At 40.9% G+C, this 949,503-nt stretch overlaps 3 protein-coding genes across 10 annotated transcripts; 1 reads left to right on the forward strand and 2 right to left on the reverse strand.

The window, feature by feature from the left end:
• The first annotated feature begins 1,378 nt into the window (after positions 1-1,378).
• LOC126483019 (ankyrin repeat domain-containing protein SOWAHA-like) lies at positions 1,379-26,529 on the forward strand. The gene is made up of 5 exons (XM_050106582.1): positions 1,379-1,472; positions 3,227-3,319; positions 9,585-9,611; positions 10,226-10,368; positions 25,623-26,529. The coding sequence occupies exons 1-5, from the start codon at positions 1,382-1,384 to the stop codon at positions 25,824-25,826; spliced, it is 558 nt and encodes a 185-aa protein (XP_049962539.1). The 5' UTR covers positions 1,379-1,381; the 3' UTR covers positions 25,827-26,529.
• Positions 26,530-98,183: 71,654 nt separating this feature from the next.
• LOC126483035 (diacylglycerol kinase theta) lies at positions 98,184-831,958 on the reverse strand. 8 transcript variants are annotated; one of them, XM_050106584.1, is made up of 21 exons: positions 831,598-831,958; positions 623,284-623,363; positions 540,475-540,577; positions 431,802-432,022; positions 424,176-424,332; positions 371,816-371,923; positions 341,452-341,559; positions 332,482-332,616; positions 312,984-313,116; positions 310,353-310,546; positions 309,922-310,134; positions 309,671-309,805; positions 298,435-298,609; positions 232,426-232,574; positions 215,993-216,175; positions 215,517-215,582; positions 195,954-196,083; positions 152,543-152,698; positions 142,247-142,403; positions 132,090-132,197; positions 98,184-100,963 (listed from the first exon to the last, which is right to left on the reverse strand). In XM_050106584.1, the coding sequence occupies exons 1-21, from the start codon at positions 831,731-831,733 to the stop codon at positions 100,832-100,834; spliced, it is 2,979 nt and encodes a 992-aa protein (XP_049962541.1). In that variant the 5' UTR covers positions 831,734-831,958; the 3' UTR covers positions 98,184-100,831. The 8 variants fall into 8 exon arrangements, with proteins under 8 accessions (XP_049962541.1, XP_049962540.1, XP_049962547.1 ...); XM_050106583.1 differs by having other exon boundaries at positions 424,161-424,332; XM_050106585.1 differs by having other exon boundaries at positions 100,824-101,643; positions 424,161-424,332.
• A 52,112-nt stretch (positions 831,959-884,070) lies between these two features.
• Positions 884,071-899,763, reverse strand: LOC126483122 (programmed cell death protein 2-like). Its single transcript, XM_050106592.1, has 4 exons — positions 899,640-899,763; positions 899,200-899,360; positions 894,006-894,806; positions 884,071-884,939 (listed from the first exon to the last, which is right to left on the reverse strand). Exons 1-4 carry the CDS (start codon positions 899,745-899,747, stop codon positions 884,657-884,659), a joined length of 1,353 nt encoding a protein of 450 aa, XP_049962549.1. The 5' UTR covers positions 899,748-899,763; the 3' UTR covers positions 884,071-884,656.
• Between the last annotated feature and the right edge of the window lie 49,740 nt (positions 899,764-949,503).

Below are 949,503 nucleotides of genomic sequence, written 5' to 3' on the forward strand. Positions count from 1 at the left end.
TGGTGTAAAATGTGTTCGTATCCTTCTGCACATGGTGTTTTCTAGTGCACAAAAAGGGGGGACCACGCTCTGACCAGGAAAATTACCTCCTCTGTACTTACGTTGGCATTCCACAGGATAGCAGGTAACGTTCTCCAGGCATCCGCAAAACCCTTTCATTCCATTGGATTTCCACAGGACAGAGAGAGACTCATCACTCCGAATCACTCATCTCCAGTCATTCACAGCTCAGTGGTGTCGCTCTCTACACCACCTAAAGTGTCTGAGGAGCTGCTCAACAATTGTAGCCCATTTTTTTAACTCCCTAAAGCACAATCACAGTACTAGCTGGACTGCTGGAAGCATCATGGAACTTATAAGTGATCTCTTCCTCTGATTTCTTGCAATATTTTACAACCACCGTTCACAGTGTTCAGTGATCTCTATGTGTCAGTACATGAGGTCTGCCTAGTCTGGTTTTAGCTGTGCTTGTTTCTCCTCATTTCCATTTCACTGTCAGACCACCAAAGTCGACTGGGGTAGCTTTATAAGGTTCTTACTGTGGTGAAATCCAACGATTATTCCATGTTCAGAGTCAGTGACCTCTCCTGACAGACCCTTCAGCTGTTGCTGCTTCTCTACTGTCAACATAATACTCCCCACCTCCTTGTATACTGGTAGATCTGCCTGTTGTGACATGTAGTGGTCAGTTCTGCATTACATATAGGTTTCTGTATACTTTCAATCAGATAGTGTATAAAAGTTAAGCGTAAAAAGTGTTTTATTAGGGAATTTGTGAAATTTGCAAGCCAAACCTTATCTAAACTCAAGGGAAGAATTAACACGCCACTTTGTAAGAGGTCGTTGAGCTACCATTGTGCAAAATAATCGTCGGGGATGAAGTGAGATCGTGCCATAATTGAGCTGTTTGATTTGTATTTCACAGGAGCAGCATTTAAACGTCCTACCCCCTCCCCTGAAAACTCTGAGTCTGCAATTTTCCTGAATCGCTTGAGACAAATTTTAGGTCACCCCCAGTTCCCTTGCCCTGCTTGTCTAACTACACTAGTGGCCCTTCAATGATGTAATGGAGGTTGACGACACATCAGACTCCAGCCTACCTACCTTTTGCATGCTGTGATGATGTGACATTGTTGACAGGTGCACAAACATAAACTAACGAATAATAGTCTAGTATCTAAATATTTTGTTAGTCTTTTCCTGTTGACATGCCTGAAAATTAATTTTAGTGCCTGATGATGTGCATATAGCGTAAGTGCACGATGAAAGTAGCACTTATCTTTTGGTAAACTGAGCATGAATTCCTTTTCAGTTAATAACTTATAAGGGTTTACGTTTTCTGTAACTTCTTTTAAGTAAATGTAATACAACTGAAATTTTGATGTGTTTGTACATGCAGGGCTACACTCCTCTACACCTAGCAACACAGTTTGGTTATGAAGAAATAGCAAACCTTCTGGTGAATGCTTATGGTAAGTTTGTGCTCTAGTAGTTAGCTTTTTGTGGGTTTTATTTTTGCACCAAAAAATTGTTTCATGTGCGGTTTTATAATTACTGTAGTTGAACTGAGAAAGTGTTAAATTTGACTCCAGTGTAACTGATTAGTGTCACTTGAGAAAAGGCCTGGGCAGAGAAGAAAATTGGGTCCAAATTTATTGCATATTTTTAGTTGCCTGCAATTAATAGTTTCACAGATGATCACTGTTAGTAATGTGACTGGTGTTCAGTTGAAGCAACTAAATGTCATAATACAGGCACACTATAAGCATTCATTCCTTTTCCAGCCAGTTCTGTTGTGCTGAAGTAGTCATTGTACCGTACTTGAGTTCCTACTCGTACAATGCTATTATACACTCTAAGGGAAAAAAAAAAGGCACCATGAAGAGACTATCCAAATGGGGCAGGCATCAGTAGATATTATGTGCATGTAAAGACAAACAAATCATTATAATTTCCGAAAATTGGGTGATTTATTCAAGAGAAAGAGCTTCACAAATTGAGCAGGTCAGTAATGCCACCGCTGTCTGGGCTGTTTCCAGACACATCTTCAGCCTGAAATCTCATTAACTGGAGAAGAATTGTCTTCAGTGATGAGTCCCTCTTTGGCATAAGGCTGCACAAAAAGTTTTACTGAAAGGCGATTCACTGGTAAACCAGTCTTGATGTTGTAGTGCATAGTTACATGTAACAACATAGACACGCATTACTAGCTTCTGGGCTGCCAGTCTCTTTCTATGTTAAGTACACTCTGTCACACGGCTACCCAACTACAGTAGCAGCTGCAACAGGTGAATGCTTTCCTGTGTCTTTGTGATTGTACAAGCTATTAATATGTCTGTTCTACCATGTGTGGCAATACGCTCCATGTCAGACTGCTACAAGTGAGTGGTTGTCTTTCCTCATTTTTATTTGATTTTTTTCATTCTGCATTTTCTGTTAGTGTGGCATCTTTTATGAGATGAAGAAAATCCACTTCATTGGAACAGTTTCAGTTGTACTGTTCCACTGCAGTTTGTATACTAATAATACTTACTTAAAAACTTGCACTAGTACATTAGTTATTATCTAAGAGCATTAATCATCTGCTTCTGCTTTTTTTGAAAGTACATTGGTACCTCTGAACCAGAACAATTCTATGCATTTCCTGAATCTACAGAACCAAGTATGATGCACTCATAGAAGGAATGGATAATACGCACTTTCATTTAACTTTTGAGTACACGAAGATTCCCAGTTTCTTAAGTCTGAGAGCATATTCCTTGAAGAATTTTGCTTCAAAACCACTGAGTTTAAAGTGAAGACACATCAGACTGATTTTCAGCTTTGATGAGTGTTCCATTAATATATTTGAGAATGAATGTATAAATTCTAAGCTCTTTGGAGAGACTTGTGCATAATGTTTGAGTCTCTACTTTAATCAAAATAATTGCTCGTTTCCTTAGCAGGAAAATACCTCTGGCAGTTGCCCCACAGAATCATTCCATGAAATGAATATTAATATTTATGCTCTAAAGAATTTATAGTTAATTATTGTTGTCATAAGTACATAATGAATGAATTGTGAATGCTGAAATAATGAAGCTAAATTCCATACGCAGTCACCCCACAAAGTTGTATAGAACAAGGTGTACAGAAACAACAAAAGCCACAGTTATATGATAAATATTGTCATGGTAGTATCTAGTGTGTAAATGACCAGATTTTTAATCTTGCACATATTACCCAGGTGCTGACCAGAATCTACGTGACTACAGTGGGCGAAAAGCTCGCCAGTATCAGGCAAGCCAGGACACAAGTGTGTCAGCTGACACATTCCGCAGTGAGTATTTGCCTCAGGCTCCTGGTAATGCGAACCCTGAAGAATCTGACCAGGGACTAGGACTCCGCTTTGCTTCCACAAGGCGTTCTCGGCTCTCACTCCAAACCACTCTTTTTAAGCGTAACTCTCCTGCTTATAGATCACACAGACTGCAATCATCTAACAAGTAACATCTGCATTTCTCAGCTGATAAGGCATGTGAGGACTGGTGTGATATTGGTCAGCTTGTTTTGCAAATCAGAAATAACGTTTCAACTTAACACAATTAACAACAATGTAAAAGCTTTTCATGTTTCTGCAGAGGAATACTGATGTAGTATATTTTAAAACTAGCTTCTTTTTAGTAAGCTTCCACATACTTTATCTTCAATATGTGCAGTAGTGTATCATTAATACTGTTTCTTCAGCTGTATTTCAGTTAATACTTCCTTTGTAGTTTTTTAACTAGTTTCTTTATAAAGCCTCATTTGTAGCAAAAAATTGATTGATTGTGCTTGGTTTTATCGAGAACAATGCTTAGAATGGATAGTTGCTGGTCTCGTGAAAAACCATCTGGTGAAAAATTGTTACATTACAGTAAATGTGTCCAGGGGAAATGGTGAAATGCATAAAGATTAAATGAACACCTTGGCACCTTCATTTTTCGACTTTTTTTCAGATCAAAAGCAGGACAGTTCCTTCAAGATACTCTTGCTAGTTCCTTGCAATATTCGTGTTAACTGATAAAGTACAAACTCTCTCTTGATCGTATTTCTGATGAGTTGTTAAAGGAAAAATAATGAAGTTGAAGAAAATAACATCATGTTCATACAGACTGCCTCTTAAAGTCATGTGCTGTTTGAAAATATGGGATTAAAGTGGTTTTTCATAGGTAAATAATAGGAAATCTCAATTTCATACAGAGTACTGCATAAAAAATCACTATTAGAACTTACATAAAACAATGAAAATTATTATATGTATATTTAAAGTGTGTATCTTTATAGCAAGATCAGACAGAGCAATAAGCATATTAGTCTCTTGCTGCCGAGTGCTTTTTACACTAATTGCAGTGTACGTAAATTCACCTAAACTGAAATTGGGCGTGGGGCAGATGGAATGGCGGATAAGGGCATAAAGGCCTGTTTTGTTCTTTCGCAGTAATAAATATGCCACCTCAGTCACATGCTTATGGTTTATTACTAACATACAATGACCAATAGTTAATTCTTACAGCAATTGAGGTGTTCTCTGGACCAACGACTTAACTGAAAGATCCTGAGATCAAGATACAGAGCACCAACAGTTTGAAATAGTTTCTTTATTCATTTCAAACTCTCAATTTGGACTAAATTCAAGTCAAGTGTAGATGAAATATTGTGTTTTAAAATATACGATATGATATGTTTAAAAGTTACTGACTGATTGATGTTAAGTGGTTGTTCCGGAGAATGCCTCAATTAGTGAATGGACAGTCAGTTGTTTTCTTCTTACATATAATTAAGTATGTTGTCAGATACTTTGTTCCTTGACAAAAAAGCCATATATTTACTTACAAGAGTAAATTATGTCCTGCTTCTGTAAAATCTTTGAGGAATTTTTACATTTACATTTTAGTTAAATGGAAAGCTACATACTAACTGCCTGAAACATTTGTAAATTTGTTATGTACATTGTTGATTAGATACTTTTCTATACAAGCAGTCTGATACTCTCGTAAAGTTACACACTTAGAAGATTTGTATGAGTGAATCTGGACCTGAGCAGTTGTTTCCTAGTTAAGCATGCTTCTATATGTTTCGCCTTTCCTGTAGGTGTTGACGATTCTTGATTTGAAATGTTAGTATATGACTCAGGTACAGGAAAATGGTGAAAAACACAATCCCAGCTTTGAGATCAGAGTCTTTAAAAAGTGTATATATATCACTTACAAAAGGCTGCTAGTCTATTTTAAGCATTGTTTTGGGGATACTTTGCATTATAAGGAAGTTTTGTAACCAATGAAATAGTTTTCAGTAGATGTAAAAACATCTAACTTTGATGTTTGTGGGATATTTTGTAAAACGGGTACTACATAGATGTAAACTATGTGATATCTTGTACAGTTAACAAATGTATGGTACTGTATGTTTTCAACTGAAGAGAGTGAATAGTGATTTTTCTGTATCTTTACTGTCGTTCATGTACAGCCCATATCTTATTACAAAATCTTAGAATTGAACATTTTTGATACAAAATAATTAGCACAGTTTGATTAACCCATTAAATTGTAATGGTAATGTGTAATTCATTGATCAGTCAGTGTTTTGTAATTGCTTTGGACGTAGTTTTGTGTAGTTTCAGGTGTTAACTATTCCAAGTTGCATTCCAATTAATGAGGTATTCTTAATGTTCATAGTTTCCTACAAATGTACATATCCTTAGCAGCATGGCTAAATTATATTTATAAGAAGTAGAATGATGCTTTCAGAATGAACTATTAGACGTACCACAAACCTGTGTAATAATGTTGAACTAATTTGACACAGATGTTTTATTTTATACACTAAGTAATGCAAGGTATACCTGCTTCAAAAGACTGTAACCTTCAATCTGCTTCCTTACTCCAAACACATTATTTCCATTTCTTGTTGTAGTGCTTTCTGTAGTTCAATAATGTTTACCTTGAAACAGTTTTATTTATGCTTCTTTCTCAATTTACTTGTAGTTCTTTTAATGTAATGAATTCTGATTAATACTTGCTTGACTCTGTTTTCGTTGGATCTGCATGATATATCACAACTCACTTTTCAAACATTATACACTTTTCTTTTGTTGTAGGAATCAAGGCTGCTGCTACAATGAGGCAAGTAGTTTGCTTGTCTTAAGGTTGTCGGTTCTTCTGTAAGTGTTTGTAGTGGGATTTTGTGCACAAAGGTCATGAATTATTATTCCATAATTCTCTAATGTTTATTTGTAAATATGGCATGTTTAACAAACCTTATTAATAATGTATTAGAGTGGTAAAGGGATAAAAATTGGTAACTATTTTAAATGTAGCTTTAGATCACATAAAGGAAAATATGTATGGTTGTTGAACACATGAAGTACTTTCTCAAAACCTGATGTCTTTTATGATCTTACACTGTTGCTTTCAACTGTATTTAAAAGTTCCAATTTGCAGTAACATTTAAGTTACACCAACTGCTGTTGGCTCATTGTATTCCAAGCTATGACAGACTTTTACATAGAGAGATATATATATGCAGTTTCAGGAATTTTCTCACGCTATAGTACTGTATATAATGTTCACCAGGCGTCTTGCAAAAAATAAAAAATAAATTTAAAAAAATCATAAAAAATCATTTATGAAACCATTCTGTATTTTTATTAAAATAATAGCTGTGTAGGTCTACATGTTGATATTCGTATGCAAGCATATGTATTGCATATAGCATATATAGTAACAGGCACTGGTATTATTTTAAACCCTCCCATTACTCTTTTTCCTATTTCATTCAAAGACACTGACCAGAAGAATGATTACCTTTATGCATATACATTTAGCTTAATTGCAACAAAAGAACATCACTTAAGATTATATGGTTGACATCAAACCACTGCCCTCCTAAAATTTACCAAAATTTATTCATTTTCACCCTAACCAACTTTGTCTTAGCCATAGCCACTTCACGTTTGTGTACCAAACCAACGTCTATGGAAGCGAGGATGGCTCCATCCTGTACCAGTCTCTTCATGTAATACATGAAACAGGCATTTCTCAGCATGCAGCAGTTTGGTCCTCTCGTACAGATTATTCAATAACATCTTTGTTGTCTGGTCTCATTACATTATATTATTACTTGTTCCATAGCTCATGAATACAACATTTCGTAATGGTGTGGAACATGTCAACTTAACAAAAGTTTTCTTTACATAATACATTTTTCCCCCTAGTTTATATCGAAATTATTATTATTATTATTATTACTATTATTTTAAATTACTCCTTCATATCAAAAAATTCATCTACTGAGTAGAAGGAGTTATCATTCAGAAATTTTTTATATTTATTTTTAAATGCTTGTTGACTAACTGTCAGACTTTTAGTTCTATTTGGTAGATGACCAAAGATTTTTGTGGCGGCGTAATTCACACCTTTTCGCGCCAAATTCAGATTTAACCCAGAATAATGAAGATCATCCTTTCTTGTAGTGTTGTAGCTATGCACTTTGCTGTTATTTTTGAATTCGGATGGGTTATTAATAACAGATTTTATAAGTGAATGTATGTATTGTGGAGGGTACTATGAATATCCTGAGTTCCTTAAATAAATGACCGCAGGATGACTTTGAGTGGGCTCCAGCTATTATTCTGATTACATGCTTTGATGCAATGAATACGTTTTCTCTTAATGATGAATTAGCCCAAATATAAAGATATATAAAAGCAGTGAATGAAAGTAGGCATAGTAGGCTAGTTTACTGATACGTTTATTATCAGAAATTGCTATAGCGCTAACAGCGTAAGTGGCTGAACCTAAATATTTCAGCAGATCATCAATGTGTTTCTTCCAATTCAATGTCTCACCAATGCACCCAGAAATTTTGAATATTCTGCCTTAGCAACATACTTCTGTTCAAAGTCAGTATATGTCAACGGTTTTATGCCATTTACTGTACATAACTGCATATACTGCATTTTCTCAAAATTTAGTGAGAATCCACTTGCAGAGAACCACTTAACAATTTTCTGAAAGACATTATTTACAATTTCCATAGCTAAATCATGTTTGCTGGGTGTGCTGACTATACTTGAATCATCAGCAAACAGAATTAACTTTGCATCTTTATGAGTATTGAGTGGAAAGTCATTAATATATATTGAGAACACTAAGGGACCCAGTACTGAACCCTGAGGGACGCCATTCTTGATACCACCTCCACAGTTAAAGGACTCTGCACATTTTTGCAGACTATCTGTAATCTTAATTTCAACCTTCTGCATTCTTCTAGCTAAATATAGGTTAAACTGTTTGTGCACTGTCCTACTCATACCACAATACTTAAGTTTATCTAGAACAATTTCATGATACATCCAGCCTTTGAGAGATCACAAAAAATCCTAATGGGTGATGTTCAGTTATTCAGAGCATTGAATATTTGATCAGTGAAAGCGTGTATAGCATTTTTTAAAACCAAATTGACATTTTGTTAGTTAGCTTCTCTTGAATACATTACTTTTTCAAGTATTATGGATAAAGCTGTCGGAAGTGAGATTGGGTGGTAGTTGTTAGCATCAGACCTATCCCCTTTTTTAAGCCATGGTTTAACAATAGCATATTTCAGTCTCTCTGTAAAAATGACCTGTTCAGTGAGCTACTGCATATGCGGCTGAGAATCCTCCTTATCTCTCTCATTTCTTAACATATGCATAGCTCATTACTTGACAGTCATAGACTTATTACTCAGAACTTCATATGATCACTGTGCCAGCCTTCAAAAGCTACGTCTTAAATGGTGCATTTTAATAACCATTTCTCCACTGTGTTCATTCATATGAGTAAGTTTGTCATTCACAAAATTCAACAGGATGGCAGCTGTATTGCTGGTAGTCTTGTTCACCATCAAACTATAAAAACATTTTTCAGCCTTTTGATGAAGCTCAGAATACTCTCTTTGTTGTTCATCTCTGGATCATGATGAAACTTAACTTGTTAGTTGAGGTTAGTTTTAATTTTTAAAAAGTTTTCTAAAGATGTAACAGTTGGAATTTGCTATAATTTTCTTCAACTATAAGGTTAACTTCTAATTTATTTTTAAACATAACATAAAAATGTATAGATTGAATTCGTAGGTTTTTAATTTTTTTTTAATTGGTACAAACATGCTTCATAATGAATCAGATTTAAAGGTTTGAAATAATATTTTTTTTAATCTATTCGAGGAAGCTAGCAGTAGTTAAAAGAATGCAGTATCCTTTGTGTTTTGCAGTCCCTCTGTTTTTATATTGTATGTTGGTGCATGCAGCATAAATATCAACTTTATATGAGCTGCAAAACTACTTTCTGCATGGGATTATAGAATGGAATTTCCAAATAAGTTCACTGGTGTGTTTATCTGTGTTTTAAATCTACTAACAGCAATTTTTGCACTTAAATAGGGCATGTTTGTTTGTAGTAGCTTGTGTGACCTAAGCATGGATGTCATGTTGTTTCTTGAGGTGGGTGGCATTTTCCATTTTGAATCAAATTTTAGCTAACCGTAATGTCCTAATTATGAAATAACTTTCTTTTTTCTTGTTGCAGAAATCAAAGCAAGGAAAAAACAGGCAGGTAGGTCTCTTTCATTTCATGTCTTTATCGGTGTTATGTTCATTTGCATTCTGCCTCTGATGATCTTGTTAACAACAGGAAATTTAACCATTATCTTCCTTCCATACCTTGCATGAAAGTGTTTGCACAAATTAGTTTTTCTTGCTTCATATTATCTTCCATAGCTAATGCCATTATGCCAGTAGAACATGGCCACATTTAATTGTGACTAGCAGAAGATGAATGATAAGGTGGTGACATATTTATATTTGGCAACATTATATAATAGTGAAACTGCCTGTTATTTTAAGTAAGTCATCCTGTAGAAATTGGATACAGCCATACTGGATAACTTGTTTTCTATGCTAATAAATGCAAAAAAATTATGTAAGAGTCCTAGTCAGTAGTGAAACTTGGAGAGGTGGGGGGAAAAGAAGATAGGGGGAGGGGTTATGTTTATGTGATTTGAAACTGCATCTTTTTCAGTGTTTCAGTTAATACTATTGACATAGTGGAAGGAAGGAAGGTAAAGGTTTAATTTTCAGTTGCTAACAAAATTGTTAGAGACGGAACTTAGTATAAAGTAGTCAGATTTCACAAATATTTCACTACAGATGTCTCTAAATTTATTGCAGAAAAGGACTTAGGATTCTTGAGAATTGGTTCACTGAATGTGAGAGTGAAGAAAACAACTGAAGCATTCAGCAACTTCTTAGGTGTAGGAATAAACAGTGACAAAATACATAAAACTTGGGGCTCAGCCGATAATATACAGCAGGTAAGAGAAATTTAGTATTGTATAATTGAGTGTACTAATTCTTCACATCAAACTGTAGAAACAGTAAAGGCAACCATTCATCTTATAACATAAACATAGAGAGAACATCACACATGTGTGCACACACTTGTACTTACATATGTACATTTGTACGTGTGTGTGTGTGTGTGTGTGTGTTTGTGTGTGTGTGTGTGTGTGTGAGAGAGAGAGAGAGAGAGAGAGAGAGAGAGAGAGAGAGAGAGAGAAATATATTAATATGGCTACATGCAAGCCATTTACAGGTATTGTGACTATATATCTTTGAGAGGACTATTCTTATTTCTATTACTTATTCCACGAACTCAGTGCTGGTTAGAAAAAGAGATTTATTTTTAATGACAAATTTCAGTAAGTAATAAATATATAGGAAACAGCCGTTAGTATCCCTAGTTCCCTAAACAGGCTTTTGCAGGATGTTCTTCAGTTCACACCATGAATAATTCTTGTTAGACATTTGTGGACACAGAAAACTTTAGCTTTCCTTGTTGAGTTAACCAAAAAAATAATCTCCTGTGATGTTATGAAATAAAAGTAAGTATGGCCAACTAGCTTTTTTATTTTTATATCACCTGTGTCTCACAACATTCGCATTGCAAATAGAGATCAGCGGTTCTGTGGTTTTCTCCTCCCATTTGAATTTATTGTTGTTGTTGTGGTCTTCATTCCAAAGACTGGTTTTGTTCAGCTCTACTCTATCCTATGCAAGCCTCTTCATCTCTCAGTAACTACTTACTTTATTCATCTGTTGGCTTCCCTTACGATTTTTATCCCACACACTTCCCTCCAGTACTAAATTGGTGACTTGTGATCCCTTGATGCCTCAGAATGTGTCCTACCAACCAATCCCTTCTGGTCAGGTTTTATCACAAATTTCTCTTCTCCCCAATTCTGTTTAGTACCTCCTCATTAGTTACTTGATCTACCCATCTAATCTTAAGCATTCTTCTGTAGCACCACATTTCAATAGCTTATATTCTCTTCTTGTCTGAACTGTTTATCATCCATGTTTCACTTCCATACATGGCTGCTCTCCATACAAATACTTTCAGGAAGGTCTTCCTGACACTTAAATCTATACTCAATGTTAACAAATTTCTCATATTCAGAAATGCTTTTCTTGCCATTGCCAGTCTACATTTTATATCGTCCCTACTTCAACCATCATCAGTTATTTTGCTTCCCAAATAGTAAATCTCATTTTGAATTTATTATCAAGCTGTAATCCCAAGAATTTAATTCTGTCAACTTCGTCTGTCTGTTAGTCATCATATTTTAGATATATGCAGATGAAAGACTTCTTACAAGCTCTAAATTTCTTGTAGTCAGTTTTTTTTCTTCGGGTTTTAATGATGAAGTATTGACTAGGAACAATTTATCTATGTCCATAAAAATTTCATTAACTGATCTTTCTAAGATTATACTTGATTTGCTATTTATTGAAATTTTTATGTCATCTGCAAACAAACTTTTAATAGTTCTCAGTTAGATGATGCCCGATAGATGAGTCCATGTCCTTTTTTAATAACACATTTTGTTTCCTGTCACAGATATAAGTTTGAACTATTTTACAGCATATCCTGTTACAGTATAATATTTTAATTTGTTATTTACACAGCCAGATGCCTTTGACAGATTGCAAAATACACAAGTAGCCTATTTATTGTCTAATGAATTAAGTACATTCTCACTGTATTTGTAGGTAACCTTCTCAATATCAGAATCCTTTAGATATCCAAACTGTGACATTTGCATCATTTATTTGATGTCATATAATAATGAATATTCCTGGTTGGAATAATATGTAAAATAATGGAAAGGCAACCACTCGGCTGTAGTGGGCTGATGCGTGGTTCATAGAAAAACATTACAGAAAACAGAAGTCACCCTAGTTTTCGAGTTCTTGCTCTTTTTCTAGTAAAAGTACACACATCACAAACACCACTACACAGACTCCAAAATGTACACCCCTACTGCTGCAGCAAGACTGATTATTGATTATCGATTATGGAAAGCAGTTGCCTGAAGCGATATAAGTCAGGAGGGGGTAGGGAATGACATGCGAGACAAGGAACTGGCATAGCATGAGGCAAATCTTTTGACAGATGATTCAGCAGCTACACGATGAGATGTGAGGAGTTCAGAGGGTAGAGCATAAAAGAGTTATGGTTGGGGGGGGGGGGGGGGGAGGGTGAGAGAGGGAGAAAAAATTATATCCACATCACCGAAATTAGTCTTCTGCCACTCATCCAACCTACAGCATATCATTGTTCATCCATATTGCAGCCCTACACCTCATGGCTCATTAACTTGTAGTCGATCCAGGTGCCAGACCTATTCCATACATTCACCCACTGCCTCCTATCACAGTTCAGTCATAGACATTTCCCCACAGTAAAAGGCAAGGCCAAGTGTGAAAGCAGATATGAACTAGGGTAGAGTTATTGCACGGCATTCTACGTGGGCTTGACAGTTAACCAACTGTCTACTTGCTTGAACGGTGACAGTCAAACTGTGGTAAACCATAGGCTTGACCATCCAGAGCAGATACAAACTGTACATTGGTACTTCTAAAAGCTGATACAGTCTTTACCAGGCCACACTTTATACTTTACCCACTACCGTGTTTACTCGAATCTAAGCCGCATCTGAAAAATGAGACTCGAAATCAAGGAAAAAAAATTCCCAAATCTAAGCCACACCTGAAATTTGAGACTCAAAATTCAAGGGGGAAGAAAAGTTTTAGGCCACACCTCCAGATCGAAACAAAGTTGGTCCATTGTAATATGAGACACAATTTAGGTCGAATGAATGACGATACAGCTACAGTAGTTTGGTTCGAGTTACAAGCATAACAGTTAAGCTTTACCAGGTAGCCATTGCTATGCGTCAGGTGCTCTGTCCGTATTTATATGGGTACCCTTCCTTTTCCACATGCTTTGATTTGATAAGTGCCATTCTCTTTGTTATAGGTGTTCACGTCACTCTAAGCTGAAAATGCGTTACTGTACTGTGTCATTAATTGTTTGTCACATTCTGATAATGAGTGTTTACGGCCTGTTGCTGCTCGTGGCATGGCTTGTTTTTGTGCACACTACCTCCGCTTACAATTTAAAAAAAAAGAAAGAGGAACCGTCTCATTAGTGAAACAATGGCCTTTACATATGTCTGCTTGTTTCTGTGTGTGTGTGTGTGTGTGTGTGTGTGTGTGTGTGTGTGTGTGTGTCTATAATGGAAGGAAACATTCCACGTGGGAAAAATTATATATAAAAACAAAGATGAGGTGACTTACCGAACAAAAGTGCTGGCAGGTCGATAGACACACAAACAAACACAAACATACACACAAAATTCAAGCTTTCGCAACAAACTGTTGCCTCATCAGGAAAGAGGGAAGGAGAGGGGAAGACGAAAGGAAGTGGGTTTTAAGGGAGAGGGTAAGGAGTCATTCCAATCCGGGAGCGGAAAGACTTACCTTAGGGGGAAAAAAGGACAGGTATACACTCGCACACACGCACATATCCATCCACACATACAGACACAAGCAGACATATTTAAATATGTTTGCTTGTGTCTGTATGTGTGGATGGATATGTGCGTGTGTGCGAGTGTATACCTGTCCTTTTTTCCCCCTAAGGTAAGTCTTTCCGCTCCCGGATTGGAATGACTCCTTACCCTCTCCCTTAAAACCCAATTCCTTTCGTCTTCCCCTCTCCTTCCCTCTTTCCTGATGAGGCAACAGTTTGTTGCGAAAGCTTGAATTTTGTGTGTATGTTTGTGTTTGTTTGTGTGTCTATCGACCTGCCAGCGCTTTTGTTCGGTAAGTCACCTCATCTTTGTTTTTTATATATATATATATATATATATATATATATATATATATATATATATATATATAGAGAGAGAGAGAGAGAGAGAGAGAGAGAGAGAGAGAAACATTCCACGTGGGAAAAATTATATATAAAAACATATATATAAAAAACATATATGACATATTTAAAGACCAAATGTCTGCTTGTGTCTGTATGTGTGGATGGATATGTGCGTGTGTGCGAGTGTATACCTGTCCTTTTTTCCCCCTAAGGTAAGTCTTTCCGCTCCCGGAATTGGAATGACTCCTTACCCTCTCCCTTAAAACTCACTTCCTTTCGTCTTCCCCTCTCCTTCCCTCTTTCCTGATGAGGCAACAGTTTGTTGCGAAAGCTTGAATTTTGTGTGTATGTTTGTGTTTGTTTGTATGTCTATCGACCTGCCAGCGCTTTCGTTCGGTAAGTCACCTCATCTTTGTTTATATATATATCTGTGTGTGTGTGTGTGTGTGTGTGTGTGTGTTTGTGTGTGTAGCTTGAAATTTGTGTGTGTGTTTGTGTGTTTTTTATTGTGTCTATCTACCAGCGCTTTCTCGTTTGGTAAGTCACAGCATCTTTTTCAGTATATTTTTCTCATGTGGAATGTTTCTTTCTATTATATTCAATATATAATGTTTGGAAGACAGCACAGTTAAATTTGAAAACAAACTGAAAAAGTTTCTCTTTGTCAACTCCTTCTATTCCATAGCAGAATTTCTAATTTTGTAATGTGTGTATTTACATATGAATGTGTGATGTGAATACAAAATAACTCATTTCACATCATTATGATTAAGCACACAAATGATCCACCAAACATGAAACTGACACAATAACATATATGGGTTAACAAGTATTTAACATATTGCCAGCACAGGCAGATGGCATGTCTCTGGGTGGTCCAGGTACACTATATGACAATGACTCGGAAAAAAATCGTTTTATACAATAGAATAATTCAAAATGTGCCCTAAAGAGGATCTTAAATATTAATGATGTTTCATGTATACATATTTGTGTGTGTGTGTAATGAATATATCTTGTGCTGTATGACAGACACTGACAGTTCTGTGTGGAAATCTAGAATAAATCATACTGGTCACAAGCTGCTGACTCATACTGGTTACAAGTTGCTGACATGAGGTGTAACTCATATTATGTAGTGAGATTAGAGCACATGTCTTGTGTAGTGATGACATCATAAAACACTTTTGCATAAGCAGCTACACATAAATGTAAAGATTTGCTGTGAGAACAAGTTAGGATCACTGTGGACATGATGTAATTTGCACTAGCTATAGTGTACCAAAGAGCCCTACTATTGTACCTTATCTACATGCCGTATAAAGTATATTATGCAATGTTTTCACACAGTGTGAATTGTCAGTGTCACCAGGAGCTAATTATGTGAACAAATCTGCTGTAAGCCAACCTACAACCATACTGTGACCATTTTAATTATAAATTTGTGTTGTAATAAAGTTGTTGGGGGTCTGACATTTTAACATTCAGTCTAATAAATTCTTTTTTTTTCCCCCCTCTTATGGATCTCCAAGAGGTGCTGAAGGAAGACAGGTCTGTCAATAAGTACGATTTTTCATAGCATGTTGTTCTTAGCAGTTTGTGCATGAGTAAATTTATTCCTACTTTTGCTGTTTGTGGCTGCTTAAAGATTATTGTTTCAGGAAAAATGGACTTTGAGATTGTTTAAACTAAAGAATGAGGCAAGTTAGTATTGTTTAGAATAAATAGTGGATGTGAACCATAATTAAGTTGAATGATTATCTATTACTGTTAGTATGATTAATATTACAGTAGCATTATGTTTTATTTTTTTGAGTGACTGGTGATTATTTATTATTGCTGGTGTGTTTAATATCAGTAGTGTGGTTCATTATTGTTCTCATATCTCTACATGCTGTGGGCTATTAGTGCTGTGCTTTTATTTAATAGATGTCACAATTAAAATTATGACATACGCATGTATAGTGTTGAAGTATTCTGTTGTTATCTTACTACATCTACATCTACATACATACTCCGCAATCCACCATACGGTGCGTGGCGGAGGGTACCTCGTACCACAACTAGCATCTTCTCTCCCTGTTCCACTCCCAAACAGAATGAGGCAAAAATGACTGCTTATATGCCTCTGTACGAGCCCTAATCTCTCTTATCTTATCTTTGTGGTCTTTCCACGAAATGTAAGTTGGCGGCAGTAAAATTGTACTGCAGTCAGCCTCAAATGCTGGTTCTCTAAATTTCCTCAGTAGTGATTCACGAAAAGAATGCCTCCTTTCCCCTAGAGAATCCCACCTGAGTTCCTGAAATATTCCCGTAACACTCACGTGATGATCAAACCTACCAGTAACAAATCTAGCAGCCCGCCTCTGAATTGCTTCTATGTCCTCCCTCAATCCGACCTGATAGGAATCCCAAACACTCGAGCAGTACTCAAGAATAGGCCGCACCAGCATTCCATAAGTGCTCTCCTTTACAGATGAACCACATCTTCCCAAAATTCTACCAATGAACCGAAGACGACCATCCGCCTTCCCCACAACTGCCATTACATGCTTATCCCTCTTCATATCGCTCTGCAATGTTATGTCCAAATATTTAATCGACGTGACTGTGTCAAGCGCTACACTAGTAATGGAGTATTCAAACATTACAGGATTTTTTTCCTATTCATCTGCATTAATTTACATTTATCTATATTTAGAGTTAGCTGCCATTCTTTACACCAATCACAAATCCTGTCCAAGTCATCTTGTATCCTCCTACAGTCACTCAATGGCAACACCTTCCCGTACACCACAGAATCATCAGTAAACAGCCACACATTGCTATCCACCCTATCCAAAAGATCATTTATGTAGATAGAAAACAAAAGAGGACCTACCACACTTCCCTGGGGCACTCCAGATGATACCCTCACCTCCGATGAACACTCACACCTACTTTATAGGAGCAGTCGGACAAAACATGGGGGAAAGATATAAGATTAAAAAGTGTTGTATTATTATTACTCTTTAAGCATTTCTTCAGTCCTGAAAGCAAATGGAACTGTATATGGACTGGCCGTAACTGTAATTAAATGAGCCAATACTTCACTACGGAAATAACAGAAAATAGTTTTAATACTGTTGACTGTGCACTGTCTGCTGTTATGAAAAATGATGTTGATGCCCTTCTTTAGAAAGATGTTTGTTGGCTCTGCTGACCTGCTGCAAGTATTCCAATGAATTCCTTGACACCTATGTTCATAAGAAAGCAATGGTGCATTTATGAAAAGGCATGTCGTTTGACTCTTCTTATCGTTTTTGAACTTGTATGATCATCTGCTTGTTGTCTTTTGAGACAATAGTAATGGTAAGTATTCTCAATGCCTTTGAGGATAATAACAAGATACTATCATCCATCAATTCGTAGCTATTATGTGCAGACTTACAGCTGACTTTACCAGCTATCCAGCTGTATCACACTACTCCATCAGTCCACCAGAAATTAAATACTTTGTTCTTGCAAATGCCTTCAAGCACGAGCAATAATGAAATTATAATAGCAAGATTCTGGTGATGAAAGCATTTAGACACTAAACATAATAGACAACTTCTTATTTAAAATATATATTTTAGTGTAGGGATAGTTCCAGCCATAAGAAACTGAAGATGAACCCCTTCACTTTTCTTTCCTGGGAGTTTTCATAGTACATTGTCACTTGTAAGAAAACTGTGTTCTATTATCATAACAGCTGGAATTTTTCGTTGATGTTGGAAGAATATTAAACTAGTTTGAACACCAAAATGCATTTAATCTTCCAACAATTTTGTAGATATATTTAATATCATTGGCTGATTTACATCTGGGTGACACAGAATAACGGGAATATTTGAAATGAGTAGTGGCAGCTATGGGCAGGTTGTAGCACTGCAGTTTCATGACAGTTAGTGAGTAAACTGTTCACAATTTCAGTAATCATGGATCTGTGTAACAGACAACAGCATGCATTAGCCACAAAAACATTTTATAAAAACAATGATAGTTTGGTAGCGGCACAGAGGGAGTTTCGATGTTTTAATTTAGGACATCATGATGCCATTCTGTCGAAACAGATGATAAAATGTTGGATTAAAAACTTTCAAGAGATTGGATCTACCCTCAAGAAGAAATGAACAGGACGAGCAAGAAATGTGCATTGTCCAGCGGACATTGATGTTGTATGTGGGTCAGTCTTATGGAACACATGGCATTCAATTCGTAAGCAAGCCGCAGTGGTTGGAATGTCCCGGGAGAGTGTTTGCAGAATTCATCTTGATTTAAAATTTCATCCATACAAACCACAGATGGTGCAGCAATTGAAGGTCAACAATTACCGGTTATGATTAGGATTCTGTCAACTAATGATAACAAAAATAAACAATGACGATGAATTTCTAAACAAGTTATGGATGTCAGATGAAGCACATTTTCATCTCACAGGTTATGTTAATAAACAGAACTACCATTACTGGTCAAACATAAATCATAACAAAGTTCATGAGTGCCCTTTACATGATAGTAAAGTGACAGTATGGTGTGGTGCTTCACCACATGGGATTATCAGACTGTATTTTTTCACCAGTGAACAGGGAAACACAATAACTGTCAATGCTGATCTTTACGTGGAGATGTTACAAACTTTCATTACACCTGCATGGAACAACTTTCCGAATGTTCAAGAAGCCTGATTTCAACAGGACGGAGCAACATCACACACTGCACGGCAGTCAATGACATACGCATGAGAATTGTTTGGCAACAGTGTGACCTCACGATTCAGTAACATTCCCTGGTCCCCTAGATCGCCATATTTATCCTTTTGTGATTTTTTCTTGTGGGGCCACCTCAAGAGCAAAGTATGTACGACTCAACCAAGAACCCTGGATGAGTTAGAACAGAGAATTTGGGACGTAAGTCATAGTATCCCAGCTGAGATGTTGCAGCAGTCAATGAGAAATTTTGACAGCAGATTTTACAAATTTATTCATACAGGAGAACACGATGTAAAGGACATAATTTTTTTTAAAAATGATAAATGTCATCAAGGTTTCGTAAATGGAAAAGTTGTATGTTTCAGTTACTATGAATGCAATTTCTTTACTTCACCACTTCTATTTTTCTATGTCACCCTGTATAATTTCCTCCCAAGCCCAGTGACCAATGCAAGACAAGCATTGGAGTATGTTGCATATTGACTTGACAATGCCTGATCATGGTTTTCTATTTCCATGCCAGTACTAGTCAATATAATATTGTTGTCTGTGAACTGGACCCAAGTGCCCAAGTTAATGAGACAGGAACTGCAATTGAGGTTAGCAAAGCAAAATCTGAAATGCTTTACTCCATTTTCAAATGTTCCTTTACAAAGGAAAGCACAGGAGTATTGCCCCAATTTAATCCTTGTACCAATGAAAAGATGAATGAAATGAGTATTAGTGTTAGTGGCGTTGAGAACCAGCTGAAATCATTAAAATTTAACAAAACTCCAAGGCTCAATGGATTCCCTATCAGATTCTATACTGGCTTTGCAGCTGAGTTAGCCCCTCTTCTAACTATATTCTACCACAGATACCTCAAACAAAAAGCCATGCCCAGTTCTCAGAAAAAACCACTGGTCACACCCATCTACAAGAAGGATAGTAGAAGTGATTAAGAAACTACCATCCAAAATCCTTGACTTTGATTTGTTTTACAATCTTGAGCTCAAACATAATGAGGTATCTTGAACAGAATGACCTCCTCAATGCCAACCATCATGGATTCCAAAAATATCAATCACGTGAAACTCAACTTGAACTTTTCTCACATGAGATATTAAAAGCTTTGGATCAAGGCAATCAGGTAGATGCAGTATTTCTTGATTTCTGAGAACCATTTGATTCAGTACCACACCTACACATCAAAAGTATGATCATATGTGGAATCTAGTGAAATTTTTGATTGGATTGAGGACTGTTTATTAGGGAGGAAGCAGCATGTTATCTTGGATGGAGAGTCATTATCAGCTGTAGAAATAACTTCAGGTGTGCCCCAGGGAAGCATGTTGAGACCCTTGCTGTTCATGTTATATGTGACAACCTTGCAGACAATGTTAATAAAAATCTCAGACTTTTTACAGATGATGCAATTATCTATAATGAAGTACTGTCAGAAAGAAGCTGCATAAATATTCAGTCAGATCTCGATAAGATTTCAAAGTGGTGCAAAGATTGGCAGCTTGCTGTAAATGTTCAGGAATGTAAAATTGTGTACTTCACAAAATGAAAAAAAAAAAAAACCATGGTATCCTATGCCTATAACATCAGTGAGTCACTGTTTAAATCAGCCAACTCATATAAATATCTGCGTGTAACACATTGTAGGGATATGAAGTGGAATGATCACATAGGCTCAGTTGTGGGTACAGGAGGTGGTAGACTTTTCAGGAAGTGCAATCGGTCTACAAAGGAGATTGCTTACAAATCTCTTGTGTGACTGGTTCTAGAATATTGTTCAAGTGTGTGGAACCTGTACCAAATATGACTAAAAGGGAATACTGAACGTATACAGACAAGGGCAGTTCGGATAGTCACAGGTTTGTTTGATCCATGGTAGAGCATCAGAGAGATACTGAAGAATTTGAACTGGCAGAGTCTTGAAGATAGATGTAAACTATCCTGATAAAGTCTATTAACAATGTTTCAAGAACCAGCTTTAAATGTTGATTCTGGGAATGTACTACACTCCCCTACCTATTGCTCACATAGGGATCGTGAGGATACGATTAGAATAACTGCTGCATGTACCGAGGCTTTCAAACAATCAGTTTTCTTGTGCGCCACATGTGATTGAAACAGGAAGAAACCCAAATAACTGGTACAGGGGGACGTAGCCTCAGCCATGCACCTCACTGTGGTTTGCAGAATATAGGTGTAGATGTAGAACTGTTTCTATGGTTTATATACATTAGTACTTGATCCTGTCAGACATATGTTTTGTAAATCTGCTTATGTATTACAATAAGAATTGTTTTACTTGAATCAGTTGGTGTGAATTGATAAAAGTCACATGTACTGAATATTAAATGATTGTGACTGGAAATATTCTTTTTCTAGCACATTGCAAACATCATTACAGAGCAGATTTATCAATCTTTGATATTAAATGCATTTTGGGTGTGAATTTTGCTGATGATTGTGTTACAGTATTGTCCACAAATAGAAGTAAATATCATCTTTTAGAGTGTATCATTCTTTTTGAGTCATAGATAGCACAGTATTGTTAAATTTGTAACAGATATTAGCAAAACAGAATCCGTATTGCTATTTGCCCATTGGGCCTTTTCATTAAAGATTGGATCAAAAATTACTTTTAAGAGGTTCCTCAGATTGGCATCATTATATAGCCAGGTTTTTTTGTGCCTATTTTATTAGTCGATAGCTTCTTATAGAACTAATAATGTTCAACACATATATGACTGCACTGCAGGGAATATTGCAGTATTTCTTGGAAGATGTTCTTATGAACATTTGACTGCTAGAGCATTTTCAACATGATACAGACATTTTTTTATTACATGTACAGTCCAAAATAATCAGGAGCAAAGTTGCAAAGGAAATATGTTGATGTGAATCAAATGTTCAGTCTCCAGATGATGTGGTTTGACACAACATAATCACTAGAATACTTGACTCCTCAAATAGGAATGTATGGTGAAACTATGAGAGCTTGATGAAGTCAAAGTAAGATCTGCTTTAAACAAATAACTGTAATGCTAGAAGTTATTCAGCAAGCACTTGTGAAGTTCTTTTGAGTACATGTATTAGATTATGACTTTCAGCTATATTCTTTGGAAATATTATGGTTGTCTGTACCCTCCAATGAGATCATTAATATACTATGAAACAATGCAGTAAGCAGCTGGAACAAGAATCAGAATTAAAGCAGTCCTCAAGTCTCACAAGTAGTGTCACAGGATACATGTGCACTTGGAATATTTAAACATCTGAGAAATGCAAAGAAACAAAAATATTTTTAAGAGAGAAAAAATATGTGTGATTTGTCAAAGAAATTTCCTCAAAATAGATGTGGCAGACAAAAGAGAAAAGTGAAGCTAATTATAAATGACAGAATGCACCAGAGACAAAAAGATATCCAATTGGTAAAGCAATTTATCAAGTCCCAGGTTTTTATGCTACAACTTATATTCTGCTACAAATTATTGTATTTTTTTAGAGCAAAATACCGATCATTGGTGATGCATGAAGTGTTATGCAGTGCATGGATGTTTCCTCCTATTTACAGCATGTAGCCAATCATGGTACTGTAACGCCACCCAAATGTGAAGAAATGGAATAGTGCAAGTGTTTCATAGGATGAAATGCAGGATATTTCAAAGATGAAATGCACATGACATTGAACAGGGCAGTTCAGTAATTTTTTTATTCACAGTGCAGTGGTTCTTGCTTTATGAATATGGACAAGACCATTATATTGCTGATAAAAAAAAAAAAAGGCTGTAAGGCATGCTATTGTGTAATATGTTTTCATTAACACCTGTACTTATTTAACCATTCATTAAAGCTACTGGTGTATTCTGTACAAGAAGAACAGATTCACACCATTAGCTACTGCCGCCTTGTTGCACTGCCAACATACACTCCCAGGTAAAAACAGTAACAACCGTATGAGTCCGTTCAAAAAATTCCAGAACTTTGTCCACAAAATTTTTCTGTGCTTACCTTTAACTTACTGTGCATGGTCTCCTTCAAAATACTCTCCTCCACAATTGATACACTTCTCCCAATGCCGTTTCCACTTGCAAAACCAGTCTTGGTACACCTCTTGTTGGATCATGTGAGGTGCCATCTGCAAATTTTCTTCTATCTTACCTGTCATTGTAAATCTTCATCCTTTCAATAGGGTTTTCAACTGTGGAAATTAAAAAAAAGTCCACAGGGGCCAATTTTGGAGAATATGGACGATGAGGCAGCACAATGATTACGTTTCTGTGCATTAGTCATGCACCAACAAAGATGAATGTGCAGGTGCGTTATTGTGATGCAGTAACCATGAACTGTCTCATCTCATTTCAGGCCATTCTCACATTTTCTCACAGTCGTTGCAACATATCCCGATAGTATCATTGATTAACAGTTTGTCCATGTGGCACGAAGTCATGATGAACTAATCCTTCAAAGTCAAACAAAACTATCAGCACGGCTTTGACATTTGACCTGACCTGATGAGCTTATTTTGGTCTTGGAGAGCCTTTCCCGAACCATTGTGGAGATTTAACCTTGGTCTCAATGTCATAACTGTTGACCCATGTGCCATCACCAGTTATGATTCTCTTAAGGAACATCATCCCATTTGCACGATCCAAAAACTCTTCACAGATTGCGAGGTGAAGATCTTTCTGGTCTTGACTCATGAGCTGTGGGGTGAACTTGGTGGCAACACAATACATTCCAGCTTGCTGTGTCAGGAATTCATGACATGATCCAACTGTAATGCTACATTTTTCTGCAACCCCTCGGACACCCAGTCTTCGATTGGCATGCACAATTTTGTTGACGTTTCTGACATGAGCATGATTGGTAGACATTGAAGGGCGTCCTGAATGAGGGTCATTTTTAACATCCATCTGGCCATATTTAAACTGTGTGAACCATTCAAAAGAGCAAGTACGGCTTAAGCACTCATCACTGTAGGCTTCCTGCATTATTTGGTGTGTCTCTGTAAAGGTTTTCTTGAGTTTCATGCAAAATTTAATGCAGACTTGTTGCTCCTGTAACTTTGTTGTCTCGAAATTTACAAACTGTGTGACACAATGTTCTACTCATTACAGCACTGAACAATAACTGATAGACATTAAACACAGAAGTGTGCAGAGATGCCAACCGCATTTTGCTCCAATATACCATTGGTGTGAAATTACAAGTATTCCGGAATTTTTTGAACATACCTCGCACACCACATTCAAACTTGTCCATCTGAATGTCACATTACAATAATGGAATTCTGGGCTGGAACAGTAGGTAAAATAGAGGAAAGGCAATCACTCACCTTTAGCGGACTGATGTGTGGCACACAGACACACTTAACAGTACATTATTAACTAGCTTTTGAGATCTGACTTTCCTTCTGGATGAAAGTACACTCATTCATGTACATAACTACAGATACCCAAATGCACACTACTGTCACTGCAGCAACACTGTTTTTTATTGCTGCTGTGGTTGTGTGCGTTTGGATGATTGTCAGCGTTTGGGTGTCTGCGTGGTTGTGTGTGTGAGAAAGTGTTTACTTTAAGCCAGAAGAAAAGCCAGAGGTCAAAAGCTAGTTAATACTATGTTCTGTTATGTTTGTCTGTGTGCCACATATCAGTCTGCTGAAGGTAAGTGAACTTCACATTATATACTAAGACTCATCACTGCAATAAAAATCCTATTCTGGTGCCATAGATTGCTGATGGCATTATTTACACCGTTCAAAGTAAATCTGCACATTCAGTCCAGTGAAAAAGTGGTTTCCGGGCAGCAGCCTAACCATGAAAATCTAATTTTATCACGGTTTCATGGACTGTTCTCTGTCTGACTTCTGTACTTGAGCTTCTGTGAAGTCCACTGGTAGCTGATAAAGATGTCTGCCAATTTGTTTGTGAATTGTGTTTCAGAGTGATCAATATCAGTTAATTTTTCTGGTCTAACAAGAAATGATTGGGTTTAGTATTTGCATGAGTTTTCCACTTCACGATAATATTCATAATAATGCACCTAGGTGGAGGTAACTCTGAGCATTCTCTCAGAAAGAGTTCACGACCTCATATTCCCTTCAGTTGTGTCCAGTTTGAGCTTAATCATTTTCCTTCTTTGATTTTTTTCTGTCAGAAAATGCATTATGGCATTATGTGATGTCACATGAATGTGGCATGTATGTAGCGTTCAGACACCATAGGTTGTTCCCCCCACCCTGTTGATTACACGTGGTACAAGTAGTCTACTAGTAATATAGAACATGTCAATTGAAGTAATACAGTGAATTGCTAAGAAGATGAATTATTACTTTTAAATAACTCATTGTGCTCTAGAATGCTGGTGGTGGTTGCATGATGATAGGACATACACATATTTTGTAGTATATTATGAGAAAATATATGGGTTCTTTTGCATTCCCTTCAGTTACAGATCATTAATCTATCTAAATTGTACAATTAAATAATTGACAAGAAATTTCCTTAGAAAAATAGCAATTAGTCCACCATAATGAAACACTGATATGTTGTTAGTTTAATAAAGTTTTTCGTATCATTGGTTACCCTCAACAAATTGCAACATTTTTCAGGTTGACCGTCGCCGAATGCCACCACCAAAGGCAGCACCATTGAAGAAACGTCGCTCTCGACACGGTACTGCTGACTTTACTGGTAGCTACAGCACACCAAGTACACCTCCAAGTCAGTCTCGCACTGCAAACAGTGAGCCAGGGCAGGATTCAGACTCTGACTCGGCATGTGGCTTTGGCAATAATTGGCAAGGTACTGTTTGATGAATGTGTTGTGAATTTCCTCCATGAGAGACTGACTAGTGTTGGCTTTCTTGCTTTAAAACATTTTAGTATTGTGAAACCAGTTTCTATAATATTAATGTAGTGGTGTTCAGTTTGATGTATTGCTTTCTTTCCTTTAAGTTTTTTTATATTTATTATAAAATTATGAGTATTATTTTCGTATTTTTACAGATATGTTGTATGTTCGATAAAAGCTGTTATCAACCTACAGTATTTTTACTTTTGTACAATAGTTTCTGTGTTATCAGTTTTGCTTCATCTCTTTGTAAAATTGTCCTAAATTTTGTCCTAAATTCAGCATTAAAGTCAATTTAATGTCAATGTAAATCATTTTACTGCAGTGCTATAATTTAGTCTTAGAAGTAATTGTCTCTACAAGTTGTTTTCTTTGTGATATATTGTCCTGAAGTAAACTTTTTCTCGTCAGCGTTCAATTCTAGTTTTTAGAAACATGTAGGAAAGATAGAAAAGGAAACAAACTGTTCAGTTCTTTTCGCATACATGGTAATTAATAATTAGGATTTATTTTTATGTGAGAAATGTTGTACATTACTCAATGATTTAGTTGATGGCAGTAAACACATGTGAATCTCAATAATTGTACTGTGTAGAGTATGACTGATGGTTTACTGTAGAAATTAATGTAACATTGTGAATCAAATAAAATAAGTTTTTTTAACAACTTACAGTTCAAAATTTTATTTTAATATACATATGTACTGAAATTTCAGTTAAATGACTAAAATGTTGTAATTTAATATTGCCTGAATCCATACTTTCCAACACACCTTGCGAATACTGAGAAGTCAAATAAAATGTGATAATCAAATCACTGACTGTGTGCTGTAACCTAAAATATAATAGGCCTAAGCCAATTATGGACTGCTCTCACTTGGGCAGACTATGTGCACTCACTCATGTAAAATGTGTACAGATGTCTATACATCATAAGTGCTGCAGATTTTTGGTTTCCCATACATGAGTACATGAATAGGTACCATGTTAAAAGGCCAGAGTGCAGATCAGAGGTATAGTAAGGGCATTTAATATCATTTTTCTAACCAAAAGAAGGTGTTAGGTTACATTGACTGCAGCTTCTTATTACTCAACCTTCACCACATTTTATCCCATTGAAGCATGGTCCTTTGCTTAAAGTCTGAGGATACTGCTTAGAGGTAGATAGTAAACAGTGTACCTGTAAGTGTTGTGGGTACCTGCTTGGCTACCGTATCTGCTAAATTCCTTTCCCCCGATTTCTACATACCCTGGTATCCACCACAGAATGATAAGAAAAGAGAATCGCAACTCCCATGTTAAAAAGAGGGAAATACAGACAGATAACAGCGCCTCCAGTGGTATGGAGTTGATCTGAAGAAGGATAAACATTGTGGGTGGCATCCCTCCTAGCTTACGTACATTGTAGGGTGTCTTTTTTTTTTCTTCTAATTTTCTTATCTCAGTTTTCTGGGCATGCTATGTAATTATTTTGACTAGCATCATGATAAAATAATTTAAACACAGCTATAGCAAATTGCAATACAAACCTATTATTCAGGAATATTTGTAGCTGCAACAATTTTATTTAACTTCAGTTATTTACACTACAAGCTTGTTTCAAGTGTTGTGTCTAGTTCTTGTGATGCACAAAACATCCTGGAACTTTTATATGTTTATAGAAATCAGTATAAGTGCGTCAGTTTACAAGTCTATTTTTGACATTTGCATCTGACAGTCACTGCTCCTACGGTGTTTTCTTGAGCAGCGACTGTCAGACGCAAATGTCAAAAATAGACTCGCAAGCTGACACACACATATTGATTTCTATCAATACATGAAAGCTCCAGGACATTTTGTGTCTCATAAGAACTAGACCCAACACTTGATATTGACAGTAAATCGAAACAAGCTCAGAGTGTAAATAATGTCACAAGCTAAATAAAAATTGTAGCAGCTAAATTGGACTAAAAATATTCCTGAATTATGTCATACTTTACATCGTACAGGCCATGGGGCCAATGGAGGAAAAAAAATTATTATTAAGAGAATAATCAGCAGTTAAAGAGGTTCAATTAAGAAATCTTTATGACATTGTTAATTAATGAAGAATTCTAAAATTTGTTACAACTATGTTTCTGGACTGTAATTTCTGAGTAACTGCCCAGCAAACTTGCACTACTGATTATTAATTTCTTAAAAAATGTTCCTGCACCTTTTGATTGTAAATGCTTCAACACAAAAAAGAAGACATCAGTATTAAGTACTAAAATTAGGAAAGGCAGATAAAAACAGCAAAATGAAAAAAAAACTTATTTTTTATTTCTCAAGCACACAATGAAAATTTTCTTTTAACTTTTATACAGCTTCAAATCTTTCACTAATTTTGTTTTTAATAACATTAAGTCTTTTATTTCCGATGGTGTGTTTCCAATCTCTCACATACTTGTGAATCAAAAGAGGTAAACATTTTCTTAAAATACACTGTTCAGAAAAATGGGCTTTGCAAAATGTTATTTCCACTGGAAACTTAAACAGTGAATAGAATGTATTCTCCAGTTTTTGCTGATGTCCACATTCATCTAAAAATGCATACAGCTGACTATGAACATTAGCTATAAAGGACATTAAGCTTTCACTAGCATACAATAATTGTGGGTTTAAAGCATCATATTCCTTGAAACTTGTAAATAAATGATGCTCTGTGGGTGTTGATGGGAACAGAGTTGTTTTACAGTCACTACAGTTGATTTCAGGTGTTACATCCATGTTCCGTAGAATGTAACCAGCTACATGTGCTAGTGCTTGTCTATCATTCATTACATCAGCCCTTCCATCACCGACACCACCAGCAGCAGCAGCTTCTTCATTATCAGCAAGGACACTGTATAAAGTACTTCGATCAACAATGGAATGGTCTGTTGTGGAGTCAAGAAAGCTGTCATCACCTGTTCCCAAAAATTGCCTTAAATTGCTTAATGGCATGCATCTGCCATCCTCGCTATTACCTAGTGAATTTATAGGTATGGACATGTTATTGACTACAACTGTTTTCAGTGCTGCTTTGAACTGAAAGCAAGTTGGGTTGGTGTTTGCAACACCTTGCTGCCTCACACAACAAAATACATTCTCCAGTGGGTCTTGATTGAAAGCCCTTATACTTAAATTTTTAATCTGTTCCAAAGGAACATCAGGGATGTTATTGTAGTCTGCCACCCACTTATGAAACTGAACATTTTTGTCTTATCTCTCCCTGTGTCTTGCTCCAACACTTTCCAATTTTCCATTTCCTTTAACAAACTGTACCACATTTCAATATGTGGGGACTCTCCAGAGGGGGGCACACTTGTAAGATTTGGTTTGCTTGTACATTTGACCTCCCTAAATGCCCTAAATCTTGAAACCATGAAAATTCTTGTTTGCTTGCATTATAATACAATCCTCTCCAAATACGTTTCATCAAACAACAAAGCACAATATTTATCACTGTTGTTGATTGCCTCAACTTCTGCTTTTATTACATTCATCACAGAAGTATTCAATCTTGGTTCAAAAGGTATAGAAGACAACAGAAATTTCAGATGCCTCACAGAAGAAAGATAAAAACGAATGCAAATATTTGTGTAGGTGGGGTCTTCGTTTGTATAAGGATAAAGCAAATACTTTGTCCTCAGATGTCCATTGCCTTGTATTTCCTGATTGATGAGGATTTGTTAATTGGCTGTTTATGAAATCTTTGGCAACTGAATTTAAATTAGTTTCTATGAAAGAGAAAGTATTGCTGTCCTATGAATCTTTGAGTGTTTTTAGTTCTGATTTTTCATGATGTAGCTTTGCTTTCAGTTTTGGCAGCCTTGTTAGAGTATTCCTATGGACCTTGTAAATTTTTGATTTTCTTGGAGTTAGGTCTGCTAAGCCCCATTTTCCTCATTGCAAAATGTTTCAGATAAGAATGTGTACTCACCATCTGCAGATACATTTAAGGGGAGATAAAAAGTTTAAGAGGGGCATGACCCAGAGAATGACTCTGCTCAGCACAGTTACACCAGTTTCACTTCTGTTATTGGCATCTTCTGGTATTTGCATCTGTATTTCATGCTTGTTAGGCCCAATTCACTATTAACACCAGTTTCATGTGATGCACTTCTGGTACTAACAGCTGCATGAGAATTACTTGTCACAGCCCAACTAAAGCTTTGTAGTTTATGAACACCAGTTTCACTTCTTTTTGCAGCTGTATAATGAACACTTGCCATAGCACCACTAGTGCTTGGTAGGCCTAGTTCACTATTAACAACTCTTTCACCTGATTCACTACTGGCATTAGCAGTTTCACAAGGAACACCTGCCACATGTTGTGGAAACACTCCCCTGTTTTGCCTATGCCTAGTTTTATCCATAAAATGTTCTTCAAAAAAATGATCTTCAGAAACAAAATATGTAGCACAGCTCACATCAGGTGACAGTTTACAAACACTTTTCCACTGCAGAAGCAACTCTTGATGTTGTTTTGGAAACCTGTAGAAATGCTTGTTGCTAACTTTCTCTGTTGAGCCCATGTCATATCCAGATGAACAGCTGGGGAATTTACAAGAGTATTTCAGTGCAGAGCAAGATGATAGAATATTAACAACCACCAATGGACAGCTCTCATTGGTCAATTCCAGCTTCGTTTGACCCCAGCGTTTGTCGTGGTCTAGAAGGAACTACATGGCTTGTTGCCTCTTCTCCCATATAGCTTTCACCCCAATGGTATCCACTAGAATATTGACTAATATGTATGTATATTGGATGGAATGGACATATTTTTCTGCTGGGTTCATATATTGAACAGCTTGTTGGCCACTGGAGCAGAAGGTGAATTTTGCTATGCTCTGCTCTTCTCCCCTCAGGACTGTACACACATCAATATTATAGAAAATAAATTCATTTAGTAAACATATCTTGAGTTCATGATCAGAGGGAACTATGAATCAGCCAATGTTTTTCTCTAGCTTTGACCCATAAGAGTAAAAAGCATAATATTGTAATGATCATACAAAATTACACTCTGTAAATAATGTCTGGAGTACTGTGTTCCTGTACCCAAGTAAATTTTAGCTAATTCTGAGCCTCATAGTTAATCAGCCTTGCAGCCAGCAAGCTCCTACATAGGGAATTACATTAGGGTGACACCAAGAGCCATTAGGTCACATTTTAGAAGAATCCCAGATGGCTTCATACTGTACAGTTGACTGGGAAAAGTAATTTTCATAACTGGACATTTAATCATGTAGAAAACGAGACTGCAGATCACATGAGAAACAGAAATGGTTGGTGCTCATGACTAGTTGCTGCCAGATGCCCACTGGCACAGACAGTGAGTATTGTGCTGGTCCTGCAAGCACATGTAGTCAGAGGTGTATAACTTCAATCATCAAACAGGAAGTGGGCATCCATGCTAGATGCTCATGGCAAGCATCCATGCTAGATGCTCATGGCAAGTGGCCAGCAGGTTGTGATTTTCTGCAGAGACCATGATGGGCAATTGTGAGAAATTTCAACAGAGCAAGGTAGATTGACTGATTTGGTGCAGGCAAATGTATTTTTGTATCATACATGCCATATCAATTACAATATTATGCCAAAAAAGGTGGAAGGAAATAGATAAAAGTGTAATTCAAACAGGTATTAATTTAATCCATTTGCATAATATCGTTGTGTAAAATATAGTTAAATTGATGTAATAGTATATTTGCCAACAAGTCATAATTATTCCCTTGCAGCAGCAAGGCCTGTAATAAGTAATAACGAAGTGTCATTCAATCATCTGAAACTCTGTCAGATGTTATTTTTTGAGTAGGTGGTTAACGGTACATAACTGGAATTAATCAAGACTTTTGATTCATTGAGCTTGTGTAATTATTCTGAACTGTACATGAGGCATATGAAAATACATGAAAAATTTCTGATTAAAGACAGTGAAATTCATCATAGATCTTTATTTATTATTATTTATCCACTTTCTGCTCTTTCCCCAAGTGAATGCAATTGAAAGAAACAGTTGTCAACTTCAGAAACTATTACTCATACATGCTACACAGCAGCCGACTCTCTCGCAAAGTGCACCATTCAACAGTTGGGTCACTGAGCATTGCCTGAAATCTGTTTGACTGCAGTGGGCAACAGTGCATTCAACCTATGCAGGTAGAATGTTTGACTGAGCCTTTATTCACTTTTGTCTAACAGAGCATCACTATTTCGACACCAGGAAAATTGTATAAATAGAAAGACGGGAGGATGCCCACAGAACCTGCATTTGTGGAGCTGTCCAAGAATATTATCCCTCTAAGTTGTAGATCTTTACAAGATCAAAGAATGAATTGCTACTTCTAGCAGTATTAATTTTCCAAAGGTGGAGCTTCCTACATTCTAGAACCCAAGAGAGATGACAGCTGACCATACACCCCTGGGTGTTTCCCACACAACCAGTGAGGGCAACACTATAATAGTTGCCGGTTAGTGTACGGTTCCTCGCAGGAGAAAGAGTACCACCCTCCAGAATTCAGGAAAGACTACAAATAGCCAGATTCTATCATTTTTGCCAAAATGATGTCTTTCACTTCATTTTCTTAGTGTTGCAATATGCCGTAAAATAAACTTTTTAGAGGTTTCCAATTCACTCAAGATTTATTGTTGCAACAGTGCATATGGACTTAATGAAATGATTACATTTACGTATCAGTAGCACAAGTGGCTCTGAGGTACCATATATCAATCCATGCTGAAACACCTATATTACTGCATGGTGTAGTCTCCACAGATTGCAATGTAGGTGCTGACTCTGGCATCCAGTCAATCCAACAGATGGTGAATACTGCCCTGGGTTACATTAAGCCATGCCTGCCCGACCTGTCACATAGTTCTGTACGAGTTGTTGATTGATGAGTCGCATGAGTCACTTCTTGTCCCATCATACCCCACACTTGCTTGATTGGAGATAAGTCCAGAGACTGTGCTGGGCAGGGAAGTTGCTGCACGTCTTGCAGAGCATGTCGAGTTCCATGGGCAGTGTGTGGGTGAGCATTATGCTGTTCAAACAACACACCATGTTCCTGTTGCAAGAACAGCAAAAGAACTGGTATAATAACATTCTGCACGTACTGAGCACTGGTTAGCATCCCCTTCAGAAACACCAAAGTTGAGTGAGAGTTGCAGCTTATCTAACCCCAGACCGTAAGCCCTAGGTGGAGCCAGTGTGTCTTGGACAAATACATGTGCAAATGACTATCATTTGTGCGTAGGCGGAATCTGCTTTCATCACTGAAGACCAAGGCATATCATTCCATCTTCCAAGTAATCTTCTAATGGCAACAGTTGAGCAGTACAGGTCAGTGCTGTGGTGCAAGTGGAACCCAGACTAGAGGTGTGTGTGCCTGTAGTCCCACTGCTAATAACTGGCTCCCAACAGTTCTTGTTGACACCTCTGGGCTCACAAGCCCTCTTATCTCTTCTGTGATAGCTGTCCAATCGGCCACTGCTGTCCTTACAATATGACGATCCTGGCGAGTGTCTGTGCTGGATGGATGTGCAGAACTTCATCTCTGAGTGTGAAATGTTCACGTGATCACTGATACCGGCATCATTGCACAACTGACACAAGACATCCAGTTTGTGTGGTAATTCTTCAAAAGGGCCATCCCGCTACTTCGAAGGCCACAGTTTGACCCCTTTCACTCAGTTGGTTGTAGGAAACATGAGTGTGCCTCTGTGGCTGTGAGCATTCTCTATTAAAGGATAGACACGGATGGAATTCTGGTAGCTATTCCACTAATCCCCGTTTTCAAGAAGGGACGTCGAACAGATGTGCAGAACTATAGACCTATATCTCTAACATCGATCAGTTGTAGAATTTTGGAACACGTATTATGTTCGAGTATAATGACTTTTCTGGAGACTAGAAATCTACTCTGTAGGAATCAGCATAGGTTTCGAAAAAGACAGTCATGTGAAACCCAGCTCGCGCTATTCGCCCACGAGACTCAGAGGGCCATAGACACGGGTTCACAGATAGACACCGTGTTTCTTGACTTCCACAAGGCGTTCGACACAGTTCCCCACAGTCATTTAATGAACAAAGTAAGAGCATATGGACTATCAGACCAATTGTGTGATTGGATTGAAGAGTTCCTAGATAACAGAATGCAGCATGTCATTCTCAATGGAGAGAAGTCTTCCGAAGTAAGAGTGATTTCAGGTGTGCCGCAGGGGAGTGTCATAGGACCGTTGCTATTCACAATATACATAAATGACCTTGTGGATGACATCGGAAGTTCACTGAGGCTTTTTGCAGACGATGCTGTGGTGTATCGAGAGTTTGTAACAATGGAAAATTGTACTGAAATGCAGGAGGATCTGCAGCGAATTGACGCATGGTGCAGGGAATGGCAATTGAATCTCAATGTAGACAAGTGTAATGTGCTGCAAATACATAGAAAGATAGTTCCCTTATCATTTAGCTACAAAATAGCAGGTCAGCAACTGGAAGCAGTTAATTCCATAAATTATGTGGGAGTACACATTAGGAGTGATTTAAAATGGAATGATCATATAAAGTTGATCGTCAGTAAAGCAGATGCCAGACTGAGATTCGTTGGAAGAATCCTAAGGAAATGCAATCCGAAAACAAAGGAAGTAGGTTACAGTACGCTTGTTCGCTCACTGCTTGAATACTGCTCAGCAGTGTGGGATCCGTACCAGATAGGGTTGATAGAAGAGATAGAGAAGATCCAACGGAGAGCAGCGCGCTTCGTTACAGGATCATTTAGTAATCGCGAAAGCGTTACGGAGATGATAGATAAACTCCAGTGGAAGACTCTGCAGGAGAGACGCTCAGTAGCTCGGTACGGGCTTTTGTTAAAGTTTCGAGAACATACCTTCACTGAAGAGTCAAGCAGTATATTGCTCCCTCCTACGTATATCTTGCGAAGAGACCATGAGGATAAAATCACAGAGATTAGAGCCCACACAGAAGCATACCGACAATCCTTCTTTCCACGAACAATACGAGACTGGAATAAAAGGGAGAACCGATAGAGGTACTCAGGGTACCCTCCGCCGCACACCGTCGGATGGCTTGCGGAGTATGGATGTAGATGTAGATGTAGAAGCTACCTATTAGTGGGCGACATTAACACCATTATCAATACATCTACTACCCCCAGGTGGCATATGCCATCATTGGATCAAAATAGATGTCATCTTTCCAGGTGTACTAAATTTTTTCTGGCAGTTTATTTGTTCAAATAGCAGAGTATTTGTGCAGTCAGCATCAAATATTCAGCTCTGAGAACAAATATATAGAGAGGAAATCATAGCTGTGAAGGATGGGAAAGACCAACTGTGCTTCAGTAGCTACAAAATAAAAGATGGCTAATCAAAGACTTAAGCCAAATTTTTGTTGACACACAAAAGCTGGACAAAGTCTAAATGAACATAAGAACACAATGCAAGAAGCTGTCAATGAATTCAAAACTAAAATTTTGTGAACTGATCTGTTTCTCTATGGTAGGTCATATAAGGGCAGGTTATTCAGGTCCTGGGACGAAAGTGGCCTACCTGTGGTAAGGACGAGAGTATGTACAGAGCTTTGACTAACATAGTCCTCACTCCAGATAGCTCTCACTTATACTGAGGTCTGAGTGGTTTGCCAGTCCTTTCTAACTTTCTGCAAGATACCCCCTCTCATCCCCAATGACGGAACTATTAATCCCAGAAGCTAGGTAGTGTGTCCCTGTTACTGTTATATTTGTCTATTGATGGTACTATATACTATACAATCAAAAGTATTCAGACACCTCTATGTGCCATCTTTGTGTTCTACAGTTTTGACTTGGATGCATATGACCCCTAGTTGTTTTTGTGCACTAAAGCAAAACAAAACCAAATCAAACACCTTTATGTTATAAGGAATTCCCCACTGTATGTCATGAGAGCAGACCTGTCAGTATAAAAGGAGGTTGGAAGTATTATTTTGTCGGTAGAGAAGTAGTAACAGCAGAAGTGGTCTAAACCAAGCCAAGGGCAGACTCCTGTACTGACGCATGGAGCACTGTGAAGGCGTGTTGTAAAATATCCCATGAAATCAGCAGAAGAAATCACTTGTGACATCCAAGCTGCTACCAGCAGTCCAGCTATCAAAATGACTGTGCATAGGCAATAAAAATAATAGGGTACAATGTTTCACCAGCTCCTCATAAACACAAATTTCTGTAGTCAATGGTAAATGACACTTCAGGTGCCATACAGAGAAATACCACTGAACAGTGGATGACTGGTAATGTGACCTGGAATGATGAATCACACTATACCCTGTGACAATTCAATGGGAGGGTTTGGTTTTGGCGAATGTTTGAAGAACATCACTTGCCACTAAGGTTAATGCTAACTGTGAAGTACGGAGGAGGTGATTTTATAGTATGGGGATGTTTTCATGGTTAGGGTGTGGTCCCCTTATTTCACTTAAGAAAACACTATATGCAGTAGGATATGAACACATTTTACAGCACTGCATACAGTAGAGAACAGTTCAGACATGATGATTTTATCAGCATGATAATGCACCCTATCATACAGCAGCATCTGTGAGGTAATGGTTCGTGGAAATAACAGTACTGAAATGGACTGGCCTGCTCATGACCCTACCTGAAAACCTTTGAGTTAAGTTATGAGGGGTACCTGGAAAGCCAGGTTACAAGATTTTTTACACAAACACAAATGCATATATTTCAATGAAACATACAGAAACGTTAGCATAGTAGATTTTACATCTTTTTCCATATTGCAGTGGCACCACCATTTAGGACAGGGAAAGTTAGTTTTGTGCGATATTCTGAGCACAAGTTACAGCTAGGCGTGGGCCGGATTGCAGTGAGTTACGCATACCAACAGTTGCAAAGTAGAATAGAGGCCACAGGGCTGTCAAATTGCTGAAAGAGTATATGTAGCAGTTTTGCATGTCGAAAATCACAGGCAGAAGGGGCCCACTGGCCAACCTAGCGTGTTAGGAGTATGTGACACGAAGTGGCGTGTATGGCAAAATAGAGGCGCATGGCTGATTATAAATAGGTGCGGGATTCTAATGAGATTCATTCAAATGTGGCAGCTCTCCTGGATGGTGGGGCGTGTCACACCACCAGCTACACGCAGCAGCAGATGGGGAGCCAGCATTCCAGTCCACTGCGGGTCGCTGGTTCGACCCTCTGAGGTCGGCACGGGGTCTGTAGCCAGCTAGCGGCGGGCCACTCCACGGCTCGCTACCACAGGCAGACATCCTGGCTTCCAACACATACTGGAGGCATCCTAAGTTGAAGGCCGCAGATTCAGATTCCGGATCGCATGGCGCTTGTTGCCGCGATCTCAGCCATGCTGGCAAGAAGCACGCAGTTAGCTGCCTGCAGCTCACACTGAGCGGTGCTGAGTCGGCAGGGACACAGACCGCTGAGTTGGCTGCCGGCATCCTGACGACGACGCAACTCCCCTGGTGCACAAGGCCGACACATAGCAGTGCATGCACGGGTCACTAAGGCAGCCATTCCGCGCCAAGCCGTTTCACAGACAGTGAAGTGGTGTCCTCAGCATTGGGGGTCCCAGTGACACAGACTGAGGGGAACATGACACTGTAGTTGGAAACAATAAATCACTTGGAAAGCTCAGACGAGTCTTAATATGGTGCCTTCTACCTCTTCCCGCTACATTTGGTCATCCTGATACATTTGGTGGAAGAAGCTGCCACTACATTTGGTGTCAGAATAGTGGACGTTGTCTGTACAGTATGACATTTGAGCTCACCACCCACATTACATTCACAAGATGTGGTGAGTTTTGACCAGTTTTCTTTTGAGTATTGGGCATTTTCTTGCCTTTTTCTGTTTTTGAGTATTGCTCATGGCATGCCATTGTAGATGTTTTGTGTAGGCATACTTTTTTTGTCAGAATAAGTCTTAGTGTATTTGGGGCAGTAAGATTTTTTTTTGTGGCATTTAATTACTTTTGTATTGGTTTTAGTATGATGTTACTGAGTATGATGATACTGAGGTGTAGGGAGTTGGGTTATTCTTGTACTTCAATGTTTTGTTTTGGAACTATCTGGGTATGATAGCAACACAATGGCAGAGACAGGGTTGTGAGATGTGTCGGAACCAGGAGTGATATGGATTTTGTTGGAAAAAGTAGCACAATTGACAGCAGACAATACGCAGTTGAGAAATGAATTAACATCTAGAAGTGAGCGGGAAAGCACATCTGATCAGTTGTTGTTGCAAGGGTGCAGGAGACTGATCCAGCTGCCGTGAGTTTTATTATTCCATTTTCTGGCAAGGCATCTGAGGATGTGCGTTCGTTTGTGGAGGACTTGGAAGACTTCAGCAGTGATGAATGGTTGGTCTGATGAGCAGTTGTTACATATAGCCAAGATTAGATTAATGGGTGAAGCAAAAACATATGTAAGGTGTTCTGAGGCATTAAGGAAGGCAGGACAGTTTAAGCAGTTAAAGGAGGGGCTTTTACAAAGGTACAAAAAACAGAATAGCTATCAGTACTTTAGAGAGAGGTTAAATACAATGTCAAAGAGACAGGGGGAGAAGATGGAGAAACTTGTGGACAGGAATTGAGTCAGAGAGATGAAGCAAATAGTGATCTGTTGCAGGAGGCCGAGCAAAGGGCACTTGATGTATGTCACGGAAAGTGCGTGAAGGGACTCCGAAAGATTTGTATTCAGCCATTCAGCTGGTAATTCAATGTGAGGAAATAGACGTGGCAACAGGGGTACGCGAGAGGCAAACAGTGTTTACAGTGGGTGTGAAATGTTTTAAGTGTGGTCGTATGAGACATGTGCAGAGGCAATGTTCCCAGTCACCGAGGAATAAAGGAAGGGGTGGAAATTGGCAGTGGGGAGGATGGAGAAGTGGAGATAGGAGAGGTGGGCAAGTGTTAAACAGCAGAGGGGGCCCAAGACCCACCCAAGGGAGCTCCTGTTTCATTTCAATGCTACGAATATGTATGCAGAGGTGGCATGTTCAGTGGTAGGATCCATAGGAACTAAAAAGTTTAAGATTTTGTTGGACACAGGGATGCAAGTGTAAGTGGCTACTAGGAATATAATGGGATGAAAGAAACTAGACCCACCACGTTATAGGCTGCATGGAGTGGGGGTCGGTGACAGTTGACTTTCGAATAGAGAAAGTCTGATTTAATGCATGCATGGAGGTAGTACCATGGGTAAGCAACGACTACGACATGATCCTAGGAGAAGATTTCTTGCATCAACATCATGCCAGAATTGACCTTGGACAGCGAACTATGGAACTTGGTGGAATGTTATTTCAGCTAGGGGAAACTGTTGTCAATGCAGAGCTGTCGCGAGGGGTGTTCAACGTAATGAACAAACCAATTGAACCGCATACATTAGCATTAAGGCTTAATTCACCTGAGTGTGTGTGTAGTGGCATCGGGAAGTCGCTTTGGGTAAGTGTGGAGTCAAATCTACCTGTGGGTACAGCATGTGTTATTGAGCCATTGGAGGATAATGAAGGTTTGGGTCCATTGCGTTGTTTTGTGAAACATAATGTTGTACACGTACAGGAGGGGAACGATGGGCGAGTAGTTCCCGTGAATGTGGATAATTTTAGTGCTGTAGATGCGAATTTGAGGAAAGGAGTTTTAGTATCAAATTTGGATGTGCCAGATGAAGAAGACTGGTGTTCAAGAGGTAGGTGAAGCAATCAACCACTAACTGCTGATAGAACTGCATTGGGTGACAAAATTAAGCATTTGAAAGGAGAAGAAAGAGAGCATATGGAAGAATTATTGTGGGAATTTAAGGATTTGTTTTTTCCACAAGGGCTGTTACCAGCAACTCCATTAGTTCAACATAGGATACCAACGGGGAATGAAGCACCTGTTTTCCATAAACCATACAGAATACTGAGGTATTTGCAGCTGATTGTGGAGGATTTCATTGATCGGCAGCTTGCGGACAGTATTATAGAGCATAGTAATAATTGCAGGGGAGCAGGCCTAAAAAATCTATAGATGGAACTAAGAAATACAGGTTCTGTTGTGACTACTGACACCTCAATAATAAGACAGTAATGGATGCATACCCCATTCCAAACATGTCGGAGACTTTGGGTCACTTAGGACAGTGCCAGCACTTTTCTACAATGGGTTTGACAAGTGGTTATCATCAGTTTAGAGGTGGCTCCAGAGGATCATACAAAAACTGCTTTCTCTACACCTGGAGGCCATTACCAGAACATTAGAATGCCATTTGATTAGAAAAGTGCTCCGGCAATGTATCTGAGGTTGCTAGACAGTGTCTTGAGGGGTTTGAAACCATGGCAGTGTCTGGTCTATTTGGATGACATTTCAAGTAGTATGGAGCAACATAGACAGCAGTTAAGGGAAGTCTTTATGGGGTTAAGAGCAGCTCGTTCAATGTTGAGCCTGGAGAAGTGTCATTTTGCATTAGAAAAAGTAAAATATTTGGGTCATATTATCAGTAAGGACAGAGTGCCAACAGATCCGAGGTAGGTACAGGCTGTAAGAGATTTTCGGGAACCGAAAACAGTTAAGGAAGTGCAGTCATTCATCAGAATTGCAATTTCTATCAAAAGTTTGTGAAGGGTTTTGCAGATTTAGCACAGCCGTTGACGCGATTGTTAAGGAAGGGTATGAAATTTGAGTGGACACAAGAGTGTCAGAAAGGGACTGACAAACTGAAAGAAGGGTTAACATCAAGTCCAGTTCTTGTGTTTCCAGATTTTGAAAAGGAGTTTATACTAGCATGTGATGCATCGAATCAAGTGTTAGGGTGTGTTCTTAGTTAGGAAATTGATGGGAAAGAACAACCTGTAGCCTATGCATCTAGGCAGTTGAATGCAGCAGAGAGGAATTACTCAACAACTGAGAGGGAGGTGCTTAGCATAATCTATGGAATCACATATTTTAAGCGTTAATTATATGGGAGAAGATGTCGGGTAGTGACAGATCATGCTGCATTGACGTGGTTGTTGGGGTTGAAGGATCCGTCCACTAGACTCGCTGGATGGGCTGTGAGGCTTAGTGAATTCAACTATGAGGTGGTGCACAAGCCTGGGCAGAATCACGGTAATACGGATGCACTAAGTAGAAAGGTGACAAAAGTAGAAATCATAGGTTATGACCTAGCAGTATGGCAAGAATTACAGAATGCGGACAACGATTGTAAACTGTATCGGACACAGCCACAATTTAATATGTAAGATGGTCGTCTGTGCAGGGAAACAAAGTTAGGGCCAGGGTAGTAGTGCCAGCGAAGCTGAGAGATGAGGTTTTAAAGGAAGCACATGATCACTTGTTATCTGGTCATGGCAGGTGTAGAGCGATGAATAGGAGAGTGGCAGAGAGGTATTGGTGGAAAGGTAGGAAAGTAGATGTGGATCAGTATGTCAAGAACTGTATACCATGTGCACAGAGAGCAGATTTGAGCCGAAAACAGATAGAGCTACAACAATTCCGGAAGTGATATGTTCATTCTTTATGCTGGAGATTGATGTCTTAGGACCTTTTGGGTGAACACCATCAGGGAACAAATTCGTTCTGAAAATAATAGACCATTTTTCAAGGTATGTGGAGATAGTGGCTATGCCAAAACAACAGGCAGCAATGGTTGTGCAAGCGTTAGTAAACAACTGGATTTTGAATTTGGTGTACCGGAGACAATAATTACTAACCAAGGGACCAACTTCATGTCGGATTTAATGAAGGAGCTGTGTAAATTGTTGAACATAAAGACGTTGAGGACGAGTAAGTTGTATGCACAAGCCAACGGAAGGACAGAACGGGTGCACAGAACAATTGGGAAGATGCTGAGTTTTTATGTGGATTCTCGTCACCATCAGTGGGACAAGTATTTGAAGCATATTGTATGCGCATACAATGCAAAATTCCATACAAATACCAGTTTGTCTCTATATGAGGTAGTGTATGGGCGAAAAATGCTGTCACCGTTTGATTTAGTGAGGCTACAGAAAGGAAGGACCTGTGAATCTGTACATCAATTCACAAGGACAATTTGGGATGTTTGGAAACGGATACAAAAGGCGAATACAAAGGCTTTGGAAAGGAAGGAAGATGCAGTAAAGTGGAAAGGAAGTTTACTGCAGTATAGAGTGGGGCAATGGGTAGTGCTGTCCAGCCCCTATATGCAAAAAGGACAAACAAAGAAGTTCCTCATGAGGTATCAAGGGCCATACCAAGTTGTTGAAACCACATGCCCCGTTAATATCATGTTTCAGCTGCCAACTAGAACAATGACAGTACACATTGGGTGATTATGGCCATTTAAGGGTTGCCCGGATGTGCTTCCAGGCATGTTACCGGAAGGAATGAGGAAGAAAGATAGAGTGAAGGGAGGTGCTAAGCACAGAGAAAACCAGGAAGATAGAGTACAGCATGAAGTACCGTATGCTTTGCGATCTAGAAAGTTGTAGAGTATTTGTAGTTTTTTTTGTTTTCCTGTCGTGTATCACAGGGTTTGCTTAGAGTAATGAGGCATTATATTTTCATATGTTGTATGTTTTTTTTAATATAGCCCACTGCGGACAGCAGTCCTTTTGAAGAGGGAGAAAGGGTGATGGTGATCCCTGTCCTCAGGTCACTGAAAGGGGGAGTGTTGTTGGTGATTCATCTCTTCACCACCAGGGTGGACACCTCACGGGTGCAGCACCTGGATGGGGGTGTGCTATACTCAAGGCAGGAAGATGTGGTGGTGTTGAGTCACCAGTGGGCATTAAGGTTAGTATAGAACATATGGGAAATGCGGAATGAAGTAAGGAGGCTTGAGGAAGTGTTCGAAGAGTTTAGGCAATGTGCAGAGGGCAAGGGAATGCTGAAGGAAGTTGCAGGGGAGTGTAAGAAATTGCATGAGGCTTATAAGACACTAAGGAAGCAGGTGGGCTGGATGGAGGAAGTGGTACCACGGGTAACACAGAAACGAGGATGGCTGAACGCAGGGGGGAAAATTTTAAAGACAATTTTTGGAACCGCAGACGAAAGCGATATAAAAGAACTGAACAATATGATGGAAGCAGTGACGCAACTTGCAGAGGAGAGTAGGGCAATGGAAGCTTTGCATGCAACTCAGATAGGGACATTGGAAGGGGAAGTCCTGAATAACATACGGTTGCTCCGCGCGTTAGCAGGGCAGGTAGTGGAATATGCTAAGGTGTCGGAAGACATAACAAATTGCAACCTGGGAACCCTACAGGGCATCTAGAAGTACTAGATAGCAGGGTGGTGTTAACCAGACTTTTGCAAGGAGTAGCTGACAGTGTGTGGGATGTACAGGGAGTAATAACGAATCTGAAAGAAGCGCTGTGTCACGTACTGCAATGCCGGATGAGTACTGATTTGTTACTGCCAGATCAATATTTACGCGGGTTGCACAAGGCACAGAAGGAACTACTGTTAGGGTTATATTTAATAATGGAGCCCAGCGAGCAAAATTTGCCATTTTTCTACCATGTTGCAACAGTATGGGTAACAACCGACTGCCCACGACTGTATATTTTGGTCCAATTCCTGGTTATAGGAAAGAACACGAGGTTTCAGTGTTACACGGTCCACCCATATCCAGTGAAGTGGGGAGCGTTGTGCAAGTTTGTGGAAGTAAAATTAAAGAGGTATTGCTGATCTCTGCAACTAGAAACTGTTACGCTGAGATGGCAAGGAAGGAATTACGAAGCTGCAATAGAGGGAAGGTAACGGTATGTCCAGCTGGGGTGGTAAGTACCAATCAGGACACATGCACGTTGCAGTTATTTTTAGCCAGGGGGAAAGGAATAGACTGTGCAAGGGACATTGCGGAGCCAAAATTGAGCTTGCCACGGGTCGGGATGCATTGGATCATCTCCACCTACGAGAAGTTGGTAGTAGTACCAAGTTGATTTGAGCAGGGAGTATTTGCAGAAGAGAAACATATAGAGCTCGAGGGGAGCAGAATTTTAATCAATGGAACTAAGTGTAACATAACAGGACCAACCTTCCACCTGCCAGTGTCAATTTCAGGAGTCACGCAATTGAATGTTATGCAGTCACAGCTGTACTGGCCGGAAGCCACTTTAGAGATTTTGCCAAGGTAGAATCTGACCTTGTTAAATCAAACTCTGGAGCCAGGTCTGTTGAGATCCGTAAACTAGTTCATTTTAGAGCAATAGAGGTGCATATCAGCTGAACAGCTTGTGCAACATGTCGCTCAGTATAGGGAAAGGCAACAGCAAATAACGATAATTTTTAGCACCTCTGTGCCAAGTGTCATCGCAGCCTTAACTTTGTTATGTGTTGTTTTCTTTCTGATCAGGCAGAGAGCTAATTCCAAGAGGGAACCAGGGGGAGTCCAAGTCCCAGTGGATTGGATACCGAGAGCATGAGATGAGTAGGTAAGGGGTTGATCGAGCAGTGGTTGCCCAGTAAGGAATTTTTACGTTTTGTTTCATGTCATGGGTTTAAGGGGCATTAGACCACATTTAAGTTTTCTAATAGTAAGAAAATATGCCATAGGTACCAATCCAAACAAGTTGAGAGCTAGTTAAGGATCGACCCGAGGACCGGATCTTTCCAAACAGGGGAATAATGTCAGGTTACCCTCCATTCAGAGGCTCTTGCACGCAGCAACTGTTATTTTGACTTGTATATAATAGATTTCAGCTATCAGCTGTCCTTTGGAATTTTTATTGGCAGATCTAGATTTCAGCTAGAAACTAGCCATTCTGAGTGCACATCTTTTGGTCAATGCATTCAATGAACTGTGGACAATGCCTGACCAACAGGCATTACAAGCATTGACCAAAAATGATGTGCATTGAGAATGGCTAGTTTCTAGCTGAAATCTAGATCTGCCAATAAAAATTCCAAAGGACAACTGATAGCTGAAATTTATTATTTACAAAGGGAATAATGTATCGGCACCACCATTTAGGATAGGGAAAGTTAGTTTTGTGCAATATTCTGAGCACAAGTTACGGCCAGGTGTGGGCCTGAATGCAGTGAGTTATGCATACCGACGGTTGTGAAGCAGAATAGAGGCCACAGGGCTGTCAAATTGCTGAAAGAGTATATGTACTGGTTTTGCATGTCGCAAATCACAGGCAGAAGGCGCCCACTGGCCAACCTAGCATGTTAGGAGTATGTGATGCAAAGTGGCGCGTATGGCAAAACAGAGGCAGACAGCCATTTACAAATAGGTGCAGGTTTCTAACGAGATTCATTCGAGTGTGGCAGCTCTGCTGGGAAGGCGGGGCATGTCACACCACCAGCTACACGCAGCAGCAGATGGGGCGCCAGCGTGCCAGTCCATGGCGGGTCACTGTTTCGACCCTCTGAGGCCGACGCGTGATCTGTAGCCAGCCAGTGGTGGGCACTCCACAGCTCGCTACCACAGGCAAGCGTCCTGGCTTCCAACACACACTGGAGGCATCCCGAGGTGAGGGCCACAGATTCAGATGCTGAATTGTGGGAGCTTGTTGTTGCCGCGATCTCAGCCATGCTGACGAGAAGCACACAGCTACAGCTGTGTCTCACACCGAGTACTCAAGTACTATTTGCAACATACCCAGTTTATGTTAGAAACTGACAACCATGCATTAAGATTGGTCCTGGGCAGACCACAGAAGATGGGCACAGTTGTCCAATTGGCAATTAAGATTTTGGTTCTAAGTCAGAAACATAAGGGGATCTAACAATCAGACAGTGGATAATCCGATCCACATGTTTAAGGAAGAAGAACAGAGAGAATAGGAGGATGACCTGCTGCAGGTTACCAGAAAAGTGGTGACCATCAGCTCAATATTAACAGATTTGTCCAAGCTGTTTATCAGGAGAAGGATGAGAAGAAGTTGGTGTTGATTAAGAAGAAAATTGAGGAGGGACAAGTTGTCAAACCATATGTGGTGAATACGATATTGCAGTGCCTGTGTTATTCTGATTATAATGCCAAGTTCCTGAATGCCATTATGAAATACATTAAATGAATTCACAATTGCGAATAAGGACTACCGTCAGCTGTTGAATGGAATGATGACAATGAAAATTTGTGCTGGACTGGGGCTCAAACCTGGATTCCCCATTTATCATGAGCAGTCACCTTACCATTTGGCTACCCATGCACGAGCGACGGCCAGATCCCAACTTCCACATGTCATCAACCATGCGTGTACGACCTGTACTCATACAGTCATTATGTATATTCCCGTATACGTCAGACATTGTACTTGAAAGTCACTTCCCCAATATTGGCAGATAAATACAATATTCAGTGTCCTTGTTATCCTGATTACGATGCAAAGTTCCTTTAGACATGCATGGGTTTCCCACTTATCACAAGCAGTCGCCTTACCATTTGGTTACCCTGCACAGCTCACGGCCATACCCAAACTTTCATGCGTAGATGCATGTTTGACAACACATGGAAGATAGACCTCTTTTGCACATTGTGGTAATGCTTGACACAGAGAACCTTCTCATGCCTCATGCACAGGGGTTCTTGCGTGCTCGAATTATCTGGATTTTATAGATGACTGGCACAGCTTTCTCATACGCAATCAAAGTATAACCTAACGTTGACATTTGTATGGGCCCCTTTAATGTTAATTAATTTTACAAAGAATCCCTCTCAGTTTTCCTCATTTTTGGTACCACCCGAAGATGGGCTTTACATTCTGAAACCTTGGTCATGTGTATGATTTTAGCCAAATACAGGATTTGTCAAGTACAGCTGGAGTGTATTTATACATCATGAAAAATAATTCACTTGTCCCTATGTACCTACATTTAGGGATGAGTTGCGGTTTTTTGTGACAGTTAGTGATCTAAAGTTCTCCTTGATAACCAACAAGGCTTACAATCATTACTGGTATGTAGGTTCCTTTTGTGAACTGAGTAGCCCTTTGTAACTGACAAAAGCTTCACACTTTACTGTGCATCTTGAATGATGGATGACTGGGGCTCATCTCATTGATGATATGACTACATTCTGTTAAAATGACCAATTTGAAGTACTGTGTCTGTCATTGATTCTTGAAATACATTCTCCTGTCTGCTGGACATATTTCCCATTTGCAACTTTCAGCATAATCACTTTCACACCATGGAACATAGTCTTCTTTAGCTGATGATGACATGCATCCGACATTCCATGAAAGAAAGCCCTGAGTTGACTAGCGCCCAAATGAGTTGGCCACTGATGATGACATCACTGAGATTGCCTGACATCTTCATGACTGTCATCTATGAAGGATTTTCATCTGTGGCAGCCTCACTTCTATGGATGGTCACCTCCATTAGTTTTCCTGAAGTCTGCAGTTAGGCAAGGTAGTGGTGTAGTGATTCGACAATTTCTGTGTAGATTCTAGAACCACTCAGCCTTCTACCGTCTCGAACACACAATATTCTGGATATGAGTGTGGGATGGTAGAATCCTACCTACCGCACGTCACGTGTTTGTGTGTGCAGGTTTAAAATCAGTCGCAGGAAGAAACTAGACGTGGTGGACTAACGGCACCAACAGGTACCTGTCGGGCAATCCATAAATGTTTTAGTGTGTGTGTAAGAAAGAACCATGGAGTTTATATGTAGCTCTGTGCTTATTGGGTCATTGATATTATTATTAAAACAAAGGCAGTTGAAAAAGAACTCTTGAAAATTCTTGACGTAACCTTGATATAGGCAAGACTTATTTTCTGATTTATGTTAAGAGAAGTTATGGTATTAAAGCCAACTATCTTTTAACTGTAATTTAATTTGTTTCTGACATTTGACTGTACAAGGAACTTACCAGAAGTTATATATTTATTTCGAAAGTGAGAGTTTTATTATGTATGAAAGTCAAATACATCGGTTTCCAGCAGCCGGTTATCCAGTAAAGAAGATTGACTGCAAATTCCAAGTAAATCACCTCGTGAAGAAGTGGGAGGTGGTTTGGGGGAATAAACCGAAATAACCCAGATTCACACTCACACTTTAGGTAAGAAACGTTAGAGTGGTACATCTGTACAGTGATGGGTAATGTGTATGGCATGTTTGGGAACAACATTACCCAGTGCAGCAATGGGCTCCATCCCACAGATCACCTATAATCGCAGTTGACTGTCATGAATAGAAATATTGTGATGGTTCACATCTAGTGACATAGTTGTTATATAAAAATGCTCTTTCTCTGCAGTAGCTTGCAATGTTACCATGGTGCCCACAGTGGAAACACACTGGTGTGTTTTCCTCTATAAAGGTCTGTTCTTCTACAGGGCATTATACTTGGTGTATGTGTTAATTCTACCTATGTTAGTTGGGTGCTGGGTTGTCATGTGATGGCTACAGTGTAAGTCTGATTTGGCAGAGTCCATTCTTCCTGAAGCATTCAGAGGGTGGCATAAATTGGTGTTGAAGATTGATACACCTGTTCAACATTCTCTATTACTTCCTGATGTATTGAGTTCAAATTTAGAGCTGCTGTCTCTTGCTTGCTCAGTCTGACAGTTCTGGTTGCCATAAAATACTTCTCTCTTCTCTCACTAATGTGTGAATGAAAGGGGCATGGTTGAGATGGTCTTCTCCACAGAAATCGCATTCTGGAGCTGGTCATACTGTTTTCATCCAAATCTTTTCTGCTGCGTTTCCTTTTTGTGCTGGCACCGCTTTATGAATTCTTCAGCTGTTGTGATATCCCTTACTGGAAGAGCTTGCTCTGTTTTTTCTGCAACTCTTTTCTTCAAGCATTAGATTTTATCAGCTTCTGTCATACTCGGCATAGGAACAAAATATTCTCTATGTATGACTGTCATTTCCCCATGATGTTGGGCCCTGTTCTTTAATTTTTCTTCCTCTACGCAGACTTCCTCTTGATTGCTGACAAATATTTTCTTCAGCTTGGCCTGAAATTTATCCCAGATATTGAGCTTCTCCTTGATATTCTCAAATTAATGCTGTGCTGTGTCATCCAAGTAAAAGTACATGCTAGCCAAAATTGTTTGAATCCTTTCAGCCATTTCTTCGGATCCTGAGCAACATTGCCACAGGATGCTGGTGGAGGCCTGATGTCCGGCTGACTTACTGCTAGCTTTGAATCCATTGGTCTCCTGGGTATACAGACTGTGGGAATAATGTACTGCTTGTATTCTGATCCCTATCTGTATAGGCAATGGCTTTTATATTGCCTAATTGGAGACATGATGATGCAGATTATTTGGAGTACCCAGCGCATCCATCAAACATTGTCACTTTGTAACCACACTCTAGATCAGATTTGAAAGCAGGGTCATCAATGACATACAACACTTAGCACTGAAGGCAGATATATTATGTACATCAATGTACAGCCACAAACGGAACTGAACTGCTGCACGAAGAGTACAGCTATTATACAAACATAAAATATTCCAGAATATACAAACATTACAAGCATAAGATATTTCAAGAACCTTCCAAAAATGATAATTACTAAATAACAAAAATAATTGCTGGTGGTCGGGTTTGAGCTGGTGAGCCACAGCATGTTAGCCGGCGATGCTAAACAGTATGCCACACTGCATGTGCCACAGCTTGTGGCAATATTTACATCCATGCACAGCGTTCATGAAATCCTGGTATTTGTTTTTAATTGCAAGTGTCGCATTTATGTGCAATAAATATAATTAAAATTAATTAAATAAATTACAGGAATGAGGCTGAGTATGTCCATAACAACTGCCAATATTTCATTCTAAAGGCACAAGTGCCTGTATCATCTGTTGAAACACTGGAATTTGTCATAGACATTTCCTGGCGACATTCCTGTTAAGTTATTTTTCAATATGCCAGGAGAAGCTTCATCTTCATAGCACGACCTTTGACAATTATCAACCACTACATCAAACGGGATTGATCTAATCGCACACTACACCTGCATATCTCTAATGTCATAGCTTCAGATTCAAGTTTCATGGTTCTAATGCTTCTTGTGTCCAAACTGTATCAGGTTTTTATGAACGGTTTCACTTCTATTATTCTGTATCACTGCACACAGTCACTGCATTATCAGATATGAGTCGTGCCATTACTAACACTTCCCTTCCACATATTTCTTTATATGAGGAAACGGTGAAAGTCTGAGGGTGCTAAATGTGGTGGATTTTCTAACAATTTGTACTTCAAATCCCTTAGTTTTCCCATTGACAAATCACCTTTGATGCTAGTGTATTGTTTGATGAAAATTTTTTTTTTTTTTGTTTCATGATCCAAGCTTATTTTTCATGTTCTTTCTCCACCCAGGAAGGAAGGAAGAAAGTTATAAGAACCTGTAATATAACTGGTGTGTTGAAGAGTAATGAACTGTCTGATACTGTCATATTACGAACCATCTCATACCCGTGAATGTGTGACTAAAACATTTCCTTTTTAAACTTATTGTAGGAAGGAAATGACCTGGGGGGGTCTCTGCAGACATCATGAGACTCTGGCATAAAATGGGGGTGATATGCGATTACAAGAACTCAGCAAGAGAGTTCTCACAGCCTCTGTCACCTCAATTCTCCAACTTCCTACCTACACGTGGTGCCCCTGTTAAGCCGAGCAACTCAGCGGAAGGTTGGGTAACCAACCCCAGCGGGAAACTGAGTCGGTGAGCAGATAGGAGTTGGAGGACAGTGGAAGGCAACGGGAAACCACCACTGAACTATCCCAAGAAAACCCCATGGCTTCGCTCAGCTCAAAATGTTCCGGAGTTTCAAGTTCCCCGATCGGATCTCCGGGGGGAACCAGGTTGAGAGGAGCTTCACGAAGAGTAAGATGGTGCAAAGAGAAGCACTGCATAGGAACATGGAATGTAAGATCCATGTATCAAGGAAAACTAGACATAGTGAAAAGAGAAATGGAGAAAATTAACATCGACATATTGGGAATAAGTGAAATGAGGTGGACTGGCATGGGAGAATTTGCTTCGGATGGCCATATGGTGTATTATTCTGGGCACGATAGCAACAGAAGTAATGGAGTAGCCTTCATAGTTAGTGATAAAGTGAGAAAAGCTGTGATGGGATGCAAATATAAAAATGATAGAATGATGTCCATCAGACTTCAAGGTCAGCCCCTCAACATCACAGTAATTCAAGTTTATGCACCAACAACCGATGCTGAAAAGGAAATTATTGACCAGTTCTATGGAGATTTACAAGAATTACTACTGTCAACACCAAAAAAGGATATCGTCTTCATAGTTGGAGATTGGAATGCAAAAGTGGGAAATGAAGCTGTAGAAGGTATAACAGGGAAATATGGTCTTGGTACAACAAATGAAGCTGGACAGAGACTCCTAGAATTCTGCCAAGAAAATTCATTGATAATTACTAATACACTGTTTCAACTACCAAAACGACGCCTATATACCTGGACTTCGCCAGATGGCCAACACCGGAACCAAATTGATTACATACTTTGTAATCAGAGGTGGAAGAGCGCGGTTCAGTCAGCTACAACAAGACCTGGTGCTGACTGCGGATCAGATCATGAGCTCCTGATTGCAAAATTTCGGATGAAACTTCAGAATGTACCAAAAAGTATCCCAACTTGCAGATACGACCTTAACTCTATACCCTCCGACTATGCTGCAGAGGTACAAAACAGATTTAATGTATTACAGCTGGAGGACAAAAGCTCGCAAGAGATGTGGACAGAAGTAGCTAATACTGTCAAGGAGGCAGCAGAGAAACACATTCCCAAGAAAAGGAACAGTAAGAAGGCTAGATGGCTATCAGTTGAGGCACTGCAAGTTGCAGAAGAACGAAGGAAAGCAAAAATCAAGGGAGATAGATCAGCTATGTTTGAATTAAATAAAGATTTTCAGAAATTAGCTAGAAGAGATAAAAATATATTCTTTAATGAACAGTGCAAGGAAGTTGAAGATAGTAATGTAATGGGGAAGACAAGAGATCTTTATAAGAAAATTAGAGAAATTAAAGGAAAATTCCAGGCAAAAATTGGAATGATAAAAGATAGAAATGGGAAAGATCTGAGTGAAGCGGAGGATGTTAAGGAAAGATGGGCAGAATATGTAGAAGACCTATACAAGAGAGAACTGCATCATGACAGGGCTCCTACTGCTGATGTTAATGTTAATTTAGAACTAGAGCCAGATATTTTGGAGAGCGAAATCCAGTGGGCCCTTGAAAATATGGCTGATAACAAAACTAGTGGACATGATGAAATACCAGCAGAATTGTTTAAAGTCACTGGAAAGGATGCAGTGAAAGTGCTGCACTCAATATGTCAAAAAATATGGATCACGCAGCAGTGGCCAGAAGACTGGAAAAGATCAGTATTCATCCCCATTCCAAAGAAGAAAAGTTCTAAAGAATGCTCAGATTATCGAACAATCGCACTTATTTCACATGCTAGCAAAGTTATGTTGAAAATCTTACAAAATAGACTTCGCCAATATCTAGATCGAGAGCTGCCAGAAGAACAAGCTGGATTTAGGAAAGGAAGAGGAACTAGAGATCAAATTGCTAACATTCGGTGGATTATGGAAAAAGCGAGAGAATTCCAGAAAGATGTGTACCTCTGCTTTATTGACTACGCCAAAGCCTTTGACTGCGTCGATCACAACAAATTATGGAACGTACTAAAAAACATGGGTGTACCAGATCACCTCATTCATCTGATACGGAGTTTATACCTTGACCAAGAAGCCACGGTGAGAACTATGTATGGAACAACGAAATGGATAAAGATTCAGAAAGGGGTCCGGCAAGGCTGCATACTGTCACCGTACTTATTCAATCTGTATGCAGAACATGTCATGAGGAATGCAAGGCTAGATGAAGGAGAAACAGGAATTAAAATAGCTGGAATAAATGTAAACAACCTCAGGTACGCGGATGATACGATCCTATTGGCAGAAAGTGAAGAAGATTTGAGAACACTCTTACTGAAGGTGAAAGACGAAAGTGAAAAGGCTGGTCTTATGCTGAATGTGAAGAAAACGAAAATTATGGCAACTACACCTACCAATTCGTGGGATATAGCAGGAGAAACCATGGAAGTAGTGACCACATTCAGTTATCTCGGTTCCCAGATCTCTGCTGACGGTGACTGCAGCCATGAAATCCGGAGACGCCTGTTGCTCGGTAGACAGGCGATGTCAAACCTTGACAAGGTTATAAGGTCCAGAGATATAACACTAGCAACAAAGATCCGTATTGTGAGGGCTATGGTCTTTCCAGTTGTGATGTATGGATGTGAGACCTGGACCATTAGAAAGGCTGAACGGCGAAGAATTGACTCCTTCGAATTGTGGTGTTGGAGGAAACTTCTTAGAGTTCCATGGAGTGCAAAGAGAACCAACAGATCAATTTTGGAGCAAATTAAACCAGATTTCTCCCTGGAAGGTCTAATCTTAAAACAAAAGCTGACCTACTTTGGACACACAATGCGAAGGCATGCCTCGCTGGAAAAAACATTAATGCTGGGGAAGATTGAAGGAACTAGAAGAAGAGGACGTCAGAGGATGAGATGGATCGATGGCATCACAGAAGCAATGTGTTCCAACCTGGAAGGTCTACGGGAGAAAGTGCAAGACAGGAAAAAGTGGCGTGATTTGGTTCATGGGGTCACGAAGAGTCGGAACCGACTAAACGAATAGAGAGAGAGAGAGAGGAAGTAAAGAGTAACATTATGCCAAAGAATAATAATTGCGTAACAGTTTATATGCATTCGAGATCTGAAAACATATTTTTATGTTGTATGTAATAAAAAAAGACACTCTAATATTGTATAAACCATTGCTTAATAATGTCAACTGATGTGTTTTACATGAAAAACAGACAAAGATTGTTAAAACAGACATATAAATAAATAAAATGTTTAAATAAATGTGGGAAACTGTTTGGGCCTAACAGCAATGCTGCTCCAGTGGGGCCCACCTCTTTTGTGGGTATGTGTGTGGCATACATGGGGCTCTGAGCCATTGCAGTTGTTCTTCTCTTCCAGACTGCATTCCCTGCCCCATATCCCCTCCTTCCCATCATAGCTCCTCTGCCTCCTGCCACCCACCTTGTACGATGTCCCCCTTTGTGATGATCCAACTATTCTCTTTGCTCCACTATTCCCTTTTTCTCTTTGTGTCTCATGTTTCCACTCTCCCCTTTTTTTTTTCAGCCGTCTCTGTTCCCTCTTGGAGTTTGACCTTCCTTCGTCAATTGTTACAAAAGTGTGAGCCATTTGGGAAAGAAATCCCTCCCAAGCATCTCTGGCATTGGTTCCTCTCCTCACCCTCCATTCCGCCTTCCTTCCCCACCACAGCCTACCCCTCTCACTATATCACCAGCACGTGTAGCCAGTCTGTGTAGTGAGGCTGTTATGTACCCATCTGGGTGGGCCCCCTGACAGCACAGGGATCGCATTGCTGGTAGTTGAGCTGTCACACCATCTGTGTATGCTGAGGAGTGGTTGCTCGTGTTTCTGGGGCATCGGAACTGCCAGTAATGACCACCGTCACAGGTGGCACTTGCTGTGGCTGGGTGGTGCCCACAGGGTGAACCCATGATTGGAGTGGATGGTACCAGGGTGGACACAATGCATTTGAAGCATGCTAATAGAGGATCTCCATACTTCTGGCTGATCTTCTGTGGCTGCAGCTATCTCTCTGCTTCTACTTTACTTCCTTGGCTTTCCCTCCCTAGTCACCCCTGGGTGGAATGCCAAGCCTGCTGGCTTGGAGAAAAATGCTTTCCCCATCACTTAATTTGTTCTAACACAGACGGGGAAACTTTCACCACTATCAAATCGCTGTTTTTTGTAGACCATATTGAAGATAAGTTTGGTGAATTTGACTCAGAAAGAGGCAGTCTAGTTCCATATTGACTAAAACCTCTTCTACCAGTCAGTCAGCTTTCTTTTGTGCTTAGGAGACATCATAGTGACCACCACTCCACACCAGTCATTACAAATGATGTAGGGCATTATCTTCCATAGGGACCTCCTTCTTCAAGCTGATAAGGAACTCAGGACTAATCTGGCATGGTGCAGCATACATTTCCTTCAGCCAGTCCAGAGAGGTCTGAGGAGAATCACATTGATACCGGCACTTTGATACTGGGTTTCGAGGGGATACCCTCCTGGAAAAAGTCAAAGTTATGCTTTACCGTTGCGAAGTCAAGCCTTGTAACATCTTATGTGCTGTTTTTGTTGTCTCCGTATTGGTCACATGTCTTTGTGATGTGAAGCAAATCTTGTTTGCGCCAGCTGCACCCACCCTCTCCATGTGGGGAGATCTTGCAACCCCCACCAAAATGCATGAACTGTTCCAGCCAACTTCCTACTCAGTTACCAGACTGCCTGATCTATGAAAAGGAAAGGAAGATTCAGGAATTTGAAAGTCTCAACTGTCTTTCCCATTCTTAAGCTTAACAGAAATTTGACCATGTACCTTTGCTTCTGTTGCATCCTTTCCTCCTGCTCCTCCTCCTCCTCCTTTCTCCTTACCTCTGTCCTGCCCCCCTTTACTTTCCTTTCCTCCCCCTGGTTCCTCATAGAACCACTCCTCCTTGTCTGGAGAAGAAACCCTCTTCCCTGGCACCCACTGGGGATCGGGCTACCTATATGAGCCCCCTCCCCGATAACTCCAGGACAAAAGCCTGTTACTTCAAGTCAGGTGACAGACACTCAGTGGGCCTCAAGGACACTTGTTCTCATTCGAATTCTGATATTGCTGCAACTCCTGACCACACCTACTCTCGCCCTCTGAAGGAAGAGAAGAAGAAGATGCGTACATCTCGGGATGAGGCCTCCTGACATCCCAGGAAGTGTTGCCCCCTCCCTCTCAATCAGCGTCTGATCTTACATTCATGGATGTCACTTTGTACTTACTGGTGATGGACAGAGACCCAGCAGTGACCCATTCTGGCCTGTTCGACACCCATCTAGACTCTTATACTACTGTCTTCCAATGGAACTGTTATTAAAGTCTCTTCTTTCTCTCTGCTCTGTAGCTTATGTTGTATTGCAGGAATCCTGTTTTCTGGATACTCATTCACTGGCTCCTTCTGGTTTCTGAGCCTTATGCCAGAATGATATCAGGCTTTGTGAATCTTTGGTGGAGTCTGTACGGTGGTCTGCATGGGCAATGTTAGTTCCCATGTCCTGCTTCATACTGTACTGGAAGTGGTGGTTGTTCAGGTCCATTTAGACTCTGCAGTAATGATTGCCATCTTTATCTGCCACCAGACTGGCCTCCTACATTCCTGCTCTTCCTGCCCTCCTTTGACAGCTGCCTCCCCCCTTCTTTCTCCTTGAGGATTTTAGCTTGATCCCTGCTTCTCGACACAGGAGTCCCCACACACTCTAGTGTGGCACACAGCACTTTCTCGGCGACTGATCTTTTCATCTGTAGCCCTCAGTTCCTCCCCTCCATTCAGTGTGGAGTTTGTGACAATTCGTGTGATGGTGATAATTTTCCTATTGTTTTATCATTTCTCCAGCATCACTCACCTGGAAGCCCTACAGGTGGGTCTTTACTAATATGGATTGGGATACCCTTTCCTCAGCTGCCATCACAACCCCTCCACCACATGACGACACTAATGACTCCATATGGAGTTTGGCCAACACCATCCTTTTGGCATCTGCTTTTGCAACTCCTTCTTCTTCCTATTATCTCCATCAGAAAACTTCCCTTGATAGAATCCCAAAATTGCTGCAGCTATTAATGACCACCATAGTGCTTTCCAACACTAGAAAAAAAACCATCTCTTGACCACAACCTCGCCTTTTAAATGGCTTCATGCCCAGGCTCGTTATCTTCTTAAACATCAGAAGCGGATTTGTTGGTAATGGTATGTCACAAGTATGGGCAAAGATCAGGCACATTTTTGGCTGCCATCATCCTTAAGGTGTCCCAGGAATTTCCCTGAGTGGTGTTATCCTCACCAGCCTGGACTCTTGTCGCTGACCGTTTTGCTCAGGTCCCAGCATCGGTACACTATCTGCCCATGTTCTGCCTTCTCAAACACTGTCTGGAATGACTCCCTTTATCTTTCATTTCCCATCACCTGGAGCCTTATAATGCTGCATTTAGTGACTGAGAATTTGCCAGCACCCTTGCTCTCTGCCCTGACATTGCTCCTGGACCAGGTCAGATGCACAACCAAATGATTCAACACTTATATCAGTGGCTAGCCTATATCATTCTCTGGAGCAACGCAGAATTCTCTTCTCTGTGGTGAGAAAATGTCTTTATTCCAGTTTTGAAAATGGGTAAACTGCTTTTTCAGATAGACAGCTGTCATTCAATCAGTTTAACCAATGTTCTCTGCAAGTTACTTGAATGTATGACATGTTGAAGACTGTACGGGCTCCTTGAATCCCGGGACCTTATGGCTTTGACCTAGGGTGGTTTCTGCCAAGGCTGCTCTACTGCAGATAATTCAATCCATCTGGAGTTTGCTGTCTGAACAGCTTTTGCCCAGCATCGACACCTTGTTACAGTCTTGTATGATCTGCATAAAGCCACATGGTGCCACCTCATCCTTGCCACCTTACACAAGTGTGGCCTCCACAGCTCCCATTTTTTATCCAGAACTTTCTTTCATGTCGCATTTTTCAGGTACAGGATGGTGCCTCCTGTAGCATCTCCCATCTGCAGGAGAATGGGGTTCTGCAGTGTTCTGTTCTGTTCTGAATGTTCCTTTCTTTTTAGGGTTATCAAAGGTGTGGTGGTGGCTGCAGGGCATACAGTGTCCCCCTCTTTGTATGCTGACAATTTATGCATTTATTTTCATTCATCCACGATGGGCATTGCTGAATGCAGTCTCCAGGGAGCAATACACCGAGAGCAATCTTGGGTTCTCACTTATGATATCCATTTTTCGGCTGCCAAGACCTGTGTTATGCATTTCTGTCACTGCCTTACAATTCATCCCCATCTGAACGTATGTGGTGGACTCTCATCGTTTTTTGCGACTATTCTTTGATGCCCAGTCAACATGGCTTCCCCATCTTCATCAACTTAAGTGGACCTGTTGGTTGCACCTCAATGCTCTTCAATGACTCACCAGTGCCAACTGGGGTGTAGATTGCTCTACTTTGGCATAGTTCTACAAAGCACTGGTCCAGTCCCACCTATATTATGAGAGTCTCACATACTTCTTGGCATCCCCTTCAACATTACAGATGCTGAGCCTGACACATCATTGTGTAGTATGATGGACAGCTTTTTGCCTTTTGGCCTACTCCCATGATCAGCCTCCTAACAGAGATAGGAGTTCCACCATTGCAGGTTCTGTGCAAACAACTGTTGATCACTTATGTGTTACACTTCCACTGGAGCACCCAAATCACTGTCTTCTCTTTCCAGATATGGAGATCCACCTCCTGCAATGGCAGACTGGATCTCAGATTATAGTCACCCTCTGCATCCAGTCCCTTTTTCTGAATTCCAGCTTTCCTTTCTACCACCTCTTCTCCGGGCCTGCCCATGGAGCATCCCTCATAATCTGTCTTGACCTGTCACAAGGTCTGAAAGATTCGGCTCATCCTGAGGCCATTCCCTACCAATTCTTCTGCATTCTTGGCACGTTTCGAGGTTCAGTAGTCTATACTCGTGGGTCAATGGTTGCTGGTCACACTGGCTTTGCTTACGTTCATGCAGGATGGAATGAATTCTAATCCTTGCCAGATGATGGCAGTGTTTTCACTGTGGAATTGGCAACTATCTCTTGTGCTCTTGAGCATATCTATTCCTGCACTGATGAGTCCTTCCTCATCTGCAGCAAGTCTTTGAGCAGTTAACAAGCTCTTGACCAGTGTTACCTTCGCCATTCCTTGGTCTTGACTATCCAGGATTTCCTTTCCATCCTTGAACAATGTGGATGCTCGGTGGAGTGTGATTGGACCCTTGGTCATGTTCAGATCCCAGGAAATGAACTCACTGGCAGGCTGTACAAATTGGCTTCCAGCAAGCTGCCTCTTGTGATCAGTATCTGAGAATCAGACCTTCAATTGGTAACATGTTCAAGTTCTATGGATTTGGAATATGTACAGGCACATTCTGACTTTGCTGAACAAACTACAGGTGATAAAGGAGACCATGAACTTATGGAGGTCCTCCATGTGGGTCTCTTGCAGGTCTCCATTATCTTTTGCTGGTTCTGGATTGGCCAAACTTAGCTGGCTCATGGCCATCTGTTCCATCATGAGGGTCCACCTCACTGTCCCCATGATGCCCATTTGCTGTTGGTCAACCTTTTGCTGGACTGAACTAAGCAAGATGCCCTGTGGCCGACTCTTAATCTTTGTGACTGTTGTTAGCGGCTGACCTGATTTTACAGTTTATTCATGAAGGAGGTTTTTATTATTCTCTCTAAGGAAGGGTGCCACAGCCTTGTTAGCCCATTGAGGGGTTGGCAGGATGCCCTGTTGCCTCCTCAGCACTGAACAGGTAGTGGCTGTCTGGGCTTGGTAGTCCACAGCCTTCTCTTTTGCTCTTATTCTCCCTTATTGTCTGTTCTGTTGACTTGGTGTTCTTCCTTTGGTTTCCTGTGCTTCTCTCACCGTGTCTGTGTTGCTAGTCTTTGCTGGGTGTTATTGGGTGGTGTGCCTCTGGTAAGTGGCACGGACGTATGTTCCCCATCACACATTCTGCCTTTGGTCCCTCCAGCTGTTCCTTGAATGGGGCATCCTGCATGCCTTTCTTCCTCTTCCCCCTTTTCTTCTTCTTTGTTCCTCTCTTTAGGCTTTGTTGACCTTTGAAAGGCCTTGGGGTTTCCTCTCCTTGGGTTTTGCACACTAGGCCCTCCCTTGCTGTGTAGTTTTGTTGTGCCTATTCCAGGTAGGCGGAACTGATGACCTCTTAGTATGGTCCCTTTAATGATTAAACCAATCAACCAACCCAATAACAATGCAAAAATTAATTATACAGAGCACTGATACTTAGTACAGTAAACACTTCAAATTACAATGTAGAGTGTACACTTTTTTTAGAATTATTAATGTATCATAAGCAAGAGGAAAAACTGAAAATATTATTAGATGAAAAACTTTGTAATATTACCATAATGTATTAAAGTTAATTGTAATTCAGTTTATGATACTGCAATGTTCTTATCTGATTTTTAAAATTTTATTTAATTGTACATAGCAGAGGGACTGTTTGGATTGCAATTTTGTAATATGTTGGACTGTGTTATGAGTTATTTGACTGTACAACAAACACTGTAATTATTTATAAAGAGTCTGATTTGGCTAAATCCAAATCTGTGGATCACTGTAGTAAATCACTTTGATAATTATCCAATAATTCTGCTGTTTTGATCAATATGTTGCAGAAAACATGGTGGAATGGATACACACTGGGATTCTAACTTCATAATTTATATCCTCAAAAGCATGCAATGTAACTAACATATCACATGCACAGTAATACATATGCACCTTGCAGTGAAGTTTTGTGTTGACTGTTTTGAAAATTGAAGTGTTTGCTATATTGATGAAAATAACCAGTTTCTGAAACCATGGTGTAATTGGATAGATAAAAGATCTACTCACCAAGTGGTGGCAGGAGAACACACACAACAGAGTTTAAGAAAATCTGCAAGCTTTTGGAGCCAGTGGCTCCTTCTTCTGGCAGAAGGGTTGAAGGAGAAGGGAAGATAATTGAGGAAAAAAGAACTGACGAGGTTTAGGAAATGAGGAGAGTTTCGAAAAGTCACCCAGAACCCATGTCAGGGGAGACTTACCAGACAGGATGAGAAGGAAAGAATATTTACTATGGACAGGAAGGTTAATATATTAAAAAATAGAGCACAAGCTTGGGGTATGACCAACATACAGAAAAAAATCCATGTCCTTTTCAAAGGAACCATTCCAGCACTCATTTTAATCAATTTAGAGAAACTGTAGGGAATCTAAATCTACAAGGCCAATCACGGAGTTTTTTGAGCCATATGGCCCAGAAGGCTTTCTTATTTGACACTTGTTCTACCATTTTCAAGATATTTGGTAAGTAAAAACACGTTTACACTTTGCAAAACACTGAGTTTCTGAAGGGAAATCAGCTTCACAATTTTTGGTACACAGCCACTGGCTTCCAGTCATCATTTGACTACTCATCCACAGCATCAGATTTTTGTGCAAAATCGGGTTAGATTCTTTTTAAAATGATCCAGGCATTGCTGAGAAATTACCTTTTTTATCTTCACCTTCATCTTTAGGGATATTGTGCAAAGCACTATGAAATGAATGGCAGGTTGTACCTCTTAGTGTAACTGCATATTAGGATTTCGTGTCTTTTCCTTAACATATGGAACTTTGGAATAATGACTGTTTAAATGCCTCTGTATGCACTGTATTTAAGACTAAATTTGTCTCCTTTGTCCCTGCAGGAGTTGTATATAGGAGACTATTGTATATCCCTTGATTCTTCACCTAATAGTAGCTCTTGAAACTTTACAAGTGGGCTTTCATAAGGTAGCTGACATCTATCTTCAGACATCTGACAGATCAGGTTTGTCAGCATTTTCAAGATACTGTCCTGTGAGTCGAACAAACCTGTGACCATTCATGCTGCCCTTCTTTGTATATGTCCAACATACCCCACACTGGTTCTGCTTCATATGGATCCCACAGACTTTGGCAGTAATCTAAGATGGGCCATGAAAGTGTTTTGTGGACAGTTCCATTTCATGTTTCCACAGATTGTTGTATCTCAGTGTCAAGTGCACAGTTTAATATTTCTGAATACTTAAAGCAAGCTGTCAATCTTTGAAATCTTATCGAGATCTGAATATTTGTGCAGCTTTTTCCAGACACTACTTCAGTGTAGATAATTGCATCATCTGCAAAAAGTCTGAGTTTATTATTAATATTGTGTGCCAGATCTTTAATATACAACATGAACAGCAAAAGACCCAGCACATCCTGAGGTCATGCCTCAGGTTACACCTACATTTGTTGATAATTCTCCACCCTAGATATAGTGATGAATCTTCCCTACTGAAAAGATCTCAGTGCAATTACAGATTTCCTTTGGTGCCTCTTATGGTCATACTTTTGTCAATGAACATTGGTGTTGTACTATAGAAAGACAAAAATACAGCATCCATTGCCTTGATCCTCAGCTTTCAGGACACCATGTAAGAAATTGAAAGTTGGTTTCTACATGACCAATCCGTCCTGATTGGCATGAATAATATGTCTGTTCAAGATAGCTAACAGCATAGCTGACTCCATACAAACTTTCACAAATGATTAAAAACTGAATAATTTTATGATGGCGTACAGACAAAAATACTAATTTAATAACTTTTATAAAAAAATTACTCTACAGAAAAATTTGGTACGACTTATGCAACAAAGACTGGATGGAGCAGTACATAAAAATTAAGAAAAGGCAATTACTCACCTTAGCAGGTTGAGGCATGGAACACAGGAACACACAACAAAAACCAGTTTCTGAAAACTGTCTCTTTTTTTGTACATACATTCACATCCACAACCACACAGACACACAAACATCCACTCCCATGGCCACAATTTCATCAGTATCAGTACCATATCTGTGGCCAGCTAAGAACTTTTCACCATATCCTTTTCTTCACAATTTTTTGATTAAGTGTTTGTATTCCTGTTTCATAACAACTAGCTATATACTAAAATTATGAGATCATAGCATATTCAAGACCCATGAATCAAACACTGATAAAAGCTATACTTAGCAGTTTCTCTTTGCTGACCAGTAAGTCAGCCTTTTTGATCTTGTCCTGTAAGTGCTCCATCAGTGGCCACGTTGGTGCTACAGCAAATTAGCTTTACCAGCAATATACAGTCTATATAAACAAAAATCTTAACAAGCTTGAAAAAAAATAGCTATGTGGTAACACTTACAGCAAAACATTTCTGGCTTTAGTAGTACAATGTGCAAAAATGAGTGGATTGATTTTATTACAAAGGAGCTCCTGTTCATCAATTATGAATATTCAGCTCACATTTTGTGCACATTTGTGAATAATACAAATATGCACTAGACATGACTATGAAGTATTATACAAAGATTTAGGTTTGAGTTACAACAGGAAATTATTCTGCTGTGTACATTGTGTTGGGAATAATAGCTGGGTGGATCTGTTGCTAGGGCCAGTCGAAGAACAGCAACTGTCAGATTTCTTGACCTCTTTAAGTGAAGGGAACATTAAGCCCTCAAAAACTTGTTTTGACTACTTTTTTATTTCAGTTGTTTGAAGTAGGCTATTTGGCTCAGATGACTGATATGTTCTCTACATCACTGTCAAATATTGGTCCTTGACAAGAAGTTTACTTCTCTACAAAATGGATCCTGATTAAATCTAGTATTAGTTAAGGGAAAATAAAATCTTTGAAAATAAAATGAAGGCTTTTACAAGCTTTTGTCTTAGCTGCTGGACATCTCAAAAGGTGCTCCTGGTACCATTGAGTCTTGAGTCAGCAAGACTGTGGTACGAGTAGCATCTCCAACGATGTCAAATGCAGCTCTAGACAAAAGTCAAGAATAATAAAATTGGAAAGTCCAGGATGGAATAATAAAGTTGCATAGATGGTGACCACACAACCCAGTGGATTCATGGGCAAATTTAACAGATAATCAAAGAAGTTTGAAACAAAATTCTGACAACTGAATAAATAGTATGGAAGCAATGGAGGAACTTCAGTATTTCGAAAACTAAATTTCACATGATAGCCAATACAAGGAAAAGTAATGTGTTCAGTACAAAATACTCCTTGTGTTGTCAACTGATATGGAACTGAGAAAGAAGTTTCAAGTGGAAAGCAACAAAAAAAAGAAAGGAAAACCAATCAAATGTGGCAGTATTGGAGGACCCTATACCGGTAACCCAAGACATAGAAAGACGCTGGTTTTAGTTTAACATTTCACTAAAATTAAAGTAAAATAAAGTCATATGGCATAAACGGCTGAGAGACCCTGAAGGGCAGATTCAGGTGTCTAATTGGAAAGGTTTTTTCTATCCTCTGCATCTGCAGGCATCTTTCCTTCACAAAGTATGAGAGCTGTCTGTGTAAGTGTATCTGTTAAGCATACATGAATGTACTGCCATGTACATAATGTAGTGTCGTATTCATGTTGCAGATGATGAGAGAAGGGAGAGCTGGCATGTAGCCTACTCCCCTCGAAGAGTACCAAGGGGTCTGCTGAGCTTAACATCCCCATCTGACAGACAGATCACTGCCAACAGTGTCACATGCCCTCACTTCATGAAACACTGCAGAGAGGTTTCGAATTTAATAGAGGATACTGAAGCAAAGACTGGTGATCAGGGACTTTACACCACCACCCATTGAACCGTTATGTACCACTTCATAAAAGTGATAAGTTACTACCTGCATCTGTTATAAATGAACTGTCGAAGATCATCATTTATGCATAGAAATCCCTGTAATATGTTGTGTGTTGTCTGCAAATTTGTTTATACATGCTTGAAATCAGGAGATTGGATACTGTGTTTCTACAAGCTGTTTACCACCATTCGTCACTTGTTGGGTAGGAGGTGGCCCCATGGAGGTGTGCCCTTTCTCAGAGACTGCAGCACTCCAGAGAATGCTGAAGCTCACAACGATAAGATGGATGACATCATGAGGGCAGCAGAAGTTTCATTCTGTCACTATTCCATGAAATGGAAAGACTGTTCAATTAATGTAACAGATGTTAATGTCTAACAACAGACATGTATTAAAAGAAGTATTCCCTGCTGTCTTATTTACTTAAAAAAGTTTAATGAAGAAGGTCTATTTTTCCTTTTGTGGATCCAAGAGGTAGTTCGGGCTTATGTTTCCAGCCTCAAGATTTCAGTCCATGGAGATGAAGTCAACAAGAGTAATTACGTAAACATGCAAAGCAAAAGGGATCTCAGGTGAATGTACTATGATTCCTGTACCCTTTCAGCTATCACTTTTAATCTAACTAGAATTAGCTGAGGTTGACCACAGGTAATACTTCACCCTTGTGTCTCTTCTGCTGTAAAGCCAAAGGGAAACTTGTCAGCAGCATGCTGCATACCTGAACAATCACCCGATATTCGAAACTTTGAGTAATTTTCAGATGGTTGAGGAAAGTTAGGTAATTTCCTGTGACCTTTCTGAGGAAGCCATCCCTGAATTCATAAGAAGTGATTGAAAGCAACTGCAAGAAATCTAAATAATACTGATTTTGAAAATGACTGTGCTTCAGCAACTGTGCATGCAAGAGCATCAGTGGATTGGACAAAATAGCCAACCAGTTGCAAAATACAGGTTTATTAAACCTTGACCATGGTTTTGATAGTATTAACACTGTCTTCTTCAGAAGGTATTGTACCTATTAAAAAAATTATGACAATGTGTGTATAACATATATGATATAATTACAACAAACAAAATTTCAGGAAATGTTTACAAATAATTTTAGTAAAGCATCCTCAAGTAGAAACACATATTGTCTGTATTCAGTGTGGGAGCTGTTGAATCTGTCTAGTACACGTGCATGTCATCCACTTAATCACCATTTAAAATACATGATGTAAAAGTAGTTGCTCTCGGCTGTAGAGCTTTGTCTTAAAACTTTTTGAAACACCACACATTTGACAATGGATCCCATAATGTGTGGTGTGCTACTTGAAAGACTTATGTGTATGTATGAGATTAAAATATAAAATGTGGCATCAGAGCCTACAGAGTGTAATTATGCCATGTACAGAGCTAGGGACATGTGCTGACTGTCGAAAAGTAGAGGCACTAACCTTAGGTCACCTCTGGTGGGTGGTGCTCCTGTTTGTCCTGTATGCAGTAGCTGCAATGGCCAGCATGTGCAATTTACAAGAACATTTTCATTAATACAATTAAGTATTAAAATAAAAAGTTAAAAGGACGTAGAGTGGAGCAGGGTAAGAAAGTGTGCCTTTAAAGTCATATGGCTTATAAAGAGCTCACAGGCTCAGGTAAACATAGTAAACTCTGTACAATATCACAAAAAGCAAAAGAAGGACTTGTGTGTGAATAAGGAACTATAACAAGCATGAGTGTGAAAGGAAAAATGCTTCAAGGAAATATACTGCCTGATCAAAATTATCCGGACACCTGGCTGAAAATGACTTACAAGTTTGTGGTGCCCTCCATTGGTAATGCTGGAATTCAATATGGTGTTGGCCCACCCTTAGCCTTGATGACAGCTTCCACACTCACAGGCATACGTTCAATCAGGTGCTGGAAGGTTTCTTGGGGAATAGCAGCCCGTTCTTCACAGAGTGCTGCACTGAGGAGAGGTATCGATGTCAGTCGGTGAGGCCTGGCATGAAGTTGGCATTCCAATACATCCCAAAAGTGTTCTATAGGCTTCAGGTCAGGACTCGGTGCAGACCAGTCCATTACAGGGATGTTATTGTTGTGTAACCACTCCTCCACAGGCCGTGCATTATGAACAGGTGCTCATGCAATCGCCATCCCCGAATTGCTCTTCAACAGTGGGAAGCAAGAAGGTGCTTTAAACATAATTGTAGGACTGTGCTGTGATAGGGCCATGCAAAACAACAAGGGGTGCAAGCCCCATCCATGAAAAACATGACCACACCATAACACCACTGCCTCCAAATTGTACTATTGGCACTACACACACTGGCAGATGATGTTCACCAGGCGTTTGCCATACCCACACCCTGCCTTCAGATTGCCACATTATGTACCGTGATTTGTCACTCCACACAACATTTTTTCACTGCTCATTCATTCATCGTTTATACTCCTTGCACCAAGCGAGGCGTTGTTTGGCATTTACCAGCATGGTGTGGCTTATGAGCAGCTGCTCGACCATGAAATCCAAGTTTTCTCACCTCCCGCCTAACTGTCATAGTACTTGCAGTGGATCCTGATGCAGTTTGGAATTCCTGTGTGATGGTCTGGATAGCTGTCTGCCTATTATACATTACGACCCCCTTCAACTGCCCGCAGTCTCTGTCAGTCAACAGACGAGGTCGGCCTGTACACTTTTGTGCTGTATGTGTCCCTTCACGTTTCCACTTCAATATCACATTGAAAACAGTGGATCTAGGGATGTTTAGGAGAGTGGAAATCTCGTGCACAGACTATGACAGAAGTGACACCCAGTCACCTGACCATGTTCGAAGTCCATGAGTTCCGCAGAGCACCCCATTCTGCTCTCTCACAATGTCTAATGACTACTGAGGTCGCTGATATGGAGTACCTGGCAGTAGCTGGCAGCATAATGCACCTAATATGAAAAACGTATATTTTTGGGGGTGTCTGGATACTTTTGATCACATAGTGTATACCAGTGTATAAAAGGCCCGATACTCACTGCATTAAGTTGACCCCTGACATGAAGGAATACTGTAAAAGGACACATTGTGATGGAGAAACAGCAAATATTATAATACAAATGTAATTTGGGAAAGGGAAGAATGGGGGGGGGAAATAGATCTTGGCTTGTGAAGCATCATGATAAAGGAAGTCGTCGCACTGATAATGCATGCTATATGAACAAATATAGTAGAAAGGGCAGCAGTGTTATCAAGTAACCAGTAAAATAACAAATAAAAGAAGCCACACCAAGCAGTGCATATATGCCTAGAAATCACGATGTTATAGCAGAATAAAACACACTAAAAATTAAAAAAAAGGGTGGAATACGTCTAAAGGGGTTCATTACTAAAATGTTGAACAGCCACTTAACTGTGGATGATAAAACATACAACGTAAAATGACAAAATAAAGGACATATTCTTACTGAACACAGAATTTTGAGGAAAACAAACAGCATATGGGGGCCAGCACCAAGCAGTTAACTTGTCTACTTGGCCAGAACTAGAGGTTCAAAACCTTCCAGAAAAGCCTACTTCCAAGTTTGAAGCTGATCACTTACAATGTACCCATTGTTTTAATCTGTATGTTTCAAAATTTTGAGCTGTTCACATAAACCTAATCTATCCCATTTTACTTCTTTGTTTCTGATAATGGAATCCTCTAAATCATTTGGAGTATGACCAGCAATACATAAATGTTCTGAAAAGGTGAAATTGAGTACATTACTCCCTTTCTTTCCCGATAGATATTCTTTATATCTCACCTTGATTGGCCTATTAGTTTGTCTAATATAGTGACTGGCACAATTGTTGCAGATCATTTTGTAAACGCCTGAATTTGAGAAAGGATTTTCAGCATTTCTGATGGTATGTAAAAGATGTTTCTTTAGGTTTTTTTAAATAAAAAGTTACCTAGATTTTATATTTATTCACCAAGAGGTGTTTAATCCTGTACAACACAATGCCTAAAAATCAGATGGTAATAAATCTGTTATTGTCCTCTTCACTGTATGTGGATCTGTTACCTTACAGAGATGAAAATTTTCTGGTAGTTTTGTTACTGAGTATGCTGCTTATATTCATTGTTGGTAGCAATGTATTTTATTACATTAATTTCATTTTGTAGTTTACAAGAAGAAGGGGCATTGTTATGACATGATTGACAGTGGAATGAAAAAATGTTAATTTGCATGCTTGTGGATGAACAGAACCATCTGGGATAATATTATCTGAATGAGTTGGCTTATGGAAAGCATTAAAGCTAATGCTGTTAGTTGCTGTAGATTAAGATCTACAAAGTTAAGTTCCACTTTTGAATTCTGGGATTCTATTGTAAAGCATATCTTCTTGTGAAAACAATTGATTGTGTTGAACAACTGTTCTACTTACTGGTCGTTGCCATCAAAAGCAATAATTATATCGTCTATATAATGAGCATAAAAGCATAGTTTTCTTTTTAATTCTGAGTTAGAATTAAAGACAGCACTTTCCAGAGAATTAATGAAGATGTCAGCTAGGATTGTCACTAGAAGGCTATCCATTGCTAGGCCCTGTGGTTGTACATAAAACTTACCATTGAGTGTGAGATAATTATGTTTAAGTACCACCTTTAACAAATTAATAAACTCAGCAATTTGTACCAGGTAATTTTTTATACTATAATAAATTCTTGATAATGTGTAGAGTAAAATCAGTAGGAATATTAGTGTAAAGACTTGCTATGTCAAATGAAACCAACCTAGTTTCCAATGTACATTTGAATGTTTTTATTTTGTTGTTTAACTCAGCACTATTTTTAACTGAAAATTTGTGTTTGATAATGTAAAAGTCTTTGATTTTGTAATAAAACCACCTAACTAAACTATTGCACTCCCCATTTCTTTGGCTAAAAGATGGATCGGATGTTTCTGTATATGTAGCTACAACTGACTTCTATGAACCGGCCTTTGTAGACCTGAAAAAGGCATCTGATAATGTTATCTGGCAAGAGACGTTCAGAGTGCTGAGGAAAAGTGGAATGAAGTACAAAGAAATCCGTGTGATACTCAGTTTCTATAAGAATGAGGTGCAGTGATTAGGAACTGTCACCGGGAACAAGAAGCAAATATTAGAAAAGGGATAAGACGAGGATGTACTTTCTCTCCTCTTATATTCAATGCTTACATCCAGGAAGCTATAGACCAAGTTCAAGAAACTGCTGAGGTGGGGATCAAAATGAGTGGGCAGAAGATAGACATCCTACATTATGCAGATAATATTGCTACAGTCACAGAGACAAAAGAAGATCCAGAGGAAGCCCTCAGAACAATGGAAAGGATTCTATGCAGTCAGTATGGAATGAAAATAAACAAGAAAAAAGACTAAAATGATGGTATGCAGTACGGAAACAGAATATGAACATCTGAGAAAGATAACTGGAAGAGAGGATGGAAGTGATAGAGGAATTTACCTACCTGGGAAGCAAAATCACAAAAGATGGCAGAACACAGAAAGAAATCTGACATCAATATAAAACATAGCAACAAAGTGCCATCCTTTAAGAAGAAATCAGTCCAGCAAGTCATATCTGACAGGACCATGGAACTCCGTAAGAAAAAAGGCAATTTAAATATAGAAGCCTATTTGTTATACATTTTTCTAACCAAAGCATTTAAAGAGCTGTCTAATTATCAAATTGATGCTATGTGGAATGGTATAAATGGATGGCTTTATTATCAGAAATCTAAAATTATGGCTACACATCATAAGAAATTGTCAACATTTAAAAGTAGGACACAGGTTAATAATAAATGGTTCAAACAGCTCTGAGCACTATGGGACTTAACATCTGAGGTCATCAGTCCCCTAGACGTAGAACTACTTAACCCCAACTAACATCAAGACATCACACACATCCATGCCTGAGGCAGGATTCGGACTTGTGACCATAGCAGCAGCACGGTTCAGGACTGAAGTGCCTAGAACCGCTTGGCCACAGCAGCTGGCCGGTTAATAATAGCATTACAATTACTGGAGATACTGTTAAAAAGCATCATTTTTGCGATGGAGTATTAAATAAGACTGAAATTATTATCATTCAAGGAAAAACGTAATTTCACATAAAGGTATCAAGTATAATGCTGCCCCAGACCTCAATGATTCATCTTTATTAACAATTTTGTAATTGATTTCAAAATTGGTGTAGACACCCTCAAATTTTTATAAGGTCAAACAGGCCAAGATTGCACACAACTGTAATAATATTATAGAAAAAGAAATGGTGTTAAACAAGAACTTTTGTATAAGAGAACAAAAACTGTTTAATCGTTTTATTCACAAATTTAAAGAAAATGATGCTCTAATAACTAAATCTGACAAAGGTCACTGCCTATGTAAAAGAATATGTAGATAAAACTGTAAAGTTTTTCGAGGTAAACGACATCATTGAGGTCACTATCATGCCAACCATTAACCTGCAAAAACAAATGCGGCAACGTTTAGCTAATACTGGTAGCTTATTCAAAAAGTTTCAAAAGAAATGGCTTGTCAATATGAATACAAAGCCTCCACTTCATGGAAGTCAGTTTAAGCTACATAAACAAAGCCACCCGATCTGTCCTCTAGCCAATAGCACAGGGAGTGCACAGCATAGTTTAGCAAGGCAGCTTCATTACAAAATCAAAGACTTGTTCGTTTTCGAATGCAAATTTTCAGTTAAAAATAGTGGTAACTCAATAAAAAAAATAAAAACAATAAAATGTACACTGGAAACTGGACTGGTGTCATTTGACATCATAAGTTCTTACACTAATGTGCCTACTGAAATGACGCTCAAAATTATCGAGAATTCATTACAATACAAAAAATTAACTGAAGTAAATGGTGAAGAAATTCCGGCAGGTTGGTAGGCTGCAGAGTGGAAGCCCTACTATCTGATTATACTTTCACAGCCCGCATAATGTGGCCACATGAATTTTCCCAATTACTACTAGTACCATATTTTATGCACAATAAGACACACTTTTTCTCAGAAAAATTGCCTCCAAAATTGAGGTGTATCTTATACTCTAAATTAATATGAAAATGTCCAGCATTTTATTTAAAATATCCATCAGTCTCAAAACTGGCCATATATTCAATGCTGTGGGGAACCTATATCTATCTGGCAACACTGGATTCAACTGGCAGCAGCAGTGCACCAATGCGACAAACATGAGTTGTGGGGATCCACAAGCTTGCTAACACTGTCTCCCTCCTGCCCTGACATCACAAACCCACAACACTGTGTAACCTACGATGCATCAGTGCTGTCTACTGTGCCAGTGAACTTGAATTGAAAGTGATTTGTATTATCAGTAACAGTACAGTATTTTCATTAGTAGGTACTTTTGTAATGGAAAAAAAGGTATTTATATGATGTGGGCAATAAATTGAGAGTAATAGCATATGCATAAGAACATGGAAACAGTGCAGCGGAGTGGGATTTCGGCCCTTCACCACAGAAAAAACCATTTGCGATTTCTACATAGATTGGTGGGCTAGTAAAGAAGAACTGAAGTAATTGAGGAAGACTAAATTTGCAGATAGAGGACTGAATGCAAAATTACCAAAACAAGAAGACGTATTGATATGGATTCAGGGACACCATCAAAATGGCATTTGAATTAGAACAAAAAATATTCAAATCAATGCTTGTAAACTTGTGCTGCAGTGGAACTTAACAGACTTTAAGGATGGAGTTCGTTGGTGCCTCAGTTTTATGAAGTGCCATGGACTTAGCATGTGGACCAAAACATCTCAGAAAATGCCTCAAGAGTATGAAGCAAAAATATTATCTTTCCATTACTTTATTATTCCACATAAAAAAAAAAAAAACAGTCCGGAACTAAGCCAAATAGCAAATATGGAAGAAACTCTTCTGCTTTTGATGTGCTCAGTAAAAGAATTGTTGCCATGAAAGGTGCTACAACTGAACTATAAAAACAAGTGGATATGAAAAAAGTGCACCACATTGTTGTCCTTTCATGCTGAGCTGCCAGTGCTACACTTAATCCAACAATCATTTTCAAGCACAAAACAATGCCAAAACATTATGAAATACCATACCATCAGGTGTTGCTGTTCATATAGATGACAAGCGTTGGATGGATGAGGCTGGTAAGAAATCATGGATTAACAGAGTGTAGGAGAGAAGGAAAGGTGCTTTACTTCTTGTGCTAGATCAGTTTAGCAGTCATTTAAAAAATTCTGTGAAGGAGAAATTGAGACAGGTTTTACTTCACAATTGCAACCTCTTGATGTCTCAATGAATAAACCTTTTGAAGTGTTTTTGAGAGAGAAATGGAACCAATAGATGATGGATGAACCGAAACATGAATTAACAGTGAAGGGAACTTTAAAACGACCTATGATCAAACAAGTGTGTCAGTGGATAAAATATTTGTGGACTAGAGTGAGTGAAAACATTATTGTTAAATCTTTCAAGAAGTGTGACATAAGTAACATCTTTGATGGCAGTGAAGACCATCTTAGATATGAAGAGGACAATGATAAAAATGAAAAGGAAGAAAAAGAATAAGAAAAAAGTTCAGATGATGATTTTCAGGGATTTTAAAGGTCAGTTCAATTTTATAAACTAAACATTTTTTTTAGCCTGGTTTTGCAATCTAAGAATAAAAATGGTAATTTTTTTTTAAAAACTGCTTAAAAGTTAAGATGCGTCTTATAGTCTGTAGCATCTTATAGTTCATAAAATATGCTACCCATAACAACCTTGGGTCAAGGTCAGACATACCGATAATGAACCTGGCAAAGAGAAAGGTTAAGAATAAATGGATTGCTAGTACAATTAAGGTAGCAACATGGAATTTCAGAGGTTTAACAAGCACAGAAGAAGAGTTTTTAATACTTTTAAAACAGGTCACAGTAGACAAGTGACAAATATGTAGGAGACTATTTGATGTTATATAGTGGAACATGAAAACAGAAGAGAGGTAGCAAAAGGGGTTGCCTTTTACATACATAAAATATGAGAAAAGTGAATTATAGGGTACAGTTATATAAATGAAAGAATTATAGTTGTAACAGTCACAAAAAGAGACAAAACGTGACTGTCATTGTAGTTTAAGCACCTGATGAATGGAAAAAGAGGAGTCTATGACAAACTGCAATTAGTTTTGGATAATTATAACAATAAGCATCAAATAATATTGTCAGAAGATTTAAATGTAAGGGCAGGGAATAAACCTATCCAATAGATTGTGGAAATGATGGGAGAAAACATCATAAATAACAACGGAAGATTGCTTAGAGATTTTGGTTCTTTTAACAAACTAAACTTACCCAATACATTCTTTCACAATAAAGATATACATATAATAGAGGGAAACATTCCACGTGGGAAAAATATATCTAAAAACACAGATGATGTGACTTACCGAACGAAAGTGCTGGCAGGTCGATAGACACACAAACAAACACAAACATACACATGAAATTCAAGCTTTCGCAACAAACTGTTGCCTCATCAGGAAAGATGGAAGGAGAGGGAAAGATGAAAGGATGTGGGTTTTAAGGGAGAGGGTAAGGAGTCATTCCAATCCCGGGAGCAGAAAGACTTACCTTAGGGGGAAGAAGGGGTATACACTAGCACACACACACATATCCATCCGCACATACACAGACACAAGCAGACATTTGTAAAGGCAAAGAGTTTGGGCAGAGATGTCAGTCGAGGCGGAAGTACAGAGGCAAAGATGTTGTTGAAAGACAGGTAAGGTATGAGCGGCGGCAAATTGAAATTAGCGGATATTGAGTCCTGGCGGGTAACGAGAAGAGAGGATATACTGAAGGGCAAGTTCCCATCTCCGGAGTTCTGACAGGTTGGTGTTAGTGGGAAGTATCCAGATAACCCGGACGGTGTAACACTGTGCCAAGATGTGCTGGCCGTGCACCAAGGCATGTTTAGCCACAGGGTGATCCTCATTACCAACAAACACTGTCTGCCTGTGTCCATTCATGCGAATGGACAGTTTGTTGCTGGTCATTCCCACATAGAAAGCTTCACAGTGTAGGCAGTTCAGTTGGTAAATCACGTGGGTGCTTTCACACGTGGCTCTGCCTTTGATCGTGTACACCTTCCGGGTTACGGGACTGGAGTAGGTGGTGGTGGGAGGGTGCATGGGACAGGTTTTACACCGGGGGCGGTTACAAGGGTAGGAGCCAGAGGGTAGGGAAGGTGGTTTGGTAATTTCATAGGCATGAACTAACCTCTTAGTGAAGCTTTCTATGTGGGAATGACCAGCAACAAACTGTCCATTCACATGAATGAACACAGGCAGACAGTGTTTGTTGGTAATGAGGATCACCCTGTGGCTAAACATGCTTTGGTGCACGGCCAGCACATCTTGGCACAGTGTTACACCGTCCGGGTAATCTGGATACTTCCCACTAACACCAACCTGTCAGAACTCCGGAGATGGGAACTTGCCCTTCAGTATATCCTCTCTTCTTGTTACCCGCCATGCCTCAATCTCCGCTAATTTCAATTTGCCGCCGCTCATACCTCACCTGTCTTTCAGCAATATCTTTGCCTCTGTACTTCCGTCTCGACTGACATCTCTGCCCAAACTCTTTGCCTTTACAAACGTCTGCTTGTGTCTGTGTATGAGCGGATGGATATGTGTGTGTGTGTGTGTGTGTGTGTGCGAGTGTATACCCCTTCTTTCCCCCTAAAGTAAGTCTTTCTCCTCCCGGGATTGGAATGACTCCTTACCCTCTCCCTTAAAACCCACATCCTTTTGTCTTTCCTTCTCCTTCCCTCTTTCCTGATGAGGCAACAGTTTGTTGCGAAAGCTTGAATTTCATGTGTATGTTTGTGTTTGTTTGTGTGTCTATCGACCTGCCAGCACTTTCGTTCGGTAAGTCACATCATCTGTGTTTTTAGATATAAAGATATACATAAATATACATGGTTAGTGCAAGGATTTAAGTCTCATTTTATTAATGAAAAATTAGACGGCACAGTAAGAGACACAAGAGAGTACAGGGATTACAAAGATTCTGACCATTTCTTAGCGATAACTCAAACAGATATGTAAACAAAATGGAGAAAGAACAAAAACCTGACAGAAGGAGAGATGAAGGAATAAATCTACAAGGTACATCTACTAAATGAACAAAGCCTACAGGATCTGTACCAGAAGACATCACCAAGAACTAGTGAAGAAAGAAGTAGCAGAAGAAATAGAGACGGAATGGGAAAATATAGAAACTGCAATTATGAGAGCTGCTGAAGAAGCCTTAGGAAAAAGGAAAAAGATAGGATGAGTTAAGAGAAGCCCTCAGTTTTTAAAAAAAAAAAAAAAAAAAAAAAACTAGGGGTATGGATGGTGTAAATTCTGAACTGCTAAAATATAAAAGAGATTACTACATTTATTTAATATGTACTGAAGAGGGGTGCTATTCCAAAAGCTTGGTCACAAGCAAAGATGATACCATTATTTAAAAAAGGAGACCGCAGGAAGGAGATTTTTTAATGAGGGAATTAAGATTAAAAGTAATTCTCACTTGAACTGCCCTTTATATGCAGATGATGCCACGCTGCTGGCAGATAATGAAAATGACCTGCAATGGGGAATACATTCATTAGGCAAGATTTGTGAAGAGTACCATTTTCAGACAAGAATAAAAAATCAGTGGCTTTCAAAAGAAAATATCCTGCACAGACAACAATTTTGATCAACAACAGAACAGTAGAATAAGTCAAATGTTTTAATTATTTAGGTTCTGATGTCACATATGAACATGACGAAGACATAAAGAAGAAATCAGCGAAGTTTGGGAATATACGTGGAACAATATGTAGACGTATAAAACATAAAATGCAGAAAGAGACAAGATTAACATTTTATAAGACAATGGCAGGTCCAATGTTTGTTTGTGGAAGTGAATCATGTGATACAAGTAAACATCAAGAAATTTGTGTACAAGCAATGGAGATGAGGTTTCTAAGAGCAGTAAAGGTATGCTGGATATACACTCCTGGAAATGGAAAAAAGAACACATTGACACCGGTGTGTCAGACCCACCATACTTGCTCCGGACACTGCGAGAGGGCTGTACAAGCAATGATCACACGCACGGCACAGCGGACACACCAGGAACTGCGGTGTTGGCCGTCGAATGGCGCTAGCTGCGCAGCATTTGTGCACCGCCGCCGTCAGTGTCAGCCAGTTTGCCATGGCATACGGAGCTCCATCGCAGTCTTTAACACTGGTAGCATGCCGCGACAGAGTGGACGTGAACCGTATGTGCAGTTGACGGACTTTGAGCGAGGGCGTATAGTGAGCATGCGGGAGGCCGGGTGGACGTACCGCCGAATTGCTCAACACGAGGGGCGTGAGGTCTCTACAGTACATCGATGTTGTCGCCAGTGGTCGGCGGAAGGTGCACGTGCCCGTCGACCTGGGACCGGACCGCAGCGACGCACGGATGCACGCCAAGACCGTAGGATCCTACGCAGTGCCGTAGGGGACCGCGCCGCCACTTCCCAGCAAATTAGGGACACTGTAGCTCCTGGGGTATCGGCGAGGACCATTCGCAACCGTCTCCATGAAGCTGGGCTACGGTCCCGCACACCGTTAGGCCATCTTCCGCTCACGCCCCAACATCGTGCAGCCTGCCTCCAGTGGTGTCACGACAGGCGTGAATGGAGGGACGAATGGAGACGTGTCGTCTTCAGTGATGAGAGTCGCTTCTGCCTTGGTGCCAATGATGGTCGTATGCGTGTTTGGCGCCGTGCAGGTGAGCGCCACAATCAGGACTGCATACGACCGAGGCACACAGGGCCAACACTCGGCATCATGGTGTGGGGAGCGATCTCCTACACTGGCCGTACACCACTGGTGATCGTCGAGGGGACACTGAATAGTGCACGGTACATCCAAACCGTCATCGAACCCATCGTTCTACCATTCCTAGACCGGCAAGGGAACTTGCTGTTCCAACAGGACAATGCACGTCCGCATGTATCCCGTGCCACCCAACGTGCTCTAGAAGGTGTAAGTCAACTACCCTGGCCAGCAAGATCTCCAGATCTGTCCCCCATTGAGCATGTTTGGGACTGGATGAAGCGTCGTCTCATGCGGTCTGCACGTCCAGCACGAACGCTGGTCCAACTGAGGCGCCAGGTGGAAATGGCATGGCAAGCCGTTCCACAGGACTACATCCAGCATCTCTACGATCGTCTCCATGGGAGAATAGCAGCCTGCATTGCTGCGAAAGGTGGATATACACTGTACTAGTGCCGACATTGTGCATGCTCTGTTGCCTGTGTCTATGTGCTTGTGGTTCTGTCAGTGTGATCATGTGATGTATCTGACCCCAGGAATGTGTCAATAAAGTTTCCCCTTCCTGGGACAATGAATTCACGGTGTTCTTATTTCAATTTCCAGGAGTGTATTTAACATCCTGAATAAAATACAAGAAAATATGAGGAACTGGAGTGAACATCTCAAAAGAATGAGTGGAGAAAGATTAACTCTTCAGATAAGAAGATTTAAGCCAGTTGGGAGGAGAAGTCAAGGAAGATCAAGGGAGCAATGGGTACTGTAGTAGGCAAAACAAAACAAGACGTAATGCTTGAAGCGAAGAAGAAGAAGATGATGATGATGGTTAAGTGAATGATATGGACATGCAACAGACAGAATGAATGGCTCCCACATCGAATATAGATAATATGTGATTCTTCATGAATATCTTCACTAAAATTATTTGTAAACATTTTCGGTAAATTTGTTTATTGTAATAATACCAAATTTGTTCAACACACAATGTCATAATACTTGTTAATAAGTGCAATACCTTTTGAAGAAGACAGCTTTAAAACTGTCAAAACAATGGTCACGGTTTAATAAACCCGTATTTTGCAACTGTTACTTCCAGACCGTTAAATAATAGTGACTAGCTAGATATCTGACTCTTCTTCCTCTAAACTGCAAGTCCAGTAACTTAGTGTCAGGTGATGTGGGACAAATATTTTAGACAGACATGATTAACAGCAAGACTGTACAAAATATCTTATCGAACAATTTTTGTCATTATTGTGAAGTTCAGAGAGAATAAAAATCTTACTAATGTAAGGCAGGAAACTGAGAAACACATAGATACATTTACAAAAAATTACAATCATGTTCTATTAGCCATTTCTTTATCATATAAAGTACCTGAGTATCTGAATTTTAATATAATAAATCCTTAATGTAATACATTACAACACTTGTAATGAAACAAGTTATCATACTTACAGTGCCGTAAAAACCAGTATATAATTTCAGAGACTTCCACAGATGAGAACTACACTCTAGTAGTTCAGCCATAACCAAAGAAGAATGGCAAGTTTCTTCAGAAATCCATTTAAGCAATAATGGAGGAATGAGCTGAACTTGAGCAGTATTACATAATCAGAGTTATCACTCATTTCTGTCATCATTTAAATTAGAAAAAAATGTATTTATTTTAAGTTACGTCATTTGTTCTAAGTTCTTAAGTCCAAAATGTGATCTTTAATTTGTCTCACATCTCTGAAGATTCCAAGTAGTCTGGCTGCAGCGGGGTTTGTGTGTGTGTCGTGGAAAAAAAAGGTGGGGAGGGCGGGGGGACACCTTAGGAACAGATGGCAAGGCACCATGTATTTGCGCCTTGATGAATACTGTGAAAAATCAGATCCTGAGCTATGATGTTCAGGACTTTATTTATATGCCTCTCCACCTCTCATAATCTTCTCTACATAATGACTCATTAACTGGCATTGTACCACTATTTATATATACACAGAGTGATTTTGCTAAATGGGGAAAAACTGCTGGAAACGATGCGTGGGAGGATAAGGAGCAAAAAATGTGGCCGAAAATGCTTCCCAAGGGAGATACACCCACTAGAAGTTGGAGATAAAAGCTCTTAGGCAGTCAGCTTGGTATGAGTACCAGGTAGGTTGCCCGCCAGCGTGGGGTAAGCCAGATGATCATCAAGAATATGCTCCATGACAACTGCCACTATCCCTATCACTTACAATCTTATTGCCTGCAGATTTTTGCCTCCGCCACAACAGTTTAGTTACTGGTTCATTAAACAGGCCACCAAAGAGCTGGAATTTGTGTCACTCATCCTAGTCACAGATGTGGCCACCTTTGCATGGGCGATATCGGCAACCTTCACAACACCCAGCTGCTGGATATGGAGAATTCTCACAGTATTGTATCAGTGAACCATCAACACTTGTTTTGCCCCAATGTGGGGGTGGAGATTATTGGCAACTGCCTCTTGGGACTAGTCATCCATTCATAATGCCTCATCACAGACAAGGTATATCTGCACTCTCTGTCAGTTTTCCCAGTGAATATGCTGCTTAAAAGTATCTCGGGCATGCAGCCAGATTGATTGATCATTGTGGAATGAATTTTTGAGAGCGTAACCTCCCATCATCAAGTTACTCCTTCTGACTGACAACCTGGATCAGTGGGTGCGATATATAAACTGGTGGTTGTATCCCCCTCAGTCTGCGCTCCGTCTTTGCTGTGCTCAGTATTCTGTTTCAAGTATGTTTGGAGAATTTTCAGTGCCAGAGTCAACACTTGTCTTTCACCTCTTGTTCTGCAACTCCAGATTCATTCTGTATATTAGCCATGTGAGATCTGGCTGCTGTCAATATTAGAGACTTTTCTATTTAATCATTAGAGCCCAGATTTTAATTACCTAAAAACAGCAAAACATACAAGCATTTACGAACTAAAACATATATAAATATGACCTTAAAAAATAAAAAATGTTATATAAGTTTATTCAAAACATTCTTGTTGATTTTTTTATATACCATGTAATACAAAATTCACTTCTGAACAAATAGCAGGTATTAGTACTTACTTTTTGCAGTGTTTGAAAGTAACTGGCACTTATTTTTGGAATGTCTGCATGTGTCCAGAAAAAACACATGTCAAAAAGTAGAGTGAAAACAATAACATCTAACCAAACTATAAAACTATGTTTTCATTAATGCATTCCACTTGTTTAAAGAAATCCAAATTAGCTAACATATCCTGTCAATCTTCAGTTTCTGCAGAGCTGCAGTGGATTCAATGTGCAATTTCAAGTTTTTAATTTTGTTGTCTTACAGTTGTTGCTGAGGATAGTTTTGTACCTGGAGAAGTTCCTTTCCATATCACTATATATATAAAAACAAAGATGATGTGACTTACCAAACGAAAGCGCTGGCAGGTCGATAGACACACAAACAAACACAAACATACACACAAAATTCAAGCTTTCACAACCAACGGTTGCTTCATCAGGAAAGAGGGAAGGAGAGGGAAAGACAAAAGGATGTGGGTTTTAAGGGAGAGGGTAAGGAGTCATTCCAATCCTGGGAGCGGAAAGACTTACCTTAGGGGGAAAAAAGGACAGGTATACACTCACGCGCGCGCACACACACACACACACACACACATACACACACATCCATCCGCACATACACAGACACAAGCAGACAATATATATATATATATATATATATATATATATATATATATATATATACACACACACACACACACACACACACACACACACACACACACTCCTGGAAATTGAAATAAGAACACCGTGAATTCATTGTCCCAGGAAGGGGAAACTTTATTGACACATTCCTGGGGTCAGATACATCACATGGTCACACTGACAGAACCACAGGCACATAGACACAGGCAACAGAGCATGCACAATGTCGGCACTAGTACAGTGTATATCCACCTTTCGCAGCAATGCAGGCTGCTATTCTCCCATGGAGACGATCGTAGAGATGCTGGATGTAGTCCTGTGGAACGGCTTGCCATGCCATTTCCACCTGGCACCTCAGTTGGACCAGCGTTCGTGCTGGACGTGCAGACCGCGTGAGACGCCGCTTCATCCAGTCCCAAACATGCTCAATGGGGGACAGATCCGGAGATCTTGCTGGCCAGGGTAGTTGACTTACACCTTCTAGAGCACGTTGGGTGGCACGGGATACATGCGGACGTGCATTGTCCTGTTGGAACAGCAAGTTCCCTTGCCGGTCTAGGAATGGTAGAACGATGGGTTCGATGACGGTTTGGATGTACCGTGCACTATTCAGTGTCCCCTCGACAATCACCAGTGGTGTACAGCCAGTGTAGGAGATCGCTCCCCACACCATGATGCCGGGTGTTGGCCCTGTGTGCCTCGGTCGTATGCAGTCCAGATTGTGGCGCTCACCTGCACGGCGCCAAACACGCATACGACCATCATTGGCACCAAGGCAGAAGCGACTCTCATCGCTGAAGACGACACGTCTCCATTCGTCCCTCCATTCACGCCTGTCGCGACACCACTGGAGGCGGGCTGCATGATGTTGGGGCGAGAGCGGAAGACGGCCTAACGGTATGCGGGACCGTAGCCCAGCTTCATGGAGACGGTTGCGAATGGTCCTCGCCGATACCCCAGGAGCAACAGTGTCCCTAATTTGCTGGGAAGTGACGGTGCGGTCCCCTACGGCACTGCGTAGGATCCTACGGTCTTGGCGTGCATCCGTGCGTCGCTGCGGTCCGGTCCCAGGTCGACGGGCACGTGCACCTTCCGCCGACCACTGGCGACAACATCGATGTACTGTGAAGACCTCACGCCCCACGTGTTGAGCAATTTGGCGGTACGTCCACCCGGCCTCCCGCATGCCCACTATATGCCCTCGCTCAAAGTCCGTCAACTGCACATACGGTTCACGTCCACGCTGTCGCGGCATGCTACCAGTGTTAAAGACTGCGATGGAGCTCCGTATGCCATGGCAAACTGGCTGACACTGATGGCGGCGGTGCACAAATGTTGCGCAGCTAGCGCCATTCGACGGCCAACACCGCAGTTCCTGGTGTGTCCGCTGTGCCGTGCATGTGATCATTGCTTGTATAGCCCTCTTGCAGTGTCCGGAGCAAGTATGGTGGGTCTGACACACCGGTGTCAATGTGTTCTTTTTTCCATTTCCAGGAGTGTATATATATATATATAGTTATAATAGAGGAAAACATTCCACGTAGGAAATATATATCTAAAAACAAAGATGATGTGACTTACCAAATGAAAGTGCTGGCAGGTCGACAGACACACAAACAAACACAAACATACACACAAAATTCAAGCTTTCGCAACAAACTGTTGCCTCATCAGAAAAGAGGGAAGGAGAGGGAAAGACGAAAGATGTGGGTTTTAAGGGAGAGGGTAAGGAGTCATTCCAATCCCGGGAGCGGAAAGACTTACCTTAGGGGGAAAAAAGGACGGGTATACACTCGCACACACACACATATCCATCCACACATATACAGACACAAGCAGACTTGTTCCCACCTGTTGGGTTCTCAGAAACTGGTGTCTGGGGGAAGAATCCAGATGGTGCATGTGGTGAAACAGGCACCGAGGTCACGATTGTCACGTTGTAGAGCATGCTCTGCAGCAGGATATTATGAGTTGCCAGTATACACCCTCTGTGTATGCCCATTCATCCTAATTGGTAATTTGGTGGTAGTCATGCTGATGTAGAAGGCTGAACAGTGTTTACATAACAACTGATACATGACATGTGCTGTTTCACAGGTGGCTCTCCATTTGATAGTATCTGTTTTACCAATTACAGGTCTGTTACAGGTGGTGGTAGATTTTATCTATCAAATTAAATAATTTTCTCAATAATTAAAAGCTTTCACATACATTTTCTTGCCACAGGAAATAAGCTTGTTCACATCTGGTTAATTTTATCACAGCTCTTTTACAATTCTCTGTAACGCATGTGCAAGGCAAGTGACATACACCATACTAGAGTAGACAATCTGAAACCCTTTTGCTGCTTTAGCCATGTATGAAGCACCATCTATTACTAGTTGCAAAACATTGTTTCTGTTCACACCATCTGGCCACAGTAGCTTCATATTGTTGTCAAACAAAATGGCAATTGTTAAGTTGGTTACTCTCTTGAGAGATTCACACATTAGGAGGAACTTTTAGAATGCCAGCAACAACATTTGCTACATAGCACTCACCCACATCAGTGGTCTCATCTGTGAGTACCAAAACCTTTTGTCAGCAACAATAATTTCTATTTTTTTCAAGCACCTCCTCATAGCACATGGGTAAATAGATCTTTCTCAATATAGATTCGTCTGGAAATGGATGTGGTGTGATCTTCTCCAAGAACTGTCCAACGCATGGATTCTTCAGCTTCTCCAATGGGATGTTGCAAGACACTATCATCTCACACAAGTCCTTTAAGAATGATTGCTTGGTTGAAGAATAACTTGTATTACCTCCTGTGATCAGGGATTCATTTACAGGCAACTTGCAACAAGTATGGAGTTCTCACTGTCTGTCCCCCTTACTCATTTTCTGTGAACAATTTTCTTTCAGAAATAATGAAATTTCCTGGATGGAGCAACACATAAAATAAGAGAAAGTCAATCAATGATGACGATCAATGCGTGGAACACACAAACACATTAACAGAAAACAGCATTCACACTAGCTTTTGAGCACTAGCTCCTGTTCTAACAATAGCACACATATACACACATAATCAAACAAACACCCAAATGTCCACACCCAGAGCCGAGGAAAGACTGATCATTGATACTCAGTTATTGAAAGCACTTGCCTGATCTGTTGGAGTTTGGGAGGGGGAAGGAAGAATGTAAGGAGGTGGTAGCAGGAAAGAAGCAGGTCTTTGGACAGTTGACTTCGCAGCCACACAACAAGGCAAAAAGAGTACAGAGGGTTCAACAAAGAAAGATGTAACAAGTGGGATGGTGGGGGAGGGGGGAGGGGAACTGACAGAGGGGAGTAGGGGTGGGGGAAAAGGAGAGAAAGGTAAAGATAAAGAGCATGAAAGAGAAGGGAGAGTGATTGAAAAGGATGGAGGAGAGGGAGTGAGAGGGAGAATGCCAACATGGTGAGGGGGGGGGGGGGGGGGTTCAAGGCAGTGCATGATCTAGACAGAGAAGGACTGGTGTGAACAGAGGGGAGCAGGGAAAGGGTAAGGTGAGGAAGTGGGAACAGATTAGTGGAGGTTTAGGCCAGGGGGATTGTGAGAGCTCAGGATATGTTGTACAGAAAATTCCCATCTATGTAGTGCAGAGAAATTTATGCTGGAAGAGAGTATCCTAATGGCCCACATAGTGGAGCAGCTGTTGAAGTAAACGGAGTGAAGCAAAGAGTAGTTACAGTGAAGACTCCTGAGACAGAAGAAATTAATGTAAATTAAGGATAGGTAGGTGGCAAGAACCAAGGTGTGTGTAGCCAAGGTGTTGTGGTGAGTAGCATGTTCAGCAACTTGAAGTTCAAGTTACTTGTCACATCCACATAGAATGTTGCACAGTGATCACAGTGTAGCAGGTATATAACATGGCTGCTTTCATATGTGACCCTGCCTTGTTAGGGTTACAAAACATCTGTGACTGGACTGCGGTAGGAGGTTGTGGATGGTTGTATGTGACTGTTCTTGCACCTCGGCTGGCCACAAGGGAATGATCCATGGGTTGCAGGGTTGTTGTCGTTAGTTCATCTGCTCTGCACATTTTAATTTGACTTCACAGTATGAATAATATTTGATGATTTATATCACATTTGTGACAGACAAAATATGGATGACGTTATGTGGTCCAAGTGCATTGCCATGTATGCTTCTTACAGTTATACAGGTGTGACAGGTGGGGCCAAAATATTTAACAAAGCATTCGCTGAACAAAGATAACTAGCAGCTCTCACTCCCAGGACATTTATACTGTTGGTCGAGGTCTTAGAAACTATACTACACATTAATTTAAAATTAATGTCTCTACCAACTGCTTTTCCAATATAAAGGTGTGCACTGCCTAATGCCACACTCCTGAAGACTTGCTTCGTGATGATATATACAGAACATGAAGAATGAATGAAAGGGTCATTTTTGCACTTGGTACACTGTGTACATCCATATATCAGTGCTTGAAGCAAACATGAAAGAGAAATTTAACATTATTCAAACAGACATTTGAGTGCACTGTTACATTTTGTAGTTCTGTAAAATTCAACCTCCTGATAGATAACTATTTGCCTTATACAAGATTTGGTGCATAGGGCATCCACAACTGAGAGGCATGATGATTAATTTAGAGAGATCCACTTCAGTTGTACTAATATTTATTTGAACCAAGAACTGTTTCAAGATTTTAAAATCCCAACTTCAGATGGATGGAACTGCAACATACAAAGGAGAGTAAGGAAGAAACATAATGCAAAATACATGTAAAAACCAAAAGAGCAGATTGGTGAAACACGGTGACTTACTTTTGTATATGGTAATATATAACATGTGGTTGGACCAGTCCGGGGGGGGGGGGGGGGGGGCAAAAATGAAACTGACCTAAAAATGTAACATCTGTGTGGATGGGATGAAGTAAACAGAAGGTGAGCATACAGTACTCACACTGTCTGTTTCTGGGCAGCCACTCATTAGGAACACCAACCACTACTGTGTGGAAGGCCACACTGGAGGTCTGTAAGCGTGGTGCCGCGCAAGTGCCAATCGTGTACAAGCAAGTAAACTGATATTGTCAGCAATGATACAGAAAATCTGGAATGACTGGCCCAAGCAATTTACAATACTTCATTAAGGATATAATAGAATGTGAACAAGCTGTAGTATACCAATATGCTAAATAAATCTCAAGCAAGTGACAATATGTAATGTTTTTAGGCAACAAGGCAATGGTACATAGGTAAAATGAATGAGCAAGGGATAAAACGAGTGATAAAAATTAATGGTAATATAACCATACTAAGTATATCACCATATGTTTGATACATTATGGACTCGAGTAACAAAAATGAAATGAAATACATAAAAAACCTTCACAAATCTAAAATGTGGATGTAATAATGTAGGCATTGAAACAACACACAAAGATGATTAGGTTGAGTAACATACATTATACAAAGGAATAACAATATGAAAAGATTGGTAAGAGGGGAAGCAACTAAACGAATGGGGAGAAGTAAGTCTGAACCTCACAGACTAGTAAAAATATGTGCCTTAATTGGCAACAAGGTAATAGTAGATAAGCTAAATGAGTGAAGAGGGGAGTATATAGTAAAATCCACGATAAAAACAATGACAAAATAAATTATACTAAGTGAATCATCATGTATGTAGGATACATGTATATAAAATGTATAAATATAAAAACTATCATGTTGTTGTTGTTGTGGTCTTCAGTCCTGAGACTGGTTTGATGCAGCTCTCCATGCTAATCTATCCTGTGCAAGCTCCATCTCCCAGTACCTACTGCAACCTACATCCTTCTGAATCTGCTTAGTGTATTTATCTCTTGGTCTCCCTCTACGATTTTTACCCTCCACGCTGCCCTCCAATGCTAAACTTGTCATCCCTTGATGCCTCAGGACATGTCCTACCAACCGATCCCTTCTTCTAGTCAAGTTGTGCCACAAACTTCTCTTCTCCCCAATCCTATTCAATACCTCCTCATTAGTTACGTGATCTACCCACCTAATCTTCATCATTCTTCTGTAGCACCACATTTCCAAGGCTTCTATTCTCTTCTTGTCCAAACTATTTATTGTCCATGTTTCACTTCCATACATGGCTACTCTCCATACAAATACTTTCAGAAACGACTTCCTGACACTTAAATCTATACTCGATGTTAACAAATTTCTCTTCTTCAGAAACGCTTTCCTTGCCATTGCCGGTCAACATTTTATATCCTCTCTACTTCGACCATCATCAGTTATTTTGCTCCCCAAATAGCAAAACTCCTTTACTACTTTAAGTGTCTCATTTCATAATCTAATTCCCTCAGCATCACCCGACTTAATTCGACTATCATAAAAATTCTAAAATGTAAGAGTAGCGATGCTACCAGCCAAATGGCAAATGAACACGGTCAGGCTGAGAACCCTTTATCTGATGATATAATACTAATGTGGAAGAAAATGAAGGCAAAACAATTAATATATGAATGGGAGTTTGGAGAAATAGGCCTGAACTTGTTACATATTATTTTTGAAACATGTTGATATTCAATAGAGCTGTGTGTTTGAATGTGTTTTGCTCATTTAGTGTATATAGTGGATTGTGGTTCAAACTGTGTAAAATTTCAATATCTTCAAATAAGTTAAGGATTTGACCTGTTGGTTGTGTATGGAGGATACTTAAGTTACTCACTATGTCAGGAAAAAGAGTGCTGTGTGCTTGTCGAACTGAATTGCAAAAGTACATCCTGTTTGTCCAACATAAAGGCATTGGTAGTCATTACAATTAATCTGATAGGCACCTGACAAGAGTTTGTGGTTTGTGGTTACATGTTTCGTGCCATCTAAACTGTAGGCCACTTGGTTTGTTACCTAAAAGGCAGGAGTTATACTAGCTTTAATTAACAATTCACTCACTTTGTCAGAAATAATTCCTATGTATGGTATTTTACAACATATGTTGCGTAACATGTCATTAACGATAGGTGTGAGAATGATACCATTATTATTATCTTTTTACTTCTTATGCTGTATCTCCTGGGTAAGCATGTCTACTGTTTGCATAAAATATTATGTAGTATGTGCTATGTGTCTAATAATTTTCAGTTCTTTTCATAATCTTGTGAGCTGAGCGGTACTTGGTTGCCTCATTGCAACATAGTCTCTAATGCTGCCATCTTATACTTGTGTGACTGGTTGGATGAACTGTGAATGATACTATTAGTAGTTGTTTCCTTCCTATATACACTGTACATAATTTTATTGTCTTGTAAGGTAACAAGGCTATCCAAACACAGAAAGGAGAAGTTGTTGTGGTGTTTGAGTGTAAATTGTACACTCATATGCATGTTATTTACATCCTGTTGGAATTGCCAGACATGTTCACTGGGACCATTGTACAAGAAGAGTACATTGTCAACATACTGTCAGTAACACACTACATTGTATGAATGATTTGGGTGGGACAAAAAGAACTAATGCTCAATATGGCTAATGAAAATATTGGCGATTATACTTGCTACTGGGTTGCCTATAACCAGACCCTCAGTTTACCTGTAAACTACATTATTAAACAGGGAATAATTATGACTCGGCAACAGCTTAAGAAAGGTTGTGAAGTCATCAGTAACTTGATGGTCAAGATTAGCATGCCATTCTAGTAGGGTATTCTCAATGATGGGGACCACTTTCTTATTTGGTATTTTGGTATACAGGTTAGTAATGTCTAGGCTAGCTAAATATGTGTCGCTTGTAACAGTAACCTCATCTTTTTGGCCTATTAACTCACCCCTGTTTTTTATGGTGTATGTACTAAGAAACAGGTAACGTTTATAGAGAAAACTATTCAATTCCTTAGCTAACCAATAATCTGAGGAATCAATGGTGTTCACTGTCGCTCTTAGAATTTGGTTTATGAATCTTAAGTGCACATCTCAAGGTTGGAGTTTTCAGATTCATTGATAGTAATGATATTTTTTAAAATGATGTCACAACTTTGTGTATCCTTCTGATTTTTTTTTTTCAGCTATAAAATGGATGTTAGGTCAAAGAGGCATGCTCACTCCTGGGCTTTCTGCATGTAACTGGTCTTGTAAATAATAACAGAAGTGTGGCCTTCATCTGCTGGTGTGATAATTGTCTGTTTGTCTTTGAGCTTCTTAGTGCTTTTCTGAAATGTCTGCTGGTCTCTTATGAGAGTGTGTGGTCTTTGTGTTCCCATAATACCACTAACCTGTTCATTATGTTTAGAAAATTCATAGTCACAGGCCTTGTTTAGTTTAAAGGTAATGTAACTTTTCTTCAAAGCATCGCATTTATATTTATTTATTGGCGACTCCATAGTGTCCTGTGCACTACGACCAGATAATGGGTATACTTGGAAGGAGAGACAGCATTGGTCGTATATTTTTGTTTATTATCGCAAAATCGATTTTCAGTCACTTAGTGACCATCTTCAGTGCTAGAAGTTAAAAATTTTTTCACATTACGATCAGAGTGTATAAAACAGAAAATCACAATTAAATCTGCATTTGAACATAACACTTGTTAGGAACATACCTGTAATATATAACTTAAATTAGTAAGCACTGGTGTCAATAAGCTTACGGCGATCACATAGATTGAGGTCGCTGTTTACATGCACTTGTTCAGCAGACCTCGGTGTGACAGGGCTTGACACACCCTCTATGTGACATGTGTCACGTGAAGACATAGTATTACTGGTTTTGCGAGGTATTAACACTAAATAACTCTTGTGCATTTGTGAATCGTGCAGTAATTCAAATTTAAAATGTACGTACAACACATAGCAGACGAAGGGGGAAGGAAATATCTAAAATACATTGGCGTATTGTTTTTTAAAAAAACAAACTTATAAAACATAAAACAGATCGATGATAAGTTGTCAGAGTACAGGACATATAAAAGAGCAAAAGATAATGAAAAAGAATAATAAATGAATAACATGAATGAGGTGTAACACAGGTTTTTTAAAAAAACATAATACCCACCATGTGGCGTGGGAAGTTAGAAGTACAACATTCGTGATTTACATAAAATGTTACGTTATGACTAAGGAGTCAAATATATAAAAAATAATAACAGTACGAAACTGCCATTACTTAATAATTAAAATGCCATGAAACACAATGTTCATTATAAAAATGTTTGTAGGTGTGGATAAACAATTTTGTTATCATATTTAACTGACATGCTGATGTATGTCCCGTTTGTCCCTTTGGGCAAGCTAGCAGTGTTATAACAGTGATTACTGGCTTCCGCATAAGCACTGGGTCAGAATCCATACATACATGACATCAAATATACATGGTTGCTTACTGTAAAACATAGCCCCATCATTTGGCGTGGGAGGTTAGAAGTACATCGTTCTTGATTTACGTAAATATTATGTTAAAACTGAGAAGTCAAATATATAAAATAGTAATAGTCCGAAAAGGCCACTAAGTAACAATTCATATGCCATTAAATAATATTAAAAAAAAGTTTTGAGGGTGTAGAGTATCAATTTTGTTATCATATTTAACGGTGTGATAATGTACATATCATTCGTCCCATCACTGGTTGTACGCTTCCGCATAAGCACTGGGTCAAAACCCATATGTACATTCACAGGTTGATAAAACAGTAATGAAGTTGCCAAGCAACCGGTTTTGAATATTAATAAACTACTACTACTACTACTATAAGTTATGTAAAATCAATTTAGTTTATTAATATTCAAAACCGGTTGCTTGGCAACTTCATTACTGTTTTATCAACCTGTGAATGTACATATGGGTTCTGACCCAGTGCTTATGCGGAAGCGTACAACCAGTGATGGGACGAATGATATGTACATTATCACGCCGTTAAATATGACAACAAAATTGATACTCTACACCCTCAAAACTTTTTTTTTTAATATTATTTAATTGCATATGAATTGTTACTTAGTGGCTTTTTCGGACTATTACTATTTTATATATTTGACTTCTCAGTTTTAACGTAATATTTACGTAAATCTAGAACGATGTACTTCTAACCTCTCACGCCAAATGATGGGGCTATGTTTTACAGTAAGCAACCGTGTATATTTGATGTCATGTATGTATGGGTTCTGACCCAGTGCTTATGCGGAAGCCTATAATCACTGTTATAACACTGCTAGCTTGCCCAAAGGGACAAACGAGACGTACATCAGCATGTCGGTTAAATATGATAACAAAATTGTTTATCCACACCTACAAACATTTTTGTAATGAACATTGTGTTTCACAGCATTTTAATTATTAAGTAATGGCAGTTTCGTACTGTTATTATTTTTTATATATTTGACTCCTTAGTCATAACGTAACATTTTACGTAAATCACGAACGTTGTACTTCTAACTTCCCACGCCACATGGTGGGTATTATGTTTTTTTAAAAAAACCTGTGTTACACCTCATTCATGTTATTCATTTATTATTCTTTTTCATTATCTTTTGCTCTTTTATATGTCCTGTACTCTGACAACTTATCATCGATCTGTTTTATGTTTTATAAGTTTGTTTTTTTAAAAAAACAATACGCCAATGTATTTTAGATATTTCCTTCCCCCTTCGTCTGCTATGTGTTGTACGTACATTTTAAATTTGAATTACTGCACGATTCACAAATGCGCAAGAGTTATTTAGTGTTAATACCTCGCAAAACCAGTAATACTATGTCTTCACGTGACACATATCACATAGAGGGTGTGTCAAGCCCCGTCACACCGATGTCTGCTGAACAAGTGCATGTAAACAGCGACCTCAGTCTATGTGATCGCCGTAAGCTTATTGACACCAGTGCTTACTAATTTAAGTTATATATTACAGGTATGTTCCTAACAAGTGTTATGTTCATATGCAGATGGAATTGTGATTTTCTGTTTTATACTCTCTGATCGTAATGTGAAAAAATTTTTAACTTCTAGCACTGAAGATGGTCACTAAGTGACCGAAAATCGATTTTGCGATAATAAACAAAAATATACAACCAATGCTGTCTCTCCTTCCAAGCATTTATATTTGTCAAGGGCAGCAGTAGTACAAGCCTCCAGAGTAGTTGCAGTTTCATAGTAATAAGTGGAGTGCATATTGTAAGATAGGCCCTTGTTCAGCAAGTCTGTTTCATCACAACTGAAATCAATGTTGGTATGGTTGTCCATCTCATTATGAAAATGGAAACTACATGTGTGCACATTGACCGATTCTGATCTGTCAATTCTCAGGCACAATTTACTAAACTTCCACACCTGGGTGCCCATTATTGTATGTTTTAAGACATCAATAATATGGACAATGTGTGTGTATGCATGGTCAAAATAAAAACAGTCAATCTTTGTAGCTAATAGTGAATGGGCACTTTATGTTTTCTTATTAACCATGTCCTTCTTTACATACAGTAGCCTAGTTTCTTCTATAATTGCTGTTTTCAATAACACATGGTGAGTGAGCATTATTCTTACTGATTAGCTGTTGAAAGAAGTTAGGAATGACATTATTTTCTACACAAATTTTACTGAATGTAATCCCAGCTGAGGTTCTAAGGGATTTTCTTCCACAAGTTGAGAAGATTTTTGAACACAGGACATCCACAATTGAGAGGCATGATAAATAATTTAGAGAGATCCACTTCAGTTGTACTAATGTTTGTTGAAACCACCACTGATTTCATGATTTTAAAATCCCATTTTCAGGTGTATGAAACTGTAACATACAAAGGAAAGGAAGAATGAAATATAATGCAAAATATGTGTAAAAACAAAAGAGAACAAACGAAAACCATGACTGCAAACCACATACATACTTCGGAAGACTGTGAGATTAATTGTAACGACTGTCAATGCCTTTATGTTGGACAAACAGGACTTACTTTTGCAATTCGGTTCAAAGAACCCCAAGACTCAAGTAATTTGATACCAGCCTTAACTAATCACATACAAGCACTCTATTCCTGACAGAGGTACTAACTTATGTATTCTCCATATAAAATGAAAGGTCAAATCCTTAACTTATTGGAAGAAATTGAAATTTTACACAGTTTGAACCACAATCCACTATATACCTAAAATGAGCAAACCACTTTGGAGCATATGGTTCTATTGAATACTGACAAGTTTCTAAAATAATATCACAAGTTCAAGCCTATTTCTCTAAAATCTCATCCATTTATTGTTTTGTCTTCATTATCCTTCCACATTAGTATTATTTCATCAGATAAAGGCTGCTCAGCCTCATCATGTTGATTTGCCGTTTGGCTCCGATCATTGCTACACTTACGTTTTGGAATTTTTATGATAGTTTTTATATTTATACATTTTATATACATCACTTGAGCCCATAATGTATCCTACTTATACTATGACTTACTTAGTATAATTTATTTTCCATTGTTTTTATCATGGCTTTTACTATATACTTCACTCATTTGGCTTACCTACTATTACCTTGTTGCCAATTAAGACACATATTTTTACTAGTCTGTGAGGTTCAGACTTATTTCTTCCCATTTGTTTAGTTGCTTCCCTTCTTAGCCATCTTTCCATATCATCATTCCTTTGTATAATGTATGGTGCTCAACCTAATCATCTTTGTGTGTCATTTTTAATGCCTACATCACTACATCCACATTTTAGACTTGTGATGGTTTCTTATATATTTCATTTTATTTTTGTCTCTCAAGTCTGTAATGTATCATACACATGATGATTTACTTAGTATGGTTTTACATTACCATTCATTTTTATCACTGTTGTCACTGGTTTTATCCCTTGTTCATTCATTTTACCTATGTACTTTTGCCTTGTTGCCTAAAAACATCTCATATTGTCATATGCTTGAGAGTTATTTAGTCTATTGGTGTACCACAGCTCATTCATATTCTCTTATGTCCTTAATGAAGTATTGTAAATGCTTGGATCAGTCATTCCAGATTTTCTGTATCATTGCTGACAGTGTCAGTTTACTTGCTTGTAGACCACTGGCATCTGCATCACACTGTACTTACAGGCCTCTGGCGTGGCCTTCCATGCAGTAGTTCCTACCCTGCAGCTACCAAGCGGTGGACAGTGTGAGAACTATAATTGTTCTCTTGTTCTGTTTACTTCTTCCCACCTGCATGGACATTACATTTTAGATCAGTTTCATTGTTGCCCCTCCCTCCCCTGTTTTTCTTTTCTCTAGTTCCACCATGAAAATGCAATGACAGGAACTCTTGCACTGACTGGTCCAACCACATGTTATGTATTACCAAATACTGTAAGTAAGTTGGCTTGTTTCAGCAGTCTGCTCTTTTGGTTTTTACACATACTTTGCATTATACTTCTTTCTTCCTCTCCTTTGTATGTTACGGTTTGACAGTTCCATACATCTGAACTTGTGATTTTAAACCTGGTTGTGGTTTTAATAAATATTAGTACATCTGAAGCAGATTTCTCTAATTAATTACTTAAAACCCAGTTCGGGGAATCCATGAAGATGCTCAACATGTTTTGATAACTGCAAAGGTTCAAGAAGCTGATGATGAGAACTGTTGTTTTTAACATGAGATTTCGTGCTAAAATGTGCAGCATTGATCAGAACTGAATTTTTCCTGTCTATTGTGTCCTGAAAAAATGAAACAACATTCATCTGAGAAAGTATGTTCAACAGCATAAAAAGTCATTGATGACTCGGCACACAATAATCTCCAGATAATACAGACACATTGTTTTCAAAACTGATATGTAATTAAGAAAAGGAACTGAAAACAATACGAGAGTCTAATACACTTCCCTCTCATACAACAAGGAAAATTTACTGGCTTCTCTGTTAGAACTGTTCCAAGTAATCTTACTGGTCCTCTCAAATTATGCTGAAAAATATTATTACAGTGTGATCATGCCTGTAGCCATTTCAGACATGTTACCAGATTGAATACTAAGGCCAGTTATTCCCTTGTGAGAACATATGAAGTCAACAGATTATGAGACTCAAGTGTACACAGAGGGAGAATGTGCAGCAAGAGCTGTGACAGCTAGGGTGTAAATCCAGAAGTAAATTTTTGGTTTCAAGACATGTGGAGTTGCTTAACTAAATCATGGACCTCTTTTTTGAACTGTAAATGAAAAATAAAATATGTTAGTTTACAGCTTTAGCATAAAATCAAAATGAAAATATTTTTATGAATAATTTCAGTTTTCATTTTGTAATGCGAAAGAGCCTATCTCAGGTTTTACATAAATTATACTAAACACAGTACCAACAAAGGTACTTCAACTTGTCTGTAAGATCTCTCTGTCATCTTCACACTGAAATTAAATTATGCTAGATTGGTCAAAGATTTATTCCTTCCCCTGATCCCTACAGGTGAAACACTTTTGCCACTGACCACTCTGTCCAAAAGATAACGTCGAACCATGCCTCACCAAGTTCATGCCATCATTCAACTGTAATCTTCTCCCACTTCCATTCTCTTCATTATCTTCCAGAACCTCCTACCTCAGGCCTGGTCTTACTCTTCTTTTCTAGACAGTTTCCCAAGAACACAAATCTCTTGGCAGAGGAAAGAGACAGCCTCCCCTCTCTTAAAAAATGCCTGATTTAATCATCCCCCTGTAAACGGAAGCTACGTCACTTGTTATGATGAACTACAATGTTTACCTGTCAGAAGATATCTGCCAACTATCTGATACTTTCATGTACAAGCTCTGCCACAGTGATTCCTTCCCAGAAGTCCAGAATAACCTTCTATGCCTACCCAATTGCCTAGGCCCTTATCAGAACTTTTTCCCCAAATCTCTCACCCCTCCTCTCCCCAACCAATTACATGCCAACTTTCCACATGCTACTCAAAATCCATAATCTATCCATTCTGGATGTCCATTTGTAATTGGTTAGTGTAGCCCCCATGAAAAGAATCTCTATTATAGCTGATCAACACCTCCATTGCCTGCAGCCTAATTTCCTATATAAAAAAACATGAAACACTTTGTCATCTGCACATCAATCATATTCCATCACCATCTAGACCCTTGTAGTGATTGCTGATACCACTCCCTATACAGTAATATTCCTCATGCTGCTAGCTTTGCAACAAGCAAATACTACTACTCCCAACATCTTATCAGCTTCAAACCACCATCTTGCCCAGTTACTGGGCAATTCAAAATGAACACAGCAAGTACAAATGGCTATAACTATTTCATGCACAGTGATAAACTGATGAGAATTACAGGGAATAAACAAGAAAGTTCAGTTTTTTTATAGTTTTTTAAAATATATATTATCAGTAATCTATACGAATCTCTTGGTCACATGAACAACATCCAAGTGATGATCCATTTCTCACCATACACTCTAAAGCATATGTGGAGTTATAAATATGTGTACATTGCAAGTGCATATTTTGAATCCTGGAATTGTTTTTGGCAAGGGAGGTGCACACATATGGTCTTTCACATGACCCCAATTAAGAGAAATCCATAGATGCCAGGTCCAGAGATCTATGTGGTCAAGGGAAAAACACAGTGCTGTCATGTCCAGTACAATTTCTTCAGTTATCTGGAACATGCTGATTTAAAAATATGCAAACTTCTTATTCCAATGTGGAGGTACTCCATCTTGCTGAAAGGTGCCCACAAACAGATCTTCTGCACCATATCCATACATGCCCCTAGTTCTCCAACTACCCCTGTGAACCACTTGCAGAGGAGAATCCCTCCATTAGGCAAAATCACCACTCCCCCTTTTCCCTCCTCCTGGTACAACTTACTAACATCCTTTGACTACCTTCCAGGGCATCTCCTTAAAAGAGGAACAGATACAGAAATAGTCGCCACTAAAATGTGACCAAAAACCCATCTGAATGCCACCCCCTTCCCACCAGTGGCTGAGCATGCTATGGAGCACCAAATGCTTGACTTAAACACTTACAATGTGTTATTTCAGTCTCTAATTGCCCTGCCCCACATCCATCTCCACTCTGGCCTCATGATCCTTGCTTCACTCCATTAATCTCCACCCACATAGTTCTCTCTGCATCTTCATCTTCCTTTGTTCTATCATGATGCCCCTCCCTCCATTTCACCATGTGTGTGTTACATGTTACTTTACCAGCTTGTACCAGGACAGACTTTCTGTTGTTACATTCCTATGATACCTTAGTGTGTGTGTGTGTGTGTTTGTTTCAGTTAGTTAGTTATGAGGAAATTCATTGTCTGATGGTTTAGTGTCGATTTCAGTCTCATTTATGTGTCTGTTCACCACTCATTGTCCCCAGTATATAGTGTGTGGTTACCTTAATAGTTTCCATTATTTGTGCATAAAAATGTAGTTTGAAGGATAATTGTTATTTGTTTATAATGTGCTCTTGTTTGGTTGCATTTATCCTTACATTTACATTGTACTTATCCTTGCATAATTTTTTTTGTACTTCTGTATATTGATTTCTGTTTATAGTGTCAACTGCAGATGTTCAGCCACATAGAACAAACCAGGAAATTCTTCCAACAGAGCCAAGAAAACAGAGTAGGGTACACACAATGAAGCGTGGATCTAAAACTGTGACTACTAGTACTGCAACTAAACTAACTGAATGTATGTCACAGTTCAAAAAAGCATAAAGCTTTAACCTGTTTTCCATTTTAACTTCAATCTCTTCACAGCATTTCTTACCTTTCTTTCAGATGTCAACTGTTCCTTTAACAGCAGACATGACTGCCATGTACACACATGTATCTACACATCAAAGCGTTTAATTTACACCATGAGTATATCTGCATTCATGCCTTAGTTTCAAAGCAAAATATACTCGAGACCTGTGTGAGAGAGGTGTGTTTCTACTGAAATATAAAATTCACCAAAACATACCTCAGTTCTTTCTCCTTCTGTCATATACGATAAAACTTATAATTCTATAACATATCACATGAACTTGTCATTTGATTACTTGTTAGGGCAGTAACAGATTCACTGAATGCAGTATACCAAGATTCACTTATTTGCAACTACTTACTATGTGTTAAGCATGCATGTAAGCCATGGTGAGAAAGGTGATTGTTTCTGATTGTTCAAGATATTTTTAAATATTGACAAAACAAACTCTTGCATTGCATATAAATATTATGAACATGATAATTCTTATGGTCTTCAAAATGAATAAAATGGATTATTTTTAGGGTTGTTATAAACAACTGTGTTTGAAATGCAGCACATTAAATTTTTGTGTAAGTCTTTGAATCTCAATTAATTAAGCAGAATGCATACATTCAGAAATCAGTGTTTCATATTAGGTGAGTCATTTTAAGCAATTATATTGCTATACTTCTTTGGAAAAAAATAGAAGCTAATAAAGTTACTGGTAGTTATGTAAGTAAATGGAATGTAAACATGGGAAAAGAAATAGGACCATGCGTTTGAAGTTACATTTAATACCTTTCTATATCCACAAGTTATAATATAATCTATATTATCATCTTCACATCATATACATATATATATTTATATATATATCGTATGTAGAGAGACTTTATTGCAAGAGACTCAATAAAATACATTCGATCTTTAAAGTGTTGAGCTGTTCCAGGGTTAAGTAACGTATTTAGACACCAATACTGCACAATTTTAATTGCGAAATATCCTGGAGCAGTCCAAAACACAGCCGATACGTTCACCAACTGTGTGAGCTAGCTGTTGACCCAGATTGTCAGATAATTTATCGAGTCTGTGCAATCTGCTGCCGAACTTGCAAGCTCAACAACTTGTTGGTTTTGGGTATAACGACAGGAGAACATAGCACATTGATCTTTAGTATAGATTGTACAGAGCATAATATAATATTAGCTATCAATATAATGCAACAGTGACGTGAGGCTTTTGTCGAATCATTAACATATATGTTCACAAATCAGCTAAATATGTTTATTGTTCACGAGATAAGCTCCGGAATAGCAACTCGTCAACAACTGAGCCCCATACATCTCTAGCTGATTAGGAACCAGGAGGCTTGACATCCGTTTCCGGAACGGACCAAGACACCCATAAAATTTAGAATTTTCATTATATTAGCATGTAAAATATGAAATGAATAAAGAACAGACAGACACGCACGGTTTGACATTGAGCTTTGAGGAGTCTACAGGGATGTGGGATATTGACTAGATTCTAGCGCGACCTACAAAGCGCCAATAGGGCACCAAGCTGAGTTACCAACTGGTGTTCCATCCAACCAGGTCCTGGCACATTGCTTGCGAAGGACGTCTCAAATACTCTTCACTTTCCTGCAGGCAATCTTCTTTCTCACAAGCAAAACTTCCAGTGTATTCGCTTTTCTTTAACTGTAACTTTATGTGCATATCTGTCAAGGAACCTTTATCTCACGAACTGGTATCTAAAATAGTCTTTCCTCATAGTGTGGAATGATACCAGTAAAGCCCTTTCATGTACCAAACACAGCTCATGAACCACGAACAATATTAATCCAACTACAGAACCTTCTTCAGAAAACCATACATCTTCAATCACAAAGTAACTTTCTTCTTCACACATCACACATGTCAACAATCTGTACAGATCACATGCCTTTCAGAACACACTGGAGAACAACAGATCAGTACGACATCATCTGGAACTACATATCTGTGTTTGTCCATTGGCAGCATATGCTCAGAGATTCTGGATGGATTCTAAAAATATTTTGTCAAATCTGGGGAGCCCCACTCTTGGGGTAATTAAGGTAAGCTCACGAGTATACCTTAAACTTAGGGATGAATGTGAGCCATCCTCTTCAACGTCATATCAAGTATGTGATAGTGTGAGGTAGTAACCAACCACACATTATTCTGTCTGTAATGTTGTACATGGAATGTATTGCAGAGAAATGTAGGAAGCATAACTGGCATACCTCTGGAAATGCTCTCAGAATATAATGGCCACTCTCATTTTCATTTTTGCAGGCAAATATTCAAAGTATGCATGTCTTCTCTCTGTACAGAAAAAATACAATCCATTACACACCAATTAACAAAGAGCATCATTTTTACAACCATCTTTATGCTTCCTTTCTCATCCTAGTTTATCGCCGTTGGTCTTCGGTTGACCTGACTAGAAATGTTTGCATGATTGTAAGTCTGAAGTGTTTTTAGCAGAAATTCAGCAATGTCCATGTTCTACTACAAAACTGCTAATTACTCCAAACTTACATATGCAATTATTATGCGTTAAAATTTACACTCTTTCTGTCACAAGTAGGATCTGATTCCCAGACCTACATTTTATGACTGACAGCAAAATACATTTACACACTGTAGTAATATAACTGTAACAACTGTTCCCAATGTCTTGTTGTGCTCTTACACTGTCCACAACAAATGTAACAGTATCATAACTGTCGCACTGTGCCAAGTCCACTGGTAAAATACCATACTTTAATGTAATATTTGTCATTACAGTATACAATACTAAGAACATAAATGCAAAAATTAAGCGTACATGCAGCCACACACAAGACACTTGTGTAAACCCATGCCCAGTTTTCTCTGCAGTTTTAAAAAGTAGTACACAACAAACACACATGTTTTATGACTAGTGGTAGTTTGCCCTGTGGACTGTTTAATATGCCCAAGTATTCATTTAATACTGAATGGAGAAGCAGTTAGCTTCTTTCTCTTAGTGGGAGTATGGGCAACTGACAATCTACCATAGGGCACATTATTAAATGATGGGGAAATGAGATCTATCTTAACCTATTTAGTGTCAACCACATGGGAAAAATAAATTACAGCAAAAATTATTTCTGAACATTAAAACCAATCTGCATTGGTTAACAGTTCTTTCACATTTACATTAAAAAATATGTCTTTCCATAGTTCACTGCGCCACTGCTTGTATGCTGTGATTCATGAGAACTATGGAATTTATTTAGGCTCCTTTAGCAATTGCTCACAACACATTCATTCAATGTGGAATGGGGTACATTTTTTCCTATACATTTTTATAAAAAAGGCTACAATTTAATGATATTCACAAAGTATAAAAGTTTAATTACAATGTCACACTCTTCATACAGCAGTGTTGTTGTGATTTGCTGATGAGTCCGCTGGCAGCACGAACTGTGACCCTGGAGACACCAGCATTAGTGGCTCTGTGTTGCGGCGTTTCATCTTTCCCTTCATCTTCTTCAACATTGTAGCCTAGCAGAGGATTTAGGAATGAAAGGAATGGGAGGAGCAAACAAAGCAGTGCAAAGGAAAGAGAAGAAACTGATGTCAATAATCAAAAGTGGACCACATTCTCACATAAACATTTTGTGAGTAATTATATTTTGATGCAAGACAAAAAAAGAAGCAGAATTAGATTAGTAAGCAAGAAAGCATAACATGAAAAAGAAAAAAAGTGAGAGGAGTCTGAATTACAACAGCAATTAACCCAGTGAAGTGTGAAAGTGTGTGAAGCTTGGAAGTTCCTCTCACATATTTGTAAGGAAAAAGGGGAGTACACATAGACCATAACTCGGAATGCAGTCTGAGAACTTTTAAAACTGAAACATGAATACAACACAGGCATTATTTCATGCATATCCATGACTTAACTCCATTCTCAAACTAGATTAACAGTGACTCATAATGGAACACATGCATACACAAATGGTAAATGTTATAAGAAAATGATTGATCGAAATATCTTTTAAGCAACATTAAAGAAAATATTTAGACAGGATGAGATACAGCTCCCAGACTGCATAGGTTTCTCTACTCTGAGGCTGCTGAGAATGGATTTATTCATCACTGCTCTTGCCCCCCTCCCCATTTGCTGGCAGGATAGAGGGTTCAGTGTTTCGCCGCTTGATCTTATTTTTCTTCAACATGGTTGCCTGCAGTCAAGAGGAACGTGGGTTTATTAGTCGAGGAGTGGGTTAAAAGCCAACTGTGAGATACTACATACAACATGCAAATCTTATTGAGAGATACAGACAGAAAATTTTTAAATGAATTACTAATCTATCAAAAATCGCCTTTCTAGTAATAGAGAGCTATAACATTTATACAGAAAATAAAGCTAAGACAGCAAGTTTTAAATAAAATTTAGATATAGATAACACTATTATGGATGTTAATAAGTGTTTGGCTTTTCTTCTCTCATGTATTTCGAAACTACCAATGAATTTTGTGTCACCTACATGTACTGACTGGTTTAATTGCAAACAGCTTTTGAAGTTATAACCTTTTCTGGAAGTCTCGCATGAACATGGCAAAATTCACTATAAACTTCACAATCATAACTTTTTTACAAGAGATGAAATTTGAAAATGTGTGGTGAAAGTGTGATTTCATTAAATTCACCATATTGCTACATGCAAGAAGACTTGATCTGGACAATACTGTGGTATACTAACACTAGTGACAAAAGGCACAAGAAATGAAAAGGATAGTAACACTGAAAATGTGGTCCTGAAGACCATTAATTTATAGCAGTAACCAAGCATGAAAAAAATTTCAGTACAAAGATATTGCCAAAAATTACCCCAATAATATTTAGAAGTGAGAAAGTGATACATACTTTGACATCCATTAAGTTGTAAGAATGTCTGATAAAATGTTTTTAAAATTTTTAATGTTTATGAATACACCGATGTGAACAAAAGAACTGACACAAGAAAATGGAATAAAAAGTTGTCAGCATAAATTTCTTCATTATAGTAGTTAAAAGGAAAAGAAGAAAACTGCAGAGGTGGTACACATTTCAGTGATATGGAAAGATCACCAATTCCACAATTACTGAAGAATATCTACTGGAGAGACTACACAAATGACTTCATGCTCCCCAATACACAACAGATCATCCAGTCAGCAATTGCTTAATCTATGACAATTACTTTTTCATACAGTCTGTAATTTTTTCACTACATTTCTGTAAATTCTCATTTTATCCTTCTTTCACTTCATTTTCATACCATTAGCTTAATAAAGCTCCCCACTCACACATTATCTGGACTGGATTTGCTCTGCAAGAAAACAGTAAGCGGTCTTCTGTTCTCTTCATTATCTTCTGCCTTTACAGTTAGCTACCTCCTCTTGCACTATTAATTATCAAGTAAACATTAATTTTCATTTCTATCTGTCAGTTGCATTCACTGCATCAAATTCATTACCTAGACCTTGTTTGTTAAGAGACCAGAAGAGAATTACGCCCCTATCCTTTGCAAACTGTTCCATCCTTCTACAGCTCCTTTTGTCTGTTTCTACTGTTTAGTTTTCAAAGCGCATTTGGTTTCAAAAACTCTGAATTCAACTTCTTTTTCTTTTCCCCCCTCCGATGCAATTTTTAAAGCATTACAACAGGCAATACATTTTATCAACATCATCACATTTCTTACTGATCAAAACCAAATAATGCGCAAATCCAAATTAAATCACGTGATGAAACAAATAAAACTTGACACAGTAGAGTGATTATTTGGAATGACACAATAAGAAAGAGAGTGGGAGAGGGGGGGATGACAATGGAAGATGACAACTATATAATCAATGGTATTCGCAAACTTATCAGAATGCCTGATGCCTACCTACAATATACCTATCTCCTTTGATTCAATAAATATCTTTTGGCCCTTCATTCTCAGTGGTGTAGATGTCTCTTTATTCATTATTTCCATTCCTCACCCAAAGAAAGAAACTTGAATGTCTTGATTAACGTTGTTTCTGGGTCAGTACTTGTTTTGAAAAATTGAGATCAGTTGTGAGCAGCTATAACTACACAGACAGAGAAAAAAAAATTGCAACACCAAGTAGGAGTTATGCACATAAGCAAAAGTTGGTAGGCATGTTTCTACATCTGAAAGATGATGTCTATTCTAATTTCACGGCAGTCGCATAAAAGTGGAGCTAGTAGCGTCACTATGAGAAAGCAAATCAGGTTTGCTTTAAATACATACTGTAATGGTGTTGAGCATTAGTTGCCTTTGCGATTGGACATGGTGAGCTGTTGTTACTCAAGAATGGCTTTAAGGTGACAAAGACCCCATTATCAACACGTCACTGAGTTTGAATAAGGTCATGCTACAGGACTATGAGAAGCTGGATGTACCTACTGCGATACAACAGAAAAACTTCGCAGGAATGTAGCCACTTCACATGACTGGCAGTAGTGGTCATGAGACTGGGCTGAAAGAAAACTGAACTCTGGATAGCCATGTGGCACTAATGGGAGAGAAGACGATCAAGGATAACTCCATGCCAGACGCCCTAGAGCATGCATTCCACTGACCCCAAATCACCCCCATTTGGGACTTCAGTGGTGTCAAGCAAGAGCTCACTGAAAGGCAGGGTGGAGGTCTGTTGTGTTTTCTGAAGAAAGCCACTTCTGCCTCGGTACCAGTGATGGCCATGTGTTGGTCAGAGGGAAGCCAGTTAAGGCCTGTAATTCAGAACGAATCCAGCTGAGGGCATGCAACCAACCTGTCTGCATCCTAGACGAACTGGACCTACACCTGGAGTTATGATCTGGGGTGAAATTTCATATGAAAGCAGAAGCACTCTCGTGGTTATCCCACACAGACTGACTACAAATTTGTTTGTCAATCTACTGATTCGACCTGTTGTGGTACCATTCATGAACAGCATTTTAGGGGGTGTTTTCCAACAGGATAACACTTGTCTATATATCACTGCTGTAACCCAAGATGCTCTACATAGTGTCGAAATGTTATCTTGGCATGCTCGATCACCAGATCTGTCTCCAGTTAAGCACAATCTCTTGGGTGAAAGGGAAAATTTTTAACATAAAACGTAGGGAATAATGTATAATGTATGTAACTACTTTGGTCCTTATTTTATGAGTTTTGCCCCAAATAAGTGACTTATTAGTAATCACCTTATACACAATCCTCTATAATCTCTGCAAATTTTGTTATTTTAATACTGTAATTAAATTTAAATATGTATGCCAGCTAGCTGTAAGTGTAGTGTTAGCTGCTGCAAACAGAAGTTGTGCTTTGCTGGTGCTCCACAATTTTCAAAACTTTGACTGTGGTAAATTGATGTTATGGTGCTCACCTTTGGCATCCTAGTGTAGAAGGTGTAACAAACTAACCTACTTAAAAAATTATCACTTATGGGAGACCAGGTGTGCCAGATATGTCAGGTTCTAAATTCTGGATGCTAACTAACATTCTACTGTCTGTGTGATTTTCACATAACCTTTCACTGATTGTGTCAATACTTGTGTATTTCATGATATATTCTGTTTTTTCAAACATTTAAGAGTCCAGAGAGCTCATACTTTATTGTCAGTTGTGAACTTAATTTGTGGTTTTTGGAAACTTTTGGCCATAGTATCCTTTGTCAAAACCAATTGTTCCCTAATTTCGTTAGAGTGGAACCTTGCATAGTGATCATAATTCGTCCCAGATTCTTACTCATAGTATGAAATACTAGTTAAGCAAAACAATTTATCCCACATAAATTAACTTAAAATATGATAATACATTCCATGCAGAAGAGGTACTAAAAGTTTTATCTTATTCACGCTATTTATTCAAAGAAAATTATACATACAGTATTATGTACTTTATTATTCATGATACATAACTAATTCTTTTCACAACAAAACTATATACAGTCATTTGTTTCTGTCAATGCTTCAACACTTGGCAAAACTGCAACACAGCATTATCCTCAAGTAAATTTGTAGTGCAAGTAGCCACTGCTTTATTGGGGTGATGATTTTCAATGTGTGATGCAACAGATTCCCATGTTTTCAGCATTTCTCTTATTGCCCCAGCAGATTTCTGCTTTGCTGTTGCCACTTCCTCCTCCTCCTCCTCCTCCTCTTCTCAAGAACTCCTCTCCAAAACTTCCTGCTGTGAAACATTCCGCAACTCCATAAGCTCTTTGGCGGTCATTTCTTGGATGTGATCTTCCACAAGCTCACATTGATATCTTTGTTATCCACTTCTAGTCCCATGCTCTTGGGGAGAGACACAGTCTCACTGACTACACACTTCACTGACTCAAATGGTTCAGAGCCACATTCGACAACACACTCTGAACAAAGCTTCTTCCAAGTAGAAGTGAGAGTTCTCTTGATAATCCCTTCCTATGCCTGGTCGATCATCTTGATGCAGGTAAGACAACGCACTCCGAACAAAGCTTCTTCCAAGCAGAAGTGAGAGTTCTCTTGGTAATCCCTTCCTATGCCTTGTCGATCATCTTGATGCGGGCAATGATGTTGAAGTTATATTTCCAAAACTTTCGAAGAGTGAGACTGGTAGCTTCAGTCAACTCAAAGCAATGCTCCAAGAGTGCTTTAGTACAGAGCTTCTTAAAGTTAGAATTAAACTGGTGGTCCATAGGCTGGAGCAACAGAGTGGTGTAGGGAGGCAGAAATTGGATCTTGATGAATTGAAATTTTTCAAGGAGGTGGTCTTATAGGCCTGGAGAATGGGCTGGAGCGTTGTCCAAACAAGCAAGACATTGACTGGCAGATTTATTTCAAGCAAATATATTTTTTACCTAAGGATCGAACACTTCAATGATCCAATCAAAAAGAAGAACACGTGTCACTCAAGCCTTGTTGTTGGACTTCCACATCACATTTAACCTGCTCTTCTGCACTTTACACTTCTTGGAGGCTCATGGAGTTTCCGAATGGTAAACAAGTAGCGGTTTGTGGTGACAAAGGTGGTCGGGTGGCTGGCAGCTGCAATCAGCTGACTGCATGCATATGTCAATGAGGTTCGCGTGCCGGCCGCAAGGAGTGCTGACATGTGCTTACTCCTTGCTGTGGCATGTGAGCGTTCCATGACATTTAAGCGATGTTCTAACTTATAATTGTTCCATTGTTGATTTCACCGAACATTTCTGGGGAGTTCTACCCAAGTTTGCTGTAACATTCCATTGGTTATTATTGTGTAATCACTGCCTATTTTATGTGTTCTTTCCTGAGTGATCTTCAATAAAAACATGATAAACATAGAAGACGTACTTCTTCCACAATAAGAACTTGATAGTTAGTTGTGAGCCTAACGCACAGTGCGAATGCGATATCTGTGGACCCCGATATAATTGTGGCTAAGAAGACGATTCATCAGGACCAAGAAAGTAACATTTGTTAGCAGAAACATTACAGATACACCAGTAACTCCTAAAATTTCAAGACTGGCAGTACAATTACCAACATTATGGCCTCACAACCTCGAATTATGCATTATAGTTCACACAAGTTGAGGCGAGTTTTCTTTGTGCAGGTGTGACGTCGGATTCCACCAACTTTGCACTGGTAGTGAGCCATTAAACCATCGATACACTGCTGAAGTACAGGATATTATATTTCTGCCACTCAATACAGAGGCCTACACGAAACTCAAGACCGAGTTAAATCGACGCGTATCAGCAGGCAGGTTCTAACACAGGAGGACATTGGAGACAAAAAATGATCACAGTACCTCCATCACCTGAGGAGCAAAGTCAATGCAGGCATGATCCCAGACACGCTACTTCATACATTATGGAGCAGTAGATTGCCGGCCCATGTGAAAGCCATAGTTGCGTCACAAACCGATATGCTGCTTGATGCCATAGCCGATCTTCCCGACCATATTCAAGACGCAATTGTGCCTGCTTCCTATTCTGATCCGTCGACGGCATGTTCCAGTGCTTCGATGGGAACTAAACCTGACTACAATAGTCTTGTGAATAAAGTGGAAACACTTAACAAACAGATGAACGAGAACTTATTAAGCAAGGTCGACGCCCCTCAGTAGACGAATGAACTGCTCACCAACCGGAACATTAAAGGACAGTTCCAACGGAGATCCTAAGCTGCTCTTCATCGCACGCGCACACCTCTGGTGACGCACCGCCTACTAACGTATGTTGGTATCACCAGCGATATGAAGAACATGCACACAAATGTAATCTGTCTTGTGCATATACCAGCAACAAACATCACACAAACGTAAATGCACTGGCCAGATCTTCTGTACGTCTGTTCGTAACTGACCACAAGACAGGCAGAAAGTTTTTGATGAACACCGGATCCGACTTCAGCATTCTACCATGCGATAAGCTACATAAATACCGTCTGGCCACCACATTTCAACTGTCGGCTAATAATTCTGCGATCACGACTTATGGAGTACAGCATTTGGAACTAGACCTTGGACTGAGACGTTCTTTGGTGTGGAACTTCACAGTCGCAGCTGTGATGAAGTCTATCATTGGTGCAGACCTCTTGGTGCATAACTGCCTGATGCCTGACGTTTCCAATGCTTGGTTGCTGGACACAGTCACCGGGCTGTCCACCCCTGCATTCCGGCGCCACACTGCAACTTACAACGCCACAGTAATCCAGGCTATGAACGACAGGTACTCTAAGCTGCTAGCATGGTTCCACGCTCTCACGAGGCCTTCAGAGGCCTCACAAAAGGTACGTCATGATACAGTACACTACATTAATACAACAGCTGGCCCCCGATTTCACGCAAACCCAGACGATTAGCTCCCGACCGGTATGCGATCGCTAAGGCAGAGTTTGACACTATGCTCGCCGAGGGCATTATCTGCCCATCTAGTGGGGCATGGTCATCACCCTTGCATTTGGTGCCTAAAAAGAGCAGCATATGGCGGCCGTGCGGTGACTAATGAGCCTTAACGCAATAACAATTCCAGATCACTATCCAGTGCCTCTGCTAAAAGACTACAATCATGCACTGTGTGGCAAACAGGTGTTTAGTGTGTTCGATTGTGCCAAAGCATATGCACAGATTCCGGTCGCTGAGAAAGATATCCCGAAGACAGCCATTACAACGCCTGTTGGCTTGTTTGAAAGCTTATTTATGATATTTGGCTTGAGAAACGCCCACAGACATGGCAACGATTCATGGATTCTGTATTATGAGGGTTACCATGTGGTTTTCCTTACCTAGACAACATACTCATCTTCTCAGTGATGCCAGAGGAACACGAACAGCATCTCATTGAAGTTTTTGAGTGCTTTGACGAGTACGGCATTGTTTTGAATGTCACTAAGTGTGTGTTCCGACAACCGGAGATAACGTTTTCGGGTCGCGTAATTCCTTCTGTGGGATTGCGCCCCTTGCCAGAGAAAGTTAAAGCCATTTTGATTCTCCTCACCCAGAGACAGCCAAAGAATTATGTAGGTCCTCGGAATCCTCAGTTTCTATCGCTACCCTCTGCCACATGCGGCAGAACTCCAAGAATCACTTAGAGCAGTGCTGGCCACTCCGAAAACAAAAGGCAAAGCAGCTGTGCAGAGCTCATAGACAATGATAGATGTTTTTGAAACCGCCAAGAAAAGCATAGCTGGGCAATGCTCCTTGCTCACCCTGCTTTAGACGTCCCTCTTGCACTCGTGGTCGATGCTAGCCATGTGGCCATCGGCGCAGGATTGCAGCAATATGTGGACTAAGCCTGGCAGCCCCTCACTTTTTTCTCTCGGAAATTATCATCCACTCAGCAACAATGGAGCGCTTATGACCAGGAATTGTTGGCCATCTACGCTTCCGTTAAGTACTTCCAAACACAGCTGGAGGCGAGAGTATTTACAATTTATACGGACCACAAACCTCTGCCATTCGCCTTCCGCCAGAATAATAACAAATGCTCACCGAGGCAGTTTAATCAGTTGGATTTTATTGCTCAGTTTTCCACCGACATTAAACACATCTCTGGCTTGAACAGTGCAGTGGTAGACCGTATGTCATGCGTCAATGCAGTTATGGAGACTATCGACCTCTCACGCCTGACCCAAGCACAACAATCAGATCAAGAACTTGAAAATTGATTGAACAATGACACAGCAGGCCTGCAGCTCAAGCTCATTGATGTACCAGGATCAGACACTAAGATATATTGTGAGACCTCCAATAACAAAGCGCACCCATCCGTCCCAGCAGACCTGTGTAAGCAAATATTTAATAACCTCCACGATTTATGACATCCAGGGTAAAGGCAATGACGCAGCTTATATCTGGTCATTACGTGTGGCCGGGTATACAAAAAGACTGCCATCACTGGGCTCGCGTGTGCATCAATTGTCAACGCTGCAAAATTTCACATCATGTTCGCGTGCCTGTAGGCAATTTCCCAGACACAACCGAGAGGTTTGCCCATGTCCACTTGGACGTCGTGGGACCTTTACTGCCCTCAGAGGGTCAATGCTATTCGCTAACCATCATTGATAGATTCGCTCGCTGGACAGAAGCTATTCCAATTGACAACATTTCTGCTGAAATGCTGGCTGCCGTATTTATGTCCAACTGGGTCGCTCGTTGCGACTGTCCATTACACGTAACAACTGACAGAGTCTGAATTGTTTACCCAGCTAAGCAAGTTTTGCAGACCATCACATCACTTACTCCTTGCCACGGCACACAAGCATTGCATGACTTTTAAATGATGTGCTACGTTATAACTGTTCCATTGTTGATTTCACAGAACGTTTCTGGGGAGTTCTACCAAGTCTGCTGTAACATTCCATTGGTTATTATTGTGTAATCACTGCCTGTGTTATGTGTTCTTTCCTGAGTGATCTTCAATAAAAACATGATAAACACAGAAGACATAGTTCTTCCACAATAAGAACACGATAGTTTGTCGCGAACCTAACGCACAGTGGGAACGCGATAGGTTAATTTTCAAATCACAGGTTGCATTGATACAGAATAGCAGTGTGAGACAGTCTTTCACTGGCTTGTGACCACACAATGCATTCTCCTCTGCCACTATAAAGGTACATTTCAGCATCTTTTACCAGAACAGACCCATCTCGTAACAATTAAAACACTGTTGTGGCAGATAACCCTCAGAATCTACAAGCATCTTGAAATTGCTGATAATGTTCTCTACTACCTTTGTGCCAGAGTTGTCTGCTTCACCATGCCTCACTATGCTGTGGATGCTGGGTCTTCTCTTAAACTTCTTAAGCATTGCACAGCTTCCCTTTAACAGTTCTCTGGCCTCTGATGATCCTAGCATCTTCTTAACGAGGTCGGTGAAAATCATTCTCACCTTCTCACAAATTATGTTCTCATTAACAGTGTCACCTTTAAATTGCTTTTCATTTATCCATATAAAGAACAACCTTTCGACATCATCCAGAATACGAAACGATTGTTTAGATACTCTTGTCACTCCCTTTGAAGAATCTATCTCCTCAATCTTGTCCTTGTTCTTGAGGATAGTGCACATAGTTGATATAGGCCAGTTTTATGTGGATGCTAAATCAGCAACACTCACACCACGTTTGTGTTTTTCAATGATTTTACATTCCATTTCTACGGTAAGTTTCTTTCTCTTATAGTTGTCTTCCTGTGGCTTTATTTTTGGGGAGATTTCTATGAAGATTATTAAAATTTGCACACAAAAACATTGTGCGAACACAAGTTCAGAAAAATGTGTTAGCAGAAGGGCACTAAACCCAGACAGCAGTACTAAAGACATTGTTCATGTGCCACTGCGGACAATGAAAGGTGCTCGTATTGTTGAACGTATATCCCACCTTGTGTGAATGACTGGTGACTTCACACTGAGTCGTCGTCACTTGTTATGTGAAATGTCACTCGTTAACGGTAATTTTTTTACAATTTGTTTTACTCATTATGCAAACTGTGTATTATGGGAGGAGTTTGTTAAGCAAGGTTCCAGTGTATATATTTATGCGAAATTTTGAAAATTGTGAGTATTGTGCATAACCTATTTCCTAGTACACCAGCGTTTATGATTTACAGTTACTGTAAATAACTAACGTATCATGTCACATTAGTTTTCTCTTTTAAATACAGGAGCATATATATTCTCTGAAATTATTGTAAATTAATGGTATTGTCAGATTTGTTAATGACTGTAAGCTGAAAAATGTTTCAAAGAAACAGTAAGGTTGGTTGGTTGGTTGGTTTGGGGGGGAGTAAAGGGACCAGACTGCTATGGTCATCGGTCCCAGTAAGTTTTGTACCAAGTTTTTCTGTTGTCATAATACATAATAATGGTTCCCCTTTATGGAAATGGCAGAAAGATACGGGAAAGAGCACCATGAGCTTGGAGGCCTCATTCAACATGTCGAAGAGGCAATTCTGGCAGGCACTGAGAGAACAGAGTGTAACCAACTGTATATTGTAGCATTTACAGGAACAAATGACACCTGTCATCTGGGCTCTGAGATCATACTTGGACCATTCCAGTGACCGGCAGTGACAGTTGCGAAGACCAGCCTTGCTCATGGGGTTTCAATGAGGCCCACAATCTGCAGCATTGTCCTCAGAAATAATTGTGGCCCCTGCTTTTGAGTCAAGTGGAAGGCTTGAACCACTGACAATGAAATGTTCTATGCAAGCTTGGCTATGTTCTGTGCAAGCTTGGCGATGCAGCTTGAGAACTGTAGGTCCTCCTAAATGATGCAGGTGTGCACTCCACACCAGAGACTGCTGCCCAGGTAATGCTGTCTGTGGGGTGCACACAAGAGCTCTTAGGTTAGGTGGTTCTCCATCCAGATAATGATAGCAGTAGGAGACCTGGAAATATCGATGTACTAGCCAAAGGAATGCCATCCACAGGCAGGAGTGATTAACTGCTGAAGTATTTACAATGAAGTGTCAGAGTTCAAAGTGCTCCTAAAAGCCAGGGAAGCTCACATAATACCAGATACAGAAAGATGATTAAAACATGAAGTTGACACCAGTGAGATATTTGTGGAAAATTTAAGCAGATATTGAAAGTATAGCTTACTTAGAAATGGAGGTGGTCTATTTGTATCAGTAGACAAGAAACTCATATCTACTGAGACAGAAATTGGAGCTGCCTGTGAAACTATTGGTGCAAAACTCAAGTTGGTATTAGATCTGGGCAGAAAATTCTAGTTGCTTCCTCCTATTGATCACTGGACTCACCACCTGATGTAACTGAAAACTATAGAGAAAACCTCAGTTCACTAGTTCCAGAATCACACTGTAATCACTGGAGAAACTTTAATCATCCAACAATCAATTAGGATAACAACATTTTGTTAGTGGTTGGTATGGCAAGACATACTGTGAAACACTGCTGATTGCCTTCTCTGAAAACTATCTAAAACAGATGGTTTGGAACCCCATTCATGATGAAAATATATTAAGATATAATAACATCAAATATACTTGACTTTATTGAGGATGTCCACATGAAAACTGGTATCAGTGACCATGAAGTAGTTGTAGCAACAATGAAAAGCAAAATACAAGGTGCAATTATAGCAAGTAGAAAGATCTATATGTTCAGTAAACTAGGTAAAGAAGCAGCTGTGTTGCATCTTAATGGGGAAATGGAAACTTTCAGTTCAAATAGGAGCATGTATAGGAACTATGGCTCAAGTTTAAAGGAACAGGCTACTTGATCGTGCTTTGGATAGATTTCTATCCAATAGAACAGTTTGTGATGGGAAGGAAACACAGATCATTATGTAATACATGTAAAACACAGCAGAGGGCTATACATAGAAAGATGTCAAATGAAAAACATGTGGTTGTCAACAGAGAAATGCAGGAAACCTTCACCTTCAAGGACTACCTTAGCAAAATATTGATGAAAGATCTTTCGCAAAACCCAAAGAAATTCTGGTCTTATGTAAAGGCTATTTAGTTCAGTCACTCATTGATTAGACAGGAACTGAACTGAGGGTAGCAAAGCAAAAGCAGAAATGCTTAACTTCATTTTCAAATGTTCCTTTAAAAAGGAAAAATCCATGAGTATTGCCCCAGTTTAATTCTTGTGCCACTGCAAAATGAGTGAAATAGATATTAGTGTCAGTGATGTTGAGAAACAGCTGAAATCATTAAAACTGAGCAAAGCTCCAGGGCCCAAAGGAATCCCTATCAGATTCTACACAGAATTTGTGGCTGAGATAGTCCCTCTTTTAACTATAATCTACTTTTGATCCCTCAAACAAAAACTGTGCCTCATACTTGGAAGAAAGTACAGGTTGCATTTACCTACAAGGAAGATAGCAGAAGTGATCCACAAAACTACTATGCAATATCCTTGACATTCGTTTGTTCTAGAATCTTAGAACATAATGAGATACACTCCTGGAAATGGAAAAAAGAACACACTGACACCGGTGTGTCAGACCCACCATACTTGCTCCGGACACTGCGAGAGGGCTGTACAAGCAATGATGACACGCACGGCACAGCGGACACACCAGGAACCGTGGTGTTGGCCGTCGAATGGCGCTAGCTGCGCAGCATTTGTGCACCGCCGCCGTCAGTGTCAGCCAGTTTGCCGTGGCATACAGAGCTCCATCGCAGTCTTTAACACTGGTAGCATGCCGCGACAGCGTGGACGTGAACCGTATGTGCAGTTGACGGACTTTGAGCGAGGGCGTATAGTGGGCATGCGGGAGGCCGGGTGGACGTACCGCCGAATTGCTCAACACGTGGGGCGTGAGGTCTCCACAGTACATCGATGTTGTCGCCAGTGGTCGGCGGAAGGTGCACGTGCCCGTCGACCTGGGACCGGACCGCAGCGACGCACGGATGCACGCCAAGACCGTAGGATCCTACGCAGTGCCGTAGGGGACCGCACCGCCACTTCCCAGCAAATTAGGGACACTGTTGCTCCTGGGGTATCGGCGAGGACCATTCGCAACCGTCTCCATGAAGCTGGGCTACGGTCCCGCACACCGTTAGGCCGTCTTCCGCTCACGCCCCAACATCGTGCAGCCCGCCTCCAGTGGTGTCGCGACAGGCGTGAATGGAGGGACGAATGGAGACGTGTCGTCTTCAGCGATGAGAGTCGCTTCTGCCTTGGTGCCAATGATGGTCGTATGCGTGTTTGGCGCCGTGCAGGTGAGCGCCACAATCAGGAATGCATACGACCGAGGCACACAGGGCCAACACCCGGCATCATGGTGTGGGGAGCGATCTCCTACACTGGCCGTACACCACTGGTGATCGTCGAGGGGACACTGAATAGTGCACGGTACATCCAAACCGTCATCGAACCCATCGTTCTACCATTCCTAGACCGGCAAGGGAACTTGCTGTTCCAACAGGACAATGCACGTCCGCATGTATCCCGTGCCACCCAACGTGCTCTAGAAGGTGTAAGTCAACTACCCTGGCCAGCAAGATCTCCGAATCTGTCCCCCATTGAGCATGTTTGGGACTGGATGAAGCGTCGTCTCACGCGGTCTGCACGTCCAGCACGAACGCTGGTCCAACTGAGGCGCCAGGTGGAAATGGCATGGCAAGCCGTTCCACAGGACTACATCCAGCATCTCTACGATCGTCTCCATGGGAGAATAGCAGCCTGCATTGCTGCGAAAGGTGGATATACACTGTACTAGTGCCGACATTGTGCATGCTCTGTTGCCTGTGTCTATGTGCCTGTGGTTCTGTCAGTGTGATCATGTGATGTATCTGACCCCAGGAATGTGTCAATAAAGTTTCCCCTTCCTGGGACAATGAATTCACGGTGTTCTTATTTCAATTTCCAGGAGTGTATCTTGAACAGAACGACCTCCTCCATGCCAACCAGCACAGATTCCAAAAACATAGCTCATGTTGGATCCAACTCGCACTTTTTTCAGATGACAGACTGAAAGCCCAAGAACAAGGCAGTGAGGTAGATGCAGTATTTCTCGATTTCTGATAAGTATTTAAGTCATTACCACACCTACACTTATTGTCAAAATTACAATTGTGTGGGGTATCAAGCAAAACCTGTGACTTCTAATCAAGCTGCGGGCCTATGGGGTATCGTCTCAGTTGTGCGACTGGATTCGTCATTTCCTGTCAGGAAGGTCGCAGTTCGTAGTAATAGATGGCAAATCATTGAGTAAAACTGAAGTGATATCAGGTGTTCCCCAGGGAAGTGTCCTGGGACCTCTGCTGTTCCTGATCTATATAAATGACCTGGGTGACAATCTGAGCAGTTCTCTTTACCATCTAGTAAGGTCATCCGAAGACCAGTATCAGTTGCAAAGCGATTTAGAAAAGATTGTTGTATGGTGTGGCAGGTGACAGTTGACGCTAAATAATGAAAAGTGTGAGGTGATCCACATGAGTTCCAAAAGAAATCCGTTGGAATTCGATTACTCGATAAATAGTACAATTCTCAAGGCTGTCAATTCAACTAAGTACCTGGGTGTAAAAATTACGAACAACTTCAGTTGGAAAGACTACATAGATAATATTGTGGGGAAGGTGAGCCAAAGGTTGTGTTTCATTGGCAGGACACTTAGAAGATGCAACAAGTCCACTAAAGAGACAGCTTACACTACACTTGTTCGTCCTCTGTTAGAATATTGTTGCGTGGTGTGGGATCCTTACCAGGTGGAATTGACGGAGGACATCGAAAGGGTGCAAAAAAGGGCAGCTCGTTTTGTATTATCATGTAATAGGAGAGAGAGTATGGCAGATATGATACGCGAGTTAGGATGGAAGTCATTAAAGCAAAGATGTTTTTCGTCGCGGCGAGATCTATTTACAAAATTTCGGTCACCAACTTTCTCTTCCGAATTCAAAAATATTTTGTTGAGCCCAACCTACATAGGTAGGAATGATCATCAAAATAAAATAAGAGAAATCAGAGCTCGAACAGAAAGGTTTAGGTGTTCGTTTTTCCCGCGCGCTGTTCGGGAGTGGAATGGTAGGGAGATAGTATGATTGTGGTTCGATGAACCCTCTGCCAAGCACTTAAATGTGAATTGCAGAGTAATCATGTAGATGTAGATGTATTCCTCCTGGTCCTTCACAGCATATTGAACTTATTCCAAAAATTTGAAAGTCAGACATCCAACTAATACTTCAGAATAACTGATAGGTGGAAGCAGGTCATTTTCCAATATTCACCAAGATTATGAAGCCATGTGTAAAGCAAAACAGGAACAGCATGCAAGCTACGCAATATTTCATCACATGTTCACCAATGAGTACCCTACCTCATTTTCTGTATCTAAAAAGGATTTATGTGACCTTTGTATTGGTTACATGACTGCTGACAATAAATAAAAGTGAAATCTGAAATCAAAGAATGATGACCATTTGGTTGAGATGAGACATAAAGATAATGCCAATGGTATAGTGAAATTATATGACCTTCAGGCTTTTGTACTCTTTCCAAAGAGTGATGTTTCCACATTTTCCTACAAATCAAAAGCAATTCTCAACTTCATTATGTATGAACTCAAGACTATTACATGTTACTGCTATGTGTAGGATGAGGTGAATGGGCATCAGGGGCTGAACGAATTGGCACTTATGTGTTAATGTAATTAAAGAAGGAAGATAACATTGTGCTTACCGCCCACCACAAGACTGAATGCCAGATGGTGAGATTGTGGGCATGTGGAATGTTACGGAAAGTGTGCAAATGGAGCAGAGACAAATGGGGAAATCCATAGATAAGTGACAAAGTGCATACTTTTTAGCCTGGCACCTGGGAACAAGCACCTTGGAAATGGCAAACCTGGTCAGTTGTTTATGTGTTACTGTCATGGGCATCTATGGAAAGTGGTTTATAGAGGGGGACACCATGAGTAGGAACAAAGTGTTGGACATCTACACTTCTTCACAGACAGTGGAGGTTGGGAGGCTTGCCCCTCTGTAAAGCAGGATAGTGGCAACCCGTGGCAGATCTGACACTAATGCATACATAAGCATTTTGGAGCACAGTGTTGAACACGCGGAATCTGAGTTGGACCCAGTGGAACATATCTAGGTATCTGGGATGCTATCAGGTGCCGCTTCCCAACCACAAACAGCAGACCCATAGTTTACAAGAACTGCGACCTGCACGTAGACAGATGGTGCACATGCCTCCAGAAACTACCAAGCATTTGTTGAATGCATGCTGTGCAGAACTGCTGCTATATTCTGTTCCAAAGTTGGATCAAAACACTATTAAACAATGGGTTATAATATTCTGGCTCATCAGCATGGCACATGGATGCATGCATCTGTACCTGCTCACATGTGTACGTCCATTTGAGCTATAAAGTAACATGGTGAACCTTATTATGTGCATGAACAATCTTCTAAGCATTTGTAACATGTGAAGTTTGTTGCACCTATTGTTATTCACTTAATAAACACAAAAAATTATGCATGTGAAACTAACCAAAATTCAGTGTGTGTGAATGTCAACTTGAAATGTCAATTTGCAGTGAGGTTTATTAGTTTCAAAATTCTGCTTGTATTTGCAGAACTTTCACTGTAAACTTCATTTTAGAAATTCATACAGTCTACCATGTTCCATATTGACTGTAATCAAGCTCATAACCAATATGATTGCCATCAATGTAGAGGGAATAAACAGATGTCAGATATGTTTATTTCCTCTACATTGATGACAATCATATTGGTTATGAGCTTGGTATGTTTAGGAGCTTTATTTGATCACCATTTTACATGGTAGTACATTCATTGTTTTGTATGATCACTCATTATGTGGAATATTTGTGCATGATTAGCACTGAGTTTGGTGACATAAAAAGAGAAGCAAATGGGAAAGGATTTTTCCCAGGCAGCTTTAATAACACTGACCATGGCACAGGGAGGCCTATCTCAATCTCATCGTTACTGATGGTCACAGGTACCAACAATATTGTGATTCCCAAAAGGAAAAATGGCAAAAACAGTTTGAAAATGACTGAATTATCCTGCATAAGAGGAGTGTGAAGGACATGTCTTTTTGAATCCCATGTAATGGTCAACCAACATTAAGTCTGCTTATAAGGACTGGGTACTGAAATCCATTACCTATCAGTGTCGAAGGACCTTGTGAATTCACATGACAAACACATTGTGAATTACTCTGTAATCTGCTTGGTATGTGTAACATTTAATGCACACTTCTATGATCCAACAGAGTTATCTACTATTTGAATACTGAATGTGTGACAGCTACCTACTGCCTTCTTATCATGCCTTGTTACCATTCCCTTTTGGAATTTATACCATGCTGCAAATCTACTCTGCAGAAGCTGCAAGAGTTTATAAAGGTAATTACTGAAAGTGAGTTACGCTGTTTTCTACAACAGAGACAGAGAAGTTTTGCAAATTTCTCCAATTATTTCAGGAAGACCATATATTTGCTTCGAGCTTGCAGCTTTTTTTTATCATTTTTTAAATTTCTTATATAGAAAAGGTTGGTGGTGAATTCTCATGTGGTATACACTCTCCTCTCTCTCATATAATTATATAAACTAAATGTGACATAACACTGCATTACTGAACAGCTAAACCAATTCTCGCTAATTTGACTTCTCATTCTTGATTTTAAATTGTGTGTCAATCATTACAGGATATTCACTTTTTCTTACGTATCATCACAACTATGGGTCTCATTGTGTAACAAAGTTGTTTTCTGGTTTCATTAGAGTCATGCTGCCATTTAATAACATTAATTATCTCCTTCATACATGATATATGGTGAAGTGGCTTTGTGCAAATCATCATGCCAGTGACATACAATGGTTTGTATTTATTTTAGCATACACAAAGCATATATAATCTGTTCAAAATGTTCTGTGTGAACAATGCAGAGATTCTCATATGTAGATGGCATGAAATATTCCAACTGATATTGCTTAAGTCACAACAAGTTTTTTCAGACATTGAAACCATGTGTAATTTATTTTGGTTTGTATTTGGCAAAACATTCTATATATTTATTTCAGTTACAGAGTCTAGAAACTATTTTGTCCAGAGACCATAATATTAAGAGAGTACATCTATGAAAAGAAAATAATATATTTTTTTTTTTTTTTTTTTTGGACAGAAATCCTACAATAATCATGAATGTCTGTACCTATCAGTCTGAATAATCAATACAGTCCAAAGATGGAAAATTATCATTAGTGTGCACACACTACAGTTTTTAGAGCGTATTTCCAAACAAGGTTTGACCCATTTTCAGAGCAACCAATGAGATATTTTGCTTTAGTTTGTTACCACAGGTGAATCATGAGTCTGCTACTACACCCCAGAGACAAAAAAGCAGTCAAAGCAATGGAATCATGTTGATTCACCACCACCAAAGAAAGCAAAGGCAACATGGTTTGTGAGAAAGGTCATGGCATCTGTTTTATGGTATGCTTAAGGTATTCTAGTGATAGATTATCTTCCCAATAATACTGCGCCATCCTAATGGACTACCTACAGCAAAAAGTACATGAAAAAAGGCCAGGTCTGGCAAGAAGAAAGTCATTTTCATCAAGACAATGCCCATCCACACACAAGTGTCTTGGCCATTGCAGAAAGACATGAACTAAGACATGGATTGTTGCCACATCCACCATACTTGCCTGTTTTGGCTTCATCACACTTCCTCTATTCCCCAGGCTCAAAAGTATCCTCTGCGTATGGAGATTCTCTTCAAACGAAGAACTGACAGTTGAAGTTCATGAATATTTTGTAAACCTGACAAATCAAACTTTCTAGATGGTGTTAAGCCATCGGACCATTGCTGGACCAGGTGTGTTAGACTACATTGAAAGATCAAGAAGTTTCACTGAAGTAAGTTATTTCTTTCTATACCATTCCCAGAACATTTCAAACTACCCTCGTATAGCAGACATCATCTATGAAAACTCAGGAATTGCAGCAAGTACTATTTTGTGAGTCAATAACATACAAGATGAACAGTACTGTTGTGACAGGGGTACACAAAACATGATCACTGCCACCTTTATGTTGTTAGATTAGAAAAAAAGTTTTGCACCTTGTGCATATCTATGAATGTAAGTGGGCATAGAATCATTGGGAAAAGGGAATGAAAGAATAAGCTTCATAGAACTAACAAAATATTTTAACTGTGGAACAAGACCCTAACCAAAATAAAGACAGTCTCTTAAAAAGTGCACATCTGTGATATCCAAAACTGCTGCTAGGTAACATACAATACAGGTTGCTCTGTCCTGTGCACTATACTGTGCATAGATACATCTTGGTATGTCATCCATAAAGTGTTTGAGACTATACTGCTCAAGCCATACCCATTCTTCTATGGCAGACCATCCCAAAGTCATTCAGTGTAAGAAAGGTTCCTATGATGATAACATACTGCAAGTTCCAATTGGGTCCATTGGGTCCATTGGGTCCATGTCAGCAAATTATTTTTTTTTTGGTTGATTCCTGTCTGCTGGAGGAAGGTATTTACTAGATGGACACAATTTGCTCATGTATTATTATCTTGAAAGATGAAACCACCATTGTTAACCAAGACAGTAGACTGAAGGCTCATGGCCCAATACGGCACATCTCTCAACAGAGATGTCTGGCATCCAATATCGGTATATAACATCAGCACAAAACATGATTGCACATCTCCCTGCTGAATCTATGAGAATACAAGTCTGAGACATGCATGCTGCCTTCACACTCTTCTTCAATGGCCACCATGTGTCACACAAAAGCTGCACGTGTCAATGAAGAGAACCAACCACCTCAGGTCAAAGTTTCATTCCAGGTGTTCCATGCCCAACATCTTTGTGCACCAAACTGTGGCCGTACTGATCGTATATGGATGGGGCATTTCCTATCTGAGTCAACACTGCCATCCCAAATGCCTCCAGCAAGGCAGCAAGCATTTCTGTTGCCTCCTCCTTGGGGTACTTACAAGCCACAATTTGTAGGTAGCTGACATCAGCTAATGTTGACTGTGGCTGATCACTATGACCCAGAGCTTTACTGTTATTTGTCTTGCAATAGCAGTTTAATGTTGAAACTTTGTTGTTGTTGTATATAACAACTGGGCAGTCAACTTCTTTTTGATGGTTATACTTCTGGCACAACAGAGAAAGGTGGGTCTACCTTACCTGATTCTTTTTCTGATTGCTTTTCATTAACAGTGGATATACCATATTGTCAAATTCTTATTCAAGGACTATTTCACAGAAATTCATTATTCACCATATAATTTACCAACTGCTGATGACAGTAGTGTATTTAGTTCATACAGAAATGTGGCTTTTAAGCAAATATTCATAATTTACAATACCTGCAAACCATGTGCACATCAAAACTCAATACTGCTAAAAATGGTTTGTTGTAAGATTAAACGATGGAAAATCCAAGATGGAATGTAACAATATTATGAAAAGGAAAGTTGCTTCTCACCATATACTGGAGATGCTGAGTCACAGATAGGCACAACAAAAAGGCTCTCTCATATAAAGCTTTTGGCCATTAAGGCCTTTGTCAACAATAGATGACAGACACACACACTTACACTCATGCAAACACAACTCACACACACGACTGCAGCCTTGGGCAACTGAAACGACACTGTGATAGGGTTTTTGTTGTGCCTAACTGCGACTCAGCAGCTCCGCTAAAAGGTGAGTACCAACTTTCCTTTTCATAATTTTGTTTTAAGACTGACATAGCTTATTTGAAAGCCCTCATTTTCCTCTTTTGAGAAAACATTTTACTTTTTCTGGGAACTTAGTAATTCAAAAGTTACTCCAATTTAAAATTTTCATGTCTACATTGTTCCTATCTATAAATGATGTATTTCCAGAACTGAGTATTATGGTTTTGTAGCTCTGATTTTTCTGTTTCCAAGAAAAGGAATACTGTTACTTAAATAACATCTTGGTTTATTAATTATTCCAATTCAACAAATTTCACTATGTAGAAAAGTCTTGGAAAACTATGGGAATCCCCGAGCACTTTAAAACTTCCCTGTAATAAAGTAGTAGCTATTATTTTATCATTTTGTAGTTATACATCTTTTAGTTAAACAAAGTTACTGACTGCCTATTGGCCTATTGTATCTTTCATTTTTCTGTATTTAATGCTTATATCCGAAATATAATAGCCCTATTTTTTAAAATTCTACAATTTTTGTAATACATGTGTCTATTAGTATGTGTCACCATCAAGGCCTGAGTTAGCTGTGTGTTCTTGTCAAAAGGTGAACATCAATGTCAGTCAGTGTCCATTATTCAAAATGTGTAAATCTACACCTGTTTGCAGTCAATGGCTGGTAATTAAAAGCTGAAGACCTATGTCAATTCTGTTTAAGAATTCTATGAAATCACTTGTAGGCAGTGTAATCTATCAATCTGTGCAGTGATATTATGAAAAGGATAGGTACTACTCACCATCTAGAGAAGATGCTGAGTCCCAGATAGGCACAAGAAGAAGACTGTCAGAAAGTAAGCTTTCAACCAACAAGTTCTTCATTGAAAAGACACACACACACACACACACACACACACACACACACACACACAAGGCCACAGTCTCTGGCTGCTGAGGCCTGGTCAGGCCTCAGCAGCCAGAGACTGTGGCAATATGTGTGTAAGTTGCATTTCCGTGTGTGTGTGTGTGTGTGTGTGTGTGTGTGTGTGTGTGTGTGTGTGTGTGTGTGCGGTGCGTGCGCACAGGGCGTGCGCGCATACCTGTATTTTGTCTATTTTCTATTAGTGCCTTGTTGGCTGAAAGCTCTCTTTCTGACAGTCTTTTGTTGTGCCTATCTGCGACCCAGCATCTCTGCTATATGATCACTAGCAACTAACCTTTTCATAATATTGTTACATTCTGCTTTGGTTTTCCCATTGTTTACTTTGTGTAGAGAAACCTAGAACAGAATAGTAATGAGCTGATCATCAGAGCTGTTTAGCAATAATAAATGATAATGAACTGGAAAAAGAAAAATCAACTGTTTTGTATTAGATAACTATTATTTGAATAACCTATTTATTGGAAGAAGATTAGACTAATGGACTTTCATAAAAATAAAGTGCCATATGAACCAGGTTGGTAAGGTTTCCTATGGTTCCTATTATACGAGGAACTGTTACTTACTGGCTGGCATTTCATAACATAATCAAAAACAACTCATGACTTTTAAGTTATACAGTGGCATTATGCTATTTTCAGACATTGTAAAATGTGTATATAAATAGTGGTAACATATTAGACAGGAATACACAGCCATTTGTGAAATATTAATTAATGAAGAACCAAAGGAAAAACTAATTTAGGAGTACCCCTGACTCTGTGTAGAGGCTGAGAGGTACTCTATGCCTTGGGTTCTTGTTGAGTTCTAGCAATTTCAATTACTTTTGACCACCACTAAGATTGACTGATAGATTACACATCCCTACAATATAATGGAAGATTAACGGAAACAACATCCCTTGTTTCTTATGTGAAGGAAACACTGAGGCCATGGTTCATGTCAATGTTCATTTTGTCTTTATACAAAAAACTGAAGTCTAGACATACAATTTGATGCCAATGGGGACTTTTACATTTGATGAAAATGTTTGGTTTTTGCCAGAGTCTCTGCAACAGGATTTTGTTATGTTAGTTATTGAATACTTCAGACATTGTCCTCCTGATAGCCAAATGCATTGGAATTAATGTCTGAATAGCTGTGGACTACTGATGTTCTTTATACTTATTAATCCTTTCACTGCTACGGGCAATAATATTTGCCTAAAGCAAATTATGTCATGGGAGCTATTGGAGCACTAATTCACTTATGTCATTTTTTTGTACCCAGTGCTATGCTCCAGACTATTTATTGGCACAGAATTGCATATACATGTGTAAGTATGATTAACTGTTCAGTGAATGCTGCCATCTACTGATGACTCTGTCTTGAAGGAGCTTCTGATTTCAACATGTTTTTATTTATTCATGTGGCATAGGACATGGTGCAAGCCTGCATGGGTGATGCCACCTCTGTGAATTATGTGTCAGAAGTCACAATTTCTAACTGCCCATACATATGACTCTTACAAGTGCCTTTATAATATGCTGCCTTATTTGTGTTGCTGTTGCTGATAATGGTGTATGAAAGGAAAGAGTGAACCTGGTGTTGGCACATGGCCTACTCCTCTTCAATAGCACAGACCAATCACTGAGCTTAACAACTTCATCCAATGAATGAATCACAGAGCTCTCTCTATGAGATACATGAGGTTTGGAATTTAACCCAGAGCATTAACGCAAAATTTAAATTCCTAATTTAAACCTCCACAAATGAGACAGATAACATTTCTTTTGAATTTCCAAAATGATTGGGGGAGGTGGCACCCAAGTGATTATTCGAATTATTGTTTAGAAACCATGAGACAGGAGACATACTATTGGAATTTCAGAAGAATAACATTTACCACCCAATAATGAAGACAGCAAAGGCATATAAATACAAGAACTATCACAGAATCAGCTTGACAATTCATACATCCAAGTTTCTAACAGAAATAATCTTATAACAATGTACGGAAAGTTCTGGTTGAGAACAACGAATTATTTAAGAATAAAGGAGATGACTCATCGAAAGGCAGAAGTGCTGCATCACCAATAGGTACACAAACAAAAGGTACAAAGCTTTGTTAGCTTTCAGAATGAACTACTTTTTCAAGCTTTTAGGAAAAACATGCGCACACACAAAAACACACACACACACACACACATGCACACACCTGTCTTCCTAGATTGTGCTTATTCAACTGCCAGCTCTTTCTTGGCCCATGGTGAGTGTAGTGGGGGGAGGTGGGAGTGCAGAACCTGTCCCCTGAATCCATCTCCCTACTCATCCCAAAAAACAGCCCACATACCAAAATCTAGAAATCTAACAATCCCGGGCACCCCATTGTGGCTCGTTACAGTGCCCCCACTGAAAAAAACTCAGCCCTTGTTGACCAACATCCTCATGCACCAATTGTCCAAAACCTAGCCTTCCACATTAATAACACCAACCACTTCTTGCACTGGCTCTCCACCATCCCCACACCCCTGCCTCCTGGGTCCCTACTCATCATTGTTGATACAACCTCCTTATACATCAAAATCCTTCATGCCCGTGGTTTTGCCACGACTGAACACTACCTCTCCCAAGACTCTGCAGATTCCAAACCCATCACTTCATTCCTCATACACCTAACCAACTACATCCTAATCCATAACTACTTCACCTTTGAAGGGAACATATACAAAAAAAATCATGGCACAGATTCATGGCCCCACAGAAACGGACACCCACAGGGCACCCTCCTATGTCAACCTCTCCATTGGTCACCTAGAGGAAACATTCCTAGCTTCCCAAAACTCCAAGGCCCTGGTGTGGTTCAGGGTTATTGATGACATATTTATAAACTGGACCCAAGGCTAGGACACCTTATCCTCATTCCTCCACAGTCTCAACACCTCTCCCATCCACATCATCTGCCCCTCTTCCACCCATCATCACCTTCCATGATATCGATCTCCTCCCCTCAGATGGCTTCATCCACACCTCGATACACATCAGACCCACCAATCACCAACAGTACCTGCACTTAGACAGCTGCCACCCATTCCACACCAAAAAATCACTCCCATACAGCCTGGCCACCTGTGGAAGATGCATCTGCAGTGATGAGAACTCCCTCACCCAATATGCTGAGGGAGTCACAAAGGCCTTCGCAGGCAGACAATACCCTTCAGATCTAATGCACAAACAGATCTCCAGTGCCATATCCTCACATATAAGGAGCATTCAAAAAGAAACGAGCCAGAGGTATAATTACAGAAACCAGTACCTGTATGTTAGAAGTATTGACCCTGGCTGTTGAGACACTTGTCCCACTGTGACACAAGGTGGTGAATGGCTGTCTCATAAAATTCCCAGGGCTGTGGTGTTAACCAGTTCCGCACGTACTTCTGGATGTCATTGTCTGAAGTGAATCATTTGTCCCTCAAAGCTGTTTTGAGAGGTTTTTAAGGGGTGTCGGCGGTCCTGGGTAATGAGTACATCCACCAGCTGGACGATGTCATCGGTAATGCAGTGTGATGCTCCAGACAGTGCATCATCAGCTAACAACACCCATCCTTCCCTGAAGTGCTTGTGCCACGCCTTGACCCTTGCAAGGGACATGCAGTGTTTGCTGTACACTTGTGACATTCATTGATGAATGTCCATTCCTCCTACTCCTTCTGCTGTCAGAAAATGAACAACACCTCTTTGCTCTTCTTTTGACACCTCCAATCTCACTGTTTGCAATGAAACTAGCAGCATTGGACGATTGATGCATGCTGCTGCTAGCTCTGCATAGTCACGTGACGTGCACATGTGCCCTCTAGCGATGGGATGTGAACTTCTGTGCTCTGGTTAGAACTACACCTCGTTACACATGCCACGATATTACCCTCCCGTCACTGGTTTGCGCATTCCAGACTCCAGCTTGTTTCTTTTTGAATGTCCCTTATACACTTGATCCTTACATTCATCCCAAGAACCAACAACAAAGAAGTGACCCCTTGTAACCAAATACCATCTGGGACTGGAACGACTGAACCACATTCTTTGTCAGGGCTTTGATTATCTATCATCATGCCCTGAAATGAGGGACATCCTACGTAAGATACTTCCATCCCTCCCAAAGTGGTGTTCTGTCACCCTCCCAACCTCCACAACAGCCTAGTTCATCCCTATGCCACTTGCACCCCCCAATCCGCTGCCATAGGAATCATACTCTTGGGGGAAGACCCATATGCAAGATCTGCCAAATCCACCACCCAGCACTATCCACTCCAGCCCTGTTATGGGTTTATCCTACCCCATCAGAGGCCAGCCACCTGTGGAAGCAGCCATGTTGTATACCAGCTCTGCTGCAATCGCAGCACACCATTTTACATTGCTTTTACAACCAACCAACTATCAATTAGAATGAATGGCCACTGTCAAACTGTTGCCAAAAGCAAGATGGACCACCCAGTGGCACAACATGCAGCAGAACACAATATGTGAGATTTCAATGGGTGTTTCACATGCTGCGCGCGCGCGCGCGCGCGTGTGTGTGTGTGTGTGTGTGTGTGTGTGTGTGTGTGTGTGTGTGTGTGTGTGTGTGTATACACCATCCCCTGTTTCAGTGCCCCCATCTAATTCATGGCAGCTAGTTGTGCGCTGCTGTCTCTTGTCCTAGTCAGTGAAATAGCGTGTCCAGCTGTCTGCCACCTGCCCCCTCTACCTGCACCCCTAGCTAGCCTCTAGATGGCTCCCCACTCTGCCAAGAGCCGCTTGTCCTCAACCCACTCCCTGCCTCTGACCTCTCTCCATACCTCAGCCCACCACAACTACACCACAACCTCACCTCTGTACACTCACTGTGGACCAGGAAAGGGCTGGCAGTCAACTGAGCACAATCTAGGGAGACAGGCATGTGCATATGAGTGAGAGTGTGTGTGTGTGTGTGTGTGTGTGTGTGTGTGTGTGTGTGTGCCAGCTTTCCCTACAAACTGGAATAGGTAAGTTCATTCTGAAAGCTAGCAAAGCTCTCTATCTTTTGTCTGTGTACTTATTGACAATGCAGCGCTTCTGCCTTCCTTTATTCTTAAATAATTCAAAACTGAGGATCTGTCAGATGATGATATGTTTGGCTTTAGGAATGGTAAAGGCATCAGAGAGACAATTATGATATTGCACTTGATAATTGGAATAAGACTAAAGAAGAATCAAGGCCCTTTCAAAAGACTTGTTGACCTAGATAAAGCAATCAAAAATGTACATTGGTGCAGAATGTCTGAAATTCTCAGAAACTCATGTATAAATTGCACGGAAAGATGGCTAACATACAATATGCACATGGACCAAGAGGGACAAAAAGAACAGAAGATCAAAACAGATGCATTCAGATTTAAAAGAGCATAAGAGAAGGATGTAGTCTTTCATCCCTATTGTTGAACCTGTACAATGAAGAAGCAATGACAGCAATAAAAGAAAGGTTCAGGAGAGGGATTGAAATTCAGGGTGATGGATACTGAGGTAATATTTGCTGCTGACACTGCTATCCTCAGTGAGACTGAGAAAGAATTACAGGACTTACAGAATGAAATGAACAGTGTCAGAGCACAGAGTATGGATTGAGAGTAAGCCAAAGAAAGACAAAAGTGATCAGGAATAGCAGAAATCGGGTTAATGATAAAATCAAACCATCAAAATTGTGGAAGGGGAGGAAATCTGCTCCTTGTAAACATAATAACACTTAATATATATAAAAAAAGGAGGCTGTAGGAACACATTCAAAGAGAGCATCCCTCATGAAAAAAAGTCTATTAGTATCATAAATAGACCATAACTCGTAGAAACAATTTTTGATAATGTACATGTGGAGCACAGAATTGTATGGAAGTGAATCATGAATTGTATGAAAAACCAGAAAAGAATAGAATGGAAGTGTCTGTGATGATGTATTTAAGAAAGAAGTCCTCGACAGCATTGGTGAAGAAAGTAGTACATGGAACACACTGACTACAAGAAGGTATAGGGTGACATGAAATGCATTAAGACATCAGAGAATAGCCTCCACGATGCCACAGGGACCTTTGGAGAGCAAAAGTTGAAGGGTGAAAACAAAAAAAACTGGAATATATCCAACAAATAATTGAGGGCTTTGTGTGTAAGTTGTATTCTGAGGTGAAAAAGCTGGCATAGGAGAGGACACCATGGAGTAGATTCTGATATAAGATTTCTTATAAATCTGTGACATTGCTCCACCAGTGAAACAGAAGATGCAGTAAGGCATTAGAATTAGGACATAGGTCATTAAATTACAGTGGTGTTTGAGCTTTCATCAAGTCACACAGTATCATTCCCTCTGATAAAAGATAAATAAATTAGAATGCCTGGCTAGAAATAACTGAGTCCATGAAAACTTAAGTAATTTTAAGTGCTCAGGAGATGGAGTAAAGTCTCTTCAGCTATGAGGTTCTGAACAGTAAATGGAAATGTGTTGCAAATATACTCAGCATTAATCCCTTCAAGCAATTAGGAAATAACAATGAAGCCATTAAAATTAATGTGCTGTGAACTTCTGATGAACAAAAGCATTCAGCTCTGGGATGTAGACAACTGCCAAGCGTATGCAACACTATGGTAACAATCACAGTGCTAAGCATGTGGCAGAAAAAGCATTAACATGTTTCCTGTTATTGTTTGTACACTAAGGGTGATCTCCATAATCTTTAATTATTTTCCTACATGCATTTTTGTTTTAATGCTTCGCCAACTATTTGAACTTGAGCCACATTTCTTTTGCATGTTCATTTTAAGAGGTTACTGACTGTAACCATTGGTTGAGAGATGAGGCAACCTCCTCCTTGTGTAATTTACTGAACATGTGTTATGATTATGGAAACTGAAGGGAAAAGACAACAGATAACAATGAAGGGAGACTACCACTCAGCTGTAGTGACACACACACACACACACACACACACACACACACACACACACACACACACACACACACACACGCGCGCGCGCGCGCACGCGCACATGCATGTGATCACTGCTGCTTATACAGTAGTAGTAGTCGAGTGTTTGTCATCAACAAATCTAATAGATTTTCATAATGATAAAATTTAGAAATGGTCTGTTCTAGGGAATTTCAAAGACCTATAGAATAGCTTTACAGGGAATTCTGTCTCATCTATTGCTTCTGAATCCGTTATTTTCTCAGTATATTGTGGAGTAACTGAAAGCTCCTTCAATTAATACAGATTGAAACAGACCATATGTACTAGTGAAATGAAAATTTCCTGGAAGTTTTCTGTTACTTTGGTGGTCATCCAAAGTCGCTGGTAGAAGAATTCAACTACAATTTGTTTTCTTATCAGTGATAGTTAATCTTGCCTGAATCATTTTGCATAAAGATTGTATTTCTACTTCATTTAAGTTTAATGACTCGTGTGACTATGTAACTGTCTTTACCTTACTCAGTATGATGAGAGGCACCTCAATATGATTAAAACAATAATGGCCTCTATGTCTTCCTTGGTAAATAAATTTAGTGATCTTTTTCATTACAGGCTCAAATAGGATAACTTAGATGGAATTAAATTCAATAGAAGTTAAAATTCAAAGTATTAATGAACACTGAGATTTGTACGCAAGTTACAATAGTTACTAAAAGTGCAAAATACCAACATAACCACATTCAGTTTCTCCTTCGGTTGCGTCTTACGTTTACAGTGCTGGTTTTCTAGGAGCTGAGTGAAACTGTGATACAAAATTGGTCTGGACTAATAGTATAGCCACTATGCTTTCAAATACAAAATTTCTTTTCCTGCACAACACTTCTCACTAATGTTGCTGGATGAAGATGAATCGGTAACACTAATCATGAACAGAAATATAAGACTGTATGTGAGAAAGTTAAAATATTGTGTGGTTAGCTAAGTAGGAAGTGCATGTATCTCACATGGCAGCAGTCCTCAAACAAACTTATCACTTGTAACAAATCAACCCGTGACACATTGTATTATGAAACTTGTCTTTTTTTGTGCAAGGCAAAGTCTGTTCCTTCTATCAATATTGTTTCAAATATGTGCCCCCTCAAGGATACTGTATGTTTTACACATCTTTTGGCATGTAATAGAACCTTTAGAAGAGCTCCAGTTGTTCACCAAACCTGTCTAAAGGCGATAGTAAAAGGTGAAAATTGGTGGAATATGAGTGACAGAGATACTTCGTTCTCACCATGATTGCATTCAAAACGGAGATTGTGTTCTTGACATAGAAAGCAACTGGTATAAAGTAAAAACACATTATTACTGGATTTTATGTAACTTCAAAAACCAAACAATTAAAACACATCCTTACTTACAGCATATATAGGATGTAACAAAACAATATCGAAAGACTTTCCATGCCTGGAAACATCATCCAAGGATACTAAAGAGTATTGAAGTTATCAAGGCTAGTGCCTGCCATTAGGCCACACTTTCATCAGCAAACATGTTTGTATGCTGATTGACTACAAGTAGAATTTATCAAAATAGGTCTGACATCATTCAGGTCATTAGATGATTTTGAGTGTATCCACACCTGACACAACACTGCATCAGTGTACAAATTCATGTCTGCTGTTGAAGAGGTGACCTGGGCAGACAAGGGGTCACTATGCACCCTTTGCTTCATTGGATAATAATAATATGCTGATGGATCACAAGTAGAATTTATCAAAATAGGTCTGACATCATTCAGGTCATTAGATGATGTTGAGTGTATCGACACCTGACACAACAACACTGGATCAGTATACAAACTTACGTCTGCTGCTGAAGAGGTGACCTGGGCAGACAAGGGGTCACTATGCTTCGGCACCCTTTGTTTCATTGGATAATTTTCCAGACATGGGTTTCTATCCATAATATGTTCATCAAGACATTGTCTATGAACCCCCAAAGTTTTCTGATACCATTTTATTGCACCCTCTATATCATAGGTACTATTATTACAGCCAGCTTACACATAGGAAAGAGTAAGTCAAGCATTAAGCAACTAATTATTTCCAAGAATTACTATCAGCACATGTAATTACCTTTAGAGCTGATTTAAGTACAACAACGTCACCAGGGCTTTGCACCCATGGTTCTCCATCAACCTGAACTGGAATATCTGAGTTCAGATGAATTTTGATGTGTCCTCCCTGAAACATGGAAAAACATTCATGAAAATCCTCCTATTGAATTAGAATCTTAGAACATATTCCAAGCTCAAACATAATGAAGAATCTTGAACATAATGACCTCCTCAATGCCAATCAACATGGATTTTGAAAATATCGATCACCTGAAACACAATTCGCACTTTTCCCACGTGACATATTAAAAGTTTTGGATCAAGGCAATCAGGTATATGCTGCATTACTTGATTTCCGAAAAGTATTTGACTCAGTACCACACCTATTCTTACTGACAAAAGTACGATCATATGGGGTATCAAGTGAAATTTGTGACTGGACTGAGAACATTTTGGTAGGGAGGGCACGACATGTTATCTTGGATGAAGAGTCATTGCCAGAGGTAGAAGCAACATCAGGTGTGCCCCAGGAAAATGTGTTGGGACCCTTTCTGTTCATGTTGCATATTAACGACTTTGCAGAAAATTTTAATAGTAACATCAGAGTCTTGTGCTGCTGCTGCTGCTGATGATGATGATGCAGTTATCTATAATGAAGTACTATCTGAAAGAAACTGTGTAAATATTCAGTCAGATCTTGATAAGATTTCAAAGTGGTGCAGACATTGGCAACTCACTTTATATGTTCTGAAATGTAAAATTTTGCACTTCAGAAAATGAAAAAAATGTAGTATCCTATGACTACAATATCAATGAGTCACTGTTGGAACTGGCCAACACGTACAAATACCTGAATGTAACACTTTGTAGGGATATGAAATGGAACCATCACATAGATTCAGTTGTGGGTAAAGCAGGTGATAGACTTCGGTTCATTGGCAGAATACTGGGGAAGTGCAATCAATCTACAAAAGAGATTGCTTACAAATCACTCATGTGGCCATTTCTAGAATATTGCTCAAGTGTGTGGGACCCATACCAGATAGGACCAAATGGGATATTGAACGTATACAGAGAAGGGCGGCATGAAGGTTAGTTTAATCCATGGGAGAATGTCACAGAGGTACTGAAGGACCTAAACTGGGAGATTCTTGAAGATAAATGTAAACTATACCAAGAAAGTCTAAACAAAGTTTCAAGGATGGGCTTTGAATGATTACTCTAGGAACATCATGAGTATAAGATTAGAATGTCTACTTGTGTCTGTGTATGTGCGGATGGATATGAGTGTGTGTGCGAGTGTATACCTGTCCTTTTTTCCCCCTAAGGTAAGTCTTTCCGCTCCCGGGATTGGAATGACTCCTTACCCTCTCCCTTAAAAACCACATCCTTTCGTCTTTTCCTCTCCTTCCCTCTTTCCTGATGAGGCAACAGTCTGTTGCGAAAGCTTGAATTTTGTGTGTATGTTTGTGTGTCTATCGACGTGCCAGCGCTTTCGTTTGGTAAGTCACATCATCTTTGTTTTTAGGTATATTTTTCCCATGTGGAATGTTTCCCTCTATTAATTCAGATTAGAATAATTACTGCACACACAGAGGCATTCAAACAACCATTCTTCCCATGTTCCAACATGAATGAAACATGAAGAAACCTTGAAAACTGGTACAGTGGGACATACCCTCTGTCATGCACCTCATGGTGGTTTGTAGAGTATAAATGTAGATGAAAATAATTAATTTCTTTTCTTTCACATTCTTGTGTTTTCTCATAAATGAAAACAAAAAAATATTAATAACATATGTATAATTGTTACATATCACAGGAATGAAACAATATTGTCGCAGAAGAAGATGAGTAGCACTGTGGTGTAATGGTTATGATACTAAACTGTTGCATGAAGGGTCATGAGTTCAAAACTCACCTGAACTGTACAATTTTAATTTCTATATTCGGTTCAAGTACATTCTAGAAGTATTCCCAAATGGCAAGAATCATTGTACTGGAATGTTCTGTAGCTGTATATATACTGTATGTGTTCTGGCTGGAGGCAGTTCGCTCCACAATCTTGTATGTGCAAGTGCTGAATAAACCTTCATTAAGTGAAGTTAGTGTTCATCATTCATCTAATTACACCTTCTTTTACATGACATTATTCTGGTGGAGATGCTGGATATTGGAACTTGTGATAGCACACATTATTGATGACACAGTGGCTCCCATCAGGCCACAACAGAGCTGCTATTTACGTGGCAAGAAACCTGAGTTCAAGCCATATTCAACAGATTGCAATCTACCAGAGACAGAAGAAGAGGGCGTTACGATGACAGCAACTGTGAGCCACCACATGAGACATCCTTCCAGGTTCCCTGGTAATGATGGCCAAGATCCAAACAAGTGGCTGAAGGTATATGAGTGTATAGCCAAATTTAACAAATGAAATGACACCATGTGTTTGGCTAACCTATTTTCCTATTTGGAGGGCACTGCCAAGCAATGGTATGAGAACAACGAGGAGAAATTCACAAGCTGGGAAGTATTCCAGGCACAACTGTGCAAGTATTTCGGCGACACACAATGACAGAAGTACAGGAATGAAGATAAATTAAAGTGCAGGGCACAGCATCCAGGAGAAATGACAGTATCCTACATTCAAGAGTCTTGGAGCTGTGTAAAATAGTAGATCCTAGAATGAAGGAGGAAGAGAAGGTTGCACATCTCATGAAGGATGTTGCTGAGGACATGTATCAAGCCCTATGGAGGAGGTTTCGACAGCAGACGACTGAAATGGTGCCAGTATATCGAGACAACACATCAAAAACAAATTACATGCAAGAGGTTTGAACGGCTTCCAAAAATCATATCGATGCCTGTGATGGCAGAAGCAACTGATTTCATAAGTGTTCTTCATCAGATAGTGAGAGAAGATGTTCAGAAGGCACTTGGATTGCACGGAGAGCAAAAAACTGAGATGCTTCAAGAGGTCAAAAGGAAGGAAGAGGAACAGACATTGAACCCAATCTCTCATCCTTCATTTCCCTTTAAAACGGTAAAAAAGTTGAGATCCAGGCACAGTTATGTTCCTACAATGACGCATGAGGAACCTGTTTGAGCACGAAGGAAGACTGACGTCGGGAGCACCCAGGATAACCAACCAGTACGTTTCCACTGCGAATGACCAAGACATGTGGTGTGCCATTGTTGAGAAAGGTGGCAGATATTTGATGATGCCCACGCCAGAAGACAGCAGACCAATCTTTGCCGACGCCAACTCTGGGAAGACGAAGATGAACAAGAAGAGGTGTGTGCAGGATGACATAGGACACCATTGCTGCAAGCTAGCCACTGAAGAGGACACTCCCCAACATGCCAATCAAGGTCTACATCACCATTTAGAAGCTCCGGCTGATCACCTAGCCACCACAACCTGGAAAACTAAAGGGTGCGACCTTCCTTGGAGGTGGGGCTGCCGAACAGAAAAGTCCTCTGCCATCAATCACTACAAAAATGATAGGAAACTATGTCAATATCCACATGGATGGCCAACCAGCCCAAGCTCTTGTGGACTCTGGAGCATCATATTCAGTGATTTCGGAGAAGTATGATCGCTAGTTGCAGAAAACCGTATTCGTCGACAACAAGACATCTCTGCTGAAGGTGGCTAATGGAAAATATGTAAAACCTACAGGAAGATGTACCATTGGTGTGGGTATAAGCAGCTATACACAGCTCTTAGAATTCATTGTCTTACAAGAATGTAGTCAAGAGGTCATTCTCGGATGGGAGTTTTTGAAAGCTTCTGAGGCAATTATAGATTGTGGTCGCTTGAAGATTATGCTAGACAAGATGAAATACTGTGGACAGGAAGGTGAGCATCCAAGTGTGTGGAGAATATATGTGCTGGATGAAGTGATCATTCCTGCAGTCAGCGCTAGAAAGGTAACTGTCACGTGTCATGCCATGCATCAACCCATGCATCTTGTAGCAGAATGTAAGAGAAGCATACCACTGAAGAATAACTTGGTCATCCCGGCCTCTGTCGTCTAGTTTAAGAATGGATTCGGTGAATTGTGGATAGTTAATTGTCACTGAGAACCGCAGATCCTTCCAAGATGCACGTGCGAAGCAAACACTGAGCTGTTGATTGAAGAACAGCTGAGTGTCATAGAAACCTCCCATGCTGAGTCTGTGGGTGAAATTAGTGCTACCACTATGAGAAAAGATCTTCTAGCTTGACTATCACCAGATCTCACTAAGGAACAACAGAAAAAGCTACTTGCCATTCTTCACAAGTTATCTGAATGCTTCAATTCACAGGTCAAGAGCAAATTAGACAAATTGACAGTGGAAGCAAGATATCTCAAATTATGCTTGCCTTAAATCGATAAGAGGGTTGGAAAGGACAATCTAAGGTAATTAATGGACTACTTTGCAAGAAAAACTTTGATCCGTTTGGAAAGAAGTGGCTACCAGTGATTCCTAAACACATGCGCTTAGATGTTCTACAGAAATTCCATGACACACCTGAGGCCATACTTTTAGGATTTATTAAGACCTACGATAGGATCCGCTAGAGATGTTTCTGGCCAGGTTTATTTAGAAGTGTCCGTCACTATGTGTCGCACTATCGAGAGTGCCAGAGGAGAAAGGCAGTTGCTCAGAAACCACCTGGCCGCCTCATATCAATTCCACCAGCCGAAATGCCTTTTCACCGTGTTGGGATTGACCTCCTTGGACAATTTCCAATGTCTGCTAAGCCATAAAAACAGCCAAAGCACCCGAGGAAGCCAAATTCATCGTGGAAGACATTGTATTAAAACACGATGCCCCAGGTCGTTAATTATGGATTGAAGGAAAGTTTTTCAATCGAATCTTGTGACAAGAGATAAAACATCAGTGCAACATCACTCATCACATGACGACTGCCTACCATCTGCAAACTAAAAGGCTTACTGAACGCCTTAATAAGACCTTGGTCGACATGCTATCAATGTTCGTTAATGTTGAGCAGAGCAACTGGGATGAGGTGCTACCTTTCATGACGTTTGCCTACAACACTGCCAAACATGACACCACATGATTTACTCCATTTTTCCTGGTACATGGGCGTGAGGCGACGACTGCGATGGACACTGTGTTTCTGTTACATCCTGATCACACGGATGATGACTACATTGGCTAGGTGTTAACCAGAGATGAGGAAGCTCAGCAGTTAGCTTGACTCTGCACGCTGTAGGCTCAAGAAAACAATCGCCAAAGGTATGATGTGAGCCACAGCCCTGTTGTCTACCAGCCTGGTGACCTCGTCTGGATCTTCACTCCTGTTCGAAAGGTTGGACTCTCTGAGAAGCTCCTCAGGCACTACTTTGGACCTTATAAGGTTGTAAGACAGTTGTCTGATGTTACTTATGAAGTTGAAGATTTCGATCCCGACGCAAGACAACGAAAGATCAGAGATATTGTCCACATCCTTCGAATGAAGTCCTATAAGGATCCTGCCACCAGGGTAAATTTGAAACTCCAGTGACAGCCAACAAACGGAAAGATGACGAAGAGCGTAACGGCAAAAGAAGTTCTAAGAAGATCACCGCCAGGGCGAGCATCAGTCATCGGGAGTCAGAGTACTACACAGGACCGATGACTCATTCCCGGATTAGGAGGACATAACACCGAGATGCTGTTCTCTTAAGAAGAGAGAAATGTCGCAGAAGCTGAGTAGCACCGTGGTGTAGTGGTTATGATACCAAACTGTTGCATCATGGGTTGTGAGTTCAAAACTCACCTGGGTGTTACAATTTTAATTTCTGTATTCGGTTCGAGTACATTCTACAAATATCTCCAAATGGCAAGAATCATTGTACTGGAATGTTCTGTAACTGTATATATACCGTAAGTGTTCTGGCTGGAGGCAGTTCGCTCCATGCTCTTGTATGTGCAAGTGCTGAATAAAGCTTCATTAAGTGAAGTTAGTGTTCGTCATTCATCTAATTACACCTTCTTCTACGTAACATTATAATGAAAATATCATTCAACAGTTATGTCATACCAATTCAACACCTTACTACAGTTAGTATTGTATGTGGTATTGATTATAATTTGTCGTAATGTTTTGTTCTAATCTGATTTTTATATAATTGATGAAACATTTTGTAAAGAAAATGAATCATGAAGGAGAGGCCTATGAGAACTCAGAGGAAAAATTCCCATGATTTAGTGAATCAAAAGTCAAAGACAGATTTGATAACTTTCTGAAAACAAGCAATTTGATGAAATGTTGCATGGTGATGAGAAGGCTGGCTGAGAAAGTTTTTAAAACATTTTTCTTTCAATTTCAACAATACAGTGGAGATGCTGAGACACAGATAGGCACAATGCAGATATCATTGTCAATTCCATCCTGGATTTTCAATTGTTTGATTTTTTTTTTTTTTCAATTACTTCAGAGATAAGAGATCAGAAATTACAAAGAGTCTGTCAGTGACTGTTGGAATATTATGAAATGATTGTCTATAATGTGTCTCTGAAATGCACTTCTTTCAAACCTATCACAACTTCTTCCCTGAAAATTGCAGAGCAGTTTCTGTGAGCGATTACATCAGGATACTGCAGTCATGGAGAAGAAGTACAAAGGGAAGTGGACTCCTGTTACTTTGGCAGACTACTGCTGGACTAATGCATGAAGTGCTCCAGATGTAGCTTATAAGCAACAATTCAAGTGGAAATGGGCAGCCGATATAGAGTTTGACCAAAAATTCTCCTTGATATCTGCAAACCAAGGACTAATGGCATGCTTCCAGGTATACAACTGAGTTTTTGTTTCCATTATATGCAGGTCATTAGGTGGCACTTAGTGTGTCCACACCTGTCACAATAACACTGCATCAGCACACAAACAGGAAACAACAACTGCAAAATGGTGTCAATTATCAACAAGGGCATTCATGACACAATAGCAAAATTCAGTAAAACAACTTCAAAATAATGTTCATTCAACCAGTGTTAGAGAACAAAAGATCATGTTCCAAACAATGTAAAATCCATGATGGAATTTAACAATATTGTGAAAAGGAAAGTTGCCACCCACTATATAGCAGAGATGCTGAGTTGCAGATAGGCACAACAAAAAGTTGTCACAAATATAGCCTTCGGCTAGTAAGGCCTTCATGAAAATTAGACAACAAACACACACATGCACACTCACGCAAACACAGCTCACACACACGTGACAGCAGTCTCAGGTGCAACTGGCAAGTGGCAACTTTCCTTTTCACAATATTGTTAAAAGGTCATGTTTTACACTTACAACTGTGACCGAAGTACAGAAGGTATATTAATATTAATAATATATTAATCATAAGTTTAAATTCTCCGTAACTCAGGGGATACTGCAGACTTCCAAAATTTAAGAGCAGTTCTGGAAATTTCCTTTAATAAGACATTTTGCACATTATTTTACAATTGTTTTATATTTAGTAAAAATTACATTTATTTTATTTTGCTAAGATGGCAGACCTATCTGGTAAAGGAACAGATGACACAGTTATTGTTGCTACCACATTAATATACATTATGATGAATTTAATATTCAAGGGACAAACTCATTTATGTAAAAACTAAGCTTACCTTCAGGCAGCTTAATTGTACTATAAAGTACATATTTATATTTCATTTTTGTGACCTCACATCCCTTAAAATAAAGGAGAGAGGCATGCACATAAATAGATTTTTAAGAAACACCAACAGGCAGTTCAGCATGAGTTAATAGTGAGGCAGATTGTCTGACTGATAATATATCCGTTTTTGAGATTGTGTACCACAGTTAGGTTGACATCACTGGAAAACTATGGCTGTTGTCTTTGATGTTGTGACTTCATTTGTCAACTGTATTTATTTTACAAATGTAATTACGAAGACACATTTTGACTTATTGCTTGGTACATGGAAAACAGTGCCAGCACAAGTGAACAATGGGCCGAACACCTACAATAGACTGCAGCTGGTGTAATTCAACATTGTAAGTTGACAAAATCCACAGAAAGTGTGCACTCAGAATTTAATTGATTATTGTCTTTAAGTATTAGGAAAAATTACAAAGGATTCACAATTATTAACAAATTTTCTGAACAAAACATTTCTAGTGTATATTGCTACTTGAATATGAATATGAATGGCATAAAACAGACATTCATTTCCGAAATTGGAGCTACTTCTCTCTTTTAATGGACATTTTTCATCATATAACATCTAAATAAATGTAGAAACCCTAAACAGAATTTTTGCATATTGTAAGTAATGCCTCTTGGAAGAATTAGTGTAAAATATTGGCTGAACTGACATGAAATAAGTAGCAACACATCTTGTGATGTTCCAGCGACAATTTTTGTAATTTTCCTCACCTTAAGAGTGAACAACAGGCACATTACTATGACATCAACAATGAAAACATCATCAGGTTTGGGTTGCTGAAACAGAAGGTGAACTTCTTCTGTGACGGATTTATGAAACTAGTTCACAATACCTAGTCATCTTGTTGAAAACTAAACATATCAAACAATGGGAAGTCCAGGTAGGAATACGAACAATATTATGGAAAGGATAGATTGCTACTTACCATAAAGATGACATGTTGAGTTGCACACAGGCATGACAAAAATGCTGTTACACTAAATGTCATGCCCGTCTGTCTTTACAATGAGTAGCAAGCTATCCTTTTCATAATGTTGTTGATAAAACTAAACATAAGTAATGTAAGCACTTGAAGACTTCGTAAGCAACATTTTTGTGTTTTATTTATTAAATTATTGTCACCCAGACACAATTACTGTGTTACTTATTAGTCAACCACATGCCTTAATCATTACTATCTTAGTTTTACACTATTCCAACCCCCCCCCCCCCCACCCCCCCACCCCCCCACATCCCCACCAAGTCTTACAATTCAGTCTTATTTATCTTCAGAAATTCGTGTTACCACTTTTGAACAGTTCCAACTAAATAATAGTAGAGTACATTCATGTTTTATGCAGTGTATGTGCAAAATGTCATTGAAAAAATGACACTACACTGATATGAAGTATTAGGAGCTCAGATTAAAATGTGGAGTATTTGCAGTCATCTCAGAAAATAGAGCTGATTAAAATTGTTAGTTGAGCCTGGAGGAAACAAAGATCTTTGACTGTGTTGCATAACAATATGAAAATGACACAACAGAACAGAATCAATGCAGTCTCCACAGTATACTCTCATTAACTTCAAACATGGAGGTTTAATGTACTGGTTTGGTTGGTTGGTTGGTTGGTTTGAGGATTAAAGGGACCAAACTGCAGAGGTCATCGGTCCCTTTGTACTGGTTTGATTGACTTCCTCTGAGAAAGTAAAACATGAGTAACTCACATATTCATCAGTCTAAACATCTTGGTAGCAGTCCACTGAACTTTGAAGGTGTGACTCTGCTTTCCAGTGTGTAATTAGCTCTCACCATCCACTTGAACTGAATTTACACTATTGTCTTCTATTTTTCGTATGCTTTCTGTGTACTAACTGTTCAACCACAGACAGACTGAACATAATCAGTTAGATCAGATCTTTACATAAGACAACAGTAAATGTAATGATAATTGTGTCTGATGAAATTAGCCCAGTCCAGTCTAAAACCACAAGGGGCATTCACTAACATATAGTGACAGCTGGACATCTCTGATACATGACACCTGTGATTAAACATGTAAAATAGAGCAAATACCAAGACAAAGTTTTTCTCACACAGCACATTGCTGGTGGGGAATTGTGGATCAACTACAACCTGATGGCTGAAAGTTTGGATATAAAGGAATAAAAAAAGAATGGCTGGATCCATTAGTATCTATTTTGATCTGTACTTCTTAAAATGTAAACTTCGTTTGTTGTTATATTATTCTACAGCACGCTACACCATGGTCATAATTCTGGAAGCCTTTAATTTAATAAATATCTCATTTTTCTGAACACCATACTTAATTTGTGTCATTTTGTAAAATGTTTAGTCTCAGTAGGAATGATGTTACCGACCAACCTATACACAAACCAGTTTTGTATGACAATGCCACAAAATCAAAAGATGAAATTAAAGTTGTTTTATTAACTTTTTTACAAAACTTTTTCATCACTGAAGTTGCATGCAAGCAAACGTATTGTGATTACCTGAGCAATCCTCATTGCAGACCGGAGGCCAGACTGAATCTGACCTAAGTGAACAACACCTGTGACACCTACAACTTCCAGCATTCCATCCCAATGATTTGGTTTGGAGAACTGATCTTCCTTCTCTGGTCCCCACGGATTTGCTCCTGAACCCCAACTAAAAAATAAAAGTCAATATATGTTAATGCAGTACTGAGAAAATACACTGTCACATGAACTAATAGGAATGCACAAATGCTGTTATTCTGAACAACTTGCTATTAAAAAACATCTTGTGCCAGGTGGGGAAAATTCCATCTAACTTAGAGTGAAGGCTGTAATGAAGGGTTGAAAAACCATTAACACCAGTATTGTAAAATCCTCTCATCTTCTATCATACAGTTGCATTAGATTTATTGCAGAAGAAGCTGTATACACCACCAACAAACATAACTACCAAACACAAATCCTAAGGATATTATAATTATCATTAGGTTGCTAGTCTTTTGACTGACATAATTTCTAGTAGAGTAAAAAAGTCTTGTACTGGTTTGATAGAGCCTTCCTAGCTACCTTTGTAACCAGTCTGTGACTCAAGGCATACTTGCTGACTGACTTATACAATATTTGGACCTGTTTATAAACATGGAGATAAGTGGAAGAAATAAAAAATCAAGAGAAAGTATTGCAGACAGAATGGAATGGAAAGGAAACTCAAATGAAAAATAAAATATAGTGTGCTCCTCTTAAAGGGTCTAATAACAGGAGGGAAAACTGTATTCTTTGTTAAGGTGAGATGAATGTGAGAGCCTTGAAGTTTTTTTCTCACATGCGCAGATACTGGAATGGGGATTTTAAAATTATCTCAGCTTCAAGATACATATCGATGTACTTGGTATCATATCTGGAGAATGTTCAGGGTTAAGATATCTGGTTTTATGTATCCAAATGATTTGCCTGTTGTAACTAATTTTTTCTGAATATTTATCCTTTGTCAGATCAATAAAGAAGCAAACTGATATGTTCACTGATGTATAAACAAGTGTGATCCCACAGATTGTGCTACCCTCATTGCAATGCTTGTCAGTGCGTGAACTAGTATAGTTGGCTCCTGGAGGGTGCATAGCTCAAATTTTATAATGTGGCTGTCACCATGCATAAGACCTTTGTGGGTAAAGGACATGTGTTTGATGGCACTACAAGGTGTGAAGAATATGAGAGCACTGAAAGCCCATTCAGGAAAGAATGAGAAGGATTTAAAAATGATAATAAAAAGTTTTGATCATGAATAACTAATTGTCTCTGCATCTATATTCACATGTATACTTCATAATTAAGTATGCAGTGCTTAGTCATAAGTGATTCACATAAATTGTTAGTAATGCCATTCCAAAATATTATGTATGTTATTCTTCAAATAAACGGAGAGGTGACCCACTGTAGAGTATTTAGTGGTCTCTAGACAGATTCCACCATACTGGAAGTGCAGCCCGGGGATTTCACAGATGAAGAAATTCAGATGATTTCCAGTTCCAGAACATTTGGTATCCCAGAAACTTTGATCAGAACTGAAATAGGATCAATTTTAGTTTATTGGTGAGTTTAAGCTTAACACATGAACATCACTCTCTCTCTCTCTCTCTCTCTGTGTGTGTGTGTGTGTGTGTGTGTGTGTGTGTGTATGTGTGTGTGTGCGCTCGCGCTAAAGAGAGAGAGAGAAGACCGGGAAGGGGGGGGGGGGGGGGGACGTGTAGTACACAGTCATCCACATTGATGTATTCCTTAGTTTCCCTAAATCAATTAAATTGAATGCTGGGATTATTGATTTGAAAATCACTCTTTCCACAAATTATCTGAATATTTATATTCACTAACTGCAAACTTGTGTCCATTGTAAAGCTGCATGAAAAGTAGTAATGTACTGTAAACTGGACTCTGCATGTACAGATGTGGGTAAATATTTTCTTCAAAAACTACCACTGTAACCAAGTAAGTATCTGCTAACAATAGCAGAGAAACAGCAGCTACCTAGCACATGTGAGAAAGCACCAGTTTCTTTCAAAGTAACAGCTTTCTTTCTAATTTACTTGATTAAATTTAGCTGGCACATATAAAAATAGTACTATATACACCAGACTCCTACCTAGTGACACAACCTTCAACAGACATTTAGTGCTGGTGGTCACAAGCCCACTATTAACACTACCCCAAGATTGCATTACAGACATCAATGCAACCTGCCAGGATGTTTTCAACTAATCCTCACGCAGCATCCACAGAATTGAGAGGCCCCAGCCTTGCTAATACATGTTGTCCAGATTGGAGAAAACAGTGTTACTGTTGTGGGTACCACTTTCTTACATAAAATCACATGTTCACCAAATACTATGCCAGTATCCATCCACTGGTGGGTATTTAGGCTATTGCCAGAACACTCTACAAGCAGTCCAAAATCTGGTTTCAATACTGGCTGCTTCTGCAGCCCATCAAACAGAATCCTCTTCACCTTCACCATGATTCCACTGCTGGATTTCTGTTCACTACCCTCGAGTACCTCACTGTGCAGGACCTGCATACCAGTCGCCCTCAAGTGCAACACATCACTGGACTTCTGTCAGCCACCCTCGAGTGTCATGCTGCACTGGACCTGCACCTCTGCTGCCTAAGCTCAACACTGTGCAGGACTTTGCTCTCAGCTATCCAAAACCCACAGCCTCACTGGACCCTACAGCTAATCATCAGTGAGCACCATGCTACTCATCATTGTGAGCATCTTCCATGCAATGTCAAAGATTTACTTTTCAGTTTGTATTCAAGTAGTGTGGGTACTCATCCCCAGAAACCGTGTATTGAGTTGATAAACAAATAATTATTACTGCTGCTTGTGCATTTCAGCTGTCACCTGTCACACTCCTTGGCCACAAATACTAAACTAGTGACAAAGGTGTCTCTTGCATGTTGATAGTTGCCAGATCGACTGTTTCTGGAATGTTGGCAACAATATTTGGAACAGGTCTACACCTACATCTACATCTTCGTGATTACTCTGCTATTCACAATAAAGTGCCTGGAAGTGGGTTCAATGAACCACCTTCAAGCTGTCTCTCTACTATTTCACTCTCAAACAGCGTGTGGGAAAAACGAGTGCTTAAATTTTTCTGTGTGAGTCCTGATTTCTCTTATGCAACACCAACTACAGCAGACCCCATTGTCACCAATGCCAGCCCTACTGTTGTCAACCATCTCATCATCAGCCCGGTTGACATTTGGCTTTTCCGTAGCCTGTCTTTTAATGACTGACCCTTTCGCGGCTGGCACTGTCTATGGTGATGCTGCTCCTCTCATTGTCGGCCCAATCAACACTGCCAACTGGCCAAGCTGCTTGCATCACTGTCACCACTTCTCAGGTTTCCATAGCTTATTTCCTATTGCCTTCTCTTCTTTGCCTCTTGAGTCCATTGTGCACACACCCACTCAGTGGTGATAATGCTGCTCTCTGCACTGACTCTGCTGACTGCTTGTTGTTTTCTGAGTCGTCTTTGCGTAATGAATGTAAGGGGGACTCCTTCTAATCCGTTTGCTCTGAGGATCAATCGTGTGCCGTGAATTATTTTTAAGTGTGCCTGCTAGTACTTGGAATGCCCCAATGGGCAGGAGGATCCTCGAATAATGCCCCTAAATAGTTCGATAGTCATGTGCAGTACAATGCATGGTGGTGGAACACCTCATGAGTCGTTGTCAGGTGGACCCACGAGTCCAGAGCATTTTCGGGAGCGGTTTGCAAAATGTAATACAGCACCACGCCCTTCAGCCAGTTGATGGCATTCATTTTGTAGTGGGAAAGTAAGTGGTATATGGGTGTAGGAGTCCTCTGGCATGACAGACTCTGGCTGTCGTCACAACAGGAGAGCCAGCATACATTGTACATGATCCCAGCATCTGCCTCTCCCAGCACATGTCAGGCGGTGTGCATCCAAATTGACGACGGCACAGTGCGGACACTAAGGGTCGTTGGTGAGATGGATGGAATGGAGGCACTGGTGTGTGGCTAATTTGCCATTCACCACCACATACTACAGGGAACGAGCGTACGTGGGCAGGTATGGGGTGTGAATGGCTCCCCACACCCTGGTCCAGCAGATGGTTGGTTGTTCGACATTTTTAAGGGGTTGTCATGCCTGATAGATGTGGTAGTAATCTCCCGTGCTCGGTGTCCTCATTGCTGGTAGATCCTCAGTCATGTAACTCAGTTCGATCAGAAAATCGTGGATGTGAGCAAGAGACGGAGCTATATAGCCCACGGCGACCCGTGGACGATGATCTCGTGGCGCAACGATCTGTGGCAGCGTCCCCATCAAACTGTCATTGGTCGCGGTCCATGTGAGCCGCATCGTCCATAGGTACAATGCCCACGCATGGTTGTGGATGTGAGTCAACCCCAGGCCCCCTGTCAGTGGAGGCCTTGTTAAAGTAGTGTAGTGAACTTTGAATATATGACCTGCACTCACAAATTGTCTGTACCCCGCCTGGAGAGTGCAGGCGATGGCGGCTGTTAGCGGTAAAATGTGCACAAAATAATTAAGTTTGGATGCTACGTAAGTGTTGACATAACACAGAGGGAGAATCATATCCATATTGTGGAATCTGCTATCACAGAGCAGCGCTTGTGTCCTGTCAGGTGTAGAAGGCATCTCCCAACATACATGTATGTCATCTTGCGCATTTTGATGACGCTGCCTGATACCGCGCCACAGTAGCACAACCACTGAAGCGTCGCTTGAATTTTGTCACTCGACTGCACCAAGAGCACCACATCGTCTGCGAAGGCAGCACATCGGAAGGTCACATTTCGAATGCTGGTGCCTTCCAGTCGTTGTCAAAGGCCGTGGGGTGCAGGTCCCAGGACCACCGTGAAGAAGACTTCTGATAAAGGACATCCCTGTCACACCGACCATCCAAGAGTGATGTGTTCAGTCTGATGTCCGTTGATCATAATCCGGGAGCACACTCCGTGGATTAAGCGGAATATCACACTTGCAGACACCTGCAAGATGCCCATGTGTTCGAGCACGGCGTGAAGGAAACTGTGGTCGATACAATCAAAGGCGTGACCAAAATCAACAGCAACAAGAGTGCCTCGGAGGCGGCAGGCCGCTGCCAGTGCCATGACGTCACAGTAGGCACCAAGCGCCCTGTGGATGTTGTTGCCTCCGCCTAAACATGTCTGGTGAGGATGGATCATGTGTCCTATGGTGGTCTGAAGACAAGTGTGGAAGATGCGGGCGAAAAGTTTATAATCCGCATTCAGTAGCATAAGAGGATGATAGTCGTGACATTGGTGAGAACCTCTCGGTTTGGGAACTGGTATCATGATGCCTTTGAGGAAATCTGAGGGGATGGTAAAATTGTCGCAGAGGAGGTCTTGAAATATCTGAATCCAATGAGCGCCCATCAGGGGATAGAAGGTGTGGTAGAATTCATTCGGTAAGCTGTCTGGGCCCGGTGACTTGTTGGGGGCCCCGGGTGCCAAAGCCGCTGTTAAGTCTTCAGCAGTTATGGGAGCTGTCCGGGGCCTCTACTCTGGGGCCAGACAGACCACACACGATGTCTTCGTACTCACGAACAGTCTGTGGGTTCTCAGACTAAAACGACTTGTAATGATGGAGGAAAGCCACAGCGATGGCACACTGCGAGTTGATGTGCCCACCCTCTACTGTCTCTACTGATGTTATTAGGTGGTGCTTGCCATGGCATCTCTCTCTGATAACGTGATATATGGATACCATTTTGGTGGGGATCGTATCCTGCACCCTTGCCCAGACTGGGGTTCCATCAAAATGTTCAGCAGTGAGACAGAATAGGTGAGCTTCGAGATGATTAACTGCTGTCTGCCATTCACGTAATGGCGGCTGGTTCATGAGTTCTCTCAGTGCAGTGTAATAAAATTCTGACATCGCCCGACGCCAGCATGCTCTGTCACGGCCATATCCCATGAGTGTCTGTCGGAGGGCCGGCTTGGCGTGGTGGAGCCACCAATGTAAGGTGGAAGGATGTGCATGCAAACTCTGGAGGCAGCGGTCCCACATAGCAGTGATCTCCTGCCAACATGCATCCTCATACAGATAGGAAATGTTCAGCGTCCATGGACCGCGGCTGTGGTATTTGAGCTGTCGGGGGAGTGTGACTGAACAGATGTATACCAAATGGTCAGTGAAGACTGTCAGCCACAGTTCTGCATCCCTTGTCATCACAAAGAGTCCTCATGAGACGTATATCTGGACGAGGCAGCTTGCAAAGGTCCCGAGTTCGAGTCTTGGCCCGGCACACAGTTTTAATCTGACAGGAAGTTTCATATCAGTGCACACTCCACTGCAGAGTGAAAATCTCATTCTGGAAACATCCCCCAGGCTGTGGCTAAGCCATGTCTCATAATATCCTTTCTTTCAGAAGTGCTAGTTCTGCAAGGTTCGCAGGAGAGCTTCTGCAAAGTTTGGAAGGTAGGATATGAGGTACTGGCAGAACTAAAGCTGTGAGGACAGGGCGTGAGTCGTGCTTGGGTAGCTCAGTTGCTAGAGCACTTGCCTGCGAAAGACAAAGGTCCCGAGTTCGAGTCTCGGCCCGGCACACAGTTTTAATGTGCCAGGATGTTCCCACCATGGCGGCAACACCTTATGCAGATGGCAGGTACGTAACTTCCGATGCCTCAATGCCATCGTGTAATAGGCTGGCAGTCCCGCCAGCACTGTTGCTTGATGGGATGCTGTAGGCTGTGTATCCATAAATATTCAGCTGCAGCTCTGGATGGACTTCTTGAAGGAGGGTGATATCCAGATCTGCCACCCGGAGCATATCATGGAACATGCGGGTTTTTATGACCAAGGATGTGCTGTTAACGTTGACTGTGCTCACATGGTAGGATTGGGACATCTAAATGCATAGTGAGTAGATGCAAATAGCAGCCTCTCGGTGATAATGGGGCCGTTTGGCTACTCTTTCTTTGCGGCATGTATCTTTAATGCGCTCCTTCTATGGGTGTTAGGCTCTCCCTGTGTGGTGCGCAGGTCCCGTGCAGTGAAGGAATGTCAAGGGTGTCTTGTGCGTCTTCTGCCTCCATTTCAGCAGCCCAGTCACCAAGCAGTGATGGAGTCAGTGACGGCGTGTCATCATGAGCGTTGTGCTCCACCACCTGGTCTTTTTTCTGAGTGGCTCCGGCATGGGAACGTCTGGGCTGGGTGAGGCCGCCGTCCTGTCTGTGGTGTCAGATGCCTGCCTTAGGGCAGTGCTGGTAGATTCCGTTGGCAACGACGTGTAAGAGATGACATCGGTAGGGTTCTCCCTGTCTCCGCCCTGTTGGTCATCTGCCGTTGAGAGGTGGCGTTTCTTATGACGCTTTGGCAACCATTGTTTCTGCGTCTGTATGTCTGTGTCCGTTGAAGGCCTGGGATCAGTACTGTAGGCCATAAGCCGGCATCCAGAACCGATGCCTCTGGTACGACGACGGTGACAGTGGTGGTGGTGGTGATGGTTGCAGGCATTTTGTCTTGCAAGGGTGTCTCGTCGTGCGGGTCAGCAGTCACGGTGGTTTCGGCGGCTAAGCTCGTGGGCACATTTGACTGCAGCAAGGGCGCAGCATCTGTGCCATTCCTCTTACAGATATCGGTAGCCCTGCCTCAGAGGGTAATGCATTTGGTATTCTCACCTTTCACTGTTGGCTGCTTCTCTGGGTCATTCCAATGGTGCTAGTGTGGTCAACAGTTCCGTGACATTACTTGCCTGCTCTTCCCATTGTTTGACTGTTCTTTTTCCCAAACTGGCATAACACGTACACTGGCATTGCCAGTGGACAAAGTGGTTCATTAGTCAGTCCTTGCCCTCCGCTTCTCCTTCCTGGTTGACTTTCCTGGGTGTGTCTCAGCTGCCCTCAAGCTCAACACTACATGAGACTTTCATCAAATCCGTCCACAAGCCCATGACCTCGATGCCATAGCTAATGGTCCATGAGTACCTTACATATTGCCACCAGCTATGGCTTTGTGGACCTGATCATTGTGAGCACTTCCCAGGCAAGGATTGACTTTCCAGTCTGTATTAAAATACTTGGACGCATGTTCCCAGAAACTGTGTATTTAGTTCTGTTTCTAAGTTAATAAACAAACAGCTGTTATCTATGCATTTGGACTGTCACCTGTCACATCCCTAGGCTACCGACACTAAAAATAGCTTTAAGTGATACAGTAATAGAATATTGTTAACACAGTAAACAGATTTAGTTCCTACAATTTCCCTGTCTTTTGTTAATATATACGTTGACTTGTTCCACATCCCTGAATATTTTCCTTCTTGATGGGATCCACAGAACATGGATGGATTAATTAATGAATGTATGTGACAGTGTACTGGTGAAGCACTTATGTAGTAGTTGATGTCAGTTCGTATTACAGTAGACATTTCAGAGCATTTCAAAATTATCTTAAGTGTGTTCTGTACTGAATCATTAATTAGCATGTAAGTTGCTTAAAATACTTCAGGCAGTCTTTTTTATATTCATATGTCTTCTGTATTTCTTGCTTCTGGAACACTCACAGACAGAATCAGGTGTCCAAAAATTCTGAGCACCATGTTGTTGGGCAGCTGTATTACATTAAGATAACAATGGAAAAGTAAGACAATCACCCTGATTTTTTCCCATTGCTGAATCATTTGGGGAACAAGATAAGACAATTTTAGTGAAGTCTGCATACCTACACTGAGTGTTCAGACATTCCCATTACAAATTTCTACGACTTGTAGAAGGGGGTGAGTACATAATATTTTGAATAGAAACCCATGTCTAGAAATGCCCATTTCCATTCTATGACAGCTTCAATTAAAATGTTTAATTAATCCACTTCTGCTTGAGGAAATGAATGAGGAGGGACGCAGTACTATTATTAGGTAACAATTCAAATAAGCATGTTTGTTTGAATTAACACTTAAACATTACGTGTGTACATTATTCCAAAACAAAAGAGAACCCAGCATACTGTACATACAGAACAGTACTGGTAGATTACAATAGTGGATTGGTGTGGCAACCACCAATGTGTTTACACACACTGTACCTATAAAGAATGATCTGGTACACACACTCTATCCCACCTGGTGTCTCTTCAATTTGTAGTGCAGCAGCCAGAACTTGCACCATCAGATCTTGTAGATTAAACTTTATATATGATTCCACAAGAAGCAGTTCACAGGAGTTAAATCTGGCAGTCACAGTGCCACACAGTCCAACATCGTTGGCCTACCCATCTTTCACATTATCATCTGTTAAGATGTCTCCAAACCACATATGGGAAGTGAGCTGGTGGACCATCATCCTGAAACCACATTTCTTGATGAATATTCAGTGGCACAGCTTCCAATAACGGGTCCAATATAATGGCTGGACCCATAGTGAGCAACTTTTATAAGTGGTACAGATGTAATGGCTGCTCACCCAAACTGTTCCAGATAATACTGTGACTAACACCCATTGCATGTGCAGTTGTTTGAGTACTCATTTCCTTGTTTGAGTACTCATTTCCTTCAACACGATGCAGTACATATTCTTCAAATTCAGGCATCCTGCCTCCTCACAATGGAGGTCCCTGTTGTTGGAGACCACTGTGCAACTTGGGCAAAATGTTTGTGCAATGGCATGCTACATTGCAGAAAACATTCATCAAACAGGCAACTAGCAGCTCTTCTGTTACCTTGAGAATTGTCATACACAAGGAGCATGTCTGTGTATTCCAAAGATGTGTGCTGAACCATGTTTACTGTATCGGAGCCACACAGGCCTCACAGCAAGGCAGACGTTAAGTGACATTGCGTGACCATCTGACATAGTACATGTCATCCTGTCTACCACACTGCATACTAGGACAAGCAACTCTGAGACTTTTCTCTTCTCCTCAGCAGACATGGACGCATTACACATCTGAACTGAAACCAGTACGTTTCCGGACATGAGTTCCTATCCCTTCTATAAGTCCTACAAGTTTGTAACAAGAGATTCCGAACACCATGAAGGTTCAGATCCGTTTTCTTGTGTGTAGGAGGGTGCACACATGTGTGCACACATAATCGAGAGCACCAGATGAAGCTGGCGTCATAGTGATGCTTTAGGGGTAGCTGGGGAAACCGGTCACACACTATAATTCAGATTGTACAGATTGTCACACTGACCTTTAATCTTCTAATGTATGTTACACTTTAACTGATGCATAATGAAATGATTCCTGTCTATGTCAGTTCAACAGCTTTTTATTTGTTTTAAAAAGTTTTCAAACTGACCTCAAAATGTTGAGAATTATGATGCCCTCAACTTGTGGCAGTTCCACATGCTTTCCATCAACCTCTAGACGAACTTCTTTGTGAAGGTCTTTGCACATTTTTCGTCCAACCATCTTACGAAGTCCCATTTTCACATAGACTCCTTTATTGTGTAACCTGTAACAAATGGTAAAAGATAAGTTGAAAACAGATGTATCCTAGGAATATTATTAACAAGGATCAAGTTTACAAAAACGTCATTGATCACACAGAAACCTCTGTGAAGATTCACTTAACAGTTCTGTTATGACCATTACATTTCTTTCATTCAGTTTTGGCATAGATAATGGCATTGCTGCTATTCTCTGCTTGCAAGTTCTGTACACAAACATGACATTATATGAGTGGTATAACTCCCTTCCCAGTACGCAAACTGAAATACACAATGAGAGACATGGAGTCCATACAATGGGTAATAAGTAACTCAACAGATGATATAGTAATAGTTTAAAGGGAAAATGGTTATAAGTACCATATAATTTTAACAAGGGAGACAGTTATAAGATGTATATTCCAGTCCACAAATTTTCTTTGAAATCAACTAACGACATGACACAAGACAAGAATATTTGCTGTAAAAGACACCTAATGGAACTGTGACACTTATGCAAGATATACCTCAAAGCCAGCCATAGAGAGACTTACTGTGTTTAGTATCTCTCTGCTGGTGGCAAACAGAATGCTAGTACTGCATGTGACAACCAGGCATGGAAATACGGGATGAACAATGAATTACCCATACTGTTGATCTGACTACCTACAGTACTTTTTGGTAATATCTTCCATTGTTAGACAAGCATCTTTTGGAGATCAGCATTGATAAATAGTGCTCATGTTTGGATGTTACATGCGTATTCAATCAAAATTAAATAGAGGAAGATGTGGCCACTATAAATAAATAATGTCCTCTTGTTACAGGTACTCATCCTCCAGGGCAACCACGTGTGTTCACATTAACATCCATTACATGGAACCTAGGTCTACATTAACCATGAAAAGTACATATGTACCACTGCAGGATTTCATCATTGCATTGACATACGTGCCTCTAACTGACACTGTCCCTAACAAGAACAATTGTCTCACAATGTTGGCTCCTTTGCACAATAACAACAGGAATTTGACATGCCCCAAGGTTATGGCTGAAGAACAGATGGAGAGAATCACTTTCCTCAATAAATTGCTACTTGTCTGTGAAAGGAGCACAGCCTCATACTTTCTGAGTCCACTGAAAGTGGCCAGAATCACGGTTGCCACACCTGAAACTCTTTTGTGTGTGGGGAATGCATCTTGTTGTGTCACTGAGAACATAGAGCATCTTCTAAAAACTAACATTATATCATCAAGTAGGAATTCTGTGGGCCAGGAACTGCTGTGAGGTCTCTCGCCAGTGCATCTGCTGTATTGAGTAACTTTTTTGAGCATTTAAGTCAAGATAACAATCCTGGTCATGGTACTATCATGTACTTGACTTTCACTTTAGTGCCACAGAATGTTTCTTTCTTCCCACAAACTTCTCACATTCATGAATTATGAAATTCAAGCGCAGGAGGACCACCTTTCTCCGACTTTGGCCACCCTCTAGTCTGGCAATGCTCCCACCATACATAATGTCGTCCATATGTGTTTCTTGTGCCTTTCTGCTTGCCTACAATTCTCTATGTGCAAAATGAACACAAGATGCAGACATCTGTGCATGCTGAGTGTTATAGCAATCTCATACTGCACTGTCATGTGTCTCACAGTTATCCATGTTGACCTGCCACAGTTCAGCACATGTAGTGTCTTCTAGATGTAACGACTTTTCTTGGATCTTGACGTTATTTTAACTTATGCACACCAGGTCATTTGAACTTGCCAAGATAAGCAAGCAATACCATAAAATGTTGATTGTATAACAGTTTTCCGAAAAATGAAATTGTCAACTCTATGACACACTGAGACTTTCATTTCTTTTTGTCTATTATACCGAGTGAATATCCAAAATCACATGAATATAGTAAAACAAAATTTAAAAAAAATAATACAAACAACATAACACCCTCCCCCCCCCTTCCCCCCCAGAGAGAGAGAGAGAGAGAGAGAGAGACAGAGAGAGAGAGAGAGAGAGAGAGAGGGAGGAGAAATTAAGGTCTAAAACATATTATAAGCCCCATCAGAACCACTGACAGCCTTGGGAGATCCAGCCAAGACGGAACTCTTCCATTTGGTGCAAGATATACGAGACAGGTGAAATAACTCCAGACTACAAGAAGAATGTGTTGTTGTGGTCTTCAGTCCTGAGACTGGTTTGATGCAGCTCTCCATGCTACTCTATCCTGTGCAAGCTTCTTCATCTCCCAGTACCTACTGCAACCTACATCCTTCTGTATCTGCTTAGTGTATTCATCTCTTGGTCTCCCTCTACGATTTTTACCCTCCACGCTGCCCTCCAATACTAAATTGGTGATCCCTCAATGTCTCAGAACATGTCCTACCAACCGATCCCTTCTTCTAGTCAAGTTGTGCCTTAAGCTCCTCATCTCCCCAATTCTATTCAATACCTCCTCATTAGTTACGTGATCTACCCACCTTATCTTCAGCATTCTTCTGTAGCACCACATTTCGAAAGCTTCTATTCTCTTCTTGTCCAAACTAGTTATCGTCCATGTTTCACTTCCATACATGGCTACACTCCATACAAATACTTTCAGAAACGACTTCCTGACACTTAAATATATACTCGATGTTAACAAATTTCTCTTCTTCAGAAACGATTTCCTTCCCATTGCCAGTCTACATTTTATATCCTCTCTACTTCGACCATCATCAGTTATTTTACTCCCCAAATAGCAAAACTCCTTTACTACTTTAAGTGTCTCATTTCCTAATCTAATTCCCTCAGCATCACCTGATTTAATTTGACTACATTCCATTATCCTCGTTTTGCTTTTGTTGATGTTCATCTTTTATCCTCCTTTCAAGACACTGTCCATTCCGTTCAACTGCTCTTCCAAGTCCTTTGCTGTCTCTGACAGAATTACAATGTCATCGGCGAACCTCAAAGTTTTTACTTCTTCTCCATGAATTTTAATACCTACTCTGAATTTTTCTTTTGTTTCCTTTACTGCTTGCTCAATATGCAGATTGAATAACATCGGGGAGAGGCTACAACCCTGTCTCACTCCTTTCCCAACCACTGCTTCCCTTTCATGTCCCTCGACTCTTATAACTGCCATCTGATTTCTGTACAAATTGTAAATAGCCTTTCGCTCCCTGTATTTTACCCCTGCCACCTTCAGAATTTGAAAGAGAGTATTCCAGTTAACATTGTCAAAAGCTTTCTCTAAGTCTACAAATGCTAGAAACGTAGGTTTGCCTTTTCTTAATCTTTCTTCTAAGATAAGTCGTAAGGTTAGTATTGCCTCACGTGTTCCAACATTTGTATGGAATCCAAACTGATCTTCCCCGAGGTCCGCATCTACCAGTTTTTCCATTCGACTGTAAAGAATTCGCGTTAGTATTTTGCAGCTGTGACTTATTAAACTGATAGTTCGGTAATTTTCACATCTGTCAACACCTGCTTTCTTTGGGATTGGAATTATTATATTCTTCTTGAAGTCTGAGGGTATTTCTCCTGTCTCATACATGTTGCTCACCAGATGGTAGAGTTCTGTCATGACTGGGTCTCCCAAGGCCATCAGTAGTTCTAATGGAATGTTGTCTACTCCCGGGGCCTTGTTTCGACTCGGGTCTTTCAGTGCTCTGTCAAACTCTTCACGCAGTATCTTATCTCCCATTTCGTCCTCATCCACATACTCTTCCATTTCCATAATATTGTCCTCAAGTACATCGCTCTTGTATAAACCCTCTATATACTCCGTCCACCTTTCTGCCTTCCCTTCTTTGCTTAGAACTGGGTTGCCATCTGAGCTCTTGATATTCATACAAGTGGTTCTCTTCTCTCCAAAGGTCTCTTTAATTTTCCTGTAGGCAGTATCTATCTTACCCCTAGTGAGACAAGCCTCTACATCCTTACATTTGCCCTCTAGCCGTCCCTGCTTAGCCATTTTGCACTTCCTGTCGATCTCATTTTTGAGACGTTTGTATTCCTTTTTGCCTGCTTCATTTACTGAATTTTTATATTTTCTCCTTTCATCAATTAAATTCAATATTTCTTCTGTTACCCAAGGATTTCTATTAGCCCTCGCCTTTTTACCTACTTGATCGTCTGCTGCCTTCACTACTTCATCTCTCAGAGCTACCCATTCTTCTTCTACTGTATTTCTTTCCCCCATTCCTGTTAATTGTTCCCTTATGCTCTCCCTGAAACTCTGTACAACCTCTGGTTTAGTCAGTTTATCCAGGTCCCATCTCCTTAGATTCCCACCTTTTTGCAGTTTCTTCAGTTTCAATCTGCAGTTCATAACCAATAGATTGTGGTCAGAATCCACATCTGTCCCTGGAAATGTCTTACAATTTAAAATCTGGTTCCTAAATCTCTGTCTTACCATTATATAATCTATCTGATACCTTTTAGTATCTCCAGGATTCTTCCAGGTATACAACCTTCTTTTATGATTCTTGAACCAAGTGTTAGCTATGATTAAGTTATGCTCTGTGCAAAATTCTACAAGGCGGCTTCCTCTTTCATTTCTTCCCTCCAACCCATATTCACCTACTATGTTTCCTTCTCTCCCTTTTCCTACTGACGAATTCCAGTCACCCATGACTATTAAATTTTCATCTCCCTTCACTACCTGAATAATTTCTTTTATCTCGTCATACATTTCATCAGTTTCTTCATCATCTGCATAGCTAGTTGGCATATAAACTAGTACTACTGTGGTAGGCATGGGCTTTGTGTCTATCTTGGCCACAATAATGCGTTCCCTATGCTGTTTGTAGTAGCTAACCTGCACTCCTATTTTTTTATTCATTATTAAACCTACTCCTGCATTACCCCTATTTGATTTTGTATTTATAACCCTGTAATCACCTGACCAAAAGTCTTGTTCCTCCTGCCACTGAACTTCACTAATTCCCACTATATCTAACTTTAACTTATCCATTTCCATTTTTAAATTTTCTAACCTACCTGCCCGATTAAGGGATCTGACATTCCACGCTCCGATCCGTAGAACGCCAGTTTTCTTTATCCTGATAACGACGTCCTCTTGAGTAGTCCCCGCCCGGAGATCCGAATGGGGGACTATTTTACCTCCAGAATATTTTACCCAAGAGGATGCCATCATCATTTAATCATACAGTAAAGCTGCATGTCCTCGGGAAAAATTACAGCTGTAGTTTCCTCTTGCTTTCAGCCGTTCGCAGTACCAGCACAGCAAGGCCGTTTTGGTTAATGTTACAAGGCCAGATCAGTCAATCATCCAGACTGTTGCCCCTGCAACTACTGAAAAGGCTGCTGCCCTTCTTCAGGAACCACATGTTTGTCTGGCCTCTCAACAGATACCCCTCCGTTATGGTTGCACCTACGGTACGGCCATCTGTATCACTGAGGCACGCAAGCCTCCCCACCAACGGCAAGGTCCATGGTTCATGGGGGGAAGAAGAATGTAGTAATCCAATTGTTGTGACAGTGCCACGACATTCAAAAGTGCCGCTACGTTAGTACGCGAACACGGCGATAGAGGCGCTCCGCAGCTCGGCCGAGCGCGGGAGCGCCACCTGGTTATGAACGGCACCGGCCGCATGTCATGGCCCGGCAGTCGAATGACAGATACGGAGTTAGTAACATGTAACCCGCTAGTGTTTCTACTTTTGTATCTCCACGCACTTTATTAGTGATTAAAGGTTATAACACTTTTTGGCGACGAGGTCGGATATTTTTTTTCCTGCGTTGTGGACGTGTGTGTTCGTGTCGGGGCAGACATAGAACAGCTTATGCAAGCGCTTATTGAACAACAAACACAGCTGACGGCTGCTATTCAGGCGTTGTCGACGTCGCTTACTCATCGTCTGTCTTCCTCTTCTCCGCCTCCGTTCCCTCCTTACGACGAGGCCGCTGAAGACTGGGAGGATTATGAGAAGCGTTTGCGGCAACACTTCTTGGCTTTCGGCGTTGTCGACGCTCCTATGTGTAAGTCGTTATTTCTATCTTGGATTTCCCCACGGATCTATCAGCTGCTATCTCAGTTAGCCCCTCTGCGGGAACCTGCCTCTCTGTCCTTCCAAGAAATGTGTGACTTATTGTCTAACTATTACCGAAAAAACACCCATGTCGTTGTCGCCCGCGTGGCTTTTTACCGGTGTCGTAAACAGCCCCATCAATCTTACCGGGCTTGGGCGGCGGAACTACACGGTCTGAGTCGGAAATGTCAGTTTGTCACGGACACTCATCATGAGTCTTACGCTGATTCAATGGTTCGGGACGCTATTTTACGGCTTGCTCCTGATAAAGAAGTTCGGCAACGTGCCTTACAATTGCCAAACCCATCGTTGTCGGAAGTTCTCAGCATCGCTCAATCGTTTGAAGTGTCTCACGCTGCTGGTGCACAAATAGACGCGTGGTGTGATGTAGGTGCTGTCCAGACCACTTTCGACGCAGACAATGTGCCTGTTTCACAGGGAAACGACGATGTGGCGGCGGTGCACTCGCGTCAACAACGTCGCGTTGGGCCGCCACGCTCGCAGCGAAAACAGCAACCACAGAAGCAGGTTCGTTCCGCCCTTCCTTCTTGTCCACGTTGTTTCGTACAGCATGACAGAGCCGCGTGTCCAAAACGTTGGGCCACGTGTAATTCCTGTAGGAAAAAAGGCCACATTGCTTCTGTGTGTCAGTCCCCTAAAGTTCCTGTCGACGAGGACGAGGCATCGGGCATGGATGTTAACTGTGTGCTTTCTCAAACGAATAAGTTGTTTGTTACTGTTCGTGTTCTGGATAAAGACATTCGCATGCAAGTGGACACTGGCTTGGCAGTAACTCTCATTAATTCTCGCACGTATTTGGAGTTGGGCTCCCCACCCTTGTCTCCCGTTACGCGAAATCTACGAACTTATAATAAGCAGAAAATTCCTATCGTTGGCCAGTTTGATGCTTCCACTGCCTACAAGTCTGTTGTTAGGCCCCTCACGTTTTATGTGGTGGATCATGCGGGCACTGAAAACCTGTTCGGTTATGATGCTTTCCAGTTGTTCGGGTTTTCCATTGATGATGATGTGCACCTCATATCTGAGGACATTCCGTATCCACAGCTGGATGGCTTGTGTTCTGAATTCTCGTCCGTGTTCTCTGCTGGTCTGGGTCGTGCCAAGGATTTTGAAGCCCACATTACTCTTAAACCTACGGCTCGCCCTAAGTTTTTCCGGGCACGCCCTATTCCGATGGCGTTGCGTGCGCCTGTCAAAGCTGAGATAGACAGGTTAACGGCTTTGGGGATTCTCCTTCCTGTTACCTCCAGCGAATGGGCATCGCCCATCGTGGTGGTTTCTAAACCAAACGGGGGTCTGCAATTGTGTGGTGATTTTAAAGCCACTGTCAACGCTCAAAGCCTCATTGACACTTATCCTCTTCCCCGTCCTGAGGAGTTATTTACCAAGCTCGCTGGGGGCCAGTTCTTTTCCAAACTTGACTTATCGGAGGCGTACCATCAGTTGCTGTTGGATGCATCTTCCAAGGAATTTCTCGTCATCAACACTCCTTGTGGGTTGTATCAGTACCAGCGGTTACCATTTGGCGTCGCTAGCGCGCCGGCCATTTTTCAGCGGTTTTTGGAACAGCTCACGGCTTCCGTTCCCGGCTGCATCAACTACCTGGATGACATTGTTGTCACGGGGGCCTCCACTGAGGAGCACCTTCGCAATTTGCATTCACTGTTTCGGGTTCTGCATTCAGCAGGGTTGAAGTGCAATCTGGACAAGTCTCAGTTCTTCCAACCCTCCATTGTGTATCTTGGGTTCCACTTGTCCCGTGAGGGTATACGCCCTCTACGACAGCACGTTGCGGCCATTACCACTCTACCCCAGCCGTCTACGGTCAAAGAACTTCAGGCGTTTCTAGGCAAGGTTGCTTATTAACACAAATTCATTCCCTCCGCGGTGGCGGTGGCTCATCCTCTGCATCAGCTGTTACGCAAAAACGTTCCTTTCTGTTGGTCCGCCGAGTGTGAGCAGGCTTTTGTCCGCCTGAAGGCTCATTTGCAGTCGGCGCCTTGTCTTGCCACATTCCGTCCGGGTCAGCACTTGGTTCTGGCGACTGACGCGTCACAGTATGGCCTAGGGGCTGTTCTCGCCCATCGGTATGAGGATGGGTCGGAACGACCCATCGCCTACGCTTCCAAGACCCTCAACGATGCCCAACGGCGTTACTCTCAAATAGAAAAGGAGGCGCTCGCTATCATTTATGCTCTGAAAAAGTTCAGCGTTTTTTTGTATGGTTCTAAGTTTCACCTCATCACCGACCACAAGCCGCTGGTCTCTCTGTTCAGCCCCTCGGTGTCGCTTCCGGATAAGGCAGCTCACCGCCTGCAACGTTGGGCCTTATACTTGTCTCGTTTTCACTATGAGATTCACTATCGCCCCACGGCCCAGCACGCCAACGCTGACGCGTTGTTGCGTTTGCCGATGGGCCCCGACCCGGTTTTCGATCACGATGAACTCCTCTGTTTCCACATTGATGAGGAAGAACGTCGTGCGGTCGAGGGTTTTCCACTTACAGGTTCGCAGGTCGTGTCGGCTACTGCGCGGGATCCGGTCCTGCGTCAGGTGATCGGTTTTGTTCAGCGGGGTTGGCCGGACAGGACCAAGGGCCGGGCGTCGGATCCCCTTCGCAACTACCATGCCTTGCGCCTTCGTCTGTCTGTTCGTGAGGGTGTTGTTCTTCTGGCCACGGATGGCGCATCTCCACGGGTTGTGGTGCCCGCCTCTCTTCGCAAAGCTGTTCTCAAACTATTGCATGAGGGCCATTGGGGGATTTCTCGGACTAAGTCCCTGGCCCGCAGGCACGTTTATTGACCTGGTATCGATTCGGACATCGCCCACATGGTCGCTGCGTGTGATCAGTGTGTTCAACAACTGGCTGCGCCTCGTACTCTGCCCTCTCCGTGGCCTGATCCGGCGCAGCCGTGGGAACGGGTGCACGCTGACTTTGCCGGCCCCTTCCTCGGCACTTATTGGCTACTGTTGATTGACGCCTTCTCGAAGTTTCCATTTGTTGTTCGCTGTCCGTCGCCCACCACTGCGGCGACGACGCTGGCTTTGTCAAAAATCTTTGCGCTAGAAGGTCTTCCATCAACGATTGTCACGGACAATGGCCCTCAGTTCTCTTCGCAGGCCTTCCGTGATTTTTGTACTGGACAAGGGATTCATCATGTTACAGCACCGCCCTTCCATCCGCAATCGAATGGGGAGGTCGAGTGCCTTGTCCGCACTTTCAAAAGCCAAATGAAAAAATTCCTTAGTGATTTTTCCACAGATGACGCTCTGTTGCAATTTCTGAGTTCTTATCGCTTCACGCCTCTGGGTGATCGCAGCCCTGCTGAACTCTTGCATGGCCGCCAACCGCGCACCCTACTGAACTCTGCTTCACCCTGTCAGGCCTTGTACTGTGTCCCCTAGTGCGGGAAAATACCCGGTGGGCGCCAACGTGTGGGCACGGGGGTATGGATCTCGCCCTAAATGGATTCCAGGGGTGGTCCAGGCTCTTCGCGGCCGCCGGCTTTGTGAAATACGTACGGACGACGGCATGGTTGTTCGCCATTATGACCAGATGCGCCCACGAGTGGTGGCCACACCGGTACCACCGCCCCTTTTTTCATCTCCACCAGCCCGAGAAGCCAGTCCTGTCACTGCTGCCGATCTTCCGGGCGTGTTGCTGCCGCCGCCGTCGCTACCGCTTCCGAGTACGCCGGAACCGGCCCCAGTCGCGACGCCGCCTTCTCCGGGACCCATCTCGCTGGAGCACACTCCCAGGTCCACGACACCTATGGATGCTGCTCCGGAGTTTTCACCCATCATCTCGTCCAGGAGGCACGTTCCACGCGCCAGCTTCCGTCCTGGACATTTTCGACCATACTCTCGTGTTTCTCCGCGGGATCTTCTCGGGACCTCCCAAGAGGCCATGGATGTCTCCGCACTGTCCGTGTCTCCACGAAAGTGAGCGTTTTTTTTTTCAAGGGGGGAAAAGTGTTGTGACAGTGCCACGACATTCAAAAGTGCCGCTACGTTAGTATGCGAACACGGCAATAGAGGCGCTCCGCAGCTCGGCCAAGCGTGGGAGCGCCACCTGGTTATGAACGGCGCCGGCCGCATGTCACGGCCCGGCAGTCGAATGACAGATACAGAGTTAGTAACATGTAACCCGCTAGTGTTTCTACTTTTGTATCTCCACGCACTTTATTAGTGATTAAAGGTTATAACACCAATTCCAAAGAAAGTAGTTGTTAACAGGTGCGAAAATTACTAACCTATGAGTTTGATAAGTCATAGTTGCAAAATAATAACATGAATTCTTTACAGAAGAATGGAAAAATGGTGGATACCAACTAGGATACAGCGAGCATTGGAGGTTCGCAGCTCTGCAGCCAGGCAACTAGTGTGAGTTTTTCTTGATGCAATAATTCACCAACAGCCATATGTATTGTAGAAATTTATTTTATGAACTTCTTATGTGCTACCAGTTTTGGCATTACACTGAAACTGGTAGCACATAAGAAGTTCATAAAATAAATTTCTACAATACATACAGCTGTTGGTAAATTATTGCATCAAGAAATACATGGCAGCTGTTGTCCCACAGTCCATAACGGATCAACAAAGATTAAAGCGTGAGTTTTGGTGCTCTTGTAAAGATAAGTCATTTTAGATTATAATAACATTTAGTTTAGTACTGATTACATGGTAAATAGGTGTATTAGTGTGCTTTTTAAGCATACCATTGAAGGTTTCATTTTTCTTTACATAATATAGCAGAAAACGTGAAAAGATCTTACAGTTGGGTTACAGTTGTATTTTCTGTTTACGTTTTGCCACAGCAAATCTATAATATTTCATTTAATTGTACTTTGCTCTCTACAGAAATTTAACTGTAGCGTACCTCTTCATTACTTAACTCACATTTCCGGAAAGTAGCGTCAAGTTTAAGTGGTTGTTTTAGAAACTTTGCACTGTTGTTTTTGTTTATATACAATTGATGAAAGGAGAAAATATAAAAATGCAGTAAATGAAGCAGGCAAAAAGGAATACAAACGTCTCAAAAATGAGATCGACAGGAAGTGCAAAATGGCTAAGCAGGCATGGCTAGAGGACAAATGTAAGGATGTAGAGGCTTATCTCACTAGGGGTAAGATAGATACTGCATATAGGAAAATTAAAGAGACCTTTGGAGAAAAGAGAACCACTTCTATGAATATCAAGAGCTCAGATGAAAACCCAGTTCTAAGCAAAGAAGGGAAAGCAGAAAGATGGAAGGAGTATATAGAGGGTCTATACAAGGGCGATGTACTTGAGGACAATGTTATGGAAATGGAAGAGGATGTAGATGAAGATGAAATGGGAGATATGATACTGCGTGAAGAGTTTGACAGAGCACTGAAAGACCTGAGTCGAAACAAGGCCCCCAGAGTAGACAACATTCCATTAGAACTACTGACAGCATTGGGAGAGCCAGTCCTGACAAAACTCTACCATCTGGTGAGCAACATGTATGAGACAGGAGAAATACCCTCAGACTTCAAGAAGAATATAATAATTCCAATCCCAAAGAAAGCAGGTGTTGACAGATGTGAAAATTACCGAACTATCAGTTTAATAAGTCACAGCTGCAAAATACTAACGTGAATTCTTTATAGACGAATGGAAAAACTGATAGAAGCCGACCTCGGGGAAGATCAGTTTGGATTCCGTAGAAATGTTGGAACACGTGAGGCAATACTGACCCTACGACGTATCTTAGAAGAAAGATTAAGGAAAGGCAAACCTACGTTTCTAGCATTTGTAGACTTAGAGAAAGCTTTTGACAATGTTGACTGGAATACTCTCTTTCAAATTCTGAAGGTGGCAGGGGTAAAATACAGGGAGCGAAAGGCTATTTACAATTTGTACAGAAAGCAGATGGCAGTTATAAGAGTCGAGGGATATGAAAGGGAAGCAGTGGTTGGGAAGGGAGTGAGACAGGGTTGTAGCCTATCCCCGATGTTATTCAATCTGTATATTGAGCAAGCAATAAAGGAAACAAAAGAAAAGTTCAGAGTAGGAATTAAAATGCATGGAGAAGAAACAAAAACTTTGAGGTTTGCCGATGACATTGTATTTCTGTCAGAGACAGCAAAGGACTTGGAAGAGCAATTGAACGGAATGGACAGTGTCTTGAAAGGAAGGTATAAGATGAACATCAACAAAAGCAAAACTAGGATAATGGAATGTAGTCTAATTAAGTCGGGTGATGCTGAGGGAATTAGATTAGGAAATGAGACACTTAAAGTAGTAAAGGAGTTTTGCTATTTGGGGAGTAAAATAACTGATGATGGTCGAAGTAGAGAGGATATAAAATGTAGACTGGCAATGGCAAGGAAAGGGTTTCTGAAGAAGAAAATTTTGTTAACATTGAGTGTAGATTTAAGTGTCAGGAAGTCGTTTCTGAAAGTATTTGTATGGAGTGTAGCCACGTATGGAAGTGAAACGTGGATGATAAATAGTTTAGACAAGAAGAGAATAAAAGCTTTCGAAATGTGCTACAGAAGAATGCTGAAGATTAGATGGGTAGATCACATAACTAATGAGGAGGTATTGAATAGGATTGGGGAGATGAGGAGCTTAAGGCACAACTTGACTAGAAGAAGGGATCGGTTGGTAGGACATGTTCTGAGACATTGAGGGATCACCAATTTAGTATTGGAGGGCAGCGTGGAGGGTAAAAATCGTAGAGGGAGACCAAGAGATGAATACACTAAGCAGATACAGAAGGATGTAGGTTGCAGTAGGTACTGGGAGATGAAGAAGCTTGCACAGGATAGAGTAGCATGGAGAGCTGCATCAAACCAGTCTCAGGACTGAAGACCACAACAACAACAAACAGTTGCGTATAGGCCAAATTTGTGGAATCATATTTTCCTGTTTATCTGTGATTTAACTGACTTATTCTTAATAAACTATTATGGTTACCATGAGTGAAAATAGCTTGACTTGCTGTAGAATTGTTAGGTCAGGGCTTTGGTGTTACGGGGTGCTGTAGTTTTTTCCATGTGGGTGACTGTACTGGTGTGGGAATAAGGGAAGCAAATGAGACTCATCAGTGGCTTTGCAGGATATGTAGTAGAGATAGGAAGATATTAGAACAGGAGGGGAAAATTGCCACCCTTCAGGCTGAGTTAGACAAGGCCAGGGGAGATCTTGACAGGTTAAGGAGGGAGAAGGGTAAAGAGAGGTGGGAGGTGGCAACAGGCAACAGGAGGAACAGGCCTAGAACTTTGTCTGACAGCTTCGTGGTGAATGTGGTAAATAGATTTGACCTGTTGCTTCAGTTAGAAGCTGGTTAGCCTCAAACAGTTGCAGCTGTAGACAGGGCACAACAAACTTTCAGCAGCAAATTGAAAAGTAAGAATGTAGGGAAATCAGTAAAGAGAAAGAAAGAATGTTGTTAGGTAGTCCCCATGGAAGAGATGTTGGTCAACTTTTGCAGGATGAACTAGGATCAGAATACCAGGTCACCAATTCTTTTAAACCTAGTGCTGCTCTGGAGCAGGTAACATAGGATTTAGGATCACTTTGCAAAGATATCACTAAGGAAGACACCATGGTTATAGTGGGTGGGCCAGGTAATAGTACTGACAGAGATCCTGGGTACACTATAGAGTGTGACCTGTCAAAGATTGTGTGAGATTGAAGCATACTAGTGTTGAGTTTGTATCTGTTCTTTGGCACCATGACTGACCTCATTTGAACTCTTCTGTCTAGAGAGTTAATTTGGAGTTGGAATGGCTGCTTATGTCGGGTGTAGGGTCACACATTGGTGTGGTTCCTGTTGATTCTCTCAATAGGTGGGATTATACTAGGCATGGCCTTCACCTCAACAGGAAAGGGAAGGGTGAACTGGCTGGGAAAATAGCAGGAAAGTTAAAGGGAGAGGCACTGTCATAAGTGATAAAATACCAGTGGTTATATGGTTCAGAAAAGACCTTTTTTTTTTTTTTTTTTTTTAAAAAAAAAGAGAGAGGTTAGGATTGAGACAAACCTTCAGTTTGAGAAAGAAACCAAGAAACATAATTCTAGGTTACTACATTAGCATAAACAGCTGTTGGTTAAGAATTTTTAACAATCAGCAGCAATTTCAAATCTACCCAATTTTAAATACACTCCTGGAAATGGAAAAAAGAACACATTGACACCGGTGTGTCAGACCCACCATACTTGCTCCGGACACTGCGAGAGGGCTGTACAAGCAATGATCACACGCACGGCACAGCGGACACACCAGGAACCGCGGTGTTGGCCGTCGAATGGCGCTAGCTGCTCAGAATTTGTGCACCGCCGCCGTCAGTGTCAGCCAGTTTGCCGTGGCATACGGAGCTCCATCGCAGTCTTTAACACTGGTAGCATGCCGCGACAGCGTGGACGTGAACCGTATGTGCAGTTGACGGACTTTGAGCGAGGGCGTATAGTGAGCATGCGGGAGGCCGGGTGGACGTACCGCCGAATTGCTCAACACGTGGGGCGTGAGGTCTCTACAGTACATCGATGTTGTCGCCAGTGGTCGGCGGAAGGTGCACGTGCCCGTCGACCTGGGACCGGACCGCAGCGATGCACGGATGCACGCCAAGACCGTAGGATCCTACGCAGTGCCGTAGGGGACCGCGCCGCCACTTCCCAGCAAATTAGGGACACTGTTGCTCCTGGGGTATCGGCGAGGACCATTCGCAACCGTCTCCATGAAGCTGGGCTACGGTCCCGCACACCGTTAGGCCGTCTTCCGCTCACGCCCCAACATCGTGCAGCCCGCCTCCAGTGGTGTCGCGACAGGCGTGAATGGAGGGACGAATGGAGACGTGTCGTCTTCAGCGATGAGAGTCGCTTCTGCCTTGGTGCCAATGATGGTCGTATGCGTGTTTGGCACCGTGCAGGTGAGCGCCACAATCAGGACTGCATACGACCGAGGCACACAGGGCCAACACTCGGCATCATGGTGTGGGGAGCGATCTCCTACACTGGCCGTACACCACTGGTGATCGTCGAGGGGACACTGAATAGTGCACGGTACATCCAAACCGTCATCGAACCCATCGTTCTACCATTCCTAGACTGGCAAGGGAACTTGCTGTTCCAACAGGACAATGCACGTCCGCATGTATCCCGTGCCACCCAACGTGCTCTAGAAGGTGTAAGTCAACTACACTGGCCAGCAAGATCTCCAGATCTGTCCCCCATTGAGCATGTTTGGGACTGGATGAAGCGTCGTCTCACGCGGTCTGCACGTCCAGCACGAACGCTGGTCCAACTGAGGCGCCAGGTGGAAATGGCATGGCAAGCCGTTCCACAGGACTACATCCAGCATCTCTACGATCGTCTCCATGGGAGAATAGCAGCCTGCATTGCTGCGAAAGGTGGATATACACTGTACTAGTGCCGACATTGTGCATGCTCTGTTGCCTGTGTCTATGTGCCTGTGGTTCTGTCAGTGTGATCATGTGATGTATCTGACCCCAGGAATGTGTCAATAAAGTTTCCCCTTCCTGGGACAATGAATTCATGGTGTTCTTATTTCAATTTCCAGGAGTGTAGGTCAATGTGAAATGTCAGCTATCTTTATTGCATCAAAATATTCGAGGACTGAGAAATAAAATTAATGAATTAATTATCTGCATAGATGAATGAAAGTCCTCAAACCCAGCTGACATAATCTGCCTCTCTGAACATCATGTGACCACTGGTATAGAACTTTTAAGTGTTACAGGATTTAGGTTAGCATCTCACTTTTGTAGAGCAGAAATGGAGAAAGAAAGAGTGCCACATTCATCAGGAACTGTCAAAAATTTAAGAACATACACATTCATAAATTTGGCCTAGAACAGCATATGGAAGCCTGTGCAACAGAAGTAGTATTTCACAAAAAATCCTTCATAATATTAAGTGCATATCGAGCACCTGCATGTAACTTTAATCTGTTCATAAACCACCTTGAAGCTGTACTGGCCCATTCAATAACCAAAAACAAAGAAATAGTGGTTGCTGGTGATTTCAGTGTAGATTTCTTTAAAGACTCTCCCAATAAGAACTTATTTGAGTTAGTAACATTATCATTCAACGTAATTCCCACTGTAAAGTTCCCCACTAGGGTAGCCAATAGCTCACAAACAGCCATTGATATCTTTATACAGAAGTCCAATGAACAAAATTATATTACAAAACCAATAGTCAATGGCCTATCAGACCATGACATGCAGCCCCTTCTGTTAAATGTTAATACTGAGCAGAATATAAAATCTATTAAATCTGAGCTCAAGAGGGTAATCAATAAGCCAAAAATTGATTATTTTAGGACACACCTCATAGAAATTCACTGGAGTGATGTTGACAGTGCTCATGGCATGAATGAAAAATATAACACTTTTGCTAACAAAGTGCTTACCTTATTTGAACACTCTTTTCCCCCAAAACTAACCACAGTTACAGAAAAGTCTACAAAGAAGCCATGGATTACTCAAGGAATAGAGGTAGCTCGTAAAACAAAAAGGAAACTGTATCTGTCAATCTGAAACAGTTCTGATGTCGATGCTATAGCATATTACAAGAAATACTGCAAAATATTAAAGAATGTAATATGGACATCAAAGCAAATATATTACAAGGAAAAGATAGCCATTCAGATAACGAAATAAAGAAAATATGGGATATAGTGAAGGAGGAGACCAGTAGAACCAGACATGAAGAGGGACAAATAGCATTAACAGTAAATGATACATTGGTGACAGATGTGTATAGTATTGCAGAACTTTTTAACAAACATTTTATAGCTGTTACTGAAAAGCTGGGGTTGTCAGGTTCTGTAGATGCTGCTATGGAATACCTCAGACCAGATACTTCAAGTAACTTCCATAATATGAATTTGACTCTCACCACCCCAGCAGAAGTAATGTCCATCATAAAATCTTTAAAATCAAAAACATCTAGTGGATATGATGAACTATCAACAAAGTTAATAAAAGAATATGATTCTCAGTTAAGTAACATATTAAGCTTTCTGTGTAACCAGTCATTTATCAGTGGAATATTTCTTGAATGGTTGAAATATGCTGAAGTTAAGCCACTGTTTAAGGGAGATAAAGAAATAGCATCAAATTTCTGTCCAATTTCACTTTTACCAGCATTCTCAAAAATTTTAGAAAAGGTAATGTACGATTGGCTTTATAACCATCTTATCACAAATAACATACTGTCAGAGTTGCAGTATGGATTTCTAAAGGGTTCTGATACTGAGGAGGTTATCTACACTTGCAGTGAAAATGTACTTAATTCATTAGACAAAAAATTGCAGGCAACTGTTTGTGGTCTGTCGAAGGCATTTGTCTGTGCAAATCACAATATCCTTTTAAGAAAATTAGAATATTGTGGTGTAACAGGAAATGCTGCAAAATGGTTCAAATCTTATATCTCTGGCAGGATACAAAGGGTGTTATTAGGAGAGAGACATGGATTAAGCTATCAGGCATCATCCAACAGGGAACTAATTACATGTAGGGTCCCACAAGGTTCCATCTTAGGGCCCTTACTTTTTCTTGTGTATATCAATGACCTTTCATCAGTAACATTATCAGATGCCAAGTTTGTTTTGTTTGCCAATGATACAAACATTGCAATAAATAACAAGTCAAGTGTAGTTTTAGAAAGATCAACTAATAGAATATTTGTGGACATTAATCACTGGTTCCTAGCCAATTCATTGTCACTAAACTTTGAAAAACTACACTAAATGCAATCCAGAACTTGTAAGGGGTGTCCCACGAGTATATACCTAACATACAATGACAAGCAGATAGAAGAAGTGGAAGTGTTCAATTCTTGGGATTATGGCTTGATAAGAAATTCAACTGGGAAGAGCACACCACAGAACTGCTGAAGCGCCTTAACAAATCTCTATTTCCAATGTGAATTGTGTCAGACATAGGTGATATAAAAATGAAAAAGATGGCATACTATGCTCACTTTCATTCCATAATGTCATATGGGATTATTTTTTGGGGTAATTCATCAAGCAAGCTAAAATTTTTCAGGCACAAAAACGTACAATAAGAGTTATATATGATGTGAACTCAATAACATCCTGCAGAAGCCTGTTTAGAGAACTAGGGATACTAACTACTGCTTCATAATATATTTATTCCTTAATGAAATTTGTCATTGTAAATATATCACTTTTTCAAACCAATAGCTCAATTCATGGAATCAATACTAGAAATAAGAATAATCTTCACAAGGATTTAAAGTCACTTACTCTCGTACAAAAAGGTGTGCATTATTCAGGAATGCACATTTTCAATAACTTGCCAGCAGCCATAAAAAGCTTAACAACCAATGAAATTCAGTTTAAGAGAAGCCTAAAGGATTTATGGTGGCCAACTCCTTCTACTCCATTAATGAATTTCTCAGTAGAACCAACTGAATTGTATATATATATGCTGCACCATTTCAGTGATGTGTTCATTGTAAATAAATATTGCAGTGGTTCTATTGTATGGTTATTACCTTACAAATAATTTTTTTAAATTTTAAATTCAGTGCATTAATGCGATCTTAGTAAATGAGTGTTTGTAAAATGATTGTTTGATATATATATTCTTTCATTATATATATATATATATATATATATATATATATATATATATATATATATATATATATATATATATATATATATAAAAATAACCGTCATTCCACCTGGGACCTGTGGAAGGTACATTAGTTTATTTCATTCAGTTGTAAATATTTGTCATGTATTATTGTTTTTCTGACATGTTCTACATCCTGGAGGACCTCCTCACTATGGATCAATTGGAATGAAAGTAAATCTAATCTAATCTAGGGAAGATCAGTTTGCATTCAGGAGAAATGTAGGAAAATGTAAGACAATACTGGTCCTACAACTTATCTTAGAAGATAGGTTAAGGAAAGGCCAGCCTATGTTGTAGCATTTGTAGACTTAGAGAAAGCCTTTGATAACACAGACTGCAATACTCTCTTTGAAATTCTAAAGGCAGTAGGGGTAAAATACAGGGAGTGAAAAGCTATTTACAACTAGTACAGAAACCAAACAGCTGTCATAAGAATTGAGGGACATGAAAGGAAAGCAGTGGTTGAGAAGGGAGTGAGACAGGGTTGTAGCCTATCCCCCATGTTATGCAATACATACATTGAACAAGCAGTAGAGGCAACCAAGGAAAATTTTGGAATCAGAATTAAAGTTCAGGGAGAAGAGACAAAAACTTTAAGGTTTGCCAGTAGCATTGTAATTCTGTCAGAGACAGAAAAGTACTTGGAAGAGCAGTTGAATGGAATGGACAGTGTCTTGAAAGGAGGATACAAGAATTATACTTGGAAATGGGACTATTTGGGCAGGAAAATAACTGATGATGGCCAAAGTAGTGGGTGTATAATATGTAGACTGGCAATGGCAAGAAAATCATTTCTAAAGTAGAGAAATTTGTTAACATCTAATATAGAGTTAAGTGTTCAGAAGTCTTTTCTGAAGGTATTTGTCTGGAGTGTAACAAAGAAAAGAATCATGGATGATAAACACTTTAGATAAAAAGAGAATAGACACTTTCAAAATGTGGCACTACAGAAGAATGCTGAAGATTAGATGGGTCTATCATTTAACTAACAATGAAATACTGAAAAGAGCTGGGGAGACAAGAAATTTGTGGTACAACTTGACAAAAACAAGGGACTGGTTGATTGGACATATTCTGAGACATAAAGGGATCACCCACTTAGAAGGGAAGTGTGGGGGTAAAAATCATAGAGGGAGACCAAGAGATGAGTACAGCAAGCAGATACAGTAAGATGTAGGCTGCAGTAGTTATTCGAAGATGAAAAGGATTGCACATAATAGAGTAGCATGGGGCTCTAAATCAAACCAATCTTCAGACTTAAGACCACAATGACAACATACACAGAAAGTGGTAGCGCACAACATATTCTAACCGTTCCTAAACAATTTATAATGATAATATTATGACATCTGCTTAGGACTGCGGCACATGTTCCTCATTTTGGGAGACCCAAAAGTAACTAGAATTTCTTTGCTGTAGCCTGAGGGATGTTTGTATGACAATTTCTCCTATTCAACTGCTACATGCTATTCTGAGTCATCAGACCATCTGTCAACTATGGTGAAGTATCAGATAAGTTCCAGTGCTTGTTTTCATAAATGCTGTTTCACATGTTGAGCAATTTTGTTTCATCTTTTAAGAGCTCGAAACATTTCCTTGTTTCTTTTCCTTTCAGGAAACTGGAAAAGTTGCAAGAGTTGTTGTGGAGAAGCAGCCAATCCTTCCAGCACCACAATGCAGACTATTTTTTCTGCAATGCCTCACACAGTCATTTTACCACTTTAAAAAGTAGTAATACTGGTTAACAGTGTTACAGTGGTGGACAAAATCATGGTGAACTATCCCCACCACATTGAAAAAACAAATCAGTATTATATTCACATTGATTTTTATAAGAAACTTTGAGCCTATGACAACATGATATTACTATTTATTACATTTAATGAAGAATGAATGACTCGCAAGAATGAAGCAGCTTATAAAATTTCAGCACTAGCACCCATCACAAGTCCTGTATTCTGGAACATGTAAGAAATGCTGATCAAATACTCAGTGAATAATAATGTTATTTGAAACATATTAACTGTGGGTGGATTTTTAATCTATTCATTAAGAACCTACAATTTGCTGTGGGATACTTGAGGCATTGGAAGGTTCCCACAGACAATGTGTTAATCCATACTGTATGTGTAGTCGTCTGAGTGCTCCTGAAATATAAATGCTGTATGTCTGGATGCTTCTGGAGTGAATTTCTTGTGTAATTTTCTTGTTTTAAGGATCAAATAATGAAAGTTGGTGTTAGCATATACTTCAGTCTAAATAACCCATCTTGTTAGCTTGAGTATCAGAATAATGTGTACTCTTCATTATATTTTTTACATTTCAGTTTATCAATTGGCATATCATGATGTCATTGTGTGTAACAACAGACTTACAAAAATAGTGGCTGTTTTGAAGCTCTGTTTCAAGTGCATATTCTCCAAGATATTTAGAAGCTTTGCATGAAGTTAACTTGTTGGGATGTCAACACTTCTATTAACAGAGTACTATTTATCACACAGTTCACTAACTTTAAAGTGCCAGCAATCTCCTTGAATGTAGAAGGATGACACTTCCTCAAAACAGACTGAAGATTTTGAACCCATACAAAGAATGGCAGCAGGAATGGAAGAGTGCCACAGAAATGCTGGAAAACCTAAAGAGGCGGATGGTTGAAGATAAGAAGTCAACCATCCCTCAAAATACTAGTTACAGAATTCTAAGACCTATAATTAAGTGAAGAATCTAGGAATACACAACAGATTCCTGCATTTCATCCCCTTAGGAATCACAAATACACATTTTAATTAGTTACAATATGTACAGAGGCATTTAAGTGGCAGTTCTTCCCATCATTAATAGACAAATAGAATTGGAATAAATCTTAATACATGCTACAGCACTTCACAGTGATTTGCAAAGTCTGGATCTAGTTGTGGAACTTTATATCTTTTCATGTTCAAAAGCACATTTCAACAATCTGTTTGTCTCTGATTCTGTTTCTTGCACACTGTTTTGCAGTTGATTTCTCAGCAGAATTGGTTACAAAAGCTTCTTTACTGGCTGGACAGAAGTTAAAGAACAGTGCAGAGGTTCATGTTCATCTCATAAGCAGTTGTGATAAAGGTAAATCAAGACAGAGCCCCATTTATCTACACATGAGTAATGCAAATGGGCTGTTACAGAATCAAACTGCTGACTAATGACCTCTTTTTCTACACAGCCATTTAGTTCAATGGAACACAGCTAACCTCGAGGTTGACCTGGTAGTCTGTTCACTGCTCTCCAAGATACACAACATCCCACTGTTCTGTTTAGCGGTGGTTGCTGAAACACATACAGAGCTTACAGTACTAAAGGATTGGCAATGCTGACAAGTCCCTAGGACTGAAACCCCAGGTTTGCCACACCCATACACAGCCATGACTGAATGGGTTCCCTGTGGTGTTCATCATTTAGAATGACCAGAACAGGAGAGTGTCCAAACTACCATGGCCCTGCTCTTATGGTGTGATAAATAATTGGTGTTCTATGATAAATATCAACGGCGTAATCTGGATATTAAGGTAGTAGTTTGAATTAAACAGCAGTTATGTCATTCCTATTAATTATACTCTGTTGAATTTAGCCTCAATTAAGCACAAATAGTGCAGTTAATTAGTATTTGCACATACCCCATATCATAGCTGCAACCACCTGATTTGATATGGAATGCATCAGTTTTAGAATTATACATCGTCTCCTCAATGGAAAATATGGCAACATGCTGACCATTTACATGATTTATTAAGTTCTTTAATTTTTTAATTACATTCATGTAGTGATTTACATCTATACACTGCAAGCCACATTGTGGTGTGGTGGAGGGTACTTCTGGTACTGCTATCTGTTACCCCTTTCCCTTTTCCGTTTGTGAATGGTACATGGGAAGCATCATTGTTGGTAAACCTCCATATTAGGTCTAATTCCTCAGCTTTTCTTTTAGTGCTCATTTCACAAAACATATATGGGAAGAATTAATATATTGCCCAACTGTTCCTGGAACATACTGTCTCAGAGCATCAATAGTAAATCTCATGATGATGCACAACACCTCTCCTGTGTTATCTGCCACTGGAGTTTGTCTCTCTCTTCCCCTACCTCAATTTAAAACGCATGGGATTGTTAGTGTTTGGCCGTAAAGAGAAATTTGGCAAGTCAACAATGTGTTGGTCCACCTCTGGCTCTTATTCAAGCAGTTATTCAGCTTGGTATTGATTGATAGCGTCTTGAATGGCCTCCTGAGGGATACCATGCCAAATTCTGTCTAACTAGTGCATTAGGTCATCAAAATCCCAAGGTGGTGGGAGGGCCCTGCCCATAATGCTTCAAATGATCTCAATAGGAGGGAGATCCAATGACCTTATTGGCCAACGTAGGGTTTGGTAAGCACAAAAACAAGCAATAAAAACTCTTGTTGTGTGCAGACAGGCATTATCTTGCTGTAATAAAAGCCTTGGCAACAAAACAGGGCATGGAATATCATTGACAAACTGTTGTGCTGTAAGGGTGCTGTGGATGACAACCAAAGGTATCCCCCTATGAAAAGAAATGACGCCCCAGACCATCACTCCTGATTTTTGGGCTGTATGGTGTGTGGCACTTAGGTAAGTAGCCTGCCACTGTCTGGGCATCTCCAGATACAGCTTCACTGGCCATAGGGACTCAATTCAAAGAGGGACAGTTTTACTCCAGTCAACGAGATTCCAGGCCGAAGACATGTTCCAAGATGCCCCGAATAGCACTGAGTTACCACCCTGTCTGTCGACCGCCACAGGGGGCGACAACCAGGAGTGTTGGACTGGGGTGCCTCTTCTTTTCATAGCAGGACCCCTTTTCTTATAAACTTCAGCACTCTTACAGCACAGTGGTATGTTGACGATATTCTATGCCCCATTTTGTTGCCCTTCGTGGAAAGCCATCTTGGACTTACATACAGCAAGATAATGCCTGTTGCACATGGCAGTAGTTTATGTTGCTTGTCTTTATGCTTACCAAACCCTACGCTGGCCAATAAAGTCATTGGATCTCTCCGGAATTGAGAATGTTTGGAGCATTATGGGCAGAGTCCTCCAACCAGTTTGGGATTTTGATAATATAAGGCACAAATTGGACAGAATTTGGCACAGTATCCCTCAGAAGGACATTCAAAAACTGTATCAATCAATGCCAAGCTGAATATGAGCCAGAGGCAAACCAACACATTGATGACTTGCTGAATTTGTCGAGTTCTTTCCCTGGAAATAAATAACCATCCCATTTTTCTGAAATTGTAATCGTTTATTTGTCTCTACATATACATCATATTACCAACTTCCATCCCATTTACAATTCCTTCACACAGCAAAACTGTTAAGCACATATCACAGGCAGAATTAAAAAAAAATAATCCTTTTGGTTAGTAATAAACTGTAACATAGGTAGGTGCAAGATGCAACAGCAATCTTAGAATAAAGCACAATGGAAAAATCATTGAAGAGGTGATGTAAATTTTACAACAGTCGACAAAAATTATACTACTTCAATGTGGGGAAAAAAAAACCATGTTCCTACACGCAGTAATGACTACAGAACTATAATATCCTATTTGTAAACTAATAAATAAAATATTTTGTGGATCTGATGGTCTACCAGAAACACTACTGAGACATAGCAGAAATGAATTTTATCTGTGGACATCGTAATGTAGGCAGTAGTACATGTTACAGAAGTCAGAACATAAAACAATGGGCACTTAAAGCTAAGTCTACGAAATCACAGTATATCATGTAAATTAATGTGATAGGCCTTTCTTCTAAGCTTGTAGCAGTAAGTAACTAATGATGTTATTTAGGACTGTGTATCAACAATCACTTGGGATTTGTTGATCATACTTTTATTTGTAAAACAGCTTGCAGTTGATGTTCAATATTTCACTTATAGCTGTAAGTTTCTTTGGAAGCATTATGAGATTTGTTTCCATGTTATTTGCAGTTATTTTAATTTTTACACCATGTGTTCTTACTATTGTGTTCACACTTATTATGTTTTTATAGGTGTTATTATCCAGGTTGTGTCAGCTATGGGTTTCACAGAAGCCTCATCCATGACTGATCTATAATGAGCCATGGAGCCCTTATGTATTACCACAAACATAAATCCTACACATGCAAAAAAACTTTTTGTATATGATGACCACCTGACCACAGACTGAAAAACTATCAGACTGTCTCCACCATGAATCACATCATACTTACTCAAATTGTATGGTTAGGCACCCACCAGCCAAATCAGGTATCACATTTCCCATCAGACCTAATACCACCTCTCTTCATCCAGACAAATAACTGCATTCACTCCCCATTGTGGAAGAAGGCACACGATGCCTGATCATTTAGTTATAACACCCTTTCATTAAAAAGGCTACACATTCTCCACTGAATCTTCCTTGCTGCTTCTTCTGTATTCTAGCTATCTACTGCTGCAACAAAGTCATTTTATTTTCTGCGCCTCTAAGCTTTATTTTAAGCATCCAGATCTCAATCCACCCCAAACAACTCCCCTAACTTTATATCATAGTACAAGAGCAGAACAACATCTTTTCCTACAATAGCTGCTCCCTATCAACAAACAATTTTTTTCTGAACATCCTCTTATTTCAGACACAGTCACACGCTATGACACAACAGAACCAGTTTTGGCTGGTTGGTATCTATGAGTGCCTGTGGAATGTTTGTCCTAGTTTTTCCATTCTCCATACTCTTCCAGTGTGTCAAATAGAGTCTGCCTGTCTATGGATTCATAAGCCTTTCTGAAATCCACAAATGTTGCTAAGTGTTATTCATCTGTCTGACCTTCTGGAACGTTCAAAGATTCCAAATCTGTTCAGCACAGGATCTCGCTTTTCTGAAGCCTGCTTGGTACTCACCTATCATTGTCAGGTTGTGATTTTGAACTGTTGAGTTATGCTCTGGGGGGATTCATGTAAGTGACTAGTAATAATGAGATACCTCTGTGATTATTAGGGTCTGACTTGTCATCCTTTTTGTGAACTGCTGTGGAATTTTCTCTGTAATCCATGTTTCTGTGAGAATTTTCTTTGTGAGGTTTTGGTCTTTGAGTTTCCAGATCTCAGCAATAATAGTATCTTCTCAAGGGCTCTGTTCTTTAAAATCTCCCCTACTTCTGTGATTGTTGATGATTTCAAATTTGGATTTGGTATTACTTTCTTGATGTGCAATTTTCTTTACTATTTGTTTCTATAGCTCTGTCTTCCTTTTGAAACAGGTACCTGGAAGCTGATAACTCTTTATATTTTCCCTAAACATTCTGTGGAAATTTTTCTTGTTATTTCTCTTGAAGTCTTTATTAGTTTCATTTAGTCTACTATTGTTGTATGTCCTTTTAACTCTTTTGGTAACTTTATTGCTAAACTTCTTCCATGCCATGATACTATATTGAATGACCTCATCACAAGTTGCATTCCACAATCTATATTTGTGTTTCCTGGTTGATAGACCCCAATGCACAGCTTGCTGAATCGTCTCACAAGGTCTGTCCACTTCTCTGTTGTATTTTAATTAATTTCTTCAATTATTTTGTCTGTTTTCATCTTCAAGTATTCTGGGTCTTGTCTTATAATTTTGTTCTGCATTGTCTTTCTGTTTTTTGGGATTGGCCTAATTTTTATTTGTAGTAAGTGATGGTCAGTCTCAAACAATTCTTTGCATGTTCCCATGTTCTGAATTTCTCTTTCATGGCATCCTGGATGAAACAATGTGTAAAATAAGGGAAAGGAAAGGCAACTACTCAACTATTTGGCTGGTGTGTGATGAGTAGAAACTCTTAACAGAAACAACATTAACACTAGCTCCCAAAATATTGCGAGCGCACACATGCGCACGCGCTTGTGCGCCCGCACACACACACACACACACACACACACACACACACACACACACACACACACACACACATACATACCTGCGGCCATGGCAAGACAGATTATTGAAAGCTTTTACCTGAACTGATGGAGGTGGAGAGGGTGTGGGGAAAAACACAAGAAGGGGGGTAGCGGGACAGAGGTAGGGCTTTTAACAGATGACTTAGCAGCTGCACAACAATATGAAATGAGTACAGAGGGTAGAGCATAAAAGAGATATAAAAAGACTGAGGGATAGAAGGGGAAAGAGATTGGGGGGGGGGGGATGGAGGAAGAGAATGCTCGCAATTGGGGGGATTGGAGTGGGGGAAAAGGCAGTACACGATCTGGACACGGAATGGATGGTTTGTGTTGTTGTTGTTGTTGTTGTTGCTGTTGTTGTATTTATTGGTCCTGTTGTCTACAAAGCAGCTTTCGCGTAAGACATTGGTCAAGTCAAATTATAAATATACAGCTGAAAGTCATTTCTAGGCATATGTATTTAAGGTTACAATAACACATTTTTACATAAGTATTTATATAACACACACTTCCTAAACTTAAATAATCTTCAATACAGTAAAAGCGGTGATGCTGTGAATATGACTAGAGATTTTCCAAAGATATTGACCTCAGTAAGAGCTTTTATGCTTTCAGAAAGTTTGTTATAAAGCTTAACTCCCAAGTGAAAAGTACCGTTTTGGCACAGAGCTGAACTGATTTGGGTTATATGTAAGTTTCTGTTTTATCTGGTAAAGTGATCATGTATATCACAGTTTTTTTGCATTCTTTAGTGGTTACCTATTACATTTATTTTAAAGAATAGAAGGATTTCCATAATGTATTCACACGGTGATGGAGGAACACCAGATTTATTAAACAGAGGTTTACAAGAGTCTCTAGGCTTGCACCCAAACAAGATTCTAATAGCCCTTTTTGGAGTTTAAAAGTACTATTAGCTATTTTAGAGTTTCCCCAGAAGGTGACCCCATATCTAAGACAAGAATGAAAGTAAGCATAATATGCATTCATTACTGTTTTCTCACTACAGCATAATTTTAGTGAGCAAAGAAGGTAACATGTTTTGCTCAGTTCTGCATTAAGATATTCAATATGCTTATTTCATTTGACATTGCTCTGCAGCCAAAGTCCTAAGAATTTGGTTTCAGTACAGTTACCAACTAGTTCATCACTGATAGAGACCAATGGGATAAACATGTCCTTGTAGGGGGCATTGTGGAATTTTAGTGCAATGGTTTTTTTACTGTTTATTACAAGCTTATTATTCTGTGCCCAGCTGCTAAGTTGTTTCATGACCACATTTACTGACTGCTGCAACTGTTGATTGCTGTCTCCTTTTGGTAGAATTGTCGTGTCATCTGCAAATATGATTGTTTTATCTGCATCAACATTTAAGTTTAGACAATTTATGTACAGAAGGATCAGAAGGGGTCCCAAGGGTACACCACATTTAATTTGTTTATAGTCAGGTAAGTGTCCAGACACAGTGTTTAGTTTGATATTTTTGTGCTTGGTGCACACTGTCTGCTTACGGTTATTCAGGTAGGAACTGATCCATTTGTTGGACAGACCTAGAATACCATATCTTGCATCTTTTTGATAGCAGAATTTTATGATCCATCATGTCAAAAGCTTTTGACAAATCAATATGTACTCCTATTGATTCCTATTTTTAGGATGGAACTGATGCAGTCATAAACAGCAGTTGTCGTTGGCCTCTTATTTCTGAATCTATGTTGTTCATTACATAGGATGCTGTTTTTATTTATAAATTTTGTAAGTTTGTCATATCTAACTTTTTCTAATACTTTAGAGATGCCGGAGGAAATTGTGATGGGTCTCTAGTTATTTGCATTATCTTTCTCACCTTTTCTATATATTGGAATAACTTCTGATGTTTTCAATACATCAGGGAAAGTGCCTGCCTGAAGTGAGCAGTCACATAAGTGTGTGAGTATTTCAATTAGGTTTGATGCACTCTTCTTTAATGTTGTTGTATGTATACCATCAATGTCTCCAGAGTTGGAATTTTTTAGGCCTTTGATTGCTTTAGCTACTTTATCTTTTGAAACAGAACTGATGTACATTGATCCTCTACATGCACTTGTTTTATATTCATTTGCTGGGTGCTCTTAAAGTTTGACTGCAACATATTATCAGCAACACCTATAAAAAAATCATTAAATGTGTTGGCTATTTCAATGAGGTTTGTTACTTTTTTTACTTTTTTGTGATAGTGCTATATTTGTGCAAAATTGTCTGTATTCTCCAGATTCTTTTTTTATGACACTCTAATACCTGAATTATACATGTGTTCATCATTATGCATTATTTTTGCTGCTTTTATTACTTCTTAATATTTTGGAGTATTCCTTTTAGTATGCATGTACTTCAGGTAAGGAATTTTTTTGAGTTATATATTTCTTCCGACATGAAACTGTTATTTCCCTTGTCATCCAGCTGTTTGTTCTAGAGTTCCCCGGTATGGTTACAGTTTTCAGTGGGAATGCAATTTGAAAGAAATAAGTATCAATGAAAGTATTGAATTTTTCCATTATATTGTTCATTTTTTACAATTCTGACCATTTTTCTTTCTATAATAAGCTGTTGAAGTAGTTTACATTATCCTGATTATAACTTCTACATGAGGTTCTTAAAGACATGTTGTTACTAATACTGCCTTTTATTTTTATGCTTAATATTTGAGCAAGATGGTCACTAAAATCTGGCTTGCTATTTTTCCTGCAGTAGTAAGAAGCCAAAATGAATTTGTTTATCTTTGTATTCTGGATTAATTCTGTGTTAAGCCAGTGTTCGGAAATGCACGAGATATCTTATAAGTTCATCTGTTAACAGTATGTTAATTTCATCAATCTTATTACACAGGGACTGCACATTACCACAATAAATTTTAGATTGATCATATTCACGATTTGATGATTGGGAGTCATATTTACAGCATCACATACCTTTAGTTTAAATTAGGATCGTCAGTGGTGTTGTATTTTCGTTCTTCTTTCTTGTTCATTTTGTTTTCCTTGCTGTTGTTGGAAGGATGTACAGGGAGCTGACAGATTGTTCTATTCCTTAGAAGTTTTTCTTTAATTATTTCACTAACACAGTCACAAACAAATCTTTTCCCTTCATAGTGCAAATGCATTCCATGCTTCGTGTGCAGATTTCGATGCAGCCTGATTATATCCAGTACATCGCACTTAGCGTACTGTGAACACAGTTTCCTTATTTTAATGTTTGTTTTCCAAATTTCTTTGTTCAGACATGAACTATAAATTAGATCATGCCTATGAGGCAGTATGACAACCACCATGTTTCTGCATCTGTTAGCTTGTAAAAAATTCAGTAGTGTTTTCACGCAAACATCTGCTTCATTTTTTGCCATATCGTTTGATCCCATTATACAGATGATAAAGTCATTTTCCTGCATTAATTTCATATGAGAGTTAGCGTCTACAACATTTTTACATCCCGCCACTGGTTTCACTACACTAGTCACCACTATGACGCGAACTTTCATGCTGGATAGATTTCTGCAGAGACTCTGTGTTAGCAATAGTACATTACCCTTTTTCCTTGATAATTTGTGTTTGTTGTTGACATTTTTTGCAAACCCACTATTCATTTTCAGCTCACTGATTTTTACTAGTTCATGATCATTTGGAGAGTCAATATCACAGTCACTTGTCTGCAAAGCATGATATTTGTTTTTATTGAAAAATTTAACAGTTTTAGCAGAGTTTGTTGCTCTTTTTGAAGTTGGAAAACTATCTTTATATGACACTTTTATCCACTTGGATGATTTAGTACTTTTGACTGGCATCACTTCACTTGGTGTTGGCTTTGATCGTAGATCCCAATTTTCTTTCTTGAGTGAACCAATATGCTTCTTAAAGCAATGACTATGAATTGTAAGTTTGCAATTCATTCTTTTAGCATTGTTATTTCAGTATTACAATTCTCAAAAACTCCCTTTTTAACCACCTAACTATAACTATTTCTCAAGTTACAATCACACATTTCTACACTCGCAGCCATCTTGTCAGTGTTGTGGACAGAAGAAAGATGGAAAAAGATAAGGTAATGCAGTGGGAAACAGGTTAGTGGAGGTTTAGATCGGAGGGATTGTGAGAGTATGGGATATGCTGGTGAGATTATAGGTATGTGGCCATACACATTATAAAAATGGATTTATGTATATGTGTATGTTCCAAATCTCCTCCCAAACTGCTGTACCAATTACAACCAAAGTTGGTACACATATTCCTTAACATCAGGTAACAATCGCTGAGGGGGTAACAACGACCTACCTATCATAGTTCAGGAGATATTACATCAGAAACAATAAGATGCGTGAAAAACTGCCACAACATGCATGACATTTAAATTTATTACTTCTGTGATACTATCTTTACTCGCAATAAATTTTCCAGTCGGAATCCACATATGCTGCTAAATGCACCTACAAAATTATGTCATGGTACCTCACTTCAGGAGATATGATACCACAAACAATGAGATGCATGGAAAACTGCTGCGTTGTGTATCACGTTTAAATTTATTACTTCTATGCTACTTGCTCTATTTGCAACATATTTTACAGACTGTAGCCACATATGTCAGTAAATGTACCTACACAAATATACCATTGTATGACACATATTTCAAGAGATATGACATCATAAACACTGAGATACATGAAAAATATGCCGCACCATGCATGAAGTTTTAATACTTTTATTCTTTGCTACTAAGACACTCTTAGTGTCAAATCAATTTAAGGAAATCCCTGACATCTGGCAGCACTTTTGGCAGCTTTCAACTGTGAAATGGAAATTATGTAGGTGAAAAGAACAGCCATGTATATAGCCATGGAGAGGTGTTGCCACAGAGACTTTACAGAATCACACTCTGTACTCGCAAAGCAGCTATGACCAGAGGACTAAAACTGTTTGATAATTTCAAAGGTGTTATCACAGACACATAGAAATGAGATTTTTTGATACTGCATTACAACCACAGTTCATTTTTTGTTTCCTAACAGGAAATAGCCAAAATGAATATCCGGGCAATGCTGGGTTTGTCAGCTAGTGTGAGCATGTGTAATAAGCTGTTGAAGTTTAGGACACCGTAGTAATATAAATAGAATACATATGATCTGTGTAGAAGAGGAAGTCATAGGGAGTACCTCCCCCCCCCCCCCCCCTCTCTCTCTCTCCAACAGCTTATCCCCTACAGTATTCTACAGTCCGATGAAAATTACTTTACGGTTGACACTTCACAAGCTGGAGCTAGTTTCCTCAAATCAAAGTGCTCAACATCACACCTGAATCTTTCACCTTTGCCAAACTGCCACAACAATTGGTCAGTTCATTACACACATTCATGCACAACACTAACCAAACACTGTTAGGTACTTCCATAAATGATGTGATTGAGCATCACTTACACAGTTATCATAATCACAGACACTGGCTTCCATTAGATAAGCTTTACACCTCACTGCGTAAAGCTGAATTTTTGATGGCTGCAATTCATCATTGCGACTGGGTCCCTACAATCCTAAATATAATTACTTAATCCAGTGTTCTGGTGCAGACAATGAGAAACATATAAAGCTGATTTGTAGAAAGTCATAGGTTCAAATCTCATCAAAGGTTGTGAATTTGTTTTACTTATAAATTTGATCAAAAGTGTTTTACTATTATTTTCATTCAATTAATTGGTTTAAATGTATTTTTTTTTATTTCTAAGTCTTTGCCGCATCATTTTCATCATTGAATTGATGTTTTTATTTGCTCTTACTTTTCTTCCTATCATTCAGTATTTTTTTTATTATTTTTTTAAATATGCCTGTGTTGTCTATAAGCTGCAGCCAAGTGTGTACCTGTAGCCAGTGTAACGACAGTTACAGGTAAAGAATGACAGTGAAGAACTGAAGTTTGCTTTTTGGTATTGAAATTGAATTTTTTCTGTCTTGAGTTTGCTCACAGAGGTTAGCTTTAATCACTGTGAACAAAGTGATCATGGTCTCAGTTCTGCTGCAGATTGTTGACTGCTGTTTCCTTGGATACAGTGCACATCATGAGGTTGTGGTCAGCTTAGGATGTGAGTTTATATTCAGGGCTACAAAATGTGTCGTACGCTGCAATTTAGTCATTGGTCAGTTGTTGACAGGGCATCTCAGATTTCCGACATACTGTGTGGCAGCCACTTCCATCATTCTTCTGCTTTAAACATTTAACAGCATTTGTGAAGTGACCCACCATGTTTGTGTTTGGGACAAATTTCCACCACTTCTGAACCAAGTGCTATGTGTCACCACACCAGCTGCAGTGAACACATTAACAAACATTTGTAATTTGGTATGAGAGCATGATACCAAATGTTCTGATGATTTACTGCTTCTTTCTGCAGACCTGCAAGTGAGGCAGGTACAATGAGGCACAGAAATGCCATGACTGTTGTCAAACTTGCACCAGTTTCAACACAGATTCCTCTTAGTACTGGAATGTCTTCCACTGCCTCACTGGAAAACACCCCAACTGCCTGTTATGTATTCTTGCACAATATTCACCCTTTGTCTGATAACTTAAGCAAAACTAACCACATTGCATCCTATCTATCTGACACTTGTGCATTCTCAGATGGCCCCGAGTTTGATTACACCTTATTCCTCGAACATTCTGGTCTAAGCTGCGGGAGATGATGGTCATGTGTGCATGAAATGTGCTTGCTTGTTTCAATGAATGCCTGTATGTTTCTCTTTGTTTTTCGGATGAAGACTGTGGCCGAATGCTAATCAGTAAGTGTCTTTTAATTGTGCTTGTCTCAAACTTAACATGCCATCTTGATGGTAAGTGGCAATCTATCTTTTCTCTACATTGTTGGCATTCCAACCTGGAGCTTCCATTGTTTAAAATACCTCTAACACTCAACCACATACTAAAACAGAAAGTTTATCTATTAACCAAACAACAGAGAGCTCATTACAATAGGTAATATATTGACTGCTGTTGTATATCAATGTAAAGCCAATTCTACTACATTAATCAACAGCTAATAAAGAATCTGAATCTGAACTAAATCTACCAAAACCACTAACCAACTGATCATGTGGACTGCATACCTCCACACCTCTAAAATCTATATATGACCTATCCCCTCCTATGCCAATACTCCCGGGATTTCTGTTCTACTAATTTTCTGTCACTCGCTTTGAAACCCATAAGACCTTGCACTCTGCTTCTGCTTCACAAATCCTGTGCCATCTTATTAATTTCTGCTACAATAAACTCCTTCAAATCTACAACACTTACCACAAGTTTGACACCAATAACCCAACTGTTTTATCGATCATACTCTGCTGCACTTACAACCATCACATCCCCAAAATGTACATTTCTTCATGTTCCATCCAAATGAAACAATAATCACCTCTCCTTATCTGTCCATCATATCTCCCATACCTTCTGGTTTTAACAAAATACATCTTTTGATCTTAATGTAAAGACTCCTAATCTTCATTTCCAACAGCTTCATTCCATTTCCTTTCCCAAATATGTTTCCACAAGAACATTCATCTACAGATTACTTCAACCTCAAAAGCAATAATCACACATCATGTTCACCCATAGACCCACAATACCAAGCACCACCAGACAATACCAAGCACCACTAGCATTATCAACAACGTCACAAAAATTGGCGGAATAAATAAATAATTGTATATGTACCACACTGTATTTACATTAAATTGTTACATCAAGCTGGGCTTTACAGATTTTATTGTTTTCATTTCTTTCTATTGTGGCTGTTATCCTTACGCACCTGTCAATTTCGGAAGACCAATACTGATCTTAAATGCAGAATAGACCGTTTATTTCAATTGAAAAGGCTGAGTGAAAATGGTTGTCCCTATTTGTGTCTACCTACATTAAATGTGCTCTGTAACTACATTCTCATTAGTATGCTTTCTCTATCTCCATTGGGGTGCATATTCATTTCATCAGGCTCCAATAAATAATGCAAACCCCTGCATCTGGCCTGAGATAAGATGGGTCATATTCATCAACAGTGTGTGTGATGGTGATAGTGATATAATGTAGTGTGATGTGTGATCACAGTATGCAGTGAATGTGTAGAAAAATGTAATAACATTCTATATGTAATTTACATTTCCATAAATTATGCACTTTTCACAAATTCTATCTGTGTGTACTAAATATTTATTAAATTTGGATATATTAGATTGCTGCATAAGTTTGTAGCAGTTTTGTTTTGCATGTTGGTATTATGGTTGCTATGGGTTTATTTATCAACTGTCATTTTTTTTTAGTTCACTGTTGCTATTTAAGTTTACATATTGTCATTTTGTCATTTGGAGATAATGGGTGGACCTGTGGACGTTAGAAAATGGAGTGCCAAGTGGAGAAATTAGAACATTTCCGACATATTCTTCTATTTGAGTTCAGCAGAGGCATGACAGCAGTGAAGGCCACCAGAAACATTTGCACCATGTATGGGGATAATGCCACTGGACAGAGCACAGTAAGAAAATAGTTTTCCGATTTTTTTGACATCATTGGTTCTCCACATTCAGGAAGATCTTCGAGATTTGATCAAGATCATTTAAATGCATTAATCCACAATGATCCATGTGAGTGTCCTTGAGAACTGGCAAATGTGATGAACTGTAATCATTCCACCATCATGCAACATTTGCATACAATGGGAAAGGTTCAAAAATTGAGTGTATGGGTACCGCATGCTCTAAGCCAAAATTTCAAAAATCAGCAGGTGGCCATATGTGCTTCTCTGCTTGCTCATCATCGATTAACTCACGAACAGCATCAACGATTCATATCATTTATCATTACTGATGAGAAGAAATGGTGTCTTTGCGCTAATATATGGAAAAGAAAGGAATGGTTGGGCCCGTACGAAGCAGCAACTCCCTGTAAAAGACCTGGACACATCCACAAAAGATAGTGTTATGTATCTGGTGGAACAACGACAGTGTAGCATACTACGAGTTGCTTCCCTGAGATGTAACCATCACTGCTGACATTTGTTGTCAACAACTGAGAGGTTTTGTGGATACAATCCAACAAAGTGACCAGGAAGATTGCATGAAGTGATACTACTCCATGATAATGCCCACCTGCTTTCTGCAAGACAGACAAATAGCACTATGCAGGAGTTGGGTTGGGAAGTAATTTCGCACCCATGTTATTCACCTGATCCTGCAGCCTCAGATTTCTGCCTTTTCTGCTCTCTATCAAACAACTTCTAGGAACTTCCTTTCAGGATGTAAATGTGCTCTGAACATGGCTGAAATAGTTCTTTGCCTTAAACCCAGCTATGGAATCAAAAAGTAACCCTAGCATTGAAACACTGCTGTGAATAGTGAAAATTTTTAAAGCATGTGGACGTGACACAGTAAAGAGTGCAGGATAGTTAAAGATCTGTTTTTAAAGACTTCACAGACATTAAACTACATACGAAAAAAAAAAAAATGTGCCAGGTACAAATGATATTTATCTGATGGCTAATTTTATAGGATGTCGAGAAACAATTTGTCCACAAGTGTAGGACAGAAAACAGCAACAAATGAAGGAATTTGAGAACAGCAACTAGGGGTCTCAGTTACATACTCTTGGCACTACATGAATGTAGTAGAAATTTGACATCTGGACATCTGCTCAAAATGAAAGTAATTCACAGAAAATGTATAAATAAACAAAATGTTTGTACTACAATGAGAACAAGAAAAACTTAAAGCATCATAAACATGTCTATCATACTTAGGTAACGTGCCATACAGCACTTTTTTCGAAATAAAAATAATCACGTGTCCATGTTTCGTGTTACAAGTACAAGAGCTTCATGTTTGTTTAGGAGCTTTAGAAACTGAGGGAGGAATAGACGTACTATGCCTGTCTGAACATCATATAGTCACAGATATGTAAAAGATAAATGTAGGTGGATATAGGCTTGCAGCACATGTAAATGTAGACACTATGGAGAGAGGAGGAGTTGCCATATGTGTTAAAATCTGTCATAGTGTGAAAAATTTTGAAACTAAAAAGTTTTGTGTAGACCAACATATAGAAGCATGTGCAAGTGAGGCCCATTGGGAAATTTTCAACTATTTTTGAAAAACTTGGATTCTTTGTCATGCTATCTATCAGACAGAGGGAAGCAAATTATTGTTTGTGGGGATTTCAATGTAGATTTTCTGAAAGAGTCTGATAGAAAGCCTGACATTAGTTTTTTCAATTTGATGTCAGTTATTAATTTTCCTATTTGGGTGGTAACAGGAAAGCAGGGCACTGATAGATAATGTTTTTATACACCATGATAAATTTAATCAAACAAAAAATTTTCCTGTTAAGAATGGTCTGTCTGTTCATGATGCACAGCTAGTTTCAGTACATGACAGCTCCACACAGTAATGCAAAACAGTCCTCCAAAATAGTGTGTTCAATTAACGATTTAACAACTGAAAATTTTAGGGAACGCTTGCGACAGTCAGACTGGGATGAGGTGTACAGGGAACCTGATGCTAATTTAAAATTTAACCTACTTCATCATACCTTTGTGACTATATTTGAAAACAGTTTCCCTAAGAAAACAGTGAAACATAATTGTATGAAACCACTAAAAAGCCGTGGCTTACTAAAGGGATAAAAATATCTCATAAACAGAAAAGAGAAATGTACCCTATAGCTAGGAGGAGTAATGATCGAGAAACAGGGGAACATTATAAAAACTACTGCATTGTATTAAGAAAAGTAATTAAAAAGTCCACAAATATGTGCATTATGTCTGAAATTAGCACATCTGATAGTAAAATTAACACAATTTGGAATATTGTTAAAAGGTAAACAGGACAACCGACAGCACAGAAGCACTGTATTTCTATCAAACTCAATGAAAAGTTTGTTAACAAAAAGTCAGAAGAAAACATTTTTTTAAGTGTTGTAGAGAAAATAGGATCCAACTATTCATTAGAAAATGAAAGGCAGTATATGCAAGAGGCAATTTGATGAAACAGAAATTCAACCGAAATTCAATCCACCTCTTTTACTGAAATTAGGAAAATAATAAATTCACACAAAGATAAAAGCTCACATGGAATTCATGGCATGTCCAACGGCATACTAGAAGCTTGTTCCCAAAAGATAAGTAGGATTCTCCACCACATGTGAAGTAGCTCACTGAAACAGGACATTTTTCCAGATAGATTGAAATATGCTATTGTTAAATCATTGCACAACAAAGAGGGTAGGTTGATGCTAACAACTACTGCCCAATCTCACTTCTGACAGCTTTATCCAAAACTCTTGAAAAAATAAAGTATTCAAGAGTAGCATCACTATTTGTAAAAATGAAGTATTAAAAAAATATCAATTTGGTTTTCAGAAAAGCTGTTCAACAGACATATACTTTCACTGATCAAATATCACTGATCAAATATTAAATGCTTTGAATAACCAAACATCACCCACCGGGATATTTTGTGATCTCTCAAAGGCTTTTCACTGTGTGAATCATGAAATTCTTCTAGATAAACTTAAGTATTGTGGTACCAGTGGTACAGCGCACAAATGGTTTAATTCGTATTTAAATGGAAGAATGCAGAAGTTGAAAATTATCAGCACAGATAGTCTGTAAAAATTATCAGAGTTCTCTAACTGGGGAGGCATCAAGAATGATGTACCACAGGCTTCAGTCTTGGGTCCCTTAATGTTCTTAATATATAGTAATCACACCCAACAAACAAGAATCAGCTGAAAAAATTGTAAATAATGACTTTGAGATTATTATTAAGTGGTTCTCTGCAAATGGACTCTCATTAAATATTGAGAAAATACAGTATGTACAATTCTGTACAGTAAATAGCATAACACCATTGATAAATATAAACATTGAACAGAAGTCTTTTGCTAAGACTGAATATTCAAAATTTATGGGTGTGTGCGCTGATGGGAAATTGAATTGGAAAAAACACATTGATGATCTGCTGAAATAGTTAGGTTCAGCTACTTACGCTATTACAGTTATTGCCTAATTTTGGTGATAAAACACATCAGTAATTTAGCCCATTATGTCTGTTTTCATTCAATGCTTTCGTATGACATCATATTTTGGGATAATTCATCATTAAGAGAAAAATTATTCATTGCACAAAAGCATGTAATCAGAATAACAGCTAGAGCCCACCCAAGATTACCCTGCAGACATTTATTTAAGGAACAGCTGATAACAGCTAGAGTCCACCCAAGATTACCCTGCAGACATTTATGTAAAGAACTGGGGATATTCACAGTACCTTCGCAACACATATATTCACTTATGAAATTTATTATTAATAACCCATCCCAATTTAAAAATAATAGTGAAGTGCATAGCTACAACACTAGAAGAAAGGATGATCTTCACTATTCAGGGTTAAATCTGACTTTGGCACAGAAAGGAGTGAATTATGCTGTCACAAAACTCTTTGGTCATTGGCCAAATAGCAGTAAAAGTCTGGCAGAGAGCCAACCAACATTTAAAAACCAATTAGAAGATTGTCTGAATGACAACTCCTTCTACTCAATAGATGGATTTTCAGATATGAAGTAACTGAAAAAAAGGTGTGTAAAGAAAACTTTTGTCAAACTGACACATTCCCCATCATTATGAAATGTTGTGTTCAAGATCTATAGAACAAGCATTAATGTAATGTGTAATGTAATGTAACAACATGTCCTAAAAAGGTCAAAGTAAATGAAAATCGAGTATGCTCCTGTACACAGACTTGCAACCACTTAATCATCATGAATGTGTCACAGTAAATATTCTAACTTACCACGTTTTCATGCTGGCATAGAATATAGCGACGATGCAGGGATTAGTGTGTTTTCTGAAATACATCATGAGTTGTCCCAATCACTTCTGCTGCTGCCATAATATGAGCCACGAAGTTCTGTTCATCCTCAACTGATTTTGCATACACATTGTCTCTCATGGTGCCCCACAGGAGAAAATCCAATGGGTGAACATGGAGGTCACCGCATCCAATCCATCTGTCAGCAAATTTCCTGTCTAGGTGACCTTGGACAGCATGTGGAAAATGTGGAGTTGTGTCATTATGTTACAACCAAATGTTCTGCATTCTGCCTATCTCCAAGTGGTACATCCTCCTCTAGTGCAAGCAATATTTGTTTCAAAAACATGGAAGCTGTGAGCATTCAACCTTTGACATATAACATAGGGGCCAATGTGTGAGTCATTCACAACTTCCGTCTATATAGTTACAGTGAATTGCTCTCAATGACAATGGATATATGTTGCATGAGGATTCTGTAGTGCCAAAATGTGGCTGTCAAGTGTATTGAAAATGCCTTCACAGGTAAAGCAAGCTTCATCCGTAAACAACACACGTTCAGGAAAATGTGACTGTCGTTTTACTTGTTGTATGTATCAGTCAACAAATTCCAGACGCATAAGAAAGTCATCCAGACCTACAGCTTCTACCTTTGGTCACTGGGAAGGATGTGGACCAATCTCATGAATGACGCTTCAGACACGATGCCAGACCACACCAAGTTCATGAGTGATTCAACTGGTACTTGTCACTGGTTCTTGATCTATGTGGTGTAACACAACTTAGTCAAACTCAACTGTAAACACTGTGTGACTCGTGCCTGTATCATTCTTATTATCCTATAAGGAATTTGTCTTCTCTCTCATGTGTCTGTCAACTGACACAAAAGTTTGTTGCTTTGAGGCATGGTGCTTCAGGAAGGCAAATCTGCAACTGTGAAGTAGTGAGTAAAATTTGATAAATTTTTATTTTATCCACCTCAGTTGCATGAAAATGAAATTATTTGCTGCAGTGTTTACTGGTTCCAGGCCGACTCACCCATTCTGAAACCACACATGTTGTTCTTCACCACAACTAGTCACACAAGATGATGCCAAAAGGCATGAACAGCTTTCTACAAGAAATTCAAGCTGTGAGTAACAAATATTCTCATTGATAAGACAGCCTATGTGTTTACTGTTATAGCCAAATGACACCTGGTACAGTTAAGAACAAAGTGTGTAGTTTGAGAATGTGTGAGTCAGCCTCAAACCAGTAACCACTGCAATAATTAACTGTACAGTCATGCAACTGAGATGGACAAAAGAAAAATTAACGAAGTTTTCCTTGACCCTAGATATTTTCCTGAGACAGCTTGCGATGTGGGTAAAGTACAGATAAATCCTATGAGCCATCATTCCATTGCCATGAGTAGCACCACATGCCAAGTGCATGTCACTATGCATATTCCACATGAAATTATACTCCATGCTGCTGCTTCACAACACTCACTCATTCATTGGTACCTACTCTGGTCAGACCACTGTACCTACTCAGTGTGATGAAATGATATTTAAAACAAATGATTTGCGTTGAAAATAAGTCCCACCTAGCAATAGTGAGGAGAGTGCTGTTTTTTTTTTTTTTTTTTTTTTTTTTTTTTTTTTTTTTTTTTTCCATCTGGAAAACACTAACAAGTTTCAGACATCAAGACCGTTACACAGCCAGAGTTGATATTGATACATGTAGCGCCATAAATATGCAACTGCAATACCTAATTCCTATACTCAAATTCCTTTATTTCTTGATGATGATGATTATGATGTTTGGTTTGTGGGGTGCTCAACTGCGGGGTCATTAGCCCCCGTACAAAGTCCCAATTTCTTACACAGTCCAATTTTTTACACAATCCTATCTATCCACTGTCACAAATGATAATGATGAAATGACGAGGACAACACAAACACCCAGTCCCCAGGCACAGAAAATCCCCAAGCCAGCCAGGAATTGAACCTGGTACCTCATGATCGAGAGGCACCAATGCTAGCCACTAGACCACAAGCCGCAGACCCTTCATTTGATGCTTTCTTTCTGCCCTATACTTTTAGTCAAATTCTGTTTCTACGCCATGTATAATTATTCCATCAAATACTTTCATGCAGTGCAAATGATGAAGAATAGTTTAGTTTATTGGTAGTTCTATACAAGATAGAGTTGATTTGTGGGTATTAGAAAATGCAATATAAATTTAGCATTCATGAAGATTTTAATCACGTACTTATCAAAAAGCATACAGGAGAACTGTGAAAATAAGTCTTTAAGCTGGAGCCTAACAACAGTACGTCTGGCAGTCAGTACCAACAATGGAAAATCCAGGATGGAATGTAACAATATTATGAGAAGGAAAGTTGCTACTCACCATATACCGGAGATGCTGAGTTGCAGATAGGCACAACAAAAATTGTGAGAGTCTTTTTGTTGTGCCTATCTGCGACTGAACATCTCCACTATATGGTGAGTAGAAACTTTCCTTCTCATAATATTGTTAGTCAGTACCAATACTTTGAGAAGTACCTAAATTGGGCTTTGGAATCATGACATGCTACATCAGATTTCTGCAAATTTTTAAACATATACTGTGTGCACAAAATTCATGTGTGTTGGGGCATAGCAAGGAAAAAGGGTGCAGAAATTGAAAAATGTATTATGTTCATTCCAAGCAGTCTGATGTAACCAGTAATAATGGAGCAAGCTTCAGTAGCAAACACACTTAAGAACAACTTTGATGCCTTCCTGCTAAGGATTCAAAATACTCGAGCAGAATTCAAGAATGGGTCGCACTAGTGCTCTAAATGCAGTAGCCTCTATAGATGAGCAATACTTTCCTAGAATTCTTCCAGGAGACAAAAGTTGACCATTCACCTTTCTTACTCGCAACCTTTATGTGATTGTTCCATTTCATATTGCTTTGCAACATAATACATACATACTTAACCAAAGTGATTGTGTCAAGAAGCTAAATACAAACATCACAGGACTTTTCTCCTATTCATCTGCACTAACTCACATTTTCAAACATTTAGAGCAAGATGCCATTCATTTACCTCACAGCAATGCTGCCTGAGTCATCCTATAGCCTCCTAATGTTAATCAACAAAGACACTTTCCCATATACTACAGCAAACAGTTGCAACTTGTTGTTCTCCCTAGCCATGAGACTGTTTATCTATATAAGAACAAGAGCTGTCCTATCACATTTCCCTGGGGTAATCCTGATGATGCCCTTGGCTCTGATGTCTCTTTTGTTTGTGCCTGAATATGCTGCAGTGCACTAATTTCAAAATAATCTTCTACCTTTATTTGACAGTGGTTTCACTTAGTTCTTTCTGGTTTCTTACAGACAGTGGATGACACCAACATAAGTTTTACAAAGTACTTCCTTCAGCCAACAATATAATAAGGAGAGGAATGAAGGAAAAACAACTATTTTACAACTAAGCAGTAGGATTTCCTGGGATCCCGGTCACAAGTTTTTCCTACTGTAATCTTGAATGGTATTGTTACCTCCAGTCCTCTCTCTCCTTTTGCCAGATGAACTAACACATGGCTTTTATGCCACTTCTCAAGCAACATCAAACTGATATACAAAAATTAACTATTATACAAAAAATTAACTATCACTAAGTAATTAAAAGAATTGTCCACATTAAACTTGACTTTTAACATAATCAGTTCTTTTATTACCTGCTGTTAAACTTATTGGGGTTCTCCTCTCGAGCATTGTGGAAATCAAGGCAGAGATCAGCATCAATTCCAATACCAAAATAGTTATTCATCACGAAAATTTGCGTGTTGTCTTCACTTGTGGATCCAGCTGCAAAGATCACCATAAAAAATTCATTACTGAAATAATAAAAAAATATGACATTGATTTACATATAAAAATAATATATAATATGTAAATATGTTTGCACAAAAAGTCCTTAATAATGAGAATTTCTTTGCAGAAGCAAGATACTAACAATTTTCAATTTTAACACTCATACAGTCTAAAGAGATTGATAAACAACCAACATTTGGCTTTCAATGGATAATAAATATTCAAACATAAAACACTGTTGGTAAATGTAAATTATGTGTAAAACTTCATTTTAACAAACAGAAAAACAACTACATCAATTTGTATTAGTATACACTCATGATTAAATGAATAATACATTGATGATGAGAGTCAAAATCAACTAACCAGTTTAATACTGGAAAACAACAATTTATCAGCGGTAGCCTGGCCATAGTGAAACACATCCTCACTATGGGGTATGAATGCAAGCACCCTCAATGGATACATCAGTCGCTGTTTGGGTACTTGCAACATGGCTGCCTGGAGTGATATGCACTGTAACTACAAGAGGTTTTACATTCTATTTGTAAATGGGGCATGTGGGGAATGTTTCCACTGAGTGATATAGAGGCCCTGATATATTTGCCAATATCTCTCACTGGCAACATTACAGAAACCTAATCTCCAATCAGGTGCACTCTTTAATTCATCAACAACCCACAAGTGGAACACCCCATGGACACAAGTGTGCTTCTGTGGTATGACAGATCACCAGCATCAGTCCTATTGAGTACATCTTGGATACCAATGAACAAGATGTGTGCACCTTCAATCCAGGTCTTGATCAATCTATATGAATCAGGATTATGACACAAATGCTTTGGTGGCTTGTGGAGTCCATGTCAAGATATGCCAATGTCATAACTGGGGCAAAAGTGAGTAGTACGTGCTACAAGGTAGATGTCTTTACTGCAATTTATCATGAGAACATCATTTGCATTCAAACAAACATGATATATTGCCCATTATGTCATATGTAGACATTGCCATTTTTAAAACTTTTAAAATACACTTATGTTCCCATTTTTAATTTCTTTGACACAGTATGAAGTTTTCATAATACTGCTATTAGCAAAATACGTTCTACAATGATAAAAAAACATGATAGCTCATAACATTTTTTCCAATTAGGTTTTGCTGAGACTTGCAAACAAAAACTCAACAAAGAAACTTTAAATTCTGAGGGTCATATTAGAAATTAAAGAGATTTGAGAATGCTTGTGAAGAAAGAGTTTTGATCACCTGTGTCAATTTCCTTTATTATTGTTTTCCAGTACCATTCTACACTGCTGGGATCTTTTGGGATATTTAATACTGAGGCTGTCATTGAGTTAACCCCATCATCCAAATTTGAAAGCTAATGTATCATTCCCAAGTTTTGTTTGTTCAACAATCAAAAGTTTCTGAACCTTCAAAAAATTAAATATGAACTTGGAGTGAAACTCCAGTTTTTGTTGGGAAAATAATTAGCATACATGCTTGAAAACAAAAGCAAATAAAGCCAAAACAGAAAAGTGGAAATCAAATGCCAATGATAGATGTAAATGTGTGCATGACTTCTAAAATGTTTCTCAAATTTAAAAATCAAAACTATTATGCCCGATACAATACTCAATATAATGCAAGAATTGAGTTTTACATTACAATTGTCACTAATATCTTCATAGCAAATAATTATATAAACAGACACACAGGTATTTTCATGCAAGATATAGTAGCATACCAGAACAAATCATATGTTTCTATCTGAATTTTGTTACATAGCATCACGTTCATTCAAGCTAAGAACATTTACAAAAAAAGCACAGAGGTCACAACAAATACACAATTAAATGATGACATCACACACACACACACACTCACACACACACACACACACACACACACACAATATACACCACAGGAAAGCTAGACACACTGCTCTCTTTCATGGTTACATTAGAAGAGGCATGCACACCTATTAACGATTTACTCTCAGAAATAAAATCAGTCTGAATAGTGTGATTGGAAACACAATAGATTTTTTTGTAATATTAAAAGCTTTATTGTGCTTTACAGGTAGCTTTCCATGAGGTTTGAATTCTCACTCACTTCCCAATATATTTACTTTGTACTGGTAATTTGCTGTTAATAATAAAAATGAGTGCCCATTGTGTTGTGAAAAATACAATGATGACTGAAGACAGTGACATAATTTTCATACTGACTTTGGCTCCTTGTGTAGAGTACAATGCTTTTGATGGTAACCATCATTCATACATGAACTAAACACACTAACAGCTTTCTGGACTGTCTGAAATCTGTCCGTATTCCACACCCATCACTTACGTCACTTATTATATTTAAAGTAACCTTCTCCTGCATATGCATGTAGTCATCTACTGTGAGCATTTCCTGGATTAGTCATATTTCCCCCAACATCTTAATTAATCTTATGCTCACTGATAATCACTACAGCTTTGTTGCAAAAACGTGCAAACAGCTTGCTGGAATTGGTCTGTTACCTCACAAAATTCATTTAAAAGCAAACAATGATGTTTCATTCACTCAAAAAATTACCAATTGAAAATAATACATTTGTTTACAAATCAATGTTACTGAAAATGTCCAAAAATATGAAGAGTGGCTTAACAAATGATAAGTTCTGATTTTAATTCAAGATGTGGAGGAGTTATTACAGGTTATGTCTCATACTGAGACAGGATAGTGATAAAATAATGACAAGGAAGGACAAGTATTTACCACGCCATGTCTGCACCAAAATCATTAATTTCATATCATAAGAGTGATTTCAAAATCACAAAAGAACATGAGAATATTTGAGAGATTGCTCACAAGAATATAATTTCCACTTTCAGTTCCAAAACCTTTTACACATTCTAGTAAAGTTACGGCAAATATTATTCAGTTTATTAAGATACACACAGATCTTTCATCAATTACAGCTTGGGATTCAAAAGGACTGCCTAACATAGCTACTATTAAAGACACAATATGCAGAAAGTTACACTACGATGTTTGAATAATACAGATTGGGATGCCACATCATTTTCAGGGGGAGAAATCAGAATGGGTGTTCCCCAGGCTTTGATATGGACCTAAACAGGGATGTCACATCATCTTCATGGGGATAAATCAAAGTGTGCATTCCACAAGATTTGATCATAGACTTATTATCGTTCTTTCTCTATGTTAATAGATAAATTCACTCAAATGTTATACTATAAATTATAAATTCTGAGGCTGAGTTAATACTTTTATTGATCTATAAACTGAGCAAAGAAACACCAACAAGAAAAATAGTAGATGATTGTTTGGATCAAAGTTATTACTTAGATTTGCACAAATACATTAGTTTTAAACACTGAAAAAGGACAGCTCGTTCAGCTTTGTATAATGAAACATACCTCACCAATTAATGTAGTGTATCAATAAACACACCTGCACACACATGCAAGCATGTATGTGCACATGCACCCACCCACCCACCGTCCCACACACACACACAAACACACACACACACACACACACACACACACACAAACACACACACACACACACACACACACACACACACAGTGTAAAAAGTTCCAAGTTTTTGGGTGTGCAACTGATCAACATTCAATTTGAGAAAGAAATGAAACAGCATAATTTTTGTATACTGCATCCATAAAAACAACTGTTAGTTGAAAATTTGTGACAATCATCAGAAATTTTATGTCCACTCATTTATATTTAATCAGTATAAAATGCCACCTGTTCTTACTGCTAAGGGTATTCAAGGAATGAAGAGTAAAATTAATGAACTACTTATTTGCAACAATGAATTAGAGACATCAAAACAGCTGACATAATCTGCCTGATCATCATGTGGCCACAGGTACATAATTGTTACGGAGGAGAAATGGAGAAAGACGAGTTGCCACATTCATCAAGAACTGTCATACAACTAAGAACTTAGACAACAACAAATTTTGCTTGGAGTAACATATGTAAGCATGGGCAACAGAAGAAGAATTTCGTAACTTTCTTTCTTTCTTTCTTTGGGCCTTGTCCCTCACCAATGCAGAGTCGGCCTTGTCATTACGCTACGGTCGCAGGTTCGAATCCTGCCTCGGGCATGGATGTGTGTGATGTCCTTAGGTTAGTTAGGTTTAATTAGTTCTAAGTTCTAGGTGACTGAGACCTCAGAAGTTAAGTCGCATAGTGCTCAGGGCCATTACGGATTTGGTAATGTTAGTTGCAGAGGGTGGTCGGATGCCCTTCCTGCTGCCACCCTGAATCACCCAGCTATCTGCGTTTAGTGTGAGTCATGAAATAGTGTGAATGTGTATAAATGTCTGTCAGTCATATAACTAAGGCGGAACGTGGGGACCAGCCCAATATTCACCAAGCAGGACATGGAAAACCGCCTAAAAACTACATCCAGGCTGTCTGGCATACCAGCCCTCATCATTAATCTGCCGGGCAGGTTTAATCTGGGGCCAGCCGAGTCCAGGAAGCAGCGCAGTAGCGTTCTCAGCTACCCTGGCAGATAAGAATTCCATGTTGGTGTTGTGGTCTTCAGTCCTGAGACTGGTTTGATGCAGCTATCCATGCTACTCTATCCTCTGCAAGCTTCTTCATCTCCGAGTGCCTACTGCAACCTACATCATTATGAATCTGCTTAGTGTATTCATCTTTTGGTCTCCCTCTATGATTTTTACCCTCCACACTGTCCTCCAATACTAAATTGGTGATCCCTTGATGCTTCAGAACATGACCTACCAACCGATCCCTTCTTCTAGTCAAGTTGTGCCACAAACTCCTCTTCTCCCCGATTCTATTCGATACCAACTCATTAGTTATGTGATCTACCCATCTAATCTTCGGCAGTCTTCTGTAGCAGCACATTTCGAAACTATTTATCGTCCATGTTTCACTTCAATACATGGCTATACTCCATACAAATACTTTCAGAAACGACTTCCTGACACTTAAATCCATATTCGATGTTAACAAATTTCTCTTCTTCTGAAACACTTTCCTTGCCATTGCCAGCCTATAGTTTATATCCTCTCTCCGTCGACCATCATCAGATATTTTGCTCCCCAAATAGAAAAACTCCTTTACTGCTTTAAGTGCCTCATTTCCTAATCTAATTCCCTCAGCATCACTTGACTTAATTCGACTACATTTCATTATCCTCGTTTAGTTTTTGTTGATGTTCATCTAATATCCTCATTTCAAGATGATGTCCATTCTGTTCAACTGCTCTTCCAAGTCCTTTGCTGTCTTTGGGATTGGAATTATTATATTCTTCTTGAAGTCTGAGGGTATTTTGCCTGTCTCATACATCTTGCTCACCAGATGGTAGAGTTTTGTCAAGACTGGCTCTCACAAGGCTATCAGTAGTTCTATTGGAATGTTGTCTACTCCTGGGACCTTCTTTCGACTTAGGTCTTTCAGTGCTCTGTCAAACACTTCACACAATGTCGTATCTCCCATTTCATCTTCATCTGCATCTTCATCCAATTCCATAATATTGTCCTCAAGTACAGTGGCCTTGTATAGATCCTCTACATACTCCTTCCACGTTTCTGCTTTCCCTTCTTTGCTTAGAACTGGGTTTCCATCTGAGCTCTTGATATTCATACAGGTGGTTCTCTTTTCTCCAAAGGTCTCTCTAATTTTCTTGTAGGCAGTATCTATCTTATCCCTAGTGAGATAAGCCTCTACATCCTTACATTTGCCCTCTAGCCGTCCCTGCTTAGCCATTTTGCACTTCCTGTCGATCTCATTTTTGAGACGCTTGTATTCCTTTTTGCCTGCTTCATTTACTGAATTTTTATATTTTCTCCTTTCATCAATTAAATTCAATATTTCTTCTGTTACCCAAGGATTTCTATTTGCCCTTGTGTTTTTACCTACTTGATCCTCTGCTGCCTTCACAACTTCATCCCTCAAAGCTACCCATTCTTCTTCTACTGTATTTCTTTCTCCCATTCCTGTCAATTGCTCCCTTATGCTCTCCCTGAAACTCTGTACAACCTCTGCTTAGTCAGTTTATCCAGGTCCCATCTCCTTAAATTCCCACCTTTTCGCAGTTTCTTCAGTTTTAATCTACAGTTCATAACCAATAGATTGTGGTCAGAATCCACACCTGCCCCTGGAAATGTGTTACAATTTAAAACCTGGTTCCTAAATCTCTGTCTTACCATTATATAATCTATCTGATACCTTCTAGTATCTCCAGGCTTCTTCCATGTTTACAACCTTCTTTCATGACTTGAACCAAGTGTTAGCTATGATTAAGTTATGCTCTGTGCAAAATTCTACCTGGCGGCTTCCTCTTTCATTTCTTTCCTCCAATCCATATTCACCTACTACGTTTCCTTCTCTTCCTTTTCCTGCTATCGAATTCCAGTCACCCATGACTATTAAATTTTCGTCTCCCTTCACTAACTGAACTAATTTCTTTTATCTCATCATTCATTTCATCAATTTCTTCGTCATCTGTAGAGCTAGTTGGCATATAAACTTGAACTATTGTAGTAGTCATGGGCTTCATGTCTATCTAGGCCACAATAATGCGTTCACTATGCTGTTTGTAGTAGCTTACCCGCACTCCTATTTTTTTATTCATTATTACACCTACTCCTGCATTATCCCTATTTGATTTTGTATTTATAACCCTGTATTCACCTGACCAAAAGTCTTGTTCCTCCCGCCACCGAACTTCACTAATTCCCACTATATCTAACTTAACCTATCCATTTCCCTTTTTAAATTTTCTAACCTACCTGCCCGATTAAGGGATCTGACATTCCATGCTCTGACCCGTAGAGCGCCAGTTTTCTTTCTCCCGATAACGACGTCCTCTTAAGTAGTCCCTGCCCGGAGATCCAAATGGGGGACTATTTTACCTCTGGAATATTTTACCCAAGAGGACACCATCATCATTTAACCATACAGTAAAGCTGAATGCCCTCGGGAAAAATTATGGCTGTAGTTTCCCCTTGCTTTCAGCCGTTTGCAATACCATCTCAGCAAGGCCATTGTGGTTAGTGTCACAAGGCCAGATCAGTCAACCATCCAGACTGTTGCCCCTGCAACTACTGAAAAGGCTGCTTCCCCTCTTCAGGAACCACACGTTTGTCTGGCCTCTCAACAAATACCCCTCCATTGTGGTTGCACCTACGGTACGGCTATCTGTATTGCTGAGGCACGCAAGCCTCCCCACCAACAGCCAGGTCCATGGTTCATAATCCTTTATAACAGTAAGTGCATAATGGGCACTTGTAGAAAATTTTAATCAGCTCATAAAATCACATTTAAGCTCTATTGGCATATTTGCAAGCAAAAAACTAAAAATAGTGGTTGTTAGTGGTTTGAATTTAGATCTTCTTAAAAAACTGTTCCAGTAAGAATTTATTCCACTCAGAAACATTCCCATTCAACTTATTTTCTACTGTAAGTTTTCCATCTAGGGCAGCTAATTACTCAAAAATATAAATCTTTATAGCAAGGTCTGACAAACAATATTATATTACAAAACCAACAGCCAATGAAGTCTAATAAGGCTTTGACAAGCAGTTCCTTATGTGTAATGTTGATATTGATCAGACTACAAAAGTTATTAAATCAGGGATCAGGAGAATAGTAAGTATGTCAAAAATGGAATATTTTTGGAAACTTCTCAAAGGCATAAACTACAACGATATATAAAGGGCTGATGACATGGATAAGAAATACAACATACTAATTAATGAAATACTTACCTTTTCTAAAATTGTTTTCCCATCCAAAAGTATCCCAGATCAGACCGAAGTCTATTAAACTGTCATGGATTACTCAAGGAAGAAACAAATCTTGTAAAGACAAAACAGGAACTGTATCTGTCCCTCAGCAGAAATAGCTCCAATGCTGATGTTCCAGCTCATTAAAGGAATATTGCCAAGTACTGAAGATAGCAATACTGAGATTGAAGCAAATGCATTACAAGAAAAAGGCAGCCACATCAGGCAAAAAAAAGGAAGGAAGTATTAAAATACAGAATATAGCAAAGGAGCAGACTGGCAGAGACAGAAATATGAAGGAGACGAGATAGGTTAAGAGTAAATGTTATGTTGCTGACAGGTGTGTGCAGTATGCAACACTTTTTAACAAGCATTTTAGAACTTTTAATGGAAAAATGTTACTGGCTGCCATGGATTCCCTAAGACCAAATATTACAAAAAAACTTCAGTAACACGAGAAGAAGCAGTGTTCTTCATAAATCTTTAAAACAAAAAATAATAATCTAGTGGCTATAATAAAATACCAAGTAAAATCAAACAATGGAAAATCCAAGAGTATTCTCCTGTGTTTAATAATATATTACAATATTTATGTAATCAGTAAATTATCACACCAACATTTCCCAATTGGCTGAAATATGCTGACATTACCTTCAGTATTAGAAAGGACAGAAAGAAATACCATGAAATGTCTATCAAATTTCTCCTTTCTCAGTATTTGCAAAAATTTTTGAAAAAGCTATGTACAAGAAGGTTCTTAAGCATCTGAATAGAAGTAATATAATTACTGGATTCCAAGACCTTCTATTATGCAAACAACTGTTTCTCATATATGCCCAAACATTTTTCAGCACCTTTGCGCCATCATCTGTAGGCACTTTTATTCAGTTCTTAATTTTTCAATCTCATTGGGTTTTGTAGGATTCTCTTTGCATTACTGTATACTGGTAGCTTGTCACAGTTTAACTATGACAGGCCACTGATGTGCAGTAATATTAAGAGGATCCTATGGAACCCAGCAAAGTAGAAAAAAATTAAGAAATGAATAAGAGATTAATTATGTCACAAAGGTACTGAAACAAGTTTGGGCACATAGTTGTTTCCATAATACGCAGACCTGAAATCCAGTAATTTTTGTCGCGCAAATACTACTAGAGCTTCAAAACCAAATAATGAATAACATATTATGTATTAACAAAAAAATAGTTCAGTTTTCTAAAGGGGTCTAATATAGAAAAGACTATTTAAGGAGGGTGCATTTAATTTTTTAGAGTATAAATTACTGGAAACTGGTACATTACATGGTCTGTCAAACGTGTTTGTATGAACCACAATGTCTTTTGAAGTAAATTCGAATGTAATGGAGTAAGAGGAAATGCCACAAAATGGGTCAAACCATATCTCTTTATCAGGAAACAAATGACGTCGATAGGAAATAGTCCTATGTTACACTATCAGTCATCATACAAGTTTTAATTAATTCATGTGGTGTCACATAAAGTTCTATCATAGGACCCTTACTTTTTCTTGTGCATATTAATGACCTTTCAACAGTGAAATTGCAAGATGCCTAGTGTGTTTAGAAATCATCATCATGTCCTCCTTGCGCGTCCGGTGACAGCGACTCCATCAGTCGTTTCGTCTGTATTGTGGTGGGCTCGGACATGGCTTGCAAAACCGAGCTTTGCTTTCAAGATCCGGTCGCATGAAGTGCAAAAGAGTTGCCCAGTGGAGTTATATGTATAGATATAATTAGGCTTGGGCTAGATTTGCGGAGCTTTCATTCATCGTCCAAGTTCTTTACGCGGATATGCTCGGATTGTTCTACACTCTTGTGTACAATTGAGTGCCACTCTGATCGGTGCAATGCAAGCTCCTCCCAACGTTTGCTCGTAATGCCACAGGCTGTGAGGTGTCGTTTGATGGTGTCTTTATATCGCAGGTGTTGGCCACCTTGCCGCCGCTTTCCACATGAGAGCTCTGAGTAGAACACCGCTTTGGGAAGGCTACTATTGTCCATGCATATGATATGGCACTCCATCTCAGTTGGTGTTTCATTAAGAGAGCTTCAATGCCAGGCAGTTTCACGCAACGCAAAATCTCCATGTTTGGAACACGGTCTTCCCATTTCATGTGGAGAATTAATCTCAGACAGTGAAGATGAAAGGTGTCTAGCCTCCTAATGTCAGCTTTATAACAGTACCAGGTTTCTGAGGCATAGAGTAAAGTTGGTAATATTATTGCTTTGTAGACTGTAATTTTAGTTTGTACTCTGAGATCATGTGACTTCCATACCTGGTGATACAGTTTGCAGAAAACTGAGGCTGCAGTGGCTATACGAGCTGCAACTTCTGTTGTCAGGCTGTGGTCGCTTCTAATTTGGCTACCTAGATATTTAAAGTGTGACACATTTTCCATCTGCTTGTTGTCCAACTTAATACTGCAGTCGTCTGTATTGGAACCCCTAAGTGGCTGTTGAAGGATTTGCGTCTTGGTGATGCTTATGACTAAACCAAATCTTCTGCAGGAGTCATTTAGCAGGTTCATGCATGTTTGGAGAGATTCAGGAGAATTAGCCATCATGCATACGTCATCTGTGTAAAGAATTTCTAAGATAGATATTTTATTTACACGACTTTTTGTTATGAGGCAAGAGACGTTGAAGATACTTTTGTCTGTTCTCGAGTCAACACCCTTTTGACAACTGCAGGCTTTGGTTGTATCTCTGATAACAGCTGCAAAATAAAGTGAGAAGAGTGTGGAAGCCAGTACACAGCCTTGTTTTATACTGCATGTCACAGGAAACTGGTCTGAAAGCTCGTTTTCATGGCGGATTTTTGCCATTATGTTTTCATGTAACTATCTAGTCAAGTTAATAATTTTGTCAGGGCAGCCAGTTTTGTTTAATATAATCCAGAGAGCTTCACGTGGAACTCGGTCAAATCCTTTTTCCAGGTCTACAAAGCACATGAACAGAGGCTGATGTTGCTCTAAGCTTTTCTTTTGCACCTGTTTGACAGCAAATATGGCAGCCACTGTGCCTCTGTTCAGGCAAAAGCCACACTGGGTCTCTGGTAGCACTTTTTCTGCAAGGCGTATTAGCCGGTTGTTGAGTATGTGTGCCACGACTTTCCCTGCTGCTGAGAGAAGAGAGATTCCCCTGTGAGAACTGCAATCACAAATGTCACCTTTGCCTTTGTAAATCTTGCAGATGCAGGCATCTTTCCAATCTTGTGGAATTATTTTGCACTCCCAAATCTTTGAAATTAGAACAAAAAGTGGGTTCATAATGTTTGGTCCAGCATATTTATAAAGTTCTGATGGTAAGTTGTCTAATCCTGCTGATCTGTTATTTTTCAACTTAGCCAATGCTGAAATGAATTCACTGAACAAAGGGGAATCAGCAAATTGTTCATCAAATGGCAGGCCTTCACGTGATTCTACGTATGGAATATCAGTCGTCTGATGGCTGGGATTAAGAACGTCATCAAAATGTTCTGCTCACCGAGCAAGGATATCACTCTGTTGTGCCAGCTGACAAGTTTTATCTTTGTCATAAACAGGTGCTACTTTCCCTGATTTTGGACCAAAGATAGTTTTAAGGCACTCGAAGAATCTGCCTGTTTGGTTTGTGTCAGCATATGATTGCATTTCACTGGCTTTATTCAGCCACCATTTGTGTTTGAGGGCATGCACCTTCACTTTCAGGTTGTAGTGTGCTACTTTACGCTTGTCAAGATCAGGACTGCGAAGAGATGCTCTGAAATCATTAACAAGCTTTTTGATCTCTGCATCTGAATCATCAAACCAATCTTGGCTCTTTTTCTGAGGTTTTCCCAAGAGCAATAAATAGCCAACCAAGTATTGTGTAAGAAAGATTAGTTAATATTATATTCATAGACACTGTTCCTACATGTCTTTTTGTCACTAAACTTTGAGAAGACACACAGCATGTAGTTCAGAACTTGTAAGAAGTTTTCTCCCAGTATATGTTTAAAATATGATAAGAAGGAAACAAAAGAAAATCCAGGATGGAACAGCTACAACATGAGAAGGATAAGTAGCTGCTCACCACATGCACTAATTTGGGCATTAGTGCCTGGAGTTGGTAGTGGCCATGTGTGTGTGTGTGTGTGTGTGTGTGTGTGTGTGTGTGTGCGTTTTCTTTTGCCTACTTCTGATGAGGGACTTTGTCCAATAGCTAATAAAATGTAGCAGCCTTTTCTTCCTTGTACCTTTCTGCCACTCAACATCACCTCTATGTGGCTAGTAGCAATCTATCCTTTTTATATTTGTGCTGTGTGATGATAAGCAGATGAGAATTTTAATTTCATGTGAAATCAATACCATCATCTATAGACCTGGCCCAGGAACTGGGGGGATATTAACTACTGCTTCCTAGTACATTTATTCCTTGATACAATTTTTCATAAATAACATGTCTCTTTTTCAAACTATGGGAACTCCAGGCTGGAATATCAACAATATTAGGAAAACGATAGCTTGCTATTCACCATAAAGATGACCCATTGAGTTGCAGATAGGCACTACAGAAAGACAGTAACACATTATAGCTTTCGGCCAAAGCCTTCTTCAGCAAAGAAAACACACACACATGTTCACATACACAAGTACACCTCATGCACACATGACCGCTACCATCAGCGACTTGTCACATGAAAAGCAATTTGGAGTGTGGCAGGGTAGCGGGAGGGATAGCAGAGTACAGGTGGGGGGAGAGAAGAGTACTGTCTGACAAGACTGCCAGGCACCATGTTGGAAGGTGGGATCTGAGGGAAAAAAAGGGGGAAAGGGAAAGGACGGGAGAGTGCATTGGCAGAGGGTGACACACAGTGAGAGTTTGGGGACTTGAAATGGGAAGAGATGACAGGGTGATAGGACAGAGGGGGCAGAAACTGTTGGGTGGAAGGTGTGGGATCATTAGGTTACCATAGGTTGAGGTTGGAATAATTTTGAGGGCAGAGAATGTGTAAGGATAACTCCAGTCTGTGCAGTTCATAAAATTGGTGGTGGAGGGGAAGGTCCAGGTGGCCAGGGTTGTGAAGCATCAATTGAAATTGAGATGTTATGTTCACTTGCATGTTGTGAGACAGGGTAGTCTATTCTGCTCTTGTCCACAGTTTAGCAGTGGCCTTTCATCTTGGTGCAGAGCTGGTTAGTAGTCAAACCAGTATAAAAAGCTGTCAGTGGTTGCAGCAGAACTAGTATATGATGTGGCTGCTTTCACAGGTGTCCTGTCCTGCAATGGGGTAGGATAAGACTGTGACAGAAATGGATCTGAAGTGCTGGGTGTATGGATTAGGTAGGTCTTGTATCAGGATCTTCCATCTTCCATAGGGATATGATTCTTGAGGCGAGTGGTTAAGATTGGGAGTGGCATATGAGTGGACTAAAATGTTGTGGAGGTTGGGTGAGTGCTGGAACACATCTTAAGGAGGAGTGGAAAGAATCTTGGGTAGACTGTCCCTCATTTCAGGGCATGACGATAGATAATCAAAGCCATGTGGTTCAGCTGTTCTGGTCCAGGTTATTAGGCAACTCTTTTGTACCTGGCTCTTGGGAGTGGTGGGAGGATTGGGGGTTTGAGGGGAAATGGCATGGGAAATCTGTTTACAAACTAGATCTGGAGGAAAGTGGCTGTCTGTGAAGGCCTTGGTGAAACTCACAGCGTACTGGGAAAGGAAGTTCTTGTCACTGTAGGTATGCCATCGCTGGGTGACCAGGCTGTGTGGGAGGGATCTTTTGGTGCAGAAGGGATAGCAGCTGTCTAAATGCAGGCACTGTTGGTGGTTGGTGGGTTTAATGTGGACAGAGGTGTGGATGGAGCTCACAGTGAGGAAGGCGTCAATGTCCAGGAAGGTGGCACACTAGTTTGATGAGGACCAGGCGAAGCAGATGGAAGAGAAGGTGTTGAGGTTGTGAATGAATGAGGATACGTTTTCTTGGCCCTGAGTCCAGGTCACGAAGATATCATCAATGATCCTGAACCAGATGAGGCGTTTGGTGTTTTTGGAGACTAGAAAGATTTGCTCTCTATATGGTAGTCATGTGTGAATTATGTGTGCCTTCATGTGTGAATGTGTGCCGTGGGTATGTTGCCTTTGCTGAAGAAAGCTTTGGCTAAAAGGTGTAATTTGTAACAGTCTTTTTGTTGCACCTGTCCACAACTCAACAGGTTGTCTTTATGGTGAACACTCATTTATCCTTTTTCTGATATTGTTGATATCTCTTTTTCAAACCAACAGATCAGGTCATAAGATAAATAATAAAGATAAGAATGACCTTCCCAAAGATTTGAAACCATTTCAAGGTATACATTATTAAAGAAGACACATTTCTAATAACTTGCCTGCTGCCATACCTCATAGTTTCGAAAAACAGGTGTAGCTTTTTTTTTCGCTTCTACATACATGAATAGTGATTTATACGTCTCATAACAAATACTTACTAATCATTTTATTAAGGTATAGGACACTTGTCATTAATTAGTTATACAATTCACTTACATAAAATTGTAGCTAATAAGATGGATTACAACTCAAAAGTTAAGAAGATTTTCAAAAGAACTGTAATACTGTCATTGATAAATGACACCCTGCTTAAATTATCAATTTGTTCTTTACAAACTCTTCAACTGAATGGTAACATTTCCATATCAGAGTTTCTTCTTTCAGTAGATGTAGCTTTCTATTTCAGAAAAGTTCTTGTCTTGCAGTCTGATGAAGATTTTCATTCCCTCATATTAGCGAGTCTTAAACTGAACAATAACAATAAGAAAAAGAAGACGAAGAAGAGGAAGCATAAAATTAGTTTTAATTTCTTGTGATATGAATGATGAAAATGATTTTTCATTAATAGTTTTAATTTTCTGTATAAAAAGATGATCATTAGATATGTGCATAAGGAGAGGGCTGTAGATTGCTCCAGGTTTTTAAATAATGGATGACATGATTCCCTTTGGTGTGCAGCACATGTTTCTTATGACTTTCTTTCTAGGTCTTCAATATCTATTAGATATTACTAGAGCCACTTCATAAAACAATGCCATACCTTATTACTGATTTGAAATAACTGTAGTGTGCAATTTTGCATTTGCCCACATTAGTGGGACAGAATTGTGTTTTCTTTGCAAATCCAAAATTTGTAAGTGCTCAGTGTGCATATTCCAGTTCAAATTCTTATCACTATTTAGTCCTACAAGTAAAACAATTGCCACTTCCTCAGTTTGCTACTTCATTTTAATTTGCTAACATTTTGACTGCTTGGGCCTGAGTTGTACCACGGATGTTCTTTCAGAAGCTCAGAGTCAACACATTTGGTTATTGAGTGTATTAATAATCTACATTTTTCTGCATTACAGTTACCAATTAATGTGGATGTATCATCTACAAATAGAACTGATGGACAGCTGACACTGATGGACAAATCATACATTCTCCACGCTGAAGGATAATTTGCTGCATATGTTGAGGTAATTATTACTTGTCTTTGGTTATACAGGTATGACATAGGTTGCTATAGTACCCCCCCCCCCCCCCCCCCCCCCCCCCCCCACAGTATCTCTTGTATCTCATTTGTGGATTAGCAAGGTGTGGTCTAATGAGTTGAGGCTCTCTGCAGGGTCACAAAATTCCTGTCAGTTTATTGTTCTTATCTAGTGATATTCTAAATTTGTCAACAAAGATAGTTACTGCATTTTTCCTTGCTGGAAACCAAACTGGTTGCTCAAAACAATATCACATCTTACAACAACTTTTTAGGAGAAAGGACAAAGAGAGATATGGCAATAATTTCCCATATGTTCCTCACATTTTTTCAGAGTTGTTTTATTTCTGAATTCTTTAATACATCTGGGAAACAAGTGTGTTCCAAAAACTGATTTACTGATGAAGTAAGTGTATGACTTACTATTCTGTCACCAATTTAATTAACCTTCTGGGTATCCCTTCCGAACATGTAGGATTTTTGTTTTGCAATGACAATATATTTTCTATGTCCATCATCAAAACATTTCTAAATTTTGATCAAACCTAAACAGCTATACTTTTTCTGGATATCTGCTACACTGACACTGATTTCACAACATTTATGAAGGCACTCTAGTATCTGTGCAGGATTTATATAGTGTCTTTTCAAACTTAATTTTAGATATTTTGTAGTTACAGACAACCAGTTCAGACCTATTGAATGTCAACAATGGCACTGATTTATTTTTATGTCTTAAGATTAACATACTGTTTCACATACATTTTGCTGCCTTCATAACATTCATAAATATAATTTTATGATGTTTACCATACTCAATAAAAACAATATCTCTGTTATATGGATCAAATGGCTCTGAGCACTATGGGACTCAACTGCTGAGGTCATTAGTCCCCTAGAACTTAGAACTAGTTAAACCTAACTAACCTAAAGACATCACAAACATCCATGCCCGAAGCAGGATTCGAACCTGCGACCGTAGCGGTCTTGCGGTTCTAGACTGCAGCGCCTTTAACCGCACGGCCACTTCGGCCGGCTATCTCTGTTATATTTTAGTTCTTTGTGTAGCTGTCTTTTCCTAACCATATAGATTTTTATGCCTTTTAGAGATCCATTTTAATTTTCTTGATACTTCACTACAGCAGATTTTATGTGAGCAGATGTAACACGGGTATTGGAATTTCATTTCCCAGAGTTAAACACTTGTCAGCCTTTGTGCCGCTCTGTAATTTTATATTTTTTATCAAGAAAAACTTTCATTGCTTCAGCTTCTATCTTTATCAGAGATAAAGTTAAGACTCTTATGTCTCCAGAAAAATGTAATTCCATCAGATCAAGTATATAGCTGTTTCCAGCTACTATAAATCATACCTATGATTGATTTATATGAAACCAAAAGAAAAAACTCTAATATATCTAGGACACATTCTTCAAGCAATGCAGAACTTCAGCATTTTCATTCCCTTAAAAAACCATGCAGGATAGTGAGGCCCAACCCACAAGTACCTCTTAGCAAAGTACGGCGCATGAGCCATAAATCTGATCAAATATTATACAGACCTCTTTCTGAACAACAAGCAATTTAAAAATTAGCTATATTACATTAAATTTCAGGCTATGGTAGCTAAGCTTTATCTTTGAAATATCCTTTCTTTCAGGAGTGCTTCCCACAAGGTATGCAGGAGAACTTCTGTGAAGTTTGGAAAGTAGGAGAAGAGATACTGGTAGAAGCAAAGCTGTGGGGGTGAGTTGTGCTTGGATAGCTCAGTTGGTACAGCACTTGACAGCGAAAGGCAAAGGTCCCAGATTCAATTCCCTGTCCAACACACAGTTATAATTAGCCAGGAAGTTTCATAACGGAATTTGAGTTTTGTTCATTTTTTCATTAAAATGCCATGTCTCACTGATATTAGTAATACTACACATTGACCATGTTTTATTGTTTCAGACACATCAGGAGCTTTATTTTGAAAACTCTGTATTTATTGTACTAAAACCATTACTAACGATTTTTAATCATCTGTTGATTATTTTCACTATTTGTTGAGTTGTTCAATTAATCTGTTCTAAATACAAAAACTCATCGACTTCTTCTCTAACTTAATGAGTAACATATAATACTTTATATTTGATGAGTTGATAGTAGTTTTATTTCTTTCTAGTTAATTATGAGGCTTACTTTCAAACTTTTTCTATCAACTTCTTCCACTGATTAATGAGATTGATCTGTACTAGAGGTAAATAGATGAATATTATGAGCTAAACAAAGGTAGTTTGGGTATGTTTGAATGAAATGTCTTACTTTTTTCAGTTTAGGGGTCTGAATACTTCCTCGCGACAGCTGAGAATAGTTTTCTTAAAATGGAATTTCCTTGCTTAGCCCATCTTTTAATTTTGAGTTTCCCACTACCCTCATTAAGTCTAATGGTAACAGTAGTATTAACATACACACAATCCATTATGCTAACAGAGGGTGATAACAGCTTTGTTTATCAAGGAGTTTAATTTTACTTTAATTGATAGAGGTTTGAAATTCTTTGTTTTATATCAGCTGGAAGCTGACTGACCACTGTATCAAAATTTAAGAGTTCTTTGTGAACTCTAGGGTGGTAAAGTTCATACAGATATTATTTTTATGTCTTGTATTGTGGTTCTGATACAATCCAACCATAATTAATTCTTTATTACTAATTCAACTGTCAATAAGGCTGGTAAGTGAGTGTAGGAATTCTTAGATCTATCAAGAGACCTCTGTAAAATGTAAAGTTCTCTGCATACATAGTATTCTTTCTCCTTGCTTTGACTGAAGGAATATTTTCTTTATTTTAACTGCATTGTTTACAGCTCACCTTTGCTGAATGAATATGTTCAGCATTTGCCCAGAATATAATTCTGTAAGACAACATAGAGCGAATGTTTTCAAAATAAGCCAGGATTCAGGTCTTCGAGAAAACATAATGAATGCTATGTTTAAGTGCAAACAAGCCACATTCAGTGTACTTATCAGTTTATGTATGCAAAGCCTTCATTGTATCTTGTTATCTGGCTGGATCCAAAGGAGTTGTACAAACACTGTTTAATTTAGTGTATTACCAGTAACGTAAAATTTCCCAGCTGGCATCTTATTTTTATTTATTTAATATTGCATGATATGAGCCTTTGTGAATATAATACTTAAATTGTTTGCTGTAAACCAGTAGTACAAATGGTTAGCCATCATGTGGCCTATGTTCAGAATGATTTACTCTATAGCCTTTTCTGCTATCAGCAGAAAAAATACAGTTTCTTTTATGTAGATTAAGAGCAGTCTCTCCCTCCCTATCTCTCCCCCCCCTTCCCCCCCCCCCCCCCCCCTCCTGCGTATTATCAAAAAACTTCAAACAAAATATAAATGTAAGATAATAAAGTTGATTAAAATAGCTTTCCTTCTCTCTTTCATCTTTGTCTATCCTTATCCTCCCTACATGGAGGTATCTCACATCTTGGTGTCTAAGTGACCTATTCTCACTATAAATAATATACCCCAACCTATGCCTCTCCTCTTCTCCCTGAGTAAGGAAGTAATAATTCTGAAAGCTAGGATTTGTCATCAATTTTATGTGTCCTGTAGGACTAACTACATATTTCGTCTCCTGAAAGTAATTACTGACTAGCAGACCTATCTCACACAAAGTGAATATATCTTTAAAATTTTAGTACAGCTATTCAACATCTTACAGTTTTTGTATTACTTCCTAATTTCCACGTTTTGCTAACTATTTAAAAGATTAAAATGCCATAGGGAAACACTGCACAACAAGCATTTACATGGCTTACAGCTCTACGCTGTAAAAAGCAAAGATAACAACTAAATATATTCATATTATGCATGCAGGTTTCATTCCACAACAAGAATACAACACCACAGTTGTAGGAGGAGGGCCTTGGAAACTCGTAAGAGTTAAACATTATTTGGATCACAGCAACAAAGAAATGAGTCAACAGAATTTCAGATTCTCTCTGCATCTACCATCACCACAAAGTGATTGTACCTTGAACAGGTTTTATTTTAGCCCATACAACAGACAAGCAAGGTGAATGAAGACACTGAAATACCACAGTTCAGTGATGTGGAATACATACCACACACCCCCCTCCTCCAACTGCCTCTAGCCGGAAAACCTTTAAGTCTGTCAGACTGAAGATGATCTGGAGAGAGACAATACCGACTTCAGTCACCAACATATAGCAAACTACCTTGTCTGAGGGATTGTATGTCTGTGCCCCATAATTACTACAATTTCTAAACTAGTAAGCTAAACTCTACAATAATGAATATGAGCACAAGGCTGATTATATCTTGAGACCAATGTAACATAACTAGCACTGAAATGCTTAAAGCAGATAGTAGGTTATACATTATACAATGCTTGCAGATAAAATGAAGCCATATTCCTGCAGAACATTTTGTGACATCAAAAATTACTTGTTTCTGTTATGCCTAATGAATATTAAAGCATTTTTGTTATCTTGAGTGGAAAAAATCTTAATTAAGTAGGTAAAAAAGGTGCTATAAATATATAAAAATAAATGAATGCTTTCTACATTTTGTCACTGACCTGTAGAATTACCGGTGCTTAATGGAGCACCTTTGTCTTCAGCTTTGTCCTCAGGGTGAAATACAACAGTCCACCTGTCCAATCTGATTTCTTCAGCATCAATTACGTCTCTAAGAAGGTTCAAAGGATCTTCACCACCAGTATATCCTGGGCCCCACCGCAACACACGAGCCAAATCATTTCCTAGAATCACAGAACATATTCACAAACAGTCCTTAAGCATATCTCCAATTACATGACTTCATATCATTCAGATTAACTGCTTATTAGTAAAGTAATATACTCTCACTGACATTGTGAGAAGTAATTTCCATTCTTTTTCCAATTCACCTTTAGACAAACATTTTAAAATTATTTTATTTTATTTTTTCACCACTGTCAACATTGTCATAATGAATAGCTTACTTAATTTTAATGAAATACATGATATACTTACAAACTAAGAACATAAATAACTTAGTTTAGAAAAATCAGATTTCATAAACAAATCCAGTTAAAATTTAATAAGAAATGTATGAAAGTAACAGCAAGTCTTGAATCAATACAGTGTGTGTGATCTCTCTGCAAATCTCTCTACTATGCTGCAATTTTCTTGGGGAGTTATAATCTAAGATGTTATTTAAGGCATGCTAAAGGCTGGAAACAATATAGTGTGTTTGAAATACATCCATTATACAACTGACAGACAGTTATATAAGGTATATTATTACACTACATTGTCTTGAAGAAAATTTCCTGCATTTTGAACTTTACATCATATTCCAATACAGTCTTAGCATATGTTAAATAAACTGAACTTACATTCAGCACATTTTTAACCCAAATACTAACTGTATTGTCCTGTCCAAACTAAGTTTATCAGCTTTGTGACACAGTATTTGTGAAGCCACATATCACGTAGCTCATGTCAATTAATATTTTATTGGAAGCTACTGATGATGCTGTAAGTTCAGTGAAGCATTTCTGGGAAAAAAGAAAAAAGAGAGAAAAAAAAAGTGTTTGCTCATGGCGGATCCCCTCCAAAAACAAATTTAATTGTAGTGTTTTATGTACTTTAATGAACAATGCTGAAAGACGCTGAAACAGGCTTGAGAGTTCATTTTGGATACATGCTACCTACTGACTATTGTAGAAGAAGCATTTCACATGGTAGGGTCTCAGTCTACATTAAAACTAATCTTGATTTATATTACTTAGTCACAGAACTTAGCAGTGTGTGCCTCAAAAGCACATTTGAAGTAGCTGGTATGTTAATGCACACAGAATAAATGTAATTGTCTCAGTTTATTGAATTCCAAGCTCTGGTGAGATTGTATTCATAGAAAAAATTAATACTGTAACACCGTAATTGTCCAAATGTAATTAACATAAAATTACAGTTGTATTACGAAAATGATATTTGCTGCTCACTGTATAGCTGAGATGCTGAGTTGCAGATGGGCACAATATAAAGAGTCAGAAAGTGAGCATTCAGCCAACAAGGCCTTCGTTGGAAATATACAAAAAACACACACAAATGTGCGTGCACAAACACAACTCACCCACACATGATCACAATCTCTAGCTGCTGAGGCTGTTGTGGTCTCAGCAGCCAGAGACTGTGGTCATGTGAGTGTGAGTTGTGTTTGTGTGAATGTGTGTGTATGTTGTCTGTTTCCAACAAAGGCCTTGTTGCACGAAAGCTCACTTTCCGACTCTTTTTTTTAGGCCTATCTGCGACTTAGCATCTCCACTACAGGGTGACATAACAAAATGGACAGATAAAAAAATTTACTCACCAAGTGGCAGCAGAGGAACAAGCACACAAAAGGATTTAACTTTCACAAGCCTTAGGAGTCTATGGCTCCTTCTTCTGGTGGAAGAGTTGAAAGGGAAGGAAGAAGGGTGAAGAAAAAGAATGGAGAGGTTTAGGGAAGACACTATATGGTGCACAGCAACTATCCTTTTCATAATATTGTTACTTTCCATCCTGGATTTTCCACAGTTTAAATTACAATTGTACTTGATACTGACATAGATATAACAGCAAGGAGAAAAAAATATGATTTACATGGTAACACACTGAAGTCATTGTACCATTACTGTCTCAATGAAAAGCCAACCAACCTGAATGCATGTATTTATAATTAATTAGTAATGTACAAGGACATCTCTTGAATGTAGTGTTGTAGAATTAGGAATATCCGCTCATGCAAGAGCTACGGTTTCAAACATAAAATTCAGCTATCATTACTACAGAAAGAGAAGGGATGTACAGAATTCTATGGGAATCCAATGCAAACAATATGATAAAGCAGTTAAAGGAAATAGCTTGGTTTCATAAGCACATCAGCAAAAGATTTTCATTGCCCCTTTCTTTTGAAATTCATAGCACGTAAAACAAAAACTGGCTCTGAGGCATACATATACACACACGTCAAAAAAAGTTTTGCATCACCTTGGTTCCGAGAGTTCTGGAACCTGTACAGAAAATTGGAATAGAGATCAACATAAACATCATTTCCACCCTTTTTATTACTCATGAAAACCACACATTGCATGTTGTACCACCACATAGCAACACCTTCAGAGGTGATGGTCTAGATTGCTGTACACACCGGTACCTCAAATACCCAGTAAGTCCTCTTGCATTGATGCATGCCTGTATTTGTTGTGGCATACAATCCACAAATTCATCAAGGTACTGTTGGTCCAGATTGTCCCACTCCTCAATGGTGATTCAGCATAGATACCTTAGAGTGGTTGGTGGGTCACGTTGACCATAAACAGCCCTTTTCAATCTATTCCAGGCATGTTTGATAGGGTTCATGTCTGGAGAACATGCTGGCCTCTCTAGTCGAGTGATGTCATTATCCTGAAGGAAGACATTCACAAGATGGGCATGATGGGGGTGTGAATTGTCATCCATGAAGACGAATGCCTCGCCAATATGCTGCTGATGTGGTTGCACTATTGGTCAGGAGATGGCATTCACATATCGTACAGCCATTATGGTGCCTTCCATGACCACAAGCAGTGTACATTGGCCACACATAATGCAACCAAAACAGCATGGATCCTTCACCCTGCTGCACTCACTGGACAGTGTGTCTAAGGCGTTCAGCCTGACGGGTTGCCTCCAAACACGTCTCCGACGATTGTCCGGTTGAAGGCATATGCAACACTCATTGGTGAAGAGAACATGATGCCAATCCTTAGCAGTCCATTTGGCATGTTGTTGGGCCCATCTGTACCATGCTGCACGGTGTCATGGTTGTGCAGATGGACTCACCATGGATGTCCGGAGTGAAGTTGCGCATCATACAGCCTATTGCGCACTGTTTGAGTCATAACGTGACATCCTGTGGCTGCACGAAATGCATTATTCAACATGGTGGCATTGCTGTCAGAGTTCCTCCGAGCCACAATCCGTAGGTAATGGTCATCCACTACAGTAGTAGCCCTTGGGTGGTCTGAGTGAGGCATGTCATCGACAGTTCCTGTCTCTCTGTATCTCCTCCATGTTCGAACAACATCGCTTTGGTTCACTCCAAGATGCCTGGACACTTCCCTTGTTGAGATCCCTTCCTAGCACACAGTAACAATGTGGACTTGATCGAACTCCGGTATTGACCGTCTAGGCTTGGTTGAACTACAGACAACACAAGCTGTGCACCTCCTTCCAGGTGCAATGACTGGAACTGATCAGCTACTGGACCCCTCTGTCTAATAGGTGCTGCTCATGCGTGGTTGTTTACATCATTGGGAGGGTTTAGTGACATCTCTGAACCGTCAAAGGGAATGTGTCTGTGATACAATATCCACAGTCAACGTCTATCTTCAGGATTTCTGGGAACTGGGGTGAAGCAAAATTTTTTTTATGTGTGTATATTTGTTTACAATGTTTACAGATCACCAAATAAAAGAAAATCATTTTGTGCCCTCCCCCCCTACAGTACTCTTCTGCAATTTCAATAGATAGTGGAACATCCCATTTCTCAGATGCAGGCTTTAATCCCTTGTGGCATACCATTCATGAAATCATCAAGCCAACCATGGTCCAAATTGTCCAGTTTTTCAATGTTGATTCAGCATGAGTTGCAGAGAGTACTTGGTCACTGTCATCATCCATAAACAGCACATTTCAATCAACCCCGTACCACCTTTGATTGGGTGCATGTCTGGGGAACCGGTTGGCCTCTTCACTCTGTGATCCAGCATGCTGAAGGAACATGTTCATGAGAACAGCACAATGAGCATGTGAGTTATCATCCATCAAGATGAAATTGTCATCAAAATGTTGCTGATATGGGCTCATTGTTGGCTGCATAATCTCGTCCCTGTATAAAAGAGCAGTGAGAGTGCCCTCAACAACCATGAGAGGTGTGCTGTGGCCCCATGTAATGCCAACCCAGAACATAACTCCACCATGACCTTATTTCACTTGTGGGACACAGTGTTGGAGGCATTCACTATAACTAGGATGTCTGTAAACACCTTCTCTGTGATTATCAGAGTACAAACAGTTCCAAGTTTCATCTGTAAACAACATCCGATGCCAATCCTGGGAAGTCATTTCCGCATTTTTTGCCTATCTGTGATGGAGACCATCATGCTGTGGTGTATGAAGTGCTGCTCACACTGGTCCATCAGGAATGGACATTTGAATCATGTAATCATTTTGTGACAGATTGATGTTATACATGATATCCTGCAGCCTCTTCAAATGCTGAGCTCAGTTCTGGAGCACTCAACCCATTGTTCATTGTCCCTTTGGCTCAAAAGCTGTAAATATTGATCATCCTGTGCACCTGTCCAACATGGATACCCTGTATGGTGTAAGTCTCTAACACTACCTATCAATTGGAACCATTTCCAGCTCAGCAGCTATTGTAGAACACTAGTAGACATAGTAAATTCATCATTTGATGGTGGTGTATTTCAAAAACAGACTAAAAACTGCAGAAATAACACCTCTGTATAAGAAGAGTGCCAAATGTTGAACTGTTAATTATAGGCCAATTTCATTTTTGTCAGGCAGTAGCAAAATTCAGGAAAAGAATGTTCCTTAGTAGTTCTGCAGCTTTCTTAAATAAAGAAATGCTGATAAATGACCCAACACATGAGTTCTGAGATGGAAAGTCAACCTTGTCAGCAATTCCCGCCTTTATAAATGAAGCACTAACAGCAATGGATGATATATGTGTATCTGGTATGTTTCTCGATCATGACAGTCTCCTGTGTAAGTTAAGTAATTATGGAATTACAGGCTATTCTGAACCGTAGTTCCAATTGTACCCCAATTATCACATGTTCCACACCAAGGAGGACCGCCTGTTTTGTGGGTTTATGGAATGAATAATTAATCTAATCTAATCTAAAATATTACCAAAATAAAATTCAAAGACAATTAAATTCAGTTAATATCTAATTATTACAGAAAATATATAAATTATATTTTAAAAATGAATTATGGAGACCCACAAAGGTCTGATCTGGGACCAGTCCTATTTCCACCGCATGTAAATGATTTGACCAATACAATAAACAACAGAACCATAGTGCTCTTTGCACATGAGATTTATGTTCTAATTACGTCACAGACTAAGGAAATTCTTTGGGAAACTGCAACACCAGTGATGAAGAGTTCAATGCTGAGATTCAGGACAATTTTTTTTAATGTTTCAAATGAGAGTAATGCAAAATTTTTAGGCATGCATTCAGGGGGATCTAACTAAATACAATTACATATATCTATATAATTGAGGAAAACATTCCACGTGGGAAAAATATATCTAAAAATAAAGAAGATGTGACTTACCAAACGAAAGCACTGGCAGGTTGATAGACACACAAACAAACACAAACATACACATAAAATTCTAGCTTTCGCAACCAACGGCTGCTTCATCAGGAAAGAGGGAAGGAGAGGGAAAGACGAAAGGATGTGGGTTTTGAGGGAGAGGGTAAGGAGTCATTCCAATCCTGGGAGCGGAAAGACTTACCTTTTTTGTGTGTATGTTTGTGTTTGTTTGTGTGTCTATCAACCTGCCAGTGCTTTCGTTTGGTAAGTCAAATCTTCTTTGTTTTTAGATATACAATTACATATATCATTAGAATTTGCACTCAGAACACAAGCTCATGAGTGGTGACAGTGTAGACCTCTTTTTAAAAGTTGGAAAATACTGCCTCTACCTTGTTTGTACAGTATGTATATGAAATAGTAATCTTTGCAAAAGCAGACATCTTAAAAAAAGAAAAGTATGTGTAAGTCAGTTTCAATGTTTGTTGGGTGGTGATTGTGTGCTATCAGGTGGTCAGCAAATGTTGAGTGTGAGCTATTGCTTTTCAGTGCTCTGAGGTGTTCTGTGTACCTGGTTCTGAAACTCCTGTATGTTTGGCCACATATACAGATTGACAGCAGTTGTAAGTAAGTTGGTATATACCGGGCTGGCTGTATTTGTCAGTGTTGGTGGTATTTCTTCCAAGTCTGCTTTGTATTGTGTTGTTGGTTCTGTATGCTATGCTGAGTCCTTGTTTCTTTAGTATATTACCCACCCTGTGTGTGACTTTGTTGTTTGTATGTCATCATGTGCCATTTGTTGCTTACTGTCTGCTGATTTGTTGTGTGTTATGTTGTGTTTGTTTTGTGTGTGTTTCATGGTGATTGTTGTTTGTTTTTGTATTTTGTGGTTTATTTCGTCTACTCTCTTGGCATCATATCCATTCTCCTGTGCAATTTGTTTTATTGTGTTCAGTTCTTGTGTGTAATCATGTTTGTTCATGGGTATTTTCTTCAGTCTGTGAAGTAAATATCTGAAGCTGGCTTCTTTATGAGTAATGGGGTAACTGGATTAGTTATGAATAATGGTGCTGGTGATTGTGAGTTTTCTGTTGATTGTGAATTCATGTTTGTTGTTTCTTTTGTGTATGGTGAGATCTAAGATGTTAAGTTTTTCATCTGTTTGTGTTTCAATGGTGAACTGTATTTGTGGGTGGATGGAGAATACATTGTCATGATCTTCTTTAATGCGAGGCTGTGGTTCATCAATTAAGCAAATAATGTCATCTACATATCTGTACCAATATATTATTTTGTACTGTTTTACTGTATGGTTAATTGATGATGGCGTCCTCTTGGGTAAAATATTCTGGAGGTAAAATAGTCCCCCATTCGGATCTCCAGGTGGGGACCACTCAGGAGGATGTCATTATCAGGAGAAAGAAAACTGGCGTTCTACAGATCGGAGCGTGGAATGTCAGATCTCTTAATTGGGCAGGTAGGTTAGAAAATTTAAAAAGGGGTATGGATAAGTTAAAGTTAGATATAGTGGGAATTAGTGAAGTTTGGTGGCGGGAGGAACAAGACTTTTGGTCAGGTGAATACAGGATTATAAATACAAACTCGAATAGGGGTAATGCAGGAGTAGGTTTAATAATGAATAAAAAAAATAGGAGTGCGGGTAAGCTACTACAAACAGTATAGTGAATGCATTACTGTGGCCAAGATAGACACGAAGCCCACGCCTACTACAGTAGTACAAGTTTGTATGCTAACTAGCTCTGCAGATGATGAAGAATTTGATGAAATGTATGATGAGATAAAAGAAATTATTCAGGTAGTGAAGGGAGACGAAAATTTAATAGTCATGGGTGATGGAATTCGATACCAGGAAAAGGAAGAGAAGGAAACATAGTAGGTGAATATGGATTGGAGGAAAGAAATGAAAGAGGAAGCCGCCAGGTAGAATTTTGCACAGAGCATAACTTAATCATAGCTAACACTTGGTTCAAGTCATGAAAGAAGGTTGTAAACATGGAAGAAACCTGGAGATACTAGAAGGTATCAGATAGATTATATAATGGTAAGACAGAGATTTAGGAACCAGGTTTTAAATTGTAACACATTTCCAGGGGCAGGTGTGGACTCTGACTACAATCTGTTGGTTATGAACTGTAGATTAAAACTGAAGAAACTGCGAAAACGTGGGAATTTAAGGTGATGGGACCTGGATAAACTGACTAAACCAGAGGTTGTACAGAGTTTCAGGGAGAGCATAAGGGAGGAATTGACAGGAATGGTAGAAAGAAATACAGTAGAAGAAGAATGGGTAGCTTTGAGGGATGAAGTAGTGACGGCAGCAGAAGCTCAAGCAGGTAAAAAGATGAGGGCTAGTAGAAATCCTTGGGTAACAGAAGAAATATTGAATTTAATTGATGAAAGGAGAAAATATAAAAATGCAGTAAATGAAGCAGGCAAAAAGGAATACAAATGTCTCAAAAATGAGATTGACAGGAAGTGCAAAATGGCTAAGCAGGGATGGCTAGAGGACAAATGTAAGGATGTAGAGGCTAAATGTAAGGATGTAGAGGCTTATCTCACTAGGGGCAAGATAGATATTGCCTACAGGAAAATTAAAGAGACCTTTGGAGAAAAGAGAACCACTTGTATGAATATCAAGAGCTCAGATGGAAACCCAGTTCTAAGCAAAGAAGGGAAAGCAGAAAGGTGGAAGGAGTATATAGAGGGTCTATACACGGGCGATGTACTTGAGGACAATATTATCGAAATGGAAGAGGATGTAGATGAAGATGAAATGGGAGATATGATACTGCGTGAAGAGATTGACAGAGCACTGAAAGACCTGAGTCGAAACAAGGCCCCGGGAGTAGACAACATTCCATTAGAACTACTGACGGCCTTGGGAGAGCCAGTCCTGACAAAACTCTACTATCTGGTGAGCAAGATGCATGAGACAGGTGAACACCCTCAGACTTCAAGAAGAATATAATAATTCCAATCCCAAAGAAAGCAGGTGTTGACAGATGTGAAAATTACTGAACTATCAGTTTAATAAGTGACAGCTGCAAAATACTAACGCGAATTCTTTACAGACGAATGGAAAAACTGGTAGAAGCCGACCTCAGGGAAGATCAGTTTGGATTCCGTAGAAATGTTGGGACACGTGAGGCAATACTGACCTTATGACTCATCTTAGAAGAAAGATTAAGGAAAGGCAAACCTACGTTTCTAGCATGTGTAGACTTAGAGAAAGCTTCTGACAATGTTGACTGGAATACTCTCTTTCAAATCCTAAGGGGGCAGGGGTAAAATACAGGGAGTGAAAAGCTATTTACAATTTGTACAGAAACCAGATGGCAGTTATAAGAGTCGATGGACATGAAAGGGAAGCAGTGGTTGGGAAAGGAGTGAGACAGGGTTGTAGCCTCTCCCCAATGTTATTCAATCTTTATATTGAGCAAGCAGTAAAGGAAACAAAAGAAAAATTCGGTGTAGGTATTAAAATCCATGGAGAAGAAATAAAAACTTTGAGGTTTGCTGATGACTTTGTCATTCTGTCAGAGACAGCAAAGGACTTGGAAGAGCAGTTGAATGGAATGGACAGTGTCTTGAAAGGTGGATATACGATGAACATCAACAAAAGCAAAACGAGGATAATGGAATGTAGTCAAATTAACTCGGGTGATGCTGAGGGAATTAGATTAGGAAATGAGACACTTAAAGTAGTAAAGGAGTTTTGCTATTTGGGGAGCAAAATAACTGATGATGGTCGAAGCAGAGAGGATATAAAATGTAGACTGGCAATGGCAAGGAAAGCGTTTTTGAAGAAGAGAAATTTGTTAACATCGAGTATAAATTTAAGTGTCACGAAGTCATTTCTGAAAGTATTTGTATAGAGTGTAGCCATGTATGGAAGTGAAACATTGACAATAAATAGTTTGGACAAGAAGAGAATAGAAGCCTTTGAAATGTGGTGCTACAGAAGAATGCTGAAGATTAGATGGGTAGATCACATAACTAATGTGGAGGTATTGAATAGAATTGGGGAGAAGAGGAGTTTGTGGCACAACTTGACAAGAAGAGGGGACCGGTTGGTAAGACATGTTCTGAGGCATCAGGGGATCACAAATTTAGCATTGGAGGACAGCGTGGATGGTAAAAATCGTAGAGGGAGACCAAGAGATGAATACACTAAGCAGATTCAGAAGGACGTAGGTTGCAGTAAGTACTGGGAGCTGAAGAAGCTTGCACAGGATAGAGTAGCATGGAGAGTTGCATCACACCAGTTTCAGGACTGAAGGCCGCAACAAGAACAACTGTTTTGGTATTAACATTTTGGAAAGATTTGTTTTTTTATGTGATTGAGGAAAATGTCACAAAATCACAGAGTTAAGAAGTGATCTAACAAACCGATTCCAAAGTAAGTTACAGAAAACCCTGTAAACATAGAAACAATTTTCACAGAAACACAGATTTAAAAAAAAAAAAATATACCAAAAGATCCCAAGGCCCCCATCCAAAAATCATTGCCTAAAGTTCACAAACCCAGAGTACCTATACATCCATTGATAAACTTTACCAAAGCACCAACATACGACTTAGCCAAACACACACACACTCTGCTACAGACAGTATACAAATACACTGAAAACAGAAGTCTTGAGAACTCAAGTAACTTAATAGAAAAAGTAAGAAATGAAAACATACCAAACACAGCAATACTGATTTCATTTGACATAATTTCCATTCACATACACATCCCAAATGAAGAAACCACGAACATCATACAAAAAAACCTCCAACTACAGGGAAACATACTCACAACAAACATACAAGAAATATCAGCCATCCTCAGGCTCATCACAGAGCAAAACTACTTCACATTCAACAACAGATTTTACTCCCAACAAGATGGGCTACCCATGGGATCCCCAATCAGTGGCCTCCTAGCTGACATTTTCCTCAAACAGATAGAAAAACAAATCTTTGACAAAGTAGTAATACCAAAACAGTATAAAATAATAATATCGGTAAGGCATAATTTGCTTAATTGATGAACCACAGCCTCGCATAAAAGAAGGTCATGACAACGTAAACTCCATCCACCCACAAATACAGTTCACCATTGAAACACAAACAGTTGAAAAACTTAATTTTTTAGATCTCACCATACACAAAAGAAACAACACCAGCACCATTATTCATAACCAATCCAATCACCCCATAACACACAAAGAAGCCAGCTTCAAATATTTACTACACAGACTGAAAAAATACCCATGAACAAACATGATTACACACAAGGACTGAACACAATAAAACAAACTGCACAGAAGAATGGATATGATGCAAAGAGTGTAGAGAAAAGAAACCACAAAATATCGAAACAAACAACACATAACCATGAAACACATACACACAAACAAACACAACACAACACACAACAAATCAGCAGACAGTAAGCAACAAATGGCACATGATGACATACAAACTAATACACTGTAGAAACAAGGACTCAACATAGCATACAGAACCAACAACACAATACAAAGCAGACTTGGGAGAAATACCACCAACACTAACAAATACAGCCAGTCCGGTACATACCAACTTACTTGCAACTGCTGTCAATCTGTATATGTGGGCCAAACATACAGGAATTACAGAACCAGGTACACAGAACACCTCAGAGCACTGAAAAGCAATAGCTCACACTCAACATTTGCAGACCACCTGATAGCACACAATCACCACCCAACAAACATTGAAACTGATTTACACATACTTAAAACTAATAGCAGCTAATACCAAAAATTAACAATAGAATAAAACTATCTCATCAAAAAACTATAGCCCAAGGAAAGAGAGTACTCAATGAATACATATCACTGGGCAATAAAACCCTCTTCGCCACAATAGCAGAACTATACAAATAACACCCACACCACCAAAACTACTCATGGGGGGGAATTCATTCTCCCTCCTTCCCTATCTCTCTCTCTGCCCCAGTCCTGAACACACACACACACACACACACTCACACGAACCAAACACCACAGTTGCCAAATACACTTGAAATTGAAACTCATGCCCCTCACCCAGCCAAACGCACTATGAAGCAAATGAATATTACACAGCTACAACAACATGTAATGGCAGTGAAAACTCTGCCTAAGTTTTCAAAAATTGGAGAAAGTGCAGTGTCAAGCGACCATAGGTCACGAAATCTGACTTGTTCACTTCAGCAACAACATATGAGAAAGCATCACAATATCAGAACCATGAGTTACTCATGAAAAACGTGATACGTACTCTTTTCTGTTTGTAAATGCATAGTAAACAGAAAAATGTAAATTATGTTTTGCTGTTTGCAGATGAGAAGTTGTAGATTGTGTAGCAGAATAGCTACCAAAATAAATGTCCAGTAGTATCATATAAGGTATGTAAACTAATGCATACATCCATTCTTTTTGCCAATTAGTGATAAACAGAACTTTGACATAATGCTATAAACAACACATAGTGCATAATATTTTACAACAATTATTCATTCACAATTATAAATATTATGTACCAAAAGTTTCATTAAATGTTAATGTGTAACAACAATTTCACAGTTAGAAAATAAAAATAATCCACTGAAGATAGCACTAAATGTGCTGAAACTTGTCTGGGTGAAACAAAACAGAAAAACAGTGTCTCGCATAAGGCAGAATTTCTCTTCCCATTTTGTAGCAAGCACGGACATAACAAAAGAACTGCAACACCACAAGATGGGTACGAGAAAGATTTGAACACGGCTTGCCCGCATGGCTTGAGCACCGTCACTACTTAACCACAACATAGTTGCTGATTTAGGATGCTCTATATTGCACTTCTTGTCCTTCGACCATTCACTGTTTCTACTGTGATTTTTTTCACAGCTTAGTACAACTTCTTAGATGCTTGATCTGTGTTCAGTTTTTGATGGGCCATCCACTCAGCCATCTTACCACTTCAGCTACTCAAAAATATCAAAGACAATGATGTTTCCAATAGATAAACAATGCCAAAAGAGTCTGACAAAAGAAAAAAATTATCAAAATTTTTCCAAAAGTTTTCTTAAGAAATAACAAATATTATGGTGTCAAGTCAAATGAAGAGGACTTCAGCACCGCGACTGAATGGCGACGCCCAGTTGAATAGTGCCTTCAAGACTAGTGACTTGGATAGAAGCGTCAACGCTTGTTACTTCACTTGTATGCTCTGTGTGACACAGACTTGGGAACTCTTATACTGAGGAGATTGCTTATTTTGTATGATGCCCTTTGCTTTTGACATTTCTGTGTAATTGTCAAAGTTAAGTATTGTCATTTACTTTTTTTGTAATAATACTCATTGTCTAGCGAGCAGGCTTCCTAAATCCCACATATTTGACAACGAGCATGGAGACATGATATTTGATGACAATGCTGGATGTAATAACAAACTGTTCATAAACCAAAAATACTGTAAAGATCAAAATATGTTACAACAGGAAATTCATACACTGCTACTGCACAACATACGAAAAAGCCTTAATACAACAGCTAAATTAAAAAACAACAGGACTTGCAGCAAGCCCTCTTAACTTAAATGTAATAAATACATTTAAGGAATAAGAAACAAATAAAATAAAATAAAAAGGGGAAAAGAAATCAAAAATTCAGTTTTATCAATGTACACCAAAGTGCCAACGAAACTGGTATAGGCATGCGTATTCAAATACAGAGATGTGTAAACAGGCAGAACACGGCGCTGTGGTCGGCAACACCTATATAAGACAACAAGTGTCTGGCGCAGTCCTTATATCGGTTACTGCTGCTACAATGGTGGGTTCTCAAGATTAAAGTGAGTTTGAACTTGTCGGTGTTATAGTCGGCACACAAGCGATGGGACAGGCATTTCCAAGGTAGCGATGAAGTGTTGATTTTCCTGTATGACCATTTCACGAGTATACCATGAATATCAGGAATCTGGTAAAACATCAAATCTCCAACATCGCTGCAGCCAGAAAAAGATCCTGCAAGATCAGGACCAACTCAACTGAAGAGAACTGTTCAACATGACAGAAGTGCAACCTAACTACAAATTGCTGCAGATTTTAATGCTGAGTCACCAACAATTGTCAGCGTGTGAATCATTCAATGAAACATAAAAGGCTTTCAGAGCAGAAGACCCACTCATGTACCCTTGATGGCTGCACAACACAAAGCTTTATGCCATGCCTGAGCCCATCAACACCAACATTGGACTGTTGATGACTGGGAACATGTTGCCTGGTCAGACAAGCCTCATTTCAAGTTGTATCAAGTGGATAGACGTGTACAGATATGGAGGCAATCTCTTGAATCCATGTACTCTTCATGTGAGCAGGGGACTGTTCAAGTTGATGGAAGCTCTGTAATGGTGTGGGGCATGTGCAGTTGGGGTGACATGGGACCCCCGATACGTATACATATGACTCTGACAGGTGACACGTATGTAAGCATCCTGTCTCATCACCTGCATCCAATCATGTCCGTTGTGCATTCTGATGGATTTGGGCAATTCCAGCAGGACAATGGGACACCCCACATGTCCAAAATTGTTACAGAGTGGCTCTGGAACACTCTTCTGAATTTAAACACTTCCACCGGCCACCAAACTCCTACGCATGAATATTATTGAGCATATCTGGGATGCCTTGCAACGTGCTGTTTAGAAGATATCTCTGCCCCCTTGTACTCGTATGGATTTATGGACAGTCCTGCAGGATTCATGGTGTCAATTCCCTCCAGCACTACTTCAGACATTAGTCGAGTCCATACCACGCCGTGTTGCAGCATTTCACCGTGCTCAGAGGGTTCTACACAATATTAGGCAGGTGTACCAGTTTCTTTGGTTCTTCAGTGTGTGTGTGTGTGTGTGTGTGTGTGTGTGTGTGTGTGTGTGTGTGTGCGCGTGCGCGCGCGCGCGCGCGCGCGTGTGCGCGAGCGCATACATTTTGTATGGTTTTACAAGTACACATAAGTATCTACTGTAAATGGAAATGTCCAAATTTGATAACTAGTCCACAGAAAATGCTCAAAGTGGGCACTCCTTAATAATGTGATCTATTGTTTGCACTTCTGCACCACAGTCAGGAGATGGATGGAAAGCACATTTCTTTACAGTGTAATCACATCTCCCTTGGCCCATCTTAATGTAGTCCAGCTTTACCCAGGTTAGGTGTGGTAGTTGGAGTGCCTCAACCTTCCTTGTTGGATTTTGTACCAGGTGAACATTATTGGGTGCATTTTCATTCCATCATTGTCACCACTCGGATGTCACATCGAAAGAACTGGTAATTTTTGAATTAATCTGGGGTGGTTTGCATGTTTTAAGATAAGTTGTTGGTTGATCTTGCAGGTCACCATACAAGGGAGATTTCTTATGAGACGTGACCTTGACCAAGTTTACCTTATCTGCTTTCCTCCTTAGGTCTTGCGGAAAAGTATTACTGAAGAACAGGTAATCACTTAATTGGAGTAGATCTAATGTTATCAGTGTAAACTCTCATGGCTTTATTAAGCTGCAAATGTATCTGTGTTGTGTGGGTGCTGTTTTCCCATACAGCAGGGCAATATTCATATGCAGAATAGACAAGAGTGAGTGCAGCAGAATGTAGAGTATTACATACACAACCCACCTGCTTCCACCACTCTTAGCATATCAAGTTTCTCACAAAGCTTGGTGGACTGTGGTTAGAATATCAGGGGCAAAGTAATTCCTTGATTATTGGATTGTAGTTAAGGGGTACAGCGGTTCCATCAAAAGTCACATGCAGTAAACTCAGTTTTATTTGGGTTAGTATAAAGTCTTCATTTATGAAAGTAATCACCCAAATTCATTAGATCATTTGTCAACAAATTTTTATAGCATATAATATTTTTACTCTGGAAGACTAATGGTAGGTCATTTACATACAGAATTTTGATAGAATGGATCAATTAGAGTCTTCTATCTGCTAGATTATCCATTCAGGAACACCTTAAAGCGCCTATCAGAGAGCATATTGTTCACTAAAAACGCTAGCTTTTGACACGAGAAGATTTCAATAAACTTCAAAACTTTGAGATCAATTCCTCCCTCTGCACAGTGTCATAAGCTGCACAAAATCTGAAGCTTACTTGAGACCTTATTGAAATCCAGCTTCTATTAGAGTTGTCACTGTTAAGACCTGGCCACAGCAGCTTTGATGTTTCCTAAAGCCACCTCTTTCAATGGCCTCTTGACTGTGATTTAGTACAAGCCTTTCTTACAGCTTTTAGTTCATGAGGAATGGCAATATCGGTCGGTAGCGAGAAGTAACTGTTTTTTCTCCACCTGGTTTCAGGATGGCAATTACATTACCCAGTTTGAAAAACTCTGGTAATTTTTCAGTCGTCTGAATCTCACTGGAACACAATTTTGTTTTAAGTCTAATGGTTTTAAGAATCTCCAGATGTATGCCATCAAAGCCAACAGCTTTATTTACCTTTAGTTTCATCAATGAAATGCAATAACAGTGTGCAAAATCAGACACTGGCAGAAACAGAAAGAATGACAAATAGTAGATATTTACTTTTCAAGATTTATTAGTCAATTATTTGTTCACCAACAAAAAACTCACCTGTACCCAGTGGCACAATAGCACATGCAGGGGATGAGCACTCACTATCCTGGCCAACATTGTCCAAACACTGTAGTACCCAGCCGATTGTCCCATCACCACCACAAACAAGAATTTTGTAGTCCTTGATATGACGGAACACATATAACCTGCAATTTAAATATTAATGAAATTATAAAAACATGTTTTTTTCATGGAGTTTAAATAACTTTTTCATTCCATAAAATGTGGTCTCTACAATGAAAATCTCTAAATTTTAAAACTGTATACAGACTGTGCAGTTATATACATTCTGAAAGATAGCCCTTAACAGGTTACAATTAAGGAATGGCTTGCTGATGATCCTAAGATCCAAACAACAGTAAATCAAAAATGAGGAAAAAATCTAACTGTGTTCCTATTAAAGTTTTGCTATGCGTGTAAAGCCTCTAATGTAATTCCTAAGGTCCTAAAGAAAGCCACCTTGTGGTTGTATGCCTCAAAAACTTGTAATCTAGTATGTTAAACTTAGACTTGCTTCAAATTCTTCCAAGTGAACAGGCCATCACTCAAAGTAATTGTAAGTACTGACCAGAAATTCAGATTCTTCTCAAACTAAACGCTCCAAAGCCTTTAAACAGGCATTATTCATTATACAAATATCGCAAGTTTTGATGTTAATAAGCTGTCTGCCTCAGGTCTCCTACACATAAATATTTAATTGCATAAAAAACTGTTTTACTTCTGTTAGGTCCATCTGATTCCAACATAAAGCATTTATTTATGGAAAACTCTCCACCTGAAATGTAATGGTGTCAATGAAACTCATCATGTAATGTGATGAAAATGCTTCTGCTCACATATTTTCCCTGACATATGGTGCCAGTCCATCATCATTAGGTATCTAATTTTCTTAACAAAAGTGAAAAATGTTCAGGAAGAGTATCAGGAAACATCTTCTTAAAAACATTACAGATATAATTTGAAAAATTCACAGAGCAACTGGAAATCACTGATTTTGTTGTCCAAATGAATTTAGCTGTGGTGGAACTAACATTGGTACTTAACATCTGTACTGTTGGCACATATACTAAACTTGAAACTCTGATCTCAAAGTTCTAAATGCAACTGATGTGATCTAAATGCAACTGATGCAATCCACATTTAATTTTGAAATTACACTTACATTTTGTTGAATGTGAGTGGTAAAAAATGGCCTGAAAAACATTTGTCTCAAAATTAATACAGCAACACACTCTGAAAAATAGTTCACTTTCACTAAATCTTTTCCCCCACACAGAGACTTTACTTTTCAAATTATCTGTCTTTTCAACCCAGCCACATCAAAATTTGTATTTTCCCATCTCAAAAAGTTTATTTTCAAAATTTAACAGAATAAACTACCCGAGAAATCAATTTCTTAGCCAAGCAAAGCTGAGATCACTATATATACTAAAAAGTCAGTACACAAAACTTTTTTTTAGACCTGATGTTCAAAGAGAAGGTTAGTTGAGAGTAAAATGATGTAGCTCAGTGAAATACTTATTCAGTACCTACACAATACAAGAAAATGAGCAATCCTTGAAACTTTGAGCTGCTTTGGCAGTGGCACAAGAATAATTAGTCTCTGTTGGTCCATCCTTAATTATTAGCTTTGCATTCTGTAGTTTGCAGTAGTAACTTTAGGTCTAGACCAGAAGAAAGTATTACAACCAAATCTTTCAAATCTGTGAAAAAATGAAGGAGACATTGCAAGTCTGATTGCCTCAGTATAGCTGTCTCTGAGAAGTTCCACGCCAATCTGATAGTACAGGGAATAAGGTGCAAGCTAAGTGTAATAAGAAAAGTTTTAAGAAGACCAATGTCTTATTGCTGGGTTTAGCCACAGGAGTCAAATGTCAGAAGTCATTCAGAACTCTTTGGGAACTGATTACTACATAGCTAGTGTTTTTAAGCTAAGTGCAGACTTCAGTGATGTCACCTGTGTTTCAGACTCTTTGTGGGCGGAACTTGGGAAGTACCATGTCATAATACTAGGGAGTGCAAGTAGCAGTTTGGACTGTAACTTTAATTATATAGATGCACTACTGCAAATGCTTCTCATATTAGTGTGAAGATCGTGCTGCTATCTGAACGGTATGACAAGCCCTGACTCAAAGTTTTATGGAATGTATTAATACAGAGCTCGGAAAATCACTCGCAGGAGAGAAATGCTCACACACAGATTTGATTTATGCACTGTCTGTCACTCAGTAGCACATACGTGGCGTGGTTTACATTTGAATGCATTTGGTCAGGAGCATCCAATCTGATCAAAGCAGTCAGTATACTTACTATCTCAGTGATTTCCAATGTGTTCACTAGAATTTTTAGGACAAATTCATTTCAAAGACAGAGCGTAAGAATAAATATACTCACAGCGAAAACAGCTCTATTACAACAAAATACTGCAACCTGAAGAAAGCCATTGACATTAAAGAAGAAGCATTTAGCCTCCTCCATCACAACATTAGAAGCGCAAAAAACAAAAAGTAGAAACTTCTCATAACTATTCAGGAAAACGAAAGTATAAATGAAATGTCAGTGATCTTATGCATATTAGAACATCATGTGGAAGTCACTGAAACTCAACAGATTCATCATGATGGATACAAGCTAATATCATATTACGCAGAACCAATAAGAAGCATGGGGGTAAAGCTATATATGTTTGAATGTTGTGCCACAAAAGTAGATGAGGAAACACGCGAGCTCGTAGTACTAACAGTATACAGGTTACCAACAGAAAGTACCTTACTATAAGGATTTAAGGATATGTTGTTGTTGCTGTGGTCTTCAGTCCAGAGACTGGTTTGATGATACTCTATCCAGTGCAAGCTTCTTCATCTCTGAATAACTACTGCAACTTAGATCTTCTGAATCTGCTTACCATATTCATGTCTTGGTCCCCCTTTATGATTTTTACCCTCCACAATTTTCTCCAATACTAAACTGGTGATCCCTTGATGTCTCAGAATGTGTCATATCAACTGATCCCTTCTTCTAGTCAAGTTGTGCCATAAATTCTTTACCCCTCCCCCCAGTTCTATCCAGTATCTCCTTATTAGTTACATGATCTATCCATCCAATCTTCAGCAGTCTTCTGTATCACCACATTTCAAAAGCTTCTATCCTCTTCTTATCTAAATTGTTTATCATCCATGTTTCACTTCCATTCATGGCTACATCTCATACAAATATTTTCAGAAAAGACTTCCTAACACTTAAATCTATATTCAATGTTAACACATTTCTCTTCTACAGAAATGATTTTCTTGCCACTGCCAGTCTACATTTTATATTCTCTCTACTTCAGCCATCATTCATTATTTTACTGCCCAAATAGCAAAACCCATCAACTACTTTCAGTTTCTCACTTCCTAATCTAATTCCTGCAGCTTCACTTGATTTGATTTGACTACATTCATTTTGATTTGACTACATTCCATTCCTCCCCCCCATGAGCCATGGACCTTGCCGTTGGTGGGGAGGCTTGCGTGCCTCAGCGATACAGATAGCCGTACCGTAGGTGCAACCACAACGGAGGGGTATCTGTTGAGAGGCCAGACAAACGTGTGGTTTCTGAAGAGGGGCAGCAGCCTTTTCAGTAGTTGCAAGGGCAACAGTCTGGATGATTGACTGATCTGGCCTTGTAACAATAACCAAAACGGCCTCGCTGTGCTGGTACTGCGAACGGCTGAAAGCAAGGGGAAACTACAGCCATAATTTTTCCCGAGGGCATGCAGCTTTACTGTACGATTAAATGATGATGGCGTCCTCTTGGGTAAAATATTCCGGAGATAAAATAGTCCCCCATTCGGATCTCCGGGCAGGGACTATTCAAGAGTATGTCGTTATCAGGAGAAAGAAAACTGGCGTTCTACGGATCGGAGCGTGGAATGTCAGATCCCTTAATCGGACAGGTAGGTTAGAAAATTTAAAAAGGGAAATGGATAGGTTAAAGTTAGATATAGTGGGAATCAGTGAAGTTAGGTGGCAGGAGGAACAAGACTTCTGGTCAGGTGACTACAGGGTTATAAACACAAAATCAAATAGGGGTAATGCAGGAGTAGGTTTAATAATGAATAGGAAAATAGGAATGCGGGTAGCTACTACAAACAGCATAGTGAACGCATTATTGTGGCCAAGATAGATACGAAGCCCACACCTACTACAGTAGTACAAGTTTATATGCCAACTAGCTCTGCAGATGACGAAGAAATTGAAGAAATGTATGATGAAATAAAAGAAATTATTCAGATAGTGAAGGGAGACGAAAATTTAATAGTCATGGGTGACTGGAATTCAAGTGTAGGAAAAGGGAGAGAAGGAAATGTAGTAGGTGAATATGGATTGGGGCTAAGAAATGAAAGAGGAAGCCGCCTGGTAGAATTTTGCACAGAGCACAACATAATCATAGCTAACACTTGGTTTAAGAACCATGAAAGAAGGTTGTATACATGGAAGAACCCTGGAGATACTAAAAGGTATCAGATAGATTATATAATGGTAAGACAGAGATTTAGGAACCAGGTTTTAAATTGTAAGACATTTCCAGGGGCAGATGTGGACTCTGACCACAATCTATTGGTTATGACCTGTAGATTAAAACTGAAGAAACTGCAAAAAGGTGGGAATTTAAGGAGATGGGACCTGGATAAACTGAAAGAACCAGAGGTTGTACAGAATTTCAGGGAGAGCATAAGGGAACAATTGACAGGAATGGGGGAAAGAAATACAGTAGAAGAAGAATGGGTAGCTTTGAGGGATGAAATAGTGAAGGCAGCAGAGTATCAAGTAGGTAAAAAGACGAGGACTAGTAGAAATCCTTGGGTAACAGAAGAAATATTGAATTTAATTGATGAAAGGAGAAAATATAAAAATGCAGTAAATGAAGCAGGCAAAAAGGAATACAAACGTCTCAAAAATCAGATCGACAGAAAGTGAAAATGGCTAAGCAGGGATGGCTAGCGGACAAATGTAAGGAGGTAGAGACTTATCTCACTACGGGTAAGATAGATACTGCCTACAAGAAAATTAAAGACACCTTTGGAGATAAGAGACCGACTTGTATGAATATCAAGAGCTCAGATGGAAACCCAGTTCTAAGCAAAGAAGGGAAAGCAGAAAGGTGGAAGGAGTATATAGAGGGTCTATACAAGGGTGATGTACTTGAGGACAATATTATGGAAATGGAAGAGTATGTAGATGAGGACGAAATGGGAGATAAGATACTGCGTGAAGAGTTTGACAGAGCTCTGAAAGACATGAGTCGAAACAAGGCCCCGGGAGTAGACAACATTCCATTGGAACTACTGACGGCCTTGGGAGAGCCAGTCCTGACAAAACTCTACCATCTGGTGAGCAAGATGTATGAAACAGGCGAAATACCCTCAGACTTCAAGAAGAATATAATAATTCCAATCCCAAAGAAAGCAGGTGTTGACAGATGTGAAAATTACCGAACAATTAGTTTAATAAACCACAGCTGCAAAATACTAACACGAATTCTTTACAGACGAATGGAAAAACTAGTAAAAGCCGACCTCGGGGAAGATCAGTTTGGGTTCTGTAGAAACACTGGAACACGCGAGGCAATACTGACCTTACGACTTATCTTAGAAGAAAGATTAAGGAAAGGCAAACCTACGTTTCTAGCATTTGTAGACTTAGAGAAAGCTTTTGACAATGTTGACTGGAATACTCTCTTTCAAACTCTAAAGGTGGCAGGGGCAAAATACAGGGAGCGGCAGGCTATTTACAATTTGTACAGAAACCAGATGGCAGTTATAAGAGTCGAGGGACATGAAATGGAAGCAGTTGTTGGGAAGGGAATAAGACAGGGTTGTAGTCTCTCCCCGACATTATTCAATCTGTATATTGAGCAAGCAGTAAAGGAAACAAAAGAAAAATTCGGAGTAGGTATTAAAATCCATGGAGAAGAAGTAAAAACTTTGAGGTTTGCCGATGACATTGTCATTCTGTCAGAGATGGGAGAGGACTTGGAAGAGCAGTTGAATGGAATGGACAGTGTCTTGAAAGGAGAATATAAGATGAACATCAACAAAAGCAAAACGAGGATAATGGAATGTAGTCGAATTAAGTCGGGTGATGCTGAGGGAATTAGATTAGGAAATGAGACACTTAAAGTAGTAAAGGAGTTTTGCTATTTGGGGAGCAAAATAACTGATGATGGTCGAAGTAGAGAGGATATAAAATGTAGACTGGCAATGGCAAGGAAAGCGTTTCTGAAGAAGAGAAATTTGTTAACATCGAGTATAGATTTAAAGTCAGGAAGTCATTTCTGAAAGTATTTGTATGGAGTGTAGCCATGTATGGAAGCGAAACATGGACGATAAATAGTTTGGACAAGAAGAGAATAGAAGCTTTCGAAATGTGGTGCTACAGAAGAATGCTGAAGATTAGATGGGTAGACCACATAACTAATGAGGGGGTATTGAATAGGATTGGGGAGAAGAGAAGTTTGTGGCACAACTTGACCAGAAGAAGGGATCGGTTGGTAGGACATGTTCTGAGGCATCAAGGGATCACCAATTTAGTATTGGAGGGCAGTGTGGAGGGTAAAAATCGTAGAGGGAGACCAAGGGATGAATACACTAAGCAGATTCAGAAGGATGTAGGTTGCAGTAGGTACTGGGAGATGAAGAGGCTTGCACAGGATAGAGTAGCATGGAGAGCTGCATCAAACCAGTCTCAGGACTGAAGACCACAACAACAACAATATTCCATTATCCTTGTTTGGCTTTTATTGATGTTCATCTTAAACCTTTCAAGACATTATCCATTCTGTTCACCTGCTCTTTCAAGTATTTTGCTGTCTCTGACAGAATTACAATGTCATCAGCAAACCTCAAATTTTTTATTTCTTCTCCCTGAACTTGAATTCCTTGCCTAACTTTTTCTTTGGTTTCCTTTACTGCTTGCTCAGTGTACAAATTGAATAACATCAGGATAGGCTACAACTCTGTCTCACTCCCTTCTCAACTATTGCTTCCTTTTTGTGCCCCTCAACCCTTATAACTGCCATCTGGTTTCTGAACAAGTTGTAAATAGCCTTTTGCTCTCTGTAATTTACCACTGCAACCTTCAGAATTTCAAAGAGAGTATTCCAGTCAACACTGTCAAAAGCTTTTCTAAGTCTACAAATGCTAGGAACGTAGGTTTGCCTTTCCGTAACCTGTCTTCTGAGATAAGTTGTAGGCTCAGTATTGCCTCTCGTTTTCCTACATTTCTCTAGAATCCAAAAATGATTTTCCCTGATGTTGGCTTCTACCAGTTTTTCCACTCTTCTGTAAAGATTTTGTGTAAGTATTTTGCTACCATGATTTATTAAACTGATAGTTCAGTAATATTCACACCTGTCAGCACCAGTGTTCTTTGGAACTGGAATCATTATATTCTTCTTGAAGTCTGAGGGTATTTCACCTACAGGTCTCATATATCTTGCACACCAGATGGAAGCAGATCGTTGTCTACTCCTGGGGCCTTGTTTCGACTTTGATCTTTCAGTGCTCTGTCAAATTCTTCTCGCAGTATCATGTCTCCCATTTCATCTTCATCTACACCCTCTTCCATTTATATAATATTGTCTGCATGTTCAACTCCTCTCTATAGACCCTCTATGTACTCCATCCACCTTTCAGCTTTCCCTTCTTTGGATAGGACTGGTTTTCCACCTGAGCTCTTGATATTCATACCACTGCTTCTCTTTTCTCCAAACAGCTCTTTAATTTCCCTATATATGGTATCTATCATTCCCCCAAGTGATACATGTGTCTAAATCCTTACATTTGTCCTCTAACCATTCTTGCTTAGCCATTTTGCACTTCCTGTCCACCTCATTATTCCCTCTCGCCTGCTTCATTTGCTCCTTTTTTATATTTTCTCCTTCCATCAATTAATTAAGGACACAGTGCAACAATTTGTTTTTAGACTCAACAACCTGCATTGATTTAACTGTAAAACCAATAATTAATGTTTTATCTGAGCATGATGGTCAAATGTTAACAATAAAATTTACTGGCCAATAAGGTACATAATATAGAAGGAAAGTATTGTATTGCAGAATCTTAGACAATGACAAGGTCACATTTTTTAGAGAGAACTTATCTGAAGAACGCTGGGGAGAAATTTATAAACCAGACAGTGTTGGTGGAAAAAATAACTCTTTCTTAAACATGTACCTACAGCATTTTGACCCAAAATCAAACAAACACGAAATTGAACAGACATGAGGAAAAGTGGTGGGTAACTCTTGGGATTAAAGTTCCTTGCCTGGAAGAGAGAGCTCAATGTACAAGCAATAGTTGAAACTTAAACTCTGAAACTGCAATATCGTAATATCCCCCAGTCTATCAGTAAAAAGCAAAACTCATGTGATGTGCTCAAAAACGAAAACACTCCGGAACAAGGGAAAAACTATTTGGAACATTATTAAATAAGAATCAAATAAAAGTTGTGATTAAGATTGAACAGAGCCCCTGAAATTAGGTCTGGCAGAAATTGTGATACTTTCAAATCATTGGTCACCAAATTCAATGATTACTTCCTCACAGTGGCAGCAAACACTGCACCCTGTAATAAACAACTAAATACTGATGCATCAGATTTACTTGTACAGGCACTGCAAGCACCACCAACAGACATTAGTTTCTAAACACAACCCCTAAGGAGATTAAAGACTTCATCATGTCACAAAAATGGAGTAATACATTCCTCTTTGAAGTGGTGAGGGGGGGGGGGGGGGGGGCAGGGAGGGAGGGCGGAGGGGAGGGAATTATTGTGTGCCTGTCTCATGTATTGTGCATACTAGGTGGAGGGATCTCAGATGTTATGGAGGAATGTCATCTGCTACAGGGCCTTGTTTCATCTTTGGTCTTTCAGTGCCCTATGAAACCCTTCTCACAGTATTGCATCCTCCATCTCGCCTTCATCTACTTCCTCATCACTTTCTATGAAATTGTGAACAAGTTTATTTTGCTTGTATAGCCCTTTTATATATTGCTTCCACGTGTAAACCTTCCCTCATTTGCTTAGTACTTGGCTTGCCATCTGAGCTCTTATTACATGTATAAGACATTCTCTTTTCTTCAAACATCTCTTTAATTTTCCTTTAGGTGGCATCTATCTTTCCCATAGTCATGAATGTTCCTATAGCACTGCATTTCTCCTCCAGCCATTCCAGCTGTGCAGTTTGCACATTCTGTCAATCTCATTTCTGTTTCAGTTGCAGCATTTTTATGTTTTACCTTTTTGTCAATTAAAGTGAACTAACCTGAGATTTCTACTGGCCCTTGTCTTTTTACCTCTGCTCCATTCACTTTTTCTTCTCTCAAAGCTACCCTTTCCCCAGTTTCAGTCGATCATTGCCTAATGTTCCCTTTGAAATTCTTGACAACCTCTGGTTATTTCTACTTATACAGGTCCCATCTCCTTCATTTCCTACTTCAGTGCAGTTTCTTACATTTTAATCTGCAGTGAATAACCAATAATTTATGGTTTGAGTTCACACCTGCCCCTGGAAATATTTTTGCAGTTTAAAATCTGGTTTTGAAATTTCTGTCTTACTATGAAACCTTCTGTGTAGTCAGGTCTCTTCCATGTATACAACCTTTGTTTATGCTTCTTAAACCAAATATTAAGCAGTGATCAAACTGTGCTCTGTGTAGAATTTTCCTCTGTCTTTTTTTGCCCTGGCTATATTCCCCTACTAGTTTTACTTCTTCTCCTTTTCTTGTTTTTGAACTCCTGTCCCCCATCACAATTACATTTTCTACTCCCTTAACTATGTAAATCATTTTTTTCTCCCCTCATGCATTCTTTCAATCTATCACCTGAGACATTAGTAGGCACACTATTTGTGATGTTATAAAGACTCATATTATGCAATCCAAAACAAATAAAAATGACTTCCAAGCAGGTATCAAAGATCACATACAGGATAAGGCTTCAGGTGTTAATTTTTGGGCTTCCAGATGAATAATAAACTGAAGTGACACCAGTATGTAATAAAAATGGTCACACAAATGAAGAAATTTAATCAAAAATTCTTTACACTTACATAATGAAAGTCTAAAAACAAACTGAAACAATTTCTGCTTGAGTACTCCTTCCGCTCCAAAGATGAATTTTTCACTAGACAGTAGTTATGTGGTTTGAAAATAATTATTATCGAAATATTGTTATCAGATGAAGATTTATAGAAAAGTCCAGTATGTAAATGGGCAGCAGTTAGCCATACTTTAACAAAGAAGATATATCTTATCTGTTAATGTAATGACATGCCATTAGCATAATCTGGAGCACAACAAGAAAGGTTAAAACAGTACACTGCTGGTCACTGCAACTGCAACAATAGAAAATATAGCAAATAACAAAATTTTATTTGCTGTATGCATACAGTATAGTAGGAAGAGTACAAGACTAAATTTTGTAGGTTTTTACTGTAGAGGGTGCAAAAATTTAGTACAGAGCTGCCATCTCTGGCAGCAATAATGGCTCTGACTCAGCTGGGTATCAGGCCAAACTGATCTTGAGCTTGGATGACTCCACTCCACACTTCTTTGGCTCTATGCTAGAGTTCATCACTCCATCTAACTGGCAAGTTGCGGTGCCTCACAGCAATTGATGGCCAGATATTTTCAGTGGGTGAGAAAGTGCAGGACAACACAACAGCTTAACAGCTTTTTTGTTGAGGCAGATCAGGATGGCATGCGCAATGTGCACTTTTACGTAATCTAGTTAAAGAGAATAAGATGCACACATAGAAGATATGTAAAGTCACTTGCCTTAGCACACGAGAAAAATATAATGACCGATGTGTAAATTACCAGCTTTGCGAACCACATATGGACATGTTATGTACCCCATTAGTATCCCTATGATCCCTATGATGGCGATGAATGCAATTTGGCAGCATTAACTATCCTTGGAAAATCTACACATGGATATGTCCATCTTGATAATGTATGCAAAGCTGGGACTGGCTGAATAGATGAAATAGATGACATGGTGCCACTCCCGTGTCTGAGATGTCACCCTGCTGCTGTGCCAAGAAAAGCCGTAACAATAATCACCGTGCTGACAATCTATGGTACCCAAGACATCATAACACTCTCCATATGGATCCTTTTCATGCTGCAGACTAGTTCATATCCTGACTTATGGAATGTGATGTGGCTGTATGATCCCACATGGCTGAGCAAACAATATATCTGTTCTCTCTAGGGCTAAGAATGTGAGGCCATTGAGATCCTGCATTCTGTTGAGTATGACCCTCCTGAACCCATCAATTCCATATTCACAGTCCGCAGCTCGTGGTCGTGCGGTAGCATTCTCGCTTCCCGCGCCCGGGTTCCCGGGTTCGATTCCCGGCGGGGTCAAGGATTTTCTCTGCCTCGTGATGACTGGGTGTTGTGTGATGTACTTAGGTTAGTTAGGTTTAAGTAGTTCTAAGTTCTAGGGGACTGATGACTATAGATGTTAAGTCCCATAGTGCTCAGAGCCAACCATATTCACATAACGGTCATGGGATCCCAACAGCAATATTATGGAACAATAAACTGCAGTCTCGCTAGGCCACAATCCTGCCACTGCCAAATTAGTGTGTGTGTGTGGGGGGGGGGGGGGGGGGCGGTTGTGATTTACGTGCTCAATGCCAAGGTTATTAGCACCTGTCAAATTAGGACATGTGCTGGTAGACATGTCTTCTTCTTACACAAGGCATAACACAATCTTCTCGCAAAATATCAATTCGCTGAATGACAAACCCTTGTATAATCTTGCAGTATTATAGAAAGGAAAATTGTCACTCACCATACAGTGGAGATTCTGAATCGCAGATAGGCACAACAAAAAGACTCTCACAATTAAAGCTTTCGACCATTAAGGCCTCCGTCAACAATTGATGACACACACACAAAAACACACACACACACAAATGCAACTCGCACACACGACTGTAGTCTCAGGCAACTGGAAGGAGAGGCTGGAGTGGGTAGGGGAGGGATAGTATGGTGGGAATGGCAGACAGTGAAGTGCTGCAGGTTAGGTGGTGGGCAGGGGAGAGGTGGGGAGATCAGGAGGGAGGGGGGGGGGGATGACAAGACGGGGTACTGAAAATCTGGGTATCAATTTTGGTCATACCACAATTCTTACTAATTGCCACCAATGATTGTCTCCAGCTTTAGTAAACTGCAAATTTAACATTGCTGAACGTGATCGGAAATTAATGACCTGACATATAGGCTGCCCTGCACAACAAGTCTGATGTGAGAGTAGTATCAGCCTGCTTTATCAACCTGTTCATCAGGAGCTATACATGTAAAAGGGGAGGAGTAGACAAACACAGAGAAGGGGAGGAGGAAGAAAGAGGGGGGACGAGGAGATGGACAGAACGGGGAAAGCGGGATATGGGAACATGGAAGGGGCAGGAAGATACAGTCAGGGACATGGGATGGTGGAGGTTGAGAAATGGAGGGGAATGAGAAAGTGAAGGGTCAGAGAGAGTAGGGAGGAAGAGATGGAAAGAGAGAGGAGGCAGGATCAGACAGCTGAGAGAGGAGGGGCATGGGGAGATGGGTAGAGATGGGACAGGAGGAGACAGGCATAAAGGTGGGAGGAAGATATAGGGATGTAGACAAGGGGCAAGGAGGAGATGGACAGAGGGAGGAGAAGGGCACTGACAGAGAGATGGGAGAAGGATGGAATGATCAAAGAGAGGGGGAGATGGAGATGAACAGAGTGGGGGGAAGAGAACATGCACCAATAATGGAAGGAAAAGGAGATGTGTGCAGCATATGTATCAAATATCTATGCATGCAAAGCCACAGGGAAAAACTAGTTCTCTTAAACATAAATAATCTGGTGAACAGGATGAGCAGCAGTCTGTGGGTGTTTGTTGACGCTTCAGTGTATGAGAAGGTGTTGCCACTGAGTGACTCTAGAGTCTAGATGATACAATATGATTTAAACAAAATTTCTAGTTAATGTGATGAATAACAGCTTGCTTTAAATTAGGAAAATGTAAGTTAATGCAGATGCGTAGGAAAACAATCCCACAATGCTTGAATATAACATTAGTAGTGTGATGCCTGACACAATCATGTCAATTAAATATCTTAGTGTAACATTGCAAAATGATAGGAAATGGAAGAAATATGCAAATTTGGTAGTGGGGATGGCAAATGGTTGACTTCAATTTACTGGCAGAATGGGGAAATGTAGCTCATCTATAAAGGAGACCACATACAGAACACTAGCATGTTTCATTCTTGGTTACTGTTTGAGTGTTTAGGATCCCCACCAGGTCCAATTAAAGAAAGACATCAAAGCAATTCATGAAGTGTGCTGCTAGTTTGGTTTCCAGTAGGTTCAATCAATATATGAATATTACAGAAATGTTTCATGAACTTGAAAGGGAATCCCTGGAGGGAAGTCAATGTTCTTTTCACAAAACACTATTGCAAAAATTTAGAGAACTGGCATTTGAAGCTTACTGCAGAACAATTGTAATGCCACTGACGTACATTTGGTGTAATAACCATGAAGATACAATAAAAGAAATTAGTGCTTGTATCAAAGCATACATATACTTGTTTTTCCCTTGCTCTATTTGCGAGTGGAACACAAAAGGAAACAACTAGTAGTGGTACCATACACCACACAGTTGCTTATACAGAAAAAATGGTAATTAAACAGAGTAGGTTGCCCAATGCATTTACTGTCCTGAGTAAAGTCTATGACATCAAAACACTGAGCATATATTGTAAAAATGCATTTGCATGGAAACATTCCAAAACAGAGAATACAGACAACATGATACCAAGTGTTTCTTGAATAGATGTGATGACTTTGCCTGAAAGACTGCTTGAAGTTCATCACAGTGACAGACTGTATTCTGAAATTAAATCAATCACTTATATGCCATCTTTGTCTAAACAGAGGACTTTCATTTGGAACATGCAACTAACAGAACAGAGATTCTGCTAAAAATGCAAACAGTCCATCTAATCCATATGTTTCACTGGAGAAGTTGCCACCACTTCAATACATAACATCTAAATCCAAACACTAAACTATACTCAGCTACAATTAATAATGTCTGTGTTTCAAGGGCGAGTAGTCTGTCTAAGCTGTGTGCACGCACTCGAATGCAACACCATGATGAAACAGAGACATTGTCTCATGAGTTTTCAACTACGAGGGGTGCCCACTAACGATTCAGCCAATATCAGCACCCCTGAAACCTCTAACAAATACTTATTCCACCTCACTATTCCCCACAATGTTTCTTCACTTATGAAATTGCAGTACTTATCACTAGATGATCCAAAATATGGCCTCCTGATCTTCCAATTAAACACTTGATTGCCAGAAATCTCAACTGAAAACTGATTAGAGTTGGAGATCACCCTCATAAGCACTTACAGTAACATATCAGGCTTGAATCAACATGGCATACACTGAACTAAATGACCTTATGGGTATTTGTGTAGTGAATTAAATAAGTACCACATAACTCAACATGCACAAGTATTCTGCAAGTCTTTATTGTAACTTAAACCTTAAATAACATAACATCCAAGGAATATCAACATGTGTCATAATGCTGCCAGTGTATTGGTGTTGGCCTCTTGTGTCTCTTGATCAGCCACAGTGTTGTTCAGTGCTGAAGATTTGTTGCAGGTTGGCAGAAAACTGACAGAACTGTGTTGCTGAGATTCCTCTCCATCGAGATAGTCAGGTTTTATTTGCTCTACTAAGATTGTTTCATGCTGCTGTTTTCACCAAATATGAAGGTGTTCATTCCTTTTGCCAGCACTTTGAAACCGCCACTACATGGTGAGTGTAACGGCAGTCGTAGAGTGTCATCTCTGTCTCTGGGTTAGATATGCAACACAGCAGACAAGGCTTTGTGAATGAGAGCTTTCCTTTCAACCTGCCCAACAGGTGGGTCAGTATGCAACTGCACTATCTCTGAGCTCAGCTGCCATGTAAAATCACTTGTTACTTCAGCCAAGGTTGGCTGAAGAGTTGCTGGTACAATAAATTCTCCCGATACTCATAACTGCTCACTGTGGACCAACTGAGCAGGTGAACATTGGTGATCCTCCTTTACAGCTGCTTGTATGCCCAGCAGTACGTCACAAAGCGTCTATAATGTTGACGAAGTAGCATGTAAGTGCTGCCTCTAGTGTGCAGTGTAGTGTCTCCACCATCCCATAACTTGTGGGGGTCATTGCAACAGCATAATGAAAGGAGATGGTACTTGATTTGACATTCACAATCAGTCGTAAAGCTGTGAGCAGTGCCAAACCTCGAACACTACATGAGCAACAGTGCCTGTGCCAGTGTCTCTGTGGAGATGACTGGTATCAGAATGGTTTCACACCACCTCTTGAAACGACTGATTGCCTTAAGTAAATAATGATGGCCACATCAAAATATGGTAATGGCTCAGAAATGTCAACCTGTATGTGTGCAATCCTCATTGTCAGTGTTGGGAACTGCACCACTGGTGGGAAGGCATGACCTCTGACTTTATTGCACTGATATTCCAGGCTGGACCACGCCCACTCTAAAGTCCATCTGTATTCCTGGCCACATCACCTTGCATGCTACTAGTTTAGCACTTGCCCTGACACTTGGACGAGCCATGTTACGTAACACATGCAACACTTTATACCAGTATTCTATGGGGATGTACGAGCATTTACCCATGGTAAAATATGTAACTGAAAGCCGTCTCAGTTGCAGAGCTGCTTACTCACACCAAAGCAAGTCATGTAATGTAGTGTCCTCTCATTGTTTTGCTGCTATTTTATCCAATGGCACTGCCCATAGACTGGTACAATTTCATGATAAGATTGCCAACAATGTGATGCACTTCAGTTGTAAATTGTGTAACATATTCCACCTGTCTACTTTGGTCTGGTGATCCACAATCTGTTGCACATTGGGAGAAACTAGTGAGCAGTTTGTGATCAATAAAGACTGCAAAATGTCTGGCTTCCACTAATGACCAAAAATGCTTGACTGCCTCATAAATCACCAGCAACTCATGATTGATAGCACTCCAGTTTCTTTTCCATAGAGTAAGGTTCTGTGAATAAAAAGAGAGCAGTTGTCAATGGCTGTCCACTTTCTGCTGCAGTGTTGCTCCAATAGCATTCTGACTCATGTCCACCATGAGAGACCAGTGATGAGTCAATGTGTGGGTGAGCCACCCATGCCACTTGTACTAAATACTGTTTGACTTTAAGGAATGCTTCTTCACTTGTCAAGGTCCAAGTAACCTTCCGGCTACCAGTGCATTAAGTCATTCCTGTTGAAGTGCCAGTCCAGGAATGTGTCACCAGTAGTAATTGATCATCCTTAAAAACCTGCGGAGCCCTTTGTAGGTTGCCGACAAAGGCATATCTTGCACAGCTGCAGTTCATCCCAGAAGTGATGTGAGGCCTGCTGCCAAGACCAAATATCCTAAAACTTGAACAATGGAAACTTTGGGTTGGAATAAAAACAATATAAGGACTAATTAAAAGTCACACACAAGAGGCAAAGGGTAACAATCAGGGATTGTACAGGTGTTAAGTGCCCTGTGAACCCCAAATAATAACCAGAATCTGTCTTTCTCACACAGCATGTGGAATGTGGATGCCCAAGAACTATTAGATCTGTTCACAATATCTGCTTTCAGCATTTCTTTGAAACCTGCTTGTGCTGCCAGGAGCTTGTAAGGTGGAAGCCTCCTGAACTGAGCAAACATGGGTTGTCCTGATGAAGTACAATTATGGTTCCCTGTCAATGGTGGCCTGACAGCTAAGGGATGTAAATTCCTGTAGCGGACAACTGAAAAGATCATCATCCTGAACCCCCCCCCCATGAACCATGGGCCTTGCCGTTGGTGGGGAGGCTTGCGTGCCTCAGCGATACAGATAGCCGTACCGTAGGTGCAACCACAACGGAGGGGTATCTGTTGAGAGGCCAGACAAACGTGTGGTTCCTGAAGAGGGGCAGCAGCCTTTTCAGTAGTTGCAAGGGCAACAGTCTGGATGATTGACTGATCTGGCCTTGTAACAATAACCAAAACGGCCTTGCTGTGCTGGTACTGCGAACGGCTGAAAGCAAGGGGAAACTACAGCCGTAATTTTTCCCGAGGGCATGCAGCTTTACTGTATGATTACATGATGATGGCGTCCTCTTGGGTAAAATATTCCGGAGGTAAAATAGTCCCCCATTCGGATCTCCGGGCGGGGACTACTCGAGAGGATGTCGTTATCAGGAGAAAGAAAACTGGCGTTCTACGGATCGGAGCGTGGAATGTCAGATCCCTTAATCGGACAGGTAGGTTAGAAAATTTAAAAAGGGAAATGGATAGGTTAAAGTTAGATATAGTGGGAATCAGTGAAGTTAGGTGGCAGGAGGAACAAGACTTCTGGTCAGGTGACTACAGGGTTATAAACACAAAATCAAATAGGGGTAATGCAGGAGTAGGTTTAATAATGAATAGGAAAATAGGAATGCGGGTAGCTACTACAAACAGCATAGTGAACGCATTATTGTGGCCAAGATAGATACGAAGCCCACACCTACTACAGTAGTACAAGTTTATATGCCAACTAGCTCTGCAGATGACGAAGAAATTGAAGAAATGTATGATGAAATAAAAGAAATTATTCAGATTGTGAAGGGAGACGAAAATTTAATAGTCATGGGTGACTGGAATTCGAGTGTAGGAAAAGGGAGAGAAGGAAACATAGTAGGTGAATATGGATTGGGGGACAGAAATGAAAGAGGAAGCTGCCTGGTAGAATTTTGCACAGAGCACAACATAATCATAACTAACACTTGGTTTAAGAATCATGAAAGAAGGTTGTATACATGGAAGAACCCTGGAGATACTAAAAGGTATCAGATAGATTATATAATGGTAAGACAGAGATTTAGGAACCAGGTTTTAAATTGTAAGACATTTCCAGGGGCAGATGTGGACTCTGACCACAATCTATTGGTTATGAACTGTAGATTAAAACTGAAGAAACTGCAAAAAGGTGGGAATTTAAGGAGATGGGACCTGGATAAACTAAAAGAACCAGAGGTTGTACAGAGATTCAGGGAGAGCATAAGGGAGCAATTGACAGGAATGGGGGAAATAAATACAGTAGAAGAAGAATGGGTAGCTTTGAGGGATGAAGTAGTGAAGGCAGCAGAGGATCAAGTAGGTAAAAAGACGAGGGCTAGTAGAAATCCTTGGGTAACAGAAGAAATATTGAATTTCATTGATGAAAGGAGAAAATATAAAAATGCAGTAAGTGAAACAGGCAAAAAGGAATACAAACGTCTCAAAAATGAGATCGACAGGAAGTGCAAAATGGCTAAGCAGGGATGGCTAGAGGACAAATGTAAGGATGTAGAGGCCTATCTCACTAGGGGTAAGATAGATACCGCCTACAGGAAAATTAAAGAGACCTTTGGAGATAAGAGAACGACTTGTATGAATATCAAGAGCTCAGATGGAAACCCAGTTCTAAGCAAAGAAGGGAAAGCAGAAAGGTGGAAGGAGTATATAGAGGGTCTATACAAGGGCGATGTACTTGAGGACAATATTATGGAAATGGAAGAGGATGTAGATGAAGATGAAATGGGAGATACGATACTGCGTGAAGAGTTTGACAGAGCACTGAAAGACATGAGTCGAAACAAGGCCCCCGGAGTAGACAATATTCCATTGGAACTACTGACGGCCGTGGGAGAGCCAGTCCTGACAAAACTCTACCATCTGGTGAGCAAGATGTATGAAACAGGCGAAATACCCTCAGACTTCAAGAAGAATATAATAATTCCAATCCCAAAGAAAGCAGGTGTTGACAGATGTGAAAATTACCGAACTATCAGCTTAATAAGTCACAGCTGCAAAATACTAACACGAATTCTTTACAGACGAATGGAAAAACTAGTAGAAGCCAACCTCGGGGAAGATCAGTTTGGATTCCGTAGAAACACTGGAACACGTGAGGCAATACTGACCGTACGACTTATCTTAGAAGAAAGATTAAGGAAAGGCAAACCTACGTTTCTAGCATTTGTAGACTTAGAGAAAGCTTTTGACAATGTTGACTGGAATACTCTCTTTCAAATTCTAAAGGTGGCAGGGGTAAAATAGAGGGAGTGAAAGGCTATTTACAATTTTTACAGAAATCAGATGGCAGTTATAAGAGTCGAGGGGTATGAAAGGGAAGCAGTGGTTGGGAAGGGAGTGAGACAGGGTTGTAGCCTATCCCCGATGTTATTCAATCTGTATATTGAACAATCAATAAAGGAAACAAAAGAAAAGTTCAGAGAAGGAATTAAAATGCATGGAGAAGAAACAAAAACTTTGAGGTTTGCCGATGACATTGTAATTCTGTCAGAGACAGCAAAGGACTTGGAAGAGCAATTGAACGGAATGGACAGTGTCTTGAAAGGAGGGTATAAGATGAACATCAACAAAAGCAAAACTAGGATAATGGAATGTAGTCTAATTAAGTCGGGTGATGCTGAGGGAATTAGATTAGGAAATGAGACACTTAAAGTAGTAAAGGAGTTTTGCTATTTGGGGAGCAAAATAACTGATGATGGTCGAAGTAGAGAGGATATAAAATGTAGACTGGCAATGGCAAGGAAAGGGTTTCTGAAGAAGAAAATTTTGTTAACATTGTGTGTAGATTTAAGTGTCAGGAAGTCGTTTCTGAAAGTATTTGTATGGAGTGTAGCCATGTATGGAAGTGAAACGTGGATGATAAGTAGTTTAGACAAGAAGAGAATAGAAGCTTTCGAAATGTGCTACAGAAGGATGCTGAAGATTAGATGGGTAGATCACATAACTAATGAGGAAGTATTGAATAGGATTGGGGAGAAGAGAAGTTTGTGGCACAACTTGACCAGAAGAAGGGATCGGTTGGTAGGACATGTTCTGAGGCATCAAGGGATCACCAATTTAGTATTGGAGGGCAGCGTGGAGGGTAAAAATCGTAGAGGGAGACCAAGAGATGAATACACTAAGCAGATTCAGAAGGATGTAGGTTGCAGTAGGCACTGGGAGATGAAAAGGCTTGCACAGGATAGAGTAGCATGGAGAGCTGCATCAAACCAGTCTCAGGACTGAAGACCACAACAACAACAACACCTGAACTACAGTGACCGTTTCTGTCGGCCAACAAATGTTCCTGTCCTGCCACGCCATTTCATTTGATTCTACCAGTTTTTTGATCATACAACGGTTTACCAGATACAGTGACAGACAAAAATGCAGGAAAAAATTTGTGTCATGTGTCAGCAACATTGGCAACAATAAATGTCCAAGTAACTTCATAAGGAAGTCCCAGCTAGAATGTCATTGTTCATTCACTGTAAAAGTGTCAAAGTGGAAGTCATTACCTGCAGTGAGCACACATTGTGTCAGTTTGTTCATAGCAGTGCACAGCCATTTATGGTAGACGCTCACTTATAATCCAGAATTAATGAGAAAATTTTGATCAGATATGTGATCATAGGCAAACAACCTCAGTGACCGGTGCAGTGCCGTCTGTGTTGCATTAGTGTGGCACCTCTCAACCGTGCTTTGTGGACGCATGACACACACACTGTTGGTAACAAATATCAGTGCCCTCTAATGTCTGTCTACAGCATTTGGGTAACCTCAGGGGGTGGTGCACAGTCAAGCTGCGTCTGAAAAATGCCTGTTGTACCACCACCAATGTGATGAAGTTGCATCAAATCTGCATCCATTGTCTCTCAACTGTCTTATCTGACTTTCAGAAGGACGCTCATAGTGACATCAGAATGTGTTCTGTTGTTCTAACAGCTTCAAATTTGGCTGTGTGACCTGATGTCCCAACAGGTCTAATCTTTGTCCTTGCACTGGCACATCTGTGCTCGTCATACGTGATTCTGCATTCATGTTGATGTTATCTGCTTCAGTACTTGCTACACAATTTCTATCGACCACACTTTCCATTTTAACACTTACTGGGATTTCAGACAGGGTAGCTGCTATTGGGGAGCTTTCTGTGCTAATTCCCACAATGGCAAATTTCAATGAGCTGCCACGACTGAGAGGATGTCAACCAGTACTTTGACTTTTCTGGTAGTATCTCAGGCCCAACTAAATCATTTCAAGCTCACAACACTTGAGGTGGCAATCTGTTGTCTAACTGCTCCCCATTGAAAGCTTTTAGTAGTCAAATCTTCATTGACAAAGTATAGTTCTGTACAAGCATCTCCTTTAGTGAAAAGTAGGAATGTTGCTCTGGTATATCTTTGATTTCCTCTATGGCTGTTCCTTCTAAATATGCCACAGTTATTATGTATTTGTTTTTGTCTGCATGCATTCCATGTTGCTACAAGGTACACTCTACACTGTCCATGGATGATTGTGCCAGAACAGCAGAACATTGATCTGACCCAGCCAGTTTGTGCTACATGTATCTTGCCAATTGCTATTGGCTACTGATCATTGTGGAAAAGTTGGAGATGTGGTGGCTGGCTCTGACTCAACTTCTGTTTCCACCAACCGCAGTGGCGCATCTGTTGTTATGGTTTATTAAGAAAATTCAGTTCCAAACCTCTTCTTTAGCAAATCACACTGGGGTCGCCACTACTGGCATTTACACAGCAAATGAAATAACTATCACATAACTCAGACAGACAAGTATTCTGCAAATCTTTATTGTAACTTAAATTGTACCTATCACAACATCCAAGGAATAACAACATAAATTCTAAATTGCTAATAAATACTCTTTGCTGAACCAAATATTCTTTCTCTGCCTCTTGCTCCACCTGTGATCACAGTAACTGATGTCATCATAACCTTAATGGAGGTTATTCAATTACTTCTTCCTAAATGGAGCATAAACTCTCCTTCATTGCACAAGGTATATCATTCTCAAGACTCACCTTTTCCAACGGAGACAAACACACTCAAGGTTCTTCGGAAAACTGATTGTGATACACTCAGCACTCCAAATGTGGATGCAGTGAAGGATATCTCACTTCAATCAGCAACTAAATGCCAAGTTCCTCAAGTCACTCCCCTCAAACTGTATTCACAAATTACTATCTGTGACAAATTGTTGTTACACAAGACTTGTATATGAGTTGTCACTTGGCAAGAAATTATTTACTTGAAGACATTGGAAAGAAATGATACTTATGATGTCCCATATTGAACTCATACACAAAATATGCACTCCTTGATGGTTGCATGTATCTGAGTTTCATTCTGACATTGGTTCTTGGTGTGCCTTTTGTGACAGGGCTATGGAGCTGCTGTCTACACACCAGTACTAACAAAGCCCCCATCTTTTGTCTGGGTTGCAGTAAGGTAAGACTTGCTACAATTGAAAAGGTAACTACTACATTTGGAACTCCTTGCAGCTCTTGTTCATACGAGACTCCTACAGTCCTAGAATGCTCTCAATTAATCTTTGAAAGACAACTCAGTGGATGCACTCAAACATTACCTTAGACTGGCTAAAAATAATCATAACAATGGAAATCTTTGTCTGTAACCATCTGATGGTAACCAACGACAGTACTTTGCCATATCAATAGATTTACTGCCCAAGTTATGACAACCTCAAAGGTCAATTTTCAGGAAGTTTATCTGCAAAAGACTTATCCTTCATACAGTGGTACAGACATCCTAGGCTGTCACATTCTTCAGATGCTTGGTCTCAGCAGACATTACCATGCTATGCACTTTCAGAAAACTGAAAGAGTCATTCATATATTTTCACTATACATACTACTGAATCCCCATCAGACATCACAAAGTTCATTTCTTACTGGAAGGTAATACACATTACTTTACTGTAAGGCTCCTATGTTCTTAACTGAATACATGATGCATAAATACTCTCATCTGTGATTTAGCATGTGAGGCATTACAATGCTCTCATGTTGTGTGGATCTGCCATGCACAACAAGAATATACTGGACTTAAAAAATGTAGGTTGCCCTATTGACTCAGTGACTGCCTGCTTTAATGGTTTCTTCAGGAAGAACTCATATCAGACTTGGAGAACCATCTCAGATTACTGATCATTTGGATAATTTACATTGTTGATTGCTACTCAATGGTCAACAACTACTTTATCGAACAGTTCGAATCTTGTAACCACATCATACAACCAAAACAGTATTGTATAAATATCTTGGGTGTAAGATGGCTAAGAATCAGCCTTATCAACAAACAAAGGAACCATTCCAGCTGATCGTTTATGGTTGTGAAAATCATTTGCTGCTTCAGGAAATGACTTGACCAGCCACCTGTTAATCAAAACTGAATAAAATATCAATAAATGTTACAGCTTAGTATTCTCAACCACTACAATGTGGGCCAGTTATTTGGAGCTATGATCTGATGTGCCTAAAGATATAATTTTATCAAATGCTGCGTGAGAAAAGCTCTTAGATGAGCTCAGATCATGCAAGAGTGTCCCATGACTATCTTACCACTGAGCCTGTAATTAACTCTGAACCCATTCCATGAAATTTAGCTTGACTGCCACTTGTTTGTAATATGCTGCCACAATATTTCGGCATAGACTCTTCTGGCTATCTTCAGGTGAATACTTGTGAAAATACAATGAGCTCCCATATTCAAGAACCCCACTAGCAGGCGCATCATGTACTAAGCTGTCATTGCAGATGCACTGCTTAAGCACGTGCACTACAAGTCAGTGTGCTGGACTGTGTGTCCTCCAGAGTGAATGATCGCCTCATCAGTCTCAGATTGACTGATTGTCTTCACATAGTAAAATCACAGAATTAACACTAGTTACACAAAGGATGAAGTTTTTCAATGACAGAATTCTATGCAGTATCTACATGGAAACTGCCAATGCAGTTCCTGTTGGTAAGAGATTCAGTCATATATCCATTGATTTATTGATGATGATGCTCCAGAAGTTTTATGTATGTTCCTCAATCTTTGTTTCATTATATTTCGTCGAATCAACAGCTAAAATACAGCATTTGTCAAGAGTGGACTTGCCGGCTTGGAGAAGGTAAGTCCACTGCTGGTGGATGCAATCCTGAACAGTGCCATATATAAAATTTTCTGCCCTCACACAGAATCTTGTAAACACCTGCCTTGTGCAGTTCAAAGTCATCTTTGATAGATCCCAAAAGAGCCAAGATTTTTGGTGGAGGATCAAAGATCACTTAGACCTTATGTCCTCTTAACCTTTTCATGGCTGTTGGGAGATGTATGTCCCACTAAATTAATACTCAGTTTCAAGCACTAGGACGTCTATGTCTCACATCTGTCTAGTGCTAGTATGTAGCAATATGCTTTCAGAACTTGAAGAAAAATACTACAGACCATGGGGTGGATATATAATACGCTGTTAGTGATCAAATGGGTTGGCACGTCTTTATTTTCACGAAAATTATAGTCAAGAGTGGACTTGCCGGCTTGGAGAAGGTAAGTCCACTGCTGGTGGATGCAATCCTGAACAGTGCCGTATATAAAATTTTCTGCAGTCACACAGAATCTTATTAACACCTGCCTTGTGCAGTTCAAAGTCATCTTTGATAGATCCCAAAAGAGCCAAGATTTTTGGTGGAGGATCAAAGATCACTTAAACCTTATGTCCTCTTAACCTTTTCATGGCTGTTGGGAGATGTATGTCCCACTAAAGTAATACTCAGTTTCAAGCACTAGGACACCTATGTCTCATATCTGTCTAGTGCTAGTATGTAGCAATATGCTTTCTGAACTTGGAGAAAAATACTACAGACCATGGGGTGGATACATAATACACTGTTAGTGAACAAATGGGGTGGCACATCTTTATTTTCACAAAAATCAGATCAAATCACCATCTTCTCCATTCCAAGAATGTCTGAAGTAACTACAGTAATTATATTTTCTTACACATCACTGACATTGTTTGAAACATTACTGCACAACTCAGTAATTCTACTGGTTTGTACATGATTTGTATGTAATGGTACATATATGCCCCAGAAAACTTCACCAAATGCAGAAAACATTAGTGTGTGCTATGTTAAAGCCATCTTCAAATGTTATGTTGAAACCGTGTATGTGATACATAATATTTTTCATCATCAGGGGAATAAATGTAAATGTGTTTTGGTACTGATTTGTTATACTTTTTTACATAATTGCCATGCAGATGAAAACATTATAAAACTAAAAATTTAACCCCGAAAATCCTAGGTTCACATGAAAACATGAATCTAGTTGGGTTTGGGAGGCATATGTGTCTCACTTCATCTATTTTCAAAATAGGCCAGCTCAAAAAATTTTTATGGTGAGAATGTATTATTTATCACAAAGGTTGGCTGTTTTTGACATTCTATTTTACCAAAAATGTGCAAAATAAATTTTAGCCACAAAAGGGTTAATACTCTAATAATTATAGTGGAAACATTTCAAATACATGGTAGATATGTTGTTGTTTTGAAGGCCTCTTCCTCTTTCTTCTTCTGCCACTTGTATGTCTATAGTACTATCCTTTTTTGCTGAGATGAATAGCCATTGTTCAGGAACACAGTTTGTAGGTGTCTCAGCTCTGCTTCTAGGTTATTGGCAGCTGAGATGGTATGGGCTTGGTGGATCAAGTTCTTCGGAGCACCTATTGTTTGCACCAATTGGTAGCAACTAGTAGCCTGAAAACACGAGTTTGAATGAATGGGCCTTCCAAATACTGAATGATGAAGTGTGCCACTGCTCTTATGTCATTCCACGATGAAAAAAAAACACCTCTTTTCTCTACCTACATAGTAACTTTTATTTTTTGGTATACACAACTCAGATTGCCCAAACCATGAGGGTGAACTATAAATGTATCATCAACATACTTCCAAAACATTGTAGATTTTAAAACTACTGAGTTGAGTAATCACTCCTCAAAATCCTCCATAAAAGGTTAGTAACCAGGAAGACAAATGACTCCCCATGTCGACACCATGAGAGTGTTTGAAAAACTTATTGTTAAATAAAAAGTACATCAACGAGAGAGTTTGCTCCAACAACACTGTAGTGCCAGCTGCAAATCTTTTGCTGATGGGATTTGGAGAGTCTACCAGAGGCATACACATTTGTAAAAACTGAAACGACCTCAAAACCGATCAACAAGTCATTGCTTTCGAGTTTAAGTGACTTAAGTCTGCCAATAAAATCAACAACATTTCTTATATGATGACAATTGCCTATAATGAGTTTGAGTATAGATGCCAAGTACTCAGCAAAAAATAGGTGGCAGTTCCAATATTGTTCACAATGGGTTTTAGAAGTCAAAAGTTCCACTATTTTTCTCATTAAACAAATCTTGATATATGTTCAGTCACATAATAAAATACTGATCGTATTAATATAACTCTTCTGTGGCATAAGTGTGGCATGGTTACCTTTATCCACTTTGAGTACAACTGTATCAGTGTCTATTCATAATTTACAGATGGCTGCCCTCTCCATACGTAAAATGTTGCTCTTTGGTGCTGTGGCTCTCAACAACATACAGGAAGATTCCCAAGAAATTTCGTCAGCTGCATGTGCTGCAAGCCGATATTATTCCAAACTTCTCTAAAATTATGTTTTTTGTTAATACTGCTGCTGAAAATCACACCAAACACAAAGCAAGTATGGAACTGTTAAGAGAAAAGATTCATTTTAGCCAGCATGAATTTGATTATGTGTCCAGCAGTATGCATTATCTGCATTTAGAAGTGGCTGCAAGACTGTCTTCATCATTGTGAGACTGGGTGGATGGGATGGCATGGACCAAGGCAAACTGCATCGACAATAAGGCTACGATGAGGCAGAGAGTGAAGTTTCACCAACTTTCAACACTGGTGCCATGGAAAGTCCCTACTGAATGATCTGTTCGCAACAAGATGGGGAAATCTACACATGATTAAGTGTGTCTGTGTTGGCAAGAGGACATAAATTAGTTCTGATGCTTGTTTCACGACTGCTAGTGAATTTTGTCAGCTCCACTGAAGAGTCTGTGTGCCATCTTGCAACAGACACAGCATAGAAAATTTGTTGGAGTAGCATTTCACGTATGGAAAGGGCAGCTCTCCATAACTTACAAACAGACATAGATATGGGAATCCTTTCCCCTAAGCAGCACAAACTTATACATTACTTTGCATAACAATGGCGCTAAACCATCATGTCGGGACAAAGTCAATATTCTAGCCATTAGAGGGTACTCAATCGGGAAACCAGGGAGATAAACTTTGGAAGAGGGAAATTTTGATATGCAAGATCAATCTACAGGGAGCATCATCTGGCATGTGGCCAGAGTTGTTGTGGGATGAGGCTGACATGAACTTTGGATTTTAAAAATTCACACGAATCACTAGCCTTGGAGTTACAAGCTGGGTGAAATGGGGTGAAGTCAGATGCTAGATACTGTTGTGAATGCAAAAATCTGCAAACACAAACAACACAAATTGCTGACTAGTCTTCCACATCTGCAAAACGCTTCCCTCTCAAGTCTCTTTTCATCCTCGGGAATAGGAAGAAGTCCGAGGGTGCTAAATCCGGCGAACAGGGCGCTTGGGTCAAGGTAGTCGCCTTCGGTGAGGTCAAAAATTGGCAAACGCTGAGAGCCGTGTGCGTGGGAGTGTTGTTGTGATGCAGGAACCACACGCTAGAATCCCACAAAGCCAGACGTTTTCGCGACAAACTTCTGCGAAGATGTTTCATAACCTCCAAATAGAGACAGGCTTGAACGTGGTGATCCCTTGATCTCCGGTCAAAAGCTTCGGCACGAATTTTGCTGCCACTCTTCACATCCCCAAATCAATGGTCAAGATGTGCTGAATTGAGCTCCAGGACAATCCAGACAAGTTCTTGAGTTGGTCGATTGTCCTGCGTCAATCTTCACTGATGCGTCAATCTTCACTGATGAGATCACGGATTTTGTCAATTTTGTCTTCGCTTCAAGCAATTGAAGGTCGACCGGAACGGGGCTGATCTTCAACCACCATTTCTCCCTTTTTAAACCGGGAAAACCATCATACACTTGCATTTTACTAAGAGCATGGTCTTTGTAGGCTGTCTGAATCATCGCAACAGTTTCTGCTGCGTTCTTGCCGAGCACGAAACAAAACTTCACTGTCGCCTGTTGTTCGTAAGAACTAGCCATTTCCTCATGTCACGTCTGCACTGTGCGCATACTGAAAGAACTGTCAAAGAAACCACACTTCTCACTGTCTGGTGATGCCACATGGCAAAAGGACTCAGCAGAGCTCCTACTACAACCCTCTGGCGGCGCAACCTGCTACTACAAGTACACGATGTGCAGCATTACGATTCCGGTTACTTTTCGGGTCCCCCCTCGCATGCCTTACATGGCAGTGCAGCAAGAACTGGCACTGGTAATTCTCCCACTTTCTTTAGACTCATGAAAACCAGTGAATGGTGTCAGTGGGTGACAGGGGAGCAGGCTGTGACCTATCTGTGTGAAGTACAATGAGTGGCACAAGAGAGTGCAGAAGGAAGAGAATGCCCTACAGTATGTGGGGATATCGAACGTGAACAGGCTCCTGGCATTGAAAAACCCTACCAGAGAACAGGAGAGTCCTATGGGAGTTTGCAACCAAAGTTGTAGGTAGTTGAGCCAAAGCTCTTGCCGCTTAGCACTGGGAAGTGTTCAGCGGCTTGTGCTTATCTGCTCTGAAGAGCATCCTCTGGCAGCTACGCCCATTTCAGCTTACTTGCGACCACTCTGTAGAGCTATCCTCTGGCAGCTACACCAAGTAGCAGAGAGTAGCGGTCTGCTCAGTTCGGCTACTCAACTGCGAATACTCTTGTGCAACTGGTTCGAAATTTTGTCTTTATTTGAAATCATCTGAAAGATTGCAATTGATTTTCCATCAGTGTATTTCTAACATTCTTTTTCACTGTGCCTGTCTGCAGCTCAATGCCTCGTGTATGTAGTGAGTAGCAGTCTGTCCTTTTCATATTATTGTTATTCCATCTGTGATTTTCCATTTGATTTTGAAGAAGAAATGTGTGTTTTATTACTTTAACAGTTTTGTATGTTCTGGTTTCACATTCTTAGGGAACTCTGTGAATTCACAAAAGAAAATATTTACCTAGAGAAAGACTGTAGAATAATGTGTAATGTCACTTTTCTGTTTCTTATAGGGGATTATTCAAATATTTAGAAATTGTATTCCTGCCATGCCAATACATGTACAGTGTGGCTAACAATACGAACGCATTGTGAAGCGACTACAGTATTCACTCAGTGAACACCAAATACAAAAACAATTTGTGCATGAAAATATTTCTGTGTATATATTGTCCAATAATGTGTGCACCGGCCCATTCTTAATAACATTTCAACAGAAATGTAAAATACTGAGATTTTTAAGTGAGTTGAAAGTCTTCCTTGTTGTACTTTCAATTATTTCTATCTAAAACCTCCCAAGTGTGGTTTAGGATCCTATCAGTGTATTATACAGTCAATATAACTTGACACTTTTAGTGGCTGTCTAATACATAGGCTGCTGAGGAAGGGAGGGGCAGTGTGAGAAGAACAAGTCCTCCTTCTCCTGCTAATAGGACAGATAGCACACTGGAATCAACATTGCTTTCACAATGCCCACTCCAGTGCTACATTGCTACAGAGCACTGTATTGTTTCTTAGCCAAGGTTGGCAAAGGGTGGAAACAATCTGTACCAACTAGAAGTCATCCAACTCCCACTTAATCCTCTGCTCCCAGAAAAGTGCCAAGTTACATCATGCATATAGTAATGCTGTACTAATATGCATGATCTGCTCCAAACTTTTGGCTTTTTAATTGATGTTCTGTAACCTAACACCTTCGATTCATTTAGTCCCAAGGAATTTGAGGGAATAAATAAAAACTGCAGTTTAGGTGTAAGGAGCTAAAGAATCATATTTCATTATATGATTCCTAAATCTGAGGTACTCTTCAAACAGCAGACAGTGCATTCCTCAGCTAAGATTCTTGATAAATATCTTCAATTACCATTCATTTTATACATGATTAAATCTTACCCTGGAATAGAGTTATTTAAATTTTATGTTGTCTTTTCATAATGCTCTTATGTCCTTTTATATTTATTTTGGTGCATGACCATTATGTCATATCATTTAGATTTTTTGTTTATCATTTCAGCACCCTTTTCAATTTATGCCTTAATCTGCGGTTGTGGGAGCCAAGACTTTTTCATCTACCACCAGGGGAAGAGAAGAGAGAAATTAGACAATAATAGGAGAACATAACAATTTCAACCAATTAGTAATTAACAGTATCAGGAACATCTTAAGGGAGGAGGACGGAAAACAAAATGGAAAGCAGCAAATCTGAGGTCAGCATTATGTGTTTTTGAAAAGATGATATAAACATATCCCAAAAGAATCTCAGCTGGCTGTACCTCTAGTTTGAGTGCAAGTGAGAAATGTGCAGTTTAGAAAAACTATGTACAGATGTGGATTATATATGCCTGCCGAAAGGAAACAACTGGAGAATGTGATAAAAATGCTGATAACTTCAGCATTGAGCAGCCATAAGCACCTCTTCTACAAGATAGTAAATGAGAAATGGTGTTGAAAACCATGCAGTTGTTAGCAATTGAAATTGAAGAAAATTTTGAAAAAATAATTGATTCACATACAATATTACATTTTTTCAGTTAACTATACATGTGAATACCAACAATCAGCCTTCTCAAGTATGTGATTTCAGGTTCAATTGTAAGCAAATCTAATGATTTTGTGAGCTCCTTCAGAAATAATCAACCAACTGCAGTAACTAACAGGTGGTCAGAGGCACCAAAACTTGGATCTCCTCCCACTATAAATGATTAGTTAACAGTGAAAATATTTCAGTATTTTATTGATGCAACTTTACAAAGGGAATTCTAAAATTGACAATCTTCAAGTTAATACAGCATCTATCAAGCATGCGTGCAAGAGATTTTTACATGGTATAAATAGCTCTTTTGCCTCATGCCCATTACTGGCCCATTTTTGAAGCTGAGGAGGGTTTTGTTCTTGTACACATGAAGTGGCATGCAAAGATGAGATAATGATGGAAGTGAATGGACTAAATAAAGCAATAATCTTTTAAAGCTTAAGACATATTAGAGAAATTTTTTCTTGTAACCCAGGTATAATTTCTTGAAGGGACTGTCTTTAAGACCTGAGATCATCAAATGAAGGAAACAGCAATCTGTATTATTTGTTAAAAATTTTAATAACCTTGATTGCAATAAATTGTAATTTTATTTTTGTTGTGATCAAGGCTATTGAAAGGACTGTTTTTAGAAGGCTATTTTCATTTTGGAGATGATGCTAAAATTTAAGAAGAATTAATTTCCAAATTTCTTACCTTGATGTTTAGAATTCTGCATTATCTGTGCAGACAAACTTGGTCACAGTCTGTGATCTGTATATACCAAGAAACTATCTATGAAATAATGTGTAAGGACTTAAACAGTGACTTACAGTCTTTTCAATTAATTTCTATAAATGAAGGTACAAATCAGAGAGGTATAAATTAGAGATCAACCTTTCAGTCTCCGTTTCCTCCTTGCTTTGACCCGTCTTGAGTTGGGTGAGTTGGTACCTGTCTGGAGTGCACACGACCGCAGTATGTATTTATCAATTGTGGCTTTGTGGTGAATCTTCAGCTCAGGCTCATTCCCAAAACTGGTATGATAAAACATCTTTTTTTTAGCAGAATTACATCACTGTCTCTCAGGATGGTATCACATATCATTGTTGAACATTGTAGAATCTCCAGACTGAGCACTTTCCTATTGGTTGTAAAACTCCTGTAAGAATTTCTGTCTATGCTGCTATTCCTTCTTTGAGTCTCTTGTTATTATAGGTTCTTTGTAATTGTAAGTTTTCCTCCAAGAAAGAAGTGAGCTGGAATTAAAACAATGTTTAACACCCTTCCAGTGGAGATGCATATGATCACAAATGAGCTGGTGTGGGTCTTGTGGCAAAGTAGTGGTGATAGCTATCACAGATGGTGCTTGTGGAGCATAGTATGGGCAACCCCACTGATCCAGGTGTATGCATGCCAGCAACAATAGATTGGGCAAGCTAGTTCTTATGCTGAGATTGACTAACATGGACCTTGCTTCTGCATTGTGCTGTGCTCTTGGTTCCGCATGCTAGTTGTCACGCCTGTGCAGTTACTTAAGTGGTAACGAAGGATGTTCTTACAATTGTGGCACTTTTTTTTAATTAATTTTTTTCATAGTATTAATTTATGGTCACCACTGACCCAGTATTTATGCATTGCTGGCAGGAACAGTTGTGCCTCCAGAAGCAACAACAATAGGTGTATCAGAAGCTACTCACAAAATGTGGAATTGATCCACTCTCATGCTGTGCTGGTGGTGGGCCAGAAGTGTGACACATGAAGACACACGAATAATACTGCATTCTCAATAAAAAAAGCAAAGCTTGTTGTTTTTCTACAGAATCAAAATTGTCAAACACCTCACAATCTATCCCAAATAAAGTATCCTTAATCAGGAAAGATGACCGATGCTTCATACATGTCCCCTCCAGTGACCCACAGCAACGCTGCAGCACAAGAGGTGGGAATGCCGGTTGTCCTCACCAGCATCTCCTTCCCACTCACCACATTCCAAGAGGCAGTTGCCTTGAAGGATTAGCAGGTCACTGAGCATCAAAAGCTGATCAATCTGCTTGTGCAGAGTGACTGCACACAAACACAAACACACGTATCTCTCACACAAGTGCCTGCCGCACATATAGGAGACATGTTTGCTCTACCACCTACGGTGGACTAGGCACTGACTGAGCCGGGGCCAGAGCTGACAGAGGACACAAACAATACATAAGACAGACCATGGTGGCAGGTTGGCTGACACCACAAACCCCACAAAGACATAGTGACAAGTCAGCCCACAAAATCAAGAGGCAACTGCTGAGTGTTGTTGCCAACTCTGACAACGTCAAATAGCAACATCAGCAATGGAAGGAACAACACAAACAACCCTGAGACTGCAGCACACCCAAGTACACAAGCAGCTACGCAGAATCCGAACACATCTTCAGCTGGCTTCCCACCAAACATCATATACAACAATGGAGAGCTTAGTCTCCTAAACAAAGAATTTAACAAGAAGCACAACCCCACAACATACTACTCTAAACCCACCAGGCCCCACATCACACTGTATGTGGCGAACAAGACCAATTACACAAATCTACTGGACTTTCTAAAAGAAAAGTAAGTGGAACACTTTACCTACAAAGTCTTCTTGGAAAAGACACAGCTATATGTGATCAAGAGGGTAGTTGCTCGAACACTGACTGAAACAGTACACAACAAACTCACTGCCTGAGGTTGAGAATGCATTCATGTAAATCGAATGACTGAGTTCAGCACAGCGAGACCATCACACAATTACATGTTTGAGCTGGCTGACATAACCAAATCCTGCGACTTGCTGAAGATGAAGTTCTTTCTTCACATGGTCCTAAATATACAGATATACAACACACTGCGAACCCCCCAACAATGCCACAACTGCCACAGCTTTGTGCATATGGGTATTCAATGTGGTCTCACTCCCCACTGCCGAAAATGCACTGGTGGTCACACAAACCAACATTGCAAACTCCCCCATACAGATCCACGCAAATGTTCTAACTGTGTTGGGGCACACCCGGCCACACCCCTTAAGGAGTGGAATATCCTTTGTTGGAGTGGTAGCTGGCACTCCCCAGCAGTGCAGGGCGGACAGAGGAAACTCAACTCAGAGCTGTGCACCCACAACAAACATCCCCAGCAACAGACACACACCACCACTCTATCCCCCCCCCCCCCCCCCCCCATCCAAGACCATGGATTGCAGCCCACTACAACCCACAGAAACTGCACCAACACAGGAACTGCCACAACACCAGAGAAGGTGGAGGAGGACAACAACCAGAACAGAGGGAACACAAAAACACCACAAAAAGTACACAAATGGGGCCCAACATGCATACACACAACTCGGACATCAAACCAATGACCCACACAACACATCGACTCTCCTCAGAGACTACACAGGTGCCCACAAATACTCCACAAACAGCTGACTCACAAGCCAGACCACACCAGACATCAACACAAGTACCAACGGCCGCCATCACAATCAATAACCCACAGGCTGACACTCCCATCAACTCAACACTCCGAAGAATAATGGAGACATCATTTCCTGGACTCACAACCACCATAGTAGTCATGACGATTATGGGGTGGGTCTCACAACTCTTACACAGGTCACGTTGGGCTCGCTCAACTGGGCTAACATACAAACTATTATCACACCACTGTTTATACCAATACATGAATAACATGCCACACCAGCCTTGAAACGCAAATGTCAACACAAACTCACAGATCATGTTTTGAAATGCCAAAAGGATCATAAACAAAAGAACCAAAACGGTTGCATTCATGGAGCAAAATGGTATCTGAAATGCCCTTGTGAATGAAACACTGATTATGCCTCACAAACAGCTAAACATCCCTGGTTATTGTATCTATTGTACCAACTGAGAGGACAGTAGGAAGGGGAGGGGGCCTGGGCAGGAAGGGGAGGAGTGCCACAGCCACCATCACACACATAGACATAGAACACACAAACATCGAGCTCCATGCAGAGGCTATGGCCATCAGGGTCCAGTTCAATGGAGCTAATACAGCACTGGTATCGCTATAGAACCCACCTAAAAACATAGTTACGTGCGATATCAGTTGAGTTCACATGGCACTGCAGGTAATTGCCCCTGGAGATTTAAACTCAAAACACCCAGCCTGGAATTCATGAATACATACCTTCAACAGCAAGAAACTATACAAATATGCATTAGGCTGAAACAATATTATACTTGGGCTGGATATTCCCACATATGTGCCCACACAGGCTAGACATGTTACACACAGTCCTCATCAAGGGCATCACATGCACACTCAATTTTACAGTTGAAAATGATCTGGACTCAGACCGCATGTCTGTATTACTCCACACAGAAGAAACACTGCAGGACACAGAACCATGCAGAATACTCAACTACAAGCACATAACTTGGACCCTATTCAAGGAAACACTTGATAGTCATATTCCAGACACTCACAAAATTAACAACATGGTATAAATTGATGAGGTGGTGGAGGCTCTCACTACTGCTGGCCGAGACGCAATGTCTGATGCCATTCCACATACAACACCACAACAACACCCTATGGCCCTGCCCCAAGAAATCCCGGGCCTTATCTCAATGAGGAACCAGCTCAGGAGATACTAGCATCATACCAGGTGCCTGTTCTACAAACTGCATGTTAACACACTCCAGGGAATAATATGGAAGAAAATGCAAAAAGTAAGAAATGAGCAATGGAGGCAGAAACTCACACCACTAGATACCACACATGCTGGTACATGCTGGCATGTGGAAGCTAGCAAGACACTTCACCAGGGAGAAACATTACATTCCCACTCAACAAGAATCAGATGGTCCTGCATACTCTGTAAAGGAAAAGGCAGAGCTTATGCCCACAACACTTGCAGCATCCTTCATGCTGAATCTGGCTCCTTCAGACCCAGTATCCACACTTGAAATGGACTAGGAGGTTCACGACTTGTAGCCCAGTGCTCATGGGACAAAATCACATGTACTAGTACAAATGAAATCACTTGAGCTATCAAGCATACCAATGTCAGGAAATCCCAATGGCATTCAAAACCATGCCCTCCAGGAGATCACGGATAGGGGCACAGAATACCTTGCACACATAAAGAATGGCATCTTAAAACACCAACACTTGCCTGACTTTTGGAAGGCAGCCAAGGTCCTGATATTCAAGAATTCAGGGAAGACCTCTCTGTCCCACAAAATTACTGACCTATCAGTCTGCTGTGCTCACACAGCAAGATTGTTGAGAAGGTAATACTAAAATGCCTTACTAGTCACTGCATCGCCAATGACACCCTAAAACTGGACCAATTTTGCTTTAGCAATCTCCACTCACAATGCAACTCCTCCATGTAGTTGAAAATGTAACACATGGCTACAATGTGAACAAAGCCACACAGGCTGTGTTCCTGTACATCAAAAAGCTAACAGCTTTTGCCCTTCTCTGGCACAACGGCCTTACACACAGACTAAGTATACTGGTTTCTCTGATGGACTCATACGTCTCATACATTCATATCTCATGAACAGATGTTTCAACATTGATGTGCAGGGCAAACAATCGAAACAACACAGTATCCAAGCTGAAGTATGCCAAGGAAGCATTCTGCGACCCATCTTGTTCAACATTAATGACTTTCCAGCAACACAAAAAACAACGTTAGCTATCTACACAGACGACATAGCCATCCCTGCACAAGACTGGAAACTGTCGAACATAAATTCACGATTACAGATGGCTCTAAGGACAGCCAAGACTTGGTTGGAATGGTGGCATATTAAAGTAATCATTAACAACTGTGGAACAGTTCTGTTCATATGCAGTCCATAGCCACTGCGTAAACATCAACACTGTAGAAAGGTAACACAACATGTACGCCCAATATGTTTCCGAGAGAAAGTCCGATACCTCCATGTCTGGCTGGACTGGAAACTTACATGGGGTGACCACATAGAATACATTGCCAACAGGGTGCACTTTAGGCTCAAACAACTCTAGTCTATGCTCAACAGGAAAGTACACTAAATAGGAGGATGTCAAGGTCCAAATGCATGACACTGATTACACCTTTGATGACGTATGCAGCTCCTGTCTGGGGATATGCAGCTCCTACACACCTTTGGCGCCTGCAGATCATACAGAAAAAAGTGCTATGCATCATTGGCAATGATCCATGCTACCCCCGCACTGTGGATCTTCACAATGAATACCGCCTTGAAACCCTCATTCAAGTGTTCAAAAAACTTGCCACACGACTATACAGGAACAATCCTTTCATCCTAACTCTGGGAAACTATGATCACAATCATATGTGGAAGCATAAGCGGCCAAAGACACAGCTAGCTGGGGTATAATCAGCTATGGTGAACTAACATACACTCAAGAGGAACAACACTGGCAAGCCCCTGCATGTCAGCAACTCTGACAGAACATGTCAAATGCTATCACAGCTCACCAACAGTCTACAGCAGGGAAGTTTGCACACTAACGCACAAACAAACCACCAACACTACCCTACACTGTGAATCCAAAATATGACCTATTGGACACTAGCCAATGATGAACCCAACTGTTACAGGTATACTGATGCTGACCGAGAAGCTAACACGGGTACTCATCTGCAGCTGCCAAGTAACATCGCTCCACATCAGAGGTATCTGCCTGCATTATACCCAGAAACACAACCTACCCTTGCATGACCTGTTGCAGGCAACAAGAAAACTGCTACTGCTCTTACAACCTGACCCAACTATCGTAGAGGTTTTCTTCTCTTGGCTCTTGCCTTGGCACTTTTTTTCCTCTGCCATTCAAACTGCTACCGTTCGTTCAACTTTCGACCCAATCTAGCTCCAGATGGGCACATATTAATGGTTAATTATAACCACACATACGCAAACATCAAAGTACCCACTTCCTACAAGACCTCACTTAGTGAAAACTAACCACTATACAGAGATGACAGTAGACCATTTATGTTGGCCATCATGCCGGTGTGGGCATGGAAAGAGGGGGAGAGAGAGAAAGTGGCACTGGTACTATAAGGATGCAAATCAGGTTTGCTTTAAATACACGCTGTAATGGTCATAAGCGAAAGTTACCTTTGACAATGGATGTGCTGACTTGATGTTAGTCAGAATGCCTTTAAGGCAACAAAGATCCTATTATTATTTAGTTTGAATAAGGTCATGTAATAGGGCTATGAGAAGCTGGATGTTCCTTCTGTGATACTGCAGAAAGACTAGCCAGGAATGAAGCCACTGTACATGATAGCTGGCAGCGCTGGTCATGAAAATGTACGGTCGCGAGAAGATTGGGCTCTGGATGGCCACATGCCACTACCGAGAAGAAACACTATTGTGTTCGGCAAATAGCTTGATACAGCATACTGCATTGGCAGTAGCAATTTGAGCAGCAACTGGCCACCACAGTGACACAATGAACTGTTAAAAATCGGTTACTTCAGAGGCAGCTCCGAGCCAGACACCCAGTAGTGTGCATTCCACTGACTCCAAACCTTCACCATTTGTGACTTCAGTGGTGTCAAGTAAGAGCTCATTGGGAAGCAGGGTGGAGATTCATTGTGTTTTCTGATGAAATCTGGTTCTGCCTCAGTGTCAGTGATGGCTGTGTGTTTGTTATGAGGTGGTCAATTGAGGTCCTGTGACCAACTTGTCTGCATGCCAGACACATTGGACCTACACCTGGAATTATGGTCTGAGGTGCGATTTTGTATGGTAACAGAAGCAGTCTCATTGTTATCTCACACACCCTGACTGCAAAATTGTATGTCAATCTGGTGATTCAACCTGTTGTGCTGCCACTCATCAACAGCTTTCCAGGAGTGTTTTCGAAAAGGATAATGCTAGCTCATATGCTGCTGTTGTGACCCAACATGCTCTACAGAATATCGACACATTGCCTTGGCCTGCTCAATCACCAGGTCTGTCTCCAATTGAGCACATGTGAGGCACCATCAGATGAAAACTCAAGTATCATCCACAAAAAGTGTTAACTGTCCCTGTATTGACTGACCAAGTGTAACAGACAAGGCACTCCATCCCACAAACTGACGTCTGGCACCTGTACAACACAATGTGTGCTTGTTTGCATTCAACATTCTGGCAGTTACACCAGATTTTAACGTACCAGCATTTCACAACTGCAATGGCTTATTCTGCACTTATATTAACCTGTGATCTTGAAATGTTGATCACTTACGAATGATACCTACGCAAATGTATTCCTGAAATTTCATTACTCTACATTGATTATTTTTTGGTAGAGTGATTTCTTTCCATGAGTGTATTTCAGCTTTTGAATACAGCTTTTCTTCAGAAGTAGAAAACTCACACGCATTCACACAAGAAGAATTCACACACACAAATAGCCACCATCTTCAGGAGCTAATATCAGACTGCAACTAAGTCTGACATGAGCAGGAATGTAGTTGGGGTGGGTAGTGGGGTAAATAAATGGTATGGGATGGACTCGCAGAGGGATGGAAGGGTAGAGGTGAAGGAAAAATGCTAGTGCTCCCTGTACTCCCTGTATGAGTATGCAAGAAGGACATGAAAGGTCTGCAGCATTGGTTGGCTGGACTGGGAAGGGGGAGGGAAGAAGGGGGGGGGGAGTAGAAGGAAAGGGACAGGAAAGAAATTTAAAAGACAAAAGGATTGTGTAGGTGCACTGAAAAGACCGAAGGTGTGTGTAGTACTGGAGTGGCAGGAGAGAGGGATAGGCAGGTTGAGGGCACCAACTAGTGAAGCTTGAGGCCAGGAGGGTTATAGAAACAGAGGATACGTTTAGGGACGGCTCCCACAGGCTCAGTTGATAAAAGCTGGTGTTGGTGAGAAGAATGAGATGGCACAGGCTGTTAAGCAATCATTAAAATGAAGCACATATGTTGGGCAGTATGTTCAGCAACTTGGTGGTCTAGCAGTCTGTTGGCCACAATTTGGCAGTGGCCATTCATGCTGACAGAAAGCTTTTAGCTACCACATCCACACAGAATGCAGCACAATGATTGCAGTAAAGTCGGTACATCATATGGCTGCTTTAACATGTGGCTTGCCTTCGATGGGGTAGGACACGCCAGTGACATGACTGGAGTAGGTGGCAGTGAGAGGATGTACATAAAAGGTCTTGCTACTGGACCTATTGCACCAATATGAGCCATGAGGCATGGGGATGGGAGCGGCGTGGAGTGGGGATGGACAAGGATATTGCGTATGTTGGTTGGGTAGCAGAGTATCGCAGGGGAGGGATGGGGAGGATAGTGGGGAGTATATTTCTCATTTTAGGGTAGCTGGAGAGAGAGCGGAACCCTTGACAGGGAATGTGATTCACTTGCTTCAGTCCTAGGTGATACTGACTCAAGAGATGAGTGCTCCACTGTGGCCAGACAGTGGGTTTGCGAAGGCTGACTGATGAAACAAGGCATAGGATGTCTGTTTGTGGATAAGAGTGGAAGGGTAATTTCAGTCTATGAAGACATCAGTGAGACATTTGGCATATTTGGAGTGGGCCTGCTCATCACTAAAGAAGTGACAATATGGGTGACCAGACTTTATGGAAGGGGCTTCTTCATGTGGGATGGGTGGTAGTTTTCAAAGTGGAGGTATTGTTAATGGTTGGTAAGTTTGATGTGTCCTTGAGGTAGAGGTTGACATCAAAGAAGGTGGCTAATTGGGCTGAGGAGGATCAGATGAAGCAAGTGGGGAGGTTGATATTCTTGAGGAATGTCCTCTCCCTCAGTCCAGATCATGAAGTGGGTGAAGAGCTGGGATTCTAGCTAGTTATGAAGGATATCCCTAGACAGCTCTTGAATAGGTTAGCCACACAGATGCCCCCTGCTGTATCACGGTTTTGTCTGTAGATGGTACCTTCAAAGCAGAAGTAATAATAGATGATGATATAGTTGGTTGTGGTGACCAGGAAGGAGGTTGTACGTTCAGAGTCAGTGGGCACTGGGGAAGGTAGTGTTCAATAACAGCAAAGTCATAGGCATTGGAGACTTTAGGGTACAAGAATGTGGCATCGACAGTAACAAGCAAGTCGTTGGGTGGTACAGGAATCCCAGCTCTTCACCCACTTCGTGATATGGACTGAGGGAGAGGACAGCCATCTACATTCCTCAAGAATATCAACTGTAGAGAGCTAGTGCAGTAAATGATTATTGTTGTTTATATGGGCGGATAGGTTACAGGAAATTGCTGCATATGTTGGTTCACTAGGGAAGAGATTCTCTCCATTGGGACATGGTACCCAGCCATAGTGGGGCATTCTGGGTGGTTGGGTCTACCAACTTTAGGAAGCATGTAGAAGGCAAGAGTGTGGAGAGTGGTGGGAGTGACAGAGAGACAGGCTTTGGGAAGATGTTCAGGATGGACCTAAGGATCTCAAAAGAGATTCGAGACTGCACTGATTCAAAGAGTGGTGTCACCTTGGCCTGTCTTGTAGGCAGACACATCTGTCATCTGTTGGAGCCCTTATGCCGGATAACGCCTTCGATTTATGACTACACTCATGGAGCCTCTGTCAGCAAGTATGATTATAAGGTCGGGATCGGGTTTTCAATTGCGGATTGTGATTCTTTCTCCAAATGTGAGATTGGTTTCCACGTTGAGGGATCTGGGGAATACTGTAGAAGAAATTCTGGAAATTTAACAGGTGATTCAGTGACAGTGTCAGTAGACAACAGTTGGATGGAGGATCAAACTGAGTGAGGCATGGTTATTAATGGGTTTGGAATGAGTCTGATTATAAGTTTTTGTAGCAAAACAATTGATCAATTGTAAGAATCAAGAGAAGGAGAGGATGTCATCAACAAGCCCAGCATGACTGAATTTGGTGGAGGGTCAAAGGGTAAGGTCTGCGGAAAGAACCAGCATTTCTGTGGGACTGAGACTTGTGGAGGACAAGCTCATGACAATGTTGTCGGTCTGTTTAGGATCTGGGTTCTGTAAGGTGGCAAGAGGGACTTGGGAGTGGTAAATGTAGTAGGTCTGCAAGACAGGGTTTGTCAACTAACCTAACCTCCTACATAAAAGAGATTCTTCCCTCCACCTTCTCTCCACAGTTCCTGTTCCTTTACATGGTGGCAGTCTGCTTGTCACTGTCAGTGCCAACTCCCTCCGCACTAACATCGCCAACACCCATAGTGTTAACCATATTGAACACCACCTATCCCAGTGCCCCACTGCCTCCAAACCTACAACCTCCTTCCTGGTCATCATGACGACCAACATCCTCACCCCTTATTAATTCACCTTTGAAGGCATCACCAACAACAAATCCATGGTACAGCAATGGGCATCCACAGCACACCATCCTAAACCAACACATTCTTGGGTTATCTAGAGAAATCCTTCATAACCACTCAGAATCACAAATGCCTCACCTGGTTGAGATTCACTGATGGCATCTTCATGATCTGGACCAAGGGGGAGGCCACCCTATTTCACATTCCTCAAAAACCTCAACACCTTCTCCTCCACTGCTCCTCCTCAGCCACCTTCCTCAATGTCGACCTTCACCTCAAGGATGGCAACACCTGTAACTCTGTGAACATCAAACCTACCAACTACCAATAATACCTCTACTTTGCCTTGACACTTGCCACACATTCCACACAAAGAAGTCCCTACAACACAGCCTAGCCACCCATTGTCGTCACATCTGTAGTAGCTAGCAGTCCCTCTACAAACATGCCATGTGTCTCACTAGGGCCTTAAAAGAACAAAATTACTCTCACAAACCTTTACAGAAACAGATCTCACATGCCTTGTCGCACCAATCAGCTACCATTCCCCACATATGCACTGTCCACCAAGTTTTGTCTCACCCATCAGCTACCAATCACCACATACCCACTGTCCCCCAACTTCTCAACTATCTCTCATCCTGCCCTGAAATAAATGAGAAATATCCTCCCCACACTTACCTCAGTGGTATTCCACCACCCAACCGAACTACACAATATCCTTGTCCATCTGTACTTTTCCCATGCTATGCCTCATAACTCATATTCGTGCAACAGACACACATGCAAGACCTGTCCCATACATCCTACCACTACCACCTACTCCAGTCCAGTGATTGGCATCTCCTACCCCATCAAAGGCAGGCCACATGTAAAAGGAGCCATGTGATCTACCAACTTAGCTGCAACCATTGTGACACATTCTATGTGGGCTTGACAACTAACAAGTTGTCTGTCCACATGAATAACCACTGCCAAATTGTAACCAATAGACAGCTGGTCCATCTAATTGATGAAATGCCACCCAACACAATGTGTTTCACTTCAGAGACTGTTCTACAGCTTGTGCCATCTGGATTCTACACAACAACAGCAGCTTTTGTTAACAGAACAGGTGGGAATTCTATCTACAACATCTCCATCATTCTCTTAAACCTTGCAATACCAAGAGGAGGGGGAGGGAGAGCAACTTTGTGCCCACCTCCTGAAAATATCGTAATCTAGTCAGGTACTTTATACCTTAAAATTTTGAAAATAATATTTATTGATTTTAATGAAGTCTTCTGCCAGATTCCAAGAATGTTTTAAATTTTGCAGTTAAATTTAACCCATAAGTTTCGGTCTCATTAGTAGATGTGATATTTCACACTGAACGTCATATTAAATATCTTCAGTTTCAGGACCCAACTAACACATCAGTATCTCTCTAAAAAGCGTGATAAGTACGGTGTTAGTATAAGTCTACAATAATTAAAATTTTCGTGGTGGTCACAAAATACATACTCTCTACCCCCTCCTTGGTAGTACACATTACTGAAAGTGTGTAGGTACTGCTAAAAGTGTGCTAAAAGATATTTTCAAATTTGGATCCCAAATACACATTAGTACTTCTTTAAAAAGTATATCTAAACCTACATCTACATCTGACATTACAATGTTAATATATGTCAACAACAACCCAATTTTTTTTTTTTTTTTTTTTGGGGGGGGGGGGGGGGTGCATAGACTAACCCCCACCCTGTGAATACACATTATTGGCAATACAAGGTTTAACCCCCTGCCCTCAACCTTCACTAGTCCCTGTCCTCCACCTGCCTGTCCTCTTCTTTGCCTCCACTCCAGTACTATGCATATCTTCTACCCTATCAATGCCCCTACACAGTCATTTCCTCTTCTCTCCTCACCATTTCCTCCTTCCCTTTCTCTCACCCTTCTTCTAGTACAAACTCCCGAGCAAAACTCCCCAATGCTGCGCCTAGTAGCTCTCTCCTGTCCCTACCATGTCTCTGTTTGCTCCCATGGTGAGCACTAACATCTTCCCTACCCCTATCCTGCTATCCTTTCCTCTCCCTGTCCCACACCTCCTCCTTATCTCTGCTACCCACCCCAGTCAGACTGCTACTCACATCTGATGCTGTCGCAGTTGCGCCTTGTTGCTTGGAGACACTGGTCATAAGTGTTTATGAGTTGTTGTTGTGTGTATGTGCGCGAGTTTTCTACCTTTGAAGGAGGACTTTGTCCAAGATCTGAAATATTACTAGTATATGTTTTCATTATGCCTCTCTGCAATTCAACACCTGCTCTATGTGGTGAGTAGCAATCTATCCTTTCCATATTGTTGTTATCCCATCCTGGACATATTGTTTGACTTTGGTTAATGGCCTCCTTCCATCCCACATTTCAGTGCTCTTTCCTTTGTTACTAACCCTGATTGCATTTTACTACTCAGTGTCCATCCTTTTCTGTCTCTACTTTGCAATATTATTGTCTTTCTTCCTGAACTGCACAGATTCCGACTTCCAAGCAACACTATACAATGTGGAATCCAAAATTTTTGGGACTGGTGCTGTCATTTGGAAAGTAGGAGTAGTAGATCTTTAACCACTAGGTGGTGAGAGCTGCGTATTTGATAAGTCAGTACGGAGTGGCATTCAGCTGGGAGGATGTGTTGCGTGTCCACAGTGATTTCCATAATATTCTACGTTTGGTGTGTGCCAATTTTACAATGGATCTGCAAACAGAACAGCGTGTGTATCAAATTCTGAGCATATCTCGGGAAAAGTGCTACGAAGACCCTTGCAATGATTCAACAAGTGTTTGGGGGACAGAGCATGAGCCGTACACGTGTGTTTGAGTGGCATGCTCGGTTCAGGGCCAGTCATACATACGTCGAAGATGATGCTCACACTGGAAGGCTCATTAGCTGCACAATGCCAGACATTGTTGCCAAACTTCAACAATTGGTTCGTGCGGGTCGACGTCGAACCATTCAAGACCTTGCAGATGAAGTGGGTATTGGTTATGGGACATGTCAACGAATGTTGACTGATTAATTGGGCATGCATCATGTCGCCGCAAAATTTGTGCCAAGGATCTTGACTGCCGATCAGAAGGCACAGCATGCTGAAGTGTGCATGGACCTTCATCAGACCACATCTGATGATCCAACCTTCTTGTCATGGGTTATCACCGGTCACGAGAGCTGGATTTACGGTTATGACCCAGAGCCAGAGCAACAATCATCCCAGTGGAAGAGCCCGGGCTCTCCAAGACCCAAAAATGTGAGACAGGTGAAGAGCAAAGCGAAGAGCATGATCATCGTTTTCTTTGATACTGACGGAATTGTGCACTAAGAATTCGTACCACCCAACCAAACACTGAATTCCGAGTACTACTGTGATGTTTACTAACGGCTCCGTGAAAATGTGCGGTGACGATGGCCTGAACTTTGGCATCAAGGGAACTGGCTGCTGCATCACAACAATGCACCCTGTCACACGTCCTTGCTCACCAGCACCTTTTTGGCAAAAAAAACAACATGGCGGTTGTACCCCACCCACCGTACTCACCAGATTTGGCACCTTGCAACTTTGTGTTATTCCCAAAACTGAAACTCAAGTTGAAAGACCATCAGTTTGACACTCTTGAGAGGATTCAAGAAGCATCACTGGTGGTGATAACCCCCTCAAAGAACAGGTCTTCCAGAAAACGTTTGACCAGCGGCAGAAGTGCTGGAACCAGTGTGTACATACGGATGGGAACTACTTCAAGGGTGATGGTGACCATTAGTCCAAAGGTAAGGTTTTCAACAGATGGCAGCAACAGTACTGAAAATTTTGGATAGCACCTCGTATGAATGATCATCCAGCTACAAGACATGGCTATGTGCTCCTGTAGTTTGTAGCCACAGCATCTTGTGTCCTACATTTCTCTTGCCAATATAATTAGTCCTACACCTCCAAACTGATCACACTATTCCACTTCACACTCACATATTTTTGGGTATTTTCCTGTGCCACATGCACTTCACTGTACCCTGCACAAGTCCCCTTCCTGCTCCTCCTCATTTCACTCATTCAGGCTCACATCGTAATGACCTCACTTAAACGAATTACACTATCTTTCCCACTATCCCCCTCTTTACATGTATCAAGCCACTGACCTACGCCCCACTCTATGATCATCTTTTTATTTCAAGTTGAGTAAATATACAGCAGTCAGTCGCTAATAATCTGCTTATTGCACATCTAGATTTCAACCACTGTGTGGATATTATCAGTGCAATAATATGTAAGTCAGATAAGATAAGATAAGATTAATACTAGTTCCATGGATCATGAATACGATATTTCGTAATGATGTGGAACGAGTCCAATTTTCCAATACATGACATAATTAGGTTAATTTAACAACATACTTAAGTTAATATAACAACTTTAATTTTTTTGTGTTTTTTGTTTTTCTTTATTTTTTATTTTATTTATTTTTTTTTAATTTTTTTATTTTTTTCTTAATTTATATCTAAAAATTCCTCTATGGAGTAGAAGGAGTTGTCATTCAGAAATTCTTTTAATTTCTTCTTAAATACTTGTTGGTTATCTGTCAGACTTTTGATACTATTTGGTAAGTGACCAAAGACTTTAGTGCCAGTATAATTCACCCCTTTCTGTGCCAAAGTTAGATTTAATCTTGAATAGTGAAGATCGTCCTTTCTCCTAGTATTGTAGTTATGCACACTGCTATTACTTTTGAATTGGGTTTGGTTGTTAATAACAAATTTCATAAGAGAGTATATATACTGAGAAGCTACTGTGAATATCCCTAGATCCTTAAATAAATGTCTGCAGGATGATCTTGGGTGGACTCCAGCTATTATTCTGATTACACGCTTTTGTGCAATAAATACTTTATTCCTCAGTGATGAATTACCCCAAAATATGATGCCATATGCAAGCAATGAGTGAAAATAGGCGTAGTAAGCTAATTTACTAAGATGTTTATCACCAAAATTTGCAATGACCCTTATTGCATAAGTAGCTGAACTCAAACGTTTCAGCAGATCATCAATGTGTTTCCTCCAATTTAATCTTTCATCAATGGACATACCTAAAAATTTGGTATATTCTACCTTAGCTATACGCTTCTGATTAAGGTCTATATTTATTAATGGCGTCATACCATTCACTGTACGGAACTGTATGTACTGTGTCTTATCAAAATTCAGTGAGAGTCCGTTTACAAGGAACCACTTAGTAATTTTCTGAAAGACAGTATTGACAATTTCATCAGTTAATTCTTGTTTCTCAGGTGTGATTACTATACTTGTATCATCAGCGAAGAGAACTAACTTTGCCTCTTCATGAATATAGAATGGCAAGTCATTAATATATAATAAGAACAACAAAGGACCCAAGACTGACCCTTGTGGAACCCCATTCTTGATAGTTCCCCAGTTTGAGGAATGTGCTGATCTTTGCATGTTACGAGAACTACTTATTTCAACTTTCTGCACTCTTCCAGTTAGGTATGAATTAAACCATCTGTGCACTGTCCCACTCATGCCACAATACTTGAGCTTGTCTAGCAGAATTTCATGATTTACACAATCAAAAGCCTTTGAGAGATCACAAAAAATCCCAATGGGTGGTGTTCGGTTATTCAGATCATTCAAAATTTGACTGGTGAAAGCATATATGGCATTTTCTGTTGAAAAACCTTTCTGGAAACCAAACTGACATTTTGTTAGTACTTCATTTTTACAGATATGTGAAGCTACTCTTGAATACATTACTTTCTCAAAAATTTTGGATAAAGCTGTTAGAAGGGAGATTGGACGGTAATTGTTGACATCAGATCTATCCCCCTTTTTATGCAAAGGTATAACAATAGCATATTTCAGTCTATCAGGGAAAATGCCCTGTTCCAGAGAGCTATTACACAGGTGGCTGAGAATCTTACTTATCTATTGAGAACAAGCTTTTAGTATTTTGCTGGAAATGCCATCAATTCCATGTGAGTTTTTGCTTTTAACCCTTTTAGTGCCAAATACGATCTGATCGTGATCCAGATTTAAGGCGAAAAATGCCAGTAACGATCTGATCGTGATGCCTTTCTCATTCGCTAGGAAATACTAACAACTTTGCCTTCAAGCGCGGAAAAAATGAATGAGAAAGGCATCATGATCAGATCGTTACTGGCATTTTTCGCCGAAAATCTGGATCACGATCAGATCATATTTGGCACTAAAAGGGTTAAGCAAGTTTATTATTTTCCTAATTTCAGAGGGAGAAGTGGGTGAGATTTCAATTGTATCAAATTGCATAGGTATGGCCTCTTCCATTAACAGCCTAGCATCTTCTAATGAACACCTGGATCCTACTATATCCACAACATTTACAAAATGATTATTAAAAATATTTTCAACTTCTGACTTTTTGTTCGTAAAGTTTTCATTCAATTTGATGGTAATACTGTCTTCCTCTGCTCTTGGTTGATCTGTTTCACTTTTAATAATATTCCAAATTGTTTTAATTTTATTATCAGAGTTGCTGATTTCAGACATGATACACATACTCCTGGATTTTTTAATAACTTTTCTTAATATAACACAGTAGTTTTTATCATTTTTGATAGTTTCTGGGTCACCACTCTTTCTTTCTGTCAGATACATTTCCCTTTTCCGGTTACAAGATATTTTTATACCCTTAGTAAGCCATGGTTTGTTACAAGGTTTCTTACGAGTATATTTAACTATTTTCTTGGGGAAGCAGTTTTCAAATGCATTTACAAAAATGTCATGAAATAAATTATATTTTAAATTGGCATCAGGTTCACGGTACACCTCATCCCAGTCTAACTGCTGTAGGCTTTCCCTGAAATTTGCAATTGTTAAATCGTTGACTGAACGTACTACTTTGGAGGACTGTTTAGTATTGCTGAATGGAGCTATGTCATATATTGTAACTAGCTGTGCACCATGATCAGAAAGACATTCTCAACAGGCTGAGCATTTATCTGGTTAAACTTATCTTGGTCTATAAAGAAGTTATCTATCAGTGAGCTGCTATCCTTTACCACCCGAGTAGGAAAATCAATAACGGGTGTCAAATTGAAAGAACCGAGTAATACTTCAAGGTCATTTTTCCTATTACCCTCTTTCAGAGAATCTACATTGAAGTCCCCACAAATAATAATTTGCTTCCCCCTGTCTGACAGATAGCACAACAAGGAGTCCAAATTTTTCAGAAATAGATGAAAATTTCCTGATGGGGACCTATATACAGTTACAATTATAAATGTGCCTTTATTTAATTTAAGCTCACAGGCACATGCTTCTATATGTTTCTCTACACAAAACTTTTTTGTTTCTATACTTTTTGCACAATGATAACTTTTGACATATATGGCAACTCCTCCTTTCTCCATATTTTCTCTCATTACATGTGCAGAGAGCTTATAACCACTTACATTTACCTTATCCATATCGGTAACAATGTGATGCTCAGACAGGCATAGTATATCTATTTCATTCTCAGCTTTTAAATCTTCTAAACAAACCAGAAGCTCATCTACTTTATTCTTTAAACTCCCAATATTTTGATGAAATATACTTACATTATTTTTAATTATACTTTTATGAGAACCTTTCCTTATTCTAACGTTTGCAGTACTCTCCTGTCTGAGTTTCTCATTGTGCTTAGGCCTAGTTCCTATACCAGTGGTCACATGGTGTTCAGAGAGGCAGATTATGTCAATTGGGTTGGGTGACTTTAATTCATCAATGCAATTACCTAGGACTGAGATACAACTTGGTGGAGATAAAATTTCTGGTGATTGGTGAAAATTTATAATTGATAGCTGTGATTGGTGATCCAATGTGCTAGAATTGTGCTGTTTAATTTCTTTCCTAAACTGAAGATTTGTTTCGATCCTGACCTCTCGTAGAACTTGACATCTTTCTGTCTTACCTATCCTAAAAAAGGTGCTGCTCCAACACCTGTAACCACTGGTATTTTACCATTCATGGCAGTGCCTCCCCCCCTTAAATTTCCTGCTATTGCCCCAGCCAGTTTCCCCTTCCCTTTCCTGTTGAGATGTAGGCCGTGCCTGGTATAGTCCCACCTACTGAGACAATCAACAGGAACCACACCAATATGAGCCCCTGCACCCGACCCAAGCAGCCGTTCCAACTCCAAATTAACTCTCCCAACAGAAGAGTTCAAATGAGGCCGGTCATGGCGTCTCAGGACAGATACAAATTCAACATTGGTGTGTCTCGATGCCGACGCAATCTTTACCAGGTCACACTCTATACTGTACCCAGGATCTCTGTCGATGCTGTTCCCTGGCCCTCCCACAATAACCACGGTGTCTTCCCTGGTAAATCCTTTACAGAGTGAACCTAAATCCTCTGTCACCTGATCCAGACTAGCACTTGGTTTGAAAAAATTTGTGACCTGGTATTCTGGTCCTAATTCCTCCTGCAGAAGTTGGCCTACACCTCCGGCATGAGAACTGCCTAACAACAAAACTTTCTTCCTTTTCGATGACTTTCCTACATTCTTTTTCAATTTCCTATTGAAAGTTTGTTGTGTCCTGTCTACACCTACCTCTGCTTGAGGCTCATCAGTTTCTAACTGAAGCAACAGGTCAAACTTATTTTTGACATTCACCACAAAACTGTCAGACTTAGTTCTAGGCCTGTTCCTTCTGCTACCTGCAGATCATCATTATTGCTTGTTTATACAAACAGCCCCTACTAGACTATCCATGTCAGCATTTCAGTTGATGGTGAACTGAAATACTGATAAGGATAGGCTGGTAGGGGCTATTTGCATAAACAACCAAAAATAACAATTTGACTTGCATCTTACCACACTGATGATATTCACACTAATGTTGAAATCTTGCTCTGCAATAAACAGGTTATTAGAGATAGATTGCTGTACATTTTCTCAACTTTAAATAACAACAGTCACTGACCACATCTATTCCATATGGAAGAGAACCTGATAAAATTCATTACTTATTTTATCACTTTGTTCATTGATTTTATTTTGTTTTTGCTTATCACTATAGGCCCACCTTATTCAGGTTTTATTTCTCACTATCATTCATCTGTATTGTCATTTTTGTGATTTTCCCACATATTTCTACACAATTTTATATATTTGGCTCTTTTTTTATCCTTGATTATGGCTCCTTCCCCCTTCAACTGGAGTTAATAGAGAGAAGTTTCCCAATCCCTATTCAGAACCCAATCCTTATACAGTTCTTGCATTGTTCACTAGCTCTTGGAACCCCCCCCCCCCCCCCCCCCCACACACACACACACACACACAAACACACACAAATGGCGTGACTATCAAATTACCCATCTCAGGCTGCAACTCTTCCTTTCATGACAACTCCTATCTGATCAAATTCCATCATCAACAGTTCTCACCAACCTAGACCTGCAGAACCATATCAATCAGGCCCAAGCCTCCTTACACTACTTGCTCTCCATCCATAAAATTCTCCTGCTTTGCTGTCCCAAATTCCTCCATCCCATCTCCCAGACTGAAACCCATGCCCTCCATGAACTTGATAAACATGCACAAAACCATTTTAAAAAACTGTTCAGGCTCTTTGCCTCAGACCCCCGCAATGGATTACCACTGTCTACCACCACTACAAGAACCTCCATGTAACCTCCCCTGCATCCCCTCATACTGCAAAACCCTGCCTTGGATACCTGCTACATTTATCACACCCTCAGAAACTCTCTCCTATGAGCCTACAGACCCTAGAGGCTAAACAGATCTGCACACACTCATGAACCTGTCCTCCATCATAAGTCTCAGTCCCAAGAAATATCAAAGGTCTTACCTTTTGCTCACTTTCAAATGCATTCGTGCTGGGCTCGTTAAAGACATTTTCTCCTTCTCTCAACCCCTACAACAGATCACTTTTTTTTTGTCACTAACCCTACTAATCAGACTCAATCCAAAACCAATACTGAACCCTGCCTCACTCAGTTTACTCCTTCATCCAACCACGATCCTCCCCTACTACCCCTAAATCCTCTCTGTTAACTTTCCAGAATGTCCCAACCTTGAACCTTGCCTCTAAAACATTCTCCACGTCCCTCAACCAAATGGAAACCAATCTCACATTTGCATCTAAAAACTGATTCTGCCTTATAATCATACCTGCTGACAGAGGCTCCACCACTGTGGTTATGAACTGCAGGGATGATTGGCAGAAGGACTCCACCAGCTGTGACATACATCCATGCACAAGCTCTGCCACAGTGATCCCAGCCCAGAAATCCTGCAGGACCTCCAGACCACATCAGAACCACTACCCTGAGTCTGTCTCTCCTTCAACCCTGCACTCATACCCTCTACATGCTTCCTAAAGTTTATAACTCCAACCACCCAGGATGCTCCACTGTGGCTGGTTACTGTGCACTCACACAGAGAATTTCTGCTGTTGTGGACCAACACCTCCAGCCTATTGTTTGTAACCTATCGTCCCATTTAAAACACACTTGCCATTTCTTTCACCAACACTTCAGAGTTTCTGTTCCTTTGTCATCTGATGCCTTGCTTGTTACTGCCGATGCCAGCTTCCTCCATACTAAAATCCTTTCCCCAATTGAACAATATTTACCCCAACATTTGTCTGACTCCAAACTTACAACCTCCTGCCTGGTCATCGTGACCAACCATATCCTCCCTCATAATTACTTTTCATTTGAAGGCATCACCCACAAACAAATCAGTGGTACAGCAATGGGCACTACATGGCACCATCTCATGCTAATTTATTCATGGACCATTTACAAGAATCCTTCTTAACCAGCCAGAATCCGAAACCTCTCACTTCGTCCAGATTCAATGATGCCTTCTTATTGACACTGATTGAGGGAGAAGACACCCTCTCCACATTCCTCCCTGGAACTCTCCCTATAACATATCTTTTGTTCCTGCATGCCCTCTGGTCTCAGTCTTTACTAGTTCCTATCCTCCATCTGCCTGTCCCCTTCCCTACTCCTACTCTACTGCTACACATGCCTCCCACTTTGTAAATGTCAGTATATAATTGTTTCCTCTTCACTAACCTCCCTTCCCCCACCCCCGTCCCTCCCCTTTCCCAGCACAGTTTTTCTATGCTGTACCTAGCAGCTTAATTCTCCAGTCCCCACCACTTCCCTACATGCATCCACAGCCAGCACTAGTATCTTCCCCCATCCCTACCCTCCTATCCCTCCCACTTCCCACCCCGTGCCTCTTCCTTATCCCCACTACCCACCCACTCAGGTTAGATGCAGCCACAGTAGGCCTAAGCACCCAAAGAGTGGGTATGTGTGTGTGTGAGATGTTCTGTGAGTGTATTTCCTACTTATGAAGAAGGATTTTCCCCAAAAGCTGAAATATTTCTAACATTCTTTTTCACAATGCCTGTCAGTGACTCATGCCTATTCTATGTGGTGAGTAACAACCTATCCTTTCAACATTGTTGTTATGCACTTTTTTCCCAATGTCAATGGCAGAGGATAATATTCTCAGATTTAATTTCACCTATTTTTAAATAAAACTGAGACAGCAAAATGTTGCTCTTGCAAGAGTAATGCCAGAAACAGCCGCACTGTGTTACGTTGAATAAAAATTTGTTACCTGCAGGCCACATGCTGAAGTTAGTGACCACCTCATTTCTTAAAAAATTACATTACATTACACAAATTTCACAATATCACTTGTATTTTTTGTTGAAGTCTATTTTTTTAATCATCTCTCACATTCGGCAGCAGATGATTGATAGATGTCGAAGTAATACACCAAGCACTTAACACTATACATCACTCTAATTATGTTCTACTTTCTTCCCCATTTACTGACACTGGAGAAGAACATTCTGCTTCCTGCTGTTTGTATATGAAATGAGTAACCTGTAACACTCCAGCTTATGCTTCACACAATCAAGTACTTTTAAAATCACAGAAGATATTTCCTGGCCTCAAACTTACACTTTTTCCAGTAAATGTCTCACACAAAAACACACCAATTGAAATCATGCAGATGGTCACTTCTTGAAGCAATAACAAAAACCTGAAAAAATATATATGTTGAGATGTGCACTAATTTCTAATACATGACCTCAAGAGTCTTCAAAACACCACCAGTAATAAGGAAATGTTACAAATGTGTACAATATCTGTCTCCCCTATTTTATAAAAGGGCATACCAATGACTATAGTAATCTGTCTGGAAATTGATAACACTTGAAAAGCACATTGCTCAGGCAACTTGGATTAATACTAATACAAAGTCTGGTCAAAAAATTCGGTAATATTAGTAATTTTGTGCCAATGGTACATTGGAGAGAAATGTGGCTGGCATCCTTGCACATGCCTGTGTATATTGTGTACTGCTGGAAGTTTCACTGATGTACATCTGCTATTTATTATTCCGTGCTGTATTGAGTACAATGTTGTCTCACATTTTGTGAATTTCGAGATGGCAGACTTAGAGGAGTAATGCGTCTGCATTAAATTTTGCGTAAAACTCAAGAAAACCTTCTCAGAGACACACCAGATGATGCAGGAAGCCTACAGTGATGAGTCCTTAAGCTGTACTCAATGTTATGAATGATTCACATGGTTTAAAAATAGCTGGACGAAAGTTAAACATTACCCTTGTTCACGATGCCCTCTGACGTCTACATCTACATGTACATCTACATACATACTCCGCAATCCACCATACGATGCGTGGCGGAGGGTATCTCGTACCACAACTAGCATCTTCTCTCCCTGTTCCACTCCCAAACAGAACGAGGGAAAAATGACTGCCTATATGCCTCTGTACGAGCCCTAATCTCTCTTATCTTATCTTTGTGGTCTTTCTGTGAAATATAAGTTGCCCTCAAATGCTGGTTCTCTAAATTTCCTCAGTAGCGATTCACGAAAAGAATGCCTCCTTTCCTCCAGAGAATCCCACCCGAGTTCCTGAAGCATTTCTGTAACACTCGCGTGATGATCAAAACTACCAGAAACAAATCTAGCAGCCTGCCTCTGAATTGCTTCTATGTCCTCCCTCAATCCGACCTGATAGGGAACCCAAATGCTCGAGCAGTACTCAAGAATATGTCATATTAGTATTTTATAAGCGGTCTCCTTTACAGATGAACCACATCTTCCCAAAATTCTACCAATGAACCGAAGACGACTATCAGCCTTCCCCACAACTGCCATTACATGCTTGTCCCACTTCATACTGTTCTGCAATGTTACGCCCAAATATTTAATCGACATGACTGTGTCAAGCGCTACGCTACTAGTGGAGTATTCAAACATTATGGGATTCTTTTCCTATTCTTTTACATTTATCTATATTTAGAGTTAGCTGCCACTCTTTACACCAATCGCAAATCCTGTCCCAGTCATCTTGTATCCTCCTACAGTCACTCAATGACGACACCTTCCTGTACACAACAGCATCATCAGCAAACAGCCGCACATTGCTATCCACCCTATCCAAAAGATCATTTATGTAGACAGAAAACAACAGCGGACCTACCACACTTCCCTGGGGCACCTCCGATGAACACTCACCATCGAGGACAATGTACTGGGTTCTATTACTTAAGAAGTCTTCGAGCCACTCACATACTTGGCAACCAATCCCATATGTTCATACCTTAGTTAGGAGTCTACAGTGGGGCACCGAGTCAAACACTTTCCGGAAGTCAAGGAATATAGCATCCGTCTGATACCCTTCATCCATGGTTCGCAAGACATCATGTGAAAAAAGGGCGAGTTGCATTTCACAGGACCGATGCTTTCTAAAGCCGTGCTGATGCATGGACAGTAACTTCTCTGTCTCAAGGAAATTCATTATATTCAAACTGAGAATATTTTCAAGAATCGTGCAACAAACCGATGTTAAGGATATTGGTCTGTAATTTTGAGGATCCGTCCTTCTACCCTTCTTATATACAGGCATCACCTGCGCTTTTTTCCAGTCGCTTGGGACTTTACGTTGGGCAAGAGATTTGCAATAAATGCAAGCTAAGTAAGGAGCCAATGCAGTAGAGCACTCTCTGTAAAACCGAATTGGAATCCCATCAGGACCTGGTGATTTATTATTTTCGACCCATTCAGCTGCTACACAACCCCAGGGATGTCTATCACTATGTGCTCCATACGGGAATCTGTTCGAGACTCAAACGGCGGTATGTTTGTACGATCCTCCTGAGATTTCTCACATGCTAAATTTAAAATTTCAGCTTTCGTTTTGCTGTCTTCCATTGCCAGGCCAGACTGATCAGTGAGTGACTGGATGGAAGTCTTCGACCCACTTACCGATTTTACGTAAGACCAGAATTTCCTTGGGTTTTCATCAAGATCTTTTGGTAAGGTATGACGGTGGTAGTGGTTGTATGCTTCACGCATCGCTCTTTTTACAGCAGCACAAATCTCTACTAACTTGGGCCTTCCTCATTCTCCCGATCTTTCTTGTACCGTGAGTGCAACTGTCTTTGCTTCCTGAGCATTCTCCGAATTGCGCTGTTAAACCACGGTGGGTCTTTTCCGTCCATACACCACTTTTTCGGCACATATTTCTCCAATGCGTGATTTACAATGTGTTTAAAATTTGCCCATAATTCTTCCACGTCCATCGTACCGGAAGTAAATGAAGTTGATTCATTTACTAAGTGGGATGCTAACAACTGCTTATCTGCTCTTTCTAGTAAGAATACTCTCCTAGCCTTCTTGACCAACTTTTTAACTTTTGTAACCATAGTCGTAATGACAACATCATGATCACTAATCCCTGTCTCAACACTGACACCATCAATGAGGTCTGGTCTGTTTGTGGCTACCAGATCTAAAATATTTCCATTACGCATTGGCTGTCGATTTAGGTGCTCAAGACAGTTTTCGGATAATGTGTTCAAAAGTAATTCACACGACGGCTTGTATGTACCACCTGTAATGAATCCATAGACATCCCAGTCTATACTAGGTAGGTTGAAGTCGCCTCCGACTAATAGAGTATGACCCGGGTACTTCTGCGATACAGAGTGTAGACTCCCTTTGAATGATTCTAGAACTGTCACAGTGAAACCTGGTGGTCGGTAATAACACCCAACAATTAACTTTATTTCTCCTAGCCCTGTTAAATGTGTCCAGATAACTTCACAATCACACTCTACTTCGACCTCAGTAGACACAATATTTTTGTCAACTGCAATGAAGACACCACTTCCTACGGTGTCTAATCTGATACACATTCCAACCCTCACTAAATATTTCAGAGCTTCCTATCTCAGGGTTCAGCCAGGTCTCAGTCCCGAGAATAATTTGCGTGCCACACGCTTCCTGAGGGCAGTAAATTCAGGAACTTTATTCTGAACACTCTGAAAATTTACTGCTAATATCTTGGTAGCTGAAGTGTCTTTACACTAAGTGCGTCCTGATTCCCTGCTTGCACGTCGACTGGTGAGTGTTCATCAGGACACCCCACACTACTGCCTAACCTAAAAAATCCCCATGTGCACGCCACAAGTACTCTGCTACCCGAGAAGCCGCTTCCTAACGACAATGCTCATGTCAGGAACATCAATGAAACTGTGCTTACCAATCGAAGACTGACTGTCCAAGAGACTGAAGAAGAATGCAACATTTCAGTCAGATCATGTCATCAAATTCTGACACAGCATCTTGGAATGCATTCTGTTGCTGCCAAGTTTGTTACACGGCTCATGAGTCAAGATCAGAAAGACCTTTGCCACGCAATCTGTGAAGAGTTTTTGGATCATGCAGATGAGAACAAGGTGTTCTGTAAGATAATCATATCTGGTGATTGGATCAAAGTTAAAACCCCATTGAAAGGATGAAGATTTGCAAAGACAGAGAAGATGAAAGAAAATTTGTGGACGGCACTTCGCATGATCCAGAACTTGTAACTGAAGGCTGAATTTCTTATTGTCTGATCCAGAAAGAGGCATACAGAGACTGCTTCGAAAGGGTAAATGACATTTGGAGTGGCATATTAGTTGCAGAGGAGATTATTTTGAAGGAGACGATGCACAATAAGTAAAAGGTACGCATAGAAAATTTTTGTGGGCAAAGTTTCACAATATTTTGAACGTATCTCATATATATTGAACTGTCCTCATAAGCCTGCTTGACTTTTCATCATATTCATTCAAGTCTTCATGGAAAATGATTTAAAACTGATTTAATTTGCTTTTTGTTTCTTTGTTGTAGCAGTGCATAACAAATTGTTTTGGAGAATTGGTTTCTATAAGTTATGCAGTCCCAGTCCTGCCAATAAAATTGTGATTTCCGTTACCACTACAGGCAGTTTAGTTAATTTTTCCATCTTTCTCACTTTCATCTGACTGCCCCTTACAGTTAATGAAATGTTTTGCACAAATTTGGCAGCTCACAACTATTTAATTTCCCTACTGTGGAGACGTAATACCTTTATTGGCCATGAATTACAGCCAACCTTCCCACTTGTTTCCTCCAGCTAATGTTTTATTCCAAAACCCTGTACTCAACATTTCCAATTTAAAATTAGCACTAACTTGTATTACTTATATTCTTCAACATTGTTCATTATCTTCCTCTTCTTTACCATTGCAAAATTTCATTGTGTGTGTCTGTATGTTAACTTCATTGTGTGTGTGTGTGTGTGTGTTTTTACAACAGCCTCTATGTTACTGTGTTCAACCAAACTTTTATTTTCTGAATTTTTTTGAGCATAACAACTAATGACACACTATTAAACATTAAAAATGTTTCTTCGTTAGCTCACCAACTTAATAAAGTACATCCAGTGGCTGCCATTATTTTTCATTTACGTATCTGGCAATAAGTGATCATTTAATGATAGGAATGTCACATATACAAAATTATTAATACATTACATTTACAAAACCACATTGGTACATCTCAAGTTTTTAATACTGCCAACTTAAATTCCTTACTCTAAATCAGGGAACAGGAGTTGACATCATCTGATGCCTCTTAGAAAATTCAGAGCACAATTTAAAAGTGTTATTTTCACAAATTAGTTACTCTTTCTCAAATTCACAGCATTATCAACTCTTCTACCACTATCTACCTATCTTTATGACCTAGTTCAATACCTTGCAGTGAAACATACGTATGAATATGGAATCCAACAGGCTGATAACATCAATATGTATTTACATGGGGAAGCAGGCAGGAATGAGAAAGTGGTCACTCTTATTTCCAGGTTCCTTCTAAGTACATGTTCTGTGTCTTAATCACGTACTATTTTTCTCAAGTTAAGACACACTCTCCTGCAGATACACATACACTTGCAATCCCCCCTCCCCCTCTCGCCTCACACACACCCACACAAACATAAGCAGAGTCAGAGAGTACAGCTTACAGCCAGCCTCAGCATTGTCTTCACTTCATGCTGTGGCGTCATCACTCTAGCACACAATAAAATTTCTTGTGCCATTTGAGTCAGTCTAAAACTTTGAAGAATCATCATAAAATACCAGTCTATGTTGCAAATCAGCATTACAGTTTCATTTGAAATCTATCCCTTAGCATGTCCTATCCAACAACTTAACTTACCTTAGCAACATCAAAAGAATGGTAGTAAAACATGCTCTGATTCCTTTCCCATTTGACACAGCAGCTTCTCATTACATGCAGCACCGTTATGTGGTCCTATGACACTGCTCAAAACATTTTCATGTCATTGACACTGTTGCTGCCTTCAATGTAAAACTTAATTGCACACCCTCCTGCAGTCTCTCAGAACTTCACTTCATTGTACTACTCTTTGGGTAGTACAATAAACCTTTAACAATGTACTCTGTGGAATATACCAACACCCCAATGGTGGGGTCCGATCTGACTTCAGGTGTTAACTGTGGCAGCTGAATGAAAGTTGGGCAGTTCACACCAAATCATATTAATTGGTCTGGTAGTGAAACTCAGCAAGAGAGACACTAGAGGGTAGCAGTTAACCTTTCTGTTTTCATCTGTCCACTTCCCTTTCCAAGAGAAAAATATCAATTACATTAGATTAAATTTACTTTCGTTCCAATTGTTCTGTAGTGAGGAGGTCCTCCAGGATGTAGAACATATCAGTTAAACAATAATACAGGACAAATATTTACAACCGAAACAAAGAAGCTAATGTACCGTCCACAGGTTCCAAGTGGAATTATCATCATTTTTTTTTAATGAACACTATATGAAAGAATCATTTTACAAACATTCATTTAGTAAGATCGCATTAATGCACTGAATTTAAAATAAAAAAAAATGTTTTTATTGATAAGGTACTAAAAATATAATAGAACTACTATAACACTTATTTACAATGAACACATTACTGCACTGAAATGGTGCATAAGTTAGATTGTACTTACACACACACACACACACACACACACACACACACACACACACACACAAATACTGTTGGTTCTACTGAGAAATTCATCAACTGAGTAGAAGGAGTTGGCCACCAATAAATCCTTTACGCTTCTCTTAAACTGAATTTCATTGATTGTTAAGCTTTTAATGGCTGCTGGCAAGTTACTGAAAATGTGTGTTCCTGAATAATGCACACCTTTTTGTACAAGGGTAAGTGACTTTAAATCCTTGTGAAGATTATTCTTTTTTCTAGTATTGATTCCATGAGTTGAGCTATTGGTTTGAAAAAGTGATATATTTTTAATGACAAATTTCACTAAGCAGTAAATATATTGGGAAGCAGTAGTTAGTATCCCTAGTTCCCTAAACAGGCTTCTGCAAGATGTTCTTGAGTTCACACCACATATAACTCTTATTGCACGATTTTGTGCCTGGAAAACTTTAGCTTGGCTTGATGAATTACCCCAAAAAATTATCCCTTATGGCACTATGGAATAAAAGTAAGCATAGTATGCCAGCTTTTTCATTTTTATGTCCCCTATGTCTGACACAATTCGTATTGCAAATAGAGATTTGTTAAGACGCTTCAGCAGCTCTGTGGTGTGCTCCTTGCAGTTGAATTTATTATCAAGCTGTAATCCCAAGAATTTAACACTTTCCACTTCTTCTATCTGCTTGTCATTGTACGTTAGGCATATACTCGTGGGACACCCCTTACAAGTTCTGAATTGCATTTAGTGTAGTTTTTCACAGTTTAGTGACAAAGAATTGGCTAGGAACCAGTGATTAATGTCCACAAATATTTTATTAGCTGATTTTTCTAAGACTACACTTGATTTGCTATTTATTGCCATGTTTCTATCATCAGCAAACAAAACAACCTTGGCGTCTGGTAGTGTAACTGGTGAAAAGTCATTGATATACACAAGAAAAAGTAAGGGCCCTAAGATGGAACCTTGTGGGACCCCCACATGTAATAAGTTCCCAGTTGGATGATGTCTGATAGCTTAATACATGTCAATCATATACTCAAGCTTGTTGTGACTTTTAATAGACTCATTGCCTTTACTGCGAGTTGATACCACAATATTGTTTTATTTGGTTTTAAGTAGTAACAACGGAGAATTTAGAAACAAGTAAATTTTTGAGAATGCTCGATGAACAGTTTGATAACTGTGGCTCTAAAAGAGATTTTGAGGCTCCAATATGAACCCAGATTTAGAAGATTCTGTAGATACAGGTACCTATAATTCTGTTATTTTTCTTGTGATGCTTATTCCATTCTCATTGCTAACAGCTGAAGATGATGACAACAATCAACTATCAGAGCCCTCAGCTTCAATATCTAAACCTCAGAAAGAATAGAAAATATCACACAAAAGCCTCTCAGACACTGAATGTAGATGGATTATGTTACATGTAGTGCTAAGATTTTTTTCTAAGAAGCTACTGGTGCAATTGCACTTCTTGAGATAAGATTTCAAATCAGCTGCTTATAACTGTTTTTGTCATTCATGACAGCTGAAATGAGCAGAATTACAAAAACTGAGACAAATCAATATGCAAGTGGGATGATCATACAAAAGTGAAGACAACACTCACCAATGTTCAATAATATCTGATACAAGTGGAACAATATGAAAACATATGAAATTAACTTGTTTTCCATAATTGTTATTTATTTGAGTGTTCTCAGAAAGCCTATACACAGCAACTACTGGTCAATGAATTTAGTTCTTCATACTCCTGGTAACAATTCAAATACTTCTTAAAGGAAGGTGAAATTTTTCTGCAAAGGCTGTATTACTGAAACTACTTCTTTATTCCACAATTAGTTTGTTTTATTAGCCATTACTGAGTGTTTAGCCAGATAAAAAGTGTAATAAACTAACTACTTAAAATGTGTATGTACTTTGACTACCTGAATTCAGGCTTCTCATCATTTTTTGGCATATGTTAAGCTCTTTACAGGTGATGGATTTTGAGGTCATGTAAAATTTTATATGTACCTAAAAAATAAGCCAGAGAAATACGAAATGAGGATATTTTCTCAGGTGTGTGATGCAGACATTGCCTATGTTCTGTGAAAGGAAATGTATACTATAAAGGAAACAAAAGAGCGTGGAGTTATGGCACTACTTAAGGTCCTCCTCAAGAATGATTTAGAAAAGGGCTTCACTGTATACAAGGACTAGTGTTACAGCATACATCCTGTCACAGAATTCATGTAGAATCAAAAGACAAAATGTGCTGGAACTTGTATGGTGAACAGGAAGTGGATTTCCACAAGCATACTGTTGTCAAACAGAAACTGAAAAACTGTAAATTTTTTCAGTTATAAGGAAGTGCCCTTTGTGCATGAAATGTATGAACTTAAAGAGACACACTGAAGAGGTCAACAATTCCACAACTGATGTAGTTGAGCTTTTGTTAACAGGATCTGTTATGAGGTCAGACAAAAAGTTGTGGTAGGCTACACACAATTTACAAACAAGAGTTATAAAGCACTGACTAAACAACAGTATACTATACAATTAAAATAATAATAATAATAATAATAATAATAATAATCACTGCATCTGATGTGGTGGAAAAAATAATGTTTTCATCTTTTAATCATCAGTGTCACAAATACTTTACCTACATTTTGGAGCTACAAACAAAGCTCAACAAAAAATATTCCAGTTAGCAGAATTCTTATAGAGTTACCAGACAGTTTTACTATGAAGGTGAGACAAACTTAGCAAGTAAGTTTCCCATAGGAACAATACTAACAGACTACAAGGAAGACTGATAAGATACCACCATTTGATAAGAAGACAGACCCACCATATATTTGTCTGAAGCCAGCAGAAGAGAGAAGAAAAGTCCAGCCGGAAGAAACTTGCAGGTGGCATCTTAACTGTGGCATGACTGTCTGTATGCCTATGCACACTAGTGTGTAAAACGTAAGCCTGAAAGTAACTTTCGAATGGTGTGTCACTGCCAAGTAACATAGCTTGATAAAACTTGAACCATACACAGAAAGAACTGCTACAGGAGAGTATAAGGAAATATGAGACAAATAGAAATGCCACTTTTATTCAGAGACAATAATTACATTGAGATCATCGCAATTCATGATGGGGTATGTGATTAACAGAGATAGCAATGCATGTTCTGCAACATGCTGCCATACTTGTTACAAGGTTGGTAAGAAGTTCTTGTGGTAGGTCATTCACTAGTGTAGATGTATTGTGATACATCTCCCCAATGTGTCCCAAATGTGCTTAATGGGATTTAACTGAGAGAAATGTGCAGGCCAGTCCATTCACTGAATATCCTTTTGTTCCAAGAGCTCCTGCAGTGCTCGATGTGGTAAAGCACTGCCGTCTATAAAAGTGCAGCCAGGGCCAAGTGCATACCTGAAAAGAAGCACATGAGGAAGAAGTACAGCATCGCAATAACACTGATGAGTGTACCATGCTCAATGATTTGGAGCTCAGTACACCACTGCAACATTTTGCCTCCCCACACCATAACACCTGTACCACCATAACTATCACATTCAACAATGTTCATTGGTACATTACAGGTTCCTACATATCACCACATGATAGCATGTCCAACAATAAAAGGAATTTTGTTCATGTGTGGGTCCACAGCTTCCAAGAATTTTGTGAAAGAAAAGACTGTCTGCAGTAGGCTGTACAGCTATTCTTTATTTAGTCCGAATGTGGATGTCGTGTGGTTTGCACATGAGATGAAGTGGTTATTTGCTCCTAATATGCTGTTTTCGACCTCAGAGCGCAATGCAGATGTCTACTGTGGACATTGTTTTCTTTCACAATACTGGAAATTTCTGGGTGGAGCAATATATGAAAGAAGGGAAAGGCAATCACTCACCTATCGCAAATCAATATGTGGAGCACACAAACATGTAACAGAAAGCATCATTCACTCTAGCTTTCGAGCATTAACTCTTCTTTTTTAGTCTAAGTATGCATATTCCTATGCACAACCATATAGAAGAGCATGTGATCGCATTCCTCATTTGTCCAGTCCCTATGCTCTTGGCACCATCACCATTGTAGGCAATGAAATTGTGTACCTTGCAGTCCTTTTAAATATGGTTGCAACTGCACTCACTGTTTGACAAGGGAAGATTTCTTTTGCATATGAGACCCAAACAAGGATTTCTATAAGAAATTCATTCGACCACAGCATAATACACTGGAATACTTTAGTAAGTATATCATTATTTGCCCTGAAAGCAATATTTTTTACATAGTAATGATTGTCTTACCATAAGTCTCAATGCAGGCATGTAGATATTAAGCTAAAATAAGAAATAACAACAGGAGATGTTGGTATTACTGGGAAGTAGTAGTTATTTTTCCTAAGTAGTGGCCTTCCTGTTCATTTTACAATGTTAAATTTAATTAGAGTAACCAAATATATTTCATAGCAGTTTAGTGGTAGTTGGTTATTGCAGTTACGAACACTCATTTCATTTTGTTAATACGGTGTTTTAAGTCATGCCACATCTACAAAGTTTCTCTTCCATAGTAGTAGTTATGATACGCGGATGGCTGTGTGAACAGGTAGAAATATTTAGTATAGAATGGGAATTATTCCAATCACATAAACTTACACTGATTTCTCTCAGTGTTTGCTGTTTATTTTTAAACAGGATTTACTATCCTCTTCCCTTCCTCTGTGTATAATTTACACCAAAGTCATTTTTGAGCATCATCTCAGCATTTAATCCTTCACATTTGCTGTTAAAATGCTTTTATTTTGCTTTTAAATTTTCAAAATCAGTCCTCCCTACCCCACACTTCTTTTAGAGCTTACTGTCGCAAAAATTATTGTGCATCTCCTCCTAGTACATTTAATCCCTTTCCCTTGGGCACTTCTTATCATATCAGTGAAATCTGTATGGTTTTCTACATCCTGTCTCTTCTTACCTGTGGCCTCTCTGACAGCTGCAACTTGCCATATTTTTAAGTCTCATCTGAAGTAGTTTATTAACGTTTTCACAAAGTAATAAAGTATAATTAATTGTTGGTGCTTGACAGAAGATGGCAAAATATTAAATATGTAATACTTTCCTGATGTTCTGCAATTTTTTACAGAACACCAAGAAAGTGTTTCCTTTTTAATGTTAATGAAACATATTTTAACAATATCACAAAAGAACACTTTCCTGGGTTTCTGTAAAGCATCAGGAATATTTTTCTTTCCCATGATTATTGTAATGTCTGACAAGCACCAACAGAAAAATCAGTCAAATATATCAGTTAATATCTAGAATAAAGTACCTGAGGTGTACATATACATCTTCTTCCCCTCACCCCTCAGAGTTATAAGTTCATGGACTGATGGCAACACCCAAATGTATATTTAATGTTACTCATTCGAAATACACACATTAAAAATTATGTACATGATGCACCTTTAGCATTTGAAGCACCCAACACATTTGTATTTATAGTTACACAAAATTAAACCACTTTTATCATACTGGCAACGTGTATATAAAAGAAAGACACAAATATATTATAAATACCCTGGGAGTGGTCCTCCATTATCAAGATCAAACACTTGATAGGGATTAAGCAGTTTGCGGAAACTTGAGATCAGCTCAAGACCCTGGCATCCACCAGATTTTACATTCACAAACACCAATAGGGGTTGCACGCCAGCAGGTACTGTGCTGGGCTCAATGTTTGGGAGCAGCATAACTGTAAAGTAATATTTCACTTTCTTACAAGCAGAAGATAATTCTTCTAGAAAGAGCAATACAATTCAGTGTTTATATAAATACTTCTGTGCTCTAAAAAATAAATGCTTTATATAAAAAATACACATAACACTACATCAAAATTCACTGTTTACTTGCTATGAGCTCCTAATTTTATTATTCAAGCACCAATGAAGCTCTTACACTGTTATTTTGATTTGTTTAATAATAGTTAACTGTGCACTATAATACAACAGTTAATATCTTATAAAAATCTACACAAAGTGCAACAATGTAGCATTATAGTACTACAGAACTCCATAAATTTTATAGGCAGTTTGCTCTGACTGGTAAATGACAACAATGACTGGAGGCCTGAGAGGTTTGTTGGCACCTGATCAACATGTAAACTGGTTGTGATGATCCCAACTCTGAGAACTGGAAGCACTCAGATCTTGGCTGAGACTGCTGTGAGCATAGTTCTGTAAAGGTTTAGCTCTTCTTCGGCTTCAGAAGGACTGAGTAGTCAGGGCTCCTAATCGACTATGATAGTTCTGGGGACATGGCTATTACAACCCAGATGAAAAAGTTAAGGCGTTGTGCACTGAGGGATCTATGGCAATGGTTGTAGACTGAGGAAACTCAGAAAATGGTGTCAGGCCATAGGGTGTGCCCAGCTACTTCTGTGCCCGCAACTTGTTACACAGTGTTTGGCTAAACAGATGGTACAATGAACCTTAGAAGCTCCATTGCTTCCACTATTTTTATTTTCGAAAAATAAATTGCAAAACTCTATGATACAGAGATACATTAGTAAAAATGGAGAGGAATTACTTAAGGTCAAATGCAATGCAATAAGGTTATTAGAATTGCAGAACAGAGCAGAGAGGAAAGTCTGGTGTAGGATTTAATGTAAACAAGAAAACTAAAAGCAAAATTACATATAATGGGGGAACTCAGGTAGAATACCAAGAATACTTTAATAACAAATTCCAGTGCACAGGAAACATTAAAGTTTCTCCACCAATGCGCTCATATTCTGACAATGAGATGGTGAATCCCTAATAAGAGTAATAGTAGGTGATAACAGCAAATTGCACTACAGTATGATAAAGAGGAGTTTTAATGTTAAACTAGAACACACTAAAGAATGATTCTTCAGTGAGAAACTTCAGATACAATGCCAGAAGTGACAGAGGTCATTTGTAAGTAAAATTTTCCACTAAGAACAAAATCTTCATCTTTAAGACTTTTGTCCAGGAGAAAACAAATACAAAGTGGACATGACCCAAGGACAATAACTACAAATGAGACTGACTACATTTTATCAAATAATAAAAAAATTGTACAAGTCGTGACAGTCCTAAAATACTTTCAAACTGTGAATGATCATACACTCCTACCACACACAGTAAAAATAGACTCCATGCTAGAAACACACAGACTCATTAGGTAGTAAGTCATAAACATAAATTTTGAGAATAGGGTGTGCCCAGCTACTTCTGTGCCCGCAATTTGCTACACAGTGTTTGGCTAAACGGATGGTACAATGAACCTTAGAAGCTCTACTGCTTCCATTATGTTTATTTTTGAAAAATAAAAATAGTAGGTGATAACAGCAAATTGTACTACAGTATGATAAAGAGGAATTTTAATGTTAAAATAGAATACACTAAAGAATGATTCTTCAGTGAGAAACTTCAGGTACAATGCCCGAAGTGACAGAGGTCATTTGTAAGTAAAATTTTTCACTAAAAACAAAATATTCATCTTTACGACTTTTGTCCACGAGAAAACAAATACAAAGTGGACATGACCCAAGATGTGTATGAGATTAAATTGTGCAAGATGTTTAGCTTCTTGGATAATCAAGATTACACAGGCAGACTTGAAAGGGATATTAACGCAATAAATATAATTATGGGGCCAGCAGAAGATACTGAAAGCATGATGAGAGCAAAAGAAGAAAATCTCAACTGTTACAGACAGGTATTAAAGAAAAGCAAGAATTTTGAGAAAATGGTAACAGAATAGAAGCATGATAGAATACAATCTTTTTCTTTCTCCTTTATATATTTATTGATTTTGGAAAAAAGAAAAAAGAAAGAAAGAAAGAAAGAAAAAAACATAAAAAGCTTTTGAGAGAATGGTAGAAAATACTATAAAAACAGAATATTACATTGAGTAGACACTAAATTTAATGATCAGATTATACGGTAGATGGAGCATTAACTAATAACAAACAGACAAATGAAAACACACTCCAAGACTACTACAATTGTGCAGTTCAAGAAGTCAGCTGGACTTGGATAGTGAATAAGGAAAACAACAACGCTCTTGAAGAAATACAAGGTAACGTATGTGTAAAGCCATTTGACATATGATGAAAGAAAGGGCAATTCATATGTGAGTTACAGCTGGAGACAAAATAATACAAAAGGAAAAAAAGAAAACTGTTTACAGAATGTCCTAGGATGAGGGCAATTCCTGAAAAATGGAATAATGATGTAATTGTCCTACTTCACAAAAAAGAAGGCACATTATATATTTTAAATAAAAACAATTTGCCTGTCAGTTCCCTTTTTATTTTGTAAAGACGGCCTCTGAAATTATCATTAACCACATAAAAAATAATTGGATTTTAATTAGGCAAAGTAACAAGTTGGCTTTAAAATCAGATATGACACAATGGACCATTACAAGTTATTAATGAAACTATACAACAGAGCAATCAGAATGAATTACCACTATGTTTGGGAGCTGTAAGTTCTAAGAAAGCTTTTGGCTCAGTTTCAGCAACTCATGAAAAGTAAGTCAATGATTCAGCCACTGTTAGTATACTAAAGAACACATTAACACATGAATTTCAATCAGATCTCATGAGGATGATGAGAAATTAACAATTAAAAGAGGAACCAGGGAAGGAAATTCCATCACACCAAAACTATTCTCAGTACCCCAGGAAAGTTTGCAGATTGTTAATCTGGACCTTTTAATTAAGTATGGTGAACTTGTTCTGTCTACAGTGAACTTGTTATCAACAGGTTCAATGGATATATCACTCCCCGGGATTCTGTGGCCAGTAGTTAATGAGACTGATGAGTTACAGGCCAGTTTATGATGTTATGCTGTTACTTAAAGCTGACTCCACTCTGTGGTACCTCTTATTAGTCATGTCAACATATTACTGGCCAGTTCTAACATTTGTCTCTTGAGTGTGGCAGTCTAATAGTGTGATTTGTGTGCCATTTTCTTTGCATTTAACAATGGCAACCTTTAGCAATGGCAAAAAGGATTTGTTTGTCAGATTTACAAAACGAAAAGCTGTTTTTACAAAGTGGTGAGAACTTTAGTGACAATTCAGAGAGTTGGTAAAACATGAATAGTGAGGAAAATGGAAATGACTTGAATTCAGATCCATCTGACAACAAATCAACATAACAACAGAGGCCACAGTATGCTTTCATGTGTGTAAGTTTAGCTCATAACCATTCTTGGCATTGCCGATATTAACTATTCTTCTCTTCTCTTTTTTATTCTTCTCTTCTGAACAGCAGTCTATCAAACACAACAAGCAGTGTGAAGCACCTAAGTGGTGCACAAAATAGGAAAAAGCTACTGAATGAAAAAGGGGAAGGTGTTAGTCAAACTGAAAAATTTGATGAATATTTTTCAAAGAGTGAATGTCGAATCCAAAACAAGACACCATGTAAATTGAGTTTTTCCTTCCTATGCCCCTATATGCTTTATCTTTTCACACCAGAAAAGTAACTGTAAGCAAAAAGATAACTTTTTTAGAGGGAAGTCCATGATATATGTCTTTTAAGTAATTTTGTTATTGATTTTAGTGATCTGAATCTTGATTTTGAATGGGAACATAAAAATGTTTGAAAACCAAAAAGTCAAAAGCCGAATGTAGGGGTGGTAGAGAGTGACGAAGTGAGTGGGTGGGGCAGGGGGCACTGAAAAATATCGCACCTACAACACTATCATCAAGAAATCTCACCCTGATCAAGGATGCACATAAACTTACAACTGAGTCCTTCCACTGATCACTGGTTCATCTTCAGATGTAACCGAAAAAGTCAGAGAAAACATCACCATGTTAGTAAATGTGTTTCCCAAATGCTGTAATCACTGGTGGCAACATAAACCATCTGACAGTGGATTGGAATAATTACAGTTTTCTAAGGTGTGAGTATGACAGTACATCCTATAAAATAATACTAAATGTTTTCTTTGAAAACTATTTTTGAACAGATAGTAAGGAAGCTCACTCATGATGGAAACATAATAGATCTAATTGTTACAAATAAAATTGACATCTTTGAACATGTCCACATTGAAATTGATCTCAGTGAACATGGCACAGTTGTAGCAACAATGATTACCAAAGCACAAAGGATCACTAAAGCATGTAGAAAGATTTATAGATCTCGATACACCAGAGACTACTTCAAGGATGAACTCATAACATTTAGCTCTGTGCCAGAGCATATAGACAAAAGGTGGCTCATCTTTAGAAGACTAACTGAGCAAGCACTTGATGGATATGCACTTAGCATAACACTGTAACACTTCACAGTGAGAGGGGGGAGGGGAGGAGGGAGGTGGGGGGGAGAGAGAGAAAGGGGGGGGGGGGGGAGCCTCCATGCTATACAGTCATTATAAAACAAATTCCAAAGAAAAAGCAACAAATTCATAACAGCCCACATGGTACACAGTCATTATAAACAAATTCCAAAGGAAAAGCAACAAATGCATAATAGAAATACAATGAGAAACATAGGACTCTGAGTAGTAAGAGGCTGTATGAACAGCATTTATTTGTGAAAAATGCAATGTGTGAAGCCTTCAATGACTACTGCAGCAGAATAATACAGAAATAGGTCTCACAAAACCTAGAGAAATACTAATCTAGCCTGTAAGTGGAACCAAAGTTAGCATTCACTTATGAACGACAGAGTAACCAAAATTAAGAGCAACAAAGCAAAAGTGGCAATGTTGAACACTTCTTCCAAATGCAGGGAGTGGACAAAAATATGGAAACACCACAAGCCCAACACATTACTATCCCTAATATGGTGCAGGAAAATTGTTGTCATTCAAATCATTCCTGGCAAGTTCAGATTATGATTAAGGAGCTGGATAGCAATCACACACTCTCCTCTTCAAAGTAGACCACAAACGCTCAATAATACTGAAATCTGGTGACTGTAGTGGTCAGGGTAGATGTAGCAATTTACCCTCATGTTCACAAAACTAGTCCTGGATGGTGTGAACTGTGTGAACAGGGGTCGTGTCATCTTGGGACTCAGGATCACCATTAAAAAACATACACTATGCTGTGGGCTGCATCTGATCATCCAAAATGGCCATATAATACTTGGCAGTAATGCAACCTTGCAGAGTAACCACGGAGCCCATGGAATACCATGGTACAGCTGCCCAAATCACCATTGAATACCTGCTTAGTTTCACTCTTGGGACCGAACCCCACTCTTGATATATAAGCTCAGCCAGAAATTGGATATGTGTGAAACAAGAATCATCCGACTAAATGACTTTCTTCTATTGATCCACAGCCCACTTTTTAAGGCTTTGGCTCAACATTTTCCTGTTACAAGCATTTGCATCATTGTTTGGTGCTGGAATTCCAGCTCACCCTGCAATTCTTTGCTTATGGAGCTTCCTTCAAGTTTTTTTGGTGCTGACAGGGTTCATGAATGTGACATTCAGTTCTCCAGTGGCTTTTGCAGCTGTCATTGCCTTTTTTTCTTCACAATCACCTTCACTGACTGTCCACCATGTTCACTCAATACATACTTTTGTCCATGTGACTTAGATGATGTTTCTCCACTTTCCCTGCAAGTGGTATAAACTTCAATACAGTGCCTCTTGAAACACCTTGGTTACAAAAGCATCCAATACATGAGCACCAACAATTTATGAACATTCCAGTTCATGTACCTCCTGTATGCCCGCCTTTCATGGTCAAATGCAAAAGTGAAGCCTGCAAGCTTGGCTAGCATCTGCATTTATGTTCAATTTTCAAGCATGTGTTTCTCATGGTGTTTCCATATTTTTTGTCCATTGGTTATATTTCTTTACAAAAGAAGATTCAGAAGTATCACTCCAGTTTAATTCTCACACAAATGCAAAGATGAATAATTTAGACTTTACTGTAAGTGATACTGAGAAACAGCGGAAACTGGACAAAGCCCAAGGGCTGATGGAATCCCTATCACATTCCTTACAGAATTTTTGGTGTTTATCCATAGTATACCTAGTACACCAACAAATATTTGCTCCCAGTTTGTGTTTTTTATTGATGAATGCTGGGTACAGTATGTACATGTATGGCTTACTACCTGGAAAAAGGAAAGTAGTGGGAGAAGGTGTATAGCACCAGTAGCAACCCTAAGATTGGGGGAGGAAGGGATTGTGAGAATGGGGCATGACAAATAAAAATAATCAATAACAATTGATATTAGAGTAAATCCCTAGTTTTGGGGCTGCAAAAATGATTGGTGACAATTTTGTTGACATCTAAGTCAACATTCAGTTGAATAACATGGAGAGAACTCTGGTACCAATTTCACTACAAATGGTGTACCTAGTTCTGTGTAATAGATTTGAGGTCATCATGTCACAGTCATGGCCAAATTGATGTTTGCTTGCTCAAGAATGGATTCACACAAGAATTTATTTGTTCTTGGTCCTGGCAGGAAAACTGAAAAAATTGTTTTGAATAAAGTATTGTGTTAATAATATAATGAGAATTTTTTATAATTTATATAGTGCACTTATATATTTAAAAACATCTAAACGTAATTTATTTCATCTTGCACAACAGACAGATTTGTTTCAATTTCTGTCAAATAGAAGACTGACTTTTGAACAATGAACTTTACTGGGTCATCAGTAATGTAAAGAATGATCATGTGTAATTCTTTTTCTTTCTTCATAGACACCTTAAATTAAAAACAGATTACAAATAACATAAATTTCTCATGTCTCTATCTGGGCAACTCTTCAAATTGGTGTGATATTTCAATAACTGTCACTCCCATAATCATCTGGAAAAGTGTTGAAATGGCATCTGGGATATCCTTATACAAGCAATGTCAGGGGTCAGTCCACCCCCTCCTAGTGCTACAGACAAATGTAGTCGGGTGAGAGAGCTGCAGCTCAGTTTTGCCATGGTCTGTCAGGCTCCACTGTTTGTGCTATCTGGATGTCTCTTGACTGGGGGCATTTGCAGAGTACTGTGGACAATAACATACACCTAACACAACCCAGTTGAGGGCCTCCTTCTCCATTTAAGAGGCAATCATTGGTCCTAATTTCAATGACTTACTGTAGTATGATGTCCCAAAATCTCTGATCCTGCAGAGCATTCTGGTCCATTTAACATAAAATATATGACCTTTGTCCAAGTTTGGCTGCCTCCTCCTCTGTTTTCATGAGTCTATCATTGGTCATAATTTCTATCACGTACTTTATAAAGATGTTCCAAAATCCACTGGCCTTGCACAGCATCCTGGTCCATTTAAAATAGAATACATGACCTTTGTCCAAGCTGAGTTCAAAGAATGTGAGTTTATTTTTCTGTACAAGGTGAACGTATATGGTATACTCCAAGAAGCACTGCTGAATGCAGCATCGTACACACCCGATCTACAGCCAGCATTCACACTGAATACAGTAGATACCAGGCATGCACATTACCAGTGTATCCTTGGCTCAGCCAACTAGATCTCTGTCTTCTATGGAGGTCAGCAATTTGTTTTAACAATATGTTTCTTCAGGTTCCTTGTGAGCTTTGCTGCTGGTAGTCTCAATATGGAGAAACTACATACAGTCTGCCTTGCCATCTTAAATTATCACTGTAGCCATTACTCCAGAGGTCTTTCCTCAGGTACTACAGCTCAAAAGGCAGACTTTCCTGGTCATTTACTGACAGAGCTCAGTGGGCAACAATTCTTAAAACCATACTATGTTGGATTAAGTGGCAGCATCTGGAGGCAAGTAAAGATCCATTTGTGCTGGTTCCCTGTATACGGATGGACATAACTTTTCATCTTACTTCTTCCGCATCCAGATATCAATGAATGGGAGTCAGCCATCTTTCTTTACCACTTCCATGGTCAATTTTATGTTTTAACCACCCCTCATCCTTAGCTGTATAAACACAACAAGGTGCTGTTTCACACTTGATTTCACTAGATGATGTTGGGATTGATACTGAAACAACACAAATTTTTGACAAACTCACTGGAAATATAAAAATTTTATATTAGTTCAACATGGCCAGAAAGAAAACAGGTTGACACTGATTATACATAACAGTCAAATGGCAATAAGATAAAAATGCAAAAGTACAGACACATTACATTAAAATCAATCTACACATAATTTACATTAGAGTCACACAACTTGAGAACAAATTATATATAAATGATACAAATCTACATTTCCTTAGATTAATACTGTATTTATTTGTTTTATTTTCTTACATGCATGTAAATAATTCAATGTCTGGTAGGATTCTGTCTGTGAAAAGCTTCAGCTGGTTTGCTCATCAGTTCTTTTATATTTTATTTGCTAAGTGGGAACCTGTTAAAAAATTTCTCCTTCATTCATAGGATTCTTATTAATTATGTTAAGTCTTTTACTGCAAATGTGATAATTATGTCTAGATTTGTTGTTACATTTATGATAGGTGGATCTGTCTAGTTTAACATAAAAAATGGAATCCTTACACTTATGTACAACAGAACAACAAATCCACAGCTAAATTAAGAATTCTTTAATTTTAATTTCACACAGATTCTGTGGTTTCAGTTTCCCTAGGCATCTGATGGCTTACTTCCATTATTTTAAAATTATCTTGATACACTTTTCCGCTGCACCGTTTTTAAAGCATTGTGCACCAAAAGAGTAAACTGTGTTTGTGACTACGATAATGATTTACAGAAAAAAATAATCAACAGTCACCCAAATTTTGATTGAGAAATAGTTACTTTAGAAATAACGAGACTCTGCACTTGATATCGTACATGAGGGGATCAAATATCAATGGAATTTTGTTCCTGAACATCAACAGTAGGTAGGACTGGCCCGACACTTCTGCTATGCTTAGGCGGGACTGTTACATGTGAGGAGAGTGTGCTGTTAGATATTTCCTGCCGTTTCATCAGCAACGCTCATGATGTCTGAGCAAGAGGTGTTCCCCTCCAGTGCACAACACATAATTATCAAATTTCTTGCTCATGAAGGAGTTACAGTGGTGGAAATTTACCAAGGATTGACTGCACAGTTTGGCGATAAAACATTATCAAGGACATGTGTGTTTGCTTGGCATAAAAAGGTCAAAGAAGGACAAGAACGTGTGGAAAATCAGCAACACGATCACCGTCCTCAGACCAGCGTTACAGACAAAAACATTTGTGCAGTTAAAGACACTATTGACAATGATCAATGGGTGAGAGTATCAGAAATTGCACAAAATGTCGGAATCAGTTATGTGATCTGTCAAGCAATCATCACAAATGTCCTACAGGTCCGTAAAATGTGTTCCAGATGGGTACCTAAACTTTTGACCAAAAATTTGAAGCTGAGACGTTTGGGGGTCTGTCACAGGCTTACAGCAAGGTATGTGAAGAAGGTGATGCATTTTTGAGTCGGATCGTCACCTGCAACGAAACATGGGTTCACCACTACACTCCAGAATCCAATAAAGCCATTAAGGAGTGGTGAAGGACAGGGGAGGCAGCACCAGTGAAAGCCAAGACTCGACTGACAGCTGGCAAGGTTCTTTCAATTGTTTTTTTTTTTTTTTTTCCGATCAGCAAGGCATTTTGCTGATTGATTTTTTGCATGGGTGATGCACAATCAATGCTGCTTACTACTGCAATCTGTTGAACAAGACATGAGTTACAGATCGCCGCAAAAGCGAGACCAATCGATTCCCGACAGGTCATCCTCCTCCATGACAATGCGCGACCCTATACTGCAGCTCTAAATGTCTCCAAGCTACAGGAAATGCACTGGACTACACTTGAACATCCTCCTTACAGCCCAGACTTATCACTCTGTGATTTCCATTTATTCAGACCGCTTAAAGAAGCTCTAAGAGGGCGACGACTTGAAGATGACGAGAGTATGGAAGACTTCATGTGCAACTGGCTGGTGACCAACCCAGTTCTTTTTATGATGAGGGCATCAAAAAGCTGCCCATATGCTGGGACAAATGCATTTCTAAAGCAGGAGACTATGTGGAAAAATAAATTATAACTGCCTTGAGTTTTTCAATAAATAAATTTAAATAAAAATAAAATGCCGTTTATATTTGAACCACCCCTGTATAAACATTGGTAAATTTTAAGAAAACATAATATCCACATGCAAAAGACTGTTGAATATAAGAACTAATCCTGTCACCATGATAAGTTACCAGCGAACATCAACGGCCTGTACAAGAACTTGAGGATCACACATAAGTACTGTAGGATTCTCATCAGTTGAAAACTGTCACAAGTTGGAAACGGTAATTTTTAACCTTATACTGGAGGGTGGAATAAAATCTTACACTGCATTTAAAGAGGGCGGATGGTTTGCATAAATATGTTGACAGAAAAACTAAAGCTCACATCTATGTAATGCAATTTACACTTAGAAGTTCTATTTCGAATGCAGTATTTCCATATAATGCCACTACTATCAAGCTGCATTTTCATAATATATTTTTTCTCTCTTATCCTCAATAACAGCCTTATAAAATTATTAACTCTAAATTGCAACCACATTATAGCTTTTCTGAGAATTGAACTTTTGAAATTCTCTGTTATCAAATAGCTTGCTGACCTAATCCCCAAAACTTCCCTTTTTGACCACTGGAGCTCTGTGAATTTCTCATCCAACATTTCATTATCATTATAACTTCAGAAAATGTAACAGAAATGAGTATTATGTGTCCACTGAGTAGTAATAAAAGAGATACTAACATAAGGTCAAGGAATAATATTAGCTATACAACTGAGATGTTAGGAGCACTTACCAAGAAGGTGTTTGTCTTCAAACTTTGATTCCCGAAGGATATATAAAGCACGAACTGCTTTGTCTGCATCTTCATAAGTAATAACCATGGAGCCATATTCATAATAAATTGGCCCAATTGAAGAAAATTTATTTTCTGAAATAGGTAAATGAATAAGAGGTTCATGAAGAAACATAGATAATTCTTTATTAGGAAATGATGAAGAAATAAATAAGTAAAAATTGATGATGAAATATCGTTTATGAGCCAACCTTTCCCAAGAAATTCAGTTAGCATATTCTCATAATTTCTCTGTGAAATATTTGGTGGTAAATTTCCAACAAACAGAGCAAGATTTGGACCATGTGGATCTTGCTTCAGCTGTAAGTAGAACCTCATGAGTTCCATTTGCCGGATAGAATCTTTACCCAACTGCTTCACTATTTCCCAGGGCTTATCATCTCTTGAAAGAACATGTTCCGTAACTGAAAAAGACAAGTATTAACAGGATTTGCCATAAGTAATTACTTCTTGGTTATGTAAGCTTTGCCACAATAAAAATACAAACACACACACACACACACACACACACACACACACACACACACACACACACACACACACAGAGAGAGAGAGAGAGAGAGAGAGAGAGCGAGAGAGAGAGAGAGAGAGAGAGAGAGAGAGAGAGAGAGAGATTTCCTACCTCCCCTGTCCAGCAGAATCTGGCTAAGACGATAATCTTCTGCTTTAGAATTATCAAGTCCAAAGCGACCAAGCGATTCACGGATGAGATCATCAATTGTAGTTTCTGCATTTACAGGAATAGTGCAATAGGCCTCTGAAACCTGCAGTTTCCCTGGATAAACTTTCACTTCACCACTGTCATTATCTCGGTCTCTGTAAATCAAATAAGATAAAGCACATAGAATTCAATTTCAGCTGTATGTTTTCTCATTTAAATGCATTATGAGGAGGAATTAACAAAATTTCCAAAACTCATCCAGAAAGCAGTCAAAGGTGCAGATTGGGCTTTATGGCCCACTGCAAGAATACAAGAATGCATGGAATTTCAACTCTAAGTTTTCAATGGCAAAATCAGTTTCCTGTAAATTGGTGAAAGAAAAATTGCTTGCGATTACAAGGAGAACTACTAAAGATTTCCTTCTGTTGACTTTGAATACACAAATATTATATTACTATGTCTAGGACCTACTTTTTTTGTCTGTATAAAAGAAGACTACCAATCAAGATCATAGAGCAGATAAAAATAAGGTAGACAAACAGATAAGGCAGTGCACTGAATACTGCAGATCAGCTATCATAGTGTACACATTCACGGTTTTATTAATTTTGTCCTATGTTTTTTCTTCTACTTTGTTTTAGCAAAACATCTACATTCAAATTTATGTTACCTAAATGAAACACAAAAGTGTATGTATCCGTAACAAGTGGAAATATACTTTCACTGTGACTGAAGCAATAATGGTACCATGGAACATAAGATTTAAGAATGCCCTACAGCAGAAGTCTAGGAGACAAATACATCTCGGAACAACAAAAAAAGTGAATTTCAAAGAACATAGTATTTTGCTGAGGTGTTTTTATAAAGGTCGACAAAAGCATTATTGCTGAAGGTCATAAATATGGCAGTAAGAGAAAGAAGAGCAAAAGTGTGTGAAAAGGGTGAGAGGTGAGTAAACTATATAGTCCTGGCATTCTGGTGCCATCCTCTAGAAAATATACACAAAAAGATAAAATTAGAATTGCTTGGGCTGGGATTAATAAAATCTAAATATTCTTCTCAAAAAATTAAAATTATGTGAAGGTTTTTGCGGTCAGTGTTCTTACTGACTGAGTTATTTGCTTTCACAGCTTCAGTTCTGCCAGTATCGCTCTCCCACTTTCTAAACTCATAAGCTTTCCTGTGCACCATTCTGGACTAGCATTCCTGAAAGAATGGAATACTGCTGGTCTAGAAAAGTATACAGAAGAGCTCCTGTGAAGGTGGGAATGTAGGAGAGAGGTACTGTCAGAACTGAAGTGAGGGTGTCTCTCAAGTCATGCCTGCATAGGTTCGAGATTAGAGTTCCAAACCAGAACACAGTTTTAATCTGTCATGAAGTTTCCAAACACCACACACATTCCACTGACAAGTGGAAGATTCATTATGGAATATCCAAAGAGCTTACAGATCTTCTCAAAACTCAGCTAAAACCAGAGATTGGCATGAAATATAGCTGGAGCATGTACAGAACAAGGTTAAAATATGGCATACAAAGACAGGAAAACTAAACTGAGAAATTCTGTCAATATCATTACAGTAGACCCAGAAATATTTATGAAAAGAATGATAAGATATGTATCCACATAGTCCTCATCTGTAAAATCAGTAAAGACAATAATTTTCCTAAGCAAAATACAAGAAAGAATTCAAAAAATTAGCAATCAGTGCCACTGGACATGGGCTGTATAAAACTATCACAGCTGACAGTAAATAACTGTTGCTTAACTGAAATTTATCATGTTTCAGAATATATGTGAAGTTATACATTCATCTTCAAAGTTTTATCAATGAGTAGTGACCAGCCTTCCACTTCTGCAAGCAATAAAAAATATTTAGGCTACTGTAAGGGGCAGTCAAATGAAAACAAGACATATGGAAAAAAGTAAGTTATCTGTTTATTATTTCAAAAGTAATCACCATAACTGATAATATGATTCCCTCTGTGAGACAAGACAGTCAACGCCTTCATGAAAATGTTTGTGGTGGTCCATGGAACCATGGTTGCACACAGGCACGCACCTCTGTGCCTCAAGCAAATCAATGGTCATGAATGTTCTTCTTCAGGGTTCCAAAAATAAGGAAATTGCATGGGCTGTTTGGAAGATGTGTAACGGCTTCCCAGTGAAACTTCTCCAGTGTACTCTAAAATAACCTTAGCAAAATTTGGATGGGCACTATCCTGCAACAGACTGATGCCATCCATCAACATTCCTGGGTACTTGGACTTGAATGCATGCTTCAGTTTTTGCAAAGTGCCACTGTGGATGCCTGGGTACAGCTGTGATTCTGTAGGCAACCACAAACATTTTTCCATGAAGGCATTTGGCCATCTTGTCTCACAGTGGGATAAATTTATTAACAGTTATAGTAATTACTTTTGAAATAATAAACAGTTTACTTACTTCTTTCCATCTGTCCCTCTTATATTTGTTGTCACTTATATGTAGTCATAGATGTCGTGTGTGGTTCTGGAGGAAAAAGAGCCATAAAAATGAATACAGGTATTGAGCAATGTATGTTAGCATTATGTAAACCTGAGAAATAAAGCACCTGAAACGTAAAAAAACAGCAGGGCGCTTTCCTTCTTTGCGGTGCAGATTTGTCACAGGATGAGAGTCTGACAGAGGAGTTTCAGCAAGTCTTGATTCTTCTGTAGCGTATATATCCGTCAGATAAAAATTTGCTGAAAAATAAAAAATGTATAAGTTTTGTTAGTAATGTAAACACAAAACAGATGGATTGACTCCAAAGGTATTATAGCTATGACTACACACAAATAACAAAAAAATATCAATAAATGTATTCCACATGTAGACTGTAGAGCTCAACCATTGTAAAGCTCAACCACTTCACATTGAAACAGATGGAAATAACTGACTCAAATAAAATAGACAAATATATATAATAACTGAGGATCTCTCAACCTTATGAATTTTGCAATGCATCAATGCATGTTGGATTCCAAATTGTTCAAAATTACTCTGGTGTGCAAAGCTTAAGGACAAAAGTAACTTTTGCATGATTTGTCACCGCCAAGTAACATAGTTCGATGAAACTTAGAGAATACATAGAAAGAACTGCTACAATACAGTACAGAAGCTAACTGAAGGAAATATGCAGTGAGATGAACAGAATGACCTTTTTATTCAAAGAAAATAATTATATTGAGGTCATCACATTTCATGATGGTCACCTGGACACTACAAAAGGTGGAACACTGTTCTTAATAATGTATCTGATCACCACAGACAGAATATTATGCTCTAAAACATGCTCCCACATTGGTCAGACGGTCGGTAAGTATTTATTGTGGTAGAGCATTCCATTCATCCACCAGGGCCATTGACAACTATTGGATGGTATTTAATGCTTGTGGATGTGCTGCAGTACATCTCCACAACACATCTTCCACATGCTAGATGGGATTTAAGTTGAGGGAACAGGAAGGTCAGTCCATTAGCCATATATTGTCTCATTCCAAGAGCTCCCCCACCTGCACTATACAATGCAGTTGCACAGTGTCATACGTAGAAATTAAGTCAGGGCCAAATGTATCCTGAAAAGATGTACATGGGGAAGGAGTACAGTTTCACAACAATGCTGATTGGCAAGTGTACTATGTTTAGTGATTTGGAGGTCAGTAAACCCATGCAACATTATGCTTCCCCACACCTTCAGACATGGACCACCAAAACGATTAAGTTTGACAATGTTCCAGGGAGCATTAAGTGTTCCCACATCTGGCCACATAAGGATAAATAATGTCCCCAGGAACACTATGAATCATGATGACTTCAGTGTGGCTATTGTCTTTGAATAATAGTGTAATTTCTGTTCATCTCATTGTGCATTTCTTTCCGTTACCTTGAGTACTATACTGGAGTTGTTCTATGTATGGTCCGTGTGTTATGGAGTCATTACCTGCCAGTGAAACACCATACAAAAGTTACTTTCAACCTTAAGTCTTACACACCAGTGTATAATCACCTACACCTACAGCATTCATATTTATACAGTATAGTCTGTAGTTTTGCATTTGTTTATAAGTGTACCTTTTGTAGCCTACTGAGATGACATGGAAAAATGGAAAGATGAAATAATGATGACAGTGTAACTCCTCATTTCTACCTTAAAGATTTTATTTTTATTTTAATAACTCACATAGCTGATTCAGCCTCTTGTGCAACAAAATTAAATTTTTTACTTCTGAGACACTATGATTAATATTCGACTATGATATCTGACTTGAGCTCTGCCACACAGAAACAAAATTTACGTGCAAGACAGGTAGAGCCCCAGCACAGCTCCCTTTAACAACAATACACATCACCTTAACACACCCACCCCATTACTGTATTGTATTAACCTCTCATACATACATTAAGAAATTACAATTTTACAGTCTCATTCTTTTGGATTATCTTTACATGAACAAAACTATTTACATAGGTATTTCTGTAACTTTATTTTTAAGTCTCTAAGTCCAAATGAAAGTAGACACAACACAAAGTAACTCATCATTTCCAACAGTTTGAAACACTATTATAAAAACAAAATGATCTTGCATCATTTTTTTAATCCTGTAGAACAGTAACAAACAGAAACACACAATGTAATAACTAAACTTCCATGAAATTGCCAAGCATAAAGATACTTTCATATATTAATTTCTATTGTCAACATTTTCAGTTCTTATTTCTGTTAACAGGTCACTACTTTTTACTGTCACTGTACTCAACAACAGTGAATACAATGTCATATGCACGGCACTATCTCTCATTATACCTAAAGATCATGTCATCTCACCACAGACAACACTATAAGCCAGGCATGGGCAACCTTTAATGACCCACAGGCCTAATTCACACACTTACCTAAGTTCATGTGCCACCTCGTCATGTGATATGACAGTAGTGCTCCTAGCATATAAAGTCACACATATAGCATCCATATCGTTAATATTTATGGAATAATGCACCAATATGAAATGCACCACCATGCCAACAAATTAAGTCTCAGAACAAGCATTTCTAAAGATACTTTTACTTTATGTTAACTGCATTTTCAGGTATTTACATTTATTTATACACTGTTTATTTTCTTACGATGTTTTACAATAGTTGTCTCAAAACCATCCATTGCAAAATTCTGCAATGCTGTTCGTAATGAAAGAATGTCCATGATAAGTAAATAATGTAAACATCTGAAGACAGGATGCCAGGCATTTTGAAATGTCATCATGGAAAAATAAATGCCTATAAAAGTAACTGGTTTTATTTAATTCATTGTAAATTATCTTCAATTTCAACAGCTGCAGTCTCCTATGTTCATAACAGAGAATAATATTTACCTACGTTAATACGAAAAAGCTAAGAAACACAAAGTATGTCAGTGAGATAGTTCAGCAATCTCAGTCGAACAAGCAATTAAGAGTAAGTTTGCAATTATTGGTCACATTAAGGTCAATCAAAAGTTTGAAATTTAGTGTGTTAATGTCCACAAATAATATCAGCAAGCATTTTTAAATATTTTTCCAAAAATACTTTCAATGACTAATTGCACAGGCAAAGGTTATTTCTGTAACACTAACTAAATTAAACCCTCATTTCTTTATCAATTAAAAAAGCTAGTAAGTTTCAATCACTTGCACTTAGCATATATCAGTTGTATTATACAGAAGCCAAACTTGAAAAATGTGAACATTAGAATGACAAACTGTCAAACTGATAATACTCGCCTTCACATGCTCAACACACTTTGGAAATACTAACGGTGGGTATTTTGATTGGCATCAATACTGTCCCTCAATATTTCTGATAGTGACAATATGATAGTATCCCCCTCAGATGGTCATTATATTGATGATAATACTGAATGTATGAGGGCTCCTTAACTTCCATGTGACATTTCTGCCACTGCAGATGATAGGCACAAATCACGTGTTGTTAGCAATGCGCAAAATGGCCAAACCTGCTCATATCTGTGATAGAGGCCAGAAAATGCATCCCAGAGAGACTAAAATGTTAGCAACTGCTCTCTCTCCCACAAATTTCTTTCAGAAGTCTGACTGAAAGCAAACGCAGGCCAAAACCGAGGTGTGAGCCGCCAGTTGCCCGTCCATGCTCTGAGCCAACCAAGTGTTACCTAATGTGATAGTAGACAGTGACTGGGAAGGGACAAAATTACACCAGTGAGATTCTTTATTTCTTCACATTGATGTTTATTGAGTATTCTAGCATCAAGATGGCTTCCCAACACCTTCTATGCCCATAGAATCATTGCCACAATGCACAATTTGTCACTGCTGTTAGCATGGTAGAAGCGTGTTGTGCCTGCTATTACACAGGTCTCCTTAATTTAATTATTCATCAGTGTCTGATTATCTAACCAAGATGATAATTCATAACAATAATGGAAATTCCTGGTTGAAGCAATATGTAAAACAAGGCAAAGGCAACCACTCATCTGTGGTGTGACTGCTGTTTTTGTTACATGTATCTGTTCTCCATGTATCGATTCACTTTAGTTAGTGTGAATCCTATTTTCTGTAATGCGTTTCTGTTCTCCACACATCAATCAACTACAGGTGAGTGGTTGCCTTTCCCTTATTTCATAAGATGATAATTCCAACTGTACCAACAGGACAGATTGCCATTCACCACTTGAAGGAGGTCATAGCACCCAGAAATAGTGGTCATGTGTGTGTGTGACTAATTCTTGTGTGAATGCATGCGAGTTTTTTGGTTCTGAAGGACATTGCCTGAAAGCTGAAATATTTCTAACGTCTTTTTCACTGTGCCTGTCCACAACTCATCAATTCCTCTATGAGTCGAGTAGCAACCTGTCCTTACCATATTATTGTTATTCAATCCTGGACTTTAGGGATGATAAATCCATTTTATGCATTATTTTACAAAACTTGATCTAATTGTCTCTGTCAGGTATTATGGCCAATGGTCTTACATCCAGCTGAAGTTCATGCAGCAAGCACATCCAGTACCTTGTTAACGGCACCTAATAAAGAAGACTACATCAATAGTTTTGAAATTTTGTGTAGAAAAATGGAATATCCTCCAGAATGAACACCCAGAAATATACCTCCTATGAACCATGAGGGCTTTTCTGCGACTACAACTTGGTATTCTTTACATTTATACAACATGCAGGTTAATAGCATGAATGTCATATAAAATGAAGAGAGGTCATAAATTTTACATTTAAAGAAATAAGTTTATCATAAGCAAAGATTTTTGCGACAGAACTACTCACTATATTTCTGTTGCATAATAGATTCCCATTTTTCAACATCAGTGGAATTATGTTTGTATATGGCACATTATACTTATCTCAAAGTTCATATTCATCCTATATCATGTTAATGTTTTAAAATCACCTATGTAGGTATTCATGTTATTTAAAAATTATCTGATATTCTTAAATGAGATGGTACTGATCAAAACTAGAAAAAGAAGTCTCACAAACATAAGGTCAGTAACATATACTTGTGTATATTCGTATCTGTATTCCATGAGTCACCTTGTGGTGTGTAGTGGAAGGTACTTCCGGTACGATTAACATTATCCCCAAGCCCGTTCCATTCAAGAATGATTCATGGAAAGAATGAAGTCTCTAAGTCTCTGTATGAGCTCTAATTCCTCTGATGTTCTCATCATGGTCATGTAGTGAAGTATATGTGCGGGGAAGTAATATGTTGCACTGCTATCCTCAGAACTTGGCCATTGGAGTTTGTTGGGCATGTTGACTGTTAAGGTACTCTGTAGTTTGTTGACTGTCACTCCTGCTAAGTAAAAATATTTTCTTATCTTCCTTAAAATTCCTTTAACATTTTTAATGATGGATGCTACAATGGTCATATGGTCACTGATTCCTTCCTCTACATTAACTATTTAGGAAAGTTTGGGTCTGTAAGTTACCAGAACGCCTCAAATTTTGCCCTCTAACTGCTTGAAGTATTTTTCAAAAATCATTCAGAACAGTATTACACAAATCCATATCTCTGGCACCAGTTTTCTATGTTCTCACATTATATAGTTGGCAAATCGAAGTTTCCCCCTATTATAAAAACATTATCAGGAAACAAACTTTTGATATTCTCAGAGTTTTCTCTGAAGAATTCTGCCACTACAGTTCCTGATGGTATAAAAGCGTCTGATTACCATGTTTGACCCACCTTTGATGCTTACCCCCACCCAGATTATTTCACATTTGGAATATATAATAGTCTCAAAAGATAATATTCAACTGTTTATGGTGACAGATACTTTGCCACCATTATGGTCCGGCCTATCCTTGTGATATATATTCACATCTAAATTCAGGATTTTACTGTTATCCATTTCCTGTTTCATCCAGCTTTTTATTCTAAGAACATTGTGGGCATTATTACCTTTAAAAAGTGAGACTGATTCTGGGACCCTATTACTTGGCAAACAAAACTAGTAATCTTGTCACAGTAGCAGCACCATCATATTTATACTCAAGAAGCACGGAGGAGAGGTAGTAACAGTGTATACTCCTGTAGTCTTACAAGTGGGCTTTCATTTTCTTCGTGTCTCTATAAGGCACTGAATGAAGTGGCCATTTAGAACACGAATAGAAACATGATGTACAGAATATCGCATCTGTGATGCTCGTGATGCTTTGCTGGCAGTATCCAAGGAACTACCTTCACCAGTGATGTCACTATTTTCCACAGCAGTGTCTGTTAATTCATCATCTGCTGTTTCAGTCATGAATTATATTGCTGACTCTTAATTAGAATCTATGCTGACTAATTTTATTATATTTTCAGTTTCCTTGCCCATCATAGTATCCCTCCTGCAATAGTCATCACACGCTTTTTTGGCATGATACATGGCCTTTCAAGTCTTCTAATGTCATGTCACAACAGTAAATGCTAATACCGCAGCAGCTAAAGCAAACTGACTGAGTGGTCTAGTGGCTAGGAGTTTAGGCTAGTGCCAACAATGTTCCAGTTTGATTCCCATTAATCATTTCAAATTTCTTTGTGGCAGAGAGTGCTGTAAGCGTATATGCAACACCTTGACATGCGCCGTGGCACAAGGCTGCCAGCACGATACACTTCAAATAGTCCACCGGCAGCAGCTGTGCAGGCTGGCCACCAGAGGTCACCTGCAGTGGGTCACAAGACTAGTGCACACTGCACGACATCTGTCATGTCACCTAACGTAATATAGGGTCATCATGTCACCTAAAGACAGCGCAGCCAGTGCCCCCACCCCCCCCACCCCAACCCCCCCACCCCTCGGATTTTGTTCTACTACTGATTGTACTGTTAACAAGGGTGGCTAACAGAACTTGAAAAAAAAAAAAAATCCCTGGTAATTCCATGCATGGGGAGCAAGATGGTGTCTTAAGAAGTGCCTGATAAATTAACATCAAGCAGGGAGTGAAAAGGGGGGGGGGGGGGGGGGGTAGCGGGACTGAGTCAGCTTCTCACAGTGACAACTTTTGTTTCCTCTCCGCTGAGATATAGCAGCCATAACCAGTAGTTGGACTGCAGTTTTTTAAACATCAATAATTTTTATGGAATAATGTTTATACAATTAACACACTTCAGTGTATTAATTATTTTAAAATTTGTGATTTATAAAACTCAATAAAATTAAATTCCAATGCTAGGTTAAACATAGAGAATTCCCTGAGATTTTATGAAATTCCTGAAATTCCCTCAGATTTCCCTGATTTTTCCAGGGAAACCTGAGGGAGTTTTAGGTAAAATGTAACTCCCTAAGAACTACAGGTATTTCAGAATAAGAGCCACCATGTGTTTCTATGTTTGTCGTTTACTTGAATGTGGATCAATAAACTTTTGTTCTTACTGGCCGCAATACTGGTTGTGCCTAGCATCATGACAAAAATATCTAGGAGGAGGCCTATTCAGCCTTTTGAGGGCAATTGAAAAGCCACTTGAATCAAGTCTCCGAAGTACTGTTATGTCAAAAAGCATTCACCAAGCAAGACATCACATGTTTACTTATTAGCAGCAAAGGCATCATCTGTTACTTTTTCAAGTAAAAAGAATGAGATGCTTGACATGTTACGACTACGACTTATTCCTTGCAAGAGTCCAGACCAGTTGTATAGGATTGAGGTCTAGATGGTATGCTGGCAATAGGTAGGGAACCATTTTCTCACAAAATTCTGTCAGTGGAAAAAAGAGGTGGAGTCTGATTTTCCTTAATTAATGCCAACAGTTTGGCTTTTCTTGCCTCTAATTATTTTTAACTTTTCTGTCCATTTCTTCAAGATGCTAGAGATCACAGAAATTGCTGTCTAGTAATACAGTTGGACTCGCAGGGTTGTGTGAACCTTTTTCCAAAACTGTCTACCACAAAAAATATTAAGTGGTCGTCAGGAGTTGAACCTGGGACATTGGCATTACTAAACAAAAGCGCTCTTCACTAGACCTTGAAGTCAGTTTATTTCAAGTGCTGTGTTATTAGCTTTTACTGTTGTGACGTTAGATTTGAAAGGGTGTGTATCATGACTACTGGAGGACAGATACCTTGGCAGACAAGAAAGTTGAAAATACACTGATGGAAAAATGTCACAATATCAAAATGTAAGTAATGCAGAGTAATGAAATTTCAGGAATACATTTATCTAGGTAACATATTTATTAAGTGATTAACACTGCAAGATCACAAATGAATGTGAATGTGAGATAAACCATTGCAAATGTGAAATGTTGGTAAATTAATAACCAGTGTAACCACCATAATGTTGAAGGCAAGCATGCAAACATGCAGGCATTGTGCTGTACAGGTGCTGGATGTCAGTTTGTGGGACAGAGTTCAATGCCTGTTGCACTTGGTCAGCCAATACAGAGACAGTCACATACATGCTCGACTGGAGACAGATCTGGTGATCGACAAGATCAAGGAACATGTCGACACTTTGTCGACATGTAGGGTTACAACAGTGGTATGTGGGTAAGTGTTATCCTGTTGGGGAAAAAAACCTGGAATGCTGTTCATGAATGGCAGCACAACAATTCAAATCACCAAACTGCCATAAAAACGAGAGTGCTGCTACTGTCATATAAAATTGAATCAAGACCATAACTTCAGGTATGGGTCCAGTGTGTCCAGTTTGTAGACAGGTTGGTTGTGGTCCTCAGCTGGCCTCCTTCTAAACAATGCATAGCCATCACTGGCACCGAGATGGAACTAACTTTCATCAAAAAACACCACAAACCTACACCCTGCCCTCCAATAAGCTCTTGTCTGGCACCACTGAAGTCACAAATGGCAGTTGTTTCGGGTCAGTGGGACACATGTTACAGGGCATCTGGCTCGGAGCTGTCCTTGAAGCAACTGATTTGTAACAGTTTCTTGTGTCACATGGTGCCAACTACTACTCAAACATCTGCTGCAGATGCAGCACGACGCACCAGAGCCATACTCCAAATGTAATAATGGTATTTCCTCTCAGCAGTGCCAAGTGGCCGTCCAGAGCCTGGTCTTCTTGTGATCATACATAATCGTGATCACTGCTGCCAGTAGTCAGGTACAGTGTCTATATTTCTGCCAAGTCTGTCTGTAGTATCAATTAGTTAGTTAGTTAGTTAGTTAGTTATGTGTTCCATTGATCAAAGCATGGAAAACCGTTATGATGTGGAACGTGTCAAATGCACAAGAAATGCGCACAGGAAACAAGTTTTTTTTACATTATAGTGTTATACCTAAATATTTCTATTATCTATCCCATTCCCTTAAATGGCAAAATGCATATATTATATCTCCACATACATTTATTCATATTGAAGAATTCATCTATGGTATAGAAGGCGTTGTCAAGGAGGTATGATTTCAATTTGTTTTTGAAACTATTACTGTTGTCTGTCAGACATCACACCAAAGGAACATCCATCTTCTTGCTGCTCAATTATATGACCTTGATCAAACTCACTGAGGTGCTGATAATAGGGTCTTTGTGGTCTTAAAGACACTCTTGACTAATATCAACTCACCATGTCCAACCTGAGGTAACTAATGCTCAAGTCCATTACATCACTTATTTAAAGCAAATCTGCTTTGCATCCTCATAGTGGTGCTACTAGTGCCATTTTTATGTGACTGGCACCAAATTTTAATAGACATCTTCTTTGAGATGTAAAAACATGCCCACCAACTTTCATTTATGTCGCACAATTCCTTCATGGTGTGGCGATTTTTTTTTTCTGTCAGTGTATAATAAAATTGGTTGGCATCATGTTCCTCCTTCAGTAATTTGCACACCATTGACTTATTAAGTTTTGCCTGCAAACAGTTACTTGCACCTTCGATTGCCCCTCTTTGCTGCTGTCACACCTATCTCACTCTCATTGGCAGTAAGCTTAATGATGTTAACAGAAAACTGCCATTTGCTTCCCATGAAGGTATTCATGGCAGCTTTTCATGATCATGTTTCATGCTCATACTGTGCGGTGCATGCTACCTTGAATTGGACTGTGGTCATGTGACTAAATTAGTTCCTGCCGAGGCCAGGTTACCACTGTGTCCTGCTGATAATATCATGAGTGATATTTACTAATACTACATTACAGTTTCTCATACTGATCTGAGAGGAAAAATGTTTCTCTAATGTGCTTCAGATTCTTTGAATTACAGCCAGTAATTCATCACTGACCTTATGAAGGGTTTCCTCTAGCGTAAAAGCCCCCTCATACATACCAGAGATATCCCACTACCCAAGTAGTAACTTCCTTCGTATAGTGCACATCTGACCTATCAAGGGAGCCCTTCAATCCTCCACTTATATCAGAGATTGAGAAATCAGCATCTAAAATCATCACACAATCATCTGAACTTTTGGTTCATATCTTAGACTTGGCTCCAAAGCAGAGGAACATGACCAATTCTGGGTACAATAATGCAAATAGTAAGCCTTGCTCCCAACCCACGTGCGATGCTAGTTGCCTTCTGCACTTGAGCAATCCACCTAAAGGAGCAACAATGGCCTCAGAACCCAGGTAGCAAGGATCAGTGATGCCATGGGAACATTTTGTATTATAATAGTCATCTGTTCGATGTAGTTATCACATCCTTGAGCTCTTCTTCTTAAAGAATCATGACTGCCCTCAGATTTGATCACATGAATGGGGCACATGCTCCTGTAGCATGCCGTGCACTGATTGTGAGTGTGGAATACATCAATGGTTTTAAATATCTCTAAACCCATAAATATAAGATACTAAGATCAGACATCGAGGGATCATCAATTTAGTATGGGAGGGCAGCGTGGAGGGTAAAAATTGTAGAGGGAGACCAAGAGATGAATACACTAAGCAGATTCAGAAGGATGTAGGCTGCAGTAGGTACTGGGAGATGAAGAAGCTTGCACAGGATAGAGTAGCATGGAGAGCTGCATCAAACCAGTCTCAGGACTGAAGACCACAACAACAACAACAAGATCAGAGCTTCTTGACAACTGAGCCATAATTCATTACACGTTTGTGTGAGATACCACTGTAAAAGGTACAGGAAAGGGAGTTGTGCACTGTCATTCATACGAAATGGAAATGAACGCACGGCATTGTGGGCCGGGAGTCCCCCATTGGGGGGCGTTCGGCCGCTGAGGGCAAGTGCTTATTGCATTCGACGCCACATTGGGCGACTTGCGCACCAGAGATGGGGATGAAATGATGATGAGGACAACACAACACTCAGTCCCTGAACGGAGAAAATCACCTGCCCCAGCCGGGAATCGAACCTGGGCCCCTTGGCGTGGTAGGCGGTAACGCTCCGCTACACTATGGAGGCGGACTGTCATTCATAATCTACACCTGATCTCTGTCTGTAGGGGTAATGAACTCTAATAATCTCAGTAATTTCTTATGCAAAAATTGGTGATAAAAAGTATCCATTAATTTGTCACTAATCTTGTTTAGATGCTATCCCAACCTCAAAATGGTACGTATGGAATGGCAGATGTAGGAGACAGCTGCAAGTGTTATCCATTACAGTCAGAGGATTAAGCACAGAGAGAGAAACACAGCCAATAAGAAATGTGTAATGAATGTCAACAGGGAGACAGTTTATACTACTCTGTACTGGTCCATACCACAACTAGTACATGTTTCTGGACACATGTTTATTAGAATTTTATTCATAAGTTTCGACCAGTACCATCTCCTGGAAAAATATGGAGTGCCTAAGGAATGAAACATTTTGCATATTGTCAATGTATAAGATAATTTATTTATTAATCCATTGATGGTCTCTGTATGTTTCTTGCAGTTTGATTTTATAAAGATACCACCTGACAATGAGCCATACTTGAAACAGATAGCAGAAAAATACATATAACAAAAACATGAGCTTGATGGAATTATTGTACTGTCAGTACTTGTAAAATACTTCTTATCTTTTATTCTGCCAAAGAAAGCAGGTGTTGACAGATGTGAAAATTACCGAACTATCAGTTTAATAAGTCACGGCTGCAAAATACTAACAGACTAATTCTTTACAGATGAATGGAAAAACTGGTAGAAGCCGACCTTGGGGAAGATCAGTTTGGGTTCCGTAGAAATACTGCAACACATGAGGCAATACTGACCCTATGGCTTATCTTAGAAGCTAGATTAAGGAAAGGCAAACCTATGTTTCTAGCATTTGTAGACTTAGAGAAAGCTTTTGACAATGTTGACTGGAATACTCTCTTTCAAATTCTGAAGGTGGCAGGGGTAAAATATAGGGAGCGAAAGGCTATTTACAATTTGTATAGAAACCAAATGGTAGTTATAAGAGTTGAGGGGCATGAAAGGGAAGCAGTGGTTGGGAATGGAGTGAGACAGGGTTGTAGCCTCTCCCCGATGTTACTCAATCTGTATATTGAGCAAGCAGTGAAGGAAACAAAAGAAAAATTTGGAGTAGGTATTAAAATCCATGGAGAAGAAATAAAAACTTTGAGGTTTGCCGATGACATTGTAATTCTGTCAGAGACAGCAAAGGACTTGGAAGAGCAGTTGAACGGAATGGATAGTGTCTTGAAGGGAGGATATTAGATGAATATCAACAAAAGCAAAACGAGGATAATGGAATGTAGTTGAATTATGTCGGGTGATGTTGAGGGTATTAGATTAGGAAATGAGAGACTTAAAGTAGTTAAGAAGTTTTGCTATTTGGGGAGCAAAATAACTGATGATGGTCGAAGTAGAGAGGATATAAAATGTAGACTGGCAATGGCAAGGAAAGCGTTTCTGAAGAAGAGAAATTTGTTAACATCGAGTATAGATTTAAGTGTCAGGAAGTTGTTTCTGAAAGTATTTGTATGGAGTGTAGCCATGCATGGAAGTGAAACATGGATGATAAATAGTTTAGACAAGAAGAGAATAGAAGCTTTCGAAATGCGGTGCTACAGAAGAATGCTGAAGATTAGATGGGTAGATCACATAACTAATGAGGAGGTGTTGAATAGGATTGGGGAGAAGAGAAGTTTGTGGCACAACTTGACTAGAAGAAGGGATCGGTTGGTAGGCATCAAGGGATCACCAATTTAGTATTGGAGGGCAGCGTGGAGGGTAAAAGTCGTAGAGGGAGACCAAGAGATGAATACACCAAGCAGATTCAGAAGGATGTAGGTTGCAGTAGGTACTGGGAGATGAAGAAGCTTGTGCAGGATAGAGTAGCATGGAGAGCTGCATCAAACCAGTCTCAGGACTGAAGACCACAACAACAACAACAACAACATTCTGCTGAAATAAAATACTGCTTCTTCAAGATGCAGTTAGCTACTTTAAATAATATTCTCACTATATGCTTTGATAAATGAAACTCTGAGTGTATGGTCTCGCAGTGACATGACTGAATAAAATCTCCTCAGGCTTCCAACCATGACAAACGGTTAAACATCATGAAAGTACACAAAATATGTTAGCATTCTTGTTTTCCAGTCAAAAGAATGAAAGAGACTGAACGTTTTCATCATACTGAGATTTTTGATTAGTTGATCAGTGTTTCAATTACCTTTTGGTATGTTATTCATTTGAATATCAAGTAATTTTACATTCAAGATTTCATTTAGTGTCCAATAATCCATTTCCAGTACTTGTCAATAATAGTTATTTGTTCGATACTGTATGATGTATGTTTCTGTTAGATTAAGATTTAAGTTGTTCACTGTTAACTGGCTAATCTGTTTAGCTGGCATTTAAGCTGTGTGTAATTTGGCTGTTTGGGCTCTTGATTAATATGCTTGTATCATCAAAAAGCACTACAGATGCAGACAGTCCTTTACAAGTTTATCAATGACTATCAAAGCAAAATGTCCGCCAAGACTTGAAAAACCAGACTATGTCATATTTTACATTCTCTCATAATAAGTCTAGTTTTACTTCTGTATGGAAATCTGTGAAAATAGCAGTCTGCTGTTTGTTGTGAATGTAAGATTATAGCCTCAATAGTATTCTACATACTGTTCACAGCCATCTCCACCAAGACAACATACATGGAAAACAGCAGTGGTAATTTGTGAAATTTATCCAGTATCACAGGAAAGAGTGTTTATGATGGATTGGAACAGTGGAAGTCAATTTACCTTAAAACAGGGTTTAACTTTCCCCTAAATTATGGCTCTTGATATGAATTAGCGAGAACTATAAATGCGATGGACCCATTCTTGTGTCCACAGGGTAATTTGGACTGATTCAGAACATTCATGAGCAGTCACACATGTATTCAGTCCTACAAAATCCTCAGGTCTGAACATAACTGAAAGTCACTGGGTCTTCCAGAGCCATTGCAACAAACATCAGCACTGGCATCCAACTAATTTGGGCAACCAGCACAATTGTTGTGTTAGAGGGGGTTGTACATTCATATTTCCTGCATCCTGAAATTTGTTCTAGCACATCTTGACAAATCACAAATGTTACCAAAGTTGTGAACATGTTCCCTGATGGTAGAATGAAGGTGACTAATTTCTTGGCCATTTATGCTACTGATATTTTGGTCAGAGGTAAGAAAGTAGATAATGACAATGTAAAAATGGCATTCTTAAGTTACCACAAAAACTCTGTAGGGATAAATTCAAAATACATTTGTCAAATGAATATGAAATTGTCTGTTGAAGGAAGCAACTGACACTCATATTTTACTGAAAAAAAAATGTATATATGTAAAATACGAAAGACAAAATATAAAAAATAGAGAAATTTTGCCTCTTTGTTTTATTAACAACTAACAGAGCAAGATGGAATGTAATAGCTTAATACATACATTATGTACCAAACAATACAGATCTTTGCCTTGAGGTTCTGAATGCTCCTATTTTACCAAAGATGAAGAAGAAATGTATAAAGAAATGAGATGGAAGAAAGGAATTCAAGGAAATGTCAATAAATAATACAAAGTTGAAAATGGTTGTCAGAGGTTCAAATTTATCATATGTAAACTATTAGCAATTTTTACACCATAATAGCAAATGAGGAATGAGAAAAATTCATTTATCACTAGTGTATATGATATGTTTTGTATGTGAACACCTGATAACTGGCCATTATTTTCAGACAGTTTCTTATTACTTACATAAATGCTGGACTAGTTCTGCGAGAAGGCTTCAGATACACCAGATTAAAACACATAAATACAATAGCAATGCAAAACCATTTTATACAGGTAGACCAGGCAGAGGACATGTCCAGTCTCACATTAAGGTGTGGTCACATTGAGCCGATACGATATGCAATACAATATGTTGCAATTAAGGTAGTGCAACATATGCTTATCGGTGCGCCATTTGGGATGAAATGCAATGCAGTATCGTGTGCAAAGTACCTGCATTATTACAAGCAGCAGGTCAGCACAAATCACATTTCTGTTTCATTTGCAATTATGAGCTTTTCTGAAGATGATGTTATTATGGCATAGCATTATTTAAAGTTCAAAAAACTGAAAGGAAAGGAAGTACTGGGAGCACCTGTACCGCAATATTAATAACAGACAGTTTGGCTGTGGTGTTTCACCAGCTCTAGTTCAGCTGTGTTTTTTTGTCAGCTCTCTCGACAATAACATGAATTCTACAGAACGAGTCCAAACAGTTTCCACTTTCTGGAGCCACTAGTATCAGCTATTCTGACAAGGAATGACACAAATTTTCAACTCACTATTTCTCCTGCTGAGAAGGTAGGTTGGTGAAAGTGTGTGAATATCATTAAAAATCCCACTATCAAAAGTTTATTTTTAGGAAGATTACTTAGTGTGGTACTTTAGTCAATGAAGTAAATACATAAATAATGGGCACAGGTTTAAAGGCTACAAGTGATTCAGCTTCAGATGTATTCACAAGGAATGTTGCCAGATTTGAAGTTAGATCAGTCACCATTGATGTTGTAGCAGTTGCTGGTGAATTACATGCAGGGATAGACAATGAAATTGAAATGGAGGAATCCTATGGACATGGAGGAAAATTCCAACATCTCCATCTTGTTTTTGTACAGCTTCTCATGCAAAAATAGTAGGCATTTTTCCTTTGCAACTCTTCTAAACCTGTCACTATGTTTCTTGAAATCAGACAGCATGATTGAAAACACATCCAGTCAGCATCATCAACTGATGAATTCTGGTGTCTTTTAGTTTCATTAAGTTTTCTCAGTTTCCAGCCAGTCAGAAAATGTTTCCCTAGCATCACTCTTGCTGGCTTCAGCATTTCTTTTGGAGAGAGGTCAACCACATTACTTGTTTCTTCTGACATCTAACAACTTTACACTTCCTGAGGGTCTGTGGCAGACAGCAGTGCATTAAAACTACCGTGCTGTCTTTATTTTCCTTAAGTGGTGGTACATGCCCAGAAGAGGGGAACACCTTCATGTATGGGCAACGAGATGAGAGGTGGGGGGCCCAAATAATGTGGTTTCTCGATTAGACAAGGGCTTTTTTCAATGAGCTGAATGAAAATGATCATCTTTGAACTGCCCTCCTGTGTAAACGACATGTTGACTATAACCAGCACAGAAAGAAATGCACAGGTCAAGACTTCTTTCCAATTTGACAGCACAAATGCGAGTGACTGGGTCATAGTGTCAAGTGTGGTGCATCTAGTTCATCGCAGTCAAACATAAAAATGTATATACTTGAGGATGGAAAGAGGTAGCGTTCTTCTTCCAGCACTAAAAACAGTTTCAATATGTTAGCCGCATTTCTTATGCAGCAATATGTGCCCTAAAATGCACCAACTGAAAACTGGTCAGTGACTTAAATTTTCACTGCAAACTTTTCAAAATATGCACAGTGTTATATTTTAATTTGAAGTACCACAATAATTTTGGGCAGTAGTGAAAAGAAAACCAGCTCTCTATTAAGCTGTGATATCAGCCTATAAGATGTGAAAAAATCAGTTCTTTTCCAAAGAGTTTTCTCAATACTGAATGGAAAATACTGTGATGTGGATAACATGTGTGAAACCCAGGACAGTGTTTTTAATTTTTTACAGGAAAAGTAAAAGTTTTCTGAGGTACTAACTACAGAGATGTACCTTTTTTTAGGTACATCAGATGACATGAAATTTCCCTCCCCATGTGTTGTACAATACCAGTTGCATGGAGTGACCAGTATGCCCTGTGGCACCAGGCAATGCAATAGAGATGCATATTGGTGTTGTATTGCTGTCATATCAAGTGTGAACCACATAAGCCACTTCTACTGTTTCAATGTGCTCTGACAATGCAGGTTGCTTCTGCGTCGTATTGCTTGTTGCACTGTGTATCATATCACATATTGTATTGCCTCAGTGCGAATTGAATCTAAGTCTTTGCTCGTTGCTTTCCCACTGATTGATTAAGTGTAAGCAATATGCATATGTAGAGCAGAAGGTTTAAATCCCTGAATTCTGCACTCATTCAACACACATGATAATATAATTCCATTAATTTAGTGTTCTATTTTCTTCTGTGCATACATTTTCCAGTATGTATCACGTGTCTTTCATACATGAGTAAATTGTACATGAGGAAAGCTGTTACTCTCCTACATAAATTAGCACATTCTCCTACATAAATTAGCACACATTTTCTATACAAAAACGTATGTTCCATTTCATGTTACATTTAACAAATATTTATGGAGATGTTGACTTTACTGATTTAGTCATAAGTCTTTATTATCCATTTAAACGGCCTTTAATTACAAAACTTTGGTCCATTATTACTTATATTATGATTCTTGAGTGTGACACTGCCAGAAAATTATGAATGACTGTCCTCACTCAATCCCCTGTGCCCTTTACAATGGTTCCCCCTTCACCTCATTCTTATATACCCATAGTATTCCATGCACCCTTCAGTTCCTGTTGGTGAGACTCCTCGCCCTGAAAGCTCAAAATCCACCATCTTCAGTGACTTTAACAAAATATTTTTAATCAGACTTACTGCATTACAGTAACATATGGAACATATGCACTATGTTATCAGAATTATCTGGACATCTGACTGAAAAGACTTACAAGTTTGTGGGGCCCTCCATTGGTGATGCTGGAATTCAATATGGTGTTGGCTCACCCTTAGCCTTGACGACAGCTTCCACTCTCGCAGGCATACGTTCAATCAGTTGAGGAAGGTTTCTTGGGGAATGGCAGCCCATTCTTCACGGAGTGCTGCACTGATGTGAGGTATTGATGTCAGTCAGTGAGGCCTGGCATGAAGTTAGCGTTCCAAAATATCCCAAAGGTGTTCTATAGGATTCAGGTCAGGGCTCTGTGCACGCCAGTCCATTACAAGGATTTTATTGTCATGTAACCAATCTGCCACAGGTCGTGCATTATGGACAGGTGCTCAATCATGTTGAAAGATGTGATTGTCCTCCCTGAATTGCTCTTCAACAGTGGGAAGCAAGAAGGTGTTTAAAATTCAATGTAGGCCTGTACTGTGATAGTGCCACACAGAAGAACAACCTACACCTTGCCATTGGATTTCCACATTGTGTACCATGATTCATCACTCCACACAACGTTTTTCCACTGTTCAATCAACAAATGTTTACACTCCTTACCCTAGGCGAGGCATCATTTGGCATTTACCGGCATTATGTGTGCCTTATGAGCAGCCACTAGACCATGAAATCCAAGTTTTCTCATGTCCCGCATGTCATAGTACTTGCAGTGGATCCTGATGCAGTTTGGCATTCCTGTGTGATGGTCTGGATAGATGTCTGCCTATTACACATTACAACCCTCTTCAACTGTCGGCAGTCTCTGCCAGTCAACAGATGAGGTCAGCCTGTACACTTTTGTGCTGTACATGCCCCTTCATGTTTCCACTTCACTATCACATCAGAAACAGTGGACCCAGGGATGTTTAGCAGTGTGGAAATCTTGCATACAGATGTATGACACAAGTGACACCCAATCACCTGACCACATTCGAAGTCCATGAGTTCTGCGGACCGCCCCATTCTGCTCTCTCACAATGTCTCTACCGAGGTCACCGATATAGAGTACCTGACAGCAAGTGGCAGCACAATGCACCTAATATGAAAAACTTATGTTTTTGGGGATGTACGGATACTTTTGATCCCATAGTGCATACAGTTGGCTGCAATTATTTGAGTCAGTACCACTGTGTATGTAGGAGAGAGCTTTCACTGACAAATATTATATATGATAAAGAATGTACCATTTGTGGTGGGGAAGCCACAAAAATTATGAGTTCTCCATATTAGACAATAAAAGAATGAATGCAGACACTTAATAACAGTACTTATAATAGAATGCTATTTTTGGTATCCATATGTGCTGTTATCCTCTGAAACTGCACACATTTAATTACACTAATATTATACGTAGTAGCTTCCTTTTAGAATTACAACTGCTAAACACAGAAAATATATGTTAAGAGCTTCACTATAAGATGGGCAATATATTGGTTAAACAGACATAAGTGTGCAACAATAGTGGGCCAGGCACTCTGCAGCAAAAGCAAGCAAGACAAAGCCCTTCTTGTGATAAATTGAAAATTTAAGCTGACAAATTAATTTAGTCTATGTCACCACAGTTCACATTGTGTTATTACCTGGATCCTTAGTTATATGGAATGCTCGAAGTGCTACAGTGAGGAATTGTTCTAATGAAGCCTGTCTTGGCACAGTGATGACACGGAATATGCGCCTTCGATATGAACTGTTACCATCATAGACTTTTACCATTTCTGTAATAAAAATTAAAATTCTGTTTGTAAAACTGTTTTATAAAAATCAGTAATTCAACACTCAGCATAATTTGACATTGCTGTTTATTAAAAAATGATTATAGGCATACTGAATACCATACAAACAACATACATTCCCTCAAGCACTTCCCATTTATATTCTCATTTCAATCATCTGAGTACCAAACAAACAACATGCATTCCCTCAAATACTTTCCATTTATATTCTCACTTCAATCATCAATTCATATCTGAGGCACTCATGCATCACATTCACCAGATACCATCAAGAAGAACCTTCAGAGATGTGGAATATGTCAAGTTGCACTTTAACAAAACAGAACCAAATCATATAAACTTAATTTGTACACTAAATTAACAACAAACTATTACTACATTAACAATGAACTATCACAATATCATTTACTGCTATTTGTGATTATACCAGTGAAATGTAACCCAACAAATTAGCAAGAAAGCCACTACTTTTGCAGAAGATGTGCTGTTTCCTCAGCTATTTTAAGTAGCTGCTACTAGTATTTTTCAAAGACAATGGAAGGCAATACCTCTCTAATAACAACTTACAATTCACCATCACATAATGATAAAAAGACAAGGCCTAGCAGAAATCCTTGGATATCAGAGGAGATATTGAATTTAACTGATGAAAAGAGAAAACATAAGAATGCAACAAATGAAGCAGGCAAAAGGGAATACAAACATCTACAAAATGAGATTGACAAGAAGTGCAAAATGGCTAAGCAGGAATAGCTAGAGGACAAATGTAAGGATTTAGAAGCATATTTCACTAGGGGAAAGATTTATACCACCTACAGGAAAATTAAAGAGGCATTTGTTGAAAAGAGAAGCTGCTGTACGAATATCAAGAGCTCAGATGGAAACCTAGTACTAAGCAAAGAAGAGAAAGCTGCAAGATTGAAGATGGAAGGAAGGTATATCAAGGGAGATTAACTTGAAGCAGTATTATAGAAAGAGAAGAGAATGTAGATGAAGATGAAATGGGAGATATGATATTGTGAGAACAACTTGACAGAACCCTGGAAAATGGCAGTTATAAGAGTCAAGGGGCATGAAAGAGAAGCAGTGGTTGAGAAGGGAATGAGACAAGGATTAACCTATCCCCAATGTTTTTCAATCTGTAATTGAGCAAGTAATTAAGAAAAGTTCAAGGAGAAGAAATAAAAACTTTGAGGTTTGCCGATGATTTTGTAATTCTTTCAGAGGCAGCAAAGGACTTGGAAGAGCTGTTGAATGAAAAGGACAGCATCTTGAAAGTAGGATATAAGATCAACATCAACAAAAGCAAAACAAGGGTAATGAAATGTAGTCAAATTAAATCAGGTGATGCTGACGAAATGAGGCACTAAAAGTAGTTGATGAGTTTTGCTATTTGGGCAATAAAAGTAGCTAATGATGGCCAAAGTAGAAAGAATATAAAATGTAGACTGGCAATGGCACAAAAAGCGTTTCTGAAGAAGAGAAATTTCCTAACATGGAATATGGATTTAAGTTTTAGTAAGCCTTTTCTGAAGATATTTGTATGGAGTGCAGCCACGTATGGAAGTGAAATGTCTACAATAAACAGTCTAGATAAGAAGAGAATAGAGGCTTTTCAAATGTGGTGCTACAGAATAATGCTGAAGATTAGATGTGTAGGTCATGTAACTAATACTGAATAGAATTGGGGAGACAAAAAGGAATTTGTGGTGCAACTTCACTAAACCAAGGAATTGGTTAATAAGACACATTCTTAGACATCATGGGTTCTCCAATGTAGTACTGGAAGGGAGTGTAGGGGGTAAAAATTCTATGAGGAGACCAGGGGATGAATACAATTAGTGGAAGGATATAGGTCACATCAGTTTTTTGAAGATGAAGAGGCTTGCACAGGATGGAGAAGCACGGACAGCTGCGTCACACAAGTCTTCGGACCACAACCACATAATGCCACTTTATGATAAGGCAGGTAACAGAAATGTTCAATCATTGAATCTAGATAAACAGATGACTAGATAAACATATAACTTGTAGGAGTAATCACGAATAAGTTATGCTTTTAATTTTCTTTTGAAGAAATGAGAATTCCCGATTTCTTACTTCACGTACAATGGGAGCCTTTTTGAGACATTTCCAGCAAAAGACATAGCTTAACTCTGAGATAAAGTCTACAAGAAAATTATTTTTGTATTTTGAATTACATTTCAAATTTCTGTGGTCAGCAACAAATATCATCAGGGAGTAAATATATTGGATATGAGACTAAAATGTACTTGGATGTGAGACTGTGGCATTGATATAAACATCAACCTGCAAATGAAGACTCTCTCTCTGCTCGCGAGTTCTTTGGACAAGAAGTTTGAGATGATTCAGTCTGTTTATGTGACTTGTGTACACACATGTAGATGCTTGTACTTAAATATACATTTGTATCGAAATATAAAGGGGAAGTGTTTGATTTCAGGATAGAAACCCATCACAGTCCCACAGTGATGACTCTGTTAGAAAGTTACGGTACATTCCGTGTCTCCCGTGGCGGTTCATTGTGCTACAAGTGATTGCTTACCACCTTGACGTCTCCGCACAACGCTTTCCTCGTGGACTTGGAAGCTCAAACCAACTTTCCGGATGTATTCATCAGGTCTCCCGCGAATAGATTTTCTCCTGCAGATTACAATCCACATACTACACCCATGTCACCTGAGGTGTTTGCCTCACCACAACTGTTTGCTACACCTCCGGCCAGAACAATGGACTCAGAATTTGTATTGCCAGATTGTGTTCGTCACTGTGAGCAGTTTAGCTCAGACAATATTCAGAACAGTGTTTACTGTGATCATAATCTGAATGCTCGTTAGGTTGCCTCTGCAGCTGAACATTCATTCACAGTGTGCTCCCGCAACCATTACTGCGGTGCCATGTGCAAAGTCGCCATTACTGCAACACGTAACATGTTTCAATCAGCTGTCCTCTGCACCTGTTATGACGCCCATGAATGCTAGCAAAGGACAAACCATCACTAACAGCGCACCACGGGCATTACCCATGGCTTCTTCGCAGCTAACTGACCATAATAGTGTGAGTTCAGTTTACAGGCCAGCACCTGGTGCTAGTGTTGTGCAGCCGATGGAGGCATACCCCCACCCCCATCTTGCGACCTACATCACTGCACAACAAACTTTGCCGCCGCCATCTGTTGTGGACTTCAATACATATTGCACACATTCACAATCTGGCCCCCCTCCCCCCCTCTACCACCCCCGCCCACACAGAGGGTTCCGGCTCCCGCCATAAATCCACTCGCTGTTGCCACAGCACTAGCTGTGCCTGCCACAATGGTCTTCCGCGTTTTCTCCGATGTTGGACATTTCAACATTATTGAGTGCTTCGCCTCTTCCCTCCAGGAGCTCATCCTAAAAATTTTGTGTGAAGACCACCTTGTTACCAGACACCATCACAACTCTGGCACTGCCTGGCTGGCGTATCAGTTTCGGGGATGCGGCTCCTACTGCCCGTCCGCCCATTCGTTACAGGGGTACTGACCATGACTGCCGCCAAGGCCCTCCGTGACACAACAGGTATGCTCAGTGATCACAGACATGGAAATTGTGACATATTGGACATATACCCCCCCCCCCCCTCCGCCTTTTTGCCCGTTTTCTCTGCGGGACCATCCACACCTGCTGCGTCGGACTACTGTGCTACCATTCCCTGGCCAGAAAGGGATTTCACGGCTCACAAAAACAATTCGACGTTTCCAGAGGTTCCTAATTCTCCACCATCTCCTCGCCCTGTCAGAAGACAACCCTGTGATATGGTTCACTTTGGTAGAGCACATTTTCAAGCTACACCACATTTCTGATAACACCTCCAGGTTTCTGTGCCTCATGACACACTTTCATGACCACTCAGATCTGATCCTCCCCCTGGACGCCTATCGAAGTTACTGCTGCAGTCAGAAGACAATCATGTGACGTAGTTCACTTTGGTAGAGCACATTTTTAAACTACACAACATTTCCGATGACAACTCCAGGTCCCTGTGCCTCATGACTCACCTTCATGAGCACACAGACCTGATCTGTGACCTGCTCCTCTCTCCGACACCGGCTCCAAAGTATGACTTTGCCAAGAAGACGATTATTGAGTGCTTCGCCTCTTCCCTCCAGGAGCTCATCCTAAAAATTTTGTGTGAAGACCACCTTGTTACCAGACACCATCACAACTCTGGCACTGCCTATGGTTGCAGGCCAACGAGCAAACTATGCCGGATATAACACTTTGGGCAGTGTGGTCTGCTAAGCTACCCACCGATCTCCCGATACACCTGCTACCACATTCCTTTGAGTCAATCGGATCGCAATGGTGATTCAATGCCAAACAAAAACAAGAGAGATTGGAAAGCAGGATACAAAAATTTGCAGGAAAATATTCGGATGAGGTATTCGTGAAGGAATTTGGATAAATAGTCTATCAAGGAAGATCTACAAACAGACAGAAACACTGACGGACACCTTTAGAAAAATAAGGACAAAATTCTATGGACATATCCACAGAATGAACAAGAACCAGCTCACAAAGTAAATCTCCAAATTAGTAAATCTACATCTACATCTACATTTATACTCCGCAAGCCACCCAACAGTGTGTCGTGGAGGGCACTTTACGTGCCACTGTCATTACCTCCCTTTCCTGTCCCAGTCGCGTATGGTTCACAGGAAGAACGACTGCCGGAAAGCCTCTGTGCGCGCTTGAATCTCTATAATTTTACATTTGTGGTCTCCTCAGAAGGTATAAGTAGGGGGAAGCAATATATTCGATACCTCATCCAGAAACGCATCCTCTCGAAACCTGGACAGCAAGCTACACTGCGATGCAGAGCGCCTCTCTTGTAGAGTCTGCCACTTGAGTTTGCTAAACATCTCCGTAATGCTATCACGCTTACCAAATAACCCCATGACAAAATACGCCGCTCTTCTTTGGATCTTCTCTACCTCCTCTGTCAACCCGACCTGGTACGGATCCCACACTGATGAGCAATACTCAAGTATAGGTTGAACGAGTGCTTTGTAAGCCACCTCCTTTGTTGATGGACTACATCTTCTAAGGACTCTCCCAATGAATCTCAACCTGGCACCCGCCTTAACAACAATTAATTTTATATGATCATTACACTTCAAATCGTTCTGCACGCATACTCCCAGATATTTTACAGAAGTAACTGCTACCACTGTTTGTTCCGCTATCATATAATCATACAATAAAGGATCCTTCTTTCTATGTATTCGCAATACATTACATTTATCTATGTTAAGGGTCAGTTGCCACTCCCTGCACCAAGTGCCTATCCACCACAGATCTTCCTTCATTTCACTGCAATTTTCTAATGCTGCAACTTCTCTGTATACTACAGCATCATCCGCAAAAAGCTGCATGGAACTTCCAACACTATCTACTAGGTCATTTATATATATTGTGAAAAGCAATGGTCCTATAACACTTCCCTGTGGCACGACAGAGGTTACTTTAATGTCTGTAGATGTCTCTCCATTGAGAACAACATGCTGTGTTCTGTTTGCTAAAAACTCTTCAATCCAGCCACACAGCTGGTCTGATATTCCGTAGGCTCTTACTTTGATTATCAGGCGACAGTGCGGAACTGTATTGAACGCCTTCCGGAAGTCAAGGGAAATCTACCTGGGAGCCTGTATCTAATATTTTCTGGGTCTCATGAACAAATAAAGCGAGTTGGGTCTCACACGATCGCTGTTTCCGGAATCCATGTTGATTCCTACAGAGTAGATTCTGGGTTTCCAGAAATTACATGATACGCGACCAAAAATATGTTCTAAAATTCTACAACAGATCGATGTCAGAGATATAGGTCTATAGTATTGCGCATCTGCTCAACGAACCTTCTTGAAGACTGGGACTACCTGTGCTCTTTTTCCAATCATTTGAAACCTTCCGTTCCTCTAGAGACTTGCGTTACACGGCTGTTAGAAGGGGGCAAGTTCTTTCGCGTACTCTGTGTAGAATCGAATTGGTATCCCATCAGGTCCAGTGGACTTTCCTCTGTTGAGTGATTTCAGTTGCTTTTCTACTCCTTGGATACTAGCAAAAACAAGACAAAATGGATGACCAAAGCAGAAGGAGATATTAAAGAAGTTGGAATCACACAAGATAGTATAAGCAATCAACAACAGTGCCCCCCACCCACCAGAAAAACACTTCAACAAAAACACACAGAAAAGAAAATGAAAAATAAATGGTCGGCAGAATGCAAGAGAGAAAAGAGCAAACTTATTACAAGGAAGATGCACTTACACAATTCACAAATATTTCAATGTGAAAATTATGTCATTGCCATCTAATGGCAAATAGCAGAACTCCTTTGAATCATGGTAGCCTACATGGTCTTGTAAAGCAGTTGGGTGGCCTTTTGCATACCTCTTATGTCCACAGACGACACCTGTGTTGTGAAAGAGGGTTCACTGTACGAATGTGGCACGGCAGAGGGTACATAGTATCAGTGTTACAGGGTGGCGACTGCTTCACACCACTGTTGCACAGCAGAAGGTGCTTCGTACCAATGTTACTTTGCAGGGGGTGCTTTGCACCAATTTTGCTTTGCAGAGGGTAGTCATACCAAGGTTACTTTGCAGAGAATGGTTTGTACCAAATTTACTTTGTAGAGAGTGGTTATAATACTTATAACAACACATAAATGTTAAATAAGGGGAGTAGTCATTTATCGAATTGTTACAACCAGTATATTCTTTTTTACTCAGTAGTTTATTTTCTATGATACCCATCCAGTCATCATATTTAGATGCCATATGTTAATACAAATGATCGGCTGATTTTATTATTTCATTGTTGATTATTATATTATCTTTTTGACTTGTCGGCTATGTATTATTTTAGTATTATTAGGATTAATTTTCAAGCAAACTTTCAAACTTGATCAACTGTTTCCTTTTGTTGTTGAAGCTAATATGGCAGAAGGTGCTTCATGTCATTCCAATGATGCATGATACAGGGTGCTTTGTACCATTGTTGTGTGGCAGAGGGTGCTTTGTACCAATGTTGTGTGGCAGAGGGTACTTTGTACCCAATGATGGGTGGCATATGATGCTCTGTAGCAATGTTACATTGGAGTTGGTGCTTCATGCCATTGTTGAGGGTGCTCGGTACTTATGTTACATGGCAGAAGGTGTTCCATAGCATTCTTGCAAGGCACATAGTGCTTCGCACCATTTGCACAGCAGAGGGTGCTCCATACCAACTGTGCATAGCAGAGGGTGCTTCGTGTCAGTGTTGTGTAAAGGGTGCTTTGTACTAATGCTCTGTACAAAGGGTACTTTGTGCTAATGCTGCATGCCACATGGTGCATCATACCAATGTTAGGAGCCAGGAAATGCTTCATACTGATGTTGTGTGGTAGAGGATGTTTCATACCAATGTTTTGTGGCAGAAAGTGCATCCTATGAATGTTGCTTGGTAGTATGAGCTCCATATCAATGTTGCATGACTGGGAGTGCTGTGTATCAATGTTGTATAGCAGAGGGTGCTTTGTACCACGTTTGGTGGCAGAGTGCTCCATAACTACTATGCACAGCAGAGAGTGCTTGGTACCATTGTTATGTGGTAGAAGTTTTATAACAGAGGGTGCTGCATACCAATTTCACATGACAGAGGGTGCTTTGTATAAGTGTTGCATGGCAGACAATGCTCTGTACCAATTTTGTGTGGCAGAGACTGCTTTGAACCAATGTCGCAAGGCAAAGGGTGCTTCATACTAATGTTGTGTGGCAGATGGTGTTTTGTATCAATGTTGTGTGGCAGTAGGTGCATTGTACTGATATTGTGTGGTAGATGATGAGTCATACCTGTATTTCATAGCAGATAGTGCATACTACTAATGTTACATGACAGAAAGTGTTTGTAGAAAAGTTTTGTTGGGAAACACAGGAAAAGATCACGCAGAAAAAATAGCTCATGCTGGACTGGCACGAGGGTCAGGCGACCAGCAAGTGGCCGTAACTCTCACCAAACTCTGTTGTGGTTGGGCAGACCACACCGTACTGGCACTGCAGTTGGGCGGCTGGCAAGATGTTGCTCATGCCGAACTGGCACTGCAGTCAGGTGGATAGGTGCCATAGCTGCTATTAGCTCCCATCAGTGCCACGAGGTATTACTCCAAATGCCAATTAAATATGGAACAGATAACATTCGTCCCTCCTGAGAACTTTTGTAGTGTGTACTGCTTAAATTGTTTAGGTTTCCCAGACTTTGGAGTTAATGTTCAGTTACCGAATGTTGTTCTCTATAATAATAATCATAATTCTATGCAGTGGCCTGTCAACAACTACTATTCCAGACAAGTTATCTGGCCGTAGCTACTTAGTGCTGTGCGTGCAAAGCCAGCACAAGCACATTTTTCCTGAATATGTTACTGATACAACAGATGATGATGTTGGTTTGTGGGGTTCTCAACATCATGGTCATTAGTGCCCGTACAAGTTCCAGTCTTTCCACTTCCAGTCTCGCCACTACCAGAATGATGATGAAATGATGAGGACAACATAAACACCCAGTCCCCGGGCGGAGAAAATCCCCGACCCCACCGGGAATTGAAAATGGTACCCCATGATCCAGCGGGAACAACGCTAGCCACTAAACCATGAGCTGTGGATGATACAGCAGAAAACAAATAAATATAATACACACACACACACACAAGTAATTCTATTTTTCTAAGAGGAAACATATTCAAACTTTATGCAACAGAGGACATAAAAAGCAGGTAACATACCTTCATCTCTGTCTTCCTTCTCTTTTCCTTTGTCACGTGCATGTGGTACGTCGTCATTATCACGGTAACGTGTATCACCACTGCTGAATTCTTCCGATATGCTTCGAGCTGCCAAACAACATAACAAATCACATTTTTCGTTGATTTTACAAACTATTACAAAATATAGTATTAATTAAAACAAATTTTATCCTTATGGTGGGAGAAAAATAAGAGAAATCAAGGACAGGATAATGTACAAGCAATATCAATGTAAGCAAATGTTTGAAACATGTGCTAAAAACATTGAACCATCTCATACAGAATAATAAAACGGCACCAGCAATCAACATCTTCAAAATAATAATTCTGTAGTACAATTAAACATTAGATGCTCTTAGATTATATAACCTTGAAGATTCTTAGTGTCCTGTCTTTCCATACAGTATTTGTTTCAGTGCCAGACTCAACTTACATGTACAATATGTTATTGTCACTACTGGACATTGTGTTTCCTCAGCTTTCCATGGCATGCAAAAAACTGTCAGTAAATGATGAGCATGGCAACTCAGGAACAAAAAGCATGACTAAGAAATGAATGTAAATGTGGTTTTGTAATATGGGAAGATTAAATTTCATAATGAAATGGCAGATAACAACTGTAAAGGCACTGAGCACCAGACAGACAATATAAAAAGACTATTACCAGCTAAACTTTTAGACAAAGCTATCTTCAGAGACCTAATCAACACGCAAGACTACCATGCACACAGCTAATATCTCTCCTGGTGTTTCAGACCAAATGGAGTGAGCAGTAATTTTGTCTAAAGTGAATGTTGGGGACTTGAATATAGCATGGGTGAGAAGGAGGGGTAAGGAATTAGGTAATAGTGTACAAATGTGCTACATATAGATACATACAAGGAAAGCAACTAGTAACTTCGCAAGAAAGCAGGGGGCACAGCAGAAGCCTGCTAATAGAAACACTGGGAAAATAATACAAGATAAGTTAGAAAACTGAAAGTGAAATACATTCAAAGTGAATTAAATACAAAAGTGAAGTAAATACAAAATAAAACTATGGTACATAAGAGGCTGGATTAAGTAGATAAGCACTGGAAAGAAAGCATATCTGGAATGGCAACAGAAAAGTGTAAGGAGATGGGAAAATGAGTGGGGGAGAGTCACTAAGAGGACAGGAACTGTGGAGACTGAGGTCATGGGATTGAATAATATATTGAAGGCAATATTCCCACCTGGAATATTCAGAAAAGAATAGTATCACTGGAGAGAGCCCAAATGATAGGGGAGATAAGTCATCCAATAAAGTAAATTAGACAGTGAAGTTTGTTAGCTCATTAGTGCTCTCTCTCTCTCTCTCTCTCTCTCTCTCTCTGTGTGTGTGTGTGTGTGTGTGTGTGTGTGTGTGTGTGTGTTTGCTATTATCAATTCTGTGAAGCAGGACTTTGTACACTCAACAGGGAATCATCATTTCTACAAGCCCGTCTGCAACTAGAAGTGTCTGCTATTCAGTGAATAGATCCCTTCTCATAGGTATATCCATACATTCCAGAATGAGATTTTCACTCTGCAGCAGAGTGTGCGCTGATATGAAACTTCCTGGCAGATTAAAACTGTGTGCCCGACCGAGACTCGAACTCGGGACCTTTGCCTTTCGCGGGCAAGTGCTCTACCAACTGAGCTACCGAAGCACGACTCACGCCCGGTACTCACAGCTTTACTTCTGCCAGTACCTCGTCTCCTACCTTCCAAACTTTACAGAAGCTCTCCTGCGAACCTTGCAGAACTAGCACTCCTGAAAGAAAGGATATTGCAGAGACATGGCTTAGCCACAGCCTGGGGGATGTTTCCAGCATTGAACGCCACCAGGATGCCTTACAGAAGACTACGTCGTCGTTCTAAGCAGACAATTTACAAAACAATTGAGAACATCGAATTCACAACATCTGCTGCAGACAAGAAGAAGATTACTGTGAAGAACACTGCTGCTACTGCACTTGTCGATGGACCATGTGTGTTCTGTGGATGCAGACTTAATTTTAGCATTGACATTAACGATTCTTTTACACATGGTAATGGTTGGCTTACTGTAGCTATTGTACGAGGTGGTACTGGAGTTCCTAACGTACCTGGCCTTGAAAGTTTTGTAGACAGAGACATTATTGCCTACCGTATCTATCATATTGGAGAACTTGCAAATAAAGATTTTGGTAAATCTGTATATATGTCACCTTCTCCATTGTCTTTGTATACCCGTAGTAAGAGAAAAATATCTGTAAACGAATCTGTATTCATTTGGATTAAAGGCAAAGGTGTATGTGAATATGTAAAATTTGTTGGAGACTGTACTTTGTATTTCCATAAATAAAGTGATCTGTAGCGTAGCTGAGAACCGGACAAGGGTACATCACGAACCGGGGGCTCAAGGAGGCAACAGCATGTTCCATGTTAAAGTTCTTATCGCTTGACCTTTGACCCCACCATTGCCGACTACAGGGTTACGCAACGTGGCGGCGCGCCAGCAGGAGAGCTTCTGTAAAGTTTGGAAGGTAGGAGACGAGGTACTGGCAGAAGTAAAGCTGTGAGTACCGGGCGTGAGTCGTGCTTCGGTAGCTCAGTTGGTAGAGCACTTGCCCGCGAAAGGCAAAGGTCCCGAGTTTGAGTCTCGATCGGGCACACAGTTTTAATCTGCCAGGAAGTTTCATATCCATACATTATTTAAAGTTTCATCATGGATTTCCAATCCTGTGTGTGTACTGACTAAGAATCACTTAATTCAGGCACAGAATCTATGAACTTATCCACAGTCAGAATAATTATTGCCACCTGTGCTAAAGGAAGGTAGGATGATTAGGATTTAACATCCCATCAATTATGTTGTCACCAGAGATGAAGAACAAGCTCAGATTGGGGGAAAATGGGGAAGGGGAATGATTGTTTCCTTTCCAAAGAGTCATCTAAGCATTTGACTTAAGTGATTCGGGAAAATCAAACAAAACCTAATTCTGGATGACCGGAAAGGGAATTCAACCACCATCTTCCTGAATTTGTGACCAATGTCTTACCACTGCACCATCTGTGGCGAAATCTATGGTTGCATAACTTTGTGAAATATATTTAGGTGAGCTACCAATAGTATTGAGTTTTAATTTATCATCTTGAAAAAATCAAGTTGCGACCATCATACTTGATTCTCTGTCAGGCCTTCTTTGTATATTCATTCTTCAATGCATTTTTACTAATGATGGATAATGTTTCAGAGCCATATCAGTGACTATGACAATCAGACTACAAAAAAATTTATGAAGGAATAAAATATACAATATCACCAATAAGCATGTAAGAAAGATTTATCCAACTGAATTATCACAAAAAAAAAACCACTATGACATAACTTCCACATTACTTGACTTGTAACTAGCTAGTAATGGAATATCTATAGTGGAAAGTAAATGAATCAAAATTTTCTGATATATCTTCAAATATTTTACACTTTTCTTCAGTCAGTTTTGTATTTGCTTGCTTGTTAATGGTGTTTTGGAAGTGCTACTTTTGTTGTTCACTTTATTATATATTAAGAAAAGAAATGTACTCAAATTTGACAATGCCTTCAGTGTAGTGTACTACCTGCAGATGTTTATTCTCATTTACTTTTGATCATAGATGTAATTTCAGTTCTAGCAATTATATTTTGAAAATTTTAATTACTTTTTACTTCATAAATCACACTTTCATACATAACTGCCAGGTCTCTTCCTGTATCCATCTTTTGTTTATAACTTTGCCCATATATCATCTCTGGACTGAAGCTGGCACAGTGCTTATCAACATACTATCTTTAACCTTCTACACTCTTGCCACCTCTCGCTTCACTTTGTTTCCCCTTACCATCACAACAAGTGGGTCCTTCCTCATACTGGTTTCTGACTGACCTGCTGTTTTTTCCTTATCTTCCCAACTCTATCCTTCCTCCTTGAGGAAGACACTAATAGCACCAAAGGCCAGGATGTGTTTTTATTTTTAAATGTGTCTATCAGCAACACTGCAATTTTGCTCCAGTTAAGTACTCACCAGTCATTCTGTCCCTTTGAAATTTTATTGCCTTCTCAATTGAATTTTTCTTTTCCCATAATACCAGCTGTGACTGCTATCCAATACGTCCCTTTACTTTTCTGTTCTCTTACCACCGAAGTTACAATAAAGAAGCTTTAATACATTTGCACAAGTAGTAGAGATTGTTCCTTTCAAACTTTTTTCTTATCAGGAAACAAATATGTATCCATGTCCAAATTAATAGTGCCCCCTCACCATTATTTATTTATTTTTTTTTTTTGCTTATGTTTCCAATTTTATTTTATTTTTGTATGGAAAATTATACATGCAACAAACACGTAACACACATTTCACAATTTAATGTACATTTAGCCTGATGCTAGAACCACATCAGGTACTGTTTACAATTACATAAGAACAAATATTTATTTTACCCACACTTCAATTTATTCTTTTTGAATTCTTCTTGGCCTGCACCATTATACCTTTGACTTGTAAAGACAGCGTACGTTCAGTAAGCCAAAATGATACTGTATGCCGAGACTTTTTATTACGACTTTATTTTTGGTGCTATAATCTAATTTGGCTCCATTGCCATTACAAAGCTATTTCCATAACATATTGTTAATGCTGCTGCTGTCCCATACTATGTACTACTGCATATCATTGGTATTGTAGATAAGTAATGTCTCAGCAGTGTCACAGGTTGCTGAGCAGTATTTGTTAACACATATTTAACATTTTTCATAAGATTGACAGCTTCATTTGCTCAAATGAAGTTGTAAAATTAGTGAAAAATATTGAGTACATGAAGCCATCAAACTTACAAAAAATATTAAATACCTCTTAACAAATATTTTTCAGCAATAAATTCCACTGCTGAGATATCACATATTTATAATTTTGTCTGTGCTACACCTACGTTACTCAGCAGTACAAGGTATTAGATAGCAATGCCGTTAATGATGTGTTATGGAAATAGCTTGATAATGGTCATGGAGTCAAAATAAGCTTATGTCACCAAAAAATAAGATCATAACAAAAAGTCTCCGAACATAGCAGTATTTTGGCTTACTAAACATATAATGTAAACTGTAGTTTGGAACATTAACAATATATGATATGAGACTGCAGTCGTGTGTGTGTGAGTTGTGTTTGCCTGAGTGTGTGTGCGTGTGTTGCCTATTTTTGACGAAGGCCTTATGGACCGAAAGCTTTATTTGTGGCAATCTTTTTGTTGTGCCTATCTGTGACTCAGCATCTCCACTATATGGTGAGTGGCAACTTTCCTTTTTATAATACTGTTACATTCCATCCTGGATTTTTCCATTGTTCAATAAATGAAAAAGATAAGATTGCTACTCACCACAAAGATGACACACTTGAGTTGCAGACAGACACAATGAAATGGCATTTACACATTAGATTTTGGCCAAAGGCTTCATCAGGAAAGGAAACACACAAACTTTCATTCACACAAGCAAGCAAACTTCACATGCACATGACCACCACCTCTGCAATCCGGACAGAATGGCATTGAGGTGCTAGCAACTGTAGGTGGTGGTCATGTGTGTGAGGTGTGCTTGCTTGTGTGAATGATCATGTGTTTCCTTTCCTGATAAAGGTTTTGGCCAAAAGCTAATGTGTAAGTATCTTTGCATTGTGCCCATCTGCAACTCTATGTGTCATCTTCATGGTGAGTAACGATCTACCTATTCCTTATATTGTTAAACATATAATGACCTTTAATTTATTTGTTTATTTTACCTGGCAAGTATATGGCCTTCACACCCTCACTTAAATATAATCATATATCTTCGCAAATTTTGTGTTTTGCATTTCTGGACAACTCACACTGACACTTATTTGCCCATAAGTATTCTTTTGAGCCAAACTATTATGATCTCAAACCTTCCACACCAATTGAGGCTGCAATAGCCTCTGCTTATGTCTCATGACATATGCCCAGAGACCATCTGGAAAATATGGGTCACATCTGACTCATTCTCAATTTTCTAAAATGCATCCACCACAAATAATGAGACACCAATATTTATTTTTTGCACCACTAGTAATAAAGTAGTTTAAATCATGAAAATTGTTAATTTAGAAATATATCAATTCCAGTCAGTCAGCAAATAAATTATATTTACTAATTAATATATCATACTGATGAAACACAAGCACAAAAAAATTATTTGATTTATTTACCCAGATTTTTCCAGTTATAATTTTTCAACATCCACACTCTGCACTGAAGTGCGTGGCAGAGGGTAAACCCCATTGTAATGGGGCTTTCTCCCATTCCATTTACACAGGAACAATAACTGCTCCAATGCCTCTGTGTGTTTTTTTCGCACTTGCTATAGGAGCGACACTTGGAGTTAAAGTTGGTTCTAGAAATTTTCTATGTACATTTTCATGGGATAGTTTGCATCTATCTGCAAGTGTCTGCCAGTTCAGTTCTTTCAGCATCTTCATGACTTGATAGTAAGGGTTGAAGAGACAACTGACCATTTGTACTGCCCTTATTTGTATCCATCCAATTTCGTCTGTTAGTACTACATGGTACGGATCCCACACACTTGAGCAATATTCTAGGATGGGTTGCACAAATGTTTTGTATGCAGTCTCCTAAGTAAACTGATTGCATTTGTCTAGTATTCTACCAATGAAATGCAGTCTACCACCTGCTTTACCTACAGTTGAGCCTATGTAATTGTTCCATTTCATATCCCTTCAAATTGTTGTACCCAGATACTTATATGAGTAGACTGATCCTACTATGACTCTGATATTACAACCACAGGAGACACATTTTTTCGTTTTGTGAAGTGCACAATTTTACATTTTTTAACATTTAAAGCAAGTTGTCAACTTTTGCATCACTTTTAAAACTTATCAAGATCTAACTAAATATTTGCACAGCTTCTTCCAGACAGTACTTTGTTACAGATAACTGCATCACCTGACAAAGTCCAAGGTGGCTATTAATATTATGCGCAAAGTCATGAACAGAAAGGGTCCTAACACACTTCCTGGGGAACACCCAAAGTTACTTCTAGACCTGTTGATCATGACTCTACATCCAAGGTAACTTTCTGCATCCACCCTACTAAAATAATCCACACTCCAGTCACAAATTTTGCTTGATACCCCAATACCACTGTGCTTTTGATAATAAGCACAGTTGTGGCAGTGAGTTAAATGCTATTTGGAAATCAATGAATACTGCATCTAACTGCTTTGATCCAGGGTTTTCAGTATGTCGAGTGAGGGAAGTGTGAGTAGGGTTTCACATTACCTATGTTATCAGAATCCATGTTGGTTGGCATGGACGAGGTTGTTCTGTTCAAGATACCTCATAATGTTTGAGCTCAGAATATGTTCTAAGATTCTACAACAAATGGATCACTTCTGCTACGCTTTTTGTGGAATAGTGTGACTGTGTTTTCTTCCAATTACTGGGTGCAGTTTTTTGTTTGAGGAATCTTCGGTAGTTTATATTAGGCTGGCGCTTCCCCAAGGTGTAACCATCACTGCTGAAATTTATTGTCAACAACTGAGACACCTTGCAGACACAATCCAAGAACAATGACCAGGAAGACAGTGTGAAGTGATGCTATTCCACAATAATGCCTGCCTCTTTCTGCTAGACTGACAAAAAACACTTAACAGGAGTTGGGCTGGGAAGTCATTCTACATCCACCTTAATCAGCTGATCTTTCCCTGTCAGATTTTCACCTTTTCCATTCCCTATCAAAGACTCTTCGAGGAATTTCTGTTCTGGATGAAAATTCGCTCCAAACATGGCTTGACAAATTCTTCGCCTCAAAACCACATGATTTCTACAGTCACAGGGACTGATGGCCTTTTGAAGTCTGGTCCCTTCAATCCCCACAAACCAACCAACCATCTACAGTCACAAAATTGAAAAGTTACCCCAGTGTTGGCAGACTGTTGTAAACAGTGAAGGAGAATATATTATTGATGACTAAAGTCTCTAATATATATATCTGTTGTGTTTATTAAATTTATGGAAAAACACTATGAACTCAGGCACTAAATAAATAAATAAAACAAATAACAGTGAATAGTGAAAAGAGGGGCTAACTCAGGCACAAATTCAGTATAGAATCTGATTAGGATTCCATCACACCCTGGAGCTTTAGCCAATTTTAACAATTTCATCTGCTTCTCATCACCACTGAGATTAATATCTACTTCACTCATATTTTCAGGCGCCATGTCACTGACTGCGCAGCCCCTCCCACCGGAGGTTCGAGTCCTCCCTCGGGCATGGGTGTGTGTGTTGTTCTCAGCATAAGTTAGCTTAAGTAGTGTGTAAGTCTAGGGACCGATGACCTCAGCAGTTTGGTCCCTTAGGAATTCACACACATTTGAACATTTTTTTCATATTTTCAATCATACAAGAAAAAGAAACATTTGAACCTGGAGTTAAGTATCGTTAATTTTAGTTCTTATCTTGTCCATGGGTGACTGTGCCACTAACAGCCTCTACACACAACCAGAATTTCCCTGGGTTCTCTGAAAGATCTTTTGGCAATACTCTGTTATGGTAGTCACTGAAAGCTTCATGCATTGCTCTCTTGTTACCCATACATGTTTCATTCAACACCTATCTATAGCCCTCTGCTTTCCTTTACACCTTTTATGCAGTAGTCTCTGTTTCTTAAGGAGTTTTTTCACACTGATTGTATGCGGTGGACAGTCCCTCACATCAGGAACTGTTCTAGTGGGTGCATATATCTACACAGTGCACGGTCAAACCATTCTTTTAAACTTGATGCATAGTTCCCTACATGCTACTGTCATGAGCTAGTAATTTCAAGTTCTGCAGTGAGATATGACACAGTTATTTCTTTATCTAGTTTACTGAACATGCAAATCTTTCTACTTGTTTTAGGTGCCCCTTATACATTGGTAACCATTGTTGCTACAACTACCTCACGATCAGTGTTACCAGTTTCGATGTCGATATCCTCTAGATTGTTCTTAGCGAATGCATATAGTAATGTTTCACAGGATCTCTTGCAACACTAAAAACTGTAACTATCCAGTTAGATTGTTGGATGACTGAAATCTCCTCTGATGATTACAATATGATTAGGGAACTTAATATACTAGTGAACTGAGATTTTCTCTACAGTTTTTGTAAGCTGACAGGAGCTTGATAGCATTTTATGAATGCAGTCTACAGCTATTACTGCTGATCTTTATAGATTCATTACAATTTCTTTTATCTGGCTTTGAGTACATTAAAGTACTAATTAATGTGTGGGATAAATAGCTTTTACACCATAACAAAGACACATTACAGCTAAATGTAAAATGTATAAAAAATGTTCACACTTGAGTTGATACTATAACATTCTATTGTGCCTGTGTTCAAGTTAGACAAATGGATTAGATGCACAATGTAAAACACATGAAGTTGTTAGTCTCCTTGTCTTTAACTCATTACCTTCAAGCACATGATTCTGTAGACAGTTACAGAAGGCTACAACAAATGTACATGATACAATTCATAGAAAAAATGTTGACTGCTGGTGCAAGTTTTAAAAGCCAGGTACAGTGGCAGGATACCATATTTTTTTTGAAGACTAAAAAATAAGGCTACTCACTAAGTTCTGAGTGAAATGTTGCATCAAACTCTCAAAAGAATTAGAATAAATTGAGCATTTCTTACCACAAGTACTATATCCTAATAAGTCTGAGTGTGGCACATTCAAGATGCTTGGGTGTTTGGCACATTAAAGCAGCAAAGCTTTGATTTTAAAGAATGAAGCAGTGCAGCATGCTGTAAACATCAACAGTATCAAATGACATGCAAAATAAATAAAAATATGAAATTATAGAGACTGGTTCACTGCAAAACATAAGTAAAATACATTCACAAAACTCATGATAGTAATACAGTTGATATTTCACTTTGTTGTACACAACCACTGTGAGCAAGCAACAAAACTGAAAACATTAGCTAGGAATATGGAATACAGGAGAAACAGACGTGACTCAAATGAATTTGCTTCCAAAATATGAATTTTATTTATGACCTGATCTCCATTAGTCTTGTGAGCTGCTATGCAATACAGGACTTTGAACTGTAGAACCTTGTGTTTCTACTTCGCTTTTTGTTTTGATTGTTAATTTCATAGGGAAAGCAATGTTTAGTACTGACTGTTGTAGTATCATATCACATAGTCAAACAGTGTGAAATAATAATTTAATCAAAGGTCAGTGCACAGTGTGATTAAGTGATTTGAACATAATGAAAAGCAACATAACAGTTGTAACTTTCAATTGAGTTTGTTCTCATGTCAGAACAATAATTGCTGTTATGTTAAATGAGTGAATTGAGAGGTGAAGGTAAAATGTACACCTGCATCCACTTGTCAACTTGAAGATATGAAATACAAAACCGAACCACAATCACCTGTGATAAAGGAATTATTCACAGTGATAAAAAAACTGAGCCCTGATACACTTATGGACAGTTCCCTGTTAAATGTGTAACAGGTGTAGTAATAGTACTAGAGATCTGAAATGAATGTCTTTTTTAATTATCTTGCAACAAAGATACTAATATTTGATACAAGTGCATCAAACTATTCTAATTTTCAACTATAAAGCTAGTATGAAGACAATAATGTTAAAAACTTTGTATAGATATAATTTGAGACAGAGTAAACAATATGTAAGAGTGACTAAATGAGGTATATTTTTAATTTTCTTTTGAATTTCTTGCTTTACATTCAGACGTGAACTTGCTGCATACCTTTGGACCAAAGTGCATAACTCCACCCCGAACACTAAACAATGAAGTAAAGGTCTGCCAGAAAATCATTTATGTCTCTCAGTCCTTCACTCTATTTGCAGATGAGGCAGTTTTCATTAGGAAACGAGAATTTATTGTACACAACTGTCACTAGTGAGCATATGAAAATGCACATTCCATTCAAGAGCATGGTCAACAGATAATTTAACTGCTAATTGCAACCTCCAACATAACAGTTACTAAATGAGACAAATTTCCATAAATGTACATATTTCTGCATGTTTTTTTGCCAACTGATCACCTTTTCATGGCCTTAACTTCACAATGGCACATTTCCAAAATATGACTGCTTGGAAAAGTTTGCTCCGTTCAATAACCTCTCTTCTACTTCTTGTTATTACCAAGTTTTGTTCCACACCCTTTGTTTGCACGTTACACCCTACATTAATATCTACAGCTCATGTTATCCAACAAGACTAGTTGATTTCTTTGGATAATTCTTGCTCCTCACTGCATATCAACCAATGTGTGTTAATTATTGACAGTAATTCTCTTAAGAAGGTGACCATGAATCCAGGTATACTGACTTCTAGTGCCAGTGCCCACATTATCAATCATTCAAATGCTTTGAATCCACAGTATTGCATCTCAAGCACCAAGAACAAAAACAGAATACAAGTGCTGAAAAAGTTATATGACGAAGATTACAGAGGAAGTACACACAGTATGTCACTGAAAACAAAAAATAGTAAATAGAACACCAGTATTAGGTGTTAAAATGATGGATGGGGTGGGTACATAACGACTGACAAGGAAGGCATGAAGATTTACATCAAGATGAATGGTAGTACGCTATTACACAGTACTTAGTCCCAAGTGTTATGTTTGTCATACATATAAAGAGACAATTAATTATTTAATGTGCATACTGCATTGCAATGAAAGAAGATATTCTGTCTGATTGATTTCAATTAATTAGACTAATGTTTACATAATAAATGAAGTAATTGTGTATTTACACACTGTAGTATTGTCAACGAACCTGCCTTTAAAAGCAATCATGCACATGATGCCCCTGCCCCCCGCCACCGCAAAATAAACAAATAAATAAAATAAAAACAAATAAATAAAAAACCTGCAGCATTAGTGATCATAAGGATATCAACAATGAAAAATGTACACTTACTTAGAGAAGTGTCTGTGAGAATAGCTTTCAGTACTTGAAACATAGCACAATTTTTTTTATTTGTGATAAGAACGACAGAAAATAGAATATCTTGTAAAACTCAGATACAGTCAACACAGTAGTATGATTATTGAATGTCTAGAGAAACGATTCAAAATTATGAACACAAGAGAAGAATTAATGAAACCACAGATGCTTTCTGTCTATGAACTTATTTGTTACAGTTCCAAGAGAGAAGGACTTGCATGATACATGTAAGCATTATTGTTTCAAAAATGTGTATCATCACATACTCTACCTAAAGCTATGGATATTTCCTAGAGGAGTCGTATCTGATGTGTAGTGATCAGCATCACATTCAATTTTCCTACCTTAGTATGAGGTTGCCTTTTAATTGTGTATGAAAACAATTCAAGAACAACATTTTTTGGTACCAACTAGTTGTTTCTCAAAAAAATCACCTCACATGAAGATGAATGGTAGTACGCTATTACAAAGTACTTAGTCCCAAGTGTTATGTTTGTCATACATACAAACATCAATGAATTAATTGTCTGAAATGTTGTTTGACGGATAACATGCTCATGATGAAGAACAATGTTACATATTCAGTTGCTTTTTCCTCATTTCATTGATGTCTTAAGGTAAACAAATTGTTGTACACCATTCTGCAGTAAATATTCTTTGATGCTCTGAAATACTGGCCACAATATGTCCAAATAACCAAGGAAACAGGCAATCATTTTCTTGCAAGAACTTTGTGAAAGAACCACTTTCGTTGGCAATGATTTGGTTTGGATAACCCAAATAGTTGACTGCTGCTTTATTTTCACCTCATAGCAATTAATCACAGTTTCATCTCATATTATGATATTGCATAGATATTTAGCATTTCCATGGTAGCATTTTTTTTTAGAATGTCTGACAAAATTCTGTGCACCATTTGTAAATAATCTTTTCTCAGTGTGATTGATTACCAAATTTTGAATGAGGTGATTCAAGGCATTGTTCTTGAGGTAGGTATTTACAAAAATCGTAATCATCTGATGACCAGTATCACATGCCATGCAACTTCCATATTTTTACAACAGTGTGTCTTTATATTCTAACTGTAGACATATATTCTCATTGTAACATACTATTTGGCTAATTTCTAAGCTTCTATTGTTTTAAAAATAACAACTGAAATTTATTCACACAACAGTAATGTCACATCTCAACAGCATGATCATTTGTTAAAGCTTAAAACGTGACCCTTGTATGTCTCATACAAGGCAGTGAGATACTGTGGTGTATGCAGGCCCAAATAACAGTTGCATCAATGTTTAATCTCTTTCTACAGGTACAGCATACGTGTAATATATAGGGGATTTATGCACTAGTGCTTCAAATATCAATGGAAGCAAGTACATGTCAGACTGTTATCTGCACATCTCTAGTATGCTTACAGCTGGTTCAATGTTTATGTTGTTTAGGAGTTTTCTGAGCAGCTGTTTAGGGCAATTTCTTCCTCCTTTGTCATCTACTTATTTCACTAATTCTTTTTTCTATTTCCTCACATCTTATGCTTTTAATACAGGAATTATTTCCCAAATGAGTTTATAAACCATCCCTGAGGTATGAGAAACAATAAATACATTCAATAAAGGCCAAAACACTTCTCAGTTCATTGATTCTGACAAGCAAGCAAATTATGACAAAACTGCCACATGCAGTTAGAAAGAAAATAATATTTCAGATAGAAATTTCAGCATGTAATGTTGCACTGCTTGGAAAGCTCTTAAGAATAGGCAGAAAAAAAACTTCACTATGTACCACGAATAAAACATGAGAGAGTGAGTACTTCAAACATGAAAAGATGGTGTAACAAATTTCTTTGCCATCTTATCGTAGTTAGAACCTCAGACCTAGAATTTCCATGTGTCCAAGTATTTTATGCATTCTCTTTTCCAGAAAAAAATTAAGTTGCCTTTTTCCTCCGCAAATTGAAGAATAACATTGCTGTTGAAGCCTCCACATAAATCAATTTTTGTTTCTCTGTTTGACAGCACCACAGTACAACCTTTGTGTATGTGATTAGAGGACAACAACAACAACAACAATAATAATTCCCCCCCCCCCCCCCCCCAACAACCTGTGCATAAGGGCGGAAACGCCCCAGCCAGTGCTATGGTGGGTGGAAGGAGGGAGACCCTGTGGCGTCGACAGCCAGCGGTGGGTTGGGAGGGCCATCCGTGGAATGTCACCAGAGGGCAGGGTATCGCACGTCACCTCCGATCCTTGTGGTTGCAGGAAGGCATACCGGGGTGCCTGCGGCCAATGGCCAACGGCGGGCAAGGCTGACTCGAAGGCCTCACGCACACCAGAAAGAAGCAAGGGGTTGGGGGATGTGAGGTGCCATGTAGGGGTACAAGGCCAAAGTTGGTTATGGTGGTGGCACTGTGTCTGTACTGAGGTCACACACCGCCGAAGGGTCATGTCCACCGTGACGGGAGTCCAAGCAGCCTTGCCACCATATGAATGGGCCCACACAACCGTGCCTGGGGTGTAGTGGCGAGAGGATCGGAAGCAGGGTTCAGAAGGTGACAGAACCAGCAGATGGAGCAGGGTCTGTTGTTTCCACCCATGGAGGACTATGACCATCCACTGGCGCAGTGTGATAAGTGCTCAGGAATAAGGGGAGGGCCGACGTAGTGCCAGAGGATTTGACCACTTTTGTCTGTCACTGCTTAAACGTCCTCACCAGTCATTCTGCTGTGCCATTGGAGGACGGAGTGTACATCCACAATGAGTAACCACATCAATCCCAAGGACAGACCCACAAAATCGAGATGGATACAGTCCCAGGGCTGACGAGGCATGGGCCAGAGGGTAAATGATGGGCAGTGGGCTGGCCTGGTGACACGCAGACACCGTGCACCCATGGACCAAGCATCCAAAGTAGCCACTGAAACCAGGCCAATACACATTCCGGCGAGCCAACACCTTCATACAGGACATCCCCCAGTGTCTGCAGTGCAGCAAGTGTAGGGTGTGGTGGTGCAAATTAGGTGGGATGATCGCCCAATGGGCATCAGCCTCCGCGGCCAACAGAAGGACACCCGCCACAACCGAGAGCCTGTGGGAGAGGTGCCGCCAGGGGCTGAATTCAGTTTTCAACCAGCGAGTCAGATAGCTGGGCCAACTATGGGTCATGTAGTGGGAAACCTGCGGCAGAATGGTGTACCGGTGTGTGACAGAGGCAACCTGTGCAGGCGTGATGGGAAATCTGTCCAGTGTATCTTGGCGGGCCATATCAATGTGAAAGCAGAGGACTTCCTTCTGGTCAAACTCGGAATCAGGGCTCAAGGGGAGATGTGATAAGGCATCAGTGTTGGAGTGTTGTGAGGTGGGCTTATATCAGGTACCATAAGCGTAATTGCGTAAGAACAGTGCCTAGCTCTGAAGACGTTGAGCAGTTCGCTCGGAGAGGTGTGTGTGTGGGCCAAAGACGATAACCAAAGGCTTGTGATTAGTGAAGAGAGTGAACTTCATCCCAAACAAGTAGATGTGAAACTTTTGAACGGCAAACACAATCGTCAGAGCCTGTTGCTCAGTCTGAGAATTGTTCCTCTGTGCTGGGATAGCGTCTTGGACGCATATGCATTGGGCTGTTCTGAGCCATCTGCATTGCTGTGAGCCAAGACTGTTCCAATACCATAGGCTGAAACACTGGCTGCCACAATGAAATAGTGGTCCGAGAGAAGTAGGTCAGGCAAGGTGTGGACCTGACCATAGTTTTCAAGTGGAGAAAAGCTTGATCACAGACAAGAGTCCGGTTGAACAGCACCCCTTTGCAATGCAAGTGATTGAGGGGCTGTGCTACATAAGCAGCTTGGGGTAAAAACTTTAAGTAGTAGTTAGCCTTGCCCAAAAAACTTGTAGGTCAGATAAATCTTGGGGTGGGGAAGGGCGTTGATGGACACGATGTTACGATACGACAGACGAATGCCTTCTTTGCTGACCCAGAGCCCCAGGTATTCGACTTCCAGGTGAAAGAAACTACACTTTTCCAGTCGACAGCACAAGCCTGTGGCCAGCAGAGCATGAAATAAGGTACTGAGGTATTGAAAATGCTTGTGGCGTGTACGGTTGGAGACCAAGATGTCATCAAGATAATTAACACAAGCTGGGATGGGCTGTGTGAGCTGCTCCAGGTACCTCTGGAAAATGGCCAGTGCCAACAAAGTACTAAATGGAAGGCGCTTGTATTTATATAATCTGAAAGCCGAGTTGATGACCACAAGGTTCTGGGATTCCTCATCTAATGGTAACAGATGGTAAGCCTCCACTAGGTCAATCTTAGAGAAGTATTTGCCATGCGCAAGTTTGGTGAGAAGGTGTTCCTGCCGGGGAATGAGATAAGTTTCAATCTGGGACTGTGCATTGATTGTAACTCTGAAATCCCCACATTGGTGAAGGGAGCCTTTGGGTTTCCTGATCAACACCAATGGGGTTATCCAAGCACTCACCTTCATGGGCTCTATAATACCAGCAGCCTGCAGTTGATAGAGCTCTTGCTTGATTGCTGGACATAAGGCCACAGGACTGTGTCGAGCCTGGAAAAACCATAGCTGAGCATCTGGCCACAGAGCAATGTGCGCCTGGAAGTCTGAAGCATACCCTAAGTCAGACTGAAACACAGAGGCATAGGCCGAGCACAGATTGTCGAGGTCCTGGAACAGGATGGCAGTAGAAACAACCTTAACTTCATCAGAAATCGAAAAGCCAAATAGCATGAAAGCATCGAATCCAAAAATGTTTGAAGCCAAGGCATGGTCAACCACCAAAGGGGTCAGGAGCCGGGGAATGTGTTTATAGGTGGCCAGGTCCGAGAACTGCCCACGGAAGGAGACAGAACCATCATCATACACGACCAATCACTGAGAGGTGGAAGACAGCTCCAGGGAACTCAGGCATGTATATGTCACCAGATTGAGCAAGGAGATGGTGGCCCCCATATCGACCTGGAGCTGAACGTCCACATTAAAAATGCGGAGTGTGAGGAACAATTGCGGCGGCAATGGTGTGTCCAGTGGGACGACTGACTGCAGCGTGTGCACAGTATCCTGATGCCCCATGGGTGAGGGGCGGGAGCAGGTGGAGCGGCTGTGACAGACAATCAGAGATGGCCGTCTTTCTAACAGAGCAAGAACGTCTTCCAACAATGGGCACAGACTGCACAAGAGTGGGCGGAAAAGCACTGTTGCGAAAGACGGAAGCGACCCACATGACCACCGCCGACGAGGGGCGACCGGCAGTCCGAAGCCACAGAGACGTCGGACAAGGAGGAGTCTCGATAGCGTTGCTCATTTGCTGCTTTTGTGATTTCAAAGGAGTGGGCTATGTGCAGAATGTCTTCCAGTCAGGAGTTATCGAGTTTCAATACTGTGCAAACCTCTGGATCAGGTGCCAGGTGAACAACTATATCGTGAATCAAGGGGTCTGCATAAGAAGCCTTGCAACACTGACTGGTGCAAGTGAAGTCACATTTGCGGCTGAGACCCTGCAAGTCCATGACCCGGAACGGTATGACTGACTGAGCTGTTAATGGTACTGGTGGAACTTTAGCCATGACACCACGACGTGGTAGTACTGGGAATAGGAGTTAGTCAGCAGCACTCATATCTCAGTAAAGGAGAGAGCCACAGGTAAGACAACAGTGCCAATTTGCGGAACAGAAAGAACGTGTCTGGTGATGCCCAGGACAAGAATAACGACTGCTGTAGGGAGTCATCCATGACCTGAAACGCTGTGAAATGTTGTTTCAGGTGATGCAAGGACGTTTCCCAGTCTTCCTTAGTGTCATCAAAGGGCGGAAGTGACAGTGGATGTGGGGAAGGGTTAGAAACTGGGACATCCAGGAGCTGTTGCAGGAGGGCGTCCCGTGACATGACTTTCTTCATCAGCAACTGCAAGGATTGCTGTAAGATGTAAGATGTCTAACTGGCACTGCTGCTGCTGCATGAGCTGCTCCAGCAGACAGACAAACTTAGCCTCCACGTCACCGAACCTTTTACCTCGTCGCCAATGTTATAACCTCGAGCGACTGGCGGGCGGTGCATGGCAGAGAATGGAGACGAGAAGCCGCCAGACAGGGGAGCCACTGGAGGTATTGTTAACTACAAACAGACTGGACAGACAAATAAGTAGGAGATGACAGACACTATGACTGACCAGGACACAACAAGCAAGCATGCAAGGACTGAGGGGATAACCACGGCGAGGCAACAACAACGCAGGAACACTCCAAACAATGACAGTAGGTATCTCAACACACAGAAATGGAATGCAATATGGCCAAGATGCACACACAAACTATTGCAAGTACCAGACTGCCGGGGTAGCGCCACGCAGCCACCTAAATACCTGACTGCGGGAAATGCAATTGTCCATGGACTTCACGTGGTATGGGGACTTCACATGGTGCGGAGTGTGGCGCACTCACACGGCGTGGCTCATCGTGCAGGCATACGCTGGAGCACAGATATCCCTAGTGGGTACCCAAGTCCATACCCTCTGGCACATATTCAACTCCGCATCTTCGAACACCAAAACTTTTGCCAAGCTTCTCATCAGTTACTGTTTTGTAAGAAAATAGCATACCTGTCACATAAGTTTTCCATGGTTAATAGATGATTAACCCTGGAAATCTTCTCTCACAGATATACTACTTTCTTACAAAACAATAACTGATGGGAAGCTTGATTAACAATCAGTGTTGAAGAAAGTACTGCTTGTCAACATTCAAATATTATTCAATTGATATATATTTTCCATTCTTACCAGTTCCTCTGTTGTCTGCAAATATTAATATATGGAAAATTTCAGAGTATCAGAAAAGAAAACTCCCCATTTTTGGAAGATAATAGAGAGACTGTCAAATGGTTGAATAGTAATGTCTCTCTTGCACGTTGTCTGTGCTCTGGTATTTCTAGCAATGTCCCACACTATTCTCCCTATTCTGCTCCATATTCACCTTTAAATTCCAAACTACTGTAGTTGTCTGTAGCTTTTGATGTGATTTTATTGTGTAGATCACTTAATGGAGCTACCCACGAACACACAGCTACCTATCCTCAGATGTTAGTCATTAATTAACATTGTACAATCTTTCAACTTTTCTTGAAGGAGACGATGTTACATACCCATGGCATTAAATTTCATTCATTCATTTAGTCATAATGGTCTCAGATCCCATCAAGAATGAGAACTTCCAGAAATGTGGAATGACACACAGTGTAACCTCTTGAGAGATTAAAACTCCATGCAGGACTGGACCTCTTACCAACAGACATGCAAAAATACCTTGTGAACTGCCCAATAGTTTCAATTTTGCCAGTATCTCTCAGCTACATTCCAGACTTTACAGAAGGTTGCCATATACTATGCTGGACTAGTAGTTCTGATAAAAAACATGTTGGGAAGAAATTGATTCATCACATCCTAGTACTTGAATGAATCTTTAATTTGAAAGTGGAGCATGTCCTGTTTTCAAACTTGTTGATAAACAGGAACAATTATGGCATGATATGAGTTATGCATGGATACCTCAGTTGGTAAGAACATTGACAGTGAACGGCAAAGGGTACATTAACAAAAGTGAAGAATCTCTTCAGAACTTAATCTGTATGGTACATTAATAGAAGTAAAGACTTCTTCATAACTTAATTTAACTGTAAAATGTAAACTTTCACAGCTGGAATTGTCACAATTAATAAAATATTTTGGGCTATTATGTCGTGTTCAAAGGGATTTCACTTTAAAATCCAACGTTTGGGCCACATGGTTTACCAAAAACCCACGCACACAGACCGTTACTTACACTGGGGTTCAAACCACCACCCACAACAAAAGCAAGACGTAACAAAAACTCTGTCGGATAGAGCAAGGAAAATCTGTGAACCAGATCTGCTTGACACAGAATTAAAACATCTCAACAATGCATTTCTCAAGAATAATTATTTGTTTACTGAGGTGAAAAGAGCATTAAGACCACTGCAAAGATATCATAGTGATTCTCAAGCACCAGTGAAATTGTAAGTTTTCCCACCTTTCATTAAGGACGTGACTGACTGCACTAGAAAAATCTTGAAAAAGCGAGACATCATGGTAATTTACACACACACACACACAGAAGGCAGAAGGTACAAGATCATGTAAAATCGGCCAAGGATGCTCGCCAACTGCTGGAAAAAGCTGGAATTTATAGGATTCTGTGTAGTTGTGGGGAGGTGTACGTGGGTATTACAAAAAGAACTGTCAAAAAATGACTCGAAGAACACAAGGGCAATTGCAGAAGAGGGGAGTTGCGGAACATGTTTTACAGCCAGGAGACCACCACATTCATTTTCATAGGACTCCAGTACTGGCAGCTACAAGTGGATACCATGAAAGGCTGTACAGAGTGGCCATAGAGATTGTGAAACACCTCAGGAATGTCAACAGGAAGGAGGGGGGCATGAAACTGAATGAAATTTGGATCCCAGTGCTGAAGAAGATGTGTACCAGTCTTCCACCGTGGGATGATAGTAGCAGCGGATGAAGGCAATTGATGATGGCCAATTGCGCTCACGTATTCAAAACATGTGATGTCATACCGATGCACATGAGCTCATGGAAGAGGAATTTTGCTAAGTCAGTAGCAAGCCAGGGTGCGAATCAGACATTCAACAAAGCTACAATCCCCCTTGGAAATGTCCTCCACAGATGGGGATGAAATGTCGGGTTTTAAAGTGAGATCCCTTCAACCAAGGCATAGTAGCACAGAATATTTGATTAATTGTGAGAATTTAACCAGTACACTGTATTAAAAACAAACACTATACTGCTCAATACTATTTGTGCTTATGCCACCTATATGTAACCTAATAAATTAGCACAAAATCTGCTACTTTGGAAAAATCTGCAGCTTATTCATTTATATTAAATAACTGTCATTTATCTCCTACTGGCAGCTTAGTATGTACTTAAACAGTTATTTTTAAACAAAAATATTGTAGTTACCTATATATGTAACAACAGATACTTGTTGCCAATACGACTGCTATTTGTTATGCAATTTTACAATGAACTGTGATTACTCTCTGTGAAATTTATTGCAAATAGAATTAGTAGCACATAAGTAATAAATTTAAATGCCATGCATGATGAAGCAGTTTTTCACACATCTCACTGCTTATTATGTCATATCTCCTGAACCCCCACAGCTATTGTTGCCCGACAGTGAGGAATATGTGTAGCAAGTCTGGTTGCAATCAGTCCAGTGGTTTACGAGGAGATGTGTAATGTACATACACACATTTTCATAAAATGTAAAGTGTTAGGCCAAAAGTTCACAGGAGCATGTGATACTCCATCGAACATACTTATCTCGTGGAGTTAAAATTAAAACAGGTTGTAGACAGGGTAAAGTTGACCACTTATCTTGTACATCCTTTCTCAGGGCAAACTCTCTCTCTCTCTCTCTCTCTCTCTCTTACACACACACACGCACACATACACACACACATGAGCACAAAGCTGGTCACATTCTCCCAACATATAATTCTGTCTAGTTGGACTGCATTGCAAGGACAATAATGTAATCACATGAGAGAATGAAGGAGTCTGTGAGCATGTGTGTGTTTTACTTATCTCTGAAGGAGGATATTGTCTGAAAACTCAGCAACATTTTTAGTCTTGTTTGTATGCCTACCGGCCACTTATTGCCTCAACTACTCATACATTGTGAGGGATATCTCTACTCCATTCATTATTCGTATTTCACAAAGAACTTTCCTGTGGCATATAAAATTGAAACATAATAGGCAGAATTATACACATGACTGTTCTACCTGTATATTTTTAATTTTATTGATTTATTTAACCTGATATGATTATGGCCACCACGCCCTCTCTTACATCAGACCATGGTTTCACACATACATCATTGCTACTACGAAGGAAGGAAGACTGGGCTTAATGTGCTGTTGACACTGAGGTAATTAGAGACAGAGCACAAGCTGAGATTGCATCAAGGATGAGGAAGGAAGTTGGTCATGCCCTTTCAAAAGAACCATCCCGGCATTTGCCTCCAACAATTTAGAGAAATCATGGAAAACCATAATCTGGATGGCCGGACACAGGTTTGAACCGTCGTCCTCCCAAATGCAGGTCTAATGTGCTGACCACTGTGCCACCTCAGTCAGTCCTACCTAAGAAATACAATTTTTAATATGACAATAGTATTAAAATTATCTGAGCAGCAGTATGAGTAAATAATACTGTCTATGAATTAATAAAGTTAATATTGGCAGTAACTGTACTACTGCAACTGCTGCCACTAATAGTGATATGACAATAATAATAATAATAATTATTATTATTATTATGACAATAATTATGGTCTGTGAATTAAAAAGGAAGGCAGATTAGCATCCTGGTGTGTGATACAATCATTGCATATCGCATGATGGCTAACAGAGTGTGACTGTACATGTCTGAGAAGGTAGCTAGACGAAAATGGCACAGGGGATTGAAAATAAGAGGTACAGAGTAGCTGGAGAGATAAGTTGGTGGGAATTATATACAGTAAGTTACCACTTGTGGTGTTATGAGGTAAAGACATTCAAGGAATGGAAATCATCTGCTTGGCACAACAGGTGCCATGACCACAGGTACTGGATTTTAAAACAAGTTATTTGATAAGGCATGTTTTTAAATACGTAGACTGCTTCAGCCACATTAATTTCATTAATAGCTTTCTGGATGTACTGCTCTGTGACTCGCAATGTAGGAGCTGAGACTGGATACTGTAGCTAACATCACCCTAAACCTTCAATTTTGGTGTTTGTCCTTTACACTGTACTATAATTAAGGCTACTATTGACTAGCAGATATCACAATAGCACTCATCCAAAAGAACACATTTTGCTGTTGAGTAATGGAATTCATGTGTTCATTGCAATGTGGTTAGCACGCTGGACTTGTACTCGTATTTGGGAAGATGGCAGTTCAGATCTACCTCTGATCATCCAGGTTTGAGCTTTCTGTGACTTCCCTAAATCACTCCACATAAATGCTGAGACAGTTCCTTTGAAAAGACACATTTGATTTCCTCGCTCACCCTCACACATTTTGGAGGCTCTTCATGGACTGAGCTCAACATAGCACTGACCTTCGTGATTACATAAGAGAGCACAGTGGGGCACCTATGTACACTATTTCTCTGCAACCTTCATCACTTATTACTGGTACATTGTTCCACATATGTTTTGGGACTGGATTAATTTAAGTCATTTTTCCTGGAACTTGCATCTTTTACAAATGTTAGTGTAGTTAGCACACCAACTAGTATAAGGAATGTACCTTGATACATGTAGTCCTATTCTGTCCTGGAATATATTAACCAACTTTTGCATTGGGGCTTAAAATTTAGTCATTTTCCTCACTATTTTCGCTTTATTTCACAACCTTCAAAAGAGCCTAGTCAAATTCTACATGAATTTTATTGTCCTTGGATTGATGTTCATGATACTATCTCTTCTATAAGACTTGTCCCATTATCCTCTTTACTCACCTATTGTTAATCTTTCAGTGTTAACATCAACTGCTGAGGAGATTGATCCTAAACTGAATTAATAACAAAATTATGTAACACATTCAAGTCGAACTAGCTGCTTTCTGAACAGAACAGAAAGAAATTTAATTGAAACAGGTTTTTAGAAGGCTTGAAAATGTCCATAGTATTAGTTGATTTTACGGCAGCTTACAATTCCTCTTGGAGGGAAGGACTCCTTCTGAAATTCCTAACAGTATTCCCCTGTAGAATTATAACACAGCTATTAAACAGCATCCTGTGTGATAGATATTTCCAATTTATTCTATGTGAAGAAACCAGTGAACGAAGAACTCTGAAAAATGAACTCCCAGAGGATTATATACTTGCACCAATTTTTTCAACCTTCTGCAGAAGTTCCTCATACTGATGGCAGGAAATTCAGTTAGAAAGGTGCCATAGCCATTGCTGTCCATGGATAGTCGTAGATGAAGCTGAAAGCAATTTGACATATGATTTCTCAGATTTCTCTTGGTCTTGTGGTAGCACGATCTTGGGTGATAACTCAAACCCAGCCCAAATAAAATAGAACAATAGTGTTTCTGCCTCAATAAGAGACAGGCCAATATTTAACTGGAAATGTATTTTAACTGAGATGCTATATAATACAGCTCTAGTCCAAAGCGTTCTGAGTCTCTCGCTTGCCAGGCATTTGACCTATCGACCACACTTGACCTAGACTTCAGCCAAAATCCCTACCAGGAATAATATCCTCCAAAAATGTGTGGTATTTCAAGGGGCTCAACAGTTGCAATGCTCCATTGCTATACATTGGGATTAGCATACAGAACAGCAGAATATTATGTTCCTGTATGACTAAACTGCAACCATACCAGCAGGCAGAACACCCAACTCTATACAACGATGTGTATGATCACCAACAGTCAAATCTATATTTTCCACCTGATCTAAGAAGGCAGGAAGCTTTGCTGCTTGAGTTTAATTCAATATTTGACAACGCCGAGGCCCCGTTCACGATTGTCTTCCAAGTGCTATATCTGACAGGCTATAATCCAAACAACCAACAATAACAGTGATGAAGGATTTGATATATGCCACAAATTGGAGCCGCTATCGGCCAAGCATGCACCACCAGGAATGCAAAATTACCTAAACACCTGCATTAATCAAACAGGCTTTGATTTCACTCAACATATGGATGGCATTTAATAGAATCTGCACAAACTATGGAATACACAATGACTTTCTTTTGAAATCGCGCAAAAGGGCCTGCCCATTTTGCAGCTGAGGTGAGGCATCCCAAGACCATTCTACACAATATGTAAGAGTATGCAAGGAGTGTGAGAAAAGTAATGAGAGTGATTTTTTTTATCTAGCACAACAATATTGTCCCCTTCAAAGTTGTTCCTTTAGGCAGGGCAGCTAAACACTTGCAGAGCTGTCATTGCCAGTGCTGGTAGCAGTGCTGAAATGCTTCAACTAGTGGAACCTTTATATGTCAGTCACATTCTGTTGAATGTTCTCGAGAGTTACAAAATGATGTTCTTTTTAAGACACTTTTCAATTTCAGGAAAAGAAAAAACTCAAAAAGACTCAGATCAGGTGAATAGAAGGATCTGGAACAACAGGAATGCCTTTTGATTTCAATGTCACATGAGACACTGTCATGTCTGCAATGTCTGGTTCATCAGTTCACCATCTTCCTGAGCTTTTCAAGAACACATTTGTAAAATACTTGGTTGACAGTTTGTTCTAGAAGAACAAATTCTTTATGCATGGTACCACTGCTGTCGCAAAACCAAAGCAGCATTGTTTTGATTTGGTTCTTTGAGAATTTTTGGTCAAGAAGATGTCTCAATGTGCCACTCCTCACTTTGCTGCTTTGTCTCAGGAGCATACTCAAAAATCCAGGATTCATCACCTGAGAGACACGACTGAACCATTCGTGGTCACTGGTAATCCTCTCAAGAAGATCAACACACATTTCCTCGATTGTCCTTCTGCTCAGTTGTGGGGATTTTCAGCACCATTTTGGCACAAACTTTCATCTTCAATGTGTTCTCGGCCCTCCAAAAATGATTTGTGCCAGTGAAACACTTGTGCTCTTTGTAGGGAATGTTCCTGTAGGCCTGTTTAAATTTTTCAAAGGTCACACTTGTGGAGTCCCAGGGCTTAACACAAAACCTGATGGCATAAAATTGCTCTAAATTCCACTGTTCCATTTTTGTAATAGACAACAAAATCCAATGAAGGCTATATGGAACTGAAACTTAGTCTGAGCATCTGGAAGGGACGAACACATCGATCTGCACAAGTAGAAGAACACAGCATTGCCATATTGATCACAGTGTTGTCAGTCTCATCATTTTCTCACGCACCTTGTACTATAGCACCATGTCCCACCAATGCAAAGGGTTTCCTGATGCTGTTCCCAGATGTGTTGATTGAACATGGAAATTAACTTTAATATTATAAGTATTTCTTACTAAACTATATAGCAAGTAAGTAAGGCATTTCCAAGCTATTCTTATCTTTTTTCATCAGTATCACTGTTTTGGTCTGTAACCAGATGTATAACAGAACCATGTATTCCACTATACACTAATTAAATGAATAATTCTTATAGCACCTACTTCATTACACACAAGTTGACATGTTTCACAGCAACCAACTTACTCCAAACATTTTATTTTAAATGGCAATATGACAATCCCTATGGGGTAAATTGACACAGATTCTCAAAATGTCAGTTACAGAACATGGACCATTTGGTTCATCCTTATAGCATCAGTACTTTGGAATTCCACTGGGGTCACTCTGCACAGAAAGTGCCTGGTTCCTGATACAAAAACAATCAGCAGTCCGGGGTTTGAGTGGGATGGATTTAAAAAATTGAAATAAGAATACTGATACAGATTGCATTAGTACTGGAATAAAGATTTCTAGACTTGATCATGGATTTTATAGTAGACACTGCAGAAAAAAATGGTTCCATGTGCAAATGAGTGCATCATAATAACATACATGAAATGTCTGTGGTAATGAAAGAGGAGGCACATACCAAAAGCTGAGGTATGGAAGCACAGCATTATATACACACACCTAGAGAGAATGGGTGGATATTTTCCAAGCACTAATCTATACCAGATGTATATTTTTTCATGTGTATGAAATATAAACTTGTTGCAACTGTGTTTACCCTAAAATGTTAATTTCAAAGCACTGCTGATTAATACTGTACTCTATATTTGTTTCAATTAACAATTTCATCTGCTCTATCTGTACATTCTGATTGAGGTTTTCCATAGTGTCCTTGACTTAAGTAATTGCCAGTATGGTTTGTTTAAGGTATACACCAAGATGGTTCCTTCAGTGAAGTCATGGCCAACCACCTGTCCTACCCTCTTAAAGCATAATTCTATATGCAGAGTGTATGCACATTTTTGAGATATTTATTTTCACTGTATTGTGATGACAAATCCTATATCGTTGTTAGATGATCCCAGGATGCATAAATCAATAAATAAATAAAATAAATAGCTTTTAAGGTTGAGTAACAAAATCCGCTGAACTTTGGGTGAAGTCCAATTTTAATATGCACCATCAAGAAATGGGTGGATCTACCTTCAGGTTTCAGTAGAATTGTCTTGTCACCTTATTAGTTTTTTCTCCCTCCATATGACCACATTTCAGGGATTTATTGGATACAGGCTGTTTAACTGAGAAATGAGGTAGGGTGAAATGATGTCAGTGAACAGTTATCCTCCAAGTCAATCAAAACATTTGATAATGACAAATGTAATTGAAACCAGTCCGTTTTAAACAGGGCATGTAAGTATACAATCATTACAGCTGAAATAAATAAGTAGATGGAAAAATATGATGTATTTATGGATAATATGAGAATGCACAACATTTTAAAATTTCACGTTGTCCACCTCTTGAATAAGAAAGAGAGTTTTAATTTTAATGACTATTACAATACAATTCATTCTACACCCTGGCAATTTTGTTTCAGCTTCCAAAGTGTACACTGTTATGTGCAATTATAATTTGGAATACGCATAAGAGGATACAAGGAACAATTACTGAGCTTAGATTGATTCAAAACAAAAATATGAATTCAACAGAACATCTTACATATAACTTGTTTTATTTGCTTTAAGATGCACCAGATAGTACAATCCATGAGGAAGAAACAATTCGTTAATGGCAGTCATTTGAAATGTAACACATCAGACATTACTCGTGCTGATGTGCATACGATAAACTTGTTTGAGAATGGGTTTAAATGATCCAATGTCCTGTATTTGAAACAAATGTATTATGAGTTCAACAGTGTAAGTCAACTGGAAGAAGGATCAGTAATAAGTTGTAATTATTATAGTGATATCAATTTCAAAACAAAGTTTTGAAATGTACTTCATTCAATAGCACAGCATAAAGTTCAGTCTTATTACAACACTAAAAGAGATCAAAAATACATTATTAACAAGTTTATGCCAACTCTGAAAATTAAAAAGACAGCTTAATAAACAAGACTCTAGAGAAGAATAATGAAGTCCTATCTTGGCATTGTAATGTGGTTCAGACCAGGATATCTTTACAAATTTTGGGCTTGCAGCCGGTCGTCGTTCAATACTTCGCACGATATTTCAACTGGGCACCTGCCAGTCATCTTCAGGTGAGCTGTCGCAGACTGGCGGAAACGTCCTCTGTTCCACAATATATACCGTACTGTAACTATTCTGCACATGCGTCGAAAACTTGATGGATGAACCACACTGCCCGCCGACAGCACCCTCGCTGGTGGAATAGCGGAACTCAGCCGTGATCTGTGTTGCTGTTTGCCACGGCCATCGACGCACTCTGTCGTCTTCGATTTGAGCAAATCGTGGAGATGATGGGATTCCATGCACTGTCCAGCTGGTAGCCGCTGTCATAGTTTAACAGATTTTCTGCCACTCGTATTTCTACGGATTCTTTAATAATGGAGTCCCAGAAAGACGTTGCTGTGGACAAAATCATTGTTTTCTCATACTACATTGAATGTCCAGTAGAAATACAATGTTCAGCAATAGCGGACTTGCTTGGCTGCAAAAGGCGGATACCACATTGGCACGGTGTCTTGTAAATTCCGGACTTTCGTAGTAACAGATTGTCCTTAACTGATCCCACAAGGTCCGCAATCTTCGATGGTGGGCGGAAAACCACTTTTACCTGAAATTTTCGGAGGATTCTTGCTATTTTAAACGAAGTGTTGCCAACGAAAGGAAGAAAAGCTAAAGATTGTTCCGCCATGTTGCCATCACCCATCGCAAACCATGAGTTTGCTGAAAACACTTGTTCATTTAGCTCATACTGTCTCAGATCTAGATAGCTTACCTCAAGAACTCGCCCATCTAAAGACAGTATTCAGCGAAAATGGGTATTCCATCCGGCAGATTAACAGGGCACTAACAGTTAAAACTAAGAAGCAGGAAGTGAATAAAGAGGACAACATACCCATTACCTATCTAATAGCATGCCACATCATACTGTGGCAGTAATTATTATACATACGTATTTGCACACTGTAATTCGTACATGACCTGTTCATTCTACAGCCAACATTATCCACATTAGTAAAGATATACCGTGTGAAATATTTTACAAATGATTAGCTATATGGTGACTTGTTTCCTTTAAACCTTATTTCTAAGACCTTCCAATGTCTATTCAGTATGGTGACTAAAATTGCCTAATTACTTTCATGACACACAGCACACAGTGTTATCATTCTTGTTCAGTTATCCTTGCTGCCTCTATAGATCATCATACACTGTCAGTGGCAGTTTCTTTTAGTATGGAAGCAACAAGACAAAGACATCTAGTGAACAACAATATTGTTAAGTGTTATGCAGTTTTTCAAGCCGCTATTTAGGACAAATATTTCACAGAGCATAAAACCTTATGTATTACTGATACAGAATATTATTAACAAAAGACCTCAAACACTAAATAAAGGGTCTGACTAAGAGCTAACACATTGGAGAAAATTTTCTACTTCACAATATGTTTTACCAATTTAAAATGTTTTTGGAGCATTTCTGTTTGTCTGCAGTTACTGACAGCTGAATTATTGTCATATGATACCTCAACACATTCTGTTTGAAACCAAATTTGCAAGTCTATTTTTCACGATGTTAATTATCTATGTGTTAAAGGACTTCAGATTACACAAAGAAGAAAAAAGAATTTGATGTAAAGGATGTAATTTAAGAAACCTCAGATCAGGTCAGAATTATTGGCAGCATATAAAATTAATAGTAAGCAGCCACTACTTTATCCTCTGAAATACATATAGAGGTCGTATTAACATTTTCTTGTGAAGTATAACTGAAGATGGAACGAACATGAAGCACCATCATGATGAGAATGATGCAAGAAGGAATTAAGATACTCAGTTAATGTTCAATCTAAACTTATTGAGGAGTCATCAGTAAGAAACTTAAATTTTGCCAGCAATAACTTTTCTTTCTTATACGAAAAGAAATGAATCTTAGTGCTGAGCAAAATTACAAGCCCACTCATTTATTTATTTCTATATGCACAAGCTTTCTGTGTTTAGTATAACAGCATCTATCATGCAGCAGTCACAGCAGTAATTTTTGGTTGAACTTAAAAACACAGAATTGTGACTTATCACAATATATGCAACAAGACAGGCCGTGAGGGATTTATGTACCTCTCATATAAGGAGGTGATGTGTGGCAACTGCCCTTGCAGCTGCGAGGCAAAACAAGTGATAGTCCCTTCATGACAGCTGAAACTCGGCTTCCACTATCATCATAGCCTGAAAATTGCAAAACTTGGCAAACATTATCAAGAAACCTAGACCTACAACTTGTGATGAAAAACAAACAATGTGAGACTCACAACACAGATGATGTCACAACTCATGCATGAAATTAATAGGTGGAAGAGGACAAAAATAAACAGGAGATATTTAAAAAGGTCAAGATGAATTATTCAGAGGTATTTTAGAAATGAGTTAAAGTGGCACAGATTATATATTATAATCTAAATTTTAGTTGCCACAGCAAGTAGTGGAACCCACGTGGAAACTATTATAATGGTAATTGCAATTATGCACTTATAGCAGTAAGACCTGTCATTAACATGCACTGAAGGAGAATGAAGCAGAGATACTAGATTATACAGGGTGTCCCAGAAATGTTGCAATAAATTTCAAGGTGTTGTATAAGGTGCCTTGACAAAGAAGTTGAGGATAGGAACCCATGTCCAGAAATGTTGTCCAATAATAAAACAGAACATTGAAGTTATAGGTGCTGGCACCTCCTACTAGGCCAGGCATTTGGCAGCAAATATAACTTTGGACACTGACAGACCATAGGTGGAATGTCTTGGTAATGTTGTTTGTTATTCAGTGATGGTGACTGTTTGCCATGATTGCCAGGGGAGAAGATGGTGCAAGCTGCTGAGTAGACAGGTCTTGTCTCCTATGAATGAAATGCTCTGTTGCCTTGGTGGATGGTGGTTTCAGACATAGGTTGCTGCCTTCAGTTTATTTTTCTCCTGTATAGTAAAAAAATGGAGATTTTAGAGGGCTCAAAGAAAAAAAAATTGCGAGTGGAAACCCGCGTCTGAAACTGGCATCCACCAAACCAACAGACTGAGTAAGTGACTTTGGTTTATTTCACATTATCTGTTTCTGTTTTGTCATTCTTGTTTTTCTTGTAACTTCAACATAACTGGAGTACATGAAAGACTGTATATGATAAAACTTTCTGGACACTGTACATTTATCCAACATAAATTCTGTATGTTCTGCTCAGGCAAGGCCTTTCTGCACAAGAGCCACCTCCATATTCTCCACTGGTGACCATGGCAATCAGTCACAATCACTGAATAACAAACAACATTACGAGACATCCCCCCTACAGTCTGTCAGCGTAAAAAGTCACATTTGCTGCCAAAGAGTTGGCTTCTGGTGCCTATAACTTCAATGCTCTGCGACATCGTTGGACGAATTTCCGGACACTGGTTCCTATCCTCGGTTTGTTTCTCAAGACACCCTATACAAACACTCAAGGTTTGTTGCAACATTTCTGGGAAACCCTGTATAACGTGTGGAAAAACATTTTTGTAAGACACAGCTATTCCTATGATAGGCCAGTCCTTCATGAAGCATTGTAAGCTAATGAGGTAGTGAGGAAGTTACTTTGCTTTACTTCACAGTATCTGTTTCTGTTTTGTCATTCTTGTTTTTCTTGTAACTGCAACCGCACCTTCAGTACATGAGAGACTGTATTTGGTAAAACTTTCCAGCCACTGTTAATCTATCCAACATAATTTCTGTGTGTTCTGCTTAGCCAAGAAATTGTAAGAGAATGTTGTACATTATAACAAAAAAATGTGTGACTTTGAGGATCATGTAATGTCACGCTATGTAGTGTTTCAGGATATTTGTAAACATCCCAACACACCATTGGAAAGCCGTTGACAAGAGATGCTCTTGAATAAACTGAATAAGAATAAATGTAGTGGGAAAGGGAAACTGTGTGTATTCCTTTCTTGTATGCAGTGAAGGTGGAGCAGGGGTGGAGCCGGCGAGAAGAGGACCAGTAAAACTGGTATTACAACCACTGGTCATCCAGGAGTCATTTGTGCCATGGTGCAGCAAGTGCCTGAATCCGAGAGCAATGGAGTACACGACACACCAACAAGAGCGTAATGAAAAATTGAACAGCAATAGTTGTTTATCTGGTTTGCTCTCTCAGGTCCTAAAGTACGCATGTACAGATGTTTTTGAATGTACTCAAGAGAGTGGTATTACCATAGCAATTGTTTATTGCATTGTTAAAAGAAATAGCGAAAATATTGGGCAAAATATACCCATTTGTGAGAAGTGTGGCTATTTATTTAGTAGCACAGTAGAGACAACTTGCGGAAGCATTCCAGGAATCTTCACCACAGTTGGATTAATAAGGAGGTGGCATGGAAGGATCTGGACCACCAAACAACTACTCTGAGAAGAGAAGATAAAGGTAATATTGCTTTCATCTGGCGGTGTGTTAGGGTCAGCAAAATATTGCCCAGTTATATTGGCCAGGGATGCAACTTCCCACTAGTGCCGATATAAGACCCACCACAAACCCTACAAAATATACATCAGCAGGAGAAGAGGGAAAAATACATCCCATGTGGCAATGCTGGAAAACATGAACGGAGAATGTACCAGATAGTAAGTGCATAAAATTGATCTGAGTCAGAATTACGACTCCAAAGAATAGAAGGCAGAGAAGTTGCTCCTGGCAACCAGCGGTCAACAACAGTGGCCTATAACACATGAAACAAGAAATCAAAAATAATTCAGAGCTTCTTTTGAACGAATTGTCTGAGAAAGATTAGTAAACACATAATGAATGAAAACTATAATTTACTCTCGGATATCTGAAACAGAAAAAAAAGAAGAAGACAGTGCACCCATATTATAAACAGTGAGTACACGGAATTAGTTCAAAACTTAACAAAATTGTTTCGATGGGATAACACATATGGCGGACATCGATCCTGCAGGAGTTATCAACGGAGAGAGGCGAGCAGTTAAGCGAGTACAGGGTGCTGTATTGTCCAGTCAGCAGCAGCACACAGCACGGGAGCAGACATCGGGTTCAACTTCAGTGCCGGCTTCAGCTGTTCTACAACCAGCCGTGAACATTTAAAAAAGTAGAGACATTTCTGTGAGTATAGGGTTTGATATTAACATTGTTGATTGGTAATAAATAGTGTATGCTGATCACAAGAAAGATGGCAATGCAAAACAAGGAATTAAGATCGATACTAGAAGGTATAATTAAGCAGAGAAGGATAAGGCGATACTAGAAGGTATAATTCAAGAACAAGCAGAGAAGGATAGGGAAGGACGGACAACGGAACTAGTAGAATTAGTTAAGTCCATTAAGGAACAAGTTACTGAATCAATCGATGACGTACTCAGCCATAAAATACAAGAGGTTAAAGCTAACTTAGAATCTAACTTCAATGCACAAATTAACGATCGAAACATTAAAATAATGGAAATAAATTCTAGAGTAAATTAATTATGAGAATCAGTGCCAATAGAGGTGCAACAAGTTGCTAAACAAGTGTTAACAGATCATTTACAGGAAACTGTACATAGATTAACAACCTGACAGTGGACGGGCTGTGTAGATAATGTGAATTCCTAATTCCAAATGGTATGAGCTAGTATTTCAGATAAAAACAAGCGTATCATGTCCATACAGGAAAATGCTGTAACAGGGACACCTGATGCTATAAAACATTTGGAAAAAACGTTTACAGTTATTCGTAGAAAAAGAAGTAAAAGACAAAACAGAAATAAATAATGACAAAATCACTTCTGGGGAAGGTACAATTAACAGTAAACAAGAACTTGATGGAATATGGAAAACAATAGATGATAATGAAAAGAAATTAAAAAATAGTAAACCTGAAACTATGACAGGAGTAACTAAAGATGTAATAGAGGGTTTATTGATAGGTAATGCATTTAACTTAGCAAAGCAATTCCCAAAGTATAAACCAGACAGTGATGTACACCCAATTTATTTTTTACGAGTGTTTGCCAGATCTTTACCTAAAAATTGGGGTCTTTGAAAGATTTTTAGGAAAGCTTTAAGAGGAAGTACTGGTCTTCAAGTACTCAGGAGAAATTAATCTTAAAGTTATTAGACCATACTCCACACAATAATTCGTTGGGCACATATAAAAAGTACATAGAATGGCATTTGACAAAATCGAAGTACTTAGATGATCCAATAGATGAAATGCACTTAGTAAAAGTACTCATTAGAAGTTTACCATACCACACTCAACAAGGAATATTGTACAGAGGGTAGAAAACTGTGAATGAGTTATTAACGTTTATTGAAGGTTTAGACACACTGAATACTGAAAGAAATGAAAATTATTCAGTGAATGACTGAAATATGGGGAATAGTAATAACAAATCCTTTCCTAATTCCTTACTGTGGATGAAGGACTCAAATTATTGTAGAGCAAGCAGTAATGAAACTGTTCACAGCAGGGATAATGGTCTAAATCACAATAACCCTAGAGGGGGAAGAATTCATACCGATAACATCAACTCGCAGGTGTTTACACCTCAAAACCAACAAATAAATATGCAACAAAATAATAACACAGGCAAGTCAGCGTATTGTTGAAGTAAGTTCCAACCGGTATCCGGTCATAGTGACGGAAAACGAGAACAATCCTGGGTCAACTGGGTCAAGGGCCAGAATCCAGGATGTCACAGAACAATACTCAGCCCATATATAAGTAAAATGATTGCTTATAGTAAAATATCACCTATTAACGATTGGTTATTAGCGGTAGAGGAAAATTTAGAAAAAGTGCAACACAAACCAATTGTAATCAGAAAAATAAGAAACAAAGAAGTGGAAATTTACACAGATTCAGGAAGCAAAGTATCAATAATTTCAGAGGAATGGCTATTATTAAGTGGAAGAATAAAGGAATTTCCTAAGTTACCGGTTATGGGAGTACATATTGTAGGTATTACAGGTACTAACGCAATGTAGTGAAATGGGAAATAAGGATTACATTTGAAATAAATCAACTGGTGTTTGAACAAACCATGTTAATAGTCCCTACAATAATATGCAAGTATTACTAGGAGTAGATTGGTTAATGAAATATGCAGTGGTAATAGACTTTCAGAGTGGTTCTTCTAAGTGCAATCTAGATAACTATAATAAAGAGATCTTGTTTAAGACAGATCGATGTCAAGCACTACATGGGAGTAATAATTTATGATTAATAGCGAATATGAGTTCAATGGAGAAAGATGTAAGTAATCCACAACAAACTGCAAATAAAGCTGATTTGTATGCAAAGGCTTACGAATCGGAACTGTTAAACCCTTAATCAAAAGGAAGAGCTATATGGAATATTATGCAGATATTCAGATTATTTTTAGACAAACCAGGGAATACAGGAGATTATGCGTGTAGTTTTAACATCAAAAGCAAGGAACCTTTTTTCTTTTAGACTTTACCACGTACCTATCAACGTAAAACAGGAAGTACAGGAAGAAATAGATAAAATGTTAGATAATAGTGTTATAGAAAAGAAGTACAAGCATATACAACAATCCACTGTTAGTTGTCAGAAAGGCAACAGGAGGTGTGCACTTAGTTCTAGACGTGAGAACCTTAAATCGTCACAATGAACCGGAGAGAGATCGTCCCATATGCATAGACGAACTACTTGCATGTTTTGCAAAAGCAAATTAATTTAGTTCCGTGGATCTGATGTATGGGTACTGGCAGGTGAAATTAACTAAAGAATCTAGACCTTACACTGCATTCCTATATGACGGAAAGGCACACCAATTTAAAGTTTTGCCATTTGGGTTAAACATATCAGTATTAGTGTTTATAACAGTGTTTGTTTCAGAAACCTGGGAGGAACATTGTGATTTACTTGCAAGAGCACTAGAGAAATTCTATACCAAGGGAATAACTATTAAGCTTGCTAATCACATTTTGGGCGAGAGAAACTAAAATTCTTGGGACATCTCTTAGGAATAAGAGGAATTAAGCCAGATCCAGAACGCATTAGAGCGATTAAAGACTGTCCACATCCTCAGAATGTGAAACAGTTACGTTTCCTTTTAGGATTAGTGGGATTTTATAGACAATATGTACAAAGACAAGTCATGAATAATAAACATCTACCATTGCTATTAAAGAGAAAGGCGAAATGGATATGGGATGAAAATTCAGAAAAGGCATTCCACGAAGTAAAGGATACCCTAGTCAATGCTCCTATTTTAAACCATCCGAGTCTTCATGAACCATTTGGCATCGCAACAGATGCATCAGAATATGGCATAGCATCAGAAGTCTTTCAAGGGAAATGGGACCCAGAAGAGGGAGAACATAAAACCATTGCTTTCGCTAGTCACAGCCTAGACAAACCTGAGCTGAATTATACAGCAACGGAGAAAGAATTACTTGCTGTGGTATGGAGCTTAAAGAAATTTGAAACACTGATTTGGGGTTCAGATATCATTATTTATACAGATCACCAAGCATTGATATTCTTAATGGAAAGTCATTTATTACATAGGAGGCTCATGACGTGGGTATTGTTTTTACAACAGTTTCAGATACAAATAGTATACATCAAGGGAACATAAATTGCATACCAGATGCTTCATCCTGACTGCCATTAGGAATGAGTAATTCTCAGAGAACTACTGGACCAGGAATGATTTTTAATATAAATTTTATGAAAATAAGCTATACAAAAAATGAAGTACATGTGTTAGCTAATAAAATCAGGCAAGGAATTAAAGACGAAGAAGAGTTAAATCTTAAAATGTTAAAGTATGAGAAAAATGAGTTACCACCCACAGAAGACAAACTTTGGACAGTGATTAATAAAGTGTTGTCTTGGAGAGAAAATACAAATACATCATATTGGAAATTACATGTACCTGAATGTGCACAGACTGATTTAATTTGGTATACATGTAAAGGTTATGGGCATTTTGGAATAAGAAAGTGTATAAAACATACGATAAAGTTTTACCATTTTAAACACCTAGGTAAGAAAGTTTTAAGATTACTACGAACCTGTCAAGTCTGTCAAAATGTGAAGGAATATAATAAAGGATCACATTATACAATGTATCCTCTAATATCTATAGCTTTAAATGATTTAACAGCTTCAGATTTTTATAGACCATTACCAACAAGTCAAGGAGGTGTCAGATATATTTACGTTCTATTAGAGTGTTGGTCTAAATATGTTACATTACATTCAATTAAACAAGCTAACACAGAGAGAGTTATAAACTGCTTGCGCAAATATTTTGTAGAGGTAAGAAAACCTAAGAGATTATTAACAGATAATGGTTCACAGTTTGTGAGTCAATCATTTAAAGAGTTTCTAGCTTGAGAGAACATAAGGCATGTCATGATTTCAAAATATAGTCCAAAATCGAATCCGTGTGAAAGAGTTATGAAGGAGATAGGACGTTTATGCAGAACTTACTGTTCACTCAGACATACAACTTGAGCAAAATTAGTGCCAGAATTTCAAATGGTTTTGAATGAACTACCCCATTTGTCTACGGGATTGTCTCCCGTAGAAATACTACGAAGAAAATTTATAGGGGAACCGCTATTAAAATTCTTCAAATGGCCAGAGGTACAACAAGAAGAAAGTGCTACGTAGACAAAATAGTAGAAAATCAATTGCATAGATCAGCTAATAAAAAATTACAAAATTATAATATGTCAGCAATAAACCCAACATTTGAAATAAACGATAGTGTGGTAAAAGAAGAACATTATAGTTCTAATCTTAAAAAAGAAATGCAGAATTTTTTTCCGAAATATGCAGGACCATTTAAGATCGTGGATAGTCCACACCCGAAAGCCTACTGTTAAATTGACCCACCTACTTGTCAGGAAAAAGGTTTATGTAATGACAACAAACTAAAGAAATATAATCAAACAGTTCACTAAATAAATATAAAAAAATTGTATATATAGTCACATCATAAATCAGGAAGGGAGAGAGGATAAGCAACCAAGTACTAAATAGTATTTGACATGATTATAATAATACGATGACAAATAGAAAGATAGGGTACAGGTACAGAAAATGGATTAATAGAAAATGGCAATAGAAACAGTAAGCTTTTGAATTGGTAATCTGGCTGGAGCTTGGGTTTTAAGAAAAGAGAGAACAAAAGAAAGAATAGAGTGCAATTAAGAATACTTAGACATGTAGTGTTGTCAATAGATGAGTTAAGATATGGAGAAGGTAGTAAGCAAAAGACTTAACACCTGAAATAGAGTACAGACAAAGAAATCAAAAGGTAACCTCAAAGTAACATGGGAGAAAGTAGAAGAAAAAGTAATGGAAGATATAAATATATCTGAAATGAGGAGTTTACTCTCTAAAAAGGAATGATGAATAAAAGGCAGACCTAAGAAAGGCTGACCTATACTGTGTGGGCAGGGGCACCACAAAGGGGATGACCTGTACCATAGTAGAATAGGAATTAATATGGGGCACTATCACACTGGATGAAATAGATATGTTTTACTGTACTAAGACACAGAAGTGTTCTTTGGTGGAGGGGGAATAAGTTTTGTTAAAAGGATAATTCATAGATTATTCTTAAAATTGGTAATAAATAACAAGAGGTTTTTCCAAATGGTTTATACACCTCCACATTATTGTGCACAAAGGCTTTGCAATGCAAGTCCATACTCTTGGAAGGTGGGATATTAAAGAAGTTAAGTTCTCTAAAACGAGAAGAGTTAGATGTCAATACAATGGAAATTCAGAAAGTTTATAATCAGTATAATAACATAAGATGAGCTATCTATGTAAAGAAGGTTAATATTGCTTTACCTATTTAAAGGTGAATAATATTATGATTGTCCACAGCTGCGGTAGCGTTCTCACTTCCCATGCACAGGGTCCCGGGTTTGATTCCCGGTGGGGTCAGGGATTTTTCCTGCCACGAGATGATTAGGTGTTGTTGTGTCATCTTTATAATCATCATTCATCCCCATTACAGTCGGAGGAAGGCAATGGCAAACCACCTCCACTAGGACCTTGCCTAGTACAGCGGTGTGGGTCTCCCGCATCGTCCCCGATGCTCCTCGGAGTATGGGACCTCATCACATCACAATATTATAATGTCTAAGTGTATCAGAATAAATGTCTCACAAGTACCCAGTAGATAGATCATAAAATTGTCTTCAACGAAAATGGTTAATTGGTTATGAGGTCTAGATGATCACTAATTAAAAGGAACGACATTAATGACACGTAATATGTTTGTATTACTATGCACGTTCCTCAGATACTTCGAGTGACCTAGAAAAGCTAGCCGTAGTATTAAAGAAGGTAATAAGATATGAGAAATAATATTAGAAGTATGAATAAAATGAATGAATCTGCCAAAACAGGAATAATATAGTTAAGTAATTAAGTGAATATAGTCATGAGTGATCATTAACTATTATAAAAAGTTATATTGGAGAGATCATGTAAAGGCAGCTTTAAGATGTAAGAGTAGGATAATAATAATAGAATTGTTAACAAAAATGTGTATGTAACTAGAGACTTAAGCACCAGATCTCTTGTCTGAGTGGCAGGATACGTAGTGTTTCAGGATATTTGTAAACGCCATTAGAAAGCCGTGGACAAGAGATGCTCGTGAATAAATTGAATAAGAATAAATTTAGTGGGAAAGGGAAACTGTGTGTATTCCTTTCTTGTTTGCAGTGAAGGTGGAGCAGGGGTGGAGCCGGCAAGAAGGGGACCAGTGAAAATGGTATTACGACCACTGGTCGTCTGGGAGTCATTTGTGCCATGGTGCAGCAAGTGCCTGAATCCAAGAGCCATGGAGTACACAACACACCAACAAGGGCATAATGAAAAATTGAACAGCAATAGTTGTTTATCTGGGTTGCTCTCTCATGTCCTAAGTACGCATGTAAGGATGTTTTTGAATGTACTCAAGAGAGTGGTATTAGAGTAGCAATTGTTTGTTGTATTGTTAAAAGAAATAGTGAAAATGCTGGGCAAAATATACCCGTTTGTGAGAAGCGTGGCTATTTATGTAGTAGCACAGTAGAGACAACTTGCAGAAACATTCCAGGAATCTTCACTGCAGTTGGATCGACAGGCAGGTGGCACGGAAGGATCCAGACCACCAAACAACTACTCTGAGAAGAGAGGATAGAGGTAATACTACTTTCATCTGGCAGTGTATTAGGGTTGGCAAAATATTGCCCAGTTATATCGGCCAGGGACACAACTTCCCACTAGTGCTGGTATAAGACCCACCACAAACCCTACAAAATATACATCAGCAGGAGAAGAGGGAAAAATACACCTCAGCTACAAATACAAATTTCCAGGATTCACACTGCTGTGAGGATTTCTACTATCTCTTGCAGTGTCTTGAACATAAGGCAATAATTTGTTAATGTGAAAAATGTCAAGTTTCAGCATAGTTCAGAGTCCAAACCCAATGTTAGGCCCTCCTATAACCGGCTTGGTAAGTCAGTTCAAGGGCTAGAGTAACGCATAGGCATACATACCACCTCCAATACAATCACGTTAACAGCTGATTTATTTATTGATATGAAACCAGCAGGCAAATTACACAAGGCAATAATGTGTGTGTGTGTGTGTGTGTGTGTGTGTGTGTGTGTAAGGATATTCAAGTGCCTGCATCATGGGAGGGTAACAAAGTTCAAATGATTTAATTTTGACAAGGACAATGTGTTCCATTCTTGTCATATAACTGTAATGTATTCAAGTGCAGTAAAATATGTGGATAATAAAACTCAAATAAAATCACTCAGGTACTTGTTACAGCATTCATTAGTTTCAATGAAGTCTACAAAATCAGATGTGCTTTCTTGAAGTCAGTGCACTTGGGAGATTTTATTTGAAATAGGGGGGGGGGGGGGGGGGGGGGGGGGGGGAAGGCCAGCAATGAACTATCATACCAGTTCAGTGACAAAACTGATTCCAAATATCAAAATTTGAGTACTGTGTAATTAAAATTGTGGTTTGTTGGACAACTTACTAAAAAAATACAAATATGACACACAGTTGATATAACTGGAGCAATCAATGTAAACACATCCTTCAGAATTACGAAATGCAGAGTGTCATGTTTTCAAAATTCAGAATTACAAAACTGACAGAGTGTCACACTCTATCATTCAGTGTCAAATTTAATATGTCATTAATTACATGCAGACTCTTTCTGGGATGTTTTGCCTTGTACTTCATGTTCGCCATGCCTGCCATCTTTTCTTTTTCCTTTTATGTTTCGTTGTCATTTATTCTAGACACTGAAAAAATCTCTTTATGCAGAAACTTCCAGTGAGAATAAGAACACTGAAAAATACCTGGCTAGTTTTTTTCAGTAATTGTCAGTTGTAACTGCCAAGAATCACACTGACAAAGACTGACTGTGTAAGAAGAAACTGTCACACATTGGTTCCTTGCCTCTCAGCAACCGATGCAGTATCTATCACCTAATCATGATAGCCTTCAAAGTAAAATCATGTTACAGAACATGTAGCCCATGATGCTCTCATCATGGAGTACTTGGTAGTTCAGCGGCAATAAATTTTCCAAGTAGTCCACAACAGATGAATAAATTAATTTATTCACTGACAAGCTCATAGCTCTCTCATCATTGTCATATTAATTTCCTCTTTATCCAGTATCAGGCCAGGTTGCAAAATTTATGATACTTTTCCACTTTCATTTGTCTTTCCACCATTCTTCTTTTATAAATGTTTTCTTCCAATCCACATTTCTTCTACTTAAATTTGTCCTTCCTGAGTCAATACATCTCACTCCAGGTCTCCCTCTTGTCCTCAAACTTGGTCATCTTCATTCATTTTGATATTCTTTCATCTTCATTTTCTTTACATGTCCAAGTATTTCCACCTGTTCTTCTCAATTCTGTCATTCAGCTTTTCTACTGCAATTTTGTTTCCAAAACCTTCATTTCTCACTGTGTCTCTTCTTTTCTCCCTAACATACTTCTTACAGATTTCATTTTAATAGTTTGGATTCTATTCTCCTCTTTTTTGTCACTGTCCACTCCATTGCCACCCTTCCCCTTCTGCAGACTCTCACACATTGGTAAAATGCTTTGCTCTGTTGCACCCTTTTGCTAATTTCTGTCTCCATTCTCTCATTTTCTATTACCACACTTCCTAGATATTTAAAGGTATCCCATCCTTTAATGCTAATGTGTACCTTGCCTTCTCTGACTCATCTGGTTACCACCATAGTCTACTTTTCTCCATACTGCACTTCATTCCACATCTCTTGATTTTTTTCATTCAAGATATCTATTTATTCTTGTGCTTCCCCACACCACACCATCATAATAAAATAGCAATAACTTCATCTCCATTACTCAATGGACTTCTTTTGCCTCTTTCACAATGTCATCCATCACCCCACACCACAACATCATCAGAAAATAGCAATAACTTCATCTAGATTACTCAATGGGCTTCTTTTGCCTCTTTCACAATGTCATCCATCACCATTAAAATAATAATAGTGACATAACACTCCTTGTCTCAACCCCTTACCATTCCTAAGCCAATCAGTTCTTCCAAATTGGGTCTTAAATTGTTTGTTTGTGAACTTCCTTTCTCTCCAAGATTACCAACACCTCTTCTCTGGGGACACTGATATAAGTCTTCCACTAAGTCAAGAAATGTCAGCACCATATGTTTCCCATACTCCCAGTGCTGTTCCATCAACTGTATCACACTAAGCAAGGTGCTGCAGGGTTTAGTATACTGGACTTGCATTTGGGACGATGACAGTTCAAACCCACATCTAGCCATCCATATTTAGGTTTTCCATACTTTCCCTAAATCACTCCAGGCATATGCTGGGATGGTTCCTTTGAAAGGGCACGGCAGATTTCCTCCCCCATCCTTGACACTATTCGAGCTTGTGCTCCGTCTCTAATGACCTCGATATTGACGGGACATCATATCCAATCTTCCTTCCTTCCTTCAACTGTATCACAACAAAGCTTGGCTCCAATGTTGATCTACCACGTCAGATGTATCTTATCAATCTATATAACCACTGTACCTCTGTAGGTCCAGCAGCCTTTATCATCTCCACTCTTATTTCATCTATCCTAGTCACCTTTCTGGTTTTCATTCTTCTCAGTGATAGTTCTACTTCTAACAATATAATGTCTTCCTCTTCTTCCAGGCCTGGTCCCTAAGCCATACTTTTATTCCCTTTTCGATGCTGTTTTTCACATTGACTAGTTTGTCAAAGTAGTCTTTCTGCCTTTCCTTATCTCTTCTGGTTGCTTTATTAGCTCTCCATTTCCCCTTTTCATCAGCTTTAGGTAACTGCTTTCCTTCCTTTTACTCATTATTCCATACAGATCCTTTTACCCCCAGTAATATCCTTTTCCAACTCATGTGCAAATTCCTCCCAGCATTTTCTCTTTTCTTCCACTACCGCTTTCTTACACTTCTTTTTACTTTCCTGAAATTTCCTATACTTTCTTCCTTTTTATCCCTGTTCCATTCTTCTTTTATTTTACTGTTTCCTTCACCTGCTCATTCCTCCATGGTGTCTCCTTATCCTTTGCCCTTCCAGACATTCTGCCACAGGTGTTCCCTGGAGAGCTTAGAATGCCTCTTTGAACTTACCCCATTACTCTTCCTCATTTCCACATTCAGTGCTTGGGATTTTTAGTGTGAGTAACTCCCTGAACTTTTTTTTGTATCTTCCCATCTTTTAGTTTCCACACTTTCATTTTCTTTTCCCTTCCTGTCTTTATTTATTCCATTCTACCCATCCTCATCTTTGCGACCACTACTCAATGGTCTCCATGAAAAGCTTCTACTGGGACTGCAGTTACATCCACCAACTATCTACGATTTTGCTTTCCCACCAGGAAGTAGTTAATATCTGGCTTCGTCCTTCTCTCTCCCAACTCATATGTTATTATCTTCTGGCTATTTTTCTTCCTGAATCATGTATTGCCCACAATCAAACCATTTCTTCCAGAAAAATCAATAAGTTTCTGTCGATCCTTATTTTTTTCCCCATTAGCCATACTGACCAATTATCTCTTCCTTCTCTGGTCTTTCCTTTCCCACCTGTTCCTTTAAGTCACCTCCTTCCTATTGCTTCCACATTTGCCATTTCATACTCATAATTTCTCTTGGAATTTCTTAATTCCTTGATGTTCTTCCCACAGCTCTCTATAACAGGTAATTACTATACCTACAATCCGAGAACAGCAGTTCTGACTCTGATGCTGACAAATGAATTTGATTATGTCAAAAGATTAACAACAGCAATGCTGCTCAAACATGTTTCCAGTCAAATCCAACGCATAGAAGCAATGAAGAACAGTAAGATATTTAATTTATTTCTAGTGATTGGATACAGAAGTGCAATTCCCCCATTACTTTTTATTGCACTTACAGATGTGATTATAAAGGAAATCAAGGAGATAGGTAATCAAGATCTCAGTGCTTTAATATTTGTTGATGGTGTATCAATTCGGCGAGAAACAGAATGATAGGACAGGGAAGAGAAGATGAATGGAAATCCAAGTATAAAGAGTATCAGCTGACTGTAAGCAAGAGCAAAACTGTAGCAATGGTTAGGAAAAGGATATCTGTCCAGGGCAACCTGATGCTAAGTGGAGAGAAAATTGGATGTGTGGAAGCTTTCAGTTACCTGGAAAGAGCAATATCAATAAAAGCAACTGCCAAGTACAGAAAAGAGTAAGAAAAGGATCTAAATTTTTTCACCAAGTGTGGAACCTTGTTTGAGACAAAGCAGTTCCTGTGAGAGCCAAACAGACCAAGCTTAAAATTTATGTCCTGTCAATTGGAGACTGTGCAGTTAACAAGGAAGATTTTAGCAAGTTATAAGCATGGAAAATGAAGTTTCTGTGTTTACCCTTGCAGAAGACTAAAGGAGATAAAATTCTGGATGAAGACATCAGAGGAGAGATGCAAGCAGATGTGACAGTGACTGAGAGTCTGAGTACTGCAAGGCTCAAGTGGTTTGGACATGTGAAGAGGATGAAGGACAACTGCCTGCAAAAACAATACTTGGATAGAAATGTGCAGGGAAAAGACCAACACGACGACCCAGAGAAAGATGACTGCATCAGATTAAGGAAGGTCTGAAGACTAGAGGAGAAAACTGGGAAACAATATAAAGACAAGAAGTAACTCAAGGTAGAGAAAAATGCAGTCAAACACCCTAACCAGTGCGTTGGAAGGGTACAAAGATGACGATGATGATGATTACTGGATACATCTCACTACTGCCTTCTGATTAGTGGCCAATGAGCATTTTACTTGCTTGCCTTGGACTATATGTATGCAATCAACATCTACAAAAAACATGTGTTTGATTTTCATAAACACTTGGGCATGATCATTCCACTAATTAAAGTAATTAGATACGCACAGTATATTACCAGGCTTCAGCAAAGTATGTCAGTACTGTCAGCATTAATGTAAGGCTCTCAAAAATGTGAGAGCTTAATTTTCCAGACAGTAGAATGAAATGTTTCTAAAGTTACCTGAGAAACAGACAATGGCATGTTGTCAATGGCAATAAAAAGTCATTGTTCGTCCTCATTTTTGTATATTGGTCACAAGACCCATAATTAACAAACACATACGAGTACACTGAAAGAACTGACAATTAACTGCTTATATACATGCATTTACTTTAATTTCCATGCCTGCAGATTTTGATGTTCCAGAGTAGTTTACTGCTTTTACATCTATATACCACTGTACCTCATATTAAGAGTTCTCATTCCATTCACATACGGAGTGTGGCACTGTAATTAGTTTAATCTTGTCTTCCTGATTTCACAGGAGAAATACCTAGGAAGATGTAGCGTATTTTGTATCACGGACACAAATAGAAGACATAAATACGGAGGTAGTTCTGAAGAAAGGTCACAACAACAGGCATGGCACCGCTGAGACAAGCTTACAGGCAGCAGACATAAACATGGAGCTGATTATGGTAGTTGTCAATGACAACATGGAGGTACCTCGAACTCGGTGTTAGTTCCTCCACTATTGGAACATGGCTGAGACGGTGTTCAGTCTTCACATGATCTACAAATCATGCCAGTGACACCATGTGACCTGGCTGTTTATAGTGGTGTAGTATGAATCAAGAACGATGACAGTCTGTGCAGGTCGTGGCACAGATGGGGGTTGCAGTGTTGGCAGTGCCAAGAATGCAGTAAGCACATACAAGGGCTTTGTGTATGAAGAAAGCATGTATCCTGCAAATTATGTCTCTCTCTTGCTTACCAACATCATCAGCAATGACAATGTGCAACAAGTGGAATAAATATTCACTAAATAACTTGCTATGATCATGTTAAACGCTCACACTGGCTACAATGTTCACACCAGAGCACTCAGAACACTACTGAACACTCAATAGCTGCCAGAGAATGTGTGATGTCAGGTGCTCAGAACAAGCCTAAACTCGATCACCGTCATTAATTACTCCAACTACAGCAGTATCAGCTGAAAGCGCTTTGTGTTTTATTCTTGCCATTCTCCATATGCTTCAAGTTTTTCACCCTGTTGTTGACATTGCTGTGACCTGGACTCTGTTTATGGATCAACCTTTTGACTAACGAGTGACTGCAATGCATCAGACCCTGCAGTGGATTGCCTTATGGACTCTGCTTATGGGCAGTGTAACTTCCAACTTATGAGGGAGTGCTGCCCTGGACTCCACTCCAGATCCTAGCTGGACTCGGTATGTGATTGTGCTGTGTATTGTGGTGAGTTTGTAATAAGTACTAGTTGAAATAGAAAACTGGCAATAGATGTAGCCTTCGGCTAAGCTATTAGAGCAATAATAGCTTCAAGTAGCTGAAGAGGAACAGCACCTCCAGCAGACAGATATGCTATGTCATCAGCTGGAGTAATCACCTCATGCTGGAAGGTAATGGTCCCATTGCAGTCACTGCCCCCCTGCTGTTTGCATCCAATGAAAAATCAAAAGAGAGCTGAGATGCATATCATTGCCGCTTCAGGCAAAATTTCACAGCACTTAAGGTGGTAGACAGTGATCTCCATTGAGCTTTTTTCTAGTCATGGGCTAAGCTCGAAGTGAAAGTTTCCCTTTTAATGGACCCGATCACCCCTGCCTTTTGCAGAGTTGCGTAACTTACTGGAACTTATTACAGTCAACGAAGCCATCTATTACTGGCCTGATTGCGGTTCAATAATTATCAAAGAAAAGGCAAAAACAATCATATGCAGCATCGGTTGTTGAGTTTCACAGCACGTGTGGCAAATGTCAATTTGCCTGTGAAAACCCAGCTTCTACGAAGTTGTGAGCCACCTCACTCTTTTGGGACATTGTAATTCAGTTCTCACCAGAGGAACAGGTCCGGCACTGAAACTTCAGGACCCCATACTGGAAGGTGTATTAAGTATCACTCAATCATTCATAGTTCTGCAAGCTGATGAGTTGCACATGTTGGCTTCCTCCAAAGTAACTCAGTTCAAGTCATGGCAACAATGCCAGTCCTGCCGCTCCTCACAGTCTTCCTCGCCATCAAATGGCATGAAAGTTTGACATAAATGCTAATTGTTCCCAGCATGTGAAGAGTTTCGAAAGGTACCAACAATTCAACTGCTCCCATTGTCCAGCAATCTATGCAAAGATCAGTGTGAAGGGCATCTTGCCATGGTGTGCCAAAGCAATCACACCCTTTTACACTCTTCAGGCCTCCATCAGCAATACTTGGATACAAACAGCATAAGGCTACAGACAGCAGAATCCTCTTAGACCATCAATACAAGCATTCATGGACCTAATTATAGGCTCTATGAATCAATGGAAAATGCAGAACTGTCACTGTAGCTATAGACTCTTTCAGGTTTGCACAGGCGTATCTACAATGCTACCCAATCTGAAAACCTTCCACAATCTGGGGTCCCCAGCACTGTTGCAACCTACAAGATAGCTAGATGGATATGGCAACCACCACATCCCACTCAAGGAAGCAGTTTCGAAAGATGACAGTAATACGAATGTCACTTGATGTCTGGACATCCTGGTAGTAGATAATCTGGTAGTTCTTGTGTTTACGATCACTGATACAGTGTATTTAGTAACAGATACCATTCCATTTCAGTTCCTTAAGGTATGTATAAAGCATTTCCTGACATATTTTCACTTAGACTGGGCTGTGCAACTGACCATAGAGCCGATACCACTTTAAAGCCATTGGCTGTCCCCAGTTCTTTCAGCCTCGGGCGATTCCATTCACATAAAAAGAGGCAATAAAGGCAGAATTGGACAGATTAGAGCAGCAGGGAATTCTCAAACAATTCGCTCAAATCAATGACAATGCCACTAGTGACCATGAAAAAATCAAAACAGAAAACAACACCTTTGCAGTGACTTCAAAGTAACAGTAAAATTTACAGTTATTGACATCTATCCAACTCAATGCCCAGATGGATCCCTAGCCACTGTCCAAACTAGTATTTCTCAAAGGCTGACCTTGCACTTGTACACCTAGATCCCATTTGATGAAAAGCATATAAAAGAAGATGTGATAAGTACATCATTCACTCTCTACCAGATTCAGTACCAGCCTTTTGGCATTGCTAGTGCACCAGCATTGTTCCAGTGATATTTAGAATAACTGATGAGAGGCATACTATAGTTAATAAACTATTCAGATGACATCATCATTATGGGAACTAACCAACAGTAACAACTATCAAATCTCACTCATCTTGTTCAAGAAACTGCAAGTAGCCATGTTACACTGTAACCTGAGGAAACTCACATTCCTTCAGACCAAAATGGAATACTGGGGCAAATAATAAACAAAAGCGGCATCCATCCTATGGAGTACAATTTAGAAAACATCAACAAACTGCCAACACCCAAAAATATAAAATTATTACAATCTCTCATAGGCAAAATAATTTAATGTGTGAAATTTATTGCCGGCTGGAGTGGCCAAGCGGAACTAGGCGCTGCAGTCTGGAACCGCACAACCAATGCAGTCGCAGGTTCGAATCCTACCTCAGGCGTGGATGTGTGTGATGACCTTAGGTTATTTAGGTTTAAGCAGTTCTAAGTTCTAGGAGACTGATGACCTCAGAAGTTAAGTCCCATAGTGCTCAGAGCCATTTGATCCACTTTTTGTGAAATTTATTCCACACACAGCTACCACTGCCCACCATCTTGACCACCCAACTAACTATGGAAGAGGTGGCATATTACAAGAAGCCAATAGTCTGTGACATGACATACAAAAACTGAAGGAACATCTCCAATCCATCCCATCCACAGTTTCATTCCAATCTGGTTAATTGTTGATCTTAGCAGTTGGCACAACACTGCATGGCACAGAGGTCATACTGTCTCAAAAAATGCTGAAGGGGTTGAATAGCATATGTTAAAAAATGATGACCCTTGCCCACAGGAGTTACCCCCAGAAGATAGAACGAGAGGCCTTAGCTTTCACGTATGGCATACAGTACCATGAAATTTCACACTTATCTGTATGCAGCATACTTCCACTGATCATAAGCCCTAACTATCAATATTCTGGCCCAGCAATATGTTACCAGAGCAGATACCACAACACCTGAAAATAAGGGCCTTGCCCCCAGTAACTGCAACTACATAATTCACTATAACTCTGCAACTTGAAATACTAATACCAATGCATTGTCCAGCCTGCCTCTGGGTACCAGCCAAGCATGGAGATATGATTCCAGACTGACTTGTTAGCCCAAGATACTATGCAAAACTTTCCTATAACATCCACCAAGATAACCTATGCCACAAGACAGGGCTTCCCACTCCAGCGCATCCTGAGCTGGTTTTTGTCATGGCTGGACTCCTAAGTTACTAGCCTCTGCAACTTCCACACTATGGACCGTCTTTCACTTTAAATATTGCCAGTCAGTTGTTGAAGTTGGAGTACTGGCACAGATCACAATGACTTCTGCGTGGGCATTCACTAATAATGGAGCTCCAAAGAGTCTTAGCTTCTACAATGGGGCCGCTGGGGAATGACCAGCATGAAGAATATGCTTGCTGACATGAATACAGGCCACAGATAGATCGAGACATTGAACATCTGCATCTTCTGTGTACCAGGTGCACTGAACATCACGCAACTCTGCCACAAAGCTACACACCATGGCCACCATTGTGACAACCATTGGAGAGGATACACTTGGATTTTGTGGGGCCTTTCCTGAATCCAATGTAGCTCACGGTGGTGAATACACTGCTGAACTACCCTTATGCAGTGAATATATGGTCCATCATCACAGAATTGATGTTTATTTCTGCTGACTGTGCACATGCCTCAGCAATGCTGTCTCTGCTGTTGTGGTCTGCCTCTGGAATTAGCTTCATATCTATGTCTGTTCTGGCTGGCTTTCGCAGAATACATTTACAACTACATACATGCTCCACAAGCCACCATACAGTGCAAAGTAAAGAGTACCTTGTACTGCTATTAGTCATTACCTTTCCAGTTCCACACAGAAATAGAGCAAGGGAAAAATGACTGTTGGTATGCCTCCATACAAGCCCTAATTTCTCTTGTCTAGTCTTCATGGTCTTGACACAAAACATACATTGCTGGCAGTAGAATCTTTCTGCAGTTAGCCGCAAATGCCCATTCTCTAAATTTTCTTAATAATGTTTTGCAAAATAACATTGTATTCCTCCAGGGATACCGACATGTGTTCATGAATCATCTCTGTAATACTCACATGGTGATTGATCCTGCTGGTAACAAATCAAGCCTCTGAACTGCTTTAATGTCTTCCTTTAAACCAAAATACATGCAAGCCAAACACTCTAAAAGCATTCAAAAATGAGTCACACCAGTGATCTGCCTAAGTTGTCCTGTGTCCTTTTACAACCACTCAACGATAACACTTTCCCATACACTACAGCATTATCAGCAACAGTCACACATCGCTGCTCACCTTACCTGTCATATTGTTTATATATATGGACCACAACACCAGACCTATCACACTTCCCTAAGGCACTTCTTACTCTCTGATGAACACTCACTGCCCAGGACAATGTAATGAATTTTATCACTTAAGAAGTCTTCAAGCTACTCACATATATCAGAACTTGACCATATGCTTAGATTTTTGTTAATAGTCCACATTGAGGCACTGTTCAAATGATTTCCAGAAATCTATAAATATTAAATCTTTCTGTCTCTCTTCATCCATGACTCACACAATACCGTGTGAGAAAAGGGCATGCTGAATTTTGCACAGTCAGAGCTTCCTAAACCTGTGCTGATTTGTGGACAGAATCTTTTAAGTCTCAAGGAAATTCAATATACACTGTATCCAAATTTAAAGCAACAAACCGTTCTGTGTCTAATTCACAATATAATCATACAAACTGTTGAGAGATGTCCATATGATTGTGTTCTGCATGGAAGATGCATTTTGGGCAACAGAAAACCACACCAGCAATCACATCAGGGCACCTATCAAGCAGAGTAGTGTTTGCTAGGTGGTCCCACATCCACAATTGCTGTATACACAGTCAAAGAAAATGTGGTATGGCACAAGAAGACACCTACCAGACTCTCTGTGGTGAAGGGCCGTAACTCATGTGGCCTGATGGCTTAATGTGAATCATTCTGTTGTTTCTTGGATGTGCCGACAGTTTATAGAGACCGAAACTGCATCACAAAGACCATGGCAGGGCCGACCATGCGTGACATCAGAAAGAGAGAACTGTTATTTGGCTGTAACGGCATGATAGTACCGTCTCAGTTATGTGCAACTACTGGCATCTGACTTTGCAGTATCCCCTGGATGTGTTGTATCGAGGCAAACGGTGTAGAGAAAGTTTCAACAGTGCGGCCTGCTGTATGTGTGCCTCTGATGTAGATTCACAGAAGGGAATGTCTACAGTGGAGTCATCAATATGCCACCTGGACAATCGAACAGTGGGCCAACGTTCTTTTCACAGATGACTCCCGATTTGGTCTGGAGAATGGTTTTCGATGGATTCTCATCTGCATGGAATGTGGAACACGATTTCAATACCCCAACATTGTGGAAAGAGACCAGTATCGAGGAGGATTGCTAATGGTGTGGGTAGGGATAATGTCGATCACTCGAACATCTCTTCATGAAACTGTATGGATGAACTGCAAAGGTTTAACTGATGTCAGGTATCATAACAAGGTCTTGGGACCTCATGTACAGTTGTTGCAAGGCGCTGTGCACCCAGACTCTGTACTGATGGACGATAATGCTCAACCTCTTAGAGCACGAGTGGTTGATGTTTTCTTGGAAAAGGAAGATACTGCACGTGTGGTGTGGCCTGCTCACTCTCCCAAATTGAACCCCACAGAGCATGTCTGGGATGCACTACGGACATCAGCAGCCACTAACCACTCTCCAAGACTTGGGAGTAGCTCTACAGGAAGAATGGGCATAATTGTTGCAACATGACATTGATGACATTTTTCACAGCATGCTCCATTGTTGTCAGGCCCGTACTACTGCCAGAGGTGGTGAAACCCCATAGTGAGCACATTAATCAGCTGTCGCAATATGCGTCAGGTTGGAAAAAAATAAGAACATTTTCATCTACTGTTATGAATGTTGCAGTTGTTTATTTTCTGTATTCTTTACATTGTTTTTACTTTTTTATCACATGTTTATACAGTTTTGTAGCAAAATAAACACAAACTCGCAAAATTTCCATTTGTTGCTTTAATTTTGGACACCAGTGCATTTTAATTTAGAATATGCTCAAGAATTCTGCAGCAAACCAATGTCAAGGATACTGGTCTGCAATTTTGTGGGTCTATTCTTTTACTCTTCTTATACACAGGAATCACCTCAGCTTTTTTCAGTCACTAGCTACTTTGTGCTAGGTGAGAGATTCAAGATAAAGGCAAGCTAAGTAAAGGGCTAATCCCAAGATGTATTTTCTGTAAAACTGCATTCTTTTTTGATGTGAGAGACAACATTCTCTGCTTCCTTAGCATTTCCTGAATTTTATATTTCGAGCATAATTTCATTGCAACAGGTTTCCTGGAGGGCCATAAATCAGGAACTTTGTTATGATTGCTTAAGTGATTTACTGTTAAAATTTTGATATTTGAAGTGCCGATGCTTTGAATGCATTTGATCTCACTCTCCAGCTATCTATTAGCCTAAAGAAAATCATGTGCCCTCCACAAGTACTCTGCTGCCCGAGTAGCTGGTTCCTTTGTGTAGTGCACCCCTCAGCTATCATGCACAACCTATAATTCCCCATCCCATAATGCAGGTCCAGAAATCTGAACCTAAGACTGTCAAAGAATCAAGATAGCATCTGGCTGAAACCTGTCATAACAACTTGCCAGTCACTATGTGGTGAACGTGGCTGCCTTGCGTCAGATATGCTTAAAGGTACCTGAGGTGCCCCCTGCAATGCAACAATTTCACTGCCACCTCCAAATCCTGAAACAGCAGTGTGCAGTTGGTTGACCACAGCCAACAGTGTCTTCAACCATTTGTGAACTGTGGCCAGCTTCTCCTGAGACCACACACAGCATATACACTACCATCCAGCCTACTACTAAAATTTTATTGAAAACAATAGGTAAGTAAAAAATATGAAAATGAACCTTGTTGTCTTAGACAAGGATCTGCACTACTACATTTGATAAGAACACAAACACAATATACTGGAAGACATCTGAACCTGTCACCATCACTAGTTCACTCCACACTGGTGGACATATACAATGTACTCTCCTGCTGGTTCTTGATGTTTATCTTCAAGTGCACAGAACCTCCGGTTTTTCACCATTTCTGGGATGCTCTTCCATGGGTTGGGCAAAGAAAGCTTCACACCATTCACGCTTTCTTTCTTTGAATGTGATGAACATCCTCTGTTAGTTATTTTTGGTATGGGTTCCACAAAACACTCATACAGCAATATTCTAGAATGTTCACAGAAGTGCCTTGTTAACAATCTCATTCAGATACTATCTGCATTCTTCCAGTATCCCGTTAAAGAAAAAAATTTCCCATGATATCATTCTACTTTACATCTTCACGAACTGTTGTATCTAGGTATTTGCATGGCTTTAAGATTTCACTTATGACTCATTGACATCGTAGCCACTCAAAACTAAGGTTTGCATTTTGTGAAATGCATTATATTAGATCCAGAACGTTTAAAGCAAGTTTTCAATCTTGACTCCACTTTCAAATCTAACCAAAATTTGACTAGGTGTTTGTGAAGCTTTTTTCAGACAGTATTTCATTACAACTAACTGTTATATGCAAAAAGTCTAAAGGTTACTATTAATCTTGTCTGCATGGTAGTTAATATACAACATGAGCAGAAAGGGTCCCAACACACTTCCCTGGAGGATACCTGAAGTCACTTCTAAATCTGTCAATGACTTTCCATCCGAGATAACAAGCAGCATTCTTTCCACCAAGAAATTCTCAATCTAGTGACCAGTTTTGTTTAATATGCGACATGAATTTTGATATATTAATAATGGATGATGTAGTACCTAGTCCAATAGTTTTTGGAGTTAGCCGGCATGTTGGAAAATTCACTCCATGGAGCACGAGTCACATTAAATATGTTACATGATTTGAGGTACATCCTTTAAAGTTTTACAAAAACAATAACTGAAAAATATTCTTTTGTTGTGAATTGTTTTGTTCCAAAATATTTATGCACCCCCATTTCTATCCAAACCAGTTCTGAAAACTTTTTTCTCCACTCTTGCAGTTGGTGTCTCAATAACATTGTTTTGGAAAGATTCAACAACTTCTTATTGTGATAGAAATTGCATTCTACAAATTTTTGGTTTGATTTAAGGTAGCAAAAAGAAGTTATTAGGTGATGACAATCTGAATATAATGAATGAGACATTGCTCATATGTTTTTGCTAGTCAAGTAATTAACTGTTTATCATGGTGTGTCACAGCTGGAATTGTCATGGGGAAAAATTATGTGACTTTTGTGGTTTTTCCAGATTTCATTGTTAACTTGTGGCAAATAATTTTTTATACACCAGTCAGCATAATTTTTGACAATATAATGTAATTGGATAGATAAACAATCTACCCACCAAGCAGCAGCAGACCAAACACATAAAAGATGGTTATAATTAGGGAAGCTTTCAGAGCCAGTGACTCCTTCTTCAGGCAGAAGGGTTGAAGGGGAAGGAAGAGGGGTGAAGGAAACAGACTGGAGAGGTCTAGGAAAAGGGGTAGATTTTGGAAAAGACACTCAGAACCGCAGGTCAGGGGAGACTTACCGGACTGGATGAGATCGAAAGATTGATTGATGGGGACTGCACCAGACAAGATTTGAAAACCTAAGAGCTTAAACATGGAAGACAGGGTAATATGCAAGACAGAGTTTACAGCTTAGACATCATGCACGAGTTAATAAAAAATGAGAACAAAAGTGCATCATACATAACAGAGGTGGGAGAGGGATGGGCAAAAAATAGATAGATACGAAAATGAAAGATGTAGAAAACTAAAACTGAGTGAAGAAAGGAGTAGTTACTCTGAACAAATGCTGAAAGGAAGAAATTAACGCAAATTAAGGCCAGGTGGGTGGCGAGAACCAAAGGCATGTTGTAGCACAGGTTCCCGCCTGCAGAGTTCTGAAAAACTGGTGTGTGGGGGATGAACCCAGATGGCACATGTGGTGAAATGGGCACCGAGATCACAAATGTCATACTGTAGAGCATGCTTTGCCTATGCCCATTAATTCTAATTTGGTGGTAATCATGCCAATTTAAAGACTGAACAGTGTTTATATAACAGCTGGTATATGATTTGTTGTTTCACAGATGGCTCACCGTTTGATAGTATATGTTTTGCCAGTTACAGGGCTGACGTAGGTGGTGGTAGAAGGGTACATAGGGCAAGCTCTCCAGCAGGGATGGTCACAAGGGCAGGAGCCATAGGGTAGGGAGATGGGTGCAGAAGGTGCATAGGGTCTGGCAAGAATATTGGGAGACTGGGAGGGTGACAAAAAGCTATTCTAGATGTGGTGGGCAAAATCCGAGACAGAATTGATCTCATTTCAGGAGCTGATTTTAGGAAGTCATGGCCTTGTCGAAGTAGCTGATTAATACAATCACACTCATAAATTAAGGATAATGCTGATACATGGTGAAACAACGATCTGGTGGGCAGTTTGCGGGTTTAAATCTTCTCGGGCTATGACCATGCAGTGCATTTGACCTGCGGTCGTCGCACAGTGGCGCTGGCAGCAGCCCACATATGCAGAGGAGTGTTGGTGCATGTCAGAGTACAGTGCAGCGAGTTAGTGTGCAAACATTTTCAGACGTGCTAATGGTGAGACTGTGTGTTGAAAATGGCTCAAAGAACACATATTGATAACATTATGAGGGGTAGAATACAAGGGCGAATGGAGGCTGGTCATACACAGCAGGTTATAGAATGGCCCCTCTGTGTGCCACAAAATGTGATCTCAAGATTATGGCAACAAATCCAGCATACAGGAAACGTGTCTAGGCGCTACAGTACAGGACGTCCGCAGTGTACAACACCACAAGAAGACTGATATCTCACCATCAGTGCCCGCAGAGGCCACGGAGTACTGCAGGTAGCCTTGCCTGGGACCTTACCGCAGGCACTGGAACAGTTGTCTCCAGACACACAGTCTAGAGACGACTGAACAGATATTGTTTATCTGCCCGGAGACCTGCAAGGCGCATTCCACTGACCCCTGGTCACAGGAGAGCCCGTAAAGCCTGGTGTCAAGAACACAGTACATGGTCATTAGAACAGTGGTCCCTGGTTATGTTGACGAACGAGTCCAGGTATAGTCTGAACAGTGATTCTCACCGGGTTTTCATCTGGCATGAACCACAAACCAGATACCAACCCCTTAATGTATGGAGGTCGTGGTTTGATGGTGTGGGGTGGGATTATGATTGGTGCATGTACACCCCTACATGTCATTTGACAGAGGAACTGTAACAGGTCAGGTGTGTTGGGACGTCATTTTGCACCAGTATCTCCACCTTTTCAGGGGTGCAGTGAGTCCCACCTCCCTCCTGATGGATGATAAACGCATGGCCCCACTGAGCTGCCATCGTGGAGGAGTATCTTGAAACAGAAGATATCAGGCGAAAGGAGTAGCCTGCTGTTTTCCAGCTGTAAACGCCATTGAGCATGTCTGGGATGCTCTCGGTCGACGTATCGCTGCACATCTTCAAACCCCTATGACACTTCAGGAGCTCTGACAGGCACTGGTGCAAGAATGAGAGGCTATACCCCAGCAGCTGCTTGACCACTTGATCCTGAGTATGCCAACCCATTGTGCGGCCTGTGTACGTGTGCTTGGTCATCATATCCCATACTGATGTCTGGGTACATGCATAGGAAACAGTGGCGTTTTGTAGCACACGTGTTTTGGAATGGTTTTCTCAACTTATCACCAATACCGTGGACTTATAGATCTGTGTCATGTGTGTTTCCTATATGTCTATGCTATTAGTGCCAGTTTTGTGCAGTGCCACGTTGTGTGGCACCACATTCTGCAATTATCATTAATTTATGGGAATGAGTGTATATTCCAGACCAGGATAATACTGAGTGACCAATAGTGTGCTCCAAACTTGTTTTTTTTTGGAGGGATCAGCAGTACCAAGATTTGGTGTGATGACCTGGGAAATCAGCTTTTGGAGTAGGCTGGTGGGGTCATTACTTCCAGTGTACGCTGAGGTAAGAATGTTGGTGTGCTGCTGTAAAGAGTCTGCATCCAAACAATTACATTTGTGTTGAGTGCCAAGGCTGTATCTTACTACTATCCCATCTGGTAACAGCTGAAAAGAACTGCGCTCTGCAATGGTTCAGATCTCAAACAGCCCACCCTTCTCTCAGGCTACAGAATGAGAAGTATTGACAAGAAACAAAATAGCTGCAGTGGGATAGAGAACGCTACCAAAGCCTTAGAAATGCAGATTCCTAATCTCAATGTACAAACAACTTTCATTACGGCTGCATTCTTTATTGCCCTATTCGCTGTGCGATAGGGAGTGTGGACATTTGAAGCGGAGCGTGTGGAGTCATTTATTGATGAACACACAGTCACCATATTACACTTCTTTGTAAGTGCAATTCCACAATTATTGAACACAACAAAGTTTAATAGCCATCTGCATTTCATCCCATTTGCAGTAGGGAAAACAAATCTTTATTGCGGGACCTGTAGCATGTATTATGTCACAGAAGGATATTATGTAGAGAAATGGAAAACTGTATGCTGCTTGATATTTTACTTTGGTATATAAGCTTATTTCGGATTTATTGTCTTTATCAGAACATGTCCTGACATTGTAGATGAACTTACGCTAACTTTGAGTGAATCATTATTGCTGTCTGTACTTGTTGGTTGTAATATTACTTTTTTAGCAACGTTTTAAAGCTGTTCAGAAATTTTCTGCTGTACATATATGATAATATGTTTATTACTATCTGACAGTTGTAAAAATAAAAATTCAAGGTTGACAGCTAGTTGTTTACTCAGAGTAAACAACAGCTCTAAAAGGTTGCTAAAAAATAATATTACAATCAACAATTACAGACAGCAATAATGGTTCACTCAAAGATGACGTATGTCCATCTACAAAGTCAGGGCAACTGATGAAGGCAACAAAGCCAGAATAAGCTTATATACCAAAGTAAAATATTAAGCAGCATAACTGTTTTCCAGTTCTCTACAAATCTTTCTCCTTACAAATCAATAAAGACGTTTACGAGTTCTCGATTTCTTCTAGAAACAATCTTCAACACACAACTCTAAAGACGCACGTAACAAACATATCGTGAGGCGAACATTTCTCCTGGTGTACACAGTGTTCAAATAACTTACGGAAATGTAGCCAGGAGATGTCTTCGACAATAGCTGATTCATTGCACAGCGCTTATATTTTGCAGCTGCAACCCATAGTAAAAAGACTTCCCTCCTATATCAAAAATACTAACCATTTCCAAGATTGTCTGAAATCTGTGCCCATCCCACTCCCACCACATACCCTTGTCACCATCGATACCACCTCCCTCTATACCAACATCCCCCATGTACATGGTCTGTCTGCTGCTGAACATTTCCTCAATCAGCTCCCACCTGATTCCAAACCTATGACATCCTTCCTACTCACCTTAAGTCAGCTTTATACTTACCAACAACTACTTCATCAGTGAGGGATAGACATAAAAACAGACCAGAGGTACAGCTGTGGGAACCAGGACAGCTTCTTCCTATGCCAGTCTCCTCATGGGTCATTTGGAAGGGGCTTTCCTGTGATCCATAAGCCTTCAGCCCCTGGTTTGGTTTAGATATGTTGATGACATCTTTAACATGTCGGGTCATGAAGAGGCTGATCAGTTAAAATTCCTGGAGTCTCTGAATACCTTCTCCCAATTAAATTTCACATGGTCCTATTCTGAACCCCGTGTCACTTTCCTTGATGTTGATCTCATCCTCACTGAAGGACAGCTACATACTTCTGTCCACATTAAACCTACTAACAAACAACAGTATTTACATTTTGACATTTGCATCCTTTCCATGTCAAACATTCCCTCCCATACAGCCTTGGCATTCGAGCCAAACATACTTGTTTGGATGCAGACTCTTTACAGCAATACACCAACATTCTTACCTCAGCTTACAGTGGAAGTAATGACCCCACCAGCCTACTTCAAAAGTTGATTTCCCAGGTCATCAGGCCCAATCTTGGTATTGCTGATCCCTCCAAAAAACAAGTTTGGAGTACACTACTGGTCACTCAGTGTTATCCTGGTCTCGAATATATTAATCACTCAGAGTTATCCTGGTCTCGAATATATTAATCAGCTACTTCAACAAGGTCACGACTTAATAAAATCATGTCCTGTAATGAGATCAGTTCTGTCTGGGATTTTGCTCACCACATCTAGAATAGCTTTTTGTTGCCATCCCAGTCTCCCAATATTCTTGTCAGACCCTATCCACCTTCTGCACCCATCTCCCTACCCTATGGCTCCTATCCCTGTGACCGTCCCTGCTGCAGGACTTGCCCTATGCACCATCCTATAACCACCTACACCAACCCTGTAACTGGCAAAACATTTTATCAAAGGGTGAGCCACCTGTGAAACAACAAGTTATTTACCAGCTGTTATATAAACATTGTTCAGCCTTTAAATTGGCATGACAACAACCAAATTATCAGTTAGGATGAATGGGCATAGGCAAAGGATGTATGCCAGCAACACACAATATCCTGTTGCACAGCATTCTCTACAATATGACAATTGTAACCTCGGTGCCTGTTTCACTGCATGAGCCATCTGGGTCTTATTCTGAGAAACCAGTTTCTCAGAATTCCGCAGGTGGGAACTAGCGCTAAACACATCCTTGGTTCTCGCCACCCACCTGGTCTTAATTTACATTAATTTCTTCCATTTCAGCATCTGTTCACAGTAACTACTCCTTTCTTCACTCAATTTTAGTTTTCTACATCTTTCATTTTCTTACCTATCTATTTTTCGCCATCCCCCTCCCACCTCTGCGATGTACAATGCACTTAGCTTCTCGCTCTTATTACTTCATACATGATTTTTAAGCAGTAACCTCTGTCTTGCATATTGCCCTCTTTTCCACGTTTAAGCTCTCAGGTTTTCAAGTCTTGTGTGATGCAGACCCCAACAATCTGTCTTTCCTTCTCGTCCCATCCAGTAAGTCTCACCTGAGCCACAGTTCTGAGTGACTTTTCCAAATCTACCTCTTTTCCTAGATCTCTCCAGTCCTTTTCCTTCGCCCCTCTTCCTTCCCCTTCAACCCTTCTGCCTGAAAAAGGAGCCACTGGCTCTGAAAGCTTGCCTAATTATAACCTTCTTTCATGTTTGTGTTCTGCTACCGCTTGGTGAGTAGATTTTTTATCTATCGAATTACATTATTCAGCATTATTTTTTGTTGTTGTTGATATAAATTACAGTAGGTGATCATATTCTGCATTTTCTCAGAGGAATTTTGTGAGCATTAACTAACATGAATTGACATGAGCGTCATTCGAATAGTGTGGAGTCCATCAGGAGCACATGTAGCTAAATGTTCCTGTTGTCTTAGGTATGCCTAACTCCATCTTAAGAGTAAGACAATTGCCAGTCCTCTTGAATTGCATCACGCACAGCACTGATATTTCTTGGAATGACAACTGATTTTAGTTAACCTTCACAAAATTCGTGATTGACAGAGGTGTGACAATGATGAAATTTTGCAAATCAACTGTGAGCAGTGTTTTCCAAATGTGATTGATTACTAACATTTGAAGAAAGTGATTTGAGATTATTGCTGACTTAAGTCTTCATGAAAATGATAACAAATTAAACGAAAAAACCTTCAAGTTAAATTTCAATTTTATTACAATACTCTTTCTTTAAATGCTCACTATAAACAAACCACATGGCCAATTTCTGAGCTACCATTGTGTTTTTAGCAACAACAAACAACAAATTTTAAAACAATAGCAATGTCATGTCTCAACTGCACCACTTTGTGGTCATTTGTAAAAACTTATAGCACTCAGTTTCCCATCTTTGTATAAACATATTTGTCTTATGCATACCAATATGTTATTTTAATTTATATTTTATGGCAGACGTAGAAATCTGAAGAATGTTTGCATCCTTAGACATGAAAGGTTACTTGAAAGAAAGATTCATGACTACCAGCATGTCAGATTACTTGCAGTCAAAGCAGACTGTAAGACAAAAGTAAACTTCACTCCACACGTCATACAGGTAGGAATATCAACAATAGTATGGAAAGGATAGATTACTGCTCACCGTAAAGATGACACACTGAACTGCAAACAGGCACAACAACAAAATTGTTACACACTTAGCTAACAGCCAGAGACTTCTTCAGAAAACAAAACGCACTCATTAACAGAAGCAAGCACACCTCATGCACACATGATTGCTATCTCTGGCTGCTCTGGCCAGAATGAAACGTTGTTCGTCAAACGTAGGCAATAATCTGGAGTGGGGTAGGGATAGAGAGTGATAGCAGAGTACAGATGGGTGGGAGAGGGAGAGAGGAGTCACTGCTACTTGACGGAGCATGCAGGGACTAAATGTTAGCAGACAAGGCTGCCAGGAACAGATTCGGGAGGCTGTGAGTGAGAGAGGGTGGTGATACAGGAAAGGAGAAGGGCAGAGAAAGGGAAAAATACTAGTGAGTGCACTGGCAGAGAGCAGTGCACCATGAGGGTGAGGGGATGTGAATTGGGAGGTGGTGTAGGACAGAGAGGGTAGAAACTGTCAGGTGGAGGTTGTAGGAACAGCAGGTCACCTTAGGTCAAGGCCTAGGTAATTTTGGGAGCACAGACTGTGTTGTAAAGGTAACTCCCATCTGTGTAGTTCAGAAGAGCTTGTGGTGGAGGTGAGGATCCAGATGACCCTTGGTTGTGAATCAGCACTGAAATCAAGCATGTAATGTTCAGCTGCCTGTTGTGCCACAGGATGGTCCACTTTACTCTTCACTACAGTTTGGTGCTGACCATTCATCTTGTTGGGCAGCTGGTTGGTAGTCATGCCACTATAAAAAAACTGTGCAATGATTGCAGCAGATCTGATGTATGACATGGCTGCTTTTACAGGTAGCCTGGCCTCTGATGAGGTAGTATGAGCCTGTGACAGGGCTGAAACAGGAAGTGTTGGATGGATGGATTGGGCTGGGCTTGCACCTGGGTCTTCCACAGGGACATGATCCCTGTGGCAGGGTGTTGGGTTTGGGAGGGCAAAAGAATGGACTAGGATGTTGTGGCGGTTGAGTGTGGGATGTAGCACTGTTTTAGGAGGAGTTGAATAGATCTTAGGTAGGAAGACCCTCATTTCAGGGCATAATAATAGATAATCAAAGCTCTGACAAGGATATGGTTCAGTTGTTCCAGTCTGCAGTGGTAGTGAGTGACAAAAGGGGGCACCCCTTTGTATCTGGTTCTTGGGGCTGGTGGGAGGATTGGGGATATGGCATGTGAAATCTGTTTGTGAACTAGTTCTGGGTATAATGCCTGTTTATGAAGGTCTTTTTGAGACCTTCAGCATATTGGGCAAGTAAGTTCTTGTCACCCTGGATACACTGTCCCCATATGACCAGTCTGTATGGGAAGGGATGGTAGCTGTCAAAATGCAGGTTCTGTGGGTGGTTGGAGGGTTCACTGTGGACAGGTGTGTGGATGGAGCTATCACAGAACTGGAGGTCAACATCCAGGAATGCGGTACACTTGGTTGAGGAGGACCAGTTGAAACAGATGGGAGAGAAGGTGTTAAGGTTGTGAAGGAATGAGGAAAGGGTGTCTTGTCTCTGAATCCAGGTCATGAAGATATCATCAATGAATGTTTCCTCTAGAAGGTCCATAAACAGGTTGGTTTAGGAGGGAGCACTGCAGGTGCCCATGGCTGTGCTGTGGGTTTCTTTGTATACCTTTCTTTCACAGGAGAAGTAGTTATGAGTTAGGATGAAGTTAGTAAGGTGTATGAGCAACGAAGTAGTGAGTTTGGAGTCTGGGAGAGGCAACATTCAATAGCGGCAAGACTGTGTGCATGAGGGACGTTAGTGTATAAGGAATTGCGTCAATAGTGATGAGTAGGGATCCAGAAGGTAAAGCGGTGGGGATGGTGGAGAGTCGGTAAAGGAAGTGGTTGGTATCTTTGATGTGGGAGGCTAGATGTCGGACAATAGGTTGGAGGTGTTGGTCAATAGGGGCAAAAATTCTTTCAGTGGGGTCAGAATAACCAGCTACAATAGGGTATCCAGGACTGTTGAGTTTTGGGGAGTATGTAGAAGATGGGTGTGTGGGATGTCATAGGGGTGAGGAGGGAAATGGATTGGGGAGAGTTTCTTGGAAGGGCCTAAGGCTTGAAGCAGGGATTGGAGTTTATGTTGGACTTCTGGAATGGGGTCACTCCGGCAGAGTCAGACAACTGGCAGAGGCCTCCCACCAGGTAGTCACTATGATTTATGACAGTGGTGGAACCTTTGTCTGCAGATAGGATGATTAGGTCAGGATCTGTTTTGAGGCTGTGTATGCTGTCCCTTCTTCTGCTGACAGGCTGGTATTATTAGGAAGGGACCTGGGGAAGGATGGTGAGGCCAAGTTTGATGTAAGTAATTCTTGGAAGGTGACCAGGGGATGGTTCATGGTGGGATAAATGGTTGGATGGCGATATGAGCTGCGAGAGCCAGGGTTCCATGGTGGGATTAGATTGGCTTTGGTTGGAGAGCTTTGTGGCAAAAAAAAGTGTTTCCATTGCAGGAACAGGGAGAGGGAGAGTAGTCTTTGACAAGTTCAACATATGGGTGTAGAGCTGAAGGTGAGGCCTTTGGATAAGACTGAAATTTCTGCAAGGCTGAGGATTTTGGTGGAAAAGTTAACACCGATGTTCTGGGATTGTTTAGGCTCTGGATTTAATGGATTTTTGGTTGGCAGTTTTGGTGGATGTGTTAAGATAAAAAGTAAACTAGGCAGAGTCTGGGTGCAAGAAGGGGTAGATGAGGAGGTAGGACAGGGGTTGGACAGTGATGTTCCAAAGCAGCAGTAGGAAGTCACCAGATTGGACACAACAACACTGCATTCCGGCCAGGGAGGCCAAAGATTGGGGTCATGTGTACATGAGGTGCGTGTGCTTGTGTGAATGTGGGTGTGTTTTCTTTTCTGAAGAAAGCTCTGGCTGAAAATTAAAAGTGTAACAATCTTTTCATTGTTCCTGTCTACAACTTAACGATGTCATCTTTACACTGAGTAGCAGTCGACCTTTTCCTCAATATTGTTATTATATTGTTTTATCTTAATTGTTCACAAAATATTTCGAAAAGATAAAGATATGTTGTCAAAACACACATAGTATCCTTCTTATTTTCAGCTCTACTATTACTGTACAATACCATGTGCCCCTTACTTATTATTAGGTACATAATTTTGTGAAATTTCAAGGAAATATTACAGAAAATTAGCTATAAATTTTGAAGGCAAGGGTCTCATAAGTGGCATTTCAAACTTGAAGATGAGAGGGGCCTTTTAAGAGTCTTGTGATAAATTTCCTTAGGCATCTGCCCTTTTTACTAGTGATCTTTAGCATCAATGCTTGTTGTTGTTGTTGTTGGCTTCAGCCTAATCAGTGGTTTGATGCCATCAATACTTACATTGGCTTTAATTTAATCATAGGTTAAATGAAGTTATTTTCCACTTTACACTGTAAAACAGATTCAGCCAAAAGCAGAAAATGATGTTTAAAGAACTTATAGAGGCCATGGACCACATTATAAGAAATTAATTTAACTGGTGTGAAGGAAAGTTGCTACTCACCATATAGTGAAGATGCTGATTGCGATAGGCACAGCAAAAAGATTCACACAATTATAGCTTTCGGCCATTAAGGCCTTTGTCAGCAGCAGACACACATACACACACGCACACAAACACTCACACAAATGCAACTTGCACACATGTCTGCAGTCATGTGTGTATGTGTGTCTACTGCTGACAAAGGCCTTAATGGCTGAAAGCTATAATTGTGTGAATCTTTTGTTGTGCCTATCGCGACTCAGCATCTCTACTATATGGTCAGTAGCAACTTTCCTTCTCTGGTATTGTAACTGCTGTGTTTGTGCTTTATTCCTTTTAGCCAGTTGTTTCAGTTTGTTTATGAAACAGGTGTTGTCCACATTCCACTAGAAGCAGTTTATATTCTTAGGGAATGACATAAGAAAAATTTTGGAGTGCAGCTTCCAGGAAATTGTTTACCGAACGACAACAGGAGATTTGTAGTGATGTAGGGATTGGTACAACTCTTGGAAGTTTAGATTAGTATTACAATTAGATCTTCAAATGTAAATATAGTCAATAACTTAGCACACAGCATTTAGGCTGAAACTAATGTAGCAACAATTAGGTGAACCCCTGATAAAAGCAGTGGGCAAAACATGGAGGAGTTGAAAACACTTAAGATGAAATTGAACAGACAGTTTTGCTATGCAGTCTTTATGTTGTTCCTGTTATTTAGACATGTAAGACAGTAACTGAATAACTTGTAATCAAACAGAGGATATCTAATTTCTTCAGCTGTAGATGTCTTATGTACCTGCAAAGCATTACAAAGTTGGTACAATGCAACATTCATGGCCTCAACTTCTGCTATAGCACCTGCCAAGGTTAAGGTAGAAGGAAAACAGTTGGCTAATACTTCAAACCTAAAGTTCTGCCTTTTCTATTAGAGAGTGATCTGTGTAAACATGGAGCCGGGCTTCTGATGGGTGCTAGCTTGTATTGTGCACATGGCACTAAATATAACAAAACTGACATTTTCATGTGAGGGTCACAGTTAAATTGACATTAACAGTAATTACAGAGTATGGAAGTGGAGAATGAAGTGGTATAAAGTTTTCTTTTCCTGCAGGTGGTGTAAATCATCTGTTATGTTACATATTTTTTGAAGAATCCCTTTTTGTATTTTCAGGTTCCTTATAAGTCTGGTCAGTGACTGTCCAAAAATAAACTCATTAGCTTGTCATATTGTAAAAGTGGTAGCCTTTCTGTGTCAGACATACAGAGCCATCAACCCCCCACCCCACAACAATCTCCAGGGCCAAAATCACTCCAACAATCACGTCTAATTCTCAACTGTGGACCTACTCCAATGAATATACATCAAATGATATTAGCAGAAAATATGTTTGTCTGTGGAGATAGGAATGTTATACCAAAAAGAGGAAATAGAGTAGACTCACCTACACCTACAATTGTACTCCACAAGCCACAGAATGGAGTGTGATGCAGAGCATGTATAATACCAGATTCGCTTTCTCCTTCCCATTCAGTTCATGGATGGTACGAAGAAAAACAGGCTGTTGACATAATTCTATATAAGCTCAAATTTCTCTAATTTTGCAATTGTGAGCACTGCATGAGATGTACGCTGGAGGAAGTAATATATTTCTTGACCTGCCATGGAACAGGGACTCTTAGAAAGTTCTGGGTAAAGCTCACTGCAAAATACAGTGCCTTTCTTGTAGCATCTCTCACCAGTTTATTTAGCTTTTCTGTAACCCTTTGACACTTCATGAAATTGTAAAAAAGCAGACAGCTTTTCTTTCAATCTTCTCTATCTAGTCTGTTAATCCAATTTCACAATAAAATTGGCCAAATGAGTATTTTGTAAGTGATCTCTACCATGTGCGAAATACACTTCCTTGGAACTCTTTTAAAAATAATAATAATAATAATTTGAATCTTGCATCTTCTTTCTCCAAAGCTAGAGGAGTGGACAAAAACACGGAAACACCACAAACACAATACATTTACCCAGCCTAATGCACGCACAAAAACCGTTGGCATTCAAAACAGCTTCTAGTCATCTCGGTATGGATAAATACAGGTCTTGTATGGTTTTCAAGGGCATCTTACACCACTCTTCCTCCGAGACCTGGTGACCATGTTTACCAGAGCAGATGTGATAATTAACCCTCATGCTTAAAAAACTAGCCCTGGACAATGGGAACTGCGTGAACAGGAGCCCTGACGTCTAGGAACACAATATCACCACTGAGGAACACATTCTTTACCATGGGATGGACTTGATAAGCCAAAATGATCACATAATCCTTGGCAGTAACACTAACTTGCAGAGCAATCTTGGGGCCTATGAATACCATGATATGGCTGCCCAAATCATCACTGAATCCCATGCATGTTTCACTCTTGGCAGCAAGCAGACTGCATCGCTGGCTTGGGATGGCGTACACCAGTTGTAACTCAGCCAGAAGTTGGGAACAGTGAGGAACAAGACTCATCTGACAAAATGAATATCTTCCATTGCTCCTCAGTCCAGGTTTTTATGGGTTTAGCACCACATTTTACTGTTATGGGCATTTGCAAGTGGTTCTGGAATTCCCGCTCACCCTGCAATTCCCTGCTTTTGGAGCTCCCTCCATGTTGTTTTGATGTTGACAGGGTTTGCAAGTGGAACATTCAGTATTGCAGTGACTTTTGTAGATGTCATCCTATTATTTTTATCACAATCCTCTGACCTTAGAATCCCAATCACTTTTACAAATTTTCTTTTTGAGATGATAAATTACAGAAATACCATGAATACCATGATATGGCTGCCCAAATCATCACTGAATCCCATCCATGTTTCACTCTTGGCAGCAAGCAGACTGCATCGCTGGCTTGGGATGGCGTACACCAGTCATAACTCAGCCAGAAGTTGGGAACAGTGAGGAACAAGACTCATCTGACAAAATGAATATCTTCCATTGCTCCTCAGTCCAGGTTTTTATGGGTTTAGCACCACATTTTACTGTTATGGGCATTTGCATCACTAACAAGTGGTTCTGGAATTCCCGCTCACCCTGCAATTCCCTGCTTTTGGAGCTCCCTCAATGTTGTTTTGATGTTGACAGGGTTTGCAAGTGGAACATTCAGTTTTGCAGTGACTTTTGTAGATGTCATCCTATTATTTTTATCACAATTCTCTGACCTTAGAATCCCAATCACTTTTACAAATTTTCTTTTTGAGATGATAAATTACAGAAATTTTAAGAAACAGAGAGTTATTCAAGTTGGACAAGAAGTTAATAAGATCATAGCAGGATGTGGAAGGGTACCAAGGAGCAATGAAAAAAATCAGGGGTTAGTTTTACTACACAGGAACACAGAAAAAAGGAAGTTAAAGTTTAGGTTTTATTCCAAATAAAATGACATGTAGCATGGTGGAAAGATCGAGTAGCCCTTTATCGCCCCAAACACAAATACTGAATTTTTTTCACTCATATTATCTCTATACACTATGGACATACAATTTCAAAATTATTTTACATGCTGTTTTATTCTGGTTCTTAGTATTGAAAGTACATTTTACAGTTACTTTATTACTATGATATAAAGTTACTGCTGAAATATTTTTAAACTGAAATATTCAAAAACCCTGTGTACTCAAAATTTCAACTCAATTGATATGTGTCTGTTACTGTATTAGTGTATCTCATTTTAAAGCCCTAATTTTTCTTGATAAAAAGAGAACTTTGTCTTCCTTCAAAGTATTGTGGTTTACAAAATACTACTATTTTAAAATATTGTTCGTGAAAAAAATATAATATTGCCCAGTTTTTATTTTATAAGCCTTAAAGAATCCAGTATTACCATTTGGTACCAATAAATTATTTGTTTCTAAAAATATAAATGAGTTTGGGGAACAGATTAGTCAATAAAATATTTCAGGTAAGCTTTTTCCTTTTCTTAAAACAAAATAAAAAACTCTTGGCAATCTTTAGTACAAAATTCAGGTGAAATTTTCACACCTAGAACTTCATCAAAAAAATCAGAGCCCACCATAAAAGCTGTTTACAACTTACCTATTCAATATTTAAACAATATAACTCAATTCATCTATTTGTCTACATCCACATGGATACTCTGCAAACCACACTTAAGTGCCTGGCAGGCGGTTCAATAAACCACCTTCACAACAATTCTCTACTATTCCAATCTCAAACAGCGCATGGAAAAACGAACACCTATATCCTTCCGTGCAAGCTCTGATTTCCCTTATTTTATTATGATGACCCTTTCTTGCTGTGCAGGTTGGAGTCAACAAATTATTTTCGTATTTGGAGGAGAAAGATGGTGATTGAAATTTTGTAAGAAGATTCCACCGCAATGAAAAAGCCTTTGTTTTAATTACGTCCACTCCAAATGCCATATCACACCAGTGTCACTGTCATCCCCATTACTCTTAACGTGGTGCTCTTCTTTGAACTCTCTCGATGTAGTCCATTAATCCTATCTGGTAAGGATACCACACCGAACAGCAGTAATCCAAAAGAGGACAGATAAGTGTAACGTAGGCAGTCTCTTTGGTAGATCTGTTACTTCTTCTAAGTGTTCTGCCAATAAAACGCTGTCTTTAGTTCACCTTCCCCATAACATTTTCAATGTGTTCTTCCCAATTTAATTTATCAGTAATTGTAGTTCCTAGGTATTTAGTTGAATTTACAGCCTTTAGATTTAACTAATTTATCATGTAACTGAAGTTTAATCGATTCCTTTTAGCATTCATGTGAATGACTTTTCATTATTTAGCATCAATTGCCAATTTTTGCACCATTCAGTTAGTTATCTTTTATAAATCATTTTGCAATTCGTTTTGATTTTCTGATGATTTTACCAGACAATAAATGGCAGCATTATCTGCAAACAAACTAAGATGGCTGCTCAGATTGTCTCCTAAGTCATTTATATAGGTAAGGAACAGCAGAGGGCTTATAACACTACCTTGGTGAAAACCAGATATCACATCTGTTTTACTAAATGACTTTCATCAGTTACTATGAACTGTGACCTCTCTGACAGGAAATCAAGAATCCAGTCATATAACTGAGACGATATTCCATAAGCATGCAAATTAACAACCAGCCACCTGTGAGGTAATATTTCAACTATTGTCTGAGAATTAACAGTATTCACATACAGACTGAATTTATTAACTGCAAGTGTGGGCTAAAACCATTGATGACCTAGATAAAAAGAAAGGGGAATAAGCTTAGTTTTATCATGAAGAAGCAGCACATTTATCATTTTAAATAGGGAGACGTGTAAATCATGGTGACGACTGAGTTGATAACAGGAGTATGATGTTTTGTTTTATATAAGACAGCAGACCGTAAAAATAGTTTATGAGGTTACAGGACTTGGTATATCCAAATATTTTAATGTAAATGTAGTAGTGCTGGATTTGTACTATTATGCTACATGCGAGGAGGAATCCCATGTTAGCCCTTTCGTTAAGTGGTGCTGCTTTATGGTGGTAGCAGACATAAGTATGAAGCACGCCACCGCACAATACTGAGCAAGTCAAGCCAGGAAGACAGCCCAGAGATTCTGCAAACCACTGATAACCTAGATAAACAGAAAGGAGAGTTTTACCATGAAGAAGCACAACACTTAAATAGTGTTAAATGTTGAAAGTGTGACTGTTAAATTTCTCCTGGCGTAATTCATGGAAAAGAAAAATCACAAGCACAGTATTCTGGCAAGTGATCACATTGCCATCATCACGTGTGCTGATGAGCTGACTGTCTAGGAGCTAGCAAGGCACTTTTATCTCCTCTCCCCCTCCCTCTGACCTGCTGCTCCACATGTAGTCCACTCTCTACAGTGGGCACGTGGTCAGCATCTCCTCCCCTCCCCTTCTCCTACCAGTTTGTTGCCCCATCCACAGTTTGCACACAGGAATGCATGCTGGCAGTATCTCCACCATTTCTCTGCCTGCCTCTGGAGTCAGTTCATTGTGGGATATCTCCTTCCTCTTTTTAATCAAACTAAGACTGGATTCACAAGCGTGTGGGTTCACAGGCTTTACTAAGGATGTAGCCACAATCATGATTGATCAACAGCTCCCTTACTTGAATCTCAGTAGATTCTTTAATGACACAGTTCTAGAACTTAAATACCTGTGTGAGCACCTTAGTATGGTCCATTCCATACAATTCTGACAGATAGTGTTTCATGACTCCCATTTTTTTAGACTACAGCAGTCTGGTATGCTGTTAGTGTTCACAGCAAAGGTCTTCAATAGTATGCACCGTCTTGACTTATGTATGTCATGCAGCACTGACAGGGGATCTGACAGACCCCAGACTTCTTAGTCCAGGGTCATCCCTGACACTACCAAACAGTGCTCCAAGTTTTAGCTGATGGTCACAAGACATTCTCACTTGGAGTTCTTGGGACATTCATCTTATCTTTCTGAATAATGCACCAAAAAGGAATAACACAATGGATGCATCCTCCTGAGGTCCCTCTTCTGTTGCCATCAGTTGTACAGTTGGTGTTAGACATAGGGCTCTCTAAATTTGTCACTCTACATAGCTGTTCTTCTGGAACACCATTCTCAGATATTCAAATTCTTTGTTGAGATTCTCATTGTCAGAGAGGGCTTGAGCCCTATGTACCAAAGTTTTGAGTACCCTTTTCCTTTGCACTGGATAGTGGCAGCTGTGTGTACATCTCCTTATGATACAAGCTGTGGCTCAACATACCATCACCTCTTCTTTTCAATAGCACATCTAAAAAGGGGAGCACTCTATCCACTTCAACTTCCATCATACAATTGATGCCTTGGTGTATAAAACTGAGACACATGAGGAAATTAAGGTGTTGTCAAAAAAGGTATCATTGGGAAAGACAGACTGGTGTCCACTGGGCTGATTCCAAGGACTTCCTTCTCAAAATATTCTATACACACACTGTTGTAAGTCGATATTCGAGATGTTCCTAAAAAGGTTGGTTATCTGTATGTCAAATTTCTCACCAGTTTCATGGATTGTTGTAAAAATACTCTGGTGAAAAGAGAAACAACATCGATGCTCTTGAGGTTGTTGGAACCCTTAAGCTTAAAGTTGTTAAAGTGTCCTACAGAATCCGTGGAGTTGCAAATGCAATGTGGATATTTCCTGACCTAAGAGCTCAGCATATACTTCAGGTTTTAGCAAGTGACTATGTTGGAGCACCAATGTTGCTAACAATGGGGTTTAGAGGCTTTGTGAACCTTTGGGAGTCCATGAGGTCTCAAAGGAACCAATACTCTTTGTCTTAGATTCTTAACAACTTTGTTTAGTGAGCCAGACTCTTTGAAAAATGCCACTGTCATCCTCTCCACTCTTGTGGTGGGGTCAGTATCAACTTTCCTATATGCACTGCCTTCCAGCAGGCCCTGTATCTTCTCAATGTAATCCTGATGAGATAGAACAACACACATTGCCTTAGTTGGCTGGTAGCACCACATCTGGATCTTGTCTTAGTTCCTTCAGGGCTGACAACTCCCTGCCAGAGATGTTCAGTTTCAAAATGTACTTTTTCAGCTGCTTCAGGTGGACGTCATACAGCTGCCTATTTCACTGTCCTCGTGACATCTGTGATAGATGCAGATTTAGGAGTTGGTGCAAAATTGAGTCCTCTCTTAAGAGCTGAAACCATTTCCTTATTCAGTTGCTTGGCCAAGAGATTGATGATAGTGTTGCAGCAAGCGTCAGAGGATTGTCTCACTGATATAAGGTCAGATTTTGATGTTTGTTGTCCAATGGCCTTCCTCTGTGAACAGTCTGCTGTGATGTCCAGGTGATGCCATCAGTTCACTCCCATGTTCAGGAAATGAAATGGTTCGCCAGCAGCAAATTTAATTCAAATATTTCTTTGTTAGCCAAGCAAGTCCAGGCAACAGCAATTAAATCACACTCCCTCCCATACCATAGCTAGGCTGGCTTGTTTCTTGATTCTTGTGGCTACCGCTGAGTCGATATGATGCATTACCTTGGTGAAGTTCAGCACCAAGTTCTTCACAGCATCTCATAAGGAATGCAAAGGCATTCACAAACAGAATCTCTGATGGCACAGCTTGTCACATCTTTTCATGCATCTCCTCCTTCTAGAGGTATGCAATTCTTCAACCACTCCTGGCATGATGAAATAGTTGAAGGGTGAATGCCCAGATATCAATGTCTAAAAGGCACAATGTTTTGGCAAGCAACAATGTTGCCATCAACAGGTGTGCTGATGAACTGGTTGCATAGGAGCTCCTCTCCAGGCAGTTTAATTTTTGCAGTGTGTGGTCTGAATACAAATAGTGCTTGTCAGTGTTTTATGCAATGCCCAGTCAAAATGGGAAATGTTGCTTCATTTCTCATACAAACAAATTTTAAGACAGGAATTTGATGAGATATGGTTACATGGTTTGTCACTGGTTTTGTATTCTTAATCAACACGCTTTGCTGTCACTTTTAATCAATATCATTAAAACAAATTTCACGAATGACTAATTTGGGAGTGCACTATCAAATGTACAAACATTTCTCATTGATGCCGGAGATTGCATAAAACATTGACAATGAGTATTAGTTTGAGTTGATTCATCTACACACTGCAAAAATTAAATTGTCAGTGCCTCCCAAAGACTAAAAACAAATCAGTAGAAGAGTGGTGGCAAGAGAAAAATCAAGGTGAGAAGAGGCCAGTGTAGGTATATCAAACACAGAGGAAAAAAGTTATAATTAATTAATAAAATATACCAGCTTACAAAACCAACAATGATTGGATATAACCAAAACTTGAATGAAAGATATATGTAAGGCAACTGAAAAAGATTTGGTCACAAAAAAAATTGGTGCTATATATAGTAAGCTTAAATGTAGTTTTGAGGACATAAAAGATGCAGATCAGATGTTTCTGATACGTCCAGAACACAGAATGGTTTGGTGTCAGGAGTCTATGAAAGCAGATGGTGTAAGATATTTGAAAATCTGAATAAAATGAGAATAGAGCACAAAGAAAGGCAATCTATAAAATAAAAAATGGTGGAGGTAAATCCGATAGAAAATAAATAATGATAAGCTCATGTAAACAAGACAGCAAAGCAGGACTGTAACTTATGACAACTGTGCCAGAGAATCAATCAAGGAAAATTTAAAATTTCAGAAAATATGTGTCCATGCTGAAGTATGCAGACAGCACAGACCTTCCATTAAAATGTACAATAAACACAGAAAAACTGGCTACTTAGTACACAAATGAAATTAATGATAAACAAAACATTGACAAAAGTGATTACAAGAAGTAGATAGGAGAATAACAATATGGTTATTCTTAAAATAGTTGCAGACATGATAAGAGTCAAAGTATTTCACTGCTTAGGAAAGAATGAAGAAGACAACAGAAGCAGATTGGCACAGGCAAAGTAAGTTCTCTTTAAAAGTTGTCTTCTGTTACGTAATCTTGACAAAAAACTGAGGAAGAAGTATCTGAAACTTTATATCTACTGCATGCATAGGATCAAAATAAAGTTAAGAGAAAATGTCACTAGCAACAATTTAAATTAATGAGGCAGATACATTTTGAATAGAAGAGGTACCAGTAAGAAGGAAGAAATTTATGTGAATCCTTGAGAAGCAACATTTTAGACAGATGATTAAGGTTTACAGGAGAAAATACAAATGACTGAGTTGCCACTTCATAAAACAATATTATATAAATTGAGTTATGGCAGCTGGTGAATTAAGAAAAAAATATGATAACTAGTGAGAAAATGGTGAGGATTGATCACAAATACAAGTCTTAGTGTTGACAGAGGAGAGGCAGTGCACACAAGAAGTTCTGAAATACTCAGTGGCAGTCTGTTTTGGAAAACGAGCAAGGAAGATTAGGATTTAATGTGCCAGTGACACTGAGTGCATTACAGGTGTAGCATACACTCTGATTGAGGAAGGATGGTGGAAGAAAATTACATGTCTTTTTCAAATGAACCACACTGGCATTTCCCTTAAGTGATTTAGGGAAATACGAGAGGTTTAAATCTGAAGTGGTGGAACACAAAATAGAACTTGTGTAGAGAAATTTCATACGACTGTCCATGGGAAGATAATTTGGCAAAGTATGAAAGGACCAGGAAGCTTCACAAAAGCATACACTCTGCTGCAGAGTGAAATACTCATTCTGGAAATGATTCACTAGGCCTAGGCCATAACCAAGCCATTTTTCTCCAATATTCTCTCTTCCAGTCGTCTTCTCTCCATGGATTTTTCTGTCAATAACTCCTCTATCTGAGTTTGAAATCAAGTCTCAACAATACTTGGCTGTGATATAAAACAACTGATGTAAGTAGGGCACATCGATGTTTATCAGTGCCCTTTAGTTATTTTTCTTAGGTTTTGTTTAGCTATAATTGTGTTTATTGCTTTCCTGAAGGTTTCAACTCAAATAATAACATCATAACAGTAGACTTGTGCATGTTATAGGTTTGCCAAACTAATAAACTACTACAATTACACCCCATTCAAATTCCCCAACTGCCTCCATTTTACAGAAAACGACAAGGGTGAGACATTATGCCTGCATTTATACAGAATTCACAGGAGGAATGGTCAATATTCAACATTCAGCAATATGACAGGAAGGTTCATTTGAAGCAAAAAACTATTCCGAAAGGTTTCTGGGAGCGAACATAATCAATATCACTTTTGTATGTTTTCCCTGAATAACTCAAAAACTGCGGCTCCTAGCAATAACATGTTGCAGCACAAAAGTAAAGTACATTGAATTTCCTACAAAAAAGTCACATTCATATTTTTCGCTGTATCAAATTGTCCAGCTCAATTTCCTCTACACTACAATGGTGCCTTGTAAACTATGACAATGAACTGAATAATACAGAAAATAAATAAAAATTTACATTAAATGTGGTCCATCTTGGAATTCATTCGGAACATGGCATATGTCCATATGTTTTTTGGTTCAAATGACCGTTCATGCCATATCCCCGAATACTGATCGTTCTTCCTGGGACACCCTGTATAACCCCAAATGCATCGCTCAAAATCACACAAAGTGAGATATACAGAGACTTTTGTCCACATAATGTATTATTAATAAGTGAAACTATTAACATTTAAAAGTAAGACAGATATTCAAGGTGGCAATAGCAGAAAGAATTTGAAGTGCATGAGAAAAGGAAAGGCAGAACTGGTCAATATATCATGAGAAAAAGGAAGACAGAACTGGTCAACATGTAATTTAACAAATGAATAATAAAATAAGGGAAGATGGACAAATGTAATACAAACAAATATGCCTCTCTTTTCCCACCTCTTTAAATGTGTCTGATTTACTTCAGTGCAGTAGTTGTGTCATTTTCTCTCTCTCTCTCTCTCTCTCTCTCTCTCTCTCTCTTTCTCTTCCTCACACACACATACACACACACACACACACTACTATAATTAATCTTCAGTTTCAAGAAACCCAGAAAATTGGGGAAAAAGAAAAAAAAGACTGCCACATTTGTAGGAGGCAGCCAGTTTAAGCTTTCAACTAAGAATGTCACATTAAAAAATTTATCTTACTACAACTGTGAACTGAGCATGAAGAGGGCTTCAGAAAATGACCAGGACCAACAGGTTTTCCCAGGTATCTGCCATGAAATCTATTTTGAAAAAAAATCTGACACAGCACAGATACCCAAAAAAGAATTCAGTATAATATTTAAGATATATGCATATAAGACAAACAACCGCATTCATGTGTATGACATGAAACAGGAAAGAGAAGTGTACACAATGAGGCTGTTTCCACATTTCTGAAGGTCACACTTCTGCAGGTTCTCCTTCATATTAGACTTTTTAAAAATATGTTTGATGTGCCTGTGTGTGTGTGTGTGTGTGTGTGTGTGTGTGTGTGTGTGTGTGTGTGTGTGTTGGGGGGGGGGGGAGGGGGGAGGGGGGAGGAAATGTTGAGTAGGGGAGGGGGAGCACTGAGGAAACATACAACATTTAAAACTTCAACTCACTTCATAAAACAGAGCACTCTTTGTTATAATCAGAGGAAACAGAGTGAGAGGGTAAATAATGGACATGAAAGACTAATATGTAACAAGTAGAAAGAAGCATAATATTGATTGTTTTCTGAACAACATGGTTGTGATACACAAATGGACATCGTGGTATTTCTTGATTAAGTGAACACAATGCATCAAACAGATAGGGATAATAATCAAAAAATCAAATTTTTAAGATGCCACACCTGAGATGATGATAATACAGAGGAAATAAAAGTATTCAGGAATTTTTATTGCCAATCAATTAACCGTGAATCATATAATATACTTCTGTTAAGCAGATAACTGTGTATTATTGTTCATTCTTTTGTATCTGGTACAACAAATTTGCTTAAGAAATGGAATTCTGTCCAAGTCACAGAAGAAATATTTATTTTTATTTAATAAAGCAGTTTTTTACAATAGTCTGAACACAAGGAGGCAACACAGCTAATTCAAGGAAGAACTGTTGCCTACAAAAATGGAATGAAATGAATGTGAATCATTTCTTTTGTACAGAAAAACAAGATTTAACATGCGGTAATCAGTCTAAATATGACAGGGAAAATAAACTGAAAAGATCAACTGTCGAAAATAAGAAGATGACTGAAAAAGCAATATTGCTTAAAAAAGCTTTCAAATATAATTTACCCTTAGCCAGCTAACATGAAGACTGTATGTAATACATAGTATTGTGTCCCTACTGAGCTATTCAGAGGTCATTGGTCTCATGAATAGAAAGGAACCATTTTTAAAGACAGGCAATAAAGAAAAATCTTGGGAGGTTAAATATCTATGAAACAGGAAATACTGTATCTGAAGATTAATGGTATTTCCATTTTTTACATTACAATCGAATAAGATTAGGTCAAATGCATGTTAGTACACCACACATGATGATTAAAAAAAAATCATGGCCTTCAAAGGGCTTGGAATACCAATAATTAAGCAGAGTACTAAGTGATGAGATCTTATACAGAACAGACAAACAATTTTTAAAAATGCCTTGTGTGGGTTTTAGCAGCCAGTGTGGCAGGCTAACTAACTGAACAAAATTTATCAGTGGTTCTGTGCTTGAATCTGAAGTAAAATCTGAAGTAAAATTGCGTATGTAGTTTTTTTGCATTAGTTTATTATGGTTATTTATGAGAAACCTCATTTAGTGCATTTTTAATAACATATTTACAATATAGTTGTTTCTTAGATCCAAAGAAAAGGTGGATGACAAGCAAATAGTACTGAAGAATACACACAATCCCGTGCATTGCAAAGTGGAAATGGCAGTGGCACAAACAAACATTCATGCTTTGCATGCAGAAGCAGTGATATAAAAAGACCATGAAGCTGATTTCAGTAAACATGTTTAAAAATTCCAACTGCAAATTAATAAAGAAGCCACCTATGAAAATGTATGCTAAAATTATGTCATATTTTTATGTTGTATTGTTCAAATAAAAGTATTATGCAAAACATGTTCCAAAATTATGTGCACAAACTACTTGTGGACACAAAATTGAACAATTTTGGACATGTCTCCTTACAAATGCTACTTGCAATATTTGAATACTACTGACTTTTTTTCCTTCTTCACGACTTTACAGAAAAGCAACTTTTGTTAAGGTGCAAAAAACTAAACTTAAACAAAATATACACACGCACTTTAAAAATAAAAAGTAACTGGTAATGTAAACTGTAAGAATTAAATTTCAATGAACATGGCATATTTGTCATACTTTCAATGAGCCACACTCAGAAAAGTAAATATAAAAATAAATTGTTGACACTCCACACAACTACACTACAAAAATATTACGTTAAAGTAAATGAACTCTACCACACAATTTGAAACAAAATCGTTATGCATTTCACAAAATGAATGCAAGACTACGACGGAAATAAGACATAAAGAAAAGGAGCTACAACAAAATTTAATTAATTCTTGGTAATGCTGTAATCAAAAGCTTACTAAATTCATTTACAGCATGGCTGTAATAGAATTTAAAATCTTGATTCAATAGAAGATTTTAAGTCCTTGCAGTTCTTTAATTTAGTGGGATGTATGATACAAAGTACCACAAGTTCCACATTTTGCACCGTGTGAAGCCTTTTTTTTTTTTATTTTTATTTAATTTTAAATTTCCAAGCATTAATTTGTTTCAGAGCTCATGGACAAAAAAACTATCTTGACATGAGATCTCTCTTCTGGTCCTGAATTATTGAATGATTTATTTCCTTTTTCTGGTCATGCCTGATACAGCTTTATTCTGTTCAGTATACAGCATTTTATACGATTCCTTACATCTTTATGGCACACCCTTCTTATATCTTTGCTTCTTTACATGTCTTTCCATTTCTTCCACTAATCTGAATACTGCCAATTATTTAGTTTTCATGCTTCAGCTAGCATACTGCCAGTGATAAAGATTTCCTGCAAAATATTTCTTAAACCACAATAAACACAAAGATTACCATTTAGTTTATAAACATTGGGTGCAATTACTATGAGACGTGCATAGGCCCACTAGTTATCAAATGACAGTATACAATACAGTACTATGAAGTCACTATAATTAGGAGAGAATTTATTGTCGGCGGTAATAATTTAATTCCTATGTTTAGAATTTAATTTTAATTGTTAATGATTAATCTTAATTTGACACTGTCCCATGCTCAGCACTGTATCCTTATTTGATGAAATCAAACAGTTCATATCTACTCTTATTCACAAATAAACACACAGTCAGAAAACAAAAAATGCAACACCCTCAAGGACTGTGTTCAGGGGCTCTTGGTGTAAACATGCATACTGAGGGATTACTGTGTTAGTGATCCATTTGTCATGGACATCGGCAATCAGTTGGCACTCACGAGGCCTGTCTGTGCCGCCGCCCCCCCCCCCCCCCCTTTTCTTGTCTCACGAAGCAGTAACCATGCAGGGTTTAGAGCTGAATAATATTTTTCAACATTAACTGTAGAGAGTACAACCATGACACACCAATGAGTATGTACTCGTGCTGAACAGTTTCAGCCGTTTGAACAGCATCACACTGTGGGCCTGCAGGAAACTGGATGAACTTATTGACAGACTGCTGCGCATATTGGAAACAATGTACACCAGTGTGTCGCTGAATTCATCAGTGGCCTGGGAAACATTCCCACACCTGTAGATTAGGTTCTGGATCTCCGCACAGTGCAGATACACATCAAGATTGATGCATTGTACAAGCAGGGATGGCTGACCAAACATCACCCAGAGACAAAATCCAGGCACATGTTGAACCAGCTGCGTTATTAGCACAATTGGAAACTGTCCACTTGCATTGGGATTAAGATCACATGTGCCTCTGACCAGGTCAGCACTGACACTGTGACAAAACCCAACATAGACACTCTGGTGTCATACAAGAGATGATTGGAGAGTGGAATGGCACTCTGTCATATTCAGTGATGAGTGTAGGTCCTGCGCGAAAGCGAGTGATGGACATACATGCACACGGCGTACCTGGTGCACTGCCTGTTCCAGAGTGCATTTGTCCACGACACACAGGTCCCAACCTAGGCTTCAAGGTGTGGGGCACCATCAGTTACAACACACAAGTCACATTTTGTGTTTCTGGAGGTAACGCAATCAGTGCCCGCAACATTGCACAGGCTGTTATCTCCATGATACTGCCATTTCTTTGACAGGAAGGTAATGTGCTATTTTAGCAGGACAATGAATGTCCGTATACAGCTGCTGTGACACAAAGTGCTCTATGTGTTATAAAACAGCTGCCCAGCCAGTGAGCTCACCAGGCCTCTCATCAAGTGAACACATATGGGACATAATGAAGAAGGAACTTACTTGTTCTTCAGAATCTGCAAGAACCACTGCCCAACTGCAACAAAAGATGCAAGATGCTTGGGACAATCTATTACAGGATGCCATTTGGCACCTTTACGATTGTTTGAATGTGAGATTGCCCCAGAGGGAGATACACAGTGTGTTGATGTGACTGGGCAACCTTTGCTGTGACATTTGTGTCATTTGGTCTGAGTTTATTACCATATACTGTTCGAGTGATGATTTGCCTATCACCTTACTTGTCAATAAAATGACCCTCTCCTTGAAGGTTTTGGATTTTCTTGGCCCTTTCCTTGAAGATGTTACATTTTCTTTTTTTGGCAGATTACATTCCATAGAGTGCAATGCGGATATTTTTTCCTACTTGATTTTTGGTAGTAACTATAACTGAAGGTTATGTTCGATAATACTTTTTCCTTTTCTTCACTTCAAATTTTGAATTAAATTTTTATATTTTTACTGATGAAGATATTAGAGCATAAATAAACATTATTTGGCACAATCACTTTTGTATCTTAAACATGAGACTGTTGGTAGGGCTACAAGTGATGACAATTATAGTCATTTATTAGATATTAATTAATGAAAATTACACCAAGTTATTTGAAGATAACATCTATGTTAATGAAGCGGTATTACAGTAAATGATTGTGCTAGCCATAAAAAGTTTTAGGCTATTTATGTTTGTATCCCAATATGAATATTATACACAACAGCACTTTATGTCACTCTTAAGAGTAGCTTCTATTAAACAGATGAATATGTTTCTATACGTACACTGATCATTTACTACAGTACCTTGCTAAATACTGCACACAACTTTAAATTTGCTTAGAACACATTCTGTTTCGAAGCATTATAATTTCACTGTTGAAGTAAATATTACTTTAGGGATTTAAAAACAAATTTCGAACACAACTTCAGAATAAAAGGTCATCATGCAAATGCTGTACAACTACGATAGAAACAAGTGGTAAAAACTGTACACAGCAAGAAAATGTAACAGAGATTTACAGGGTGTAAATAATAAAATGTTGCAAGCTACTACTGATCTATAGTATTGCTCATTACACAATGAAATTATGAAATGGAATGTTATGGTTTGATGAGGTAACACTTACGGCACGAATACTCACGGGACATGGTCTCTTTCCGTCGGACCTGCACCCCTATTATTGCCTCCATTGGCACCTCAGTGCGGGGAATGCTAACAGCATGTGGGGGCAGATATATGGGTTCCAGGTTTCCGAATGTACATTCAGGAGGAATGCTCTTACGGCACACAGCATGAGACTGCATCAGAAGTAAGTTACATTATTACACAGGTAATGTATACCAAATGAAGGAATTACACAGAAAATATAGAACATTATCCCATAGAAAGACTGTCTATCAACTGCTATGAATACATTGGTTTTTATTCTTATTCACAGCATCTAAACAAAGACAAGATATTTAAATGACAGGCAATTAGAGTACATCACCTGATTAGCTTTACAAACTGTGTGAATGAACAAATTATATATGTGCAAAAATGTTTGTTGTACCTCTTGCAGTGACTAGTGTACAAAGAATACTATGCTACTTTATTCAAGTTGGTATTTCTTCCATTTCCACTTCCTTGCCACAAGAGCTGTTCAGTAAAGGTGCTTCTGAACAAAATATGTTCAAAATTTCCCTTGAAATGTAGGACTCAAAATTATATGTTGTATCCAATGATCGTCCAAACCACCACAGTAGGTATTTGAATATCACGTTGCTAACAATGTAGGCTGCCAGTCATCTATAATGCCATTTCTGTAGGACAAATGGGAGTGAAATTCCTACAAATCCTACAGTCTGTCATTTACTGTACCACAATTCTGAAACTTCCTCGCAGATTAAAACTGTGTGCCGGGCCGAGACTCGAACTTCCCAAGTTCAAGTCTCGGCCCGGCACACAGTTTTAATCTGCCAGGAAGTTTCATATCAGCGCACACTCCGCTGCAGAGTGAATATCTCATTCTGTACCACAATTCTGTTCACATGGCCATTACAGTCTGAGCTGTTTGTGGTTTTCAGACAACGGAAGAAGATGCAATGGCATACGTGCCATCAGTATAGACAGCTTTGAACCATTAGCATACACTTCCTGGGATACACTAACATTGAGAGGGAAGTATTATGACCAAGGAGAGAAGTTGGCACTCAATCCACATTGTGTATCCTGTTACCCACGCAGTCCTATGAACAACGCTCAATTACTGATAGGTTTAATACAAACTTCACCGTTTTCTTTTTTAATCTTATTGTCCCATTCAGCTTCTCTCATATGTTGGTAGTGCACCTTTTGCTATTCATGAGCCATGCCAACATTTGCTTTTAACAATTCCACTTTTTATGACAGATTTATAGACATTCTGCTGATATGACATTCTACATATCCTCAAACTGTGCATTCATTTGAGCCATTCTTTCTTGGTACTGCAGTTTTCATGACTGTTTGTCTATTATTAACTATGTAATTATGGAGGAATGCATATTTGAAAAAAAAATTAAAAGGCTATTCTTTAGTACAATCCATAAACTAATTAAAAAAGAAACAACTGAAATTTAATCATCATGGAAGAATTAATAGAGATACAAAGATTTGTGCCTCCAAAAATTAGCTTAAATCAAGTATGGGTAACAGACACAATGACAAATAAACAATGACCCTCAAAGTTCCAGAATCATATTTTCCTTTCTGAGAGAAAGATATAAAGAGGAAGAGTGTGGCAAGGAGCAAAGGAGCAGAAGTTGGTCAAGGTAATGATGGGAACATACGGACAACAAAAGTATAATTAAAGGAAGGAGTGCAGGGCACTTATAGTTCACGCTAACGCCAAGATCATCACCTCTGAATAAAAACAGCAAGTAGAGAAAAGCATATTTTAATTTTCTAGTTAAATCAGCATTATTTTCACAGGAAAATGCTCCACCTCTGTTAAGAGACACTGTGATTGTGTGACTGAGTGTCTCCCATAGCTTTCAAACATCTCTGCTTATAAACCCACCGATATCTCATCCCATAAGGTCAATATGATTTCCAACTGTTCCTAAAAATATAAGGAATGTCCCAAAACCTATCACAGTAACCTCTCATCACAATGGCAATCCTCCACACATCCACCTTTCATCTGTTCCCAAAGTTCCACAAACCCAACTCTGCTCGACTGCCATCGTAGCAGGTTATTATATTCCCACAGAAAGCTTCTCTGATCAGCATCACTATCAAATTGTCCTTATTCACGCCATTTTGAGGATTACTCCTTACCACATAGCACTTCAAATTCTGCTCCTTCCTCTAGAACCTCAGTTCCCAAATCTACTCCACCTGATCCATCTCAACAAGCTACCCTTCTGGATGTTTATCTCCAACTATCAGCTAATTCTATAAAATCTTCTGGTACTTAAAACCTTTCAATCTCTATTCTGACACTTTGCCACTTGTGCCATTTCACAGCAGTGTTGGCACCTGTGGATGCATCTACAGTCGGAAGCAGCAGTTATGCAAATATGTTGCCAACCTTGCCACAGCCATAGACAAACAATATCCAGTACAGAAAGAGATTTTCCACATCTTCTATACCCGGGAAAGGAGCAAACCTACTGTTAAACAGCCACCAATCAATACTTCCCTTATCTCTCAGTATCAGTCAAGCCTTGAAAACTCAACCAAATCCTTTGCTGAACAGTTATTACCTACTACTGTTTCTAGTACGTGACAATTTTCTTGGTACAAGCTGTTCATCAAATCGTCTATTCTCATGGCCTGAGATGACAGTTATTCTAGCTAAAATTCTACCATCCCCTATATCAGCACTCTATATCACACCCAACTTATGCAGTACACTAACCCATGTCTCTGCCACCCTCACTTCCAAACCAGCACCCATTCGATCATTCCTTCAATGGGAGACACAAGTGCACAACCTATTCCATGCAGTTGTCAACTGCTTTCAATTTTGAAATGTTGTCCAGTAACATACATTTCCAATCCCTTTAAAGGAAGAACCATATGTGAAACCAACTATGTTATTTACTAGCTGTGCTGCAATTACAGTGTAGAGTGCTATGTCAGGGCAACATTTAATCATCTTTTACCCACTTAAATAGTTACGACAAATGCAGCTACCCAGTTTCTAAACTTGCTGCATACAACAATACAAGTGATTTCAACAGCTGCTTCAGTGCATGTTCCATGCATCCTACCCCCTCATCCACTTCTCCACCTCCCCCCTCCCCTCCCACAGTTCAGCACCAGCCACCAGCTATGTTGACAACACACGTGGGAACTATCCCACTCACATAGCTTCTCTCTGGCCCAAACCTACAATTGTACTCTTGCCTGCTATCCCAGTTTCACTTCTATGATGACACTCTTTCCTTTCCTGCACTTGTCCAATCCATTTCTTCCCTGTATTCCACTTTCCCACTCATCTCATCTCTCTCTCTCTCTCTCTCTCTCTCTCTCTCTCTCTTTTTCTCTCTTGCATGCACCATCACTCTCAGTTTTGTGACTGTTACATCATTCAGCCCTCATTTTGCTACTGCTGCTGAGAGCGATCTAGCTCCTGTCTCCCATCACCTCCTTAACCGCTTATTTCTATGCACAAGGTTGAAGTAGAAAGGATGTAAAATGTAGACTGGCTAATGGCAAGGAAAGCATTTCGGAAGATAAATCTGTTAACACTGAATACAAATTTAAGTGTTAGGAGGTCTTTTCTGAAATTATTTGTATGGAGTACGAGAAACGGTTAGGACAAGAAGAGAATAGAAGTTTTTGAAATATGGTGCTACAGAAGAATGCTGATGATTAGATGGGTAGATCATGTAACTAATCAGGCGGTACTGAATGGAATTGGAGAGAAAAGGAATCTGTGGCACAACCTAACTAGGAAAAGGGATCATTGATAGCACACATTCTGAGACATCAAGAGGTTGCCAATTTAGTATTGGAAGGAATTTGGGTAGGGGGTGGGGGGATTGTAGAGGGAAAATAAGAGATGACTACAGTTCGCAAATTCAGAAGGATGTAAGTTGCAGAAGTTATGTGGAGATGAAGACGCTTGCACAGGATACAGTAGCATGGAGAGCTGCAACAAATCAGTCTTCAGACTGAAGACCATGACAACAACATTACTCCCTTTTCCCTGATGCATTCCTTTAGTCACTTTCCCAGGCTGGCTGGAGTAGCCGAGCGGTTCTAGGCGCTACAGTCTGGAACCGCGCGACCGCTACAGTCACAGGTTCGAACCCTGCCTCGGGCATGGATGTGTGTTATGTCCTTAGGTTAGTTAGGTTTAGGTAGTTCTAAGTTCTAGGGGACTGATGACCTCAGAAGTTAAGTCCCATAGTGCTCAGAGCCATTTGAACCACTTTCCCACCCATCAAAGAGGACATTGTGGTTGTTGTGGTCGTCAGCCCAGAGACTGGTTTGATGCAGCCCTCCATACTACTCTATCCTGCGCAAGCATCTTTATCTCCAAGTAACTATTGCAACCTACATCCTTCTGAATCTGCTTCGTGTATTCATCTCTTGGTCTCCCTCTACAATTTTTACCTTCCACACTGCCCTCCAATACTAAATTGGTGATCCCTTGATGCCTCAGAATAAGTCCTGCCAACTGATCCCTTCTTCTAGTCAAGTTTTAGCACAAAGGACATAGTCTAATCAGTTGTATTATCATGGGTTTGGATGCGCTTGCACACTGATCTGTGAGTATGCGGTCATATATGAGAGAAAGACAGAGATGGAGGTTACTTAAACTGAGAAAAGATTGAAAGGTTTCCTGTGTTTGTGTATATCTATGTACCAAACATGAAACAGTTACAGATGAGTAGCTGCCAAATATCATTAGTGTTTTGTATAAAATACGCAGACAAAATAAGTAACATCCACAAAATACAAGAAGACTCCATACTTAAGGCTCTCAGCACTGAAGATCCCCACCACAGTGGTATGTTTTTAAAACTCACTGTCATTATAATACCTTTTGTTAACAAAATGTTTTTGAGAATACAAAGTCAGAAGCTGATAATTCATGACCACCTGCCATTTGTCATTAGATGGCACAGCTAATTCAACTGCAAACACAAACTGTAGACAAACATGGTGTCATGTCAGGCATTCAGAAGTGATGAAAAAATACACATTGTGGATTACTGGCCACAGATACGGTGGTTTTCTGTGTGGACAAAAGTTTTAATTGTTCATGGGTTTTGAAAGCCATTGTTATTCAACACCAAAGAAACTATCAGCACAGAGTGTGGCAAAGGTACACATTTGCATTGTCTTTATAGGTAGCACTGTGAACAACCTGAATGTTGATTTGGCCACCAGAATAATTTACTTGGGGTGGTTCATCGCGAATTGGTACAGCCTTGCCTTAATCACATCTCTGAACAGACTCGCCCATCCACGAATATGAGGACCTACATTTTAACGTGGTCTCCAGACTGTGATGAATTTGGCATTTTGCACATTAAGGAACACTACCAGAGGTCAAAAAAAATTTAGGACAGACTTTGATTTGAACCCCAGACCACTGGCACTGTAGTCCAGCAAGTAGCTACTGCGTCACAATTTTATTTTCACTCTGGCTAATGAACATTAGGTTCCTAATTGACTTACATGTGCTTACCATTTCTTTTCATCCCCATGCAAGCAATTTAATACAAATTTTGTCGTCACTACTATTCAATCCTAGAAAGCATTTGTGTAAAAGAGGCTCATGCTCAGTCATTATTGGCTGCAATCAAACTCTATATAGCTAACTGCTCATTTTAAATAGTTTTAATGTCCATTTCTCATTCAGGTGCTAAGTGACTTTAAAATGTTTTTAAACTTTTTCACTTTGTGTGTTGTCTCCTAAAATTCATATGACAACAATTATTATCTGCCCATTAACACATTACTCACACTGTTGATACTCTCCTTACCATACCATTTCAGACATAAAAATTTTTAAACTTAGCAGTTTAGCGGTATTAACAACAACTTGTTTATTACTTACTTCTTTTCAGCTTGTACTTGAGAAAAACAAATTCTGTTCTTCTGTAGTGCATTATGTTGTCTACTGATTATTATAACAGAATAAGGCTTGATCCATTAAATTTTGGTAGACAAAATTGATCCTAGTTCACAGTGCAATAACGTGAGATTAAAGTTTATCCAGTGCAGATTTCTGATTCAGCTTGATCAGAGTTCATTTTTTGTGCAAATCTAAGATCAAGTGCTTTTTTACAACTGGCCCTTTATGTCTCTAATTCTTAAAGCTGAGATCTCAAGATAAGTACAGTTTTTAGGCGCACGAGATAAAAAGTCTAGATGATTAAGAACTGTCATTAAAGTGAAAAGCAGGCAGGCAGCCTCAAGATATCAACTACAGAAGACAAAGTAACTGAAAATGATGACAGATCCTATCTCATTATCAGATGATCCCCAGATGACTAAATAAAATAAGTAAATATGTAAAATAAGGGTAAAGCTGTCACTCACCTATTGTGAACTGATGCAATGTTGTATTTATGAATATGTAATTTTGCTTGGAAAAGAGACAGAAATTGAAAGCCAATGAATACTCATTTCTGTTACAGGTGTCTGTGTGCAACACATCAGTTTTCTACAGGTGATTGGCTGCACTTCCTTTATTTTATGTCTTGTTCTCCCCCAGGATTCTCTACTACTGTTAAATAAGTAGATACGTTTTCAATCACTCATTTTGTTGCACTACCATGTTGTGAAACTAACATTATCACTGAGATGACTGGGAGGAGTTATTTAATGACAGTGCAAATAATGTAAACTTTAGACAAAGTCACTTATGTGATACTCGCTATTAAGGCTTTTTGAAATTACATCTGAATACTAAGAAGTTGCTTTCTACTACCGAGATATGACAGTTAGATTCTGTAATAGAGATGCTGACTGTGAAAGGAAAGGAAGATGCTGAAATAGAGATGATGTTCATCTATGACAGTAAAATGACCAATGTTGAACTGGTCTTTCGTGGGAAAAAGTTGTTAGATTTTATTCCCTCTTATACCTTCTGAAAACACTTCCCTTCCATGTCTATTAATTAGTTTAGCACTCTTACCCTTCTCTAGTACACAGTCTACTTTCTACACTGACATCATGGTCACTATTTTCTCTCACTTCAGGATTACTCTTTTTGTCATAAATCTAGCTGTCTTCCACTGTCTCTCCTCAACCCAAATTGACTGTCTGTACCATTTTTTCTTCCACCTCTCCATACAGTATGTAATCTTTCTTTGCTCAAACACTAAATTACGAAAATCTTCAAATGTTGTAAAGCAATTTTATTTGCCCTGTCGCTCCTTCAAGTTCTGGGATGGAGATTAATGCTAATATAATAATGCTAATATACTTTTGACTGCTTGTGTGCCACTCCTGCACCCTTAACATTTCTACCTCAAAATGATGATTATTTTTCTTACTGCATTTATTACATACTATGTTTCATCTATTAATACTTAACACAAGACAATGATAACAAGACTGAGGACACAAGCTAAAGAAATAAACAAGGATTCTCCGTAAAAAAGCAAGAGGTACAAAAAGAAGAGATAGCTAGTGAACATTTTCTCACAACCTGAAATTTAGTTATTATTTTTAGATGGACATGTCAGCCATAACTTTTAACTGGTATCTCTTTACAGCTATACAGAAAATAGGCTATAAAAACTAACAAAGATAAAAAGAGTTTATCATCACAAACCGTCATGCCACACCACTCGCATCGGTATCCTGACAGACATTCTGCTGACCAGCATGTCTTCTTGCATACAACACACTTCGAGTTGCTCGGCAGGTTACCCTCACGCCAGTGGTGTTCATGGTGTACCGATGACAGCTCCTTGCCAGGGAGATATGTTGCATTTTCTTTGCAGTCAGCCACTGCAAAGTCCTGGCATTCTATGTGTACAAAGTACTCGCAAACTGAAATTGAATGTTGAAATTTTACTTACTGTCAAGAATATGCTGAAACACTTCTATCATAAAAAGTATTAAAGGTTTCGTGCCTGAAAAACAGTGGAATTTGAATGAAAAGAAAGAAACGGATTGAAAGTGTTTGGCCTATATATAAGCAATGGGGACAGCTTCAAAAGGAAAGTTGAATGTAAATCACAATACAAATTTTATGAGATGGGAGAAACACTGTGTATAGACATAGAGCAACATTTCAAGTCTTTTTAACTTTGAAAATTAAATACTGACAAATTGCCATTTAAAATTTGCTTCCTATTGCTGCCCAGGTACATTACATTTTTACATATGCAGAAAAACAACAAATCATAGATAATATTTTTAAAACCACTGGCTTCACACTGACCAAATACTTGCTTATACAGGATGCCTCAAAGTATTTACATCAAGCTTCTGCGGATGACGGATCACGTCACGTTCATTGATGCTTCGCAATTACACTATGTGTCCTTCAGTATTAACAGGCCTTTGGATGATGAGATTGCACTTAACTAGCACAATGCAGGTGTGCTGCATACTACCTACCACTGTAAAATGGAACAAGAAAACCATAAGAATGAGTGTCTCTAAGTGGAAAAAGTGAATCAGGAACTTTAATTTTGTTCAGCCCAGCCCCTTTCACACAAAGCAGATGACTGATTACTGACAACACGCATCACATATGCACACACCAAATCACTATGCCCTTCTGCCACTCAGGTGCAAAGGGATACCTAGCATCACCGAGAAGCATCAGTGAACTTTTCTCTCTAACAAAATATTTTTCCCCAACCTACAATCCATCACCCCTACATGCTTGATGTAAGGTCTTTGAGACACCCTGCACAGTGAAATTCCTGAGTTAGAACAGAACTCCATTGAGACAGAGTTCTGCACTGCAGACATCATGCAAAATGAAAACAATGACACATAGCACCTATGTAAAATGGTCACAGAGATACATTTGTGGAAAGATAAAACTATGTGCCAAACTACAACTTGAGACCTGATCCCTGACTCTGAAATGCAGTCCACTACCAGTTCTGCTATCTGTGCACACTTTGCAAACCAAGTTAATGTTTAACTGTACAAGGCTGTCATTACATCAGACTCTCCAAGCCCTATATTCTTTCCCCAAGATGTGCTACTCCAGCAAAATGGCTGGTGAGTCTGTGTTGAGTTGGAAAAGTATGTAAGGAAATAAGTAATATGTTAAAACTATATCTGTCTGTAAAGTATGCACAGATCATGCAACTGATTGATGCATCGCAACAAAAGGCATGAACCTGGATTCGAGTCATGATCTAGTGCACAACTTTGGGTTGTGCAACTGTTTAATAGCCATAAAATTTATAAAAGAGGAAACGGTATGCACTATTTGTAGCTAAAATTGTAGAATGCAGTAAATTTCATCTTGTTACATTTAATCTTACTACCTAACATATTGCTATATTGAATATTTCATAAGAAAAGCTTATTTATAGAAGTGCAATATGAAACCCATACATACGAACCACACGGTGCTTAATTCAAAACATAGTTCATTGAAACTGTTGTGGTTATACATTCATATTAATACTGGTATAAATGTTGACATGCCTCAAAGTCTTTGCATCAAGCTTCTGCGGATGACGGATCACATCACGTTCATTGATGTTTCGCAATTACACTACGTGTCCTTCAGTATTAGCAGGCCTTTGGATGATGAGATTGCACTTAACTAGCACAGTGCAGGTGTGCTGCTTACTACCTACCACTGTAAAATGGAACAAGAAAACCATAAGAATGAGTGTCTCTAAAGTGGAAAAAGTGAATCAGGAATGATGTAATGACCTTCTGTAGGTCATCACTAGGCTTCCATGTTTTTGCCTCCAAATCATCTATACTGGATTCGCTGTTATTAACCAGATTACTATATTTGTCTTTTTGTACAAGCACCTACAAAACGGAAGGCAGAATGTGGATGTTGGTAACAAAGAGACAGGAGGCTAGGTGAGTATACTAGAATGCAGGAGTAGTCTGATATGTTTTTATTTGGCCTATATATAAGCAATGGAGACTTGCGGATGTTGTTCATGTGGTGTGGGGGTGGCTTGGGTTGTTACTTTCTAGACCTGAAATATTCAGACACTGTATATCTCAAAATTACATTTATATTCCTGATTTTTTTTAAAAAAAAACTCTTTTCCCACTGTGATCTGATATTTACAAGTTTTTATGTCAAAAGGCAACAAAAACAAGAACATTCACACTGAAACCTACTTTTCCTGTCGAGAACATGTTAGTTTGCTTCTTTTTTTGTTTTGCTATTGTTTACATGTTGCTAGTTGCATCATCCACTGGTTATTTCTTGAGGATTGTAGATATGCCATGTTAATGACATCATCAATTTATCAGCTTGGTATAGTGTAGTCTCATATTGTGTAATCAGCATTTGTCATTTTATAACCTTTTGTGAAAAATGTAACACATCCTTATACAGGATATCCCAGGAGGAATGGTCTGTATTCAGAAATATGACAGAAACAATTATTTGAAGCAAAAATGTCTAGTTAATGCAAAAATGTCTATTTAACATGGAGTCTAAAATTCATTCTGTAAGAGGTATGAGCACTTCTTTATCTTCAATACTGTGAAACAAATCTGTTCTACTGCTAGTTCTTTGCTTTCTATATTTTGAGACGGTAGTAGGGACCAAAAATAAATAAATAAATAAAAAGACCTGTGAACATGGGTTCTAAAGTGCATACCTTAAGAACTACGAACACCTATTCATCTTCGCTACTGTGAAACATGTATCTTCTACTGAAGAATTCTTAAGGTACGTATTTTAGGGCCCATGGTTACTGAACATTTTTTCTTGTTGGTCCATACTACCTTCTCGCATAATATGGAAAGCAAAGAGCTTGCAGTAGAAGAGATTTGTTTCGCAATATCGAAGATGAAAAAGTACTCACAACTCTTAAAGTTATGCATTTTAGAGCCCATGTTCACTAGACATTTTTGCTTCAAATGATCATTTCTGTCATATCCCTGAGTACCTTTCCTCCTGGGACACCCTGTGTACTTAAGCTCGCAAGACCCCTTAAAAAAAAACACTAGTCACTTTGACTTGATTAGCTTATTCCCATCTACTTTGTTCAGTCTAGGTACTGTGCCATCTCAAAATTAAGTACCGCAATCAAAATAACTATAAACAGAATAGTGACATCTGCTCTAATTCATCAGCACCCTTTGTCATCATTACTAAATAACATTTTGAGAAGTTCCACATTTTCTCTTGATGTCAGGCAGATTTGCTCAGTTTGGAGTTACCCATCAAGTTCATCTGATCCACACTGCTTTGAGCTACTACTAGCAATATGTTTGGCTTTTGTTTGTCATATAGGAATTACATTTTACAAACCACTGCTTTCCGCCCATTTAAAGTTACCCTTTCTAACTTTTAAATTAATCTACGTAAGATTAATTGCCGTTAGCTGGGAAAGAGAGTTACTCACAACTTGAAAATGCAGATGCATATGGTTTGAAAGTTAATAAAACGTTAGTTACAGGTAAGGACATGATACAATTAGATTTCTACATCTAAAGCGTATGTGTTGCCTGATCAGGGACTTCTGAAAAGTTTTGTTAGGCTTATATGTAGCGACTTTTCTGTGTTTGCACAGGAACATCACCTGCAAGGAAAAGATAATGAAAATTCCTTTTTTGTCTGGTAAATAGTTTCTCATTTATCAGAACAATGTCTGGAAACTGCCTGTGGCTGTAACAGACGTATTCAATAAATTGACGTAGCACAAGAACAGGAGTCGGTAAATAGGATCGAATGCTGCAAATTTTTGGGCGTACGTACTGATAAATTTCTGGATGCACATACTGATGAATGCATATCGATAAGCATATTGCTAAATTTGCAAAATAACTAAGTTCTGCTGCTTCTGCTCTTGGCATAATTTCTAGGCTTGGAAACAACCGAATTAACCTCCTCACATGCCTCCACACGACAACGTATTATAGAATAATATTCTGGGGCAGCTCACCACTTAAAGAAAGTTTTGATTGCACAAAAACGAGTAGGAGTATGTGGCATACATGTGCAATAGTCACATACATCCCTCTTCAACGAGCCTAGCATTTCATCTGCACCATTACAATACACATATTCGCTAAATGAATTCGTCATAAATGATCCATTACATTTTGAAAAGAATAGTCATGTCCACACCAACAATACTACGGGGAAAAATGATATTTATGGCTCATTGTTAAAGCTGTCAACGGTTCAGAAAAGATTTCATTATCCAGCAACAAAAAATTTTGATTATAACACTAATTACGTATACATATCCTGCAAACAGACTTTTGTTCCGCAACATTTCGATAAAACGAATCGTTCAAATGATCAATGTAACTAACTGTAATCCCTGCTTCACGAAGCACCAATACTAGGTTGACAGCGTGTAGGGCAAAAACTAGTTATAAGCAGCGAAACACGATAATACACAAGGTGACAGGGACCCATTTGCACGTCAAAAATGAACGTTAGTCCTTTCGTCCACTGGTGCAACGCAAATGCAATGAAATGCCGCTTGGGTGTCCAGCAGCAGTCGCTTGCGATTGTGACCAGTCATATACTCCATTCCAGTGGGTCCCAACCTGACGGTAATTACCCCCTGAGGGATAAAATGAAATTTTCTGAGGTGTAAAAACCAAACGATTCGATTGTCTTTCATAAAAAATATACTGTCCGTTGCAAGCTGTATTGTGCTTTTTTAAGCTCGTGCTACACTGAAGGCCAAAGAAACTTGTATAGGCATGCGCATTCAAATACAGATATGTAAACAGTGAGAATACGGCGCTGCGGTCGGCGACGCCTATATAAAACAGCAAGTGTCTGGCGCAGTTGTTCACCCTTGACCGTCGCCTCTCCTGGAACCCGCATCTTCGGACAATCCAAGCCAAGGCACGCTCCTGATTCCGGCTCCTCAAGCTTCTTTCTCACCGCACATGGGGTCTGGACCCCTCCACAACACTCCACACCTATAAATCCTGCATCCGCCCCATCCTCTGTTATGCGCATCACCCCTCGATCTCCGCCCCTCCTAACTTCTACAAGTCCCATCAAATCCTAGAACGCCATGCACTCCGCCTCGCCTATCGCATCCGCCTCCCATCCCCCACGCGGACCCTTTACGACTTATTCCTTTCCTACACTTCCTCCTCTTCCTTGAACGGATACGGATCCTTTACACCTCCCGTAAATTTGATCCCCCTAACCCGCTTGTCTCTCCCATCCTTTCCCACCCCCGTCCACTGCCGCGCCTGTACACCTGCTCTCCATCTTACCACACTCCATACCCTTGTGCCCTCCCTGATGACGCCCTCGTCCCCTCCATCTACCCCTCCTACCAGCTTTGATCCTCTCCTTCCTCCTCCTGTGTTTTTTCCCCCAGGGCAACCTCTTTTACCCTCTCTCCCTCCTCACTTCCTCCGCTCTCCTCTCTCCGCCCCCCCCCCCCTCCGAGGCTTCCACCCCTCCCATACCCTCTCCCCTACCCTTCCCTTCTTTTCTACCACTGACATCCTCCCCCCCCCCCTCCCTCCTCCCCTCCCCACTTCCCTGTGGCAGGCCCACGACTTTACGTGCAAACAGTATGTTTTAGTGCGCCGAAGTTCGTCGCAACTGTGCTAGTGTTTCTCTTCCCATCAGTTCATCAGTGTCTCTCTTTCAGTGCTTTTACATTCACGAGTGCAGCTTTGTGTCTCCGTTTGTGTATAGTGCTGAACTTTTTTATACAACAAGGACGTCCGTGAACGCCTTCCTTTATTTTAATATGTATATCTCCTGTTTTTATCCTCCATGTATGTTTGTTTTTATGACTTCCTGTTTAATGTATGTTTTTCTGTGGCCAAAGAGCGGCAAAGATAGGCCACTGACGGCCTACCTTTATGTGAAGGTTTGAAAATCACAATAAAGGGAAAAAAAAGCGCAGTCGTTAGATCGGTTAGTGCTGCTACAATGGCAGGTTATCAAGATTTAAGTGAGTTTCAACGTGGTGTTGTAGTCAGTGCACGAGCAATGGGACACAGCATCTCCGAGGTAGCGATGAAGTGGGGGTTTTTCCCGTTTGACCATTTCACAAGCGTACCGTGAATATCAGAATCCGTTAAAACATTAAATCTCGACATTGCTGCGGCCGGAGAAAGATCCTGGTAAAACGGGACCAACTACGACTGAAGAGAATCGTTCAGCGTGATAGAAGCGCAACGCTACCGTAAATTGCTGAAGATTTCAATGCTGGGCCATCACCAAGTGTGAGCGTGCGAACCATTCAACGAAACATTTTCGATATGGGCTTTCGAAGCCCAACGTCCACTTGTGTACCATTGATGACTGCACGACACAAAGCTTTACACCTCACTTGGGCCCTTCAACACCGACAGTGGACTGTTGATGACTGAAAATATGTTGCCTGATCGGACGAGTCTCTCTTCAAATTGTATCAAGCAGATGGACGTGTACGGGTGTGGAGACAACCTCATGAATCCATGGACCCTGCATGTCAGCAGGGGACTGTTCAACTTGGTGTTCAAGCTCCGTATAGGTGTGGGGCGCGTGCAGTTGGAAGATATGGGACCCCTGATACGTCTAGATACGACTCTGACAGGTGAAACGTACGTTAGTATCCTGACTCATCACCTGCATCCATTCATGTTCATTGTGCATTCCGACGGACTTTGGCAATTCCAGGAGGACAATGCGACACTCCACACGTCCAGAATTGTCACAGAGAGGATCCAGTAACACTCTTCTGATTTTAAACACTTCCGCTGGCCACCACATTCCCCAGACATTAACATTATCGAGCATAGCATAACTGGGGTACCTTGGAACGTGCTGTTCAAAAGAGATCGCCACCCTCTCATACCTTTACGGATTTATGTACAGCTCTGCTGGAGTCATGGTGTCAGTTCCGTCGAGTCCATGCCACATCGTGTTGCGGCACTTCTGCATGCTCTCGGGGGCCCTATACAATATTAGGCAAGTGTACTTCTCTGGCTCTTCAGTATATTAGCGAATTTCGGCAGTGAGCTATTATCAGGGACATTTGCTCTGCCATGTATAACATATTGTGCTCATCATTATCAAATACATTTGCTATGTCATGTATTACGCATTGTGTGTTGAAATTAGCTAGTAGCACGATTTTAATACAGCACAATACAGCCTACAACGGACAATGTACTCTTTTATTAAACATACAGAGGCTGTGGATCCCCACTGAATCAAAAATATTCTCTTCCAGTCACGAAAATAATTATTTTCAAAAGATCATTACTCTTATCACAATTTTGTAAGACTCTAAATACCGATTATGTAAGTTATCAATAATTATTTTTTCTCAATTAGTAGCATTAATGTGGTGGAGATTGCAGGTTCCTCACATAGTCCACCCACTACACACGTACACTATGTGTCCAAAAGTATCCGGACATCTGGCTGTCAATGACATACAAATTCGTGGCGCACTCCATCGGTAAAGCTGGAATTCAATATGGTGTTGGCCCACGCTTAACCGATGACGGCTTCCACTCTCGCAGGCATACGTTCAATCAGGTGCTGGAAGGTTTCTTGGGAAATGGCAGTCCATTCTTCACAAAGTGCTGCACTGAGGAGAGGTATCGATGTCGGTCGGTGAGGCCTGGCACGAAGTCGGCGTTCCAAACTATCCCAAAGGCGTTCTATAAGATTCAGGTTAGGACTCTGTGCAGGTCAGTCCATTACAGTGATGCTATTGTCGCGTAACCACTCCGCCACAGGCTGTGCATTATGAACAGGTGCTCGATCATGTTGCAAGATGCAATCGCCATCCCCAAATTGCACTTCAACAGTGGGAAGCAAGAAGATGCTTAAAACATCAATGTAGACCTGTGCTGTGATAGTGCCACGCAAAAAAATGGTGCAAAGCTCCCTCCGTGAAAAACCCGATCACACCATAACACCACCGCCTCCGAATTTTACTGTTGGCACTAAACACGTCGGCAGATGACGTTCACCGGGCATTCGCCAAACCCACACCCTGCCATCAGGTCGCCACATAGTGTACCATGATTCTTCACTCCACACAACGTTTTTCCATTGTTCAATCGTATGTTTACGCTCCTTACACCAAGCGAGGCGTCGTTTGGCATTTACTGGCGTCATGTGTGGCTTATGAGCAGCCGATCGACCATGAAATCCAAGCTTTCTCACCTCCCACCTAACTGCCATAGTACTTGCAGTGGATCCTGATGCAGTTGGGAATTCGTGTTGATGGTCTGGATAGATGTCTGCCTATTACACATTACGATCCTCTTCAACTGTCGGCAGTCAGCCAGTCAACAGACGAGGTCGGCCTGCACACTTTTTGTGCTGTATGTGTCCCTCCGCACTTCTACTTCACTATCACATCGGAAACAGTGGACCTAGGGATATTTAGGAGAGTGGAAATCTCGCGTGCAGACGTATGACACAAGTGATACCCAATCACCTAACCACGTTCGAAGCCCGCGAGTTACGTGGAGCACCACATTCTGCTCTCTCATGATGTTTACTGATTACTGAGGTCGCTGATATAGAGTACCTGGCAACAGATGGCAGCACAATGCACCTAATGTGAAAAACATATGTTTTTGGGGGTGTCCGGATACTTTTGATCACACAGTGTATGTTTAGCTTTCTCCCATACATCGCTGATGCACATATACCTCACAAATGCTAAATATCTCAAGAAAATGTCTTCTCCAAATTGCAGATAATAATTGCAGTAGTCCTGAAATTGCTTCCTTATTCACTTCGAGACAGATAAATGAATTAATTGACAGCCCAACACAGCAATAACTTCTACTACTACAGCAGTAACTACATATAGTGCTGTACACAGTATTATTACTATTGTTATTATTATTACTATTACTGTCAGAGGGTATCGTCAGACACAAAACATTAACTGTCTGACGTTTTCCAGTTTCCGCCAGTCGGAAGTTAGGAGTGCAGCAATCAAGTGATTTATGAACAGTTAGTATAGTACTCACATTCCAACTTGGTTGATTTTAAATGGCGATGCAGTGTGCAGATGAAGCAAAAAGTGCTACAATGGAGAGTAGTAATGCATGGAAAGTGTGTTTTGTTACAAGTGTCTACCCTCATTGTGGATAATTAGTTGTGGGTAGCACTTGCAATGTACCACGAATTCCTTTCTCATTAATTCTAACACACACTAAATATCACGAATGTTTCACCATTTTATAAATAAAAGTGTTCCAAGAAAAGTCTTTCATTCTATAGTCTAGTTAGGTGCTAAAGTTGGTGATAATGTGGGGGAGGGGGGAGGGGAGGCAGGACAGGGCAGGGTACCTAATGTCTAATCGCACTCAGGGGTAATGGTGTAATGAAGGTTGGGAACCATTGCTCTAGTGTGCAGTCTTAGACATAAAAACTGACCGCCGGCCGAAAGCCACAGATACTAAGTCCGAGTTGTTTACGTAAGGTGGCCAATAAGACCGACCACCCCTGACAACGCTAATTCCGGCCATCTGCGCAATCTGGCAACACTGTAAGATGCAGTAGTGTCAGGAGGAAGTGTTGTCTACTTCCGAGATGTTGTCGTGTTCTGTCAGCCCGTGGTCTAATGGGACACCACATTCCGGCCCTCGTTTATAAAGTTGTTAGTCTGATTGAACACCGAAGATAATTCACTTCACATTCTACCCACCAGTAATAACAAATACTTCCAGAAACAATTCCGCAGGGCAGCTCGTGGCTGCCTCGCGATCAGAACAGCTTACGCTCTTGAGTTTGCCCGCGCTGCAGCGGCTACCGGCCACTGGTCACACGCCACCTGCCGCCTGAAATCAACGACGCCCAGGTGAACGCGGCGAGACGCCGTCGATGTATGTATCAACGGTCATTTTCGAATTTGAAGTTCTAGTTAGCATCTTGCAGTTAAGCATTGGATTTTGTATACTTGTATTTCTGGAAGGCGAGTCGGCGATTGATGATAGCTTGATCGCAATTGGAGTCCCATCAAGGGTGTTTTGCCTTTTCTTTAAAGTGGGATTAATTCTTTCGCTTTTCTGATAATTTTACTGCAGAAGTTAGTCCAGTTGCTTGTCGGTTCTTATTCTCATCCTTTTGTGATGTTGGCTTCTTGAATTTTGGATGCGCCGAATTTTTGGATGCAGAGATTTTTAAGGTGAGCTCTCTTTGGAGAGAATTTCACTTTAACTCTTGTGAGGTAGTGGTCTGAGTCTACGTTCGCGCCTCGTGGGACTTGAATATCGTGGATGATTTTGCAGTGGACGTAGGAGATGGCAACGACGTCGATCTGGTATTCACAAAAGATGCTGGATCGGAGATCGACATGTTTTCTGTTTTCCTGGTTTTTTCCTAAAGTGGTAGAAAGATATCATTTTGATGTTGAAGTGCTGACAAATGTCAATGAAACGTGTGCCATTGGTGTTAGTGTTTTTGTGTGCTTAATTTTTACCAATGATTTTTATAGGTTTTTTCTGTACCAAATTGAGCATTGATGTCTCCCATCTATGTGATTTTTGCTCATGGTTTTTTTCGAGAGTGTTCCAGAATTTTTCGACATTTTCGAGGTTTTCTTATTTTCGATGTTGGTGGGAGCATGTGCATTGATGAGTGTATATTTTTTATAGGCATTTTGAATGCGCGTAGTCATAAGTCGATTGTTGATGGGTGTGACTTCTTTGACAGAGTTTATGATGTATCTGTGTACGAGAAATGCCATGCCGAAGATTCGTTCGCTTTTCGCTACCTTTTGTTGTGTTTTGCTCTTGAAGATGCGTTAGTTTCAGTTATGCGAGGTTTCATTGTCAGTCATGTTTCTTGAAGAGCAAGGATGATAATTTTTTGTCGGTCCATTTCTTATGTGAGATTATGTAGTTTTCCTGTTTGGATCAATGTATTAATATTTAGTGTTCCAATGAATGTTTTCTGCTTGTAGGGAAGTTTACCAGAGATCTCCGATATTCTCTGCTATCCCAGCCTGTATTCCCCAGCATCCGAAAGTCCATATGCCGAAGGGCGGGTTGTGTATCACCTGGGGTAAAGCTGAATTTACTTGCACATTCATGTTTGCTTGTGTTCCATTGGTTTGGCTTGGATGATACCAGGACCAGATAGGACCAGAGGTTGTTGAAGCCTTTGAAACCAAATATTTTCAGCCGAGGTCATTGAGCTAACAGACACTAACTGGAGTACCAGTGATTTTCACTAAGACGTGTCTGGATTTTGGGTCCAACGGGTTGAATAGCCGTTGAGGATTGTGTTAGTACTAGGTCCATCCCAAGTATTTGATTTACTCGATACCACCCATATCTGGGAGGCTTTCCCCTATCCGCCACCTGGGGAGTTGCCCGATGGAGGCTCTAACAACCTCACATGGGATTATTATTAGGCCTATTATTATTATTATTATTATTATTACTATGTCATCAGCAAATCCGATATAATGTATCTTCCCACCACTGAAATAGATGTGTATTGTTCGATTCAGTATTTGCATTAGATAATTATAGGTTATAATTACGTTGCATTGCAGCTAGTAGACATATTCCTCACTTTTTCTTAGACAGTTGCTACATGTTGCTCCATCAAAAGAATTTATACGTGCAGCATTTTACAAAACAGACGTTCAAATTATCCAATTTCTGTAATGTTAGTTCGATACCAGATCGTTCCAATCGGATTCAGCCAGTCAGCTTTAATGTAGATTTCCGTCTACGTTTCTCATCATACGGTAGATTTCGTAAACCACATTCCTAATCAGAGTATTGAATCTAGATCAGTTACCTATGACAGGGCCTGAACTCTTAAACACTGTGGAAAATACCCATACAATGTGCTTATTACAAATACGTTATTTAAATATAAATATATGAAGTAACTAGATAATTTATTTACAGGACCACAGCCCCATCCATCAGAGCAGAGCAGCGCAGGATTGGTTTCAGGGCCAAGAGAAGATAAAGCTGTTGCCGTTTGTTCCACGATCACTGGATTTCAACCCAATAGAGAATATGTGGGCAGCGGTAACGAGTCATTGCCATGTGGACCTATAAATGCAAGCGACCTTCGGACGAGTATAGAAAACGTAAGGTGGGAAGTAAACCATCACGCTACACTATCGAGGGCCTTCGTGGAATCAATACCCTGACGCCTTCGAGAAATCTTACGTAATCATGGTACGTGAGTTGGTCACTAAAAGTATACTCGTCCACAAAACCCATGTGGACAATCATCTGATAATCAGTAAAGCTTTGCTTTGTCGCAGCTCTTTGGCATACAAGTCTATTTACGTTCAGTCTCCCCCTTATGACTGCGTGTGTGTGTGTGTGTGTGTGTGTGTGTGTGTGTGTGTGTGTTCACAATCTGAATCAATACTATCAACATTAGAGAGAACGAGTAACAACAAATATTGCATCAAATATATCTGTAAAGTATTGTAATGCAGTGACTGCATATTATATAAAGTAAGTAAGATGTATTAACTCCATAATATCGTTAGAAGAGACTGTGCGCTCTTGTCGCGGCTCGCGACAAGTGCAGCGATTAGCAGTGCCCAGTACCGCCGCGATTTGTGTATGTTGGCTGAGCGTGGACACTGCAGCAGACTCTTCGCCATAAACAGAAAGAAATCACCTTGGCTCTCAGTGCAGTCAGCAGACATCACTGCCTGCATGGTCTTACAGTAACAAACGTGAGATTCTACTCACAGGTGCCATGGATCAATTGGAACGGGCATCATGTATTAATCATCAGAATATTAACCAGTGATGAAATGACCACTCTATTTGCATCCCAAGAAAACAGGAAAGTAATCTGAGGTGATACCAAAATTTATCCAAAATACAAAAATTAACTGCAGAGCTTTCATGCACGCAGTAGTAGCACACAAGGAAATATTATGTCTTGGAGGTGTATACTTCATTTCCTCCTCTCATATCAACGCCCTTGTTTTAGTACGATGTGAGAAAATAAAAACTAAAGTTTCTGAGAAGCATATAAGTTATTTCCTCTTCTCATATCGTAGCTTTTGTTTTAGTGTGATGTGAAAAAATAAACAGTTTTGGGTTCTGAAGCATAATATGGCACTAGATTCTTATCGTAGGCCCTATAGGAAACACAAGAAGCAGGGAGCTATGCATTCTTTTGTCGAACAGTCTGTTTCCTTCCATGCATTACTAGCGCTCGCAGACTTTTATTTAAGGACTTGCAGGGATCAAGTTCTTCAGCAGAATGAGCCTTATGTTACTGTGCTAATTACGGCATGGAAAAATGCAACAAAGACGAGATCCCCTAGAGCAGTGAAGACATTTGCACATGTCTGTATTCAGCAATGACTGCAAGCTGCCACAACACTTTACAGAGTTCATGTGGCAGGCAACACAACTGCGAGTGCACTTCAGACTTCATTCAAGGAGTCGTCAGGGGACGGACGGAAACGTCAAACTAACGTTGCTTTCCGAGTCATATTCAATCAAAAATGAGGTGTTATTAAGATAGCTGAATGTTCTAGAAATTACACTTTAATAATCCCCATATGGGTATCCCGACAGCCAAAACAACCCGTTAGTGTGAAATCATCGGAAACTACATTAATATCAACCTGCAAGAAATCGAGACAACACGTTGACTCTTCCCTTCGCTAGGTAACGTCTTACTGTTATTTAGGATTCTCTCTGTCCTAGGCGTAATGCAAATGGAACTTCAAATTCATGAGGCGCTTTCCGCTATTCGTGACAATCATCAGTGACTTGTAAAAAAAATGGTTCAAATGGCTCTGAGCACTATGGGACTTAACTACTGTGGTCATCAGTCCCCTAGAACTTAGAACTACTTAAACCTAACTAACCTAAGGACATCACACACATCCATGCCCGAGGCAGGATTCGAACCTGCGACCGTAGCAGTCGCGCGGTTCCGGACTGCGCGCCTAGAACCGCTAGACCACCGCGGCCGGCAGTGACTTGTAATCACTGCAAAATAACAACTGTTTTGCCGGTCGTTGTGGCCGATCGGTTCTAGGCGCTTCAGTCCGGAACCGTGCGACCGTTACGGTCGCAGGTTCGAGTCCTGCCTCGGGCATGGATGTGTGTGATGTCCTTAGGTTAGTTAGGTTTAAGTAGTTCTACGTTCTAGGGAACTGATGACCTCAGATGTTAAGTCCCATAGTGCTCAGAGCCATTTGAACAACTGTGTTATGATAACGGTACAGACTGTCAGTGAATGTGGTGGTGCTATGCTGTCAAACTGCTTACAGTAATGTTAATGGTGGCGCACATAATCTAGCGCTGACTACATAACTAAAGATAGTGTGGTGGCGTCGTCGCTTCTCCTTGTTTGGCATCAGCTTGAGTAATCTGATTTAACGAACATAGTACTCCATTCACGAGCTTGATGCAGTAAGACTACAGAGATCATCGTGCGGGTATTACATTAATTCTGCAGTGAATTGCTTGACAAATATTAGCGTCAGCTATGCAGCTGAAATGACTCACTACAGGTACTATATGTTGCCCTTGGTTAAGTGAGCAGCTCGTTGCAATCCTGCTTCTTCTGTTCGTAAATACATGTATACTGACCATTCGGTATTTGACCAAATATGCGCTACAGTCTGAGTCGCAAGTTTTGACATGGGTTAGCGCTATCACAAAGCAATGACTGAGGAATGGATGCCGTTCAAGTCCTGTTACATTGATGGCAAGACAAATGTTCGCAAATCACCTGCATTGTCTCAAAAAACAATTGCACCTTAAATATTGAAGGACAGACGTCCACAATGTCACAGAGCGTTGAAATACAGCAACGCGGCAGATGAAAATTTGTGGCTGACTGGGGCTCGAACCTGGCCCTCCAACTTACTATGCAGACGCGCTGACCATTGCACTATCGGGACACAACGGCCAACCTCCTTGCAGGGCCTATCTACACGTGCCCCTCGTCAGACGCAAATTCCCATCTTTGCCGCATACCACATACGCGGTACCCCCCCGTCATTGTTCCACTCGCTCGCAGCCACACTGTATTCCTGCGAGGGTTCGGATGCTGTCGTGCGTCTCGCACCGAAAACTTTCGATGGCCCGTCGAGACCCGAGTAATTATACAGGATGTTTCAGGAGGAATAATAAATATTGTAGGAGGTGGTGGTATAGACAAACTGCAGAAAAAATGCCATATAACACGTGTACAATTCTTATTGATTACAGGACCCCGTTGTCTACACTTCCTTGAAAATGAGCTTCCTGTATAATTGGAAGAGCATGACGGAGCTCCTGCACATTCTAGTCTTCAGGTGACACATCATCCAAACCTGACATTTACCGGAAGATGCATCAGTGGATATGGGCACTTTTCTTGGCCACCAAGGTCCACTAACCTTATACCTTTGGATTTTTGTCTGTGGGGATGTTTGAAATGCGAAGTCTACAAAGAAAACGTAGACCCAAGAGCCGATGTGATCATTCGGATAATGAATAGTGCAGCTTCATAAAAGAACGCAAAAACGACCTCAGAAGAGCTACATGTGGTTTTATCAAGAGAAGTCAAAAGTGCATTGCGGTTGGGGGGGGGGGGGGGGGGGGGGAATTTTTGAAAATCAACTTTGAATGTCCTCATTTGCCTTTGCTTTGAGTTTGTTAGTGTTACATACCAACAGCTGTATCTCTGTACTCAATAAAAAGTGAACACATTTATATGGAATTTTTAATGCAATTCGTCTATACTACAACCTGCTAAAATATTTACTATTTCTCCTGAAACATCCTGTATATGCGTATAGGTGTGGTGTCTGTTCTTTCGGACATGTCTGAAAGAAAAGACACCACGAACCTGTTCAGTCACAAATTATCATCTGCCGCCGTAGCTGTATTTGAACGCTCTGTGACACCCTGGACATCTGTCCTTCGATGTTTAATTGATTAACGAGGCTGTCTGTTTCGATTCGTGGTGTCTGTTCTTTCGGACATGTCTGAAAGAATACACACACACACACATATTTCTATCTTAAGTGCTATTCGGAAAATGTTTGGCAACTCAGTGATAGTGACGGACTGGAGCTGCATTAACCTATTCATTTTACTAGATTTAGTTGTAATTTTCTGAACAACTCATATTAAATAAGTGACAACGATTTGGAAAATTTACGCCTGCGAGATTGTTACTTTATGCGTTAAACTACAGTGTCTCTCATCCTTTACTTTGTGGGAAACCTGCTTCTTTCTCCCCTAGCCTATACTACAGCAATGAGTGAATGTTTACATTCTTGATACCTCACTCGATGTAGCCAAAGATTCAAATCCCGCTTGAAACGTATATTTCAAGTCATATGGTTTTGCTCCTCCTCTACTGTCATTGAAAACGATCACAACGAAATTAAGTATAGGAATCCTACGAAACCCTTGACTTCATACTGCGGTGCTGTGCAGATGAAAAAAAAAACAGTTTTTCACAATTATCAGATGACAGATGGAGTTTGTCAGATTCCGCTAATTATGACTGCATTACTAATTATTGGTTCACAGGCGCTTTTCTGACGCTTATTGTAACTATTTTAGTAGTAGTAGTTTTATTCATCCGTAGACCTCTTTTTACAAGGATATAGGACATGTCAAAGTATTTACAAGTTTAGACCAATTTAAAATAAACTAATTCGTATACATATGCATCTACAGATTTCTAGTTAGAGACGATCATTAGATTTACTTCTGGTATACAATACTTTTTTTTTACAAATAACTTATTAAATAATGTAATGCCACAATGTTCACTCATATCTCACTATCAGTCACTGCACACGCTATACACACATTGTTTCATAACACTTCACTCACTACACACACAAAGACACACATTTTCTGTACCACAACTCCCCATTTGCTATCCTGAAAAACTGAGTCAGCATCCCTCTATAAAGAGTGAGATGTTGAGCTCAGAAAGAGGAAGCGGTGTTAGTGTTGTGCAATGTATAGCAGAGGGGGGGGGGGGTAAGTATTCCTAGAAAAGGAAAAAAGAAGGAAAGAACTTAGTGTGAAGGTGTTATGTGAAATGTTAGATGTTCTATAATCATTATTATTATTATTTATTTGTATAACATTTCTTTACCAAACCCCAACTCTGTTTTATCTAAATAATCCATCAATGTATAAAATGTATTGCATAACAGATAGTTTTTAGCTGCCTTTTTAAATAAGTATATTTTTGGAATTTCTTTTATCTGTTTTGGTAATTTATTGTACAGTTTTATTCCTTGGTAGAAAATGATGTTTTGCGTTTTATGTTTATTTTTTTCTTGTCAAATGTAAGTTGAGTCTAGCTCTTGTTCCCTGGTCATGGACAGAACTGTTTGTGCAGTAATTACCACCGAGCGAGGTGGCGCAGTGGTTAGACACTGGACTCGCACTCGGGAGGACGACGGTTCAATCCCGCGTCCGGCCATCCTGATTTAGGTTTACCGTGATTTCCCTAAATCGCTCCAGGCAAATGCCGGGATGGTTCCTTTCAAAGGGCACGGCCGACTTCCTTCCCTGTCCTTCCCTAATCCGATGAGACCGATGACCTCGCTGTCTGGTCTCCTTCCCCAACACAACCAACCAACCAGTAATTACCAATGCTATTTTTGATGTGCTCAACTGACTGGTAAATGTATTCGCATGGAGCAGTTAAAATCCCCAGTATATTGAACGGATCTTTACAATGAGCTCCACTACCATTTTTGGTAATGATTCTTATGGCTGTGTTCTGGAGTTTGAAAATTGTGTTCATATTTTGTGTATTTGTTCCCCAAAAAAGAAAGCCATAGCTAAGAATTGAGTGTACATATGAAGAGTATGTAACTGAAAGACACAGCATGTTACACATTGATGACAGGATTCTAAGGGCATAAAATTCTGTTTGCAAATATCTTTGTGTGTTCACACAACTTCAACTAAGAATCAATATCCATTCCTAGAAATTCTGCATTTGTTACGCAGACTATAAAGGTGCCATCTACATCTAATTTAACATTGTCATTTTCCCTCCTCAAACTGAAATTCATGGCACTAGTTTTCTTTATGTTCACTGTCACTTTATTGCTTATTGACCAGTTGTAAACTTCCTTGAGAGCTTCGTTTGCTTTCTCTGCAAGGAGTTCTATTGTTTTCTCAATGACTGTAATATTGCTGTCATCAGCGAAGAGAATTTGTCACCATGAGTAACACTACTTGGAAAGCCATTGATGTATATCAGGAATAGTATTGGTCCTAATATACTTTCTTGCGGAGCCCCTATATTAACGTATTTTGGTTCTGATAAGTATTTTACTAAATGTTTATATCTATTTGAAGTATGTGTTGTCTCTACTCTTTGTACCCTGTTTGCTAAGTATGATCGAAACCAGTCATTAGCTACACCTCTTATTCCTAATGCTTCTAATTTATTGAATTTAATCTTTTGGTCAACTGTAACAAAGGTCTTAGAAAGATCCAAAAATATGCGTGTGACACACTTATCTTTGTCAAGAGCATCAAGTACAACCTTTGTGAATTCTTCTATGGCTAACTCCGTATTTTTGCCACTTCGGAAACCAAACTGTGATTCGCTTAAAATATTGTACTTATTCAGATAATTCATTAACCTGTCTTACATAAATGCTTCTATTATTTTTGAGAATGGAGACAGCAGGGAAATGGCCCAGTAATTTTCTATGTCTTCTGCATTACCTTTCTTAAGCAAAGGTACAACTCTTGCCTGTTTTAGAGGCAATGAATGTTAGAGCTGGAAGAACTGAAACATCAGATTTTCGCCGTATGGAATATTCGAATTCACCTTAAGTCTGCACGTTTGGAGCAACGGCAGGATATCCGTCAGAAAAGCTGACAACAAGAAGCCAGGTCACGCCTCTCTTCTGGCGTGTGTGCCAATGACAAAGACCTCAATAACAATACTGTATAGCAAAGATACGTTGCCAAATCAACCTCTGGAGAAGCTCTAAAGCTGTGAATTGCGTCTGGTGAATACAATTTCAAGGTTTTGGTCCGATTAAGAAAGTAAAACACAAATAACTGTCGCAGTTATTAATTTATTACGTTTCGTTTGCACTCAGCGCATCGATATATTACAAGTAATTACAATCGAGTCTGTAAATCTAGTTACAGAAATGCAAATAAAACTCATTGACTTATAATGAGGATTTTCCGGCCCTTGCCAGCCACAGCTTTGAGACGAAGCTATAGTCACTTCCGAGGTCACTCACAGAACTCATCAGCAGGTATCCTTCCTGGTAGTATAACTGAAACTTGGCAACAACGCAGAATATGTTTGGCAACTCTGTGACCAACGAGTTACTTCCTTGTTGGCACAAAACTATCCTGCTAAATTCACTTGATATTATTGTGTCATTTCAGTTGAATAATGTGAGTGACTTTCTCTTTATATGTAATATAAGGACATCTGCTAATGTTTCTGAGTCCATGAAAGTCGTTCCACAAGGGAAATACAACTACTCTCTGTCTCTTATGTGCGATTTATCTATCACAGCGGCTACTGAGCCAATCACTAAGACACATCTGCCGCATCTCTTTGCTAGCTCCGAGGTAATGTGATTGCCTTCCACGTGCAAGCTGTTTTCGTTCGCCTTTCGAGACTCGCAGAAAGCCAAATTTTTAATTCCTTTGTACCAGAGCTACAAGTAGGCAGACAAAAACTCAATAAGGGAATAGTAAGACAACGTTCGAGCAAAATTCGTTTTGCTACTTTCAGTAGGCTACCCTTTAATATCAGAACGAAAACGTTATGGTACTGCAAAATTCATAATGCCACTTTTGTTTCCTGCCGACAAATTTTTTGTTGTGATTACATAATTTTATTTATGAACTGCCACATTTTCATAATACTTGAGTATGTTACAGGACATGAAGTAAATACAGACCTTTTAGAAGGCAAAAGTCGGTAATATCCTATGACTTCATGTTAAAATAGGCACAATCGCCTTACAGACACTTAATGCTTTATTAAGATAGACTGCCGTCGTGATGTTTCTGTAGTGAATGCCGTCGTGATGTTTCTGTAGTAAGTTGAATTTAGCTTGTATTAGTACAGTGAATATTTCAATTGCGTTTTCCATTAGTTTATTAAACACAATAGTAGTCATCAATGTGGATTTAATCACCAACAGTATATTCTTTCACAATATCTAAAACAATCTGACAATGCTAACGTAGTTTACAAATTCTACGCCAGTAGAAATCTACTGGCTCTAACGATGTCGTTAAACCAGTGTAGTTTGAAGAGCATTTTCGTCTAGAAATGAATTGCTTTCACGGTTGATCGATCAAGAGCGGGAAAGGAAAAATTTTACGGTTATACGATCAGTTTTGTTTCTCAAATCAACAGAGTACATTATCATGCAGTAGCACACGTGATGCAGTTTTGTCGGTTGATTTTCTTACACTGCGACAGAAAAGTGTGCCAATTGTTGGCAACAAATTCCAGTTGTGATGGACACACCCTTGGCTAAGAATTCGTAGTGCAAAACACACTTATGGAGCTATCAGATAGAAAATATTATCTTCACACTACTCTTTGCTCCAGTTTACTTCTTTTGGTAGGGCTCAGCCTTTCATTTCTTCTTAGGAAGTTAACGATAAAGGCAGCATAACTCGTCACTAGTAACAGTACTGCATAGGAGTTCTCAATGAGCGACCCAATGACATTCAACCAAACTGCAATATTAGTCCTTTGATTTTTGTTGTTTCGAATCAGAGCATGCAATGCTCCTACACCAGGCTTCTGAACTTTGCCTGTTGAATGCAAATGTCGCATGATGATTAAATGGTAATCCATCACTTTTATCAATAGTCGAGACTTCCTTAACGTGGAAAATCATTCATGCCAGAACGACCTCTGTTGAAACAAGAGTATCTTTTTCTGGCGACTTTTCCCAAAAGCACTCGCGCCACACACAGTTGAAATCTTTCGAGCTGCCTCCTTTGTATTCACCCCTCTATTAAGCGAAAAGTAAATATTGCGTTGCAGATGTTACACCTTTTTCCACTTGCGAGCCAATTTAACAACACTTAACCGTTGTTCATGATTTTCAAGTATGCAAAATCCAATGCTTAACTGCAAGATGATAACTACAATTTCAAATTCGAAAATGACAGTTGATACGTACACCGGCAGCGTCGCGCCGCGTTCACCTGGGCCGCGCCCGATTTCAGGCGGCGGGTGGCGTTCGGCCAGTGGCCGGTAGCTGCTGCAGCGCGAGCAAACGCAAGAGCGTAAGCTGTTCTGATCACGACGCAGCCACGAGCTGCCCTGCGGAATTATTTCTGGAAGTATTTGTTATTACTGGTGGGTAGAATGTGAAGCGAATTATCTCCGATGTTCAGACTCATAACTAACGAAGAGCGCCGAAATGTGGTGGGAAAAATAAGTGCAGTTGGACGCAAACACGCAACTAAGTTTAGAAAGCATACCGATTACCACTAGACCACGGGCTCAGATACCACAACAATATCTCGGAAGTAGACAACACTTCCTCCTGACGCTTCCGTATCGTACAATGTTGCCAGATTGTGCAGATGGCCGCGGACTTAGCGTTGTCAGGGGCGGTCGGTTTTATTGGCCACCTTAAGTGAACGACCTGGACTTAGCTTCTGTGGCGACCGGCCGGCGGTCATTTTTTATGTCTAAGACTGTACCTCGTTCACTGGCGCAATGACAACGCATTTGCAATGCAGCCTGCTCTAATAGTTGTGTTGCGTGTCTTATACGACTCTCGCCGTGATGCGTGTTCTTTCGTTGTTATTACTTGTGCCAGATTGGAATCAATTAATTTGAGCCAAGCTGGCTGAAGCAGTGGAGAGGCATCCGTATTTGTACAAATCAAGGTTAGCCACAGTATTCCAGCAAAATTACTGTGGAAATGGCTTGGGAGCCTGTAGGAAAATAACTTGATGCGAGTGTTAAGTACGTTGTTCGTTACTTCAGTAGTATCATTATGCATATGAAATCGTGAAAAATGCCTCTAGATACAGTTTTGTTCAGTATCGTCAGATTTTTTAAATTTATTGTGAACAATTTTTATTAGAGCAACAACAAACCTGTCATAAGCTTGCAGATTTATCTTGGAAGTTGGGATTACATTGGATGGCTGCTACAAGTATATTTAGAGCTCGTGTCTTCATATAGATCCCTGGAGATGTATTGTAACACGAAAATATTTGTGTTCAAGTATTCAGGAACGTGCAAAATGGTGCTGTTGCCTACTGGACCAGCACCGTATTTGGCATGGAATCCATTATACATGTCAGGGATTTTGGTAGTCAGTGACTCGCTAAGCCTTTGGAAGAAACTATCTGGAATGCTATTTAACATATTCAAAGGCGATGTACGAGGGTTGTTTGAAAAGTTCTCGGGACTGAATAGGAAAAAAACACTTACATCACTGAAACTTCTTTTATTTTTCAATGCAGTGTCCTTGTAGATTAATGCACTTGGTCCAACGATGTTCCAGTGCCTTGATCCCATCTCGAATATGAGTTTCCTCCAGGCCTGTAAAATAGTTGTCAACTCCAGCTATCAATTCTTCGTTAGAAGTGAATCTTCGTCCACCAAGAAAAATTTTTATTCTGGGAAGAGATAGAAGTCTGAAGGGGCCATATCAGGTGAATAAGACGGGTGTGGCAACATTTCATACCTTAGTTCGTGTAATTTTGCCATGGCAACGGCACATGTGTGCGGGCGCACGTCAAGAGTCGCGGCGCCCATTTTGCAGATAATTTTTTCATTTCTAATTCGTCAATTAAAATGTGATAGGCCTATAACCCTTTAAAATGACATTTGGCAAGCGTGTGTAGTTTCACACACTTTCAATCGGCGATCCTCAATGACCATTTTGTGCACTTTTGCAATGATTTCTGGAGTTGTGACACATCTTGGCCGACCAAATTTAAATTCATTTGTCTACTTGGCAATAGCTGAATATAAAGGAGCAGAGCCCCCCCACCCAGTGTATTCTGGAAATCGGCATGAATGTCCTTTGCTTTCATACCTTTCTTTACTTAATCACTGCTCTAATCTCGATTTTTTTCCATCTTAGCAAATCACTACGCGGTATCAACAACATATCCACGTCACAGCCACAGCTCTCTTCCAAGAGCGCTGACGTGGCATGTGTTTACACTTTACAAACAGTCCAATGAATATCACGTGAACACCTCGTTGCGCTAGCGCTGACCTCTCGTGGTGATTACGAGAACTTTTCAAACCACCTCGTATTGGCGTGTATTGTCGCTTGTATAGTGGCGAGTTTACTGAAAGATTTTCTGTAATATTTTATCACTTTAGGTCTCAATATGTAAACTACATTTCACCTATTTTAAAGAGAGTCCATCGCGGTGCCGCAGTTTTTACGATATTGTAAGGGTCCATCGCGGTGCCTCAGTTTTTACAATGTGCGGTGACATTCCATTTGTCATTGTTAGCAAGCGAGCTTTCTTTGTTTGGGTGCGTTCTTTTAATTGAGATATATAGACATACAGTGGCCAAATAAATAATTATTTGATATCGAAATAAGTAGTACATAAAAAATACAGAGTTTAGTTAACAGTCATGGAAATGACGATGTCACCAGACATTGTGGGATGTTCAGCTGTCAATATGGAATAGTGGGGGCTGCAGAAGAAAGCTACCACTCACTGTATTTATACGTATAATTCATAATAAAGGCAGCTTACCTGACAACTTTATACTGCATCAAATTAGTAAGAAAATGTTTCCCGCTAAGCAATAGACTAATTTCACATTAAATCGATAGTCGCGTCAAGGAATACGAAAACGTGTTTGCTCTTTCAAAAGAAATGTGCTTGGTATTCTAGAACACAAGGGACGGATCGCAGCGGTCCGTCGAATGCGATATCGCCTCCAATCAGTTGCTGCAACACAGGATCGATATGCTGAGAAATTTCAGCGAGTATTAATTTACATGTTCCGACCAAATGTATTATACACCTGTACTCAAGTCCCTCCTTGCATTTCATGTAATCTAACCCCCCCCCCCCCCCCAATCATACAATTTATAACAAGAGTGATGGTAATCAGCCAGTGGCATCCGCAGAGGGGAGCCAGTGGGACTAACAGCTCTTAATGAGAATTCATTTAGTTAAAGATATGAAAGTCGTCCGTTAACCACAGTGCCCAAATTTTTGTGACCTAAAGTACTTGGACAATTAGCACTAAAATAGTCTGAAGATATCAATAATATGACATACAAATGATGTACATCATATGTAAGGTGAGTTATAAAATGAACTTTATAGAAGCCTGGAACTGAAACCGCAAAAGAAAGTTAATTAATTTAAAATCTCTTATGTTTTTGTTAAAGAAACCTTATCCATTGAAGACGAACGAAAACTTTTTTATACCCATCTTAGAGCTATTCAGTGTGTGACAGCATACAGAGGGTCTCAAACGTGAGGAAACATCTGTTGTCTGACAACATGTGCTTGTAGTTAAAGAAAATATTTAACAATTGATGAAATAACTGGTGTGTGCGCTTTGACATTTTCCTTTAGTTTCGGTACACGAATATCGATGTTTCACAGTCGGACACTTCATTTGGTAAAACATATATCGGGGTATCTACCCCGGGCGGCAATTCCAGGGGGCGCCAAATTCATATTCTTCAAGAATAAAATCTTGTTTCACAAAGCGCCTAGCATGCAGTGCACGTTGGTCTGTTGATTATTTATGTGATTTTGAAGCACATCACTGTTGGTTTTTGAACATTTTGGAACACTCCTAATTTGATTTCTGAACGAATCATTGGTTGATTTTTGAATGCGTGCATAATGTACGTGATCTCTGCCAGGAGCATCCCTGTCGCGTCTTGAAATTAAAAAAAAAAAAAAAAAAAATCCCGCAAACAAAAGGAGCTGAATCTACACGAGACGAGCTTAATACACCCGAACGGGTGAATGCCAATCGCTGCTTGTTTATTTAGTTGATTGGGTGTGCGAATGATCAGCATTATTATAATTATTAGCGAAATCCATAGATTCAGACTACCAGAGTGAAAATAAACGACTAACGGGAATAACAGTTAAGAAAGATTACATATTATCTTCTCGGTGCATCCGAGAAGTTGAAATTTAGACAGAAAATTTTTGCCAGATCGCTACACTACCAAGGTCCCCGATTAGCAGCTGCTTGAGTCCTATTCTTGGAGTAGCGCGGAAAACGCCTAATCGGAGACTGAGCGCGGTATAACTAAACCGGTGATTCTGGCAGAGTTAGTGAAGTTAACCAGGGAATAAGTTTAAACAATGGCAGGAATAGTTACAGAATTGGTGACGACAAGATTGTTTGTTAGAACGAGAAAGGAGAAGAAACGGGGACATAACATATACGGAAGATATGACGGTTCCAAATTTATGTAAAAATTTCGTCCTACTACTTTTCTATCTCATGCTTGAGAAACTGGATCATATGAATGGAATATGAATCTATTTCCTAAGACAAAACTTTTTGCTTGTAGTAGGCCTAATGGGCGTTTGATATTGGTACTTTCTGAATTATATTATCTCTTGTTATTTATGTAAATGAGGTACACAAAAATTAGTGTTACTTAAACATCGATAAACTATTGATTAATCGCTAGTATCTGCACTATCGTCACTATCGGTAGTCTGGTTTAAGGGGACATTGCACGTGAAACTCGTTGAAATTCGACATTTTCTGTTTTCTACTCCATAACGTACTTTGGACTTCCCTGAACATTTTGGGATATAATGCATTAAAATCAGACAATTGTGAGACCTTCAAATAATATCTTGAATATTGACGTGTGACTGTCAAATTTCGCGCCTACGCATATACTGCCACATTTGAGCAGTCATATCTTGGGAACTACACAGTCTAGAAGCCTGTGAATTGCTTCGTTTTGTGCTTACTACTAGATTCAGATGTCGGCATTACGAATGAACAAATCAGTCCTTTGTTTCTGATACTAGTTTTCGTTGAAAGTAGTGCGAATATCGGCTATTTTTGTAGTAAGCTAACTTCTATTGCTTTTTATACGTAAATAAAATGATTAAGCGTAAAAGTAACTTCAAGAAACCCAAATTTGCGGGTAACATATGTGATACCCGCATTTTCTTCTTAAGTACTTGAAAACACATGTGCTAGCAGTGAAGGAAACCACGATAATGTTTCTGAAGTGACCACGCCCCCTAGTGCATCGAAAAGGAAAGTAACTTTCGAAACGGGTGACAGTGGTAAAAGTAATGATATTATGGACAAAGTCATTACTGATCTGCAAATCCATGAACAAGTTCTTTCTGAAACTGTCTCTTGCTGTCTTTGTGGTGGTGAAGTTAAACTTTATGAGGATATTGGAGCTAGAATAGATGTTGTGTCTAAATTAATTATTAAATGTCAGAAGTGCAAAAACGAAAAAGGATTTCGTACTTCATCAAAGTGTTCAGACAACGAATTGTATGAAACTAATGTGAGACTTCTACGGCCTTAGATGCATTGGTAAATGTGCAAGTGCTGATAATGTTATCTGACAGTGCTGAATTTGCCAAAACCACCTTCTAGGTATGCGAAATGTGTAACAGCAATTGGGGACATTGTAAATGCTGTGGCCGGCCGAAGTGGCCGTGCGGTTAAAGGCGCTGCAGTCTGGAACCGCATGACCGCTACGGTCGCAGGTTCGAATCCTGCCTCGGGCATGGATGTTTGTGATGTCCTTAGGTTAGTTAGGTTTAACTAGTTCTAAGTTCTAGGGGACTAATGACCTCAGAAGTTGCGTCCCATAGTGCTCAGAGCCATTTGAACCATTTTTTTGTAAATGCTGTGGCTGAAGATTCAGTGGTTCCTGCTACATCAGAAGTTGTTGAACAAAATGAGGGCGACACAGACATCAGCATTGCTGTGGATGGGTCCTGGCAAAAGCGTCGGTTTAGTTCTAAAAATGGTTTTACATCTGCAGTAAGTACTGACACTGGAAAAGTTTTGGATTTTGAAGTTCTCAGTAAGTACTGCTAAGGTTGTACAGTGAACCAGAAGAACAGATTACTTCATAAGCAGCAGTGTATAAAAAATTATGATGGCACAAGTGGAGGAATGGAGGTAAAAGGAGCAGTTAACATTTTCCAGCGTTTACAGAAGGAGAGAGGAGTCAGATATGTGAATTATTTAGGTGATGGAGACAGCAAGGCTTTCACTGCAGTACAAAACAGTAAGCCATATGATGTTCCTATGCAAACACGTGAGGGTGTAGGACATGTCAAGAAAAGGATGGGAACACGTCTGCACAACCTAAAAACCAAGCTGGGTAACACAAAACTATCTGATGAGAAGACAATAACATGTCCTGAAAGACTAATATACAAAGTAATCGATGAATTACAGGAATTTTATGGGAAGGCCATTAGAGATAACTGACAATTTAGAGAAGATGAAAAGAGCTGTGTGGAGCACTTTCTTTCATCGAATATCAACTAATGAAAAGCTATGTCATGCTCTGTGTCCACCTCCACTAAACACTGGGTGTAAGTATGTTGAATTTTCTGGCACCCTGCATGAATTTACACATAAACATTCTCTTCCTTTGGCAGTAATGGAAGCAATCAAACTTACTTACAGAGATTTGGCAAATCCTGAGCTACTACAGAAGTGTTACATGGGAAGACCCAGGCTGTGAATGAGTCCTTTAATGTTGTGTGGTGCCATGTGCATAAAATGTATTTGTTGGCCTTCTGACTCTAAAGTTAGCAGTGTCTGAAGCTGTAATAACTTTTAATGATGGGAACTATGAAAGACTTAAGGTTCTGAAGAAGGTAGGAGTAAGGTTTGGACAGAACACAGCTAAAGGACTGCGGGAACTGGATGAGCTTCGTGTGGGTGAAGCAGAGTTAGCTGCTCAGCAAATGGCAAAAGATGCCAGAAAGAAAAGAAGGAGGTAAACACTGGGCCGTTGTGACACTGAAAAAGACACAGACTGTGGGCTAGGGCAATTCTAGTGCATAAAAGACGCACAAATGTAAGTCTGTATAAGAATTTGGGAAATACGGAAGCGTCCGATCTAACCCGTCGGCTTTGACCCATGACGTCACAAATATAGCGGAAACGACAATTCCAATATGGCGGATATAGAAACGTTGCATACGTATCACAAAGACGAAAACACATAGAAAAACAACACACACAAAGGTTTCACAAGAACAATCTGCTAACATTGATAGCAAACAAAGATAATAATAAACAAGTGGTACTCAAGGCCAGGCAGGGGGGGGGGGGCTGCGCCCCCCCCCTGACCCCCCCCCCCCCCCCCCGCCAAAAAAAACTCCCAACCTAACCTCGTATTCAGGGCTACGCTACAGATCAATGTGTAGGTCAATCAAAAGATAAAAAAAAGAAACAAATAAAAAAAAAAGAAAAAAACAATATTGATTCATTAGACATAACGAGTAGCGAATAAACTCCGCGCCGTAATGACGTCACACACCACAACACCCTTACGTCACGGGTCAAAGCCGACGCGTGAGATCGGATGTTTCTGTTGACCCAGAATTTGTAATTAAAAAAAAGTTTTAAACTTGTAGCGCCCGTTACTCACGTCGACTGCTGTGTCCGCACACGTTAGTTCCGTTCGCGCCATCCATACATACTGTTGTGTCGCAAATTCAGTGACTGCACGGCAACAAATGAGTGGCGTAACTTTGAATCCGCCACTTGGAGCACTGAATAATGATGTTGCCTACTCCTTGGAGTTAGCTTTTGTTTTTATGTTTATTCTGTGCCTACGTTACTGTTTTGTTGTTTACAAGTTACATATAGCAGCTATGATTCTTTTTTGTAATACCAAGTAATAAACCGTTCAAGTATATTCTCAGAACGTGTTTGAATATTTATTAACTACACGACGAAAATATACCCCTCAGTGGTGACCCCGACGTGATCGGCGCTGAGAAAACCGGTCCCGCGACAAAACTGATTACAGAATGGAATCGCCTGCAGTATCGAGACTGTTCGCCTCCCACCGTTTTGACCACACAATCCAGTTCTATGGTTCGCTCAGGTTGAGGCCAGCTTTTGCTATGCCGGAATTACAGCGGATACGACTAAGTCTGCATTAATAGTGAGTCAGCTCGAGCAACGCTACACTTCCGAAATTCAAGATATAATCACGGCGCCACCGACAGAGAATGCATACGAAAGATTAAGGGTATACGGAACGCCCTATGCTTACAATGTTAAATTGAGCTAAAAGTTAGGAACATTTTCTCATTTGTTATTTGGACGATACTCTTGATTTTTTCACAGAACGCAGAGATATGTTCTGCTTTTATACTGAATTATTAATTTTAAAAAAATAATGTATAGTTTTTCAGATATTTTATTATATGTAAATGTTAAAAAAAGTTATACATTCTAACAAGTGTTTTAAAATTTACATCCATTAATACAAAATAATTCCACATATCTTTTAATTCAGATATATTAGAAGGTCTTAAGGAGCAACTACAGAAAATTTCATCTTTATACTATAAATAGGCCCTGAGAAAATGTACCTTATACACAAAAAAACTAAAGTTACCGGAAATTAGCTTCAAAGTTTTTACTTCAGTACAAGCCTGCTCCATAGCTTGTATTATCAGAATCGTCCAACAGCTTCCTCTTGATGGCTCTGCTATGCTGTCTAGCCATGTTTGAATATACTTTTATGGCATTATCTGAAGACCTGAGCCATTCCTTGTCCAAACAAAGCATAGCTACGGCAGTTCGTAGTCCTACACAGAGCCCCAACTTCTGCAGAACTTTGCACTTTGTTATTCTGCCCTGATTGAATGATGAAACAGCATCACAAACGCCAAAGTGAAGTGTCTTTATACCCACAAACACAGTTTTAGGTAGTCTATTCCATATCACATGGTTCACACGCTCATTTGGATTTTGAGTCCGGCCATGAAGGCATTTCTTTAGTAGACTAATATCTGCGAGGGCTCGGAATATTGGTTTTATTTCATCCATTATGGCAGGTGTCAGGTGATGAGAGTGATTGTATTGTTTCTTAGTTACCTTGCCTCTGTTGTACTTGCACCAAATATCGTCTCCTTTTGGACATAGCCCATGTTGGGGATTCTCATTGTTTGAAGCTGTATGAAAAAACAAGAGCCCAGACTGCTCTTCTCATTAATTCTGCATCTGCTGTATTCTGTCTTATTGCTAGACCATAGCACTTCTGAATATGATCTATTGTAGCATCTGTCAGTCTATTTCTCCCATCTAAAGTTTTTCCATCGCTCAATTTCTTGCCTTTCATGCTAGCCTTGAGCCGTCGAAGTCTTGATCCTATCCTTTTCTGAACGTGGCCAACACACTCCAGTTTGGAAATTTTCACATCGTTACCATAGGGTCTCAGTTCCTCAATTTCTTTGAAAGCCTTTGAGTCACCATCTCCAAGATAATTTATGTATCTAACGTTGTACCATTTTACTGCGCGTTGATAAATACTTCTTACACCAGCAACTTCCATACCACCACTTGACCCATACTAATTTGCCATGCACTCCTCTTCATGTTTAGTTTTCATTTTCTCCTTGCATCTGCAATACTTGGAAAGTATTGCCACATCAACTACCTTACCAGTGTCCACACTTGTAGCTATTACTACACCATTCAGAGATGTGTGGCCTCTCTTCTGCCAGCTTCCACCAAAAGCTATGGACAAGTCTCTGCTATTATTATTTTCAACAACTGCTTCCTCAACAGCATCTTTCATGTTTTCCTGTGCCACATCTTCTACAGCAGAGCCTATTGCAATTATGTGTTTGTTAAATCTTGAAGGTGGAGGAGGGAGGTTCACCACACCACACAACATGGCACCTGCAGCCCTGCCCTTTCCTATACACCGTAATCCATAAACCAGTCTAATGTTTATATCGTATAGTTTACCTGTATCTGCAGTAACATGTGAGGAATTGAAGAAAGTAACACTGTGTTTGCAATAACTGCACATCAACTCTAATTCACAAGCAAGTCCTACATGTAAGTTTGTTTTCAATGAAACACCACATTTTCCACATTGTTTGCAGCACACATTGTTCTCCAAAACGTCTGATAATAAAGGGACGTTAATTACCTCATATTTTGCAGTCCCAGCATTTAGTTTCTTGTATTCTTCTTCAATTCCAGCTAGTTTTCTTCTTGAAGCACTTTCCGGTGTAGTGGCAGCAGCATCACTCAATGTATCACTACCAGTGTTGAGGTTAGTCGCTACTGGGACATCAGATACTGATGAAGATGAATCAGACGAATTTTTAGTACACTTTACTTTCTTGCGCCAATGTACACGCTTTCTAAATACCTTCAGACTAGGTCTTGGCATGTTGAAGGAAAGAAAACTCAATGACTTCTCCACATACGACTTTCACAACAACGACATGGATGTACTCACAAAGGAAACAATACAAATGGTGCAGAATCTATTGTCATCTGTCTAGCAGTGTAGCCAACAGAAAAGCTAACTCTCTTGTGCTCAGTTATATCTCTGGTAAGGCTGTCTATATCAGGTATATTTCGCGTCTCATATACAACGTGCGGAACATCGTGTGTCGAAATTATTTTAAAAAATTATACAAAATAGTTCTATTCACGTCATCCAAATATTTTATACATGGTATTAAACGGGAGAGTCTAGATTTTTCAGAAATGCATTTACCCAAAAATCGATTTTTTCATCGAAAAACTCATTCCGTATACCCTTAAAGAGCTTATTCGTAGTGTTGCAGCATTGCAGGAAGCCCGTATCAGACAAGTGCTGACTCAGGAAGATATAGAATAAAATGTTCTTGGGTTTCCAACCGCGTCAATTGCTTAAAACTACACGAGCTTTCGGCCAAGCACTCCTTGGCCATTGTCAAGTGATATGACTGCCAATGGGCTGTTGGTGCTCCCTTACATACGCTAGCTGCCGGCTGTGCCGTCACTGGTGCCCGTGACATTGCCATATATGGGCATGTTTTGAGTCGGCGTTCGATGTGCTCTCTTCAACCGCGCGATCGCTGGATCCCACGCAGCTTTGAGCTGCAAGGCACCGTCTCTATTCAAGGTGTTTGCGGTAATTTTTATTTCAATAGCTTACTTTATTAAACTGCCCCAGAAGCCGTTAGTGCGAGCCACAACAGAGGTATCGTCATATTTTATGTGGTGACCGTTTTCAAACGCATGCTCAGCTAAAGCAGATTTCTCTGGATAGCGTAGGGGATAATACTTCTCATGTTCTTTCTTGCGTTGTTCCACAGTACGCACTGTTTGTCCGATGTACTTCTGGCCACACTCACAAGATATTTCGTAGACTCCAGGTGTTCTAAGACCTACTGCAACTTTAACTGGTCTCAGTAATTGACGGTTTTTCGTTGGAGGCCTGAAGATTGATTTGATCTTGTGTCTTTTCAACAGGCGGCTTATCTTGCGACGTCATATTATGGCCCCTGTTGTCACATGCAACATTTATCCCACAAACTTCAGCTACTATCATGCTTTCGGAGTTATTCTAAGCGGCAATAGTTAGTGACTCACCTTGTATATCAAATTCTTCAGAAAGATGTGCGCTACAAAAGAACATATTTTTGAAAAACCGATTTTTTAAAATTTTTGCCCCAGTTCGTAAATATCATAGATCCGGGGCTGTTATCAAGTGACACAGTTACTCCTTCCGGTTCTCCCTCACCTTGAATTGAAAATCACCGTAATCACTTTCGCTATCACTATCTACTCCATCCAAAAAAATGGTTCAAATGTCTCTGAACACTATGGGACTTAACATCGGAGATCAGCAGTCCCCTAGAACTTAAAACTACTTAAACCTAACTAACCTAAGGACAGACACCACACACATCCAGGCCCGAGGCAGGATTCGAACCTGCGACCGTAGCAGTCGCGCGGTTCCGGACTGAAGCGCCTAGAACCGCTTGGCCGCCGCGGCCGGCTACTCCATCTAAACTTACTATTATTTTATCATTTTCATCAACGAATGTATTCTCCCTTAATTTTTTAACGTGTTTACGTAACATAATCCAATCTTTTTTGTCATTGAATTAAATTTCTCTTCACATAAATTTTCCACAGATGTTACGTTGACGGAAAGCTACTCAACCTTTCACAATACCTCAAATATTCTCTGCTGGATTTGATTGCGGATGGTGAGGAGGAAGGCGTAAAGTAACTTGAGCAGCATTTCGTAGAATACTCGACAGTCCTTGGCTTGGTACTTCGAACAAGTTCATATAGGAGATTTTTAAGCATGTCATCCAAGAATGGGATACGTTCCTTTGTTAGCCACTTTTTGTTCAAATGCGTGTGAATTCTTAAGGGACCAAACTGCTGAGGTCATCGGTCCCTACAGTTAAACTAACTTATGCTATGAACAACACACACAACTATGCCCCAGGGAGGACTCGAACCTCTGGCGGGAGGGGCCGCGCAGTGCGTGACATGGCGCCTCAAACCACGCGGCCACTCTGCGCGGCTAGCCACTTTTTGAAATCGTCTTTGGTAGGATTAGACGTTGGAGCTTTGTTTATTTTAACATTGTGTATTTTAACGTTGCGATATAGGGCTTTGTCGAGAATTAGTACAGAGTTAGGTTTTTAATTGGGAATCACCTTTTTTGTTAACTACTTTTCATAATTTTGTTGGTTCATGTTGTTGTGGTAATCTGCCATTGCTTGATTTTACTTCTAGATGATAACCGCATTAGGACTACAGTCATTTTTCACCGCCTGCATGAGTTATTAATAGGCGTTGCCCCTTCGATACCAATTTGTGGAGACAGTGAGTTGCATTGTCACTACAATGATTTCCCACTTATGTGTGATGATAAAATGGAAATTTCTTTAATACAATCTACACTAGTGAGTAGTGTTACTACCTTGAAAGTCTACAGCTTCTTTCAACTTCTGCTTAATTCTTTCCACTGTAGGCATTCCTTTTTGGGTCAGATAAAAATAGCAAACAATTCTCCTAACAACGACCTCATCAAAATTATCAATGTTTTAACACAGGCAAGTGTATTAATGCACTGGCCACCCGGCAGGTACATTGTAACAACGGTCGCCAAGCTTTCAGATACCTGCCGCGAAGTGCATGTACACTGTTCGTTCTTGCCAACATTAAAGAAATGAATTGTGTGTCATAAACGGACACAAATATGTGAAAAATGAAGTAAAATCTTAAAAATTACGTCTAACAACAAGACTGCAGCGGACCACGCGATGTCGACCGGGCGCCGTGTCATCGTCGGCCATGTGGCGTGGCCGTAAGGAGGGGTTTGGGGTCAAAACATCGCGCCCCTAGCCGAGTCAGCTTTTCAGACCCAGGAGCCGCTACGCCTCATCCAAGTAGCTCTTTACTTGGCGTCACGAGGCTGAATGCACCCCGTTCCAGTCCTCTCACCGAGGAAAAATCTCTGGAAACACCGTGAATTGACGCAGGTTCTCCACATACGTGTCAGAGGCATTGACCAGTTGGTTACGGAGGTTGACCAAGAGTGTCATCATCCTTGAAGAATTAAATACTGCACGGCGCCTACATGGCGAAAAATGCAAAATTAAATGTACATTTCTATGTCAGAGTGATTATTCTCCATAGCCGAGATCGGTAATGCACGCCTATGCGATGGTGCTCGATTCGGAGGTAACCTGGCACGAATCCTAGTGATGGGAAATTTTCGCTGTCGGCAAGGGGAAAACAGGTGGTGACGTAAAGTTTCTGACCACTCTTTGCGCCATTGTACTGGATTAAAATGCAAACCTACGCACAGTGTCTCTTAAAGTGAATGCATTTGACGCTGTTGGTGACCCGTCCGTCGCATGGGGATGTTACGGCCTGGAAGGGAGGCGGTGGGGCTTTACGGTATTCCAGCATAGTATGCTACGCATCGACACCGGGTTTCACCTTTACCCTTCCTTTCGTCCATAACCACACAAACCCAGTACTACTCAATAGAGGTATAATCACAGTCATCACCACAACACGGAAACATTCGTGACATTTCATAACAAGCTGAAGGAAGAGCAACGGCAAACCACTTCCACCAGGACCCTGCACAGGACGGCGATGCAGGATTTCTGCATCTGCTCCCCTGTGCTCATTTCCTAAGTATGGCACTGCTTTGATAGCAAGACTAATTGGGATTTTAGTAGTTGTGAAAAACGTGTAGCTCATAAGAAAAGAAAAATTACATTCAACGAAATTGGGCATTACTAATAAGCTGTGGACGCACACATCAACACAAATCAATAACAAGGTGTCAGCTGATTTGTTCGGCGAAGCTGTCAAAAGAGTTCGCCTGCTGGTCGCAGGAGCGCGGTGATTAAATTTCTCTTTGGTGCAGTGCAACGGCCTATGACTGCTACAACGCTCTATGACAACGTTGTTCACTTAGTTACCGATCAAGCTTGAGCAATACACCTGCCTTTGTAACGAATGTACTTGTCTCGTTTAATTATATATTTGGATTCTTCTGCATGTGCAACAGTGATCTGTTTTAGTCTAAATAAAGCGTTGTTCCTGATATACCAAAATTAATATTTCGCACCTGTACCTGGCTGAGCTATGAGCACTTCATATTCTGTTCGGAAAGCTATCAGCTAGTTTTGTGACAGTGGTGATCCCGACGCCATACAGCCAGTGACAAAAGCGTGATGCAGCGGAATTACGACTGGTTTTTCAAAAGTGAAGAATATTTCGAGATGGAAGACGTGCCTGCTGTATCAAGGCTTGCAGTGCGACTACCCCCGTCTTGACCACAAAATCCAGCAATATGGTTCGCTCAAGTCGAGGCAAGTGTCCTCTGCACCGATGTAGCAGCAGACTACAACAAAATACGCACCACCCAGCCAATTAGACAATCGTTGAGCCGCAGAAGTACGAGATATAATAACCTCGCCCCCGGAGACAGGATCGTACGACAGACTCAAGATAGAGTTGATCCGCAGAATGTCAGCTTCGCAAGTAGAGCAAGTGAGGCAAGTACACTACTGGCCTTTAAAATTGCTACACCAAGAAGAAATGCAGATGATAAACGGGCATTCATTGGACAAATATATTATACTAGAACTGACATGTGATTACATTTTCATGCAATTTGGGTGCATGGATCCTGAGAAATCAGTATCCAGAACAACCACCTCTGCCCATAATAACGGCCTTGATACGCCTGGGCGTAGAGTCAAACAGAGCTTGGATGGCGTGTACAGGTACAGTTGCCCATGCAGCTTCAACACGATACCACAGTTCATCAACAGTAGTGACTGGCGTATTGTGACGAGCCACTTGCTCGGCCACCATTGACCTGACGTTTTCAATTGGTGAGAGATCTGGAGAATGTGCTGGCCAGGGCAGCAGTCGAACATTTTCTGTATCCAGAAAGGCTCGTACACGACCTGCAACATGTGGTCGTGTATTATCCTGCTGAAATGTAGGGTTTCGCAGGGATCGAATGAAGAGTAGAGCCACGGGTCGTGACACATCTGAAATGTAACGTCCACTGTTCAAAGTGCCGTTAATGCGAACAAGAGGTGAGCGAGACGTGTAACCAATGGCACCCCATAGCATCACGCCGGGTGATACGCCAGTATGGCGATGACGAATACACGTTTCCAATGTGCGTTCACCGCGATGTCACCAAACACGGATGCGACCATCATGATGTTGTAAACAGAACCTGGATTCGTTCGAAAAAATGACGTTTTGGCATTCGTGCACCCAGGTTCGTCGTTGAGTACACCATCGCAGGCGCTCCTGTCTGTGATGCAGCGTCAAGGGTAATCGCAGCCATGGTCTCCGAGCTGATAATCCATGCTGCTGCAAACGTCGTCGAACTGTTGGTGCAGATGGTTGTTGTTTTGCAAACGTCCCCATCTGTTGGCTCAGGGATCGAGACGTGGCCTGAACGATCCGTTACAGCCATGCGGATAAGATGCCGGTCATCTCGACTGCTAGTGATACGAGGCCGTTGGAACCAGCGCGGCGTTCCGTATTACCCTCCTGAACCCGCCGATTCCATATTCTGCTAACAGTCATTGGATCTCGACCAACGCGAGCAGCAAATGTCGCGATACGATAAACCGCAATCGCGATAGGCTACAATCCGACCTTTATCAAAGTCGGAAACGTGATGGTACGCATTTCTCCTCCTTACACGAGGCATCAAAACAAAGATTCACCAGGCAACGCCGCTCAACTGGTGTTTTATGTATGAGAAATCGGTTGGAAACTTTCCTCATGTCAGCGCGTTGTAGGTGTCGCCACCGGCACCAACCTTGTGTGAATGCTCTGAAAAGCTAATCATTTGCATATCACAGCATCTTCTTCCTGTCGGTTAAATTTCGCTGTAGCACGTCATCTTCGTGGTGTAGCAATTTTAATGGCCAGTAGTGTACTTACGCAGGAAGACACTGAAGACAGAAAGCTGTCTCAGTACCTCCGATATCTACACAGTAAGGTCTACATGTACACCGTGCCGGATACACTGTTGCGCACACAGTGGAGCAGCCGACTGCCAGCTCAAGTAAAGGCGATTATAGCATCCTAGACGGAGATGTCACTAGACGTCGTGGCGGACCTGGTAGATAGAATACAGAACGCGATCGCGCCATCCTCATGCAGTTCAACAGTGGCGGCGCGTAGCAGTGCATCGACGGCGACCGAATGCCTCGCCAAAAAGGTTGAAGCACAGCATACAGATTGGCGAGCTACTCTCTTACCAAAGGTTAGAGGAGGCTTTCATGGGAGGTCCAGAAGTCATTCCTCTAAGAACTCTCCTGTTGCGGGTGGCACATTGGTACCATTGAAAATACAGAGACCAGACGCAGAAACGCACTTTGCCTTGTGCTTTCCAAAACAGCAACGGCAATCGGTAGTAGGCGCATCTGATCGTCAATCGCCGTCTCTGCGCCTCTTCATAACTGATCGAAAGACTGGACGGAAGTTTATAGTTGACACGAGATCTGATTTATATATTTTCCACGAATCCTGTTGCATAATGATCGACCACCGACGTTGTTTTGCGTCTCCGCGGCCAATAACTCGTCTATAGCGACCTACGGCACGCAACACACAGAACAGGATTTAGGATTATGCCGTGCCTTCACCTGAAAGTAGTGCATAGTCCCATAGACTTAGAACCACTTAAACGTAATGAACCTAAGGACATCACACATATCCATGCCCGAGGCAGGATTCGAACCTGCGACCGTAGCAGCAGCGCGGTTCCGGACTGAAGCGCCTAGAAAGTTGGAGATTTCCTGTCACGACACACGTGCTGGATAGTTGTTAAGCCAACGCTACAAGTTGCAGCACATATAGCCTCTACCGGAGCACGGTTTTTCTTACAATGGTCATGCATTTCTTTTTATCATCGCTATTGATTCTGTCTATCTTCCACAAATCTTTCCTAACGAACGCGCTGTAAATGTTAACACCTCACCATCATCCTCTACAAGATGTTTTAAATATTATAAATACTGTTGATTATGGATGAGCTATGTCGCCGAAACCCAGTTGCCTTTTTCAGTCGCATTCTTTCTTGCTGTCAAAGAGCAGCTTGCTCAAGTTCTTCAGAAACCCTGCTCTCGCGGCACAGGGAAAATCTCTTTCTTCCAGCTTTTCCATTTTCAAGTTAGACAAAAACTTCCACTCAGTACATAAATTGCGCAAATAATATCACAAGACACAGTTTTTCACCTCCGAGTCAAACTGCCGGAACTAATAATATAATAAGGAATGGAAAACAAGAACTGCGCGAAAATCTGCACACAGGCTCGCTACTGACGCTCTACTGGCTCTCGAACTACCACGAACGCTCATCGTTGCCATTTTACAATGATAGAGAGAGAGGGAGAGAGACAGAGAGAGATTAGGCACAAGTGCGGCATCAGCGCACTTGCAGCCACCGGCCAGTACGCCTGGCCAGAGCTGTAGTCTTGCGACAAGCTACAACAAAATGAAATGAAGCTGCCAATCGACTGAGTGACGAAACTACCACAAATCTACACCGTCCCGTCCAAGGTGAGAGTTCCGTCTCGGAAATGGTGCCTTCCTAGGGACCGAAAGAGTTACAATCCCAGTCTCCACGTCATTAAGTGATTAAGTGCGCAAATCTACATAAATCTCAAATGGTTATTGGTGTAACAAAATAGTTGCACGAAACAACATAGTCGGTAAAAGATTAGTCCTTCAAAATTCAAATAAGGGTTAACAACTGTCAGGAGCTACTTTTAAGCAGCGTATTGTGTTATATTTCCTTTCATTTGCTGAAGCGGTGTTCACTTGTACTGTGTGGCTGTCGACCGGTACATGATAAAAGTAGGAACTCGTCGGCATTGGGACAACTGCCAGCCAATGCGATCTAACAGAGGGCGACGCTTACTAATTGTTGTACAACAGCTTTCATTTCATTAATTTCATAATGACTGCCACGAAGAACCACCACACTTGGCTATGAACATCTATACAATGGGCTGTCAGGAAACTCAGCTGATCGGTATGGCACGAGAGTATTGCCAGCAGGTCGGCCGCGGTGGTCTAGCGGTTCTAGGCGCTCAATCCGGAACCGCGCGACTGCTACGGTCGCAGGTTCGAATCCTGCCTCGGGCATGGATGTGTGTGATGTCCTTAGGTTAGTTAGGTTTAAGTAGTTCTAAGTTCTAGGGGACTGATGACCTCAGATGTTAAGTCCCATAGTGCTCAGAGCCATTTGAACCATTATTGCCAGCAGTGAATGATGCTATATCCTTATTTTTTCATAGTCAATAAAGAGTTGTAAGTGAGCAGTGATGCATGAATGTGGTTTACTTAGAATTGTGTGTATTGTGAGGTTAAAAGAATACTAAATAGAGTGAAAAAAATTGCCGATATTCGCAACGTATTTCTAACTCAAAAACGAACGAAAACAAAATGTGAGGGAATGGACAAGTATGAAATACTGTATCTGCGGTTAAAAATTACAAGATTTTATTGAATCTACGGAAATCTGACAAGAAATTATAATTTCAGGAATGAAGTAGATGGCGTAAAGAGAATATTTCAATTAGAATCGTTGTCATATCCTTCGATGGTTTATCCTAAAGCAGTTAAAGGGGTGCTTGTAAGTTTTGTGCCGTTTTGGCCACGTATAACGCACGGTAGACATCATGTCACATTTATAAACCGTCCATTCGCTAATTTCAGAAAGTTTCACGAATCTGCAGAATTGCTTGTGAATTCTGAAAGGCATAAATATGCTGTTGAAAAGTAAAATAATTTTTTAATATCATAACAAACAAAACTAAGAGTGTAAAACAACTAGACAATGATTTTGCGAAGTACAAACTAATCACGGAAGTTTGAAATCAACTGTTTTTTGTTTACTAGTTTATTCATTATTCATCTTTAAGGGAAAAAACAAACTGAAAAGCTGTTTTTGGTGATTTCTTGCTGTTGACATGATCACGAAACATCGGAATCATTTTGAAACCGTCACTCTAAATGGCACCTATATACGTCTTTCTAATAGAACCCAAAATTATTTAGATTCTGAAACAAATTGTAGAGTTTTGTGTCATGCATTAATCTATAGGTTGTGCATGAGCGGAAAGACGATGTAGATTCCAAATAAATCAATTACAGAATCGATGTTCAAATATCTGACAGAGATTCAAAAGCGTTTTAGCGGGAAAAGTTATCCATAAGCAATCTTTATGACAGGGAAACAATTAATTGAGAGATCAGGGTTTATGGCGGGACCGGTAGGAAATATGTAAAATCTATGAATGTAAAAACAATGTTCACTATAATTATATTATTAGCTTGTTATGTTTATAACACTGACCAGGTACTAAAAATGTACTGTAGTAACCTATAGGAGAAAATGATGAGCAGGTAACAGTGTCCTCTAATTTTAAGGTATTGGAAAGTGTTTTGCCCTGCTGCCATGAAAACCTGCGGACGCCCTGTAATCAATAGAGCTGCTATTGAAAACACATCTATAGATGCATCGAGAATGCAAAACAAATTTTGTAAATACTTGCCTTTAAACTATAAGACTGATAATTGCAAAATGAACTGAGGACTAATAAACGAAATACTAGCGGTATTAGCACAATGGAAGGATGCACACAACTCATTTCGCGTCAGTGAAAAATGTGATATATTCTATAAAGTACTGATAACCTGGAGTTCCCAAAAAAAGTATTTCAAAACAAGTCTAATAAATTACAGTTCCCGTATTTTTCACTCATTTTTTGCAAGTGCATGTGGCGATACGAAGACCAATTGCAACTGGTGCTAAACATAGCAGTTCAGTTTCCATAGCAGAACTTCTCAACACAGTGACGCTCGTGAGAACTTCATAGTACCACAGTAGACTGTGTGTGATAACACTGCCTGAAATTACTCGGCAAATCGCTCGTGTGTGGCGAGTGAAAACCAGCGAAAGGTTGCAGCGATGTGACGGATCACTGCGATTCGCCGGTCGTGTGCTTTGGTGCAGTGATCTGGAGGTGGGGTGGGGGGGGGGGGGGGGGAGCTCAAGGGGATCTATCATTCTCTGGGAGCCACTTGCAGAGGGGCGGCAAATAGTGTCCAAGACAAACACGATTTTCCGGAAAATATATTATTGTTGGAGTAAATTCTATGGGCCAGTTATGGTCGCTACGCCACTGTCTCTGGTGTGGGGCCCTAAATGTTTTCGTTACTTTTTTGTGCTCTGTGGATTTCGTAGTTGTATCTGATCCTGGGAATTGACTGGTTGGTTGGTTGATTTGAGGGAAGGTACCGAATAGCGAGGTCATCGGTTCCATCGGATTATGGAAGGAAGTCGGCCGTGCCCTGTGAAAGGAACCATCCCGGCATTTGCCTGAAGCGGCTTAGGGAAATCACGGAAAACTAAATCAGAATGGCCGGACGCGGGTTTGAACAGTCGTCCTCCCGAATGCGAGTTCAGTGTACTAACCCCTGCGCCACCTCGCACGGTTTCGGAATTGAAGCGTAGTTATATTTTCATTACCAAGGCGATATTTGACATATTGATGTGCAGCGACAGTTCCCACATCTTAAACTGGGCTTCCACATGCAACAAAAGAGACGGCGCCTGGCTGCAACTCGAATGGCGTCACCGAGGTTGCGTGTGGAAACACCCAACTTCCTGTGGCGCCATTCGAGTGACGCCCCTTTAATCATGCTATGAAAGTTAAACTTGCTTTAACTTTTTCCTTCCCCCACCACCGATTAGCGTCTTTAGACTGCCGTCTCGTAGCTGAATTTCGAAGTATTGTCACAATGCTTTGGGTTTCGCGTCAAAAACTTTGCCATGTATCGCAGTACCTAAAAATGTGAATCAAGTGGTTGTTACAAATGATGAAAATTACTGCAATACTGGCAGTATATTCAGATTCCACTATTGGCAACATAAATGTTCTTAAATGCCTGTTCTGTGTATTTTAAAAAAGAAGTAACAAGGTTTCAGGTGGTAGTATAATTTCAAATTGACTGTAGCTTTTAATGAACGGACATGAATATCCTATCACCAAATAAATTACAGTGACTTTTAGTGCAATTGCAGAAAGCATGATTCCAAAATTCGGTATATAATAGCTTCAATATTTGTTTTATTTAACTGATACGTGGTACGGGAGTGAAAATATTAGCTTTCAACTGAGCCTTCAGAACTCAGCATCCGACACCTCACACAAGAACTCTGACATTGTACTTCTGAGAACGTGGTATAAATTTTGGAAAGATGATATGCAATCGCCAGGTGTCAAATATCGAAGTGTCACGTCTAGTTTCACTCGGCCAGAACTGCAGATCTAATTTGAATGTCGAATTTTTCAATAGAGTTCGAGTCATATCCCTACAAGTACCCGAAATTGGTTTTTGTCATTCGAAAATAATTCTCGAATGGGTCTTTGTTTAAGGATGTTACGTCCATTGTAAGTTTGGTTGATTGCACTGTGTTATTTCTGGGTAAAATCTACTTCCAAATCGAAAATTTGTAGTTTCCTTTTATTGAATTCTTGACCCAGTTCTAATGCAATAACCTGAAAGCCAATGCCAATATCTGTACAAAAAATTCCAGTTGACGCCATACTGAAAAACAGTGGCACTGAATTTTGACAGGAGCGTATAACCATTAATTTCACTGAGCTGTGATTCGATAGTGCTGCACATTTCGATCAAGTTCATCAGAGCTTTCCAAAATATTTGTTGAATTATGCAGTCAGTCTACATAGATGCTGAACTCGATGTTTTTTGTTTTCGGATTTGCTCTATCGCATGTTGAAGGCTGATGGCTGCTATTCCTCATGATTAGAAAGCATTCTCACCAACCTGTTACATATCCACATTTTCATCACGTGAAAGATCGTAAGAAAGTTGTCGAAGTAGATTTCATGAATATTCACTATCAAAATTGAAACGAAAAAAGATTTGTATTTATAAAAATTTATAAAATAAATATTTATATCCTTGTTACGGAAAATGGCCCCACGAACAGACTTGCTATGGCCGTCCACACGAAACGACATGTCTGCGCAAATGTCTGCGTATTTCACATCTGCACAGAATGAACGTAGTGTGTGGACAAGAGATTCGCGGAGATATGAGATGTGTGCAAAATAGAAAGTTGGAGTTGTAGGTTTTAGTAAGACTGCTAAAATCTGTGGTTCAAATCACGTCTGCTGTGATACTCCGGAGGGTGTGGAGAAGAGAACTCCTTCAAATCCGTCACACGAAAGGTGTTTGAGTCAGCTGTTTGTTCAATCTAGTGTTTCTCATCTTTGCACACATGATAAATTCTAAAATAAATGATACGTAGCAGAGCTTTAAAAAGTTCATTCTTACCTATAGGTAGTGAAATATACAAGAGTCTCACATGCATGAGAAGAGTTAAGATCAAGGAATATCGAAATAAGGGAGCAGCTACTTACGATTCTTTTAAGAGCACTTGACCTACACAACACACAACTGTAATAAAAAGAATCGTTGTGTACTTAGTCAAAATTTTCAGTTCTACCAGTATGGCACTTAAAAATCTGTTTCATAACGTTGACCAGCATAAGGCAATGGTAGCATATTTTCTCTTCATACTGCCCTATGCCGTAATGTTTTGTGCCAATATAACTACAAAATTCTTTAAAAAATATATCTCTTATAGTAGAACAGTGCAGTTAGAATATTGTGTTAACATGACGAAGGAGCATCTTGTAGCAGTACCATCAGGTACACAGGAATTCTTCCACTTGTACATTTAGCCTACTCCCTAATTGAATATGTATTTCATAACAAGAGTGAATTAAAGGTGAACTATACAATTCGCCGGCCACTGTGGCCAGAGGTTCTAGGCGCTTCAGTCTGGAACCGCGTGACCGCTACGGTCGCAGGTTCGAATCCTGCCTCGGGCATGGATATGTGTGATGTCCTTACGTCAGTTAGGTTTAAGTAGTTCTAAGTTCTAGGGGACTGATGACCTCAGATGTTGAGTCCCGTGGTGCTCAGAGCCATTTGAATATATACAATTCACTGCCACAATATTAAAAGTAAAACTTTCCTTATAGATTATGAGACCACATCTAGAGTTCAAAATGGAGTTTTGTATTCGGATGCAAAATACCGCGAAAGGTGGCTGTTAAGCTTCAGGCCAGGATCTGTAAAATCCCAGGTAATGAAAAGCAAGGTAAAAGAACTTCGTCGGCCACTTCTGCAACTTATTGGAATAAGTCGAAAATGTTTCAATATTTTCTGTAACTTGTCACAACTGGTAGCTTACACGATTGAGATATTTTACTTGTCTTTATGTAATCTTTTTTCTGCACAGTGTATATAGCTTCAAATGTGTTAGACACATTAGATCTGAAAATTTAAACTTCTTTCTGTTGCCAGGAATCGCAATGTCGCTGTCAGCCTTCCCATGAACATGCTCTCCTCACACAAGGGTTTTACTGTGTTTTATGAGGAGCTACGATCGTCAATAGACACACATCAAAAAATGTTTTGCATCACCTCGCTTCCGAGAGTTCCGGAACCTGTACAGAAAATTGGATTCGAGATCAACATTAACATCTTTTCCATCATTTTTACTGCTCATGAAAACCACACATTGCATGTTGTACCACCATACAGCGAGACATTCAGAGGTGGTGGCCCAGATTGCTGTACACACCGGTACCTCTAATATCCAGCAGCACGTCCTCTTGCATTGATGCATGCCTGTATTTGTCGTGGCATACTATCCACAAGTTCATCAAGGCACTGTTGGTCCAGATTCCACTCCTCAAAGGCGATTCATCGTAGATCCCTCAGAGTGGCTGGTGGGTCACGTCGTCCATAAGCAACCCTTTACAATCTAACCCATGCATGAAACTTCCTGGCAGATTAAAACTGTGTGCCTGACCGAGACTCGAACTCGGGACCCTTGCCTTTCGCGGGCAAGTGCTCTACCAATTGAGCTACCGAAGCACGACCCACGCCCGGCACTCACAGCTTTACTTCTGCCAGTACCTCGTCTCCTACCTTCCAAACTTTACAGAAGCTGTGAGTGCCGGGCGTGGGTCGTGCTTCGGTAGCTCAGTTGGTAGAGCACTTGCCCGCGAAAGGCAAGGGTCCCGAGTTCGAGTCTCGGTCGGGCACACAGTTTTAATCTGCCAGGAAGTTTCATATCAGCGCACACTCCGCTGCAGAGTGAAAATCTCATTCTATCCCATGCATGTTCGATAGGGTTCACGTCTGGAGAACATGTTCGCCACTGTAGTCGAGCGACGTCGTTATCCTGAAGGAAGTATTTCGCAAGATGCGCATGATGGGGGCGCCAGTATGCTGCCGATATGGTTGCACTATCGGTCGTAGGCGTTACGGTGCCTCCCATGACCACTAGTGGCGTACATCGGCCCCACATAATGCCACCCCGAAACAGCAGGGAACCTGCACCTTGCTGTGCTCGCTGGAAAGTGTGTCTGACCGGGTTGCATCCAAACACGTCTCTGATGATTGTCTGGTTGAAGACGTAAGCGACACTCATCGCTGAAGAGAACGTGATGCCAATCCTGAGCGGTCCATTCAGCATGTTGTTGGGCCCACCTGTACCGTCCTGCATGGTGTCGTGGTTGTAAAGATGGACCTTGCGATGGACATCGGGCGTGAGGAGGAGGAGATTAGTGTTTAACGTCCCGTCGACAACGAGGTCATTAGAGACGGAGCGCAAGCTCGAATGAGGGAAGGATGGGGAAGGAAATCGGCCGTGCCCTTTCAAAGGAACCATCCCGGCATTTGCCTGAAGCGATTTAGGGAAATCACGGAAAACCTAAATCAGGATGGCCGGAGACGGGATTGAACCATCGGGCGTGAAGTTGCGCTCCTGCAGCCTATTGCACACCGTTTGATTCGTAACACGACGTCCTGTGGCTGCATGAAAAGCATTATTTAACATGGTGGCGTTGCTGTCAGGGTTCCTTCGAGCAAAAATCCGTAGGTAGCAGCCATCCATTGCAGTAGTAGCCCTTGGGCGGCCTGAGCGAGGCATGTCACCGACAGTTCCTGTCTCTCTGTATCTCCTCCATGTCCGAACAACATTGCTTTGGTTCACTCCAAGAGCCGGCCGGTGTGGCCGTGCGGTTCTAGACGCTTCAGTCTGGAACCGCGCGACCGCTACGGTCGCAGGTTCGAATCCTGCCGCGTGCATGGATATGTGTGATGTCCTTAGGTTAGTTAGGTTTAAGTAGTTCTACGTTCTAGGGGACTGATGACCTCAGATGTTAAGTCCCATAGTGCTCCGAGCCACTTGAACCATTTTTTCTTGATCATTTAGATCATTCTTGCCGCCTCTCACACTTCTTTAGGATTCTTTAAATACACATCCACAGCAGAATTTCTTCTATTACGAGTTAACGACCTGAAATGAAATATCCTAAGCGAGAGGGTTGCTCAGCCTCATTGAGGTAACCGTTTGCAGCTGGATGGCGGGTAAAGCAGTGGACAGAAATAAATCCCTATTACAACAGAGCTTTAGCTTTGCGATTAAAATAAACAAAATGAACGTGTGGCTTTGTTGGCCGGGAGGCCACATGTGGGAAGGTCGGCCGCCGAATGCAAGTCAGTCGACGCCGTATTGGGCGACTTGCGCGCCGGTGATGAGGATGATGATGAGGACAACACAAAGTCCAGTCCAAGAGCGGAGAAAATCTCCAATCCGGTCGGGAATCGAACCCGGGCCACTGCATGGTAGGCAAGCACGTTACCACTTTTTTTCTTTTTTTTTAAACTCATTTTGTCCATGATTGGTCGTCGTATTTGTTCGGAGTGAATGTCCCATGACGCTTGTTCAAGTTCATCTACATCTACATCTACATTGATACTCCGCAAGCCACCCAACGGTGTGTGGCGGAGGGCACTTTACGTGCCACTGTCATTACCTCCCTTTCCTGTTCCAGTCGCGTATGGTTCGCGGGAAGAACGACTGTCTGAAAGCCTCCGTGCGCGCTCTAATCTCTCTAATTTTACATTCGTGATCTCCTCGGGAGGTATAAGTAGGGGGAAGCAATATATTCGATACCTCATCCAGAAACGCACCCTCTCGAAACCTGGCGAGCAAGCTACACCGCGATGCAGAGCGCCTCTCTTGCAGAGTCTGCCACTTGAGTTTATTAAACATCTCCGTAACGCTATCACGGTTACCAAATAACCCTGTGACGAAACGCGCCGCTCTTCTTTGGATCTTCTCTATCTCCTCCGTCAGACCGATCTGGTACGGATCCCACACTGATGAGCAATACTCAAGTATAGGTCGAACGAGTGTTTTGTAAGCCACCTCCTTTGTTGATGGACTACATTTTCTAAGCACTCTCCCAACCTGGTACCCGCCTTACCAACAATTAATTTTATATGATCATTCCACTTCAAATCGTTCCGCACGCATACTCCCAGATATTTTACAGAAGTAACTGCTACCAGTGTTTGTTCCGCTATCATATAATCATACAATAAAGGATCCTTCTTTCTATGTATTCGCATTGTATCATTGATCCATTCACTCTGGGTTTTTTATTTTTTATTTTTTTTTTATTTCGGAGGGCAGCTAACCCTTTGACCGAACACGCACAGCTACCGTACCGTCGTATTCAGCTAAGCAGGTGGACATCTTGATTGATGCTCTGTCGTGTGGACGCACCAAATTTGCGGCGGTTTACATTATACCCAGACATCTGTGCAGACAGATCATTTCGTGTGGACCGGCCTTTACCTTTCACGAAGTTCTGGATTTTGTAGCATGAAACTCATCTTCAGTAGACTTACTACTGAGGCGCCAAGACCGTAAATGAAACTTCTTCGGATGACTCGTTTTTTTCTCCCTAGATGGTGATCTGATAGCCGTAGGCCTAAACCACTTCAGAAAACTGCACATGACCTGCTGCATGAACCCACGAATGAACTGTCTTTGAAAGCGTTGTCCGTCGATACTTAAGGGATTCGAAAGAGTTCATCTCATTGTTCAGATGGAATGCTGCTGAGAAGTACATTATTACTGAGATAAAAATAACATTTGATTTTTTAATACATGTTATGGGCCGTATATTTTTTGTAGACGTGTTACATCTATATCTTAATGTCCATTACAGTAAAGTTCCCCCTATGAATGAATGTGATATATTTTCAAAAGCAACATTCCTATAAAGATTTTGATGCATCTTTTCGACAGCTGGAAGCTGTGATTGTCGTTCTTGGAGGTATACGGATCACGTTCAGTGATAATGTGAGTGGACAAAGTTCCACCAGAAAATTCTTCAACGTATTCAGCAGTCGTCTCTCCTTTTATGGCTGCTATCTAAATGCTTCTCTGCTGTTCAGTTTCTTCAGATTCAGGGCAGCTACTCCTTAATCATTTTCGTTTCATTGATACCAGACCGCCTCAATAGCCAAATGCTTAGCAGCACTGCCTTCTGTGCAGGAGACCCGAGTTTGGTCCCTGGTATGTCTCAGATTTTTTCTGCGGTAGAGTGGCCTGGTGCGGGGTCCACTCGGCCCTTGTGTGACCAAATGAGAGTTGCTAGATTTAATAACCAGGAGCAGCATTACGATTCAGCTGACAATAACGCCTTGGAGGGTTGTCGACATGGTGATTAAATGTCACACAATCATGAATCGTCTCTCGTACCGCCTTGTAGGTAGCAGTCGACCAGAGTCTACTAGTATGCACTTTCTTGAGCTTTTTTTCTTTTTTGTAGAATGCACCATAGACATGTTTTCAGTACGTGTTTAGCTCTAAACTACATTGTACTCGTAATTACTAATCGTGAAAGAGTTACGGAGATGATAAACTCCAGTGGAAGACTTTGCTGGAGAGACGCTCAGTAGCTCGGTACGGGCTTTTGTTGAAGTTTCGAGAACATATCTTCACCGAGGAGTTAAGCAGTATATTGCTCCCTGCTACGTATATCTCGCGAAGAGACCATGAGGATAAAATCAGAGAGATTAGAGTCCACACAGAGGCTTACTGACAATCTTTCTTTCCACGAACAATACGAGACTGGAATAGAAGGGAGAACCGATAGAGGTACTCAAAGTACCCTTCGCCACAAACCATCAGGTGGCTTGCGGAGTATGGATGTAGACGTAGATGTACTCGTACATAAGCTGGATGCACTTCTTCCAACTCATTTTCATCAATATCCTTACAATCCGATATTTCATCCACATTGGTGTTATCGATATATCACATTGTGAGATTGAAGCACTATCTTTGACAAACAGTAGCGAAACTCCCATAGCTTTCTTGAAACCGCTACTGCAGCGCTGCGAAGCGGCTAGCATGTATAAATACGCTACGAAATGATTGTCTATTGTATATGAAGTGCAGAAGCATGCTCAAACGCTAATAAGGTCGTATTTCGGAGCTAATTGTGCCACTGTAAATTTTAGCAGCAACAAAAAAATATATTCAAGATTGTAAAAGTCGTTCCGAGTTCGGAACGTGTTAAAATGAGTTTCAAACGAAGTATAATTGGCGCAAAGCATACATATTCGGCATGCACGTGCGAAGCACGCAAATATACTCGTAATCAGTTCACAATTCACTTCCAGTCTTAAAAGATTTTCTGTGATACGATTACGATTCACAACTTTACCCAACGACATCGTCAATTACGATTGCAGTTTGCACGGGACCATCGGGATTCGACCGTCGAACAATGGAAATGTGTTGGCTCTTCGGTTGAATCACATTTTTGTTACAGTAGGTCCCGGTCGTCTCCAGAAACGTCGTCATCGAGGTGAACGGCGGCTCGAAACATGCAGCGCACCAAGGAAGCAGGCTGGTGAGAGCAGTATTATGCTATGGGAGACATTCTTCTGTGCTTGCATGGAACCATGGTAGTAGTCGAAGACTTACTGACGGCTGTGAACCACCTGCATCCCTTCATGCTTGATGTTTCCCCGACGGCGATGTCATCTTTCAGCAGTATATCTGTCCGTGTCTCGGAGCTAGAACCGTGCTACCGTGGTTTTAGGAACATTATAGTGATCTCACGTTGCTGCCTCGGCGGCCAAATTCGCCTGATGTAAATCCTATGGAACCCATCTGGGTCCTGTCGGGAGCCATCACCCCGTACGGAAATCAGCAGCGCGTTACTTACGCAAATTACATGACCTGTGCGTAGACATCTAATGCCACATACCTCCCAAACCTACTAACAAACTGCCTGATCCCTGATACGCAGAATCAGTGATGTATTTCGTTCCAAAGGTGGAAAAACTAGCTATTACACAGGTGGCCATAATGTTCGTCTGTTCACGTTTCAGGAGACTGTGTATTACTTTTATTACGTTTCCCTTTTCGTACTGGAGAAGTTACCGCCACGTTTGGTGACTGGAGAACATGGAAGTAACACCATTAAAAACAGCATTTCCCCTTTTATATCATTCCATTTTTGTGTTACTACGCACTTTTGATAGCTGAAGCAATGCTAGCGATCCAGGCAGCTGGCTTGCAGTAAGTTGAGGTAAAATGTTGAACTTTTTCCCCAGTAGAGTTTCGCGACTGTTTGTAGAATGTGGCTCAATGTTGGCACCACCACAGACACTATTATACTACCCGACCATATATTATTGCACTTGGCCTTTCGTGGACGTTGTCGGGAACACGCGGAGACGTACAGTAAACAAGTACAGTGGTGGCTAAGGAAAACGCATCGCATTGTGAATGATTTCAAGACAGTTGTGCGTATACTGTCAAGAGGTTCAGCGTGCCCTCGTGAAATATGACGACAAAAATTCAGGATAAGCCGATCGAAGCGCCCTCACTGCTAGAGTTAATAATATTGTGGTTACTAACGCTATGCCCATCATAAGAATAAACCTGGCGTAAACATTACATCGTGTATTCTTCCGCGTTCACTGGAATCTCAATGGCTTACGTTCCACGTGAAACGGCAGCCAAGCTGTGTCAAGTACAGTCGTACGATAATAAGGATATGTTCTATGCTGTGCGTTACGCTCAAATCGACTGTACGATAATATGGGACATCAGCTTTATCGGCGCGTTTAACCAATGCTTTCTAGATAGGTGGTGTTGATTAAACTTGCACAGCTCTGGCCAGCCAGCTGGTCCAACTAACCTGAAGATGTGAGCAGTTGCAGTTATGCCGTGAAAAGAGACGAGCAGAGCAACAATATAGCTTCCAAAGTCATTTAATTTGTAAAGAGAATGAAGTAATATTCGGCAAAACTGCAGCAATGCCGCAAGCCTCTTAGGGAAACAGACGGAAAGCATAACATACTCTCGTTCTTAGCTAACATAGAACTGTAATTAAAAAGAAGATTGATGAAATCTCCAATTTAAATCCAGGGCAATTTTTCTGCGTGACATATGTGTGACGCAATAGCGTATTGCAAGCATTTTACTGTACAATTAAATATTGAAGCCACTGAAGGTATTACAGCCAGTCGTATGGTAATCACTGAACTCCTTCCATATCCGAATCAGATTGATACACTTCAGTACTGGAACTGTAATCTGCTACATCTATAACGAGTCGATCGACAGCAGAATTCACGAAGCCATTCAAGCCCCACATTTGCTTATCTTTTATGTCGCGCCGTTCTGTATCCACCAGCGTTCGGCAGTGACGTGTGAAAAAGCTTTGTACATTAGTTCCAGGACGCCTGGCAGCGTAAATGACTCGTTATTTTGCGCGACAAACCCTTTAACTTGACTCCATATCAGTTCTGACTGGTTCACATTGCAACGGTACGGTGGCAATTGTAAAAACGCAGCATTTTTATGCTGTGAAAATTATTGTTTTCCGTGTTTCCACGACGCTTTTCACCGGACTCGTCTGAGAGCACGTCTGCGGTATTGTTGTCCAAAAATTTGATTTATTATGCTTTCTTAATTTAAACAACCTTTATTAACAATCTTTTATAAAATACCAATAATTAAGATTTGCATTTGCAATGAAAACTGGAATTTTGTGTACAATATGTAATTAGAAACACGAAAACCTGCATTTTTCTATAAATAATGATTAGATGCGTTTAATTAGAATACAATTGATGAATTTTACATTACAAAGATGTAGGTATTCCAAACTGAACGAAAAAGGAAACACCAAAGCGACATTTGAACAGTCGAAGCAAATATTACACCGGATCACCATTCTGCAACGCTACAGATTCAACTATACATTCCGTTTACAAACTCCACTTAACTTCAGTAAATACAGTTCCTCAGAAAACGTCGAAGCGGATTATTTCTGTAAAATTGTGAAAAACATTAAGAACAACCTGTTTCTCACCACTTTTTAACGGTGTTCCACTTGCATGTTTACTGCAAAGCAGGAAGCAGCGTCGGCCATTTTCACACTACATCTTAACAGCGCGACTATGAGACCACAACAGTAGAGAGACAGCGACTGTACACGGTTTTTGAAATCAAAAACTAAGGTATGATTAAGGAAAACTTTAATGGCTATTAATAATTAGAGTATCTTAAAGTTTCATTTGCTGTAAGATAGTAATAAGTAGGACCTACTTCCAAGAGCGCGACAACACCAGTGTACGCCTGCTACGGCTGCTGACCGAACATCGCGTTTGTTTTTGTTTACATCAGGTTTATTCTTATGATGAAGAAAGTATAGAACATAGAAGCGTAGGCCGGCCGGTGTGGATGGGCGGTTCTAGGCGCTTCAGTCTGGAACCGCGCGACCGCTACGGTCGCAGGTTCCAATCCTGCCTCGGGCATGGATGTGTGTGATGTTCTTAGGTTAGTTAGGTTTAAGTAGTTCTAAGTTCTAGGGGACTGGTGACTTCAGATGTTAAGTCCCATAGTGCTCACAGCCATTTGAACCATAGAAGCGTAGCAGCCAGCTGGCACTGCCAATCACAAAATAGGGATGGCGGTTATCACTGAAAGATCTGGTTTTCAGTTATACCGGTTTTTTCAACGCCATTTTAACTGGACTGTTAAATCTGCTCGAAATAACCGGTTTTATTCGTATTTTTCTGCAATAAACGGAGAAATCGAACAAAGATTGGAAAATTTCGACTCTCTTGGTTCCAATCCACAAAGAATCAAAATATTAAATTAAATGGGCAAATAAAAGAAAACTTAGTCTGTCCACCATTCGCTCCTTTTCTCTAAAAGTGATAAGTGGTTGGCTACTATAACAAATCACCAGTATTCTCCTCGTGATCCAATTTTTTTTTTTAATTCTCTTAAATCATGTTGTAATCGGAGATCATACGACCACTTGAACATTACGAATAGTCAGTGCTAAAAGGGTGAAAAGTGAGGACGAAGAACTCTATTTTTCCTGTTAATTTTTTCAAGGGCTACATGCAGATAAAGACGTGTTGCGTAGGCACAGACAGCACATCAGCTGCTTTCTATTTTTATTGTAAACTATGAATGAACTGTTAAGTTATAAGTTTTCTCCTTATATTATGTTGCAAGTTTGTTGTGGCTCCTCCATTTTTTAATGTTTTGAAGCAAACGGAGCATTGTACTTCACTGACACCGCACTTTGTAAAATACTTACAGTCTAGGGATAGTGGCGCTCTGTACATGTACACACGTGGCATCTAATAGGCCACGCCACATGGTAATGGGTACATTACCGTCTCAGCAATGCTGTACCAATTCTTATGCCATGTGTTCGTTGCCCGTTTCTGTCCGCATTGCTATAAAAATAGCACTGTTAGGTTTTCCCAATTTTTACAATAGCGCAAAATTTCAAAGCAATATAAATTTTACGAATAAATGCTACTCGCTCTTTAAAAAAGTAACAAAAAAAAATTAGCACTCTGGTGTGGCTAAATGACACTTCGTTTTTTTACCAAGTTAGTAGCAAAAGAACACCTGTTATAACCGAGACCAAACAAATGCCGAAAAATATCGGTTATTTAGAACTAAAATACCAGTATCAGTTTTAACAGGTCGGTTTTTCCCATCCCTACCACGACGTGGCCGACGGCCCATGCCCACGAGGAAGCTTTGGGGAAATTCCAAGAGTGGGTACCTATCGAACATGCGGGCCCCTAACGACATACAGTCTCGAGTGCCATTAGTCTCACACAGCGAAATCTAATTCCTCCGTTACGTATTATGGAAAGTTATTGGAAATCTTGTTCGGATTTCGAATTGCTTCCATATGAGGATAGCAAGAAATATGCGGATGTTGATTTTCCTTTGCAATTGTACTGTGCCAGTGCCACAAGAGACACCTATAAGAAAGGACACATGGTTTGCAGTTCCAAATTATCCATCGAAAAGAGCATCATTTTAGTTTCACCCGATTCTCTCCCCATATTTCTGACTGACATAGCAAGAGTATAGCCGGGTTTAGGAAAAAAGGGATTGCTGCAGCCGGCTCACACAGCACGAGGAATAGCGCACGAAGAAGACGTGGCTGTGAGTAGAGATACTTCTGTAACTTAACAAACGTTCGTCTTTTGTCATTGCTCTAGCGAACACTGTAAACACTATCCATGAGTGCACCACAAGAGTCGTGTGTCGACATAGAGTCTCACGTTTGACTTACATTTTTAGCGGCCCGGACGTTCGATAGGCAATCATTCTTGGAAGTACGGAACTTTGCAGCTCCAGCGCAACCAGTCGCTGTTTACACCTGGCCTCAGAGCTTGAGGCTCAGTCTGTGTTTGGCCGCGAGTCTTGCACCATGGAGCTACTCGAGCGTGTCAGTAAGTGCCAATGGGCAAAGTACTGTCCATGTAGAGATGTCTGCCTAATTAGTATACTATACTGCCAGTGAACTGGATACTGAATTTTGTGTTAATTTACACTGTGTGTGGATTTACACTTATTGCTGTACCGTCTCACATACTGGCCGGAACACCTATACAACTTGACTGTCTTTATTAATAAATAGTTTGTTTAGAACTGTGTCACTGTTCTTTATCGTTTCAGGGCTGAACGCGACACAACATTGGCGATGAGTTGTTTCGAAACCTACGGGTCTGTGTTCTTTCGCCAACAAGCCATTACTTTTGGTTTACTGTGTTTGTGTGCTCGTTTTTAATAATCATGTCTGCTCCATCCCCGGAACTTTCTGTGGCACAAGCTGTTCAGTCACAGGGACAGTAAACTGAATTAGTGCTGCAGAGCATCACTCAACTTACGCTGAATCACAACAGGCTGCTTCTGCACCCAAGTGTCGAGAATTTGTCGGCCAGCAAGAGGAGTGGGCCAAATATCACACTTCTCTGCTTACAACATAAAAGGTACGGAGCGCAAAGCTCGTTTTATTGCTAATGCTGGTGCCGAAGTATTTCGTTTGTGCCTTGAACTATTCTCAGAATATCGCCTGGAGGACATAGTTAACGGAGTGACTGGATGGACGCTTTGAATCTCAGATGCATGTCGCAGACAGAGACGATGTCCGTTGAGGAGTCGCTTCGTGTCGCCCCAGAGGATTCAGCTGCCGTCTTGGAAGGCCTTTCAACAGCGTCTGCATCCTCGGACGCAGGCTTGTCCCCTGTAGCCAGTCATTTTGGGAGGTGTTCCCAGCCACTCGCAAGGCGGATTTCTAGATACCATAATCACAAGCCCTGTCCCCTCAATAACGTCTGCTCAGGACCCCTGTCCCCCTTCCCCCTCCCCTCCCCCCAACTGCTGTTGGTCTAGGTCTCAGCAATACACAGTCATGGTGCCAACCACGATGTAGCCGAGTACCATGCCTATGAGCAAGCTGGTATTTACGTCCAGCCTCGGAACTCGAAGCTCAGTCTGTGTTCACCTGCGATTGTTGTTCCACGGAGCTACTCGAGTTTGTCAATAAGTGTCAAAGGATAAAGTACTGCCCGTGTAGTCTGCGAAGAGTGGCTCCGCCTAATTACTATGCCGTACTGCTAGTGAACTGTAAAGTGCACTTTGTGAAGTGCATGGCACAGAGTACTTCACGTCGTATGTTACTTGGACTTCTTCTGTTGCATTTGCCTGTGGAGCGCAAGAAGAATGATTGCTTTAATGCCTCTGTGCTGGCTTTAATTTGTCTAATGTTGTCTTCGCGGTCACTGAACGAGCGATACGTATGGCACTGTAATATATTCCTAGGTTCCTCGCTTAATGCTGCTTCTTGGAACTTTGTAAGTAGGTTTAGCGTGTTACCTGGCGTCTGCCTGCAAGAACCTGCCCGTTCACGTTTTACAGCATCCCTGTGATGTGAAACTTCCTGGCAGATTAAAACTGTGTGCCGGACCGAGACTCGAACTCGGGGCCTTTGCCTTTCGCGGGCAGGTGCTGGCAGAAGTGAAGCTGTGAGGACGGGGCGTGAGTCGTGCTTGGGTAGCTCAGTCGGTAGAGCACTTGCCCGCGAAAGGCAAAGGTCCCGAGTTCGAGTCTCGGTCCGGCACACAGTTTTAATCTGCCAGGAAGTTTCATATCAGCGCACACTCCGCTGCAGAGTGAAAAATCTCATTCTGGAATCCCTGTGATGCTCTCACAAGGGGTAAACAAACCTCTGGCTAGTACTCAAATAATAGAGTACAACTCACTGATAAAGGCGTAATGCGAAATGAAATATGGAACAAGGGTTGTATATTCTCTGCTTAAATATATCATGAAGAGGAACAAACGTTTTATGTGATGTACACGTACCTAAAGTCTTCTAGATTGGTCCAGTTTATTGAATGACATGCCTGTGTGTGTGTGTGTGTGTGTGTGGATTTTCTGAATTATATTCTGTTGTGTGAATGTGAAAGAGTATTCTCAACAATGAGTCTGGTTTGGCGAGTGCCAGCTTCCAACAATTGTGGTGGAGTAGTGTACGTGAGAATAAGTCGCTGTGCGGACGTCTGTCTAGCAGGGCACATTTATCTGGCGTGTTTACTGCGTAACATGATTTGCACTCTGTGTAAAGATGTATGTGTAGTAGTGGAACATGATCATTAAAGAAACTAATAACGGTCTTGTAGGCTGCTTTGTGGAACTGATAAAAAAGACATAGGCTTTGTTCCGTATGTGGTGACGTAAGGTTAACATGCAACCGTGACAGATCTTTTCAGAACCTGACGGTGGAGGACCCTATCAATAAAATTTGTGAGCTCGCTTCCAATGCAGTCTGCACATCAGCACGAGGACGAAAACAATACCGATCGAGAGGGTAAAAGGAGAAGAGCTTACAACATGGCGACGTGTACATAACCGATGAATGACATGCAGTTTTCGCTTCAGTCTGGAACCGCGTGACCGCTACGGTCGCAGGTTCGAATCCTGCCTCGGGCATGGATGTGTGTGATGTCCTTAGGTTAGTTAGGTTTAATTAGTTCTAAGTTCTAGGCGACTGATGACCTCAGAAGTTGAGTCGCATAGTGCTCAGAGCCATTTGAACCATTTGAACCAACATGCAGTTTTCGGATTCATCTGAAGCAGATCGTAGCAGCGCCTGGTTAGAAACTAGAAGTGCAGCGTTAAATCTCGATATAAGAAGAATTGACTGTTAAGTTTTAAATTTTATTAAAGATAGTTATGAGCCATTGTTAACTGTGCCGAGCTTAGCGAATCGGACAGAAAATTGCTAATAGTACAAAGAATAGTGAACCTGAACTTCCAGAAAATGATATTACTTATTCTGAGCAAGAAGAAAATGCAGGTAATTTCGAAACCAGCCACATAAATGAAAACGGTATTGTGAATTTGGCTGCAAACGTGCTAGTTACGCAGCGCCAAATCGTGTGCTAAAACGTATTAGGAGAGACACGGATTCAGGCATTGTTTGAATTCGTTCAAAGTTTAAATTAAAAAAAAATCGACGTAGGAAATAATGTCCTACAGGAAATACACTATGAATTAAGAGATACAAAATGTGAACTTCTTGATTTGATTTCTCAAAAGTATGGTGAACTAAAGGTTGAATTTCAGGGCAAATGCGATAATCTAGAGAGCGAAATCACTGTAGTAAAAACGTAATTCGAAGAACAATAGGCTAGACTCGGCGTCAAAAATCTCCAGCTGAACCTTCTGATTTGATCAGACAGCAGAATCAAGTAATTGTTACTGTAAGGCAGAACTGCAAAAGGAATATTTAGATGATCCAGTAAAAGATCAGGAGTTAATTTAAATTTTAATTGAAGTGTAACTATTTTGATGCAAGAAAAATTGGATTTGCCTGTGCAGATGAGACCGAAGAAGTACGTATCATATTAGATCGTGGCGAACACTGATCAAGGAAGAATACAATGTGATGGAGTGAAGTTTGGCAGAAGACATTGCAAGGCACATGAAGATAGGTTTCACATAATTACAGGCAACCAAATCACTTTGATAGAAGGGAAGATGGATCACACAGAAACATAGATTTCAGACAATCTAGTGAAGATTGTAATGGTTACGAAGAGATTGTTGACCAGATAATGATCGGCAAACTCAACACAGATTGCTCAGTAGAGGAAAGAGTGACGAACACATGCATTCCTAACACTCACAGTTAAACTTGATGAAGTTTCAAATGGGATTCGGTCCACAACCGTAACTGTAGTTAATTCGTCAACACTTACCATTAATGATATTCAGCGTGATATGGGTTATGGCATGAGAGATGGCTTGATGCGAGAGTTTGAAGTGATTACTGAAGATATGTTGATGCCCAGCATTGACATTAATATTTACAGTATTATTATTTATGGGCTACTGGACAGCAGTGTCAGGTCTGTGCACTATCAAATAAACTGTGTGTACAGTAAAGTGAAATTGTACAGATCGCATCTTTTCCTGTGTACATAGTTGTGTGCATAATCTAGTGTAGTGTACACGGGAAATAGAAGCAAGCTGATTAAGAATTACTGAAGTTTTACATTGATGGGAAAGACTGTGAGCAAAGTGTCTTGGTAGTTCAATCATCATTTGTTGTGTGTACTTGGGGGACAGAATAGATGAGGATGGATGAATGCAGGCAAATTATACTCTGGTTTCCAAAATTAAAGTAACAAACCGCTATTTCCCCATCTGTGTCTAATTCACAATACAATCATACAAACTGTCAACCGATGTTCGTACGATCGTGTTCTGCACGGAAGGTGGTATACTGGTCAACGGACAACCATGCTAACGACGACGTCAAGGAACCCATCAATTGGGTGAATGGTTCCCGGGTAGTCCGGCATCCACGATTGCTGTTCTGCACAGAGAAGACGCTTACCAGACACTCTGCAGTGGAGGGCCATAGGAAGAATGGAAGCAGGACAGTCGCATACTGATGGGGCCTGAGGCTTGTGAATCGTTTTGTTGTTTGACGGATGTGGCAACAGCTTATAGAGACCGAAACAGTACCCCGAAGATCAAGGTATGGCTGATCCCGTGTGATATCAGAAAGAGAGGGCCGCTATTTGGCTGTAAGGGCACGACGGTACCGCCATAGTACCGCATTGCAACTGGCATCCGACCTTGCAACATCCACTGGTTGTTTGTACCGAGGCAAACGGTGTACGTCCGCAGCTCGTGGTCTAGCGGCTAGCGTTGCTGCCTCTGGATCACGGAGTCCCTGGTTCGATTCCCGGCCGGGTTGAAGATTTTCTCTACTCGGGGACTGGCTGTTTGTGTTGTCCTCATCATTTCATAATCATCATCCGTGACAGTGGCTAGACTGGATTGCGTAAAAATTAGACTGTGTAAAAACTGGCACTTTGTATGGGCGCTGATGACCACGCAGTTGAGTGCCCAACAAACCAAACATCATCATCATCAAGCGGTGTACGGAAGGTTTCGGAAGAGTGGCCTTTATTGTCGAAGCCCTGCTGAGTGTGTACCTCTGACACGTCTTCACAGAAGAAAACAGCTAGAATAGAGTCGCAAACATGTCACCTAGACGGTCGAACAGTGTGCCAATGTTCTTTTCACAGATGAGTCTCGATTTGGTCTGGAGAGTAATTCTCGACGGATTCGCATTTCGAGGGAAGGTGGAATACGTTTTGGGGATCCAAACAACGTGAAAACAGACCGATATCGAAGAGGATCCCTAATGGTATGGGCAGGCATTACGTGGATCGCTCGGACACCTCTTCATGAAATTATATGGGTGAAATGGCAAGGTTTAACTGTTGTTAGGTATCGTGACGAGATCTTAAGGCTTCATGCGCGGTTGTTGCGAGTTTCTGTGTGCCCAGACTTCGCATTGATGGACGATAGTGCTCGACCTCATACATCAGGGATGGTTGATGTTTTTTTTTTTTTTTTTTTTTTTTTTTGGAAATGGAAGATATTACACGTAGGGCGTGACATGCTCGTTCTCTCGATTCGAATCCCATTGAGCATGTTTGAACCGCACAAGCGAGACGGGTTTGCATCACGCCAGCACCCACCAACCACTCTCCAAGACTTGCGAGCAGCCCTAGAGGACGAATGGTTGTTATTGCCTTATCATGAGACTGATGACATCATCAACAGCATGGCCCGTCGTTGTCGGACCTGTGTTGCAGCCAGAGGTGGTCACATGCCACAATGAGCACATTAATCACCTGTCAGAATATGTGTGCAAATCCTTTAAGTTGAAAAAAAAAAAACGAACATTTTTGTCTGCCGATATGGGTGTTCCAGTTGTTTACGTTCTGTATTTTTTACATTATTTCTACTTTTCTATCACCTGTTTATACTGTTGTGTGGCAAAATAAACGCAGCTTTGCAAAGTTTTCGTTTGATGCTTTAACTTTGGACACAGCAATTGAAAGGGTAATGACGAAAACAGAGTTGCATTTAGAGGATGTGTCAACAATGAAGAGATTAGCACCATCTGTATGAATTTTTTTATGTAATAACGTAGATAAGGGAGGACTGTGGCACAGATAAATGTTATTGATTATGTTAGAGAAGAAGGAGGCACCCAAAAGGAAGAAGAAGCAGATGACGACCTTTTTTAAATTGATAAGACAATTTAAGAGATGTGAAATTAGACAGAAGATAAGGAACAAGAATGAAATGAAGTAGTTCATCAGTATGCTATAGCATTTTCTAAGAAGGCAGGATTAATTAAATGTTATACACTCCTGGAAATGGAAAAAAGAACACATTGACACCGGTGTGTCAGACCCACCATACTTGCTCCGGACACTGCGAGAGGGCTGTACAAGCAATGATCACACGCACGGCACAGCGGACACACCAGGAACCGCGGTGTTGGCCGTCGAATGGCGCTAGCTGCGCAGCATTTGTGCACCGCCGCCGTCAGTGTCAGCCAGTTTGCCGTGGCATACGGAGCTCCATCGCAGTCTTTAACACTGGTAGCACACCGCGACAGCGTGGACGTGAACTGTATGTGCAGTTGACGGACTTTGAGCGAGGGCGTATAGTGGGCATGCGGGAGGCCGGGTGGACGTACCGCCGAATTGCTCAACACGTGGGGCGTGAGGTCTCCACAGTACATCGATGTTGTCGCCAGTGGTCGGCGGAAGGTGCACGTGCCCGTCGACCTGAGACCGAACCGCAGCGACGCACGGATGCACGCCAAGACCGTAGGATCCTACGCAGTGCCGTAGGGGACCGCACCGCCACTTCCCAGCAAATTAGGGACACTGTTGCTCCTGGGGTATCGGCGAGGACCATTCGCAACCGTCTCCATGAAGCTGGGCTACGGTCCCGCACACCGTTAGGCCGTCTTCCGCTCACGCCCCAACATCGTGCAGCCCGCCTCCAGTGGTGTCGCGACAGGCGTGAATGGAGGGACGAATGGAGACGTGTCGTCTTCAGCGATGAGAGTCGCTTCTGCCTTGGTGCCAATGATGGTCTTATGCGTGTTTGGCGCCGTGCAGGTGAGCGCCACAATCAGGACTGCATACGACCCAGGCACACAGGGCCAACACCCGGCATCATGGTGTGGGGAGCGATCTCCTACACTGGCCGTACGCCACTGGTGATCGTCGAGGGGACACTGAATAGTGCACGGTACATCCAAACCGTCATCGAACCCATCGTTCTACCATTCCTAGACCGGCAAGGGAACGTGCTGTTCCAACAGGACAATGCAAGTCCGCATGTATCCCGTGCCACCCAACGTGCTCTAGAAGGTGTAAGTCAACTACCCTGGCCAGCAAGATCTCCGGATCTGTCCCCCATTGAGCATGTTTGGGACTGGATGAAGCTTCGTCTCACGCGGTCTGCACGTCCAGCACGAACGCTGGTCCAGCTGAGGCGCCAGGTGGAAATGGCATGGCAAGCCGTTCCACAGGACTACATCCAGCATCTCTACGATCGTCTCCATGGGAGAATAGCAGCCTGCATTGCTGCGAAAGGTGGATATACACTGTACTAGTGCCGACATTGTGCATGCTCTGTTGCCTGTGTCTATGTGCCTGTGGTTCTGTCACTGTGATCATGTGATGTATCTGACCCCAGGAATGTGTCAATAAAGTTTCCCCTTCCTGGGACAATGAATTCACGGTGTTCTTATTTCAATTTCCAGGAGTGTATTAATCGGTTCTGAGTCATGAGAAGAATATTTGGAGACCATTAATGAAGTTCTGGCAAGCTTTCAAAAACTCAACAGCAATTATTAATGCCGAGAAGACCAAATCGTTAAAAAGTGCTGCGTTGTAAATAAGGAGACAAGAACAGCGAGAAGCTCTCATTCACATCAGTCTTAAACTGCGTGAGGCAAATTATTACTTATCCAGATTTCCACTCAATTTTTTTAGGAACAGATTTCAGCGAATGGGCAATAGCTGTGGAATTGTTATCAGATGTGTGATGTCGACGAAGTATGATACACAGAACGACAGCATTTTCATGTCGCTCGCTCACTGCAAGGGCGAAAAAAGTATACAGAAACTGATAGAGAAGCATTATCTAACATTTCAGGAATTGGTAATTCGCTATTTTATCTGTTGGGAAAGCATACAATTGTAGTTACTGACTACAAAGCTGCAACTTATCTAGTGAGCTACCATCTTTTACACAATCATATTCATTTTACAAGAATTTTACTTTGAAATGAGGTATGTGTGGACAGATTAACGTCATACCTGGTGCAAGTATCCAAAAAAATAGGTAAAGAGTGTAATTTATGGCATATTCACATCTAAAAAATGTCAGCAAAACTCTCTCTCTCTCTCTCTCTCTCTCTCTCTCTCTCTCTCTCTCTCACACACACACACACACACACACACACACACACACACACACACACGCATCAAAGTTGGTCAGCAACATAAGGTGTATGTCAATATTATTTCCTCATCTTGTAAAAAAAGTAACGTCAGTAAAACACAGACACAGACACAGACACAGACACACACACACACACACACACACACAAAATGTTTATGTCACTTGTTACAATGGTATCTCCATGCCTAAAATATGTTGGAATTTCCATGTGACGCTATGTTATTGGTGGTTCATAGGACAAAGTGTCAAAATCTGATGTTTATACATAATAGCCTGCACTAGAAAAACTTTTAGATAAATAGTTTTATTTTGGTGCAAAGATTGTTGTTTCGAAATTTATCCTTTTATTTATTTGGCCTTCAGCAGCTAATGGTTATTTAGCTAGAAGTTAAATCAGAGATAGAGTGATGCAAGTGAGTATTTTCGAGATATCGATCTATCATCTCTGTCTTGCTCCAAAACTGCCTGTAAGCACGCCTCATTTGAGCCTAGTTCCACCACTGTCTTTCACCACGTCGCTTGTAAACATTTATTACTATGAGGGTCTCATTTTGTGTTACAAAAATATGAAGGTTAAATGATGCATCACAATAAATATCTTGTCAAAACACCTTCTCTCCATCATGTTCTAAGTTGTGTGTTTTTACATCCCGTATTTTGTAGCATTACAATCAGATATTTGGTATTATTTAGTAGTTGATTGTAAGAAACACAGTCTGTAACTCTGTAATTGTTTTAGATAACCTTAACACCGTGTTTCTGAACAGTATATGTTGCATCTTTCCTTGAAAGTTGTTTTTGCGCATATCTTCAAGTAAATCATTCGTAATAAAAAACTGTAACTGCTAATCAATATAATCAGTTATAGTCTTCTAGTGTAGAATACGATGCACTTTCTTTTTCCTCCCTACAATGGTGCTTGCCAAATGGAAACATTTGTGAAAAGTTTGTGTAAAAGTCAGGTGATGGCAGTTCTTTTCATGAACCATGAATAACATAGCCTCAGATCGATATGCCAACTCTCTTAACGTATTTTAGACGATGAGATACCATTGTAACACTTGATATAAACATGTAGCGTATGGGCAACATAGCGTTGCTGACGTACTTTTGCAGACATTTTAGATGTTGATTATACATTGAGACACTTTACAAGCATCATAGGACAAATTAGACTTGGAAAATATTTAATGTCAGAGTCCATTGTGCTTCACACCAAGTAAGATATAGGGATAGAATTATGGAAGTTTTCATGTGCTGCTTAGTCTGCGAATTCATGGCATAAACACTGTTTGTGAGTATGAGTGTTTTTGACATATTTCAGATACGGAATACTGTAAGTTATACCCTTCTCATGAATTTTGGATAAATACCTCTCAATATGATGCAAAAGATTCAGATGTTCAGATACTTATGAGCATAACTAAGACGATTTCTATACTGCGATTCGCCATTTCATTTTAATGCCCAGAAAAATATGAGGGTGTGCTGAAAGGCAAGTCTCTGAACTTTCCATGTGAAAACTTTTAGAGTTTTTCAACTTGTAAAACAGACTTTATTAACATCCTACATCTTTATTTTTCGTATCTACACATTTGCAGCCCTCTACCGCTAGAGGGCTCTGAATTGTAGCATGTAAAATGGCAGTGTGGAACGTAATTATTTCATTATGTGAACAACAGCGTGCTGTAATCGAGTTTTAAATTCGAAGAGTTCACACATGTAGCACTCTCTTAGTCAGCTTGAGAATGCCAGACCACATACAAAGTCTGCGACATCTGCAACAATCCAACACCTTGGGTTGACTGACTTTGATCATCCTCTATACGGTCCCATCTTGGCCACATTCGATTTTCGTCTGTTTACAAAACATAAAGAACACCTTCGAGGACTTCAGTTTGATGGTGATAAAGCGTTACAAGCACAGGTTAGGTTCTGGCTCTGTTAAAGTCGAGCATTCTACAGTGATTGTATCAACAAACTAGTCTCTCGTTGGGAGAAATGTGTTCAGCACGTCCTCATACTGGGCTCTAATCAGGTGGAGAGGGAAGGGGAGGAAGTTGTGAGGGGGAGAGGAAGGGGAGGGGAAAGGGATGGGGTGATATTATGATGTCACTGAAGTGGGGGATGGTGTGTCATGTGATGATGATGATAATAGAGTCATTGATAAGGACGGCATGGCTTGTGACGTCATGGGTACTAGGGCAATCATCTTCTGGCGCACTGTTGTAATATTTATACTAGCGGTGCACTCCATCCGGCTGCGGGCAGCTGGTTACTGTCCGGAAGGCAGGCGGAGAGGGAGTGGGGCTGCAGTGGTGGGGGTAGTAGGCACGCCGGCGGCTGCGCATGGATCTCAGAGCATTCCAAATGCGTCTTTTGTGCTGGTTGGTGTTTGCCCTACTCTCTCATATTGCTGCCACGCCTCACTACGTCGGTATCCTTCGTCCCTATTGAGCGGACGTTTGTGAATCCTTACTTCCAATGAATTCCTTTATAGTGCTGTCCCAATAGCCGGCTGCTCGACATAGTATCGTGGTGATCTGAAAGTCAGTAGTGAGAGCTTCCATTACGCTATGCTCTGCTAGCGCTGATTTCTCTCTGTGTCCGACTTGTACACCTGATGTGCTCTTCACAACGTTTCGAGAACCCGATGTATTGGTGGCCACATTCAAAAGAGATCATGAATTTCGCAGATACTTTCATTTTTAGTGCCAAGGTACTCTTTCGCTTTGAGTGGTGGTCATAAGGCGATTGCTGTGTTGGATTTTTCAAGCAGCATCGTAGTTTTGGCTGAGAATAGTCCCAATTGAGGAAGGAAAGTGTATCTCATAGTTTTCTTTCTTCTCTTCTCGATTTACTGCATCTTTTCTCTTTTCGAATGCCCTACTGTTGTGTGCTTCAATTTACTCAATTTCGCTGAAGACTTCCTTCAGTTTTAATTCGGTTGAGAGGCTATCGACAGCGCAGGTGACTCGCGCCCTATGTACCAGGGCGGTTAGCACTGTCTGGCGTTGTGCCGGATGGCGGCAGTTCGTTGCACGCAGTAGAGCTATCTGTAGATCTTCCTACATATTGCATGGCTTAGTGTATCATCTGTCCAAGAAAGGGAAACAACCATTCTCCTCCTTTTCCAAAGAGAACGCAATGTTCTTATGGATGCTCTTAAAGTGGTCAAGAAACTCATCCAGTGGCTGCCATGCACCCACATCACGAAAGTATCATCGACATAGTGGAAGAAAGGCTTGAATTTTTGACGAGCTGCTTGAAGAGGCACTTCCTCAGTGTGTTCTACGTAGATATTTTCCATCTCAGGAGCCAGTGGGGATCCCATGGCCACTCCATATATCCATCAGTTCATAAAACTTGAAACACGTATGTAACATAGCAGCGATGGCGAGGCATTGTAGCATCTGTGACCAGAGAGTTTGCGCTTGACCGCGCGAGTGTTGCGAGCGGTTCTCAGTAGTCTGTTGTCAGTCGTTGCGAGTCTGTTGTCAGTCGTTGCGAGTCTGTAGCTCTGTGTAGTCGTGCAGTGCAGTACGCTAGTAGTCGTCATGCAGAGCGGTCGGTCAATAGTAGCAGCCCAGTGCGGTTGTGTGATGTAGGCGGTCGGCAACACTGGTCAAGATGCTGAATGAGGTACACTGTTAATTAATATAATCATTAGACAATGTAAAACTTATTTATTGTAATCAATCTCTAACAAGTGCCCCAATAATAATTTTGATTTCAAAAGCATTTTTTCAAAAATTTAATTTTTATTGAACTAAAGATTTCGTTGCACTTCCCATTTCATTCCACTTCTTTTGAAGAAAAATTTCAGTAAATTCACAAAAAAAAGGAATATTATTATTTGCAATGCAGTTCCTCCAAGCCGTGCGCAGAAATAAGAGCAGAAATTTGACATCCAGTTATTCTGAGGTAAGACTTTAATTATGATTGTTTTACACAGGGCCAAAGACCGATGTTTCGGTTTAATTGAATTTTCTTGTCACTGAATGGACTTTAATTTTTTGGTGAAGAATTTATATTTGAGTCAGATTGCGAATTTCACATTTTTGTTCCCATTGTCAGTACATTTCATTGTGGGCAGGTTACGCATAGCGCAATGTCCATTAGTATTCTTAAATAATATTGTCATTCATGTAAATTTTTGTGGGGAGGTTACACTTGGCGACACCCAGTCCAGGATCGTATTTCGTTGAGAGTCTTTTGAGCAACAGTCAGATATCTGCTCTTATTTGCTTAAGTATAATTAGGATTTGGCGCTACGCTTTTACTAATCTTGTGACTTTCCTTCTACAGGTCAACGGCAATTTGTTGCTTTGTTGTATTTGTGTGTTGCTTTTGCATTGTGTTTATTTGTTTTGTGAAAAATTTTGACTATTGTAAAAATGCCGCGAAAGACTGTGAATAGTGTATCGCGAGGTATTACGAACGAAATTACCGGCTCAAATGACTTTACCGATAGGACATGTGACACGCAGTGTAATGATGACAATCCTGCGTCCACTAACAATCAGTGCATTCCAACCACTAATGATGACTTTCACCTTAATGATGAACAAACGAACTCAATTGTCTCGTCTGTTAACTTGACGACAATTGATGACGCAGAACGCTCTATTGTAATGAGCGCTGCAGAGCTTAACACACCCGATTTGGAAAACCCAAGTAACGAACAGACAAATTTGTCTAATGAATATGAACAGATCACACAAAGTAGGGCGGATTTATTTAATTCCGAAACAATGACTGATAGTGTACATTTGACTGGCAAACCTTTTTCTAAAATACAGAATGACCAAATGGTCGCACAGAGCATGACAATTGCAAGTACTCCATCACAGAGCACTGAGAATGCAACTGCTACTTTTGATTTGAATCAATTTATGGCAATAATGCTACAATTTAAGAACGACCTTACTGTAAATTGCAAACAACTTAGTGTAGATGTCAAACAACTAGATAAAAAACAAGATAAAAATGACGAAAATATCAGACAACTTAGTGAACAGGTCAGACAACAGAGTGAAGATTTTAAACAACTTAGGGAACAGAACAAACAAGATAATGAAAATCTCAAACAACACTTAAATGATAAATTAGATGACAATTCCAGACAGCTTAGTGAACAAATTAGAGACGTTGCTGCGCAGTGCCATGACACTAAGGAACAGTTGCGCGTGGAAATTGAGGCTTGTTCTCAAAAAAATAGCGAAGAAATTAAGTCTGTTGCGCAAGAATTAAGGGAAATGCAAACAGCCGCAACAGAAACACTCAGAGACGAAATTAGCGGAGTCGCTAAACAATGCTCTGAAAAAGCTACACAATTACGGGACGAATTTAAAGCAATGACGGTAGAACTTTCGCGCTCAGTGGACGCAAAGATGGACGCGAAATTCGAACAGCAGAACACTCAGATAAACGAGCGCTTTAATCAGCACATACAAAACAGTGATACGCGTTTCCGCAGATTTATTCAAGATCAAAACAAAGTAAAACGACAAGTCATGGAAACAATCACTGCACAAAGACAAGAGGACAAACGTAAAATATTCGCGAAAGCGAAGACGTATGTAGACAATAATATTACTACAGTGTCCGACAAAATTAATACCATAGAACAATTGAACGCGGAATTACGAGATGAAATTTCTGATCTTAAATCAAAAACAGATACACACACAGTAAATATTCAAACAGTGACAGACAGATTCGAACAATTAGAACTAACACAGGATTGCGATGTCATCAAAGCTGATGTTAAAAAACTGAGCGAAACTACGCGTAAGTTGCAAAAACAGATTAATGCGTCCGATTCTAAAACCGATGATCAGGCAAAAATACTGACAGAAAAATATGATGAATTGGCCAGTCGTATTGATGCTATCGAAAGTGCTAATGACAATAAATCAGACGATACTGCACCGGTTTCATTTAACCAAACACCTGAATTTCAAAATTTACAGCAGACAATTAATGAGATCGATTCATCTAACAATACGTTACGTAGGAAGTTGTCAAATTTACAACAAGAAGTAACAGAGATCAAAAACATTTCAGTTAATAACATACCGCAACAGACGCCACTTTATGAACATGTGTCAGACTCACGCAGCGCGTATAATTTGGGTAATCTACAGAGAGTACGGGACTTAGATTCCGATCAACCACAGTTCAATAGATTCTCTTACGATCCTGAACCTGTTCCATCACACAGAGATGATAATTTCGACTACAAACATTTTCTGTCAGTGAGAAAGTTTAAGGTTTTCAAAAACGATAGAACGCAGATTCACCCACTGGATTGGATTCAACAGTTTAGCTTTGCTCTTCCACCGACTTGGCCTGTAACACATAAACTTGAATTTATTTGCAGTTTTTTGGAAGGCGAACCGGCAACTCGTATGAGACCGATCGCGAGGCAATGCTATTCAGTAGAAGAGTTTCAGAATGCTTTTCTATCTGCGTATTGGTCGAAGACGACACAGCGCGGAATTAAAGACCAACTAATTAGTTTGCCGAATTACGAGAACTCAAATTTTCCCAGTGTGACGCAATTTTTTGAGCACATGGTACAACAAAACCAGTACCTAAGTGAACCGTACAGTGAATCCGCACTTATACAATTATGCATTTCCAAATTACCACGGTCATTACGAGTGTCACTTCTAACGGGTCAGCAAAAGGAAAACATTTCAGCATTCAGAGATCTTTTGCAGCTCTTGGAAGTACAGCAATCTGATTATTCTTTTGTAAACAAAAACTTTTTGAGTAACAACCAAGGTCAACAACCGTACTGCAATTATGATCAGGGACGTAATTCCAATCGGAAAGATAACAGACGTTTTAGGAACGACAACTACCAAAACTTTAATAACAGACAGAATTCAGATTATCAATATCGTCAAAATTTTCAGCAACAGGAAACACATTTTGGTAACAATAGACGTTTTCCACCACAACAGCATGAAAGTCAGCCGGTTAACATACCTAACCAACAATGGAATACACAAGGTCAACCAGGCTTTAATGTTTCGCCGCGTGCACGTGTAGTGCCAGCCGCAACAAATAGTAACGCATGGCAACAAGGAAACAATTACGTACAAAGAAGACAGTATTTCAATTCCTATCGCAATACACCGTATAGGAATGACTATCACGACAGACGTAAAAACGATGAGCAGAATTATCAGCGTACATATAATAACAGTCGGTCTCACCAGGAACAAAATAATCAACAAGGACCTATTCTCATGAATGAACCCGACAGTAGGTACCATCCAGAACGTAATACGTCTGGAAGAAGTAATAGGACAGTTCAAATAGTCGAAATGCCACAACATCCTCCTAATAATAATAACGCGTCAGATAGAATCTGACTAGATACTGCACAGATCGCATCTCCCAATAATACAAGCACTACTTTAGACACGCAAAATGTTGTTCACGAAAATGTAATTACGTTTGACGACATTAGAGACACTCTTTTACAGGAAAGACCAGTTATTCAGAAAACCATTTCACATCCTGTTATCGAAATTAAAATTGGTTCATCGAAATTCTCAGCAGTAATTGATTCCGGATCACCAATATCAGTAATAAATGAGGAGACTTTCAATGAGTGCAACAAAGAGAATACCTATCCGACATTACCTTTAGGCAAAACAAAAGTGAAAGGAGCAGTACCGAGTAAAGGAGTAGACGTTAAATTACAGACGCATTTATCATTTTGTATCGCAGGTCACACGTTTCACTCTAATTTTTGGATTGTTCCTTTATTGACAACAGACGTTATTTTAGGCACGAATTTTCTGGTACAACACGACGCAGTTATCGATTTTCAGAATTCTTATTTAATGTTAAAGGATGAAAATGTACAACTTGCTTTAGAATTTCAGCACTCATTATCTGCGGAAGAACAAACAATCAACCGCACAGAGGTCATTTCCGCAACACGTGACATAGACTGTAATCCCACATTGTTAACGGATACGTACGTACACAACTATAATACTCCAGACGAAATGGACTACGACGTAATACAAATGATTTCCGATAAAGTTAGACAAAGCAGTGCAACTACAGACGACGAACGAACGCAATTACACAAAATTCTTTTACAGCAAGCTCCAGTTTTTGACAACATTCCTGGTACTATGTCCGGCTTTATGTATGAATTTCAAGTCAAACCGCACGACACATTTAAAGCAAAGCATTATCCTATTCCATACATTCACAGAGAACAGGTTAAAAAAGAATTGCAGGATATGCTTGATCAAGGAATTATTGAACCAGCAGTTAGTCCGTACATAAACCCGCTACATATTGTTAAGAAAAAAAATGGCTCACTTCGCCTTGTACTTGATTCACGTCACATTAATGACATTATTATTAACGAAACAGATCGACCACAGACACTAGAGGAACTTTTACAGAAATTTCACGGTACAGCTATTTATTCTACACTAGATTTGAAATCGGGATTTTGGCAAATTCAACTTCATCCGAACTGCAGAAAATATACAGCTTTTCTCTGTTTCGGCGACTGTTATCAATTTTGCAAACTACCGTTCGGCTTAACTATTTCTTCTGCAGCTTTTATTCGCGGTTTGAACACTATACTTCCGACAGAACTTAAAGACAGAATTACGACGTATGTAGACGACATTCTTATCGCAGAAGCTAACTGGTCCGAACACAATCTGATTCTTGAACAACTGTTACAAACTTTTCATGCACAAGGACTTACAGTTAATCTTAATAAATCGCACTTTGGCAAAACTTCCATAAAATTTCTTGGACACGTAATTTCAGCAGAAGGCATTGCACCTGATCCGGAAAAACTTCAAGCTCTACGTGACATTACCGTTCCTACGACGAAGAAGCAATTACGCAGTTTTTTGGGCTTAATTAACTTTTTTCGTAAATTTATTCATCATTCTGCTTTAGACACACCCAGGTTATGCCAATTAACAGGTAAAAACACAATTTGGTCTTGGGATAAGCAAGCACATTCTGAATTCATGAACCTGAAACATGCTTTGTTGAATGCCCCACTTTTATCGCACCCAGATCTTACCAGAAATTTTTCCATTGCCACTGACAGTTCCAATACCGCTTTAGGCGTACACATTTTCCAGGAAATTGAAGAAGACGGTTCTACAGTAATTAAAAACATCGCATTTGCAAGTCGCATTTTGTCACCCGCTGAACGAAATTACTCTGTTACAGAATTGGAAACATTATGTGTTGTATGGGCTTTTACGAGATTTCGGCACTTTCTTTATGGCAGACATACCACCGTTTACACAGACCACAGAGCGATACAATTTTTACTTTCGGCTAAACTCACTCACGACAGGTTAAGCAGATGGAAACTATATTTACAAGAATTTAATTTTACGATTGTCCACATTCCCGGCACACAAAATGTTATAGCAGACGCACTATCGCGTTCTCTCGGCAACAATCAGCAAGACGTAGCAACCAACTTCTGCAAAACAAATTTCAGTGTCATGTACATTCAGCAAGTTGCATTTGAAAACTTTATTTCATCGTCATTACAGGACATAGCACAAGAACAAAATAAAGACAACGTGTGGAAAGAAATTAAACACCTTTGGCTAGATATGAATAATGTAACGATTAGGAACCACTACACTGTACGCAATGACATTCTGTTTCGCCGCTCTCATCCTGACAGCAACAATTGGTTATTATGCATTCCTGACGAAGTGGTCAACAAATTAATTTGGTACACTCATTTAAGCTACGCACATTACGGAGCACGAAAATGTTTTCTTATACTGAGACAGAACTGTTATTTTACTAACATGGAAAAACGTATACGACGAGTTTTAGCGTCTTGTAAAATTTGCCAGAAAGCTAAATCAGACACCACTTCACATATTCCTCCTTTATATCCCATTATACCTGTTAAATTAAGACATATGGCCGCAGTAGATATTTTTGGTCCGATTCCGAGAACTAACAGAGGTTTTTGCTACATCTTTGTCGCTGTTGAACTCACTTCAAAATTTGTTACTTTCACTCCATTACGCAAAGCTACTGCTAAAACTGTTTCAAATGCATTTGTAAAACATTTTCTATCTCATGTAGGGCATGTAATGAAAGTAATTTCTGATAATGGATCACAATTTCGTAGTAGCGTATGGACACGCATGTTACGAGCCAGAAACATTTCTCCGATCTATATATCCAAGTACCACGCTTCTTCGAACCCTTGTGAAAGATTAATGAAAGAAATTGGTAAACTGTGCCGAATATACTGCCACAAAAGACATATTGATTGGGATACACACATACTCTCATTCCAAGATGTAATTAATTCCATTCCAAATGAATCCACTATGCTATCTCCGTCTGTTATACTGAAAAATGCTGAACCACCTAACAAAATTAAAGAATTAATAACATTTCCTACATCTCGTCGATTACGACACCACGAAATAATTGACATTGCGCTGAACAACATCAAACGTGCCGCAGAGCGCCGGAGAAGACAGCAAAAACAGGTTTGTACACGCCGTGACTTTCACGTTGGACAGAAGATACTAGTACGTACACACTATTTATCCAGCAAATTAAAAGGTAAGTGCAGTAAATTTGAACTTCTATACGCAGGTCCGTATCGGATTCGCAGCATCCCTCACCCCAATGTTGTACACGTCGAAACTTTGAGAACCAGAAAATCGAAAGGCAATCACCATATCTCAAACATTAAACCGTTTATTGAGTGAAACCACTGTATGATTCAACACACTATGATGCCATTTACTAATGAAATTATTTCACGTGACTAATTACTGATGATTATCGTATTTTTTCTTGGCAAGTGCCCGGCAAGGTAAGGTTAGCAGGTCGCTTTTCTTGTCGTTACACATCAGACCGTGCACATTTTCCACTTTTTTGTGTATATGATTGTACTCCAGTTTTGTTTGTATGCACTATGAAATAGTTAAGATATAACACACACCAGTCGACTTTGACATTTTTTTTGCCTTATGACATCTCTGATTTAAATGCAAGACATTAATCTCTGTTCATCAATTTCAGAAAGAAATGATGTATGTAAGAAATAAATCCAACAGAAATGGGAATTTCACCTACGGAATAAACGAAAGGAGATGCAATAACTTTATGAGGAAGAGTAAATGGATCAGGATTAACAAACATTAACAAGAATATACAATACTCATCATAGAATAGCAGTCTTAACTAATTTTTCTTTCAGAATACAAGGTGATTGATGCAGGCTGTCAGACTGAACTACACATCTTAGTTTTAGTGATGAAATATGCTAGAGATAAGGAATAGTTGTATAATGAGTAATGAAGTGATTTTTTGCAGATGATAATGAATACTGATGAATAATGATGAAGGATATGGTATTATGAATAATGAAGTTTTTCTTTACAGGTGATGATAATAATGAAGTTATGATAATGTGGATAATGAAGTGATTGATAATGAAGTTTTTTCTTTACAGATGAGGATAATGTTGAAGTTATGTATTTATGCTACGTAGTTATTTAAGTATTTGTTGCAGTTTGTTTTGACAGCAGGTGTTATATTGCATAGTAGGATGACGGAAAGTTTTGGAAAGGACAGCTATGGAACACATTTTTATACACATTTCACTACCTGTTAATTCGAAGTTCACTACTTTTCAGCATAGTGTGCGTTTCTTCTTTCAGGTCAATAATCCATTTTGTATTTTTTCCAGGAGAAGCTTTTCATGATACTTGCTAAACCTGTTACTTATTATACCTGTTCTAGTACTTGCATTTTTTTGTATTTTTACCCATTTGTGTTTATCACTTATAAATGTGATCACATGTACTGCCTTGTTACATAATCTTGCTACAGCTGACTCATGACGAATGACGTTACCTATCCTCATTTGCTGCAATAGGTCAAAAGCAAATAGTGTTATGCCTCAGCAATTAATTATCGATCCCAACGCAATGCATTGCTAACAAAAAAAAAAAAAAAAAAAAAAAAAAAAAAAAAAAAAAGTATTACCAGTCCCAAATAGTGACACCAGTTTGAGACAATTCTGAATAATACTGATTAGCTCTGAATAGTATGTCGCTTGAGTAATGACTTCTTAATGAGACAAAAAAAAAGGTATATATTTAAGATAATGCTTTGTCACTAGCTAATAACTGCCACTGTTTATTGTAATGAGACTACTTATAATGCCTGTGATTATTAATGATTTGACTGTAATTAACTGATTTTAATAATGACTTTGTAATGATCTGAATACTACTGACGGAGAAACACTGTTTATTGTAATGAGACTACTTATAATGCCCATGATTATTAATGCTATGACTAATTAGCTGATTTTTAATAATGACTTCGTAATGATCTGACTGAATGAGGAACAATGTTTTATTGTAATGAGAGTACTTGTAATGCCCATGATTATTAATGCTATGACTGTAATTAACGGATTTTTAATAATGACTTTGTAATAATCTGAATAATACTGAATAATGATTCTATTCAATACTTGCTGGCCACTGAGTGCCAATAATTAATGTCACTCCACGAATTGTTATTAATTATGCCATTAATTAACTCTTGTTTTCAATGTTCATACTTTGTAATTGGAAATGAATGTGACTGTTTAATAATGCTTTGTAATTAGGAAAAGGCTAATGATTATTATTGGAACGACAAATGATTAATTACCTGTAATTAGACAAATGATTAATTAACGACAAATGATTAATTAACTGTAATTGGACAAATGATTAATTACCTGTAATTAGACAAATGATTAATTAACTGTAATTAGACAAATGATTAATTAACGACAAATGATTAATCAACTGTAATTAGGAAAAGGATAATGAGTATTATTGGAATGACAAATGATTAATTAACTGTAATTAGGAGAAGGTTAATGATTCTTAATTATACTCTGTAACTGAAAAGAATGCGATTATTTCATAATACTTTGTGACCAGGAAAAGAAGGCTACTGATTCTATGTAAAACAATTAATGAACATTTTTCTGTAATACTGCATACTTAGTACAGAAATGTTCAATAACTGGGCTATGAATGCCGCAAACTACTAATGAAGACTGTAATTGTCAATGGTATGTGACATAATGTCCTTCACCTCATGAGCTAACTACCCTGAATTATTGCAATGTCCAATTGTCCTGTTTATCCTAGTGATCATGGAGCACTATATTTGGTTTTGCACTAATTCTACGTTGGTGTGCCTTGTAAGAGAGTGGTGTTGACACGACATGCTGTCCACCACCGTGAGCAATGAAGACGTTATTATGGTCCCACTGTTTGGTGTACCTAATGTACTGCCAAAATGAAAACATGGAACATTACTACGACAGTTCAGTGTCTTGGCTACACTGATAAATTCTGATGGGAAAAGAACTTCAAGTTGTGTCACTTGGTGTTGTACTTCTGTGGAAAGATATGGACTTTCAGAACAGCTGTGTGCAATCTAAAGTGCTACAACCATGATGCAATCCTTCCCTTTCCTATCCTAATTCTTGTCACATAAAGAAAAAAATTTTTTGGTAACATCATTTATGTTCATAGGTTATACATTTTTCGATTCGCTGAACTCCAATGCGAGTACACTTATGTCACTTGTCATCATGATATTTTTTCTTACCAGTCTGTTTATTTGTTCTGAATATGCTAAAGAATTTTTTCAGTGCCTGTGCACTTTGTTATCTGTCAAATAATTTGTATATACATTTTTCTGATTTGCTACTATGTTTTGTACTCACATTTTGTCTTTGTCTGATATATTTTGTACTTAGTGCGTGTGCACAACGTTTAAATATTCTGTAAGTTGAAGAAGTTTATTAATTAATTAAAAAATTTTGCCGCGATTGGCAAGTCCAAATGACTCACCATCGCTGCCAAATTTTTGCCCGCCCAGTGGAGGGTTATGAAACACCTATGTAACATAGCAGCGATGGCGAGGCATTGTAGCATCTGTGACCAGAGAGTTTGCGCTTGACCGCGCGAGTGTTGCGAGCGGTTCTCAGTAGTCTGTTGTCAGTCGTTGCGAGTCTGTTGTCAGTCGTTGCGAGTCTGTAGCTCTGTGTAGTCGTGCAGTGCAGTACGCTAGTAGTCGTCATGCAGAGCGGTCGGTCAATAGTAGCAGCCCAGTGCGGTTGTGTGATGTAGGCGGTCGGCAACACTGGTCAAGATGCTGAATGAGGTACACTGTTAATTAATATAATCATTAGACAATGTAAAACTTATTTATTGTAATCAATCTCTAACAAGTGCCCCAATAATAATTTTGATTTCAAAAGCATTTTTTCAAAAATTTAATTTTTATTGAACTAAAGATTTCGTTGCACTTCCCATTTCATTCCACTTCTTTTGAAGAAAAATTTCAGTAAATTCACAAAAAAAAAGGAATATTATTGTTTGCAATGCAGTTCCTCCAAGCCGTGCGCAGAAATAAGAGCAGAAATTTGACATCCAGTTATTCTGAGGTAAGACTTTAATTATGATTGTTTTACACAGGGCCAAAGACCGATGTTTCGGTTTAATTGAATTTTCTTGTCACTGAATGGACTTTAATTTTTTGGTGAAGAATTTATATTTGAGTCAGATTGCGAATTTCACATTTTTGTTCCCATTGTCAGTACATTTCATTGTGGGCAGGTTACGCATAGCGCAATGTCCATTAGTATTCTTAAATAATATTGTCATTCATGTAAATTTTTGTGGGGAGGTTACACTCGGCTCCCATTTCTATTAAGTATTGTCATTACATTCCTTTTAAATATTTTGTGGGGAGGTTACAAACTCTCTGCAGAATTGGAAATGGGTGGTCGTCTATGCATATTCAAAATGTTTACCTATTTGCTGACGAAATGTTGAGTAGGGAGCCCCAAGGAGTCTTGTAGAGGTACTTCCGTGAAAAGTGACATAATGTCGAAGCTCACGAGCTGGTCATCCAGTAACGACAATACGAAGAGATCGCGTCCAACACCATCAAGCTCGAAGGACACATTCGGAATGTCCAGAAAGACGCATCTTGTCGAGATAGAGATTCGGCACACCCGTTAGTGCACTGCAATCTCACATCCCTCCCTGAGACCTTACCCGCCGATCGGACAGTTCCCAGGCACCCGTAACCAAGTGGAGGGGTTCCACAGCTAGTGTAAATATTACATCTGCCGTACCTGGACACTTCGCCAGAAGATGGGGAGCATGACTCTCTCCGAAACATCGTAGCGTTTTAACACTGCCTCCCAGCTGTAAACCCGAGAGCTTCCGTTCAAAAAATGACTTAATTCAACAAACAACTCAGCGAATACAGAATTTGATACCAGTCGAAGAAAAAATATTTCATCCATTGATGCAGTGATGAACGAAACTTATTAGCGTCAAAAACCTTTCCTGAGCCTGACAGTGTAGTAGGACCCTACCAATAAAGTTAGTAAGCTCACGTCTTACGCAGCCCACACGTCAGAACGGGGACCATAATAATACCCATCGACAGTGCAATAGGGAAGAAGCTTTCTGTTTGAAGTAGCTGCACAATCACACCAGTGAAATCAATGAAAGAAGCAACGGATTAAAATAAAATGACTGCACTACAGGACAATGAAAATTTGGATGTGGAAAGTTTTCCTTTATGAAAACGGACCATTTCCAGTAAATTAGTTTACCAAATAAAAATGAGTACTGGCAGTTAGGTGGTAATTTAACGCTAGAATATCAATTAACGGCTTTTCAGCACAGTAGTATCAGCACCAACTAAATGAAGATGTCGAGGGGCTACCTTGATGAAGTGTTGTGGGATTTACACAACGTGATCATACGACAGATACGAGAACCGTATATTCACTACCGTGTGCTGTTGCAAAGGAAAAGGCGAAACGTGTTCAGATACATATCTTCAGCACTACGAAACTATCCATGATCAAGCAACCAGAGGGATATAATGACAGGTCTGAGTAAATACCTGACGTGAAAAAAATGTAGGTACGTGGCATGCGCAGAGGTATCTCTGAAGCACGATGTTTTGAGACACCTAAACAACGTGGCACAGACTCAAGAGGTCATGTTCCCGTTTCAGAAAATAACGCATCTCATCAACTTCTCAAAGTAGTAATCCTGATCTCCGACACGTAACATGACATGCAAAATAAAAGAGAAACAAGCAAGAAGAGGCAACGCCAGTGTTGTATGAACGATTCTCTTCTATCACTGTGGAGTTATTGTCGTGGGACTCTCAGTCCAGCGCAGCGAATTGCTACAGCTCCATTTTTACCGTCTTCTGGGTAGCTGTGGCTGATGAAGTCACCGATAACGAAGAAGATTCTTCAGCTGACTGAATTTCTTCACTTGCAAAGATAACCACAAGAAAAGCACTATGTCTCAAAGCTAGCACAGTAATAGAAGATGGGTACGAGAATAGAACAGTTATGGGCGTAGCATTTATAGATAGACTTAGTTACCGCGTTATACCATCCATAACAAACTGTTGGTGAAAAAGATCTATGAGATGCCCAATGATTTGAAACTAATTCAGACCATCTGAAATCTTATCCAAAATTGGAAGTTCCACATTGAATTTCAAACGAAACGGAGGTAGTGGCAAAATATTTAAAAAAATTGCCACAAAGCTGTGTGATCACCCCTACGCTACTATAAACACCAGCCTCTAAAACCAAATAGTTACATGTTGTCAGCTACTGATAAAGCAATATCCACGTAAGGAAGATCATTTGGAAAGGTGAAAGGAAAACCTACGGAACAACTTGAAAGCTTGTATCAGTACTATGTGAAAAATAACTTAAGCTTAACTCTGCTAAAATGAAATCTGCGGTTTTTATCTTCGCAGTCGGCAATCACCTAGTAGCTTGACAATATGAAAGCGAAGCACGATGACATTGGCAGTTTTAATTACATTAAAGTTGCCTCAGCCAGAGTTCAAACTAGAAAATTGTTACAATGTCAAGTTGCAGATCAGTGGTAGGAATAACATACTTCAGAAATTAAACAACAGAACTTTTGAAGCCAAACAATCAGTTATTAAAACTAAAGCTTTAGTAAACTTGATATGTTTCTCCACTAGCGAGTATGCTAGCCCAATGAGTCATAAATCAGAACATAATGAGAAAATCGCCTTCCCTCAATGAAAGTTGCAGACTAACAATTGACTGTCTACGACCAATCCCAAATGGGAAACTTTATTACCTGTTTACCATCTCATCTCAAGCAAGCATAACGTAAGCCGCAGACCATAAAGAGAGAGCAACTATGTACTTCCTCACGATCATAGCAATCTTCCCCTCCACGACGAGAGTCCTGGAACGCTTTTCTGGATCTCTTGCATACATCAAGCAACAAGTTACTTCCAGACTGGATAAGTGGTTAAAATCTAAGGGAAACCACTGGATCCAACCATAAGAAGAGGTTTGGCTCGGATAAAAAGAGTTGGACCACATACGACCACTTGTGGCTTGAAAATCTGTATACAGGGTGTATCATAAACAGTAAGAGACACGGCTGAAAGTATATAACAACAGAAGCAAAAATATTTCAGCATACATAGGTCCCGAAACGAGACATGTGCGAGAGAACTGCAGGCATGTGGTAACGAGCCGCCACTGACTTCAGTACCAGACAGTATCCTAGCTAATACAACTGTACCAGAGCGCGATGAAAAGTAATACCTATTAACATTTTATGTGAAAACTCTTGAAGCTTTTTAAATAAAACAGACGTTGTTGACATTCTACATCCTTAATCTTCTTATCTACATATTTATTTCTCAACATAGTCACCTTGGCGATGAATACGTTTTTTCCAACGAGGTACCACTTTTTGATAGCGTCACTATAGGATGTTTGACTTTGTAGAAGAAGCCATAATTTCACCTTTGCTTGGATGATTTCATCGCTATCAAAGTGAAGTCCTCGAAGGTGTTCTTTAACTTTCGGAAGCAGATGAAAGTCGGGTAGGGCCAAGTCGGAACTATATCATGGCGTCACTTTGTTGTTTACAGCTCTCGAGTGTGTCATGCTGGAAGAGAGGGTGTTGCATGTGCGGACGAATTCTTCGAATCCGAAACATCGATCACAGTACGCTGTTTCTGACGCACCGATGTAGTTACGTTACACACCGCCATGTTACACGCTACAATTCGGAGCCTTCTAGAAGCAGAGAGCTGCAGATATGTAAACATGAAGACTGAAGATGTACAATCTTAATAACTTCTATTTTATTTAAAAAGCTTTAAGAGTTTTCATAATGGAAAATCCGGAGGAATTATTTTTCAGCATGCCCGCTTACCTCAAGCGTGAGCTTCTTGACTGAGTCGTAATCTAATTGGGCTTAAATTTCACCCATGGCCTACCCTGACAATAAATACGGTGTTACTCCATCACGTTACATGTAATGAAGAGTTTTTCAAAAAAATGGTTCAAATGGCTCTGAGCACTATGGGACTTAACTTCTGAGGTCATCAGTCCCTTAGAACGTAGAACTACTTAAACCTAACTAACCTAAGGACATCACACACATCCGTGCCCGAGGGAGGATTCGAACCTGCGACCCTAGCGGTCGCGCAGTTCCAGACTGTAGCGCCTAGAACCGCTCGGCCACCCCGACAAGCTAGCACACAACAAGATTCAAAAATTTATTTCTGTTGCAGACGGATATCTATGTTATACTTATTTTGAAAGAAAAAAAAAACGCATTTACACCATCACCAGATATGGATTTATTTGTAAAGGCCTGGCTGAGAGCCCAAGGGCCGTGCGGCATTAGCCGAGCGGTCCAGGGCGCTGCAGTCATGGACTGTGCGGCTGGTCCCGACGGAGGTTCGAGTCCTCCCTCGGGCATGGGTGTGTGTGTTTGTCCTTAGGATAATGTAGGTTAAGTTGTTTGTAAGCTTAGAGATGATGACCTTAGCAGTTAAGTCCCATAAGATTTCACACACACACACAGAGCCCAAGAAGGGGACAACTAATGTCTGAGAGACGGAGAGGGGTGTCGCTTGCGTCGAAAAATGTTCTCCAACCGGCGCTGACCACAGGCAGCTCTTTGAATCGACTTCGGTCAGGTGTTACTAGATACAAAGAAACACTGTACTTGGTGGGGTTTCCTTGACGACCCAAGGCCTTGCGATTGTGGTGCAAAGTAGTTCCACATAATTATCTCCATGTTCTGTGCAGTGTTCTTGGCAAGAGCTTATACTATGACAGTCCATTAGGGTGAACGTAGCCTATTTCTGGACTAAAACTGTATAGTGCTTGAAGTTGTGATCATTTATGCCTTTTTAGTAATTACGAAACGTCCTTTTTCAATATATGTGACGTTTCTGATACGACTAACGATAATATTAAGTTTCCCGAGTATCTTTGTTGCACTTTTGTATTAGCTACATCGACGTTTTACGATCTTCGCAGCATGTTTCTAAATTTGTTCGAGACCTGCTGCCATGTGTAGTTAACAAGGGCTGTTGCAGTACATCAAAACTGGACGTACTGTAGCGTTTTGTACGCGATTTCTAAAAACAGATGTGCAGCGCTATCCCAGAATCCTTCCGACAAATCTACCTCCACTCGCTTTGCCTACTTCTGATTTTTACGTAACCGTCCAATTTATAAACACTGCTGTGGAAAACTTAAGTACGAAAGTAACTTTTCCATGATCGTTTACTGTCAAATAACATAGCTCAATGGAACTTGGGCCATGCATAGAAAGAGCCGCTACAGTATAGCACAGGGGCGGGCAAACGTTGCACGCGGCTCATGAGCGCACAGCGCTGCACGTGTGCTGCTCGCGTGCAGGCGTCGACCGGGGCTGTGGCGACAGCCAGCAGGTTGCGGCAGTGTAGTGCCAGGCTAAGCTGCGGACGTTGATGCGAAGCGAGCACTATGTAGTGAACGTTGTATTTCAAGAAACGGAGAAGTGGAGATTTGCTATCTTTTAAAAAGTAATGGGAGAATTATTTTTTCTTTGTGCAAAAACATGAAAATTTGAAATGTTTAATATGTGGCAGTATTCTCGGTGGTCAACGGAAGTTTAGTATTGAAGGCCATTATAATAAATTTCACAAGGACGAGTACAATTTATTGTCGGATTCTGAGCGGATGGGGAATTGACTGAGCTTAAGAAGACCGATCTGACGATACCAGATGAATCTGTCGTAGTTGGCCGGCCGGAGTGGCCGAGCGGTTCTAGGCACTACAGTCTGGAACCGCGCGACCGCTATGGTCTCAGGTTCGAATCCTGCCTCGGGCATGGATGTGTGTGATGTCCTTAGGCTAGTTAGGTTTAAGTAGTTCTAAGTTCTAGGGGACTGATGACCTCAGCAGTTAAGTCCCATAGTGCTCAGAGCCATTTGAATTTGTCGTAGTTGCTGTTGTCACGAGAGATCTGCGACTTTCTCTCGTCATGTCTCTCGTCTAACTGATTTAACATTTTATGGAGCACTGTTTTCAAGTTTTCAGGACGACAACAATAATAGCCCAGCGGTATGCGCAAGTTATAAGACTGCGCTTAATATAGCGAGAGCTGGAAAACCATTTGCTGAATTAATAAGTCTCGGTTAAGATCAAACATCAGTGATGAAAATTTACGTAACTGTTTGTGTTTGTCTGTATGTAGAAATTTTGTTCCAGATATTAAACGTATATGTACTCTTTCAAACCATGATTTCTTTCAAGCACTCCTACTAACCTTATTCATTCACTCAATAAAGCAAGCTAGGAAACAAAACGCATTACAGAGGAAGGAGCGGACAGAGGGTATGGTGGGGATGGGAGATAAGCGGGTGGCCAGCTTGACCCTGTGTGCACGCGTCACACCTGTTAACTGCACGCGTGCAAGTGCACCGCACATGTGCAGGATTCCTGCCGCCCCTGGTATAGCACGAAGGTAATTGAAGAAATACGCAATGGAGGAGGGAGGAGGAGGAGATTACTGTTTAACGTCCCGTCGACAACGAGGTCATTACAGACGGAGCACAAGCTCGGATTAGGGAAGGATGGGGAAGGAAATCGGCCGTGCCCTTTCTAAGGAACCATCCCGGTATTTGCCTGAAGCGATTTAGGGAAATCACGGAAAACCTAAATCAGGATGGCCGGAGCCGGGATTGAACCGTCGTCCTCCCGAATGCGAGTCCAGTGTGCTAACCACTGCGCCATCTCGCTCGGTAATACGCAATGAGACGAACGGAAATGATGCTTTTATTCAAGGCATGATGGCCTCGTGAAAATTACAATAGCGGGACACTGTTCCTAGTAGGGCGTGTGACCATCACAGTCAGCAATACATGCTCTGCAACTTGCTGCAATGCTGGCAACAATGTTGGTAAGGGGTTCTTGTGTTACGGCGTTCCATTTCTCCACCAGCGCGGTTGTAAAGTACTGGATGGTCGTTGGTGCAAGTGGATGAGCTGTAATACGTCCCCCTGTTACAACCCACACTTGCTCGATGAGGTTCAAGCCGGGGGATCAGGCAGGCCAGTCCATACGCCTATGTCCTCTCATTCCATGAGCTCCTTCGCCTGCGCTGTTCGGTGCGTTCGCCCACTCTGTCATCCATAAAAATGAAGTCAGGACCGCCCATGGGGAAGGAGTATAGTGTCATAATAACGTTGATCATCGAGTGTACCGTGCTCAAATATTTGCGACGGTGACAGCAGCATAAGGACTTACGAGGAGTGGGATCGGATGAGAGCAGATTCAGTCTACAGAGCGATTCTGGACGTACCCTCACATCATGAGAGGTGGGAACATGTAAAGTACCCAAGAACATGATTGTATTGGTGGTCCAGATGTTACGGTGCGGGGAAGCATAATGTTGCATAGGCGTACTGATCTCCAAATCTTTGAACACGACACAATCACTGGTCAACATTATTGTGATACTGTACCCCTTCCGCACGTGCGTCTTTTCAGGGGTGCATTCGGCCCTGGCTTCATTTTTACGGATGAAAATGGCAAGCATGGGAGCACGTTACAGAACATGCATTGGTGTCCGTGGTTTATCAAGCACCTTATTAAGAACCGAGTCCTAGGGGCCCGTAATGAATTGCGATGTCTCAGAATAAAAGTGTCGGTTACCTGCGGTACTACACCGCACCAGTTCTTTCTAAGTATGTCCAAATTTGATCGAGCGATGTTAGTCGGCAGTGAAACATCATACGAAAGTTACTTCCACCCATTAATTTTGCTCACCAGTGTATTTATTATCTAATTTACTACATTTAAAGTAATGTATTTATTTATTTACATTATACATCTCATTTATACCGGTATATAGCTTCTTGGTATTACCACTAAATATTTAATCACTGCTACGGAGTGTAGAAGTGTAAGACTTGTCAGGTGACTGGATAGTATAGAGATATATTTTATGTTGTTACGGACATTATCGTCAAATTGTGTAGTGACATATTGTCCTTTAGACAACAGAACAGACAGCGAATGAGATGTGAATGCTGTTTACCCCACCTTATACGTGGTTTCTGTATGTTGAACAAGAGCAATCTTATTTCGCATTTTTGGGACACGCCCGATGTTACTTTCGTTTCTATTGAACATATACCATCCCGTATAACTTGCGGGAGCCCATTTGTCAAAAATTCTTCGAGTTAGTCACCTATTTGTGAAAATAGTCTCTATTATTATAACTTGGTTAACAGTCCATAACATGGTACAGTGTCGATAACCTTACGGAAATCCACGAAGGCCGAATCTATCTGCCCACATTCATGTACCGTTTGCAAGATACCGTGAGTGGGTAAAGCTTGATATTTTTCACAAGAATGGCTTCTTCTTAACTCATGCTGATACTCTGAGCGAAGTTTGTCTTCTTCCACGATTATCGCAGTGTTGAAGCTTAGAGTGTGCACTAGGATCCGGTAAATACGTGAGCGGCATTGGTCTACTCTGTGCGTCTATTATTCTGCTCTTTTTATAAACAGGAGTGACCTTCGTTTTTTTCTAACTCCTTGTGGCTATTCGCTTGCGAGAGACGCTCTATAAATATAAACATGAGCTAGAAAAGAGGCTACTTCGGCAAAGGAAAAATGTAACGGAAATTCCTCCAGGGTATGATGCCTTATTATGTTTGTATAGTCTTAATTGTACTTTAGTACTGAATGTGCTTATTCCAAAATCTCTCATTGTGTATGCGGCTGTCGTACATAGTTATACAAATTTAACGTCCTGTTAGTCTACAGAAGGGAAAAGCATCCAGACACCAAACAATAGTTGCGAAAACAAGGCGACGCGTTGGTGCCTCCTAAATTAAATTTAGGAGACTTCAATCCACATCATATAACCTAGGATGCCAAATTAGAAGAGAGAATGGACAAGGTGCTAGCTGAAGTCATAGGACTCAACGATGGCTCTCCTACAACAATCCGAGGAATCCACCAACGAGCAAGCGCGGTCTTCCTTCCGCCTTCCTACCTTGTACCTTGATCTTCATGGGAAATGGCAGAAGAAGCGCTCGGATGTTTGACTTACGTAGTAACGATTTTCTGCATTTGCCTCATTTCTTGTGCGCTACATCGCATATTTCACGTCAGTATAATCAGACAGGGGGTGTTTGGGAGTGTTTCGCTTCTTAGAATTTCCGTTAAACAACTTGACGGACTCACCTCAGGTATCGTTTGTTTCGCACACGTGCTCTTCTGTCGAAGCACCTTCTAGTGCACGCGACGCGGGGAGATCCGCCCTCACTGCAGGGTGAGTGGCGGGTTGTGTCACGGTCGCGCCGCTCGAAGCGGAGACTGACCTTCTGGAGTCGATCAAGGTCCTTGGTTTGGAGCCGAGTAGAGGGTCTCAGTTTAGAGGCTCCGTCTATTCTGTCATGTCCATTATAATTATCCGGGCTGTTATGCCGTGGTCGGTTGATGAATTCTGTATCAATTCCCAACGTTTCGTCCCCCTCTGCGGAGGACATCTTCAAGAGGGTCTGTAGCTCGATGTAAGGTCCAACATACCCACTGGCTCGTTACTGACTGCCGCTAAATTCCGTGTCCGCGCGCTCCCGCGCCGAAGCGTGACGTCACGTGTTTTGAAAACGTCAGTGCAATTGGCCGCTGTCCGCTGCCGTCGATCGCCGTTCCCATCACCCAGTGGTGGACCGGTGATACACATCTTCTTCAACACCGGCATCCATATACCGTTTAATTTCACGACCTCCTCCTTTCGATTGAAATTATTAGGGTGTTTGGCGATTTCGATTGCCTCCCTGCAGCGCCTTTCGTAATATCCGCTTCTGGCCGCTAGTACTTGCGTCTCCTCGAAACGAATTTATTGGTTACCTGGCTGGAAAGCATGCTCCGCAACAGATGATCGCTCTGTTTCTCCTCTTCTACAATTGCCCTTGAGCTCTTCCAAACGTTTTGAAACAGTTCTTTTAGTGGTACCCACATAAACATCTCCACAGCTGTATGGGATCCTATACACTCCAGCTTTTTCCAATGGTTTGCGAGCGTCCTTGGCAGGCTTATGGTATTCCTGTATCTTCCTGGAGGGCTTGTAAATTATGGTAATATTCCGCTTCCTCAAGATCCTCCCTATTCTTTCCGTTATATTTTTAACAAACGGCAGCATGGACTATCAGCTCGGAGACCATGGCTGCGGTTAACCTTGACACTGCATCACAGACAGGAACGCGTGCGATGGTGTATTCAACGACGAACCTGGGTGCACGAAAGGCAAAACGTCATTTTTTCGGATGAATGCAGGTTCTATTTACGTCATCATGATGGTCGCATCCGTGTTTGGCGACATCACTGTGAACGCACATTGGAAGCGTGTATTCGTCATCGCCATACTCGTCTATCACCCGGCGTGATGGTATGGGGTGCCATTGGTTACACGTCTCGCTCACCTCTTGTTCGCATTGACGGCACTTTGAACAGTGGACGTTACATTTCAGATGTGTTACGACCCGTGGCTCTTCCCTACATTCGATCCCTACGAAACCCTACATTTCTGCAGGATAATGCCCGACCGCATGTTGCAGGTCCTACCGGGCCTTTCTGGATACAGAAAATGTTCGACTGCTGCCCTGGCCAGCACATTCTCCAGATCTCTCACCAATTGAAAACGTCTGGTTAATGGTGGCCGAACAACTGGCTCGTCACAATACGCCAGTCACTACTCTTGATGAGCTGTGGTATCATGTTGAAGCTGCATGGGCAGCTGTACCTGTACACGCCGTCCAAGCTCTGTTTGACTCTATGCCCAGGCGTATCAAGGCCGTTATTACGGCTAGAGGTGGTTGTTCTAGGTACTGATTTCTCAGGATCTATGCACCCAAACTGCGTGAAAATGTAATGACATGTCATTTCTAGTATAATATATATTGTCCAATGAATACCCGTTTATCATCTGCATTTCTTCTTGGTGTAGCAAATGTAATGGCCATTAGCGTACAATGTTGTGACTAGGGACATTTTAAACAACTGGGTGCAGTGTACACGGAGAACTGCTGATTTTGGAGTAATGTTAAACCGTGTGTTGTGCATCAAGAGCCACTGCACTCGCCTTATGTGACTGTGGTGTGGATTCACAAGCAACGTAATTCTCGGTCCGTTCTTCTTTGAAGAAACTACAGCTGTCCACCTCCAAAGAACGGAAAATATCAGACTGCCAACACAGCGTTGGCTTACATGCAGAGGCGAAGAAGAGATCGAGGACGATCCAGGACTAGCTGCAGGCAACTGTGACACCGGAACGGGCAAGAATGCCTAACCCATGAGGTGAAGAAGGAGAAGAAAAATAAGAAGAAGTATTCCTTATCGACGAGTCCATATGCACCAAATTTAAATAAACCAGATGAAAGAATACAAGTCAAAATGAGCCTAAAGAGAGATAGCAAGATCTACTATACTCATAATGCGTCATATGGCCTCTTTGACAGGAAGTAACCAGGAAACAGCGATGTAGTAGGCTTTATCGACAGCATCTTGTTATCCCTCCGTTTCGCTGACATATCCTTTGTCTCAACAGAGGAAACATTGCGTGTAGGAAAAACTCGGTATTGTGCTGGGCTCTTTGAAAATTAATTTTGTCAGTTCGTTGCTCCGAATTCCGATGTGCCTTGGTACGCAGAAGAATATTATCGTCTCCTTCCTTTGCTTGTTATAGGCGAAGAAACGTGTCTTGAAGGAACTGGACACGTTTCTCTGCTGACTATAGGCACTAGGTGGCCTGTAGCGCACTCAGGGAATCGGAGGATACGAGGAATTTCGTAGCTGGAATACGTCCTACCTGTTTCACTGCCCTCAAGACTGCACTTACCTTCGTATCATAAACGATGAAATTGTTCGCTAAGTGAACCTTGAGGACATGATCGAGGCAAAGAAACGAGCAGAAAAAGGTTTTCTCCAACTTAGATCCGTCAGGGTAAACTGGGATATAGTTGCACAGCTCATACAGGATTGAACATGAATTTATTTTGAGATTGGAATCTTAAGTAAGTTTCTCATATACTGCAGCAAATCAAGAGTAATTCTGGGTATCTTGAGAGCTCAGGATAGAAGCCAGCACCATCTCTAGATAAATACTGCAATCTGGCCGATACCAAGTGCCACTAGGTTTCTTTCGTGTGTATCCCAAATAGCTTTGTCGCTTGAGGGCCGTTTCCATTGATTGGCTCTCAACACGGCGAAACAGTGGTAACAATAGATCAGCTAAGAATCGATATGCCAGATGCTCCGCGCGCAATTGCTGCTGGGTAGACAGAGGTTGGGGTCACCTTTGGCCAGCCATATATCTTGCTGTACTGCAGCTGTGTTATTCAGATACGCAGATCAGGCATCCGTAACCTAAACAGCTACGCTCGAAAGCGTTATAAAACTGGAGAAGAGAGCATTATAAAATTGTAGGAGAAACACTTGTCTGATCAGCAGAACAGCGTGACCTGTGGCTAAGCCACATGAAATTGTTTGCTACCTTAAGGGCTCTTGTTTTAAGTCCCATATGTGCTATAACCACGTCAGCCTGTGTAGGGCCACAAACTAGAATGAAGTCATTACTTATGTAGATGAGGTACACAAGAATCGTAAACGGTGGAAGCGCACGCATGTATTGTTCTCTCGTTCGAGCTTTTAACTTCTACGAGCAGTCCACCCTCCATCACGTTTTGTGTCTCTTGCAACTGACGTTTTGCAGTTACATGGAAAAACTGGTACACATCTATTCAAAATTATTTATTCCTCAGTGATATTATGTTAATGAAACGACGACAAATCAGCAACAGACATTCATACTTTTTTGATTTCTGTCCCTAGTAGAGGTTTGAAAAATAAAAATCCCCGCACTATTAACACAATGTTAACTGTTATATTAATTGCCTGACAAACAAAGTGAGGCACCTAGACGACATAGTCGAATCGGCGAGTGTGTTCAAAATGGTTCAATTGGCTCTAAGCACTATAGAACGTAACATCTGAGGTCATCAGTCCCCTAGATTTAGAACTACTGAAACCTAACTAACCTAAGGACATCACACACATCCACGCCCGAGGCAGGATTCGTACCTGCTACCGTAGCAGCAGCGCGGTTCCGGACTGAAGCGCCTAGAACCGCTCGGCCAAAGGCTGCGAGTGTGTAAATGATTACACTTGCAATCGTCTGTGTCAAGTAGAACGGCCACCGGAGTAAATTAGTGTTGTTCTTTAGCGTAGTTACCAAAGCATGGTAGGGTATATATGGAGCGTGAACAGTGTCAGATGTGTAGTGATCACTGTGAATGACACGGAAGTGCCGCATACTTGTGTCAGACAGCGTTTGAAAGGGTCATCATTGTGCATCTCTATTTGGCCGGCTAACCGAATCGTGTAACATCCAGATTTATGAGGCATTTGGTTGTGACAGTAGCCCGATGTTGGACTGTATGGAAACCTCAGGGCAGGCACACTTGAATTCAAAGTTCCGGTGCACCAAGTCTAACCACCGCAAGGGAGGATCACCCTATTGTACACTAAGCACATGGTAACCACTTAAAATCTGCGTCTGCCATCCGAGAACAAGCAATGGACTCCCTGTAACACTCTGTGACATCCCGCACAATTGGTGCCGGACTGGGGAACTTCTATTCCATGGGTAGCCAGCTGTTAATATCACAACAAAAACGGCCGCATGTGGAGTAGTGGCAACTGGGGAACATGGACTGTTGATGAATGGCGTCGCACTGTGTCCAGCGATGAATCGCGGCTCTGCACTATCCCACATAACATTCGTCTGAGATTATGGCGGATACCTGGGGAGAGATCCACTGTTTTGGAGAGGCACAGCGATATTACTCCTGCCGTCATGGTGTGGAGCACCACCAGGTATGGCTACGGGTCACGGTTGGCAGTGATTGAGGGAACTCTGATGTCACAACAGTACATCGCGGACGTCCCGCATTCTGATGTCTTTCCTATCAATCGACAGCATCGTAATGTCGTTTTCCAACAGGACAATGCTCGTCCACAAATGGTGTGTCTATGGACTCTCTGCATGAAGCTGAGGTACTCTCCTGGCAGCATGATCTTCGCATCCGTCCCCTATAGAACATGTGTGAGGCCAGCTCTGACGACATCTCCGACCTAGTGCTATTTTCCAGGATGTAACAACACCTACGGGCCCGCCTGCTTCAGGAGAAGATAAAATGGCTTCGACACTCTTCCCAACCGAATCAGCGCCTGCATCCAAGCCAGATGGGATGCAACGTCATACCGATAAATGGGATCATGCTGCCAAGTTTCTTATAAATATGACTCGTTTTTGTAAACACTATAACATCACGCACCGTCTGAACCCGTGAAGTTTCATTTCGTTTCCTGCTCTCCTTCTGGGTGCTTCATGTTTTTGATAGGCAATGTATGACTGCTGGTTACAGTTAATGTGATACTGTTCAAAACGAAAAACTGACGAGTAAAAACATTACTATGCTTAGCTGCTGAATAGCGTGTTTTTGCGTGGCACGTCTTTGACAACTCCGTGGTAGGTTTTCGGAGGTATGTGTCAACAAATGTATGCAGAAGTCATGCGAACTATGAATTGCGGGGCGGTGGTTCGTGGACGTGGAGGAGGTGCTTCATACCGCCACAAGGGTCTCCCATCCGTACCAGGGCAGGAGAATTTGGTGGCCAAGTCGTCGACATGAGTTCACTACCATGCTCCTCAAATCTCTGTTGCACGATTCTGGCGTTGTAGCTTAGACCGTTATCAGTTGGAAGATACCGACGCCGTAAGGGAAGACATCAGGCATAAAGGGATGCAGGTCGTCCGCATTTATCTTCACGTAGTACGCAAATGCCACGGTGCCTTCAAAAATTACTATTACAGGCCCCATGGAAGTCCAGGTAAATGTCTCCCGCAGCATAACACTGCGTCCGTGACCTCGTACATGTTTCGATCTGCCGTTCACCTGGATCACGGCGTATTCGGACACGATAATTGATCTCGTGTAACGTCACTCATCCGACCAGGTGTCGTGTTTCCACTGATCCACGGTCGAAACTCGAATTGCCCGAGCCCACTGGAACCGTAATTGAAGAGGTCGTAGTCAGCATGGGAAGACGTAAGGGTATACGCTGTTCACCGTATGTTTAACAATGCGTGCTCAGCGGTGTGATCGAAGCATTTGTGCCTGCATCAGCACTGTGCTCTGTCGTCAGATCTGCCACAGGTCGTAGCACTTCCTACACTACTGGCCATTAAAATTGCTACACCACGAAGATGACATGCTACAGACGCGAAATTTAACCGACAGAAAGAAGATGCTGTGATATGCAAATGATTAGCTTTTCAGAGCATTCACACAAGGTTGGCGCCGGTGGCGACACCTACAACGTGCTGACATGAGGTGAGTTTCCAATCGATTTCTCATACACAGACAGCAGTTGACCGGCGTTGCCTGGTGAAACGTTGTTGTGATGCCTCGTCAAAGGAGGAGAAATGCGTACCATCACGTTTCCGACTATGATAAAGGTCGGATTGTAGCCTATCGCGATTGCGGTTTATTGTATCGCGACATTGCTGCTCGCGTTGGTCGAGATCCAATGACTGTTCGCAGAATATGGAATCGGTGGGTTCAGGAAGGTAATACGGAACGCCGTGCTGGATCCAACGGCCTCGTATCACTAGCAGTCGAGATGACAGGCATCTTATCCGCATGGCTGTAACGGATCGTGCAGCCACGTCTCGATCCCTGAGTCACCGGATGGGGACGTTTGCAAGACAACAACCATCTGCACGAACAGTTCGACGACGTTTGCAGCAACATGGACTATCAGCTCGGAGACCATGGCTGCGGTCACCCTTGACTTTGCATCACAGAGAGGACCGCCTCCGACAGTGTACTCAACGACGAACCTGGGTGCACGAATGGCAAAACGTAGTTTTTTCGGATGAATCCAGGTTCTGTTTACAGCATCATGATGGTCACATCCGTGTTTGGCGACACCGAGGTGAACGCACATTGGAAGCGTGTATTCGTCATCACCATTCTGGCGTATCACCCGGCGTGATGGTATGGGGTACCATTGGTTACACGTCTCGCTCACCTCTTGTTCACATTGACGGCACTTTGAACAGTGGACGTTACATTTCAGATGTGTTACGGCCCGTAGCTCTATCCTTCATTCGATCCCTGCGAAACCCTACATTTCAGCAGGATAATGCACGACCGCATGTTACAGGTCCTACCGGGCCTTTCTGGATACAGAAAATGTTCGACTGCTGCCCTGGCCAGCACATTCTCCAGATCTCTCACCAATTGAAAACGTCTGGTCAATGGTGGCCGAGCAACTGGCTCGTCAGAATACGCCAGTCACTACTCTTGATGAACTGTGGTATCGTGTTGAAGCTGCATTGGCAGCTGTACCAGTACACGCTATCCAAGCTCTGTTTTGACTCAATGTCCAGGCGTATCGAGGCCGTTATTACGGCCAAAGGTGGTTGTTCTGGGTACTGATTTCTCAGGATCTATGCACCCAAATTGGGTGAAAATGTAATGACATGTCAGTTCTAGTATAATATATGTCCAGTGAATACCCGTTTATCATCTGCATTTTTTCTTGGTGTAGCAATTTTAATGGCCAGTAGTGTATTTTAGAGAATGGGCAAGCATCCTAACTCCATGGTCTGTGGTGAGGCCGTCGACGTCTAACACGTAATCGCCTACTCGTTTTTTCACCGCCCTGCAATCACTTTCCATGTTTGCTAATAATAGCAACTCAAGAACAGCCGAAGCTGACCGGTTTCGCCATTTCCGAGATGCTCGTTCCCAGGCGACATGCCATAAAAATTTGTCTTTCTCAGACTCGTTTTTGTCAGTGGGTTTTCTCATTTGAGGCACGTATCACCATTAGAATAATTCCCCATCCGCCTTTGCTACGCTTACCCACTAGTTCACCGCTTCACGTGCCTGCAACGCCACCAGGTGGCATTTAATTTCGCGGTGGGCGGTGATGATAATGATGTTCAAGGTGCTTGTTTTAACTTGAGACAACTAAATATCTTGAAAACGACGCATAGTACGAAATAAATGTTCTAGGTGAAAAGTTAATACTATTAAAGGTGACATCTGTCTGTCCTTCAACTGGCCATCTCCTAACACCCCTCTTGCTTGGGCGTGCTTAATTTTGTATTTTCAGAAGGGAACCCCCCCCCCCATTTTTATTGCATAATCTGATTCTGTGCCCAAAGTTAAGTACAGTTTACTCACACCATTGTTTTCTATTCGTGGTAGATGACGTTGTAATCGCCAAATATCAAGTGTGCCTTTTTTTTTGCAGTTAAGAACCAGCACATTTGATTCTACATTCCATTTACGATGAAAATGTAAACCTTCGTGTTCTGCCGGTTGACATTTATGTTCTAAATTTAGTTTAGTGTTGCAAATTTGGTTGCACAGTAAGATACAGTTAGCCGTTTCAGTATCTGGTTAGTAACTACTTTCAGGAACAACTTCGTATATGTAATAGTTTTCTGTACCCATCGGTGTGCTTGATTTCGATGAGTCCCCTTGCCCTTCACCATCTGGGTGCTTCTTGCAGGGTCGCCATAAATTAAAATTATTTCGATCTTCTCTGCAACAGATACAACATTCACTACACTAGCTGTGCCAGAAGAGGCGTCACAGAGGAGTGATGCCAAGACGTTCGGTGTTCGTGCTGTAAGTGGGCTGCTTCTGTGTTGGCAGCGCTGTGTAGCGCTTTTCATTGGATCTTTGACTGCGCATTATTTGTAAGAGACTCTGTGGCTGGTCGGACTCGTTGTTAGAGGTTAATCGCCAGTACTGTTGGGCAGTTGGAAGTTAGTCGCCAACAGTGATGGAAGTACTGTTGAGCAGTTGGAGGTGAACAGCCAGCACTGATGGATGTTAAATGTGAGAAGTTAGCATTGATGGAAGGTAGAGGTCTGAAGTGTTAGCGTAGGCTAACGATCTGTACATGTTCGACTTGGAGATTGAATATTATTCATATTCATTTTGTACTAGATGTCAATAACAATTTATATTCGTGTTTGAAGTGTATGTCACATTATTAAGGTAAATAATACATTATTTGGTTTGCAACTAACTCTTTCCTTTGCTAACCACATGCCTATTAATACTTAGTGGCTTTAGTAGTTAGAATCTTTTATTTAGCTGGCAGTATTGACGCTCGATGTACTGCAGTAGTTCGCGTAATGAAGATTTTTGCGAGGTAAGTGCTTTGTGAAATGTATAGGTTTTTGTTAAGATTTCTTTTTAATCAGGGCCATTCTTTTAAATTAATTATTTGAAGTCAGGTTGTTATTTTTTTGAGCAGTCAGTTTGTGTCGCGCTAGGACAAATGGCTCTGAGCACTATGGGAGTCAACATCTTAGGTCATAAGTCACCTAGAACTTAGAACTACTTAAACCTAACTAACCTAAGGACATCACACATACCCATGCCCGAGGCAGGATTCGAACCTCCGACCGTAGCAGCCTCGCGGTTCCGGACTGCTGCGCCAGAACCGCACGGCCACCGCGGCCGGCGCGATAGGACATTGTGGGTCAGTGTTGACGTGATAAGAAAAGGTAAAGAGAAAGTAGGCTCAAAACGTTCAGTTTCACTCAGATGTTTCAGAATCAAATAACGTAGAAGTTTCATCTTCTCAGTCATACTGCACTCATTTGAATAAGGAAGTTTCAGTGCGTTTGAAGGCCCCGACGCTACAGTGGGCGCTGTGCGATGGTACGAGCGAGTCAGTATTTATTTATATCTATGGCAGGTGCGCCTGTCACTATCACTCTATGCACATTTTCCCTTATTACTGTGGTTGTGATTTGTACTCCAGAGATGGTCGCGTAGCCCATACAAGTACCTCATTTGCCAGAAATATCGATGTCTATCCATATTATTTGTACTGTACAATCACATTTGTAACACTCAGGCAATGATTGAACATCAGTACCAGCCGTTAGAATATAGACTACTAGCCATTAAAATTGCTACACCAAGAAGAAATGCAGATGATAAACGGATATTCATTGGACAAATATGTTATACTAGAATTGACGTGTCATTACATTTTCATGCAATTTGGGTGCATAGATCCTGAGAAATCAGTACCCAGAACAACCAACTCTGGCCGTAATAACGGCCTTGATACGCCTGGGCATTGAGTGAAACAGAGCTTGGATGGCGTGTACAGGTAATGCTACCCATGCAGCTTCAACACGATACCACAGTTCTTCAAGAGTAGTGACTGGCGTATTGTGACGAGCCAGTTGCTCAGCCACCATTGACCAGACGTTTTCAGTTGGTGAGAGATCTGGAGAATGTGCTGGCCAGGGCAGCAGTCGAACATTTTCTGTATCCAGAAAGGCGCGTACAGGACCTGCAACATGCGGTCGTGCATTATCCTGCTGAAATGTAGGGTTTCGCAGGGATCGAATGGAGGGTAGGGCCACGGATCGTAACACATCTGAAATGTAACGTCCACTGTTCAAAGTGCCGTCAATGCGAACAAGAGGTGAGCGAGACGTGTAACCAATGGCACCCCGTACCGTCACGCCGGATGATACGCCAGTATGGCGATGATGAATACACGCTTCCAATGTGCGTTCACCGCGATGTCGCCAAACACGGATGCGACCATCATGATGCTGTAAACAGAACCTGGATTCATCCGAAAAAAATTACGTTTTGCCATTCGTGCACCCAGATTCGTCGTTGACTACACCATCGCAGGCGCTCCTGTCTGTGATGCAGCGTTAAGGGTAACTGCAGCCTTGGTCTCCGAGCTGATAGTCCGTGCTGCTGCAAACGTCGTCGAACTGTTCGTGCAGATGGTTGTTGTCTTGCAAACGTCCCCATCTGGTGACTCAGGGATCGAGACGTGGCTGCACGATCCGTTATAGCCATGCGGATAAGATGCCTGTCATCTCAACTGCTAGTGATACGAGGCCGTTGGGATCCAGCACGGCGTTCCGTGTTACCCTCCGGAACCCACCGATTCCATATTCTGCGAACAGTCATTGGATCTCGACCAACGCGAGCAGCAATGTCGCGATACAATAAACCGCAATCGCGATAGGCTACAATCCGACCTTTATCATAGTCGGAAACGTGATGGTACGCATTTCTCCTCCTTACACGAGGCTTCACAACAACGTTTCACCAGGCAACGCCGGTCAACTGCTGTTTGTGTATGAGAAATCGCTTGGAAACTTTCCTCATGTCAGCGCGTTGTAGGTGTTGCCACCGGCGACAACCTTGTGTGAATGCTCTGAAAAGCTAATCATTTGCATATCACAGCATCTTCTTCCTGTCGGTTAAATTTCGCGTCTGTAGCACGTCATCTTCGTGGTGCAGCAATTTTAATGGCCAGTAGTGTAAATGTTTACATTTACGTCGTAAATGAAATGTAGAATCAAATGCGTCGGTTCTTATTTGCAAAAGCAGGCACACTTAACATCTTTCAATTACAGCGCCCTCTATCACGAATGGAAAACAATGGTTTGAGTAAACCGTACGTATTTGATGACGTATAATCCGAAATGCAACAGAAACGGAGGTTCCCATTTGAAAATACAAAGTTGATTCCGCCCACGCAGGAGGGGTGGTTAGTAGCTGGCCAGCTGTAGAGCAGACAGATGTTCCCTTAACGAATGTTAGCGTTTCACTCAGGACACTTTTTCGTGCGATGCTGCATTTTGGAGATATTTAGTTGTCTCAAGTTAAAACAAACGTACTCTATTTCCTCATAATAAAATCACTTCATTACTTCTCCTTAGCTATTTCCCGCCTCCCTATCGGCGTCGAAAATCGTTCTTTATATCCGTTCGGTATCATACAGCATTTTCCAGGTCCTAAAAACTGTGTACCCTTGATCTCGTTTGGCATTGTGAATCGAATGTCAGTTGTCTGAATCATAGTAACTCACCGCATGGGCCGTAATTCTCGTATTTTCCGGTTGTATTTTGTAGCCGTTCTCTTTACATTGTTCCACAACAGGTGTTTTAGTTGCGGGTTGTGTTGAGCACAACGCTCAGCGACAATGCAGACGATTTGTCCCACTTGAATATTGCCACTACTGGTAATACTACAAACACCTGGCACTGTGATTTATGCAAAACCTTTCACAGCGGCTGGTTACTGTAACAACTCTCATCAAGTGTGTACGTTACAACTGCGAAGTTACGAAAAATCTCTACTATAACCTCGTTTCAGGTCTGCTTTATTTGGATAAAGTCTTCTATTTCATTTTAGAAATATTTGTAGCCATTCTTTTTCAGTTGCTAGTGCAATATTGTTTACTTTACAGATAATAACAAAATAATTACTCGTCTTTTACAACTGAATTTAACGTTTCTTTCTAAACAAAAATGTAACATCTAATTGTTTTAGGCATCTTCAGACTATAAAGTAAGTAGACATGCACAAAAAAAACCTGAAACGAGTCTGATTAAGAAACGAGATAGCATCTAGTTAGAAATAAGTGACCTAGGTGTACTCCCACGACATAGTCGTGAACATAATGTTCTGGTTGAGCTCTGGAAGGACCATTGCATTTGTGGGCAGAAAGTCAGATAGATTTTGTAGACCAGAGGGCTCTAAGTTCCGGAATGAGCCTTCAACAATCTCTGGGATTATCTAGAGAATCGGGTATGTACCACTTAGATTCGTCGAAAAACCCCACATCTTTTCACAGAGTTTTTTGGAAGAATGGGGAGAAATTTCGCCATCATTGTATTGTAGCTCAGTGGAAAGCCTTCCTCCGTGAGTAGAAGCTGTAATAGTACGAAAGGCTACCAGTTACATGCTTAACGTTTTTGGGTCGAACAGCAGTGGCTATATAGAGACTTCCAGAATGAGATTTTCACTCTGCAGCGGAGTGTGCGCTGATATTAAACTTCCTGGCAGATTAAAAATGTGTGTCCGACCGAGACTCGAACTCGGGACCGTTGCCTTTCGCGGGCAAGTGCTCTACCATCTGAGCTACCGAAGCACGACTCACGCCCAGTCCTCACAGCCTTACTTCTGCCAGTACCTCGTCTCCTACCTTCCAAACTTTACAGAAGCTCTCCTGCGAACCATGCAGAACTAGCACTCCTGAAAGAAAGGATACTGCGGAGACATGGCTTAGCCACAGCCTGGGGGATGTTTCCAGAATGAGATTTTCACTCTGCAGCGGAGTGTGCGCTGATATGAAACTTCCTGGCAGATTAAAACTGTGTGCCCGACCGAGACTCGAACTCGGGACCGTTGCCTTTCGCGGGCAAGTGCTCCGCCATCTGAGCTACCGAAGCACGACTCACGCCCGGTCCTCACAGCCTTACTTCTGCCAGTACCTCGTCTCCTACCTTCCAAACTTTACAGAAGCTCTCCTGCGAACCATGCAGAACTAGCACTCCTGAAAGAAAGGATACTGCGGAGACATGGCTTAGCCACAGCCTGGGGGATGTTTCCAGAATGAGATTTTCACTCTGCAGCGGAGTGTGCGCTGATATGAAACTTCCTGGCAGATTAAAACTGTGTGCCCGACCGAGACTCGAACTCGGGACCTATGCCTTTCACGGGCAAGTGCTCCGCCATCTGAGCTACCGAAGCACGACTCACGCCCGGTCCTCACAGCCCTACTTCTGCCAGTACCTCGTCTCCTACCTTCCAAACTTTACAGAAGCTCTCCTGCGAACCATGCAGAACTAGCACTCCTGAAAGAAAGGATACTGCGGAGACATGGCTTAGCCACAGCCTGGGGGATGTTTCCAGAATGAGATTTTCACTCAGCATCGGAGTGTGCGCTTACATGAAACTTCCTGGCAGATTAAAACTTTGTGCCCGACCGAGACTCGAACTCGGGACCACTTGCCCGCGAAAGGCAAAGGTCCCGAGTTCGAGTCTCGGTCGGCACACAGTTTTAATCTGCCAGGAAGTTTTATATAGAGGCTGTTATCCCCGCAGAGTATCTTTAAATTGGTTATCTCATCGTTGGTATTAGAAACGGCAAAGCAATTTATGCTATACATTACTATGACGACAGTAGTGAACTGCTATCAGCAGACAGCAAAGCACCAGCAACGGGATCAGACCCACGGGCGGCGTGATTCCTATTGCCCAATGTTTGGTTCTGTTTTTATTTTTCTATGAATGAATACAAAACTATGAATGTTCTGAAGTGCTTTTTTATCGTGTGAAACAGATTTGGGCTTACAAGACCGCTGTCAGACAATAATCAGACGATGGCCTTGCTTGGCGAAAACCAGTTCACAAGATAAATAAATACAGTCATTCTTTTCGTTGGTAAAATAAAATTTTGCTATGAAACAGCATCTGCTGGAGGCATCATTGGACCATTGTGCTGAAAGCTCACATGGCCATTATCATTGGCTTTCGAAATCAGAACAAATAAATATTCTTCAGGTAGCTCTTCAGTTGCTCTAACAAGTCTCTATTCAGTGACCCAAGAGGAATAAATGGTTACCAATACTATGGATCAGAATTGGGTCACCCCATTCTGATCAATTTTCTACGTGGGTGGGCTATTATTATATTATATTATAACCTCAAGCGATTTCGAAATAAGAATTGATTCAGTATAGGAATTTTATACAGAGATCTGCTTGTAGACCTGAAATACTATGGAGCGAAATTTTCTGGAATGTAACAGGCGCAACAGGAAAAGTGAAAAATCAATAATTCGAAAAATTAGTCCAGTGGCGCGTAGAATGCTCACAGAAATCCTCTTTAATTTTGAAACAAACTACTGCCCAAGTACTCACAGTTTCCATGGTCACGTAGTGCCGTGGCGGTCTCAGGCCAAATGTCCACTTTTATTTAAAGAGACTAGCTTGTTACTCCACCACTGCCCAGTTATTTACCCAGATATCGCAGTACACAAAGTGCGGCTGGTCCCGGAGGAGGTTCGAGTTCTCCCTCGGGCATGGGTGTGTGTGTTTGTCCTTAGGATAATTTAGGTTAAGTCGTGTGTAAGCTTAGGGACTGATGACCTTAGCAGCTAAGTCCCATAAGATTTCACACATTTGAACATTTTTTCGCAGTAGACAATGGCACGTTTAGTTCTTCTACAAGATTATCCGCTCTTATACTTGTTCTAAGAGTTAGAAATTGGTTCTATAAAGCTCCAGTAGATCTTTTCAATTAATCTTTGACTTACTCGTCAATGGGGACCTCACTAAACACCTATGTGGCATTTTAGAAACTTCGGTTTCCACGCTAACATTAGTCCATTTAGAATATCTTTACCTCTCAATTCCCACCTTTAATGCCGAGAGTGAAATTTAGGAAGTAACATAATCAGCTTAGCGACGACGAAAGCCAAGGATTCGGCTTTAGCATAAACTATTTTGAATTATTTCTAAATGTTATCCCCCTGTCAACTCTCTTACTCCTTAAGGACGTTAAGAATGTCACAGCCAATTTCCGGATAGTAAAGCATATGTGTAACAATTTGGTTTAAATCTTTCCACGTGATACGGAGTTCACATCCATAATCCTACCCATTACGGGTGCCAAGGCTGCCTTATCCTGACAGAATCTTTCTTTGGATAGTCGTATGTGTACCAGATTTGCTGAAAATGGTTAAAGACGTTCCATAAATATACTGGAACACACACAACCATGTGTTTTTATATAATTCTCACTCGGATTTCCTGGCGGAGACTATTTGGGAGGACCTATCAGATAACAAGGGAACACTAACTAAAACAGGCATGGAACGTAGAACACAAAGATAGTATGGGAAATTAAAATATCGACAGGTTGAAATGGAAAGGATTTTGACAGATATTTCCGGAATCAATGCAATTTGATGGTTAGAAGAAGGGGTTTTTGGAGTGTATCATATTATTATTAATATTGGCTCAACTAATGGTAAAGGAGGATCAGGAGTAGTAATGAGTACGGAAATTGGCACTAGCGTAATTGGCTATATACAGCAAACGGAGAGAATGTTCATCGTGAATTTGTATGGATATCCAAGACATTGTAAAAATAGATACAAGTATGCAAGACAGCCGGCCGGGGTGACTGAGCTGTTCTAGACGCTACAGTCTGGAACCGCGCGACCGCTACGGTCGCAGGTGCGAATCCTGCCTCGGGCATGGATGTGTGTGATGTCCTTAGGTTAGTTAGGTTTAAGTAGTTCTAAGTTCTAGGGGACTGATGACCTCAGAAGTTAAGTCCCATAGTGCTCAGAGCCATTTGAACAATTTTTTATGCAAGACATCTAAAAGATGGCAATGATATTAAAGACTGTGTAATACCATAAACGACTTCGTAAAATACGTCAAAGTGGAAGCGGATGTAAAGTAATGAGAAACTGGAACGCATTCGTTGGCGAAAGTAGTGAACAGAAAAAAGACGACATAGTTCGATCTCGGCAAAGAAGTGAGAAAAGAGAAAGATTAATGGAATTCTCTGCTGGGCACGAGTTAGTCATTGCGAATACACTGTTCGAGAATCCTTGCAAAGGAAATATACCATGAAGATGCCAAAGGCCCAAGAAAATAAAATGTTGAGTATATTTTGGTAAAACAAAGTTCCGGAGCCAAGTTAAATACAGCAAGAGCTATCCAGAGGCTGACACTGATAATGACCTTAACGTAGCACTAATGAAATGTCTGTTAAAATTCGAGAAGTAAAAAAGAAAGCAGTAGAAACAATGTAACCTAGACACATTGAAGTAACTAAAAACGCTGACCAGAAAACATGGCAAAATACGTTTCAGTGTGTGTAAACCGAGGTAATGGTTGCAGCAAATGCAGCAGATTAAATACTAATACTAAGAAGGCAGAAAAGAGGAACTATCGGTGATAGATAAGGTGCTAACATCAACAAAATTTCAGAACTAAAGATGTCTACAGAGGAAACTAACAGTAAATATCACTCAGAAATGAAATTTACCAGCAATGAAGAAAACTTACTGAAGAATGAATGAAGGAAATTTGTCACGACATAGATACAGTGTAACGTAGATGCTGAACATATATATCACTTCAGATATGATACAAAAAAAGTTCACAGCAAATAGAGTAGAGAAAGCTAATTCGATTGTGGAAGCAGAAAATAAGGCGAGAAGACGGAAACAATACCTGCAGATACTTTATAGTTGCCGAAAAGAAATGAAAATGACGACTTTGTGCAAGAAGATGGCACGAGAGGTTTGATTCGTAACTTTGAAATTCAAAAAGCTATTCACGAACTCGGAACAAACAAATGTTGAAGTAGTGATAAAATACCAGTGGAACTCTTGGGGGCTTCAGGCTAAGGAATGAAATGTCTGTTAAATGAATGAAATTCATGAAACTGGAGAAAGCCATCAGGTACTGAAAACGTTTCCGAACAAAACAAGCGCGAGTGTATGTGAAAATTTCCGCACAATCACCATAGATCACATGCATCAAAAATACTCACAAGATTATGGAAGAGTAGAAGGAAAACTGAAAGTAAGGAGAGCAAGAGTTTCTGTAAAAGCATGTTAAGCATGCGGTTTCTAAGAGAAGGCTGTTTTAGGAAAAACTGAGGAACAAAACTTGCATTCATGGAATGGAATTCATTATTCTTAGGCAGTATGGTATCAAGTGCAAGGACAGAGTGGGAGACTTGGTAACTATGTTAAAAAAAATAGCATCATTGATCCGTGTTACTTTTAAGTGTGCTGTAGCATTCAATAACTGTTGCTTGCCCTTCCGTAATAACGTGTAACTTACTTTTTGGAGTCTCCTCATATAAGTCAGGGTTGCATAGGCTGATCAGCCAGAACATTATAACCACCGACCCATTATCGATATAAACCCGTCCAGGCGACAGCGGCGGCACCTGGCGAGGAATGACTAGCCAGACTCAAGCACAGTGCTTGGAGTATCAGTGAGCGTGCTGTCCGTGTGTAGAATAGGGAAGGCGTGCGTTCTATCTGAGTTTGACCGCGGGCAGATTGTGATGGCCTGGACGGTCGGCACGAGCATTTCGGAACCTGCGCGACTTGTCAGGTGTTCGAAAAGCGCTGCGGTGAGTGTCTTCAACACGTGGAGAAATCAAGGCGAAACCGCTTCCAGAGGTCGTGGGGTTGGGCGGCCACCCCTCATTACAGCCTGGGCAGACTGGTGAAACAGGACAGGCGGCGAACTGTAAGAGGAACTAACATAAGATTTTAATGCTGGGCAGAACACAACAAGTGTGTCTGACCACACAGTACACCGAATACTGCTAACGATGAGCCTCCGCAGCCAACAACCCACGCATGTGCCACTGTTAACGCCGCGACATCGGCAGCTACGACTGAAATGGGCACGTGACCATCGACACCGGACGTTGTCGCAGTGGAAGAGCGTTGCACAGTCTGATGAATCCCGGTACCTTCTTTATCATGCCGATGGGAGAGCGCGAATCCGTCGTCTTCCAGAGGAACATCTCCTTGACACCTGTACTGCGAGACGGAGACAAGATGGCAGCGGCTCCTTTACGCTCTGGGGAACATACACGTGGGGGTCCAGTGGAGCTCGTACAAGGCTCCATTAAGGCCGAGGAGTATTGTACACTGGTTGCATACCACGCAAACTCCTTCATGAAGGTCATGTTTCCTGACGGCAGTGGCATTTTTAAACAAGATAATGCGCCATGTCACAAGGCCAGGAATGTGTTGGAGTGGTTCGAGGAACACAGTGGCGAGTTCTAGTTGATGTGCTGGACCCCAAACTCGCAAGATCTGAACCCTATCGAAACGCCTGGGATGTGATTGTACGCAGCGTCAGAGCTCATCGCCCCCCCCCCCTTCCCAACCCCCCGGAATTTACGGAAATTAGGTGACTTATGTGTGCAGATGTGGTGCCAACTGCCTCCAGCGTCCTTCCAAGACATCACTGCTTCCATGCCACGATGCGTCGCCACTGTTATCCGTGCCAAAGGTGGACATATCGGCTATCAGGTAGGTAGTCAATATGTTCTGGCTGATCAGTGTAAGCACATATTAATGTAGTACATTGAACGAGAGTGAGGCAAGTGTTGATATGAGAGTTGCATGTCAAACACAGAGAAATAAATCAGTTTTATATCATTCTCTGATGACATAGCAGCAATCGCCTGAAGTGAACAGGAATTGAATCAGGTGCTTCATGAACAAGGACATGGATTCGCTGGTGACTCTAATACACACATAAACATAAAGGAACCTGTGGTGACTTCAGTGTAATTATGACCTTTGAATAAAAGTTACATTGTTGTTCATCTCACTGCATATTTCTTTCAGTTATCTTTTGTAGTGTACTGTAGCAGTTCTTTTTCTGTGTGTGCTCGAAGTTTCATCCAGCTATGTTACTTGACAGTGATACATCATACGAAAGTTGCTTTCGTCCTTAAGTTTTGCACAAGAATGTACTTACGACAATGATATTCAAAATAAACTTATATTTACAAGATTTTTCGTGTCTGGTGCTACACACTCAAATTTATTGAAAAACAATTCCATTCTCACCCTGGTTGCAATAAAATCACTGTCACTCATACCAATATCAGTTGATTTCGTCTCTGTACCATTTCCAAGTACGTATTCTTATTTTCGAAAATTTACACCGTCACCCTTTGCAGGTGTATGCAAATGTGCATCTGCCATTTTAATACGTAGCCATCGTATTAAACACGAGCGACTATGGAACGTCGTTCTCGCTCGTGTTTAGTACGACAGCTGCGTGCTAAAATGACATACTGTATGCACATTTGTAGCACCTACAAAGGCTGGCAATCTAAATTTACGTGTATAGGAGCAGGCAGTTGATAATTGCAAACAGTAGAAATCAGCTGATAGTGGTATAAGAGACAGTGATTTTATTACAAGGAGGGTGGAAAATGGAGTTATCTTACATTTAAATTAATTTTGTATCTCTCTCTGTGGTTCATGTGTTTTTCAGGATAAAAGTCCACTCCCGATGAAAACACACTCTTTTTACTAGTTTGGAAAGAACAAACAAAATGTTTATACCATGGCGCACTCAAAATTTCCATATCGCTTTTCTATAGACAAAATAAGGGGAAGAGCTAAAGCGTACAATGATTGTTTCACAGACGTTCCTTGCGCAGTTCTCTGGGATGTTATTTCATGGTATCGCCTGCAATGGGAGCAGCATTAACAGGAACTGGAGTATTTTCTCGTCCAGTCAGTTTTTTTCGCTTAAGATCATTGCTTAACACCGGGCACCAATTATCAATGCGGCACTGAATAATTTCGATCTGCTTACATCTTCAGTAATCCTCATTGTCAGCCTCAAAGGCATAATGTAACCTCACAATAATACAGTCTGAAGGTCAATTTCTATTATCTAAATGTACCGGATGGCTATAATTGAAATGCACAGATGTCAAGTGTGGGCTGTAATTATCCTATGGCAGCGGAGCTTAGTAGATATTCTAATGCGTTAAAGCGGAACCGATTTACACTAGAAAAAAATTAGTTCCAATTTTTGCCACCAGGTGAAAATCTATCGCTGTGAATGTAACAAAGACGTATAGATATGTTTCCGTACGTTTTGGATTAGGAACGGGACGCGGACAGAGAAGGTCAAACAAGTGAGAAGGGCATAATATTGATTTTAGTATTAACCGTTGCTTACACAGGTTGTTCAATACGAGCATGGGAGACGTCGACGAGATGCTGTACAGCGCCAGATATGCACCAGATGGCCAAAATTGGAACTGTTTTTTTTTTATTTTTTTTGACGTAAATTGGTTCTGCAGTGACTTGCATTAGCTTATCTACCAAGTTTCGCTCCCATGCTATAATTGCAGCCCACACTAGATCTCCGTGAGTAATCATAGCGATCCGGTATAACTGCGTGGAATATTGCAGCCGAGAATAACTGGGATCATCACTAGGTTCAACTAGAAGCCTACATACTAACGATAAACTCTGCACACGGTGTATGCAACTGGTCTATCAGCACGACGTAAACTCTCTGAATTTTACACTGTGCTACAGTGAATTCTAGTAACGCCGAAAAAGATACAAGTCGTGCTTCATGGGCTGTGAATTTTCTTCACTTATAGAACTCTCGTTTGAATAAAAGTCTTACCATGTTTCTAATTTAAGTGAGTGGTGAGTTCTACAAGGATATTGCATTACTACATCTCTTTATAGCTGCACGAGTTCTGCTATGCTCTTGACATTTGGCGCCAGAGATTCTATAAAACTGAAACGTAAGGTGGCGAAATGAGGTTTACTTACTTTCACAGTGTATTGACAAGCTGTCATCGAGCTTCTTCCTGCATACATTGCAGAACTTCCGTTTGTGGTGTGTTTGTTCGGACCAGCAGTGGGCCACGGGATTCTGTAACACAACAAAGAAGAAAAATTAACAAAAACGAGTGAGGCAATGGAAGCATATATTGTAAGCAACTTTTGTTATAAATGTAATGCATCTAGTTTTTCCTCTGGCACGTAAGATAGCTTTCACGTCGGCAAAACTTTATGTGACAAATTGTAAACGTTTGGATTAATCAGGATTAGTCGCTACGGTAGTAAATCGAACACTTTGAAGCAAGATTTCAAGTGGTAAATAATTTACGTGCTGTGATATTAGGTGACATGAAAATCTTAGCAGGATAAATTCCGAAATTGCAAATTTCAGGTGAAATATTAACATGTCTGTAGATATGGTTCAAATAGCTCTGAGTACTATGGAACTTAACATCTGAGGTCATCAGTCCCCTAGAACTTAGAACTACTTAAACCTAACTAACCTAAGGACATCTCACACAGCCATGCCCGAGGCAGGATTCTAAACTGCGACCGTAGCAGTCGCGCGGTTCCGGACTGAAGCGCCTAGAACCGCTCGGCCACTTCGGCCGGCCGTCTGCAGATATAGCTTTATTTTATTACATACTGTAAATTTCATTATACTTGTTAGAGCCTGTGAAAACGTTTTCTAAATCTTTTCAAATTGTGCAGCTGAGGCGGGACGTGGGTATCAGCTCGGAATTCACCGAATCAGATGCGGGAAACCGAATAAAAACTCGATCAAGGCTGGCCGGCACACAGGCAGTCGTCGTTTATCAGCCGGACGGATTCAGTCTGGAGCCAGCGCGCCTCCCTGAATCTCGGAAGCGGCTTGTTAGACCGTGCGGCTATCCCGACATGTTTGCCTACTCATAAATTTTGTTAACAGTTTCACAAAATTCATCTAAAGAATGAACAGCATGACCTATCTGCCTTCTTCAAGTATCGTAAATCCGGCGAATAGGGTCAGTACAAAAAGTATAAACGCATTTTCCACAAATAAGCCTTTCTCCTTCACTGAAACAACACATGGCTCATGATACAGGGTGACAATTACTGAACTATACGAAAAAAACGTACGTTAGTAACAAACACCGCGTGCACGTACTTTATTCAACATGTGAACGTCACTACAGATATTCGGATTTAGGTTATGACATGTTTGATATGCCTGTTATCATTGGCGATGCTGTGGCGTAGACAAGCAGCAAAATTCTGCATGATCCGCTGAAGGGTCGGAACATCGGTGTTGTCGATGACCTTCTGAATGGCTGTTTTCAGATCATCGATGGTTTTGGATTATTGCTGTAAATCTTGTCTTTAACATGGCCCCACAAAAAGAAGTCGCATGTGTTTAGATCCGGAGAATATAGCGGCCAATCGAGGCCCATGCCAGTGGCCTCTGGGTACACCAGAGCGAGAACGTGGTCCCAAAGTGCTCCTCCAGGACATAAAACACTCCCTTGCTTTCATCGGATCGAGATCCGTCTTGTATTAACCACATGTTGTCGAAATGAGAGTCACTTTGGGTAATGGGTATGAAATCATCTTCCAAAACCTTCACGTAATGTTCGGTAGTCACCGTGCCATCAAGGAATGTCGCACCGATTGTTCCGTGACTGGACACACGGGTGAAGAGACTTCTCCATCGCGAAATGCCAATTCTCAGTACCCCAAATTCGCCAATTTTGCTTATTGACGAACCCATCCAAATGAAAGTGGGCTTCGTCGCTAAAACAAATTCGCATGCGTATACTAATTTCCACCATGCCCCGATGCCAATCGTGCAGTGTGAACGTCCTAGCGCAAAGTTATAACGATTTTATTTCATATACACTCCTGGAAATGGAAAAAAGAACACATTGACACCGTTGTGTCAGACCCACCATACTTGCTCCGGACACTGCGAGAGGGCTGTACAAGCAATGATCACACGCACGGCACAGCGGACACACCAGGAACCGCGGTGTTGGCCGTCGAATGGCGCTAGCTGCGCAGCATTTGTGCACCGCCGCCGTCAGTGTCAGCCAGTTTGCCGTGGCATACGGAGCTCCATCGCAGTCTTTAACACTGGTAGCATGCCGCGACAGCGTGGACGTGAACCGTATGTGCAGTTGACGGACTTTGAGCGAGGGCGTATAGTGGGCATGCGGGAGGCCGGGTGGACGTACCGCCGAATTGCTCAACACGTGGAGCGTGAGGTCTCCACAGTACACCGATGTTGTCGCCAGTGGTCGGCGGAAGGTGCACGTGCCCGTCGACCTGGGGCCGGAGCGCAGCGACGCACGGATGCACGCCAAGACCGTAGGATCCTACGCAGTGCCGTAGGGGACCGCACCGCCACTTCCCAGCAAATTAGGGACACTGTTGCTGCTGGGGTATCGACGAGGACCATTCACAACCGTCTCCATGAAGCTGGGCTACGGTCCCGTACACCGTTAGGCCGTCTTCCGCTCGCGCCCCAACATCGTGCAGCCCGCCTCCAGTGGTGTCGCGACAGGCGTGAATGGAGGGACGAATGGAGACGTGTCGTCTTCAGCGATGAGAGTCGCTTCTGCCTTGGTGCCAATGATGGTCGTATGCGTGTTTGGCGCCGTGCAGGTGAGCGCCACAATCAGGATTGCATACGACCGAGGCACACAGGGCCAACACCCGGCATCATGGTGTGGGGAGCGATCTCCTACACTGGCCGTACACCACTGGTGATCGTCGAGGGGACACTGAATAGAGCACGGTACATCCAAACCGTCATCGAACCCATCGTTCTACCATTCCTAGACCGGCAAGGGAACTTGCTGTTCCAACAGGACAATGCACGTCCGCATGTATCCCGTGCCACCCAACGTGCTCTAGAAGGTGTAAGTCAACTACCCTGGCCAGCAAGATCTCCGGATCTGTCCCCCATTGAGCATGTTTGGGACTGGATGAAGCGTCGTCTCACGCGGTCTGCACGTCCAGCACGAACGCTGGTCCAACTGAGGCGCCAGGTGGAAATGGCATGGCAAGCCGTTCCACAGGACTACATCCAGCATCTCTACGATCGTCTCCATGGGAGAATAGCAGCCTGCATTGCTGCGAAAGGTGGATATACACTGTACTAGTGCCGACATTGTGCATGCTCTGTTGCCTGTGTCTATGTGCCTGTGGTTCTGTCAGTGTGATCATGTGATGTATCTGACCCCAGGAATGTGTCAATAAAGTTTCCCCTTCCTGGGACAATGAATTCACGGTGTTCTTATTTCAATTTCCAGGAGTGTAGTTCAATAATTGTCGCCCTGAATCATTCACTGCCGTTGCAACGACATTGTTCCGCGGCTACTGGATCACCGAATTTAATGTTGCATAGTTAAGAAGATGCGGCATTATCTTCATTTGTTTGTTCAGAGAATTCCGAGGAACCCGACTCTGATGATTTATCCTGTAGATGTAGTCTCTTCTTGATGTTTCTTCGATCTGACTGGCTGAAAAAAGACTTTTTCTTTTATTTTCCAGCTTCTTTCTGTTCACATTTTCTGGGAATGTGAGAAGCACTGGTTTCCGTTTTGTGGCTGAAGACAATAAGTCGTGGAATGAAACAGAATAATTTGGCTTGCCATTGTTATCATGAACTTAGTTAGCGGGAGATGACACAGGCTGACGCTCATTTACCTTTGTTGAGTTTCCTTGGCTTTACGAGGTATCAGCCGGCAAGGACTCATGTTCAACCACTGGTTTTTCATTCAATTGAAAAATGCCTTTTAAGTGAAATCCAGTTTTTACAATAATCCATGTGGTCCTGAAAATGTTTGCAAATGTGAGTTTGTTTGTCTTCCCTGTCCCTTGATCTTTCTTGGTCCTCACTAAATATTGTTTGACCAACTTTTACTTTCGATGGAAAATCTTTTCCACACTGACAGGAATGCGGCACCCCGAATAATTCCATTTAATCTCAGGGTAAGTTTTATTGGCGTTTTGCAAAACATTCTCGGTTCACAAAGAAGCTTTTCTTTAATTTTTCTCCATCTGCAATACAAAACGCAAATAAAATAATGCAAAACAAAATAATAGTTTTAATAAGCATACACAAAAAGTATTGACAGTTATCACCCACATTATACTCACACGATTCAACGGAAATGCAAAACATGTTTTTTTGTTAAGTTCATAGATCTGTGCAAGGATATTGACGCGCCGGTGACATGATAACCTCTTCTGGATTTATAAACTTACTGTGCAACAGACACGTAACAAATAATTGAGTTGTCAGAGATATATTAATTTGAAACCAAAAATATCTTACAAAGCAAAATATTTTTAGAACTTAAGACTCAGAGCACAGTGTTCTACAAAGTTTTAACGCAGTAAGTGACGCACTTGGGCTGTGTCTTCCGCTTCCCATCTTATACACCGAGTGCCAGCATTCAACCGCTGTATGGCAACAGTTTCTTTACCACTTGTGACGCTGAAGAGAAGATCATATGAGACAGAAGATACCCTTTTTCTTGAAGTTTCTGCTGAAAATCGTATATACGAGTTCCAACTATTGAAGATCAGTTTATACTATTTCCTGCTGGATTGCTTCTTCAGCTCCTCTAAGTGTGGTTCTTCTAATGTAGATGTGTCAGTTGAAGCACTCCCACAAAAAGTCACAAGGAGTCAGCTCAGGGGATCTTGGGGACCAAGGGATGTCGCCATCTACATCTACGTGATTACTCTGCTATTAACAATTAAGTGCCTGGCAGAGGGTTCAATGAACCACCTTCAAGCTGTCTCTCTACCGTTACATTCTCGAACGGCGCGCGGGAAAACGAGCACTTAAATTTTTCTGTGCGAGCCCTGATTTCTCTTATTTTATCGTGATGATCATTTCTTCCTATGTAGGTGGGTGCCAACAGAATGTTTTCACAATCGGAAGAGAAAACTGTGATTGAAATTTCATGCGAAGGTACCGTCTCAACGAAAAACGCCTTTGTTTTAATGATTGCCACTTCACGTATCATGTCTGTGGCACTATCTCCTATATTTCGCGATAGTATAAAATGTGCCGCCCTTCTTTGAACTTTTTCAGTATCATCCGTCAGTCCCACCTGATGCAGATCCCACACCGCACCCGCACAGCAATACTCCAGAATAGGGCGGACAAGCGTGGTGTAAGCAGTCTCTTTAGTAGACCTGTTGCACCTTCTAAGTGTTCTGCCAATGAATCACAGTCTTTGGTTTGCTCTACCCACAACATTATCTATGTGATCGTTCCAACTTAGGTTATTTGTGAAATCATTTGCCTGGAAACACGTTGCTAACATCGTGCATGAAACGTGTGGAGTTGTAACATCCTTTGGAAAATAATGTTTTTAATTTTTTACCACACGTCTTCCCAGCGTTGGAGGCAAGAAACTGCGGATGATGGGAACGTGACGCTCATTGGTGCACTGGTGACACAGTGACACCATTTTCTTCTTCAATAAACTACAGGTTTGTGATGCCGATAATGTCAGATCTATACGATCCTGTTGTATGTAAACGAAGAGGTTTGTCGCGGATTTTAAGAGGATTATTATTGTCCTATCAGCGGCTGTCTTGTTTTTTGACCTCTCCATTGAAATGTAAACGATTCTCAATATTCATGACAACTAACGCATTTTCATTTTCTTCAAGACCACTTGCATTCGAACAGCAGAGTCCTCTCATTACTCACTATCTGGTGCCGTAATGAATTGAGGAATACACATCTTGTATGGATCAAACTTCAGATTCTTTCGCAAAATTATGCACACTAATCCACGACAATCGTAATACACCTGATGTCTCCGTGCGTATCGTCTTGGGCTCCGAAACAACGTTTCACTTTATCCTCCCCATACCTTACAATTTTATTTGGAACAAGCTGCTTTTTATTTAAAGTACTTCTTGTTGTTGTGAGACTATGTCTGCATTGTATCGTGGCTGGGAATCGTATCTCGACATCAAAGGTTGAGGTGTGCATGAAAAACCCGAAGAGCTGCCGTGACGGTTTTGACACATACGCATCATATGCAAACAAGGAAAGGGGCGGGGCGTCCTCAGAAATTTTTACAGAGGGGGAGGGGAAGGAGGGGGTACAAGACTATATTTCACGTAAATGAATTGCAGGTTATGCACTCATTATATGAATCATACTTTATACTACGTTTACACGGGATGGGAGGAGGAAACAACTGCCCCCTCAGTCACCCCCCCCCCCCTCTCCACCGCCGCCCTTGCGGACGTGTGTGAACATGGGGTGCTCTAACTGCCACTGCTACGTCAGTACTGAAATTCCATTGTACATCAGGTCTGTAATTGACGGTTTCTCCACAATGTCAGCTATAGAACACTAGCTGTTTCCGAAACAACTGCTTCTCGTTGGTCTCCTGGACCTAACCTAAAAATGCCTGCTTTCGGTTTTACTGCGTTTTGTGTTGAATAGCACTCACTTTGTCCTTCACTCAAGAAGTCCTGCACCTACAGAATTTCAAAGTACATATTTCTCAATTAGATGAGGACTACAGGAGACAATTTAATGACTTTTGTATTGATACCCGCTACAGGCACTGTTAACGAAACTTACATTATACTGGGACTAATGCTTGTACATGCCTGAGTTAGACTGAAATGTGTGTCATTATAATTACATAAGGCACGACCATTCCCGTGGAATCAAACATGATTTCATTATATTGCTAGGCCGATATAATATAAACATGTTACATTTTGGAAATTTGTGGTAAGTTCCTATGGGACCAAACTAGTGAGGTCTTCGATCCCTAGGCTTACACACTAGTTAATCTTACTTAAACTACCTTACGCTAAGGACAACGCACACACTAATGCCCGAGGGAGGACTCTGAACCTCCGACGGGGGGCGGGGGGAGCCGTGCGACGAACCGTGGTAAGACGCTCAAGACCGCGCGGCTACGTCGCGCGGCAAACATGTTACAACATTGTTGTTCAACATGATATCAAACTTGTCGAGCTCGTCTAAGAATAACGTCCAACACACTCGGTAGAAACTAACAAAGATGTACCATGCATTTCAAATAACTGAAATGTATCCATATAATGAGTAAAGTTAAATACTGATCTAAATCTTCGCATTACAGTCTGGAGTGATGTTACTGTTATTATTATTATTATTATTATTACTGTTCTGAATAATTTCACGTGTCTTGATACAGCTGTAAAATTTATCTTTATTAACATTTATGTAGGCCAACATGTTAAACAGCCAGCACCACAATATTTAAGTGGCGCATCCGGAGAGTAGCAGTGGAGTGAGCATTCGGCTGCGCAGAACATGAACTTTATTCGCAACTTAACGTTGTTGTCCAGGTCGCGTGACTTCTGAAGGCGTAAGTTTAGCCAAAAGAGCTCTTGAATGTCAGTGCATAGATAGGGTAATCAGATCTTGTTCAAAAGCATCTTTCCTTGTGATGTTTAGATTGGATTTTGCTTGAACTTTTGAAGAGCATTTTTCAAGGGCGTGCAGCTCGTATGAGACAGTTTTCATAGTTGAGATGCATCTTTTTTTCCTGTGGGAAAATAACCTTTAGGGTTACTAGTGCAATTGACAGTATAACTGACCCTCCGTTCTAAAAAAATTATGCCACGGCGAAACTGTTTCACAGCACGCCGTTGTCACTGAAAATAGCTCCCAAAAAGTCTAATATTTAGTGAATTATGCCACATACTTTCTCGATTTTTACTTTTTCATTCTCTTCGTTGTTATAGATAAGTATGCAGTAATGTTCGGCATTTCAGCGTGTTTACTTGCTAATTTCTTCATGTGATTGCTTCATTTGTCGCATTTTAGGCACAAATGTCCACTACATTACAGAATAAATGTCGCGTGGAAAGGTTCAGAGCGGAACTTCTGTACAAAATTAACTATACGCAAATTTCTTACTGTAATTTGTGTCTTTAAAATCCATTTTAGTTCTGCAGTGCCATCTGCTAAGTGACTGGCCCATGTAACAGCAACTAAGCAGAGTGAACGGAATGTCACCCGTAAGGCATTAGATGGTATCTTATATGATAACATCACAGGTTTGTTAATCAAATGATGAAAATGATCTGAAGAAGAAATCCACCGAAACTTCCAAAATACTTAGAGGGCTTGTAAGTTGTTCTTAATTGATCTCCGTTCCTCATTACTACGATTTGCATTCAGTAAAGCTAGTAGTAAGAAAAGCATTTGCTAGAGTGACCGCATAGGGAGAATCTTAAGGAAACGTAATTAATCTACGAAAGAAATGGCTTAGAAAACATTTGTTCAGCCGATTGTTGAGTATTGCTCATCATTCTCGGACCCTTACTAGGTTGGATTAGTCGAACAAATAGACAAGATCCAACAATGAGCGGCGCGTTTCGTCACGGCTAAAGAGCGTTACGGAGTTGCTCAACAGAATCCAATGTCAGGCGCTACAAGAGAGGCGTTGTGTATCGCGGAGAAGTTTATTATTGAAATTCCGAAACTTTACGTTCCGGGAAGAGTTGGACAGCATATTAAATTCTCCAACATACGTCTCGCGGATTCACGAAAAATTTCGAGAAATTAAAGCTAATATGGAAGTTTACCGACAATCATTCTTGCCAAACGCCACTTGCAAATGCAGCTAGGAAGGGAGGTCAGTTACTGTTAGCATACACCGTCAAGTGTCTTGCACATATTCAGTCTCTACATTTCAGGTACCAGTAACTTCTTCCTATTGTGACTTAATCGTAATAAATATAATGGGTTTTAAGTCTAAATGAAGCGAAACAAGTGGTTAGAACTATCGTATGTAAACCATATCTTAAAAGCATGTAGGTCGATATATATATATATATATATATATATATATATATATATATATATATATATATATATATTCACCCAATTAACGGATAGTATACAAATTACAGAATTTACCGGTTTCTCGTCTCGTGTATACTTGCTCAAACAAGGACAGAAATTATTTCCATGATATTAAACCTTCATTTTATGACGATAATTTGGTATTATTTCTCTTTGCATCTACAGTACAACAGTAATTCACTATTGCATTTACTTTTAAGTTCGAATTATAATAATCTTTAGGTCTTTTCGTAAAGCCTAAATAAACAGCGCTATTTCGAAGTCGCGCTACAATACTAGTTATATATGTTGTGAATATTTGGAAAAGGCTCTACTCACTTGAACAATATTCCTACAATGTGAGCACTTCCAACTATTGAAACAATTTTGTGTCACTTCATAGAGAGCACATATTTCTTTTAGTAGCTATCATATTATTGATATGAGGGGGTTGTCGGAAGAAAATGTTAATCCACGTGAGCATAATTTTGTGTTATAGCATGTTATATATTCCTTAAATTCGGAGACAAGAACATAAACACATTAATACAAAGCAGTTTATATAACATACATTTGTTTTTAGGGGTACGTACCAGTGTGTGGTGTATTCGAAGGAAGGCAGGAAACTGGGTTTAACGTCCTGTCGACGTCGAGATCGTTAGAGACAGAGTAGAAGCTCGGATCTTGTCAAGGGCGAGGAAGAACATCGGCCGTGCCGTTTCAAACTAACCACCCTGGTATTTGCCTGGAGCGATATAGGGAAATCACGGAAAACCTAAATCTGATTGGTCGGACGCGCGTTTGAATCGTCGTCTCCCCGAATACGAGTCCAGTTTGCTAACCACTGCGCCACCTCGCTCGGTGGTTGTATTCGAAAACTATGAACCATGGGCGTTGCCAATGGGAGGTGGTGGATCGGTTTGTGACGAGGAGGGAGAGGGAAGGGGGAAAGTAGCATGTGTACCTCAACGATATACGGGTAACCGTAATGTAGGCGCAATCACAATGGATGGGTATTTGTGAAGAGGACAGACAAAATTTTCGTTTCGGAAGAGGGACAGCGTCTTTTTCACTAGTTGCAGGGGCACCACTATCAACGATTCACTAATCGTGCCTTGTAACACTACACAGCATGACCTTGCTGTGTCGGTACTGCGAACGGCTGAAAGCATGGGGAAACTAGAGCCGTTATTTTTCCGAGGGCATGCAGCTATATTGTATGCTTTTTGATAATGGCAACCTCTTGGGTAAAATACTACAGAGTGAAACAGTTCCCCATTCGAATCGTCAGGCAGTGAGGATATCGTCATCTAGATAAACAGAAGTGACGTCAGAAGGTGGAATGTTGCATCACTTAATCGGTTAGATAGGTTAGAGAATTTAAAAATGGAAATGGGTAGTTTGGAGTTAGATATAGTAGGAATTACTGAAGTGCACTGGTAGGAAGAAAAGGACTTTTGGTCGGTTGATTACAGGGTTATCAAAACAAAACAAAATGTGGGTAATACAAGAGTAGTCCTATTAATCAACAAGAAAATAAGAATACGGTTAAGCTGCTATGAACAAAATAGTGAACGCATTGTTGCAGTCAAGATAAACACAACGCCAACATCCACAACAATAGTACAAGTTTTTCTGTACGATGAGATAGAAGAAATTTTACAGACAGTAGAAGGAGATGAAAATTTAACTGTGTTTGAGGACTGCACTTCGATAGTAGGAAAAATAGAAGAAGGAAATTAATAGGAGAACGTGACCTGGGGAAAAAGAATCAAACAGGAAGACGCTTGGTAGAATTTTATACAGAACATAATTTAATCATTGCTAATTCTTCGTCTGAGAATCGTGTAAGGAGATTGTATACATGGAAGAGACCTGGAGACACAAGAAGGTTACAGGCTGACTATATATCGTTAAGATAAAGACTTCGAAACCAGATTTTACCCAGTAAAACATTTAGGTGAAGCAGGCGACGGCGAATACAGTCGTCTAAAAATGAGACTGGCGGAAAACGCTAAGTGGCAAGTTAGATATAGCGGGAATTATTGAAGTGCCGTGGTAGGAAAAACATAACTTCCGGCCGGTTGAGTACAGAGTTGCCAACACAAAACAAAATGTGGGTAACATAGAAGTAGTCCTAACAACCAACAAGAAAATAAGAATGCGGCTCAGCTACTATGAGATTATAGAAGCATACATGTCTAGGAGAAATACAGTTGCAGCCTACAGGAAAATTGGAGAATTTTGCAGAAAACAGATGCAGCTGTCTGAATGTCAAGATCTCAGATGGCAATCCAGTAAGAAGCAAAAAAGGGAAATCTAAAAGGCGGAAGGCAAATATAGAAGGGCTGTACGATGGAAGTGGACGTGAAGACAATGTCATAGAAAGGGAAGAAGAAGTAAATGAGAATGAGACAGGAGATATGATACTGCGAGAAGAATTTGACATAGCACTGAAAGATCTACGTCGAAACAAGACCTCTGGAGTAGACGACATTCATTCAGAATTATTAAAATCATTGGGAGAACGCGCCACAGGGGAACTAGCCTCAGACTTCAAAAAGAATGTAATAAAGCCAATTTATAAGACGGCAGGAGCAGACAAGTGTGAATACTACCGAACCATCAATTTAAAGTCATGTTTGCAAAATGCTGACGCGAATTACTAACAGAAGTACAGAAAACTGATAGAAACCGACTTCGACGAAGATCAGTTTGGGCTCCCGAGAAATCCAGGAATAGGAAAATGCGAGACAATATTCACCCTAAGATTTATCTTAGAAAATAGATTGAAGAAATCTATTTCACAGCATTTAGAGAAAGCTTTTGGACCATAATATTTAAAAATTTTGATGGTAGCAAGGATAAAATAAAGTGAACGAAAGTTTATTACACGTTGGAAAGAAACTATACTGCAGTTAAAAGAGTCGAAGGGCGTGAAAGGAAAGCAGTGGTTGAAAAGGAAGAGAGATACGGTTATATCCTGTCCTCGATGTTATTCAATCTATACATTCATCAAGCATTACAGGAACCAAGAAGAAATTTGGAAACGGAATTGAAGTTGAGGAAGAACAAATAAAATCTTTGAGGTTTCCAGCAATGTTATAATTTTGTCAGAGGACTTGGAAGACCAGCTGAACGGAATAGATAGTGTCTTGAAAAGAGGTTCATGATAAAATTTATTTGAGACAAGAAGAGAATGTAAGCTTTTGAAATGTGGTGCTATAGACGAACGCTGGAGATCTAATATGTAGACTGAACAACAAATGAGGAGGTACTGAACTGAATGGGAGAAAAAAGAAATGTATGGCACAACTTGATTAAAAAAAGGTAATCAACTGATAGAAAAGTTCCTAAGACATTAAGGCACTGTCAGTTCGTTAATGGAAGAAGGTGTGTGTGTGGGGGATGGTGGGGGGGGGGGGAAGGGGGGTAAGAATTGTAGAGGAAGACCGAGGCTTCGAGCTTCGATACAGTAAGCTAATTCAAAGGATGTAGTTATGCAGACATGAAGATCTGTATCAAACCAGCCTTCGGACTGAAGACCACAACAACAACAACGCGATAAACATCAACAAAAGTAAAACAAGGCTTATGGAATGTAGCCAAATTAAATCAGGCGATGCAGAGGTAATTAGCTATTTGGGCAGCAAAATAACTAATGATGGCCGACCTAGAAAAAACATAAAATGCAGGTTGACGATTGAAAGAAAACATTTCTGGAAAACAAACTTTTTTTTAATTGAATTCAAATACGTTAGGACGTCTTTTCTGAAGATATTTGTCTGGAGTGTAGCCTTGTACAGAAGTCAAACGTGGACTATAAGGAGTTCAAGTTCAGACAAGAAGAGAAGAGTACATGTTGAAATGTGGCCCTAAGAATAGTGCTGAAGATTAGATGCGTAGATCGAATGAGTGAGTAATGAGGAGATACTGAGGACCATTGGGGAAAAATAACTTTATGGTATAACTTGATTAAAAGAAGAGATCGGTTGACAGGAACCATCCCGAGGCATCAAGGATGTAATGGAGGGAAGTCTGAAGTGTATAAACTGTAGAGGGAGACCTAGTGTAGGCAGTAATAAACTAAGCAGATTCAAATGGATGTAGATTGCAGTAGTTGCTCAGAGATGAAGAGGATTGCACAGGATAGACTAGTGTGGAGAGCAGTATCGAACTGCTCTTCGGACTGAATACTACCACCACCACCACCACAAAAACAACAATGTATCCCGGTTACGGGAAACTGAAACGATTCTTTTAGATCAATGAGGAAACAAGGTAAAGAACAAAGTACATGAGAAACTTTGTTTTATGCACATTCCAGACATTTCCTATGTAAGCTGAAAAGTACGGAACTTGACAAGCGTAAGCTTAAAGGAAAAAAGTATTAGCCTAGGATATTGGTATTAATTCATAAATAAATTTTTATATGTCTGAATTATTTGTTAATGTAAAGTACTAAATTGCATGATTTATTTGTTTCTGGGTTTACTGAGAAAATGTTCTCCTTCTGGGATTCGTACAGTAAAGCTCCCTCCATAGCTAACATTGCATTATGTGTAGTTGGCCGCTGTTTGCGGCGAGTCGAAGGCTGGCGACTGGGGAGTGTCTCTAAGGCAAACGTTATGCTCCAGAAAGAAGAAATTCCCATTCATTGTTTAGGTCTCAGAGAAAATGAAACTACAATGTGTTGCTGTCGTTCGTAAAAGAGATAAAGAAGAACTTTCAGAATTAATCTTTAAGAGCGTTCGTCCTCTTTTGCTTATCTGTACGAGTTGGAATGTTAAGACGGAATGTTGAAATACAGAAAACCTTTACCTTGAAGTCTAGTCTTGTTATTTTGGAAGAATGATAATGTTATTTATGAAATGCAAGATAAGACTCACTATTTCCAATACATCAGGAAGATTCATTTTATGACTACTTAAATAAAAACTTCTTAATATAACGCGTTTTAGAACGTACTAAGAAGTATAAACAATTTCTTCTAGCCGGATGCAGATTGCTAACCCCATACAGATACTTCCGAAAATTTCTGCTTGCGAATTTGTATAGTTACCACTATACACGTAAAATTTAAGAAGGAGAAGCAATAGATAACTGATGCATGAATAGTTCTCTAAGCCATTAACAGTTTTATTGCACTGCTAATGATAAGAACTGTTGTGTGATTTTTCCCAACGGCGGTTACTCTCTACGCTACTTACTGTTATCTATTACATACATCTCACGTTTTCCGTTTTACTTTTTGTAACTATTGTCATAACTATTAAAAATTCAGAAGCACAAATCTTCAGAACTATCTGTAATATGAATCTATCTTTATTCATTATTATTTGAGCTTTTCCTCATTACAGAGGCTTATCTCCAACATAATAATTTACTCGGAAATTACAATACAAACAATGAACGTTCTTAAACTATATTCTCAAAATATTCCTCCAGGTGTTTCGATCTTGTGTGTCCTCTTCCTCTGCGCCCATTCTCCCCATTGTGTGCTGTACATTCTAGAGCCAGGTGGTCACAGGTCGTCCTCTTCTCCTTCTCCCCTCCGGTTCCCACTCCAGTATCAGTTTTGGTGTTCTGGTTTTCTCCATTCGTCGTAAATGCCCGTACCACTGTAATTTCTTCCTATCCATAACGTCATATATTCTTTCTTTTATTTCCATTCTCCTTATTACTTCGGTGTTCCTTATCTTTTCTTTCCTGGAGATTCTTGCCGATCTTCTCCAAAAGTCCATCTCTACATCTACATATATATACTCCGCTAGCCATTAAGCGGTGTGTGGCGGAGGGCACAATTCGCGCCAAAATCATATCCCCCCCCCCCCCCTCCCTTCTCTGTTCCACTCGCGGATCGCGCGAGGGAAAAACGACTGTCTGCACGCCTCAGTACGAGCTCTTATTTCCCTTATCTTTCAATGATGATCATTACGCGATTCGATTTGAAAGTTGGTGGTAATAATATATGCTCTACATCCTCGGCGAAGATTGGATTTTAGTGAGCAGTCCCTTTTGTTTAGCGCGCCGTCTATCTGCAAGTGTGTCCTACGTCAAACTTTCTATGAGATTTGTAACGCTCTCGCGATGGCTAAATGTACCAGTCACGAATCTTGCCGCTCTTCTTTGGACCTTCTCAATCTCTTGAATCAGACCCAACTGGTAAGGGTCCCATACAGACGAACAATACTCTAAGACTGGACGAACTACCGTATTGTAAGCTATTTCCTTTGTTGAAGGACTGCATCGCTTCAGGATTACACCAATAAACCGCAATCTAGAGTTCGCCTTACCCGTTACTTGTGTAATCTGATCATTCCATTTGAGATCATTTCGAATTGTCACATCCAGATACTTGACTGATGTTACCGCTTCCAAAGACTGATCATTTATTTTGTACTCATACATTAATTGGGATTTTTGCCTTGTTACACGCAGTAGGTTACACTTACTAATATTGAGAGATAACTGCCAGTCATCACACCACGCATTTATTTTCTGCAAATCCTCATTGATTTGTTCACAAATTTCGTGTGATACTAGTTTCCTGTAGACTACAGCATCGTCGGCAAACAGTCTAAGGCCGTTGTCAATACCATCAACCAGGTCGTTTATGTAAATCGTAAAAAGCAGTGGACCTATTACGCTGCCCTGGGGCACACCTGAATTTACTCTTGTTTCTGTTGAAGTTACCCCGTTAAGGACGACATACAGTTCCCTGCCTGTTAGAAAACTTTCTATCCAACCGCATATGTCATTGGATAGACCGTAAGCGCGCACTTTTTGTAGCAAGCGACAGTGCGGAACTGAGTCGAACGCCTTTCGAAAGTCGAGAAATATGGCATCAACCTGGGAGCCGGTATCTAGAGCCTGTTGTATATCATGCACAAAGAGGGCCAGCTGTGTCTCACATGACCGCTGTTTCCTAAAACCGTGCTGGTTTCTGGAGATGAGCTTCTCAGAGTCTAGAAAGGTCATTATGTCTGAACACAAAATATGTTCCATGATTCTACAACAAATTGATGTCAGTGAAATTGGCCGGTAATTATGTGCATCCGATTTTCTACCCTTTCTATAGATTGCTATGACCTGGGCCTTCTTCTATAAGGGGCTAGGAAAAAATATTTTCTATTTTTAGTCCGTTTTAAAAACGCATTATATTAAAAAGTTTTTTGTGTTTAAATTGTTTTAATTTATACTCTTATGCGTGTAAAATTATCAATTGATATCAAACATTTTAATGACATTACAACAGACACATGTGGACAATTTCAGGTTTATTTCAGTTTTTGTTCATCTGAGTCAATATATTGCTTCCTCCTACGTACATCTCGTGAAAAGCCGGTGAAGGTAAAAATAAGAGAGAATCGAGCTCACAGGGCGACTTACCAGCAATTGTTCTTACCGTGAAACATTCGCGACTGGAACAGCAAAAGGGAGAAAAAAAAATCCGTGGTTCACAAAGAACCCTCCGCTACACACCAAACACGAAAGACAGTTAATATTACGCTATCATCCAATTCTGAGCTATGTTGAAAGTTTCAAGTCGCTACCCCATCGGGAAGTTAGTTTAAAATCAACCGCAAATTCGCACCGGACAGACAGACAGAAAAGCAAAGTACTCTCCGCCACACACCAGACACGAAACTTAGTATTGCATTGTCATCCAGTTCTGATCCGCTTAGAGTTAATAATTTTTCTATGTCTTGTTGTTTTTCACATAAGACGTAACACCACTTTTATTTCGTGAACGGTTTCCTTATCGAAACACGGTTTGTGGCAGATGATAGAGCGTCCAGGGGCACGTGTTTTTTGTTAGGTCAATGTTTGTAGTCCTATTATTAAGGGAGATATTGAAGCAAGTACGTTTTTTTTAAAAATGGAATCGTATACTTTTTATAGCTGCATTCGATAGCTCTTTAGAAGACAGTTACAGTGATATAGCGTTTGTTAATGTTGACTTTGAAACCTGTCGTAAAAAAAGCGGAGAAATGTCCTAGAATTTGAGAACACTGTGGCCGGAATCGCCATAAGCGGTGCAAGGGTGCAGACACCGTCATGCATAGTTCTCGTGCTACACTGTGTCAGAAAGTCACCACATTCGTTTACGTTTCTGTATTGCAGCCGCTCATTTCTGCTTAAACATTCGTTTCGTGCACACATGTACATCAGTGAGGAGAAGTTGGATATACCACTTTTACATGGCAAATTTAAAAGAAATGCCATAAAAACAGTACAGCCGTATCGGGCTACCTATCCGGATCGCCCGTGTCCGACGCGCCAATCAATTGCACAAGAAGCTAGTGGGGACAAGGTGGTTGAATGTCAAAAAGAGGACAGAAAGAAGGCTGCAACAGACAGAGAACACTAAGTAGCTGTTGTGGCTACGACCCTAATGAATATCCACAGTGATATGAAACATAGTGCCAAGGAATGTGGAATCAGCCAGACGAAAGTCATTCACATCCTGCATCGACAGAATTTCCATCCCTATCATCAGTCACTACGTTGGGCACTCGACTACCGTTATTTCGAACGTTGTACAGAATTTTGTCGGTTTGCCCTTCAGCAACTGAGAGACGACCCTAAGTTTTTCACGGAGTGCTGCAATGAGGTGAGGTATCGATGTCAGTCGGTAGGCCTGGCACGAAGTCGGCGTTCCACAACATCCCAAACGTGTTCTATAGGATTCAGGTCAGGACTCTGTGCAGATCAGTCCATTACAGGGATGTTATTGCCGTGTAACCACTCAGCCACAGGCCGTGCATTATGAACAGGTGCTCAATCGTGTTGAAAGATGCAATCACCATCCCCGAATTGCTCTTCAACAGTGGGAAACAAGAACGTGCTTGACACGGTAATGTAGGCCTGTGCTGTGATAGTGGCACGCAAAACAACAAGGGGTGCAAGCCCCCTCCATGAAAAACACGACCACACCACAACACCACTGCCTCCGAATTTTCCTGTTGGCACTACACACGCTGGCAGATGGCGTTCACCGGGCATTCGCCATACCCACACCCTTCCATCGGATCGCCACATTGTGTACCGTGATTCGTCACTCCATACAACGGTTTTCCACTGTTCAATCGCCCAATGTTTACGCTCCTCACACCAAGCCAGGCGTCGTTTGGCATTTACCGGCGTGATGTGTGGCTTATGAGCAGCCGCTCGTCCAAGAAATCGAAGTTTTCTCACCTCCCGCCAAACTGTCATATTACTTGCAGTGGATCCTGATGCAGCGTGAAATTCCTGTGTGATGGTCTGGATACATGTCTGCCTATTACACATTACGATCCTCTTCAACTGTCGGCGGCGTCAGTCAAAAGACGAGGTCGGCCTGTACGTTTTTGTGCTGTACGTTTCCCTTCACGTTTCCACTTCACTATCACATCGGAAACAGTGGACCTACGGGTGTTTAGGAGTGTGGAAATCTCGCGTACAGACGTATGACACAAGTGACACCCAATCACCTGACCACGTTAGGACATCACACACAACCATGCCCGAGGCAGGATTCGAACCTGCGACCGTAGCGGCCGCGTGGTTCCGGACTGAAGCGCCTAGAACCGCATGGCCACACCGGCCAGGAGGGCCCACCGGTGACGCAGACTATAGATACACAGTCAGCACACGCCTCCATCTCCGCTGCCTTAAGCGGCGCCTAGACGGTCGATAGTACCGCACAATGTTTGCTGATGTGAAGTAATATAGAATGTGTAGGGGTAAGATTGAGAGGTTGCACAATGATATTGATAACATCAAAAACTTTTAAATGTATTGCACTGTCCCTAGACGTGGTGCCATCTTTGGCAAGTATTGACAATATCCTTGCCAATCTCTCGCGTGCTACATAGACACGCGTAGTACTCGCGTGTTGTTTTAACTTAACGGTAACAAATTTAGAAGGCCGCCTTTGAACTGCTTTGATGTTAAATTTCATTTTTAAACTCTCGAGCAGTACTCAAGAATGGGTCACACTGGCGTCCTCTATGCCATTTTCCTAAAATTCACCCAATAAACGGAACTCGACCATTCACCTTCCCTTCTACAAGCCTTACGTAATCGTTCCATTTCATATCGCTTTGCAACGTTACGCATAGATATGTAATCGATGTGTCAAGCAGCACCCTACTAAAAGCAGAGCCCTAAAATTTAAAAAAAATAAAAAATGCAGGACTGTTTTTCATACTCGTTGAGTTAACCTACACTTTTCAGTGTTCATCACACCAAGTAAAAATTTCGTCTAAGTCATCTTGTTTCCCCCTGAAAGTCCCTCAACGAAGACACCATCCCGTACACCACAGAATCATCAGCAAACAGCCAGAGATTGCTGCTCACCCTGTCCGTCAGATCATTTATGTGTATAAAGTATAATAGCGGTATTCGTTAACAGTCTTCAGTGGGGCAACGAGTCAAACGGTTTTCGGAAATCCAGAAATATGGAATCTGTCTATTGCCCTTCATCCATAGTTCAAAGGATATTATGTCAGAAAAGGGAAAGTTGAGGTACGCACGAGCGAAACTTTTTTAAACCGTGCTGACCTGTGGACAGAAGCTTTTCCGTCTCGAGGAAATTTATTGTATTCAAAGTACGAATATGTTCAAGAATTGTGCAGAAAACCTGTGTTAAAGATATTGGCCTGTAATTCCACGGGTCCGTTCTTTTACCCATCATGTATACAGGAGTCACCTGCACTTTTTTCCAATCGCTTGGGACTAGGCTCTGGGCGAGAAATTGACGGTATATGCAAGCGAAGTAAGGGGCCAGTGCGTAGAGTACTCTTTGTGACACCGAATTGGGATATCATCCGGATCTGGAGACTTCTTTTTCTTCAACTCTTTCGATTGTTTCTCTACGCTAGAGATGCCTATTACTATGTCGTCGATACTGGAGTCTGTGAATTGGCCAAACGATGATATGTTTGTACAATTCTCCTACGTGAACGATTTCTTAAACGCGAAATTTAAAACTTCATTTTCCCTGTCGCTGGCTTCTACAGTCACACCAGACAGGTTAATAAGTGACTGGGTAGAAGCCTTCGTCCAGAATTTTCTCGCGTTCTCGGCGAGATCTTTCGCTAAAGTATGACAGTGGTAGATGTTGTATGCTTCGCTTATCAGCCTTTTTTCAGACGCACAGTCGCCATTTGTGCGTTTCCTTTCAAACCGAGAGACCAAAACTCTTTGCTTCTTCAGCATTTTCCGAATGTTGTTGCTAAACCACGGTGTGTTCTTTCCATACTTAATTCTCGTACTCATCACATACTTTTTCAGAGCAATCCGATTAAACTTTGCCCTTAATTCCTCTACGTCCATCATACTGAAACTAAATGAGTTGCTAACAACTGCTTGTCTGCTCTTTCGAGCAAGAACACTCTCTTAGCCTTCGTGATTGATTTACTTACTTTGGTAGCTATCGCCGCTGTGACGACATCATGATCACTAATCCCTTTCTCTATAGTGACACCGTCCATAAGCTCAGGACTGTTTGCAGCTGAGCAGTCTAAAATATTGCCACTGCGTGTGGGCTGCACAACTGCTCAAGATAGTACTTCGCAAGACTGTCTATCCGTATCCCCTGCGGTCATTCCATAGACGTCCCAGTCTATACTCGGTAGTTTAAAGTCGCCTCCAACTAATATTGCATGATCCGGGGATTTCCGCGCTAGTAACCCTAGATTTCCTTTCAGTGACACTAAAACTGTCACAGCAGAATCTGGTGGCCGCTAAAAACATCCAACAATAAACTTGATTTCACCTAGACCTCTTACACGCATCCATATAACTTCATTGTCACTCAAATTCGATCTCAACAGAGACAATATTTTTGCCAACTGCCCCGAACACGCCCTCCTATGGCGTGTGATATATCTTTCTGATGTACGCTGCACGTCGCGAAATATATCGGAGCTTTCTGCTTCGGATTTCAACCAGCTCCTGGTTCCGAGAATAATTTGAGGACGACAAATTTCTTGGAGGGCAGTAAATTCGGCAACTTTGTTACGAATACTTCTACAATTTACTGATAAATGTTTGACAGTCGAAGTGTCTTTATCCTGAAGCTGGCCGGATTTCGTTATCTGTGTGTCGACTGGCAAGTGTCCATCAATGTACCTCAAACTACCACCTAGCCTAAAAAACCCACGTGCACTTCACAATTACTCTGCTACCCGAGTAGCTGCTTCCTTTGTGTAGTGCATTCCTGACCTATGAAGGAGTCCTACAATTCTCCACCCGATAACGCAGCTCCAGAAATCTGCAGCCAACAACGTAACACAATTGACGAAGCCTTTGGCTGAGACCCTCCACTCGGCTCCAAACCAAAGAACCACGATCAATTTTGGGACCAATGCTGTAAACTTCGAGATCTGCTGCTACCCTGCACGCGAAGCCAGCAGCCTTTAAAATTACCACCAACTGCACGTATGAACTCAGGATGACCTCAGAACCCAAGCGCCAGGAGTCAGTGGTGACGACGTGAGCCACAACTTGCAGACAACTGCACTCTGCACGCTCGATGCCTCAGGCAAAGCCTCATCCACGCCTCGGATGATCATTTCGTTTACTCCTCTCCTTCGGGATGTTTCTGTTATTTGTCAACCAGTGTATGTTTATAGCAAAACAGTCTTTTAGGTGTTTCAGATTTGACATTTCTTCTACGTGTGTGTGAAGTTTGGTACAGTTTCGTCGTATGGCACAGGTGTAGTGAACCATCAAAATGGCGTCCAAGTGAGACACTCGTTACAAGCAACTTACTATACCTGATTTCTTGGCTGCGAAAGAAGAAACAGTGACGAATATCCTTAAACGGTTGTGGGCAGTGTATGGTATGGATTCAATGTAACAACTAAATTCCATGATGAGCCACGTCTGGGCCGTCCTGATATAGGCACTGTGTTCGACACGACGACTCGCGCAGATGCCATTACTCGTACAGACTCGCAGATCACAACTCGAAAATTAGCTCTACAGCTATTGATGAGTATTGGATGCTTATGCGCAATGATTAAGACTTGTATATTCAAATATCTGCTCAAGCTGGGTTCCACGAATGCTCACAACAGACCACAATATTTAAAAAAAGGAGCCATTTCATCCGAAGGAGCAGTTTGAGGCGGACGAATGGGCTTTCTGTCGCGAATCATTACAGGTGGTGAAATCTGGGAGCATAATTTTTAACCAGAAACACAAATACCATCACTTGAGTGGCTATACCCGCAAAAATAAGTTCCAAACGAAATGTTACTCCGACACAATTATCGTCCACACACAAGTCTGAGAACCCAGGAGCGCAGTGCAAAATCGGGTTGAACATCACTGTCTGATCCACACTACAGCCCAGACCTGGCGTCTCAGACATCCATCTGTTTGGGCCACTTAAGACTTCTCTACGTGAGACACAGAGTGAAGATGAAGAGAGAGTAAGTCATTCTGTGACATCATGCCTACGAGCGCAGGACAAGAGCTTTTACCAACAGCAAGTAAATAATCTTTCTCAACGCTGACGTATGGCGATAAAACATGATGAAGACATGGAGAAAAATAGTACATGTGAAAGAAATGTTGATTGATATTGTCACCAAATTGTAACTCTTAAGAATGAATATGTTATGAGAAAAAAATTATGGGATATTATTTATTGAATGATCATCGTAGTGTGTCTGCAAGTAGCAATCTGTGAACCTTATGCGTGGGGGAGGGTGATTAAAAGTGTCTCTGTGCATACGCCTCACAATGCAGTAATACAAATAGGGCTCCACAGTAGACGTCACGTAGAGCCGTCATTGTTAGCCTGCCAATATCGCCAGCTATTATTGCAAGGGTCATTGAAACTAGTAATTATAAGCTACCCAAGGTAAGCAAAAATGCGTTACTGTTTCTGAGATAACTTTGTTGAAATAGAGACACTAGCCAAGGAGTCTAATCGAATAAAATTAAAATTTCAACAGTTGCTAACAATAAAAATCATAATCATTTCAAAAACAGCAACAGTATAAGACAAATAATTTTTATGCGCACTTCGCCATCTTTTCTATAGTTTGGAGTGTGGCAGTGTATTTTGGAAGGAAGCCTCATCAGACTTTATATGAAAAATTCTCATAAATTCATAAAAAAATTTCGAACACACCTTACGGCTCCCTCTGTCTATAATAATCTAAATTCAGACTCCTATTAGCTGTATGCCAAGTAGCAATGTCCATTGCACACACACTTCCTTGTTGCAAATGTAAACTCTTCATAAGAAACCATTATAATCACGTAAATACCATGCAAACAGTACGACATAAACAGTAAATAATTATTATAATTCAGGATTTAGCAGCTTTCCTGTCAACTTTAATTCTTTGAAATTGGCGTTTGTGAGCCTTGTAGTGTCTAGCAGTCTGCCGAAGGTTTACTGTTGTTGGTAATTTCTATCAGCTGCTTATATTTACTATCTATCCTTCGGCTCTTTCCACGTCCCTGAAGGTTCTCATTCTTGACGCGAACTACATGATGCGGCTAATGAATCAGTGATTGAAGGAATGGATGAATGAAGGAATATACCAAATAGAATCTACAACAAGACATGTTTTCAGCACACTTTTCAGGATGAAGTACATTATAAGAAAGTCTGTTACAAAGAAATCTGTAGACAGATAACGTTGGCGCAAGTAAAGAGAGCCAAAGATGGGAGGGGGTGGGGCTCGGAGAATTGGAACTGAGACTTGGGCAGACGTGACTCTACTCTAATCATTGAAGCTTAGTATTCACGTCAAAAACCGAGCCGGTAAGAATAGCAAAAGTACGAAAACATAGGTTTATTCTCACATTCCCTGATGCCATTGGCCAATTTTTCCAATTTTTGAAAAGTTTAGTATACACAGTGCATTTTGAGCAGTCTGGCGCCACACTCAGGTGCTATATTAAACATTAATATGGCAACGTTGTTTACCCATTCCGTGAATGAACAAAATTAAGTTTAAAGAAAATTAACATTCTATAAAGCATCGAATTCGGTCGTTGCCGTATTCTTGTTTTAATTTCTCACGCACAATGCATTCCGAAGCCCTTGGCTTCATCTCCAGCATGACGGCTGTGAAGTGGATCAACCGCGTGCCGCCTTTTACAGCGATTGTTTGGGAGTGCATTTTCAACGAGATCTGAACAAAATGCGTTCCGGATTCCTAGCTTGGCATAGAACCACTGGTCCTGTCTAAGTACCCGACGCACCAATATCGATCACCTGGACCAAACATTCGGCGCTTGCACCACGAAGATGGTGCCTTCGTATTTAACTTGAAGCTCATCGGTAAGGCAGCGATCGAATGCAGCTGATTTCGTTTGCTGCTTGAATCGAGTGCAGCGTCGTCGGTTTTTTAAATCTTTGTCCTACAGTTCTTATAGTTTGTCCGATATAATACACACCACAGTTAATCGGTAGGCGTAGTACATACCTTTTTTGAAGGCCCTGTGTCATTTAATGCAGCACTGTAGGCATCTTGGGTTTGTTGTAGCAATCGATAGACATTGGAAAATTGTCCAAGTATTCTCTCAATCATCTCGGTTGCTGCACCCGGGAATTGGAGTCGTGTGAGTCAGGCATTTTCTTCACTGACGTATGTCTTCTCTGCAGGGGAATTTGGCTTGTGTCGCACAGCACTGTCAGTTTGTTGTCCACTGTCATCGTTGTTTCATGTGGTATTTAAAGGCGTACCCAGCGAGATGCAGAGGGCGTACAACTGTGCTGATCCCTCCTCCCCCCTTCCTACCTCCATAAAAAATTACGCTCCTCATAAGCGGTCTTCTCATCCTGACTCCGCAGACAGCAGACAGACTGAAGACAGCGGATGGCTCTGGGTTCTACAGGCTTCCAATAGCGCTGTCTCTCCAGTCCCCGATTTTCTTTTTTTTCAGTTTTTTATCAGGAGGAGTAGACTAAATAAAGGAAGTTACACATTATTATGGAAGGCCAACTAACTTTCATTGAATTCTGCGCTACACTTAAAAGTGACACAGTTACATGACACTATTTTTCAGCATAGTCTCTAAACAATGAACGGAACTTTTATCGAGTAGTTCAGTTCTTCGGCATTATAAATCTGCTCCTCGATCATGGAGGCATTCGAGAACCACTGTGTGAACCCCCTCATCGTTGGTAACTCTCTTTCCTTCCAGATGATATTTCAGTTTTACGAAAAGATAGAAATCACATGTGCAAGATCTGGGCTGCATGGCGGATCGGGCATCACCTACGTCTGTGTAGCCTTGGTCAAACTGTTAGCACCATTCTGCTACGGCTATTTATTTGGTGCATACATAGTCTAGCCAGAATTTCACGGAGAATCTGTGTGTAGTTTCGACATCATCCGCCTTACCAATTGTGCTGCGCCGCGTACTTCGGCTGTGAAGTATGCTTCCAGTTGCCGTTCCGTTTCACTCCAACACTGAGATGCAGCTGTTGTTCGTACCAGAGCATAAATGTGTCAAGGACTCAAGGACAAGTAGTCTCCTCTGAAAATGCGCCAGTCTTATTGAACAGCGGTCTTAGTGTGGGGCCGGCCGCTGTGGCCGAGCGGTTCTAGGCGCTTCAGTCTTGAACCGCGCGACCGCTACGGTCGCAGGTTCGAACCCTGCCTCGGGCATGGATGTGTGTGATGTCCTTAGGTTAGTTAGGTTTAAGTAGTTCTAAGTTCTAGGGGACTGATGACGTCAGATGTTAAGTCCCATAGTGCTCAGAGCCATTTGAACCACTTTTTTCTTAGTGTGGGACGACACGTGTAACTTACTTTCTAAAGGCCCTCGTACTAACCAGTGTCTAAAACTACTGGAAATGTGAGTACAGAAGGTAATCTGATTTATCTGAACGTTACCTGCCTGATAGCAAATTATTTGTTTATTTATTGCTTATTTGGTTCGACCATTAGTTCTTTAAGGCCCTCCCTTACGTCTGACCAGGAACAACACATGCAAAAAATGCATGGCAGTCACAATAATAATAATTTGCATTATAATAAAAAATAATAATTGGCAAGAAGAATAATAATAGCAACACTAGTAACGATGTAAAATAATGGAGGAATTTAGAACGATATTAAGTAGTTATTACATAACAAACGCAATATTAATATTTCGCGTTTTAACAAAAAGCAATAATTTGCAATAATTATAACAACAATAATAATGATGTTGTTGTTGTGGTCTTCAGTCCTGAGACTGGTTTGATGCAGCTCTCCATGCTACTCTATCCTGAGCAAGCTTTTTCATCTCCCAGTATGATAATAATAGTAAAATAATGGAGGCATTAAGAATGATATTGATTAGTTTACCACTTTTGAAGTGTTGTTTGGTATTAGAATAAGTGTAAGGGATAATGAAAGACAGCAGGATTGAAATGAAAGTGACAGTGGCTGCTAGGAAAGATAGAATTTCAATAGAGAACTCTGTAGACAAGAAGAGGAAAAAGTGGGGAGGGGGAACTGCAAGAGGAGGCTGCTGTTGTGATAAAAGGTGGGCCGTTAGCTTTCTTTTGAAGTTTGAGAGGCTTTTAATTTCTCTAATATTTTGAGGAATATTGTTCCCAAGTCGGGTCCCTGATACAAAAAATAAATTAGATAACATAGCAGTGTTGCGTAGTGGTACAGAAAGTATTTTACTTTGTTGAGAACGAGTCTTTCTGCTGTGATATTCAGTTAGTATTGTAAGGGTTAACATAAATAGGAAGGAGTGCAATGATTGAGAACGCTATACAGCAAACACAGGGTATGACAATCTCTACGCTTATCGGCACGTATCCACGATAATTGTTCATAGGCAGGAGTAATACAGTAGAAATAGTATACATCGCAAATATATCGCACGCAAGCATTCCTCGCCAGTTAGAGCTGACGTGAGCTCTCACACGAAAGTCCTTAGAGAGCAGCATTACCATTATCAAGGATGGAGTATATTACTGACTCTGTGAGTTCCTTTTTAAGCTCGAGAGGAAATAATATTTATATTTCTGTAATGAATGAAGTGATGCTGGCACTGTACAGACTGCAGTTGTGTGTTCAGTCCAGTCTAGTTGATGGGCCACAATTATCCCCAGATTCTTTACAGAAGAAGGCAAGGTGACTTCTGTGCTGTATAGGATTAAGAGTGGAAGAGAGTCTCTGTACTGGGGAGTAATAAGTCTCTTGTGAACGAATAAAGTAGCTTGCGTTTTAGATAGGATAAGTTTCAAACCTATGTTCCGCACCCATTCTGAGAAAGCTATAAGTCAGCATTCACGATCTGATAGTTACAAATCTCATAAAAATTATACTCTTTCAATTAAGTAAACTGGTAGCACTGGCATGTTTGATTAATAAAAACAGTTTCTCATTAGTTTGAGTTTTATTTTGTAAGGAATTACGCTTTGCTTCCTCCCCTTGCACCCCTCACCCCCATATCCCCTCTCCCTCTCTCCAGTTCAGATCCTCTTGGTACAGCCATCCACCGAGGTATGCGAGACTCCTGCTCAAGCCTCGCCAAAGAAAACCATTATCGGCGTTGGGAAGCAACAGTTTTTATAAGAAAAATAATCCCTGCTTATCCATACCTGTTCAAGGTGACTCAGGGGAGTAACCGTTACTGCAGATGTTGTAAAATACATATGTACAATTATAAAATAGTGAGTAGACGATGTCGACCATGCTAGAGAACAATTGCACAGCCGCTTTGAGACGTAAATTTCATTGAACACCCGTATCGAAGAGGACCTAGAAGAACACTATTCAGATCATGTTCCATTTAAGAACAACCTCGAGACGAGAAACATAATTACGTTTCAGAGAGGTTTTCCCTTAATATCCAGCCAAGCAAAAAATAAAGAAAGCGAAACAAATGAAACTAAGAAATAATCAATCATGTTTTTAAGTAAAAAAAAAAAGCTACGCTAACAATGGCCGAGCGATATCCACAGGTATTGGGAATGAAATTTAAAGAGTAGTAAAATCAAAACAAGACAAATAGAAAACAAGTGAGGAAACTATTTATTGTTTCAAAAGTAATCGCCATAACCGTTAATACATTTATCCCCTGTGAGACAAGACGGTCAGTTGCCTACGGGACCATGATTTTACCCAAGCGTGCACCTCTTCGTCCGAAGCAAATAGACGGCCACGAATATCTTTCTTCAAGGCTCCAAAAATATGGAAATCGCATGGGGAGAGAACGAGACTGTATGGAGGATGTGTAAGGGGTTTCCAGCGAAACTTCTGCAGCGTAGTCGAAACAACCTTGGCAACATCTGGCAGTAGATTTGCTTCAAACGAAGAGGTGCATGCCTGGTAGAATAGTTTCGTAAGCAACCGCAGACATTTTTCCATGAAGCCATTAACCATCTTGTCTCACACTGGGATAAATGTATTAACAATTATAGCGATTACTTTTGAAATAATAAACAGTTTAATTACCTTTTTCCTTCTATCTCTTTTTCATTTGACTGGCCCTTATATTTAAAAAAATAATTGTTTGGCCATCAGAGAGCAAGAAAGTTATGAATTCAAGACACTTAAACTAGTTAGCATGGGAAGCAATTCCAATACCGTTTAAAATAACTTCATTATGTCGACTGCAGACTTGAAAATATGGAGATTTTCAGCGGCGCTGATAAAACTCGGAAGATCGCATTTGAATACAAAGTACATTCGAGGAACATCACTTTTGAGAACTAAATGTCATCGCCAGCAAACGACAATAACAATTTTAGTCACATGTACCACAATCAATCACATATGGTATTTCAAGCCAACCATTGCAACTATTAAAAGTGAGTATATTTGCTACCACATACATTTCTTCCTATGAAACATTTTCATTGGTCTGGAATCACATTTACAATTTTGTTTTTTTCAGATATAAGAACAATTTATTACATAAGAAACCGAAGTGTGATTTTTACTTAGTTGTCAGATCTATAAGCAAAAGCAAAATCACACTTCGTAGATTTATCTAACGTAAAGTTTACTGCTTTAAGTTCTAGAGCCAAAATCAAAATTGTAAATAAGTATGACTTCAAACCACTGACAATGATTTACATGAATGAAACGGAACGCGTGTTGTGGAATAAATATATATTTTCGTAGTAGCAAAGACGGATTTGGAATACCCTAAGCACTCGTACAGCAAATACGGATAATCTAGCCATGCGAATGAATATCAAACAATCATATGAAGATGGTCTTTTGACTCCAAATCGGCCAGGCAAAATAAAACTACAAAAGGAGAAAAAAAAGATCTATGCAGTCGCTGTCTAAGTTTAAGTATCAAAAGTGTCCCTGAGTTCCGTGCGAGCTGCAGGACACAGTGCGTATAAAACATTTCTACAAATTCATTCGAATTTCAAGTGCCTGGAGAATCTGCTGCCAAGCAATGTTTTCCAACAAAACGTATCAGATACTCTCGTTATGGCGGTTTCTTCTTCCGCAAGAGATGAGCATCAAGGACTAGGTGGATGTCAGCTGCTGATCTGTCTGCCCATTATGTCAGAAGTAGTATATACAGTTTAAATCGACTCCTCCGCAGCGCTTCTTTTGAACAAGTGGCTAACAGCGCGCAAGTATTCCCGGGAGTGTTTACTTTTTACGTCTTACTATTACACAGAATACAGAAAATAATAAAAATAAAAAATAAGTACGGTTTTCCGAAATTCCTCCACAAACGAAGATGCAACAAATATCCCAAGTTGCACAGCTCACACCAAGACAACGAAATAGAAGAAATCCGCTAAACTACAGACCCATATTACTGACATAGATTTGCAGTAGTATTTTGAAACACACATTGTTTTCGAAATTATAAAATACCTCGAAGCAAACGATCTGTTAACATATAACCATCATGTTCAAAAATGGCTCTAAGCACTATGGGACTTAACATCTGAGGTCATCAGTTCCCTAGACCTAGAACTACTTAAACCTAACTAACCTAAGGACATCACACACATCCATGCGCGAGGCAGGATTCGAACCTGCGACCGCAGCAGCCGCGTGGTACCAGACTGAATCGCCTAAAACCGCTCGCCAACGCGGCCGGCAACCAGCATGTATTCGGAAAATACAACTGGCTTTTGATTCACACGAAGTAATGAGTGCTGTCGACAGGAGATGCAAGTTGATTTTATATTTCAATATTTCCAGAAGGCTTTTCACACAGTTCCTCACAAGCGGCTTATAATTAATTGTGTACCTATGGTGTATCATCTCAGTTGTGGCATTGGATTCCCGTCAGAAATATCACAGTTCGCAGTAATTGATGAAAAGTCGAAGAGTAAAACAAAAGTGATATCTGAGGTTTGTTACGGGGAAAAAGGACGTGAGGAAAATTTGTGTATAGCCTCCCGCAACCATCGGAAACGGAACACAAGCTTCGATTAGACATGAATCGGGAAGGAAATCGGCAATGTCCTTTTAGAGGAACCATTCCGGCATTTGCCTTAAGCGAGTTAGAGACATCAGGATGTCTCTGTGTTCACCAAGGAAGTATTATAGGGCCTCTGCTATTATTAGTATCTGTAAACGATTTAGGTGTCAATATGAGAAGCATTCTTGAATCGTTTGCTGATGAGGTTGTCGTTTACCGTTATCAAAATATCAATACGAACTAAAAATTTTATATATATATATATATATATATATATATATATATATATATATCTGTATGATATAAACAAGATATCTGTATAGTGCGAAAAGTGTCAATTGAAAGTCAAGTTTCGGTAACACGATAAATCATCCAAATTTAAAGCTTTGTGATTTAACTAACATCTTAAATTGGAGCCAACACATAGTAAATGTTGTGGTGAGGCGAACGAAAGACTGTGTGTTACTGGCAGAACGCTGAGAAGATGCAGTACTCTCTAGCAGAGAGACTACCTGTTCTACGGTTGTACGTCTTCTTCTTGAGTGTTACTGCATGGTATGGAATTCGAAAAAGCTCGTTTTGCATTGTCGCGAAACAGGCGTGAGAGGATCAAGGATATGAGACGCGAGTTGCGGTGACAGCTATTGAAACAAAGACTTTATCGTTGCGGTGAGATCTTTTCACGAAATTTCAAATACCTGCTTTTCCTCCAAATGTGAAAATACTTTGCCGGCCGGAGTGGCCGTGCGGTTCTAGGCGCTACAGTCTGGAACCGAGCGACCGCTACGGTCGCAGGTTCGAATCCTGCCTCGGGCATGGATGTGTGTGATGTCCTTAGGTTAGTTAGGTTTAATTAGTTCTAAGTTCTAGGCGACTTATGACCTCAGAAGTTAAGTCGCATAGTGCTCAGAGCCATTTTTTTAAAATACTTTCTTGACTCCTACTTACATAGGAGGAAATGTTCATCGAGCGAAAGAAAAAGAGAAACCAGGAGCTTACATGGAAAAATTTGGGGGTTCATTTCTCCGAAGTGCTATTGGAGAGTGGAATAGTCGAGAAATAGTCTGGAAGTGGTTCTACACACCCTCTGCCAAACATTTAAGTGTGAATCGCAGAGCAGCCAGTACGTGAAACTACAGCAACAGAATCTGCGTAAATTACTGCGCGATGTACTGCGCCGCTAGTCCGGAGGCAGTGGTAGCGTTCTTCTACGAAAGTAAGAATGCTTCCCCCGGCACAAGCACTGTAGTGTTAAGACTGAACAGCGGCGCGGCGAGGCGCCTGGGCAGCCCGCAGCCCGCACAGCACAGCAGCCGCCCGACTGCCTGCTTGCCCGCTCGCCGATCGATGCGCGGCCGCGGCTGGGCGGGGCTCGGTGTGATCGCCTCTGCCCGCTAAGGCGCTCCCCGCCGCACTTGTTGCCATCACAGTCCTACGTTCTGTCACTCCCGGTCCTATAGTTTATCGCATTGATTGTGCGTTTTGTAAGATACGTATGACATTGTTTCACCATATTGTTTCACCATTAAATCACATGACAAGGTTGTCGGCGTGGCCATTGTCCGCAGGAAGTACATTTAAATGAGGAATACCTCACTATTTACAGTAACAGAGAAAATAGCAGAGCAACATTACAATATATCATCATCAGAATAACACCGCATTAACCTTTCCTCTTCGTTTCTCCCTGACGCCCTTCAAATAACCAATAATCTGATCGTCTCAAGAGCTACACTCCCAGCGTTTATTCTTGAGGGTATTTTTGTTCTGTCTTTGCAGCTAAAAAAATTCGTGATTTTTTCATCAGAAGCGTTCGCTTTATTGAGGTAAAGCATCATCAGTGGTCTGTAAGTTATTTACATTTTGATCTGTTTTTTAGATCTAAAAACAGTTCGTTTAGAATATGTTGATTTGTACTTACGTCGATTTTTCGGCTGATTTCTCGCTTACATCAGGAAATGCCGTCTGCTAGCACATCGTTGTTTTTCAAACACGTAAGCAAGAAATCAGCCGAAAAATCACCGTAAGTACAAATCAACCTGAAACTTCCTGGCAGATAAAACTGTGTGCCGGACCGAGAGTCGAACTCGGGACCTTTGCCTTTCGCGGGCAAGTGCTCTACCATCTGAGCTACCCGAGCACGACTCACACCCCGTCCTCACAGCTTTACTTCTGCCAGTACCTCGTCTCCTACCTACCATTCTGGAAACATATCAACCTATTTTTAACGAATTGTTTTTCGATCTAAAAAGCAAATCACAATGTAAATAACTTAATTACAGACCACTGATGATGCTTTACCTCAATAAAGCGAAACGCGTCTGATGAAAAAATCACGCATTTTTGTAGTTGCAACGACAGAACAAAAATATCCTCAAGATTTATAAAGCAACTACGGACACTACGGCCACACAAATGAAGAATCCCAGCGTTTAGTCTCTCCCTGACAGCTCTTCGACCCACTTCCACATTCTTCAACCTCTTTCCCCAATATTCACAACCCCACTTTCCCAATGTCTTAATAAAATGTTAACACTAATATTCCTGTCATATACATGCCATCACAAAAAGGGTAACAGTTACATAAACAAACAAAACAAAGGGCGCGAAGTGAACAAATGTTATTAAGACGGAAAACGAAGTATGAAAACTACAAGATAAAAACAATATTGGTGTAAATACGTGCCGATTTTTGGTAAATGTAGTGGAAGTGTGACCTCTAAGATGTGATCAGATGAAACCAAACACAGATTTTGGCAAAGCAAACGAATAACTGCAAGTAAAACTTTATTCACGTTAAAGTTGTGGCGTGAACTGTTTCGGATCTGTCAGTATCACATGTAAAAAAACTATACTATTCTATGCAAAATCAGCTGAAGACGCTTTTAATATAAAATTCGAAACGCATCTGAAATATGAATAAATATATTTCAACCAATAAAAGGAGTTTGAATTTATAATACGGACATTTAAATCATGTGAATTGAATATTTCGGCAAACAAGTTCTGCATGTCTCTCTGTATGTGCTTGCTACGAGGGTCACTCCAAAAGAAATGCACAATATTTTTCTAAAAATACAGTTTTCATTCCGCATGTGTGAAAGTTTTACAGTGTGTAGATACACCCTTCCCGCTTCTTTTCAAACTTAGTTCAATCTTTCCAGAATGAGATTTTCACTCTGCAGCGGAGTGTGCGCTGACATGAAACTTCCTGGCAGATTAAAACTGTGTGCCCGACCGAGACTCGAACTCGGGACCTTTGCCTTTCGCGGGCAAGTGCTCTACCATCTGAGCTACCGAAGCACGACTCACGCCCGGTACTCACAGCTTTACTTCTGCCAGTATCTCGTCTCCTACCTTCCAAACTTTACAGAAGCTCTCCTGCGAACCTTGCAGAACTAGCACTCCTGAAAGAAAGGATATAGCGGAGACATGGCTTAGCCACAGCCTGGGGGATGTTTGCAGGCTGTGGCTAAGCCATGTCTCCGCTATATCCTTTCTTTCAGGAGTGCTAGTTCTGCAAGGTTCGCAGAAGGGCTTCTGTAAAGTTTGGAAGGTAGGAGACGAGATACTGGCAGAAGTAAAGCTGTGAGTACCGGGCGTGAGTCGTGCTTCGGTAGCTCAGATGGTAGAGCACTTGCCCGCGAAAGGCAAAGGTCCCGAGTTCGAGTCTCGGTCGGGCACACAGTTTTAATCTGCCAGGAAGTTTCATATCAGCGCACACTCCGCTGCAGAGTGAAAATCTCATTCTGGAAACATCCCCCAGGCTGTGGCTAAGCTATGTCTCCGCTATATCCTTTCTTTCAGGAGTGCTAGTTCTGCAAGGTTCGCAGGAGAGCTTCTGTAAAGTTCGGAAGGTAGGAGACGAGATACTGGCAGAAGTAAAGCTGTGAGTACCGGGCGTGAGTCGTGCTTCGGTAGCTCAGATGGTAGAGCACTTGCCCGCGAAAGGCAAAGGTCCCGAGTTCGAGTCTCGGTCGGGCACACAGTTTTAATCTGCCAGGAAGTTTCATGTCAGCGCACACTCCGCTGCAGAGTGAAAATCTCATTCTGGAAAGATTGAACTAAGTTTGAAAAGAAGCGGGAAGGGTGTATCTACACACTGTAAAACTTTCACACATGCGGAATGAAAACTGTATTTTTAGAAAAATATTGTGCATTTCTTTTGGAGTGACCCTCGTAGCAAGCACATACAGAGAGACATGCAGAGCTTGTTTGCCGAAATATTCAATTCACATGATTTAAATGTCCGTATTATAAATTCAAACTCCTTTTATTGGTTGAAATATATTTATTCATATTTCAGATGCGTTTCGAATTTTATATTAAAAGCGTCTTCAGCTGATTTTGCATAGAATAGTATAGTTTTTTTACATGTGATACTGACAGATCCGAAACAGTTCACGCCACAACTTTAACGTGAATAAAGTTTTACTTGCAGTTATTCGTTTGCTTTGCCAAAATCTGTGTTTGGTTTCATCTGATCACATCTTAGAGGTCACACTTCCACTACATTTACCAAAAATCGGCACGTATTTACACCAATATTGTTTTTATCTTGTAGTTTTCATACTTCGTTTTCCGTCTTAATAACATTTGTTCACTTCGCGCCCTTTGTTTTGTTTGTTTATGTAACTGTTACCCTTTTTGTGATGGCATGTATATGACAGGAATATTAGTGTTAACATTTTATTAAGACATTGGGAAAGTGGGGTTGTGAATATTGGGGAAAGAGGTTGAAGAATGTGGAAGTGGGTCGAAGAGCTGTCAGGGAGAGACTAAACGCTGGGATTCTTCATTTGTGTGGCCGTAGTGTCCGTAGTTGCTTTATAAATCTTGAGGATATTTTTGTTCTGTCGTTGCAACTACAAAAATGCGTGATTTTTTCATCAGACGCGTTTCGCTTTATTGAGGTAAAGCATCATCAGTGGTCTGTAATTAAGTTATTTACATTGTGATTTGCTTTTTAGATCGAAAAACAATTCGTTAAAAATAGGTTGATATGTTTCCAGAATGGTAGGTAGGAGACGAGGTACTGGCAGAAGTAAAGCTGTGAGGACGGGGTGTGAGTCGTGCTCGGGTAGCTCAGATGGTAGAGCACTTGCCCGCGAAAGGCAAAGGTCCCGAGTTCGAGTCTCGGTCGGGCACACAGTTTTAATCTGCCAGGAAGTTTCTTAGTTCAATCTGTTCCCGTGAGTGGCGCCGTCACAGCATGTCTTCAAGATGGTTGCTACACTCGACGCTCGTCAGAAGCAACGTGCTGTCATAGAATACCTCTGCTGTGAAAACGAGACAGTGGGAAACATCCACAAGAGGTTGAAAAAGGTGTATGGAGATGCTGCTGTCGATCGCAGTACAGTTAGTCGGTGGGCAAGCGGGTTACGTGATGAAAGCGGGCACGACATTATTGAGCATTGTCCTCGCAGCGGCAGGTTTCGTACTGCACACACTCCAGACAATGTGCAGAGAGTTAACGAATTGGTGACTGCTGACAGATGTCTCACAGTGAACGAATTGTCACGCTACTTTGGGATAGGTTAAGGAAGTATTTGCAGAATACTGAAAGTGTTGGCGTTAAAAAAGGTTTGTGCCAGGTGGGTTCCCAGGATGATGACAGTGGCTCACAAAGAAACAAGAAAATCGGTATGCAGCGGACTTTTGGAACAGTACGAGAATGGTGGAAATGAATTTCTTGGAATAATTGTGACAGGTGATGAAACATGGCTCCATCATTTTTCACCAGAGACGAAGAGGCAATCAATGGAGTCGCATCGTGCAACTTCACCCAAGAAAAAAAATTCAAAACCACACCTTCTGCTGGAAAATTGTGGCTACGGTGTTTTTCGATTCCGAAGGACTCCTGCTTGTGGACATCATGCCAAGTGGAGCCACCATAAATTCTGATGCATATGTGATGACACTGAAGAAACTTCAAGCTCGACTGAGTCGTGTTCAACCACATCGTCAAAAGCAGGATGTTTTGCTGTTGCACGACAAAGCACGGTCACATGTCAGTCAAAAAACCATGGAAGCGATCACGAAACTCGGATGGACAACACTGAAACACCCGCCTTACAGTCCTGTCCTGGCTCCATGTGATTATCATCTCTTTGGGAAACTGAATGACTCTCTTCGTGGAACAAGGTTTGAAGATGATGACTCCCTTGTGCACGCTGCCAAACAGTGGCTCCAACAGGTTGGTCCAGAATTTTACCGTGCGGGTACACAGGCGCTGGTTCGAAGATGGCGTAAGGCAGTTGAGAGGGATGGAAATTATGTGGAGGAATGAAAATATTGTTCCTAAAGGATGTATCTACGCACTGTAAAACTTTCAAACATGTAGAATAAAAGATGGATTTAAAAAAAATAGTGTGGATTTCTTTTGGAGTGACCCTCGTACAATGTACCACTATGATTGGAGCTAGTGACCAAGTTAAAATTATTCTTTTATGCCTGTGTGTGAGTCGGTCTTCCGCAATTGCTATTTTTATTTGTCCAAATCTCGATACATAGTGTGCCGCTGATGTTATGTATAACGTTCTGAAACTGCGCGAGTAGATGGGCCATTACGCAGTCCATCATAGGTAACATCTAAGACCGACGCATATGACAGTACACGATATAGAAACAGAAATGTTCCGATAAACATGGGTCCGAAAAGGACAGACTTCATTGGGAAATATTGTCCTAGTTAGTAGAAATACACCGACGGAAGAAAAATTGTCACACCAAGAAGCAGTTGTGCGACATGAAGGAAAGTTGGTTGGCGTGTTTCTACAACTGAATGATGATAGCTATTCGGATTTTAGGACCATTGCATAAGAGTGACGGTATTAGCGCCACTATAAGGATGCGAATTAGGTTGCTTTAGATACACGCTGTAACGGTTGTATGCGTTGGTTACTTTTGAGATTGGACATGGTAAGTTGATGTTAGTCAAGAACGCCTTTAAGGCGACAAAGATGCCGTTATCATCACTTCACTGAGTTTGAACGTAGTCGTGTAACAGGGTTACGAGTAACTGGTTGTTCCTTCTGCGATACTGCAGAAGGGTTTGGCAGGAATGTAGCCACAGTACATGACTGCTGGCGGTGGTGGTACGGGAAAGTGCGGTCGCAAGAAGGCCGGGCTCCAGACAACCACGTGGCACTACGAGAGAGAAGACCAAAGTGTTCGGCGTATAGCTCTGGCGCATCTACATCTACATCTACATGGATACTCTGAAAATCACATTCAGGTGCCTGACAGAGGGTTCATCGAACCACCTACACAATACTCCTGTTATTCCAATCTCGTATAGCGCGCGGAAAGAATGAACATCTATATCTTTCCGTACGAGCTCTGATTCTCCTTGTTTTATCGTGGTGATCGTTCCTCCCTATGCAGGTCGGCGTCAACAAAATATTTTCGCATTCGGAGGAGAAAGTTGGTGATTGAAATTTCGAGAGAAGATTCCGTCGCAACGAAAAACGCCTTTCTTTCAATGATTTACAGCCCAAATTATCGTGCTGCATCTGCAGCAGCAACCTGAACAGCAGCTGGCACAACAGTGACACAACGAACTGTCACAAATCAGTTACTTCAAGGACAGCTCCGAGCTAGACGCCCAGCAGCGTTCATTCCACTGACTCCAAATCAGCGCCATTTGCAACTGCAGTGATGTCAGGCGAGAGTTCATTATGGCTGTGTGTCAGGAAGAGGCCAGTTGAGCGCTTGCAACCAACCTGTCTGCCTGCTAGACACACAGCATCTACGCATGAAGTTTGGGGTGTGATTTCTTATGACAGCAGAAGCACTCTCGTGTTTATCCTACGTACCCTGACTGCAAATATGAACGTCAGTCTAGTGATTCGACCTGTTGTGCCGCGATTCATGAACAGCATTCAGAGGATGTTTCCCAACAGGATAACGCACGTCCACATACCGCTACTGTATCCCACCATGTTCCGCAGAGTGTCGACATGTTGCCTTGGCCTGCTCGATCGCAAGATCTGTCTCCAGTCGAGTACATACGGGACTCCAGTCGAGTACATACGGGACATCATCGGACGAGAACTCCAGCGTCATCTACAAACAGCATTAACCGTCCTTGTATTGAAAGAGCAAGTGCAACAGGCAGGGAACTTCATCGCAGAAACTGACATCCGGCACCTGTACAACACAATTCATGGACGTCTGCTTGCTGCATTCAAAATTCTGATGGTTACATCAGTTATTAATATACTAGTATTGCACATTTGTAATAACTTACTTCGCACTGTGATCTTGCAATGTTAATCACTTAAATGTATTGCCTAGACAAAAGTATTCTCGAAATTTCATTGTTCTAAATTAATTATTTTTTGTGTTGCGATTTTTTTTCCAGCTGTGTATATTTTAAATACAAACAGTTCGATTAAGTTCCCATCTGCTTGGACTTCAGTTTTCCCAATGGCAGACCGTGGAAGGAATAAAATACTATTTTTACACGTTACATGCTTCCTTTTAACACTTTCGGGCCTGAACGCGAGTAGGACTCGGGCAACAGCAGTTACACGGACGGTGCCTGAGTCTTCTCCATGCAGTGCGTAACACTTCGTAGCTGCCATTGGGTTTCCTTCCCTCTATCGGTAAACATATAGGCAGCACAAGGAAGGGACTGTGCGTTTTGCTACCACATAATGTTCGAATTCTGACCTATCTGTAGTCTGCTCTGTGTTGCGTACACTCTACTATCGCCTGTCAGTAAGAAGCAGAAGGGAAAAACGTGCCGAAAAGAAAGGCCCTGGTGGGGCCCAAATCTTCAGGTCACACTTTGCATGCCTGAATATTTCAGAACATAGCCCTCTCCGGCAAATCATGTGTAAGGAAGGCGTCTAAAATTTTTTATTTGGAATAAAAACATGATTCAGTAAAACTGTTTGCATGTCTGTTAATTTTACTATCGCATAATCGTGCTTTTACGAATAGTTAAGCAGGTTTCGTCGTTTCAAATGACGCATCACACGTATTTGTTGCATCTATGATTATAAAGCTATGATCGTCGGAAATTATGTTAAAAATGGAAATGAGCATATGGCGTCATTGGCCGGGAGGCCCCTTACGGAGCAGGTTCGGCCGCATTGGTGCAGGTCTTATTACATTTGACGCCACAATGGGCGACCTGCGCGCCGGATGAGGATGAAATGATGATGAAGACAACACAATACCCAGTCCCTGAGCGGAGAAAATCCCCAACCTGCCGGGAATCGAACCCAGGTCCGTAGGACGGCATCCGTCACGCTGACCACTCGGCTATCGGGGCGGACATTGTATTAAAAGTAGCCGTCCGGCTGCCGCAACTACCATGACTGAGGCCCGCGTTAAGGAAGATATTCCACGTATCGTCCTCGCAACTCCACATCCGTCTCCACTGTGGGTTACGAATTATATCAAATGCTCCTGAATCATTTAGTAAACCTTGACAGCCCTGTACAATTCGCTGCTCCACTTCTTCAACAATATTTTACGCTTTAACTTTTGACATGATCCTAGACAGAAAACTGAATATGATCGAGGGCAAGTGATTTTGAAAACCAAGTTATAGGCCCTGTCCGACCTGTGCATCTTGAACCATATTGCCGTGCTAGACTTCGTCTAACACTTGCAGTAAGATGTGCCGGTGGTTCATCATGAATGAACTGCATCTCACAACCATCGGCCATGAGTGAAATTCTAGCCCAGTCAGATGAGGACTTAATCCAAAAGTTTGAACTCCAAATGCTTTTGATCTTAATTACAATATCTATAAGCATATATATCTAAATTACGAGGGGCATTCGATGAGTAATGCAACATATTTTTTTTGAAAGCAGGTCAGTTTTGTTCAGGATTCTAATAAACTATACTATTTTCCACTCTTTTTATTATAAAACCCTATATTTCAAAATAACATCCGTTCAATACGACATCGTTACGCCACCTGTGTGCCCGCATAGTACCACTCTATTGGTCGACGTTGGATCTTGCTGCATCAATAACCTCCGCAACATCGACTACTGCTTTCCGCGGAGTGTATCCTTCATTGGGCCTATCCCGCACAGATGGTCCTTCGTTGCTCTTTATGGTCTTCTATTAGGCAGTGAGGAGGAGAGCGGACACATACCTTTGAGTACCCTGACTGGTGGACGAGATGTCAGCACCACCAACAGAGACGTCCAATTGAGCAGCTAGGTGTTTGAGTGTTATCAGTCGGCCACTACGAATTACAGTGCCCGCACGTTTCAGCACTGCAAGGGTAACAACTGTGTCCAGCTGGCCGGCACGCGGGAGATGGAACAGGTGTGCGCGACCTAACTAACTCGGATAAATGATTAGGGAAATCACAGGAAACGAAAAGATTTAGTAGGTATGTTGGCAACCTGAACCGCTCTCCTATCTTGCGCGTTTTCTATCCACTAAGCTACATTACTCGTTGATACTTCAGGAGACATGCTCCAAAGTAAACGACGCTTTCCTCAATAGATTCCAACATAATTAGGGAGGGACAGATAGCAAACTGAAAATAACTTCTATTGATGTCCTAAGGAGAACCAGCAAGTGATCATTACCTATTAACAGTCCCCTGTAGTTTTTTCCTGTGGCCAGTGGCTCACTTTATGGAAAAGGTGGACAAAAATAAAAGAAGATTCGAGATAAATAAAAATTGCTCTTCAAGCATTTTTGGATCGCTGATTATAAACTGATATTACTATCTCAAAATTTAAAACGCAGGATCAAAACCGTTGGACTTTTTCTGAAAAAATATTGCTTCATTCAGCTATTGAAGCTTATTAAATTCTAAAATATGTTACATTCACCGTTGGATTAAATATGACGGATGAAAAACGGTGGATTATCAATTAAAAATTCATAATTCAGTCATTTGAGATAAATTAGCACACACACACACACACATATATATATATATATATATATATATATATATATATATATATATATATGTGTGTGTGTGTGTGTGTGTGTGTGTGTGTGTGTGCGCGCCACATCTCCTCTTGAGCCACTGGACCACTTTCAACCAAACTTGGTACACATATACATTACTGTCAGGTGACCATCGCTGTAGGGGTGAGAACCACGTAAGTATCAAACGGATGTAGGTGGGGGTGAAAAAGAAGCGCATCCCGCGACGCGTGAAGTCCCAGATTTTTTGAAACATTATTTGAGAATGAGACCACTTAGTGACTTGCAACAAACTTTACATATAATTTCAAACCTCTACGAAACTTTTGCTCGTTGACAACCCCTACCAAATGATGAGAGCAAAAATGTTTATCACTTACTACTTTTCCGCTGTTCATGCCATAAAAGTAGAGCATGAGGCATGACGTCATAATGGATTACTTTTTTAGTACTAACTGTGTTCGCAACCCATTTTGCAGACGGCCTGCACATATACCACTGAATGTTAAGTGCACAATGGAAATATTGTGAGACACATACTTCGGGAAATACGTCATAAACAATGGGGTGCGTGAAAAACTGCCGCATCATGCATGTCGTTTAAATTTATGATTTCTTTGCTACTTACTCTATTCGCAATAAATTAAACGGACATTATCTACATACATCGCTTAGTGTCGCTACAACATTATATCATTGTACGACACATAATTCAAGAAATATGAAGTCATAAGCAGAGAGATGCGTAAAAAACTGCAGCATCATGAATGACGTTTAAATTTCTACTTCATTGCTACTTTCTCCATTCACAACACATTTTACAGGTAGTATTCACATATACCATTGTATTTAACTACAAAATCATATCATTGTACGACTCATAGCTCGAGAAATATGACGTCATACACATTACCCTCGAGGCCACACGCTGCATGGTACGGGCGTGAACGCACAGCTATAAATAAATACCTGAGTAAAGCCAGGTTTCTCCGTTAGTAGGTTCATAAAAGTATTGAAAACCATCAGTTTTTTTAAAAAAAGGTTTATTAGCTGTTTTTACAACTTATTTGAAAAAAATAATAGTTTTCAATTCTTTGTATGATAAATCACCAACTACTTACACCCGTTAAAGTAAGTACAAACATCCGTACCATCGGAGTTAACATCAGAGTCGTCCAATGAAAATTCACTATTGTGAGTGCATAAGCAATTAATATCAGTTCTATAGCCCAAAATGACATTCTTTTAGATTTATTTGATGATTTTAATCGCTAATTAGAAATTAAGGATCTGAGAACAAAAGAAATCAGTTTAGAACATCACTCATGCTATTTTCTCTAGAAGATTCTCGCCAATACCTTTATCGGTGTTTTTTTTTTTTTTTTTTTGCGTTCGTTGCGCGATTCTTGAGCGTCATCGGAGAGGTGAATGATTGACTGTGGCGTCTTTCCACCGTGAGAGGACCATGAATCGGTACTTCATAAACTGACGTAAGCACACCACACTACGAAAAATGTCTACTAACATTTTCACAGTATCCCACAATACTGTTTAAAAATATCTATATTAACACCAAATCCGCGTGATAAAATTTGTTTTATAATGTCCGCGGGAAATTTACCTAGCAGGAAGGAAGTTTCTCTAAATTTTCGACTTGCTCACGAGGTTTGTAATGAAATTGCTTGTGCAGAGTATCGAAGATTTCCCACCGACTGCACTCTATAGTATTCGCTCAAATCCTCAACATTAACTTTTGAAAACTTATAAATTCACTCATTTGAAACTGACATTGAGGAAATAAATTCACTCATTTGAAACAGAGATTGAAGCAAACATAAGTAGTTTCAATTTTCAATTACACAACTAAGTCAAATTGATCGTCGCAGTTGTATAGGGCGCCTCTCGGATAGCCAGCGTCGCGATTCGTGATATTGAAAGTGATGTTGAGAACGCAGCAGTGCCTCGTGGCACGAAACATCAAGACTGTGTCCTAGACTTCATTAAAAAAAACTAGACCATCAAATTTGATTAAACTCACAACTATATCGTTAAGTTTCCAAAATACTGGTGCATAGCAACCAAAAAGTTAATTTTGATGTCAATGTTAACACGGATAAAAATACAAATTATATTACACAATATCGGATACGTTAAAGAGGGTGAACGAGAACTCCACCGGCAAACCTTCAGAGGTTGTTCAGGAATACGTTCTGAGTATTTTGGTATCAGGGGCCAACGGTCTCAGGGGCCTCTTTACAGAGTAATAACGTAATTATGATCTACTCTGTTTGTACCGCAGTCACCTATGTTTTTGTGAAAACAACTTCGCAACAATCAAGAAGCCTGTAATATGCATCAGCGAAAGCGTACAACACACAACACAGAGTAATGCGACAACCCAGAGACGAAACACAGTGCTGTGAGATGTGGCTGCTGTCACCGCGGGAACAGCTCAGCATAGCGTCGTTGTTCCGCTCTTCCATTGCATCCAGTGAAGCCAACTCTTTATCAGTTAACCTATCCACAGTAATGATGTCTATCACTGATAGTACACAGCTTACATTCCGGAAAACAAAACACTATACAGTAAACGAGCAGTACTGAACGCAAACTTGAGGGAAAGAATAAAAAAGGGCATTAATGTAGTCAATACCAGGCATCGTGAGCGAACAGAAACAAGATACACAGCGTATGATGTCCACATTTGCACCGTTGTGCACGATTTTCAGTCCAATAGAGATACAAAGCCAACTGTGGCAAGAAACAAAATCAAAAATTCTCTAACGAGTCGCCGAAGACGTCGGCTCTCTTATACCAAAATACTCGGAACGTATCCCTGAACAACCGTTGAAAGTATGTCGGAGGAGTTCTGGTTCACCCTGTACATACCCTCAACAGCACTTTGAAAAGAATACATTTGGATCGAAAATGATTACGATTTTCAACAGCGCTCCAATTTACAGTGCGGACATGTGGCGAGATCGTCGCACAGCTGACAAGGGGAGGCCACAACGTTGGAATCACGGATTTACATCAAACTTTGAACGTCTTTAGTAGGCCATTAAAACAACGTAATGTGCAAGTAGTAAGGCGCACTACTCTGGCAGTTCCGAGAAAATCGCAAGACAAGTTTTAGGCGTCTGTTACGTAACTGATGTGTCTGTGCGTAGGTGCGGGATGTTAGAGTTCATGGGGGTCAAGTGGTTAGCGTTGGAGCTTTGTAAGACGAACGTGTATGAGACGACGGTTCGACTTCCGCTCAAATCTTCATTTTTGTAGTACAAGAGCAAATTCTGTGATATTCAAAAAATTTGCACCTACACTATTCGTTCTTGCTGCTGTAGCAACGTCTCATCGGTACGAAGATTAAATGCCAAATGGAGCCTGCGTGTGTGTGCAGCTCGAAGCGTCGAGGTGCAAAGTATTTCTGGGTACCTTACCAGATTGCATGTACAAGGGATTTCGCAAATCACGACAGGCATACATTTTCAGGAAAACTCCAAGCGTTTTTTCAATTGTCGATAGCTGTCAATGTGTTTGTTCTAATAATTAAATTAAATTAAAAAAGTAAGTAGTCAATTAACGTGAAATTCACTAAAAGTTCATACTAATACATGTGTTTTTTATTTATGTAGGGTGAATAAGAAAGAATTATCCGATTTTATAAAATCATAACAATTATCTTATTCGAGATATGTGCGTGAACTACGTACTGTTGGAAAGAACAAACTCTCGAGTTTTATTTGGTTTCCTCTAGGTAGCAGCAGTGTGCACACACTTCAGTCCTAGTAAAAATAGTGTCGGGTTAACAGAAATCGTTTTGTATTCTACGTTTTGCGTAGTGCGGGTCAGTAATAACTGTTCAGCGTGACTTTAGTACTAGATATAGTGTGGATCCTCCTACAGCACAGAGCATTCGACGATGGCATGAACAGTCCCGAGGAACGGGTTGTTTGTGTAAAGGCAATCGCCGGGCCGTCCCCGTGTGTCTGATACAGACGTCGAACGCATCAGCCATAGTTTCACAAGGAGAATTTTATTTTCCCACAGTTGGAGACAGATTGGAACGACTTCATTTACCAACAGGATGGGACACCGCCACACTTGTGTCTGGACGTGTGGCAATTTTTAAATCAAAGGGTTAGTGAACGATGGTTCCGCCGCTCTGGACCAAATGATTCACCCTTACATTACTGCCCTCCAAGGTCACCGGACCTGATTGTATGTGGTTATTTTTTGTGGGGGTTTATAAAAGACTCTATTCATGTGCCTCCGTTACCAACAGCAATGAATGAACTGAGACATCGCATTACATCAGCGGTGGAAGCTGAAACTCTTGACATGCTCCCTGCAGTTTGGGAGCAACTTGAATACCGCAATGACATATGCCGTGCATCTCAAGGGGGGCCTGTTGAACACCTATGAAAGGTATGAAACAAAACTTTTTGAGTTTTCTGTTCATAAAAAAATTCTTTGTCTATTTTTATTAGTTTCAGAAATATAGACGTGCCAAATCGGACGATTCTTTTTGATACAACCTGTAAGTACTACCTCTCAAACGTCATATACGTTAAATAATATGACCAGTGATGAAAAAATATAGATTGAAAATTTAAGTATGAGCAGGAGTCGGACCGTCGTGTCATACACGTTCGTCTTAGGTAGATCGAATGCTAACCATCTGTTTTACCTCCTCGTCATTTTGTTCGGTATTGTTCTTTGCGTTTGGTCTCGGCGGACGTCACATGGCATCCGTTCAAGTTGATCGTTGATTCCTTTACTGACGTTAAGCTACCGAGCCGGCAACCACTTGACCAGCATGAACTCCAACGTCCGACAGCTACGAACCGATAAATCAGTCAGAGAGTAGATACGTAAAACTTCTCTTGCGGTTTTCACGAAACTTCCAGATTAAGGCACCTTGCCTCCTTGCATATTATGTTGTTTTAACGGCCTAACGGCCTACTAAAAGTGTACAAAGTTTGAAGTAAGTACGTGATCCCAACGTCGTGGCCTCCCTTTGTGAGTTACTTTGAGCAGCTGTCATGCTTACACTTGAAGCCCCAACTGACTATCGTAGCGTAGTATTATGTCATGGTACATCTGTATATGATTTCCTAGTTCTCATATGAAATTAAGAACGTCGGTTTTCTGATTTTTGTCCGCCTTTTTTGGAAAATGTGCCACTGCGCAGCGCTCCCTCTGCGATTTAATTCAAGCGTTCCCTCCCCAAGCTTCTAGCGGAAGTGGTCCTCCGACCATGCTGTTGCCTGTTGCCTATGACGTCACAGCAGCAGAGGTATTCGCGTGGGTTGCTCATTTCTTTGCCGAATGTTAGCATCAGTGGCACTGAGAAACAGCTGAAATCGCTAAAACTGAACAAAGATTATGGATCGATGGAATGCTTATTAGATCGATACAGAATTTGTGGCTGAGATAATGTATCTTTTAACCATAATATACCGTAGATCTCTCGAACAAACATCTATAACCAGTAACTGGGCCGGCCGCGGTGGCCGTGCGGTTCTGGCGCTGCAGTCCGGAGCCGCAAGGCTGCTACGGTCGCAGGTTCGAATCCTGCCTCGGGCATGGGTGTGTGTGATGTCTTTAGGTTAGTTAGGTTTAAGTAGTTCTAAGTTCTAGGGGACTTACGACCTAAGATGTTGAGTCCCATAGTGCTCAGAGCCATTTGAACCAGTAACTGGCACAAAGCACAGACCATAACCGTCTACCAGAAGATTAGCAGAAATGATTCACAAAGCTAACGCGTACTATGTTTGACAGTCTCTTGTAGAATCTTAGAAAATATGTTGGACTCAAATACAGTGAGGTACATCGAATGACTTCTATGCCAACCAACCACTGGAAACCCAACTTACTTTTTTTTCCAAATGATATTTTAGAAATAAAGGACCAAGGCAGGCAGGCAGATAAAGAATTTCTTGACTCTGGAAAAAGCTCTGACTCAGTACAATATTTTTACATCTCGCTAGATTTAAAAGGGTTGCAACAATTGGTAACTTTCTTTAAATGCTCCAAATTTAAAATTATTCTTTTCAGAAAACAAAGAAAAGCAGTGTGCTATGACTACAATTTCAGTGGGTAATAATTGGTATAACACTTCGTACAAATGGTGCATCAATTTGAGAGTGTACGAAACGAAATGATCGCTTAGGCTCAGCTGTATGTAAAGCTGCCGGCAGATTTTTGTTTACTGACGGGACTGTGACGCTTCAGTTCTGTCACGTCACCGAATCGTTCTGAACAGCCGTCGAACGCCTATGACGCGTGCTGCTTGCGCCGCCGGAGATACAGGAGTATATTCATTGACCGCAACTGTTGAGGGGGTGCTCTATGGCCCGCTCCGGCGGTGCCATTCTCCGACTGTGCTCTTTCCCGCCTAGGGATCACGAAGAAGACATCGTGTCACATCATGCTGGCGGCCCGTTGGTTAAACATGCCTCTACCTGGCGAGGAGTCGCACTTACCAACTAGATTTGCCGCCGGCATATTACCTAGGGTCGGCGTCGGTTCAGTTTGGTTTTCATGAAGTGGACCTCAAGTGTATTGTATTTTTTGCTCGCTAAGGACTTGTCGGGCACTCGGTTACGGACGTCTTCCAAGCTTCATTGTTGACAAATTTAAAGGTGACTGGGTTGTTTACTTGTATAAATGTTTTCTGGCTCGTTACTGCCTAGTAGTCATGCGTTTTTTTTTTTTTTTTTTTTTTTTTTTTTTTACCCGTCTGTGATAACTGGTAGCCGTCCTTATTCCTAGTGCTTTGAGTGTTGAATGTTTCGGGTGGTCTTATTTTAACTCTACTATGTATCTAGAAGCCTCTGGTGATTACTTCTCGACATTGACTTTTTTCGGAACGATCTATCAGGATATAACTCGTGTTGCGGAATTGACTTAAGAGGCAAATGTAAATAGCGCCATAGATCTGAGGGTTTCAGGCTTCTTTTAGCTGTGGCATTAATAAGTGGCTATTGTGAGACTTAAATTTGCTAGATTTCGGTAAAACTCATTCTGTTCTGTGTTTTCTTCTAGTGGTCGTGTTTTGGGGTCACTATAAATTGTGTTCTGAACAGTAAATGTTTACTGAGGCCCGCCTCTTAATTCTGAGTTGTCAGTTTTTATGTGGTTAATAAAGATTTTGATTATATGTTGTTGCACACCACTAAACCCGACACCACCAGTTCCGTCACCACGGAAAATGAAGAGTCTGCAAAGGAAACTGCTTACAAAACACTCTTGAGACCTTCTTACAACATTGCTTAATTGTGGTGAAATGGTTCAAATGGCTCTGAGCACTATGGGACTTAACATCTGTGGTCATCAGTCCCCTAGAACTTAGAACTACTTAAACCTAACTAACCTAAGGACATCACACACATCCATGCCCAAGGCAGGATTCGAACCTGCGACCGTAGCGGTCACGCGGTTCCAGACTGTAGCGCCTAGAACCGCACGGCCACACCGGCCGGCAATTGTGGTGAGCCCATACCAAATAGGGATATTGAACGTATACGAAGAAGGGCAACATGAATGGTCACAGGTTTGTTTGACCAAATGCTTGTAGATAGACGCCAGCTACCTCATGAAAGCTTACTCGTGAAGTTTCAAAAAACAGTATTAAGGTACGCAACGGTAAGCCGTTACCCTTCCCATTCTCTGTACGCGAATGGAATAAATGGTATAATGGGAAATAGCCTCTCATGCTCTTCACAGCGGGTTTGCTGAATACAGGCGCAGATGCAGACTTAGATATCAAGTATAAGTGGGTGAGACGAGCAATGCCGAGTGCAGGGCCAGCCTTAGCTGTGAGTAGTTTCCGTTCGGTGCTCCTGGCACTCATCGTCCTCCGTTAGGGAAGTCATAATTGGCATACACCAGGGAAGGCTATTGTGGACACTGCTGAGCACTTTTGTTATCCGAGCTGTACAGATACCTGTCTGGGCAGTTACAAGTAAGTGGACAATGCGTGTATCTATGGGATGGTAGAACTGTTGAATTTGTTATAGTGCTGAAAGTCTCTAGTAACAGCTTTGATATTAGCAGTATTAAATGTAAGTTTCAAATGAACATATGATAGTTACGCGGATAGTTTACTATGCAATTAATTACCGCGTTTGCAGTTTAACTGTGCAGTACAGGTTATTCGATTACCAGTTACATTCATCGACAGGAACTGTTGAAAGAAAATAATATACACACATTAAAACATTATTCTTCATTGATCTCTTATCAAATACACGAGAGGATGGACGCTTATTCTGTTCTTTTGTAGCCCTATGGTAAGTCACCAATATGCGGATCAGTAATCAGTTACTATAAACAGTTCAGAACATTTCGTAATTAACTTTTTTTTAGGTGGTAGCTCACGTTACACCAAGCACATAATCGGAGAGTCGGAACCGATATGTATTCCTACTAGAATCCAAACGCTTTCGGCACAAATGACTTCGGGATCGTGCTGCTTTCTTTAGTTTCAGGAATTTACCTTTTGGTTGATTTTGTATGATTTGATGCGTTCCACTACAGTACTTGCAACTACACTCCTGGAAACTGAAATAAGAACACCGTGAATTCATTGTCCCAGGAAGGGGAAACTTTATTGACACATTCCTGGGGTCAGATACATCACATGATCACACTGACAGAATCACAGGCACATAGATACAGGCAACAGAGCATGCACAATGTCGGGACTAGTACAGTGTATATCCACCTTTCGCAGCAATGCAGGCTGCTATTCTCCCATGGAGACGATCGTAGAGATGCTGGATGTAGTCCTGTGGAACGGCTTGCCATGCCATTTCCACCTGGAGCCTCAGTTGGACCAGCGTTCGTGCTGGACGTGCAGACCGCGTGAGACGACGCTTCATCCAGTCCCAAACATGCTTAATGGGGGACAGATCTGGAGATCTTGCTGGCCAGGGTAGTTGACTTACACCTTCTAGAGCACGTTGGGTGGCACGGGATACATGCGGACGTGCATTGTCCTGTTGGAACAGCAAGTTCCCTTGCCGGTCTAGGAATGGTAGAACGATGGGTTCGATGACGGTTTGGATGTACCGTGCACTATTCAGTGTCCCCTCGACGATCACCAGTGGTGTACGGCCAGTGTAGGAGATCGCTCCCCACACCATGATGCCGGGTGTTGGCCCTGTGTACCTCGGTCGTATGCAGTCCTGATTGTAGCGCTCACCTGCACGGCGCCAAACACGCATACGACCATCATTGGCACCAAGGCAGAAGCGACTCTCATCGCTGAAGCCGACACGTCTCCATTCGTCCCTCCATTCACGCCTATCGCGACACCACTGGAGGCGGGCTGCACGATGTTGGGGCGTGAGCGGAAGACGGCCTAACGGTGTGCGGGACCGTAGCCCAGCTTCATGGAGACGGTTGCGAATGGTCCTCGCCGATACCCCAGGAGCAACAGTGTCCCTAATTTGCTGGGAAGTGGCGGTGCGGTCCCCTACGGCACTGCGTAGGATCCTACGGTCTTGGCGTGCATCCGTGCGTCGCTGTGGTCCGGTCCCAGGTCGACGGGCACGTGCACCTTCCGCCGACCACTGGCGACAACATCGATGTACTGTGGAGACCTCACGCCCCACGTGTTGAGCTATTCGGCGGTACGTCCACCCGGCCTCCCGCATGCCCACTATACGCCGTCGCACAAAGTCCGTCAACTGCACATACGGTTCACGTCCACGCTGTCGCGGCATGCTACCAGTGTTAAAGACTGCGATGGAGCTCCGTATGCCACGGCAAACTGGCTGACACTGACGGCGGCGGTGCACAAATGCTGCGCAGCTAGCGCCATTCGACGGCCAACACCGCGGTTCCTGGTGTGTCCGCTGTGCCGTGCGTGTGATCATTGCTTGTACAGCCCTCTCGCAGTGTCCGGAGCATGTATGGTGGGTCTGACACACTGGTGTCAATGTGTTCTTTTTTCCATTTCCAGAAGTGTATTTACCTTGTACTACCTCCCACGACAGTTTAAATTATAAGTGTTGAGACACGTAATCACGAAAATCCAAATCAACACAAATCGCTCAGTGGAAGGAAAAGAAAGAAAGATTAGGATTAACGTTCCGTCGATCACGTCATTAAAGATGAATCACGACCGGATTGGAGACATGGGAAAGGAAATCGGACTATAATAAAAAAAAAACCTTCTACCGTTTGATTTAAGCGATTTAGAAGAGCGTACGAAAAACGTGAATCTAATTTGAACCACGGTTCTCCAGAATGGAAGTCCAGTGTCTTTGCTACGGCACCTCCCCAGTCGCTCCAAGCAATAGTGACAAGATCTCTGGATCTGACTGTAAACCCGTCCGATTCTAAATAAAATTGATTGTTCTATTTTGGTCCCCAGTCCAAAAACTGGTTTTATGCAGCTTCCCATGCTAATCTTTCCTGTACAAACATCTTCATCGCTGAATATCGACTGCAACCGACATCCATTTGAACCTGCTTACTATAGTCACGCTTTGGTCTGCCTAAAACATTTCTTACACGCCATACTTTCCTCCATTACCAACCAGACAATTCCTTGATGTCCCAGAATACCCCCTATTAATCGATCACTTGTTTTAACTCCGTAAATCCCTGTTCTCTCCGATTACATTCAACAGCTCTTTACTGGTTATTCGATTCACCCATCTAATGCATCTAAAGTTCAGCATTCTTCCATAGCAACAGGTTTAAAAGCTTCTGCACAATTCTTGTCTGAACGAATTATCGCGCAGGTTTAATTTACACGCATGACTACATTCTACCGAAAATAATTCCTTACATGTATGTTAAATTTCATTATTTCAGAAACATTTTTATTGTTATTGCCATTCTAGAATTTACAGCCTCCATTCTTCGTCCTTCGTCCTCCGTTATTTCAGTACCCAAATACGGAAAGTCATTTACTACGTCTAGTATCTCATTTCGTAATCTAGTTCCACAATATTGCCTAATTTAATTCGACTAAATTCCATTACTATAGATTTCCTTCGTTGATGTTCGTAATATAAACTCCTTTCAAGACACTGTCCATTCCGTCCAACTGATATTTCGAGTTCTTTGCCGTGTGTAACAAAATTACGATCTCATCAGCAAACCTAAATGTTTTTATTTCTTCTCTCTGAACGTCAATTAACTTTCCGTATTTGTCTTCCTTTACTGATTGCTCTATGTACACATTGTATATCACAAGCGATAGGCTACAACCCTGTCTCGCCCACATAATTGGTGCTCCGTTTTATGTCCTGTATTTCTTACAGCTGCAGCCTGACTTCTGTATTAGCTGTAGGTACGAGTAACCTGTGTCTCCCTGTTTTTATCCCTGCGCCTGAAGAATTTCAAAGAGTGTATTCCAGTCAACATTGTTAAAAATTTCTCTAAATCTATAAATGGTATAAACATAGGCTTTGCTTTCTGCAGTCTATCTTCTTAGATAACTTGTAGGTTGAGTATTGTCTAGTGTGTTCCTGTATTACTCCGGCACCACAGCTGATAATTCCTGACGTCACCTTCTATTAGTCATTTCATTTTTCTGTAAATAATTCGTGTCTGTATTTTGCAACCATGACTTACTAAATTCACTATAGCCGACATATTCGTCACGAGAGAACAGGAACTGTACTGATATTTAAAACAATTCTAATTTATTTTTCAGTCTCAGTTGCAATTTTTTTAATGTATGGCATGTTTCTGTCACTGTGGATCATCTTCAGATCTGTGTACTTGCGACAGAACCCAGTCATTGGAGTAATGTTATGTGGGACACAACGGGTTGCTGACGCAACTGCATATATCTGAAGATGATCCAGAGAGATCGAAACATACTGTATATTAAAAAAATGTGCAACCAGTACTGAAGAAGAAATAAGAATGGTTTTACTTATTAAATTGACGGTTTGGTAGTACAGTGACAGCAATGGAAAGTGTCACACGATGACGCAGCAGTACGAGATTTATCAACTGTTGTGGAGATTTTTTACACATGATGGGTGTTAAATCATTAAACCTTAATTCAGTCTTTTTTTTTTCACACATCTTCAGTCCACAGCTCGTGTTCTAGTGGTAAGCATCGCTGTCTCCAGATCTAAAGGTCCCGGGTTTAATTACCGGCCGGGATGGAGAGTTTCTTCACTCGATGACTGGGTGTTTGTGTTGTGCTAGTCATTTCATCTTATCTTGATCGATGTGGCGTCGAAGAGAAATACCTTCACCAGTCGGCCTAACAACTCCAAACGGCGTCTTCGAGCTTACAACGCCACACGATCATTTCATTTCACACATTTTCGATCACGGCGGAGACGGTTTAACCGAGTTAGTACTCAGACAAATGCTTGAGACGGAGTCCCGTGGATAGCTTGATGTCGTCTTCATTTCTGAGACGAATACTATCTTGCACGTTTCGTCTATCCGACAATCGCAAGACTAGTTGAAATCTAAGGCTTCGGACAACTTATGGGTGGCCATAACTTGTGCGGCGATTGCAGAGGTCTGATGTAACACTCGTATGCAACTTCGATCTATTCCAACCTCCAGTGTGGCAGATCTCTGTTTTAGCTGCGTATTAGTGTAAAAGTCTTGTTATGCAACCTGCCTTCGTGGGTATTATGTACCCCATCACTTGACAGTATCCAGCTGTAAAACGCTACTCAACAGGCATTCTCCAGAGTGGCACCACGTAATGCCACAAAGATGGCACGCATAACAGGAACCTCATTATGCTTCCGTCACAAGATATATCCGCCGATAGTTGTATCTGACGCCACAAAGAGCGCTGGAACCAGGCACATCTGACAAATGGAGCGCAGATGCCGATTCGCTCGCCGATCGCGGATAAAAGTGGCCGCACACTTCACTCGGTCAGTCACCGGTCAGTTACCGAGCAGTTACCACGGTTGCCGGCCAGTAACAGAAGCCAAAGAAATGGCGGATCATCAGCTACCGCCATATTGCCCAGCTATCAAAAGTGATCATCGGAAAGTTAAGGGCGTGAATTCATGCAAACCACAAACTATTTAAAAGATGCACCAAATCGCAGTTTTGAAGATACGCCAATAAAATTTTGTACCATGCTTTACATGAAATTAACAAATTTAGTGGTTCAAATGGCTCTGAGCATTATGGGACTCAACATCTGAGGTCATCAGTCCCCTAGAACGTAGAACTACTTCAACCTAACTAACCTAAAGACATCACACACATCCATGCCCGAGGCAGCGGTCACGCGGTTCCAGATTGAAGCGCCTAGAACCACTCGGCCACAGCGGCCAACAATACGCAACAGTGTATGTTTTCATAGGATTCGCCTAATGAATCTTAGCATGTATTTACTGGTAAGTTCCTTAGAGTGTATACATTTAACGTTTCGTGGAAGTTGAAATTTGTATTTTCAGAAAATAATATACCTACCTTCTTCTCAAAAAATGTTCAAGAGATTTCTATAAAAATTCTCTGTTTAATGTCTTTGCCTATATTAAGATTCTCTCATAAGGTTTTTTGAATATATCGAATACGAGAATTTTAATAATTTTTAATTGTGACTCCGCAAGTATAATATAAAATTCATTCAAAATTCCGAGCACTTTGTCCCATATCTCATTTTATACTCAAAATTTCAAAATTTACTCGTGAGACAATATTTATTTGGTTTATGGAAATAGGTGTACAGACTGTCTTAATTCTAGCCTTTATAGATTCTGAGGAAAAGGTACATAAACTTTGAAAAACATAATTTTCAGGAAATGCAATTTAAAGGTTAACCTAACGTTTTTTCTTATGTCATCTCCTCTGAAGGCCCCAGATTTGTACTCAAGGTCCTATATCCTTTCAAAGCTTCTATTCTGGTTTCTTGCTTTCTGCCTTCTTTCTGTTACCAGGTATTCAACTGACTTTTCAGCTGCAGAGAGGCGCTGTAAATTATTTTTCTCAAACTGTCTTGAGTGTTAATTTCCTATCTTAGAGCCCATTTTCCGTAATACTTTCATCCTCCCTACAAGAACTGATCACAAGTTGCAATTTTGACAACTGTAGGAAATGAAAATATGGTTTTAGGGCATCGTTCCCGTATGAGTGAATTTAGGGACACGGAGGTACGGAACACAGTCATAGATGATCTATAAAACCAATGAGTGTATATCACAGCCTTCTAGATGAACCCTGGGTAAGTTTTCTTGAAAGTAATTCACATAATCGTTGTTCATCGATCTAGTATTGAAGTATTGGTTCAAAAAGTGGACTGGCAGGAAGGTCACGTCACACATTTATATTTTGGGCGCTTCGGATGCGATTTTACCATTGAATTTAATAAAAGTCCCTCTTTAACGCAGAATATCAAAATGTTTATCATAAAGTCAGCCTGAACTATAAACTGTCTACAGCAGTCTAGACTGAACAGCTATTAGAGTAATTTGTCATCACTACCTTACGTTAGATTACTGTTCATATCTTTTCCTACAGTGCCACGCCTCTTCATCAAACTAAAGATGAGGCGTTTATCTTGTACACTATTTTAGTAAATGATTATTAATGGTTTCTTATTTCAAATTACTAGGCGTTGTGTAGAGTATTTTATCTTTTTCCCATCAAAAGCTGTTTCACATATCGGTGTTTAATTATTCTCAGAAGTAGGCGTTTATCCAAGTAAGAAGAAGAATGCCACGAAGGACGAAGCTGCTGTAAATCTACTCTGTATGACAACAGAAAATCCAAATACAGTGTAAAGAATCTTGTGCGAAATTGAGCTTCGTTTTTTTCTAGCTTTTAAGTAAGTTTTTCCGCTAAGAAGATGAATCAGCTGTTGATGAGTAGGACTACATAGCCGGCCGCGGTGGTCTCGCGGTTCTAGGCGCGCAGTCCGGAACCGTGCGACTGCTACGGTCGCAGGTTCGAATCCTGCCTCGGGCATGGATGTGTGTGATGTCCTTAGGTTAGTTAGGTTCTAAGTTCTAGGGGGCTGATGACCACAGCTGTTAAGTCCCATAGTGCTCAGAGCCATTTGAACCATTTTAGGACTACATATTATCACCAGTACGAGTGAAAATAATTCAACCGACACGCTGTTAGTTACGGTATGGTGAAAAGAGACAAATGCTAAAATAACAATAACAAGTTAATTAGAAAAATTATTAAATAGATATATTTTGGCATGACCATGAAGTTTACGTGACGGCATTTCGATATTTCTTGAGAGAGACGAAGAAAGTCGTCAGAAGCTCGAGCTCACTCAGAGATGGCTCGCCACAATGTCAGAGAAGTTATTTTTCCAAATTTCGTGCAGATAAAAGGAAAATAAATAATTTTATTGCCGTTTCGAACAGAAGGCATTAAAAACTCTGATTAATTGGTATTACTTGAGACAAAATACCCGTTATGGCAATATCAGGAAGCAGTGAGATACGTCTATCACTCATAATTTGCCTAGCTCTTGTAAATTTATTTATTTATTTAACCTGCTACCATTAAAACAATCAGGCCTTCTCTTACTTCTGAGCAGACGTTCTAAACATTTTACATGACTTTCATAACTGTAAGTTACATCTAATATATAACACAACATTTAGAAATTTGTATAGGGCAGAAATAAAACATAGTTTATAATTGTTCATAAGAAATGCAGCAGTGAAGACAAATTACAGGGACGTAGATTAAAACCATGGGCGCTAGCAGCGAAGGACACAGGAGAAGATGTAGAAGAAGGGGAGGAAGAGAAACATGACAAAACACAATTACTGAAGACAGGGGAAAAGAAAGTGACCTGACTGAGGAATGGAATGCCAAAGAAGAGAATGAAGCGTAATTGGGAGAAGATGAGAGCCTTCGCTTAAGGGAACAACTGGTCATATACGTTAACTTTTAGCAAAAAAGTATGAGGGTGACAGAAGGAAGTGCTCCGGCTTCTTAAAAGTGGCAGAGCACCGAGTTGTGCGTAGCTCGGCAGCAGCTGACTAACTTGTGCCAGAGACGGACCCAGCAACAGGGAAAGAGTTTGCGAACGTTTTTGTTTTGTGGATGGTACAGCTAGCATACTGGATAAATGAGACCTTATGTCTCCATTATAATGTGATGGCAGGTAATTAATCTCTCATGCGAGGTACTGGGATGTACGCGCGCAGAGGAGCCGGTGAAGTAGATATAGCACGTGCTACTCACGTTTCGTGTAAGACGCTACCAACCTCACTGGGTGTGTGAAGCATTAACGTGGTCAAACAGACGGACGTTGCAGATGTAGTTCTAACCATATAGTGGTCTCATCACTGAGTCAGATTCAGCTTGATTCGTTCCTAGGAGAGAGCTCGGATAGCCTAAGTCGTAAGGCCGTAAGTCGCGATAAGCGGGTAATCCGGATTCCATTCCCTGTCCAGTACAAATTTCCATATGGAACATTAGGTTGTACATCTATACCTACTACAGTTAAGATGAATTTCAGGAATAAATTTCGATATTGAAACCGTAGTTCGTCATCAAAAACAGCTACACTAAATTTACTTGGTACTTTTTCGCATTTAGCTTAAGTCCCAGTCTTTGCGCCCATCTTACCAGTGACCACAGATCATCATTCACATTGACGATTGTAATACTGATGTCTAAACGTTCTGCGACAGACGAGGCTCTTAGTATCACGAAGCAATGTCACAATTTTTATCGAACTTTGCACCAATAGATCTTCGGATTGAGGGTTCAGGTTCTCCACATCCGTGTTGCGAAATATCTAAGAATCACTCATTTACTAATAGAAGTGCAGTAGTATTTTAAGTCAAAATGTACTATTTTGCAGTAATAACGGCAGAACAGCTGTAAAATTATGTGTGCCTGTCTCTCTGAGCAACACTGGTACTATGTGGTGGGAAGGTGCGGCCTCTGTCTTTATAGTCTCCTGGAATACCGATGTATTGCCCCCAATATTGCTCAGACTATGCATACGAGCTGCAGATATGCATCCCTGATTTTTGATCGAGATCATCTGAGCAGAAAACTGAAAATGATTGCCTCACTTTTTAACATTTTGCGGTTTTAAATAAGAATGATTTAGGAACCAGGTTTTAAATTGTAAGAGATTTCCGCAGGCAGATGTGGGCTCTGAACACAATTTACTGGTTATGAACTGTACGTTAAAACTGAAGAAACTGCAAAAAGATATGAATTTAAGGAGATGGGACCTGGATAAATAGAAGAACCAGAGGCTGTAGAGAGCTTTCGAGAGAGCCTTAGGGAACGATTCACAAGAACGGAGGAAAGAGATACAATAGAAGAAGGATGGATAGCTTTGAGAGATGAAATGGTGAAGACAGCAGAGGATCAAGTAAGTAAAAAGACGAGAGCTAGTAAAAATCCGTGGGTAACGCAAGAGATTTTGAATTCAACTGATGAAAGGAGAAATTATAAAAATGCAATAAATGAAGCAGGCGAAAAGGAATTCACGCGTTTCAAAAGTAAGATCGACAGGAAGTGCAAAACGGCTAAGCAGGGATGGCTAGAGATGTAGAGGCATGTATCACTGGTCTAAGATAGCTATTGCCTAAGAGAAAATTAAAAAGACCTTTGGAGAAAAGAGAACCACCTGTATGAATATGGGAAGCTCAGATAGAAAACCTGTCCCATGCAAAGAAGGGAAAGCAGAAAGGTGGAAGGGATACATAGAGGACCAATACAAGGGCGCTGTACTTGAGGGCAATATTATGGAAATGGAAGAGGATGAAGATGAAATGGGAGATATGATACTACGTGAAGAATTTGGCAGTGCACTGAAAGACCTAAGTCGAAACAAGGCCCCGGAAGTTGATAACATTCCATTAGAACTACTGATAGCCTTGGGAGAGCCAGTCATGACAAAACGCTTCCATCTGGTGAGCAAGATGGATGAGACAGACGAAATACCCTCAGACTTCGAGAAGAATGTAATAATTACAATCCCAAAGAAAGCAGATGATGACAGGTGTGAAAATTACCGGACTATCAGTTTAATAAGTCACGGTTGCAAAATACCAACACGAATTCTTTACACACGAATGGAAAAACTGGTAGAAACCGACCTCGGGGAAGATCAGTTTGGATTCCGTATGTTGGAACACACAAGGCAATACTGATCCTACGATTAATCTTAGAAGATATGTTAAGGAAAGGCAAACCTACGTTTCTAGCATTTGTAGCCTTAGAGAAAGCTTTTGACAATGTTGACTGCAATACTCTATTTAAAATTCTGAGGGCGGCAGGGGTAAAATACAGGGAGCGAAAGGCAACTTGCAATTTGTACAGAAACCAGATGGCAGTTATAATAGTCGAAGGGCACGAAAGGGAAGCAGTGGTTGAGAAGGGAGTGAGACTGGGTTGTAGCCTGTCTCCGATATTATTCAGTATTTATATTGATCAAGTAGTAAAGAAAACAAAAGAAAAATTTGGAATAGGAATTAAAAAGTATGGAGAATAAATAAAAACTTTGAGGTTTGCGGAAGACATTGTATCTCTGTCAGAGACAGCAAAAGACCTGGAAGAGCAAGTGAACGGAATGGTCAGTGTCTTGAAAGGAGAATATATGATGAATATCAATAAAAGCAAAGCGAGGTAAATGGAATGTACTCCAATTAAATCAGGTGATGCTGAGGGAATTAGATTAGGAAATGAGACACTTAAAGTAGTAAATGAGTACTGCTATTTTGGAAGTAAAATAATTGATGACTTTCGAGGTAGGGAGGATATGAAATGTAGACTGGCAATTGCAGGAAAGCGTTTCTGAAGAATAGAAATTTATTAAAATCGAGTACAGATTTAAGTGTCAGGAAGTCTTTTCTGAAACTATTTGTATGGAGGGTAGCCATGTATGGAAGTGAAACATGGACGATAAATAATGTAGACAAGAAGAGAGTAGAAGCTTTCGAAATGTGTTGCTACAGAAGAATGCTGAAGATTAGATAGGTAGATCACATAATTAATGAGGAGGTACCGAACAGAATTGGGGAGAAGAGGAATTTGTGGCACAACTTGTCTAGAAGAAGGGATCAGTTAGCAGGGCACGTTCTGAGACAGCAAGGGATCACCAATTTAGTATTGTGAAAAAGCGTGGGGGGTAAAAATCGTAGAGGGAGACCGAGAGATGAATACACGAAGCAGATTCAATAGGATATAGGTTACAGTAATTATTCGGAAGCCGGCCGGGGTGGCCGAGCGGTTCTAGGCGCTTCAGTCTGGAAACGCGCGACACTCCAGGTTCGAATCCTACCTCGGACATGGATGTGTGTGATGTCCTTAGGTTACTTAGGTTTAAATAGTTCTAAGTTCTAGGGGACTGATGACGTCAGATGTTAAGTCCCATAGTGCTCAGAGCCATTTGAACCAATTATTCGGAGATGAAGAGGGTTGCACAACATAGAGTATCATGGAGAGCTGCATCAATCCAGTCTCTGGATTGAAGACCACAACGCCGGCCGGTGTGGCCGTGCGGTTAAAGGCGCTTCAGTCTGGAACCGCGTGACCGCTACGGTCGCAGGTTCGAATCCTGCCTCGGGCATGGATGTGTGTGATGTCCTTAGGTTAGTTAGGTTTAATTAGTTCTAAGTTCTAGGCGACTGATGACCTCAGAAGTTAAGTCGCATAGTGCTCAGAGCCATTTGAAGACCACAACAACAGGTCGGCGAAAATATCGTGTTCTGTTTCTTTTTTATAATTTGTGCAGTGTGTCTAATATTGTTGAAACGTTTATGCCTAACATTTAACCCGGCGTAATGTGATTCATGGGGAGTTGGATCTGTGGCTTCAGCGACATAAAAGTTGACCACGATTAGCGCGAGGTCAGATCGCTAACAAAGTTCATCCGAAAGAGGCTAGTCTTTCAACTATTCGTCTACATTTCCGATAACTTGAATCTTCTTTGATGCGTAAATACATTCCATTGATTGTTTAGTCATAACAGTAATAATGGCAGATAAGCTAACAGAAAATTAATTATACTCTACAATTCTGTTGTATTTATCGTTCCTCTCTAGGAGTTGGTGATAGTAATGGCGGGACGTGCTCTTACCACCAACTTTTATTTATGTAGTCCATAGCCGTCACGTTATATATTTTTTCCTCTGTTCGCTTCTCACCAGCAATCACCATAAACTTAGTTGAGAAGAAGCAAATTCTAAGTGATGCGCAGATCGTGCTTAACAGCACCCATTAACGTAACTCTCTCCCAGGAAACTTCCGATGTTATAGAACGAGACGAAATCAGTTACGATAAGAAGTCAGGGCCGTACTTATGAAGTACCTGCATAGGAACACAAATTATATTGTCCACCAAGACGACGGTTGAGACACCGTTGGGCTTTGGGTTGTTTTAAATCCGCCCTATGCGAGACATTATTTCATTTTATTCACCCACACGTGTTTCAACACCTGTGTGTCCTCTTCTGCGGGTCAAATTTATTTCTGTAAATTATAATAGTAAGTTTGTAATCGTTTATATATTGCAGGTCCAAAAATTATAACATATGTAACTTCCTGGCAGATTAAAACTGTGTGCGCGACCGAGACTCGAACTCGGGACCTTTGCCTTTCGCGGGCAAGTGCTCCACCAACTGAGCTACCGAAGCACGACTCACGCCCGGTACTCACAGCTTTACTTCTGCCAGTACCTCGTCTCCTACCTTCCAAACTTTACAGAAGCTCTCCTGCGAACCTTGCAGAACTAGCACTCCTGAAAGAAAGGATATTGCGGAGACATGGCTGAGCCACAGCCTGGGGGATGTTTCCAGAATGAGATTTTCACTCTGCAGCGGAGTGTGTGCTGATATGAAACTTCCTGGCAGATTAAAACTGTGTGCCCGACCGAGACTCGAACTCGGGACCTTTGCCTTTCGCGGGCAAGTGCTCCACCAACTGAGCTACCGAAGCACGACTCACGCCCGGTACTCACAGCTTTACTTCTGCCAGTACCTCGTCTCCTACCTTCCAAACTTTACAGAAGCTCTCCTGCGAACCTTGCAGAACTAGCACTCCTGAAAGAAAGGATATTGCGGAGACATGGCTGAGCCACAGCCTGGGGGATGTTTCCAGAATGAGATTTTCACTCTGCAGCGGAGTGTGCGCTGATACGAAACTTCGGTCGTGCTTCGGTAGCTTCGGTAGCTCAGTTGGTGGAGCACTTGCCCGTGAAAGGCAAAGGTCCCGAGTTCGAGTCTCGGTCGGGCACACAGTTTTAATCTGCCAGGAAGTTTCGTATCAGCGCACACTCCGCTGCAGAGTGAAAATCTCATTCTATAACATATGTATTTTGTTCGGTTCGATCCGATTGCTTCCATGAAAGTTACATTGCTAGCAAAAATGCATATTTACAGATCGATTTTTGGGCCCTTTTTTGTCGTTCTGACAACAAAATAGTCATGAAGAAAATATGTGCTATTTTGAAGCCTGTTATGTTTGATACTGTACTTACGTTTTCCGTCCTGTTGCCTATCTCTGATGGATATCTCTTTCTACTACTATTGATTTCACTGTTTTTACACCTTTTTCTTTTTTTCTAATTTCACTCTCACATTTACTTCACACGTATTATCCACAAAACATTATTTGAGAAGACACTTTGTTTCCATATCCCTTAAGAGATGTTATGTTGTCGCTGCTCACTTGTTCATCGTTTGTCTTACGTTTAATATAGCGCTTATCTTGAACGTTTAGTGAGAACTGTTGTAGTGTCTCGATTGGAGGAAAAGTTAGGTAGCGTGTGTGCATGTGTGTGTGTGTGCGTGTGTGTGTGTGTGTGTGTGTGTGTGTGTGTGTAAAAAATGAAAAAAATGTGTGAGAGAGAGGGAAGAGGAATGGGGGTGGACTGGCATTGAGAAAACGGATGCTTTTGGGTATTATACTAGCTATATTCAATTTATGTTATTGGGTATTGGATATTACATTATATCCAAAAACATCCGTTTTCTCAATAGCAATCAAACCCACCCGTCTCCGTTGCTCTCTCTCTCTCTCTCTCTCTCTTTTACGCACATGCTCACATGCACGCGCGCGCATACACACACATACAAACACACACACATCACTTAAGTTCTCCCACAGCAGAGACACCACAACAGTTCTTAGGAAACGTTTAGAATTAGCGCAACAATAAACAACAATAAACAATAAACAATGAACAAGTGAGCAGCGGCAACAGCATAGCACCTCTCAAGGAACATGGAGACGGAAGCGTCAGCCCATATCACGTTTTATGGAAAATACTTGTGAGGAAAACGTGAGAGTAAAATCACAGAAACGTCAACCGGAGATACGCAACAGAAGGGAAAACGTAAGTACAGTATCATACATAAGCACTACACACGAGAAAACAGGTTTCAGAATGTAATTTTCAGGTCATCAGGCAAAACAAAACAAAGTACACATGTTATAATTTTTAGGCCTACAACAGATAAAAGATTATAAACTTTGTATTATACTTTACAGAAATAAATTTGACGCACAGAAGAGGACACACAAGTGTTGAACCAAGTTTGAGTGAATGAATAGAAATAGTGTTTTGCATAAGGCAGATTTTAAAAAAATCCAATTTTGAAATCGTAAACAAGGAAAAACATCAAGAGGAGCTTCAAACGGAAGGAAAATGATTCACTGTTAGGCTGTTTCTCCTATTTAGCTGCGTTGTAAACGAGGCACGTTCTCAGTCCACTGACAAGCAGCACGTGTTGACTGCACCTCCCGCTCAAGCCCTCTAGTTCTTAGCATAATTCCACAAAACAATTTTCCGTAGGTGCAGAGTAAGGCTACGGGTGTTCTGTTAGCACTCGTTACGGCATGGTTAGGGTTGTCGCGGGTCTCCGCCACACGTGTGTGCCATATGCGCAGCCGAACTGACACGCAGCATACACAGCTGTCACAGACGTATCACTCTGCGTTTCATTTGCCATGTTAAAACTCCGCTGTTGATAAGGAAGGAGACCATTCATCTACAGCTCATCACTGAAACAGGTAATTAAGCGAAGTGATACCACATCAGTACTGAAATCAACTTGCATCGAGAAATTATAGAAACTAACAGGGATACGTAACGTAGGTATCCAGGAACAATGCATGAAGCAAACACTTGGTTTCGTTATTAATCATTAATCGTTACTGACCTGTGAGTCGAAACATCACAAAAGTTTCATTATAATAGCAGAAGGCAGGATGTAAACACTTCCACGAGGACAACTCGTGCCCCAAGTTCAATAATCAATGAAAACTGCATAGAAATGGAAAACACACTTTTTTGCCACTTGTTTGTAACGGGAAACTTTCCTTAGACACTGGTCGTCGTATGGAAGAAGTGTCGAGCATTATTTGTTTGGAATGATTTCAGTTACACACTGCAAAAACGGAATTGTATATATCTGCCAAAACACCACAGAAAATGCTATATATCACTAGTTTTTGTGTCTGGTGCTACGCTTGATTCCCTCATTGTGTAGTATCGTGACTGCGTGGTTGTAGCTGTAGCGATTGTGGAGTTATGAGTGTTTTAAGTGACATTGTTGTAGTATCAGGACATTTTCTGTCTCTTTCGCATCAGTGTGTTATTCAAGAGGAAAAATTCATGATTGCTCCATAATGTTCTCGAACTCGTACGAGTATTCCCGATTGTTAACACATGTTTTCAAATCTTCTAGAATACAACCTGCAAACAGTATACATCGAATTAGTCCGCACTCCGGCAAAATTATCTTAACCAATGACTTGCAAAACGCAGAAAAGACAGAGGAACAACTAACCGAATAAAAAAAGGATTGAAATGAAACGGTCAAATATTTTGTGAAATGATTTGTCTAAAATTAAGAAATAAAATAGATTAGACGAATCGCATGCCTTTGAATGATGCTCGATATCACGTATAACTAATGAGGTGCCGACTGAGAATTTAAACTTCAAATATCACACCAATGCAACTTTTTGTATTCAAAATAGCTGCGCCTTTAAATTTTCAATCGGCAACTCATTTGCTGTACATGATTTTGAGCATCTTCATTACTTTTAAAGAAACATATCAAACAATATTGACCGTTTTCCAAAATGTTTTTATTTTCATGTTTTGTTTCATTTTTTTTTTCAAAACTACCGTTTTTCCATTTCCCTCACTTTTTTTAGCTATGACATTTCGTACAAAAACTCTTTGTGTAGTTTCTCGTCAAATGACTAAGGTTTTTTGCAAAACTAGACCTCACGTTGGCAACTTTGATGCTCCATTTGTCCCTTTCGCACTATCGGTTCGACATTGAAAATTCTGACAAAAGTCCGTTGAGTAATTTCTAGAGTGTGTCATTTTCGCTCCGCTCAAACATTTGTCTTAAAAGTGTATCCACTTACATAAAGAAACTACGCAAACAAAGAATGGTTGTGGGAGTGAACGATTTTAGCAAAAGGAAATGACGTACCGTAGTTGAACAAACAATTCAGCGAACAAAGATGATACCAGGGGAAAGAAAGAATATTTCAGTGCATTGATACAATGATGAATTAAGACTAAACAGTAGACTTCCAAACAGTATTCCTAAATTCGCTCAATGTTCCCATAATGCTCTCAGAAAAAAGCTTCTAAACAACATTATACAAACGGAAACGTTACTCATAAAAGAAAAAGACATGTCAGTATTGATATCACGAATTCCAACGATTTCAAATAACTTAAAGGCTTCAATCTCCAGCAAGATTAGCGTACAGTACGACTATCAACAAAACACAAGGGCAAACATTCCAATGCTGTGGAGTGAACTGAAAAGTACTGTGTGTCTCGCACGGACAACTACACGCAACGTGGTCGCGTGAGGGACAAGCACAAGTTTATTTGTTTTTACACCCGAAAGCAATATACCATAAACATACTTTATAACAACATACTTTCCATAAATTAGGTGCTATAAAAGTCAGCTGATTAACTGCACATTTTTTCCAGTTCAGAAAAAAATGGAAAAGATCAAGCGAAACGAGCCCTTCTCAGCTAATTATCTGTTTTCGCGACCTAGGTTTCGAATTATTATCGTAGCCCATTAACTAGCATTGCCTGGAAAGGTATTGTTACGCAAGACGGTACGAATACACCGACGGAAAAAAATCGCAACACCAAAAAATAATTAATGTAGAGTAATGAAATTTCGGGTATACGTTTGCCAAGGTAACAAGTGATTAACACTGCAAGATCACAGTTTAATACAAACGCGAAATGAGTCACTGAAAATGAGAAATGCTGCTACATTAATAACCGATATAATCGCCAGAATGTTGAATGCAAGCATGCAAACGTGCATGCATCGTGTTGCACAGGTGCCGGATGTCAGTTTGTGGGATGAAGTTCCATGCCTATTACACTTGGTCAGCTATTTATGGATGACGCTTGAGTTGTCATCCGATGTTGACCCATTTGTACTCCGTTGGAGATTTGATGATTGAGCAGGAAAAGACAACTTGTCGACAATTTGTAGAGCACGTTCCGCTATAACAGCGGTATATGGAAGAACGTTATCCTTTTCGGAAACACACTCTGGAATGCTGTTCATGAATGGCAGGACAGCCGATCGAATCACCAGATAGACGTACAGATTTATAGTCAGGGTGCGTGGGATAACCACGTGAGTGCTCCTGCTGCATCCCAGACCATAACTCCAGGTGTAGGTCCAGCCTAGCACGCAGACGGGTTGGTTACACGCCCTCAACTGACCTCCTTCTAACCAACACAGGGTCATCACTTGCCCCGCGACAGAACCAGCTTTCATCAGAAAACTCAATAGACCTCCATCCTGCCCCCCAATGAGCTCCCGACACCACTGAAGTCACAAATGGCGGTGGTTTGGGGTCAGTGAAATGTACGCTAAGGGCGTCTGACTCGAAGCTGTTCTCGAAGTAACCAATTTGTAACGGTTCGTTGTGTCACTGTGAGTACAACTGCTGCTCGCTGTTGCAGGTGTATTACGATTCGCCAGAGCCATACGCTGAACAATGTGGTCTTCCCACTCGGTAGTTAATGCGGATAAATAAGAGAAACAAATCTGTGAAGTTCGGACATTATTAATGTACTGATTGACATAGCCATGTCGCTTAACTATCTGAGCGTAACGTTGCAAAGCGATATGAAATGAAACGAACATATGATGAACGTGGTATGGAAAGCGAGTGGTCAACTTCGGTTTATAGGGAGAATTTTAGGAAAGTGTGGTTAATCTGTAATGGAGACCGCATATAAGACACTGGATGGACCTATTCGTCAATACTGCTTGAGTGTTTGGGATCCGGATTAAATGCAATTCAGAGGCGGGCTGCTAGATTTGTTACCGGTGGGTTTGAACAACACATAAGCGTTACGGAGATGCTTCATAAACTCAAATTGGAATCCATGGAGGGAATGCGACGTTCTTTTCGAGGAACACTATTGAGAAAGTTTAGAGAACCGGCATTTGAAGCGACTGTCGAACGGTTCTACTGCCACCAACATACACTGCGCGTGAGGACCACGACAATAAGATACGAGAAATTACGGCTCGTACGGAAGCATATAGTCGATTTAGACAGTCTTTTTCCTTCGATCTATTTTCGAGTGGGACAGGAAAGGATATGACTAGTAGTGGTAGGGGCACCCTCCGCCACACACCATACGTTGGCCTGTGGAGTATCTATGCGTCATAATTTCTGAACGTTTTGCGTTAGGACGATCAAACTGCACGGTTCGCCGCGGGGCATGATGGGAATTAGTATGGTTTGGTTTAGCGACGAAGCCTACTTTCATTTGGATGGGTTCGTCAATAAGCAAAACCGGTGCATTTGGGGGACTGAGAATCCTCTTCTCGCGATTGAGAAGTCTCTTCACCTTCAACGGGTGACTGTGAGGTGTGCACTGTCCAATCACGGAATAATCGGTGCGATATTCCTTGATGACACGGTGACTACCGAACGGTACGTGCAGGTTTTGGAACATTATTTCATCCCTTTTATCCAAACTGACCCTGATTTTGACAAGACGTGGTTGATGCAAGACGGAGCTCAATCCACATAGAAGCAGGAGAGTGTTCGATGTTCTGGAGGAATACTTTGGGGATCGCATTCAGGCTCTGGGGTACCCAGAGGCCACTGGCATGGGCCTCGATTGGCCGCCATATTCTCCGCCGCCATATTCTCCGGATATGAACACATGTGACTCCTTTTTGTGGGGCTATATTAAAGACAAGGTGTACAACAATACCCCCAAAACCATTGCTGAGCTGAAAACAGCCATTTCGGAGGTCATCGTCGGCATCGATGTTCCGACACTTCAGCAGGCCAAGCAGAATTTCGCTATTCGTCTGCGCCACATCATCGCCAACGGTGGCAGGCATATCGAAAATGTCATAACTTAAATGTTGAATGAAGTGTGTGCACACCGTAGTTTGTAACTAATTTACATTTTTCTCTCATATAGGTCAATAATTGTCACCGTGTAGATCTAGATGTAGATGAAGTGACACTTGGCCGTCCTGAGCCCTGTCTTCTTGCGACCTTACATTCTGATGACCACCGATACCAGCAGTCATATACAGTGGCCACTTTCCTGCGAAGTTTTTCTGCAGCATAGCAGAAGGAACATCCAGCTTCTCGTAGTCCTGTTACACGACCTCGCGCAAACTCACTGACGTGTTGATAATGGTGTCTTTGTCGCCTGACGACTTTTTCCCTCCAAAAATTTATGATTTTAATTGTTGAAACCAATAACGCTCACGACCGTTACATCGTGTATTTAAAGCAAACCTGATTTGCATCCTCATAATGGCGCTACTCTTATGCGACTGGCGCGAAATTTAAATAGATATTATCTTTCTTACGTAGAAATACGCCTACCAACTTTCGTTTATGTTGCACAACTCATTCTTTTCTTTTTGTATTCGATGGCAACGAAAGGTTATTTATTTATCTACTGAGTTCTCATACTTATTGTAGAGCCACCTGAGTATTACATGGCTTATTTACAACTATACATTAGGATTCAATTTTCATGATGGTACTAAAGTTTCGTTTACGTAAATATATTATATTTACAAAAAATAGCTAATATGTTACACACTGTCATATCACCTGCGAATAACAAATAATCGCGGCGAGCAGTTGATAGCTGTTGACCAGATTTTACTAAAAGATTCACTAGTTTTTATCTGATGCTTATCGTGCCACCTGTGGGTAAAAAATAAATCTCCATTCGATGTTGCACTACGCACGTAACATGTGGACTCAATACTCTGATCGGTTTCCATTCATAATAAGGGTGTTATCTCTCTTATGTTTCCTTTAAACGAAATAAATTCAATTTTTGAGGAACATCTCGCCTGTACTGTAGTGTACCTTTTGCCCCTTGTAATTCATTCCACCTGCTTTATCATCCTTGAAACGCTTTTTTTTAACAATACTGTTTAAATTCATGGCGGTTTGAAACGATGTATTTGTAGTATGATCATTGCCCGCTTTGTTAATCTGTCCACATGTTCATTGGGTATTATTTCTGAGTGGCTCCTAACTTGCATATGCCGTAACTATTGCATTGATTTTTTTTTCGTTTCCTGCTTGTTATCTAGAAACAGTTTATAATGTGTGTGCATAATAAGGACGACTTAAAAGATGGAAGGGCACTCTTACTGTCTAATACGAAAAGAAGCTTCTTAGGTGAACTGTTCTGCTATTGACTATTGCTTCCCGAACGATATTTGCTTCGGCGGGGAACACATATGGTACCTTGGTAAGGGAAAATTGTTGCTGGTATCCAGTGGTGTATACTATATAAGACTGTTCACCAGTACTCTAAGATACAGCGCCTTGTGTCCACCCAAAGCCAGTTCTATTGGTGACAGACCTAGTTGCCTCGGAGCAATTCCAGTACATCTGGTCCTTTTCTAGATCTCCGCTGAATCAGTTGACTACCAAAATAGGTAAGCCATTGCGAGTTTCATCACGTTGACTGATTTACAATGACAAGGCGGTTTCAGGTATAAAACGCGCTTTATTTTACAATGAAATCCCCTTTTACGTCGATCCACTTGTCGAATGTTTTCCCATTGAGTGAATTGCAGTCAAGAATTGCGGTTATGAAACGCCTGCAAAAAATTCATCTACAAATGTCCTAACCTTGAGTTGGACTCATACTGTTTTCCGGATACAAATGTTTTTGAATGTGGGAAATGACAGTTCAGAGGCTGACAAATTGTGTAAATGTTCCAATGATTTGTACGTGAAACACCTCACTTTTCCACTATAAACGATAACTTTATTTTTATTTATAATTCAGATCTCTAATACGTATTATTTATTAGTTGGTTCAGGTGATTGTTTTGTTTTCGGCGATTACTTTATTTACTATTCACAAGAGATCTATAAGAAGAAAAAACTGACCGTAACCTTTCCAGCATATGAAATCGTCTACGCGTTTTTTGATGCAGTGTTTTCGACAGTAGGTGATACTTTTGAACAATGTCTTTTTTTCACATACTATCATTCAGGTCTGTCGTTGAAATATTGTGCACTACCTTTATCATTCACGTAGGGAAAAACTTGGAAACAGCTTTAAAAATAGTTTCCATAGAGCAGGTGGATAGCGGGACATCTCAGTCACGATGAAGGAACGTAAACTGCCCTACGAGGCAAATACAAACTGGTTAGACACGTCAGCCGAGTTCAAAGATTAAATTATCTAAAAGACTGGCATGTAGAACAGTATCACGAATAGCATAATGTCTCTCGTATGAAAATGGTATCTGAAATGTCATGTTCTTCCGCTTGCACACATTGAGCGTTCGAAGGAAGTAAATAAGCTTATACACTACACATGGGAAATTTTATATATTATTCTTATGTGGATGGTAAAGGTACAGATCAACCTCATTATTACTATAGCATTTGATGATATAGTACCATGCAACCCAATGCATATGAAATTAGAATTTATATTAATACCTTCAGCTGTTGGCGGGCGTTGATATACAGCAACGGGGACAGGTGAAAATGTGTGCCCCGACCGGGACTCGAACCCGGAGCCTCCTGCTTACATGGCAGACGCTCCAGCAATCTTTTCTTTTTTTTCATTTTGTTCGGTATTGTTCGCTGCGTTTGGTCTGGGCGGACTTCACAAGACATCCGTTCAAGTTGATCGTTGATTCTTTACTCAGTTTTTTACTACAGAGGGCGAGCAGCCCTCTGACCGAACACGCTGAGCTACCGTGCTGGCAACCATCTGAGCCACCGAGGGCACAGAGGATAGTCGGACTGCAGGGACTATCTCGCGCACGCCTCCCGCGAGACCTACATTCTCACCTTGTATGTCCACACACTACATTCGTAGTGTCCCACCCCAATACACTCACTACTCGTGAAAGACATTCTTACCAAGTCCCGTAAGAGTTCGGGGAATATGTTTGCATCCGCACAGAAGAAGGTCACGGCCGGTGTTGCCAGAACTAACATTCGGACATATCCGAAAGAACAGACACCATATCCATACAAGTATACAATGCACATGACGTGCGCGTTGCTAGCGAATGACTAAACGGTATCGGGAAAAGCAGGAGTTTGTCTCCTTATTGCAGAGACGCGTTGTGAACTATAATTAGCTGGCCGACGTGAAAAGCGTTAAATTAATATTAGTGCAAGTGTTTACAGCGAGGCGGGACTGGCACCCCGCCAGTTGCTCCACCTGTGCCCAACAAATCGTGAATGCGCCAGAGGGTCTCCACCAAGTCTTGCTCACCATGTCTACTAACGCCTTTTTGCACGTTTGCCGGACTCTGGACTGTCCGATGTGTAATACGAACAAGGGAGCCGGAACATAACGGACATTAGATTTGGAACATTTGAAACAACTGACACAAGATACGAGGAAACAAACTAGTGCTAGTAATAAGTCTTTGGGGAAAACAATGTCATCATAAAACGGGAGTTATGAATTATTAATTTCGAAAACTGACACGGGTGATGGCACGTGATAACAGGAGAAAAAACCTTCCAGCAAACTTGTGTCCGCAAGCCGTTTACGAGATAATGCCGAAAAAGTGGCTCAAATTTTATCCATGAATGGGGAATGTGATACGTGCGTGATGGGGCACCGGCACATTTTACTGCTGATGTAAGACGACATCTAACGCACCAATACAATCCAAGATAGGTCGTGCAGAGCCCGTACCTTGGATTCCAAGATCATTTGATCTCAATCCTCTGGATTCTTCTGTCTGAAGCTGTCTCATTAATTAAACGTATAGCACTCCCGTTGACGCGGCTAACGAACTAGAGCAGCGAATTGTACAGCCTTGTCGAGATCCACGAGATGTACCGCGGGAGTTTGAAACAATTTGTGACTGACTGCAGAGCCGAATATAGTATGACATCCAAAGGCGAGGAGGCCAAGTGATGAGGCATCAGTGTACTGTAAAATGTAACATATGACGTGCTGAAGTAGTATTCCATTTCTTGTTAAGGTACACCATGGTGAAATTTTAGCAGAGTTAGTCAGATTTTCTGTACAACTTCTAGTTGGCAGATTTCCTTCACTGCTGGCCGTTGTAGCCGAGCGGTTCTAGGCGCTTCAGTCTGGAACCGCGCGACCGCTACGGTCGCAGTTTCGAATCCTGCCTCGGGCATGGATGTGTGTGATGTCCTTAGGTTAGTTATGTTTAAGTAGTTCTAAGTTCTAGGGGACTGATGACCTCAAATGTTAAGTCCCATAGTGCTCAGAGCCATTTGAACCATTTTTCCTTCACTCAGTCGCGTGATTGCTGCGGCCAAGTAAGTCGGGAAAGATAAACAACGAAAAATTCACTGATAATTCTGACCAGTTATGTACCTAATCAAGTCATATGTATCCTTTCCGACGCAATTTCCAAAGAGGTTTGCTTATGTAAAACCATATTTATATTTGTTACACTGTTTGAGGGCTTGTAGTGAGGACCGAGTAGATACCTTTTTCAATACGTACGAACGCTTCTTGTGCTTCAGGAACCCACGTAACATGAAATATTTCAATCTCCAGCGTCTGTTGGGAGAGAGAGCGACCGCAATTTTAGGCGATTCCAGCAATTACTATATTTGTAAGCAACATACGAGGCCGTGCTCAAAAGAAATGCCTCCGAAGTTTTTATTCTGTTCTCAGTATAGGTTGAGGTATTACGTCATGCATATTACTCGGTCGACTTTCCTGCTTTGGTGACGCAAGCTGCAACCCTCTGCCACTAGAGGGCTCCGTATTGTACCGTGTAACATGGCGATGAGTAATGTAACTATGTCGGTGCGCGGAAAACAGACTGCTGTAATTGGGTTTCCATCCACAGAAAACGAGCCTCTGATTGAAATCCATAGAAAACTGAGAGCTGTGCACGATGACGACTGTATCGACACTAGTAACGTGTGACGCTGGGTTGTTCTTGCTCTTAACGAAGGAGACAGTGGCCCGCATCTCGTGGTCGTGCGGTAGCGTTCTCGCTTCCCACGCCCGGGTTCCCGGGTTCGATTCCCGGCGGGGTCAGGGATTTTCTCTGCCTCGTGATGGCTGGGTGTTGTGTGCTGTCCTTAGGTTAGTTAGGTTTAAGTAGTTCTAGGGGACGTATGACCACAGCAGTTGAGTCCCATAGTGCTCAGAGCCATTTTTGAAGGAGACAGTGGTGCTAACCTCGACGTGTGTTACAGAGCTCGGATTGGACGAGCGCGTACGGCAACCGACGAGACTCGTCGGAGTTCGGATGATGAACATCAAAGAAAATCGTCGGATAACACAGACACACCTCTCATGTAAGTGTGGCATCTCACGGGAGCATGCACAGGCCATAACTGCAGAACTGCAGTACAGAAAAGTCTGTGCACGGTGGGTGCCTCGAATACTTACTCGTGTTATCAAACAGAGGAGAATGGGCATCTGTTAACTTTTTTTTTTGTTTTGAGTGTGAGAGTGTCGGATTCCTTACCAGGTGGTGAAAGCTGGGTTCACCATGTTGACGCCCAAGACAAGAGAGCAAACTTAAAGAACTTAAAGAATTTCAGTTTGATAGGATGTAGCTGTGGAAGCAGAGGTGAGATTGGAACATCATCAACAAAGTGAACCATTTTACAGGGACGATGTCAACAAACGTCTCTCATTGGGAGAAATGGGTTCGCCAGGATGACTACGACAATAAATAAATATGGACATGTAGAATAAAGATATAGAATATTAATAAAGTTTGTTTTATTTGAGAAGTTTTAAATTTTCACATAAAAAATTCGGAGCCATTGCTTTCCAGCGAGTCCTTGTAGTAAGGACGTAATATTGCTCAGTGCTAACAACTTTAGTATTAGAGGAAAGAATTCAAAGCTCGCTCTAAAATACAAGATTCAAAGCTCGCTCTAAAATACAACCCCTCGAAGTGTGAAATGAGAGTTACAATATTATTAGGTGTATTTAGACACACTCTCTGTGCGCTAATCGTGTGATACGTCTCAGTGGTGCCCTAAGACAGTAATGTGCTTTTAAAAATAAACCGATAGTCGTGGGTTGCACGCGGTAGAATAAAAGAACAACATCGGTAACAAATTACGTCTGTATCGCTGATGTTAATCGTCTCCCATCGTTAATTTGTATTTACTCACGACATCGGAATAAGGTGCGGAACAATAAGTTTCATAAAATAATATACACTATCAGACGAAGATAAGAAATGTAGACTTAGCCCTGCCTTTGCAAACATAAAACAAAGATTTAGTTAGAAATACCTACTCGTAGTTTGGTACAAGGTTATCTTGCATTGTACTCTACTTGCTGTGTTACTTAATTATGATGTGTTGGCAGAAAAGCCAACACCGTGTTGCTAGAGGAGGCCGAAATGCACGCGTTTAATCTCACGCAGACTGGCGTGAGGTCTGGAACAGTTAAAGGAGTTATACTATGAAGAAAAGAACGTAGCGGCTGGAATACTTAACTTTAATCCATAATTGGAGAACATCGCTCTTGTTTATACATAATTACAATCTCAATATAAACTGGTAATGGCGCCTTGCTAGGTCGTAGCAAATGACGTAGCTGAAGGCTATGCTAACTATCGTCTCGGCAAATGAGAGCGTATTTGTCAGTGTAGCATCGCTAGCAAAGTCGTCTGTACAACTGGGGCGAGTGCTAGGACGTCTCTCTAGACCTGCCGTGTGGCGGCGCTCGGTCTGCAATCACTGACAGTGGCGACACGCGGGTCCGACGTATACTAACGGACCGCGGCCGACTTAAAGGCTACCACCTAGCAAGTGTGGTGCCTGGCGGTGACACCACAAATTAGACTTGGATTTGCGTTTTCAAAATCCAAATTCAATTCTGATCAAGCAACACAAGATCAACACATGGCGTTACTTCCCTTCTTCGAAGCAACATCAAGTATAACTGGACGAATCTTATACGGACATGGGATTAAAACTGTATTTTGTATGCTTAAGGAAATCAAAGAGACGTTGCGTCCTGTGAAGGCAAACATAAAACAAATATTTAGATAGAAATACCTACTCGTAGTTTGGTACAAGGTTATCTTACATTGTACTCTACTTGCTGTTTTACTTAATTAGATTTGGATTTGCGTTTTCAAAATCCAAATTCAATTCTGATCAAGCAACACAAGATCAACGCATGGCGTTACTTCCCTTCTTCGAAGCAACATCAAGTATAACTGGATGAATCTTATACGAACATGGGATTAAAACTGTATTTTGCTTGTTTAAGGAAATCAAAGATATGTTGCGTCCTGTGAAGGCTAGTCAGAGTCTCAGAATCCCAAACGTTTATAGCATTTCGTGTGAATGTGGGAGTAGTTACGCACGACACTCTATTTTAATAGTTTGCCGTCGCTGCACCGAACATCACATGAAGTACGAAAATTTGCTGTTGCCTAAAACAGTCTTCCGAATCTTGTTTGAGCAGACACGAATCCTATCCCAAACTTCAGACCTCTGGGACTGAGTCACCAAAGAGACTGCGGAAACTGGAACGTGGGTAGGCAACTTTAACAGATAACGGGCCTCTCGCTGAGCTGTGCGTGGAGGCGGGCACTTAACACCGCAACTGCACTGGTCCTTCTTTTTTTATTCTGTAGGTAGAGCGGGCTGATCGAATAATAAACAACGACTGAGTCAGGGGCTATTCAGCCAGATAACAGTTCGGATTACTGTAGAGGATTAACACTACAAGTGCACCAGAGCAGTTCATACAACAAATCCGTCGCTTAAGACTTTGTGTTTAGGGGGTAGTGACATGTCAGTCGAACAAAATGAGCTTAGGAGACGGACTATCGTCTTTCCATTCGTATCTATCTTCATAAGAACACGCAGACAAGACACTGCTCATCACATCCAGCTTATAAGCTGTCCATACCATATCAGCACACATCTGACTCATTGCTTCCTCACGTCGCAGAAAAGTGGACGGGCTTTTTTAGCTCGTTGTCACGAATTCAGTGTGGAAGCTCGCACCCTGTCACCGACGCAGATACTGAGCGAATGGATTCGACACTCCTTTCTCGTCTAAAAACTTTGTCTTAGAGGACTTTCTTTTCTTTTCCAACAGCTGCAAGCGCATCAACCGATGCTTTCGGTCATAACTGGCGAACTGTAATTTTTTCAGCTGAGGACACCACCTGCGTCTTTACATTACGTAGAAACACTGTGTGAAGGGCAGCGGAACACAGATACTTGTGCACTAGCACTAGCTCATATGAAGTAACCAGGAGACCACAGTAACGCAGCGAACAACGTGCGCTGGAACGCTGGGATAGGAGGCGATGAAGCAGTCACAGATTGTGTGTCTCTGAGAAGCATTCTATCACCAGCGCCCTGGTCATTCTTTAGTATAACTGAAGAAAACGTTTTTGTGAACAATACTTATTACAGCGTCCGTACTTCTTACTACTTAGCGACAAACACCAGATATAGCGGTTACATTACTTTGCCATTCTTAATTGACTCAGATACTTAATATCTTGCAAACGCGATAAATATTTTTGAGAGACATAAATGGAGTGACTAATACTTAATATCTGCCTCACAGGGCGATTCTCACAAACGTTTGCGAACTACAGTCGACATATCCAAACCTACCCGATAATACTGAAACTGCAAGTAAAGGGGAAACTGAGTGGTGAATACGATCGATCACTGTTAGGCATGCTCAACGGAAGTATTAATGTCCTCGCAAACAATACTAATAGTGACTGTTAATAGTGACCTCAGTCTTTTCGCAGATAATGCAGTCATCTATAATGCAGTGTTATCCGATAAAGGGTGCAAAAATATTTAGTCAGATCTTGATAAGAATTCAAAGTGGAGCAAAGATGGGCAACTTGTTTTGCTCGTACAGAAATGTGAATTTATAATTTCACATGGAAAAAACGTAGTGTCCTATGACTACAATATCAATTATTTCATTTTATTCATCGTATGGTAATACATATACAAAGATTACAAAACTAGTACAAGTCAAGATGAAAACACAGCTCTCCAGTGTAAAATAACCCAAGTGACAACAACTATATGTGGGTATGAAGGTCTTTTATGTATTATATCCCAACACTCGTCGCTGTCAGGAAATCTTCAAAAGTACCCTTGTAGGCACGTGTGGAACATCTTGATACAACTGTCTGTCGTATCGCACCACAGTCACACGGTAGTGATGAAGATTTGCCCCACTTGTGGAGAGAGTGCGCGTCTTCCACTTCCTGTTCGGATGCGGTTCACGACAGTTCAAACTGCCCGAGCCTAGTCGAATGCAGGGAGATTCTTGTGGCTGCAGAGCAGTTTCAGGCACTGTGGAGGACAGTTTAGCTGCCAGCAGCGTTTCCACTAGTCGATGGTACTGAATCCCATTTCCTTGAGAGTCCTGGGTGTGATAGGACTGGGATGTTTGATTTTAACCTTTTTCGGTGCACAGGTAATACATCGTTCAATAATGGGATGTCGGGGTTATTAGCCATCTTGCGGCATTCACATAGTAGTGCGCTCTTCCATCTGACATCAAGAAGTGGAATGTAGCTCAAGATGGGTGACCAGAATATGGTAGTACAAGTCAAGTCTACAAATGAGACTGCTTTCATTTCACATGTGTGTCTTATTTTAGAATATTGCTCAAGTGTGTGGGGGTCCATCGCAAATAGGACCGACAAACGATTTGAACGTCTGTAAAGAAGGACGGCACGAATGGTAACAGGCTGTTTGACTCACGGAAGAGCCTCAGGAAAAAGTTGAAATTCCTGAATTGGCAGGCTCTTGAAGGTAAACGTCAGTTTTCCTACGTAAATATACTTACAAATTTTCAAGAACCAATGTTAAGTGAGGAATCTAGAGATAATCATCATCCCCTTACATATTGCCTCCGTAAGGACAGTGAAGTTAGACTAATTACGGCCCGCACAAACGCATTTCACCAATTATCCTTTCGCGCAACACAGGGGACTGGAACAGGAAAAAATCCTAATATGTGGTACAATGATAAGTACTCTCCGCCATGCACATTATAGTGGTTTACAGAGTACCTATGAAGGCGAAATAAAATGCAGTAGTAACTTTCTTATCACAACTATGCGTGGTATCTACTATAGTAGAATCTATCAGTCAGGAATTCCTAAAGTACCAGATAACATTTAACATGTACCTCTGAAACATGTAGTAAGTCTTACATGATAGTGCGTCACAGATATTGAATACAAATTGGACATATAATGAACCACGCCTTCTTTACCAACAAAGGTTGCATATTAGTTTAAGGCATTCCAATCATCTTAGTAAGGAGTGTGATTTAAATCCCGGTCCAGTGATGCTGATCTAGATTTTCCATACTTTCCGTACTGTGGTCAAGGTGCGCCTTGTGAGTGATTCCCAAATCGTGTGTGCTCGACATGTGGAGCAGTGTACCTGCGATGCTGTGTAGGCTCTGGGCTATTCATGTGGAACCGTCTCATGGGCGTACCCTGTGCAACATTTTTTTTTTTCTTTTTACAGCTATTTATTTTGGCCGACTGTCAAGAAGGTCAGATGGACTGCGGTTTCTTCTGTTTTGTATGAGTTTTTGTTCATTCTGAGGGAGCTAGTTTACAGTGAGTGCTTGTTTTTATTCTCTGAAATTATTTTACCGTCTAATTTAACTAAATGTCTTACAAACTAAAAACTAACAGTTGAGGAGATCGAATATTGGATAAATCTTCTACTCCGACTGCTCTTATCAAAAGCCACAGGACTGTACTGTCTCGGAATTGCAGTGAGTGTTGCCCTCTACCGGCTGTTTTCTAGTTGCTTACCTACATTACAATGCTACACTTACAACCAGCACCCAAGTCAGACCTAGCCTCTTAAACGCTAGAGCCCTGACTTCCTAGATGTATTTGCCTACAGATGGTTTACAAGGCTAAATGGTGCTACTCCATCATGCATACAGCTAGTACTAGTAACAATTTTAATGATTTATCCTTATAAAAAAAAGATGTTGTGCATAGAATTAGAGCATATTTAGAAACTATTGGTCTGGTTTTACTGAATGCTGCTATATAAGGTGAACCAGAACTCCGCAGGTAAACTTCCAGTACAGATAAAAACTAGGAAAAATGTCTAGTAAACATGGGCTCTTAAACGCATACCTTAACGACAATGGCCTCTAGGCCATCTTCGGTACAGTGAGACAAATCCCTTCTACTGAAAACTCCTTGCTTTACACGTTTTGAGAAATTTATATGGACAAAAACAAGAATGAAGCCCCAGTAAACATGGCCTCTGAAGGGCGTAGCTAAGAGCTATAATCACTTTTTCATCTTCGGTGCTGTGCGACACATCTTTTCCACTGGACAAGTGCTCATAGCTCTTAAGGTATTATCCACTTCAGACCCCGTGTTTACTGGACATTTGTATTATTTTGATGTGTACAATCACCTCTGAGAGTTGGTCGGTGGAGTTCTGTCTTATTCTGTAAGCGCGCCGAACGTCCGCAGAGGTCTCGGCGTCTCACAGGGCTGCACTATCATCTAATTCTCGGCATAATGGGGCGATGTGATGAGTGCCTCCTAATCTTGAAGAAACCGCACGCGTACTCTCAGCACTGCATTGACCACTACAGTGACATCTTTACTCGTACAATATTGTGTTTGAGGTCTCCAGAACCATTCTCTCTGATACTACAGAGATCTTGATGGCGACTGCATTTACTTTGCCCCACGTTCCACACTACCTTAATAAAGAGTATAGAACTGCAATAGGTGGCAGTGGATGCCTGTCAGAGCTGTACAAGACACGTTCTCAGACATGTTTCAGGTTCCAGTTGCTTCATTTTAAAGGGTTTCTCGCTGCGTGAGTTTGCATATTTTTTGATATACCGGACGAACGTCGTGTCTGTTTAAGAACTGAACCATGTTACAAACGAGCTTCACAAGTTGCATCCTTGTGCTTTTGCAGCTATTTTCTGAGAAAGAATGCGCTCTTCTATGCTTAAACGCGGTCTGACAAGTGTCCACACTCCGCAGTGTCAGACGGGATTTGCTGATTGAGCGTCATTCCATTTAGCTTGGGCACGTTTCTCCCATTTTCAATAAGTGTCATCGAACAGGCGCACAAAGCTATAGGTCTACTTCTCTGGCTTCGGTCTGTTGTAGTTTTCAAACATGTTTCATACTCGAGTATTATAACGCTTCAGAGACCGGAAATCTCCTCTGCAGCAATCAATGTGGACTCTAGAAACAACGATTGTGGGAAACCCAGCCTGCTCTTTCGCCCACGAGATACAGAAACCAGTAGATACTGACGTCCAGGTTGATGCTGTAGTTCTTGTCCTCTTGAAAGTTTTCCATACATTTCCTCACTGTGACATATTGATTGAGCATACAGAATATCAGAGTAGGTGTGTGATTGCATTGAAGAGTTTTTTGCAATTGGAACATGTCAGGTTATTCTCAAGGGAGAGAAATTTTCAAACGTAAAAGTAACTTCGGACATAGCCCAAGGAGTTGTTATAGGACCATTACTTTTCGCAATATATATAAATGAACCAGTGGATAAAGTTGGAAGTTCCAAGAGGCTTTTTGCGGATGATGCTGTTCATTTTCATCATCTTTTCTTTGGGCCTTTGTCCCACTTCACCGCGGGGTCGGCCTTTTTACTATGGATTTGGAGATGTTAGTGTCAGAGGGTGGCCAGATGCCCTTCCTGTACCCCCCAGGATGGAATGAGTGTACCCCACGTGTCTGCGTCTAGTTTAATCTATGAAATAGTACGAATGTGTTCAAATGTCTGCGAGTCATGTAACTGAGGCGGGTCGTGGAGACCAGCCCAGTATTCACCTAGTGGGATGTGGAAAACCGCCTAAAAACCATATCCAGGCTGGCCGGCACACCGGCCTTCGTCGTAAATCCGCCGGACGGATTCAATGGCAGCACGCCTATCCGAGTGCAGGAAGCAGCGCATTAGCGCTCTCGGCTAACCTGGCAGCTGCGCGGATGATGCTGTTGTTTACAGAGAAAACCCGACGCTAAAAACCTGTAGCGAAATGCAGGAAAACCTGCACAGGATCAACACTTGTTGCAGGGGTTGTCAGTTGATCCACAACGTAAACAAATGTAAAATATATTGCACATAAAAAGGCAGAAAGACGCGTTATTGGATGGTTACACGATTGCAGAACAATCGCTGGAAGCAGTCACATCCATAATCTAGGAGTGATTTAAAATGAAACAACCACATAATACTAATCACAGATTCCAGGTTCACTGGAAGTGTATTCCACCTACAAAGCAGGTAGCTTGTAAAACCCTTGTTCAACCACTACTTGAATACTGCTCCTCAGTCTGTCCGTACCAGCTGGGACTGATAGATAACTTAATTAATTTAGAACAAAAACGCTGCTGTGAATGTTGGGAAAATTATTTCCTAACCACACATAGATGACTGAATCCAATGTGTGAGCTGCAACCACTAGCTCCACGAAACATGCTCTATGTATGTGAACATGTGTGTAGAATATGGTAGGAAAGATTCTAAAGAACAAAGGACTAAGAAATAATCTATTTAAATTTGTATCTTGTACGCTGTAAATCGAAATTAAAATATTACGTAAGTTAATGTTGTAAATTATGATTCATGTCATACTGGTACTCAGTTGTACGCAAGTAGTTGTCTTGTTGTCTGTTATAGACCTCTGTTATATTTAAGTTGCAGAAATGAGCTTAAGTTTTATTTTGTTGTTAATTATTTTGCAGGCGGAATCTCTCCCGCGAAAGATCGGCATCTATATAGGTTTCCAGGGAGAGGCCCGGCTCATGCAATTCCTTTGTTCCTGCTTTTCTCCCTTTCATTTACACTTACCGTCGTTTTGCTCATACGTGATATAATGCAAAAATTTTAAACTTATGCTCCATTAGTTTGTAACAATATCTAGAGTAATTCTACAGCGATATAACAAAATGTACAAAATATGCGGCACCTGTGCCGGGTTTACCGTATAGATAATGAGGTGACACGTAGTGGGAGACAAAGGGATCGAAGGATGTGTGATCTCTCGCTCAGCATTCTCTAATTGCTGAGTGGGTAAGGCGTCATAAAGAGATGATATGAGATGTAAATATGCGGTTTTCTACTAAACAGACGCGCGGCTACTGCTTACGGCAGCTGCGGACACAGCTGTGTATGGTACTCACCTTGATGAGACTGGCTGCGATGCTGGAGCAGGGGGAGACCACGGTCTTCAGGCAGCGGTCGTGCACTACGAAGTTGCACACTGAAACACGAAGAGTGCACTCTGTTAGTTACCTGCCGCAGCAGCGCGAGACTTAAATTCTAGGTATTCGTCATCAACACTGTCAACCATCGCTAAGTTTTGTCGTAATTTCAGATCTCAGTATGTGAAGTTAAGATATCCATTACGACAAGACAGAAACGATGAGGAAGAGCTTTAGTGCTTTGCTGAGCTTTACAAAAAATCTCGGCTAATATAAGCAAACAATGCAAAGAGCAAGAAACATTTTAATAAACAAGGAAAAAATCAAAATATTACAGAAATACGCATATGTATGTTTACATAAACTCCTCTTCGCTGTCATACATGTATTAACTGGTCAGAACTGAAACGGGCACAAACTGGTCTAATGCAGAGAAAATGCACAACCTAATCTAAACATTCGTTTATCAGGGACAAATCAATCAAGATTCACAGATCAAGCAGTGAGTGAAAACAACACCGCTAAAAAAAAAAAAAAAAAAAAAAAAAAAAAAAAAAAAAAAAAAAAAAAAAAAAAAAAAAAAAAACCCACAGAAAATGACAGGGCAATAAACAGAAGAAACGACAACATGGTCACATTAAACCATTAAACCTACAAGAAAATTAGGAACACGGTAAGTCAACTGCAGGAAGTAAGAATGATGTGACGTGACTGGATAAACGTTGGCAATAATTCATTGCTTATTTATTGGCTGAAAATACAGGGAAATGAGGCCACACATACCGACCTCCGATCACCGCCAAATTGTTCACAATAATAATTCTCAGTGCAGAAGTCTTGGAGTAACGAAGTTTGTAACTACAAAGAAAAATGGTATCGTCACACATAAAAGTGTGTCATCAAGCTATATTGCATTCAAGAGTACTGAAGTGTCATACAGCGACAAGTTTTAAAGGAATAAATGTAGGACGGTTAATATTTTAGAGTTTTAATGATATTAATCATATTCACGCATCAATGAAAACGGCGCTAATAACCGCACTGTGAGTCCGAAGCACATACGAATAATCACCATCGTTTACGCTACTGCAACCTACTTATTAGAGTCGCCATTACAACTCAGCTGCTTTAAGAACAGGCCCAGATGACTCTCCCAATAGCTTGTAATCCGAAGAGATCAAAGTAATACCTGTCCTTCAACAGCTCCTCGAGTCGCCATTAGTCCGCAGCTCGTGGTCGTGCGGTAGCGTTCTCGCTTCCCGCGCCCGGGTTCCCAGGTTCGATTCCCGGCGGGGTCAGAAATTTTCTCTGCCTCGTGATGACTGGGTGTTGTGCGCTGTCCTTAGGTTAGTTAGGTTTAAGTAGTTCTGAGGTCTAGGGGACTGATGACCATAGATGTTAAGTGCCATAGTGCTCAGAACCATTTGAACCATTTTTTTGAGTCGCCATTAGAGCGAGATCAACAATGAACACTTTTAGATGTTGTCAGTAATGTGCAAATCTTCTTCACAGTATAAAGTCCATTGCATAATAAATGAAGCATCCAGAGAATAGACGAAATGAAACTTCATGAGTTGAGAGGATACGTGATGTCATGTCAGTGATTACAAAATCGAGTCAAATTTACAAAGAACTTGGCGAAATGAGCCAACTTATTAGTATGGCCTGGAAGCTTGCAATGATTCGGTTGGGAACGATGTCATAAAGCCTTGCATCATCTCCTGAGGCAAGCTGACCCAAAACTGTTGTAAATGGTTCTTGGTATCATCGATGAACGGAGATGACGTCCGCCTTGGTCCAGGGGGCAGATTGGGTGATTTACTGGTCACGGGAGGACATCAGCATCACGCATCCAGTTCATCGAGACACGTGCCATATGTGGACTAGGACTTTCCTAATCAAAATGGTACCATGATACTGTCGCATGAGAGACAACACACGAGGACGCGGGAAGTCCGTTACTTATCGTTGTGCTGCCAGAGTTCCTCATCCACTACCAGCTGTGACCTGAAGTTATAACCTACGACTCCCCACGCCTTGATATTAGGAGTAACACAGCTTTGCCTGCCCGGGCTGCCATCATACTCACCAGCAGTGGCCATCTGCGGTAGTGAAGGACCACATAACGCGACATTCGTCAGCAGTCAACGATTCCTGACAAGGCACCACTCCAAACGCAACCGTCTATGTTCCGGTGTTATCGGCAGCCTAGCTATGAGACGGCAACTCCCTAGTCCAGTTGCTGCTAGTCTCTGACGAATGATGCCGCATTACATAGATTGCAGGCAATCAACTACTAATTCTTCGACGGCCAGCGCAAATGTGAAGGGGATGTGATGTGTTTGGTGGACAATACGCCGATCCTCCCTTTTGGTGGTCAGACGTCGTCGATCGAAATCTTGACGACGAGTGTTCCTGGTGGTGGCGGTTAGTGTTTAACGTCCCGTCGACAACTAGGTCATTAGAGACGGAGCTCATGCTCGGGTTAGGGAAGAATTGGGAAGGAAATCGGCCGTGCCCTTTCAAAGGAACCATCCCGGCATTTACCTGAAGCGATTTAGGGAAATCACGGAAAACCTAAATCAGGATGGCTGGAGACGGGATTGAACCGTCGTCCTCCCGAATGCGAGTCCAGTGTGCTAAGAGTGTTCCTGCCCTTCAATAACTTGTTCATAATGTGGGGCCACAGTCATAATACATTTCTTTAACGTCAGTACCGCCATTAGACTGTTGTTTACTTAAGGTGTTACATTTACACTTACACAATCATGATTTCGGCTTCAAAGTGCCATTATCAAGTGTTTTCTGAAAGCAGATTAGACAATAACAGTGAAATACTTAACAAGTGATATAAACGTATAACAATCCATATTTGTAATGCTTACTTACAAGTGTTATAAATTGTCTAATATGGCATATTGTCGTATTAAAATACACTATTAGACGCATTGTCTAAGAGTCGACATATCTGGCAGAGCTTACTGCCTTGTTTCATTACTGGTGTAACAACTACTACAGAAAATAAATTGCTCCTAACCTTTCCTATCGTATTGGACATTGAGTCCAAAGACTCACCTGCTTGTAACAGGAATTTCTCTGACCAAGGCAATTTGACACTTAGCCAACTGTTATTCAGTCAAGATGGTGTACTCAGTAATTAAACAAGGCAGTAAGCTCTGCCAGATACGTTGACTCTTAGACAATGCGTCAAATAGTGTATTTTAATACGACAATATGCCATCTTAGGCGATTTATAACACTTGTAAGTAAGCATTACAAATATAGATTGTTATACGGTTATATCACTTGTTATGTATTTTACTGTTAATGTCTAATCTGCTTTCAGAAAGCACTTGATAATGGCAGTCTGAAGCCGAAATCATGTTTGTGTAATTGTAAATGTAACGCTGTAAGTAAACAAGTCTAATGGCGGTGCTGACTTTAAAGAAATATTCCTGCCCTCTCGTTCGCACGCAGCCCAGCCTCCACCGCTGTTCACGCCCCCTATATCCCACATCAAGCTCTAATGCACTTTGTTGGCCGTTCTATCTGTCACAGAGAATTGCAACTCTAATTATTTACAGACTTACCGATGCCGTATACATGTACGAACATACATTAACATCTGACCACATCTCGTTGGAGCTTGACTTTTTTGTCTGATCAGCCAAAACATTGTGACCACTGCCCACCGCGACGTTGGATGCCGCCTAGTGGCGTTTCGGGCACGTGACGCAAAACAAACGTATGTAAGCGGAGCAGACACGGGCAGGGGATCACCCTACCAAAGATATTGGCTGCAAATGAGGAAATCCATTGAAATAAGCGACTTTAACAAATGGCAGATTATTATTACTCACATGCTGTAAACGAGTACCTCTAAAACGGCGAAGCTGGTCGAATATTCACGTGCTACTGTATTGAGCATCTGTAGAAAGAGGAAGAAGGATATGGAAAGCACCACTAGGCGCTATATCGTTGGGCGTCCACGACTCTCCACAAAACGTGGGCCTCGGATACTTGTCTGCTCTGTAATTTAGGATAGAAGTTGATCTGTGGCCTCTCTACCGAAAGAGCTCAAATGGCTCAAGCACCATGGGACTTAACATCGGAGGTCATCAGTCCCCTAGGCTTAGAACTACTTCAACCTAACTAACCTAAGGACATCACACACATCCATGCCCGAGGCATGATTCCAACCTGCGACCGTAGCAGCAGCGTGGTTCCGGATTGAAGCGCTTAGAACCGCTCGGCCACTCTGGCCGGCGCCGAAAGAGCAAATGCTGGTGCACACACAAGTATTTCGGAGCACACTGTTTATTGCACATTGTTGAAGATGGAGCTCCGCAGCAGACCACCCTTACGTGTTCACATGTTACCCAACTACATAGTCGATTACGTTTGCAGTGGGCACGGGACCATCGAAATTCGACGGTCTATCTATGGAAACGTGTCAGCTGTTCGCATGAATCACATTTTTGCTGCTTTACGTCCATGGTAGTCTCGACAAACGTCGTCATAGAGGTGAACGGCGGCTCAAAAGACGCACCACGCCACTGACGCTGGCTGTTGGGAGAAGTATTATGCTATGGACAGCATTCTCCTGTGATTACATAGGTCCTGTGGTAGTAATCGAAGACACGCTGAATGCTGCGAACCACCGGCATCCCTCCATGTTCGATGTCTTCCGCGACAGCGATGTCATGTTTCAGCAGTATCATTGTCCCTGTCTCGAAGCCAGAACTCTGCTACAGTGGTCTGAGGAGCATTCAAGCGAACTCACGTTGATGTCTCGGCGAGCAGATTCGCCTGATCTAATTCCTACGAAACCCATCCGGGTCGCTATTGGGCGTCAACACCACGTACGCAAATCATCGGCCAGTTATTTGCGAGAATTACATGATCTGTGCGTCGAAATCTAATGTCACAAACCTCCAAAAATACACCAACAAACTGTCGGATACCCGATACGCAGAATCAGTTATGTATTTCGTTCCAAAGATGAACAAAAAACTATTAAGCATGTGGTCAAAATGTTTGCCTCATCAGTGTATATTCTGTGTTGCATTAACAGTCACCGTTTGAAAACGTAGTCTTACAAGCCGTCTGATCCTGAGAGGGCCTGTCAGGTAATATCTTGTAAACTCATCAAGCGCTGTTATAACCTAATTCCTTAAAAAATTAGTCTTTTTGTTGCTCTGGATGCTGACATAAAGTACGAAGGGTTATAGCGAAAATGTTTCGGTCCGAGCGAAAATGTTTCGACGTAGTAGTATTTTATGTCAATGAACTTATTCAATGGATTTAAAGGTTCTGGATTCCACGCCTGAGGGTCATTGTGGAATGCTTGGAAAATCTCGATCTACAGCTGCCGTAACTCTTCATTGGACTCTAAACATTTTCCAGTCATAAATTTACTTACAAGTAGGAACAGGTGTAAGTCAAAAGCTTCCGGATCTTGTAAAAAGGGTGAATATTTCAGCTATTCACGCTTCAGATACCTCCCATTTACAAATCCCCTAGGTGGTTGAGGGCAGTCGAAGACTCGTTTCACGTAACTGCTCATCCATAAAGATAGTAACAGCTTCACTCTTTGCTTCCAGCGAAACATTGACCAGTATCTTTTCAGCAGAAGAAATTTGCTTCACCCTTTTTAGCACAGAGCTATCTGCTTCTGCCCACTGCTTTGGATGCCGCTTCATTTCTTGCTTGCAGTGACAGGCCCACCTCTCAACCGTAGTACCAAATCATCAAACAGTTGGAATCTTTTTAAAACGATAGAAGCATTTATGGGGAATTTCTTTCCACGTTTGCTTGTGGCCAAGTTTTAACAGATGTAAGCGTGTTTACATCCGTGTGGAGTTTGTGGCGTTTAAGCCGCATTTCAGCCAAATTTTGTCATGTTTCATCACACAATATGTGAAAGATGACGCTGCTGTCTGTTGGCAAGAAGTCAGTATCAGTGGACCTTCCCATCCCACAAAGGTCGCACTTCGCAGTAATAGACGGCAAACCATCAAGTAAAATTGAAGTGATATCAGGTGTTCCCCAGGGAAGCGTCCTGGGACCTCTGCTGTTCCTGATCTATATAAATGGCCTGGGTGACAATCTGAGCAGTTCTCTTAGGTTGTTCGCAGATGATGCTGTAATTTACCGTCTAGTAAGGTCATCCGAAGACCAGTATCAGTTGCAAAGCGATTTAGAAAACATTTCCGTATGGTGTGGCAGGTGGCAGTTGACGCTAAATAACGAAAAGTATGAGGTGATCCACATGAGTTCCAAAAGAAATCCGTTGGAATTAGATTACTCGATAAATAGTACAATTCTAAAGGCTGTCAATTCAACTAAGTACCTGGGTGTTAAAATTACGAACAAATTCAGTTGGAAAGACCACATAGATAATATTGTGGGGAAGGCGAGCCAAAGGTTGCGTTTCATTGGCAGGACACTTAGAAGATGCAACAAGTCCACTAGACAGCTTACACTACACTAGTTCGTCCTCTGTTAGAATACTGCTGCGTGGTGTGGGATCCTTACCAGGTGGGATTGACGGAGGACATCGAAAGGGTGCAAAAAAGGGCAGCTCGTTTTGTATTATCACGTAATAGGGGAGAGAGTGTGGCAGATATGATACGCGAGTTGGGATGCAAGTCATTAAAGCAAAGTCGTTTTTCGTCGTGGCGAGATCTATTTACGAAATTTCAGTCACCAACTTTCTCTTCCGAATGCGAAAATATTTTGTTGAGCCCAACCTACATAGGTAGGAATGATCATCAAAATAAAATAAGACAAATCAGAGCTCGAACAGAAAGGTTTAGGTGTTCGTTTTTCCCGCGCGCTGTTCGGGAGTGGAATGGTAGAGAGATAGTATGATTGTGGTTCGATGAACCCTCTGCCAAGCACTTAAATGTGAATTGCAGAGTAATCATGTAGATGTAGATGTAGAAGTGGCAAATCGTCACGAAGCACGGGAAAGTTGTTGCGGGTAGAAGCAGTATCGTGCTGGAGAGTACAGAGAAAGTGGTGATTTATCTACTTGACTTGGCGCCACGCCCGTAACTTTGATTATTTATACACTCTAAGACAAAAAAAAGGAATTATGCAAATTGGTCACAAATCGATATTGATACAGGCATCGACAGAAAATGCTAAATTGTAAACTCTGGCTGCCGATGGATGAGTGCTTGTTATTGCAGAACAATTTCGTTGCGCAGCTGGGAAGGATAGTAAGCACGGGACATGTCCCTACCAGGGCATAATCTCTTTGCGAATTTCATTCTGTGTACTCGGTCGGACAATAACTATCCCTCGTGACAGGAGGGTGAATAAATCACGCGGACGTCAGCTGTTGAGGGAGAACACGTACTTGGGCTCACAGATGCCAGTTGCAGTAATTGGCGAATCGCTCGACGTTTGAATATGAGCGATGTCACTATTCGACGATGTTGTCAAGAATGAGTGAACCATGGTCGAACACAGCGTCAAGAAGGAAGTGGTCGACCTAGAGAAACGACACAAGGTGGGAACTCAATTATGATCGATCCGACGTGCGATTGGTGCTACAGCGACCACAAGGACTATTAATAAGTGGCTCACAGAAAGGAGGCTGAGCTCACGGCGCCCCTTGTGCCGACTACCATTGCAGTGGTGTCGAGCACATTCAGCCCGGAATCGCATTGACTGGAGTAAACTGTCTTCAGTAATGAGTCCCGTTTCGAACTGAACTCGAATGACCGGCCAGGTCCGGCCGCCTTGGTGCAGGTCTTATTACATTAGACGCCACATTGGGCGACCTGCGCGCGGATGGGGATGAAATGATTATGAAGGCAACACAACACCCAGTCCCTGAGCGGAGAAAATCCCCAACCTGCCGGGAATCGAACCCGGGCCCGTAGGACGGCAATCCGTCATGCTGACCACTCACTTATTGGGGCGGACCCCGACGACCAATGAAGACGTATCTGGAGACTCCCTGGTCAGCGGTGGCACATCACCTTGGCTGTCGCTCGCCATATTGCCCGACATCAGGAGTGATGATGGTCTGGGGTACCATTTCATTTCATTTCATTTTGGTTTTCAGCCGCGAAATCATTACAACACAGACGTACGTCCATGATATTCTACGCCCCATTTTGTTGCCCTTCATGGCAAGCCATTCTGGACTTACATTTCAGCTAGATTATGCTGGCCCACACAGGTGAGAGCTTCTACGTTTGTCTTCGTACTTGCCAAACGCTACTTTGGCCAGCAAGGTCGTCGGATCTCTCCCCAGTTGAGAACGTTTGGAACATTATGGGCAGGATCCTCCAACCAGCTCGGCATTTTACCATGTAATGCGTCTATTGGACAGAATTTGGCACGATATCCTTCAGGAGGACATACTACAACTCTGTCAATCAATGCCAAGCCGAATAGCTGGTTTCATGAGGGCCAGAGGTGAATCAAGGCGTTATTGACTTGCTCAGTTTGTGAAGCTCTTTTTCTTGAATAAATCATCCAGTTTTCTGAAATTGTAATCATTTGTTTGTTTGTTTATGTACATCACATCTACCGATTTCCTGTGTCATTTGCATAATTCCTTCTTGTTGCGTCGTTTCTTTTTTTTCGTAGAGTTTTTTTACTGTTTGTACAGAGTTCCATTTATGCTTATGAAATTGTTCATCAGTAACTCTAAGTTCACTCTCAAAGCTTAATTAAAAATTTCGTCTATCGTTATAAACCTTTGGCTGACTGAACCGACCAATCATAAGCACGTCGTAACAGGCAGGCGCGAAACCATAGGCTACCTTACAAGGCAGCCTTCGACGGATATTCCGACAGGCAATAAGTGTGCACCGTGGACAGTTCCCGGGTGCGCTTGGAACTAAATTAAGTCTCAAGTTACCTCGGAAAACGTTTGTACGTTTGTGCACGATACTGTACATTCATAAAAAGTGTGTGCACATACTTTATGAACTTTCTTCATGGTGATCGACCAGTGATGATTAGAATACGGGATCTTTGCTTAAGACATTGCTTTCAACTGACTTTGAAGTGATTTGTTATAATAACAATGATTTCGTGATTCAGAGCAATAAGAATCAGGTGGCATGGTTTTACTTTGAGACTTGGATTATAGCGGTGTTGAGATATCCCCACTTACCAATCCATTAATGACTGTTCATTGCTCGCATACTAGCATCTACGGTCGGAGGGGAAGAAAGTCAATGGGACTTCGAGACAATTTTAGAAGACACTGCGGCGATGCAATGGCGAGAGTTGAAAATTTGTGCCGGACCGGAACTCAGATGCGCCGATCCTGTAGAACTTTTGCCTTAACCGGTTCGGCCATCCGGACACGCTTTGCGTCAGACCGAAATTCCCAACTACCCGCTCGCCGCACTGCGACGACCACTGACCATTAACCCCTGATTCCCGTAAGATTCCTCGAGCTCAAAACTCTCCTCTGCATGTAAAAATGCAGTACTCTTTCTTATGTTGTTCGTATGACAGGAGCTGTTTCGATCAGTTGAAAAATTTTTAATGCTTTCCGTTGAATGCTATGTTACGTACTTTCTGCTTTCTTCTATGATTTCTGTTTCGGAGTGTCCTTCACGTGGACGATCTTGAAGAAAAGCGTGGCGATGTTGAAAATGTGGGAGCACACTCATATCGAATTTTCACCCTCTTTGAATGAATTTTCTTTGGCGGTAAACCACCACAAACAAAACATTTTATGGTGACTTGATATTGAGTGTTTCCCATGTCAAAATTGTTATGCAGTATGTAATCATTTCGTCGTTGTTTGTAATTTCTAGTCCAGAGGTGTACGAGTTTAAACGATCCCAGTAACCACTCATACATGAATCGCAAAGTGTACGCGTCTTGGCAGTGTGGCAGTGTTTTTAGTCGCAGGCCGGATGGGCCGCTGTGCGTGGCGCCGCAGCTTCGAGAAGCGCCGGCTGAGGCGGCTCCGTCGCTCGGTCGCTGCTGACGTCACCGCGGCTGGGACTGGCAGTGCGCGCCCGGCCGGGCCACAGCGCCGCGGCTTAAAACTGGAGCGGACGCTCTACACCACACACACATCTGTGCTGAGGGTACAGCGTACCGATATTATCCATTTCCTGTCGCATTAGCTGAAAGACCGAGGGGATATAATTGTCTCTATTCCTATATATGCGCTACAATTACATTCATCTTATTCTAAAGCCGGCCGTGGTGGCCGAGCGGTTCTAGGCGCTTCAGCCCGGAACCGTGCTGTTGCTACGGTCGCAGGTTCGAATCCTGCCTCGGGTGTGGATTTATGTGATGTCCTTAAGTTAGTTACGTTTAAGTCTAGGGGACTGATGACCTCAGATATTAAGTCCCATAGTGCCATCTGAACCATCTTATTCTAATGATCCCAACGCGAAATGAATGTTGGTGGCAGCGTAGTGGTCGCACAGATTTCTTCGAATACATGTTCCCTCAATTTAATCAATATGACTTTGCGAGAAGTAGGTCGTGCGTCCTCCAAGAACTCCCATTTAATTTCCCTGAACATCGTTGCTACATTTTCGTATAGGCTAAAACGGTGTTACGATCCTTCGAGTGATCCTATGAATTCGTTCGATGCCTGTTGTCATGCCTGCTTAAGAACGACTCTAAACACTAGAAATATATCCTAGGATTAGACGCACTAGCGTCTGGTATCCGATTTCCTTTGCAGATTCGTTGCATTTCCTAGAACCCTTGTAATCAATCTAATTCTTTCATTGTCCGCCCCCAGTAGCTGAGTGGTAGCCGGCACGGTAGCTCAGCGTGTTCGGTCAGAGACCTGGCGCGTCTCTGTAATAAAAAAACTGAGTGAAAAGATCAACAACGAACTTCAATTGAGGTCATGTGACGTCCGCCTCGACCAAATACAACGAACGAAATTTAAAAAAAATAAAAAATAAAAATAAAAGTGGTCAGCGCCGGGTACGATTCCCGGCTGGGTCGGAGATATTCTCCCCTCAGGGACTGGGTGTTGTGTTGTCCTAATCATCATCATTTCATCACCATCGACGCGCAAGTCGTCGAAGTGGCGTCAAATCGAAAGACTTGCACCCGGCGAATGATCTACTCGAAGGGAGGCTCTAGTCACACGACATTTACATTTATTTTTATTCTTTCATTCACTTTCATTAATACTGATTTTACGTGATGGTCCCATTTAAAAGAGAGTGGTGTGCAAAACTTAATGGCGAAAGCGACTTTCGCATGATGTGTCACTGCCAAGTAACATAGCTCGATGGAAGTTCGACCAAGCACAGTAAACTACAGCGTAGCACAGAAGGTAAATGAAAGAAATACGCAATAATTACACTAAAGTCACCGCGATTTATGATGTCAGTTGGACATTACATACAGCGGGAGATTGTTCTTAATTGGGTGTGTGATCAAGACGGGCGTCAATGCGTGCTCCCATGCTAGCCACAAGACTGCTAAGGATTTCTTGTGGTAGGGCGTTCCATCCACTACCAGCGCGGTTGACGAATGTTTGATGGTCGTTAGTGCTGGTCGGGGAAACGGGCAGTCCAGTCTATTCGCCGAATATCCTCTCGTTCCAAGAGCCCTTCCACCTGCGATGACCGGTATCCACAAAAATGAAGCCAGGGCCGAATGCACCCCTGAAAATAAGCGTATGCGGAAGACGTACAGTGTCACAATAACGCTGACCGGTGACTGTACCGTTCTAAAAGATTTGGAGTTCAGTACCTTCATGCAAGATTATACCTCCCCACACCGCAACACCCGGACAACTAAAACCATCATTTTCGATAATGTTCTGGGTGCATTACATATACCCACTCCTCGCCATATCAGGGTACATCCAACATTGCCGTCCGTGGTGATCCCACACCCTATTAGGAACCATGTATCGCCTTTTGTAATGTCCAGGCTACCACCGTGAAACGCGATGACTTCAGTGTAATTATTGTCTTTGAATAAAAGTGTCATTCCTGTTCGTCTCAATGTGGATTTCTTTCATTCAATGTCTGTGACATACTGTAGCAGTTCTTTCGATGTATAATGCAAGTTCCATTTAGGTATGTTTCTTGGTAGTGACACATCATGCGAAAGAAACTTTCATCTTTACGTTCTGCACACCAGTATAGCTTCTTGTTATTACTCCTAAGTAGTTACACGGTGTGACGACGTCGAAGTCGTCAGCATTATCCTTATAACCAGATACTTTCTGTTTATATCGCTTTATCATAGGCATTGTGTTACGTCATCCAGACGGACTTCTGCCGCTCCTACGTCGCACTTCATCCCCCATCGCCGTGCATTGTTTCCTTCCCCCGTTCAGAATAAGTACGGAACTGTGCATCTACATATTTACTCTGTAAGTCGCCTTACGACGTTACGGTGAGATGTGGGAGGACTACGATTGTAATGTATCAGAGTGTAATTCCATTTGCGGAAAGAAAATTTGTTCCTCTATACCCGAATGTCTTCATTTTTACTCTCGTGTTCAATATGCGAAGTATTTGTTGGACGAGCTAAGATGTTACGGAACGTTTGCTTCCAGACTATAAGGATAAGGCTCTCCGTGGAGTGTAACTTCTCACATGTAGTGTCCCACACGTACTTGTAGAGCACTTCCGTGCCGCTCTTGAAATCTTTAATCCGATGTGTTACGATTAATCGTACGTCTCCTCCATAGTTGAATTACAAGTTTTTAGCGTCTTCTGGTAAATCTCAGTCTGACATCTCAGTCCGGTAAAAATATCTATGGAGTCAGCATCCAGATACGCGGGGTAGAATTTTTGTAGCCTACCTACATTACTTCCAATAGTCAAGTAACTTAGGTGCGGCGTGGGGTTTGCCATAAGCGTTCTGCAGATTTTCAATTTCGTCACGTTGTTAGTATAGATAGATCGGTCAAAATTGTCGTGGTTTTATAAACGCGTTTCATGGACATCTTCCGTTCGGTATCGAGCGGTTCGTTACTGACAGATTCTTGACTTTTGAAGCGGTGCAGTGTTAGGCAATCTAAGATAAAGTTTGCCGCCTCTAGTGATCCGTTGACTCCCTAAAGGACGTTTTATGATATCACCTGAACAGGCTGGCAACGAAATATCTCATAGTTCGTCTTGATTGCCTCCTGGCTTTTTGAGGATGGACTTCAGCGTCCAAGCCCTACTCATGTTATCCTTAGAAGGACCAATATTCAAGTGGAAGCTAGTAGATGTCTCTTGGAAAAGTTTGCTCCGATTCTGTCGCAAATCGTGAAAATAGAAGGGACAGTACACAGATATACACACGACTGCACCGTGCATTTGGACGACGGACCAGCATGAGAGATCGTCCAAATGCAGCCAGTCGCTTGCAGCCCAACAAATCAGGTAATCACCTAGCGCTGAGCAATTCTTTCACCTCGATTAAGCTGTAAACTCCCATGGAGTTTGTAACATAGCGTTTGTATGTGTGGTTGCCTAATGTTGTTTCCGCAGGGGAATTCTCACGCCTACAAATGATTAAGATGACCTTGCCACTGACTACCTACACCTAGAGGTTTCCATAAAACGAAGTGTCGTGTTGTCGTTTTACTTCACTTCAGTTTAGCACATCAAACCAATCACTCCTATCGACCTATAGGGATGCTATTAGAATGAATCACAACGTGGATACCGTAAATTGTTATTTTCAAAATCATGTACAGTGCAAAACAATTTATAAATGTGAAGTACACAACGTCAGAGTCCATCCTACATGTAATTTCGAGGCTGGCAGAGCATATGTTTGACTTTCTTTAGACAGCGCTCCCCTGCCCTTCTGGTTCTCTGGTTATTAGACCAACGTAAGTTGGCTGATACTGATTGGCGGGGAGAAAAAGAAATCCCACAGCCTGACTGGCACTTTCAGAAACGCTCAGTGGACACGCAAATGGAACTCAACATATTTACTGTCAGTGTTTCCCTGTCCGCCTAACCGGAGTGCGCGTATTACCTGCTGAAGCACAGACAGCAGTTGTACTGCATCGATGATCTGCTCACTGCGGTGCTGGCCTCCGTACATATGACATACGTGGCTTACTTGCAATTCTCTGCCTACACAGTGGACGTAATATGCCATCCGCAATCTCTAGGGCTGAAGTATCTCAGTGCAAGACAGAACACCAGTCAAGATTTCTGTTCGCTCACTAGCCAGAAACAGAAATCCGACTCAAGTATTCTCCCATAAACAAGCGCTTCAATGTGTGTCAGACTCCACGTAGAGCTAAAGAATCGCCACTTGAGTAAACAGACTAACAGCTCTGTCACGGAGAAACGATTTCACGTGCTCCCTGTGTCGAAAGTAACATTTCGCTAAATCTAATCGCCAAATTCTCCATTATGGCTTTGACAGCAGACTTTCTAGATCGATCCTTGGAGGGAACTGCATTCGATCGATCCCGGCAGAGAAGTGTTCTCATTTGAACCCCAGAGGAAAGTGTTGCTTTACTCCATACCTCGCTCCCTTCTGAACATCCAGCGTCTACGTTTGTGCTGAGCTGACGAATCTCAGGGGCTGTTACAAAAATATTACTTCCCAATACATGGGACATCAATCTGCCAGACAATCACTTGAAGCTCATACTCCTTTCAGAAGATTTTCTGGAACTTTCCATACCCCGTAGTACCTCCTTCGCACTCCGCCAACCACAAATGCGCCTCTGCTTTTCGGCGGGAATCGTGTCGCAGCGCTTTTCGTAGGAGGTCAGCTCGCGAGGATCGTTACCTCCGGCCCATTCTGTCATCGCTCTGGGGGTTCTGCGGCCTCCAGCATTGTAAACCGTCGCACATGTCTCACTACCTTTATGTAAATTTTAAAAATTTCGCTGCTGGTGGGTTGTACGTACAGGGCGCTCAACAATGAGGTCATCAGCACCCTTTCTAAACTAATGAGGTGAATGAGGCTAAAATGTTCAAAGCTACATTTCAAAAGGTAGAACATGAAATTAAATCTTGTAACCGCTGGTCCACTCTCAGTCACACTTACACACACAAGCACAAAATGAGTGATGGTGTTACAATTGCCTCAAAGATGCAAGATCCTTTATGTTTCCTACATATGCATTAATACCGTTGCCCACGTTGACGTGCTTGAGGTGATCTCGAGTTGTAGATTCTAATTTAAAACATTGTCAGTCTCTGTAAAGGTAACAGCAATTCTTTTCATCTTTTTATTTGTAATGTTGTTAGCCCTTACAGACTCAAGGTGTGAAATTGTGCACCTGGAACTGTCTCCGTCGTATTTAGACACTTTTCTTGTTAGAAATATACGTGATAATTAATTTCTCTGTACCAGGCAGACTTTCATTTGGGCAGAAACTCGCATTAAGAAAGCACGGGCTTGGAATTTCCATAAGCTTCGAAACTGGTTCGCAGAGTTATGCTAAATAAGAGATAACACACACGGAACGAAATACAGCAACTAAAAGGAAAACTGGCGAAAACTGTTGGCCAGTTATGATAGCAGATTCTGCCTTGGCGTAGGTGATTAGGCCCACACACATTAGTAAGCAAAGCAAAGCACGGAAAGCTGATAGGTGGAAGAAATATATAGAGGGTCTGTATAAGGGAAAGAAACTTAAGGACAATTTTATAGAAAGAGAAGAGGATGTACCTGAAGATATGATACTGCGAGAAAAATTTGACAGAGCACTAAAAGACCTCTGTAGAAAGAAGGCACCTGGAGCAGACGACGTTTCCTGAGAATTACTGAGGTCCTTGGAGTAGCCAGCCGTCACAAAAGTATTCCAGCTGGTGTGCAAAATATATGGGACAGGTGATATATGCTCAGCCTTCAGGAAGAATGTAATAGTTGACCAAAAATGTCTTCTCGGTATATTATCGCGTCATATTACAAAAAACTGTTGTTGGATAAACCATCGTTTTACCTGCGGCTACAGTGGCTTTCTCCTAGGTCTGTTGATGTATTTTTCCCGTCCAGAGTCATTTGCACACTATCAGAGATTACGTCATAATTTTAAAAAAGTTGATACAATTGGTCACATGAGGCAGAACTTTGTTGTAATAGTTTTAGGTTGAAGTGGACGTAGGTTGCAGTAGTTATTCAGAGGTGACGAGGATTGTACAGGGTAGACCAGTATGGAAAGCATGTCTTAAGGGAGCAATAAATAGCCTACCGTACACCTCTGCCGTTTTTTGGGTGAATACTTAATGGCAGAGACCTTTATCCAGCTTATTCTGTTGGCGTTGCTACGAAGATAGCGAAATGTGCTCTCCAACATGCCTCAACTCCCGTGGCTAGCTTAAGCCGGCCGCGGTGGTCTAGCGGTTCTGGCGCTGCAGTCCGGAACCGCGGGACTGCTACGGTCGCAGGTTCGAATCCTGCCTCGGGCATGGGTGTGTGTGATGTCCTTAGGTTAGTTAGGTTTAAGTAGTTCTAAGTTCTAGGGGACTTATGACCTAAGATGTTGAGTCCCATAGTGCTCAGAGCCATTTGAACCATTTTGAACCCGTGGCTAGCAGGCTTAACTAGACCTGTCCCCAATAAACATTTAGAACATCTGGTGGAGGTGTCGTGATAAAAGATCTAAGACGGCATCTGACACAACTTCGACAGTTTCTCACCCCCAAAGGTCTGCATCATAGCTAGGAGGAGGCTGTACGAGACACAGATGATCCTCTTAGAATTCACGTATACACCCTCTCTATTTACTGAATCTAACGTCATTGATGGAGGACTGTTACTTTAGGGTGATTATTCTTTATTTTCCTTTTATGAGCAGTATCTAACGATGTAATGAGAACAAAGGCCCACGTAGTCAAATAATAATTTTAAAGCTGCAACGATTCACGGGTCACTCCTGCAAGTTTTCTAATGTCATCGATCAACTCCCCATTAGGGTATTCTCTCCGTTTTTTCTTATTTCCTGGAGTCCACCAACGAACATGTTAGGTCAATGTACCACTTATTCGTCTCGGTACAGAGTGGAAAAAATAAAACTGGCCCAGAGAATATTTAATTTCACTTAAGACAGGCAACCCAACTTACATCATCTACCACAGGTGCAAACTGCAAATGAAGCAAGTTGTGCTGTATTCTTCGGGCCAGTTATATTCTGCCCACTCTGCATATGTTGCTCTCCATTATATTTTATTTTCATTATAGCGACAACCACATCTTCCTCTCTAGTCTTCTCGCTGATCATTTTGTTTTGCCGACTCTCCTACTAACACCTAACATGTCTCTCCGTTGATCAACAGGATTCTCACTTTTTGAAAGGTTTTCGCATACTGTGACTACGTATTAGATATAATATAAAAAAACGTTGATATAATTGGTCACATGAGGCAGAAGGACTGGAAACTTTGTAGTAACAGGTTTAGGTTCAAGTGGACATAGGTTGCAGTACTTATTCAGAGATAAAGAGGCTTGCACGGGAAGGACCAGTATGGAGAGCTGCGATTCCCATTCATTTTAAAGGACTGCGACGATCGATCTCTAGACTGCCTCTTTTTGTGCAAACACGACTGGAGCTGTGCACCTTTTATACCCCGCGAACAAATAGCGAAGGATAAAACAGGGCTTACACCACGGTTCTGCCGAACTGAAGAAAGTCCTGCCGACCAAAACAAGCCGCACCAAATGCTGAAAGAAAGTGTCGCATCGCACTGCTAAACGAAATGTCGCGCTACATCCAGAAGGACCGAGCAAATCCGTGACGTACCGAGTAGTGCCGAGAAAGGTCGAGCCTCGGATCGCCAGCTGGCCGCACACTGTACATGCGTGAAGTTTTGCACGATATGACCGACCCTGATGTAGCTGATATCTGCTGAATGTGGAAGCTAGGGCACCAAATACAGTTCACTATCACGCCCATCGTACACTGTAGCGCGATCCTCGTGTAGTGAAATGACATTGGAGGCAACGTTACTGGTTAGAGACAATATTGAGGCATTCCACAGCTTTCGTGGCGGCTTCCGTAATAAGCACAGCACCCCGATTGGCCCTACGAAGTTCCGTCACACCACCTGCGTGTCGAACATCGATGTGATGTGACAGGCAACAAGATTCATGTAACTGTCCAACTCGTATCTATTTTTTCATGACCAAAACAAGACATTCTCATGTCCTGTAGTCGTAACTAATGATGCCGTTGCATGAACCAAAACATTCGCATCGTCGTCTGCAAATCGTAGCCCGCAGCAAGATGTGATGATTGGTACGTTCCAAAACACCTGTACCTTCTCCAGCACAATACTGTTGTCCCGTAGAAGAGGTTTATTCGACTTTCAGGCGTATGTTGTTATGTTTGATGAAAAACATAGTGAAAACTATTTATGCAATTTGAAATATTTATCTGATAATAATCTTTTCTGAGCACACTAAAATTTTGTTATGCTATGTACCAGTTATTTTATTTCTTAAGAAAAACTTGGTGCGAAGTTTGTGCTCTCCGAGCACTTTTCTTATATTAGTAAACAAGAAAAGTATTCTTCTTTCCCCTTAGCGTTAATCCCGTTTAGTATGGGGTGCGCTTTTTCAGGATTTGGCAAATTTTATTTTAGTATATGTCCTTGTGGCTGGATGGCCTTCATGGCTCCACTGTCGTGAAGGTAAGCTAACAAAGGGAATTCGCGTGCGCTACCAATCTATAAATCGTGTAAACTTTGTTCGGTATGTAATCGTATTTTAATTTTTCGTGTGTCATATTTTCTGGGGTAGAACGTGGAGTCAGGTCCACATTTGCCTAAAGGAGTGTGGGCAGCCTCCTGAAAACAAATTTAGGCTGGACGGTGTACCTGCTTCCGGTCGTTAATCGGCCTCGCGGATTCGATACGGGTCTGGTTTACCTCCCTGACTCGCAAGCTATAGCCTTCTGCGCGTTACGCTGTACGCTATACTAGCAGAGAAAAAAAGAGTATTACATAGGACAATATCTGGAGAGCGAAATGCGTGTGGAATTATTTACTAGATTTGCTAATGCAGCGCCCAGTAACATCGACAAAGCTACCTGTCGACACAAGCTTTCCGCACAAGCAAAGTCACACTCCCTTTACCGTCAGCACTCAGAGTGTAACAGTCTCCTGTGTAACTGTGCAGTGTATAACCCTGCTGCTACCAGTGTCCACAGATATTATGACCTCTTCTTCTTAACGGACAATACTTGTCTAGCTTCCGATGCACATTGAACTCAAAATTTTTGGGCGTGATCGAAGAGTTGTCTAGATGTATACGTGCACTCTGAAAATTACTGCAACCTGCCTTGGTGACTAATGAGAGATTGTTGGGTAGGAAAAGAATATTAACGTTCGCCAACGCTTCAGGTTCACGCGGAGATAATATCGGCTAGGACATTCATCATCAGGAGGACAGAAGGTGTTTTGCCTAATAGTACGGCGCAGCTGGTTCAATTTGCCATTACTGTGTCAATGTCATCAGTCACGGTCGAACAGCTCCAACAGGACAGAATTTGCTCCCTTTGTAATAACAGTTTATCGTAGGTCACTCGAGCAACGGAGGGTACAAACTGTTGGAGAAAAGCACAGGCCATTCCCATCTTCAGGAAGTGTCGTCGAGAAGATCCGGATAGTTATAGGAATACACCGCTGACGATGTGATATGGAATTATGTAACTCATTTTATGTTCATATATTATGACCTGCTTGGAAACTGAAATGCGCCTCTACAGGAATCAACATTAGTAACAATTGTACGAAAAGCAGATGACAGGCTAATATTCATTAGAAGAATCCTAAGGAAACATACACTGTTGCGTATTACAAGTCCAACGTGCTGAAGACGGAATGCAACAAACGTAAAATACTTGAATATGACAAAGTCTAGTATTTCAACACTATCGCACAAAATTGACAAGAATAATGCCATCCACTTTCTACACATAAGAAACGCAGCGGATTTCTCCCTTAGAAATCGCATTTTAATGTTAGCTGTTTGAGACAAGGTCGTTTTGCAGCTCGCATAAGAAGGACAGACGTGTTTCAGCATGTGTGGGAATTCGACAACGACAGCATCGTGGGTTATGGAGACTGTAGTATAACGCCCCGCTATATTGCACTTCGCAATGGTCATGATTCCACTACTGTCACGTAAATATGGAATCGATGGGTTCTGGAGGACCATACTTAGTGCTGCGCAGGATATCAGAGGCAACACGTAACTAGGGCCCGAGAGGACCGACATAGTGTTCATTTGGCTGTGCAGTGATGAAAAGCTACAGCACATGTTCTTGAGTCAGCATATATGAATTCTTTTCAGCACGACGAGTATCCATACGGACAATGTGACGACGTCTGGACCACCACTGACTGTTGTTGAGGCTTCCATTGATGCCGCAGCAGAGGGGTGCTCGCCAGCAGTGGTGCACCCGACCACAACACAGGACACAGGAGTGGCACTACGCGTCTTTTCAGACGTGAGCACAGCATCAGAATTGACATATTCGTGTCTGGAGGCTCCAAGGAGAACGGACGTTACCAGACTGCAACGTTATATGGGTTGCTACGCTAACACTGTGCTAACAAAGGCCCTGCACCACAGGCCATGAAGTTCATCACAGTATTATTACCTTTTTATACCTCATGATGATGCCAGACACGGCTAAAAATTTTATTTGCTTCTTTTACTAAGTTCTAGAAGGAAGGAAGGAAGGACGGAAGATTAGGGTTTAACGTCCCGTCGACATCATTAGAGACGGAGCACAAGCTCGGACTGTTTCAAAGGTGGAGAAGGAAATCGGTTGTGCCGTTTCAAAGGAACCGTCCTGAAATTTGCTTAGAAGGATTTAGGGAATTCATAGAAGCTAAATCAGGATGGCTGAACGGCGGATTTGAACAGTCATCCTCCTGAATTCGAGTCCACAGTGCTGAAGTGTATTTTGGTTTCTACAAATTCTTAAACATTGTATAGGTGAAATCTTCAAAGTGAACACGACACTCCTCATCACGGTTGCCTTTTGTTCGCACAGCTCATAATTTGGGCAGTAGGCGCTACATTTGTGGCCATTTATCAGATTGTTGTGTCCTGTCTCCAAGTATTCCGTGAAGTTGTTTTTCAACAAAATAACGCAAGACCATGTGTTTTTCATGCTGTCCTGGCCTACCTCAATACTTAGGGTATTCGACTGTTGCCCGGACCAGCACGTTTGCAGATGTCTGCGCCAAGTAAAACCTCTGGTCATGCACCGCCGTGATACCGGCACGAAGTGGCCGAGCGGTTCTAGGCGCTACAGTCTGGAACCGCGCGACCGCTACGGTCGCAGGTTCGAATCCCACCTCGGGCATGGATGTGTGTGACGTCCTTAGGTTATTAGTTAGGTTTAAGTAGTTCTAAGTCCCATAGTGCTCAGAGCCATTTGAACCATTTGATACCGTCACGCCTTCACTCGCCATCCAGTAGCCTAGGTTGTGTACACTGGCACAGAGTTGAGGCAGCACTGCACAGCATACCAGTACTCGTCATTCAAAATCAGTTCCACTCGATACCTAGCTGGGTTACAGCCAGCGTTGCTCCTAGAAATGGCAGCAAGTTCGCATCCTGTATGTTCGGTTGTTAAACTCGACCGCAAAATATTTGCATCTGAGGACGCAATTTAATCCGTAAATTTCACAGGAGGACCAGGAATTTAGAAGGATTGTACAGTGTTTCGGATCCGCAGCGCGGTTGTGCGGCTCGCCTATTGATCGTTATTCACAATTAATACAACATCAGGAAAGCAAAATGTTTAGTTTAGCCATTTATCGTAGAAGTGTGCAGGACACGAGCTACGACAGCCAACCGACCGAGTCTCCTTTCACTACAATTCTCTAGCAGCGGCCCCCCTACTATACTGCCGCGCGGGATTAGCCGAGCGGTCTGAGGCGCCACAGTCATGGACTCTGCGGCTAGTCCCGGCGGAGGTTCGAGTCCTCCCGCGGGCATGGGTGTGTGCGCTTGTCCTTGGGATAATTTAGGTTAAGTAGTGTGTAAGCTTAGGGACTGATGACCTTAGCAGTTAAGTCCCATAAGATTTCACACACATATTTTTTCTTACTATAATGTTGTTGTTGTTGTTGTTGTTGTGGTCTTCAGTCCTGAGACTGGTTTGATGCAGCTCTCCATGCTACTCTATCCTGTGCAAGCTTCTTCATATCCCAGTACATACTGCAGCCTACATCCTTCTGAATCTGCTTGGTGTATTCATCTCTTAGGCTCCATCTACGATTTTTTACCCTCCTCGCTGCCCTCCAGTACTAAATTGGTGACCCCTTGATGCTTCAGAACATGTCCTACCAACCGATCCCTCCTTCTAGTCAGGTTGTGCCACAAACTTCTCTTCTCCCCAATCCTATTCAACACCTCCTCATTAGTTATGTGATCTACCCATCTAATCTTCAGCAGTCTTCTGTAGCACCACATTTCGAAAGCTTCTATTCTCTTCTTGTCTAAACTATTTGTCGTCCACGTTTCACTTCCATACATGGCTACACTCCATACAAATACTTTCAGAAACGACTTCCTGACACTTAAATCAATACTCGATGTTAACAAATTTCTCTTCTTCAGAAACGCTTTCCTTGCCGTTGCTAGTCTACATTTTATATCCTCTCTACTTCGATCATCATCAGTTATTATGCTCCCCAAATAGCAAAAATATGGTTCAAATGGCTCTGAGCACTATGGGACTTAACATCTATGGTCATCAGTTCCCTAGAACTTAGATCTACGTAAACCTAACTAACCTAAGGACATCACACAACACCCAGTCATCACAAGGCAGAGAAAATCCCTGACCCCGCCGGGAATCGAACCCGGGAACCCGGGCGTGGGAAGCGAGAACGCTACCGCACGACCACGAGCTGCGGACCCCAAATAGCAAAACTCCTTTAGTACTTTAAGTGTCTCATTTCCTAATCTAATTCCCTCAGCATCATCCGACTTTATTCGACTACATTCCATTATACTCGTTTTGCTTTTGTTGATGTTCATCTTATACCCTCCTTTCAAGACACTGTCCATTCCGTTCAACTGCTCTCCCAAGTCCTTTGCTGTCTCTGACAGAATTACAATGTCATCGGCGAACCTCAAAGTTTTTATTTCTTCTCCACGGATTTTAATACCTACTCCGAACTTTTTTTTGTTTCCTTTACTGCTTGCTCAATATACAGATTGAATAACATCGGGGAGAGGCTACAACCCTGTCTCACTCTCTTCCCAACCACTGCTTCTCTTTGATGTCCCTCGACTCTTATAACTGCCATCTGGTTTTTGTACAAATTGTAAATAACCTTTCGCTCCCTGTATTTTAACCCTGCCACCTTCAGAATTTGAAAGAAAGTATTCCAGTCAACATTGTCAAAAGCTTTCTCTAAGTCTACAAATGCTAGAAACGTAGGTTTGCCTTTTCTTAATCTTACTATACTGTATACGCGTAATAAGCAAGGTTTCACTATTTGCTTCGCTTCCTGGTGTTGGAATTGTGATGGCCAGCAGTGTAGCTGTAGGGCGGCCGCCCGTCGCCGCGCAGGGGTGCAAAGCAGGGGGGCGGCATCGCGTGCGGGGCGCACGTGTGGGTGGGCGCGTCGCGTGCGGCGCAGTGTGGCAGCCGCAGAGGCAGGGCCGCGGCCGCTCTCCCGGACCTACGCTAGTGGGTCAGGGCCGCGGCGCCGCGCAGGGCTCGCCAGCGGGGCTATTTTTGCCGCGCTCCCTCTCCCCGCCCCCGCCCTCCTAGCACGTGTCCCTCCGGGCCTGATTAATCGTCGCAGGCACGGCTGTCGGGTGAGCGCGCCGCCAGCGCCACCTGGCCCCACGCCGCGCAGCGACCGCCACCGACACTCCCTGCCGTTGCCCCACATGCCTCGCGCGGACGCAGCACCAGGCCATAGCGTTCACTCCCTGACAACGAAAACACTATTCTTCTTCCGTTACGGCCCCTGTTGGGCCACGGATACCCCCTTGGCTTGCGATTTCTTCTCCTCCTCCCAGAACCTCTTCGTCCAGCTCTTTTTCCGAGACCTTCAGTATCAAATGTGTGTGAATTCCTAAGGTACCAAACGGCTCATGTCATCGGTCCCTACACATACATACTACTTAAACTAACTTATGCTAAGAACAACACACATACCCATGCCCGAGGAAGGACTCGAACCTCAGCGGGAGGGGCCGCGCAACCCGTTACATGGCGCCTCCAATGGCGCAGCTACTCCGCGCGGCCACCTGCAGTATCCTCTTCTCTTGTCTGCTCTACTGGTGACTCATTTTTTCCCCCTGTAGCCTCTGTTGGTGATCTCTGGCGTACTGGTCTGTGTGTACCTTCTCCATTTTCCCTCGCCTACCACTTTCATCCCCAGTTCCCATCAATCCTTACAGTTCTTGACTCTCCTCTTATCCTCCCCACTATTTGCCACACTCTTTTCGTCATTCTATCATGCAGGGGACTCCCTTCTTGGGAGTATGTGGGTGGCAACCACACGGGCCCTTAGCTAAGTCTGGTACTGCTTCCACTTTACTTGTGTCAGACTTCTGCTTTCTTATTTCTTACCGGCCTCCCTTGGTCAACTCTTGCTGCTTCGACCCCGACGGTATTAGGTTGCGAGGCCCGATGGTGTCTTTCATTTCCATTTTCAAATGGCTCTGAGCACTATGGCACTTAACTTCTGAGTTCATCAGTCCCCTAGAACTTAGAACTACTTAAACCTAACTAACCTAAGGACATCACACACACCCATGCCCGAGGCAGGATTCGAACCTGCGACCGTAGCGGTCGGACGGTTCCAGACTGTAGCGCCTAGAAACCGCTCGGCCACTCCGGCGGGCTTTTTCATTTTCTTTTCTAACACGTGGCTGTTATCCGAATGGCTCACGGTGTAAGGAGACCAACCTTACCAATTGCCAACGGCCAGTAAGGGGTAGATGAGCGGGTAAGGAAAGGGCACCCCCTTGTCCCAGGGATGAGAAATTGTCCCTAAAGGAGGAGGAACCATTAACATGGTCCAAGGCAGGAGGATGCAGAAGACAGCGGGAAACCACTGCATTAACGATCCCATTCAGGATTTCCAAATAGAAATATGGCTACGTCCAATTCAAAATTTTCCGGAGTCTTAATTCCCCCTTTCGAATCTCCGGGGGGGGGGGGGGGGCGGGGGGGGATGTCTTGGGCAAGGCTGTAAGGAGTAAAGGATCCGTATTAATACTGGCCGTGTCTTGCAAATCTTAGCCTGATTTCTCCCAGTCCGGTACGGCTGTTTCCAAGATTTTGTTGGTCCGCTGCCGCATTAAGACGGGATTTAGTTTCTGTCTGTAATGCACTCCGATGGATGACAACTTTAGCTTCTCTCACTGAATCTCGTCATTTGATAATGATATGTCATAAATGATTCATCTGTAGCGTCAGCCACAAATCGAGCAAGTGTGGAACGAGAACTGTTCACTACAGGAGGTAACATCAGCGTTTTGGTTGAGGATGGGTTGGTGGGCACCAGCTGAGCAGCGGGCCCTAAATTTTCTTGATCTGTTGCCCCGCTGAGATAGGACTTAGAGTCTGGTCCGTAATGTATTGTTATGGATGACAACTTTAGCTTCCGCCACTTAATCTCACGATACGTCATGTGATGAAAATGATCGCAAACGACTGGTCTTTAATGCAGCCACAAATCGGGCAAGGGTACAACAAGAACCATTCACTACAGGGAGATACGATTACTGTTTTGGATGGGAGTGCGTTGGTGGGCATCGCATCTGTCTCTCACCTCCTCTTTCAAGGCACAGTATTTTCCTCAGTTCTCTAGCTGTTGCAAACATGTTTTGAAGGCGGTTGCCAGTAGCTACTAAGTCTTTTATGAAATGCATGACCTGTAGCTCTCTATTAGCCCATTATTATCACTATCAGTTAATAATCATCTGCAATGGTATAAAAGTTCACATGTTATTTACCTATAACATCGTATCAAGATTCCGCATGCGCCGCTGGATGTACGTACAAAAATATATCATTGTATGACACTTAGTTCAGTAGATATGACGCCAAATATAGAGATGCGTCAACAACTGCAGCATCCTACACGGCATTTTAATTTACTACTTCTTTACTACTAAGTCTATTCACAACACATTTCGCAGACAGTATCCATACATGTCACTGAATGTACCTAGAAAAATATATCATTATACGACACATAGTTCAAGAGATATGACGTCATAAACACTGAGACGTGTGATAAACTGCCGCATCATGCATCACGTTATCATTTACTACTTCTTTACTACCAACTCTGTTCACAACGTATTTCGCAGACAGTAGCCACTTTTAACATAGGACGTACCTGCAAAATTATATCATTGTACAGTACATAGTTCTAGACATACGACGTCACAAGCATTGAGCTGCGTGACAATGAAACTGCAGAGCAAAATTCGCTAGAGATACAGGTTAAACGTGTATACAAGTACTGGTGAAATGTGTTAAATATATGTGAAATATGTTTGACGTGTATGAACACGAGCAAAGCCATGGGTAGAAAGCAATCGTGGAGAAAGAAGGGGGGAGGAGGAGATGGACAAAGAGGGGGAGGAAGGAGAACGGCCTTGCCGCAGTGGTAACACCGGTTCCCATTAGATCACTGAAGTTAAGGACTGTCGAGATTGGCTAGCACTTGGATGGGTCACTGTCCAGGTCTGCCAAGTGCTGTTGGCAAGTGGGGCGCACTCAGCCCTCGAGAGGCCAATTAAGGAACTACTCGATTGAGAAGTAGCGGCACTGGTCACAAAATTGACAACGGCCGGGAGAGCGATGAGCTGACCAAATGCCCCTTCATATCCGCATCCGGTGAAGCCTAAGAGCTGAGGACGACACGGCGGCCGTTCGGTGCCGTTGGGCCTTCAAGGCCAGTTGGGACGATATTTGTATACGACGGAAATCTTCTCCATGCTCTTTATTACTCCCAAACTGCTCTTGATTCTCCCTGTCACATATTCTAGCTGGTAATTAAATCTGTCCACCTTTTGCATAGTGCCTTCTTGTGTTTACGAATTCCCACTCGTATTCAGGGTCTATGTACTATTGTAGGAGATCCTCGGCACCACCCTTTTAGCTATCTTTTAGGTTGCGTCTCCTTCTGTTTCTCTTACTATCCCTACGTCCGCCTGCTTAGCTGGGTGGTAACGTGCTCGCCTCCCATGCAAGCGGGCCCGGGTTCGATTGCCGGCCGGATTGGAGATTTTCTCCGTTCAGGGACTGGGTGTTGTGTTGTCCCCGTCATCATTTCATCCTCATCAGCGGCGCGCAAGTCGCCAATGTGGCGTCGAATGAAATAAGACTTGCACTTGGCGGCCGAACTTCCCCGAATATGGGCCTCCCGGCCAACGGTGCCATACGCTAATTTCCATTTTTCTTACTATCCCTATGTCGTAGTCCACTTGGCCCCAATCTTTTTTGTCCCTCATGTTCGTTTTTAATATTCCCATTTCATCGTTTATTGCTCTCCACTGTCTGGCTATTTCTTCCAGCGCTATGACGAACAATACTGGTAACAATCATCTCCCAATTTCAACACCGACTTCGTTCTCAAACTCTTCCAGTGGTGCTCCTCTGAGTCACCAGTTCTCGTGTAGTGGCGTCTAGTTCTCTCTTCTTTAGAACCTTTGGAAGAGAGTGTCTGTCATTGCACTCATATGCGTTCCTGAAGTCCACAAAGGTTACTACCGTCTTTTTGTTCTTTAAGGCTCTACGTTCTATCAGTTGTCTCGGCGTAAAGATCTGTTCTATGCATCCCTTTTCCCTCCTGAATTTCGCTTGATAGTCTAACTGTGCTTTCTTTTCTCTTCATGCAGAATATCGACAGCACTTTGTAGCCGGTCTTGTGAGATACATATATAGGGTGTTACAAAAAGGTACGGCCAAACTTTCAGGAAACATTCCTCACACACAAATAAAGAAAAGATGTTATGTGGACATGTGTCCGGAAACGCTTAATTTCCATGTTAGAGCTAATTTTAGTTTCGTCAGTATGTACTGTACTTCCTCGATTCACCGCCAGTTGGCCCAATTGAAGGAAGGTGCTTGTGTTGACATGCGACTCATTGCTCTACAGTACTAGCATCAAGCATATCAGTACGTAGCATCAACAGGTTAGTGTTCATCACGAACGTGGTTTTGCAGTCAGTGCAATGTTTACAAATGCGAAGCTGGCAGATGCCCATCTGATGTATGGATAAGCGCGGGGCAATAGCCGAGGCGCGGTACGTTTGTATCGAGACAGATTTCCAGAACGAAGGTGTCCCGACAGGAAGACGTTCGAAGCAATTGATCGGCGTCTTAGGGACCACGGAACATTCCAGCCTATGACTCGCGACTGGGGACACCTGCAATGGACGAGGCAATTCTTCGTGCAGTTGACGATAACCCTAATGTCAGTGTCAGAGAAGTTGCTGCTGTACAAGGTAACGTTGACCACGTCACTATATGCAGAGTGCTACGGGAGAACCAGTTGTTTCCGTACCATGTACAGCGTGTGCAGGCACTGTCAGCAGCTGATTGGCCTCCACGGGTACACTTCTGCGAATGGTTCATCCAACAATGTGTCAATCCTCATTTCAGTGCAAATATTCTCTTTACGGATGAGGCTTCATTCCAACGTGATCAAATTGTAAATTTTCACAATCAACATGTGTGGGCTGACGAGAATCCGCACGCAATTGTGCAATCACGTCATCAACACAGATTTTCTGTGAACGTTTGGGCAGGCATTGTTGGTGTGTTTCCATTCCATGACTAATGTCATTTGAAGAGAAGCAATAAAATGAGCTCTAACATGGAAAGTAAGCGTTTCCGGACACATGTCCACATAACATATTTTCTTTCTTTGTCTGTGAGGAATGTTTCCTGAAAGTTTGGCCGTACCTGTTTTTAACACCCTGTATAACTCACATGCACCAGTGTGCGAGATATATGTGTATCTCTTAACTGCCAGTAGCGATATTCCTTTGTAGTTGCTTCCCCCTTGTTATGTACCAACGCGATCATTGCATTCTTCCAGCCTCCGGCAACTTCTTTATCCTACAAATCCGGATGATAACCTTGTGTACCGCATTGTCTCCTCCACCCCTCCCCCCCCCCCCCATTTAATCATGTTGACTGCTATTCTGTTTTCTCGAGATGCCTTAACACGGTTTATACCGCCTGTGCGACTATATCCTCGACTGAAATCACGACTGTCTCTCACTGCTGTGTCCGACCCTCATTCCAACTTATCTTCAGGTGGTTCGCAGTTTAGCAGGTCATATTACGAATATATCCACCGTTCTCCTTCGAACTAACCTCCAGTTCCCCTTCATTATCTCTTATAAACGTTTTCTGCCTACTATCCATTCTGATTGTTTTTTAATTTCCCGAAAAACTCTCTACTGTTGGTTTTTTTTCCCTAACGTTGTCATAGATCTCGTCCGCTTCCTGCTTCATCTTCCGTCGTCGATTCCATCTTATTGTTCTGGCCGCTTCCTTCATTACTCCCATTTTCGGGATTCTTCTTGTTGCTCCAGTGTCTGCAAGCTTTCCTGTGGTCTTCAATTGCTTCTTCGCAGTCCTTATTCCACAGCTACTCTTTCTTTTCTTCCTCTCTTACAGCTCAGCGAGTTTCCCCATTTTCAGGTTCTTTGTATATTCTAATTCATTCCTCGCGTTTGTCTCGATTGCGTCTTAATTTGTTTCTGTCTATCTTGATGTTTCACACGGCTCTATTCGTCTGTGGCTGTCTACCACTTTCCGGAATCCAACGGCACTTGACTTCTGCAAGATACTTATCCAATTTTGTTCTTGTGTTTTTTCCTGACCTTGGAGTTCATGACTTCTTTAGTATTTATCGATCTGGAATTTCGGAATGCTGGTGCATGGGCTGGCTCATGTCTTTTTCTTACTCGATCTGGCCCTAAAGATCACCATCAGTCTCATTTTTTTATTCTCACCACAATTCCGTTCACCTTTCTCCCAGTTTTTCTGCTGCGGTGTGCTGAATGCTCCCCTATTATTCTCTTACGTAGGCTGCCTTTTCCAGTCTGTGCATTGCAATAGCCTTTGAGTATCCCCACTTCCCTGTGCGGTGGTTTTCTAGTGTATTAAATAGCTCCTCCAAGAAACTATGTACTACTATCGGGTTCTTCCTTTTCTTGTTATTAGTCGGTGTGTGTCCGTTTACTATTGCATACTTTTTTGTTCCCTCCTTGAATCATCATCACTGATATCCTTTCTGACGTAGTATTTGATGTGTCGACAGAAGTGCCGACACAGTGTGATTTGAGGGGACCGCAATGCACGCTATAAACACACGAAGGATGGCGTGAGGTCTGAAACAGGATACGTAATGAATGCTATAAAGAAAAGTACGTAGCTTTCGGAATACTTAACTTTAATCCATCCTTGTTGTATACATCGTTCTTGATGAGACATGCTTTATACGATAAGTATCAATTGCTATGTAAGGCTAATGGCGCCTTGCTAGGTCGTAGCCATGGACTTAGCTGAAGGCTATTCTAACTATCTGCTCGGCAAAGGAGCGAGGCTTCGTCAGTGTAGTCGCTAGCAAAGTCGTCCGTACAACTGGGCGAGTGCTAGTACGTCTCTCTAGACCTGCCGTGTGGTGGCGCTCGGTCTGCGATCGCTGACAGTGGCGACACGCGGGTCCGACATGTACTAATGGACCGCGGCCGATTTAAAGCTACCACCTAGCAAGTGTGGTGTCTGGCGGTGACACCACAGTATTCACTTCTATTATTACAACATGGGGTTCTGGAACATCAATACATTTTTCCTCAGAGGTTCTCAACCTGGCGGTTTACCTCCTGAAGGGAGGGATAAAAACAAAAAGGGGACATTCATAGATCAATTAATAATTAAATTATTTCAAAACAGTCACATCTATTACTAATATTTCGTTAAATTTCTTTGCTTTATTTAAAAAAAAAATAGGGGCAACTGGCTGTTATGTGAAGTGGAGAAGCCACAACTTTAATTGTCGGCATTGAAATGTTGGCAAGTCCTTCTTCCATTCTAGGTCAACTATGGACCACCTTTAAGCCGCTAAATTAATTTGTTCTCGTGTATTGAGGCAAGTGCGTTATTTGTGCAAGGACTTGTCGCTGCGCCCCCAGCGGAAGACGTCAGTTATTATGATCGCTTGGATATGGCAGAAAGTCTGCTTACCCCAATATTGCACTCGGCCAAATACCGGAGAACATTTCGAAATCATCATAGGCCAGTTAAACGTAAAATCATACTGCTTCATCTTTTCTCTTTTTTTCCTTTCCTCCCTTCTGTTGTCCATTTTCTTCTCTGACTTCTTGGAACTGTTTTATCTTTGGAACCTTCCCCCCATCTTAACTCTGTCTGTGGTTTTTTTCTCTCTTCAATTAGTTGTTTGTTTATCTCAGTTGCTTGCTCTCCCAAGTCAGTTGAGATTAGCTTTTAAGTTTTCAAAATTCTGAGAAATTTTTCTGCTGAGTTTGGTAGAATTCATTCTTTGAACGTGTCCATAACATTTGATCACTGTTATTTGATGTCTGCGCGCAGATAGTGAATTTTTCGCAATGGGTCACTTGTGTGGCATGGTTCCACCGAGCTGCCGCCTCGTTACCCGCCCAGTAGACAGTTCGAATCCCGAAGTTGGAAGAATTTTTCACCACCACTATTTGGCGGGCAGTGGGAAGACAGGTCGTGAGGGAAAGATTCTGATCGTCGGATGCGTCAGTGTACTGTATTAAACGGCAAACGTCACGGCTTTGTGTCAAGAAGTGAGCGCTTGGTACTATGTTGACGGTTGTAAGGGGGGTGCTTCTGTGTTGGGAGTCCCTTGCACAAATGCTGAGTCATACTGCCACTGTAGCCGTCCATTGTTGTTAAAATGTTGGCTTTGCAGGATTCTGTGCACGAACTGACTTTGATTATGTCCCATATATGTTCGATGGGATTCATATTGGGCTATGTGGGTGGCCAAATCGTTCGCTCAATTGTCCAGAATGTTCTTCAAACTATCCCCAACAATTGTGCCTGTGTGACGTGGTGCATTGTCATCCATAAAAATTCCACAGTTGTTCGGGAACATGAAGTTAATGAATGGCTACAGATGGTCTCCAGATAGCCGAACATAACCATATGCAGTCAATGATATGTTAAGTTGGGCCAGAGGATGCAGTCTATTCCACGTAAAAACTGGTCGCACTATTATGGAGCCACAAACATCTTGCTCAATGCCTTGACAATATGGGTCCGCGGCTTCGTAGGATCTGGGCCATACTCGAACTCTACCATCTGCTCTTACCAAATGTAATCAGGGAGTCGTCGGACCAAGTTTTCCAGTAGTTTAGTATCTAACCAGTATGGTCACAAGCCCAGGAGGGGCGCTGCAGGTGATGTCGTGCTGTTAGCAAAAGCACTCGCGTCGGTCGTCTGTTTCCATAGCCCATAACGCCAAGTTCGGTGCACTGTCCTAACAGATACGTTCGCAGTTCGTCCTACACTGATTTCTACAGTTATTTCACGGAGTATTGGCTGTCTGTTAGCACTGACTACGCAAGTGCAGCTGCTCTCGATCGTTAAGTGAAGGCCGTCGGCCACTACGTTGTCTGTGGTGAGAGGTATGAATGAAGTATGATATTCTCGGCACACTCTTGACACTGTGAATCTGGGAATATTGAATTCCCTAACGTTTCCGAAATGGAACGTTCCATGCGTCTAGCTCCAACTAACATTCCGCGTTCAAAGTCTGTTAATTCTCGTCGTATGGCCATAGTCAGTTAGGAAATCTTTCCACACGAATCACCTGAGTGCGAATGACAGCTCCGCCAATGCACTGCCCTTTAATATCTTGAGAGCGCGACACTGCCGCCATCTGTACATGTGTATATCGCTATCCCACGACTTTTGCCACCTCGGTGTAATTTGGAACAGCGGGCGAGTAGACGGCAGTCGGCGGAGTGAGGACGGCGAGCTTCGGTTGGCAGGAAGATGCCTGCGGGCCGGCGCGGCCGTGCTGCTGGTGGGCGGGATCAATACGGCAGGCCAGCCGGGCACGGCGACGCGACGCGGCCGAGGCCGAGCCGGCCGGCGCGGCGCCGCGCGACGGGCCGCCCGCACCTGGCGGGGTGGCAGGATGGAGGCCCGCATCCCGTGTCTCTCCCACAGCACGGGACGCCTGCTTAACGTCTTTATTGATAGACTGCATCTGCTTCTAGACCAGCGTCGCTCCTCAGTAAGATGCCGTATGGGACTGTGGCGGAGTTTCGCGTAGTGTACCAGGTTCGACGCCCACTCCTCCCTTTTCTGTTGTATTTGCAGCCAGTTAGCGGGAAGAACGTTCGTCGGTACCGAGCGAAGTGCCGCAGTGGTGATACTCTGGACTCGTTCTCGAAAGTACGATCGTCCGAATCAACTTTTTTCGCCACTGAGAGAGAACCCTGATTAGCCGGCTGGAGTGGCCGTGCGGTTCTAGGCGCTACAGTCTGGAACCGAGCGACCGCTACGGCCGCAGGTTCGAATCCTGCCTCTGGCATTGATGTGTGTGATGTCCTTAGGTTAGTTAGGTTTAAGTAGGTCTAAGTTCTAGGCGACTGATGACCTCAGAAGTTAAGTCGCGTAGTGCTCAGAGCCATTTTTGAACCAGGAACCCTGATTAAGCCAATAGTGTGGAGTCAGCAAATGACGAGATGATCTGGCGCCCACTATTGATTACGGAAGTCTGAACGACAGCCACAGGACTAGGCTGGACAATGATTCACCCACATATTGCCAAGATTGTTTTGAGAACGCTGGAGAATTTTCGCTTTGAAGCCCTTACAAACCCTCCGTGCAGTCCCGATTCCTCCCCACGCAATTTCCATCTTTTTGGAGTCCCGAAGAAAGACACTGGTGGCCGTCGATTTGCTTCGGAAGAAGAAGTGCACACCTGGATCTAATCATGGTTCCCTAGGCAACCGCAGACATTTTGGAATGACTCTGATCGTCTTGTCTCAGTGTATTAACAGTTACGGCGATTTCTTTTGAAATACTAAACCGGTTGCGTGCTTCTTTTCCATTTGTCCTGTTTTCATTTGACTGTCCCTTATTAATTACAACTTCTTGAGATTATTCTCGTAAATCTCTGTCTGGCAGCTGTCTGCCCCAAGGGTAGATATTACGTTCGCGATCTACCTTAAACCGTTCCCGGCTCATTTTGTTAGATACATCTCCATCACGGATCGTTTGCTCGCCGGCCGTAGTGGTCGAGCGGTTCTAGCCGCTTCAGACTGGAACCGTGCGACCGCTACGGTCGCAGGTTCGAATCCTGCCTCGGGCATGGATGTGTGTGATGTCCTTAGGTTAGTTACGCTTAAGTAGTTCTAAGTTCTAGGGCACTGATGACCTCAGATATTAAGTCCCATAGTGCTCAGAGCCATTTGAACCATTTATATCGTTTGGTCAAATATTTATTATGTGCGTTGCAACGTATTTATCTATAGAATATTGCCGTGCTTGTGTTGTTAAGAAGAACGAAGCACGTTCCTGCGGACATGCATGCATGCCAGGCAGCGAGTTCCAGTTAAAATGTCCTACTCTTTACGAGAACTTTACGATGTCTGTACGAGTACAGGTTGTCACGCAGAAACAACGACATATGGAAGTTCGGATCTGGCCGTGAGTCGTGCACAGCTACGGAAAGAGCTTAAGGTGACAGTTCCCGTACAGCAGGGAGTGCAAGTGCGAGTCCCGGTCCGGCACAAATTTTCATCGTGTCATTCCCTTCTACAGCTGATGCCTGTTCCTATTCGCAACTGCGGATACATTTAATGTACCTTTATCTATGCCTAAGGTCAGGTGGTCTTTGCACTCAGCGATCATCATCGGCGTGTTCCTTAGTTACAGCGTTTATAAAAAAGGACAAAATGAAATATATTTATCCCGCCCTGCAAATATGCAGAATATAAAAACACACCCACAAGGGTTAAAGCATGGTCCTATATTTACTAACCTGCTCTAGCACCGTAGCAGACAGTGTGCTGGCAGACGCCTACCTTAGCCACTTGAAAACCTCATTAGCCATCTACTGCGGAATTTCTTCTACACTATACAACATTTCTTACGTCTAGGGTAGTGGATCTTTCAATTTGGGAAGAGGATGTGAATTATCTAAAAACGGAATTTCGAAAAAAATCTCACCACCCCCAAGGGCACTTCATGTGGGCTTACGCTCGAGGTACTGATGGAGTAAGTATACACTGTCCGGTCAAGTCCAGACATCTCTATGTAATGCGGAATTGACCACTAGATGTCACGAGAGGATGATTTGATGATGATGGTGTTTGGTTTGTGGGGCCCTCAACTGCGCGGTCATCATCGCCCTTGCAAAGTCCCAATCTTTACACAGTCAAATTTAGCCACTTCCACTAATGATGACAACACAAACACCCAGTCCCCGGGCGTAGGAAATCGCCAACCCGATTGGAAATCGAACCAGGGACCCCGTGATCCAGACGCAGCAACGCTAACCACTAGACCACGAGCTGAGGACGCATTTGCCAGTGTAAACGGAGGCGGACAGTATTGTGTTTCCAGTAACAGCAGAATCCGTCAGTGAGGAGAGCTAAATGATTTCCAATGTGGACTAATCTTTGGGTGTCACCTGAGTAACAAATACATCAAGGGTATTTCAGCCCTTCTGAAGTTGCCCAAGTCGACTGTCGGTGATATGATAGTGAAGTGGAAACGCGAAGGAAAAACCCAGATAAACCAAGACGAGCTAGACCTCATGGACTGACAGACAGGGACCGTTGAGTACTGAGGAGGTAGTTTAAAGAAATCGTATGAAATCGGCGGAAGGAACCACTCGAGATTTCCAAAGTGCTACCAGTAGTCCAGCTAGCACGCTGACTGTGCATAGGGAGTTAAAACAATGGGCTGCTATGGTCGAGCAGCTCTTCCAAAAACACAAATTTCTGTTGTCAGTGCCTAGCGACACATGAGGTGGTGAAGAGTGCGACGCCACTGGAGAGCGTATGATTGGAGAGTGCAATGACGAACCGTGCTATGCCATATGGCAATACGATGCAAGTGTTTGGGTTTGGCGAAAGCCTCTAGAACGTTACCTCAGCGTATCATGTGTAATGCCAACAATGAAGCTCGGAGGAGCTAATACTATTATAGGGGGTTGTTTTTCTCGATTAGGAAGCGATTCCCTTCCTGTGCTTACGAGAAAGCTACATGCGGAAGGATATGAACTCATTCTACAGCATTTTGTGTAACATACAGAAGAGGCACAGTTTGGAGTCGACGACTGTATCCGCATATCCTGTCATAGAACAGTATCTGTGAGGCAATGGTATTTAGTCAGTAACATTTCTGAAATGACTGACCCGCTCTAACCCAATGGAACAACTTTGGGATGAGTTACAACGTCTACCTCGCTCCAGACACCAGCGTCCATCACTACCTTCTCTGGTTTCGGCTCTTGAGGAAGAACGGGCTGACATTTCTCTACAGCCATTCAGATACCTCACTGAAAGTGTCCCGAGCACAATTCAAGCAATCATAAAGGCGAGAAGTAGACCCCATGTTAACGTCGTCTAAAAAGTATCCGGATACTGGCGATCACATAATGTAAGCTCCTTACGGATCAATCAAACCATCCTTTGCAGCACGCTCTCTCTGGGACTCCCACAGGAGTCACATCATGAATGTGCAAGCGTTATTTGCCTGGTTATTTACCTACATAATGAAAAACAGCATTTAGGCTGAGGTGCACCGGACACTAGTTTTGCTTCTGACTGTGTATCCTAAGAATGAGTGAGTTCTGTTTGTTAAGAAGTTTTTATTCCGTTCGTTCATTGCACTGCTCCATATGCAACTGCATTAATGACCGAGAACATTGCGACTTAGTGCCCATCCCGCCTCCTGGTGGCGTTGCAGGTACGTCACATGGGGAGCAAACCATATAAGCGGAGCAGTGACTAATGAGGAAATCATTCTTACGAGAATTCGGGCCGAAAATAGTGAAATCCACTGACATAAGCGACTTAGACAAATGGCTGATTTCTATGATCTGTAGCCGCGGAACGAGCACTCGAAAATGGCGAAGCTAGTGCGCTCTTCACGTCCTACTATTGCGAGCATGTCTGGGAAAATCAAACTACAAGTAGGCTACAGGCGTTGGACGTCAACGTTTCGTTGCAGAACGTGGAGGTCGGAAGCTTGCCCGCTCTGTAAGGTAGAATAATCGCTGATCTGTGGCAGATCAGACAAGAGTGGCCAATGTTTGTGTAAACACGAGTGTTTCGGAGCAAATCGTCCAGTGCACGTTGTTGAACACAAGCGGATCACTCCCACATGTTGCTATGTTGCTCCAACGACATCGTCAATTACGACTGCAGAGGGCACTGGATAGTCGAGATTCGACTGCGAATCGATGGAAACGTGTCGCCTAGTCGAATAATCACGTTTCTTGTTACACCACGCCGATGGTCATACTAGCGAAGGGGAAACAGCGCTGACGCCACGATTCTGCCGAACTCAGAGAGACGAAGCGACCAAAACATGCCGCACCTCAATGCTAAATGGAATATCGCGCAGTTCCAGGTGCTCCCGAGAAGGTCCGAGCAAAGCCGAGTGACAAGCCAGGCGTTGGCGTGCCCGCGGCGCGCACACGCCGCGCGTGTGAAGTCTGGCTCGCCGTGGCCGGCTCTGCGCAAACGGAAGATAGGGAAGTGATGCAATGGTGCCCCTACTCTGAGGTGAAGGGAGCCCTCACCCCTCTAGCTGTCAGAGAAAGGGAAAAATATAGTGTAGTTAGGTGTTTTCCTTTCAAGAAAATGATCGAAAAGTCGATATTATGCCTAACAGCATCGAAAATGAAACTTGTTTATGGCCGCCTTCAAGTCGCCTTTCGTCTTCCAAAATATTAAAAATACTCCATACGCACGCCCTCCCAGGTCTAGTCCCCCCCCCCCAACCCCACCCCTCCACGCTGGCCAGAGTGGCCGGGCGGTTCTAGCCGCTTCAGTCCGGAACCGCGCGACCGCTACGTCGCAGGTTCGAATCCTGCCTCAGGCATGGATGTGTGTGACGTCCTTAGGTTAGGTTTAAGTAGTTCTAAGTTCTAGGGGACGGATGACCTCAGATGTTAAGTCCCATAGTGCTCAGAGCCATTTTGAACCCCCCTCCACCGCTTTCCGCTTACCGACAAACTATCATATAGGCGCCCTTGAGGTGATGGAATGACACTAAAGACGGCGGCGAGAGGATCGACACATGATACTGTGAGTGTATACCACGGTTCTACAGAAAACACAATTGTTCCGAAGGCAGAGCAGAACGCTGGGAGCGGCGAAAAAGATACGTCGGCTGTCGGTAGGGTCGGCGGGTGTAGCGCGACGCGGCGCGGCTGGGGCTGTGCCGGCGAGGGCCCTCGAGGGCTGCGCTGCAGGCCGCGGCGCGCCACTCGTGTTCGAGGGCCATCGTGGCTGCTGCTGCTGCTGCTGCAGGCCCGCGGCTTCCAGGCGTGCAGCCCGGCCAGCTGCCCACCACACGGCTGTACGCACAACTGGCCAGCGCTCAACTTGTTGCAGTCGTTAAGCGCACAGTCCTGCTTGTACTCTTGTTAACTCTACTAATACGGAGATCACCTAAACTTTATTATTTTTTTAATTGGTCCTGTGCGCAACAAATAACTTACTTGGTCTTTCTGCTGCCACTGCTTGATCTACTGCATTCCATTATTTAACAAAAACATAAAATAACCTATTATTAATGCTGAGTGCAATGCATGTTCTGTATGGCGGCTCCTGCTGTTGCTGCGGCTGCTGCTGCTTACTACAACCACATATAATTCAAGAGAAAGGGTTTGGTCAAATCTAAACTCGATAAATGATAACCCAAACAAAAAACTATATTCTGAAAGCGATTCTTTCTCATTCAATTAACAAAACGCTAGAAGCTCTTTGAACAATCGCTTCGTATGTAAATCTGCCTCCAGTGGCATTAAAGCAATATTACAAATTAATCAAACTATTGAGACAGACTGAAATACTTCTCAATTAAATACATTGTGAAACAATTTCCTGATAATTACAAAAGAAATCAATGACAAAAATCAATACTTAATCTATTCGCCTAACAATGGTTTCCCTTAAGAATTCAAGTCCTATCATTATCAAAATATACCGTCTTCTGCTACGTAAATACATAAACCCTTATCTTTAAATTAATAAGCGCGCTGCAAATTATAAAAAATATCAACTCAATAGCAAATCCTGTGTCGCTGCTGGCGGACACGGCAGTACGGCAGCTCGGCGACGACCCCTCGCCCAACACACGTGCGCACCACAGCAGGCGGGCTCCTACACTGGCTTCCAAACTGCCACTAATTAATCCGTGCGCTGCGAAGCGCGACAACAATTTCTTAGATTCCAGAGCTTGTGTATGCGCGCTGTAGCGAACATTTAAATCCTAAGAGGGTATTGCCAACTCTCAGCAGAGCTGTGTGAGATTGTAAACAGTGTGGCAAATACCCTTTCCTTTCACTTGTACGATTAATACTTCGACAGGTATCATGGAAACCAGCAAAACAGGCTTACAGCGCGCAACGCACTGAGCAGAAGTGTCAGTGAAAGTGAAAGTTTAGTGATGCGAGTGAAGGTATAATTAGTGAAGCACTACGTGAAGAAAACGGGAAGATATCGTTGCTGAGTGACTATAGGAGGATACAAAATGACATATACAAAATTTCTAGGTGGCGTGATAAATGGAATCTTGTTCTAAAAGCAGAAAAATATTATTTAATGGAGATGAGTAGGAAAAACAAACTATTATGTTCGAAGAGAACATTAACAGTGTCCTGCTTGACGCAACCACGTCGATTATATACGTGACTTGGAACTTAAATAGTGGCAACTATTTATTCACAACCGATAGAAAAGAGTTACATGTTTGCACATGTTACTGTCCTTCAAAGTAGTCACCAGCTTCGTGTAGAACCCGTTGCCAGCGATGTGGAAGGCGTAGTATACCGTTAGCAGAGCCTGTTCTGTTCATGTGCGAATGGGGCGGTCTAAAGTCATGGCCATTCCCGTGTACGACTGTGATGGTGTTATCCTAACGCATTACGTTCCTCCACGGCAGACCGTCAATGCTCAGTATTACTGTTCGTTTTTGGAGCGTCACCTGTGACCAGCTTTGCGAAAGAAGCGGCGACACTTTCTGCGCAACCCACCCATCATTTTGCACGAGAATGCGGGGGCGCATACAGCCCAAACTGTGGCTGCTTGGGACTGGAAAAGTAGCCCGCCCGGTTAGCCGATCGGTCTAACGCGCGGCTTTCCGGATTGGGAAGGAGTGCCTACTCCCCGGCACGAATCCGCTCGGCGGACTTGTGTCGAGGTCCGGTGAGCCGGCCAGTCTACGGATGGTTTTTAGGCGGTTTTCCATCTGCCTCGGCGAATGCGGGCTGGTTCCCCTTATTCCGCCTCAGCTACACTATGTCGGCGATTGTTGCGCAAAGACGTTCTCCACGTACGCGTACACCACCATTACTCTACCACCCAAACATAGGGGTTACACTCGTCTGGTATGAGACGTTCCCCGGGGGAATCCAGTGGGCGCCGAACCGCACAATAACCCTGGATTCAGTGTGGGGCGGCAGAGGGGTGAAGTGGACTGCGGTAGTCGTCGTGGGTTGTGTGCGGCTGCGACGGGGACGGAGCCTCTCCGTCGTTTCTAGGTCCCCGGTTAACATACAATACAATACTATACTGGGAAGTACTGTACCATCCACCATACTCCCCGGACTTAAGTCCTTGTGACTTTGATTTGATTCCGAAGGTGAAGGAACCACTTCGTGGCATTCGCTTCAGAACTTTTCCAGAGATTCGACAGGCAGTAGACCGCTCCATTCGCACCATCAAACAGAACAGGCTCTGCTAACGGTTTACTACGCCTTCCACATCGCTGGCAGCGTGTTCTACACAACGCTAGTGACTACTTTGAAGGACAGTAACAGGTGCAAACATGTAACTCTTTAGTATCGGTTGTGAATAAATAGTTGCCACTATTTAAGTTCCAACCCTTGTTCCAAGTTCCAAGCCTAGATTTGCGAGCGATAAAAAACGAAATGAGCACGTGAGGGCGGCAGTAGGGAACTCGAAAGGTCGACTTCGATTACATAGTAGATTTTTAGCAACTTGTGGTTTATCGGTAAAAGGAAACGTGTGTAGAACACTAGTGTGACTCGTTCCTAAATACTGCTCTAGTGTTTGGGATCCCTACCACGTCGCATTAAACGAAGACAAAGACGCAGTTCAGAGGCGGCCTGCTAGGTTTGTTACCGATAGGTTACGGAAATGCTTCGTGAACCCAAATAGGAATCTCTGAAGAGAAGGAGACGTTGTTTTCGAGGAACGCTGTTGAGAAAGTTTAGAGAGTCAGTGTTTGAAGCTGAGTGCTGAACGATCCTACTGCCGCCAACGGACGTTTCGCGTAAGTATCTCGAAGGTAAGAGAATTTACAGCTCTTACGGAGGCACACAAAAGGTCGTTTTCTCTCGCGCTATTTGCGACTGGAACAAGAATAAAAAAGGACACTGCACAACGCATCATACGGTGGACTGTGACGTATGTACGTAGATGTAAGTGTATGTACAAACTCAGTGCATCGGTGTATACTGCCACTTTCGCCTCCGTCACCCTCATTTCACCAGGACGACTGTTGACCTGAACAACCACAGGCACTGAAGAGGATGGCACCTGAACTTTTACCCAAGTGCTAACCATTTATTAGGCAGTAGTATATTCTCAGTCAAGTAGTACAGCCGTCGTCGCTTATTTAAAACATGTGACCAGCGTAGTGTATGCGGTATAATCGTGTCTTCAACACATGGCAAAACCAAGGTGAAACGACGTCCAGACGCCGTGGATTTGCGGCCACCCCACATTACAGATGTCGGACGTCGTAGGCTGGGAAGACTCGTAAAACAGGGCAGGAGGCGAACTGACTTTAAAGCTGGGCAGAGTACAAGTGTGTCTGAACACACAGTGCACCGAACACTCCTAACGATGGGCCTCCACAGCCATGCATGTGCCAATGTTAACCGCACGACATCGGCAATACAACTGAAATCGACACGTGACCATCGGCACTGGACGCTGGCGAAGCGATAGAGCGTTGCATGGTCTGATGAATCCCTATCCCGTCGTCTTCCAGGGGAACAGCTCCTTGACAACTGTACAGCGGGGCAGAGATAAGCTGGCGGCGGATCCATTATGCTCTGGGGAACATTCACGTGGGCATCCATGGGTCCAGTGGGGCTCGTATAAGGCTCCATGACTGTCAAAGAGTATCGTACACTGGCTGCAGACCACGTACACTCTTTCATGACGATCACGTTTCCCGACGACCGTGGCATTTTTCAGCAAAATAATCCACCCTGTCACAAGGCTAGGAATGTGGTGGGAGTCGTTCGAGGAGCACAGTGGCGAGTTACAGTTGATGTTCTGGCCCCCCAACTTGCCAGATCTGAAACCGATCGAACACATCTGTAGTCAGTTTTCATCGTCACCCTCCCGGAATTTCGTCCGCAGCTCGTGGTCGTGCGGTAGTGTTCTCGCTTCCCACGCCCGGGTTCCCGGGTTCGATTCCCGGCGGGGTCAGGGATTTTCTCTGCCTCGTGAAGACTGGGTGTTGTGTAATGTCCTTAGGTTAGTTAGGTTTAAGTAGTTCTAAGTTCTAGGGGACTTATGACCATAGATGTTAAGTCCCATAGTGCTCAGAACCATATGAACCTCCCGGAATTTACGGGAATTAGGTGACTTGGGTATGCAAATGTGCTGCTATCAGCCTCCAGCGACCTACCAAGGCCTTATTGTCGGAAATAACCATGTCCGAAAGAACAGACACCACGCATTCATATAATTAATTCGCCTAGGTGGGCAATGGATCCACATTATTCAGTGTAGATGCGCAAGTAGTCCGCCTTCATGTGTGAATCTCAAAGTACCGAGCGTGGAGGAAATGGACAGAGAGGCGTGCCTAGATAGTCCACGCAGTTGCGATAACACAGTGCCCTGATGGCGTAGTGGTTAAAACACCAGCCTAGTAAGCAGGAGATCCAGGGTTCGACTCCCGGTCCGGTACACATTTTTCACTCGTCGCGCTGATACCGCGTAATGTTTCGATGCAGCACATATTAGCAAACCCCTTCCCTTTCCATTCCTTTCACCCCACCTCCATCTTCAGTTTATATATAATGTATCACAGCTGCGGATTCCGCATGGTGACTGTTCTTTTGGACATGTCCGGCAGAACAAACACCATGCGTTCACATAACAAACATTTCACGCTGCTTCAGATCTGCCCTAGAGTTCGTCACCCATAGTGGCTGACAAGTGGTTACGTAGTAGTATATTTGCAACCCATGACACGTGTTTTCAGTGGGCGAGAGACCTGGACAATATGTTACCCAGGGCTACAGACGAACCCCTTCCGTATCGAGGTAGCTCAGGTCAGTACGGGCAACTTATAGTTTTGCATCAGCTGGTTGAAAGATAATATCACGGAGACTTTAAAGATAGGGCGCATCCACATGCCTGAACACGTCACAAATGTAACACCTGCTGTCCAAATTACCAGATCTGCAAACCAGAGGTGATCGTTCCGTGTACGCAACGGCACCCCATACCTTCACGCCGGATGCGAGCCTGGTATGCAGTCAATGTTCGTTCTCGCTCGAGTCTCCATACACGGATATGTCTGTTGTATAAACTGGACTAGGACTCTTCTGACAAAAAAATGTATATTTGGCATGGTGCCACTCCTGTGTCCAGGCTTTTTGTTGGACACATCAATGTCCACATGCCTAGCACTGCTACCGCGTTAAGCGAAACCGCAATAATGACTACTGTGGTGGTGCAGACGTCGTCATTCCGTCCACTCGTCATTCCGTCCACATGTTGCAAACAAGCCTGTTTTCGAACTCAAGTTACGCGACGTGCCTGTACGATACTGCACGTCCAATCAACAATGTGACTGTGCTCTCTGGCGCTAGTTGCTCACGTCCAGTGACATCCTACATGGCGCTGAGTAAAGTCATCCTGAACTTATCGATTCCATATTCTCACGGGTTTTGTAGGATTCCGACCAAATAATATAAGCAGCAATACCATGGAACTATAAACGACAGTCTCGATAGACCACGATCCTGACGCTGTCGATTTCCAACACCAACCGGTAGACATTTGATAACATCCAGCTTACGAATTCGATTTCTGAAAGAGAAGCCCACTGCATAATCTTACACATAATGTTGACGGCGTTACTCCCACGTACACTGTGCGGTTGCAGTAATAAGTTAATCATTCACGTATTCAAACATTTAGTATTATGGGTGTTCAAAAAGGAATGACACAAATTTTTATTCTACCACTTTCATTTGAAAAAATGCTGAATTTGCTGTGGGACACGTGGAATATTCACGCTTCAGCCTCTATAGTTTCGTGGATTTCCGACAGATATCCACGAAGACATGGCAGTGAACAAAAGGACCGTGAGTTGGAACTTTGCGGCGTAATTCAGATTAATACAGGTACTGTAATATTGTATTTAGCTGCCGACACCGGGCAAGCGACTTGCAAATAAATTGACTCACTTGCACGGGAATATACATCATGGACGTACGAGTACAGATTGTAGGCGCATGGTTCGCGACATATGGAAGTCTGGGACTGATCTTGAGTTGTGCACGGATTGCCAAATGGTAAGGTGATGGCGGGAAATCCGGGTTCGTGTCGTGGTCCGACACAAATTTCCACTGTCGTCATTCCATTCTACAGCTGATGGTTGTCCATATTCCCAACTGCCAACACATTTAATAGACTCTCATTCGAGGTGATCGATGGATCACAATCAGATACCTGGCCACACAACTGGACCACTCTGCTGGCAGTGCTGATACACTCGTCCACCAATTGGGATACTCGAAAGCGTGTGCCCGCTACGTTCCTCGCCGCCTAATAGAACACATTTCGAACTTCCATCTGTTTGGCACAATGAAGAATGCACTCCACGGGTAGCAGTACGTGGATGAGGGGAAGTTACTGATGCAGCAAGAAGTTGGTTCCGACGTGGACCACTAGAGTGGTACCAGGTGGGCATATAGGCCCTTCCTGTAAAGTGCCGTAAGGGTGTCGCATTGAACTAAGATTATGTTGAAAAATAGGGTTTTTTAGCCAGAAGAGTGGGGAATAAAATTATGTGTTTAATCCTGAAAAAACCGAACTGCATTCAGAAAAAAATGTGTTGCCTTACTTATTGAACGCGGCGTATATATTACGCAATTTACACACAGCAAAAAATGTTTTGCATCACCCCGGTTCCCAGAACTGAAGATAGACGTTGACTGTGGATATTGTATCACAGATACAGTCCCTTTGACTGTTCAGAGATGTCACTAAACCCGCCCAATGACGTAAAAAAACGTTGCATCAGCGGCACCTATTAGACGGAGGGGGTCCGACAGACAATCAGTTCCGCTCATTCCACCAGGAAGGAGGTACACGGCTCGTGTTGTCTGTAGTTCAATCATGCCTAGACGGTCAATACCGCGGTTTGATCGCGTCCGCGTTGTTACTTAGTGCCACGAAGTACTCCCAACAAGGAAAGTGTCCAGGCGTCTCGAAGTGAACCGAAGCGATTCGGACATGGAGGAGACACAGAGAGACAGAAACTGTCGATGACATGCCTCGCTCAGGCCGTCTACGGATTACTACTGCAGTGGATGACCGCTACCTACGGATTATGGCCACAGAACGTCGTGTTACGACTCAAAGTGTGCGCAGTAGGGTCCATTATGCGCAACTTCACTCCCGACGTCCATGGCGAGATCCGTCTTTGCAACCACGACACCACGCAGTGCGGTGCAGATGGACCCAATAACATGCCGAATGGACCGGTCAGGACTGGAATCACGTTCTCCTCACCGTTGAGTGTCGCATACGCCTTCAACCAGACAATCGTCAGAGACGTGTTCGGAGGCAACCCGTTTAGGCTGAACGCTTTAGACACACTGTCCAGCGAGTGCAGCAAGGTGGTAGTTCGCTGATGTTTTGGGGTGGCATTACGTGGGGCCGACACACGCTGCTAGTAGTCATGGAAAGCGCCGTAACGGCTGTACGATACGTGAATGTCATCCGCCGACCGATAGTGCAACCATATCGGCAGCATAATGGCAAGGCATTCGACTTCATGGACGACAATTCGTGCCCCATCGTGCACAGCCTGTGAATGACTTCCTTCAGGATAAGGAGATCGCTCGACTAGAGTGGCCAACATGTTCCCAGGCATGAACCTAATCGAACACGTCTGGGATAGATTGAAAAGGGCTGTTTATGGACGACGTGACCCACCAAGAACTTTGAGGGGTCTATGCCGAATCGCCGTTGAGGAGTGGGACAATCTGGACTTGTAGATAGTATGCCACGACGAATACAGGCATGCATCAATGCAAGAGGACGTCCTACTAGGTATTAGAGATACCGGTGTGTACAGCAATCTGGACCACCCCCTCTGAAGTTCTCGTTGTATGTTGACACAACATGCAATGTGTGGTTTTCATGAGTAATAAAAAGGGTGGAAATGATGTTTATGTTGATCTCTATTCCAATTTTCTTTACAGGTTCCGGAACTCTCGCAACCGAGGTGATGCAAAACTTTTTTTGATGTTTGTATACAGATGTGTGCTTTGCTTTGTAAGTATATAAATTCCTTTAGCCACTAAAGACCAAGCAATGTCAGATATTTATTAAGTTAATCGCTAGCAGAAAGTCGCAAAAAGTTGTAGCAGGAAGCTAGAGATTGCCTGTCGGTCGGCAGGGTAGAGGTCCGTGGTATATGGGCAGACTGCAGAGCGAGCTGTGATGGCAGACAAGTGTGGTATACACAGGCTTCGCTAGCTGTAATTCATACTCGTATATCGCTGCTAACAGGCACGAAGGAGCAGCTGAATGACGAACGAGGAAATTCTGTCCATTTATATTAGCTACTACTGGAACCACACTGCCAAACAGCCGCACGTGTCAACCTTTACGAAATATGGTGGCACGCTCTTTCGTCAAATGAAATGGCTCCTGCAATATGCCTGTAAAAATTAGTTGTCATTCATCAGCGAGCGGTCTGGAGTGTTCCTGCTAGCAGTGGACGTACACAATGGAAACCTGGGCACTGTTGGCGGTTTGCCGAACGTGCAAAATAAACAATATAATAATAATATTTTTATGTTCTGGCACTTATTGTCATTCGCCTTCTTGCTATCCAGTTCAAATTTGTTAATTCTGAATCACGATCACCTAATTTTGTACATATTTTAAATGTTCTTTCTTCGTGATCGAACCAGTCTTGTGACACAGAAAAGATCCGCCAGTCAAGCGGAAAATGTCTACTGCTTTTCTTCTTGTTCCATCAGCCACTACCGGGTCGTCGATGAGGTTTTAGAAGTTCTTTCCTGCACATGAAATTTTATTGGATGTCGAATATGTGTAAATAGTTGCTTAGCTGGCTTGTTGCAGTTCTGACGGCTATAACCTCCCCCTCAAAATTTGAGTGATGGGGCCCTACAGTTTGATAGAAAGAGAAAACTTTGCTGTATATTCCTACACCAACGTTTCCTTGCCGGCCGGGGTGACCGAGCGGTTCTAGGCGCTACAGTCTGGAACCGCGCGACCGCTACGGTCGCAGGTTCGAATCCTGCCTCGGGCATGGATGTGTGTGATTGTCCTTAGGTTAGTTAGGTTTAAGTAGTTCTAAGTTCTAGGGGACTAATGACCTCAGAAGTTAAGTCCCATAGTGCTCAGAGCCATTTTCACAGGTAAAGAACAGCGTGAAAATCCTTTGGGAAGTTTCCAATTGCAGTCGTTTACTATTAAAAATACGATGGGTTACAGGAATCCACTAAAATTTCTCGTTTGCACAAGTATCACCATTAACGAGTAACGGCTACATTTATCTTGTTGTCAGGCTTAATTTGTCTTCTTTCGCCAAATCACTGTACAATTTGCATAAACTCACCTTGCAATAGCTATTGTGACACAATTTTGAAATAGACTGTCTTATTAAACAAGTAATTGGCGACAAGAGAGATAAATATCTTACAGAAAACATCATTGTGCTAGTTTTCATTAACATAAGAGAAGAAATTTCGTGTTTCTTTTCATTATAGCAAAATCTCTTTTCACTAGTTATGGGTGAATTTTTTAAAATTGCAATACTTGACTGAAAAATGTTAAAAACTATAGCTTCGATTATATCGATGTAGATATGAAAGTTCTGTTTGTAATCATATGGCAAAATACTCTCCTCTTTGTGCGCTCGTTTCAATATCTCGAATTATTCCGGAGGTAAAAGGTACGTTGCGAATATTTCATTCTCGCACACGAGCAGTCGGAAGGGAGCATGCCACACAAAATCCATTTTCTTGAAACTCCTCTCCCAAGTCTAATGAAAAATTCAATGTCATAGCTCAGTTTCATTTGCAGCAACATATGGCGTAATACGCACTAAACACAAAATCATAGCGACCTCTGTTTTCCATTGCAAACTTTTCGAATTTCGCGCAGCGGCTTACACAAATGCGAATATCACAATAAGTATGACCACTAGCGAGATGATTGGCATATTACCATGAGGCTGGCACATAAAGCTATACAAATCGTAAACATCAATTTTTTACTGTATATTTTCTGTAAAATCGTGTGAGAAAGACTGCAGAGCAAACGAAGCGCACGTGACATTCTACTCAAATGGCACTGCTGTACTTCGACTGGCAGCTTGTTCTGTGTGCATCCGTAGGCGCGTACGCTGCCCGACGGCTGGCGCGCTGGTACAGTGCTAAACGGCATTGCAAAATTTTCTATTTTAATGTCTGGAAAACGTTTGGGATGCGCATCACAGTTGAGCAACATTTGTTAAGTCTAAATATATACTACATGGAGCGGTCGAAAAGTTTCTATCGCAAGATAGTTACCGTAACGTCTCGCACAAACAACACCTACTTTTATGGTCAACCGTCGTGGATATGCAAGTCAAATTTCACGGCTCCAGCTTCGTTAGTTTTGCTGCTAGGATGCGTTGTATACCAAAGTGTAAGCAAAATGCCAAATACCGAGAGAATCAAGAATCGTGCTGTGATTGAATATCTTCATTTGAAGGGAATAATGCCCAAGGAAATTCCGGAGGATATGCGGAATACACTTACGGCCAGTGCTCCGTCTTATGCAACAGTGAAAAACTGTGTGTCCGACTTCAAACGTGGAAGAACGAGTGTGGAAGATGCACCAAGGAGCCGAAGGCCTGTCACCATTGCCACTTATGAAATAGACTGCAGTTCACGATATGATTTTGCAGAATCGTCAAACAACGTTGCAGCGCATTGAAACCACATTTGGAATCTCCCATGGGCGTGCTCATGACATTGTTATGGATATTTTGGGAATGCGGAAAGTTTCGTCTCGGTGGGTCCCGAAAGACTTGAATGAAGATCGGAGACGGGAGCGTGTGCAGTGCTGTGAACATATCGTCCGCCAGTTTGAAGCGGATGAAGACGGCTCTCTTTGCAAGGTATGTGACAAGGGATGAAACGTGGGCTCACCATTCGATCCTGAGACAAAAGAACAATCACAACAATTGAAACATCCTTCATCCACTACCCTAAAAAAATTCCGGGTGCAAAAATCAGCCGGGAAGGTGATGGCATCGGTCTTCTAGGTGCAGAAGGGGTAATTAGGGAGGATTACTTGCAAAAGGGCGTAACTATCAATGCATCATACTATTGCTCCATCTTGCGACGTTTGAGAGAAGAGATAAAGAAAAAAAGGCGCGGAAAATTGGCGCGCGGAGTACTTTTACATGAGGACAGCGCACCTGCGGACAAAGCCCTCGCAACACTGGAAACTCGTGACTGCAGGTTCGAACTTTTACGTCATCCGCCGTATTCTCCAGATTTGGCTCCACCAGACTTTTTTCATTTCCGAAACCCAAAAAAGGACGACGATTTGACGATGATGATGCAGTGATTGATGCTGTGAACGCTTGGTTGTACTCGAAATCGAATGATGAAGTTATCTGATTGGTTGGTTGTTTTGAGGGAAGAGACCAAACAGCGAGGTCATCGGTCTCATCGGGTTAGGGAAGGACGGGGAAGGAAGTCGGCCGTGCCCTTTCAAAGGAACAATCCCGGCATTTGCCTGGAGCGATTTAAGGAAATCACGTTGTTGTTGTTGTGGTCTTCAGTCCTGAGACTGGTTTGATGCAGCTCTCCATGCTACTCTATCCTGTGCAAGCTTCTTCACCTCCCAGTACCTACTGCAGCGTACATCCTTCTGAATCTGCTTAGTGTATTCATCTCTTGGTCTCCCTCTACGATTTTTACCCTCCACGCTGCCCTCCAATACAAAATTGGTGAGCTCTCGAAGTCTCAGAACATGTCCTACCAACCGATCCCTTCTTCTAGTCAAGTTGTGCCACAAGCTCCTCTTCTCCCCAATTCTATTCAATACCTCCTCATTAGTTATGTGATCTACCCATCTAATCTTCAGCATTCTTCTGTAGCACCACATTCCGAAAGTTTCTATTCTCTTCTTGTCTAAACTATTTATTGTCCACGTTTCACTTCCATACATGGCTACACTCCACACAAATGCTTTAAGAAACGACTTCCTGGCATTTAAATCTATACTCTATGTATACCCCCCATGAACCATGGACCTTGCCGTTGGTGGGGAGGCTTGCGTGCCTCGACGATACAGATAGCCGTACGGTAGGTGCAACCACAGCGGAGGGGTATCTGTTGAGAGGCCAGACAAACATGTGGTTCCTGAAGAGGGGCAGCAGCCTTTTCAGTAGTTGCAGGGGCAACAGTCTGGATGAGTGACTGATCTGGCTTTGTAACACTAACCAAAATGGCCTTGCTGTTCTGGTACTGCGAACGGCTGAAAGCAAAGGGAAACTACAGCCGTAATTTTTCCCGAGGGCATGCAGCTTTACTGTATGATTAAATGATGATGGCGTCCTCTTGGGTAAAATATTCCAGTGGTAAAATAGTCCCCCATTCGGATCTCCGGGCGGGGATTACTCAAGAGGACGTCGTTATCAGGAGGAAAATCACGGAAAACCTAAATCAGGATGGCCGGACGCGGGATTGAACCGTCGTCCTCCCGAATGCGAGTCAAAGTTATCTGAGCATGCCCGTAAGTGTATTAGTGTACACGGATATTAGATTGAAAAATAAATTAGTATTATGAAATTTCTGTCATTCTTTATTTTTTACGTTATTAACTTTTCTACCCCGCTCCCTCGTACAATCACACGAAAGACGAGGAAGGTGAGTGCCCCTTGGGTATACGCTTCCCCTGTCAGGGTGGACGAGTCTTCAAGACAACATATCGGTGTTCTGTCTCGTTTACTTCCGACAGTATACTTCGTGATGAAGGAGCCTTGCATCCGAAAACTCTGTTAACGTGTTTCTTTGAAATGTGCGGTCCCTCTTTTTGCTGGCTGTCCGATATTTAAAAAAAGGGGGGCTTTGTTTGGCATCAGTAGCATTCATTGTCGCGTAGCGGCGGTGTGCGCTGTCTGCACGTCTGCAGAAACGAAGCGCGCGCACGTGTGTGGGCTGCGGGTCGCTTTGTGTGCGCCGCAGTATCGCCATTCCGGGCGGGCGCGCCTTTTGTGGCGGCGTCACTTCATTATCAGCGGCGGCGCCTTCCGCCTTCCGCCTTCCGCCTTCCACCGCGTCTCCGGCCGCCGACACTTGCGCGCCGCGGTCGCCTCGCTGCCTCCACGGCGCCTGCCCCGTAGCGCCGCATTATTACCACCACCTGCTGGTAGCCGCACTAATCGCCGTTTGCAGCTGCCACTGACTCGATCGGCACCTGACCTGTCTCCACAGCTATCTGGACACACGCGGTCTGCGGCGTTTCCCACAGTTGTCAAAGGGCACGTGGTGAGCGACTCCTAAGGCGAACACACAGAGTGTCCATAAAGTCCGCTATCGTTTCAGAAGATCATAATCTGGAGACCATCAGCAGTCCACTACCGTGGTGTTTTATAAAATCCTCATATACCAAGATTTCAAAGGACAATGCGGTTGTAGAGGTTGTCAGGATCAGATCTTCAGCTTACGGCAAATAATGGAGAAGTGTTTCATGCAGAGCATTTGCAAGTCTTTCGATTTGACGCCACTGCGTCGACTTGCGCGTCGATGGGGATGAAATGATGATGATTAGGACAACACAACACCCAGTCCCTGAGCGGAGAAAATCTCCGACCCAGCCAGGAATCGAACCTGGGCCCTTAGGATTGACATTCTGTTGCACTGACCACGCAGCTACCGGGGACGGACAATTAAAGCCGTGAGTCGCGCTTGGGTAGCTCAGTTGGAAGAGCGCTTGCCCGCGAAAGGCAAAGGTCCCGAGTTCGAGTCTCGGTCCGGCACACAGTTTTAATCCGCAAGGAAGTGTCAATTGTGAAATAGTACCCGCACAAACTTCAAGTTACTGACCAACTTTTGCCACATGACACAGGCGTTCGAGAAGCCACAGGGAATTGTATCTATGCTTTATAGATCTAGAAAAGGCATATGACCGGTTTCCTAGGAGGAAGTTATTGTCTATTCTACGAGATTATGGAATAGGAGGCAAACTTTTGCAAGCAATTAAAGGTCTTTACATAGACAGTCAGGCAGCAGTTAGAGTTGACGGTAAATTGAGTTCATGGTTCGGAGTAGTTTCAGGGGTAAGACAAGGCTGCAACCTGTCTCCACTGTTGTTCATATTATTTATGGATCATATCTTGAAAACAATAGACTGGCTGGGTGAGATTAAGACATGTGAACACAAAATAAGCAGTCTCGCATGTGCGGATGACTTAGTTGTGATGGCAGATTCGATGGAAAGTCTGCAAAGTAATATTTCAGAGCCGGCCGCGGTGGTCTCGCGGTTGTAGGCGCTCAGTCCGGAGCAGCGCGACCGCTACGGTCGCAGGTTCGAATTCTGCCTCGGGCATGGATGTGTGTGATGTCCTTAGGTTAGTTAGGTTTAAGTAGTTCTAAGTTCTAGGGGACTGATGACCACAGATGTTAAGTCCCATAGTGCTCAGAGCCATTTGAACCATTTAATATTTCAGAGCTAGATCAGAAATGTAAGGACTATGGTATGAAGATTAGCATCTCCAAAACGAAAGTAGTGTCAGTGGGAAAGAGATATAAACGGATTAAGTGCCAAATAGGAGGAACAAAGTTAGAACAGGTGGACGGTTTCAAATACTTAGGATGCATATTCTCACAGGATGACAACATAGTGAAAGAACTGGAAACGAGGTGTAGCAAAGCTACTGCAGTGAGCGCTCAGCTACGATCTACTCTCTTCTGCAAGAAGGAAGTCAGTACCAAGACTAAGTGATCTGTGCGCCGTTCGTTCTTTCGACCAACTTTGTTGTATGGGAGCGAAAGCTGGGTCGATTCAGGTTACCTTATCAATAAGGTTGAGGTTACGGATATGAAAGTAGCTAGGATGATTGCAGGTACTAGTGGATGAGAACAATGGTAGAAGGGTGCCCAGAATGAGGAAATCAAGGAAAAACTGGAAATGAACTCTATACATGTAGCAGTTAGGGCGAATAGGCTTAGATGGTGGGGTCATGTTACACGCATGGGAGAAGCAAGGTTACCCAAGAGACTCATGGGTTCAGCAGTAGAGGGTAGGAGGAGTCGGGATAGACCAAGGAGAAGGTACCTGTATGCGGCTAAGAATGATTTTGAAGTAATAGGCTTAACATCAGAAGAGGCACCAATGTCAGCACTGAATAGGGGATCATGGAGGAATTTTATAAGGGGGACTATGCTCTAGACTGATCGCTGAAAGGCATAATCAGTCTCGAATGATGATGATTATGAAGATGATGATGTGGTTATAGTTAGACTTTCGCTGCTTGAGCCAGTGTAGACGTAAAAGTGTACTTACCGTGTGGGTTCCCAACTCTATACGAACCATATTCAGACGGTGCACTGCAGGAATTACGTTATTAATAGTGTTCGTGCCACGACTTGCCGTTATGCGCCGGTACTGGTACGGCGACGAAAGCGTCAGTGTGCATCACAGTTGCAAACGGTCAATGTGGGTCTGGACAAGGCGAGCGGGGTTTACTCATAAATCTGTTTTGTCGAAAGAATACCAATAGTTCCGCTGTCTTCGCGAGTATCGACGCATGAAACGAATACGAAGGGGTCCTCTCTCAGCACCGGGGGTTGAAGAACATGATTTGGAAGTTCGAGTTAACTGGCGATTAGGGAATTGCTCCTAGGAGAGGCCGATTGCCAATGGCGCCACAACTTGCTGAAGATGTTACTGTTGGCATGGACGAGAAAGATGGATGAATGTGCGATCTTCAAGCTGTACTCGAGCCGTGTCACGACAGCTGAACATTCCGTGGTCCACCGTTCGGAAAGTGCTGCGAACAGTTGTGAAATAGAATGAGGATTTTCACTGTGCAGCGGAGTGTGCGCTGATATGAAACGTCTTCGCAGATTAAGACTGTGTGCCGGACCGAGACTCGAAGGTAGGAGACGAGGTACTGGCGGAATTAAAGCTGTGAAGACAGGGCGTGAGTCGTGCTTGGGTAGCTCAATTGGAAGAGCACTTGCCCGCAAAAGGCAAAGGTCCTGAGTTCGAGTCCCGGTCCGGCACACGGTTTTAACCTGCCAGGAAGTGACCATTGTGAAATAGTACCCGTACAAACTTCACGTTACTGACCAAATTTTGCCACATGACTCAGGCGTTCGAGAGTTTGCTCTTATGTTTCTTACAAGGGTGGAAGTTGACGACATGTGTTCTTGGAAGATTTTGGATTTGTGAAGTGACTAAGCGCACTGTACGCTCGCTGGGGTGGTGAACAATCACAACTGTAGCATTTGCGGATCGTCACCTACGACGAACGTTCATGAAGTTACCAGCACAGTGAACACGTCACAAGTGCTCTGGTTGCACGGTACAGTTCATTACTGGCCCACTTTTCGTTGAGGGACCAAGGACATGCAGTGAGAACGATCTGCTTCGCCAACATGTGGTCCCTCCTCTGCGGGAGAGGGGTGCTTTGGATTCAACTGTTTCCATCCACGATGGAACTCCACTTCACATTTCTCGTGAAGTCACTCGGTTACTCCCCAACACATTTGGAGAAAACTAAATTAATGGTCGATTGGTCCAAACTGCTTGGCCTCCAAGATCACCAGATTTGAACTGGTGTGATTTTTGGCTGTGGGGATACCCGAACGACCGGGTTTATCAACGGGACACTAACAAACGTAAGAGACTGAAGATGAACGTAGCGATGGAGGTAGCCAACACCACAGCTGACGTGTTTCAGGAAACAGTAAAGCAATGTAGTGCAGTTCCTGATTGTCATGGACACAGATGGTCGTCACACTTAGCAACGTAAGGAACCTGGAGCGTAAAAATGGTACGCTATTAAACAAACATTATCCTCTCATGTGAAAATTAAAATGTGTTTCTGTCAATGGTTTATTAGTTATTTTTCTTTCGCATGTCCTTACAAATATTTCCACGGAGTTTGATTGTCCTACGATCAGTGGAGACCCTGCAAAGTAGAGAAGGTTTAATTTCAACCACCCTGTATGCCCCATTCGCCGTTCGGACATCGTCAAGGTGATATATCAGTTCTGTCACCATAAACAGGTTTGATACCTTTATTAGTTCGTGCACGAAGAATAGCAACGTAACCGACTTGAGTTGTGCTCACACGATGATGTGGAGCCCAAGGCCCGTGCAATGCCACCTTCACGACTCATCCACCACATTTAGTACATCCCGTTCGTTCAAACTCAGATGTAGGGGTGCACCTCCACGACGGAAGATGATGGACGGCTGCAGCCCCTCGATATGTTCGAGCATGTCCAGGTGAACATTTCCCGTTACGGTTTTCTCTGCGAAAAATGGACCTATATCCGCACTGTGCATTAGGTCACACACAACAGCAAGTTGCGGCTATCACAGATGTGTTCACGTGCGCTCTACGGGTTTTCGGAGCCACAAATCCTAATGTTGTTGCGATTCACATGTATAGAAATGTGGAAAGTTGCTTTATCTGAAAACAGTCACTTTTCTCTCAGTAATTGTCAGCGAGTATAGAGACCAGTATGGAACATGCAAATGCATACCGCAGAGGACGATCGTTTGGCTTCAGTTCTTGGACCGTTCGCACTTTGTACGCGAAACGGCGCAACCGCTTATGTAACATCGACGGTTGAGCTTGCTTCCTGCAGTTCGCTTGATGCACAACGAATTGACTTCTTGGGGCTGCGTTAAAATGAAGTTTGCAACCTTGAGACACCAGAGGGTCCCCACTTCGAGGAAGGTTTTTTTCACAATGCATGTTGTAATATAAAATAGGGGATTTTTTTAGTAAATTATAATTGTATATGATTGCGTTGTTAATATGTTCTGTGCTTATTGGTATTCTTTTGGGCATCGGACTTCCTTACATTTTTGTTGAAGCTGCAGGCGGCGGAGGACTCCGGGGACACCGGCGCTTGTCGTAATCACGAAAATCCTCTTCCTGTAATTTTCCTCTACACTAGAATTTGTCAGACTAGCGCCATGTGCGCGGTTTCGTTTACAGATCCAATGCCTTTTCCCAGATCGATTCCAACAAATCTAAGTCTTCTGCTCGCCTTCCCTAGTTCTGATTTTACGTTATTGTTTCTTACCATTAACCCTCAAATTTATACGATGTGACGTGCTCAAGATAGTCATCACTAACCCCGTAATCAGATGGTTCAAATGGCTCTGAGCACTATGGGACTTAAACATCTGATGTCATCAGTCCTCTAGAACTTAGAACTACTTAAACCTAACTAAACTAAGGGCATCACACACATCCATGCCCGAGGCAGGATTTGAAACTGCGACCATAGCGATCGCGCGGTTCCAGACTGAAGCGCCTAGAACCTCTCGGCCAGACTGGCCGGCCAATCAGTTGGTATCGAGCTCTTTGTCATTATAACATATATTAGCTGAGATTTATCTACATATGAAGGGAGCTACTATTAATTACGCTAAGTGGAAATTTTGTCCAAGTCTGCGTTTCCTTTCCCTCGTGCAACGGTGATACGTTTCTGTACACTGCAATATCATCAGCGGACAACCTTTTACTAATGCTGATAAAGCCTGATAAATCGTTTATGTACGATGAGAACTTTAGAGGTTCTATAGCGCTTCCTTGTGGCACAATCCATGTTACTTTCGTTTCCAAGGAACATTCCCTGTCCACCCTGGTTTCCATTAACTAAATATTCCTCTAACCAATGACATACTGCGAAGATACTATGTGTCGAACAACTTTCGGAAGTCTGGGAAGGTAAGTGTAGCCTGATATGACTGCTGGATTATACAGGGTGTTACAAAAAGGTACGGCCAAACTTTCAGAAAACATTCCTCACACACAAATAAAGAAAAGATGTTATGTGGACATGTGTCCGGAAACGCTTAATTTCCCTGTTAGAGCTCATTTTAGTTTCGTTCTTCCACCTACGCTCAATGGAGCACGTTATCATGATTTCATACGGGATACTCTACCTGTGCTGCTAGAACATGTGCGTTTACAAGTACGACACAACATGTGGTTCATGCACGATGGAGCTCCTGCACATTTCAGTCGAAGTGTTGGTACGCTTCTCAACAACAGATTCGGTGACCGATGGATTGGTAGAGGCGGACCAATTCCATGGCCTCCACGCTCTCCTGACCTCAACCCTCCTGACTTTCATTTATGGGGGCATTTGAAAGCTCTTGTCTACGCAATCCCGGTACCAAATGTAGAGACTCTTCGTGCTCGTATTGTGGACGGCTCTGATACAACACGCCATTCTCCAGGGCTGCATCAGCGCATCAGGGATTCCATGCGACTGAGGGTGGATGCACGTATCCTCGCTAACGGAGGACATTTTGAACATTTCCTGTAACAAAGTGTTTCAAGTCACGCTGGTACGTTCTGTTGCTGCGTGTTTCCATCCCATGATTAATGTGATTTGAAGAGAAGTAATAAAATGAGCTCTAACATGGAAATTAAGCGTTTCCGGACACGTGTCCACATAACATATTTTCTTTCTTTGTGTGTGAGGAATGTTTCCTGAAAGTTTGGCCGTACCTTTTTGTAACACCCTGTATTAAGCAAACTCGCAGGCGCAACATGGGTGTGTGAAACTGAAGTAAATCTTCATGAATCCTTTATACAGAAATGGATGTCAAATTATTTTCTATGATGATGATGATGGTGATGACGAAGCAAGTGGGTGGCTGTGTGGCGAGTGTAGCGAGGGCCTGGGCCGGGTGCAGGCGGCGAGATTCCAGCGCGCGGCGATCCAGCGGTCGGGATCGGTGCGCCAGTCAATACGGTCCGGCTGCAGCGGTGCAGCGCGCGCATGCGCACGCGACCTCCGCTCCGCAGCGTATCGAGCCGCGCGTCCCAGGCCGGCGGCGGTGGCTGCCGCTGCGGCTCTGCGCCATTCATGTCCGCCGCAACCTGCACGCCGCTAGCCGTACACGCCGTCCTCACACGGGACGAGGCAGCTGACGTCGGCGTGGACGCGGACGGGAAATCCGACCTCACGAGGCACGGCACCTGGGTCACAAGGGACGTGTCGGTTAACGAGATTTGCGACTCGAATGCTCTCCGGCGGCAGTGGTCGGCTGTATCTCGCTTCCAAAGCACACAGTTTGATTCCGATAAAGGACGCGTGTAAAACTCCTACGTTAGCACTATAAAACGCGCATCTCCTTCCTTGTTCATATGCTTAGTTATTTTGTTCTGCCTCTAGTATACATACATAAAAACTTTAATGTCCATCAACAAGTTATAAGACATAAAGTAAGGACATCAGCTTATGAAAGTTCACAAATTTGAACGCTCACTCCTGAGTATTACAGAAAATATTGCTGTTAAATTAATAAAAAAAAGTCCCACACTCTTCCAGAAAAAGCGAAGGTGAATAAAAAAATCTGGATGCTATACATTTCATCATAGCTCGGCGCCCCTAGCCATTGCGCGACGCTCAACTAGTGTAATGCACCTTTTTGTATTTTATATTAAAATCTCCTGACGGCTTCAGTCGAAATATGTTATTAACTGGGATTCAATTATAACAAATCCTACCCAGAACGGTGCGTTTATGATGAATCTGCAATGTGCCGTTGCCTTAAAACGGCATGTTTCCATAACGCGCAAGTTATAACGCGAAATAATGCAGTACGAAAATGCTTTAACCACTAATACGACGATTCCTGTCATTTTATTACAACAGATTGTACCCATAAAGACGCGTTTTCGAGACATCCTCAATTTGCTGATGTTTCGGAACAGCATACTTCATAGGACGTAAGCTATAATATAAATATGGGCTTAGACTGAAACGACGAAATCCAATAAGATGTGTCTCAAGTTATACTTGTGACGTACATAGCTTTCTTGCCTCTTACCTGGTTCAACGATTCGTAACACGTTGTTAAAATACCGCGCAACTTATGTTGTGTTTTACGTGTGGAAATACTACCTCAACATGAAACAATGGGAAGTGACATCACAAAAATCGTACAGCCCGACGTCGCCGGGCACTGTGACCGAACGGTTCTAGGCGCTGCAGTCTGGAACCGCGCGACCGCTACGCTCGCAGGTTCGAATCCTGCCTCGGGCGTGGGTGTGTGTGGTGTCCTTAGGTTAGTTAGGTTTATGTAGTTCTAAGTTCTAGGGGACTCATGACCTCAGAAGTTAAGTCCCATAGTGCATAGAGCCATTTGAAGAGCCCGACGTCAGCGTCAGCTGTCTCATCACGTGTGAGGCTGCCTGTACGATGCAGCCCACACACGGTCCTGCTCTCTAGTCGTCCGTCAGCCTTATTTTCATTTTCGTTTTCACTCAACATACCGGCCGATATTCGCCAGCGAGCCCAACCTAGCGATGCTCTGAACGGGAAACACTTTCTCTAGAGGGAAAAAAGACATCGCTGCCTATTCCAGAATGATACCTGATGCTAGCGTTCACTGTCAACTAGAAGATGGAGGCAGAAGAGAAACAGAACGTAGTTATTTATTTGCACGTGACTTTCGTCATTTTCGTAATGAATAATTCTTGGGCGCCTCTTGAATCATGTAACATCTGGCAGTTAAGGTCTACTGACCCTGCGGTTTATAATTCAGTAATCTGCGACAACATTTGTACGAATATCTTCTTTCAATATAATGATGCCACATCATGATGGGCTGCTAGGAAAAATAAGCAGCCACACAGATACACAAGCCGCCAAGGTGGGTTCATATTTATACAAAATTAATTCAGTGAAGCGTTTCGAGGACATGTACCATCATTTCTGGATTCTGTTGCTTTTTTTTTCAATGTGTTTGTATTGATAATTTTGTGTGCAAGATAATTGTGATTCAGAAAATGTGGCCGGTCGTGGTGGCCGAGCGGTTCGAGGCGCTGCAGTCTGGAACCGCGTGACCGCTACGGTCGCAGGTTCGAATCCTACCTCAGCCATGGATGTGTGTGATGTCCCTAGGTTAGTTAGGTTTAAGTAGTTCTAAGTTCTAGGGGACTGATGGCCTTAGAAGTTAAGTCCCATAGTGCTAAGAGCCATTTGAACCATTTTTCAGAAAATGTAGTGGAGAGATGGATGCACAAGAACGCTTCATTACTATTAATTGTTACCACAGACACTTGTAACTAGTGCATTTTGAAACAACATGTCAACTAAAATTTTCTGCAGTTTTAAAACTGTGTGTTCGATGGCGGCTCAAGCCTGAGACCAAACTCGAATCGCGATCCCGCATACAGTTTTTGTCCATCGGGAAGTTTCAAATCAGCACACATTCCGCTTCAGAATGAAAATTCATTCTGGAAACAAACCAACTAATGCCACAGACACCCAATTCGCTAGTTCAGAAATAAAAAAGCGAAAAATACTGCATATGCCTGAAAGCATCACTTTAGGATCGTCTGTCAACATCAAAACAGCTTATTTTTGTACCAAAAAAGATACTCGTAGTGTTACTACAAAATTTATTCGGATCCTTGGATTTAATGAAGCAATATCTTTAGTTAGACATTCAAGCTGGTATGGGGGTCCGTCTACGCAACGCGAAACATTAGCTAGTTACTGTCTTGGGGATCCTTGTTGTTAAGCAACAAACAGTTTCTTTCTTTCTCTGAAGTAAAATGGTTCAAATGGCTCTGAGCACTATGAGACTTAACATCTGGGGTCATCAGTCTCCTAGACTTAGAACTACTTAAACCTAACTAACCTAAGGACATCACACACATCCATGCCCGAGGCAGGATTCGAACCTGCGACTGCAGCAGCAGCGCAGTTCCGCACTGAAGCGCCTAGAACCGCTCGGCCACAGCGGCCGGCTGAAGTAAAATGATAAAAGTCTTGTTGCACTCGGAATGCTATAAGTCTTACCATTTTTGAACATTTTGGTGGCTCGTGTGTTTACTGTTACAGGGGGTGTACAAAATTATGCAAACACCAAAGAAACGTTTTACTATGCCTAGTACGGTGTAAGAAATCCACTGGCATTCAAAACAGGTTCCAGTTGTCTCTGAGTAGGTAAATACACGTCCTGAATGGATTTCAATGGAATCTTATACCATTCTTCCTGCAAAATAGTGGCAACTTCACGTAACGATCATGGAGGTAGATAGTGATCACGCACCCTTCTCTCCAAAGTAGACCACAAAGAATCAGTAATACAGAGATCTGGCGACTGTGTGGCCAGGGGAGGTGCGACACTCATCGTCGTGCTCGCAAAACCAGTCCTGGACGATGCGAGTCGTGTGATCAGGGCCCTTGTCGTCTTGGACAACAGCATCACCATTGGGGAGCAAACGTTCTACCATGGGATGGACCTGAACAGCCATAATGGTTACATATAATCTGTGGAGTAATGCGAGCTTGCAGAGTAACTATGGGGCCCATGGAGTACCACGATAACGCTACCCAAATCATCACAGAAGAACCTTCGCCAACTTCCACTTTTGGGATGCAAACTTCGCCAGAAGTTGGAAAAAGTTAAAACGAGATTCGTCTGACCAAATGACTTTCTTTCATTGATCCGTACTCCAGGTTTCGTGGCTTCAGTACCAAGTTTTCCGGTTCTACATCTACATATACATATACATTTATCCTCCGCAAGCCAGCCAACGGTGTGTGGCGGAGGGCACTTTACGTGCCACTGTCATTACCTATCTTTCCTGTTCCAGTCGCGTATGGTTCGCGGGAAGAACGACTACCGGAAAGCCTCCGTGCGCGCTCGAATCTCCCTAATTTTACATTCGTGATCTCCTCTGGAGGTATAAGTAGGGGGAAGCAATATATTCGATACCTCATCCAGAAACACACCCTCTCGAAACCTGGACAGCAAGCTACACCACAATGCAGAGCGCCTCTCTTGCAGAGCCTGCTACTTGAGTTTTCTAAACATCTCCGTAGCGCAATCACGCTTACCAAATAACCCTGTGATGAAACGCGCCGCTCTTCTTTGGATCTTCTCCTTCTCCTCCGTCAACCCGACCTGGTACGGATCCCACACTGATGAGCAATACTCAAGTATAGGTCGAACGAGTGTTTTGTAAGCCACCTCCTTTGTTGATGGACTACATTTTCTAAGCACTCTCCCAATGAATCTCAACCTGGTACCCGCCCTACCAACAATTAATTTTATATGATCATTCCACTTCAAATCGTTCCGCACGCATACTCCCAGATATTTTACAGAAGTAATTGCTACCAGTGTTTGTTCCGCTATCATATAATCATACAATAAAGGATCCTTCTTTCTATGTATTCGCAATACATTACATTTGTCTATGTTAAGGGTCAGTTGCCACTCCCTGCACCAAGTGCCTATCCGCTGCAGATCTTCCTGCATTTCGCTACAATTTTCTAATGCTGCAACTTCTCTGTATACTACAGCATCATCCGCGAAAAGCCGCATGGAATTACGGGAATTTGCATCAATGAGTGGTATTGTAATCACTGCTCGCCCTGCAGTTCCCTGCTTACGGAGTCACCTTCGTGTTGTTTTGGTGCTGACAGCGCGAGTACGACATTCACTTCTGCAGTGCCTTTTGTGGTTGCCGTTCTCTGTCTGTCTGTCACGCTCACTCAACACGCTTTTTCGTGCGCATTGTGGCAGGGGGTCACGTTTACCGCTTTCCCTAGATGAGGTATAAATCTTCTATATTTCGGCTGCCTTGGTTACGAAGGCACCCACGGTATGAGCAAAGACAATTTCCCCACTTTCGAATTCATTTCGCTCTGACATAGTACAATCACAAGAACACTGACCGCACCTGACATTGCAACATACTGAAGACATTGCACTGCTGCCGTCTGTGATCAGATACAACAGCGCAACCTGGAGGACTGTCTGTGTTCAACCATGCTTTTCTCACCGTGTTTCCATATTCTCACTCTTTAACTGAGGAACTGATTTCTCCTCCAGATTGTTAGGGACATTTGCCATGCCTTTGGTTTACTACAGTATTAATCTCACTTGAGGAGAGCGTTATATTATGATAAAATACGTACTTATATCGTTAAAAGGGCTGACATTAAGATAATAATTATGTTCATTACAAGTACACTGACGGAAAAGAATCGCAACATCAAGAAGGAGTTGTGTGACATACTCGACAGTTGGTAGTCGTGTTTCTGCATCAGAAAGATAATGTCTATTCTAACTTCACGCCAGTTGCATAAGAGTAGTGCCAGCAGCGCCGCTATGAGGATGCAAATCGGGTTTCTTTAAATACACGCCGTAATGGTTGTGATAGTCAATTACCTTTGAGATTGGACGTTGTGAGCAGATTTTAGTCAAGAATGCCTTTAAGGGGACAGAGGCCATTACCAACACGCCACTGAGTTTGAACGAGGTTGTGTAGTAGGGTCCTTCTGTGATACTGCGAAAAGACTTGGCAAGAATGTAGCCGCTGTACATGACTGCTGGCGGTGGTGGTCAAAAGAACGTTTGGCCGCAAGAAGACAAGATCTGGACGGCCACGTGGCACTACCTAGAGGGAAAACGACCATGCTTGGCGTATGGCTCTGTCGCATCAGACTGCATCTGCAGATGCAATTTGAGCAGCAGTTGACACCACAGTGACTCAACGAACTGTTACAAGTCCGTTACTTCAAGGACAGCTCCGGGCCAGACGCCCTGCAGCGTGCATTCCACTGACCCAAAGCCACCGCCATTCGCGACTTCAGTAGTGTCAAGCGAAAGCTCATTGGAAGGCAGGGTGGAGGTCTGTTGTGTTTACTAATGAAAGTTGGTTCTGCCTCGGTGACAGTGATGGGCGTGCTTACGTTAGAGTAGGCCAATTGGTGGCCTGTGACCAGCGTGACTGCGTGCTGAACGTACACTTGGGAGCTCTGGTCTGGGGTGCCATTGCGCATGACACCGCAAGCACTCTCGTGGTTATCCCAAACATCGTGACTGCAAATTTGTTCTTCAATCTGATGATTCGCCCTTTTGTGCTGCCATCCACCAGCAGCATTTCGGGCCGTGGTCACGCACATTCTGCTGTTGTAATCCAAAATGCTCTACAGGGTGACGATATGTTGCTTAGGCCTGCTAGATCACCAAATCTGTCTCCAGCCGAGAATATACTAACATCATCAGAAGACAACTTCAGCGTTATTCACAAACAGCATTAGCCGTCCCTGTATTGACCGACCAAGTGCAACACGCACGGAACTCCATCCCACAAACTGACATCTGGCACCTGTACAACACAATGCATGTACGTTTGCAAGCTTGCATGCAACATTCTGGCGTTTACAACGGTTATTAATGTACCAGCATTTCACATTTGGAATGACTTGTGTAGCTCTGACTTTAACCTACGATCTTGCAACGTCCCGAAATTTCATTATTCTACATTACTTATTTCTTGGTGTTGCGATTTTTTCCGTCAGTGTATTTTAATCATCATAGTCGCTGTTACTATGGGTGACCACTTCACTACACACGTAGCGTATTTAATGTTGCCTTGTTAGCTGTAAGAAAGAGCCTGAAGGCTTTAATCTTACCGGATAAAATAAATGCATTAGCAGATAAACCAATCTCTGCTTGTGTTCTCTACAAAACTTGTAATGTGCAGTTACGTAAGAATTATGGCGGTTTTCTTCCTCTGAGATCAAAAGTACAAGTGAAGGCCTCATATGTGGCCACCTATACGAACTACCAGCAAGTGAATCAGCTAATCTGCCTTTTGTGAAAGTGTGGCAGAGGGTACCTTTTATAAATCATACGTTAGTTCCCTTTAAAAACAAATTGACCTTGGGTTAACCGATGCTTCAGCCAGCTTGTTGATGTTTAAATTGAAGCTACATTCAATTTATTTGTAATTTCTGCTTCCTCCCCCCCCCCCCCCCTACCCCGTCTTCTTCTAGACACCCACAAGCACACATTCCTGTCTTTCATTTTTAATTCATTTTGTAAGTTAACAAGGACCGACAGTTAGGATACGTTTGAACCCCACATACAAGCATTGGGCAGGAGAGGAAACCTGTGACCAGCAACTGTCAAAGCAGCGACAGCACCATGGTGCACGATGTAAGGAGACCTTCAAGTTCGATTCTTGTACAGCATGAAGGAGATTTACTCATTATGTGATTGTCCGTATTGTTAGTAATCTAATTTTATTTTCGTTACACTATGTTCGAAATATGTAAAGGAGTGAAGCACAATCGCCAACTCCCCTCTAGAAATTGATTTATGTGATTTTGTGGGTAGATCGCAGTTTTACGATAGAGAACAATTGTATTTACCGTCAACGCATCTCTTATATTCAAGCATCTTTTTAAAAAAAGAAAACACAGTCGCGATGGTAATAAATGACCTCTTTCCACGAAAAGAGGCGCAGGCCATTTTCTTTTAGTTTATGAGCAAACTCAATACAGTGGATGCAATTCGCATCTCATTATTTTGCGACATCCAATTAAGTGCACCACCACTGATTACAAATGACTAAGCTATACATCCCCTAGACACGTCCACCATGCGTACAACTGGGAAAAAAACTTCCACTATCTTGTTGCAAAAACTACCAATCACTGCAGAATGTCGTTATTATTTCGAAACCGTCATTGGAGTAAAGAAAAAGAGAGAATTTAAGCTCTGAAGAAAAAACATGTATGTTAAGCAATTTCTTTCAGCTTTATAGACAAATTACACTACCTGAGAGCGTCTCTCGCTTTCAAATCAGTTTCTGTAAGTAAACTGTCATGCACGTGTATGTTACAAACATTTCAGACACACAAAATAACATTAGAGAATATAATCTTTCATGCCATTGGCTCAAATGTCGGAAAAAGACAATCATTTTACATTCGACAACAACATGGTATAATTCAAGAGCATGTTACTGTTTTGTACACTATAGCAAGTCCCATTTTACCAATATGAAGCTCTATCACACCTGCATTTACGAAACAAATAGTAAGAGCCTGTTTTAGGCACTACAGTCTGGAACCGCGCGACCGCTACGGTCGCAGGTTCGAATCCTGCCTCGGGCATGGATGTGTGTGACGTCCTTAGGTTAGTTAGGTTTAAGTAGTTCTAAGTTCTAGGGGACTGCTGACCTCAGCAGTTAAGTCCCATAGTGCTCAGAGCCATTTTACTGCATCTCTCTCTCTCTTCCGTTACATCAAAACCAGTTACCGTCTGCCTGCTTGCATCTGTCATTTTTCTTCCATAACTCCCCTCTACCGACATGTCTGTAAAGTTTCTAATCATACAGCACATTCTTGTGTTCTAATTTCGTAAGCAATTATCACAGCATGTTTCACGCAATCTACTCACATGTCGTCAAAAAGTAAATAAATAAAACTCTAACGAGCTATAACTCAAGTAGTGTCTACTTTGTAATTAGAGATTATGAAGTATGAAACAACATAGGACTTATGGTAACACCTGTTTTTTAAACACGCTATTGTGATGATAATAATAAAAAGTCATGATTCCATGAGAATAGATACAACCGATATCTATTAGTTTTATGAGCAAAATCGGCGTAGTTTTGAGAGAACTATCTGTATCCAAACTTTAAGCACTCATGGTGATAGAACCTCCAATAAGTTTTTACTGCGTCTCTCTCTTTCGCTATATCGAAAAAACAAATACCATCTGCCTATTGACATCAAGCATATTACATATACATGTATCACACCAATGGAGCATGTGGCCAGCGCTCGAAGACCAGTGCTCAAAGGCTTGCACAGATATGCGTAAAGTTATATCGACTGTACTGGAGGAAGACCATATCCAACAGACTATCAGTCACAAGAGAGGGTTCCTGTATTGCTCCTTCATAAGCAGTTTAATACATTGTTTTTACGGCTGTAACACATCCAAGCAGTGTATGATTACAGTTATATACACCGCCCTACAATTTGTTTTTCTACCATGACTTCGAGGCCTGTGCCAGCCGCTAAACTGCTATTAACACGTTTCGATCCTTTGGCTCTCACAGAAAGCTGAAACATCGTGTGGTGTAAACTATGCATTTGCAAAAACAGACATAATGTGTTATGGGATAATAGCAATCAGTGATTTTATAATGTTACTTAAAATCCGTCTTGATTGCAAATTTTTTATTCATATGACCGGTTTCGGTTCATTCAGAACCATCTTCAGATCGGATATTTTAGTTACAGGAGTAAAATTTTATGTGACGTAGCATGTGAAAGTTGCTGGATTTGGACGGGTTTCTCCTGTAACTGAAATATCAGATCTGAAGATGGTTCTGAATGAACCGAAACCGGTCATATGAATAAAAAATTTGCAGTCAAGACGGATTTTAAGTAACATTGTAAACTATGCAGGTCCCACAGCACTCAGGTTGGTAAAGATAAAACACAGAAGTGATGTTTTTCATTGACAAAAAAGTGGAAGACTTCTTAACATATGCAAAATGGAAGAGTTTGCGGCGTTGTAGGGCGTTTCCAACAGCTATCAAAAGGTAATGACCAATGCAGTTAATCTCGTCTTTCACAGTTGCAGGATAGCGGAGGTCTCAGTTTTCCGTTTCGAAGAGCATTATTTGGCAGACACGTACATCATAACTGCTCCGGTGTTGACCATTGCCAGAAGGTGCCGTTAAAACATGTGCGAGGTAGTAGAAATAACAAGAGGTACTGTTATCTTATGAGTGAAAAAAAAACCATGAGAAGGGCATGGCAGCATATGGAAACAGGACGAGTCTGCATTGAGGAATGCTTCCAAACAACTGTCTGAAGATTGATGACCTCTACATTTCAACCCATGCTCCATAGTGACAAGCAGCAAACATCCAGTGTTCCAATAAGGCTCCATCCATCTCAAACAAGTGGTGCCATTCAATTATTATGCGGTAATCAACAGTGTACCAGTGGACAGACAAGATGGGAAAGGCACTGTTGATACAGAGCGATGTATAGTAATACACATCACAGTTGATAGCGTGATTAATTTTAGCAGTTTTATCAGTTGTTCCGTGATTTCAGTGCCAGCCAATGACACAGCAGAATGCTTCCCCATTTCTGCACTGTCGCTAAATCACCTCTCCACTACTTAGGAAGTACCATATACTAGATTGTGAATGCAGATGGATGACTGTGCAGTACATCCATTCAGACATATACATCAAAGTATACCAGTTGTACTGTAATTTCAGTGCCAGCCAATGACACAATAGAATGCTTCCCAATTTCTGTATCATCTCTAAATTACCCCTCCACTACTTTGCAGCTACAATACGCCAGCTTGAGAATGCAGATAGATGACAGTGCAGTACGTCCATTCGACCATATACACCAAAGTATACGACAGCGTCCTATACTGATCCAATTATATTATCTACATAGTTCCAGGGCATCGATCATAGTGCGAAATTTACGATTACGACTGGCCATCTTTCCCTGTGTGGATGGGCGTCACAGAGTATTCATGCATTCGTAAGATAAAATGGGAGATTGACAGATCCCTCCCATATTGGCCTTGACCAATCCTCCCTGTAACATTAATCTTACCCATGATACCCATCTAAAAGCACAAGATCTCTCCAGATGTGTGCATGCCGAGGAAGATAGCGCATCTTATTGGTGTATAGTAGACATGAGAGTGTTGCAGTGATATAAAAGACAGTTAATAAGAAACGTGTAGTTTATACATGATGGAGCTCCAGGTGGGTGGAGTTTGAAACATTTCACGTAAATCAACCATGCTATCAATTCTGAAGTATTATTCCACTGTCTGGAGTCAGTACCAAGAAGGTACCAGCATGAGAAAAATGATTTAGACCATAAACACACACTCCTACGGTTACACGGTTCGGAACCTGACAAATACGATATAGTTAATGCCATATCGTTTCCAAACTATTAGTCATATGGACTGCAACGCTCTTAACACTCTAATGGAGGATATTTTTGTCCAACATCAGACATACAACCACCACACAAGTTTCCTACCCCAATCACTATGGTGACTAACTTAAATATTACAAAACACTTCTTTCTACTCTATTCTGGTGTTCTAGGAGATATCATCAGCGTATGTCCACTGCTCAAGCTGCTTATAAACCAACTAGAACAAAGTCTGGAGACTGCTGTTCTGTCTCTTAGGAAATTAATGGATTTTTTACGTCTTTTTAAACCAGAAATGTACGCACCCGCCGGCCGTGGTGACCGAGCGGTTCTAGGCGCTACAGTCTGGAACCGTGCGACCGCCACGGTCGCAGGTTCGAATCCTGCCTCGGGCTTGGATGTGTGTGATGTCCTTAGGTTAGTTAGGTTTAAGTAGTTCTAAGTTCCAGGGGACTGATGACCTTAGAAATTAAGTCCCATAGTGCTCAGAGCCATTTTTTTGTACGCACTCTCAATTACACCTCCCACATCAGTTGTGCTTCTAATTAGTAGTAGTACCGGTTCTGATAGATGCGGCTATGTCTAACTACAAAATAGTGAGAAAAAAAACCGACATGAACATTTTCGGTAGCCTATACATTGAGGTACCACCGACATCATGCTGCACCAAACTACACACAAAGAGGCAGCACGATCAGCAGCCAAAGGAGATGTAACAGTCTTATTGCTGTTTACAGTAGCATCACCACAGCTCTAGTGGCAATCCTCTTGCACAAAGAAGTTCTGGTCTGATGTTACGTAATTTTGCTGATATGTAGAATAACATAGCAATCTCATCCTAACAATACGTCTCTCGAGTACAACCCCCTCACACTACTTAAGGTAATATATGTGACATTGGTCCACTCTCCTACAGAATACTCTAGGGAATGGCTTAAGTCTGGTAAACACATTGATTCTTCTCCTTAATACTTAAGGAATAACATTGTTTGTAAAAACCGGCCATTACTCGATAATATCTATATTCGATTGCATGTGTCAGAACACAGATATGGATTGCGATACATATGCTTTCCATGCTTTAATATAGCGCCTCTGTGTAATACCTATGTCGCCTTTATTGGAGTTTGTGTTACGAAAGCCCACATAGTTTACAGGGGGACAGGGAGGGTTAAAAATGAATGCAGCCAGAGCATAATTTTTAATCTTTTCTCGGTCTTGAGTGTCCGGGTGCCCCCAACCCACCTCAATTCCCCGCATTTCGTGGTACTTTCTCTCTGATTTTATGTATTCTAAGTCAATTTACGTAATTCGTCGTATTTCCTTAATTTTACGTATTTCCCATCAATTTGTCGTAATTATACCAGTTGCTCCTAGATTTTTACCGATTTTAAGTCATTTTTTCATATTTTTGATATTTTTCTGTGTGTATATGATCATATTGTAGGCTTTCCCATGCGTTCTTTGATTTTTTTAAAGGATATTTGCTTGTCCTATACACCAGCCTACAAAAAATCCTAAGAATTCCCCTCTTCCCGATGATCTACATGCATGCATTTTGGATAGGGAGACCATGAAAAGTATAGTAACGCTTACTTTGGGGTGATGTGGAGGATGGTCCAATGTGTGTGAGATCTCTGACACAGCTGTGCGCAACCAGGATGGCAGCGTGTGGGGGGCGGGGTTGTGTCGCTATAGTTTAGACGGACAAGTTGCACTTGGGGTGACCCTCAATTTATCTCCTATTGTTTAGCTGATTATACATGCTTTTGCGTTGGCGAAGGACCATCGCCTCCAGGCAGTGTGCGGCCACAGGGAGCCGATGCCATGCCTTGCATGTTGCTCCGGCCGCAGCTGAGGAATACTGTGCTCCCAGCTACGGTGGGGTCCATGATCGCTTTAAGCGGAGGGCTTCCTGTTTTCCAAGCCGTTGAGGGTTCAGTGTTCCTGAGAAATACGTTTAACAGATTGTTGCAAGAAGCATTTTCTTCTGTCTGTGACTGATTTCACAGACTGGAGACAGTATAGTATATCAATGGCACCAGAACGATCTCTTTGTGGACCACCAGAGTGGCAAGGTGAGGAGGGGGAGGTAAGGAAGGAGGGCGGTAAGACTGCCTCCAAATTGGTTAGTTCGTGAGTGCCCATTGAGAAGAATGCACATTCAACTATCGCCCCCTCTGCTGTCTTTTGGGACGACGATTTTTCCCAGCACATGTGTTGCATTATGACCCATTCAATATGAGTGCTGGTTTTTTTCATGGCAATTTCGAAGTTTAATTATAACAGTGATGCATTTTTTTCCATCAGTTGCAGTAGTGTGTATTGGCTTTGATCACCTGGGCTGCAAGGTGATTGTCGAACAGGCGTCTGTAGTGAACTGTGACGTAAAACAGTGATAGATACAGTCCTCAGCTGTATGTTTACAGTTAATACACTTATTAAACTCCTCTCTGTCCATCACCAGCTTCTTGTCAGTTGAATACATTACCCACAAAAAAAAAAAAGAGAAGATAGTATCTTAGCACCTCAGCCTTTCTCCTGCAAGCTTGTAGGTGTAAGGTAGTGTCTGAGTGCGTCTGCCACAAGTTTCGAGTCGTATTGTGGAATTTTTTACGAGCAGGATAACACCAGTTGTAAGACGTTGTCAATTTTGGAGCTGTATTGCGATTTTGGGCAGTCCTTGTGTAGCACTGCGCATATTGTTGTGTAATTAGGCCCAATATTTATCACTAATTATGTGATTGGGACGAATCTTTACTTCATTTTCCCATCCAAAATTAATGAAGTAGACTAACCTAACCGTCCTCTCCTGCATCTCAGCAGTTTCCATGTGTTGGGGGGCGCACTGGGGCATTCCATCCAGGTGGACCAGGGTTTGAGTCCCAGAAAGGGCATCACCATTTTTAATTTCCCGCTAATTCCTGGGTAGAGGAAGGGGGGTGAAGTGGAACGTCAGCACAGCACTGAGACAAAGAAATTCCCACCAAAATTCGAAATTCCCACCAAAGTTCGAAATTCCCACCAATAGAGCAGGTGGGGGATGAGGGAGGGGGAGACATAGATGGGGGAGTGGGGGTGGGAGGGGTGGGGAAGGAAACGATGCGGAGATCCACGTGCAGGCTGAGAAAACACATGACGTCATCTGGGGGTGGGGGTGGGCGTGGTTTGGGGGAGGGGTAATGAATTGATGAATTCAATTAATTTGCTTATCAATTTGATATAAAATTGAGGTCGTGCTGCCATCTCCCTACTATTCACAGTAACGTCTTCCTCTGCTTATCTACTAGTGAACATTTTTTGGGATTTATGTAATAATCATTCACATCTCACAATAGTCTGACCATTCCTGTTGCTTTACTTTCCTCAAGCTAACATCCCCTGTTAGCTATATAATATATGACTACCACAAACATGAGCAGTTCTTTCCTTATTCAGGTAGCACGTTAGAGTGTGTAAGTGTAAATCATAGTGACGCAAACTGCCTGTCAAAATTATTTCTCAGACTTTCTCATCCGTCGTCTTCACGGAATAATCTTTTGGGGCTATGCATCTAAATTCAGTTCAGCAGTTGTTGTGCAATAAGAATTATAAGAATATTATCTAGAATTATAAATCGAACATTTTGTAAAGACGTCCTCAAGCATTCCAGAGTTCTTACACTTACAAAACAATACTTCCTTCATTGAGGTTTTCTTGATAAATAAAAACTTCAAATTAAAAGTGATATGATGACTGCAGTACAATATATAAATATATTTCCATCATGGACTCTACATTCGTGGGTACCTTACAAAATGTGGTGAATCTTTATTTTGTGATTAACAATTTCCTTAAACATAGGACACGAAAATGAGAAAATACAGAATCTCAATACTAAATTACAAGCACATCTTACCCCACTGATTTCGTGTCTGAAATATTGGGATTCTGGGTTTGTTCATCCCTTTTAACGATGCCGGAAAGACTTCATTTTAAATTGTCTTTCAACAGTAAAGTTACGTAATTACTGAACGTGTAGTGTCAAATAAACAACCGGTAAACGTATTATTAGAAGAATAGCAAATTGAAAAAACTGGGATAGTAGTGGTTCCAAGACCAATTATGGTGAAACTAATTTGGAGGTCGTACTGATACTCATGTTTGGGATACTTATTTAATGTCTGGCCAACACAGGATGTTGTGCATATTAAAAAAAAGCAACGGGAATGGCCAAACCTTCTTGACATGTTTCACATAAACGCTATAAAATGTTGTGGCAGATACGCAGAGGAAAAAGTTACTGTGTCGCTAAATCTACTTACAAAATCCCACGAATCATTTCCTAGAGGGAAACATAAATGAAAATCTATACAGTTGTGGCTATATCTTCTCTTGTATATGGTTCCCTGTCTTGAAAAAAAGGAAAAAAAGTCAAACGTACAGGAGCGTAGGTGAGGTTGTTGAGATATATAAGGGACTGTAATGAATTGGACTGTATTTAGCGGCTGACACGAAACGTAGATACGGGGTCATGGTATTTTACAAGTGTCGCTGGAAGCAGGTTCACAACATAGGGTTCCTGCTCAAGTTGGACAGTGTCGGGGGAACGAAGTTTCCCATTGCTTTTACACAACTCCAGCGACACTGGCCCGCACGTATTTTATGGTCATTACGGAAAAACTAATTGAGGGTAGCCACACTTGATATAATGCAGAGCACTACTGATTGCTAGTGAAGCTGTTGTTTCTGCCACTATACCATCTATCCCGAAACAACGTTTAGATTTCTCGCTCTGACACCTCTTAGAGCGTCGTTTAACCATCAAGCTGTGATAGGATCTATCCGTCGATTTATACTGATATTCTAACGATTTACTAAAACTAACTTTTCTCAGCATGCAATAATACTCGGCGACGAGAGTTGTCTGAAGCCAGAAACTGATAGCAACGAGACGTTCCAGACAAATCTCGGTGTTTACATAAAGCCAGCGGCCATGCCATGGGAGTGATGTATTTGTAGTAGCGGGGAAAAATCATTAATCAGCTGAATGAAAAGTAGATACTGAGTCTACATGTTAAATGATTTGAGCACGAATAAAACTTTATACTAAAGTTATAGTTGGATCCTGCTATCAGCTGCAAAAGTAATATTACTTCAGAGATGATTTACATTCCCTAATACGTAGGTATCGTATAATAATTGGAGGAGCTTTTAATCATCCCATAGTTCATAGGGGAATATAACTTTATAAGTGGAAAAGGGGAGAGTGTGAAAGAAAATTTCTGTAAACGGTTAAAAGAGCTTCATCTGAAAAATACCCAGATTAGATTAGACTTGTCGGCCACAAAACAGGTCCAACTTCTTAGTGGATGTTCATGTAGACAGGGAGCAGTGAAAATTGATAATTAATGGAGCTATAACAACAATGAGAAACATGGTACAAAGGCCAAAAATGCAAGCAGAGAAGTCTACATGTTCAGCAAAATAGAAAAGAAGAAGGTTATTATAGAAGAAATGTATTCGCTTTTGCTAATACGATTAGACTTCAGCTGCTCAATTTACTAGTGCCATGAAAATTTGTTCTGGACAGGGACTCAAACCACGATTTTCCGTTTTATGCGCGCGTTCGCCTTAACTGCTTCGCCTATCCGAGCCCGATAGAAGGAAACAATGTCGAAGACTTCATACAAGATTATTACAGAAGACACATCCTCACAAAGTCAACACAGGATTTGAGAGGTAATGTTTTATTTTTATTTTACCACGGTAACTGCATAAGTCAGTCCATTTAGTCCAAAAACTCTGCATTATCCTCAGTAAAATATACTTTGTTCGCCTTTGTAAAATAACGTCTATCTCAGCTTCTTTCGTCCCTCTATCCGCGCTTCTTCAGGTTTAGGGAGAAACAGTAAACCGCTGAGATTCGAACACGACAGATGTTGTATGGCCTTCGCTTTGAAGTATTTCAATTTTAAAAGAACGATCCGACGTATGTTTGAGAGCACGTTATCGTGATGGAAGAGAGATTTCTTCTTTGCAAGAAATGGACGTTCTGCGTGAATACCATCTACCTTCTCGTCCAGCAATGTACCGTCGTATTAAGATGAGATGGGTCTGTACATCTGGACGTAGGCTGCGTGTACCAGATCATAAAGATTCCGCTAAACGGTAGTCACATATCCTGCACATGCAACCACTCTTTCTTTCTCTTTGAAAGGCGCTCGCGTGGTCGCGAGCTCCTTTCATACACTGTGCAACCGTGCGCTATGCATAAGTCATTTGTCGAGTCACAAACTAGTTGCCAGTCTTCTCTGTCCGCAGGTGCAGCACATCTTCACAAACAGAAAAAAGCAGGTATATCTTGTAGCGACGCCAGACCTTTGACCGGTGCCAGCCAGTCAGAGCACTGGACGCGTATATTTCGGTTGATAGCCTCATGCAGCTTGAAGAACTTTCGTTTCGTCTTTCATCCTGAGCAGCAAAATAGGGCAGAAGTGTTTCTGATTCGTGCCTTATGTATTTGATATGTGCGCATTCTCCTAGTAAATTTCAACAAAAAAATAACATTCCAAAAGTATTATGGAAATCGTGAGGGTGTTTGGGCTGTGTTATTCGTGTCCTTCTCGCGTTGCGATTTATATTTGGGCATATGGTGGATTGCATTAGAAGAAGTGGTGCCTGGTATCCATCACCGAGTTAATTATCGGTAAATTCAAGTTACTTACAAACAGATTCTCTATCACACAAGTCTACTTATCAGCATGTATATACGCAGACTGAGGCGACGAATAAAACTTTTTACAAGTATGGGATCGAACCACGATCTCCTCCTCTCTAGATAGATGCGACTACGCCACGCTGGCACAATTGCTTTGCACCACTACACAGACTACTCCAGCATGCATCACTGCTCAATCCGTATTCCCGTTCACACCCAAGCCCAATTGGTATTCGAGTTTAGGGAGAATACCACATCGGCTGAGGCGGGAATGGGAATATGGATTGAGGAGTGAGGCATGCTGGAGTAGCCCATGCAGTTGTGCAAAGCCACTGTCCCTGGGTGGTGTAGTGGTTAACCCACCTGCCTAGTGAGCGGGAGACCTTAGTTTGAATACCGACCTTGTTACAAGGTTTCATTCGCTACTTCAATCTGCATATATACATCATAGATCTTTGAGATATGAAAAGCTGTGTGGAACTATATACAGCAATTTCATTTGATTAAAGCACTTATGTGTTTCAGGCAGGATCCTCCGTTTCGTTGGATACTGAGGCGCTGTTCCAATACGGTTGGAGAGCCTCTGCAATGTTGTTCCTGTTTAGGAGAAATGCCAAGTGAGCTGGGGCATGCACAGGAATTTGGATTGAAGAGGGAGGCGTGCAGTTGTGCCAAACACTATGTCCGGGTGGCCTACTGGTTAGCTGAGTAAAAGGATAAAGATGAACTTGAACGTGTATCAAGTGATGTCTGTCCAGACCAAATGCAAGGAACAATCACGAACGAATTGGGAAAAAGGTGGTTAGCGCAACTGTCTAATAAACAGGAGACCTGGGTTCGAATCCCAGTATTGGTACAAGTTTTCATTCGCTTCTTCGGTTTGCATATACACATCATAGATGTTTGAGACTCGAAAAGGTCTCTGGAACGATATAATTTCATTTATTTATCAACCGTTTGTAAATTTATTTTTGAGTACTCCTGTGCCATGATGTTTGGAGGAGATGTTAAATACTATAATTGATGTTTGTCCTTGACCATACCGGTTGACTTTGTATATCAGATTTGTTCGTGCATTATATTGGATTTTTCGTATACTTGGACTTTGAGACTTCATTATCTTACAGCTTTCCTCCGCTCACAAATTCTGCAACCTCCATCCTACCTCCGTATTTAAGTACTTAATACTTGTCTCATACAAAACGTGTTCCATTCCCTTGTATTGCAGTTTGCTCAGGGGCTACACTATTCAAGTTTACCGTGCTTGTATTTATCTTCCGCGATAACTTTTCAGCACTACAGATAAGGAGACACTTATGCCGTTCTTTGAGTTATACGACAGCCGAGACGGCATCCTCGTAAATTAATGTTCCCAACACACGAGTGAACTTTGTCATCTCCGAAACATTAATTTGAACTCGACTCAGATCTTCAGTAACTTGAGGTATATTTCAGGGCAGGAAGCGGATTCATAATCTTGTATGAACACTCAGATGAAGTTCCAAAAGAAGTGGCAAGCTTACAAGTTTCACATTTTTCTCACCCATTGCTGTCACTGTCCCTTCGTTTTGATATTCAGCGACGTGGCAGCATTTCATGGACTCAATGAAATTGTGTTTATACAAGTCTAAACACTCTCGAATAATGTTTATTCTATTATTATCTGCCGATGTTTAACAAATGCTAGACCCATCTACGGAAAAATCATATCCAAATTTCATGTAAAATACGTAAAGCACACAGTCCACCAACATCCTTGTCATGTCAGACAGACCGCTTACCTTCCACCTGCGATCGCTGCGTAGCGAAATGTGCGTCTGTGCCATAATCTTGTCGATTGCACAGGCTTTTAGAGATCGTGACACGTGGTCAGCTTCAGTGCACGCACAGCTACGATTACATTCCGTAGAGCAACGGTCGTGAAACGTTTTTGTTCAAGAGCCAATACTGACGTTCTGTGGTGGCACGTCAGGCCGCAAACGTACCGATTTCATTATTAACTGGTAAGGTATAGAAATTAGTATGTTTTGAGCCCCCAGTAGGTTATCTCTAGCAAGGACGTGATAAGTTAACCACCGGCCACCAAATACTGATCGTTAAAAGTCGGCGCCATTCGGAACACTTCGTGTCGACTGTTCTGTTTCAGATTCCTGCCAACCTCAGCGACACCAAAGTTGCGACGCTGATAGGCCTAACGAAGCGTTTTTGTGTTGCATGTGTGAGCGGATGATTAACAGATTAAAAACAGTAATTATATTTAAATATATTACGCAATATGAGACACGATTACTAATGGTTACCAGAATTAATGTTTTGAATGTAATTTTTCTTCTACTCATTATGTTGTATTAAAACAGCCTTAATTTAATTATACATCCCTTGCTGCAAATACAGGATGATTCCGTGATGACATTACAAATTTCCAAGGATGATGGAGGATGTCAATTCGAGCTAAGGACCTCGGTCAGGAAAAGACGCGAAAATCTTTCTGATACCTCTGCCGTTGGAACACTTGTACTGATACTTTCGTAGCTAAGACTGCAGGGTGGGAAACTATCAGAGGTTGTAGTAGGGACCAAAACAAGAAGAAAATTTCCAGTAAACATGTGCTCTAAAATGCATACCTTAAGAGCTATGACTGCTTGTTCACCTTCCCCATTTCAAACACATCTCTTCTACTGGATAAGTGCTCATAGCACTTAAGGTGTGCATTTTAGAGCCTATAACTACTCGTTGTTTTTTCTTGTTTTTTCTTGTTTTGGTCCATACTACTACTTCTCAAAGTTGCCTACCTTTGTATCTTGACCGGTACGTGTATTCCACTGTCAGAGGTAGGAAAACGATTTTCGCTTATCACCTTCGAGTAAGTCGTTTCCGAACCTGGGTGCCTTTCCTCAGATTGATATATTTACCCTTCTCCTTCATCCCAAAAAGTTCGCAATATCACGCAATCATCCTGTATGTACTGCATTTGAAGATGACAATCTTTATAATGTACACTCACGAATCCATGTTCTTTCCCTTTGAAATTTATAACATGACAGCTGACCTGATAACCACTAACCCAGCAGTGGCCGCTCTACTTGCCCTATGACCCAGAGGTAACCAGCCGAATTCGCCAGCGTGAATGAAAATTATGCATATCTTAAAATGTTACTGTGTCTGAAACTTTTTTGTTGTTTGTCACTGAGTAGGAAAGCTTCACTCTTAAGAATATCTTGCTGTTAATTGCTCGATGTACTGTATTTTACAATAAATACGGCTGACAACTGCAGGCTGCAATCAACCAGAACACTAATCACTCAAAAAAAAGTCAGTCCACTTAAGTTTCCGCCATTTTCTGTAAGACCACAGCTGAAACACTTCAAGACTCTTCTTTTCCCCTTTTTCTTGCAGCCTATGAGTGACTTGCATACAGTGCTGTGCTCCAGATGTAATTTACAGAAATTCCTTCCTAAAATTAAGACCTACACTGCTTTTTTCGGCGAAGAGTAATCTGCTCACCAGTGCTAGGGTGCTTCGTACAAACACCTCCCCCCGCCCCATTGTCTCATTCGTCATTCCTTATTTTGCTTCCAGGGCTGCAGATTTCATACACTTCGTCTGCTGCATGCCTCCAAGGTTGTCGCCAATCTTATTTCTGCTACTCGTTATTACTTTTGTGTTTCTTTGGTTTACTCTCAGTTCATATTCCGTACACAGTAATCGAGTCATTCCGTCAAACAGCTCTGTAATCCTTCCTCACTTTCGTACTGGGTAGTGATTCATGAGCGAATACTATCACTGATATCCTATCTGATATTTACAACTTGAACAAAATCCACGGAGCAGTTATAAGACTCTAAGGGAATGAAAAGGAAGCATTGGTTGAGAAGCCAGTGAGACAGCATTTAGTGTATGCATTGTACACTGACCAATCTCTGAAGGAATACTATCACTGATATCCTACCTGATATTTACAACTTGTACAAAATCCACGGGGCAGTTATAAGACTCTAAGGGAATGAAAGGGAAGCATTGGTTGAGAAGCCAGTGAGACAGCATTGAAGTGTATGCATTGTACACTGACCAAGCTGTGAAGGAAAGAAAGGAGAAATTTCGAAAGAGAATTAAACATCAAGAAGAAACAAAAAAAACTTTTCTGTTTACCGATGACATTGTAATTCTGGCAGAGACAGAAAAAAAACTTGAAAGATGTTGAATGGAATGGACAGCGTTTTGAAGGAAAGATGTAAGATGTACATCAAGAAAAGCAAAACAAGGATAACGGAGAGTAGACGGATTTAATCAGGGGATTGGATAACAAAATGAGACTCTAAAACTATCCAATGAGTATTGCAATTAGGGTAGTAAAACTGTTCATGATGGCCGATGTAGAGTGAATGTAAAATGTAGAATGACAGTGGCAAGAAAATCGTTTCTGAAGAAGAGAAAACATTGTTAAAATTGAATATAAATGTGTTAGCAACGCTTTTCTGAAGTCTTTTCTGGAGTCTTGTAGAGAAGTGAAACGAGGTCTACAAACTGTTCAGACAGACTGAATAGCTTTTGATATGAGGTGCTAGAGAAGAATGCTGAAGATTAGATGTGAAGGTCATCTAACTAACGAAGAGGTACTGAATACAATTGGGTAGGAAAGAAATTTGTGCCATAGCTTGAGTAAAAGAAGGGATGGGTTGATAGGACATATTCTAAGACATCAGGGAATCGTCGATTTAGTATCAGAGGTAAGCGTTGGGGGTAAAAATTGTAGATGGAAAGCAAGAGACGAGAACAGTAAGCAGGTTCAAAGGGACGAGAGGTGCCGTAGTTATTCGGAGATGAAGAGACTTGGACAGTAGCGTGGAGAGGTGCATAAAACCCGTCTTCCGACCGACGACCACAACAACAACAAGAACCTGAAAGACTGGGGCGATACTCTGACATTTTCCGTAGTCGACAACACTTACTTTTACTCTACCTCAATTTAAAAAAAAGTTGCGCATAAAACTGTAAAAGGAGAGTACTGCAGCGAGTGCGGCTCCTCCGACATAGATGCAGGGGAACTGGGCTAGCGACGTGGTAAACACGCTACCCGCCGTTGCGCCAGCAGCTGTGTCAACCGCAGCGCGGCATAAAAAGTGCCAGATGCCGGCCCATCGCTCCAGCGATATACACCAGCGCTCCCGCACCCGCGCCTTCGCGACTAGCGGCTCGATACGCGTCGATGCTCGCTCTGCTTTTTTTCGCCTCTCTCTCTCTCTGTGTGTGTGTGTGTGTGTGTGTGTGTGTGTGCCATTCTGGACGAGGGGACGTCTGCACGCATCGGGCGACACGAAAAGTTCTTGCGCCGAGGGCGCTGCCGCTTGCCGGAGGTGTCGGGCTCAATACGCGGGCGCGGGAGTAACAGGTCCTGCGGCTGCGGCAGCGCGGCGCCAGTGCGCATGCGCGCGGCACGCACCGTCAATAGCGGCGGCCGACCCGACCCGGAGTGCCGCAGGGCGGCGCCACGCCGCCACCGCCACCCTCCCTCGCGAAGCGCGCGTCTTCTCAACGAGCAGCTCTCGCCACTGCGTCCCAAACCCCTTGTCTACAAGGCTCATTCCGAAATGAAATCTTTTTTTTTATGGTGGCTTGTGGCCAAGTCAGATTATGTTGGTCTTGTACCAATTTTCGAATGTTCATGCTCATTTCCTGTTGGTTTCGTTGTTCTGTGACAGACAGCAGCTGCAGCAGTACGTTTAAACATGCTATCCCATAATAACGAAAAGCACGTATAAAACTGGGATCTTCTTTTTCCTGGCCTTTATCTCGTACCGGCGGGGTATCGGTATGTTCTTATTCTGGATTTAGCACGGTTAGTAGTACAGGATGGCCTGATGCCTTTCTTGTCTCCATCCCTTCCCCAGCCCCCATCAAAGACGAGATTTGTGTATTACGATCTGTCTGCGTCCAGATTTAATCCATGAGGCAGCGTGAGAATGTTTCTGAAATGTTTGCGAATTGTGTAAAATTGTGGAATTTGGGCGGGACATGGTTAACAACCCGTCGAATATGAAAGCCGCCCAAAACTACATCCAGGCTGGCCTCGCCGTTAACCGGCCGGCGGATTCGATCCGGGGCCGGCGCATTTCCCTGAATCCCGAAAGCGCCGTACTACAGTACTGGCCATTAAAATTGCTACACCACGAAGATGACGTGCTACAGACGCGAAATTTAACCGACAGGAAGAAGATGCTGTGATGTGCAAATGATTAGCTTTTCACAGCTTTCACACAAGGATGGCGCCGGTGGCGACACCTACCACGTGCTAAGACGAGGAAAGTTTCCAACCGATTTCTCATACACAAACAGCAGTTGACCGGCGTTGCCTGGTGAAACGTTGTTATGATGTCTCGTGTAAGGAGGAGAAATGCGTACCATCGCGTTTCCGACTTTGATAAAGGTCGGATTGAAGGTTATCGCGATTGCGGTTTATCGTATCCCGACATTGCTGCTCGTGTTGGTCGAGATCCAATGACTGTTAGCAGAATATGGAATCGATGGGTTCAGGAGGGTAATACGGGACGCCGTGCTGGATCCCAACGGCCTCGTATCACTAGCAGTCGAGATGACGGGCATCTTATCCGCATGGCTGTAACGGATCGTGCAGCCACGTCGCGATCCCTGAGTCAACAGATGGGAACGTTTGCAAGACAACAACCATCTGCACGAACAGTTCGACGACGTTTGCAGCAGCATGGACTATCAGCTTGGAGACCATGGTGGCGTTTACCCTTAACGCTGCACCACAGACAGGAGCGCCTGCGATGGTGTACGCAACGACGAACCTAGGTGCACGAATGGCAAAACGTCATTTTTTCGAATGAATCCAGGTTCTGTTTACAGCATCATGATGCTCGCATCCGTGTTTGGTGAACGCACATTGAAAGTGTGTATTCGTCATCGTCATACTGGCGTATCACTCGATGTGATGGTATGGGGTGCCATTGGTTACACGTCTCGGTCACCTCTTGTTCGCATTGACGGCACTTTGAACAGTGGACGTTACATTTCAGATATGTTACGACCCGTGGCTCTACCCTTCATTCGATCCCTGCGAAACCCTACATTTCAGCAGGATAATGCATGACCGCATGTTGCAGGTCCTGTACGGGCCTTTCTGGATACAGAAAACGTTCGACTGCTGCCCTAGCCAGCACATTCTCCAGATCTCTCACACATGGTGACCGAGCAACTGGGTCGTTACAATAGGCCTGTCACTACTCTTGATGAACTGTGGTATCGTGTTTAAGCTGCGTGGGCAGCTGTACCTGTACACGCCATCCAAGCTCTGTTTGACTCAATGTCCAGGCCGTTATTACGGCCAGAGGTGGTTGTTGTGGGTACTGATTTCTCAGGATCTATGCACACAAATTGCTTGAAAATGTAATCACATGTCAGTTCTAGTGTAATACATTTGTCCAGTGAATACCCGTTTATCATATGCATTTCTTCTCGGTGTAGCAATTTTAATGGCCAGTAGTGTAACAACGCTAATATACAAGAGTAATACGAGGCGGTGGGTACTGAGTCTCAGTAGTGGTGAAAAGGCTGCGCTCGAAAAGCCGGTTGACGCTGCTCAGTTCTCATCTCCCTTAACGAACAGTTTCTCGATCAACTCATCAGTGCTGATGGTATCCCGTGCACAACTGAACGTCGACTATAATGCCACGGACACTAAGCTCGGTTATTGCGAAGTGTGCGAGATGGGTCCTGTCGATATTTATATGAGGCAAAAAAGAAAATCGAATGTAAATTTATGGGGACCTATTGGACCAATACGAGACTAAAAGGGACAATTTTCTGAGCATCATCATCACCAGAGATAAGGCGTAGTATCAACAGTACGAAGTGGAGCCCAAAGCACAGTCAGTGAAGTGACGACATGCGAATCCTCCAACAAAAATGATGTTCAAGACGCAGCCAACGGCAGGCAAAGTGATGTACACAGTCTTCTGGGATCCTTCTCTCTGCGCTAGTGAAAGACTGATTACGCGGCGAATATTTTAGATCTCAGATGTTGTCATCACAGCTGTAAAATAGTGGCTACCCTCAGCGGGAGCATGTCATTATAAGCGCAGCATGCGAGTTATTGTTCGTTAACAAAATTGCATAACAAATCCTAGTGACTATGTTGAGAAACGACAATATGCAGCTGAAAACTCGCTTTGTTCCATTGTGTTAAAGTGCTTCCCGTCTCTGCTGTAGTTTCCATGAAAATAAATGATAGGCATTAGCTTTTGGTTGGCCCTCATGTGACATGATATTTTAACGCGAGCCGCGAAACCATGATGTGGCTAAATGCTAAAATTCGTAAAACGAACGTCTCCACAAAATTCAACCAATATACTGCTTCGTCTGAATCTACAGTGTGTCCCTGTACCCGTAGGTCAAACAAAACTGTATTTTAGAGTATTAGAAATTCATTATAAAATACACAGTCCGCCACAATTTTTTTTCCATTAAAGACGGTAGATTTCGGTTCAGCATGAGACCACCTTCGGGTCTCCAGCACCAAAAGGTAAAAACCAGATAACAAGCGTGTACAGTTCTAATACGTAACCATTAAATGTACAGGCATTACACGTACACCATCATATAATAATACAAGAGAGAACTTACAAAAGCAACTCACCTATTCATGCTCACAATTGCAATACTAAGAATGCATAGGTGAGTTGTTTTTGTAAGTACTCTCTGGTATTAGGACGTGATGGTCTACGTGCAATGTCTGCACACATAATGATTATGTATTAGAATTGTACACACTTGTGCAGCAGAGTGTTGGAGCGAAATCGATTGTCTTTAGCAAAAAAAATAGTGGTAAATCTGTGTAATTTATAACGCAATTTTTAACCTTCCTAAAAGCTGTTCAGCACCGCCTGCACAAAATACTTCTTGTTCTGGAATACATAGAAACAAGAGTTGCTCAATAAATAATGCCATCAAATTTTCTTCTTCAGCCATAAATATGTATAGAAAAACGTCCTTTTAGGTGCTTAAAGTTTGATGTCTTTTCTGTAAGTGTGGGAAGTTTCAAACAATTCTGACAGATGTCAGTAGTGTACTACCAAAATAACTTCTAAGCAAGACATTCGTTACAAACAACTTGCTGTAAATAGTAATTATGCGCTTGATAGGAGTGCTATTGGACGATAGGCAAAGAGAGCTAAAGCGTCAGAAAGAGCAGAAACTGTGAGCTCCACTATCGGCCATTTTCGGGACGTCTTTTCATAGCCACTGCTCCCGATATGGTGAATCGCGCGTGTGTCATTATTTGTGCTGACCTGCGCATCATTGCGGCGCTACAACTGGCTCTATCGCTATCGCTGAGCAATTGAAGTACGTGAGAGCCGTCTCAAACTATTGGATATTCAAACATGTCCTCAAGATTGGTTCCACGAATGTTCGCAACAGGCCACAAGATTCAAAGAAAAGCCATTTCACCGGAACTGTTGGAGCAATTTGAGACCAATCGAGAGCCTTTTCTGTCACGGATTTTTGTAAGGAGCATCACTTTGAGCAGGAAACAAGATGGCAGTCAGTGGAGTAGCAGCATCGGCAATCACCAAAAATGAAGAAGTTCAAAGCAGCTTGCTTTGATGGAAAAGTCATGATGACAGGTTTTTGGGATAGTGATGGTGTCTTTCTCGTGGATGTGTTGTCAAACGAGTCAGCCATTAATTCTGAGGCATATATGAAAACTCAAGAACCGTTTCCGACGTGTTTGGTCTGACAAGAACCCAAGAGAAATCTTGCTCTAATGAGACGTCGCAAGCCCACATAGGAGTCTCAGAACCCGCGAACACTCGCCAAATGGGGTTGCATATCATTTGCCTTATCCACCCTATAGCTTAGTCGTGGCGCCATCGGTCCACATATTTGGGCCACTTAAGGATTCTCTATGTGGGGCACACTTTGAAGATGATGAGAGCATAACTCCTACAATGATAAATGCTGCGAACACAGGGCAAGAGTTTATACCAACAGGAAATAAATCCTATTACGCTGGCGTAAGGCCATAAAACTTGATGGAGTATGTAGGAAAACAGTACATGTAATAGAGGTGTTGACTGATAGTGGCCGGCCGCGGTGGTCTCGCGGTTCTAGGCGCGCAGTCGGGAACCGCGCGACTGCTACGGTCGCAGGTTCGAATCCTGCCTCGGGCATGGGTGAGTGTGATGTCCTTAGGTTAGTTAGGTTTAAGTAGTTCTAAGTTCTAGGGGACTTATGACCTAAGATGTTGAATCCCATAGTGCTCAGAGCCATTTTTGACTGATAGTGTGTCCGCAGCTCGTGGTCTCGCGGTAGCGTTCTCGCTTCCCGAGCACGGGGTCCCGGGTTCGATTCTCGGCGGGGTCAGGGATTTTCTCTGCCTTGTGATGACTGGGTGTTGTGTGTTGTCCTTAGGTTACTTAGGTGTAAGTAGTTCTAAGTTCTAGGGGACTGATGACCATAGCTGTTAAGTCCCATAGTGCTCAGAGCCATTTGAACCATTTGACTGATAGTGACACTAAACTTACTTACGAAAGAATATGTTCAGAGAAACAAATTGTGGGGTATAATCCATTGGATGACGTTCGGATAAAAACCATGAATCCAGCAGATGTGCCACCCTTGAGCTTATATAGAGGTCTATGCGACTACATGTCCTCCTTGACATTTTGAAAAGCATCTACTGAGTTAAGCTTCGGTAGACTTTCTCACCATTTTTACGCAGTTCTTCATTAGTTTTGTATAGCCGTTGAGCGACGTAGAGCTTTATTTATTTCCAGAATGAATTGTCTGGTCTGGTAAGGTTCGGGCTGCGTGGTGAACTTTTCGGTGGGGCTGTAGATATAGCTGAACCGCTAGCAATCCCGTGACCACGACATTGTTCATCAAGGAAACCACGCAGCTGACTAGCAGAGTGTGCTGGACCCCAGTCATGCTGTAAACACGCATGTTCCATGATTCCCTTGTCTTCGAGCTATTACACACTTTTTAACATGTCCAAATAAGAATTTTCTTTCAGGTACCTTTCAAATTAATATGGTCCGAATAGGCATCGCAATGATTCGAACGGGGAACCATCACGAATGGTAATATAGTGCGCGGGGAGCATCTTACTAAGATTGAGTCCCTATAATTTTGTCTTCATGGGCTTTTCACGAATTACATATAACGGGGAGCAATATAATGGTTGACTCTTTTAGGAACGTGCGCTTGAACAGTAAACCACAAAGTTACACACAGCGCCTCTATTATAGCGTTTCCCACGGCATCTCCATGAGCATCTCTGTGACGTTTTCGCGTTTGCTAAACGAAACTTTCGCGAAACACACTGCCCTGTCTTGTACGTTCTCTGTTTCTTCTACCAATTCTATCGATCAATGGTCCGAGAATAAAGAACAATACTCAAGAATCAGTCGAACGAGGTATTGTTATACTGCCGCCTTCGTGGATGGACTACGTACCTGAGGATTCTTCCACTTGATCTGTCTGGCATCTACTTTTCCTACGATTAGTTTCTGGTGTTGCAACCTTCCTATGCGTAACAGCTTCGTCTGCGAACAGCCTTGGAGCTTCCTACCTCATTCACGAGATCATTTATATATATTATGAACACACACAAACGTATATAAGGGGTGTTATAGAACTGTTAACAGTTCCTTGGACAATGTCCAGCGTTAGTTTTACGTCTTAAAATTTCTTTGTTTTAAGAGTGGCATGCTGTGCTGTATTTTCGAGGAACTCATCAATGCAATAAATAGGCAGATGTGATATTCTGTAAGCTCGTGGTTCGTTCATTAGGTGGCAGTGTGGAGCTGTATCCAACGCCTTCCAGAAGTCAAGACACAAGGCATTTACCTGGGCGCCGGTATCTCCTGTCTTCTGAGTCTCGTTACTTTGGTTTCACACGATCGCTGTCTGCAGAACGCATGCTGGTTCCTACGGGAGAGAGTTCCTGTCTCAAAAATGGTAACAACACGGGAATATAAAAAGTGTTCCACAATTCTACAACGGACTGATGTCAGCCACGCAGGCGTACGTTTGTGTGTGTCTGTTCGACAACCTAAGTATGTTCACAATCAACAGGAAAGCGTCGTTCCTCCACTGACCTACACACATTTCGCCGTAAGACCATAAAGGTGAAATGAGACAGATTCGAACTCGTATGGAGGCTAACCAACAGCATCTCTAGCCGCTCACCGTTCTCTAGTTCAACAGCGAAGGTACCAAAATTACCTCTTCACCACAAGACGCATGGTGACTAGTGGAATATGGCCGCTAAGGTACAGTGAAATGAATATCGAACACCAGCCACAATGGGACCATGGAATTATTCCATTCAGAAGTAATCGCCACACATTTTAAAACATTTATGTCTCTCCGAGACGAGACGATCAATTCCTGTTTTGTAGAACGCGGTCGACCGCCGACGGATCTACATCAATACCCACTCTTGCACTTTGTTGTCCGACTAAAACCGACGTCCGCGCATGTCTTTCTTCATGTCGTCAATGACGTGTTAAGATTCGGGTTTACGGAGGAAGTTGCAGTGTTTCCCAAACAAATTGCCGAAGCGTAGCTTTCGTCCGAGCGGCAGTGTGGTGGCGGGCGTTATGGTGCAACAGGATGCTTCCCCTGCTCGTCGAGTTCCACAATCAATGCTCAGCGCTGTGAAGACACTTTGAAGAAACGGCGACGCACCATAAAGTCAAAACACCCTGTGATGCTGTCGGATGCAATCATCCTTACTTCCTCTTCCAGGATTAGGCTGTTAGCCTGTTCCGACCTCAGTTTTCTTGCCACCTCTTCATGGATCGGCCAACATATCACGTTCCGATAGGATGATATCTAAGGGCAAGTATTGAAATTCTGTTGTCCTCCATCCTAAAAATGCGGTTTTCACAATTTATCTTGTTCTTATAAATTCTGTCATTCGACAAGGACACACATAATTGGTGCCTTACCTGTCATTGCGTTTTTTGTCTTTTAGGGAGTATCGCTTTCCTGATCTGAGGAACTGCATTTCAGATGAGTCTATTTGGTTTCGGTCAGCTACGTCTCGCTTCCATAAAACATTGTTGCCACAGCCATAAAATTCGAGTCTCTTCTCTCATCTTACCTTTCAATGTTCTCCGAATTGTTGCACACACACGTATATTGAGATCGATAAAGCCTTTTCTTTACTTCGTCATTATGGTCAAAAGATAAATCACCATCAACGTACGTGAAGCTTGAAACTTGTTCTACGATCGCAGGTTCGAATCTTGCTTCGGGCATGGATGTGTGTGATGTCCTTAGGTTAGTTAGGTTTAAGTAATTCTAAGTTCTAGTGCTCAGAGCCATTTGAACCATTTGAAACTTGGTCCATCCGTTGATTGTCAATTGTCATCTTGGCTCCAACTGGATCGTTTCCTTCCTTTCTATAGCTTTCGTATTTGTCCTATATGAGAAAATTATAGCTTTTACAAATAGTATTTAGCACATGTAGTAATTTTTTAACTTTATCTTCATCGTACTGCAGAATGAACTGATGATCTGCATGACTTCGCAGCGCGATTCCTCATATAGTATCAATACAAAAAATGTCACAGAAAGCCTGCCGTTGTGACCGAGCGGTTCTAGGCGCTTCAGTCTGGAACTGCGCTGCTCCTACGGTCGCAGGTTCGAATCCTGCCTCGGGCATAGATGTGTGTGATGTCCTTTGGATAGTTAGGTTTAAGTAGTTCTAAGTCTAGGGGACTGATGACCTCAAATGTTAAGTCCCATAGAGCTTAGAGCCATTTGTCACAAAATTTTGGCCTGTGCTTATTTCCGTTAAAGATTAGCAGCCTGGCAACACTGTAATCACATGTATGGTAACTGTCTCTGTCAGCATATAGCAGTAGTGCTGCGGATACCGTTTTGGAGTAGCATGCAAGAGGTCGTGGGTTCGATTCTGGATCGAGGCATATTCGTTTTTATTTACCAATTTCATTTTGCATATAATATTGTGGTAAATACCGTTTCTTAAGCCACACGTATCCGACATTTACATACCACAGTGTTCTGTAAAAATGAACATAACCAAAACATGGTCAGACAAGCAAGAAATAGACGTTGAAACAAACTACCTGTCATTGGACAGAATAACTACAAAAACAATATCAATCTAGAGACGCTGAAGATGACTGCACAGTTAAATAACTCAGCATCTACTAGCCATTTATACTGCATGCAGTTCGTCCGCTCAGATGTAACACATTAGCAACCTGTCACAATAATAATTTTCATGTTAATGACCGCATGACGCTTCCAAAAGAATACCTTGGCCTCATAGCAGATTCTCAAAGCGACACTCCGCACGTCCAAACATTGCGCGACCCGCTGGACCATACAGCTCTGTACTCTTCGCAACATAGCTGCATCCACAGATAGAAGAGAAACACGAACACGCGCTATAAGTTCTTCCAGGCTTGTCGACGGAATAGAATTCACGTGCTCCTTCAAGAGTCTTCAAAGGAAGAAATCCAGGGGATTTAGGTTAGGTGAACGCAGGGTCCATACAACTAGACCTCCTCGTCCGAGCTATTTCCCTGGAAACGTTCTCTCTAAATACCGTAACACATTAACTACAAAGTGTAGAGGTGCCCCATCATGTTGGAACCATAATCTCAGCCGAAGATGAGGTGGAACATCTTCCAGTGCGTCAGGCAAACTGTTTGAGAGGAATGTATGATACCTTCGGCCAGTCAATCGGTCAGGCAACAAGAAGAGACCCAAACTCCTGTCTCCCAACATTCTGGCCCAGACGTTCATGCCAAAGCGAACTTGATATCCAGTGCCGTGGGTGACGTGCGTCTTAACGTCATACCAGTGGTGGGTATTGAGCATTCTGAAGTCAGCGCTGCTTCATCAGACCCTATTACAGTGTTTATGAAGTCATCGTTGGCGTCTTGTTGTTAGAACCATTCACAGGATTGTATCCGCAGACTGCGGTCCGCAGGATGCAAGTGTTACGTTAAAGAAAAATGACAGAGAAGCAACCCATGCTCGTGCAGCACGTAAACGACCGTTCGTTGCGAGACACGCAGCTGCATTGCTGAGCTACGTGTACTGCGCTGGGGTTCTTGGTGTGTGTCCTCCAGAATAGCTCTCTCAGTAGCTGGAGTGCGGCGCGTCTGTGGACGACACCTGTCACGTGATGGTGGAAGGAGAGGGCCTGTCTCCTGAAGTGGAAGCTCCAGACGATGAAACACATCTTTACCTGGAAATTTAGCAGCATATTCACGAGCGGCAACACCAGCCCAGTTACGAAATACACCAAGGACCAGAAACATATCCACATATTCATCGTTTGTGTATATCATACGTCTACTGCACTATTTTAGAATAACACAAGAAGTAAATACGATATGTGTACGAATGTACATAGAGTCTGTCACGGGCGCGTTACTACGCTAGCAATTAGTTCCTGTCTGATGAACAGCAGATACAGTATAAGCACATCATTAGGCGCAGCGGGCTGCTCCACCTAATGCGGATCACCTCTCTTACAGCTTTTATTCTACAATATTCATCTCAATCTGTCAAATTTATGTTTTCAAACTGCACTTTTCCATAACGGCAATGGACGTGATAGTTCCACGTTTCCATCCATAATAATAATAACGCATTGAGGTAGTTACTAAACAGCATGGGCTTATCAGACTCAATGTTGAAAGGCATAATTAACGGTTCCATGATAATATATAGAAATGGAAAACGAGTTTGGAAATTATTTGCAAAGCACGTTACCAGCCCTACTGTTGACGGATGGCCCTAACGAAATTAAATGAACCTGAACGTCGCAACAATAATGGTTCAAATGGCTCTGAGCACTATGGGACTTAACATCTGCGGTTATCAGTCCCCTACAACTAACTACTTAAACCTAACTAACCTAAGGACATCACACACATCCATGCCCGAGGCAGGATTCGAACCTGCGACCGTAGCGGTCACGCGGTTCCAGACTTAAGCGCCTAGAACCGCACGGCCACACCAGCCGGCGCAAGAATAATGGTTGGTACTAATTGACGGGACCATTTGGAGAGAGTACATAGAAAATGGTTTGGAATCTAGCAGATGCTGTGCTGCGAAACAATATACATATATTTGAAGATCATACGTATACAGTCATTGAAGAGCATTGAGCGCTGTAGAGACGCTGCAATTTTGGTGTACTCCTTGATTAATTAGAATTCCTTGATTAATTAGAATTCCTTCCGTTGACTCCTGCCCCAGAGATAAAACAATTTTCGTCTTTGTATACATATCATGGATAGTTTGAATCAAGAGTTTGGGGTATCCAGTTTTTTTTCCCCTTATGCTCCATAAATGCTGACTATCTCTCACATCAAAAGCTTTTACATAGTAAACAACGGAGATATATATTTTCAAGTTAAATTCTCTTCTCTTTCACAATGTCATTTTTAAGCTAAATATATCATGTATGCAAGATCTTCTAGTAAAAGAGAGTGGTTCAAATGACTCTAAGCACTATGGGACTTAACATCTGAGGTCATCAGTCCCCTAGACTTAGAACTACTTAAACCTAACTAACCTAAGGATATCACACAGAGCCATGCCGGAGGCAGGAGTCGAACCTGCCACCGTAGCAGCAGCGCGGTTCCAGACTGAAGCGCCTAGAACCGCTCGGTCACAACGGCCGGCACTATAATCCTAACCCTGTTGTTTACTATTAGTGTATATTTAATACGAAACATTTAGCAGACTTGTACTACATTTCCTGAACAGCCAAAATACATATTTCTACAGCCCAGATCTTCGAGCCATCCAGAACTGGGAAACGAGTCGCGCTGAAGAGTGAATATGTTGGAAAGGCCTAACACCATGATAATATTTCATGGTCAGAGCTATGTTTTTTTCCGATGTGATAATTAAAACTTTATGACTGCTCTCATAATTTAAGAAGAGGCCATCAAAAGTTTCGGAAGAAAAGGCGCTCCTTATTGTTGTAAACTGTGTTGCAATTTAATGGCAACAGACGAGTCTCTTCTGTATGGAAAAGACCCCCATGCCGCTGTGCGAGAAATCCGTAACAGACTGAATGAAAATCGGTCTTGGGGCGGAGTTAAACTATGGCGCTGCCCGCCAAGTCATCGCGTGTTCGTCGATGCCTCGTGGGCGCGAGCCAGCCCCCAGTTGGCATGGCCACATCCACGAACGGGGCTGCTCTTTGCGGCGCGCACAGTCTCAGACGGAGACAGTTCGTAAAAATTTGACCATCTCCCCTTTTGAAGGGTCACTGCTTACATCTAGGCCGTCGGAAGGTGTCACCAAAGGAACGAAATGAGCACCGTCTCAACCACTTTATTTATTTTGATAAGTCATACATACACTTTTGCGTTCTCTCTTGACCATTTCCCCTTCTGCTTAACAAAAGGTGGGTCTATTCTACATGTAGCTTTCTTGCATCTTGTTTTCAGAGCAAGGAAGGAAGACTAGGATCTCTCTTTAGATGAAGACATTAATGCAACAGATGCTATACGAATCGATTTTTATTATTTTGTGCTTCCGGAGCAGTCATGTTGCTACAGATATCAAATAGTTCGGGCACAAACAATAAATATTGTACCACCAAAATCAAATAGCAGATAAGGTAAAAAGTAAAATTAAAATGTCAGAATATTTTAAAAATAAGGAACTCATTTTTAAGTTGCTTCATTACTCTTAGTGCTCAAGCTGAAGCTGTAGTTTTCAGACTTAAGTCAAGACCTCTTCTGATAAAACGCAACTGTCGAAGCATCTCTGGATAAAGATGTAAATGAGAATTGTTTTACACGAAATCAGCGGTATCGCATTTCCATCAGTAGAAAAATTAAGTTATTGAGGTGCGGTAAAAAAATTCATACTGCGTTCGCCATAGCAAATTTTCATTGTCACCAGTCCCTTTCTATTCGATTGACTGTCTACATTATCCCTCCCTCCGTTTTTATAAAGCGGTTTCACTAATGAGTACACTAATTGTTCAGGAAAGTGACCATTCCTAAACGAAAAATTACAAATGTGGCTAAGTACTGGGCCAGCATATGCAGCGCAGCAAGCAAATGCACTCTTCACGGCTACATACACTAAACATGTACACAACAGTCTGACATACGCAACATCTTCCAAGTAAACTAGTGTTGCGTGTATAATGACCGCCGGCCGCGGTGGTCGTGCGGTTCTAGGCGCTCTAGTCCGGAGCCGCGCTGCTGCTACGGTCGCAGGTTCGAATCCTGCCTCGGGCATGGATGTGTGTGATGTCCTTAGGTTAGTTAGGTTTAATTAGTTCTAAGTTCTAGGGGACTGATGACCACAGCAGTTGAGTCCCATAGTGCTCAGAGCCATTTTGTATAATGACCATTACGTCAAAGAAACATACACATGCTCTTCGAGAAAGGCGTATTGAAGAAAGTGATTAGATGATTTAAAAATTTGGAGGGTTTGACTTAACAGGTGCCAAGGTAGGCCTTTTTGCTATCCCCTCCCTCCCTTCCGCTGCCTCTCTCCCCATCTTTCACACTGGCACCAGCCCACTTCCACGGAACGACTCACAGAGGCGATAGTGTTAAAATGTGAGAGACTGGGAAATGTACAGTATGTCCAGAAAGATTCGATCTAAAATATGGGTGATTCTAAATATTTCTGTTTGCTGATGACACTAGCTTGGTAGTAAAGGATGTTGCGCGTAACATACGCAACGTATCGAATAGTGCTCTTCCCGACATAAGTTTACGACTTGTAGGAAATAAACTGATCCTTGTAGCTAAATCAAAGTAAGACTCAAGTTTTAGTTGAATTATAAGTTAGAAACTGTAAAAATTGACATTTTGATTGCACAGAATGGTAATTTGATTACTGAGTCGGAACAATCCAAATTCAAAGGTGTTCAGATAGATGGTATGCTGTTATGAAAAGTCCATATTCGGGACCTTGTTCAAAAACTGTATGCTACTATATCTACCATTAGAGCAGCATTTGACAGAAAAAAATCGGTTACCACGATGGAATTACCCGAATGGGACCGAAATCGGCAGCTGTACATGTAGAAACAAACAAATGATTACAATTTCAGAAGAATTGGATGATTTATTCAAGAGCAAGAGCTTCACAAATTGAACAGTCCAATAACGCTTTGATCCACCTCTGCCCCTTATATAAACAGTTATTCGGCTTGGCTTTGATTGTAGTTGTTGTTGGATGTCCTCCAGAGGGATATCGTGCCGTGTTCTGTCCTGTTGGTGCGTCAGATCGTCGAAACATTCAAATGGTTGAACGGCCCTGCCCATAATGCGCCAAACGTTTTCAATTGGGGATAGATCCGGCGATCTTGCTGGCCAAGTCAGGGTTGGGCAAGCAGGAAGACAAACAGTATAAAATCTCGCCGTGTGCGGCCGAGCATTATCTTGCTGAAATGTAGGCCCAGAATGGCTTACCATGAAGGGCGTATAATATCGTCGAAGTACCGCAGTGCTGTAAGAATGCAGCGGATGACAAGTAAAATGGTCCTGCTATGAAATGAAATGACACCCCAGACCTCCTACTCGTCGGGTTGTTTGGCGGACGACACTCAGGTTGGTATCTCACAGCTGCCCGGGACGTCTCCATACACATCTTCGGCCTGGAATCTCATTGACTGGAGTAGAATTGTCTTCAGTGACGAGCCCCACTTCGAACTGAGCCCCGATGACCTGCGAGGACACATCTGCAGGGAACATAAACAACTGCTTCAAGTCAATCCAAGCATTCTTTCGTAGTTTGTTTCTGGTGACGGAAGTTGGTTTTCTGGTTATGACTCTGAACATAAGATAAGAGTCGCAATATAAGAGTCTTTCACCTATTTTAATAGTGGGATTGTTCACAAACAGTTCGTCTCTCCTTATCAGAAGGCCAATAACACTCTAGCACGATGTTCTAAGACGTTTTAGGAAGGACGAAAGGAAAAAATGTCCATGAAAGTGCCTGAGTACTCTACCATGACAATGCACATCGCACGCGGTCTACTCTATTAAGTAATTTTTGACTAAACAAAAGTCGACAATTGTTGCCCACCCGCTGTACACAACAGACTGAGCTCCGTGAATTCTGCCTGCTCCCTGAGGTGGCAATCAAGTTGATGGGGAAAATATCTGACACAGCGCAGGAGATTCAAGCGGAATCGCAGAGGGTACTAAATACGCTAACACTGACAGGCTTGCATCATGAATTTCAAAAGAAACAGGAACGTTCCGATTGGTGTATTCTGTCCCAAGTCGACTCCTTTGAAGGTGACGGTGCATCAGTGCAAAAGGTAATAATTGTAGCTAATATATCAGGGGAACTTTTTGATACCACTTAGTATGTGTACCACTACACTAGAAGTGCTAAGTAACTAGAATAACAAGCACGGTAGCAAGCTTTTACTTGTCCCTGAAATCTCGGTCTATATACTTCTCAGCTCACGTGAAGAGCTTGGCGGGTAGCCTGCGTTGCGGGCGTAGAGACGAGGTGAGATAAAAGGAATCACAGCATCGTACGTAGAGACTCTGAAGGTAAGTACACACCTCGACCCACGCTAATAACAATGTACAACGTGAGTGAAGAGTATATGTTCTGGGTGTCCTGCGATTCTTCTGCAGTACGGTTAACACGTGGATTGCAGCCGGGGTAAAATGGCGCAGCAACTGGAAACGAACTCTGAAGTTTAAGTACGTGGAACAGTACGATTGTTGTGGGCAAAACGCCTAAACAGCACACACTTGCCACGTGAACCTGGCGGTATGTGGACCATTTCAGTGTCGCGTCCAGCTGTTGAAATAGTGTGAACAATTTGATCAAAACCCCGCAAGCGTAGGCGATGTTGATCGCGAAGGAAGGCCATCTACAGAGACCACAGATGATAATGTCCAGACAGTCGAAGAACTTACTGGCGGCAATCGTAGATTTTCCAACGATGAGGACGTTCACACAGCGATTTTCGAATGTAAACCAAGGAGAGGATTTATATAGTCGAGGACTCGAACAATTGGTGAAACGTTTCAAGCATTCTTTCTAGAGTCTTAGTTATTATGCTGAAAAATGGTGTCATCTGCCAGCGTAATTTTGTAGTCTAATGCAGGATTCCATAAAAGTTTCTTGGCGTGTCATAATAATGTGCCGCTTACTTTTTGAAACCTCTCGTACGAAGAACTGAAACATGAAAACAGTGATAGGAGGAATCCTTAGATAAACTAGAACCAAACAAGCGATTGTTAGAGTTCTGATTTTGATGTGTTAGCAACCAGGAGAAAATTCATCGATCTGCCGCGGAGACGCCGTTGGCATCTGAAATATCGTTTTTGTTATGTTGGTACATGTTGCGCAGTATCGTAAACTAAGTTTTAGTTCTTGAAAAGTCCTATTGTATTCCGTTCAGTTGGATAAACTGGAATACTGTCCAGTCACCAAATGCTTCGTTCTGGGCGATTTGTCAACGCCAACGGAAATTAATCCACTGTTGCTAAAAGTTTATTTGAGCTCTGCGCCTTCATTTCCAACTATTAAAAAACAGCCTCCTGAAATCGGACATGGGCGTTCTTCTCTTGTAGCTGATGAACTTGAAGGCACATCTCAAAACTTTTATCAGAGACAAAGATATGGAGAAACTATCGGACGATCAGGTATTAGAGGTGTATCAAAAAGCTGATAGAACACTTTACACGAAGAATAAACTATTAAAAATGTGGTGTAATTCAGGCCAAAAGTAAATGCGAAAACGAATGTCTAGCAGTTTCTGATTTCGTGCACCGATCTGTTACCGTGGGTGACATGTGGGTCTATTATTCTGCACCAGAAACGAAACAGTTATTTCACCAGTGTGCGTGAAAAGCTATGGTCCTGTACAAAAAATGAATTAGAAATTTATCTGCCGCAGAAGTTACAGCCAATGTTTTCTGGGATACCAAAGGAAAACTTGTCGATTACCTTGAACGTCATATCCTAACGGAAGTGCAACGGGGGTTACTGGCGACAATTATCTATCGCCGCTAGACGTACCTACCCGTCGGAATTGACAAGTTTACACTGGTAGGTAGAATTAGCATACTTTGTGAACACTCCTAAGTGATGAAATTCTTTCTACTAATTAATCTGGAAAACTGCAATGTGTTTCTTGTGACAATGCATTTGAAATGTTCACAATTCTGAACTATTAATTTGTAATGCCTCTGCTTACTACTACAGTCGTCACTGTCACTAACCTGAGAAAACCTTTTACATAAATATACTATGTCTTTAAATAAATCCAATTCATAAGTCTATGGAAGCAGTCTATGAATTTTACGCGAAATACTTTAATTCTAGTAGTGAAGGCTGTGTACTATTTTCACAGAATTCCCTCTCTCAGTAAATAAGCCTGCCCAGAATAATGCAAATGGTCATCCCATTTTCTTTATCCTTGATTAGCCCAAATACAGTTCAAGAATACAACGAAACAAAATTGGCTGACGATGCCACTGTCTTCACACACCGTTTCTTCGTGAACCATTCACAACACTAAGTTTCAAACAGAAACCTCGTATATGTTGGCATTAGCATTGGTCCTGTACAGTCATTAAATTTTCGAGCCCTACATATCAAACACAATAATCTGATGCTGATGTCAATGTTACTGCTTGCTGCGACTTTGCGTAACAGGCGGCCTTTTCATGTGCGTTATCTAAATTACAAATTTATGAGCTAATTTAGATTTTTCTGGTAACATGATCATCGATTTTCCTATGCATGTGTTTAAAAGCAGAAGCAGAAAACAAAAGGCCATTGCGGAAGTTATTCCTGGGCTTTCTGATCCATGTATCGCCTCTAAGCCTACAATTTTGAAGTAGATTAACTCTTTATTTATAGTCAATTAATTGTTTCTGAAGAAGCTAATAAGTTAAGCGGTTTGGAAACTCGCAGAGATTTCGGCAAGAGTAGAATTGTAGCTGAAGTAATCGTTCTCTTTATAGTCTACATCTACATCTACATTGATACTCCGCAAGCCACCCAACGGTGTGTGGCGGAGGGCACTTTACGTGCCACTGTCATTACCTCCCTTTCCTGTTCCAGTCGCGTATGGTTCGCGGGAAGAACGACTGTCTGAAAGCCTCCGTGCGCGCTCTAATCTCTCTAATTTTACATTCGTGATCTCCTCGGGAAGTATAAGTAGGGGGAAGCAATATATTCGATACCTCATCCAGAAACGCACCCTCTCGAAACCTGGCGAGCAAGCTACACCGCGATGCAGAGCGCCTCTCTTGCAGAGTCTGCCACTTGAGTTTATTAAACATCTCCGTAACGCTATCACGGTTACCAAATAACCCTGTGACGAAACGCGCCGCTCTTCTTTGGATCTTCTCTATCTCTTCCGTCAACCCGACCTGGTACGGATCCCACACTGATGAGCAATACTCAAGTATAGGTCGAACGAGTGTTTTGTAAGCCACCTCCTTTGTTGATGGACTACATTTTCTAAGCACTCTCCCAATGAATCTCAACCTGGTGCCCGCCTTACCAACAATTAGTTTTATATGATCATTCCACTTCAAATCGTTCCGTACGCATACTCCCAGATATTTTACAGAAGTAACTGCTACCAGTGTTTGTTCCGCTATCATATAATCATACAATAAAGGATCCTTCTTTCTATGTATTCGCAATACATTACATTTGTCTATGTTAAGGGTCAGTTGCCACTCCCTGCACCAAGTGCCTATCCGCTGCAGATCTTCCTGTATTTCGCTACAATTTTCTAATGCAGCAACTTCTCTGTATACTACAGCATCATCCGCGAAAAGCCGCATGGAACTTCCGACACTATCTACTAAGTCATTTATATATATTGTGAAAAGCAATGGTCCCATAACACTCCCCTGTGGCACGCCAGAGGTTACTTTAACGTCTGTAGACGTCTCTCCATTGATAACAACATGCTGTGTTCTGTTTGCTAAAAACTCTTCAATCCAGCCACACAGCTGGTCTGATATTCCGTAGGCTCTTACTTTGTTTATCAGGCGACAGTGCGGAACTGTATCGAACGCCTTCCGGAAGTCAAGAAAAATAGCATCTACCTGGGAGCCTGTATCTAATATTTTTTGGGTCTCATGAACAAATAAGGCGAGTTGGGTCTCACACGATCGCTGTTTCCGGAATCCATGTTGATTCCTACATAGTAGATTCTGGGTTTCCAGAAATGACATGATACGCGAGCAAAAAACATGTTCTAAAATTCTACAAGAGATCGACGTAAGAGATATAGGTCTATAGTTTTGCGCATCTGCTCGACGACCCTTCTTGAAGACTGGGACTATCTGTGCTCTTTTCCAATCATTTGGAACCCTCCGTTCCTCTAGAGACTTGCGGTACACGGCTGTTAGAAGGGGGGCAAGTTCTTTCGCGTACTCTGTGTAGAATCGAATTGGTATCCCGTCAGGTCCAGTGGACTTTCCTCTATTGAGTGATTCCAGTTGCTTTTCTATTCCTTGGACACTTATTTCGATGTCAGCCATTTTTTCGTTTGTGCGAGGATTTAGAGAAGGAACTGCAGTGCGGTCTTCCTCTGTGAAACAGCTTTGGAAAAAGGTGTTTAGTATTTCAGCTTTACGCGTGTCATCCTCTGTTTCAATGCCATCATCATCCCGTAGTGTCTGGATATGCTGTTTCGAGCCACTTACTGATTTAACGTAAGACCAGAACTTCCTAGGATTTTCTGTCAAGTCGGTACATAGAATTTTACTTTCGAATTCAATGAACGCTTCACGCATAGCCCTCCTTACGCTAACTTTGACATCGTTTAGCTTCTGTTTGTCTGAGAGGTTTTGGCTGCGTTTAAACTTGGAGTGGAGCTCTCTTTGCTTTCGCAGTAGTTTCTTAACTTTGTTGTTGTACCACGGTGGGTTTTTCCCGTCCTTCACAGTTTTACTCGGCACGTACCTGTCTAAAACGCATTTTACGATTGCCTTGAACTTTTTCCATAAACACTCAACATTGTCAGTGTCGGAACAGAAATTTTCGTTTTGATCTGTTAGGTAGTCTGAAATCTGCCTTCTATTACTCTTGCTAAACAGATAAACCTTCCTCCCTTTTTTTATATTCCTGTTAACTTCCATATTCAGGGATGCTGCAACGGCCTTATGATCACTGATTCCCTGTTCTGTACATACATATTCGAAAAGTTCGGGTCTGTTTGTTATCAGTAGGTCCAATATGTTATCTCCACGAGTCGGTTCTCTGTTTAATTGCTCGAGGTAATTTTCGGATAGTGCACTCAGTATAATGTCACTCGATGCTCTGTCCCTACCACCCGTCCTAAACATCTGAGTGTCCCAGTCTATATCTGGTAAATTGAAATCTCCACCTAAGACTATAACATGCTGAGAAAATTTATGTGAAATGTATTCCAAATTTTCTCTCAGTTGTTCTGCCACTAATGCTGCTGAGTCGGGAGGTCGGTAAAAGGAGCCAATTATTAACCTAGTTCGGTTGTTTAGTGTAACCTCCACCCATAATAATTCACAGGAACTATCCACTTCTACTTCACTACAGGATAAACTACTACTAACAGCGATGAACACTCCACCACCGGTTGCATGCAATCTATCCTTTCTAAACACCGTCTGTACCTTTGTAAAAATTTCGGCAGAATTTATCTCTGGCTTAAGCCAGCTTTCTGTACCTATAACGATTTCAGCTTCGGTGCTTTCTATCAGCGCTTGAAGTTCCGGTACTTAACCAACGCAGCTTCGACAGTTGACAATTACAATACCGATTGCTGCTTGGTCCCCGCATGTCCTGACTTTGCCCCGCACCCGTTGAGGCTGTTGCCCTTTCTGTACTTGCCCAAGGCCATCTAACCTAAAAAACCGCCCAGCCCACGCCACACAACCCCTGCTACCCGTGTAGCCGCTTGTTGCGTGTAGTGGACTCCTGACCTATCCAGCGGAACCCGAAACCCCACCACCCTATGGCGCAAGTCGAGGAATCTGCAGCCCACACGGTCGCAGAACCGTCTCAGCCTCTTATTCAGACCCTCCACTCGGCTCTGTACCAAAGATTGTGTACAACTGAGATGAATCGAGAGGTGTTAACTGCGATAACAACCCTGACCAGGGGACGTCTCACGATGAAAATAGACTATGGTTTTATTTTTATCGGGGTGACCATTTTCATGATAGAAATAAGTTTTTTATATTATTTGGAACCTTATCGAGAGTGGATTCATCTGATCTAGAGCTTCAACGCGATTTAGTTTCGTGTGGTAGGACTACGTCGACCGTCGAGTCGTTGAATTGTCCCACCGTTCGTCTGGAAAAATATGAGCAAACTTGAGCTAGAGAGGCCAACTCCGTCCTATCTGGCCTGGTTCAGAGGAAGCAGGAAGTGGTAAACCGTGTGTACTCGCAGAAACTTACAGATGTAGTTACCAGAATCTCAGGACAGTTATAGAACACACTTGAAATGAAAAAACTGCAAACGAATAAAACATTTCTACGAAGAAACCCCACGTTCAAAGAAGAGTAGTTCCTTTGATGTAGAATTTATTTAGCCATTACCAAAGCTTGTTATAGGGTTACGGAAGATATTTTCAAAGGGAAAACACAGTCAGCATTTCAGAGCATGGCAGCCAAATCTTCCGGATACTCCTGTCTAATTGTGCTTCAATAACGCATTTCTCCTCAAATGAATGGCTGCAAGATCTGGCTTAAGTTTGCGACTCTTCCAAACACACACTTTTTTAAACGATTTGACGGTATACCACGTGCTTTCCAGAGGGGTACCCCCTCAGTCTCCACCGCCACTGATTTAATCAACCTCGCAAAGATTCCTAAAAATCACCTTGCAGAAAATTATCAAATTCTGAGCTAACAGAATATATATAAGGATCTTTATCAATATGCTAAGTACGTCAATGTTCTATCCAATTAAATTGCCTGTTTTATCATGTCGTGTATAATAAATACGTTTTAAAATCCGACTCTTCTCACGTAATTTAATTTTTTATAATTATTTTACGAATTCTCCAAGCGCTAGTGGTTATCCTGAAAGATGATATAGATATCAAACTTTCGCCTCATACCGCAGCAAAGGGATGCAGTTCTTCGAAATTCCATCAGACATTCTGGTTCTCACTCTCGTCCGTTCGTCCGCTAAAAAGACAATAGAAAGTATACATTTTCGGCTCAATCGAACAGTGACATCTTCCACGGCTCCAGGAATTTCTAATGATACTCTTGTTGCGAACAACGAGGATGAACAAAAAAATTTAGTTTCCTCAAAAGCTGTCGTCACTCTTGTATTAGAAAATAGTTCCGATCTTCTTCCAGTATTTTATATTTTATCTAGAGTAGACATGAGAATTCACGCAGATATTTTGCACATACAGAACGCCACAGGTGTGAATCAATTCTGGACACATGCAGACACATTATGATTCACAGTTGGTGTACGCTCTCGCCTATTATGCAATACAGTGACTAGGCTGCAGACAATTTCTGCCCTAATGAAAATATCAGCAGATTTCTCGGTCCCGCGCTTCCTGCGCCATTACGCAAATGGGATTCACTTTGGAAGTACGGTCATCATCATACAGACTATTCTCAAGTCTAAATATGGGTACCAGTCTGAATAAAGCGTTAGATATGATTTGTTTTGTGCATGACGTCAGTCAGTGGCCAGATAAACTGTTTACAGTAATGGGCTGTTTCCATGGCTCAGTGGTTAAGTCCCAGAGTACACAACCACATGTCTGTCATAGGATTTTTATTTTTCACTTATCACTTCATTCACCTCTGGAAATGGTATTGAATATGAAAAATGTCAGGCTGCACCATAAATAGGAGTCCACACTAAACTGTCGCCCCCCCCCCCCGAATAATCCCATTAAGTGACTTCGTAAGCCTGTTCAGTGGCTGGCAGAAGGCAGAGGAATACCACCTCCAACAGGAGCATGTCTAGCAGAGCGCTATGGTGTTCTATGCAATTCTTGGGTTGATAACAGCTTTACTTTTTTTTTACAAATGAATCTCTATTCAAAAAGCTATTTTAGTTATAGATTTTGTGTGTGCTCACAATTTAATAATTTTACTTCCTTTCTTGTCAGTCGTGAAAAGCAACGTTCATTTTATTATCATTACAACTGAGATGCAAAGATGTAGATTCTACGGTGATCTGGGACCAGCGGCTGTGTTTCATGCGACAACATAAGGGAAACTCCCAGCAGGGCAGAAATCCTGTCTGTCAGCTCACTGACAACGGTAACAGTGTAACATGTTTTTTAAAATTCTGTTTACTGTTAGGTCTCTGGTTTTCGTGATTTCATGTAACGTTTTCATCTTTTTTTTCGTCAGGTACTCTTTGCTGATGATTCGTCTCTCATTTGAACAATTTGTTCATTCTGGGTGAAGAGAACTGCTAATTTGAGTTCATGAGGAACCGTCGTACCAATTTTGATTGTGAGAACAGACATCGTTCAAACAATAAAATGTGTATGTCGATAAGGGCACTGATGACCAAGCTATTGAACGCTGCAATGTGACATCATATTAAATCAACTGGATACCGTGTGACCGTGTGACCGTGTGACACTTCGTGAATCCGCGGCACGCAGCCGTATCCATGGGAAACTCAGCAAGCGCCGTCGCTCGGAATAATCGTGAAGATTTGTCTGCGCCTGAGTTACTTCCGACTGCAGTGTGTGACGCAGGCGGTGATTATTGCTAATATATCCATGTGGAAATACTAATGTTATTCGACAGAACAGTTGTGTTTTAGTTCAATTCGACACCTATAAATAAAGTCGTGTGTACAAGGAGATGAAAATGGAAAACAGAGAAAAATCACATTAAAGAATTCGTGGACTCATTTGGTCCGATGTTCTTCATACAAAGACACGTCCCACACTTCCTGCCTGGTATTGGAAGTCCCTTGCTTTAGGACAAACGAATAACAATAGAGAAATTTTTTGTGTAGTTTATTGAACTACTGTCAGTGGAGTCATTTAAGTAAAACAACAAAATGAACAGCAAAGCAGGAAGCAGGTACAAAATGTACAAACGTGATGAGTAAAATTATAACAATTGCAAATAGGCAATTTCGGATTCGCTTGAAGACTATCAGAGCATACCGCCAATCAATATTAGCACCAGTCGTAGGATATTGTGAGAGCGTTTGGGCTCACAGATTGTAGCTAGTGAAGCCAGCCTCAGCCGTGAGGAGAGGCGTGCTATTAACATTAACGGGCACCTACGGCACTATCCCGAATGATCCTTTGTTAGTAATTCTAGAGATATGCCCACTAGACTTGGAAAGAAAGGTAATCAAATGGAAGTACGAAGGGTGCTTCGAACTGAGGCCAATTCGAAAAAGACAATAAAAGGACGCTTATTACAACTGTGGCAAAATGAATGGGACACTTTAGGCACGGCAAAATGAATGAGACACTTTAGGCACAGGCAGGGGAACATTCTAATTTCTCCTTAACGACAGAAAAAGAATAAAAATAAGATTTCTAAATCCACTGAGTGGACTGATACATTATCTGACTGGCCATGACCTTTATGTCACGTATCTATACAAAATCAGAAAACAGATGGATCACATCTGCGCCTGCGGCAGTGTGGGCACAACAGAACAGACAGTGTGGCACTGCACGCTCTATGAAGATGCAGTGGGTAATGGGCGTCACATCTTAAGGATATTGGATCTCAAAGCAGCGCTAAGAGGCGAGTCGATCTGGCGCATGTTGGACGATACTGCAGCTGCAGTATCCACGAAGGCCAAGGAAGACTTCACGAGGCATTCATCCGTAAGTCATCACGCTGCCATCCAGGCAAGACAACATATTCTACAGACGGAGAGAAGATAAGTGACGTCGGCGATCACCGAGTGAATTATTGTCCCAAGAATCTACACTGCATTGGTGTAAGTGACCACGGAGGTGTGGACTTTAAGAAGTAACAGTGATGGGTGGAATTACTTTCTACAGTGGAAGCGCTGCTGACATGCTGCCCGACACCCAAGGAATCCAGCAGGCTATAGCTGTTGACTGGGGTAGTATGAGAACGGATCCAGTAACGGAGAAACCATATACAAGTTACATGCACCAAAATAAATGAACAAACAGAGAGCAACTTATGTAGTGATTGTACAAGATCAGTAGCTGGGTAATGGGTTATCGGTTTAATGTAGTTTTTCTGTAGTAGAAGTAGTCTTAGTTGTAGTTATTAAGTATCAGAAATAAATAATTAATACTAATTTGTGACTATCCAAGGAAAAGTGATTTGTATGGCCTATTTTAGCTTTTCAGATAATAGGCCGTAATTATAGAGCATAAATAAAAAATAGCTCTTTATCAATCTTGTGGCCAGCGTGGGACCATGTTTCTGAGCATGCACTGCCTTCCGTGGTAATTGGGCACCCTATTAAGAACCATCGCCCGGCTTTTACAGTGTCCAGGACACCATCATAAATCGCGGTCTCATTGCGTATTTCTTTCAGTTACCTTATCTACTATGCTGTAGCAGTTTTTTTCTGTGAATGATTCAAGTTTCATTCAGGTATGTTACTTGCGAGTGACACATCATGTGAAAGTTACTTTCGTCCTTAAGTTTTGCGCACCAGTGTATACAGGGTAATTCAGTTGCCCATGGCATTGGGTTTTATGCAACCTGCAATACCTTCAACTACCGCGCACAAGATTTTCGTATTCTCTCGCTCGCTACTGGCAAACTATTAGTCCTACAGAAGAAATGAGAAGGACCTTTTGTAGGAAATCTAATGTAGTTAAATTTTGTATAGGGATACATTTTCGCTAGAGGCCGAAGTCTTCGATTTATTCAAGCAATACGTACAAAATTGAGCTTCAAACGCGTTTTTCTTGAATAACTCTAAAACCATGGTCTCCAGCGAAAACGTATCCCAGTACAAAATTTGACTTCATTAAATTTCTTACAAAAAAATAATGTTCATTTTTTCTGTAGGACTAATAGTTTGCATGTAGCGAGTGAAGGGATATTAAAATCTCATGCATGGTTGTTATGGCTTTACAGGTTGCATAAATCCCATTGGTAGGGATAGCTGAATCACCATGTGTATCAGGTCCACGGTGTTTAGTTATAATTAGAACTTTTTTACAACAAAATAATTAGTATAAACAAATCCACGGGAAAGGCAAAGGTGTCATGTTCGAGTCCTGGTCCAACTTGCACTTCTAATAAGCCAATAAACTTCATATCGGATGGGCGTTCAACTAAGAGGCCAAAGAACTAAATACAGACAGATGTCAACGTAGGGAGGTTTCGGATAATAGTATGCTATTAACGAAACATGCGGATATCTACTAAATCTTTTATTGTAATCTCTCATATAACAGCCTGTCGTTTAAGCACCTATATATCAATCATTGTAAAAATAAATGTTTTTCTCACTGTTAAGGCAGACAAAATAATACGAATAGGTCGTAAGTGTTGAGTGAGCGTTACCTGCACAGGCCGGTAACAGTTCGTATACAATCGGACAAGAGTCCACACGTGGAATCCTCAGCAGTCCTCGGATAACGTCCTAAACCATGAGGTACGTGCAGTTTTCGTGTCACAATTCCGTACACCCACCCAGTCATCATCAGAATCGTATCCGAGACCTGAGCAAATACTGTTTTGCAGTATAATTAGCTTTCTGAAGAGCATTGAGCAATTTTCTTTTCGCAGAACGTCGCCGGATGGTTTGCGACGCTGCCTTCGGTGCAGAAGGACTCGGTTTCGATTCCCGGTGCCTCCTCAGACTTTATTCTTCTGAACTGGGAAGATCAGCAGCTGAGTGCACTGAACCTTGTGAGGCCAAATGAGGAGCTGCTTAAATTAAGAAGCAGCGGAGTTATCAGAATTCATCTACTGGCAATAATGGCTGGAGGGGTTGCCACCATGTTGATCACATTTCCAACGATCGTAGATCTTTCCTTGTCAGCCAGTCGGAGCAGGCCTAAGGCCTAATCCCTGAATGGTGGTGTGTACTTGTGTGTTTTATCTATCCTAAAAGATCTTATTCCCCTTTTTCTCTCTTCCCCTCGCTTTCCTTCTCTCCCTTAAGTTATGTTTCTGTTCAAGAGTATTCTTCACCAGTGATGAGCGGAAGATATCCTATGATTGGACCTTCCGCTTCCTTCTGTCAGCTGGCCGCAATTGGCAGAGAGCAGATGTCAGGAACAGATGTGTTCTCTTGCACCTCTGCGGCCCTGAGTTCTGGCCACTGCCGTACAAATTCCTGGCTGGATTTCCTCTACTGTGCTACTGTCTCCAGTGATAAAGTTATAGTTGCTGGTCTGATCTGCAGTTTCCACTGTTGTCTGCCGTTATAAGAGAATGAGTAAATTCCTTCGCCAAATAACTATTAAGGTTGTATGAGGACATTTCTGTTACTTCAAATGCTTTTGCTGCGATCTCTATTGTCGATATTCGGCAGTACTGAATTAACCGCTGCAGTGGTAAGAACTGTTGCTCTAAAGGTCACGAGTTGACAAACGTATCATTATATCCCAGAAAATGACAGAGAGGCAGCTGCTGCTGCGTGGACGAGGGAGCAACACCATGTAGACGTGACAGGTAATGAAGTAAACTGAACAGCAGTAACTGGTCACAACCGATTAAATTACAAGATGCACGTGTTGCTTACTATCCTAGCAGAACACTTTCTTTTATGAATTCCAAGAAAGAATCGCAACAACAGCTTACGTCTATTCTTTATCACTACGTACTGCTACAGTGGCTAGATAATGACACTTTCCCGCCAAGGGAGCCAATATAGATAAACTTAAAAGCGAGAGCTCTTAAACGAAGCGTACTGTTGACGAAATTTCCTTCATTCAAATATCTGCTTTACTAAGCGGCCAGGCCGGTTCAAGGCTCACAGTTCATGGTGCACAAAGACAACAAAAATATTATTTTCAATACTTCCTGTAATTATTGACCGAATTTAAAAATTTAAAATGGTGTCATAATCCACGCAGTAAGAGATACAGTATTATGGGCTTGAGTTGCCTACAGACGCTGCAATACACTGCTCAGCCAGAAAATCGTGACCACCTACCTAATAGCAGGTATGTCCACCTTTGGCACGGATAACAGCGGCGACGCGTCATACTATGAAAGTAATGAGTCCTTGGTAGGCCGCTGGAGGGAGTTGGCACCACATCTGCACACACAGGTCACCCCTAATTCCCGTTAACTCCGGGGAGGGAGGGGACGAGGTCTGACGCCACGTTCACGTTCAATGATATCCCAGAGGTGTTTCATTGGGTTTAGGTCTGGCGAGTAGGTCGGCCAGCATTTCAACTGGGACTCTCCTTTGTGTTCTTCAAACCACTCCATTACATTCCTGGCCTTCTGACATGGCGCATTATTTGTTGAAAACTGCCACTGCCGTCGGCAAATATGATCATCGTGAAGGGGTGTAAGCTGCCATCACGGTGCCTTACTCGAGCTGCAAGGGACCCACAGATATCCACGTGAAGCTCCTCAGAGCATAATGGAGCCGCCGCCAGCTTGTCTCCGTCCCGCAGTACGGGTGCCAAGGAGCTGTTCCCCCGGAAGAAGATTCGTGTCCTCGCATCAGTATGATGATGAAGGTATCGGGATTCATCAGACCATGCCACGGCTTGCCACTGCCCCAACGTCCAGTGCCGATGCTCACTTACCCATTTCAGTCGTAGTTGCCGATGCGGTGTTAACATTGCCACATCGATGCGTCGACGGCAGCGAAGGCCCATCCTCAGCAGTGTCCGGTGCACTGCGAGTTCAGACACGCTTGTACTCTGCCCAGCATCAAAGTCTGATGTTAGTTCCGCACACTTCGGCGCCCGTCCTTTTCTACCAGTCTGCCCAGCCTACTACGTCAGACATCTGCAATGAGGAGTGTCCGCCCAACCCCACGACGTCTGGACGTTGTTTCACCTTGGCTTCGCCACGTGTTGAAGACACTCACCACTGTACTCCTCGAATACCCGACAGGCGAAATGCTCGTGCCGAGCCTCTGGGGCGTCACAACTTGCCCTCGGTCAAACTCAGATAGCGTGTCTTCCCCATTCTACACGTGGATAGAGGCTCACTGGTACTACATGGACCGTGGTTGTGTCTAGCTAGCAGTCACTCTCCGCAGGTGACGCTGCTATCGCCTGAACGGCTTTATATCGATAGTAGGTGAGTGGTCATAATGTTCTGGCTGATCAGTGTAAGTCAATGGTGAAGGTTAAAAATTTGAGCCTGACCGGAACTCGAACCTGGATGCTCCGCTTCTGTAGAACGGCCCCCTTAACTGCCTCGGCCATGAGGACACGATTCCCGTCCAACCCAAATTTTTAACCAGTCACGTGCAAGGTTCGACGCTTCCCGTTAGCCCCACTGCTTGTAGCGTTCGCTAAGTTCTGTAGGGGTTCGGAAGATATTGCGCATCCGTTCTGAAAGTACCTAGATCCGTTCTTGCCCATATGCACCGACGGAAAAAAAAAATCAGGACACCAAGAAGGAGCTGTGCGATATAAATGAAGGTTGGTAAGCGTTTTTCTACATCTGAAAGATGATGATTATTCAAATGTCGCGCCAGTCGTGTAAGATTACCGTTACTAGCGCCGCTATTACAGTGCAAATCAGGTTTACTTTAGGTACACGCCGTAACAGTCGTGAGCGTTAGTTACGTATGAGACTGGATGTGAGGAGGTGATGTAATTCAAGAGTGCCTATAAGACAACAAAGACTTGGGAGGAATGTAACCACTGCACGTAACTGCTGGCAGCGGTGTGCGGCCGCACGAAGATTGTCCTCCGGACGGCCACGTGGCACTACCTAGAGAGAAGACCATCGCGCATAGTATTGCATCCGCACCAGCAATTTGAGCAGCAGTTGGCACCACAGTGACACAATGAACTGTTACAAATCGGTTACTTCGAGAACAGCTCCATTCTGCCACCCCAAGCTACCGCCATTTGCGACTTCAGTGGTGTCCAGAGATAGCTCAATGGACGAGAAGGTGGAGGTCTGTCGTGTTTTCTGTTGAAAGCTGCTTCTGCCGCGGTGCCAGTGACAACTCTGTGTTGGGTAGGATGAGGCCAGTTGAGGGCCTGTAACCAACCTGTCTTGTGTGCTAGACGCACTAGAGCTATTCATACATCTGGAGTTACGGTCTGGGGTGCGATTTCGTATGACAGCTGGAGCACTCTCGTAGTTACACCACGAATCCTAATTGCAAATTTGTACGTCAGTCTGGTGATTCGATCTGCTGTGCTGCCACTCATGAAAAGCAATCCAGGGGGTGTTTCCGAACAGGATACCGCTCGTCCATATACCGCTGTTGTAACTCAAAGTGCTCTACAGTGTATCGATACGTTGCCTTGGCCTGCTCGATCACCAGATCTGACTCCAATCTGGCACCATGGGACATCATCGGATGACAACTGCAGCACCATCCACAAACAATATTAACCGTCCCTGTAATGAGCGACCAAGTGCAACAGGCATGGAACTCCATCCTACAAACTGACATGCGGAGCCTGCACAACACAATGGATGGACGTCTACATGCTTCATTCAATGTACTGGCGGTTACATCGGTTGTTAACCAACACTTCACATTTGCAGTGTATTATCTCGCGCTTACATTTCCATGTGATCTCGCAATGTTAATATCTTAAGTACGTTAGCTAGAAAAATCTATTCCCAAAATTTCATTGTTTGTTGTTGTTGTTGTCTTCAGTCCAGAGACTGCTTTGATGCAGCTCTCCATGCTACCCTATCCTGCGCAAGCTTCTTCATCACCCAGTACCTACTGCAACCTACATCCTTCTGAATCTGCTTAGTGTACTCATCTCTTGGTCTCCCTCTACGATTTGGACCGTCCATGCTGCCCTCCAGTACTAAATTGGTGATCCCTTGCCTCAGAACATGTCCTACCAACCGATCCCTTCTTCTAGTCAAGCTGTGCCACAAATTTCTCTTCTCCCCAATTCTGTTCAATAACTTCTCATTAATTATGTCATCTACCCATCTAATCTTCAGCATTCTCCTGTAGCACCACACTTCGAAAGCTTCTATTCTCTTCTTGTCCAAATTATCTATCATCCATATTTCACTTCCACACATGGCTACACTCCATACAAATACTTTCGGAAACGACTTCCTGACACTTAAATCTATACATGATGTTAACAAATTTCTCTTCTTCAGAAATGCTTTCCTTGCCATTGCCAGTCCACATTTTATATCCTCTCTACTTCGACCATCATCAGTTATTTTGCTCCCCAAATAACAAAACTCATTACCTAATCTAATTCCCTCAGCATCACCCGGCTTAATTAGACTACATTCCATTATCCTCGTTTTGCTTTTGTTGATGTTCATCTTATATCCTCCATTCAAGACGCTGTCCATTCCGTTCAAATGCTCTTCCAGGTTCTTTGCTGTCACTGACAGAATTACAGTGTCACTGGTTATTCTACATTAATTATTTTTTGGTGTTGCGAATTTTTCAGTCGGTGATGTGTGGTGTGTGTTCTGCCAGACACGTGCGGCAGAAGAGACACGACGTATCAATGTATACTCGCCGAGTGTTTGACAATGAGACTCCAATACACTTTCAACATAATTTCAATTTTTTTCTAAACTTTCTCTTGCTTACACGGTTAACGCCAAATATTTAACACATTAACACATTTATAAGTTTATTGGAAGTTTGAAGTGGCTTTATACACGGGATTTCGAGTCTTTATAGAGTATAGGATTTACTGGTAGCAAAGTAACAACGGTGGTGGGACGAGACACGAGGTGAGGATAGGACCAAAAATGGGAATAAGGCGAAAGAGGGAGGCTGGGACGATCCACTTGACCTAGTTACGCCAAAGAGTGTGAGGGTGGAAGAGAATGATCCCAGTGCATAGGTGCCCTCCGGCACACACTGCGGATGGTGGCTGTAGGCTGTGGTGGGAGAGGGTGTGAGTGATAGAGGCCGCTGTCAGTGGTGGGTCCCCAGGGACGGCGGCGGCGGCGGCGGCGGCTGTCTTGCGGCCGGAGATGCCGGAGGTGACCTCGCGGCGGCGGCGGCCGGGCTGCGGCGCGGGATCAATAACTGTCTGCACAGCCGCCGCCTGGCCCGTTGCTATGGGCGCCGCCGCGCTGCCACTGCAGCTCACACGCGCCCCGTCCTCTCTCCCTCTTCCTTTTGCAGCTCACACTGGGATGAACTCACGTGACCGTGGATCCAGGCAGTCACACGGATGCACTGATTCTCGACTCCTAAGAAAACACTTGACTCGGCACCAAACCAGCCTTTATTAACAACATTACAATCGTGTGGGGTATCAAACATAATTTGTGACTGGTCTGAAGATTTCTTGACTAGGTGGATGTACTACTGACGGAAGATGAAAGTTCCCAAACGAATTTTCAGCTGCAGCGGGGTATGCGCTGGTTCGAAACTTCGCTGCAGATTCCGAAAATCATTTGACTCAATATCACACCAACGTTTATTGTCGTAAGTGCGGACATGTGGTGTGTCAAAATAAATTTGTAACTGGACTGACGATTTCTTTGTGGGGAGGACGCAGCACGTTAGCTTGAACAGAGATTTATCGAGAGATGTAGAATTAACTTGAAGCTTGATCCAATGAAGTGTATTTAGATCCTTGATGTTGTACATTAATGACCTGGTAGACAATATTGTTAGCAACCTCAGACTTTTTGTAGATGTTGCAGTTATCTGTACTCAAGCACGCTCTGAAAAAAACTGCACAAGTAACCTCACAAGCGCAGAATAGTTCTATGCTATGAGTAGTATATCAACATCAGTTAACTCATACAAGTAGCTAGATGTAACAATTTGTAGGGATATGAAATTTAATGTTTATGTAGGCTGAGTGGTAGGCAAGTCAGGTGGTAGACTTCAGGACGTCCGAACCCGGTAGCTGAATGGTCAGCGTGACGGATTGTCAATCCTCTGGGCCTGAGTTCGATTCCCGGCTGGGTTGGGGAATTTTCTCCGCCCAGGGACTGGGTGTTGTGCTGTCCTCATCATCATCCCACCATCCTCATCGACTGCAGGTCGCCGAAGTGGCGTCAAATTGAAAGACCGCCACCCGGCGAACGGTCTGCCCGACGGGAGGCCCTAGTCATACAATTAAATAAATAGATAAAAATCGGCAGGATACTGGAAAAATGGAGTCAGATTGCAAAGCAGACAGCTTGTAAATCACTTGTGCGTCAAATCTTAGTACACTGCTCAAGTATGAGGGACTCCTGCCAGCTAGAACTAACAAAGGATAACGAACGTATACAAACAAGCGCAGCAAGGATAGTCACACGTGAGGAGAGTAACGGAAATGCTCAAAAACCTGAATTAGTACACGCTTTAAGATAGATAACAGCTATCCCGAAAGCTCACTTACAAAGTTTCAAGGACCAGTATTAATGAACAATCTAGGGCTTTCTACGTATGATGTATGGAGGCGTCCAAGCAGTCGTTCTTCAAGCACTCCATTCGTGAATGGAAAGTAAAGAACTCGTACCATGTGGTTCTATGATAATTGTCCTCTCCCACGCACTTCGCAATGGTTTCAGAGGAATGTACGTGTATATAGAATACGACATTCTCATAGGATTGTGAAACCAATCGAATTGTCATACTGCCGAGTGCCACGCCCGTAGTTAAAGTATGTTCATTTTTTTCTGCAGATTATGATTTGATACATTTTCCGCACCCGAATTTATTTACGAGGGCTTTCCGGAAAGTAAACTCCGTTTTCACGTGGCTTGAGAGGCACCAGCGGGAACGGAACAACCGCTATACTGACTCACATAGTACTAAAGTATCCTCACAAGGGAAACTCCCCATCGCACCTCCCTCCCCCCCTCCCCCCCCAGATTTAGTGGTAAGATGGTCCAGGGTCCAGTGGTTAGAGATCACGCATGAAAACAAGGAGAAGGTACACTGAACCGTGAAAAAAGAAACAAAATCGAAACAGCAAACGGTTCAAGCTCTAGATGTGCAACTTCGAGCGAATTAGTACGGCCACGCCGTCGTTGTTATGTGGTCATGGTGTTAAACTGCGAAGGGGGAGATCCGTGTTCAAATACCCATTGTGCCCCATTAACTCTCACAAAATTATGAAATTTTCGTTTGGGTATTGACGGGTCTGTACGCTGTATTCAAATTTGTGATTGTGTCGTAGTGTAACGTCCGTCTGCAACATCGAGGTGTAACGAGGTAACTTCCAGACGTAATTACCTCATAATTGTTCTCCACACGCACCCCATGTTATGACTCTTGCGTTCCGTATTGAAAGTTTTGACTCTTAATTTCCTTTGCTGAGACATAGTTCGCACCCGTTTATTTGTTGTTTTCATTTCTGTGAGAGGTCTATGCGGCCTCTCCCCTACTCTCACTGTTCATCAAATTCACTTGCGACGGTAATATATTCTTACCATACGACTCATGTTGTGTAACCAATGTACAGCATGACAATTGCCAAGGCTACAGAAGAACAGACACGTGAATGACCGGACGGAAAGTTCATAATTGTGTGCGAAAAAATTGGGCGCAAGGGAAATTTAAATACGGCTCTCCCACTTTGCAGTCTAACACCGTGACCACACAACCAAGACGCCGTAAATCTTGCAGTTTGCTCGATGTTCCACATCTTGAGCGTGGATCGTTAACAGTTTCTATTTTGCTGCATTTTCACAGTTCAGTGCACCTTCCTCCTGTTTTCATGCTTGATCTGTGTTCAGTTTTTTATGGGGTATCCACTGGGCCATTTTGCCGCTAAGTCTGAGGAGTGTGCTATGGGAGTTTCTCCTGTCAGGACTGCGACAACGAGATATCTACACTGCTCCTCACTGGCCTACAACAGTCGTTCAGAACTAGCCTTGCAGTTGAAAATCCCACCTGATATAAAATCTGTTATGTAATGTACTTTTTAGTGGTAAAAAAAATCTCAAAACTGTTGACATTCATCGTAAAATTTGTGCTTTTTGACGGACCGAATCTGAAGACTAAAGGTGTTGTGCTTCAGTTGTGTCTTTTGTTTAAGAGTGGAAGGACGAATGTTCATGGTGACAGAAGTGGCCGTCCATCTGTAGTCAGCTACAATCTGGTACAGAAAATTGATGAAAAAATTCGTGAAATCGGCGTTCCACAACTTTCTGCACAGTCTTCAAAGTATTTTGTGTGATAGATCAACCAAATAGCTGGAGTACCACGCGTTCGTTAGGTTCAGAAACTCGTTTCTAAGAACCACAAAACTCAAAGTACGACTGCTTCTCTGGACGTTTTCGCTACCATGTGGACATAGAACACCTAATGAACAGAATCGTGAACGATGAAGAGACGTGGTAGACGCGAAGACAAAACGGCAATCAGAGGTGTGATGTTATCTACCTCGCCCAAAACACTAAAAAAAGCATAACAAACTGTCAACCAGAAACGTTACGGCAACTGTTTTTTGGGAAGCTACAGAATCTGCTTTGCGCATGGTACATAGAATGACCAACACTTCTCATTCCTAATGTGAGACATACAGGAAACCGATAAAACACATTTGAAACAAGTAGAACATTCTATTGACAGTCACTGTCTTATTCGTAATGATATAAATTACGAATAAGACAGTGACTGTCAATAGAATGTTCTACTTGTTTCAAATGTGTTTTCGTAATGATATAAATTTCGGCTTCCCCCATGAACCATGGACCTTGCCGTTGGTGGGGAGGCTTGCGTGCCTCAGCGATACAGATAGCTGTACCGTAGGTACAACCACCACGGAGGGGTATCTGTTGAGAGGCCAGACAAACGTGTGGTTCCTGAAGAGGGGCAGCAGCCTTTTCAGTAGTTGCAAGGGCAACAGTGTGGATGATTGACTGAGCTGGCCTTGTAACAATAACCAAAACGGCCTTGCTGTGCTGATACTGCGAACGGCTGAAAGCAAGGGGAAACTACGGCCGTAATTTTTCCCGAGGGCATGCAGCTTTTACTGTATGATTAAATGATGATGGCGTCCTCTTGGGTAAAATATTCCGGAGGTAAAATAGTCCCCCATTCGGATCTCCGGGCGGGGACTACTCAAGAGGATGTCGTTATCAGGAGAAAGAAAACTGGCGTTCTACGGATCGGAGCGTGGAATGTCAGATCCCTTAATCGGGCAGGTAGGTTAGAAAATTTAAAAAGGGAAATGGATAGGTTAAAGTTAGATATAGTGGGAATTGGTGAAGTTCGGTGGGAGGAGGAACAAGACTTCTGGTCAGGTGACTACAGGGTTATAAACACAAAGTCAAATAGGGGTAATGCAGGAGTAGGTTTAATAATGAATAGGAAAATTGGAATGCGGGTAAGCTACTACAAACAGCATAGTGAACGCATTATTGTGGCCAAGATAGACACGAAGCCCATGCCTACTACAGTAGTACAAGTTTATATGCCAACTAGCTCTGCAGATGACGAAGAAATTGAAAAAATGTATGATGAAATAAAAGAAATTATTCAGATAGTGAAGGGAGACGAAAATTTAATAGTCATGGATGACTGGAATTCGAGTGTAGGAAAAGGGAGAGAAGGAAACGTAGTAGGTGAATATGGTATGGATTGGGGCTAAGAAATGAAAGAGGAAGCCACCTGGTAGAATTTTGCACAGAGCATAATTTAATCATAGCTAACACTTGGTTTAAGAATCATGATAGAAGGTTGTATACGTGGAAGAACCCTGGAGATACTAAAAGGTATCAGATAGATTATATAATGGTAAGACAGAGATTTAGGAACCAGGTTTTAAATTGTAAGACATTTCCAGGGGCAGATGTGGACTCTGACCACAATGTATTGGTTATGACCTGTAGATTAAAACTGAAGAAACTGCAAAAAGGTGGGAATTTAAGGAGATGGGACCTGGATAAACTGAAAGAACCAGAGGTTGTACAGAGTTTCAGGGAGAGCATAAGGGAACAATTGACAGGAATGGGGGAAAGAAGTACAGTAGAAGGAGAATGGGTAGCTTTGAGGGATGAAGTAGTGAAGGCAGCAGAGGATCAAATAGGTAAAAGGACGAGGGCTAGTAGAAATCCTTGGGTAACAGAAGAAACATTGAATTTAATTGATGAAAGGAGAAAATATAAAAATGCTGTAAATGAAGCAGGCAAAAAGGAATACGAACGTCTCAAAAATGATATCAACAGGAAGTGCAAAATGGCTAAGCAGGGATGGCTAGAGGACAAATGTAAGGATGTAGAGGCTTATCTCACTAGGGGTAAGATAGATACTGCCTACAGGAAAATTAAAGAGACCTTTGGAGATAAGAGAACCACTTGTATGAACATCAAGAGCTCAGATGGAAACCCAGTTCTAAGCAAAGAAGGGAAAGCAGAAAGGTGGAAGGAGTATATAGAGGGTCTATACAAGGGCGATGCACTTGAGGACAATGTTATGGATATGGAAGAGGATGTAGATGAAGATGAAATGGGAGATACGATACTGCGTGAAGAGTTTGACAGAGCACTGAAAGACCTGAGTCGAAACAAGGTCCCCGGAGTAGACAACATTCCATTGGAACTACTGACGGCCTTGGGAGAGCCAGTCCTGACAAAACTCTACCATCTGGTGAGCAAGATGTATGAAACAGGCGGAATACCCTCAGACTTCAAGAAGAATATAATAATTCCAATCCCAAAGAAAGCAGGTGTTGACAGATGTGAAAATTACCGAACAATCAGTTTAATAAGTCACAGCTGCAAAATACTAACTCGAATTCTTTACAGACGAATGGAAAAACTAGTAGAAGCCGACCTTGGGGAAGATCAGTTTGGATTCCGTAGAAATACTGGAACACGTGAGGCAATACTGACCTTACGACTTATCTTAGAAGAAAGATTAAGAAAAGGCAAACCTACGTTTCTAGCATTTGTAGACTTAGAGAAAGCTTTTGACAATGTTGACTGGAATACTCTCTTTCAAATTCTAAAGGTGGCAGGGGTAAAATACAGGGAGCGAAAGGCTATTTACAATTTGTACAGAAACCAGATGGCAGTTATAAGAGTCGAGGGACAAGAAAGGGAAGCAGTGGTTGGGAAGGGAGTAAGACAGGGTTGTAGCCTCTCCCCGATGTTATTCAATCTGTATATTGAGCAAGCAGTAAAGGAAACAAAAGAAAAATTCGGAGTAGGTATTAAAATCCATGAGGAAGAAATAAAAATGTTGAGGTTCGCCGATGACATTGTAATTCTGTCAGAGACAGCAAAGGACTTGGAAGACCAGTTGAACGGAATGGATGGTGTCCTGAAGGGAGGATATAAGATGAACATCAACAAAAGCAAAACGAGGATAATGGAATGTAGTCGAATTAAGTCGGGTGATGTTGAGGGTATTAGATTAGGAAATGAGACACTTAAAGTAGTAAAGGAGTTTTGCTATTTGGGGAGCAAAATAACTGATGATGGTCGAAGTAGAGAGGATATCAAATGTAGACTGGCAATGGCAAGGAAATCGTTTCTGAAGAAGAGAAATTTGTTAACATCGAGTATAGATTTAAGTGTCAGGAAGTCATTTCTGAAAGTATTTGTATGGAGTGTAGTCATGTATGGAAGTGAAACATGGACTGTAAATAGTTTGGACAAGAAGAGAATAGAAGCTTTCGAAATGTGGTGCTACAGAAGAATGCTGAAGACTAGATGGGTAGATCACATAACTAATGAGGAAGTATTGAATAGGATAGGGGAGAAGAGAAGTTTGTGGCACAACTTGACCAGAAGAAGGGATCGGTTGGTAGGACATGTTCTGAGACATCAAGGGATCACCAATTTAGTATTGGAGGGCAGCGTGGAGGGTAAAAATCGTAGGGGGAGACCAAGAGATGTATACACTAAGCAGATTCAGAAGGATGTAGGTTGCAGTAGGTACTGGGAGATGAAGAAGCTTGCACAGGATAGAGTAGCGTGGAGAGCTGCATCAAACCAGTCTCAGGACTGAAGACCACAACAACAATAAATTTCGGATCACCTCATGACATTGGGACTATCACCTACGACGAAAGCTTTATTTGAGTGTAATGCAGTTTCACTGAATCTGCTAAACATATAGGTTGTAGTACCATTTGTTTTTGGTAGTGAATTTTACTCTACAGTTAACATATCTAGCAACAAATAGGTTGTTAACCCCGAAAGAAAATTTACCTAGAAGACAAGACCAGACTCCGTAATTCATGTTTTGCAGGCAAAAACTGATGAAACTATAGCAATGTTTAACATCCATGGTGAATGCAGTACATATCGAATAACTCATCGAGTTGACTGTCCTATGCGGAAACACACACACACACACACACACACACACACACACACACGCACGCACGCACACAGTCCCTCAAGTTGATCCAGTAACAATTTTAAGTAGCTTCAACCAAGTTTTCGTAAAGTTTTCCTGGTGGTCAGTCAAGTACCGGTAGTGATAATCCCTCCCCAGATATTTCAAATTTAAAATCCGTTTGCTCCACTGCCACTTCGCAGGGATTTGGCTGAAAAGAGCATTGAGAGTCCTTCAACGGTCCAGCCTGCCCATATGTGTAGAGAATGAAAGGTACAGACAGAGGAATGGTTTAACGGTGTTGCATTTAATTTGTTTCTCTAAGACAGTTGGTGCAATAATGCCTAATATGCCTGATATCTTAATACTGCCGCGTCGTGTTACCCTATATTACGCATAGAGCCTCTTGATAGGCTTTTGCCGCTGATCGGCGGGCGCGCAGGTATTTTTGAACGAAGGAATAGTGTAAATTTGAGAGGCAAGTGCACTTATTTTCAAGACCGCACTTCTCTTAGTTTTTTAAGTTCCTAGAACGTCGTATTACCAATCATCTTACAAGTAGTCCTGAATTATTCAGCGGATATTATTAATCTATTATTAAATTGTAACGTTGGTGCGTATACCGAGCTCTGCAATACACGCAGAAAATATCTGCCGCTCTTGGTGAGTGATTATTGGTCTCTCGGAAGCTCCCGCTGTTAGTTCAAATGTTGCCACCATTAAATACTTGTAAAACGATTTATAAAACATCTTTTATTCAAGACGTAAGTTATTGTTTACATATGCTGCAAGGAAAAAAAACGACGGGACACGAAGGAATTAACAGAATGGGACGGAAATCGGTAAGCGTGCGGTACTTATCCAGACAAACGAATGATAGCAATTTCAGAAAATTTGATGATCTATTGAAGAGGAAGAGTTCCACAAATTGAGCAAGTGAATAACTCGTTGGTACACCTCTGGCCCTTGTAGAAACAGTTATTCCGCTTGGCATTGATTGACGGAGTTGTTGGTGTCTTCGTGAGGAATATTGTGCAAAACTCTGTCCAGTTGGCGCATTAGATCGTCAAAATCCCGAGTTTGCTAGAGGACGCTGCCCTCAGTGCTCCAAAATTTCCCAATTAGGGATAGATCCGGCGACCTTGCTGACCAACATAGAATTTGGCAAGCGCGAAGACTCTCGCCGTGTACAGGTGATCATTATCTTGCTCAAATGTAAGCTCAGGATAGTTTGCCATGAAGGGCAACAAAACAGGGCGTAGAATATCACAGACGTACGGCAGTGCTGTAGGGGTGACGTGGATGACAACCAAAGGGGTCCTGCTATAAAAAGAAATGTTACCCCCCGACCATGACCCCCAGAGGGTGACAGCCAGGTTAGCACCGCACCGCTCGCTATCCGGAGCGCATCCAAACTCGTCATCGCTGGTCATCGGGGCTCAGTTCGAAGCGGGACTCATCACTAAAGACAATTCTACGAGATTTCAGTCCTAAGACGTGTCTGGAGATGCCCCGAACAGCGGCTCGCCATACGGCCCGACAATCGGGGGTCGTGGTAACGGATGCCGCTTCACTTCGCAGCAGGATGCCTTCGGTTGTCATCCGTGACGGCCCTATAGGGCAGTGGTCAGTGAACGATATTCTATGCCCCGTTTTGTTGCCCTCCGCTACATGTCATCCTGGGGTTACATTTCAGCGAGATGATGCCCCTAACACATTGCGAGAGTTTGACTTCGTGCATGCCAAACTATACCTTGACCAGGAACGTCGCCGGTTGTCTCCGGAATTCGTTTGGAGCATTACGGACAGGGTCATCTAACTCAAAAAAAAAAAAAAAAATGTTCAAATGAGCAAACTGTGAGGTCATCGTTCCCTAGACTTACACACTACTTAAACTAATTTATTCTAACTTACGCTAAGAACAATACACACATCCATGCTCGAGGGAAGGCTCGAACCTCCGGCGGGAGGGGCCGCGCACTCAATGACGCGGTGCCTCTAACCCCGCGGCCACTCCATGCGGCGGTCCTCTAACTGGTTTAGGATTGTGACGATCTAACGCGCCAGCTGGACAAATTTGGCACGTTATCTCTGAGGAGGACATCCAATAACTCTACCAATCAATGCCTAGCCGAATAACTACTCGCATACGGGCCAATGCGTTACTAACTTACTCAATTTGTGAAGCTTTTCTCTTGAATAAATCATCCAGTTTTTCTGCAACTGTGTCTGTACGTGTGCAGCACATATACAGATTTCCGTCCTATTCGGATTAATCCTTCGTTTTGGGGTCTTTTTTCCCTTAGAGTCTATTATTAGAAGAAAACAAAATCTGTTGTTAAATAAAACTACATGTCGATAATTGTAACGAAATTGCTGTGATTTAATGTGAAAGTTATGTACTACCCTCGACCAAGTCTTCGCACAGCAAATACCATTCCATCAAAATCTATATTCGGTGGCCAGACATGAGCGCGCTGAGAAGGAATCGTGGCAGAGTAAAGAGAGTAAAACACGATAACTGTCGGTTCAGATCGAATACTGTACGAATTACAAGAAGGAACGAATACATGCGAGTAACGATATACAGTCCGTACGGCAAGTCCTTACTGACTCCGTCCACTGCGAAATTGGATACAAGAGATACCGACTCGTTCCGAGTCGAATCCGAATTGCAAGCGGGAAATAAAACAGGGGATTAATGACACGTCTTACTCCCCACTTGGAGTCTCATGGTATCTCTCTTCCCCCGTGACGAATTTATACGATTTTTTAAAGCCTTACAGTGCACTCGTGTACATCAGTCTAAATATAGAGAGACTATTTGTACAAATTTTATTTTTTCCACCAACTGTAAAAGTAAATGACTTTAGCCCTGAGTCGAAGGGAAATTTAAAGTTTCTCCACAAATCTTACGTGCAGTCCATGTCAGCCCCTTGTGTATGAGAGACGTCCGTTTCGCATCGGTACCTCTCAAACAGATGTAATGCAATGACCGTTGTAAGATACTTTCTCAGTTTCGAAAAAATCGGTGGTACTGGAGCGATCATGTATTTCTATTCAATGTTGGTGTTAGCATGGCATTACGAAATTCTCCAATAATTTATAAAAAATTGTACATTTTGCGTAAGCCGTTGTACCACATCTAATAGCCACTCTTTCTTATTACACTCATGTGTGGAGTAAAGGAAAATAGTATTTTGTATTCCTCTGTACAAATCCCTACCTTACGATTATGGTATAAAGCACAATGTTGCAATAGCAGTAAAAAATTGTATTCTCTGTTGAGTTACGTTATTGTAATAATTCATGAGCTTTTAGAACCGTTGATAGACGAGATAGAAGTGACTTATTCCGGCGCCGTTAGCTGTCCGTGGGTATAGGAAGCCATGCTATCTGCTGTGATTCCCACAGCTGTTGAGGAGTGCGTAGTGGAGTTTCCACGTAGGGAACTTAACGATCACGCTGATAACACCGATGTTCAATGGGATTCATTTTCAGGGAACCTGGAGCTGCTGCTTTGACGTTGTGTGTGCATTTCTACACATTTTCAAACATTCCGGGCTCTCTCTCTCTCTCTCTCTCTCTCTCTCTCTCTCTCTGTGTGTGTGTCTGCGCAGCATCACTGTCGCGTCACTGTTCTATATACGACGTGGACGTTACTATCAACATCGACTACTAGGCAAAGAACAAAAATCAAGACAGCCCTATCTTCCGCAGGCTGTTTTCGGTGCTCAGAGCTTAATGCAGTAGTCCTTCTGGCATGTCGATATTATCAGTGTTGTACACCTTGGACCAAACTGATTCTTTATTTGCAATTGTCAATTCAGAGTTTTTCCTGCACTCTCTAGTTTCTTTGAGCAGTATCGATTCTGACAGCTATTCTCCATGGAAAGCAAATAGATGCACTAATTGCATTAATATGCTACTCTCTCCGCTAGATATCAACATCACCTAAGAAAGTTATATTGTGGGCTCCTAAAACGAATCAAGCAGCGGTATTGACCGAAGAGTGTCACGCTCTACAATATCGCACAGTTAGTAGCTACTTCCCGACAAGACTCCTCGCTATATGAATTTCAACACGGTTAGAACTTTGATTATTTCAGTTTGGAATTGACATTTATATGGGAGAGATGGATACCACGTCTTGCTCGGGAAATCCACAGCATATATGGTCCATAGGAGTGAAGTTACCTAACATGCTACGAGAACGTCACAACACTTGCCTATTCCCTTTCCTCATTCTCCGCCCCCCCCCTCCCCCATCCCCCCACCTTCCTCCAGCGTTCCCTCACCACTGTATTTGCTGATGTATGGGATAAAGAACTTGGAATAATAATTAGAACACCATGGTAGTTGAAACTCCGTCAGCAGATTCTGTACTGAGAACAATGAACATTGCGACCCATCACCTCTCTCTCTTCGCCTCTCTTCCTACCTAGAAAAGCAAGAAATGTGGAAGGAAGGAATAAGAAAGGTTAGACATCTATTTCCCGTCATGGCCGTAGTTGGAAACGAAACGTTTGATCAGTTGGCGATGGAATCGTCCATGGCCTATTTCATGAATGCCTCCGGCATTCGCCTAAGATATTTTTTTGTTTCCAGTGGAAACTTAATTAGGATGACTTAACAGAAAATTCAACCCCATAGCTGCCGAGAAAAGGACAAATCTAAGAAAGCCGCAATGGATATTAAAGTACAAGGTGTTTCCAAAAGATTCGTAAGATTTCGCAGGACTATATCTTTCATATTAATGAAGAAGATAGCAACTTGGCGTAAAATTTAACGTACTCTTAGGACTACAAAGTCATAACCCCTTCACTTCTTTTCATGTTTTCCAGCAAACTAACAAACAAGGATGACGCAAACGCAAATGAAATATTTTTTTGATGATGTGTTAAGGCATAAATGGAGGGTTATTTGGATGTCAAGTCTCCCTTATCGTGAAAGCGTACTAGTCTCTGCATTGCATTTCCTTTCCCCTCTCTTCAAGAAACATTTTATTCAGCAATATATAATTTGGTACAGTAAACTGTATATGCTAATCCACACTGAAAATAGGATTCTTAATGTTAATATTTTTGAAATATATGATTTCTAATACTGGTTTTTGTTGATGCCGTAAAACAATTTCATAAATGCAAGAAAACGATAACCATACAATAATTTCTTGAAAGTTATAATTTGCTACTGCCAGTAAATAATCTTTGCCGTACCTTACATGATTCGCTTCAAAACAATTATTTTCCACAATACATAAATACATTCCACATCTAACGCAAATGTCTCTTATCTTGAATTGCAGCCAGGTATCGTGCGTTTTCACAGATTCCTTGCCTCAACAAATTTTGGTAGTTGTCCAGCACTTTAAAACTTAACTTCTGAAACTGGTTGCAACACAACTCTTCGTGGCTTTTTATTCACATTTTCTACACCATCTACATCTTCAACGTCGGAGGAATTGACTGTACAAGGAAGTCATCTTCTCCTAGCTACTGGCACGTCATCTTAACGTTCTTATTGTTTACCAGCCAATTTCATCAAACTCGGCAGTACAATCTTCAGTCGAAAACGAGAATTCGTCATCTTTCCAATCAGATATTTCCACACTGAAGTCATTAAAAAAGAGCTTCCAACTGCTCATCAGTCAGTATCTCATGCATTGCTGTAGAGTGTAGAAATAAGTTATTTCAGTATTCCATTATCGAAGACCAAATTGAAATTAGCAACTATTCTTTATGACCTGAGGACCTTCAGAAAAAGTGTTATTTCATAGTAACGAACAAAATGTATTCAAATCTGAGCTAATTCTCAACAGCTAGAGTAGTTAGCAAACATTAGGAAAAAAACACAGACTCTCAGTCTAATATTTAAGCACAATAATAATTAACATATCTTTTCGATTTGTCAAAGTGACCGTTGTCTACGTACGACCAGCTGTAAACTAACATACGAATCGTATCTTTTAAGGTGCTGCGCCCTGGTTGTAAAACTAAGAACTAGAAAGTCCAACCAGCGGACTATCGCTCCATAAGCGAAAAAAATACGCCTATTTGCGGAGAAAAAAAATTAATGAACGAAGGTCCACATATGAAGAGCGAGGGAACAAAGAGGTTAATATTCGAAAGAACTACCCGATTTCGCAGGAGCATATCTTTCACACGTGCAACATCGGAGTACTTTTCACAATTACGTTTAAGCTCAAAGTTTCCATTTATCTTTCACACGTGTTTATGGGTCGTCAATTGTAAGTACTATAAACATCCAGACGACAATCAGACTCGTTCCATACTTTTGCAAGGAGGTCTGCATTGCCGCGCGGAGTGGCCACGCGGTTAGAGGCGCCACATCACGGACTGTGCGGTCTCTCCCGTCGGAGGTTCGAGTCCTCCGTCGGGCATGGGTGTGTGTGTTGTTCCTATCATAAGTTAGTTTAAGTAATGTGTAAGTTTAGGGATCAATGATCTCCGCAGTTTGGTCCCTTAAGAATTCACATTCATTTGAACATTTTTTTTTTTATGTCTGCGTTGACTGCGGTTGCTATCCGGCGTTGCGGTTCTGGCAAAATTGTTGCAAGGGGGCCACATGGACGGGGTCTTCTTCAAAGTCACCTGAACCAGCGCAGCACCTTACAAATGGTGCCCCTGTAAAGTTCAGGTTCGATGCGTAAGTTGGTATTGTAATGGTACTTGAATTACGTAACCATTACGGCACCTCACCTCAACCTCTCGATACCAGCAATATTCTACTGTGTTTCTGTAAAGTAGTTAACATATTTCTGAGACAACATTCAGATTTGATTTCATTAATGTAGAGGTACTTTGATACATCGATATGTTTATATTGCAATGATATTATTCTTATGTGAATTCTTTCTTTTGTCACTATGATCTTTGTCGTACTTGTAACTCTGATTTTTGGGCGACTAAGCGGTTATTAGAGAGTCAAGTCTTGGTCGTCATGTTGAAAAGATGCAAATTGTAGTCAGTTTATAAAATGTGAACTCTAAGAGTAAGGAAGATATTTTCAAGTATGTTTTATATTGTGAAGTGATGTTTTGTGAGTTACGTGATATTGCAACAAAAGTAATAAAAAAGAAGTGTAACTTAAATTCGGAGTGCTGATTACTTTTTTACATCACCATTGCGCTAACTTGCAAAAGTTTAATCTTCAAGAAATGTTTATGAAACACATCTATAGAACTTTTGAATATCGCAGAATAACACCTAGGCCTCTTTGCACCCGAGCTTGGAATCATCACTACCTAGATTTTCGACGATTGAGCCATGAGTTCACAACGAGTCCAGCGTGGGAAACACGAAAAGATAAGTGCCTAGTTTATCCATTAGTTCATGAAATTACTTTATTAACTGTGCTCTAATGACACCTGCCACATAATATAACTTTGTTGTTGCCCGAAAATGCAATATTTAGCAGCGTGAGCAACACTACAAATCATAATTAATTTTTGACCTTTGTTGTGGTAGGGTTGTTAGAGTATCCACCCCATGTTTCCATCTTCATTCAGTAGAAGGTGCACTCTTATGAAATCGTACTGATCTTTTTGAATCATATTGTATGTGATGGGTCATTTAGCGAGGCTATAATGTGGAGATGTAGTTAAACTCTACACCGGTCATGCTTTAGTCAACGGGAGAAGGTGGGAAATCTTCTGCTTCAGCTTCCGACGATGGAGAGGGGTCTGTCCGCTCGCTTGGAGATGAGGACCCTGGGAACTGTGGATACAGAGAATTCAGCCCGTTCTAAGAAATGTTTGTCATGAAGTCTTGCGACCCCTAGAGTGGTTATGCAACCGTAGCGGCTGTGGGGACACCGAAGCTATTTTGCAGACGTAGAGAACGGAGGTCTCTCGGGAAGCGCCAAACGCCAGATACTGCCAAGTTAAACCGTTCTCGGAAGTGTTTTTGTCACGACGCCTTGCGTTCCCTGGAGTTGTTATGGAACCATAGAGACTCTAGGAACTCCGAGGCTATTTTGCTAACCCAGAATGGAGGTGTGTCGGAAGCTACGATGTGTAGCTTTTTTAGTTGACTGTAACAGTTGTGGTTTCCAGGCCAGAATCATGACGGGAAATTCATCTGAGATGAGTAAGGGAGGCAGTGGGGGAACTGAGTGACCAATGACAGCTCGTCGTTATGATTGTTTGAGACAGCCAATTAAAAGATGGCAGAGGCAAAATCTGTGTATCGGGACCAGCAATGAAAGAGCAGGGAAGGCAGCGGGTGGTGATCCGGAGTCAGGGCCGGTAGTGTAAATGTGAAGTGGTGACAGCTGCTTGAGGAGTTGAAAACAACCCGGGGGGCGAGAGGGCATTTCGGTAAGAACGGAGAGAAACAGCGCTCACGGGCAACGATAAAGCGCCGTAGTAAACTTGCTATTGTTTCATTTGCGGGGGGACGAAGTAATCCTGATCGGTCGAAGACCAGTGGACGGGTAGTTTGTGGGTCTTACAAGTTGTCAGGAAGAACTGGAAATGTCAAAGGGTTTCACAGAGGCTAGATTAAACCTTTTGAGTGCCCTCTGTAATCTTTGTGTGATGACAGATTTATATATATTGTCTGTATTGCTCAATTCGTTTCCATACGGTTCAACGACCATTATGAACGCGACTGTCAGGTGGACCATGATATCTGTTTTTAATAATTATCCTTGTCTCAAGGGCCGAATCTTTTACAGTAAGGCTGGCGATCCAAAATAATTAGAGTTATCGTTGTTGGGAGAGTGGGAGTTAAAGGCTGCCATAGCAATTACCTTGACTTAAGCAGTACATTTAAGGAAGGGACCTTTGCAAGTTAACTTACACCCAGTAGAGAAAATAGTGTAGAGATTATGACCATCTTCAGCCTTTGCAATATCAGAATTGGCGGCAGCCCGTTTTACATTTCCTCTCACTGCTCATTTCTTTTCTTCTTTGTTTCGTCTTCTTCAGAACGAACAATAAGACACTCCTCTGAAACACGTAGAAAAGAAGAAGTAACGTAAAGGAATACCTTCTATAACTTTTAAAGGACTGTCTCCAAAAAAATATAAATGTTATTTCCGTATGTAACGTTTGGCGGACCCTATGGATCCTAAAAGCGGTTAACGAAAAAATTTTCCGTTCTTAATATGCGAGTAAAGCTCCTCCAGTTTATTCTTAAAATGTAAAAGACTGTGCACTGTGCACATTATTGGTCAAAGTCTTTCCCTCTCCGTCTTCACTCTTACTAGAGTGCCAAACCGTATAGCGCTGCAAGTGATAGGTTAAGTGAGAAGCGATTGTTATCGACATACGCCGACCTTGTCTGCATTTAAAATATCGTGGTAAGGGCACGAGATGACAAAATCAGCTCCAATGCGATTTTCTGTTTAACCAGTAGGGAGCGCGAACGTCCTAAAGAGCAGTTCCATCGGCGCTGCAAGAGCAGTGTCCATTAGAACAGCAGTGTGTGGTTGAAAGACACACCTAGAGGGAAATAGCATGTCGCAGTGGTCGAAGAAGATTAGTGTTAACATTCCGTCGTCGGTGAGATTATTGGTGACATCGCAATAGTCAAGTAATGGCAGTGAGCTACAAAAGAATATCAAGTGAGAAACCAGTCACTGTGCTCACTGAGGAATTCAGTTGGATTTAGGGTCGAACCGGAAATGGTGGTGTCCTCAGACGTCTCCGCCCTTTAAGTAAACGGCTGCCGAGAGTGAGTGACCCATGGAATCTCCTCCATCGAGAGACACTGGTGCTGCACAAGGGTTAAGGCTTATCGATTATTCAATGGCCTCTGAAACGCCTGTCTTAACGCCCCAGGCCACCACGTCAAGCTTCCTAACCGAGACCAAGCTAACAGGTCGATTCTGCCATCCCTTGCAACGCGCTGACATTGTTATCAAGAATACCATAAAATAGCACTCTTTTCTTCATCAGAGATCAGGAAACTCATAAATGCAATGTTCTCCTGATGCCAAGTCTTAAAGCAGTATCCTCCTCCTAAACATCGAAGATCTCCTTCTGGGTCTTACTATTTACAAGAATTATTGCTGATAAAGATTAATTATGCGTGTGTGGTTGTGATGTAGGTTTGGGGCGGGGGATAGGGGATGAGAGAGAGATGCCAAATACACTCATCAGTTAGACCATTTGGCCCCTCCCACAGAGCCGCCCATTATGGCAATGATTACTTCTGTGTAACAATTAGGATGCGTGTCAGAGACAAATGGTATAACAGCGAAGACCGAACGTAATGATCGGATTCCCCATTAAAGATAAAAATACAGCCGAATATCAACTTGAGTCTGAAAATTCTACGACATTCCATCTCGGCGCTCGTGCACCTAGCAATGAGTGAGTTAGAGCGCAACAAATGCACGGTACTCAGAGCAGTGTCTCCAGGAATGTGGGACTGTACCCACTATCATCAGATGTATTGGAACTCGCTGCTGAGTTTAACTGTGGCCTACATTCGGGCAAAAGATGGAAACTTCGTCCATAGTGTTGTCATCCATTCCTAAAATGGAACAATTTTCAACGAATATACCGAGCGAGATGCTGCAGTGGTTAGCACATTAGACTCGCATTCGGGAGGACGAAGGTTCAAACCCGCGTTCGGCCATCATGATTTAGGTTTTCCGTGATTTCCCCAAATCGCAGCAGGCAAAGGCCAAGACGGTTCCTTAGGAATCACACGGCCAACTTCCTTCTCCATCGTTCCGTAATCCGATGGGATCGATGACCATGCTATCTCGTCCCCTTCCTCAAATCAATCAACCAAGCCCACCCGGCTAGCCGCGCGGTCTAACGCGCTACTTCCCGAGCACGAAGGCGTGAAGGTCCCCAGCATGAATCCGCCTGGCGGATTAGTGTCGAGGTCCAGTGTGCTGGCCAGCCTGTGGATGGTTTTTAAGGCGGTTTTCAAATTGTTCAAATGGCTCTAAGCACTATGGGACTTAACATGTGAGGTCATCAGTCCCCTAGACTTAGAACTACTTAAACCTAACTAACCTAAGGACATCACACGCATCCATGCCCTAGGCAGGATTCGAACCTGCGACCGTAGCAGCAGCGCGGTTCCGGACTGAAGCGCCTAGAACCGCTCGGCCACAGCGGCCGGCTGGCGGTTTTCCATGTACCTTGGCGAATGCAGGCTGATTCCCCTTATTCCGCCTCAGCTACATCATTTCCACGTACGCGTACACCATAATTATTCTACCACGCAGACATTTGGAGGCTACACTCGTCTGGTGTGAGACATTCCCGGGGGGTCCACTGGGGCCCGAACCGCACAATAGCCCTGGGTTCGGTGTGGGGCGGCAACGGTATTCCACACACACTTTACATATCACTACTAATGTCAGGCAGATGAGCATGTAATTGGGTAACCTAATATTGATTTGTAATTCTTACCTTAGCTATGGCGAAACATGCAGTTGATATACATGTGTTTCTTGTTTCTTACTTATTTCTATTACTTCGATGTATTTTAGGTGCACTTTATAGTGACCTAAAAGTTGAAACGACCAGTAGCGCGAAATAAATATTTAATTAAAACTAACTTCGTGCGGAAAATGGCTTCTTTCACACATTATAACTATTTTCGATAAAGCCTATGTAACATGTGGCAGGGATACAGAGAGGCCAGTTGGGTGAGGCAGGGTGCGAATTCGTAAGGACTGCGATTCAAATCTCATCCGACCACCCATATTTTGGAGTCGTGTTGCTTTCCTAAATCGGCTTAGATCAATGTCAGGATGGCACATTGTGAAAGGGAGTCACGGCGGGTATCCTCCCCCATTCTTGTGCAGACGCAGCTGTTGCTCCTCTCTATAAGGACCAGTCAAGTGAAAACAAAACAGAGAGAATAAAAATAGGTAAACTGTTTATTATTTCAAAAGTTATTGCCATAATTGTTCATACACTTATCCCAATGTGAGACAAGACAGTCAATATCTTCGCGGAAAAATTTCGCCGTTGCTTGGGAACCACAATTGTACCCAGGCGTGCATTTCTTCTCCCGAATCAAATCTACAGCCACGAATGTCTTTCTTCAAGGTTCCAAAAATAAGGGAATTGTTTGGGGAGAGACCAGGATTGTACGGAGAATGTGTCAGGGCTTCCCAGTGAATTTTCTGCAGCGTACTCGAAACAATCTTAGCATACTCGAAACAACCTTAGCAACATGTGGGCGGGCACCCTGCAACAGAATTAGGCTGTTAGTCAACTTTCCTGGATGTTGGACTTGATGGTGCGCTTCAATTTTCGCAAACCGTCCACGTACCGGTGTACGCTAATTGTGGCACCGTAGTTCCAGGAAGTCAGTGAGCAGCGGGCCCTTGCAGTCAAAGAAAATGGTCATCACGACTTTTCCCGGAGCGGGCGTGCACGGCTTGGGGATGAACCTTTGTGCTTCCATTGTTGGCTGTGACGCTTGCTCTCCGGCTCAAAATTATGACACCATGTTCCACCTTCCACAACAGTACGTGAGAGGAAATGATATTCTTCAACGTGATACCGTTCCAGATGCTGCAGTGATGTCTATGTTCTGTTTCTCCGTCAGGCTGTGAGAGTCCCACTGCGCACAGATTCTCCGGAACTTTCGATAACCTTCCTCGATTTCGTGAAAGTACCACGACTGATGGCCAACATGAGCCGAATATCTTTAAGGTCCGCCGTAGGTCATTTCTGACGGCAGCATCCACCGAATCAATGACAGAATGGCTAATGACGCATTGAGCCTCTCCTGGTCGACTTCTATCTTTCAGTGGCACCCGACCTTCTCAAAACCGTTTATTCCACGCAAGTACACCCATACGTGACATACTGTGTTCGCGATACACAGCAGATATTCGGGTAGAGGTAGACACGGCGGCCGGTCGTCACTGCGCGACCCTCTGAGTCTGATAACGCCTTTTTGTTAATATTAATATTAAAATATGAATATGAACATTAATATTATTTTTAGAACAGCGGCGTACTCGCACACCATCGCATAGAAAGAAAATTTCGAATTGCCACGAAATAGCAAAACAAGCGTGAGAAGGGCAAAGTCCACCTTGGGCCTGCAATTCTATGCAAGTAAAATTATTCTTATTTTCTTGCTTATTAGACCTGTCGACTTCGATCTACCGGACGACTGTATCAGAGTGCAGTAAATTGTAAGTAGGTTGTTTAGGTTTTTATGTTGGTAACGCCACCTAGCGCTCTGTATGAAAATCACTGACTGTGCTGTGTGCAGTTTGTGGCTGGTTTGCATTGTTGGAATATTCGCTATTGTAGTGTTGGGATGTGAACAGCGCGTAGCGTTGCGTAGTTGGAGGCGAGCCGCCAGCAGTGGTGGATGTGGGGACAGAGATGGCGGAGTTTTGAGAGCGGACGATATGGACGTGTGTCCGTCAGAAAGAGGAAATTTGTAAGACTGGATATCACGAACAACATTATTAAGGTAAAAACATTGTTTGTTCTCTATCAAAATCTTTTATTTGCTAACTATGCCTATCAGTAGTTAGTGCCTTCAGTAGTTAGAATCTTTTATTTAGCTGGCAGTAGTGGCGCTCGCTGTACTGCAGTAGTTCGAGTAACGAAGATTTTTGTGAGGTAAGTGATTCATGAAAGGTATAGGTTATTGTTAGTCAGAGCCATTCTTCTGTAGGAATTTTTGAAAGTCAGATTGCGTTGCGCTAAAAATATTGAGTCAGTTTAGTGTTGATCAGAATAAGTAAAGAGAGTAATGTCTGAGTACGTTCAGTTTTGCTCAGCTGTTTGAAAATCAAATAACGTAGATGTTCATCAGCACAGTAATTCATTAATTTTTCGAAGTGGATATTTCAAAATATGCTCCTGTGGAGGCGGTCTCTTGCATTACCCCATACCATATCGCGATATGACAGTGTGAAGACAGCCCTCATGCTACTGTACTTTTGTCTTTTCTGTAATGATGTAGGCGACAAGGCTTTACACTCAAACTTTCCTTATTTCTTGTCTGACTGACAAAGGCTTAATATCGTGAGGCACAGTGACGGCTGCGGAACGATGTGCCAGTGTGCTGGTCGGTGATAGATTTCATCAAGCCCAACCAGCAGTTCATGATTGGCTGTTATTCTAGAGTGCAGTGTTGGCAGTTACGACGTACCTTTCCACCTGACAATCGTGCCAGAAACGCTGGCAAAGTTAGCGTGTGTCATATAGGTCCGTACCAGAGTTCGTATCTTACAGCAGTACCACCTCTGCCCTACAGAATGGAGACGAAAGTATCATTAGAGCCTTATGATTAGTAGGCAACAATGACAAATTGCATTTTCAGGTGGTCACAGCCAGGAAGACAAATCTGCTAGATCCTCAGTAATCATAATTATCGATGTTTCCTTATCGTTATGGGAAGAACCTGCAAGAAGCCGGTATCAGCCGGCCGCGGTGGTCTCGCGGTTCTAGGTGCTCAGTCCGGAACCGCGCGACTGCTGCGGTCGCAGGTTCGAATCTTGCCTCGGGCATGGATGTGTGTGATGTCCTTAGGTTAGTTAGGTTTAAGTAGTTCTAAGTTCTAGGGGACTGATGACCACAGATATTAAGTCCCATAGTGCTCAGAGCCATTTGAAGCACTTTGAAGCCGGTATCAAACACGGCAGTGCGATCCGATCCCCTAATCCATGACATCTGGAACCGAAAGCCTACCCAGTTAAATAACTGGAATGTTTGCATTTTAATTAAATCGCTATTTGGAATATGTTAATCCGTAACCAACAGTTACCTAACTGGAATGCTTGCATTTTAATTAAATCAGTGTTTGAGGAGTGTTCATTCCTAACAAACAACTTCGTTATTAAGATACTACAGTTTTGCGGCAGCATTCTGCTAGTCGCAAATAGCATAAATTTCAGCAATTTTAGATCAGTATTTATAATTTGCTGCAAACTACTAGTGATTTTCCTATCATTTCTTGGGCAAAACTGCACACATAAATAGCTCAGGAATATTAGTCTCTCTCTCTCTCTCTCTCTCTCTCTCTCTCTCTCTCTCTATATATATATATATATATATATATATATATATATATATATATATATATATATATATATATGTGTGTGTGTGTGTATAACTTCATGAAATTATAGGACAAGTCATTAGTCTCGTTTTTTCAGTGAAGCGCGTGTCACTGTCGAGTTGATGACTGTGACAAATGCTTGTGGAATACCCCGAGTTTGTGTACTGTGGATGGTTATGGAACTTACAAGATGCAATTTAAACCGGTAATGGCAAGTAGCTCATTCGTTTCTAATAGTTCCAAAGAGGCCGCTGAGTAAAGTGTCGCCATTTGATATCACCTCATGCTCTAGTCAAGCTGCAGAGAGGTATCATATTTTACTGCCTACAATTGTGCACTGTCTGGTGATCAGAAACTGTTCAGTCCATCAGCCGCGCGGGATTAGCCGAGCGGTATGCGGCGCTGCAGTTAGGGACTATGCGGCTGATCCCGGCGGAGGTTCGAGTCCTCCCTCGGGCATGGGTGTGTGTTTGTCCTTAGGATAATTTAGGCTAAGTACTGTGTAAGCTTAGGGACTGATGACCTTAGCAGTTAAGTCCCATAACATTTCACACACATTTGAACATTTGATCAGTCCATCGCTGTTTTCCTTCTTCTGCGAAATATTAGGGACGAAAATTTCTGTTACCACATGTGTGTATGCCGTAAAATATATTTTCACATCTTATGTTTATATTACACTGTGATTTTTTTCTATTCAGATTAAGTCAGCTAGTGTACTTTAGGAGTATTATATGCAACAATTTACTTAAGCATACATTTCGTGAAGCGAAATGTAGTTTATTTACCTACTGAAAGTAATTGCCTTTACTTTATATAGTATTTCAAAGATGCAAAATTAAGATATACGTTAAAGTAGCGAAAGTAAAAAAATTCAGTTGCAAAAGACGTTTTATTATTTAAAAACTTTCAGAATAAGGTTCAAATGGCTCTGAGGACTATGGGACTTAACATCTGAGGTCATCAGTCCCCTAGAACTTACTTACTTACTTACTCACTGGTCATACCGGACTCGAGAGTCCATTACCGCAGCAACGTATTTTAGCCATCTGTCCCTGTCTTGGGCTATTTCCTTCCATTCACCTTCAATACCTAGGCTCCTCAAATCAGCTTTCACATTGTCCTCCCATCTACGCCTCGGTCTCCCCACAGGACGTTTTCCTTCTAGGTGCCCTACCAGTACTCTGCGCGCTGCCCTGCCCTCATCCATTCGATTTACGTGACCCACCCATCGCAGTCTACGTGATTTAATAATACTGATTATGGCAGGGCTTGAATAGAGTTCGTGAACCTCTTCGTTATGCACTTTTCGCCACTCTCCGCTAATGTCATCCCTTTTTGCTCCGAAAATTTTCCTCAAAATTTTGTTCTCAAATATTCGAAACGGCTTTTCATTTTGCACAGTGAGGGACCAAGTCTCACACCCATACGGCATAACTGGTAGAATAATAGAACTTATAACTACTTAAACCTAACTAACCTAAGGACAACACACACATCCATGCCCGAGGCATTCGGACCTGCGACCGTAGCGGTCGCGCGGTTCCAGACTGAAGAGCCTAGAACCGCTCGGCCACACCGGACGGCTTTCAGAATAAGGACACCCATCAGTCATATCGTAATTGAGGAAAAACGCAGCCGTACCAGAAGGCTTCAGAATTGTAGATGAAACTTACGTGCACTTCGGAAAACAAAAATTTCATGAATGGAGGTGTATCTTGCACGTGTATGCTTTCATTTGTTGTAGCCATGGATTTACGGGAAACTATAAAATTAAGAATTTTTCCACGACGTCTGTTGTATTTCCTCCAATATGGGTTTTTAAGAGGTCGCAAACATAGTTTTTAATGTCCACCATCACTATCGCCCTCGCTTTACTTATCCTGTTCGCGACATAAATGACGTCAGACCTACATTTCCCATCGTTGACCCCGAAGCCCAGGACAGACGCTTAGCTATGCCGATGTGGCATGCAGGCAGCTACCGCGGAGTGAAGGTAGGGTGCGGCTGTGCCGGAGCGACGGCGTGGCGGGCCCCGTGTGAATGGAAGCAGCTGGCTGATAAGAATAGCACCATTAAGCAATGCAGCGGGCCTTATCTGCGGGCCAGCGGCGCGCATGCGCAGCTCCGCCGTGCCACTGCGGGCGCCGGTTCGACCCGCGCTTGGCCTGCGGTAGGCCGCGTCCGCCCGACCACCGCGCGCTCTGCTAGCAGCCCGCCGTCGCGCTGCCACAGTTGCAGCACATCGTTCGAGTGATGGGCCAAAATGCGAACATTTTGCAATCGCCAGCTCTGTTCTCGACGACCTAAGGGAATCGAATACACGTCCTAGAGTCGAGGAGGACTACATCAGCCACCCTCTCTGTGTGTGTGTGTGTGTGTGTGTGTGTGTGTGTTGCTAGAAATCCTACTATATTACAAATAAGTGTTCAGTGAAAAATAAATCGTTATTTTCCTGCGCCAAGCAATTACTGTAAATACAATCAATCTGAATTTGTTTTCAACGAGTCTGACAAGAACATCCGTCTAAAACTGAAAAATTTCTGTACTAACGCTCACTCAAAAACTGAAGATAATACCTGACTTATGCAGAAATATTCACTCATACATTTATTTGAATCTGCTCAATATTGTGGATTTACAACTATTTTACGTTATGTCCATCAGAACCTCTCGTATGAGCAACAACATTACCAATCTGACCCTTGCATAGGACGTACTCAAAACCGCCACATAGGAAAACCATAACCAATCAGGACTCGAACTCTCGAACGCGACTGTACCAGTTACTAACGATACCCGAGACCACGGTCTCCAGCACCCCAGAGGGCTTACCACGCCTGGACAGGCAGCAACCCAACCACTGGGACCTCATCCGGCGGCATTTACCCGTATTTTCGGTGTGCCTCTGCCCATACCAACAATCCTTAAACAGCTTCAATATTTTCATCAGAACTTGTTTTCTAAATATTTTACTCTCTTGCATTTTCAAAATGCAAGAGAGTAAAATATTTAGATCGGTTTAGAAAGTTAATGAAATATTTCTTAGCAGGATTCTACGCCCTTGTTCTGAGACTGTAATATAGTTATGGCCCGCGAACGATTTGTCTGGCGTGGCGGTAGTAAATTTTCTACAGAAACCTTCCTCGTGAATCAATCTGTCTATTACTGAAAACTGTATCAAAATTCCTACTTAGTTCCTACATAAGCGTTCACATACAAACAGAGAAACACGGCGGGAGTTTAGCTTGTAATATGTATAGATTCAGGACAAACTTCCCTGCTCTCTTGTGTTGGGTTGGCTGTCTATACTCCTGCTTTTCCTGCTGGATACCGCCTCCTCTGTAGTTGACCAGCTCGTAGTTCCCGTCATTGAGACGAGATGTCACTCCAAATGCCAATTAAATATGTAGCAGATATGATGATGTCCCGTACTTCGAGGAGTGTAGGGGACGATGCAGGAGACGCGTACCGCCGTACTAAGCAAGGTCCTAGTGGAGGTGATTTGCCATTGCCTTCTTCCGACAGTAATGGGGATGAATTATGATGATGCAGACGACACAACACCCAGTCATCTCGAGGCGGGAAAAAATCCCTGACCCCGCCGGGAATCGAACCCGGGACCCCGTGCCATGTACTTTCGGTTGAAAAATGACCAGTTTGTTGTGGAATATTAACGCTTCAGCCCCCATGAAGTTATAATAGGTGGCCGCGATATATGTAGCCTTCAAAGTGGCGTCTGTAACGGGGACCGTTTGAAGTATACAGCAGTCACTGAGTTTCTTTTGGCAGAAAAACAGAACATCGCAGATATTCATAAGCCCTTGCAGAATGCCTGTGAGGAACTGGCAGTGAACAAAAGCACGGTGAGTCGATGAGCGAAGCGACTATCAGCACCTCAACAAGGTCGTGCAAACCTGTCCGATCTCTCGCGAGCCGGCCGGCCGGACTCAGCTGTGACTCCTGCAATGTAGGAACGTACACACACACTCATCCGAGGTGACTGACGGATCGCAAACATCTAGCTGCACACCTGGACGTTTTAGTAGCGCCGACACACTCACCCACTAGCTGGGGTACTCAAAAGTGTGTACACGCTGGATTCCTTGCATTGACGAAAGATCGTCTCAGCGCAACTACTTGCGCGTTACGTGACTGATCGCCACAATTTTTTGTCGAACATCGTTACAGGCGATGAAACATTGGTCCATCACTTCGAATAGGAAACGAAACGGCAATCCAAGAAGTGGCACCACGCGACACCTCCTCCGAACTAAAAGTTCGAAGCAGCACCCTCGGCAGGTGAAGTCATGGCGATGGGTTTCTGGGACTCTGTTTGATGCCCTCCCTCATGGTGCAACGATCAATTCTGAAGGAAACTGAAGAGACACATCAAAGTGCTCATCGCCTCAAAAATGCAAACGAATTACTCCTTCCTGTGATAACGTAAGGACTCACAGAAGACTGCGCACCCAAGAGGAGCTCGCAAAACTTCGCTGGACTATTGTTCCTCATCCACCCTACGTGGATCATAGGGAGATTATTGACGCAGCCAGACGTTTGCTCCGACGTCGACCAGTAGAGTGGTACAGGCCCTCCTTCCAGTGAGGTGGCGTAACGCCGGCACATTGAATGGAGAGTATGTTAAAAACTGGGTTGTCATGGGCAGGACGAAACACGATAACTCGTTCTTGCCATTCTGTCAAGACTTACGTCGACCGATCATAATGCACCGGTTCTGTACAGCCGACTGGGACATACACACAGCTTCATTCCACCATCAGCTTTGGAGGTTCATTTGGCTGCTTGGTACCAATTCGGCACCATCTACAGTGCTCCAAAGCGACTGGAGTCCGTTTTTAATGGGGGTGAGTAACACAGTGAAGGAACGGTTGTCAACTGGCAGAGAACGAGGTCATATGTACGAGGGGCGTTCAATAAGTAATGCAATACATTTTTATCATCCAGTTTCGGTTGCAAAAGTGCAGAACGTCGTGGAATATTCACGCTTCAGCTCCTTTGTTCCATGAAATTCCGATAGGTGGCGGCACTGTACGTAGCTTTCAAAATGGACTCTGTAACGGAATGCTGGAAAGCTTGGACATTACCATTGGAGGTGATCGACGGATCACAATCAAACATCTCGCTGCACAGTCCTACGTCTCTGTTCGTAGTAACGACACATTCGTCCATCAGTTGAGGTACTCAAATGTGTAAGCCCATTAGGTTCCTCGCCTCCTAAGAGAAGACCATAATGGACAGCGAAAGACCACCTGTGCCGAAAAGCTCGAACCATACGGGACTGATCGTGACAATTTTTTGTCGAACATGGTCACAGTCGATGAACAGTGGGTTTATCACTTCGAATCGGAAACAAAACGACAGTCCATGAAGTGGCGCCACACCACCTCTCCTCCGATGGAAGAGTTCAGAGTCACACTATCAGCCGGTAAAATCATGGCGACGGTGTTCTGGGACTCTGAAAGTCCTCCCGTATGGCGCAACGACAAACTCTGACTAGTGTCGTGGTTCCCTCAGGAAACTGAAGAAATGACTTCAGTTTCTTCGTCGGCATAAAAAATCAAACGATCTTCTCTTTTTCCACTACGACGCAAGCCCACACACAGGTTTGCGGACCAGAGAGGAGTTCAAAGAACTTCATTGGACTGTTCCTCTTCACGCAACCAGTAACTCAGATCCCGCACCTTCCGATTTCTATCTGTTTGGCCCAATGAAGGATGTACTCCGCAGGAAGCAGTACGTGGATAACGGAGAAGCCTGCCGCTGTGGCCGAGCAGTTCTAGGCGCATCCGTCCGGAACCGCGCTACTGCTACGGTCGCAGGTTCGAATCCTGCGTCGGGCATAGATGTGTGTGACGTCCTTAGGTTAGTTAGGTTCAAGTAGTTCTACGTCTAGGGTACTGATGACCTCAGATGGCTTAGAGCCATTTGAACCGTTTGACAGCGGCGAGGTTACTGATGCAACAAGACGTTGGCTCCCGCGTCGATCAGTAGAGTGGTACCATGCAGGCGTGCAAGACTTCTCAGTAAGGTGGCGTAATGTGTGGCAATGAACGGAGATTATGTTGAAAACTGGGATCTTTAGCCAAAAGAGTGGGGAATAATATGATGTATTGGAACCCCGAATAAAGCCAACCTGCTTTCAGAAAAAAATGTGTTGCAAATGCTTATTGAGCGCCCCCCATATGTAGTAGGTACTATTAGAAATAAAAATAAAATCTATAATTTTTTTTCTAAAACTTGTTTAAAAAATATAATGCACAAACGGTTCATTCGGTTAGCTAGAAGAAAATTAAAAACCGGTTTTGCCTTCAATTGCAGAAGCACGGTAATCTGAGCATTACATTCAAAATATCTGACCTAACGTGAAAGCTAATCCATAGCGATGGGACGCACGGACTGGTCTATTGTTGGGAAGTTCTCGAGTAACGTTTAATTCTGTGGTTTCTCATAGCCTGTGACAAAAAGTAATGCATTATTATGACGCGTACACAGTTTCATTCCATTTGTGGATGGCCACAAACACGAAATAAGTACAAAACATCCACTTGGGCTCGCGCGCCCTCCCGCTGAATATTTGAAAGCGGCGCGGAGGGCTTGAGGCGGGGGCTGTGGACTTAGCGTCCCGGTCCCGGACGGCAGTAATATTTGACGAGGCGGGCGACCGCCACTTTGTTGCGCGGGCCGCGAGCCGCGAGCCGCAGCCCTAATGAGCCGGCCGGGGTCAACTGGGGCGCCATTGTTCTCGGCGCGGGCCGCCGGCCGAGCATCTAATGAACCATCCGGCTGAAGGGCCGCCGGCCGCGCCACGAGGGCGATTATTTTCAGAACATCCGCCAGCGAGCTGATCGCTGCTTTCGTCCCAAGGACGGCGCGTCGTCGCAGGCCCACGGGGGCCACTGATTAACCAGTTGCTGCGCCGCCTACCTGTTCCGCGCTACACGTGCCGCCGCGGTTCTTCTCGAGCCAGCGTACAGTGCGTGCCCAGCCTAGTTTCCTCCCTTCTTCTTCCTCCCGCGGATGTGTGCCGCGAGAAACATCGTTGGTACCTAGAGCTCCGCTCTACTAAAACCACGGTTTGGTAGTTTTGGTACAATACACAAATGACGTAGGCCTAGTAAATGATAGGATTACTAGTAGTACTGGTAGCATTGGTAGGGGGAAAAAAACGTAAATAAAGGTGTGAGAAAGAAACTGAGACCTAACAACTGTTCTTTGTTTTTTGTTTATCTGTTTGTTTTGCACATAATTAGAACCGCACATCAGTCAGTGTTAGTCCGCTATGCAGTTTATACTCTTAGAGAATACAAATTGCATTTTATAAGTAATAAAAACTGATTGATTGCGTAACTTCTGCGCTTTTATGTAATAAAACCAATGACTTTTGATGCAAGTAAACTTAAGCTGCAGTAACATAAAACATTACATATTATTACTGTTGTTATTTTGTACTCAACAGAACGTTCTTCATCGCAATCAAAGGCAAGAGCTTCCCGTTATGATTGCCAAATGCAAAAGCTGTTTATGAATACCAGAGACATGTTTTATATAACCTCAACGAAGTATTGAAGCGATGTTACATTTTTGTTTCGCGTTTAATTTTACTTTTTGTTGAATAAATTGCGTTTTGTAGCGCTATATGATAAACCTTTAGTGTTTTCTTTATTTTTAGTACATCATCCTCCTGTTTCACGTTACTAATCAACAATTTTCGAATAAAACCTGAGTTAAACGTCGACAATTTTAATTTTGCAATAGGTACTGTTTACTTTTAAGTGATAGACAGGAGAATAACAATGCAGAACAAAAATGTTCCATAGTTAACCTGGCCCTTGATACATCTCCACTCAGTTTCTACACAGCTCACCGCTTCCAGTTTTTAGGGGAATCTAGTAAGACAAGGATCGGCTCTGTAAACAAAGTCATCGTTATCAGATCACGCCCAATAAGTACGCAACTCACCCAACATACAGGTACGGCCTTAACTTAACAAAGCTACTACGAGAACTACCGCAGCGTACGTTTACTTACGATATTCCACAGTACCCTACGGTACTTTTACTACTCTATTGGTACCCTAAGTAAATGCTCAGTCTTGTCTATTTGCACTCTTTTGATTATTACACCAGATGTAAGTTCACACCGAGGACTTCCCCCCCCCCCTCCCTTCCCCCAACACCACTCACCTTTTAAAAGACAGCACTGGTCGATTTTGAGCGCTGTAGATAATGTAGAACTTGTGCCAGACAGCCATATGACCCTCTGCCGCTGACGTACACCGTGCCCGTGAAGTGGAGTTGTGTGATTATGCCAGTCGGCTGTATGTGAAGCACAGAGCACGAAGCGAAGTCTCTATAGCTGTCCAGCCAAGTCCCATTACAGAAAGAGAGAGTAAAATAAAATTAAAACCGCGTTTCCAACCACAGATCTACATCTACATCTACATCTACATTTATACTCCGCAAGCCACCCAACGGTGTGTGGCGGAGGGCACTTTACGTGCCACTGTCATTACCTCCCTTTCCTGTTCCAGTCGCGTATGGTTCGCGGGAAGAACGACTGTCTGAAAGCCTCCGTGCGCGCTCTAATCTCTCTAATTTTACATTCGTGATCTCCTCGGGAGGTATAAGTAGGGGGAAGCAATATATTCGATACCTCATCCAGAAACGCACCCTCTCGAAACCTGGCGAGCAAGCTACACCGCGATGCAGAGCGCCTCTCTTGCAGGGTCTGCCACTTGAGTTTATTAAACATCTCCGTAACGCTATCACGGTTACCAAATAACCCTGTGACGAAACGCGCCGCTCTTCTTTGGATCTTCTCTATCTCCTCCGTCAAACCGATCTGGCACGGATCCCACACTGATGAGCAATACTCAAGTATAGGTCGAACGAGTGTTTTGTAAGCCACCTCCTTCGTTGATGGACTACATTTCCTAAGCACTCTCCCAATGAATCTCAACCTGGTACCCGCCTTACCAACAATGAATTTTATATGATCATTCCACTTCAAATCGTTCCGCACGCATACTCCCAGATATTTTACAGAAGTAACTGCTACCAGTGTTTGTTCCGCTATCATATAATCATACAATAAAGGATCCTTCTTTCTATGTATTCGCAATACATTACATTTGTCTATGTTAAGGGCCAGTTGCCACTCCCTGCACCAAGTGCCTATCCGCTGCAGATCTTCCTGCATTTCGGTACAATTTTCTAATGCTGCAACTTCTCTGTATACTACAGCATCATCCGCGAAAAGCCGCATGGAACTTCCGACACTATCTACTAGGTCATTTATATATATTGTGAAAAGCAATGGTCCCATAACACTCCCCTGTGGCACGCCAGAGGTTACTTTAACGTCTGTAGACGTCTCTCCGTTGATAACAACATGCTGTGTTCTGTTTGCTAAAAACTCTTCAATCCAGCCACACAGCTGGTCTGATATTCCGTAGGCTCTTACTTTGTTTATCAGGCGACAGTGCGGAGTGATCGTGCAGTTACGGGTTCAGTGGTGCGAGGAGCGAGGCTGTGCAACCTGCACTGTCCAGTTACATTAATGTGACCACCTGTCAAAAGCCTGAATAATCACCTTTCGCAGCGCGCACCGCTGCGAGGCGTTCGGGAAGAAAGTCAGTGAGGTTCTGAGAGATATCGACAGGGATGTGGAGCCACGCCGACTCCAGTGGCGTGGACAGAGGCGCTAAGTTTTTCGGTTGAGGATCCATGGGGCGAACAGGCCAATGGAAGTGGTCCCACAGATTCACGGGTGGCCGGGGGAGTACGGCAAGCCCACCCATCTTGGTGCTCTTACAAGGGAACCTCCCCATCGCACCCCCCTCAGATTTAGTTATAAGTTGGCACAGTGGATAGGCCTTGAAAAACTGAACACACATCAATCGAGAAAACAGGAAGAAGTTGTGTGGAACTATGAAAAAAATAAACAAAATATGCAAGCTGAGTAGTCCATGTGTACGACAAGCAACATCAAGGATTGTGTGAGATTAGGAGCGCCGTGGTCCAGTGGTTAGAGTGAGCGGGTGCGGAATGAGAGGTCCGTGGTTCAAGTCTTCCCTCGAGTGAAAAGTTTACTTTTTTATTTTGGCAAAATTATGATCTATCCGTTCGTTCATTCACGTCTCTGTTCACTGTAATAAATTTAGTGTCTGTATTTTGCGACCGCACCGCAAAACCGTGCGATTAGTAGACGAAAGAACGTGCCTCTCCAGTGGGAACCGAAAACATTTGATCGCAAGGTCATAGGTCAACCGATTCCTCCACAGCAAAACACGTCTGATATATTCTATACCAGACTGGTGACGGCATGTGCGTTACATGACAGGAATACATTGTCGACCCACCTAACTTGTACACTTGGCGAATGGGTAAAAAGATTCTTCTACCTTGCCTGATTTAGGTTTTCTTGTGGATGTGATAATCACTCCCATAAAAGTGATGAAAACATAAGTTTGTCAGATAATAATTGTCTGAAAATAAAAAATTAAACTTTTCACTCGAGGGAAGACTTGAACAAAGGACCTCTCGTTCCGCAGCTGCTCACGCTAACCACGGGACCACGGCGGTCCTTAGCTCAGACTGTCCTTGATGTTGCCTATCTTCCCACTACTCAGTTTGTATATTTTGCTTATTTTTTCATAGTTCCACACAACTTCTTCCTGTTTTCTCGATTGATCTGTGTTCAGTTTTTCAAGGCCTATCCACTGTGCCAACTTATAACTAAATCTGAGAGGGGTGGGATGGGGAGGTTCCCTTGTTAGAACCACGCACGTACATTGTGAACTGTGTGACACATTACATTGTCTTGCTGGTAGATGCCAACGTGGCGAGGGAAAACAAACTGCATGTTGGGGTGGACGTGGTCCTCAAGGATAGATGCATACTTGTGTTGATCCAGAATGACGAGATCACCCAGGGAACGCCATGAAAACATTCCGCAGCCCATAACGCTCCCGCCTTCAGCCTGGACTCTTCTGACGATTGCTGCGAGGCTGTATACGCCAGTGGCCATCTTTTCAACGTAGCATAAAACGTGATTCACCTGAAAAGGCCACCTGCCGACACTTAATTGTTGCCCAGTTGCTGTGTTGGCGTGCAAGTTACAGCCTCTTTCGACGATGAACAGCAGTCAGCAAAGGTGCACGAACCAGGCGCCTGCTGCAGAGGTCCATACGGCCAGTTAAATCACCCGATCTTAAACCCATAAAAAATGTCTGCGATTATTTGGAACAGCTACCGCAATCTGGTAGCTCTGTGGGATCTAACGATCAATGAGTGGCTTCAGATGGATATGGCATACCTGAAGAAACTTGTCGGCGTTCTTCCTAGCCGAATTGAGGGCACAGTGTTGTTACACTGCAGGCGTTAACGTGATGTCTCCCGGTGGTGATTAGTTTTTTGCCTGGTGTGCTTGTTTAGGATGAAACAAGTTGTTTCTAGAGACATGTTGGAATGTGTGCTCTCGAAAGCTTGTGGGTACGTTTCTCTGCAATGGAGAGTGCCTTTCTTGTGAAGCCTCTCACTACAGCAGGGGAGGTCAAGAATGGGTCGACAGCTGTGCCCTGGCCCGAATGCCATAGCATTCAGCCTCGCTGTGCGCTTCGCTCACCGCCACGCCACGTTGTCAGAGTGCAATGAAAGGGAAGAGGGGAAAACCACGAAGGCGCCACATTTAAGTGGCAGTGCACCCGCACTGCATACGACTTGGCTTTGTATTTCACAAACAAAACAGATCGTCACTATTACTTAATCATTTCCGACGCACTGAAGACACAATATAATTTTTCTCTGGAACACTGTCGGCATACAGACAGACGCAGACAGTTTCACTTAGATTGCCATACAGTCGTGACTTATTTATTTTCAAACCTGAAAAAAAGTCAAAATCCAGTTTATGGAAAGCTTTAATATCAATAGGAATAAATCCAAAAATAATTAAAGCAATTCAAAATTTATATAAAAATTCTATTTCAAAAATAAAAATTGGTAAATATCTATCACATGGATTCCAAGTCACAAAAGTATTACGTCAAGGATGTAGCATCTCACCTACATTGTATAAAATATATACAGAAGTAACTTTACAGAATTGGAAGAAAAAATGTCACGCTATGGGAATACCAATAAATGATAGAACAATATACTCGTTACAATTTGCAGATGACCAACTGCTTATAGCCCAAGACTGTGAGGACATAGAGTATATGACCAGAAAATTGATTCAAGAATATAAAAAATCAGGTCTAAATGTAAACATGAATAAAACAAAGTACATGGTAATTGGTGGAGTGAATGGAGACTTAATATTAGAAGAAGGAATGGGAACAATAACAGCTACTGAGGAATATAAATATTTAGGTGTGAAAATTACAAATGATGGGAAACAGCACAAAGAAATTAGATCAAGAATAAATTCTGGAAAGACGACAATCTCTTTATTGAATGGAATTCTCTGGGACAAACACATAACAACTGATAACAAAATAAGGATTTTTAAAACAATAGTTAGGAGCATTATTACATATGGTTCAGAAGTGTGGACAACAAAATGGCAACTGAAATCAAAATTATTAGCCACAGAAATGGATTTCTGGAGACGTTCAGCAAGAATATCAAGACGAGAAAGAATAAGAAATGAAGTAATCAGAGACAAGATGAAATGTGAAATGTAAAAATTCAATTATTGATTTCATCGAGCACAAACAACTTAAATGGTATGGACACATCAGACGAATGGAACAGGAAAGTCTACCAAAATGCATAATCGACTGGGTACCAATTGGAAGAAGAAAAAGGGGACGACCACCTGATACATGGATACAGGGAGTTCAGTCAGCAATGAGGAAGAACAACATTCCTGAAGATTTATGGACAAATAGAGAAGAGTGGAGAACAATAATTAGTGACTTAATGTAATCTAGAATAGGTGCTGGAAAAATGTACTCACATTGTAAATCCAGAATAACAATAATAAAAAAAAGTCTTTCAATAAAAAAGTCGATCGAAATACTGAAGCACTTTTGCAACCTCATTATGGAGACGTGGTAACTCTGACCGAGAAAAGCCGTGTACACGTCCTGGACAGTTTTAACGTAAAAGGATTTGTTATTAAAACGGTATAAACTTCGCCGGTCAATCAGTTACATCTGTACACGCACAGTAGCGCTTTCAACTGTAACGGCAAACGGTCTACAAAACAGCTAGAAAACCAGACTAAGATCGGCAGTGTCCTCAAAACGTTTAGTTAACTATCCTTGTAATTCTTTAAAGACCACAATGAATTCTTCAGACCTTACGTTTTCGTTAAGCGCAGTGAGCTTATAGCACTGGACTGTGTTTGTCAGAATGTGTCCATTCTATAACGCTATATTCTTTTTAAATGCATCCCTATCAAACTAGAAAGAAGCTGTTTCTCACCTTGCAGACTGGACAGTCAAATCCACTTAAAATGCTAGGTTTGCAACCCATTCTAGATGTTCTAATTTTCGTTCCTGCATTCTGTTTTCCTTCATGAGATCAGCAATAATCAACAAAAATCGTTCCAGGCATGCCGTTTCCAGTAATGTATGAAGTGTCCATACTCTTCGTTCAGTTTCATCAAAAACTGTTGCAACTGACAGTGGAAAAATGCATGGGACTTCAGAAATCATATTATTCACACCACCAGTTTCTTCACGTGCTGCATGTCTGTAAATTTAGCACAAAGTGAGCAACGAATCCCGTCTGTCGATCATTGTAATTTTTACTCTTTCATCGACAATTACATCTTCAAATTCTTCCTGCGTCATACTGTCATATCATTTCGTAGCAAATTTGCAGTACCTGTCGCTTATGCCTCTGCATAATATGTACTGAGAATTCTCATCCCTCTGTTCTGTCTTTTCCATTCATCGTAGAACTCGTGATGACAGGTCGCTAGACTGCCTTTTTTGTGCGAACATCCACTAGACCTGCAAACGTCCTTCATACCACGAACAAGTAGCGAAGGGTAAACAGAACTGACACCACGTTTCTGCCGAACTGAATAGAGTTGAGCCGACTGAAAATTGCCATATCACAATACTAAATGAAATGTTGCCTTGTGCCGAATATTCCCGGGATGAACGAGCAAAGCCGACACAGGCCAAGCCTTGGCCCGTAAGCGGTCTGCACACCCGACCCGCGTGAAGTTTGGCACGCTTTGGCTGACCTGCACTACAGTTTTCCTTTCACAGAAGGAAACAAGTTTAGGGCTTAGCGTTGCGTCAACGAGAACACTAGAAAAGGAGCACAAGCTCGGAAGCATGGATTTTTGTAAGCAACCATGTTGGCATACGCCTTAAGTGATTCAGGAAACCACGGAAAACCTAAGACTTGGACCACCGTCCTCCCTATACGATCCCAGTGACTGACCATAGCACCACCTCTCTCTATGTCCCGTGGTAGTAGCGCACTGACTTAAAGATACGTGACGAAAATGCACCGCTTCTTTCAATCCTCTGTATCTTTTGGCTTACTCTTCCGCTTAGTTGCGCGAAGTCGCGAAAACGCGTCCGAACCTGATCCCAGAAGCCCCTCACCTGTACAACCTAAGCTGTTGCGCTACGCGACGTCACTGGCGAAGGAACTGCCCACTGGGAGGACCCTGAGTCAACTTGCTGCAGTGATGTATTAGATCAGTAGTTTTTGTTAAGAGGCGCCAGGTTCAATTTGACGCGAGGAACATCAAAACATCTGAATTCAGGCCTTTTACCCAAGCAGAAAACTAGCATGTTTGTTGTTCAGTTCCCTCCACAGCTAAAATGAATTTTCTACTTGGTACAACAATCTGACACAACTACTCGTAATCCAATTTTGCAACAAATGACTAGAAAAGTTTCCGTGACATTATGGGAAATTTTTTAAACTGTGGTCAGATCAAGGGCTAACTCTGGAACTACAGAGATGAATTCACTTTGTATTGAACACTAAACTGCTTCCTCACATAGTGAAACACAAAACACGTTCAATAATTACTCCTCTGATAACCCGCCCTTACTGGCAGGCGAAAGATACACTTGAGTTCAAACGACAGTCTTTCAGTGCTCTTCTTCGTAGAGAATTAACTTCCATAGCTTTCTTCAAATATACGTCACTGTGCATTCTGCCTTCCCCACAACTTGGCGACGGTGAGGAACTGTATCGAAAGCATTTGAAACCTAAAAACATGGGTGGAGGGAGGGGGCAGCTTGGGCTCCATTCCCTACTCCTACCGCTTTCTGGATCTCGTTAATGAATAGAGCACAAAATACGTTCCACAATTATATACGAGGTGTGGCTAGAAAAAAACCGGACTAGTACTGGTGAAACAATAAAACGAATGCAATAAGGCTGAAAGTCGCGTGGCCTGTCACGTGACTCTCGCTCCGCCTACTGCTCGAGTTTCATCTGCCTCCTGCACTCAGTCTGCCCCTGGCGTCTGTTTTAAGTAGTTGACGTTTTGTCTGTGCGTCGAAAAATGTTGAGTGTACAGAAAGAACAGCGTGTTAACATCAAATTTTGTTTCAAACTAGGAAAATCTGCAAGTGAAACGTTTGTAATGTTACAACAAGTGTACGGCGATGATTGTTTATCGCGAACACAAGTGTTTGAGTGGTTTAAACGATTTAAAGATGGCCGCGAAGACACCAGTGATGACACTCGCACTGGCAGACCATTGTCAGCAAAAACTGATGCAAACATTGAAAAAATCGGTAAACTTGTTCGACAAGATCGCCGTTTAACAATCAGAGCAGTGTCTGAGTTAACAGGAGTTGACAAGGAAAGTGTTAGGCAGATTCTTCATGAAAGTTTCAACATGAACAAAGTGTGTTCAAAAATGGTTCCAAAGTGTCTCACAATTGAACAGAAGGAACGCCGAAGAATGATTTGTTCTGACATCCTGGAAAACATTGAAAGTGATCCCACCTTCTTACAAAATGTTATTACTTGCGATGAATCGTGGTTTTTTACTTACGGTCCCGAAACTAAACGCCAATCGATGCATTGGAAAACTCCTGGTTCTTCACGACAAAAAAAAAAACACGAATGTCAAAATCGAAATTCAAGGCAATGATGATTGTTTTTTTTTGACATCAAAGGGATTGTGCATATTGATTGGGTACCAGAGGGACAAACAGTGAATCAGCATTACTACATTAGCGTCCTGGCTACCCTACGTGAGCGAGTACGGAGAAAACGGAACGATTTGTGGAGAAAAAAGTCATGGATCCTTCACCAAGACAATGCCCCAGCTCACAGTGCGTTGTCAGTGAAAATGTTTTTGGCAAAACACAACATTCCCATCTTAGATCATCCACCCTACTCACCTGATTTGGCCCCCTGTGACTTTTTTCTTTTCCCTAAAGTCAAGTCAGCTTTGAAAGGAACTAGATTTGAGACTGTTGAAGCAGTAAAAGAAAAAGCGACGGAAGTAATGTATGGACTTACCGAAAATGATCTGCAGCATTGCTATGAACAGTGGAAAATTCGTATGGAGCGGTGTAGAGACCGAGGAGGAGAGTACATTGAAGGAGATAACATGAAATTGTAAATAATTGTAAATAAATATTTTTTCCAGCATCAGTCCGGTTTTTTTCTAGCCGCACCTCGTAGTTTTACATAAGTGAGATTGTTCAGTAGCCTCTTGCAATCCTTCTTACAGATCAGTACGTCCTGAGCCTTTCTTCCCACTTATGCCAGAAACAGGTAACTCCTGATCACGAAACAAATTTCTTTGGTGATGAGGTATCGAGCAGGCTCCCCTTTCCGCTTTTGGTCGTGGTATTCGCCTTGGAGAGCTATAATCTTAGAACCATTCAAAACAGAGTGTTATACAGTTGTCTGTAAAGATTAGTTATCAGCTGCAGCAGCGTAACGTCGCGTTTACATCGTTCAAGTTGCCTGGCACCAAAAGTTGTGTCTCCCAGGATAGCATCTCGGACTAAAACTCTTGCACATACAGTGTCTGTAGTGAGTTATGAGCTCGAATCTCTGCAAGTCACACCCTATCATTATTATCTACTCTCATACAACTCCGCAGTTTTCCTGTCTTTCTTCTCTTCAACTTTCGCAGCCTTTATTATAAATAATTCGGCTACAAGATATAGTCCGGCCCTAATTAAGCTGCTCATCTTCCACAAAGCAATAACTTGAGACAGGCAACTCGTGTAGATAAGTTTCCCGTAAAGGTGACATACGCATTTACTGGAAGTAAATTAGGATTACGACAGGGTCCGCAGTGCGGCGACGGACGTGGCGCTGTGGTTTGGACAATGGATGCGCGTCCGAGCAGACATCCTGATTCAGTCTCCGATGTTTCCGTAACACCACTGCAGGTAAATACGAGATAGATCTGTCATTAGGTGAAAGCTAATTCCTCCCTGCATCCCTCCTGAATGACCTGCGAGCTAATGCTCCGTGTCTCCGATGAGCTCGACGTCTCACATTTACACTTTTTCAACCCACAGTGGCTTCAAAATGGTTCAAATGGCTCTGAGCACTATGGGACTTAACATCTTAGGTCATCAGTCCCTTAAGATCCACAGTGGTTCAACAGTTACAAGAATAAGTGATTGTAAATTCTTGTCGATATACTGCATTTCGCTTTCTTTTTCTTCAATGTACTGTTCTGGCGTTATATATTGCTGCTATGTGTTCTTGATATATTCCATACTTCTCAAAACACAGTATCTGTATTAGAAGAAAAATCCAATGATTTTATATACCCAATGCAAATACCTCGTCTGACAAGAGTACTAACACAGCCAACATAACACCACGATGTCGTCACAAAGGTATCAAAGATCCACCTCAGTGATTCACAGTGTGAATGGGCAACAATTCCTTAAAGCGTTCATCACCACCTCCCATAAATGATATATCAGACCAATCTGACGGTAATTTTTCAGTCGACAGTAACGGTTCGGTGCGTTCCATGCCCTATCAATTTGGCTATATAGTGTCATCTCTAAAAAAAAGAGGGGGGGGGGGAGGATTTGGAGATTCCCACTCTACCGAGGCTGCAAAGTTCACGACACTCTCAGATGATTTTCTTTACAGAAAAGGACCGTTAAAGTTTAACAGCTTGTTGATTTAGAAGCTCCAAGAGACAGACAGTAACTCATTTACGACAGGGATGTGTCTTGGTCAAGGTGAAGTGTGTCAGGGAAACCACTGAAATTTTCAAGCATGGTGGTCCGACAGGGATACGAAAGATATAGAGTGACGCTCCTGAACGAACGGTTAGACATTGCGTAGCACTGACAAGGGCTTTCTTTTCGATGACTTTCCGCTGGGCTGATAACCCTGTCGCCTATATGAAAGTTGTCACGTGACGTCATCACGCGTCAACTTAATGAACGACTGAGTAATGCGCTCGGCTCAGTTAGTAGCCTAGAGAAAAACTTTGCAACACTCTGGTGCACAAACTAAGAAACACTGAACAGCAAGTTACTAGAATGAAGTCCTTCCTGGGAGCTCAGCGAACGCATGCATGTGCAGACGGTTGTGTTGCGCTACAGTCTACCTTCAGGGGCAGGTGAGCAATGGAGCCAGAGGTGGGCATCGCATTACTTTCGACAACTGAACCACCAATGTGTCTCTATCATCAGGCACAGTCTGCATACATAAGGCTCACCTTCCACTCGTTTCTGCCCGTTTCCAAGGAAATTGGGAAATTATTTTGAGGTGTGTGCTGCTTTTACAGAGTGTAAGGAATATGTTGCTAAATTTAGATATCCCAGAATTCCCCCTCTTAACGACCGTAGTTTTTGCGGTCACGTACCCATATTCATATTTTCTGCACTATCTGTTATTGTGCATCAGTAAAGAAAGCAAAGTCAAGTGCTTATCAACAGCTAGTATGTCTATAATGTAAATGAACAGCCTATCTACAAAATTAAAATGCTGACGTGTCTTGTCTGAATGTAAGAGAGAAAGCTCCATCAGAAATGCCGTTCTTTTTGTGACTTTTTAGCGACGGGAGACTAATAATTCAGTTACTTCCTCTTTTACTGTAAGTTATTTTGAATGACCGGTTCCATATGCTGAACTATCTAGGCTACAAAAGGCCGTTAAAGACCCTGTTAGAATGACACACTATCTTATGCAGTTATTCAGTCCTGCTGCTTCTACTATACAGGTAGAATTATTAGTATTTATAATTCTGTTATTGAAGACAGGTAATCTTAGTTTCCAATATACAGGGTAAATTTTTTATCTTAAGACAATGAAATATCTCAGAAACTACTCATCGGATTGGAAAGCGTGTTCATTATCTTTTTTAAATGCTATCAGGCGATACCAATGCTGACCCCATGCCCTCCCGCAGGGGGTGGCAACTTTGAAATCTTAAATAGGAACTTTAAAATGTTAAATATGAAACTCTGAAATCTTAAATAGAAACATTCCGTTTTTATTGTAAATTCAGATTCCATGTGAGAAAAATGCGTAGCTTTTGTTTTTAAAACTTTTGTCGTTGCGCGATAGGCGGTGCGCTAATACCGAGTTTCAAGATGGTATTATCTCGATAAAAAAGTATTGCCGCGAAAAAGAAAAAACAGACGTGTTCACTAGCTGTGAAAAAGAAAACTTGTTTGAGGTGTGCCCTCTCACCTCTCATCAAAGGGGTGCTTGTTTCTAAAAATTATTTTACAGTGAGTGCTCGGAAATGTTGCCTCCTACTTTTATGGCCTTCTTTGTCCGCACATGGAATGACTCAACACAACTGACAAGTGCTTCCTATGTAAACTGCTGACATGTATTGGTGATACGCTGAATCATATTATAGCGCGTTGTTGGCACTTCATTATAAACTTTGCGCTTCAGGTAACAGCACAAACAAAAGTCAGACGAAGTAAAATCTGGCGGTTTTGCAGGCCAACACACTGCACCGCTTCTTCCGACCCACCGACGATAATGCACGCGAACTAATACTTACTGTGGTTCTACAGAATAATGTGCCGAGCAACTATCTTGTTGAAACCACATTATTTGTAGCAAGTCCAAGGGAAGGTCTGCAAGGAGTATCGGAAGATCCACCAAGAATGTTCGATTTTTCTCACCATTTAAGGTGCCATCGATAAAGGATGGACCAACGAATTTGTCACCAGTTATTTCAATGCAAACATTCACATTCCACGGATGTTGATGTTCAACTTGGCGTAACCGTGTGGGTTTCCATATTCCAGTAATGTATGTTGTCTCGATTTTTATTCGTACCGTGGTTTGTGAAGGTCGACTCGTCAGAGAACAATACTCAAGCAATGCAACTGATCTGCCACTGCTACGTAAACAAAGAGAACTTCATCTCAGATTCAAGAGAAGTAAAAACCTAGCTGACAGACAAAAGCCGATAATAGTGAAAATGAGCGTAAGGATAGCAGTGAGAGAAGCGTTCAATGACTCTGAAAGTAAAATTTTATCAACCGATCTGTGTAAAAACCCTAAGAGACTTTGGTCGCATGTAAAATCAATAAGTGGGTCAAAATCATCTACTCATTCACTCAGTGATCGTACTGGCACCGAAAAGAAAGACGACAGGGAGAAGACCGAGATACTGAATTCTGTCTTCCGAAATTGTTTCACCACGGAAGATCGTATACGGTCCCTCCTTTCAATCGTCGCACGAAACTCGAAATGGCAAATATTGTGATAAGCAATCGCGGAGTAGAATAACAACTACAATCGCTTAGTACTGGAAAGGCGTCAGGACCAGCTGAAATATCTATAAGATTCTACAAAGATAATGCGAAAGAACTTGCTCCCCTTCTAGCGGTAATTTATTGTAGTCGCTTGAGCAACGAAGGACACCTAGCGACTGGAAGAAAGCACAAGTCATTCCCATTTTTAAGATGGGCCGTAGGACAGATGCACAGAATCATAGACCTATATCGCAGATGTCAGTCTGTTGTAGAATTATGGAACATGTTCTATGCCCAAGAATTATGACGCTCTTGGAGAAGGAGAATCTCCTCAACAAAAATCACCGTGGATTCCGCAAACAGAGATCCTGCGAAACTCAGCTCGCTCTGTTCCTCCATGAGATCCACAGCGCAGTGGACAACGGTGCTCAGGTTGATGCTGTCTTCCTTGCCGTCACGAAGGCATTTGTCGCCGTCCCGCAATGCCGTTGAGTGAAAATACTACGAGCTTATCGAGTATCGGAGCAGATTTGCGACTGGACAAGACTTCCTTGCAAACAGAGCTCAATACGTCGCTATTAACGGAACAAAATCGACAGACTTAAAGGTAATTTCTGGAGTACCCCAAGGAAGTGTGATAGGACAGTTATATTAATGATCTAGTAGAAGGCGTAGGATGCTCTCTAAGGCTGTTCTCAGATGACGCAGTTGTCTATAACAAAGTAACAACGCCAGAAAATAGTAGTTATTTGCAGAATGACATCCAGAAAAGTGACGAATGGTGCAGACTCTGGCAGTTTACACTGAACGTAAATAAATGTAATATATTGCGCATACATAGGAAAATAAATCCACTGTTGTATAGCTTACACTATTGATGAGAAACCACTGGAAACAGTATCTGCCGTAAAATATCTAGGAGTAACTATCCAGAACGACCTTAAGTGGAATGACCACATAAAACATATAGTGAGAAAAGCAGATGACAAGCTCGGATTTGTAGGAAGAATTTTATGGAAATGTAACTCATCCACGAATAAGGGGCTTACAAAGTGCTTGTGTGACAGATTCTTGAATATTGTTCATCTATCTGTGATCCCTACCAGATAGGTCTGATAGAAGAGAGAGAGAAGATCCAACGAAGTGCGGAATGCTTCGTCACGGAATCGTTTAGTCGGCACGAGAGCGTTACGGAGATGCTCAACAAACGCCACTGGTAGACGTTACAAGAGAGGCGTTGTGCATCACGGAGTGATTCACTATTGAAATTTCGAGAGAGCGCTTTCCGGAAAGAATATGGCAACATGTTACTTCCCCCCACATACGTCTTGGGTAATGACCATGTGGAGAAAACTGCTCGAGCGGAATAAACTGTGTGCTGGTGTCCTCTCATACCACACTCGCACGTAACACAGGAGCATCAGCACACCGCAGCAGCATATCACAGTCGTCCGTAAACACATAACACGTCAGAAGAAGGTAACTCTAAAGTACTTTCAATGGGATCTTGCGCGGGACCGAAACACGGTGTTCCTGTATTGTGGCGAATTCTCATTAACGAGTACGCGATTGGCTTTGACTTTGGGCTTGCGCAAGCAAGGCGCTCCTGGGACGGCAGCGGCCATTCACGAAGTCATTTTCTCCACACTATCCGCTTACACGTGTCGGAGGAAAGAGTAGTAAGTCTATATCTCCGCTCCACTGCTGTGCCTCGAGAACAGACTAGGCGCTTATTCCTCAGGCAAGAAAATGGCTTATCTTTATGTCATCCTAAGAGACGTTTTGGTGTCTTTTTCTTTGTATCGTTCACGTCATCGCGTACCACTAGTTTCTAGACTGTTCACGATTTTGACAAGATTAGTACGCGTCCATACCACCGAAGCCGACCAGTTCATTATCTCGGTAAAGGGAGACGTACCATATCTCTACCAGATTCTGTTCAAGTGCCCACTATTCAACGGATCGTATGTATTTCCGTAGTATGGCAACTTATTACAGTGTCCAGTATTATCATCCAGCGATATAGTGCAACAGGGTAATGGCGTCGGTTTTTCGAAGAGTTACAAGGACGAATAGAGCCACAGAAATCTGACTTTATCGCCACGCTGTAGAACCACCACACGAAAACCATCAGAAGGAACTAAATGTATTGGTGAAACTAATAAATCACTGAGTGGTATAAACGCAAGTAAAAACAGAACCAACAGAGAGAGAACGTTTGGTCTACAACGTGTAGTAAGTTTGAATTTTTTTTAAAAAAGCTGGTTTCTGTAAAACACAGTGGTTTCCTTTTTCTTATTATTTACACGAAAGTGTGCATAATAACATCCCACGAAACACGCTGTGGACGACAGCACATCTAAGATTGTTGCTCTCGTGAACGAAATGTACAAAATAATTAGATTTTGAGCAAAGAAACACACGATTTACGAGCATTTTGCTGCGGAGAATCTGTCAAGTCGTAAAATACCCGACAACAGGCCACCCCGTAAATCCTAACCTTCAAATTAAGGCACCCACACAGGTGAGCAATCACAACGAAATGAATTAACATTTTACAGCTTTAGGCCTAAAACAAAAGACCAACCAAAAGTTTCTACCATGTTTTTACATGCATAAAAACGAGACCCACATGATAAGTATCGTAACACGTATGGGTATATAATTAGAAAAATTTATTTCACAAACACAGAAAACGCCTATAGGAGAATCTAACCTTACCAAGACGGATGATATGAGATATTAATTGCAAATTCCTTCATAAGAGTCATCAATATCAATCAAATTAGGTTGGGAGGGACAGCCAACCGGAGAACTGAAGAGAAATCTTTTCAGTAGTTCAGGGATTTCTCTCAGTCGTTGCTTGAGGATAGCAAATGCAGCGCTAGAAGCTGATCCGCTGATTAATAACACAATGCAATTATCAATGCGTAGTATTGGTGGTATGTAATTATTTTCTACGTTGTAAAGTAATACAAATAAATGAAAGCTGTTATTCTACAGAACACTGTCGCATAGCTCCGTTACATATCACTAGCCTGTGTTTAAAGGTAACAAGTAGGGCCGGTCAACCGAAAAGTTTCGATGGTGAATCCTAGTAACGCTACGAAATGAACTCTTATTATGACCGCATTGTCGACGTGAAGTTAATGTGAGACCTTAATCTTTCTTTTTTCCTTCTGTTATGATAATGTGCCATGCAAAGCTTGCTAACGGATACACATCACCATTATTTAGCTATGTATAATTCGCCACATGTGTTTATAGATGCGAACGATTTGAAATCGTCCCGTGTACGCGAGAAGTGATTCGTATTTTGCACGCACGACGCAACAGACATTTTTATTTATGTGGTTCACATCAAATGGCTCTGAGCACTATGGGACTTAACTTCTGAGGTCATCAGTCCCCTAGGACTTAGAACTACTTAAACCTAACTAACCTATGGACATCACACACATCCATACCCGAGGCAGGATTCGAACCTGCGACCTTAGCGGTCGCACGGTTCCAGACTGTAGCGCCTAGAACCGCTCGGCCACCCTGGCCGGCTTTATTTGTGTGTATCTATAGCATTGAATGTTCGTTACATCCTAACTTACTTCTTACGAGACTCGCAAACATTGCTGGTATATGCAGCCAATGCCATCCGCCAGACTGTCAGAGTAATAGAATAGAATCGGCAGAAGTCGCGCAATGATAAGGTACTGAACATATTCTCCCATCCAGATTTCTTTTTTCCGTCATTTCCCTAAATCGCTTTAGTCAAATGGCGGAACGCTTCGTTTGAAAAGGTCACGACCGATATCCTTCCCGGTCCCTGAGTATTATGAGCCTGAGCTACGCCTCTAACAACGTCGCCATCGGCAGAGCGTTAGTAAAACCCTAATCTTCCTTCCTACCTGCCTTTCTTCCCTCCTTCACAAAAACGTAAGTCTCAAAAATTTAAAGCAGAACTGTACACTTGACTTACACAAGCGGACAACAATCTCAGCAAAATATGATAACACGTAGTGAAGATGGGGACAAAGTCATTTGCACGCAACAAGCGAGGAGCATTTAAAAACTTGGTTCGAACGCACTAGTTTACTGCTACCACATATGATACACACAAAAATTGCAGTACTGGAAGGAAACACGGAGAGCCGCACCGTATTTCAACGAGGAAAGAACAAAACAGAAGAGGAAGTGCGTTACTGTCTACCTCAGGCCACTTTTATGCGCATACATCGGTGAAGGAAAGAGTTTTGCTGAGGTGGCAGCCAACATTCAACGCACAGCGCAGTGCACATCCGCCTGGAGACAACCCAGTAAGCAGTCTTCCCTTACGTAATTCCCCTCGCTACATTTGTCATCCACTAACTCATCAGCACGACTGTTCGAATACTCTTTGTTTACGCGTCCCAGTACGATCGATGTTGCCTGTCTCTTGCGTAACATCTCACACAGCTTCTACTCCGATTCGAGATGTCGTAACGCCAGACAAATAAGCAGGACCCATTTTAGAAGGAGGCATTAGTAAATGCGGACAACACACAGTTTCACGACGCCCTGGAGGGCTCCATCGTGGACAACGAACGAGCCGCTGTTCTCCCCAGCATGATCTAACTTGCTTCATCTGCCTCCTCCTTCCCCCTTCTTTCTATCTCGTACACACACACACACACACACACACACACACACACACACACGGGCGTATTTCAAGCCAGTGTGTATAGTGGCGTCAAGTGCGACGTCGGCGTTACGTGACGTCACACAGCCCCTGGATCAATGCACGCACGCAGCGCCTCGACGTGGCCGGGCCAGGAGTTACGGAAGGCGCCTGCTGACGCAGTGTCGCGTTCCCTTAGCACAAGGAAGATCTCTGCCTCTTCTTTTTTTTCAACAGACGTAGTGCCAGTGTCATTTCACTGCAGTCGTCGTGACAGGAACTCCAAACAGTTCACAATGCAGTGATTTAACAATGTAACTGTGGGAATCTTGACCAGGCGCGAGCGCCTCCGAGGTCAAAGATCGATTCGTAATAAGCCGACGCAGTGAATAATCTACAGATGCATAAAACCAACACTAGAAAACGCAGATATTCTGTCATTGTCTTAATTTGTGTTACAGAGAATCAGTCTTCAAAATGTATTGCCACTAAATATTATATAACACGAAAGAAATCAGTTCTAAACGCAATAAAGAGAGATCCACAGTACGGCCATAAGCTACGATATAGCAGGGGCACACAACTTGCTACTCTTGTTTTGATTTGCCGAAAGTGTACATAAATTCAAAACACTTGTCAATTAAAAGTACACAGTAAAAAAGTATACGGTTATACAGTATTACTTACTGTTTTCGGCCACTGGTAGCTGAGTGGTCCGCGCGACAGAATGTCATACCTAACGGCCCGGGTTCGATTCCCGGCTAGGTCAGCGATTTTCTCCGCTCAGGGACTGGGTGTTGTGTTGTCCTTACCATCATCATTTCATCCCCATCTCCGAAGTGGTGTCAACTCGAAAGACTTGCACCAGGCGAACGGTCTACCCGCCGGGAGGCCCTAGCCACACAGCATTTCCATCTACGTACTGTACTGTTTTTCACAAAGTGTATGGTCACCATTCTGCGTATTATTTAGTGATTTATCCATGTAGCATAACGTGTAAAAATCAGGTCTGAAGTTAAGAACAGAAACAATTATCCTTTTCCGTGGAAGATACTGTATTGATAAAGTCGTAGAAACAAAGCAAGAATCGTGAGCAGATCTAGACATATAACTAGATCGTCAGCATAGGATACTCTGCAAAGAACGTCACGACAATAGCCAGGTTTTAAGTCCTTTCCGTTCAGACAGACGTGTGTTTATAATTGTTAGATACTGTAGTATGTTATATTCGAAACTTCATCATTTGCGAGTAAGTGCACTAGGTTTCACTTCAGCTAAACGATTCAGAAGATAATCAATCAAACTCCTGTTTCTCTCGTGTCTCAAAGGCAGTATCACACATCTTAGGCGCCGTGTACGGTCTAATGCCTAATAATCGTAAGGGTATTTCATGTAAAACACTTTTTGCATAAATCGGGCCACCACGCAAGATATATAGAAGCACATCGATTTGTGCTGGAAGTAGAGCAGTGGGAAGTGGTCGCATCAGACGAACACTAAAAATGAGCGTGACACAGAAGAAAAGTGTACGTAGTGGCAATGTTGAAATATTACACCATCCGAAGCATACTTTTTTTGCACAGCTGGGTTCATTAATACACAGTCAGCACTGAACAAGTGGCAATAAACTAAGGAAGGTCAAAGTCGTAAAGCGTTTACTGCTACTATTAATATAATATGTTACACGAAGGCCAAAGCTAGGGTAATAGCTGTACGCGGAGCAATAAAGGCTGCCCAGGAAAAGCCAGGGACAAAGTAACTCAATTTACAATAGTAAAAAATGTAAAATGAGCACCCGAGTGGGCTCGTTCCACACGGCAGAAGTTTTATTCACATATTAGCAATAACTCGGCTTCCCTTGGTTACTTGTCTTTTAAGTAACGTCATTCGCACCGCCAACCTTCCATTAGGCGTGAAGCGTCACTGGGAGTGTCATTAATTACTCACTCAACGAAGGCGTTTGGATGTGACAATAGTGTCAGTCTTTTTCAGTTGTTTCCCATGTCACAACCTCCCCCCACCTCTCACCTAAACATCCCCAGTGCCATTTTGGGTAAAATGGCTCCATACATTCCGCACTTATGCTTTACATGTCGCCCCCTCTCCCCCTGCAAACCATTACACCCTATCCTACGGACCAGTTATCATCAGGTCTGTTATCATTCAACCTGGCAAATATTCTTCGGTTTAATTGATTTTTGAGTTACCTCTTTCCAAGACTACCCCTATCCCCACCTCCTCTCATCTGTGCTATAGAAGCCTTATCCTGAGATTATTATTATTATTATTATTATTATTATTATTATTTTACAGATATTAAGTCATATTCTTACCAAGTTTGAGTTGAGTTGAGTTGTTTGGAAGAAGAGATCAAACACTGAGGTCATCGGTCTCATCGGATTAGGGAAGAACGGAGAAGGAAGTCGGCCGTGCACTTTCAAAGGAACAATCCCGACATTTGCCTGGAGCGATTTAGGAAAATCACAGGAAACCTAAATCTGGATGGCCGGACGCGGGATTGAACCGTCGTCCTCCCGAATGCGAGTCTAGTGTGCTAACGACTGTGCCACCTCGCTCGGTCTGTACCAAGTTTAGTTTAAATTGCTCCCAGCGTTCTAAATTTACATACAGAATGTCGCATGTTCACCCCTTCTTACCGCCACTCCCATCGCTAACGGTTTAACGTTATAGGGATTGTCATTAATCAAATCAGCAATCCAGAAAGCTATTGACTGATAAGGAACACATACCCGGAAATGTACCGTTTGGGTGTAAAACAATTTGCAGGTCCGATCACTTTCAAATCTCCCGCTCCACGACATGAGCACAGAGGAATCAATAAGCTCTGATCTATGTGCTCTACAGGAGTCCATGGCACGGACAGTGTTTCGAATGCTCATCTGGTTCTCTTCTGCGTGACGAAGGACGTCGCCTTCGAAGTTGAGAGTGCGGCGCGTGCATGGAGCGCCACAATCAACCTTCCTGTACCAATTTCACGCAGCCGTTGTCGTAGTCGGACGAAAATGATACGTGAGGTGATCAAAAAGTTTCCGTTTGCGGCGTATCTGCAACGCAGCGCGACTCCGATACGGGTATATATGCACCAACATATAGGTAAGGCGTTAGTGTGGCATTCGTGTCTTTCCGAGGTGCGTGCGGTAAAATCCGGAAACGTGAACTATGGCGACGTTATTATCAGATGCTGCCTAAGACCAAATACCGGTAGACATCCAAAGGAGAATGAAGAATGTTTATGGGGCAGCATATCTGTCGAAAACCACCGTTGTGGAATACGGTGCTGATGCTTCACGATCCCCATATCGCAAATGTCGTACCGCAAAAGTAACGCCAACTCAAATAGGAGACACGCGAGCACCCGCCATATAGTCCTGATCTCTGCCCATGCGATTATCACCCGTTCGGTCCCTTAAAAGAGGCCTTCAAGGGTCGACGAATCCTATCGGACTTTTCAAACAGCAGGACCAGGTGTTTTACCAAAAGAGTATATTCAACCTGGTGCGTCGGCGGTTCGATTTCGCCTGATTGGCTTACCGATTCTGCACTGTACGTCCTTCAAACGAAAACTTTTTAATCGCCCCTTATATAATGACAAAAATAACTGACGACATCGCCCTCCTCTCAATTCCTGTGCGTACCGCGAAGAGGTAGATTTGAGAGCAATGCCATCTTCATGCGCCTATACGGTGACACTCGACTTGGAGATAAACCGGTTTGAATCCTGGTGATGGAAAACTTTCACTGCCAGTACTTGGGCGGCAAGGGAAGGAGAGATGGTGGCGTACAGCTCCTTATCACCAGTCTATGCGGCAATGCCTTTTATTCAATTCCAAACCTCTCGACAATGTCGCATGAAATGCAGGTATATGACACATTTGACGGCGTCCGTCCGTTGAATGAAGACCTGTGTATGACCATAATCACACGGTCAAAAGTATGTGGACCTAGCTTAACAATTTCAGTATTCGTGTGATTACGATCAATTCCTTCAAATGGTTCAAATGGCTCTGAGCACTGTGGGACTTAGCCCGCATCTCGTGGTCGTGCGGTAGCGTTCTCGCTTCCCACGCCCGGGTTCCCGGGTTCGATTCCCGGCGGGGTCAGGGATTTTCTCTGCCTCGTGATGGCTGGGTGTTGTGTGCTGTCCTTAGGTTAGTTAGGTTTAAGTAGTTCTAGGGGACTTATGACCACAGCAGTTGAGTCCCATAGTGCTCAGAGCCAGCCACTATGGGACTTAACATCTGTGGTCATCAGTCCCCTAGAACTTAGAACTATTTAAACCTAACTAACCTAAGGACATCACACACATCCATGCCCGAGGCAGGATTCGAACCTGCGACCGTAGCAGTCGCGCGGTTCTGGACTGAGCGCCTAGAACCGCTAGACCACCGCGGCCGGCTCAGTTCCTTCAAACAAACTTCGCTAGAAATGTTTGATTCATTTAGGGTATAGTTTTCCACGGTACTTTGCTTGTTGCCGCAACTAGTCAAGAGCTGTTGTCGGTAATGCGCACGCCGTTCCATTCACACACGCTCACGCTCGGTGGGCTAATCGGGGGAGTTGAGGACCATCTCGGAAAGTGCGACGGGTAACACGGCAAGTGTACACACGGGTGTTATTCTGTTGGCAGCGCACTTGTACCTGAAGTGCAAGGGGCGTTGGGCGTTCAATAAATGATGCAACACTTTTTTTTTCTCGCCGATTTCAGTTCAAAATGCTTAATCTGTTGTGGGGCATCGTGGAATATTCCCGCTTCAGCTCCTACAGTTTCATGCAGTTCCGAAAGGTGGCGGCACTGTACGGTGCCTTCAAAATGGTGCCTGTAACAGAGGTGCGTTCCAAGCAGAGAACTTTCATTGAGTTTCTTTTGACGGAAAACCAGAGCATCGCAGATATTCATAGGCGCTTGCAGAATGTCTACAGAGACTGGTAGTGACCAATAGCACAGTGACTCGTTGCGTAAGACCTCTGTCATCATCGCAACAAGGTGGTGCAAACCTGGGCGATCTCCCGTGTACCGGCCCGCCGCACACAGCTGTGACTTCTGCAATGTTGGAACTTGCGGACACTCATTCGAGGGGATCGACATATCACAATCAAACACCTCGCTGCTCGTCCGGACATTTCTGTTGGTTCTGCTGACACATTCGTCTAGCAGATGGGGTACTCAAAGTTGTGTACTCTCTTTGCTTCCTACCCGACTAACAGAAGACCATTAAGAGCAACAGTCGGCTGTCTGTGCGGAATTGTTTGCGCGTGACAATTTTTTGTCGAACATCATCACAGGCGATGAAACATGGGTTCATCACTTCGAACTGGAAATAAAACGACAATCCATGGAGTGCCCCCACATCACTTCACCTCCAAAGAAAAAGTTCAGCCGGTCGGTGTGGCCGTGCGGTTCTAGGCGCTTCAGTCTGGAACCGCGTGTCCGCTACGGTCGCAGATTCGAATCCTGCCTCGGGCATGGATGTGTGTGATGTCCTTAGGTTAGTTAGGTTCAAATGGCTCTGAGCACTATGGGACTTAACATCTGAGGTGATCAGTCCCCTAGAACTTAGAACAACTTAAACCTAACTAACCTAAGGACATCACACACATCCATGCCCGAGGCAGGATTCGAACCTGCGACCGTAGCTGTCGCGCGGTTCCGGACTGCAGCGCCTAGAACCGCTCGGCCACCATGGCCGGCTGGTTAGTTAGGTTTAAGTAGTTCTAAGTTCTCGGGGACAGATGACCACAGATGTTAAGTCCAATAGTGCTCAGAGCCATTTTTTTTTTAATTTCAAAACCTCACCCTCAGTTGGTAAAGTCAAGACGACGCTCTTCTGGGACTCTGAAAGAATTATTCAGAATGGTTCAATGATCAACCCTCAAGTGTATTGTGCTACCCTCAGGACATTGAATAAACCACTTCAGTGTCCTCGTCGCCACGAAAATGCAAACGGACTTTTTTTTCTCCATGACAACGCAAGGCCTCACACAAGTCTGCCCACCCGAAAGGAGCTCACAAAACTTCATTAGACTGTTCTTTGATCCAACCTTGAGCCCGGACCTCGCAGCTTCCAACTTCTATTTGTATGGTCCAATAAAGAATCACTCCGTGGGAAGCAGTACGTAGACGACGAGGAGGTTACTGATGCAGCAAGACGTCGGCTCCGCCGTCGACCAGTAAAGTGATAAAAATAAATGTCTTGTGGCTAGGGCCTCCCGTCGGCTAGACCGTTCGCCGGGTGCAAGTCTTTTCGAGTTGACGCCACTTCGGCGACTTGCGTGTCGATGGAGATGATTTGATGGTGATAAGGACAACACAAGACCCAGTCCCTTAGCGGAGAAAATCTCCGACCCAGCCAGGAATCGAATCCAGGCCGTTAGGTATGATAGTCCGTCGCGCCGACCATTCAGCTACCATGGGCGGACAGTAAAGTGGTGCCAGAGAGCATACTAGCCCTTGCAGTAAGGTGGCGTAAGGCCGTCGCATTGAACGGAGATTATGTTGAAAAATGGGCTTTTATAACGAAAAGAGTGGGGAATAATATGGTGTTATGGAATCCTGAATAAAACCAATCTGCTTTCAGTAAAAATGAGGACCCGTCGTATTTCACGTAATAGTATGAATTTCGGTTTTTGCCTGTGATTAACGCAGTCTGAACTTCAGAAGATCTGATGTTCCTACCATTCTGTAAGGATAGTTGGGTTAGCTTTGCATCTTCCTCCGCTTTCTAGGTTTTACTAAGCATAAGACTTCTGATGTCGACTTCATTTACTACTTCTCTTTTCACGATACATTTGGGCACTACCGTATTGCTGGTTTCTTTGAGGGACAGTGACCCAACAACTAGTGCGCTTCAATCTGGAACCTAAATAACAACAAAAGAGGAGAAGGTATTAGCTGCTATCCACAATACAGGTGTCCATTTCTGACTGCCCCTCTAGTTCTTGGACATTAAGAGGAGGAACTCAACCACCAACTGAATCATGAGGTGCGCATCAGCTGTGACCGACTCTACCCCAAAGAGGCGACCTACGAGCAATACAACAGCTGGTCGCTAGTCGTCGGGGCTCAGGTCGAAGCGGGATTCGTCACTGAAGACAATTCAATCAGATTCCAGATGAAAAACTTCTCTGGAAACGTTCCGGACGGCGGTGGGATACCAACCAGACTGCTGCCATACAGCCCGACAACCAGGAATGATGTTTTGGGGTGCCATTTTATTTCATAGCTGGACCCCTTTGGCTATCATCAGCGACGCCCTTAGCACAGCGGTACGTCGACGTTATTCTAAGCCCTGTTTTGTTGCCTTTCATGAGGAGCCATCCTGGGCTTACATTTCACCATGATAATTCCCGCACGCACCCGGCGGGACTTTCTACTGCTTTTCTTCGTGCTTGACAATCCCGACCTTGGTCAGCAAGATCGACGGATCTCTCCACAATTGAGAACATTTGGAGCGTTATGGCAGGGCCGCCCAACCATCTCTGGATTTTGACGATCTAACACGTCAATTGGACAGAATTTGGCAGGGCAGGAGAACATCAAACAACTTCCTTAATCATGGCAAAGCAAATGCTTGCATGAGGGCCAGAGATGGACCAGCGTGTTAGTGATTTTCGCAATATGTGAAGCTCTTTCCCTTGAAAAAAAAAAAAAAAAAAAAAAAAAAAAAAAAAAAAAAAAAAAAAAAAAACATCCAATTGTTCGGAAATGAAATCATTGTAATCACGTAATCTCAGTTTTAATCACAATTCCTTCGTGGTGCTTCGCTACTTTTGTCTTAGAGTGTACTTAAATCACAGACGCACAGGGCGATGGTATAAAATTAAGACGGTAGGAGTAACACCTGAAAATGGTACATCCGTAGCGGTCGCGCGGTTCCAGACTAAAGCGCCTAGAACCGCTCGGCCACAATGGCCGGCAATTGTGATATAAATGACAGTGATTGCGTAAGAGCCAAAGTGGAAAAGGAATTGTCTTTTAATGTAGGACAAAGTATACCTGCAGACAGATGATGTGAGAAAAAGGACCAGATCGCAGAAGCACGAGCCAAATTTCGCGACGAGTGAAAAACACATACTGGGCGGCCCGAAGAGCGAGATAACGCCACAAGAAAGAAGTTGAAGGGTCTCTGCGCTGAATTCACATTCAATCCTAATTTTTCCAATGAATTTTCAATCGATCTTAGTGACAGAGGAATAATTAGTTGACAGTTGACTATAATCTCGGATAGATTTGTCTTTGCTTCCGTCTGCTAGAATTACATATTCTAGGATGCGACTGTTACGATTAACGTTTCGCTGGTCCACCACTGCACTGGTATTGCTGACACGACAAGCAGAGACCGTGCGGCATCTGCTTGCCACGCCCATCCTATCCAGTAACCACCGCTGAAGTGTAATTCAACGGAGGTGAATGCACACCGATTCGTTAAGAAAATAAGTTCGCTTTACAGTGGCACGAGCAGCAGGGCCGCCGATTGGAGCACTCGTGTTCAGTACTGTTACCACAGCCACCTTCCAACACTTCGTTTGCTCCGCAGCGGTGTTGCGTGGGTTTTGGTATCGCACTCCGCCTGTCTCCTGAAAACGCTGCACCAGTGGTAAGCCACACTGTCAAGAAAAGGGCAGTGGTGCTACACATTCGGGAGCGCGGCTCGGCGCACATGGTCCCGGCCGCCGCCCGTCGCCCGCCAGTCGATACCGGCAACACGGCGCGCTGACGTCACACTTTCTCTGGTCCCTCGCTGGCGGGCGGCCGACACGTGCGGTGTGTCCGCGGTCGCCAGCGCTTCCAGAACCCCGCCGCCGCCAGCACCCCTGCCTTTCCTCCCTGCGTGCGTGCGCGTCTCTCGTGACGTCACTCCCCAGCCGCTATTGTCCCAGGCTACTTCACCGTGAGCCGAAAATCGAGTCGTCTTCGTAGCAGCCACGTACCTCTAACCCCGCATTCGTGACCTCTATAACGATAGAGGCGCAGTCTCGTACCGAGACTGACGTCATTCTGCAAGGCTTCAATGTTGATCTTGTTGCTTCCATAGGGCTGGGATTTGGGGATGTCAGCTGTTACATATTTTATCATGGAGAATAAAGACTGCTCGCATAATATATCCTCTCCACTCAAGTCCTCTTTCCTTTTTCTTTCTTTTTCCCTTAATTTTATCGACTGCTGTCAGTGTTTATCCATCAATGTATTACTTTCGTAAAATAAAGGGCAACCGCCGTCAGTTGCAGTCGTGATTTTATTTCGTTAATAATGAAATAAAATCACGAACGTGACTGAAGGTGGTTGTTCTTCATTTTACAACTCTTGTTTACTTTCCATCGACTTCCAAGCACCCATGCCTTCATCTTCAGTCGCTATATCACCCGGACGACGAACACATTTCCCCCAACGAGAAACCATTTTGTTGATACTGTCAGTGTAGAATGTTTGACTTTGTTTACAGAGCCACTACCTTACCTTTGCTTGCAGCGCTTCATCAGTATCAAAGTGAAGTCTTCGAATGTGTTCATCATGTTTCGGAAACAGACAAAAACCGAATGGGGCCAAGTTGGGAATGTATAGAAAATATGATACTGCAGTGCCGTTGTTGTTTAGAATAACGATGCAATGTTCCTTGACGTGCATTTTACAACTCTTGTTTACTTTCCATCGACTTCCAAGCACCCATGCCTTCATCTTCAGTCGCTATATCACCCGGACGACGAACACATTTCCCCCAACGAGAAACCATTTTGTTGATACTGTCAGTGTAGAATGTTTGACTTTGTTTACAGAGCCACTACCTTACCTTTGCTTGCAGCGCTTCATCAGTATCAAAGTGAAGTCTTCGAATGTGTTCATCATGTTTCGGAAACAGACAAAAACCGAATGGGGCCAAGTTGGGAATGTATAGAAAATATGATACTGCAGTGCCGTTGTTGTTTAGAATAACGATGCAATGTTCCTTGACGTGCATGCGTGTCCGAAGGAACACGCACTTCGGCCTCTGCTACCGTTATGAAATACATGAAATGTATTCGTATTTGCGACTATGGACAACCATCAACTGTATAATGGAATGACGACAACGAAAATTTGTGCCGAACTGTGACTCGAACCCGGATTTCCCGCTTATCGCGAGTGGTTCCTTACGTTAGGCTATCCGATCACGTTCCATCGCCAACCCAAGCTTCCGTATATCGTCAGCTATGTGTCTACACCTGCACTCGTTCCATTACGTAGTGTCTACATCTGCACTCGTTCCACTAAGTATATTTCCTTATAAGGCAGACATTTTAATTCTGGCCTTTTTCCAAGCATACCTCCCGCTCTTGTGATTCTTGAACAGAGTATTCGCTATTACTAGCTCATACTTATTGCAAAATTCAATCTTTCTCCTGTCTCATTCCTACTACAAATCCCATATTCATCCGTAACCATTTCTTCTACTTCTTCGCCTACAACTGCATTTCGGTCCCACATGGCTATTAGATTTTCGTCTTCCTTTAAGTACTGAATTACACGTTCAATATCCTCATAAAATTTCTCTGTCTCTTCTTCTTCTGCTTGCGACATCGGCTTGTATACCTGAAACATTGTTCTAGGTGTTGATTTTCTGTCGATTCTGATGAGAACAACCTTACAAACTGTTTACAGTAAACCATTCCCTGTCCTAATTTTCTATTCATAACGAGTCCTGCTTCCGTTATGCCATTTCCTGCTGTTGACATTACCAAGATGTTAAGTCCCATGAGCTCAGAGCCATTTGAAGAAGCAATTACGGGAATAAAGGAAAGGTTCAAAAATTCAAAAATGGCTCTGAGCACAATAGAACTTAACATCTGAGGTCATCAGTACCCTAGAACTTAGAACTATTTAAACCTAACTAACCTAAGGACATCACACACATCCATGCCCGAGGCAGGACTCGAACCTGCGATCGTAACGGTCGCGCGGTTCCAGACTGAAGCGCCTAGAACCGCTCGGCCACAACGGCCGACAAAGAAAAGGTTCGAGAGTGGAATTAGAATTCAGGGCGAAAGAATACCAATGATAAGTATAGCTGATGACGCTGCTATCCTCAGTGAAAGCGAAGAAGAATTACAGGATCTGCTGAGCGAAATGAACAGTCTAACGAGCACATTATATGGATTGAGAGCAAATCGAAGAAAGAAGAAAGTAAAGGCAATCAGCAGAAATGAAAACATCGAGAAACTTAATGTCAGAATTGGGGATCATGAAGTAGGCGAAGTTAAAGAATTCTACTACTTAGGCAGAAAAATAACCCAAGACTAAGACGGATGGAGCAAGGAGGACATAAAGAAGACTAGCACTGACAAAAAGGGCATTTCCGGCCAAGAGAAGTCTACTAATATCAAATATAAGCCTTAATTTGAAGAAGAAATTTCCGGGGAAGTACGTCTGAACCACAGCATTGCATGGTAATGAGACGTGGACTCTGCGAAAGCGAGAACACAAGAGAATCACAGCATCTGAGATGTGATGCTGTAGAAGAATGTTGACAGTTAAGTGGACCGATAAGGTAAGGAATGACGGAGGTTCTGCGCAGATTCGCCGAGGAAAGGAATGTACGGGAAAGACTGACAAGAAAAAGGGACAGATTGGTAGGACATCTGTTAAGCCATCACAGAGCAACTTCGATGGTAATAGAGGGAACTGTAGAGGGTAAAAACTGTATAGGCAGACAGCAGTTGGAATACATCCAGCAAATAACTGAGAAGTAGGTTGCAAGTGATACTTTAGATGGAAAAGTTGGCACAGGAGGGAAATTTGTGGTGGGCCGTATGAAATCAGTCAGAAAACCGATGATTCAAAAAGAAAAGTGCCCAGGTCGAATTATGGTGACCTGATAATAAAGGAAACTGAAGGAACCACCACCGCTCAACCAAGAAGAGGGAGACCTCATGTACTGGAGGGACGGTGTTAGGAAGAGTGGGGTACAATGGTGACGAAACTGGTCATAAGCCACACATTTCTCTAGTGGCCGAGCGGTTCTAGGCGCTTCAGTCCAGAACCGCACTGCTGCTACGGCCGCAGGTTCGAATCCTGCCTCGGGCATGGATGTGTGTGATGTCCTTAGGTTAGTTAGGTTTAAGTTGTTCTAAATCTAGGGGACTGATGACCTCAGATGTTACGTCTCATAGTGCTCAGAGCCATTTGAACCATTCTGTAGTCAGTAGTAAAGACGCTTCAGATGGCATAAAGAGCGACACCACTAGACAGTGGATGACAGGAGATGAGGAATTTGAAGTGATAAATCACGCTATGTCTTGTGGCAATCCCATGTAATGGTTTGCTTTGGCCAACGCGTGGAGAACGTTACCTGCCATCATGAGTAGTGCCAACGGTGAAGTGCAGAGGAAGTGGTCTTATGATAACGGGAAGTTTTTCGTGGTTAGGGTATGATCCCCCTTCTTAAAAAAATCCTAAATGCGGAAACACATTTTACAGCGTTGAGTACTGCATACAGCAGAGGAACATTTCGGAGACGATGATTGTTTGTACACTACTGGCCATTAAAATTTCTACACCAAGAAGAAATGCAGATGATAAACGGGTATTCATTGGACAAATATATTGTACTAGAACTGACATGTGATTACATTTTCACGCAGTTGGGGTGCATAGATCCTGAGAAATCAGTACCCAGAACAACCACCTCTGGCAGTAATAACGGGCTTGATACGCCTGGGCATAGAGTAAAACAGAGCTTGGATGGCCCATGCAACTTCAACACGATACCACAGTTCATCAATAGTAGTGACTGGCGTATTCTGACGAGCCAGTTGCTCGGCCGCCATTGACCAGACGTTTTCAGCTGGTGAGAGATCTGGAGAATGTGCTGGCCAGGGCAGCAGTCGAACATTTTCTGTATTCAGAAAGGCCCGTACATGACCTGCAACATGCGGTCGTGCATTATCCTGATGAAATGTAGGTTTTCGCAGGGATCGAATGAAGGGTAGAGCCACGGGTCGTAACGTATCTGAAATGTAACGTCCACTGTTCAAAGTGCCGTCAATGCGAACAAGAGGTGACCGAGACGTGTGACCAACGGCACCCCATACCATCACGCCGGGTGATACGCCAGTGTGGCGATGACGAATACACGCTTCCAATGTGCGTTCACCGCGATGTCGCCAAACACGGATGCGACCATCATGATGCTGTAAACACAACCTGGATTCATCCGAAAAAATGACGTTTTGCCATTCTGATGCAGCGTCAAGGGTAACCGCAGCCATGGTCTCCGAGCTGATAGTCCATGCTGCTGCAAATGTCGTCGAACTGTTCGTGCAGATGGTTGTTGTCTTGCAAACGACCCCATCTGTTGACTCAGAGACGATCTGTTGACGATCGAGACGTGGCTGCACGATCCGTTACAGCCATGCGGATAAGACGCCTGTCATCTCGACTGCCAGTGATACGAGGCCGTTGGGATCCAGCACGGCATTCCGTATTACCCTCCGGAACCCACCGATTCCATATTCTGCTAACAGTCATTGGATCTCGACCAACGCGAGCAGCAATGTCGCGATACGATAAACCGCACTCGCGATAGGTTACAATCCGACCTTAGGAAAAGTCGGTAACGTGATGGTACGCGTTTCTCCTCCTTACACGAGGCATCACAACAACGTTTCACCAGGCAACGCCGGTCAACTGCTGTTTGTGTATGAGAAATCGATTGGAAATTTTCCTCATGTCAGCACGTTGTAGGTGTCGCCACCGGCGCCAACCTTGTGTGAATGCTCTGAAAAGCTAGTCATTTTCATATCACAGCATCTTCTTCCTGTCGGTTAAATTTCGCGTCTGTTGCACGTCATCTTCGTGGTGTAGCAACTTTAATGGCCAGTAGCGTATCATCATGACGATGCTCTCGGTCATAAAGTGGTGTCTGTGAGACAATGGTTTGTGGACATTAACATTCCTGGAATGGAGTGGCCTGTACACAGGCTCGACATGAACTCAATGGAACATCCTCGGGATACTCAGAACGTCAACTTAGCTCCAGATTCTAGCGTCCAACATCACTATCTTGTCTGGTTTCGGATCCTGAGGAAGAACGGGCTGCCCTTACTCTACAGACATTCAGACATCTCAGTGAAAGCGTCCCCAGTAGAATTTAAGCCGTCCTAAGGCGAAGGGTGAATCCACTTTGATCAGATAGTGTAGCTGCGGTAGTTTACCATTTCGATCACACCCATAGTACATGAGGATGAAGTAATTGATACGAAATTTATAGCAAATAAACAATAAACTAATACACAATTGAATGGAGACTAAATACAATGATGGAACACTTTGACTGAACGATACCGAAGTGATATTCTAGTATATCCATGCCTGTGAGATGTGTGCATTAAAATTTCGGCATTATCCTGGCAAATTTAGTACAGAAAAAGGCCATGTAAAATGTTTAAACATTTGTGTAGCGTCCTACCGGAAGACAGAACAAGTAACTGGAAATGCAGCAACGAGTAGCCCTTAGGAAAACAGCAACCCAGAGGCTAAACACTCTGTTATGGTCTTCTAAGATAAATTGGAAAGCAAATAAGATTCTCTACGGAAGTATTGTAGAGCCTATAACGAGCTATGGATTCGAGTGCTAGGAGCTAACTGGAAAAAATAAATACAAATTGTGAGTTGTGGAAATAGACTATCACAGATGATCGCTTAGAATCTCTCGGCGAGGTCACATAAGAAATAAAATGACTGGGAAAATGACGCAAGCTCAAGAAAGCATCACAGATTGAATACAACAACGGGAATTGGTTTGGTATAGACATACAATGCAAATTACAGATGGCCAAAGAAGTTCTCGATGTACGATCCTCACGGAAGAAGAAGAGGATAAAGGAGGCCACGAGAAAAAGAGAAATGGAAGAAGACAAGGAAGAATGGGAAGATAGAAACCGATGGCGAATGACATGTGAGATGTAGGAACCCCACAGGAGAGACAGAAGAAAGCCATTCCTGCAACTGACAAATGCTGTGAGTACATAATGCCTATTGGATGTGTCTGACGTTACTGCAATTTTTCAGGTGAAGGTCACATGCCCAGAGTTCGTGCAAGTGCAGCTTATCGACGTCTTTAGTTCTTCGAAAACGTCGAATCATTGCCATGAGGACATCATGTCGCCGTACCGCACAGACAGCTGTCTGCAGTGCGTTTACCGCAGAACGAGCGGTGACGGAGTGGACTCAGCACAACAATGTAGCAAGACGAGTGGGCATGATTCCTCCCAGAAGTACTATGGCAAGTTGTTCGATTGGCTCTGATGAGTAGGGAGGTGAAGATAGCTGAAATTTGGACAGATATTACAGGGTGAGTGTCACCAAAAACCGTCGGAAACGGATTACTGGAAGCTGGGTTGATGTCACGAGTTCCTATGCGTCGTTCAGCGCAGTTATCATATCACAGACGACAGATACTTGTACGAGGAGAAGCCGAAGTTAGTTGAGACATTCTGTGATATTCTATGGTGTTCAACGGCGAGACACGCTTATGTTTGTGGCTTCCAGATCGACTCCAGCATGTGAAAAACCACAGGAAGCAGCGATTCTAGAGGCCCATAGTCTTCATGACTATATTCCCACAGGATCATGCAAGACCCTACACTGCAGTTCACACTACAAACGCCTTGAGGACGCAGGATTCATGAGAGGCCTACCCGATCCCCTAATTGGTCGTCACCCATAGAACATGTCTGGGTTTCACATAACAGTAAATTCCTTAAGATGATCGAGTCTGTTTGCTTCCATGTCACTACAAATACGCGATTGCATTTGTGCCCATGAGGATCACACCTCAGGCTTACGCTGATGATGGACATCATCGTCTAGCTCTAAATGTGAAAAAATGTAAATTAATGGGTTGAGTAGGAAGAACAAACCCCTAATGTTCGGGTACAGTATTACCAGTGTCCTGCTTAACACAGGCAAGTCGTTTAAATATCTGGGAGTAACGTTTCAAATCGACATGAAATGGAACGAGCACGTGAGAACTGAGGTGGGAAAGGCGGATGGTCGACTTCAGTTTAGTGGGAGAAATTTAGGAAATAGTGGTTCACCTATAAAGGAGACCGTATATAGGACGCTGGTGCGAACTATTCTTGAGTAATGCTCGAGTATTTAGGATCAATACCAGGTCGGATTGAAGGAAAACATCGAAGCAGATCAGAGCCTGGCTGCTGGATTTGTTACCGGTAGACTCAAACAACAGTAAGTGTTAAAGAAGTGCTTCGGGAACTCAGATGGGAATCACTGGAGGGAAGGCAAAGTTATTTTCGAGAAACGCTACCGAGAAAATTTAGAGAATCGGCATCAGAAGCCGACTCCCAAGCGATTCTACTGCCACCAACATACAATGCGCGTAAGGAGCACGAAGGTAAGGTACGAGAAATTAGGGCTTATGCGCAGGCATATAGACAGTCGTTTTTCTCTCGTTCTGTTTGTAAGTGGAACAGGAAAGGAAATGACTAGCAGTGATACGGGGTACCTTCCACCACGCACCGTACGATGGCTTACGGATTATCTATGTAATATAGATGTAGATGTTAATTTCTGAGAGGAATGAATGTTTACTGACTCAGTACCAGTTTTGTGAAGAGAATCTCCGCAAAGTTTGATAAATAACGGGCTGGTGCTTCACGGTGTAGTACTTTCCATTTCCCACAGTGTATAGACCCTAATGAACGAAAGTGGTCGAAAATACGGGACATATTTCGTGTGCACAATTGATGATCAGTCACTGGAACGAGACGCAAAAAGTATCTGGCCGGGTGATCAGAAAACGACTAAGGAATTCGTTATGCGCAGTGTGGTTCGTTCATCCAACGCGTGAACATCACAAAAATGCTCAACAGACGCTCCTGGGGGACGATACAAGAAAGACATTATGCATCGTGGAGAGCCCACGAGTCAAGAAACTTATTACTTCATCCAACATACATTTCTCGTAATGGCCACGATGGTAAAATCAGTGAAACTCGGGCTTCTACAGAGGGCTACCAATGCAGAAGTAAAACTGCCCTCACATTTCGGACAACTTTGAGGTATTTGCCTTGAAAATTACTTCTACCGCCCGAAGGCGAATCATGTATGATCTAACGTGTGTAGTCACCTCGGCTTCAAGGCAGTCACTTTACCAATGTCTGCTACCTATATTTATTGACACTTTTTCATCCTCAGCGACGATATTTGGGAGGAAGGAAGCAAGATAAGAAATTATCATTAGTAGAGTCACTGGAATACTGGTTCACAAATTAGGACAATGGAGAAAGAAATACAAATTCTCCAGTTGGTAATTCATTGTTTAACACCAGCTGTTCACGTAACTAAGATCTGTTTATTGAAGTCGTATGATTTGTCGATTTCATAAACTATTTCATTTATAACATATCCAGGTCGATATCGGACTACTGTACAGATATAGGTACAAACAAAATAACTGCGAATGAGTTGTAACAGATAAATACTTCTATTGATCGACGAAAGAGGAAATTCAAATATGTTAGGTAAAGAAAGAAATAAAACAATTAAATCACCTCATAATTAAATCAATAGTAAATGCAAGAAAGCTGAAGCGAAATAGCTGCGGAAAAAATGTGAAGAAATCTTCAATATAAGTCTTCGGGAGGACGGGTTCAGAATGCAGAAAATTCAGTATAACTTTCGGGAAATTTAAAATCCAAGGTGTCTACATTAAGACTGCACACGGATAGGTGGAAAGAGCGCACTGAATGTCTCTGCGAGAAGGAACTGATTCCGAATTCACAGGTATAAGGGTCCAGTATTAGGGTCAGATTTTGATACGGCTTTGAAAGACTGGAGATCAAGCAAGCCAGAAGTTATAGGTAAAATTTCTGCGGATTTTCGCAGGGAAATTAACAGCCAAACGATTACTCAGCTTAGTGCAAAGAATATATGAGAATGGAGACATACGATTTACTTTCGGAAGAATATCATCCACGCAATCTCGACGATAGCAAAAGCAGATAAATGCGACAGCTATCGTGCTATTTATTTACGTCTCATGCATCCAGGTTCCTGAGAGGCATAACATACCAATGGACCGAAAAGAAAATTAAGGCTCTGTTAGATGACGAGCAGTTTGGCTTCACGTAAGGTAGAGGCGTAAGTGAGACAATTCTGAAGTTACGCTTGATAATGGAAACAAGACTCAAGAACACTAAAAACACTTTCATAGGATTTTTAGACCTAGAAAAAGTGTTCGACAATATAAAGCGGTGCAAGATGTTCGAAACTGTCGGGAAAATAGATATACGCGTGAAGAAAAACGGGCAATATACATTCTACAGAAAGATCAAGATGGATAAAAAAGAACGAAGTAACAAGAAAGAAGTGTTTGGATTAAATAGAGTGTAAGGCATGGATGTAACATCAATGTTCAACCTCTGTATCGAAGAAGCAATGAAGAAAATAAAAGAAAAGATTATCAGTAATATGATCCGCTATGGTTCTAATTTTTTTTTTTTTCCTTCCTAAAAGGAAAGCACGGCCGGTTTCGGGACCTGTGTCCCAGCTTCAGGTGCATATAAAATGTGAGTCTATAGAAGTCGAATAACAGAAGTTAAATTAGGTTAAGAAAAGAACTGTAATAGAAGAAAAAATTCATTGTGATAATACACGGTTCAGTACTTTAATGTGACCACCATCTATATTCGACGTCACCGTACAATAACCACTCACAGACAGCAGGTAGCAGCACTACCAGTGGGGGGTGTATAAAGCGTATCTGACAGCAGCGCTGTTTTGCTTTATTTCTTCCCTCTCTTTTTCCTCTCATTAACGACCCTCTTTCTGATTTTAAATTCTTAATGTATCTTCTCCATTTCCATCTATGACGCCCATAGTGGACACGGACATGAAGAGAAGAACGACGGTAGCCAGCGACTCCTGGATTAGACGGAAACTCACGATTTGGTCATAACGAACCATTGCTTCAAAAAGCGTGAAAGTCACCTAATCTCGTACTATAGTAGCTAGAACAAAACTCAGACTATGTCCTAGTAAGACGTCGGAACCTCAAAGATGTGTTAGACACGAAAGTTGTCTCATATGAAACCGCCGCATTACAACACCGACCAGACACCTCTAAGCTTTGAATAAATCCACCATGTTGTGGGTACTCTTGCCAGAAGTGAAACAGCAAGAATCAAATAGTGGCGATTCAAGGAGAAGGGGACTGACATATGACAGAAATTAGGGTGACACCAATTATCACAGTCGAAGACAGCTGGATTAAATTGAAGATATCTGCTCATGAAACCGCACACACTATTCTCGGAACAGCAAGAATCAAATAGTGGCGATTCAAGGAGAAGGGGACTGACATATGACAGAAATTACGGTGACACCAATTATCACAGTCGAAGACAGCTGGATTAAATTGAAGATATCTGCTCATGAAACCGCACACACTATTCTCGGAACAACGAAACCAGGACGACAAGGGATCACCGAAGACTTGTGGCTTTGGAATGGTGATGTTAGGGATGCTGTACACAAGAAGAAAAAAATGTACCACGAGTTTATTGCAGATAAAACACTATCCTGTTGGAATGCCTACAAACAAGCTAGTAGAGAGGCGAAGAAGGTCATGGTAGTCACAGAAACAGACATGTATTCCGATCTCTACACTAAACATGAAACATGCGAAGAAGAACGTGACATTTATCGACTAGTCAAATCAAAACATCGAAAAACGGAAGACATCCAACATTTTTACCGCATTACTGACGAGATTAGTGTGCTGCTGGTTGGCCAGAAGAAAGCAAGGAAACTCTGGCGTAGCTACTTTGAGAGAATTTCAGCGAAGGAATTTCTCTGCCCATCAATACCAACCATGTCAGCTGTTGAAGGACTAGTCACGAAAATTAACGTTGCAAAAATCGAGGCTGTTCTGAAGGAGATGAGGAGAGGGAAACTACTGGCCCCGATGACCTTCTGACAGACTTATGGTGTTGTCAACAGTGGAATGCAGCAGGTTGACTAGCCGATCTTCTCAACAAGATCATCAGAGAAGGTAGGGTACCAACAGATTGATAGAGGAGCATCACTGTATCGTCTTCGAAAAGAAGGGACTCCGTAATGAGTGTCTTGGTAATCCCCCGATCAGGTTGTTGAGGCACACGATGAAGATCTTTGAATGCTTTCTTGACAAAAGGGTTCATGACATAACTCAAATCACAAGGAACGAAGTTGGATTTGTGAAAAATTGTGGCACAACTGAACAATCCGTGCTGCACGGCTGCTGGTTGAAAAATACACGAAAAGAACAAGCCACTGCACCTCGTTTTTCTAGACCTCGAAAAGGCTTTCAAACAGGTACCGCACGACCTAATCTGGTTAGCGCTTCGATGATGATGATGATGATGATGGTTTGTGGGGCGGTCAACTGCGCGGTTATCAGCACCCGTACAATTTCCCAAACTTTGCTCAGTCCAATCTCGCCACTTTCATGAATGATGATGAAATGATGAGGACAACACAAACACCCATTCATCTCGAGGCAGGTGAGAATCCCTGACCCAGCCGGGAATCGAACCAGTGACCCCGCGTTCGGGAAGCGAGAACGCGACTAGCGCTTCGAGAACGTGGCATTCCAGAGTACCTTGCTGACTGGTTAGGTCTTCTGTACGAGTATGCTGAACCATGCTACGTCGAAGTGGCTGCAGGAGCGTTTAGTGACTTTTGCATCAGAGTAGGAGACCACCAAGGCTCGGTCATATCACCACTGCTGTTCATTCTTGTGATGGACACTGTCACATTAGACCTGCACATGCCACTACCACGAACACGTCACTACGCTGATGTCATGGCTGCGGAGAACAGTCCTGGTCTCGAGGGCCAAAGACAATAGTGGAACGACCAATTTGGGCGATATGGCCTGCGCCTCAACAAAAAGTAAACTGAGTACACGGCATCAGATCCAAGAGAAGCTAGGATCATCAACGATGATGGAGACGATCTACCAAGAGCATCAAAATTTAAGTATCCCGGTTCTACAATCTCTGCGATCGCCAGATTAACGATCATCTGAAGTTCTGCCAGACTGTCATCCGTCTCGTTTCTCTCTACGGCACCAAGTAAGGGCAGCTACAAAAGAGGCAGAACGACGATTTGGGGTAAAGGAGACTAAGACGCTTAGGTGGACAAATGGCACCACTCAACTGGATCTCTTTAAGTGGTAAACGACAACAGGAATCACTTGCGATCACCGGACTAAGGACCATCTAAGTTCTACCAGAATGTCATCCGTCTCGCTGCTCTCTACCACACAGAGTGAAGGCGGCTGGCTACAAAAGAGGCAAAAGGACGATTTGGAGTCATGGAGACTAAGATGCTTAGGTGGACAAATGACACCACTTTAATGTTGCAAAGCGATATGAATTGGAACAAGCACGGAAGGTCGGCAGTAGTGAAGCCGAATGCTCGACTTCAGTTTACTGGAAAAAGTTCTGGGGAAGTGTAGCCCATTTATAAAGGAGACTGCGTAGAGAACACTTGGGCGATCCATGCTTGAGTCTGCTGGAGTGTTTGGGGTTCCCACCAGGTCGGACTGAAGGAAGACATCCAAGCAACTCAGAGGCGTGCTGCCAGATTCGATCAACACGCAAGCATTACGGAAATACTCCGTGAACTCTAATGGGAATCCCTGAAGGGAAGACGACGTTCTTTTCGCAAAACACTATTGTGAAGGATTAGAGAACTAGCATTGGGGGCTGACATCAGAACATTCTGTTAATAGACATTAATATACGGCGTGTCTCTACTGGAGACACTTTCAGTGAGGTGTGTCAATGTCGGTGGCAGCCCATTCTTATTCACTAGTCGAAAGCAGAGAAGGTAGTGACGTAGGACGCTTGGGTCCGGAGGGAATTCTACTTCTAACTCATCCCAAAAGGTCTTCCATTTGGTTCAGGTCGAGATTGTGGGCAAGCCAGCCGACATCAGGAATGTTGTTGCCTCAAAAATGCTGCTTTAAGACAGGGTACATTGTTATGCTGATACAAAGGAATCATCGCCTCAGAACTGTCCCCCTACTGTAAGCAGTACACAATGCTATAAAATGAGTTCGCCAAACCCCAAACCCTTACGAGGTATTACCACAGGGTATAGCGCGGTTCATCACTCCGAATCACTCGTTTCCAGTGCTCCACTGTCCAGTGGCGTCTCTCTTTACTCGGCCTCGAATGGCGCTTACCGTTAACTAAAAAATTGTATGGCTGCTCGGCCATTACACCCCACTGTTTTTAACTACCTATGCACGGTCATTGTGCTAGCCGGTCTGGTGGAAACACTTTGGAGCTCACGAATGATTCCTTCCGCTGATTTCTTGCGATTTTTTAAAAGCACCCTCTGGAAGGCTCGGCGAACCCTGTACGTCAGTATAAGATCTCTGCCTAGTCTGGTTTTAGCTATGATGCACTTCACAACCACAACACCAACAATCGATTTGGGCAGCTTTAGTAGGGCTCAAATGCCACTGATGGTTTTGTTAGGTAGGTGACATCCAATCACTAGTCCATGTTTGAAGTCAATAAGCTCTCCTTACCGTCCCATTTTGCTGTTACTCCATTTTCTACTGACAGCAAAATTCTTCCCGCCTCCTTTTATACTGGAGAGTCCGCCTCTCGTAATATCTATTGGTCAGTTCCGCATTAATACAGGGGTGTCCGGATACTTTTGATGGGATAGTCTATACAAAGTGTAAGATTCATTCTGAAAGTTTAAGCCTTTAGGTTAAGCGCACATGACCAATTTTTCCTTCGGCAGACTTTATTCGGCCGTTAGTGATAATCAGCGTGCACTGAACTTTTGAAAATCGGGCGACAACCGTTCGCGCGGGTGACCGATTTATGGATCGCTCGGGTGCGATACACGCAACACTCAGAATGGGAAACACAGAAATGAAACTACTAGAAACTTTTGAAATGTGATTTTACAGGAGATTGTTGGTGATCAAAGAAACGGCCGAGCAAGGGATGAATATGTCTTGCAGTGAGTCAGTGAGAAAATGTGAGTAATAAAGGACATAATGAACAAAGAGACAGAATGACTGGACACTTACGATTCGTCGCTGTAAACAACAGTTGAAGGGATGGTAAAGGGAAAGAATCACGGAGGTACGCTCAAAAATGAGTACATAAGTTAGATCGTCGGTCAAGTGGGATGCAGCAGTTAAGCTGAAGTGGAAAGGATAGCTGCCAAACTACGGGAATGGAGAGGTGCATTAAACAACCTCAGGGTTGGTGACCAAAACATACACAACCTTTCAGATGTGTATGGGTTTTGAAATGATAGTGAGAGTTTGTTCTCTACTTACAAAACAAAGACAGAAGAACTGGAGCATAAAACATAAAGTGCATCAAAAATGGTTCAAATGGCTATGAGCACTATGGGACTCAACTGCTGAGGTCATTAGTCCCCTAGAACTTAGAACTAGTTAAACCTAACTAACCTAACGACATCACAAACATCCATGCCCGAGGCAGGATTCGAATCTGCGACCGTAGCGGTCTTGCTGTTCCAGACTGCAGCGCCTTTAACCGCACGGCCACTTCGGCCGGCTTAAAGTGCATCCATAAAAGCAAGACGAATAGGTATTATGTAGAACTGAGGCGTGATCTCAAAATTTTGGAACTATGCCACGCTGACTTTGATACGCTACTTGTGATAGTTCCACCTCATATGACGTATCGTAATTTCATTTGCGCTTCAAGTACTGAAAGGCTTTTAGTTATCTTAACGCAAGTATAAAAAGTGTGTAACGGGTGTAAGTGCAAATATTTTTATATGTGGTACCTTAATATGTACCCACATCAGCGTGTTGGTTGTTTTTCTGTGCGTCGAACAGTATTCCCATAAACATGTCACAAACTTTACGACCTCATGTTTTCTGTACGGTTGCAACTGTAACACTAAGTCGACTACACCAGCAGTGTAGACTAACCGTTTTGCGCCCACCCGTCCCCGCCTCACCGCCTGACCTGCTACCGAGGGGAAAGCAAGCATTAATGGCGTGCTCTTGCCACACATTCTTCGAGGTACTAACCAATCTGGAAACAGACAACTTGTGTTAGCTACAATTATTGGTATGCAAATACTAATGTAATGTTGTTCAGTACACCGTCCTCAGTCACCTAAAGAAATAACTGCACTTATAGACGTTATACCTTGTATATTAAATAAAACATATTGTCCAATTTAGAAAATTAGATTTTACCATATGACACATAAATCGAAGTCACTTCATCACTGATCTCTTGCATTGTTTCTACATCGGCACCTATATACTGCAAACTGTCGTGAACTGAACGACAATGGCTACGTCCCATTGTACCAGTTATTTCGACTTCCTTCCGTTCCATTCGCGAATGGAGCGCGGAAAGAGTGACTGTTTGTACGTCTGTGTGAGCGCTGTAATTAATCTAATCTTGTCTTCGCGATCCCAGTCGGTGTGATATGTAGGGAGTTGTAGTTCTGGGTTCATCATTTAACATTGGTTCTTCGGATTTCGTAAGTAGGCTTTCTCTAGATAGTTGTCTTCAAACATCTGATAGTGCAGATTTCGTGACACTCTCGCGTGAGTCAGACGAATCTGTGGCGGGTCATACTGCCCTTATTTGTGTAGCTCAATATCCCCTGTTGATCCTATTTGGCATGCGTCTCACACATTCGAGTAAAATTCTAGGCTGGATCACATAAGTGTGTTGCACACAATCTTCTTTGTGTTTCGGTAGTACTCTATCGATGAACCAAAGACTGCCACCTGCTTTACGTATATCTGAGCTTGTGTGATCATTCTCCCTTTTTTTATACCCTTACAAACTGTTACACTTAGGTATTTGTATGAGTTGACTCATTCCCCTTGTACTCACTGATACTGTAATCCTAGAATACTACGTTTATTTTCGTATTGTGAAGTGCAATGTTTTACGTTTCTGAACATTTAAAGCAAGTTGCCAATCCCGGAACTTCTTTGAAATCGTATCAAGATCGGATATTTTGCACCATTTTCAGACAGTATGTCTTTCCACATAACCAAATCAATTGCCAAAAGTCTGAGGCTACTATTAATATTGTCTATAAATTCGTTAAATATACGTTAATAACAGCAAGTGTCCCAGCACACTTCACTGGAGCACAAATGAAGTTACTTCTGCATCTTTCAAAGGTTTGAATGCCATTGGCCGCATTTAGGCATTGAAACGTATCAATGGCAACATGTGAAAGTTTGTGTCGGATCCGGACTCGAACCCTGGTTACCCGCTTCACGCGAGCGCTCGCCTTGATCGCCTCGGCCATTCGAGCACGCTATCCTTTCGACCCAGACTGCCAGCCAGTTACTACTGACGTAGCTGCATCTACCCATGAACACCTTACTTGCACTCGCTGATTCCCGTAGGAGATCGGGCGTAGTGTGCACCCGCACTAAACGAAAGGATCGTTGGTTGTCGTTAAACTTCACTCGATACCCCAAACGATCGTTTTTTCTGTAATAAGCGTAGACGTGGTACTGAGTCGAATTCTTTTCGAAAGTCAAGGAGGACTGCATCTACTTGTCTGCCTTGATCCATGGCTTTCAGGATGCCACGTGAGAAAAACGCGATTTGGCTTCCACATGATCGATGTTTTCGGTTTCCATGCTGGTTGGCACAGAGCCGGCCATTCTGTTCTGGATAACTTATTACATTTGAGCGTAGAAATGTGCTAAGGTTCTACAACAAATGGATGTCAAGGATATTGGTCAGTAGTTGCCACAAAATGTGAGTCACTCAGCCGAGAAAACCAATATGTGCACTGCCACTCAAGCAAAATTTCATGCATGAAGCCCTCTGCAGATGACGCTCGGCCTACAGTTTTGAGTCCCGCTAAAGAGTATACCATAGGCTGATTTTTCGGTCGTTCATGCTCGTGCTGAAAAACAGTTCATGAGCGCCAAGCTTAAGGTCAAATTTATGCACATTGTAGATGACTCTATGTTGAATACTGTGAGATTGCAATATTTAGCCGTTCATTGACGTAAACAACATTACGTAGCTTAGCCAACTGTTCAAAGTGACACCTGCCAGTCTCAGTACTTGTCTTACAGTGGAGCACAAATATTTTCACGCACTCTCAAATACCACTGTGGTTCGTAGCATTATAGAGCGGCACAAATGTTTTCCGCGCACTCCCAATTAACCCTGTTTGTTGTACGACAATGGCGCATAAATGTTTTCCACGAACTCCCAAATAGCCCTGTTATTTCTTATACCAAGTGACGCGTAGTTAGGACCCAACCAACCAGTTTCTATAGGGCTTTCATGCACCAACGACTACGTGTAACCACTTAGGAAAAGGTCCACAGCAGACAAATCACAGTTGACTGTGTATTCTCTGTCAACTAGCGTCACCGTTGGAGGATGCAAAAGTATAAGCTGTTTACAAACAAATACCCCACTCGCGTTTCTCATCCCAGACCTCGTACCATCTAAAACGTACATTTCCGACCATTGGTTCCCCGTTTGAAAATTAATTTTAGTTCCTCTCCCTTGTTTATAATTTCGCTCCTAACCTTTGGGGCAGCCTGCATACAGCTTTTCCACACACATCTGCTCCGCATGTGACTGGCAGCCTTTGCTGCTATGCAAGTGGTCTTGCTGCACTGTTTGTCACAGAAATTGGGAAATATGGGAACTGCACGTATCTGGTGTTAACTCTGATTAATGAAGCAATGGCTGGGCTGGTGGATATGTGGCGGTAGGTCTTAACTAAGCAGCTTAACGAAAATTAGACATAGAGTAATGTTACTGGAAAGTGAGTGTCCGCTTTCTTTTACACAGGGGTTGTTTTTTGTTTATTTTTTAAAATTAATTTTTCCATTTATGGTATGTCTGTGCCCACATCTAAGACTCACCGATCGCGAACTTCATCGAAACGATGTACAGATGCAACAGAACAAGAAACAGTTTTCTTCTAGTAGCCTCACATTTCAGACAAGGTCGTTCAACCAGTCATCCAAAAATACCATACGATTTTACTACGTTTGCCTTCCCAACAGCAATAAACGGAGGAGACTGGCTGTAAGGAAAGGAACAAAATTTCTTGGCTGATCTGTAAGCACAGCCTCATTCACAAAATCTTATTGACGTAATGTGACACTTCTGACACAGTAAACAATTTCATTTAAGAAAAACTGATGTTTCAGCCAGTGTATAATACACGTAGTCAACACTGATCAATAGCTGAACAATAATTCGATTGAGATATTTTTACTTACAGCTAAGCGCTGAACATTTGCACCGGGCGCAGACTCGTGACAAAGAGCAGCATGGGATAAGGCGATTTACGGTCTCCTATTACATATTTGATGCTAACTCACATAATAAATGAGTAGACTGATGGATGTGCGACGGTAGGTCACAACTATGGCCAGCGATGTTTTCGCAAGGGCAGAGAAGTTAAGCTACTGCACAGTTGTGCCTTCATTACAGAGAAAACTTCGTGAAGCAAAACAGCTGCAATTTACAAAAAATAGAAGATACAGAGATAAACATTCAATGTAGGCACCGCACACAACAGGGAATTACTGCAAAGTAAAGAATAACTAATACAATGTTTGCCATTTTAGTGCACTCCGTAAAAAAAAAAAAAAAAAAAAAAAACGGTTCCTATCACAGAAAGATATATTCATTTCAGTAATAGGCCTACTACTAGCTTACTGGTTTCATTTAATACACGGCTGAATCGATTTTTCAATAGGTTCTCCACATTTCATAAATGCAGCAACTTGTCAACTTGTATATTATACAGTCTGCTCAAAATAAATTGCTACCGCACGCACACAATCCCTCTGGTATTACTTGATGTACCGGTACATCGGCAACAATTTGTATCGACTTGGCAAATTCTGAAAATCTGTGTCGTTCGAGAAACCACAATTTACACTGAATTCGGGTGTGTGACGTGCACAGTTTTACAGCTCATTCTATGAAATAAAGGTGAAAGGACATATAATTATGAAATTCGATTGTACAGATCGTCTGGCTTTCCGTCAAACGAAAGCAGCGCGACAGACCTTGATCCACAAAAGTGCACTGGAGACCCACAATCCTTTTACATTCTCCGATGTATTACGTTGTCACATGCAAAACAACTACGTCTTCAAAAATGGTTCAAATGGCTCTAAGCACTATGGGACTTAACATCTGAGGTTATCAGTTCCCTAGACTTAGAACTACTTAAACCTAACTAACCTAAGGACATCACACACATCCATGCCCGAGGCAGGATTCGAACCTGCGACCGTTGCGGCAGCGCAGTTCCGGACTGAAGCGCCTAGAGCCGCTTGGCCACAGCGGCCGGCTACGTTTTCACTGCGGTGGCTTGTATGGGAATTGAACACTGCGGTGTTCGAAGCAACCTTTTAGGCTGAGGACAGAATCGCCTTAAGATGAAATCAGTGAACATCATTAGTACTTTGCAACATGAAATTCTACCGTTGTCACTCCGTAATTGACACGAAGCCCTCATTCAGTGTCAAAGACTAGTTCCGCTAGAGTAAATAAGCAAATATTTAAACATTTTGGGGGAGGGGGTATAACATAACGATGATCTCGAAATAATGGAGATCCAACAGTACATCAGCGCCTAGAGACCCCAAACAAATGTGATGGGAAAATGCTGCTAACTGACTACGTAAATAAAGAATAATGATGACTCAATAGCAGTATGCAGTGAAGAGACCAGTAATTTCAGACCGCAGTAGATCATTTCAATGATCAATCCAGCAACCTTCTTCCACTTCTTATTTATGAATGTTTACGTTAGGAAAACAGACGTATGTACAATGTACTACAAAACAGGGATTCAAATAGGAGACGTAATACAGACAGTGACCGTCCGGACTGTGGTCAGGTACTATTCAAAACGTTTACATAAATCTACGAGGGTAAGTAGGAAATGCTTGCAAGTCTACATCTGAGGAGACGTAGGCTGTACGACGGCTCCATTTTTTGTGATCTGATACAGACTTCTCTCGATTTTCCTCACTGTTGTCGTCATCATCACTTCATCACACGAGTCGCCGAAGTGGGGTCAAAATAAAAAGAGCTGCACCTGGCGGCCGAATATCCCAGATGGAGTATCCCGGCCAAAAATACCATACGATCACTTCATTTTCACTGTCAGCCCAAAACCAGTTGATATTATAGCGGTAGAGTGATGTTCTCGCTGCAAGCAGGAAGTTAACGTGTTCATCAAAATTTGCAGTAGGTTTTGCAGTAACTTACCTGTGCGAGGTGCTGGTCACGATTCTGACACTTACCTTCGTATCCATAAGCAAGCTGTCTGTTCCTTCTAGAAGTAAATGCCATATAACTGCAGTTCTCAAACTTTTCACCCACGACATATTTGTGAAACAACTCGTCTTTCACTGAATACTGGCCCTGTCTCCATAGTGTGGTCCGACTGCCAACGCGAAACGAACACTAATGTAGTTAGATGTTACTCTAGCAACTTTCACGGAAATATTTAATTTTTAGCTACTCAAGAGCTCTATTTTTATTAGGCAGATTATTGTCTTGGCCAACGACCTTGCCGCAGTGGTAACACCGGTTCCAGTCACATCACCGAAGTTAAGCGCTGTCGGACAGGGCCAGCACTTGGATGGGTGACTATCCGGTTCGTCGAGCGCTGTTGGCAAGCGAGGTGCACTCAGCCCTTGTGAGGCAAACTGAGGAGCTACTTGATTGAGAAGTAGCGGCTCCGGTTTCGTAAACTGACATACGGCCGGGAGAGCGGTGTGCTGACCACATGCCCCTTCAGATCCGTATCCAGTGACGCCTGTGGGCTGAGGATGACACGGCGGCTGGTCGGTTCCGTTGGGTCTTCGTGACCTGTTCGGGCGGAGTTCAGTTTTTAGTTTTTTTTTAATTAGCTGACTTCTATTTACAAATTTTTAAACAAATATGCTTTCCGTTGCGCGTCTGCCAAATTCTGCGGAATGAATTTTGGGAACAGTTGCAGTACAAGACAACATACTATTTGCGACAGATTCGTACGCACCTCCAGTACGTTAATGGCAAGTAAACCTGTCAAGCTGGAGCAGTTGTGCCGTTTGTGAGAGCCGTTGAAGTAATACGAAATAAACTTTATCCTTACACGACCCACAAAGCACGAATAAGCTGTGGATACTCAGTTTCACGACCTGAACTTTAGGCTGTCTCTGCCCATGACGCACACACTGTGCTCAAAGACGTGCGCGTGGACGCGTCAGTGAGATACTGGTATTGACACACAGCCACCGGAAACCGTGGTGCAGGCCTATTGTGGCTGCAAGCGGAACTGTACCGACAGACCGCAAACGCATAATTATCTATGTGTGGAACCTATTAAAATTATTTATTTACACCTTTACCGTATAAAACTACTGTAAAAATACTTTTGTAATATGCGCATCATCTAAGCAACTGGTAGTCTAGTTGGCCCATATCGCCCACTATTGGGCGTTCCAGCTTTGATGGTGGGCGGCGGACAGTATGGGTGTCAAACATTTTCAGTAGGTTTTCATAAAATACTGACAAATAGTATTTGGTAACTAATTATTATTATACGCCTTCATTTGCTGTATCTCTAGTTTATAAATATTATAGAGTTACTTCTCTGCTTTGTAAATCACCGTTACTGTGGAACCGGTGGGCGGTTAGAAAATTTTACTACTAATAGAGATATGCAAATGGGCGGTAGATAAAAAAAATTGACTACATCTGATCTATGCGCTGTTGCTAAAATCTGCTCGTATTGCGGAATATTGAAACGAGAGAAAAGAAAGCACTATATTCGCGGCTCAAGCGGCGCATTCTATTTCTTCTTACAAAACTGGGTTATCTGTTAGTGCCATCCTTCTTTCATAGCACTGGTGCTGTAGGTGCAATATCTGTTTCCTTGAAAGAGAACCGCTCATGCTCGTGTGTATCGAAAAGAATCATCCGATTTTTAAAAAATCATAACTGTTATGTTATCTGAGATAATCTGTGCGTGAACAACGTACTGTTGGAAAGAGCAAACTATCGAGTTATACATGGTTCTCGCTAGGTAGCAGCAGTGTGCGCCCACTTCAGTTCTAGTAAAAATGGTGTGGGGAACAACAGAAAGCGTTTTGTGTTCTACGTTTTGCGCAGTGCGTGTCAGTAATAAGTGTTCTGCGTGACATTCGGACTTGATATGGTTTGGAACCTCCTACAGCACAGAGCATTAGATGATGGCATGAACAATTCCGAGAAACAGGTTCTTTGTGTAAAGGCAAATCGCCGGGCCGTCCCCGAGTGTCTGACACAGGCGTCGAAAGTGCATCTGCCATAGTTTCACAAGGAGTCCGTAGAAATCCGTTCGCCGTGCAGCTCGACAGTTCAACGTGTCCGCCTGGCGTGTCTTACGTCGACGTTTATACTTGAAACCATACAAAATTCAGCTACTAAAAGCTCTCCGTGAAGGTGAAAAACAACAACGTGTGGAGATCTGTAATTTTCGTTCTTGGCAAGTTGGAGGATGACAGTTTTCTTCCACACTTAGTCTTTAGTGACGAGACAATATTCTAATTAAATGGAAAGGTGAACCATGATAAAATGAGAATATGGGGTACGGAATAAATAAGAACCTTCAGAGAGATTTATTGGGTACTTGGGATACGGTGTGGCTTCTTAATTGTGGGCGGAAGGCACGAAAGTTAATAACGAAGAAGCTGCTAACACCTACCATGAAGAAAAAACGTTTGGCTTGGGCCAAAATATAGAAAACTTTGACCTCCAACGACAGGCAACATGTAATTTTTAGTGATGAGTCACATTTCACTGTTCAAGGATACATAGCAAGGGTCGTCAGGCGAAGCATGCTTGAGGCACTGAGAGATAAGCATTTTGAACAGACTGCAAAATACCCTTCGGAAAAAAAAAATGTTTTGGGGTTGCTTCAGTGCAAGTGGCCCTGGGTCACTAGTTCCAGCTGATGGCATGATAATTCAACCAAAGATATGGAAATCCATAGGTGCAGAATTGTGCCACACCCCAGACCTTCGCAGATGGTGGAGGAACATTTCAGCATGATGCCCTTGTGTCATACCTCTAAAGCAGTCAAGACTTTGATGGAAGAAAACAACTTCAATGTGCTACAGTGGCCTGGAATTCACCAGACTTAAGTCCTATCGAGAACTTGTGGAGAAATGTGAAAAGGCGTCTAGGTACAATGGACTGTTCATCAAAAGAATCCATGTTAGTAAATGTGGTAAAAGTGCGATTTCAAGACAACAAACTACGAAACGTTTACTCTAAAACATAGATATGTCACAACGTGTTCAGAAGCTCATTAAAGTAAAAGAAGACCACATTAGTTATCAATATTCAGTATTATAGTAGGTTGATGCATAAATTCGTAGCCTTTTTTTTTCTTTCTTCTTTTTGTGCATGTTGGTATTCCGGTCACTGTAGGTTTGTTTATCCTTGTCATCTTTTATTTGTTGTTCGCTGTTGCTATTTGTCATTTGGGAATAAAGAGTAGAATTGTAGACGCTAGAAAATGGAGAGCCAAGAGGAGAAATCGGAACATTTCCGACATACACTTCCATTTGAGTTCAGCAGAGAGGTGACAGCAGCGGAGGCAGACTGGAATATTTTCACCGTGTATGTTTTCGCGGTGTATGGGGATAACGCCATTGCACAGAGAACGGCAATGAAATGGTTTTCTCTTTTTAAGGAGGATCGTTTTGACTTTAGTGACTCTCCACGTTCAGGAATACCTTCGGGGTTTGAGGTGAAGATCGTTTAAATGCATTAATCCTCAATAATCCACATCAGTGTACTCGAGAACTGGCAAATGTGATGAACTGTGATCATTCCTCCATCGTGCAACTTTTTCGTGCAGTGGGGAAGGTTCAAAAATCGGGTGTATGGATACCGCATGCTCTAAATCGAAATCACAAACATCAGTGTGTTGCTATATGTGCATCTCTGACTGTTCGTAATCAATTGGCTCGTTAGCAACATCGACCATTCTTATCCTGTGTCGTTACTGGTGACGAGAAATGGCGTCTTCATGCTAACATAAGGAAAAGAAAGGAATGGTTGAGCACAAACACAGCAGCAACTTCCCATACAAAGAGCTGAGCACCTCCACAAAAGATGATGTTGGAACAGCGGCCGTGTAGTGTACTACGAATTGCTTCCCGGAGTTTTAACCATCAAGCGTTGATATTTATTGTCAGCAACTGAGACGTCTTACAGACTCATTCCAAGATCAACAACCAGGAAGACTGCGTGAAGTGATGCTAGTTCACGATAACGCCCGCTGACAAAAAACATTATACAGGAGTCGGGTTAGACGTCATTCTGCACGCATCTTATTCACCTGACCTTGCGCCCTTCCGTTCTTTAGCGAACAACCTTCAAGGACCTTCCTTTCCGGATGAAAATGCGCTCCGAACACGGCTGGACGAGTTCTTCGCGTCAAAACCACGTGAGTTCTACAGCCACGGTATCGAAAAGTTACCCTGGTGTTGGGACTGTGGTAAATAGTGAAGGAGAATATGTTATTGATGACTAAAATCACTGTTACGTGTATCTGTTACGTGTATTAAACTTATGGGAAAACGCTACGAACTTACGCACCAACCCAATACATGTAACTAATAAACGTGCACAGTTAAAGTTTAATCGTCTTATCCCAATTCATTTGCGCCCTATTATATTTAATCGATTTTATTCTTTCACTGCCAATTTTCGTTTCTGAATGAAAGACGTTAAAGGATGATTATTTAAGTAACGTCATAGGTAGAAGTAACAATACGAAAAAAATATTTAAAAAATGTTTCCCCTCCGTTTGGTTTTCCAATGCGGGGAGGCGTAGGACATACAGGACTAGTTATACGAGTGTGTACCGCCAGGGTTTCAGAAGATCACTGCACAAAAACTGTAAGGCACGTAGAAGACGGACACACATCAGTGGACAGAGCACCTCTCGAAGTTCGTAATTCATGCATTGGATGCTCAGTACGGGCACCGTTTACGACGCGGCAAACGTCAATACTTGCGTGCATTTCGTTGACACAAATTGTCCGCGAAACGCAGACCACTTTTCAGATCGGTACGTTGGGTTGCTTATCAGCAGGCGCGAACTAATTCTATGCGACAATGCAGAGCGGATGATTCGTCTACTAGTTCTGACTCGTCTGCCCCTGAGTGCAACTTCGCTACGGCACGTATTACGAATCGAAACTAGAAGAGATGCTCTGTCCACCGATATGTCATTTTTCTGTAAGTCCTGTAGTTTTCGCTCGTGGGGACCCACACCAGATAATACTGATAGGGAATATTGTAGGTATATAAAGAAGGGAGGCACGAATAATCACATTCTGACTCACGGGAGAACGTCACGGAAATCTTGAAAAATTTGAATTGGCAATTTCTTGAAGATAGACGTCCTTAATACCGTGAAAGCCTAGTTACAAAATTCCAATAACCGGTTCCAAGCAAAGATATTCTTCAGCCGCTTATATATCCTACAGTGAACACAAGATTAGATTAATTACAGTACGCAAAGAAGTATTTAGGCAGTCGTTCTTCCCGTGCTCCATACGAAGTTGGGACGGATACAAATCCTAACATGTGGTGCCATGCCAAGTATCCTCTGCCAAATATTTCACACTGGTTTGCAGAATGTGTATCTACATCCACACCTATACTCTGCAAACCTCTGTGAAGTGCGTGGCATTGTACCAGTGCGTCCACTGTACCAGTTACTAGGGTTTCCTTCCGTTCCGTTCACGTATGTTAATGAATATTATGTACGAGGGGTGTTCAGTAAGTAATGCAAGATTTTTTTTTCTCGGCCAAAATCGGTTGAGAGCTGTCATTGAGTTTCTTTTGGCGGAAAACCAGAGCATCGCAGATATTCATAGGAGCTTGCAGAATGTCTACCGAGAACTGACAGTGAAAAAAAGCACAGTGAGTCGTTGGGCGAAGCGCCTGTCATCACCGCAAAAAGGTCGCGCAAAACCCGTCTGATCTCCGCCGTGTCGGCCGGCCACACACAACTGTGACTCCCGCAGTCTTGGAACGTGCGGACACTCTCATTCGAGATGATCGACGAATCACAATCAAACACCTCGCTGCGCAATTGGACGCCAGCGTTGGTAGTGCTGACACACTAGTCCACCAGTTGGGGTACTCAAAGGTGTGTGCCCACTGGATTGCTCGCCGCCTAAGAGAAGACTATTGTTTTTGTGGTCTTCAGTTCAGAGATTGGTTCAATGTAACTCTCCATACTCCTCTATCCTGTGTAAGCCTGTTCCTCTCTGAATAACTACATACTTATGAATCTGCTTAGTGTATTCATCTCTTGGTCTCTCTCTACGATTTTTACCCTCAACGCTTCCCTCTTATATTAAATTGGCGATCCCTTGATGCCTCAGAACGTGTCCTACGAACCAATACCTTCTTCTAGACAAACTGTGCCACAAATTCCTCTTCTCCTCAATTTTATTCGATGCCTCCTCATTAGTTACGTGATCTACTCATCTAATCTGCAGCATTCTTCTGTAGCACTACATTTCGAAAGCTTCTATTCTCTTCTTGTCTAAACTATTTATCGTCCATGTTTCACTCAAATACATGGCTACACTCCATAAAAATACTTTCTGAAAAGACATCCTGACACTTAAATCTACATTCTATGTAAACAAACTTCTCTTCTTCAGAAATGCTTTCCTTGCCATAGCTGGTCTACATTCTATATTCTCTCTACTTCGACCATCAGCAGTTATTTTGCTCCCCAAATAGCAAAACTCATCTACTACTTTAAGTGTCTCATTTCTAATCTAATTCTCTCAGAATCAACTGATTCAATTCGACTACACTCCATGATCCTCGTTTTGCTTTTGTTGATGTTCATCTTATATCCTTCTATCAAGACACTGTCCATTCCGTTCAGCTGCTCTTCTAGGTTCTTAGCCGTCTCTGATAGAATTACAATGTCGCCGGCAAAGCTCAAGTTTTTATTTTTTCTCCATGGATTTTAATTCCTACTCCAAATTTTTCTTTTATATCCTTTACTGCTTGCTCAATACACAGATCGATTAACATCAGAGATAGGATACAACCCTGTCTCACTCCCTTCTCAACCACTGCTTCCCTTTCGTGCCCCTCGGCTCTTATTACTGGCATCTGGTTTCCGTACAAATTGTAAATAGCCTTTCGCTTCCTGTATTTTACCCCTGCAACATTCAGAATTTGAAAGAGAGTATTCCAGTCAACACTGTCAAAAGCACCAAAAAACCATCCGCGCGAAATTGCATGCACGTACAAGGCTGATCGTGACAATTTTTTGTCAGACATCGTCACAGGTGATGGAACATAGGTTCATAACTTCAAACCGGAAACAAAACGGCAATCCATGGAATGGCGCCACACTACGTCTCCTCCGAAGAAAAAGTTCAAAGTCGCATCCTCAGTCGGAAAACTCATGGAGATCGTGTTCTGGGTCTCTGAAGGGGTCCACTCTCATGGTGCAACGATCACCTCTGAAGTGTACTGCGTTACCCTGAGGAAACTGAAGAAACAATTTCAGCGTGTTCTTCACCACAAAAATGCAAATGAAATTCTCCTTCTCCATGACAACGCAAGACCTCACACAAATCCGCACACACGAGAGAAGCTCGCAAAACATCACTGGGTTGCTCTTCCTCATTCACAATACAGCCAGGACCTCGCACCTTCTGACTTCCATCTGTTTGGCCCAATGAAGGATGCACTCCGCGGGAAGCAGCACGTGGAAGATGAAAGGTTACTGATGCAGCAAGCCGTTCACTCCTATGTCGACCAATAGAGTGGTACCGTGCAGGCATACAGTTCCTCCCAGTAGCGTGGCGTAAGGCCGTTGGATAGCATAGAGATTATGTTGAAAAATAGTGTTTTATAGCCAGCAGAGTAGGGAACAATACGGAGTATTGTGATCATAAATAAAACCAACCTGCCGCGTGAGATTAGCCGAGCGGTCTAAGTGTGAAAAGTGCCAGTTGACTCCCAGTAACGAAAATGAACTGTGCGGCTGGTCCCGGCGGAGGTTCGAGTCCTCCCTCGGGCATGAGTGTGTGTGTTTGTCCTTGGGATAATTTAGATTAAGTAGTGTGTAAGCCTAGGGACTGATGACCTTAGCAGTTAGGTTCCATAAGATTTCACACACATTTGAACATTTTTTGAAAACCTACCTGCTTTCAGAAAAAAAGAGTTGCATTACTTATTTAACGCCCGCCCCTCGTAGATACTGGACGCGGGTTCACCCAGTTACGTAACGATGACGTGGTGCGCGCTGTCAAATGTGCGCAAATAGAAATGAAAGAAAGAAGAGACAATCTTTATTTTCACTCTGTATTAGTTTTTGGTCTGTAGGTTGTGGTGACAGTCTGATCTGTTGCGTTGCCCGACGTCTAGGTTAAGTTAGAAAACGACAGTCTGGTTATGAGTTGTTGTAGGAATGAATGCTATCGACAGCGGATCTAAAATTGATTCCATATTTCTAGATTTCCATAACGCTTTTGACATCGATTCTCATAAGAGACTTCTTATCACACTGCGAGTCTATGGAAAATCGCCTCAGTTTCGCGACTGGATTCGTAATTTCCTGTCAGAAAGATCACAGTTCGTAGTAATCGAAGGAAAGTCGCCGAGTAAAACAGAAATGGTACCTGGCGTTCTCGAAGTAAGTGTTATAAACCCTCTGCTGTTCCTAATTTATACAAATTATTTAGGAGACAATCTGAGCATTCGTCTTAGAATGTTTACGAACGATCCTGTTATTTACTGACGAGCAAAGTGATTAGAATATCAAAACTAATTGCAAAATGATTTAGACGCGATATCGAAAAGTGCCAATTGACTCCCAATAAGGAAAAGTATGAGGTCATCCAGACGAATACTAAAAGGAATCCGTTAAATTACACAAATGTAAAGACCAAATGTAAAGACCACAATTCAAATAAATACGCATGAATTACAATTACCAACAGCTTAAATGAGACTGATCATATATATAAAGTTATGGGGAAGGCGAATAAAACACTGCATTTTATTGACAGAACACAGAAAATGCAAGTCTACTATGGAGGTTGCCTACACTGCGCTTGGCCGTCTTCTGCTAGAATACTGCTGTGCGGTATGGGAACCCTACCAGACAGGATTTCCAGAGGACACCGAAAACGTCCAAAGAATGGCAGTTTCATTTTGTATTACCGCGAAATATGGGAGAAACGATGGTCATAATAAAATAAGAGAAATCAGAGCTCGTAAGGAAAGATGTAAGTTTTTAATTTTCCCTCGCACTTTTCAAGAATGAAAGAGGAATAGTATGAAGGTGGTACGATGAACACTCTGCCAGGCACTAAAGTGTGAATTACAAAGTAGTTATGTAGATGGCGATACGAAAGCTTAGTTGTAATTGTATGCTGATCTGTTGCGTAGTTCCAGGATTGTATTAGCTTCTAAGGTGACAGTTTATTGGTGAGTTTGCGTAGCCATCGAATTTGATACCATGAGAATAGATGTAATACTTGATATGTTATGTGTTTTAAGCTTACCAGATTTCACTGAGTAGTTTATGTCCGCCATTTAGATGATGCCATGGTTCAAAGCAGAAGAGTGGTATCGGTAGGTTCAATAATCCCCTTGAGTGGGGTGTGAACATAGCTCTTCCGATCAGAAGCAACTGTCTTAATTCGTGAAGTGGCATTCGCCCTTACAGGGGCCTGATAGAACTAAAGTAGCAAAATAGAAGTATAAATACCAATTTTTCCCTTATTTTTTTAACTCAGGATTTACGCGTAGACCTATTTTAAGGTTTTACTAACACAAGCAAATAAGCGAATGGCCGGGAAAAAATCATACAAACATTTCGAATATTATAGTGTCACGAATTATTTTCAGGGTTATTATTAGCAGAAAAGTGCAAAATTGTTGAGCAGTCCGTTCCGTCACAAAGATTCTTCTTTTCTTCTTCTTCTGTAGTGGTCAATCCAAGGATTGGTTTGCAACAGATACAATGGCAGCTTGTCTCCATTCTGTGCGTCTTTCAGCTTTTCTCTTCATTTCTTTATAGGTGTTACATCCTACATATTTCTCGATTTGATCCATGTACCTCAGCCGTGGTCTTCCTCTTGGTCTTTTTCCCTCGACATATCCCTCTATGATTGTGTTTAGGAGTCCTTTATGTCTTAATAGATGGCCTGTAAATTGCACTCTTCTTTTAACAATGAAATTCCAGATTCCAAAGATTCTAGGAGCAGGAAAATGTGTCTGAAGCAGTACCGTTTCCAACGTTTTTACATTCTATCATTCAGATCGCCGCTATTTGTACAGCTGCCCGGCACACGAGTCCCAATAAGGCAGACCGGAAATCAGAGAACTCGGTATAGACAGTCTACTCCCACATCAGTAACTATGAGAATACTGAATTATGCAAAAAAAGTTTGGTAGCATATGGCGTGGCCCATACCGTCATGTAGGTAGGGCGCAGAAAAGACTAAGGCCTAACAATTGCGTCTTGGTGGATATCCAACTTCTTTCTAATAGTATGACGGTTAAAGTGATTTTCGTCGCATGAACCGCATTTCTCTGTCTTCTCACCTCACTGGAAAATTGACAATCTGCAATTCTTGAGTTTTTCAGATTGTGGTTTACAGCTGTCAATCGGACCTAAGTAACAGCATGTCTGCCACTCTGTGACAAATTGTTTATACTTCCTTCGACATATCTTCGCCAACCAATCAAATTCAGTCAGTAGACGTAAGACGGTCAATCAAATAATGCTACAAAATTTCATTTCAGCAAACGTGTGCTCTGTGACTGAATCTCATTGCACCCCTCCATCTCACCCGCCAACCCGTGACCCAGTATTTCTCTCTGCTTCTTTATTGCCCGATCCTGTCTTGTGAAATGTTCAAGACAAGCCTTTAAAGAATAATATGTAGTAACTTCCGTTATATATGGTTCGAAGAAGTTCAGAGATGTCCGAAAGAACAGACACCATATCCATATAAGTATATAGTTCTGGCAACACCGGCCATGACCTTCTTCTTCTGTGCGGATGCACACATATTCCGCGAACTCTTACGGCACTTGGTAAGAATGTCTTGCCGGCACGGTAGCTCAGCGTGTTCGGTCAGACGGCTACTCGCCCTCTGTGATAAAAAAACTGAGTAAAGAAATCAACGATCAACTTGAACGGATGTCTTGTGACGTCCGCCCAGACCAAACGCAACGAACAATACCGAAAAAATGAAAAAAAAGATGCATAGAGCGTCTGCCATGTAAGCAGGAGATCCCGGGTTCGAGTCCCGGTCGGGGCACACATTTTCACCTGTCCCTGTCGATATATATAGCAGCTGAAGGATTTAATACAATTCTAATTTCGCTACCATCCACAAGAACCGAAACTCAAATTCTGACCCCGGAAAACAAAGACACAGACAAGATTTAAAATAGTGCTCGTCTTGCTTGATAGCAACGAAAGCGAAGGTTTTACATTGTTAATTGGTGAAATGGAAAGGAAAGGTAGGGGGCATCAGTAATGCATTAGAATTGCTTCTCAGTTTTCACATTTGTGTCTTCATGATGTGGTTGTCTGGATGTTTTATTCTCGCTGTCCTGGGAACTGTGAATAGCTTCTGTTGCTCTGTGTGTCGTTAAGTGTAGCCACATTAGACACCGCAGTCGTCCTGTAAAACAGCGCTTATGGACCAACATACACGAAAAAACGGATCAGTTCAAGTGTCACAGAGCACGTGTGACCAGCACTAAGCTTTGCAAAACTTCCGTTGCGCTTCACTTACGTTCTGATAGAAACATTATTTTCTTACGAATCAGCACAGCGGGTAGAACTGATATTGGTAGGTATGAAAAATTGTATAAGAAATACCTCTTCTCGCTCACAGTTGTGAAATATGTATATATTTAGAGCAACGGGTATGTATGATGGGAATGTGGTGTTTTCATGGTGAATAACAAAACAGATAAATCCATAACGTTCGATCTAAGGCGCTGCAGTCATGGACTGTGCGGCTGGTCCCGGAGGAGGTTCGAGTCCTCCCTCGGGCATGGGTGTGTGTGTTTGTCCTTAGGATACTTTAGGTTAAGTAGTGTGTAAGCTTAGGGACTGATAACCTTAGCAGTTAAGTCCCATAAGATTTCACACATATTTGAACATAACGTTCGAGTATCGGTCCGCCACACAGTTTTAATCTGCCAGGAAGTTTTATATCAGCGCACACTCCGCTGCTGAGCGAAAAATTCATTCTGGAAGTAAATACAAGTTTGTATATTTGTGTTTTATCTGCATGCTATGTCCAACGTGGAAAGCGTTTGGCCTGTTGGTAGAACCATATTGCGTTAACACCCTTGGTTAACCCTTGGTGTTCCAAACGAGTGTAACCGTTTATCTGGCCCTAGTAATGTCGGTGTGTCGTCATGCTATAAGACAAATGGAAAGGAAAAGTGAAGCGTTAAAATTTTAGCCAATACCTTAATCGTATGCGTCATGATCAGAAGGGCTATTTGTGCTCTTTTAATGCTCTGTGACCAACCAGTGTACTGATGCTAGCATTAAGAACAGGCTTCCATTGCGCGGATTTTATGGTGGCTACCTGTCACCGTAATGGACAGTGTGGCGCTAACTGTAGCATCCTGGACCCATACTGAGACGGGGCTCACACACGCGTCCGTCTACCGTGGTCTGTAACTCATTCGGGGGAATGTTGGGGCTATGCCTTCGATTATGTCATAGTTTATTCCTTACCACGCACTACACCGGATAAATCATTTTTATGCCACTGATGTTTTCGATGTCAACGAATAAATTCTACACTCCTCGGACAGCATAAAGTCGAATTGGTATTTGTCGGCAAGACGTTTGCATCATCCATTTACGTCCCCAGCGACAGTACCACTGTGTTCATCTGAAATCTTTTTTCTTTTTACCTTAGCGGTGTTTGCACTGTGATTTACGTTCCGCCTTCGCCACCGTATTGGTAGCGCATTTTTCTTCCTTTCTTCTTTTATTTCATTTGTTCTGAAGAAGGTGACATACAAATAATGTTATTTTTTGAATACATTATTGTTCTGATGCATTTTAAAATTGTTGAAAGCAACGTCAGATCCCCTAAATACATTTTCTACTCAACTTCCTTTGCAAGAGCAGCTCAGAAGTGCTGGATTTCGGAAAATTCGCAGTTACTGTGAAGGACGCAGAGAACAAAGAGCTTAGTACTCTCATAAAGTTTTTTTCCAATTAAGTTGCAAAAAAGAGGAATTTGTAAATCACAGAGCGCTCCAAGAGACTTTGGAAACAGCAGTAAGTGAAGCAGTGAAATAAGTATCAGAAGTTTCGAAAAGCAGTGACATGTTTCTAAGCTGAAGAGTATCTCATGACAGATACATCACTTCCCTTGGCCAATCCTGTATCGACAAGGATAAGAAGTCAGCTCAGAAATCGGCGTCCCGCCGTGGTCGAGATGATTAAGAACGGATCACGAACTCGGACTTGTTCGGAACCAACCCAGCATTCGAATCGAGTGATTTATATGAAACTAAATGAGCAGTGTCGGACGAGAATTTAAACCCTGTTTCTCCCCAGCACGAGTCCAAAATATTACCACTGCGTTACCTCTTTCAACGGAGTATTAGTTCAGCGGGATAATTTTATTTTTTATTTTTTTTCGAGTGTAACAACGTTTAACAGAAGACTTGAGAAATGAAAGAAGATTCGCATAATAGCGACTGACAGTTGACCCTGAACGTATATAAATATAACGTCGTCCTTATAAACAGGCGAAGGCATACAGAACTGATCGGAAGCACTAACTAGTGTAAAATATTAAGATGGTCCGTAAGTTCAGAGAGATTTTGTTTTGCATGTTGCTATTCTGGTTGCTATGGGTTTATTTATCGTTTGTCTTTTTTTATTTGTAGTTCACTGTTGCAGTCGAGTTTACATATTGTCATTTTGTCATTTGAAGATAGTGATTGGAGCTGTGGGCCCTTGAAAATCGAGGGTCAAGTGGAGAAATTGGAACATTTCCGACATCTTCTTCTATTTGAGGCCGGCCGCAGTGGCCGAGCGGTTCTAGGCGCTACTGTCTGGCACCGAGCGACCGCTACGGTCGCAGGTTCGAATCCTGCTTCGGGCATGGATGTGTGTGCTGTCCTTAGGTTAGTTAGGTTTAAGTAGGTCTAAGTTCTAGCGGACTGATGACCTCAGAAGTTAAGTCCCATAGTGCTCAAAGCCATTTGAACCATTTTTTTTTCTGTTTGAGTTCAGTAGAGGGATGACTGCAGCGGAGGCAGCCAGAAACGTTTCCGCCGTGTATGGGGATAATGCCATTGGGCAGAGCACGGGAAGAAAATGGTTTCTTTGTTTCAGGGAGGATCGTTTTGGCATTAGTGGCTCTCCATGTTCGGGGTTTGATGAAGATCGTTTACGCGCATTAATCCACAACGATCCACGATCCACTACGCGCTCTAAATCAAAATCACAAAAATCAGCGAGTGACCATGTGTGCATCTCTGCTTGCTCGTCGTCAATTGGGTCATGAACAACGCCGGCCATTCCTATCCTGTATCGTTACTGGTGACGAGAAATGGTGTCTTCGTGCTAACATAAGGAAAAGAAAAGAATGGCTGAATACAAACACAGCAGCAACTTATCGTAGGAAGATCTGCGCGCATCCACAAAAGACAATGCTATGCATCTGGGGGAACAGGACGGTGTGATGTACTACGAATTACTTCCCCGAGTTGTAACCATCAGTGCCGACATTTATTATCAACAACTGAGACGTCTTGCAGACGCAGTCCAAGAACAACGACCAGGAAGACTGCGTGAAGTGATGCTGCCCCACGGTAACGTCTGCCTGCATTCTGCTAGACTGACGAAAAACTCTGTACAGGTATGTTGGGAAGTCATTCCGAATCCACCTTATTCATCTGGTCTAGAGCTCTCAGATTTTCGCCTTTTCCGATCTCTATGGAACAACCTTCAAGGAACATCCTTCCTGGATGAAAATGCGCTCCGAACATGGCTGGAATAGTTCTTCGCCTCAAACCCACGTGATTTCTACAGCTACTGAATCGAAAAGCTACCCTAGCGTTTCAAACTGTTGTAAATAGTGAAGGAGAATATGTTATTGATGACTAAAGTCTCTGTTATGTGTATCTGTTGTGTTTATTAAACGTATGGGAAAACGCTACGAGCTTGTGCACCAACCTTATACTTAGGAGCGACCTAAAGTTAAATGGCCACATAAAACAAATCGTACAAAAATTAGAGGCCAGCTTGAAGTTCTTTGAGAGGAGGAAATGTAATTTATCCTGGAAAGAAGTGTTCTAAAAAACTTGACCTACCGATTCTTAAGTATTGTTCATTAGTCTGGGACCAATACCAAGTTCGATTAATAGGAGAGGGAGGGAGGGACGGAGGGAGGGAGGGAGAGAGAGAGAGAGAGAGAGAGAGAGAGAGAGGAGAGAGAGAGGGGGGGGGGGGGGGGGGAAAGATCCAACGAAGAGCGGCGCGTTTCGTCAGGGATCATTTAGTTGGCGCTAGAGCATTAAGAGATGCTCAACAAACTACAGTGCAAACGCTACAAGAGAGGCATTATGCATCACGTAGGGATTTACTGTCGAAATTCTGACAGGGTTCCAAGAAAAGTCGAGCAACGTATTATTTCCTCTCAAACGCGTCTCGCGAAATGACCAGGATGAGAAACTCAGAACTCATACGGAGATTTATCGACACCCTTTTTCTCCACGTTCCACTCCTGAATGGAACAGGGAAGGGGGCAAAAGACAGTGAGACCAGAAGTGCCCTCCAGTACACATCGTGAGGTGGCTAGCGAGTTAAAAATGTTAAGAAAGATGTAAATCTAACAGTGTAATTGTGTAAACTGTTCAGGCTAAGAATATTCCTGTCGCACTAAGCAACCAGCCAATCTTTTGCGTAACCTGCCTTCTATCGATCTGAATCCGCAGTCGTTATTTTCATGCGTTAGTATCTCCCGTTCAAGCCATCATGAAGATACAAGTGGCGCTGTAGATTAATAATTTTTGACATCATTGACTACTGCTGTGGGTTGTTTCAAATCTTACAAAATGTAGAATGCAAAATCGGTTTTCTCATCAGTTACGCTGAACAGACTTCTGAATCGTCAAAAAAACTGCTGACACAATGCTCATTTGAACACCTAAGCATCTTTGCACTGCTAAACTCTATAACTCGGTGCTGTAGATCTTCGAAGTGAAAGTCGATTACGAGTGTGCGTTCATACGAGGCCAATCAGTAGAGTGAAAAGTCGAGAGTAAGGCCCCCACCCACAGAAAATTCGCTGGTGGCGGTTGTGAGAGACCCATCTCGTGCGCATTGCACAACAATTAACCTTGGCTTTTATTCAGAACATGATGAAGAGCTGCCTTCTCCCTCTGAAGCCGCTGTAGCGAGCTATAGTGGTCACAGCCCACTCGTTGTATGCAACAAGCGGCCATTTGTGAGGGGCTGGCGGCGGCGCCCACCTTGAGATGGTATCGTCTCGCCTCGCCTCTGTAGCGAATCGCGGAACTTGGATCCGGACGCGCCTCTTCGCAAACCCTCGTTTGCTTCTGCGACGAACTAGTCCGCCAGAAATGAAATTTATTCTAAAAACATCCGTAATTAGCTTCTGCACAGCGATATCCTAGGGTTTACAGCGTATATAAATTGAAGCTTCACCTGACTTGTTTGTTTTAGTAACAGCGCAGATTGGTAACAGATTATTAATTCGAGATTTTTGGAGCTCGATGCTCCGTTGCTCGTGGACTTTTTTCGTGGCACTGACTTACACCTCTGGTATTGCTTTGCAAATGTGAAGTCACTGAACTGTATGTCCCACTTAACTGACTGTAAGAGCCTCATCTCACTTAACTGACTGTAAGAGCCTCATCTCAGGTCCGAGAAATTCAGCGGTATGCCCCTTCCAGTAGGTCCACGCCTAGATATCACTGTGCTGCCAGTTGATGACTGTTTTATTACTGATAAAAGATTGTTAGTCGTAATTTTGAGGCAAATTTAGGAGTGGGCAGAAGTCGATCCTCGAGGCTCAGTGGTATAGTGACGAACTACAGATCCGTAAGTCCCAGGTTCGATCTCTGATCAGTCATCATTTCTTTCAACTCCGGTAATGTTGGTTAACATGAAAAAATGCCGTGTTACACCGTTGTTCTGAATCCAAATTAAACTGTAGGTCCTATGATTGGCTGGGTAGGTCAATAAAAAGGTCGGAGGAGACGACGTCATACCACCTCCTATAGGGCTGTGGTTTACAACCAACCTTCGGATTGATAACAGTTTTTATCTTTAGAAGATAATTCCATGTTTACTGAAGCAAGTTAACACTTTTCTTCTGCAATGGTAGTCTAAATTATCATTAGTCTTCTTGGCAGATGGAATCTAGTACAATTAAAAATAACGAAGGTTCGAGTTGGTCTCGAAGACAATGAAGTCTTTAGAGGAGCGCCAACCCAAGAAAGGATAGGGTTAGGAGATCTGCGGAGATTTTAACCACCCTCCCCCTCGGTAAGTTTTTGGTACCTTAGCCATGGTGCCACCTCGCTTTCTCCCTATATATCTGAACTGAAATTCCAATTGTTCCAGCCCACTGTTGCTAACTTTCATTTTCAGGCAATATTTGTTCTATTAACTAAATTCTTTCACGTTCATCTTCCGAATCCGAATAAAATACTTTTCTGCTCGGCATCGGGCAAATGATGAATGCCAGAGGTCCTTCACTCATACTGAAGGGAGAAAATACTCGGATTCTTGATTCAACAGTGCAATACTTCACAAGAAGAGTCTTTTAGCGCATAGGGTCATTTAACAGACTTAAAATATCCGACTCTGAGCATTAGGATTTTCATTTCATTTAATCTCTAGGTTTCCGTAGTTTTACCTATCTGCTGCGAGGTATCTATGCACACAGATTCGAGTGAACGATAGCCGGCTCCACGTCCGACTTATCTTTTTATCCGTTGGTGCGTACCAAAAGCCCCACGACACCTGCAACGTCAATACGCGCACGCTGGCGCAAGGCTGCGCCTCGACTCCCCGTCCAGATCTTCTCTTCCCCTACATGCAACAGATCGCGCAAGCATCTTTTCTCAGTCTGAGACGACAACTTCAGGGGCAGTACTTGTCCTTCGCGCGCGAATTTTACCGGCGCTGAAAGAAGCGATACAGGTGAGATGTGTAATTTCAGATCAAGCAACACGGCGCTCGCCGCCTGTGCGGAAAGCGCCCACACACACACACACACACACACATACACACACATACACATACAAAATCGCCTACTAGCGAAACTTTGCCAGCTCACCTTCGCAGGTATATCCTTGTTGTATAAGGCCCCATAGCATATCGGTGCAATGGTGACAGTAGGTGGGCTTGTGAAAAGTTTTCTTGCTGAAGCTGTGCCCGTGGCTTGCTGGGGGCTCGGCCGAGACCGACGCCATGATCCCCGACCCACTGCGGCACCGTTCACGCCAGATTTTCACCGTGAAATAACACTTCGCACACACATATTACATGTCTACGTGATTTCGGAACCGTACACGAACATTGTGATGCCGTAAGGGCGCCCTGAAACTCGGAGTTACATGCCGAAGGCGCATTTCCGGAGGCCGTCCCTTTCACAGCTGACCATCACTGGCGAGCAAGGTGCCTCCGCGCAGCCGCAAGACGCAGCCTACAGCCGGCGCGCGCAGCGCGCTCGCGCTCGGGCGAGGTCGCCATTCCGCGCTTGCCTCAAATTTCGAAAACCCGGCGCCGCGAAATAACAATACAGAGCTTGTTACGAAAAGTAATTCGTCAATTTTCTTCTTTAGCTAGCGTCTGGCTCAAATACAATCTTCGTTTTTCCGCCGTCTGTTTCAACACGAAATTAGACATGAACGCAACGGCAATTATTGAACAGTTCGCTCGGTGGCGACTCTTACAGCCTCTAGCGGACGAAGTCACAACTACATTTGACGTGAAGTTGCGCGCGGCTGTTATAAAGCCCAATGAACACAGTTGACAAGTGGCATACTTTCTTGCGCTTTCTATATCAGTCTTCTAGTCCTAATACTTCTATACTTCCTTTCAGTATATTTTATAATTTTTTCGCACAGTAATAGTCTGGTTTACTCCTGAAAATTAACTTCACTTTTGATAACTGGATAGATATAACATTTATGCATTGATGGAAAAAGTTGAAGTATGCACCAATAAATGATGCTGATGATACATCTAACAAAATAGTACAGATAACTAAAATAAATTGTCTTGTTGCATTTTATTCACAAAATAATATAAGTCAGTGCATTCAATACAACTTTTCATAATAAAATTAGAATGACATTCGCAAGTGGAATGTTAACAACAAATACGTTTACCGTCATCTACAGAGACTCATTGATAAATTTATAAGGAAATAAACAGCCTTACAGACAGCAAGAGTTCGTTTAAAAAGCAAATTATAGCTGTATGTATCTCTTCAAGAGATCACACTTTGCCGTTGATGTGATCTTATGTAGAAGGAAGAAGGCAGTTATGTGTTCATAAATGCCTATTAATTGACCATATATAGAGTTCAGTCTGGAGAACTTCAAAATCTTCAAAGGTATTTTCCATGGCTCTTTTTTGTGAATATGATTAATAAAACACGTAATTGCTAACTTTTCATACAATTCTCAAGTCAGCTTGAGTGAGTAATACATGAGAGTGAACAAAGGGGACAATTCTTTATGTGTCTTAAATTTGGATTCTTGTTAGTAATATATATTTCAAATATATCTAAATGAGAAAATGTGATACTGTAAAAATTGAGTGCCACATACAGCCCCAAAAATTTCTAGATTTTCTAGTATCTCTACAGGCTTCAAATTTAGACTGTCAAAATAGACGACAGAAAATGTGGTTGATTCGCTAACTATTCAAGCCCTTAAAAATTGCTCAATCAGGTAAAACGAAATCCTGAAAACTGCAAAAGAGGAAGAGGAAGTTAGTGCATAGCTGTACATTACGATCTCCTGAGCTGTTTTTCTTTGCGCCTATACTTGTAAATCGTACTCGATCACTTTTTCCTCTTCTTACAGCAAAGGAACTGTTTAAAAAGTGAGAAAGCTAGAAATTTTTAAAACAACAACAAAAAAAAGTGTCTGTCAGCTCTCCACCAGAAGTTACTGTTTTATTAGCTGTTAAGTAGATGCTCTTTTTTTATTTCAAATATTGGTTACACTGATATTTACTTTAATTCTGAACTTCAGTTGCATTTATGTTTAATTAGTGATGGTCTGCTTATGATATTGATAAAAAAAAGGTTAGTAATTCTACTCCAAATATGTTTGAAAATGCTGAAAAATAATGTCTTATTTGACAGAAAGGATTCTGTTTGGGAATAGGCTGCTGCTTTTTCACTTAGGTTATTCAGTTGGTTATTCAACCACTTTTTGTAAGCCTACAGATACCTACTGCTGAATCACATGTTCTGTTCGTCCATTAAGAATCCTTTTCTCTCACTGTGAACATTATTATTTACCATATTAAGAGGCATTTGCACTTTCAGAATCCCTATATTCAGATAAGTTATTGGAGTGACTAATATGAAAGACAGAAACAGAGTCAACAAAGTGCCATCATGCTGGCAACTCCTTTCAAATAGGAGAACTGCGCTGTTGAGTTAAATGTATGCATATGACAGGCAGGTCACTGTTAATGGTAGCAGGACAAAATAATATATTTTAAACTAGATGGCTATTTCCTAATAAGTAGTTACTATGGGCAGCATCAGAAAATCAATATATTACAATAAAAAACTGTTATTTCTTGAACAGTACTGCAGAGTAGAGTCACTTCAATTAGCTGCCATTCTGATGCATTATGAAGATTTCACAAACAGCATGATCAAATGCAAAGTGGCGGATTTCTGTTGCCTACAAAATGGAGCGCTGCATCACTTCTTCAACAGCATCAGTAAGATAATTGGCCAAGTTGGGCCCAATGACTTCACAGTATTGGATGAATTAAATATTGATGCAAATTCTTTTAATTCAAGTAATGTAAAATTATGAGACATATTGGGTTTACATAATCTTGCAAATGTGGCAATGACAGACGCCAGTATGAGAGATTGCACCTCCAGACTGACAGGCTTAGCCATAAATAGCAAATATGATGAAGCTAATATTAATTTCAGTAACTCTGAATTCCACTTCTCTGATTATTAGTGCCAGCAAGTTAATTAGGTACTTAAATGTGGGTTCTCCAGAAATTGCAAAAACAATTCAGCAGAAACAAAGCCTAATCACATTAAAATATGCACTAGCTAGAGAGAATTGGAACAATGGCTGCCAGTTCGAAGGATCAAGTAATACAATGGATGAATTCTACTCAGTTCTGTAGAGGTATTTTGAAACTTGTTGTACAACTAAAACAAAAACTGTTTGCAATCAGTGAGAAACAAAATTTAAGTTCAAACTGCCAGCTAGATTAGTCAAGTCCAGGCAGAATACCCATTTTATTTATTTATTTCATGTTCTGTTGATCTTAAATCATAAGCACATCATGTGAGGTGTGGAATGAGTCAAACACAAAGACATTTTTAAGCAATCATGTTTTAAATTGTTGTACTTTGTTTTTAAAACATTAAAAACCACTAGATTACATGTACTGCTTTGAATATTTAAAAAAAATGTAATATGTACATAAAGGTAGAGTTACTTTATTATTTACAAAAACAGATAACAGTGTTGCAATTTTGTATGTTATAATTTGGAAAAGAGCAAAAATACATATCCACAAGGAGTTACCTGAAGTACCATGTGCATAAGATTTATAAAGATAAGTATTAATAGTAGTTCCTCCCCCCCCCCCCTCGCAAAAAAAAAAAAAATTGCACATCCATAAAAGAAACCATCAGACAGGAACTAAAACAGTCTATGTATAACAGTTCAATAATTTATCATAGGTAATTAATTAGTACTTTTTAAATACAAGATCCTCTTTTTATGCGTAAAACACTTCTTATGAGCAGATGTACACATCTGAAAGGGATATTTGATGACAATTTGCCACAAACAGAGCAGCTCTAGTTGAACAGGCATCTGGCAATAAAACAGGTGGAAGTGAGAGGATTAGCAGACACCTTACCCACACTCAAAAATAGAAAGCAGTTCTAAACTCCCATGAATCCAAGACTGTGTACTAGACGGCAATAACTCGTGCATGTGCAGAAGGGCATGCTTTCAGGTTGTTATTGTTTAAGGTTTACTGTTGTTGACATCCGTGGCCAGCAGCTACTTCAAGTTTTCATATTGATGATTTTGCAAATTTTTCAATGATTACGTTTTCATAAATGCAGCTATTAAACAAAAACTTTCTGTTATACAAGCTGTTTCAGAAAGCATTCTTTGTATTCTAGAAAAAGGTTGAACCAAACAAACAACAATCATCCTAATTCAAACATAGTGAGGAAAGTTGTCTGTATGATCATTATGACCTGCTGTATCATAATAACGTAAATCAGAAATCATTCATTTCTGAGTAAACATGCATTTAACTTTATGTGAGTGACTTTTTATTTGTATATGCAGTGCTGTACTTGAAAGAAGGTCACATTTAATATGATCAAACCTTCAGGGTCTGATCACAAAATTGATAAATAATAAACACAATGTTTTTCCTCTGTTCAGTCATCCAATGTTTACACTCCTTACACCAAGCAAGGCATCGTTTGGCATTTAGTGGTGTGATGTGTGGCTTATGAGCAGCCGCTCAACCATGAAATCCAAGTTTTCTCACCTCTTGCCTAACTGTCATAGTACTTGCAGTGGATTCTGATGCAGTTTGGAATTCCTGTGTGATGGTCTGGATCAAGGGCATACCCAGGATCTGAACTAGGGGCTAGGGGGGGGGGGGGGCAGGTCATACCAGTCTCAGGAAACAAGGACTCGAGACAACATACAGCACTTCTTATTAAATAAAACAGTAAACCATTGAAAAACTGCTTTTAATAAACATTTTAAATACAAGAATGCGCTTGTACAATCCGAGAAAACATGCAGCATTTCTTATTAAATAAAACAGTAAACTAGTAAAAAACTGCGAATATCTTCTGGGGGGAGGGGGGGCAGGTGCCCCCCCCCTGCCCCTCACTGGGAATGCCCATGGTCTGAATAGATGTCTGCCTATTACACATTACAACCCTCTTCAACTGTCGGCAATCTCTGTCACACAACAGACAAAGTCAGCCTGTACGCTTCTATGCTGTACATGTCCCTTCACGTTTCCACTTCGCTACCACATCAGAAGCAGTGGACCTAAGGATGTTTAGGAGTGCGGAAATCTTGCATACAGACACATGACACAAGTGACACCCAATCACTTGACCACGTTCGAAGTCCGTGAGTTCCATGGAGTGCTCCATTCTGCTCTCTCATGATGTTTAATGACTACTGAGGTTGCTGATATGGAGTACATGGTAGTAGGTGGCAGCACAATGCACCTAACATGAAAAACGTATGTTTTTGGGGGGTGTCCACATACTTTTGATCACATAGAGTATATTATGTATTAATCTTTGTAGATAAATGTGTACGTATTAAACCTTTGCACACTAATGCAGTGTGATATGTACTATACCTTTGTAAACAATACGACATTTAAAAGTCATCATATTATGACTACATTCAGAAACAAATGTAAATAAAATAAAATCAAAGAGAATGTGCTCTCACTTCCATGAGAGATTGTTCTGATGTTTGGGATTTAATTTTGAACAGTGGTACAATATTTGAAAATCAGGAATTTTATACCTCCACCTCTCCTTCCTTTGTGAACTAAATATTTGTAACAAAAAGTTATTTTTTTTCTTAACTGGCTGCTTCTGACTAAAGTACTTGTGTGCATTAAATGATTGTGTGACTGTAACATTTAGGCGGTCTCTTATGGTTGGGTAGAGCTCAGTCCATCTGAAACTAATTGTTATTATTAGTCACAAATACTCTTAAGTACAGTGTCATATAAGTGTGAGAACCATTGCAAAGTTTTGAATTTTTAGTTTACATAATTTCTGTTTGAAACTTCCTGGCAGATTAAAACTGTGTGCCCGACCGAGACTCGAACTCGGGACCTTTGCCTTTCGCGGGCAAGTGCTCTACCAACTGAGCTACCGAAGCACGACTCACGCCCGGTACTCACAGCTTTACTTCTGCCAGTACCTCGTCTCCTACCCTCCAAACTTTACAGAAGCTCTCCTGCGAAAGGCAAAGGTCCCGAGTTCGAGTCTCGGTCGGGCACACAGTTTTAATCTGCCAGGAAGTTTCATATCAGCGCACACTCCGCTGCAGAGTGAAAAACTCATTCTGGATAATTTCTGTTTGTCATACTTTTCTATAACTGACACTTCATCAATGTTTTGTTGAATGACTGAGAAAAGTATTCTGCTAGACACTGAGGAGTAATACTATGCAATATCTGGTACTATATTTGTAGTTGGATTGTCAAAATCACAATTTGATTGCATTTTAGGTTGTCAGACACTGAGATATCAAGGAATTTTGTCCATGATATATAGTAGTGTAGGCAGTGGTTTGTGTATAGTGCATGTTGAAGGTCCGTGCAGACTGATGTTCTACAAAACTGGATGTGCATCTAATAGATGACTACTGCCGATGCTGTGTGCAGATTCTCTGTTTTTGTTTTGCTGGAGAGTTCCTCATGTCAGATAAGGGATAGATGAAAGTGCCAGAGAAAATCTGCACCCAAGATTGGTTGACAAACATCCATAACCACAAATTGTCATGAAAATTTTTCACAGAGTTTCATAAAGTTTGATATGAGAGTCTTCCACAGAACATAGTTGGATGGCCAAAAGGTAGCTCTGTTGGCATGTTCTTGCTGGGAATGTTCCTGACTTCCAAGCTGGTGTCAATCATAGTATCAATTTGTTAAGAAATCCAGCACATAGAGCCTACTGCAGTCACTTAGAGTCTGTGAAAATTTGGTTTGGTCCATGTGTCTGAGGTGTGGGTGACAGCTTTGTGCACTATGATCTGGATTGCATCTTGCAGTTGGGTGGTTACATGGTGTAGAGCAGTTATACACTTTGTTGCCGAAGAGAGTGTGAAATCGAAACAGCCGAGATTGCGTCAGTGGGCCTGTCAGCAGAATGTTGTCACTACAAGGAGGCATGTTTGTTGTGGCTGGATGAAGGTCAGCATCCTCATGGTGGGGGCTCCTGGCATCATAATTGTGAATGTATGGAACCATTTGGATCACATTGACTGTTAGCAAATATAGGCAGCGTGTCGCACTAGTGACATCAGTGCTATGTGAGTCTGGAAGAGCTTGGATTATGTTGGTTGTTCATGACTGCTGCCAACTGATGCCATTCTACAGAGCCATCTCTGACAACACCGCCAAGTTTCTCACTCTGTTGAATGACACAGAAGGGCATGCCCACATTATCAGTAACATCATAATATCATCTCCACCTAATAGTAGATTTGAAGCTGCCAAAGAGGCATTGCTCCACCAGTTTGCAAAAAGCACCAGAGCAACTGTCGCATCAGGTGATTTACAAGAAAACACTTGACAACAGAAAATCATCTCAGCTTTGGAAGCATCTCTTCAGGAATGTATTTGCATTGTTGTCCAGTAATGTTGCATTTCAGAATTTCAAAAAGGTTGTTGGCTAGGACTAAACTGCATTCTATTGTTTCATTTTCATGCAAGATCATTTCCAACTGGATACTTGGTGGTAGTTTGATGAGCCATTGTGTTCAAAGCATAATGTCTGGCTGTACAGAGATGCTTCCAAAGCTGAGATGATGTTCTGTTGTCAAGTGTTTTCTTGTAAATCACCTGATGCAACAGTTGCTCTGCTGCTTTTTGCAAACTGGTGGAGCAATGCCTCCTTGGCAGCTTCAAATCTACTGTTAGGTGGAGATGATATTATGATGTTACTGATAATGTGGGCATGCTCTTCTGTGTCATTCAACAGAGTGAGAAACTTGGCAGTGTTGTCAGAGATGGCTCTGTAGAATGGTGTCAGTGGTTGCAAACCATGTTGCCAAGTTTTCTGGTTGGAATGGTATAGCTTGGGATGAAACCTTTGTCGTACATATACCTCACAAAAAATTTGTTGTTGAGTTCCTGGGTCATGTAGTCAGGGAGGTAGTGGACAACATCCCTGTGGCCACATGCAACATGGCTGATAAACCAAAAATCCCTGTGACCATGAAAAGCACAGGTGGTAACTCAGAAATCTTCTCCCATGGCTCAGCCAGCTGGGCCTCACATGGAGTTGCGAGTGGATGTGGCTGGAAAGTGGACTAGTAAAATCCGATGACATGAGATTGTTTAGGCCAGTAATAGGCTGAGAAACATGGTCTTGTTGTTGGGAAGATAGAGTACACTCATGACCAAAATCACCAAGGAGATCAAACATCATTACACATTGTTCATGCACATCTAAATCATTGTCAGAATCAATGGTATGGTATGGAAGAGTGTCACTGTTATGTTTCACATATAATGTAGGTTGATCTGTGTGCTGAGAAACATCATATGAAGCGCCATGAGACTTATTTTCTCAAACTTGTTGTACACACAAGTGGCAACTGTGAGAAGACTCCATCGTCAAATGAAGACAATCAGACAAAGCATACTGATTAAGTTGTAGGAACTGCTGTTGCTCATTGTAGTATCACCACAGTAGAACTTCCTGGAGGAAATGCTTGCAGTGATTTGCAGAATGCAGATTTAGGTTGTTGAAATGCTGTTTATTACAATGTGGAGATACTACCCCAATACGTGTGCACTAAACAACCCTTCATGGTGAACTAAAAATAGCAAAGACAACTTCCTTGTGCAAGCTGAACTGCTGTCTACAGTGTCCTTGTTTCTCACTATCAATGGTGACACACACCGTGTAAAGAAATAAAGGACAAAACTGCCATATTTCAAAGGTCACATGTGAGTAAAGAACATCCTCTATTAAATTACCCAAAGCTATTTGAGTATCAGACATACTTTCATTATGAAAAGGAACCCATAAAATGTACATGGTGTCAGTTCAACTGCCACCCTAGTGTCTAGTATCTGAAATTACTTCTGGTATGACTAATAACCGAGATAATTGAAAGCTGTTATCTTGCAGGAACTCATCAATAAGACTATTATTAGATACAGAGCCACAGGTTATTGCAAGTCTCATTACAACAGTTGATATAAAAGCTTTACAGCCACTACAGAACCACTCAACAACTTAAGAAAAGCACTTACATCCCATTGCAATAACAAAAGCTATATTACCTCACTATTTTAAACTGATGCCTTGAAAATTTGGATTCTGAAAAATACGGTTAAGACGTTAAATGCCTAACAGTCACAGTAGTATTGTCAGTGAACTGAGAATATGACAGAGAGGCTAAAATTAGACACACCAAATGTGAAGTTAAAAAAAAAGAGCAGACATATTTCATCTGAGAAGATAGATAACAGTGTATTAACATGAGCCATGCAAGTGACAGTGTGTTACTTTTTGGGACTGAAATGATGTCAGAACCAGCCACAACTGCAAATGTTTACATGTGCATGACATAAAATTGTGCCTCATCAAAAAGTGAAAATGCGTGAGTAAATTATGTAACTGATAAAATGTTTGAAAATGGATCAAAATTTAATTGATTGTTTTATTGGTCCACGTCATCATTTTTGTACATAGTTACAAACTGATATTGGACAAGTCAGTTTTTGTGAGATGATGAGATGAGACAACATGAATTAATATGATGATTATAAATTTATATTTACTAAAATATAAATGAGCTCACTTACATAAAGCTGTAAGCATATGTATACATACAGATTATTGTCTTCATGCTCTTCTCAAGATTGATCATAGCTTTTTTTTATACATAAGTGTGTGAAACAATTTTACGTTAAATCATGAACAAATTCATGTTAAATCATGAAACTTTTCTTATGAATTAACAACAAGTAATTTTACTACTAAAGAAGCAGAGTAATATTTATAGTTTTTGTAGCATCTTCATGACTATAATTTACAGATTTTGCATTCATATGAAAGACACAAATTTAAAGATTAGAAAATATTTACAATTTATATGTTACTGACTGAAGTATTCTACAGGAACTTGTACAGATTTTAGAAGCAGCTAGCTTCACTAACTTCTATATAGTTTAAGTTTTATTTAAATGTACATTTTTAGAGACATTTTAAAATTCCTTACATTTTTTTTGTGCCTTAATGTGGTGTGGTAACTTGCTGTAAGGTTTTTTCCCTGCTAGTTGCAACCCATCTTGTCTAAGTTTTGTTTTTGCACATTCACTATACAGTTCCATTTTCTGCCATTTATTGTACTTATGAACTGCTTCATTTTTTTGCACTACCTAGTCTTCAGTGTCCATTATTTTCTTAATGAAAGATGTAACTTCCAAAATGTATAAGTAAGGTAGTGGAAGAAATTGTAGGTTCTCAAATAGTGGCCTGCATGAGCTTCTAGTAGTTACATTTACTATGTGCCTTATAATTTGTTTTTGGACAGTGAAGCAACCTCTACTGACAGGTGAGTTGCCCCAAAATATTATGCCATATTTCAACAGTGATTCCTCCTGTGCATAAGATATTTTTTTTTATCATTTTTTGTGTCATGTAGCCAGTATGAATTTTCAAGCAATAGCAGGTTGTACTTAATTTCTTATTGATGAAGCTTATATGTTTGTCCCACTTTATGTTTTCTTGGATCCATATTTCAAGAATTTCAGTGCTGTTTATGGTTTCTAATTTTTTTCACATAACATTATAATAGGGCTCGAGGGCTGTATCTTTTAAATTGTATGTAAACACATTGTTACTTTCTTTTTGACATTTATGATAAGTCTGTTCCTGGAGACCAAACAGTTGTGTGGAACATACAAACTTTTATTTCATTCTCCAGTCCATCTGCAGTCTTCCCTTCTATCAGAATGTTGGTGTCATCTGTAAATTTTATACAAGTCTGGGAATGGGTTGCTGACTTTACATCATTTATAAACAGGAGGAACAAGACTGGACCTAGAATGGAGCCTAGGGGCACACCTTATTTAACATGCTGTTCCCCTGATACATGTGTGTGTTATTTCCTAGCTGATATTTCAGTTCTGCTATTTGTTGTCTGTTGTTCAGAAAGGATTGCATTCATTTGTGTCTCAGTCTTCTGACACCAACAAATTCCAATTTTGAGAGTAGTGGTTTATGGTTTATGACATAAAAGCTTTGGTGAGTTCCAAAAATACAGCAGGTAAGGGTTGTTTATGGTCTACTGAGGTCAGGGCTTCATTTACAAAATCAAAGATGGCAGTTTCTGTGGACCTACATTTACAGAAACCATACTGTGATTTCGAGAAGAGGTTATTTTCTTCTATAAAATGGACCAGCCTCCTATAAATTTCTTTCTAATATTTTAGAAAAGCCAGACAGCAAAGAGATTGGTTTGTAATTTTTACCTTTATTCTTTGACCTTTTTTAAACACAGGCCTCACTTTTGCTATTTTCAACTTTTCAGAAAAAGTCCCAGAAGCCAGTGAGGAATTACAAAACATCTGGAAATGGTTTTGCTATTACTACTGAGCATTTCTTTAAAATACCACCAGGGATGTTTTCAATGCCAGATGATAATTTTGATTTTAGTCCTCTATTGACATTTGATACTCCTTTCCGATCTGTTGGATATAATTTATTTATTTATTTATTTCTTACACCATGGATCCAACTGTGACAATTTCACATGGATGTAGTGTGTGTCAATTTTTACATTGTCAATGACAAGTACTAGTACACTATGTTTACAGGTAAAGAATATAAAGTTACTTAACCACTACAATGATCCATAACACAATATAATGGAATGAGAATCCTTAGACCTACAGATTACAGGTATAAAACAAAGTAAATTAAACCTGAAAAGGTCATATAACCCAGACTGTTAAATATAAGCAGTTAACACTAAAAGAGTTACATATGTGACAAGAATGTTCAGCTTAATGTTCAATTTATATGATAATACATCTTATTTTAAGGCCATTTCTCACTGTGTTTCATAAACTCTTCCAAACTGTAAAATGACATGGCTAAAAGAAATTGCCTCAGAAGCTCTTTAAATGTAGATTTGTTGGCAATTTCACATTTGATTTCTGGAGGAAGAGCATTAAATATCTTTATACCAGAGGACTGTACACCCTTCTGCACAATCTTCAAATTTTTACCTTCAGTGTGGAAATCATGTTTCCTCCTTGTGTTATACTGATGGTATTCACTGTTACATTTGTATAAATCAGTGTTTTTACTTATGAAACACATAAGTGAGTATATATATTGAGAAGTAGTTGTAAGAATTCCCAGATTCCGGAATAGGCTTCTGCAGCTGCATCTAGGATCTACACCAGACATCACTCTTACAACACGCTTCTGAGCAATGAATATTTTCTTTGCAAGAGGTTGATTTCCCCAGAAAATAATTCCATATGCCATCAAAGAATGGAAGTAACCATAGTATGCAGCTTTTTTAATGCTTAAGTTTGCACTGACAGAGATGATTCGCATTGCAAAAACTGAAGAGCTGAGTCTCTTGTAAAGATCTAAAATGTGATGGGACCAGTTTACTCTACAGTCAATCTTCACTCCTAGAAACTTTGTTACTTCCACTCTTTCTATGACCTGTGTGGCATATTTAAGTCATTTCTTCCTCAGTTTTGGCAGTTGGGGTGAACTGAATATAATTAGTCTTACTCAGGTTAAGTGAAAGACCATTTGCAGTAAACCATTTCATTAAATCTATAAGAATAGTATTAACAGACTCTTGAACATTTTCACATTTAAGACCATTAACCATTATGTTAGTATCATCTGCAAAGATGGTAAAATTGCACTGAATCATTGAAGAATAAGGTAAATCATTTATAAATAACAGGAACAGTAAAGGACCAAGAATAGAGGCCTGTGGAACTCCACAATTTATGTCTCTCCATTCCGATGAAATCATTCCACCACACAAATTGTCTGACTTATCTAAGACTACTTTCTGTTTCCTCTCTGTCAGGTATGACTGAAGCCAGTTATTTGCTACACCACTTATTCCTAGATGGTCTGCCTTCAGTAACAGTATTTGGTGGTTCACAGTGTCAAAGGCTTTACATAAATCACAAAATAACCCTGTTGTCACCATTTTCTCATTTAGAGATTCCAAAACCTTATCTATAAAAGCATATATTGCTTGTTCAGTTGACAGACCTTTCCGGAAACCAAACTGATGTTTGCTGAGAATATTGAACTTATGTAGGTGTTCTAAAATTCTAGAATACATGAGCTTTTCTAGTACCTTTGAAAACACAGTCAGGAGAGATATTGGTCTGAAATTTTTAACATCAGTTTTCTCCCCTTTCTTAAAGAGAGGCTTCACGATAGCATACTTTAGTCTATCAGGAACAATTCCTTGCTGCAAAGAGGCATTGAAAATATGACACAGTATATTGCTTACAGAAGTACAACACTGCTTTAACAATTTGCTAGAAATATTGTCTACTCCAGAAAAGGTACTTGTTTAAACTGTTTGGAACTTGTAATTTCCTAGCGTTTGGAGGATGACTTTTGATAAGATTTTCTTCTAGTTCTGTAAGGTAGGAGTTAAATCTATTTGCAACTTTTTATTGGTCTGATATGTTGGTTGAGTTCTCCAGTAAGTCAATATCATGGTGTTTTTACATTGTTTTCCTGTTTCTTTTCTTACTATGTCCCACATAGCCTTTGTTTTGTTTGGGGCACTTTTTACAGAATTCTCATTTGTCAGTTTCTTAGATATTTTAATCACTTTACTTAGGATATGCTTATATCTCCCAAAATAAGCATCAAAATCTGTTGGTTTTTCAGTTTGTTTTAATACTTAATACAGAAATCTCCTTTTCTTAAGTGATATGAGTATGCCTGGTGTGGTCCAACTACTTTTCTGATTTTTCTGCTTTATTTTATTTAATTATTTTTCTTTTTGGGGGGAGTGTGGGACATAGCGCAAAGTAATAGCAGGAGATATTACTGAAAGCATTGAACTTTTCATTGTGCCTCGATGTTGTAAACTTCTTCCCATTTTTCCCTGGTTTGGGACTGCACAAAGGAATTTATATTTTGTTCATTATAGCTCCTAACAACAGCTGATACAGACAGTTTTAAAAGTTGGCAATGGCTTTTAGTTCTACAGAAATTATTTGTGCATTGTGATCCCCAAAGCTTGTATTTAAAGTTTTTGTATTGTATTTACATGACATATTTGTAAACATTTGGTCAATGGTTGACACTGATATTGCTACTTCTATTTTAGGCTTTAAATTAAAAGTTAAAAGGAGGTTTAAAAGATCAGTCTTTTGTTTTGAGTCTTTCAGAAAGTTAGTATTATAATCCCCATACCTAATGAGATTTTTGCACCTTTTTTGTTAAGATGTGGAAGTATGATTCCAAACCTGTTAACAGGGTAGGTGTATTACCTGTTGGAGCCCTATACAAGCAAATAATAGCTACATTTTTAGCTAAAAATTCAACTCAAGATATCTATAAACCTCTTTCTTTACATATATCTTTTGGGAAAAGAATGTGCGCAAACTTTATACAACTTCCTTTATGAGTCTGTATAGTTCAATATTAGAGAAGGAAAGTTGCTACTCATCATATAATGGATATGCCGAGTTCATGGTTTCAGTTGTCTGAGACTGCAGATGTGTGTGCAAGTTGCTTTTGTGTGTGTGTGTGTGTGTGTGTGTGTGTGTGTGTGTGTGTGTGTGTGTGTGCGTGCGTGCGTGTGTGTGGGGAATGGCTGAAAGCTATAATTGTGTGAATATTTTTGTTGTGTCTATAGCGACTCAGCATCTCCACTATATGATGAGCAGCATCTTTCCTTCTCTAGTCCATCCTGGATTTTCCATTGTTTGGTCTGTATAGCTCCACAGAAATAGCTACCTAACACAAAATCTTGCAGACAGCATTTTTAGTTTTACTTCTTCAAGCCAATGTTGTGTTATGCAAAGTACAGAAACAAATTTTATTTCAGTCTCTAGAAGAACTTGAAGTTCACTAACTTTATTTGTCAGTGACTGCACATTTTGATGAAGCACTGAGAAATTTGCAAATAACTTTGGGATTAGAAACTTATTTGCTACATAGTGGTGTGATTTTGTTTCTTTGTTGTTCATTTTAAAGTTACGGGAGGTGCCGTGACCATTTATTTTGTGTGCTTCCCCTCCTACCTGCTTCCAACTAAAAAATCATTTGCACTGAGTGAGTGAAATAAAGAGGAGGGGGAGAGAAAGGAAGGCAGAACTGGAGAGGGGGTTCAGGGGGAGGAGTGCTTTTAGAATTCTGTTTTAATTTTCAGTTTCAATTGGCTACAGCAAATGTACTCTTTCAAAACCACAAAAGATGAAAAAGTATTTGAAAAAGACTAGGAACTCATGAAGATTCATCTGGACTACATTATTGTTAGACAAAAGTTTAGGAGCCAAATAACATAGATTAATAGATATAAATCAGAGTATAATACAGTGATGATGAATAGTAGGCTCAAATTCTAAATCATACAGGATATTGAGCATGTAGAGTGTTTATAATCTAAATAGAGTGAGCCAGAATGGATGTTCTCTGAGCCAGAGACTTTAGGGCATTCATTCATTCATTGCTTTTCTCTATACTCCTTCAAAAATAAGAATTCCAGGTACATGGAATGAGTCAAGCCATACATTTACAAAAGGCAGAAATCATAGCCTATAAACTTAATCAGCATACTGTACCAATAGTAAACTACCACTATAGAGACTAATGCTATTTTTGCTTTTGTCAGTTAAATGTAATCAATGAAATTAGAAAGAAAGCTCCCAGCTCAAAAAAAGCTGCTGCATTTTCCATTTTACAAGTTAGCTGATGTTTTTCTGCTTTTATAACATCAATTACATGGAAAATGCTCAAAGATGCTCAGTTCTGTCTATTCTGTTAGTAGCATAACTTTTACTTGACTACATTGGTATTTTCCACAGTTAGCTGTAGCTGCTGCAGATTTCCATCCAAATACTAATTTGATGCATCTCTCCATGCTACTCTATCCTGTGCAAGCGTCTTCATATCCAAACATCTACCACAACCAACATCCATCTGAACCTGCTTACTGTGTTCATCTCTTGGTCTCGCTCTACAATTTTTATCCCCCACACTTGCCTCCAATAACAAACTGATGATTCCTTAATGCATCAGAACATATCCTATCAACCGATCCCTTCTTTTAGCCAAGTTAGGCCACAAATTTCTTTTCTCTCCAATTATATTCAGTATCACTTCGCTAGTTACACAATCTACCCATCTAATTTTAAGCATTTTTCTGTCGCATTACATTTCAAAAGCTTCTGTTCTCTTCTTGTCTGACCTGCTTATCATTCATATTTCACTTGCATACAAGGTTACACTCCAGACAAACACTTGCAAAACAGACTTTCTAGCTCTTAAATTTATATTCAGTGGTAACAAATTTCTCTTCTTCAGAAATAATTTTCTTGCTGTTGCCATTCTACATTTTATATTTTCACTACTTCAATCAGAATTAGTTATTTTACTACCGATTAGCAAAAGTGTGCTACTACTTTTAGAGTCTCATTCCCCAATCTGATTTCCCTCAGCATCAAGTGGCTTGATTTGATTACATTCCCTTACCATTGTTCTTCTTTTGTTGTTTCTCATCTTATATCCTCCTTTCAAGACACTTTCACTTCCATTCAACTCCTCTTCCAAATCCCTTGCTGTCTCTGACAGAATGACATCATCATAGGCAAATCTCAAAGGTTAATTCCTTCTCCGAATTTTTCTTTCACTTCCTTTACTGCTTGCTTCATGTACTGATTGAATTTTGTCAGGGATAGGCTATAACCTTGTCTCACTCCCTCCTCAATTATTGTTTCCCTTACAAGCCCTTCAACCCTTATAATTGCCATCCGATTTCTGTGCAAGTTGTAAGTAACCTTTCACTCTCTATATTTTACAGCTGCTACTTTCAGAATTTCTCCAAGTCTACAAATGCTATAAAAATAAGTTTGCCTTTCCTTAACCCATCTACTGAAAAGAAATTGTACAGTTAATATAGCCTCATCTGTTTCTACATTCCTTCAGAACCCATCTTGATCTTCCCCATGGTCGGTTCCCACCAGTTCTTCCATTGTTCTGTTAGTAATATGTGACAGTATTTTGCAACTGTGACTTACTAAACTGATATTCGGGCAATATTCCCACCTGTTAGCACCTGCTTTCTTTGGAATTATTGCATTTGTCATGAAGTCCAAGTTTATCTGTCCCAAACACCACCAAACAGGTAGAACAGTTTTGTTATGGATGGCTCTCTGAAGGATATCAACAGTTTTGAGGGAATGTCAACTCCAGGGGCCTTGTTATGACTTACATATTTCAGTGCTCTGTCAAATTCTTCTTTCAGTATTACATCTCCCATCTCATTTTCATCTATGTCCTCTTATCTTTCTATAATATTGCCTTCAATTTGATTTCCCTTGTATACCACCTCTAGTTACCTACCTCTGCTACACTTAGTTCTAATTACAGTCCATTACTATATCCCTTTCAAAACAACAACAAACACTGCTGCTTACCTTGTAGCTGGCAGAACTTTTCAATCATTCAGTCTAGTTATCAGTAGTAAGAATGGCTAGTGAGGCTGGCTCTGAGCACTATGGGACTTAATGTCTATGGTCATCAGTCCCGGCTAGTGAGGTATATTTTTAATTTTCTTTTGAACTGGCATAGATTCTTAACTTCTTATTTTATTTTAGATGGGAACTTCTTGAATATCTTTGATCAGGGTACATAATTCCATTCTGACCTCTAGACAAGGAGGTAAAGTAAACATGAAAATAATTTTTGTATCTTGTTTTGTGATTGTGTAATTACAGTTCAGTTGAAATTGACTTTTATTGTCAGCAACAAAACTCACTAACAAGTAAATGTATTGGGAAACAGGTATACAAATTCCAACATACTTAAAAAGGCTTCTGCAAGATGTACAGTTATTTACTTTCTGTGATTTTCTTGCAGTTTGGTGCTGCTGAAAAACACTTTATTTGCTTTAGATGCACTACCCCAGAAGATAATTCCACAGGGAGCAAAAATATACAAGATAAGACATGAATCTTGTGATTAGGTGCACATAATGGCAGAAGCACCTAAGAACAAAACATGCAGAACTGAGCGTCTTGATTAATTTATTTCTTGACTGCATTTTAACTTATTATTCAGGCAGATGTTAAAAATTTTCACAGTGTGTTTCATCTAGCATACAATTAATATCTAGTTCTTTTGCTAACAATTAATTATTTTGCCTATGAACTCACAAAATCTGAGACTATCCCAGATTTTCTATTGTTTGAACCTTTGCAAAATTAAAACATAAACTGATATCTGAGACCACTTGTGAGTCTGTTCACCTATAAGCTGAGCTGTGTGTTGTAAGACTGGATTTTATTTATTTATTCATTTATTTATTGTCCTCTGAATCAATACTGTACATGACATGCACATGGTGATGCACAAACATACATTTGATGTTGGACATTGTGATGATTTGCTGGCATGAAGTAATATGCCAAAAGTTTGCACAAACATTGCACAACATATTTTCTGAGAAGATATAAACACACAAAATTATGACCACACAAATTACATACTCAGTTACACATTTGTATTTTAGTGCTGTATTCCTCTAACACATATGCACAACAGTACCTGGCTGGATATTCTTTCTGCACTTAATTTGCTTAGTAGCAGATTATATAGATGCAGTATTTTTGCACATACTTGCATTAATGTTTTACTCTTTACAATAGTCTTTGCTGTAATTTGTTTCATGTTTCTTTCCACCAATGTATAGCAGAAATTCACTTACACTGTAGAAACAATGATCAAGTAGGAATGATTTTAATTTTTTATTAAATACAGTCAGGGACTTACTGTTTTTTATTTCTGATGGCAGGCTATTGTATATTTTAATGCCTTTGTTGAAGGGAGAGTTTTTAAAGGCAGAGGTGTGCCTTTCTTTAACATGGAGTTTCATTTTCTGTCTAGTACCATAGTCATGGACATTTACATCTTTTTTTAAATTTTGTAATATTTCTTTTTACAAATTTGCATAGTTCTAGTATATACAGGCTGCCAAGGGGTAGGATGAGCAACTTTTGGAAGAGAGGTCTGCAGCTATCAGTTGGCTTTAGATCATTGACTAATATGCTTGTGTCATCAACAAATATTACAGTTTTTGAGCCACATTTTAAAGTCACTGGAATATCATTTGTTTAGATTAAGAAAACTCTAAGCAAATGCATATTGCATAATTTATTGCAGAACAAGTATAATTTTAAAGAGGGGTTAATTAAAGCTCATCAGGCCACCATAAACACAGCTAAGACAAGAACAAAAAATCACATATAACTCCAAATATAGTCTAACTTACAACAGAAAGAAAGAAACATAAAAATGCAAAGAACTGGATTGATCAGAACAATATATTTTCTTTAAGGATGAAATTAACAGATAGTGTAAGGAGACATCAAGATGGATGCAGGTAAGCTGGCACTGATACTGCAGCAGAACATTACAGAATGTTGTCATGGAAGGTGCTCATGAAGTGTGGTGTGGGTAGAGCTACTGGCTCAGGTATTTACCTGTCCGCAGCAGTAGGCCTGGCCCTGCAGTCCTCATAATGATTTCAACTACCTCAGACACAGTTTTACTTCACACTATGTTATGTTTCTTTGTACTCGTGTCAGCTGTTCATGCTGGTTGCATTTGTGTTTCTAGCGTTGCTAACTCTGGGTCCCAGGGTTCATTCCCGGCCAGGTTGGGGAATTTCTCTGCCCAGGGGCTGGGTGTTTGTGTTGTACTCATCATTTCATTATCATCATCATCATCATCATTCGTGACAGTGGCTCAATTGGACTGCTTGAAAAATCAGTCTGTGTAAAAATTGGGACTTTGTAGGGGTGATGATGATCGAGCAGTTGAGTGCCCCACAAACAAAACATCATCATTTGTGTTTCTCTCTGTGCTCATCTCTAAGTGACAGTTGGACCCTCTGGTCCCCTGTAGATTGACTTGCACATCAAGTTTCATTCCTTCTTCTGGTATTCAGCTCCCAGGCTTTATTTTGAGCCAATCTCTACTTGTAGAGTTACATTAGCATTTGTGTTGACAGTGGCAGATCACACAGATACAAAAATGACTAACTTAGGATGTTTTCATGCATATGGTGCTTTCCTCCTATTTTTTTTTCCTTTTTTTCTTTTTTTCCCATAGTGTTAATCTGTGGCCAGCATCAACATGGCATTTTTGTGATGCTGGCAGGAGCAGTTGCACCTCCAGTAGCAGCAACAAAAGATGCAGTTGGAAGATGCAGGAACTACTCACACAGAATGCAGAATTGCTCCATACTCACTTGATAGTGGGCCAGGCACTTTCAGAGAAGCTTCCTCCCCCGCCACCCCAGATGCCATTTGCTGGCTTCGATGAGTTTAAGGAAAGGTGGGAGAATTAGCTACTCCAGTTCTTGCTGCACTGATTATTCAAGTGAAGTGATGTCATGGTGCTGACCATCTTTGCCTATGCTGGGCTCAGTGGTATGCATCAATCAAAGTGTTGTAACCCCTTGTCACAACATTTTTCGGGTTCTCTGTTTTGCTCTCCTGCTGCACCAGTTTCCATTTAGTGGACCAGACAATGGCCATGTTCGATTGTCATTTGACACATGTTTGACAGGACTGCTTGCATGTGGATGTCATGTGTGGGGTATATTGCAAAATAGGAGACTTGACAACTGTTTGTGACAGACGGTGAGCCATGGAATAGTTGTCGGAAGCCCAGTATTTTTCCTGGACTTAGAGGCTGCCTCCAACACCCTGAAAGCATTACCCCAGCATATTCTGCTGCCACTGGTAGTGGCTAGATGATCTATTGAGCTTCATGTAGACACAAGAGCAATGGTCAGTCTTATTAACATAAGTACGTAACGGCTCTTGAATTGCGCTGCGTTAAAATTGCCACTATGTCAAGTTGTGTCTTGTAGTAAACAGTGTATTCCTTTCAGACAACAGTTCTCTCCCCCCTCTTCCTGCATGTTATGAGAATGCAGAATGGCAATTTATGTTGTTAGTGGTGAATTCAAAATATTTTTGGGTCAGATACCTGTTCTGTTTTGGCTTCCAGGCTTTTAAGAAATCTCGTGTTAATGAAGAAATAAAAAAAACTAACAGACTGCTTCACAAAATAACAAAGTGCTACCCAAATTCAACATTTGTCCAGCTAGATTTCAGAAAACAACATTTCATAAACAGTGGAGATCTCCTAAATAGAGCAGGAGAACTGTATGTCTGTGCTCAAATTATGAAAACAATAAATAATTTCAATGATCAACACAAACTGCCTGGTATCCTCACCATAGCAGTAACTGAGCAAATGGAAATTTGCAAGGAAACGTCTAAGATGAGAGAGATACCTAACATACCGGTACCAGTATCTGAAGGAGTGGTAGAATGTGGGGTACCAGCAGAAATGTCAGGAACATCCAGCAGAGTTGAGGAAACAATTTCTTCAGATGAGAAAACCTACAAACCTAGTGTAAACTCATGTGCACCTGAAACCTCCAAGGATGAAGCTGTCAGCACATTCGACACACTTAATGCTTCATGGTCACTTGTAACTAGGACTGCAACCACACCAACAGCCAAGAACCATTCAATTAGATCCAGAAACTCATCAGCTGCTCTGCAGACATCTCAAAGGAAGAGCCTCAGGATAAGAAGAGCTGCTGTGCGTAGTGACTATTTTTTATGGGACCTCCGCAATTTGAAGAAGAAGAAAAGGCAGAATCTTTACAGTGTCAGCAACAAGAAAGTACAAAGGTAAATAGTGCAGCAAATCCACTACATGAAACTTTAACAGTTGTATACCAAAATGTGCAAGGACTAGAAAGTAAATTAGCTGAAATAGAAGTTCTATTAACTGACTATCTAAAAGACATTAACATACTATGCATAAGTGAGCACTGGGTAAAAGAAACGCAAGCGTCTAGCATAATTACTCCAAATTTTGAAATGATTAGCAAATTTTGTAGAATCAACCATAAAGGGGGTGGGACATGTATTTATGTTAGGACAGGGGTAGAATCAAAAGAAATTAAATGTAAACTAAAATGCATAGAAAAAGATTTTGAATACAGTATATGTGAGCTAACCAAATTAAAAATTACTATTGTGTGTTTGCACCAATCACCACTGGGCAACATTGCCATTTTTATGGAAAACCTTGAGGGACTGCTGAATGAACTTAAACATAATGTAATTGTTCTTGGTGATTTTAATGTTAACTTTAAGAATGATTGTAGTAAACAACAGCAACTGTGCAATCTGTTTTTGTGTCATAATATGATGGCAACTGTAAACGAAGTTACCAGATGCGGAAATATGCCTGAAACTATAATAGATCAAGTATTTATAAACAAGGACAAGTGTGAATATAACACTGAAGTAATTGACACTGGTTTCTCGGATCACAAGGGTATCAAATTGAGTTTAAATGTCACATCTTACAAGAACCCTGTTATCAATAACAATTACAGAGAAAGGAGATTTATAAATGATGACAGCATAAGAATTTTTAATTACATTCTGGAAAATAACAACTGGGGTAGTGAATCAAGTGGTGATGTCAACAAAAAGTTTGACTCATTCCTTGAAAGCTACAAACACTGCTTCGATGTTGCCTTTCCTATAAAAAGAGTCAAAACTAAACATAAAACCAAAACATGGGTTACACATGGGATTAGAAAGTCGTCAGACACTCTCAGAAAGTTAAATAAATCAGCCAGGAAGAATGTAGTACTGAAAGCACATGTGAAATGTTATAGAAGCCTGTACAAGAAAGTAATAATTGCAGCTAAGAAGCTTGATAATGATACCTATATTGAGAAAGGTAACAACAAAATGAAGTCAACTTGGGAGGTAATAAATAAAAATATAGGTAGACACAAAAGAAAAGATAACAGCTTTGTCATTAAAAGTGGGGGTAAAACTGTTAAGGACCCACTTCAGATTGCCAACATATTTAATGAGCATTTCACAAATATAGCTATAAATTTAATTAAAACTAAATGCAATTCCAATAGCAAGGTAAAAATCCCCATGAATGACATGACAATGTTCCTTTATCCAGTAATTGATTCAGAGGTACTAAATGCTATAAATAAGTTAAAAAATAAAATGTCATGTGGGTGTGATGGGATTCCTGACAAAGTCATTAAGCAAAGTGCAAGAAACATAGCCTCGCATCTCACTGAAATTATAAATGAATCTTTTAAGACAGGGGTGTTTCCATCAAAACTTAAAATGTCTACTATAAAGCCACTTTACAAGAATGGTGATAAATATGATGTTAGTAACTTTAGGCCTTTATCAATGTTGTCAGGTTTCTCAAAAATAATAGAAAGGATAATGTATCAGAGACTATACAAATTTCTTATTAAGAATAGAATATTGGTTAATGCGCAAAATGGTTTCTGTAAAAATAAATCAACTGAAACAGCTATCTTCAATTTTTTGCAACTTGTTCTAAATTCCATAAACAGAAAGGAATTACATTGTGGATTGTTTTTAGACTTATCAAAGGCCTTTGATGTCATCGACCATAAGTTACTGCTTAGGAAGTTATATGCCTATGGGATACGTGAAGTTGCCCACAAATGGTTTGAATCATATCTGTCAGACAGGTATCAGAAGGTGGAGATAAGCCAGGCAGATTGGACATATTCATCAAGATTCGAGAGAGTTTTGTATGGAGTACCCCAGGTATCTGTATTAGGGCCATTACTGTTTTTAATATTTATCAATGACCTACCAAGTCAACTATCTGAAGCAGAGGCAGTACTGTTTGCTGATGATACAAGTTTGTTTGTTAAAGCAAATAGTGAAGCTGACTTACAGGAAAAAGTCACATTTGCAACAGACGCAGCAGACAGATGGTTTAATGAAAACAGACTCATTGTGAATGCCAAAAAAACAATGTGGATCAACTTCAGACATATTACAAATAAAATAAAAACTAACCTTACAGTAGAACTGGGTAAGTGTAAGATTGAACAAGCATCATACACTAAATTCTTGGGAGTATGGTTTGATGAACACTTAAGATGGGAAAAGCATGTAATATCATTGAACAAAAAATTAAGTCAAACGTGTTATATACTTAGAATGCTTAAAAGCTCATGTAATATTAAAACAGTGTTATGTGTTTATTTCTCATTCATGCACAGTTTATTAAGATACGGCGTACGGTTTTGGGGGAACATCAGTCTAACAAAACACTCATTTAGACTACAAAAGAAGGCAGTCAGAATAATAAAAGGTATAGGATATAGAGACTCTTGTAGGCAAGCTTTCAAAGAATTAAAAATCATGACACTACCATCTTTATACATATATGAATGCATATGTTTCTTAAAAGAACACGAGGAATTTTCTACATTAAAAAGAGAATTTCACAACTACGAAACAAGGAATAGGAATGATTTCCACAGAGAAATTCATAAAACAGCTATGTATCACAAAAGTGTACTATACCAACCCAAAATCCTCTACAGTGCTCTCCCCAAAGAACTAAAAATAATACCAAAACTGTACATATTTAAAAGAGAATTAAAAAACATGTTATTGAGCAATAGTTTTTACAGTATTGAAGAGTTTATGAATTGTTGACAATAAAAGCGCAGTTAATATTTCCCTGACATAATAAATATGTGTAATTGCTCACATTTAAATACTTGCTGTTTCTATGAAAGTGTGAAACAGTGTTAATGTAAGAATGTAAATAATCTTTGATGTGAGAATCACTAACCTTTTTTTTTTTTTTTTTTTTTTTTTTGTACGTTGTTATCCTACTTGTATATTTTTATGTTAATGTTCTAAAAGTTCTATTAAAATTGTAATGTCTATGTGACAAGTAAATTCAATTACAAATTTTCATGTATATGTATTTTAAATTGTAATGTTTATTGACAAGTCCTATATCATTTCGATGATGTACTACAAGGACGCTAATAAATTGAATTGAATTGAATTGACAAAGTAAATTTAGTGTCTCCATTGGCCCCTTCCAAGGTTTGGACTCCTGTCTGTGGTCACACAATTTGCTGTTCAAAAATACCTTGGGTTGGGCAGAAAATTTCATGGCACATGTCTCCTTTAAGACATCACTGATACCTCAGTTTTCTCAATTCATCCCATTCCCTTCACCATGTGCAACAAGGTCAGGGCCAAGTTGCTGTTTTGCCAAGACCTCGGAGTCATTTCTCCTGTTTTGTCATTCAGTGAGCCACTCCTTTGGCGTTGACTCAGAAACCAGATGGTGCCTTGTGCCTTTGCGGCAATTTTGATCAGGTGGTCAATGCGCAATGTCACAAATTCGTATCCAGTTCCACAACTGGAGAAGTCATTGGCAAAATTGTCTGGGGGACAGTATTTTTCAAGCATCAACTTGCATGTTGCCTACTAGAAGTTGCAGTTGGACCAGCTTCTCGGAATTTGTTGGTGCTCAACACCCCCTTTCAGTTTTACCAGTTTCATAATTTGCCTTTTAGAACTTCATCCGTGCCAGAAATTTATCAACAATACTTGCAGCAGTTGGTTTAGGATATTTGCTGCTGCATGAGCTACCTTGATGATATCTGGGAATGGGCTCTACATGAGAGGATCACTTACAATATATGCTGTCAGTCATCCAGTGCCACATGGAGAATGGCCGTCACTGAAAACTGGAAAGATGCAGTTTTTTTTCCTAAGGTGCATCTTTTGGGGCATATACTTATCAAATGTGATCTCAACCCTACAGATGAACATATCAAAGCCATTGTCAATCTGCCAGTGCCCAAAACGTGCAGGAGTCCAGTCCTTTTTGGGCAAGATTTTATTATTATGCTAAGTTCATTCCCCAGGCCAAATACAGTTGCCATCCCCTTCACCAGCTTCGCCAAAAGGGTGTCAGGTTTGTGTTTCCTGTGGACTGTCACTAAGCTTTTCAGTGGTTCATGCAGAATTGCTCTGCTCCGTTTTTCTTCTTTTGTGGTGGGTAAACCATTAAGCCTGGCCCTCCAATGCTTTCCAGTATGATATTGATATGGTTTGTTGCATCAGAACCCAGATGGCACCAAGATACCTGATGCTTACACATCAAAGACACTTTCCACAGCACCGTGTACGTACTCACAGTTGGAAAAGGAGGCACTGTCTACGATTTTTGGTCTTAAAAAGGTTTGCATTTTGTTTTACGGAGTAATGTTCTTATGCATCACTGACTACAAGCCCCTCAATTCCATCTCTGGCCCTTGCTCTAAGCTACTGGATGAGATTTCCCACCAGTTGCAGAGATGAGCCTTCTTCTCAGTAATTATAGTTATGAAATTCGTTACTGGCCCACTGCCCAGCCTGCAAATGCTGGTGCTCTGTTGCCCTCATAGTTTTGTGACAAAGGACACAACAGAAGCAAATCATTTTTGGCCCTATGTGGCCTTTTCAGGAGGCAGCGATTTAGTATCCTCACTGGTGGACACTGAATGGATGCAAATGTGTTGGCATGGATATTGCAGTGGAATGATACAGAACACTGTCATGGAAGGTGCACACAAAGCATGGCATGGGCAGAGCCACTGACTCAGGAGTTTACCTGTCAGCAGCAATAGGCCTCGGCTGGCAGTTCTTACACTGACTTCAACTACCTGAGACTTGGCCTTCAGCTTGCACTGTGCTCTGTTTCCACATGCTAGTGTCAGTCATTCATGCTAGTTGTATTTGATTATCTTCCATGCCCATCTCTATGCATCAGTCGGACTCTCTGCTCCACCATAGACTGACTTACATATCAAGTTTGGTTCTCTCTTCTGGAGCTCAGCTCCCAGTACTTGTTGTCAAGCACTGTCAGCTCATATAATTATGTTTGTGTTGACATGACAGTTCGTGATGTTGTTATGCCTTGTGCGAATATAAATGAAGCAAAACCATAATGGATGAGATATAAGAATGTGAGATAAGGTACATTAATTCTGCATACAGAAAATAAAATTGATTTCAGTGATGACAAAGACAAACATGTTAATTTGCAAGATGCAGGCTCTAAACCTCTATAAATTTCAGGCAGATGGCAGGAATACATAAAGATCTATCCCACAATGAGATTCAAAAGAAGGTTAATGCAAAAGAAGGAAGTGGCCTAATATAATGTAAAATATTATGTAAAATCAATGGGAGTCATGGTAGCTGGTGTATGTTTTGATTGTGTGTCCACATTCTGTAGACCACATGTTGTGCACACAAGAATACCTTAATATGAAGTCAAAGAATAGGTCCAAAATCTTGAAAATGATATGGATGCAATATAGACAAAGAAGAATAAGCTATATCTACAAAAACCAAGTGGAAAATAAAAATAATGTGTTAAAAAGTTGTAAGACAAGTTTGCCTCTGTTGTTGAAATTGCATGAAAAAGAAGCAATCCACTGAACTGGAAGAAAATTTCAGGCATGATTATAAAAGTGCAAGGGGCATAGATATCGGTGCTAAGCCTATCAGATGAAAGCACTGAATATCTGGCTGAAAGAGTATTAGACTTCAAAGAACTATTTGATGGGGTATACAACCTACATAATACAAAACATTATTTAGAGGGAACTAACGCAGAGCAGTTCACAGAACAAAGTGTCTAGTCAAACATCAAAATTAATAAATGTCTGTTACAGAAAGTAAAAGAACTGTACTGCCTTGGAATCAAGTTTATACAAGGTGGCAACATTAACAAATGATACCATAGGAATGTCTGCCTCTGTTGCTGAGTGGTTAGTGTGGATGACTGCCATATGTGGGACCCAGTTTTGATTCATGATACTGCCATGGATTTTTCCTTGGTGGGAGGACTGGTATGGTGTACACTCAACCTCTTGAGGCTAACTGAGGAGCTACTCAACCAATTTGTAGTGATTCCAGGGTCAAGAAACCCGACAATTACCAGGAGAGCAGTGTGCTGACCACTTGTCCCTCCATGCTTCATCTGGTAACACCACTGGGAGTGAATGACATGGTGGTCAGTTGGACCTGATTGGTTCGTCTAGCATAGGGGTGTTCAAATTTTTTGGCTTGGGATCTACTACATGCACTTTAGTCCATCCAGAAACTGACTGACTTGAAAATTCATATTAAGCACAAAACAACACTTCAGCCAAACTTAACCATTTTAATTACAAAGACTACATAAAAGTTAATTTTCTATCCATCAAAAGTTGTAGGCCTACTACTCAATTTTTAAGACATTACACATGTGAAAAAACTTAAAATATATGCCATCATAAATGATGAAAATAGTTTAGTGAGATACTTGGGTCTGCATAGCATTGGCAAGTTTATTACAACCTGGTGGGCAATTTATGAGAGCCAACCTAATGTAATCTGAAAGATGAGAATCAGTCAGTTTATTTCTACACATGGATTTCACTATTATCACTGTTGAAAATGTGGCCTCACGTAGATGAGTTGATCCAAAAATGATAAAATATGCCATGCCACTTTTACAATGTTAGGTATTTGCACAAACTAATTTCCTACAATAAAAATGAATACTCATTTTATATGAAATATCTTCCAAGTCCACTTTTTGAAAGGTTGATCCATTAAAGCTAGAATAGGTTCCACTGCCTTGAAATCTAAAAAGTGGTTTTCAAACTCTGTCTTCAGTGTTGTCATGTTGGCCAAATACTCCATTGCAGCTTCTTGATCCAGTGATGTTTGTTAATGTTACAGTTCTGACGGCATTTGGAGAAAGAGTTTCACATTTAATTTCTGTAACCATGCTATCCTAAGGTCAAATTTTTGGCTGAAGCACTACAGAAAACATAATAGTTCTGATAGTTTTTTTTCCCTTGAAGTTCTTTGTTTAAGTCATTTAGTTCAGCTGTCAAATTAGTTACAAATGCAAGATCCAACAACCAGCACATATCATACGCTTGTGAGTAATCTTCCTCTCTTTCAGACACAAAAGATTTTACACTGGTAGAAGTTCCTCTAAATCTGTTAGGGTGCATACCTCTTCTCGCCATCAAACTTTGATAGGCAGTAGCAGATCTCCATAGTGGGTATCAAATTCTTCTAACAGCAGTCTTAAGTTTCTTCTCTGTAATGATTGTGAGCAAACTGAACTTACAATTTTTGTGACAATACTCATAATATGTGCCATTTTCAATATATGCCCACAAAGAACTTGCTGATGCATGATACAATGATACTTCAAGAAAGGTGGGAAAGATTCATCATTTGCACACAAGGTAATAAATCCATTGTGTTTGCCTACCATGCCAGGCATTCCATCATTAGTAATAGATGCAAGTTTCTGAATTGGCAAATCATATTCAGAAATTAAGCTTTTGAATACACTGTAAAAATCTTCTCCTCATACAGTGTCTTTCAAAGTCAAAATTGTATGCACATGTTTTACATTTAGATGTGACAATATCACACTTACAAAAATCATAACCTGAGGTGAATCAACTCCACCTACTGACTCATCTAACTACAATGAGAAACACAAGCAGGACTGCAATCCTGTTATCAATTGGCCTTTTATATTCTCTACTATTAATTACACTTTTCTTGTTATAACAGGTCTTGACAGCAACACATCTCTGGTGGCTGATACTCTCTCTGACTTGTTTTTAAATATGGAAAACAAGGACTCACTAGCTGCCAGAAAGCACTTCTTAACAAATGTGCCATCATCAAAAGGTTTTGCATGTTTCATCAGTACTTACAACATGCAAAATGATGGTAAGTATGATGGAAGACTTTTTTGTATGGGCTTTACAAAAAACAGCTGCTGTAATTGGAATTTTCTTTTGAAATTAGGAAGTTTCTTCTCCTCATCTTAGTACCAACAGTTGCTTCCAATTCAAAGTCATTGTGAACTGTACTAAAATGAAGTTTAATATCTCATTCTTCTCAATGAAAGAGGCGGAGACAGTGTCGTCAGGTTTACCCCTTACAGATACCATGCAAAACACTCATTGTCAACACATTTGTACTTTACAAAAACAGCTCATTGAAACAGATTTCAGGCACAAATTTGGAATATTGACTCATTCAGCCTTGGCAATCACCTGGTCGATCAGGTTTGATGGGTTAAGCACCCCTGATCTAGGGCTAGAAAGTGGAACTTTAGTTCCTTACTTACCATAGGAATAAAACTAAATTCAGAGTGGGGAAATGTTAAATATGGTGCTGCACCATGTTTGATACTTGGCCCCTGCTTGTTCTGTACCAACATTGGAAGACTCTTCAAAAACTGTGATATTGGCCTACAAGGCAATTACAGGGTGGCTACAATTAAATTGTCACTACCTGGGCCAGTGTAGATGGAAAACTATTCATAGTATGGGTACCCAATTTTATAGGAATGATGTTCAGACTGTGCACTGCAGGATTTGCATTGTTAGTACTGTTAGTGTCATGACTTGCAGTTAGGTGCCGGTACTGGTACAGACACACAAGCATCAATGCACATTACAGTTGGAGACAGTCAACATGGGTCCGAACATGGTAATCAGTACTTTACTCATATCTTCTATCAAAACAAAAGCTGTAGTGCTGCTCTGTTCACGAGTATTACCCGTTAGAGGAATGTGGAAAGGTCGTCTTTCTCCACTGAAGAACATGATTTGGAAGTTCGAATAAACTGGTGATTTGGCAATTGCTCCTGGGACAAGCTGACAGCCACTTGCACCACAAATTGTTAAAAAAAGTTATTGGTGCCATGGCTGAGAATGCTGGATGCAATGTGTGATCTTCAAGTAGTGCATGAGGTGTGTCATGTCTGTTGTTTATCCACCATTCAAAAAGTGCTGTGAATAATTGTGAAATGGTATCTCTAGTGTGGTACTAGGCTGCCACACATGCTGATGGTCATCACACTGAGCAATGTTTGCAACCTGAAACGAAAACATGGCATACCATTAATAAACATTACCCTCTCATGTGGAAATTAAAATGTTTCTCTTTCAATGGTTTATTCATTATTTCTCTTCTACATGTCTACACAAGTACTTCCACAAAATTTCATGTCCTATGGTGACTTGTTTTTCATGGAGGCCCTCTCTAGTAGAAAAGTTTTATTATAACTCCCTGTACACTGATACAGTGCCCAAACACACCCTTATCAGATACGACCAAGAGAATGCCACTCCTCATATACTGCTCAGACATTGTTTTTATCTACTACTACATACTAAGTGTGTATTTAGTTTGACTGATGTAAATAAAATACTAACAATGAAAAAATGTAAATAAATAAAAATATTTTTTTAATGGAGGTCAAGTACAGGAGAGTGGTAGGCTGTAAGTATATGCTGGGAAGCAAGTTTGCTTCTCTGCAGTTCAGGAAAAATAGGGCTGGGTAGGAGAAGACAAATGGCTTGTGTGATGTAGCACACATTCAGGTTTGTGACAAAGTCACGCAGAAGGCCTGAGGCCATGATACGATTAATTCAGCACATCCGTATTACCACTTTAGGCAGCTAATCACAAGAATCCATTTGCTGTTAAAACTTCTTTAATAATGCATTTCAGGCATGGCCCACCATCAAAATATAAGAGAAAAATTAATACACAGTAACATATCCACTGGTACCTATCTATCATACTGAGCACCAATATTACAACAGATACAGCTTGATATGATATTTTGTGTTGTTTCTCTGATACTGTAATGATGGGCCATGCCTGAAAAATGTTAGTAAAAAGGTTGAAACAACAAGTAGGCTCTTGTGATTAGTGACCTAAGGCACTGATAAGGATGTGCTCAGTTAGACACTCAGATCCCTTGAGACATCCTGCAGTGCGTGCTCAGCAACTTGGTACTGTTTTTCCCAAGGCAGACATATCTTCAGTGCCCAGTCATGTACACAGCCAATTCAGATGCTGTCATTCTTATAAAAAATTTTGGAAAAAAGAAAGAAGAATCAAATGTTTTGTGAAGTTATTTGTCTAAAAGTAAGAAAAAATGAATTATGGAAACACCTGATGTCCCTTTGAATGAAGCTCAAACTTATGCACAGCATAACTCAAAAGTATATGTATTGTTCCTTAAATGTGTTTTATTTACTACTTTTAGACAAATCAGTCCACAAAACATTTCACTGTTTTGCTTTCAAAATGTTTATTTTCAAGTTTTGTTCACAAAGCACGATCTTTTTAAAACCTCATTTGCTTTCTTAGCATCTTTTGTTCTCAAAATGTCCCGAATTTAGTACTTGATGTGAAGGAACCCATTTTGATAGTTAAATATCAGACCAAATAACATTTTGTATTCAAAATAGCTATGCCTTGGAGAAGTCAACTTTTTACACTACATTTAGATGGCTATCAGCTGCTTATGAAATATTTAAATTTTTTATCAAATCATTAATTAAGTTTTTCTTAATTACGCTTATTACTTCCAAGCAATTAAACATTTTTTTGCAAAACTAGACCTCACGCTGGTCAGTTTGATACCCCATTTTTCCACATCTCATTCTTTGTTTGGAGATGAAATTTTGAACTAAATCCATTGTGTAATTTTCCCTCAAATTACTAATTAATTTATTATTAATTCCCCTTGTGACTTTCAAGCAATTAATTTTTTTTTACAAAACTAGATCTCACACTGGTCAATTGTATGTCACATTTATCTGTTTCCAATTTTTTATAGACCTTATGTTGGTCAAATCAACATCCCATTTGTCTATTTTTCATTCTTCATTAATACCTCCACATTCACACTCATCTGGAGCATTACTTGGGTCTGAGATGAGTATCCTGAATTCCTCTGCAACTATGTGCATTCTGACTGAACAGTATCATTTAATCTAAAGATCCAACATGTGAATTCCACTAACAGTTAGACTGGTAACCAATTCTGATGTGTAATGAACCCCAGAGCAATTTTAGGTAGACTGTGTAGTTCTCATTCTTATGGCAATAGTCTAAAAAGTATTGTGCCAACACCTCTCCCTGTAGGCTTCACAACCCACCGATAGGTGTGCAATTGAGCTGTTCATGAAATCATGCTGCCAAGGCTGGAATATTGCTGGCACAGTGGGATACAAGACCCCAGACTGCCACAGTGGTGAACTGAATTTCATCATGCCATGGCCAAACATTGTGCAGCCTTGGACTCTTATATGAGTGAAGGTGGGCCTGGTACAACAAAGCTGGGCAGAACTACAAGTACTCACCACTCGCACTCTAGCAGTACCTTGTTTTCAACTAATGTTAATGCTGAGACATACTACAGGCCAGCCATTGGTTACACATAGACCAATCAGCTTGGACTACTTTATTTATTTATTTAGATGTCAAGTTCCATAGGACCAAATTGAGGAGCAAATATCCAAGGTCATGAAATTACGACATAAAAGTAATAACAGATAAAAATAAAATGTTTACGAACCTGAAAAAAGTCAAGCCATAAGTTTAAGTAAACACAATCAACAATACAACAAGAATGAGCTTAATTTTTCGAGGTGCTCCTCGACAGAATAGAAGGAGTGACCCATGAGGAAACTCTTCAGTTTCGATTTGAAAGTACATGGTTTACTGCTAAAATTTTTGAATTCTAGTGGTAGTTATTGAAAATGGATGCAGTAGTATACTGCACACCTTTCTGCACACAAGTTAAGGAAGTCTGATCAAATTGCAGGTTTGATTTCTGCCAGGTATTAACTGAGTGAAAGCTGCTTATTCTTGGGAATAAGCTAATATTGTTAACAAGAAATGACAGTAAGGAATATATATATATTGAGAGGCCGATGTCAAAATACCCAGACTCGTGAACAAGGGTCGACAAGAGTTTCGTGAACGTACACCACTTATAGGCCAAACTGCCCGTTTCTGAGCCAATGTCTAGCCGCACAAACCACTAGCTGCTGGTGCACGAGCCACTGATACACTCACTGGCAGCAGGACTCAAGCCAGTGCCACCAAGAGTCCCCCCTCTAATGTGACATCATATGGTCTCTGGGCATCTCCATGGGGTCCTGGATTCAGCACCTACATACCAGCATGCCACATACCTAACTGACTGGGAACAGCCAACTGTCCAGCACATGCTCCTGCTGCCAGCTGAACGCCTGATGTCAATATTGTGTCTGCAAGGCAACATATGCTGCCACTTCACTGAAGCAGCACTCAGCCGCCCTCTGTACTCACACTGCTGTGAGGGAATACTAAAAAAAATTGATGGTGGTTTGTGCCCAGTTTGGTGTCGACAGTGTAATTTTCTGGGGAATAGTGCTCTGCACACCCAGTCTTCAGCAATAATCTGTTTTAAACGTTGAGGGCCTGGGTATTATGCCAAAGAATCTGCATGGTTAGAGCTCAGGCATAATGACTAGAAGTGTCTATAGTAAAAAATGTACCAACTGCTGCCTGAAGGTGTAAACTGAACTCTTCTGATTCCATAGTCACTAGGGAGCTGGTAGTACATAACCCATCATCCTGCTTATGCCATCCTGAAACAACCATCCTGGCATTTAAGAGTGTCTGGACCCCCCAACATTATAATACTTGGTGTCAGAAGACAGTGACAATTAGCAAAGTCATGAGACTGACATCAGCTTCAGCATCATCTGAACTTTATTGGTGATAACAAACTGTTTCAATTCTTTTCCATGAGGTTGTGTTGACACTGTCTTATTGTCTGAATTGGAGGATTGGTTGTAAGGTGTGAATGGTGAAGATAGACTTAGTGATTTGAGTGACTTTAGGTGAAACACACAGCAACTGAAGCTGGTTTGTGCCCAGTTATGAGGGGGCAGTGCAATTTTCTGTAATTTTATGGGTCACAGTGCTCCATGCATCCAAACTTCAGCAGTGGTTGTCCTTTGTACTTTGGCAATCAGTGTTGCCACAACTACATCATGGTCACTGATACCAATTTCAGTGTGGACATCCTAAAAGAGGTCAGGTCTATTGGTCGCCATTTGATCTAATATATTTCTATCATGAGTGAGGTTGCAAACTATTTGTTCCACATAGTTTTCAGGGAAGGCATTTAGTGCTGTTTCGCAGGATGTTTTTCCATGCCCACTTCTAAAAAAACTGTAATTTTCTCATTTGAATGTTGGATGATTAAAGTCTCCACCAATGATCACAGTATGTTTGGGGAACTTACGTACAAGTGAACTGAGGTTTTCTCTAAAGTTTTTGGTTACATCAGGAGAAGAGCCTGATGGGCAGTAGAAGGATTCAGTTACCATTTTATGCCTATCCCTGATACTGAGTCTTGCCCAAACAATCTCACATGCAGCTTCAGTTTCCATCTTGGTGGACTTGAGTTTCTTCTCTACTGTGACAAATACACCATCTCCATTTCCCATTTGCCTATCCTTTCAATAGACACTTAAATGTTCCTCAAAAATCTTACTGCTATCAATTTCATATTTCAACCAGCTTTCTCTGCCTAGTATTATGTGAGTTTCACTGCTTTTCATGAGCCCTTCAACTCTGGTACAAAGTTGTGAATTCTTCAGCTGTTAACTACTAGGATTTTAATACTCTGGCCTGTAGGGGGCACTCTTTTGGACCTTACACTCATATTTCTGGGTCTTCTACAGCTGTCATTATCTGGACTGGATGGAGTGTCACCTAATCTAAATAAAACCCTTGTGTGCATCCCACACACAATCAGATACCTGGGTAATGTCTCTGACATGTAGCGTACACCTGACCCATTTAGAGGGGTCTGTCAGTTTTCAATCCTATGATGCAAGTCCAGAAAGTTGCAGCCCAGCTTGTCACAGAACCCTCGAAGTCTCTGGTTCAGACCTTCCACCCTACTCAGAACCAGTGGGGCCATGATCATTTCTGGGAACTACGATGGAAATAGCGGATCACTGAAACTCCATGCACCACGCTGGCTTTCTCAACCTTCTCTGCCAGTCACTCGAATGATCCATGTATGAACCCGGAGCCCAGGAAACAGGTAACATTTATTCCAACATGTGCTAAAATCTGCAGTTGGTTGCATCTTGCTCCCTTAATGGCTGATAGAATAGCCTCTTCAACATGTTGAGTGAGACCTCCATATATATAAACTGAGTGCATCTGGTGTTCCTTCCTGTACCTTGGTGGCATTTTCTTAACGTGTACCATTATTCACCATATTTTTGAAATGTTGACAATTAATAGACCCCAATCCTTTTGCATTTGTCTCCTCTTGACATGGGACAAAGCAGGTTTCCAAACAGGTGAAGTAAGTCCCATTGGCTCAATCTCAGTTTCAGTGAAAGACAGCTTCTTGAACTTGTTGGTTAGGGGAATTGAGTCCTCCCTGATCTGTTTACCTTGTACAGAATGCCTAGAACTACTACTGACACGTCACTCACAGTCAAGAGGATGAGTAATTACAGATCCTATACTTCCTGAAGTGGAGACAGGATTCACAGTACATGACTCTCGGGAGCCCTTCAACACACCGATTCACGGTAGCTGCCAATCATTTGACAGCAGTCAAGGTGATTTTCAGCTGCTTACAAATATCAACTAACTCATCCTGTGTTTGAGAACAGTATTCATAGTGGGGCTGCCTTGTGGCTGGTGCAATATTTTACAGGGCAGTGAGCGAATAACTTTAAACTATGCTTGCTGACTATCTTTTAATCTGTTGAGCTAAAAAATTTGCTAATTCCCTATAAAATTTGAAGCAAATACACAAATAGTGATTTCTATTAAGACAACAGGAAAACCTGTGGTATAGATTACTAGTTTCCTAAAACTTTTTGAGGTCAGTTATAGTCACTAACAAACTTGAAAATAGAGTTGATTTACAATTAATGTAGATACTATATACTCCTCTTGAAAGTGAAAATTAAATGTAACACAATATGTTCATTACAATATCTGATAAACTATAACACAAATGCTGATTTAATACTATGAATTAGTTTATGCAAAGGGCAATGGTAACTTCCAAAAATTCTCAAACATGTATGTTTGTTTGCATTGGTACACACTCAAGTTTTGGATGACCTATTCTTTGGAAGTAACTGTGAGTCACAAATGCTGATTTGCTTCCAAATAAGTTACCCACAACTCTCACAGCTTAAGAAAATTTTCAAAAATACAGTTTTGTAAGCATCAAAAAATTCTGAGAATAACCTATTTCTGATATAATTATACAATGAAATTAGAGAACAATTGTTTTGAATGAGGATAAGCCTACTTTCCTCAAAAAATTTAAACAAGCACAAACAAGTTTAAGCATACAACTAATATTAAGAGTTTATTTCAATACTCACAAATGTTCAAATTTGACAATATCTCACAATATAAATGAGTATTGATACATGCAATGAAAGATTATGCAGACACAAAGCAAACATTAAAAATACGTGAATCTAGAATTTCAAATCAATGCAATGTTGGGACCATTGCTGTTCATGTTGTATATAAATGACCTTGCAGACAATATTAATAGTAAAATCAAGCATTTTGCAGATGATGCAGTTATCTATAATGAATATCTACCTCAAACAAGCTGCATAAATATTAAGCCAGATCTTGATAAGATTTCAAAGTGGTGCAAAGATTGGCAAATTGGTTCAAATGTTCATACACATAAAATTGTGCACTTCAAAAAATTTTAAAAAAATAGTATCCTGTGACTACAATATCGATAAGTCACTCTTGGAATCAGCCAACTCACACAAATAGCAAGGTGTAACACTTTGTAGAAATATGAAATAGAATGATTACACAGGCTCAACCGTGGGTAAAGCAGGTGGTAGACTTTGGTTTATATGTAGTGTACTGGGGAAGTGCAATCAGCTTACAAAGGAGATTGCTTGCAAATCACTCGTGTGACACAACCTAGAATATTGCACAAATGTGTGGGACCTATACCAAATAGGACTAACAGAGGTATTGAATGTATACAGAGAAGGGTAGCACGAATGGTTACAGATTTGTTTAATGCATGGGAGAGTGTCACAGAGATACTGAAGGAACTGAACTGGAAGACTCTTGAAGACACACGCAAACTATTTCAAGAAAGTCTATTAACATAGTAGATGTAGAATCTGGCACACAGAGTCTCACACAAAGGAAAATTCCAAAGTCAGCTTTTACTTATAAATAAATGCACTAATTTCCTGGATTTTTTCTCAGAAGAATCTATGACAACTTCTACACTGACATGCTGAATGTGACACTGCAGTGTCAGTTTATCTCAGTCAAAACTACGAAAAAGTGCAGCACCAACAAACCACATCTTCTGTCTGGCACAGCTAAATGCATCCATCAGTGGCAGAGTCCTATCTGCCCTCCTAAACTTCCAGTTCACTACTTACTGACTGACTGAGTCACACTAAGACTTGAGCAGTTATGGGTGTACACATCTCCACATACCATGTGATGGACTTAACAAAGAAGAAAAAGACAGTCAAGTGTGAAAATTGCAAACAAGAGTATAAGAGAGAGTAAAAGTAGTATTTAACAAAGAAATTTGCCAAACAGCCATGCAAATTGAAAAGTTATTTTGTTTTGTTTTCGCTACCAGTTTTGGCAATTCAATATGCCATCTCCACGCCCCACATGCACCTTTGAAAAATTATCAATATTGGCATACTGGAGCCATCTGTTTCTGGATGTCGTGAATTCTCAAGTGCTTCGTTTGAAGATCTGACTGCAACTCGAGTCTTCAAATAAAACACTTGAGAATTGATAACATCCAGAAACAGATGGTTCCAATAAACCGATATCGATAATTTTTTAGATATGCACATGGGGCCTGAAGATGGCATTTTGAATTGCCGAAACTGGTAGTGAAAACAAAATAAAATAACTTTTCAATTTGCACAGTTGTTTGGCACATTTCTTTGTTAAATATTTGACTAGCTGCTGTCCCACATCCACAATGGATCAACTGAGACTAAAAAGTAGTATGTTAAATAATTCACAGGTTAGGAACTGTCTGGGATTCATTGGACTGAATCTTCATAACGAAAGAAGAGCATTGAGGCAACACCCCTCTATGCAGACTTCACAAGTTGTGGAAAGGCAGGGAAGTGAGCTGACTAAGACGTCCTACTGCCAGCCTGGAATATTGCTGGCACAGCATGGTGCAAGGCTCCATTCTGCCACAGTGATGAGCTGAATTTCCTCATGCTATGTGGGGCCCAACACCGCACTGCCTTGATCACCTACACGACCAAAGTGGGGCACTGTCACAGCTGTATGTACTTGCTTCTCAGACCCTAGCAGTACCTTGTCTTCAAGTACTACTCATGTCGAGACATACTCCGCACCAGACATCGGTCCCATGGGGGCCATGCAGTTTCAACCACATATAGCCACATGAACCACTAGTTGCTGGTATGGGAGTTACTCCTAGATCTGTTGGTAGCAAAGCCTGTGCCAGTACCAGCAAGAGAGTACCACCTCTAGGGTGACTTCATCTGGTCTCCAGGTGTCTCTAAGGATTCTGGGTTCAGTGCCTGCAAATCAACATGCCATGCACCTGACCGACCACTGGAAATGGCTGGCCGCACAGCATACGCACCTGCCGCCTGATGTCAGTCTTGCACCTCTGAGGCCACATCTACCGCTACCACTTCACTGAGGCAGCACACAGCTGCCCTGCTCAAGGCCAAGTACACTGTTGTATATTATGCTGAGGAAGCAACTGCTGCCCGGGAGGCCACACATACACCACCGCCTCACCAGCACCGACCCCTGTATGAGTGTCTTACTGAATAAAGAATGTTATTGCTAATTGAGCTCTTCTGATCCGTGGGTGCCAGCCAAGGAGCATACACATCTACATCTACACTACATAGATATTCCACAAGCCACCATAAGGTTTTTGGTGGAGGTTACCCTGTACCACTACTTGACATTCCCCCTCCTGTTCCACTCACAAATAGAGCGAGGGAAATACAAATGTCTGTACATCTCTGTATGAGCCCTAATTTCTCATAACTTATCTTTGTGTTCCTTATTTGTGATGTATGTTAGTGAGAGCAGAATTGTTTGGCAGTCCGCTTCAAATGCCGGTTCTCTAAATTTTCTTGGTAGTGTTTCCTGAAAAGAACACGGCCTTTCTTCCAGGAATTCCCATTTGAGTTCCCAAAGCAACTCCATAACACTTAAGTTTTGTTAGAACCAACCGGTAACAAATTTAGCAGCCCTTCGCTGAATTGCTTCAATGTCTTCCTTTATTATATTCGAAGTGGGAATGTGTTTAAGGATACTGCAGCAAACAGAAGATAGGGATATTGGTCTGTAATTTTACTGGTCTGTTCTTTTACCTTTCTTATATACTGGAATCACCAGCACTTTTTTTCAATTGCTTGGGGCTTTCACAATAAAGGCAAGCTAGGTAAGTGGGCAATGCCATAGAGGACTCTTTGTAAAATCGAACTGGGATTCCATCCAGAGCTGGTGATTCATTTCTTTTCAAATCTTTGAGTTGTTTCTCAATGCCAGGTATGTTTATTTCTATGTTGTCCATACAGGAGTCTGTCCAACAGTCAAATGATGGTATGTTTGTACAGTTCTCCTGCGTGAATGATTTCTTGAATGTGAAATTTAAAATTTGGGCTTTCGTTTTTCTATCTTCAACTGCCACACCAAATTGGTCGACAAGGGACTGAATGGAGGCCTTAGACCCACTTTTAAGGTGTGACAATGGTGGTGGTGGTTGTATGCTTCGTGCATAGATCTTTTCATAAATGCATGAATCTATACTAACCTTCACTTGTCGTCATTTGTGCATTCCCTTTTGAACTTAGAGTGCAACAGCCTCCACTTCCTCAGCATATTATGAATTTTGATATTATACCATGGTGGGTCTTTTCCATCCTTTGTCCACTTACTAGGCACATAACTCACCAGTCCACGATGTACAATCAGCTTAGACTTTGCCCATAATTCCTCTCCATCGGCCTTACTGGTACTAAGTGATGCCAATTCACTGTCCAAGTAATCTGTTAATAACTGCTTATATGCTCTAACTAGCCTTCTTGATTGATTTATTAGGTTCTGTAATCAAAGTTGCTGTAATGAAATCGCTAATCCCCATTTCTATATTGACATTGTTGATAAGGTCTGGCCTGTTTGTAGTTTTAAGGTCTAGGAAATTTCCAGTGTGTGTGGACTTCCGAGCTAGCTGCTCAAGACAGTATTCAGAAAATATGTTCAAAAGTATTTCACATAACTGTCTGTCTGTACCCCCTGCAATGAATCCCTAGACATCCCAGTCTATACTCGGCAGGTCACCTCCAGCTAGTATAGCACAATCTTATTATTTTTGTGCTATTGACTTTCTTTGGATAACTCTAGAACTGCCACAGTGGAATCAGGTGGCCAGTAAAAACCTTAGTTTCACCTACACCTGTTTTAAATGACCAGACAACTTCAGTATCACACTCAATTTTGATCTTAATAGAGACAATATTTTTGTCAGCTGCATTGAAAACTCCCCTAATCTGTAGTAGGTAATCCATCATCCTGCACATGCAATCCCGAGATGATTATTCTGGCATTTAATGGAATCTGCACCCCCAATACTATTAAAAAAATGAGAACTTACACTACTTCAGAAATGTGAAGTCCCTGGTTAGCACCTTTCTCTCACAATAAATCAGTGGGCTATGCAGTTCTTAGAGCAGTGGAACAGATTATGGGCCTTGTAAAGCAATTGATAAGCCATCTTTTTTTCATGACACTACAAACAGGTCTGAATAAAAACCTAACACACAATTTATTCTTATGTGACGTATTGTGCAAATCACATTTCAGCTGACTCTAACTTTTATTATCAGCAACAAATGTTATTAAGAAGTAACTAACTGAAGTTTGTTCAGTTAATAACTTCTCTGAACTGATGTCCACACATGCACAAAACTGTTAAGTGACATTTTTCTTTTAGTCTGCTGTAATTGATAGACAAGTCTATATATCTCACACAATGAAATAATTTAGTCTCTATAGCCATATTCAGGTGATCGGTACATCATGGTAACACAAAATTCCATTTGGATCTTGCACAAATATATCAAATGCTCAGACATACTCTGAAGTTGATTTAGCAGTAAACAGAGCATTCCCATTACTTGCACATAGATGTTTTCTCACTAACCAACCTTTCATTCAGATATTCTTGAAGAAACGTCACTGTAGGCAACAGGTCCTTCTTGGCTTTGAATACATTCTACTTTGTATAAACATCTTCACATTTAAGGAAACACGTTATAATACGTATCCCTGGGATTGATATTTTGCTTATTTCCGTAACTGGACAGTGCGTGTATTTCTTTGCTGGAGAAAGTGTGGCACCGAGGGACAGTAGAGCATATGACACTTCATTCTTACTGAGATGGCCACTACCATCCAGTAAGACACCAAGGCATATTTATATAAGTCATGGAGCAAAAGGCCTCATAAGGACCTTATAATAATAATAATAATAATAATAATAATAATAATAATAATAATAGATATTTTTGTCCAGTAAAATATGTAATGATGGATAATCTGTCTTGTGATAGAACCTGCATCCAGTGTTTATTGGACTAGCTCATGGAGGGCATCTACTGGTTCTGGCACTTGCACTTTAGAATGAATAAGTTTGTGTCTGGAAATTGTTCAAGGGAAATAGCACAAATCAGGAAGAACCTGCATGATGAATAGAATTGTAAATACATTCAGATTCAATCACTTCCATTCTGCTCCAAAAAAAATTAAAAGTTCAGTACTTAATGCCATAAAAAGAAACTTTTTTCAACTGGCAATGGGTGTTGCTGTATTCTCATTTGGTGACTCCCAACCTTCCTCATGTGAAACAGCAACATTTAACATTACAATGTATTTCTCTTTATTGGGTGAAATAAACTTGACCTTGCCCATAATGAGTTCCGTATCTTACCTTTTCTAATTTCCTAAAACTCATCGAACTAATAAGATCACTGGCAAACTAGTTTAGTGGTCCAAATATTACAAGTTGTGTTACACTAAAACCGTATCAATCAATCAATTCATTTTATCTATTATGCACAAGAGGTACACAATGGTCTGCAATATTAAATCAAAAGGTATACCCATTAGTACATTTCATTCATTTGAATTTAAACCACACCCTTCAGATGTTTTACAGAATACTTCAGAATACCAGCCTAAAAATTTTCTCATTGTTCAACTGATTCATCAACTCTCCAAGATTTTATCCCATTATTAATGTCTGTAGTGATGTTCACCCTGTTACAAATGGTGATTGATTAGATTAGTACTTGTTCCATAGATCATGAATACGACACTTCGTAATGGTGCGGAACGTATCAGGTTAATAAAAGGTGTCTATACAAGATATTACATTACACAAAATATTACATGACACTTAATTATTTTTTCTTTTTTTTTGGGGGGGGGGGGGGAGTTAGGGAAATTTCCCACTTATTATATCCAAAAATTCATCTAATGAGAAGAAGGAGTTGCCATTAAGAAATTCTTTTAATTTCCTTTTAAATGCTATATGGCTATACGTCAGACTTTTCATGCTATTAAGTAAGTGACCAAAGACTTTCGTGGCAGCATAATTTACCGCCTTCTGAACCAAAGTTAGATTTAATCTTGAGCAGTGAAGATCATCCTTTCTCCTTGTGTTGTAGCCATGTACACTGCTATTACTTTTGAATTCGTTCGGATTGTTAATAACAAATTTCATAAGTGAATATATATATATTGTGAGGCTACAGTGAAGATCTCTAGCTCTTTAAATAAGTGTCTGCAGGATGATCTTGGATGAGCTCCAGCAATTATTCTGATTACACGCTTTTGTGCAATAAACACTCTTTTACTCAATGATGAGTTGCCCCAGACTATGATGCCATAGGAAAGCAGAGAATGAAAATAGGCATGGTGAGCTAATTTACTCAGATGTTTATCGCCAAAATTTGCAATGACCCTAATAGCGTAAGTAGATGAACTCAAAGGTTTCAGCAGATCCTCAGTGTGCTTTTTCCAGTTCAACCCCTCATCAATGCATACACCTAGAAATTTTGGATATTCTACCTTAGCTACTGATTTCCGATCGAAGTCTATATTTATCAATGGTGTCATTCCATTTACTGTGTGGAACTGTATATAATATGTTTTGTCAAACTTTAATGAGAGCCCATTTGCAGAGAACCACTTAATGATTTTCTGAAAAACATCGTTTACAATTTCACCAGTTAATTCTTGTCTGTTGGGTGTGATAGCTATACCTGTATCGTCAGCAAAAAGTACCAGCTTTGCATCTTCGTGAATATAGAATGGCAAGTCATTAATATATAATAACAACAACAGAGGACCCAAGACCGAACCTTGCGGCACCCCATTCTTGATTGTTCCCCAGTTTGAGAAATCACCAGTTTTTTGCATATTATGTGAACTGCTTATTTCAACTTTCTGCACTCTTCCAGTTAGGTATGATTTAAACCACTGGAGCACTGTCCCATTCATACCACAGTACTTGAGCTTATCTAGAAGTATTCCATGATTTACACAATCAAAAGCCTTTGATAGGTCACAAAAAATCCCAACCGGTGACTTCCGGTTACTCAGAGCATTTAATATTTCATTAGTGAAAGTATATATAGCATATTCTGTTGAAAAACCCTTTTGGAAACCAAACTGACATTTTGTTAAAACCTTATTTTTACAGAGGTGTGAAGCTACTCTACAATACATTACTTTTTTCAAAAATTTTGGATAAGGCAGTCAGAAGAGAGATTGGACAGTAGTTGTTGACATCAGACGTATCCCCTTTTTTATGCAGTGGTTTAACAATGGCATACTTCCGTTTATCTGGGAACATACCCTGCTTTAGAGAGCTATTACATATGTAGCTAAGAATCCCACTTATTTCTTGGGAACAAGCTTTTATTATCCTGCTGGAAATGCCATCAATTCCATGTGAGCTTTTATTCTTGAGAGGGTTTATTATCTCCCTAATTTCAGCAGAAGAGGTGGGTGGAATTTCAATTGTATCAAATGGTGTGGCTAAGGCCTCTTCCATTAACTGCCTTGCTTCTTATAATGAACATTTAGATCCTATTTTCTCTACAACATTTAAAAAATGATTATTCAAAATGTTTTCGACTTCTGGCTTGTTGTTTATCAAGTTTCCATTCGCTTTAATGGTGATGCCATCATCCTATACTCTAGGTTGCCCTGTCTCCCTTGTAATAATATTCCAAACTCCAGGATAGCAAAACAATCCATATGTCAGTTACGCATGAAATAAAATATATTTATCAACACTTGGAAGCATTGTATTTGGTACATCAAACATTGTTTTTGCTAGTTGAAACAGGCAATACTGTCATATAACCCCCCAAAAAATTGCAGGTTTAACATATGATATTTGCTTTCAGGAACAGTAACAGCAGCCTTTATTTATTAGGAATTGTGGACATAGTATCAGCATTTTTGTGGCGTTCCATGCCATTAGCATTCAATAAATGCTTATTATCCATCCCTTGTTAGCAATTTTTGTAACTGTCACAAATTAATAGTTCCCCGTGCATGTAACCTTGTAAGAATGTGGTTTATTAATTAATAGCTCCCATTCCATGCCACTTAAACTCCGTGCTAAAGTGAAACTTATCTTAAATACCACCACAGTCTTATTTTGAACCTTACAACTGGTCTGAATTAAAGTCATTAGGTTACTTTGCACAAAAAACAATACTGTTTTCTGCAAAATTTTGTTAATGAGGAACACTACTATCACAGGTTCTCTAGTTCCATTTACCTACAAATCTTTCATTTATCTAGATTTCATATTTACCATTCTTCTTATGACTCACTGAGTTTTTGTTTAAGTGTGACAAAATGGAATGTTGGCATTTTATCATGTTCTTGCCCTTCATACACCACTCACTGTGTTAGTTGGTCTTACTCCTCATTACCTTGAAGAATACAATATTCTTCAACCCATATAAGAATTGCCTTCTTTCTACTAATTTCAAGACATCTTCCCAATTCTCAAAAATACTCCATATGTAAGCATGGTGCCTAGTCTTAAGGCTGTACAAGAGTCTGACAATTACTATGGTACTATTCTTTTACATTGCTGCTGCATATTTGAGTGCCTTCAAGATTAAAGCCACCTTTGCAATCTTTTCTGTTGCTGCATACAAGATGCTAGGACAATATACTAGGGAACACTTCTCCAGCCTTTGGAGTAGGCGTCAAACCAGATGTCAAAGGAATGCAAAGGCATGCTGATAAAACAGGTCAGTAAAGCCCATATGACAGACATTCTCAGGGAACTTAAAGAGAAATGTCTGGAAAAAAGGCACCACTGTTCTTGCAGAATACGGTCAGATAAATTTAAAGTACTGGTATTAATCTCTTTTAGATTATCAACAGTGGCACCATGAGAACAAGATGACAGATTAGAGTACATATTAGTACATGTAGACAGTAACTTTTCTCTCAGTCTATATGTGAATGGGATAGGACACACTGGCTAAAGTTATCACAATTGAACTCTAATAAACACATGATTCACACTTATAATTCACGTACTAAAATATGGGAGTGTTATATTTTATGGTGATCAGAGTATGACAAATTACTCAGTATGCAATTTCTGTTGAAGAGGATTTAATTACAATTATAAGTAGGGTAGATATGGATCATGAAGTAATTTATTGCACTGAAATTCACAATTAAATGTTCTGTACAATATTTTTTATATATAAACATAAAATGGAAATATCATCAAAAAATAAATATGCATGGAACATAGTGACTAGAAATGATTTCACAAAACAAATACAACAATGTACATCAGGCAATTTACTTACACAAAACAATAAAATACTTTGGAGATCATTGTACGCCTGGATGCAAACGAAACAAAGTAAATGGTCCCTTAAATCACTGAAACACAACAGGTATTAAGTAAAATAAGAAAAATACCTAAAACAAACTACAATACATCATGTTACATTTTGGGGGGAGTATTGGACAATGTGTGAATCATTTACATTCTCATGTACAACAGTAAACTGGAACAAAACTTACTTTTCCTTTTTATTTCTTTACAATTTAAAATTAAATAGCATATTCATTGTCTGTTACCTAGTTACAACTACTTCAAGAAAGGGAAATGTCTGTAAGTTCATCTCTCAAACTTACATTAACATTTAATCAACAGAGCATGAAATGTAAACAATTTATTAATAATAATTTTTAACATAGACTTTGATCAGAATATTATAAACTATTTGTTTTATCCTTTACAAATAAATAATATGTCTGTCTCTTACAAAATGCATTGATTAACAAGCTTTACATTGGAACAGAGGTAAGATTTACCAAAGAGAGTTACAGACTAAACTATGTCAAACAATCCAATTTTATCACAGGTATTAATTTTTTTAAGTATGTTCAGTACTCACTTTGCATAATTACGTAAATACGACACGCTAACAACATTTTTAGCATTGCTTTTAATTAACAGATTTGAAAAATTACAGCAGTGTTTTTCACCTGTTGTTATGGGTTACCAAAATACTGATAAGTAATTCAGAGAAAACAAAAGATATTATCAATACAGAACATGATGCAAAGAAAAAGTAACTCCAAAACAAAAGAATGTATTATTTGTGTGGATAATAAAATAGTTCATCTTCACTGAAATTAAAATCATGGTACAGAACAGAACAAACATGCAAAAACTTTAGCTAGCTCAAAATGACGTACGACACGAGTACAGGACTTAAATATAACAATTCAGTATCACCAATTCTAAGATTCCGGAGTATGTAACATTCTAAAGAGAGCAATGAACTACAAGGATAAGGAAAGAAGAAAGGAAATTGTCTATTTATGGGAGAAATGCATTAGAGAGTTAGTATAAAGAAAGGTTAGGGTTTTACATTCCATCAATAATGAGTTCATTAGAGACTGAGCACAAGCTTAGGGAAGGAGGCGGAAGAAAATCAGCCATGCCCTTTCAAAGGAACCATCCCAAGATTTGCCTTAAGCAATTTACAGAAATCATGAGAAACCTAAAAATGGATGGCTAGTTGGGAACTTGAACCATCTTCCTCTCAAATTTGAGACCAGTGTGGTAATGAACCATGAACCATGCCAATGACGGGGAGGCTTGCATGCTTCAGCACACAGATAGCCGTACCATAGGTGCAAACACAACGGAGAGGCATCTGTTGAGAGGTCAGACAAACGTGTGGTTTCTGAAGAGGGGCAGCAGCCTTTGCAGTACCTTGTAACATCAACAAAACTGGCTTTGCTGTGCTGGTAATGCGAACAGCTGAAAGCAAGGGGAAACCACAGCCATTACGTTTCCTGAGGGCATGCAGCTTTACTGTATAGTTAAATGATGATAAGATATAAAATGCAGACTGGCAATGCCAAAGAAAGTGTTTCTGAAGAAGATAAATTTGTTAACAATGAGTATAGATTTAAGTGTCAGGAAGTCTGTTCTGAAAGTATTTGTATGGTGTGTAGCCATGTATGGAAGTGAAACATGGACGATAAATAGCTTACACAAGAAGAGAATAGAAGTTTTCGAAATGTGGTGATAAAGAAGAATGCTGAAGATCAGATGGGTAGATCACGTAACTAATGAGGAGGTATTGAATAGAATTGGGGAGAAGCCGAATTTGTGGCACAACATGACTAGAAGACAGGATCGGTTGGTAGGAAATGTTCCGAGGCATCAAGGGACCGCCAATTTAGTATTGGAGGGAAGCGTGGAGAGTAAAAATCGTAGAGGGAGACCAAGAGATGAATACACTAAGCAGATTCTGAATGATGTAGGTTGAAGTAGTTATTCGGAGATGAAAAGGATTGCACAGGATAGAGTAGCATGGAGAACTGCATCAAAGCAGTCTCTGGACTGAAGACAACAACAACAATGTGGTAATCATTGTGCCACCTCACTTGTTTTTTTACAGTTAGGAGTACACTACTACAGTAATGCATATTATCTGTTTAAAGTTACTACTGATAGCCACTAAACCTTGCTGTTATATTGTATTAGTATATGAATATGTTGTTCTCCCCCTAAGGAAATAATATTTTCTCAGTTAGTCAACATACTCAGGCCATAAAAAATGGTTTTAGGTGATGATTCTGGGTTAGTTCCCCTTCAAAAAAACTGCTTTGAACTACAAAGACCGAAAGCTGTTCTCCAACATCTACATAATTCTCAACATAAAAAAGTTTTTAATGATAGCTATTTTTTGGCTGTTAACTGATTTTTCACTGTATATTAGGAACAATAAATAGCACAACTTTAGGAACTGAAGGATATCATATGGTTGTCAGAAGTGCAGTAAAAATGAAGACCAAATAGAATTCAAATTAGAGTGTATGTAAGAAGAACATAAAAATTTAAAAAATGATTCTTCAGTCAGCAACTTTGGGGATGATACTAGAACTGACACAGGTCATAGGCTTGGAGAATTTGTTGAGAAGATGAATATGTTTGTCCTTAACACATTACTGTAAAAGAAAACAAAACTGGACTTGACAAGAACCAAATGGAACTAAAAATGAAATTCACTAAACTTCATCAACCAAGAAAGAAACAGTACTGGATGTTGTGGACTTAAATCAGTTGTGAATTACAAATGACTGCTAATGTGCAGAGTAAAATTGAGATACAGAGCAGTAAAAAACAGACTCATCAAGCAGGAAATCATAAATGTAGATTACGAAACATTATTTAAGGCGAAGGTGTGACATTTTAAATTATACAAGTTGAGCATCTGAGACAAAATATGTAGGATGCTGATGATTAGTGTTTCAGGGCGCACAACAAAAATATGTAGGAGCTACACACATCCATACCACTATTAGTTCAACAATGTGTACTGCATGTTCTGTAATTTTAGTTGTAATGTCTTAAGACTCCTATTTCCAATCATTTCATATTTTTATTTTCCTTCTAGGACTGCTTGATTACTAGTGTTTCAATCATTAGCAAACACACGCATTTAAACCCAAATAAAAATTTTAGTTTCATTTTCATATGTTATTTGGAGTGTTTATTTAAAAAAATCTATGTTATTTATACTTTTTGTCCTGCAGTCACTTACAGTCTCCAATTCTTACAGTGTTAAATTAACCTCACCACAATCATAACTTTTCTTGCTACCACTCACCACGTTAAATACTATGTTAACAACTATCTAACTTCTACTATTAAGTCACAAAGTGGGTGGTAAGTATGATATTTGACAACTTATTGCACAACTTTGAAATGCTTTAAAAGAATAAAATATAGATCTGATCTGCAAAGTAATATCTCATTCTTGCTGCTTACAGGTGACAAATTTCATCAGCATGTTATCAATAAATATACGTGAGAAACTGCGAGTATGCCAGCTGTCATACAAAAGACTCGATTCAGTCAGTACTGTCAACAAATTTAAATTTTACACTAAGATTTTATTTAAAGAAAACTTACAGATACTCCCCTTTTAAATCTAGACCTTTTCATTTACTGCATCAGGAGTAGTGGCTGACATTTGCTGAAGCAAGACAGAAGACTACTATCACAAGCACTGAATTTACAAAAACAGTTAAATTAGTTTCCTGGATAACAGATTTCTACTTATAAATGTTATATGGCACTGAAAGTAAAGCTTAGTAGTACGACATAGAAAAGGAAGCCAAACTGTGAAACAAACACTGTGATGATCAGTATCACTGTGAAGAGCATTGTATTTACTAAACATGAAAAATGTTGCGGTCTTTAAATTTTTATTTTCCACTTCTGATAAAGAAGACAATTATGGTAACATCTCTCATACCACATCAACAATGATCTATGCAATGATCATAATGATTCCATAACTACCAAGAAATAAAACCTTGTTTTAGATATGTTCAAACAAATTGTAATGTCTTTTCTTTAAAAGAGTGCCAGATATCTACTAATTGTGTCAAAGTGTACGAAACAAAGAGTAATGATAGTATTTCATATCAACAACTATAAAAGAGAGTTGAGTAGTGGGGTTTAAAAGAGAAACTATTTAACTCCTCCTCCCTGCCCCTCCCCACCCATCCACACACAAAATTGTTAAAAATATCTGATCTTCATGTGATTGTGCATACCTATAAAAACTGGAATGATTAGTTCCACACAAAATCAAAAGTCTCACATCTGTGCTGCAACTAAAATAAGATGCCAACACATAATGTCAAACAAGTCCTATTAAAACTAATGTATTGGTAAAATGTATCAGAGCAATGCAAACGAAATGTTAGAATTCTGTATCCAACAACTTTCAATATGAGCAACAATGTCTGATTACAGGTTATTATTATTTCAATTAAAAAGATAAATATTATTGTTTCTGCTATATAATAATATTTTCTGGTATACTTTCATAAATTACCAATTTCACTATCACTTTCATGTGCCAAAGGGCCTTCTACTTTTCTAGTATATTATAGTTACATACATAAAATTCATAACTTATCAATATAGCTCCTCCCACAATGATCCTTTTGCGGTACGATCTAGGTTTTTTTGACTAGACGTGTTTCTTACGCTCCCTAGATGTTTATTATACATTACAGTATAGTTACAACAGGTTGAGCACTTTTATAGTTGTCAGGCAATATTTGACAAGTCCTCAAGGATCATTCTGAAGCTCGTGGAAAAATTTTGTGCATTAAAATCATTATTTTTCTAATGCACTTAAGTTCCCATTGTCCATCAGTGCAGCACTTGAAATTGTTCATTCAAGTTTGGTGCATTACTGATTTCTTCCTTCAGGTAGCTTTTCGAGTCTATTATCCTCAAGATAATACAATGAACACTTTTACAATTTATTTACAAACTTTCTTAAGCCCTTCAATTATGTGGAGGGATTGACATCAGACAAAAATCCACCCATTCAGTCAGTAAAACATTAAATTCTAGCTACCATTCAATAAAATGGAGAACAGGTACTCTAGCAAGTCTAAATATACATTTTTTCCTTTCCTAATGAATTTTAAGCTTTATAAATATAAACTGACTTCTGTTGATCATTACTAATACATGAATATGTTGCAGAATGAAATACCTATATGTTTAAACATTATTAATCCACCTGAGAAAAAAAATCCTAAAGAAAAAACCTCTCATGAAATCTTGTTCTATTTCTTGAAAAGTATTTTACATGCAGCTGGACAAGTGAGTCAGTGCCAGAACTGTTGAAACAGATGAATAAACTAATTATGTATTAAACTACAGTACATTTATTGCTATTTGCTGGTTAAAAAAAATTTCACACACAGCTCACATAATGGCAAAATCGCATGAATGTCCAATTCTTCATTCTTTTTAAAATGACCTTTCAAGCAAACACAACAACATAAACAAAATCTCATTTTGACAATAATTAGAATCGGTTACACTGTACTATAAATAGTAATAATACATTAATTATACAAGTACCCTGAAATTTACAGATCTGGAATCTACAGATTACAAAAGAAGAAGAAGAAGAAGAAATGAGACATACTACAAGCAAACAGCAATAAAGACATTATTTTGGATACTTCATCTAATTTTAAGTCGTGGTAACACATTCAATAATGCATTTATTATGGAAAAACTTCAATAATAATGTCATTTTAAAACAGTACTTTTTGTGAGTGAACAAGCTAATCAAAAGGCTGAAGTGTGCTAGATTTAGAGTTCACTTGGATTGAAAAAACCAGAGCACAGGTAAAAATTTGTGTGCTGACAGATCCTTTAAAACAAATACAGTATATGGATATGATAAAACAGTCACATCCAGAAATATACACTTTTAACCACCCCATCCAACTATTGAAAGGTAGTAGCACATACTATTTACCAATATTTGTGTCTGTATTATCTCTGTTTCTACCTTCCAGTCTGAGACCTCAACATCAGGCTCTTGCACTGACATGCTCCACTTTGCCCCTACTCTCCCAGCTGCATCTTCAGAGAGTATATGAGCCACTGTTTCTGAAAACTTTACTGGACATTAAAAATCATGATATCACTTATCTAGGAAAAAAAGAAAGAGTAAAGTCAGCTTCATATGGCAACAGATTACACCCAATGACAAATAATGGATAAAGAGTTATTATGTAGACTAGGTTCATTGAGAAGGACTGGAAAACACTGTCTGGCAAAGGTGTTCCTCACCTCTCAAAGTGTAAAGACAAAAGAATGCCTGCCAAAACTATACAGTGCTAAATCTGTTTTCCTAAATGACATTTTCAGACTGAACAATGATGCGCTCATTACGGAATGAGTCTCCAGCAGACCAGCAACTGCGACGACACGTAAATATAAGCACAGTTCCATATTCTACATGGGAACTTGAAGACACACCCTCTCCTGAACAAGCTGCTGTTAAACGTAGTCGAGGAATCAGTGTAGGTAGCAGCTGCAACTCAAACATCATATCACCAAGACAATGTGAACACCTTGCTGGTGATTCATTCACTGGCTGCAGCAATAATGGCCCACCACCTTCTCGGCAATACCTGTAATTTTAAAAAAATATAAAATTAGCTATAAAATTGTAATTTCCACAGTAATTAATATTTAACTGTTTCTATATGATTAAAACTGAGAGTGTCATGATGGCTTCGTGTAAGAAACCATCCGAGCTGCCCTCCATGTTTACACAGAGTGTGGGAAGCAACATCCATGACTGGTAGCTCTTGAGCTGAACTGTGTCCCTTGAAATTAAAGTTGTGGATTTTAATTGTGCCACATTAGCTAATAAAAAGAACCTCTGGGCAATGGAAAGAACGGACTTGTTGTCAAATGTAAAGTAGATTTCTTCTGCGAAGGAAAATTATTATTACGAGCACCACAGGTCATCCAGGTCTCACTCTTGTCTGTGGAATTCTATCCCCACAATTGGCTCCTTGGAACTCAAATACTCAATCAGCAGTAATTTTGGACAATCAGCACTCCAGTACAAACAACACTAGGATGTGACTGCACAATACCATAGTATTCACTGGACACAGTTCTGAGTGTTGGTTGAATCTTTAATACTACTACAGTTCCAAGAGTAAAAAAAACATTTAAACATCCATTCTTCTTCACTGTTTATCAAGTTTTATAAGCTCATCAGACAAAATGTTTCATCATCCTTAAAAATATGCACTGGTTCCTTTGGAATGCTGTACAATTGGGTGTACCTGGCAATTATGTAACCCTCCACCTCTTATGCAAGTCATGGTAGTTAATTGGGGGGGGGGGGGGGGGTGCCAGTTGGTTGTATTGGAGGTGTGCACTAAAATGGGTGGACTTGAAGACCTGATACAATGGCTGAATGGAGCTACCCTGTTTAGACAGGTACATAAACACACAGTGAAAGAAGTTGCCCAATTTGGTAGTGTATCAACGCAGACTGTGCAACTTGTCTATATGGAATTGTGTACCATTCACAAGCATGTAACATGTACATAACTGACAGAGACTGGAGACAAATGCCACACCTTGTCAGTGATAATTGGTTTAGAAACTACGATAATTTCTGTTACCAGTGAATGTACATCCATCTAAATCAGTTTCCAAACGAACAATTGTGAAGGAAATTGCATGCAATGGGCATTTGGAGTTAGGTACTTCGCAAAATTCCATTGCTCGCTGCAGCACATAAAGCTGCAAGTTTTCGATGGCCAAACCAACAAATAAGATACACTGTGGGGGCAAATAAAAGTGGCCCAGATGAGTGGAGACGATTGGACATGAATGTATGCATGTAACCACAACCATCACATGTACACCCGCCATGTGATTTCCACACTGGTTCAGAGCACAGTAGCGGTTTTGTCAGCATGAGTGGTGTAGTGCAGAGGGGATGATGGTACTCACAGTGGAGCAACGGGTGTTCAGTGTGGAAAGTTACGTGACAACAGTCATGGAAACAGTGCGGTCAGTTGTTGCTGAGAAGTTTAATGTTGTCAAAGTGCCAGAAAAGAGTGCCACACAATCCTTAGTCTGAAAATGGCGTCAGACAAGATCTGTTTTGAACAAGTCAAAAAACATTCAAAAATGTGCCCACACGTCAGAAAATGTGGCTGTAGTTCAGCAGAAAATACCCTTCAGAGTCCCACAAAATCAACCCAACACATCTCACAAGAGACCGGAGTATCAAGTCGATCATGTGGATGAATACTCTACCTGCACCTACACCTACACATACATCCGTACCGAGTGTCTGTTGTTCACGCATTAAAACTAGCAGAAGCTCCTCAGCACCTCCAGTTTTGTGAGTGGCTGTTCACTGAGATAATGAATGGCTTGGATATGGATTTGTTCTTTATGTCGCAAGAAGCCCAGTTTCACCTGAATGGTTATGTCAGCTCACAGAATCACAGGCTCTGGGCAGTGGAGAATCCGTATAACTTCCACAAAACACCATGACATGATCATAAGGTTGGGTTTGGTGTGCAGTGTCTGCACAGCACATTATTGTTCCCATCTTCTTTCATTGCACACTGACTTCGGCACATTACGTTGCCAACATTTTGAAACCATTTGTGGCAGCATTAACACAGGAGTAAAAGATCTACAGTTACTTTCAACAGGATGGAGCAACTGCCCTTACAGACAGCCAAACCTTGGAGCACATTTACACAATCTTCATGCCTGACAGTCGTTAGCAAAGGTCACGGCCCTAGCTGGCCACCCACGTTACATGATCTGTCAGTGTGCAATTACTTTGTGTGGGGAGTCCTGAAGCCTAAGGTGTATCACAACAACCCTCATAGTCTTCAAGAATTGCAGTAGAACATTTTGGATAAGTTTGAAGCAATTCCAGCCCAGTTTAGATCTGCCTTCAGCAACTTGCTGACCAGAGACAAAAAGTGCCAAGAGATGAATAGTGGTCACTTTCAACATCTGCTATAGTGAGGTTAGTACTGTATTTCCAGTCCTCTGCTACGTTTCTCTGTATCCTGGAACTCTGTTCTCCAAGCCCCATTTACTAGGCCCACCTTGTAGTAATTGACTAGAGGCATGTAATGTGCTCCAATGGATCACAATTTTGGAAGTCTCCAAATGATGCAGCGATCAAGTGTACTAATGGCCCAATGACCTAATACCTACAATGCCAGTCATATTTGATTATAAGATTTATGAAAACACCTATATTCCAAAGTGCAAAATGTTTGGGAGTTGGTAACACAGACCAAGTGCACTATGATTCTTGCTTGTTATTACAGTGAAGACTGTTTGTGATAATGCTGAACAGTATATTACTTACTTCTCTGTGCAATTCACTAAAAGTGTGGCAACATGGGTGACCTTACTAATTTGTTATGGGAGCCAGTTGGTGGAATGTAGCAACTGTATCAAAGACAGTCAGTGTCTTTATGTAGATGGATAGTAACTGCTTCCAATGTGGTCGTGGTGGCAGTAGTCGTACATACAATACAGAACAAAATTATGATTAAAACTTGCTCACAATGAGGCATATCACTGAACACAAGTTACAAACAACTGTAGAGCTAAGACTACATAAAGTGGTATCAAAATTCAATTAGCAGATTGATCAGATCGCATGCCTACCTTTACAGTCTAGCAACAATTTCACTACCAGAACCTTTCCAAGACTGGTGGCAATCTCCAACCTCTGATCACCACAATTAACACGTGAGTACAATGCAAGGAACTGATCTAGAAGAGGGTAACATGATCTAGTAACTTTTTTGTCTTGTTTTCACTAAAAGGATTGCTCTAAAAATAAATAGAATCCACAGAACCTTATTAAGTGGACTGCCTAACCTATCGTTAACAGAGGAATGTGACCACACTTTCATTGTATTCCATTGGAAAAATAATCATCTATGAACAAATTACAACCAATTCTGGGCATGATCCTATTTGAAACAGTATTCTCTTGCCTTCTTCTTTAAATGTTGTTTTCCACAAAAAAAGATGTGAAATGCAATAAACTCAGAGTATTCTTGGCTCGGTTAAAATTTAATTTCTGATTTGTCAGTAGACTTAAAGCAAACAGTTGCATGTAAGCAACAGTGGCAGCCTATTTATGTTGAGTGCTTGGGATTCCTGTATAGTTGGTTTAATGGGGGAAGACAAAAGAATTCATATTTATCAAGCAATATTTAAAGTAATAAATATTATGAAAAGTATAGATTGCTACTCACTGTAAAGATGGCACGTGGAGTTGCAGACACGCATGACAAAAAGACTGTTACATATAAGCTTTCACCCAAGGCCTTCTTCAGAAAAGAGAAATGCACACACATTCACACAAGCAAGGGGTTGTCACATGACAGCTACCTCCAACCACTCTGGCCAGACTGCAACAGAAACACACTGAATGGGAGTGGCGGGGAAGGGATATCACGGTACAGATGGGGGACAGAGGATTTGGCAGTGTGTGGCAGAGCATGCAGGGACTAGAGGCAGTAGGTAAGGACTGCAGAGAGAGTGTTGGTAGGCTATAGAGGAGGGAGAGGAGGGGAGAGGAGAAAATGGGGGAGCAGAAGAGGGTAGAAGACTGGTACTTGTGCTGGCAGAAAGCAGTGCACAATGAGGGTGAGGGGAGGTGCATTGTGAGGAGCTGACAGGAAAGAGGGAGTAGAAACAGTTGGGTGGAGGGTGTGATAGCAGGTTGCCATAAGTTGAGTTGAGGATGATTTCAGACATGGAGAATGTGTTATAACAGTAACACCCATCTGCGCAGTGCGGAAAAGCTGGTGGTGGAGGGGAGGACAAAAATAGTCCAGGTTGTGAAGCACTCATTGAAATCAAGTATGTTAGATACAGCTGCAGGTTGTGCCACAGGGTAATACAATTTGCTCTTGGACACAGTATGATGGAGGCCATTCATCCTAATGGATAGCTGGTTGTTAGTCATACCAATATGAAAGCTAATCAATGAAGGCAGAAGAGCTGGTATATAACATGGCAGCTTCCAAAGGTTGCCCTGCCGCAGATGAGACAGGATAAGCAAGTGACAGGACTGGAATAGGAAGTGGTGGTGGTGGGTGGGTGGGGGTTGAGTTGGTAGGTGAATTGGGCAAGTCTTTCACCTGGGTCTTCCACAGTGATATGATCCCCTTGGCAAGGGGCTGGGATTGCGAGTGGCATGAGGATGGACACGGATGATGTGGAAGTTGGGTGACAGAACACCCTCTTCAGGAGAGGTGGGAAGCTCCAGTTGTTTCTGTTTATGGTGGTATTGGGTGATGAAGGGGCACTCCTTTGCAGCTGGTTCGTGGCAGTAATGGGAGTACTGGGGTGGGGGATATGGCACAGGAAATCTGTCGGACTAGGTCTTGGGAATAGTGTGTCTGTGAAGGCCTTCATGATATCTTCAGTGTACTGGGCAAGTGACTTCTTGTTACTGGGCATGCTGTTCCCAGGTGGCCAAGCTTTATGGGAGGGATTATTTTGGTGTGGAATGGATGACAGCTGTCAGAATGTAGGTACCGTATGTGGTTGGCAGATTATATGTGGGCAGAGGTGTTGTTGAGGCCATCAGAGAAGAGGTGGTCAACACCCAGGAAGGTGCCATGCTGGGTTGCGGAGGACAAAGTGAAGTGAATGTGAGGAACGTGTTGAGGTTGTGAAGGAATGGTGGTAAGGGTGTCCTAGCCCTGGGTCCATATCATGTCGATATCATCAATGAACCTGAACAGAACCAGGGGTTTGGGGTTTTTGGATGCTAAGAAGGTTTTCTCTAGATGGCCCATAAACTGGTTGGCATAGGAGGAAGCCATATTAGTGTCATGACTGTGTCACACATTTGTTTCTATTATCTTCCCTTCAAAGGAGTAGTTATGTGTTAGGAGAAAGATAGCAAAGTGTGCGAGGAATCAGGCAGTGGTTTTGGAGACTGAAGGACGTTGGGAAAGGTAGCATTCAATACGGATAAGACTATGGGCATGAGGGATGGCCGTGTGTAGGGAAGTGGCATCAACAGTGACAAGTAGGTATCGAGGAAGCATAGCAGTGGAGATGGTGCCTGAGTCGGTGAAGGAAGTGGTTGGTATCTATGACGTGGGAGGCTAGATTTCAGGCAATTGGTTGGAGATGTTCGTAAGTGAGAGCAGAAATTCAATCAGTGGGAGCACAATATCCAGATACAACGAGGGGTCCAGAATTGTTGGGTTTGTTGTTTTTAGGGTGCTTGCAGAAGATGGGTGTGCAGGAATGAGGAGCAGAATTGATTCATGGCATAGTTTCTGGCATGGGCTAATGCTTTAAAGCAAGGATTGGACATTATGTTCGACTTCTGTGAAAGGATCACTCTGGAAGAGTTTACAGGTGGAGGTGTCAGATAACTGGCAGAGGCCTTCCACCAGGCAGTCACTGTGATTTATAACGACAGTGGTGGAACCTTTGCAGGTAGGATGATAAGGTCAGGACCTTTTTTGAGATTGCGTATGGCTGTCCTTTCTTCTTCTGAAATGTTGGTGTTCTTAGGAAGGGACTTGGGGAAGGATGGTAAGCCCAGGTTGGAGGTAAGGAACTCCTGGAATGTGACCAGGTCATGTTAGGTGAGAGGTGGGGGTATCATGGTTGGATGGTAGTGTAAGATGGGAGAGGCAGGATTCATTATGATGATGATTATGTGTTTAAAGTCACCAAACTACTGGGTCATTAGTCCCACCATTTCATGAGAGAAACATGTAAAAAGGTAAAAAGCAAAACAAGGGGGACTTGGCTGCTCCAACTATACAAGCAAGTCAAAGAGTTTGATAAAGAGTGTGACAGTAGTAGTAACATGATAGGTAAAAGTACACAGAGATAACTCAGGCAGCATCTTGCGCAAGAGTGTTGCAAGGCACAACAAGGTAGGAGGGTAACCTGTGACTGCATGTGGGGTACCTGTTGCAGGGGAAGGCTCTTCCCCTCACAACCACCCCTAACACTGAAAGTAGAGGAGTATTATAGTTTAGAGCAAAATCTCCCCCCCCCCCCCCCCTTAGGAAATGCAATATTTTCGTAGTGGTTGTGTCATCATATGCAAGGATCTGAGGTAGTTAGGTAGGAAAGCTGAGAGCATGCTGCAGACCAACAAGCAGGATGCACTCAACAAGAACACATGCTACAGTCAGTAGACTCCGCAGCTGCAGGATGATGATCCTCCCAATGCAGAAGGAGCTCATTGGTGTGTCTCCAAGAGGCCTGGAAAAATGTATGCCAAACTGTAATGGACCTTTTAATTGCCCTCAACTTGTCTTGGTTCGTAGCAGCCTGTCATTCCAATTCCCAGACCCTCACAGTATTGCATCAAAGTTGTAATCATAAGTCAGTGCCCAGTATTGTGAAGTCTGCAGTTGTGTCTTTAGCTAGAAGGTTGACAAGTTCAATTCCTGGAATGCCTACATGGCTCAGTGTCTAGACGACAGTCACTGTCTTTCCAGAGGTGCAGAGGTCAATAGGTCTTGGAAGTTGGTGACCAAATGATTTTTTGGCATAGCACAGGGATATGACTTTTAAGCAACTTGTGGAATCGCTACAAATCAGAAAGTTTGTTGTGGTCAGGGACTTAACGTACCACAAAGCCTGAGATATGGCAACCAACTCTGCAGTATATACACCGCAGGCACTCAGCAGAGTGTGTTTCTCATGTCCCCTTGCACGTGCAAAAGCATAACCAACCCTGGTGCTGACTTTCAATCTGTCCATGTAAATGCATACGTAATTAGAATAACTGTGGAGGATCAAACAAAACAGGTGTTGGAGAAGGGTGGGATCAGCATCCTTCTAGGGGCCACAAAAGAGGTCCATCCATATCACAGGATAGGGTACAGACCACAAGGGTGTCGAGAGGAAGCTCTAGAAACACAGACTATAGGAGGCTGTTTGATGTCCCTCAGTAGAGTATTGAGTCTAGTTCCAGCTGGTCTACCCAGTTCCGGCCAATGTGCAAACAGTCTGAGCTGTTGGTTGTGGAACAGAGTTGATAGACATGGTTGAGTAGGCATCTGACAGATTGTGAAGCTCATCAGTTAAAAAATGGCAAAAGAGAGAAAACATGACTGCTCCTTGACAACACACCAACTCATCCATCTCTTGAGATCTTAATCGAAAAGGACACATTCATGAAAGTGATATTCAAAAATGGTTCAAATGGCTCTGAGCACTATGGGACTCAACATCTGTGGTCATAAGTCCCCTAGAACTTAGAACTACTTAAACCTAACTAACCTAAGGACATCACACACATCCATGCCCGAGGCAGGATTCGAACCTGCGACCGTAGCGGTCACGCGGTTCCAGACTGAAGCGCCTTTAACCGCACGGCCACACCGGCCGGCGAAAGTGATATTCCTCTCATCTAGCACAACCTCATTATTACAGCTCTTGGATCAAGATGTTATAGAGACTTTCAAACAGTTTTACAGAAAAGAACTCTTATGTAAGTTATTGTCAGAAAGAGAAGTGGAAGCAGAATGAAGTCTGTCAAGAAATAAAAATACTGATTTGGAAAATGTGTCCTACATGATCAGACCAGCATGGGATAGTGTAAAGAACAGAATTTGAAAAAAGGCTGGAATAAAATTTTGGGTATGGCGGGAAGTTCTCAAATTCTAATTTAAAATAATGAACAGAATGGTGTGTCCAAAATGTTCAATATGCAAAAAGACCTCAATTGCCATGACACTCAAGACAGATGAGTGCTGATGATGCAGATACAGGGCACTAAATCTTGCAGGATATTGAAATTGTAAACCTTGTCACTGATAAAGCTGAAGCAGCCAGCATCTCGTCAACTAGTGGTCCAGAAAATGAAGGTGACAATATTCTGGCTGCTTCTGAAGCATTTACTTGTTCACATAATGTCTTCCGATGGTTTGAAGCTCAAGATAAAAGTGACCACTATCAGATATCTGCCCAAAAAAAGTGCATGACTTACCTGCTTGAAAGCTGGTAGGCTTGCTTGGACTAACCATACTTAGAATTTTTTTTTTTAAATTATTCCTATACATACACACTGTACATGTAAAATGCATATGTATTACATATTTCTTGTATACTAGGCAGTACTACACACATTCTTACTGTACTTGACTTTGTAATAATAAGAGAGATTAACATTGTTATAAATATACTTAATTTTTAATGGGTAAATTAGTAAATAAAAGTATACAGTTCGATTATCCAAATAAACCTGTTTTCTGAACACCATGTCCCCCAATTAGTTTGGATAATCAACACTCTACTGTAGAATTGACCACACCTTGTCTTAAAACACTCACTGAAGATAGTATAGTGTCCACAGTGGCCCCTCTGCACCCATCAGGCTGAAGTGCCAAACTTGACCTTTTCTCTCGCAAAACCAGTGGTGTTTACGTTCCCACTACCTCACCCCCCCCCCCCCCCACTTCCAGTTTCACAATGCCTCCATCAAAACTTCTGTAACTTCTCCACATGTGAACCCACTGTGTACATGCTTTATAAAAAAAGTTTGATGGCATGTAAGAACTGATAAATATGGATTGCAACAGGCTAGTGACTGTTGATAAAATGCTTACTTATCTGTAGTCTTAAAAATGACTAATTTCAAAGAGACATTTTATATTTCTTGCCATTTAGCAAATAAAACTTACCTTATAATCTGACCCGGATTACGCTGTATGCGAAGCAGGAACTGATGGAACATTTTATCGCCATGGGCTGGAATACTTTTTTCATATTTTTCTTGTGTTAACTGGTCACCTTGACCCATGGAAACCATTTTTTCTTGCTCTGGACTAAATGAACCTTCCTCACTATTTTGCTGATACTCTTGCAACAATTCTCGGACATGTTCTGAAAGAGGAGTAATTGATGGCGAACCACCCAAATTCTCCTCATCAACACTTATGAAGTAGGGAGCAAATTCAAGTGAACAGGATGATGGCATTCGTTGTCCACTTGCTTCACTTGAGTTTCTGAGAACTGCTGGCAAAGGTGCTGTTTCTTGAAGCAATGCTATAAGGTCATGTTGAGGGGCTGTTGGTGTATCGATGCTGACCACTTCACCTTCATCTCCTTCTATCTCTGCTGTAGCTGCTGGAGAAATGAGACATCCAACAGCTCCTCCTTCCTGAATTCCTGCTCCGCCCTTCATTTCTCCACAATTGGCATTCCTTTCATCGAGGTTCAGATTCCCAAGCTGCATTCTCAGGTCACACTGATTATCTTCCATTTCATTATCATCATCTGACACATGTTCACAGCTCTCCACATTTTTTATGCAAGCTATTACATTACCATTTTCTTCATTGTTGTTAACGTTGTTGTCATCATCCCAATCATCAGCCTCTTGGCACCAGTCAGTAGTAGTTCCAGTATTGACAGTGACTGCTGGTGAGGCAACACCAGGATCAGAAGCAGTATCAACTGTTTGGCTACGCACACAGATCCAGCTGCATACATAAGAAATAGAAGTTACGGGGCAATACATTGTGGGAATGAGACTTATTCTACAATATATGTCATTCTCTTCAAACAAAAAAATGAAAGAGCTCTCTTTAGAGAACATAAAACTGTCCAGCCAGTTTGTGCTATGTTATGTGTGGTAAGAATACACTATGACACCCAATAACAATTATACAGTAAAAATTATTACAGACTAAGTATTCAAGCAATCTCCATGAAGAGAATATGATAGAATATTTTCTTCCAATCATCTAGTCAACTAATGAACTTCTCACCATGTGTCTTCTTCCTTGGCTATGTTATGCTTTACATTGGAAAGTTCTGAAATATTACACTTTGTAACTCAAATGTTTGTTAAGCCCTCTCGCTCCCTTTCGCCTTCACTACTACTTGCTAACTACTATCTAAGAGGACATTCAAAAGGGAATCTAAGGCCTATATTGTTATGCACACATCTAATCCACAACTCTTAATTTGCAGTAGAACTATGTACACCAAATTTTATGAAAATTGCAACACAGGCAAGAATGATCAAAATAAACTCAAACTTGATGGATGTGTAGAACTGAAAATTACAGAGAGATGAAGTGCACATACACCAAAAAGCACCCTTTTCGAGTGACTGGAAATTTCAAGGTCACATTTGAATGATTGTCAAATGAAGAGGAACTGTGAAACTAAATTGTCATTGCCCCTGCATCATTAATGACTAGTTCAAAAGATGAACAACAGACCCTACAAATTTTGGGTCAACCAAAAGTTGTGCCTTTGGCCCAATTTAACTTTGTTGTGTTGCGTCATTGTGCTGTGGCATCTTTGTAATGGATATTTGTTTGCAGAGCACATGTTGGAGTAAGCAGTGGTACACTGTAGTGTAGGATGATTGTGTTTATAATCTGTTTGTGAGTGACGTTAGTGTGACATTGGATTTATTGGCGTTTTCAAAGGTGGTAGTCGTTCACTTGTCCATAAGTTATTTTAATCTTGTTAGTTACTGGCAATGAATTAGTTTTCGGTTTTTGAGCTGTTAGTTTGGCATTTGAAATTTGCTCATCTGCGGAATTTAATTGTGTGTGTTCTTCATGGATCTAATGACTAAATTCAAGTCATTTAGTAGTGGCGGCTATGGACAAGAATATGGCTGCAACTATAAAATTTCCATGTTATCTGGCTTCACCGGACAGCAAGAGTTTTCATCAGTGCAGCCAACTGACAAAGTTCAAGAAAGTTGCTGCTTCTTGAACCTGGGACCACTACTTGTGGTAGCATCATCATGGTAACGTTTAGAGGTCTATTGGGGATTGGGTTTCTGGTTCAAGAAATCTAGTCTGGCCGTAAGAGATACTGTTCTGCTAACTTATTACTGGTGTTTTCATTTGTCTGTCTGGTTTTGTTCACATGAGATGAGCTTCAGGGGTAGGCACAACTGAGATTGGTTTCCTTTTTTCATGAGATTGGTTCAAATGGCTCCGAGCACTATGGGACTCAACAGCTGTGGTCATAAGTCCCCTAGAACTTAGAACTACTTAAACCTAACGAACCTAAGGACATCACACACATCCATGCCCGAGGCAGGATTCGAACCTGCGACCGTAGCAGTTTCATGAGATTCCTTCACAGTTTATAGAGTATAGGGTGATCTTTATGAGGGGTCTGGAGGAGGGGGGTGGGGTCACTGCAGAAACTGATGAGTCACACTTTGGAAAGACTAAGTATGGGAGGGGTGATCGACCTGTGGGGAAAACGTGTGTGTGTGTGTGTGTGTGTGTGTGTGTGGGGAGGGGGGGGGGGGGGTGAAGGTATCCTGATGTGGTTTTAGGGTGGTGGGGAAGTGTACAAAATGGGTTTAGGTTGGTTCAATAAAAGAACATACAGAACAGCATTTCACTATTGTTTCAGATACTTTTTCTTCACACACGGATCTGGGTACTATGAGCTTTTGACATTTAACAGTGAACCATAGCATAGAGGTTAAAGATTATGCAACGGGAGCCTGTGCCAGTACCATAGTGGGTTATTGGGGACTGTGAAGTCTGTTACAGAGATGGAGAAGAGGTGCTATTCTATTCCAGTTTCATCTTGATGAGTATTGCTGAGGAAAGAAAGTGCTGGAAAACGGTATTTCAACGTCTCTTGAAGCTTGTGGGGAAAATGTACATTTCGAAGGTAGGCAGTTAAACATGTGAGAGGGAAGGTATTGTTTAATGTGGATTGGGGCATTGTGGAATGGAGTGTGCCCCCCCCCCCCCTTTTTTCTTTTTAGGGCAAGGGGGACAAAATTACACTTGTGTTAATGCATTTTGTTTGAATTTAATATTTTTGTATGTATGTTTTTATGTGGGTACTGGTTGGGAATGGGTATCAGTTGGCTGGTGGGAGGAGGAGGGGAGAGGGGGGGGGCAGTTATGGTTAGGGAGGTGTGGGTCTTAAATAATGGTTATTTTGTGTGTGTGTGTGTGTGTGTGTGTGTGTGTTAATCTGTTAGCTGACTGAGTGACAAGTATGTTCTTATGGTTTTTTGGTCTTTATATGTAAGAAATGTAGTGTGTTTATTTATGTATATAATTTTCTTTGAGATATGAGTATTGAAATTTTTGTTGAAGTAGTTTTTTTTTCCATTTTCAGTTGGTAGTTGAACTTCACACTTATTAGTTTATATTGGAGGATGTCATGGGATGTGGCCTCATTAGGTTTAGAGATTAGTTACTTGTGATAGTTATGGTTTGGTGGCATCCTCACCTCAAATTAGTGTTCAATGTGTTGAAGGTATGTGGGAGTTGCTGGTATTGTGGGCTTCATTTGAGCTATATAGCTCAAATGAAATTGTCAATACAGTTTTGGATTTATGTGTGGGTTTGTGATATCACAGTTCAAAATCCATGTGCGGTACTGCGATTTTCATTAATACTGAAAATTTTGATTGTCACACCATGCAACTCTGGTTCATATAGAGCTTCCTGCCATCTTCTCGTGGAACCAGTATATACAGATGAGGCTCCTGGACTGTACAATGTGCCCAGTATACAGCATAACTGCAGCCTTGTCCACAAGTTTGTAAAGGCCATACAGCTACATCATTAATGTTAGCTTAACAATGGAATATAACACTGGTGTGGACTTGTCTGTATCAATAGTATGTTGCAGGTGAGATTAGTAACAGACATACAAGTGCATCAGATTCTGTTGACACTAAACCACAAACCTCTCAGACTGCAATGGGCACAAGGCATGATAACTGGCAAGCTGAGTGATGAACTTTTAGTGTTTCTTGAAGTCCCAAATGAATCTGTCTTAGAATCGTGATCACATTGTGTTAATTGCCATCATGCTGACTAAAATCTGTACATTACATTTTCAAGTGACAGAAGAAGAAACATCTAGTGTGGTAGTTTCAGATGTCACCAGCTACAGAATGTACTTACAACTTATTTATAATGAGGGTAAACTGAATAGCAATACCAGGGAGAGTTAAGAGCAAGAGAGATTGCCTCATTTTTGGACGACTCCACATGCCACATTCAAGGTGAGCCGTGACTGGCCACAGGAGTTAAAGTTTTAAGTCTTTCTTCAATCAACCAAATGTCCCTCCACAATGGATATAGTGAACAACAGGTACTGTTGGTTCCCTGGTCTGCACATTTGCCTGACTGAAAAGTACATGAAATATGCTTGGAATTTCGCTCATCAACAACTTGTACACTACTGCTCTCCAGCAATCACTGCTGAAGTGGACTGAAAGTGTCTTGGAATACATTTTAAAAAAATTTCTTTGTTTTCATTTCACAACATTCAGAGGTTTTGATTGGCACAGAAATTTTGAAGTCTGACATCAAGTACCATATGATTTTTTATCCCAAACACTTGTGTATTGTTGAGCGCCAAATTTTAGTACAGAGGGCATTTCAGTCAAGTGTATCTATCCTTCACGGTGTTGCAATATTCACAAATATTTGCAGAAATCATATCCACTCAAACGATATTACTCCCATATACAAAATCAGAAAATGCAACATTGACTATGTCAACAGAGTGAGTCTGTCAACAGAGAAGTCCCTTTCACACTACCACAATACAAAAAATCACAACCTCAATGTAATCTTCAGCAAAAATACAATATTTTCTGCTTTTTGAAGTAATGTATTCTATACACACTCATCAGAAGCGTACTTTAAAACGATAAAAAGAAAAATGACTCTTTATATAGGCGACATACGTAAAAACAAAACTTGACACGCAAATGCTGAGAATGCAAATTACGATGTAAGTTCGGCTTCTTTCTCGCCCATGTTCACCAGTCATTGGAAATCTACCAGCCACCAGAAATCCTGGAAGTCAATATGTCTATTATGACCTAATGTAGATCTGTAACAAATATCTCACCTTTCGCTTTGATTCCAGCAGTTTGGATTTATGCAACCAAAAATATATAAAGTTCTGTGGTACGGAGAATTTTCGAGGGGAGCATAAATCTGTACGATCAGTGGAAGTACGAGACCGCACAACTGACACGACGGAGTCGGAATTCCATCGCATGGCCAATCCTTAAAGTAAAACAAATTATAATTTCACTCAAGATTCACAGACACAAGAGACACTGCAATTAAAGTAACTGATTCTTTGACAGTTAATTCCACTGGAGATTCTTTGACAGTTATGAGAAAAAACAAAACTGCGCAATGATATACAACATAAATAATATTCAAAAAACACATTTGACAAGTACTGCGTATCACTGCAGTACTTAAATATCTCATTACCACCAGCCAACAACGTATGTATTCATTAAAAATAATTTCAGAACTTATTAAGATGGTACGCACCGGTTTACCACCGATTTTATTTGTTGTAAAATTAACAAAAGACTTGTGTTTTTCTGTGATTATCTCATCTTCGAAACCCAATAAAACCCTACCACCTTTCCTGGCCATTTTCCTGCAACATAAAATATTCAGTACAAAACAAACACAAATTCCGTCTGCAAGGTCAAAGACTAATCACTACAGATATGTCAGTCGTTACAAAATGCTACACTCTTTGTCAATATTTTACACTAACAATCTGAAGGCCTAACCACCCGCAAGAATCGGTCTGCGCAAATATCTGCACACAGGCCTGCGCAAGCAACAAATCGCTGCAAATGTAGTATATTTACATGACACAAGTTCCAATCAACTGCTCGCCCGACATCTGTCGGTATAAAAATGCTATTGTGGGAACAAGAGACCGTCCAGTGAACTGCATTGTTTGTTGCCCTTAAACGAGTAGCTGATTTCGATAGTTTGATTTTAATTCTTTGTTTTTCGTTTTTTGTTTATAGCTGTACTTCCGACGTTACTCATAATAGTCAAATGGCTTGAAGTATATCTGGGTTTGATTTCTGACCTATATAATTGGTGACCCCGAAAACAAGATCGACATTTTTTCCGGATTACATACATTAAACATGGAAGGCGCAAATAATTTTTTACAAATCATTGGTGACGAGGTCCTGTAACTGCAACAAGATATTGAAATTTTAGAACAGTCCACGCTGAGAAACGACAGCAAGACGAACATGACGTGATCACAAACTACAGCGCCGCGAGCGCACACCAGCGCCGAAAATTTTCTGCTTGCAGATTCGTCCGCGCCAACTGCGCCGCGCCTACAATTGCAGGCACCTCCATTTACGCCTGCACAACTGAACATATGGTTTGCGATATTGGAAAGCATTTTCGCACAACTATGAATCACAGAGGCCCGTGAACAACTTATGCCGGCAATTCCCCATCAACAAGAATATCTCGCCCTGAAGACTTCGTTAATCACTAGCTACATGAAGCTACCCGAGCAGAGGCTCTCACAAATGCTTTACCAGGCGAAACGTGGAGACAGAAACCCGTCAGAATTCTGGAGACATCTACGAGTGATAATGGACTTTAGCGTAATGAGCTGCTGCTACATATCTGGCGACAACAGCTTCCGTCTCAAGTACGGTTGACGTTAATAGCACATGAAGGACAATCATTGGATAAATTCCTACAAGTAGCCGATAGAACATATGCCACACTGTAGTCAACAACTTTGGCATGCGTAGCATCGACAAATACGAGCGCCACAAAAGAAGGTGACAAACACATCACAGTTTTAGGTGGAGCCGATGCTGAATTGTGCCACCGCATCTTGTCGACAGTCACCAGACATCACTGGGGAACTCTGAGAGTTATAGACCACAATGGGACGAATTGTCGCGCAGTTAAAAAACTTGGAGTTACGGATGGACGCTGATAAGAGGACGCAGTCACCTCGTTCATCCAATCTACAGCCGTCACACACCACTCAAGGTCAAATACTGCCGATGATATCTGCTAGTACCACAGACGGTTCGGCGTCCGTGGGACAAAGTGCACAAAACCATGTAAATACCCAAATGGGAAGGGCAGCTCGAATTAGGCGCCACGGGCTGCGGCATTTACAAACGGCGCCGCTGACGTAAAAAGAGTCAAATTGCAGCAACTCACAGATGGACACATGTCAAAGGTAAGGCCCATGATGGTACCCTTACTATTTTTCCGACGAGTCGCAGCACGACAACGCGTCGGTTCCACATGCTTTCTTGATGAGATTTCAAGCTTAAGATTTTTTAATAGACACTGGTTCAGAGGTCAGCACCCTTCCAGTCACGAGCACAGTTAAGATGACAATGGAGGAGCCCTTACCATTGTTAGCAGTGAACACCAGCGTCAAAACGAATGGATGCAAAGGTATGAGAATAGACATTGGTTTTCCTACTCCATACAATTGGAGTTTCGTGGTGGTAGACATTACACAACCCATATTAGATGCTGATTGTCTGTCACACCTTTCACTGGCTGTAGACTTGGTAAATGCCTGCCTTGTGAGTGGGACACAGTGTGATGGGATAAAGGTAATTCAGAGAGGTTCTGTGGACAATGTAACAGGAGTAATTAATGATGCAAGTAAACAGTCAATCCCAGATATGTCGGTGCAGCCAAGCAGTGTTATGCATAATACAGTGCGTTATATATGCACGACACCAGGTCCACCTATTTCACAACATGTCCATAGAATTGCTCCAGAATGGTTGGCTGAGACTAAGGCAATATTTGAGGATATGCTCCATGCTGGTGTTATACGAAGGTCAGACAGCCCATGGCCATTCCTGTTACACCTAGTGTGCTAAAAGGACGACACTTGGTGCCCCTATGGCGATTACCATAGGCTGAACGCAAGAACAGTCCCAGATAAGTACCCAATACCTAATATCCAAGAATTTACTTATTCTCCAACCGCTGCAAAATTTGTCTCAGTGTTGGATTGCTGGAAAGCTTACAATCAGATCCCAGTGGCGCATACTGACGTTCCAAAGACAATAGTTATTACACATTTCGGCCTGTTTTCGTTTATGCCATTTGGTCTTAAAAAATGCAGCCCAAACCTAGCAGAGATTCATTGATGAAGTGTTACAAGGCTTTCCATTTGCTTTGCTTATTTATATTATATTAAAATATATTCAGCTGATGCACAAGTTCATGACAAGCATATACACGAAGTGCAACAGATGTTGTGTAACTATGGAGTGGTGCTAAATGAAGACAAGTCTATTGAGACAAAAGTGAGGTAACTTTCGTAGGCCACAGAGTCTCAGCTAATGCGATCCGACCTTTGCCTGGAAAGATTGCCACATTGCGTAATCTACCAAAGCCAATGGACTATAAGTAACTTATACGATTTTTAGGCATACTAAATTTTTACCAGCGTTATTTGCTGGTAACAGCTGCCACCCAGGTACCGCTAACAGATGCGCTTGCATGTAAGAATGCCAAGGGCAGGAGACTATTACAATGGACACCAGAAATGAGTAACACTTTCAGGGAATTACCAACCAGCCTTGAAGATGCAGTGTTGCTTGCACACCCTGTCCCAGGTGCACCACTGGGTATTGTGGTCGACGCCAGCCAGTTCGCTGTTGGAGCAGCACTACATCAAGAAGAGAATGGACAATGGTAGCCTTTGAGTTTATTTTTCAAAGAAGCTACTGCACAGACAGACAAAATGGGGTGCTTATAATAGGGAGTTACTGGCGATATATGAGAGTGTGAGACTTTCCGGCGTTACATTGAAGCCCGACCAGTGACAATTTTCATCCATTGTAAACCTATTGTGTAAGCATTCCACAACATCAGCGACAAATGTTCGCCACAGCAGTTCCGACACATAGAGTTTGTCAGCCAATTCACTACAGACATACGACATGTTAGAGGCACAGAGAGTATTGTCACCAATCGTTTTTCTCGAGTTGCAGCTTAGTCAGCATCTGAAATCACGACGACCTCGCTACAGCACAAGAGAGAGATCAAGAGTTGCAAGACTTACTAACAGATCGACACACAGGATTGCGGCTGAAATAAATAGAAGTGCCAGGAAGCAAGATCAAAATATGGTGCAATATATCACAACAGAGGCTATGGCCATACATCACACAGCGATTCCACAGAGAGGCTTTTGACATTGTCGAAAAATTTAGCACACCCAAGTGCAAACACCACTATCAAGTTGCTAACTGAGTGGTTTGTGTGACTGTCAATTAAAAAGGATGTCAGGAATTGGAGTCGTTTGTGCCTTCAATGCCAGCGTTGTAAGTCAGGATGACTTGTTCAAGCAGAGGTCGGAAACTTTGCAGGTTTGCCAGCAAAGTTTGGTCACGTTCACCTCGACATGGTGGGTCCAATGTCCATGCACCTCGAGACAATAGCAAAGGCATTTGTTGCACATTGGTTAGCACGTTTCGAATACCTTCTACATATTACAACTGATCAGGGTCGATAATTCGAATCTAACCTGTTCAATGAATTGGCTAGGCTTTATGGGTTCCAGCATCACCACACAACCAGTTATAACCTGGCAAGCAACAAGATAGTGGAAAGGTGGTACAGAACACTGAAGGCGGCTCTCATGTGTCACCGAGAGAGTTGGACAAAGGCGCTGCCACTAGAAAGTCTAGGTTTATGGACTGCATGTAAGGTAGATATAGGTGCATCAGTGGTGGAGATGGTTTACAGAGAATCATTGAAAATTCCTGCAGACTATCTCACAATGGCACCACTACAACCACAAACAGAGCTACCACTGTTGGCACAGTGCAATCGTGACCATATGGCAAGGATGAGAGGGCCACCAGCATCCCACCATGGTGAAAATTTGGTCATCATGCACAAAGTGTTGGCGGATTGCCCACATGTCACGCTGAACACAGATGCAGTACGAGCTCCCCTACAAACTCCTTATACTTGGCTCTACTGCGGCGATATGCCCATAGTACAGACATCTCGCGAAATGGAACAACTGTCAGGATGCCCATTGAAAGAATGAAACCAGCATGGAACTTACCATCGCTGAAACATGAGAACAGTCCTCCAGTTCATGATGATCGACGGTCGGGTGAGCCTAAACCCATTTAGATGGAAGAGACAGCTCCAAGATGCCAGAGGACTATATAACAACCAGTCACACATGTGCTCACACTGATACCTCAACCAGTCGTCTGTACATGAGCACATGTCAAATTCAGGTACCCCTACATCCCAGGTGCTCCACACTTTAAGGGGGGAGGGGGGTGGGAACAAGAGACCGACTAGTGAAGTGCATTGTTTGATCCTTGGAAATGTAACTGATTTCGATTGTTTGTTGTGTCTTCTTTGTTTTTCGTGTTTTTGATTAGAGATGTACTTCCGATGTTACTCCAAGTAAAAAAATATCTCTAAGTATATGTGGGTTTGATTTCTGACCTACACCATTTCAGTGGTAAGCAACTAGGCTGTCGCAACCTCGAAGTTTATTTCACTAACTTAGGAATTCGTAGTGAAAGAAATTCTGTTATCTTTTGTGTTAACAACTTGACTTGCAAAAGAAATGCAAATAAAATGAAGAAACACAACTACCAATAAAAATAGTCTAGATAGTTGTGTGCGTGTGGGTGCTATTCTCTCATTCTGCGCAACGGATTAATCTGAGATGTACCCTTTACCCTGTGGCTCCTGCAAGATGCAATTTCCACCCCCACACTAGTTCAGAAGTCAGACAGACGCTCCTAACGTTCTAAAGAGAAATGCCTGAAAAACTTTCAGCAATAAATATCTTCTGGAGTCGTCTGCTGTAAGGAAATGACACACAATTCACAAAATTTCTTATGTAACTAGTGGGATACTTGGGTACTGAAGTAGTGCTAGTTAGTGTAAGAAAAACATGAAACTAACGAAAATTATTATTTATTTTGCAAAAATTCTGAGAAATCACAATGGCACTTTTAGTTATGAACTGTACAAGTTATTTCCGGGTTCTTTTCGGAATGTGAAGTCACCTCTTAAGGATAGGATTCGCTAATGAAATTTCTATACAAAGTTTAAGATTGTTATTGACTTGGCAGAATGGCTGAGGGCCGCACCTATTGAACTTGAATAATTATCCGTTAGAATGTTGCTAGGTACGGTCGAGGCTGTCTCATGTGAAATGCAGTGAAGTGTATTGTTGTGGAGGAAATATGGTGCTCGCAAGAACTGTAGCGCAGAATACCGTAAGCTGTGATGACGGCTGTCTAAGCTCCTCGCTGCTGACAAATAAGGTAACTCTCATCCTATCTGGATTGACCTTTGCCAATCAAACTCTCCCTATGGCTTGATGAATTCAAGGACTCCTATTCGCCCCTAGTGTAACTATTGGCGTAGTACACTGGTCAGATAACCAGTCCACTGTGATGCCACTCATAAATTCGCTCGCAGGCATTTAACTATAAGTCTGTCCGTTCACACTGTATAATAAGTGTGGCGGCCAACACAGTGAACAACGCTTAATCGCAAGGACTCAATATAGAGTCGCACTCCGATTTGCTCTCGACAGAGGTGCTCTCCCAGTGAAGTACTGAGGAGAGACTTGTTCCTCACTCTTTGAGTACACATACGAGCGCACACGCTCTCGTTACATGTTCTCGCTCCAAGAGCGACATTGGAACGGCCCCTCTCCATGCCAAACGTGAAGGGGTATATCTTTCGGTCTCTTCCATTACTCCTTCAGCTCAAGGCGTCAGGAATATCGTCTGCCAATCGGCATTGCTCTTCTAAAACGGGAGAATGACATTTCGATTAAGGCGACCAATCCGGAAATCTGTAGTATGGGCGTTTGGCGTTTGCTGTCTCCCTGTGAAAACCTCTGAAACTGCGTGCTATGTTTGTAAAGATTGCGTAGGCTGGGCGCTCCCACACAATGTAGTGGTATTTGCTTTTAATCCGAACATGGGGACGTTCTCCCCTTTCACTCGGGCAAACGGTGTATGCTGCACGGACGGTCGCCGTCCGACGTAGATAGTCTGAATCGCCCTCTGAAGGGACCGGCCTCTCTGCGTGCAGTCCACCTCTCCTGAACTAAAAGCTCTTGTGACTGTCGTGTCTTGAATGTGTGTATGTATAACAGCCTCGAGTATCTCAACCCCAGTGCGCACTTGATATTTGCGTATCGGTTACATGAATTCATACAACATTGACATTATCTTATCGAGTTTGGGTTCGAATGAAGCGTCTTGATGTGTGGAATATGATTGTGAGGGCGGTATATGTAAGCAATTAAGGTCAGGAGACCACGACGTCTTACATAGTGACAGCTTAGAGAAGGCGTTTTCGCGCATAAATTTACTTTGTGAGTTGCACGGCGAACTCGATGATGGCATGATATTTGCTGATGTACCTGGAAACATATAATTATCTTTTGATCCTCATAACGCCTCGTATAATAAGAATAAACATTTGTATAAGCAGAACAAGATGGCGGCGTGTATAGAAATTGCAGTTAATCGCTGTGTAAATCAAGATTATTTAGCCTCACTAAAGTGCATCTTATGCAATAAACTCGTGTCAAGTGGCATCAGAACATGCTCAGTTATGTACAAATGGTATCATTCGCTTTGCTTCGCGAAAACAGACCAAAAAAATATCTCATGTGCGTGTGGTACGAATAGCAACGGTCGTTTAGCCGCGACTGAAATGTGCAATGCGAAATGTGAACTTAAAGTGCTAGAAGAATTGCAAGAAGAACTGAAATCATCAAAAGAACACGCTACACGGCTGGAAAATATGGTAAAATACTTATGCAAATCACCACATCAAGATCGAAGACATACCCAGACTTACAGCGAAAGAAAACAAGCAAAATCTAAACCTATTTCGGATGCTCTAAATCTTCCTTCAGGAAATAGTGTCAGAAATTTACATTTAGTTGACAAACCTAAAAGTGTTGAGTCTTGTGAATCAGATAAAGTGCATCAAACAGGATCGCACATAAGAAAATGCTTAAAGCACCAGCTAGGTCACAGTACGTTAGTAGAACACAACTGTCGTAAAGGCAAGGTAAACAAACCGCTTAACAACGACACTCAAATGACAAAAAATATACTGATATAGTTCTGCTTGCTGACAGCCACGGCAGAGGGATTGCAGGAATGCTTAGCTACCACCAAGATGTAAATATTACCAGCGGTGTGAAAAGTGGAGCTGGATTATAGGAAATCTTGAAGGACTACAGTAACAAAAACAGTGTACTACAAAATCAGTGCCTAGAGATTTAGGCGGCGCAAATGATGTGTACAAAAACGAACACAAAATTGCAACGACAATTCTAAGAGACACATCGAGTAAAACATACGATCAAAAGGCGATTGTGACAGGCATACCACATAGGCATGACCTGACTGTTTTTTCCTGCCTACTTGTTAAAGATGGGATGTCTAGCAAACCTGCTTCTCGGATCACTAGACAACAATTCAAGCAGATCGAATTACTGAAATTTATTACAAAATGAAATGATTACAATACTTAACTTTGGGAAGTACAGATGTGTTGCAAGCAAAGGGCGACAGACAAAATAAGAAATCTCTTCAGTATAGACAATGCTACATCATTCTCTGCTCTTATGTTCCCGACCGGCGTGCCAGCGCTTGACTTTACGACAGAACACTTACCTCCTCTTCTGTTATAAACAAAGACATCCACGAGGCCAACATGACTTACAGACAGATTTGGATTGAACATCCAAAACATACTTTCTTCAACGTAGATGATCTGCAAAGAAAACACTTTGCAGCACATGGCACATATCTGAATAAAAGAGGCAAATCATCTGCACACACAGCAACATCAGCAGTAGAAGACACTGAAACACCACCAACAGAATAAGAGGAAACAACTGTAAGTGCAATGTGTAGTGTAACAAGCAGATGAAAAATAGTGCCACCATCCCATCTGAAGGATTTTTTAACATCAGGCATGAAGAGGAGGAAACAAACACGTTAAGCAGAATTAAATGTTTAACAGTACTTCATCAAAATATGCAATCCATAAAGAATAAAGTTCAGCAACTAGAATTAGAATTACAAACACTGGACAGTGCCATTGTATGTATCACTGAACACTGGCGTGAGAAGGATGAAATTGTATATTTTCCATTAACACCATATGATTTGGCCTGTTCCTGAGACAAAAATTTCATGAAAGGGGGTCATGTATTTAAGTGAAAAAATGTATTACAGTTAAAACCAGAATGAACCTTGTAACATTAAGTGGAGACAAAGATTTTGAATTATCAGCAGTTGCAATATCAGAAAAAAGCATGTCAAAAAAATTAATAACATTTTGTTTGTTTAGCTCCCCTAGTGGTAATATGGACATTTTTTCTCAAAACTCAGTCACAGTTTGGACAAGGTATCTAGTCCAAAAATTAACATTCTCGTATGTGGGGACTTAAATATCAACACAATGAAATCAGATGATATTTACAGTACATACTTGAACATCCTCTGTAGCTACAGCATAATGTCACTCTTAAACTGTCCATCTAAACCGAGTAAACAATCTTCCTCAATAATAGACAATGTGGCAACAGACAGAGAAAGAAAGCATCATCTCTGTCAGATATTAAAAGCAAATATTTAATAGAAAAGTCTGCTGAATTGAGTGTATACAGAAGGGTCTCCTCAGAACAAAAGGTCACTTCCCATTCCAGCTCACCATGAAAGGTAGGTGGAAGAGCACGCAGAAACAAATGTAAACAACATGTTTAATAAGTTCATGACAATATTTGAACCAAAATTTGAAGAGGCATTCCCCAAAGCATTGCATTCCATTTGAGCACAAAAAAGTATATGGGTGACCAGAGGTACCAAAAAATCATCTGAAACTCTAAGATATCTCACATGGATTAAAAATAACCATACTGACCCAACCTTTTCCGAATTTTACAAAAATTACAGAACTTATAGAATGGTTTTGGTAGCCGTAAAAAACCTTGCAAACAATAAAACAGTAATGTAGGCAGATAACAAAGGCAAAGAATTCTGGAACATAATCAAACAGGAGACAGCAAATATTGGACCAATCCACCTGGAAACACAAATTATAAACAAAGTTGTTCAAATCAGAAACCCAAAGGAAATAGCAAACTTTGTGAATGCTTACTTCAGCAGCATTACAAAGAAACTGCAAGAAAAATTTCCAGCCACATATGTTTAACATCACCAGGACCAGCCATGACACTCTATGGTGCTCTTTCCAACAACAGAGAATGAGATGGCACTGGAAGTACACCAATTAAACAATAAATATCCACAGGCTTAGATGAGCTCCCAGTCACTGTCCTTAGGATGTGTATAAACAACATAAAATCCCTTAAAATAGTAATTAATGAATCTTTCAGATCTGGCTGATTTCTTGAATACCTGGAACAAGTAAAAGTAAAACCAATACTAAATATGGTGATACAGAAAATGTAGAAAACCACTGACCAATTTCTTTATTATCTTGTATTACCAAAACAATAGAAACCATAATGAAAAATAGACTAATGAAGTATACACATAAATAAAACCTTTTATTCAATGAACAGTTCGGTTTCAGGCCCATAAATAGTACAGTCAGCTATAGGATAGTTTACTAAAGTTGTATTTGAGGTACTAGACAAGGGCGAGAACGCAAAAAGCATTTTTTTTTTTTTTTTTTTTTGATCTGTCAAAGGTATTCGACACAATTGATCACAGAATTTTACTAAACAAATTAGAAATATTAGGAATAAGGGCTATGGCACAGAAAACTGGGTGCAAAGTATTGAAATCTCACATATTTCTGAAAGACTAGTAGTAAAACATCAAATCTGAAGTATATTAATACAGGCACCCCCCAGAAGTAAATTGGGCCCAATCTTCTTCATTTTATGTATAAATGATTTCCCACAGAGTGTCAGGTGTGGAGGAAAAGTACTATTTGTCAATGACAGCACCATAGGGATTACAGATAAAAATTCAACTCAGTTAGCAGAAAAAGCAATGAAGCTCTCAGAGATGTTCACAATTGATCATTGAGGAATAGAGTAACTTTAAATGTGAAAAGACTAACTGTATAAACTTCCAATTAAATAAAAGACAAAATGATACTATATTAAATGTAAATAATGACGTATTAGATGGCGCAACTGACACAAAATTCTTGACGATGAATGTAAATTTTAATTGCAATGGACAAAACATGTAAGAATTTTGGCAAAGAACCTATCCTAAGCGTGTTATGCCCTGTGTATCCTTGCACCTGTGTGCAGCATTTCATGCTTCAAAGTAGTCTACTTTGGATATATGCCTTCAGTACTCAGTTATGGGATAATATTTTGGAGAATAAGTGCTGTGAACATACAGAGCTGTATGAGTAGTAAAAAATAGCTGTAACAGGACACACCGCAAAGATTTATTACAAAATCAAGCAATTCCGACAGTTCCATCTATCAAAATATCATATGTATAAGAAAACTCTTAATCTATACACCACAAACAGCACAATACATGTCCATGGAAACAAACGCAAACAGTATTTACACTTGCACAGAAGAAACAAGTCAAAACCTCAAAATAGTGTATTATACTATAGAATAAAATTATACAAAAGACTGCTACAACAAATAAAAGATGCAAGTTATCCCCACAACTTTAGCCAAAGCCTAAAAATATTTACTAAATAATAGCTACTACACTGTAAATAAACATTTAAAATAATTGTGGATTCTGACTTAATGTTCATAAACAGCACACTAACAGTTTTGTGATATGGTTAGAAAAGTAGAACTAAGTAAGATACTGTAAGAGGGACGTTTATATTAATAAGAACTATTGTTCAAACATTTGACAACATCCATATAATGTATATTGTTCTATGGATGAATAATCAGTCAGTAAATCAATGAAGCAATTACTACATATGGGCAGCTGATGCTGAGGTTAAGATACATGGAAACAGAAAGAAGCTTTTAATGGTTTCGATAACTGTCGAAACTTCAAGTTAAATTTAAATGTCAAGAGATAATTAATGAAGAAACTTCAACTGCAGTCCATCTGCAACAGATGAACGTTTAAGCTCTGGTCCTGCACTGGATACTTCCTAATGGGTCATGAATCAACAGTTCTAGCGATAGATTACAGAAAAGGTGGATATCTAAAAATGTACCATATCAGCGAATTAACTTTAACTACTGCACAATTTAAGTAAAAAAAATCTCAAGAAACAGAATAGAAGGAGTCAACGACTGCAAATTTACCACCCCACTTCAGTCGGATAATATCAATGTGTGCACCAATGTGAATGTGCACATACACACACACACACACACACACACACACACACACACACACACACACACACACACACACACACACACGACAGATATTTTTTTTACAAAAAGTACAGAAAATTTTACATAAAGAGTCAGAAAATAAATAATTATTTGGATTACTAGACAATTCTGTTGGTTGTTGGTAGAATATTTTATAAATTATGAATGAAGGAACAAAGGAGACTGGGGTAACGTTCTACAATGATGGTATTGTTACATGACAAAACATCTATGTATCTACAAATGTGCTTCCACCTCTTGAATGGCAGACTTAACAGTGTGTTGTTTTAAGTCTCTTATATTTGAAGTGTTCTAAAAATTATGGTATTGAATAGAAGCAATGATCTAATAAGAATGCCGATGGGGTTTTACAAAAAATGAGAATAATTAAATTATGCTCATTTTATGTCGAAGACTATTGTAAATTAGTGTAGGACTACTTGTAGTTTTCAAAGTTGATTAACTTACTGGCTGGACATGAAACTTTTTTGCCTTGTGTTGTGTTCCCTGATATTGAAATTTTTGTTTATCTTTTAAATTCTTTCTAAAACGTTTATAAGTTTCTAGTATAGACACATAGGGAAGCGGAAGAATGGATGACTATAGAAAGAGTGGCTTGGTTGACTCTTTTTGTTGGGAATGTTGCATTAATTTTACAGTTCTTTTCTCAGTTAAGAAAATGTGTGAACTAGGTGGTGGAATACCCCAGAATACAAATTCGTGCAATAGGGTGATGTGGAATTTGACCAAGCAGGCAATTTGGACAGTGTGAAAACTCATTTTAAGATAAAGTAAGTGTAGACTACAATGTATTTTATTTAGTGTTCTATTTTGTTTGTTTATATATGTATGTTACCTGAAGACATTATTTGCAAAGAAGATGTAATTTTGAAGGAGTTTATTGTCACACTGGCATTGCAAGCACCATCTTTTAAGTTGAAATGTTATTATGTTTATAAGTTCCTTATTTCCCTAAAATCATCGATTGAGTTGGGTTGCACTTCTGTTTACAGTTGGCAGTAGTTGCTTCAAGGACTTCAGTGTATTAAAGATATTTGTATCACATGCTAAAAGGCATTTGTTTGAGCTCCAGTTTTCAGGTTATATATATATATATATAAGGAAGAGACACCTGAATGGATTCTTGATAATTTAATTTCTTGTACTGAAGAAGCTGTGCATTTAGAAAACATGGTGCAACCTGTGATGCATGTTCAGAATGAAGTTTTACTCTACTGTGGTGCAGTCACCGATTTGAAACACCCTGGCAGATTAAAATAGGTTTCCAGGCTGGAGCTTGAGACTGAGACCTTTGTCTTTCAAGGCAAGTTCTCTACAGAGCTATCCACATGTGACTGATGATGCACTCTCACAGCCTTACTTCCACACAGCATCTCTGCTTGAAAGCTAAGGTCCCAAGCCGAAATCTTGGTATAGTACATGGGTTTAATCAGCTAGGATGTTTCAATGATGTCTGCCATCTGGGCTCCAAGATCATACATGGAAATTCCAGTTCCTGATAAAGAAGGTTAACAAAACCAGCCTTGCTCTCGGAATTACAACAAAGCTCATAGTGTGTAATATCGCTACCAGTACTGATTGTGGCTCCCATGCTCTGAGCTGAACAGAAGACTAGTACCAAACTTGTGCCAAACACTTCAAAGGTTCTGTGGCAAGCTGTGTTGTGACTGACTTCCTAGACAAGTGCCAAAGCGTTGAGGACTGTAGTGACCTCCTGAATGAGTCAGGTGTGCATAACACATCACCTGCGTAGCTGAGTGTGTGTGGTGCATACATGGTTTTTTTGGCAACGCTACTCCCCCATTGTATTAGCTTAAAATACAAAGAATCCCATCACACACATGGAAATAGTAAAATTCTGGTGATAAATGGCCAAAACACTCACTGAAAAGCGATACAATTTAAAGCACTGTTAAAACCAATAGAGCTCATGTAATTATAGGTACAGACAGTTGGTTAAAACCCAAAACTGGTATCAGTGAGATTTTTAGGATAATTTTAGTGTGTATCGAAAAGATGGGCTGATGAAAATTGCAGATGATAAGTAGAGTAGATAAGAAACGTAAATAGACTAGGTGGGCATAAACTTACAGTTGGATACGTCTGTCAACCAACAGACTCACCCCTAGATGTAACCAAAAGGTTTCCAGGAGACCTCAGCACACTAAATCATAATGTCTTTATCAGAGAAGACTGTAGTCGTACAACAGTCAACTGAGACAACTGCGGATCTGTAATAGGTGGATATGACAAAGCCCCTCCTGAAATTTCTTTTCTTCGAAAAATTACATAGAATACATAGTTCAAAAGCCCATTCCTAATGAAAATAAATCCTGATCTCTTTGAAGATGTCCATGTCGAAACTTGTATCTGCGTCCATTAGTCAATTTAGCACTAATAATTACCAAAATACAAAGGAAACCTAAAACAAGTACGCAGGTTTATTTATTAGTCAAACTAGATATAGAGGCAAGAGCATTATATCTCAATGAGGACCTTGAACCTATTAGCTCTGGACAGAAACACATAGAAAAACTGTGGTTCAAAGTTGACAGGATCGTTGACCATGAAATTGATAGATATGTAAATAATAGCACAGTTCATGATAGCAAGACCACAATATGATACACAGTCCTGGTAAATAAACTTCTAAGGAAAGAGCAACTGATTAATTAGTGTAAACTAGAGGATGAGAGTATAGATAAGGAGATGCAGACCAAAACATACTTGCTTGCAAAGATGTAGCAGTAGCTTACTAAAAGAGGTCTCACAAAATCCAAAGAAATTCTAGACATATGTTTAGCCAACAGCTGCACCAAATGTAGTGTCCATACGTTCTTGTATGACACAGAAGCTGCAATTGAAGATAGCAAAACAAAATCAGTAAAGCTGAACTAATTTTACAATTGTATGCAGAACTCAGTATGTTGTCCTCGATGGCTAGTATTCATCAGAAACATCAGGAAACCCCAGGAGAAAAACATAACAGGACCACTGTTATTTTCTGTTTACAGAAATGGATCGGCGGACAGGGGTGGGTAGCATTTTGCAGCAGTTTAGTGATGATACTGTGGTGTGTGGGAAAGTGTCATTGTTGAATTTCTGTAGGAGGATACAAGATGATGTAGACAAAATTTTTGATTGATGTGATGCATGGCAGCTGGTTCTAAACGCAGAAAAATTTTAAGTAATGCAGATGAGTAGAAAAAACAAATGTTCGAGTACTGCATTAGTAGTGCTCTGCTTGACACCGTTTTGTTGACTAAATGTCTACATCGCAAAGCGATATGAAATGGAATGAGCATGCAAGGATTGTAGGATGCTCGATTTCGGTTTGCTGGGAGAATTTTAGGAAAGAGTAGGCCGTCTATAAAGGAGTCCACATATAGGACACTAGTGTGACTCTTTGCTGAGTACTGTTTGAGTGTTTGGGATCCTCACCAGATCGGATTAAAGAAAGATATCAAAACTATTCAGAAGCAGGCTGCTACATTTCTAAACCATGTGCTAGGGTGATGGAGATGCTTAGGAAACTCAAATGGGAATCACTGGAGAGAAGATGATGTTCTTTTTGAGGAGCACTATTGAGAAAATTTAGAATATAAGCACGTGAGGTCGACTCAACAGCTACTCTACTGCTACCAATGTACAGTTCGCTTAAGGACCACAAAGATAAAAAACAAAGAGATTAGGGTTTTTATGGAGGCATACAATCAGTCGTTTTTCTCTCACTCTGCTTGCAAGGGGAACAAGAAAGGAAACAACTAGTTGTGGTACAGGATACCCTACACCATGGGCTGTATGGTTGCTTTTGGGGTATATACGTAGATGTAGATATAGACGTGCCTGTATATTAGTTTAAAACTCGCACCACTACAAGGATGAGTTATGTAGAAGAGGAATATAATATATGTTCTAGCTCAGTTTTATAAAATCGCCAAATCCCTTGCAATTTCATGTATTCCAATTTTTTGGAAGATTCACCTGGAATATACATTTAATTTGTACTATACAGATTCCAAATGTAAATGAAGTTAAATGAGCATTTTCAAGATTAATTTCGAATGTTGTCATCATTTGTGCATAGATTTTTCAAATGTATTTGAAATATTTCAAAGTGATTTCGAGAAATTTCAAGCATAAAATCTAGATATAAAAATTTCAAATGATATCCTTATTTTTAGTTTAAAAATTATATATCATGAGAGTCATTATAATCTCCTATTTTTTCTTCGTTTATATTTGATATTTTAGATATCTTCATCCTCAAAAAATTGAAAATTCCATCCACTTATCAGTTTCAGATATTTGTTTGGCAAAATAATTTTAAATCCTTTATTGAGCTCGAACTCCATATTTTTTTCTCTGTTTTGTACATAGATAATTACGTTTGTTGATGTTATATAAAACATCTACCTCTAGATCATTAATTTTCTCAAATAAATTCCAAAAATGCTGGAACACAAATGAACAATAAATTTTCTGCCTCACTTTTCAACTGTAATGGACAAAAAATTTTCTAGCTCATGTTTCATGTGATGTAGACAATAAAAACAAATGAAGAAAATTAAACATTTTTCAAGCAATTTCAGCGTTTTTCAAAATTTTCACAGCTGCTTGATGCGTTTTAATGCTTTATTCTACTTTTTACAGAACATCAGGCAAAGACTAGACAACAAATAACAAAAAATGTCGCAATAGCTGTAAATGAAGGTAAAAGGTATAAATGACTATAACTGAATAAAAATGAAACTAATTAAACGAAACATGATGGTAAATTTCTATAAATTATTGTTTCATTCACACAAGAAGAATGAACAACAATGTGTAATCAAACAACAAAAACTGAACAACAAAAAAAGACATCAAATGACAACAAAAATTGCACAGCAAAAAATTTTATGAAATGGACAACAAAAAGTGGTCAGTAAATGGACAACAAAATTGGACAACATAAAAGACATGCAATGGTGAACGACAAATGTACATCTACAACTAATATAACTAAATGCATACCCAGCAAAACATCATACAGTGTGTGGCAGAGGGTACCTTTACCACTACTAGTTATTTTCTCCCTTATCCCACACACAAATAGAGTGAAGGAAAATCGACCCAATTTCTCAAATCTTATCTTCATGGTCCTAACACAAAATGTACATTGGTGGCAGTAGAATAACTCTGTCATTGGCTTTAATTGTTGAGTCTCTAAATTTGTGCAATAGTTCGTTCAGAAAGAATCCCTCCAGGGATTCCAATTTGAGTTCATAACAAAGGCAGAAAATGAAGGTAAACTAATAAACATTGACATAACTGAAGGAAAATGAAAAAAAACTAGGTAAATGAAAGAAAATGAGTACAAAATTGAGGTGAATGATGAAAATTTGAGGTAAACGAATAGAAAAATTAGGTAAAAGAAGGGAAATGAAAAAATGGTGAAAATAAGGGAAAATAAATACAGCATTGAAATAAATGATTAGAAATTGAGGTAATGAATTAAAAATTCGTACATAACAATAGAAAATTCAATGTGTCTATTTGATGTAAGTGAACATAAATGGCAAAAAATTTGGCAATACAAAATGAATACATGTTGAAATAAATGAATAATTAACTGAGGTTAATAAATAGAAAATTGAGGAGGAAAAGGTGAGGTAAAATTTGTTACATAGATGTAAAGGAATGGAAAATTAAGGTAAATAATAGCAAATGAACATTACTGAATGAACAATTAAGATAGATGATGCTAAATGAATGAAAGTTTGAGGTAACTAATGTAAGGTTATGGTAAATTAATAGTGTTTATTTAATAAATGAGCTAACTGAAAGAAAAATTGAGGTAAAGGAGTAAAAACTTGAGGTAAATGAACTAGAATTTGGGGTACTTCTGCTACAACAATAAAATGAATGAAAAAGGAGGTAACTGAGTAAAAAATTGAGGTAAATGAAAATCAAATCTGTGATGGTGAAGAATTTAGGTAAATGGTTAAAACATTGAGGAAAATTGAGTAAATAAGTAATTAATTATGCTAAAGGAAATGAATAGTATGCTGAGATAAATGAATATAAATTTGAGGTAAGTGATGGTATATGAGAAAATTATGAAGTAAATGAATAACAAATTGAGGTAAAATAATGAAAATTAAACTGCGATGTATATTAATGTAAATGACAGAAGAATCAAGGTACATGAATAAAAATGAAGGTAAATAAAGCTGAATGAGTAAATAATTAAGATCAATAATTACAAATGAATAACATATTGAGGTAAATGAATGTAAAATTGAGGTAAATGATGACTAATGATAAAACACCGACGTAAAAGAATAAAATAACTTACATGAATGTATATTAATAAAACTGTGATGTAAATTAAAGTAAACAAATGCAGATTTAAGCTGAATGAATAAAAATTGAGGAAAATAAATATAATGATTAAATAATTAATTTAAATGAAAGCAAATGAATGATATACTGAGGTAAATGAATATAAAATTGGGGTAAATGATGGCTAATAAATGTGTTGTAGAGGTAAAAGAATAGAAAATTTAGGTGAAAGGGAGGTAGATGTGTAAAACTCTGAAGTAAAACTTAAATGACTGAAAAATTTACAATAATTAAAGAAAAATTGAGAAAAATGAAGTAAAATGAGTAAGTGAAACAAATGTATAAATTACTGTGATAAATTAATATAAAATTGAGGTAACTGAAGGCAAAAAATTAAAAATTTAAGGTAAATTAATAGCAATTTGAGGTAAATAAAGGAAAATATAGAGGTAAAAAGTAGGCAGATGAATGACACACACATACAAATTTAGTTAAATGGCTGTAAATTAATGAAAGTGATTAAATAATTCAGTTAAATGAAGACCATGTAAAAAAATAAATTTAGTTAAGTGAATGAAAAATTAAGGTGAGTTACTGATTTCAAAATTAAGTATATGATGGCAAATAAATGAAAAAGTAAGGTAAATGGTGGTGAATGATTACAAATTTATATAAAAGTAACGTAAATCATAGTTAATTATTTAAAAATTAAGTACATGATAAAAAATTATTGAAGTTTTAAGGTAATTATTACAAATTAATGTAAATTGATGAAAAATTAAAATAAGTGATGGTAAGCGATTGTAAAACAATAAATAATTAATTCAGATCATGGTAAATGAATGTAAACGTACAAAAAATTAAAGTAAATGAATAAAAAATTGTAGCTAATTAATTTAACTGAATTAAACAGACGAGAAAATTTAAACCCAACAAAACATCAGCATTTAATCTTCAAAAATATTCTGTGTGAAAATACCTTATACTTGTATGAAGACCTGACAAGTCTTTTTTATATTTTACCACGTTACAATATACTGTGTTAATATTTGGGATTTAGTAACTAAGACACAAATTATTGAAATGAATTAAATATACAACTTAATAATCCAAAATTATAAAAAAAGCTTATTTTTAAAGATACAAGCAAAATTTTGCCCTTTGATCTAGTTTTTTGCAAATTTAAAGTGCATGTATGGAAAAATATAATTGTTTACTGTTATAGGGGTTTGAATTGTAAATTACTCTTGTTAAGTCCGGAAAGGGCACATAACTCAGTGGAAACATAAACCAAAGGTTACAGAAGAGAAACTAGATCATATCTGGCAACAAGTCCGATTTATACATTAGTTTTAGCACATTTCACAAATGCAATCAAATGTTCAAGGAATTAATAAGTGTCCCAAAATTTTCAAATAAATCTAGTTGACTTATTATCGTTTTTCATAAGCTTGCTTGGCATGCATTTTCTCCATTTTATTCTGCAAATTGCAAAATTTGAAGTATCAGCTCTCTTCTAAGTTGTTAGCTGCAATTATAATTCTTGCCAACTAGGTCGTGTTGAAGATTCTTCATGGCTTGGATTTATTTCCTGGTCGCCGATTGTTCTTCCTGCTATAAGTCTCAGTATCTTCTGAGGCTTGGTTTCTATCTTCAGTTTTTTACTGGTTTTTGAGCTACTTGGAGCAAACTCATCTAAAACTATTGGAGATTCATTGGTGGTGTCAGTCTCCACACTTTGACTTCCTCTTATTGTTTCAATTGCCATTCTTTTTGAGAGATGTCTTACTTTTTGCTAAAGGGGAAAAGGAATACCACTCGAATTCGCTGTATAGCTGATCTTTCACCAACTCCTGACCAAGTTTCTTTGAAGCACATCGCTTTCTCTCACGTTTTATGTTATTTCTAGTGGAAATGTTATGTGCACTGATTCCAGCCATATTTAACATGAAATTAAAAAACAACCATTGACCAACTTCTAGTATTGCCGTTGACACAGTACACTTCATACATCTGATCATTAGCATCAACTCCACTTTCATGTTTGTTGTAATAGTTAATAGTTTTGGGTTTGCTGTCGTCACAATGCAGTATTATTTGCATCATCATTATATATGCTAGAAAAGAGTACCACATTTTTTTGGTTTTGGACATACAAAACCAAAGTGCCATTTGACTGAAAGTTAAATATGCTCGATTTTACATTACACACTGTGACAGTCTTGAAACCTACAGGAATATGCACTTCATTCTTTTTTCAGTGTTGCAATACACTGAATTTCTTGTCTACCATTTCTTATGCCAGTGCCACATCCGAATTATCCATCTTTATGTTACGACCTGTGTTGTGCAGAAAGTCTTCTAACCACATCAATGCATGAGTTACTGACATCAAAAGGTGATCCTACTGGTTATTTGCTAGGATTTCCAAATAGTATGTATTGAAAACATCACTGTCAACCAACACAAAAACTTTCATTCCATAATTCTGAGGTTTTGATGGTATATATTGTACAAAGGTATATATTCCCCAGGAAACTTTTAACTTTTCATAAAGTGTTACATTAGCATATTGGAGAGTAAATTTTCTGGTGATTTCCGATAAAATTTTGAAAAACTTCACAAATCCAGCAAAGATGATTATGTTTCCACTGCTCCTCTCTTCTCAGTCTGTCATCAAATCGTAAACAAGACAGCAGAAACAGGAAGCGCTTCCTGCTCATCACCATCCCAAAATTTCAACTCCATGGCATCTGGTATCCCACAAATCTAGTATGTTGAGGTGGTGTGCTCAAAGCCATCTGTATAGAAGCAATAACCCGATTAGATCATTGGTCTCTTTCACATCTGTAAAACAGGCATCTCCTTCTCACTGGTATTTTGCAGGCTCATGCTGTTCAATGAACGGATTTGTGTATTTCACCATCACCTGCATCACTGAAACACCAAAAAATTGATCTCACACTTGTAAATGATTCCTTGCTTCATGAGTAGAATCTCTGACAGCCATTTTTCCCCTCTTTTCCAGCACAATGAGATTTTTCTGCAGTCAGACAGCTGTCGATCAATTTATCTGCCTTTTTCTTGACTGTGACGAAATAATTGCTGTCTCCATTATGTGGACGATTCAGTGTACAAGGTCCGGCAGAAAAACCTCCCCTTTAAGGAAAGCTAATAAAAACAAAACCAAATAAGGTAGAACAATTTTGTTTATACTAAATAAAAGTACATATTATGCCATTTTAGAAAATACTCTTATAGTCTTACTTTTTAAATAAAACATCCCTTAAATGGCTTCCTGCACTGTCGACACACTGTTGGAGTCTTTCCCTGAAGTTATTCATTACTCTTTGAGTCATTTCAGGTGGAATAGCTTTAACCTCTTGTGTAATTGCTTCTTTCAGGGCTCGTAAAGATTGTGGACGTTGTTCATAAACTTTTGCTTTTAAATAGCCCCAAAGAAAGAAATCACAGGGCGTTAAGTCCGGCGATTGTGGGGGCCAGCCAATGTCTCCACGCAACGAGATCACATGTCCAGGAAACATTTCCTTCACCAATGCCAGTGACTGCCGCGCTGTGTGGGCTGTAGCACCATCTTGCTGGAACCACACGTTCTCTATTTCACCAAAAAGCTCCCTTAGTTGCGGTTGGAGAAAGTCGCGGAGCATGGCACAATAGCGTTCACTGTTGACGGTTAAATTCCTGTCATTTTCTTCGAAAAAGTAAGGACCGATCACTCCGGAATTGTAAACAGCACACCATACTGTTACTTTAGGGCTATGAAGTGGTCGTTGATGAAGTTCTTGGGGATTGTGTTCACACCAGTACCTGCAATTTTGGCTGTTCACTGTTCCGGCAAGGTGAAAGTGTGCTTCATCAGAAAAAATCACAATATCGTTGGGACGAATGTTCCGAAGAAGGTCTTGGCACAAACTTACACGGACACCACAGTCTCGTTCACTCAGTTCCTGCGTAGTTACAATTTTGTAAGGATGCATTTTAAGATCTCGATGCAAGATTCTTCTCACACTTCGATCAGATATCTGTAATGCTGCCGCTTGCTTTTTAGCGGATCGTCGAGGAGATTGTTGAACTGATGCTCTAACTGCATCAACATTTCCAGGGCCTGTTGCAGTCCGTGGTCGTCTAGGTGGTTTCCTTTTTAATGCGGAACCTGTCTCACGAAAGTTAGCAACCCAAGAATAAATTGTTTTCTTATCGGGAACAGGGTCCCGTCGTCCGAGCGCAAAGCGAACGCGAAAAGCACGTTGAGTATTAATAGGCGATTCGCCATTTTGAATAAAATCTTCCACTACGAAGGCACGATGTTCACCAGACCACGCCATGGCGTACACTGAAAACGGCACGTAGGCAGCTACTTAACGACACGCCCCCCACCACTCTGCTCCTTCTACTGTCCGCTGCACGTTACTTTGTAATCGGGGAGTTTTTTATGCCGGACCCTGTAGAATCCTGTTAACCATCTCAATCCTTGATCTAGTCCATTTCTGAAACTCCTACTTGTTCCTCAGTAACATCCTCTTCTATCAGAAGGCAACAAACATTTTCGAAATGATTGGGATTATTAACAATTGCACTGTTCTCACTGTGCCACTTTCACCTGCTAAATACATTGCGATTATGGAATTCTCAATGACCCCACAGTACTTGAAATTTGTTATATGATTATAAGTTTCAGTACCACAAATGCACAGTTATTGAAGAAATATATTTCATATTATCTCACATGTGTACCAAACCAACTCTGATAAGAAGAGAGTATAGAGGGGAGAGATAGTAGGGGAAGTACCTGGGAACTTGCGTCAGGCCAGACAAATCTTTGTGCCAATAACAAGCACACAAATGTCGATTAAACGCTGAATGCAAAAAAGAAAGATGTTAAACATGTTTCAGAAGGCATCAGCAGTATTCTCCCCCTGCCACAGCCACCCTGTGGGAATGGTTAGCTATCAGAAACGAAAACCTTGACGATTTCAGAGGTGCGTGTTCATGTAGTTCATAGTAATGAAAGAAACAGCATATTTATTAATGAACAGGAATTATATTCTCTTATTTTATCATCTAAAATTGACGAATCTGTAAAGTTTAAAGAATGGGAAACAAAAGGTGGCTTTCTGTCTGTTAAATACTATATAAAAATGATAGAAAATAAATCTAAAGACAGTACTGTAACTAAAAATGGAAATATTATTGTGAATGAAATTAAATCTGCAGAAAATAAATCTAACCCATTAACTATATTTGAGAGTATTAAATTAAATTTAGGAACACGATTTAAAGATATATAGATTCCTTTGTTTAAACAGAAAAATGTATGTATGACAAATGATATTTTAACATTTTTACATAATACTGCAGGGAATTTTAATTAAGATATTGAATAAAATGTTTAAAAATTATAAAGGTATCAGAAGTTGCAATTCACTACTCTTCCATTCAAATACAAATTTTTCCATGAATCAGATTTACATAGGTTAATTTTATCATCTATGTTTCCAATTGAGGGTTGTCGTGCGAAATTTGACTACTTTAAAAAAATTTAAATTTTTTTAAGAAAATGAATTCATTTTTCACAAAATCTTAACTGAAATGTAAAAAATGTTGTTAAAATGGATTATTTTTTAAATCGAAAAATTACAACTACCTTTCAGCCAAATTACAACTTTAATAGAATTTCATTTATCATTGAAATTTGGTAATTCATAATCATCATCCAATCTTTTCATTTGCATTCGACATTCACATTCTGTCATTTACATTCAGTGTTGAAATTCATTTATCGTGTTTGTCATTCAAAGTCATTTACTCGCATTTGTCATTAACATGTGCTCATACTCATCATTAATTCAAATTCATATATTCACCATCATTATTGAAATTCATTTATTGATGTGCATCATTCTTTTTTTGCATTTATTTATTCACAAACATAATTCAAATTTGGTTAGTCAGATTTTTCATTCAGTATTGTTCATTTTCAATCATCTCTCAGATTCATTTATTTACATTAATCATGCAAATTAATTTATTCACAATCATCATTCAAATTTGTTTATTCTTATTTGTTGATTACAAAATAAGGGGATATAAACCTGGGAAATACAGGACATTTTTCATTTCTTTTTAATACCACCAAAAGAAATTCTTGATACTTAACTTCTAATTTTGTAGTAATTCTTTCAATATTATTAGGTAGCTGAAAGACAGTTGAAGGTCTAAGATTTAATGAATTAAAGGTTTAAAAAATTATCTGTTTTAATAACTTTTATGGTATTTTATTTAAAATTTTTGAAAAATTTCTTAATATTCTTAAAAATTCTAAATTTTTTAAAGTAGCCAAAAGGCAGAATAGTAAACATCATTTCGCAGTTTTGTGATAAAACTGAACTATATACAGCTGATTTGATAAAGTTTGCATCTGGATGTTAGAGTAACAATTTGTCAGTATTGATATCTGTAAAATTTTTATTCATTATGTTTCAAATTATCAGTTATTAAACTCAAATATAACTAAAGGTTTAGATTCGGTTTCCCTAGATATATTTTCAATCATAATAATATGGTCATTTTTAGTTACAGTAAAATTTTCTGTAGTTTTATTTTTGATCTCGTCTATACAATTTGTAATAGCTAGTAAAACATCTATTCTTAGCCATTTTTAAATTGTTTAGCGTTTTAAGCATGATAAAATAGGAGAATAGAAGCCTGTTTAATTAATAAACACTTTATTTTTCCTGTTACCATTAAAACCCAATGTTTCGTGAATGTTTAAATTTTCTAATATGCTCTATTCTTTTACTTTTGTTTACATTTGTATTTTATTTATTTCCCTTGTTTTTAAAGTCATTTACAGGCTTCTGCCATGATCTGTTTCATTTACTTTAATTTAGCATTATTTGCCTTAATGTATCATTGATTTACTTTCACTAACCATTGCTTATCTTCGTTTTTCATTCATTTACCATCATTTACCTTAGTTTTTCATTCATTTCCATTAATTCAGGATCGTTTACATAAATTTATTATTCTTTTACCTTCATGGTTCCGCTTTTATATCATTAAGCATCATTTACCTAAGTTTTTCATATATTTGGCTTCATTTATGAACATCTTATTTTGTCATTAATTACGTTAATTTAGAATCTTTCACCTTAATTTTTAATTCGTTTACCAATTTTTACCTTAATTTACTCAAATTTTTCCTTCATTCTCCTAAATTATCATTCATTTATCTTAATTTTTCCATTTTTCATCACAGTTTTTTTAAAATTTTTATTCACTTGTATCAATTTTTATTCATTTACCTTAATTTTTCACCTATTGGTTTGATTTATAGCGTTGTTTATGCATCTACCTTCTACTTACCTCAATTCTTTATTCATTTACTTTAATTACTCAATTATTTAAAATCATTTAGTTTCCTACATTTACCTCAATTATACTTTCATTAACACATTTTTTATTTTCCTTCATTTACCTCAATTATGTTTTCAGTTACCTCATTATTTTACTCATTTGTCTTAATAATTAACTCATTTTCCTCATTTTTTCTTTTTCTTTAATTTTTTAGACTATTACCTTGATTTACAGCAATGTTTTATTCATCTACTATCTTTTTGTGTTAATTTGTTAATCATTTACCTTAATTTTTATTCATTCGTCTTTAGTTACATCAATTTAATATACATTTACCTTAGTATGTGATTTATTTGCTTACATTTACCAAAATTTTTACTCATTCAGCTTCATTCTATTGAATGTTTTCTGATTTACTTTAACTTTTCATTCCTTAACTTCAATTTTTATATGGTTACCTTAATTTTTCGTTAACGTAGTTTAATTTGTTCATTCTTCCTCCTTAATTTTCTATTCATTTTCCTAATAGTTTCAGTCATTTACCTTCACTATTCTTTCATTTCTTTATTCTTAAATTCGGACCTGAGATGCTGGATTTGGCGATTGTACATGTGTGAGGTGTGCTTACTTGTGTGTATGTGCATGAATGTTGTATGTGTGTGTCTGCTACACTGACAAAGACTGTGGCTGAAAGCTATATGTCTGTGTGTGTCTGCATCTTGACGAGTCTTCTTTGTGGTAAGGAGCAATGCTTCTATTCCTATATCATTGATATTCCTACCTGGAGTTCCAAGATTTTCATTCCTAAATTCGTTTAGTATCATTTACCACAATTTTTATATAATTTACCTTAATTCTTTATGCATTTATCTCAATTTCGCATTTATTTATTTTAGTTTTTATTCATTAAATCATTTTTTTATTGATTCACCTTCATTTGTATTCGTTTACCCCAATTTCACGGTCTTTTACCTAAAGTTTTATTCATTTTCACCAGTTATTTATTTATTTATGTCAACTTTTAAAATCCTTTACTTTCATTTACCATTATCTTCCATTTGTTACCCTAAATTTTCCTTCATTTTCCATTATTTATCTTTTACTTCATTTACATCCCTTATCATCATTTATCTTTATTCTTTATTAATTACATTAAATTATCGTTCTTTACTTTAATTTTAATTTATTTACTATTATTTACCTTAATTTTTCATTTCTTTAGATTCCTTTACCACATTTTAACTCAATTTTTATCCACAATTTTCCATACATTAACCTCAATTTTCCGTTCATTTACCTTCATTTACCTCATATGTGTAACTTTTTATTCTCATGTATAAATTTTTAATTCAGCCTTTATTTTTTTTTATTTACTTCATTTTTCAGTCATTTACCTTCCTTCTTTATTCATATATACCGAGCGGGGTGGCGCAGTGGTTAGACACTGGACTCGCATTCGGGAGGACGACGGTTCAATCCTGCGTCCGGCCATCCTGATTTAGGTTTTCCGTGATTTCCCTAAATCACTCCAGGCAAATGCCGGGATGGTTCCTCTCAAAGGGTACGGCCGACTTCCTTCCCTATCCTTCCCTAATCTGATGAGACCGATGACCACGCTGTCTGGTCTCCTTCCATAAAACCAACCAACCAACCAACCTTTATTCATATACATGAATTTTTTAATGACTTACCTTTATTTGTCTCATTTTTTATTCATTTTCTTTTATTTATTACAATTTTTTTATTTGATTACCTCAATTTTCTAATCTGTTACCTTAATTTTGTTTTCATTTTTTTAGAATTATATTTTTTTTCAGTTTCCTTCATTAGTCTCAATGATTCAACCATTTTCCACAATTTTCTATTCATTTACTTCAATTTTGTATTCATTTTCCTTGATTTACATCATTTTCCATATTCTGTCATTTATGTCAACTTTTATTCATTTACTATTATTTACCTATGTCTATATTTTGTAATTTTTTTTACAATTTTGGTTGTGTATTTGGTAGAATTTGTGTTGTCCAATTTCTTTTGTCCATTTCATGTAATTTTTTGCCATCGAATTTTTGTTGTCTGGCCAACAGTCTCTTTATTGTCCATTTCTGTTGTCCAAATGAAACTGCCATTTACAATCATTAGTTTCATTTTTCATTCAGCATTTTTTATTCCTTTACATTCATTTATATCATTTACATTTATTTATACCTGTTGCCACAATTTTTGTAATATTAGTAGTGAGGGGGAACAGCTTGTTCCATCTCTTTATAAATAGCTTCTTCCATCACATTGTATTGAATACTATAGATGCTTGAGATACTTTTATCAGTTTTCCAAATTTAAGAAATGTTATAACTTGAGTGTTTATTTAATTCATAATTACATACATGCACTACATTTCCTTAATCCCTCTGCATTGCCTTGGGTTAATGAAGTTTTATTTTGTATTAAGAGTTCGTCTGCTGGTAGTGGTGAGGCAGAGATTTGGTCACTCTGTAGGTTGGTTAGTGCCAACATAAATTTGGGATAAAGAGAGTGATGGTGCACCTTTTTGCCAGGGGTAGTTCAGAGTTGTTGGCTGTTGTTAACACATGACTGGTGAGAGCTGCCATTACAGTGATACTCTGGGGGAAGCTGTTGAACTGAGCAGACAGAATCGAAGGCGATCTGCGTCATTGCTGCCAGATTCTTTGTGGGATCATCTATAATTTATTACATTGTTATTAATCGCCGCTTTTTCGGGCTGGAAGTAGTTGGCATGTTGGTACAGCCATTCATTTTTAAGAAATTCTGCCTACAAGATTAAAATTTTCAGTTATGGTTTCTTTTCCAGAGGTGGGCATGGGGGATCACGTTATCCATTTGTAGGAATGCAATCAGTTAGTGACTTCAGCACATGAGAGCAGCAAAAGTATCAAAAATCATGTAGTTCCCTTTTTAGCAGTAGTGTTTTGCTAAAGTAACATGGGGTCCTCACCCTGCCTAGTTACCTTAACATGTGGTCTTAACTGCTGATGAAATGAAATGAAATGTCGTGTGGTTAGGGCCTCCCATCGGGTAAACCATTCACCATGTGCAGGTGTTTCAAGTTGACGCTACTTCAGCGACCTGCGCGTCGATGGGGATGAAATGATGATGATTAGGACAACACAACATCCAGTCCCTGAGCGGAGAAAATCTCTGACCCAGCCGGGAATCGAACCCAGGACCTCAGGATTGGCACTCCGTCACGCTGACCACTCAGCTACCGGGGCCGGACTTAACTGCTGATGAGAAATTTAGATGATGATTCTGTGTGAAACCTGCTAAGGTATGTGTGTGTCTTGTGTGAATTACTTAAGGCAGTAAGCATGTGACATAATATTTTGCCAAACTCATAAATTTTGTCCACAGATTTTTGATACGTGACTATCCCCATTTGCAAGCAGCAACCTCGACAAGGCTCCACATCCTAACTAATTGGAAAATAATAGGTTATGTGAGTGAATAATTCTAAAGATTGGAAACAAGAATGAACAGCGGGGCAAGAACAAAAAAATTTGCCGTTGGTGTCAATCACCCACACTGTGTGAAATTGCACCACCAGAGGGCTACCAGTTCGTTTTGAAAAAGTTCTACATCTACATCCATACTCCGCAAGCCACCTGACGGTGTGTGGTGGAGGGTACCTTGAGTACCACTATCGGTTCTCCCTTCTATTCCAGTCTCGTATTGTTCGTGGAAAGAAGGATTGTCGGTATGCCTCTGTGTGGGCTCTAATCTCTCTGATTTTATCCTCATGGTCTCTTCGCAAGATATACGTAGGAGAGAGCAATATAATGCTTGACTCCTCGGTGAAGGTACATTCTCGAAACTTCAACAAAAGCCCGTACCGAGCTACTGAGTGTCTCTCCTGCAGAGTCTTCCACTGGAGTTTATCTATTATCTCCGTAACGCTTTCGAGATTACTAAATGAACCTGTAATGAAGTGCGCTGCTCTTCGTTGGATGTTCTCTATCTCTTCTATCAACCCTATCTGTTACAGATCTCAAACTGCTGAGCAGTATCCAAGCAGTGGGTGAACAAGCATACTGTAACCTACTTCCTTTGTTTTCGGATTGCATTTCCTTAGGATTCTTCCAGTGAGTCTCAGTCTGGCATCTGCTTTACCGACAATCAATTTTATATGATCATTCCATTTTAAATCACTCCTAATGCGTACCCTCAGATAATTTATGGAATTAACTGCTTCCAGTTGCTGACCTGGTATATTGCAGCTAAATCAAAAGGGATCTTTCTTTCTATGTATTTGCAGCGCATTACACTTGTCTACATTGAGATTCAATTGCCATTCCCTGCACCATGTGTCAATTCGCTGCAGATCCTCCTGCATTTCAGTACAATTTTCCATTGTTACCACCTCTCGATATACCACAGCATCATCCGCAAAAAGCGTAAGTGAACTTCCGCTGTCATCCACAAGGTCATTTATGTATATTGTGAATAGCAACGGTCCTACGACACTCCCCTGCGGCACACCTGAAATCAGTCTTACTTCGGAAGACTTCTCTCCATTGAGAATGACATGCTGCGTTCTGTTATCTAGTAAGTCTTCAATCACACAATTGGTCTGATAGTCCATATGCTCTTAATTTGTTCATGAAACGACTGTGGGGAAATGTATCGCACGCCTTGCGGAAGTCAAGAAACATGGCATCTACCTGGGAACCCATGTCTATGGCCCTCTGAATCTCGTGGACGAATAGCGCGAGCTGGGTTTCACACGATCGTCATTTTCGAAACCCATGCTGACTCCTACAGAGTTGATTTCTAGTCTCCAGAAAAGTCATTATACTCGAACATAATACGTGTTCCAAAATTCTACATTTGATAGATGTTAGAGATATAGGTCTATAGTTCTGCACATCTGTTCGACGTCCCTTCTTGAAAACGGGGATGACCTGTGCCCTTTTCCAATCATTTGAAACGCTACACTCTTCTAGAGACCTACGGTACACCGCTGCAAGAAGGGGGGCAAGTTCCTTCACGTACTCTGTGTAAAATCGAACTGGTATCCCATCAGGTTCAGTGGCCTTTCCTCTTTTGAGCGAATTTAATTGTTTCTCTATCCCTCTATTGCCTATTTCGATATCTACCATTTTGTCAACTGTGAAACAATCTAGAGAAGGAACTACAGTGCCGTCTTCCTCTGTGAAACAGCATTAGAAAAAGACATTTAGTATTTGGGCCTCTAGTCTGTCATCCTCTGTTTCAGTACCATTTTGGTCACAGAGTGTCTGGACATTTTATTTTGATCCACCTACCGCTTTGACATAAGACCAAAATTTCCTAGGATTTTCTGCCAAGTCAGTACATAGAACTTTACTTTCGAATTCATTGAACGCCTCTCGCATAGCCCTCCTCACATTACGTTTCGCTTTGCGTAATTTTTGTTTGTCTACAAGGCTTTGGCTATGTTTACGTTTGCTGTGAAGTTCCCTTTGCTTCCGCTGCAGTTTTCTAACTCGGTTGTTGTACCACGGTGGCTCTTTTCCATCTCTTACGATCTTTCTTGGCACACACTCGTCGAACACATATTGTATGATGGTTCTGAACTTTGTCCACTGATCCTCAACACTATCTGTGCTTGAGACAAAACTTCTGCGTTGAGCCATCAGGTACTCTGAAATCTGCTTTTTGTCACTTTTGATAAACAGAAAAATCTTCCTACCTTTTTTAATATTTATATTTACGGCTGAAATCATCGATGCAGAACCGTTTTATGATCGCTGATTCCCTGTTCTGCGTTAACTGTTTCAAATAGTTCGGGTCTGTTTGTCACCAGAAGGTGTAATATGTTATCGCTACGAGACGGTTCTCTGTTTAACTGCTCAAGGTAGTTTTCAGATAAAGCGCTTAAAAAAATTTCACTGGATTCTTTGTCCCTGCCACCCATTATGAGCGTTTGAGTCTCCCAGTCTATATCCGGCAAATTAAAAATCTCCACCCAAAACCATAACATGGTGGGGAAATCTACTCGAAATATTTTCCAAATCATCCTTCAGGTGCTCAGCCACAACAGCTGCTGAGCCAGGGGGCATATAGAGACATCCAATTACCATGTCTGAGCCTGCTTTAACGGTGACCTTCACCCAAATTATTTCACATTTCGGATCTCCGTCAATTTCCTTCGATTTTATTGCACTTCTTATAGCTATAAACACGCCTCCCCCTTCACTGTCCAGCCTGTCTCTGCGGTATACATTCCAATCTGAGTTTAGAATTTCATTACTGTTTACATCTGGTTTCAGCCAACTTTCTGTCCCTAGTACTACATGGGCATTGTGACCGTTTATTAATGAGAGCAGTTCTGGGACCTTTCTATAGACGCTCCTGCAGTTTACTATTAGCAGATTAATATTGTTATTCCCTGTTTTATTTTGCCTACTCCTACCTTGCCGTGTCTCAGGAGGCGTCTTGTCGGGCCTAGGGAGGGAAGTCTGTAACCTAAAAAACCCACATGTGCACTCCACACGTACTTCGGTACCCTTGTAGCCGCTTCCTGCGTGTAGTGCACGCCTGATCTATTCAGGGGGACTCTACATATCTCCACCCGATAGCGGAGGTCGAGAAATTTGCACCCCAGATTTCCGCAGAATCGTCTGAGCCTCTGGTTTAAGCCTTCCACTCGGCTCCAAACCAGAGGAGCGCGATCGATTCTGGGAACGATACTACAAATAGTTAGCTCAGATTCCACACCACGAGCGACGCTTTCCGCCTTCACCAACTCCGCCAACCGCCTGTATGAATTGAGGATGACCTCTGAACCCAGACGGCAGGAGTCATTGGTGCCGACATGAGCAACAATTTGCAGTCAGGTTCACTCAGTGCTCTCTATCGCTGCTGGGAGGGCCTCCTCCACACCTCGGATGAAACCCCCCGGCAAGCAGACGGAGTGAAAACTGGCCTTCTTCCCCGACCTTTCCGCTATTTCCCTACAGGGCTCCTAACGTTGGAGCTCCCAATCACTAATAAATCCCTCCCCCCATGTGCCTGCTCGGACCTTGCTGAAGGAACGGCCACATGTCGACTCACAGGCAGAGCGGGCGACGCCACACGGCCAGCCTCCACATTGACCCTCTGCCTTGTTCGCCGCGAAAGCCGCTGAACCCGCCAGTCCCCTTGGGGAGAGGGTGACCCAACCGGTCCCAGTACCCACGAAGATGTCTGGACAGCAGGGACAGTGGGTGAAGCATGTAACACCTGGGGTGTACCATGAGACACACCAGACTCCCCACTGCCGCTACACCCCGAGGCAGCAGCCTGAAGACGGCTGACCGTGGCCATCAACACGTTCAGCTGTTCGCGAACAGTGGCCAGCTCCTCCTGCGTCCGTACACAGCAGTCACACATCCTATCCATCCTAAGAAATCAATTTACAGTAGAGAGTTGAGGATGCTTGCATGTGCCATAAATTGTTAATTTGCGTATGCCAAATTTTGTAGGATGTTTTATTTTTAAAGAAATTGTTTTTTGTGTATATGAGAGATGTTTGTGTCTGCTTTGTTCCCCCATGCTTTCCCGCCAAGAATCTTTCCTATAATTTTGACAAAGGGAATGGTGCTGAGAAGTAATGGAGAGAGTGACCATTGGGGAGCCGAAGTGTGGTTCTTTAATTCATAACGATTCGGTCCAAGTAAAAGCTTGGGATTGAAATTTCAATAACTGTCCAAGCAGATGGACTACAGATGCAGCAACATAGATCCCTCCCCTTTCCCAGTGCACAACATCATAAACAAGACCAGATTTCTGATAGTATAAGCACCTTCTTTGCGAGAGAGTGTTGAATAAATTTCTGATAATATGGACGCCTTTAATGCTGGATAATATAGAATTTATTCATCTTTGCTTTGTTAATACAATTATGAGATCGCTTAAGTAGCAAGTAAAAAATTGTTATAACATTTGTAGAGTTTCTAGGAAAATAATAAAAATGTCATATGAATTTAATTTCATGGGTTCAGTGACTGATCATAACACCACCATCCTGTGTAGAAAACAATGTTAGTATTAAATTGAAGTCATGATCATCTGGTGGGGATGAAAATTAACAAGAATTGAGAATACAGATCATGTTAGATAGTGGTGATTAATTATTTACCCATTTGGTTGATTGAGCCCCCTCACCGCATTATGCATTGTGTAATCTTAATATGATAACCACCTAATCAATCAAATATTGACTTCGGTCCAGTCTACTGTCAATGAATCCATCTGAGAATTGAACCAAGTGGGTTAGCAGCATATATATGAGATGCCTTGCACACATGCAACAGGCACACTCTGACATAGATTGAGAGAGAGAGAAAAAACTAACAATGGGGAAGGTAAATGTTCAATAGTCCTTTCTTGTTGTCCAGTATTTAATTAATGAGCTATAAATGTTCAAATAAAATATGAAAATGTTTTAAAAAGCGGTGAAAGTGTTTCCAAAAACAATGAAATTTCTTTCTTACTTTTGGTCATTTACTTTATTTGTCTATCTAAGTTGAGATGTTATACTGAAAATTTATCGCCCATTTGTGTTATAGTATTTTCGTTAGTAGTTTAAGAAAATTAATGAGCTAGAGAATGATGCTTTGTATAACATTACTGGATGTAAAATACAAAATACAGAGAAAAAAATTTAAATTGAGTTCAATAACGAATTTAAAATTTTTTGCCAAACAAAAATCTGTAACTAATCAGTGGATGGGGTTTTCAATTTTTTGAAGATGGAAACAATAAACTGAGATATAGAGAATTAAAAAAATAAGTATTACAACAAATATCATTGTATAGAATTTTTAAACTAAAATTGAGAGTATGATTTGAAATTTTTGTATCTAGAGTTTAAGCATATAATTTCACAATTTTTGTTTGAAGTATTTGGAACGTATTTGAAAAATCTTTGGACTAATGTTGTGAACATTCTAAGTTATTGGTGAAAATACTCAAAAATAATGAAAAATTCCCAAAGACACTTGAAAGTACTTGAAAAAACGGAGTCTTTTATCTTCTTTTACATTTATGATTCATGTAATAGAATATAAATGTATGCTCTGGGCAGCTTTTCCCAAAAATTGGAAAAAATCTTGAAGTTCCAAGGAAATTCCGAGAAATTTTGCAATTTTTGACGATTCGGGAAAAATAAGATACAACATATATCTATATTCTATCTGTAGATGTTACTGTCAGTGGCACTGATTAACCTCTGTAATCGCTTAAAGTGACTGAAACTCCAAGACCTGACAGAATCCCAAACAGTATATGCTCAGATTTAGTGTCTGAGTTGCTCTCTTTAGCCATAGTATACTGCAGATCACTCAACAAAAAAGGTGTTTCTAATACTTGGAAGGAAGTATAGGTCACTGCATCTCCTAGAGGGTACAGAAGTAATCCATAAGACTAGCATTTAATTATTTAACATCCATCTGTTGTAGAGCCTAAGCACATGTTCTTATCCCAGACAACAAGGTACCTGAATGACCCCTTCATGCCAACCAAAATGGAATCCAAAAACATCAGTCATATGAAATTAACTTTGCTTTTCTTAGATGATGTGTTGAAAGAAGTAGATCAAAGAGGCCAGTCAGATGCAGCATTTCTTGACTTCTGGAAAACATTTGATTCAGTACCTCACCTATGCATATTATCAAACGTGCAATTGCATCAAGCGAAATTTGTAACTGGATTCAGAATTCTTGGTAATGGGAGACAGCTGTAGAAACAGATTCATTGGTGCCCTAGGAAAGTATGTTGGGATCTTTGGTCTTTATATTGAACATTAATGACTTTGCAGACTACATTGATAGTGATATCATACTTTTCATTAAGGCTATAGTTAACTATTAAGAACTATTATGTGATAAAGCTGCACAAATATTCAGTAAGGTCTTAGTAAGATTTCAGAGTGGTGCAGAAAAGTGAAACTGTGCCCTTCACAAAACGAGAAAAGGTAGTGTCCTATAACTACAATTTCAATGACACAATTTGACACAGGCACCCCATACAAATGCCTGAGTTTAGCAAACTGTATCAATATGAAATGGGATGATCACATAAGCTCACCCAGAAGTAAAGCAGGTGGCAATTTTCTGTTGTCTACAAAGGCGATTGCTTCCAAAACACCTATAATTTTATAATTCTTCTCGTTTTTCTGGTGATATATTGAAGTGTTGAATGAACTGATCCTCTGCCTTTTGTTCGCGTCGTTCTCGCACGATATTTCGATGGTGTGACTCGCTGTCTTCTTCAGGTGCTCCCTGAGATTGGTTCTTGGTCTTTTTTCTTCATCCATCGTCTTTTAACATTTTTAAAATGTTAAGGATAATAAGTTGCTGTCTCTTTATCTAAGAATAGATGATGAATGCAGCTAGCTGCTAACTTTGTGTAATGTCTTGTCTGTATAGACGAGTATCTGTTGCCTTTAAGATCCCTTCACCTTCACACATAAATCTATACAGTAAAGTAGGGGCCTCCCATTTGTTGGCTGATCCGTGATAAGACAGGCGAAAAGTTAGACTAATGGAGGATTATTAGTATTATCTCTATTTTCATTCGCTCTCTCTCTTTCTCTCCTTTATCTATGTACAGTTTTTAATATAATATTTCATTACGTGAAATCAGCCAAATAGAATCTTTGGTGGAGTCTTTCGTCTTGGTAATCAGCGGCTGGCTTGCTGTACGAGATCTTTACATTTATTATTACTGTTAAACACTACATTCAGTCAGGAGAATCAATCGTGTGGACAATTTGTTCCTTTTACGAAAGATTGCGAATTCCAGATGTGTATGAAGCCTTTTTGGACGATTTAACACAGACTCAGTGATTGCAGGCTCTCTTCGACACAGCTGAAACTTCCCCACTAATTACAGGGCCAACGTGATCTTCAAATGATTCAGAAAAATCTCATTCATTCATTCACTCCAGAACAAAAAAGTCACAAACCTTATTTATGAAGGAAATTGTGTATTCAATCCATCTCCATTACATGTCCAGATCTCCGGTGATTCCATGTCTTAATTATTTTCCGTTTACAGTCTCTTTCTCTTCAAACAACCGCTAGCAGCACAAATGTTAATTGGCTCGCTATAGCGAGAAGAAAAGCAGAATATGTATCTCTCAGAAACTCGTCAGCCCCTCAACAAATACTCCAGAAGCTGTCCTAGTTACCACTCTAACAACCATGGAGAATGCATATATGCATTTCTGTTATTTCAAAGAATAAACGCACCAGAAAATACTTTGGCGTCGTCGAACTGTCGCCGCGTATGTTACGAGAAAATCAGATCAGATAACTTTTCCAAAGTGAATGAATTTGGATGGTTTGATTGACAATGATTAATTGGTGCGGGGTAGAGGGTATTTTCTGTGGGGACATTACAATGCCCCTTGCAGCGAGCGAAGTTTGTGAGCCTAATTTTTATTTACCGAACACACTTCGTGAGCTAACTATTAGTGTGGGTAACCCAGAAGTGATGAGTGTCAGTTCTCCGACTGAAAAAAAAATTATGTTTAAGACAGACGAAGAAAAGAAACATTGAAAACACAAGAAATTGAAGAGACAGGTACCACGGCTGTATAGCTTTTACGTGCATCAAGGTGTTATGTCTGCTGTGCTCAACCAAGGAAGATGATCTTTCATGAAACTGTTATCAGGGTCTACCCATTTGGGAACTTTCTTAAGTAGGGAAACCTAGGAAAACCTCTTAAGCCTAGACCCCCAGCCTACGGTACATAGAAGATAGGAAAGCCTACAGAAGAGAAAAAATAATTTTGAAATTGATCTCAAAAGGAAAGATAGGGATCGATTTATATAACGATTTGGAGAAGAGTGATTTGTGCCTCTAGCAAAAAAAAATTTTACAATAAATAACTCGAGGTTTTTTTTTTACAATCTTGTTCCCAGGACAATATCTTGCGGTGCTGAAACTCCCCCGGATCTGGCATGTCCCCGACGTCCACATTTGTAGTTAGTCTTCTATGCGGCCCACAATGGGAAGAGTAGAAGGGACTGGGATACCAGATTTCACATGCAACATTCATTCCAAAAGAATTAGCAATGACCGAAAGGGAAACTCTTCCTGTAAAAGAACTGGTTAGGTTGCACCATCCAAGAGTATCCTTTTTGAAAACAAAATCCCTATGGCTTCATGCATCCTTTTTCTTACGATGTACTGCAAGGAATTTAGCCGTTGACTTAAAGTTTTCATTTATCCATTGACTAATGCTGCTGCCGAAAACATCATAATATTTACTCTAGTTTGAATTTTCTTTTGGACTTCGCATCACCATTTGTGCTGGTAAGTCCAAAAATTCTGACACATTTTATGTCAATGATTTATTCTTCGTAATTTAAAGGATTCATGCAACTTGCAGTAGATTATGGATTCAAATCATCGAATAATGGAAAGTGTGGTTCATTTTACACAAAGACCTAATCCATCATTTCCTTGAAAAGTCATATCATTTATCTATACTCATAAAATTTTTATCCTAAATACATATATTTCTCCACTTGATTGCTGTAATGTAAAAGTTATTAGTAGTGAGGAATGTGGATTCACTTCTTTCATTCATTCTCTGATTCATCCGGCATTCATACATGCACATATATGGAAATGGATTTTCAAACAAAATTCCAAAGTGAACAAGACCCATTAAATAACTACTAATTCTATGAATCTTAGTTTCTTTTAACATTCAACAATAAATCAAGAACTCTTAACGTCTAATTATGATACTTTTTTTAAGTTCAACATCAATCAGTTTCCCCTCGCGTTTGATGCGAGTCTCTTACAAGCATATCTGTGTCGTCTATATCGATTCTAACTCTCGCGCCGACGTCAATTGTTTTGCGCGGGAAATTATCTTTGCGGCGATAACCGTCACTCATGATTCACTGCCTAAACGCATCACTTCACACCTTTACACATCTAAGCGTGCACTTGAAATTATATATGAACATTCACTGGGAACCTATTTTGATTATGCAGCGTCATTTTCGAGAAATATTTCTTTCTTCTTGAAGGTCATTCAGATCCTTTATAATTCTTGATGACATTAGCAATGCTAAAGTTCCATGTTTACCCAAACACAGGTGAGCCTATCTCCACTATCTTCTTTGCAGCTCTCGATAGTAATAGTTAGTCACTATTTCTACAATCTGTGTCACTGATTAATTATTTCAGTTTATAGCTTTCTAACACTAAACACACACAGTTTATTGTTATGTTTTTACGAGCGTTCGTCTCTGCCTCTCGCAACATCATTCCTCCCTGTCTTCTAATCTTCATTAAATTTTTTCAAGTCGTTATGGGAAAATAACCCTTTAATTTTGTTAGATCCTGGGTATGCTAACAGATAAGCCCCAGGGTTCGGGATTTGTAGAATGATGTATGGGCCAGTATATAATATCTCCCATTTCTTTATACTCTTCTTTATTAAGGATGATTTGGTATGTCTTTTGACTAGTACCTTCCCTCCGATGTGGTACGCCTGTACCCTCTTGATTAATTTGTCACATTGTTGTTTTCTCTGATCGGCCTTTTGCGTCATATTTATGATGGCTTGTCTTATTTTTCCTTCCCAAGGCATCTCAGTTTCCTGAGTTTTGGGCATATGTTCAGTCCAGAAGTTTTCTTCTTTTGCCTCGAACATCAATTCATGAGGTGTATATCCAGTGGTGGAGTGGGGCATGTTGTTGTATATCTGCTCAAATTCTTCCACATAATTTGCCCACGGAGTCTGCTTATTATGGCAATAGGTCCTCATAAATCGATTGAACTCTCTAAAAATTCTCTCTACCAAATTTCCTTGTGGGTGGTAAAATGATGTTAGTATGTGTTTCACACCGACTTGAGACAAAGCCTGTTTCCATCGGAGTCCCGTGAATATCTTAGAATTGTCTGTTATTATAACCTTAGGTATTCCAACATGTGGAAGATAATCCCTTGTCAATCTTAATACAATTACTTTGGCTGTAGCCGCCTTTATTGGGTATAGCTTTACGTATTTTGTACACACATCGAGAAATGCCAACACATATCTAGCACCACCTCTTGAAGTAGGTAACGGTCCACACAGATCGCACGAAATTAATTCTTTTGGTTCTTGGTCTAATATAGAGCATAATGGGTGCTTACTCCCTTTTGAATCCAGCTTTGTTTTTTGACAGATTATGCATTTCTTCAAGACCTCATGCACTCTGCGCTTTATGTTGGGAAAATAACAGTACACACTTATCTTGTCTGCACATTTTGTCGCACCGAAATGTCCCCAGGTTAAATGGGTGTACCATACGAGTTTTTCTATTTGTGCCTCAGGTGTACAAACACACCAATGGACTTTGTTTGGCCTTCCACAGCAGAAAAATAATACGCCATTTACCAGTTTGTAATAATTTGCCATCTGATCCGAAGGTTGCTGTTGTAACCCTTAAATGACACTTCCCCATTGAGCACCTCTTTTCTGTAACTGTGCCATATGTGCACACAAATTGACATAGTACGTCTTATATGGATTTTCCTGCAGCAGCAATACAGGGAATTCGGAGTTATTATTTACTTCAATCTCTTTGGTCAAACCCTGTGGTGACCTTGATAGAGCGTCAGCAATAATGTTTTGCTGTCCTGAGACATGCACGATCTTAAATTGGTATTGTTGCAGAGCGAGAGTCCATCTAGCCAGTCTGGAGTGTAACAGTTTACACGTTTGTAAAAACGTTAATGATTGAAATCGCAATATACGATAGTCTTTGACCCATATAGATAATTATGAAATTTTTTAAATCCCCAGATGACCGCAAGAGCTTCTAATTCTGTCGTCGTGTAAGTTCGTTCACAGTTGGACAAAACACGACTAGCAAACGCAATAGGACAGAAGGTGAGTTGTCCATTTATCTTGCGTACTTGGAAAAGGCACGCTCCAATACCCACATTCGACGAATCTGTTGACAAGTAAAATTCTTCTTGCATGTCCGGATGGTACAAAAGCAGTGCATTTACTAATTGCTTCTTTATCTCTTTGAATGCTTCTTGACACTCTAATGTCCAGAGCCAGGGCACATCCTTCTTCAGCAGACTATTTAGAGCTGCTGCGTTCATCGCCTGATTTGTTATGAATCTTCTAAAAAATGAGGCAAGGCCCATAAATCCTTTTAATTGCCTCGTATTCCTGGGTGTTGGAAACTTACTAATTGCAATTAGCTTCTCCTTGGTTGGTAAAATTCCCTTTGCATCAATTATATGTCCCTGGAACTTGATTCTGTTTACTGCAAAATGGGATTTCTGTAGGTTAGCAGTTATTCCCATGGTTTTGAACACGTCCAACACTCGGTTCAGTAAGATAATACGCTCCGCCCAAGTTTTCGATGCAATAAGCAAATCATCAACAAACACTGTTATCCTGCTTCTGAGTTCTGGGCCTAGTGCATAATCTAGAGCTGCTATAAAGATTCCAGCACTAATGTTGAGTCCAAAAGGAACTACAGTAAATTGGTAACTTCTTCCGGAATAAATGAAAGCCGTATACTTCCTTGTTGACTCATCCAGCTTGACTTGCCAATAAGAGCTCCGCAAATCAATGCTCGTCAAATATTGGACATCCTGGAACCGCTGTATAAGTTCGTCTATGTTTTCCGGATGTGTTCTCACTGGAATTATGATTTTATTTATTTCTCTGGCGTCGAGTACCAGTCTAACAGTCCCATTTGCTTTTGGCACGACTAACAATGGGGAGCAGTATGGGCTTGTAGAGGGTTCGATCAAACCCCATTTCAACATGCGATCTATTTCCTTTTGAACTTGAGCCTTTAAACTCCAGCTAACAGGATAGAAAGTTCTACAATACGTTTCGTGCGGCTTAACGTAGTGATGGCATATATATCCCTTAATAACTCCTGGCCTTTCATCAAAAAGGTTTTCATACATGAATAATAATTCATTGAGCTGCTTCTTCTGATCTTCGATAATGCAGTTGGATTCATTTAACTTTTCAAACACTAATTGACCGAAATCTTCTTTGACTTGGAACTCATTAATTACGTGCTCTTTAGAATTTTGGGCCATCCTGATTACTTGCACACTGATCCCACAATTATATTTTCTCGTAAGGCTTTTTTTTTTCAACAACTCCAACTCAATTTCTTGTTTATTAACATTCAACCAAATTTTTCCTGTTTTAAAATCTATTCTGCATCTGTATTGACGTAGGCTGTCGACTCCGATAATGCAATTTACCATCAAATTTTTCACAACAAGGAATGTGCTTAATATTGCTACATTTCCGAATTCCACACCAAGTAGTGACTGCACCTTTACATTAGCCGATCGAGCCCCAATGGCGCCCATTATTCTGCAATTCTGAACTGGAAAAATTGGTACTCGTCTTATATTCCTGATCCTGTTAAATAGTGCCTCCGAAATAACATTTGTGGTTGCAGCTGTGTCTAAAACCGCCACTGTAGGTATGGTCTCCATAATGACTTGCACTTCGGCTACTGCCACCTGTTCCTTATCCTCATCTTGTGGTTCTAAGTCCTCGGTCAGTTCATCTGCCAGTAATCGTCCATCATTATACGTAAGCTTGGGTACACATATCCTGTTGCCCCTCAACCAATTGTTGACCACTCCTCCGGGGCACGAGTGGGTCCTTACCAGTTTGTTGGATTTTGATTTGTCTGCTGGTTGACATCATCCGTCACTTCGGTAATTACCAGTTGATTCGTAGATGTCCGTCCCCACTGATGTTGGCTATTTAAATTCATTCCTCCCAGTTGATTCCACTTTCTATTATTGTTATTATTCCAGGCTTGGGGTCTGAAATTTCTTTCGTTCCCCCACACGGGATTGTATCTTTTCCCGTTCCTGTTGTTCCTTGAATAGCCCCTTGCAAGACCATTGCCGGGATTACTATTGAGATTTTGAGTGGTTTCTCTATTATTTAACAATCTCTGTTCATTCCCTTTAAGTGTTGATTGATCGCCATTGGTATAACACATACTTCCACCTTGCCTACCGTTTGGCGGAGGTTCTATCTCCCTATATTGGAATCTGTTATTACGAGCTTTCTGGTTGTTCTCTTCGATAATATCTATATGGTCTAACGACGTGAGGAACGACTCCAAGTCTTTGTCGTTGCCGTAAATCAATTGATTCCGGATGCTAGTTGGTAGTCTTGCCTTAAGTATGTTTATTATGTCTGGCAAGGGCATAGGTCTGTCCCAGTATCTCGTTTTATTTATATATTTTTCGAAATACCTTCTAAGGCTTCCTTTCGAAAAGGAGAAAGGCTCTGGGTAGAGCACCTCCTGCCTTAGGCGTTCCTGTACCCCTTCCGACCAGAACTTTGCTAAAAACGCCTTCTCAAAATCGTCATATGTTGTGCAAACAGAAGTAATGTCCGGGGCCCAGATCGCCCCCGAACCTTGTATATATCCTGTAACAAAACTGATCTTCTGCCACTCTGACCAATTTCTGGGTAGCACTCCTCTGAAACTTCGAATAAAACCAATTGGATGGATCCCTCTTTTGTCAGGGTTAAAAATCTGGAATTGCCGATGCTTTATCATTTTTTCTTCGGCATGGCAAAGGCTTTCGTAATCTCCGTTAGATAAGAATTCACGCGAACAACCAGCTTGTGGCAATTTAATGTTTGAATTACTTACACAAGTCGGTATTGTGTGCGAATGGGCAGTAACTGGCTCTATAGTCGCTGCCAACGTCTGCTGCTGCCCTGCATTCATTTGTCCTGAGCTTTGTTGTGAAGCGCGCACTGACACTTCTATCGTTTTTTTCCAATGCTTCAAATCAGCACCTAACTGCTGCCGCACCTCCTCAAGTCCTTTCGCAAACAAATTCTCTTCCTGTTTCCCAGATAAACTCTGAAATGCTGCCTTAACATTTTGCTCAACGTTTTCACACATTAGCCTTTGTTTTCTAATGTGATTTCGGATAATTTACCCGTTAATACGTTAATTTGGTGGTCTATAACGTCTTGACGCTCTGTCAGATGTTCAACGCTTTCCATTAGGTTAGCCTGTGTACGTGCCAACTCAGGAAGTTGCGCAATTGCACATGACATGGCGTCTTGCTTTTGTACTAATTGCGGAACCATTTCCACTTGTTCCCGTACAGTATCTATCTTAATAGCCACATACTCCTTCATTTCGACACGTACGCGGTGAGTAGATTCCTCACATTGTGCTTTCACCAATTCTAGTTGTGCAGTTAATTTTCGTTCCGTCTCTTCGGCCTGATCTTTGAGTTCTTTGGTCTTCGCCTCTATCCGCTGCTCTAATTCGGAAAAACTGTCTTGTAACTGCTGCTTAATCTCAGTCTGGACTAATTTCATTTCTTCTTGAGTTTGAGTGACTGTCACTAATTGTGCTTTAATATCGGTTTTCAGATTTTCCTGCCCTTCAGTAACTGAGGTTAATTTCGCGTTACTGTCGGTTTTCAAAGTATTCATGCTCTCGGTTATCATCTGCATCTGTCTCATGATAATTACCAATGGATCTAATCCCTGCTGCGTACTTGCTGTTACACCTCCAGCCGTGTCTACAGGGCGTTCTATTGCGCTATCTGTAGCCATCGATCCTACAACACTTCTTACTGCATCATTATTATCAGTGCTAACAGCTGAAGGCTGTTGCGCGCTGCTTTGCTCTGCCTGACTCATCCTAAACATTGCCCTAGTTAAAACCATATAAATGTTTTATTGTCACTATATATAACTCCCTTCTACTGTCACTATATGTAACTCCATTCGCACAAGAGTACTTCTGTGGCTACTTTCTTAATGTACATATGCAGATAAATGCAACTGGGACAGGTCAATCAAAATACATCTAACATGAACACAATTAATCACTGGCCTTTTCTCTGCGCCCTGCGTGCTCTCTTTCGGCTTTATTTGTAGATCCAATTATATAACCTGCGAGTCTTTCCTCTCTTTTCCAAGCGTCAGTTAGGTTAGCTCGTCGTAGTTGACATGAATCAGAGAACAAAATTATTTTAGCAACGTCCAAAAACGTGTTCTGTCACGGATTGGCCATTTTAACATTTTTTTTAAATGTTAAGGATAATAAGTTGCCATCTCTTCATCTAAGAATAGATGATGAATGCAGCTAGCCGCTAACTTTGTGTAATGTCTTGTCTGTATAGACGTGTATCTGTTGCCTTTAAGATCCCTTCACCTTCACACATAAATCTATACAGTAGAGTAAGGGCCTCCCATTTGTTGGATGACTGGCTGTAAGAGATCTTTACATTTATTATTACTGTTAAACACTGTATTCAGTCGGGAGAATCAATCGTGTGGACAATTCGTTCCTTTTACGAAAGATTGCGAATTCCAGATGTGTGCGAAGCCTTTTTGGACGATTTAACACAGACTCAGTGATTGCAGGCTCTCCTCGACACAGCTGAAACTTCCCCACTAATTACAGGTCCAACGTGATCATCAAATGATTCAGAAAAAAACTCATTCGTTCATTCACTCCAGAACAAAAAAGTCACAAACCTTATTTATGAAGGAAATTGTGTATTCAATCCATCTCCATTACATGTCCAGATCTCCGGTGATTCCACGTCTTAATTATTTTCCGTTTACAGTCTCTTTCTCTTCAAACAACCGCTAGCAGCACAAATGTTAATTGGCTCGCTATAGCGAGAAGAAAAGCAGAATATGTATCTCTCAGAAACTCGTCAGCCCCTCAACAGATACTCCAGAAGCTGTCCTAGTTACCACTCTAACAACCATGGAGAATGCATATATGCATTTCTGTTATTTCAAAGAATAAACGCACCAGAAAATACTTTGGCGTCGTCGAGCTGTCGCCGCATATGTTACGAGAAAATCAGATCAGATAACTTTTCCAAAGTGAATGAATGTGGATGGTTTGAGTGACAACGATTAATTGGTGCGCGGTAGAGGGTATTTTCTGTGGGGACATTACAGTCTGATGCTCTGTTTCCAGGTCACGTTGTAATGCACTATGTCTTTGGGCCGTGCCCTCTAGTTGCGACTCTAGTTGTCCTCTCCTGCAGCTGCTGCTCTCCTGCCGTCCGCACTCAGCTTTGCTATCCTTTGCTGCCGTCCCCATTATCTGATACTCTGTTTAACGTCTGCGCCACGCCAGGCGTCCTATCCGCCAACTGCTGCCACGTAGATCAGCCTCTGGTTGTGTAGGTCACTGTGTGTGATGTTCTTGCCCGTTGATGCAGGCCTCGAGAGTAGTACTTCTCTTCGAGTGCTCTAGGTGTTTTGTCTTCTCCATTGGAAAGGTTAGGTGTTCTGTCCTATTGTTGGACCTGCTTTGTAACATGTCACGTCTGGTACTCTGACCAAGAGCTCTTTCCTCAGTCTCCACTCCAATTTCTATTTGTCATGGAATCTCGATGCTGCCTCTGTTGTGTTTTTAGAAGCTCTAGTGCTGCAGTCTAGGTAGAGCTGAATTGGTATCCAGTGCCACAGTTATTGAGATCCTCTGCACCTTGAACTCGATGGGTTCTTTTATGAAACTGTCCCGATATCTCAGTGTCTGCACCAGAAACTACAGACTGGAAGTGACCTATCACTAGAAAGGCTAAACAGGCAGATGTCAGACTGAACACTTGAACATTCCTGCAGAGCAGACAGAGCACTTGGAGCAATAGACCATACCAGTCAGCTGAAAGACATAGAAGACAATGATACCAAAACCTGACAAACCAAGGACTTACCCGTGATTCTATACGCCGATCTAGCTGCCTGAAGACATACATAGCACTGAAAGAGCTCTTCCCAATGACACAATCAGGCGTCCAACACGACCACTCGACCAATGACCCATTGATTAAACTGACTGAGAGACCAACAAAGGGCTTCAATGGAGGTCACTGTGCGCTTGCAATGTTTTTAGACATTGAACGTTCATGTGACAAGCTCTGTTACATCGGAATACTCCACAAGCTAATACAAATGGGCCTCCCAACCAAAGATGTAATACGGACATACATCTCAAACAGGACTTGCAAGGTACATGTCACCAGTGCAACATCCAAGTTTGGTGGACAGTGGAAGTGTTTAAAATCATAAGAGTGTTCCTGAAGCCACTCCGTAGCAATTCAGGACTCGTGAGCTGTTGCATTGTCCTGCTGCAATGGCCCAAATCTGTCGAAATGCACAATGTACATGAATGGATGCAGGTGATCAGACAGGATACTTACGTATGTGTCACCTGTCAGAATCGTATCTAGACGTATCAGGGGTCCCACCTCACTCCAACTGCACACGACCCACACCAACCCTCCACCAGCTTGAACAGTCCTCGCTGACACGCAGGTTCTATGGACTCAGGAGGTTTGTAATGTTATGTGACCCTCACTGCCATTTTTTAAAACTAATTTCTGCCTGATTTTATTCTGAGAAGCTCAGTATAGTATGTAAATACCATAAATGTAAATGTGATTCAAAAAGTACTCAAAGTGAAGTGAAGTGCAGCTGGACAGGTCGAAACTCTTTAGCGCGCAATCCCCACAACGATAGAAGTTGTGAATCTTTGAGTATGGACTCTAAAAAGAAGACGATTGATTAAAAAAAGAGGACTGTTAATCTGTATCTTGTGGAACGAGGACGTGTTGTTAGGCCGTCGCTCAGAACGTATTGTTACATGTAATGAACATTGCTATTGCAGTGATAAAACTGAGTAAAGTATGTGCAAGAGTTGCCAGACATTTATGTATACAAATTTTCTGGAAGTGAAGAATAAAAATATCTTGTTTTTGGAAAAGGAGGTGAACTTCATTGTCGTCGCCATCTAACAATCGACAGAACTGTGAGTGTAAAAAGTTCACTAAACTACAGGAAAAGAAATGCATTCTCAATAGTTTTCATTCAATATGTAACAACCTCTCATAATTTCTTAATTACAGTAATTGGATTATGTTCTTGTACAATAGTATGGTGCCGGACTCCACTGAACAATTTTGATGTAGCAGGACGTGTAGTTTGAAGGAAGTTTGTGAGCCAAGCAATCTCCTTTTCTCACGAAAAGCAAATTGATGTTTGATCTTAAGTTTTCTCTTGTTGGGTAGGTATGTTATGCCCACTTCCTTGTTCAGGTGTTTGTCCAGAAACACGCCAAGGTATGTGACAGAGTCGTTACTCAGTTATGAAAAGCTACGAAAACTTGGGCTCAAAGCTATCCACAATACGCCAAGTAACTAAAAGAGTCGTATTTTAAACCTTAAAGAACAATAACTTCCTACAGATTATAATACGTCACCAACTGGTGCAGAAGCTGATCATTGAAGGACACAGCAACCAAAATTCAAATACCAGTTGCGACTCAAAGTTAAAGTCTCAATCAAAAATCAATCTCTCTCTCTCTCTCTCTCTCTCTCTCTCTCCAAACACGTATATAAATATTCATATTTTTAAGATAAAAGTCATTTTATAGGTTGTCTCCATACCTGTACTCGTCCATCTGGTCAATACAACTGAAACGAGGCTCGTCCTACCAGGCAACATGTTTCCAGTCAACCGACGTCGATGTTGACGAGTCCAGATGAGGCCTAAAGTTTTGTGTCTTGCAATCATTGAGATTTGGTTCCGAAAGTCCATATCGATGATGTTCGTTGAATGGTTCGCACACTGACACTTGTTGATGGCCCAGCATTGGAATCTGCAACGATCTGCAGAAGGCTTGCACTTCTGTCACGTTGAACGTTTCTCTTCCGCCGTCGTTGGTCCTGTTCTTATTTGATCTTTTTTTCTGCCGCTGCAATGTCAGAGATTTGATGTTTTACCGGATTCCTGATATTTACAGTACACTCGTGAAATGGGCATATGGGAAAATTCCCACTTCATCACTGCCTCAGAGATGCTGTGTCATAACGCTCGTGCACGAACTATAACACCACGTTCAAACTCACTTCAATCTTGATAAACTGCTGTTGTAGCAGCAGCAGCAGTGACCTATCTAACAACTGTGGCAGTCCCTGTTGTCTTATATAGACGTTATCGACCGCAGCGCCATATTCTGCCTGTTTACATATCTCTGTATTTGAATACGTATGCCTACACCAGTTTCTTTGGCGCAACAATGTATATGTTGTATATTGCCGGTATACCCACTGTAACAACTCCCTCAGAGACAGTATAACTTTGCGCTGACGACACAGCATACTGGTGCACAGAACTTAAAACAATTACTACACAGTGGAAGACAGTGATCTGCCTGCAACGATTTGAAGACTGGATAGCTAGGTGGAGAATCCGACAAAACCCATCCAAAACAATCCTGTTGAGACACAGACACCTGACGAAAAAACGATATCAGCCCAATGACGACATCCAGTTGACACTCCGGAACACACCACTAAGACTTAACGACACTGTCACACACCTTGGCATGTTTCTGGACAAACACCTGAACAAGAAAGTAGGCTTAACATACCTACCTGACAAGAGAAAACTTAATATGGCAGGTTCATATACTACTCTACTGATATGACACAACCAAACAGTCATACATACATAGAAGACGTACATAAGATCAGTAATACAGTATGACACTGCCCCCTTAGAAAGCATTCAAGAAATTAGTAGCAGAACGACTACGTTCGACTAAACGATGGCTTGTACAAAGCACCCAGTAATGACGTACATGAAGTTACAGAAGTGGAAACCCTGAAAACCCTACAAACTAAACTAAGAGCCAGTTAGAGACAAACACATTCTTACTAACCAACAAGACGTGGAAGAAATTCTGTCGACATGACCACGACTAACCAGGCGGCCCAGATTCAAATACACACACCCAGCAGATACATTAGCCCACACATACCACCACTAAAGATAATCCAGACCTCGCCACCACAAAGGAACCTCTACCAAGAGAAATATTAGTACCCCTTCAGCTAGACCAAAAACAGAACAATTACAAGCACACTGGCATATACACAGCAGAAAGAGGAAAAACACACCATAGAACAGAATCTTCCTCTCTCTCTGTGTATCTCTCTCTCTCTCTCACACACACACACACACACACACACACAAACACACACACACACACACACACACACACACACATACACACACAAGCGCGCGCACACACACACACACACACACACACACACACACACACACACACTATAACACTAGATTTAAGCACACTAAAACTAAGATAGGTATAGAAACAAGTGTATGCTTATAAGTGCCCCAATACTGCTCCTCACTCACAGTGAAAAGTAGCTAAT

The sequence above is a fragment of the Schistocerca serialis genome, chromosome 1 (genome assembly GCF_023864345.2).
Source record: "Schistocerca serialis cubense isolate TAMUIC-IGC-003099 chromosome 1, iqSchSeri2.2, whole genome shotgun sequence".
In the NCBI taxonomy this organism is placed as follows: domain Eukaryota; kingdom Metazoa; phylum Arthropoda; class Insecta; order Orthoptera; family Acrididae; genus Schistocerca; species Schistocerca serialis.

Excerpts from the sequence above, each read along its gene's own strand:
- LOC126483122 (XM_050106592.1), bottom strand. The coding sequence starts at position 899,747 with ATGGCCAGGAAAGGTGGTAGGGTTTTATTGGGTTTCGAAGATGAGATA. Across the intron at positions 899,361-899,639 it reads ATAAAATCGGTGGTAAACCG|GATTGGCCATGCGATGGAAT; the intron begins GTGCGTACCATC and ends TTTTACTTTAAG. Across the intron at positions 894,807-899,199 it reads TGCTGGAATCAAAGCGAAAG|CTGGATCTGTGTGCGTAGCC; the intron begins GTGAGATATTTG and ends TTATGTATGCAG.
- LOC126483035 (XM_050106583.1), bottom strand. The coding sequence starts at position 831,733 with ATGGCGTCGGTCTCGGCCGAGCCCCCAGCAAGCCACGGGCACAGCTTC. Across the intron at positions 332,617-341,451 it reads GAAGGAAGACAGAGATGAAG|AAATGGTAAAAGTCTATGAT; the intron begins GTATGTTACCTG and ends TTTTTATTACAG. Across the intron at positions 298,610-309,670 it reads TGAAGACAAACACCTTCTTG|TTATGCTGCTCCCAAACATT; the intron begins GTAAGTGCTCCT and ends ATTACTTTACAG.
- LOC126483019 (XM_050106582.1), top strand. The coding sequence starts at position 1,382 with ATGTGTTTGTACATGCAGGGCTACACTCCTCTACACCTAGCAACACAG. Across the intron at positions 3,320-9,584 it reads GTCAGCTGACACATTCCGCA|AAATCAAAGCAAGGAAAAAA; the intron begins GTGAGTATTTGC and ends TTCTTGTTGCAG. Across the intron at positions 9,612-10,225 it reads AGCAAGGAAAAAACAGGCAG|AAAAGGACTTAGGATTCTTG; the intron begins GTAGGTCTCTTT and ends AATTTATTGCAG.